This window comes from Pleurodeles waltl, chromosome 5 (genome assembly GCF_031143425.1).
Source record: "Pleurodeles waltl isolate 20211129_DDA chromosome 5, aPleWal1.hap1.20221129, whole genome shotgun sequence".
NCBI classification, from domain to species: domain Eukaryota; kingdom Metazoa; phylum Chordata; class Amphibia; order Caudata; family Salamandridae; genus Pleurodeles; species Pleurodeles waltl.
In genome coordinates this window covers 289,662,850-290,816,282 of record NC_090444.1, presented here as the reverse complement: position 1 = coordinate 290,816,282, position 1,153,433 = coordinate 289,662,850, and the positions used below count along the sequence as shown (strand labels likewise).

The following is a 1,153,433-nucleotide window of genomic DNA, read 5'->3' as shown; positions in this document are numbered from 1 at the left end:
AGGGGGAAGGTGTCAGCACCACCAGGGATGAAAGGGAAGAGTTCTGCACCAGCTGTGAGGAAGGGGAAGGGGCCTGCTGTGAGGAAGTGGAAGGAGCCTGCACCAGCTGTGAAGAAGGGGAAGGAGCCTGGACCAGCTGGGAAGAAGGGGAAAAAGCCTGCACCAGCTGTGAAGAAGGGGAAGGAGCCTGCACCACCAGGCAGAGAGGGGAAGAGTCCATCTGCCCCTGCCAGGAAGGGTAAGGGATCCTGACCCAGGAACAGGAGGAGGCGAGGCACTCTACGCCAGCGGAAGCTGTCAGGCTAACACCGCCACCACCACCAACAGCTGTCACTGGGATCCCTCCGCCAGCTGTGGATATGCTGCCACCAGGGAGTGCAGAGGCTGCCCAGGAGCCTCCTCCAACAACCACCACAATGCAGCCATCAGGGAGTGCAGGCGCTGCCCAGTAGCCTCCTCCAACAACTACCTCAATGCAGCCATCAGGGAGTGCAGGGGCTGCCCAGGAGCCTCCTCCAACCACCACCACCACAGTGCAGCCGTCACTGCCAGCGGACGCCATGTAGTCCACCCTCCAGTCCACCCACTGTGCGGGCTGCCCCTCCAGGACCAGTGGGCAAGTCACCCATTCCAAAGACTTTGGCCTTGCACCCCCCCAGGTCAGAGCAATGGGCATGTTGCCCCCTCCAGAACCAGTGGGAAAGACACCAGAGACTGTGGCCTTGCACTCCCGAGGTCAAGGCAGTGGGCATGTTGCCCCCCCCAGAACCAGTGGGCAAGTCACCCAATCCAGAGACTGTGTCCTTGCACGCCCCAGGACAAAGCAATGGGCATTTTGCCCCCTCCAGAACCAGTGGGAAAGACACACACTTGAGAAACTGTGGCATTGCACTCCCCAGGACAAAGCAATGGGCACGTTGCCCCTTCCTGAACCAGTGGGCTTGTTCCCCCACCCGGCTGAGGGGCCTGCCTATTTGCAAACTGATGACCTGCAGTGTACTATCCGGATGTGGTCAGGATTCGAGTTGGGCCTTAGACCGTGCCCTGTGGCCATGTGGGCCCTTTGATCATTGAACTGGGCAGTGCCCCTCTGTGTACATGTGTACATATCTGTTTGATTGGCAAATTAAATTATTAATTTTTATATTGATCTGATTACAATCACTTTAGGCAATTCCTGTTGTACTTGCATTATTCTGCCGTTTTTCGGGGACAAATTGTTTTTCTTGTGCAGCAGGTTGTGTGTATGGTGTGTGTGCGTTGTTTTTTTTTTGATGCGTGTGTGTGTCACTCTCTTTTTCCTCCCACCCTCCCTTGTGTGCCTAGGTGGCTGTACTCACCGGCGTCGTCTTTGTCGGTGTTTCAGGTGGAGCATAACGTAGAAGATCATTGGGAAAACAGACAGTTCGGGTTCTATGGTGGCACTGTTCTTCCCTTTGTCTTCAATGGTGAGTCCTTTCACTTCTGAGCTCTGTTTCTGCCAGGCTTTTGTTGGCGTTGGTACTGCCGCAGAAAAGGTGGCGGATTGCAGGGTCAAAATATGGTGGGCGGTACTTTGTCTTCCGCCTGGCTGTTGGCGGCTACCGCCGTGATGGCTGTTGTTTCCGCCATGGTGGTTGGTGTGCTACATTGGCTGTCTTTGGGAGTTATCACTGCCATGGTCATAATTTGGTGGAACTTACCACCAGCCTTTGGGCGGTATTACCGCCACTGTATCACCCACAGCCATGGTCGTAATGAGGGCCCTAGTCTAACATTTTGTGCAACACGTGGTGGAGCACCATCAAGCCAATTTTGGCGTTCTTGATAAGATAGAGGTATTTCTAAATATGCATATGCTCTGTATTGTGCTGGTGCATTAGCAGGAGTGTAGTTATGACATGCATGTGTGTTCACATCCACTGCTGGAAAGGTGACCCAAGAATAACAAGTTTCAGTTCTGTATGCTGGATTTGCCTCAACTACAAATGTAACCGCTCCTCCCTCCACCGTGAGGTAATTATTTATTAAATGATTTGTGAGGGGGAGCCTCATGTTTACTGCAATAGCAACCCGTTGGATTTCTGCCATATTTCAGTATTGTGTAGTTCAGAGATAGGGACACCAACTGGAGATTTAGGCCCACATTTATACTTTTTAGCACCACAGATGCGTAATTTTTTGACGCAAAAGCAGCGCAAACTTACAAAATATAATTGTATTTTGTAAGTTTGCACCACTTTTGCGTAAAAAAATTACGCAAATGCGGCGCTAAAAAATTATAAATATGGGCCTTAGTCCTTTTTAAGGTTCAAGCTTGAACAACCTATAGCCAAAAGAAGTACTGCCTATCTTAGCTGAGGAGGATATCCCTAATACCACGGATGTCTCCGTATAAGGCAATTAGGGTGCCTTCAGCATGTAGTGAGACACAGATACTTGGGAGATCTGTAAGTCAGTGCCTAACCAACATTGGAGGAGCCATGTCATAAAGACTCTCGTTATAGTAACTAGACTGCTGGATTTTCAAGGGGCATGGGGGACTGAGTCTGATCCTCTGCTGTGTAACAGCTGCCTGCCTAACCCGTTCAGCCAGCTAGCAGCACCTCACCAGGGCCAAAGAGTAAAAGGTGATTTATAGCAGCCCTTAGCATGTCATGTGGATTTCTCAGGGAAATCGTGGTGGAGCAGATCTTTTCCCTTTCTCTCAGTCACATATGTCTCATACATACGAAGGCAAAACAGAAGTAGGACTAGGTTCAAGAAGTGTTATTGAATCAACTGCATTCTATGTAAATAGCCCCGTTTTGCAATTATAAGGATGATAAAACATAATAAAAGCAAGGCAGTGACAAGGAAAGTGAAACATAAGAAAAGTCCCACCATACTGTCACAACAATTGTTCTAGAATCAAGAATCCCTACCTGCACTAGTAAGATTCTATTCGCGAGCATGGCAGTGTATGCCCTAATCTGCCCATCAGGCCCCCAGGAGAACCCCATACCTGTGGTTGTAGATAAAGAAGAGGTCTGTTGGTCTACTGCGAACTCTCCCACATTAAGGGAGAGACTGGGTCAGGTCTCAGCAGTAGCTGCAAAGGTGGCATGTAGTGTACGATGGCAACTGATTGGAATTCCCCTCTACCATATAGGTGGCAGTGGGTGTGTTATAATGAAACATCTGGTGTTCTAAGAAAACTGTCCTGACATGACAACACTTATATTTCTGTGTATGAGAGTTGGGGACATGATGAACGCCATGTGCCAGCAATAACCCGTAGCCTATCACATACAACCTTGAATGAAGCACGGAATGAAAATGTTGTGCAGAGAAAAGGATAACAGAAGTCTTTGTAAAAGGACATCTCCACTAAAATAAGGCTTCTGTTAACAAAATAGGAGAATAAAAATTCATGCCTCAGGGTGAAACGGCACAAACTGCAGGCCTAAGCTAAAATAACGTGTCTGTGAAATAGCTAAAGTAACCTCACAACAACAACACCACATGTAGGGAACTGAGTCAATCCCACACTGTCTGGTAGCTGCCAGCCTAACCCAGTAGGCTAGTTAGCAGTACCTCACCCAAACCTAGAAGTAAAGGTGATTTGAGGCAGCCTGACGCATGACACTCGGTGACTCCTCAGGGAAGTCGTGGTTGGCAGATCCTGGCCTTTTCTCTCATTAGCTCAGGTCTCACACACACATATAGGCAGACAAAGAGATGCAGGACAGTTTTCAATGTATTTATTGAAAAGACTACAATCTACAATAAAATATATGGGCTGTGATTATTAGGAAGATGAAACATAGCACAATCAGGATTGTTACCATGAGTGAAAAGAAAATAAACAACCGCAGCATATTGGAATAAACATGTGCCTAAGAATTCCTACCCATACTTCCTAGTGTATATGCAAGAGCGTGGCAGTGTTAGCTCTTTTCTCTGTCTGCACTTAGTCCATTGAAGGAACCAACAACAGTATTTCCTGAGTGTTTCAGAAGACGTACAGGACAAATGTGGATTAGTTGTTCAAAAGATCCACAGTGCTTGTACAGCCCATGCGTGCTTCAGTGTTCTGTGCCAGAGTCAGTAAGTGTACCATGGGTCAATTCAATTTGCGCTGGCTATTCACCAGAGGGGGTAGTTGTAACACAGGATGAGGTTTCTATCTTTCGAACTGGCAACAGGATGCCCCCAAAGGCTGCGTAATACTTCAGTTCACACAGGCAATGCACATTAATAAAGCTTGAGCCATGAGTGCGGAAAAAGACTCAGATCTGACAGAGTGAACCAATTTATCTATAAGTTCTTCCCTAAGGCCACCACGGAACAGGGTAATAAGGGTCCATTGAACCCATATGGTCTCTGCTGCCAGCTGATGAAACTGGGTAATAGAGGTCAAAAAATCTTGGCTTTCTTGCTAAATGTTGCAGAGAGCCTCTTCTGCAGAACATTATAGATATGGCCTCTCAAGCATTTGTCTGAAATTAGTCAGAAAGATGAAATAATTCAACAGGATCTTCGGTAGCCACTAGAGAGGTAGCCCAGGCCAAATCTGGCCCAGGCAAGGCACTGATCAGATATCCAAACCTATTGTGTTGAGTCCACGGGGATACTTGCCTGCCTTGTGTGGAAAGGCCAAACGTGGCGATAAACAAAGTCCCACGTGGACTGTGACACCCTGTGGTGGGCTGCTCTATCTACCTTGGGATGGAAGAATGCGATCACAAAAGAAACCCCGTTATGAGACTCTGAAATTCTGGGTGCCCTATGGAAAGTTCCAGGCTTTGATAAATGGAGAGAAGTGTGGACACAGGGAGATGTTATCTGCTGGCCCAACCTGCAGCAGGAATATCAACTAATGCCTACAGAGATAAACAGATACATGCAAACCCAACAAATGCGCAGGACAGTGATACCGAAAGGGACTGACCTTCTGGAATCCTCCCTGCTAGAGGATAGGCTTCTAGACGAATACATGCCCAGAAAAGCCACATCACTGACCTATAAAAAATTACTAAACCACTTGCCACATGTCTTGTTGTGAGTCAGAGAACAATGGAAACAAGAACTGGAAGAGTTGGAAGACAGTGAACGGGTGATGCCCTGGCGTCCCCCAGGGAAGTGGCCATATGCACAGGGTTCAGGTTGGTCCAACTGGAAATGCTACATGCAGCATGACAGCGGTTAAGATGGGGAGAGCTAGAGTTGCTCACTGCCTATGTTGGTGTGGACAGACAGGTACTTTCATACATGTTTAATGGGAATGCCTGTCAATTCAAATGTTTTGACGTGGTAGATTGTATGAATGAGGTGAAAGGGGGTAGTAAATGTCTTCACTAAATGGTGAGGTGACAAATTTGGATGATGTTGGGCCTGGCAGTGGTGAAACGGAACATAGCAAAAGCCGGAAAGCCGAGCAACCCCGGGGTTTGAGGCCTGGAAATGCGACATGGCCTGGTGTATGATGGCAGAAAGGTTACCTATGAAGGGAGGGGTGTCCCCATAAGTGGGATAACATTTGGAAAGACTGGAATACCTATAGAGGCCACCTATGTAATGACCTGGTTCAGCCAGATGCCATGAGGACACATTCAATACGGAAGAAGGATAATAATGAGGTGGAGGGGGGTGCCGATTATGAACGTTGTCAAATATACAACAGTGCTATGGTTAGAAACTGATGCTATGTTCCAAATGTCAATAAAAAGAGTTTAAAAAAAGATAGCCATCTTTAGACAGGTCCTGCAAAAACTGAGTGGGGTGAAAGGCGAAAAATACAGTCTCTGAATCCAGAAATTCCTTCTATTTAATAGGCTCCCTGGAAAAACAGCTGGAATATCCGAGATCCTGGCAGCGAAGCCTTTTCATAGAGCAAAATTCTCATCCCATAATTGCTGTAATGCTTGTGTTTGGTGCTGAACTGTCTGAGCCAAGGCCTGGGCTGGATCCACCTGGACTACCTGGGCAACACCTTGAGCTGTATTAATTTCTATCTCCCTAGGACTGGCTCTTTGGGCGTCACAAACTGTTGGGACACTTATGTCTAGCCAGGGATCTCAAGCTGTGGATTGGTCTGGAGTTCTAGGTTTTACCTGTCTTAGTCTACCAGAGGTATGGGTTGCCCCTTCTAGTACCCATATTTCTGCTAATGCGCCCAAGCAGGAAAGTTCCCCCCTCAGAAGGAGTCCTGAATGAAGGAAAAAGCCAGAGGGCAAAAAACCTCAATGGTGGCAGGCAGGTCTCCAAATGACAGCGTAGAGGACTGCAAAGGAGGACCAGGTTCAACAGGCAGGCAAGATCACGCAGGGAATACAGGAACTGGCAAAGAACTGTAACCAATGGAAACAACATCGATGCACAATAAGCAAGGTAAATATTAAGTATGGTGACAAAATGAGTGAAGAAAAACCTCCCCTTTATATTCCCAAGGAAACAGGAAATAAGGGAGTCGCCATCTTGGACTGGGGAATGCTTCATTAGAAATAACTGGATGGCAGCCATCTTAAACCAGGTAAAATATCTAACCTAGAGTTCCTTATTAAGGCGCTCTGAGAGAAAGAAGGCACTTCACTATGGAAGCACTGAAAGCGCGTTGCAAGAAACTCCTGCCAAGGAGTAGACCGAGAGAGGAGACTACTGCACCGGTGGGCCGACCGCTGCGAGGTAAGTGTATTCCTACAGCATGGTAGTCTGTTGATGTCTCCTACCCTCCCCCTGCAGACAGCAGCCTGTGCCGCCCACCCACCTGTAACTTAATTGTCACCAGTGGACTGCAGCACCTGTTGTGCCATTCACTACAGTGGCAGTGTAGAACATGGCTTCAGGCCCTCAGTCTAGAATTAGGGCTTGACTACGACCTTGGTGGAGGAGATTACTCCATCACTAATGTGACGGCTATCGGGTCCGCCGTATTACAAGTTCCATAGGATATACTGGAACTTGTAATATGGCGGGCAGGATATCCGTCACATTTGTGATGGAGTAATCCCCTCCGCCAAGGTCATAATCAGGCCCTGAGTGTTACAGGGTTAAAATTGCAATTAGTTCTGTCAAAATAAAGGGGGTCATTACAACCCTGGCGGACGGTGTTAAAGCGCCGGTAAGACCGCAAACAGGCCGGCGGAAATTTTTTGGGGAATTACGACCGTGGCGGAAACCGCCAACAAAGACAGCCACTTTAACACTCTGACCGCCACAGCGGTACAGACAAACAGCGCAGCGGTCACCGCCAACAGACAGGCGGGAGACAAAGTCCCGCCCACAGTATCACAACCTACCAATCCGCCACCTTTTCTGGGGCGGACTCACTGTGGATAAAAACACGTTGGAAACAGGCATTTCAATGGGAAAACGATCAACTCTACACACTCCACGAGGAAGGAGGACACCATGGAACGGGAACTCCAAATACTCCCTGCGATAGTCTTCCTGCTCCTGTACGATCATCATGAACGCCGGCGCCGAAGACAACGGTGAGTACTGCACCTACGACATAGGGGAGGCAAAAGTCAGGGACACACACACGCAACACCCCCACCCCGACCCTCACCCACTACAACACACACACCAATGCATATCCAAACATTACAGTAACAACCCCTAACCCCACCGGAAGAAGGCAAAGACAAAAGGAAATGAGTGCAACCATTGTAATATATCAAAAGTACAGTAAGCAAATATATACACATATAATTTCAAATTCAACAAAATATACATCACGATTAGTAGTGCAGGTAATGCACCATTCAATGTCCGTGGACCACTGGGCCCAAAATGCATGGGCGAGGCCCACACACGATACCTGAGCAAAACGAAGAGAACACTGCTGGGGCATCAGATAGAAATACAACAGGCACCTCAGGGGGAAGGGAAGGGGGGCACCTCACCAGATGACTGCACCACGCCAGATCCACGGCAGGGCTCCATGCCCATTGATGTATCCTATGGAGTGCAAAGCCACAGTCTCTCAAGTCTATACAGTGGGTGGGTTGCCCACTGTTCAATCCTGGTGAGTGCAAAGCCACAGTCTCTCAAGATACCTTTCTCCACTGGTTCTGGAGGGGGACTGGTGCCCAGAGTGCTTCATCCTGCCAAGGACAGATGGAGTGGATGCATGTCTCCACTGGTTCTCGAGGGGGACTGGTGCCCAGAGTGCTTCATCCTGCCAAGGACAGACAGAGTGGATGCATGTCTCCACTGGTTCTGGAGGGGGACTGGTGCCCAGAGTGCATCACTCTCACCGTGACGGTCCCAGTTCCGTCACTGCCCCCGCCGCACATGGGCTAGCAGTGCTTGAGTTGGCGGTGCTTGCCCTGTTCAGCGGTGCTTGCCCTGTTCAGCAGTGCTTGACTTTGCTGTCTCTGACCTGTTCAGCGGTGCTTGCCATGGCGGTCTTTGCCCTGTTCACCGGTGCTTGCCATGGCGGTCTTTGCCCTGTTCAGTGGTGCTTGCCATGGCAGTCTTTGCCCTGTTCAGTGGTGCTTGCCCTGTTCAGCGGGGCGGCCTTTGCCCTGTTTAGCGGTGCTTGCCCTGTTCAGCGATGCTTGACTTTGATGTCTCTGACCTGTTCAGCGGTGTTTGCCATGGCAGTCTTTGCCCTGTTCAGCGGGGCTTTCCATGTCGGTCTTTGCCCTGTTCAGCGGTGCTTGCCATGGCGGTCTTTGCCCTGTTCAGCGGTGCTTGACTTTGCTGTCTCTGACCTGTTCAGTGGTGCTTGCCATGGCGGGCTTTGCCCTGTTCAGCGGTGCTTGCCCTGTTCAGCGGTGCTTGACTGTGCTGTCTCTGACCTGTGCAGCGGTGTTTGCCATGGCGGCCCCTCATTGCCCAGCGGGGCTGTGGCTGCCGGGGCCCTCCTGGGCACTGACTCTGGCGGTGGCCTCCTGGCCACTGACGATGGGGCTGGCGGTGGCCTCCTGGGCAGCGGAGATGATGGCGGGCTTCTCCGCCGTGCTGCTCTTCCCAGACTTTGGCAATTTCTTCTGCCCCTTCCCCACCTTGGGAGGAGTCACAGCTGAGTGGACACTCGCCCCCGGGACCCTTGTGAGCGGCTTTGCCAGCTGGACTCTTCCCCCTGTCCCGCCAGGCACTGTCCAGCTTCTGGTGCTTCACAGGGGGGGACTGGCTGTGCTCTGGCTCCGTGTCACACTGGCTGCCCTGGTGCCCGGTGCACTCCACATACCTCTAACAGGCACCACTGGTACCTGCGATTTTTTGGCTGAGGTGCTAGTACGGGACCTATGAATTGGAGGGGGGGTGGTGGGAAAGAGGTCAAGGTTGCTCAGGAAAAGTTGCTCACGAAAACTGGGACGGGTAGCTGGAGGGGGTCTGGGAGTGGATGAAGAGGAGGTGGTTGTAGGAGGTGTAACTTTTGTTGATTTGGGTGCAGGTGCATGCGCTGGAGGCAGTCGTGAGGTGGATGGATGTTGGGTGGGTGTGTGCCCGCGTTTGTGTACTTTGGGAGGGGGCGTCACAGACACACTGGGAGAGGACACAGGGGACGTGTAAATGGTAGTGGGGGTGGTGAGTGCAGGTGAGCGGGGTGTGGTGGTGGGTGTGCTGGTGCAGGACCTAGTGGCTGTAGTGGTAGTGCATGCAGGTGAGAGTGTAGACGACACTGGGAGGGAGGAGGGAGACGACGAGGAGGGGGACACAGTGGAGGCAGTGGATGTTGCTGTGTCTGTATGTGTGTGATGCTTGCATGAGTCCCTGTGGGATTTGTGGTGCTTATGTTTGCCTGAGCTTCCCTTGTGTGTTGAGGTGTGTGCAGGCTGGTCTGATGGTGTGCTTGGGACAGGCAGAGGTACAGGGGATTGGGTCTGGGTGGAGGAAGTTGGAGGGGGGAGGCTAGACACAGGGACAATGGCTGCCATCAGTGCTGAGGCCAGAGATTGCAGGGTTCGATGAAGGGCAGCCTGACCAGAATGAATGCCCTCCAGGAATGCATTTGTGTGTTGCAATTCCCTTTCTACACCCTGGATGGCATTCAAAATGGTAGACTGCCCAACAGTGAGTGACCTGAGGAGGTCAATGGCCTCCTCACTGAGGGCAGCAGAGGTTACAGGGGCAGGGGCTGAGGTGCCTGGGGCGAAGGTGATGTCCACCCTCCTGGGTGAGCGGGCACAGGGCGAAGGCTGAGGGGCTGCTGGGAGGGCGGTGCTGGTAGGGGGGTTGGCGGCTGTACCTGTAGAAGTGGGGGGCACAGATTTTGCCGCCACCACAAGGGAGCTCCCATCGGAGGACGAGTCTGTGTCACTGGTTGCTGATCCGAGTCCGTGGTGTGGCCCTCTATGGCCATGTGGGATGCAGCTCCCTCGTGCTCTGGTGCCACTGTACCTCCGCCTGATGATGCTGATGCACACAAGAACAGGGAGAGCACAAAAAGGGGGGGGGGGACAGAAGAAAGACAGGTTGAGTGCATGGCTTACCGCTACCATTGGCGGACAATACAGACACAGCAGCCCCCTGCACTACACCACGCTGTTGGGCTCTACTGATGCAGTTCCTGGGATATGGCCTACATGGCTATGGTCGACATCTGCACACATAGATGACACAGGGGCATGTATACCTGTACTTGGCACTCTACAGAGGTGGGGTGGAGTGCCACATGGCCTGCATTACGGAGGGGCCTAGCCTACAGAACTCGCCCTGGCCTTGGGAAACCCACAGCCCTCCTCCCCCACCCAGACACCTTCACTGCGCGCAAAGTCAGCTGAGTGAGAGTGTACTCACCCCCTTGAGTCTGCTGTGATGCCCTCAAGCACCCATCCAACTCAGGGTAGGCCACCGCCAGGATCCTGAACATCAGGGGGGTTATGGTGCGACGGGCACCCCTCCCACGTTGGGAGGCCATCCCTAGCTGATCCTCCGCCGTCTTCTTGCTCCAGCGGCGACTGTCCTCCCATCTTTTACGGCAGTGGGTGCTCCGTCTCTGGTGGACCCCCAGGGTCCGGACGTCCTTGGCGATGGCACGCCAAATAGCCTTCTTCTGGTGGGCGCTGACCTACATGACATGTACAGGGGAAGAAGAGAAGTCATTACCAACTGCACCGTCAAAGTGAGTGCCCACATCCCTACACTTGCCATGTGGCACATGCATTCACAGTCCTTCATGCACGCAGAACTCTGCCCCCTTCCTTCTTACAACCAGCCCTCTCCACCCAGGCATAGCCCATACAACTTGCTCCCTGTGTAATCACCTGTTGGTCTGGAGGACAGTAGAGTAGCGAGTACTGGGAGAGGTCCCCGTCCACGAGCTTCTCCAACTCCTGTGCAGTGAAGGCAGGGGCCCTTCCCCCAGACGCACGAGCCATTGTCTCTTCCAGACGGAGGTCACAGCAGTACTTGCAGTGTAGGTCCTTACCTGTCGAAGATCAGGTATCAAGTGATTGAACAGATAGAAAATGGCGGTCACGTCCGCGGCGGTGACGTCCGCGGCAATGACATCCGCGGCAATGACATCCGCGGCGGTGCGTATCATTACCGCCGGCGCACTTCGTCATTGGCTCCTGGGACCCATAGGGTCCAATGTTAACCAATGCAGCATTGCGCAGCGGTCTTCGACCGCCTACAGCGACGGTGTACAATGCCAGCGCAGTTACCTCACATCCCATTGTTCCAGTTTAGAGGTCAGGCAGCCGCCATTTCAGGGGCCCACATGGCTTCATTTTCAACTGCGTCACACATACCTAGGCCTGGACTCAACACACATACAGACTACTTTTTGGATTATGTTTTGTGTTCTGTGTAGACTGTGGGTACATACCTCTGAGTTGCTTGACTCTGTGGTCGCTGTTGTCCTTCCTAGGCACCGTCAGCTGGGACATGTGAGGAGATGGCGGAATCCTCCGGTGTAGCGACCGCTGGTGGACCTGTTGACAATGGAGGAGCGACATTTAATCATCACCTACAGGTTTGACCGTGCCACAATCCAGGAACTGTGTACCCAGTTGGAGCCTGACTTGATGTCAGCTATCCACCATTCCACAGGGATCCCCCTTCAAGTGCAGGTGCTGTCAGTGCTCCATTTCCTTGCAAGTGGGTCTTTTCAAACAACAGTGGCCATGGCATCAGGGATGTCCCACCCTATGTTTTCAAATGTGTTGTCCAGAGTTTTGTCTGCCCTGCTGAAACATATGAGGAGCTACATCGTTTTCCCTCAGATGGAGGATTTGGCTACAGTTAAAGGTGACTTCTATGCCCTTGGACATATCCTCAACATCATAGGTGCCATTGATGGGACCCATGTTGATTTGGTCCCCCCCCCACAGGAGTGAACAGGTGTACAGGAACCGGAAGAGTTATCATTCGATGAATATACAGATGGTATGTTTGGCAGACCAGTACATCTCCCAGGTAAATGCTATGTTCCCTGGCTCAGTGCATGACGCCTACATCCTGCGGAATAGCAGCATCCCTTATGTGATGGGTCAACTCCAGAGGCACTGGGTATGGCTATTAGGGGACTCTGGTTACCCCAACCTGTCATGGCTACTGATCCCAGGACCAGGGCAGAGGAACGCTACAATGAGGCCCATGGGCGGACTAGGAGGGTGATCGAACGCACCTTCGGCCTCCTGAAGGCCAGGTTCAGATGCCTCCATATGACAGGTGGTTCCCTATTCTACTCACCAAGGAAGGTGTGCCAGATCATCATCGCCTGCTATATGCTCAACAATCTTGCTTTGCGACGCCAGGTGCCTTTTCTGCTGGAGGATGGTCTAGATGACGGTATTGTGGCAGCTGTGGAGCCTGTGGACAGTGATGAGGAGGAAGCAGAGGAAGAAGACATTGACAACAGGGACTCAGTCATCCAGCAATATTTCCAGTGACACACAGGTGAGAACACATTCTTGCCTACTACAAGTACTTTCACACTTCTACCTCTATCCTATCTGTCAATTTCAAGCAGTATTTGGTAACTGAGTTGTACATTTCCATTACGGTTTCACAGGTGTGGTGACCAACATGTGTCATCTGCTTACATTCTTCATGAATTTGTGATGTGTGACATAGGTATGTTGACATTACATTTAAGAATGGATTTTGTCACTGTCATAGCTAATACAAATTTTCGAAATCACAGACTGACTCCAGATTGTTTTGTGCTTCAAGGGTGTTTATTGAAGTGCTAAATATTGGAGGGGGTGGTAAAATGGTGAGGGGGTGATGGTGGAGGAATGTCCATGGCAAAGTCCAGTCTATTAGTCTCACAGGTGCATTGCCCATATGGGCATAGGAAGTGGAGCTGGGGCAGTTCCAATATGGACAGGGTTACAAAGTGGGACAGTGGGATGACAATCAGGGTGGTCTCATTTCTTGGCGGGGGTCTTGCCATCGTGCTCTGTCCTGTTCCTGGATCTCAGAGACCGCTTGTGGGGTGGTTCTCCGTCTGCAGGGGGTGGGGTGCTGGTGTGGTGGTCCTGTGGCGGGGCGTCCTGTCCACTAGCGCCGGCGGTGGTGGTGGGCAGTTTATCGTCCATGCTAGTGTCAGGGACCCCTTGGAGTGCCACGGTGTCCCTCATGGTGTTCAGTATGTCCTTCAGCACCCCTACGATGGTGGGGTCCACCTAGGGCGGAGCTGATGGTTCTGAGTTCCTCCCTGAACCCCAAATACTGTTCCTCCTGCATGCGCTGGGTCTCCTGAAACTTGGCCAGGACCGTTGCCATCGTCTCCTGGGAGTGGTGGTATGCTCCCATGATGGAGGAGAGGGCCTCATGGAGAGTGGGTTCCCTTGGCCTGTCCGCCCCCTTACGCACAGCAGCCCTCCCAGTTCCCCTGTGTTCCTGTGCCTCCGTCCCCTGGACCGTGTGCCCACTACCACTGCCCCCAGGTCCCTGTTGTTGTTGGGGTGGTGGGTTATCCTGGGTTCCTGTAGTGGTGGACACACAGCTGATTGACGTGTCCTGGGTACGGAGGTATGGGCCCGCTGGGTGGGTGCTGTGCTGGTGTTACCAGAGGGCGGAAGGTCTGTGGTTGGCTGTGCCTGTGCGAGGGGAACCGACTGTCCCGAGGCCCACGATGGTCCGGCCTGGTCATCTGGATCCAGTTGGCCAGAGCTTCTGTGGGTGGGGTAGAGATGTCTGGACCCTCCTGTCTGGTGACGTTGGGTAGTGGTCCTGCAGGGGTGTAAAAGCATGATTATTGCATGTGTGTGTGTCATGGTGTGCAATGGGTGGGTGACCGTGTACCCCAGTTCTAGCATTCCAGTGTGGGGGCTTGTGTGATGATGGTTGGGGGGGTGTTATGGGTATGTGCAGTGGGCATGCTTTAGTGAGGGGTGTCCATGCTTTGTTGTGTCATGCAGGGCTTGGTGTTGGGATGTGTGGTTTGTGTAATTAGTACATTAGTGAGGAGTTGGAGTGATAGGGGAGGGGGTGAGGGTGGGGGTCTGTGATAGCATGCAGGTAGGGTGGGAGATATGATAGTTAAGATTTGACTTACCAGAGTCCATTCCTCCACCGACACCTCCGAGGCCTTCAGGATGCATAATGGTCAAGACCTTCTCCTCCCATGTTGTTAGTTGTGGGGGAGGAGATGGGGGTCCGCTGCCAGTCCGCTGTACCGCGATGTTGTGACTGGAGACCACGGAACGCACCTTCCCCCGTAGGTCGTTCCACCTCTTCCTGATGTCCTCCCGATTTCTTGGGTGCTGTCCCACTGCGTTGACCCTGTCGACTATTCTTCGCCATAGCTCCATCTTCCTAGCTATGGAGGTGTGCTGCACCTGTGATCCAAATAACTGTGGCTCTACCCGTACGATTTCCTCCACAATGACCCTGAGCTCCACCTCGGAGAACCTGGGGTGTCTTTGCCGTGCCATGGGGTGGTGTAGGTGATGTGTGGGGTGCTGTGTGTGGTGAATAGTGTGGTGATGTGTAGTGGTGTGTGGTGTTTTGTGCGTGGATGTTGTGTGGGTGATGGTGTTGTGTGCCTCTGTATGGTGGGGTTGTCTATGCTGTGCAGTCTCTCTGGCCTTCGTCAATAATTGTGGTCGTAGGGGTTTGTGGGTGATGTGGGTGTGTGTTTTATATTGTGTTGGGTGTGTGGGAGTGGCGTTTGTATGTGTATCAGGTGTGTGTATTTGGAATTGTCCAATGTGGCGGTGTTTTGGAGATGTGTGTGTATTTTGAGCGCGGTGGTGTGTACCGCCAATGGAATACCGCGTTTGAAAGACCGCCGCGTGGATTCGTGGGTCGTGATAGCATGGGCGTGTTTCTGTTGGCGTGACGGTGGAGGATTTGTTTTCGCCAGTTTATCAGTGACCTTTGGTGTGGCGGACTTGTGTGGGTGTCTGAATTTCTGCGGATTCCGAGATGTGGGTCATAATAGCTGTGGCGGAATTCCGCAGCCGCGGCGGTGTATTGGCGGGCTTCTGCACAGCGGTAAGCGGCTTTTACCGCCAATGTTGTAATGACCCCCAAAGTCTTTTGACAGGTCAAAACCTTCCTTTCAAATATTAATAAGTCATCCCTCCGTAGATCTTGTCACCCACAAAGGTGCATGGTATTTAAAAGTAGAACATGTGGAAATTTAAAGTTCACATATCCTTATAGTGACTAGCACCCAAAAACTATTTTGGCCCGGCTGTCCTATGTAGAAAACTACAGTACAGACTACATATCCTAATACTGTATCTCGGAAATAGGACTGACACAAAAAATAATTGAACTACTATTTTTTTTAAATCCAATTCAGGGATGAAGTTGGATTTTTCATAAAGATTACAAAAAAGTAAGTTTTAGAAAGTTACTGTTTCCTTATCTAAAGTTCCTTGAGGCTAAATTTGCATTTGCTTTCCCACTTTTAGTGAACGGCTTCCCAGAAGCAACCAAAATGCTGATCTGAAATGCCAGACATGAGTCCTGTGAACCTGGCAGAATACGCAGGGTGAGCTGTGAGCATCCTTTTAAGCACTGTAGTGTCAAATCCTGCTTCACAGTCCTACTGGGCTTTTACATGTAACACTGGGGGGGTGGGTGGTGCTTGAAGGAAAGCGAAAAAAGGATGCCAAAACAATTCTAGGGTATCCACTGTATGGTTGCTGATCACCCTTTCCTACTTCTACGAGACATCTGTATCAAGGTTTTACATGTAATACTGGGGTGACTTAAAAGGAGGGAAAGCAGGATAGCAAAACAATTCTTGTGTATCCACTGCCTGATTGATGGGGTTCCCTACTTTTATCCTACCAGACTTCTGTCCCTGGGTTTATTGTGGTACACAACAAAAAATACAAAATAACAAGAGAACTGGATTTGAACAACTGGAAAATAACGAAATATTTGGATTTTAGTGTTAGATGTGGGAGAATACTAGGATTACAATAGTACATTCCCCACTTAAACACCATAACATTCAGAGCCCAAGTTTAGTGTCACCAAATACTTTCACCATCTTGAAAATGGCCAAAGTGGGTAGGGTTGGCGTCAAGAACCTTTACTCCCATTGGTTAGGGCATACCCAGGAGTTATATCCATCCTTCAGCCTGTGCCAGGCATTAAAGTGGTATTTCCAGGCACCCTTTCTAGAACACTCCTGCAAGTGAGAAAGATCAGAAGAGGACTGAACCTGCTGTCTGTGACCAGAAAAGGAGTGGACCTGTTCTTTCTTGTGCCAAGGACAAAGAAGTGGACTCCTATGGTCTTAAGGCTGACCTTCTGTTAAAGCTACAGGGAACAACAAGCTAAGAGAGTGCTTTTCCTGAAAATGCTCAACTGACAATGTGGACTAAACCCTGCTGTTTTACTTTATCTGACATTTTCTGAGTCTCTAAGTGCCTCCCCTGAGGTCTTGGGGACTCTAGATGTGAACTCTGGTGGTGGATTGGTACTTACAAGGTTAAAGTCAGAAGGTACAATTTTTGACCTAGACAAACCTGGTTGGTGTATCCGACCCATGCTCCATCGCGAACAGTTTCAAATTGCACCTAGTACAAGGTATACCGCAACCATTGACTATCATTGGCACTTTATGCTTCTTGGCACTATTCCTATATAACTCATTAAAATTCCTATCTCCAATCCTCTTTATTAGATTTGTGTCATTTTGGTGTCATCTTGTTTATTAAATTGTATTTGATTTTTCTACTTTGGTTTGGGATTGTTATTGTATTACCTTACAACTTTTGTACTGTTTTGGTGCTGCATAAAAACGTTGTAAATTGCCCTAAGACAATCCAGTTTGCTCTATGCCATAGTTACTAGGGGGGGTTGAGCTCAGATTAGTGAGGTGACTTTAAGGGTTCACCCTGACATGGACTTTGATTGTTCCTTGATGTGGGAAGCTACCCATCCCAAATAATAATCCAATGTCTTTCAGCCTCCTTAACACAGCATAAATTGTCACTAAAATGCTGTGGCAAAATAGTCGTTTTGTTAATTTGTCAGTGTTTGAAAGTATACACAGCTTGTCATTGTTCTAAAAAACATCTTTCCTGTAATAGCTGATATTTTTGTAAATACTTGTGGGTTAACAAACATCAGCCTGTTATTTTCACCAAGCAATCACAAGTACTATTGGCACAAATGCTCAGATTATTTCTTGTAGTTTCCCGTATCATCACCCAATTCATGCATATCCAGGATTTTGAATTGATTTTCGCTACCATTATACCAGGGTTTGCCACAATTATATAACAAATGCCCACTGTTTTTCAGAAATTCGCAGCAATATGCCAGGGATGGGCTCATAATGCCAAAAATGCCACAATAGCCCAAAGAGGCTTTGCCTTCCTGGGACTAGCAAAAATACTCAGCCAACATGGCCAGACCCATCTCTTCTTCGTCTGCACTGCTCCAAGAACACATGCTAGAGATGGTGAGGGCCTGTCGCTCACCAAGCAGGTAAAACATGCTCATGTAATTGTGATCAATTACGAGAGCCAGCAACACATGACCAACAGAACATGTGACTTCCAGAAAGCTGCATGGTGATTGTCCCAATACTGCAGGTCTAACAGTGTCATTCAAAATGTGCCTGTGACCACAGGGCTTGATAGAGAAACGTGATTGACAGGGAGGCAATGGGTGTTCCATGATCTGTTAGAAAGCCAAGGAATGTGGTGTCATTCTCAGCTCTACAACAGCGACCAACAGCTCCTAGCTCTCAGAAAGCCATGGCCATTGTTTGTGTCTTGGGCTGCCAAGCCCACCACACGTGCTCTTGCGTGCATGCGGTCTCTCACAGGGAATTGATGGTCTTTCCTTCAACAAACTAACGAACGCGACACCTCAAGGTGCCCTGACACGTTTGTCTTATGTGGGTGAGGAATCCTGACGTGTAAGTGTAGTGTGTGCATTTTTAATCATTGGTTCTTTACCTCTTAGCTGCTGGGCCTTTCCCCCCCCCCCCCACCCCAGTGCTGAGCCCTTTTTGGCTATTTGGGGTAGTTTGCGCTTAGGCCTTCATAACTTTTTGTCCACATAAGCTATCCACGCCAAATTTGCGTCCTTTTTTTCCAACATCCTAGGGATTCTAATGGTACCCAGAGTTTGTGGTTTCCCCAGGAGAAGACCAAGAAATTAGCCAAAATACAGTGAAAATTTCATTTTTTTTTTTTAAATGGGAAAAAAGGGCTGCAGAAGAAGGCTTGTGGTTTTTATCCTGAAAATGGCATCAACAAAGGGTTTCTGGTGCTAAAATCACCATCTTCCCACCTTTAAGGAACGGGCAGACTTGAATCAGAAGACCACATTTTTCAACACAATTTTGGCATTTTACTGGGACATACCCCATTTTTACTATTTTCGGTGCTTTTTCGCCTCCTTCCAGTTAGTGACAGGAATGGGTATGTAACCAATGCTGGATCCCAGAAAGCTAAACATTTCTGAAAAGTAGACAAAATTCTGAATTCAGCAAGACATCATTTGTGTAGATCCTACAAGGTTTTCCTACAGAAAATAACAGCTGAAATAAAAAAATATTGAAAGTGAGCTAAAAAACTGCCATTTTTCTCCACGTTTTACTCTGTAACGTTTTCCTGCAATGTCAGATTTTTTAAAGCAATATACCGTTACGTGTGCTGGACTCTTCCGGTTGCGAGGATATATAGGGCTTGTAGGTTCATCAAGATCCCTAGGTACCCAGAGCCAATAAATGAGGTGCACCTTGCAATGGGTTTTCATTCTATACCGGGTATACAGCAATTCATTTGCTGAAATATAAAGAGTGAAAAATAGGTATCAAGAAAACCTTTGTATTTCCAAAATGGGCATAAGATAAGGTGTTGAGAAGCAGTGGTTATTTGCACATCTCTGAATTCCGGGGTGCCCATACTAGCATGTGAATTACAGGCCATTTCTCAAATAGATGTCTTTTTTACACACTGTCTTACATTTGGAAGGACAAAATGTAGAGAAAGACAAGGGGCAATAACACTTGTTTTGCTATTCTGTGTTCCCCCAAGTCTCCCGATAAAAATGGTACCTCACTTGCGTGGGTAGGCCTAATGCTCGCGACAGGAAACGCAACATGGACACATCACATTTTTACATTGAAATCTGACGTGTTTTTTGCAAAGTGCCTAGCTGTAGATTTTGGCCTCTAGCTCAGCCCGCACCTAGGGAAACCTAGCAAACCTTGGCATTTTTGAAAACTAGACACCTAGGGGAATCCAAAATGGGGTGACGTGTGGGGCTCTGACCAGGTTCTGTTACCCAGAATCCTTTGCAAACCTCAAAATTTGGCTAAAAAAAACACATTTTCCTCACATTTTGGTGACAGAAAGTTCTGGAATCTGAGAGGAGCCACAAATTTCCTTCCACCCAGCGTTCCCCCAAGTCTCCCGATAGAAATGGTACCTCCCTTGTGTGGGTAGGCCTGGTGCCCGCGACTGGAATAGATCACACAACGGTCAATGTTGATCCTTACATGAGGCAGCTGTTGACCCTGGGGTGATCCATTCCTGACGCAGGCACTAGGTGTAGGCACTCAAGTGGGGTAGTGTTTTTATCAGGACAGGTGAGGAATCACTGGGTGGTAGGAATTTTGTGGATCCCAGCATATTCCTGTAGTTTGTGTGACAGAAATTCGAGAAAAATAGAGTTTTTATTCAACATTTCAGCTTTGCAGGGTATTCTGGGTAAGAAAACTTTGGGGAATCCACACAAGTCACACCTCTGTGGACTCCCCCGAATATCTAGTTTCCAGAAATGTTTGGGTTTAGTGTGTTTCTCTATATGGCCGCCGAACCCAGGACCAAAAACACAGGTGCATGCCTTACAAAACCAGTTTGTTTTGTGATAGATAATTTTGATGTCTCCACAATACAATTTGGGCAGTGGAATTTGGGGCTGAACTAAATTGGGGAGCTCCCAAGAGAGCACTCTCTCCCTCTGCTTGCCGCCTCATTCACCTGCTCTCTGGGTTGGGCTAACCCACTATTACCCCGTTGCACAGACTGTGCTTGCGAAGGGACAGCAGGACTGTCCTCATCACCTCCCTCATAATTTACTGGAAGAGGAGTTATCGAATGGGACTCCTCCGACTGAAAAATCACTCCCAGAGTCTGCGCCACTGTCCTATCCCTCAGATGCGGTCTCAGTATCTGATGTCTCAGTCTCTGATCCTATGTCAGAGCTGTCCTCCATAACCTGAGTGACGGCAGCAGTCATCCATCAAGATGCCATCTCTGCTATTGGCTAAACTGTTGCTCTAAAACACTAGCCTACGTAAACAGTCACAAAATTGATGGTGTGTGTGAGATACGTGCAACAGTAGAGGCCACCTTACCTGCGCTTCTTCCCTCAATCAGCACGTTCTTTCAAGACACTCTAAAAACACCTTGTCACATACCATTCGTCACAGCCTTTAGCACCTCCTGCGACCAGTCCAACAATCATTATTGATGCTCCCACTCCCTCCTCCTCGGATTCCCCCATTACCACCCATTAAAAGTGCCCTTCATCTCTCCATAGCCGCCCTCCACCTGCACATACATTTAATTTATATTATAGCGCAGGTAATGGCTGACTTTACTAATGTACTCAGCTATTTACATAAAATACAGATTTGCTCTTTGCAGTAGGCATATAAACCTTCTGTGCTTCTTTATGGCACTAAAACAGCCACTAGACAAGTCTGACCCTTTTGTAGCAGAAACATAATCACAATACGTACTTGACTTTTTTTATTGCTGCCTAAAAGCTACAGTTGAAATGCATCAGTTGAAGTATGTGCATTGCTTTGAAGACGCAAGCTGCAACTGCAAGACAACTGGTGGCAAATATATATATATATATATATATATATATATATATATATATATATAACTTTTATATGTGGGTCTGGTTTTCCTGGGGGCCAATCGCAGCCACACACGTATTGACAAAAGTGATAGATCTATATATATATATATATATATATATATATATATATATATATATATATATATATATATCTCTATATATCTATCTATCTACATAGATATATATAGATATATCTATAGATCTATCCATAGATATATCCATGTAGATAGATATATCTACATAGATATATCTATAAATATATATATATATATATATATATATATATATATATCGATATTTTTTTTAGTTGTTGTATGGTAACCCTACAACAACTAAAAAAAATATTGCCCCCACAGGGGGTCGCCCTGCCCACGGGCGACCCCCTGTCCATTAGTTTTTCTTTTTTTTTTAAATAAAATTTGGGCCCTGGGGGGGGGGGCGCGATCGGGGGAGAGGGGGCCGGCCCGTTTTCCGAGTGCGCCGACCCCCCAAGTGAAATCCCTGGTGCCTAGTGGTGTTTCCTGGTCCCCGATCGCAGCTGTGCTGCGATCAGGGGCCAGGAAACACTTTCAGGAAGGCCTCGTAAGAAAGGGGAGAGTCTCCCCTTTCTTACGAAGCCTTCCCGAACGTGGGGGGCCGCTTCCTGCTCCGATAGGGAAATCCACAAAGTGACGTCAGCGCCGTCACAAAGGGGCGGGCGGGGGACGGCGGAGACACGGAAAAGCTTCTGTGTCTCCCGGGGAACTCAACTGAGGATTTATTAACCCCCTCCCTGGTGTCGGCCACTGGTCGTGACCCGCACCAGGGAGGTAGTGCGGGCGTCAGCCAGTGGCCGACGCCCGCATCCAAGGGGTTAAATACTAGTGGTTTGAGTGCGGAGGTAGTGGCTGTTGAGGAGTGCCCCAAGGCCTGCTGGTGTCACAGCGCCTCACCAAACACATTTCTTTAATATTCTGGTTATACTTCGGGACAGCAGTCTATTGACGTAGTTTCACACACTACATCATCCTTATTTGTGCTTATTCCGCATAAATATATGTAATCCTTGCTCAAACTAGCTCCAATCATGCTCACCATATGCTGCTTGTTCGTAAAACAATGCATTTTTCATGAATGAGACATGGTAAAAACACATTTTAGCCAGACTTGTGAACGTTGCGTAAAAAACAAATATGCTGCAGGATGGAAGAACAGCATGGATGCCATGCAGGCTATTGCTGCTTTTTCGTTGCGCTAATCCATGTTGAAACTGTCCCTGCTGCAAGACGTACCTTAGCTTGCAGCCAGAAGAGCGGAGGCACAGTTGTTGAGTAACGGGACTTTGATGTTCTGATGCAGTCTTCAGGGTGACCATGCAGAGGGTTGCTGCCTGTTACACCTCTAGTTTGGGACAGAAAGCAGTTGCCACCCCACAGCCTACCACTGATACCTGAACCAAAAGAGGCACTCTGCAAAGATCTCCCCCCACCCAGCTGATCTCCAACCAACAGCAAGTATTGGACAGGCTGGGGGTGGGAATGGCATTCAACTGCATGCAAATGAGTTGTTATTAAATTATACATCACCAGCTATGTGTGAATGGACGTGGCCTTTCAGCGGCTCAGCACTTCCCCCAACCAACAACAAGTTCCGATGGAAGCATTTAAAGCGCACTTCCAGGACCAATGCTATTGAATAAAGACCCCTTGAGCTCCCCCGAGGCATTCAGTTATACATTGAACTCCTTATTTGTCTAGGCTCAGAAGTTCCAGGGTTGGTAGCCCGGTGCAGGCTTATTTTAATGAGTGCATGTTTTTTAAATTATTTGTTTAAACTCAGTCGCGACTTGCGGGGTGCAGAAGGGGTGGGGCGGTGTGCGAGGAGGAGAGAATAAACATTTTTTTTTTTTTTTTTTTTTTACTTTTACCTGAACGCCGCGCGCCGCTCTGCTCCTCCTTCTCCTCATCACTGTAGGCACAGTCTCCCAGCCTGTCCTGCGACCAGTCCTGATGCTGCTCCCAAGCAGACAAGGAGCGTGTGCATGCTCTCTCCAGCCTGGCAACTGTGTTGCTGGGCTGGAGAGAGCCTAAAGCGCATATGTGTTGGTCGGCCCAAGACGGCCGGGCAAACATACATGCGCAGTCAGAGGGAGTGCTTGGCACTCCCCATCACTGCTCGTCACCCCGTGGCCCTGCCCCTTTATTATCGTTTTCTGGTAAAGGTTTTGCAGCTACTGCTGCTGGCAGGGGCCGCCCCCTGTTTATACTGCTCCCCTTTAAGAGGATTATTTAATAGAGAGAACCTCCTGTTTGACTCCTCTCCTGAGATAAGTGACAAGCATACCTGCAGGTGAGTGGCAATAGATCTACTCTTTTTTCTATTTTCTTTCACTTATCAAATAAAGTGTTCATACTATTGGTAGATCTTATTCCAATTCATTGATACTTACACAAATTCTGCTTTCCTTTAACAATCTTAAAATTCACATCCCATTATGAAATTGTACTATCATTTTTTTCTTTAACCACAATGTTGTAGTTAGTTGCATTATTGGCATTTGGCCAACACGTTTTATTCTCCTGACTCAAGCTTCATCAAGACTCTTGTCTGTTATTAGCCTTAGACTAACAGCTAAATTGCTGTGTTTTCTGATTTACATAAAATGTCAATCAAACATAGCGAATTCGGTGTATGTTTGCTCTTAAAGAACCATCATGGATATATTACCACTAGAAATCAAAATCGTTGTAGTGTTCTGGTCAGGCAATTAACCCCCCCCAGTTCACTAAATATTGTGGAAAAGCAGTTGGCTCTAATGTGACATGACGCAAGTTAACGGGCACCGTTTAAAACAAAAATTACAAGAGCGAGCTTGAGCAGCTGGTACTGAACACCAACAAAATATTGTCCTTCACTGTTTTCTTTCCTTAGAAGTCTGGATTTTGACCCTTTGATCCACTTTGAATGACTACAGGGTAGCAGTCAGCATCTCAGAACTTTGGTATTTAAGCTTCTGCAGGCATGACCACAAGACTATGCTTCACTTTCGCTTTCACTAATGTGGGATGCTCCCTGTCATTGTGGGCTTGACGTTTGATCTAAAGTACGCCTATTGACATTGCTGGATGCCCATGACATTGACAGAGATGCCTGTGTAAATCAGTACTTTGACTTGGGACCCTGATAATGTCAACCACACTGATTGGTTGGGGCCTTCGGTTCCTCTTTAGGTCATTGGAGGAGGATATGAAGAATATCTCCTCTTCATCTGGAGAAGAGACTTCTGGTTTGCGTCCCCATTCTCCATCTGTCCGTTTTTGGTCTGGAGACCCTAGGTCTTCCACGGATATGTGTCTCACGGTTCTTGCGACTGGGCATCTCCCTCTCATGCTTCTGGTTTTGGTGTTTCCACGGCATATAGCTGTAAAGTGGTTCAGCTTTCCACAGTTGGAGCACTGCCGTCTTTGGGCGGGGCAGTCTTTTGGGGTATGCTCTTAACATCCACAGTGTGTGCAACGTGACCCTTGTCTGGTTAAGGCTGTTGCCTGGGGTTTCCCCTTGAGTTGTGACCCTAGCATGCCACCCACATGTTCCATTTTGACGATGGGAGCTTTTTCAGGTATTTGGGCTATTGCGGCTTCCATCTCGGTTGCCCTGGCCACTGAGAGGTCATGCAACCTTGCCACTATGAGAATATCTTCAAGGCTGATATTTGGTTGCCTTAGGATGAGCCCTCGCAGTGTCTTTTTGCGACAGCCTTGGATGATTTAGGCATGGATTTCTTTGGGCTGATTGCCCGCCGTGCAGGTGCTGGCCAGTTCTTGTAGTTGTTCATAGAATTGGTCTATGGATTCGCCTTCTCATTGTTGTGCCTGGTGCAGTTTAAGTCTCTTGAGATTAGGTCATCTCAAAATGGGCATTGAGTGCTTTTACTGCTGTGTCATAGTCATCCACCTCGTCTGTGCTGGGAAGATGCTTGAACATCTTATATATCTCACCACTGCCGAAATGAAGCAATAATGACCTTTTGACAACCCCATCTCACTCTCTGGTGGTGATGAAGTAGTTCTTTAGTCTCCCAACCTATATTTTTGCTCGTGGGGAGGCTGCCGCGGGGTCAGCTAGTTCACTGAAAGGGGGTAGTGCTCCCACCATGGTTTGTTGCTCTGCGACTTGTGAAGGGTTGGCTGGTACTTCATGGTTGTCTGTTATGATTGTTGAAGTGAAGAGTATGCACCTTGGCAATTAGTGCTTGTAATGTCTTTTGTTTTGAGTGGTTGATGGTGTCTTTATTTTCACTAAATTCACGTTCTGTTCTTTCCTTTATTGATTATTTTTTTAAGGTTTGCTGCGTGGTGCACACACTTGCATGTGCTATTGAACCAGTGCATGTTCAGGGCATCAGAGCACTGTGGCCTCGGGGACTGAGCAGCAGCTTCCTCCCAGTGCAATGTGGCGGGCCTGTTCAATACCTGTTCCTGGTTGCGATGCGACATAGTGCATTGGAAGGGCTGCTCCGACAACCTGCGGCGACTTGGGAGGACTCTGGGCGGCAGGGAGTACTGTGCGACATCAAACAGTATTCTCCGGCACTAGTAGACAGGGCGTGGCAGCGCAGGTGTGCGAGGGCTGGGAGTAGAGTGTAGGGAGGCTTGGGACAATCTGCGTGCCGGTGAGTGGGAATGCTGTGCAGCTAGGCCTTGGGGCCAGGGTGAGACAGCATGCGGCCTCCAGAGTGCACAGGCGGTGCATGAGGCGATAAACAAAGATTCCACTGTACCTTGATCGTGCTAGCAGTTTGGGGCTGCATGCAAATACCGGTGGCCGGTGCAGAGCATCGGCTCTGACACAGGAGCTGGGTTGGAGTAACTACGGGCTGGCAAAGAGACAGGGCACAGTGGACCCAGTGGATATATTGGGGTAGCAAGGGCAGCGCAGGCAGACCATCCTCGTCGCTAGTGTAACGACCGGTGCTGGGCCTGTAATACTCACCTCGCACAGCTTGCAGAGACAGCGCTCACACGTGCTCATATAGTTGGAATCAAAAGACCATGTATAGTCTTGCCCTATTTATTTTATAGCCTCTGGCCAGACCCCTTCTGGTGTCACAGTAAACTCCCGGTAACTAGACCAGCATCGCAAAGTTTGTTACACGTGTAACAGCAGCATCTCGTGCAAATCCTGCACGATCATAGCCCTGGTGGCCATCTTTGTTTTGAGGGCATAAAGACCACGCCCTTGCTAGGAAATCCGGCTTTGACATGGAAGGTCCTCTGCTCCTGATCTCCACCATTGCCTGGAATTCCGGGACACTGACTTTGCTTGTGAGGTGATCAGGCACCTCAATTCTTGAAGGCAGACGCATGGCGACTTCTCTCCACAACTCAGCTAAGTGGTTGCAGCGCTGCATATAACCGCATCTCCACAAGACTACAACAGCTAAGTGCCTAGCATGTGCATGCAAGAAATGCAACATGTGAGAGTGAAGTAACTCTAGCATCCTTTGTACATAGGACACCCAGAGTGTTAATAAGAGACTCAGTACTGAGTGCTAACACACTTGACAGCGCACTTTCACAGAAAGAGTAAGAGGCTCAGAGAACACACACTTCAACCTTTGTAGCGCATTTGATCTCTGACAAAGAGTAAAAGAGTTTAATCTTGCGACCTTGGCAATTTAAAGAGACTATATGGCTAATTGAGAAGGTGTACTCACGCAAAAGCTGGTCAAGGAACACTGCAGTTGATCCAAGAAGTATTCAGAAGAGTGACACCACAACTTATTTGTTTCTGCGATCAAGCAGCTATACAGCCTACGTATACATGTGAGTGTGAATGTAAAGAGACCCTTACGACTGGCTTATGTGCATGTGTGGTTAGAGTGATTGAGAAGGTCACTGGTTAACGAATGTTAATAGAGCAAATACCCTTCCCTCTCTATTCTGACTACTAGAGACAGCGCCATCCTCCATTATACCACCCTGAGATGACATCAGAAACACTTTTGGAATGAGTGCAGATCACAGAGAACCATTAGGCTGTCTTTATTACTTTCTCCACAACTCCAATCCATTGGGTGCGCTACTTGGCGAACAGTATTGCTGTTCCTCTGGCAGAACACTAAGGGGAGTGGACAGACTGTCATGACATCATCATACATTGTTCCCGCTGGCCCTAGCATCCCGGGTTAGTCAATGCATGTTTTTGTGTGTGTGCTGGCATCTGACAATGAGGGCAGATTTGTACTGGTGTAGGATTTACTAGGCAGTTCAGCCCTTATGTTGGATAGCATCTGTGTCCAAAACTTGGACCAGTTCACATTTCTTGCAAGACTCTCAGGCTTTCTTCGCCTAGGGCCCATCTTCTTTGGGTCCTAGGCAGAAGCAATAAAGCAGTCTTAAACATGAACCTGGACAGATCACACCTCCCATTACCTCACAGTCCCACAAGCAACAATGCCTGTTCAAGTGAGGCACTGGGCACTAGCCAATGTTTGGAGATAACATAACCTGGGGCCTTTACTCCTACTACTTTACCCCACATGACCTTCATGTGTGCCTAGAACATATAGTTTGTTCATCATAACTCAGCTCATCGTTTTCCCATTGCGACTACTTGGGTAGGCACATATCAGACCATAGACCATTTGTGGCCTTGCTTTAATGGGGCGATTGTCACCCCCCCCCCCCAATTCCTATTTGGCACCTCCAGGGAGCAATCTTAGGAGATACCCTTTTCAGGGACTCATTAGCATCCTGGATTAGTGACTTCTATGAAGTAAATAGTGGCTTTATATTATCCCACTTCCCATTTCCTGTTCGAAATGCCTTCCGAATAATCAGCGAGCTCCTCCCCTGCCTCTGATTTCAGTGTAGAGATTCACTATTTCCTGGGCTCCACCATGATGTCCCTAGCCTTCAGTATTCTTGTAATTCCCCCCCCCCAAGTCACTGAGTTTACACTTGGATCCTCTAGGTTTACAAGCCACTACACTTCTAAACCTCCCTCTAATGAAGGCTTTAAAAGCGTCCCAAATTATATGCAGGGGCGCAGATCCATTGTTCGTCTCAAAATAAGCCACTCCGTCTTGCATCAGCTGACTAACTACCTCTTGATCAAGCAGCAGAGTCCTATCTAGAGTCCATCTGGGAAGATCACCACTCTCACCCAAGTATAAATCCAGCATGACTGCTGAGTGATCAGACAAATGCTCGGGGAGTTGACTCTACACCTTAATTCTGTTAGCCATTCTATTATCTAAAAGAAAAAAGTCAATTCGAGAGAAGTGACCATATTTCTTACTATGGAAAGTGAAGCTTTTATCACTACCAGCCCTTTGTCTCCACACATCATATAAGCCTGGATCCTTCATCATCTGTCTCACTTGCACTTGTGCTAACATCTTTGGAGAATCAGCCATTTTCTTTGTGGTAGATTTATCAAGTTCAGGGTCAAGTATTACACTAATGCCCCCCTCCCCGCAAAAATCATGGTCTGTACTGCTAATTCCAAACGTTCACAATAAAAGGCCTAAAAAGTACCGGGATCATCTGTATGTGGGACGAACAAACCTGCTAATGCATGCCATATATATGTACCTGAATCTTTGCTCTCAGCCACCGCCCACCGGGATCTACTATGTAATCTCCCAACATAGCCTGAGCAGAGGTTTTAATCAGGGTGGCCACCCCTTTCACACAGCACATCTGGTCTGTACACTCAAACCCTCTGATCCACCTTTACCTCCTCAGTGCTTTTAACACTCCTTTTTCAGTAAATGTGTCTCATGGAATATTATTACCCAGCTTCTGAAAGCCTTAGAGACACTAGGATCTTCTTCCTTCCGTTTCTTACTCTATGTTCATTCACATTCCATGAGAGAAAATTCAGGGGGATTCCTTTCTGTTGTGTGTCCTCACCATGTAATACACTCACCAACCCCTTTAAGACCAGGAGTTTTTATCTGTCAAACACTCAGCTCAGGCCACGGTAGCTGTAGCACTAAGCAGCAAAGCTTACAAAATGGAACTAGTGTGAAGCATTTAAACAGCACCAAAACAATTACAGAAGGAATTGGCACACCACTCAAAAAATCCAACACCAATTTATCAAAATAGACTGTATTTTTTTAAAATTGTGGACACCATAATCACCTAGATCCACTAGAGGGTTCCAAAGATATGGATTTTGCAAGTAATAATAACTAAAAGAATTTTAACTCAACCAGCTTGGCTTTGCTGGGCTCTGGAGATGGCTTCTCCTTTGAGCAGAACACAACAGGCACAGCCCCTTTTATTCACTAGCCACCAGGTGCAGCAAATGCAGTTCACTTCGGTGCAGCCTCTCTTAGATGGTCCCTTGGTGCAGCAGGGCAATCTTCTTTGGTCCCTCTTCCAGTTGGTAGATATCGGAGTTCAGAAAATGCCTTTAGGGCAGGATGCATTTGGTAGCCAAAAGGGTACCAGTTTCCTTCCCACCTGGTGACCACTTCCTGTGGAGTGTGGCACCTGCCGATCCCAAGATGCACCATTTTGCCCACTTCCAAGATGGCAAGACCCCTCACTCAGTGCCCAGACGTTACTAGCTTACCCCTGGGTTGTGGCTACTGCAGGGCTACTCGCTCATGGGAAAATGGGTTTGGCAACTGGTTTTCTCACTCTGCTCCCTGTACTAGCTTGTCTGCCTGAACAAGACTGAACAATTGGGCAGCCCTCCTCCCTAGTGTAGCACTCCTGTCCTTCAAAGATGGCTTCTTCTTTGAAACCTTCCTTTTGGAACCAATACCCAAGTGGCTTCATGCAGGAGGGAGATAACACCTCTCTGGTCTGTAATCCCTTGTTGTTCTCCTTCTTGAGGGTAGTTGGTGCATCTATCCAGAAGGGCAGACACTGTCTCATTGAACAGGCTCCGTGCATGCCTGGAAGGCACAGATGTTTTAAAGGAAACAATGTGGCAACTAAAAGCTCCATGCTGCAATAAGTTACATTAATTGGGATACATGCCGGACTTAATGTAATGAGTTGTTCCATACCTCGGAGTGTCCACTTTGGTTGCACCGTTCAGGAGTTAGCATAGCTGAGGTTTTAAGGTGAAATCCTGTACTTGCCAATTGGAGGACTAAGGTCCTCATTCCGACCCTGGCGGTCCAAGACCACCAGGGCCACGGGCAACGGAAGCACCGCCAACAGGCTGGTAAAGCCGCGGTCAGAAAAGGGGATCCGGCGGTTTTCCGCCGGATTTCCCCTGGCTGGGCTGAACCTGATTCCGACCCCCTTCCCGCCAGCCTGTTTCTGGCGTTTTTTACCGCCAGGAACAGAATGGCGGGAACGGGTGTCGTGGGGCCCCTGGGGGCCCCTGCACTGCCCATGCCACTGGCATGGGCAGTGCAGGGGCCCCCTAACAGGGCCCCAGCATGATTTTCACTGTCTGCATAGCAGACAGTGAAAATCGCGACGGGTGCTACTGCACCCGTCGCACACCTGCAACACCGTCGGCTCCATTTGGAGCCGGCTTCTGTGTTGCAGGACCTTTCTCGCTGGGCCGGCGGGCGCTCCCTTGGCGGGCGCCCGCCGGCCCAGCGGGAAAGTCAGAATGGCCCCCGCGGTCTTTTGACCGCGGGGCGGCCATTTGGTGTTTCCCGCCAGGCGGGCGGCGACCGCCGCCCGCCCGGGTCAGAATGACCCCCTAAGTCTTTCCACAATAAAAACAGTAGTTCTGCTTGTTTACTCTCAGGACATGTAAAATACATGTGACGCCCTTGTCATATGTTACACCCTGTCTTTGGAATCTGAGGCCAGCTAGAGGAGTGACTTACACAGATTGTTAGAAATAGGGCCTCTAGTTGGCAGTGCTTTGCACCCTGTCCAAGTAGGGACCCTCACTCTAAACTAGCTTGGCACGAACAGTCTGGCTTATCTCAGAGGCAATGTATAAAGTATTTGTACACACACACAATAACAGTAAAAACACTACAAAAGGGGTCCACACAGTTTAGAAAAATAGCCAATATTTATCTGATTAAAACAAGACTAAAACGAAAAAAATCCAACATACACAAGCAAAGATACACATTTTTAAAGACTATGGGGGTCATTACAACATTGGCGGTAAAAGCCACTTACCGCCGTGCAGAAGACCGCCAACACAACTCCATGTCCGCGGAGTTCAGCCACGGTCATTATGACCCAACGCCCGGAATTTGCCAAAATCTAGACACCCACACAAGTCCGCCACACCAAAGGTCAGTGATTAACTGCCGATAACAAAACCTCCACCGTCACGCCAACAGAAATACGCCCCCACTATCACGACCCACGAATCCACGCGGCTGTCTTTCAACCGTGGTATTCCATTGGCGGTACACACCGCTGCGCTCAAAATACACACACATTTACGAAACACATCCACATTGGACAAATCAAAACACACACACCTGATACACATACACACACCATTCCCACACACCCAAAACAATATAAAACACAGACCCACAAACCCCTACGACCAAAAATTCTGAAAGAAGGCCAGAGACAGACACCACCATCAACAACACCAGCATCCACAGGCACACAACACCATCACTCACATAACATCCACGCACCTCACACAACACACCTCTAAATATCACCCCACACATCACCCACACCACCCCATGGCACCGCAAAGACACCCCAGGTTCTCTGAGGAGGAGCTCAGGGTCATGGTGGAGGAAATCATCCGGGTAGAGCCACAGCTATTCGGATCACAGGTGCAGCACACCACCATAGCTAGGAAGTTGGAGCTATGGTGCAGAATCGTGGACAGGGTCAATGCAGTGGGACAGCACCCAAGAACTAGGGATGACTTCAAGAAGAGGTGGAACGACCTACTGGGTAAGGTGCATTCCGTGGTCTCAAGACACCACATTGCAGTACAGAGGACCTCCTCCCCCACAAATAACAACATGGGAGGAGCAGGTCTTGGCTATACTGCATCCTGAGGGCCTCGCAGGAGTAGCTGGAGGAATGGACTCTGGTAATTCAAATCTCTCACTATTTCATCCCCCACCCAACCTGCATGCCATCACATACCCCCACCCTCACCCTCACCCCATCACTCCAACTCCTCACACATGTCCCAATATCACAAACCACACATCTCAAACCCAAGCCCTGCATGCAACACCAAAGCATGGACACCCATCACCAATGCATGGCCACTGCACATACCCACACCCCCCTACACAATTATCATACAAGGTCCTACACAGGAATGCAAGCACTGGGGTACACGGTCACCCACCCATTGCACACCATGGCACACACAGATGCAATAATCATGCTTTTACACCCCTGCAGGACCCCTACCCAACGTCACCGGACAGGAGGGTCCAGATATGTCCACTCCACCAACAGAAGAGGCCCACAGTGATGACAGCAGCTCTGTCCAACTGGATCTAGATGACCAGCCCGGCCCACCTGGGACCTCGGGACAGTTGGTTACCCTCACACTGGCATAAGCCCATACAGAGCTTCCCACTTCTGGAAACACCAGCACAGCACCCACCCAGCGGGCCCATACCTCTGTCCCCAGTACACGTCAAGCAGCAGTGTGTTCACCACTACAGGGAACCCAGGCTAACCCACCACCCCAACAACAACAGGGACCTGGGGGCAGTGGCAGTGGACACACGGTTCAGGGGACAGAGGCCCAGGAACACAGGGGAACTGGGAGGGCTGCTGTGCGACAGGGGGAGGACAGGCCCAGGGAACCCACTCTCCACGAGGCCCTCCCCAACATCATGGGAGCCTACCACCATTCCCAGGAGACGATGGCAACAGTACTGGCCAAGTTTCAGGAGACCCAGCGGCTGCAGGAGGAACAGTATTTGGGCTTCAGGAGGAACTCAAATCCATCAATACCACCCTGGGCACCATTGTAGGGGTGCTGAAGGAACTCGTCAACACCAGGAGGGACACTGTGGCACAACAGGGGGCCCCCGACACCAGCCTGGACGATGAACTGCCCACCACCTTCGCCGGCGCTAGTGGACAGGAGGCACGGCCACAGGACCACCACACCAGCACCCCACCCCCTGCAGAGGGAGAACCACCCTGCAAACGGTCCCTGAGATCCAGGACAAAGTCAGAGAACAATGCCAAGACCCCCGTCAAGAAATGAGACCACCCTGATTGTCATCCTTTTGTCCCACCTTGTCACCCTGTCCATCCTTAAACTGCCCCAGCTCCACTTCCTATGCCCCTTTGGACAATGCACCTGTGAGACTAATAGACTGGACTCTGCCATGGACATTCCTCCGCCATCACCCTTCACCATTTTACAACCCTCTCCAATATTGAGCACTTAAATAAACACCCTTAAAGCACAAAACAATCAGGAGTCTGTCTGTGATTTCGAAATAGTGTATTGGAAATTACAGTGGCAAAAAGCTCTTTCAAATGTAATTTCAACATACCTATGTCACACAGCTCTAGTCCATGCGGAAACAAAGCAGATGTCACACAGTGGGACCCACATCTGTGAAATCGTAAGGGAAAGTGACAACTCAGTGACCATACACTGGGTGAAAATGACAGACAGCAGAGAGGTAGTAGATTTAAATCAGATGTAGCAGGCAGTGTTGTCATCCTACCTGTGTCTCACTGGAAGTATTGCAGGATCACCGTGTTCCTGTTGTCTATGTCCTCTTCTTCTGCTTCCTCGTCTTCACTGTCCACAGGGTCCACAGCTGCCACAAGACCTCCATCTGGACCATCCTCCTGCAGAAAAGGCACCTGTCGCAAGTTGTGAAGCATACAGCAGGCCACGATGATCTGGCATACCTTCTTTGGTGAGTAGAATAGGGAACCACCTGTCATATGGAGGCACCGGAACCTGGCCTTCAGGAGGCCAAAGGTCAGCTCTATAATCCTCCTAGTTCGCCCATGGGCCTCATTGTAGCGTTCCTCTGCCTTTGTCCTGGGATTCCTCACTGGGGTCAGTAGCCATGACAGGTTGGGGTAACCAGAGTCACCTGCAAATGGCGAGGGACAACTGTTGGACACACACTAACTCATAGGGACATCCACAGACCCAGACAACTATTCCCACTGTATTGGGTCCATGCCCTCACCTAATAGCCATACCCGGTGCCTCTGGAGTTGCCCCATCACATAAGGGATGCTGGTATTCCACAGGATGTAAGCGTCATGCACTGAGCCAGGGAATTTTGCATTAACATGGGAGATGCACTGGTCTCCCAAACACACCATCTGCACATTCATGGAATGGTAACTCTTCCGGTTTCTGTACACCTGTTCACTCCTCGGGGGGGGGGGAACCAAGGCCACATGTGTCCCATCAATGGCACCTATGATGTTGGGGATATGTCCCAGGGTATAGAAATCACCTTTCACTGTAGGCAAATCCTCCACCTGAGGGAAAACGATGTAGCTCTGCATGTGTTTCAGCAGGGCAGACAACACTCTGGACAACACGTTGGAAAAAGTAGGCTGGGACATCCCTGATACTATGGCCACTGTAGTTTGAAAAGTCCCACTTGCTAGGAAATGGAGTACTGACAACACCTGCACTTGAGGGGGTATTCCTGTGGGATGGCGGATACCTGACATCAGGTCTGGCTCCAACTGGGCACACAGTTCCTGGATTGTGGCACGATCAAGCCTGTAGGTGATGATCACATGTCGCTCCTCCATTGTCGACAGGTCTACCAGCGGTCTGTACACCGGAGGATGGCGCCATCTCCTCACATGGCCCAGCGGACGGTGCCTATGGAGGAGAACAGCGAGCAGAGAGTCAACCAACTCTGAGGTACGTAAACACAGCTTACTCTAAAAATCATGGGAAATCGAAATTTGCATGTATGAGTGTTTAGGCAAGGCCTAGATATGTGTGATGCAGTCCAAAATAATGCCATGTGGGCACATTAAATGGCAGCTGCCTGACCTATAAAGTGGGACAGGGGGATATGAGGTAACTGCGCTGGTGTTGTACACCGTCACGGTAGGCGGTTGAAGACCGCGGCGCAATCCTGCATTGGTTAACATTGGACCCTATGGGTCCCAGGAGCCAATGACGATGTATGCCGGCGGTGACGGTACGCACCGCCGCGGACGTGACCGCCATTTTCTCTCTGTTCTATCACTTGATACCTGATCTTCGACAGGAAAGGACCTACACTGCAAGTGCTGCTGTGACCTCAGTCTGGAAGAGACAATGGCTTGTGTGTCTGGGGAAAGGGCCCTGCTTTCAGCACGGAGGAGTTGGAGAAACTCATGGATGGGGTCCTCCCCCAGTACACGCTACTCTACGGTCCTCCAGACAAACAGGTAAGTACACTGTGAGCATGCTGTATGGGCAATGCCTGTGTGGAGTGGGGTGGATGAAAGATCGGGGGGTGAGAATGAGGTGTGCATGAAATGACGGTGAGTGCATGTGCATCATGGCAAGGGTAGGGATGCGGGCCAATGACTGTGACGGTGCAGATGGTAATTACTTCTCTTTTTCCCCTGCACAATTCCTGTAGGTCAGCGCCCACCAGAAAAAGGACATTTGGCGTGCCATCGCCAAGGAAGTCCGGACCCTGAGGGTCTACCACAGACGGAGCACCCACTGCCGGAAAAGATGGGAGGACATTTGCCGCTGGAGCAAGAAGACGGCGGAGGCCCAGCTGGGGATGGCCTTCCAACGTGGGAGGGGTGCCCGTCGCACCATGACCCCCCTGATGTTCAGGATCCTGGCGGTGGCGTACCCGGAGCTGGATGGGTGCTTGAGGGCATCATAGCAGCCACAAGTGGGTGAGTACACTCTCATTCTGCTGATTCAGCGCGCATTGTAGGTGTCTGGGTGGGGGAGTTGGGCTGTGGGTACCCCTAGGCCAGGACGGGTTTGGTAGGCAAGGACCCTTCTTAAGGCAGGCCCTGTGGCACCCCACCCAACCTGTGTACAGTGCCAACTACACCTAGTCAGGCTCCTGTGACATCCATGTGTGCAGAAATCAGCCATAGCATTGTAACCCATGTCCCTGGGGTTGAATAGTGGACTCCAAGTGCGCGGCGTAGTGCAGGGGGCTTCTGTGTCTGTAGTGTCCACCAACGGTAGCGGTATTGCATGCACTCAACATGTCTTTCTTCTGTCTCCCCCACCTTTTTGTGGTCTCCCTGTTCTTGTGTGCATTAGCATCATCAGGCGGAGGAGCAGTGACACCGGAGCAGGAGGGAGCTGCATCCCACATGGCCCTGGAGAGCGACACTACGGAGTCTGAATACACCAGTGGGACTGAGGGCGAGGGGAGCTCCATGGCGGGGACAGGAGCTGACACCAGCGATACGGACTCCTCCTCTGATGGGAGCTCCCTTGCGGTGGCGGACCCATCTGTGCCCCCCGCATCTACAGGTACAGCCGCCACCCCCCCCTACCAGCACTGGCCTTCTAGCAGCCCCTCAGCGTTTTCCCTGTGCCCGCTCACCCAGGAGGGTGGGCATCACCTTCGCACCAGGCACCTCAGGCCCTGCCCCAGTCACCCCTGCTGCCCTCAGTGAGGAGGCCATTGACCTCCTCAGGTCCCTCACTGTTGGGCAGTCTACCATTTTGAATGCCATCCAGGGTGTAGAGAGGCAGTTGCAACAAACCAATGCATACATGGAGGACATTCACTCTGGTCAGACAGCCCTTCAGAGAGCTTTTCAGACTCTGGCCTCAGCACTGATGGCAGCCATTGTCCCTGTCTCTAGTCTCCCCCCTCCAACTTCTTCCACCCAGACCCACACCTCTGTACCTCAGCCTATCCCAAGCACACCCTCAGACCAGCATGCACACACCTCAACACACAAGGGAAGTTCTGGCAAACATGAGCACCACACAATCAACAGGCACTCACACAAGCATCAGACACATGCAGACACACCAACATCCACTGCCTCCACTGTGTCTCCCTCCTCCTCGTCTCCCTCCTCCCTCCCTGTCTCGTCTCCACTCACGCCTGCATGCACTACATCATCAGCCACTCCGTCCATCACCAGCACACCCACCACCACACCCCGCTCACGTGCAGTCACCACCCCCTCTACCATTCACACGTCCCCTGTGTCCTCTCCCAGTGTGTCTGTGAGGCCACCTCCCAAAGTTTCACAAACGCAGCCACACACCCACCCAAGAGCCTTCCACCTCACGACAGCCTCCAGCCCATGCACCTTCACCCAAACTCACCAAACGTACACCTCCTACAACCACTACCTCTTCCTCCACTCCCAAACCCCCTCCAGCTACCCGTCCCAGTGTTCCTAAGAAACTTTTCCTGTCCAACATTGACCTCTTTCCCTCACCTCCCCCACCCCTTCAGTCTCCTAGGGCCCGACTCTCCAGGTCCCAACCTAGCACCTCACCCACAACATCGGCGGGACCAGTGGTGCCAGTAGTCACTGGATTCTGGAGTGCACCAGGCAGCAGGGCAGCCAGTGTGGCAAGGAGCCAGAGCATGGACAGTCCCCCACCTCTAAAGCATAAAAAGTTGTCCAGTGCGCGGCGGGAGAGGGGAAAGAAATCAGCCACCAAAGCCTCTCCCAGGGGTACAGTTGGGAGTGTGGAGACAGCTGCGACACCATCCAAGGTGGGGAAGGAGCACAGTAAAACCAGCAAGTCTGGGAAGATCAGCGCGGCGGACAAGACCGCCACTGGCACCGTTGCCTAGGACAAGACCGCCACCAGCCCTGCTGCCGAGGACAAGACCGTCAGCAGCCCCGCTGCCCAGGACAAGACCGCCAGCAGCCCCGCTGTCCAGGACCCCGCCGCCAGCAGCACCGCTGCCCAGGACAAGACCGCCAGCAGCACCACAGGACAGTGAGCGCTAATGATTACAACGCTACTGAGGCCGCCACGGGCAGGATGAAGCACTGTGGACACCAAGCCCCCTCCAGAACCAGTGGAGAGTTACATACACTACCTCAGTCCTTGGCAGGATGAAGCACTCTGGGCACCAAGCCCCCTCCAACACCAGTGGAGAGTTACATCCACTGCCTCAGTCCTTGACAGGATGAGCCACTCTGGGCACCAAGCCCCCTCCAGAACCAGCGGAGAAAGGCATCCATACCTCATTCCTTGGCAGGATGAAGCACTCTGGGCACACAGCCCCCTCCAGACCCAGTGGAGACTGTTATCCACTTGAGAGACTGTGGCTTTGCACTCCCCAGGATTGAACAGTGGGCAACCCACCCACTGTAGAGACTTGAGAGACTGTGGCTTTGCACTCCCCAGGATTGAACAGTGGGCAAACCACCCACTGTAGAGACTTGAGAGACTGTGGCTTTGCACTCCCCAGGATTGAACAGTGGGCAACCCACCCACTGTAGAGACTTGAGAGACTGTGGCTTTGCACTCCCCAGGATTGAACAGTGGGCAACCCACCCACTGTAGAGACTTGAGAGACTGTGGCTTTTCACTCCCCAGGATTGAACAGTGGGCATCCCACCCACTGTAGAGACTTGAGAGACTGTGGCTTTGCACTCCCCAGGATTGAACAGTGGGCAAACCACCCACTGTAGAGACTTGAGAGACTGTGGCTTTGCACTCCCCAGGATTGAACGGTGGGCATGGAGCCCCGTCGTGGATCTGGCATCGTGCACTCATCCGGCTGAGGTGACCCCCCATTTCCTTCCCCCTGAGGTGCCTGTTTTATTTCTATCTGATGCCCCAGCAGTGTTCTCTCCGTCTTGTTCGGGTATTGAGTGTGGGCCTCGCCTATGCCTTTTGGGCCCAGTGGTCCACGGGCTATGATGGTGGAATCCATTGGATTTGTGTTCTTGGTGTAAATAATTGTTTATAGTGTAAATGTATATATATATATATATATATATACAGGGAGTGCAGAATTATTAGGCAAATGAGTATTTTGACCACATCATCCTCTTTATGCATGTTGTCTTACTCCAAGCTGTATAGGCTCGAAAGCCTACTACCAATTAAGCATATTAGGTGATGTGCATCTCTGTAATGAGAAGGGGTGTGGTCTAATGACATCAATACCCTATATCAGGTGTGCATAATTATTAGGCAACTTCCTTTCCTTTGGCAAAATGGGTCAAAAGAAGGACTTGACAGGCTCAGAAAAGTCAAAAATAGTGAGATATCTTGCAGAGGGATGCAGCACTCTTAAAATTGCAAAGCTTCTGAAGCGTGATCATCGAACAATCAAGCGTTTCATTCAAAATAGTCAACAGGGTCGCAAGAAGCGTGTGGAAAAACCAAGGCGCAAAATAACTGCCCATGAACTGAGAAAAGTCAAGCGTGCAGCTGCCACGATGCCACTTGCCACCAGTTTGGCCATATTTCAGAGCTGCAACATCACTGGAGTGCCCAAAAGCACAAGGTGTGCAATACTCCGAGACATGGCCAAGGTAAGAAAGGCTGAAAGACGACCACCACTGAACAAGACACACAAGCTGAAACGTCAAGACTGGGCCAAGAAATATCTCAAGACTGATTTTTCTAAGGTTTTATGGACTGATGAAATGAGAGTGAGTCTTGATGGGCCAGATGGATGGGCCCGTGGCTGGATTGGTAAAGGGCAGAGAGCTCCAGTCCGACTCAGACGTCAGCAAGGTGGAGGTGGAGTACTGGTTTGGGCTGGTATCATCAAAGATGAGCTTGTGGGGCCTTTTCGGGTTGAGGATGGAGTCAAGCTCAACTCCCAGTCCTACTGCCAGTTCCTGGAAGACACCTTCTTCAAGCAGTGGTACAGGAAGAAGTCTGCATCCTTCAAGAAAAACATGGTTTTCATGCAGGACAATGCTCCATCACACGCGTCCAAGTACTCCACAGCGTGGCTGGCAAGAAAGGGTATAAAAGAAGGAAATCTAATGACATGGCCTCCTTGTTCACCTGATCTGAACCCCATTGAGAACCTGTGGTCCATCATCAAATGTGAGATTTACAAGGAGGGAAAACAGTACACCTCTCTGAACAGTGTCTGGGAGGCTGTGGTTGCTGCTGCACGCAATGTTGATGGTGAACAGATCAAAACACTGACAGAATCCATGGATGGCAGGCTTTTGAGTGTCCTTGCAAAGAAAGGTGGCTATATTGGTCACTGATTTGTTTTTGTTTTGTTTTTGAATGTCAGAAATGTATATTTGTGAATGTTGAGATGTTATATTGGTTTCACTGGTAATAATAAATAATTGAAATGGGTATATATTTTTTTGTTGTTAAGTTGCCTAATAATTATGCACAGTAATAGTCACCTGCACACACAGATATCCCCCTAACATAGCTAAAACTAAAAACAAACTAAAAACTACTTCCAAAAATATTCAGCTTTGATATTAATGAGTTTTTTGGGTTCATTGAGAACATGGTTGTTGTTCAATAATAAAATTAATCCTCAAAAATACAACTTGCCTAATAATTCTGCACTCCCTGTATATATATATATATATATATGTAAATATTTTTGATTGCTGTATTTTAATATATTCCAATAATTCGACTCATTTCCTTTTGTCCTTGCATTCTTCCAGGGGGGTTGGGGGGGTGTAACTGTAATGTATCATGCTGTATTTGTGTGTGTGTTGTAGTGGGTGAGGGTGGGGGTGGGGCTGTTGGGTGTTGCGTGTGTGAGTCACTGTTTTTTCCCTCCCCCCTCCCCTGTGGCGTAGGTGCAGTACTCACTGTGGTCTTCGCCGCAGGCGTTTGTGCTCCTGGCAGAGGAGCAGAAAGATAAAAGCTGGGAGAATCTGAAGTTCCGGTTCCATGGCGTCCTGGTTCCTCGTGGGATGTGTAGAGGTGAGAGGTTTTCCCTTCCAAGTCCTGTTTCCGCCGTGTTTTTGTTTGTGGTGAATCCGCCCCGGAAAATGTGGCGGATTGGCCTCTCACGATACTGTGAGGATACATTGTCCTCCGCCTGTCTGTTGGTGGTTACTGCCGCGGTGTTTGTTTGTACCGCCTTGGCGGTCGGAGTGTTAAAGTGGCTGTCTATGTTGGCGGTTTCCGCCACGGTCGTAATTCCATTTTTTTTTTTACTGCCGGCCTGTTGCCGGTTTTACCGCCGCTTTAACACCGACTGCCAGGGTTGTAATGACCACCTAAATCTTAGTACAGTGCTTAGAACACAATAGTTCCAACTGGGAACGCCGTCTTGGCGGAGTCATTCCCAACAGTCGACGCCACTGGCGATGGAGTGTGGGCCAGTCATGGTGTTAGAAATGGGGTCTCTAGTTGGCAGTCAGTTTACACCCTGTCCAAGTAGGGACCCTCACTCTAGTCAGGGTAAGGGAGATACACAACTCAGATAACCGCTGCTCGCCCCCTTGGTAGCTTGGCACAAGCAGTCAGGCTTGTCTCAGAGGCAATGTGTAAAGTATTTGTACAAACACCCACAGTAACACAGTGCAAACACCACAAAAGGACTCCATACCAGTTTAGAATTGCCAATATTTATCTAAATCAAACAAGAACAAAATCACAAAACTCCAACATACACCAGCAAAGATATTAATTTTTAAAGTAAAAAGAGTCCTATTCCACAGAAATCAATGGAGGCATTGTTTTAGCACAAAGTACCTGGTATGCGTAAAAAATAAAGCCGCAAGGGCAATGGTCCGTCAGAAAAGCAAGCAATGTGTTGATTCCCTACTCGCACCGGAGGCCATGTGTCGATTCTTTCCTCGCAGGGGAGGCCGTACGTCAATTCTGGGCGCGTGGCCTCAGGTCCCTGCGGTGATATTGAAGATTTTGACGCCCAGGATCCGTGTGTGGAAATTTTCTACACGCTGTGCAAAGAGTCCACTTTTAGAACCGGTGCTGTATCATTTCTCTAGGCACGAGGTAGGCGCTGCGTTGAATTGTCAGCTGCGGGATGGGCAGCGCGTCAATTTTTCTGATGCGCACACATCAACGTGTGGATTTTCCCCCGCAGGTTACCACCTAACACTTCTAAGGGCTCAGGGACTGGATTTGGCACCCCTTAGCAAGTCAGGACTCTCAGCAGTAGAGCCCAGGCACTGGCAGATGCAGTCTTTGATGTCTCTGAAACTTCAGAACAGGGGACAAGCTCAGCCCAAGCCCTTGGAGAAACTTCACAAGCAGGATTTCAGTAAGCAAAGTCCAGTTCTTTCCCTCTTCAGGCAGAAACAGCATCAGCAGGCCAGCACAGCAAAGCAACAGGCAGAATGGCAGGTCCTCCTCGAGCATCAAGCTGTTCTCCTTGGGAGAGGTTCCTTTTGACCCAGAAATAATCTGAAAGTCTGGGGTTTTGGGCCCAATACTGATACTCATTTCTTCCTTTGACATAGGCATACTTCAAAGGAAAGTCTCTGTTGTTTACAAGATCCTTCCTTGCCCAGGCACGAAACACACTCCAGGGGGTTGGAGTCTGCATTGTGTGAGGGCAGGCACAGCCCTTTCAGGTGTAAGTGTCAGCTCAACGCTCCCCACTCTAGCCCAGGAGATTCATCGGGATATGTAGGACACTCCTCAGCTCCCTTTGTGTGATTGTATAGAGTGAATTCACAAACAGCCCAACTCTCATCCTGACCCCATGTGTATTCAGCAGACAGGCAGAGACACAGAATTGTTCAGCAAGAAAATGCACATGTTCTAAAAGTGGCATTTTCAGACTTACAATTACAAAACCAACTTCATGAAAAAATGTATTGTTAAATTATGAGTTCATAGACCCCAAACTCCATATCTCTATCTTCTTCCAATGGGAAATTACACTTAAAAGATATTTCAAGGCAGTCCCCATGTTTCCTTGCAATAGTAAAAACGGAATTCTGAAGTATTTTACTATCAAAACATGTAAAACACACCCGTACATGTCCTACCTTTTAAATACACTGTACCCTGTCCATGCAATTGCCTTGGGCCTATGTTAGGGGTTACTTACATGTAGTAAAAGGGAAGGTTTTGGCCTGGCAAGTGGGTGCTCTTGCCAGGTTGAAATGGCAATTTTGAATTGTCCACACAGACACTGCAGTGGCAGGTGTGAGACATGTGTACAGGGCTACTCATGTGGGTGGTACAATCACTGCTGCAAGCACACTAGAAGCATTTGATTTACATGCCCTGTGCACACATGGTGCACTATACTAGGGACGCAGTAGTAAATAAAAAAATATGCAAATCTTGGATAAACCAATACAATTTAGACAGAGAGCTCTTGCACTTTAGCACTGGTAAAGTGCCCAGAGCCCGTAAGCTAGCAAAAACCAAATCCAGCACAGGATCAAAAACAGGTCAGAAGCAAAAAGTTTGGGTATAACCCTGCAAAAAGGGCCATTTCCAACACAGATTTTCAGGGCAGGTAGTGGCTTTGCCATTGATTCAAACGGCAAAGTCGGGCTAGCAGTGTATGCCTGCTGTGTCATTCTGCAGTGGTGGACTGGGGACTTGTTTTGCTTGCAGTACCTCCAAGGTGGCACAGCCTGCTGCAAAACCCTAGGGTACCCCTCTAACTTATGTGGCCCAGGTACCAGGATACCATAAACTAGGGAGTTACGTTAGGTTAGCAACTTCCATTTGGGTACATCTAATTCGACATACACTTTAGGGTCAGGGCATGGGCACTGAGGTGATTAGCAGGCCTCAGTGCACTCTTAGTGCACTGTAAGAGTTGAAAAACCGGCAACATCAGTCGCAAAACTGGGGGTGGCAATTCAAAAACAGGCATTTCCTTACAATGGTCTACTCCTAGAATTCTACAAGTCATTTGCATGGGCCACTTGAAACTTACCAAGATTACTACTAGCAACATTACCCCACTGATTTTGCAAAAGTAGGCAAAATGTAGGACAAATGATCCCCATCAACACATCCAAATCTGCACACCCAGTAGTAGTAGCAAAGCATCTGGGATTATATAAGAGTATTGCACTCTGTAGACCTGGCTAGGATCCAGAAGAGTCAATTCAAGAAGAATGTACAGGCCACCTTGCTTCATTAGAAGAGCAGTGATTGTATAGTCAGCAAAATAGCTGGTCTCCTGGAACTGTAGCAGGTCAATACAATGGTGTACTCTATTGTGTTGAAAAAAGGAGAGGGACTAGGAGAATTGTGGTCCATTGTACGTTCTCCCTAAACGTGAACCTGAAAATGAACTGAGTACACTGTTCCAAAAAATCTATCTACAGGGACGAGAGGTGTCAGTACTTTAGTAGGAGAGCCCTCAAGCATCGATTAGGACGCTGAGCATCGTCATTGGGCTGCCTCCCCGTCAGACCGGCACAGCAATGTCTGGCGGACCACCACACAGGTAGTGGTGGCACTCAACCGGAGATGGTGTGGCAGATCCAATAGGGTCTGCAGTACGTACTGACACAGAAAAGAGAGGAGAGTGAAAGGTAGGTTAAAATTGGCTCTGAACCCCCGGTATCTCAATTTAATCACTCACAATGAGGATCAGGCCAAGATTAAAAAACAAGCAGAGGAGTACTTGAAGGGAATAATGTCCCACTGTACTCCTAAAAAAGGGAAAGGAGGAGATGTACTCTGTCCTAACACTGTGTGGTCGACATGTTTCGCGCCTCTACGGTCAGAAATTGATCCAATGGCGCTTTATCAGGACCATGAACTATAACTTCTCCTATAAAGACAAACGGTAAGTGCTGAAAGGTCACTTACTGGACGTAGACTAATTGTCACTGTCAGTTGGTTGGTAGGTCGCCCTGTGTAAGAGATAGAAACAGAGACATACATTGGTGTCTATGAAATAAAAATGAGAAACATAATGAACGTGATAGACATAATAACCCCGATCACGTAGTCTGGCACATTGGACATGACATAGAAGGCTTACCATCCCACGTGGAGAAAAAGCATCATAGGGACGCGTATACCTCAAACCAAAGGAGAGTTCACTACATGTAGAAAAAATAACAGTGAGGTATATTGTCGAAATGTGTGATCTCAGTTGGTGTATAAAGACATATACTTGTACTCACTGAGTTGTGCTCCCAAACATACTCCAAATCTGTAGGTATTAATCTAATGTCACTACATACAAAAAAAAATGATATATACAAGATTTTCAAACAACACCAAGCTCCCCTGGTAATACCAGTATTATAACATATAGTTTATGTCAAAAGGAAAAAATTGTGAATGTGACAGAGTAAAATGAATGAAAATAAGATTAAGCAGAAGTCCACGAGTCTAAACAGTAGATCATAACATATGTTAACTCTGGCTATCATGCAATCAACTGCCACAATAATCACTCGATGTCTGTCCTGGTCATTGTATTGACATGTGGAAACAAGGAAACCACATGTCGAGGCAAGTTAAAATGAGACAAAAAAGTAGCCTTCCCAAGAACCGGTAGTCTCACTTCCCCGAGAATGCGTGCCGATAGTCAGAGGCATAGCGTGCACGGGAGGTGATTTAAAACTAAGATTGTATCAGGAAACTAGCTTAATACTTAGGAGCGGTTCAAACAGTGTTAAGAAACGAGGCTCCAACTCATAGAGTGGGTTAATTAAAAGTCGGAAGCAGGACTTACTTGACTTCTTCCAAAGGTTCTGCGGACACACCCACCCGAGGTCGCGTGCCTTGGAGACAAAGGCACAGTGCGATCGGGAGGTTATAAATAGTCTGCAATTATTGCCGAACGCAGGCAACAACGGTGTCCATGATAGGTAGAAACTGAAGACGGACTAAAATGAGATTAATACTCCTGAAAAAACGGCGGCCATCTTGGAAAAGCTAAAACCGATCCATAACATATGGATAACGGTCAAAAATAGGAATTACTGCAACATAGTAGATAAGTAAACTCGAGAAAATCGAAAAAGTCAAAGAGTGATATCGATGTAAGTGCAGTCCAATGACGGTGTTCAACCGGATTTTCAATAGTTAAACAGACCTGTTCGTGGAAAATGGGAACGTGGCCCAGGAAAGTCACAAGGGCATGATTCTAACAACTAAGAGTGAGGATGCAGTGAAAAATGGGCCAGCAATGGTGCAAAATTGCAACAAATACGGCATCTCAAGTCTTAATAAAGAAAAAGAATGTCAAAGACAGACTACGGTGATAGGGTCCACCATGGGATCTCATCATTAAGACCCTCGCTAGATGTCTTAAGCTTAAAAATCCAACGTTGTCCAGTCCGGAACAGATACTTAGGATCGTTATCATTGTATTTGGGTATTAGGACTATCCACCACAAATCATTGGGGCCATGGTTAGCTTCCAAGAAATGCGAACTCAATTTAGTGGTGATACAGGAACATCTGATATTACTGCGATGCTCATTAATTCTCTGCTTCACAGGTCTGGTTGTCATGCCAACGTATTGCAGGTTACAGGGGCACGTAATCATGTAGATACAATGTTGAGTATTACAATTTGTGTGTCTGGTCAAACGCCAGATGCCGACATGTTTCAAATCGAGTTCATCAACCCGTTTGGTCAGCGGGCAGACATTGCAAGAACCACAAGGGTAATGCCCAGAGACCGGGGGTAAATTCCATAGAGTGGACTGGTTACGCGAGTCACCTAGTCTATACGGCCGTGTATGGACAACTAGGTCCCTGATGTTGGGGGATCTCTTAAAAGCAAACAGAGGTCTAGAGATCTGCATTCCCCCACTTAGTAAAATGTTCCACCGTTTGTTAATAAGTCTTTTGACAGTGTTGGACATGGGAGTGTAAGTAAATACACATGTCAACTCCTACTAAAGTACTGACACCTCTCGTACTCTATTGTGTGCCAGTCACACTAGAGTCACCTGGAGTTCTTTTCTTCCCCCAAGATGGGCGTTTCAAACTGCTGGTGGATTTGTGGACAAAAATAAATTAATGTTGCACAGTTGTTTTCATGGACTACCTGTGACTAACCAAACATATTACAAGAGGGGTCAATAATTGATGCAACTCACTGTCCAATATATCATTATATGTGCTGCAAAACCAACAGAGTTCTTGCGGGCAGTAATTCAGGTCACCTCAGAAATTCCATTGGGATTATGGTGGCCTTAGAATTATTCAAAGTTCTCTAAACAGTTTCGGATTTGATATTCAAACTAAACAGTCATACCCTATCAAATACCACTCCAGGATAAGGAAAACTTATACCACCTTGCCAGAAGTAATTCTATTTCTCCAAACTATAAGGGGAAGAATCCTGTTATTAGGTACAGATCGGTCAAACCAAAGATAACGCTACTGAGGAGTTAAACTTCTATGGGAACACCTTCACTACAAAACTAAAGATACCAAAATCCAAACACAATCCCAGTACTGTAAAACACTCCCTATGAAGAAAATCAGTCAGCAGCAGAAACGAAATGTGACCCAAAATCAGTTCACCCAAGAGTAGTAGGCATATTCAAAATATGAAGCACTGAGTGTAGACACAATTTAGCATGTTTAAACAGGGACCCCAAAGCATGTTGTTGTTGTGCGGCTACCAACCAAAATTGACAACTCCAAAGGAGATTGCACACAAGCAAAGGAGATGCCGAGACAGGAAATTTTACAAAAGGTGCTCTCCTTGGAAATGTGCACAAAAAAGTATTTTTTTTAAAAGCCATGAGGAAAAACTCACACCTACCCATATTAACACAGCCTCTGAGAATGTACATGATTGGTTAACCTAGACCTAAGGTGGATTACAAACAAAATCACTTATGAGTCAAGCTGATAGAGCTGCATGCCCAGAAAGCAATCCTGACTCTGTACCTGGAGGGTCATGAGGTGTTGGTGCTGAAGCCCATGTGTCCAAGAATTTTGCAGGACAGTTCATGTGGGCCATAGAAGGTAATACAGAAGATTTCAGAGGACAACTAATTGGTGAACACAGGTGCCACAAGTGAGCTTAGGAGTATTCCACATGAATAGGCCAAAGAGATAACACATTTGTACTTCATGTTATGGCATAGGTAGCTGAAAAAGACAGTGATCTCCTTTCTGACCTTCTGAAATGAATAGTGATGTAAAGGATAGCTCTGCAGATGGGGATACAACTTGTCTCTGAGCTAATTTTTGAACAAGTGTAAAGAGTTACTGGGCTGATTTTCCTACCTGTGAGAAAATGGGTCGTGGGTTGAAGAGAGTGTATTCCCTTCTCAAGCAATAGCCACCATCCTTGTCAGGGCTAACTACAAAAGTCACTGAATTAACATGTGCTTAACCCTCAGGGAGCCTGGCACAAAGGTAGTCAGACGTAACTTAGAGGCACTGTGTAAAGTGTTTATGCAGCACACAACCAGCAATAAAGTGAAAACACAAATCCCACTCTAATGTAGAAAAATAGAGTAACATGTAATACATGATTTGAAACAAAAATGAAAATAATCCAATGAGTAGAACCTGAGTTATGCAATTTTAAAGATTTAAGGTAAGCATAGCGCCTAAAAGCACAAAGAGACAATCATGGTTATCTGGTCAGTCTAGACCGGGGGTAAAAGTCACAGGTTCTGGCGGACCCCAATGGAGCACATGCCGGATACACAGCACCAAGATACAGAGCCACAGAACATTCTCATTGCCGGTAGTCATGAGTGGCAAGATCTTGGCATAAGCAAATCTGTTTCCAAAGAGTGCAAAACTTCAGAATTTCTCCTTCTTCAAAGGAGGAGATGCCAACTAAGGGCCCAGGACCTGGGGAGACACTTCTTGAGGATCAGGGATGTATTCTTGAAGAGGGCAGCATGGCTAAGGCAGCACCAGTTGCAACAGGACAACTGAACCCTTGCTGTCACGGTTTCGGGCGGGTCTCATCAGGACTCTGGTTGGGACACCCCTTGAGGTCACCGAATATCCTAAAGAGGTAGTACACTGGGGCAGAAGAGCAGCTAAAGGCATACACGGAAAGGACAGCTATGGACAGGCACAGGAAAGTAAAAGCAGAGCAACCCTTGTGTGAACAAAGAGGAAACAGATTACTAATGGACAAACATGCTGGGGTTGTACACAGAGTAAGGCGCAGAACCTCCCACAGTGACAGGGAATGTCAATGCCTATGTGCAGTTTGTTCTTACAGATAGTCACCCTGCCAGCCCCAAAGAAAAGAGGCAGCAGAAGTGATTCTGTCTCTGGATCCTAGAGCACAAACAAGGATAGTACTTACATACACAAGACACGCCCTCGATGGTCCAGCTGGAAACACAGTGGCGATTCCTGAGAAAACAGCAATAGCACACTGTCACTGTTAGGCACGAAAGACAACGTATAACACTAGACAAGAATGGGGGCTGGAATTGCCTCCTGGAACCCAGGAGCCAACCGCAGTACAAAGGAGGACACTTATACACTGGTGAAGACTGATAGAACACTTACCAGACACAAATACCGAGAGGAAATGGAAACAGAAGGGAACAAACTAAAAGGCAGAGGCAATAACTGGGAACAGGCTCAGGCTGAAGCAAAGGCATGACTAGGACTGGAAAAACAAACTTCTGGCTGGAACAAACAGAGACAGGACTGGGAAACAGAGAGCAGGCTCTGGCTGGAACATTCAAGGACAGGGCTGGAATACAGGGAGTAGGAATAAGCAGTAAACAGGACTGGGAAACAGTGAGCAGGGTCAGGCTGAAACACAGCAGCGGCAGTACAGAGAAACAGGGAGCAGGCTCTGGAAGAAGCAAACAGGTGCAAGGCTAAGAGACAGGGAGCAAACTCTGGCTGGAACAATCAGGAGCAGGACAGAGAAACAGGAAACAGGATCAAGGTGGAACAGAACAGGAACAAAACTGGAACACCATCCGATAAGGGGTCTGTAACACAAAGGAATCGAACTCCAATGCATGACGGGGATCTTGAGGAAATGGTTGCTTATAAGCAGTTCCAAGCTGGGCTGCACAGGAGAGGTCTCAGGTGTGTGTAGCTTCAGATACTTGCAAGTCCTGGAGAAGAGGATCCGGTGAAAAGGAGCAACTGGACTTCTCCAATAGAAAACAATGGGAAACAGAATCCAGGCTTTCCTGACCACCAGGCTGTGCATTATGGGATTTGCAGTCCCAGGAAGCAAATGCAGTACTACACAAGTATACCATGGCAAAACGAGCAATAAACAGGATTCAGCAAGGGACTCTAGATAAGTGTTCAAGGTGATTCCCAGGTGTAGGAAGTTGGCTCTGTATGTACTATTTCAAAGTAAGCAATAGCATGCACAGAGTCCAAGGGTTCCCCTTAGAGGTAAGATAGTGGCAAAAAGAGATAATTCTAATGCTCTATTTTGTGGTAGTGTGGTCGAGCAGTAGGCTTATCAGAGGGTAGTGTTAAGCATTTGTTGTACACACAGGCAATAAATGAGGAACACACACTCAAAGACAATTCCAGGCCAATAGGTTTTTATATAGAAAAATATATTTTCTTAGTTTATTTTAAGAACCACAGGTTCAAGATTTACAAGTAATACTTCAAATGAAAGGTATTTCACTCAGGTATCTTAGGAACTTTGAATCAACACAATATCATGTACAGTTTTAGCAAACATGGCAATAAGCTATTTTAAAACTAGACAGTGCTATTTTCAACAGTTCCTGGGGGAGATAAGTTTTGGTTAGTTTTTGCAGGTAAGTAAAACACCTACAGGGCTCAAAGTTGGGTCCAAGGTAGTCTACTGTTGGAGGTTGAGGGCAACCCCAAAGTCACCACACCAGCAGCTCAGGGCCGGTCAGGTGCAGAGTTCAAAGTGGTGCCCAAAGCACATAGGCTTCAATGGAGAAGGGGTTGCCCCGGTTCCAGTCTGCCAGCAGGTAAGTACCCGCGTCTTCGGAGGGCAGACCAGGGGGGTTTTGTAGGGCACCGGGGGGGACACAAGTCCACACAAAAAGTACACCCTCAGCAGCGTGGGGGCGGCCGGGTGCAGTGTGCAAACAAGCGTCGGGTTTCCAGTAGATTTCAATGGGAGACCAAGGGGTCTCTTCAGCTGTGCAGGCAGGCAAGGGGGGGGGGCTCCTCGGGGTAGCCACCACCTGGGCAAGGGAGAGGGCCTCCTGGGGGTCATCCTGCACTGGAGTTCCGATCCTTCAGGTCCTGGGGGCTGCGGGTGCAGGGTCTTTTCCAGGCGTCGGGATTTCAGAGTCAGGCAGTCGCGGTCAGGGGGAGCCTCAGGATTCCCTCTGCTGGCGTCGCTGTGGGGGTTGAGGGGGAACAACTTTGGTTACTCACGGTCTCGGAGTCGCCGGAGGGTCCTCCCTGAGGTGTTGTTTCTTCACCAGTCGAGTCGGGGTCGCCGGGTGCAGTGTTGCAAGTCTCACGCTTCTTGCGGGGATTGCAGGGGACTTTAAATCTGCTCCTCTGGATACAAAGTTGCAGTCTTTGTTGAACAGGGCCGCTGTTCTCGGGAGTTTCTCGGTCTTTTAGAAGCAGGGCAGTCCTCTGAGGATTCAGAGGTCGCTGGTCCTGGGGAAAGCGTCGCTGGAGCAGTTTTCTTCCGAAGGAGGGAGACAGGCCGGTAGGACTGGGGCCAAAGCAGCTGGTGTCTTCTTCTTCTCTGCAGGGTTTTTCAGCTCAGCAGTCCTCTTCTTCTTTAAGTTGCAGGAATCTAGTTTCCTAGGTTCTGGGGAGCCCCTAAATACTGAATTTAGGGGTGTGTTTAGGTCTGGGAGGGCAGTAGCCAATGGCTACTGTCCTTGAGGGTGGGTACACCCTCTTTGTGCCTCCTCCCTGAGGGGAGGAGGGCACATCCCTATTCCTATTGGGGGAATCCTCCTTCTACAAGATGGAGGATTTCTATAAGTCAGAGTCACCTCAGCTCAGGACACCTTAGGGGCTGTCCTGACTGGCCAGTGACTCCTCCTTGTTATTCTCATTATTTCCTCCGGCCTTGCCGCCAAAAGTGGGGCCGTGGCCGGAGGGGGCAGGCAACTCCACTAGCTGGAGTGCCCTGTGGTGCTGGAACAAAGGGGGTGAGCCTTTGAGGCTCACCGCCAGGTGTTACAGCTCCTGCCTGGGGGAGGTGATAGCATCTCCACCCAGTGCAGGCTTTGTTACTGGCCACAGAGTGACAAAGGCACTCTCCCCATGTGGCCAGCAACATGTCTCGAGTGTGGCAGGCTGCTAAAACCAGTCAGCCTACACGGGTAGTTGGTTAAGGTTTCAGGGGGCACCTCTAAGGTGCCCTCTGGGGTGTATTTCACAATAAAATGTACACTGGCATCAGTGTGCATTTATTGTGCTGAGAAGTTTGATACCAAACTTCCCAGTTTTCAGTGTAGCCATTATGGTGCTGTGGAGTTCGTGTTTGACAGACTCCCAGACCATATATTCTTATGGCTACCCTGCACTTCGAATATCTAAGGTTTTGCTTAGACACTGTAGGGGCACAGTGCTCATGCACTGGTGCCCTCACCTATGGTATAGTGCACCCTGCCTTAGGGCTGTAAGGCCTGCTAGAGGGGTGACTTATCTATACTGCATAGGCAATGTGAGGTTGGCATGGCACCCTGAGGGGAGTGCCATGTCGACTTACTCGTTTTGTTCTCACCAGCACACACAAGCTGGCAAGCAGTGTGTCTGTGCTGAGTGAGGGGTCCCCAGGGTGGCATAAGACATGCTGCAGCCCTTAGAGACCTTCCCTGGCATCAGGGCCCTTGGTACCAGGGGTACCAGTTACAAGGGACTTACCTGGATGCCAGGGTGTGCCAATTGTGTAAAACAAAAGTACAGGTTAGTGAAAGAACACTGGTGCTGGGGCCTGGTTAGCAGGCCTCAGCACACTTTCAATTCAGAACATAACATCAGCAAAGGCAAAAAGTCAGGGGGTAACCATGCCAAGGAGGCATTTCCTTACAGTAACCAAAGGATATGCTGAGAAAAATGTAGGCCTTGCAGTAGAGAAAAACAAATCTGTGAGTTTTTTACTACCAGGACATGTAGAACTTAGAAGAAAGTCTAACTTTTTAAATACAATGCATCCTGTCCTATGGGTTGTTTAGGGTCTACCCTGGGGGCGAAAGTTTAGGCCTGGGAAAAGATTTTTTTTGTCAGGACTATTTTGCAGTTTAAAACTGCACACACAGGGCACAATGGCGGGCCTGAGACATGGTTAAAATGCTGTTTAAGTGGGTGGCACAGTCAGTGCGGCAGGCCCACTAGTAGCATTTTAGTTTTCAAGCCCTGGGCACATGCAGTGACACTTTAATAGGGACTTACAAGAAAACTAAAATGCCTATTGGATAAAAGCTAAATGGCAAAAATAAAACTGCACGCAGACTGCAATGGCAGACCTGAGAGAGTTTTTAAAAACAGCTACTTTAGTGGGTAGCACAATAAGTGCTGCAGGCTGATTAGTAGCCCACTAGTAGCATTTAATTTACCAGCCCTCTGTACAGGTAGTACCACTCAACTAGCAACATAAGTAAATTAAATGTGCCAGTTGGGTGTAAACCATTCTTAGAGGAGTGAGCACAAGCACTTTAGCACTCGTTAGCATTGGTAAAGTGTGCAGAGTTCTAGGTCCAAGAGAAGCAAACAAATTCAGCAAAAAGGGAATGCAAAATGTTTAGGGGACAACCACACCAAGGTCATCAGGTCTAACAATGCCTCTTCTCATTGACTACATTTTACACCTACGTTTTCATGACACATACTGAGGAAAGCCTGTAAGACATACTGTATGTCTTACTAACTCCAGTAGTGCATTCAAAGCAGAGGTGGTCAAGATGTTGGACTTTAAAATGATTAAGCAATTCTGTAGTCCATGGGCCAGTCAAGTAGCGTTGGCGTCTAAACAAGGATCCACAGGAGAACTCTTCTGTGTGGACTACAGGGGCTTCAACTAAGACAGATGCCCTCCCAATCCCCAGAGTTAATGAACTCATGGAGAGGCTGGGTGCTGCTTGCTATTTAAGTACCTGTGATTTGACCAGTGAACACCCACTGAACATTTTTGCACCTAATTCCAAGGAGAAGATGTAGAAGTCTAGACACAAACAAAGACAAAGAAACCATCTACATACAGAAAAATAAATGTATTTAACGTGATACTGGGACAGCTGACTCGAAAAGCCAAAGTCCAGATTGACGAACTTCAACATGATCTTTTATTCCTGCAAACCACAAAAGGTGTAATTAGGCATTCCATCAATTGTCCAATTACATTTTGAGCATATTATAATTTCTTGACAATCATAGTCAATATTTCACAACATCTATAATTAAGATCCAATCAAATTGGAGATTAGTAGTGCATGATAAGCAAATACACAATGATGGCCCACATGCCCGATGGTGGCTATGGGGACTTTCAAGAATGAGAAATACACTAACCAAATAGCAGATGTCCTATCAATAAATAGGGTGTTATTGCTGAGCAAGCGTGCTATGATAAATCACGGGTGCAGTCTCTTGAGCAAGCCTTGCATCATGTTGCTTTTCAAGCATAAAAATGTGAAAAATAATGGTTAATCAGGGTCATGTGCTTCAACAACAGGCATTGCTATAATTGAGTTTCACAGGACCATGCAAGACTAAATGGATTCCATACCTGATAAGACAAAACGCAAGTCCACAAAGACAGCATTCTTCACACCAGAGAGATTATAGAGAATAATGCTCATGTCACTTTGCAGCACTGGATAAACCATGTTCCATCAAGGGTAGATTTTATAGCATTTAGCAGTTCAAGGGAGGTCCCACCTTAGGCACCTAGAGCATGTGTGGTTAGAGAACAAAACTGGTCATCAAGGCAACCAATTAGGCATTCCTGTGTAGGTAACAGGCATCAGGAAGGTCCAAATGTTATGTGCCAAATTGTAGTGGAAGGTGCCAACTACCCATACCCAAGTGAGACCTTTTTTCTGGCTATAATAGGAACTTTGTTGCATACTATGGGATAACAGGTGCACCACTGATTGCCGAAATTGATGATATTTACTGCATGCCTGGAATTTTGAGGACCTGAAGAGAATACCATGGCGGTCATGCCGGGGACCGCGGGAGCACCGCCAACAGGCTGGCGGTGCTCCCAAGGGCATTCTGACCGCGGCGGTATGGCCGCGGTCAGAAACGGAAAACCGGCGGTCTCCCGCCGGTTTTCCGCTGCCCTGAGGAATCCTCCATGGCGGCGCAGCTTGCTGCGCCGCCATGGGGATTCCGACCCCCTCACCGCCATCCTGTTCCTGGTGGTTCCGACCGCCAGGAACAGGATGGCGGTGAGGGGTGTCGTGGGACCCCTGGGGGCCCCTGCAGTGCCCATGCCAATGGCATGGGCACTGCAGGGGCCCCCGTAAGAGGGCCCCTAAAAGATTTTCAGTGTCTGCCATGCAGACACTGAAAATCGCGACGGGTGCTACTGCACCCGTCGCACCCTTCCCACTCCGCCGGCTCCATTCGGAGCCGGCTTCCTCGTGGGAAGGGGTTTCCCGCTGGGCTGGCGGGCGGCCTTCTGGCGGTCGCCCGCCAGCCCAGCGGGAAACAGAATAACCGCGGCGGTCTTCTGACCGCGCAGCGGTATTCTGGCGGCTCCCGCCGGCACCGCGGTCGGCGGGAGTCAGAATGACCCCCTATGTGTTGGAAATGGCCTTTCTGCAGGGTCACCCCCAAACTTTTTGCCTTCCTCCTTCTCTTTTTCTGACCTCATTTTTGCTGGCTTTAGGACTCTGCGCACTTTACCATTGCTAACCAGTGCTAAAGTGCATATGCTCTCTCCCTTAAAACTTGGTAACATTGGTTCATACCCAATTGGCACATTTGATCTACTTGTAAGTCCCTAGTAAAGTGCACAACATGAGCCCATGGCCTATAGATTGAATGCTACTAGTGGGTCTGCAGCACTGGCTGTGCCACCCACATAAGTAGCCCCTTAACCAGGTCTCAGGCTAGCCATTACAAATCCTGTTTGTGCAGTTTCACTGCCACTTCGACTTGGCATTTAAAGTACTTGCCAAGCCTTAAACTCCCCTTTTTCTACATATAAGTCACCCCTAAGGTAGGCCCTATGCAACCCATAGGGCAGAGTGCTGTGTAGGTAAAAGGCAGGACATATACCTATGTGTTTTATATGTCCTGGTAGTAGAAACCTCCTACATTCGTTCTCCACTGCTGTGAGGCCTGCTTCTTTGATAGGCTAACATTGGGCTACCCTCATATACTGTTTGAGTGGTAGATTCTGATCAGAAAGGAGTAGACAGGTCATATTTAGTATGTCCAGAATAGTAATACAAATTCCTGCTGACTGGTGAGGTTGAATTTTATATTACTATTGTAGATATGCCACTTTTAGAAAGTGAGCATTTCTCTGCACTTAAAATCCTTCTGTGCCTTACAACCTGTCTCCAATCCACATCTAGGCTTGGCCGGTTTGACTGCTTCCTTGTGCGTTTCACCCAGACAATCACAAACACAGGATGCCCAGTCACACCTGCAGACAGCTGCATATTGAATGTGTCTTCCTGTGCTGGGAGGATGGAAGGCCTGACCCTTCCATTTCAAAGGACAGTGGCCTGTCCTCGCACAAAGGACTGCCAAACCCCTTACTGGGACCCTGGCAGACAGGATGGTGTTGAAAGGGGACCTTGTACACTTCAAAACCACTCTTTGAAGTCTCCCCCACTTCAAAGGCACTTTGGGGTATATAAACTGGACCCCTAACAATACCAATGCAGACACTCCTTGGGAAAGACACTCTGCACCAGAACCTGAAACTTGCCAAGAGAAGCTGCCTGGCTACCCAAAGGACTCACCTGGGCTGCTTTGCTATAAAGGACTGCTGCCTTGCTGTTGCTCTGCTGCCTTGTTGGCCTCTGGCTCTGCTGATAAGCGCTCTCCAAGGGCTTGGATTGAGCTTTCCTCCTGTTCCTGAAGTCTCAGGGCCAAAAAGACGTCATCTCTGCAAGGAAACTCCTTATAGGTGAAAATCAATGCACAGCCTGCCGGAATCAACCCACAACCTGTCCAGCAGTGAGAAATTCACTGCCTCGCCGAACCGGAATGACGCAGCCTGGCTCCCTGGATGCAGATCGACGCAGTGCAAACATTGCGACTGGAACTTAGACGCACAGCCCATCGGATCGACAAATCGCCTAGCCGGAAAGACACAGCCCGACTTCCTGCGAGAGGAATCAATGCAGCGCCAGCAGTGCTGCAGAAATTCCGCCACATCGCCCACCAGATCAACGCAACAGCTGTGAGTTTGTCCCGCATGCCAGGATTTCCATGCATCATCTCTGGGTGTCAAAAGACCCTGCATCACCCAGAGGATTCAAGCCTGCACGCTGGAATTTAACGCAAAGTCCTTGCGGCATGGAAAAGAATTGACGCATTGTCTGGGTGCGCCTAGAAATCCAGCGCACACCCTTAGTTTTCCACGCATCTCCTCCTCTGCAGTCTCTGTGCAGGTCATTGTGCCGCATACCACATACTTTGTTCTTGCAAGAGACATTTGTTGCTTTTTAAAAACTTAAAACTCTTATTGTTACAAAAGTGATATTTCAACTTGTACTTATCAAATCTTGATAGTTTTGACCTTAATTTAATCAGATAAATATCTTATATTTTTCTAAACCTGTGTGGTGTCTTTTTGTGGTGGTGTTACTGTGTTATTGCATGATATATTGCACAAATACTTTCCACATTGCCTAAGTTAAGCCTGACTGCTCAGTACCAAGCTACCAGAGGGTGGGCACAGGATAATTTCTATTATGAGTGACTTATCCTGACTAGGATTGTGGTCCCTCCTTAGACAAGGGTGTATACCTCTGCCAATAGAGACCCCATTTCTAACATTATAAAATACATTAGTCTTAAGGCCTCGGACAATGGCCAGCCCTTCACTGCACAGACCCACACCTCAGAGAAAGGAGTTGGAGAAGTATGGGCTTACCTTGATGACAACAGTAGAGATCATTAGTGGCATGTATCAGTCACAACTTCTCTAGAAACCAGAACTGGAAGGCCATTAAGAAAGAGTGCCAAGGTGTGTGCTTGACAAGATTCTGATCTTACTGTTTGGAACCAAGATTGTGGTCCCGATGGATTCTTAACACCTCAAGTGTTTGATGGAAATTAAGGGTAAGAGTACCAATTTTCTGAGAATGCTTGGCTCATTATATGGTACATGTACTGAGATCTTACCTAGCCTTCTACATTTAAGATTTATAATCTAATACTATATATATATATATATATATATTTTTTTTTTTTAAAGGACATGAGAAATACATGTTTTTATCACATGGGTGAATTACGGATTTAAATATAGGAAACGTTGTTTTATGTAGTTTAGGAGCTACGTCCATTCACTTGAGATGCAGGTGTGTAGTAGATTTATAATTCTGATGAAGGTCATTGAAAAACGAGTATTGGATGAATAGTGTCCAGAGGATGCTACAACCTTTTTTTTTTTGTTTACAAACTTTATGTAGTCCTAATATTGTGCTCTTTTTCTAACTAGTCTACAAAGAAAATAGAGAACTCCTCAAGATGTGTTGCAGTTAATTTGAGCATCCAGTTAAGCTTGCCAAATGAACAATACTTGGTTTAGTTTATGGCACAAGTAGTTTACGTACAAACACAGAACCACTATGTTGCTTATGCAGCCATGAAGGAATTCAGATTGTGCACATGGTTTATCATTGACATAGTAACCGTGGTTTAGCAGAGACGCGCATGTTCACCAGTAGGAGAGCACCCTTCCAAAGAGGCTTTCAAATGCTAGTCAGGTAGATGTTGCCTTGACTTTTACGCGGTGATGGCAGGTAGAACGGATTAAATTCTGCAATGTGACAACGATACAACCATCACAACATTAATCAAAATAAACACTTATTGGCGACTCTGAAGTTACAGGATAGCTCAATTTTGAGCTTGTGCGCGGCGGCACTGTCCTCGCCTTTGCCCTACAGACAATATATCACTAATATAACGTTTCTGCCACGGACATCAGTTACCAGTATGAGTGACTTATGTAAGCAAAGACCCTTTGCTTCTTGAGTGTGTGTTGGAACAGAATGGTACCAACTGCAATCTGTAGTTCAATCGAAGATGACTGACAAGTGAGGCTTGAGTGCAGTGACCCCAAAACACCACATCCACGTTGTGAAGAGGAAATAAATGGACCAATATTTTATTGTTGCCGCCTTGTATAAAACAAAAACTATTCCACTGAACAGGTGGCATAGTGTTCGGACCAGAGATTCTAAAACAGAATCTTGGCAACTCAGTTATTTTAGTTGGTGAATCATATTTTACTAAAATCGTATATTTGATCGAGTATCTCATGCGGATGTTGATTTTATTATGGTCCTCGGAATAGTGGCATTTAAATCACCAAATATCCAGTCTTAAACTCAGTAGTTCAAATACTTTAGCGGTTTCCAAAATGTGTCAACTACATCTGCCTCCTAGATGCTCCGTTATCCGTTGCATTCACATTTTTTCTACAGTAAGCACTGTTTTTTTTTTTTTTTTTTAAAGATCTGAGAAAGAAAACAAGCCTTTGCAATGCAACAGGTCTCGCATTTGTGAGTTTGAGGTATTGAGTTGTAAATTACTGTCTTTTACCCATGTGTTTTTCTTCGGAGGGGACTGGGTGTATGAGATGTGGATTAGAATTGTGTGTTGATTTGAAGCCGTTAGTTGAGGAATTGTAGTGTGTGCAGTGGAATTATGTGGCATGGTGATTAGGTAGGAATGAGATCGTTGGTGATTGAAATAAAGGTATGATGATGCTGAGAAACATTCGTCTTTTAGGAAAGTGCTTGCCTCCACACAAAGGACTGATTAACCCTCCCCCTCCTCTTACTGGTAGTCTGGAGCCTGGGCTGGGACGAAAGGAGGACCTGTACTTTGAAGTCCCTTCCACTTCAAAGGCACACTTGGGTATAAGTAATCTGGTTCTGACCCAACCAAACCAGTACACTAGAGTTGGTAAGAGCTCTGCTGAGTTAAGACTGCTGCGCTTTAAGGATTGCCCTGTTGCCTTGACTAACTGTTCTGAGGAACTGCTTCTCTGTTTTGCTGAACTGCCCTGCTGAGGACAACTACTGGACCCATCTTACTTGAACCCAGAGTGACTCAAAGGGCTTGTCTCCTTTTTTAAGTCTCTGGGACTTAAAGATGTCTTGCAACTCTGCCATCTGAGAGTCCTACCCTTGCCTGAGGTTCCCCCTGCAGTCCTGGCCCTCATAAGTGGGTTCTACAACTCTTTACTGCGAGAGCCAGTGCATCGTCACCATTGCTCGAGTCTGAACAGACACATCACCCTTCGACACAGAGGCTGTTTGATGACAGCAGATCCGCAGCCTGCACAGCCCAACATTACCCTTATTCCAACAGAGCCCAATGACACTGACCAGACTGTGTGGAAAAGATACACATCGTGCCCTCAACGTAGATACTTTGTTCCATCTCTGGTACTCTTTCAGCAGACCCTCTGTGGGTTCTGTAGCCAGCCTACCCTCTATTGCAGTTGGCCTGAACTTTGGATTTGCACCAGTCCCTCAAGTAACCTTTTGACCATTAGCAACTTCTAAACACTGTTTTCAGTTTATTCTTTAAAAATTCTTATCAACTCCTCATTTTGGTCTCATTTTACTTGAATATTCCCCATTTTTGTAAGCCTGTGGAGCCTTTGTGGTATTGTCATTGCATTACTGTGTTGCACAAATATTTTACACTTTGCCTTCCAAATTCAGCATGCCTGCTCTGTGCCAAGCTACCAGAGGATGTGCACAGGTTAACTTTGAGTGTAACTGACTTACCCTGACTAGGATTGGGGTCCCTACTTGGGCAGGGTGCCTAGCTCTGCCAACTAGAGTCCCATTTCTAACACACTGAATCCAAATTCAACTTGTCTCCCCACCCAAACACGGTATGTCCCTGTGGGACCAGTTTCCAGGCCTGTACCAACTTTGCACTGTGGCCCCACATATGATGTCAACACTAGCTCAACCGATGTCTCAAAGCACAACCAGTTGTTATGCAGCATAACTAGTCCAGTGACTACTGCAACAGCTATCAAAGGGTCCATCTTCTTTAGTTGAAACTGATCCATTGCATGCATAAGGCACACACCTGGCTAATGAATGAGGTGGTGGCTTGTTTCACTTCATTATACTGAGGCCTCAGAATTTTACTTACAAAATGCCAGTGGCTTGACAGCACCCCTTAAGCAGAAAGCTCTCACCACAAGGGCCACCAACGGAAGAAAGAATCTCATTAGAGGTAGTAGTGCAGATGGCCTCCATAGATACTCGAGTTACAGCTGTCCCCCATGGAGATTAGGACAAATATTTTGACAGATTCTACAGTCTGGACCAGCAGCATCGGAGCCCTTTCTTCCATTACAGTGCCCTCACGTATACCTTGATGGCTTCGCGGTAAACATCTGTACTCTAATCAGCAGATTACCAGGCAATGAAAGCCTAAACCCGGGGATCCAGACTCATCCACTCTACACCAGAGTCTTACTGCAGAGTTGAGCCAGCATGGCAAGTGCTACTTCAAGTCATAACTTAAAATTAAAATGTAGTGGGCATTTGTTGAAATGAAAGAAACCGTTTAAAAAAAAAATGTTTATTGAAGTTTATATAAAAACGTTTTGCTATCAGTATTTACAGACAAAAACAAAAAACATTCACTTGTACAAATAAGTCAATCATGATAACTCCAAACCAAAGAACGACAAAATTCCCCAACACATTTATCACATGAACGTGGCTGGTAGTAGATTCTTGGTAAATGGCGCTTAAATACAAACTGTTAGGACCCGGCAAAACAAGTTATTCATCTTCAAAAAACAGTAGCGGAGGTGGCCTACAGTCACTTCTTACATATCCCCAGTCCTATAGACAAAGTCGGCAACAATCAATTTACTGCAGCAGATTACGATGTCAGTTCTTTCTGCATTTCACCCATTTCCTTCACCTACAAGCAAGCGGAAAAAGCAAAAGGTCAGCATTAAATCAAAGCAAGGGGAACAATGTTGGCTGCAAAGGTTTAAAGTGCAATAGTGAAATCAGTCATCGTTAGCAGTTATTTTAACAGACAGAGTCCCATTGTGTTAGCATGGCAGTGTAAGCTTAACAGGCAATGGCAAAGACAACAGGTCTGTAGAACCGGTTGTATTTGCCAAAGCTTTATTTATGCTACGCTATATGAATGGCCGCGAGTGTGCACGCGCCTCCAGTGGCCACCTTGGATGGCGGTTAATTCAAAAAGAACAGATGCACACACATTCAGGGTATTCATTACTATTTGTTAGAGTAAACCCACTTGGAGGTGGATTTTACCATGTATTCGCGGCCATATTGAAGTCACCAAACCATTTGAAAATGGCCGGTAGCAGAGATGGCAGCAAAAAAAACAAAACTTAAGAGTGAGACAAAAGCCACTCCCATCGAAAGCAAGCTCTTATGTCAAAGGCACGATACATCTACATTATAAAATCAGAACACAAAACGAAATAATCCTGGTTAGAAGCGACAAGGCCAACCAAGCCATCCAATAATGAGGAAACCCCGACCCTAAGTATACCCCACGTGTGATGTTTTGGAAACCGGCCTTGCCTACAGACAGCTGTTGGGTGAGAACAGTAGCCTTAGTGGACACAACATACCTCTGCTTTTTGATACTGTCCACGCTTCCTTCTGGTAAGCACCTTTTGAAAGAAAAAAAGTAATTTTAGCAACAACAACAAAAAAAACAAAAAAAACGTGTCACTTAAAACTATACCATCATCCAATAAATGGAGTATAAGGGCTAAGTCTAAATATAGACTACCAATACCATAAAGTCTTAATCCTGCACTTTAAATTGATCAACCAGTCTGGTACTCCCACAACTTTACCAAGTTCTACAATCCCACCTCACCCCAGAAGATACACAGCAAACGCATTTACTGTCCTATAAACTCTGCCTCTAAAGCAGAGGTCCATTAACTCGTATGTCTACATTACCCGTTACTGTGTCCCATCACTAGAGCTAATAAGCCTCGTCATTTGTAGCACAAGGAACATTAATTTCGGTGCCTCATAACGGCCAAGACCTTTGCTGATTGTATCTATGGGCACAAGTGACAGCCAGCCCCTTGTGCATCAGAGTCTTTAGTTAAGTATGTAGCTCTCAAATTAGTAAAATCTGTAATAAATTGAACTTCAGTAATCTTTCCTCGCCTAAGGAAACCAAGGAAGCAACACTCAGCAGCTACTGCAACGGTCCACTAATACTCAACCGAAGTAGAAATGTTGTGCTACTTCAAATAAGGAAGTTTAACAGGACATGGTCAAGCTTTTTCCACTATCATTACAATTAGGCATCAAACAAATTAGTACTCCCCATCTTCAATGTTTATTGCATGCCGACACAAACAAATCCAAGAAAGGACAGCTCTAGAAATGGAAACAAGCTTTTTTTATACGTTAAGGGGATATGGTATTTTTGTTGGAGGGCGGTAATTAGTCTATTTCTCCCCGGGGTGTGTAAAGCACTCAGACTGTGCAAATCCTGTGACCAATCTTCAATCCTGTCTAAAGGAAAACTAACGAGAGAGCTTTCCCCAGTTTTAAGTGATCGAGGACAAGAGCATCAACTATGTGTAAAGAATTCAAATGTCCACCTTTCAGCTCATCTGAATGCACTGTAGCAACAGCTGGAAAGTCCTCAATGGAATAACTTCTGTCCCATGAAAAGGCGGTTCCTACTAAATACTGTGCATGTAGGTTATCATCCACCTCCAAATCCCAAAGGTAACAGTGGCCTTAGACATATCGATGGTCTTCCTGCATTTTGTTGACTAGGTACTAAAGAGCCTGGATTAAGTATGTTTCTCCCCACGAGGCCAGTAGTATATCCACCCCTCGCCATTACTAGTGGTTAAACTTGCTTAAGTGAGGTTCACACTAGTGAAAGGTGCAAACCCTGTGGTTGGCTCTCACTTCCAGGCACAGGGTGATAACGGTTTATAGGTTTTAGTTGGGGATCTGCACTGGAGTGTTTCACTGGCCAGTGATATGCACTTTAGGCATGTGTTTAAAACGTAACGTATTTTGCTGAATGCAGTTGATGCCAAGATAGTTAGGCCACCGTATTTCTGCATATGCACACCTAGAGCATTGCCTCTTAGGCATCTGCCAAGTTACTTTGCTTCTGCCCCAAGAGACGTTCCTGGCCATGAAGTTTTTAAACTTCAAAATGTAGGTGTCATGGCTATAGTGTAATCAAGCATTTCTGGGGGCACATGAGACTGGACTAAAAGGTCAAGACATGCCCCATACCACAGCAGATGGTTAACTGGGACAGTATTTGGGTCACTGCAAGTCCTGAAGTAGCTTGGTTAACACCGCCAGTCCCAAGCTGGCAACAGGCCACTGCACAGTCTCAATTAAACGCATGTAAGTCGGTTTTTGGCTTAAGTTAGCTTAACCCTAGCAGGGTTACAACCCATGATCACATTTTCCCCACTTTAAAAATGTTGAAGCCAGTGCAAAAGGCATAAGGTTTTTATTACGTCAATACTTACTAGCCATATTAGTTTCACTAGCTGGAGGAAACAAACGTACATGATCAGCTAAACAGGTTTGACACTACCGGGGAAATCTACAGCGGGGAAGATTTTAATCTGCATTCCCTTCCTTCACCAGATCTCCCTCGGTTTAGAACATGCCTGCTTGTGCCACATAGCTGAAGGCAGCAAACAGAGCCATACAACTGATATTCAAACTGCGGCATGTGGTTCATACTTATATATATATATATAAAAAAATGCATGTTTGGCTTCCAGCAGCTAATTGTTAGTGGGACTGTTTACAAAGAAATGGGTGGAAAAAATATGGACGGAATTAGACTATATAGATGCATTCAAAGCAAATTCAATAAATTATTGTAGTACTCTACTTACCAATACCACAATACCAGCTACAATGGCAACTAGCAACACAACGACGACAGCAATGATGCCAGCACTCAGATGCTTCATGGACAACTCTGGGCGCTCAGAATCAATGTACGATATCAGTGGTTCCTTAACTCCCACAGACTTCCCATTAACAATAATGTCAAACTTGTTGTCAAGTGGCAGCTGCGAAACCCCTTTGATCTGCAGTTGAGAAAATAAATTAACATCCAAAATTTGAAGACAAGCGAGTCTAAGGGTGGCAGGTGATTACAAGCTTTGGGAGCAAAGCAGAAAGCACATTTACAGAAGACCAACAAACGAAACGCCCAGTCACTCATGACCAGGCCAACACACTAAGGGCAGGCACACACTGACAGCTACTCAGGATAAGATCAGAAGTAACCAAAGGTTCAGGAGTGATTAATCCTCAGCCCCACTGCAAATAACCAATTTAGATTACTGAACTAACACGGTATTTAAGATTTACTAAAGATCAATATGTATAATAGAAGATTCTCAGAAGAAACTACTTTTAAATATAAAAGGTAATTAAATTCAGTTCAAAAGAAGCTGCATTTCTGGTTACTGTAAACATTCATTCAGTATGGAAAATTGACACCAGCTGTTGGGTTGGTGGGGGTGGAGTGAAGCGCTGGAAAGACTCATTTGCACGATTACACAGTCATGTAATTTTTGGGATGCTCACTAGGTAGCAGACATACCTAACCAATGGGGAACATTCCCAAGGACAAACCTGATCATTTTCAACGGTTCCTGTGCCATACTACCAATTCCCCCACAGTGCACCACATGCAAAATCCAAGAGAGTGCGTGTGTTCGGGGGGGGGGGGGGGGGGGGTGTCAGGCTAAATAAGTCAGTCAATCAGGGGTAAGCCAATGTAATCACATGTAAAGAGGGGACACCGACACCTTCATTCCTGGTTAGCATTCTAAAATGCTAAGAGTAAACCCCCCCCCCCCCCCCAAAAATAGGGTCCACATAAAGTCAAAGTACTTGGGGGTGACCATGTAGAAAAGGCGTACTTGCCACAAATACCTTTCAATCAATCCAATAGCAGACAGTTGAACTTAAGGCATCAGGACCCTCGTTATTAAAGCTCTAAAGTCATAGTTTTTGATTTTGAACTAAGAGGCTCCTGTATCCTATATTACTTGGCTGTATGAGTGGATGTGTCATATGGATACTTATCTTGACCACCCATTCAATTAGGCAAAATGGCTCAGTCTTCAGAACTCAGGCCACATTGCAAAACATAACAAAACACCCACTTTATTTGGAGCTTCAGACCATCAACATTACATTTTCAGAAAAACTGACTTTATTCCACAACCGATGTTTACACATTTACCCGTCACTCACACAAAGGTGGTCTCAAATGCATTTCTTCGTTTATGTGCAATGTTGTGGTTCAAGCCCTACCAAATCATAACCCAGATGACTGCTGCATCAGTTACATTCTAAATACTTACGTCTTTTTCCATGTAATAAGCTACGTCGGCAATGTCTGGGTCTGTTAGGCCCTTCTCACTGGCATTTTGTTTCAGATCAACATAGATGTATGTACCTTCCAACTGCAGAAGAAAAAATGAATAATTTACTTTGGATGCAGTAGCAGACAGAAATCTCACTGCCAAAACCAAAGACTAATTATAATAGTTGAGAGATGGTTACCCACATGTCCAATAATAATAAAAAAGCATTTTCTTAACACTCAGCCTCCTAAAATCCACTCTATATAGGACGTGTGTGGTTAGCTAGGTAATCGTAGGTAAGCTATCCATGTCTTCAACCAACAAGATGCAGTTTTAGGACATGCTTCAATATAGTGAAGCCCCTTACTATTTTACGGACCTAGTGTTGCATTCTTATTCAAGCTCCCGGCCCAAAGGAAAAGGTTGCATTTTTAGCTCTTAGCAACAATATGCACCGCTTTTGCTGCCATCTGCTGGTAGTGCCATACCTCTCCTTGTGGACACGAGCCATGTACTCACATCAGTTAGGCAGGCCTAGGATGAACAGTGCAAGGTAGACATTTAATGCAGAGATAAGGAGCTAACATAGGAGTCTTACCTCGATGTTATCAATATGTTTTTTAGGAAGCTTGTAGCGGTCGGCGATCGTCTTTTTGAGAGCACTGCCAAAAGAATATATATTTTACCATTATGCAGCATTTTTTTTTGGGGGGGGGGGGGGGGACGAGGAAGAGAATCATCAGGAATATACACACTGCAGCGCTTGCACATAACCATAAAGAGATATAAAATACATAAAATGTGCATCATGTGCTGCTCATGAACTAAACACCAACTTTAGGACGCAACTACTGGTTACTGTGACCAGATGCTTGAAACCCACTTCCTCCAAACTACCTCTTGTACTTTCTGCAACTAGTTAGTTGAGAGCCTGAATGGGTGAAGCAACCTTTTAGGCAAAGTGCCTTAAAAGATGCCTGTTGGGGCATAGTGGGGCCAAAATCATGTAAGGTACAAGTAGTCGAACCAGTGACGATCCAAAAACCAAGCATAAACAGTTCAGCCAGAAAAGGACTTAAGTACTAAGCAAAGAGCAAAGCAAATGGATTCAGTGGTAAGATTGAAAACACCGAAAAGTTTTTCCGGAACAAAAGTGTGTCTTGGAGTGCGGCCTCTCAAAAGTGATTGGAACAGAGTCTGCCTACCCCCATGCACTACCATCAATTCACAACTTTCAGAAATGCCTGCTTAGTCTCCCCTGCCTAAATGACAGATAAAAACGGTGATGCAGGGACAGTTTAAGTTGACTTACTCCATAAACGCAGCTTCTTCAGTTGGATTCGCTGGAGCAGACCCATTCAGTTTCATCTGAATAACCACCCAGCTGGAAAATACAAAAAAGGCACTGTGACTAAATTGCAACATGACTGGTCAAAAGCTATAAAGGTCCTTTTTATGAAAGCAAATTAACAAACTAACTCTTCGTGCACATGTTAAGAGCAGGGCTCCATAAACGGATGAGCAAATGTTCTAGACCAGCATGGAGAGAATAAAGTGTAAGAATCCATACTACTGCTCTTTAGCAGCACAACAGGGAATGGTGGTAGGGTGAAAACTGAGCAGAGACAGCCCTGCCAGTTATACATGCATTAATGTAGCTCACTCACAATGTCCTGACAAGTCGGTCACACTTCAACTTTGGGTCGGATTTGTCCATCTTATCAGTTCTTCGGACTCCAGCACTGTTGACACACCAGCAAAGATCAGTGCCATTACATTGCTTTGCTTTAAAGGTACCATTGGCATCACAGTCTGGGTTGTAGAGGCCATCATTGTCTATAACAGTGAAGTCATGTTTTGGTCGCCGACCGCCCTTCACACCAAGAGATTCTCTTTTCATCAGCCAGCATTTCGATAGTACTGAAACAAAAAACAAAGTTTAATTCAAATTTTTGGGGAGCGGTAAAGTAAAATTTGCATAAAAGCAGAAAACCCAGCTTGTCACATAGGCTGAAAGAGCAAAGGCACGCTTGCTTTCCTTCTGCAATCAGGAGCATAGGAACCATTTCAGTTTAGCAAGATCTTGGAACGCACCATGACATGAACTAAATTCTTACATGTTCTTGATGAATGCCAGCACCAGCTTTTTTCTGGAAGCGTTCCATTTCATCCAGATATTCTATGCAGAAAAATCTTGCATTTTCTACAAAGATCACTTATTTCTTGGAAACCCTTTGCTCCAACAATTTTTTACCACTGTATCAGTCTACCTGGTGCATGAGAATGGGTATAGATTATATAAACAGAAGATTGCTATACGAGTCTTGCAAGGCAGATGGGTAATTGTGGTGTTTGATTCTAGAGTCGGTGATCCAAATGTTTACACAACCTGGGTTATCAATTTGTTTCATGAATGTGCAGCGTGATGGACCCAGCTTGCGTTATGTCCATCTTAATTTTCTACTTTTGCCATAGAACTAAAAATATTTAGTTATTCCAGGAAACATGTGAGAAAACTGAAATTCACAACCTATAATAAAGAATTATTTTAAGGACACAAGCACACACAAGGGGTGGCATGCTTCATCAATGTGCCCCTACTTACACTAACACTCAACAGGTGTGACCATGAGCTACAACCCTCAAACGAGACTCACCTTTGAGATGTAACAATTAGAGAACTAAGTTTTGATGAGGGTCTATAGATTTAGTTAAGTGCAGAGAGGAAATCTTGCGACACCACCCATCCCACACCCCTGCGGGGAAGGGGCAGGGCTGTGTCCTTAAAATGAAGCTTTTCTACAGCTTGTGAACAATATGGTTGTTTCTCACATTACCTGCGGTATCTATTAGTTTATTATTTAATCAGGACTTACTCAAGGTCTACCCCCAGTCCCTTGATGTTAGCGTAGACATTTAGGAACATTCTCTAATGTTTTATATGACAGACAAAAAGTAAACAAAATGTACTTACATTTATTACAGTTGACACTGGGCGTTTCTGATCCCACTGGAAAGTTGCAATTGCAATCAGGAGGTGTTCCAGAACATATTGCTTGACTGTGTGATGCACATTTGCAATCTGGAAAGTTATAAAAGCACAGTGGTTACAGGGTTTCAAAAACTTAAACCTAGGCTATACATTTAAACGTGCACAAAATGATTGTCCTATGACAAGAAAGTACTCAAAAGCCTTTGGATACAAGAGTGACGGCCATGAACCCAATGGACTTTGTACAATGGCAGGGGCAATGGAAAAGAGTTAAGTAACACACTGTCCCTTAGCCATATATGTCCCCTACACTACACACCAAGCATTGCAATTCCAACACAACAACCCGCACATGCTGAAACCACTGACCTACATCCATGACACTACTGCAACCACACAGCTTAAGTGTCCGCCACACATTTACCTGAATGTGTCACATGGCAACACAGCATTGATCGCACATGCAAATGACACACAGACAACCACACCAGCTCCTTCCATCTCAACCAGCCAATTCTCACATACACTCCGATAAACAGATGGCACAAACCTACCTGCACAGATCCCCTTGCAATGCGCACAAATGGACACTGTTGACAAGTGTAAGTGCACTGTCACTGCTGTGCCAGCATTTACTTGTCAATGAATACAGCCACCACAATGACATGCATGTGTGTGAGATATGAGTGCTATGCTCGTGTGTCCCCAGCTGTGTGTCTGCCAAAGTAGTGAGGGTGAAGCACAAGGGTCCACCGTTTAGTGGCAGCAGCAATGACAGATGTCCAGTGGAAGATCCCCCCCCCCCCCCCCCCAATAAAAAAAAAAAACGGGGGGAGGTTGGACGACCATTTTTTGCTTGGTGCTAAGGGACACCAAAATCTGCACTGCGAAAAGGGTGGCTAGGATTCTATTGGCATCCACCTTTCCCAACATCAACATGGTTGATGTTTCTTGGCAGGGACGGTGGTTTGAAAAGTGGGCTTTTGGCTAGGGGGGACCACCAACATTTAAATAGTGTGCGGACAGCAACGGAGGCACATAGGTTCTCAGTTACAAACTCAACGACTGGACCTTTATCGTCAAGTTCTAAATCAGACCCTAAACGTGTCTAGCTGCACATTAAATCCGAGTAACATGCTCTCCAACAGAATCTCACCCGCATGCAAGATGTCTTCTCAGTACTTTAAGCTCGAATACAAGTCTGTTTCCCTCCCCCCACACCCTATTCGACTGAAATCGTTTGCTCTCGTAATCGCTCTCAAAGGCTGTTATATCATGCAATGGTCCGTGTAAATGTCACACAAGCGTTGTTAAACGACTGGCACTCACCCTAAGTCCCAGTACATGTTGTGAACCTTTCTACCTCTCGCTCTCTCTGACACGAGCAGCGATTGAATCCAAATGGGTGCTCTTCACAGAACCACAATCCACGCCCTTCTTCCCAAGAGGTGCCCAAACCAGAAATTGAGCGAGAAGTTTTATCAATCCTAAAACAAACCTCACCATTTCCACCAAGAGATCGGGGTGAAAGGTAACTAGGTCAAAGAATATATTTTATTCAAACGCTCAGATTGAAAGCTATTGTTGGGTGCAAATGCAAGGTGGTCTCCAGTGCAAGATGAGCTACCACCATCACGGCCACCCTTCGCACTTTTGGACCTATATTCTAGCAGTTACAGCATGCATCACCCAAGTGAACACGTCCAGGGCGATTACACTACCAAGACCCGGCCGACTTGCAGCTCTGCGACAGTGGCTGCAGTAGTGCCGCAATATAGGATGACGGAATCGCCAAGGCAGCTTTAAAAATAGGCGCTGTTAAGGTAATGGCATTATACTGGCACAAATGTGGACTTTGCGTGCTATATAACGGGTACATAAATCAACAGAAGTGTCCCTGGTGCTAGATGGGACGCATTTCCAAAGCAGAAATTTAAATCCCACTAGAACAGATCCAGGCGTTCCCAGAATCGAGCGCCTTGGGTGAAAACATCTGCTGATTAGTGGTCCGGACGTCAACACGTCAGTATCGAGTGAATTTGTATTAGCACCGTTGTTCCCTCACCGCCTTTGATCCGCTCACAAAACTGCTTACCTTCAGCACTTAGAGATGTGACGTGAAGCATTACGCCCAATTTGAAAATTAATTTGTCAGTCCAATAATTATAGCTTTAGCGGTTAGAAGGGGGGGTGATCGCAGGCTGAACAGCGCCTCAAAGCAAAGAGGCCGATACTCGGATAAGGAAAATCTATGTAACAAACATGTACAAAACCAGTGACGGACCCTACCACCCACATCCGTTCCATGCGAACAAGTTAAACTTTAAGCTCTACATATGTTGTGTGATAAATGAAGAGAGCTCGGTGCGGGCGGAAGCGTTGCTTATCGCTTACGGAGATAGAGTATCTCGTTTTTATCAAAATAAAGGCGCCGGTATCTTAAATTAAGCTTCTTTGTTCTAATTTCATCCGCTCCCACGCAACCCTTGGATGTCGCTTGATTCCTCACGTACCAGGCGACTAAGGACAACTCTCCAACATTGCGGGGCAGAGTTGGTGGCAGCTTAATAGTGCATTGAAGAGGTTTGCCTTTCCCATTGCGCGCACCTTGAAACACTACCCCTCACAGGACAGCATTGTCTCATAGTTACTCTTGCTTGCAACCAGTATCGCTCCGAATGGGAGACAGAACTGTGTTAAGGGCTAGGTTCCTCACCCAGAGGTTACAAGACATTCTGCAGCATAAATTCAGATACGTGACGCAAATCCCAGGATACCACAGAAGCCAGGTCGCTGCACCCAAACCGCATGACGTCGGTTTATGTGACAAGCAGAATACACAGCCGACCGGGACCAGCGCGGAGAATTACTGTCCTGGCGCCAAAAGACTCGAACCAAACCACACCTGTCGAAGATGACTGCGGGGCCAGTGAAGGGGTAGTTGGTGTACTGCACCCCGCCCGCGGAAGGCTATAGTACGGCACAGTCAGAGGAGCGCACAAGCACCCTCCACAGGTCACGTCGTGTATTTACCTCGCCGAGGATAGACAACTCGATTCTTCACCAGCTCATTTAGTAAACATACAGCTGCCGCGATATCGCGATTTAAAGAGGTTATCGGGTTTGTAACGATAAACCAATGTTTGCTTCTCCAAATCCAATTTCCACCGTCACCTCAGGGCAGAGGCGCCCCGGTACGTAAAAGTCTGAACTACTACAAGCCAGACCATTTATGATACACAGAGCTACCATTTGTTAGCCTCACTTAACGTCCATTTCCAGCACCAAACAAGGTTTGCATTGTCGTGAAACAGGCTGAAGCTGTGCCCACCCTAAACCAGTGGCGTAGCGTGGAGGGTGCAGGGGGGGCCCGCCGCAACATCTTGGAAGAGACTCGAGTGCTAAAATCCACGGGTTAGGGGGCGCATATTACTTGCCTTGCCCCGGGTACGCCACTGCCCTAAACCGCAGCTATCAATAAATAAAGCCACTAACCACCCAACCCCCAGTGACCTTATTAACTGGATACAACGACTTTACTTGGGCTTCAATCCAAGTAAGTGAACCCACTAACTGGTCACCTCTTGAAACATCGTCCGACAAAGTAATGCAACCCTTTCACAGCACTCCTGATACATTTGTAGCCTAACGAGAGGTTAGGAGGAAAAAAAGCCCTTGATAAAGAACAGGTCACACAAGGCGTAAAGTCAGTCACTACCTCAATTACCAACACTAACCAAATGAACAGATTGGGCGAGAGTTTGCGGGAGACTGCCCCCTAGTAGCTGACATATTGGTTCCCCTCCATTAGCTACTTGGTCGACCTTGTGATGTGGTTAGAGGAGGAACACAAGGCCAGGGCTGAGCTAAGACAAAAGTCTATCAATCAAGATTCTTATAGTGTGGAGATAATCATCCGTTCCGGTCTCAAGGCGCTGGAAGGGGAATGTGGGTACTGCAGCTCAGTCGAAGTGCTGAATGGCCGGTTCAGTTGAAGAGCCAGGTCTTGAGAAGAAGGAAGTCTACCAACAAAAAAAAAAAGCCACCAGCCAAAGGCAAACGTCAAGTGGACTTCTATGTCCACCCACACATAAATACATGTGGCACACCACATTGCCCCATGCTAGCTTCTCCCTTAAAAGTGTCTACTTCCTAACTAGAACACTCGTGTTATGCTGGCCTACACCCATGAAAACACAGAAGCAACCTCCCATTTTTACTAATAAAATATGCATCTAATGTAATGCCACAAACAGTCGTTTCATGGTCCGTTGTCAGGTGAGGCGCATTACATGCCTAGAGATCCAAAACGAATTAAAATAGGTCGTGTTCCTGTATAGAGGCAATTTAATGCCCCCGTCGATTGAACCCTATGCTCTAGGTAACACCTCAACACCCTTTACAATTTACCAGAAGTGCTAGCTTTCCAACAAGTCAGAGGCCGAGGATAATATAACCTGTCTACGTTTAATCATGTGACGGCGCCGCCATTTACAGAACAAAGGCAGGTAAACAGATGTCACCCACCCCACATACTGGGGCGGAACCCATTTTCAAACATGTCCTTGAGATAGTGTTTAGGGTCAAGCATGGTTCGCAGGAGGTCAAAGTCAATCGATGTACATTTTTTGTAAGAAACGACATGGTTGGTAAGAGGTGGCAAAAGCAGATATACTGAAATAAGACTTTTCTACCCATCACTTTGGTGCTTTCAAGAAAGAAATTTAAAGCTTACATGTGGTACAGACACAGTTGCTACTTATAAAAGCCTTTTTTTTTTTAGACCCGTTGTTAGCCAGTTGGGATGTAGCTTCAATAAGGGTTGTTGGGGGGCGGGGGCGTTTACAACCCCCCCCCCCCCATACATTTATTTTCTGATAAATAGTTGGGTACAGGTGCTTTCCGTCTGCTATTGGGACATCAGTCGGATTTCAGCAGAATCTTCACATACACAGACAAAAATGCACACACACACCCGTCTCTCGGTTTTCAAAGTCCCCAAAAGTATTGTTTATTTTTACAAGACATTACGTTTTTTGTCTTATCACTCCCACCAATCCATATAGTCTTTTCACATTCCCATGCTCCTTACGTCCCTCTTATGCACCCTGCTTGTCGTAGAATATAGTTGAATATTATTGGACAGCCTGATTGTCGAAAAATCTGAAGCTCGCTCCCCCTGCCTTTCTCCCTGCCCCCCTCATCCAAATGACCAGGCTACGCTCGTGAATACTGCAAGCGCAGTTCACTCAGGATTTGGTCACTTCCTTTAACTTAGTTTGGAACTTAAGTCTCACAGGGAAAAATGTTCCTGTCTTCCCTTAGGTAGCGGGAACATGAATTCACACCCCGTCGGCTCACCAACGAATGTTCCCGCTCGTGCAGTTTACATATACCCACACTTTTGAGGTTTGTGGGCGGTGGTCCAGGCCCCGGACGCCATATTGCGAGCGGGAGGGCACGGGCTATTCGCCCTTGATGATCGTTTAAGAAAAACAATACGGAGTTACTATTGGGCCTACAACAAATGAGTTACTATAGGAGCCCACTGCACTACACAGGGGGAAAAAAAGCAACACAATAAAACAGGCACGGTTAACATAAAAAAAAAAAAAATGGTTTAGAAACGCTAATGGGGAGTACTCACCATCTTGCGCGCAGACAACCGCGGCGAATAGCAAAAGCACGGCTCCCAAGTGTACCCTCATAGTCCACGGGATTAAGAGGTCTGGCCTTGAATACGCGTAGACGATCGGCGGCTATTTTTGTTGGTTGACTCTCGGGCTCGAAGGCGCTTTCCTTTCTTCCTCTCTGGCTCTCAAATGAAACTAGCCCAACAGGTTTCTCGGCCCTCGGATAACAAGGCGAGCCCGGCAGGGGAGGGGCGGTTGCGCTTCACGCTCAGGTTACACCTGCGCACACAGCGGCCTCCTTCACAGTCCAACCAACCGCAGCAAACAGACCTGCCTCGACGACCGGGGGTTATATATCACCAGTGGGAGTTAACACGCCTAGCTACCTGGGTGAAACTCGGGGTGAGTCACGGGGAGGAGCTTGTTAGTCTCACCTCCAGTGTCTTACACAAGACCGGCATCCGCCAGTGCCTGGGAGGGAGTGGCTCACCTGAGCCCCCACAGCCCCGAGCGCCAGTTCCCAGAAGAATCTATTTGGTCATCGGCCCCTCCTTCATTAGAAAGTGTCTGTCTCGGCACAAAGACGGCCACGAAGGGCCCGGGATTTCCCTGAGGAACAATGACGCACCGTGTTTACGCTGGGCAATGTTGGCACCCTAAATGCTAGAGAGATGTTAGTAATTATTCAAACAATACAAGATTGGCTAGCTAAAGTGAAAGTATTTTTTAAAACCGAATTTAGCACGCGCTATGTATAGAATGAACTGGAAATGTAACGCTGCAGGCCCCTTTCAACCTTGTTACATGCATGCCAACATTTTAGAACAAGAAAGTGGGAGATTCTGAATAAAACATTGGGGAACATATTTTACACTTTGACTTCTGTCGACGCAGAGGCAGTTTCAGGCTGGAGACATCTACAATAAAGGTATTTGTGGCGCTTCAAAAATCGTGAGTTCACTTTCGGAATCAGGTCTGCTGGTATGTACGATGTCATGGTGTAAATTAGTAACACCGGAGAGGAACCTCTCTGGAGGAGGGTGTATGTAATGACGTTTTTTGTTTGATCTGTCACGCCCAAGCATGGCATCACATCAAGTATACATAAATGCCAACCTCAAGGTCTTGTGAGAAGGAGAGCAACACAGGAGAATCGAACCTGGTTACCAAACTCCAAAATCTGCAGCTCTGGCCCTTACACCACATCCTCTCCAGATTGCACTCCTACTATGTCCTCGCACTTGTGCGCAAATGGGGTGTAATATATGGTGTGGTTGTGTGACCTCACTGTGTAGTATACTACGAATCCCTTCAGGACCTGTCAGGCTTCATTTGTTAAATGTTATCTCAACCCTGGGTAGCTGTGGCTCTAAGCAATCAGGCTTGTACAAAATAATAAGTGTAAAGCATTTAAACAGCACCAGAGCAATTGACAAAAAACATAAAGAAGACAATAAAGAAATCCGGCACCAATCTTACCACAGTTTAGATTTTTATATAGTGCTTTACACTGAAACAAAAAAGATCCACCATGCGGTTCCAGAGATACTGAATTTACAAGGTTCAGTAAATCAGCACTTTTAAACCTAGCAGTGAACAAGCACTGGCAAATCCAACAAATTTGACACTTGGAAACGTTTTCAGGAAAAACTTTGGTAAGTATTAGTGCGGTTGCTTCGAGTTGCTTTAGCCGACCAACTCCGGCAGGGAGCCAGTCAAGGGGACCAGCAAGGTCCATAGAAACAGTTAACTTGACAAAAAAAACAGTCTCCAGTCCAGTTCTAACTTCAGTGACTCTTTGCCATTGACTTCTATGGAGTCTTCCTGATGCAAGGGATACAGGATGCTGTGCCGTCGACAGAGGTCTTTCTGGGGCTACTCCTTGGTCCATAGGCTTGGTGAGGACGATCTTGGCCACAGGGGTCGATGTCCCTTGAAGTACTCTCGAGGTTGGCAGAAATCCAGTTTAATCAATCAATCATCAATCACGGGATTTGTAAAGCGCCGCTTATCACTTCGGAGGGTATCCAGGCGCTGTAGGTGGTTGCTGCAAACTGGTAGCTACTCGTCAAAGAGCCAGGCCTTGAGCTTCTTCTTGAAGTTGGAGAGGGCGTGGGTGGTATGTAGGCAGGGAGGAGGTCGTACCATATTTTGGTAGTGAGGTGGGAGAAGGAGCATCCACCTTAGTGTCTGCAACAGACTCTGGGGACTTGCAGAAGGGTGAGGGTGGAGGAGCAGAGCTCCCCGGTGAGCTGGTGGAAGGATAGTCTGAGGTGGATGAGATTGGGTCCGATATTATGTAGGAATTTTTATGCAAAGGTGAGAACCTTGAATTTGCACCTCTTGTGTACGGGCAGCCAGTGGAGACTTCTGAGGTGGGGGTGATGCAGATCTGTCCAGGAAGGTCTAGGACGAGTCTTACTGCTGTGTTCTGGATGGTCTGGAGGCAGTGGAGGAGCTGGGCGGAGAGTCCGACGTAGAGGGCGTTTGCATAGTCCAGTCTGCTGGTGATGGTGACTTGTGTTACCGTCTTTCTGGTTTCGATGGTGATCCATTTGAAGATCTGACATAGTAAGTGGAGGTTGTGGAAACTGGTGGAGGCCACTGTGTTTATCTGTCGTTTGAAGGTGAGTTTTCTGTCTGTGATGATGCTGATGATTCGGGTGTAGTCGGTCGGGGTGGGGGGTTATCTGAGTGTTGTGGGCCACCAGGAGTGGTCCCAGGGGAAGATGTTTCCAGACAGGATCCCCTCTGTCTTGTCTGAGTTCAGTATCAGGCAGTTGGATCTCATCCATTCGGGAACAGGAGACATGGCGTTGTGGAAGTTATCTCTGGGGGTGGTGTGATCTTCTGAGAGGGAGAGACTGAGTTGGGTATCGTCAGCATATGAGATGATCTGGAGTCCGTGGGTGCGAACAATATCAGCTAATGGCGTCACATAGGTGTTGGAAAGTTTGGGGCTAAGAGAGGACCTCTGGGGGACGCCACATATGGTGCTCTTGGGTTCTGATGTGAACTGTGGGAGGCGGGACTCTCTGGGTGCGTCCCATGAGGAATGTGTAGGAAAGTACCCTCTTTTTGGCATGGTTACCCCCACTTTATGTCTGCTGTCAGTGTGTTTTGACTGTGTTCACTGGGATCCTGATAACTAGGACCCCAGTGACTATGCTCTCTCCCTCTAAATTTAGTTGCTTAGGACTTTGCACACCCCACAACTGGCATACTGGTGTCCCCATATAAGTCCCTAGTATATGGTACTTAGGTACCCAGTGCATTGGGGTACCAGGGGTTCCCCATGGGCTGCAGCATGTTTTGTGACACTTATGGTATCTGTAGACGGGTGCCAGGCCCCGCTTCTACACTTACCCGAGAGGGTCACCCCCCGCGTGCCTGGTCCGATCCCGTTCCGCGTCTCCAAGGAGACGCGTGGAAGCGGGACTCTATTTCGGGCCCGGATTTCCGGGTCGCCGGGGGAGAAAAAGAGAAGACGGACGATCGTGAGCAGAGGGAGGAGCCCGGAAGGAAAGAGCAGGACGAGGAGACGCGCCGGGAGCAGAACGCGGAACACAGGAACACCGGAGAGGAAATAACCAGTCCGAGCCACAGAGCCGGGAGAGACGAGAAAGACGGCCACAAACCCCGCCACGACCCAGGAGGGTCGTGGATCTTCAAGGTACGGTCCCTGTTAAAGGGACATCGGGGAAAAGGGACAAGAGCACGCAAGGGCACAGAGGGAGGGTTGAAAGAGGAAAGGAGCACCGGGGAGGGAAGAAGGGAGGAGGGCAGTTTTGGTTAAACACCGGGAGCCTGGACCAGTCACTGGCTGTACCTCCCCCACTACCTACCTTATTTAAAGAATACTGCACCCTCCCTTATGCCTACACTAACCTGGCACCACGACCCTAGTGTTTTCCTGTTCTTCGCCCTCCCACTCATATACTAACAACTAAAGTAAACCCCACACCCTACCACTTACCTGGCCTTGTCCTTTTGTTTTCCGAGACCCGCGGGGAGGAGGCGAGAAGACGTAATCCGAAGACCCCACCACCTAGGAAAGACAGAAGACAAGAAATCATAGAGCAGCAAGACCATTACAGAAACCTCTTCAATACTTAAAAGGACGCATACAGACGACCACGATATTGCTATCCTGAATAACACCCTTCCTCAATTAAAAAATATACAAATAAAATTTCTTTTCCCTTTGGGAACTCACCTAAAACACGGGTCAAAGTCCTCTGTATCGCCGCACCTGCCACAGTGGTGTCAGAAGTCGGATAGGCTTCTCAGGCGATACAGTAGCATCAACATCATGGAAGAAAAACCCACATTGGAGGACATGATAAAACAATTAGCGGAGGGACAGCGCCACCTACAACTGGTATGGGAGGCACAACAGAGGGAGGCCAGAGAAGATCGAGAGGCCCTCCAAGCTGCCCTAAAAAGCCAAGCCACCATAATGGCTAATAACCAACTGGTGCACGAAACCGCCCTGCAGAAATTGACAGACACTATTGCCGCCAGCAAGGTCCATCCCAACGTGCAAAGTTCGGTGCTACAAAAATACCAAGAGGGTGAGGATCCTGACTCATTCTTTACAAACTTTGAAAGAGTGGCCTCATCCGCCCAGTGGCCGGAAGACCATTGGGGCCAATATATTGCCCCCCCTTTTGACAGGCACCCTCCAAACTGCCTATCAGGCTGCAAATCCTGGTGTCTCTACCCCTTACTCCGACATTAAGAAGAGTATCCTTGAGAGAGTGGGACATGATACAGAATATTATCGGATGAAATTCCGAAAAGTTAAATGGGGACATAACGAGGATCCACGAACATTCTATTTTAAGGTTAAGGACCTAGGACTTAAGTGGTTAGGTCCCTTAGGAAGGACGTGATAAAGGCCATCATTTTAGAACAGTATTTAGACTCCCTTCCTGGGAGCACCCGTAATTGGATAAGACAGCATCCCAAGGTCGATACTGAACTGGCAGTCGACTTAGCTTGCGCCTACCATCGGTCCGTGGACATCAAAAGCCTAGCTCCCAGACCTTTGAATAAAGTACCCATGGCCCCCCCCCAGTATCCCACCAGGCGAGCCATTGAGGAACCTGGACCCTCCAGGGGTGGGGAACGGAGCCCCATGCAACAACCCCAATGTTTCAGTTGTGGTGAATGGGGTCACATAGCAAGAGGATGCCCAAAGAAAAACGAGGGGGTTGAACCTATGGAAATAGGAGTCACTTGAGGGAGTGTTTTGTGCATTGGTAAGGGAGATAAAACATTTAAACTCACTTTAAAGATAAATGGACAACCAGTAAAAGCCCTGATTGACTCCGGGTGTAGTCAATCGGTAATTCGCAAAAACATGATACAACCTGTAAATCCAACTACAAAACAGTGGGTTACGATCTGCTGCATCCATGGAGACAGGGCCAACTACCCCCTGGAGCTGGTAGAGATAGAATGGGGCACATACCGAGACTGCCTTCCCAGGGGTATAATGGAGAATCTAATAGAGGAATGCGTTATTGGCACCGATTATTTGAGATTTTTTGAGCTCCTAGAACAAACGCAAAAGGCCGAACCCACTGATGACTGGTGGATGGACGCCCCGTTTGTTACCACAACTATTGACGGGCCCCCAGAAAGGAGAAAACTAACCCGAAAAGAAGAGAGAATAGGAAAAAGAGAATACGCCCTATACAAGACTCAAAGGAATACAGAGAAAACAGTAGCCAGTATCGACAGTGCCCCGGTTTCTTTTAGAGTAAGTCAACAAGAGGATCCCACCCTTGTGTATGCTTGGAGGAATGCCAAAAGCGACTCCACCGGGGAGGTAGGTCCACATTTCCTAGTCCAAAAGAATCTCCTATATAGGGTTACCTTAACGGCACAAGGGGAGAAAAAGCAACTAGTGGTCCCAGAGGCTTACCGGACTCAGGTGTTGTTCCTAGCCCATAATCAACCAGGAGGAGGTCATTATGGCCGAGAAAAAACCGAAGAATATTTATTAAGGCGTTTTTATTGGCCTGGGGTTTATGCACACTTTCGCAAATATTGTGCACAGTGCCCCAGATGTCAGTTAGTTGACCCAGGTGCAGTGAGAAAAGCCCCTCTGTATCCCCTACCTGTTATTGATATTCCTTTTAGACGCGTGGGTATGGACTTGGTCGGCCCTCTTTTAGCATCTTCTAAGGGCCATACACATATCCTCGTCCTTGTCGATTATGCTAGCCGGTATCCTGGGGCGATTCCTCTTACCAGTATGACTACAAGAACAGTAGCACAAGCCATGATTTCCTTCTTTTCCCGTGTTGGTTTTCCCCAAGAAATTCTCACGGATCAAGGTACGCCTTTTGTATCCGGTCTCATGAAACAGATATGTAAAACGTTAGGCATTGCTCAAATCAAAACTGCGGTATATCATCCACAGACAGATGGTCTAGTAGAACCATATAACCTTACCATTAAAACACTGCTACGGAAAATAGTAGACAACTCGGGAAAAGATTGGGACTAAAAATTACCCCTCGTCCTTTACGCAATACGGACACATGAACAATCCTCCACTGGACATAGTCCGTTCGAATTAGTATTCGGGAGGCAGCCCCATAACCTGCTTGACATGGCAGCCGAAACATGGGAGGAAGAAAATAATGGGGAGAAACCCCTATTGGAATATATTCACAAATTAAAAATGCAACTACAAACAGTTTGGGAAGATGTGCGACAGCATCTAGAAAAAGCCCAAGATACCCAAAAGACCTATTATGATCAAGGCACCAAGTTAAGGACTCTTCAGCCCAATGACCAGGTACTAATAATGAGACCTACATCTGAACATAAACTACTGGCTAAATGGCAGGGCCCTTACCGTCTAATAAAAGCAGTCTCGCCAGTCACTTACCTTATTGAAATAAACAAGCAGCCCAAAAGAACCCAAATCTATCATATTAATTTGTTAAAAAAATGGGAAGACCCTGAGAATAATGCTGCCCCCCCCTGCTATTGGTTACCTTGTAACGCCCACCACTGAACTAGGCCTTAATCTCTATCCTACATCGCAACCAGAAAAAAACACAATTCCCAGTATCAATGAAGGTCTTTCTGAAACAGAAAAAAAACAATTATTTGAGTTGATACAACAGCACTCCGAATTCTTTTCAGAGGTTCCAGGACGGACCTCTCTAGTTCAGCATCACATCCGAACACCGGAAGGCCAGACCATACGCCTACAGCCCTACCGAATTCCTGAGGCGAGAAAAAAACTGATAGAAGAAGAGATAACGAAAATGTTATAGTTAAAGGTCATTGAACCCTCCAATAGTCCTTGGTGCTCCCCAGTTGTCCTAGTTCCGAAACCGGATGGCTCCGTCCGGTTTTGTATTGATTTTAGGAAGCTTAATGAGATATCCCTATTCAACACATATCCTATTCCCAGAGTAGATGAGGTACTAGAAAGAATAGGGAAGGCACGTTTTATATCCACCATTGACTTAACAAAAGGCTATTGGCAAATCCCCTTAGCTCCCAACGACAAAGAAAAAACAGCTTTTACAACCCCTTCCGGCCTATACCACTGCACTGTTCTTCCTTTTGGACTTCATGGGGCACCTGCTACATTTCAACGTTTAATGGACCGGCTCTTACAGCCGTTCCAAACGTTCACAGCAGCATATCTCGACGACATCGTTATCTTCAGTGCTTCTTGGTCAGAACACTTACAACATTTAGAAAGGGTGTTTTCTACCTTAGCAAGGGCCGGCCTCACTGCTAATCCCAAGAAGTGTGTATTAGGAGAGACCCAAATTGCCTATCTTGGGTACGTCATTGGTAAGGGGGTTCTACGTCCTCAGAAAGATAAGGTGGAGGCCATCAGAGAAATTCCTATCCCCAAAACTAAAAAAGAACTCCGCTCTTTTCTAGGATTGGTTGGGTATTATCGTAGGTTTATCCCACAGTATTCCACTATTACGGCCCCCCTTACCGACCTGTTGAAAAAACAATACCCCGCCAAACTTCCCTCTTTCTCCACAACTCAGCTTCAGAGATTCAAATATCTCAAGGAGGCCCTTACGACCGAACCCGTCTTACAGTGTCCAGATTTCTCCAAACCTTTTCATCTCTTCACCGATGCTTCCAACGTCGGCCTTGGGGCCGTCCTCGCCCAACCTGACGATTTAGGTCATGACCATCCTATTGTCTACATCAGTCGCAAACTCCTTCCGAGGGAGGTTCATTACCCTACTATTGAGAAGGAATGCCTGGCCATAAAATGGGCCATTGAATGTTTACAGTGTTATCTTCTAGGCAGATCGTTTGTCCTCTACACTGATCATGCCCCTTAACATGGTTAGCCTCCCATAAGGATACTAATTCCAGGATTTTACGCTGGTTTCTTGAACTCCAGCCGTTTACCTTTCAGGTCCGTCACATTCCCGGTTCACGGCAATGCCCTGCTGATTTCCTCTCCCGCTGTCCGGACTCTGCGGTCCTCTACCAGTCCTGATCTTGGGATGGGGTATGTAGACGGGTGCCAGGCCCCGCGTCTACACTTACCCGAGAGGGTCACCGCCCGCGTGCCTGGTCCGATCCCGTTCCGCGTCTCCAAAGAGACGCATGGAAGCGGGACTCTATTTCGGGCCCGGATTTCCGGGTCGCCGGGGGAGAAAAAGAGAAGACGGACGATCGTGAGCAGAGGGAGGAGCCCGGAAGGAAAGAGCAGGACGAGGAGACGCGCCGGGAGCAGAACGCGGAACACAGGAACACCGGAGAGGAAATAACCAGCCCGAGCCACGGAGCCGGGAGAGACGAGAAAGACGGCCACAAACCCCGCCACGACCCAGGAGGGTCGTGGCTCTTCAAGGTACGGTCCCTGTTAAAGGGACATCGGGGAAAAGGGACTGGACCAGTCACTGGCTGTACCTCCCCCACTACCTACCTTATTTAAAGAATACTGCACCCTCCCTTATGCCTACACTAACCTGGTACCACGACCCTAGTGTTTTCCTGTTCTTCGCCCTCCCACTCATATACTAACAACTAAAGTAAACCCCACACCCTACCACTTACCTGGCCTTGTCCTTTTGTTTTCCGAGACCCGCGGGGAGGAGGCGAGAAGACGTAATCCGAAGACCCCACCACCTAGGAAAGACAGAAGACAAGAAATCATAGAGCAGCAAGACCATTACAGAAACCTCTTCAATACTTAAAAGGACGCATACAGACGACCACGATATTGCTATCCTGAATAACACCCTTCCTCAATTAAAAAATATACAAATAAAATTTATTTTCCCTTTGGGAACTCACCTAAAACACGGGTCAGAGTCCTCGTATCGCTGCACCTGCCACAGTATCCTATGCAGAATATGTCTGCAGGTCTGCCATTGCAACCTGCATGAAAAGGTGCATGCACCCTTTCACTACAGGTCACTGCATCAGGTCACTGTAAGTCACCCCTATGGTAGGCCCTCCTAGCCTTGAGGGCAGGGTCCAGGTACCTGTGTGTGATGGCACCCCTGCATGAGCAGAGGTACCCCTATGAACTCCAGCTCCATTTCACTGGACTTAGTAAGTGCAGGGAAGCCATTTTACCAGTGTACTGGACACAGGTCACAACCTGTGTCTAGCTACGTAATGGTAACTCTGTACCTGGGCAAGTTTGGTTTCAAACATGTCAGATTCATAAACCAATTATTGGTTATATGATTCCATGCACTCTGGAGGCTCATTAGAAGACCCTCAGCATTGCTCCCACCAGTCTTTTAGGGTTTACCAGGCAGCCCATGCTGCTGCCACCCCTCAGACAGGTTTCTGCCCTCCTGCTGCTTGACCAGCTGAGGCAGAGGAAGGCAGAACAATGGATTTCCTGTGGGAGAGGGAGGTAACACCCTCTCCTATGGAAATAGGTGTTACATGGCTTGGGAAGGGTAGCCTCCCCAAGCCACTAGTGTGCTTTGAAGGGCACATTTGGTGTCCTCTTGCATAAACCGGTTTGTACCAGTCCAGGTACCCTCAGCCCCTGCTCTGGCATTAAACTGGACAATGGCAAGGGGAGTGACCACTACCCTGTCCATCACCATCCCAGGGGTGGTGCCCAGAGCTCCTCCCGGTGGCTACTTGGTTCTGCCACCTTGAGTCCAAGGTGGGAAGAGGCCCGTTGGAGCATCTGAGTGGCCAGGTCAGGTAGGTGATGTCACAACCCCCTCCTTATCGGTGGTCATCATGCTAGGTGACCATTCCCCCTTCCTACGTTATTTAGGGTCTCCCTCTTGGGTGGGTCCTCTGATTTGACATGCAAGATTCCAATAGGACTCCTCTACATTGTTTACTTCATCTTCTGGACACTGGAACTCAACTGGACCCTGCAGGAACAGACAATCTGCAACTTTAGCGACAACTCCGCTCTGCAATATTTGTTCTCTGGCTCCTTCCAGCAACTGCAAAATTTCCCCAGCTGTGCATCCTCTGAGGATGGCGAGTCTTCAGCCTGCAACAGAAGTAAGAAGGAATCTCCCTTGGAGTGAAGGAGTCACTCCCTTGCAACAACGACCGGCTGCATTGATCTTCTCTCCTCCGGAACTGCATGGAGCCTGTATCACAGGTGGTGGTCTGGATTGGTCTGCTTGGTCCTCTCTACCAGCTGTCCAACTTGGGATATGGTAAGCGCTTGCCTCTCCTTGCAGGAAAGTACTGCTGTGCACCGCAACTCTTGCAGCTACCAAGGCTCGTTTGTTCTTCCTCAGAGGGATCTTCAGGTTCCCTGTAGCCCCGGCCCCCAGCAACTCTTCCTGCAGCACACAGTCTCCTGCCTGCTGCTCCAGCGATGTGTGACACGTCCTCAGGTGTGCTGTATGGGCCTCACTGAAACTCCTGTGCCTGATGCCTGTGGATCACCTGTGGGGGCTGCCACCTCTTCTTGTGACTCTCCCAGCTGCTGTGGATCACCCCAGACTCCACTCCTTGGGTTGAGTCCCCGGACCTTGCTGGTCCTCTTCAGCCTTGCAAAACTTTCTTCACCAATTTTTGCATTTGCCACGGCTTGTTGGTGTTTTTTCAGCACCACTGACCCACTGCATCAAGCCTGCCTACGTGGGACACCACTTGCATCACTTCTGGAACTCTTTTCTGCTCCTGTGCTGCACTGCTGACCTTCTTCTTCCACCGTCGACCTGGTCCTGCATTCTTAGAAGGGTGGGTGATGGCTTATGCCACAACCGGACACACCAACTCAAACTGGACTTGGCCCCCTTCCTTTGCAGGTCCTCTTCTGTCAGGATCCACCATTGGGTTCTTCCAGTCTTGTCTGGGTCTTGCACAATCCTTTTCCAAAGTCCTCCTGTTGGTTATGGGGAAAACCAGGTACTTAACTCTGCTGTCCTGGTCGCTTGGGGTCATTCTGGTACTCACCTCTTAGGGTTCCTATTTCCTCCAGCTCCCCTCTACTGATTCCACTTCTTTTTAAGGGACTCCCTTTCAAATTCCACTTACTTAGTATATGGTTTGGTCTCCCCCCAAGAGCATTCACTATTTACTGTTGTTTTTACTGTTGGCTATTGCTTTCTATGCTAATCCCTAACTTATAATGTGTACATATAGTGTGTTTACTTACCACCTATTGGAGTATTGCCTATTCAGTATTTTAGTATTTGAGTTACTACAATAAAGTACCTTTATTTTTGTAAGACTGTGTGGTTCTTTCCGGTGTGATAAGTTGTTGTGTGACTATAGTGGTATTGCATAAAGCTTTGCATGTCGCCTAGATATGTCTTGGCTGCTTATCCACAGCTACCTCTAGAGAGCCCTGGCTCCCTAGATGCTGCCTATACTTCACTGATAAGGGATGCCTGCACCTGGTATAAGGTGATAACACCATAGGTGCTCAGCACACACCAGGCTAGCTTCCTACAGATTGCATGGATCCGTTTGAGAGCGTTGTTTTGGATCCCGATGTGGTGGAGTCTGGAGGTGAAGGTGTAGTGGGAGATGGTGTTTAATGATGCAGAGAGGTGAAGGAGGATCAGGGCAGCCTTCTCTCTGTGGTCAAGGAGGGCCCTGATGTCATCTGAAGCGGCGATGAGGGCAGTCACAGTGCTGTAGTTGGTGCGGAAGCCACATTTGGAGGCGTTCAGAAGGTTGTGTCTTTCCAGGTGTTCGGAAATCTGTTGATTGATGGCTCTTTCCTGGACCTTGGCTGGGAAGGGGAGCAGGGCAATTGGTCGGTAGTTTTTGAGTTCTCTGGGGTCGGTGGAAGGTTTATTAGGGAGTGGCTTGTTCTCTGCTTGTTTCCATGTTTCTGGGATGGTGGTTGTCTAGATGGAGGTGTTGAGGATGGGGGTGAAGATGCTTCTGATTTCCTTCTTGCCACTAGTTAACCAGCCAACCATCACAACAGTTTCATCAGTTTTATTCTTTTGGCAGTAACTTGCTTCTGGGTTATCTAACTGCACAGCAGACTTGGGGGCAACCTTTAAATATTGTGTCTTAGTCCCTTGGGCTGCATGGCAACAAGAAGCGGCAATCTGGGTTATCAACTCACCCTAGCAGGCTTCTTCTGCTGTTGTGGCCCAGCTGCTCGAAAAGCCAACTGACCTTGGAGTCTCCTACTTTGGCTGAGTTCAGGAGTTGACTTTTCCATGAGCAGGACACAGCATGCACAGTCCCTTTGTCTTTGCTAGCCACTAGGTACAGCAAGTGCAGTCCACGTCTGTACAGCTTCTCTTCGCCAATGCCTTGATGAAGCAGGGCAGTCGTTTTTTGCTTCTCTACTCCAGTCAAATGAGATCTGAGTTCTGGGTGCCAGGGATGCCCTTTTTATGTCCAGAAAATGCCATCAGGGAGGTCACGGTCACTAGCCAATCAGCTACCAGGTTCCCTTCTGCCTGATGACAACTTCCTGGGAAGTGTGACATCTGGCTATTCCAGAGTGCTCTAATTTGCCGACACCCTCATGGAGAGTTCTTTTTTATTTTGTTGATGGGCAAGGCGCCTTGGAATCGGTTCAACCAGAGAGAGGGACCTGAACCTTGGAAAGCGTAGTGGTTCCAGCAGAGATTGGTGAGCTCTTGCTATTATAAAAAAATCTTGGGGAGATGGTGTAATTCTCGCATCAGACCTCCAAGGTGAACAGCCTTTGGCATGTTGGAACAATGTAGTTAATGGAAGTTGGCACGTCAGATCTGTAACTTTTGATAAGGATTGGCTTTAAGGGCTGGTTCAGACAGTCTGGGATGAGAAGTGGGGCTAGGCGTGTTCCGTGGCTGGACGAGAGGTCACCCTCCAGGGCGGTGAACAATCTTTATGCGATACCCTATTCGCAAGGTTCTGCAGAATCGGATTTGTGAACAAAGCAGAAGCTATCGGGAACTTTGGCCCTGAGGCAATACATATTCATTGGATTGGCTTGACAGGTCCACCCTGGTTTCCCTGCTGGTTCTCAGAGCAAAACCTTCACAAAAAGTTTCTAAGTACCAGGTTTCAGGATTTGTTAGAAGGATTTCTGGACCTTGGGGAACAGCACTTGGTGGTCAAGATTCACTCCAGCAGAGACTGACAGCATGGTCCAGGGTAGATCCCGGTAGAACTGGTCAGCTGGAAATGCAGCACAAGGGTTTCTTGGAGTTTGTTGCATCCCTATGGCCCAAACAGAAGGCCAGGCCTATGACACTTAGAGTTCTCTTCTTTGTCCTGGGCACAAGAGGGAGAGCAGATCCAGATTTGGAGCTCTTTTTAGGTCACAGGCATCAGGTCAAGTCCTCTTCAAGATCTTCAGATCTGCAACGGGTCTAAACTGTGTTTAAGAGAGGGCGCTGGGGGTGCAACATTTATGCCAGGCACCAGCCTGTGGATGGGGGACAACTTCTGGCCACTCTCTAACCAATGCAGTAAAAAATCCCAGGGGTAACCCTAGCCACTTTTACAGCACTTCCTGTGTGCTCTACTTCTAAAAATCCCACAATACCCCTCTCTGCCCAAACCCAATATAGCAGAAAATTTCTTTGCAGAGCTTCTTTGTCCACCCTTGAGGAGAGGCCAGGGAAATGAGCAACCCCTCATCTGTGGTCATTCAAAGCTGGTTCCGGGTACAGGTCCTCTCCCACCGGGCTTGGTGCCTGACTGGCTAGGGGTACAAATGAAGTGGGCAGGCCAATGTTTTAGCAACATCTGCCTGCAACAGTTGCAGCTAACAGTTTATTAAGTTAATTACGTTCTTGGACACAGCCCAGATGGTCAGCCTGCCAGAGAAACAGAACACCATTCCACACCCAAGGCCTTTGTCTGAGCTCTGGGAGCACGTTCACACCTCATTAAGGGAGATATTCAGCTCCTGGTTGACAGTTGGAAGTGATAGAGGCTTTATGCATAATACAGGCCACTTTTAAAAAGTACTTGTTATAAATAGTTATTACAAATCCGACTTTACTCGTGAATTGAGTTTGGAATAAATATTTTTTTTAATCCAAAAATGAACGTTAGCTGTTTCTTAAGCATTGATAGCAATATTAGAAATGTAATATTGTATTGCAATGCTTTTCTGTAAAATAGCCAACCCTAATAAAGTGAAAATGTCATTTTGAGCCTTTTTAATGTAAGGACATGTTCAACAATAAACGTTTAGATGTCTTACTTGTAATTACCAAGGACCCTGCCTTATGAGAAAGAAGGGCTACTTGCGGGTGACAAATATTTAAAAGGAATGTTTAGGCCTGTCAAAACAGGTTGAATTTACAGTTAAAACCTGCACAGCTGTGCTACACAGAGCAGAACAGGCCTACAGTCATCTTTGCCCTGTTACTATAGTGGAAGGCACTGAGTGCTGCAGCTAACTTACAGGCGAGTATAATGTGGGTACCATACATATGAGAAATTGGGATATTGGTTGAGGGGTGTAACCCTTCTCAAGCAACAACCCCAATCCTTGTCAGGGTGAACGACAAAAGACACTTAATAAACTTGTGCTTAACTCTACGGTAGCTTGGAACAAAAGCAGACAGGCTTAAGTTAGAGGCAATGTGTAAAGTATTTATGCAGCAATCAAACAGTAATAAAGTGAAAATACAACACAATTAAAATCCCATACCAATCTAGAAAAATAGAGTAATCCTGAATAAATAAAATGATACCAGCACAACAAAAATCCAATCAGTAGAACTGGAGACATGCAATTTCAAATCTTAAGTAAAAGTAGCGCCAAAAAGCGCACTGCGCCAAATGTGGTTATCCACACACCGTAATGGAACATAGTCACAAGTTCAAGCTGACCACGATGGAATGCGGGCCAGGTACAGGATTGCGTTCAGACTCTTGGTCATTGTCCCTGGTTGTGCTTGGACTGAGAAGCGAGGTGCTGTGCCATGCTGCGTCGAGTTAGTCAGTTCTGATGGGGCTACCAACTGGGAGCTGCGAGGTGCTGTGCCGAGTTGCATTGCGCTGCATCAGTTCCAATGAGGCCATCGATCAGGAGCTGAGAGGTCCTGGGTCAGTATGCATCGCACCCATGTGGATTCCAATTAGGCCACCGATCAGGAGGTGCAAGGTGCTGGAATGCAAGTTCCTGTGTTGATATGTTTTGTGCTGCATAGGTTATAATGAGGTCGTTTATCAGGAGCTGTAAGGTCCTGCATCAAGATGCGTTGCTCTGTGTCGGTTCTGAGGAAATGTACAGTTGGGCTAGGAGGAGTTCACTTTGATGCCCGCCAGGGTTCCAAGACTTGGAGTTCTTCTTGGGGATCAGGACTCACTCCAGAAGAGGTCAACAACAGGGCACAGGCAGGTCCAGTATGGTCTGGTCAGCTGGGCAGATGCAGGCCAGGTCTCTAGGCTTGTTATGCCCCTGTAGCTCAGAACAGGCAGTCAGTGAGCTAGCCTTGAAGTCACTGTGGTGGTTCTGGCTTAAAGGAGAAGGTTCAGTCCTCCTTCCTCAGGCAGTAGGGCAGTATGGCAGCACGTTTTGCTGCAGCGCAGGTGGCCATTCCTCCCAGCAGGAAGACAGCAGACCCGTTCTACTTCTAAGTCTTCCCCACGTCCAAAAGTGATCTGGGGAGTGAGTCCCAGGGTCCAATATTTATACCTGGTACCAGCTTTGAAGTGAGAGAAACTTCTAGACTTTCCCCACATCTGGTTTTAGAATTTCTTTCCTTCCCATGCCCAGGCCCCAAGATGTCTTGGGTGACAAACGGCCCGAGCGAAGTTCTTTGTGAGTGAACGAGGCAGCCCCTATTGCAGTACAGGTGTCGCAGGTGACTGCTCTTCCCCCTCCCATCCTCTGAGGCTGGCCCATCCTGCCAACACATAGTCACCCTTTGTGACACCCTCTGGGAGAAATACACAAAGGCCAATTGTCAACTGCAACTAATCATGTCACCCAGGACATAGTCAGCAGGCACCACATGGTTAGGTAAGAAATGCCAACTTTCTAAAAGTGGAATTTTCAGAACTGTATCTTAAATCCCGACTTTAGCATTAAAGGTAATCATTTTCATATCTGCTTCCAAACTTAAGTTATCACTTAGTAAATGTAGAGAGGTAACCCAAAGTTATCCTGTGGCACAGATAAGCCTTGCAATAGTGAAAAATGACTTTAGGAATTATTCACTACCAGGACATGCAAAACTTAAAACCTTTTAAATACAGTGCTCCCTGCCATATAAGCCTTTAGGGCTTACCTTAGGGGTGACTTATAGGTATTCAAAAGGAAAGTTTGGGCCTGTCAACAGAATTATTTCTCCAGGTTGAAATGGCAGTTTAAAACTGCACTACAGGCTTCAGTAGCAGGCCTGAGACAGGCTGGGGTATGTGTAGTATCACCTTACTACTGACTTACAAGTAAGTAAATGAGCCAATCAGGTATACACCAATTGTACTATGTTTTAGGGAGAGTGCACACACACTTTAACACTGGTTAGCAGTAGGAAAATGCACAGCATCCTAAAGCTAACAAAAACAAATTCAGCAAAACAGGAGGGGTGAAGTCAAAAAGTTTGGGAGTGGCTGTAGAGAGAGCCAAGTTTAACAATACACTAAGGACTTATAAGTAAGTTAAATATGGCAATTATGGGTATGCCAATTTCATCAAGTTGAAAGCAGGAGCATTGGCAGTGTACCACTGGTTAGCAGGGGTAAATTGCACAGAGTTCTATAACTGACCAGTCAAGGCAGAAATCTGGGGATACACAGTACAGAAGATGGTAATTTCCAACACAGGTTCCTCAGCGGAAAGTGGGGAATACTACCCTGCCCTGCCCCATGGGAGTTGTGTTCTCTTAGGAGGAAACACTTGGAAATACTACCAGCATTTGCTTGGTCAGTCGATGTTTAGCATTAGCAGTAAGGTCCATGCTCCATAGGAAGAGGGACCACTTTAGAAGTTCAGAATTTTTGCACCATATTTTCATCAGCCACCTGAGAGGTCTGTGACCTGTCTAAACCTGGAAATTAGTCCCAAACACGTATGGACTCAGTTAGTTCAGTGCCAAGACCACAATAAAAACGTCCCTCCCAATTGCATCCCACCCTTGTTCCCTGGGTCATAGCCGCCTGCCAATGAAGGCTACAGGCTGGTTCAGGCCCTCATCCTTCAGCTGTCCTGTGAGAGAGCACTCTCTTTCCATAGCTCTGAAGGGTCTGTCTAAATGAGGATCTGTTTTAGAAAGTCAGGTGCCTTGAGCACTGGTGCTGAAAACATTGCTTCTTTTAGGGTGTCAAACGCTTTTTGGCATTCCTCTGTCTAGATTACCTTCTTTGGCTGCTTCTTGGAAGTCAGTCAGTCAAGGGGCAACAATGGTGCCTTACTCCTTAACAAATCAATAATATCCAGTTAGACATAAATGTTACTCACTTCAGTCTGAATCTTCGGAGGCTTCAAAACCAGGATGGTTGGATCGTGGACTGGAGAGGTTGTACATGGCTTCCACCAACTTGGTGGTCCAAATACACTACAAAGTCTTGTACTATCTAGCAGTTATTGGCCTGGATAGTCAGGCCTGCCTGTTGCAAAGCTTGAAGCACTTCGTTGAGGTGGTACAGGTGGTCATCCCAGCTGGTGCTGAAGACGGTGATGTTATCCAGGTAGATCCAGTTTACCAACCACCGGAAGGTGGCAGGACATTCATCAACACAAAGGGCATAATTCTGAACTGGAAATGCCCTTATGGTGTGGCGAATGTCAACCGCTCCTTGGCCCCTTCACTTAGAGCAGCTGGCCAATACCCTGATTTCAAATCGAAGGTGTCGAAGAGCATAGCAGCCCATGAATTATCAAGGAGGTAATCAGTTCTGGGAATGGTTTTAGCATTGGGCACCTTGGTAGTCCACACAGAATCTCAGCTCTGGGGTATTGCCCGCTGGAGTAGCCTCATGTACCAGTACGACTGGATTGGACCTGGCACTACAGAGGGCCCAATCACCCCCAGCTCCAGCATTTTAAAACCCTCATTCTTGATGAGGGCTTTCACTGTATCAGACAGCCTGTATATTTTGTTGTTTTTGACAGACATGCTGTCCCTCTGTCAATGTCATGGGTGCGCCTGTCAGTTAGCCCAAGGGTAAGGTAGGAAAGATAGGAGAACTGTTCCAGTAGCTGGTGACAATCCATTTGATGCGCTGCTGTTAATGTAGGGGAGAGGCCAACTCCCTCAATTGACCCATCTTGCTCTTTAGAAGATAGAAAGTCCTGGAGAGGATCACTGTCCTCCTCCTCAACACCATTGGTCACCAGGAGCATAGTTATTTTGCACCTCCCAAATAGTGGCTTGAGGAAATTCACATGAATTACCCTTAAGCTGTTCCTGGATGTTTGGAGGTCCACCAAGTAGATATTCTCAGTCTTCTCCTTGATCTGATTTGGTGCATTCAACCAGTACTGTAACACTCCAGGTTTCACAGGCTCCATGACCTACACTTTAGGCCAGTTGGTATTTTACATGAGTGACCTTCTTGGCATACCTCTGTTTCATCACCTCCTGGCTTGTCTCTAGGTTTTGAGTGACTTCCTTCCGGAATTATTTAATCTGAGCCCTGAGGTCTAACATGCAGCTTACTACTAGGGGTGGGTGGAACTCGCAGAATTTAACTCTGTGGAATTACACAGAGTTACAAAAAACTCAGTGAGATTTCATGGAGTTCCGTCACCTATGAAAATATGCAAGTTATGCTGCTTGTGCTGTAATTTAGTGCCTGTAGCACGAGCAGCTCTGAAAAATCTGCGTGAACGGCAATATGCACTGCTCAAGAGTGCATGGATATTTGAGTTGATTTTGCTATTGCTTGAGCAGAAGATCTATCAGCAGCGAATCTACTCGAGTAGAAGTGACTGTTCTTGTTGGAAATTCGATCTTGGGGATGCCAAAACCCTGCTCACATTTCTGGAGACTTGCAGGAAAAAAAATCATCATCATCGCCATCAGAACTCTGAGAATGTCGAGGCCGAGAGGGGTAGCTTAAAATGGGAATACAACACAAACAATAGTGAACAAAAAGGAAGTATATTATTATATATAATATTTACACTTTTTACAAGGCCCAAAAAAACTGAATTGTGGAAGAACAATTAGAATAAAGACAGAATGCTCATCACATAGATAATTGAACCACGCTGAAAATGGTTGGGGGTGGGGGGTGCTCTCAAGGTACCAGAAGGCAGCAAGGGAATTGCCTCTGGGAAGAGAAGGACCCATGAGTCAAGGTCCAATATAGAAGAAGTTACATGGGAATATAAATGCACAGGGGTCAAATTACTTGTACTGATGGAATGGTCCACAGATAGTAATTGGACAAGACAGTATGATAAACTTTATGGCAGGTGGGGTGGGGGCAGATTGTTTTAACTCTGTGACCAGTGATTGAAAAAGTATGGACTACCTGCCCTGTTAATGCATGGAACACACCTGAATAAAATTCACAGAAACCCAGCAATCAGAATGAATATCTCGAAAGATGAGGCTCGCACAATGAGCACAATGGAGCCAACTGGTGATGAGGCCGTGGGCCAGTGCAGTTGTAAGTAGTTCCAGGCTACAGGTCATGTGACTGGCGGTATGGGGGCTAGGAGCCTAAGAGACTGGTGGTGATTGACTGCCAAAATTGGTGCCCATCATGGGACAAACGTCGCCATGGCCGGTCCCCAGCCCCTTTGCAAAACAGGAGTGTTATGCATGGGGCTAGCTATCCCACCATGTAAAAAAATCATAACTATAGAAACATCAACTAAAAGACATCCAGTCCTTTGGGAGAGATGAATCTCCTTCATCAGAGCTATGACCCCTTGGGGTGAAAGCCAGAGATTCCTGTAAGACACAAAATCAGTACACCTGCTTTGGACCAAGACCATCACCATGTACAAGACATACAAGACAGCCCAAGTGGCAATCTTGCCCTGCTTGGCATCTGCGAGACCAGATAGACACAGTATGGACAAAAAAACTGGCTCCAGGAGAAATGCTGCTGTATTCTGGGCACGAGGAAGGGAATGTTTTAATAACGCAGGGAGTACCACTGATGCTACAGCAGCAACCAACAGAGCTCTGATTCGATGGGAAGCCCACAGTCCCAGAAACATCATAGTGACCTTCTGCACAAGAAAAAGGGGATCACCATGAATGTTACCTGGTGCTATACACCTACAAATAAGAGCAAAGAAGAGGAAAAAGACAGACTCAAATCCATCCTGGAAAAATGCATTGAGAGAGACATCACCATACTGATGAGGACCCAAATGGTAAGACTGGGAGTGACACCACTGGGTATGAAGAAGTCACAGGCAACCTTGGCCTTGGTGACATTAATAAGAATGGTGAAAGGCTTGCCGATCTCCGTGCCCTGATCAGTGTGGTAGTGTAGTCCCACACAAAAAAATACACAAGGCAACATGGGTGTCACCAGAGCATTCAACAGAGAATCAGATCAACCATGTCTGCATTGCCAGGAAGTTTCAGAGGTCCCTGCAGGATGTTAGAGTGATGAGAGGAGTGGATGGGGCGTTAGACCATCACCTTGTTGTAGCCAGGCCAAAGCTAAAGTTGAAGAAAGCATGGATGGAACCAACAAACCAACACCAGTGATAAAACAACACCCTTACTCCCTTACACCGTTACACCCTTACTCCCTTACTTACTAAGACCAATACTCAGTCACCCTCAGTAACAAGTTTCAAGTCTTGTAAGAACTAGAGGGCTTCAGAGACCCAGTAGAAAGTCAGTGGGAGAAGATCAAAGAAACAGTGACATCAACCTGCTAGGAGGTACTGGGTCCCAAGAAACACCAGCATAAAGAATGGATCTCTATCAAGACTCTCCACAAAATTTAAGAGAAAGAAAAATAATGCTGCAGTCAACATCAGCCGAACATGAGCAGAAAAAGTGAAAGTTCAAGGCGCATACACCAAACCAACAAGGAAGCAAAGAGACGCTTAAGAACAGATAAGCGAAGAATCATCAATAGTTTTTTCACAGAAGCCCAGGAAGCAGCAGGCCATGGAAACTTGAAAGAACTCTACAACATAACAAGGAAACACTTTGGCCAATACAGCAAGACAGAAAGACCTGTTAAATAAAAATTTGGGAAGACAAACCTGAGGTAATGAAGGCCAACAACGAAGATGGGTAAAGCACTTTGAAGAACTACTGAGCAAGCCCATGCGCAGTATCCACCAGCCATACAGCCAGCTGACAAGGACTTCCCAATCGACTGCAGCAGACCAACCAAGGAAGAATTATGGCAAGTCATCAAACATCTGAGAAATGGGAAGGCATCAGGACCTGACAACATCCCTAAAGAGGCCTTATGATCCGACAGCACCTGTTTAGCGCCTCGCTTCTTCAATGGGACTTGCCATGCCTGAGCATTTCCTAGGTACTCGTAGAAGCGCATGTCCACAGCACTTTGTGCTTTCCCTTGCGCTACTCACTGCAATTAAAAGAACTACCTACACATTACCTATCCCTAGCAACGTGCTCAGGTTGAGTAAGCCAAATTCCTGATGCATTGCCTGGCCAGCCAAGAGACACCTTGTGGATACAGCCCCATAAGAAGCTGTGGCCTCCTTCCCTGTTAGGAAAATTGGAGAATTGGAAACTAGTAGTCATGCAGCAGTAAGAAGCTCCACCCACCCCTCACAGGGCTAACCTAGTGCCTCTGACCTGTAATCCCCCTCAGCACGGCCCCCTCCACCAAGGGAGAGGTGACTGGCTGGACAGAGGGGGTCGCATGATATCGTTCCGTCCCCCCTGAGGGGACACTACTACACACAGTAGCTGCACAATTGTGGCCGAGTTGTCAAAGTGGCAGCCAGGAAGAAGACTGTTGTGGTGGGGGATCCTGGTGGCAGGGATGCCTCCATCAGGAGTGCCCGGAGGAGCCAGGAGTTTGTTTTCTTTTTTTTTGTATGCCCTAAGCACTCAACAGCTGCACCACGCGTCTCAGCCCTAGTGGACAGAGGGACCAAGGGAGGTCTCTCTGACTCCGTGTGTGTGCTCCCCCTTTTTCGTGCACATGCTGGGGGCACAATATTTGTTGCAAGGAGTGGGTAGGGCCTTGACAGAGGCCCCCCGCTTCGTTGTTTCAGGCAACTTCTGGATATCACCGTAACTGGCATAATAGGCAGTCCGGTGCCTCTGGGGCCTACATGGGACTTCCAGTACCAAATGGCCCATTAAAGGGGTGCAGAGGGGCTGCATCACATGGTCTTTTTGGACTGATGTTGTGATCCATATCAATAGGGCGAAATGTGATGATGTATGTATTTCCTTCATTGCTTGCTCCATTTGGGGTTCCCAGTGTTCACAATAATATGTCATTTCGTTTTTCCTTGCCCTTTCAAGATAAACGTGTGGCACCTAGTGTGCTGGTATAGTATGCCCTGCAATGGTGTTTTGGTGACATGTGCAACCTAGAAACCTTTTTCGCTCATTGCACACACTGTACTGTTTATGACAATTACATAGTGGTCAAAGCAATCACTGATCTATGATGTTTTGGTCTAAGATTTATGTATAATATACTTTATATTTTTATATAATATTGTGTGGAGTCTCTTTGTTGGTGTATTTATTGTGTCACTGTTGTGAGTCTGTTGTGCAAATGATCTACACATGACCTTTGAGGATAAGCCTGACTGCTCTGTGCCAAGCTACCGGGGGTAGAGCAAGGGTTATCTATGCCATCTAACTGCCTTGCCCTGACTAGAGTGGTGGGTTCTGCCTGGCTGAGGTACCCACCCTAGCCAACCAGAAACCCCATTTCTGGCTAACCAGAATTCTGGGGTTCTTTACATTATGATGTGTGTATTCATTTTTACTAAGGTATCCAGTCTCTTTTGCTTCCAAAGTAGGTCTGTGAATTTCAGCTTGCATTTCTTTGGTGGGATCCCTATTGAGTCTGTCATAGTGTTTATGGCTGGACAATTGTTCAATTGTTCAATTTTAGACTTGTGTTTTATGATTTCTTGCAGCACTAATCGCCCTCCCTTGTTGGCAGGTTTGATGATCCAAGTTTTGCTTTCTTTGAGTTGGCTGAGTGTTCCTATAAGGAAATGCTGTATGGTGTAAAAATGCTTTTCTGTTGGAAGGTAGCTACCTCTTTGAAGAGTAACTTCTCGAGAGTTAGGCCTTCTGTATGAATGTTGCAAGATGGCAGATAAAATAGATGAAGCGTAGCCCAGTCACATCAGTACTAGGAGCAGCATTATGTCCCTCAAAAAGCAAATAAAAAAAATCCCTCTCAAAGTTTTCCTTCTGACTTAGTCCTTGAAATGGAAGTCAGAAATCCTCAGTAGGGCAAGGCAGCAGGCCATGGATGGGATGGGCTCTCTGAGGCCAGATAGCTGGAAGATGAAGTCCCAGTGAAGCCATAAAAGCAGTAAAGCAGGAAAGCTTAGAGTGTGGAAAATTAAAAATTCTCACCTAAGGAAGGTTCCTCGCTGGTCGGATATTTTTGGTGCCTTTGCCTGGTGAAGATTACTAGGTTTGGAATTAGTCATGTTTTTGGAGCTCAGATTCTTCCAGTGGGGATATAGTAGAAATTAGAGCTTAATAGGGCTCTACAAAGTCAGATAACTTCCTTGCAACATCCAGCTGACACAGAGGGGGTCATTATGACCCTGGCGGAAGGCGGAGAAGCGGTGGTAAGACCGCCAGCAGGCTGGTGGTCTTTCCTCAGCGTATTATGACCATGGCGGTTACCGCCATGGTCATCCGCCGGTTCTGCGGAGACGACCGCCGGGCTGGAGACCTGGGTCTCCAGCCCGGCGGCCGTCACTATACCGCCAGCTGTATTTTGACCCGGCTTACCGCCGTGGATTTCCTGCGGTTGGAACCGCCATGAAATCCATGGCGGTAAGCACTATCAGTGCCAGGGAATTCCTCCCCACCCCAACCCCCAACATCACAGAACTCACACACACCCGACATGCACGCAGGCACCACCAACACACACACGCACACACACCGACATACATGCCTACATCCACACACACAGTCAGACACGCACACCCACATACAAACATACACGCACACATCCATACAGACATACCCACAGACATACAATCACTCATTCCCAATACACGCAACACCCCCGTAAGCATACACGCACTCACACACCCCTTCTACATACACAGACGCACACCCCCATGCACCCACACAACACACAACACCCACCCACCCCCCCTCCCCTAACGGACGATCAACTTACCTGTTCCGTCGATCCTCCGGGAGGGGATGGGAGCCATGGGGGCTGCTCCGCCGACACCACACCGCCAACAGAACACCGCCACGCCGAATCACAGGACGTGATTCGGTGGGCGGTGTTCTGTTGGCGTGGCGGTGAAGGTGGAGCAACCTCCACTTCCCCGCCGCCCGCCAGTATGGCTGTTGGCTGCTCTCCGTCGGAAAAAGGAAAGCCAACAGTCATAATACGGCGAGCGGCAAATCGCCACTACTGGCGGTCTTCCCGACGGCGGTCCCTCGGCAGTCTTATAAAAAGACCGCCGAGGTTGTAATGACCCCCAGAGTTCCTGCTGTGAATAAGCTCTGAGCAGGGGAGAACTGAATATTTGGCCCGGCAGCAACGCACCTTCATCGGATTGACTTGGCAGGTTTGCCTTAGTCTTCTGTTGGTTTTCCAGGAACAATGTCTTAAAAACATTTCTTAGTCCCAGGGTTTGGGGTTGGGCAGGAGGAGTACACTCTGATAGCAGTCAGAGGTTCCAGAATCTCTGGAACAGGACTTGGGGGTCACCACACTCTCCACAAAAGCCACCGCGTGGTCTAGGTCAGTTCCAGTTGAAACTGGTCAGCTGGGCTGTTTTAGGAAAGTGGGCACCTTTGTAGCTATTGTGTTCCTGTGGCTTAGCAAGATGTCAGCCAACTGACACTTGGACTCCATAAGTTGGAACAATCCAACACTTATGTTTCTCTTTTCAGGTCACAACAACAAGTGCAGTCTTTCTTCTGTATTCCACAGGTCCAGTAGTATTCTGAAAGGTGTTCTAAGGGGTGCTACATTTATGTCTATCAATAGACAGTGGATAGGGGTGACTCTTGGCCCCTCACTAACCAATAGGATAAAGTTTCCAGGGATAATCCTACTCAGTTGTGCAGCACTTTCTGTGTTCCGTACTACATACAATTCCACAATGCACACCTCTACCTAAAACCAAGATAGCAGACCCGTTGTTCGTCTCTCGTGTGGCCAGGGAAATGGGCAACCCCTCTGTGGTCACTCAAAACGAGTTCTGGGGACAGCTCCTTTTTCACTGGGCCTGGTGATTGACTGTTTAGGGGGACCAATGAAGGGTGCATGCCCAGGTGGCAGACATATCTGCATGTGACAGGTTAGACCTTTTTTAGGACAACTAAGTTCCTGAGCACAGCCTCGATTGTTAGCTTGCCAGAAGAATAGAGAACCTTCCCACACTGAAGGCTTTCCTTTCTGCTCTGGGAAAAAGTTAATACCTGATCAAAGGGACTATTAAGCTACTGAATGACAGGTAAAAGTGCGTAAAAACAGGCTTCTAAAATTTTTAAGTTGGTACCAGACACTTTTTAATAGTGCCTGTTCTACTATATGTATTACAAATCCAACTTCACCAATAAATTCAAGTTGTAATAACTATTTTAAAACGTCCAAAAATTAATTCTGTTGCTGTTTACTAAGTGGAAATAGCAATAGTAAGTGTAATATTGTAACCCACAGAACCACCAATCCTGCTACAATAAAAATGTCAATGTAAACATGTCCTACTTTTAAATACCTTGTACAGTGCCTGATGGGTATTACGGCTTACTTAGGCGTGGCTTGTAAATATTCAAAAGGAGGGCTTAGGCCTGTCAAAAGTGGTTATTTTGACAGGTCGAAATTGTATTAAAACCTACACAGTTGTGCTACACAGAACAGGCCTGCAGTCATGTTTGCCCTTTCACTGCAGTAGATGGCACAATGAGTGCTGCAGCTACTGGCGACAGTTAACTTTCAAGCGCTGGGTACTATAGGGGTACCATACATTAGGGACTTAAAGGTAAGTTGAACATGGCAATTTCATAAGGTCAAAGTGGGAGCACATGCACTTTACCTTCGGTTAGCAAGGGTAAAGTGCACAGAGTTCTACATCCAGAAAAACAGCCAAGGCAAAACTCTGGAAGTACATCACACAAAAGGTGGTAATTTCCAGCACCCTATGATGCAATTCAGAATGTAATTGTTAATAAGGCATTCCTTCTGATGTGTGCAAGTGGGTTAAGGAGGAAATTCTCAACTCCCACAGGGTCCAGGTTAGTATACATGGAAGACCTCATAAGTGTAATACAGATCTGCAGTTCCTGTGCACTTGCATGCACCTGACTGAACTGATTTACCATAAAGCAGTCCATCCACCCAGCCAACATAATGCCTTCCAACTACTCTTCTGCGGGCCTGTTCCTGGACTTTCTTCCAAACTCCCACAAGTGCATAGCATTTTACTTGTACCTTGCTGAATTCCTCCTGAGTAGGTCCTCCAGCAGCTAACATGCCACTGTTTTCACCACTGTAATAATCAGTGGTTAGCATGCTCTGTAACAAAATCACGTATTTACTGAGTGCTGTGAAATGGCTTTTATTTCTTTTCCTTGTTTAAATCCACACGTCTTTCTTTCCTGCTTCTAATTCCTGCCTCTGTACCTTTTGTTTGAATTTGCTGTAACATGTATCTCATTTAACTCATGTTCCTGCCTGTCTCATTTCCTAGCTCGCAAACTCAACTTTCCATTGGTCCAGTCCCACTGCATGACCAGAATGAGGGTAAATGGGTGTATGCTTGCATTGATGATGTGTTTGCAACATATGAGAGACTAATGGTAAGTATTTACAAAACTTGCTGCTCTACTCTTCAAGCAAATGACAAAGTTCTACTGAATAAAGATGTTCTATGTACAACACCATATATGTTGTGAGGTGCTCAGTGCTCTGTTATTTCAAGCCAGTGTCACTCTGCCCTGCTCTTTGTCTCAAGATATCAAGAGAACACTCAGCATTAGCCCAATAAACATGATATTAAATTCTGATGTGGACATATTCCTGTTCTACAAGGTCATAAAAGAGAAGTCTGCTAAGGAATTAATATGCATATTATTAGTTATGGGTTGTTTGAACTTTGCCATTTTTTCAGGGTCATCTCAATTGTTTCTGCCTTTTTTGCTGAACCCTATCAACCTTATGGTTCCTGGCTACATCTTGAATAAAAAAGTGCATACTGACTGTTGCTAATTCCTCTCATGTACAGATTTATCTTTGCATTCAAAACATGTTCTGAGCCTTTTGCTACAGGCCTCATGTTACCTGTTGTATGAAAGTGGGTTATTGTACACAATATGAGGCTTGAGCAAGTAATAGGTTCACAGTTTCCCCTTTCTGGGAAAACAAGCACCACATTTTAGCACTTGATTCCCAGGGTTGCGAAGCAGAGCAGTCCAAGGGCTATTCAGGGATGGGGTTGTGGCCTAGTAATCCCCATTTTCTGGCACACAATAATAACAATAAATAAATGATTGTCCAATAAGTGCATTTTGTTTGAAAAAGGAACTTGTTGTAATTGGATTCCACCCATTCAGTATGCCAGGATTGTTTTTTGCTTTTTGGATCACCCGGTTTTGTATTTTTTGCTGTGGGTGAGTCTCACTACATGTGTCTCACTCATGGAAATCACATAGCAAACGGACTGTGCATGGTTACCACCAGAGTCTGCCTTTTAAAGTAAGGCTGCTGCTATGCAGCAAAGGTAAGGGGCACTTGGCTCTTTACACATGAACACGACATGTGTACACATGTGCGGGGTGCCTGTGGGAGAATACTTTTGTGCACAGCCCTGTAAATGTACACAGGTGGCATAGCACAATTGGGACTCTGCAGATTAGATATTGACCTGGGAGAGGCCTTATAATGTTAGTGTACACTAATAGAGAAAGTCAGTGTGATTTACTGTTTTGTCTATAGTGTCCCCTTATTATACGTAGAGGGAGAGAAATGCAGTTTCACTACCCTTTGGCCTGCAGATACCATTGACGTCTTGAATTGGGGTGTAACCTGTGCGGGGAAATCAATTCAGTAATTTCCAAAATGATATCTGTACACTTTAGGGGTCATCCAGAATTGTTATATTTCTCTGGCTCAGCTCAGAATCAGAGGCCAGGCTTTTTTCACAGTGCTGTGCCCAGTTAATTGCATTTTTCTCTAGCAGTAGGAACAAAGGCTTCCCCATACAAATGGAGCAATTAAAAGTACTTCACGTAGCTCCTGATGTGGAAAGAGTTGGGCGGAATCAGAATCATCTGCATCAATCACTCGGCTTTCACACTGTACCAGGGATGGGCCTGCCCAAGCCCACTGAACATAGCAGAGAGCCTAGACAACTAGAGCCAACTCAGGAGAGGGGCTCTCTTTGAACATTTGGTGTGCAAGACCATGGCAGTGATGTCAGGGAAGGGCGGAGGTGAGACCTCAGAAGCAGATGTGACCAGTGACTCCTGGATGAACAATTTTGAACTGTCACAGCATGCTGTACAGGAGGGTTGGGACAGGGGTGGAGAGGTGACGTGGCACCCCAGGTATCGCATGCATCACATGCATTCCGGTGGGCGGCCCCTTTAAGGGTGGAGCACATAGCCTTTAAGGCTACACACTGCACCATGACGACTGCTTGTCTTCAGTGATCATCTTTCTGTACTCACATGTTGTTTGATGTCCGTGTTGGCATCATCCTCTGGCGTCCTTGTGAACCTCTTCTGAGCACTCTGCCTCCTTGCCAGGAATTGCGGCGGGCTCCTCCTGGCCATCGAGTTGTCAGTTCTCCTGTTGCTGCATTCCGTATCCGCTGACAACCTGCAAAAGACAAACAAAATACATTTTTCAAGCAGGAATCTATGCATTATAGTAACATTTAAGAATTGTGCAAAACTCAAAGGAAGAAATAGTTATCTAATGGATTCTTGTTAAAAGGACTGGTGATGTCAACCATTTTATTTTGTTTGTTTCTATAAAGCGGAAAAGAAAGACATATAGGCCCTCATTACAACCCTGGCGGTCGGTGATAAGAGTGGCGGTAATACTGCCAACAGGCTGGTGGTAATTACCGCCACATTATGACCATGGCGGAAACAGCTCGGATAGACAGCCACTTTAACACACCGACCGCCAGGGCGGAATCAACAGGCACCATGGCAGTAGCCGCCTACAGCCAGGCGGAAGACAATGTTCTGCCCACCGTATTATGAGAGGCCAATCCGCCACCTTTTCCGGGGCGGTACCAATGACATCAAAAGCCTGGCGGAAACAATGCACAGAAGTCAAAGGACTCACCTGTGGAGACTCAGGGAACAACCGCGCTGCCATGGAGCCCGAGCTGCGTGTCTTACCCATGCTATTCTACATACTGCTCCACTACTAACACCAACGACGGCGAAGACTACCACGGTGAGTACAGCCACCTAGCACATAGGGGAGGGAGGGAGGAAAAAGAAAGTGACACACACATGCAACACGCCCACCCCCAACACCACACACACAAGCAGATGCCGCAACATAACATATTTACCCATACCCCTCAGGAATAATGCAAGGACAACTACAATAGAGTTAATAGAGTGTAATAAGATAAATTAGTACCAATACGTGCATCCAAATAAAAAAGCATATACATATTTACAAATAAAGGGACACTGCCCAGTCCTCAATGTTCGTGGGCCACAGGGCCACATTACAAAGTCCAAGGCCCCACCTCACTCCTGCAACAACAAGGAGGGAACACTGCAGGGCTATCAGACTTAACAAGCCAGGCACCTCAGGGGGACTGGGAACAGAGGGGCACCTCAGCTGGAAGATGGTACAATGCCACTGTTCCTGGAGGGGTCAACATGCCCTATGCTTGGTCCTGGGGAGAGCAAGGCCACAGTCTCTCAAGTGGGTGACTTGCCTACTGGCTCTAGACGGGCAACATGCCCATTGCTTTGTCCTGGGGAGTGCAAGGCCACAGTCTCTCAAGTGGGTGACTTGCCCACTGGCTCTGGAGGGGGCAACATGTCCATTGCTTTGTCCTGGGGAGTGCAAGGCCACAGTCTCTCAAGTGGGTGACTTGCCCACTGGCTCTGGAGGGGGCAACATGTCCATTGCTTTGTCCTGGGGAGTGCAAGGCCACAGTCTCTCAAGTGGGTAACTTGCCCACTGGTTCTGGAGGGGGCATCGTGCCCTGTGATCTTCATCCTGGGGAGGATGGGGTGAGTGAATAGCTACTCCACTGGTTCTGGAGGGGGCATCGTGCCCAGTGAGCTTCATCCTGGAGAGAATGGAGTGAGTGGGTGGCATCTCCACTGGTTATGGAGGGGGCATTGTGCCGAGTGAGCTTGATCCTCGGGAGGATGGGGTGAGTGGATGGCTACTCCACTGTTTCTGGGGGGGCATCGTGCCTGTAATCTTCATCCTGGGGAGTATGGGGTCCACTGGTTCTGGAGGGGGCATCGTGCTCAGTAAGCTTCATCCTGGAGAGGATCTGGTGAGTGGATGGCTTCTCCACTGGTTCTGGAGGGGGCATTGTGCCCGTGATGCAGATTTTGGGGAGTGCAAGGTCACAGTCTGTCAGCTGGGTGTCATACCAACAGAATTTGCAGGGGTCAGGCCGCACAGTAGACCATGGACGCAGGACTACACACTATCTGCCGGCGATGACGGGTGCTCATTGAGGCAGTGGTGGTGCTGCTGCTGCTGCTGGAAGTGGTGGGAGGAGGCACCATTCCATCCCCTGCAGCCTTGGATGGCTGCCCACTGGTGCTGGTGGTGGTGCTGCTGGCCGAGCAGGTGGTGGTGGGGGGAGGCACCAGCCCATCTCCTGCAGCCTCGGACGGCTGCCCACTGGTGCTGGTGGTGGTGCTGCTGGTGAAGCTGGTGGTGGTGGTGGAGGCTCCAGCCCATCCCCTGCAGCCTCGGACGGCTGCCCACTGGTGGTGGTGGTGACGGTGCTGCTGGCAGAGCTGGTGGTGGTGGGGGAGGCTCCAGCCCATCCCCTGCAGCCTCAGATGGCTGCCCACTGGTGGTGCTTCTTCTGGTGGTGATGCTGGTGGCGGTGCTGCTGGCGGAGCTGGTGGTGGTGGGGGGAGGCTCCAGCCCATCCCCTGCAGCCTCGGATGGCTGTACCACCATGGTTGGTGGTGGGGTCTCCGACTGAGTCTCAGCACCAGGCCCCTTGTCCTCACTGCTTGCTAGTGCAGGCCCCTTGCCCTTCTTGTCGGCAGCTGGGGATGGCTCCTTGCCCTTTCTTCCTGCAGCACTTGGGGCTGGCTCCTTTGCCTTCTTTCCTGCAGCACTTGGGGCTGCCTCCTTGCCCTTCCTTCCTGCAGCACTTGGGCCAGGCACCCTTTCTGGCTGGCTGGCTGGTGGCCAGGATCCTTTACCACCTGGAGTTGCTGGGGACAATACTGTGCCCGTGGACTGGGTGGTTGAGGTGCTTGCCTGGGTTTTGACCACCCTAGCCTGATGTGAAGGACAGGGGGGAAGGGTAGGGAAGAGGTCAACGGTGGAGAGGAAAAGCTTCTTAGGGACATTAGGGCGTGGAGAAGGAGATGGTTTGGGAGTGGAGGAAGAGGGAGTAGTTGTAGGAGTTGTCAGTCTGCTGTGTTTGGGTGCAGTTGCATTGGCTGGATGCTGTTGTGAGGTGAATGGCTGTTGGGTGTCTGAGTGCTTGCGTTTGTGTACTTTGGGCGGAGGGGGCACAGACACGGTGGGAGAGGACACAGGGGATGTGTGCTTGGATGTGGGGGTGGTGACTGCCAGTGAGGGGTGTGTACTGACAGGTGTGCTGGTGATGGTGGTAGTGGTTGAGGATGTAATACATGCAGGTGTGAGTGGAGACGCAACTGGGAGGGATTTGGACGAGGAGGAGGAGGACACAGTGGAGGCAGTGGATGTTGGCATGTCTGCATCTGGATGGTGTTTGTGTGAGTGCCTGTGGGATGATGTGTGGTGCTTGTGTTTGCCATGTCCACTCTTGTGTGTTGTCCTGGGTGCCTGCTCGTCTGCCTGTGTGCTTGGGATAGGTTGGGATTGTGGGGAATTGGATTGGGTAGAGGAAGTTGGAGGGGGGAGGGTGGAAACAGGGACAATGGCTGCCATCAGAGAGGAGGCCAGAACCTGGATTGATCTCTGTTGGGCCGTCAAGCCTATATGAATGCCCACCAGAAATGCATTGGACTGTTACACTTGGGCTGCCAGCCCCTGCATGGCATTCACAATAGTTGACTGCCCAACAGAGATGGATCGCCGGAGGTCAATACCCTCCTCACTCAGGGAAGCAGGGCTAACTGGGGCAGGGCCTGAGGTGCCTTGGGCAAAGGAGATGCCCACCCTCCTGGGTGAGCGGGCATGGGAAACTCGCTGAGGGGCTGCTGGGAGGGTGGTGCTGGTACGGGGTGGCGGCTGTACCTGTAGATAGCCTGGGCACAAAAGGTGTCCGCCACCACCAGGGAGCTTCCATCGGAGGAAGTATCCGTGTCCGAACTGTCCCCTCCAGTCTCCGCCGTGGTCTTCCCCTCGCCCTCCGTCCCACTGGTGCCCTCACCGTTGGTGGATTCGGCCTCCTGGGTCCTGTGGGATGCACCTCCCTCTGACGCCGGTGCCTCTGCTCCTCCGCCAGATGATGCTAATGCACATAAGGACAGGGTGACAAAACAATAAGGGGTGGGAAAAGAAAAAGGAAACACTTGGTCATTGGCGGCACCAACACCCCTGTAGGCGTACACAACACACTCACACACAGGAAACAGCCCTACTCTCAGAGTCACCAGATCCTCGGGGTCTGTGCACGTTCCCAACACGTCCACCACTGAACAGCTCCAAGACTCTGATAGATAAATCACAGAGACTGAGAGAGTTCAAGAGGGGAAGAGGGGATTAGGAAGGGAACAGCTTGGAAGGAAACCTGTAGTAAGAAAAAGGTTAGAACACATGATATGAAAATTATATCTCCTGAAATCAATACTAGACTATGATTCTAAGCCTAGTCACTCTGAAAACATGAACAATCTAAGAGCTAAGTTTAAAATGACTAAGTTTCAAGATGGCCGGATACCTGTAAGGGAATCAAGATGAATTAAATGAAAACTTTCTTATTCAAGTACTTTCCTTTACATGAGAATCAAAAAAAACATTCTGACTAAATTTTAAACCAGTCATATAAATCCTGTTTTGAGAATGTATACTAGGACCATACAATATTGCATCTAGAAACTCTGGCCTTCTGTGTACTGTTAAAATGTTTCAACACAAATTGCGCATATTGCAGATATATATATAATAAACACCATAAAAGGATTGTGCACCATGAATAACACAATATGGATTCAGGAAACAAATCACATAACTTGTCAACTCGAATATTACATAATAAATATCTTAGAATAGTGGCATACAATAAACAACATGAAATAAACTCGAGGAGAGAATCATGCGTCTTGCCGATTCGAGTGTCCCCATGTAAAATACCAAGAAATGGTAGCACGCAATGACTGTCAAAGTCAAATCATCATTAATCGAATCGCGCGTCTTGCTGATTCGTAAAACACGATGTAAATGTCAAGAAATAACAGCTCACAATAAATAACAAGATCAAAGTACAGTGAAACGAATCACGCTTTTTTTGCCGATTCTTAAGCCACCATGTAAATGTCAAGAAATGGTAGCACGCAATGAACAACAAAGTTAAATCCTCATGAAACAGTTGTGCGTCTTGCCAATTCGTAAAACATCATGTAAATGTCAAGAAATAGTAGCGCGCAATGGGCAACAATATTTAAACACCATAAAACGAATCGCGCATCTTGCCGATTCTTGAGTCACCATGCCAATGTCAAGAAATGGTAGCACGCAATAAATAACAAAGTCAAACCTTTATGAAACAAATCGCGTGTCTTGCCTATTTGTAAACTACCATATAAATGTCAAGAAATGGTAGCGCGCAAGTAATCTGTTACTCATTTAAGAATTAAACCAAGAATATGAAAATTCTCAATAACGGTGTCGGAACAGTCCAACCACCGTCTTACCGCCTGGAACAATGATCACCAATGAAGGATGAAGGGCAGAAGACTGGAAGATCCAAATAGGCCGCCGGGACAGGAGCTCAGGAAGAAGCTGCTGCTCTGCACCGGGACCTCTGAATAGTGAGCACTGGGAGTTGGGCTGGCTCTCTTTTATAGAGTCTTGGCCCAGCCCAGAACCACGCCCAGGCATGTTGCAGGGAAAGTCTCTGGAAGGCCTTGGAAAGGGGCCATACCCTAACACACTCTGAAAACCTACAGCAATACATTGCAAAGGAACAGTATTTGTAAGCATATTAAAAATAAGTTTTCAGGATTGAACTCTGCAATGCAAAAGGTTAAACCACAACATATCAGCACAATGCATAAATTACGTTGTTTTGAGAGTGCTGGGTTTTTGCATTTTTGTCGCCAATAGAGCGCGCACTGCTCTGGTGTTGACAGTACTCCCCTCTCCCAGACGCGCTCTAGGGCCTGGTTTGCTTGGATTAAGACGATGAAAGCGTCTCACAAATACTGGAGCATGAACATCAGATGCGGAAACCCATGAGTTACTTTCAGGACCATAACCTTTCCATGAGATTAAGTACCATAGATTACGCCCTCTCAGTTTAGAATCCAACACTTTCTTGACTTCGTATTCTTCTTCCCCTTGTACTAGAACGGGAGCTGGATGAGGGTGGACCTTTTGGACTGCCTTTTTCAAGAGGGAAGTGTGGAACACTGGATGAATCCGTAAGGATCTGGGCAATTGTAGTTTATAAGTCACCGGATTAATTTGCTGAAGGACAGTATAAGGACCTATGAATTTGGGGTTAAACATGTGCTTCTTCTTGAAGTCTATATGTTTTGTGGAAAGCCACACTTTGTCACCTGGTTGATATTGCGTTCCTCACAATGTTTCTTGTCATAATGCCTTTTATATTTTTGTTTGGCTTTTTCTAAATGCTGTTGAATCAGTTTCTGGGTTTGATGTAAATGCTGAATGGTTTCTGACACAGCTGGAGTAAGAGAAATTTCTTGAGGAATTGTGATGGGCAAGGTGTCAGGATGATAGCCAAATACACCAAAAAAGGGTGTAACGCCAATAGAAGTGTGGAATGAGTTACTGTAAGCTAACTCAGCTAACCAGAGCATAGATGTCCAAGAATGAAGTGCCTTTTCAGTGTAGGCACGTAGGTATTGTTTCAAAGTCTGATTTAGTCCCTCTGTTTGACCATCTGTTTGAGGATGGTGACTAGTAGATAGCATAGATGTCACTTGGAGTGTTTTACACCATGTCTTCCAGAAATTGGAGGGAAATTATGACCCCCGATCGGAGTGGATAACCTTTGGCAGTCCATGATAACGAACCACTCTGTTCAGTAAAATAGTTGCCAATTCACTAGAAGTGGGCAATTTTTTACAGGCAATGAAATGTACATATTTCGTGAGACTATCTACTACCACCAGAATTACCGAATGCTGTTGAACCACTGGCAGACCGGTAATAAAGTCTAAAGAAATATGCTCCCATGGACGACTTGGGGTTGGAAGTGGATGTAACAACCCTTTTGGTTTTGAATGACTTGTTTTAATGCGAGCACAAACGTCACAGTTGTTTATCATTGCTTTTATATCTTTTGTTAGGGTTGGCCACCAAAAATAGTGTTGGATCAGTTCAAGAGTTTTAGGAGTACTTGGGTGACCTGCCGTAGGTATAACATGCAACCAATGAAACACTATCTTGCGAAGTTTGGTAGTGGGTTCGAACAAACGAGCGTCATGAAAGAGTAAACCCTGCTTGATTGACCTTTAGGGATCTGCTTGGGCCCATGTTTGCCATTTTTCAACAGTGAAAGAGTTGCGAATTTCTTCAAAGAAATCTTCAGTTTTTATGATACATAGAACCTTGTCAGGAGCAATGATAGCTCTGGAGGCTTGAAATGCGTGGTAGACTCTTGACGGGACAAGGCGTCAGCCTTGCGATTATTTTTACCAGGCCGGAAGGTTACTACAAAATCAAATTTGGCAAAAAATAGCATCCAGCGTAATTGCCGAGGGTTCAAAAGTCTGGCGGAACTCATGAATTGAAGATTACGATGATCAGTATATACTGTGACAGTGTATTTGGCACCCAACAAATGATGTCTCCATTCTTTAAAGGCGTCACAAATCGCCAGAAGCTCTTTTTCAGCAATGACATAGTTCTGTTCGGCTTCGTTCAACTTCCGAGACATATAAGCTACAGGATGAAGTTGACCAGTGTCTTTATTTCGTTGTGATAAGACGGCTCCTATTGCTACATCTGAAGCATCAGCTTCCACTATGAAAGGTTGATTCGCATCAGGATGAGTCAAGACTGGGACAGTGGAGAAAGCTTCCTTCAAAGTTGAGAAGGCTTGATCAGCTTCTGGGGACCATACAAACTTTTCTTTCTTTCTTAGTAGATTAGTAATTGGAGCCACTGTCTGGGAGAAATGATTTATGAACCTCTGGTAAAAATGTGCAAACCCCAGGAAACATTGTACATTACGAACAGTCTTTGGGGTGGGCCAATCAGATGCGGCATTTACTTTCTTTTCTGCCATCACCATACCTTGAGGGGTAAGAATAACCCCTAAAAACTCAACTGTGGTAGCATGAAACTCACACATGGTTTGTTTGCAATATAAATGGTGTTTTCGAAGGGCTGCAAGAATTTTCTTGACATGTTAGACATGTTCGTTTTCATTGTCTGAGTAGATCAAAATGTCATCGATGTAGACTGTGGCAAATATGTCGAGGTACTCTCTAAGAACGTCATTCAAGAAAAATTGAAATGCTGCTGGAGCATTACACAGACCAAAAGGCATGACAGTGTATTCAAAAAGGCCATATCTTGTCTTGAACGCTGTTTTCCATTCGTCACCCTCTCTCATTCTGACCAAATGATAAGCACCTCGAAGGTCAAGCTTTGTGTAGATTTGTGCTCTCTTTACTTGTTCCAATAAGACCGGAATTAGGGGTAAAGGATATTGATTCTTGATGGTGACTTTGTTCAAACCCCTATAGTCGATGCAAGCTCGAAGTTCTCCATTAGCTTTTGGAACAAAAAACAAAGGCGAAGCTGCAGGAGACTTAGAGGGGCGAATGAAGCCGTTCTCCAAAAATTGATCTAGGTATTTTCGTAAATGTTGATTTTCATGTTCTGACAGGGCATATACACAACAGTTGGGAAGTATCACACCTGGGGCTAGATCAATTTGACAGTCATAAGATCTATGGGGAGGTAAAGTCTCTGCTCCTTTCTCATCAAATACATCTTTGTAAGATGAATACTGTTTGGGCAGCTGAATTTCATTCTCCGCGGCAGTAGCTATGTAAGAGTTACAAACTTTTGGTACTTGAATCTTTTGGAGACATTGTTCATTACATAGCGCAGATGAGAACACGATTTTATGTTGTGCCCAATTGATCTCCGGATTGTGATGAATTAACCATGGCAAGCCGAGGATAATCCCATATTGGGGAGCATGGATCACGTCAAGGATGATTATCTCTTTATGTTTCTTTCTTTGATTCTTATCTTCACAAATCATCGAAAAGGGGATAGTCTAAAGAGTTATCGGACCTCCAGTCAAGAGTTTTCCATCGACTGCCTGGATGATTTCTGGGGTCTTCTTTTCAATACATGGGATCCCCCATGCACGAACCAATTGGAAGTCCCCAAAGTTCCCAGTAGCCCCAGAATCGACTAGAGCTTTTTTTAAATAGATCTTTTTCTTGACCTGAACTCTTATTTCCAGTTTAAGATGTCTAGATTGTAAAGGGTCCACGGTGACACCCACGGTGAAACTGGTCAGCTGGGCTGTTTTAGGAAAGTGGGCACCTTTGTAGCTGTTGTGTTCCTGTGGCTTAGCAAGATGTCAGCTCATGTTACCTGTTGTATGAAAGTGGGTTATTGTACACAATATGAGGCTTGAGCAAGTAATAGGTTCACAGTTTCCCCTTTCTGGGAAAACAAGCACCACATTTTAGCACTTGATTCCCAGGGTTGCGAAGCAGAGCAGTCCAAGGGCTATTCAGGGATGGGGTTGTGGCCTAGTAATCCCCATTTTCTGGCACACAATAATAACAATAAATAAATGATTGTCCAATAAGTGCATTTTGTTTGAAAAAGGAACTTGTTGTAATTGGATTCCACCCATTCAGTATGCCAAGATTGTTTTTTGCTTTTTGGATCACCCGGTTTTGTATTTTTTACTGTGGGTGAGTCTCACTACATGTGTCTCACTCATGGAAATCACATAGCAAACGGACTGTGCATGGTTACCACCAGAGTCTGCCTTTTAAAGTAAGGCTGCTGCTATGCAGCAAAGGTAAGGGGCACTTGGCTCTTTACACATGAACACATGTGGGAGAATACTTTTGTGCACAGCCCTGTAAATGTGCACAGGTGGCATAGCACAATTGGGACTCTGCAGATTAGGTATTGACCTGGGAGAGGCCTTATAATGTTAGTGTACACTAATAGAGAAAGTCAGTGTGATTTACTGTTTTGTCTATAGTGTCCCCTTATTATACGTAGAGGGAGAGAACTGCCTTAGAGTGCAGTTTCACTACCCTTTGGCCTGCAGATACCATTGACGTCTTGAATTGGGGTGTAACCTGTGCGGGAAAATCAATTCAGTAATTTCCAAAATGATATCTGTACACTTTAGGGGTCATCCAGAATTGTTATATTTCTCTGGCTCAGCTCAGAATCAGAGGCCAGGCTTTTTTCACAGTGCTGTGCCCAGTTAATTGCATTTTTCTCTAGCAGTAGGAACAAAGGCTTCCCCATACAAATGGAGCAATTAAAAGTACTTCACGCAGCTCCTGATGTGGAAAGAGTTGGGCGGAATCATCTGCATCAATCACTCGGCTTTCACACTGTACCAGGGATGGGCCTGCCCAAGCCCACTGAACATAGCAGAGAGCCTAGACAACTAGAGCCAACTCAGGAGAGGGGCTCTCTTTGAACATTTGGTGTGCAAGACCATGGCAGTGATGTCAGGGAAGGGCGGAGGTGAGACCTCAGAAGCAGATGTGACCAGTGACTCCTGGATGAATCAATTTTGAACTGTCACAGCATGCTGTACAGGAGGGTTGGGACAGGGGTGGAGAGGTGACGTGGCACCCCAGGTATCGCATGCATCACATGCATTCCGGTGGGCGGCCCTTTAAGGGTGGAGCACATAGCCTTTAAGGCTACACACTGCACCATGACGACTGCTTGTCTTCAGTGATCCTCTTTCTGTACTCACATGTTGTTTGATGTCCGTGTTGGCATCATCCTCTGGCGTCCTTGCGAACCTCTTCTGAGCACTCTGCCTCCTTGCCAGGAATTGCGGCGGGCTCCTCCTGGCCATCGAGTTGTCAGTTCTCCTGTTGCTGCATTCCGTATCCGCTGACAACCTGCAAAAGACAAACAAAATAAATTTTTCAAGCAGGAATCTATGCATTATAGTAACATTTAAGAATTGTGCAAAACTCCAAGGAAGAAATAGTTATCTAATGGATTCTTGTTAAAAGGACTGGTGATGTCAACCATTTTATTTTGTTTGTTTCTATAAAGCGGAAAAGAAAGACATATAGGCCCTCATTACAACCCTGGCGGTCGGTGATAAAAGTGGCGGTAATACTGCCAACAGTCTGGTGGTAATTACCGCCACATTATGACCAGGGCGGAAACAGCTCGGATAGACAGCCACTTTAACACACCGACCGCCAGGGCGGAATCAACAGGCCCCATGGCAGTAGCCGCCTACAGCCAGGCGGAAGACAATGTTCTGCCCACCGTATTATGAGAGGCCAATCCACCACCTTTTCCGGGGCGGTACCAATGACATCAAAAGCCTGGCGGAAACAATGCACAGAAGTCAAAGGACTCACCTGTGGAGACTCAGGGAACAACCGCGCTGCCATGGAGCCCGAGCTGCGTGTCTTACCCATGCTATTCTACGTCCTGCTCCACTACGAACACCAACGACGGCGAAGACTACCACGGTGAGTACAGCCACCTAGCACATAGGGGAGGGAGGGAGGAAAAAGAAAGTGACACACACATGCAACACGCCCACCCCCAACACCACACACACAAGCAGATGCTGCAACATAACATATTTACCCATACCCCTCAGGAATAATGCAAGGACAACTACAATAGAATTAATAGAGTTTAATAAGATAAATTAGTACCAATATGTGCATCCAAATAAAAAAGTATATACATATTTACAAATAAAGGGACACTGCCCAGTCCTCAATGTTCGTGGGCCACAGGGCCACATTACAAAGTCCAAGGCCCCACCTCACTCCTGCAACAACAAGGAGGGAACACTGCAGGGGTATCATTCTGAAAAAGCCAGGCACCTCAGGGGGACGGGGAACAGAGGGGCACCTCAGCTGGAAGATGGTACAATGCCACTGTTCCTGGAGGGTTCAACATGCCCTGTGCTTGGTCCTGGGGAGAGCAAGGCCACAGTCTCTCAAGTGGGTGACTTGCCTACTGGCTCTAGACGGGCAACATGCCCATTGCTTTGTCCTGGGGAGTGCAAGGCCACAGTCTCTCAAGTGGGTGACTTGCCCACTGGCTCTGGAGGGGGCAACATGTCCATTGCTTTGTCCTGGGGAGTGCAAGGCCACAGTCTCTCAAGTGGGTAACTTGCCCACTGGTTCTGGAGGGGGCATCGTGCCCTGTGATCTTCATCCTGGGGAGGATGGGGTGAGTGAATAGCTACTCCACTGGTTCTGGAGGGGGCATCGTGCCTAGTGAGCTTCATCCTGGAGAGAATGGAGTGAGTGGGTGGCATCTCCACTGGTTATGGAGGGGGCATCGTGCCGAGTGAGCTTGATCCTGGGGAGGATGGGGTGAGTGGATGGCTACTCCACTGTTTCTGGGGGGGCATCGTGCCTGTAATCTTCATCCTGGGGAGTATGGGGTCCACTGGTTCTGGAGGGGGCATCGTGCTCAGTAAGCTTCATCCTGGAGAGGATCTGGTGAGTGGATGGCTTCTCCACTGGTTCTGGAGGGGGCATTGTGCCTGTGATGCAGATTTTGTGGAGTGCAAGGTCACAGTCTGTCAGCTGGGTGTCATACCAACAGAATTTGCAGGGGTCAGGCCGCACAGTAGACCATGGACGCAGGACTACACACTATCCGCCGGCGATGACGGGTGCTCATTGGTGGCAGTGGTGGTGGTGCTGCTGCTGCTGGAAGTGGTGGGAGGAGGCACCATTCCATCCCCTGCAGCCTCGGATGGCTGCCCACTGGTGCTGGTGGTGGTGCTGCTGGCGGAGCTGGTGGTGGTGGGGGGAGGCACCAGCCCATCTCCTGCAGCCTCGGACGGCTGCCCACTGGTGCTGGTGGTGGTGCTGCTGGTGAAGCTGGTGGTGGAGGCTCCAGCCCATCCCCTGCAGCCTCGGACGGCTGCCCACTGGTGGTGGTGGTGACGGTGCTGCTGGCAGAGCTGGTGGTGGTGGGGGAGGCTCCAGCCCATCCACTGCAGCCTCAGATGGCTGCCCACTGGTGGTGCTTCTTCTGGTGGTGATGCTGGTGGCCGTGCTGCTGGCGGAGCTGGTGGTGGTGGGGGGAGGCTCCAGCCCATTCCCTGCAGCCTCGGATGGCTGCACCACCATGGTTGGTGGTGGGGTCTCCGACTGAGTCTCAGCACCAGGCCCCTTGACCTCACTGCCTGCTAGTGCAGGCCCCTTGCCCTTCTTGTCGGCAGCTGGGGATGGCTCCTTGCCCTTTCTTCCTGCAGCACTTGGGGCTGGCTCCTTTGCCTTCTTTCCTGCAGCACTTGGGGCTGCCTCCTTGCCCTTCCTTCCTGCAGCACTTGGGCCAGGCACCCTTTCTGGCTGGCTGGCTGGTGGCCATGATCCTTTACTACCTGGAGTTGCTGGGGACACTACTGTGCCCGTGGACTGGGTGGTTGAGGTGCTTGCCTGGGTTTGGACCACCCTAGCCTGATGTGAAGGACAGGGGGGAAGGGTAGGGAAGAGGTCAACGGTGGAGAGGAAAAGCTTCTTAGGGACATTAGGGCGTGGAGAGGGAGAAGGTTTGGGAGTGGAGGAAGAGGGAGTAGTTGTAGGAGTTGTCAGTCTGCTGTGTTTGGGTGCAGTTGCATGGGCTGGATGCTGTTGTGAGGTGAATGGCTGTTGGGTGTCTGAGTGCTTGCGTTTGTGTACTTTGGGCGGAGGGGGCACAGACACAGTGGGAGAGGACACAGGGGATGTGTGCTTGGATGTGGGGGTGGTGACTGCCAGTGAGGGGTGTGTACTGATAGGTGTGCTGGTGGTAGTGGTTGAGGATGTAGTACATGCAGGTGTGAGTGGAGACGCAACTGGAAGGGATTTGGATGAGGAGGAGGAGGACACAGTGGAGGCAGTGGATGTTGGCATGTCTGCATCTGGATGGTGTTTGTGTGAGTGCCTGTGGGATGATGTGTGGTGCTTGTGTTTGCCATGTCCACTCTTGTGTGTTGTCCTGGGTGCCTGCTCGTCTGCCTGTGTGCTTGGGATAGGTTGGGATTGTGGGGAATTGGATTGGGTAGAGGAAGTTGGAGGGGGGAGGGTGGAAACAGGGACAATGGCTGCCATCAGAGAGGAGGCCAGAACCTGGATTGATCTCTGTTGGGCCGTCAAGCCTATATGAATGCCCACCAGAAATGCATTGGACTGTTACACTTCGGCTGCCAGCCCCTGCATGGCATTCACAATAGTTGACTGCCCAACAGAGATGGATCGCCGGAGGTCAATACCCTCCTCACTCAGGGCAGCAGGGCTAACTGGGGCAGGGCCTGAGGTGCCTTGGGCAAAGGAGATGCCCACCCTCCTGGGTGAGCGGGCATGGGAAACTCGCTGAGGGGCTGCTGGGAGGGCGGTGCTGGTATGGGGTGGCGGCTGTACCTGTAGATAGCCTGGGCACAAAAGGTGTCCGCCACCACCAGGGAGCTTCCATCGGAGGAAGTATCCGTGTCCGAACTGTCCCCTCCAGTCTCCGCCGTGGTGCTCCCCTCACCCTCCGTCCCACTGGTGCCCTCACCGTTGGTGGATTCGGCCTCCTGGGTCCTGTGGGATGCACCTCCCTCTGACGCCGGTGCCTCTGCTCCTCCGCCAGATGATGCTAATGCACATAAGGACAGGGTGACAAAACAATAAGGGGCGGGAAAAGAAAAAGGAAACACTTGGTCATTGGCGGCCCCAACACCCCTGTAGGCGTACACAACACACTCACACACAGAAAACAGCCCTACTCTCAGAGTCACCAGATCCTCGGGGTCTGTGCACGTTCCCAACACGTCCACCACTGAACAGCTCCAAGACTCTGATAGATAAATCACAGAGACTGAGAGAGTTCAAGAGGGGAAGAGGGGATTAGGAAGGGAACAGCTTGGAAGGAAACCTGTAGTAAGAAAAAGGTTAGAACACATGATATGAAAATTATATCTCCTGAAATCAATACTAGACTATGATTCTAAGCCTAGTCACTCTGAAAACATGAACAATCTAAGAGCTAAGTTTAAAATGACTAAGTTTCAAGATGGCCGGATACCTGTAAGGGAATCAAGATGAATTAAATGAAAACTTTCTTATTCAAGTACTTTCCTTTACATGAGAATCAAAAAAAACATTCTGACTAAATTTTAAACCAGTCATATAAATCCTGTTTTGAGAATGTATACTAGGACCATACAATATTGCATCTAGAAACTCTGGCCTTCTGTGTACTGTTAAAATGTTTCAACACAAATTGAGCATATTGCAGATATATATATAATAAACACCATAAAAGGATTGTGCACCATGAATAACACAATATGGATTCAGGAAACAAATCACATAACTTGTCAACTCGAATATTACATAATAAATATCTTAGAATAGTGGCATACAATAAACAACATGAAATAAACTCGAGGAGAGAATCATGCGTCTTGCCGATTCGAGTGTCCCCATGTAAAATACCAAGAAATGGTAGCACGCAATGACTATCAAAGTCAAATCATCATTAATCGAATCGCGCGTCTTGCCGATTCGTAAAACACGATGTAAATGTCAAGAAATAACAGCTCACAATAAATAACAAGATCAAAGTACAGTGAAACGAATCACGCTTCTTTTGCCGATTCTTAAGCCACCATGTAAATGTCAAGAAATTGTAGCGCGCAATGAACAACAAAGTTAAATCCTCATGAAACAGTTGTGCGTCTTGCCAATTCGTAAAACATCATGTAAATGTCAAGAAATAGTAGCGCGCAATGGGCAACAATGTTTAAACACCATAAAACGAATCGCGCATCTTGCCGATTCTTGAGTCACCATGCCAATGTCAAGAAATGGTAGCACGCAATAAATAACAAAGTCAAACCTTTATGAAACAAATCGCGTGTCTTGCCTATTTGTAAACTACCATATAAATGTCAAGAAATGGTAGCGCGCAAGTAATCTGTTACTCATTTAAGAATTAAACCAAGAATATGAACATTCTCAATAACGGTGTCGGAACAGTCCAACCACCGTCTTACTGCCTGGAACAATGATCACCAATGAAGGATGAAGGGCAGAAGACTGGAAGATCCAAATAGGCCGCCGGGACAGGAGCTCAGGAAGAAGCTGCTGCTCTGCACTGGGACCTCTGAATAGTGAGCACTGGGAGTTGGGCTGGCTCTCTTTTATAGAGTCTTGGCCCAGCCCAGAACAACGCCCAGGCATGTTGCAGGGAAAGTCTCTGGAAGGCCCTGGAAAGGGGCCATACCCTAACACACTCTGAAAACCTACAGCAATACATTGCAAAGGAACAGTATTTGTAAGCATATTAAAAATAAGTTTTCAGGATTGAACTCTGCAATGCAAAAGGTTAAACCACAACATATCAGCACAATGCATAAATTACGTTGTTTTGAGAGTGCTGGGTTTTTGCATTTTTGTCGCCAATAGAGCGTGTACTGCTCTGGTGTTGACAGTACTCCCCTCTCCCAGACGCGCTCTAGGGCCTCGTTTGCTTGGATTAAGACGATGAAAATGTCTCACAAATACTGGAGCATGAACATCAGATGCGGAAACCCATGAATTACTTTCAGGACCATAACCTTTCCATGAGATTAAGTACCATAGATTACGCCCTCTCAGTTTAGAATCCAACACTTTCTTGACTTCGTATTCTGCTTCCCCTTGTACTAGAACGGGAGCTGGATGAGGGTGGACCTTTTGGACTGCCTTTTTCAAGAGGGAAGTGTGGAACACTGGATGAATCCGTAAGGATCTGGGCAATTGTAGTTTATAAGTCACCGGATTAATTTGCTGAAGGACAGTATAAGGACCTATGAATTTGGGGTTAAACATGTGCTTCTTCTTGAAGTCTATATGTTTTGTGGAAAGCCACACTTTGTCACCTGGTTGATATTGCGTTCCTCACAATGTTTCTTGTCATAATGCCTTTTATATTTTTGTTTGGCTTTTTCTAAATGCTGTTGAATCAGTTTCTGGGTTTGATGTAAATGCTGAATGGTTTCTGACACAGCTGGAGTAAGAGAAATTTCTTGAGGAATTGTGATGGGCAAGGTGTCAGGATGATAGCCAAATACACCAAAAAAGGGTGTAACGCCAATAGAAGTGTGGAATGAGTTACTGTAAGCTAACTCAGCTAACCAGAGCATAGATGTCCAAGAATGAAGTGCCTTTTCAGTGTAGGCACATAGGTATTGTTTCAAAGTCTGATTTAGTCCCTCTGTTTGACCATCTGTTTGAGGATGGTGACTAGTAGATAGCATAGATGTCACTTGGAGTGTTTTACACCATGTCTTCCAGAAATTGGAGGGAAATTATGACCCCCGATCGGAGTGGATAACCTTTGGCAGTCCATGATAACGAACCACTCTGTTCAGTAAAATAGTTGCCAATTCACTAGAAGTGGGCAATTTTTTACAGGCGATGAAATTTACATATTTCGTGAGACTATCTACTACCACCAGAATTACTGAATGCTGTCGAACCACTGGCAGACTGGTAATAAAGTCTAAAGAAATATGCTCCCATGGACGACTTGGGGTTGGAAGTGGATGTAACAACCCTTTTGGTTTTGAATGACTTGTTTTAATGCGAGCACAAACGTCACAGTTGTTTATCATTGCTTTTATATCTTTTGTTAGGGTTGGCCACCAAAAATAGTGTTGGATCAGTTCAAGAGTTTTAGGAGTACTTGGGTGACCTGCCGTAGGTATAACATGCAACCAATGAAACACTATCTTGTGAAGTTTGGTAGTGGGTTCGAACAAACGAGCGTCATGAAAGAGTAAACCCTGCTTGATTGACCTTTAGGGATCTGCTTGGGCCCATGTTTGCCATTTTTCAACAGTGAAAGAGTTGCGAATTTCTTCATAGAAATCTTCAGTTTCTATGATACATAGAACCTTGTCAGGAGCAATGATAGCTCTGGAGGCTTGAAATGCGTGGTAGACTCTTGACGGGACAAGGCGTCAGCCTTGCGATTATTTTTACCAGGCCGGAAGGTTACTACAAAATCAAATTTGGCAAAAAATAGCATCCAGCGTAATTGCCGAGGGTTCAAAAGTCTGGCGGAACTCATGAATTGAAGATTACGATGATCAGTATATACTGTGACAGTGTATTTGGCACCCAACAAATGATGTCTCCATTCTTTAAAGGCGTCACGAATCGCCAGAAGCTCTTTTTCAGCAATGACATAGTTCTGTTCGGCTTCGTTCAACTTCCGAGACATATAAGCTACAGGATGAAGTTGACCAGTGTCTTTATTTCGTTGTGATAAGACGCCTCCTATTGCTACATCTGAAGCATCAGCTTCCACTATGAAAGGTTGATTCGCATCAGGATGAGTCAAGACTGGGACAGTGGAGAAAGCTTCCTTCAAAGTTGAGAAGGCTTGATCAGCTTCTGGGGACCATACAAACTTTTCTTTCTTTCTTAGTAGATTAGTAATTGGAGCCACTGTCTGGGAGAAATGATTTATGAACCTCTGGTAAAAATGTGCAAACCCCAGGAAACATTGTACATTACGAACAGTCTTTGGGGTGGGCCAATCAGATGCGGCATTTACTTTCTTTTCTGCCATCACCATACCTTGAGGGGTAAGAATAACCCCTAAAAACTCAACTGTGGTAGCATGAAACTCACACATGGTTTGTTTGCAATATAAATGGTGTTTTCGAAGGGCTGCAAGAATTTTCTTGACATGTTAGACATGTTCGTTTTCATTGTCTGAGTAGATCAAAATGTCATCGATGTAGACTATGGCAAATATGTCGAGGTACTCTCTAAGAACGTCATTCAAGAAAAATTGAAATGCTGCTGGAGCATTACACAGACCAAAAGGCATGACAGTGTATTCAAAAAGGCCATATCTTGTCTTGAACGCTATTTTCCATTCGTCACCCTCTCTCATTCTGACCAAATGATAAGCACCTCGAAGGTCAAGCTTTGTGTAGATTTGTGCTCTCTTTACTTGTTCCAATAAGACCGGAATTAGGGGTAAAGGATATTGATTCTTGATGGTGACTTTGTTCAAACCCCTATAGTCGATGCAAGCTCGAAGTTCTACATTAGCTTTTGGAACAAAAAACAAAGGCGAAGCTGCAGGAGACTTAGAGGGGCGAATGAAGCAGTTCTCCAAAAATTGATCTAGGTATTTTCGTAAATGTTGATTTTCATGTTCTGACAGGCCATATACACAACAGTTGGGAAGTATCACACCTGGGGATAGATCAATTTGACAGTCATAAGATCTATGGGGAGAAAAAGTCTCTGCTCCTTTCTCATCAAATACATCTTTGTAAGATGAATACTGTTTGGGCAGCTGAATTTCATTCTCCGCGGCAGTAGCTATGTAAGAGTTGCAAACTTTTGGTACTTGAATCTTTTGGAGACATTGTTCATTACATAGCGCAGATGAGAACACGATTTTACGTTGTGCCCAATTGATCTCCGGATTGTGATGAATTAACCATGGCAAAACGAGGATAATCCCATATTGGGGAGCATGGATCACGTCAAGGATGATTATCTCTTTATGTTTCTTTCTTTGATTCTTATCTTCACAAATCATCGAAAAGGGGATAGTCTAAAGAGTTACCGGACCTCCAGTCAAGAGTTTTCCATCGACTGCCTGGATGATTTCTGGGGTCTTCTTTTCAATACATGGGATCCCCCATGCACGAACCAATTGGAAGTCCCCAAAGTTCCCAGTAGCCCCAGAATCGACTAGAGCTTTTTTTAAATAGATCTTTTTCTTGACCTGAACTCTTATTTCCAGTTTAAGATGTCTAGATTGTGAAGGGTCCACAGTGACACCCAAGAGCAACCCTTCTCTGCATCTTGGGTGTTTTAGTTTTCCAACTTGACTGGTGCATTGGCTGCGACCTTCTGAACTGAACCTTGCTTGTTCTTTGGTTTGATTGGACAATCTTTGGCAAAATGACCTTTTCGCCCACAGTAAAGACATTGTTCATTTTCTCTGCGTAGGTCCTTTTCATCTTTGGTCAAAGGTCTTCTGATGGTTCCAATTTCCATCGGTTCCGGCGTTCTTTCATTCGGAGTTCTTGAGTCTCTGTTATCATGAACGCGCCATGAATATTTTTCTATCTTTTTGCGCGTTCCTTTACGTTCTGCTAAATGATGATCAAGTCTCAAGACAAGATTTATTAATTCTTGACAGTCTGTAGGTTGTGGGTCGATTTGCGCTAAGATATCTTTTAGTTCCTCTTTGAGTCCCTTGTAAAACAAGACCGCTTGTTTTTCTTCAGGCCAGGATGTCTCGGCAACCAGACGGTTAAAGTTGGCTAAATACGACACTAGGTCTTGATTCCCTTGGCGTAAATCTAATAATTCACGATCTGCTGACTGTGTTACAGTTCTACGATCAAAAACTCTCTCAAATTCACAAACACAATTTCTCCAGTTGTACAACAAGAGACTATTTTTACGCACAATAGGAATTGGCCAAGTAGCTGCATCCCCAGACAGATATGATAACAAGAAAGCTACTTTGGACTGGGCATCGGGGAAAGTATTTGGTCTGCAGGTGACGTGTAGTTCCACTTGAACCAGGAAAGATTGCGCTTTCAAAGGGCCACCTGAGAAACGTTCTGGGGGAGCTAAAGGAATTGCAGAAGGAACATTTAGGGAAATCGGATTACTTCCAGAAGCCTGAGAAGAAGTACCTGGCCAAAACACACCTGTGGGACTTTGTTCCTTCCTCTCTACCTTATCTTGCAACTGACTCACTCTCTCTGCTAAGCTAGTTGTCAATTCTTTGGATGATACCACTTCTGCTTGGAGCTGGGTGATAGCCTTGACTAACTCGTCTAGCGTGGCCATGCTGAGAACATACACAAGCCAGGAGGATAATAATTTGTGGGCTCACTGTTCTGTCAGAGTCACCAGATCCTCGGGTTCTGTGCACGTTCCCAACACGTCCACCACTGAACAGCTCCAAGACTCTGATAGATAAATCACAGAGACTGAGAGAGATGACCTGCGAGGATGACCTATGTATAATGTGTGTAGTAATTGGAGCAACATGACTGTAGAGGGCCAGCCTTTGTAACTCCAATAATCAGGCCAGTGTCCATATGACATTGTGCATCTGTCTGTGAACTCACAAATTAGATTTACCTACCTGGGACGGACCAAGATACAGATCATGCAACACCCTATGATGTTGCTAATCACCTTGATCTATCTTAAGCAGCTAAGCCAAGATGAAAATATTGTGGACAGGAAGGACAGCTTAACCTGTGTGCAGCACAATAATGAAAAAATCAAAGGCCTCAAGATGCATCACCTGAATGGTATTGGTAGTAGACACATTCACAAATCACTGGCCACATGATGGCAACACTCATACACAATAAACTGTTAGGTCGGCCTGCGTAATAGGCAACTAGGCCATACAAAATCTAAGCCACAGTCTGCCCAGCCACTGTTTTGCCTGCACTGCTGGCAAGATGTAAGTCTGTGACCATCCTCCCAAATGATAATGAACTCATACATTCTGCAGCTGGGTGACTGAAATGGAATTGGTAAGTGTAGGAAAGTACCATCTTGCCTGGCATGTTACCCCCATTTTTACTTGTGTGTTAGTTTGTTTTTTCCTGTCTCACTGGGACCCTGATAGCCAAGACCCCAGTGCTCATAGTATGTGGCCTGAATGTGTTCCCTGTGTGGTACCTAACTGTGTAACTGAGGCTCTGCGAATCAGAACCTTAGTGCTTAGGCTCTCTCTGTCTTTAAAATTGTCATTGCAGGCTAGTGACTATTTTTACCAATTCTGATTGGCACACTACAACACCCTTATAATTCCCTAGTATATGGTACCTAGGTATCCAGGGTATTGGGGTTCCAGGAGATCCCTATGGGCTGCAGCATTTATTTTGCCACCCATAGGGAGCTCAGACAATTCTTACACAGGACTGCCACTACAGCCTGAGTGAAATAATGTCCACGTTATTTCACAGCCATTTTACACTGCACTTAGGTAACTTATAAGTCACCTATATGTCTAACCCTCACATGGTGAAGGTTAGGTGCAAAGTTACTAAGTGTGAGGGCACCCTGGCACTAGCCAAGGTGCCCCCAAATAGTTCAGGGTAATTTCCCCAGATTTTGTGAGTGCGGGGACACCATTACACGTGTGCACTACATACAGATCAATAACTATATGTAGCTTCATAATGGTAACTCCGAATATGGCCATGTAACATGTCTAAGGTCATGGAATTGTCCCCCCATGCCAAATCTGGTATTGGGATGCCAATCCCATGCATCCCCGGGGCTCCAGCATGGACCCTTCTGTGCAAAGTAGAAGTTCCTGGCATCTTCTGTTGTTGCAGAATCTTCAGCTTCTTCCACCCAGAGGCAGCCATTTTGCACCTTCATCCGGGGTTTAGTGGGCTCCTGCTCCCCGGATACTTTTTTTGACTCTTGGACTTGGTCCCCTTCCTTTGCAGGTCCTCAGGTCCAGGAATCCGTCTTCAGTGCTTTGTAGTCAGTTGTGGTCTTTGCAGAATCTCCTATCACGACTTTAGTGTGTTTCTGGGTAAGTAGGGTATCTTTACTTCTACTTTTCAGGGTCTTGGGGTGGGGGACCTTGGACACCCTTAGTGTTTTCTAACACTCCCAGCGACCCCCTACACTACTCTAGGCCTGAGGCCCCTAAGTGGTTCACATTCCAATTTCTTAGTATATGGTTTGTGTTGCCCCAAGGCCTATTGCATCCTATTGTATTCTACAGTGTTTGCACTACTTTTCTAATTGTTTACTTACCTCATTTTGGTCTGTGTGTACATTTTGTGTATTTTACTTACCTCCTAAGGGAGTATATTCTTTGAGATATGTTTGGCACATTGTCACTAAAATAAAGTACCTTTATTTTTAGTAACTCTGAGTATTGTGATTCTTATGATATAGTGCTATATGATATAAGTGGTATAGTAGGAGCTTTGCATGTCTCCTAGTTCAGCCTAAGCTGCTCTTCTATAGCTACCTCTATCTATCAGCCTAAGCTGCTAGAACACTACTAATCTACTAATAACGGATAACTGGACCTGGCACAAGGTGTAAGTACCATTAGGTACCCACTATAAGCCAGGCCAGCCTCCTACAGTAAGTCATTCAAATTTTAGGTTAATACAATTGATAGCATGTGTACCTGTCACATAAGGTAAACCTGCAAATCCAATGTGTACACAACCTTTGCTAAATGTCACTATAAACTGTTGGAGGTAGATGTCGCAATACAATCTGTAACATTGTATCTCTCACATCAACAGGTCTAGCTGCCACTGGGAATACCGAGCCCACTCCAGAGACTGCCATGGATGAAGCCCTCAGTGAGGGCAACACTCATGGATGTCTGGACATTGAGGACGGTTCTTGCCCATTAGGGCAACCTGGTCAGAAGATATCAGTGAGCCTCACCGTGACCACATCGAGTTCTCCCAGCCTGGTTGCATCAACATCGCAGGCAGCCATTCACCCCTCCAAGCTGTGTCCCGAGGACTGTGACAACCATCTTGTGCCTCCAGTCCAGGATCCTGAGTCACAGCAACACACCTCTGACAATGATGGTCCTGGGACCAGTAGAAGAGGGCAAGCAGTGCCAAGGGCGCAGGCATGTGAGGCTAGGGTGCGTGGGAGAGATGTTGTGGGCCGTGGCATGAGGCTACTGGGGATGGTCATGGCCAGACACCATCAGCCAAGTCTTGGGTCTCAAGAATCCCAAGGCGTGATGAGCCACATACTTGCCGAACTCAGGGAGATCAACCAGCTGCAGAAGGGACATCTATTGTGAGTCTCTGGAAAAGTGGGAGGCCACCAACATCATCCTGGCCTCCCTATTAGGGGTATTCAGGTAGAGCAACAGTACCTTGATAAGGGACAGTGAGCAACAGCACACCCTTCCTTGGCCAAGCAACACCAGTCCAGTCAACATCTGTGGCAGCCACTGGAAGGGAGGCCCTGTCAGGGAAGGACCCACCTCAGGCACCCCTGCCGCTGTAGCAGCAGAACCCCCCACAAGCGGGGACTTCCAGCCAAGAATACAGGAGGTGCAGATGGCAAGACACCAATCACTGCCAGCAAGTGACCTCTTTATGAAGGAAATCCTTTGTGTGCCACATATTTACTCTGTTGACTCTTCTTTGACCACCTTCCGTTTTCTATTGTAGTAGGACACTGGACTTTGGACTTTAAATGTTGTGGCATCTAACAATATGATTATATCCACCATGACTGATTCCTCCACTTTACTTTTCTGTTGCATCTCTCTATTATTCCCGGCACCCATGTAAAAAAACTCACCTAGCACTAAAACATTGCCATGCTACCTTCTTTTCCACATTTTGAAATGTCGAATGTAAGCCCATGTGATGCACATGAGGAAGACACAGGATGGTAATGGAAGGAGGGATTTGTCTCAGGTAGTGTCATGCTGAGGATGCTTGCAAAACAATGATAAAAGTGTCTGGTCACGCCAAATATTTTATTGAACTGTCCAGCATTTAGGCTGTTAAAATGTCGGTAATGTTATAGCCAAGAATGGCTGAACCATATTGAGTCAGGCTAAATATCCCAAGATACTGTCCCTCAGACCACAGAAGAAAGGGCTTTGTCAGACCTTGTCCCGTAGAATAGGCTAAAGATTGGTGGATGTCACCAGCTTGAGCCTTATCACAAAGCAAGACCAGGTCTGCCAACATAACACATGCCATGGCACAGACGGGGGGCAGTACAACAGTTGCTGATAATAGGTCCAACCCATTACAATGACCAAGCATCTGGTGGTGTGATACCAACCTATGTCAGTGTTGTGGCACAGGCACTGAGGCCTACAATTATGAAACACATCTACAGTTACAAAAAAGTCATAATGGATCATTGTCTACACAATGTGAAGGGAGAATTCATTGATTGTACTTGATGAGAGCATATTTCAAGGCCATATGATCACACACGAAACAATGGGGCCAACACACCACATCAAACCAATGTATTCTGTAGTTCAGAATTCCACTCACCCAGTATCCAAGCTGCATTAGCACAGAACTCATTCATGCTAAATCTGTGACCAACATTACCTGGATCAATCCATGTCCACTTCATATGTCAGAACAGCAACAGATACCTGCCAATGTCACAACTCTGAAATGCTCACATGAGGATGGCATGGTGAAGGTGCCTGGTCAAAAACAATACCAGGAGTTTAGGCCGACAAGTTAATACCTATGACCAAAACCTCATATCAAACATCAGTAGATCCAATTACATTGCAATGAGAGTGACACAAAGTAGATAATCAAGGTAGTGAAATGTTCAAGCCTGACTTAGCAATTAAACCTTGGCTGTCTACTAAAAAGCATAAGGTCACCTGTCTTTTGGAAAAGAAAACCCCACTCAGCACATTTTGAAAACTACCGTTACTCATAGTCACAGTAATCACATAACATTACATACTTACAGTCAAGTAAAGTAGTGATTAATGAGATCTGCCCACAAGTCTTCACCTTCCTCTTCATCACTGTTATCCTCACTTGGCATTTCAGGATTCTCCCCCTGTGCCAGTTCTAGCGCCCCCTCATCTGGAATGTATGGGATAGCCCTCTGCAGGTCAATGTTGTAGAGCATGCAGCAGGCCATAATGATCTTACACACTTTTTCGGGTGAGTACAGGAAGGCTCCACCTGTTTTGTTCAGACACCTAAACCTGTCATTCAGGAGCCAATAAGGCAGCTCCACGACACGCTGTGCTCTTCCATGGGCATCAGTGAAGTGGACTTCCCCTGGCGCAGGTGGGTTCCTCACCAGTGTCAACAACCATGGATGGTTTGCCATGGGCGGTTTGGGTATGCAGAGTCCCCTGTGATGGAATGGAACATATGTGCAACTATGAGTTCCTCTCATCGCAATGTTTGCAGCAGATATTGCACACAAACAAACATGACATATGTGACTTACCAACCAGCCAGGCCCTCCCTAGGTATAGTTGTGACATCAGCTGGGGGATCACGCATAATAAAGGCATTATGGACTGAACCCGGATAATGGGCACAGACCTGTAAAATGTAGAGGTCTGCCAACAAACAACTTGGACATTGATGGAGTGGAAGCTCTTTCTGTTGCAATACACTTGTTCATTGTCATGAGGTGGGACCAAGGCAACGTGTACCATCAATGGCTCCCACCACATGATGGATGAGTACCTAACCATAAAACCCAACCTTCACATTGGCTAAATCCTCACATTGAGGAAATGGGATGTAGTTGTCCAGGTGTTTCAACATTGCTGAGAGTACATCCTTCAAAACAAGACTGAACATAGGCCGAGACATCCCAGCAGATAGGGCCACTATATTTTGGAAGGACCATGTGGCCAGGACGTGCAATACTGCCTTGACTTGTGCAATGGGTGGTGTGCTATTTGGAAGATGAATAACAGGCATCAGATCTGGCTCCAACTGCCAACATAGATCCGTGATTGTTTGCCGATTCAGACGGTAGCTCTGGATGATGTGGCATTCTTCCATGGTCTGAATGTCTGGCAGTGGACGATAGACAGGAAGTTGTTTGATCCTCTCCCTCCCTGGGCACCTATGTATTACAAGCAACGATTTTGGCCATCATTCAATGTGTCCCTTGCAACATACATGATGCATGTCAATGACAAACTGTGGCAAGGCATGTCGTAAGTTGAGGATATGATACACAGTGCACATCACAACTGTTAATCACACACAAGAAACATTTTCCCCCCTTAATTTGCAACACATGTCTGTGTACACATCATCTATCTGGTAATCAACAATTTGTGCATGAAACTTGCCACTTGGACTGTGACTTCACGTCCCAAGCTTTAAAATTACCTTTGTCTCGGTACCTGCGCCCCAAAGCAAATTGCTATATGTGCCTGACAATGTACAAAAATTGTGTCGGAATAGGAGGAGCTACATGACAGGACAAGACATGCACTTATTACTGGAAAAACAACCTTTTCTGAGTTGTGACACATTTCTCTGAGGCATATAATGCATTTTAGGCCTCTAAAATAGCAGCTGCCTGACCTACTCCCCTGGACATTAGGAACAGCCCGCGACCGCCAGAGGAAGTCGTCATGGCAGTAGGCGGTTGCAACCGCAGCGGACACAGCCATAGGCTAATGTTGCCAGTGGCAGTTGCAGGCCAATGGCTGTGTCTGCCGGTGGTGACGGCCGCGTATGTGACCGCCATGTTCTGTAAAATCACTCACTTCACTCCTGACATTGCTGCCAGCAAGACTTCCACTACCTGAGCTGCTGTGTACTGCCTCTGGGAGCAATCATGCCAAGTCCAGCAGGTGATAGGGTCCATGTCTTCTCCCCAGAGGAGCTGGTAAGGCTGGTCACAGAGATCCTACCCCTGTATAGACAGGTCTATGGTGCACTAGAGGAGCAGGTAAGTGCATCATGTCCACATCTATTTTTCTGTACTTCACCATATATTCCCTCCTCACAGGCTAGATTGTGCCCATGTGTGCCAGAATGTAAAGTCAAGGCCATGTAGGTGCATTCGCTGTGGCATCAATGCAAAAGTCAATGTGCATGTATCTGTGTTCAGTGCCAGATGCTGAGTCCTAGTGTAGTGTGGTCAGTTTTACGTATCCTTTGCGCATTAGCTTCAGGCTTTAGGCCTTTGTGCATTTTGCCCTGGATGTATTTTATTCCTTTGCTCGCAGCATGGAGCCTCTGTGCACTTTGCTCTACATGCTTGTTATTTAGCTTCGTACTGTTATTTTTCAAATAGCCAGTTCAACGGTCTTGTTTTATATTTTATATCACACTGTTTAGCCTACTTCAGCACTGGAGTTCTCAATAACACATTCCTGTTCACTCTGTGCTTCAGTCAAGGATACAGTCTGGTACATTGCCGATAGACGTGGTAGGAGTTTAGTCTTTGGCATTCCTGCGTAGGGACATTTTGTGATCACGCTGACATGTTAGTTATAAAAACACTTCCTTGTCCCAATACATGCAAGAGGGAGATTCCGACCAGGGAACCACAACTAGAGGCTGACTGCCTCGTTGCAGATGCTGAACCAGATCACAGGCCTTTGCTCAGGTATGAGGGTTGATGTCTTCCCAGGGAATCTGAAATGCAAGTTAGAAGCTTAACATGCTGTGCTCGAAATAGAACTAGCTGAGAGAGAGTAGAAATTGTTAACACCATGATAGCGTTATTCTTATGTTTCACTCTCCTCGTGACTATTTCAATCCTACTGTTTTGTATGGTTCTGGTTATTGCGGCTCATGCCTTAATATCTAAAATGCAGTCGTTTTATTAAAACATTATATAAAACTTAAACTGCCTTTGTCATTTGTATATGAGATCATATTGTAAATGAGAGAGCTGGTTTGGATCTGAGTGACCACGACTTCCCTGAGAAGTTCCAAAGATGTCATGCGCTCGGCTGCCCAATCATCTCTTCCCCCTGGGAGAAATGAGGCACTGCTAGTTAGCCGGAGCAAAACCGGATTTAGGGTGACAGAGGTCCTTCCAAGTGGGTCAGACTCAGTCCCCACACCGTGAACGATCCTGCTGCCTAGAAATCCAGTAGCCTCATTTAGGATACTGAGAGCCCACGCGACATTGCGCCGCCAACGATTGGTCTGGCTCTAATTTTCGGGTCCGGCTGACTCTCTCGGTCTCATATAGATATTGACTACTCAGTCCGTAAACGGAGACGTCCGTGGGGCTGAGAATTTCCGCCACCACGGGATAGGTGCATCCTATTACTTAGTGGTCGGTTGTTCAAGCTTGAACTTTGAAAGGAAAACCCCGATATTGGTGTGCCTTCTCTGCCCTAGTGCCATTTTTATAATGGCGAATCCTCAAGTGGTGAACATAGCGCTTAATATGCGCCAACCGCTCACGGGACATCTGATAGCAAATGGTCTGACGAACCAGGGGGGTCCGGTCACGTTTGTGGTGGACGCCCATGCAGCTTATAGAACAGAACTTTTTTATTCTTGGGTCGTGTTTCCGGCAGTTGATGGGGGTACAAACACTTTTCATGATTATACTATTGCGAATGTGCCTGGACAGTACAGGGCATATGCATACTTAGAGATACCTTTATCTTATCAAGAACACCATAATTGGCTTGATGGCGCCCTCCCACACACAGTAGCACAAGTTAGGTTAGGTCCACTGAGTAATGATGGTCCTACCTGACCTTTATTGGCTACATACACACCATATCCTGCGGTTGCTAACTTGGCAGTGGCTGAAGTTCGTCGTTTATATATAGATTTAGCTACTACATACAGAAGACTGGTTCAATTTGTGATGCAGACTTTAAATACTAATGCAGCGCGTGCTGCTCCGGCGCACCCACATGCAGTGGTTCCGGGTATCAATCCGGCCACTGTACACTCAGTTATGGGTAAAGTACCGGCTAAACGTGAGGAAACTCCATTTTGGCTGGCGCAAAAAATTAATACGCTGGAAGCAGTATTTTCCCATACGGGACCTCAGGATAAACATAGAATATTGACGATGTGTTTGCTGTATGGTATAGTTCCTCCTGTGGACCATTGTAATACCTGGAGCACGGTGTTTGCCGCGCTCTACACTACAGCACACGGTACACCAACATTAGCTAATCTACCGGAAGTGCTTAAACAAATTCAAGATGAATATGGGGCTGCCCCCGCCTTAGATTTAGGCATGCAGCTGATGGGCAATTTTGCCGCAGTTTCTTCTATTATTTTGAGTAATCTGAAGGGAGAGGCAGTGGCGTTAGCCGTGCGTATGCGTCTTCGAGACGTTCCGCAACTTAATCAGGAGCAGGAACTCCCGAGAATAATAGCAGAAACGTATTCCAGTATTGGTCGTGATAGCCTAGGGGCTAGACCACAAAAACCCCAATTACAGGGTAAAAATAGTAAAGATAATGCTAAACAACAGCAGCCTGAGGGTACTAACAAGCGCTGGGAGAAAAAACAGCAAACACCTAAGAAAGATGGGGGACAGTCTCTGCAGACGGAGACCCCTCAGAATAGGTATAATCTCAGGAATAGGGATAATTTGAAAACGCCTGATAGATATCAATACACTGATACACGCCAATCTCGTTCCTTTCAGGACTCCTCGGACAAGAGAAGTGAGAGAGGTGGGCGGTCAGAGCGGAGAACTGAGTACGTGAAACCGAGACAGGAATCACAACGCTCAACGGAGGTTTCTGTTAAACAGGAAGAGAAACTGCTCCAACGAAAGCAACAATTAAAAAAGAAGAAAGTGGCTGCAGTCTCTGTTAGACATGCCGCTCAAGAAGAGAGTTCTCTTGACGAACAAGACATGGGCATTGGCACTGTTAGACAGCGCGGCTGAGGTCACAATAGTTCGCCGGAGTCTTCTAGAGCATCTGGAGGTGAAAGCAACTGATGACTTCATACAGGTCAAAACGGCAGATGTGCGTGTCTCTGAACCCGATAGAGTATATAAAGTAACTTTGCAATTGGAAGGGGGCATTGACCTCATTATACACGCCATCTTTTGGGAGCATGTGGTAAAATCATATGACGTTCTGCTGGCCGAACAAGATTGGCCACCTGACTTTGTTCGTGACTGTCCAGTTGGGGAGGAGGTTATTACGCCTTCATTCTCACCACTTGTTCCGAGAGAACTAGCGGAGTCTTATAGTAAATCATGGGCTCTAGCACAGGCCCCCCCCTATATAGAAAACATGTGGGGTGGGATAGAGAATCTCCTTATCATGTAATTCCAATAAAGGGCGAACCTCAGCCGCAGCCGCAGTATCCTATCAAATTTGAGGCAAGGGCATCGGTACGGAAAATTCTTACACAGTTGGAGTACCAGGGAGTACTGGAACCCTGTGTCTCACCGATGAATAATCCCTTATTTCCAGTTGCTAAACCGGACCATTCATATAGGATAGTGGTGGATTACAGACATTTAAATGGACATACACGCACATATGCAATACAGAATTCACATAGCGCAGCGCTTATGAATAATATTGTGCGTAAAAAATATAAAACAACATTAGATATCTCGAATGGTTTCTTCTGCCAAAATATAACGCCCGAAAGTCGGGACTATACCAGCTTCAGTGCGTTTGGCTCCCCAAAAAAGTTGTGTCGTCTGCCTCAGGGGTATAAGAATAGCCCGGGACTATTTTCTGCTTGTGTAACTGAAATTCTGCACGAGTTGGACCCTGAAGCGTTGTCATATGTTGATGACATATATTTGACGGACAATGAGATTCTGCAACATCTAAGGCGTGTAACACGCATTGTTGTGGGATTTGCTAAAATTGGCTACAAGTTTAATTTTAAAAAATCGAAGATTGCCTTCCTCAGCGTCATTTTCCTGGGATATGAGTTGTCGAATGAGGGCAAGAGCTTGGCGCCACAGTTTTTGGAGAAATGTGCTTAATTGCAGCCTCCTAATACGGTTCGGAAGCTCCAGTCATTGTTGGGGTTTCTGAATTTTGGCATAACTTACATTCCTGATTATGCTACACGTATAAAACTATTATACGAGTTGATTCGCCCGAATTTTTCGAGTAGATTTTGGACGATTGAGCATACACATATTCTTTGAGATTTGCAAACTGATCTCTTAGCAGTAAAGCATTTATACACACGGGACAATAAAACACATCTGGTCATCAGGGTTGTACCTGGTGCCGTTGGAGTTACATATGTCACCTTTAATGAGGGTGAGACAGTCCCGATAGCAAACAAATATCACTTGTATTCGGCTGCAGAACAACGTTTTGCACAAACTGAGAAAATTCTCACTGCTGTACAGATGGCTGTTATTAAAGAACGACCTCTTGCCCAGGGCCAACGCATTATTGTTGTTTCCCCGATTCCAGCCTTAGAGGCTGTTACAAAAGCAAGTGTTCCTAATTCGAAAGCTTTACACCCGCGATGGATACAATGGGCAACGTCTTTGACGGCCACTGATGTAGATTACATATTTGACCCTAAACTGCAGACTCAAGAATTTCTTCAATATGAAATGGAATACCCAGTTCCCGATGGCACGTTGCCTATTGACCAGTATCAGGTGGTCATGTGTACTGATGGCTCTGCACAACCAGCGGTTGGGATTAAACAACAGTATTCTGCTGCATGTGCGGTGGTGAGCGGCTATATGGAGGGGGAAGTGTTCTGCCCCGACATACTTATACGCAGACCTTGGGAGATTGTACGGCACAGTTGGCTGAGCTCAAGGCTCTATTGTTAGCCTTAGAACACACAGATCTGGCGATACTTACCTTGCTGGTCTGTGACTCCTACTACTGTGTTCAGTCTTTCAATGAATATTTGCACTACTGGAGGTTGAATGGGTTCAGAGATTCCAAAGGCAACACCATTAAACACAAATTGCTGTGGGGGAAGGCTGCGAATCTGAAAGAAACGCTTCCTAAAGTCCATGTTGTACATACACTTGGACACCAGCGCGTTGGAATACACGTTGCTGGAAATACTTTGGCTGATGAAGCCGCAAAATCGGCAGTGGCAATTGCCACTGTAGCCGCAGTAACTCGTTCGAGTTCCAAACCAGACACGGAGATTTTGGCTGCCATAAAAGCTACGGCTGATGGCACGCCATTTCCTAAAGGATTTTCTGAGTTACTGTATGGGTGGTATGCTGAACGCTGTAGTTAAAATTCCAGGCGTTGGTGTACGTGAAATGCCCAATAAAATTGAGAGACCTCGATTAATTAATGCAGCACATGAGGGGGTGGCATCTGCGCATGCAGGTGTGGCTGCCACGATTTCACTCTTACAGGCTTGTTATTGGTGGCCTGGTCTCTATAAGGAGACAAAGCAGTATGTCCTTTGTTGTGACGTCTGTCAACAAATTAAAGTTTCCACGGCTAGACGCCCGCAGCAGACGCCCCTTCTCATATCAAATAAACCTTTACAGTGTGTGTACTTGGATCATTGTGGTCCGCTGACGCCAGATAGTGCATACAAATATATATTGGTTGCTGTAGATTCGTGCTCCAGATTTGTGTGGGTCTGGCCACAGCGCTCGGCTGACGCTCGAACTGTTATTAAAGATTTGCGCATCTTTGTCAATCCATTTGCAGTTGCGGCTTTTCATTCGGACCAGGGCCCTGCTTTTGCCTCTAGGGCATTCAGGGACGCCATGGCTTCGTTGAGGGTCCAGCTCCAGTTCTCGTCTCCATTTCATCCTGAGGGAAATTCTGTCGTGGAGCGTTTAAATCGAGATTTAAAGTAATCCTTAACAGCCAGAGTTATAGGTACGGGTCATAGTTGGCTAGCCCACCTGTATGGAGTACAGAGAGCACTTAATAACTTGCCTAGAAGGTGCCTGGGGGGTCGTACTTCATATGAGTGCCTGTTTGGAACACAAATGTATGTTCCTGATCTAGATGGTCCTGGTGTGGAGACGGCAGATACGCCCTTTGACATAAATGATCGTGTCACTGTTTTGCAGGATTTACAACAATTCTGTGAAGATAACTCTTCTGCAAGTGCTGCCTCCACAGGAATTAAGGATGAGCCAGTGACGCCTACTGGTTGGATTCCCAGGATTGGGGATCTTGTGCGTGAAAAGGTTGCAGTAAAAAAATAATTTGGTCCTTCTTATCGGGTGCCTGTCCCTGTGTTGGGGATTAGCGGCACAAGAACTGTAATTTTACCACCGCTGCACGGGGCCAAAGGAACTCGCTTTGTTTCCATTGATAATGTCAAGTTACAACATGTGGCCGATTCTGCACAGCAGACCAGGAGGGATACCCAGTAGTTCCGGAATCCCTCTCACTACTGGGGAAGAAGTCCCGCTGCAGGTGATTTGCACCGATGCTATTTCCTCTCCGAGCTTGGGGAGGGTGGAAGCTGATCTTGCGATTGTTCCACAGACTGCGAATATTTTGGAATCCTTTGATCAAGTTGCTGTACGTTCTAATGATATTACTGAACATGTGGTTTATAGCGTGCCAAGGCGAGAGCCACCATCTGCTTCTATGTTTACGGTTGCACCTTTTGCAAGAACTGCCTCTGGCTGCTTCAACGACACTGATGATACCGTGTCTGACTCCACGTCCTCTTTATCTTCAGCCCGGGGTCCACGTAAGATGCTGGGTTGGCTTAAACACACGTATTTTGTTTTTCCTTGGAACTATCTGTGGCTTTTTATGACTGTAATGACTATTTTCTTGTGGTTGGGATTTGTGGTTACTTTTTTTTTGGTAATACATGGTCATTTTCTTCCTGAACGATCTGACATTGAGCACGTGGAGACGGTGTTGAAACCACATTTTTCGTCTCATATGGTTCGAAGAGACTTGTCCTATGTGAACATTTCTGCAGTACCGATTCCGGATGGGATTGTGTGGGATAAAGTGATGTTTGATATATATGGTCCCACTGAATTGATTCAAATACCGTATGTTCTCAAGTTATCAATGAATGATATCGTTATACCAGGCATTGTTTCTGATGATTGGGATGTGAAGACAGTAGATTCTATGCTGACAGAATTGCAATATTATACTGTCTATGACGATGAAGATGCTTACCTATTTAGAGATAATCATGGTGACATGTTTTGCTACAATTATTATGGACACCACTTTATTCATAAAGCTAGTAGCCCTAAGTCGATATTTGAATATATGCAATGGGAACATTGCCCGACTCCTCCACAGGGGAGTTCTAAAACGTATTATGATAAATTTGCATATTTTTCTGGGCATAATCAACAGAATGCTAAGTCCTACTATTTTAAAGTTACTCCGCATGCTAATAAGCAAATGTTATTGACCGACACTAAATTACTGTATTCAAATTTGTTTGTATCTAAACTTTCGGTTGAGGGGTATGAATATTGGTCTAAGACTGTTGACTTGAAAAGCGTCTGGGGAACGAAAAATTGGCAAATGCGAGGCAGGGACACTTTATTTAGGGCGTGTATTATTCCTGTCCAAATGATTTTCCTCAATGACACTGTGCAACAGACTAGCTGTTTGGGCTTAGCAACGATTGGAAATTTGAATTTGCCTAGTATACCTGTCCCTTCCAAATTGAACAATTGGCAGCGATATGTTAATGCCACGTTTAGTGAGCTTACACACTGGGTCCAGAATGGTACGCTTTACACTTCATTGATACATCCAGGCGGGTGGTTATTATGGCCCATAGACACTAATGGGTGTCATCAGTGTTTTGTCACCTCTTCAGGGGGGTTCAGGACTAGTGGGGCAGACCCTCGCTACATCTCACCAGAACATGCTGATATCATTACTACATACAGCGTGGGGAAGCTTTGTCAGCAATGGTTGAAGTCATCCACACTGGATGCAGTTAAGTCACATCTCACGTTACTGGTACAGGGCCAAGGATGCCGCGGAAGAAACGTTTTCTATATGAAGTATATAATGAGATTTGGAAGCTTTCACAACAAGAGACTGCAGCCCGGTTGAGACAAATTGATCAAGAAAATTTGATACAGGCTTTGTCTGTTGTGGATAATGGGATGCATACCCTTTCAGACCGTGTTTACACAATTGACAACATCGTTTCCTCTGCTACAGACATTATTAAATCGGATATGTCTTCTTTATATCATGGGCAGAGTCAGACGCGGTCCATCATGCAGCTGGGTTGGACTCTGCAGACCTTGAAGGCAGGTGGCGTTCCGTGGCAGCACATTCGTGCCAGGGATATATTTAATTCCTTTAATTTGATTCGTCAACAACAGCTGATGGCTAAAAAGGAAGCGACATATGTTATGTTACATATTGAAAAATTGGAGAAACTGCCTTTTACTGTTGCTGAGATTCCATCCGCTGAGTGGTTGATTCATGGGTTATTAATCTGCCTATCTCCACTCTGCAATTTACTTCATTTTTTAAAGCACATTCCGGTGGGTAGATATGAACGGTTGGGAGACAGTTACATACACGAGGTGTGGGAGCTTCCCTTTCTATACAGATGTATTAATGGTTTGAGGGAGGTTTTTCTTAGCGGTAGCGAATGCAAAACTTCTGTCAGCCATTCCATGGTTTGTAAACAGCTGTCCTTGCACAAGGCGTGTAATGCCTCGATTGCTAACTAAGCTTGTTATCTGAAGGGAGTTCCAGTCCCAGTAATTAAAAACACTTTCCAGGTGCTTTCAAACGGCAGTTACGTCCTTCTTAACAGTGAACCCTGTTGTGGCATGCGTGCCGGAATAGTTTACGTAGTCGTTGTCACCAAGGCCGTTACGTGTTGCGGGAATGTGTTGTTCCCCCCCACTCAAATTAGGGAGGTAGCGGACATCTGGCCTCATATTGCTACTTCCAAGGTAAATTTTGACAAGTTGAGTCGACTAAAGGCTCTATTGTTTCAAAAGCATCTGGCCCTTACATCTGCTAGCGAGACCTACGCACTTCAGGTGGCAAGGTCACCGGCGGAAATACAGTCCCTTTTGAATACTAACTTTCTGAGTCACTTTGGTGAACTCATAGGACGTATATTTAATGCATCCAGCACTGCTGGAATTGCACATTTTTTTAAAGCCGTTGGTGTTGGTTTTGCTCACGCCTTCTCTTCTATATTCGGTTTAATACCTTCGGCTATTCACTCTATTTTCTGAAGCATTTTGGGGGGTTTCCCGATTACTTTGGCTTTATTGGCTGGAGTTTTGCTGTTGCTGCTGTTCTTCCGCAATGGCTGTCCCGCCACAACGAGATCCCATATTGGCGCTCCCGTCAGCGCAGCTGTGTCGTGAACGCATGATGCAGCATTTTGGAGCGACACTTCTGGGACAATTGGAGTGTGACTGGTCTCTGACATTCCGGCCGGTTTTGGATTGTGTGCACTGTGTTTCGGTGCCTTTGGTGCTCGTTTGAACATGCACTGGCTTTCTGTCTCTCACTGCAGCGGCCCCCGGTGGTCGATGCTGATCTGTTGATGTTCCCGATTAGGGATCATTCCCAGACTTGTGCACTACGGTTGTGTTTGCTTCGTGAGGCAGTTTATGAGATTCCCTTCCTGGAGGAAGATGGTATTGTCTCATTCGTAGGCCCTGCACGGGTGCTGCCCTGAATGGTTTTGGGGCTTTGGAACACACCTGCTCCATGGTACTTTTCGGCATGGATCTTCCGATATTGACATATATCGAAGTGGAGGAACTCCTGCTTTCTATTGCTTCTGTCTGCCAATTTGATTTTTTTGATGAACTACAAATTGACATTGTGTTGAATTTGGCTTTATCGTCACATGCTTCCCAAATTTATGACTTTGTTGTCCTCTGACCTTGTCAAAATATATATTTTGATGTATTGTTTAAATCTGGGGCGTACTTTTATATTTTTGGAACCACTTACTACCGACAAGGGGAGGGTGTAGTGTGGTCAGTTTTACGTATCCTTTGCGCATTAGCTTCAGGCTTTAGGCCTTTGTGCATTTTGCCCTGGATGTATTTTATTCCTTTGCTCGCAGCATGGAGCCTCTGTGCACTTTGCTCTACATGCTTGTTATTTAGCTTCGTACTGGTTTTTTTCAAATAGCCAGTTCTACGGTCTTGTTTTATATTTTATATCACACTATTTAGCCTACTTCAGCACTGGAGTTCTCAATAACACATTCCTGTTCACTCTGTGCTTCAGTCAAGGATACAGTCTGGTACATTGCCGATAGACGTGGTAGGAGTTTAGTCTTTGGCATTCCTGCGTAGGGACATTTTGTGATCACGCTGACATGTTAGTTATAAAAAAACACTTCCTTGTCCCAATACATGCAAGAGGGAGATTCCGACCAGGGAACCACAACTAGATGCTGACTGCCTCGTTGCAGATGCTGAACCAGATCACAGGCCTTTGCTCAGGTATGAGGGTTGATGTCTTCCCAGGGAATCTGAAATGCAAGTTAGAAGCTTAACATGCTGTGCTCGAAATAGAACTGGCTGAGAGAGAGTAGAAATTGTTAACACCATGATAGCGTTATTCTTATGTTTCACTCTCCTCGTGACTATTTCAATCCTACTGTGTTGTATGGTTCTGGTTATTGCGGCTCACGCCTTAATATCTAAAATGCAGTTGTTTTATTAAAACATTATATAAAATTGAAACTGCCTTTGTCATTTGTGTATGAGATCATATTGTAAATGAGAGAGCTGGTTTGGATCTGAGAGACCACGACTTCCCTGAGAAGTTCCAAAGATGTCATGCGCTCGGCTGCCCAATCATCTCTTCCCCCTGGGAGAAATTAGGCACTGCTAGTTAGCCGGAGCAAAACCGGATTTAGGGTGACAGAGGTCCTTCCAAGTGGGTCAGACTCAGTCCCCCACACCGTGAACAACCCTGCTGCCTAGAAATCCAGTAGTCCCATTTAGGATAATGAGAGCCCACGCGACATGGCGCCGCCAACGATTGGTCTGGCTCTAATTTTCGGGTCCGGCTGACTCTCTCGGTCTCATATAGATATTGACTACTCGGTTCCGTAAACGGAGACGTCCGTGGGGCTGAGGATTTCCGCCACCACGGGATAGGTGCATCCTATTATTTAGTGGTCGGTTGTTCAAGCTTGAACTTTGAAAGGAAAACCCCGATATTGGTGTGCCTTCTCTACCCTAGCGCCATTTTTATAATGGCGAATCCTCAAGTAGTGAACATAGCGCTTAATATGCGGCAACCGCTCACAGGACATCTGATAGCACATGGTCTGATGAACCAGGGGGGTCCGGTCACGTTTGTGGTGGACGCCCATGCAGCTTATAGAACAGAACTTTTTTATTCTTGGGTCGTGTTTCCAGCAGTTGATGGGGGTACAAACACTTTTCATGATTATACTATTGCGAATGTGCCTGGACAGTACAGGGCATATACATATTTTGAGATACCTTTATCTTATCAAGAACACCATAATTGGCTTGATGGCGCCCTCCCACACACAGTAGCACAAGTTAGGTTAGGTCCACTGAGTAATGATGGTCCTACCTGGCCTTTATTGGCTACATACACACCATATCCTGCGGTTGCTAACTTGGCAGTGGCTGAAGTTCGTCGTTTATATATAGACTTAGCTACTACATACAGAAGACTGGTTCAATTTGTGATGCAGACTTTAAATACTAATGTAGCGCGTGCTGCTCCGGCGCAACCACATGCAGTGGTTCCGGGTATCAATCCGGCCAATGTACACTCAGTTATGGGTAAAGTACCGGCTAAACGTGAGGAAACTCCATTTTGGCTGGCGCAAAAAATTAATACGCTGGAAGCAGTATTTCCCCATACGGGACCTCAGGATGAACATAGAATATTGACGATGTGTTTGCCGTATGGTATGGTTCCTCCTGTGGACCATTGTAATACCTGGGGCACGATGTTTGCCGCGCTCTACACTACAGCACACGGTACACCAACATTGCTGTGAGTGTTTTGAGTATACCCTCATCTATCTTATGTTGGATGCATAAAACTGTGTGAGGTGACATTACAGCTATCACCATTCATCCTTTAACACATGGATGTTGTCACTGGGAGACAGCATATATTTGCACGAAAGCATGAGCATGTTGTATGTGTGAGGTGTGTGAAAAGTGAACTATGCGTATGTTGCCATTGAGATGTCAAACCACATCTGGCCTTGCAAAAATGTTGTCTTGAAGGCATATCCTGACTCACTCTGCCCTTCAGCTTGCCACATACACAACACCTGCCAAATTGCTGGTAACTACATGATGTACTGTCATGCATGGAAGTGATAGGAATGGAGTTTCATGTACATTCTGTCTGCTCAGCCTGCAGGTGTTGCGTCACTTCTGCTATGCAACTGTGGCACCGTGCCCATTCCCTGCATCCCAGTAGATCCTGTCATGTGGCCACATCTAGGCATTGTGCTAATTTGCAGCTTATTGAGGTTCTTTCCCTCATAAACATGAACATGTTTTTAGGGGAAAGTTGATGATCTGTGACCAATATGCCCTTGGCATCATTGTCAATGTGTGTATCTGTCCACTGACAGGTCCCTTACTCAGACGTCCCTGTTGTCACCTTCCCACAGCTTTCATTAGTCCTGTGCAGGCTTATTTCATTAATGATAGTCCCACGGTGCAGATGGTGTGTTGATTCCTGGGAAGCCATGATATGTGATTCACTAGCTTAGCCACATGTCAGTAAATAGACAATGCATGCCTTTGTTTGTTGGATGCCATCTCTGTAGCATGGACCCATATGTCCAAAAGCATGTTCTGTGGCACAGAACCCCACCCTCTGGGGTGGCACGAGTATGCATTTGTAAGTCCGCATGTCCACACATGGACAGGATAGACATTTTTTTTACCCATCATGCCAGTCCCCTCATTATTACCCATGTGTAATGTTCGAGTTTGTACTCTGGCAGTAGCCTGTAGGGACTGTAGGCAGAGAATCATTCTGACAGAATATGAGCATTTTAATCCATTCATGGTTAAGGAGTCTATCTTTCAGAAGCCATAGTTCCTCAGATCTCAGTCAGATTGCTAGAGCATATCCCACTACATATCAATTGACCTACCTAGACAGTGGAGGGCCTGAGCAGGGTGGTGAGTTGGTCAGCAGATTGAGAAGTGTTTGTAGTCATGTCCCTGTAGTCAATGGCTAGTATGTGCCACACTTGGGCAGTTTGGGCAAAAGAAGAATGTTCTTAGCTTTGTTTACTACCATGTATGTGACTGAGCCATTTAGGATGGGACTTGTGAACATGATTTATTATCTTATCTATTGCAACCATGCAGGTCAACGCCCATCCGAAGAAAGGGATTTGGAGAGCCATCGGCAAGAAGGTGCGGACCCTGGGGGAGCGCCCACTGTTGCAAGAGGTGGGAGGACTTGAGAGGCTGGGCCCAGAAAATCGCGGAGACCCAGCTGGGGCTGTCCTCCCAACATGGGCGGGGTGCCCATTGGAAAATGACCCCCTTAATGGCCCACATTCTGGCAGTGGCCTCCCTGGAGCTTGATAGGCATTTGAGGGCAGCACTGCAGCCATAAGGGGGTGAGTACACAAGAAATTGCTGCCTGTCCCATTGGCAGGTGATTGAGTGAGGTACTGACTGCTCCCTCAGACAATTAGGGATGGGCCATGTGACACACAGTAGATGGGAGATTGTGTTGATATGACAGGTGTTTCAAACTGGTGTGCCTTGCCTTTTGGACTTGGGACCTAGTACAAAACTGGGGGGAAACCTCAAACCTGTCACGGTTTTGGACGGGTCTGATCAGGACTCTGGTTGGGACACCTCTTGAGGTCACACAATATCCCAAAGAGGTAGTGTACTGGGGCAGAAGAGCAGCTAAATGCATACACTGGAAAGGACAGCTATGGATAGGCACAGGAAACAGGAAAGTAAAAGCAGAGCAACCCTTGTGTGAACAAACAGGAAACAGATTACTAATGGTCAAACACGCTGGGGTTGTACACAGAGTAGGGCGCAGAACCTCCCACAGTGACAGGGAATGTCAATGCCTGTGTGCAGTTTGCTCTTACAGATAGTCACCCCACAAGCCCCATAGAAAGGAGGCAGCAGAAGTGATTCTGTCACTGGAGCCTAGAGCACAAACAAGGATAGTACTTACATAGACAAGACACGCTCTTGTGGGTCTAGCTGGAAACACAGTGGTGATTCCTGGGAAAACATAAATAGCACACTGTCACTGTTAGGCACGGAAGACAACGTATAACACTAGACAAGGATGGGGGCTGGAATTGCCTCCTGGAAACCAGGAGCCAACCTCAGTACAAAGGAAGACACTTATACACTTGTGAAGACTGATAGAACACCTACCAGACGAAAATACAGAGAGGAAACAGAAACAGAAGGAACAAACTGAGAGGCAGAGGCGGGAACTGGGAACAGGCTCAAGCTGAAGCAAAGGCAGGACTAGGACTGGAAAGCAGGGCTCAAACGTCTGGCTGAAACAAACAGAGACAGGACTGGGAAACAGAGAGCAGGCTCTGGCTGGAACAAGCAAGGACGGGGCTGGAATACAGGGAGTAGGAATAAGCAGAAAACAGGACTTGGAAACAGACAGCAGGTTCAGGCTGAAACAAGGTAGAAACAGGACAGAGAAACAGGGAACAGGCTATGGAAGAAACAAACAGGTACAAGGCTAAGAGATAGGGAGCAGACTCTGGCTGGAACAATCAGGAGCAGGGCAGAGAAACAGGAAACAGGTTCAATTGGAACAGAACAGGAACAAGACTGGTACACCATCTGATAAGGGGTCTGTAACACAAAGGAATCAAACTCCAATGCACAATAGGGAGCATGAGGAAATGGCTACTTATAAGCAGTTCCAAGCTGCAGAAAACCCCAGGTGGAATCACATGACTGGGCTTCACAGGAGAGGTCTCAGGTGGGTGTAGTATCAGACACTTCCAAGTCCTGGGGGAGAGGATCCGGTGAAAAGGAGCAACTGCACTTCTCCCATAGAAAACCATGGGAAACAGAATCCAGGCTTTCCTCCTGTCTACCAGGCTGTGCATTATGGTATTTGCAGTCCCAGGAAGCAAATATAAGACTACAAAGGCATACCATGGCGAAAAGAGAAACAAACGGGAGTCAGCAAGGGACTCTAGATAAGTGTTCAAGGTGATTTCCGGGCTTCTGACAGTCCCTAGAAATGGGATGACAGAGTCGTAACAAAGCCACTTGCTCTGCATGGACCACAAATGGCTATGTACAATAGTCATTCATGTACTGTTTGTTGTTGTAGTTATTGTAATTTCTATCCTACAGATCACTACCCGAAAATGTCACGGGCCGAATGTAAGTAGGCTATGGATCACTGTCCTCTGCCATGTGTCTGGGCACATGTGTATGTGGACATCTGCTACCCAGAACCTAGTTATATTCAGTATAGGATGGGTGCTGATGCCTCACTGCAGTCTATGATGTGTAGGTATCCATCATACATGTGACATGGCTTACATGGCTAATTGTTTGCAGATGTTGCAATCTACTTTCCCTTTGTACGTGGGGAATGTCCATTGACAGGAATTATGTTCTATGATGTTGCCAACATTCATTGTGCCTACGTGTCAGCATGTATCCTTTTCTCTTTAGGAAACATTCTTAATCTGCAATTTCATGTATATCGTACCCATGTTGATGGGATGATGTCTGTATTTCCTCACATATATGTGTATGGAAAAGTGTTTGCGGAACAGTACAGTTACAATGGTAGTACATTTCATGTTTTGCCACAGACAGGAGTGTGTCACCATTGTTTATTGTCTGACAGATACCTTCATGCATCATAATATGTCATTTGGCGTGTGGAATTGCAGTAGAAATAAGAGACATAACAGGCTCAGATTGTGGAACCACTCTGTGTTTATCTATGCCCTTGATGTGGATTCATGTGTAAAATTGCACTGCACATGTATAAGGGTTGAGGATTGTAGCCTGACTGCTGGCGTGCATGATGGAGTGACTTGCAATGATGTTGACATCACATGTGTTTGGGTACAGGCATTCATCCACAGACAGACACCAGGGTTGGCATGTCTAATATGTGGATAGTGATGTTGCTTCTCACTGGACAACAAGCTGAGGTCCTTCTATAAGTCATTGTAAGTTCTGTGTCCCTTCAACATGCAAAGGACAGATGGTCATTACAGATATACTAAGATAATGTCATTGTAATGGGTGTCGGACATTAGTGGCGATTATCTTGGGCGTACTGATTCATAGTTTTGTGTATTCTGGAGACATCTCTCCCTGACATATTGAACCTGACGTCAATAGTGTTCCTTTCAATGGTACATGTGAGGCCTATCTGAGTAACATGGATGCTATCTAATTGACTCCGTTGGGACAGGTGTCACTTGTTGAAGTGTACATTATGGAAATGTTTACTGTGTGACATGGGTATTTCCATGTCATCTACTCCAGGATATTGCACTTTTGTAATTAACATAGCAGGATTTCATGACATTATTTCTAATTGTTGGTACATTATGTATGTGCCAAATAGATGTGCGCAAGACCTTGTGTGTGAAATGTGGGAATGGACTTTATAATGGGATACCATTATTTGCCAAAAGCTAACTTTGAGGCACAGCTTTGAAGATGGAGAGGTCTCATAGTTGTTGAATGATTATTGTGGTTGCAAGATTTCAGCCATGCAATTGTGGTTGTCTGAGATCCTGATTTTTAACCTTAGGAAATCCAGATGGCATGCATGCATATGTTTTGAACATGTATGTGCCATTTAGGTGTATGTTTTTGCTGTGGCCGACTTGACATGCTTTTACTTTATGTCAATCAGAGTTGTGATTGAAGTGTTATAATGGAAATGTTATGACCCTACTTCTCTTTCTTTTTGCAGCATCAGCACAGGCAAGTGAAGCAGATGGGGCTGAGCCAAGTGGGGAAGCATCTGGCCACTGGACCTTGGGCCAAGACACCACCAACACAGAGGGACCCAGTGGCCATAGGACGAGGGGAGGGCCAAGAGGAAGACGGGGACATCGTCCTCAACCTGGGATTCCTCCTTCAGTGGCCACTCCCTAGTACCATCCTTATCCGTTACCCCCGTTCTATCACCGCCCTTCCTATTGCTCTCCACACAGTTGGCTGTGCCCGCTCACCCAAGAGGGTGGGCGTCTCCGCCCTAGCTCCTGTTACCCTTGCTTCCCTCAGTGAGGAGGCTATTGACCTCCTGAGAAGTATCTCTGTGGGTCAGACAGCCATCGTAAATGCCATCCAGGAATTGGCAAGTCAGGTACAACAGACTAATTAATTCCTGGAAGGTATTCGTGGTGCAATGGCTGACCTACAGAGATCTTTTCAGGCTCTGGACTTCACACTGACGGCAGCCAGTCACACTCCCACTTTCAGTCCCCCTCCACCTTCCTCTTCCCAGTCCAAATTCCCCCTTCCCCTACCTATCCAAAGCACATAAACAGATCCGCGGACATCCACCTCAAAAGACAAATGGAGCGCACACAAACACGAGCACCACAAGACACAATGACAAGCACACAAACAACATCCACCAAGAGACACAGCAACACTCACAACTTCCCCTGACACCCCCACCATTCCCACCACCACACACATGACATCAAGCAAATCTACATACACCACCACAACTGTCACTGACACAGCCAGCACACTCAGTAAACCCGCAGACATCCACCACAAGCACCACACCCACAGACACCACAACTACAGACACACATACATCCACCACATCCACCATACCTGCAGTCACCACCCCAACAGACACCCACCCACCATGGCATCCCCAAGCACCTCCACACCCCTCAGCACAAGACACATAAACACCCTCACTCACTCACTCAACAGACACCCACCACACACAAGCATACCTCCCATAAGCACGCACCCATGACATCCACACATACACAGCCTACAACCACTTCCTCAACCTCCAAATCCCGACCCACTTCTGATGACCGTCCCGTGTGTCCAGAATAAATTTTTTGTTTGACCTTAATGTTCACCCAGTTCCCCCCATCCCAGACCCAGATGGACCCCACCAAGCTCCCAGGCCACCCTTTCCACCTCTAAGTCCTTCCCCACCCTCCTACAAGTACCCATACCTTTCCCCCCAAAACCGAAGCCCGCCCCTCCCAAGAAGACCACCCCTCCCAAACCCAAACCCCCCTCCCAAAACTGATCCACCAACCCCTGGATAATCAATGAGGTGCCTGCCTGCCCCCTTGATGCCCTTTCTTGTGGAGGTTCCCTGGTAGTTAGGAGTCAAGTGTTGTTGGCACAATACTGTGCTAATATGGACCGTAAAATAGGCCTGGCCAATGGCCTTTATTGAAATTAATTTGTTCCTAATGAAGCCAAAGCAGTTGTTGTTTTTTGGGTACAACGGTGCCCTGTAATTCCTTTTCTTGCTTGATGTTGTTCCTGAGTGACTTTGGTTGTGTGCCTCCAGTTGTGTGTGTTGGGCCTGCTTGCTGCTCTATGTGAGTTTGTGTGCAGTGCTGTTGTCCCCCATGAGAAGGGTCTATGTTGTGTGTATAGGTATGTGTGTGTAAATGCAATGGTGGTGGCATGCATTGCGTGCTGTTTGACATTGTAAGTATTTATTTTTGTGTTGTCCAATGTTTGCAGGTATGGTGTTAGACCTGTCCCCCCCAATAAGGCTTATGTATACATGTGATCTGTTAAATTGTGCTAGCTGTGTTTGCATTTGCCTGTGCATGTGTCCATTTCGGGGTGTGTCCCTTGCAGCTAGTTCCTGTATAGGTAGGTCCTATGCAGTAGGAGTTGTAAGTGATTTGCTGACTTGCCCTTCCCCATTGTGCAAATGTGCATGACTATTGGTTTTAGTATTGTTTGCCCCTGAGACCCATGTAGAGCCATTTGCTGTGAACATGTTGTTTGGGGGCCTGTTCAAAGTGTTAAATGTCCTAGTGCAGTCTCCTTTCCTGAGTGACCCAGATGGCTCCATCCCAATTGCATAAGTATAGTTGTCATGTTGTTCTTAGTCTATTTGTGTCCCTATGTTTTGTGCTTCCATTGTGCTGTGTGTGTGTGATGTATGTGCCATTGCAGGATTGTTTATTGGTGGTGTATGTGTCCACATCCTTACATATGTGTGTTGTATGTGAGGACAGTCCCTGGCTAGTGTGGAATGTGAGTGTGTGAGGTGTATCTGTATATGTGCTGTAGGTGTGTTGTTGTTGATGTTTATGACAATGTTGTGTAGCCTTCAGTCTCCCTGTGCCTGAGCTGTGTGGCGTGTGAATTTGTGTAGTATTGGATTGCAGTGTGAGTGACTGCCCAAATTGTGCATATTGTGACTGTGTACATTTCTGTGTTGATGTATGTTTGTGAGTGTGTGTTGTTTGAGATGTTTACCTGTTGCCGGTGGCGTGCCCCCCTACCTGCAGGTGAGTGTCTCAGTTTATACTGTCCATTTCCACCTTCTGATACATGGTGGTTCGACTGACACGGTCACATTGGCGGTGTGCAACCTCATACTGAGTCCGGCAGAAACACTGGCTACGCCGGCCTGTTTGTGCTTCTTCTGCATCGTGGTGGTCTGTGCTGCCTGGCAGTGCCAGAGGACAGCTGGTGGTCTTCTGTTGGTATGACCGCCAAACTCGTAGTACGGCGGTCACATCCGCCCGACCGATGATGGTCGGACTGCCAAACTTGTAATGAGGCCCTAAGTCCCCTAATGGACTACTTTGGGTTGGGTTGCCAGACTGCACAGTTCTAGCCACAGATGCTAACCAAAGTTCCAGATAGCAGGGTGGAATGTCTGTGACAGCACCATGACCCATCAAGTCAAAACAAACAATGCAGCGGAAGAATGGCACAATGCCTTCCAAGCCACATTAAGCTGAAATCATCCTACCCTCTACCAGTTCCTAGAAACTCTAAATAAGGAACAAAGCTAGCAAGAACTAAGCAGAGAACAATCTTTAAATAAAATTAAATCTAAGATACCCAAACAGACCAAGAAATTCATGAAATATTACAATTTAAAATAAAACTCTATAAATATCAAAGGTTTTCAATAGCAACAACACTACTATAAACCATGCAACAAATCAAATTAAGTTAACATCCAACACAAATCTAGAATACCAATATGTTTTATATACTTATTAATAATATTATTCAAATTATTTGTATTAGGAATTCTAACTTAAAATTTGTAATTAAACAATATCTTAAAAGGCTGACAAATAAAAAAAAATTGAAATGCAATTACATCAAAAAGATAACATAAATATTCAAAAATTCAACTCAACAAACAGTAAAAAAGTGCATACAATAGTAACTATTTTTGCAATTTTTAAAAACAACCATCACAAACATTTCCCACCCACAATAACATTTGTTAAATCAACTAATGGTTCTGTAGCTCATGTCTGTGATTCTTCCCCAATCCATCAAAAACATATCCACAAAAATAGATAGAAAGACACTGAAAACTGAAAAGAATCAAAAAATTAAATAATGAAAATGTTAAATCGCCAAGTTATACCAGAGTCCTAGGAAGCAATAAAAAACTCTAAAAAATAGAATTTAAAAAACCATGCCTGAAAAAAAACAAAATTAAAAGAAAACTAAAAAGCAAACTTCAATAAAATATAACCAAAATAATTTCCTTTGAAAAAAAAGATCCACAAATTAGAACAGGCTTCCAATCCAACAAAAAACCTGTAAAAACACAACATATATACCCTCACAAAATAAACTCCTCAAAACATAAAATAAAAATCAGTACAAAATACAAGACACTTAACATACTATAAGGTAGGCCTCACTTCACTACATAACTAGAAAACAAATCACAACATCACACTAAGATAATAAACCAACAAACTATTCTGAACTAACCACTGATAACCACATCCATCATGCCCCCTAAACAATAACTTGAAAGTGGACTTACCTTATCCGTAGACCAGCAACAGGGAACTGCAACAGACAGGAACTGTAATCATCTCAAATTCCCACTCCTATCTAAACCATGTTGGGAAAAGCATTAAAAATTAAAACAATACTAAAAAACAATATATACTAAAAATATAGCAAATTAAGATAAATGTAGAAAAAATAATTAAAGGACAAAATCTTTTTTTATAATATACAAAATAAACTTAAATATTTGAAAAGTAAAATGAATAATTGTTAACCAAAAATACTAAAATCTGAATAAATGTTTACATTTTTATAAATTAAGTAAATCATTAAAAATGTAACAAATAATAAAAAAGTACCACATTTAAACGTTTTATATATACATATATAAATAATCAAATGCGATACGAAAAATAGAAACATCACTTTAATTTCAAATATCTTTTATAAAATTAATTACAATTTTACAAATTAACTTCAAAATATTCTCAATTGATAGTTATTAAAACATTTTGAATAATCCTTAAGAAAAAAGTTATATATACATATCTATCTATCTATCTATCTATCTAGCTAGCTATCTATGACGGTGTTGTCATCAATGATGTAGTTTCAGATGTTATCAGTGATGTTATTAATTTGTCATGAGTGATATACTATGTGAGATTGTAAGCAGTGCATGGTAAGGATACGGGTCTCCAATGCATGAGGGCACCCACTGAAATGTAAATCTATTACATTCTTTTTTAAACATTTTTTTTTTTCGTTCACTAGGTATGTTTTGTATTCCAAAATCTCTCCCTAAATCTGTCAAGATGGTCTTTGTTATCCTTCAATGTAGTGTTGATTTTGATTAACTTTTCCTATTCTCATATTTCTTTCATGGGGAATTTCACTCAGTCTCTTTGTTGTGTATATTATCTAGATGATGCAATTGTGTGAGCATTTATTGTCAATACAGCTCCAGCCTAGTCCAAACAATTTTTCATTGAGAAATATCTTTGGCAATATGGCTTCCAGGAGGCTAGTTGAGGCTGTGCTCAGTCACAAGAGCTACATGGAGTGCTAGCATGCTAGCATGCTTCTTTCGATTAGAAAGTTTCTCTAGGTCTGCTCTGGTCAGAGAGGCCATGGTCATATTGCTAGTAACGGTGAGCTGACAGAATTTGGGCTACTGGGTATTTGTAAAGGCTAGACTATGCTGATCCATATTCTGAACTGGCAGCAGTTAGTTTTGGGCTAGCTTATCTCATAAACTAATTGGTGAATGATAATGGCCCTATTATTAAGTTGATGCAGGAAGGAGTGAATATTCCTGTCTGTAATTACTTTTACAGCTGATCCACTGTGGGAGACCCCAGTCTGTGACAGGAGTGTGAGGGCAACAAGTGGTTAACCCCAACACTAGAAATTATAAATAGATATATCTCTAGTTTGAGATAATTGCGCAATTTGGAATTTTCTTAGGTGAAAAACCAGTGAGATGAGGTACCTTATATGTAAACTTATAAATAAGCTTCATATTTGGCACTGGATTTTCTTCGCTTGTGTGTCATAATGGATTGGTCTGTCTCTGATCGCTCACTCGTTCATGGATATTATTTTAACAAGTGTTTAAACATTTATTAAATATTATGCATTTACAACCAATAAATGAATACTGCATGGCTGAATTTGGAATGTTTCTCTTAGGCTGATATAAGTTTAAACGCATAACAAGTAGTTACTGGAGTCCATGAATGATTATGTAAAACAATAATAGTCTAACATTGCATATATTGTCATGTCTTGTCAATATGCATATTTTCCGATGTCTTGTTGTTTATCCATCTCTCTTCATATTTACAGTTTCTATAGTGATTGGGTTTAGCAATTTAAAAAAAAAGTTACATCGTCCTGAAGATGTTCTTAAGCACATATGACAACAGAAGCCTGAGACGATGACATGTTTTCAGCAACTTACTGAATTACTTTTGAGTGCCAAACAAGGGCAATTGTACAGTAAATACACTTGATACTCTGAGGACATTTCCACATGCATATATCACAAAGATTTAAATACAACTCCTTGATTCTGTGTGTGTGTGTGTGTGTGTGTGTGTGTGTGCTGCTGATCCCCTTAGAATGTACCTAATTAATTTTAGCATTGAAAAACCAAGACCTAACATACGTTTGCTTTGTCTTCAGTCAATAGACAGTGCATACCACATATTGATTAATTAATTTTTTTCATACCTGTCAGCTTATAGGTACTTTAGATATGATGTAGAGCCAATTACCAGTTGTTTAATTAATTCATTTTTAGAATTGTGGTTTATGGAATAGTTCATTTAAGGGCATTAAATCATTATTTTATAGAATTATGGTTTATGAAACAGTTCCTTCAGGAGCATCTGTTTGTTTCTTTAGTATCTCAACCAGTCTCTTGTGGGATTATTGGATTGCCCTGGTGTTGTTCTGTACTTCAACTAGCATTCTAACTTTGGTCCCTCTCTCACCTCTTCCCAACAGATCAGAAACATAAGAATTACTTTGATTTATAACTCAAATTACCCTGTGTATCAATGCAGTGGTCAATAGAACCATCTTCCAAATCTCCCGCTGTCTCTCGCCTGTAAACCCCCCCTCCTCCCATTCCTACAAGCGGATTACAGAATAGATCCATTCCCCTCGTCATGGCAAGAATGGATTACGTTAAATAGTCTACGGAGGCCCCCTGAAAAACTGATTACCAGACTGCAAAAAGTACAAAATTCGATAGCCATAATGTACCTTCATTTAAGAAATGTGACCACATTAACCCTACCCTGAGAGCTCTCTATTGGCTTCTCAATGAATTCAGGATAGAGCTCAAAACAAAAAATATGTACGAGTAAATTTCCCATATACCTCCAGGTAAGTGGTATGCCTCAACAGTTCAGCCAGAAAGCTGCATTCCTCATCCGTTCATCAGATGGAACAATGCCCATACAAGAGACTAAAGCATAGAGCAAGATCTGTAGAGTTCCAGAATAATAGACAAGTCTTAGCTAAACTATTTATATAGATGTTCAATTATGTTCTCCGTCTGTAAGGGAAATGACCAAAGAATGCCCTATCTAGATTCTTCCTACCCATGTGAATGGACTCAGCATTTCATGGCTTCAAGCATTCTTTGAGAAATTTTGTATTATTCTGTTCTGCTTGAAATGGTCTAAGAAAGATGCAGCATTCTATAAAACTCCTATCTAATAAATAATCAGTTAAAGGCAGGCAGTGATGGTTTTATCTATAATTTTCTGAAAAGATGTGGTAACATAGGGTCTGATGCATGACCAATGTAACAGTCGAATAATTTGTCACAAATGGGTTTCAAATTGGTTTGCACATGTAAAAAATACCATTTCAATGTATCAAAGGCCTCTAAGGAAGGATTTCTTAAAATATCACAAAAAAACAAAAATTACTAAATCGATATTTTGCACGCTACTTTATTGAATCCTAAATACTGATTCTGTATTAGAGAATAGTTATTTTTATGTATTAAGCATTTGAAATTAGCGAAAGATAAAAAAGATGGAATTTGCATGTGTAAAATACCATCAATTTGAAACAGGTGGTAATCAGGTGCGAAATATAAAAGGGGGGGCTCATAGAACAAACTTTTTAAATAGTTGTGAGGCGAATGCGCATCCTTGCTGCACAACAAAGACAAAGGAGGAGAAAGTAAAGGGTTTTTAGGATATGTGTTACTTTATTTGAGCAGACTGAGGAGGAGGACTTTTCTAAATACAGGTTGAGCAGATAGGTCTTTATGGATGTTAAAGATGAACTTAATCCAGTTTTAGGAATGCAAACATGGCATAACCAGGCAGTGCCCACACAAATACAGGTGTTTTGTTCCCTCCACCTTCTGGCCACTCGTAGCTACCCAGCTGCTGGGGGGATATCACAAGGTAGCCTTTAAAGGATGTTTGCTAATATTTTAAATGCCATGCTATTTAAAATACATATGCATATTAATTTTCCAAGAAGTCCAGGAGAAATGAATGCCACTAAGGTTGATTTTTATTCCATTGCTCAGTTTCGGCACATAATAGGATGTGTAGATTGCAAACGCACTCACATTCAAACACGCTCTGCTTCAGAAACAGAGTATTTGTACTGAAACAAAAAAAATCATGATTCATTGACTACTCAAATAGTTTGCAATGCTTCTTTCCCACTAGGCTAATGGGCAGAAACCGCTACAGCATTGTCACAGGCTTGTAATTGAGCCGGCAGCTATGCTGTAGCCTGCAGGGTGCACCAGCACCCTTGCAATGTTCATTGTCTACAAAGCAGACAGTGAGAGGGGGTCCCCTGCACTGCCCATGTCAAGAGCATAGGCAGTGCCAGGCCCCCCTGGAGCCCCTTGCATCTGTTCTCCGCCACCATTTTCATGGCAGTGGTACCACCATGAAACCGCTGGTGGAGAAGTGGGTTGTAATCCCCAGGGCAGTGCTGTCCTGGTGGATTAGGACCGCCACCTACCTCCAGATCGCTGGGATTTCTGATCCTGGCAGAGCTGGTGGTTCCCTGGTGGCCTGACCATCAGGGTTGTAATGTGGCACTCGGACCTTCTGCATTGGTGCGGTCCGACCGCCATCTGCGAGTCTGGTGGTCTAGTGACTGCCAGACTTGTAATGAGGCCCTATGTATCCTTAAAGTGTAATGATCTTTTTCTCTAAATGTGGGCAAAAGCGAATATGCAATTCGCCCATGGGTTATGACCCCTTACCTAAATGCAAGCACTGCAGAGGAAAACAGATACAACAGTGACATAAGTGAACAAGATCAGTAGAGGAGCACACTGAATGCTGAAGGGGAGGTTTTGTGCCTTCATAAAACTGGAGGAGATTTGATGTACACACCTGAAACAAGCTGTAAAATGATAGTTACCTGCACAATTCTGCACAACAAAATAGCAATAAGAAAGAGACTACCACTTTAATGAGGATGACACTTTTGCTGAAGATGAAGATCCACCCCTTTCAGCCCCCCTAATCACAACCAGGACAAGGGCAACTATGGCAGCAGAGGGCAGGGCACCTAACGTTATAGGTAAACATTTAAGGTAGTCATTGAATAAGGAATACTCACAACATTGATGCTCATAATTCTACTTTATTAGAGGAGCACAATTTTTGTCCACTGATGAAGAACTTGAAGAAGAGAAAATGTTCCTATGCTGCTGAATATTTTTTTCATTATATGAACCTTGTGAAACAGAAAAACAAGTTAATTCAGAACAACTTTAAACAATTCACAACAAATGTATTTTTTTATACCTTAAACAGTGGTCTGATGTGTTTGTTTTAAGTCAGTGTCACTACTCCTGCACCTTCTTGACCTTGAAACATTAGCCTCCAAGGCTGCTGTGCCAGTCAATTTGGATACATCCTCACTGTCGCCTGGTGAGAATGAATTTAGCATAGTGACAACGGTGGATTGTAAGTCCTCCAGGACATTTTCAATAAGGCTGAAACTACTTTGTAACTCCACACTTTCTTCCCAACATCAGCTGCAATTTGGTTGTTTGGCAGCACAGAATATGTGTTGCATTTACAAGATAATCAACAGATTCACACATAGCTTGTTGTTGCTGTCTGGAATGGTGCAGCTCTTGTCTGGTCTGAATAAGTCTCTCATAAAATCACTAAGGGGGTCATTCAGACCCCGGCGGGTGGCGGGAGCCGCCCGCATGGAGGGAACCGCCATATGGCCGCTCCGCGGTCGAAAGACCGCGGAGGCCATTCTGGCTTTCCCGCTGGGCTGGCGGGCGACCGCCAGCAGGCCGCCCGCCAGCCCAGCGGGAAACCCCTTCCCACGAGGAAGCCGGCTCCGAATGGAGCCGGCGGAGTGGGAAGATGCGACGGGTGCAGTTGCACCCGTCGCGAATTCCAGTGTCTGCTGAGCAGACACTGGAATTCAAAGTGGGGCCCTCTTACGGGGGCCCCTGCAGTGCCCATGCCATTGGCATGGGCACTGCAGGGGCCCCCAGGGGCCCCACGACACCCCTCACCGCCATCCTGTTCCTGGCGGTCGGAACCGCCAGGAACAGGATGGCGGTGAGGGGGTCGGAATCCCCCATGGCGGCACAGCAAGCTGCGCCGCCATGGGGATTCCCAGGGCAGCGGAAAAACGTCGGGACACCGCCGGTTTTCCTGGTCTGACCGCGGATAAAACCGCCGCGGTCAGAATGCCCTGCGGGGCACTGCCAGCCTGTTGGCGGTGCTCCCGCACCCCCGGCCCCGGCGAGCCCCTAAGTCAGAAGGCATTATGTTGTTTTACCTGCACCCTTAGCATTTTTGTTTCAATTCTTTGAAAATCAGTGTGCCAAGTACCACTTGGGTTGATCTTGTACTACACTGTGGCCCTCATTTTGACTTTGGTGGGTGGTAAAGGCTGCCCACCAAAGTCTGGCGTCGGGATGACTGCATATGCGGCTGTCCCTCCGTTGTACCTATTATGAGATTCCCTCTGGGCTGGCTGGTGGAAACAGCGTTTCTGCCCACCGGCCCAGAGGGAAACACACCACAACATTGATGCCGGCTTGTAATCGAGCCAGCGGAATGTTGCAGTGTGTAGGGTGCAACAGCACCCATCGTCTTTTCACTGCCTGTAAATTGGGCAGTGAAAAGCATGACGGGCTATCCATGGGGGCCCCTGGCACACCTTTCCACCAGCCTTTGCATGGCGGTGGGACAACCATGCAAAGGCTGGCAGACAGGGAACTCGTAATCCGGAGTGCTGCCCTGGTGGCTTGAGACTGGCGACACTGCCAGGCTGTCATCTGATGGCAACCTGGCGGTGCCAGCAGTCGGCAGTGGTGGCTCCACCACGGTCATAATAGGGTGTTCGGAACGCAAACCCATATGCAGGATGGTGTCTCTGACACCATCTGTGAATCGCAAGGGGGTCGCAAAGACCCACCTCATTAATACCCCCTTGCGATTCCCTGCACTCACAGGGATGGTGGCCTGCTGGAGACAGCAGACCACCATGTCTGTAACTGCTTTTTTAATAAAGCAGTTTTTTTTTGTATTGCAGCCTGTTTTCCTTAAAGGAAAACGAGTTGCAATACACTCGAGAAAATTAAACCGTTTGGTTTCATTTTTTCAGAGCCATTCACAAAGGGGACGGGGTCCCATTCGGACACCTTCCCTTTTGCGAATGGGTTAGCAACCACTTCACATGGGTGCTAACTGCGAATTGCGATGCGAATCGCAAATAGGAAGGGGAACACCCCTTCCTATTTGCGAGTAGCATTCCCATTTTGCGAGTTGGTAGCCAAGTTACCGACTCACAAAATGGGAATGAGCATCGCAATGCGCGTTTTGCATGGCGCAAACAGCGAATTTCGCTGTTTGCACCATGCAAAACATTTTGTACATCTGGCCCCAGGTCGCTAAATTTTCTGTCATGTTTCCTGCTTCCTTCCTCCTGGGAATTTTGGCTATCCATGATGCAGGGTAGGGGTGGATGGCAATAGATTCTTCATTGTACCTCTGACAAAACTTCTACGATGTGGCCTAATACATTTCTCCAGGGTCCTTTGTAGATTCTGTGATGTCATAAATATAAGACCTGGCGACATTCGTTATTTGCAAATAATATCAATTCCTAAATTGCAATTCGGTATTCCTAAATAGAGATTCCTCAGAATCACTATTTAAGACACTGGTCTCATAGTAAATAACATTTTGCAATTTCTAAATAGTAATTCGATACATCAGGCCAGTAATTTCCTCATGCATATAATGACCAATAGAGATCTCTGGACACAAGGAATTACATTCACCAAAAAGCCTCCAGTTGTAACTACAAATATGGAGTTAATTACATTGTCACTGTGTAGGGACAGAAACATTCTGTGCATGGTAAACATTCTCATAGAATTTCTAAGGGTAAACAGGGGAGTACCGCTGCCTGAATGACTCGACTGCATGTGAAATTGGTATTGTGGCTTTTCTTTGGCCCAACAAATCTATTGTATGTGCATAGGCCTGTCCATGACTACTCTAAATTCCAGAACTTCTTCTGTGATATGGAGTGTACATCCAACTGTCCTTATTTTGGGCTGTTGATGTAAAGTAGTAGCATATTAGTTTGTGCATATAATAGTACTGAGCAGACCTCTTTCCTGGTTCAGATAGGGTATGCTGCCTGCTGGCCCCGTTTGTGTAAAGTTTTGATTGTATATGATACCCAGACCATTGTGCTGACATCCTGGGGACATGTCAAATGCGTCTGTATAAGGTATAGATGGTCTCATGACTTGGTTTAGCATGACACACATGAGGGATGGAATACAGTTTTCCCAAGCAGTAGAAGTGTGTTGCCTGCAATTCTGTAACTGAAGGGAGGATCTACAGACACTGAAGTATGTGAGGATGGAGACAGGGCTACCCTTGGAAATTTTATTAGAAACATTTAGCATGGGATTGCTGATTATTTTATTATTTTCTGGTCACTGCTACTTGGTTGCTGGTAAGAAAGTGGGGCAGCAGATTCTGTGGTTAGTGCTAAGGAAGTTTGTAGCCAGGGTCTGTCTTTTTATCTATGCCTGAGTGCATCTTCAGGAAGGCTGATGATAGTCAGGTGCAGGCTTCAAACTTTGTTGTGCTCATATTTTGAATACTTCTTGGAGGCAGCATTGTCACTACCTGCTGTGAGAGACATCAAGTTACGGTGCCAAAATATCGAGCTTCTAATATCGTTATACAAGAATATCGTAGAGAGAGGATATTGTAATGTTGAAAAGAATATCACAGGTAACAATATTGATTTTTAATGTTCTTTTTGATATCATTGTTAAAAATATTGTTGTTAAAATGTTTTTTTAGTAGTATTGTTTTTTTAGATATATTTGTAGTTTTAGATTTTTTTTAGTGTAATACTTTTGGTGTTCATTTTTTTTGTTGAACGGTATATTGTTATAAAATCTGTGTTTTTATATTTTAAGATAAAATTTTTTACATTTTTGATCATTTTTTTATTGTAATTGTTTAATAGCAGGTTAAAATATATATATATAAATAAACAAATAAATAAATAAATATATATATATATATATATATATATATATATATATATATATATATATATATATATAGGTGGTCACCACTAGGTAGTTATAGTTAGGACTTATTTTTACCATAGACAGAGGTTTTTTTGTTTTGCCAATAACTTTTGGTGACGCTTGATGAATCTTCATGAAATTTTCAAAACTTATATATAGAAAGTTTTGGGATGATCTGTCACATGGGAGCCAAGAAAAAGGGGGTGGTCTCAAAACACTTTTTCCCCCATTCTATTTCGATGGGATTTTTCAAAATTTTGAACACTACTACAGCCCAAACTGCTGAATGGAATTACACCAAATTTGGCAGAAAGCTAAATCTTGGTCGCTTTTTGTGATTTAATGTAAATCTACTCAGTAGATTTGGAGAAAGATATGTATATATGGGACACGGATCCTCTGCGGATGCGACTGTCCCCATGCAGATATCTAATTGGCTGCCAGAACTTCAACCAGGAAGTGTTGGCAGCCACCTTGGGAGTCGGCTTCAGCAGAGGCCTAAAAAAAAAAGTTAAAAAAAGAAAAGGGGGCAGGGTAGGGATATCTTGACCCCTTAGCTCTGGTGTAGGTGTCACAGAGGGACCCCACCAGTGCTTAAAAGCATTTGTTTTTTAAAAAATGTAGGAAAAATCTGCTGATCTGTATCCGTGCATTTTTCTGATGTTTAAGAAAAAAAACAACAGGCGATTTCCCGCCCTTGTCATTTAGGCCCCTGGTGGACCAAGTCCCGGGGGCATGCAAGAAATAAGGAGGGGGTGCATGGGGCCGCACTCCCGGGATTCCCAAAGCCCCTCTCTGGGACAAAGATTTAGTTAAGTGAAGTGTTTAGTAACAATGTCACATTTTAAACTCTAAAAACCTTAGAAATACACCAGTTATCATTAGAGTTATCTCAAGCATCTATAACTCGTGCCCCAAGATAACTATAATTCACCCCCCCGCCATGCACAGTTGTCTCATCAATAATTTCAGTGATATCATCAATGATGTGATGGAAGATGTCATGAGTGACATAATATGCGAGGTAATTAGAAGTGCATGGAGTGAGTGTAAGTTATAGTTACTTTTGGGCACTAGTTATGTTATAAAAACCTAAGCATTTACGGTAAAAACAAAGGTTAAAGTGATGTTCTAGTTTGATATGGTAGTACTATTTTACTGTACATTTAAAAAGCATTCACAATTCTCTTGAAAACACATACTCTTTTGAACTAAAAAAAACCATCTATCTATCTATCTATCTATCTATCTATCTATCTATCTATCTATCTATCTATCTATCTATCTATCGAAACACATATATACTGCCGGTAACCACTTTGCTGCTATGCCCCCCCGAGCCCTTTTTTTGCTATTTGAGGTAGTTTGCACTTTGGGCTCCATAACTTTTTTCTACATAAGCTATCCATGCCAAATTTGCGTCCTTTTTTTAAACATTCTGGGCAATCACACCAGCTTGCGGTGAGTAAAGGCCTGAATATGACCTTGACATAGGGGATTACTCCATCCAAAAGGTCGTTTTACAAGTTCAATAGGCTATAATTAATCTTGTAATACGGCGGGATATCTGTCACTTTTGGGATGGAGTAATCCCCTCCGCCAAACTCGTAATGAGACCCTGGGTGTGTGGCCTAGCATTTGACTAGCAGTGTGTGTAGTGACCAGCAGCAAGTCACTACTCACACACCGCCAGCCAAATGCCAGCTCACACCCCCCCAGCCAATCACCAGCTCACACACACTGCCAGCCAAGACCCAACAATATAAAATGATACAGATCAGTTAGTTCACGTTTATGCTCACAGTTGCTCCCAGAAACTTAGTTGTGTATGGTACAGTTGAAAACATGTGGGCATACACAGCTCAGGTTTAGAAGGACACTCAGGGCAGTGCATGCGACTTTAATTCCAACCGCCTCTTCGCATACAGATTCTACATCTCTTACAGGGATTGTTTTTTGGGAGTGGGAGGAATGTAATCAGCAAAGTGGTGATCTAGCCACACCCTCCACCACTCCAACTCTAGGAACACTTGTCTTTTCTGCTACAACAAGGCTGCCTATCACAGACCACTGAAATTGAACAAATGTCATCTTTGACTCTGGAGAACAATCTTTAAATACAGCAAAAGCATTGAAGGTTGCTAGATTAAACGAGTGGATAGCCAACTTCTTATGCCAAATGTAAGCCCTACAAACAGCAGTGTAAGGTTCCAACCTCTGATCTACTCTATCTACACCACCCATGTGCTTATTGTAGTCTAAAATGCACACATGTTTATGCACTTCAGCAACCTGTTCCCAAAGAGTCATGGTTCAAGTACTTACATCAGGGATGGTAGTCAGCATGTACACATATCCTCTGTCTGCAAATTTCACAACTAGCAGTTCATCTCTATGCAATGCACTGCACTGTCCGCTCTCAAGTTTTTTTTTACAAACAAGGTCCTTTGGCAAACCATTATGGTTAGAGCAGACTGTGCCTCAAGCAACAGTGTCAACTGCACACCAGTGTGGAAGTTTTTTACATATAAATGGTGACCTTTGTTAAAAGGGGTCAATAATGGAATCCATACCAGTGTACACCCTGAAATTATAGACATATCCTGTACTATTCTCAGAGAGCATATACATCTTAATTTCATAATGGGCCCTCTTACTAGGAATGTACTGCTTAAAAACAAAACAGCCTTTGAACAGGACCAAAGACTCATCCAGAGCTATTTCTTTCCCTGGAACATAGATCTCTGAAACTCAATCTACAAAGTGATCAAGGACAGGCCAAATCTTAAAAAGCTGGTCACAATCAGGGTGATCTTGGGTCAACGCTGAAGCGTTATCAACAAAATTCAGCATCTGAAGCAGAAGCAAATACTGATCACTACTCCTGATTGCAGGAAATATGGTCATTGACCTCAAGGGACTGGTGGACCAACATGAAGACAGCAAAGGCTTCCTTATCAAGCCTATCAACAAAGTTAAACCCATGATCTTCTTCAACTCATCATGATTTGTGGGAGTCAAACAGGTAGCTCTAGAGCGGGGCTTAAGTCTGGCACTGTTGTCCCTCAAATACTGTTCAGCATACAACATAGTCTGTTCAACAGTCTCCTCCAAAAATACATTGTCCATAAACAACCCAAAGAAATTTATAGGCAAAAGGTTTTCAGTATTCACTCTACATCCTGTGACACCCGTAAAGGTTGTCAAGGGCCGTAAAGGGCAATGCGGGTTGCATCATAATTGGGGCAACCCAGAGTTCAGCTCTTCCAATGGGAAGCCTTTCAGCCCCAGGTTGCAATGCAAATGCTTCTTGCTGCACTACTATTAGTGTACTCTAAAACAGCCCCTTCCTCTGCACTGAGAGTGGCTTCATCATCAGAGGATTTCTCTCAGGCAGAAAGTTCACTGCCAGATTCTTGCACTTCCTCCTCTGCCTCAGATGCAGAATCAGTCTCATAATCATGGTTAGAGGAAGAATTGAAAAGCATACCAACAACCTGCTGAGTGCTAATCCTGCAGCTAGCTACTAATAAAACCAACTTGACAAATAAGTCAACAACAACCAACACTGTGTAAAATAAGTAATAAACAAAGTGTGTCATTCATCCCACAGGCATATATACTCAAAAACTATATCACTCACTTGCCAGAGACAGCTGGACTCACCAGCAACTACTCTGCACAGACAAAGCAAGCACCAATGATATCTCACAAAAAAGGAAAAACAACATATAATTACACATAAGACAACACAATACACATTGTGCACAAATCCAAGGAGAATTCCACACACAATAAAACATAAGCTAATACTATTGCTATTATTACACCATTTACAAAAAACTCATTCATGCATGGCAATGATACTATTATTTAGAGTAAACAGTACAAAAACGTGTTTCTTACCAAACACATGCAACTATGCAAACTGCAGATCTATCAGTGCTGAAACTGCAAGCAGGAGTCACAGCAAAGGAATCAAAAGCTTTGCATGAGACGTAAAAGGAGAAATAAAACATTATGATCACAAATGCAAATGATGTGCCATTCCACATATACCCTGGCCAAGCACCAATCCATTCACTCTGCCAGACAGATGACAGTCCATGCACGCCACCAGTCAGGCACCAGTGCAGGCACACCACCAGTCATGCGCAAGTCCAGGCACATCACCAGCCATGCACAAGACGACACACACCACCAATCAAATGCCGTTATACACACAGCCAGCCAAATGCCAGTACATGTTTATCGTCAACCAAACTCTATTTCACCAAACATTAAGACACTTTCCCTGTTATCTAGTGGTTTTCTGTCCCCCTTGGTGGCAGATGGGCCTAAATAAATGGCTGATCTGTCCTTAATGGGGGCAGAAACAGCCCAAATGTATGCAGCCTAAAGGCGAGCAACCCTTGCCCAAGGGGCTGCTCCTCAACATGGCCAAAATCCCTTGTGGTCTAGTGGTTTCTGCCCTCCCTTGGGGGCCGAAGGGCCTAAAAATGGCTGTTTTGCCCCCAAGAGGGTAGAAACAGACAAAATAATTGCTTCCCAAGGGGGAGCGACACTTGCCCAAGGGGCCACTCTCTAACATGGCCAAAATATTAAATCCCTGGAGGACTAGTGATTTCCGACCCCCTTAGGGGCAGATGGGCCTAACAAAACGGCAGATCTGCGCCAAAAGTGGGAAAAAATGCCCTAAACACTTGCCCCCTAAAGGGGAGCAACCCTTTCCCAAGGAGCCGCTCCCCAGAGCACCAAAATATACACACACACTCAAACAAAAATACCTGGTCGCCTAGTGGGTATTCCTTATACACGATTGCTACCCCATGCACGATCGTGCAGCAGGAATACACTTCAAGAAGACATTGGGAAGAGACACCAGGGGAAAGGAAAAACTCTTTCCTTTCCTGTTGGTGCCTCTTTGAAGCCTCCTACACCTCCCAGGAGGAACACTTACCTGCTTTCTCCTATGATGCTGGAAGCAAATGGCTTCCAGCATCTTTGGCCTCTCTGATGACGCCGGCATGTGGCATGCGTGCCAATGTCATAAGATTACTGGGGGCGGGGTGGCAGTGGAAGCGCTTCTGCTGCCCCTCTTGGGAGGGAGTGAAGCAACCATGCTCATTCCATCATTCATGTGCACAGGATATAATATGGAGGATTTTCCATCATTCCATCATTCATCTGCAGGATAAGGAACATCACTGGATTTCCAATCATCCATCAGCACAAAAAATGACATCTCTTTTACCCCTCACAGGACCTACTTAATGATGGCCTCTCACAGTGGGTGCGCAGCTGATACCATGAAGGCAAGCCAAAAGCAAGTCTGTCCGTGACTGGAACGTGCCCAGCATCAGAGACCCTGACCCTCCCCCTCCTGCCGCTACCCCGCTGCAACCCTTCACGCCCTGAAACCAGGCAGTCACTCCCTATGCTGCTGCTTCAATCACAACACAACACAAGGAAGGGTCACCTGCTCTTCCAGCAAGTTTTCATTCACTTACCCACACCCAAAACTCACTGCACCTGCACCAACAGCCCCCCAACACCCTACTCTCTCACACTCACATAGTCCTGCATGACCCACATAGCACCTCAACACCCACTCACTCATCACACATGACACAGAGATTTGAGACCTGGTGCACAGCAATGCCACAGACCTATTTTTCTTTACGGAAACCTGCCTGACCCATTGCAAGCCCGGAATATGATTCACCATCATCCACAAGAATGCCAACTGCTGCACTACCTTCATTCCATGGACCCCTCTTCCTACTACTTCGTACACCTGTTGTTCCAACTCCACATCACAGCCAACTTCACTCTAAGGGTAACTCTAATTCACAGACCACCTGGGCCGCACACCAACTTCATCGATACTGTCACAGACTTTGTGGCACCATTCAACACTAGCAATTACATCCTACCAGGAGGCCTAGATTTCCACCAGGACGACTTCACCAACCCCATCTCAAATGCACTCATCTAAGGCCTTGGAGGCCTCGGCCTCACCCAATGAGCAAAGGAACCTACCCACCTTACTGGGCATCTCCTGGACCTTATTTTCACCATCTTTGGCAACATCAGAGTTGAAGAGGCCACACCAGTCTCCTAGACAGATCATGCTCACATCAAGTTCAGCATCCCCCCCGGGTCCAATGCTCATGTACTAATGACGGACTAGCCTGCCAAAACAAGAGCAACATCACAGACAAGGACTGGAACACCACTCTCAACACATTCTGACCTGGACACAGCAAGAAGCTCCCTAAAGCCACACAGCTCCTGGGCTGGAGAGAGCCTACACAGGCTCCCAGTCTGCCGGGGAGTGCCCTGGCTGGGCGCTCCCAGCCAATCCTGACGCTGCTTTTAGCAGCGTCATGATTAGGGGCAGGGCAGGCTGGGAGCCTGTGCCTGCGTGCAGCAAGACGGGAGGAGGCAGAAGAGCGGCACGGTAGCACAGGTAAGTGGTTTTTTTTTATTATTATTTTTAATTTAATTTAATTCTTCTCTCCCCTCCCGGGCGCGCCACCTTGCCCCTTTTAGTCAGCATGAGCCATGACTGGTTTCAACATTACAAAATTTGGGTCTAATGCGCAAGCAGATATAGTATGTCCAAGATATTTTTAATTTTTTGGACCAAGAACTTGCACTTATCTGCAGCCTTGTGCATGCACTCTTTTACTACAGGTCACTGCACCAGGTCACTGTAAGTCACACCTATGGTATGCCCGTCTAGCCCAGAGAGTAAGGTGCAGGTACTTGTGTATGAGGGCACCCCTACATGAGCAGAGGTGCCCCTACAAACTCCAGCTCCATTTCACTGGACTTCGTTAAGTTCAGGGAAGCCATTTTACCCAGTTCACCACTACATGTGTCCAGCTACATAATGGTAACTCCGAACCTGGGCATGTTTGGTATCAAACATGTTGGAATTATACCCCACGACTGTTGCCAGTAGTGGTTGTATGATTCCATGTACTCTGGGGGCTCCTCAGAGGACCCCCAGCATTACTCCTTCTAGTCTTCTGGGGTTTTCCTGGCAGCCCTCGCTGCTGCCACCCCTCAGACAAGATTTTGCCTTCCTGCTGCTCAACCAGCTCTGGTAGGGTAAAGCAGAACAAAGGATTTCCTGTGGGACAGGGAGGTAACACCCTCCCCCTTGGAAATAGGTGTTACATGGCTTGGAGGGGTAGCCTCCGCAAGCCACCGGTATGCTTTGAAGGGCATATATGGTGCCCTCCTTGCATAAACTGGTTTGCACCAGTCCAGGGACCCCTGGTCCCTGCTCTGGCAAGAAACAGGACAATGGAAAGGGTAGTGACCACTTCCCTGACCATCACCACCCCAGGGGTGGTGCCCAAAGCTCCTCCAGGTGGCCACTTGATTCTGCCTCCTTGAATCCACGGTGGACAGAGGCACCTGGGAGCATCTGAGTGGCCAGGTCAGGCAGGTGATATCACAGCCCCCTCCTGACAGGTGGTCACCCTACTAGGTGACCAATCCCCCCCTGGGCTATTTAGGGGCTCCCTCTCAGGTGGGTCCTCGAATTTGATGTGCAAGATTCCAACAGGACTCCTCTGCATTGTTTTCTTCATCTTCTGGCCACCAACACTGCAACTGGATTCTACAGGAACCGACAATCTGCAACTCCAGTGAAAACTCCACTTTGTAGCATTGTTTCTCCGACTCCCTCCAGCAACTGCATTATTTCCCTGGCTGTGCATCCTCTGAGGGCAATGAGTCCTCAGCCTGCACAAGAAGCAAGACGGAATCTCCCTTAGAGTGAAGGAGCCAATCCCCCGCATCCTCAGGCACCAACTGCATCAGCGACTGGCTGTATGGATCCTCTCTCTTCCAGAACTGCATGGATCCTGCATCACAGGTGGTGGTCTGAAGTGGTCCCCTTGGTCCTCTCTACCATCTCTCCAACTTGGGAGATGTTAAGCTCTTGGCTGTCCTTGCAGGACAGTAGCCCTGTGCACCCTCACTCTTGCAGCTACCAAGGCATGTTTGTTCCTTATCCAAGGGATCTTCATGTTCCGTGTAACCCCAGGCCTCAGGACTTTTTCCTGCGAAGCACAGTCTCCTGTCTGCTGCTCCAGTGATGTGGGACTCTTCTTCAAGTGTGCTGAGTGGGCCTCACTGCGACTCCTGTGCCTGCTGTCCATGGGTCACCTGTGGGGGCTGCCTCCTCTTCTTGTGACTCTCGCAACTGCCAAGGGTCTCCCCAGACTTCCCTCCTTGGGTCGAGTCCCCTGGGCCTTGCTGTTCCTCTTCAGCCTTGAAAAACCTTCTTCTCTGACTCCTGCATTTGCCAAGACTTGTTGGTGATTTTCTAGTACCACTGACTGACTGAATCACGACCGCCGATGTGGGACATCACTTGTATCACTTCTGGAACTTCTCTTGTGCTCCTGTGCTGCACTGCTGACTTTCTTCATCCACTGTCGAATTGGTCCTGCATCCACAGAAGGGTGGGTAGTGGATCCTGCCACAACCCGACACTCCAACTCAAAGTCGACTTGGTTGCCTTGTTTCACAGGTCCACTTCTGTCAGGATCCACCTTTGTTTTCTTCCAGTCTTGTCTGGGTCTTGCACAGTCCATTTCCAAAGTTCTCCTGTGGGTTTGGGGAAAAACCAGGTACTTACCTCTTCTCTCCTGATCGCTGGGAGGCACCCTGGTACTTACCTTTTGGGGTTCCTAGTTCCTCCAGTTCCCCCTCCACTGATTCCACTTCCTTGGGTGGAGGGGCTGCCTTTCACATTCCACTTACTTAGTATATGGTTTAGTCTCCCCATAGGCCTTCACTATTTGCTGTTGTTTTGACTATTGACTATTGCTTTCTATGCTAATCCTTGACTTCTAATGCATACATAATAGTGTATTTACTTACCTCCTAATGGAGTATTGCCTATTCAGTATTTTAGTATTTGTGTTATTATAATAAAGTACCTTTATTTTTGTAACACTGTGTGGTTATTTCATGTGTATAACTGCTGTGTGACTGTGGTGGTATTGCATAAACTTTGCATGCCTCCTAAATAAGACTTGGCTGCTCATCCACAGCTACCTAGACACTGTCTACACCTCACTTATAGGGGATCCCAGGACCTGGTATGAGGTGATGTCACAATAGGTGGTCACCACACACCAGACCAGCTTCCTACAGACAACATATACCTTTGTCCAAACACTCCTACCCAACATCTTTAGCGAAGTATCTAAATATCGAACTAAATTAATTTATTTGTCTCCGAATGCTTTGGGACTGATATCAAGGGTTTCAAGTTTTAAAGTGGTAGGCCAAAAAGAAAAGAAAGTACTATAAGCTAAAACAGCGATGGGTGCCCCAGAATCTGAATGACCTGGAGAGTTTTGTCACTAATTACTGCTTGACATATAGGACTCCTCATTTTGACATCTTTCTAATCATTGTTTATAGTGAGAAGAACATTGGAAAATCTATTAGAGCAATCCTGAAGCATTGTAATGGTACCCCTGTAACCTACATTATGTATTCTTATATTAGTTCCAATAGTTTGAGCCCTACAGACTGAAAATGTCAATTTATTTTGCATTTCATATATTTCTTGCCAATAGCGGAACACAATGGATTGCTGTCTATTTGGTTTCTAGAGCCAATAACAAATAGTTTGCTCCTTTCTGTCTCTACTACTTCTGATTACAGAAATAGTGTTTTCATCAGATATATATGACACCGGTGAATGTCCCTTGTGACTAGCCAACGTTGAGTGGAAAACATTGACCTTTCCATACTTTTTGCAATATCCAGCACTTCTGAAAGGGATGGATTCCTACTGGTAAGAATCCTTTCTTGCATTTTTTTCGAGAAGCAGTTGAATACAAATTGACAAAATTCGCAAATTCTCAAGATTAATCCAAATCATGCAACGTTGCAACATACTCTTCAACTGACCCATCACTAGCATGTTTGCACTTAAAGAAGCTGTGTGTTTCCAAGAACACACTAGCTTCTTCAGAAAATTGTTTTGTCAAGCTTTCTTTGGTTTCAACATACACATTCCATACACAGGCCCTCCTTATGGACTTGGCGGCACTCACCGCCGACTGGTGTGGCGACAGTAAACAGAAGCCTGCCAGTGGTGGAAGACTATTCACTGCCGAATTCTGATGCCAAAAAGTCAAACCTCCAAAAAACCTGCAACCTCCATCCACCCCCAGGGCCTACAACGGCAAAAAGGCAGTACACCCCCGCCGAGCAGATAAATCCTCCGCCCACCAAATAATGAACCACAAATTAGCGTGGCGGATAGTGGATGCCGAACGACCATTGGCAGTATGGACCGCCACAGCCAGCAATGGGATCCACCAACAACAAATGCACACATTGGCAAATTTGAAACCCACACACCGGACACACATACACAACACTATAAAACACTCACATACACACCCCACAATCCTTTGCAGCACCAATAGCATACCTGAGATTGACAACACAACACGCATACACTGAACACAACATCACACAAGTCACACGCACAAATACACCACCAAAACACATACAGACCCCAAACCCCTTTATAACCCACACACATCACCACACAACAGCACCCTCACCAATACACCCACAACACACCACCTACAACACACACCATGGCACCCCCTAAGCACCCCGCTTCGCAGATAGACAGCTAAGGACCATGGTGGACGAAATACTGAAGGTCGAGCCACAACTATTCGGGGCACTGGTGCAGCAGACACCCGTGGCCAGTAAGATGGAGCTATGGCAGATGATTGTCAATAAGGTCAACGTTGTGGGAAACCATCCACGCACAAGGGATGACATCCGGAAGAGATGGAACGATCTGCATGGAAAGGTTTGGTCAATGGCATCCAGGCATAACATTGCCATACAAAAGACGGGTGGAGGCCCCCCACCTACACCCCTCGATTACATCGACTGAGAGGAGAAGGTCCTGGCCATCCTGCACCCGGAGGGCCTCACTGGACTCACTGGAGGACTGGACTCGGGTAAGTCAACTACAATACCTTAACAGTCACGCCACATATAATGCATGCATCACCTCACCCCTCTCACTACCACCAGGACTCATCCCCACACAGTCCACAACACCCACATCCAACTACCTTGCATGGCCACAATCCCACAAACAGACATGCCCCCTGTGCACAGTCACCTACCCTTGCATGGATTCCCAGTGGCACTACAGCACCCACAATCCACAATGCAACACCACCCCCCACATAATATGCAAAGATATGTTCCCGAAGGGACCTTGCATGCCATGACAGGGGAATATGAGCACAAAATAGGGCAGAGCTGTGCATCAATTGCCGAAAAAGGTACCAGACACCCACATGTCATCCCCCCACCCCCCTCCACTCCCAGGCACCACCACCCATGCCACCCAGACGGAAACACCAAGGAATTCCAGTGCCCCACACAGAGACAGAGGCCCTACTCATATGGTTGCAGGTTCTGGACTAATTCATACAGGAATTTTGACAGGATGAGGCTGAACATTGGCTGTGAGGACCACTGCACCCATGCCCACTGTCACCTGAAATGAGCCAGTAGCCAAAAAATGGAGTCCAGATAGCACTTGCACAGTTGTAGGGATGGAATGCTCATTCGGATTTTCCGGTTTCAGTACAGGATCCATTAATGCACTGAGGTCATGGATAGTAGCTCTATTGAGTTTGTAGGTGATAATGATATTACTTTCCTCCATAATTTCCAAATCAACCAGAGGTCTGTAAACAGATGGGGCCCTCCCTCGCTACATGGGTCTGTACCTATGAGGGAGGAAAGCACACATATTGAGTTTAAACATACACCTGCTTTACATGATGTCACTGTATCTTTGTAAGTGCGACACAAAGGTAATGCACACAGACGCAAAGTGGGAAGTACACCGTTAGGTATATGTGTGCTGAGTTAACTCTGTAATCATGGCATCCCAGTGTGGACACAATTCCAATGATGGGTGCATGTGAGGATCTTAGACTCAGAGATTTGGAGGCCCTGGATAAGGCCCCTGGCCAGGCTATGGTGACATGGTGGTAGCAAAATGGCATCAACAAAAAGAGGGATCGGGAGAATTCAAGGTCCAGTGTACATACTCCCAATATATGTAGTCAATAATAAAAGTACACTGTTCCTAACTCTAGGGTGAACAGTTAATGTTTAGGAGCTTAAAACCCTCACACACCCGAAAGGGTGTCATGCTTCATCATCGGGAAGCTCCTCGTCAGACCGGCTGGTGCAATGTCTGACGGGCTCCCCTTTCGAGGGCTCTTTGCCGAAGATCTTTTTGATGTGGGGTGGCTGCCGTGTATTATGAAGGTCAGACACTCTGAATGGCAGGAGAGTGGTAAAATTAAGATTGATTAGAAACCCCTGAACTTGTTCTGTTTAATATCTATCCAGAGGGGTTACGATCAAGATTAAAAACATAATTAAGTGGAAAATGAGAATGATGCTCAACCACTTTAGAAAGCCTGGAGTACTGGGAAATTGTCACCTGCCCCCTAGGGTCTGGTCAACATGTTTCGCGTAATATTGGTCGTGAAAGATCCTCTAATGCTTCATCAGGACCTATAGCAAACTAGACTTCTCCTGGCTCTATACACAAGAAAACACTATCTAATTACATCTATGAGAGTTAAGTAACAGTCACTTACAGCATTTATGTAAACTGTCTCGTCAATAGTCTGAAACAAAAAAAGTTCGCCCCGCCCTCTGCATTCGGGGGGCCCCTTAGGGAGTAGCACGCTCGAGCCTATAGCTTCCGCCCTCTGCATTCGGGTGGCCCCTTAGGGAGTAGCACGCTCGAGCCTATAGCTTTTGTCTATAGGCGTCCTCAATTCTGGACACCTACCCACGGTCGTGCTCGCCCTGGAGACCTGGTAGCAAAATGGCAGCCTCCTGCTATCCAGGTAGGAGGGAGTGGAAGTGACTTCATTCCGCTAGCGTTAGTCGTCATGGCAGAAGGCGGTGTTCACCGCCGTGCACCTGATCATTGATTTACATGGTTGTGAACGGGGAACCTAGGCCAATCATGATCACAGCCGGCGGTGACGGAGCACACCGCCGCGGTACCTACGCCATTTCATCAGACCCTTGACACTTGACTCCTGATTCCCGTGCAAGGTAGTACTCCACTGCATGTGCTGCTGTGTCCTGACTCTGGTCCCTGAGATTGCACAGTTCACAGGGGAACAGCCTTCACTGCAGAGGAGCTGGAGAAGCTGGTGGACGGGGTCCTACCCCTGTATGCCAAGTTGTATGGGCGACCAGAGAAGGAGGTGAGATGGCTTCTCATAACCTTAGATGTGTGTGATTGTGGCAGATGCCTGTATGCATGTGGGTTTGATGTGTGACTGCCCAGCCGCAGACTGTCTGGCATGTACTGTATATGAGTAGATAACGTGTCTTTCAACAGTGGCCATTCCATAGGTAACGGCATGTCATCTGTATTCTGTGCACACATACTGACGTCTGTCTCTTTGCTCTGTGTGTCCCATGCAGGTCAGCGCCCATCAAAAGAAAGGCCTGTGGCAAGCCATCGCCAAGGAAGTGCGGACCCTGGGAGTCTACAACTGGCGGAGCACCCACTGCAGGAAGCGGAGGGAGGACCTGAGGCGCCGGGCCAGGAAGACCGGAGAGGCCCAGCTGGGGAAGGCCTCCCAATGAGGAAGGGGTGCCGGTCGGACCCTGACCCCTCTAATGGCCCGCATTCTGGCAGTGGCCTATCCGGATTTGGTTGGGCGCTTGAAGGCAGCACAAGGGGGTGAGTACCAACACTGTTGTGATACTGCTTTGATGAATGTATGTTGGAGCTGTGGTGTGTATGCATTCTAGTGACAGGCACTTGGACAGGTGTGTTCCTGCACTCCTGCCCCCTCAAAGTCCCTGGGATGGTGTGAGGGCTAGTTTGGGCAGTCTCCATAGGCCCATGGGGGTGTCCTCTTTCAGCCATCTGTTATGCTTTGCGGCCTCATGGACGTGTAAGTGTATTGGCTGGGCATGGTCTCTAATGGGTGTACTCCACACTGTGTATCAGATCCGTGTTTTCTGTGGTTAATGTGGTGTATTCTGGGGTAATGTCCTCTAGTCAGGGGCACAATCATGATGTATATTATATATGCTGCATGTAAGTGTGTGGCCTGGATGAGAGCGTGTGTGTGCCAGAGATGTACAGATATTCATGTTTTAACAAAGTTCTCCCTTGTTTGTCTCTCCACCCCTGTGCTTTTGTGTCCTTTGTGTACATCAGCATCATCTGGCAAGGGAGCAGTGGCACCGGTGAGTGGGGATGCAGCAGCCCACGGTTCCAAGGAGGCAGGGCCGACGGAGCCCAAGGGGATCAGTGGGTTTGAGGGTGAGGGGAGTACCACGGGGGAGGCAACTATCACTGGAGGTAGTGACTCTGATACCTCCTCCCATGGGAGCTTCCTGGTGGTGGTGGACCCTACTGGGCACACCCATTTTATGCCATCTTCTGCCACCCCCCATGCCATTACTGACCTCCCAGTTTCTCCCCACCCAGTTGCCCGTGCCCGCTCACCCCGGAGGGTGGGTGTCTCCTTCGTCCCATGCACCTCATCCCCAACCCCAGTCAGCCCTGCTGCCCTCACGCAGGAGGCTATTGACCTCCGGAGGAGTATCTCTGAAGGGGAGACAGCCATTGTGAATGCCATCCAGGGGCTAGCATCCAAGATGCAGCAATGCAATGCATACCTGGAAGGCATTCACGGTGCCATGTCTGGCCTACAGAGATCTTTTCAGGCTCTGGCCTCCTCTTTGACTGCAGCCAGTGTCCCTGGTCTTTCCATCCCCTCTTCCACCACCTCTACACCTTCCAGCGCCCCACTCCTTTCACCCACCCCAAGCACATGTACAGACAGCCATGCACACACATCAACACACAAGAAGCACACAGACAAACATGAGCACCACACTTCCCACCACAGGCAGGCACACACCCAACATACCACAGCACACACAACAATATCCACTTCCCTGAGTGTGTCATCCTCCCCGCCACACTGTCACCTCACCATGCACACACACACACACACACTGCACCCTCAGTCACTGCTGCTGCCCCCATTCACGCAGTCACCACAAAATCTGACATCCAGACATGCACCCCATACACCACACCTGCACTCACCACAACATTGACAGACACTTGCAGCACACTCACCAGACCTGCAGACACCCAGACAATATCCATGTACACTGGCAGCCTGTCTTGTCCCACTGTGTCCACCACCCCTCCTCCCAAAACACTCAAACATTTGCAGACATCCACACCACACACATCCACCACACATCAGCATACTTTACAGGCACCTGCATCCATGTCCGGCACACCTACACCACATACAGACACTCCCTCTACCTCCACTCCCAGACCTACCTCCAAATCCCCTCCAACTGCCCCTAAGAAGCTTTTCCTCTCCCATATTGACCTGTTCAAATCCACTGGCCCACCCCGTCTCGTCCCTAAACGTGCTCATCTCCTTGCCCTGTCCACTCCTGCCACGTCCAAGCCTGCCCCAGTCCGCCCTTCCCATTTGCGTGCCCCTTCCCCAGGGAGGAAGAAGCTCTGTGTTGCCCCAGGTCCCTCTGCTACCCCCCAGTCCAAGCCCGCTACCCCTCCTTCCAAAGGCATCCCAAACCCCTCCACTTCCCAAAACTAAGCCCAAGTCCCCCCTTCTAGATGCAAGTCCCCACCCCTGCCGCCCCCTACCCCTGTTCCCTGAGGTACCTGGCTGCCCCATTGATGCCCCTTTCAAGTGGAGTACCCTTTGCACATGTGGGAGTAAGGTTCGGCCTATTTTTTGCTCTTCAGGGTATTTGCAATGGACTGGCCAATGGCCTTATTTGGACAATACTTTTTTTGTTTAATAAATTTGAGTGCCCAGTGGTGCTGTTGGCACAATATAGTGATGTTGTTCAGCGTTTCACTGTGGGGGTGTGGTGTGCACATGTGTGTACTTCGGTGCAGTTCTTAGTTGGCTTGTGTCTGGTGAGTACATTTTGATATGGTATGTTTGGCTTGGGATGTGGGAGGGGTTGGGAGTGATTTGCAGGATGGGTGGGGTGGGTGTGTAACTGTGCCCTTTCTTCCCATGTGTACTAGGTTGCGGTGCTTACCGTCATTGTCTTCGTCGGCGGTCACGGTCGTGGAGGTATATGGCAAGGAGCAGCACTGCCATGATTTTCAACTCTCTCTCCATGTCTGCGTCGGCGTGTTCTGTGTGCCTCCGGTGAGTGTGTCCTTTTATATTGTTATTTTCTGCCACGCTTTGCCTGGCGGTGGTTCCCACCCCGGAACTGATGGTGGTCTTGTGTTTCATTATTTGGTGGGCGGGTAGGACCTTTCCGCCAGCCTGTGGGCAGCCTCCCCCGTCCTCGTCAGGACTACAAAGGACTACAAAGGACTACAGGACTACAAAGCTGGACTGTGGATGGACCGCTACTTGTTTCTCATTGGCTTCATTATTTGGCAGTCCAGACCACCAGCCTGTTGGCGGTAGTTACCACCACCACAGATGGGGCGGTGTTTACCGCCATGTTCATAATGACCACCACAGTTCCATCCAGGAGATGGTACATAAGGGAGATTGTCAAAAATATATTGACCAGCTATGCTCAGATGATTAAAACCTCAAAGCCAACTTTCTTGGAGGCTCATATGCAAGGCCATCAATAGCTACTGAAAAGTTTGCAAATATACATAGCCAATGTTTCCATTTGATCTCTGGTTTACCAGGTTTTTGTAAGAATGGAGGTGGGTAAACACATTTTGATCTGTAGCCATGATAAAAATATAAGAGCTGAAATGCAAAAATAAGAATACAAAAATGAACAAATGTATTGGTCCACGTAAGAAAACGATACATTGGTGTTAATCCAAAAATAAAATAAACCAGGGAAAGCAGAAACAGTCTTTACATTTGAGCCACAACGGAATGAAATTGGAAGAAACGCAATTTAAAAGGGCTGGCGTCTGCGTGACATCAGCACACCGTATCCCAGAGTCCTTTGTAGTGGAAAGCAGGACGAACAGCATCTCTAGACGATGAAGACTAGAACGAGTGAGTGAATGGCTTCCTCGCTATAAACTGACCGTGAGGAACAGCAGATGCAGCAGCGCACAAGAGGCTGGAGGGAGAACAATTCTGCCGACAGCAGTAGCCTGGACCTACTACAGCCTGAACAATTGTTTCTAGGATACCGGGCAAACATGAGGGGCTGGAGTGAGAACACTTCCGCACCACATCAGGAGCCTCGAGCTCCCACAGCTCGAACAATCGCTGCTAGGATACCAGGTACATAGCGCGTAATGTGAGGCATACATGATATAAAAAAATGCCTCGGCCTGAGCAAGCCAATGGAAGCAGGCGCAACACAGTCCACAATTATCACAATGGATTGAATACAAACGTCATGCACAATGAAGACATCTGACAAACAAAGTCCAGTAATTCCTTATTATCAAAGGCATAATAAAATCCGCTAGTGAGTCTTCAGAAAGTAGAAGGAAAGCACCCGCTTGTTAATTCAGCTACGGCCGGCACCACTCCTGGTACGAGAATGTAGGATCGGGGCAGGCTGAACAAAAATGTCTCAAGACCGCAAGCAGAGAAATAACGGAAGGTTTATTTCCAAGCCCAAATAACGAGACCCACAACCAACTGCTGACTGCTCTAGTGAAGAACCAGTGTAGACGGACGCTCACTAGGCAACCAGAGATGGAGATTCTACAAAGTACATAGAATCTCCACTTGCTTAGTATTCTAAAAAGTAACCACATAGTAAAGATACTAATCAAGCACAGTACACTTACATTACAGGAGCACAGCATTAATAACAATTATACAGCCTGGGGATCTGTTGTTACACCTGTCTTGGCCCTCATGAAGCAAATAACAGTAACCCTGGAATGAGTATGATCCAAGACATAGGTAGATTTACATGGAGCAGTTGGATATACAGTAATTTAGCTATGTTTGTAGATTGTGTAAACTAAATTGGTTTCTTATGGTATGCCTTTCACGGGGCAGTGACATGTGGGGTAACGCGACTACCCTTGGACACGCCCAGTGTGAATAAATTATTCTCAGGGCCATGTATTATGATTTTTTTTATGTGTTAGCTAACATTGCAAAGGATAAATGTTCCATAGACATGTTTGCAACTATAATAAATGATTGACTCGTTTTCATTAAAGGACAGGCACATAGCAAGTGAAGGAGGTACCCAGCTACAGCCAGGAACTTCCTAGCATAGAAGGCCCTCCCCCTCATCACACTGTAACAGCATGATTGGTTGGAATTACCACAATTAATTCTAACCCATCATTAGTCAGGGTCCCTGCAAAGAAGGATCACACCAATGAACAGAAGTCCAGGGCACAGAAATATGAAATCTGTGTGCCCTCTATTTGCTCCCAGGCGGTATATCCTTCAATAAGGGATGAAGTCGTGCCCGCGGACCAGGACAGTGTTGTTATGCACACACAGAGGGACAGATTTACAAGTCCCTATCGCCACTGAAGTGTCACTTTTAGTGACACTCCGGTTGCGCTGTGCACTGCACTGTCTTTACAAGGCGGGTTAAGCCACTTTTTGTGGCTTAACACCACCTTGTAAATACGACCCCTTCACACGCAGCACTTTGCGGGCAAGAGGCGTGCAATGGGTTTTGCTGTAGGAGTGCCACAGCAACACCCATTGCATTTTGACACTGCCCCAGATTTACAACTTTTCATAAACCTGAGGCAGCGCCAAAATGTAATGCCACCCAAGGGGTGGCGTAAGCATGGCGCAACAAGGAGAAATGCTCTCATTTCTCCTTGTGTTTGAGCAAATCGCCATTAAAGATTGTTTTTGTGCGGGAAGATATCCCTTCCCGCACAAAAACAATCTCCCCAGCAACACAGCCATCTTTGCACCATGGCTCGAGGGTGGCTGTGTTGGCGATCGGAAGCAAATTTAGCGCCATCGCACAGGGAAATACAGGGGTGCGCCGTATTCTTGTTGATACGGTGCATCCCTGCGTTTTGAAAATGACAGGGTGTGGCACTGCCAAATTTGGCACAGCGTCACGCTCTGCCATTTTCTTGTAAATCTGGGCCAAAGTTGCTTACACTTAGATAAAGTGAACCTGGGGAAGTCTTAGAACCTCTACCAATGTAAAAAGATTGACTTCACCTCACTGACACCACAACTAGGAAAATTCCAAATTCATCAACTGCCTCTGACCAGGGCCGTGTCAGTTTTGATCAACTGAAAATGTGTTAGGAAACATTGGGCTAAATTATATTTTTTTGTAGGTAGTTTTGATCACTTTACTTGAGATTCTGTTAGTCAGAAGGGAACTCCCTGAAAGGCAACAACCAAGATTACTAACTTTCCCCAAAAAACGAGAAAAGCAGAAATTCAGTGTCACAAAAAGAATAACTAACGGTTCAAGTAAATTTTGCTTCACGTGGGCCCAAACGATGTGCACGTTTGTAAGCTGTTAAGCAAATAAATCCTGGGGCGGCCACTGTCTAAAACTGTACTTTTAATGTAAATGAAACATTTGAAGCCATATTCTCCAATGCGAAACATTCAGCACATCAGGTTAATCAATGATGTACTCCTTAGGATACTTCCACAGCAAGCAGATATCAGTGTAGAAGTGAGACCAAATTCAGTATCAAGGCAAAGGTAAGAAGTCTCCCCTCTTTTATAGTCTTTGACCCGGAAATGCTTCAATAAAGAATTGGTGATCTCAGTAATGTACTACATATGCTAATAAAAAGTTGAGTACCAGCCATACTTGCTCCACATACATGCTCATTTAAAATAAATCGCCCATGGCCATCGAAGTGTAAGCAAAATGTCTCAAATCTCTCTTCAGTGTGAAAGATTTAAGGTGTCTGTCATGTTGCGCAGCCACCAGCAGGTTTGAGACAGAATCCATCTTACTATAGCCATAGGTAGCCCTTCACTGTCCCAGATCGTAGCTCATAGTGAGGCAAATCTACAGAGGGTTCGATTAATAAACAGCATGAATAACCCAGAGACATTTTAAGGCGTGGGTGAAGTGGACAATTGCCTAGATCCCCCACCTTCATGGGCCCCCCTTGGAAAGTGAACTTTCTACCAGGCATCCGTCTACTGTATTTCATTATCTAGACCTCTCTGCCTACCTTTACTTCTGACTCTGTCCCTCTGCCGAGCAACATCTTAAAGATTTTTGGCGTCCCAGGCAAGATAGTTCAACAAAGTTTAATGTATAAATGAATACAGTTGGCATCATATGGGCTTCAATTAGCGGAAAACTGGCAATAAAATATCTCTTGCCCGGGGGCCCCCGAAATCCTTGAAATTACACTTGACACTAAAATAACCATCCGACTAGTGCGATTTCCTACCATCTTTAATTTGTAGTCTCTTGGAAAGGAAATCTTTCTGTCTTTTGTTTGGTTTTCCTGTCTGATTAGTATTAGGATGCTTAATTTCCTATGAATGATCCACATAACTTCATGAAGAGAAGTTTCCTTTGGAGCTCAGGGTATTGGTAGCTTAAATGGGCCATTCAGCTAAAAACTAGCGTATACACCGTCAATTCTCCTTACTAGAGTTTGCATTTAGATGTAGAGACACAGGGAGCATAAAGTTACACCTGTAATTCAAGAGATACGACCGAAAACATTGTAATACAAGCATTTGCAATGCAATGGGTCTTGCATATTTTGAACAAGTTATTTGTCATCTTTTGACAACAGCGCTCATGAGCAAAAACAAAATAAAATATGAGAAGAAACTAAGAAAAGACGACTTGGTAAAATAAAAGAAAGTTAGCTTTAAAAAATAAAATTTTGCAATTTTGTGCCTGCTGGGCACGTTTTTTCCAGTCACAAGTAGGGTGACCACCCGTTCGTAAATTTCACGGACTGCCTGTAATGTCGCCCTGCCGTCCGTTGTCCATGATGAAAGGCTTAACGGACGGCATTGGTCCGTAATTTTAGCCTTTCACCTAAAAGACAACGGAGGCAGGGCAAAATTACGGGCAGATGAGTTTCCCCAGCTGGATTGAAAGGCAGGGGGTCTCCTGTGCTCTGAGGGAGGGAGGGGCAGACAGATAAGAAAGAGACCTTCTTGCCAGGGGGTATCCTTCCCTAAAGAAATGCAAATGTGTGCAACTGGTGAATCTGCAAATGCAAAGGGGCATGAAAACCTGCACTGACTTTAATCAAAGGAGTCACTTGAAGCTTTCTGATGACAAAGATATTTTCTTTTAGAGAGGTACTGTAGCAGTGTTCCAAGGTGAGCTATGGAGTGTGTGGTTTTAATGGACTGTTTTAAATAAATTTTAGTACTAGGTATAAACTGTATATTATTCAAATCTGTATTTTAGAAGGACTTTTTTTTATTTAACCAAAATGTATTTGCACTTTTTGTAGCAGCCTACATTATGATGTAATTGTATTTATATAGCGCTTATTACCCCTAACGAGGCGTCAAATTCATGTTTATAGTAAGGACTTACACATTCAGTTCTTTCAGGGACCTTGGTAGCTCATAGTACTAACAAGCATTGGCAAAGCCAATAGGTCTCGTCTAACCAAGAGTTATTGGCTTTGCCAATGTGTTTTAGCCATGTTATACACCAGAGTGGCTGCTGTTCAGCATGGCTGAAGTTCGTTACATAGTGGTGTGGAGTAGGGTGGCATAGGAGCAGTGGCGGAGAGCCCAGTGGTGCAGAGTACTATGCAGTGGGTACCGTGCAGTTGTTTAGTGTGCATTGGCGTAGAGTGCAGTGGTTTAGAGTGCAGTGGCATTGAGTGGCTTTGGGCAGAGTAGAGTGGCATAGAGTGGCAGAGAGTGCAGTAGTGTAGAGTGGTGCAGTAGCACTGAGTGCATAGTAGGCTCGCATGGCATAGAGTGCAGTGGCAGAATGGAATGGATGACGCTACAACGCATGCTGGAACCACGCATGCCTAAACAACGCAGTCAGAACAACGACCGCGTTGTGAACACTAATGCCTTTACCACAAATGCCTTAACAACGATTTTTTGTTGTAAGGGCATTCCTGGTAAAGGCATTAGTGAATGGCATGCATGGTTCCTGCATGGGACTCCCCTGGCACCCCCACCCCTAAACATTACCCCAACCCCCTCCACCCCTGAAACCTAAAACCACCCCAACGCCCCACCCCGCCCCTTAAACCTAAAACCGCCCCAACCCCCCACTTCGCCCCTTAAATCTAAGACCACCTCAACCCCCTACGCCCGCCCCTAAACCTAAAACCACCTCAACCCCCACCCCTGCCCTTTAAACCTAAAACCACCCCAACCCCTACCCCGCCCCTAAAACCTAAAACCACCCCAAACCCCCACCCTGCCCCTAAAACCTAAACAACCCCAAACCACCACCCGAAAAAGTAAAAATACCCCGAACCTCCCCACCTCGCCCCTAAAACAAAAAATATCCCCACCCTCCCACCCCGCTCCTAAAACTGAAAATATCCGACCCCTCCTCCCCCGCCCCTAAACCTAAACCCCTCTGACCCCCTACCCCTAACTAAAACTAAAAATACCCTGACCCCCCACCCCTGCCCCTAAAACTAAAAATACCCCGACCCCCCGACCCTGCCCCTAAAACAACCCCAGTCCCACCCCACTTACCTGATCACATTGTCTTCCTCAGCCGACTCCCTTCTTCTGTGCCTTAACCGCGCATGTGCGTGGTTGAGCACATGCGTAGTTAAGGCACTGAACAAAGAAGTCGTGGTTAACGAAGGCGTTGTTCCGCTTTCGTTGTCCACGACTTCGTTGTTCATGAGTCGTGGTTTAGGCTACTTCCTGGCATAGAGTGGTGCAGAGTGGAGAAGTGTAGAGTGGTGCAGTGCAGAGTAGAGTATAGTGGCGTAGAATGCATTGGCATAAAGTGCAGTGGCATGGAGTGGCGTTGGGCAGAGTTGAGTGGCATAGAGTGCAGTGGAGTAAAGTGGCATACAAAAGAGTGCAGTAGTGTAGAGTGGTGCAGTGGCATAGAGTGCAGAGTAGACTCCTGTGGCAGAGAGTGCAGTGGTGTAGAGTGGAGTAGTGTAGAGTGGTGCAGAGTAGAGCATAGTGCTGAAGAGTGCAGTTGCAGAGAGTGGAGTGATGCACAGTGCAGTGGCATAGAGTGCAGTGGCATGGAATGCAGTGGCCTAAAGTAGATTGTTTCACAGTAGAGTGAAGTGGCTTAGAGTGGTGCGGTGCAGGGTAGAATGGAGTTGCATAGAGTGGCATAGAGTGTGATGGCATAGAGTAAAGTGGTGTAGAGTCCTGTGGCATAGAGTGTAGCGATGCAGAGTAGATTAGAGTGATGTACCTATGTTAAAGAAACACTAAGTACATTTTAACATTTTTTACATTTTGTTTGTGCAATTTACATCCCAAATATTTTGAAGATTCTATATGTACTTGACACTTAGGCATAACCCAAATCACTAGCTTGGCTTTTTGCTCAATTTCAAAACCATTTAAAGACATGGACAAAGCGGGCAATTGCCTTGCACAACCTTGCAAGGAGTCTGGCCCCTGTTCACTTTTCACAAGTACGAACAGCAGACCATTGCACCAGAAGAGTTTGCCAAGGTGGATGGGTGTTGCTTGTTCGACCACTTGACAGTGCCTCTTCTGTTTCTCTCCTGTGTGCAGAGACAACTCCCCAGGTACCCAATACCTTCCGATAGTCTTGGTAGACCCATCTTGTCTGATTTTAGGAATTGTCCCACATTGTTCTTCTCTTCCTTATTTATCCGGTTCTTAGCAACAACCCTTTGAATCACTTGCCGTGGATAGATAGAATGGCCACAGCACCATCATAATGCTGAGATGTCAACAATACTGACGACAGTGGTCAGCACAGTTTTAGTTTTTATAGGGCGAGCTTAGCAGAGCACAAGCGCTGCTTTTCTGACGAGTTGGCATATATCTGGGCTAATACGCCCACCCCACGCCCATCACTACCAGTGGTTCACTGGCTTGCCTTTCAAAAAGCCTTTGTTTTCGGTGGTAACTGCTTTACGTTTGTTCCTCCTCAGGGTGGTTTTATTACGGAATTAGCCATCGAACCTGTTACATGGCTATTTGCACTTTTGTAGATAACTCTGGGAGCGAACTTCTTTTTTCTTTCTTGTCTCTCTTCGCGCTGGCGGCGGTGCTTTGTATCGGCTCGCCTATGTCAAAAGTTTTACTTTTTATTTTCAGTTTGTGTGGCAAGAAAAGTCCAGTTGGAAATTTACAATGTTAATAGCTCTACCTTGAGCAAACGCAAGACCCATTGCATTGCAAATGCTTGTTTACTTCTGGGAATAAATAGCAGCTGCAATCATAACACGCCTTTGTACCGTGTAAAATCTCCAGCAGTTCAGAAAAAGGGCGCCTGCCACTGATTTAGTTTCACATTTTTCTTTCCTATTTATAATGCTTGAATTGTAACATAATGCTCTTCCTTCTTTCCAGGTCCTCTGTTTTAATTGGTGAATAAATGCCAAGTGGTGCTAAGGGCACCACCTGTTACATATTACCTTTTTAATTAGGTATTGTGAGCGATAACTTCGCCCCGCAGTTATGTTGCTGCAAGTGAATAATCGAATACATTTTAAAGTAATTCACAGTGGTTTTCCAGGCTCTTCGAGGCCTGGGTCTTGCTTGTTTACAGAAATGACTCGTGTCCGTTTCTGAAAAAATATGACTTAAAACCTCCTGGGTCGTGAAAGCTTAGATGGCAAGGCCTTTTCACCCGCCACCAACCGAGTTTCGGACTATGACACCCATGCTTGGTTCACGACACGGACATTATTAGGACAGTACATATTTTCAGAGTACCATCTGTGACAGTTCAGACGTGCGTTTTCAGATTTGCTTCCTTCACTGTTGTCATAAGACTAAAGGGCGCTTGTGCAGTGCCAAGAAGTATGTTGACATAAACGCTTATCTAGCGAACTGTGGTAAGCGTTTATCAGTAATACGCAACGCCAGCAGTTCTATTTATCAGGTAGCTGACAACGATAGTATGTTATTGGAGATACCTGTTTAAATAAACATTTCCTTGCTACTGTTCACATTTATTTTGCTGTGCATTTTTTTCAAATATTGAACATGCATCCTTATCCAAAATACAAACAAATGTCTGAATGAACTTTTATACATAGGACGCTACATACCTACCGGAGTCCTTAGCTCTCTAGTGGCACTTATTATGTATAATAGTATAACGAATTTAGATGACTAAAAAATGAAAGGAAAAATTATGATCAATGGTACATGTTAATGTTTATATATGTAGTAATGTGCACAAAATGCAGAACTTGGATGGTTTTCTGCATTTGATGAAAATCAACTTTCACACAAAAGATTTTAATCATGTGGAAGGACTGGGCATGCAAAAAAACTAGTGTTAACTAATAAAAGGACAAATAAATAATGACGTTAAGTGGTTAGAAATTGAAAGGCCGATCTGCCCTCCATTCCCCTTTGAGAATTAATAGACATTTTTTTAACCTATCCCCAGGATCACTGACAGAATATCGGAAACAAAAATATCCGTGGACAGAATAAAATATCAAAAATGTCGAGGACCAAAATATCAAGAAGGTAAGTGCTGCTAGCGCGCCCGGTCCTTAGTAATAAACTTACAAGGGGACGCGTATAGGTCGATGAACCTTTTGAATCACATGAAGTATCCTAGTCATGCAGTGACCAATGAAATGGTAGCTAACATCAATAATCAAGAAATATTCTATGGAAACCAACCATAAGCCATAATACTGAAGAATAACCACTACTCAGGAAGAGGGATAAGTTTTATTCCCTGTTGCTTACAATTCTAAGTCATCTGTTAGTTCAATCTTGATTCAAACCAATTCTTTATTAATTCATCAGTTAAAAGACATTGGCCCTCATTACAACCCTGGCAGTAAATGCCGCTTACCGCCGTGCAGAAGACTGCCAACATACCGCTGCGGCCGCGGAATTCCGCTACAGGTATTACGACCCACAGCTCGAAATCCGCCATAATACAGACACCCACACAAGTCCGCCTCACCAAAGGTCAGTGATAAACTGTCGAAAACAAAACCGACACCGTCACACCAACAGGAATACACCCACACTATCACGACCCATGAATCAACGCAGCGGTCTTTCAATGCTGTAATCCATTGGTGGTACACACCGCCGCGCTCAAAATACACACACATTTACAAAACACAACCACATTGGACAAATCGAAATACACACACCTGATACACCAACACACACCACACCCACACACCCAATCCAATATAAAGCACACACCCACATCACCCACAAACCCTTACTACCAGAATTTTGAAACCACGCCAGAGAGAGACACTGCCTGAAACAACACCAGCATCCACAGACACACAACACCATCACTTACACAACATCCACACACCTCAAACAACACACAACAACACATCCCCTCACACATCATAACACACACCACCTCACACATCACCCACACCACATCATGGCACTTCAACGACACCCCAGGTTCTCTGAGGAGGAGCTCAGTGTCATGGTGGAGGAAATCATCCGGGTAGAGCCACAGCTATTCGGATCACAGGTGCAGCAGACATCCACTGCAAGGAAGATGAAGCTATGGCGAAGAATTGTCGACAGGGTCAACGCAGTGGGACAGCATCCAAGAACACAGGATGACATCAGGAAGAGGTGGAACGACCTACAGGGGAAGGTGCGTTCCGTGGTCTCCAGACACCAGATTGCTGTACAGAGGACTGACGGTGGACCCCCACCTCCCCCCCCACAACTAACAACATGGGAGGAGCAAGTCTTGGCAATACTGCATCCTGAGGGCCTCGCATGATTAGCAGGTAGGACTGGACTCTGGTAAGGCAAATCTTTACTACTTTCTCCCCCCCACCCCGCCTGCATGCCATCACATACCCACACCCTCACCCCCATCACTCAAACACCTCACATATGCCCCACTATCACAACCCAGCCATCCTAATACCAAGCCCTGCATGCAAAACCAAAGCATGGACACCCATCGCCAAAGCATGTCCACTACAGATACCCACACAGACCCCAAACTAACTATCACACAGGGACCAAGCCAAGAAGGCAAGCACTGGAGTAGAGGGTCACTCACCCATTGCACACGATGGCACACACAGATGCAATAATCATGCCTTTACACCCCTGCAGGACCCCTACCCAACGTCACCGGACACGAGGTTCCAGACATATCCAGTCCCCCCACAGAAGAGACCCACAGTGATGACAGCAGCTCTGCACAACTGGATCAAGATGACCAGCCCGGCCCATCAGGGACCTCAGACAGTCGGTTCCCCTGACACTGGCACAAGCCACCACAGAGCCTCCCCCCTCAGGAAACCCCACCACAGCACCCACCCAGCGGGCCCATCCCTCTATCCCCAGAACACATCAATCAGCAGTGTGTCCACCACTACAGGGAACCCAGGCAACCCCAGTAACACAGGACAATCAGGGAACTGGGGGCAGTGGCAGTGGGCACACGGTTCAGGGGACAGAGGCACAGGAAAACAGGGAAGCTGGGAGGACTGCTGTGCGACGGGGGAGGACAGGCCCAGGGAACCCACTCTCCATGAGGCACTCTCCAACATCAGGGGAGCTTACCTTCATTCGCAGGAGATGATGGCAATGGTACTGGCCAAGTTTTAGGAGACCCAGCGGCTGCAGGAGGAACACTATCTGGGGATCAGGGAGGACCTGAAGTCCAAGAACAACACCCTGGTCACCATTGCAGGGGTGCTGGCAGACCTTGTCAATACCAGGAGAGACACAGTGGCACAACAAGGGGCCCCTGACACTAGCCTGGACGATGAACAGCCCTCCACCTCCGCCGGCACTAGTGGACAGGAGTCACCGCCACAGGAACACAACACCAGCACCCCACCCCCTACAGATGGAGAACCACCCCGCAAACGGTCCCTGAGATCCAGGAACAAGACAGAGATCATTGCCAAGACCCCCGCCAGGAAATGAGACCGCCCTGAATGTCACCATTTTGTGCCACCTTGTCACCCTGTCCATCCTTCAACTGCCATTGCTCCACTTCCTATGCCCATTTGGACAATGCACCTGTGAAACAAATAGACTGGACTCTGCCATGGACATTCCTCCACCATCCCCAGCCCATTTTACAGCCCCTCCACTTATTTGCACAGAAATAAACACACTTCAATCACAAAACAATCTGGAGTCAGTCTGTGCTTTCACAAACGTGTAATTGCAATAACCATGGAATATAGCAATGTCAATTTACTTGTGCACATACTGATGTAACACAGCTGTAGGCCTGGAGGAAATATAGCAGGGGGCACAAAGTGGGACCCACATCTGTGAAATGGAAAGGCAAAGTGAAAAGTCAGGGTCCATACACTGAGTGAAAATGACAGACTTATGCTAGCTCCAGAAATTGTATGAAATGTGGGAGACAGTGACATCTTCTTACCTGTGTGTCACTGGAAGTATTGCATGATTATGTTGCTTCAGTTGTCGATATCCTCTTCTTCTGCCTCATCTTCTTCACTGTCCACAGGCTCCACAGCTGCTACAAGACCACCAGCTGGACCATCCTCCTGCAGAAAAGGCACCTGCCGTCGCATAGCCAGGTTGTGCAGCATACAGCAGGCCACGATTATCTGTCACACCTTCTTTGGTGAGTAGTAGAGGGAACCACCTGTCATATGGACGCACCGGAATCTGGCCTTCAGGAGGCCGAATGTTTGTCCGGTCACCCTCCTAGTTCACCCATGTGGCTCATTGTAGCGTTCCTCTGCCCTTGTCCTGGGGTTCCTTACTGGGGTCAGTAGCCATGACAGGTTGGGGTAACCAGAGTCACCTGCAAACATTGAGGAACAACTGTTAGACACACACCAACCCTCAGGGACAACCCCATACCCAAACACCTATTCACACTGTATAGGGTCCTTGGCCTCACCTATTAGCCACACACAGTGCCTCTGGAGTTGCCCCATCAAATAAGGGATGCTGCTATTCCTCAAAATGTAAGCATCATGCACTGAGCCAGGAAACTTGGCATTCACATGGGAGATGTACTGGTCTGCCAAACACACCATCTGCACATTCATTGAATGGTAGCTCTTCCGGTTTCTGTACACCTGTTCACTCCTGCGGGGGGTACCAATGCCACATGTGTCCCATCAATGGCACCAATGATGTTGGGGATATGTCCCAGGGCATAGAAGTCACCTTTCACTGTGGGCAAATCCTCCACCTGAGGGAACACGATGTAGCTGTGCATGTGTTTCAGCAGGGCAGACAACACTCTGGACAACACGTTAGAGAACATTGGCTGGGACAGCCCTGATGCAATGGCCACTGTTGTTTGAAAGGAACCACTTGCCAGGAAATGGAGTACTGACAGGACCTGCACTAGAGGGGGTATGCCTGTGGGATGGCGGATAGCTGACATCAGGTCGGGCTCCAACTGGGCACACAGTTCCTGGATTGTTGCACGATCAAGTCTGTATGTGACTATTATGTGTCTCTCTTCCATTGTCGACAGGTCCACCAGCGATCTGTACACCTGAGGATGCCGCCATCTCATCACCTGCCCCAGCAGACGTGCCCTATGGAGGAGAGCAGCGAGCAGAGAGTCATGCAACACTGAGGTATCACAAAATGTAATTTGCACATATTTATTAATCCACAATGTGCCTGTAACTGTGTGTATTCCAGGCCTACATAGGTGTGACGCAGTTATTATTCATGCCATGTGCCCACCTGAAATGGCGGCTGCCTGACCTGTAAGGTGGGACAATGGGGATATGAGGTAACTGCGCTGGCGTTGTTCACCGTCGCGATCGGCGGTCGAAGACCGCGGCACAATTCTGCATTGGTTAACATTGGGCCCTATGGGTCCGAGGAGCCAATGTACGCCAACGGTGACAGTCCGCACCACCGCGGACATGACCGCTATTTTCTGTCTGTTCACTCACTTGATACCTGACCTTCAACAGGAGAGGACCTACACTGCAAGTGCTGCTGTGACCTGTGTCTAGAACCTACCATGGCTCATGTGTCTGGGGAAAGGGCCCCTGCCTTCACTTCGGAGGAGTTGGAGAAACTAGTCGATGGGGTCCTCCCCAGTACACGCAACTGTACGGTCCTCCAGACAAACAGGTGAGTACACTGTGAGCATGCTGCATGGGCAATGCCTGTTTTGAGTGGTGTGGATGAAAGATACATGGGGGGGCTGAGGCCTGCATGTGCGGATGGTGAGTGTATGTGCGTCAGGGCAAGGGTGGGAACAGGGGGCAATGAGTATAACAGTCCGGACGGGTAATGAATTTGCTTTCCCCCTGTACCACTCCTCTAGGTCAGCGCCCACCAGAAGAAAGCTATTTGGCGTGCCATCGCAAAGGACGTCTGGACCCTGGGGGTCCACCACAGACGGAGCACCCACTGCCGTAAAAGATGGGAGGACCTGCGCCGCTGGAGCAAGAAGACGGTGGAGGCCCAGCTGGGGATGGCCTCCCAACGTGGGAGGGGTGCCCATCACACCATGACCCCCCTGATGTTCCGGATTCTGGCGGTGGCCTATCCGGAGTTGGATGGGCGCTTGAGGGCATCACAGCAGCCTTAAGGGAGTGAGTACACTCTCATTCAGCTGACTTTGCGCGCATTACGAGGTGTATGGGCGGGGGAGGTGGGCAGTGGGTTCCCCTAGGCCAGGGCGATCTTGGTAGGCAAGGTCCCTTGTGTGGCAGGCTATGTGGCACCTCAGCCCCACTAGTGGTTAGAGCCATCTACACCTAGTCAGGCTCCTGTGACTTCCAGGTGTGCAGCAATTGGGCTTAGGCCTCGTACCCCATGGGCATGCGATTAATCTAGGAACTATAAGTGCATGGCGTAGTGCAGAGGGCTGCTGTGTCTCTTGTGTCCGCCAACGGTAGTGGTGTTGCATGCACTGAACATGTCTTTCTTCTGTTGTCGTCCCCTCTTTTTGTGGTCTCCCTGTTCTTGTGTGTTCTTGTGTGCGATAGCATCATCAGGCGGAGGAGCATTGGCACCGGAGCAGGAGGGAGCTGCATCCCACTTGGCCCTGGAGGGTGAAGCAACGGAGTCTGAAGCCATCAGGGGGATGGAGGGCGAGGGGAGCTCCACGGCGGGGACAGGAGCAGAGACCAGCAACAGCGACTCCTCCTCTGATGGGAGCTCCCTTGCGGTGGCGGGCCCCTCTGTGCCCACCGCATCAACAGGGACCCACTGCCACTCCCCCTACCAGCACCGCCCTCCCAGCAGCCCCTCAGCATGTGTTCCGTGCCCACTCACCCAGGAGGGTGGGCATCTCCTTCGTCCCAGGCACCTCAGGCCCTGCCCCAGTCAGCCCTGCTGCCCTCAGTGAGGAGGCTATTGACCTCACTGTTGGGCAGTCTACCATTCGTAATGCCATTCAGGGAGCTGAGAGGCATTTGCAACAAACAAATGCATACCTGGAGGGCATTCATTCTGGCCAGGCAGCCCAACAGAGAGCATTTCAGGCTCTGGCCTCAGCACTGATGGCAGCCATTGTCTCTGTGTCCAGCCTCCCCCTCCAACCTCCTCCACCCAGACCCAATCCCCTGTAACTCAGCCCATCCCAAGCACACCATCAGACCAGCATGCACACACATCAACACCCAAGAGTGGCTCAGGCAAACATAAGCACCACACATCCCACAGGCACTCACAGAAACATCATACCCATGCACACATACCAACATCCACTTCCTCCACTGTGTCCCCCTCCTCCACGTCTCCCTCCTACCTCCCAGTCTCGTCTCCACTCACACCTGCATGCACTACATCCTCATCCACTACCTCCATCACCAGCACGCCCATTGCCACACACCCCTCACGTGCAATCACCACCCCCACTACCATTCACACATCCCCAGTGTCCTCTCCCAGTGTGTCAGTGAGCCCTCCTCCCAAAGTAAACGCAGGGACACACCCACCCAACAGCCATCCACCTCACAACAGCCTCCAGCCCATGCACCTTCACCCAAATTCAGCAGACGTACACCTCCTACAACCACTACCTCTTCCTCCCCTCCCAAACCCCCTCCATCTACCTGTCCCAGTGTGTCTAAAAAACTTTTCCTGTGAAACCTTGACCTCTTCCCTTCACCTCCCCCCCGTCCTTCCCCTAGGGCCAGGCTTTCCAGGTCCCAGACCAGCACCTCAGCCACCACATCCCCAGGCACAGTGGTGCCAGCAACTGCGGGGTCATGGAGTGTGCCAACTATCAGGGCTGCCAGTGTGCCACGGAGCGAGGGCAAGGACATTCCGCCACCTGCCAAGGTTAAAAAGGTGCCCACATCCCGGAGGGAGAAGCCAAAAACACCTGCCACCAAGGGGTCAGCGTAAACGAAAGGGGATAGTGGCAAGACAACTGCGCCACCATCAAAGGTGGGGAAGGGCAAAAAACTGAAGGGCAGGTCAGGAGAGGGTATGGTGGCACCTACTGAGGTACCAATGTTACAACTTCTGTCCACGTCCACGCCAACCTGTACGGCGGCGAACACCGCCACCTGCACGCCACCTGCACCGCCTCCGGCACGTCTACAGCCCCTGGGACAGTTCCCAGCCCCTTCCCCTGTGGGCAGCCATCAGGAGACATCCAGGTGCTGACACATGCCCCGCCGCCACAGGCGCCGTCGCCAGCACCGCCGCCACAGACCCGCCTCCAGCACCGTCGCTACAGACCCTGCAGCCAGCACCGCGCCACAGACCCCGCAGCCAGCACCGCCACCACAGACCCCGCAGCCAGCACTGCCGCCACAGACCCTGCAGCCAGCACCGCCACCACAGACCCCGCAGCCAGCACCGCCATGACTTACACTGCCGCAAGCACTGCCAGTGGCCCTGCGACGTCCTCGGACAGTGGCACCACCGCAGACATGCCTACCATCCCCAGTAGTAAGTCTTCCGAGGCTGGTAGTGAGTTCCAGGACCCTGGGCAGCTTCCATGAAGCATTACTGTCATCACAGTTGTCACCTGCATATGGAATGCAAAGCCGCAGCAGTGTGGGGTATGTCTCTGCCTCCATGGCGTATCATGCTACCTGTACCTCGGCAATCTCATGGCACACACACCCAGGTGAGGGAATTGTACCCGCCACACTGTACGTGGAGCACTCTGGGCACAAAGCCCCCTCCAGAACCAGTGGAGAAAGGCATCCACTACCTCAGCCCTTAGCAGGATGAAGCACTCTGGGTACAAAGCCCCCTCCAGAACCAGTGGGGTAAGACATCCACTTGAGAGACTGTGGCTTTGCACTCCCCAGGATAAAGCAGTGGGCAAACCACCCACTGGAAAGACTTGAGAGACTGTGGCTTTGCACTCCTTAGGATAAAGCAATGGGCAAACCACACACTGGAAAGTCTTGAGAGACTGTGGCTTTGCACTCCCCAGGATAAAGCAGTGGGCAAACCACCCACTGGAAAGGCTTGAGAGACTGTGGCTTTGCACTCCCCAGGATACATCAATGGGCATGGAGTCCCCCTCGTGCAGCAGTGGCCTTGTGCGTTCATCTGGCTGAGGTGCCCCCCCTCCCGCTCCCCCTGAGGTGCCTGTTTCATTTCGATCTGATGCCCCTGCAGTGTTCTCTCCGTTTCCAGTCAGGTATCTAGTGTGGGCATCGCCCATGAATTTTGGGCCCAGTGGTCCACGGACAATGATTGGTGCACTATGCAGACTTGTGTAGTTGGTGTACATAATTTCATTTACTGGATTTTGAACTTTGATAATGAGATTACACATGATTACATTCGTTCAAATCAATTCCTTTTGTCCTTGCATTCTTCCGGGGTGGGGGGTGGTGTATGTGTACTGTTGCTGCATGTATTTGTGTGTAGGGTGTTGTGGGTGAGGGTGGGGGTGTTGCGTGTTGCGTGTGTGTGTCACTCTCTTTTCCCTCCCCATCCCCTGTGTTGTAGGTGCAGTACTCACCGTGGTCGTCGCTGCCGTCGTTGGAGCTCATGATAGAAGCGAAGGAAGAGCATCATTGGCAGTATCTGCAATTCGGGGTCCATGGCGTCCTGGTTCCTCGTGGGGTGTGGAGAGGTGAGTGTTTTCCCTTCTGTGTACTGTTTCCGCCATGTTTTTGTTCGCGTTGGTTCAGCCCCGGAAAAGGTGGCGGATAGGCATCTTGAGATAGGGTGGGCGGTACATTGTCTTCCGCCAGTCTGTTGGCGGTGTCCGCCGCGCTGTTTGTTTGTACCGCCTTGGTGGTCGGAGTGTCTTACCTCGGTCGTAATCCCATTTATTTTCACGCCGGCCTGTTTGCGGTATTACCGCCGCTTTAACACTGACTGCCAGGGTTGTAATGAGGGCCATTATCTCTTAAAGAGAACATATGCGATAAAGCAACACCATAAACTATGAATACTAGCATTAATAATGGAATTCAGCAATTAAGATTTGTCAGTCAACATCACCCCTAACAGCCTACCTAACCAAGATTAGCATTAGCATGTGTGCCTTCATGCGAAAACAATTTAGAAGACACATTAATTTGGAAAAAATCTACCTAAGTGTAAATCTCTATAAACAGCGCAGTTGGTACCTAGAAGAAAATGCACAAAATCGTCAGCCACATTTTCATAGCTACCTGTCCAGGATGGATCAGCAACAAGTCAGTCTTCTTCTTCAGGTCATCAAATGGTCCGCTACGGATCCGGCTCACAGAGTATGAGCCCAATATCAGCACCTCGGACAGCGTCTCCTGATGTCATCAAATTTCTCCCTGCAGTTCTGATTCCTCACCCCTTGTCATGAATTTTTATTAGGGTCTCCCAGTCCATCCCCCTAATTACTAAATGGCCCGTTGGTCAACAGATATGACTTTAACCTATATTTTTTTGTTTACTGAATCTGCTAATTTTAATAACTTCAAATTACATGAAACTGATTGGCTCTTCTTGCGATGAGGACATCATCCGGCTCTTCAGGTATCAAAATTGTTGCATACGGTTCTTTAGTCAGTGCCTCTATTGTTCAAGCCATGGAAAAGTACATTTAGCCTACACTACACATAATTGTATCAAATTGTCTTCATCATCTCCTGTCCGTTGGTACATTGCAGAATGTTCTAGCTAAGCAACATGAACTCTGAGCGGTTCAAGGTCTCTGTCTCCGGTTTCAAGTCCTTTGCAAGGCGTTCGGCTTCTCCATGTTCAGAGCGAGCAAGGCCCAATGAAACTAGGCCTCTGGTGCAGCTAACTTAATAATACAAAAGAAAGGTTATGCATTTCATTATGATATATTAATATATTTTTCTCATATTTTTCATTATTTTCATATAGCTTTAGTTATTTTAGTACACATGGTGATCACTCCCCGAGGGCACATTTTCAAACGCGTACATTATTTACTACAATTAATTTCTTTATGCATTTTCACATTAGTAACAATATATAAATCATTAATAATTTTCTTAATTGCATATCTGCTTCAATAGTGCAAATAGATAAGTATAGATTTACTATTCTTAACTCCTCATCTATGTACCTTGAAGATACATATATCGTCAACGTTCATGTATGTGGAGTCATATACTTTAAAACTTTGCTTACCCATAAAAAGTTACCTTCATGATATTTTTGTCCTCAATATTCTTGACATATATTTTTGTCTGATATTTTATCTAAACACCCTATCCCCAAGTGAGTACTTTGTCCTTTATTATCATTCTACAAAAGTGGGTTCTGTTGAACACTGTTGATAGCACAGGATATATCGTTTTGCTGCTACAAGTGCAGTGGCCAACCATTTGTGTTCAGGATTTGTCAAGGTGGGCAAGACAAATTTCAGTCCATTTTCAAGAAAGGGTTGGTCCTTGCCACAGGATATGCTACAGTTTGCATCTGGGGGCCTTGTGCCGTCAGAACATGGTAGTAAGGGTGCTTGATGTAGTCTATAAGAGACCCAGGCCAACATGGAGTTCTTTTAGATAGAGCAAACTTCAGTTTTGCCTCTGTGTGGTACTTATCATGGTTTCCAATTAGGTTTGCCCAGTCTGTCTCTGTGTGCCTATTGTAGTGTTGTGTGAGAGTGCAGCATTGATTTTGCTAGTGTTTACAATTACAAGATTTGATAAAGTGTGGCATTGTATGAGCCTATTATTATTCCTTGGTATTACCCATTTGTTCGAACATAGTTTAAAATTGGTGATTCAATTATCTCAACCATTTGCAGTCCGGACTGGCTCTGTATACCGTGAGACAACTGCAGATAATGTCAGTGAGTCAACTCTGGGAGTAGGAATTGTGTACACAGTTCATTGTGTGTATTTAATCTGTTGGCAGTGAAAATGTGGTCAGCATATGTGATCCCTGCTTGTTCTCAGCTTTTTAAATGTATGCTAAAGTTACTGATTTGAACATCTGTATTGTGCCAGAGGGGTGCAGCAGTGGTATTATGGGGTCTACTCCCAATTCTCTGGTGACACATTTCCATATTCATATTTCTTGCATGGCTCAAATTACTGGGATGGTGTGTATGGTGGGTAATGATTCAGGCATATGCTAGAGATTTCAATAAAAGTAGAATCCATTTAATTAATAACCCGTATGAGTAAAATGTAGGCCTAACTAAATGTTGCTTGATTTGCTAATGCTAACAAATTCCAAACTACTTTAGCTCAGCAGAAGTGTTTCTATTGTGACTTTTGCATGGTCTTTTCATGACGCAAACCTCCTATGCTAACAATATTTATTATCATTTCTATTCATTATTAACCGCTTGACCTGTATTGGAATCTCAAAACCAGCTATACTAATCATAAACTTTCTTCTTTGTGAATAGGCTTCTAATGTGAAGTGGTGAGTGAATGGAGGTGATTTAATATGATTACGCTTACAACTTATATGAGTGTTCTTTCTCTCAGAGGCCAAGGCGGATGAGAAAATTGCTTGATGTTTCATTAAAGCCTCTACAAAATGTATCTTGTGTTTAGCACTCTGCTCGCCTCCTTATTGGCTGTCTGTACAACTTATCCAAAACATTTGTTTTACTGCTGTATCTTTGTCCGTCTCATAAAAATTTGTCTCAGGGAAGGATAATTAATATTCACATTTTCTCTTAGACTCTTGCAGGCTTGCATATGCACGTGAGATTCTGACAAACAGGCTTATAGACTTGCTCACTCTGCTGCTTATGAGAATCAAACAAGGCCACTCTCTATTACTCTCTCGCTACAGAGTCTGTTACTGTACTCTTTATGAGTGCTGATAGCTTCACTGTCTAGACTGACTCTCAAGCGCTGTTCCTTTTTGCTATTTTATACTACATTGCTTTATACTATCTGACTCAGATGATCCTCAATTGTTGAGCATTGAATCTTTTTCTTACAAGAAACTCTTATGAGTAACTCGACTTCAGTGTGCTTTCCTGATTTACAAATATAAACTAGGGATCAGATTATAGAGAAAGCTTTACGTTATGTTATGTAATTTATGCTTGAATAATAAAGAAAACAAACTATGAACTAATGAATAATAAAAACTTGAAAATTCTAATTACAGCACTCATTATTGACTTTTTAGAAATAATAATTGATTAATAAACAAAGGATTGATTTAGGATTTGCAGTTTCCTTTCCCATGCTCATTTTAAAGGTCCCTTCTGGGTATCTTAAGAGCTGTGAACATTTATAAATTTAGGACCCGTTCATGCTCTTGCAAACAATTGTTAACAGAGTTATGATTTAAATGAATAGGGAAAGAAGCTACAATAGTTAAAAAGTGCCCACAAATTAGATAATGCACAGTTGCCTAGAACCCAAAAGTGAAGACTGATGAAGGACAGTTTCAGAAGCAATTGCAGATTGCAGTTAAAGAACTGGTGAAATCGATAGGTGTGATTATCAATAGGGCGATGAGTTGAAATTGTGTGAACTTTTAATGTGATTTGTATTGACAATCTTCTGATATTGTTTTGAAATTCATTATTATTTGCTTAGATGCTATATGTGCTTTGTCAAAGAAAATAAGAGGGTATCAGACTAAGAAAACGTTTAAAACCCCGGGATGGATATATAGGAGATAGAGATATTCTGCTAAGAGAAGTGTAAGTTGTGAGACATTATTGACTACACAATAGATAGGCACGTAATAATTGTTGTGGCTTTACTAACCTTTGATTAGTGCTTGTGAAACCTGATGCACAAAGGTGACACAACACTCATTAGATGATTTTCTCGCAGGTTGAGAACTTGTCATTGTGAGTAGATAATACTTTTTGATTGAAACCTGATTCTTATTGTTGAGTGCACTATTGTTTTGTCTTTAGAAGAAGCAGACAAAGATTGATGTTATTTTATGTTGTTTAGTTGTTATTTTGTCTTTTGCTTCATACAAGAGAATATTGTAAAGGAGGATGAGCCACTGGAAGAGCGAGATGTTGCGCCATACCGTGCCACACTGGTATTGGTTGGTTAGTGTAACGCCGCACTGTGATTGGCTGCAAAACCATTGGTTGATTGAATTATGGAACTGTGTTGTGATTTGATAAAATGGGTTCTGAGGTCTCACGTATATGGAATAATTTAAAAACAATTGAGATGCCACAATCTTTGATTGTCGATTGTTGAAATAAACTTGAAATAATAAAATTTTGCAAAGCTTTGAGGAGTCTAATGAGGTGTGATGTAATGGTTCCACTAAGGGAGGGTAAGGAAGCCCCACCTGAGGGTGTGCCAGCATACCATATAATGGCTAAAGAAGGGTTACATACATGTGTTTAGTTTCATCAATGATGAAAGTTCACTGAAAAACAAGGGGTATTGAGCTTTCCTAGATGGGGAAAATGTTATTTGGGAATTATAGGTAGATTACAAGAAACATTGGATGAAATGAAATGAAGTGACCTCCTAGACCTACGCAATTTGAAACACTTAGGCGGTCATTCTGACCCTGGCGGTAAAAACCGCCAGGGCCGTGGTCCGCGGGAGCACCGCCAACAGGCTGGCGGTGCTCCTTTGGGCATTCTGACCGCGGCGGTACAGCCGCGGCCAGAAACGGAAAGTCGGCGGTCTCCCGCCGGCTTTCCGCTGCCCAGGGGAATCCTCCATGGCGGCGCAGCTTGCTGCGCCGCCATGGGGATTCCGACCCCCATACCGCCATCCTGTTCCTGGCGGTTTCGGCCGCCAGGAACAGGATGGCGGTATGGGGTGTCGTGGGGCCCCTGGGGGCCCCTGCAGTGCCCATGCCAATGACATGCCAACCATGTATTTAACTTTTTTATTTTTTTATTGTATTTTTTTACAAGGGGACCCACTTAGAATTTCAGTGTCTGCTTAGCAGACACTGAAATTCGCGACGGGTGCTACTGCACACGTCGCACCCCTTCCACTCCGCCGGCTCCATTCGGAGCCGGCTTCCTCGTGGAAGGGTGTTTCCCGCTGGGCTGGCGTGCGGCCTTTTGGCGGTCGCCCGCCAGCCCAGTGGGAAACCCAGAATGACCGCCGCGGTCTTTTGACCGCGGTACGGTCTTCTGGCGGTTCCCGCTTGGCGGGCGGCTCCCGCCGGCCACCAAGCTCAGAATCACCCCCTTAGTCCATTGGAGAAAATGGCTTGCATTAAGGACAGAAAGAGGTCACAAAAGCAAACTTAGAGAGCAATGAGAAATTATGCAGATGTAGTGAAATAGAGAGTGCTAGATTATAGCCCGTACATACAAAAGAGAAAAACACAAAGGCTAGAGCGTCTGAAAAACTCAGAAGAAAAAAGATTAAAGGGGATAAAGAGGTGAGAGATGAAAACAAATCTGATACAGATACTGATTCAAGTGATGACATTCTAGATTAACTTTTGGCTACAAGTCCACCACCTTATGTGGGTCATGTATCAAATGATAGAGCTCAATTGATAAGTAATGTGAACATTGCTACAGCTCCTATAAATCCAGCTGGTATACAAGGCACTAGTCAGATACAAGCAATATTGCCTGCAAATGCACAACCTGTATTGACTCAGCCAATTGTGTCACAACCTGTTGCTACACAGCCTGTAACTCAGCAAGCAGTTTCAAGTATTCCAGCACCAATGAGTACTGCTCAGACGGTAACCCTTACAGATGCTATCTTCTGTGATTACGACTCCAGCACAAATTACTGAATCGATTACAACACAGACAGTGCCTGCACATGTTGCTTGTATTCCAACTACAGTCATTCAAGAAGCAACTGGAGGTATTCTAGCAAATGGTTTTATCCCAAAGTCGCTAAATTCATAGATTGGATTATGGACACCTTCACAAACTATTCAAGAAGTAGGAGAGAGAAGACTATTTATGTTCACAGCACAAACTGTGCTAGGTGAAAGTAAGTTGTTAGGAGGTGGCTTATTTCCTCCTTGGTCTGAAGACGCTACCAGAAATTGTGTAAAAGTTGAAGATGCAGAAAAACTGAGTATCCGGTCAAGTTCAAATGCTAGTCCAGGCACAGAAAAAAGAAAAAACACTCAATGTACCTCAATTAAAAATCGAATTAGACGAGATTGTTAGGAGATGTTTGAATTTTGATCACTCCAATACCAAGAAAAATAATTTATTTACTTCTGTAAAGAAATTACAAGAAAAGCTGCAATTGCTCATGATAAATTAACTGAATTAGCAAACAAATATGAGGTTGATATTTCTAAAAAAGTGTAGCATTACAGAGAGGTTTGAGTACAATTAGATGATGAATCAATTGAAAACATGCGTTCTTCAGTAATGCACATTCACTTCACTGAATTAATAAAATGCATGTGTAAATGGAGTAAATTTGACAAATTTGAGAGTAAACGGTCACAAAAACATGAAAAAAAATAGGCAGAATAGGCTGAGGAGAAAAGAAAACAAGTTGTACAAGCAATAAAGAAAGAGGCAACCACTGCCTATCCTTTATGAAAAATACCAGGTGGAGGGTATGTACATGTACTTTGAAATAGGGGAGACCTTGCATCCTTTACTAACACTTTTTCAAAGTTGAGAGAAAGTCCAATGTAATCATACACACAAGCTGGTAGATCTGTTAATATTTCAAAGGTGTTATGGGTTGACTTTTATACATCTTCTGATACTGTGGTTCCAAGTCATTTGTGGGCAGAATGTAAAATTGCTATTCAGTGGCCAGATGCAGATCCAGCCAGAGATCCTGTCACAAAAGCACCTTCGCTTGTGGTAATGACTAAGTATAAAGAGGCAATGACATTCTTGAAGGGCAGAGTTCCTCCTAAGGATTTGTATTATTTGAAATCGAATCACATTCAGCAAGAAATTCAAGAAATTGTGCATTAATTCTATGAAAGATTGATAAGGGCACTTCAGCACCATAAAGGACAGGCACATCTTGATTCAACAGAGATGGGATTTTCCTTTTCACAGTTTGTGCTTGGTCAGAGACCTGAGATTTATCAGCATATACAGCAGAATGTGAGTTGTTGGCAGACAGAGTCTTTGGATGAGATTTGGAAGGATGCATAGTGTGGCAATGATGAGCATCAGATAAAACAGCATAAAATTAAAGAGAGGTTTCTGTTGACACAGAATAATTTTGCCCAAAGAGGATTTCAAAATCTGTTGTTTGTTGGAAATGGTGGTGTAGTTCAGAATGTGAGTGAAATGCAAACAGGTAGGTTTTCAAGGAGGAATGCAAGGTGTTCAAGGAGGGATGATGGTGTCCCAAGGTAGAGGAATAGGTGCTCCAATGCATCCAAGTACAGGTGTTGATGTTACTACGCTAGAGAAAATGACTCCTTGTCATCTTTATAACAGGATGGGGCATTGGAAGTGTGAGTTTAGGCTCAATCCAGATATAAGTATAAATAATCAGTTACAGGGAGGAAAGTAACTGCAGATGCAGAATGCTCCTATGCAACAAGTACATAATGCAAAATCAGACTCAAAAGGTACATGTGCTACAAGCACCTGTGGTTCAATTAAATGTAAACAATGCAAGATGAAATCAGAATCAGTTCCCTAAAATGAATTGAAATGTAATATCAGAATGCAATTGAGCAGTTTCCCATGTTTGATAGCATTGAGGTGTTAGACTCAAGCACATCACAAAGACGATACGTAAGAGAGGAGACAGATTGCGTGCTTGGTGCAGTCTTAGATGTAGACCAGAGTGACCATTTGTGGAAGATGAGGTGAATTGACAGCAAGTATCATTTCTTTTTGACACCGGAGCTACCCTTTCCACTGCGATAATAGCAAAAATACCCTTCTCGGAAAAAGAGATCCAAGTTGTTGGAATTGCAAATAGACAAATTACAAACCAATTTCAAAAGAGGTTCCTGTAAAAATAGGATAATTTGAAGAAAAGCTTCACTTTGTGGTATGCAATTCAAATCCTGTTAACCTTTTAGGGACAGATTTATTGTGGAAGTTAAATTGTGCAATCTATTGCATGCCACAGGGAGTTAAATTCCAAACACAAGATGAGGATGTAGATTCAAAATTGTTCAACATGAAATAATAGGGATCTATCCAATGATGACGACAAAAGATTTACCAGCGTATTTAAAAAAAAACAGTTAATCCAGAAGTGTGGGATTTCACAGGAAATTATACCTGATTAATCAAAGGAATAAAACCCATCAGAATAAACATAAAACTGAATGCAGTTTTTCTCAGAATACCACTTTATTAAATGACACCTGCAGTGATAGAAAAAATAACTCCAATTATCAATGATATGTTAAAGAAGGGCATCTTGAGGAAGATAATTGGTAGTTGATGCAATTCACCAGTTATGGGATTGTGAAAACCTAATGGCAAATTTAGGATTTTTTAGGATTTGAGGAAGGTGAATGATATTGTAATCCCATGTTGTCCTGTGGTGCTGAATCCTGCTTTATCAAATTCCATGTACACCTGAATGTTTTGCTGTAATTGACCTCTGTCAGGCTTTCTTCTCGATTCCATTGCATGAAGACAGTTATCACTTCCCTACCTTCGTGGTCCAAGAAAAAGTATCAGCATGGTGTAGCATTCCACAAGACTATACTGAAAGCCCATAAATCTTTAACCAGATCTTGAAAAGGAATCTGGAATCATTGATCATGCCCCGTAGTTCAGTCCTGGTGGAATATATGGATGACTTACTCGTAGCATCAGAAAGAAAAGAATCTTGCAAAATTGACATCATTGCATTATTAAATCATTTGGCAGAGAACTGGCATAAGGTGTCTCCAAATAAACTTCTAAATTGTCTAAAAGAGGTCTAATATTTGGGAGATGTTATTGAAAAAGGAACGAGGAAAGTGTCAAGAGAGAGAGAGAGAGAAAGCCATTCTGGGAATGAGTCCTCTTTAAACGCAGAGAATAGTGGGGATGTTTTTAGCAATGTTGGCTAAATGTAGACAGTGTATAACCAACTTTTCCTTGGTAGCAAAACCTTTACTGAGGTTAACACACAAAGATGTGCCAAATCCAATACCATGGGACAACGAACGCATGAAAGCATTCCTAGAGCTGAGAGAGCTGGGAGGAGGAGGCTCCAGCCCATCCCCTGCAGCCTCCGATGGCTGCCCACTGGTGGCAGTGGTGCTGCTGCTGCTGGTGGGGAGAAGATCCTGCTCATCCCCTGAAGCCTCAGTCGGCTGCACAACCATGGTTGATGGTATGGGATCCGTCTGAGTCCCTGCACCAGGCCTCTTGTCCTTCTTGCCTGCTGGTGCTGGCTTCTTGCCCTCCCTAGCAGCAGACGGGGCTGGCTCCTTGCCCTTCCTGGCAGGAGCTGGGGCTGGCTCCTTGGTCTTCCATCCCATAGCTGGGCAGGCTTCTTGGTCTTCCGGCTTTCTTTGAGGCTGCCTGGTGCCCAGGATCCTTTCCTACCACGAGTGGGTGTGGAGACTACTGGGCCCGTGGACTGAGTGGCTGAGGTGCTTGCCTGTGTTTTTGCCACCCTGGCCAGACGTGAAGGATGGGGGTGGGCTAGGGAAGAGGTCAATGGTGGAGAGGAATAATTTCTTTGGGAAATTGGGGCGGGAAGAGGGAGAAGGTTTGGGAGTGCAGGAAGAGGGAGTGGTTGTAAGACGTGTCTGTCTGCTGCGTTTGGGTGCTGCTGCATGGGCTGGATGCTGCTGTGAGGTGTATGGCTGTTGGGTGTCTGAGTGCTTGCGTTTGTGTACCTTGGGAGGGGGGGTGACAGACACAGTGGTGAGGACACAGAGGATGTGTGCATGGCTGTTGTGGAGGTGTCTGCCAGTGAGGTGTGTTCTGCTAGGTGTGGTGGTAATGCAGGTAGTGAATGAGGATGTAGGGCATGCAGGTGTGAGTATAGAAGCAAGTGGGAGGGAGGTGGATGAGGAGGAGGAGGGGAGACAGTGGAAATTGTGGATGTTGGTATGTCTGCATCTGGATGGTGTTTGTGTAAGTGCCTGTGGGATGATGTGTGGTGCTTGTGTTTGCCTGTGCCACTCTTGTGTGTTTCTCTTGTGTGCATGCTTGTCTGCCTGTATGCTTAGGATGGGTTGGGGTTGAGGGGAATGGGATTGGGACAAGAAAGTTGGGGGTAGGAGGGTGGAAACAGGGACAATGGCTGCCATCAGAGAGGAGGCCAGAGCCTGGATTGATCCCTCTTGGGCCGCAAAGCCATTGTGAATGCCCTCCAGGAATGCATTAGTCTGTAGCATCTGGGCTGCCGGTCCCCAGATGGCATTCACAATGGTTGACTGCCCTACTGAGATGGATCTCAGGAGGTCAATAGCCTCCTCACTCAGGGCAGCAGGGCTAACTGGGGCAGGGCCTGAGGTGCCTGGGGCGAAGGAGATGCCCACCCTCCTGGGTGAGCGGGCACGGGAAACTCGAGGGGCTGCTGGGAGGGCAGTGCTGTATGGGGGGTGGTGGCTGTACCTGTAGCTGGGGTGGGCACAGAGGTGTCTGCCACCACCAGGGAGCTTCCTTTGGAGGAGGTATCTGTGTCCGAACTGTCCCCTCCTGTCTCCACTGTGGTGCTCCCATTGCCCTCCGTCCCACTGGTGCCCTCAGCGTCATTGGAATCTGCCTCCTGGGTCCTGTGGGATGCAGCTCCCTCCATCGCCGGTGCCTCTGCTCCTCCACCAGATGATGCTAATGCACACAAGGACAGGGTGACTAAACAAAAAAGGGGGTGGGGGAGAGACAAAGGATACACTAGGTCAATGGCTGCACCAACACCACTGTTGGCGTACACACCACTGTCACACACAGGGAACAGCCCTACGCACTATGCATTGCATTACCAGTTATAATGCTAGCCACCAAGGCATGGGGAGGGGCACATTCTGCCAAATGCATCACACCTGTGACCCACACAGCCCTGACCAGTTGAGGATGCCTGCAAACTAGGTAGCAGGATTATCACTTCAGAACCCTGGCCAACATGGGACCTACTATGCATTGTCAGGCCTGGCCTAGAGGCACCCACTGACACACATCCCCCACCCGGGTACCCCCCTACCATGAGTAAGTTGTAATGATGGCCACTGTACTCACCCCCTTGTGGCTGTTGTGATGCCCTCAAGCGCCCATCCAGCTCCAGATAGGCCACCACCAATATGCCTGGTACTCTTATGGCCCACCATACGCCTTCACATCACCATTTGCACCATGGCCTAGCTCACAAGCTGCACGCCGCCCAGGGGACATCCACCCACCCCCCACTACATGAGGCCTTCACACACACCACTCCGTCTGGAGGCCCACGCAGCAGTCCTGTACTGGAGTAGGACCCCATGCACCAGTCGCTCCAACTCCGCTGAGGTGAAGGCAGGGACCCTTTCCCCAGTCACACAAGCCATGGTAGGTTCCAGACACAGGTCACAGCAGCACATGCAGTGTAGGTCCTCTCCTATGGAAGGTCAGGTAGAAAGTGAGTGATCAGATAGAAAATGGCGGTCACGTCCACAGTGGTGCATACCGTCACCGCCAGCGTACATCACCATTGGCCACTGTACCTCATAGGGCCCAATGTTAACCAATGAGGAGTTGCACGGCGGTTCCCCACCGACTACCCCAACGGTGCACAACATCAGTGGAATTACCTCACTTCCACCTGTCCCTCCACACAGGACAGGCCGACGCCATTTTGGGGGTGGCAGGCCCTTGATAATAACTGTGTCACAGTTAAAAATAGGACATACAGGACAAATACCACTTAACCATTACCAATTAACATCATGCATTGTACTGTTGTGGCTCCGATGTTCAGTTTGTGACCAGCTCCTCACTCTTTTGTCCCTTAGACTGCTGCGGATGAATAGGAGATGGAGACATACCCCCGTGTACAGACCCCTGGTGGACTTGGCAACAATGGAGGACAGGCACATTATCCTCACCTATAGACTTGACAGGGCCACAATCGCAGAGCTGTGTGCCCAACTGGAGCCTGACCTGATATCTGCTATCCGTCACCCCACTGGGACCCCCCCTCTTGTACAAGTCATATCTGTGCTCCATTTCTTGGCAACTGGTTCTTTCCAAGTGACAGTGGGCTTGGCAGTAGGAATGTCACAGCCAGTGTTCTCAATAGTGCTGTAAAGAGTGTTGTCTGCCCTGATTAAACACATGTGCAGCTACATTGTTTTCCCCCAGGTGGAGGATTTGGCCACAGTGAAGGCTGACTTCTATGTAATGGGACATATCTCCAACATAATTGAGGCGATTGATGTAACTCATATTGCATTTGTTCGCCCCCCCCGGCAAAATGAACAGGTGTTCAGAAAGCGAAAGAGTTTCCACTCCATTAATGTACAGATGGTGTGCTTGGCGGACGAGTACATCTCTGATGTCAATGCTAAGTATCCTGGGTCGGTGCATGATGCCCTTATCCCGCGGAATAGCAGCATCCCTAATGTGATGGCCCATCTACAGAGGCACTGGGTGTGGCTCCTCACTCTTTTGTTCCTTAGACTGCAACCACCATGTATGAATAGGAGATGGAGACATACCCCTGTGTTCAGACCCCTGGTGGACTTGGCAACAATGGAGGACAGGCACATTATCTTCACCTATAGACTTGAAAGGGCCACAATCACAGAGCTGTGTGCCCAACTGGAGCCTGACCTGATATCTGCTGTCCGTCACCCCACTGGGATCCCCCCTCTTGTGCAAGTCCTATCTGTGCTCCATTTCTTGGCAACTGGTTCTTTCCAAGTAATAGTGGGCATGGCACCAGGAATGTCACAGCCAATGTTCTCAATAGTGCTGACAAGAGTGTTCTCTGCCCTTATTAAACACATGTGCAGCTACATTGTTTTCCCCCAGGTGGAGGATTTGGCCACAGGCAGACTTCTATGCAATGGGACATATCCCCAACATGATTGAGGCGATTGATGGAACTCATATTGCATTTGTCGTCCCCCCCGGCAAAATGAACAGGTGTTCAGAAATTGAAAGAGATTCCACTGCATGAATGTACAGATGGTGTGCTTGGTGGACCAGTACATCTCCCATGCCAATACTAAGGTGGTCATTACAACCCTGGCGGTCTGTGTTAAAGCGGCGGTAAGACCGCCAACAGGCCGGCGGTAAAAGATTTGCAATTACGACCATTGCGGAAACCGCCAACAAAGACAGCCACTTTAACACTCCGACCGCCACTGCGGTACAAACAAACAGCGTGGCGGTCACCGCCAACAGACAGGCGGAGGACAATGTACCGCCCACACTATTATGACAGGCCAATCTGCCACCTTTTCTGGGGCGGATTCACTGTGGATAAAAAAACGGCAGAAACAGGAATCCTGAAGGGAAAACGCTCACCTCTACATGCCGCACGAGGAACGAGGACGCCATGGACCCGGAACTCCAAATTCTTCCTGCAATAGTCTTCCTGCTCCTCTACCAGGAGCACGAACGGCGGCAGTGAAGACAACGGTGAGTACTGCACCTATGACACAGGGGAGGGGGGAGGCAAAAAAAAGGGACACACACATGCAACACCCCCACCCTCACCCACTACAACACACACACTAATGCATATCAATACATCACAGTTACACCCCCCAAACCCCTCGGAAGAATGCAAAGACAATAGAAAATGAGTGTAACCATTGTAATATATTAAAAGCAAGTAGGCAGAAAAAAAAATATATATATATAAATATATATATATATACACCATGTACATAATATATACCAAGCATAGTAGTCCAGGTAGTGCTCTAAGAAAGTCCGTGGAACACTGAGACCACACGGTATGGGCAAGGCCCACAGAAGATCCCCGACCATGACGGAGAGAACACTGCAGGGGCATCAGACAGCAACTAAACAGGCACCTCAGGGGGAGGGAAGGGGGGGCACCTCAGCCGCTTGAGTGCACGACGCCAAATCCACGAGGGGGCCACATGCCCACTGTTCAATCCTGGGCAGTGCAAAGCCACAGTCTCTCAAGTCTCTACAATGGGTGGTTTGCCCACTGCTCAATCCTGGAGAGTGCAAAGCCACAGTCTCTCAAGTCTCTACAGTGGGTGGTTTTCCCACTGTTCAATCCGGGGGAGTGCATAGCCGCAATCTCTCAAGTCTCTACAGTGGGTGGTTTGCCCACTGTTCAATCCTGGGGAGTGCAAAGCCACAGTCTCTCAAGTCTCTACAGTGGGTGGTTTGCTCACTGTCCAATCCTGGGGAGTGCAAAGCCACAGTCTCTACAGTGGGTGGTTTGCCCACTGTCCAATCCTGGGGAGTTCAAAGCCATAGTCTCTCAAGTCTCTACAGTGGGTGGTTTGCCCACTGTTCAATCCTGGGGAGTGCAAAGCCACAGTCTCTCAAGTCTCTACAGTGTGGTTTGCCCACTGTCCAATCCTGGGGAGTGCAAAGCCACAGTCTCTCAAGTCTCTACAGTGGGTGGTTTTCCCACTGTTCAATCTTGGGGAGTGCAAAGCCACAGTCTCTCAAGTGGATAACAGTCTCCACTGGTTCTGGAGGGGGCTTTGTGCCCAGAGTGCTTCATCCTACCAAGGACTGAGGTAGTGGATGTATCTCTCCACTGGTTCTGGAGGGGGCTTTGTGCCCAGAGTGCTTCATCCTGCTAAGGACAGAGGAAGTGGATGGTTCTGGAGGGGGCATGGTGCCCAGAGTGCATCATTCACCCCGTGACGGACTCAGTGCGTCAGTGCCCCTGCCGCTCATGGGCCAGCGGTGCTTGCGATGGCGGTGCCCTGTTCAGCGGTGCTTGAGATGGCGGTGCCCTGTTCAGAGGTGCTTGAGATGGCGGTCTCCATTGCAGGGTCTCAGCTGCTGGCGGTCCTTCATGGCCCAGCGTGGCTTTTGCTGGCGGTCCTTCATGGCCCAGCGTGGCTTTTGCTGGCGGCCCTTCATGGCCCAGCATGGCTTTTGCTGGCGGTCCTTCATGGCCCAGCGGGGCTTTTGCTGGCGGTCCTTCATGGCCCAGCGGGGCTTTTGCTGGCGGTGGCCTCCTGGGCAGCTGGGCTGGTGCTGGCGGTGGCCTCCTGGGCAGCTGGGCTGGTGCTGGCGGTGGCCTCCTGAGCAGCTGGGCTGGTGCTTGCGGGCCCCTCCTGGGCACCTGGGCTAGTGCTGACAGGCCCCTCCTGGGCAGCTGGGCTAGTGCTGGCGGTCCTCTCCTGGGCAGCTGGGCTTGTGCTGGAGGTGGCCTCCTGGGCAGCGGGGATTATGGCGGTCTTCTCCGCCGTGCTGCTCTTCCCAGACTTGCTGGGTTTCTTGTGGCCCTTCCCAACCTTGGAAGGTGTCACAGCTGACTCCACACTCCCACCGGGACCCCTGGGAGCGGCTTTGGTGGCTGGAGTCTTCCCCCTCTCCCGCCGGGCACTGGCCAACTTCTGATGCTTCATAAGTGGGGGACTGTCTGTGCTGTGGCTCCGTACCACACTGGCTGCCCTGGTGGCCGGTGCACTCCAGATTCCGGTGACTACAGGCACCACTGGTCCCGGAGATGTTGTGGCTGAGGTGCTAGTTCGGGACCTAGGAGACGGACGGAGTGGGGGAGGTGTGGGAAAGAGGTCAAGGGTGGACAGGAAAAGTTTATTGGACACACTGGGACGGGTAGCTGGAGGGGGTTTGGGAGTGGAGGAAGAAGTGGTGGTTGTAGGAGGTGTATGTTTAGTGACTTTGGGTGAAGGTGCTTCGATGGAGGCTGTCGTGAGGTGGATGGCTGTTGGGTGGGTATGTGCCTGCGTTTGTGTATCTTGTGACGGGGCGTCACAGACACACTGGGAGAGGACACAAGGGACGTGTGAATGGTAGTGGGGGTGGTGACTGCACGTGAGCGGGGTGTGGTGGTGGGTGTGCTGGAGAGGGACGTAGTGGCTGTAGATGTAGTGCATGCAGGTGTGAGTGTAGACGAGACTGGGAGGGAGGAGGGAGACGAGGAGGAGGGGGACACAGTGGAGGCAGTGGATGTTGGTGTGTCTGCATGTGTGTGATGCTTGCATGAGTGCCTGTGGGATGTGTGGTGCTTATGTTTACCAGACCTTCCCTTGTGTGTTGACGTGTGTGCATGTTGGTCTGTAGGTGTGCTTGGGATAGGCTGAGGTAGAGGGGATTGGGTCTGGGTGGAGGAAGTTGGAGGGGGAGGCTAGAGACGGGGACAATGGCTGCCATCAGTGCTGAGACCAGAGTCTGAAAAGCTCGCTGAAGGGCCGCCTGACCAGAATGAATGCCCTCCAGGAATGCATTTGTTTGTTGCAACTGCCTCTCTACACCCTGGATGGCATTCAAAATGGTAGACTGCCCAACAGTGAGGGACCTGAGGAGGTCAATGGCCTCTTCACTGAGGGCAGCAGGGGTGACTGGGGCAGGGCCTGAGGTGCCTGGGGCGAAGGTGATGCTCACCCTCCTGGGTGAGCTGGCACGGGGCAAAGGCTGAGGGGCTGCTGGGAGGGCGGTGCTGGTAGGGGGGTTGGCGGCTGTACCTGTGGATGTGGGGGGCACAGATGTTGCCGCCTCCACAAGGGAGCTCCCATCAGAGGACGAGTCCGTGTCGCTGGTCTCAGCTCCTGTCCCCGCCGTGGAGCTCCCCTCGCCCTTCATCCCACTGGTGAACTCTGAGTCCGTAGTCTCGCCCTCCAGGGCCATGTGGGATGCAGCTCCCTCGTGCTCCGGTGCCACTGCTCCTCCGCCTGATGATGCTAATGCACACAAGAGCAGGGAGACCACAAAAAGGGGGGGGGGGACGACAGAAGAAAGACATGTTGAGTGCATGCATTACCACTACCGTTGGCGGACACGACAGACACAGAAGCCCCCTGCTACTATGCCGCGCTCTTGGGCTCCACTGTTCAATTCCTGGGAAATGGCCTACAAGGCTATGGACGACATCTGCACACATAGATGACACAGGGGCATGACTAGGTGTACTTGGCACTCTACAGAGGTGGGCTGGGGTGCCACATGGCCTGCCTTACGGAAGGGCCTTGCCTACTGAACTCGCCCTGGTCTAGGGAAACCCACAGCCCACCTCCCCCACCCAGACACCTCCACTGCGCGCAAAGTCAGCAGAATGAGAGTGTACTCACCCCCTTGTGGCTGCTGTGATGCCCTCCAGCACCCATCCAACTCCGTGTAGGCCACCGCCAGGATCCTGAATATCAGGGGGGTCATGGTGTGACGGACACCCCTCCCACGTTGGGAGGCCATCCCCAGCTGAGCCTCCGCCGTCTTCTTGCTCCAGCGGCGAATGTCCTCCCATCTTTTCCGGCAGTGGGTGCTCCGTCTGTGGTAGACCCCCAGGGTCCGGACGTCCTTGGCGATGGCTCGCCAAATTTCTTTTTTCTGCTGGGCACTGACCTACATGTAATGTACAGGGGTAAAAGAGCAGTTATTACCAACTGCACCGTCAAAGAGATTGGCCCCCATCCCTACCCTTGGCATGTGGCACATGCATTCACGGTCTTTCATGCATGTAGCACTCTCCCCCCCTTCCTTCTTACATCCAGCCCTCTCCACACAGGCATAGCCCATACAACATGCTCCCTGTGTACTTACCTATTTGTCTGGAGGACCGTAGAGTAGCGTGTACTGGGGAAGGACCCCATCCACGAGCTTCTCCAACTCCTCTGATGTGAAGGCAGGGGCCCTTTCCCCAGACCCTCGAGCCATTGTCTCTTCCAGACCGAGGTCACAGCAGCACTTGCAGTGTAGGTCCTCTCCTGTTGAAGATCAGGTATTGAGTGATTGAACAGATGGAAAATGGCGGTCACGTCTGCGGCGGTGCGTACCGTCACCGCCGGCGTACATCGTCATTGACTCCTGGGACTTATAGGGTCCAATGTTAACCAATGCAGCATTGCGCTGCGATCATCGACTGCCTACCGCGACAGTGTACAACACCAGCACAGTTACCTCACATCCCATTGTCCCACTTTACAAGTCAGACAGCTGCCATTTCAGGGGCCCACATGGCTTCATTTTCAACTGCGTCACACATACCTAGGCCTACACTCTACACACATACAGGCCATCTTTTGTGTATGAATGGTGTTCTGTGTAAACTGTGGGTACGTACCTCTGAGTTGTTTGACTCTGTGCTCACTGTTGTCCTTCATAGGCACCGTCCGCTGGGAAATGTCAGGAGATGGCGGCATCCTCCGGTGTACCGACCGTTGGTGGACCTGTCGACAATGGAGGAGCGACATGTGATTATCACATACAGGCTTGACCGTGCCACAATCCAGGAACTGTGTACCCAGTTGGAGCCAGACCTGATGTAAGCAATCTGCCATCCCACAGGAATCCCCCCTCAAGTGCAGGTGCAGCTCCATTTCCTTGCAAGTGGGTCTTTTCAAACAACAGTGGCCATAGCATCAGGGATGTCCCAGCCTATGTTTTCCAACATATTATCGAGAGTGTTGTCTGCCCTTCTGAAACACATGCGGAGCTACATCGTTTTTCCTCAGGTGGAGGATTTGCCTACAGTGAAAAGTGATTTATTTGCCCTGGGACACATCCCCAACATCATAGGTGCCATTGATGGGACCCATGTGGCTTTGGTCTCCCCACAGGAGTGAACAGGTGTACAGAAACCGGAAGAGTTAACATTCCATGAATATACAGATGGTATCATTGGCACACCAGTACATCTCCCATGTGAATGCCATGTTCCCTGGCTCAGTGCATGACGCCTACATCCTGCGGAATAGCAGCATCCCTTATGTGATGGGTCAACTCCAGAGGCACCATGTGTGGCTATTAGGTGAGCACCTGTAAGCAAGTCAGTGGGAATGGTTGTCTGGGTCTGGGGATATCCCTCCAGGTTAGTGCGTGTCTAACAGTTGTCCCTCGCCATTTGCAGGTGACTCTGGTTACCCCAACCTGTCATGGCTACTGACCCCAGTGAGGAATCGCAGGACAAGGGCAGAGGAACGCTACAATGAGGCCCATGGGCGAACTAGGAGGGTGATCGAGCGGACCTTCGGCCTCCTGAAAGCCAGGTTCAGGTGCCTCCATATGACAGGTGGATCCTTATTCTACTCACCAAAGAAGGTGTGCCAAATCATTGTGGCCTGCTGTATGCTTCACAACTTGGCTTTGCGACGACAGGTGACTTTTCTGCAGGAGGATGGTCAGGGTGGCGGTGTTGTGGCAGCTGTGGAGCCTGTGGACAGTGAAGACGAGGAAGCAGAGGAAGAAGACATGAACAACAGGGACTCAGTGATCCAGCAATATTTACAGTGAGACACAGGTAAGAGTACAGACCTGCCTACTACATGTACTTTAACACTACTACCTCTCTACTGTCTGTCGTTTTCACCCAGTGTATGGTCACTGAGTTGTCACTTTCCCTTACGATTTCACAGATGTGGGTCCCACTGTGTGACATCTGCTTAGATTACTCATGGACCAGAGCTGTGTGACATAGGTATGTTGACATTACAATTGAAAGAGCATTTTGCCACTGTAATTGCTAATACACTATTTTGAAATCACAGACTGACTCCAGATTGTTTTGTGCTTTATGGGTGTTTATTTTATTGCTCAAAATTGGAGGGGGTAGCAAAATGGTGAGGGGTGATGGCGGAGGAATGTCCATGGGAGAGTCAAGTCTATTAGTCTCACAGGTGCATTGCCCAAATGGGCATAGGAAGTGGAGCTGGGGCAGTTTAAGTATGGACAGGGTGACAAAGTGGGACAGTAGGATAACAATCAGGGTGGTCTCATTTCTTGGTGGGGCTCTTGGCACCGTTCTCTGTCTTGTTCCTGGATCTCAGGGACCGTTTGCGGGGTGGTTCTCCCTCTGCAGGAGGAGCTGGTGTGGTGGTCCTGTGGCGGGGCATCCTGTCCACTAGCGCCGGCGGAGGTGGTGGGCAGTTCATTGTCCATGCTAGTGTCAGGGGCCCCTTGTAGTGCCACAGTGTCCCTCCTGGTGTTGAGTACTTCCTTCAGCACCCCTACGATGGTCCCAGGGTGGAGCTGATGGTTGTGAGTTCCTCCCTGAAGGCCATATACTGTTCCTCCTGCAGGTGCTGGGTCTCCTGAAACTTGGCCAGTACCGTTGCCATTGTCTCCGAGGAGTGGTGGTAGGCTCCTATGATGGAGGAGAGGGCCTCGTGGAGAGTGGCTTCCCTTGGCCTGTCTGCCCCCTGTCGCACAGCAGCCCTCCCAGTTCCCCTGTGTTCCTGGGCCTCCGTCCCCTGGACCGTGTGCCCACTGCAACTGCCCCCAGGTCCCTGTTGTTGTTGGGGTGGTGGGTTATCCTGGGTTCCCTGTAGTGGTGGACACACAGCTGATTGACGTGTCCTGGGGACGGAGGTATGGGCCGGCTGGGTGGGTGCTGTGCTGGTGTTTCCAGAGGGGGGAAGGTCTGTGGTGGCCTGTGACTGGTTGAGGGCAACCTACTGTCCCGAGGTCCCCGATGGGCCGGGCTGGTCATCAAGATCCAGTTGGACAGAGCTGCTGTCATCACTGTGGGCCTCTTCTGTTGGTGGTGTGGACATGTGTGGACCCTCCTGTCCAGTGACGTTGCGTAGGGGTCCTGCAGGGGTATAAGAGAATGGTTATTACATCTGTGTGTGTCATGGTGTGCAATGGGTGGGTGACCGTGTACCCCAGTGCTTGCATTCCTGTGTGGAACCTTGTGTGATGATAGTTTAGGGGGTTGTATGGGTATGTGCAGTGAGCATGCTTTAGTGATGGGTGTCCATGCTTTGTTGTTGCATGCAGGGCTTGGCGTTGGGATGGATGGTTTGTGATGTTGGGACATATGTGAGGAGTTGGGGTGCTGGGGGTGAGGGTGAGGGTGAGGGTGGGGGTATGTGCTGGCATGCAGGTAGGGTGGGGGATGTAATAATTAAGATTTGTCTTACCAGAGTCCTTTCCTCCACCTACTCCTGCGAGGCCCTCAGGATGCAGAATGGCCAAGACCTGTTCTTCCCATGTTGTTAGTTGTGGGGGAGGAGATGGGGATCCGCCGCCAGTCAGCTGAACCTCCTGGTGGTGTCTTGAGACCACGGAACGCACCTTCCCCCGTAGGTCGTTCCACCTCTTCCTGATGTCCTCCCGATTTCTTGGGTGCTGTCCCACTGAGTTGACCCTGTCCACTATTCTTTGCCATAGCTCCATCTTCCTTGCTATTGAGGTGTGCTGCACCTGTGCTCCGAATAGCTGTGGCTCTACCCGGAAGATTTCCTCCACCATGACCCTGAGCTCCTCCTCCGAGAACCTGGGGTGTCTTTGCCGTGCCATGGGGTGGTGTAGGTGATGTGTGGGGTGGAGTGTGTGGTGATAAGTGTGCTGATATGTAGTGGTGTGTTGTGTGAGGTGCGTGGAAGTTCTGTGGGTGATGGTGTTGTGTGCCTGTGGATGCTGTTGTTCTTGCTGGTGCTGTCTCTCTCTGGCCTTCTTTCTGAATTTTTGGTAGTAGTGGTTTGTGGGTGATGTGGGTGTGTGTTTTATATTGTATTGGGTGTGCGGGAGTGGTGTGTGTATGTGTATCAGGTGTGTGTATTTCGATTTGTCCAATGTGGCTGTGTTTTGTAAGAGTGTGTGTATTTTGATCTCAGCGGTGTGTACCGCCAATGAAATACCATGGTTGAAAGACCGCTGCGTGGATTCGTGTGTCATGATAGTGTGGGCGTATTTCTGTTGGCGTGACGGTGGAGGATTTGTTTTCGCCAGTTTATCACTGACCTTTGGTGTGGCGGACCTGTGTGGGTGTCTGAATTTTGGCGGATTTCGTAATGTGTGTCATAATAGCTGTGGTGGAATTCCGTGGCCGCGGCGGTGTGTTGGCGGTCTTCTGCACGGCGGTAAGCGGCTTTTACCGCCAATATTGTAATGAGGGCCTAAGTATCCTGGGTCGGTGCATGATATCTTTATCCTGAGGAATAGCAGCATCCCTAATGTGATGTCCCAACTACAGAGGCACCGGGTGTGGCTAATAGGTGAGCCCTGGTTCCCACCCACTAGATGTTGGTGTATGGGTATGGTGTGGGCCATATAGGATAGTGTGTGCCTAAATGTTGTCCCTCGATATTTGCAGGTGACACAGGTTACCCCAACCTATCATGGCTACTGACCCATGTGAGGAATGCCAATTTAAGGGCAGAAGAACGTTACTGTGAGGCACATGGGCGAACAAGAAGGATAATCAAACATACCTTTGCCCTCCTGAAGGCCAGGTTGAGGTGCCTCCATCTAACTGGGGGATCTCTGTGCTACTCACCGAAGAAGGTCTGCCAGATAATCGTGGCATGCTGCATGTTGCACAACCTTGCCTTGAGATGCCATGTGCCTTTTGTGCAGGAGGAGGAGGCTGGAGATGGCCGTGTGGCAGCAGTGGACCCTGTGGACTGTGAGGATGAGGAGGCAGAGGATGAGGATGAGGACAATAGAACAGCAGTGATTCGACAATGCTTCCAATGACACACAGGTAAGACAGTGTTACTTCACATTTCATTGTAGATAATCTTTGGCACTGGCATGCTGATATTTCCCACTTCTAGGCCCACTCACTGTACCCTTTGGCAAATCATTTTGCAGATGATGGAGCCCCACTATCGCTCCTGGTGTGATCACTGCAGCCAACTACAGGTCTTTCCTATGTGAACATTACTGTACAGTTGAATTGCAATATTTGAACCTGGTTAAACGAGTACTTACTTAAATGAGTTTGACATACTCCATACTTGTATTTTTTCAAAGGGTGTTTATTGAGGTGCTAAGAAGAAGAGGGGCAAGTGTATTGGGATGGGGTGATGATGGAGGAAAGTACAGGGTATTGTTCCATTCTATTTTGTGCACAGGTGCATTGTTCAAGGGTACATAGGAAGGGGAGCAATGGCAGTTCTGTAGTGAATCGTAGTTCGTTTTAATGGGATAACAGGAGTTAGCTTAGCCTTTGGCTTGCAGACTTGTGCCCCAGTCACCGTCACCTAGTGACTTTTAACCTACTTAGCTTCCTCTGCCTTAGCCCATTTAATTATGTAATTCTTCTAAGATGGCTGCCTTGTTTATATTTAGGCCACTTGTTATGCTTTGCATTATCAGTGTCACCGCGATAAGGCGTCAAGATCAAGCAACAAAGACAAACAAACAGTAGGTGTTCACATTTAGGGATTTTACCTCTCTATACTTTCGAGGGATTGTTTATATTAATTTCCGTCCCAAGCATGTCTGTGATCTATTGTTTGGGAACACACCTACGTCAGGGGTCCTTGTAGATCTGTATGAATACATCGCACTTTAGACAATCAGAGGGATTCCGACCAGAGGGCATCACCACCATCACTGAAATCGATGCTGCACGTCGTCTTGACGCTGACCCAGCCTTTGTGTCCCTGCGGAGTCTGAGATAGAGACCTCATTCCAAGATAACGAGGGTTGGGGGCTCCTCTCATGGACATGGCTTTGGCAGATTAGGTTTAGCAAACCCAGTTCTCCTTTAGGTAGGAGGTTAGGCCTCTCACATTAGGGTATTAGGGCATATTACATCTCGTATGTCTTTCTTATGCATCGCAAGATGGTGGGGGTCTTTGTAATAATGACTGTTGTCTTCACAATTCTGTTTCTTGCATTATTCATTATCCTGAAATTGCAGTTATGTTAAATAAAAACTATTGAAACTTTACTGCATCTTTGTCATTGCCTGTGTTTGTATGAGACATGAAATATCTGTGAGAAAGGGGTAATCTCCGTTTAACCACAACACTCCCTGAGATGTCTCATTCTCGAGTCCATGAGTAAAAGGCTGCCACAAATCACCTTTTACTATTGTGTTTCTGGTGAGGTGCTGCTAGTGAGCTGGTAAGGTTGGGACAACAGTTGCGACTTGTTGTAGGATAGGCATAGTCACCTACAAACAAAAGTACTGTCTTAACCAGCAGTCTTGCCTAGAGCAAGAGTCCAAACTACGACATGGCGCCACCAACGATGGTGTTTAGGCACTAATTTATGGATACCCCGACTATCACTGTCTTACACACAACAGGTACCCTAAGTACCATTGTACGGAGACATCCGTGGTCTTGGGAAAATCCTCCTCAGAGGAAAAGGTAACACCTGATTAAGTTGTAGGTTGTTCGAGCTCGAACTCATAAAAGGACTTATACTTCCCATTTTGGTGTTCCGTATCCCTAAACAAAATGACTGCTGCCATAGACATTCCTGAAAATGCTAGACAAGCACTAACACAACATTTATTAATGCATGGCCTTACAGATGAGGGTGGGGATGTTACTCTTATAATAGAAGCCAATTCAGCATACCAGACAGAAACATTTTACTGTTGGGTCACCTTTCCTGAGGTCGACCAAAGAACACATACATTCCACACATATGAAATTGCGAACGTACCTCAACGGTACCGAGAATACCAGTATCATGAAAAATCGCTCACATACCAAGAGCATCAGAACTGGTTTGAAGGCGCCCTACCACATGTACTACAAAGAGTGAGGATAGGTCCCTTAAGTAATGATGGACCAACATGGCCTATGTTTGCCACCTACACACCTTACCCAGGCATACAAAATATGCCAATAGCAGATCGGCGAGATTTATAAAATGAGCTGGTGACATTATATAGGCGATTAGTTTAGTTCGTAATGCGAACATTGAACACAACACCAGCGCGTCCAGCACCGCCAGCACCTGGTGGTTATCAATTGGCTACTGGGATTAATCCACAAACAGTGCATACTAATATGAGTAAAGTGCCCGCAGAACAGGAAAAAATACTGTTCTGGATTGCCCAGAAAATAAATCAGCTGGAAGCTGTGTTTCCCTATACGGGACCACAGGAAAAACATAGACTGGTCACTATGTGCTTGCCTTTTGGAATGGTTCCCTCTGTGGATGACTGTGCCACATGGGGTACAGTCTTCGCTGCCATATATACTACCACACATGGTACCCCGACACTAGCCAATTTACCGGAAGTGTTAAAACAAATACAAAATGAGCATGGGGCTGCACCAGCCCTGGATTTGGGGATGAAATTAATGCGTAACTTTGATGCGGTTTCCTCAATAATACTCAGAAATATTAAAGCGGAAGTGGTAGCACTGGCAATACGGGATGAAATGAATGCTTAACTTTTACGCGGTTTCCTCAATAATACTCAGTAATATTAAAGGGGAAGCGGTAGCACTGACAATACGCCAGCGTCTGCGGGAAACTCCACACCAGGAACAAGAGAGACAATTACCGAAAATAATTGCCGACACCTATACTAGTATAGGCTTGGATAGTTTGGGAGCCAAACAAAAGAAATTGGAGTTACAAGGTACCACCCATAAGGAAGGTACAAAGCAGGCACAAGATGGCCCTAAGAAGCGCTGGGACAAACAAAAAGATTTCAAAGAAAGAAGGAATAAGAGAGCTGATTCTCAACACCCGGAGAACTCCGAAAGGAGTTATAATCTCAGAAATAGGGAGAACATTAAAACTCCAGACAGATATACTGATTCACGTCCCTCTCGTTCCTTTCAGGACGCACCGGATAGACGTAGCGAGAGAGGGGGGCGTCAAGATCGACATCCTGAATACGTGAAAGAAAAGAAAGACTCGCAACAGTCTACCATTAAAAAGAAGAAAAGACTCCTCAGCAAAAGCCACAGTTTAAAAAGAAGAAGGTGGCAGCACTGACAGCTAAAAATGCCAGTATACTTGAGAACACTGTTGAGGAACAAGACCTGGGCAGTGACTCTGTTAGACAGCGTGGCAGAGGTCACGATATGTCACCAGAGTCTGAAAGATCATCTGGATGCGACAGCAACTAGCGATTTCTTTGCAGTTGAAACAGCGGACGGTCGCGTTCTTCCCCCGATAGGGTTCATGATTTGAAACTTCAGGTAGAGGGGGACGTGGCGCGCACCATTAGTGTGATATCTTGGGATGAACTTACTAGTGATATCCTATTGGCCGAAAGAGACTGGCCACCTGAACACATCCGCAAGCTCCCGCATGGGGAAGATGTCATTTTGCCTTCTTTCTCCGATCTTGTTCCGAAAGCAGAAAAAGAAGCCTATGGTGCTGAATGGGCTCTAGCGCAGGCACCTGCATTATATCGCAATCATGTAGGTTGGGACAAGGAGTCTCCTTGTCATGTTATTTCCGTTAGGTCTACACCCCAACCGCAGCCACAATATCCTGTTAAACATGAAGCAAAAGCTCCGGGGAGGGAGATCCTCGCCCAGCTTGGAGCAGGGAGTGATTGAGCCCTGTACATCTGTAATGAATAATCCGTTATTCCCCGTAGCAAAGCCAGACCATTCATACAGAATAGTGATTGATTATAGACACTTAAATAGTCATACACGCACATATGCTATACAAAATTCACATAGCACAGCACTAATAAACAATATTATGGGCAAAAAATATAAAACAACGTTGGACATATCTAATGGCTTTTTCTGCCAGAATTTAGCACATGAAACTCGGGACCTGAGTGCATTCTCATTTGGCTCTCAGAAAAGATTTTGTCGTTTACCTGAAGGCTAGAAAAATAGGCCAGGGCTATTTTCAGCCTGTGCAACATCAATATTACATGATATTGATTCAGAGGCATTATCCTACATGGATGACATATGTCTCACAGACGACGTCCTTGACATTCATCTTACAAAGGTCGATCGGATCATTCTGGGTTTTTGCAGACCTCGGTTACAAATTCACCTTTAAGTAAAGCAAGATTGCTTTTCTCAGTATTATTCCTGGGATATGAGCTATCAAATGAGGGAAAGAGCCTGGCCCCGCACTTTCTGAAAAAATGTGCTCATCTACACCCTCCTAACACACTTAAGAAACTACAGTCATTACTAGGTTTCTTTAACTTTAGCAGGACATACATTCCAGATTATGCACAACGTATCAAGCCACTTTATGACTTGGTTCATCCCAATTTTTCTAGCAGACACTGGATGGTTGAACATACCTGCATCCTTAGGGAAATGCAACAGGACCTGCTTGAAGCTAAACACTTGCACACATGTGACAATAAAACAAATTTGGATATCAGAATAATAGCTGGTGCCATTGGATTTACTTATGTCACCTTCAATGAGGGTGACACAGTACCCATAGTGTATAAATCACATTTATACTCCAATGCAGAACAGCGTTTTGCACCTACAGAAAAGATTCTGATGGCAGTTCAGATGACCGTCATAAAAGAGAGGCCACTTGCCCAGGGGAAACGTATTATTGTTGTCTCCCCGGTGCCGGCCTTAGAGGCTGTCACCAAAGGTAGCATTTCCACCGCTAAAGCATTACATCCCTGTTGGATTCAATGGGCAACGTCTCTGACCGCCACTTATGTTGATTATATATTTGATCCAAAACTTCAGACACAAGAGTTTCTCCAATACGAACAAGAGTACCCCGCTCCTCTAGATATCTTGCCCCTGGATAGATACCATACTGTCATATATACTGATAGTTCAGCACAACCCGCTGTAGGTACTAAACATCAATACTCCGCAGCTTGCGTAGCCATGAGCGGAGTGATGGAAGATGGAGTCTTCCACCAACAAAATACCAACACGCAGACCCTAGGTGACTGCACAGCCCAGTTGGCGGAACTTAAGGCTCTTATTCCAGCGCTCGAACATACTGAGCTAGGATGCTGGACTTTAATAGTCTGTGACTCATATTACTGCGTTCAGTCCTACAATGACTATCTCAATCATTGGAAACAGTACGGGTTTAGAGATTCTAAAGGGAACGCCATTAAACACAAAATATTGTGGGGGAGGGTGGCTGATCTTAAGGATAAGCTGCAGTGTGTCCATGTAGTACATACTTTGGGACACCAACGTGTAGGAGTACACGTTACCGGTAATACATTGGCTGATGAAGCGGCCACAGCAGCAGTAGCTACGGCTTCTGTGGCTGCAGTGACTCGTTCTCAGACGAGATTGGATAATGAAATATTGACTGCCGTTAAAACTTCGGCCGCAGGCAAGCCGCTTCCGAAAGGATACCCTACAAACTATACTTACCATGTCAGTGCGCAGAATGTTACCTACGCAACAATTCGTGGCTTTGGAGATCGAGTGATCCCCAACGAAGACCAGAGATTAGATCTAATTAAAGCAGCGCATGAGGGTGTCACTTCTGCACATGCTGGTATATCAGCCACAATAACACTCTTACAGAAATGCTTCTGGTGGCCTGGTCTATGCAGACGAACAAAAAAGTACATCCTTTGCAGTGACATTTGCCAGCAGATAAAGGGCTCTAATATCAAACGCCCACTGCAGACATCCCTCTTAATGTCCAACAGGCCACTACAGTGTGTGTACCTGGACCACTGCGGTCCCTTACAGCCTGATGATGCATACAAATACATTCTAGTTGCTGTAGATTCTTGTTCTAGATTCCTGTGGGTATGGCCACAGTGGTTGGCCGACGCTCAAACTGTTATAAAAGACTTGCTGATCTTTATCAGTACATATGCGGTTGAGGCATTACATTCGGACCAGGGCCCTGCATTTGCTTTTAAGGCATTCAGGGATACCATGGGGACGATGGGTGTTGAACTCCATTACTTTTCACCATACCATCCCGAGGGAAATTCGGTCGTGGAGAGGCAGAATCGTGATCTAAAGCAGTCCTTAACAGCTTGAGTATTAGGTTCAGGCCGCAGTTGGTTACATCACCTATATGGGGTCCAGAGAGCACTGAATAATCTGCCAAGACAATCTTTGGGGTGACGCATTCCATATGAGGTTCTCTTTGGGATACCTATGTATGTCCCAGATCTTGATGCCCCTGGTATGGTGGCAGCAGAAACCCCATTTGACATAAATGAATGTCTCACTGTAATACAGGAGCTTCAGCAATTTAGTGATGATAAATCATCTGCAAGTGCTGCCACTTTAGGAATAAGGGATTTAGCGAAAACTTCGACTGGCTGGATTCCTAAAGCTGGGGATCTGGTTCGTGAGAAGATTGCAGTGAAGAAGGAGTTTGGTCAATCATACAGAGCACCTGTACCGGTGTTGGGAATTCAAGGCACCAGGACTGTCATCTTACCACCGCTGTCTGGCTCTAGAATGAACAGATTAATCTCCATCGATGATATCAAATTACACCATGTGGCAGATCCTTCACAGTAGACAAAGTGGTCCCTTGGGTGTTTCCCGATCCCCTCTCACTACCCAACAGGACATATATCTACATAGAAGGATGAACAACACTACTACAGACTATGCAACAATGTCTAATGCTGTTCCAGACACCTCCTCGACCATGGGGAGGGCAGAAAATGAACTCTTGCTAGTTCCTGTCACTACTTCAGTGACCACGCGGGTCCAAGATTTTGCTGTGTTTTACACAAACACATCACAGACTAATGCCACTGTCTACCAAGAGCCTCCATGTGAAGTGGACCAAAGTACAGATGGTGCACCGGCTCCCGTGTTTGCAGAGACTGCCTCTGGCTATTTCATTGACATTGATGATTTTTCTTCAGACTCATCCACTACTGTGATTGACAATGTTTCAAAAAGAAGTCAGCTGTATCAATAGCTTAAAAAGAACTATTTGATATACCCATGGAACTATTTATGGTTCTGTTTGACATTTTTTACATTATTTTTATGGATTGGCTTTGTGACTGTTTTCTTTTTGCTTATAAATGGTCACTATATTCCTGATCGCTCCTCTGTGGAGCCTGTTGATGAAGTTTTAACTCCATATCATTCCTCACATAAGGTCCGAAGAGACTTGTCCCCTGTCAATGTTACAGCAATACCGTTTTCTGATGGGATTGGTGGGACAAAGTTCCATTTGATATATATGGGCCAACAGAAATTATTCAAATACCATATGTGTTTAAAATTTCTTTGACAGATGTAATTACACCTGATGTTGTCTCTGATAATTGGGATGTCCAAACAGTTGATTCCATGCTAACTGAAATGAAGGACTTTTGAAAGTGATGATGTATATGAACATACAATGAATTATGGGGAAATGTTCTACTATAACAATTGGGGAATTTACTACCTACACCGTGCCACTAGATACAGGCCAGTATTAAACTACACACAGTGGGAACACTGTTCTACACCACCGGTGGGGAGCCCAAAGTACTATAGTGATAAATTTACATACTTTTCTGGGCATGACACAAAAAAAGCAGAGTCGTATTATTTTAAAATACCTCCGGCACAAATTAGGAAAATTTTGCCAACTGATACAAAAATGATTTATTCAGATCCCTTGTTTCCCGGCTCGCAGCTGAAGGTTACAAATACTGGAAGAGCACTATTGATTTGAAAAGTGTATGGGGAACACAAGATTGTCAGATACAGGGTAGGGAGGCTTTATTTTGAGCATGCCTGATTCCTGTGCAAATGATTTTCTTAAATTACACTATTCAGCAGACATCCTGTCTGGGGTTAGCAAAAATTAAAGACTTGAACACACCCAGTATCCCCACTCCGGCAAAGTTTAAAGATTGGCAATACTTCCTTAAAATCACCGAGGACAGGTTAAATGCAATGGTCAAGGCTGGTACCTATAATTCTTCACTTTCCAGTCCCGGCGGGTGGTTAATATGGCCCACTGACACTAATAAGTGTCAAGCGCTTTTTTTTTAACTCTTCAGGATTTTTTTCAATGAACAGGCCAGACCCTCGCTTTGTATCGGGTCAACATACAGGTATAGTTACGACATACAGTATGGGTAAGCTGTGGTACAGACCAACACGTTAGCCGCAGTTAAGAAACACCTGAACACTTTTTATGAAGATGTAGACTTGCAGGATTTTCTGCTGGGTCCTAGGAAACGGCACTTAAAAAGGTTTCAATATGCTATGTACAATGAAATTTGGAAACTTTCACAGATTGAGGCTCCTGCGCGCTTAAGGCAATTGGATAAGGACAATTTAGAAAAAGCTTTAGCAGTTGTTGACAACGGCATGAATACTCTGTCTATCAGAATTTATTCACTATCAAATATAGTGTTGTCTGCTATTGATATCACTTAGACAGACTTGTGCCGGTTATATCATGGGCAAAAAAAAGCTACGTTCCATCATGCAGCTGGGTTAGACTCTACAGACACTGAAAAATGGCCGCATTCCATTGAAGTATATTAACGGAAGTGAATTCTTCACTGCTTTTAATTTTTCCAGAGAACAACAGACAATGGCTAAAAGGGAGGCTAGTTTCACCATGCTTCTCAAAGAAAAGTTAGATATGTTGCCCTTCACTGTAGCAGAGAGTCCTTCAACTATCTGGCTCTTACACGGCATAATTAGTTCACCGATTTCGACCTTTCGTTTTTCAAGCTGCCTGAAACATCTTGCAGTGGAAAGGTACGAGCAAAAAGGAGATAGCTATATTAAGGAAGAGTGGGAGTTGCCCTTTGATTATAAATGTCTGAACGGCGGAACAGAGGTCTTTCTTAGCGGAAGTGAATGTGAGACTGCTGTTAGTCATTCCATGATACGTAAGCAGGTGTCCCTTCACGGTCTTTGCAATGTGGGGGTCTCAAATTTGGTCTGTTTGCTGAAGGGTACTCCCGTCCCTTTCATTCACCCGTATTTCATGTACTTTCCAATGGAAGTTATGTGGTACTGAACGATCAAAGTTGTTGCGGCATGCGACCAGGAATTGCCTATGCAATCTCGGTCACAAAGGTCGTTATATTTTGTGGACATGTTTTGTTCCCCCCCACACAAGAGATAAAAGTATCTGACATGTGACCCCACATAGATACTATTAATGTGAACTATGACAAGCTGAGCAGGTTAAAGGTGCTATTGTTTCAAAAACAGGTCGCCTTGACATCCGCAAAAGAGATGTATGCTCTCCAGATTGCGGGATCATCAGCCGAGATACAATCCCTAGTAAATACCAATTTCCCCAAGCACTTTGGAGAACTGGTATCCAGAATATTCAATGCTTCAAGCACCGCTAAGATTGTTCATTTCTTTAAGGCTGTCGAGTCTGGTTTCGTGTCCATCTTCCAGACTGTCTTCAGAGTCATCCCGTCAGCCATCCATTCGCTCTTTTCAAGTGTGTTTGGTGGCTTTCAAATTATTTTGGCTTTGATTGGCGGACTACTACTGCTATTTCTTCTGATTCGCAGTGGTTGTGTCTTTCCAGCTACGCAGAGCAATGGAGCCGCTACCACCAACTCCACTGTGTCGTGAACGCATGGTCCGGATCTTCGGTGGACCCTTGCTGGTGGACCTGGAGCATGACTGGTCGTTGTCATTTCGGCCCCTTCTCTGGTGCGTACAACCAGTCTTCCGCTGCATATGGTGCTTCTTTGAACATCTGCCTATGGTCTGTCTTGCTGTTGCACCAACATCTCCTGTGGACCACAAAGTGCTGATGTCCCCGCTGAGGGTTGATACACCGTCATGCCCCTTGAGACTGAGGTTGCTCCCCAAGGCCACCTATGAGCCTTCCGTTTTGAGATCTACCATGGACAAGGGCACTGCAACAAATGACGTTACACCAGAAAGTACTGCTCACTACTGCTTTGTGGATCCGTTTGTCCGCCCAGCACTCGATTTAACACCAGATGATGTTGACTCATTTTTTAGGTCCTTGATTGGTGACTTCAATGACACTCTTCAAGATCATGCGTACTTCAAATAATTTGATGAATTGGTTTGCCATTCCCGATTAAAGTTATGCATTTAAATTAACTTGCTTTGGCACGCTGTGCTTGTCATGGTTGACATTAACATCTCTGTATGTATTTTAGCGGAACTGTTTTTATTACCTTTTTTAACACATTTTAAAGATTTTTTTAGCTGGTTTTTATGCTTTTAGCTTTTTAGTTCAGAGCAATTTTAGCGTTTGGGTTCCTGTACTTCCGTCATACCTGTTACGGCAATGGGGAGGGTGTAGTGAATCCTAGTTCGTTTTAGTGGGATAACAGTTAGCTTAGCCTCTGGCTTGCAGACTCGTGCCCCCATCACCTAGTGACTTTTAACCTACTTAGCTTGCTCTGTCTTAGCCCATTTAATTATTTAATTCTTCTCAGATGGCTGCCTTGTTTATAGTTAGGCCACTTGTTATGCTTTGCTCTATCAGTGTTACCGCGCTAATGTGTCAAGATCAAGCAACAAAGGCAAACAAACAGTAGGTGTTCACATTTCAGGATTTTCCCTCTCTATACTTTCGAGGGATTGTTCATATTAATTGCCGTCCCAAGCATGTCTGTTATCTATTGTTTGGGAACACACCTACATCAGGGGTCCTTGTAGATCTGTATAAATACATCTCACTTTAGACAGATAATCAGAGGGATTCTGACCAGAGGGCATCGACACCATCGCTGATATCGATGCTGCACGTCGTCTTAACGCTGACCCAGCCTTCGTGTCCCTGCGGAGTCTGAGATAGAGACCTCATTCCAAGGTAACAAGGGTTGGGGACTCCTCTCATGGACATGACATTGGCAGATTAGGTTTAGCAAACCCAGCTCTCCTTTAGGTAGGAGGTTAGGCCTCTCACATTAGGGTATTAGGGCATATTACATCTCGTATGTCTTTCTTATGCAGTGCAAGATTGTGGGGGTCTTTGTAATAATGATTCTGTTTCTTGCATTATTCATTATCCTAATCTTTGCAGCCCATGCAACTTATCGCAAATTACAGTTATGTTAAATAAAAACTATTGAAACTTTACTGCATCTTTGTCATTGCCTGTGTTTGTATGAGACATGATATATCTGTGAGAAAGGGGTAATCTCCGTTTAACCATGACACTCCCTGAGATGTCTTATTCTCGAGACCATGCGTAAAGGCTGCCACAAATCACCTTTTACTATTGTGTTTCTGGTGAGGTGCTGCTAGTGAGCCGGTAAGGTTCGGACAGCAGTTGAGACTTGTTGCAGGATATGCATAGTCACCTACAAACAAAAGTACTGTCATCCTTTAACCAGCAGTCTTGCCTAGTGAAAGAGTCCAAACTACGACAGTTCAAGATGGACAGGGTGACAGAGTGGGACACAAGGGTGACAATCAGGAGAGTCTCATTTCCTGGCGGGGGACTTGGAAATAGTCTCTGGCTTCTGTCTGGATCGCAGGGAATGTTTGCGGGGTGGTTCACCTTCTACAGGAGGAGGGGTGCTGGTGGCCTGTTTGTCCTGTGGTGGGACCTCCTGTCCACTAGCGGCAGCGGAGGTGGAAACCAGTTCAGATGTCTGGCTAGTGGCAGGGGCCCGCTGTTGTGAGACTGCCTTCCTCATAATGTTGGCCTTGTCTGCCAGCACCCCTGCTATGGAGACCAAAGTGGTTCATGATGGCCTGCAAGTCCTCCCTGATCCCCTGATACTGTCCCTCCTGCAGCTGTCTGTTCTCCTGCACGTTGACCAGGATCTAACCCAGCGTATCCTGGGAATGTTGGTAGGCTCCTGGGATCTCTGCAAGTGTCTCCTGGAGAGTCAGTTTCCTGGGCCTGTCCTCCCCCTGGCGCACATCACTCCTCCCAGTTTCCTTGTTGTCCTGTGCCTCTGTCCGATGAACCGTGTGCCTACTGCCACTGACCCCAGGTCCCTGATTGTCTTGGGTATGAAGTGTGCCCTGAGGTCCCTGTAGTAGTGGCCACACTGCTGATTGACATGTCCTGGGGAGAGAGGTATGGGTATGCTGGGTGGGTGCTTTGGTGGTGTTTCTAGAAGGAGGAGGCTCTTTGTTGGTGTGTGACTGTGGCTGGGTAACCAACTGTCCAGAGGTCCCTGATGGGCCAGGTTGGCATCCAGATCCAGGCGACCAGAGTTGCTGTCATCACTGAGGGCCTCTTCAGTTGGGGGACTGGATAGTGCTGGCACCTCTTCTCCGTTGACATTGGCTGGGATACCTGTGGGGATGTAAATACTGTGTTATTGTTTTTGTGTGTGACATTTTGTGCATTGGTGGGTTGCCCTCTTTGTTTGTATTTGCTCTGGCAGCTTTCACTTGTGTACGTTGGTGTATGGTGGGATGATTAGTTATCTCTAGTGTGCATGCTTTAGTGATAGGTGTCCATGCAGGTTTGTGAGTGGTGTCAATGCATTGGTATAGCATGCAGGGCTTGGCATTGGGATGAGTGAGATGTGATGATGCGGGGTGTGGGAGGTGGTGGAGTGATGGGAGTGAGGGTAAGGGTGGGGGTATGTGATGGCATCAGGTAGGGGGGTGATAGTAGTATAGAGTTGACTTACCAGAGTCCAGTCCTCCTGCTACTCCGGCCAGGCCCTCAGGATGCATGATTGTCAAGACCTGCTCCTCCCATGTTGTTAGTTGTGGGGGAGGGGGTGGGGGTCCACCGCCAGTCCTCTGTACAGCGAGTTGGTGTCTTGCTGCAATGGAACGCACCTTCCCCCGTGGGTCGTTCCACCTGTTCCTGATATCGTCCCTGGTTCTTGGGTGCTGTCCCAAAGCGTTGACCCTGTCCACGATCCACCGCCATAGCTCCATCTTCCTAGCAATGGATATCTGCTGCACCTGTGCTCCAAATAGCTGTGGCTCCATCCCGGATGATTTCCTCCACCATAACCCTTAGCTCCTTCTCTGAGAATCTGGGGTGTCTTTATGGTGCCATGGGTGTTGTATGAGTTGTGTAGGTGAGGGTGTGTAGGGTGATGTGTTGGGATGTGTGATGTGAGGTGCGTGGGTGGTGTATAGGTGTAGGTGATGTGTGGCTCTGGTTTTGTCTGTAGTCGTGGTGTCTGTCTCTTGACAATGGTTTGTAGTTGTAAAGGGTTTGGGTAATGTGGGTGTGTGTTTTATAGTGGTGTGGGTGTATGGGTGTGGTGTGTGTATGGGTGTCAGGTGTGTGTTATTTAAATTGACCAATGTAGTATTGTTTTGTATGTGTGTGTGTATTTTGAGCATGGAGGTATGTACCGCCAATGGTTTACCGCCATTGAATGTCCACTGTGGTGACTCGTGGGTCATAATGTGGTGGGCGTTGTTCTGTTGGCGTAACCGTGTGGGTTTGGATACCACCAGTTTATCACTGACCTTTGGTGTGGCAGACTTGTGTCTGTGGCTGATTAGTGACGGATTGGTGTGTGTGTGTCATAATATGGTGAACGGATATCACCCGCGGCGGCGGTATGTTGGTGGCAGTCAGCATGGCAGTAAATGGGATTTACCGTCAATGTCATAATGAGGGCCTAAGTATGAGCAGCAAATTTAGGTGGGAAGTATCATTGTGCTGCAAAGATGTCAAGTGTTGAATCCCAGCACATTGTTTCCCATCCATGAAGCAGATAAATCTGGTTGTTTTGAACATGATTACCTTGATGTCACAAACTTATGCATCACATCCAGACCTTACAGAAAAGATGAGCCATTATTAAGTCCAGATTATGTCCTATTTGTAGATGGCTCATGTTTGAGAACAAATGAAGGATTTCTGAAAGCAGCTTATGAGGTCTGCATAGTTGAAGAGATAATAGAAGCTTCATGGCTTCAAGGAATTTCTTCAGCAAAAGTTGCAGAATTGCTTGTTCTTATTAGATCTTGCAGCTTGATGCCCCACATGAGTGACTATATTTATAGTCAGTATGGATTTGGTGTTGTCCATGATTTAGGGCAGTTAAGGTTTTACAACCTCATGTGGTTCGCCCATTCGAAATGTGGAACAAATTAAAAACCCATTGGAAGCTCTGCAACACCCCACTGAAATTGCTTTTGTGAAGCGTGCAGCACAGAGGAGCGACAATAGTTATATCACTGTTGGCAACAGGTACGCTGATGAAATAGCATGCTATTGTGTACTTGTGGCCTGTAATTCAATGGATCATTTACTATTGAAAATCAAGAAAAAAATTGTCTTTTCCATGATGGTGAGAGTTGCTGATACTTAGGATTAAGTGAGACGAATGCAAGAGATTGCACCAGACACAGAGACACAGAGAAACAGTGATGGATCTGAGCATGTTGTGGATAGATGAATATAATGTATGGGTTTCAGTTGATGGAAGACCAGTACTGCTAGACAGTTTATTATCCCCAATGATAAGACGTTTCCATGGACCAACTCATTTAGGGAGGGATGCAATGGTGCGAACCTTTAAGCAATACTGGTTCAATCCTAGATTCAGAGCCCAAGTAGAAGAATTATGTCATATATGCGTAACATGTCAACAGGTGAATGTAGGGAAACAAACACAAGTCACAATGAGTCAAACAGGGAGAGCAGGAGGTCCTTTCAACAGGATGCAAATGGTCTTTATCAAAGCGTCTATTTGTAATTGGCCGTGATATGTCCTGGTGATTGTCTGCATTTTCTGCTGATGGGTGGAAGCTTATCAAACCAGAAGAAATGATAGTCTCACTTTAGCGAAGTTATTGTTAAGAGAGCTAGTGCCAAGATATGGTACACCCGTTTTTCTAGAGTAAGACCGAGGTACTCACTTTAATAGTGAGATTATAAAAATGTTGTGTGCAACATTACAAGTTGAACAAAAGCTACATTGCAGTTATCGACCAGAGGCTTTATGTATTGTAGAGCAGCTTAATGGGACGATTACATCGTGATAGATGAAAGTTTGTGCTTCCACTTTGCTGAAATGGCCTGATGCTTTGCCTCTAGTGTTGATGAGTCTACAAAGTACACCTGAGAAAAAGACTGGTTTATCACCACATGAGATCTTGATGGCAGAGCAATGAGATTACCTGCAATTTCAGCAAATGCACTTGTGAATATTACAGATGACATGGTACTTGATTACTGTAAGGATTTGGCTGATGTGGCACTTTCTGTCTCTCGACAGGTTGAAGCTATCAAGTGTTTCTGAGTACAAGCACAGCAGTTAAATGTGCTGGAAGTCCAAACTGGGTACACTCTTCACCCACCCAGAGAACAAGACTTCTATGTGAAGAAATAGTGTCCTATGAGCAAGAACCAAGAACACTGGTGTACATACCACTGCAAGTTGAATGAAATCAGACCCAAATGAGTAAAGACTGTGATCAGAGACAGCAAGAAGGAGTAAAGGTTGAATCATCTTTCATATAGCGAGTTCTTAAGGGTTCGACAAAATTGTTCAAAAACACTTATTATTTTTTTCAGTGCTTAGCAACTAATTGTTAAACTCAGAGGGAGAAATTACCCCTACAAGCTCCTGAAGATAGCTGTGAAACGGGCTTGGTACACACCCAGACAAGTACTTTTGGAACCTGCAAAGAGAAGCAATATGGATCGCCTTGTATGCTTGACTACCTTTGGCTCCAACACATTTGAAGTGAAGAAAATGATCCAAATCACTTGCGTATGGTCCCCTCCTTGGCTTGTTTCAAAGATATGCCCATCTTTGCCCTAAGAAGGATTCATAACTTGAGGGATAAATTGGTCCACTCCAACGCTGAAAGGTGAGCCCCGCCATCTAGTCTACAAAATCTTCTTGGACTGCCACCCATCACAGGCCATGGACATTGTGGTAACTATTTGGTTTGTGAATCTACTTTAGAAGGAAATTAAGTTAAATATAATGAAACTGTAATCAAACACAATCAGTTTACTAACTGTCAATCAATATGTGCGATCTATTGTATCATTTGTTCATGGAAGAAGAAATATATTGGCCAAACCAGTCAGGAGGTGTGCCATTGTATAAGCCAGTGGTTCCCAAACTGTGGACCGCGGACCCCCAGGGGTCCGTGATACATTCCCAGGGGGTCCGCAGGCCTGAGCTGACAGGAAGATACTTCTCCAGTTGGGGCCTCTCAGAAACACATGCGTGTTTTTCTATTCATTACTTTATTTATGCAGCAGTATAAAAAGCACTGCAAATTCATCCACCAGCTTTCACGCAAAAAATAAAAGCGTCAAGATAACTCATGTGATTAATGTTCCTACAGGAGAGAGATGGGAGTTTTGACTAGTGGCATTTTTGACTCATCTAAGGTAGCGCAGAGGGTTAACATGCCTGCTGCAAAGAAAGTATATCATGCAAAGAACAGTATTTTATGTGCATAGCACAGTGGGTTACTGCTTCTGTGACAGAGATTACTTTGTAACTGTGCATTTCATAAATTACAGTCATAATGTAGCACAGTGAGCTATGAACTGCGGTCAAAGAGCTGCATGCAAACTGCATGGCAGAAATTAGAAAGTTATGTTTTTACTCAGTCTTTCATTATCCTAATGCTTTAAAAATGTTTGGTTGCATAGACATACATTCTTATTATTAAAGTCAACGCTGACCACTGTGTTATGTTCTGAATCCCGAGTTTGCATGTCTCCAAACCAAGCACTCTTAGAAAATGGCAACAAGTATGTATGACATGTGAATCCTACACTTTGTAGTCCACTGTAAAGCGCCCCAACACCCTACACTGGTATGAGAGGTGCTATAAGACAAATGAATTACATGTGACAGAGGTTATGGAGAGAAGAGAGGCCCTCATGGTTTTACTTCCTTTCCCCACCACATTAATAGGTGAAGAAGCTTCTCAGATCTTATGTACCTAAAAATAGAAACAAATGGCTTGGGAAATGTAGAATCTGACCTGACGATTCTGCTTCCCTAAATAAAACCAAACACTGAAAAGTTAAGTTAGTTATCGACATGCAGTGTCGACCTTCCCATTACATTTTTTTGATTTTTTTGCATGTATTCAAAATAGAATAATTACATCTTTAGTAATTTGAGTATTTGTTTGGTGTGTTCTCGTTTGTGTATTTTTTGTGAATTACTGTTTTAATTCTTGAAATTTAAATTGTACAAATTTCTTGGGGGTCCCGGCTTCCAACAGTGATTCAGTGGGGGTCCTCGGGAGTCAAAAGGATGGGAACCACTGGTATAAGCCAACACAAATCAAGAATCGAGTGCCTGAACATGACTGCTCCATTATTCCAGCATTTCATAGATTGAAAACATTCCACTACAGAGTTGAAATGGACAGTGTTAAGAAAGGTGCTCTCCAAGAACGAGAGGTCTTTATTACAACAAGAAGTTCTAATGATCATGAAATTGAGGACAACTGAAACAGGTCTCAAATAGGTCATCTCTAAATTTTGTTTATGTTAGAGGTCTACGTGCACTCCTGGTCTTGTTTTTTATGTATATTCATCAGGAGACTTCAGAAGAAAGGATCGATTTTGTAGTTCCCTTCCAGTGTTAATATTCCTTTTTATAAGACACACATAAGCTCACCAAACCTGTGATAAAAAAGTTATTTTATGGTACAGTGGTTCCCTAGTAAATTCAAAATTTCAAGTTATCACAGCGCTGTTTAAAGACACGTAACTAATCTTACTTTTGTGAACTGATCATCGCGCTCAATGAAAGACTAGGATGGACGTCATGTTGTTGATTGGGAATTGAACTACATTTCCCACCTGCAGCATGCTACATGCACTTTAGAAAAATGTCGATGCGTAAAGGAGTCTCTTCCTGAATCGCTTAACAACACGCATTCTCTGCACCTGTTTGTTTTGGAGTTTGCCAAATTTGTCATAAAACGCCCACAGATCTCAAGCTAGCCGTTGACAGATAAAGCTTCCTTTGACCGTGTACTTGTTGGACGCTGGCCACCCTGTATGTCTGCCCCGGGGTGTCTCTAAATTATCGTGATTCATCCATGCTACTATAATAAGGTGCTGTGCACAATACTAGATACATCAGCAGCATCATTTGTGAGGACTTCTTGGTAGCAAATGGGGAATTTGTTATTGAGTCCCCCTTTCTTTGTAGACTAATATATACGCGATAAGGTGAAAAATTATCCTGGTGAGCCTTTAAAACTTTTTGAACAATATGACACACGCATTAGGTGGCATGGTAGCACGGTGTGTTGTTCACCTATTGGTAACCCTTTGTGTTCCATCCCTGATTGCTTTTTTTAGGTAAAGTATCTGCTGAGTGCACTCTTCATGAGCTTTTTGAGCACTATAAATTGAAGTGTTTGAGTCCAACCTTCTTTCCCCTCTTTTCCTTTGCATGTCTTGACAAGGGGGGAATTGAATTAATGGCTCTGTGTAAGATGGCAGCTAATATTTTCAGTCCTGGTTCTTCCCTATTTTATTAATCACAATGGTGTGTACATTTTTTGTAAACATGGGGTTGAGAGTACACCAGTATTAGCGTTATACATTGTCTATAAGTAATTTATAGCAACTGGGGGGGTCTCTGATGTATAAAGTTGTAGACTGACTCTCATATACTGTTCCTTTTAGCTATTTAATATTACATTTCTTGATACTATCTGACTTAGATGACTTTCAATTGCTGACCTTTAAATGCTTTTCTTACCACAAACTCTTCTACCACAAAGTAACTCACCTTCATTGTGTTTTCCCGATTTAGAAATATAGAATAGGGATCAGATTATGGGACACGGTTTCCGCTATGGGTGACATGTAGCAAACTTTTGCGAGTCGCAAATGGCCCGATTTGCAATTTGCGACCCCGCAAAATCGGAAATGGGATGCAAAAATCCCATTTCCGACTCTCAAAATGCGACTCGAGCCATTACCGACTCGCAAAATTTGCGACCCCATTTTGCGACCTGCAAATAGCAAGTCGCAATTTGCGAGTCGCAAACCATATGCAATAGCAACTCGCAAATTGCGACTAGTCGCAAAAAAACCATTTTGCACTTCCAATTTACCACTAACTCAGAGCAGGTGGTAACCATTACCAAAGTATAAAAGGAGAACCAGAAGGCATCTGGGTTACTCAAGATGGTGGAGATATATGTGATAGCAGTGAGGAGGAGAGTCCACGCTGCCCAGCAGAGGAGGAGGAGGAGCCAGAGACAGGAGAAGATATACAGAACAAGGCAGACACTTTTCCAACAATCTGAGGAGGAGATTTATGATAAATATAGTCTCAGCAGCGCAGCTATACTAGATTTAATTGAATTACTCAAACCACAGCTGCAACGCCAGATTGTGCGCGGCTGCGCCATCCCTACACATGTGCAAGTGCTATGCTCACTGCACCTCTTGGCCTCGGGTAGCTATCAGGGGTTCATTGCTGTGGCAGGTGGGGTATCCCAAAGTGCACTCTCACGGTTCTTTAGGGCATTCCTAGACGCCTTACTCACAACATGTCCAGTTACATATACCTACCCAGGAATGAGGCAGAAATCAACAGCACCAAGTTGGAATTCTACAGGATTGCCAACTTCCCCCATGTCATAGGGTGTGTAGACGGGACACATATACAAATATGCCCTCCTGCAAACCTGGAATATCTGTTCCGCAATAGGAAATGTACCCACTCACTCAATATTCAGGTGGTATGTGACGCCCATTATGTCATCACTGACATGGTTGCTAAATTTCCAGGCAGTACTCATGACTCCTACATTTTTAGGCACAGTAGGATACACCAACGCCTAGAACGTGGGGAGTTTGGAGATGGATACCTCCTAGGTAGAGCTGATAACACCTTGCAGACATACACACAGGTCAATGTGGAAACCACCCATGCCCAGCTAACATTGTACTTTTTGTGCCAAACAGGTGACAGTGCATATGCACTACAACTATGGATACTAACTCTGTACCTAACACCCAGCAATGAGTCAGAGAGGCGATACAACAGTGCACATAAGAGGACCAGGAATATCATCGAACGTACCTTTGGACTGCTGAAAGCAAGCTTCAGATGCCTCCACCGAAGTGGAGGTGCCCTCCAGTATACCCCAATAACAGCTTTCAAAATCGTTGTCGCATGCGCTACACTGCACAACATTGCCACCAGACGTGGGCTACCTCTCACCCCTGAAGACCCAGATTCTGAGGATGAAGAGCAAGAGCTACCACATCGCCATCATGGGGATAGGAGCATCGCAAATCAAGGCAGACTGAGACGGGAACACATTGCAAACCAATACTTTGGAAGGTACGTGCTATCTTTTACCATACTCACCAATGTCACACACAAAGAGTCCATGTGTTAAGTGGAAAGAACAAGTGATTTAATAAGTGCAAACAAAAAAACTATTTACAATTGGAACAGTTCAGGGGCTTCAATAGTCCACCTGGCATGGGACACATTGACGTCATGTGCCCCAACCCCAGGACTGTGTGGAGCTCAAACCCTACAGTGGGCTCGGCCAGCATGTCTGGTACTAGGGGGGTCAGCAGTGCCCTGCTTTGTGCTTCCACTGGGAAGCACCCTGGTGTCACCAGCAGAGACACTGCTGACAGTGGAGCCCTCCTCACTATCCTGTGGCGTGTCACGTGTGCCCCTGGCCACCTGCCGTGCCTCCATTAAGTCTATAGCGTGGCTGAGACGGCCCAGTCCACATGCCATGTCACTGGCAAAGTGGCCCATGTCCACCTGGAGGCTGACCGTGCGCCTAGACAGACCTGTCGTGTTCACGGCCAGCCTTACAATTGAGGATGACATCCTGTCTAGGCGGTTCAGCAGCTGGCGGTCCCGATGCCGTACACTCTCTGTCTGCGTTAGCAGTCCTGCCACTAGTTAATGCATGGAGATTGCAAGGTCGCCCATGTGTGAACTGATCAGTTGCAACTCTGAATGTACAAGCTGCATGCTGTTTCCATGATTGCGCTCCATGCGCCGCAATGCCCCGGTAATCCTTCTGATTTCGTGTCTGACGGTGCTGACCCCGTAGGAGTGCGGCCTCAGTTTGTGAAATGAAGGCATCCCCTGACTCTGCCTGCCGCTGTGAGGATGGAGTTCCACGTCGCCTGCGACGCTGTGGAGGCCCTGTGACTTCTCCCGTGGCACTTTGGCTGGTACCTGGTGCAGGCTCACACACCACTACTGCAACAGGTGTTTCGTGAGGGGACATGGTGTCGGTGGTGCAGGTCGCAGTGGTGGCTGGTCCTGTTCCCTCGTGTGTCTGCTGGCTGACCAGTGGCCCCGGGCTGCTTGGGCTGGTGGGGGTGTCTTGTGGGAGACCTGTGGTACATAGGGAACACACTGTCAGTATCTACTATCTGTTATCAACTTCCTAATAAACTGTTGCCTATGAACTGCCTACTTGACTACATTGTCCATAATACACCATTCTGGTGTTTGCTAATCTGAAATGGAACTATTTTGGTTGTTCATGCTCCTGTGTACAAGGTGGGTGGGGGTATGGCATTAATGAGGGTACATGCATGTCACATGGTACTCACCGGTTGATGGTCCTGGCTCAGATGTGTCCAGATCTCCCATCCTGCATACAGCCTCAGGCTCAAGGGTCTCCTCTACCCTTTCCTCCAGGGGTGTGGGTGGTGGTACTGTTGATGGTCCCCCTCCTGTGCCTCTCATCTCCCGGAGCCGCTCTGCCACCCTCTCCTTGGTCCGGGAGCGCAGGTCGTACCACCTTTTCTTGAGTTCCTCAATACTCTGGTGGCTGACACCCAGGGAGTTGACTTTTTCCTGGATCTCCATCCACAGTCTCCTTTTCTCTGTCTCTGGCACGGTGAGGGCTGCCCTGCCAAACAACTGGTCATGGTGCTGACAACACTCCTCAGTCAACACCTCCAACTCTTTTTCTGCAAACTTCAGTTTCCTCTTCCTTGGGGTCTCTGCCATGGTTGCTGGAGCTCTGTGTGTTTGCAGTGCTGCAGTTGAAATGGGTGTGGTCCTCCCTCCTCCCAGGTGTATTTGTAAACTTCCTGGCTGTGATGTCATCATCATGTGCCAGGAAGTGTTTTCCAGAGTGTTCTGCAGCAGCTGCATTAAATTTTCAGCACAGTCGCAATTTGCGAAACCCACTCCCAAATTGCGTGTCCGTTTTTTGCGCGCTCGCAAAAAGCGACCTCTCAAACAGCGGACTCGCTATCTGCGGTGCAACTCCATTTGCGAGTCGCAAATTGTCCTCGCGTTTTCTTCCTGCATTGCAGTTAGCGAGTCGGAAATTGCGAGTCGCAAAGAGTCGCATTTTGCGAGTCGCTAATTTTTCCCTACCTACATCTGGCCCTATGTTCTGTAATTTAGGCTTGACTGGTAAATAAAACAAACTATTTATTAATGAGTAATAAAACTTTGAAAATCTTAATTGCAACTCTAATTATTGACTCCTTAGAAATAGTAATTGATTAATGCAAAAAGTATTGATTTAAGATTTTCAGTTTTCTTTCCATTGCTCATTTTAAAGGTCTCTTCTGGGTATCTGAAGAGCTGCAAACATTTATAACTTAGGACCAGCTCATGCTCTTGCACATATATAGAGCAGTTAGACCTGTAAGAGCTAGACCCAGGGAGTTTAATATGTGACACTAAGTAGACGAATCTAGGCAGCATGTATGCCAAGTTTAAGTGCACATGTGAAACATGTGTCCTCTTCCAGATGCTGTGTGCATGCCGGTATCAAGGTTGCAGCCTTGGTGATTTGGGTGCCATACAAAGGATTTGATTTATTTTTTGGGGGGCCAGGAATGTGGTCATATCAATAAGGGAAACGTCCCAAAAATATAATTGTATCGGGTGTGATAATCTTTTTGTCTACTTGTATTCTGCTTTATATTGAAAGTTCTAATTGGGGATATGTCATATTGTTTGCAGTTTTGGTTACTAAGGGGTTAAGGTTGTCTTCCACTATTGGTACTAGACCCATGTTTAGTTTGATGTTTGGTTACTTTCGGGCTGTTTGAACCCATCCTATTTCATGTTTTCCTAGACTATCTCTTGGTCCGGGATATTGGCCGGGACTTGGACATCCCCTAATTAATTTTATAGCCAAAAAAGGTGGAAAAGGAGTCCATAAGGTTTGCAGTGGATGATCTTGGTTTGTGATTGTCATTAGTATATTGTTGGTGTATAGAATACTTTGCTGTATGATGTGGCCTATTACTTTAATCTGTGGGAATTGTCAAAATGCAGCCAATAAAGGCTCTAAAGCCAGGAAGAATAGGAGTGGGGTAACAGGGATTGGAAACAAGTCTGAGATAAAGACACCTAAATTAACCTTCTCAAAGTCCCAATAGCGAGCCATCTAACTTTAGAGATAAATCTTTGTTCTCGACCAGTGCATTCTAAGGTCCTAAAATATTCAACATGGTCAATGCCTTTCTCATGTTCAAAAAGACAACTCGGACCACTTGTGGGCTATTGCGTGTATCCCAAAGCAATAGTCTTCGCAACTTGTTAATGATGAGTAGCCTGGTTCTTTATGGCATTTTATTCAGCTTGCATAGTGCATGTGTGTTCTACATTCCATAGGGTTCTATAGTAGGACACAGAAGTGTATCCAGTGTCTATTGAATGTATTTGAAAGAACCGTGCTCATTCCACACTCTGTGGTATAATAGTAAAAAGTTTGGGCCTCTAAAACAGCAAGGCTAGGCCAATATAAATAAACATGAAACACAAAAGCCAGTACAGTAAATGCTTAGAAAAGATTATTCACATTGAGAAGGCAAAACAAATTACCACTCACACAATTCAATTTATGACTCTATCCAAAGATTTTTTTAAATTATATCAAATGTATGTATCACGCATGAAAAGACCAAAATAGCAGGAAACAAGTGCTTAATATAATGAATGGGCACTGCAAAAACATTAATAACATACAAAATACATAACAGTTATACAAAATACAAACATACAATGACACATCCACTTGAAGAATAAAAATCCAGGTTCCGCACAAATTTGGAAAAAAGAAAGAACCAGGAGCTATACTTATTCACAAATTTTTTAGGTCCACCTTAGAGAGCAAACCACAAGTGGAGGTGCTGGTAAAAAGTATTTTTTATAGCTCAGTCAGGAATGATGTGCATTGAAAAACAATACTTGAAATTCTCCCTGAAAACCTAATAATCCTGAAAAGAGCTCACGACTGCTCCCTATTGTTGATGCGTTTCAAACCCACTACAGTTAAGGGTTCTCTTCAGGACACAGAACACCTGGGTAGAACTGTAAACAAAAAAAAAACTATTGTATACTACTAGCTTAAATGAAAGGAGTGCCAACAGATCTCATCACTGTGCCCTTTACAAACATCATTAATAACTGATCAGTAGGAATGACCATCTTTAAGGTGGCTTGCCACTGGGGTGAATAGAAAAGGAATAAACCTCACTGTTATAAGTGTTAGCAACTTGCAGGAACTTAAAGCTAATTCTACAACCCAATGCAGTTATTCTCAAAAGTATCCGGCAGAAATGAAACAGTCTAACTCTTCGTAATAGAAAACACAAGCTTGAAACTAACACAAGCTTACTAGAAAATCAACCGACAGTTTACAATTGTTGCTTTCCACAAATCCAACCCAGGAGACCATGAAAAAAACTACACAATGATTCTAGTGCGGCCTAGAAAGCGATGCAGAAGCATTTCAAAATGCACACCATATGCTGGCATAAGTCAAGATACAGTGTAACTTCAATGTTACTTTGCCAAGCTGGTTCTTGTATTATGGTGTGGTGCAGCCTTGAATGTTGAAAGCTCCAGAGAGATCGAGCTGAATGAGAGCCGCCGTGTCTCTGTAGTTGAGGATGGTCCGGATGTCATCAGAGGCGGCAATGAGGGCAGTTTCTATACTGTGGTTGCTGCGGAAACCTAATTGCGTGCTGTCCAGTAGTTGGCGCTGTTCTAGTTCTGATCTCAGTAGGGGTCCCTTTCCCTTCTTTGATGCTTGTAGGATTGCTTCTGCCTGCTGGTGCCCAAAAGAAGCAGACAATTATCGGTTGGGGCGACATAATATTTGTTGCGTTCCATTATTGTAGCCTGTGCACTCTCAGTAATTCCAGCTCATTGTCTACAAACTTGAGTTGCCATAGTTTGCATTAATTATGGTTTGTTGCTTGCACTGGCTTGGTGCTGTGTTACTGCAATTACATCAGAGAAGAGTCGCTGCCTCAATGATTTTGATGCAGACTGTGGCTTTGTTTAATCTGTTAAATGCTTCTTGTGGGTTTAAGCCTGTGGATAACCTCTGGTGTGGGATCCCTGGGATTGCCTACATCTGGTAATATTTATTAGCAATGTATCCTGAGAGCAGCCCTTCTGAAAAAAACAGAACTCTGTCCATTGATTGTTTCTGAAAGGGGTTTGTGTCTAACTCTTAGATTTGAGGCATTCACAGTGGAAGACAAAGCTTTTTCTGATGTAGGTACACACTCTCTACTTTGAGCTACTCATAAGTTGATTGCGTGCATTGCCTCTATTTGATGAACTGTTTCTTTACTTCTGCTCCTGTCTTGATGCATCCTCTCAGCAAAGGTCCATTGAGGGAAGCGCAACTCAAGTATTTTTCTTCTTCTGGATTGTGCTTTGATTCAAAGTGATTAGTTTATCACTTGTCAGACTGGGTCTTCAAGGGTGATAGTTGGATCAGTTCTGGTTAAAGCATCTGAAATGAGCAATTGGTAGTGGTACTGAGTGTTGCTTTTTGCTGAATGCATTTCACTATAACTTCATGGGTTCTCTAAGCCGATGACCTGAGTAGATATTAAAGCCTTGGTGTGTCTTTAGGAGGCAGTGAAAGAGCTAAGTCAGGAGAATGAAGTTTCTGTCTTTTCTCATTGATGGTTTGGTAGGAAGGAAGAACACCCTTTAAGATGAGGGTAGAGCATATGGGGAGCCATATTGTAATGATGTAATGATGTGGTGTGGTATGTTTGTGCCTAAAGAGTCTATCAGGCTTCTTGGTATATTTATCTCTGCATCTTTCGCAGGTCAGGTATGTGAGCCAAGTCCGTGTGGGTCCACAGCCTTCTGAGCTCCATAATACCACTCACTATAGCTGGGATCTCCCTTGGTCATCTGGGCTTGCCCCCCATCCTCCATGCGACCTTAAGGACCTGGCCCTGCAGTATTGCTGGTTGTGGTTACTATGAGTGACATGGTCTAGTCCTTTTGGTGCCACTTGTGGTCTTCAATTGACTCTGTCTCTGTTAGCAGTTGTATATTGTTCCCCTGCTCTACTTGAGTTTCCGCTGATAATCAATGGATCTTTTCAGAAAGTGGAAAGTCGTCTGTAGTGCACCTTTTGCTGGATTCTATCTTCAAGCAAACTTGGCAGGGAGAGTGGGATGGGGCACCAATCTCAGCATGTTACGTCTTTTGTGCCAGCTTAACACCTCTCTACCCCCCAAGTACAGTCTCAAATGAGTCTGCCCGCTTTCAAGCATTTGCTCTGGTGGTGGCAATCTTGCAGCCTGTTCACATCACATGTCCCTCAGCTCTCTCCTTTAGTGTACCATCTTGCCTTGGCTAAGCTCTGCGTCCCAAAACAAAACTAATCCCGTATTTCAAAATCAGATTTAGTCACACCTTTCTTGCACTCAACCCAATTTTTAACCTTTCAATGTCTGATTTTCCCAAGCTATTTCTGGTATTTGTTTTGTTTACTGCTTGAATCTGTGACCTCCAGCATGGATTAAGATCTGAATGGAGAATGTTAGCAGTTCAAACAGAGAGTACTAAGGGAGGTATGAAGTGCACAATGATATGCCCCCGTTTACTCCTGAATGAAAACCCTCTGTGTCTGTATCAGTTGCACAAGTGGATAATCTTTCCTTTTCTTAAGAATGCATTAATTTTAATAAATGCAAATGGACATCATTATGAGTCGAAAAGGGAACATCTCCTCTGAAAAAACATTCCGTGAGTAACCCTAAACTGCATCTATTGATGGATTTGTAAACAGTTTATGTTCCACCATCTTGGAATAATTACAGAAGAACAATGACATAACTCCTCTCACTTCTAAGGCTATGAAAAAGTTTCATAGAGTTCATGCAGAGCTGGCCTTTGAAGCAATTATCAGAATTACCATTCTGTATGAAAAATTTGACGAAGCATGAGATCATCTCGTGCATGTATGGCAACCAATAGGTTGATCTTGCTAAACTTTTAGGGCCACATTGTCCAAATGACCCTTGTGAGAGATTTCACTAATTGTCCTTCTCATGGATTCTAGAGGACAAAACTAGCATGATCTCAATACAGCTTCTTCAGAAGAAAATTCAGCTTTTACTTTCCAAAACACATGTAAGTCTGATATTAAAGATATTTGTTGTTGTTAATTACCCTGACTTATTTTTGTTCTGTTCATTCAAAATTCCATGTGACTTCATACTGGTCAACCTATCCTCCTCAATAACCTCTTCACCATCCATATAAACAATTAACTCTGCTTTTATACTTCCCACGTGTAAACTCCATGTAGAATTACATTTGCACAGTTTAGGTAAAATTGTAACTAGCCTTCAAGTGGACTTACCGATTCCACCACCTGAAAGGAGAAAAATGAGGTATTTGTGATCAATTTTGATTGTGAAGTGTCGTCCGCATAAACGTGTTTTAAAATGTTCACCAGCCCACATAGAAATGTATGCTTCCCCTTCCTTCATGGGGTACCTTTGTTGAGCTTCAGAAAATGCCATGTATGCAAATGGATTATCTGGTTGGCCCTTCTCTTTGACTTTATGGGTTAGAAGTGCACTGAGGCCCAATTCACTGGAATCCAATTTAACATTTGACATCTTCCCTAAATGGTGTCCAAGCAGTTGCATTAACAATGTTGTCCTTCAATGTAGAAATATTATCTGTCAGTTATTGAGTCCACTCAAATTTGGAATTTTTGTTCCTGAGTATTCACATGGATGCAGTAAATGTAGAGAAACCTTCAACGATGCATGAATGATATTCTCATAATCCCAGGAATGAAGCCAACTGATTTTACTTTTAGGAATTGGTTTGTCCTACATTGCTTTGATTTGATGAAGATTCATTCAGCTTTATTTCTCCAACACAAATACTGTATCCTAAATCTCATACCTCTATCCTGAAAGACATTAAGGGGGTCATTCCGACCCCGGCGGGCCGGGGATGCGGGAGCACCGCCAACAGGCTGGCGGTGCCCCGCAGGGCATTCTGACCGCAGCGGTTTGGCCGCGGTCAGACAAGGAAAACCGGCGGTCTTCCGCCGGTTTTCCGCTGCCCTGGGAATCCCCCATGGCGGCACAGCTTGCTGCGCCGCCATGGGGGATTCCGACCCCCTCACCGCCATCCTGTTCCTGGCGGCTCCGACCGCCAGGAACAGGATGGCGGTGAGGGGTGACATGGGGCCCCCGTAAGAGGGCCCCACTTTGTATTTCAGTGTCTGCTTTGCAGACACTGAAATACGCGACGGGTGCCACTGCACCCGTCGCACATACCCACTCCGCCGGCTCCATTCGGAGCCGGCTTCCTCGTGGGGAGGGGTTTCCCGCTGGGCTGGCGGGCGGCCCTCTGGCGGTCGCCCGCCAGCCCAGCGGGAAAGCCAGAATGGCCTCCGCGGTCTTTCGACCGCGGAGCGGCCATTTGGCGGCTCCCTCCAGGCGGGCGGCTCCCGCCGCCCGCCGGGCTCAGAATGAGCCCCAAAAAAGGCTTTTACACAACAGTACGATATATTCACTAAAAAACAATGCAAAAACGAAAATGTCTTGAAAAAGAAAAACCCCATCCACATTTCCTAAAAATATTGACTGTAAGTCTCAAACATATGTCTTATATATTTATGCAAGAGAAACCTGAATCCACAAACACCTGAGAAGAAAAGTTATTTCACATGTTGGTAGGACATCAGCTTTCCCATCAGTGCTGTACTCTTCCTCATCAGCACTGTACCTTTCTTTAGCTTCTAATTCAGTAGAATTCATCTAATCATCAATATTTATGCCCTGATTATGAGTAAGGCAGTTCATAAGACCGATGTACCGTGGTGGAGGTCGGACCGTCGCATCCTTGGTGGTCCGACTGCCAGATTATGATGTTGGTGGTTGGACCACCACAACACTGCTGGCACCACCAGGATCATGGATCCCATTGCTAGCGTAGGTGTTTTAATAAAATGTATTAATGAGTGTTTATGTATTTTGAATAATAAGTTTATGTAGAAAATGAAATAACGTAGAAAAATAATGCACACTTTAGAAAATGTGATCATGAAGAATGGCCACCATTGTTAACGAAGTGTAATAATCAATGATTAATACTTATTAAATATTGAATATATGTTAGACTAATGCAGTAATATGTCATATTAAGAGTTATTAATTTAGCTTTAGCTTTATTAATTGTAGGCCTTAACTTAGCAAGTGTCTTGACCTATTTTGCCAGGCCTCATGAAAAGCTGTATTTTTTGCTGACCAAGTGAATTAAACTGTGAAATGTCTATTGTATTGTTTAAATGTGCTCACAACGGAAGCTTCTCATGTGAACTGACTGCTAGGAGATGATGGACCTGCTAATGCAACATTTATGTGTACTGTGTGTGAGACTGACTTTCCCAGGACAAGAACAAAGAAGATACTGATTAGAGTAGAAGCTGCAACAATATTGTTACCTGATAAGCTGGGTGATGAGGACATCGCAAGATGAACCAATCAACAATATTAGAATGGAGAAATATTAGAATTCATAGATTTGGGATAGTAGTTTTATTGGACAGAGTGTGAACATATGATTAACTGACCAATAGGGAATGAGGGGATAGTTTAGGTAACTTTAAAATAACAATGCTGCAGAGTGAGAAGATGGGTCATTCGGACATTCTGGCTCATTCTGCCCATATTTTCCTGGTCAAAAGGTTATTAGTTTCTTATGCGTCTTTACTAGAGACATGCTTAATTTTAATGGTTAGTGACTTTGCCCTTTTATAATTCTGATGCTAAAGCCTGATGCTTTGCTGATCGACTGCTGTCCTGAAGACGAAGACTAATTCTGCTTTGCTGATCCACCCAGAGGGTAGGCATATCCGAATTGTGATTATTATGCATGTTTGCTTTTTCTTTCTAGGTACCAACTGCACTGTTTTGATAGAGCCGTAGTTAGATATTTTCCAAATTTGTGTTACTAAAATTGTTTTGCTTGAAGCCCAACATGCTGATTCTAATCTGACGTTAGTTAAGGATCCTGATTTATGATGATAGAAACTAATGCTTGATGAATTTCTCTACTGAACTGCATGTATTTCAATTCATTGATGCAGCTGACTGTACTATTGATTTGCACCATAACTCTAGAATGTGTTGTAGTTCAAGCATTGATTATATTGCGTTTCTTCTGCTGCTTTGGACAACCAGTGTTGTTTCTGTATGTGTTCCATTTAATTTTGAGATTAATCTACATGACTTTAGCATTGTTAATCTAGGGAAATAAATATTCTAGCCTTTACTAAAGGTGTGGTTATTCATGACTGGAAGGTCACGGTGCATGGCAATGACTGACTCCATAGATTATTGTTTTTATTGATTACTAATGATTGTTGATTATTGTGTATTAATTATTGATTATGTACTGGAGCTATGGTAAGAACATCTTAATTGCGAGTCAAAAGGTTCATCGACCCATTCGCGTCCCCTTGTAAGTTTACTTATTAAGGTCAGGCGCGCTAACAGTGATGGTAGCAGACTTATGGTTTGTCTCCTTGAGAGCTTGCTATAGATGACTGGTACAGAGTGATAACAAACAGGGTAAAGAGACTGATGGTTCGTCTCCTTAGGAGCTTGCCATAGACGTGCAGTACAAAGTAACAGGTGTTCCCAGAAATGGTAGCAGCTTGATGAGTTGATTGTTTGAGAGTTCATTATTATTAAGATTTGGAGTTTGTTTTTCAATTATGATAATTGGGGAGAAAATTATGTTCCCTTAGTTCCAGAAATGACTTTCCCAGATCCTGGATCCTGCTAATGGTTGTTTGAGGATTGTTCCCGGCGTTCTAGTGATAGGGGGAGTGAAATAGGTTGCCCTTGCACAGCTTATGCAAATCGCAGGTGAATTGTGAGGTTTACAAGGGTTTTAGGGAGTTTGCGTACTCCAAATGACTGTCCGAGAGTAAGGAGACTAGAAAGTCTTCAACTGTAGAGGAGGAATCGGACGATGAAGAGTTCCTTACACAGTTATTGAGAAATCGACCACCACCATATACAGTGCATGAGAGTGGTCCAAGTACCAGTGTTGATCCGACAGCCCGACACAGGTTAATGGGACAGCGAGTCCAGTGCAGGTTAATGCTAGCCTGACACAGAATGCGATGCAAAGTGGTCTTAATGTGCCTACTACTCCTCTAGTACAGACCCATATGCAACCACCACAGATGCAGAGAATTTACCCTGATGTACCCATTATGGAAACGACTTCGAACTAAGTGGTGCCCACGGAGCAGGTCTTTCTGAGACCAATACTGGTTCAGGCTGAGCCGACTTTTTTTGTTGCCCCAAGTGCAGCCGCAGGTAATGCCAAGATTTACTCCAGGGACACAATCAGATATGACTCCAATGATGAATCAGAATATGGGAGTTACTCTCTCACAGAGTGTAGGTGCCAGAGCAGCCCCGGATGCTATATAGCTACCTATTGCTGTTGGTCCAGCGGTACCATTATTTGCACAAAAGAAACTGACTGTAAGTGAACAGGGAGCAATGTCCCAGAGCCTAATGAGGGGAGGACATAATGAACATGTTCAGGTAGTCTCTCCTGTGGGTCAGACTCTTGACGGATCCAGATCATTGTTAGACCTTAGTCCATTCGTAGCACATCCAAATGCTGTGACAGGGCCAAATGTTAGAGTTTGAAATTATTGACACCGCAGACTCCGAATACAGTTGTGCCCCCGGTCCAAGCGAGTAACATTTCATTACAAGGTTTGACAGCTCATCAATTAACTGAATGGTTAGACTAGTTGAATACCCCACAGAGTGCCCCTAAAGGAGAGGAGTATTTGAATTGTGCTAGGCTAAGCATGGAAGCGGGTGAGCTAATTGAAGGAACTATGGGGACGAATAGGTTAGAATCCTACACAGAGGCAGAGTTGAGATATCTGTGCCCAAAGATTATGAGAGAAGTGAGCAATGTGCATCAGAGATTAGCAGACCTGCCAGAGAAATGCGGCATAGAGATTGAGAAAATGAAGCATTTGAAAAGGAGTTACAGATTAGATTTTGAGGCAAAAGATTTTGAACACATGTGATCTGACAGAATAAAGGTGGCAGTGCAGGTGGCGGTGCAGGTGGCGGTGTCTGCGGCGGAGATGCTGCCGGTGCTGCCTGTGGTGCAGGTGCTTGTAGTAGTGGAGGGAGACACCAGGCCATCTCCAGCAGCCTCAGATGGCTGTCCACTGGGGATGATGCTGGTGACTGTTGTTGTGGCAGCGGCGGTGCAGGGGGCGGTGCAGATGGCAGGGCAGGTGGCGGTGCAGGTGGAGGTCGTTGCAGCGGTGCTTACCGTGGTACAGGTTTCTGGCCTGTCAGGACAAATGGTGGTCACCAGTCCCTCACCAGGAGGCTCCGAGCCCTGAAGCGGCTTGCCCTTGCTTTTGTTTCCCTTCCCTACCTTTGTAGATGCTGCTGGGACCTTGGCACTATCCTCTTTTTTTTTGGATGAGGCCTTGCTGGGTGGGTGGTGTGTCTTGTCCGTGCTGGATGGCGGCCCCTTCTTAACCTTGGCAGGTGGCGGAATTGGTGGTCTTTAGCATCGGTAGGTGGCACATTGCCAGCCCTGAGGTGTGCCCCCTGTGAACCTCTCGGACTTGCAGGGACCACAGCGGACGTCGACTTGGTGGCTGAGGTGCTGGCCTGGCATCTAGACATCGTGGCCCTAGGGGAAGGACGGGGGAGGCATAGGGAAGAGATCAACGTTAGCCAGGAAAAGTTTTTTTGACACACTGGGACGGGAAGATGGAGGGGGTGTGGGAGTGGAGGAAGAGGTAGTGGTTGTAGGAGGTGTACGTCTGCTGAGTTTGGGTGAAGGTGCATGGACTGGAGGCTGTTGTGAGGTGGATGGCTGTTGAGTGGGTGTGTGTGCCTGCGTTTGTGTACTTTGGGAGGAGGGCTCACAGACACGCTAGGAGAGGACACAGGGGACGTGTGCATGGTTGTGGGGGTGGTGATTGTTTGTGAGGGGTGTGTTGTGATGGGCGTGCTGGTGATGGAGGCAGTGGCTGATGATGTAGTGCATGCAGGTGTGAGTGGAGATGCTACTGGGAGGGAGGTGGACGAAGAGGAGAAGGGGGACACAGTGGAGGAAGTGGATGTTGGTATGTGTGCATGGGTATGGTGCTTGTGTGAGTGCCTGTGTGATGATGTGTGGTGCTTATGTTTTCCTGGGCCACTTTTGTGTGTTGATGTGTGTGCATGCTGGTCTGAAGGTGTGCTTGGGATAGGGTCAGATAGAGGGTATTGGGTCTGGGTAGTGGAATTTGGAGGGGGGGGTCGGGACACAAGGACAATGGCTGCCATCTGTGCTGAAGCCAGAGCCTGAAATGCTCTCTGTTGGGCCGCCACGCCAGAATGAATGCCCTCCAGGTATGCATTTGTTTGTTGCAAATGCCTCTCGACACTCTGGTTGGCATTCAAACCGGTTGACTGCCCAACAGTGAGGGATCTCAGGAGGTCAGTAGCCTCCTCACTGAGGGCAGCAGGGCTGACTGGGGCAGGGCCTGAGGTGCCTGGGGCGAAGGAGATGCCCTCCCTCCTGGGTGAGCGGGCACAGGAAACATGCTGAGGGGCTGCTGGGAGGGCAGTGCTGGTAGAGGGGTGGCAGCTGTACCTGTTGTTGGGGTGGGCACAGAGGTGTCCGCCACCGCCAGGGAGCTTCCATCAGAGGAGGAGTCGCTGTCACTGGTGTCCCCTCCTGTCCTCGTCGTAGAGCTCCCCTCGCCCTCCGTCCCACTGGTGCCTTCACCCTCACTGGATTCGCCCTCATGGGCCATGTGGGATGCAGCTCCCTCCTTTGCTGGTGCCTCTGCTCCTCCGCCAGATGATGCTAATGCACACAAGGACAGGGTGACAAAACAAGAAGGGGGGGATAGACAGAGGATACACATGGTCAATGCCAGCAACACCACTACCATTGGCGTACACAACACACACTGAGCTGCCCTATGCACTAGGCCATGCCCAACCACTCACTAAGGTATTCACCAGCCCATGGGGTACAATGCCTAACGCCAGCATCTGCACACCTGACACCCACAGGACTCTGCCTAGTAGTATTTGGCCACTTGTACCATTGGGGTAGGCGTGCTTCAGAGCCTGCAAACAAGGGACCTACCCTGCCATGATCGCCCTGGCCTAGGGGCACCCACAGCCCACATCCACCACCCAGCTAGTTCCTAAGGCGCGCAAAGTCAGCTTTCTGAAACTGTACTCACCCCCTTGTGGCTGCTATGATGCCCTCAATCGCCCATCCAACTCTGGATAGGCTACCGCCAGGATGCGGAACATCAGGGGGGTCATGGTGCGACGGGCACCCCATTCACGTTGGGAGGCCAGCCCCAGCTGGGCCTCCGCCATCTTCTTGGTCCAGCGGCGCAGGTCCTCCCATCTCTTGCAGCAGTGGGTGCTCCGTCTGTAATAGACCCCCAGGGTCCAGACCTCCTTAGCGATGGCACGGCAAATACCCTTTTTCAGGTGGGCGCTGACCTAGAGGGAAAAGATAGCGGAAATTGTAATAACTCATCCATCCGGACCGTCATACTCATTGCCCACCAGTTCCCACCCATGCCCTGTCGCACATACAGTGACCACCTCTCATGCCGCATTCAGGCCAGGACGCCTTATCACCCCACAACATGTGGCTTGCATCCACAACACTCAAAACAGGCATTGCCCACGCCTCATGCTCACAGTGTACTCACCTGTTTGTCTGGAGGACCATAGAGTAACGTGTACTGGGGGAGGAACCCATCCACCAGTTTCTCCAACTCCTCCGCAGTGAAGACAGGGGCCCTTTCCCAGACACTCTAGCCGTAGTCGCTTTCAGACTCAGGTCACAGCAGCACTTGCAGTGTAGGTCCTCTCCTGTTGATGGTCAGGTGAGTGCATAGGTAGAAAATGGCGGTGATGTCCACAGCAGTGCGTACTGTCACTGCCAGCGTACATCGCCGTCAGCTCCTGAGACCCATAGGGCCCAATGATAACCAATGAGGAGTTGCGCTGCGGTCATTGACCTCCTACTGCGACGCAGCACAACACCAGAGCAGTTACCTAATTTCCCCTTGTCCCTCCTCACAGATCAGGCAACCACCATTTCAGGGGGGCACATGGCATGGCACCTAACTGCGTCACAGAACATATTGGCACATATACTGACTTTCGAATTCACACACTGCTTCTGTGACAATAATTCAAACACAGTTGTGCTATCTATGTGGTAAATGACCTCCTGCTCACCGTTCTCCTCCATAGGCTATAACCGCTGAGGCAGATGATGAGATGGCGGCATCCTCCGGTGTACAGACCCCTGGTGGACCTGTCGACAATGGAGGACAGACAAATTATCATCACATACCGACTTGATTGTGCCACCATCCAAGAACTGTGTGCCCAATTGGAGCCAGACCTGATGTCAGCTATCCGCCAGCCCACAGGAATATCCCCTCTAGTGCAGGTCCTGTCAGTGCTCCATTTCCTGGCAAGTGGTTCCTTTCAAACAGCAGTGGCCATGGCATCAGGGATGTCTCAGCCAATGTTCTGAAACGTGCTGACCAGTGTGTTGTCTGCCCTGCTGAAACACATGCGCAGCTACATCGTCTTCCCCCAGGTGGAAGATTTGGCCGCAGTGAAAGCTGACTTCTATGCCCTGAGACATAGCCCCAACATCATTGGTGCCATTGATGGTACACATGTGGCATTTGTCCCCCCCTGCAGAAATGAACAGGTGTACAGGAATAGAAAAAGCTATCATTCGATGAATGTGCAAATGGTGTGTTTGGCGGACCAGTACATCTCCCATGTCAATGCCAAATTTCCTGGTTCAGTGCATGACGCCTATATCTTGAGGAATAGCAGCATTCCTTATGTGATGGGCCAACTCCAGAGGCACTGGGTGTGGCTAACAGGTGAGCCCAAGGTCCCCACACAGTATAAGTAGGTGTCTGGATATTGGGTTGTCCCTAAGGGTTAGTGTGTGTCTAACAGTTGTCCCTCGATATTTGCAAGCGACACTGGTTACCCCAACCTCTCATAGCTACTGACCCCAGTGAGAAATTCCAGGACAAGGGCAGAGGAACGTTACAATGAGGCACATGGGCGAACAAGGAGGATTATTGAGAGGACCTTCGGCCTCCTTCCAGTGCCTCCATCTGACAGGTGGATCCCTGTACTACTCACCCAAGAAGGTGTTCCAGATCTTCGTAGCATGCTGTATGTTGCACAACTTGGCCTTGAGACGCCAGGTGCCTTTTCTGCTGGAGGATGAGCCTGGCGATGGTCTTGTGGCAACGGTGGAGCCTGTGGACAGTGAGGAAGAGGAGGCAGATGAAGAAGATGTGGACAGAACAAACATTATACAGCAGTACGTCCAGTGATACACAGGTAAGAGGTAACTCCTCTTCACATTTCAGTATACTTTTGGACATTGTACATGGCAGCCTCTTATGCCCACTGACTATTCCCTTTGGATTCTGTTTTTTCAGATCTGTGTACCCCATTCTGGCTCATGCTATGTGTACTGCTGCCCACCAACTGTCATACATTGGTATAATTCAATGAACATAGACGTTGCAATGCTTTGAGAATGTTGTAAGAATACATCTTTCCAATCATTACACTGACTCCAGTATGGTTTATATTTTAATGGTGTTTATTTTTTGTGCTAAATAGTATGGGGGTACGTGCAAGGGGCTGGGGTGATGGTGGAGGAAGGTCCATGGTAGAGTCCAGTCTCTTGGTATCACAGGTGCATTGTCCAATGAGGCATAGGAAGGGGAGTAATGGCAGTTCAAGGTGGACAGGGTGACATAGTGGGACAGAAGGGTGACAATCAGGAGAGTCTGAGGGCCAGATGTAGCATGCATTTTGCATGGTGCAAACTGCGAAAATCGCAGTTTGCGCCATGCAAAAATGCCGAATGCGATGCTCATTCACAATTTGCGAGTCGGTACCGACTCGCAAATTGTGAATGCGACTCACAAATAGGAAGGGGTGTTCCCTTCCTATTTGCGACTCGCATTGCTATGCTAAATTGCTATGCGACCGCGAATGCCCCATGGGACCCCTTCCCCTTTGTGAATGTTGCCAAAAAGGGTTTTTCAGAGCAGGGAGTGGTCAAATGGACCACTGCCTACTCTGAAAAACCGAAACCAAAAGGTTTCGTTATTTTTTTTATTTTGCAACTCGTTTTCCGTTAAGGAAAGCGGGCTGCAAAATAAAATAAAAAATACAGCTTTAGTTAAAAAGCAGTCACAGACATGGAGGTCTGCTGACTTCAGCAGGCCACCATCCCTGTGAGTGCAGGCACTCACTATGGGGTCGCAAAATGCGACCCACCTCATTAATATTCATGAGGTGGGTCTTTGCGACTCCATAGCGACTCACAGTCGGTGTCTGAGACACCGTACTGCATCCGATTTTGCAAATCGGAAATTGAGAGTCGCACCGACTCGCAATTTCCGATTCGCAAAATCGGAAATTGCTACATCTGGCCCTTATTTTCTGGTGGGGGTCTTGGTAATGTTCTCTGTCTTCTGCCTGGATCGCAGGGACCGTTTGCGGGGTTGTTCTCCTTCTGCAGGGGGTGGGGTGCTGGTGCCCTGTTGGTCCTGTGGCGGGGCCTCCTGTCCACTAGCGGCTGCGGAGGTGGAGGGCTGTTCCTCGGTTTGGCTAGTGTCAGGGGCCCTTTGTTGTGCCACTGCCTCCCTCATGGTCTTGCCCATGTCAGCCAGCGCCCCTGCTATGGTGACCAGAAAGGTGTAGATTTTTGTGAGGTCCTCCCTGATCCCCAGGTACTGTCCCTCCTGCAGCCTCTGGGTCTCCTGTAACTTGGCCAGTACCGTGGCCATGGTCTCCTGGGAATGTTGGTATGCTCCCATGATGTTGGAGTGCCTCATGGAGGATCGGTTCCCTGGGCCTGTCCTCCCCCTGTCGCACAGCAGTCCTCCCAGCTTCACTGTTGTCCTGTGCCTCTGTCCCCTGAACCGCGTGCCATTGCCACTGACCCCAGGTCCCTTATCGTCCTGTGTTAGTGGGGTTTCCTGGGGTCCCTGTAGTGGTGGACACACTGCTGATTGACGTGTCCTGGGGACAGAGGTATGGGCCCGCTGGGTGGGTGCTGTGCTGGTGTTTCCTGAGGGGGAGGCTCTGTGGTGGGTTGGGACTGTGGCAGGGTAATCGACTGTTCCGAGGTCCCTGATGGGCCAGATTGGTCATCGTGATCCAGGCTTGCAGAGCTGCTGTCATCACTGTGGGGGGACTGGATGTTGGTGGCACCTCCTCTTCGGTGATGTTGGGTAGGGGTCCTGTTGGGATGCAAATGCATTGTTATTGTATCTGTGTGTGCCATCGTGTGCACTGGGTGTGTTTCCCTGTATAATTGTGCTTTCCCTGTTGCCTTGGCCTTGTGTGATTGCTGATTGTGTGGGTTGGGTGAGTCTCTCTACTGGGCATGCTGTGTGGTGATGGGTGTCCATGCAGGGCTGTGATGGATGTACATGCATTGTTGTTGCATGCAGGGCTTGGTGTTGGGATGTGTGGCTTGTGATGGTGGGGTATATGTGAGGTGATGGAGTGATGGGAGTGAGGGTAGGGGTGGGGGTATGTGATGGCATGCAGGTAGGGTGGGGGATATAATGGTAAAGATTTGCCTTACCAGAGTCCAGTCCTCCTGCTACTCCTGCGAGGCCCTCAGGATGCATGATCACCAAGACTTGCTCCTCCCATGGTGTTAGTTGTGGGGGTGGAGGTGGAGGTCCACCGCCAGTCCTCTGTACAGCAATCTGGTGTCTTAATACCACGGAACGCACCTTCCACCTCTTCCTGATGTCATCCCTGGTTCTTGGACGCTGTCCCACGGTGTTGACCCGGTCGACGATTCTCCGCCATAGCTCCATCTTCCTTGCAATGGACGTCTGCTGGACCTGTGATCTGAATAGCTGTGGCTCTACCTGGATGATTTCCTCCACCATGACCCTTAGCTCCTCCTCTGAAAACCTGGGGTGTCTTTGGGGTGTGATGGATGTGGTGTGAGTGATATGTGTGAGGTGATGTGTGGGGTGATGTGTTGGGGTGTATACTGTGATGTGCGTGGATGATGTATGAGTGATGGTGTTCTGTGCCTCTGATTGAGTGTGTGCTCTTTGCTTGTCTCTCTGCGCTTGGTCTCTTTTTTTTGTTGTTGTAAGGGATTGTGGGTAGTGTGGGTGTGTGTTTTATAGTGGTGTGAGTGTGTGGGTGTCGTGTGTGTATGTGTCAGGTGTGAGTATTTTGAAGTGTCCAATGTGGTGTAGTTTTGTAAGTGTGTGTGTATTTTGAGCACGGCGGTGTGTACCGCCAATGGTTTACTGCGGTTGAAAAACCGCCTAGTTGATTCGTGGGTCGTGATACTGTGGCCGTATTCCTGTTGGCGTGACGGTGTGGGTTTTGCTATCGCCAGTTTATAACTGACATTTGGTCTGGGTGACTTGTGTGGGGGTCTGTATTGTGGCGGTATTCTCTGTGTGGGTCATAATACCTGTTGTGGATTACTGCCGCAGGCACGGTATCTTGCCAACCGTCGGCACGGCGGTAAGAGGGATTTAACGCCGGGGTTGTAATGAGGGCCTAAGTATTAACCCAACTCTGGTCAACATCATACATACCTCACATTATAATGTGTTCCTTTTTTGTAAAACCGAACATGTTATCTTGAAAACACCTCATGTTGGCTTCTATGTACTTGAATTAATAACACATGGGCCCTCATTACAACATTGGCGGTAAAAGCCACTTACCGCCGTGCAGAAGACCGCGAACACACCGCAGCGGCAGCAGAATTCCGCCACGGTCATTATGACCCACAGCTCGGAATCTGCCAAAATTGAGACACCCACACAAGTCCGCCACACCAAAGGCCAGTGATAAACTGGCGAAAACAAAACCTCCACTGTCACGCCAACAGAAATACGCCCACACTATCACGACCCACGAATCCACATGGCAGTCTTTCAACCGCGGTATTCCATTGGCGGTACACACCGCCCTGCTCAAAATACACACACCTTTACAAAACACTACCACACTGGACAATTCCAAATACACACACCTGATACACATACACAGACCACTCCCACACACCCAATACAATATAAAACACACACCCACATCATCAACAAACCCCTATGACCACAATTGCGGCCAGAAAGAGACACTACAATCTACAACCAAGCATCCACAGGCACACAATACCATCACCCATATAACATCCACGCACCTCACACAACACACCACTAAATATCACCCCACATATCACAACACACACCACCCCACACATCACCCACACCACCCCATTGCCTGGCAAAGACACCCCAGGTTCTCTGAGAAGGAGCTCAGGGTCATGGTGGAGGAAATCATCCGGGTAGAGCCACATCTATTCGGATCACAGGTGCAGCACACCTCCATAGCTAGGACGATGGAGCTATGGTGAAGAATAGTGGACAGGGTAAACACAGTGGGACAGCACCCAAGAAATAGGGATGACATCAGGAAGAGGTGGAACGACCTACGGGGGAAGGTGCGTTCCGTGGTCTCAAGACACCACCTTGCGGTTCAGAGGACTGGCGGCGGACCCCCACCTCCTCCCACACAACTAACAACATGGGAGGAGCAAGTCTTGGCTATTCTGCATCCTGAGGGCCTCAAAGGAGTAGCTGAAGAAATGGACTCTGGTAAGGCAAACCTTAACTACTATACCCCCCACCCTACCTGCATGCCATCACATAACCCCACCCTCGCCCTCACCCCCATCACTCCTACTCCTCACAAATGTCCCAATATCACAAACCACACATCCCAACACCAAGCCCTGCATGCAACAACAAAGCATGGACACCCATCACCAATGCATGGCCACTGCACATACCCATACACCCCCCTAAACCATCAACACACAACGTCCCACACAGGAATGCAAGCACTGGGGTACACGGTCACCCACCCATTGCACACCATGGTACACCCAGATGCAATAATCATGCTTTTACACCCCTGCAGGACCCCTACCCAATGTCACCGCACAGGAGGGTCCACACATGTCCACACCATCAACAGAAGAGGCCTACAGTAATGACAGCAGCTCTGTCCAACTGGATCTAGACGACCAGCCCGGCCCATCTGGGACCTCGGGACAGTCGGTTCCCCTCACAGAGTCACTGGCCACTACAGAGCTTGCCCCTCTGGAAAAACCAGCACAGCACCCACCCAGCGTGCCCATACCTCTGTCCCCAGGACACGTCAATCAGCAGTGTGTCCACCACTACAGGGAACCCAGGATAACCCACCACCCCATCAACAACAGGGAACTGGGGGCTGTGGCAGAGGGCACACCGTTCAGGGGACAGAGGCCCAGGGAAACAGGGCAACTGGGAGGGCTGCTGTGCGACAGGGGGAGGACAGGCCCAGGGAACCCACTCTCCATGAGGCCCTCTCCAACATCATGGGAGCGTACCATCATTCCCAGGAGACGATGGCAACAGTACTGGCCAAGTTTCAGGAGACCCAGCGGCTGCAGGAGGAACAGTATTTGGGCTTCAGGGAGGAACTCAGATCCATCAATTCTATCCTGGGCACCATCATAGGGGTGCTGAAGGAAGTCCTTAACACCAGGAGGGACACTGTGGCACAACAAGGGGCCCCTGACACTAGCCTGGACGATGAACTGTCCACCACCTCCGCCGGCGCTAGTGGACAGGAGGCACCGCCACAGAACCACCACACCAGCACCCCACCCCCTGCAGAGGGAGACCCATCCCGCAAAACGTCCCTGAGATCCAGGACAAAGACAGAGAACGATGCCAAGACCCCCGCCAAGAAATGAGACCGCCCTGATTGTCATCCTTTGTCCCACCTTGTCACCCTGTCCATCATCAAACTGCCCCAGCTCCACTTCCTAAGCCCCTTTGGACAATGCACCTGTGAGACTAATAGACTGGACTCTGCCATGGACATTCCTCCACCATCACCCCTCACAATTTTACAACCCCCTCCAATATTGAGCACTTAAAGCACAAAACAATCTGGAGTCTGTCTGTGATTTTGAAATAGTGTATTAGCAATTGCAGTGACAAAATGCTCTTTCAATTGTAATGTCAACATACCTATGTCACACAGCTCTACTCCATGAGGCAACAAAACAGATGTCACACAGTGGGACCCACATCAGTGAAATCGTAAGGGAAAGTGACAACTCAGTGACCATACACTGGGTAAAAAGGAGAGACAGTAGAGAGGTAGTAGTGTTAAAGTACATGTATTAGGCAGGTTTGTCTTCTTACCTGTGTCTCACTGGAAGTATTGCAGGATCACAGAGTTCCTGTTGTCGATGTCCTCTTCTTCTGCTTCCTCGTCTTCGCTGTCCACAGGCTTCACAGCTGCCACAACACCTGCGTCTGGACCATCCTCCTGCAGAAAAGGCACCTGTCGTCGCAAAGCTAAGTTGTGAAGCATACAGCAGCCACGATGATCTGGCACACCTTCTTTGGTGAGTAGAATAGGGAACCACCTGTCATATGGAGGCACCGGAACCTGGCCTTCAGGAGGCCGAAGGTCCGCTGTATAATCCTCCTAGTTCACCCATGTGCCTCATTGTAGCGTTCCTCTGCCCTTGTCCTGCGATTCCTCACTGGGGTCAGTAGTCATGACAGGTTGGGGTAACCAGAGTCACCTGCAAATGGCGAGGGACAACTGTTAGACACACACTAACCTGTAGGGATATCCCCAGACCCAGACAACTGTTCCCACTGATTTGGTTCCAGGTGCTCACCTAATAGCCACACACGGTGCCTCTGGAGTTGGCCCATCACATAAGGGATGCTGCTATTCCACAGGATGTAAGCGTCATGCACTGAGCCAGGGAATTTGGCATTAACATGGGAGATGTACTGGTGTGCCAAACACACCATCTGCACATTCATCGAATGGTAACTCTTCCGGTTTCTGTACACCTGTTCACTCCTGCGGGGGGGACCAAGGCCACATGTGTCCCATCAATGGCACCTATGATGTTGGGGATATTTCCCAGGGCATAGAAGTCACCTTTCACAGTAGGCAAATCCTCCACCTGAGGGAAAACAATGTGGCTCCGCATGTGTTTCAGCAGGGCAGACAACACTCAGGACAACACATTAGAAAACATAGGCTGGGACATCCCTGATGCTATGGCCACTGTAGTTTGAAAAGACCCACTTGCAAGGAAATGGAGTACTGACAGCATCTGCACTTGAGGGGGGATTCCTGTGGGATGGTGAAGAGCTGACATCAGGTCTGGCTCCAACTGGGCACACAGTTCCAGGATTGTGGCACGATCAAGCCTGTAGGTGATGATTACATGTCTTTCCTCCATTGTCGACAGGTCCACCAGCGGTCTGTACACCGGAGGATGCCACCATCTTCTCACATGTCTCAGCGGACGGTGCCTATGAAGGACACCAACGAACACAGGGTCAACCAACTCAGAGGTACGTAAACACAGCTTACTCAGAAAACCATTCATAACCCGAATCTTGCCTGTATGAGTGTTGAGGCAAGGCCTAGGTATGTGTGACGCAGTTAAAAATAAAGCCATGTGGGCCCCTGAAATGGCTGCTGCCTGACCTGTAAAGTGGGACAATGGGATGTGAGGTAACTGCGCTGGCATTGTACACCGCCACGGTAGGGGGTTGAAGACCGCAGCGCAATTCTGCATTGGTTAACATTGGACCCTATGGGTCCCAGAAGCCAATGACGATGTATGCCGGCAGTGACGGTACGCACCACCGCGGACGTGACCGCCATTTTCTATCTGTTCAATCACTTGATACCTGATCTTCGACAGGAGAGGACCTACACTGCAAGTGCTGCTGTGACCTCAGTCTGGAAGAGACAATGGCTCGTGCGTCTGGGGAAAGGGCCCCTGCCTTCAGCACGGAGGAGTTGGAGAAACTCGTGGATAGGGTCCTACCCCAGTACACGCTACTCTACGGTCCTCCAGACAAACAGGTAAGTACACTGTGAGCATGCTGTATGGGCAATGCCTGTGTGGAGTGGTTAAAAGATAGGGGAGGGGGAGAATGATGCGTGCATGAAACGACGGTGAGTGCATGTGCCACATGGCAAGGATAGGGATGCGGGCCAATGACTGTGATGGTGCAGTTGGTAATAACTTCTCTTTTTCCCCTGTACAATTCATGTAGGTCAGCGCCCACCAGAAGAAGGATATTTGGCGTGCCATCGCCAAGGACGTCCTGGGGGTCTATTCTATCACAGACAGAGCACCCACTGCCGGAAAAGATGAGAGGACATTCGCCGCTGGAGCAAGAAGACAGCGGAGGCCCAGCTGGGGATGATCTCCCAATCTGGGAGGGGTGCCCGTCACACCATGACCCCCCTGATGTTCAGGATCCTGGCGGTGGCGTACCCGGAGTTGGATGAGCGCTTGAGGGCATCACAGCAGCAACAAGGGGGTGAGTACACTCTCATTCTGCTGATTCAGCGCACAGTGGAGGTGTCTGGGTGGGGGAGGTGGGCTGTGGGTTTCCCTAGGCCAGGCGAGTGTGCTAGTGAAGTCCCCTTTTTCAGGCAGACCCTGTGGCACCCCACCCCACTTGGGTGCAGTGCCAACTACACCTAGTCAGGCTCCTGTGACATCCATGTGTGCAGATATCGGCCATAGGCTTGTAGGCCATGTCCCAGGGATTGAATAGTGGACCCCAAGTGCGCAGCATAGTGCAGGGGGCTTCTGTGTCTGTCGTGTCCGCCAACAGTAGCGGTAATGCATGCACTCAACATGTCTTTCTTTTGTCTACCCCACTTTTTGTGGTCTCCTTGTACATGTGTGCATTAGCATCATCAGGCGGAGGAGCAGTGGCACCGGAGCAGGAGGGAGCTGCATCCCACAAGGCCCTGGAGGGCGACCCTACAGAGTCTGATTTCACCAGTGGGACGGAGGGAGAGGGGAGCTCCACGGCGGGGACAGGAGCTGACACCAGTGATACGGACTCGTCCTCTGATGGGAGCTCCCTTGTGGTGGCGTGCCCATCTGTGCCCCCAACATCTACAGGTACAGCCGCCACCCTCCCTCCAGCACCGCTCTCCCAGCAGCCCCTCAGCCTTTGCCCCGTGCCCGCTCACCCAGGAGGGTGGGCATCTCCTTCGCCCCAGGCACCTCAGCTCCTGCCCCAGTCACCCCTGATGCCCTCAGTGAGGAGGCCATTGACCTCCTCAGGTCCCTCACTGTTGGGCAGTCTAACATTTTGAAAGCCATCCAGGGTGTAGAGAGGCAGTTGCAACAAACCAATGCATTCCTGGAGGGCATTCATTCTGGTCAGGCAGCCCTTCAGCAAGCTTTTCAGACTCTGGCCTCAGCACTGATGGCAGCCATTATCCCTGTCTCTAGCCTCCCCCCTCCAACTTCCTCCACTCAGAGCCAATCCCCTGTACCTCAGCCTACTCCAAGCACACCATCAGACCAGCATGCACACACCTCAACACACAAAGGAAGCTCAGGCAAACATAAGCACCACACATCCCACAGGCACTCACGCAAGCATCACACACATGCAGACATAGCAACATCCACTGCCTCCACTGTGTCCCCCTCCTCCTCGTCTCCCTCCTCCCTCCCAGTCTCGTCTCCACTCACACCTGCATGCACTACATCTACAGCCACTACTTCCATCACCAGCACACCCACCACCACACCCCGCTCACGTGCAGTCACCACCCCACTTCCATTCACATATCCCCTGTGTCCTCTCCCAGTGTGTCTGTGACACCACCTCCCAAGGTACACAAACGTAGGCACACACCCACCCAACAGCCATCCACCTCACGACAGCCTCCAGCGCATGCAACTTCACCCAAAGTCACCAACCGTACACCTCGTACAACCACAACCTCTTCCTCCACTCCCAAACCCCCTCCAGCTACCCGTCCCAGTGTTCTTAAGAAACTTTTCCTGTCCACCCTTGACCTCTTTCCCTCACCTCCCCCACCCCGTCAGTCTCCTAGGGCCTGACTCTCCAGGTCCTAACCTAGCACCTCAGCCACAACATCGGGGGGACCAGTGGTGCCAGTAGTCACCGGATTCTGGAGTGCACCAGGCAGCAGGGCAGCCAGTGTGGCAAGGAGCGACAGCACGGACAGTCACCCAAGCATCAGAAGTTGTCCAGTGCCCGGCGGGAGAGGGGGAAGACAACAGCCACCAAAGCCGCTCCCAGGGATACAGGTGGGAGTGTGGAGTCAGCTGCAACACTTTCCAAGGTGGGGAAGGGGCACAAGAAACCCGGCAAGTCTGGGAAGATCAGCACGGCGGAGAAGACCGCCATCAGCCCCGCTTATTGTATGCCTCTGTCCATCATCCCTGCTGGCCCAGACAGGACCGCAAGCAGCAGCCCGCTGCCCCAGACAGGACCGCCAGCAGCAGCCCCGCTGCCCAGGAGGTGACCGCCAGCAGCCCCGCTGGCCCAGACAGGACCACCAGCAGCAGCCCCGCTGCCCCAGACAGGACCGCCAGCAGCAGCCCCGCTGCCCAGGAGGCGACCGCCAGCAGCCGCGCTGGCCCAGACTGTACCGCCAGCAGCAGCCCCGCTGCCAGGAGCCGGCCAGCAGCAGCCCCGCTGCCCCAGACAGGACCACCAGCATCAGCCCCGCTGCCCAGGAGGCGACCGCCAGCAGCCCCGCTGGCCCAGACAGGACCGCCAGCAGCAGCCCCGCTGGCCCAGACAGGACCACCAGCAGCAGCCCCGCTACCCAGGTGGCGACGTCCATCAGCCCTGCTGGCCCAGACAGGACCGCCAGCAGCAGCCCGCTGCCCCAGACAGGACTGCCAGCAGCAGCCCCGCTGCCCAGGAGGTGACCGCCAACAGCCCCGCTGGCCCAGACAGGACCGCCAGCAGCAGCCCCGCTGCCCCAGACAGGACCGCCAGCAGCAGCCCCGCTGCCCAGGAGGCGACCGCCAGCAGCCCCGCTGGCCCAGACAGGACCGCCAGCAGCAGCCCCTCCGCCAGGACCACCAGCAGCAACCCCGCTGCCCCAGACAGGACCGCCAGCATCAGCCCTGCTGCCTAGGAGGCAACCGTCAGAAGCCCCGCTGGCCCAGACAGGACCGCCAGCAGCAGCCCCGCTGCCCCAGACAGGACCGTCAGCATCAGCCCCGCTGCCCAGGAGGTGACCGCCAGCAGCCCCGCTGGCCCAGACAGGACCGCCAGCAGCAGCCCCGCTGCCCCAGACAGGACCGCCAGCATCAGCCCCGCTGCCCAGGAGGTGACCGCCAGCAGCCCCGCTGGCCCAGACAGGACTGCCAGCAGCTGAAGCGCTGCCAAGGACACCACCGCCACAATCACCGCTGCCAAGGACACCGCCACCACAAGCACCGCTGCCAAGGACACCGCCGCCACAAGCACCGCTCGGAAAGACACCGCCTCCACAAGCACCGCAGGCCCATGAACGCCAAAAGCACTGACGCTGCTGAGGCCGCCACAAGCAGGATGAAGCACTCTGGGCACTAAGCCCCCTCCAGAACCAGTGGAGATTTACATCCGCTACCTCTGTCCTTGGCAGGATGAAGCACTCTGGGCACAAGGCCCCCTCCAGAACCAGTGGAGATTTACATCCGCTACCGCTTTCCTTGGCAGGATGAAGCACTCTGGGCACAAGGCCCCCTCCAGAACCAGTGGAGATTTGCATTTGCTACCTCTGTCCTTGGCAGCATGAAGCACTCTGGGCACCAAGCCCCCTCCAGAACCAGTGGAGATTTACATCCACTACCTCTATCCTTGGCAGAATGTAGCACTCTGGGCACAAGGCCCCCTCCAGAACCAGTGGAGATTTACATCCACTACCTCTGTCCTTGGCAGGATGAAGCACTCTGGGCACAAAGCCCCCTCCAGAACCAGTGGAGATTTACATCCACTACCTCTGTCCTTGGCAGGATGAAGCACTCTGGGCACAAAGGCCCCTCCAGGACCAGTAGAGATTTACATCCACTACCTCTGTCCTTGGCAGGATGAAGCACTCTGGGCACAAGGCCCCCTCCAGAACCAGTGGAGATTTACATCCACTACCTCTGTCCTTGGCAGGATGAAGCACTCTGGGCACCAAGCCCCCCCCAGAACCAGTGGAGACTGCTATCTACTTGAGAGACTGTGACTTTGTGCTCTGCAGTATTGAACAGTGGGCAACCCACCCACTGTAGAGACTTGAGAGACTGTGGCTTTGCACTCCCCAGGATTGAACAGTGGGCAAATCACCCACTGTAGAGACTTGTGAGACTGTGGCTTTGCACTCCCCAGGATTGAACAGTGGGCAACCCACCCACTGTAGAGACTTGAGAGACTGTGGCTTTGCACTCCCCAGGATTGAACAGTGGGCAAACCACCCACTGTAGAGACTTGCGAGACTATGGCTTTGCACTCCCCAGGATTGAACAGTGGGCATGGGGCCCCCTTGTGGATTTGGCATCATGCACTCAACCGGCTGAGGTGCCCACCCTTTCCTTTTCCCCTGAGGTGCCTATTTTATTTCTATCTGATGCCCCTGCAGTGTTCTCTCCGTCATGTTCGGGTATCTTGTGTGGGCCTCGCCCATGCAGTGTGGGCCCAGTGGTCCACGGACTTTAAGGGTGGAATACCTTGGACTAATATTCTTGGTGTATATATTTGTAAATAGTGTATGTATATTATTTGACTACTGAATTTTAATATATTACAATCGTTCACCTCATTTCCTTTTGTCTTTGCAATCTTCCGGGAGGGTTGGGGGGTGTAACTGTAATGTGTCATGCTGTATTAGTGTGTGTTGTCGTGGGTGAGAGTGGGGGTGAGGGTGTTGCGTGTTGCGTGTGTGTGTCACTGTTTTTTCCCTCCCCATTCCCCCTCCCCTGTGTCGTAGGTGCAGTACTCACTGTAGTCTTCGCCGCCGGCGTTTGTGCTCCTGGTAGAGGAGCAAGAAGATAAAGACTGGAAAAATGTGGAGCTCTGGTTCCATGGTGTCCTGGTTCCTCCTGGGGTGTGCAGAGGTGAGCGTTTTCCCTTCGAAGTCCTGTTTCCGCCATGTTTTTGTTTGCGGTGAATCCGCCCCGGAAAAGGTGGCGGATTGGTAGGTTGTGATACTGTGGGCGGTACATTGTCTCCCGCCTTTCTGTTGGCGGTGACCGCTGTGCTGTTTGTTTGTACCGCCGTGGCGGTAGGAGTGTTAAAGTGGCTGTCTTTGTTGGTGGTTTCTGCCACGGTTGCAATTCCATTTTTTCCGCCGGCCTGTTGGCGGTCTTACCGCCGCTTTAACACCGACCGCCAGGGTTGTAATGACCACCATAATTCTTTGGAACAGCACGGTTGCGGATAAAAGACTGAATGACATATGCTTAGATTGAAACACCCAAATGCTGTAAAAATCACAATAAGATATCTTGAGCTCATTCTCATTTTTTTGTCTCACAGGAATGATGCTATTTTTCAACTTGATTTGGTGGATAGATTCTTTTAATTTACCAATGTTGTCACTGAATATTTCGTGGAAGGAACTCATTATTGTATGCCTCTGTCTTCTTCTGTGATGTTGGACCTGGCCTTTCTACAGGGTCACCCCCAAACATTTTGCCTTTTCCCTCCACTTTTTTGCTAAATTCATTTTTGTTGACCTTCGGGATTTGTGCACTTTATCACTGCTAACGAGTGCTTGTGCTCTCACCCCTAAACATGGTTTGAATGGCATATACCTAATTGGCATATTCAAATTAGTTGTAAGTCCCTTGTAGAGTAGTATACCAGATACCCAGGAGCTGTAAGATAATAGATCGCTACCAGTTGACCTGCAGCACGTTTTGTGCCATCCACCTAAGTAGCCCACTAAAATTTGTCTCAGGCTTGTCATTGCAGCCTGAATGCAGTGTCACACTGCTATGTCAACTTGGTATTTAAACCCCTTTGCAAAGCTTTAAACTCCCCTTTTATTACATACAGGTTACCCCTAAGGTAGGGTCTAGTTAGCCCATAGGAGAGAGGGTGCTGTGTCATTAAAAGGTAGGGCATTTACTTTTAAGTGTTACATGTCCTGGTAGTGAAAACTTCCAAATTATTTCTTTACTCCTGTGAGGCCTACCCCTCCCATGGGTAACATTGGGGATTCCTTATGACACTTAAGAGGCTGTAATTTCTAATCGGGAGGAGGTAGATATATCATGATTTGTACCTATGAAAGTGTAATGATAAACTCTCTTTAACAACAAAGTTGGAGTTTTCATTACATATTTGAAAATGACACTTTTAGAAAGTTAGCATTTTCCTGCCCTTAAATCTTTGTGCATGCAGCCTGTCTTGGGTCACATAACTAGGTGTAGCTGACAGACTTTGTGAATTCCTCCCAGACAGTCATAAATTGGCGGGATTAGGTGTGCCTCAACAGACAATTGTCTTACTTGAAGGGGGGGGGGGGGGGGGGCAGAGCTGAGCACAGGCCCACCTGCATTCGAATAGGCAATGCCCTGTCTGCTCAGAAGAGGCCTAACAACCCTGTATTATCACTGCTGCCAGCTTTGAGCCAGGACAGAGGAGTCAAAATATTCCAAGAACTTCAAAGAACCTTTCCAAAAACATCTAAGAGAAGGACACCACGGTATGAAAAATAGGACCTTCAGACCCACTCTACTGGACCTGTGAAAGGGCTCTCAGGGGATTGCCTGCTGTTGTGAGCTGCTGTGCACTCTGCCAGACTGCTGCTGTACCTGAAAGGACTGCTTTGTTGCCTGGAGCCTGCCTTGAACCCTCAGAGGCCAGCCCTGCTGTTGAGCCCTATGCCTACACCTGCACCCAGGACTATCGGAAGTGACTACAAGGGCTAGTTTGCTAGCCTCCTGTTTGGAGCCACAAGGACATACCAGGTTCCCACCATCTTGAACCCACCCCAGGACACAGCCTGAGTGAGTCCTGAACCTCCAAGAGATCTCCATACACTCCTGGATCCTTGGTTATGATGCTAAAGGACTCCAAATGTCTGTAGTTGGTGTTTTTATCTTTTAGGCACTGTTTTGAACCTTAAACTTTGAAAATTCATAAATCTGGTTTTGCTAATTGGATTTTTGTTTTTTTGTGTCAAATAATTTATTAAAATGTGCTCTATTTTTGTAAATTGGTTTGGGATTTTCCTTGTGTTGTATTTTCACTTTATTACTGTTTCTGTGCTGCATTCATACTTTACACATTGCTTCTAAGTTAAGACTGACTGTTTGTGTGCCAAGCTACCCAGTGTTAAGCACAGGTTAATGTAGTGACCTTTTGTGGTTCACCCTGCAAGGGAATGTGGCTGTTTCTTGACCAAGGCTCACACCCCAGTCAACTAACAGCCCAATTTGTCAATGTGACTACCATCATGGGTTCTGCTGCACATGTAGTGGGAATCATTTTCATCTGTTTTTGATCTCTCCAGCCTTGATTGCAGTCTCCGGTTTTACCAATGTAAATTTTTGATGTTTGCATACATATCCTTGAAATGTAACACAGTACTGAAATATCCTAAAAGGTGCATTGTATTGCCATCGACATCACTGCTTTGCTGTCAGTTGGGAACAATGTTATTTGTTTCTGTGGAAAACCTCCATGGGTATTCTGGTAAATGGAGACCCAGAGCCAGCTAAGAAAGACCACTGCTGCTCCAATATTCTGAGATTGCACTTGGGAGGATTTTCTTTCCTTTCTGCATCTTATTCCAGTTGTACCACCAGGACAATGTTTACACCCTCTTCCGTATGCTTTGTAGTGAAACTGTTGTTTTCTTAAATTTTTTCTGTTATTTGAGCAATTTTTTTGTTGCCTTTACGTTTACTTATGCCATTTTCTACCAACGTAGCACATTTCAACTTATTTTTTAGTATCTTTGACTTCATTGACTTCTTTTAGCAACAACATGGATTGGTCAATTGTCTTGGTTGATGTTATCACTTCCTTGAAAGTAAGGTCTCCCATGACCCATAAATATTCCAGTATTTGTTTGACAATGGTGTTTACCATCAATTGGTCTCTGATCATTTAATCAGTATTGGGGCCAGAGCTATATGTATTAGATAGACTTCAGTGAGAAAGTTTTCAAAGCTCTGATTTTCTTGTTGTCTTCTAGTATAAAAGTGGTACCTTTCTAAGGTTTTAATGATGATGGTGTTGAATTGGACCACCTATCTTAGCATGGCTTCTTCAAATTCATTGTATTCTTTTAAGGGAGATTTTACTTTTGATAGTGACCAGAAAATGTCCTGCCCTGTGATCCTAATAAATGCAGTAGTAAACATTTCTTTCTGTCCTCTGGCATTCTGTCTGCATCTATAGCTTTAAGGTGTTTTGTGAATACTTCTTTACATCTCCTCCATTTGACTGGTGGTTCTACCTTTGCCTGTAAGAATTTGTGGGAAGGATTAAATTTAATATTGTATCAAGGTACGTTGAGTAGATTTCCAGGTGAATCTCACAAAATGACCAGTCAATTAAGATGGTTGATCAAACAAGCAAAATATACAGAAATATTTTTTTAAACGAGCAGCTTGGTGAAAATGTTCACCAGGCCACCTATCATATTGAATGCATAATTTCCATTGAAAATAATAGAAAACAAAATAGCGAATAAGTCACCAAAACGAGGCTTGTGGCACTATGTGTGTGTTCTCTAATGAGGAGAATTCCTTAATACAGCTACAAGGAGTGGACTCACAAAACAGAGGACACACCAGGAGCGAGTATGAGCAAACTCAGACCTTTAGGCATCAGTGGCTCTAGACTCTCCAAAGAGGATGGAGACTTCTGTTTTCTCCAAGTCACTCTCCCACTTTGAGATCGTCTGACACTTCACTGGCTGCCTCACACCGCATTCAAGCTTCTTGAAATGGAGGTTGCTCCTTTTCGTTTCTTGCACCAGACTGCTGGGACAAGTCACCTGTTCATATTGGTTAATTTTATACTTTTTCAACCTTTAAAAAGCTTATTAAATCCTAGCTTTTTAATCTTGTCTCTCTTTGAGGTTTTTTTTGTGTTTACCCGTGGACGTCAATTCACTGAAATGCCAGGGGTAGCAGAAGTGACATCATATGCCGATAGACCTCCACTTTTACTCACACACCCATACACACAAATTGACAATTACATACTGTTGGACTTGGCATCCTTGGTATGGTCTCCCCTAACTTTTTGCCTCTGCTTCCCAGGTTGTTGTTGTTTTTGATACTCTGGGTACTTTACCACTGCTAACCAGTGCTAAACTGGAAGTGCGCCTATGTAAAATGTATGTGTAATTGGCTATCCATGATTGACATGTTTGATTTACTAGTAAGTCCCTAGTAAAGTGCACTAGAGATTCCCAGGGCCTGTAAATCAAAGGCTACTAGTGGGCCTACAGCACTGGTTGTGCCACCCACATAAGTAACCCTAGCCTTGTAAACATGGCTTAGAACTGCCATTGCAGTATCTGTGTGTGAAGTTTTAAACTGCCAATTCAACTTGGCAAGTGTACCCACTTGCCCGGCCGAAACCTTCCCTTTTTCTACATGTAAGGCACCCCTAAGGTAGGCCCTAGGTAGCCCCATGGGCAGGGTGCAGTGTATTTTAAAGATGGGACACGTACTGATGTGTGTTACATGTCCTAACAGTGAAATGCTGCTAAATGTAGTCTTTATTGTCACTAGGCCTATCTCTCTCATAGGTTAACATTGGGACTGCCTTTAAATATTATTAAAGTGCAGATTCCCTTTGAGAGCAGACAGAAATATGGAGTTTGGGGTCTCTTAACTCAGAATCTAAAAATACATATTTTAGTGAAGTTGGTTTTTAGAATGATAGTTTGACAGTGGCACTTTTAGAAAGTAGGCATTTTCTTGCTTAAACCATTCTGTTTGTGGACTGCCTCTCTGGGTCAGTTTGACAGTTGGGCTGTTTGTGAATCCCCTCTAGACAGTGAGACAAAGGGAGCTCGGGTGTAGCCTGCCTATCCTGATGAGCCATCTATCTGTGCTAGAGTGGAGGGACGAGTAGTCACTTATACCTGAAGGGGCTGTGCCTTCCCTCTCACAATGCAGTCTCCAACCCCCTCGTGTGTGTCTGGGGCCTGGCCTGAGCATGGCAGGATCTTGTGAACGACAGAGACTTTCCTTTTAAGTATGCCTACTTCAAAGGCAGAAAGGGGTTAAAATTTTGGACCCAAAACCCCTGAAAATTAGATCACTTCTGGAACCAAGAGGAACCTCTGCCAAGGAGAAGAGTTGAAGAGCTGAAGAGAAGTTCTGTCCCACCTGTGACTATGCTTTGTTGGGCTATCCTGCAGTTGCTGCTTCTGCCTGTGAAAGGGGACAAAGAGTGGACTTTGTTGTGCATTCCTGCTAGAGAAGAGTCTCCAAGGGCTTGAACTGAGCTTGCTTCCTGTTTTGAAGTCCCAGGGCCATCAAATACTTCCTCTGTTAACATCTGGACTCTCTGCTGAGACTCCGGCCCTGCCAAGTGGTGCCCTATCCAGTCCCTGGACCCTTGAAAGGTGAAGTTGTCAGAAAAGAACTGAAATTCCATGCGCAGAATGCTGTGTGGGGAAATCCTGGACACCCCATCTGCAACGCGGCTGATAAATGACACGCCGCTGGCCTTGTGGCTAAAATTAACGTTACACGTGCAAAGCAGCTTGGGGATAGAGGCATCGCGGTTGGAGAAACAACACGCAACACCCGCTTGCAGCTGCTGATAATGACGCAAACCCCATGCAACTCGGTTTTCTAACACTGTGCGACAGGATTTTCCATGCATCGTCTCTGGGCATCAAAGACAACCCAATTCTGCACGGATCCGAGGTGGCCCGTCCAGAAATCGATGCATCGCTCTCCTGCTGGGGAGAAAAATGATGCATCGCGACCTGACTGGAGAAGAAACGACGCACAGCCTCCCTTGAGAGGAAGGAATCAACGCATTGTTGCCTTTTACGACGCACGCTCGCCCGTGCGGTTTTATTTTTTACACCAACCAGGTGCTTTGGGCAAAATCAACATTTCCATTCTTTTCTATGGAGTAAGACTCCTATTCTTTTGAAAATTCAGATTTTAACTTGTGTGTGTTGGATTTTTGTTGTTTTGTTCTTGTTTGATTTAGATAAATATTGCCTATTTGTCTCAACTGGTGTGATGTACATTTTGTGGTGTTTCACTGTGTTACTGTGTGTGTTAGTACAAGTACTTGACAAATTGCTTCTGAGTTAAGCCTGCCTGCTCATGCAAAGCTACCAAGAGGGTGAGTCAGGTTAACTAGGTGTGTTTCTCCTTTGCCCCGACTAGAGTGAGGATCCTTGCTTGGACACGGGGTAACCTGAGTGCCAACCAAAGACCCCATTTCTAACACATACACTGCCTCACATAACCACACACTCACCCGCAAACACACACACAGTATACATTTAAAAGCATTTTTTATTCACCAGGCCTGCCATAGTGGGGCATATTTCAGCTAATTGTGTTCCATTTTCATTACACTAACAGTGCATAATATATTATTACTCACTAGTATAATATACTATTATTCACTGTTAGTGTAACAAAAAATTGCCAGAAAACAAAGAGAGTAGAGCCCCAACTGTCATCCAAGAGGACAAGCTGCAACTGTGTTCCTGGCACTAAATTTGCCACCTCTGAGGACAGGAGGTCCTCCTGTCCTCAGAGATGGAGTCGCAAAGGCAGTGCCAGGGGTTGCAAAGAGCAACCCAGGGGTCGCAGTGGCGACCCCTGAATGACGTTCATGTGTTTACCTCCTATTTACATGGCTTCAGAGCTGGGTTACTCCATATGGAATGAGCCGTTTTAGTGCAATATCAAGTGTCTGTGACATAACATGATATAACATAACATAACAAAACAGATCGACTTAACATGGAGACAGCAAGAAGGCTCCACAGCTAGGCTCCTGACCTTAATGAGATGGCAGAAGCCGAGAGGGTCCTTGATATATCGCCAATAGCTATTGTATCAGGATTAATACAAGGTAAGTAGTTGGAGGTACAACATTTAATACATGTGAACTCTACAGGTCAGTTTCCTGAATATACATTCAACCATTCCTCCTGGAATACACAGACTCCAACGTTCTAAGAGAAATCACTCAACAGGAAAACATAGGGAAAGGGGATGAGGAACAAATGATACGATTTAAACTGTGCTTCTGCCGTACATAGATACAACACCTTTCTATGGCCATGTGCTGTGAGACATAGAATGTGAGGTGTAGGTGATACACTAAAGTGAGGGGCTGTAGCATCCATGTCAATAGGGAGATTAAGGAGTTGCATAGTAGGTTTAGAGAGTTGCAGTGATAATGCGTCCCTTTATGATAATTTATTACACATCAGGACTCGTTTCAGGCCAATGAATCTTTTGACCCAGTCGAGAGACACCTTAGGACGAGATAGCTAATCAATATGTCAATCAAGACGTCTATAATATTATCAATATTTATCACAACAATGCATTCCACTTTAGTCAAAGTCATTAATCAATTCAAAACACTACCATGATCTTGCTGTCATGAATAACCACACCAGTTTAGTAGAATTTTGTGAGGTTTATTCCCTATTAGTTACAATTCTAAAAGCAGATGTGTTAATCTCAAAACCAAGAAACATAATAGCATAGTCACGATATGGCAACTTTGATAAGATTACATTAAGGCGAGAATAACAAACATCAAAACATAAACACGGCGTGTACATAAATCAACTTTAGTAGAGTATCATCAACGCATCATTTCAACAAAGCATAGTTTCGGTTGTTTGTCCATTTGCGTCAGTTTAGTGAACACCTGTCCTAACCACTGATTAGCATTAGCATGTTGGGCTTCATGCAAAACAATTTAGAACACCAATTTGGAAAACATCTAACTATGGTCTCTGTCAAAAGTAAGCAGTTGGTACCTAGAAAGGAAAATCAAACAGACAAATCACAATTTCATTGTCATAGTTACCCTCCAAGGTTTGGGTCAGCACACAGGTTCAGCTTCATCTTCAGGACATCAGTCAAATCGCCATCAGTCAAAAACTCAGCTCCGGGGCAAAAGGGGCACTTCCCTCATAAGAGTGTAAAATGGGCAATCTAAGGATGAGGATGGTTCTAAGCAAAATCAGCAAATGTAACCAAACAGAGTGACAAAGTTTCTGGATAAAATCAATAGCATCTCCCTAACCCACCTTAATGGCTCCCTGTGTCATGGGTTTTTATCCCTTTTTCGTTGTACATTCCCCTAAAATTTCATTGGACATTGGTTATATCCCACTATCTTTAACCTATTAGAAAATGCATTAGGTCATTAATCTTTCACCCCATATTATTTAACAAGCTTCTCATTGGTCTTCATGTTCGATGTCTTCAGAGGTGGCACGACCGGTATGATTTCATCTTTCTGTAATTCTTTGCACATCTTTTGGTCAGTAGCTCCATTGTCTTTACCGGTTTGAATGACCTTGTACATTACATTAATCTACACTGTTGCATTTTGTTTTATATCACCCTACAAGCAATGAAGAATTCGTGAGAACGGATCTAGTATGGTTACATTCAGCTTCTAGTTTGAAGAAAACAAGAGGACATGTCCTTTTGCGAGTCAGCACACTGCAAGATAGGAAAAATACATTTAATATGAGAGCCAAGCAGCTAAGCTTCGGCTCATGCTAACTTAAGGCCTACAAGGATTTCAGCACAAATTCAATAGCGTAATCATTAATAATTAGTATAAAACGTATTCAGTATTCCATTTTATAAACATTTGAGTCATCATTATTAGTCCACGTATACATTAGCGGCCACTCCCCGTGGTCACATTTCAGGTGCATGTTTAAACAAATACATCAACACAATTACTTAAACGGCATTATCACACACTAGTTCATAAGCATCTCATGGTAATATAGATTATATAAGCTACGCTCTCTCAGCAGTAATAGGGCTGTCAAACGGGAGATTCCCCTCCAAGCCCAATCCAAATGTCACAATCAGCTCCTATATTAGACAGTTTTGTCTAGCTCGTTATTACAAAACACTAAGGGGTATATTTAAAAAGAACTGGTGCAGCGGGGTGCTGCGACAAAATTGGCTGTGCCGCACTGCGTCCGTTCTGAAATGTAGGAATGCGCCATACTCACAAAGTGACGCTCCAGTGGCGCGATGGACTAGTAAATATGCCCCTAAATGTCTAAACCACTCACCACCACATTTGGACATTATTCCAGCTTTTGATAAAAAGCACCCTCACATTAACCCAAAACTGGAAACTTCAGACATTTTCCTGTGGCAGAAAGAAATTTCCCACACAATCTATCAAGCAAGTAAAACCATCATTAGACGCAAGGAGTCACAAGAAGTGTTAGGTTGCAACTGTTGGCATCATGGGTGGACTTTATTTCTGGGTCCCTGTTTAATTCTCCACTTTCCAGTATCTAGCTAACAATCTTTACCATCATACATTTCTAACTTTCCCAGCCTAAACTGAATTCAGGTAATAGCATCAGAGATCCTGCTGGTCATGGGTGGACTAGGCACTTAAATCACGCCTACAGGAATGCTGGCAGTGGATTGCTGTTTTTCTACTTCTACCACCATGACGTGCTGAGTGATTTTAGTGGGCAGAGTATGTTCCCATTTCTCAGACACCAGCATACGCCTAATCCCACATTTTAGAAATTGTTCCCTCATTTTGGTTACTTGCTGTTATGCGTCAGATGGTTCCCTCGATTGGGCTCTCTTCTGCTGTTCCTTGTACGGCACAGATGCCGAATATGTGGGGTACCTTTTTCCAGTGGGCGCACTGTACTTGTGGTACTGTTCTGGTACTTTCAGTGCTTTTTATTTGCTTTTATGTGTTTGGTTCTCACTTTTGTTTTAACTTGTTTTTTTCCACCGTATTCCTGCTGTGTAGGGGAGCCTTCACTATTGGGTAGGAGTTGCTCTACTCCAGTTCTGCTTTTTTGTATCCCCCTATTTCTTCCACTGGCAGGTATTACGGCCTCAGCCACACCTCCTGTAAGGCTGGCCTTTATAGCTGCAAATGATGGCGTACCCAAAGTGTGCCAAAGGCAAGTCCGTTGCTAGGGGCCAGGCGTGCTGCCGGTTTTGATATAGAACATATGGCCACCAGTGTACTACGTTAATCTTGAGCGCTGTAACTGCGTTAATGATTAATGCACACCCTGGACTAATTGTAATTTTCAACTTAATTTGCTAGGGGGCCCTCGAATGCACACCTCAGGTTTCTTGCGCTTTGATAAACACCTGTTATCTAACTAAACATAACGTTGACGTTTATGAGTTAGATTTATCTTTTGATCTTGACTGTGTGTTTATTACTGAAACTTGGGCCAGTAAGTATTCTGGGCCTGGCTTGGCTGTGGCAGTCCCACCAGGTAAACTTTTCTTTTGACTTGATCCTCTCAGTTGGAGAGGTGGTGGGCTTGCAATTATATTTAGAGACTTTTTTAGTTGTACCCTTGTATCAGTGGCTAGGCACTCATTGGACCCTTGTGATGTGGCTCTTTTCCGACTGAAACATCTAACAATTACAGTTCTTTCGTGACTATTGGTATATCACTCACCTGGTCTCCGTGTTCATTTTTAGGGGCTTGGTGTCAGGCTCTGGAGCTCTTCCTCATCTACCCCAGTTTTGCCATTCTTGGGGATTTTCATTTTCAATTTGAAGATCCCTCCAGTAAGGGCTCTATTTTGCTGCTTGAATGTATGGCGAACTTTGGATATTCCTAGTTGGTTAATGTTCCCACCCATATGGCTGGTCACACCTTGGATGGTATCTTAGCTAATTCTAATACTCTCTCTTTTGGAAGAATTTTCTCTCAGTTAAGTGGACCATTTGCGTTTTTTTTTAAAGTCGGCCCCTTGGTTCTCAGAACTTAAAATTCTAAGGCAACAATGCCTCAGACAGGAGCGGAAATGGAGTGAAAACCATGATCACACAGAAAAGGAGAAACATCAGCTGTAAGCGGGCCATAACTGACACTAAATCTGGCTTTTACAATGAAAAAAATCAGATTAGTGAGAAACTTGACTAAGGAACTCTTTATAGAAGTTAAAGAACTGTCTTATCCCCCTATCCAAGGACTTACTGAAAGTTTGCAAGGGTTTTTCGACAAATTAGTCATCTATTTTAGAGACAAAATCCTTAATTTATACTCAGAATTAAATCCTACTGCACCAAGGGATCTGACAGTTGAAGCACACGCCAACTCAGCATATTCCCCACGGCCTTCTGTCTTTCCTCCTATTGTGAGGCAGCAAACTAAGGAACTTCTCTTGAATTTTAAACCAGGGTCTCTGGCTGATCCCTGTCCACCCAAAATTTGCAACTAGCCCCAGATTGCACTGCTGACAACTTGCAGAGAGTATTTAACCACATTCTGGAAACTGGGATTTTTCCCTCCCTCTGGAATGAAGCCATAGTTATTCCTTTACAGAAAAAAACACCCAGTGCTGATTCGAATGACATGAAAAGGTTTTGCCCTATTTCCGTGCTCCCCACACAAGGCAAAATATTAGAGAAACATCTGAATCAGGAACTGGTAAAATTGATAGACTGTCACAATATTCTTGATCCATCACAGAACATGTTTAGGAGTGGACATAGTACAGAGACAGCACTCACTCTAGCAGCAGATAGCATTAAGTGCCAAGTAGATCCGGGCGGGTAGCTATCGTAATGCTCCTGATCTTGTCTGCAGAATTTGATACTATCTTGTTCTTGCACATGGTCCAACGTCTTTGGCTTGCCGAAGTGAGTGGTAAGGCTTACAACCTTCTCCATTCTTTTCTAACAGAGCAAATGTCACAATCGGTTCACCAGATTTTCAGAAACTGCAGAAGCAAAGAAAGCCTGCCCAATCACCCGTTGATCAATCCCTAACGCTCCTGAACAACACTGCAAGTGTCAGATGTTAATCCCAAGTAAAAAGCGGTTAAGGGATGAAATAGGGTGGTTTGCGAGATGTTGGGTGGTTCGGTCCTGAAATGAGTTGAGAGGTGCCTAGTCTCGACAGGTTATGTTTCATATACAAAAGTGGACATATTCAATTCACAACACAATAGTGATCTGTGCACGGTGAGACACAGAGGACATAGTTTTAACACTGGGATCACCTAACCACACTTTAGCAAGTATTTATTTGTAATTGAAGGTAAAACATGTAATTTCAAATACCATACAGAAGGTCAGCATTTGTGTATGATTGCAGCCGTCATTGTATTAGCATAGCTCATACATTAGAAATGACGGAGAATCCAAAATCCAGAAAATATATATAGGGAAACTCTTGTTATTTCTTAGAAACCCAAAACAGACTTAGTTTGTGCAAACATGATTCTCTGTTAAGTTCACAGAGTCTTAGGTACAGTGCACTGACTTGCGGTGAAGTATCAAAATAGTCGTGAGGGTTGCTGTAGGAATCGTAGAGGGTTTTCTCAAAATATTATACAAAGTGCCAGCATGAGGAAAAGAATGCAGAGGAAGGCAAAATTAAATATGCAAGAATGCGGACAATGCAGCTGAAATTGGAAGATTGGCAGGATCTTGTGTCTTCTTACGGAACCTTTCATGGACCTGGCAAGTAAAGACAAAGAGGAGACCATCATGGAGGAGCAAGGGAGGGATGAGCCTTATTACGTAAAGAATTTTAGTGGGCTTTGTGCTGAGGGGAATAGCATGGAACTCAATGGAGGTATATCATGTTTTGGCATACGACACAGGAGGAATGGGACGTAACAGCAAATCGTCAGCTGTGGTGGCTTTAAAGCCAAGGCTTTTAGCCTTCCTTGTGGGGTTTTGCAGGGATCCTCAGTTAGTCCTACTCTCTTTAATCTGTATGTCGCTTTCCTTACAGAGCTACTATGCTCCTTCGGTTTCCATGTTCTTTCCTGTATGGATTATATGCAAATTATTGTGTCCATTTCGGATAATTTGCCCTTTATAGCTGACAAATTTAATCAATGTATGTCCAGTATCTTCACCCGGATGAAAAAAAATTTCCTAAAACTGAATGCGGAGAAAATAGAGGTGCGTGCGTTTGAAGCACAAGATTCCATTTGAACAAACACCAAGTGGTTGAAGGCATGTGGTCCTCTTCCTATTCCTGCTAAGTTCACCAAAAATCTTGGAGTTATTTTTACCAATACTCTCAATTTTGAGGCACAGGTTAGTCGTACCATTAGCACCTGCTTCTTTATCATTAGGGCTCTTAGAAAAATCTTTCCCTATATCCCTTCAGAAATGCGAAACGCAGTAGTCATTGCTTTGAACACCTCATACCTTGACTACTGCAATGCTCTATGGCCCTCATTACAACATTGGCGGTAACTTCCGCCTACCGCCACGGCGACTGCCGCCAACATACTGTTGCCATGACTACCAGCCGCCCACCTGCATTATGACCCTCGATGGAATTCCGCCAGAAGGCTGGCGGAATAACGCCGGGTGTGTGGGGGTGTTGTGTGTGTGGGGGGGTGTCTGTTTATGAATGCGTGCATGTGGTTGTGAGTTGCGTTGAATGAGTGTGTGAATGCCTGAATGTGAGTGTACGTGTATGTTGTGTGTTGTGAATGCATGTGTGCGGCAAAGTATGTTGGTGTGCTTTGCGGTGTGTGGGTATGTATGTGTGCATGCGTGGGTGGATGTGGGTATGCATGTGTGTATGTGTGCGGAATTGTGCGGGGGGCAGGAGAGGGAGGGGGAGGAGGACTTTGGGGAGGGGAGGGAGTGGGGGAGACCACTATCAGTACGAGGGAAGGAATTCCCTTGCACTGATAGTGCCTACCGCCATGGCTTTCATGGCAGTACGCTTGCCATGAAAACCATAGCGGTAGGCAGGGTCATAATCCCGAGGGTGGGATTGTGACGCCCGCAGGGCTGGAGACTGAGGTCTCCAGCTCAGCGGCCATTAACACCCTGGCAGACGGAGTGGTACATTGGCGGTTTGGCTTTAGCCAAACCTCCAATGTCATGATTTGAGAAAAGGTACCCTTAGCCTGTTGGCAGTACCTTTCTCCAAATTACCGCCGACCGCCAGGGTCGTAATGAGGGCCTATATCTGAATACTGATAGCTCCTCTCTTAACAAGCTCCAGGTGGTACAAAATGCTGCTGCACTCCTCATACAGAATATTACCAAGCGTCTCTCAGTCAGAGGGGGTATTTGCATTCTCCACTGGCTTCCTGTCAGTAATTGGATCTCTTTAACATGCTTTGTTTGATCTGTCAGGCACTACACTATAAGGGATCGAGACATCTGAATTCCCTTTTTAATTAGTATCTGCCCCGCAGATCTCTTAGGTCATCTGCTGGTAGAAAGGTGATTATTCCCATCCATCGTAGAGCCAGATTTCCTCTTGATTGCAGCAGCAAAATTATGGAACTCACTGCCTATTCACATCGCAGAGGCAGAATCCTTTTCTCTGTTTAGGAAAAATCTGAAAACATGGATTTTCTCCTAGTAAACTCGGACTCAGGCTGTCAGGATTGATTCTTGGTTCAGTGCTTTTCATTGTCATTTAATTTAATTTAATTTAATTTTCAGCAGTCAAATGAAGACCCAAAACAAAATGATAAAGATTGGAAAAGAAGCACAAGGAAGAATGCCTGGGGCAACCTTTCCCTACACATTTACTGGATGGCGAACCCCACTTTTGTTTTAGTATGTATGGTCTTCCGTTTTTGAACCCAGATTTTTTAAACTCAAAAATTGGCAAGGGAGACCCAACTTTTCCCTTTTTTAAATAGCAACCTTCGCTGGCATTGTGGCAGTGCTTGTGCCAGGGCACCGAACCTTTCTAAAAAGCCTATGTCTTGGCCTTTTGTACTGGTTTGGGTGCTTTCAGGGATCACCTCTACTAGGTAGGAAGCCTTCCAGGGCAATTCACGCAGTCGGAGCATACATTTTCAGAGCTTGGCAATTCATGCAGTCGGATCATATATTTTCAGATCTTGGCAATTCACGCAGGCAGAGCATACATTTTCAGATCTTGGCAATTCATGCAGTCGGAGCATATATTTTCAGCTCTTGGCAATTCATGCAGTCGGAGCATACATTTTCAGATCTTGGCAATTCATGCAGTCGGATCATATATTTTCAGATCTTGGCAATTCACGCAGGCAGAGCATACATTTTCAGATCTTGGCAATTCACGCAGTCGGAGCATACATTTTCAGATCTTGGCAATTCATGCAGTTAGAGCATATATTTTCAGATCTTGGTTGATGGTCTAAAGCCCAAATCTTGGAATTTGGAAGTGAATGCTTTGTTATCTGTTACCATCATAAATTTATGTCCATAGAGGTACAAGTTGAAAAAGCAGCAGGACACACAATAGAAGTGTTCTCTCACTTTTTTTTGTGAATACCTCTGATTTATAGATTTTCGTACTCTGCTAACATTTCTCAAAACTGTTTTGAGCCTTAGTTACCTATGTGATCAGCACACCAATGCTGCAAACCATGATTACATCAACCATGTACTTGCTAGCCCTCTTACATATCCCTGGTGTTGAATAGACGAGGTTTTGTCACAGGGCTTGGGTGAAAGAATTAAAGTAGCAGACACCAAAGAGTTGATCTTTAAATGAAACATGCATGTTCTTTATCCCAAAATGGCCAATTTCAGACCTATCTCCCTACTAGCATTCACAGATAAATTAATCAAGATTTTATTGAAAGTAATAACATTCTGGATCAGAAGCAATCTAGTTTTGTCTCTCCTATAACTCAGAGACCATTTTACTCTTAACTACCAGTGACAACTGATGATGCTTGATGAGGAGGGCTAACTGCCATTGTCCCATTGTACCTACTGGTGACATTTGATAATTCTTAAATCCCATAATGATAGATTAATTATAAAAGTGTGGGGTGACTTTTTTTTCACTGATTGTTCCAAGGTGTTCTCTTACTCCATATAAGTATTCCTTTAAGACAGTCATGTGTGATGTGTCTAAGGAATTGCGTTTTGAGTCCCACCTCTAAGCGACTCCATATCTATTCTAATTCGTACATATAACATAACATTCTATGACCATGTTGATGAACTCAATTGATCATCTGTCTGGGGGGAGATCAAATTTGACTTCAAAATCAATGTAAAGATTGCATGTACGTCAATTAGTATATATCTTAAGCTAGATAAATCAGATATCATTGTTTTGGGGAAACAGATGTATCCCTGGGACAGTACTTGGTGACCTCCTTTTCCTGTCTATTCAATAACCTAGGGGTAACATTAGATTCCAAGCGTTTTTTAAAGACCACTTTACCAGGTGATATTTACTTGTTTCCTTTTGCCTCTTTTCTCTGTTTTGTTGTTTTAACACAGCCAAAACGATGAAATTCTCTCTTCTGGATTATTGGCATTCTTTGTTGTTTGCCCTCCTGCAATTTTAGTCCCACCACTTGAAGCCCTTTCAAAATGCTTCAGGTTTTAGGACTTAACAAGAGAGCAAGTACTTCTACCCATTGTAGCGCACTTCAAAGGCTCGCCATCCATAAGCCCTGCATATTTGGTACACTTTGCCTTGGTCACCGAACAGTTGATCATTCTACCCCTTTGTTTTTGCAGGGACTTTTTTGCTTCTTACCTCCCTACGAGATTACTTCATTTGTCAACCAAAAGCCTATCTGCTCACTGTTCCAAAGTATTGCTGTCCACGTCTTGGTGGCAGGACCTTTTTTTATTTAATACTGAGAAGGCACTGAACAGTCTTCCACTTTCCCTGGAGTCCATGGGTGAGCTGCTCACGTTTTGAAACTATTAACCCTGTCTCAAAAACAGTTTGTTCACTGCTGCACAGGAAGCTTCTGTCGTGTCACCATGCCATGGCTCAGTAATATTAATGCCAAGACACCCTGTTCCCTGTAACAGAGCACTTCATAAAACTCAAAATTGAATCAAATATTGTCAATGATGCTGTTGCATCTTAATGACTCTTTCCTACCTAAATACTACTGTCTTGTCTCACAGCTGATAAGCCAGTCTAGCAGTGGCCCTACCCTTGTCAATGTGTGTTAGTATCCCATTATGGGCTCAACTTGACTTGTCTAAAATGATTAAGAGATTTGTTTGGACTAAGCAATTTCTGATAAGGAGTTATGAGCACTCATGAGGGTGATCACAATTTGAGATAAAGTTACAGCGACTTTCAAACTTCAACATTTCTCCTGGGTCTCTGTTGATACTCTCATCAGGAAAAAATTATTCCAAGTTAATGAACATACTGAGATATTCATTGGTCCGTTACCCTTTATTGTCTATATGGAGATTAGCAGTTTTATTCAATAGGATCTGTGGCCTTATACGCAAAAGAACAGTGCTGAACAACACTAGGTTTCTAATGCCAGATCTTTCCTTTTAAGTAGGTCTACAGGTATTCAAGCATTTCTTAAATTCAGAGCTTAAAAAGTTCTCGAAAAAGCACTGCTGGCCAAGGTATATTCTTGTTCTTGAAAACTGTGTTTTTTTATTCTTTCTGTCTTTCATTTCATTGCAGGGCTTTGCAGACACGCACCGGGAAGATAAGGGTTCCTGACACCCTTCTGCATCTACAATTCCCAATGGCGTGAGTGTCTCAGGTTCAGGACCAATGCAGGAAACGTGCGAATATGTCAAAAGGAATGTGTTGTTCTTTGTCTTTTCTAATTGTGGAATCCAGAGCTGGTTCCCATCGGTGAACATCATCATGGAGGAGCTCCATATGTGATGTACGGTGTGGAATTAAAAATACTCCCTTAGCATAACTTCAGTAGTGGCAGCCATTTTCTTGCTCAATCCAAACCAATGCTACGAAGTTGTATTCATATTTGACATGTAAAACATAAAGGCTCTCCCTTATGCCTGGTATTGAAATTCATGAATAACTTGCCCAGCTCTGAAAGTTTACATTTATGTATCAGTTTGATGTTCGATTGTGTACTATTCCACAATTTCAATTTCTGCACCTACATAGCTCTTTTTTTTGGGTTCGTCACATGATCTCCTTTGGAGCCTCTGTATTAAAAAATAAATGTGCGCTTTGTGCTTGTTTGCTTTACACTTTATACTCACAGGGTACCAGTGGACCAGCCCAAGAGGCACATGCAAGCTCAATAAAACGACCAGGTAACAATGCATTAACAAGATCATTACTTGCAAATATGATTTCGTGGTTTATGTGGTTGAAGACCCTTTCCCACAAAGATATGTAGGTTCCACAATTTATGCGGTTAAGGAACATATTTCTGAACAACTGAGAGCCATCCAAAATAATGATAGATCTTATCTAGTGACGCAACACTTTATAGAAACTCATTTTTGGAGTAGTGAGGATCCCCAACGATATGAAAGGGTGGAGCAGGGAAACCTTATGAGAAAGGAGTCTGAGTTCATTATAAGGTTAGAAATTTGTGAACCACATGGTTTGAAAGCAATCCTCTTATGATATCCTTTGTAGTAGTTTCATAGTACATGTTGCAACTTTTAATGTTCTTATGACATAAAGAAATTCTTTGTGTGTAAATATAGGCATTTCCTCACATACGAGTAGGAACTGGCTCTAAGGTGTTAATTCATTATGGTTGATTTTACATGCAAGACAAGTTTCTTTGGCAAGCTCTCTCCTTACACTTTATGCCGAGCCAGCTAGGGCTCGATTAACACAAAAAGATGAAACGAAACTAAAAGGTAAGACGAACCCCAATAAAGAGAATTAATATTAGGTATAAATATGATTATCACGAAATTATCCAGAATGTATTGATGCAATACTGATGTTATGCTGAGCAAATCTAGGAAGGTTTTTGACAGTTATGCTGGATTGTAAATATGCTACATTGCAACATTGGTGTGGCACTGATGTATTTTAAATAATTTACTGTTGTTAATATATCAATACTATCTATGCCTTTTTTTGGCAACGCAATAGTATATTGTAATCCATGCTGAATTTTTCGAGTTAAGACTTTTGGTCCTCATTACAAGTTAAGGGTTACATTTCGATCTCCGTGCAGACACGTTTGCACAGGTATGTTATCGGAATTATGAGTTGTGTGATAAGTATTACATCCTTGAGGTTCTCACCTGACAAGTTTCAGCAGGTGAAGCCTGCCAAAATTTATCAGGTAAAAGGCCCGTAAAAAAGCCTAAGATGCTGTCTTTGGTGGGTTAAAATGATTACGCTTGTTATTCCCCTTTTTCCATTTAAAAGCTCGGGATGGGAAGTATTTACAACAAATGATAAATACCTCATCCTGGGATGATGGTATATTCCATGGGTAGTAAATACCACATTCACTCTCTCCACTCCATTGGTCTCTGTGCAGGTTTGGGGGATAAAATGTAGCAGGAGGCACTTCTAATAATGCCTTTAAAAGTTGCACAAGAAGTGGCTGGTGGTGGCTAAAGAGGTACTCTCTGTGGTGATTCATTTCAGCTGGCAGTATCCTCCCAGTATCTAGGGCCTGGAGAGCACTATAGTACAGCAAGATGCACTGTGGATGAAAGTAATTTTTGAAGTGTGCTCCTACGACAGCTTACTTACGTTAAGCACATGTTGTGACCGGGCATGAACCTCTTTCTTCTTTAAGGTATACCCAACCCTGTCCCACCCTGTAAATGTTAACTATAGCTTAAACCATTAATAATAAATTAAAGCTGCTTTTGGGTTGAGAAATAAGCGGACACTGTACATAGCAGGGTTTCGGAACTTAACATATACTCCCCACAACCATACACCGTGAGAAATAGGGTCTACACTTGGCAGAGGTTTGCGCCCTGTAGGGTTAGAGGAAATGTGTAAAGTATTTGTCGAACACTTAATTACAGTAACATAGTGAAAGACACCACAAAAAGGACTCAACACCAAGTTAGAAAAATAAACAATATTTATCTGCATAAAACAAGATTAAAACGGCAAAAAATCAACCTGAAGGTCCTGAAATATGCAATTTTAAAGATTTAGGTGAAAATAGTCCATAAATGTACAAAGCGCCAATGTTGGTTACCTGACCGGGACAAATTCACAAGTTCCGGCTGACTGCAGTGGAGAACAGGTCGGGTACAGGGATCCACTTGGGCCTGCTGAACACTGTACCTTAAATTCTAGTGTGCGGTCTGCAAGATATTGTTTTGCAAGGCTGTTTGTTTTCCGTTGTTGGTTCCGAGAAGCTTTGTGGCAGGGCTTTGCAGGCTTTGGCATTGCTTCACATTGCTTCACATTGATTCCAGGGAACTGTGTGGAGAGGCTTTGCACGGCTTGGCATTGCTTCATGTTGCTTCACAGAGTTGCTGATGAAAATCACAGAAGTGAGAGCACCTTAGACCCACTTCCAAGGGTCCAGGACTGGGGTGGTACCACTTGGCAGGGTAGACTCACAGGTGGCAAAGTCTAAATGTTGTAGCAGGTGAGTTGTAGCAGTCTTTGATGTCCCAGAGACTGCAGAAAATCAGTGAGCAAACCAACAAGCCCTTTGAAATTCTGGAGTGCAAGGATGTAGAGAACAAGTCCAGTTCTTCTCACTGCAGGACAGAAGCAGCAGGCCAACACAGCAGAACAAACAGAAAAGTTGCAGTCCCTCCTACAGCAGCAGCAGTAGGCCAACACAGCAGAGCAAGTAGCAACGTGGCTGTCCCTACTACAACAGCAGCAGTAGGCTAACACAGCAATGCAGTTGCATAGTGGCAGTCCCTCCTGGCAGCACAACAGTGCTTCTTCCTGGCAGAATGTCCATGGTTCCAGTAGAATCTGATTTGGTGGGTTTTGGGGTCCAGTATTTATACTCTGGAGCCCTTGTTCTGGAAGGAGGGAAAGGCAGGTCTTTGAAATGCACAGATGCCCTGCCTCGCCTGCCCTGGCTCCAAGCTGGCTGGAGTGACAATACAGGGCTGTTAAGCTCTATTGTGGGTGGACAGGAGAAGTCTATTCAGGTGTAAGTGAGGCAGTGCTAAGCTCTGCCCTCCCATCATGCCAGTTAATGGCCCATTAAGGCCCTTTAAGGCCCATCAAGTCACACCTAATCTCCCATTGTGTGTGACTGTCTAGAGGGAAACCACAGAGCCCAGCTATCACTCAGTGTATACAGAGGCAGACAGAGACACAGAATGGTTAAAGTAAGAAAATGCCAAATTTCTAAAAGTGGAATTTTCAGACTTAGAATTCAAAATCCAACTTCACCATAAGTTGTGATTTTAAATTGTGAGTCCAGAGACATCAAATTCCAAATTTCTATCTTTTCCCAATTGGGAATTATACTTGAAAGATGTATTAAGGTAATCCCAATGTTACCCTATGGGAGAGAGAGGCCTTGCAATAGTGAAAAACTAATTTAAGAGTTTTTCACTACCCGGACACGTTAAACCTAAAAGTATATGTCCAACTTTTTAAATACATTGCAACCTACCCTTGGGGCTGACTAGGGCCTACCTTAGTGGTGACTTACATGTCCTAAAAATTGAAGGTTTGGGCCTGGCAACTGGGTGCACTTGCCAGGTCTAAATGGTAGTTTAAGACTGCACACACAGACCCTGCAGTAGCCGGCCTGAGTCATGTTTAAAGTGCTACAGTAGTGGGTGGCACGATCAGTGCTGCAGGCCCACTAATTATATATGCCAATTGTGGTTTAACCAATTTTACCATATTTAGAGGAGAGAGCACATGCACTTTAGCACTGTTTAGCAGTGGTAAAATGCCTACAGTCCTAAAACCAACAAAAACAGGGTGAGAAAAATAAGAGGAGGAAGGCAAAATGTTTGGGACAGATAGGGCCATTTCCAACATACACAAACTACGCATTGGTGACTAGGCATGCACTCCCATAAAACTGCACAATTGGGATGGGATACAGACACTACAAAGCACCATACATGGGCATTTTATGAGGTCTCTTGCAAAATGGTGGTCAGGGAGAAGATGTGGACTAAATCTGAAAATGATTTGTTGGCTGGGAGATGTAGCCCCCCCAATTCTAAATCATCACAGCAAGGTGGAGTGGAGCATTGTTAGAAATGGGGTTGTTTGTTTACTGGGGAATGAGCCCTGGTCAAGGAGAAACCACAATCCTAGTCAGGGTCAATGTCAGGCAAACCCTAAATTAACCTGTGCTCATCCTCCAGTAGTTTGGCAAGAGCAGCCAGGCTTAACTTAGAGGCAATGTGTAAAGTATTTGTGCAAAACTTCAAACAATAAAACAGTGAAAACACCACACAAAAAGATTTTACACCATGTTGGAATAAAACCTCAGCTTTTATTTAATAAAACAAGACCAAAACGACAAAATTCCAATGGGTAGAACTTGAGTTATGAATTTTTAAAGATTAAACTGTAAAAGAGTGCTTAAAAGAAAGAAGCACCAACCGGGGATGTGTGGTTGTGGTGGACCAGAATTTTTTTTAAAGTTCAGGCCGACTGCAAGGGAGTGCGGACCGGCTACAGGAATTCGGTTGAGACCACTGAACCAAAGTGCCTTAAATCCTGGCAGTGGAGCATTGTTTCGGCTCCAAACCATGCAGCAGAGGTGATGCGTTGATTATCTCCATGCAACATCGGTGATACGACGATTCCGAGATGCGGTGGAGTTAGGGTGTGAGTTCCTTCTGTGACGACTTTGAGGATTCAGGTGCCGGGGTTTGCAATATGAAGACCAGTGTTGATGATGAGATGTGCAGTTGAGGTGATGGTCGGTTCCGATGAGCACAGAGGCTGTGATGGGAGATTCATCATCGTCGAGGCTGCCGTCAACAGGGATGCGAGGACCTGGCACTGGGAAAAGTGTTGCAGTGGAGGTTCTGAAGGTGATACGCCGGTTCTGTTCCATACAGCAGAGTTGATGTGTTGATTCTGCTCCCCCAGCAGAGGATGAGACGGTTCTGCTGCAGCAAAGACCTTTGGACCACTTTCAAGGGTCCAGGGCTAGGGTAGCACCACTTGGCAGGGCAGACTCACAGATGGCAGAGTTGAGTTCAGGTGCAACAGCAGGATGGTTGGAAGTCTTTTATATCCCTGTGACTTAAGATCAGGAGGCCAGCCAGCTAGCACTTGGAGTCACTCTGGCTTCAAGTGATGCAGGTCAAGTCCTTTTCACCCAGCTAGGGCAATAGCAGGCAGGAGGGCAGCACAGCAAGCAGGAGTCCAGCAAAGCAGCAATCCAGCAGAGTGTCAGACCTTCAGTAACACAGCAGTCCTTCTTCCTGGCAAAGTATCCACAGGTCCAGAAGTGTACTGAGTTAGTGTTGTCAGAGGTCCAGTACCTGTACCTAGTTGAGTCTTTGAAGTGGGGTGTACTTTAAAGACAGGCCTTTGAAGTGCATAGAGGTCCTGCCCTTCCTGCTGTGGCACCAGACTCACCACAGGGGGTTTATGCAGCCCTTTCTGTGGGGACAGTACACAGCAAATTCAGGTGCAAGTGAGGCTGGGTTCTGCTCTTCCCTCTCATCCTCCTAAGATGGCCCATCAAGTCACACCTATGCTCCCATTTTGTGTGTTTGCCTAGAGGGAATGCACAATGTCCAGCTGCCACCACCCCAGACAAGTGATCGGAGACAGGCAGCAAGCACCAAATGTCTTAAGCAGGAAAATGCCAATTTCTAAAAGTGGCATTTTCAGAATTGCAATTTAAAATCCAACTTCACCATAAGTTGTGATTTTAAATTGTGATTCCAGAGATATCAAACTCGAAATGTTCATCTCTTCCAGATTGTGAATTAATATAATGTAGTAAGGTAATTTCAATGTTACCCTATGGGAGAAACAGGCCTTGCTGTTGTGGAAAATTACTTTTTCACTACCAGGACATGTAAAACTTAAAAGGACACGTCCTCTCTTTAAAATACATTGCACCCTGCCCTCTGAGTTGTCCAGGGCATTCACTAAGGATATGTATAGAAAGGGAAGGCTTGGCCAGTGACATGATGAAACTTGAGGAGGCCCCCCTGCAAAGTACATGGATGGTGACCCCTAACCCAGTCAGAAGCTCTCAGGCTCAGGGCCTGCTGTCCATACACAGTGCCGGCCAGTGAGCGGTGCATGGCGGCTGCTAAGGGCGTTCCTGGATCTCTGCCCCTCCCCACCTCACGCGAGGGCTGTGGGGGCTAATGTTACACCACTGGTTTGGGCCTGGCAAAATCGTTACCATACCAGGTTGGCATGGCAGTGTAAAACTGCACATACATGCTCTGTAATTGCAGGCCTGAGACATGGTTAAACAGCTACTTAAGTGGGTGGCACAATCAGTGCTACAGGCCTACAAGTAGCATTTAATTTACCGGTCTTGATCAAGTGTAGTGCACTTTTTACTAGGGATTTATAAGTAAATGAAATATGCCAATTGGGGATAAGCCAATGTTACCATGTTTAGGAGACAGGGCAGAAGTACTTTAGTACTGGTTAGCATTGTCCTAAAGCCAGCAAAAACAAGTTCAGAAAAGTGGAGGAGGTAGGCCAAAAAATATTTGTGGGAAGAACGCCCAAAGGCTGTCAGGTCGAACAAGCATGATCTAGAAGTGCGTTGTCACTGAATTAAGAACATCTGCTGAGAGAAAATTGTCCACCTGAATGGGGTGGCTACCTGACAATTTTTCTGTGCTTCATTTAATTAAATTAACTGTCCTTCTACCTACCTACTTTTGCGCATGCATGTTTGAATCTGTTTTTAGCATGTGTGTATATCTTCTCATATGCCTACGGTATGTAAGAAATGTTGCGAATACCTTTAGTGAATCACCATGTTATGCCAGCATCATCCACGAGTGGAGTGCTTCGCCATGTGATAGCACTCCCTTGGCATATAGCCGCCAACTATACAGCATTCATCCACTCATAAAGCTATATTAAAATAATACACCCCAAACCTCTTGCCCATAGCGGCACACAAAAATGATCCATTAACTGTTATTCCTATCTACACTTTACAAAACACATACATTCAAACCTGCTCGACCTATATACTTTTTCCATGGTTGCTTTGCATGACTTTGCTTTGCATGTGTGTTTTGTTTATTCGAGCTGCCTCCAGGGAGAAAGATGGTGAACACTGTTCTTTTGTTGAATGCAAACAAACCCCGTCTATTTAGAATTCTAAGCTACTTCATTCTCCCTGCACAATCACCCAAGCCCTTCCCAATACAGCGCTGGCACCTTTACGAAACATGCAGGCTCTTCTTTTGCTTTTGATAACGCATGAAAATCAATTTATTAATTAAATCTCATTCCAAGCTCTAATTTTCCTATAGACGAGTTAAAACGGAGATACTAAAGGAAATTAAGGCAGCACCAAAACACCCTACTTACCCTTTTAAATGGTGCTTTTGGTAATTCACACTCATCTGAGAGGACTCTACTTCATCTCCTGCCCTAAACAAATAAATTATATTTGTGTAAAGTACGCACACTGTAGTTGTTTTGAAATTTCAATCTTAGTACAATAGGAAGCTAAACAAATGATATCAATGACTGATGGACACTTCAAAGCATGTATTCATCATTGTTGGGATAACCCAGACACCTCACTGGATCAGGAAAACTTGCCCAGCAGTGACTCCTACCAACAGGTGGCTTTGTGCTGCTCTTTGATGATCTTGTACTGCCTGGTAATACCGGGGTGGGCCGCATGTAGGCATCACCCCTTTACAATGACATAAGTTCTGTGCCCTACGTTGCAGATCTGAAGTTTTGTCATTTCTCAATCAACTGCAAATTTTACAGACTGTGTGTTATGCTTACTGTTTCCTCTGAAGATGAAAAGGGTTCAAGCTGGGCCATGCCTGCAGGAAGCAGATGTTGGTAACAGACCCACATGACATGTGCCTTTGGTTCCTGGGCTCTAGTCACGACTCAAAGTTGTATAAGGAAAGGCCCCTCATGCACCTGAAAGCTATTAGACAGTGGGAGCGAAAATCTATGTTGCCGAGCATAAGAAGTGGTTGTGATCAAAACAGCAGTTTTGCCACCTCTCCAAGTCAGCGGGCTGGTACCACACAAGGTCTCATTCTTCCTTGAAGCCTTCAGGTAAGTCTGCCACTTAATATCAGTCAAAAAGTTACAAAGGTGACACTTAAAGGACTACTCGTCTGCAACATCTTCCAATAATCTAAAACCACCGTTGGTCATTGCATGCCCTGAATTTCCCAAGCTGTCATCAGCCTTGCAGAAAATTGTGAAATTCAAGAAAGCCGTGTTGCAATTATTTTTAACTTTGCCAACTTTCTCTAGTGTGCCTTTGGGACCCACCACGCTGCAGAGGCCTCCAATCTGACTTTTGCCCTTGGGCCTTCCACCAGCTGTGGCTCACTTCCAAGTCTCACCCAGTCACAGTCCTGGCTTCAACTTCGGCTTCAAAGTCTGTGACAATCTCTTAAGTGCTGGCACCACTGCTAAGTCTGATGGACCCAGTCCCAACACCAGTCACTGACCCTGAACCTATGATGGCCAGCACCAGGCCTAGGTCATGCTAAGAGATTACCAAGGTGCAGCCAGTGGTCATTCAACCAGATTCTCAGTCTCCCCCACAATGTGAGCATTGCCAGACACTAGATCCCTTATTTGGCTCTGATTTTACCAGGGCACAGTGCGTACAGATCTTTGCCCCATTACACTGATGATGACGAGGTGGTAGACAATTTACCCCGCCCCCGCATACACCAATGAAGTGCTTCACCTAGACATATAGAATACCAGTGGGCTCAACACCTCCCTGAAGGCCAAGCTGGAGTCATCACCTGGTCCACCAATGAAAGAAGGGGAGCCCCATGTGCAGTAGAGCAGTGCACAGAGCTGCAGAGGTGGTAGATTTACAACCGTCTGTAGTGGAAGCCAAAGCCAGTTTGTTGACTGGAATACTCCAACTAGAATCATCTTCATCTGAGTCTCTGTTGCAGTTGGCCTGCTCCGGTGCAGCTGATGAACCACTCACTAAGCCACACAACCAGTCTAGTGCGACTGATGAGAATGGCGCGTCAGCCTCAGTGCTACCAAATATCATTCTGGGGGAAGCACATGAAGGATTTCTTAAAAAAAAAAAAGTCGCGACATGAGAGAAAATATTCCCTTGCATACTGACTTTGTTTTTTTTTTTTGTTTGCCATGATGCGTAGTGCATACAGCACTTTGTCATCACAGCAAGCAGAGTGAAAGCAGAGGGCACCTCTCGGCGCCGTCTGCATTCACTTTGATCAGTTTTTTATTTTATTTTTTATTTAATGCGTTTTTATATAGCGCGGACTTTACCCGAAGGTGTCAGAGCGCTTCACAATAGGCAAAGTAAAGATACAAGAGGAGAAGAATTACAAGTGAGCCTGTTACAAAAACAAGCGTTACATTACAAGAGGCAATCGTGATAATTGTGCACGTATCAAGAGCAAAAAATAAACGAGGTAGCAAACGATACGTTATGAGAGGAAAAAGTGACGTGTGCAGGTTACAAGAGCAAATAAAGTACGAATAGAGGTAAAAAAAAAAAAAAAAGTTACAATCAATGGTAGACACTCAAAACACTAAAACAATAGTTACGTTACATGAGGCAGTGGTGGCCGTTGTGCATGTATCAAAAGCAAACAAGATATAAGAGGTAGCAAATGATACGTTGAAAAGGAAAGGTGCCGTGTGCATGTTACAAACGAGTACAAAATACAGGTAGAGGTAAAATACTGCACTAAATGGCAGACACTCAAAACACAAAAACACCCTGGGAAGGCACTTCTATAGGCATGGAGAACAGAATATCCTATAATGGAAGGACTTCCTTCTGAAAACAGAGGGCTTGAATTAACTTTGGAAGTGTCTTTGAAGGAGGAAAGCTTTGAGGTCAGTTTTGAAGGCCTGGGAAGAGGTGGTGGTCCGAAGCTGAGGCAGAAGTGAGTTCCAGATTCTCACCGCGTTGCCTGAAAAGGATTGGGCCATCAATCTTTCCTTCTTGAAAATGGGAGGTTCAAGCAATAACTTTTCTGCATTACGTGATGGTCTGGAGCCCCCAGAGAGTTTCAGTTTATTCACCAGGTAGCGAGGGGAGGAGGAGTGCAAGGCTTTGTGGGTGATACATGCAGTTTTGTAGATAGATCTTGCCTCTATGGGAAGCCAACGGAGGGTGGATAAAATGGGTGTGATGTGGTCGCTTCTTTTGGCCCCATATATGAAACGAGCTGCTGAATGGAGAATAGACTTCAGGGGGGAAAGGTGGGATTTGGGAAGGCCAGTGAGAAGAGAGTTGCAGTAGTCCAATCTGGAGAGAACCAGCGCTTGGACCAGGGTTTTAAGGTCGTGCTCCGGGAAGAAGCGACGAATCCCCCAAAGAAGGCGCAGTTGGTGTCGAGCAGACTTTGCAATGGAGTTAATGTGGGAGAGTAGATTACGTTTTTTGTCGAGAATGACACCAAGGGATTTTGCGCTCTCGACAATGATGGGCTTATTGTTCATTAGATTGATCTGATCCATCCATGTTTGCACTGGGGGATGAGAAAGGGAGGAGGAAAGGAGGAGGAATTCTGTTTTGGAGGGATTCAGGATCAGTTGATGAGTTACCATCCAGTTTTGAATGGAGTCGAGAGTAGAGCTAAGGAAGGAGAGATCGTGATTGGAGGCCACCTTAAGGTAAATCTGAGTGTCATCCGCATATAGATGATAGTGGATCCCGGATTTACTCAGCAGATTTCCCAACGGTTCTAAATAGAGATTGAACAGTGTGGGTGCAAGTATGGAGCCTTGAGGAACACCTTGACTGACTGCTACAGGAGCTGAAAGACTGTTCGCTATTTTGATCATTTGGGATCTATCAGAGAGGAAGGAGGCAAACCATTTGAGCACAGTGCCCTCCATGCCCATTCTCTGTTGAAGAGTGTTAAGGAGAGTGTTGTGATTGACAGTGTCAAAGGCTGCAGAAAGGTCAAGAAGAATTAGAAGACAAGACTCCCCTGAATCGAGTATCCGCAGCGCGTCATCAATCACTAGCAGCAGGGCTGTTTCAGTGCTGCAGTTTTGAATGAAGCCAGACTGGAAATTGTCAAGAAGATCATTTTCCTTGATATGGCGAGAGAGTTGTTTCGCTACACATTTTTCTGTGATTTTCGCAAGAAAGGGTAGGTTAGTGATGGGACGGTAGTTGTTGAGGTCGTTCGCATCAGCAGTGGGTTTTTTTAGCAGAGGGGTGACCTGCCCAGTTTTGAAGGACACAGGAAGGGAGCCTTGACTGAGGGAGAGGTTGACCAGAGTGGTCCAGTAGGAAAGAGAATTAGTATAGAAGTCAATGGCAATGGCACTAGGGATGGGGTCAAGAGAATGGTTAGAGGGCTTTGTATCGAGGATGCATTTAAGGAGAGCATCGTCAGAGATGGGGTGAAAGTTTTGCCAAATGGTTAAGGATTTGCACTCCTCTGTGGGGGTAGGATGAATGACCTGATCTACAAGTGATTTTACCTTTTCGTCAAAGAATATAGCGAATTCCGCTGCTTTCTTTGTGGAATCTTCCAATTTGGAGGTTGGGGGAGAGCTGTTAGGGTTCTTGATGAGGTCGAATAGTTTTTTGGGTCTATTTTTGGCTGAGTCAAGGAGGGATTTGTAGTGCAACGCTTTTCCAAGGAAGATGAGATTGTGGTACTTGGATCTTGCTGAACGAAGCGTGGCCAAATTTTCAGTGGAGGGTGCTTGTCTCCATTGTTTCTCAAGGGCTCTTATGAACTTCCTTTCTTCATAGAGGGATTTGTTGAACCAAGGTGCTGAGGGAGTGGGCCTTTTCTTTTTGCTTTGGAGAGGAGCGACATTATTGATTTCGACTGCAAGGACTGTGAGGCATTGGGAGGTGAGTTCGTTGACATCTAGGTCCGGGTCTAGCCTTGGAAGTGATAGCAAGGCAGAATTACAGAGGGTACTGAGGTCAATATTTTTAGTGTCACGGAACCAGGAAGTAGCCCTCTTAGGCTGGCCCAGAGTTATAGAGTGTGATAGGTGAAGAGAGAATGGGATGAGGAGGTGGTCCGACCAGTCTACATGAATAGGGGTAGCGATAGTCAGCAAGCCTGCTTTAGAAATGACAAGGTCTAGGATTGAGCCTTTAGAGTGTGTTGTTTCTGTGCAGTGTTGGATAAGATCGTTTGCAGAGAGGAAGGTGGCCAGCAAATTCGCATTTGTGTCTTGAGGCGAGCCCCAGTGGACATTGAAGTCACCCACGAAGATCTGATTGTCACTTTGCGTGAATTGGTCGCTGATGCAGTCCGTGAGTTCCTCCATAAACGAAGGGCTGCTACCAGGCGGGTGGTAAATAGCATGGAATCTGAGAGGTGAGCGGTGGTGCAATTGAAGCTCAAGTGATAGGCATTCAAAAGTGTGGAAGGAGCTGTTAGGAAGAGCCTTAAGTTGAAGGGAGTTTCTAAAGATGACCGCAACACCTCCCCCCACTTTGTCAATTCTGTCATTTCTAAGTATAGAATAGCCTGTGGGTACAAGGAGATCAAACATAGAGTGAGAGGTATCGTTGAACCAGGTCTCTGTGAGGAAGAGCATGTCAATATTGTGCAGGTTGATGGTATCGGAGATTTCAAGTTTGTGTTTTATTGCAGATCTGCAGTTGTGGAGCAGACAGCGCAGCTCTGACGCAACTGTTTTGGTGACGGGGGCACTTGGGCTATGAGGGGTGATAGGGATATTGTGCTTATATGAGGGCGCTCGGGAGGATTTAGGTGGGCGAGTGGTTCTGACAGAGGAGATGGTCGGAATAGTGTAGATTACAGGGTTACTGGGAAGTGGAAGTGAAGGAAGGGTGGCGTTCGAGTGCTTGTGTGGATTTGCAGACGACTGGCTATGTTTAGCTATAGTGGGGTGTGGTGGTGAGGTGCATCTCGTGGAAGGGTGAGTGTTAGCCAAAGGAATTGAGGTGTGTGGAAAAGTCGAGATCTTGGAGCTTAAAACTAAAATGGTAGCTTCAAGTTGGGAGATGGCGGTGATTAGAGAGCCTAGCTTTTTTTCCAGAGAGAGTAAGGAAGAGCACGGCGTAATGGGTGGCTCAATGGAAACAGGAGGGGGTGCACTAGGCAGTGTACGGCAGGAAGAGGTGGGGGAACGGGAGGGGAGTAGGGGTATAGGGTTCAGAGGTGGGGAAAGGTTTAGGATGAGAGCAGGAGTTGGTGCACCAGGGGTGAGAGGAGAGTTGTCGTTGTTGGCGTTGCAAGAAGGATAGGAATTAAGGGCAGAACTAGGGGGCTATAGTAGAGGAGTGGGGCGGTGGGGCGATAGGAGAGGGGAGGAGTGTGAGGAGTCATAGGGATTAGGGAGGTATGAAAGGAAGGGGGGGAGGGGGATGGATAGGTCCTGGCAGCTAAGTGAGGTGGCTGTGATGGAGCGGGTATCGGGCAGAATGGGGGGGATTGGGAGAAAGGGAAGTTGAAGAAAGGAAGTGATTCTGCTCGGTCCGAGGGAGGGAAGGGGTTACCAGGGGAGGAAAGGGGGTAGCACAGCAGTGCTGGAGGAGAGTGGGGAGGGAGAGAGATGGAATGTATTTGCGGGGAAATCGGGGTACATAGTGAGGGGAGGAGTGGGCGGAAAAGCAGAGCGGAGGAGGGAACAAGGGGAGCGTAGGGAACATAGACAGGGGGAGAGGGCTGGAGGAGAGGTGGTCTAAGGAGGGGGGTGGCCGGAAGGGATAGGGGGGAGGAGATGAGAATGGAGTGCCAGGACGGTGCGGAATGGACGAGGAGCGTGTTAGCTAGAGGTAAGGCTGAAGTGAAGAGGGGAGGGGCAAACTGTGAGGGGGGAAGAATGCGAGGGGAGGTCCGAGGGGAGAGAAGAGGGTCGACCTGTGCCTCCCCAGGGTGCAGCCTGTTGGAGAGTGGGGGGGTCAGGGGAGGAGAAAGGGAGTAATTGGTGGAGCTAGATGGAGAGTCAAGGGATAGCCCGGTCGCAGGGGAGGGGAGTAGGGAAGGGAAGAGGCGGTCAAAGAGAGAGAGACAGGTGTCTTTGGCTTGGATCATAACAGTACCGTTGTTATAGAGTGAGATAGTGAGGGAGCCGTTAAAACACGCAGAGGGGGACATTTTTAGCTGTTTCCCATGAGGGATAGAGGAGGAGGAGGTGACGTTAAAGGAATTGTAAAAGCTGGTAGACCAAGAGGGTTTGTCGTGCGTGAAAAAAATTAGATCGTTTTTGAGCCCCCCATATCGACCATTGTAAAACTGATCGACAAAAAGGGAATCGGGGAAATATTCAATGGTGTTATGCTTGAAACGTTTTGTTGCAGCTTTAGTCAGGTTAGAAGGATAGATGATTTTGTAGCAATTAATTCCAGACTTAATTCGAGCGGTGGCCATGTTGGGAAATTGTGGAGGAGGAGGGTGGTGGGGATAAGGGAAGGGTGTTACTAGGACGGTGGTGGTGATGAGAAGTATGAGGGCAAGAAGGGGGCACGTAATCCAGACGTCGGGGGAAGGAACCTGAGTTATTGTGGAGACAGGAAAGTGAGGCGATTAGGGATAGGTTGTTACTTCAGAACAGTGCTGATTCAACAAGATAGGACTGAAGGTGGAGTGGTGTAAGAGGAAAATCACTGTACTTATCATCCTGAGATATAAACCACATAAAGCACAGCATCACAATAGGTATCAGAGACATTGTACGCCCAAAATCTCAACAGTCTAATATTAGACACTTACCTCCTAAGTATCACCAACATTATGGGCAAAAAGCACAGGGTGGAACATAATTTCACTAGCATAACCCAAAGTATGCCAGAACCTCAAAATCATAAAACACAATTTAGAGGTAGCCAGAACAGGGTCTGAAAATCAAACTACCAGAAATACATTTCCTAGCACTACAAATACACAATAGGGCCTGGCGCCCTACAAACCACCAGGAACCCCTGGTCAGCTGGCCAACCCAAAGGGGCTCAAATGCCCTGTGTCCAGAATGTCGGGGCTGCTGCCAATACAGCGAAAGACCAGCGTGCGTACTTGCGCAAACCTAAACGTTGCAACTGGCACTAAGTGCTGCACAGCTGTGAAGAAATGGTGCAAGGAGTGCATCTCACTCCTACCTCAGACAGAACTACCTCCAAATGCCCTAAGAGTCTAGAGGACTGTACTGCACGGCGTTGGCCCGTTTTACCCATTTTGCGGTGATGTGCATGTGCCAAATGTAGGTGGTTTCCCTACAGATCGTTGTAGTTTGCTCGAGTGATGGGGCAAGGTGTGGAGTTACTCTCAGAGCCCACAATCCATAGTTGGGGTCAGAAAGAAACTGGGTGGATCGCTTTTACTCTTGCTTTGGTCTTGATACCCCCCTCTTAGTGCAGAGTCTTGGAAATAGTCCCTGCTGGGATCTGGTTCGATTCAACTCCCCAGGTGATTCCCAGGACCAGGGGTGTTTCCATTATATTCCCAGAGGCTCTCACCTTAATGCTGCGTTTGTACAATCTTGTCTTCAGGTGCCCCCAGTGGTGCTCTGTCGGACCTCCGAGTAGGGGTCTCTAGAGTTAGTTTTCCAGGGGCCCCAAGTCAAGGGGCCTCGCCAGTTTTGTTCCTTGACCCCTATCAGGTCACCGGTGTTCCGCTTTCCTTCTCTCCGCAGGGTGTCAGAGGCAAGCACGGCTCACCTCAGCGGTGTGGGGCCAGCTGGTTCGGGTCTTCCCTGGGGACTCGTCTATTTTACGGCTCCGTTGTCCCTGGGTGACGGCTCCAGCGCAGGAGGCTGGAGATGCGCCGGGGATCCAGCACCGAGCGCGGTGCAGGCAGCCCTTTCACTTCGCTCTATGCTTGCAGCAAGTTCGCATGCAAAATGGCGGCCGCCATCTTGCGCCCTTCCATAGAACCGCTTTTCACTGATTCGGGGCCCGCAAAAGAAATTCTCGGGCACCGGGTCGCATGGTGAAGCGGTCGGAGGGGTCTCCGCGCCTTCCGCTCTCCATGAGCCTCCTTGAGCCACACCTCGGACATGGTCACCACACCACATCAGTGCTCGGTGCCATAACTTTGCTTCCCAAGCACTGATCATTGCTGCTGGAAAAGGGCCGAAATCTGCTTTGAAGCGATGCCTCTTTCATGTGCAGTTTGAGAACTGCCCCAGGAAGGCAACCCCAAAGCAGGGATTTCTACACAAGACTCCAGTGAGTTGGGTGAACTTAGAACTGTGCTCTCCCCAACTTAAAACAATGAAGCGATCTTTCCGGCTCCTTGAGGGACTGATTAGTGGGGAAACCTTTTTTTTTTTTTAAAAGGGCTCCACGGCTCCACCTAGACATCAAGAATTTTGGTTAAAAAAACAGAGGTGGTGTGCCCCACCGTGCCATCCTCTCCTAAATAGCCCCAACAGTCTGTCTGCCCTCGTGGGGCAGATTATAAATGTTTAGCGCCAATCTTTCCCTGGTTCATATCAGTTCAGATAGGTAATCTACTTAGATAAATACTAGCAACATGCCTCAATATTACATCGAAAATGTGAGTAAATGTAAAAAAATGTAAATTAGCACTTGTATAGCGCACTACTCACCCGTTAGGGTCTCAAGGCGCTGTACTCATACCGCTATGGAACCCCTCCTGGCTTTTCCCTGTGAGGTGCCCACTCCTGAGCACCCCCAGGGTGAAGCCAGGCATCCAAGCGCTGTTGGGGCCGTTGTGGAGATTAAGCAAGCTATTGCCCAGAGTTGCAGAGTGGGACCCATGAATTAGATTAGGCACCGAGGCGAGAATTATCTGGTCAAGGGGAATTGAGCCCAAGACCTGCTGAAGCGGGACTTGAACCCTGGTCTTGAGCCAGATCTCTGCTTCAGGGTCTGCCGCTCTAACCATTGAGCCACACTTCTCCATCCACATCTCAGTTCCCCAGCTCACAGTGGCCTACTGTCAGATTCTTCCTTAGTGTTGTTCCCTAACCAATGTATAACTAAGGAACATGTGCCATTCTACACGTTATTCTAGTTGGTTAAGAAGACCTGCAATTACACCAAGAAATGTATCTGACTTTTTAGAGTTTCTCATAGGATAAGCCTGGCTTCCATAGGTCTTAAAGGTGCATTTTTGCTTTCTGGTACGTTGCGTGACTTTGTGATAAGTCTGCCTCCCAGTGGATGTATTCATGTATTGATTCACTTCTAGGTTAATTCCTACAACCTTCTCTGAAGTTAATGGGGAACTCGTCACTATGAGAAAGGAGAGCGAGATTCAGCATTGCTATCCTCCTGTCTCTTTGCAGCAAAGTATCCTCTGTTAGACGTTCCCCAAAGGCACAGGGGAGCATGGCGTTTCATCTCCTGATCATTTGATTTCCACGGCTCTGATATTTGTATCAGCTAGGCTGTTTCCTATCCAGCTAAACTCACTTTTGATTTTTAATTCCGGTCCACTCTGCGATTATATATGTTGGGCATAATTAAATGCTACATGGGAAAAGGCGTCACTAGAGAAGTTTGTCAAATTGTCTGCTGCAAAGTTCGTTCCCCCACTTTGAAAACATTCTATCAATTACATTTAGCATTTTACACAATGTAACCTTTGTGATGTATGCTTGTAGTACTTCTGGATTTTCGTCGAGAATTCTTCATTTTAAAAAAAAAATATACACCTCTCTTCCGGACAATGATGATATTACCCGAGGTGACACAAATAGCTCTATTCTGTTCTTTCCCTTTCGAACTCCTCTCTTAAAGTGTACATGACTACATACAGAGAGGCTGGAAGGTGCGGGCAAAGTGGGCAATTGGCCAGGCCCCCCGTCTTCCAATAGCCCCCCTGGTAAAAAGAACTTTCTCTCTAGCTCACGTCTGTGAATTTCTATTTGAACCTTTAACATATAATTCAATATTGTTAGTCCAAATAAGGCATGAATTAGTAAAACATGGGTAATAAAATTCACAGTTGTTCCAAACAGCAAAATATTCTTGCCCGGGCCCTCAAAATTCTTAAGGTGACACTAACTACATAGATAGACATATGGTTGATGTACTTGACCTCTGAATTTGTCTGAAGTTAAATGCAGATTGATATGTTCAGTGTTAACAAGACCAGTTGTTAACATTCCTTATGGCTTTGCCGAAAACAAAAATGCTATTATAAGCGTCCGTATGCCATATAAAGTTAACTTCTTTTGTAGATTATTGTTTTGGATAGCTACAAGGGGCTACGTTTCTGTGGCAAGGAAAAACCTTGCAGCACCTATTGACAGCTCATCATGCCTTCAGATTGACGGAAAAAGCTCTAGGAAAGATTCAGAAATAACTCATTCTGCGTTCTTATCTAGTCTGAGACCTTACGGATGCAGTCCAAAAAATACGAAGTGTGCAACAACATTCCTCACAAATTGAAGGTTTTGATGTTACATTAAGATCTTATTTAGTTATGCATGTCTGTTAATTTTATCGGAACTTCCCGCCAGAAATGCATTACTGTATTTGTAAAGTCAGGTGAGCGAAGATCTAACCTACACGTGATGGAACACTGCCCTCTAGTGCCAAAACGAATTAAGACATTAAAAAATGATAGTGCGGAACTGTTTGCTAGCAGGTGGGTTATAAAAACTGGGGGGTCTCTCAAAGGGACGTGACCTATATATTTAAAGGCGTGGCTTAAACATGGAAGATAAAAATCTCTGATGCCTGACTGGTATTTTGTTGTCTCTTTATGGTATTGCTTATCCAGATATATAATAGAACAACTGTCATACATGCCCAGGCTGTTGCTTTACCTGTTGTTGTTAGCTGCAGATGAATGAGTAACAACAACGACTTTGTGGTAACAGAAAAAAATGCTTAAAATCTGTAATTAAGAGACTGTGAAATAACTATACCACTCCAAAAGAAACGTTAAATGAAACTCTTTGTAAAATATTTTCCTTTATTTATTGTGGGCTTAGAAAAATGTCTAGAAGCTGGTACTTGGCAGCAGCTGTCAATGCAGCAGGGTTATAACTGCAGACCTGTTAAATTTAGAGCCTGAGCCTTCGCTCTGTCCTTTACGCCGCCTGCCCCTCTGCGGATCCCCATGGCCTGCACTTTCAGATCACTAGAAGGGGACCACATCTTCTGAGTAGCTCCTGCATGGCAGCATGGATAACAAAGGAGTGTCTCCAGACTTACAACAAAGGCTGGCGATGGCTGTTAGTGTCCCCGCGTGAAGATTTTTTTTTAGGTCCAAGGTGAGGGAAAACATGAAGAGCCCGACAGGGACCCATTAAGTCTCTGTTTTTAGGTCGAGCGTAGCAGCGCACAAGCGCTGCCTTTCTGACGAGTTGGCATGTATCTGGGCCTTTAACCATACCCACCACACACCCATCACTCGTTCATGGGCTTGCCCTTCAAAAATCCTTTATTTTTGTTGGTAAATGCAATACGTTTGTTCCCTCCTTGGGGCGGTTTAGTTAGCGCCCTGGACATCGGCCCTGTTACATGGCTAATTGCACTTTTGCCTATACATTTGACTGTGAGGGAACTTCTTTTTCCTTTTGTGTGCTGCTTCATGCTGATGCCGTGGCGCTTTGAATCGGCTTGCTTGTGTGAATCTGTATTACTTTTCGTTTTCAATTTATGCGGCAAGAAAAGTCCGGTTAGGAGTTTACAATGCAAATAGCTCTAACTCGAGCAAATGCGAGACCCATTGCATTGCAAATGCTTGTTTAGAACTGTGAGTGCTTAGCACCAGCAGGAAATGGCCCACTTAAAGTCCTGTTTGTTATTACCAAACATCAAGCACGGATGTCAACATTTTAAGATACAAACATTGATATATTTAGATGCTTTTCAACAGGGTGTGACTGACAATTACATTTAATGTGCAAAAGCTATGGTCAAGCAAAGAAAACATGCTCTTATTTCTTGTGCGCTTATAGGAAAACCATAAATAGCTATGCTGAAGCCAGACTTACATTTTATAGAGCTATTTCACAATTTCATGTGCAATCCCCTCAAATGAAGTAATGGGGTTCTTGGTTTTATCCCTTAGTTTAGTCTTGAAATCCAACTGTGCACATTTAAACAATTTGCGCTCTGGTTTACTCCACTTTATGCATAGGTGCCACGTTTCCCAGGTGCTTGCGTGAAGTGCTGTACCACTCAGGTTTTATTCTTTGAACTCTAGGACATGTAGTCCTGGATCATAATAGAAAACACAAAACAACATGGTTCCAGAATTCAAAGAAAAAACCTGGACTGGAACAGCACAACACGCATGGACCTGGGAAACTTGGCAGGGCTGTTTATGCTGGCTATGACTTTGTGTTCCAAACAACTGCGTGCAAACAGTAGTACCAGAACGAAACAAAGAAAGATGGGATCAGGTGATGGCCGCATCATAGCACTTATTTTTATAATGGCAGGTGGTGGGGCAACACAGACAATGGAAGGGTGAGAGGGGGAGGGAAAAATCAACACAGACAACAGGAGGTTGGGAGGGAAGAAAAAAGGAAGAAGCAACACAGACAGGAAGAAAGTAGAAGAAGCAAAGGAAGGAGCAACACAGACAAGAACAAAGGAAGAAGAAAGAAGAAGATGCGACACAGACAATAAGAAAGAAGAAGGAGCACTACAGACATCAAGGAAGAAGAAAAAATACAAACAAGAAAGAAGAAAGCAAAAATATACCTCAATCAAGCATGAGCAGCAGAAGGACAGCAACCAAGATGAAGCAATCAGTACTTGGTCCATGCTCCAGCTGAGAGAAAAGAAAGTGGAGCTGGCATGCGCTGGCAAATTAGGAGGCAGCAAAGAAGAATGAAGCCAATGAATGGTAAGCAATGGGTGGGCTCCATGCCCCCTGTAGAACATAATACCCCTCATAGTGACAGTGCATGCACTCTCAGCAGGCAAGATGTAAAAAGGCTGCCTGAGTACACAAGCTCAGCCAAAGAGTAACCCTTGAGGCAGAGTTATTTGTGTACTGTGTTTACAATGAACATTTAAAAAGACTTTGATTGCCTGCATTTACCTCACCTGCTGGGAACGACTGACTCAATCCCGAGTGCTCGCATTCAGAAGCACATTCGCATACATGTCAACATTATGGAGCAGGAAAGTGGGAGATTTTGTAAAAGAACCAGAGGAATGTATTTTCCCCATTGATTTCTATTGAAGAAGAGGACATTTTAGACAACTGACATGTATAATTAAGCCATTTTGTACTTAAAAAATCATGATTCTCCCATATGAATAAGTTCTGTCAGCGTGAATGCATCTGACGTTTGCCTATGTGGTGACCAACTCAACAGTGATAGTGGCTCCCTGTCTCCCCATGCAACACAGGCATTGACCTCGAAGCTGCCACTTATGTCCAACCTTGGAGGCATGCAGACTACTTTTCGAGCGCCCTGTGACAAAGGCCTCAAGGTGACTTAATCACAGACTGGAAGTAAACACCCACCAACACTCCTACCAGTCCTGGTTTAAAAGGGTATAGTGTTGAGGGAAGGAGCATAAATAAAACAGGTGACAAGTAGGAGGGAGCATTAAACGCATGAGCACAGAAAGAAGGCAACTGAAAGAATACAGGAACAGTGTTGGATCAAAAAGGAAGCTGGCTCAAACACACAAGCAAGCAAGCTGCTAGTGTCCATCTAGAGAATAATTTTGTATAAATGAGCAGCTGCCAACCATTGTGACCAGGCATACCCCTGAAATGTTATCATTCCATGGCCTCACAAGAGGCCTTACAACTGACTTTGCTATAGGCTTGAGTGCAAATGCTTCCCATGAGCAGATGCCCCTGCACCATGTCTGGGCCTTCGCCAAATCCACAGCCCCAACCTCCCCAATGTCCCAGAGAATTTGGAATCACCTGGTTCATTTGGTGGGTATTGCTACTAACCTACTCACACTTTTCAGAGCTAGAAACTCTGCATAGCTGAGCCCTAGATGGTGGATATGAGTGGCACTGTTGAACAATTATTGTAAAGCCATGAAAGAGACTGATGGAGAAGTCGAGAGATTGAATCTACCCCACTATGCTAGTGAGAAGATTTTCAAATTGTTCTTCTTCACTGTATTGGCCACCAGTGGTGCACATGACTTTGAGAAAGCAGGTTCTGCCCTTAATGCACATTTTTATCTGACTTCAAATGCTTCAAGATGAGGCAGGTGTGGCAGAAAGAGGGCATCTCGAGTGACGTCTTCTGTGCATGACTAGGAGACCTTGTTAGCACCTACATTGAAGATGGTCCACGAAAATAAGCGAGAGCTCAGTTTACACAGGACTGTTACTTGGTGGTCTTAAGCTGACTTGTCCTGTGCAAATCATGCACCATACTGGATTTTACCCTCTTGCGGGTCAGGTCCAATGCACTGTCAGATCTTCAAGAAAAGCAAATTGAATCAGAATTCACCAAGAGAGTCATCAAGGAGCTGAAATATCAGCATGCTATCAAGACAGAAATGGTGGAAGTTATTAAGGATTGACACTACTGCAGCCACACAGGCCTTGCAAAGATGTTAAAGGTGGCAGAAAGAACTGTGAGTATTCTGGGATGCCACCTCAGCCCTCTGGATGAATACACCACCCAATGGAATATATGCTTTAATCATGGCAGAAACAACCACGTCACAAAGGTGTGCCAAGGAGGAGAGGACCAAGGCAACTTCAGACTGTGCTGAAACCCTGGTTTCACCCTGTGCATGTTAATGTCATGAGCCATTACCACTTCAACAAACCGACGCCCACTCTCTCAAGCTTCCGCACAGAGCCTGTGCGTGTAGTTTTATACTGCCTTGTCGACCTGGCAAAGTAACCCTCTTGCCAGGCCCAAACCTTCCCTTTTTTACATATCGATGCATCTCATCCACTGTGTGGCTAATATCAATGCATTGCTTTGGTTGTACCTCGCATCTTTGTCGTTGATGAAGTACCTCGGATCAAGGTACTTTGGTTCAGTGGGCCCAAGTGGGTATCTGTATCTGGCCCACCCTCCTTCGTAGTTGGCCTGTACCTTTGACTTTGCCTCTGTCCAGGGTGACCAGATATTCCATTTAAGCACTTACGGTTTTTGAGTGCTATTTTACATTTATTCTTTGAAAATTCACATTGGGACTTCCACTTCTTCGCTTTTTGCCATTTTGGTCTTGTTTTATTTATTAACTTAAGTTCTGTTTTTCTAGCCAGATGCGGTATTCTTTTGTGTGGTATTTTCACTGATTTACTCTTTGATGTGTTGTACCAATACTTTACACATTGCCTCTTAAGTTAAGCTTGGCTGCTCTGTGTCAAGCTACCAGAGGGTAAGCACAGGTTAACACAGGGTTGTGGTTACTGCTTGGACAGGGTGCATACCTCTGCCAACCAGAAACCCAATTTCTAACACTCATATAAATCTACTGAGGCCAAAGAAACATTTGTTGCTGCATTTGGAGAAAGAAAGGAGTTGACAATGTTAAACACATCTAGAGGCCTATCAGATGCAGCTTTGATCATGGATGAAATAAAAGCCTTCTGAGCCTTACGAACAGCGGCATAATTACTTTTCAAGACAGCCTTAAAAGCCATTTTTGCATCCTTATCATAAGTGCTCTTCCATCGCTGCTCTAACCGTTTACACAGTGATTTCTCCTCCTTTAAAACATCAGAAAACCAAGGAGGGGATGGCTTAGATCTTTTGGAGGAGGAGGTTTTTAATGGGGCAACAGAAACCAGAGCGTTGGCAAGCCATTGATTAAACTATCCACATCCTGATCAAGGGCACGCAAAACATTGAAGGGGTGGATAGTAACATCTCCAAAAAGTGGGAATCAGTGATTTTATGCCATGGTCTGGCTGTTTTCTGTACCAAAACCTGCGGTCTACTGGGCAAAGTTTAAAAGACATTAAAAGGATTCAGGGAATTGTCAGACCAAGTAAGCTTCAGTGAGGGTTTAAGCAAAACCATGAAGGGTTTTGATAAAATGAGGTCTAGCGTACAACCAGATTTGTGTGTGGGCCCCTTTACTAACTGTTCTAAATTAAAGCCTTCAAGAGAAGACAAAAACTTCTGAGCGGGTCTGCAATTCAAGTCATCAACATGTAGATTAAAATTGCCCAAATACCACACAATTGGCATGAGGCAGTGACAATTGACTTAAGGCATTAGACAGCAGATGTAGAGAATTAGCCGAACAGTCTGCAGGTCTATAAATTAGAGTACCGGAGAGAGCAAAGGATGGGGCCAAGACAATAGTAAAAGCTAAACCTATTACAAACCTGTCCTGCCACTCTTCACAGTCACTGCACTGTATTTGCTTCCTCAAATCAACAAATGGTTACAGAAGCTACAGAGGTATTGATTTTCACCGTGAGGGAAGGCCATGTGCAAGACCCCTGCTGATTACCTATCAAGGACCCTCAGGCCTGGCAGACCAAATGACCCATTAGCAGGAGCCAAGGCGGATGAGTTTGTGAGTCATGTTGCACAAGCAATGTTCCCCAAGGCTGGGAGACATTGGGCAGAAGACATTGGAGGATAGGTGTTTCCACAAGGCCAAAGAAGCAGCTCTGACCAATTCATGAAAACTGTTCTTTATGACTCCTGGGACAAGGATGCTGTCAATCAGACATACCTTTAGACACTGTGGCGAGTGCACAGTGAACTCGGCACCATGGTAGGAGGCATGTTACAGCGAGGGGTCTGAATTATAAGCACCCAGTCACTCTGCCATAACATAGTCAGCCTAGCTCATTAAGGACACCAAGGTTGCACCAATGCCCTTCTGGCTGAGGAGAAGGTTTGGTTTCCTTGCATGGACACAGTAGTAGATTAGGAGGTTTGCAAATAGCCATGATGCCATACAACAGGAATCTCAGGACACCCAGATTCCACTATCACTGAGGAGGGCTGCGATGAACCCTGGAGGGAGATCAGCATAGACTGCAGGCTATTCTTGATGGAAAGCACATGAGAGTCATGATGAACGCCTGCATGAAATCAAAATACTGCAGTCCACAAGCTTTGAAGATGTGTATCCAAAGATTTAAATATACTGGGCATGTTTAGACTACCAGAAACAGTCAAGGTTGATAATGTAATCTCCTTTCAAGGACTAGAAATTGAGGAGTACCTTAAGACAATTGGGGTGTAATATTCGAAGGTCACTCTGTGATGGCTCCCGGCCATTGGGGAGGTGGAGAGAATAATGAGAACTTTAAACAAGACCGTCTGAATTTGTGTGGAACAAAAGAGCAACGTAGAATGGCCTAGCTACAACTTCCACCAACTGTTTCACAACATTCTGTACCACTGTTTGTGCTTTGGCCACATATGCTCTTTGGTCGGCAATTGACAAAAAAACATCCCGTTAACACCACACTGTACCACAGTACCACAGACCTTGAAATGAGCCAGAGGCAATAAAAGAAAACAAAGGTGCAGACAGCTGGACAAAAAGGGCCAAGCTCGGCAACTTACAACTAGGAGACACATCGGAAATGAGTAACCAGCAGGAAAGCTCAAGATGCTGTTTAAAAGTGAATCGTGGAAAATGATTGAAACAAAAGGCACCATGATCCCAGCCCAGAGAGGAGGCCACTGTGTAACTCGCAACATATAAAAATGGCGAGGCGCTGTTTCATGGAGCACCTTCTAAAGATCGAACATCACTGACCCTGAGACTGAGTGGCATGACTGTAATACTGTAGGAGGCTGGCCTGGTTTGTAGTGGGTACCTTGGGTACTTACACCTTACACCAGGTCCAGTTATCCCTTATTAGTGAGATGTAGTGGTGTTCTAGCAGCTTAGGCTGATAGAGGTAGCTATTGCAGAGCATCTTATGCTGAACTAGGAGACATGCAAAGCTCCTGAAATACCACCTATAGTTACACAGTACTTATACACACGTAAAGACAATACTCAGTGTTATAAAAAATAAAGGTAGTTTATTTGGGTGACATGAGGCCAAAAATATCTTAGAGGTAATGCTCCTTCTGGAGGTAAGTATTATACACAATATATACACTAGACACCAAAATAAGGTAAGTAATTAGACATAGGTTAGTGCAAACAATAGGAAATGCTATAGGATGCAATAGGAGAAAATAGGTCTATGGGCAACACAAACCATATAGCAAGAAAGTGGAATGCGAACCACGAATTCCCCCCTAGACAAGTGTAGTGGGTAGAGAATCGCTGGGAGCGTAAGAATACAGTAAAGGTAAGTAAATTACCCCACCCAGAGCCCAGGAAAGTAGAAGTAAAGTACTGTAAGTTTCCTTAGGACACACTACAAGTCGTTATTAGAATTATTGCAAGAACCAAGCAAGACTGCAAACAACAAATGGTGGATTCCTGGACCTGAAGACTGTAGAGGAAGGAGACCAAGTCCAGAAGTTGGAAGAAGTTCCAGGAAGGACAGGAGCCCCTGCCAACCTAGAAGAGGGTGCAAAAGAAGAGTCCCCGGTTGGACGAAGACTGCAGACATGCGCCCAAGGAAGATGTCAGCGGGTTCCTGCATGATGCAATAGATGTCCCACGAAGAGATGTTGGATGCAGGTGAGTTTTGGTGCTGGATTCATCCAACAAGCCTTGGTTCTGACAAAGTTGCCTTTTGTGTCAAAATGGCGCTGTCTGGGCCCAGGAGGGACCTGGGGGCCTCAACTCCATGTGAGGAGGATGAGGGGGCTCTCGGCACTTCAGAGAGCTCTCAGTCAACCAGACAGCACCCACTGGAGTCCCAGAATTCAGGGACAAAGGAGGTGCAAAATGCAGTTGGTGCAGCACTATAAAGGAAGGTCCCACACCGCCGGAGATCAACTCAATGAGTTGAGCGTCGCAGGGTAGAGTGCTGGGGACCTGTGCCAAGCTGTGCATGAAGGAATTTTGCAAATAGTGCACAGAGGCCTCAGGAGGTAAGAAGATGTGGTGCACAGGGGTACTGTTGTACTTGGGGAAGGCAAGCTGTTACCTCCTCCAAATTGGGACAGCAGGACCTCAGGACAGTCTGTGTAGAAGGGGTCCACCACCTGTGTTCCAAGGAGCACGCTCGTCACCAGGAGAGGAGTCCAAGAGAACCAGTAGTCGACTTAGAAGGTGCCTGCAAGAGTAGGGAGGTGACTCTGTCACTTCACAGAAGATTTCTTCGGTCCTTCTGGTGCAGGGTGAAGACAGGGAGTCCCCAGAGCGTGCACACCATGGAAACTGTTGCAGTTGCTGGCTGGAGCTGAAGTTGCAGAGGAAAAGTAGCCCTTCTGGATACTTTGTTGCTGTTACACGGTTCCTGGAGCAGTCTGCGGTCGATCCGAGGTCAGAGGATGAAATAGTAGTTGAAGAGGATTCATGCTGGAAACTGAAGAGAAACACACAGGAGAGACCCTAAATAGCCCTGAGAGGGGGATTGGCTACCTTATCAGGTATGGACCTATCAGGAGGGGTCTCTGACGTCACCTGCTGGCACTGGCCACTCAGAGGCCTCCAGCATGTCCCCACACCTTGGAAAACAAGATGGCTGGAGTCTGGGACACACTGGAGGAGCTCTGGGCACCACCCCTGGGGTGGTGATGGACAGGGGAGTGGTCACTCCCCTTTCCTTTGTCCAGTTTCGTGCAAGATCAGGAACTAGGGGTCCTTGAACCAGTGTAGACTGGCTAATGCAAGGAAGACATCATTTGTGCCCTTCAAAGCATTTCCAGAGGCTGGGGGAGGCTACCCCCCCCCAGCCTGTTACACCTATTTCCAAAGCTGTAGCTGCAGTGCAAGGCTCAGAGAGTTGGTTTGGCAGTACTGGAGGTCCATGCTGGAGCCCCCAGGATGCATGGAATTGACTTCCCAATACCAAATTTGGAGTGGGGGGACAATTCCATGATCTTAGACACCTTACACAGCCATATTTGGAGTTACCATTGTGAAGCTACATATAGGTATTGACCTATATGTAGTGCATGCCTGTAATGGCATCCCGCACTCACAAAGTCCCGGGAATTGGCCCTGAACTATGTGGGGGCACCTTTGCTAGTGCAAGGGTGCACTCACACTTAGTAACTTTACACCTAACCTTCTGTAAATGAAGGTTAGACATATAGGTGACTTATAAGTTACTTAAGTGCAGTGAAAATGGCTGTGAAATACTGTGTGTACTATTTCACGCAGGCTGCAATGGCAGGCCTGTGGAAGGGTTTTTCTGAGCTCCTTATGGGTGGCAAAAGAAATGCTGCAGCCCATAAGGATCTCCTGGAACCTCAATGCCCTGGTTACCCAGGTACCATATACTAGGGACTTATAAGGGGGGGTCCAGTGTGCCAATTGAAATTGGTAAATGAAGTCACTAGCCTATAGTGACAAATTTAAAAGCAGAGAGAGCATAAGCACTGAGGTTCTGGTTAGCAAAGCCTCAGTGACACAGTCAAGCACTACTGACAACACACATATTAGGCCATAAATTATGAGCACTGGGGTCCTGACCAACAGGATCACGGTGCGACAGGCAAAAACATAATGACATGTGAATATCAGATATAACCCTATTCCACTGTCAGAGGTGGCCTGTGCACATTGTGATAATGAAGTCCTTGAGGTACAACTGCCCATAAGAGGTTGGTGAGCAAAGATTGTAGGGTTGGAAAAATTGTAGCAGGAGAGGATATGGATAGTTTTGTATAATATACAGGATGCATGGTAACAAGACCATTATAGAGATTGCTCTCCATCCCATTATGGAGAAAGGCAATGCAGCCCACCCATCCATTTCCTGCTTCAATTTTTAGGTAGAGGGGTAAAGTTTAGATTCCAGCTCTGACTAGTGTCTCTTGACACCATCAGGCCTAAGTATTTAAAGTGTCCTTCGGTCATTACCAGCTCTATGAGGAAAGGTGTGGAGTGCACTCCATTTGATCTTACTTGGATCCTAGGAAACACATCGGGGGTCATTCTGACCCTGGCGGTAAAATCCGCCAGGGCCAACGACCGCGGGAGCACCGCCAACAGGCTGGCGGTGCTCCCTTGGGCATTCTGACCGCGGCGTTACAGCCGCGGTCAGAAACGGAAAACCGGCGGTGTACCGCCGGTTTTCCGCTGCCCTGGGGAATCCTCCATGGCGGCGCAGCTTGCTGCGCCGCCATGGGGATTCCGACCCCCATACCGCCATCCTGTTCCTGGCGGTTTTGCCCGCCAGGCACAGGATGGCGGTATGGGGTGTCGTGGGGCCCCTGGGGGCCCCACCAAGATTTTCAGTGTCTGCCTTGCAGACACTGAAAATCGCGACGGGTGCAACTGCACCCGTCGCACCCCTTCCACTCCGCCGGCTCCATTCGGAGCCGGCATCCTCATGGAAGGGTGTTTCCCGCTGGGCTGGCGGGCGGCCTTCTGTCGGTCGCCCGCCAGCCCAGCGGGAAACCCAGAATACCTGCGCTTTTGACCGCGCAGCGGTATTCTGGCGGTCCCAGCCAGGCCGGTGGCTTCCGCCGCCGGCCGGGGTCAGAATGACCCCCATAGTGCTTTTGTTGAAACCCATCTTTTGTAGCAACTGCAGCATAAAAAGGCAACATACAGTATCAAGGACCTTCTCAAAATCCACAGACACTAAAACTGCTGTACTCAGGCTCTTAGCACAGGCCATTGCATCTTGCAGCCTCCAACGGCAGTGACGAGTACTCCTTGGTATGAAGCCATTTTGGTCACTATACGCCAGTTAGTGTATTACTTTGCCAAGTCTTGTTGCCAGTGTTTTGGCCAGGAGCTTGACCATGGCAGAAAATGCATATTTTCAATCAGACTACAGTTCAGTTTTTTGAAGATCATTTGGTACTATCTGATCAAAGGATTGTTAGAAATGGGGTGTTTGGTTGAAAGTCAGGTTACCCCCTGTCCAAGCAAGGACCCTCACTGTAGTCAGGGTAATGGAGAATCACCCTCAGTTAACCCCCGCTCACCCCCTTGGTAGCTTGGCACGAGCAGGCAGGATTAACTTCAGAAGCAATGTGTAAAGTATTTGTACCATCACAGACAGTTACTTAGTGAAATCACTGCAAAATGACACAATACAGGTTTAGAAAAATAGGTAACATTTATCTAAACAAAACAAGACCAAAGTGACAAAAATTCGACATACACAAGTCAAGTTGTGGGTTTGCAAAAGAATAAGAGTCTTTGGGCCTGATTACAACTTTGGAGGAGGTGTTAATACGTCCCAAATGTGACGGATATACCACCAGCCGTATTACGAGTTCCATAGGATATAATGGACTCGTAATACGGCTAGTGGTATATCCGTCACTTTACCGTCACTTTTGGGACGGATTAACACCTCCTCCAAAGTTGTAATCAGGCCCTTAAACCTTAGAAAACAGTGAGAATGCTGTTGTTACACAAAGTACCTGGTTAGCTTAAAAAATAAAGCTGCATGGGTGAGCATGGGTTGGAAAAGTCAGTAGTGTCGATTCCTTACTCGCAAGTGAGGTGTGCGTAGTTTCCTTCTCCAGTCCGGTCGGCGATGCACCGTTTTTTTTACCTCGCAAGAGAACGATGTGTCGATTTCAGGACGGGGCACCTCGGATCCGCGCAGAGTCAGGTTGACTTTGTCACCCAGGGACGATGAGTGGAAAATCCAGTCGTAAGTATCAGAAAACCGAGCTGCATAGGGTTTGCATCATTATCACCCTCCAGTAGCGGGTGTTGCGTGTCATTTCTCCAGCTGCGTTGTGCTGATCTTCCAGCCGCGATGCAGATGGAGCACTGATTTCAGCCTCGTCATGGAAGGTGAGTCAAAAAACTCCCCGCACGGCGGTCTGTGTGTGGATTTTCAGTTCTTGTCTGCCAACTTTGCCTTTCAAGGGCCCAGGAACTGGATAGGGCTCCACTTGGCAGGGCAGCAGTCTCAGCAGAGAGTCCAGGCGATGGCAGGGGAAGTCTTTGATGGCCCTGAGACTTCAACAACTGGAGGCAAGCTTAGTTTCAAGCCCTTGAAGATTCTTCTCAAGCAGGAATGCACAACAAAGTCCAGTCCCCTGTCACAGGCAAAAGCAGCAACTGCAGGATAGCCCAACAAAGCCCAGTCACAGGCAGGGGCAGCACTTCTCTCCAGCTCTTCTGCTCCTTGGCAGAGGTTCCTCTTCATTCTAGAAGTGATCCAATTTTCTTGGGTTTTGGGTGCTCTTCTTATACCCCTTTCTGCCTTTGAAGTAGGCCTACTTAAAAGAGAAGTCTCTGTTGTTTTCAAGATCCTGCCTTGCCCAGGTCATGCCCCAGACACACACCAGGGGGTTGGAGACTGCATTGTGTGAGCGCAGGCACAGCCCTTTCAGGTGTAAGTGATCACTCCTCCCTTCCCTCCAGCCCAGCTGGCCCATCAGGATATGCAGGCTACACCCCAGCTCCCTTTGTGTCACTGTCTAGAGGAGAGATGCAAACAGCCCAACTGTCAAACTGACTCAGACAGGGAATCCACAAACAAGTCTCAGAATAGTTTAAGCAAGAAAATGCCTGCTTTCTAAAAGTGGCATTTTCAAACTAACATTCTAAAAACCAACTTCACTAAAAGATGTATTTTTTAATTCTGAGTTAAGAGACCCGAAACTCCATATTTCTATCTGCTCTCAACGGAAATGTAAACTTTAATAATATTTAAAGGCAGCCCGACGTTTACCTATGAGAGAGATAGGCTTTGTAACAATGAAGACTGCATTTAGCAGCATTTCACTGTTAGGACATATAACACACATTAGTATGTGTCCCACATTCAACATACACTGCACCCTGCCCATGGGGCTACCTAGGGCTTACCTTAGCGGTGCCCTGCATGTAGAAAAAGGGACGCTTTAGGCCTGGCAAGTGGGTAAACTTGCCAAGTTGAATTGACAGTTTAAAACTGCACACACAGACACTGCAGTGGCAGGTCTGAGCCATGTTTACAGGGCTAGGGCTACTCATGTGGGTGGCACAACCAGTGCTGCCGGCCCACTAGAAGCATTTGATTTACAGGCCCTGGGCACCTCTAGTGCACTGTACTAGGGACGTACTGGTAAATCAAATATGTAAATAATGGAAAGCCAATTGCACATACATTTTGCATAGGAGCACTTGCACTTTAGCACTGGATAGCAGTGGTAAAGTGCCCAGAGTAAGAAAAACAGCAAAAACAAAGTCCAGCACACATCAACAACCTGGGAAACAGAGGCAAAGAATTAGGGGAGACCACGCCAAGGATGCTAAGTCTAACAAAGATCAACTTCGTTTCCTGATGGAAACTATAGAGAGAATCTGAATGTACTATGTCAGCCTGTTCTGGCAGTTTTGGTAATAACAGCTAGAGCTTCACCCATTTCATTTTCGTCATTGCTCAGAGAAAGCTGATCTTGCAAACATTCTTTGTCTCCAACAGTTAGCCCAAAACGCATTGATTTTAGCTGGGTTGTGTGATCGTAGTGATTGCATTCTGGTGAGTGTTTCAAGGATATTACAGCAGTGTTTAAATAATTTAACCTTCCTCACAAATGTATACAAATCTGCTTTAGGTTGTGCATAATCAAAACTCTGGTATGGGCAGAAGCTTGCCCTTGAATGCAGGATACAATGTGAATGTCTTTCTGGAACATGCAAGATTTTTTGGTGTGCTGAGAATTTTAGTGGATTGCCAAGAGTCTGTTGCACAGCATGTTCTCTACATGTGCAGCTTCAGTCCAAACAGCGCCATCCTTTCCTTTACTGAAAGGCACCCACTGTGAGAGGACATGGGGTAGGTCAAGCACATGGGCCACACAAGATGGTAAGCAGAATCTATGGCCCCACTTTCTGACACTTCACCACAGTGATTTTATTCTTTGTTTGCAATCATGGTTAAAAACACAATGCATAGCACCTCCACCTGCACCTGCACCTTTCACACATGACTGGGCTTACTCAGTGTATCATCATAATCCTGGACTGGCCACTGTATAAACCTTTAATGATTCTAACAGTTTTTCCAAATTCCACAGTCACATTTCAGAAAGCATTAATTGGTCGTTAGAAAAAGCATTCTTGAATTCCCCCATGTAAAAACAAATACAAAATGCAAAGTGCATTGCTTCACATTTATGAGACAGAAATTATATACAAGTCATCTACACAAGGCAAGTAATACATTTAAGATTTTAGATGTGAGAAGGAATTGTCCTTTATACTCTTATAGTATACATAATGCAATAAAAAGAGACAATAATAAACAAAATCCTCAAACAATTGACATGGATGACAATGAAGGTTAAAAACATTAAGACAAATGTCAATTCTGTGTTGATGGTTAAAGTGAGAGGAACCATTATAGGGACAGTATAGGTTGTACTGTTAAAACATGCACTGAAGTAAAGCGATTACAAAATCAGCTACAGGTGGATAAGGATTTTTAGAGTACTTGTATTAAACTATTCAAATCAATAGTACATACAATGTGTAAATACATCCATAACATATTAAGACAGGCTCACTGTTTAATTAGTTTGTAAATGTACCTCTGCAACGCTGTTCCTAAGAGAAGCACAGGTCCACTCCCAGCAGGTGCATAAGATGAAAGCAGTGAAGGCTAAATGCCAGAAGAGAAGGGGAATCAATAATTGATGCAATTTTTAAAACAACTATTAGGGTCCGTACTTTTGAACATACTGGAGTTCAGAACATGGATGACTGAATAATGGATACGTCTAGAAGAGTTGGCAAAACAACCCAAGCCAATGGATCACAAGTCCTGCACAGGGGAAGCAACCAAATCAATGAAGCCAGGAAAAAAACAGTAAGATATCGGGCAAAGTCCTGTAAGGAAAAGGAAGCATATATTTTGCACTGTTGTGGAAGTGGGCCCCAAAGCCCCAAAATAAAGACACCCCAAAATTCAGATCACCCACAATTTACCTCTGACGATCCTGCTCTGGGATTGATCTTGCTCTAAAAGCACTCTACTCAACATTAGACCCAACATTAGTATAACAGATTTGCAAATAACTAATTCGGACCACTCAATGACTGAATTCTATTTTAGGTAAAGGGTTTTATTACAAAATCTCAAAATCAAGCAGTACAAAGTAACAGTTAAAACATATATAGGCTCAGATGCAGAGTACATAATAAGAAATCAGAATTATTCTAGGTCTCAAATGAACAGCACAATCATAAAGAAATCAGACGAATCTAGAAGAAATCTAGAAGAAAAGGAAAGTCAACGTCAAACTCTGGCTTGCCCCAAGAATCAAGCGATTCTTTACACACAACATAGATCTTCTCTTCTGCTTCTTGCACAGAGAATTATCGAAACCACAAATTCAGCATGGTATGATTCCATCTCAATAATATTGTAAGTTACTACTGTTTCATTTTCTAAGAAAGAGTTGAAGGTTTTCAAAGTCACATTATAATAGGTCATTCAACTAATATGCACATTTTTAAAAAGTGGACTACACATGAACGGAACTACAGCGGAATACTTGCAACAGTTAGGAACACTATTCACAACACATGCACATTAGGAAAGTTGTATCAGCTTGTCTTTGCTCTACAGAGCCTGTGGGGAGAGGAGATGCAATGGGTGACGAGATGGGAAGGGGAAGAGCATGTGTCTGTTACAGTTTCTCCTTCTGATGATTATATCACTAAAAACACATTAATAAAACTTTATCATTCAGGAAATCGTTTAGCTGAAATCGTCATTATTTAAAAAAAAATCCTGGAATCCTCCTCTGCCATCTTCAGCTGGTTTCAGACATGATCCTTAATACTCTCCAACTTCATGAGTCTCTATCTTTTCATTAACCTATTTTCACCTTTATCTTTATTCTTACATCTCCTGATCACACACCCAGAAAATGTTAGCAAAAAATTAGTTAGATTAGCTACACCTTACCATTCATAATTCACCTCTTAGTTCTAGTTCCATCCTTCATATAGGATGCAAACTTGACAACCTGTGTTCCTCTTCCTCTTTCATCTGTTCTAATGCAGCCCTCTTTTCTGCCCAATTGCTCACAATCTTTACTCCTTTCTCACTGTATTCTCTAACAAAAGTATGATCTTCACTACTTCAAATTTACACATAACCTTGATAAGTAGGTTTAGTTTCATACTCATTTTGTGCAGTCACCCCAAATTTGTATTATATTTATTTTAATTTTCTCTCATAGGCAGACCCACTAAAGACACATTAACATTTGTCAAATAGGAAGATTGATGAAAGTGGATGTTGCGTATATGTTGGCCCCTCTCCAGCTGAGGTAGGAAGATAAGCACATACAAAACACTCACTAATCCCCGTTATGTCTACATATCCCCAAATCATTTTAGTTTAAATATCACCCTTAAAACTACTAACACATTTTCTCTATGCACTAGCAAACCATGTTTTAGTTCAGTGTAAGTAAGCACAACAGCAGTCCCACTAAAATAATTTATATTAATAATACCAACACACATCCTATATTTGTACAGCATTTGTTGTTCTCCATCTTGTATTTGAGACAAAAAAACTTCATAAAAAAATTCAAAGGCAACAAAAATGTACTTTAAAAAAATAATAGGTTTCTTCTTTTCTTTAAAAAAATAACGAAAACAAACCAATCAATATAGTTTTCTCAGTTTCCTTTTAAATGTTCACTTCAGTTTTGAGTTTCAGTCTTCTTCTTTGTTCTACAGCGGTCTCTAAAGTTTTCTATTTCAAAAGTCTCTCATTAATTCAAGGTGTTTTTTCTTCTGTTGCAAAATTCACGTTCCAATTCGCTCTCAAACTTGTACTGCCATTGCCTCACTGATTTATAACTGTCCCACGCTGTTTCATCTTTTTCTTCTGAGGCTATAGCTAGATACACTCAGTCAGGTGAGTCATACTTTCTATTTGGTATTCTTCTTATTGATCTTTTGGCCACTGGTGGTTCACTTCTACTATTTTCAGAGTCTATTTGTTTCTCATTTTTATCTTCATGTTCACAGTACTTTATTTTGCATGTTCTTTTCCTTGGAATGTCTTCTTCAGCTTTTCTCTGTTTAGCAACAGTCTTTGTCAGAGTCAATTTTCCTTGCAAAGAACCTTGTCTTGAACTCAAACTTTGAACAGCATTGTCTGCTTTGTTCACTGTGATGTTCGTTGTGCCTCTAGGGGTTTTAGTAATTCTGATTTTCACATGCAACTTGTTGCAACATTGGTTCCGCCCATTTAGTAGACCCAGATTTTTTGTTTTTTTGATCACCTGCTTTTGGCCTTTTTACTCTGGGTGCGTCTCAATACTTGTGTCTCAGCCATTGTTATCACACCATAAATGGACTGTGCATGTTTATTACCAGTGTCCGCCTTTTAAGATAAGGCCTCTGTGATGCAGCTAGGGTAAGAGGCACTTGGCTGGTTGCACATGAACATGTGTGCATACACTTTTGCACATGTGTGTGGGCTGCACGTGTGGACTACTGTCATGTGCAGCCTGGTAACAGCTCCCAGGTAGCCTGGTGCAGTGGGGATCCTGCAGGGTTAGATATTGGCCTGGGGTAGGCCTTATAATATTAGTGGGCATTCATAGGTAAAGTTTATTATACCCATAGAAGGAAATATGCCTCAGAGTGTATTTTCACTTAGTTTTGGCCTACAAAGTCCAGTGAGGTATGAAACTGGGGTTGAAAAGTATGCATCCAGTTAATATACATAGGTTCCAAAAACTAATATGTAGGCTTTATGGGTAATCCTGAACTTCTATATTTCCTGGCTCAGAGCCCGGACCCTTTGTCACCCTGCTGGGCCAAGCTAATTACATTCTCCCCAGCAGAGAGAACAAAGACCTCCCCTCACAAAATTAAAAATTAACAGTACTTCCCTCAGCTCCTGAGGAGGAAGTGGTGGGGAAGACAATCTGCATCTGTTAATTAGCTGTCTCTCTGTACCAGGGTTGAGGACAGCCCAGGCCCACTAAACAAAGGAGGGAGCCCAGACAATTGGTGTCACCATAGGAATGGGCTCCCCTTTGAAATTTTAGTAGGAGTGGCCCTGTCGGTGATGTCAGCAAAGGGTGGAGCTGAAGCTCCCTGTAGAAATGTGACCAGTGACTTCTGGATGGCACCAGCATGCAGCGCATGAGGTTAGGGACAGGGGTGGAGAGCCAGTGGAACCAACTCCCTGCAAAGCACACCGCCTTGAAGAGGTGGAGATCTGATAAAGATGTTCCTGGTGACTAGAGCTCACCAGCAGGGGTTAAACAAGTCCAGGAGCACAAATATTGGCCTAATGGGCCCGAGTTATGGCCTTTTCAATGTTCGTGAACTTTGACCCTCTTTGCAAGCAATGGAGCTTATGAGGTTCCACCACCCACCTAGAAATTACCCCCAGATTGGGCCAAGACCCCAGGGTATGCACGAGGAGGAAATGTTAATTTCATTCAGCAAGGGGGTTTGCTTGGTGCCCTCTCCCCAAGTTCATTCCCATCTCTGGGGACCCCCATCTCCCCAAGGGCAGAATCAAAAGGAAGGCAGAGCACTGTTATGCCCACCCAGCCAGAAGGAAGGGGCCCGGGACTCCGTCCCCTAGCCCTGAGGAACTTGAAGACTGGGGGAGCGCCTTTGCACCCCTCCCAATTGTGGAGGGACTGCCCCCACTCTCCATGCCTGTGTCTGGAGGGAGTGGGGTGTTGAGCAGGGAGCCAGCAGGGGCAGCTGGGGGTGGACCCCTGAGCTGCCTTTAACAAAGCTGCCATGCTGGTGTGTGTAATAAATGTACTTTTCCTTTCCTTACAAAAGCACTGACTTGACAATCATTTATTGAGTGTTACTATTGCTTGCCAGTGAATGGTGATTACTTGCCCACACCACCTGCCCTGAGTAGGTCTTGGACTGCTGGATCAATTACTTGCACAGGCCTCACATTCTACACAACTACTGGCCACATTTCCTACACAATGTTTCATTATATGAATCAGAGGCTACTTCTTCTTTTGTCTTTTGCACTGTAACAACCCCTCACTCTGACCCCTGCTTTGAGACTGTACTTCTGAAATTTCAGGTTTGTCATCAAAGCTTTCACTAACCTGAAACTTCACCACTTTATTTTGTTCATTTTCTTCACCAGTTTCAAAATGTTCATGCCGCTGTGGACCCACGCTGCAAACCTGACGTTGGCTTTGAGTTTGACTCTGTGGACTTATGTCTGTTTCATCAGTTGATTCATCCACTACTTATGCTGCTTTTACTCTTCTTGTGAGCAGCGTGGATCCACTTTGGCACTCCAGTACACCTAACTGCAGTTTTTGTCATCACGTGGAAGGATGCATGCCACCTCTCCTCTTTTTGAAGTGCTTCTGGATCACTATCCACTACCCAGAGATCAGATTGTGACAGGGAATGTCATTTGTGTCTTCTGTTGCCACATTCACCTGATGAGAGGCATATTTCACCATATCAGACAGACACTTGCAGTAATATAGCACAATGTCATGAGTTATTGAAACAAGTGCAGCTGAAGGAACATATGCAAGTCTCATTGCTCTTCCCATGATGATCTCAAGGGGCAATAATCCAGTCTTTCTGTGAGGAGCACCTCCCATGCTCATCAAAACAAAGGAAGTGCATCAGGTCACTTCAAACCAGTTGAAGCAAAGATTTTTGCCAGTTTGTTCTTGAGAGTTCCTTTAGACCTCTCAACAACTCCTAGAAATTGTGGACGATAAGGACAATGCACCCCCTAGTTGATTTCAAATGCTGTGCAGATTATTTGCAAAACCTACATTTTAAAATGAGTACTGCCCCAAGAAGGCTATCCTTCTCCCCCCTCAGGTACGGTCATTGTAACTGCTCCTTGCAGAATCATCATTCAGAATCAATGGATTCTGCTAGTACCAATCACTATACGGCATCTTATTTCTCAATGCTCCATATTGATCCCTCAAACAAGACCCATCCTCTGCTTCCAACTTGCGGGGTGGAGTCTTGACCCCCAAAATTCAAGACACCTCAAAATTCAGATCACCCAAAATGTACCTCTGGTGGTTCTGCTCCGGGGTTGATCCTGCACTAAAAGGTACCCTCCAAAGGGAACTGCAGATCTTTATTAGAAGCAATATAATCATGCCATTCTGAAATCCAGGTATGTGGGTAAAACCAAAGGTCTGTCATCATCTTGTATGCCGGTGTCTTATCTGCAGGTATTTTCTTGCCCTCTTTAGCAGGTACAACAGAAACCTTAGGCTTTTTCAATATGTTTCCATTATTTTTACTTAAAACAATCTCAAAATCACCTAAAAATCATAACAATGAACTAGTGAACAACAATCGATCACAGCACAGCTCTGTTAAAAGTCAACCTATCACAGCATAGCTTAGTCAGCAACCAACCAATCACAGCACAGCTTTATGGTAACATCTCACCAATCATAGCATGATTGTCTGGCTTGCTAACCAATCACAGCACAACGTTTCCGTAAACAGGAAGACTATTGCAAAACCTTTTTAAACCAAATAAACTAAATAAACCCTTGTCTACTTACCCTAAATAAGAAAGTAAATTAAGTAGAACAATCATAAACCCTAAAACCTAAGCAGATAATAATTCAAATATGGAAGGCACCAATTTAATCACAATTCACACTAGAGAAACTCCTGTCCAGCAGCAGTCCACCGTGGTCAGTGAGCATACTTCCGTGCACTTAGAAGCGAAGTACACCAACACAAAGTTAGGCACACATGATAGAACAGGGAAATCCTCCTAAAAATCTGTTTCACCTTCAGAATCAAGGGGTTGTTTAATACACAATTCTTACACAGAGAATTAGCTCAGCCATATATTCAGCATTATATGATTCCATGTATAATTTGTTTGTAAAATCAGAGAAATCCACATCAATGCGTTATATGTAAGGGTGGACAGAATGTTTCATTCTGCCTTGGAACTGGTGGAATTTGGTGACTGTGCTTTACTCCTGTAAGGTAGAGTTCTGTCCAACTTCCACCAATCACTGCATGGCAGATTTGTTTCCAGTGAGGCTTCAGAAATGTGAATGGGAACAAGCTTTGTAATTTTCTAATAGCATGGATGGTCGCAGGTGGTCGTGAGCATTTGCAGTCAGAGGGCTGCTTATTGAGTATATATGCTACTGCTCAGGCAGGTTTGCTACTTAAGCGGTAGCAAAATCAACCTGAAGGGCCTCATGCTTTTGTGCACAGCTTGGTGCCATAATTGCTGATTTTTCAGCTCCGCTCGCGCAACTGGTGCTGAATTGCAGGGTGAGCAGCATGACATGCATATTTCCGTCCACTGGCAGGACTCCACGGAGTCTCACGGAGGTATTATGTTACTCCACGAGTTCTGCCTACCCATAATTAAACTGAGGTACTATCCCATTTTCTAAGAAATCTTTGATGTCACATTATCATTAGAAGTTCAATTAATATACAATATTTCTAAGCAATGGACTATACACCAGTGGAAGAGTGCTAAGTACAATAACAGAACTACAGGGGTAGGAATGAATACTTACACCAGTTAGGACCACTGTAAGGTTAATTCACAATACATGCACATTAGGAAGAGCCTGTGGGGACAGATGATACGCAGAGGGACACGATGGGTTGGGGAACAGCAAATGAGCAGCATCAACACAGCATGCAAATTAACTAAAATGAAAAGTTTGTGAAAATGGGGCATCACTTAATTACATTAATAAACATATTTCTTTAAGTCATCTTAACCGAATTTAACTACAATCACATTAAATCAGTGTTTGCAACTTGGAACCAATATAAAAACAATATTTACCATCACTATTTATTCACAAAAATATGTCTAGATGTGTCTAGTGTCTAGAAAAAAACGCTATCACTCTGGTTTGTGTCATTACTGATAAATTATTTTGGCCATTAAGAGATTCTGCTGTTCTTTCTGCATAAAAATCAGAGGCGTTCTGTGGTTTGTGTCTTGATTTTTTTAAAGTATTCTTATAATACATCTAACCTTGAGATGTAACCATTTCTTGCCTGTACTGTGAACACAAATGTAATTTTATTATTTAGACTAGATTCCTCTTCATCCTATTCTGGAACATGCAATAGCTGCAAAAGATACTGTTAATTACTTGTATTTTCTTTAGAACCTACAATGTTAGGAACTTTATAATGTGCTTCAAACATTTCTTCTATAGCCTCATTAGCTGTTCAAATCTATTGTTTCCCAGTAATGTAATGCTACTACATTTCTGTGCTAGTTCCCCTTAGTCATCAAAAGAACTAGTGCCATGCCAATATTATCTCTATTTCAAAATTTTACTTCATTTTGAGGATTGCACCCTATTCATCTAATCTAATAATTTGAATACATCAATTATAATCCTCCTCAATAATTTGTTTTATAATTCTGGAACTTCTTACATTTGTTTCAATATCTACCTCCCAAGCTGTCTCATTTCTGGGATCACGTGTTTCAACCACATCAACAAAAAAGCCACCTGGTTCACCGACGACCTCCAAGCCTCCAAACGCCACTGCCGAAAACTCAAGAAAATATGGCTACTCGAACGCACTCCAGACAACCACACGGCACTCAAGGATGCCACACGCAAACACCACCAACTCATCAGGCTAGCAAAAAGATCCTCCTTCAAAACCCGCCTAGAAAACAACGCCCACGACTGAAAATAACTTTTCAGCATTGTAAAAGAACTCTCCAACCCAAACGTCACCGTCAACGACATCACCCCCTCCCAAGAACTATGCGATGCCCTAGCAACCGCCATCCACCAAAATATCACGGACATCCACAACAGCTTCAACTCCCCTCACACTCTGGACGCTCCTACCCCACCCACCACGAACTCCACCAGCTCCAGCCGACTGACCTCCTGGACCAACATCAGTGACCACAAAACCCGCAAGACCATGAACTCAATCCACTCCGGATCACCATCAGACCCCTGACCACACACCACATCTTCAACAAAGCAGACACAGCCATCGCACCACACCTACGGAAAGCCATCAACATCTCCTTCTAAACTGAAAGATTCCCGGAAAGCTGGAAACACATCGAAATCAACGCCCTTCTCAAGAAACAAAAGGCGGACCCCAAGGACCTGAAAAACTTCCGGCCCATCTGTCTGCTCCCTTTCCCGGTGAAGGTCATCGAGAAAATCGTCAACACTCAGCTCACTCGGTACCTCGAAGACAACAACATCCTCGACCCCTCCCAGTCTGGCTTCAGACGCAACCACAGCACCGAAACCGCCCCCCTCGCCGACACAGACGACATCAGAAGCCACCTCGACAATGGAGAAACATCAGCCCTCATCCTCCTAGACCTATCAGCCGCCTTTGACACCGTCTGTCACCACACCCTAAAATCCCACCTCCACGCAGCAGGAATCCAGGACCAGGCCCTCGAATGGACCGCATCCTTCCTCGCCGGCAGAACCCAAAGAGTCCGCCTCCCCCCATACCACTCCAAAGCCTTCAACATCATCTGCGATGTACCCCAGGGCTTATCCCTCAGCCCGACGCTGTTCAACATCTACATGGCCCCCCTCGCACAAGTGACCCGTCAGTACAACCTCAACATCATTTCCTACGCCGACGACACCCAACTCATCCTCTCCCTCACCAAGGTCCCGCACACCACCAAAACCAACCTCCACGAGGGACTAAAAGCCATTGCCGACTGGATGAGAGACAGCCGGCTAAAACTGAACTCGGACAAAACAGAGGTCCTCATCCTTGGGCGCACCCCCTCCGCCTGGGACAACTCATGGTGGCCGTCCGCGCTGGGTCCCCCACCGACACCCACCGACAGCGCATGAAACCTCGGCTTCACCATCGACTCCTCACTCTCCATGTCAAAGCAGGTCAGCGCCATCTCCGCCTCCTGCTACAACACCCTCCACATGCTTTGCAGAGTTTACAAATGGATCCCAACAGAAACAAGAAAAACAGTAACCAAGGCCCTCGTCAGCAGCAGACTCGAGTACGGCAACGCCCTCTACACCGGTATCTCATCCAACGCCTCCAACGCATCCAAAACACCTCCGTCCGACTCATCCTCAACATCCCTCGCCACTGCCACATCACCCCCCACCTAAGAGACCTTCACTGGCTCCCCGTCAACAAGAGGCTCACCCACGCACACAAGGCACTCCACAACACCGGACCATCATACCTGAACAACAGACTCAGCTTCTACACCCCCACCCGGCATCTCCGCTCCGCTAACCTCGCCCTCGCCTCCATCCCCCGCATCCGATGCAAATCTTCCGGTGACAGATCATTCTCGTACCTAGCCGCCAAGACCTGGAACACCCTCCTGCCAGATCTACGACAGACCCAGGACCTTCTTTCCTTCAGAAAACTCCTCAAGACTTGGCTCTTCGAACAGTAGCAGCACCCCCCTCCGCGCCCCCCAGCACCTTGAAACCCTCACGGGTATATAGCGCGCTTTACAAATTGATTGATTGATTGATTGATTAATTAATTTGCATTGTCTTCATCTTTTCTAACTTCAGATCAATGTCCCAGATTTATAAAAATAGCTGCGCCGCGCCACTTTGAAATGCAGGGATACGCCGTATTAATAGATATGGTGCACCCCTGTGTGTTTCCCTGTGCTGGAGCTGGCGCCAACGCAGGCATTCTTGCACCATGGTGCAAGGGTGTCTGCGTTGAGGGGATAGATTGTTTATGTGCAGGAAGGTGTAGCTTCCTGCACATAAACAATCTACAATGGCTATTTGGCACTTTCTGTGTGTGCTGCAAATGCAGTACCAAAGCGTCATTTTGGAATGCTTATTTATGTGCAGGAAGGGACACCTTCCTGCACATACACAATCATTCATGGCCTTTTGCTCTTTCTATGTGTGCTGCAGAATGCAGCACACATAGAAAGAGCAAAAAACGAGAAGGAATAAAAATATTCCTCCTTGTTGTGCCATGCTAATACCACCCCTGGGGTTGCATTAGATTTTGGAGCTGCCTCGGATTTATGGATTCTTGTAAATTTGGGGCAGCGTCAAAAAGCAATGGGTGTTGCAGTGGAACGCCCACAGCAACACCCATTGTACACCCCTCTGACGCAGAAAACTGCATCGGAGGGGCACATATTTACAAAGAGGCGTTAAGCCACAAAAAGTCACTTAACACCGCCTTGTAAATATGGTGGAGTGAAAAGCGCCACCGGTGCGTCACTGAAAGTGGCGTTAGGGCCTTGTAATTCTGGCTCAATGGTTTTCAAAAAGGGGACTATCAGGCTGTCTTGCTAGAGTGTTGCTAAAGGATTATGTAACAACCCCTCAGATTCATGCTTTGAAGAGAACCTGTGCTATCTAAATGCTGGAAGATCCCACAATGAAATGTTTATAAAATATTCTGTGTTCAAATGCACACCATTTATCAATAGGCACTCCTTTTTGTTTCATCTGCCCCATCACCACTGAATGGTCCAAAACACCCTCTTGGTTCATCCCAGTAATAATTTTTAAGTTATTCCATTAGAACTAGTGCCATGTCTATTTTTGATTGTGCTTTATGTGTATATGAATATAATGTAAACAGTGGGTGTCTAGGATTTGTCTTTCACCATGACTCAATATAAATCTAGAGGAAATTTATGGGGGAACGGTATCATCCTCTAAAATCAAATAAATCCTTATGTATGCCAATTCATTAATCCGTGTATGTACATATCTGGCTTCATCATTTGGGACCATATTTTCTCTCCAAAGTCTTTTGGGCGGTTTTACAAATTTCAGCTCCAGTGATTACCCAATCCCCTGCAGAGTCTGATTCAGTTTCTGTAGCTTTAATGATGTTATCATCCTTCTCCAAATGAATAAGTACTTGTCTAAGTACTTGTCTAATAATTGAGCTTTCTGAGTTGAAATAACTGGGATAACAATGAGTCACTGTTATTTAGTGGTGTACAAAGAATATATGTCTCTTGGAGGTGTATCAATATGGTATTCATCACGTAACAACTGAGTGGTACTATTGTGCTACTTTTTATCTGTATGTTCAGTTGGATTCTACAAGATCATGCATCTGTATTCAAAGAAACTTTCTTACAAACACATTTCGTATAGATGCTTATGGAAAGTAAAAATAGGAACACCTATAGTTTTCAACTTTCCATATTATGTAAATATGTTATTTCTATAGACATCTTTGCCATTCACCATTATTTTATGTTTCAGGACAACATAGCTTTATAGTAGAAAACAGCCTTTACTGCGCAGTCTTTACCATGCATGCCTTTACTACATGTGTCTTTACCACACACGGCCTTACCACGTTTGATTTTAGCATGCATATTAGTAGGCATTGGAAAGTATAGATAAGTAGTTTAAGAAACTTCAAAAATATCAAATAAGGTTTGTTTTAAATATATGTGTTATTATATATTTAATCTAGGCTGAGATTAATATTTTATAATGGAATGGAAGGGTATCTTGTTTTTGTAGTAGTTCATTATTGGAATTAATAGTTAGGGCCCAACTATGAGTTTGGCGGCCTTGTCACCACTGTCACAGTGGAGTCGGAAACCCCGCCCGTCAGCCAAATTATAATGTTGGTGGTTTGCCGAACTAGAGACCACTGGAGTCCTGGTGACACCGCCAGCCTTTCCCCGACCGCCTTGACGGTGGCTGGGGAAAAGCAGCGGTTAGAGGGCGGCATATAGAGGGGAATCCCTGTCCACATTACGATGTACTTTTCCGCAGAGCCGACTGTGGCAGGGGAGACTGCCTGCTTCGACGTGGCTAGCTCCTCAATTCCTTCTTTCCACTTCAGTCTCTGATGTGGACCCCTTCACAGAAGCAACTTCACCCCCCCAAAAATATACAGGCAAGTACCTTTCACATTTTTCTGCCATTGACTGCACTGGGCATATATGGCCAAGTCTTCAGCAATGGAATGGTGCATGTACAAAGCATTTTTACACATGTGTTATGCATATGTGTAAATTTTGGTCGAAATGTACACACCTGCATCGACACACATGGAAAAATATACCTTGTACTGTTGACTGCATCCCCGCTGGTCGACCCCCTTCAAGGAACACCGCTGCTGGACCAGCAGTAATGTTGTGATACCTTGATGGTATGGCAGTCCTACTGCCAACCTCGTAATCAGGCCCTATGTTTTTTTAACATTGAATATCATTTGTAATTTAAAAAAATGTTAATTTCAAATTATTTTTACTGAAAATAATATAAATCTCTTCTCCTATGAGTAATATTTTTTATGGCTGGAATGAGAGGGAAATAAGGGCGCTGGTTGGGTATTTGTATAAATACTCAGGTATTAATTGTTATTACATGGTTAGTATTATTTCAATGTTAGAATACAATTGCATGTACTGGTTAAATAAATGTAAAACTTTATAAAAAGGTTTTAGACCAGGATGTAAGGGATAAAGGGGTATTGGGTAGGGAAGTGTATTCACGCTCAGGTGTTAATTATGAATACTCAAATATTTATGATTTATAATTATTATAATTATAAGTACTGATTAATTAGATAAAAAAATAGACTATTAGGTTTTACGAGTGGGATGCAAGGGATATTGGGGGTGTGGGCGGTCAAGTGTTATAATAATGAGATATTAATTATTAATACTTGGATATTAATTTAAGATTTTGAAATATAATTACAAGTACTGGTTAATTGAATGTAAGCAAATTGAATAATATGTTTTAGGGACAGGATGACAGGGATACTGGGTGGAGGAGTAAATTAATATTAAGGTATTATTTTTTAAACCATGGGTATTATTTTTTTGTTTACAGCTAATTTAAAAAATCATAATAATTAAGATTAATTCAAAACTATTTTTAATTTTTCGGAAATTCTTGCGCTTCCAAGTAGCGTCACAGCATTACCAGTTCAGAGTTCTACCATTTGGCCTAAAATCTGCTCCACGCGTCTTCTCGAAATGTATGGCGGTGGTAGAGGCACATCTTCGAAAACAAAAGATATTCATCTACCCATACCTAGACGAATGGTTACTGAAGGCTTCTTCTCCGGAGCAGGCGAGAAGCCATCGGGACATTGTGCTCAGGGTTTGCGAGTCTCTAGGTCTTCAGGTCAATTCCCAAAAGTCAACATTGATTCCAACACAGAACCTTCACTACCTGGGAGCTATAATAAACACAGAACTCCAAAGAGTGTATCCTTCGGAGGAACGACTATCCTCAATAGACAGGAAGTGTCAGGACCTGTTGAAAGCCAACTCACCTACGGCACGTCAGGTGACATCGTTGCTGGGCTCCATGGCATCATGCATCTTCATTGTCCCAAATGCCAGACTGCACATGAGGCCTCTCCAAGAGGCATTGGAGAGCAACTGGAGCCAAAGGACAGGTCGCTGGGAGGACAGAGTGTGACTACCGGCAGCGGCACTTCAGTCATTGAAATGGTGGATGCACAGACCTCACCTGTTAATAGGTGCTCCGTTTCACCAGGTAGTTCCATCCGACACTCTGGTAACGGATGTGTCTCTTCAGGGATGGGGGGCTCATCTGGGTCCCCTTCAAGCTCAGGGCCTGTGGTCAGACAAGGAAAAGCAGTACCACATCAATCTGCTGGAACTCAGAGCGGTCCATCTGGCTCTCAAGTCTTTCACACCATTGATTCAGGGGAAAACTCTCCTAATACAAACGGACAATACAACCACGATGTATTATTTGAACAAACAGGGGGGAACGAGATCCCTACCCCTATCTCGAGAGTCCCAAACGATATGGCATTGGCTCCTGGCCAGAGGAATGTCACTTACAGCGGTTCACCTGCCAGGACAACAAAAACGTGGAAGCAGATTTCCTGAGCAGACACCTAGAGGACGCACACGATTGGGTCCTACACGGCGAAGTCGTCGAATACATCTTCGCTCAATGGGGTCGACCTCAATTGGATCTCTTCGCAGACGAAGTAAACAAAAAATGCCCAGACTTCGCATCCAGGTTCTACCGTCTGGGATCTCGAGGGAATGCCCTGTTGATCGAATGGTCAGGGATATTTCTCTACGCCTTTCCACCGATTCCCCTCAAACCGGCAGTGATCAACAAACTTTACAGATCCAGAACCAGAATGATTCTCATAGCGCCACAATGGCCCCGTCAATTCTGGTACACAGATCTCCTCAACCTATCCGAAAAACCTCACAGGAGGCTGCCGTGCAGACCGGATCTTCTGAGCAGAATGGAGGGCAGGATTCTGCATCCCAACCTACCCTCTCTGAGCTTAACAGCATGGCTCCTGAATTCCTGCAGTATGGGCACCTAGGGCTCTCACAGGAGTGTATGAACATCTTGAAAGAGTCCAAACGACCTTCCACGCAGCGTTCTTACGCTTTTAAGTGGAAAAGATTCTACATATGGTGCTGTCAACAAGGCCAGAACCCCATACGGGCTCAGGAGGATGTCATACTGTCCTATTTACTTCATCTGGCAAAGTCCGGTCTGCAGGTATCATCCATTAAGGTACATTTGTCTGCCATTACAGCCTGTCATAAGTCACCTTCTCAGGAATCCTTCTTTACGAAGCCTGTAGTCAAGGATTTCTTAGAAGGTTTGAAAAAAGTTTTTCCGCCCATTCGGAGACCATCTCCCCCATGGGAACTGAACATAGTATTGTCAAAACTTATGGGCCCTCCTTTTGAGCCTATACACAAGGCCTCTTTACAACACCTTACGTGGAAGACGGCTTTTTTGGTGGCCATTACTTCGGCGAGGAGGGTCAGCGAAATTCAGGCTTTGTCTTCCAAAGAACCGTACACGGTTTTTCACGACAATAGAGTGGTTCTGCGAACTCACCCATCTTTCCTTCCGAAAGTGGTGTCAGAATTCCATATCAATCAGACTATATCTTTACCAACTTTCTTTCCCAATCCGGAGACTCCGGCAGAGAAAGCATTGCACTCCTTAGACTTGAAAAGAGTGCTGAAATTTTATTTGGATAAAACAAAATCGATTAGACATTCTAACCGATTGTTTGTAAATTATGGTCATTTGAGGACAGGAGAGGCAGCATCTAAACGAACTATATCAAGATGGATAGTTTCTTGTATTGTTAATACTTACCAGCTGGCTAATAAACAATTACTAGCTAGGCCTAAAGCACATTCCACAAGGGGAAAAGCGGCTACTGCTGCCCTCCTTAACAATGTTCCAATATCTGAGATTTGTAAGGCTGCTACATGGAAGTCTGTACATACGTTTACTAGACATTACTGTTTGGACTCAGATGCAAGAGCGGATGCCCAAGTGGGGCAGGCCTCTCTGAGAAATGTATTTGCATAACATGTATCTATTCCTGCACTTCTATTAGACAGTCCGCAGGGTTTAGGGATGGGCTTGCTAATCTATTCAATGTTTATGACTATTGATGAGGATCCCCTGGAAGAGAAGGATAAGTTACTTACCTGTAAATCCTAGTTCTCTTCCAGGGGTATCCTCATCAAAGTCATAAACAACCCACCCTCCTCCCCGGACTCACGTCTCCTAGAAGTGCAGGACAGACTGTTTTTCGAATCAGTTACACAGATTGTCACCGTAACAAAGTACTGACCTAACTGTGAACCAACTGTCACCTTTCCTTCACCCCTGAGGCATGGTGGGATACTGGAGGTGCTCAGGGTCTTAAAGGCACGGTGCCAAAGTTTTTATGGTTCTCCTGTGTTAACCTGCATGCAGCCTATTGGCTAAGAATGCTCCATTGTTTTTCAATGTAGTTTTTTCTCTTTTTTTCTCTAGAGTTTACTACTGCTTACTTCCCTAAGTCCAGTTTTGGGGGCTTAGGTAGATATTTATTCTCTATTGTAATTTTATAATATAAAAAAAAAAAAAAAAAAAAAAAAAAAAGACTTCATAGAAATAAAGCATTTTAGCCTGTGTTAACATTATAGCCTGCATTGCTGTTTTTACACATGTATAATATGTGTGTATTTTATATATGCTCTGGGGTCCCCGCACAAGGGCGGGAATATTCAATGTTTATGACTTTGATGAGGATACCCCGGGAAGAGAACTAGGATTTACAGGTAAGTAACTTATCCATCCTCCCCTTTGTGCAATATCACACTTTGCTGACACACATGTCAGGTTCACTAAGATCTTTCAATAACGGGAGAGGTCAGTTGGTCTCCATACACCCAGGAGTACTAGCCAAGGGTGTAGCTCCAGCAACTGCCCCATTGTCCTTTCTAGGGAGGCTCTCACCTCCTCCCAGAATTCCCGCAAATGGGGCAGCTCCAGAGTGTATGGAAGAATGTGCTGTCTAGCCCACACCCTTGAATGCAACGTACATCCTCCACTCTGCCCATCTTATGCAGTAGTGTGCATGTATAGTAAACTCTGTGTGAAAATATTTATCAGGATTAGGCAGCATCTTGCTTTAATGACCACCTCTGTGGGGAACCCCAGGGTCTCCGGCCAGTCCTCCTCATGCAGATCTCCGAGATCCCTCCCCCATATGTCTAACATTTTCAGCAGTATGGGTTTGGTATTGCACAAAAAAGTGTTATATGTCAGCAAAATCAGTTTATTTCCTTTCATCAAGTAACCTTCTTTCCAGTGGGACATCTACTTCTTCTAACAATACACAGCATCAGAGGGCGTGACTCAATTGTCAATATCGTAGCCACTGGGACTCGGGCATTCTATGTATTCTTTTCTCAAGGCATCAAAGGGTACAAGTCAGTTTGCATCCCACACATCCGCCAGCATGGGCAGTCCAATATTGTCCCACCCTGGAACACCATGTAAGGCTACCATGGGACCTAGGCGAGCACCCTCCCACACTGACGCCTTTGGGGTTAGTCTGTTCTTAAACTCCATTTCTCTGGTCGGTCTCTTCCAGACTTCCACTACCATCCCAGTGGCTGGGCATGCCCCAGGTCATAACCTACCACCATACACTCCATGCATGAAGCACCTGCCATCCATAATCAATCTATCCTGATGATACACCGGGTCTTCCGACTCCACGTATTCCCAGTCATGAACTACATTCTCTTGCGCTGCCTCATAATATTTGTGGACACATGGCAAGGCAATGCCATCCTCATATTTTCAATGTTAGTATGGGATAACTAAGAAGTGGGCCTGCGCTTTCACCCACAAGAGTCAGTTTATACCCCTGATTAAATATTCCACTATACCACAGAATTGTAGGGAGAAAATACTCAATACTAGAAACATTTATACAAAAAAAAAAAAAAAAAAATACACCACAAATATTAAATAATTGAAAAATAATTATTATATTATTCAAGTAATGCAAATTTATCATATCAAACAAGACAAATCACTATGTCTATCATCTATCTGATCATGAGAATTGTTTCCCATATAACATTTTCAGCAGTGAAATGCACCAATAACATTAATTACATGTACATCATAATTGCACCTATAATGTTCATAGCATGTACATCATATATTGATTATAGTTGCCAAAATGTATCTATCCACAAGACGTAGCTGTAGTTGCCATCAATTGCAGTTGCCAAAACGTGTTTAGCTGAATATCCGCTTCTTCAGGGCAGTACATAGATGGCCCAAGAACAAAAATAAAACACAACACAAAAAGAACACCTAGAAAAGTTTGAAAAGATATAACATTGAATTCAGACCTAAAATCTTCAACTAACAATCTATCTTGCACAACATCTTATAGATAGTACATCTTAGGGAGCATATACTAGCACAGGAGACAAATATGTAATGACAAAATAGAGAAGCAAAGGTAGAATTTAAGTATATCAATCTGTCTGTGTATCAACCATTAATGAAAAAGGAAAAAAAAGAAAAGGAAGGATAACTTCAAAAGGCCATATTAGCGAAGAAATATTAAATCAAAATAGACACCTAAGAAAAAGCACCTTAATAATTAATTAAAATATGAAAATTGCAAAAATATACCTAAAAACAAAACCAAACATATATACTTCCCAAAATCAGTTAAAATATTGACCAACATAACCATCTTAACTCATAAAGTAAATGCTTCACAATCTGTAACAAAACTCATCACCCCTACTTGATAACTCATGAAGGGCCTGAATAGGAAGATATATGTAGGAATACCATCCTCATATTTGGAACGTTGTTGGATGCTCAGTGCTATTCAGGGGTGGCTACCCATCCACAACAACGTCCAAACCTGTGTATCTATCCTGGTAAACAGGGCTTCTGTTTTTTTTGTAGGGACTATTCTGCAATATATAAAGAAGTCTAGGGAGGGCTGCTATCTTAAACAGTGCCGCCTTCCCAAACATCGAAAACAGTAGTGCCTGCCAGTGGTTTACATCCATCTTTAACTGTTTTACCATGGGTTTGAGGTTCACCTTTTAGTGCAAATCAGGGGTTTTAGTGATCCAGATTCCAAGATATTTAAATTTATTGGTCTCCACTCCCAGTGGCATTGCTGGTGTTTCCTCCAGTTGCCAATCTCCTATCATAAACAGTAGGGACTTGTCACAGTTAATATCAAAGTGGGAGAAACTCCCACAAATAGGAAAAGCATCTTTCAGTTGAACTAGTGTCAGAGCAGGGTGGACAGGTATAGCAGGATATCATCGGCGTATTATGAAATACATTCATTCCATCGATTACATCCCGGCCAGAACCAGATTTCTGCATCTATTTTAACCCACTCAGCCAGCACTTCTATAGCAAGAGCAAATACCATTGAAACAAGAGGGCAGCCCTAGTGGGTACCTCGGCGTATACAAAACATGCGTGAGTTGTTACTATTCACTTTCCCTCAAGATGTTGGCCTATAATAGAGACAGTATGACCCATCTTAGAAAGTTTGGTTAAATCCTATCTTGCCCAGCACCCTGAAGAGGTTCGGCCATGCCACAGAATCAAAGGCTTCACTCACATTTAATGAGGCAATCACCCACAGGTGAGGCATTTGCCACTGCCAGATTATTGCACAGCCATCTCAGATTCAGCCTGGTCGAGCGACCAGCCATAAGCCCATTTTGGTCTGGATACACCAGATCGGTCATTACCTCTTTTCATCAGTGGACAAGAATCTCAGCACCGACCTTAATATCCATGTTCAGCAGTGAAATCAGCCGGTATGAAGCACAGACCTCACAGGGACTTCCCAGCCCTAGGTACGGGCATGATCGTCATCAGCTGCATATCTTCTGGCAGTCGACCTTCCGTAAATGCCGCCTTGAAGGCTGCGTGTGATGGTGCTGCCATCCTTCTGGACAGTCTGTGGCGTGGTTGTCTTGCAAGATTGCATCTGTCTCATCGCTAAAACCACCTCCTCTACTACAATGTCAGTTTTCAACCCCGCTGTTTGCTGCGGTCACAACCGTCTCATGGGACAGTCATCTATAAAAGCAAGTACCTCTTTCTATGGGGTGTGTGTTTGCACATCATAGAATTTCTCTAGGTAAGTGGCAAATTTTCCCTGATGCTCTGAACATCAGTCACCACTCTCTCAGTTTTAACCGCTAGCTCCCTGTCTGCCATGGCCTCTTTTTGCAATTTGCCTTTCTTATTCCCCACTTCATAAACCCTTTTTAGTTTTGCCAGATACAGTGTTTTGACTTCACAGTTGGTGACGGACGGAAACTCAGACCGCTTTAGGTCCATCTTTTTTTATGCTAGGTACAGGGGATTCCTTAAAGTCCCACTCTGATTGGGCGAGTTGCCTTTCCAGTGTGACTAGTCAATGGCGTTGAGCTCTCCTGTCTCTTCTTTCCCCAGCTGTGATGACCCCCTTAAGTGTTGGTTTGCATGCTTCCCAAAGTGTCACAGGGTTCTGCACAGTACCTTTGTTTTCCTCAAAGTAATGCGTAGAGGCTTTAATTAGGCATTTAATTTTCTGTGCATTCAAGAGGCACCATGTCTCCATCCACCATTCTCCCTGTGGCTTCCTTCTATTAATGGACAGTGTGACTCGTAACGGCAAGTGATCACTGATCCAACTGGACAGATATTTTGCTTTGCTAAACCTCAGCAGCAAGTTGCCTTTTGTGAAAAAGTAATCTTGTCTTGAGTGCATGTCATGTGCTCCTCAGTAAAAGGAGTACCCTCTTCCATCACCCTGCAGAGATTACCATATATCACCCATCCCAAGTGCTCGCATGAAGCTCATTAATTTCCCTCTGGTTATCTCTCCTTCTGGTCTTGTGCTGTGCCTGTCTAGGTGTGTGTTTAGTGTAAGATTGAAGTCCCCCGCTCTTACTGTCAATGCTGGTGGGCTTCCATCAGTGTGGTCCCTACTTCCTGAAGTGTCACTGATTGGAGTACCCGGGGGGCACATACGTTATTCAGCAACATGTTTTCGTCTTTGTATTTTACTAATACTTCCAAATAGCAACCCTGTGCTTTTGTCCATGTGCGTGCAACATGAAATGGTAATGCCTTTCTGATAAGGATCAACGCACCCCTGGAGTCTGATGTATAATGGGAGCAGTCTGCCACTCGATGACACAGGAGAATGTCCCAGCTACTATGTGTCCTGTAGGCTTGATTCAGCAGGGTAATTAGCCCTGGGGCCTCTCTAGGGCAGAGGAGCTCGAGCTCACCGCTCCTACTCCATTGCCAGTCAGGCGACACCCCCCAACTTTCTTTTTTTGAATTGTAGGTTAGTGTGTGACATGTTTTCCTCAGTTAGCAACTGTATTTGAATTTGTTTCAAATAAGCCTGGGAAAAGTGAAAAAACATCCTTGAATTTGAGTATTTGGGTAAAGTTTAACAATGGTGTTAATCAACTGTAATTAAAAATCAATTATTATTTCCCTAGGACTTTTTTCTCTTGTTTTGATTTGATAACTCTTATAAAAACTCAATATAGGTTGAGGATTGCTTGTGGGGGACTAAACAATAAATCAGTGGGATAGTAGTGTGATCTATGTTTTTATTATGTATTGTGTAAATTCAGGTGGATAGATGAGGCGTGGAATTAGAGGGGTCATTCATCATACAAATGTCACTGTTTTCTAAAGTGAATGTGTTATCAAGGGTTGCAAAGGTTAGAATAGAGGATTTGTTTGTATAGAAAAGAGGAGGTTTGTGGTTGAAACACTTCTGTTAGTTTTAGGTGAATGTTAATATAAGAGTAGGAATGAGGAGTTGTTAGATTGGGATTACTCATGTGCTTTTTATGTTCTTCTAAGATTAGGAATGGTGGCATACAACTAGCAACATGCATGGGGATATTCTGGGCTACCTCCCTCAATACTGAGCCACATGGTTCATTGGCGGTGCCACCAAGTGCATTAATGGTTGTACATTTCTCCCACTTCCAACTACAGAGGCAGAGTGGTTGTGCTCTGTAGTTTTTTCAAGTATGTCACAAAGTTTAACAGCTCTGCCTTAGCAACTGATTGAGAAGTAGTCCACAAACCTCCGAATACTCTTGGGCTCAGTAGGTCTTTCCTTACACTAAAGGTACCCACCATATTTGAGAACTTTATTTCCTGTCTTAGAATGGGTGCATGCGACTTGCCTTGCATTTCCATGTTTGCCTAAAATATAGACGAGGAGAAAATGTTGGTACTATGCATCTACAAATGTTTTACATGCTTTACGTTATCCTGTAGGTTTTTCTAAAAAATGTGGTTAGTTATTCTCTTTTGCAGAACTAAAAAAAGAAGAAATGTTAGTTGTAAATCTGTTGAAAAAATATGTTTATGGTACTGATTTCCATGTTGTTAGCTCTGTTATGAAAGTGAAAAAAACAATGTTCTTAAATGTGTATTTTTTGCATCAAATATGTAACTATTTACTATTTGATGTGTACTTTAGGCTTTAAATGTGTATTTTGAAAAGAGGTTCACAAGGATGTTGGTAGTGGTTTTTATGTGGTTGTGTGGTATAAGTGTAATGTTTAGATCTTTTTTTCCCTCATTGAAAAAATGTGTATATTTCTCTTTATTCTCCTGTAGGAATGTGGAAAAAGTGTTTATTATTTTTATTTGCATCATTTGAAGAGATGTTTACCAGTGGGTTTGCTTACAGAATGAGGATGTTGTTTTTTTATTGTCAAATCTTGTCTTCACTCTTTCAGTGGATGGCTTTACAGTGATCTAGTATTTTGAAAGAAAGATACAGCTTAGATTAGAAATTAAAATGTTTAATCTGTTTTTAAATTACATTTTATCACCTTCCCGAGTTGGCACAGGGTGGCGATGGGCATAGTAAATCTTCCCCCAGTCAGTATCTAACACATTCTCCAAGTTGATCCAGAGCAAGGGCTAGAATAGTAAATCTACGCCCAGTCAGTTTCCAGCACCTTCCTTGGGTTGGTACAGGGCAGATATTAGAATAGTAAACCTGCTCCGTAGCCAGTGTCCAGCATCTTCCCCCAGTTGGCACAGGGTGGAGTTGGGATAGTAAATATGTTCTTCACCCAGTGTCCAGCACCTTCACAGAGATTGCACAGAGTAGAGGTTAGAATAGTGAATCTACCTCCACCAGTGTCCTGCACCTTCACCAAGTTGGCACAGGGCAGAGTTAAAAATAGGAAATCTGCCCTCCTTCCAGTGTCCAGCACCTTCCCCGAGCTTGCAGAGGGTAGAGGTTAGAAGCACAGGATGGAGTTGGGAATAGTAAGTCTGACCCCCTGCCAGTGTTTAGCACATTCTCATAGTTGGCAGATATAACCATTAAAAAAAAGTACATTTCTTTGTTTAAAATAATCCAGACTATTTGAAATAGTATATTTACATTTCAAAGGTAACCTACTTTATTATTAAAAATTATGTTCTTTGTTTATTTCTCATGTAATAGTGATGTCCTGGTCTGGGCGAAGTATTTGGACAATTTTCTGAAAAGCACTGGAAAAAAATATATAACTGTCATTACAATTATTTTAGAAAATGTACTAATTTTTTTGTGAAATAATACTTACGTTCAGCACTTGGTGGCACTATGAAAACAAAGTCAGTCAGCCACTGTTGTTCGCTCAAGAGTGTGAAGTCACTTCATTCGTTAATGACACACAGATTACAAAATGGGGATGCTGATATATGGACTGTTTGTAAGGTGAAACCTATAATAATTACAGAAATATGCATCATAAAGCTCGATTCTTTCACTTGAAAACATGACTAAATCTATGCTGGTCTGTCATCTTGGTAGGGGCAATTTTCGAAATAATATAAAAAAGTTTAATTTTTGCTTAGTTATTTTGGGTAAATGTTTTAAATTACTTCTGTTACGAAATTAATGTTTTAAAATGTAAATTGTGGAAAAAGAAATGTATTGTGATGTGGTGATAACAGTATGCACGGTAAAGGTATCCATGGTAAATGTAGTTTTAATTGTAGTGAATGAAAATGTGTGGTAAAGGCATGCATTGTAATGTCATGCATCTCTTTATAGCACACACATCACACTATCTGCTAACTTCCTTCTGTTCATTTCTTACCAATAAAACCATTCCATTCCTTTGAACTTATCCTCCTTCCTGGTGCTTTGTAGTGGTTCACAAGATTGCTTTCCAAAACAAACTTTCTCTGAAATCATATGTGTTAGCCCTGACATTTTTGCTTTATCATCCCTTGTTTACTGGAATTCATTTTTGTTGGCCTTGGGATTCTGTGCACCTTACCACTGCTGATCACTGCTAAATTGCTTGTATTCACTCCTCTAGACATCATACATTGGCTTAACCCAATTTGCACATTTAATTTACTTATACGTCCCTAGTAAATTGGTACAACATGTACCCAGTGCATGTAAATTAAATGATACTAGTGGCCCTGCAGCATTTATTGTGCCACCCACTTAAGTAGCCCTTTAAAACATGTCTCAGGACTGCCATTCAGCCTGTATGTGCAGTTATTAATTGATAATTTGACCTGGCAAAAAATACCTTTTGCCAGCACTAAACCACTACTTTAATATATATGAATCACCTCTAGGGTAGGCCCTAAACAGCCCCTATGATGTGGTGCATTGTGTTTCGAAAGTTGAATACGTACTTTTAAGTTTCACATGCCCTGGTATTGAAAAGTACTTAATTAGTTTTTCACTATTGTGAGGCATGCCTCTGTCATAGGACAACATTGGGTTACCTCATTACATTACATAAGTGATAACTTTTTTTTGGGGACAAGTGGAAATATCATGCTTCGTCTCTATAGGATTGTAATTTAAAATTCTCTTTAACCCCTTCGCTGCAAGGCCTTTTCCCCCTCCTGTGCCAGGCCTTTTTTTGCCTATTTGGGGCAGTTCGCGCTTAGGTCCTCATAACTTTATGTCCACATAAGCTAACTAAGCCAAATTTGCGTCCTTTTTTTCCAACATCCTAGGGATTCTAGAGGTACCCAGACTTTGTGGGTTCCCCTGAAGGAGGCCAAGAAATTGGCCAAAATATAGTGAAAATGTAGTTTTTTTCAAAAAATTGGAAAAGTGGCTACAGAAGAAGGCTTGTGGTTTTTCCCCTGAAAAAGGCATCAAAAAAGGGTTTGCGGTGCTAAACTCAGCAGCCTCCCAGCTTTCAGGAACAGGCAGACTTGAATCAGAAAACCCAATTTTTCAACACAATTTTGGCATTTTGCTGGGACATACCCCATTTTTGCAATTTTTTGTGCTTTCAGCCTCCTTTCAGTCAATGACAGAAATGGGCATGAAACCAATGCTGTATCCCAGAAACCTAAACATTTCTGAAAAGTAGACACAATTCTGAATTCAGCAAGGGGTAGATCCTACAAGGGTTTCCTACAGAAAATAACAACTGAAAAAGAAAAATATTGAAATTGAGGTGAAAAAAACATCATTTTTTCTGTATGTTTTACTCTGTAACTTTTCCCTGCAATGTCAGATTATCGAAAGCAATATACCGTTACGTCTGCTGGACTCCTCTGGTTGCGGGGATATATAGGGCTTGTAGGTTCATCAAGCACCCGAGGAACCCAGAGCCAATAAATGAGCTCCACCCTGCAGTGCGTTTTCATTCTATACCGGGTATACAGCAATTCATTTGCTGAAATAGAAAGAGTAAAAAATTGCTATCAAGAAAACCTTTGTATTTCCAAAAAGGGCACAAGATAAGGAGTTGAGGAGCAGTGGTTATTTGCACATCTCTGAATTCCGCGGTGACCATACTAGCATGTGAATTACAGGGCATTTCTCAAATAGATGTCTTTTTTTACACACTCTCCTATATTTGGAAGGAAAAAATGAAGAGAAAGACAAGGGGCATAAACACTTGTTTTGCTAATCTATGTTCCCCCAAGTCTCCTGATAAAAATGATACCTCACTTGTGTGGGTAGGCCTAGCGCCCGCGACAGGAAACGCCCCAAAGCGCAACGTGGACACATCCAAATTTTTGAAAGAAAACAGAGGTGTTTTTTGCGAAGTGCCTACCTGTAGATTTTGGCCTCTAGCTCAGCCGGCACCTAGGGAAACCTACCAAACCTGTGCATTTCTGAAAACTAGAGACCTAGGGAAATCCAAGATGGGGTGACTTGCGGGGCTCGGACCAGGTTCTGTTACCCAGAATCCTTTGCAAACCTCAAAATTTGGCTAAAAAAACACATGTTCCTCACACTTCTGTGGCAGAAAGTTCTGGAATCTGAGAGGAGCCACAAATTTCCTTCCATGCAGCGTTCCCCTAAGTCTCCCGATAAAAATTATACCTCACTTGTGTGGGTAGGCCTAGCGCCCGCGACAGGAAACGCCCCAAAGCGCAACGTGGACTCATCCAAATTTTTGAAAGAAAACAGAGGTGTTTTTTGCGAAGTGCCTACCTGTAGATTTTGGCCTCTAGCTCAGCCGGCACCTAGGGAAACCTACCAAACCTGTGCATTTCTGAAAACTAGAGACCTAGGGAAATCCAAGATGGGGTGACTTGCGGGGCTCGGACCAGGTTCTGTTACCCAGAATCCTTTGCAAACCTCAAAATTTGGCTAAAAAAACACATGTTCCTCACACTTCTGTGGCAGAAAGTTCTGGAATCTGAGAGGAGCCACAAATTTCCTTCCACGCAGCGTTCCCCTAAGTCTCCCGATAAAAATTATACCTCACTTGTGTGGGTAGGCCTAGCGCCCGCGACAGGAAACGCCCCAAAGCGCAACGTGGACACATCTAAATTTTAGAAAGAAAACAGAGGTGTTTTTTGCGAAGTGCCTACCTGTAGATTTTGGCCTTTAGCTCAGCCGGCACCTAGGGAAACCTACCAAACCTGTGCATTTCTGAAAACTAGAGACCTAGGGGAATCCAAGATGGGGTGACTTGCGGGGCTCGGACCAGGTTCTGTTACCCAGAATCCTTTGCAAATCTCAAAATTTGGCTAAAAAAACACATGTTCCTCACATTTCTGTGGCAGAAAGTTCTGGAATCTGAGAGGAGCCACAAATTTCCTTCTACGCAGCGTTCCTCCAAGTCTCCCGATAAAAATGATACCTCACTTGTGTGGGTAGGCCTAGCGCCCGCAACAGGAAACGCCCCAAAGCGCAACGTGGACACATCCAAATTTTTGAAAGAAAACAGAGGTGTTTTTTGCGAAGTGCCTACCTGTAGATTTTGGCCTCTAGCTCAGCCGGCACCTAGGGAAACCTACCAAACCTGTGCATTTCTGAAAACTAGAGACCTAGGGGAATCCAAGATGGGGTGACTTGCGGGGCTCGGACCAGGTTCTGTTACCCAGAATCCTTTGCAAACCTCAAAATTTGGCTAAAAAAACACATGTTCCTCACATTTCTGTGGCAGAAAGTTCTGCAATCTGAGAGGAGCCACAAATTTCCTTCCACCCAGCGTTCCCCCAAGTCTCCCGATAAAAATGATACCTCACTTGTGTGGGTAGGCCTAGCGCCCGCGACAGGAAACGCCCCAAAGCGCAACGTGGACACATCCAAATTTTTGAAAGAAAACAGAGGTGTTTTTTGCGAAGTGCCTACTAAGGAAACCTACCAAACCTGTGCATTTCTGAAAACTAGAGACCTGGGGAATCCAAGGAGGGGTGACTTGCGGGGCTCGGATCAGGTTCTGTTACCCAGAATCCTTTGCAAACGTCAAAATGTGGCTAAAAAAACACATGTTCCTCAAATTTCTGTGGCAGAAAGTTCTGGAATCTCAGAGGAGCCACGAATTTCCTTCCACCCAGCGTTCTCCCAAGTCTCCCGATAAAAATGATACCTCACTTGTGTGGGTAGGCCTAGCGCCCGCGACAGGAAATGGCCCAAAGCGCAACGTGGACACATCCAAATTTTTGAAAGAAAACAGAGGTGTTTTTTGCGAAGTGCCTACCTGTAGATTTTGGCCTCTAGCTCAGCCGGCACCTAGGGAAACATACCAAACCTGTGCATTTCTGAAAACTAGAGACCTAGGGGAATCCAAGATGGGGTGACTTGCGGGGCTCGGACCAGGTTCTGTTACCCAGAATCCTTTGCAAACCTCAAAATTTGGCTAAAAAAACACATGTTCCTCACATTTCTGTGGCAGAAAGTTCTGCAATCTGAGAGGAGCCACAAATTTCCTTCCACCCAGCGTTCCCCCAAGTCTCCCGATAAAAATGATACCTCACTTGTGTGGGTAGGCCTAGCGCCCGCGACAGGAAACGCCCCAAAGCGCAACGTGGACACATCCAAATTTTTGAAAGAAAACAGAGGTGTTTTTTGCGAAGTGCCTACCTGTAGATTTTGGCCTCTAGCTCAGCCGGCACCTAAGGAAACCTACCAAACCTGTGCATTTCTGAAAACTAGAGACCTGGGGAATCCAAGGAGGGGTGACTTGCGGGGCTCGGATCAGGTTCTGTTACCCAGAATCCTTTGCAAACGTCAAAATGTGGCTAAAAAAACACATGTTCCTCAAATTTCTGTGGCAGAAAGTTCTGGAATCTGAGAGGAGCCACGAATTTCCTTCCACCCAGCGTTCTCCCAAGTCTCCCGATAAAAATTATACCTCACTTGTGTGGGTAGGCCTAGCGCCCGCGACAGGAAATGGCCCAAAGCGCAACGTGGACACATCCCATTTTTTGAAAAAAAAACTGTGCCTACCTGTGGATTTTGGCCTGTAGCTCAGCCGGCACCTAGGGAAACCTACCAACCTAGGGGAATCCAAGATGGGGTGACTTGTGGGGCTCGGACCAGGTTCTGTTACCTAGAATCCTTTGCAAACCTCAAAATTTGGCTAAAAAAACACATGTTCCTCACATTTCTATGGCAGAAAGTTCTGGAATCTGAGAGGAGCCACAAATTTCCTTCCACCCAGCGTTCCCCTAAGTCTCTCGATAAAAATGGTACCTCACTTCTGTGGGTAGGCCTAGCGCCCACGAAAGGAAATGGCCCAAAACACAACGTGGACACAACATATTTTTTCACAGAAAACGGAGGTGTTTTTTGCAAAGTGCCTACCTGTGGAGTTTGGCCTCTAGCTCAGCCGGCCCCGGTGCCTAGTGGTTTCTGCCCCCTTGGGGGCAGATTGACCTAAAATCGGCCAATCTGCTCCCAGGGGGCAGAAATGGTCTAAATACAATTTTCCCCCAGGGGAGAGACCCTTGCCTGATGGGTCGCTCCCCATCTCTAAAAAAAGAAACAAACAAAAAAAAAACATAATTTTTTTTTTGCCCTGGTGCCTAGAGGTTTCTGCCCCCCCCCCCGGGGGCAGATCGGCCTAATAATAGGCCGATCTGCCGACAGGGGGGGCAGAAATGGCCTAAAATAAATTTGCCCCCCCCAACCCCCACCTCCCTTCCCGGGAGCGACCCTTGCCTACGGGGTCCCTCCCCCTGCGTGACACTGGCGCCTAAAAACAAATCCCAGGTGCCTAGTGGTTTCTGCCCCCTTGGGGGCAGATTGACCTAAAATCGGCCAATCTGTCCCCAAGGGGGGCAGAAATGGCCTAAATACAATTTGCCCCCCAGGGCAGCGACCCTTGCCTGATGGTTCGCTACCCATGTCTAAAAAAACAAACAAACAAAAAAAAGAAACACAAAAATAAAATTTTGCTCTGGCGCCTAGAGGTATCTGCCCCCAGGGGGGGCAGAAATGGCCTAAAATAAATTTCCCCCCCAACCCCTCCCAGGAGTGACCCTTTCCTACGGGGTCGCTCCCCCTGCGTGACATTGGCGCCAAAAAACAAATCCCAGGTGCCTAGTGGTTTCTGCCCCCTTGGGGGCAGATTGACCTAAAATTGGCCAATCTGCCCCCAAGGGGGGCAGAAATGGCATAAATACAATTTGCCCCCCAGGGGAGCAACCCTTGCCAGATGGGTCGCTCCCCATTTCTAAAAAAAGAAACAAACAAACAAAAAAAAACACACACATTTTTTTGCCCTGGCGCATAGAGGTTTCTGCCCCCCCGGGGGCAGATCGGTCTAATAATAGGCAGGGGGGGCAGAAATGGCCTAAAATAAATTGCCCCCCCAGGGAGCGACCCTTGCCTAAGGGTTTGCTCCCCTTGCGTGAAATTCACGCAAAGAAAAAACTCCCTGGTGTCTAGTGACACCAAGGGGGGCAGAAATGGCCTAAATATAATTTTCCCCCAAGGGGAGCGACCCTTGCCTAAGGGGTCGCTCCCCACCTAAAAAAAAAAAAAAAACGTAAAAATAAATAAATAGGGGGGGGGGGCAGAAAAGGCCTTCCCGAAAACATGCCCCCCTGGGAGCGACCCTTGCCCAAGGGGTCGCTCCCTTATGACAATATCACCAACAAAAAAAAAATCCCTGGTGTCAAGTGGGGTTTCAAAAGCCGGATTGCAAGCAATCCGGCTTTTGAAACCCTCGGAGAGACTTCAAAGGGAAGGAAATACATTTCCTTCCCTTTGAAGCCCCTCCGGGCCTCCCCCACGTGATTGAAAGAGAAATGCTTAGCGCGCGATGGGGGAGGCCCCTGCCCAGGGGACTTCTGTCATTGGGCATAGTGGCATGTAGGGGGGCACAAATCAGGCCCCCCTATGCCACAAAAAATAAATTAAAAAATACTTACCTGAACTTACCTTAATGCCCATGGGATGGGTCCCTCCGTCCTTGGGTGTCCTCCTGGGGTGGGCAAGGGTGGCAGGGGGGGTCCCTGGGGGCAGGGGAGGGCACTCTGGGCTCATTTTGAGCCCACTTGTCCCTTAACGCCATCCCTGACCCAGGCGTTAAAAAGCGGCGCAAATGCGCCGTTTTTGGCCACGCCCACTCCCGGGCGTCACTTTTGCCCGGGAGTATAAATTCCACGTAAAGGCCTGGGAGTCATTTTTTTAGACGGGAACGCCTCCCTTGCATCTCATTAACGCAAGGAAGGGGTTCACGCTAAAAAATGACGCACACTCCGGGCACTATTGCAAGGAATTGGGTTATTGGTTGACTGGTGTGAGCCCTGGTCGAGTAACAACCAAAAACCCTTTCAGTGTGAACCACAAAACATCACAAATTTAACCTACACTTAACTCTGCATAGCTTGCCACAAGAAATAGTCAGGCTTAACTTAGAGGAAATGTGTAAAGTATTCATGTAGCACACAAACAGTAATAAAGTGATAGCACAACACAGGAAACTTCCTACACCATTTTAGAAAAATAGAGTAAATTGTAATACATAATTTTACACCAAAATGACAAAAATCCAATCAGTAAACTTGGAGTTAACATTTTTTAAAGTGTTTAGCAAAAACTAGTGCCTCAAAGATAAAATTGCCACCCAGGGACAATTAGTTCGGCGAGACAGGATGATAATCAAAAAAATGGCCAATTGTAATGGAGCACAGGTCAGATATAAAAAAGTGAATTGTGTCCGGTCTGCGCTTACCTTAGGACTTAGAAGACATTTTGGAGAAAAAGTTCTGAGGAGGTAAAGTTCAGTGGGGCAAGGCTGCAGGTGGTGACCGAGGAGGGAGCGTCATCGTACGGAAGCTACTGGATGAAGTCATGATGAAGATATCTACGTTCAGACTTAGTCACTTTTTTGGAAGTTGAAAATCTCTAGCAGGATAAGCAGGAGGCTGTAGCCAAAGGCAGTTCCAGGATTTTGGCTACCCCTTTGGTGAAGGACTGCTAAACAGGATTGGCTGCTGCAGAGAAGAACGTAGCAGAAGCAGCTGCAAAGTCAAGTTGACAGGTGATGCTCCTTGGGTGGATCGGCGAGCAGGTTGATACTGGTTTTCCCTTGGTTCTCATTGCATTTTTTAACCAAAAATGTTCGAAGTCCCACATTTTGGATTTGGGTAATCTGGGCACTTTAACATCACTGCCAAGGGGCCAAGACTGGGAGAGGCACCACTTGAGGGTTTAGGACTCACTTAGGCTGTGTCCCGGTACAGGTTCAGGATGGTGCGAGCCTGTTATGTCTCTATGACTCTGAACAGGAGGCCGTTAACTAGCCCTTTGGGTCACTTTTGGTAGTCCTGGCTTCAGATAAAGAAGCAGGGCTCAAGCAGCAGTGCAGGCCTCTGAGGGTTCAAAGCTGGTTACTGACAGCAAATCAAGCAGGTGCAGCAAAGCAGTCTTGTGGAGTACACAGAAGATAAAGGCAGCAGACAGTCCCCTCAGAGTCTTTCTGCAGGTCAAGAAAGTGAACTGAAAAGCAGGTTTGAGCGCCCTATTATTATAACTGGTGACTTGTGTGAAGTTTGGAGAAGTTTCTAGAGGTTCCTCTTTGAAATGCTTGAAATTTCCTGACTCTCATGCCCCGGTGCCAAGCTGGCTGCAGAGACAATGTGAAAGTGACAACCCCTTTGTGTGAAGGCAGAGCACAGCCTTTTCAGTTGCATGCTCAGTTCCACCCACACATCATCCTGTCAGCAGATGGCCCATTGAAATATCCCTCTATTGTGTGACTGTTTAGGAGGAATTTCCAAAGTCTGTCAGTTACACCCACTGATGTACCCAAGGGAGGATGCCGGCACCAAATGGCTATAGGCAGGAAAATGCCAACTTTTTAAAAGTGGCATTTTCGAAATGAAATTTAAAATACAACCTTACCATTAAAGAGGATTTTGAATTACTATTTTATAGATACTAAGAATGAACTGCTTATCTGTCACCAAGCAAAGGTTAGTACTATTAAATGTAATGATGCAACCAAATGTTATCGTATGGGGCAGAGAGACCTCACAGTAGTAAGAAACGAATATCAGAGTTTTTCACTAACAGGACATACAAAAACTTAAAAGTATATGTCTAATATTTTTATTACAATGCATCCTGCCCTATGGGCTACCTAGGGCCTACATTGGGAGTGCCATGTATGCAATTAAAGGAGTGTTTAATACTTGGCAAGGGGTTTATATTTCCAGGTTGAATTGGCAGTTTAAAACTGCATTCAGGCTGCAATGGCAGACCGGGCCATGTTTTAAGGGGCTACTTAAGTGGATGGTACAATATGTCCTGCAGAAGCATTTAATTTACAGGCCCTGACTATATAGTGTACCATTCTATAAGGGAAGTGTAAGTAAATTAAATATGCCAATTAGGTGTAAGCCAATTTAGCCATGTTTTACGGGAGTCAGCGCAAGCACTTTAGGACTGGTCAGCAGTGGTAAAGTGACAGAGTCCTAAGGCATACAAAAATGAATTTCCGCACAAATATGGGGGTATATAGACAAACAGTTTGGTGGAAGACCTCCCTAAGGCTGAATGGTCTAACACCCATCATACTAAGGAGGTTGTTCTACAGACCTGTAGGGATATGGGCATAATGCAGTGAGTTATTCCAAATGTGAAGCATTCAATGGGCTCCCTGAAAAGCTACCTGTCCAAGCAGGGGTGCCAGTTTCTGAACATTCAGTCTCAGCATGCCGGTCTCTGTTTTCCACAGATGTCTTCTTCTTTCTTTCACTGCCCTTAAGCATCTCCAGCAGGAAGAGATTTAGCACTGCCTTGAGGTCTGGTGTGCTGTGTGCTTCTTTCTGGACAGATCAAGGACCCGTTGTCTACAGATAAGCTGTTCATCACTGTTGGCGACAATGATACTGCCACACTGCATTTGAATTTAACATTGCCAGACTGATAACATCCTGCATTACCCACTGTTATTCCCTCAGTGGTAGACCCTCCATTTGGTTTCTGAGTGCACTGTATCACAGCTAGAATGGATTCCGTGCTTTTCTCCAAGAATATGGCTGTGAGGAAGATATTGAGACCAACTACTAGGGCTACTCCATATTGTAGGAAATCAGATTGTTATGTTGCAGGGCCGAGAGGCTTTAATTTCAATGAGATGTGGTTGAGCCCACTTAAAGCCAAAGCATTCTGGTTTCTAGTATGTAAGCTGGTTCCTGTGATGAACAATATGATTACTCTTGATCACAGAAACATCGTCCACTAGAAAAATGCACGTGGTGCATGTATAAAAATGAAAAGCAACATTATCATTGAAAAAATCAAACCAGTGAAAGGAGAAAAAAAATGCCATAACGCAAAAATGAGGAAAATCAGATGAATGGATCAGGAGGTATTGCAGACCCAAAAACTATCTAATTAGAAAAGTATGGAAATTAAAAAACACACACACAAAGAGAGACTTCGCCAAGAGCCCATTTAAATAGGTGGCTTGAAAGTCAGTTTTTCTCTCGGTGCGCCTTAACTCACTGCTCTGTGAGTGATCTCTGAGAAGGGTGGGGCACTAAAACATGCATTTCAATGCAGAAGCAGGTGACTTTTGAATTCATCTCCTGTTCCCTAATTTAGCTCTGTGGGAGAGATGCTGGGGTCTTTTGTGTGAGTTATTAAGAAGCTGACACCTAACCGCCCAGCCCAGAAACAAGAGCAGCATATCATTGCCACATCACCAGGACTGGAACAGGTACTGTGCTCCCATCCCATACTTGTTCTTTAGGGTGGAGGTGTGAACGTCTCCCTTTAGATTTTCACTTTGAAATTTGAGAACGTGCAAATGAGAAACAATGAAGGTCCTAATCCTGATGGATATTGCAGTGGACAATCTATAAATGTGTTCCTGCGGATCGATTCGCAAAAGTGTCCTTTCGCAAGCTGGGATGTACGTGACTGGGAAAATAAACAGGGGATATTGTCACGAACCTCCATGTTAACCAAACCAGCATGTTTTCATCTAAGGCTGAGAACATCTGCTTGTATAATAGCATGCACCCCAGCTACACCATTATAGTCTCTTGAGTATGCCATGTTCAAGGATTAATACTGACTGAAAGTACCACAAAATGCAGGCTATGATTTAAACTATATTGCAACTCATCAGGTTGAGCAGGGTAATAACATCAGCTCTTAACCAGGAGGGGTTGACGCGAGTGCTCTCTAGTGCTGCAGGCGAAGTGGCACCTAGGCCCAGGTATGAAAAATTCCCTTAAATTGTAGGTGCACTGCCTAATATTCAAAAGAACCAAGAGTGGCATTTCACATGTTTTGCTCGAGGTAGAAAAGTGTGTGTCATTCAATTGCAAATTTACCTGTGTTCCTCTGGAATTACTCAGGTTTTGCCCTTTGTATTCTCAACGTGCTTCATCTGCCTATTTAGTTCACGTAGTAGCAATTGTTGATTCCAAGCTTCATTATACTTAACACCCTGACTGACTGTACATGTTTACTTTGAATGACAGAACGCTAGTGGGTAGTTCAATCCTAATTTCAGACGATAGTGTGCCTCCGAAAAAAGATTTATACAGCAGATTATTTTTAACCCATTAATTTGCGAGAGTGGTGCTGTATTTTAAAAGGCATGGGGCCAGGTGTACAAAGCCATTTAGCATTTCTTAATGATCCGAATCACTATTTCGTGCCATTAAGACATGCTAAATTGGCTTTTGAGATGTACAAAGCACTTTATGGAATCACAAAATGCGATTTCAACCCAGTAGAACTCTCATTTTGTGATCACCAAATAGGAAATTGCAAATAGGGATTTCCTATTTGCGATTTCCAAAGCACATGTATAAAGCATTTCTTAAATGCGTATTGAGCATTTAGGAAACACAATTACCATCGACTCCAAGTCAATGGTAATCATGTGCAATTTAAAAAAAATTTTTTTTTTAAAGAGCAATGGAGCACTCACATGCCCCTACGGCATGCGTGTGCTCTACATGTGCACCACTTTTTGGAGTGCATCACAGGGGAGCCTATTGCCCAAAGCCACCCTTGGTTTTGCATTTCCCAAATAGCCATTTCTTATTGAAAATGGCTATTTAAGAAATGCAAAACAGGCCCATTGGTATAAAGGCTATGGGATTCCCTAATTGCGACTCCTACTCTGTATGAATCGCTATTAGGAAATTGGTAAATTCATACATATCATTTTGCATTTCCTAAATAGCGATTTCTATAGAGTTGCTATTTAGGAAATGCAAAACTGCCTTTCGATATATTTGGCCTGTGGTGTGTATTGTGAATGTTGCATCTACTGCACCTTGAAAAATATTTAGGCCCAAATTTCAGAAAAGTGGCAATGCATTATATGCAGCGTTACTTTTAATTCTCCACATGCATTGTGCCACTTTGTAAATATGGCGCGGCAAATTTGGCCTCGTTGACTCACATTTGCGTCGTAAAAAATTAGGGTAATGTGGGGCCAAGGAAGCGCTAGGCCTTCTTAAATCTGGGCCTTTGAGTTCTGAAGACAATGTGCTTTAGGCAGGGGAGTTTCAGCTTATTAAGTGATCCCTTTAATCAGCAGCTATTGACAACGCATAGTTGTCAAGCGGATTTTCAGCAGTCATCAAATTAGGAGGGATGCTCGGTAAGATGCAAGGGCGGGCAGAGTGAAAACATTCATTTTAGCATCTTTTAGCACTTGCAATAAACTTAAGCAGCTCTAAATCATATCATACCTTATCAATATTCTTTTTGCAAAGTTCTGCAAAGCTGAAAAAAAACTATTTATGGCTTCCTATTATTTATATGTTCGGGTTTGTGCAGTGGGGTGGAATTGCATGTTGCATTATCTTGTTTGAAGAGCAAGTGAACACACCGAACGTATCCATAGCTCGTTTTATCACTTTACCTTTTGAATTTGATATAAGGCAGTATCTGCAACCGAAGAAAACTGGGGACCGGAGGCTGGAAATTGGAAAGTGGGAGGTGCTGACCATGCTTAATTTAATTAAGGAACATTAGTAGGATCAGGTATGGCAATTATTACACAAGTAGTGTGGTAAAATATGTAGCAAGCAATGTATATGTCAGCTTCCAAGTCAGTGCTGCAGGTGCATAAACATCCTGTTGTCTAGTGTCAGGCATAGCTAGCTCATCTCCTGTTGTCCAGTGTCGGGCATAGCTAGCTCATCTCCTGTTGTCTAGTGTCAGGCATAGCTAGCTCATCTCCTGTTGTCCAGTGTCGGGCATAGCTAGCTCATCTCCTGTTGTCTAGTGTCAGGCATAGCTAGCTCATCTCCTGTTGTATAGTGTCGGGCATAGCTAGCTCATCTTCTGTTGTCTAGTGTCAGGTATAGCTAGATCATCTCCTGTTGTCCATTGTCAGGCATAACTAGCTCATCCCGTCCTCTTTTTAACTGTGCATTCTAGCACTTGCAGTCTTTCTTTTATATTATTGTGGAAACGACAAGTTAAGCAATGGTAATAAGCAAACATGACTGAATCAGCACATATGCCTGACCTGCAAAAACTTGAGAACTCTGCTGAATGCTCTCCCACAATATTTAAATTAAATGGATTTAATAGTAAAAACATTTGAGTTCTGTCATTTCTGTGCCTGCTGAGTGCAGGTGCTAGTGGAGTAAAAATCATGGTGGTGGTGGTATGATCATTTTATTGTATGATGCAAATACATTCGAATATCTGACAAATGTGATTATTAAGTGCAAATTGGAGTGAGTTAAAATGACCCATTTGCACTTAATTTCAAACATATTTGAAGTGCCAGACCCTTCTGACTTTGGTAGCTCAAGCACTACACTTGCTTACATTGTGAGTTGTTCATGCATTTGACGTACGCTGTTTTGGCTGCAGTGCAGAGAAATGCTTATTACCACACACAAAAGAAAAAGTTAGAGGGAACGTTGGTCAGGATAGCAAGGTGAGTAGTATAATGCTTACTCAGGGAGGTGGCGGGAGTTTAGAGACTCAGAATTCAACAGTCAACACAATAGCTCTTAGTAAAGAACGCAGAACCCAGATTCATGAATGCAAAGAAAATGTTCTTTAGTATACCAATTATGCAACATGACACAAAAATAGGTGTGCAGAACACAGGGTATGACTACAATGCTACTGAAAAGGCATTTAAATTGATATGTATTTGGGAACTCACAGATTCAACGTCACAGAAAAGGATGCAAGTAGATTACTGGGTCTTTGATCCATAGTTCGGTATTTTAATAGTTTATAGATACAGATGAAGGTCCCTGAAGTACCTGTAGGCTCTTGAGCAATGCCAGTCCCTGTACATTTAGAGTGCATTGCACCAGGACTTAAGTTGCAAGATCCTAGCTGCTGTTGTTCAGCACATCTTCCCAAAACCCCCTTTTAAAAAGTCCAGTGACATTGCAGATGACACTTTTGCATTCGGGAAGTTGTCACAGTATCTTGATGTGGTTCAGGCCCAAAAAACAAAAACCATTGAATACAAAGGTGAAGAGTCCACTGATAGGTTAATTGAGAAATTCATTGAAAAGAAGAACTAAAGTAGTTACAGGAGCCTGTGTTCCGGAACTCCAAATTCATGATGCTGGTGGTCAAAAGCCACAGTCAACATCCAGTATCAGGACTGGTTCAATATACTAATTCATTTCTCATCCATGTGTACTGGTGCGCACTAGGTCCTTGGATGACCAAAGGTAGGCAGTCGCATATTCTTTGAATACAGTACACCTGTGACCACTGGAATGCCGACTGACTCACCACAGCGTTGAGGTCAAGTTCTGTGATGTCCCACTAGTGACCATTCTCATTGGCTCTAGGCTATTGAGGGGGATCATGAATTCTTGAATATATGAAGGTAACTGTAGGCATGCACTACTGCAGCAGAAGACGTCCTCAGCTCCAGACAGCTATTATGATGATCATAAACCGATGTTAAGTCGGTTTATGAAAAGTTTACTCTGCTTCTTCAGGGCAGCACTTCCACCAGGCTGCTGTAGTTGGGCATTGCATCTGGTCAGACTTCCTCTTGCTAGTATGTAATCTGTACCCCTCTCTTAGCAGATTCCTTTCCAAGGCAGAACATCAGTTCCCTCTCAGCAAGTAGTTACAGACTTCTTCAGGTGATGTCCTCATATATCTGGGGCTGTGTTATAGAAGTGCCCCAGGGGCGCAATAGGCGTTTGCGCCCCTCAGCATGCCCCTGGGGCACTTTAGTATTACAGAAGGGGCTGCAAACATTTGTGAGGCCCCTTCTGTAATACAGATAGTGCTGCAGCACATCAAGCGCCAGCACTATCGTTGGAGGGTATTCCCTCATTTGCATGGGGGCATGCAATGAGGGAATAATTTTGCCTCTGTGCTTGTGCCGTATTACCAACGTGGGCGCAAAGGCAAACATGCCTTTAGGAGGAAAGTGTGTCATATGTGTAATACGGCCCCTGGGAGACTGGTTGTCAGTAACACCAGCCCTGGATTGCAGAAGCTTCACTGACACTCCACGAAGTGTCACACACACTGGTAAAATGAGAAATCCTGAAGCCATGTATGACTTGTTCACTCCTGCTCTTGTACTGCTTTTCCAGACAGGGATTGTTGATAGCCCGTGCTCTCTTCTGGAATCAGTTTGAGGTGGGTTCCTTACTTTGTGTATCCCTCCTCCCCAGAGAAGGACACAGTCTTTCACTTCAGTTGATGGTTTAAAAGCAGAGGACTTAATTGAAAAGTCTCCAAGGAGACCATCCATAACACTAGTATAAATAAGAGTGAATCTGTCCCATGTGACCATGACTGCAATCAGCCTTTTAGTATCAGCATGTCTCGGGGAACAAACCAGCCCCTGGTCTGAAAGGCTCCCCCTGTCCTACGAAAAAGCCCATTGTCTCCACCTTTGCACGCCCTTCTCCCAGCCTAATCCAAGTGCTCCACGAATAAACAAAAGTCAGTGCCCCACCAAATGGTCACTTCTACACTTCAATAACTATCCCTGCTCTATCCTTCCAAACTACAGAGTATGCAGCTTCACAAAAGCCTAAATAATGCTATCAAAACTCATTGCTAGTTTGGCAGGCTACTTCCAGCCTCCATCTTGTGCAGCATTCAGTTAATGGCAATCCAACATGTATTCTGCTCATGCATACAGTTTATGCGTTCCAAAGGGGCACAATGTATTCAACCCGTTATCATGCATATGAACTAGCCATGCACACATGTAGCGAACACGTTTAGAAAGCAATGAAAACATTGTTTTCTATACTTTCAAGATGGCGCCTCTTGTGATTAGGCTGCAGCAGGCTATGCGAAAAAGCAACACATGTTGCATCATGCAAGGCTTCATCTATCTTAAAAGTATAAAAAGCAAAGTATGAATTGCATTCTATACTTTTAACAGGGCCAGTCTATCACGTGCAAAGCCAGTCGTGGCACTCACTTGGACTGGCAAGCAAGACCAAGACCTTTGCCATTGCTTGCTTATTTACAAAGTGGAAAGAGACAGATATGCATCTGATATTCTGGTAGTTTCCATTCCCACCACTAGTCGGTGCTGCATTCTAATTTTGGGAAGCATACCTACAGACTAGTACTAGTAGTGGAGTCCAGAAAGGTAACTTCATCATTTCATTTGGTATGTAAAATTCATTATAGTACATCACATCCTAATGTCACACATTTTCCTAATGTCACATGTACACATAAAGAATGCACTTTACCGTAAAAACACTGCATGATGTGTAGTCCTATATATATTTCTGTCCCTGCAGTTTTTTTTTTAATTTCAGAGAATTGATTTTATGCTTTGGTTAAACACCTCTTTAGTTCCAATATCATTTTCTGAGTAAACACATATACTCAATTTTAGCCTCGCTGGTACACGATCGAAAAAAATCAGCACGTGCTGCTGTGCACCACTAAGAACAGTGAGCACAAAAAGCTATTAATACACAGAAACCTCGTTAAAATGAAGGGCACTACACCCCTACAAACATGACATTGATGCCCTTCAACCCTGCTGCCTCCATTGGAACGAATGTGGAGTGGCGGGTGCCGTCCACCTTGGATTACACATTGCAGTGCTAGAAAGGCACTTAAGCAGCGTACCTTTTAGTTTGAAGCCACACCGCCCACGAGCAGAGGGATTTTCATTTTACAAGGGAGATTGTGGACCCCGATAGGAAAATACATTGATGTTCAAGTACATTGCTATTAGGTATCCTATTGTATCTGGAAAAAAGCACATTGACAAGCGGCCGAAATTCATAATTTTGATGACAACTACTTATCTGTGGAAGGCATCTGAGTGTGATGAACGAGTGTTTAGTTGAGAGTATTTAAGTGAACCCAATGATCATAACCGTTTGTATCTAATTGGGTTATACACGTGGACAATGGTTACATTTAAGTCACTTTACTTTTAGAATGCAGGAAACCCAAGTGCTGGACTGTGTCGAATATCATTGATTTATGTTTTACTATGGGTTCCATATTGTTTTGGACACCATTTTGTCTTATTTTTCACATTTGTTTTTCACTTCAATGTATTTTGAACGTTTTGTTGAGTCTCACATACCAATGATTCATGTGGTAATTTATATGTGGCTGTGCTTCGTCCATCAATAGTAGAGTTCCATTTCAATTGCCCTACAGTAGTCCATTTATGCAATTGTGCGAATTTTTATTAAGTATCCATATATTTCCAGCTAGGAACCATTCTTTTGAAAAAAACAATACATGATAAGAGCAGAAAAAGCAGGGGTGTGCAGAAGGGATATGGCTACCAGGTCTTGCAGTAAGGCAGCTGTGTGCAGTAAGTTTTGCTGAATACAAGTTCTATGGGTGTCTATGGGGTATGTATTTCAAACATGATTGTGATGACTTCACAGCTTTCTCCCATGGGTGTGTTTAGACATACAAGTAAAGTTGTGAGTGGAGGAACCTAATTATCAGGTATGCATTAAAATTGCTGGAAATTGGGTTACTGGTTGACTGAGGTATGAGCCCTGGTCAAGCAGCAACCACAATTCTAGTCAGACTAAGGTACAGGCAAACCCTAAATTAACCTGTACTCACCCCTGGTAGTTTAGCACAGAGCAGTTAGACTTAAATTAGAGGCAGTTTCTAAAGTATTTGTGCAACACATTGGACAGTAAAACATTGAAAACATCAATGTCACCATGCTTAAGTAAACAGCACAGCACATTAGCGCTGGTTAGCAGTGGTAAAGTGTGCAGAATCCTAAGGCCAGCAAAACAAAGTCAGCAAAAACAGGAGGCCTGAAGGCAAAAAGCCAAGGGGAAACCACAACAAGGATGCCAGGTCTGATAAAACTGATATGGTGGTCAGGACTCTGTGTGGGGTATCTGGATACCAGTGTTTGTGTGTGTGTGTACATTTGTGTGTCTGTGTGAGAGAGGGAGAGAGAGAGAAAAGAAGAAAGAGCTACAGAAAGAGAGAAAGTAGTATGTATTAATGTTCATTTGTACAGCACCCCAATCACCCGAGACGGTATCCAGGTGTTTGGGAAGGTGTGTAGATGAGAGTCTCTACGGTGCCTATATTAAGAGCCAAGTCTTGTGGAACTCAATAAGTGAGGAGGAGGCTCTGATGTGCTGAGGGAGGTCGCTCTACATCTTGGATGTGATATAGGAGAATGAGTGTACTCCAGTTTTGCTTTTGAGGATGTGGGGGTTGTGTGCTAGTAAGAGTGAGGCAGAGCCTTATTGTCTGATGGGTTGGTGGGTATGTGACTGTTTAGCTATTCTTGTCCTGTTTTGTGTAGGGATTTGTATGTGTGTGTGAGATGTTTAAATTGACTGCGCTTGTGAATGGGGAGCCAGTGAAACTTCTACAGGGTGTGGTGTGATGTGGGTTTTGCGCGGAAGATTGAGTATGAGTTTTGAGGCAATTTTCTGGATGGTCTGGAGTCTGTGTAACAGTTGTTTGGAGATTGTGGCTTAGAGCGTGTTGCGGGAGTCCAGCCTGCTGGAGATAAGTGCTTACATGATGATCCGTCTAGTGTTGTGGTGCAACCATTTGAAGATCTTCCACAGCATGTGTAAGATGTGGAAGCAGAAGGTGCACAGTGCACTGGCTTGGGCAGTCATGTTGAGCTTGACATCTAGGATGATCCCCAGATTTCTTGCGTGGTCTGTGGGTGTTGGTCCTAGCACCAACAGCCACCAGGTGGAGTTCCATGGGGAGGTGTTGTTGCTAAAGACCAGTACTTCTGTCAGAGTCGAGCTTCCGGTTCTCATCCAGTCTGCTACCACGGTCATGCAGTTGGTGAAGTTGGTTCTAGTGGTGGTTGTCATGTTCATCAGGAAGAGGAGGAGTTGAGTGTTATCGTCGTAGGAGATGACAGTGATGTCTTGTGATCGGATGATGTTGGTGAGTAGTGTCATGCATACGTTGTAAAGGGTGGGGCTGAGGAATGATCCCTGTGGAACTCCCCATATCTGTTTCTTGGTCTCTGATGTGAAAGGAGGCAGTCTGACCCTTTCGGTTCTTCAAGTGAGGACGGAACATATACATTGGAGAGCGCATCCTTGAATGCAAGTCTCGTGGAGTCTTCTGAAGAGAGTGTTTTGGGAGTCATTGCCAAATGCTGTGAAGAGGATGAGCAGGATGAGGGCTACTTTTTCTTCTTGGTCCAGGATGTTTTGAATGTCATCAGTGGCTGTAATGAGTGCTGTTTTGGTGCTATGGTTCTTTCAGAATCCTGATTGAGTGCTGTCTAGAAGATTGTAAAGTTCGAGGTAGGTTGCAAGATCCTTGTTGATGACCTTCTAAATCACTTGGACTGGATAGGGTAGCGGGGAAATGGGTTGGAAGTTGGTCAGTTGATTCTGGTGGGCTGTGAGCTTCTTAAGGAGGGCATTGATTTCTGCAAGTTACCATTCATCTGGAAAAGTGGCAAACATGATGGAGGTGTTCATGATGTGGGACAGGTAGGTTCTGATTGGTGATATTTCAAGGTTGTGGATGTTGTGGGGGCATGGGTCTGTTGGCCTGTTGGGCCCCTACGTAGATGGTCCACATAATTGCAGCTTGTAGTATTTGCAGCCTGTGTACATTTATGAAGTTTAAGTAAAATTTTGTCCCACAGAACAATTGGCCAACAGTACAGCAAATCTGTTTTCGATGCCAACTCAGTTTTTGATTTTATTCTGTCAGTGGTAGTGTTTATTCGTTTATAAATAGTAGAGACTATGGGATTGGAAGTTAACAGTGGAAAACATTTAACAGATTTAGGGAAAGGAGGAGATGTTTGGGGTAATGTTGCCATATAATCAGTTAAGGAGGTGTGGAGGAGTTCATATTGTGATCTAAATGTAGAAGGCAAGGAAAATGTAGTGTGAAGATCAAGAAAATATAAAATCTGATTGTTATTGAAAAGCTGTGATAGCCAACATAATCCTTTATCTCTCCATGTTTTCTGATTTATAGGCTTTGCTGCCCTTTGAGATAAACATTTTTGAAAAGCACCTCAATCCAGAACTGGCAAAATTCTTACAAGAAACAGGCTGCCTGGATCCCTCTCAGCATGGCTTTAGGAAAGCTCATAGCACGGAATCAGCCCTCATCACCACCTCGGATTCTATTCACAGACTGGTTGATAAAGGGGACGGAGCAGTTTTCGTGCTACTGGATTTATCTGCCACGCTTGATACCATTTCGCCCCATTTAATGGTACACCATCTTCACCAAGCGGGAGTTAGAGAGAAAGCCTTGAATATTCTGAAGTCTTTTCTATGGGAGCGATTCACCATACTAAGTTGTGGTGATTTCAGAGCTGCCCCATTCTAACTACCTTGTGGGGTTCCCCAGGGCTCCTTTCTCAGGCCCACTCTGTTTAATCTTTATGTGGCCCCATTAGCTAGACTTATCCACTCTTTTGGCTTCTGGCTGCCTCCTAAGCTGATGATACTCAGTTCATCATTTCTGTTAATAAGAACTGGGAGGAGGTGGCAGCCAGATTCCACCAACGCATGAGCGAGATTAATAAATGGATGGGCCACAATTGGCTTAAAATGAATGGTGACAAAATGGAGATCCTATTCTTCGGCTCTAGCAGTGAGTTGTGGAGCTCACGTTGGTGTCCGCAAACTTGCGGTGACCTGCCTGTCCCCATAGTATCCACTAGAAATCATGGGATTGCGTTTGACAACTACTTATCCTACAAGTCCCAAGTAAATTCGACCACTAAAGCCTTCTATTGGATTCTGAAAACCCTGAAGAAAATGTTCCCCTATCTCCAGAAGGAACTTAGAATATTGGTGTCTCAGGCCTTGGTGATCTCCAAACTAGATTACTGCAACGTGCTTATGCTGAATATCGATAAAGGCTCTCTCAACAAACTGATTCAGAACACTGCTTCCCACTTGATATTAGATCTTCCTCGCTCAGCTTCAGCTAGTGGCAGCCTGAGACAATTGCATTGGCAACCTGTCGAAAAGTGCATCACGTTTAAGGCCCTTTGTCTGGTTCATAAGGCACTTCACTCGGTAGGGGCCAAATACCTCTGCTCTTCTTTACAATGGTATGTGCCAACTCGTCAGCTCAGGTCTCTATTTGATTTCTGTCCCCTGCAGCCGTAAGGTTAGGTGGGATGACAAAGCTTTCATAGTAGCAGCCGCTAAGCGTTGGAATACTCTTCCTCTGTCCATTAGGAAGGACGATTACTTCCTATCTTTTTGGAAGCAGCTTACAACTTGGCTTTTTCAAACGTATTTCTCTTTAAGTTCTTGGCAGCTACCCTACAACATCCTTCTGTGCTCTTCTCTCGCTCACTTTTTTGCCGCTCAGGGCTTTGAGGCTACGTCCGGAATGTGCTCTATAAATACCAATACAAATACAAGAGTGATTTTAATCCAAATATGTCTATTATACCAAATTAATTGTTATAGAAGGGTAGCAACTGAAGGATAAGTAGAAGGAAGAAGAGGAGACATAATGGTACGGGAATGGGCAATGACTGGAGTACGTTTATGGGAAATATTTGCTGTAAAAGCCAATATTTCTCTAAAATCACAAAGGAAAATAAGAGACTTTTCTAACAATATCCATAAATGAGTGTTAGGAGAGGAATCTTGAGCAAGCCAATGAGCAGATTGTTTTATGGAAAATGCATAACAATACTACGTTGAACTTAAAAATGTAAGACCTCCTTTAAGTCTATCTTTTTTTAAAGTTGATAGAGTTATACCGGGAGATTTTCCTTTCCAAAGAAGTTTAGACAATAGAGAATGAGTCTATTTTTTTGAAATAGTAAACAGGCATATGAAGTGGGATCATGGAAATTATGTAGAGTATCCTGGGAATGGGTATCAATTGAATAGCATCCATCCTTCCCTACCTAGAAAGAAACAGCGGGTGCCATCATATGAGTGTACCATTTAAAGTCATTGTAATATGTTCAAAGTTTAATTTGATTGTGTCTTTATTTGTGTGAACCATAATCTAAAATGTTTTATTTTTGTAGGCTGACAAATGAAATGTGAATAAGCAAAGAGCTGCTTAATAAATCAAACTTTTAATGGTAATATTTCAGATTTAACAGCATTTAGCTGGTATCCTGATAATTAGGAAAAATAGATACTTGCTCAAGGAAAGGAGGAAGGGATGTGGTGTGGATGGAACAGTATAAAATGATGTCATCAGCATAAACCGACATTTTGATTTGTTGTTCTACAACTGAAAATCCTGAAATGTTTGGATCTTGTTGAATGTTGGTTAAAAAGGGTTCTAGTGCAATAATGAATAAAGGGATTATAAGGGACAACCTCGACGTACTCCTCTAAACAAATGAAAATAATCTGAGAGGATGTCATTAAGGAAATGGGCATCTTTAGGACCTGTGTACCATAAAGAAATTAAAGCAAGCAGTTTAGGTGGAAATCCAATTCATTCTACTGCATGAAACATAAATTCCTAACCAATCCTGCCAAAGGCTTACTCTCCGTCCAAAGCAATAGCAGCCAAAGGATAATCCAATGTGGATGCTTAACCTAAAATATTGAAAAAGACATAAGCATTATCATATGCCAATCGGCCCTTGACAAAACCGGACTGTTCTGGGTCTATGAGATCTGGTAGAATAGGATCAATGTGCAGCGCCAAAATGTTAGTGAAAATTTTGTAATCAGTATTAACTAAATAAACAAGGCCATCACTGCTGTAGTACATAAGATATTTACTGTTTCAGTACTAACAAAGCATGGTCTTCAGATTCTCTGAGCTCAAAAGTAATTTTGTTATCCAGGCGGTTTGGTGACATAATAATAAACGTGAAAGCTGAAAGCAGGTGCATTGCAAATGCCACAGGATACTAGAAATGGTAATATTTGACTAGTATCCACAATTTATAATGCATACGTCAATGTAGATGTCATATTATATATGACAGCAAATATTTTTCACAGTTTGCTCATTGGTTGGTAAAAGTAACGGGTGAACTAAATAATTATTGGGAAATATGGGAATAATGCAGGGACCATTCACTAAATCAGATTGCATTCGATAAAAAGTCAGTACGTAATTTGACTCCAGTTTTTGCGAGTATAATCTTTGCACATAAGATCCTTGCTTCTTTGCTGGCAAGCTGGCTCGATGAGCTAAACCCATGGTGCTAGCACTGGGTAACATGTCCTGAGAATGCATTCATGTCACCCAATTATCTTTCTCAGGTTAATAAAATGATAACCATTATTTGGGTAATGAATTACTATCATTTTGAAAGTACTTAGAAGTAGTAAACATGTGGCATGAATCAATACATAAGGTATTCTTCTAAATATTTGTAGTGATTTTTTCTGGCACTGAGTTGCCTATTTCTTTAATTCTAGTTTCGCTGGAAATGTATGCCTATTTTATGAAACTATAAGAATACCTTGATTCTTTCGGCTAATGAATTTGGCCATGGAAGTATCTTTTATAAAGTGATGGGGTGAATTTCGTTTTGTTGTCTGCCCTTATTGTAGTCCCTCTTGTAGTCACCATCACGCTTCAATACTCCCTTAAACTCAATAAATAGAGAAAGCACTGCTCAAATGACCTGCGAACGAGGCTGCATTTTACAATCGTAAGTGAGTACTTAAATATATGTATACGGTCATAATTTATACATTAAGTCTATCTTTTGTTGTGTGCCCTAAAAATAATATCATTGACGACGATCCTTTCTTTTGTGAGTGTTCTTTTGATTTACTGTATTGTTTCTAATAAAAAAAGGACAGACAGCACATTGTCCACAGAAGCAGTTAAAGTTGTGGTAACTTTAAAACTGGGCCAGTGTCTCAATAAGTATTTGTTCCTTTTCTGACAAAAGGCTTGCTCTGGGCTATGTGCTCTTAAATTTCCATCTTTCATTTTTGGCCTCTTGTTTTAATCATCTGCAGCAAAAAGGCAATTAAATAAAAACTAGGTCACAGAGTTCTTCCCAGTCATTTGTAGGAGCGGCATCTCAGCGCCCAGGTGTCATGTACCGCACATTTGCCCCTAAATCATTCTGCAAACAACCAACCAGATAAAAAACATATACAGCGAATCTTTTTTTCGATCCATGAAGAAGATCGAACGGTGAAAAAAGTTGCTAACGCGCTCTGTTGTGAGAGGTTGAGAAATCCCCTCTCTGACGGAGCTTTTGGATATTGCACACCAAGTGGGTGTATGCCACAGACGGATATCTGTTCGCCATTGTTGTGTATTCCTGGATATTGACATTCATTTACTGCTCAAAACCAATGAGTCACATACATACAAAGCCTGGAGCAGAAAGCTGATCCAGAAGAAAGGCAACCCCAAGCCATTTCGATCAGAGAAAACAAAAAATCATAGTTTCGCATGCGTCAGTGACTTGTTAGTAATAGTATGTATACATTTGTGTGTACGCTAATTGAATGTTATCGTCATACAATAATCTAAAATACAATATTATCGCCACATCTGAGTGTTTTTGCTCCCAGCAGTGATGTCATCCAAACTCCACTCTCCTCCCATCCCTCACTGCCATGCAATCCAACAGCTCAACACCCTCGACAGTCACATTGTCTCACACAAAACCACGACTAATCAACTTGGACACAACCCAAATACTATGGGCTTACATACACTCACACCAACACAAAACGACTCCACCGCAACACGATATTCATTTCGCCAGACCGGGTATGCCAAATTTCATATCCAAGAGGAGGGAAAATTGCAATTCTTATGAAAACATGGAGGCCGGTTAATGGTAAATATACTTAAATGTAAAACGAGAGCAACCAAAGTTAGATGACATGAGAATACATTTCATATAACCACAGGGAAATAAACTACACACCATGAAACCATAAATACCGATTAAAAATATAAGATTACATAACATGTGCATTTGTATACCACACATTCATCCCGAGGGGCATCAAGGCCCTGAATGAAAGAAGTTTATTGACTAATTGTATTTGCATAATGAAAGGCTGAGTGACCTGAAGGGTTCGAATATGCCCAGCCTCCTTACAATGAAGCCATGTAAACCACACTCTGTTTCCTGTATTTCCTTCGCATCAAAATTCCCTCAAGACTGCCTAATGCCTGTCAAACGACACAAATCATCAAACTGCTGCAAAAAAAGAAAAAAACAGCAGCCGAAGCTTATTACATCATCATTATCAACATTAGGATGGAATAGAATTGTAATTTCTATTGACATTAGCTGATCATTTTTACCTTCGATTGCAGGTCCGCAGGTGAAGATCACGGTACTTAAAAGCTTATCCCTAATGAAGCAAAATCTGACTTGGTTCAAGTAAAACCTTTTCAACCTTGACTCTCAGACAAGTTCATGGTACTCAAAATATCTTCCAATCCACTGTTCTCAAAATATCTTCAATCTATTCAATCTACTTCATAACAAAAAGGCCTTAGAAGCCATCGCTCTGCTTGCCGAATGGGGCCTAAAACAAGAATTGTCCAAGCCAGCTTTCTCCATGATGCAACAAACGAATTTCATGGTGGTAGGCAAAACTACTAGAGCAATCTGCTTCCTAAAACAGATCAGCACCTGCTTTGCCTCCCTTGGTATAGGATCTCAAATAACCTATCATATTCCTTCAGATAACATTCTACATAAAGCTTGAGATGATCACCAAAAGCAGATTGGAAATTGTTTGGGTACTAAACTGACCTCTGGTCAGCGTCTGTCGCTCCACACCACGCAGCTCCACCAGTGTGCTGCTGCCCCTTGCACTGCTCTGTGAGCTCTGCTGCTGCAGCAGTTCTGAGTTCGAGGTCCTCCTCCACCTACAGGCTCCTGCCTGCTCCTCCTCCCTGGTAGCCCAGTGGTGAACCTCTGCCTTCTTTCTGTTTATTCTGCTTTTGGCTTTGATTTCTGCCTTTTGCCTCTTATTTCTGCGTTTTTGCTCTTTATTCTGCTTTTTGCTCTTTATTCAGCTTTTTGCCTTCGCTTCTCTTATCCCTCCTTCTGCCACTTCTCTCCCTTCCCGCAGCAGCTTCGTCCCTGCGGCCTGCCCCTTCTCAGCATCGCATTTCCTATCTCTCATCTGACCAGCCCCTCCCACCTCCCTACTCTTTTTAATGGCGGCCATGCTGCTGGCACACCAGAGGTGTGCCAAAGGCAAGTCTGTCTGCACCTGTCCACGCCTGGACCGCGCCCAGCGCTACAGACCCTGGTTCCCGCACCATTCAATAGTACAATTCCAGCACCCTCCACGCCCTCAACACCGGAGGATCCACCACCTGCCACCATGCCTCGCCCATGAACACACAGGGCCCCTTCTCCTGCTGTAACTGCACCTTCACCTGCCTCAGCACACCAGACCCACCCAGCACATGCCCACGGGGACATCTCAGCTGCATACTATTGAATACCCGCTCCCTCGTCAGACATGCTGTGTAGATATGGAACCTGCTCAACACCATCTCTTTAGATGTCACCTTCTTCATGGAAACCTGGATGACCCCCACATCAGCCCCGGACATTGCCACCGCCTTCCCCGACAGCTACAAGATCATCCACAAAGAACACATCAACCGAACCGAAGGAGGCATCCCCATCGTCTACAAAAACACCCTCCACCTCACAACCAGCTCTGACAACCACTCTCCCAGCATCGAACACCTCCACTTCCAGATTCAGACCAACCCCAGGAAAACCCTCTGCGGCACCCTTATCTACAGACCCCCCGTACCCTGCCCTACTCAGTGAATCCATAGCAGACTTTATTGCACCCCACTCCCTCACCTCAATGGACTACATCCTCCTCGGGGACCTCAATTTCCACCTGGACAACCTCAGTGACCGGAACATCTCATCCTTACTAGAGAACCTCACCACCCTATTACTCAACCAACTGGTCAATTCGCTAAACCTACTCAGCAAGACACTCGCTTGAACCCGTCTTCTCTGCATGCAACATCTCCGTCTCACACACCTCCGAACTACACTGGACCAACCACCACTGCGTCCACTTCTCCTTCACCAAGACCATTGAATGTCACCACACCCACCACCACCCCTGCAGAAACTGTAGCAAGGCCCCCGAAGTCCAACTCACTGAGGCCCTCTGCCACGCCCCACCACAGCACACCACGGATGAAAACCCCTCATCCCACAACTTCCACAAATGGATCTCTGACTGCGCCAACACTCTGATCCCCCTTAGGAAGCCGTTCAACAATCAACACCACAAGAAAACCAGCTGGTTTTCTCCCGACCTCCAAGAATCAAAGCACACCTGCAGACAACTCAGGAGAAAATGGAAAAGCAGCAATATCACAGCAGACCAAAATGTTTTTAAAACCGCCGTCACTGCGCACCACACCTCATCTGAAGAGCAAGAAAATCGGCCAATCCAGAACGCATCAACGCCAACATTCACAACAGCAAAGAACTCTTCACAGTGGTCAAAGAATTAACCAGACCCAAAACGGTCACCACAGACATCCCACTTTCCCAAGACCTCTCTGACAACCTAGCCACTTTCTTCAACCGTAAGATCCAGGACATCTATGACAGATTCACAACCCAAGATCCACGCACACACTCACTGCCACCACACCTGAAGACTCCACACCCCTGTCAATCCTCCACCACTGGACTCCCCTCACCTTGGAAGACACCCTTAGTATCATGAAATAAATACACTCCGGGGCACCCTCGGCCCCTTTGTCCTCCCATCTTTAACCGAGCCAGTACCACAATTGCCCCTGATCTGTGCTGCACCATCAACTGCTCCATCGACTCCACCACCTTCCCAGAAGACTGGAAACACGAGGAGATCAACCCTCTATTGAAGAAGTCCTCCACCAACCCGATGGACCTGAAAAACTACAGACCCATCTCACTGCTCCCCTACCCAGCCAAAGTCATTGAGAAAGTCATCAATGACCAGCCCACCAAATTCATCATAATCAACCCCATGCTGGACTTCTCCCAATCTGGATTCAGGACCAACCATAGTATAGAGACTGCACTCCTCGCAGCCACGGATGACATCCTCACCCTCCTCGATTGCAGCGAAACAGCAGCCCTCATCCTCCTGGACCTCTCCATCGCCTTCAACACCGTCTCCCACACCACCTCTGCACCTAGCTACATGACGACAGCATCTCGGCGATGCCCTTGAGTGTATCCGCTCCTTCCTCACCAGCCGAACACAGAGAGTCAGGCTCCCACCATTCACCACAAAACAGATGGAGACCAGCTGTGGAGTCCCCCAGGGCTCCTCCTTGAGCCCCACCCTCTACATGGTCCCACTCGCTATGATCACCAAAAAACACAAGCTAAACTTTGGTGGTCATTACAACCCTGGCGGTCGGTGTTAAAGCGGCGGTAAGACTGCCAACAGGCCGGTGGTAAAAAAATTCCAATTACGACCGTGGCGGAAACCGCCAACAAAGACAGCCACTTTAACACTCCAACCGCCACGGCGGTACAAACAAACAGCGCAGTGGTCACCGTCAAAAGACAGGCGGGAGACAATGTACCGCCCACACTATTATGACAGGCCAATCCGCCACCTTTTCCGGGGCGGATTCATGCGGATAAAAACACGGCGGAAACAGGAATCCCGAAGGGAAAACACTCACCTCTACACACGCCGGCGGCGAAGACCACAGTGAGTACTGCACCTACGACACAGGGGAGGGGGGAGGGAAAAAACAGGGACATACACACGCAACACCCCCACCATCACCCACTACAACACACACACTAATGCATATCAATACATCACAGTTACACGCCCCAAACCCCCCAGAAGAATGCAAAGACAATAGGAAATTAGTGTAACCATTGTAATATATTAAAAGCAAGTAGGCAGAAATATATATATACACCATGTACAAAATATATACCAAGCATAGTAGTCCAGGTAGTGCTCTAAGAAAGTCCGTGGAACACTGGGACCACATGGTATGGGCGAGGCCCACACAAGATCACCGACCATGATGGAGAGAACACTGCAGGGGCATCAGAGAGCAACTAAACAGGCACCTCAGGGGGAGGGAAAGGGGGGGCACCTCAGCCGCTTGAGTGCACAACGCCAAATCCACGAGGGTGCCACATGCCCACTATTCCATCCTGGGGAGTGCAAAGCCACAGTCTCTCAAGTCTCTACAGTGGGTGGGTTGCCCACTGTTCAATCCTAGGGAGTGCAAAGCCACAGTCTCACAAGTCTCCACAGTGGGTGGGTTGCCCACTGTTCAATCCTGGGGAGTGCAAAGCCACAGTCTCTCAAGTCTCTACAGTGGGTGGGTTGGCCACTGCCATATCCTGGGGAGTGCAAAGCCACAGTCTCTCAAGTCTCTACAGTGGGTGGGCTGGCCACTGCCATATCCTGGGGAGTGCAAAGCCACAGTCTCTCAAGTGGATGACAGGCTCCACTGGTTCTGGAGGGGGCATGGTGCCCAGAGTGCTTCATCCTGCTAAGGACAGAGGTAGTGGATGACAAACTCCACTGGTTCTGGAGGGGGCATGGTGCCCAGAGTGCTTCATCCTGCTAAGGACAGAGGTAGTGGATGGATCTCTCCACTGGTTCTGGAGGGGGCATGGTGCCCATAGTGCTTCATCCTGCTAAGGACAGAGGTAGTGGATGACAGTCTCCACTGGGTCTGGAGGGGGCATGGTGCCCAGAGTGCTTCATCCTGCTAAGGACAGAGGTAGTGGATGGATCTCTCCACTGGTTCTGGAGGGGGCATGGTGCCCAGAGTGCTTCATCCTGCTAAGGACAAAGGTAGTGGATGGATCTCTCCACTGGTTCTGGAGGGGGCATGGTGCCCAGAGTACTTCATCCTGCGAAGGACAGAGGTAGTGGATGACAGTCTCCACTGTTTCTGGAGGGGGCATGGTGCCCAGAGTGCTTCATCCTGCTAAGGACAGAGGTAGTGGATGGATCTCTCCACTAGTTCTGGAGGTGGCATGGTGCCCAGAGTGCTTCATCCTGCTAAGGACAGAGGTAGTGGATGACAGTCTCCACTGGTTCTGGAGGGGGCATGGTGCCCAGAGTGCTTCATCCTGACTGCTAAGGACAGAGGTAGTGGCTGGATCTCTCCACTGGTTCTGGAGGGGGCATGGTGCCCACAGTGCTTCATCCTGCTAAGGACAGAGGTAGTGGATGGATCTCTCCACTGGTTCTGGAGGGGGCATGGTGCCCAGAGTACTTCATCCTGCGAAGGACAGAGGTAGTGGATGACAGTCTCCACTGTTTCTGGAGGGGGCATGGTGCCCAGAGTGCTTCATCCTGCTAAGGACAGAGGTAGTGGATGGATCTCTCCACTGGTTCTGGAGGGGGCATGGTGCCCACAGTGCTTCATCCTGCTAAGGACAGAGGTAGTGGATGGATCTCTCCACTGGTTCTGGAGGGGGCATGGTGCCCAGAGGGCTTCATCCTGCTAAGGACAGAGGTAGTGGATGACAGTCTCCACTGGTTCTGGAGGGGGCATGGTGCCCACAGTGCTTCATCCTGCTAAGGACAGAGGTAGTGGATGGATCTCTCCACTGGTTCTGGAGGGGGCATGGTGCCCAGAGTGCTTCATCCTGCTAAGGACAAAGGTAGTGGATGGATCTCTCCACTGGTTCTGGAGGGGGCATGGTGCCCAGAGTGCTTCATCCTGCTAAGGACAAAGGTAGTGGATGGATCTCTCCACTGGTTCTGGAGGGGGCATGGTGCCCAGAGTGCTTCATCCTGCTAAGGACAGAGGCAGTGGATGGATCTCTCCACTGGTTCTAGAGGGGGCATGGTGCCCAGAGTGCTTCATCCTGCTAAGGACAGAGGTAGTGGATGACAGTCTCCACTGGTTCTGGAGGGGGCATGGTGCCCAGAGTGCTTCATCCTGCTAAGGACAGAGGTAGTGGCTGGATCTCTCCACTGGTTCTGGAGGGGGCATGGTGCCCACAGTGCTTCATCCTGCTAAGGACAGAGGTAGTGGATGGATCCCTCCACTGGTTCTGGAGGGGGCATGGTGCCCAGAGGGCTTCATCCTGCTAAGGACAGAGGTAGTGGATGACAGTCTCCACTGGTTCTGGAGGGGGCATGGTGCTCAGAGTGCATCATTCACCCTATGACGGACTCAGTTGCGTCAGTGCCCTTGCCGCTCATGGGCCAACGGTGCTTGAGACAGCGGTGCCGTGTTTAGCGGTGCTTGAGACAGCGGTGCCCTGTTCAGCAGTGCTTGAGACAGCGGTGCCCTGTTCAGCGGTGCTTGAGATGGCGGTGCCCTGTTCAGCAGTGCTTGAGATGGCGGTGCCCTGTTCAGCGGTGCTTGAGATGGCGGTGCCCTGTTCAGCGGTGCTTGAGACGGCGGTCTCCATTGCAGGGACTCAGCTGCTGGCGGTCCTTCATGGCCCAGCGGGGCTTTTGCTGGCAGTCCTTCATTGTCCAGCGGGGCTTGTGCTGGCGGTCCTTCATGGCCCAGCGGGGCTTGTGCTGGCGGTGGCCTCCCTGGTAGGTGGGCTGGTGCTGGTGGGCCCCTCCTGGGCAGGTGGGCTGGTGCTGGCGGTCCTGTCCTCGGCAGCTGGGCTTGTGCTGGCGGTCCTGTCCTCGGCAGCTGGACTTGTGCTGGTGGGCCTGTCCTTGGCAGCTGGGCTTGTGCTGGCGGGCCTGTCCTGGGCAGCTGGGCTTGTGCTGGTGGGCCTGTCCTGGGCAGCTGGGCTTGTGCTGGCGGGCCTGTCCTGGGCAGCTGGGCTTGTGCTGGAGGTGGCCTCCTGGACAGCTGGGCTTGTGCTGGAGGTGGCCTCCTGGGCAGCGGGGATGATGGCGGTCTTCTCCGCCGTGCTGCTCTTCCCAGACTTGCCGGGTTTCTTGTGGCCCTTCCCCACCTTGGAAGGTGTCACAGCTGACTCCACACTCCCACTGGGACCCCCGGGAGCGGCTTTGGTGTCTGGAGTCTTCCCCCTTTCCCGCCGGGCACTGGCCAACTTCTGATGCTTGACAGGTGGGGGACTGTCTGTGCTGTGGCTCCGTGCCACACTGGCTGCCCTGGTGGCCGGTGCACTCCAGATTCCGGTAACTACAGGCACACTGGGACGGGTAGCTGGAGGGGTTTTGGGAGTGGAGGAAGAGGTGGTGGTTGTAGGAGGTGTACGTTTGCTGACTTTGGGTGAAGGTGCATGCGCTGGAGGCTGTCGTGAGGTGGATGGCTGTTGGGTGGGTGTGTGCCTGCGTTTGTGTATCTTGGGATGGGGGCGTCACAGACACACTGGGAGAGGACACAGGGGACGTGTGAATGGTAGTGGGGGTGGTGACTGCACGTGAGCGGGGTGTGGTGGTGGGTGTGCTGCAGAGGGACGTAATGGCTGTAGAGGTAGGGCATGCAGGTGTGAGTGTAGACGAGACTGGGAGGGAGGAGGGAGACGACGAGGAGGGGGACACAGTGGAGGCAGTGGATGTTGGTGTGTCTGCATGTGTGTGATGCTTGAGTGAGTGCCTATGGGATGTGTGGTGCTTATGTTTGCCTGAGCTTCCCTTGTGTGTTGACGTGTGTGCATGCTGGTCTGTAGGTGTGCTTGGGATAGGCTGAGGTAGAGGGGATTGGGTCAGGGTGGAGGAAGTTGGAGGGGTAAGGCAAGACACAGGGACAATGGCTGCCATCAGTGCTGAGGCCAGAGTCTGAAAACTCACTGAAGGGCCGCCTCACCAGAATGAATGCCCTCCAGGAATGCATTTGTTTGTTGCAACTGCCTCTTTACACCCTCGATGGCATTCAAAATAGTAAACTGCCCAACAGTGAGGGACCTGCGGAGGTCAATGGCCTCCTCACTGAGGGCAGCAGGGGTGACTGGGGCAGGGCCTGAGGTGCCTGGGGCAAAGGTGATGGCCACCCTCCTGGGTGAGCGGGCACAGGGAGAAGGCTGAGGGGCTGCTGGGAGGGCGGTGCTGGAAGGTGGGGTGGCGGCTGTACCTGTAGATGGGGGTGGCACAGATGTTGTCAGAGGACGAGTCCGTGTCACTGGTGTCAGCTCCTGTCCCCGCCGTGGAGCTCCCCTCGCCCTCCGTCCCACTGGTGAAGTACGAGTCCGTAGTGTGGCCCTCCATGGCCATGTGGGATGCAGCCCCCTGGTGCTCAGGTGCCACTGCTCCTCTGCCTGATGATGCTAATGCACACAAGAACAGGGAGACCACAGGAGCCTGACTAGGTGTACTTGGCACTCTACAGAGGTGGGGTGGGGTGCCACATGGCCTGCCTTACGGAGGGGCCTTGCCTACGGAACTCGCCCTGGGCTAGGATAACCCACAGCCCACCTCCCCCACCCAGACACCTCCACTGCACGCAAAGTCAGCAGAATGAGAGTGTACTCACCCCCTTGTGGCTGCTGTGATACCCTCAAGCGCCCATCCAACTCCGGGTAGGCCACCGCCAGGATCCTGAACATCAGGGGGGTCATGGCGCGATGGGCACCCCTCCCACTTTGGGAGGCCATCCCCAGTTGAGCCTCCGCCGTCTTCTTGCTCCAGCGGCGAATGTCCTCCCATCTTTTCCGGAAGTGGGTGCTCCGTCTGTGGTAGACCCCCAGGGTCCGGACGTCCTTGGCGATGGCACGCCAAATATGTTTTTTCTGGTGGGCGTTGACCTACATGAAATGTACAGGGGGAAGAGTAAGTAATTACCAACTGCACCGTCAAACTGATTGGCCCCCATCCCTACCCTTGCCATGTTGCACATGCATTCACCGTCTTTCATGCACGCAGCACTCTCCCCCCTTCCTTCTTACATCCAGCCCTCTCCACACAGGCATAGCCCATACAACATGCTCCCTGTGTACTTAGCTGTTTGTCTGGAGGACCGTAGAGTAGCGTGTACTGGGGAGGACCCCATCCACGAGTTTCTCCAACTCCTCCGATGTGAAGGCAGGGGCCCTTTCCCCAGACACTCGAGCCATTGTCTCTTCCAGACCGAGGTCACAGCAGCACTTGCAGTGTAGGTCCTCTCCTGTCGAAGATCAGGTATCGAGTGATTGAACAGATAGAAAATGGCGGTCACGTCCGCGGTGGTGCGTACCATCACCGCCGGCGTACATCGTCATTGGCTCCTGGTACCCATAGGGTCCAATGTTAACCAATGCAGAATTGCTCCGCGGTCTTCGACTGCCTACCGCGACGGTGTACAACGCCAGCGCAGTTACCTCACATCCCATTGTCACACTTTAGAGGTCAGGCAGCCGCCATTTCAGGGGCCCACATGGTTTCATTTTCAACTGCGTCACACATACCTATGCCTAGACTCAACACACATACAGGCCACCATTTGTGTATGAATGGTGTTCTGTGTAAACTGTGGGTACGTACCTCTGAGTTGTTTGACTCTGTGCTCGCTGTTGTCCTTCATAGGCACCGTCCGCTGGGACATGTGTGGAGATGGCGGCATCCTCCGGTGTACCGACCGTTGGTGGACCTGTGGACAATGGAGGAGCGACATGTGATTATCACATACAGGCTTGACCGTGCCACAATCCAGGAACTGTGTACCCAGTTGGAGCCAGACCTGATGTCAGCAATCCGCCATCCCACAGGAATCCCCCCTCAAGTGCAGGTGCTGTTAGTGCTCCATTTCCTTGTAAGTGGGTCTTTTCAAACAACAGTGGCCATAGCATCAGGGATGTCCAAGCCTATGTTTTCCAATGTATTGTCCAGAGTGTTGTCTGCCCTTCTGAAACACATGCAGAGCTACATAGTTTTTCCTCAGGTGGAGGATTTACCTACAGTGAAAGGTGATTTCTATGCCCTGGGACACATCCCGAACATCATAGGTACCATTGATGGGACACATGTGGCTTTGGTCCCCCCCACAGGAGTGAACAGGTGTACAGAAACCAGAAGAGTTATCATTCGATGAATGTACAGATGGTGTGTTTGGCAGACCAGTACATTTCCCATGTGAAATGGACAGGGTGACAAAGTGGGACAGTAGGATGACTATCAGGGTGGTCTCATTTCTTGGCGGGAGTCTTGGCATCATGCTCTGTCTTGTTCCTGGATCTCAGGGACCGTTTGCGGGGTGGTTCTCCCTCTGCAGGGGGTGGGGTGCTGGTGTGGTGGTCCTGTGGCGGTGCCTCCTGTCCACTAGCGCCGGCGGAGGTGGTGGGCAGTTCATCGTCCATGCTAGTGTCAGGGGCCCCTTGTTGTGCCACAGTGTCCCTCCTGGTGTTCACAAGTTCTTTCAGTACCCCTACGATGGTGCCCAGGGTGGAGCTGATGGTTCTGAGTTCCTCCCTGAATCCCAAATACTGTTCCTCCTGCAGGCGCTGGGTCTCCTGAAACTTGGCCAGTACCGTTGCCATCGTCTCCTGGGAGTGGTGGTAGGCTCCCATGATGCAGGAGAGGGCCTCGTGGAGAGTGGGTTCCCTTGGCCTGTCCGCCCCCCTGTCGCACAGAAGGCCTCCCAGTTCCCCTGTGTTCCTGGGCCTCTGTCCCCTGGACCGTGTGCCCACTGCCATTGCCCCCAGGTCCCTGTTGTTGTTGGGGTGGTGGGTTATCCTGGGTCCCTGTAGTGGTGGACACACAGCTGATTGACATGTCCTGGGGACGAAGGTATGGGCCCGCTGGGTGGGTGCTGTGCTGGTGTTTCCAGAGGGTGGAAGGTCTGTGGTGGCCTGTGACTGGGTGAGGGGAACCGACTGTCCGGAGGACCCCGATGGGCCGGGCTGGTCATCTAGATCCAGTTGGACAGAGGTGCTGTCATCACTGTGGGCCTCTTCTGTTGGTGGTGTGGACATGTGTGGACCCTCCTGTCCGGTGACGTTGGGTAGGTGTGCTGCAGGGGTATAAAAGGATGGTTATTACATCTGTGTGTGGCATGGTGTGCAATGGGTGGGTGACCGTGTACCCAAGTGCTTGCATTCTTGTGTGGGACCTTGTGTGATGATGGTTTAGGGGGGTGTATGGGTATGTGCAGTGGACATGCTTTAGTGATGGGTTTCCATGCTTTGTTGTTGCATGCAGGGCTTGGTGTTGGGAGGTGTGGTTTGTGCTAGTGTGACATATGTGAGGAGTTGGAGTGCTGGGGGTGAGGGTGGGTTATGTGATGGCATGCAGGTAGGGTGGGGGGATGTAATAGTTAAGATTTGTCTTACCAGAGTCCATTCCTCCACCTACTCCTGCGAGGCCCTCCGGATGCAGAATTGCCAAAACCTGCTCCTCCCATGTTGTTAGTTGTGGGTGAGCAGGTGGGGGTCCGCCGCCAGTCCGCTGAACCGCCAGGTGGTGTCTTGAGACCACAGAACGCACTTCCCCCGTAGGTCGTTCCACCTCTTCCTGATGTCCTCCCGATTTCTTGGGTGCTGTCCCACTGCGTTGACCCTGTCCACTATTCTTCGCCACAGCTCCATCTTCCTTGCAATTGAGGTGTGCTGCACCTGTGATCCGAATAGCTGTGGCTCTACCCGGACGATTTCCTCCACCATGACCCTGAGCTCCTCCTCTGAGAACCTGGGGTGTCTTTGCTGTGCCATGGGGTGGTGTAGGTGATGTGTGGGGTGGAGTGTGTGGTGATAAGTGTGCTGATATGTAGTGGTGTGTTGTATGAGGTGCGTGGAAGTTCTGTGGGTGATGGTGTTGTGTGCCTGTGGATGCTGTTGTTCTTGCTGGTGCTGTCTGTCTCTGGCCTTCTTTCGGCATTTTTTGTCATGGGGTTTGTGGGTGATGTGGGTGTGTGTTTTATATTGTATTGGGTGTGTGGGAGTGGTGTGTGTATGTGTATCAGGTGTGTGTATTTTGAATTGTCCAATGTGGCTGTGTTTTGTAAGAGTGTGTGTATTTTGAGCGCGGCGGTGTGTACCGCCAATGGAATACCGCGGTTGAAAGACCGCTGCGTGGATTCGTGTGTCGTGATAGTCTGGGCGTTTTTCTGTTGGCGTGACAGTGGATGTTTTATTTTCGCCAGTTTATCACTGACCTTTGGTGTGGCAGACTTGTGTGGGTGTCTGAATTTTGGCGGATTCCGTGCTGTGGGTCATAATAGCTGTGGCGGAATGCCACGTCCGCGGCGGTGTGTTGGCGGTCTTCTGCACGGCGGTAAGTGTCTTTTACCACCAATGTTGTATTGAGGGCCATATTCTCCTATGCCGATGACACCCAACCTGATCCTCTCCCTACCCGAGAACTGCTCAAGCCAAGAGGAATTTCCACAATGGAATGAGAGCAGGCACCACCTGGATGGAGGACAGCTGCCTCAAGCTCAGCTGAGACAAGACAGAGATCCTCGTGGTCGGCTCCACCCCTTCTGCCTGGAACGACTCCCGGTGGCCCACCGCTCTGGGTAATGGCCCTGCCCCCCGACCATGTGTGCAACCTGGGCATCATCCTGTACTCCTCTCTATCGATAACCCACCAAGTTAACGCCATCTCTTTATCAAGTTTCCACACCCTCCATCTCCTGCAGAAGATTTTCAAATGGATTCCCCCTGACACAAGGAAGACCGTCACCGAGACACTCATCACCAGAAAACTGGACTACTGCAATGCACTCTATGCCGGCAACACCAAGAAACTTGAATCAAGACTACAAAGAGTCCCGAATACAGCAGCCTGACTCATCCTGGACATCACCCAACACAGCGAAGCTCCTCCTACCTCAGAGAACTACACTGAGTCCCAGTCAACAAGCGCATCACATACAGACTCATGATCCACACCTTTAAGGCACTGCACAACATAGGACCGGCATTCCTCAACCTCTGACTCACCTTTTACAGACGTCTCCATTCCTCCCAGCTCGACCTTGCTGCCATCCCCAAGATCTGGAAAAGTACAGCAGGAGGAAGATCCTTCTCCTACCTAACATGGAACACACTACCCCTCAAGCTCAGGCAGACCGCATCACTGAAGCAGTTCAGGAAGGACCTCAAGATGTGGTTCTTCTACTGAGCAGCATAAATACATTCAGCACCTTGAGACCCTATGGGTGATTAGCTGCGCTTTACAAATCCATGATTGATTGATTCAGTATATACATGACCCCGCACGCTAACATCATCAGACACCATGGTCTGAATGTCATCTCCTACGCCAGCGACACCCAGCTGATTCTCTACCTCACCGATGACAATCAACAGCCTAGAACAACTTCCACAATGGAATGAAGGCAGTCGCCACCTGGATGAAAGACAACTGTCTCAAGATCAACTCTGACAAGACTGAGATCCTCATCCTGGGCTACACCTCCTCTGCCTGGGACAACTCCTGGTGGCCTGCAGCTTTCGGGGGCCCTACCTCACCCACCGACCACGCACACAACCTCGGCATTATCCTTGACTCCTCGCTCACAATTGCCCGCCAAATCAACACCGTCTCATCATCATTCTTCCACCGCTTTGCCTACTCCGAAAGATCTTGAAATGGTTCTCCATCGAGGCAAGAAGAACAGTCACCCAGACACTCATCAGCAGCAAGTTTGACTACGGCAACGCACTCTATGCCAGCATCACCAAGAAACTCCACACAAGACTCCAGAGAATCCAGAACGCTGCGGCTAGACTCATCCAGTACATCCGTCACCACAACAACATCATTGCACACTTGAGAGACCTCCACTGGCTCCCACTCAACAGAAGAATCACCTTCAAGCTCCTCACACAAGCATACAGGGCCCTACACAACATTGGTCCCGCCTACCTCAACCACCGACTCTCCTTCTACACTCCCACCAGACAGCTCAGCTCCACCCAGCTGGCCCTCGCTTTTACCCCAAGGATCTATAAGAACTTGGCTGGAAGATCCTTCTCTTACCTCGCTGTACAGACCTGGAACATGAGGCCTCTCCAACTCAGGCAATCCCCCTTGCTGAACCAGTTCAGGAAAGACCTCAAGGCCTGGCTCTTCGACTGATCCGCATCCTTCCCCCCAGTGCCTTGACACCCTCCGGTCGATAAGAAGCGCTTTATAAATAACTGATTGATTGAGTACTGGAGTTCCTGCAAGACAAATTCAAAGCCTGAACAATTGTCTAATTTCTGGAGGAAAATAAATATAGCAAACTCTTTTGTATAATTTGAAAACTCCTTGTCAGATAGGATTCCATTAGCTGGCCAATATCTAAACAATTTAAAAATCATATTTACAGCCAACAATTGGTAATGCTTGTACTTTAAGGGTTTCATCAACTGTATTTCATTAAGGAATTTGCAAACTAAGGAAGTGCTCTCCAGCCAAGTCCCTGCTATCAGTGAATGATGCAGCCTTCTCCCCATTGGCCAATTGTAACAAAAAGTTCAAGATATGAATAACATCTGATCCCACAGGACAGGGACCCCTCTTGCAACACCAACTACACCATATGAACCACAAAGATCTTCATTGTGTGTGAGTTCAGCCCCCCATGTCTGCTTAATGAGCATTGCAGTCTGCTGCACGAGTCTGGGGACTTACCAATAATCCCTGAAATCTGTTATACCATCAGATGTAGATCTGTCTTTGATCTGTGGATGGTGAGTAATAGGAATCACCCAATTTTGAGAAGCATTGGCACCCAAGTATTTATGCTGATTGACCTTGGTGACAAAATTAATTGGCTGTTTTGTCTTTACTTTTGAAGTAAATACATTTATTTTTTGAAATGGCATACAATGCATTCACATTTTTCTCAATATGAACATGTTTTTGTGACACACATTTAGAAAAAATAAATAGATCATCTGGTTATAATTATATTTTTTGATGTGCTTTCCAAATCAAAAGCCAAACTTCTGAACATCGCTGGGCATCTTTTAAACAGTGAAGTCCAGAGGGCTCAAACAGGAATATTTTTTCTGGTCAATCTCAATTAGCAGTGTTTATGAAATATGCATGTGGAGCTGCTTAATTTAGACTCCACCCTATTTACATCATGTGAATACATTTATGCACTCTTTTACAACATTATGTTCAACGTGTGCTTTAACTTCATTAACCTGTGTGATGTATTTAAATTAAGTAACAGTATTTAACCATAACAATCACCAAGAATTTACATTTAAATGTATTAGGACTCATCTATAGACTGATGTAATCATGTTCATTATGTATTTATGATTTATAATGATTTTGTACTTTAATTGCTTTATATTATTGTATCATGCATCCATTTTGAAACTCAAGTTAATTTAGCTTGACATTTGGCCTTAGCTGATAATGTTTGCTTTCACACTGCCAGTATGCTGTTTTGTCTCCTCTGCAGGTGTGTTATCATGATTCTCATTAGCTAGTGAAAGGCTTATTGTATGTACTAAATGACTGATAGTGAGGCCTGGGAGAAGAAAGTTGGCAACAATTGTGAGGAACCAATGATGAGAGAAGGACTTCTGTTCAGGGTGTACCAGAAGAATCAGCATTCAAGTTTAACAGCTGCGTACCTAATTATTTAGAGATGGGAACTTAGGGAGTATATTGATTCTCCTTGAACGAGGTTACCTACGTTGTCCATGAGTTAAGGATGTTTTAGAAACTCTGGACTGCATTTTTAAATGGTGTTTCATAGTTAGACAGACTGCATCCTGACTTCAAGAGGGAACAGATTTCTGCCTACTGGGCTTCTTAGAGTGTAAAGCTTTATGCTGAGCACTCTTCCTAACTCTCAGAACTTCTACTGAAGTTTGACCTTCCGCTGACACCTTCTATGCTTCCAGTAGAACTTTCATTTAGAATTTGTTTATTTTTTTCTGAACTCTTTTTATTGAGTTTATATATTCAGAACCAAACAAACATAATGCAGTGCCTCTCATATGAGACCCCTGAGATATCTTTCTCACGTGAACATTTGCTTACATAGTCAGGAATATATCAACATTTGCTGAACCAGCAGAGCTTTCCGTCAGTTCCCAACACATAGTAATACCATAATGAAACCAATTCATGTACAATCAATGCATTCCAGAGTTTTCATATAACCACAGTTGGATGTCATCATCATTACATTCGTGTGTGAGCCCCATTAGTTAATTATCAGTGCTCATTTTGGAACTTCACCTGTCAGTTGCAGTGAAGCGCTCCAGCAAGCATCCCCATGCCATCAGATCAGTAAGTGCACCCTCTTACCTACGCACTAACCGTATATGTTGTTCCTCTGCCGCTCCCAACTCCAAGATATCTCGCAACCAGAATTCAACTGATGGGCTCCTAGTGCTCATCCAACCTATGGCCACCCTACGTTTGGCCAGCAATAGAGCCAGTTGTGCCAGTTTGAACTTTCACCCCCCGGGGCTTCGTCACCACCCCCTGCAAACATGTCAACGGTGTCAATGCTATACCTAGTCCAGAGGCCTCCGCAACCTTTACAACCACCTCCCACCAGAACTGCTGCACCTCTCTACAGGACCAAACCAGGTGTAGGAAGGAAGCATTAACCTCCACACAATGGGGACACATGGCTCCCCTAGCTGGATCGATCTTATTAAGATGAAAAGGCCTAACATTAGTACGGCGTACAAAACTGAAATGTAGGAACTTCAATCTATTATTGCATGAAACCAGCGCCAAGGCCCTGGCCCAATCAGCATCCTCCACTGGTTCCCCCAACTGCCGCTCCCAGGCATTATGCACACATAGATTGCACCCGTTATATCCTCCCGAAGGGCTCTATAAAATAGGGTGATTAAGTGTCTCCCATTCCCCGAATTCAGCAGCCCATACAAATCCTTAGAAGATCTCATGTGCCACACTTTCCATCTTAGCATAGTGCAGGAATTGACCCGGGCCCAAACCAAACTTATTCTGTGCCTCATGAAAGGATATAAACACCTCATTGGGGAATAAGTCCCCCGCGACCCGACAACCCCCCTCTCCAGCTGTCCATAGACATGTAATTATCAATATCACGGAGGGGAGCTAAGTCCCACACCTTGAGTTCTCTGTCAGATGAGGCACGTCGGAGCACCTTCTTAATGACCTGTTCCCAAATCTGTGCAGTATTCTGAGCCAGGTAAGGGATAGTTGTCTCCAACCGTTCAGCTTTTATCAGGATGTGTGCTAGCCTATCAGTACCCAGCAGGCCCTCAAAAATTTGCTTTTCCCAGCCATTCGACTCAGTTAACCACTTCGCAGCATGCTGCAAGTACACAGCATAGTAATATAGCCTATTATTAGGAATCGCCAACCCCCCGGCCTCCAGATCCCTTTTTTAGTGTGGACAGGGACACTCTACTATGGCAAACAGCCCAAACCACTGAAACTAAAAAGCTATCCAACTGAGTAAATAACCAAGGAGCCAATAGAAACAATGGATTTTGTACCAGGTACAGACAGTGCAGAAGAAACACCATCTTCACAATAGCTGCTCTTCCCATCACAGAGAGTGGCAGCTTATTCCAAAACAGAACTGAGTGCTCCAGGCCTGACACCACTCGTTCCAAATTACGTGTCTCATGTCCTGCTGCAGTATGAGTAACCCATATGCCCAAATACCTGAAACTCTCCAACTCCCAGCAGAGACCCCCCCCCACCGATAGATCATTCGGCCGCCAGCGGAAACAGGAGCAACTTATGCATATTCACCCGGAGTCCTGACATGGCCCCAAACATCCCCCAACAGAGGAACCGAGACATCCGGCGACCAAAGGTACACCAGCGCATTGTTTGCATATAAAGAATTGATGTGAGTAGCAAGCCCGACCTGAATTCCACAAGGGGCCAGCTCCCCACGCAACAACACTGCCAACGGCTCCACCCTGAGGGCAAAGAGGAGCTGTGAAAGAGGAGACTCCTGTCTGGTTCCCCCGCTGACCATCCATGATTCGGTGAGCTCCCCTGCCACCTGGACTCGTACTATAGGTTCATTATAGAGCAAGCAAACCCAAGCACTGAATTTGGGGCCAAACCCCATTCCCCACAGTACCGCCATAAGGTAGCTCCATTCCACAGTATCGAAGGCCTTTTCTAGGTCTAACAACACCAATGCCAGGTCTTCCCCCATATCCATGATTTCATGCAGAACATGCACCAAACGTTGTAAGTTAAAGGTCGTACTCCGAGTAAGTATAAATCCACATTGGTCTTTGTGAACCAACGCCCGAACCACTCCTCGCAGTCTAGTAGCTACCATCTTACAAAGGATCTTGACATCACTATTCAACATTGTGAGCAGTCGGTGGGAAGAGGAGTCGCTCAAATCACCCCCAGGCTTTAGCATGAGACAAACAATACCTTGCCGCAGTGACTCTGGCAAAATGCCCTCCACTCGGGCTTCCTTAAACACTGCCAATAGTTTCTCTCACAGGAGGGAGGAGTATGTCTGGTAAAGCTTAACAGGAAACCAATTCCCCCGGGGTCTTGGATTTAGCCAAAGCCACCACCGTTGCACTCACCTCCTCTGCAGTAATCTCATAATCTTATTCTCTCCCACACTCTGGGTCCAACTGTGGTAGCTGCAATTGCCACAAAAATCCCACAAGGACTCATCTGTCACCCAGAGACCAGCTGCGACATAGTTTGCAAATGTTCCGCCAACACACTTAAAATATCTGTACGATTGATGACCTGTATGCCCTCAGTGTTCCGAATATGCAAGATAGACAGTGATTCCACCTCTCGCTTTAGGATCCCTGCCAGCAACCTGCCGGATTTATCTCCCTCCCTGTGTAGCCACTGTCTATTCAACCTAAGTGGTACTTTATCAGCGTCCCCCAAAACCTACTTACTTGCCTGTGCAAGTGAAGCTGCTCTCTTTGTACTTTCTTCCTAAGGTGTTCACAACGCTGTATGTACGCTAGTTGCCCCTCCCATTTCTTGAGATCTTGTTCTAATTGTCTACGCACACCACAGGTGGTACCTATATACACTCCTCTTAGAACGGCTTTCATTGCCTCTGACTCAGTCCCCTTGGTTGCCATGGTGCCCCAATTAATATTCATGTAATTTGTTATTGCAGCTGCCATAGACACAGCATCTGTCAGAAAGTCAGGAGGCATCTCAGCTGTATCAATACTTGGGCATGAGCAGATAAAAACCTTCCCAAGTGGGATATGCCCAACACCTGCTCACAATCCAGGCCTCCAAGTAGAAATTGGTCCAAGCGACTATCCGTGTTGTGCGTCTTTGAGTGACATGTATCCCCTACTTTCTGGGTGTAGCCCCCTACATCCATCCCATAACCCTAGATTGTGCATGGCTGCAGTAAAGGATCACGTCATCAAAGGTTTAGTGCCCTGTTTGGAGGGATGACGGTCTTTCTCACTATCCAAAATACAATTGTGGTTTCCAGCCCATACAACGGGGGAGCCCACACCAGCCTCCAGCACCCCAGCTACATTGTCATAAAAAGAGTAATCATCAGTGTTAGGTGCAAAAGTATTAAGTATAGTAAGGGGAGCGCCATCTAATGAACCCTGCAGGAGTATATACCACCCCTAAACATCAGCCTCACTATAGATATGTTTAAATGGAATCCCTGGGGCTACCCATATTGCCATTCCCCTAGCACAAGAGGAAAATGACACGTAGAACAACTGATCCCGCCATTTCTTAGCAAGCTTCTGAACTTCCTCCTCCATCATATGTGTTTCCTGTAAACGGGCAATTTGAATCTTATGCCTCCACAGAAAGGAATGCACTCTGTATCGCATGGTGCAGTCTTTCTGGCTGATAACACCGTGTACTCCCCATCGGCTGCCAGCTGCTCCTCTCCTTTCCCTCCATGATTGAGGAAAGCAGCATGCGTAGCCCCCTCCATGTCTCAGATACGAGTATGCACTGCATATATAACCATTGAACATATACAAACATGCATATACTGAACAAACGCCAACCCCCCCCAACCAAGGATAAACAGTAAAACACATAAATCACAACATACTGTAGATCCATATGTGTATATACTGCCAGGACAAACAGCCTAAGACCCCACTACCCCAATCACTAAATCCTACCACCAGAGTGGAGGAAACCCCCCGCCCAATATTCTAAATGTACAGTGCATGTATCTCTAATACACCATGCCCCAGAGAAAGGCTGTCCCTCCTCTCTCTATAGGATAAGGGTGCAAATGCTACCATAGCTGTACCTGATCAATTACAAACCCCCCATTTCTAACTCAATAGGCAAGAAGCTCCCAATAAAAACAACATGTCCTATGTAGGAAAAAGTTAGAATGCAGTTCTCTTAAGAAGGAAAAAGTTAACTGGCATCTGACACCAACTCCGGTCCCAGATCAGGTGTCTGGGTAGGATCATCGAGCACAGCAGCAGGCCCGGGGAAACCAACCACCATTGTGCCGTCCTGTTGAATTTCAATTCTATTACTATCACTTCCCCCATGCCTTGGTGAGTTTTCCATTCAGTTCTTGTTGCGTTTTCTCCAGTTGGAGCCACCGGAGCCACCTATTGTTCTGGCAGCAGTATGGGCCCGATTCAACCCTCTCAGAGGAGCTTTGTCCCACATTTCCAACCTTCTCCAGACCTCCTCCGGGCGGTCAAAGAAGTGGGATCTGCCCCCTGAGATGACCTTCAAGCCCGCTGAATACAGTAACCTATAACGTACATTCATGGCACAAAGCTTGACCTTCACCTCCATAAATCCCTTCCTTGATGGGTGCTCCTTGTTTGTATAGTCTGGATAATTGGAGAATCTATGGTTTTCAAAAACAGCATTACCAATTTTCTGGGCCACCTGCAGGATACAGTTTTGATCCCTATAATTCAGGATGTGAACAATGATTGCCCGTGGTGGGGCACCAGGCTTAGTGGGTACAACTAGCACCCTGTGGGCACGTTCCACCACGAACATGCCTGATAGCCCTGCAGGGTGTAGCACATCTCTGATCCAGCACTCCACAAAGACCTCCACACCAGATTCCACTGCCCACTCTGGGAACCCAAAAAGGCAACATTGTTCTGTTGTGATCTACCCTCAGAATCCTCCAGCCTCATCTGCAAAGCTCACGATCTGGAGGTGACCTGTGCCATCTGTTTTCACAGAGTGTCGACCTTCGGCTGCAACTCCACAACTGACCCTTCCACTACCTTCACCTGCCCGGAGAAGGTTCACCTCCATAGCCACTGCCTCTATTTTACCCTCGAGGGCAACCCTCGAGCCCTGAATTGCCGCTAGAAGTTCAGCACATGATGGCTCCTCCATGGTTACAGGCATGATCGGGCCATCCTCGATCCACCCTGTCACGTCTGGTTCTGTGGCAAAGGGGCAGAAGTGGTGTGTTGCTCCATAGTGTTTCCCTTCAAGGGAGCCTCCTGCCTGTGCGTCCCCAGCTCAGCACGCACCAAAGGAAGAAAGGCAGGTGAGGGTCCACCCACCTCCACCTTGCCCAGTTAGTTGCGCCAAGCTCACAGGTGTCTCACAACGTTTCTCCTCACAGTCAAGACAGGCCCGGGATCAGAGCCCCACAGAGACGTCAACAGTGGGCAAGGAAGACAGCACTCACTGCCAATTCCGATGAGGACGCCAAAGATCCAGGATGTCACAATGCTCCCCTCACCTTTTACAGGACAATGGGACTCTGCGCCAATACAGTATCCGGCTCGCTCCTCCTTGTATAACACCTGCTGATCCTAAGATGTCAGATAAACATTACCAGCACCTCTGCCCTCCTCATGAGCAGGATTGGTTGAGTTAGTGGGTACCATTGTCTGCCCTGCCTCCAGGTATATGTATACCACCGCTGGTCTGTCTTTCCACAGCCTCCCATTAAAGCAATCCTGGGGCCCCAGCCCGGTCCGTCCTAAACAGCAAGCTGTAGCACTTCCTCCACCACCCCATAAGGTTGTATTCCGCCTCACAGTAGGCCCGAAGCCACGGACCTCTGACCAGCCCGACTGCCAGCCCAGGCCCCTCCTATGCCCCAGCCAGTAAACCATGTTGGGCCGCGTCTCCGATCACCGCAGCAAAGCTCCTCTGGCAGTCTTAAGCCTCTTCAATTGAAGGACCCTCCAAGGCGGGAGTGCAAGAGAGCAGGGCCCACACACTGCGGTGCCCAGTGGTCCTCCTTGCAAGTCCGGACTGCAGCGTACCCCCGCACCTCCAGGCTGGGAACCTCCAGGGCCCTCCTCACAACCGCAAGGTCGCGAAGCTATCCCCTGCAGCTCGGGGCACACCCTCTCCATCTGCGGCCTCCAAGGAGGCAGGCTGAACAGACAAGGCTGTGCAAGGACCACCCAGGTCCCGCCAAGCGCCACGCAGCCCGGGCCAGGCACCCACTAACCACCAGGCCGCATGACCCCCCCAGCTACCCGATCAGGGAAATCAAACCGCCGCTGAAGTCAGAGCCTCAAACCCATCTAGGAGGCTCCCCCGATCACCAGCCATGGCAGGATAATGCAAGATCAGGCCGGGGGCAGCGAGGAGCTTCCTAGAAGCGCGTTACACTGGCCATCTTGCGTGGCCACTCCCCTAGAATTTGTTTATTTTATGTTTATATTAGAAAGAGAAACTTTCTTTCTGGCACAACTAATCACCTCAAGCTGTTTCCTTAGCTTTGTAGCTGTTGCTATTTTCCATCTCATTTTATTACGTGTTAATTTACTGGCACATTTTGCTCTCCAGATCATATTGTTATAACTTTTGAATGTATTCCTGCTCTGACTATATACTTGTTGGATTCATGTTCTAAAATAAACCTTTAAGTTTGAAATCACTGATTCTTTGTCTTCATTTTGAAGACATATTGGCTTCACAGGCTTTGAAATGTATTTCTGATGTTAGCTCTCTTCAGGGGCGGCTTCTCTGCCCTGGCGGAGGAGCGTCACCCCCGCCAGCAGCAGCTACAAAACCTGTATGGTAAAAACATAATAAACTCTGGGAACCTGTGCCTGCAATGACGGAGCAGAGCGGATGGAACGGCGCGGAAAACAGGTACGTTTTTCCACCCCACCCCTGTTCCTTGCCGTGAGCCATGCCGGCTCTCTTACACCACTTCAACTCGACTATTAAAGGTTCATAAATGAATGGAGAAGTATATTTGATGATTTCACTAAGAGACTGAGGATCAGATATCTGCGATCTGTCACATGTTGTCTTCCATTATTTTCTTGCAAATGATTGATCCTGACATCATCTGAAAGCAAAAAGGATCATAGCATTTTTTCACTTTTATGTGCTTTCAGTAGAATATCTGTAAGCATTTCTTAGCATCATGCAGTTCCTTAATTTATTCAAATTCATCATACTGTAGTAAATCCAAAGCTCTCAAAATAATCATGTCCCCATGTTGAGACCATGATATTTATCATAATGTTGGCATTTGAATGAGTTATTGTTTCATACAGGTCCACCTTGATTTCTCTATAACAAGCAAATAATCCACTGGCAGACCTGAAGGCGTGTAAAGTGTTCAATATATTTTCTTAAATTGGGGGAGCCAAAATATTTCTTTTAATGTAATCTTAACTTTTAGGTCCCCTCTGGGAATCAGATTCTTTTTTCATTGTGTCCCCTAACTCCCCAAAAAGTTCTGTACTGTAGACCAATCACAGATTTTGAAAAATCTGGGTTTTGTGGATGCACATTTCTGTTTAGGGAATGGATGTTAGCCCACACACAGAAAGTTATCTTTTACCATATACAAAGACTGTCTACTGTACTCAGGCTAAACGTCTGTAATTTAGTTATTGATGGTCAAGATAATAAACAAACGAATGAAGAGGTGTTAGATAATATGTGTGTCGTGTCCTACACCACATTATATTTGTGCCGGGCCGGCTATAGGAAAACCAACCCAGCAGTGCCACGGGGCTGCCCTCACAACTGGCGAGAGTGACCGGGATAGAGAAATCCTCAGATCCAATCAGGATCTCGAGGGGGAGGAAGGCCTTAAAAGCAAATGGAAAGGGGGAGACGAAGGGACCGGCGGCGGCGTGCCAGGACGGACGAAGCAGACGGCTTGAAAAGAAAGGAGGAGAAGCGGGACCTGCGGCAGCGACGGGGCCAACAGAGCAATGGTGGACCAGAGACCCAATGGAGTGACCAGGAGGCGGAGAGTCACTACAACCAGCCACGCTCTGGGGAGAGCGTGGCCTTATCAGGTACGGTCCTGTCAGCAGACACGGGCGACATCAACCACAGGATTGGTGGAGGGGGAGGGAATCACTAAAATAGGAAGTTGTGAGCTATTGTATTAAGTTCTTTAATTTACACATCGCTGCCAATGCATTATTTGTTTTTTCAATTTGAAGTCTACCCCACTTCAAAGTCACACTTGGGTATAAAACAGGGCCTCTGCCCTACCACCTCAGACACCTGCTGGAGAAGAAACCTGAACCAGAACCTGCATCCTGCCAAGAAGAACTGCCTGGCTGCTCAAAGGACTCACCTGACTGCTTTCTACAAAGGACTGCTGCCTTGCTGTTGGCCTGCTGCCTTGCTGAACTCTTGCCTTGCTGCAGAAGTGCTCTCCAAGGGCTTGGATAGAGCTTGCCTCCTGTTCCCTGAAGTATCAGGACCAAAAAGACTTCTCTTTTTCAACTGGACTCCTTGTGCGCAGAAAAATGTGACGCATAGCTTGCTCCGCGGTAAAAAAATTCACTGCACGCTGATCCGGAAAGACGCCGCTCGATCCCTCAAGGAAAAGATCGACGCGACGCCTGCGGTGCGACCGGAACTTCGACGCACGGCCCGCCTGGACAACGCCGCCCGACTTCCCGAGAGGAAATCGATGCAATGCCTGCCGTGAGGGAGAAAATTCCACGCACAGCCCACCGGAACGATGCACAACCGGACAACAAGTCCCGGATTCCACGCACAGACCCCGGGACATCTGGTAATCCCGCGACCCACAGAAGGAGACTGTCCGCGCGCCGGAAAACGACACACGGCTTCCCCGCGTGAAAAATAACGACACAAGTCCGTGTGTGAAGGGGTGAAACCCGACGCACACACCATTTTTTCACGGATCTCCTCCTCTGCGGCCCTTTGCAGAGATTTTCCACTCCAAACCAGGTACTTTGTGCTTGAAAGAGACTTTGTTTGCTTTTTAAAGACTTAAGACACTTTATATCACTTTTCAGTGATATCTCCACAATTTCATATTGCATCTTTTATCATTTTTGACCTGCAAATACCCAGATAAATATTATATATTTTTTTTAAACACTGTGTGTTGTATTTTTGTGGTGGTATATTGGGTTATTGTATGATTTATTGCACAAATACTTTACACATTGCCTTCTAAGTTAAGCCTGACTGCTCAGTGCCAAGCTACCAGAGGGTGGGCACAGGATAATTTGGATTGTGTGTGACTTACCCTGACTAGAGTGAGGGTCCTTGCTTGGACAGGGTGTAACCTGACTGCCAACCAAAGACCCCATTTCTAACAACCACCTTAGATTTAAACAAAGGTTATTGGCAGATCCCTCTGAAAGAAAAAGATAAAGAAAAAACAGCGTTTGCCACTCCCTCAGGACTCTATCACTTTACTGTTCTTCCTTTTGGGCTGCATGGTGCACTGGCTACCTTTCAAAGACTAATCGATAGGGTGCTACGTCCATTTCAGGACTACGCAGCTGCATACCTAGATGACACTGTTATCTATAGTACGACATGGAAGGAACATACCACCCATCTGACCAGTGTACTACATGCTCTTAGGGAAGCAGGCCTTACGGCAAACCCTGAAAAATTTAAAATAGGATACAATAATATTTATTACCTAGGGTATGTGATAGGACATGGACTAGTAAAACCCCAGATAGAAAAAGCACACGCCATCATGCAAATACCACTTCCGCACCGGAAAAAGGATATCAGGGCTTTCTTAGGGATGGTGCTATATTATTGGCGGTACATTCCTCAATTTTCAGAAAAAGCAGCTCAACTCACTGCCCTACTGGGAAAGAATAAGCCTAACCAAATCACTCCTCTTACTGACCCTGAGAGAAACAGTTTTGAACACCTAAAACATCTCCTGATCACCCGACCTGTACTGCGTTGCCCCGATTTTCAGAAACCCTTTCAGGTCCAAATGGATGCCTCCGATCAGCGGTTAAGAACACTATTGTCACAAAAAGATGAAAATTGACTTTTCCATCCCATAGCCCTACCTCATGAACAACGATATCCAACCCTTGAGAAGGAATGTCTTGCGATCAAATGGGCTATTGAATCCTTACGGTATTATTTAATCGGTCGTCCATTTACTTTGCTCACTGATCACGCCCCCTTAACCTGGTTGGCACACCATAAGGATACCAACGCCCGTGTCCTCCTGTGGTTTTTAAAACTTCAATCTTTCTCCTTCCAGGTACAACATTCGCCTGGCTCCCTTCTATCCAATGCTGATTACCTGTCCAGATATCCTTCTAGTCAGTGGCTCCAACGGCCACTGTCCAGGAGAAGTAAATGTGCCAGGCCGGCTATAGGAAAACCGATCCAGCAGTGCCCCGGGGCCGCCCTCGCAACTGGCGGGAGAGACCCGGATAGAGAAATCCTCGGATCCAATCAGGATCTCGAGGGGGAGGAAGGTGGGGCCTTAAAAGCTAAAGGACAAAGCAGATGGAGTGAAAAGAAAGTAGGGGAAGCGAACCTGTGGCAGCGATGGGATCAACAGAACAATGGTGGACCAGAGACCCAACGGAGTGACCAGGAGGCGGAGAGGTAAAACAACTGGCCACGCTCTGTGGAGAGCGTGGCCTTATCAGGTACGGTCCTGTCAGCAGGACACGGGCGACATCAACCGCAGGATTGGTGGGGGGGGAAACACTAAAATAGGAAGTTGTGGGCCATTGTATTAAGTTCTTTAATTTACACATCGCTGCCGATGCCTTATTTGTTTTTTTCAATTTTGTTTTCCTTTTGCGTGTGTCTGTCTTCCGGAAACCAAGAGTGAATGACTACACCTAGACATATGGCAGCATATACAAAAATAGAAATTGAACGTGTTACGATTATTTGTTCTTGCCATTGATTGTGGTGCTAAAATGGAGGCTTAAAACATGGTCAGGGATTCTGTTTCGTTTATTGTTGTTTTTGTACATTGAGAAATAAGGCGACCGGCCATAAAAACGCAAGATAAAAAGGAACAAAAGGGGAAAACCGTTGTTTGTTCGCTTTTCTCCGTGTTTATTATTATTCTAAAAATAAAAACAGCCTGAAAAGGAGAAAACAGAAAAGAAGCAAAAATAAAACATGGAAACAGTACAGAAAATGGAAAGATGGCAGGAACAGAAAACCCAGGAGAACAGAAAAGAAAGAGAAAACAAAGATAGAAAAATAAACCTAGACAGATAAGAGGAAGAGAAAGAAAAACAAAGATAGAGAAGAGACTGAGATAGATAAAAGAAGAAGAAGGGAAAGAGAAGGAAAGAAACCAGTGTCCATTCGTACCGGTGTTCACCAACTGTTAGAATTGGGGTCTTTGGTTGGCAGTCAGGTTACCCCCAGTCCAAGCAAGTACCCTCACTCTAGTCAGGGTAAGTCACACACAATCCAAATTATCCTATGCCCACCATCTGGTAGCTTGGCACTGAGCAGTCAGGCTTAACTTAGAAGGCAATGTGTAAAGTATTTGTGCAATAAATCATACAATAACACCATATAGCACCACAAAAATACACCACACAGTGTTTAGAAAAATATATAATATTTATCTGGATATTTGCAGGTCAAAACGATCAAAGATGCAAAAAGAAAATGTAAGTGTAGGAAGTTGGCTCTGTATGCACTATTTCAAAGTAAGAAATAGCATGCACAGAGCCCAAGGGTTCCCCTTAGAGGTAAGATAGTGGCAAAAAAGAGATAATTCTAATGCTCTATTTTGTGGTAGTGTGGTCAAGCAGTAGGCTTATCAGAGGGTAGTGTTAAGCATTTGTTGTACACACACAGGCAATAAATGAGGAACACACACTCAAAAGACAATTCCAGGCCAATAGGTTTTTATACAGAAAAATATATTTTCTTAGTTTATTTTAAGAACCACAGGTTCAAGATTAACAAACAATACTTTAAATGAAAGGTATTTCACTCAGGTATCTTAGAAACTTTGAATCATCACAATAGCATGTACAGTTTCGGCAAAAATGGCAATAAGCTATTTTAAAATTGGACACTGCAAAATTCAACAGTTCCTGGGGGAGGTAAGTAAATGTTAAGTTCACAGGTAAGTACAACACTTACAGGGTTAAAATTTGTGCCCAAGGTAGCTCACCGTTGGGGGTTCAGGGCAACCCCAAAGTTACCACACCAGCAGCTCAGGGCCGGTCAGGTGCAGAGGTCAAAGTGGTGCCCAAAATGCATAGGCTTCAATGGAGAAGGGGGTGCCCCGGTTCCAGTCTGCCAGCAGGTAAGTACCTGCAACTTGGGAGTGCAGACCATGGGGGTTTTGTAGGGCACTGGGGGGGACACAAGTCAGCACAAAAAGTACACCCTCAGTGGCACAGGGGCGGCCGGGTGCAGAGTGCAAACAGGAGTCGGGTTTGCAATTGGTTTCAATGGGAGACCCAGGGGTCTCTTCAGCGAAGCAGGCAGGCAAGGGGGGGCTCCTCGGGGTAGCCACCACCTGGGCAAGGGAGAGGGCCACCTGGGGGTCGCTTCTGCACTGGAGGTCGGATCCTTCAGGTCCTGGGGGCTGCGGGTGCAGTGTCTTTACCAGGCGTCGTGTTCTTTGAAGCAGGCAGTCGCGGTCAGGGGGAGCCTCTGGATTCCCTCTGCAGGCGTCGCTGTGGAGGCTCAGGGGGGTCAACTCTGGCTACTCACAGGGTCGTAGTCACCGGGGAGTCCTCCCTGTAGTGTTGGTTCTCCACAGGTCGAGCCGGGGGCGTCGGGTGCAGAGTGGAAAGTCTCACGCTTCCGGCGGCAAACGTGTGGTCTTTAAAAGTTGCGTCTTTGTTGCAAAGATGCAGTCTTTGTGGAACAGGGCCGCTGTCCTCTGGAGTTCTTGGTCCTTTTAGATGCAGGGTAGTCCTCTAAGGCTTCAGAGGTCGCTGGACCCTGGGGGACGCGTCGCTGTTGCAGTTTTTCTTGAAGTGGGGAGACAGGCTGGTAGGGCTGGGGCCAAAGCAGTTGGTGTCTCCGTCTTCTCTGCAGGGCTTCAGGTCAGCAGTCCTTCTTCATCTTCAGGTTGCAGGAATCTGTTTTCCTAAGTTCTGGGGGCCCCTAAATACTCAATCTAGGGGTGGGTTTAGGTCTGGGGGTTAGTAGCCAATGGCTACTAGCCCTGAGGGTGGCTACACCCTCTTTGTGCCTCCTCCCTGAGGGGAGGGGGGCACATCCGTAATCCTATTGGGGGAATCCTCCATCTGCAAGATGGAGGATTTCTAAAAGTCAGAGTCACCCCAGATCAGGACACCTTAGAGGTTGTCCTGACTGGCCAGTGACTCCTCCTTGTTTTTCTCATTATCTCCTCCGGCCTTGCTGCCAAAAGTGGGGCCGTGGCCGGAGGGGGCGGGCATCTCCACTAGCTGGGATGCCCTGTGGCGCTGTAACAAAGGGGGTGAGCCTTTGAGGCTCACCGCCAGGTGTTACAGTTCCTGCAGGGGGAGGTGAGAAGCACCTCCACCCAGTACAGGCTTTGTTACTAGCCACAGAGTGACAAAGGCAGGGGCACCGATGCCCTTACCTATGGTATAGTGCACCCTGCCTTAGGGCTGTAAGGCCTGCTAGAGGGGTGACTTATCTATGCCATTGGCAGTGTGAGGTTGGCATGGCACCCTGAGGGGAGTGCCATGTCGACTTAGTCATTTTCTCCCCACCAGCACACACAAGCTGGCAAGCAGTGTGTCTGTGCTGAGTGAGGGGTCCCCAGGGTGGCATAAGACATGCTGCAGCCCTTAGAGACCTTCCCTGGCATCAGGGCCCTTGGTACCAGGGGTACCAGTTACAATGGACTTACCTGGATGCCAGGGTGTGCCAATTGTGGAGACAAAGGTACAGGTTAGGGAAAGAACACTGGTGCTGGGGCCTGGTTAGCAGGCCTCAGCACACTTTCAAATCATAACTTGGCATCAGCAAAGGCAAAAAGTCAGGGGGTAACCATGCCCAGGAGGCATTTCCTTACAGTAAGGACATCACTGAAAAGTGATATGAAGTGTCTGAAGTCTTTTAAAAGCAAACAAAGTCTCTTTCAAGCACAAAGTACCTGGTTTGAGTGAAAAATCTCCGCAAAGGGCCGCAGAGGAGGAGAAGCGAGGAAACAAAGGGGTGTGCATCGATTTCTTGGGCTGCGCACGGTCGATGCGTCGTTTAGTTTCCACGCAGGGTCAGCTGGGCGTCGATTTCCGGCGCTCGGTCGTGGATCCTCTTCGGGTTGCGGGGTTTTCAGACGCCCCGGGGTCTGTGCTTGGAATCCTGGGCTTGTTGGCAAGCTCTGCGTCGTTCCGGTGGGCGGCGCGGGGAAATTTCTCCCTCACTGCAGGCGCTGCATCGATTTCCCCTCTGGAAGTCAGGTGGCGTCATCCCAGGTCGGCTGTGCGTCGATCTGGTGGGTCGTGCGTCGAAGTTCCGGTCGCACCGCAGGCGCCGCGCCGATCTTTTCCTTGCGAAGTCGAGCGGTGGCATCCTGGTTCGGCGTGCAGTGAATTTTTCACCGCAGAACAGGCTGTGTATCATTTTTAGCAAGCTGTGCGTCAAATTTTTGCTGCACAAGGAGTCCAGTTGCAAGAGAGAAGTCTTTTTGGTCCTGAGACTTCAGGGAACAGGAGGCAAGCTCTATCCAAGCCCTTGGAGAGCACTTCTTCACCACAGCCAGGGAGCAGCAAGGCAGCAGGGCAACAGCAAGGCAGCAGTCCTTCACAGAAAGCAGTCAGGTGAGTCCTTTGGGCAGCCAGGCAGTTCTTCTTGGCAGGATGCAGGTTCTAGTTACAAGTTTCTTCTCCAGGAAGTGTCTGAGGTGGTAGGGCAGAGGCCCTGTTTTATACCCAAATGTGCCTTTGAAGTGGGGGAGACTTCAAAGAGTGGCTTAGAAGTGCACCAGGTCCCCTTTCAGTTCAATCCTGTCTGCCAGGGTCCCAGTAGGGGGTGTGGCAGTCCTTTGTGTGAGAGCAGGCCCTCCACCCTCCCAGCCCAGGAAGACCCATTCAACATGCAGATGTATGCAAGTGAGGCTGAGTACCCTGTGTTTGGGGTGTTTCTGAGTGAATGCACAAGGAGCTGTCAACTAAACCCAGCCAGACGTGGATTGTAAGGCACAGAAAGATTTAAGTGCAGAGAAATGCTCACTTTCTAAAAGTGGCATTTCTAAAATAGCAATATTAAATCCAACTTCACCAGTCAGCAGGATTTTGTATTACCATTCTGGCCATACTAAATATGACCTTCCTACTCCTTTCAGATCAGCACCTACCACTTCAATAATGTATGAGGGCAGCCCCAATGTTAGCCTATGAAGGGAGCAGGCCTCACAGTAGTGTAAAAACAAATTTAGGAGTTTTACACTACCAGGACATGTAAACTACACAGGTACATGTCCTGCCTTTTACCCACACAGCACCCTGCTCTAGGGGTTACCTAGGGCACACCTTAGGGGTGAATTATATGTGGATAAAGGGGAGTTTTAAGCTTGTCAAGTACTTTTAAATGCCAAGTCGAAGTGGCAGTGAAACTGCACAAACAGGGCTTGCAATGGCCGGCCTGAGACAAGGTTAAGGGGCTACTTAACTGGGTGGCACAACCAGTGCTGCAGGCCCACTAGTAGCATTTAATCTACAGGCCCTGGGCACATACAGTACAGATTACTAGGGATTTATAGGTAAATTAAATAGTCCGATTGGGTATGATCCAATGTTACCATGTTTAAAGGGAGAGAGCATATGCACTTTAGCACTGGTTAGCAGTAGTAAAGTGTGCAGAGTCTAAAAACCAGCAAAAACAGTGTCCAAAAAGTGGAGGGAGGCAGGCATAAAGTTAGGGGTGACCACCCTAAGGCTGTCAGGTCTAACACCAACTCTCTCCTATTTTATTTTTTTTATCACCCCATGCGCCTCCTGAGTCATCCCTCTGCGAAGAGAAGAATTAATGGGCTAAAGATCCCATGAGGAAACAGACAAGGAAGACAACAGAAGATAATTCCAAAAAGCCAGAAGGAAAAACTATAGAAGCGAATATTTTACAGACAACAAATAAAAAACTGTCAATAAACTCCTATATAAAATATAAATTACTGCCTTCGCATCTCTATTACTGTGCACCTGTGACAATATTTCTACCTTATTGATAGAATTTTAATGAATGACTACCCAGTTTATTCCAAATACCAAATACCTTCACTTACGCTAGTAAAGTAGGATCCAGCAATTCACCTTTTCTAGTACCTGCTGTTGTGTTATTCAACCAGATTACTTTTGATAGGAAAGACATATTAGAGTGAATGTGAGATGTAATAGAGGTTGCTTGTCGCCTTCGACTAGAAGGAAAAATGCTATTGTAACTTAGAGCAAAAGCATAAGGGGCTGTTTCACAAAGTTCTGCATATGATCATTTTTTTAAAGTGAAAAAGTGTAATTAGAGCATGCACAACAGTGGTGGTTCCCAGAAGCATTGCACATCTATGTTACGCATGTGGAGGTACCATTTATGTGTTCACAACTTACGCAAGGTATGCATAGGTTCTGCCTTCCTTAATTCCACTTTGATGTTTATTTGTAGGCTGGTATCCCCTGGTGGAGGTATGCGGGAAATACAGTACAAATCGTGTTAACATCCTCAAAGTCGTAGCTGTGTATTCAGCACTGACGTCATTTAGGGGTCACCAAGGTGTTGTAGATGAGCTTTGTGAAAACTAGCACTGCCTTTGCGACCCCTGACCTCAGAGGTGGCTCTCTGTTCCTTATTTTTTGCTAGTTTTTCATTATTCTATCAGTGTATAATGTCTATTAGTCTGATAAAAAATGGAGCACACTTAGCTGGAACAGGACCATTGGTGACAGCTGTTGTAATTAAAAATGGTCTTATGTGCATGTGGTGTGTATGTTTACTGGTGAGAGTGTGTTTGTGAGACTCTGTGTGTATGTCTGACTATGTGTCTATGTGTAATCATGGGTGTGTCAAGGTGAATGAGTGAGAGTCAGTGACAGGTAGTGTGTGGCAACTCTGCACCAAAATTGCCACACTTCCTTGTGTTAAAGTAAGAGAGAAAGAATACACCATATCTACTAAGATAAGATGCATTTTCCCTCTGCCCATATGCCGGTGTGCTTTTGGCAGCCACAAACCAACACACACTTGCACAATAGTGCAAGGGTGTGTTCATTCTGAAAATCATAGATTTTTTACTGGATGGAGTCTCTTCCAGTACATAAACGATGGTTTATGGCTTTTCCCACTTCGTATGTGTGCTGTACAATGTTGGAAAAGCAAGGAGAAAAGAAAATGTTTCTCCTTGTTACGTCTAAATCGAGGTTTGGGTGCTAATTCCTGTATTAACAATGTTTGCAGATAGGGATGCACGTCAAAACCAATGGGTGGTTGTAAGCACCACCCATGGAACGCCCCCTTGACGTAAAGTGACATAAAGCAATGCTTAGCGGAACTTTGCATTATTATGGAATACTATCCAACACAAATTCTGATACGTTGGATAGTAAAACCCACCTTAACACTTTGCTCTGGGTTTGCATCACAACTTGAAACAAACCCTTCACAAAGTGTTAGTAAATCTGGGACTGAATGTCAGTATGTAAGAGTGAGTGATAATGAGTGAAATTAAGAGTGAATGTGAGTGAGTGAGGGAGTATGAATAAGAATGAGTATAAGAGAGTGTTAGAGGGAGTGAGAGAATGAGTGTGAGTGATTGAATGTGAGAGTGATGTGATGTGATGCTTACGAGTTTGTCATTGGCCCTGGCAGGTTGAAGGTAACTATTCTCTTATGGAAAAACTCAGGGCAAAATCCTGGCACTGGAATACTCTCAGCAATTCTTAGCGTGACAGACACCTGTAACAAAGGGCCTGATTTAGATATTGGCAGAAGGGTTATGCTGTAACAACAGTGATAGATACTCCATCCGCCGAAATCTAAATCCAATAGGACATAATGGGATTTAGATTTCAGTGGACGGATGTCCGCCACAGTGGTGATGAAGTAACTCGGCCGTCAATATCTAAATTAGGTCCAAAATACTGGCATTGGCACACTGGGGTTAATTTGTGTCATAAAGATCACCAATGGTAAAATACTGGTTCTGCCATGATAGAGGTAATTCATGGCATATAGGGCACCCGTAGAAAACAACTGGCATACTTTAGGAAATTAATTGCATGAAAATTAATTGAAATTAAGACACCAGTAGCAAAATGCTGTTGGTAGCACAATAGAAGTAATTCTTAGTATTAAGGTAGGCAACGTGGCATATGCAAGGGTGGCAACCATGACAAAATGCTGACCTTGACATTCTGAGGTAATTTTTGACATGAGTCACCTATTGTGGGTGGACGGCATAAATTGCAAAATTCCAGTACTGGCATATTTTATGTCATATTTGGTATGGTCAACGTCCTTAATAATGTGTCCTAAACAACGCGGATGTTTCCCACGCATGCGTAACCATGCTTGCCGGAACAACACATGTCTTTTTCTGTGCCTTAACCACACATGTGCTAAACTATGTATTGTGTGGTTAAGGCACAGAAGAAGCCATGCGTTGTTTGGGAGAGGACGAGGAGGATGCGGTGAGGTAAGTGGGCTGGGGCAGGGGTGGGGGGGTGGATTACGTTTTTTGGGGGGTATTTGTTTCTTAGGGCTTAGGGTGGGGGGTTGGGCTATTTTTTTATTGGCGAGAGTGGGGTGGTTTGGGTATTTTTTTTATTTAGTGCATAGGGTGGGGTAGTTTATTTTTGCAGGGGTGGGGGAAGGTTTAAGGAAGGAGGAGAGGAGGAAGGAGTGAAGAGGAGGAAGGATCGGGAGAGGACGCAGTGAGGTAAGGGGGGTTGGGGCAGGGTTAGTGGGTAGTTTTTATCAGTGGGGGTGGATTTAGGGCTTAGCGTGGGTAGGGGGTGTTGGGGTACTTTGGTTTTTAGGGGCAGGGTGGGGGGTCAGGGTAGTTTTTTTAAGGCTCAGGGCAGGTGGGAGGTCGGGGTAATTTAGTTTTTAAGGGCAGGTAGGGGATGGGATAGTTTTTCTTTTAGGGCTTAGGGTGGGTAGGGGCGTTGGGGTAGTTTACTTATTAGGGGGAATGTTTTAGGGCTCAGGGCAGGTGGGTGGAGTCTGGTCAGTTTAGTTTTTAGGAGCAGGGGGGTCGGTAGCTTTTATTTTAGGGTTCAGGGCTAGTGGGGGAGTCAGGGTACTTTAGTTTTTAGGGGTGGGGTGGGGGGATTGGGATAGTTTTTTTTTTAGGTTACAGCATGCGTTGTTCTGGCATGTGTCGTTCCATCATACAACCATTTGGTATAAGAGAGTACCTTGGAATATGAGAGCATCCATATCAAAATGCTGGCTCTGGATCAATGGAGGTAATTTGTGCATGTTGGGCACCCATACGATATTTTTTTTAAATGGGATCAACTCTTAGGGAATGTCAGGTTTCATTGGCCTGGTACATCATGAAGGATTTGAATATTTAATGAGTGTCCTTTCAGCATGCCTTTTAGTGCCTATGGCTTTTCACCAAATATATTTGAAAATTGTGCTTTAAAATGCACACCATTAAAATGTTGTCAGTAGAGAAGAAACCTTGTAGAAGAGGTCTGTTTTACTCTCTTTCCTCATTCATTATGATCCAGGTCAAGTATTATGCCCCCAAGCTTTTAAAGACCAAGTCAGCACCCCATTGTAGGTGATATCTAAAAATAGCATTTGTCTGTGTGTGCTGTTACACTTATCTTGCATTTATTATGGAACTTAAGCAATGTCAATTATTGTGATGTTAGGGTCATGTGACATGCTTTCCTGGAATGAAATCAGGGTCAAGGGTCATATGATATGTCCTGTGATGTCATTAAGAGTAAACGGCATGTGATGTCACTTCTGCCACCTCTGGCATTTTGATGAATCAACATGCATGGTATTCTAAAACATTTCCCATTTCATTTCCCACACAGATCGACCCACATGTGTTGCACAAACAATATCAAAGTGATTCAACAGTAAAAGGTTACAGAGAGTGTGGGAAGAAAATGAAGGTATCACAGAGTATCACAAATCAATTTATTGTTAAAGGAGAAAAAAGAAACAGGGTGTGATTACGACCTTGGCGGAGGGGATTACTCCATCACGAAGATGACAGTTATCCCGCCCGCTGAATTACAAGTTCAATAGGATATAATGGAACCTGTGATACGGCCGACAGGACATACGTCATGTTTGAGACAGAGTAGTCTGCTCCGCCAAACTCGTAATGAGGCCCTTTGACTTTCACAATTCTAATCCCAAACTCATGCAGCCAACATAAAGACCCAGACTCTGCATATAGAGGGTTAGTAAAACAGACATACATCAGAGAGGGTTTTGAATATCCTATCTCTACTTTAGTGGTGCTAAACCTGTGGTCAGCAGACCCCCGGGGGTTCATGACACCTACTTAGGGGATTTGCAACTGTATAGCAAAATAAATAATATTAGCAGATTATTCAAGTGTACATAAATGAACAAACTGTAAAACTGAAAAATGTTGAACATTCTGTAAAAGTGTAAGAAATTGAAATTGTAGGCTAAAAATTAAGTTGGAATCAGCTTGTTTCAGTGGAGCAGCGCCACTACAGCAAACACAATATAGTATGGAGAAGGGTGGCCTGAAATAAAGTGCTGACAGGGAGATAGCATGCATTAGAAGCAAAAAAGGCTAAGTGGTATGGTAGAGTTTAGAATATCGCTTTGTCTCTTAGAAGAAAAAAAAACGGAATTTAGAAAACCTCTGACCTTCCCATTAAAATGTACATTTCTATTTTCCATATTTGTTTACGAAATAAATACAATATTTTCAAATGTGTGTATTTATTTGAAATGTACTTGTTTCTATATTTTTGTGAATTGTTTTTAAATTTAAATCATAGAAACTGCTGAGGTCTATGCCATCTGTCAATAATGACTCGGGTAGGGTCTTTTGATTCCAGTAATGATTCACTGGGGTAAGGGACATAGCTTCAAAGGGGGTATTTGGGGGTTTACACCACCCTAATATATGTTTTATTTAGTAAATAGTTGGGTACAGGAGCTTTCTTGCGGGCATGGCAAGGTGTCTGTCATATTTCACCTGTTTTCAAACTCTCACACACACACACTCTTGCCTCCGCTTTTAATGTCTTAAAACAGGGTTATTTTACAAAATACTGTGTTTAAGTACCGAATCATAAACCACACCTATTTCCACTGGCCCTTTGCCCCTTCCACCTCAGACGCTGCTTCTCATAGATTGATTAACATGATATACCACTGTGATTGTCGGGAAATTTAAAGCTCGCCCCCCCAAGTTTTGCTGACCAAACTACATCCTTGACTGGGGCTTCTCCAATTCAATTATTGATTCAATGGGAGTTCGCAGATGAGAAAATGTTAAGAACCGCTGCTCTAATTCATCAATGCTACCAAACATAAGCTTTGAATACATATGACTGAATCTGGTAAAAAAAAACAGCATTTTAGTAATGTCATGCTACAGATTTGCACAGTGACAACTTATTTGGCAATTGGCCTCCCTTAAATCACAGTTTGAATGGTAGATGGTTCATGTAGCCTCCTCTTCTTTAGTATGTTGTCTCATTATCATACACTTATATGAAAGCACTGCATCCAGGGAATTGAATGCGGTGATGCAACAATTCCAAATGAACAAACGTTTAAAGAATGTTCTTACTTCCTCAACCATATGTCTCGCCCCAATACTTACTGACATGAGGTGTTCCACCTCTACCCAAGCCCAAGTGCCCGAGCCAGAACCAATCAAAAAATGTTTTAGTGCCAAGACCCTCCCCCCTCCTAATTTCCAATCACCCTTCACCAAACCTGGTGATAAAAGGGCATGGAGTCCAGGAAACATCCTGTTTTGTTCGTCTGCTCAAGTTCCCAAGATTTGTGCTTTTGAGCCATTTTCAGTCCAGGTAAGCCCTAGGAGGCTGGGTCTCTTGGGGATGGATGTGTGGCTTCCGTGCTTAATTTGTGCTTGTTATTTCCGGTGCTGAGCACCGGCACTTATTATTGAGGGCAGGCGCTTATTCTTCGCCCCAAGCACTTGCTGCGAGCAAAAGGCACATATGACATATGAGAAAGACGGAGGAAGAGAAAAACGAAAAAGGGGCACAATGGAAGAAAGCAGAAAGCTGCAAGAGTGAGCTGGAGGGGTAGGGAGTGGCTGTAAATGGATTAAAGAGGAGCGAGATGGCTTCCAGATTACGCTGCCTCAGTATTCCGGTTTCCCACATTTAATTGCAGCAGCCGCGTGTTTAAGAGGAGAGCCTTGAGCACCGGCACCTTGTTATTTTCAATTTAAGCACTGTGTGGCTTACTTGTACTCGCCTCCCTGATGGGGTGCTGTACTGCGCACTGTGCCTAGGGCTGGAGGTACTCTCCCTGGCTGTCTCCAGGTGTTCGTTGCGTTGGCTTCGGCCTTCCTGGTTTGTGTTTTTTTTTTTTTTTTTACCGTGCATGCCTTGGGATTTATGTACCAGAGGGTTTACCTGTTATGTGTGCCCCCTGGTCAGCACGTGTTCTCCGTGTCTTTGGGATGCAGGAGCTGCTGCTATGAGGTCGCTTGCCTTGGGGTTTTCTTTTTTTTATGCTCCTGGTCGCAAGTTGCTCCTGATTTGATCGGGACATCTGTTCGACAGCGCACTTTGTCCTACCTGTGCGCGGTGGTTGAACCTGCCATGTTGTACTGCTGGTGTTTTCCCCAGCGCGCGCTTGGACCTACGTACATGCGGTGTCTGGAGGCTGCTGTTTCGTCCGGCGCCGGTTTCTCTCAGCTCTTGGATGCAGCAAGGTGCGGAGCGGATTCCAGGCCGACCATGCCTGGTTTCGCGTGCTGGTTTTTGCGGTCGTTTCCTACGGCGCTGGTCTCTATGGGCACCAGGTTGCTTGGGGGTCTGGCTCCCTTATGAGGCAGGAGGTCAGAGCTGCTGTTGGCAGGATGTTCTGGCGGCTGTATCTTTTTACCGTCTGGCCGCTTTGGTGTTTATTGGCAATTTTCTTCTGTTCCCTCTTCTTTTTGTTGTTGAGTTTTTTTTTCTCCATTTCCCACCACTTTTCAGTTACATAACAATGGGTCCGTGGTAATTTCCAATTCTCAAAGAAGGGTGATGGGAGTTAGGAGATGGGCGCCGTTGGGTGGTTTTGCTACGTATGAAGTCATGGCTCACCTGCTTCAGGTCACAACTTTGAATCTCTGTAGAGCCTACTCAGCTGTCATCTTTCCAAGCTCTACATACATGCTTGCAGGTTGGTTAATCATGCCACCTTTCATTTACACTTCTAGGAAAGTTCCAACCCGCAGGAGCTAGGATTTTACAGGCAAGTCTAAAATGTGTTAGTGTTGAAAGGGTTACATAGGAAAAACAGGGAGGCCCCTACTGTTTGACACTCGGGATGAACACTAATACCGAGGACCGGTGCCCATCTCTAAAGGGCTATTTAGCAGCAAATACCATAGTATCAGACCTGACTCATTTTACACACAATACACTACGATTTTTGCTCTTCAAAAAACAAAAAACATCCTTTAAGGCACATCTGCAGAAAACAGGAAAAAGCATCTCTTCTCTCGCAGTCCACGCTGTCCTTTATTAACAAGATTTTTACAAATTCAATGGCTCCTTTGCCACACAGGACACTGTGCAGTGCACTGATGCCTGATGCCATGTCCTGAATTTCAACCTTGATCATGTGTCTTTGTTTACTGTAGTGGTGAATTCACCCACGTGAAGTCTGTATCTGTGGCACACATTTTGTTGCGTGGGTTACTGTTCTCCTGTTTAATCTTACGCGTGAGTCCTTCCATGTGTCTCTGCATGTGTGTTTTGTAGTCATGCTGATCTCTGTCTGCCCTGTGGGCTGTCATGAATTGAGACAGCAACAAGTGGGGTGAGGTATCCAGGAGAAGGGTCTTCACCTGGCCTTGTTATCTTGTGTCCTCGGGTGGAGAGATGTTTCGGAGGGTCACTTCACCTGTACGTATCACAGCATGTGCTCTCCCGTATGCTGCCAAGGCAAGAGGTACGCCATTGTGAGGTGTACATGTTTGCAATGTCGATGAAATCAGTGAACTGTTGTTTTTCAGATGTGTGGGGCTACATGTGCCAAACAGAATGCTCTGATGCTGTCGTAACCTTGACTGGGCACACCTGACATCCCTTACATTGCATGCAGGCACTGAGACATTGGGAACAGTGAATATGAAAAGGCAGTCTGTCACCTCCTACAAAAAAAAAATGTTTTCGCCCACCTGCTTCTGCAGTGAGGTGTTAGATCTTCTTCTTCATGATGGGAGGGTCCGGCTCATTTTTCAATCTCAAACATTTGATGCCTATTCTGGAAGAAGCCTCGCTTCAAGATGGACACTCTGCAGCGCATTATTCCACTTATTCACCCCGTTGAGTGGCTGGTCTCCTTGGACTTGAGGGATGCTTATCTACACATTCCCATTGATCTGTCCCATCAGCGGTTTCTTTGTTTTTCTGTGGGCGGCATCCACTGGTAGTTCAGGGCCCTTCCCAGTGGCCTTGCCACCTCCCCCAGGGTGTTCACTAAGGTGATGGCCCCTCTGGTGGCTTATCTTTATGGTTTTGGGGTGATGGTACATCCCCACCTTGGAGATTGGCTCCTCCATTATCATGTGCTGTCCGTACTTTGCTCTAGGATTGTGCTGGCGTGCAAGACTCTGGAGAGATTTAGCCTTCTTGTCAATTGGGAGAAGTCTCATCTGACACCTACACAGGATCTGCAGTTCATTAGGGCCATTTCCAGACAAGAGAACTTCTGACCGGGTGCGGGGTTGTGAGAATTTCTCTTGGCTTTGGGCATGAATGATTTGGTGACCATTCAAGACTTGCTATGTCTTCAAGGTCACATGGTTTGTTGCCTTTGATGTTCTCCTGTTTTTTGTCTCCTGCTGCTTCCTGATTTGCCTTTTTCATTATTCTTTATTTTTCTTTCAGGCATTCTACATCTTTGTCATCCCTTGGGCTCGGCTGCATTTAGGTCCTATGGTTCACCATCTGCTCTTGCATTGGGTGCCATTTCTGCCTCAGCTGGTTTTTCTGGTGCCTGTCTCCCGAAGAGTCTGGCACTTACTGCAGTGGTGGCTCAATCCCGACAATTTATCCAGGGGCTTCCTTCTTGCCCTGCCCCCTGTCAGGGTGGTTACCACCGATTCCAGCAGTCTAGGGTGGGGGGGCCTACTCTGGCCACCTTTTCCTTTCAGGAACCATGGTCTCATCAGGAGGGCAGCCTCTCTTCGAATCGGAGGTAATTGACAACGGTCTTTCTGGCACTGGTGCATTTTTCTCCTTTGCTGGCCATTCAGGTGGTGCTGGTGGGGACGGACCACACTGTCACCAAATCTTCTGTTGACAGACAGTCAGTTATAGGTTCTCAGTCTCTGGCCTCTCTTGCATTTCCGGTGGGAGTTGGGTGGAGTCTCAACATCTGTCCCTCTCCGCTACGTATATTTGGGGGAAGCACAATGTTCTAGCGGACATGATCAACAGGTTTTCTCCTTCTTTTCTCGACTTCTGTCTGACTCCAGGTATTTTTGCCCAACTGTGCTGCAGTTTCAGCACTCCTTATGTTGACCTGTCAAAGCCCCATACTGAGTGCATGTACAGTTGTGTGATCAAGTAATATCTATCCACATAGGACTGTAGGACACCTGAAAGCCTTCCAAAACAATACGAGGAGACGGTATCTGGAACGTCATTCTCCATTATCTCTCAGCCCATGGAATATCTCAGTTTGTACTGTACATTCGTGTAAAACGTTTTTTAGAAATCTTATAGGGTGGGTATACTGTGAAATTAGAATCATCTTTCTGAACGCAATATCTCCCTCATTGTCGGGAGGACATTTAAAAACAAATATGATGTTGAATAGCAGTTTTCCTTTCAGGCAATCTTCACCTTAATCCGTAGGAATTATAATCCTCCCGGACTCAAAAGAATATGTGAAACACTATTTTCAAATGAATGAGAGTGTGAGGGCAAAGATCAGACTCAATTCTTTAAAAAAAAAATGGCATCTCAGTGGCGGTGTCGTAGAACATGATCTTGTTGACAAACATTCAAAATGTTTTTGACCTGAGTAACAGGTACCAATTTTGGAACCAGGTTTGCGTCCTTGCGTTGGCTCAACATCCTGTGATTCTGTGCGAATCACTTTATTTCCCAGTGCTTTAACAAATTAATCTGTCCTCATGCAATGTGATCTGTTACTTATTTAAAGTACTCTAATACCCTTGGGAATGGTTTGCTCTATATAAAGCGAAAAAAAAGGCCGATGAGAATTACCTGCTGGACTTCCACCAGTCAGGCTTTGCACAGATTGCAGCACAAATTTAGCAAGATGCTGTCTACAGCAATTTATACCTATTTGTGCTTGTGGGCATCTCTGTAAAAAATATAGATTAAACGATAGGGGGTCTTCTAAACGCTCTGAAGACCCATGAGGGATTCAGGGATATGGTTCTGTGATGGTTCTCGTCTCTCATGGCATTTGTTTCTCAAATAATGGTTCTTTCTATTTGCTCTCAAGGGAATTACAGGGGTGGATCCTATTTACAATGCTTGCACTTTATTATTGAGTTAATGAGAGTGCTCATCGATGCCATGGACATTGATGGCTACGAGGGGACATACATTTATTTAGCATTTTGGTTATTGGCTTGAGTCTGACCTATTGGTGCTATAACAACTTAAAATCAAGAACAGAAGAATTTCAAATCAGATGAGAGAAGTTGAAGGTGGAATGATATTTTAGAAAGATTGGTTGCTTGGATATAAGCTGACTAGTATGTATTAATACTTTAGTATACAAACGTATTTATAAAGGTGGGCTACATGAACTCCCAAAATTCTAGACGAGTGGGGTACAGCATAATATATTCCAGCAGTGAGTTGTAAAGTCTTGATGCATGGAAAGATGCCTGTTTCAAGAAGTCAGAATTTACATTACCGTGGTCACCAGCTATAATCAAGTTTCTATTTAGATCTGATGGTTGACAAAGATGAATGTTCTTCTAAGTCATACAGAAGATCTTGAACTAAATTCTTGCCTCTACTGGGAAAGAGTGTTGCTTAACATGTACACTATAAGCCAACACTGGCCCTGGGGCAAGGGGAATTAGCAAGTAAATGCTGAGCTTACAGATTGAAAAATATCAAGGAACATTGTTAGACTTAGCAGTTTGTGGAGTAAGCTATGTTGAAACTATTTCATTCCATAGCATTGGATTTTTCATAGATTCACGTGCATTGGGAGGATGCTAAGCCTCTGTAGTGAATGTTAGCATATGTAAGAAATTGGGATCTTATTTGATGGGGGTGAGTACTCATCTTAAGTAATATTCACCACCCTTTCCAGAGCGAACCACTAAAGTCACTAAATTAACCTCAGCTCAACCCACTGGAAGCTTTGGCAGAGAGCAGACAGGCTCAACTTAAAGGCAATTTGTAAAGTATTCATGCAGTATCAAAACAGTAATAAAGTCATAAAGTCATAAAGTCATAACACAACAAAATAAAATCCAAAACAATTTAGACAAATAGAATAATTTTTAATAAATAAAATACTGAGAAAACAACAAACAGCAATTAGGGAAACCAGAGTCATGAATTTTTAAAGTTTAAATGTGAAAATAGCGACAAAAAGCACCATCCGCAGTCATCTGGTTGAGCTTTACTGGTACCTAGGTGCAAGTTAAGGCTGACCACGATGGGGTGTGAGTCAGATGCAGAAATCAGATTCACCCACATCAGAAGGTTTATCTTCTGACTTCGTCTCTGAAATGGAAGTCAAACGTTCTCAGTGCGACAAGACTGTACGCTGTGGGAACCATGTCATCAGATAGCTTCTGGCTCTGAAAGTTCCACCTTTAACTCCAGTGGAGGCCAGTGGATGGAAGATGGAATCTTTGTCTAACCTTCGTCCTTTTGTGTGTTTTGCTTCAGAAGGCAGGTGGGCCTAGACGTGCACTACATTTTTCAGTGGCAAGTCGAGCAGCCCTTAGAAGTCAGGAAGAGGGTGGGCAAGCTCTGGGGCTATCCTTTGAAACTCACAAAGGGATGATAACAACCCCCAGGATAGCCTGCTCAGGAGAAAAGCACCCTACCTCACACCCAAGTCCCTTTTGTCCCATGTCTGGAAGGTATACACAAAACACCACAGGATAGTCATTCATAGTAATGTGATGCTGGGTACTGGCAGAAAGGCACATTTGATTCTGGCAGAAAAATGTCAACTTTCTTGAAGTTTCATTTTCAGAATAATAACTGAAAATCTGACTTTACCATTAAACATAATTATAAATTACAATTTATTTACAATTCATTTGAGGGGAAGAAGTAGTTCTCTATCTGTTCTTCAACTGAAGAATTGGCTTATTAAGTAGATAATAAGTTAACCTTGTGTTAGTCTACTGGAGCGATAGGCTTATAACAGTGAAAAACAATTTTAGGAGTTTTTCACTGTCAAAACATGTAAAAGGTAAGTACACATGTCCTACCTTTTAAATACCATGCCCCTTGTCACAGGAGTGGTTAGGACCTACCTTAGGGGTGACATAAGTATTTAAAATGGAGGTTTAGACCTGGCAAAAGGAAAAATGTGCCAAATAGGTATATGCCAATTTTACCATGTTAAAGGGAGCACTTTGCCACTAGTTATCAGAGTCCTAATGCCAACAAAAACAAGTTGAGCAAAACATGAGAGTGAAGGCAAAAAGTCTGGGAGAATACCATGTCAAGGACAGCAATTTGGGGTCAAGAGCGCCAGGGTCTGTGGTGGGTGCAGTTGTAACTGGTTAGCAGGGCGGTTACAGAAAAGGTCTATTAAAGCTTCTTGTATCCCTGTAGCTCGAACAGGAGGTCTGCCTAATGACCCTTGGAGTCCACTTCATTAGCCTGGGTACAGTAGGGAGAGCAGATCCAGTCTTCTTGACTCTTCTCTGGCCACAGACAGTAGGTCCAGTACGCTTCTGGTCTTCCAGAGGTCCAGAAAGTGTTCTGAGAGGGATACTGGGATGCCACATTTATGCCTGGCACCAGCCTCTGGGTGGGGGAAATTCCTGGCCACTCCCTAACCAAATAAGCAACATTTCCAGGGGTAACCTCTTTTGTAACATTTCCTGTGGCCCTACTTAAAACAAACCCATGGTGCCCCTTTCAGCATAAAACAAAGATGGCAAAACCTCTCCTCCCTGTACAGCACTCACATGCCCACCCCAGAGATATGGCAAGAGAAATTACCAACCCTTTCGCCCTCTGTGGTCACTCTAAACCAATTCTGGGGACAATTCTTCTCACACTGGGATTGGTGCTCGGTTGACTTGGACAACAAAAACAGGCCCTGTCCAGGTGCTATCTAACATTTTTCTGTAAAATGAATCAGTGTTCCATTGAGGTTCCTGGGCACATACCAGATGGTTATCCTGCCAGAGGAACATAAAGTACCTCCCCAAAACCCAAGCCTTTGCCCTGCTCTGGAAGTAGTTTTCACACCACTTCAAAGGGGCTAGTTGGCTGCTAGGTGACAGTTGTAGGTCCAGCAAGTGAGCCTCCAGAGTATTTAGGCAGGAAAAAATGTAACTTTATAGAAGTGCTTTTTCGAAAATATTTATTAAAAATCCAACTTCATCAGTGAATTGAGCTTGTAGTAAATATTTTTAAAAGTCCAGGGATTAATTTTGTAATAGTATCCTAGCCAGACATAACTTTATTAAATTCAATTTGAATCCCAATGCTTTCCTATGGAATAGTGAAAATAGCTTTGGGACCTTTTTGCATGTCTAACATTAAACCTTTACAAATCCTACTTATAAACACCATGCACTAGGCCTGGGACCAACATCATTGTGACTAACAACCTTCACACTCAAACTCTCTCTTGAGGCCTGAATAAAATTTATATAAGAGACACCCACAATAATGCATTTACTGACTCCACAAGTCTGGGCACATTATCAAGCACTACAGACTCTCTAACACCTTCAGCACTAAAAACCTCAGTGACAGATGTGTTTGTTTCTTACTGGGCTAGAAGTCTGCTATCTCTGGCCAAGGAAGATTGCCCCTACGTCGACCAAGTCTAAATATAACTTGTAGATTCTAAAGATTTGGTCAGAGACTCATCTTCAAAGACTCTCCAGAACCTCACCAAAGGACCCTCTGTGCCTGCCACAAAGACGAAAACTCCCAGTTCTGGCAGTGTATCTCTAGCAAATACTAAGAAAGTCAGGCCTTTAGGAGCTTTGTCAATGAAAACTTCTGTCTCTTCAGAATATGTTCTGGTGTCCACAACAACCTCATTGCTGACAAACAGCAAACACCTCTCAGTGATTACGAAGGATCTGGTGCTGATGCCTACTGAACCATCAACCACTCTTGCACCACCGACAACCAAATCATTGATGAGAGCCACTATACTGTTGACCACTTTGTCAACAATGAGAACCACTCTGTTTCTGGCCAGAACCGCACCACCAATGAACTTATCAACAACGAGGTCAATTTAATTGATGAACCCATCTTCTTTGACCACCCAGTCAACAGCTACTTGGTTGACAGCCACATTGTCAATCAGTAGGAGGCCAAAGATAATCCCGTAACTTAGCATCTTGATGTGCTGTCCCTCAAGACAGTGGACAGCATTGTGGAGGTACATTGAGGAAATGAATTAGTGCCTTTGCATCAACTTTGAATAGGGTAACTAATGCCAGTGCAATCATGTCTAGTGCAGCAGACAACAGTGGTAGGAGAAGGTCCCCCTTATGGAAAATTTGCTAGATGATTGTCAAGAACAAGATAAAAACTTTCTTAAAGATGGATAGTATTCACCCCTTATTGAGGTATCACTTGATGCTTTCAACACTGAGTTACAGCAAATTGCTATGAGAGCAGCTGCATGCAGTTGTAGCTAGCTTCAACATACTTCTTTCTACCCAGAAGTTCAATCTAAGGTACTTATATGTCCTTTGTTTTAGCATTGTCATAAGTGTATATTTTCATTCTCTGTGAGTGCACATACCCAATTGCAAGGAATTTGCAATCCAGGTTGCAGATCTATCCAGCAATCAAAAGGTCTACAGGGTGCTAAGGTGCTTTTCTCAACTTTATTTTAAATCTCTGCCCAAACCTAGCACAGCTTCAGCAATGGAGATTCTTTTGAATCCGATGCACATAAGATTGACATGCTTTCTTTAGGACTTACCTTTAAAAAAGAACTGAATATAAGTACGATTTCCACAACAATTCCCTTGCATTTCAACCCTGATGGTTTAACTGTGATGTGGAAGTCTTTGTAGGAATGTTTCTGCTTAACTTGGCTAACTAAAGCGAAATGTCTAAGGTAGGAGAATCTGAAAGGACATTCTCCTGAACTACTGGGTCAACTTGTTTACTGACTCCTCCTTAGAAACAATTTTTGCAAACTTTTGCCTTTATTTTCTTCTTTGACTTGATCAGACAATCCCTCAAAAAGTGATTATCCTTCCTATATAATTCTTTATTCCTTCACCTTTGACATCCTTCTTTTGACAAAGCCCCCCGCTACACTCAATTTGCATTGGTTTGCTTTCATCATTAGTTTTTAAGACTTCTAACTTCTTCTCTCTGATGATTACCACTTTCATGTTTGCCCTACTACAAATGTTGCATTGTAGCTAAACAAGTGTTAGACCTCTCAGCCTCAGGGTGGTCTTCCCCCAAAGTTTTTACTTTCCTCCTCTTGTTTTTACTGAATTAGTTTTTATTGGCCTTAGGACTCCTTGTGCTTTATCACAGTTAAACCAGTGCTAAGTGCTTGTGCTCTCTCCCTTAATGACAGTGCAATTGCCATACACCCAATTGGCACATTTAATTTAAATGTAAGTCCCTAATAAAGTGGTACTGCATGTACCCAGGGCCTGTAAAATAGATGCTGCTAGTGGACTTGCAGCACTCATTGTGCCACCCACTTAACTAGTCTTTTACCTGTCTCAGGACTATCACTGCAGCCTGTGTGTGCAGAGTCAAGCTGCCTTTTCAACCTGACAAAATAAACTTTTTGCCAGGCCTGAACCTTTCTTTTTACTACATAAAGGTTACCCCTAGATTTGGCCCTAAACAGTCCAAAGGGCAGGGTGTAGTATATTTTAAAATGTGACCATTTACTTTCTTTTTTTACCTGGTAGTGAAAAACTCTTAAATTCATTTTTCACTGCTGCAAGGCTTGACTCTCCAATAGAATAACATTGGCTACCTTATTACATATAATACATGATAACTTTCAATTGGGTGCAAGTAGGGAAGTTGAGTTTGGTCTATAATGAATTATAGTTTAGGACCCTCTTTAACGGTAAAGTCAGATTTTAAGTCACAATTCTGAAGATGCCACTTTTAGAAAGTAGGAATATTCCTAATCTTATGGTACCTGAAGCCTGTACCGTTGGTCACATGACAAGGTAAAGCCGCCAGTTGCTTTCAGTGTATTAGTCCCAGAAAGTGAGTCAAAGAGGGAGCAGGGTTTGGCAGGATGTTCCATCTCTGTGAGGATGAGGGGGAGGAGCTATTACCTACCACATTTGCATATCACAAAGGCTTTGTCTCAGTGCAATCATAAAGGGTTTAGCATTAGTCTTTTTGCCTTCGGACATGTTGGTACTAGGGCGGGGAGGTAGAAAATGACAGACTCCTCCATAGGGGAGGTGTCTAGAAGCTTATCCCACTTTAAAGTGTGTACCAGATATAAACAGAGGACCCTAAAACCTACTCTTCAGATGACTCCTGGTCCTGTGGAAGACTCAGAAGAAGGACTGCTGTGCTGCTCTGGTGAAAGCAAGAAGGACTGTCCTGCTGCCCCGATGCTATGCTACTCTTGTTCCCTGCTGCCCTGTTGACTGATTGAGAAGGACTGGACCTGCATCTTGAACCCAGGAGCACCAGAGTGACTCCAAAAGCTACTTGGCTGGCCTCCTGATCAGATGGTTCCGGGATAGAAAAGGCTCCAACCATCTTGAACCCTGCACCTGGACTCTGCCTGCCGTGAGTCCTAGACTCCAAATGGTGTCCATCTAGTCCTGGACCCTTGAAAGTGAGGCTAGAGGTGATCTGCTAGCTCAGTTGTGATCTTCAGCAGAACTGGTGCAGTGTAACGTAACTCCATGCAGCCGCACATCGGAACTGTAGCTCCGCAGCGCATCTGACGCAGGACCTCGCATTGAAAGCCCACAGCTCATCAGAACCGCCAGTGTGCAATGCATCTCTGATGAAGGACCTTGCATCGCAGCCCTGCCACTTCTAAACCACTGCTGCATGATGCATCTCCGACGCAGGACCTCACATCGCTACCCGGTACGACTGCTGTGCGGCACAACACTCCACAATCGGATTTAAGGGACATTTCTCAATGGACTACCTTGGCCCCAGTATCTGGCTTGGGCTTCATCGCTGTCAATCTGAACTTCTGAACTAGATAACCACAGTTGGTGCTAAAACTGCATATCACCGGTTATATTAGTTGGATTTTTGCCATTTTGTTGTCAAATAATTTATTAAATTGTAATCAATGTTTCAAAAATTGTTGTGGGGCGTGTTTTGTGTTGTGATTTTACTTTCTCATTGTTTCAGTGCTACATTAATACTTTACACATTGCCTCCAAGTTAGGCCTGACTGCGCTTCTGCCAAGCTACTAGAAAGTTAAGCATAGGTTAATTTAGTGACTGTGCTTCACTCTGACAGAGATTGTGGCTGTTGCTTGAGAAGGGCTCTTTCCCCCTTACCACCTCAGCTAACAACCCAGTTTCTCACACTTTGCCTATAGTTATTCTCTATGATAGAAATTAGCACTATGGTATTGACCTGGCTGTGCCTCTTCTATTTGAGCAAAGCTTGCAAGGTTGCAGTGACTTGCTTGTTCTACATGATAGCCACTTGACCCACTAATGCCTCCGCTCTACTCCTTTTTAGGGTGAGATTTACAAGTTTATTTGCACATTGACCGAAATTAGTGGCAGGGAAAACGTTCACATTAAAATACACTTTAGCTGATATATAGGAGGGTTTTACTTATTCTTTGTCTATGGGGAAATATGTTGATACATAAGGACCTAAGGATCTGATGTTCTATTATTCCATTGGCAAAAAGAGGCTGCAGATTGCACACAAACTGTTTGTGAATGTAATAGGATTAGGAAGTAAAACATTTTGTTATGCAGCCTGTTTTCCTTGCAGGAAACGGGGCTACCTCCATTTAAAAAGGTTTATTTAACAAAAAAACAAATATCACTGAAAGTAGGCAGTGGTCCATAAGAGTAGGCAACTGATCAATGGTTTGTGATAAAAATTACAGTTGCAAACCATTAATACGTCAGGGTAAGACTCACATTTTGTAAGGGACTTCCACATTATGTCCTTCCAAATAGCAATTTGCAATCAATTTCTAAACATATTTATTGACTCAGATACACGTTTCCAAATCTGTAATATGTTTAGTAAATAAATCAGTGCTTTTTTCTGTGGTAGCAAAACCTCTGATTTAGCGAATCAGAGGACTTTTGACCATTGAAACGTTTTGTAAATCAAGCAACAGATTCTATGATGAAAATTGTTTTCCTTTAAGCCTTAATGCACAATGGCACCATTGCCCTAATTCAAGTTAATAAAATGGATCCTCCTTCTCGCAGCGAGAAAGCCATAATTTTGGGTCAGGGGCCACCTCTCCTATCCCTTGACTAAGGTGTCACTATCTGCTGCACTATTGATAGTTATGGCTAAATGGGGAGGAGGATCTATGTCTTATCTTGGAGCTAAACTGTGGAATTCTCTACCATGGAACCTACGACAAACCAACCACGAACTTTCTTTTCAGCGGCTATTAGAAACATGGCTGTTCTAATTTCTGTCCCCGAGGAGGTGTTTTTGAAGATTTCTGTATAGCGCTGGGAGGCCTTTGGGTAGCCATGCGTGCTATAAATTTTCATAACATAACATAGTTACTCCCTGGTAATGCACCTTCCACACCTTTATGAAGCTTTAGCATGATCTTGCACATTTTCATCATACTTTTTAGAACAATTGTGAATATTTTTCAATGTAAAGGAGTATTTTCTATTCTTCTTGGTCTTTTACGTGTTAAAAAATCTACACTTCATATTCTATTTGCTACCACAAAGTCAGCTGTAAAAAAGAAATGTGTGATAGATGGATATGTTTAATGGGAGGTTAATGGCAATTACCTTTCCAGTAAAACTGCTAAGAATTATATTCAAACCTAAAAACAGAACAGTATGTCTAGTGTGTTGTACTGGGTCGAAATGACAATCATTTAGCATTCTAACTCGGGTATTTCTTTATGGATGAATATCAGACAAAGATTACGCAAAGCACACAAAACAGTATGCTAATTATGAATTTATTAGACTAAATTGAAAACATGGTTTACATTTCATTTAAAGGTCATCTATTTTTCCCTTGTTATGTTCTGTAAAGTGAGCCAGCGGGATTGGTTTCCTCGGGGGGATCCTGTTCTGCCAGCCCCATCAAACAAAGAAGCAAGGATGTCCCTGGCCCCAGGGAAGAGGCTAGAGTGACGGCCTATTCATCTCAGTCCTTTGTCCCTTCTTCTCAGAGATCCCAGGGCCTTGAGTGGTGGACATGTAATAGCAGGAGAGGAGACAACTGTGCCATACCTGAAAGGATATACCAGGTAGAAGCTACTGCCAGGATACAGGCCAAGTTGTGCAGTTCCCGGGACAGATCACAGCCTAAAGCAGGAAAATACATGCAGCCCTGATAATGATTCTTGTGGGAAGGAGTTAGGCGGTTCAGCAACAGGCCAGGAGAGGTAAGCTCATTTACATCAATACCTCTGTCCTATCTTTAGTCTTCAAGAACAGCCCACGAAACAGAATGAGAGTGGATTTGTATATGTGGTCGAGAGAGTGAGTGAATGAGCTCGGAGTGCCTGAGTGATGGAAATATATAAACACAGCACTTTTCAGCGTAAACTAGTAAAGGGCGATGCGTAGGAAACGGCGTGGTACTAGGTAGCCTGGCCATAATATCGTCTGACGTAAACAACATGTTCTAAATGTTCATGTATTCTAATAATATAAGATGTACACGCAATGGGACAGTCATTTTGTTGACAATATTTCTGACATCATGTTTATGTCAGGGGCTTTTTCTGTAAATGGGATTCGGAGACCGTCTGCCTAAACTGCACTAAGTGTTTCGCCACCGACTTAAGGTGGTACAGAGACGATAATAGACACAAACTCCACCATGAAACGGTTGTAAACGCAGAGAATACCGAACATCCCATGCAAGCTCATCCCTGGCTCAGATCTCATGGGTTTAGTGAAGCTTAGCTTTTAGCTTCGCGCCTCTATACCTGCGTCTGTCAAACCCGGAACCTTTGACACAGGGTTACCCGACTTGCACTTTCTAAAAAAATAGCTCCTTCCGTTGATATCTATGTTTAAAGGTACACAGATTTGTGGTGGGAGTAGGTAATTTGAAACTAATTATGGCCAAACATAAAACATACATGATTCATATTTTGCCTATTATAACGACAGCAGATACCAGGCGAGTGTCTACATTTAAGGCACTTACCTATTTTCTTTGGAAGATCAAAAGTAAAGAGAATTTGAGGTGTCAAGCGTGGGGTCAGTTGTAGATATCCCTCCCACATACTGTGCACCACTATGCAGGATGAATACCCAATAATTAATACAGGGTCAAATGATGATTAACAAAGTACTGGGGGCTATCACTTTGTTAATCCTGGCTCAGATAAAAAGAAGCTGTAAATAGTGATCTGAGGCTGAACTGTTCAAACATGATGACCTCTGCTCAATTACCTCTGCTTACTCTTGTAATGGCTAAAGGTCTGTAAGGCCTCGGATCAGAGTCACTTCAAAGGCATAGGGACATGGGGACAATGAGGCCCAAACACCATCAGTGAGACAGAAAATCACATGGGACACTGGCACTTGGAGACTCAAATCGAGAGGCAGTGGCACTAAACCTCATACATGAAGGTTCTTACACCACCACCCTAACGCATGGCACACCGACTAAAATGCACCCAGTCTCCTGAGACTAGGGAAGTTCACAGGAAACGATCCACAATGAGGTTCCTACAGAGAAACCTCGAACTAGCATTCAGTACACTGATAAACAGTGCTTAGACTCCATGTGAATGGCAAACATACGCTATACTTACCAGCCTCAAATGACAGAAGTAAAAAGTGTGGTTTTGCAAGTGACACAAAAATATTTAGAGCCTCATTACTAGTATCACGGTAAAATGATGAAGTTATGCTGCTCTCGGAACTACCAATGCCGCAGGGTGCAGCATTTCTGTGGTGTGTGTTACTGGATTAGTAAGAGTTGGGAAGGTCGGAAAGGGAAATAGCATGAAGTATTGCAGTGTACCAACCTGTTTACTTTCTGTTTTGCTCCTTTCCAAACTCTTTCCTAAGCACATTTCGCCAGGTTTTTCTTGTGAAAAGGTGCATGGTGACAACTCCATAGTGAATTAATTGAGCATATAATTCTGATTTGGCATAAACTCCCATTTCTACATGAATCTGGATTACAACCAGATTCGGCCTCTAAACTACACTTCAGTTAGTAAAGTGTAACGAACCTGAATAAATAACTATAATGGAAAAAGTAGTCCCATGGCTTTCTTAGTACCTCAATTAATATGATTCTAGCACAAAACACATTTACAAACACCTCGGTTTAAAAATAAATATATTGTATTGCCTAACTTTTACTATCATTTAAAAAAAAATGAAATCTACTCGACAGTCAGTGATGCTCATGTTAATAGATCCGTTGGAATATGCTTATTGCATGTTTATATAGCATTAACAGGGCTGCGTAGCTGTTTTAGAGCATTTACAAGTAGGAGGAATCAAAGCGCATTGTATTTTCCTCGGCTGTGAATCAGTGGTGTGTTGTGGATATCAAAGGCTGTAACTGGAAATGCACAGGGAGAGGTCTTCTCCCCTTCCCAGACTCTCAGTACATCGTGTTATAGCCTGGGGTGAAGGAGTGCTAAAGTTCGAGCCTGTGTCTTGGATCTCGATTCACTAAAATGCTAGGGGGAATGGAAGTGACTTCACACATCCTTTGACCTCAATGAATCTACAAGAGATGTCATTAGATGACCTTCGACCATAAATCAAAGGGCGTGATTTCACATAACCTTGACACTGATGACATCACAATAATGGATGCCACTGAAACATGTACAGATAAGTCACATGGAGATTCACAAAAAGGGAACAATAGTGGTAATGCCCACTGGCATGCATCCAAATAGACCATATATTCAATATGAACTATGTTATTGGCTTAATTTTTGTTTCGTTGTTTGTAAATGTTAATTTATGAACACATGTAAGGAACTATCACACTTGCTTCAGAAAATTTCTGAAGTACTAGTGAACACCTAATAACCAGTTAGTATTAAACGTTTTACAGCTGGCCTGCATACCATGGCTAACAATTAACTCAGGGTTTTGTGCTTGCGTACCTTAAATGTTGGGAATAGGTTAAAAGGTGTACTCGGCTGGCTCATGTTTGTTCTTCGAGGTCATGTCTTGGTCTGATAATTGGATCTGTGCAATCTTTCTGATCTTTGTGTTCAGTCACTTTTCTGCCTTCTTCATTCCCACAGCGTCTCACTAATGAACATTTTGCATTGCCTAGACCAGTGTTCTCTAGACAACTATGACCTGAAAGATCCACTTGCTGTGAACTGTTTAGCATTTTGTGATACAATGTTTTACAGCAGGAAAATTATTGTCACCCTGCAGCGTATGTCAGTCAGAAGGCCTAATGGAACCCTATATTGGGATGCACTGTCTACAGTATTCCCTGCAGCCTTACAGTGGATACATGCTAATGTGGGGCAAGAGAAGACGTGTAGAAAAAAATAGAAAAAACTTGTCAGAGCACCTCTAGCTGGAGTCATCTGTTTGAATATTGTAGACTCGGATTGCCATTCTGCAAGAACTGATTAGTATGAACAAGAGAAGCAACTGACTTGGATCCAGAGAGATGAAGTCCTTTCAAGTTTTGTTCTCTACTTTTGTCTTCACAATGTCCCCTGTGCATCTGGGTAACAATTACAATATCAGCATCAAAATGTAATAATGGGTTTTCAACATTAACATTCTCACGCTAAAGGAATCTCTTTGGGTTTCATTAGAACTCATATAATATCTTTTGATATAAGGCTAGGTTTTGCAGTATTCATCCTTGTATATGAGAAAGTGGTAACCAACAACGTTGACATGTTCTATTTTTACCAAACCATCTACGACGTTTCTGCTCAAAATCCACTTTTTGGCGTTCTAGAGACAGGTACATATTTTCATCAATGCTAGGCCGGGTTAAATAAAAATAATAGAAGATTTGGATCTGCAGAATACTAACCAGCATTACAGTGAGCACTAAAGAAGTAACGCCTGACACATATTTCACTTTCATCATAGCTCATCAGAGGCCATGGCAAAGTCTTGAGATGAGCAAGGCAGACAGCTTAATTGAAGACAAACTGCTCATAAGTTCAAAATGATGCATACATCATCTAAAAAGGAAATACGAGTTGCTATTTCTTTTTCTGTAGGTCTCTCTCTTGCTTCTTCTATTTCTGCCACTGTCTCTTTCATCCCTTCTCTCTCTCTGTAGCTCTATTTTATTCTTCCTCCTCTTGTGGCTGCCCGTATTATCTGTTCTTTTGCATGCCAGTCTCTTTTTTCTTCTAGTCACCAAAATCAGGGTATTGTATGGTACTCTGTTCTAAAATAGAGTTTATGCAGTGTCTGAAATGTGCTTGACTTTTGTCAGACCAGTAATCAGCCGAGTTGCAGCATTTAAACCATTTGTGACTTAGTTAATATTCGTTCTATTTCCACCAAGTAGATATCTTTTCTGTAGTTTAGACTTTGGGCTTGATTTAGAACTCGGCAGATGGGTTACTACACACAGCGGTGATATTCCATCCGCCGACACCTAAATCCCATTATCTTCAATGGGATTTACATTTCGGGGGACGGGATATCAGTCAGTTGCCATTGTTACGAGTAACCTGTCCGCCGAGTTCTAAATCAGGCACAGCGTCTTCTTAAGGGTTTTGTGGTCCCCAGGTATGGCACATTTTGGGGGGCCCTACAAAAAAAACTTTGAATTTTAGTGCCCATTTTCTGCTAATTTAAGCAAGAATGATTTCAAACACTGCTACACGTGTAAACTTTCAGGGGCACACAAAAACAGTTGAAATATGTCTTCCCCAGGGACTCCAAAAATTCTTTAAATGACACCAGGGAGAGGGAGACAGAGTTATAGGAGGGGAAGGCATAGAGAAATAGGGGTTTAGATGGAGAAATAGAATAGATAGAGGTCACGTAGACAGAAATGTCCCTTATTCTAGACAGGTCTATGCAAATGAGGATCTATAGATGACCGGATTCGTTTCTGATTTTTAAGGTGGAAAAAGCACATACTGATGATATTTGCTGGCTGGGCATCTAGTGACAGTTTGTGATGAAAGATGATGGCCAAATTTCCTTTACAGATTTTAAAGTTCCTTTGATAAGATGGTGTTACGCCAAAGTGGTGATTTGAACTTCAACAATTGAACCTCAGGATGGGTGGGGTTTAGAACTGATTACACCCACTATTATGCATCGAAATTGAAGAACGAAACAAAATGAGATCAGCTCATTCAGTGTCACTGCCTGAATTTAAAGACCTACTGGTAGCTTGAATGAGAGCTTGGTATCGTCTGCACTCAAATAAAATGTAGCGCTTCTCCTATGCAAAATGTTATTGAACACTAGAGAGAGGATTGAACCATGAGGGACACCCCAGTAAATATAGTGGGATCCGAACAAAAAAGATGTTAAGGTTCCCACCTGTGACAGCCTGGGCAAGTAAGACTTAAACCAAATCCACACATTACTGTTACATCCTTTCTAGTCTAACCTCTCCAAGAGAAGTCCATGGTTGATGCTGTCAAGGGCTGTATGATATGGCAAGATGTAGCTCATCTCCTCCAAGATCTAGGTTACACATCGCCAAAAGACAACCACCATGGTGCTTTTGTCCTGCTGATGATTCCATCACCCCCATTCACCCTCTTTTTAGCTTTCTAGTTCGTTTATAACCTATTACCTGTCTCTTGATTAGATGAGGGTTTTAGTATAATGCACCTGTCATCCATGCTAGCAGTCAATTGCCTTTTTACTCCCTTGCTGTCTTGTTGGAACTTTCATAACCTTCCTAATCGAGACACTCATTTCCCCTGTCTTTGTCATTTTTCCACTTTCTTTCACTCTCTTCCTCTCTCTCTTTCGTCAATGACTCTCACAATTGCCTTGCCTCTTTCACTGTCCCTTGCATTACCCTTTCTCTTCTGTCTGTCTTTGTCTCCTCTTTCTGTGCCTCCCCCTTTGTACCTCTTTCATTTCTCTTTCTTTTTTATTTACTTTCTGTTCTCTTTACCCTTCGCTCTCTGTCGCTCACTTTCTTGCTCTCTTTTCTCTCTCAGTATTTCTTTCTATCTCTCTCTGTCTCTCTTCCTATCCTTGTGTCTTTTCTCTCTCTAAATTTATCTGGCATTCTTCTCTGCTTTCTCACCCCTCAATTTACAGGAACGGAGCTGTCTGGTAGGTTGGGGAAGTGAATTTCTGCTTTACAAGCTCTAGTGGCGCGGTCTAATTGTGCAAAACTCTGCAACTTAATGTTTTCTCATAAAGACCCAGAGGCAGTGCTTAATTTGTGCTTGTTGTTTCCGGTGGTGAGCACAAGCACTTATTTTTGAGGGCCGGCGCTTAGTTTTCTGTCTCAAGCATTTACTGCGAGCACGTGGGAAAAGAAAAACAAAAAAGCGCCAGAAAGAGGCAAAGCAGGAAACTGACAGAGTGAGCTGAAGGGGCAGGGAGTGGCTTTATATGGATTGAAGAGGCCCGAGGTGGCTTCAGGATTACACTGCCTCAGTATTCTGTGCTCGCACTTTTCATTGCAGCAGCCGCGTTTTTAAGAGGAGAGCTTTGAGCTCAGTGAGTGAACTTTTTATTTACAAATTAAGCACTGCCCAGAGGTATGTGATTTCCAGTGCACTTCTTTCATTGCTTAAACATAAAGAAGCACAGGGGAAACTTTTCACTCAGAATGCAAAGAATGTTCGCTATTTCTGTGTTTTCACATTTTTTAGATATTGGTAACTTTCTGTTCATGTGAAACCTATTTTCATACCAAGAGGAGCAGTTCTGACTAAAACGTTTTATAGCACGAACTAGACAATTCCTGAAATACCCTACTCAAAGAAACAATTCATTTTCCTCTGTGCATCACTACACAGTCCTAATTTGTATGGTATTTTGCCTCTATTTTTGACCTAATTTTTCTACTTGATGTTGATAGAGATGGAGTTTGACTAATACATTAGTGGCATAGAAGTTAGCATATGGCAACTAATAGATCTTCAGTTTAAAAGCCTAACTTAGAAATTAATAAGGTGATGTAAAATGTGCACTTTTAAATTGTGGTGGACATTGTGACTGTCATCACAGTTAATATGAAGGCATTGCACACTTATAAATGAGTGAATTATTGATCAGATTTAACATGAAAGTATTCTTGTCCAGAAGAAAGACAGCAGAAATTAAGTATATTATTATGTGAATTAATCATACTTATATTGATTAAATGGATTTCATTAACATGGATTATATGTGTGCTGAAAAATAAATGCATGTTTAAATTGTTTTGACATGTCATAAATAATGTTTGCAATAAAATAATTTGCTTTGCATCTACGATTAATTGTAAGGTGCGCAATAGCTTTTATAAATGTATTCATTTTATTAATGTGCATTTAGGCTTTCTTAGCTTAACTAGGCCTGAAAGATTCATCTTGCAGCAGTAGAGGAAAATTACTTGTTTATTCTGCTCTGTGACCTGAATTCTTTTTCCTAGGCTGTTAACGTTCTGTTGAATATTTTGTTGTATTGTCGGCGAAGAGCATGATTTAGAAATAATTATGTTGCTGTATTTGTTCTAGCTGTCGAACAAGACAGGAAACTTGTTGTTCTTATGAAAAAGAATATTAGTAGTTTATTGTGTGTTGTGTGAGAGGATTTTAATGTTGCAGATTATTAGAAAATGTAATATTTTGGTTGAACTGTATGAAATCATGGAGATGACAACGCACTTTGGCTGCGAAAATCTGGAAAAGATGCAAAACTTGGTGGTTCCACCAGCAGCCATTGGTCACCAAAATTGACGCACAAAGTGTGCCCACCTAAAGGACCAATCACAAGTATTGTTCATATTTTAATTAGTGGAGAACTTGGAAACTTGAAGTCATTTAGTCAATGAGTTAGATCTATCCTGCTGCAAAGCTGTCCAGAGCTCTGTCCGTCCACTTCTGTCCTACGTTTCCTGTCACATTCTCTTCTCTAAGTTCCCTAATGAATGTTCTCATCATAGTTTTAATTGCCCCATCTGTTATGCGGTTTCAGTACTAATATGCTCAGCTAATTCTGAACTGCTAAATTGACCAGTGTGCGGCTCGTGTTCTGCACCACCCTGATACTGCTGTCAACTGATGTCAGAAGAGGTGACCGCACTCACTGATGAAGAATGCTGTCCCATAAGGAGAGGTATAACTAAATGGGGTTTCTTGTTTCCTCTTTAAACTTAGACACTTACACCAGAATAGTTTTATAGTGAGTCACACTAGTTTAGATGATGTTTTAAACATTATTGTTGTTTTTCTTTTGACTTGCTTGCATATGTTAGTCCATTCCACACACAAAAGTCCCAATTTGGGTTAGCAATAAGGATGGCCCAGCCCTGAAAATGTATTGTTGAAATTGTATTTTGATGGTTCGCTGATGTCACCATCTGTTTTGAAATCTGAAATGAATGTGCAGATTGGGGTGTGGTAGGTTTATGTCATTGTCATTCTTTTGGAGTGTTTAACAGTACTGATGTTAAGTAGACTGAGGGGCAGATTTGAGAGCCACTTGCGTCACTTTGACACCGCCTTTGAGTCCTTTATTTGATGCTAAGGTGGTCTTTTTCCCACGCCATATTTACAAACTGGCACAATGCATAGATTGAGCTACTTTGTAACCCTTTGCGCCACATTATGCATGTGCCATAATGTATGCAAAGGGGGCATGGCCGCGGAAGGAGGCCTGCAAAAATGGTGCAATGAAATCTATAAGATTTCATTGTGCCATTGTTGGTGTAATTTTTAATGCCTGCAGAAAGCAGGCATTAAAAGGATGCACCCATTGTGATCAATGTGCCTCCTTGCACTTTGCTTCACTAGGGTAAACAATTTTCCAGCTAGTGGAGCAAAGCACCACAATAGGGTCAAAAATTTTAACGCTATTGTTCCTAGTATCGCCATATTGTGCCATATCATAAATACGGTGCACACATGGTGGTGTTAGTGGGGGCGCAAGAAAAGTGGTGCTGCATTGGATGCAGCGCCACTTTTCTTAAACTCGTCCCTAAATCTCTTTAGACGCTTTGGTCAGCCTATTGTTTCCATATATGTTTGTAACTTAGTTTTGCACACCATTTAAGTGACATTGATTTTGGGACTTTTGAAACCTATTCAGATTGGAGTTTTCATTGGAGTATAAATTGTTCATGGTGTTTAAATTTGTTTATGGTTTAATGTCAATGATTTAAGATTGAATACATCTGACTACTATATCTGTCACCAAGTCCAAAGATTTAGTCGACCTCTGAAGGTGAGAATAGTGATGTTGTCTCACCTGAGTTCTTATGGTTTCTGAACCCAAGGTGTGAAGAAGACCTCTGCAAGCGCACCAGCAGTGTTTTTCTTTGACAGAAGAAGGAGATCCTTCAACTTAACCTACTCCTTGGTAAGCTCTACCAAGGGCTGTTCAGTGTTTTGTTCTTCATCGCAGCGCTTCAAAGAATACAATTAACTTGCCTGGAGGCTTTCTTGGACTAGAACATTTTTGCAGCAGTTCATTAAAAGATTTTTCTTATCACTAGCATCGATCAGGTCCTTTCGGCAATGTCGCGGAAGGCGTCAAGGATTTCCCTGATGTCAAACTGTATAAACAGTACCCCACAAAGTATTATGATAACAATGTAACAAGCTGCATTTAATCCAATTAAATGGTGATTCGGATTTTTAATAAATAATAAGGAAAACTGACCTTTTTTTCAATTCTTTTTATTGGCATTTCAAATGGTAACAATTTGGTTCATTCATACTGCCATGTTAGACTGCCCAAGGCACCACATCACATTGGTATATAGACCCTCATTACAACCCTTGCGGTAAATCCCGCTTTCCGCCATGCAGAAGAACGCCAGCATACCGTTGCGGCAGCGGAATTCCACTACAGGTATTACGACTCACATCTCAGAATCCGCCACAATAAAGACACCCACACAAGTCCGCCACACCAAAGGTCAGTGGTAAACTGTCGATACCAAAACCTACACCGTCACGCCAACAGGAATATGCCCACACTATCAAGACCCACGAATCAACGCAGTGGTCTTTCAACCGCGGTAAACAATTGGCGGTGCACACCGCCGCGCTCAAAATATACACACATTTACAAAACACAACCACATTGGACAATTCATAATACAAACACCTGATACACATACACACAGCACACCCAATCCAATATAAAACACACACCCACATCGCCCACAAACCCTTACAACCAAAATTCTGAAAGAAGGCCAGAGAGAGAGCCTACCTAACACAACACCAGCATCCACAGACACACAACACCATCACTCATACAACATCCACGCACCTCAAACAACACACACCAACAGATCCCCTCACACATCACAACAGACAGCACCTCACACATCACCCACACCACATCATGGCACCTCAAAGACACCCCAGTTTCTCTGAGGAGGAGCTCAGGGTCATGTTGGAGGAAATCGTCTGGGTAGAGCCACAGCTATTCGGATCATAGGTGCAGCAGACATCCATTGCAAGGAAGATGAAGCTATGGCGCAGAATTGTCGACAGGGTTAACACAGTGGGACAGCATCCAAGAACACAGGATGACATCAGGAAGAGGTGGAACGACCTACGGGGGAAGGTACGTTCTGTGGTACCCAGACACCAGATTGCTGTACAGAGGACTGGCTGTGGACCCCCACCTCCTCCCCCACAACTAACAATATGGGAGGAGCAAGTCTTGGCGATCATGCATCCTGAGGGCCTCGCAGGAGTAGCAGGAGGACTGGTCTCTGGTAAGGCAAATCCTTGCTTCTTTATCCCCCCACCCCACCTGCATGCTATTACATACTCCCGCCCTCACCCTCACACCCATCACCCGACAACTCACAGATACCCCACTAACACAACCCACACATCCCAAAATCAAGCCCTGCATGTAACACCAATGCATGGACACCCATTACCAAAGCATGTCCAGTAGAGAGACTCACCCATGCCCCAAAATCACCAATCACACAAGGGCCACGGCAATAATGCAAGCACAGGAGTAGAGGGTAACTCACCCATTGCACAAGATGGCACACACAAATACAATAACTATGCATTTACACCCCAACAGGACCCCTACCCAACGTCACCGGACAGGAGATGCCTGACATATCCAGTCCCCCCACAGAAGAGGCCCACAGTGACGAAAGCAGCTCTGCACGCCTGGATCTAGATGACCAGCACGGCCCATCAGGGACCTCGGGACAGTCAGTTCCCCTGACACAGTCACAAACCACCACTGAACCTCTCTCCTCAGGAAACAGCACCACAGCACCCACCCAGGGGCCCATCCCTCTGTCCCCAGGACACGTCAATCAGGAGTGTGTCAAACCACTACAGGGAGCCCAGGCAACCCCACTAACACAGGATGATCAGGGACCTGGGGGCAGTGGCAGTGAGCACACGGTTCAGGGGACAGAGGCACTGGATAACAGGGAAGCTGGGAGGACTGCTGTGCGACAGGGGGAGGACAGGCCCAGGGAACCCACTCTCCACGAGGCACTCTCCAACATCATGGGAGCTTACCACCATTCCCAGGAGACCATGGGCACGGTACTGGCCAAGTTTCAGGAGACCCAGCGGCTGCAGGAGGAACACTACCTGGGGATCAGGGAGGACTTGAAGTCCATCAACACCACCCTGGTCACCATTGCAGGGGTGCTGGCAGACCTTCTCAACACCAGGAGGGACACAGTGGCACACCAACGGGCCCTTGACACTAGCCTGGACGATGAACAGCCCTCCACCTCCTAGTGGACAAGAGGCACCACCACAGGAACAAGAGGCCACCAGCACCCCCCCTGCAGATGGAGAACCATCCCACAAACTGTCCCTGAGATCCAGGAACAACGCAGAGAACATTGCCAAGATCCCTGCCAGGAAATAAGCCCCCCTGAATGTCACCCTTCTGTCCCACTTTGACAACCTGTCCACCTTAAACAGCCATTGCTCCACTTCCTATGCCCCATTGGACAATGCACCTGTGAAACAAATAGACTGGACTCTGCCATGGACATTCCTCCACCATCACCCCAGCCCATTTTACAACCCCCTCCACTTATTTGCACAGAACTAAACACACTTGAATCACAAAACAATCTGGAGTCAGTCTGAGCTTTCACAAATGTGTAATTGCAAAATCTCTGGAATATAGCAATATCAATGTACTTGTTCACATACCAATGTAACACAGCTGTAGGCCAGCAGTAAACATAGCAGAGAGCACAAAGTGGGACCCAGATCTGTGAAATGAAAAGGCAAAGTAACAAGTCAGGGTCCATACACTGAGTGAAAATGACAGACTTATGCTAGCTCCAACAATAGTATGAGATGTAGGGAGCAGTTACATCTTCTTACCTGTGTCTCAATGGAAGTATTGCATGATGATGTTTCGGTTGTCGACATCTTCTTCTTCTGCCTCCTCTTCTTTACTGTCCACAGGCTCCACAGCTGCCACAAGACCACCATCTGGCCCATCCTCCTGCAGAAAAGGCACCTGGCGTCACAAAGCCAGGTTGTGCAGCATACAGCAGGCCAAGATTATCTGGCACACCTTCTTTGGTGAGTAGTATAGGGAGCTACCTGTCAGATGGAGGCACCGGAATCTGGCCTTCAGGAGGCCGAAGGTGCGTTCCATAATCCTCATAGTTCGCCTATGTGCCTCATGGTAGCGTTCCTCTGCCCTTGTCCTGGGATTCCTCACTGGGGTCAGTAGCCATGACAGGTTGGGGTAACCAGAGTCACCAGCAAATGTCGAGGGACAACTGTTAGACACACACTAACCCTTAGGGACAACCCCATACCCAGACACCTATGTGAACTGTGTTGGGACCTTGGCCTCCCCTATTAGCCACACATGGTGCCTCAGGAGTTACCCCATCACATAAGGGATGCTGCTATTCCTCAAAGTGTAAGCATCATGCACTGAGCCAGGATACTTGGCATTCACATGGGAGATGTACTGGTCTGCCAAACACACCATCTGCACATTCATTTAATGGTAGCTTTTCCAGTTTCTGTACACCTGTTCATTCCTGCAGGGGGGTACAAATGCCACATGTGTACCATCAATGGCACCAATGATGTTGGGGATATGTCCCAGGGCATAAAAGTCACCTTTCACTGTGGGCAAATCCTCCACCTGAGGGAAAACGATGTAGCTGTGCATGTGTTTCAGCAGGGAAGACAACACTCTGGACAACACGTTAGAGAACATTGTCTAGGACATCCCTGATGCCATGGCCACTGTTGTTTGAAAAGACCCATTGGCCAGTAAATGGAGTACAGACAGAACCTGCACTAGAAGGGGGATTCCTGTGGGATGGCGGATAGCTGAAATCAGGTCTGGCTCCAACTGGGCACACAGTTCCATGATTGTTGCACGATCAAGTCTGTGTGTGATTATGATGTGTCTCTCTTCCATTGTCAACAGGTCCACCAGGGGTCTGTACACCGGAGGATGCCACCATCTCATCACCTGCCCCAGCAGACGTGCCCTATGGAGGAGAACAGCGAGCAGAGGGTCATCCAACACTGAGGTATCACAATGTGTTGTTTGCTGAAACGTTGGTAATTCGCAATGTGCCGGTATCTGTCTGTATTCCCGGCCTAGATAGGTGTGACGCAGTTTTTATCCATCCCATGTGGGCCCCTGAAATGGCGGCTGCCTTACCTGTAAGGTGGGACAAAGGGAAATGAGGTAACTGCGCTGGCGTTGTACACCGTCACGGTGGGCGGTCGAAGACCGCAGCGCAATTCAGCATTGGTTAATATTGGGCACTATGGGTCCCAGGAGACAATGACGATGTACACCGGCGATGACAGTATGCACCGCCGCGGACGTGACCGCCATTTTCTATCTGTTCACTCACTTGATACCTGACCTTCAACAGGAGAGGACCTACACTGCAAGTGCTGCTGTGACCTGTGTCTGGAAGCGAAGATGGCTACAGTGTCTGGGGAAAGGGCCCCTGCCTTCACTTCGGAGGAGTTGGAGAAACTGGATGGGGTCCTCCCCGAGTACACGCAGCTGTACGGTCCTCCAGACAAACAGGTGAGTACACTGTGAGCATGCTGCGTGGGCACTGCCTGTTTTGAGTGGTGTGGATGGAAGATACATGGGGGGGCTGAGGCCTGCATGTGAGGATGGTAAGTGTATGTGCTTCAGGGCATGGGTGGGAACTGGTGGGCAATGAGTATGACGGTCCGGATGGGTGAGTAATTTCCTTCCCTCCTGTACCTTTCCTCTAGGTCAGCACCCACCAGAAGAAGGGTATTTGGCGTGCCATCACCAAGGACGTCCGGACCCTGGCGGTCTACCATAGACGGAGCACCCACTGCCCTAAAAGATGGGAGGACCTGCGCCGCTGGAGCAAGAAGACGGCGGAGGCCCAGCTGGGGATGGCCTCCCAACGTGGAAGGGGTGCCCGGCTCACCGTGACCCCCCGATGTACCAGATCCTGGCGGTGGCCTATCCGGAGTTGGATGGGCGCTTGAGGGCATCACAGCAGCCACAAGGGGGTGAGTACACTCTCATTCAGCTGACTCTGCCCGCATTACGAGGTGTCTGGGTGGGGGAGGTGGGCTGTGGGTTCCCCTAGGCCAGGGCGAACTTGGTAGGCAAGGTCCCTTGTTAGGCAGGCTCTGTGGCACCCCAACCCCACTAGTGGTAATAGCCATCTACACCTAGTCAGGCTCCTGTGGCTTCCAGGTGTGCAGCAATTGGGCTTAGGCCTCATACCCCATGGGCATGTGAATTTGCTAGGAACTGTTAGTGCATGGCTTAGTGCAAAGGGCTGCTCCCTGTGTGTTGTGTCCGCCAACGGTAGTGGTGTTGCATGCACTGAACATGTTTTTCTTCTGTCTTTCCCCCCCTTTTTGTTTTGTCTCCCTGTTCTTGTGTGCAATAGCATCATCTGGCGGAGGAGCAGTGGCACTGGAGCAGGAGGGAGCTGCAACCCACTTGGCCCTGGAGGGTGAAGCAACGGAGTCTGAAGCCACCAGTGGGATGGAGGGCGAGGGGAGCTCCATGACGGGGACAGGAGCATACACCAGAGACAGCGACTCCTCCTCTGATGGGAGCTCCCTTGCGGTTGCGGGCACCTCTGTGCCCACCGCATCAACAGGTACAGCCGCCACCCCCCCTACCAGCACCGCCCTCCCAGCAGCCCCTCAGCGTGTGTCCTGTGCCCGCTCACCCAGGAGGGTGGGCATCTCCTTTGCCCCAGGCACCTCAGCCCCTGCCCCAGTCAGCCCTGCTGCCCTCAGTGAGGAGGCTATTGACCTCCTGAGATCCCTCACTGTTGGGCAGTCTACCATTTTGAATGCCATCCAGGGTATTGAGAGGCATTTGCAACAAACAAAGGCATACCTGGATGACATTAATTCTGGGCAGGCGGCCCAACAGAGAGCATTTCAGGGTCTGGCCTCAGCACTGATGGCAGCCATTGTCCCTGCCCTGTGTCCAGCCTCCCCTCCAACTTCCTCCACCCCGACCCAATCCCCTGTACCTCAGCCTATCCCAAGCACACCATCAGACCAGCATGCACACTCATCAACACACAAGAGTGAACATGGCAAACATAAGCACCACACATTCCACAAGCACTCACACAAGCACCATCCCCATGCAGACACAGCAACATTCACTGCCTCCACTGTGTCCCCCTTCTCCACATACTCCTCCTCCCTCCCTGTCTCGTATCCACTCACACCTGCATGCACTACATCCTCAGCCACTACCTCCATCACTAGTACGCCCATCACCACATACCGCTCACGTGCAATCACCACCCCCACTACCATGCACACATCCCCAGTGTCCTCTCCCAGTGTGTCTGTGAGCCCTCCTCCCAAAGTACACAAACGCAGGCACACACCCACCCGACAGTCATCCACCTCACAACAGGCTCCGGCCCATGCACCTTCACCCAAATTCAGCAAACGTACACCTCCTACAGCCACTACCTCTTCCTCCACTCCCAAACCCCCTCCATCTTCCCATCCCAGTGTGTCTAAAAAGCTTTTCCTGGAAAACCTTGACCTCTTCCCTTCACCTCCCACCCCGTCCTTCCCCTAGGGCCAGGCTTTCCAGGTCCCAGACCAGCACCTCAGCCACCAAATCCTCAGGCACAGTGGTGCCAGCAACTGCGGGGTGATCGAGTGCGCTACCCATCAGGGCTGCCAGTGTGCCACGTAGCGAGGGCAAGGACATTCCGCCACCTGCCAAGGTGAAGAAGGTGCCCACATCCCGGATGGAGAAGTCGCAACTACCAGCCACCAAGGGCTCCGCCAAAACAAAAGAAGACAGTGGCAAGACACCTGCGGCACCATCAAAGGTGGGGAAGGGACAAAAGCAGAACAGCAGGTCAGGACAGGGCACGGTGGCACCGACTGAGGGACTAGTGTCACCCCTTCTGTCCACGACTACACCAACCTGTAAGGCGGCGAACACCGCAACCTGCCCCGCCACCAGCACCACCACCTGCACCGCCACCAGCACCGCCACCTGCACAGCCACCTGCACCGCCACCGGCACGTCTGCAGCCTCAGCAACAGTTCACAGCATCTTCTCCAGTGGGCAGCCGTCCGAGGCTGCAGGAGACGACCTGCTGTGCCCCTCAACAGGTGCTGACACATGCACCACCGCCAGCACCGCCAGCACCGCCGCCACAGACACCGCCGCAAGCACCGCCACCATCCCCGCGACATGCTCGGACAGTGGCACCACTGCTGACATGGCTACCATCCCCAGTGGTCAGTCGTTCGAGGCTGGAGGAGACTTCCTGGACCCTGCCCAGCTTCCATGAGGCATGACTTCCATCACTGTTTGCACTTGCAGGTCGAAGGCGAAGCCGCAGCAGTGTGGGGTATGTTTCTGCCTCCATGGCGTATCATGCTACCTGTTCCTAGGCAATCTCGTGGCACACACACCCAGGTGAGGGAATGGGACCGGCCACACTGCATGTGGAGCACTCTGGGCACAATGCATCTCCAGAACCAGTGGAGAATCACATCCACTACCTCAGTCCTTGGCAGGATGAAGCACTTTGGGCACAATGCGCCCTCCAGAACCAGTGGAGAAAGGCATCCACTACCTCAGTCCTTGGCAGGATGAAGCACTCTGGGCACAAGGCCCCCTCCAGAACCAGTGGAGAAAGGCATCCACGACCTCAGTCCTTGGCAGGATCAAGAACTCTGGGCACAAGGCCCCCTCCAGAAACAGTGGAGAAAGGCATCCACTACTTCAGTCCTTGGCAGGATCAAGCACTCTGGGCACAAGGCCCCCTCCAAAACCAGTGGAGACTGTTATCCACTTGAGAGACTGTGGCTTTGCACTCCCCAGGATAAAGCAGTGGGCAAACTACCCACTGGAAAGACTTGAGAGACTGTGGCTTTGCATTCCCCAGGATAAAGCAGTGGGCAAACCACCCACTGGAAGGACTTGAGAGACTGTGGCTTTGCACTCCACAGGATAAAGCAGTGGGCAAACAACCCACTGGAAAGACTTGAGAGACTGTGGCTTTGCACTCCCCAGGATACAGCAATGGGCATGGAGCACCCTCGTGCAGCAGTGGTGTCGTGCGTTCATCCAGCTGAGGTGCCCCCTCTTCCCTTCCCCCTGAGGTGCCTGTTTATTTTCAATCTGATGCCCCTGCAGTGTTCTCTCCGTTTCGAGTTAGGTATCTTGTGGGGTTTCATTCATGCATTATTGGACCACTGGTCCACGGACAATGATTGGTACACTATCCAGACTTGTGTAGTTGGTGTACATATTTGTATATACTGAATTTTAAACTTTCACTATCAGATTTTTCATGATTACAATCGTTACAATCATTTAATTTTGTCCTTGTGTTCTTCTAGGGAGTGGGGGGATTTATATGTAATGTTGCTGCATGTATTTGTGTGTATGGTGCTGTGGGTGATGGTGGGGGTGGTGGTATTGCGAGTTGCATGTGTGTGTCACTCTCTTTTCCCTCCCCCCTTCCCTGTGTTGTAGGTGCTGTACTCACCGTAGTCGTAGACGGTGTCTGTCCTGCTCCTGATAGAGCAGGAGGAAGACCAGCATGGGCAGGATGTGCAGTTCGGGCTACATGGCGTCCTGGTTCCTCGTTGGGTGAGTGGTTTTCCCTCTGTGTACTGTTTCTGCTGTGCTTTTGATAGCGTTGGTTCCACCCCGGAAAAGGTGACGGATAGGCCTGTTGTTATACGGAGGGCGGTACTTTGTCCTCCTTCTGTCTGTTGGTGGTTATCGCCGCGGTGTTTGTTTCTACCGCCGTGGCGGTCGGAGTGTTAAAGTGGTTGTCTATATTGGCAGTTTCCGCCATGGTCGTGATTCAATTTTTTTTTCCGCCGGCCTGTTGGTGGTATTACCACTGCTTTACCACCGTCCGCCAAGGTTGTAATGAGGGCCATAGTTTGTAGGTAACCATCACCTGTTTCATAAAACCTTAGGTATAAAGTGCCCAGCACCTTAGTCGGTCCCTGCCAAGCAGAATCATAGTGGCAAAATCTCAGTCGCTCTCAAAGTCTCAATTATATGTTTGCGAGACAGAGAACTGGTAATCGCTCCGATCAACATTCCCGAGATGCATACCTGTCTTCCCTGTGTACAGAAGCCAAAAACAAAATGGAAAGAAACAGAACATCCCACTTAATTAACCCAGTAACTTGCCCAGCGTTTCGGAAGTCATGTATGTGGTGTTCGGTTGTCTGTGCCAGCCCCTGTTCCCGGAGGCCAGGAGGTGGGGGTATAGAGGGCACCCGTGAGAGGCGGGGCGCGGAGGGGAGGTCCCTGGGAGGGAGTCTCTCCCAGGACACAGCCTGACAGCAGTCCGGTCTGCATCAGGTCTCAGCCGCCCCTGTGTCGTTCGAACCCATGTTATCATCTGCCTCGACGTCCAGTGTCTCCCATGCATCCACTGCTTCCACCCACAAAGGGGCAATCGGCCGGCGCCTCAGTTCCCTTATCTCCTCTCTCTGGAGCGCCCTCTCCTCCGCCCTCGCCCAATGAGTAACATCCGTTACCCATGTGGCAAGACGGGGTCCACACTTGCTTTTCCAGGCCATCGCCACTCTCCTGCACGCAAGCTCCAATTCCAAATCTCCCAACCTATTCCCCACTTTTTTAGCTAAGGGCTTGTCAAAAAGGCCCAACAGGCACACCGCAGGCCCATCGTCTAGTTGTCTTTGTAAAACTGTGTTGAGTCGGGCAGTCAGCCCGCCCGAACAGGGTCTTGGCATGGGGCAGCCCAATGTCATATGATGAAGGTCTGCGTCGACCAGCCGACTTCGGGGGGCATGCTCCCACCAACCTCCCATAAATCCGGTTAATTCTGTGCGGGTGAGATAGGTCCTATGGATATAGTTGTATTGTATAAACTTCAGACGTGTATTATGCGCAATCTTACATGCCGAGGCTAAAGTCCTATGCCATTCGGCATCCGTCATGGTCTTATCTATGTCGGCATCCCATTTGAGTCGCAGACTGTCCAGTGGCCTCTTGATCATCCCATTTAGAGCCTTATGTGTCCAGGTTACTAAGTGTGATCCTCCCCCCCACAACCAGGATAGTCTGGAGGGCTGCTGCCGTGGGTGGTTCATCACTACCGTCTCCCCACAGTGTTTTCATGGCCTGCACTAGAGCCTCATAAGTCAGGAAATGGCCGAGCTGTAGACCCTTTTGTTCTGCAAGGTCCCCAAAGGGGATCAACATCCCCCCTGGTAGCAGTCACCCACAGTAGTGATCTCTGCCTCTGTCCAACATCTAAGTTGTCGGGGGTGAAGGTGGGCCCAGTTGCGTCACGTTGGAGTCCCACAAGGGGAAGTGCAGGCGCATAGGGATTAATTGTATTTGTTCTCTGAAGGGCTCTATGCCATGCTGCCAGGGATGTGGATACCAGTATGTTCGGTTTGGGCAGTACTGTTTTCCCCTGTAGCATCCGGGTGATGAGTTCCTCCCCTCGCCTGGGTTCACCGTCCAGTGTTGTCTCTGTCATGTTTAGCCCATTTAGCCATCGTGCCAGCCACTGTAATTGGGCTGACAGATAGTAGAGTTCAAAATCTGTGGCTCCCAGTCCCCCCTTTTCAGCTGGCAGACAAAGCGTCACTAGTGCCACACGCTGGCGTTCCCTGTTCCAGATCAGTTCATGTTGCAGAGAGTCTGTTGTCCGGAACCACAATACCGGCACAGTCAACGGTAAGTTGGTGAAGTAGTAGAGGAGTCTAGGGAGCATCACCATCTTGATAAGTGCAATTCTGGCCATAACTGGTAGCTTTAAGTATCGCCAGAAGGCTACCTCCGCTTTCAGAGCCCAATACGCTTTTCCCATGTTGCCCTCCCGGAGGTCTTTGTTATTGTGGTAAACCTGGATCCCCAAGTACTTGAATGTCCGAGGGGCCCATTGTACATTCATTAGACACAAGAGCGGGCGTGTCACCCCCTCTATCATAGGGAACGCATACGTCTTTTGTCTGTTAAGCTGTAAGCCCGAGTGTGTACCGAAATCCTCCAATGTCTGGAGCACCTGTGGGATCACTGTGCCCCCATCTCGTACATACATAAGGAGGTCATCTGCGTACAGGGAGATAATGTGTCGGACCCCCCCTCTGATCACACCCCACTCCCGTCCTCTACTCCTGAACGTCTCTGCCAAGGGCTCTATAGCCAGGGAAATAATAGGGGCGAGAGTGGGCAGCCCTGTCTAGTTCCCCTACGAATCTCTTAGCTGACAGAGATCGTGCGCCCTGTTTTAACCCTAGCCGTAGGGTGAGTGTAGAGTAATGTTACCCATTTCCCCCACTCCAGGCCCATGCGTTGCATTACGGTGTCCAAGAAACGTACTGTGTCAAAGACCTTTTCTAGGTCTACTGACACTATCAAAGCTGTGGGGTCATGTAAATGTTTATCATCATAGAGCAGTTTATAGAGCCTCCGTAGGTTACTGGAGGTGTTTCGCGTGGGGATGAACCCATTTCATGGGTGACCGCTCAGCCCTCCACAGGGCTTGGTCGCCCCACTCACTGCTGCCGCTCCTGCCTGCCTTTGCCGCCTCCTGCCTGCAGATTCCTTCGCTCGCTCGCTGCTCCTGGGATTTCCCGCCGCTGCCTCCCTGCGGCCCCGCCCCCTGTGATTCCATTCGCCGGACCGCTCCCGCCACCCAGCTGCTCCTCCCTCCCGGCTCCTTACTTAAGGGGACCGTAGGGGACCACAGAGTGTGACCGCTCAGCCCTCCACAGGGCTTGGTCGCCCCACTCACTGCTGCCGCTCCTGCCTGCCTTTGCCGCCTCCTGCCTGCAGATTCCTTCGCTCGCTCGCTGCTCCTGGGATTTCCCGCCGCTGCCTCCCTGCGGCCCCGCCCCCCTGTGATTCCATTCGCCGGACCGCTCCCGCCACCCAGCTGCTCCTCCCTCCCGGCTCCTTACTTATGACGCCCCCAGAGCGACCGCGCAGCGGACGCGCGCAGCGGGAGCTCCGACTGAGCGCCGAAGGTGCGCCAAAGGTAAGCCCGTCTGCGCCCGTCCGCGCCTGGACCGCGCCCAGCGCCAGACCCCCTGGTCCTCGCCCTCGCCAGCACACCCTGCACAGCTACGATGCCAGAACCCTCCACGCACTCAACGCCGGCCGAAACACCGCCTGCTACCGAGCCACCCCGAGACGCACCCACGGACCCTTCACCTGCCTGACCTGCCGCTTCACCAGCCTACGACCCAACACTGCACCTACTAAACCGAGCCCCAGCAACAAACACCTGAGGTGCATCCTGCTCAACACCCGCTCCGTTCACAGGCATGCCGTCGAACTCTGGAACCTCCTCGACTCGACAGCACCAGACATCGCCTTCCTGACAGAAACCTGGATGAACGCCTCCTCAGCACCCGACGTCGCCATCGCCGTCCCAGAAGGCTACAAAATCACCAGGAGGGACCGCGTCAACCAGACAGGAGGAGGCATCGCCATCATCCACAAGAACACCATCCGCATCACGACCAACTCTGATGACACCTTCACCTCCGCCGAACACCTCCACTTCCAGATACACACCAACCCCAAGACCACGCTCAGAGGCACCCTCATCTACAGACCACCGGGACCACGCACACAGTTCAGCGAAGACATCACAGACTTCGTCAGCCCCCACGCCATCAATTCCACCGACTACATCCTCCTGGGGGACCTCAACTTCCACCTGGAGGACGACAAGGACCGCAACACCACTGCTCTACTGGACAACCTGGCCAACCTCGGACTCAAGCAACTGGTAACCACCCCTACACACCACGCCGGCCACACGCTTGACCCAGTCTTCTCATCCAGCAAATATGTCACCTTCAGCCACTCCACCAATCTCCAGTGGACTGACCACAGCTGCGTCCACTTCAGCTTCAGTAAAACGACGACCCACCACCACCCTCAACAAACCCCCCGCAGGAGCTGGAACAAGATCACCGGCGACCAGCTCACCACCTTCCTCAGCCAGAACCCCCCCACCAGCTCAACGGACCCCAACGAAGCCGCCAACAACCTCACACAGTGGATCACCAACTGCGCAGACGCCCTCGCACCACTGAAGAAGAACCCCCCCAGCAGACGCAGCAGCAAGAAAGCCTCCTGGTTCACCGACGAGCTCATCACCTCCAAGAAGAACTGCCGCTCCCTGGAGAACACCTGGCGCACCAACCAGACCACAGACAACATGACGGCCCTCAAACACGCCACCCGCAAACACCACCAACTGATCTGCGCCACAAAGAAGACAGCCTTCAAGGAACGACTGGACAACAACACCCACAACAGCAAGGAACTCTTCAGCATCGTCAAAGAGCTCTCCAACCCCGACGCCGGAAACAATGACATCACTCCCTCGCAAGACCTCTGCGACTCCCTCGCAGCCTTCTTCCACAACAAGATCGCCAACATTCACAACAGCTTCAGCCCACCAACCACAAACCCCACCACCGAACCGATGCCCCCCACCGCCACCCTCCGCACCTGGACCCCAGTCAGCACCGAAGACACAACACGCACAATGAACACCATCCACTCCGGATCCCCTACGGACCCCTGCCCACACCACATCTTCAACACGGCTGACCACATCATCGCACCCCACCTCCGTGACATCGTCAACGCCTCCTTCAACACCGCCACCTTCCCGGAGTGCTGGAAACACGCCGAGATCAGTGCCCTGCTGAAGAAACCAACTGCAGACCCCTCCGACCTCAAGAACTACCGCCCCATCTCGCTCCTCCCGTTTCCTGCCAAAGTCATCGAGAAGACCGTCAACAGACAGCTAGCTGCCTTCCTCGAGACCAACGGATCCCTCGACCACTCGCAATCCGGCTTCCGAGCCAACCACAGCACGGAGACCGCCCTCATCGCAGCCACAGACGACATCAGATCCCTAATGGACAATGGGGAAACTGCGGCCCTCATCCTCCTGGACCTCTCCGCAGCGTTCGACACTGTCTGCCACCGCACCCTGGTACAGCGCCTGAACAACACCGGCATCCAGGGGAAGGCCCTGGAGTGGATCGCCTCATTCCTCGCCGGAAGAACCCAGAGAGTCCGCCTCCCCCCGTTCCGGTCAGCGGCTACCGAAGTCATCTGCGGAGTTCCACAAGGGTCATCGCTCAGCCCCACCCTCTTCAACGTCTATATGAGCCCCCTCGCAACCATCGCACGTCAACACAACCTCAAGATCATCACCTACGCCGACGACACCCAGCTGATCCTCTCCCTCACCAGCGACCCGGACGCCGCCAGAGCCAGCCTACACGAAGGGATGAAAGACGTCGCCGAATGGATGAAGAACAGCCGCCTGAAACTGAACTCAGACAAGACGGAGGTCCTCATCCTGGGATCATCACCATCCGCCTGGGACGACTCCTGGTGGCCCCCCGCCCTGGGAGCCACCCCCAAGCCAACGGACCACGCTCGCAACCTAGGCTTCATCCTGGACTCCTCCCTCTCGATGACCAGACAAGTCAACGCCGTCTCATCTTCATGCTTCAACACCCTACGCATGCTTCGAAAGATCTTCCGGTGGATCCCCACCGAGACCAGGAAGACGGTCACCCAGGCCCTCGTCACCAGTCGGCTGGACTACGGGAACGCCCTCTACGCCGGCACCGCCGCCAAACTCCAGAAGAAACTCCAACGGATCCAGAACGCCTCAGCACGACTCATCCTGGACATCCCCCGACACAGCCACATCTCCGAACACCTGAGAGACCTGCACTGGCTCCCCGTCAACAAAAGAATCACGTTCCGACTCCTCACCCACGCACACAAGGCCCTCCACGACCTGGGCCCCAAGTTCCTCAACAGCCGCCTGACCTTCCACAAGCCCACCCGCCAGCTCCGCTCCGCCAGCCTCGCTCTCGCCACCGTCCCCCGCATCCGCAGAGCCACCGCCGGAGGAAGATCCTTCTCCTACCTGGCAGCCAAGACATGGAACTCCCTCCCCATCCACCTCCGGACAACGCAAGACCATCTCGCCTTCAGGAAGCAACTCAAGACCTGGCTGTTCGAGCAGTAGCGTTTCCCCCCCCCCAGCGCCTTGAGACCCTCCGGGTGAGCAGTGCGCTATACAAATGCCTTTGATTGATTGATTGATTGATTTTGGTCTTCATGGATGAGGTCCCTCATATGTGGGAGTAGTCGGTTCGTCAGCACCTTGCTGAGTATTTAAAAGTCTGTGTTTAACATTGAAAGTGGGCGATAATCAGCAACCGTTGCCTTGTCCCGCTTCCCCTTAGGTAGGGGTATCACCAAATCCTCCCTAACAGAGTGGGGCAATTCCCTCTTCTCGTAGGCCTCTGTATACATCTCTACCAGTTGCGGCGTCAGTACTCCCACAAACCTTGATAAAATTCAGGGGGGAGACCGTCAGTCTCAGGGGTTTTCCCAGGCGCCAGGTCATTTATAGCAGTCTGTACCTCTAGTGCCGTCACTGGCACCCCCAGTTGTTCACTGTCGGGTACTGGCAGCGTTCGCAGTGGTAAGCCACTCAAATAAGTATGCAGCGCACCCCTCTCTGCCAGCGGCAGTGCGCAATAGAGTGACATGTGGTAAGATCTAAACTCATTGTTAATGTGCGTCTGTGCATGCAGTATAGTCCCATCATGGGTTGTCAGCTGGGTAATTGAAGTGCCCCTGCTTTCCGGTTTTATCAGCCAAGCTAGTAGTTTCCCAGCCCTCCCCACCTCCTCGTGGATCCTACTAGTGTGTACTTTATAGTCGTGGCAACAAAGGCATGCCTGTGCCTCATTATGCGCCTCCTGCGCAGCTGAGAGAAGTCAAGGTGCCTCTGAATTGGTACCCAATTCCGACTCCCACCTATGTAGTATTGTCTCTACGCAAAGGACTTCAGTCGTCAGTTCCCTTCTGATTCCCACTGTTTGACCTAGGCAATGGCCCTGGATTACCACCTTCAGGGTCTCCCATTCCACCCTCCGATCTGAGGCTGTCCCTTTATTTAACGTAAAGTACTCCGTCAGTTTAGTCGCTAAGGCGCCGCAGAAGGCCTCGTCCTCTAGGGCTCTAGGATACAAGCGCCACGTCGGGATTGGTGGTAGTTTCACAGCTGTCTGTATCGTCACTAGCGGTGGACTGTGGTCTGACACTGTGCGGCCTAAATATTCTGAGTGTGTGAATGTACTGCTAATGTTGGCCATGCAGAGCATATGGTAGATTCTAGTATGTATTTGATAAATGTGGGAATAGTGGGAGAACTCCCTGCTGTGCTGGTGCTGCAACCGCCAGATATCTTCCAGTTCCCACCCAGATCTCAAACTCATCAGGCCCTTAGCTACCCAAATTGCCATCGCCCCCCACATAGGCAGAGTAGAATGGTCCATGTCGGGATCAGGGACAGCGTTGAAGTCCCCCTCCCCCCAGGAGATAAGGGCTGCCCGAGTGTATGGCCAGCCGAGCAGCCATCCCGTGTAAGAAGGAGACCTGATCTTGGTTGGGCGCGTATATACTTCCCAGTACCACCAGATGTTCACAAAAGTGGCCCTCCACCAAGACATACCGGCCCTCTCTATCTGTGTCAACCAAGACTGGCTCAAACGACACTCCTGCCCTCACCCAGACCAGCGCTCGATGGGCATAGGTAGAGTATGTGGTAGCAAACAGCTGCCCTGCCATCTTTTATGGAGGTGGTCGGCCTCCACTTTGGTGAGATGTGTCTCCTGTAGTAATGCAATATGGACTCCCCTTTTCTTCAGGTATGTCAAAATACTGTGGCGCTTCGACATGCTCCCCATCCCCCGAATGTTCCAAGACATCAGTTTAAGAGTTGTTACTACAGGTATCAGGGAATCAGTCTGTCGCCCGCCGCCAGATCCCAACCGCCCCCCCATCCCACCTCACAACCCGCACACCGATCTTCATCCTGGGCATCATCAACGGCAAGAATATCAACAGTAATAATCAATCCCCAACTCCCCATCCCCAGGGCAGAACGGCAATGGCCAACTGCCCAAATCTGTGTTAACAGTCTAAAACTAGCCATCATCTTCACCCTGCTGGAATGGTCCAGGGGCAAATGGGGGGGTACGTTCGTCTATGAGATTTGCATTTGCTGCGATCCTCAGTGTAGCCCAGACCGGCCCACACTTACAGTCTAGGCATTGCTCCTATGGAGCAGAGTTCCATGCAGGGCTAAATAATGTCTTCAGCTGTTTGAAGGGTCACGAGTGGAAGGCCGCCAAGTGGGTCCACAACCGATTCATGGTCCGATGAATCACCTGACTTGCCCATATCTATGTGGCTTAGTTTGTCCTTATCAGAGGAGGGTGACTCCGTCAGGGACGCGGCTGCTTGAATCGCCACCCATTTGCCTTGGCTAGCCTGCGTCTTCGTTGGTCCAAGCACCCTGCCTCTGCGAGTGCAGTTGCCGGAATGGCGTCTCTTTTTCCGATGTCTAGCCAGTGTGGATTCATGTGTGTTCTGCTATACTGTCCCATTTTTGTAAGTTTCAAGCCAGGACAAAGCTTTCTCCAGGATCTGGCAGAAATGGGTGTGGCCATCACACATTATTTTCAGTTTTGAGGGAAAGAGCAGTGCACATCGAACCCCTTCAGTCTGGAGGGTCTTCTTCACTTCGGTATAAAACGTCCTCTTGGCCTGCACCGCAGCTGTGTAGCCAGGGTACAGACTGACCCTGCTGTTTTCCACGGCAAAGGGCCCCTCTTCCCCCGCTCTTTGGAGTAGCAAGTCCCGATCTTTGTAGTGGAGCAGCTTGGCCACAACAGGTCTGGGGGGGTCGTCCCGGTGCAGGGGGCTTGGTCGGGACCCTGTGCACCCTCTCCAGAGCAAAGAACGATGTGAGCTGATGAGGGCCCATAAGTCCTTTCATCCAGGGTTCCAGGAAGGCCACCATGTTGTTGCCCTCCACGCCTTCCGGTAGACTTACTATTCGGACATTATAACACCAGCTGTGGCCCTCAGCGGCCGTATGTTCCAGTTTCTGCACTCTGTGTGTAAGTTGGGCAAGTTGAGTTTGTTGCGCCCAGTGGGATATTCCCATTTCAGTCAGCCCGTCCTCTACATTGCCCACTCTCCCCACCAGTTTTCGGTGGTCCGTTCTGAGAAGGCCAGTTCTGCTGACACTTTCCCTATTTCTTGTCTGAGGGTGTTCTTAGGGTCCTCAATTGCCTCCAGTATCTTCTTTAGGGTATCTTGCACCTGGGGTGGTTGGAGTGCTCGCTGTGGGGTCGGTGCTGTGGTCCCACTATTGGTGTCTGGGCTTGCCGTCCGTGATTCCTGCGGCCTAGGGTGTTGCTTACCCATCAGGGCCACTTAGTCACAGTAGCCAGGTAAGGGTCCAAGGGGGGGCCCTCTTGCCACCAATGTTGGCACCCTCTCTAGCGCTCGGGGTCCGGTGCGTCACAGCAGGTTTTCAAGGATGCAGGGCCGGCAGTGACCGGAGTCATCCCCCAGGCGTTATACGCGCTCCACCCTTCGCTCCTTGCAGGCACTATGGACCATGCCCAGGCAGTTTATGAGAAGCTGGACCCACCACTCTAACCGGCGCAGGCCCCTCTGCTCAGGTCGCACCTCACGGTTCTGCCCCACCACTTTGTAACAGCTCATCTTTTGCACTGCAAGGGTCTGTTAGCTCCACACCAGGTGCCTTATCTTCCTCTTGACTGCACCGTCCGCCGCCTCATCCAACTTTTGCTCCATGAGTGCCAGGGGCCCCTGCAGTGTCTGTGCGTGCCAGTGCTCAGTGCGCTGGTGCGCTCTGCTCCCCAGCGGCAGCCGGCTCACATCACTAGCTGCTCAGAGATGGCACACACCCGCCATTTTGTGCGGCCGCGCCATCTCCACTCACCACACCTGCAGCTCCGCCGCCTCGGGACCATTGCCCTCTGTCCTGAAGCTGCTCTGTTCCGCAGGCACGTGCCGCCGGGTCCAGAGCTGCTGCAGCCCGAGTTAGCGCCCGGATCGGCAGGATTCACGGCAGGCCGGTCCGGAGCCGCTCCTCTACGCCTCAGAAATCTTCGGGGCTTTGCTCCGCCCCCCAGGAAAACTGACCTCTAGAAAGTTACGCTTTATGTGTCCTAGCTTTCAGAAGGCTATTTTGCATTAACCTTTGCCAACTCCCAGCCTGTGCTCTGTCTTGAATGAGATGTGAACCAATTGTGAAATTACTCACAGGAGCTGCACAATGGGTTTATCTGAATGGGTAGGAATGACTCCACTGAGGTTTCCAATATTTTCAGAGCTGGGTCTGTGGGCATTCCGTGGACATGGTGGTATCGAATTCTGCTTGACATGAACATTTGAGCCATAATTAACACTTTGGTGCACTTGAAAGGAAGAAAACAGGATGTCAGAACAATTCCTGTGAATCCCCTGTCTTAGTGTGTTGTAGAGCCCTTCCTTTGTCCTACCAGACTCCTTTCTCCTAATGTGCGGAGGATACATTACCTGCCTCAAACTGGAAGATGCGGAAGGACACTAGTGATTACCATAGTGCTAGCTGCTACACATCCACAACACAACGCTCAGAGGCCAAGTTTAGTGTGGCTGGAGACTTTTACCATCTTGAAAATGCCCTGACACATGACATTTCAGCAGTATGGCAAAGCCAAATTAATGAAGAAGTGGATCAGGTTGCCCTTAGGAACCTTTACATCCATTTGCCTGGGAGTGCTCAGGAGTCACCCTCACCATCAAGCCAGTGCCAGGAACAAATGTGACACCTGAACGAACCCTTTCAGAACACTTTCTGGACCTGCTGATGAACATAGACAGACTGGACTTGCTCTCTGTGACCTGCTCTTTTGTGTGCCTAGGACAAAGAAATGAACTCAAAGGGTCAGTTGGCTGAGCTTCTGGGTTGCTCCAACGACACAACAAGCTTCAAGAGGCCTTCTGCCTAAAGTGCCCAGCTGACCAGTGGCAACTGGACCTGGACTGGATTTTGGCGTTTGCCTCAGCTTGATATCCTAAGAGTCTGTAAGTGCCCTCCCCTAATATCCTGGGGGCCTCAGAAGTGTACTTCTGTGGTTGTGTGGGCACTAAAAGAAAATCTGCAAACTCTGAAAAATTCAATGATACCTGCCGTGAAAATGATCTGACCAGCATTTCCAGAATTTCAGCTTTGTACCATACAGAGATCTCTGCACCTCTGAAAAAATGACAAAGTCTCTATCAGCATTGGATGTTGAAGATGTTTCAACCAAAAAAGTAAAAAGCTCCAGAGCATTAGCCAGACCAACCTGTTTACAGTATCTGACCTGCAGTTTCACAGTGATGGCCACAGTTTTAGCGTCAACCCACACGGACAGGATTTTCAACTCACAGAAGTGGCAAAGTCCCTTTTTGGGGGATTTAGAAATTCTTTTGAACCTTGTCTACCATACTTTGCAGCGGAACCAATCCACTTCTTGTATGTGACCGGCGCTCCATTTCAGTTGACCTTAATTGGCACCAAGGCCCCATATACCATGACCATTGACTCTTTGATTATCATTGCTCTTTTGTGCTTTTTAGTACCCTTTTTGTAATTTTTGTGTCATTTGGTTTATTAATTTTTTGCCACTTTTAATCCTCAGTGATTTGACTATAATACTTTTTTGCAACTGCATAAATACTTTACACATTGCCCTAAATTAAGCCTGTCTGTTCTGTGTCATAGCTATCAGGGGTTGAGCTTAGGTTAATTTACTGACTTTAAGGTTTCACCCAGACAAGAGTTGTATTTCTTCATGTGGGCATTCGCCCACCTGAAATATTAGTCCAGTTTCGTACAGTCTTATTCAACGCAAACAGGGGAGCAACGTCCAGTCCATACTGAACTACAGCAATGCAGAGGGAACTTCCTGAGTACTGTACTCTACTTACCCCATTTGCACAGGTCTAGAATATACAGCCCAACTCGGATATTACTGTAAGCAGGCAACATAGCCTGGCACAGCAGGCTTTAAAAGGGGCTATTTTCTCACTTTCACCACACTACATGAGCATGCATTGGAATCTATATGAGATAGGGTGAATAGCTGTTTTAGGGAAAAGATAGAGGACAAGATATGTCCTGATTAATGTCTCTACCTATAGTGGTGCACCACCTAGGGCAGAAAGATGTTGACCTTCACAGGTAGCATTATAGGGTCCTAATTATCACCCATCTACCACTTGTTTTTTATTTGTTCTTGGGAGATATTAATACATATTTTGTTCAACCCAGTACATAATTTTAGAGTCCTCTTCCAGTTCCCCTCCTCATCAATATCACTTACAAAAAAAGAACAATGTTGGCAGGTGATGGATCACGTTTATGCTGAAGCATGCAACACTTTGGTAAATGAGGGGCCGTGTCCGTTTGTTCAACAAACTGAGTGCACAGACGTCTACTTTAGACAACGTCCAGGGCGACTAAGGACTCTAGTATTCATAGGGCATCAGTATCCACAGTATGTGTCTTGTTTCCTGAGTAACTAGAGTCGTATCGATCTATAGGATAATTTGGCCATGCTAGAAGGGCTGGTATGACAGGTACGCTGTAGGAAAGTGGCTTTCTTCTAGCAAGGTTGCCCCATTTTGGGCCTCTTTGTCAGTGTTTGTCAGTGTGTTTTCACTGTCTCACTGGGATCCTGCTGGCCAGGACCCCAGTGCTCACAGTTTGTGGCCTATATGTGTTGTCAGTATGCTTGACTGTGTCACTGGAGTTCTGCTAACCAGAACTCCAGTGCTTATGCTCTCTCTGTTTACCAGATTTGTCAATATAGTTTATTGACTCCATATTGCAATTCAGATTGGCACACTGGATCCCCCTTATAAGTCCCTATTATATGGTACCTAGGTACCCACGGCATTGGGATTCCAGGAGATGCTTATGGGCTGAAGCATTTCTTTTGCCACCCATGAGTTCAGACAAACAATCCTTCAGAACTGCCATTGCAGCCTGAGTGAAATAGTGCACACACTTTTTCACAACCATTTTCACTGCACCAGGTAACTTGTAAGTCACCTATATGTCTAACCTTCCAATTCCATGCACCCTGGGGGCTAAACCATGGATCGCCAGTACTGCCAAACCAGCCCTCTGAGGTTTCCAGTGCAGCCCCAGCTGCTGCCACCTCACAGACAGGTTTATGTCCTCCTGGGGATTGAGCAGCTCAATCCCAAGAAGGGATTGAGTTGCAGAACAATGCATTTCATTTATGAGAGGGGTGTTACACCCTCTCCCGTTGGAAATAGGTGTTACAGGCATGAGAGGGGTATCCTCCCAGAGCCTCTGGAAATGCTTTGAAGGGCACAAACAGTGCCCTCCTTGCATAATCCAGGATTACACCGGTTCAGGGATGCCCAGTCCCTGCTGTGACGCGAAACTGGACAAAAGAAAGGGGAGTGACCACTCCCCTGTCCATCACCACCCCGGGGTGGTGCCCAGAGCTCCTCCAGAGTGTCCCTGGTGTTGGCCATCTTGGATTCCAAGGTGTGGGGACACTCTGGGAGCACCTGAGTGGCCAGTGCCAGCAGGTGATGTCAGAGACCCCTCCTGATGGGTGCATACCTGGTTAGGTAGCCATTCCCCCTCTCCGAGCTATTTAGGGTCTCTCCTCTAGATGTTTCCTCAGATTTGGTTTGCAACACTCCACCAGGACTCCTCTACATCCTCTGCTTCAGCTTCTGACCATCGGATCAACTACAGACTGCTCCAGGAACCGCTGTAACTGCAACGAAGTATCCAGGAAGGCTACTGTGACCTGCAACTTCAGCTCCAGCCAGCAACTGCAACAGTTTCCAGGTTGTGCACGCTCTGAGGACTGCCTGCCTTCACCCTGCACCAGAAGAACCGAAGGAATCTCCCGTGGAGTGACGGAGTCACTTCCCTGCTTCAGCAGGCACCTCTCTGTAATGACGATCGGTACTCTGGGACTCCTCTTCTGTCGAGACACGGGTGGTGGACCAAAGTGATCCTGACTGTCCAAAGGTCCAGCTGTCCAAATTTGGTGGAGGTAAGGCCTTGCCTCCCCATGCCAGACAGCACACAGAAGCCCAAGGTGCTGCAGAAAATGCAATGCACAGGCGTACTTCTTCCAAATGTTCTTCATGCACAGAGTAGCTCAGGTCTCCAGTACTCTATCCTGTGATACTCAGCTCCCTGAGTTTTTCTCCAGCAGCGTGGGATCCCTTTGTGTTGTGCTGCGACGACCTCACTTGCAACTCCTTTGTCCTGGTACTCCCGTGGGTGCTGCCTGGTCTTCTGAGGTCTCTCTGAGGTTCTGAGAGCACCCTCTGTCTCCTCAGTTTGAGTTGAGACCCCCCAGGTCCCTCCTGGGTCTGGCCAACTCCTCTTTGATGCAAAACACATTATTGCATGAACAAAGGCTTGTTGGTGGAATCCAGCGACGCAAACAGCCTGCATCCAACAACTCTACGTGGGACATCTCCTGCACCAACAGGAACCTGCAGCTATCTTCTTTGGTGCATTTCTGTACCAACTGCAGAATCCACTTTTGCACCTTCTTCCAGGTTGGCAGGGCTCCTGTTCTTCCTGGACTCTTCATTGACTTCTGGACTTGGTCTCCTCTCTCCACAGGTCTTCAGGTCCAGGAATCCATTGTTTGTTTCTTGCAATCTTGCTTGGTTCTTGCATAATCCTTACCACGACTTCCAGTGTGTTCTGAGGAAACTTGCTGTACTTTACTCCTGTTTTCCTGGGCTCTAGGGTGGGGTATTTTACTTATTTTTGGTGTTCTCTTACACTCCCAGTGCCCCTCTACACACTGCACTTGCCTAGGGGGGAATACGACTTTCGCATTCCACTATTTTAGTATATGGTTTTGTTGCCCCTAGGACCATTGCAATCTATTGTGTTTTTCACTGTTTGTACTATTGTATGACTGTTTACTTATCTGATTTTGGTTGCTAGTGCATATATATATTGTGTATAATACTTACCTTCAGTAGGAGTATTGCCTCTAAGATATTTTTGGCCTTGTGTCACTAAAATGAAGGACCTTTATTTTTGGTAACACTGAGTATTGTGTTTCTTGTGTATCCGTACTGTGTGACTATTGTGGTATTGCAAGAGCTTTGCATGTCTCCTAATTCAGCCTTGGTGCTCTGCTACAGCTACGCCTACAAAGCCTAAGCTGCTAGACACTGCCTACATTTCACGAAGGTGGATCACTGGGCCTGGAATAAGGTGTAAGTACCTCTGGTACCCACTACAAACCAGGCCAGCTTCTCACATCTGCGTGTGGGCTGTTTTATTGGGCTGTTTACAAGCACGTTTTTTAGTCTGATGGGTTGATTTTCACTGCAAATTTCATTGATGTTATAACAAACATTGCCTTTGGCCATCACAAATGCATGCATTGTCCCATACTTTGAACAACACCTACTTAACATGTCTTTAAAAGTTCACAATTACCTTGATTTGCAGAATGTGGACCATTTTTGTAGCAATCAGATTCAATAATGGTGGGTACTTCAACTTTTGGTGCCCAGGACCATTTTCTTTTCCAGTCCAACCCCGTAAGAGCGTGGGATAGTGTGCTATCAGTCTGCATCTGGATGGGTCTGGACAGCGGCACTCATTCTCTCGACATTTGGTGCAAGCTATGTTTTTCCACTGGGAGGGTACAGGTCCTCCTTTGGTGGGTCCTTGGTTCATCAGAAGCAGCAGGTGGAGTCAGTGACAAGGGCAGGAAGAAGGATGGAATGTAGGAAGCAGGACAAATATGTTTAGTGCCAGTTTCTCTGTTGCTTGCCAAGATGGGTTGAGCCTGAAGACATTAGCCAACAAAACATGGCTGAGTTTTCCTCTCTGCACCTCATCAGTTCCCATGGCGAAATAGTATATATATTTATAATGTAAAGCTTTCACTCCCTGTACTGGCCATTTTGAGTGAAGACCAATATAAAGGAGCAATTCCTCTTTCTCACTGTGATACTACACGTTTTTTCCAGCGGCTTTTGGTTTGTCTCCTCCTTAACTCTATTTATGCCCCATTTGTTCTATTCAGGTTTTTTGTGCAGATGAAATAGCAGAGAAGCCCCTGACCTACTGCCTGTTCTGATCAATTCTGCGCTGTTGCGTGTTTGGTGTCTCATTTAGTGCTTGAAGATATTAGGATCATCTTGCCTGAAGGTTTTTTTTTACTCTGGTGCTTTGTTCCTCCTTTTCTGACCTTTTCACAGAGGAACCTCTCTTCACATGTTTTAAAGTAAAGTCCTTTCCTACCTTCCTCCCCTCCTTTCCCTCTCTTCCTTTGTTCCTTCCCTCCCTCCCACACCAATTGACTTTCTTTACGTCTGTGTTAGCCAAGACCTTTTGATGTTACTATAATTATGTGTATAACATACTTACTTCAGTGCTAAGGAATTCTATTGTAATGTCTACATTTTAAGACCAAAACATTTTTTTTTGCCTTTAACTAATATTTTTTTAGATTGTAGAGAGCCCAGTAGCTTCTTGAACAATTAGTTTTACAAAAACTATGACAAAACAAGAATTGCTAAAAGACAGACGGCCAACGCCTTTGCTAATGCTTGTCTAATTTGACATTGCATTCTATTAATTGGAGGTTACCTTTTCTTGGTGTACATTTAGGCTCCAAAAGCTAAGCAGGCAGAGTGATGTTGGACAAAAAGCCACCCCAGGCTGAAGATGCCACACACGATATTAGGCCAGCTATGAATTCTGGCATGATAGTGTTTAGGTATGAGGCTAGTGCTGCGCCACGCTTTCAAGAGTCTCCGCAGACATGGTGTCAAGTCAATTTCCTTGCATATTTATCACCCCGCAATGAAATGTATTACTAACATGTTGGATATCTGACGTATGTCCTGCTATGGTTACTGGTTTGTGAGTAGCGATCCCTGTGACCAAGCAAACTCGATGATCTTTGATATAACGAAAACTCTACCAAAAGATCAAATAGGCAAGGGTCAGAGTGCAGGTAAATCTATGTTTATCGTTCTTTACCTATTTACACTGATAAGGGCTGTTTCTCTTTCTGTGTCATAATCAACAGCTCACGTCCAAGTTTATTGCTAGATAAACTTGGTAGATCTAGATCCAATAATACAAATCCGTCAACATAATACACAGAGATTTAACCCCTTCGCTGCCAGGCCTTTTCACCAGGCCTTTTCCCCCTTAGGTGCCAAGCTTTTTTTTGGCTGTTTGGGGCAGTTCGCTCAGGTCCTGATAACTTTTTGTCCACATAAGCTACCCACGCCAAATGTGTGTCCTTTTTTTCCAACATGCTAGGGATTCTAGAGGTACCCAGACTTTGTGGGTGGCCCTGAAGGAGACCAAGAAATTAGCCAAAATACAGTGAAAATGTCATTTTTTGTAAAAAAATGGGAAAAAGGTCTGCAGAAGAAGGCTTGTGTTTTTTCCCCTGAAAATGGCATCAACAAAGGGTTTGTGGTGCCAAAATCACCATCTTCCCAGCTTTCAGGAACAGGCAGGCTTGAATCAGAAAACCTAATTTTTCAACACAATTGTGGCATTTTACTAGACATACTCCATTTTTATTATTCAGCCTCCTTCCAGTTAGTAACAGAAATGGGTGTGAAACCAATGCTGGGATCCAGACAGCTAAACATTTCTGAAAAGTAGACAAAATTCTGAATTCAGCAAGGGGTAATTTGTGTAGATCCTACAAGGGTTTCCTACAGAAAATAACAGCTGAAATAAAAAAATATTGAAATTGAGGTGAAAAAAAACAGCCATTTTTCACCACGTTTTACTCTGTAACTTTTTCCTGCGATGTCAGATTTTAGAAAGCAATATATCGTTAGGTCTGCTGGACTCTTCTGGTTGCGGGGATATATAGGGCTTGTAGGTTCATAAAGAACCCTAGGTACCCAGAGCCAATAAATGAGCTAGATCTTGCAATGGGTTTTCATTCTATACCGGGTATACAGCAATTCATTTGCTGAAAAATAAATAGTGAAAAATAGGTATCAAGAAAATGGGCACACGATAAGGTGTTGAAAAGCAGTGGTTATTTGCACATCTCTAAATTCCGTGGTTCCCATACTAGCACGTGAATTACAGGGCATTTCTCAAATAGACGTCTTTTTTACACAATGTCTTACATTTGGAAGGAAAAAATGTAGAGAAAGACAAGGGGCAATAACACTTGTTTTGCTATTCTGTGTTCCCCCAAGTCTCCAGATAAAAATGGTACCTCACTTGCATGTGTAGGCCTAATACTCACGACAGGAAACGCAACATGGTCACATCACATTTTTACATTGAAATCTGACTTGTTTTTTGCAAAGTGCCTAGCTGTAGATTTTGGCCTCTAGCTCAGCCGGCACCTAGGGAAGCCTAACAAACATGCACATTTTTTAAAACTAGACACCTAGAGGACTCCAAGATGGGGTGACTTGTGGGGCTCTCACCAGTTTCTGTTATCCAGAATCCTTTGTAAACCTCATAATTTGGCCAAAAAAAAACACTTTTTCCTCACATTTCGGTGACAGAAAGTTCTGGAATTTGAGAGGAGCCACAAATTTCATTCCACCGAGCGTTCCTCCAAGACTCCCAATAAAAATGGTACCTCACTTGTGTGGATAGGCCTAGGACCCACAACAAGAAATGCCCCAAACACACAACATGGACACATCACATTTTCCCAAAGAAAACAGAGCTGTTTTTTGGAAAGTGCCTAGTTGTGGGTTTTGGCCTCTAGCTCAGCCGGCACCTAAGGAAACCTCCCAAACCTGTGCATTTTTTTAAACCTAGACACCTAGGGGGAATCCAAGATGGGGTGACTGGTAGGGGTCTCACCAGGTTCTGTTACCCAGAATCCTTTGCAAACCTCAAAATTTGGCTAAACACAACACTTTTTTGTCACATTTCGGTGACAGAAAGTTCTGGAATCTGAGAGGAGCCACAAACTTCCTTCCACCCAGCGTTCCCCCAAGTCTCCCAATAAAAATGGTACCTCACTTGTGTGGGTAGGCCTAGTGCCCGCGAAAGGAAATGCCCCAAAACACTATCTGGACACATCAAAATTATCAAATACAAAACTACCTGTTTTTGCGGGGGCACCTGCGTTTTTGGTCCTGGGCTCAGCAGCCATCTAGGGAAACCTACCAAACCCAGACATTTCTGAAAACTAGACACCTGAGGGAGTCCAAGGAAATGTGACTTGTGTAGATCCCCCAATGTTTTCTTACCCAGAATCCTCAGCAAACCTCAAATTTAGCTAAAAAAAATCTAATTCTTCCCACATATTTGTTTGGGATCAATGCACTAGGACAAATTTCCTACCATGCAATGTTCCCCTCAGTCTCCTGGTAAAAATTATACCTCACTTGTGTGGGTGGGCCAAGTGCTTGTGACAGGGAAGAGCCAAAAACATGTCGAAATGGAGGCAACTGGTCCTTATCGACGTTGTTTGGGGCTCTAGTTTCCTAGTTTTCTGGCAATTTTTATTCCACTTATAGTGAATAATATTATATTATATTATTCATTATTAGTGTAATAAAGAATGGAGTACAATTAGTTGGAATATAAATCTCCCTGGCAACTTGTGTGCATTCTTGTAGATGAGAGTGTGTTTATGTGGGAGTGTATGTGTTTGTATTAATCTATGTGTATGTGTAAGCATGTTTGTGAGTGAAAGTAAAGGTCAAATGGCCTGTGATGTCACTTCCGCTATGCCTGGCATTTTGATGAATTGCACTTCATGGGAAAACAAAGAGGGAATTTGCTCCTTTGCACAATTCGAACTATCTTGCAGTCAAGCACACTGTCACATTATTAAACCCCCATAGCCATGGGACAGAGCCACCTCTGTTAGAGCTGACATTGCTCGCACTAAAACGTAGAATAGCGAGACTGAGATTTAGCCAATTTGATACAGAAGGGGTACAGCAGAAGTGGGAATTTTCTCACTGATTCAGGAGTTGCCGTTTTTGCCACTGTTGAAAAAAAATCGTTGACTGAGGTAATCTGTTGCTGCCAAGTTTATTCAGATGAGCATTCAAAACATTTACTTCCCTTTTTTAGATGATTAAACATTAGAACATTTAGGGGATGTCAATCAGCGATCAAGGAATGTTTTAACTCAAGCAACTGGCTACTGGAACTGTAAACCTTATAAAGTGGTTGAAGCAAAACAGCTATCAAAAAGCACAACTTAATGACTTTAATTCTATGTAATTGTATTTCCTTCTGTCAATGGTAAGATGCATGACATTTTTAATTCTGCTTCTTGTAATGGTTTTCACTGACCACACAAATAAAGATCTCTCTTTACATTGGCCTGGTTTTTAGGAAGAAAGGGATACCCCTGTGACAGAAACCCCCACCCTTGAATGTGGTCCCAGAAGAAACCAAGAGGCCCATATTCCTCCCAAAAGAGTAACCTAGGTAATGCTCTAATTCTAAAGCATTGCAGAGCTGCCATAGAGCTCGTTCACGTCCCAAAGGTCTTTTTGTCCATATGCCTCTATTGTTGTAAAGTGCAGGTGGATGGGCAAACTCTTTCCCTTATTTGTATGAAGCCACTTCCCTATATAAATGAGGGAATGCTCACTTCATACTGTACAGATGACACGTGTGTTGGAGCAAGTATCTTTGGTATGGTTTCCTCTAACTTTGTGCCTTCTGACCTCCTGCTTTGTTGACTTCATTTTTGTTGGCTTTAGGACTCTGGGCACTTTACCACTGCTAAACAGTGATATGGTGCATGTTTTCTGCTCTTAAAAGATAGTAACATTGACTTATCCACAATTGGCATATTTAATTTATGTATAAATCTCCAGTAAAGTGCAGACATGTGTCTAGGGGTAAAATGCTACTAGTGCTCCTGCAGCACTGATTGTGCCACCCACTACAGTAGCCCCTTTAAACATGTCTCAGGCCTGCCATTGCAGAGCATGTGTATGCAGTTTTAAACTGCCATGTCAACCTGGTCAGTTAACCCACTTACCAGGCCAAAAACCTTCCTTTTAAAGTCATATAAGTCACCCCTAAGGTAGGCCCTGGACAGCCCTAAAGGCAGGGTGCAGTGTATTAAAAAAGTTGGACATGCACTTTTAAGTGTTACCTGTCCAGGTAGTGAAAAACTCTAATTATGTTTTCACTACTGCAGGCCCTATCTGTCCCGTAGGTTAAGATTGGGATTGCCTTATTACATTTTTTAAGTGTAATTTCCAATTGGGAAGAGATAGGAGCCCCATGTTCGGTGTCTCTGGAGTCACAATTAAAACGTACAAATGATGATGAAGTCAGATTTTAAATTATAATTCTGAAAATGCCACTTTTAGAAAGTGGGCATTTTCTTACCTTAAATGATCTAGTGCCTTCTGCCTGTCTCTGAATACATGTCTGGGTGGGTGACAGCTGAGCTCTTGTGAATTCCCTCCAGACAGTCAGGCACAAAGGGAGCTTAGGTGTGGCTGATGGATCATCAACGTCCTAAGGGACGAACCTGGGCAGGATGGGAGGGAGGACCAGACACTTACCATGAATGGGCTGTGTCCTGATCCCAGGATCCCACACAAAGGGCTGAATAACCCCCTGTAGTGAGTATGGAGCCAGGGAGGAAGGGCAGGGGGAAGTTCCCCCACTTCAAAACACCACTAAATCAGTATGCATCTGGACTTGAGGACATTCTGCCAGGAAGAAAGACTGGTGTGCTGCTGAAGGGACTGCCACTCTGCCGGACTCTTCTGATCTTTGCTGAACTCCTGCTGTGCTGTGCCTGCCCTGCTGTCCTCTTTGCCTGAGAGTGAGAAGGACTGAACCTGCAGCTCTACATCCAAAGAACCAAAGTGGCTCCAATGGCTTGCTGTTTTGCCTCCTGTTCTAAAGTCTCAGGGACATCAAAGACTTAACTTCATCCTGCAACAGCACCTGGACTTTGCTTGCTGCAAGTCTTGCTCTGCCAAATGGTGCCATACCAGTCCTGGGCCCTTGGAACTGAGTATAAAGTGCTGCTACTGCAGAATCCACGCATTGCCTAATCCAGTGAGATCAACGCTGATGCATCGCCTCCTGTGCTCCATGCAACGGGCCTGTTCGACGGCGCAAAAAGGTAATCTTTCAGTGGGACAATGCTGGTCCCTGTATACGACCAGTGCTCTATCATGGTCGGCCTGATTTTTCAGATTTCACGTGGTCTAGCACAACCAGATAGCGTGGTTGGCGCTTTATGCTTTAATGTTTATAAGCACTAGATTTCATTTCAATCTTTTAAAATTAATATCTCGACTTCTATGTATTGGATATTTGTCGCTTTGGTCTTGTTTTGTTTATTAAATTAAGATCTATTTCTCTAGCTAGGTGTGGTATATTTTTGGGCGGTGTTTTCACTGTTTTACTGTCTAAAGTGTTGCACAAATGCTTTACACACTGCCTCTTAAGTTAAGCCTGCCTATTCTGTGCCAAGCTACCAGAGGGTGAGCACAGGTTAATACATGGTGTGTATCTGACTTACCCTGACTAGGACTGTGGTTCCTGATTTACCAGGTTGAATACCTTTGCCAACGAGAAACCCAATTTTTAACAATGTGCACTTACACAGTTTTTATTACAGAAGGAGCCTTTTAAGAGGGTGAATCTTCCTTTGATTCACTAGCGCATCATAAGAAAACAGTGAGTGAAAATTCCAAAAGTGCTCCTGGCGCATTCTGGGCATCGTGACCAAATAAATGTTTGTAGATCAATCTGATCAATCTGATAGGGACATCTTTGTAGCTTGACTGAACTTCTTTCCTTTGCGCTTGAATCTAGTAAAAGATGAGGTTTTTACCATCAGCAGGGTCAACCATGTATGCTGGCTGATCACTGAGCCTATGATGGGTGGTATTGTTTCAAAATGTTTCTGCATATATGATGAGCTACCACACCTCGTAATTTTTATTATAAAGTGCCTAAAGTTCCGTCAGCAGCAGACAATAGAATAAAGTCCATAGAAACTAATGCTAATAAACGTATTTTTAATTTGTAAACATATCAATAAATTAAATGCAATGGTAAAACAATTGTATATAAATAATACACAATTATTTGTTCATTATGAAACAACTAATAATCATATTTATAATGCAAATTAATGTAACTTTAATACTTTATTAAAGTAATTGAAATAATTAACATTAACGTGCATAACTTTGAATATTTTTCTCTACACAAAAAATAAAAATGTTGTTTATATTTCAGTTGGAAATTTTTACTTTATTTAAATCCTATGAAAAATAATTTTAAGAATTTTAATATTCAAAATAATTACATGTTTAATTCAGAACTAAATTAATAATGCTGTAGTATTGTTTCTATTTTGTTCTACATTTAAAATAAATATTTTACATTCATTTACATTATCATTTCTCTTAAAAATATGTTTTTAGATTTTGAATATTAATACACCTTTACACATTTCCCTGTATTTCACCGTAGAGATAAATAAGATGCTTAAGAGAAGTAACCAACACCATCCAGTTTTGTATATGTACATTCCTAGAAAATAGTAGACATTAGGAACATTCAAAAACGGTTTTAATACACTTGTTAACTGCATGAGAGGAACCGAGTTACAACTAACTACACCTGATACAATGGAAATCACAAAACTTTCAGGAGGTGACAGAATGTAAGGAAATGGGATTTTGTATGAAAAATAAGAAAATAACAGAAATAAAATATTTTTTAAATCTATTTATGTGTGGAACCGCATACGTTATGCAATCAGTGGGGATACAGGAAGAGGTGTATGTCCACACTTTATGAAAACCATGCATTTCCAATTGTGCATTTCTGATCTAGGTAAAGGTACTCAGACATAATGAATGTACCAATGTAGTTCTTTGTGAACAGATTCTGAGTATGTCAATCACTTGCATAACATGCATTGAGTTACATTACAACTTTTCTAGGAACTTCTCGAAAACATGCTCGAGGTGTGAGATATTTAGATAACCTCATTTTCACTTTATGAACATTTGTAAAAAGGCAGAATTTCCCGGTGGCAGAAAATCCATCAGTATAGAAGAGGGAACATGAGTATACAGTTTTGTAGCTGTAAATGTCTATGCTTGGGATTGCTGTGAATCCCATAAAAGTATATATATATATAGACTCAAATCAGAGAAGTAAATAAAAGAGAGGCAGACTTTTCAAAATATCTTTGTGAATCCAGCTTCTACACAGATACCTATGTCAAAGTTTATCAAGAGTCTTTTCAGGTAAACAAATTGACCTAACATAAAAGTACAGTGGGTTGAGTGAAACAGAAAAGGATGATGGCTACATGTATTCTGCTCAGTAGATAAACATGTGTTATATTGGTAAATATACGTACCCCTATAGAGGATGACCCTGAACCTCTAAATAAACTCTGTGTATCTTTGAGGCCTATAAAGGAGAAAATGATAATGGATGGTGATTGTATACAATCTCGAGCACATAACTCTACTGGCTAAAATAGGAAACAAAACATACCAAAGGTTTTCAAGGCACACAAAATAATTATGCAAGATGGAGCATGACAGGCCTATGAAGGTAAGACAATCCCAATTTAAGAGCATGCATATCCAACTCACATTGTTTTAAAATGGCTGTCATATTAGACTACCAAATTGTTTTTCAGATCATGGAACTTTTCAATTAGAAGTTCCACTGAGAGGAGTTAAAAGCCCAATAAAATGTGTTAAATGAATACACTGATTTTAGAAGATAATGTTTGGAGCACAGAACCGATTATTTTATTAAAAAGCTCTATGAAGTAAATGAAGCATCAGCAGACATGTTGATGGCACAGGATACTCCTACAACAACTCTAACAAGGAGGATTATGTCTTACTCTGTGGCAACATATTCAATCATGAAAACTAATGTCAAATAACTCCAAAACATAATTAAACATACCTGAAAGGCATACATCCTCCACAGCTCCCAGGTGAATAGATGGCATCAAGTGAAAATGTTAAACGCAAAAGTGGGTTGTGGGGGAAATGTAAGCATGGGCAAGAAAAAAAGGGAGCAGAAAAAGAAGTGCGCATTTAGAACACAACTGCTGAATTGCATACAACAAATCAGACTAAGGTGCAGATGTTTTTTGAACCACTGTCAGAAAATAGACGAGAAAGAGCAGAACCAAGATCTGAACAAATTCAATAGATATTTCCAAGATACGGATTCTAAATCTATTGTAAGACTCTCAGATATTATTTCATAATCCAATTTCTAATATGGGAATAAGAAAAACTTTTACTGAGCTCCTGAATGCTATAAGGGAGAACAGAAATCTTTCAGAATTTTATTACAAGTTCGTAGACACAGCAAATCATTTTGTTAAATTATTGAACCACAAAATGTCGGGAGACAGCATTCCATCCTGAGATCTTAAGACCATAGTTGTTAGTTTTCTAAACTCTGGAACACAGTCTGAATACCCTAACTCATATTGTCCAGTATGGTTAATCAAGGTAATCAGAAACAATTCAGGGGCTAGGATTACTAGTATATTAAAGGACTTGATAAAAACTAACTTTAAAGGTTTAATAGCAGGGCCCCAATTATGTACTAATGCAAAATACTTCCTTAAATCAATAGACTGGTATTCAAGGAACCAAATCCCGACTGCAGTCATTAAGCTCAGTGCTGAAACAGTCTTTTATCTTGCGGGCTGGGATGGCCTCTTTTTCATGCTAGAGTCTAATTGCTTGCCCTCCCAATTTAGGATATTACTGGTCAACCTCTATGATTAATCTCAACAGAGATAATCATTGTCCATAAGTGCAAGTAATGTATACATACCTATTTGATTCACCCAGTTTATTGAACCTGTAGCTATGATCAAGTGATACATCCTCCAAAGGATTCACTATCTATACTCAATATATTTGGAGGTGATGTTATTTTATACAGGAAAGCTGATCTCACATAATACAAACATCACTAGACCACTTTCGATGCGTCACATTTCATAGGGGGTTATAAAATAAAACATACCAAAGTCCTACTTTTTAACACTACACACATACTACACTGAGGATAGTGAAGATGTGTATTGGCTAAGTTATGCACTACTATTGATCAAAGTTTAAACTGTCTTAGCAAAGTCAGCACCTCTTTCTCTAACTGCCATGGCCTGTGTAGCTTTGTTGAAGAAGTGTGTACTTTTGTCGGTTATTTTTCTGTTTTGTAGCACACCCGGTGTTCTACATTCTAAATATTTTTGTAAGATCAGGCAACAGTATACTAACTATATTTGGGTAATAAGAAACCTTGGGTTGCACTTCAAAAATTGTGCATATCTAAAGCGGATGGTAATCTTACAGTTTCATATATTTGACGATATTGCAATGCTGCGTTAACTTCATACTGGGCAAGGTTCACTACATCAACCAACTTTCATTGTTTCAATAATGATTTACATTGCATGATAATTGACAGCTTTATGGCATATAGCAAAAAAAAACATGTATTGAAAGTCTTCAGCAATCAAAAAAACCTATAGGATAAAATAATGATAACTATTTTTCAAAAGTTAGGACAGTTATTTGTTATTATGTTATTCCTTGATATTCCTCTGATATTCCAAGATTAATTAGATGATTGCATTAATTATTTTGCACCAATAAATGCACAAGCTGTGGTAAGATGGACAAATGTTGGCATTGTCTAGCTACATCAATGATTTGGAAATCTTGGGAAGGTTATACACTGTTAATGTCCTGACAAACGTTTGGTTCCAGATCTTTCTCATGTAATTCAATTATATTTTTAAAAATAGACATCAAGAAATCAAGCAGTCTACCTGAACTGGTCCACACCTTAATGTGTGCCCCTGGAAATCAAAATGCCATTGGCTATCGCTATACATTATTGCACAGAATTGGGACTTCCTTATTTTCACAGTCGATAATTTGAAAATGGGAACATGAAACTGGAATAAAAATCCAAGAACAAATCCTGAAACATACACTGCATTTAACCTTTTAAAGTTATGGGGTGGGCAAAATAATGTGGAATACATTTTCATGCCAACAGGATGATACGACTCCCACTGTACAGAAAATTGGAGCCAGGTCTGTTCCATCTTTCACAAGATGTAAAAAGGAGGTTTTGAGTGAATGGAAACACTTCATTGTTTTGCCCCACTTAAAACATGTATTGAGTTTTTATATTTAAATAAGCAGGTCAGCCACATTTTGTATCTGGAACCCAAATAAATGTGTATTCATGGCAATGATTGCAGCAAGATCACTTATAACATAGTAATTGAATTCTGATATCATTCCTAACTACTTAGGTTGGTATAATAAAATGTAGTAAGTAAAATTAAAGAAGAGGTCTGTGGAATGAGGTGCTCAAAGTATATCCCTAGCTGCCAACATCTTGAAACACTGCATAATATATATTATATAATAGATTAGATACAAAGGGGTATCATTTTTTACCATTTTATCTACTGTTGTTCAACATTCTGGAACTGAGCATAAATGGGCACATGTATTTATGATTAGAAATGTGTCAAATGAAGAGTATGTAGGAAGCTGATCTGTGTGTTTTAATGATATCTTCTTCAATTAATTCTCTATAACATATAACTGATACTTGATACATTGTGTGAAATATCTCAATTATTGTCATATTTTCTACAATGCTGCTTGTTTCCATGAAAAAATAATAAAAATAAATGACAAAAAGTTTACAAATGGTGTGGAGTAGTGGCCCATTGAAAATCTTTGTGAAAGTCTAAAAAGTTAAACCTTTGAGAGTTCTACCATATTTTCATTGGTCACATCACCGACTCCTCTCTGTGATGATACATAAAGTACAAAATGCTGAAATGCATTCTGGCCCATAATTTTCAACACTGTTCATAATTTTTGTGGTGTGAAATGAATTAGAAATTGGGTCATGGAATCCTTTCAAGGAAAATACAGCCTAGTTTTAATCAAACGTAATCCATAATCCGAGTTCTCAGGCTAATGAACTATTAGGAGAAGGCAACCTCGCGCCCTGGAGACACTCCCTGTGAACTCACATAGGCAGTCAATGGAGCTTTAACAGGTGCCACACTGAGCCCTAGCAATTAGCGGAATGAATCGCTATAGGCTCCCATTTAACATGAGCGGATCTCCTTGACCTCCTACAAACACCATCTAAATGCTCTGCAGGTGATGAGCATGGGAATTGCATACACCTGACACAGGTCCTGCAGGAACTCCTACAACACCGTTCAAACCTTTTAAAGGCGTCCAAACAGAGAATCTGCGTGGACTCAGTTGAGCTACTGCAGGTCCTCAAAGGAATTTGTGCAGGCACCACAGTAAGCACTAGAGGATAGCACACTGAGTCACGGCAGGGTCTCCTTTGAGCTCTAGTGGACCTCAATGACCTTATAAACTACCCACCAGATATGCTGGAGGCAATAAAGAGAGTTTTTATACATACCCAGCAGAAGTCGTGCTGCCACTGGTGTCTCAATGAGCTCTTGTAGCCCCACAGCTCTTAGATATAGCCAAATGAGCTTATGTTAGGACTCAACTGAGCTTCTGCAGGCACTCAATGGAGTTTGTGCAGACACCTTACTGAGCCCAATAAGTCACTGCAGGGTGCTTAGTAAGCTTCAATAAACATTAGACTTTGTGTAAGCAGCCACCAGGTGTACTGCAGGCACAAGACAGAGATTTGCGAAGACAAAATAGAGATCCAGCAGAGACTGGAATTTAAACAAGCTCTTACAGAACCTCAGAGAGCTCCTAGACACCAAAATAGAGCTTCTGCATTGACTTAGATGAACTCCTGCAGCTCAATGAAGCTCCTCTGTTACACACTGAAACTAGTTAAGCCACTCTGATGGATCCTGCAAGCTCTCTAAATGAGATTTTTCAGGTTCCTCCAGAAAGATCAACTACTAAATATCAAGTCCAAGAATAGTGATTTACCAGCATATTGTGGAGAGAATATTGAAGGACAAAATATTGAAAGGTAAGTGCGTATAGGGAAGTATACATTTCTTATTCCTAACTCCACATTTAGGCACCTTTAAAATATATCTGTTTGTGTGTGTTTTCACGGTACGTATATGTGGGTTTTAGGTATAGAAAATCTATACTTACCTACCTTCCTGTTTTCAACTTGATATTTTGTCTTCGATATTTGCATGCCTCCATATTCTGATATATTGCAATATTCATTTGACCAGCTCCCTAATTCTCCCATCCTTTCTCTTGTTACTTTGTCCTCTTCTCCCACACTTCCCCATTAGGCTTTTAGCCCCTATCTGCCTCTAGTCATTCCACGTTCCTCGTCCTCTTGCTTCTTCTCAGTGTGTTCAAGTTACCCATGATTTCTAATAAAATTACATTTGATTTAATGTCATGTCTTGTTACAGTCACCTCTGTTTAGTGTTTCTTTATTTTTCTTACGTTTGTTTTCAGAGTAAATTTCTCTTAGTACCTCTCCTTATTCTTCTTCTTTACCCTTAATATGTTCTTCTTTTTTCCTTCTTTCTCCTTAATATAACATTTTAATCGCTTCACTGATTTACCAGCACTTTCATCTGTCTATGATTTCCCCCGCAGCTTTTGCTTCTCTCTATTTTACTGTCTCTCGTGTATTTGTCTCATTCTCTCTCTACTTATCACCCTTTTTTGCATTTTTCCTCATACAGCTGATTTATTTGAGTTGTAACCTTACCTCTCTACCGTCCCTCCCTATGTACTTTTTCGCTAATTCTGTCTTTCTTGTCCCCTTTGCCTTGATTTTTATCTTTCACTCAGCTATTCTTTTACATATTCCCGTCAATTCTTGATCCATATCACTGACCTAATATACACATCGATTACATGTTGCTATTTGTCTCTTGTTTGTCCCTCTCCATCTATTACACTCACAGTTCATTTATCTTCAGTCTCTCTGAAGTTGATCTCTTTCTCGACTCGTTTACCTTACTTTGTATCTGCTCTGACTCGAGGAGCTCCATGTTGGAACTCCTTTCAGCTGAGTTTCCTCCTCTCTCTTTTACTTTCTCTACATAGATTTGCAGCAGATTTGGTGTTAGGTGCTGCATCGCGATGATGTCACTGTACTTTCTTTATTAGATCCTTCATGTGTATGTTGTATATTATGTATATTGTGTGTGAGGCCCCAGCAGAAGTAGTTTTTTCATCATGATGCCCAGTATTGCTTCCATTTTCTTACGATAATGGCATTACTCCTAGTCCTACTCCCTCGCCTTCCTTTTAACCAATGAGGCCTCCCGCCTCCCCTCTAGACCCTCCCTTCCCCTTTCAAAAACCCCCCCCACCCTTATCCCCTCCTGTACAAAAACCAAGCCCAAGCTGCAACTCGGACAGTCCGTACCGGGAGGGTGGGAGGGAACGGAAAAGGAAGGCGAGGGAGTAGGACTAGGAGTAATGCCATTATCGTAAGAAAATGGAAGCATTACCTCCCGTCCCTCCCTCGCCTTCCTTTTAACCAATGAGACATAGCAAGAAAACACACAGGAGACGGACATCGAGTTGCAAGACCTTTATTTACTATCCTGCACCAAGAACATCCCAAACATTATCTCATAGAGGATAAGACCCGGTGACCTAACACCGACTCCAAACTACCCAAGTCTGACAGCCTATAATGACGCACAAACGTCGAAGGAGAAGCCCAAGTGGCGGCCCTGCAAATTTCCACCACGGAAGTCCCCTGAAGCTCCGCCACCGTAGCCGCCATGCCTCTGGTAGATCTCCCCTGAATCCCTTGAGGAGGAACCACCTCTTTCAAGGAATAGGCCAACAGAATTAAAGATCGAACCCACCGACTCAAGGAAGCCGTGGAAGGTTTCTCACCTTTGCGAGCCGGACCAAAATTAACAAACAGTGAATCCCCTTTACGAAAAGGAGCCACCACCCGCAGATACTCCAACAAAACCCTGCGCACATCCAACGAATGCAAACGGACCTCCTCCCTTGAGGAGGGATTCGGACAAAATGAAGGAAGGATGACCTCCTGCCGGGAATGGAACGAAGAATTGACTTTAGGAATAAAGGAAGGTACCGGAACCAGAACCACCTGATCGTGAAAAATCTTACAAAAAGGAAAGGAACAAGCCAATGCCCCCAATTCCCCCAACCGACGAGCCGAAGTAATGGCTACCAAAAAGAATGTCTTCAAAGATAGATGGCGCAAATCACAGTCCCCCAAAGGTTCAAAAGGGGGCTCCGTCAACACATCCAAAACCAAGGACAGATCCCATGAAGGAAAAGAACGTACCGGGCGAGGAAATAAATTAACAAGCCCTTGAAAAAATCTCGGCATCAAGCGCCCTTCATCCTGAAGATTACGCCATGGTCCTCTGAATGCCTGAATAGCCGCCCACTGCACCCGAAGAGATGCCACTGACAACCCTAAATGAGCACCGTCCTGCAGGAACTGCATCACCTCAAAGATAGAAGCGCAGGTAGGATCTAACTCACGACTTAAGCACCATGACGAAAAACACCTTCCACTGTCTACCATAAGAAAGTAAAGTGGAACGTCTCCTGGAAGCCAGCAATGTAGAACTCAAAGCTACCGGCACCCCCAGACCTGTCAATCCCCGTCGTTCAACTTCCAGGCCGTCAAGTGTAACCTTCTCAATGACCCCAATGGGAGGCAGGGAAACTCCAGGGGAGACGGACAAAGAGGCAGAGGCCACATCCTCCCGTCCGCCATCAGCCTCAACAAGGGGAACCAATTCGCCCTCGGCCAAAGTGGCGCAATTAGGACAACCCTGGACCCCAGATCCCTCACACGTAACAGAAACGCCCTGAGTAGTTGAAAAGGAGGGAACGCATACAAAAGGCCCTGCGGCCAAGGACATGACATCCCGTCCACCTCCCATGCTTGGGGACATCGAAACCGGGAGCAGAAGCGATCCACTTTCGCATTCCCTACTGACGCAAACACATCCAGCACTGGAAGACCCCAAAGCCGAACCAGATGCTGAAACAGAGACTTCCGGAGAGAGAAAAGTTGAGAGGAAGGAATCACTCTGCTCAGCCGATCCGCCCGAACATTCACCACCCCCCGAATGTACGTAGCCCTGAGAGAAGGAACCCACTCCTGAGCCCACACAAAAATCTCCCTGACTAGATTGAACAGAGCCCTTGACCTGGTCCCTCCTTGCCGATTGACATAAGCCTTGGCCACTAAGTTGTCTGTGCGAACCAGAACCGCCGAACCCCTCAGGGAATCCTGAAAATGGACCAGAGCCAGGAATACTGCCCGCAATTCGCGCCAATTCGACGACCGACTCGCCTCCCGAGGGGACCAAAACCCCTGAATCTGAGCCGACCCCATCCATGCCCCCCAACCGGAGAGGCTGGCATCCGTCGTCACCACCACGGGTCTCAGAGGCGATAAAGAAACCCCTATCCTCAGGTGGTCTGCATCCAACCACCATTGCAACTCTCTGTGAATCAATCCGGACCCTGGAACCCTGTCCTTCAGAGAACCGGACCCTGGTGTCCACCTTCTCAAGAACCATGTCATCAAGCACAGGAGATGGAAACGTGCCCAAGGAACCAGAAATATCACCGACGCCAAATGACCCTGCAGACGCAACCATAGAAGAGCTCGGGGAGCAGACCGCAACAATACCTTCTTTACCAAAGCCTGTAGGACACCCAACCGTTTTTCTGACACAGTCACCAACCCAAGAAGAGTCTGAAACCGAGCTCCCAGAAAAACCAGATCCTGGGACGGCACTAAGTCTGACTTCTCCCAATTGATTAAAAACCCGTGGTTTTGCAGGACCCCCAGAACATGGACCACCTGCTTCTGCAAAAGGTCTCGTGATTGGGCATGAATCAAAATGTCGTCTAGATAAGGATGCAGAAATACCCCTTCTGAATGAAGCAAAGCCACTAGAGGAGCCAGCACCTTTGTGAAAATTCGAGGAGAAGATTTTAGACCGAAAGGCAGAACGCAAAACTGATAATGGTCCTGACCCACAGCAAACCTCAGGAACTTTTGAGAGGATCTTGCCACCGGTACGTGTAGGTAAGCATCCTGCAGATCCAGTGACACCAGAAAGTCCCCGTGTCTGACAAATGGAAAAATAGTCTGAATGGACAGCATGCGGAAATGCACTGTCCTGATCCAGGTATTCACCTCCTTTAGATTGAGCACCGGCCGAAATCCCCCTGAAACTTTCTGCACAAGAAACAAGACCGAATAAGTGCCCTGACCCCGCTCGTCTAGCGGAACGTGGGAAATGGCCCCCTTGACCAGTAAGTCCCGCACTCCGTCCAATAATGCTCTTCTCCGTGACCCCTCTGAAGGCAGAGGTGTGGGACGTACCCCTGAATCTGGAGGAACCACCACAAAATCTATGACATAACCATTGGCCACAATGTCTAGTACCCAATGATCGTTTACACTGTCCTTCCAAGCCGAAAGAAAGTGACTCAGTCTTCCCCCAACCGGCCCTCTGCCAGGCCCACAGTGATTGTCAGGACCCCTTCTTGAAACCACCCCGGGTCGCAGGAGCAGACTTCTTAGGTGAAAAACGCGGCTGAAAACGCCGTTTCCTAAATGAAAAGGATTTAGCATCCCTAGTAGGAGAAGATCTGGAATGTTTCTTCCACCCTTTACTCGAAGAAGAACCCCCTTTATAAGGTAAGGCATGCTTCCGTTCCTTAAAAGCCTTGGAAAGCATGGCTGGCAATTGTTCTCCAAACAAGGTACGACCTTCAAACGGCAGTCTCAACAAGGCCGCCTTTTCCCCCGGATCAGCCTTCCAGGAACGCAACCAGAGGGACCTACGAGCCCCAATCAAAGACCCAGATGCCAGAGCCGAAGTACGGACCACATCCGAAGACACATCAGCCAACAATCTGGCCTGCTGCTCCATACCAGCCAGGAGCTCCGAACATTCCGCCCCTTCCTGTACAGCCACCGCCAGTTTATCAAAGTCTTGAACCAATGACTGTGACGCATATGCAGAATAAATCCCTGCCCTCAGCGCCAGATTTTCCGCAGCAAAAGCCCTCTTAAGACCCGAATCCACTTTACGGTCAGTGGCATCCGTAGGCACACAATCCTCCGGATTGACTGCCGTTTTGCCAATCAGAGTAGCCAAAATAGAGTCCAGGCGTACTGAAGGAGGCAAAACCTCCTCACCCTCAAGTAAGTAAAGTTTCTGAAGGAATCGTGGAACCTGAGCCTTATCCACATCCTTCCACTCACGAAACACCATATCCCTCACAGGTCCCTGAAAAGGCATGGCAAACTTTGAAGGTGTCTTATATTGAGGAAATAAATGAGAATCCGAGTCTGCAGGTTGAAACACTGGGAAACCCAAATTGTCCCGAACATGTGCCATCACTTCCCACATATCTTCTCTGGAAACATATTTCCCCCCAGATGACGTCGATGGGGCCTCATCCTCACTCTCCGATGAGGATTTCCTAGTTGCTACCGATGAATGCTCACATTTAGACTGACCAGTCCTGGCCACGCCTGCTTGTAGTGCCCTGGTCACCGCCACCTCAATCATATCCTGAACCTCCTCTCTGGACATGAGGGGAGTACCCCTGCCAGGTACCTGTGAGTTCTCCGGAGTAGTAATGCTAGCCTCACCCCCCTCCTCCTCCGAGGAAGAAGAGACAATCCTACGTCTCTTTGCTGGAACTTTAGGCATGGTAAACAAATAATCACTGACTTGAACCCCAAAAAACTACCCTCTATATAGGCACCTGGTCCTCCCCCCAATCAGGGCTCCACCAATCCCTAAAGAGGTCACCTATTTCATCAAAATACATAAAAACCACGGGCCGAACGCCCGTCCTACCTGAGAGCATCTCAGAGTTGAAGTCCCTCGGTTCCCCGCGGCTCCGCGGCGCTGAAACCCGGAAATCAACGTCCCAGCCACAGAGGGCCGGCTGACCCCGTCAGCCGGCCTCCAGGACACGCCTCTCGAGCAACCATGCTGCTCGTTCAAGACGCGACCCAGCCGTAGCACTCCTCGCGGAGCTCCGCGTCCCGAGGAGTGCCTCCATCGACGACCTCCAGGCCCCGCCGTGCAGGTAAGAAAGGGAAAGAAAACCGTCTAGCGTGGGCTAGACAAAAGAACAGGAGGGGATAAGGGTGGGGGCGGTTTTTGAAAGGGGAAGGGAGGGTCTAGAGGGGAGGCGGGAGGCCTCATTGGTTAAAAGGAAGGCGAGGGAGGGACGGGAGGTAATGCTTGTAGTGGACGGTACTAAATGCCAATTAACATAGTCGAATATCACTCAAGCTGTCGGCTCAGTTCATTACGTAATGTTCCTGATTATTGATCTTATCAACCTTTGCATCTAAACAGACTTCGATTTTGTCCTACAGTTGAAGATATAACGTTTCCAAAAGTAAGGTTTGTGGTCTCCCTGAAACCGCTGCTGGGCGAATCAACAAAGAAGAAAAGGTTTGCATGCAATATCCTTCACACCGGTGTTCTGAATTAAGTATGATGCGACCTTCAAAGAACGACTGCTACCAAAGTTCAGAAGATGCTCTTTGACCCGCTTCTACCACTGTCTCTGATGACTTCTACCTCTGTAAGGATCGATGCCCACATGCTGCTTTCGCTGTTCACCTTGCTAGTTGGAAATCCTGCCGTGGAGCAATGAAGCCATCACTAAGGCTGGGAATCATCAGGAACGTGACCCCTTGGTAAGGAACTGTTGTACAGTGCAATGTAGGAACAAATGCCTAGAAAGTATCATTCCTAATGACACCTTGTTTTATATAGTTCAAGTAACAACAGTTCTGCAGTTTCGTAGTCTGTGAATAACTGTAGTTACCTTCACCTAAATGAAGGTTTCCAAATGTATTATTTCAGAAGGCTCATAGGCTGTTAAATCTTCTGGGGAACTGAACCAGCAACTTGCATGTTATGCATATATTTCAGTAGTTAGTGCTTAGCCCATTGAGAAGTGTTTTACATGTGTAATTTCAGTTTAAAAAAAAATCATAATTATGGTACTTTCTTTTTTCTATTGGATGTGCAATGGTGTAGGTAATAGAGTGGTGAGAAAGAAGGACCTCCATAATCCGTAAACTGAAGAAATAGAAAAACCTGCATTGGTTCAAGTTTGGGATTTTAACCCCTTAATTTGAAGTTAAGTCTCAGAAAGTCTCATGGTTTGGATATTACCATTAAGAACTCTAAATTTGAGATTAGGGAACAGATTTACTAAAGTGTCACCCAACGCAGCACAAACAAATGCTGCACTGTGTGACATGGAGGGAACAGGAGGGCACCATATCTACAGAGATATAGTACTCTCCTCCACTTTCCCTAGAACCGGCATAGAATTTTGCTGCTGTGCGCCATGCACACTCTCTTGCACCATAGTGCAAGGGTGTGTGTGAGAGTCTAACATAGATTTTGTACTAGAAGGGTTCTATTCCAGTGCAAAATAGTATGCCCAGACGACTTCAAAATCTTTTCCTAATTTGTAGGGGTGCTGTGCAGTGCAGGACACATACAAAGTCGGAAAAGAAATAATCAATGCAAACATTGCTTCTTTTAAAGCCTGGTATGAAAAGGCATTATTTTTTTATGCAAAACCCTGTCTCACAACCTGGGAGATACGGGTTTGCATCAAAAAGTGTGGGTGAGTGTACGGTAACACCCATGTAACACCCCCTTGACGCTAAGTAACGCAAAGCTGTGCTTCGCACTACTTTGTGTTACTTTTAGTCATTTTCCAGTGAAAAACAAGTTTTGTGCTGGAAAGTACATAATTAAAAAATATATATATATTTTGCCGGTTTGTGCCACTTTTATGATGCAAACCCAGTGCAAAATGTTAGTAAATCACTCCCTTAGTGTCAATCAGTTTCGTGGATTGAGTGTTGGTATGTCAAAGTCTAAAGCTGAAGTTAGGTCTCAGAAATTCTCATGATTTGAGGGGCTGTTATTGAAGCTCTCCTGATCAGGTTAGGTCTCATGGGTTATGCGTTGGTATTTGAAACTCTAAATTTGAAGTTAAGTATTAGAAGGTTTCCTTCATTTATTGATTGGTATTTGAAAGCCTAAATCAGTGGTTAAGTTCAAGGAAGTCCCATTGTTTGAGAATTATTTTTTAAACTTCACATCTGATGATAAGTCTCAGAAAGTCTTATTGTTTGAGGATTGGTATTAGAAACTCCACATCTGAGGTTAAGTCTCTGAAAGTCTTAAGGGTTTGGAATTAGTATATGAAACTCTAAATCTTAGGTTAGGTCTCAGAAAGTCTCATGGTTTGAAGATTAGTATTTGAAATTATACATCCAGGGTGAATAATTCAAAGTCATTTGTTTTGAAGATTGTTTTTTGAAACTCTATTTCTGAAGAAAGTCTCAGTAAGTCTGTGAGAAACTGGATTGTTGGTTGACTGGATTGTGAGCCTTTGCTAAGCAGCAACCACAATCCTTGTCAGTGTGAGGTAGTAGCCAACCCTAAATGAACCTGTGCTAATCTGTCTGGTAGTTTGGCACACAGCAATCTGGTTTAAGTTAGAGGCAATGTGTAAAGTATGTGTGCAACACTTCAAACAGTAATAAAACATCACACAAGAAGGATCCAACACCAAGTTAGAAAAATAGAGTTTTCATCAATAAACATATAAATTAGAAACAAAACAATAAAAATCCAGTCAGGGGAACCAGAGACATTCAGTTTTAAAGTTTTTTGTGAAAATAGTGCCTAAAAGCACAAAGCACCAGCTGTGGATATCTGGTTGTGCCAGACCGGGATAAAGTCACGAGTTGAGGCTGACCATCATAGAGTGCAGACCAGCTACAGGGATCCAGTTAGGGCCACTGAACAAAAAATCCTGGTCAGTGGAGCATTGCTGGGATCCGCGTCAGAGATGCAGCATGAGCGATGCATTGGTTCTGAGATGTGGTGAGGCTGCAATGCGAGAGCCTGCATCGTCATGCAGGATCCGTTCATAGGGTTTGTGATGTGAAGTCCGGCATCTAGGATGTAGTGTGCAGGTGAAGCGATTCTTCAGTTCTGAAGAGCTTCAAGGCTGTAATGCATAGCCTGACATCGTCATTGAGCTTGCCATTGACAAGTAATATGAGGGCCTACGCCGAGGATGCGCCATGCAGTCGGGCGATGCAGTAGTTCCGAAGTGGGTCTTTGCAGTGGGTTCAATCCATGCAACAGTGGCGATGCATTGGTTCTGCTCAGGTTTTTGCTGGGCAGCAGAGGAGATGCATTGGTTTTGCTGGGCTCACAGAGGCTGGTTAGCACCATAAGCCCACTTCCAATTGCCCATGACTGAGGTGGCACTAACTGGCAGGACCCCATCACAGATGGCAGAGTCCAAGTGGAGAAGCAAGGTGGTTGGAAGTCTGGTATGTCCCTGAGACTTCAGATCAGGAGGGTAGCCAACTAGCCCTTGGAGGCACTTCAGGTACTGGTTTGGAGAGATTCAGGTCCAGTCCTTCTCACTCCCTGGCTGGAGGGCAGCAGGCACAAGTCAGCACAGCAAAGCAGGAGCCCAACAAACATCAGTCCAGCAGAGTGGCAGGCCTTTGGCAGCACAGCCTTCCTTCCTGGCAGAGTATCTACAGCTCCAGATGTGTACTGAAGTGATGGTGTCAGTGAGGCTGTGCTCAGCCCCTCTCTCCCAACCTGCCCAGGATGGCCCATCGGGTCACACCTAAGCTCCCATTGTGTATGGCTGTCTACGTAGAATACACAAATCCCAGCTATCACCCCACCCCAGACATGTGGTCAGAGACAGACAGAAGGCACCAAATGGATAAAGCAAAAAAAAAAGCAAACTTTCAAAAAGTGGCATTTTCAGAATTGCAATTTAAAATCCCACTTTACTATGAGTTGTGATTTTAAATTGTGATTCCAGAGACATCAAACGCAAAACGTCTATATCTTCAAGATTGTGAATTACACTTGTAAGATTTAATAAAGTAATCCCAATGTTAACCTATTGGAAAGATAAGCCTTGCAGTAGTGAAAACTGAATGTAAGAGATTTTCACTACCAGGACATATAAACTTAAAAGTACATGCCCATCTTTTTAAATAGACTTCACCCTGCCCTTGAGGCAGTCTAAGGCGTATGTGGGACCCTTTTTGTGGTGATATCACTGCTTGAAGTGTTGCACAAATACTTTACGCATTGCCTTCAAGTTAAGCCTGACTGCTCTGTGCCAATCTATTAGTGGACAAGCAGGGGCTAATTTATGGTTTCCTTTAGCTTACCCTGATAAGAATTGTGGTTGCTGTTTGACCACCAGAGCTCCCACCCCAGTCAACCAACAACACAATGTTTCACAAAACTACACAGAAATTCAAAAATGAAAACCCTGGCTTAAAGGTTAAATGAGCTGAGGGTTGGTTTCAGTTATAAACGGCAGAATCAACTTAACTGATGTTGCACTATGGTAAACAGTATTTGGTTATTATTCTTCAGTAGTCCACTTCGATGAAAACTGGCAGCTAGCCACACAAGCTTTATCGTGAAATGAAGTGATTATGTACTAACACTGACGGGCTGCTGGGGGATCCAATTAAAAACTGGTGAAAAGGCAGACTCTCCGGTCTTTTGGAAGAGGAAACTAAAAAAGCAGATCTGTAATGTCCAAAAGGATAAATGGCTAACACCCCCTATCGCTAGCATCAACAGTTGGTGATGATAGGTTCCAAGTCCAATACATATCCAGCATAAAGTGCAACAGTGGATGCTAGGATGCACACAGAGTGCGGTAGCATATTAAATTGAGGCCAACCTGAGCCAGCCCAAACATAGGCTCATCCCTAAACTGAAGAATATGTGTGGTAGTTTCTTTTACTTGTAACACCATCTTCATTCATCTGAGGCCTTATTTCAATGACCTTGGTTAAATTAGCAGTGATTTTTTGTCAAGGAAGACAGAACACAGGACATTCATAATGACCACTGGAGGAAAATGCCAGTCCTGGAAACGGGCAAACATACATTCACTGGCAACCCAGGCTGCCTATGTATATAGTGATGAAGATTCTGGTTTGGTCTTAGGCCTCAAGCTCCCTATTTGTCTGCTTACAGTGAGTGAGAGGGGTGATGATACTGGTACTCCTCCCTGAGCACTGCCATTACAGATCTATGCAAGAAGGCTAGGAACCAAAGAGTAGCTATTCAAGAGAGGGTTAACCTTATACGTCATGATTACTTGACTACAAAGAATCAATGGGGTCCTAACATATCATAAGATCAATGTAGGGTCTACACACAGGTAAATTAGTGGGATTCTGCAATGTTTTAGATATATTAGTAGGATCCTCGCCCACAAGTACTACCTGTGGCATTCTTCTTCACTGGATCCTCACCTACTACATTGAGTGTGTGGGCTCAACACAGTTCGTAAGCAAAGTTCTTACCTAAGAATGAGGGTTTTTCACTTCCTTTACAGTCAAGAAATGATGATGGTTAAGGTTAACCCTTTCTTGTACAGCTAATTATTTATATTCGGGAGGCTGAGGATTCCCCTATTTAAGCTTCTCACTGCCTCTCATTGATATACAGGAACCAAAGAGGGCATTGAGCAAGGGAATGTGAACAAGGAACATTTATACTTTTGGGTAGAGCGTTGTCCTCATACATACGTACTCAATAAGATGATCACAGCAGTAAAAAGACTGAGAAAGGCACACCAAGGTCCGTTACGTAACCATGAGAGTCCCATATCCATGTGAATTGAGTAAAATTCACTACCATCAAATCCTGTGTGAATAGCAACATGCTTTTTTCCCTCTTGGAGCAGATCCTATTGTAAATTATACCTTAACCATGCAATATATCCTTTAGCCTACATTGGGAAAGTACCAATTGCAACTTTTGAAGGGCATGAAAATCAGAATGCCAGGGCTTATTCAAAAACCATTGGCAAAGTCAATGGGTAGCATTTTTGATAGAGGGTGCCGCCCACAGGTATTTCTATTGCTTTTTTTTTGCCCCTGATGCCACTCTTTGTTTTGGCTTTGCAAATGTTTATTGAGTTGCATCAGAAGCATTGGCAAAGCCAAACCAATCCAAAATGGCCACTATATATACATATGCATGCCCACCAGCCGTCTTTTAACAGAGTTTCGAATAAACACTACAAGATGGCCAGTACATGCATGTTAGTGCCTGTTGGACCTGGCCCTTTTTTGCAGGGTCATCCCCAAACTTTTTGCTTCCTTCTGACTAGTTTTTGTTGGCTTTAGGACTCTGGGCACTTTACCACTGCTAACCAGTGCTAAAGTGCACATGCTCTCTGTGTAAACTGTATTGGTGATTGGTCTATCCCTGGTTGGTATATTTAATTTACTAGTAAGTCCCTAGTAAAGTGCACTAGAGGTGCCTTGGGCATGTAAATCAAATGCTACTAGTGGGCCTGCAGCACTAATTGTACCACCCACATGAGTATCCCTGTAAACATGGCTCAGACCTGCCACTGCAGTGTCTATGTGTGGTGTTTTGACCTGCCAATTCAACCTGGCAAGTGTACCCACTTACCAGGCCCAAGCCGTACCATTTTGTACATGTAAGGCGCCCCTAAGGTAGGCCCTAGGTAGTCTCATGGGTAGGGTGCAATGTATGTTAAAGGTAGGACATTTACTGCCATATTTGTTTTTCACTGTTGCAAGACCTATCTCTTGCATAGCTTAACATGGGGGCTGCCTTTAAATATCTTGTAAGTGCAGTTTCCCTTTGGGAGCAGATAGAGATGAATGGGCTGTGCCTGCTCTCACACAATGCTGTCTCCAACCCCCTGGTTTGTGTATATGGCCAGGCCTGGGCAAGGCAGGATCTTGTAAACAACAGAGATTTTCCTTTGAAGCTTGCCTACTTCGAAGGCTGAAAAGGGTATAAGTAGCGGACCCAAAACCCCAGATTTTCAGATTACTGCCAGGAGAAGAGCTGAAAAGCCGAGGAGAAGTGCTACCCCTGCCTGTGACTGCTTTGTTGGGCGATTCTGCAGTTACTGCTTCTGCCTGTGAAAAGAAGCCAAAGACTGGACTTTGTTCTGCATTCCTGCTTCAGAGGTTTCTCCAAGGGCTTGTACTGAGATTGCCTACTGATTTTGAAGTCTCAGGGACAGCAAAGGCTTCACCAACCAGTCTCTGAGTCTGCATGCTGTGGACACTAGCTTGCCAGAGGGTGCCATTCCAGTTCCTGGGCCCCCGGAAGTGAATTTCTGGTGAAAATCCTATGAAACGACACAGGATGATTCTGTGCGACTTTGCTAAGGATGCCACTGCATGAAGCCTGCGATGCCGCCTACACCTGGATCCGTCGCGCCAGTGACGTCGCATTGTGGGAAATGACTCTGTCACAATGCCACCTTAACATCAGATTGCAGCATTTGTGCCTCTAAGCACTATTTTTGTGGTTTTAATTGTTAAAGTCATATTTGTACTAGTGTATGGTGGATTTTTATCATATTTGGTCTTGTTTTATTTAGATAACTATCACTATTTTTCTAAACCTGTGTGGTGTCTATGTTGTAGTGTTTCACTGTATTACTGTGTGTGTTGGTAGAAATACTTTACACAGTGCCCCTGGGTTAAGCCTTTCTGCTCGTGCCAAGCTACCAAGAGGGGGGGTGTTTTTCCTTTACCCTGACTAGAGTCAGGGTCCTTGCCTTGACAGGTGGCACCCTGACTGCCAACCAAAGACCCCATTTCTAACAGTGCCAAAAATGAATTTGGGGAAAAAGCATTTACTCTAAATACCTTGGATCCTTTAATCTAAGTTACTACACTCAACTGATCCTCATGCTGTATTTGGGGGCAATCTCTCAGTGCCACAGAAGTTTAAGGTTAATATCTGCAGACAGCCCTGGATGTTTGGTATTTAATTTAATACAACCTAAACATTTAAACCGTGATATTTACAGAGAATGAACCTGATCCATAAAACCGTTTTCAGCAATAACCAGAAGTCCATGACCAGAAATTGCACAATTTCTGTACATCAGAACACACAGAAGGGTTTTTGACAGTCGTATATGATTTTACTGCTTTCTCTTTAAGTAGAAACCTAAACAGCGCACAAAAGAGGAGGAGTGGTCTGATTAACACGTGATTCCCTTTAAAAGATTTGAGTTTGTGTCCATTTACAAACTTCAATCCGACCCTTTCTTACCCTATAATTGTTTGGGGTTTTACTCAAGGAAAGGGATGGAGTAACTCCTCTTCCTAGATAGAAAGTGGAACCAATCACCTTCAACTTTGTATTTTTGGGATTTGTAACTAACATAAAGCATGATTGTTGGAAAATGGGTTATTGGTAGGGCAGGTAGGTACCTACACCTAGCAACAAGCCACTAACCTCCACATAGGTACAGTTAGGTCTCAGTAAATTAATCCCAGCTCTACCCTTGGTAGCTTGGCATCGAGCGTCAAGGCTTAACTTAGGAGACAAAGTGTAAAGCATTCAAATATCACAAAACAGTAATTAAATAAAACGCAGGAAACAGTTTAAAAATCCAAAACCAAGTTATAAAAATAGCTTATATTTTTATCTTTAAAATGACACAAAAACGATTAAAATCGGTTCAGGGGAACCGGAGATATGAATTTTTAAAGTATTATTATTTTCTAGCGCTTAGAAACAAAAAGCGCCAATCGGGTCATCTGGTTGCACCAGGACCGGGGCAAAGTCAAACTTTCAGGCCGACCGCGATGGAGCCCTGCTCGGCTACAAGTCGCGGGAGGCCTCGGTTAAAAAGTTACCTTCTGACTTAGTCTCTTTTTTGATGTTTTTCTTCCCCGGGACGAACCTGCCAGTTGAATCCGACCTCCTGGAGCCCTTGTCCGGATACGCGAAGTCGGTTTCCTCGGTGGTGATTTTTACCTTCGGACTTAGTCGTTTTTTCAAGATGAAAATCCTTCGACCGGGGTAAACCTGGATCTTGATCCGACGTCCATGGAGCCCTTCTCGGATACGATGGCTGGGAGGTCCCGGTCAACTTTTTACGTTCGGACTTAGTCTCTTTTTTGGATGTTTTTCTTTACCGGGACGAACCACGAAGTCAGGCCGGGTCGCGGTTGAGGCAAGCCGGCTAGAATTTCCGCGTCGGATCGGTCACTTTATGGAGCTTTTTTTCAAAAATTCTCCAATCTTTTCCAAACTTCTGGGGCTTCACCCAGATGTTCTTTTAAGGTTCTTTTGGGGTCCACAGCTCACCCCAAGGGTCCAGAAGTTCTGTGATGGTCCTTGGGGGGTGCGGACTTCAACTCCCAGAATGCACCTGGCGCAAACTCCTTTTTGGCCACTGGACAGTGGTCAGCTGGTCGCTTTCTTCAGGAGTTGGTGCAGGGGACTCTGGTTAGCAATTTTTCACCTGTAGCAAACAGGGAGTCCCTCCTTGAACCAGTTGAAGCCAGGCAAAGTCCTTCTTGTGGTGAAGCCCAAGTGTGCAGCTGGTGCAGTCCTTCTGAGTGCAGGTTCCAGGTGCAGGCCAGGGGTCCAGCAGGGCAGTCCTTCTTCTTCCTTAGTTCCTTTCTTGTTGAATTCTGGAGGGGATCTGAGGCGTGGGTGCAGGTCTGCCAGTTTTATCCTTGCTCCTGGGTGAAAAGCAGGGGGGCCCTGGTTCTCCAATCAGGGACAGGGTCGTCCCCCTGTGATGACCACTTCCTGGGAAGTGTGGCAAAAATCCATCCCAGAAGGCAACAGTCTCCAAAAATCCAACATGGATGAATCTGATTTTTGGAGGTTACATCTGGCTGAGCCCACCCACTGGTGTGGCCCAAAATCATAAACACACCCCTCTCCTGTCCTCTCCTAATCTAATCAAGGGGGCACCTAATTGTCTGGGGTTGCAGGATGTGGGGGTGTTGCTGGGTGCTCCAAATGTCCTTCTCTGCCTTTGAAGACCAGTTTGGCCGCCCTCCCCCTTCCTGCCTCACCATCTGCTGAGGGGAGATTCTCTCCCCCAAGCACATTCCTTTGTGTGAAGTCAGGCCACTTCACACCTCATCAAGGTAGCCTGGCAGAAGCTGCTGCAGGCTGGCCAATCAGAGCACAGCAGCAAAAACAATGCAGAGCTGAAATTGGCAACTTTTTAGGTAAAGTCTAAACTTTTTACCTGGACAAGTTATATTAAATCCAACAACTGGAAGTTGTGGGATTTATTACAACAATCAATTTGATACCAAATTCTTGGTATGTAACATTTAAGGAGACTTTAAAATTTAAAATAAAGTCTGCCCATTCTAGCCTATGAAGGCCATTTAATCCTAGCACTTTAACTTGGGCAGTATGGGGGCTGATTCGCAAAGCATATGAGTATATAAAACAGTACTCTTATAGTAGTACTCCCTTCACTATTAAATGCTTTTGAGAATGTAATCCAGTGTAATGTAGATCATGTTCAATCCTTGGGGTGTATTCACATAGGCCTTAGCTAATTGTCCCCGAAACTTTCCACTTCTTATTAGTAAAAGTGCAAAGAGGGAACAGTGCTACTTTATGAATTCGAAAATATCTTTGTGAATAGGCCTCCTATTTTTCACATTACCTTTGTTTTGTGGCATGACAGTTTTGAAAGGCAAATAAGTCTAGTGACTCCAAGAGTTTTGTACTATTACATTTTTAAGCTTGTCAAAATAGTTTTCTTAAATTGATAATTGTATTAACCAGCTCATATTTTTTTTATATTCAGGTCGATCTATTGGTGGTGGGCATGGCTATGCTTGATGGGCTGCCTGACGTCCGCAGGTGGGTAAAAATGCTATTTGTGCAGGTTTTATGACTATAGAAAAAGATAAACTGGCAAATATATTTAAGAGACAAAAGCCCCTGGTTAAGAGTCTGGCCCCAAACCCTTTGTCCGCTCACTCAAATATGAGTCGGGCTGTTAGCTTTCCAACAGTGGTGCCCCCTCTGGCTTCAACATCGGAAAGCTTACTTCAGCAGCTCAATGGAGTAGGGCCAATGGACTAAGAACAAAAGATCACCAGTTCTGTTTAGAGCTGATGGTCTGATATATTTTCTTCTGTCCATTACAGTCAGGGAATACTGGGTAGTCTTGGACAGGAAAAAAAAGGTAATGACTGCCTTGCCCTCGGGGAAAACATCTAGGGTGTGGGGGTCAATCGTTTTTTTTTCGTTTTTCACAAAGAAAGTTCGCTTTGGGAGTTTGTCTGTTAAATCCCAAAAAATTGATGAATGGCCACCAAACAGACAGCGGACATCCACCAAGCTTGTAGTGTCTTCAGAGGACCTGCTATGACTGTGATTCCTTTGAAAACACAGAGATCACCACAAGGTTTATAGTGATCTTATAATTTGGTAAACGGTAGTCTGGAAGGAGGTCCCCATTGTGACAAATGGCACGCCACCCACCAAACTAAAAACTAAGCCCAAATTTATTTGTTGGTTGATATCAACACAATTTCTTTAACACAGTTTAATGAAGCAGATGTCTAAATATAACAAATATATAAAATCCAAATGGAGTGCAGATTTTGAGGAATAATATTACAGGGTGCAGCTAGTTTGCCTAACACAGGACAACAAAAACAGACAGATACAATATTACAGATGTGACCACTGAAGCCACAATCATGGGAGCCATTGATGATGTACACAGTTCAAATGTATACATTAAATTAGAACTAGAGTAAAATCGATGGTGACGAGAGGCCATATTTTTGATGTGACCTGCATCTGAACTCCAACTTGGCCAAAACCTTCTGACCCACACAGTTCACCTGGTTTCTTAAACAAATCCTTGGATAATCCTTGGTAGCCTGATCAAGAACGGAGGCGTATTTCAAAAGAAATTGTAAGTAATCTTGGTATAACAGCTCCTCAAACAGCAATACAGTCAATAGCCCAAAGGTCTGATTAAAGTTAGTTAAAAATATTACAGCATGTCAAGTCACACTTAAACATGGATAAAGTATGAAAAAGATGCTGTAAAAAAAAAGTTACACTTTATTTTAGCAATAATGACAGAGAACCAAGCCCACTATTGTTAGTTGCAACTGTCTGTCGGAGACTTCATATTACCAATACAGTGCAACATGCATACATGCTTACATGATTCACACATGATGCTATTCACAAAGGTAACTTACAATTGTTAGTAAGTTATACATGTAACTTTACCCTTGCACTTTTTAGTTACTTTACTCCTTTTGGCTATTCACCACTTGTGAGTGTAAAGTTACTCTAAAGCGTAGACTTGCTCCTTTTTGGCACCAGTTACATTACACTCGTAAATTAGACTCCACCTCCTAGTTCAGAGGGTGTAGACATGCAAGTCTACACCTCTAAGTACACCTTACACTCGGATTTTGCGAATCTCTGAAAGTAATGAAGCTAATCAGATATATTAGAGTAAATGTCCTAGTAGTAAATGTATACGTGTAGATTTACCCCTCCAAATAGGCCCCCTCGTGTGCACAGTAGCATGCTTTATTTTTGGCAAGATATTTTATGAAATAGAGTATCATGTTTTATGCTTAAACTAATAATCCCACATATGTTTTTAATATTCTAGTTGATGTGATTTTCTGCCAGAACAGCGGGCTTGCATGCAGTGAAAACGCTGACTGCTTGAGGACGCTGGAAGGGAACTACGCCTGTGTGTGCCAGAACGGATTCTCAGGCGATGGGATTGTATGTACCGACATAGATGAATGTGCGACTGCCTTACACTCGTGCCATAAACAAGGAAACTGCATCAACACCTATGGAACCTATACATGTCTGTGCAAAGTCGGATACACAGGTGATGGTATGACCTGCAATGACATCAACGAGTGCCTCTCATCCAACGGTGGCTGCCATGTTGACGCGCTTTGCACAAATACACCTGGAGGGAGGACCTGCCGGTGCAGAAACGGATTTAGTGGTGACGGCTTTGATTGCAGAGATAATAATGAGTGTGAAGCTTCAGGCCTGTGCCACTGGCACGCAACATGTGTAAATACACACGGTTCATATGTGTGTAATTGTAACCAAGGCTACAAAGGCAATGGGAACTACCTCTGCCTGGATGTCGATGAATGCACTGACATGTTTGGACTGTGTTCAGCGGCCGCGGGCTTTCAGGCATGCATCAACCTGCCAGGATCATATGAGTGCACGTGTCCTACAGGGTACCAGAATAATGGAAGCCGCTGTGTGGATAACGACGAGTGTGCCAACAGGACGTGTAGCCTTTACGCCAATTGCACCAACACTCCGGGATCGTACAGGTGCACGTGCAGAGATGGCTTCAGCGGAAATGGCTTGGCTTGTGTGGACATCAACGAATGCTCAACTGTGAACAAATGCCACTATGGGGCTACCTGTCTGAACTTCTTGGGTAGCTACAGCTGTGCCTGCAGGGCTGGATTTTCCGGAAATGGCTTCTTGTGCACAGATATAAATGAATGCTTGGCCCCAGACATTTGCCCAGGGAATTCGACATGTGTGAACACAGATGGCTCCTTTGTGTGTAGGTGTTCCCTGGGCTATGAGCTAAATGCCACCACGTGTACTGATATTGACGAATGCAAAGTTGGAGTCTGCAGCTCCTATGCAAACTGCCAGAATTTTCCAGGAACATTTGCCTGCCAGTGTAGAGGCGGGTTTAGTGGCAACGGGACAGTTTGTGTAGACGTTAACGAATGTCTACAGAGCAACGGTGGATGTCATGTCAATGCTCTGTGCACCAATTTGCTTGGTTCCTATAACTGCAGCTGCAAACGAGGATTCACCGGCGATGGAGTCGCACAATGCCAAGATGTAGACGAATGTAGCCAGGACAATGGCGGCTGCCTGAATGGCGCCGTCTGCCTCAACGTTCCTGGATCATTTCAATGCCAATGTCCCAGTGGATATCAACTGGTCAACAACACAGTTTGCCAAGACATCGATGAATGTGTCACTGGCAGTGCTGTCTGCCAGTCCAACGAGCAGTGTATCAACACTCTGGGATCATTTTATTGTCAGTGCAAACCAGGCTTCTCGAAACTCAATGGCATCATTTGTAGCGACATCGATGAGTGCCAAAGCAGGCCTTGCCATTCCCAAGCAACGTGCGCCAACACGTTTGGCTCGTTTACGTGCTCCTGCAGGACAGGGTTTATGGGAAATGGTACCCTGTGCACAGATGTTGACGAGTGCAGCAGGCCTTCAACTTGTCACAGATACGCCAGCTGCACAAACCAACCAGGCAGTTACACGTGTCAGTGTTTCAGTGGCTTTTCTGGGGATGGAATTACCTGTGTTGATCAAAATGAATGTACTATGAACGATGGCACCTGTCCCGGAAGTACAGTATGTATAAACTCAGTGGGGTCATATCTTTGCTCCTGCTTAAATGGAACGCTTGTGCGGAATGGCACGTGCAGCGTCCCGAGCTCTGCTTGTGCGCCCGCTTGCCACCCCAGAGCTCTGTGTCACGATGAGGGAAGAGCCGCCACGTGTGTGTGCGACGTTGGGTTTGAAGGGGATGAATTACATTGTACTGACATCGACGAGTGCATAAGAAATGTGTGCCAAGATAATCGAACCCGTTGTGTTAACACTCCTGGATCTTTCAACTGTGTCTGCAGATCGGGCTTTTACCTCAATGGCTCTCAGTGCACAGGTAGGATGCTGTGTTTTAACTTCATAACGTCAATCAGCTGTAAAATGTTACCCACCCTCTGTGAACACGGTCAGGTCTTGGGACTGAATGATTGTACTCTGGCATAGGGAGTACAAGAATATCATGGTACTCTAATATTGTGGCCAGAATATTGAGAGTGGAAATATCAAAAAGCAATTGAGTATAGAGAAGTACAGATTGTGTATTCTTAACTTCACATCTATGTCCCTTGAAGCTATATCTTCTTGCTACATAGATGTGGAGTTAGGCATAGGAAACCTTTGCTTACTTACCTTTCAATATTTTGTCCCTGGATATTCTGTCTATAATATTACTGCCCCACGATATTCCGTAGTCGATATTCAGGCTCCACACCTGGCTGAATGACAAGGTGCATGTGTACAGCTTGTTGTCCTACTTGACAAATTACCTACCTTGGAGAAAGTTAGACAAATTAAACACACTTGGGAATTAAAAACACATTGTATTTACTACAGTAAATTGGTTTAATAAACTGTCTAATATGGTGTATGAGAGAGAAGAGCAGCTGAATCATAGCTAAGCATGATGATCACTTTCAGCCTTCGGAGCTGGCGTCACTTCCAAAATATCACACTAATATTCTGAGAATCCATTGGATGGTCAACACTTCTGTGAGCAATAAATCAAATATATTTTTGCACTCTTCAAGTTGGCACCAATTTAATACCCTATAGCAGTGTATTTACTACTAAAACTAAAACAATACTATGCATTATATCTGAAAATTAACCAGATACAGTTCTGAATTTATGATAAATCACACAAGGGGAATATATCTTCTCTATAATATTTGATTCTTAAAAATGTATCCGTGAACAGTGACCCATCAAGGTCCATTTTTATGTTGGATAAATGTTTCCATTTGGTAATCATCTTTATGATTGGGTCATGGTCTTCTGTACAATGAAAAATATTGTATGTTTGAAAATATTATCTTGTCTTTTTAATGTCTTCTGCCTCCTCCATTGGTCCGTTTTGTTGCAGGAGGATGTGGTGCACGTGGCAGTCCCTCGGGGTTTCCACTATCTCATTGCTTTTGTTTATAATGGCCTAAGTACTATGCTGACTCCTACTTTCATTACACAGTACTTGGTATTGTATTTTCTCTTGCTAATAATACACAATTAATGTACTTTCTTCTCTTCACTTACAGACTGTACACACAACCGTCCTCTACTCTTTTTTAAGTCATGTACTCCACCATTTCAAAATATTCACTCCTTACCATTCCTTGTACCTGTTGATAAATACTTATTTTCAGCATTGTTCTATCAACTTTCTACATCTGTCCATCTCTGTAACATTTTTGCTATACAAATGTGGGAAGACGGGGCTGATTGCAGAAGCCCCCTCATTTTTTGCCCCACTTTTAGCTGATATTGGTGTTTTCTGACTGACTGTGCCCTGGACACTGGTAACCATTCCCAGGGCCAGTGCTCTGTTTAAAATGGTATATGCAAATTAGGCCTAATTATAATTGCCATTGACAACCTACCTATAAGTCCATATTTCATGGTAGGGTATGAAGGTTTACATACCCCAGTATAGTTAGTGCACCCATAAGTGCACTGCTGTGTTGTCCAGTGCCATTGTAATTGAAATCCTGCCTTGCTGGCTACTTTTAAGTTAAAATTAACCCTAAATTAAACTTTGAAATAAAAGTACTTCCAAAGTCTCAAACTACCATATTTTTCCATATAAGATACCTCTAAGGTGTGCCCAAGGGTTGTGTGCAGTATATATAGATAAGCAGGGACTTTATAAAATATGTTTTGTAAGCCCTGGTGGGGGGGGGGGGGGAAACAGCCACATTTGTTTTCCCCTCAGTAGTCAATGGGCACTGTAGGCTAACATTAGAAGACTTTATTTTAAAATAGTAAAGTCTTATTTCCAATAGAGATAAGCTAAATATAGCAAGTTTGGTACCAAATTAAATGTTATAATAATCTAAGAGCTCGCCAATGTTGAATTTAATATAGCAAACACAGGGGAAGAGTTTTAGAACTATTTCTGAAAGTTACCAAATTCAGCACTGATGCCCTTTCCTGATTGGTCAGCCTCTGGGAGCCTGAGCCAGGCTACCCTAATTAAGTGTGAAGTGGCCTGGGTTGAGACAATGGAAGCATCTGGTGGGCAAAGAACTGCTGCATTAGATGGCAGGGCAAGATGGGGGGGATGAGTAGCCAAACTGATCTTCAAAGGAGGGAAGCCACTTGGGACAGAAACTAGATCTCCCCCATTTCCTGCTCCCCCAGGCAGATGGGAGCCCCACTGATTAGATTAGGAGAGGGGCTGGAATGGGTGTGTTAAAGGAGACTTAGCCACACCAGTGAGTGGACTCAGCCAGATCTAACCTCCAAGGATGAATTTTCACCATCTTGAATTTTTAGAGAATGTTGCTTTCTGCGATTTATTTTTGTCACACTTCACATGAAGTGTTCACCCCAAAGAGTGGTGGACTGCACTCCATTGGGCAGGAGCACCCCCTTGGCTCCCACCCCAGATGCAAGGATAAATATGGCAGAGCTGCTCCACAATTCGGAACCCTGCTGGAAGAAGATACTGGAGAAGAAGGACTGCCCTGTTGGACCCCTACCCTGCACCTGAAGAACTGCAATCACAAGGGCTGCACCAGCTGCACACTCTGGGCTTCACCAAGAAAAGGACTTTGCCTTGTTTCTGCAGCTCCAGGAGTGGACTCCCTGTAAGCTACAGGTACCAAGGAGCGGACCAGAGTCCCCTGTATCAAGTCCTGCAAGAAGAACCCAGCTGACCAGCGTCCAGTGGCCATTTGAGGATTCTGACCAGGTGCATTCTGGGAAGTGTAGTCCCAACTCCCAAGGAGCAACTTAGAGCTTCTGGAACCTTGGATCAAGTTTGTCGACACTCCAAGGACCCACGAAGGCCCTCTGGGAGAAGATCCAGAAGTTCGGAGAAAACTGTTGTAGAAAGCTCCATAAGTTGAAAAAGTGCATTGTGAGAGTTGTAGTCCCAGACCCCAAGAGGCAAACCAGAGCCTCTGAACCCTTGGCTGAACCACTTTCCTGAATCAAGCTGAATCAAGAACCTGCTATGCTAAGCAATCATCACATGACTGGCTTCCGATAAACCACAGCGCACACTTCAACCTCTTCATCCATGTCTACAAATCACTCCACAACACAGGCCATGCCTACCTGAACAGCTGATTTAATTTCCAGAAACGTTCCAGACACCTCTGCTCTGCTGGTCTCTCTGTAGTATACACCTCACACATACACAAATGCAGAGCAGGAGGTCATGCATTCTCATACCTAGCTCATCAAGCCAGGAACAACCTTCCACAACACATCAAAGCCTTCTCCTCTCTTTACTTTTACAAGAAGCTGAATACCTGGTTTCCAGATGTAATACCAAAATTAATACAAGAACTGATGGAAAGTCAAGGGCTCCTTTCACAGCTCCTGATGATCATGTTTATAATTTACTGCTGTAACTCTAGAACATGGACAGCAGGAGCTGCAGAAAGCCTCAGGAGAGTGCAGAATGTCCTGTGTCTCTCAAGATTCTTTTTTAAAATTAGAACAATCAACCTCTGTGGAGGTAAGGCCAGATGTACATAGATGCAATTTTGCGTTCCCTAAATAACAACTTCATAGAAATCGCTATTTAGGAAATGCAAAATGCTATGTATCAAGATACCCATTTCCTAATAGTGATTCCTACAGAGTAGAAATTGCTATTAGGAAATTGCAAATAAGAAATCCCATGACATTTGTCACAAGTGGTCGGTTTTGCATTCCCCAAATAGGGATTTCCCATTAGGAATTCGCTATTTGGGAAATGAAAAATCAAGGGTGGCTATGGGCAAAAGGCCCCCCAAACTGCACCCTAAAAATAGCGGTGCACATGTAGAGCACACATATGCCCAAGGTGCATGTGTGTGCTCTATTTCACTTGAAAAAACATTTTGGGGTGCTTTTTTCTTTTGCACATGGTTAAAATTGACTTGAAGTTGATGGTAATTGCATTTCCCAAATGCCCTATTCGCACTTAGGAAATGCTTTGTGCATCTGAATAGGAATCACAAGTAGGTAATAACTACTTGCAATTTCCTATTTAGAGGACAGCAAATTGTGATTTCTTCTGGGTGAAAATCACAATTTGCGATTCCATAAAGGGCTTTGTACATCTGAAAATCCATTTTTTTTAATGGCCTGAAATAGTGATTCGGACCATTAAGAAATGCAAAATTGCTTTGTACATCTGGCCTTTCATGCTTTGATAGCCTCAGTGTTACTGCACTGGGCACTGTGGGTCATTTAAGTCCTGCTCCGTTGTTATTGGCCTTGATTTTGAGGTATTGTCATTAACACAGGAAAGGCTGGTACAGCCCGCTGTGATGGGCTGTAAGCTGATGGTAAGTATGCAAGTTACTTTCTAGACAACATTTTGATAGCCACCTCTGAACAACGTTTACACCCAATTGCTTCATATTTTTATCCTTGCCCACTTCCAGATACCATTCTCTCTCAGAAAAGGCTTTATGCAGCACTTGTTGCATGTTGTGTACTCTCTGATCTTCTTATCCTCCAACTAATTTTCAGTTTCCAAGTTTAGTCATGAACATTGACGGCTGGTGCTTTTAAAAAGTAGTGGGACACAAAGTTACATATAAGTTCAAGCAAACTTGAATCAAACATGAGAGAGGGGTGCAACACTGTTTTCTATCCTGCAAGACCATATGAGAAAAGAAAGCTGGTTATTTTTACAATTTCTTTTTAAAGAAAAGTGAAAAGTTACTCATGAAGACTCAGCAATCTCCCTGCAGCTCCACAGATGCATCACTCACCCTGCACTCACACACACACTGCCTCGCTTATTCTGCACTCACAAACACACACAGCTTCATTCACTTTACACTTGCACAAGCACACCACTCACCCTCCACTGACAAGGACACACATCCAGGGCAATCACACCACCCACACTGCACTCATTAAGCATGCCGCTCATCCAGTGTACTGATATAATCACATATCTCACTCTGTGCTTACAGAGGCACCCCATTCATCATCCATACAGTCTTACCACTCACCCAGTGGATTCTCATCACTCACCCTGCACTCGTACACACACACTGCTGACCCTGCACTCATACAGTCACACAAATCACTCTGCAGTCACATAGGCTCATCATGCATCCTGCACTCACACAGTCATTTCCTCCACCCTGCACTCATACAGTGTTACCACTCACCCAGTGAACTATTTTGTTGACACCATGGCAGCCCTGCCTGTCATCTCCATATCATTGTGAGCCTCCACCCCAGGGTGCAGAACTTAACGCCCAAATACTACAGAAAATCACAGCCATCAAATAATGCTGCACCCGCCGCCCTGACTTCACAACACTGCCCTGTGAACATCAGGGCAAGTAAACTGTCACCCAGCCAGGCACGTGTATACTCACATACACTTTTCCTTTTCTAAAACAAGCCTTGCAATGCAATCGGTCTCACGTTTGCTCGAGTTAGAGCTGTTACCGTTGTAAATTCCTAACTGGACTTTTCTTGCCACTTAACTTGAAAATCAAAAGTAAAACAGTTGACATAAGCGAGCAAACTCAAAGCACCATGGCGCCATGAACACAAAGGAGTGAAACAAAAGGAAAAATAAGTTTGCTCGCAGTCAAACGTATCAGCAGTTGTGTAATTATCCAGGTAACAGGGTCAATGTCCAATGCGGTAACCAAACCACCCCAAAGAGGGACAAATGTAAAGCATTTACCAATGCTAAAGGATTTTTGAAAGGCAAGCCCACGAGTGAGTGATAGTAATGGGCATGCGGTGGGAGTGGTTAAAAGTCCACAGATAGCTCACAATAGGTCATAGCGCTTGGGCGACCGACCCAAAAATGAGTTTCAGGTTACTATTTGAGAAAGAACACAACTGAGTCTGCTGTTAAAGCAGCTCAGTGGGTTTTTCTTGTTATTATTTGTTAGTGGGGCAACACCCACTCTTCCATTTAACACCATCCACCCCAGTCATAAAACACAATAAGCTCTCATGTTCTGGGCAGTCAATCAACTTGAACTTCCCTCATTCATACAATATAGTGTGTCTTAAATACTCCACAGTTTCATTGCAAATCCTTTCTTGGCCTTAGAAAAAAGTTTGTTCGGTGCCATTGGAAAAGCCCCAAAGCAGTCCTCAGAGTTTCTTCATTTTCCATCACATCCACTCCATATATCAAGATATAATTTTTGATATATGGAACATTCTTTGCATCCTTAAAATCTGCATTGTTTGCAAGAGTACAGCAGATGACTAGGCAAAGACAAATGGCATCAGAAGGACCTCAGGGCCCGATGCACAAAGACCCATCCACAAACAAAGAAGTACAGTTTTTCACTCCAACTGGCTTGTGAATATGTATTTTGCTAATAGATTGCATCACTAATTATATTTGTAGGGTGATGCAAAATGGCCTACCTGATGAATATTAATTAAACAGGTCACATTTTGCAACCTCCTTTGAATGGCTGTGAATGCAGCGATGGAGGCCTGTAAGAGACAGTGAACCACTATTCTTGCACATGAAACTTTTTTGTTTTTAAATAGGCATGTTCAAAAAAGAGATAGGTGCTTCTTTTAAAGAAAAGTGTTTTTTGTTTGTGAACACATCAGTGGAAGCAGGCAAAGCTTGTAGTGCTCTCCCCAAAGCTGCCTGACTGGGGACCAGTTCCAGTGGGAAACTTTATTTTTGTGAATCAAATATCAGCTGCTTTGATGTGTCGGTATCTGATCAATGGTTTGCTAAAGCTGTTGTGGTTACAAAGCATAGATACATTCCATTGCGACTCAAGTGACCCTTTTCTTGCCCCCCTATTTGTGATTCATTTTGGGTCACATAATCCCTTTTATGAATCAGAAGGATTTTTCGATTCATAATAGGGGTATTGTACATAACAAAATACACTTTTGCAGGCGCATAGCCTGTTTTTTTGTGATTTGCACACTTAGCAATAATTAAAAAAAAATTGTAAGAGGCTGTAAGACATTTTTCAGCAAATGAAACATGTCAAATGTTTCTGTTCATTATGTTAAGAAATCTAACGATTAGCAATGGACAAATTATTTGTTCAGAAGATTACTGTCCCTCAACTGTTATAACCACACCACCAACTATTTCCATTATTTGACAAGTTGACCCATACCTTCTAATTCTTCTTTCAAAGCTCCCCACAATGCAATGCACATACTGTGCCCTTTCTACATTATGGCTTGAGTTCCTATTATTTTGCATACATATCTTAAATTAGAATGTACTAGTTGGAATAGTTCAGGATATTCCTTTCCCCATACTTCCATATGCCTATCGATCCCTGTAAACTACGACCTGATTCCAAAGGTAAATTTAGATGGAAAGTTTAAGATTAGACCAAGACTTAATACTTCAGATGCATGTCGTCTTTCATTGTGCATCATCTTCTTGGATCCGATTAGTTAACGGGCAAGACCTCAGAGCAGACACATATTGGGGGTCATTACAACCCTGGCGGACGGTGTTAAAGCGGCGGTAAGACCGCAAACAGGCCGGCGGTAAAAAAATGGGAATTATGACCGTGGCGGAAACCGCCAACAAAGACAGCCACTTTAACACTCCGACCACCACGGCGGTACAGACAAACAGCTTGGCGGTCACCGCCAACAGACAGGCGGAAGACAATGTACCGCCCACAGTATCACAACCTACCAATCCACCACCTTTTCCGGGACGTATTCACGTGGATAAAAACACAGCGGAAACAGCCATTTCAAAGGGAAAACGCTCACCTCTACACACTCCACGAGGAAGGAGGACACCATGGAACCGGAACAAATTCTCCCTGCGATAGTCTTCCTGCTCCTATACGACCATCATCAACGCCGGCGCCGAAGACAACGGTGAGTACTGCACCTACAACATAGGGGAGGGGGAGGAAAAAGTCAGGGACACACACACGCAACACCCCCACCCCCACCCCGACCCTCACCCACTACAACACACACACCAATGCATATCCAAACATTACAGTAACAACCCCCAACCCCCCCCGGAAGAATGCAAAGACAAAAGGAAATGAGTTCAACCATTGTAATATATCAAAATACAGTAACCAAATATATACAGATATATATACACATTCAACAAAATATACATCACGATTAGTAGTGTAGGTAATGCACCATTCATTGTCCGTGGACCACTGGGCCCAAAATGCATGGGCGAGGCCCACATCAGATACCTGATCAAAACGGAGAGAACACTGCCGGGGCATCAGATAGAAATACAACAGGCACCTCAGGGGGAAGGGAAGGGTGGGCACCTCAGCCGGATGAGTGCACCACGCCAGATCCACGAGGGGGCTCCATGCCCATTGATGTATCCTGGGGGGTGCAAAGCCACAGTCTCTCAAGTCTCTACAGTGGGTGGTTTGCCCACTGTACCATCCTGGGGAGTGCAAAGCCACAGTCTCTCAAGTCTCTACAGTGGGTGGGTTGCCCACTGTACCATCCTGGGGAGTGCAAAGCCACAGTCTCTCAAGTCTCTACAGTGGGTGGTTTGCCCACTGTACCATCCTGGGGAGTGCAAAGCCACAGTCTATCAAGTGGATAACAGTCTCCACTGGTTCTGGAGGGGGACTGGTGCCCAGAGTGCTTCATCCTGTGAAGGACAGACAGAGTGGATGCATGTAGAGTGGATGCATGTTTCCCTTGTTTCTAGAGGGTGACTGGTGGCCAGAGTGATTCATCCTGTGAAGGACAGACAGAGTGGATGCATGTCTCCACTGGTTCTGGAGGGGGACTGGTGCCCAGAGTGCTTCATCCTGTTAAGGACAGACGGAGTGGATGCATGTCTCCACTGGTTCTGGAGGGGGACTGGTGCCCAGAGTGCTTCATCCTGTTAAGGACAGACAGAGTGAATGCATGTCTCCACTGGTTCTGGAGGGGGACTGGTGCCCAGAGTGCTTCATCCTGTTAAGGACAGACGGAGTGAATGCATGTCTCCACTGGTTCTGGAGGGGGACTGGTGCCCAGAGTGCATCACTCTCCCCGTGACGGTCGCAGTTCCGTCACTGCCCCTGCCGCTCATGGGCTACCGGTGCTTGAGTTGTCAGTCCTTGCCCTGTTCAGCGGTCTTTGCCCTGTTCAGCGGTGCTTGCCATGGCGGTCTTTGCCCTGTTCAGCGGTGCTTGACTTTGCAGTTTCTGACCTGTTCAGCGGTGCTTGCCATGGCGGTCCTTGCCCTGTTCGGCAGTGCTTGCCCTGTTCAGCGGTGCTTCAGTTTGCAGTTTCTGACCTGTTCAGCGGTGCTAGCCATGGCGGTCTTTGCCCTGTTCAGCGGTGCTTGAGTTTGCAGTTTCTGACATGTTCAGCGGTGCTTGCCATGGCGGTCTTTGCCCTGTTCAGCGGTGCTTGCCCTGTTCAGCGGTGCTTGCCATGGCGGTCCTTCATTGCCCAGCTGGGCTGGGGGTGGCGGTCCTTCATTGGGCAGCTGGGCTGTGGCTGCTGAGGCCCTCCTGGGCAGCTGGGCTGTGGCTGGCGGTGGCCTCCTGGGCACTGACTCTGGCGGTGGCCTCCTGGCCAGTGACGATGGGGCTGCCCTCCTGGGCACTGACTCTGGTGGTGGCCTCCTGGCCACTGACGATGGGGCTGGCGGTGGCCTCCTGGGCAGTGGGGATGATGGCGTTCTTCTACGCCGTGCTGCTCTTCCCAGACTTTGGCGATTTCTTCTGCCCCTTCCCCACCTTGGGAGGAGTCACAGCTGAGTGGACACTCCCCCCGGGACCCTCGTGAGCGGCTTTGCTGGCTGGAGCCTTCCCCTGCTCCCGCCGGGCACTGTCCAACTTCTGGTGCTTCACAGGGGTGGGACTGGCTGTGCTGTGGCTCCGTGTCACACTGGCTGCCCTGGTGCCCGGTGCACTCCACATACCTCTAACAGGCACCACTGGTGCCGGAGAATTTTTGGCTGACGTGCTAGTACGGGACCTATGAATTGGAGGGGGGGGGGGGAAAGAGGTCAAGCTTGGTCAGGAAAAGTTTCTTAGGAACACTGGGACGGGTAGCTGGAGGGGGTCTGGAAGTGGAGGAAGAGGAGGTGGTTGTAGGAGGTGTAACTTTTGTGGCTTTGGGTGCAGGTGCATGCGCTGGAGGCTGTCGTGAGGTGGATGTATGTTGGGTGGGTGTGTGCCTGCGTTTGTGTACTTTGGGAGGGGATGTCACAGACACACTGGGAGAGGACACAGGGGACGTGTAAATGGTAGTGGGGGTGGTGAGTGCAGGTGAGCGGGTGTGGTGGTGGGTGTGCTGGTGCGGGACCTGGTGGCTGTAGTGGTAGCGCATGCAGGTGAGAGTGTAGACGACACTGGGAGGGAGGAGGGAGACGACGAGGAGGGGGACAGGGAGGCAGTGGATGTTGCTGTGTCTGTATGTGTGTGATGCTTGCGTGAGTGCCTGTGGGATGTGTGGTGCTTATGATTGCCTGAGCTTCCCTTGTGTGTTGAGGTGTGTGCAGGCTGGTCTGATGGTGTGCTTGGGATAGGCTGGGGTACAGGGGATTGGGTCTGGGTGGAGGAAGTTGGAGGGGGGAGGCTAGAGACAGGGACAATGGCTGCCATCAGTGCTGAGGCCAGAGTTTGCAGGGTTGGATGAAGGGCAGCCTGACCAGAATGAATGCCCTCCAGGAATGCATTTGTGTGTTGCAATTCCCTTTCTACACCCTGGATGGCATTCAAAATGGTAGACTGCCCAACAGTGAGGGACCTGAGGAGGTCAATGGCCTCCTCACTGAGGGCAGCAGAGGTGACAGGGGCAGGGGCTGAGGTGCCTGGGGCGAAGGTGATGCCCACCCTCCTGGGTGAGTGGGCACAGGGCAAAGGCTGAGGGGCTGCTGGGAGGGCGGTGCCGGTAGGGGGGGTGGCGGCTGTGCCTGTAGAAGTGGGGGGCACAGATTTTGCCGCCACCACAAGGGAGCTCCCATCAGAGGACGAGTCCGTGTCGCTGGTTGCAGATCCTGTGACCGCCGTGAAGCTCCCCTCGCCCTCCGTCCCACTGGTGTATTCAGAGTCCGTGGTGTGGCCCTCCATGGCCATTTGGGATGCAGCTCCCTCATGCTCCGGTGCCACTGTACCTCTGCCTGATGATGCTGATGCACACAAGAACAGGGAGACCACAAAAAGGGTGGGGGGACGACAGAAGAAAGACAGGTTGAGTGCATGGCTTACCGCTACCGTTGGCGGACAATACAGACACAGCAGCCCCCTGCACTACGCCGCGCTGTTGGGCTCTACAGATGCAGTTCCTGGGATATGGCCTACATGGCTATGGTGGACATCAGCACACATAGATGACACAGGGGCATGTATACCTGTACTTGGCACTCTACAGAGGTGGGGTGGATTGCCACATGGCCTGCATTTCGGAGTGGCCTAGCCTACGGAACTCGCCCTGGCCTAGGGAAACCCACATCCCTCCTCCCCCACCCAGACACCTTCACTGCGCGCAAAGTCCGCAGAATGATGTTGTACTCACCCCCTTGTGTCTGCTGTGATGCCCTCAAGCGCCCATCCAACTCAGGGTAGGCCACCGCCAGGATCCGGAACATCAGGGGGGTCATGGTGCGACGGGCACCCCTCCCACGTTGGGAGGCCATCCCCAGCTGAGCCTCCGCCGTCTTCTTGCTCCAGCGGCGAATGTCCTCCCATCTTTTCCAGCAGTGGGTGCTCCGTCTGTGGTGGACCAACAGGGTCCGGACGTCCTTGGCGATGGCACGCCAAATATCCTTCTTCTGGTGGGCACTGACCTACATGACATGTACAGGGGAAGAAGAGAAGTCACTACCAACTCCACAGTCAAAGTGAGTGGCCCACATCCCTACCCTTGCCATGTGGCACATGCATTCACAGTCCTTCATGCACGCAGAACTGTGGCCCCTTCCTTCTTACAACCAGCCCTCTCCACACAGGCATAGCCCATATAACATGCTCCCTGTGTACTTACCTGTTGGTCTGGAGGACCGTAGAGTAGCGTGTACTGGGGGAGGACCCCGTCCACGAGCTTCTCCAACTCCTGTGCAGTGAAGGCAGGGGCCCTTTCCCCAGACACACGAGCCATTGTCTCTTCCAGACCCAGGTCACAGCAGCACTTGCAGTGTAGGTCCTCTCCTGTCTAAGATCAGGTATCGAGTGACTGCACAGATAGAAAATGGCAGTCACGTCTGCGGCGGTGACGTCCGCGGCGGTGCATATCATCACCGCCGGCGCACTTCGTCATTGGCTCCTGGGACCCATAGGGTCCAATGTTAACCAATGCAGCATTGCGCAGCGGTCTTCGGCCGCCTACCGCGACGGCGTACAACGCCAGCGCAGTTACCTCACATCCCATTGTCCCAGTTTAGAGGTCAGGCAGCCGCCATTTCAGGGGCCCACATGGCTTCATTTTCAACTGCGTCACACATACCTAGGCCTAGACTCAACACACACACAGACAACTTTTTGGATTATGTTTCGTGTTCTGTGTAGACTGTGGGTACATACCTCTGAGTTGTTTGACTCTGTGGTCGCTGTTGTCCTTCCTAGGCACCGTCTGCTGGGACATGTGAGGAGATGGCGGAATCCTCCGGTGTACCGACCGCTGGTGGACCTGTTGACAATGGAGGAGCGACATTTAATCATCACCTACAGGTTTGACCGTGCCACAATCCAGGAACTGTGTACCCAGTTGGAGCCTGACCTGATGTCAGCAATCCGCCATCCCACAGGGATCCCCGCCTCAAGTGCAGGTGCTATTAGTGTTCCATTTCCTTGCAAGTGGGTCATTTCAAACAACAGTGGCCATGGCATCAGGTATGTCCCAGCCTATGTTTTCCAACGTGTTGTCCAGAGTGTTGTCTGCCCTGCTGAAACACATTCGGAGCTACATCGTTTTCCCTCAGGTGAAGGATTTGGCTACAGTTAAAGGTGACTTCTATGCCCTTGGACATATCCCTAACATCATAGGTGCCATTGATGGGACCCATGTAGCTCTTCCCACCCCCCCCCCCCACAGGAGTGAACAGGTGTACAGGAACCGGGAGAATTATCATTCGATGAATGTACAGATGGTATGTTTGGCAGACCAGTACATCTCCCAGGTAAATGCTATGTTCCCTGGCTCTGTGCATGACGCCTACATCCTGCGGAATAGCAGCATCCGTTATGTGATGGGTCAACTCCAGAGGCACCGGGTGTGGCTATTAGGGGACTCTGGTTACCCCAACCTGTCATGGCTACTGACCCCAGTGAGCAATCCCAGGACCAGGGCAGAGGAATGCTACAATGAGGCCCATGGGTGGACTAGGAGGGTGATCGAACGCACCTTCGGCCTCCTGAAGGCCAGGTTCAGGTGCCTCCATATGACAGGTGGTTCCCTATTCTACTCACCAAGGAAGGTGTGCCAGAACATCGTGGCCTGCTGTATGCTTCACAATATGGCTTTGCGACGACAGGTGCCTTTTCTGCAAGAGGATGGTCCAGATGACGGTGTTGTGGCAGCTGTGGAGCCTGTGGACAGTGATGAGGAGGAAGCAGAGGAAGAAGACATTGACAACAGGGACTCAGTTATCCAGCAATATTTCCAGTGACACACAGGTGAGAACACATTCCTGCCTACTACAAGTACTTTCACACTTCTACCCCTATCCTGTCTGTCGATTTCAACCAGCATATGGTAACTGAGTTGTACATTTCCATTACGGTTTCACAGGTGTGGTTACCAACGTGTGTCATCTGCTTACATTCCTCATGGACTTGAGATGTGTGACATAGGTATGTTGACATTACATTTGAGAACGGTTTTTGTCACTGTCATTGCTAATACACATTTTCAAAATCACAGACTGACTCCAGATTGTTTTGTGCTTCAAGGGTGTTTATTGAAGTGCTAAATATTGGAGGGGGGTGGTAAAATGGTGAGGGGTGATGGTGGAGGAATGTCCATGGCAGAGTCCAGTCTATTAGTCTCACAGGTGCACTGCCCATATGGGCATAGGAAGTGGAGCTGGGGCAGTTCCAATATGGACAGGGTTACTAAGTGGGACAGTGGGATGACAATCAGGGTGGTCTCATTTCTTGGTGGGGGTCTTGGCATCGTGCTCTGTCCTGTTCCTGTATCTCAGGGACCGCTTGCGGGGTGGTTCTCCGTCTGCAGGGGGTGGGATGCTGGTGTGATGGTCCTGTGGCGGTGCCTCCTGTCCACTAGCGCCGGCGGACGTGGTGGGCAGTTCTTCGTCCATGCTAGTGTCAGGGGCCCCTTGGAGTGCCACGGTGTCCCTCCTGGTGTCAAGTATCTCCTTCAGCACCCCTACGATGGTGCCCAGGGCAGTGCTGATGGTTCTGAGTTCCTCCCTGAAGCCCAAATACTGTTCCTCCTGCCGTTGCTGGGTCTCCTGAAACTTGGCCAGGACCGTTGCCAGTTAAGATTTGACTTACCAGAGTCCATTCCTCCACCGACTCCTCCGAGGCCCTCAGGATGCATAATGGCCAAGACCTGCTCCTCCCATGTTGTTAGTTGTGGGGGAGGAGGTGGGGGTCCACCGCCAGTCTGCTGTACCGCGATGTTGTGCCTGGAGACCACGGAACGCACCTTCCCCCGTAGTTCGTTCCACCTCTTCCTGATGTCGTCCTGATTTCTTGGGTGCTGTCCCACTGCGTTGACCCTGTCGACTATTCTTTGCCATAGCTCCATCTTCCTAGCTATGGAGGTGTGCTGCACCTGTGATCCAAATAGCTGTGGCTCTACCCGTACAATTTCCTCCACCATGACCCTGAGCTCCTCCTCCGAGAACCTGGGGTGTCTTTGCCGTGCCATGGGGTGGTGTAGGTGATGTGTGGGGTGGTGTATGTGGTGATGAGTGTGGTGATATGTAGTGGTGTGTGGTGTTTTGTGCGTGGATGTAGTGTGGGTGATGGTGTTGTGTGCCTCTGTGTGGTGGGGTTGTCTACGCTGTGCTGTCTCTCTGGCCTTCGTCAAAATATTTAGTCGTAGGGGTTTGTGGGTGATGTGGGTGTGTGTTTTATATAGTATTGATTGTGTGGGAGTGGTGTGTGTATGTGTATCAGGTGTGTGTATTTCGAATTGTTCAATGTGGCGGGGTTTTGGAGATGTGTGTGTATTTTGAGCAAGGCGGTGTGTACCGCCAATGGAATACCGCGGTTGAAAGACTGCCGCGTGGATTCGTGGGTCGTGATAGCATGGGCGTGTTTCTGTTGGCGTGACGGTGGAGGATTTGTTTTCGCCAGTTTATCACTGACCTTTGGTGTGGCGGACTTGTTTGGGTGTCTGAATTTTGGCGGATTCCGAGATGTGGGTCATAATAGCTGTGGCGGAATTCCGCGGCCGAGGCGGTGTATTGGCGGTCTTCTGCACGGCGGTAAGCGGCTTTTACCACCAATGTTGTAATGACCCCCATTGTTTTTTTGTGCTTGAGCTGGGATTGGGGGGGGTTGGCGGGTGTCCGTGCAACAGTGTTGAAAGATTTCCCCAAGGAACACTTAGGTATTTGTCCAACTATACGTTATACATGTAAAAATGGCAGGTATTTGAACACTTTGGGGGTGATTCTGACCCCGGCGGTCCTTGACCGCCGGGGCCAGGGTCGGCGGGAGCACCGCCAACAGGCTGACGGTGCCCCGCAGGGCATTCTGACCGCGACGGTTTGGCCGCGGTCAGATGCGGAAAACCGGCAGTCTCCCGCCGGTTTTCCGCTGCCCTGGGAATCCCCCATGGCGGCGCAGCTTGCTGCGCCGCCATGGGGGATTCTGACAGCCCATACCGCCATCCTGTTCCTGGCGGTTCTTCCGCCAGGAACAGGATGGCGGTATGGGCTGTCGTGGGGCCCCTGGGGCATGGGCACTGCAGGGGGCCCCGTAAGAGAGCCCCACTTTGTATTTCAGTGTCTGCATTGCAGACACTGAAATACGCGACGGGTGCAACTGCACCCGTCGCACCTTCCCACTCCGCCGGCTCAATTCTGAGCCGGCGTCCTCGTGGGAAGGGTTTTTGCACTGGGCTGGCGGGCGGCCTTTTGGCGGTCGCCCGGCAGCCCAGTGCAAAAGCCAAAATACCCTCAGCGGTCTTGCGACCGCGGAGCGGTATTTTGGAGGGGGGAAGTCTGGCGGGCGGCCTCTGCCGCCCGCCAGACTTAGAATGACCCCCTTAGGGCCTGATTACAACTTTGGATGAGGTGTTAATCCGTCCCAAAAGTGATGGTAAAGTGACGGATATACCATCAGCCGTATTACGAGTCCATTATATCCTATGGAACTCGTAATACGGCTGGTGGTATATCCGTCACATTTGGGACGGATTAACACCTCCTCCAAAGTTGTAATCAGGCCCTTAGTATTCCTCTACTCCAGTGCTTAATTTGTAAATAAAGAGGTGCCGGTGCTCAAAGCCCTTCTCTTAAACACGAGGCTGCTGTAATGAAATCTGCTAGCACTGAATACTGAGGCAGCGTAATCCTGAAGCCATCTCCGGCCTCTTCAATCCATTTACAGCCACCCCTGCCCTTTCAGCTCATCAACTTTCTACCTTCTCCCTCTATGACGCTTTAAAGTTTTTCCTTCTTCCGTCTTTCCCATATGTCTTTTGCTCGCAACAAATGCTTGAGGCATAAGAATAAGCCCCGGCCCTCACAAATAAGGGCCGGTGCTCAGCACCGAAAACAACGAGCACAAATTAAGCACTGATCTACTCTGAGAATATGTTTCAACGTAGACAGTTATTGTTTTGCTACTTTGGCTTCCAAAACACATCTCCAGGTTCTCATACAAATCTTTTCATTGCCTTGTTAGTTCCCAAGTCTCTACCAAATGTTTGGAGGAGGGTTTGCTCTCTGCCTGGCTGCACCCAAAGAAGGACTACAGTTTTCAGTAGCTGGTTATAGATACATTACAAATAATGTCTAGCACAACAAAGGTAGACAATGTGCAGTTCTTGCAAGGTGCACACTGACTTTGATATCTGTAGAGCAGTGTGAACGACCTCTCAGGCGTTTTGCATGAATGAAATCTTTCCCACAAGTTCGTGGTGAGGAACAGTTTCATGAAGGTCTATTTCTTTTCGAATTTGTCACCTCCCTGAAAACATTGCAAATGGAAAGGACTTCACAGTAAACTAGCTGCCATTGAGCAACGTATTCACTTTTACGTGTCTGACCAACAATTCCCTTGGAGCTTTTCTGTGATCTCTTGATTGTCTGTTCCAGTTTCATATCTCTAGCCACAGCATTGAACCTTTCCTCTCTTTCACCACAAAATATCTTTGGGTACATTATCTGTATAGGTATTGTTTTTCCACCTCTAGCTTCTTCACTCTTTCCAAATACCGGGACCCATATCTCAGGTAGGCTATGCAATCGAATTAGCAAAACACAGTAATCAGTGACTCCACAGTCTTCACGTGCAGCTCCCAATCACCTTCCCGATCGGCATGTGCCAAGTTTTTCACTAGAGCTATCATGTGTAAAACATTTCCCCAGTACTTGCAACGTTCTGATTTCTCTTCACATTCTTTGACAAATTCTACAAACTTGGTTTTCAGGTTTTCTAATTTTGAACTCTGTGTATTGAACATTGCCTGGCTTTGCATTATGTCTTTTGAATGAGGTGCACCCTGTACCTTGTTCACTTCTGAGATAAGATAAACAAAACCTAATTTGTTATTCTTGTTCCAGAAAGCATTCCAACACAAAGTTTCTAGTGCCTCAGATATAATGAGCATACCTTTTAACGAACAAACATAATGAGTTACGCTCAATACTGACTGGACAGTTTTGCTTATAAAGATTTTAGCCTCAATAAGTGCATTGTCTGTGCCACATCCACTGAAATAACTTCCAGCACACTGCAATGCAACTTTTGTCATGTGGAAGACGCCCAATATTGGATAAAGATCAACAAATTCTACTGGATTTCTCATAAAAATGTCAGCAACAATACAGAAAACACCTTCATCGTAGAAAATTGACCGGATAGGCTGGTCTTCAAGCTGAGCACGCACATTTTGGAAAGTGTTTAGAGCCGTGTATACTGTTGCAGCGTTTGTGACTGGAGATGATATTACTGGTAAAAACCCAACCTTCTTCAGTGGGATGGCATTCTGGGAGTTCAGAATATGAATTCCAGCCCACGGCTTCATCCTTCAGTCCACACGAAAAATCAATATGATAAATTCAGTTAAATCAGCTTTGCAGACCACAGTATCAGGTAGAAGAAGATACATGTCCTATGCCACCTTTGTGGTAGACTGGGACATGTTGGTGGCTTGTAGTGATTTTGCAAACATTGGCAAGGCAGTTAGGTTATAAGTTTGCAACTTTGTTTATTTATGCCTACAGCTGACAGTTGTTTTCCAGCAGCTACTTCATTGGTACAGTCTTGAAAAAGCACCATGGCAGAATCATGTGTGTTGGTTTTTCCAGACAAAGAAAAGCTGTCTTCAAAATCAAAATTATCAAGAGCAGCAATTGTAAATCCTTTCTTGGTAAAGTTACTTTGAAGTGTCGTGCTGTTGAATTCACAACATTTTACAGCATGAGCTGCTAACAAGTTCCTGCTCCATACTATGTGATTATAACTTGTTGATACACCAATCCTATTCACTGAAGTGATTAGCTCTTTACTTTTGCATAGATTGCGTGGACAGTTATCACGTGTAGCAGTTTTTTCATTTGGCAGTGACACAATTCATCAACATGATTTGGAAAACTCAAGAACTTTAGTTTGTAACAGTTTTGCTTTGCTGATATTAAACAATAATGTAAAAATGTTAAGACAACATCAGGCACTCTTGTTGACTCCCAAGATTTGCGGAGTTCTGGGGCATCACAAAATTTGTCATTAAGTTCAAAATCTAAGGAGCAGATTTAAGAGCTCCTAGTGCCTCCTTGTGGCATATTAGCATAATTTTTTTCATGCTAATGTGGCCCCAGAAAGCCAAAATTGCCGCACCAAATTTACAAAGTGGTGCAATGCATGCAAAGGGGGCATTCCCTCGTTAGGGGGGCTGAAAAAATAGTGCAAAAAAATCTAAGCGATTTCTCTGTGCCATTTGTTTCGGCACTTTGAACGCCTGCTCAGAGCAGGTGTTAAAAGAGGGCACACCATTGTTTACAATGGGTCTCAATGGGCTTTGCAGGATTAGTGTCAACATTTTTTATGTTAATCCTGCAAAGCTTCGAACCAGCATCAACATTTTTTATGCTAGTTCTCTAACTACTGCCCTGATGTGCCGTATCTTAGATACGGTGCACACATGGTGGTGTTAGGGGGGCGCTAAGGGGTGTGAGAAAAGTGGCATTGCAATGGGTGCAGCGCCACTGTTCTTAAACTGGCACTAAATCTTTAAGGACATTTCTTAAAATTGTTCCTGCTGATTTTACTGCATTATGTGATCTTATTTTGGCCGCAAGAACTTCAGGAGTCAAATCAGCTGAGAACACCATAAGTGGCCCATTCTCTTTGTTACACTGACATAAAAACATTCTGTCATTGTACATTTCCAGAGAAAAATCTTAATTTCATTATTATGGATCAATACAGTTTCATCAGTGTTGACTATTATTTCTCTAATCTCACTGAGTGTGAACCCATAGCCGGCACTCAAGAGTGGCTTTAAAATTTAATGTGCAAACTTAACTGAAGCTGGGGCTTACGTTGCTGCTGGGAGCTCATGATACATTCATATTTTCTAATGAATGCACTCATGCAGTTCGGGTGGGCATACAAATCTACTGCAAATACATTCACATCACTGTTTAGATTAGCTACTCGGCTGAAAACCTCATCTTGGAAGAAACTAGCTGCAGATACAAACATGTTTGCCCTTTGAGACTCACATACTCTGTATTTTGTTCTTTCATCAATTCCTTTGGCACTTGTTGTGGCCCCTGACTCTTTAGAGTAAAAAGAGCCTTTAGTAAAATCAATCAAGAGAAACTTTCCCAGCTTTTAGAATCACATATTGCTACTTTAAAGGGTAAGATTGAGGCAGGTGTTGTCATGGTTGAGAACTGGATTAAGGAGGTGGTGGAGAAATCAGCTCCTCTCTGCCCTTCTAAAACAATAGGACAAAGGTACCCAGTCCCAGGTATTTGAGCAATCTTGCCATTGAAAAGAAAAAATGTAAAGTTCTGGAAAGGAGATGGAGGCGATCATACAGTGAGTCAGATAAAGCTAATTACAAACTTGCATTAAAATTGTATTATGCTAACATTAAGACTGCAAAATCCCAGTTCTTTGATAATACAATTTTGAAAACAAGGAATAAGTCTAGGAAACTTTCTTGCTCCTACTGTGACTTCACATTTCCATCTACCCTTGACTACTTGGTGTGAGAAATTAACTTCCTATTTTCAGTCCAAAATCCAAACTATTCAGGCTGGCCTTTTCCCAGCCATTTCTGTGAGTCACTCAACTGTGAAGGATTTTGAATGGACCAGTCCACCGTCCACAGAAGAATTTCTTTCTAGCTTTGCACCTATTTCCTTGGAAGACTCTTTAAAAGCATTAGGAGCTCTGAAATCTGGCTCTCCCTCAGATCCCTGCACAACCGGAGTGTGCAATTTAGCTGCACTTGTCATTAATCTGGTAGTTAATCAGCTGTTGAACCTTTTGCTGGACTTGGCAAGGGTCCCTCGTAGATGGAAATAGGCTAAAATGTTTCCCTTCTTGAAGAAGCCGTCAGCCAATCCAGAGATTACTGCAAACTACCGACCCATCTCTCGGCTTCCTGCTTTTTACAAGATTTTTGGAAAAACAAGCTAATTTACAACTCTCCAGGTACCTTGAATCTAATGACCTATTGCATCAAAGCCAGTCTGGGTTTAGACTCAGATACAGCACTGAAACACCACTGCTAGAGGTTAGTGAACATATTAAAGGTATACTGGATAGTGGTGGCAGAGCGGCGTAAATTATGTTGGATTTATTGGCCGCCTTTGATACGGTCCACCACACTTACCTCTTAAAATCTCTGGCTTCAGTGGGCATTTCTGGTCAGGTTTTGAATTTGTTCTCCTCTTTTCTGGAAGATCGGAGTCAACAGATCTGGATTCTGCCTTTTTCTTCTGAGCTACAGAATCTGTCGGTTGGAACACCTCAAGGATTGGCTCTGAGTCTGACTCTTTTAAATATATATTTGACCCCTCTTGCTGGACTCGCAGACTCTCTGGATGCCAAGGTTATTTCTTATGCGGATGGCACACGGCTTCTTTTTTTTTCTTGTGAGAAGGGCTGCAAGCTCCTCATGAGTTTGATCAGGAAATGCCTAACAATGGTATTTCACTGGATGACCTTACATCAGTTGAAGTGCAATGCTTAAAAAAAATGAAATTTTTATGTTCGGTGATCTGCCTTTAAAGTGTTGGCTATCTTTTTGGCCCAATAATGCTCCTTCCCCAGGCCCCCAGTGTGGCATGCTCAGTAATCTGGGAGTAAAGTTTGATGATCAACTATGGTTTCAACCCCAAATTAAGGCATTGGTTGGCACCTGTTTTGGGATATTGCTGTCACGTAGGACGTTTTTTTGCTTTTTGACCTTCTCAGCAAAAAAACAGTTATTCAGGCCCTAATAACTTCAAGGCTCGACTATGGTAATGCACTTTACCTAGGACTTTCTGAATATCTTCTGGATAAATTGCAGATGGTGCAAAATGCTGCTACTCGTCTTCTTCTCCAGCTTCCAAAGAACGCACACATTTCTGCACATCTGCGTGAGCTGCACTGGTTGCCAATTAGGAAAAGTATTCTATTCAAAACTCTACTGAAACTTCAGATCAGCAAACAAAGCCTTGGCAGTGATCCCTAAATTATGGAAGAATAGATTTATAGGCAGGTGTGCAACCTTTCTGGGAGCTATAGCCTGGAACAAGTTACCTCTGGAATTACAAACTGTGCCCTGTCAAGCAGCTTTCAAGAAACAACTGAAAATTTGGCTTTGTAATCTGTGATTAAAACTGGAGTTTTCTGGATTTCTGGCATGTGCGTCATGAAACTCTCTGAGTGGCTGTGCGCAATATAAGTTGCCTTAACATAACGTAACATTCTGGCTAAACCACAGATAAAACATTGAAGATCCTCTGCATTTTGATCAGTTGTTGGAGGTGGACGAGGGGTAGCCATTGATCTTCTAAGTGGATGGGATTTGGGTTTGGTTGCTCTTGCTTTCTCAGAAGTCTCGGATTCTTGTTGTGATTCACTGGTTTCTGCTATTTGTTTTTAGGCTTTTTTCCATTGCATACAACTTGTTGCACTTGTTGTTACAATGATAAAACATTTGATCCTCTTCACCCATCAGTTTCAATCTTTTGTGAACTTCGTCATGCTGTATTTCTACAGCATCTCGAACTCTCTTCTGCCCAGCCGCAGTTGCTTTTCTTTTGGATTAGTTTGGCATATGACACATTTTTCTTTGTTGAGGGGGTCCTCAGATTTTGTAGTTAGCAACACTCTGTCAGGAGGTAAAGATCCTCCGCTACCACCTTCTTTGCTCATGTTTACGTATCTGAATGAATGGAAAACCTGAAACAAAAACAATTTAAAATAAATTATCAATATGATGGCTAAAATGCATCATTATAGAGCCTCCATTTTTAAAAATGGCAGAAGGGTTGCTCTGAGGAGTTATTTTCCATCTCTATAAGACTACTTGACCCCAAAAACCTATGTTTTGACACCAAAATGAAGTATATGGGTCTCATGGTTCCTAAAATATTACATCATCACTGCAACACATCCACCATTTTTAAAACTGTCGTCCAGAAAAATTCGACCCGGAATAGCAATGTCCACCCAAGCTAAATTACTTCCTTCTCTAATGATCCAAAAACACAAATCAAAAATGAAAATCTCTGGACAACAATTTTTTTTACAGAGGTATATCAATGGGCCAGGACTACTATGCATCATGGCCATTGTTTGCCAGTCATAAGCAGGGAAATCCAGTGCCTCTCACAGCTATTTCACCTCTTAAAACCGTTCTTCATTCCTGTGCCAGACTTGTTCACAATGTCAACAAGTATTAACATACCCCCTGTTCTATGTGACTTACAGTGGCACATATAAGGGTCAGAGGTCGATACAAAATCAGCTGGTTTGTCTACAAGGTCATTCTTACCACATCTATTGGACTGCCTCATCATCCCTGCCATCTCAAGAGGGTTAAGAAAGAAAGACTCACTGCTCTTAGAAGTCTTTAAGTTCAAATCACTACAGCTTGGAAACAATCACTTTCTAGAGCAGTGGTCTAATCATGAAACTCTCTCGACACTGAACTAATAAAATGTACTTAAGCTTTCAACTTAAGGAAACACCTTAAGGCGCCTCTCTTCGAACAATACTTAGACAATGGTAGACTTAAATATTCACAGCCCAAATTATGAATTTTAACTACTTTTGCTCTGTTTACCTTTCTTTCTTCAGGTAGCTTTTATTCCCTCTACCCCTTTGTTAATGTATTTAGCAGTATATATGGTACGTAAAAGCACCCTAACACATATCCTGGTATGTCTATAAAAATGGCAAAGGTAAATAAAGGAATAGATACATAAATAAATAGTTTCCACCAGCAGAGTTAGCAGTGGCTCAGCCAGTGAAAATCCTGTGGGTTCCACCACCTCTAAATGAGAGAAACTGTAAGATCATTGGGGGGAGATAAACCCTTACTCTTTGCCAAAGTCTAAATGACCATCATTATGTGGTTAGGAGCACTCATGTCTGAATGTCTGATGTGATCATGATAGGAAATCGGATTTGACTTTGTATAATGTTGCTTGGAGGCTTGACCATCCACACAAGGAGGAAACACGTAATAGCTTACATATGAGCAAACTAGCTTGATCATCAGCAATTGGGATGGGGCAAGTGGCATCACTGTGCAGGGCACGGCCAAGAAATGGTTGGAATGGCATGCTTTTCATTGTAGTGGAAGGTTACCCCCCATAGCAGAAGCAGTTGGGCTCATCGTAGGGTGCTGGTGGCCTGTACATGCACACAACTGGAAAGAGCTAATGTGTGCCTACAGCTCATAGCTTAAATTGCTATAGAAATACTTTGGATTAATTATGCAGCAGCACACTCACCAAGACAAAGGAAAATGTTAAATTACTTTAAATTCCCAGACTTTCTGCCAAGGTAGCTGTATAAGCACTACCTCTGGCATTATTTGCACATCGATTTGTACACAATAGAACTGGGACATGCCATGCAACCTTGACAAAGGCTGTTCAGAACTTCATTTCTTCACCACTTTCTCCCTTAAGGAAAATCAAGGAAAACCAAGATCTGGAGTTCATTTATCAGACATCACTGCATTTATTAAAGTCACCAGTGCATCTCCAACTGACAACATCTAAGACCCACATAGAACAATATGGCAGGGTTCCAAAAGAAATAATGGTTCTCTAATTATGTTAAATTTGGAACTGTAAGTAGAGGACTTCCACCAAGTGCTCTCCAACTTGCACCAGTTGTTCTTATCTTAGTATTCCTCTCTGAGGCATGATTATCCTCAATCATAATCTCGATTCATTCTAGTATGGGGCCACCTATGAATTTTTTTGTCCCAGTGTAGATCATGGCTATTGAAGATTAGAAGGAGTAGCAGTAGATCAATTAGTTGATTTAACCCTTTGCACTGGAACAAGGATGTTAATGAAGACCCAGGATAAGGGGAAAAGTGGGTAAAAAGGGAGAGAGACAGTCCTGCAGGCTGGTGTTCAAAAACCTAGAATGGATTTTGGAGGCACATTGTCTCAGGATCAAACCATGAATGTCAAGGCCGCCACCTAAAGGTGGGAAGACACAATTACAAAGGGTTGAGGAATGTTGATAGGAGTTAGACATAGAGGTAACAAAGTTCAGGAGTTACTCAGTGCAAGCAGAAGGGACACTGTAACTAGCCACTGGCATAAAGCATTTAACGCTTAGGAGCCAAAAATGAAATGCCCACGCTGCATTGGATGAGAGGTAACCTGAACAAGGTGACAAACTAACAAGAAGGTAACAAGGCAGGAACTACAAATAGTAGGCAAAGGAAATAGGGAACCTGAAATAGTAGGTGAAGGAACTAGGGAACTGAACAATGATGAAAAAAGCATAGGTAATAAACAATCAGAGTGCCAACTGTGGTGATGATTAAAGATAACCAGAATCCTGTACAGATGGGGTGAAATACCTGGTTTGCTACTATTGCCCTGGAAGTATGCCTGATTGTGCAGTACCTCTAGCTTCTGCACCTTTACTTGTAAAACTGGGAAATGTAGCTTTTTGGGTACAAGTGAATATCTTTTGCTGTCCTGTGTGGCATCCTTTTCAAGTTTCCAGTCTTTTGTGTCCTGAGAGATGGTCTGCCAGGATATTTTGAGCTCTAAGATGGTGGAGTGGATGCAGACTCTTTTTTTCCCTGGGGGACCCTGTACTGCTCATTCAACCCCTCCCTGTGCAAGCCTTAATTGTTAAGACTGTATTGTATGTCTGGGTTGGGTCCACAAACTGCTGTGAAACAGAGACTAATTGTTGTGTTTACTCTACTGGTATGAACACAATTAAACCAATTACCCCTTAGTTTTTATAGAGCTCAAGTACAACAAAGTCGGAGGCCAGTGGCATGAACAACTGCTGTCGTATGTAACAACTGAGTGTCAATTGAAGGTGCCCAATCTTTGTATGCTCTGGTCATCTAGTCCCAGGAGCCCATCCAGAATGAATATACGTACAACCCCTCCAAGCACTATATAATATCTGCCTTCACCGTAGATTCTGAGACTCTAAAATAATTATAGGATGCGTTGTTAATATATGACAGGACTGGGCTGCACACTTTGAGAATTCAAATTCAGATTTCTTGGCGCAACTGATGATCGAAATACAGAAAAAAAAGTGCAGATAAAAAAGAAAAATGATATTTCTTAAAATCAGGAGCATGGAATTCTCCTTCCAATTTAGAAGTTTGCAAAATGGTATATTTAATGCTTGGAACTTGATTATTCCAAATTAATTTAGTAAGTAGTTTATTATTGTTAGTATATAAAGATGTAGGAAAAGTAATCGGTAAGAACAGTATTACATTTAACAATTTTGAAGATACTACCATTTTTATTGCTTCAATTTCCCTCACCTCCAATGATAAAAGTCCCAGGGAAACAATTTGTCCCATTTTTCTGTAATGCTGGATAATAGTATTTTACAATTTAAGTCAATGGTATGCTTTATTGTATTTAGAAAATAAATTCAAAGGTACTTAAGACCAGAGGTATTCTGTAGAATCCCAGTGCCTTGCAAAATATCTGCAGTATGAAACATATTTAATGGAAAAGATCTGTTTCATCAATATTCAAGGTATATCCTGATACTAATGCATAACTATTAGTAATATCTAATATACCCAGTATAGTACAAAGCATCATCTGCATAGGTAGAATGAGGTTACCTGTCAGCAACTGCCACAAATTTGGGCAGAAACTAGCTGTCCGTGGCAGACTATCATTTCACCCCTTGACTCAATGAAGAACTGTTTGAAAGTATTGAGGAAAGGACTGGACCAGAGGCAGGAATTGATTTTGCTACTGTCAGTTATTGACCAAAGGACGACTGAAGGACTGAGGAGTCCCATACCCTGGAAAACGTATCCTGCTGTCTCCAGGGAAGGCCTAAAGATGCTCAAGGCATGAACACTGAGGATTGTGATCCTGCAGGACTGGGCTACCAGGTTTCCTGTAATATTGTTGTATAATGTTGCGGCGGCATGCTGTCAGCTCTGTACCCACTCAGGAGTATCCTCATAGTTGTCTTGGTGTCTCACTCCCTGGAGAAAGGAATCCTTTCATTCCAACTGAGGGAATTAAATCCAGACACCCTAAGGCATGATGAAATGGAAACCATTGTAGTAACAAAAATGTCAGTGTATTATATTGTATTACATTGTAACATTTATATTTCGCCTCATACCACTGTGTGGGGTGCATCCGCACCTTCCAAGTTAGATAGCAATCTATAGTTGGAGGGACTGTATGATTGGAGGGCTGTTGTCAACCAGGGTGTTTCTATGTGGGAAGTATTTTGTGTTGTGTGTGAGTGACCAGAGCGGTGCTCTTATATTGGGGCACTGAGCTTAGCAGATTGATGGATGAAAACAGTTTGAGAGACAGCTGCTGAGAGTTATTGTTGTAGAAGGGTCTAATAGGTATGTGTTCGTTCTGTAGATTCCTAATTGTTTTCATTTTATTTCTTTCAATACTTTTCTATGTTGGGTTAAGTAGAATGGTATCTACTTTGAGCTGTTATATTGGTGGAAATGGGTTCAGGCTGGGGAGGCAAAGGGCAGAGGCACGTATCTGCCTGGATGGCTTGTGCTAAAGTCATCCTTTTTGTGAATAATATTAAAGATGAAGAATGAATAGATTGGTGCAGTACCTTTAGGAGTGGGCTGTGTTAGAGTCCTCTAGCTCACCAGCTAAGTATATCAGATCTCTTTAACAAAAGGGTGCCTGTCCAGCTGACATTGAGTGATTTGATTACAGTGGACATTCAATTAGTAGAAAGGCATAACTAATACGTTTGGTTGAAATTAATATTATTAGATCATGTGAAGGTGGATGGTATTTGTTTTGAGTGCTGATTTCTTGGGATTGCTATGGTCAAACTATTAGCAGTGTAATATTTGCTATGCAACCAAGGACATTCTGTGACTTTGTTGTAGGTAAGCAAATGAACCATGGAAGCTTATCTAGATCTCCAGTTCTTGTGATGAGGGCTGTAAAACCATACGAGGAATTGATTATGATACCCCTAAGTGCAGATAGTATGTTAGCTTTCACTGATGCTATTCAAGCAGGCTGAGAGCTTATCTTGGGAAGAGCCACACATTTACTTGCTTTCTTAATCTCAGGTGTTACTTTACATTCCATATTCTGCCTGGCAGTGAGTTCCTGAGTCTAGTCACCTGGTCTAATAAAGTAGATTTATTTTCATCAAGTGGTAAAATGATCTATAGAGCTAATCTTGAGCATAGTGTCCCACTTTGGAAGTATTGTTTGAATCTCAGTTGTGGGTGCAGTGAACCTTTTCTTGGGTTGCTCTGTGAATGATGCACTGTGCCTTGAACCTTGATCATCTCACTATGAGTAGCCATTGGAGAGCTTTCACGATGGTTCATGTACTCATTTGGATGTTGGTGAAGCAGTAGTCTTGCAGACGTCTTCCTAGTACTATGAAGTTTTCTTATTAGGAAGGTGGGGAACAATAAAGTACAGACTATTAGCATAGTCAATCTTAAAAACAACAAGATTGAAAATGGCTTGTGGGTTCTGATGAAATATGAGAAAGGGGAGGATATGTATCAGCATAGAAGTGTTGGAACCATTTTCAGACTATGGGTGCTGGCCTTTGGGGACATCACAACCATCATATGGGTTAGGAATGCCTGTGTCACTAAGCAAGTGAGCTTAAGGAGGTATCTTAGGTGGTTTAGACGGATTTTTGGTAGCAGGGAATATTGAAAAATACGTTCAGAAGGCTCAGATCATAAAATATTTGACAAAATGCATTGTTTATTTAAAATATCATAGGTAATAAAGATGGGTTTGATGAAAAGCATAATAATGCCTCTAATATACCTAACTATACCAACACTTTCAGTGCCCCAAACGTAATAGTATCCTGGCTCCTCATAACTGCCCAAATGCCAATTACGCACATTTTGTGCCATGTGGAAAATCTAGATACAAAATAGGACAAAGTTTATTATCAGAAACCATGAGGGTCAGACACATTATGCAACAACAAAATATTGCTATCTACGCAAAGCAATTGAAACACAATAAGGATTACTTGTCATACATCTTAGAATAAATTCATCGTCACAGAGAAACAAAAATGTAAACATCAAATTACTCGAAAAACATATCACATAATTTTAACATGAAAATGAGTTATGATGAAGGCTGGAATATTCCTTAACAACATCAAGAAAGTGTTGTGTAAAATGCTGCTAGTTCACGTTGTACATGTAGGGCTTTCACCTTGTTCACTATCTGAAAGGTTGTGCAAAATGAGAAGTTGATACTCTTATGCTCTTTGCCGTAATACAGTGGATTCAGAAACTGAGTGATTAGAAAAACAAACCAAGTAGCTGATGAATTCTAAGTGACATTTTCTCTTTTCAGTTAAAAAAAACATTTTATTTCATTTTATAATATAGTAACAAGAAGACAGACAGAAAATAACAGCAAAATATTCATCCTTATAAAATGACATCATAGTTATTGAATAGTTAATATATATTTTTATAGTATACATATCAATACAATATAATAATAGTATATCTATAATAACATCATTTATAAACAACAAAAGATAAAACATACATAGGGCTACTTATGTAATAGTAACTAATAGAATAGATAGATTTGCTAAATCAACTGTTACAATTAAAGGTGACTAATTATATTAATTATCGAATCCCAGCAAGTATTTGAAGATGGACATTAGTAGATTTCCAGTTCATAGTGATATATTTGATAGCATAAGAAATTATTAAACCAAACAATTTTGTATCCATATACGCTATGGCAAATATATTAATAAATGATTTACCTTTAACAAGTTCATATGAAAAAGAAAGATCAAAAGGAAACATTTATGAGGTTTTATACCAAACACCAGACCAGCACTTGAAACTGATCGGATAATCAAATAACATATGGTTCAACATACCAGGTTCCCTGTTACAATGCCAACATTCTCTTGTGTCAATTAGCTTTCCCTTATCTAGCTTAACAGGAGTCCAATTACAATTACTTAGGATGAATGAGTTGATCTGATATAGAGATGATGGAAGCCAGTTTGAAATATTACAGAACCAAATCCTTTTCCACTTGTGTATGGAATAATTATTATTGAAGATGGGATTCCAAAGCTCATTTATTTTTAGCAGGTTGTTATACACATTAAAGGCAATATGGTGGCATATTCTATGCATACTAAAATAATTCTACATCAGAGCATTTAGGAGTTTGAATAGGACTCAAGTTTGAATAGGACTCGAATAGGAGTATTGTTTAACACTATAACCTATCTGGGATATTCAATTGTGGAAATATGAAATTTAAATCAGAAAGAGGTACAAAATATTACTTTGAAAAAAATCTGAATTATAAAATATACCATCATGAATCCATTTTTCTCAACAAAGGATTGAAGTATTCAGTTTAATCATGGCATTATTCCATAGGGATGCTTTTTTACAGAATGCAAGTCTATTATCAAACATTGTATCAAGACACACTAAAGCATTTATAGTTCTCCTGAGAACATTTTGTTGATTAGGATCCATTGGTATGATTGATTTTAAGGTGAATGGCACCAAAATATTTTTCTTGATTAACCCCTTCGCTGCCAGGCCTTTTCCCCCTCAGGTGCCAAGCCTTTTTTTGGCTATTTGGGGCAGTTTGTGCTTAGGCCCTCATAACTTTTTGTCCACATAAGCTACCCACGCCAAATTTGCGTCCTTTTTTTCTAACATCCTAGGGATTCTAGAGGTACCCAGACTTTGTGGGTTCCCCTGAAGGAGACCAAGAAATTAGACAAAATACAGTGAAAATGTCGTTTTTTCAAAAAATTGGAAAAAAGGGCTGCAGAAGAAGGCTTGTGGTTTTTCCCCTGAAAATGGCATCAACAAAGGGTTTGCGGTGCTAAAATCACCATCTTCCCAGCTTCCTGGAACAAGCAGACTTGAATCAGAAAACCACATTTTTCAACACAATTTTGCCATTTTACTGGGACATACCCCATTTTTACTATTTTTTGCGCTTTCAGCCTCCTTCCAGTTAGTGACAGAAATGGTTGTGAAACCAATGCTGGATCCCAGAAAGCTAAACAATTCTGAAAAGTAGACAACATTTTGAATTCAGCAAGGGGTCATTTGTGTAGATCCTACAAGGGTTTCCTACAGAAAACAACAGCTGAAATAAACAAAATATTGAAATTGAGGTGAAAAAAAACAGCCATTTTTCTTCACGTTTTACTCTAACTTTTTCCTGCGATGTCAGATTTTTTAAAGCAATATACCGTTACGTCGGCTGGACTCTTCTGGTTGCGGGGATATATAGGGCTTGTAGGATAATCGAGAACCCAAGGTACCCAGAGCCAATAAATGAGCTGCACCTTGCAATGGGTTTTCATTCTATACCGGGTATACAGCAATTAATTTGCTGAAATATAAAAAGTGAAAAATAGGTATCAAGAAAACCTTTGTATTTCCAAAAAGGCCACAAGATAAGGTGTTGAGAAGCAGTGGTTATTTGCACATCTCTGAATTCTGGGGTCCCCATACTAGCATGTGAATTACAGGGCATTTATCAAATAGACGTTTTTTTTACACATTTTCTTACATTTGGAAGGAAAAAATGTAGAGAAAGACAAGGAACAAAAACACTTGTTTTGCTGTTCTGTGTTCCCCCAAGCCTCCCGATACAAATGGCACCTCACTTGCATGGGTAGGCCTAGTGCCCGCGACAGGATATGCCCCAAAACACAACGTGGACACATCACATTTTCAGAAAGAAAAGAGAGCTGTTTTTTAAAAAGTGCCTGGGAAAACCTAGCAAACCTGCGCATTTTTGAAAACTAGACACCTAGGGGATCTATGATGGGGTGACTTGTGGGGCTTGGACCAGGTTCTGCTACCCAGAATCCTTTGCAAACCTCAAAATGTGGCCAAAAAAACACTTTTTCCTGTGATTTCGGGTATAGAAAGTTCTGGAATCTGAGAGGAGCCACAAATTTCCTTCCACCCAGTGTTCCCCCAAGTCTCCCGATAAAAATGGTACCTCACTTGTGTGGGTAGGCCTAGCGCCTGCGACAGGTTATGCCCCAAAACACGACGTGGACACATCAAATTTTCAGAAAGAAAACAGAGCTGTTTTTAACAAAGTGCCTAGCTGTGGATTTTGGCCTCTAGCTCAGCCGGCACCTGGGGAAACCTAGCAACCCTGCGCATTTTTGAAAACTAGATACCTAGGGGAATCCAAGATGGGGTGACTTGTGGGGCTCGGACCAGATTCTGTTACCCAGAATCCTTTGCAAACCTCAAAATTTGGCTAAAAAAACACTTTTTCCTGTCATTTTGGTGACAGAAAGTTCTGGAATCTGAGAGGAGCCCCAAATTTCCTTCCACCCAGCGTTCCCGCAAGTCTCCCGATAAAAATGGTACCTCACTTTTGTGGGTAGGCCTAGCGCCCGAGACAGGATATGCCCCAAAACACGATGTGGACACATCACATTTTCAGAAAGAAAACAGAGCTGTTTTTTACAAAATGCCTAGCTGTGGATTTTGGCCTCTAGCTCAGCCGGCACCTGGGGAAACCTAGCAAACCTGTGCATTTTTGAAAACTAGACACCTGGGGGAATCCAAGTTGGGGTGACTTGTGGGGCTCGGAACAAGTTCTGTTACCCAGAATCCTTTGCAAACCTCAATATTTGGCCAAAAAAACACTTTTTCCTATCATTTCAGTGACAGAAAGTTCTGGGATCTGAGAGGAGCCACAATTTTCCTTCCACCCAGCGTTCCCCCAAGTCTCCCGATAAAAATGGTACCTCACTTGTGTGGGTAGGCCTAGCGCCCGCGACAGGATATGCCCCAAAACACGACGTGGACACATCAAATTTTCAGAAAGAAAACAGAGCTGTTTTTAACAAAGTGACTAGCTGTGGATTTTGGCCTCTAGCTCAGCCGGCACCTGGGGAAACCTAGCAAACCTGCACATTTTTGAAAACTAGACACCTAGGGGAATCCAAGATGGGGTGACTTGTGGGGCTCGGACCAGATTCTGTTACCCAGAATCCTTTGCAAACCTCAAAATTTGGCCAAACAAACACTTTTTCCTGTCATTTCGGTGACAGAAAGTTCTAGAATCTGAGAGGAGCACCAAATTTCCTTCCACCCAGCGTTCCCGCAAGTCTCCCGATCAAAATGGTACCTCACTTGTGTGGGTAGGCCTAGCGCCCGCGACAGGATATGCCCCAAAACACGACGTGGACACATCACATTTTCAGAAAGAAAACTGAGCAGTTTTCAACAAAGTGCCTAGCTGTGGATTTTGGCCTCTAGCTCAGCCGGCACCTGGGGAAACCTAGCAAACCTGCGCATTTCTGAAAACTAGACACCTAGGGGAATCCAAGATGGGGTGACTGACTCTGCTTTGCAGACCCACATAAGTGAGGTGTCATTTTACTTGGGAGACTGAGGGGAACGCTGGGGAGTAGGAATTTTGTGCGGTGATCGTACAAAGAAAAGTCAGGAAAATATGCTTTTTTAAGCACATTTTGAGGTTTGCAGAGGAGTCTGGGCAAGAAATGATGGGGGAGCCACACAAGCCACACCTCCCTGGACTCCTTGGGGTGTCTAGTTTTAAAAAATGTCTGGGTTTGGTAGGTTTCCCTAGATGAAGGCCGCACCCAGGACCAAACCATTGGTGCCCCCTCGCCCCCAAACAATGGTAGTTTTTTAATATATCATTTTGGTGTGTCCACATAAGTCTGTGATGTGCCAAACACTAAAATTGTGAAAAGAAAAGCAGTTAGGTTATGTGAAAAAGACCCCTCACCCACCAATCAAGTTGGTGGCATGCTTCATCATTGGGGTCCCACTTGAGACACCTACGGTGTCACAAGTGTGCTGCGACGCCTGATTACAGCGGAGCAGGTTTTGTCATTTTTAACCACACATACTGGTTGGATTTGGCACGATGGTGAGTGATGGTTCAGCAGATCAAATTTGATTAACAAGAGATTTCACAAAAGTGAAATGCACTGTTAAAAACTGAAAGGCCAAAAAACTGAACCAGTGACTCACAGCTCATGAGCTGTAAAGCCACGGCAAGGCACCAACCGCTTTACAGTCCATTCACACACCTTTCATACATGACATGCACAAGACCATTCACTCCGCCAGCCACGGGCCCAGCACATTACAACACTCGCATCGACAGACAGCACCACTCAAGGGCCCATCACTTTCATACGCCCACATGCCTGATACAGCAATCACACCAACTGATGTGTGTGGACTGGCCTTTGGCTGGCACCGCCAGCCAAGCGCCACCCCACACATACCGTCAGCCAAGCGCCACCCCACGCACACCGCCAGCCAAGCGCCACCCCACGCACACCGCCAACCAAGCGCCACCCCACACATACCATCCCTTTTTTTTTTAAACAACAAAGAAGCCACTAATCATAAATAAGTACAAAACTACAAACACAAAAGCTCTAACTGAATACATGACTAATGCCAAACGTGAAACTGAACATATAAAAATATAAAACAGCAGTTTACACTCACGGAATTTCCCAATAATTCTTCTGTGTGTGGTAGCTCCTGAAACAGCCACCCACACACAGCCCAGGCTTTGAAGGACAATCAGGGCAGTACATCTTAGTCTCCTTCCTGATACGTCTTCGAGCACAGACTCTACATCTGTTAGCAGGAAAGTTTTTTTGGGCCGTGGGAGGAATGTGCTCAGCAAAGTGACGATCTTTCAATCTAGCCACATCCTCCACCACTGCTTCTCTAGGAACTCTTGCCTGTTCCAGCACAACAAGGCTAGCTATGATAGACTCCTGAAATTTCACAAATGTCATCCTTGACTCTGGAGAACTATCCTTGAACACAACAAAAGCATTAAAAGTTGCCAAGTGGAACAAGTGAACCGCTAATTTCTTATACCAAACATAAGACTTACGAGCAGCAGTGTAAGGTTCCAACCTCTGATCTATTCTATCAACACCACCCATGTGCTTATTATAGTCTAAGGTGCACACAGGTTTGCGCACTTTGGCAACCTGACCCCAAACAGCCACAGGTGAAGTACTCTCATCATGGATGGTACTTAACATCCCTCTTGTCTACAAATTTCAGAGTTAGCAGCTCATCATTCCGCAAGGCACTGCACTGTCCCTTCTCAAGTTTTTTACAGACAAGCTCTCTTGGATAGCCTTTCCGATTAGAGCGGATTGTGCCACAAGCAACAGTGTCCACTCTGAACAACTCCTTGAACAACTTAACTCCAGTGTAGACGTTATCTACATATAAATGGTGACCTTTGTTAAACAGTCGTCTACCAAGTTCCCACACAATTTTCTCACTAACTCCAAAAGTGGGTGGACGACCAGTGGGGTCAATATTGGAATTCCTACCAGTGTAGACCCGGAAATTATAAACATATCCTGTACTACTTTCAGACAGCATATACAATTTAATTCCATACCGTGCCCTCTTGCTAGGATTGTACTGCCTAAAAAACAAACGACCCTTGAACAGGACCAAAGACTCATCTACGGATATTTCTTTGCCTGGAACATAGATCTCTGAAAACCGATCTACCAAATGATCAAGGACAGGTCTAATCTTAAAAAGACGGTCAGAATCAGGATGATCTCGTGGCAAGGCTAAAGCATTATCTACAAAATGCAACATCCGAAGAAGAAGCTCATACCTGTTACGACTCATGATGGCAGGAAATATAGCAGTTGCCATCAAGGGACTAGTAGACCTATATGAAGACAGCGATGGCTTCCTTATCAGCCCCATCAAAAAAGGTAAACCCAAGAACTTTTTAAACTCTTCCAGATTTGTGGGAATCCACCGGCTAGCTCTAGAGTGTGGCCTAAGTCTAGCAGCGTTGTCCCTCAAAAACTGCTCTGCATACAAATTAGTCTGCTCAACAATCTCTTCCAAAAATATATTGTCCATAAACAACTCAAAAAAGTTGACGGGCAAAAAGTTTTCCGTATTAATTCGACATCCTGGAAAACCAGTAAACGCAGGCAACTGTGGCTGCTCCATGTTTGGTGCAACCCACGTGTCAGGTCTTCCAATGGGAAGCCTTTCAGCCGCTGGCTCCTGCACCATCGGCACATCAGTGTCCTCCTCTAAAACAGGCCCTTCATCAGCACTGAGAGTGGCTTCATCATCAGATGATTCATCTCTGACAGAAAATTCACTTCCAGAATCCTGCACTTCCTCCTCTGCCTCAGATGCAGAGTCAGTCTCATATTCATGGTCAGAAGATGACTAAAAAAGCACACTAACAACCTGCTGAGCATTCATCCTACTGCTAGCCATGATCCTTCCTACAAAAATTAACTGGACAAATACACCATCAACAACCAGCACTGTGTAAGATAAGTAACAAAGTGTAGCTTTATCACTAAGAGTTATAAACTCAAAAACTATACTGCTCACTTGCCTGAAAAAGCCAGACTCACCAGCAACTACTCTGCACAGCCACAGCAATCACCAATGATATCCCACTAAAAAGAGAAAAAAAAGCAAATTAGATATAAGACAACACAATAATCATTGTGCATAAATCTAAGGACAATTTCACACACAATCCTGCATTCAGTACACCACCTACAAACATGTCATTCATGCATGGCAACAATACTCACTTGGAGTAAATGTATTTACTTACCTAAAACATGCAACTACGCAAACCGCAGGACAACTACTGCCAAAACTGCAACAAGCCACAGGAAAGTCAGCAAAAGCTTTGAACTAGAACAAAAAGGAGAAAAACTGTTATTATCATAAAAGCAAATACTTCGCCAGTTGACATACATCCCGCCAACAACCATTTTTAAATTTTCCCTCGTGTCTAGTGTTCTCTGCTTCTAGGAAGATGGGCCTGAAAAAAAAAAGGCCAATCTACCCCCAAGGGGGGAAGAAATGCCATAGAATATATATTGCCCCCTTTGGGGGGGACCCTTGCCCAAGGGGCCAACCCCCCACACAAAGCACACACATGATCCCTGGCGCTAAGTGGATTCTGCCCCCCTTGGGAGCAGATGGGCCTAAAAAAAAAAAGAAAAATAGGCTGATCTGACTCCAAGTGCTTTTTGGCCCTTGGGGGCGACCCTTGCCCAAGGGGGCACCCCCCCAACACAAATAAAAAACAAAAGAAAGAAAAAAATCCCTGGCATCTTCATGGTTTCTCCCCTCCCCCCGGGGGACAGAAGGGCCTACAAAAAATAGGCCAATCTGCCCCCAAGAGGGGGCAGAAATAGCCCAGATTACATTGCCCCCTTTGGGGGGCGACCCTTGCCCAAGGGGCCACCCTCCACACAAAGCACACACACATACATTATTCCTGGCGCTATTGGGATTCTGCCCCCCTTGGGGGCAGAAAGGCCTGAAAAAATAGGCCTATCTGCCCCCAAGGGGGGAAGAACTGCCCAAAATACATTAGGGCCCCTGGGGGCGATCCTTGCCAAGGGGCCGCCCCCCAACACAAAAAAAAAAACAACAATAAAATCCCTGGTGTCTAGTGGCTCGGCCTAAAAATAAGGCCAATCTGCCCCCAAGGGGGGCAGAAACGACAAAAAATACATTGGCCCCCAAAGGGGAGCGACCCTTGCCCAAGGGGTCGCTCCCCCACACGAAAAACACACACATACAGATGCGATCGGGCAGCAGGAATGCTCAAAGAGGCATCGAGGGAAAGGAAAACCCTTTCCTTTCCCTCAATGCCTCTTTCAGAACTTACCTTCTTCTTAGATGCGCTGGAAGCAAATGGCTTCCAGCGCGTCTTTAACCCTTTCATGATATCAGCGCGTGATCGCGTGCTGACGTCATGGGGGGTGAGGGGCGTGAAAGGGGAAGGGATTCCCCTTTCAGCCCTGGCCTGGGGGGTGGCTGCCCTCGGGGAGCGCTAGCGCTTCCCCCGAGGGCCAGTCCCAGGACGTAATGGTTACGTCCATGGCGCCACACGGGCGCTGCCATGGACGTAACCATTACGTCCATGGCGACAAAGGGGTTAAAAACCATTTAAGCATTAGATGAGGTTCCACATTTGAAAGTCAATAAACACTTCGCACAGATAAAAAAGACAAATGACATTTCTCAAAATCAGGAACACTGAATTTTGCCTCGAATTTAGAAGTTTGTGAAATGTTATAGTTATTGCCTGGAACTTGATTATTCCAAATTAATGTAGTAAGTAGTTTATTGTTGTTTTTATAGAAATATGTTGGAAAAGTAATCAGTAAGAACAATAATACATATAACAGTTGTGAAGATATTACAATTTTTATTGCTTCAATTTCTCCCAACTCCATTTGATAAAGTCAAGGAAGACAATTTGTCCCATTTTCTGTAATGTTAGACAATAGTTTTGCTTTACAATTTAAGTCAATCTTATGCTTTATTGAATTTAGAAAATACATTCCAATGTACTTAAGACCAGAAGTATTCCATAGAATTCCAGTGCCTTTTAACATGTGCAGTATGAAATATATTTAATGGAAAAGATCAGTTGTGTTAATATTTAAGGTATATTCTGAAACTAATGCATAACTATTGAGAATATCTAAAAGAACCAGTATAGTACAAAGCATCATCTGCATATGTAGATACTTTAAGAACAGTAATATTTATGGTAATATCTCTACTATGCATTGAATTGTGAATGAGAGGCCCAGTGGTTCAGGGAGAAAAAGGAAATCCATGCCTAGTACCTCTAAATAAGTGCAAAGAATGAGCATTAATGCTGTTAATATAGATTGCTGCTGAAAGTGACCAATACAAACCTTTAATAATTAAAAATAAAGTAGCACCAAAACAGAATTCATGCATGGTGCCAAAACAAAATTCCAATTAACGTTATCCAAAGCTTTTTCAGCATCCACAGCCAATAAACCTAGAGGCCATTTGAATTTCTTTAGGGAATTAAGAGTATGACATGGTAACCTTGTATTATGTGACAATAATCTACCTTTTAAGAATCCAAACTGACCTGGTTTAATAATAAGGTTTAGCATTGGAGAAGCATACATTTTGTAATTCTGCATAAGCATACACTTTGCAATCTTGAATATTGTAAGAGATAGGGAATTAATTAGGAACTAAAGTATGGTCTTTATCTGGTATAAGATGAACAATAATTGTCACTTCTTTAAAAAAAAGCTTTATACCCAAATTCCTGAAATAAGCATAAGAGGAGATGGGAAACTTGGGAAGTAAAAGTTTTGTAATGTAAACTCTGCTGGAATAACTTCAGGACCTGGGGAGCTTTTAGAATTTGAAGATCTAAATACATTGCATCCTTCTTCTATAGTAAGAGATGCTTCGAAAACGCTTCTGTCTGATGTTGATAATGGCGATAAATTGTAATTAAATAAACATTTATTAATGATAGAATCTCAAGCATATCCTGGTTTACTTTAAAGTTTTGAGTAAAATGCCTGAACCTCATTAGCTATTTCAGTAGCAGAAAGAAGTAAATGACCTTTTTTTCAGAACTTTTTTTATCTTCTTAAAGCATGTGTAAGTTTTCTTTATCTTTTTTGGTTTGTAGATAATTAGCAAAGTTACTGCCAGATTTATTGGCATTAAATTAAAAATAATTTTTTGTTTGCAAAAAAAGGACCTTTTTTTTTTACTAATTAGAGTAATATATAGTCATATCTTAACATTTGCAGTTGCAGTTGTGTTTTAAATTTAGTACCAGAAGATGACAGAAATAGGTTTTCAGTTTTGGAGATTTGTTACTCCAGAATACTGAGGTTAGAATTGAATAATATATTCTCATGTGCTGTGATAGGAATAGTAACACCCATTATGTAAGCCTTAAAAACATCCTAATGTATAATTTTAGAAGTATCATCTTGTTTATTGTTATGTAGGTAAGCCGAAATGGCAGGCCTTATTTTGAGTCGATTTGCATCCGACAATACAACACCTGCATACATTTTTCATCTAGGCATATGTTTGGGAATATCAGCAATAGTTGAAAAAGAGGAAACTAAGGCATGTTTGGAATACAGTTAATACAGGAGTATGTAGAATGAACACTAGAGAAAGTAGAATCCTTATCAGTGAGGTAGGTAAGCCTCCAATGATCAACTAATTTAATATTGGCTTGGAATGCTTTGTACGATGAAATGTGACTGTAGATATTCTGTCTAAAGTGGGTCTGAGATCATATTAAAGTTTCTACCTAGAATCAGAGGTAAAATTCCAATATGAACATATTGATTTCCAAAACTATGATCATCTTTAGCAGGAGCATAAATATTAAACAAATAAAGGGGGGTATTTATCAATTTGTATTTGAACATATGCATAGCGCCTCTCAGAATCAATTTTGAGATTTGAAATGGTAACTTCTAAAATACCAAAAATAATAGCCACACCAATTTTGAGTCCCTGTGGTAATGATGTAGAACCGACCAAATTGTTGTCATGTAAGCCAGAATCGTATCATCTATGTGAACTGCTTGTAGAAAACATATATCTACTTTACATTTATGTAAATAGTCTAATATTTTCTCCTTTTTGTTGGGTGATATAAACCTGTAACATTTAAAGGAACAATTTTTAAATTATATCTCTTTGCCATAGTAAATGTTGTTACAATAGTATAGAAAAGAAGTTAGGCGGTTTTATATAAGGACAATAAAAAAAATAAGTAACCAACTTCTCATAGCTGAGAATGTAAGTCAGAAAATTGCTTACATAATGCAACAGTTTCCCTTGCAAAGTCTTGATGTATACATATATATATATATATATATATGTATATATATCTAAACACATATATATATACACATATATATACACATATATATATAGATATATATATATCAAGACTCTGAGCTTGAAGTTATGTTCTCAGTTGCATGAAAGGCTCAGAGCTGAAATAAGTTTCTTCTGTCACGAGGCAAAGGGCAACCAGTGGGAAAGAGGATATACAGGGTAGGAAACACATATAAAACATAAAGATGTAAGAGATGTAGTGAATAATAATATACCCAAAAGTAAATGTGACACAATCCATGAAGTTAACGGATATTTAACTATTATAGAGCTGTGAATCCCATTACTGAGCAGCATTTTTGTTTAACAAAGTATTGCTGCTTGTCAAACTAACAACAGTTTTGTGCCCACTTTTCAAAAGTCTGCTAGTACACTTTCTTTTTGAAATTGTGTGTGGAACATTGAAGTTTGTATGCAAAAAAGGACACAGCTACTGGCAGAGCGAGGATCCTTGCTATATAGGTCTGGTTAGCTGTTGGAAGGACAACAGAGGCGCAACAGCAGCAAGTATGTTGTGAGCGAAACATGTAAAGTACATTGCTGATGTGCCTTCTGGCTGGTCACTCTGCTAGTTTGTTTTAAAAGGTGCAGAACTTTATTTTCATATAATTGTTACTGTATGTGTAGTTTATAAGGAATGCCTATGCTAGGTGCACATGAAAGCCAAAAAGTCAAATAGAAGCATGGGCTCCAGCAGGGAGGGGTTGACTATGACCACGTCCCAGCAAAAAATCACCAAAGGTAATACTAGCATTGTATAACTTTTCCAAAATGCAACTATGAATCTCCCTCATTCTTTCTAACAAGGAGGTATGTGATGAGGTGAATCATGGTGGATCTACTTTAGGATTCACCTCTTAAATGCCTTCCACTATAAATAGTCATGTTTCTCCTTGGGTAACTCAGCAAAAGGAGGGGTACCACTAAATCACCTATTTTCACTGTCTAGGTCATGATCCATTTAGTTGAAAGCTTAAGGAAAATCATGGTAATGGCTCAGTCGTTAGTCCTTCGACTGTACCAAGTAATACTCTTCCTTACTGTAAGCACAGTTTGGGCACACATGCACTGTTTATTTCCTGCTTTTGCAGATTCTGCTAAAACACCAGCAGATGCACATTTACAAGTATAATTACTGAACACCCTTAACATTTAGAACAGTTACTGACTGTTCCATGGGACAGAGGGTCTAGCTTAACAAATCCGCTTTCCAGGAAAAACAAGAAGAATTTATGGAAGTTAAATAAAGACAGTAATCGGGTGTAGCCAAGCCACAACCAAAGATGGCTGCAGCCTTGAAAGCTCTCTGGCAGCCCACTGACATCCCCTGCCCTCCTACTATCAGAGAAGCACACCAAGCACCAATCTGACTCTTTCTGATTCACTTGAGCTGCAGAGTCCATGTAGCACACTACACAGGACTGGGAGACGTCTCTGACCGCAAGGGGTGCTCAGGTGCATTAGTTCATGCTCAAAATGGTGACCATCCAGTAGCAGCAGAGAAACTCAGGGTTTCCCTGAGAAGCGACAGGCAGCAGTTGAGAAGCGGTGCAGCTTTCTTGGCTATTGATTTGGAGACCGGCTTGGCTCGCTGCCTTGATCATCTCCAGAGCCCAGCCAAGGGTTCCCGTGTCAGAGGTGTAGCAGGTGTTCCTCCCTGTGGGACTAAACACAGCAAAGTCATCCAGGTAGGAGGCACTGAACTCATCCAGCTCAGCCAACACCTGGTTGACCAACCTCTGAAAGGTGGCAGGGGCATTCTTCATCTCAAATGGCATGACTTTAAATTGAAAGTGTCCATCCGGGGTAGAGAATGCTGACCTCTCCTTGGCCCCCTCAGTTAGGGCAATCTGCCAGTACCCAGATGTTAAATCAAACATACTGAGGCACTTGGCAGCTCCCAACCGGTCAATGAGCTCATCAGCTCGGGGGATGGGGTGTGCGTCAGTCTTGCTGACCGCATTGAGTACCCGGAAGTCCACACAGAACCTGAGTTCTGGAGTGGCACCAGGTGCAGCAGCCTTTGGGACCAAGACCACTGGGCTGGCCCAAGGACTGCTGGAGTGCTCAATAACCCCTAGGGCAAGCATTTTGGATACCTCATCCTTAATGCATGCCTTGACCCTGTCAGTCACCCGGTAAACTTTCTGTTTAATAGGTGTACTGTCCCCAGTGTCCACATCATGGGTGCACAAGTGTGTGAGTCCTGGGATCAGGGAAAACAGTGAGGAAAACTGTCACAACACGTGGCGACAGTCACCTTGCTGCTCCTCAGTCCGGGAGGGGGAGAGGATCACTCCCTCCACTGACCCATCTTTTTCTCCTGCAGACAGGAGGTCAGGAAGAGGCTCGCTCTCCTCCTCTACCCCATCATCTGTTGCAAGGAGTATTGACAGCTCAGTCCGATCAAAGTGTGGCTTGAGGCCATTGACATGCAGGACCCTTAAAGGGTTCCTTGGAGACCGCAAGTCCACCAGGTAGGTGACTTCACTCTTGCGCTCCACCACCTCAAATGGCCCCGTCCACTTATCTTGGAGCGCCCTAGGCTCCACTGGTGCCATCACCCACACTTTTTGTCCAGGTTGAAACTCGACCAGAGAGGCATTCTGGTCATACCAGTGTCTCATGTCCTCCTGGCTTGCTTCCAAGTTCTCCTGAGCGAGAATCCTGAAGCGGGCAGTCTGGTTTCTCAAAGCCAGCATGTAACTCAATACATCCCGGGGGGGTTTACTAGGAGCTTTCTCCAAAGCTTCCTTAACCAGACTCTAAGGTCCCCTCACAGGGTGGCCATAAATCCGCTCAAAGGGACTAATCCCAAGTCCCTTTTGAGGCACCTCCCTGTAGGTGAACAAAAGGCATGGCAAGAGGACGTCCCACTTCCTCCTCAAGGGCTCTGACAGGCCCAGGATCATGCCTTTCAAGGTGTGGTTGAATCTCTCAACCAGACCATTACTTTGGGGGTGGTAAGGGGTGGTGAACTTGTAGGTTACCCCACACTCCTTTTACAGGGACTTCACATATGTGGATATTAAGTTGGTACCCCTATCAGATACCACCTCCTTGGGGAACCCCATGCAGGTATAAACCCCCACCAAAGCACGACCCACCACCTGTTGCCCATGGCTGTCTTGGTATCCAGAGGCCCCACAATGTCAATGCCTACCCTCTCAAAGGGAGTACTGACAACAGGCAAAGGCTGGAGGGGAGCCTTACATTTCCTCCCACTCTTGCCACTTGCCTGACAAGTCTGACAAGACCTGCAATGTGCATCTTGGTGCCTGCGCATTAGGGGCCAGTAAAAGTGCATGACAAGCCTCTCAAAGGTCTTGTCCTGCCCCAAATGTCCAGCTAAAGGAACATCATGAGCCAACCCCAGTAGGAAGGCCCTGAAGCACTGGGGTATCACCAGCACATGGGCTGACCCAGGCACAGGAAACTTGGCCTCGCTATACAGGAGGTCATCCTCCCAATAGATCAGGTGTGATCCTGGCTTCTTGCCAGCCGTCTGGTCTGCAGCCTGCTGCCGCAAACCCTCCAGAGTAGGGCATGTCTTCTGTGCTGCATAGAATGCTTCTCTGGTGGGCCCCCCTTACTGCTGCCACTGCGACAGCTCAGGGACCTCCCCCAGTTCAGCCACCTGTTCCCCTGTAGGCTCTGGGGCGTCACCCTCAGGCTCTGCCTCCTGCCGGACCGTGGAAACTTTTGGGTCCGGTTTCCCGCACCCCCTGCCCTTCCCCTTCTTGGCGGTACCCTGGGCCACTGTTTCAGGCTCCAGGGGCTCTTGATTAACCTGACGGGCTGCCATTGACCGGGAGGATACGCATACCCACCCAGGCAGACCCAACATCTCCAAGTGAGACCTGTGTTCCACCTCCTTCCAAGGGGAATCCTCCAGGTCATTGCCTAGCAAACAATCAACAGGCATGGTTGGACTCACAGCTACCTTCAAGGAACCTGAGACCCCCCCCATTCAAAGGGAACCTGCGCCACTCTGCACAGGCACTCTGAGTTGTCCACTGCAACTACCTGGTGAAGTACACGGGGATCTATCTGCTCTTCAGACACCAGCTGACTCCTCACTGTAGTCACGCTGGCTCCTGTGTCTCTCAGAGGCTCCACCCTCTATCCATTAATGGTCACCCACTGCCTGTACTTCTTAGTGTTTTTAGGCACTAGGCTTTTCTGGACCATCTCACTGTCCCCTAGTGAGACAAGGGTCATCTCAGCTGGTTCCCACCCACCTGAAACCAACTCCTCCCCAAGCGCTGCACTGGCCAAACCCTGGGACGGTGCACCAGTGGGTGCCGATGTACTTTTGGGCATTTGGGGTCCCCCCTCACACGACCCACCTGGTCACATGCATAGCACTTACGTGGGGGACCACCTGCCACTGGCTTCCCTTAGGAGAACCATGGCTTCTTTTCACTGGGGGGGTTGGGAAACCTTACCCTGGGAATCAGTTTGGGGCCCTTTAGAGAACTCCCCCTGTGTACCCTTAACCCCCCTTTCTTCTGAGAGGGACCCTGCTCACCCTTGGTGTGGTCTCCCCCATACCTCTTATGGACCCTGGTGCTCTCTCAGAGGTCTACTTCCTGCGCAAGCTTCCTGGGGTCAGTCAGCTTGTTGTCAATCAGGTGCTGGCGCAGCTCTGGAAAACATAAACTGTACAAGTGCTCCCAAGCAATCAGATTGTAAAGCCCCTCATGCGTAGTTACCATATTGCTTTTCACCCAACCATCCAGTGACCTGCAATACGAATCAACACATCCCAACCACGTCTGGGATTCCTTCTTCTTGTAGGACCTAAACTTATCCTTGTACTGCTCAGGGGTAAGACCATACCTTGTAAGCAAGGCATCCTTGATGCTAGAGTAGGTGAGATTCTGAGCATCCCCTAAGGCTGTCAGTGTATCCCTCCCCTCTACCTCAAAGTGCTTCCACAGACCCGCCCCCCCCAATGAGCTTCAGGGACCAGATTCATATGAAGAGCAGACTCATACCCCTTAAACCACAAGTATATGTCGTCCTCCCTTTAATAATCCTCCACAAGATCTTTAGGTATGTGCACCCTCCTTTCAGGCTGCACTGTGATGTGGCTGCCACCATCCCGACTAGACTGGCTCCTCTGATCCAGCTCCCTGAAGCTGAGCTCATGAGCCAACAACAACTTTTTCTCTTCAATGGCCATCCTCATTTTCTCCAACTCCCTCTGGTGCTCCCTCTCTGCCTGTCTGTCCTGCAATTCTTCAGGGGTCAGACCTTTAGATGATACACTGCTACCTGCCCTGGAGACCCTCTCCCTGGACATAACATGCCCACCCACAATACGATTGTGTATGGACTGCCCTTCCTCCTCCTCATCCTCCTCATCCTCTGTGTGCCCTTCAGTGCTCTTGGCTGTCACCCATGCCCTCAGCGCCTTTTGCAGCTCCTCCTTCTTGGATGAGCTCTTAATGGGACAGTCAAAACTTTTACAGAACTGCTTTAGCTGAGACTTGGTATAGCTATCCAATTTCTCCAGGTCAAAAGCAGCTCCAACTGATGCATCTACAGATTGGAACATGATGAAAAGGCAACAAAAGTGCAAAGTTCCAAAAAGCAGAAAAGTTCCCAAATGAAGTTCAGAAGTCAATCAAAGATTACCACAAAAATGGATGTAGGGAAAAATCCAAGCAAAAGAGAAAAATCAAAGATCACCAAACAAGTAGTATGTGGTCACGTAGCGGTCTGCACTCAAGACAGTAGTGTACACTTAATCACTGTATGTCAAGTACAAATACAGGTCCAAATCCCCACCGCTGATCACCAATGTTGGAAACTGGGTCTTTGGTTGACAGTCAGGTTACCCCCTGTTCAAGCAAGGACCCTCACTCTAGTCAGGGTAAAAGAGAATCACCTTCAGCTAACCCCTGTTTACCCCCTTGTTAGCTTGGCAGAGCAGTAGGCTTATCTTCAGAGTGCTAGGTGTAAAGTATTTGTACCAAAACACACAGTAACTTCATGAAAACACTACAAAATAACACAACACAGGTTTAGACAAATAGTAAATATTTATCTAAACAAAACAAGACCAAAACGACAACATTCCACAATATACCAGTCTAGTTATCAATTAAAAATCAAAAAGTCTTTAATTAGTTTTAAACACACGCTAGCGCTGCTAGCGTGAAAATGTAGCTGGTGTGCATCAAAAATAACCCCGCACGTGCGGATGTGCATCAAAAAGGGCTTGCGATGCGTCTCTATCACTCACGGGCGAGACCTTGCATTGTTTCCCCCTTCTGTCGAGTCGGCAGGCGTCGGTTCCTCTCTCCGCAGAACGATGCGTCGATTCGGTCCGCACACAGGTCCAGGCAGGCCTTGCGTTGTTTTTGCACACACAACGATGGTTTGCGTCAGAAATTCAGCCGCACGATGATCTGAAAACCACGCAGCGCGGGTTGCGATCTCCCAGCCTCCGTCAGCGATGTTGTGCGTCATTTCTCCTGCTCCGTGTGTCGATTCTCCAGTCGCGTTTCCGCCGAGCGACGTTTCTTCAGCCGCAGATCAGAGTCGCGTCGATCTTTTCCCCGCTGTGCATGGATTTCTTCCTCTTAGGCTGCCAGCTTCTCCTTTCAGGGTCCCAGGAACTGGATGGGCACCACAGGGCAGAGTAGGAGTCTCTACAGAGACTCCAGGTGCTGGCAGAGAGAAGTCTTTGCTGTCAATGAGACTTCAAACAACAGGAGGCAAGCTCTAAATCAAACCCTTGGAGATTTCTTCCCAAGATCGAAGGCACACAAAGTCCAGTCTTTGCACTCTTACTCTGGCAGAAGCAGCAACTGCAGGATAGCTCCACAATGCACAGTCACAGGCAGGGCAGCTCTTCTTCCTCAGCTCTTCCGCTCTTCTCCAGGCAGAGGTTCCTCTTGTTTCCAGAAGTGTTTCTAAAGTCTGTGGTTTTGGCTGCCCTTCTTATACCCAATTTCTCCTTTGAAGTAGGCCTATTTCAAAGTAAAGTCTCTTTTGAGTGTGAAATCCTGCCTTGCCCAGGCCAGGCCCCAGACACTCACCAAGGGGTTGGAGACTATATTGTGTGAGGGCAGGCACAGCCCTTTCAGGTGTGAGTGACCACTCCTCCCCTCCCTCCTAGAACTGATGGCTCATCAGGATATGCAGGCTACACCCCAGCTCCCTTTGTGTCACATGTCTAGTGTGAGGTGCAATCAGCCCAACTGTCAAACTGACCCAGACAGGGAATCCACAAACAGGCAGAGTCACAGAAATGGTAAGAGAAAGAAAATGCTCACTTTCTAAAAGTGGCATTTTCAACCACACAATCGTAAAATCAACTTTACTAAAAAATGTATTTTTAAATTGTGAGCTCAGAGACCCCAAACTTCACATGTCCATCCTCTCCCAAAGGGAATCTACACTTTAATCATATTTAAAGGTAGCCCCCATGTTAACCTATGAGAGGGACAGGCCTTGCAACAGTGAAAAAAGGAATTTAGCAATATTTCACTGTCATGACACAAAAAACACATTACTATGGGGGTCATTCTGACCCCGGCCGGCGGCGGACGCTGCCGGCCTGGCTGGGACCGCCAGAATACTGCTGCGCGGTCAAAAGACCGCTGCGGGTATTCTGGCTTTCCCGCTGGGGTGGCGGGCGACCGCCAGAAGGCCGCCCGCCAGCCCAGCGGGAAACCCCTTCCCACGAGGAAGCCGGCTCCGAATGGAGCCGGCGGAGTGGGAAGGGTGCGACGGGTGCAGTTGCACCCGTCGCGATTTTCAGTGTCTGCAAGGCAGACACTGAAAATCTTAGTGGGGCCCTGTTACGGGAGCCCCTGCAGTGCCCATGCCAGTGGCATGGGCACTGCAGGGGCCCCCAGGGGCCCCACGACACCCCTTACCGCCATCCTGTTCCTGGCGGTCACGACCGCCAGGAACAGGATGGCGGTAATGGGGGTCGGAATCCCCATGGCGGCGCAGCAAGCTGCGCCACCATGGAGGATTCCCCAGGGCAGCGGAAAACCGGCGGTACACTGCCGGTTTTCCGTTTCTGACCGCGGCTGTACCGCCGCAGTCAGAATGCCCTTGGGAGCACCGCCAGCCTGTTGGCGGTGCTCCCGCGGTCGTTGGCCCTGGAGGTTTTTACCGCCAGGGTCAGAATGACCCCCTATATGTCCTACCTTAACCATACACTGCACCCTGCCCTTGAGACTACCTTGGGCCTACCTTAGGGGTGTCTGACATGGAAGAAAAGGGAAGGTTTATGCCTGGCAATTGGGCACACTTGGCAAGTTGAATTTACAGTTAAAAACTGCACACACAGACACTGCAGTGGCAGGTCTGAGGCATGATTACAGAGCTACTTATGTGGGTGGCACAACCAGTGCTGCAGGCCCACTAGTAGCATTTGATTTGCAGGCTCTGGCACCTTTAGGGCACTTTACTAGGGACTTACTAGTAAGCCAAATATGGCAATCATGGATAAACCAATTACACACACATTTTTTAAAGGAGCACTTGCACTTTAGCACTGGTTAGCAGTGGTAAAGTGTCCAGGGTAACCAAAACAGCAAAATCAGAGTCCAGAACACATCAACAACCTGGAAACCAGAGGCAAAAAGTTAAGGGAGACCACGCCAAGGATGAAAAGTCTGACAGTCTTCAAACTGTTACAAGTATTATCTGAGGCTTACTTGAATGGTCCTTGCAATTTCCGCGTAGCGGGGACCTTGCTGGAAACGTTTACTTCACGTAATGTGCTCTCTCCAAACACCTCCAGGTTTCAGTCAGAACACAGTTGAAGTGTGCGGCGCCTGAGCTGCGCATGCATGTATTAACATCTCAAACTCAGGAGTGCAAACACTAGACCTGCAAACTTTTAACTGAACAACCTGGCGGCCATCTTGGATTTCTCTCACTGTTCTTTCATTGTAATGTCTGCAATATAATTCAAAGAACAGACTGCCAATAAGGACATCGCCTTTTCCACTGTGGATACTTCTTGACCTGCAGGTATTTTGCTTTTCTTTCAAACTTTACAGGAGTCAGGACATTACAACTCTGAGGGTTCTTGACAGTTAGCGCAAAAACTGCTGAACGGATTTACACCAAATTTGGCAGGAAGGTAGGTCCTGGTCCAGAAAGAGTGCTTTTTCATGTTGATGTAATTCCGTTCAGTAGTTTTTGATAAATTAAGGGGAAAACAAATTTGTATATCTAGGGGCGCAAAGGATTCGTGACCCCTGCCGATCTCGTGCTGAGATCTGATTGGTTGATAGCACTTCGACAACAGAAGCTGTTGAAGTGTTGTCAGCCATCTTGGGACTCAGCTGATTCCCAAAAAGAAAAAGGTAAAAAAACAAAAATGGCCAGGGTAGGATCACTCTAACCCACCTCTTAGCTCTGGTGCTGAGGTCCCAAAGGGACCCCCCCCAGGACCAAAAAGCATTTTTTTGGTTGATTTTACGAGCGGAGATGCGGAGGATCCGTGAATCCACTCGTAAAATAATTTAAAAAATGGAGTGCAGGCTCTCGCGATTCTTTAGTTTAATGCCCGCGGGTGGGCCAAGTCCTGGGGGCTTTTGTTTAAAGAAAAAAAAAGCGGGGCCCTTCTGGCCCCCTCCCGCTGCCCCGCGGCCACCACCTCCCCAGGGCTCTTTTTTTTTTTATATGGGGGGCCCTGTGGCCCCCGCTGCCCCGGGGACCACCAACTCCCCATGGTGATCCTTTAACTAAAGTGGGAGGACCCTGTTGCTCCTCCTTGGCCCCAGGGACCACCACCTCCCCAGGGCGATCCTTTAACTTAAGTGGGGGGCCCTGTGGCCCCTGCAGCCCCAGGGAACAACACCTCCCCAGGCGATTTTGTAATGAAAGTGGGGGCCCCTGTGGCCCCCCCGCAGCCCTGGGTACCACCCCCTTCCCTGAGCAATCATTTAACTAAAGCGGGGGCGTCCTGTGGCCCCCTGCTGGCCCAGGGACCACCAAACCCAAGGCAAATGTTTTAAAAAATAAAGGGGGGCCATATGGAAACCCCGTGCCCCGGGGACCAGCACACCAGGGGCTAAGATCAAATGGGAGGGGGGCCATGGCGACCCCGGTCGAGGAGCCTTTGATGGTCCTGGAGCTGCCACCCCCCAGGGCCGGCTCCTGCTATGTCCCGAGGGTGTCCACCCCCGGGACATAGGTGTTTGCTGTGGCTTGGCTGAAAGGGCTGTGCCTGCCCTCACACAATGCAGTCTCCAATCCCCTGGTGTGTGTCCAGGGCCTGGCCTGGGCAAGGCAGGATCTTGAAAACAACAGAGACTTCTCTTTGAAGTTGGCCTACTTCAAACTTCTCTCTGCCAGCACTTGGGCTTTCTGCTCAGAGTTCTGCCTGCTAAGTGGTGCCCTAACCTATCTCTGGGCCCTTGCAAGGTGCAGCTGGTGGAAGAGGACAGAAATCCACGCAAAGACCACTGTGCGGGGAAACTTTTGACTTGTGGCTAAAATCTACGCTCTGTCTGCATCGTGGCTGGGAGATCGACGCAACGCAGCTGGAGAAAGGACGCGCAACACCCGCAGAAGCTGCTGTTAACAACGTATGCCCCCACGCAGCGCAGTTTCCTGACACCATGCGACCGGATTTCAATGCAACATCGCTGGGTGCGGAAAATGAACGCAAAGCCTGCCCAGACCCGAGGTGCTCGTCCGGCATCAACGCATCACTCTCTTGTGGGAGAGAAGGAACGATGCACACTGACCCGACCGGAGGGGGAACGATGCACGGTCTTGCTAGAGAGCTAGAAATCTATGCATCGCTGGCCTTTTCCAACGCACACTCACCTGTGTGGTTTATTTGGTGCTACTCAGATACATTTGTGCAACAACAGCGTTTTCACTGTTTTCTAAAGGATTTAAGACTCTTTTTCTTTTTAAATTCATAACTTGACTTGTGTATGTCGGATTTTTATCGTTTTGGCCTTGCTTTGTTTAGATAAATATTACCTATTTTCCTAAACCTATGTTGTGTCATTTTGTAGTGGGTTCACTGGGTTACTGTGTGTGTTGGTATAAATACTTTACACATTGCTTCTGAAGTTAAGCCTGCCTAATCGTGCCAAGCTACCAAGAGGGTGAGCGGGGATTAACTGAGGGTGATTCTCCTGTACCCTGACTACAGTGAGGGTCCTTGCTTGAACAGGAGGTGACCTGGCTGCCAACCAAAGACCTCATTTCTAACATATCATCTGTGGCAAGTTTGCCAAGCCCATTGCAGGTCTAAGACCTTCCCCAATATTTGCTAAGCCACTTTCTATAACTTAAATAAAATAGGATGATTTTAAGAGAAATAAGTCATCAGAAACAGCCTCCTTGCACACCGGACAACACCCAACATAAGATGGCTCAACTACTACAGGATGGACAACACTTTGATTTGGGTATATTACAGCAAACCAAAGCTGATGACTGCCTATAAAGGGAACATTTAAAAGAGGAGAACAAGAGCTAGCAATGGACTCTATAAGTCCTGCTGGTGATCGATGTGGAATGTGGAAAAAAGGTTCATGTTAAGGTGGAATTAGTTTCAGTATCTGCACATGGTGTAATGGTTGCAACCTGTGGCAGTACCACAGCTGAAGGAATAAAAGCTCATATACCCCACCAAATTCACTTCTAACACAAAACCTTCAAGAGCCGGAAGAGAAACATCTGAAAACTCAAAGGTTTCTAGCTCAGAAGGTCTGCGTCAATCCCTTAAAATCAGTCATAAGCACTGGCTTAAATCCAACAGTTGCTGAATTTAATCAATTTACGCCAGGGCTTAATACCACCCCAAAGGCTATAAGTCTGTTGTGAGAAAACAGGGCTGATTGCAGAGGCCCCATAACTTTTTGCCCCCATTTTCCACTTTTTGCTGGTGTTTTCCTGACTTTAAAGGTGCCCTGGGTACTGCTAACCAGTCCCAGGGCCTGTGCTCTGTGTAAAATGGATATGCAAATTAGGCTAATTATAATTGGCTAAGTTAACCTACCTATAAGTCCCTAGGATATGGTATGGCATGTAGGTTTAGGGACCACAGCATAGGTGGTGCACACCTAGGTGCATTGCTGAGGTGCCCAGTGTCATTTTAAAAGCAAGCCTGCCTTGCTGGCTGCTTTTAAATTAAAGTTATATGCAAATTCGACTTTGGAATTAAAGGTACTTCCAAAGTCTTAAACTACCTTATTTTTACATATAAGTCACCCCTAAAGTGTGCCCTATGTGCCCCTAGGGCTGGGTGCCATGTAACTATAAGCAGGGACTTTATAAAAATAGATTTAACAGCCAAATTCGTTTTTCCCTCATTGAAGTAAATGGCCTTCATAGGCTAGAATGGGCAGACTTTAATTTAAATTTTAAAGTCTCCTTAAATGTTACATACCAAGAATTTGGTATCAAATTGATTGTTGTAATAAATCCCACAACTTCCAGTTGTTGGATTTAATATAACTTGTCCAGGTAAAAAGTTTAGACTTTACCTAAAAAGTTGCCAATTTCAGCTCTGCATTGTTTTTGCTGCTGTGCTCTGATTGGCCAGCCTGCAGCAGCTTCTGCCAGGCTGCCTTGATGAGGTGTGAAGTGGCCAGACTTCACACAAAGGAATGTGCTTGGGGGAGAGAATCTCCCCTCAGCAGATGGTGAGGCAGGAAGGGGGAGGGCTGCCAAACTGGTCTTCAAAGGCAGAGAAGGACATTTGCAGCACCCAGCAACACCCCCACATCCTGCAACCCCAGACAGCTAGGTGCCCCCTTGATTAGATTAGGAGAGGGCAGGAGAGGGGTGTGTTTATGATTTTTAGCCACACCAGTGGGTGGGCTCAGCCAGATGTAACCTCCAAAAATCAGATTCATCCATGTTGGATTTTTAGAGACTGTTGCCTTCTGGGACGGATTTTTGCCACACTTCCCAGGAAGTGGTCATCACAGGGGGACGACCCTGTCCCTGATTGGAGAACCAGGGCCCCCCTGCTTTTCACCCAGGAGCAAGGATAAAACTGGCAGACCTGCACCCACACCTCAGATCCCCTCCAGAATTCAAGAAGAAGGAACTACATGGAGAAGAAGGACTGCCCTGCTGGACCCCTGGCCTGCACCTGGACCCTGCACTCAGAAAGACTGCACCAGCTGCACACTTGGGCTTCACCACAAGAAGGACTTTGCCTGGCTTCAACTGGTTCAAGGAGGGACTCCCTGTTTGCTACAGGTGAAAAATTGCTATCCAGAGTCCCCTGCACCAACTCCTGAAAAAGTGACCAGCTGACCACTGTCCAGTGGCCAAAAAGGAGTTTGCGCCAGGTGCATTCTGGGAGTTGAAGTCCGCACTTCCCAAGGACCATCACAGAACTTCTGGACCCTTGGGGTGAGCTGTGGACCCCAAAAGAACCTTAAAAGAACATCTGGGTGAAGCCCCAGAAGTTTGGAAAAGAATGGAGAATTTTTGAAAAAAAGCTCCATAAAGTGACCGACCCGACGCGGAAATTCTAGCCGGCTTGCCTCAACCGCGACCCGGCCTGACTTCGTGGTTCGTCCCGGTAAAGAAAAACATCCAAAAAAGAGACTAAGTCCGAAGGTAAAAAGTTGACCGGGACCTCCCAGCCATCGTATCCGAGAAGGGCTCCACGTACGTCGGATCAAGATCCAGGTTTACCCCGGTCGAAGGATTTTCATCTCGAAAAAACGACTAAGTCCGAAGGTAAAAATCACCACCGAGGAAACCGACTTCGCGTATCCGGACAAGGGCTCCAGGAGGTCGGATTCAACTGGCAGGTTCGTCCCGGGGAAGAAAAACATCAAAATAAAGACTAAGTCAGAAGGTAACTTTTTAACCGAGGCCTCCCGCGACTTGTAGCCGAGCAGGGCTCCATCGCGGTCGGCCTGAAAGTTTGACTTTGCCCCGGTCCTGGTGCAACCAGATGACCCGATTGGCGCTTTTTGTTTCTAAGCGCTAGAAAATAATAATACTTTAAAAATTCATATCTCCGGTTCCCCTGAACCGATTTTAATTGTTTTTGTGTCATTTTAAAGATAAAAATATAAGCTATTTTTATAAATTGGTTTTGGATTTTTAAACTGTTTCCTGTGTTTTATTTAATTACTGTTTTGTGATATTTGAATGCTTTACACTTTGTCTCCTAAGTTAAGCCTTGACGCTCGTTGCCAAGCTACCAAGGGTTGAGCTGGGATTAATTTACTGAGACCTAACTGTACCTATGTGGAGGTTAGTGGCTTGTTGCTAGGTGTAGGTACCTACCTGCCCTACCAATAACCCATTTTCCAACATAATTGGAAGCAGCGACGGGATCCTGTACTTGTGTTCAATATCACGTTACAGTTTTAGGTAAAACAAATTAAAAATCCTTTAAATTGTCCTAGTGCAAAACATGTTTTTAATTTTTAATTTGGATTAATTTCAAATATTGAATTTGTGTAATTTTTCTAGATTCTTGTTTCCAATTTTTGCAAAAAGTTTTTGTTGACACAAAACTAGGGAACCATGGAGCTTGATCTGGCTAGCCTACCCACACTGACAGTAGTCCAGTTTAGGGGGTTGTGTATTGAAAGAGGGTTACCTGCAACCACTGATCTCAGGAAGCAAATCCTGATCACATCCCTGACAGCATGGGCTGAGGCCCAAGAGGTAGAGTCAGAAGAAGCTCCAGAGGAGGGAGAAAGAAGGGAGAATGCAAGCTCTAACCACTCAGGGGAGGGAAGGCATCTGACCCTAAGTGAGGACGAGGAAGAACGGTCCTCAGTAAATACAGTCACTAGGGGCAGATCCAAAGCTAGTGGTGGGAAGGGGGTCCTTTCAGGAGGAGAGAACCCATCCATCAGAGAAAGAGAGCTGGAGGCCCAGCTAGCATACATAGCTTTGGAAGCAGAGAAGCTGGCCCTAGAAAAGAAAAAGTGGGCATACAAAGAGAAAAGAGATGGAAGCAGCGATAAAGAAGCTGAGGTGTCCATGGGTGGGGGAGTTTGCCCCAGATTACCCAAGGGGGTAGTTCCTGCTTATGTAGAGGGGGATGACATAGATAAGTGGCTGGGGGCCTTTGAGAGGGCACTCCAAATGAGAAGGGTTAGGCCTCAATACTGTGGTTCCCTTTTGTGGGAGTTGGTCCCCAACTCAGGGAGGGATAGGCTTCTGACCTTAAGGGGGGAGGAGGCAGATTCATACCCTAGTATGAAGAGGTGCTTAGCCAAGAAGTTTGGTCTGACCCCAGAGCAATATAGAATGAAGTTCAGGGACACCCAGAAGGTCAGTACCCAGTCTTGGGTTGACTTTGTGGACATTTCACTAAAGGCACTAGAGGGCTGGATTATTGGTAACAAAGTAGATACTTATGAGGGGTTATACAATCTGATCATGAGAGAGCACATCTTGACCAATTATACCCAAGAAAGGTTACGCCAGCATCTAGTGGACTCTAAGCAGACCAACCCTAGAGAGCTAGGGGAGGCAGCTGATGAGTGGTTGAGAACCAGGGTGGTTGTCAAGTCCCAGGGGGGAGACTCCAAGAAGGGGGGGACAGGTCCCCAAAAACCTAAGGAGGGAGGTGGTAAGCCCACCACAGAGACTCCCTCTGTACCCCAGAACCCTAAGAAGGAGGAGAGTAAATCCCACTCCCACTCTGACATGCAGAGACAGGGAGACCCAGGGTTAAAAAAGCTCTTGGACAGTAGGGCTTGCTTTGACTGTCAGCAGACAGGTCACTTCAGAGGAGATGCAGCCTGTCCAAAGAAGGTGGTTAGCACTGGGCTGTCCAGTGTAGCCATAGAGGAGGATTCCTCAGATGATGAAGTCCTCCTAGCATTGTGCTGGAAGACAGGACCAGATGGTAAGCTGGTGATCCCTGAGGGTGGGAGTAGGCACTTCCACCACATTCAAGTGAATGGGATCCCTACCACTGGCCTGAGGGACACCTGTGCCAGTCACACTATAGTGAGTGACCGGTTAGTGACGCCAGACATGTATGTCCCAGGAAAGACAAAGAAAGTCAGGATAGCCACAGGGGAGGTCACCTCCAAACCTGTAGCCATAGTGCCCCTAGAGAGGGAGGGTATCCTTGACTGGATTAGGGTGGTAGTCAGTGCTGACCTCCCCCTAGATTGTATCCTGGGCAATGACCTCCCAGAGGTGAGTCTGGTCACAGATGGGGTGGTCGCCCAGGGCGCCCCCCCAACCCAAAGTCCTGGGGAGTCAGTCCCTACAGTTAGGAGACAGGGGTCCCCAAGAAAAGGAAAGAAGAAAAGGAAGGGTAGGCCACTCTTAAAGAGAGTTCCAGGGAGCCAAAGGCCTTCTGCCCCAGTAGGGGGGGAGCCCAGAGTTGGCACTGCTGAGGCCTCACCTGACCCCAAGGAAGTCCTGAGTAGTCAGGCAGCTGTCCAGATGCAAGGTGTTGCCCCTGCACTGACAGAAGGGAGAGTGGAAGGAGGGTGTCTGCCACAGGAGGTGGTAGCCCCCCACTCTAGACAGCAAGAGGGGTGCCAGGACCCCAAAGATGCCCCTAAAGCAGCTCAGCCACCTGTCAGTGGAGAGCTTAGGGTGTGGTTCTGGGTACTGACAGCTGTCAGTAGCCTCTGCTGGGTGCTAGCCTTCCTGGCAGCACTGTACTTGGCCTGGGAGGCAGACCCCAGGGCCAATAGCAAAGTAGGCCCCCTGACCCTATTGGTCATGGTGGGGTTGCTCAAGTGTTGGGTGACCTCTTTGGGTAAGCTAGGTGTTGCCCTAGCAAAGTTTGGAGTAGGGGAGGTGGGCACCTCACTACCCAAGTTGGCAGAGAGAAAGGAGGAAGACCCCCCTAGAGGGAAGTTTCAGTTTGATTTGGGTCCTTTTACTGTTGGGATGGCTTCACTACCCAGAGGGAGTGACCCTGACAGGGGGATGTAAGGCAGAGTAGGCCCTGCAAAGGGACAGCCAGTTTTCTTCACTGTCTTCCTCGCCTAACAAGCCAGGAAGACTCTCCCAGGGTTGGGCTGAGTCTCCTGGGCGTGTGGGCTGGGGGAGGGTTGTGTGAGAAAACAGGGCTGATTGCAGAGGCCCCATAACTTTTTGCCCCCATTTTCCACTTTTTGCTGGTGTTTTCCTGACTTTAAAGGTGCCCTGGGTACTGCTAACCAGTCCCAGGGCCTGTGCTCTGTGTAAAATGGATATGCAAATTAGGCTAATTATAATTGGCTAAGTTAACCTACCTATAAGTCCCTAGTATATGGTATGGCATGTAGGTTTAGGGACCACAGCATAGGTGGTGCACACCTAGGTGCATTGCTGAGGTGCCCAGTGTCATTTTAAAAGCAAGCCTGCCTTGCTGGCTGCTTTTAAATTAAAGTTATATGCAAATTCGACTTTGTAATTAAAGGTACTTCCAAAGTCTTAAACTACCTTATTTTTTACATATAAGTCACCCCTAAGGTGTGCCCTATGTGCCCCTAGGGCTGGGTGCCATGTAACTATAAGCAGGGACTTTATAAAAATAGATTTATAAGCCCTGGTGAGGTAAAAACAGCCAAATTCGTTTTTCCCTCATTGAAGTAAATGGCCTTCATAGGCTAGAATGAGCAGACTTTATTTTAAATTTTAAAGTCTCCTTAAATGTTACATACCAAGAATTTGGTATCAAATTGATTGTTGTAATAAATCCCACAACTTCCAGTTGTTGGATTTAATATAACTTGTCCAGGTAAAAAGTTTAGACTTTACCTAAAAAGTTGCCAATTTCAGCTCTGCATTGTTTTTGCTGCTGTGCTCTGATTGGCCAGCCTGCAGCAGCTTCTGCCAGGCTGCCTTGATGAGGTGTGAAGTGGCCAGACTTCACACAAAGGAATGTGCTTGGGGGAGAGAATCTCCCCTCAGCAGATGGTGAGGCAGGAAGGGGGAGGGCTGCCAAACTGGTCTTCAAAGGCAGAGAAGGACATTTGCAGCACCCAGCAACACCCCCACATCCTGCAACCCCAGACAGCTAGGTGCCCCCTTGATTAGATTAGGAGAGGGCAGGAGAGGGGTGTGTTTATGATTTTTAGCCACACCAGTGGGTGGGCTCAGCCAGATGTAACCTCCAAAAATCAGATTCATCCATGTTGGATTTTTAGAGACTGTTGCCTTCTGGGATGGATTTTTGCCACACTTCCCAGGAAGTGGTCATCACAGGGGGACGACCCTGTCCCTGATTGGAGGACCAGGGCCCCCCTGCTTTTCACCCAGGAGCAAGGATAAAACTGGCAGACCTGCACCCACACCTCAGATCCCCTCCAGAATTCAAGAAGAAGGAACTACAAGGAGAAGAAGGACTGCCCTGCTGGACCCCTGGCCTGCACCTGGACCCTGCACTCAGAAAGACTGCACCAGCTGCACACTTGGGCTTCACCACAAGAAGGACTTTGCCTGGCTTCAACTGGTTCAAGGAGGGACTCCCTGTTTGCTACAGGTGAAAAATTGCTATCCAGAGTCCCCTGCACCAACTCCTGAAAAAGTGACCAGCTGACCACTGTCCAGTGGCCAAAAAGACGTTTGCGCCAGGTGCATTCTGGGAGTTGAAGTCCGCACTTCCCAAGGACCATCACAGAACTTCTGGACCCTTGGGGTGAGCTGTGGACCCCAAAAGAACCTTAAAAGAACATCTGGGTGAAGCCCCAGAAGTTTGGAAAAGATTGGAGAATTTTTGAAAAAAAGCTCCATAAAGTGACCGACCCGACGCGGAAATTCTAGCCGGCTTGCCTCAACCGCGACCCGGCCTGACTTCGTGGTTCGTCCCGGTAAAGAAAAACATCCAAAAAAGAGACTAAGTCCGAAGGTAAAAAGTTGACCGGGACCTCCCAGCCATCGTATCCGAGAAGGGCTCCACGGACGTCGGATCAAGATCCAGGTTTACCCCGGTCGAAGGATTTTCATCTCGAAAAAACGACTAAGTCCGAAGGTAAAAATCACCACCGAGGAAACCGACTTCGCGTATCCGGACAAGGGCTCCAGGAGGTCGGATTCAACTGGCAGGTTCGTCCCGGGGAAGAAAAACATCAAAAAAGAGACTAAGTCAGAAGGTAACTTTTTAACTGAGGCCTCCCGCGACTTGTAGCCGAGCAGGGCTCCATCGCGGTCGGCCTGAAAGTTTGACTTTGCCCCGGTCCTGGTGCAACCAGATGACCCGATTGGCGCTTTTTGTTTCTAAGCGCTAGAAAATAATAATACTTTAAAAATTCATATCTCCGGTTCCCCTGAACCGATTTTAATCGTTTTTGTGTCATTTTAAAGATAAAAATATAAGCTATTTTTATAAATTGGTTTTGGATTTTTAAACTGTTTCCTGTGTTTTATTTAATTACTGTTTTGTGATATTTGAATGCTTTACACTTTGTCTCCTAAGTTAAGCCTTGACGCTCGTTGCCAAGCTACCAAGGGTTGAGCTGGGATTAATTTACTGAGACCTAACTGTACCTATGTGGAGGTTAGTGGCTTGTTGCTAGGTGTAGGTACCTACCTGCCCTACCAATAACCCATTTTCCAACATCTGTACAATGAGAAAGTTTTGAATCCGGGTTTGTGCCATACAGACAGTGCATTAATAAACAAGCATTTGCAATGCAACGGGTCTGGTTGAAAGCCCCCAGAGAGATAACACAAGGGACAGGGCACTTTGCGCTAGGCCCTAAAAATACTCAGCCCTCTAGCTCCCTATTTTTTGGTGAGAATCTAATTCTTACATATTTCTACTCACACCAGAATATAAATTGATTGGTTAACGCTATTGTTTAAATGAAGATAACATTCTTAGATTGGTTTATTCCCACTCGGAGTTTAAACATCTCAGTTCGAGTAGTATTGATAACATAGAGCTTATAAATGAAGACCCACTCAGAAAACGAAACAATGAAAGTTACTTTGATCAGTTCAGGTGAATCTAATCTGATATGGGGACATAGGCCCCCGTCTGCCTGCTGGGCTATAAATTTGTGACGCCCATGCTTTCAATAAATCCAACTCCATTTATTAATGCATCAAAAACTCTTAATCTTGCAATGACTGTCATTCGGTCAATATTAAAGGGAGCTTTTGATGGCTTCTTTTCTACACTTCCAGCCTGCACATCAATTGGAGCAATTGTATTTAGCTAACAGGTGATTTTAATCCTAATCTGGCACATTTCTTACTAGACGATACTGCATTTGTATATGCAGACTGTTCTTGGGGAATTCTACCAGTTATTAAACCTTCCCAGCACTATGACGTTCAGGGGTTCAAATTATTAAGAATTGCTTTACTCTGTTAATTTCCGATATTTAAATGGTAAACTATCCACTGATATCCATATGAGTGTAGCCACTTCTGCATTATCAAAAAGCAGTTCTTGATTGCACTTTTGTCTCAAATGTGTATTTTAGATACATGACTTGTTTTGACATCATCATAATAGAGAGTGACCATGCTGCTCAGCAGATAATGTTGGTATTATTTTCCTAAGGCATCAACAATGAACGAAAGTGTGAAAGCCAATGGTTGCCAGTAGGTACAGCAGATTATATAGAACAATCCTGTATCAGAAAAGTTCACACAACAGATGGCAGCTCCTGGGTTATGGAACTAGGTAGAATCCTCCCTAATGTTGTTTTTATTGGGGTTGAATGGCTAAGTTCATTGTTTAGCATTGAACTATTTCTGTAAATGGCAGCTTTCAAAATGCATCTTAAAACGTGCCAAATAAAGGATGGTTTAATATAAATTGAGAAAGCAAAGGAGGCTTTTGAATAGAAACCTGACAACGTTTCTGTGGTCATCTTTCAGTACTCTCCTGTTAGAAAGAGTTAAGATCTCAAAGAAACATTATAAATTAGAGATTTGGGAAGCTGGGAGGGAGGTCTACTACTTCCAAGTATTTTTTGACAGTTTATAAACAGTTTGAATGTTCAGATTGAGAATGATGTGAGGAGCTCAACCCCTGAACAGGTTGAGTATCCCACATTGAAGCACTTTATGTGTATGATGTTGGTAGTTTTAAAACGTCCTCTGTTTCAACATCTGTGAAACCCTACTTGAAATCAGTGTGATCTGCAATATGATTAAAGCATCAAAATGTGATTGGGCATCTGGACCAAGTAGTCTCTCAGACAAAGTTTTCCAGGCCAACCCTCCTCTGTGGTCACCTTGGCTGTCCACATTGTACACCAGTTCTCATGAATCTCAGGTTGTCCTGCCATCTTCCCAGCGTTCTATTGTGAAGCTGATCAATAAAAAGGGCAGCACAAGCCACACATCAAAATATAGAATGATCACCTTGGTAGACATGCAGGCCAAGTGTTATGCCTGCATTCCTGTCAGAAAACTTGATGCATGAGCTAAAAAAACTAATACCACATACCCAAATAGAGCAGATAGTGATTGGACAGTGATAGGGAAAGGGACGTAATGCGCTATACTTAACATTGTATGGGCCAAACTGGGTCCATACCATGCCCATGCTCCACTGCAGTAAGTCGAAACTTGTGAATTTGTCCTGGTCCCAGGCGAGCAGATATTTACAGCTGGCTTTTGTGTTTCTTGGCACTGTTTTTACTAAAAACTTTAATATCAATATCACTGGTTCTACTGATTGTATTTTTGTCATTCTGGTATAATTTTATTAATGTTGTGGTTTCCCTTTATTATTGTTTGTGTGCTGCATCAATACTTTATATACTGCCTTACACCTGACTGCTTTTGTACCAGACTATCAGAGGGTTAAGCACAGGTTAATGTAGTGACTTTTGTGGCTCACACTGACAAGGATTGTGATTGTTATCTGAATAGGACTTCCACCACTATCAACCAATAATCCAATTTCTTATATTGGTATTCAGTGGTGGGATCTCGTACATGTGTTTGTCTCATGCCACTCAATGTTTTGTTCAAAAATAAAAATCCCTAAAATAATCTGACATCAGAATTGTCTTTTTTTTAATTCTCCTTTTTGTGATTAGCCATTTTCTTTCCTTTGACCAAATGTAATTCTAACCTCACAAGGTGGTTCACCCTGACATGGATTGTGGTTGTTGCCCGAATGGGGCTTCCACCCCTCTCAACCAATAACCTAATTCTTTCAATGTCCAATTTTATGCCACATTCCTGCCTTTTCCCTGCTCTGGCTTACAATGTGCTGCCTAGCGCCAACACAGGCACCCTTACACTGTGGTGCAAGGGTGCCTGCGATGTAAGCAGGATTGTATTTGTGCAGGAAGAGGCACCTTCCTACACAAAAACAATCCTGAGAGGCTTTTTCCTCTTTCTATGTGTGCTGCAGAATGTAGCACACATAGAAAAACGAATTAACCAGGAGAAATAATAATTCCCCTGGTGAGGCGTAGCATTTTGACACATTCCCAGGTCTACCACTGATGGTAAATCTGGGAATGCACCAGAATCCATGGGTGGATGCGTTGAAACACTGACGCTCTACCCATGGCAAGCCTTCCCTGGGCAGATTGATGCAACACAGCAACTTGTGCTGCATTACGTTACTCTAGATTTATTAAGCTAGGCATGGCCACACAAGGTGGCCTGGTATTGCTTGATAAATCTCACTTAAGAATGCTGGCGAAGGGACAATGGTGTATATGACATTGTGCTTCTTCTTTTTTCCATGCACCCATGTATTGAAATGTTGAGTATTGGGGCCGCCTCTCCGTGCACCCTATTGATACTGTATCACATTGTTTAAGGCACTTGTAATGTGTAAAATCCCCAAAAAGATTTACAGAAAACAAAAGTAGCGTCGCTCTTGCACCCTGTTGTATAGTGCAAGGGTGATCAAGTCTTTAATGAGTAGGACCCTGAGTGACTTTTTTTTTTTTAGGACTTTAATGAGTTTCTGAATATCTTATAGTCATTACATCACTGGTCGTAGGATATGCTCCTGAGCAACGTATTGAAAGTTGCTCTTTAATTCTGACTGCACTAGCCCAGTTTGCGTTCCAAAGTTTGCAGTATTTTTGCATAGCCATTGTTTTTCACTTGGAGCCTGAGGCTGCTGGAAGTCACAATCTGAGGGTGAACTACAAGGGACCTGGGGAAAAACTGCACCAAAGGCCCTGACTTTTCTGATCGAATCTGCTGGTTAGTCTTCATTTCTGAGGAGATTCTCAGGATCCACTTCTAAATTACCCAGATGCTCTGACCATTTGGAGCTACAAACACTCCTGGTATTAGTAACTCTGAAGGTTAGTGGGGAGTAAAAAGGATTGATGTACCAACCAAACTCAGGGGACATCGAAATGATGCCCTAAATTGAACTTCACCAGTGTTAAGAATGTATCATTATTGAATAATGTTTTCACTTGTGCATCTATTTTGAATCATTTCTTTTGAGTGTTCCGCAAACGCAGCAGCAATAACAATAATAAAATCACTAAACACATGTATAAATGCAACGCAAGCAAACTAATCACAGGTTACTGATCTGTTTTGTTCCATGTACACTTTGATCTACACTAGATATTGATGAGTGTTCTGCAGGCCTACACGAATGTCACTCCTTAGCAACATGCCTCAACACCATTGGAAGCTATCAATGCACCTGCATGAATGGATATTCAGGAAATGGGAAGAATTGTACAGGTAAGGAGACACATCATTGCTGTTTGGCTGGCTGGGTGTTAGCTATACTCTTTCAAAGATTTACATCTATGGCTAATTAACAAAAGAAGCATGAAATATTTCAAGAGAACTTGCCATTTGTGGCCATTAGGAAATACGTCTAATGTAATTACTCGAAGTTTTTATAATTAAATATAAATTTCATGAAAAATGCATGATGTTTCCTAATTCAATCAATCATAGGATTTGTAAAGCGCACTACTCACCTGTGAGGTGAGTGAGGGGGGGGCTGCTACTCCTTGAACAGCCATGTCTTGAGAAGTCTCCTGAGGATAAGTATGTCCTTAGTCTGACGCAGGTGGGTGGGAAGAGTGTTCCACGTTTTGGCGGCGAGGTGGAAGAACGATCTGCCGCCGGCGGTTGTTCTGCGGCTGTGTGGAACGGTGGTGAGGGCAAGGTTGGCGGAGCAAAGCTGTCTGGTCGGGGTGTAGAAGGAGAGCCGTCTGTTGAGGTATTCTGGTCCGGTGTTGTGCAGTGCCTTGTGAGCGTGGGTGAGGAGTTTGAATGTGATTCTCTTGTTAACGGGGAGCCAGTGTAGGTCTCTCAGGTGGGCTGTGATGTGGCAGTGGCGGGGGATGTCCAGGATGAGACATGCGGAGGCGTTCTGGATGTGTTGCAGTCTTTTCTGGAGTTTGCCCGTGGTTCCTGTGTAGAGGACATTGCCGTAGTCCAGTTTGCTGCTTACGAGGGCTTGGGTGACTGTTTTTCTGGTTTCAGTGGGGATCCATTTGTAGATCTTCCGACCCATGCGGGGGGTGTTGAAGCAGGAAGAGGAGATGGCATTGACTTGCTGGGTCATGGATAGTGAAGAGTCCAGGATGAATCCCAGGTTGCGAGTGTGGTCGGTGGGTGTCGGTGTGGTTCCCAGTGTGGCAGGCCACCAGGAGTCATCCCATGCAGAGGGGGTGGAGCTGAAGATGAGGGTCTCAGTCTTGTCGGAATTCAGTTTCAGGCACCTGTTCTTCATTCGGCGATGGCCTTCATTCCTTCGTGGAGGTTGGTCTTGGCAGTGGCGTGGTCCTTTTGTGAGGACTTGAACTATTGCCGACCAAGGGGTCCTCATTTAGCATTTGGCAGGGTGGTTGCTAAATAACAGAGGTGGTGGCATTTCAGGGGGGATGCAAGAGGTTGACAGCTGGGGCATGAGACCCCTGAAGTGTTTGTCTACTAAGTAGTTTTGGCTCTCTTTAATTCATGACAATCATGACCTGAGAAGGATCATGTAACTGCTTTGGTGATTACTACTGTATTTGTTTCAGTATCCGTGGGCAATATTTGATAGAAGTTATCTCTTTAAAACGTCTACATTACATCTAAGGTAAGCTGGAAATGTGAAGAAATAAAAATTAATTGCTTTAATATTCCAGAATTCCTACTCAATTGATGTGTCTATAATACAAGACAAAGAATAACTATGACAACTGACACTTTGTTAATATGATCAAATACGAGCTAAGAAGGAATGGCCAGGATTTCACCACGATTTACAGTTTCTTGCATTTTGAGTTCAGATTGTAAATGTAATTCTATTTTAGTTGGGTTAAGTACATGAAATTCTCTGTGCCTTGGAAATTGTCTAGACGTGGGTTACTTTTGATGTAGATTAGATTTAAAGACTGTGGTATAACCTGCCTGACACTTATTTTGGTAATAACTTATAGACATTGATGAATGCAAAAATCAAAATGGAGGATGCCACGCTTCAGCTACCTGCACAAACACTGATGGAAGTTATCACTGCGTATGTGCTCAAGGTCTAACAGGAAATAAAACAAGCTGCTGGGACATGGATGAATGTGAACAGAACACAGACAACTGCAGCGCCAATGCTGAGTGCATAAACACTGACAGGTCCTACAGATGTGTGTGTCACAGTGGCTTCCTGGGTGATGGAATGAACTGCACAGATGTGGATGAATGTGCTAATATCTCAACGTGTGGAAATGCTTCCAATTGCAAGAACACATTTGGTTCCTTTTCATGCCAGTGCCATCAAGGTTACAGAGAGGTCAATGGATCTTGCAAAGATGTCGATGAGTGCATTAATCAAACTGTCTGCCATCAACACTCACGCTGCATAAACACGGAAGGCTCTTTTTCCTGCAGGTGCAAAACTGGGTTTACTGGAGATGGGATAAACTGCACAGAGGTGGATGAATGCACCTTGAACCCTCCTGTTTGCCCTTTGAACTCTACGTGCCTCAATACTGTTGGGTCCTACCTGTGTAACTGTTGGCCAGGTTACACAGGCAATGGAACTACTTGTCAAGACGTTGATGAATGTCTCAATGTGACAGACTGTCATTCAGATGCACAATGTGTAAACACACAGGGCTCCTATTTTTGCAGGTGTCAAAAAGGGTTCTTGGGAAACGGTACATTTTGTAACGATATAGATGAATGCTTGCAACCCCTACAAAAATCGCCATGCCACAATGACTCAGAGTGTGTCAATACAATAGGCTCCTACGTATGCAAATGTAACGAAGGATTTCAGAGCAATGGAACTGCCTGTGTAGACATAGATGAATGCCTAACAAATACATCACACTGTAATGAATTCGCCACGTGCATTAACACAATTGGCTCTTATGCATGTGAGTGCAAGGACGGTTTTGTTGAAGACGGTGAGCATTGTTGGGACATTAATGAATGCCTCAACGCATCCGCAGTGTGTCATGCGAATGCTTCGTGCTCCAACACTCCCGGCGCCTTCCTGTGTTCATGTCACTCGGGGTTCCTAGGGAACGGGACAACATGCGAAGATGTGAATGAGTGTCTCAATAACAGGACTTGCTCAGAAAACGCAGTGTGTGCTAACACGCTTGGGTCCTTTCAGTGTTTTTGTGAAACTGGATATGTGAAGGCCGCTGGCAGTTGTGTTGACATCGATGAGTGTTTGAACAGCACTCTCTATTGCGACGACATTGCAATGTGTATCAATCAGCCTGGCTCATATCACTGCATGTGTCCTGCGGGTTACAGTTTGAGAAACCGTACCTGTGTGGATATTGACGAATGTTCAGCAGCACAGACACAATGTCACCATAACGCACTTTGCATAAACACTCTAGGATCCTATCAATGCAGCTGTTTCCCTGGATTTATCCCAAACGGGCAACTGTGCACAGACATTGATGAATGCCTCATAGAAAACGGAGGTTGTCATGCAGATGCCCAGTGCATTAATACAATAGGACACTTTGAGTGCCAATGCCGAGCAGGTTTCCTTGCGGATGGCAACGTATGCACTGATATTGATGAATGCCTGTCTTCCAATGGCTGCCAAGACACAGCGCAATGTACCAACACACCAGGATCGTACACATGCTCGTGCATGCAGGAAAGCAACTGTAGCCTGCACTTTGCCAAAGGTGTGTCCTTTTTGACGTTCATATCACGTTATGTTAAGCTGTAGAAATGCATGTAGTGACGTTACACTAACTATTGCCAGACCATTAAACATGAACTGCTGTTATTATTGTGAGTATAGGTTGTTGCATTTCCAGCTTCCAGGCATCATTTCAGGTTACTTGCACCATATAGTTTAAGACACATGCATACTGCAAAATTATAATTCGTTTAGGGAGTATTTTGTTATAGTTTAGAGCCCCTAAACAATTCAGTTTAGAAATCATTCACAGACTTATATTAGAGACAGTGAAACGAATGTGGCATTCGTGCCCAAAACGAACCAGTAGCCCTAAAACCGGACATTTTGTTGGTCTCCGTTCCGCGAAGGGTGCTACTTTTTAATACTTTGATTTTTTTCACAGGCATTTGTGATACAGTAAGACAGACACAAACGCAGTCTCTCAAAGAGCAGAAATACCGACCCCCCAGGCAGCCTCAGAAGGCTTGTATTGCATCATATAAATACAATTTTAGCTACATTTTGTATTTCTGTACTCTACTACTAAACGAGTGACTCGACGATTGTATATTCAATTGCTCTATTGGCTTTTACTTTGAAAAATGTAAACCTTTTTTTTTACAATGTTTAGATCTGTTATATTTAGTAAAAACTGCCACAAATATTCCATTAGATATTGAGGGAAACATCATGTGATGGTTCACTTATAAGAGGCAGTTTCGACAGTCAGCCATACCTTTGAACCAGTGCAGTAGTCTTCCGAAGACTTAGCACACCATGTTTTTGTCAATATTATCTTTCCAACATTTATGACAACTGGTCAAGGAGGCAATAGCTGTAAATAGTCTCTCTAGTGCATTTACTTAGGAGTGAACTTCACAAAAACCTATATTCAGGGTTGAATGTAGAGGAACATATTTTGAAGGATAAATTACGTTTAAACTACATTACATTTGCACCAAGTTGATGAACCAAAAAGTAGAGTTGTGTCAGCAAGCCGAAAATTCTGTAACTACTGCAACTCTGTATTTCCACCATCTTCACAGCACTTACTAGCAATCCTTGAATACTGTAACTGCAAATTTGTTTTTTTAATAGCAAATCCAGTTTTTTTTATTAAAAGGGAAAGAAAACTGACTGATGTTAAAATAATTCTAATTTAAAGAGAAAGCCTGTTTAACTTGTTATAACATTATCTGAACAATTAACTCTATTGTCCTGAAAGCTTGAAAACGAGCGTTTGTACTAGCCTAAAAAGGGTATAATCCTTTCAAGATCATCTACTGTTTGTGTACGTGTTAAATAGTGCACTGTCTACTTAGCCAGCACAATACTACTGTAATCTTATAGAATATAACCAGTTTGATCTTCAAATTGGTCTTTCAGGGTGATAATCATAGTCTGAGAATAATTCATAGTTACTATATCCTAAATTCGTGTGGAGTCTAGAATTTACCAAAGCCCATGTTAACTTTCCTTCAAGACTGGGCCAAGACTTTAGAGGAGAGGTATAACTCTAAATGAGGCACACTATTCTCCTCTATATTGTACTGAATGACTACATGTTTCATGTACTCGAATATAGCAGTATTCCACAGAAGGGATTACCACCACATTATCCCTCCCCTTAATCACAGTTCTTACATGCTTTGAATTGAGGAATCCTAAAAAACAATTTTTAACAGAACGAGGCCTTCCAATTCCTGATTTTAATTGGACAACTTTTTTAAAACTCCTCCTCTTCCTTTTGGAAGAATTTTCTTTATTTCTGTCGCTCAAGTAGAGCAATGTCAATGGCAATGTAGGTATGAATAATATGTCATTATACAGGAGAAAAGATCTCCATAGGTGAAATGGAGTATCAAGGAAAACCAACCGTTGATGCACTTCCATTCTTTTTTCCATGGCTCTGGAGGGATGGGATGTAATAAGTGAGCAGAGAGATCAAATTTAGTCGTTGCACAGATGTTGAGGAAGGTGAACAGGGCAATATTCATGATTGTCTTACAAGGACACACAGTTAAGAGGGTTTTATTATGGATGTGGCAGAGAATGTGTATTTACAGGAATGTGGAGTTTGTCTATATTTGTGTGCTCTTCTACTGGGTAGGGATTGCATAACAAAGCACTTCTGCAGCAGGGAAGATTGTCTTTCATATGGTTACTATGGAGCAGAGGAAGACAACATCTAAATCTGAACATCTGTATGATAACATACAATTTGAGACTGACTCCCATGGGATTCACAGGGATAATACAAATATTCCAGACACCACCAAGGGAACACTAGAGATCAGTGAGTACTAGAGATTCACAGCCAGTACAGATCCTGGGTCTATATCCTGGCTGAAGGTCATGGCAATCCGCAGTACGGACAGAGAGGCTTGCTTCACTCATAACTATACCTGTTTTCTCTTTGATAATCCCCATAAGTATGCTGCTACTTGGGGAGGAATTTAGGTTGGACTTTTTGCCAGTGATTGGTTCTGGCACTGTTCCAAGGATGTTAGTCCTTAGAATCAGGATACATATAAGGAGCTCAGGTGTGACCATGATGACCTGGTCATGAAATCCACTAATGAGCATGCTCTCAGCCTGGCAATTTGGTAAATTCTGACCAGGAAATGTATGTTAAAAGTACTCCACATGCCTCTCTTAACCTATATATGGTCCTGGTGCCTCCTGCCTTGTTATACATCTGAAAAAGATCAACTGATCAGCCTGCACTAACTCCTTTTATGTGATCTAATCAGAACATTATTCTGATTACTTACACTTAGAGACCACTTTATTTCCTCAATAGATCTGAAGAATGCATGTTTCTACATTCTAAAGATTTGTGACCTTGGCACGTCAATAATTATTCTTAGAACACCTCCTCCGTTTGAGCTAAAATCCATATCTAAAGTGCTTTCTATGGATTCTGCCATTTTGATGGTGATTCTCCAAACCACTAGTACAAATATCAACCATTATCTGATTCTAGTATTCCTTCCCCAGGCAGTACTGAATTCAGGACATGTACTATCTCAGCTCTTTCATTGGGTAGAAGTGGGGCATGTCAGCCTTGACTCCTTGCTTATGGAGGGAGTTCAATGGTGCTATGTTAGACATGAAAGTGAGAAAAGCCTTTCTATCTTCTTCTGATAAACATCAAGCTGTGAATTACACGGTTCCAACTACTTAGGAAGTGAAGTCTCTGGCTCACCAGTAGCTTCAAGTAGCTACCTGCATTTTTGTTGTGGCCTGGGCCAGGGTGCATCTCATGCCATTGGTCCAACATGGCCTCTCCTGCAGGACCTCAAACTCCCTAGTCTACAGCTAGTTGATGTTGATTCAAAAGCACCTTATAAGGACTCCTTAGTGGTGGCTGGCCCCAGCCAACTTATCCAGTGAGGTAGAACTGGTGTTTGCGACTTCTACCATCCTGACTTTAGATGGCAACTTCAAGGGTTGAAGATGCACCCTTTGCTCAGCTGACACTTGAATCTTTGGTCAATCCAGAGGCAGGAACAGTGTTTAAATGAGTGAGAGTTGATGACAGGGTATCCCAATACAGATATGGCGGTTCATCTGAGAAGTGTGGCTGCTTTTTTCAGAACAGACAGCTTAGTGACAAAAACATAGACTGGACACAGACAGATGGCAAGGTTAAAGCCTCTGCCAGGCATGGCCAGCCATCTCCTGCTATGGGTAAAACAGAACCTACTATGTACATCTCAGTAATGGAGACTGTGGAGATTACCTTGCAGAACAGGATCTTTCCAATCCTTCATGTATTTATCTCTAAACCTACAATGTTTTCAGAAAGTTGTCAGCAGACTGAGAACCTCCGAGGTGGACTTTGCTTTGAGGGACAAAACCAATCTACCAGTTTAATGCTACACCCAGAAGGATGGAAAATGTAATATTGCTTTCTTGGTCAAATAGTCCTCTGAATTCATTGCAAATTTTTCACCACCTCAGAATTACCAAGATTTAAAAGGAGTGTGACAGTAATTGTAATAGCACTAATTTGCATTTATCAATCTTGGATTTCACTTCCTCTTCTAAAGGCAATGAAGAAGGAATTACTGATCCTGTTGTCTCCTTCACTAATCAAATTATGATCAGGTACAGATTTTTCTTTAGCTATGTTGCTTGCTGTTAATGGTTTGAAGGATGATTAAGTTGATCTCAAGTACAAGGTCATATCATTTACTCCTCAACAGTCATGTAGGCCTGGTACCCTGACATTATATTTCAAGCAATGAAGGCTTTATTTCTGTTGGCACTGATGTCCCTATTGTGTGATACTTCCATGGTCCTTAACTTTGTGGATGTTTACTCTGTGCTGTGTACACCCCCTTTAATGTAACATTCAGGAGGTATTAGAGTCTTTAGGGAACCCTGACAACATAGGAGTTGAAACCAGCACCTCCAGAATCCGTAAGAATTTTGACAGCCCAAGATACAAAGTTCAATCAGTGGCCTATTTTTTGCACCTTCAGCATTTGTGAGTTTTACAAGTGGTACCTCTTGAACGTCTGAAGGAGAGTGCATTCAAACTCTTTTTAACTAAGGATCTTTTTCTAACTGCCATTGCCTTCATCAGAAGGTTGGGCAAACCTCTACCAGTCTAATTCAGATATTCTGATTTGAGGTTCCTACCAGAAAGACTTGTCCTGTCATCCTTCTCAAGTATTTAGGCCTTAGTTCCACCTTACTCAGGACATTTTACTTCCTTGCCTGATGTAGGACTCTTCTTCCTTGGAGAATATTATGCTTCATTGTCATTTAACTGTAAAGATCTGCCTTGCTATAACAGTATCTTTCAGAGCTTCCTTTGGGCCAGGTCACATGAGATGGAAGTCATCTGTCCCTAGTTTTAGTCTATGCCTTACTATTTCCATAACCTAGGATTTAGAACAGGTTCATATATAAACAGGTTGCGTGACTGGTCCTCCAGGGAAACAGTGCTCTCTGGGCAGACTCCAAACGAATGTCCATGCTTGTGATTTTCTCTGCAGCCATTGGACATCTGTTAATACATTCAAAGAGCCGTACAATTTGTCTGCATTGCTTTTAGTGCAACAGAATTGTATTGTTATCCTATTGATGTACAAAATCAATTTGATAAACACTAAAATACTATATGAAAAATAACATTGGCTTTATGGGCATTATACATAAAACAGCACTGTCACTGTTTTCTGCATTCTCATGAGTTAATTGCTTTGCCAAGGAAGCACAAGAAAGTGGTAATCCCCACATATTTGTTGTACCAAGTCACATTCTTCTTGGACACAGTTTTGCTACTCACCACCACCAAGATAAGATAGTAGACTTCTTCAGTAATTCGTACTGCTTATAGAAAGTGTGGCTAAAGACTTCTGATCTACTTCTAATTGGAAATTGAGGAGTTTATAAATAGGATGCACTTTCAGAAATCTGAAGCCATCCTCATTTTATATTACCAGTAATTATTAATAGCAGTGTTCCTCATCTTCCAGCTATGTAATGGACTCTTGCAGTAGCTGATGTTAGTTAAGCTCTCTATCTCTTCTGGACTATATGTGCACCTTCCAATCTCCTGTAAGGCTGTTCCAGATTATTTTCAAGTTTATACAGAAAACACTTATCCATCAAGGTTTAGGTTTGGTTCCACATCTTTACTACACATGAGTCTTGTCAATCCTAATGCATGCATCCAGGCCACCCACAGTTTTTCCAGCGCTTAGCTGGTGGCAAACTGTTGTCCTTTTTGCTCTATAGTGTTTTATAGTTTTGTTGTAACTTTAGATTCTCCTGCAGGTGCTCACCTTCCTTAGTCCCCATTTCAAAATACTATTGTCTTGATAAAGAGTTTAGGGAGCTGCTGTTGTGGCTGCCGTTGCTGCCGATTTGCCTCTGTGAATGATAAAAATCTGACAAATTGAGTTCTCCACCAAGCTGCTGGGGCCCTACTACAAAAATGGCTGTATCCCTCATCAGAGGAGCCACTTTAGTGTAACTATGTTATTTCTGTAGCACGAACCTAGCCAAAACTCAGCAAAGTGCTTTACAGAGTTAAAGACAAGGATACATTCAAGGAGTGATGGGAGAGGTAGCTTGCATGTAGATAGTTTATGCATAGACATCTTTAGAGAGGCGAGTCTCTGACTCTATCCTAGATTGGAGTGCGTTGGGGCAGTCCTGATGGATACGGGGAGGAGGTTACAGATTATTGGTGCACAGGTGGGAAAGACCTGCTGCCTTGTTTGTTTTTGTTTTTTTACACTTGTTAGTCTGAAGTTTAAAATTATCCCGCTACGGGTGTGCCTGAAGCCACCAGAGATTGTGAAATGGTGCATTTGTTTTTCAAGATAGTGTGGTCAAGAAATGAGAGCCAGTGGAGTTCCATCAGTGTTGAAACACTGTTAGAAATTCCACTAGTGTCCATTACTGCTAGTGGAATTCCTCCCACAAATATGAACACTGGAAATATACCTTTAATGTAAGGGCCCATTGGCAGTGTTACCATAGTTTCTCTGCCTGATATGCTTAGAGTGTTTTGCATCATGTTAGGAACACAATATGTAACTTTTAGTAAACGTCTGCCATATTTTTCATGGTGGGTTGTCATATAGGTAACTTTGTATTGGAGTGGATTCACAGTCATTCAGGCCATCACATGGACATTAGGGCTTTAAGTGGAGCAGATCCATGGACATCATTTATGTGCAACCTCTAGCTTGCCCCTTGCGACACCTGGCACTGCCTATGCAACCTCTGGCCTCCGAAGTGGCAGAATCAGTGCCTGGAACACAGGGGCAAATTGTCATAATGGACGTCGGTTGGGGCTCCAATTTCCTTGTTTTCTATCATTTTTTACTACAGAAAATGATGATAGAACATTGTTAGAAATGGGTTTTTTGGTTGGCAGTCAGGTTACCCCCTGTCCAAGCAAAAGCCCTCACTCTAGTCAGGGTAAGTCACACACAATCCAAGATTATCCTGTGCCCACCCTCTGGTAGCTTGGCACGAGCAGTCAGGCTTAACTTAGAAGGCAATGTGTAAAGTATTTGTGCAATAAATCATACAATACCACCATATAGCACCACAAAAAATACACCACACAGTGTTTAGAAAAATATATAATATTTATCAGGATAATTGTAGGTCAAAAAGATTAAAGTTGCAATTGGAAATTGTAGAGATATCACTGAAAAGTGATATAAAGTGTCTTAAGTCTTTAGAATATAAACAAAGTCTCTTTCAAGCACAAGTACCTGGTTTGGAGTGGAAAAATCTCCTCAGAGGGCCACAAAGGAAGAGGTGCGTGAAAAAAGGGTGTGTGCGTCGATTTCTCCCCAGCACACACGGACTTGCGTCGTTATTTTCCACGCGGGGAAGTCGTGCATCGTTTTCCGGCGCGCGGACAGTCTCTTTCTGTGGATCGCGGGGATTACCAGATGTCCCGGGTCTGTGCGTGGATTTTCCTGCTTGTTCTCCGGCTGCGCGTCGGTCTGCGGGGCTGCGCGTCGAAATTACGATCTCACGGCAGGCGTCGCGTCGATTTCTCCTCTAGACGTCGGTCTGCGGGGCTGCGCGTCGAAATTACGATCTCACGGCAGGCGTCGCGTCGATTTCTCCTCTAGAGGTCGGGCGGCGTTGTCCTTACGAAGCCGTGCGTCGGATTTTCGGTCGTCCCAAGAACGTCGCGTCGATCAGCGTCGGTGTGCGGCGTTTTTCTCGCCGCGGAACAAGCTGTGCGTCAAAATTTTCGGCGCACGGAGCGTCCAAGTGAAAAAGGGAAGTCTTTTTGGTCCTGAGACTTCAGGGAACAGGAGGCAAGCTCTATCCAAGCCCTTGGAGAGCACTTTCACAGCCAGACAAGAGTTCAGCAAGGCAGCAGGGCAACAGCAAGGCAGCAGTCCTTTGTAGAAAGCAGACAGGTGAGTCCTTTGAGCAGCCAGGCAGTTCTTCTTGGCAGGATGTAGTTTCTGGTTCAGGTTTCTTCTCCAGCAAGTGTCTGATGAGGTAGGGCAGAGGCCCTGTTTTATACCCAAATGTGCCTTTGGAGTGGGGGAGACTTCAAAGAGTGGCTAAGAAGTGCACCAGGTCCCCTTTCAGTTCAACCCTGTCTGCCAGGGTCCCAGTAGGGGGTGTGGAAGTCCTTTGTGTGAGAGCAGGCCCTCCACCCTCCCAGCCCAGGAAGACCCATTCAAAATGCAGATGTATGCAAGTGAGGCTGAGTACCCTGTGTTTGGGGTGTGTCTGAGTGAATGCACAAGGAGCTGTCAACCAAGCCCAGCCAGACGTGGATTGTAAGGCACAGAAGGATTTAAGTGCAAAGAAATGCTCACTTTCTAAAAGTGGCATTTCTAGAATAGTAATATTAAATCCGACTTCACCAGTCAGCAGGATTTTGTATTACCATTCTGGCCATACTAAATATGACCTTCCTGCTCCCTTCAGATCAGCAGCTGCCACTTCAACAGTGTATGAGGGCAGCCCCAATGTTAGCCTATGAAGGAAGCAGGCCTCACAGTAGTGTAAAAACGAATTTAGGAGCTTTACACTACTAGGACATATAACTACACAGGTACATGTCCTGCCTTTTACCTACACAGCACCCTGCCCTAGGGGTTACCTAGGGCACACATTAAGGGTGACTTATATGTAGAAAAAGGGGAGTTCTAGGCTTGGGAAGTACTTTTAACTGCCAAGTCGATGTGGCAGTGAAACTGCACACACAGGCCTTGCAATGGCAGGCCTGAGACAAGAAAAAGGGGCTACTTAAGTGGGTGGCACAACCAGTGCTGCTGGCCCACTAGTAGTATTTAATTTACCAGCCCTATGCACATGAAGTGCACCTTACTAGGGACTTATAAGTAAATTAATAGTCCAATCAGGTATGATTCCAGGTTACCATGTTTTAAGGGAGAGAGCATATGCACTTTAGCCCTGGTTAGCAGTTGTAAAGTGCGCAGAGTCTAAAAACCAGCAAAAACAGTGTCCAAAAAGTGGAGGGAGGCAGGCAAAAAGTTAGGGGTGACTACCCTAAGGCTGTCAGGTCTAACAAACATGGTGTACAGTTAACTGGAATATGATCATATCTGGCAGTTAAGGTAAGTAAAAATGTTTTAAATGAATGTTGTATGCATGTCTGCAGGTGAAAGTGTGCTTAAGTGATGGTGTGTGAATGTATGTGTAGGTGTAAGCATATGTGTGTGAGTCAGAGTAAAGGTCCAATGACATTTGCTGTCACTTCTGCTACCCCTGGCATTTTGGTGAATTGGCGCCCATTTTATCATTTAAGAATTATATAGAATAACGATTATAATAATAATAACAACACTAATAATAATAATAATAATAATAATAATAATGTAAAATTATTCGGGCAGTACAAGTAGTCTGACCTCTCCTAGCAAATACTTTTCAAGTTTAGATATAGGGTAAGAAGTGAATGGGGGCAATACATGTCTAATCCATAAACCCATAAATGTATACATGGACCTTACATCTAAATCTATTCATTAACCTAGTGGCAGATCAGGTGATAAAACCCTATGGTTTAATATAAAAATGTATAAATTAGCTTCTTATTCCATAATTTGTACATCCAGATTTAGAGGATGCAGTAAAAGCATTCCCCTAAAAACAAAATACTTATCATCCATACCTCCACTGGTACACCTGCTCAGTGTTTGGCAGATGGCAGATATCCCAACAACTTTACTTCCTTCAGCTCCATCATTGAGTTCACTAAGACATAGAATAGTGCTTTAAGTGAGATGGAAAAGGTCCCAGGGGTCTCAAAATGTGGTGTGGCAAAGATGCTTTCCAGAAGGCAAAGCCTCTGTGATTAAGGGTGGCACTTAAAACATGTATACTAGAATCCTGTGCTTCACACAACATACCAACTGACCAGATACCTAAATGAGAAGATCATTCCAGTGCTCAGACCCTGCAGTAATCAAAAAATGACTTTGAAACAGGCTCTTATCAGGCTCTTTATTCATGTCCTTAATGTTACCGACAAAAACGTTGATCGATGTCTCAGGAATTACTGTAAAAAAAGTAAGGTGATCCATGTCAGCGATGCAGCACCTGTTTACTTTTCACATGCTTTACTTCATTTTGCATTCTCCAAGGGTATTTGCATTTTCAGATCATGGATTTCCATAGTTTATTTTCCAAGCAAAATATGACTTGTGTACACATACTCTGAACTGAATGGCCTGTTATGCAAGAGTGTGAAAGATGTGTTCACAGGAGGAAAATATCAACAGTAGCAAAGGAAAAGACAATGCAATGTTTACACTTGGGAGAGAGTGTATGGGGTGATGATACAAGGCAGTACCTGCAGAAAGATGAAATGAAAAGACAGGGATGAAGTGGAAGATGACATGTTAAGTATGCAGATGGAGGACTTCAGAAATTGTGACGTGAAAAAGGGTGTAAGTGTCTAACAGATTGAGACATTGCAGAACAAAAGTGGTCTGAAGGGGAGAACGGAAGTGACTAAGACACTATGAACACTTGTGACTGCTTGTTTATCTAGTGCTGCTAACAAGGATTGGCAAAGTCAATAGGTATGGTGTGCTTTTCATATGTTTGATGCTATGCAGGATGTCAGAATGCAAGAAGGGAAAAATCAGAGTGGCAGCCAAATACTGGTCAGTTGGTATGTTGTGTGAAGCACAGGATTCTAGTACACATGTTTTAAGTGCCACCCTTAATCACAGAGGCTTTGCCTTCTGGAAATCATCTTTGCCACACCACATTTTGAGACCCCTGGGACCTTTTCCATCTCACTTAAAGCACTATTCTATGTCTTAGTGAACTCAATGATGGAGCTGAAGGAAGTAAAGTTGTTGGGATATCTGCCATCTGCCAAACACTGAGCAGGTGTACCAGTGGAGGTATGGATGATAAGTATTTTGTTTTTAGGGGAATGCTTTTACTGCATCCTCTAAATCTGGATGTACAAATTATGGAATAAGAAGCTAATTTATACATTTTTATATTAAACCATAGGGTTTTATCACCTGATCTGCCACTAGGTTAATGAATAGATTTAGATGTAAGGTCCATGTATCCATTTATGGGTTTATGGATTAGACATGTATTGCCCCCATTCACTTCTTACCCTATATCTAAACTTGAAAAGTATTTGCTAGGAGAGGTCAGACTACTTGTACTGCCCAATTAATTTTACATTATTATTATTATTATTATTATTATTATTATTAGTGTTGTTATTATTATAATTATTATAATCGTTATTCTATATAATTCTTATTATCACGTCTGCCTTTTGAAAAGGCTATATTTATAACATGAAGAATATGATCCACCTTTGCTGATTACCGTGCTGTAATGCTTTTGTATTGTAGGCTACTAAAAGCTCCATGTTTGTGTACACTAACTGAACGAGGACTTGGAAATGAGAATACCTAGGTATTTCAGCTTGCTGCAATATCGCAAAGGGATCACTTTAGTTGGACACTTTAATCAGTAGAAATATTTCACAATGGTTGCTGAGACTTTCTTCAGTTAATTTTATATCCACTCAAGGCTCCAAAGATTTTCATAGTCTGCAATGTACTGGAAAGTGTTTGGGGTAATTTTTATATATTCAAGACATACTATTAATTTTATCACTCACATTGCATGATCCCTTTTGCCTACTGACACTCCATGAACTCCACTGCTAAGGGTTCTGTCCACATGCCTTATAGAATTACTGGGGCCAGTCAGCACCCCTGCTGTGTGCCTGTGTGTGTGTTGCTCAGAGTTGTATGTCAGACTGGGTTGTCAGCCCATTTCAACAACATAACAATTAACATAGGACATTTAAGGGAAACTAGTAGTTACGTCATTTCACCCCTACACAAGACACTCATATTGGGTTCTGCAGGTGACACAAACATGGAGCGCATCCAACATTGGGGCCTGATTCACAAAGGCAACTTAGACTTTTGAGTAATTTACACTTTTTCAGTAAGTTTACTATTTTTGGACTATTTGCAAAATCTGAGTATAAATGTACTTCAAAAGTGTAACTTACATGTCTCCACCAAACTGAAGTGCATGGGAGCTATAAACAAACGACAAGGCCTTTTGAACCCCATGTTGCCTGTTTTATAAGAAAGACTGTGTTTTATTTCTTATGATGTGGTAGGCTTGGAACTCTTTCTTGTTCTACAATACCACTGTGAGGACTAGTATTGATTTAATCAAAAATGTAACATTTACAGGTTTATTTGCAAGAATAGCTAAGATCCATGGGCTGTAGATAATTTTAATAGTTTCAAATTCTTGTCCTAATTTGAAGTATAGTGGTGATTAATATTTGATTCTAAGAGAGTTTTCATTTTGTTATATTCATTCAGTCAGTTTGCTTGTTGAGTACATTTTAGCGTGAAAAATGTCTGCATACCAGCTCTGTCCAACATATGGACATTTGTGTTGAAGGGTTGCTACACATTACCAAACATTATTTAAAAGCTAAGTGTACATTTATGTCAAGGAAGAATGCATCTAGGTTCATGTCTATAGGAATGTCAATTGAACAGACACCCAATCAGGGCTGGCTTCAAATACAAAATAAATCCTGGGAATAAAAATTAACTAGACCCACACTGCAAGAGGCCACTAATAAAAGGTTGCGAAGGGGGATGGTTGGAGGGTGACAGCCCATCCTGCTGGGAAACCGGCCTCCTAGCCTGCAACCCATGAGTAAAATGCCAGAGTGGCGAAATGGACAGACCAGTCTTGCACATAAACATTAAACCTGTGGAGGTAATGGTTAGGAGTAATTAAGAGAACCAATACAAATTGATAGGGCCTCTCTTAGGTCCAAGAAACGAGACACATGGTTGATGTGTGGTTGCTAACAGGGAAAGCTGCCAGATATTCCGACTGTCTCTCAAGATGTGCAGTCCATAGGAGGGTGGCGGGGCAGAGAAGGTTAATAAAACTCTATCTATCCTTTCTCAACCCCTCCATTTGTTGAAGCGCAACATCTTCCACAACTCATTAGTGGTGGAATTTTTGCATCTCCCTTCTGGCTGTATGGAAAATGAATTCATGTTTTGTATTGGGAAACATGATGTGCATTCCCTGATTTTCCTGTGGCATGCCCCTATACATTTGAAACAATCTAAATGATAAAAGTAAGTTCCTTTGCAACCAACACTAATGGCTGGTTTAGTAGAAGAGGCCAGTAACATCGGTTCTGCCAAATTGCTAGCCCCAGCTCCTGAACTTCTGGCAGCGCTGTTTTCTAATTCTGAGCCCTACACTGAGCCTGCGCTGTCAGACGAGCTAAGGTGTAGAAAGAAATAGAAGTGAAATAGTACTTAGACTACTTCTCCTCTCCTAACTGCCTCTCTCCCATGTCTGTTAGAATTAGAATGAATTGGAATGGTGACTGATTTTCTCGAAGTGATAGGCATTGTGCCTGTAAAAAACGTAGACATGATATAGATGCAAACAATGTGCCCCTACAATGGTACACATGCCCAATGCTCAACATGGATGACAGAAAATCCACCACTCAGTATAGTCAATGATTGACTTTCCACTAAGTTTCATTCATAATAGTTCCCGGACCCAAAAGTAGCCTTTTATGTGGCAGGAAGGCAACTTTGCAACACTGATCACAACTAAATATGTATCTAAATCTTTTCTGTTTGAAAATGAGGCGTAGATACATAATATTTTCACATTTTTAAACGTTCATGTTGTACTTTGCTTTTTTCACATGACTTTTGCTTAACTTCGCAATGTGATATGCTCTCAACAGAAAGTCTCCTTTATCCATACGGCAAAATAGTTGGAGATTCACAAGTTAATGCAACCAGTAGTGATGCAACTTCCCCTTTCATTGTTCCGCCAATGGGATTCCCTTTCCTGGGGACCACACAAGACACACTGTATGTAAGTATATTTTAAAGCCTTCTCAAGTGAAGAATGCATCTCGCCTAAATATTCCTGCTTGATATTTTCAAGACTACAAATATGATGGGGAGGGCAACAAGACTTTAACCGTATGAGTTACTAACCTTTTATTCTGAGTTTGAAATATAATCATTCTCGCTTTTATGTTACAGTCAATTTTTGTCCTAATTTCTTTCACAACTTAAAAAAAACATGCATTCTTTCTATGTTTAATTGTGTCTTTGAGGAGGAGGAATACATAGTGTATGGAAAACGGAGAGTGGTCTATGACATGGTTGCATTGACATTTAGTAGACACATCACATCAGCTCTTCTGTTACTGCACTTTCTAATTGAAATTTCTAGCATCAGAAGAGGAATTACCATGGCCAAGATGCCAGTCATTTCCGAATGGTGGAGACAATCGAGCTATCATACTCACACAGAGAAAGGCAGAGCAGATCGGTTATCCCCTTGCGTAAGAAGTTAGATTTCCCTGCTTGTCCTTCTGCATCTCTGGAGGTAGGAGTGAAGTACCCTAATATGGCTTAAACCTGGGAATGAGAAACATGCAGCATGCAGCTTCATTTTGATTTATTTATTGGATTCTTAGACCACTTTTGCCAAAACATTGTACTAAAATGAAGTAAAATTATACAATGGCCACGGCCACTGTGATGAAATAATTCTAAACCAGAGACTTACAGGGTGCTCTTTCTGTGCACCTCAAAAGTAAATGAAAGTTGTAGAAAAGAGAGCAGCATGAGCAGAGATAGAAGGAGAGTACTAAAACTGAGAATGAATAACAGAAGAAGAGTTAAAACTTGACTGAGCACAGGGACAGCAGTGCCCAATGAGCAATGAACAGGAAGTAGAACTGCGATGCAGAGTACAGATGATAAAAAAGCCAAAAGCGCCAATGATAGTCTATAGAAATATTAGACTGGGACCTAGGTGCAATTTGAGTCTGATGGCGATGGAGCCCTGGTCAGTTAAACCAAGTGGATTGGTACCTGTTGAAGTCTGGAACTTCAAAACATGAAAAAGGATTTTGTCACTTTTTTGAAGAAGATGTTACGATTTCTTTTAAGTCCCAAAACAGTAAGTGATTTTGTCATTTTTTGAGAAAAGATATTTTCCCTGAGTGGCTACTGCTGAAATTGTAGTCGCTTCTGTGGAACTGAAGATTGGATACTTTAAGAAGGTTGGTCCCACTAGTGCATTGGAGACCTCTTACTAAACATTTTCTAGTTCCCAATGCAGAATGGGACTTACTTATTGTTTCAGAAGTGCTGGGAGTCTTCAATGGGATGAAGCTGAAATTCAATCCGATGCTGTGGAATTGCTGTTGAATACTTCATACTTCAGTTCCACTTGAAGGTCTGGCTTTCGGGAGGAAACCTTTTTAAAAGTGTCTAAATTTGTTTAGGTCCCAAGACTTCTAGGGTCCACAGGACAACAGGAAGGGCAAATAGAGACTCTCAGGGTGTCACACAGAGGCCAACACCAAAGCTCTGAAGCTACTGGTCTGCTGGCTATTGCCAGGGAAAGGCCTCTTGCAGCTTGTTGTGTCCCTTTAGCCACATGGCAGATCAGACAGGTGACCCCTGGCATCTATTTTCTTTGTCCTGGGTGAAAGAGGGAGCAGGTTCCATCCTTCAGGGCTCCTTTCAAGTCACAGAGAACAGGGTGAGTCCTGTTTTTCTGCAGGTTCAGAAAGTGTTCTAAGGACGATTCCTTTGGGTGCCACATATATGCCTGGTACCAGCTGATGGGTGGGGATGACTTGCAGGCGCTCCCTACTCAATGGGCTAAACGTTCCCCGGGCAACCCTACCCACCTTTCAGTAATTCCTGTTTGCGTTACTGCAGACAATCCTACATTGTCTCTCACTCTCAAAATCCAAGACAAGAAAATCCATCTGCCCTTGTGCATAACCTTTGTGCACACCCAGAGATGTGGCCAGGGTAATGAGCAGCCCCCTCCTCTGTGGTCACTCAAAACCAGTTCTTGGGTAGCTTTCATACCCAATGACTATGGGGACAACGCCTGGGGTTTTCCAAGTTTTACCTAACATTTGTGTGTGACAGGGCAGGCCTCTTTGAAGTTAATTCAGTTCCTGGGCCCACCCTAACTGGTCTTCCTGCCAGGGGAAGAAAACACCTCCCCACACCCAGGTTATTGTCTCTGCTCTAGGAACAGTTTTCACAACTCTTTCACAATTAAGTCAGGCCAAGTACAGACTGGGCAGTTGCTGGAGAGCTAATAGAAATCAGCCTTCAGCAGCTTCTGGCAGGATAAAGGTAACTGTAACTATACTCCAGTAGCCTTAGTCAGAGTAAAGGTAACTATCTCAAAGACACATTTCCATTACCTTTTTCATAAACAAATCTTATTGAGTTTTTACAATTGACAGAACATAGCAAAAATACAATGGAAAGGGAGTGTAAGTAAAATAAGGAAAATACACATTGTAAACACTGTATGCAGGATGGTTTGCAAGAATCACAGCACCTATGTGGATTAAATATTTGGAGCACTCTCAGAGGCACAGGTATATTGAAGTATTTCCATCATCTCCATCAAATCATGTGCTGTTTGTGGAGGTATCTCTGTGCTGTAAACATGGGTTCCTCTAATTTCAAACACCAGTCTATTGTCACTCTTCATTCAGCTTGCAAGGGGGTGTGGGATGTTCTCCAGTGTCCTACGATCTCCCTTTTTGCAACTGTAACCCTCACCAAGGTGTATTTTGCCCAAGGGCCACCGAGTGCTCTAGGATCCTCAGTAAAGTGACAGGGGGCAGAAGACCATATCCAGTATTGAGCAATAACTGGACACTCCCAGACCATATGAAAGAATCCACAGTCATCACAGGCAGATCTGGGGCATTGAAAAGCGCATCCATTTTTTCCAGCTACTAAAGGGTATGGTGGGCCTGGTGGGAGTACTTTAATGTAATGAGGTGCAAGCAGGATGAAATCGCCAGCCCTTCTCTGGGCCATATTGGCATCATGCCAGTCGCTGTCATCCAGAGGGCCCACCCACTCCTCCCACTGTTCCCTCTAAGTCATGAAATGGGATCAGGTGTTGATGACCAATGATTTATATATTATTGAGATTGCACCTTTTTCAAGTTAGCCCATAGTGTCTTTTGGCTCCAGGGGGTTGTACTGGGGTAGATCTGACAGCATGGGGTTGTAGATCAAGAGGGTGTGGCACCACTGTAGGTGTTTGTAAAATTGTGATTGATGCAGGGAGAATTCAGTTTGTAATTCTGCAAGGGAGATCATGTGAGAGTCGCTCCAGACATTGCCCTTTCTCAAATGCCAATGGTGTTCCAGTGCTCAAAACCCTCAAGGGGGGCTGGAGAAGTCATGTGCGATGCCAGAAGGGGGTCTGCCACATAGGTCTCCGGTCCTAGCGAGTCCACTGGGATGGCTGCCTGCCAGCACTGAATGGGTACACGTGTCAGATTCACTAGTGATTTCAGAATGGGGCTACCTTATGGTAGGCATACAATATGGTGTCTACCTATGAGGGACACCTCGAGTTGGAAGGCAGGGACCTCAGACCCTCTGAAGAGCCAATCATTAAGCACCTGGATCTGGGAAGCCCAGTAATACAGTTTCGGGTCAGCCATCTCCATGCCTCCCTCTTACGTGGACTGGATACATTTTTGGAATGTGATCTTAGGAGTTTTATTTCTCCATAAGAAGTTTGGAATATGTACTGTGTGTTTCTTGAACTCGGTCTGTGGGATGCATAATGGAAGATTTTACCAGACGTACAATAGTCAAGGCACGATCATCATTTTAAGGAGGGCTGCTCGCTGAAGGATGCTGAGTAGTAGATCGGCCCATAGGTCATGTTGTCGAGTTTGTGATTCTAACGAGCGAAGATTAAGGCTCTGTGTTAGAAGCTGTGTTTGGAGTATAAGCCCTGGTCAGGCAGTTACCACAATCCCAGTCAGAGTAAGGTACAGGCAAACCCTAAATTAACCCGTGCTCACCCTCTGGTAGCTTGGCAGAGAGCAGTCAGGCTTAACTTAGAGGCAATGTGCAAAGTATTTGTGCCAAACTTGAAGCAGTAAAACAGTGAAAACACCACACAAAAAGATTCCACACCAGGTTAGAAAAAAAGATCAAAACTTAATAAATAAAATAAGACCAATACAACAAAAATCCAATAATTAGAATTGGAAATATTGAATGTAAAAGATTTAAGTAAAAATAGTGCCAAGAAGCACATGCCACTATTGGTGATATATGGTTGCGCCACACTGGGACGAAGACACACGTTCAGGCCAACCACGATGGAGTGTGATCTGGCTACAGTGGCCCACTTAGACCAGTTGAACCAAAGTACTGAGGATCCTGTCAACAGGCTTCCAACACGACGGCCGGTGTTGAGGAAGCTTTGTGCAGTCAAGGTGATGTGTCAGTTCTGATGAGTGGTGAAGCTGTGATGCAGAGTTTTGGCATCGTCGTTGAGGCTGCCATGAACAGGAAATGCTAGGAGCTTGTGCCAGGAAAAGTATTGTGCAACGGCAATTTTGATGTGGCATGCGGCGGTGATGCAAGTCTTTTGCAATGGGTCCAATCCATGCAGCAGCAGAGATGCATTGGTTCTGCTCAAGGATGTGTTGCTTAGCTGAGGAGATGCATCAGTTCTGCTCAGGAATACATTGCTCAGCAGAGAGGCTGAGTTGGTTCTACTGGCAAGCACCTTAGGCCCACTTCCAAGAGTCTGGGACTGGGGTGGCACCTCTTGGCAGGGTAGACTCAAAGACGGCAGAGCCCAGGTTCAGAAGCAGACTTCCTGAGACTTCAGAAAAGGAGGCGGATTAACTAGCACTTGGAGTCACTCTGGGTGCTGGGTTCAAGTGATTCAGGTCCAGTCTTTCTCACCCAGGCAGAAGGCAGCAGGCAGCAAGTCAGCACAGCAAAACAGGAGTTCATAAATGGAGCAGTCCAGCAGAATGGCAGCCTGCAGCAGCACAGCAGGCCTTCTTCTTGGCAGAGTATCCATAGGTCCAGAAGTGTACTTCAGCAGTGGTACAAGTACTTATACCCAGTGGTGCCTTTGAAGTCGGGGATGCTTCAAAGACAGGCCTTTGAAGTGCATAGAGGTCCTGTCCTTCCTCCTGTGGTTCCAGTCTCACAACGGGGGGTACGCATTTGTGTGGTGACAGGACACAGTTTATTCAGGTCTAAGGCTGTGCCCACCTCCTCCCTCCCATCCTGTCAAGATGGCGCATCAAGTCGCAGCTAAGCTCCCATTGTGTATGGTTGTCTAGAAGGAATACACAAAGCCCAGCTGTCACCCACCTCAAACGTGATCAGAGACAAGCAGCAGTCACCGAATGGTTAAAGGTAGAAAAAGCCAACGTTCTAAAAGTGGCAGTTTCAGACTTGCAATTTAAAATCCAACTTCACAATAAATTTGGATTTTAAATTGTGACTCCAGAGACACCAAAATTGAAAAGTCAATCTCTTCACAATTGGTAATTAAGCTTATGAAATGTAGTAACATTTGCGTTGTTATAGTTTGATAACAGATCAGTTCCTCAGATATATGTATTCACAATGTCAATAATGCTTTATTGAATTAATTGAAGATGCAACAGCATTAATATGTTAACTCTTCCATTTGATCTAATTTATTGTGAGGCATGTTCCTTTCAAAACAATCAGTAAAGTATACTTAAGTTGTTTACAGAGAAGTATTAGGCAGAGAGGAGAATCTTGACTTCCTGGGAGATTTTGGCTTTAAACAAGCACATCTTTAAACAAGCACAGTTGTAAGCATCCTTCATCAGAACTAGCTTGTCCTTATCAGCCTGCTGGGAACATCACAACTTACTTACCACAGATAAAAAGAACAACCTTTTCGGTTTGGAACAATAACTGTTGTTCAGTTGAGGTATGTGAGTGAGAGGCCACTTAAGAAACTTATATTGGTTCTTTGGTGCTATCACTGCTTGCCTAGAGGGGTGAAGGGAGGAGTTTGCAGAACAGAGATTAGTTCTATCTTTTGATGCAACAAATTTCGGAAACATCATTACAATGCTGCAATTCTTTTTAATATTTTTTAGTAATTGCTTCTATTGTCACCATTTTGTGTATTTTAATATTTACTATTTGTAAGAAATTGGGTTATTGGTTGAGAGAGCTGGACTCCCCACCGAAGTTGCAACCAGAACCCTTGTCAGGTGAACCACAAAAGTCACTAAATTAACCTGTGTTTAACCGTCTGGTACCTTGACACAAAATAAGCCAGGCTTAACTTAGAGGAAGTGTGTAAAGTATTTGTGCAGCATGTTAGACCTGACAGCCTTAAGGTGGTCTTCCCCCAACTTTTTCCTGGCCTCCCTCCATTTTCTGATCTTGTTTTTTCTGGTTTGGGGACTCTGCACACTTTACCACTGCTGACCAGTGCTAAAGTGCTTGTGCTCTCTCTCCTAAACATGGTCACATTGTCGCCTAATTGGCATATTTAGGGGGTTATTACAACTTTGGAGGAGGTGTTAATCCGTCCCAAAAGTGACGGTAAAGTGACGGATATACCACCAGCCGTATTACGAGTCCATTATATCCTATGGAACTCGTAATACGGCTGCTGGTATATCAGTCACTTTACTGTCACTTTTGGGACGGATTAACAGCTCCTCCAAAGTTGTAATAACCCCCTTAATTTGCCTATAAGTCCCTAGTAATGTTCACTCTATGTGCCCAGGGCCTGTAAATTAAATGTTACTAGTCGGCCTGCAGCACTGATTGTGCCAACCACATAGGTAGCCCCTTAACTATGTCTCAAGCCTGCCATTGCAAAGCCTGGGTGTGCAGTTTCACTGTCACTTCGACATGGCATTAAAAACTACAATACAAAAACAATAATAAATGGGTGTGAAGAGTAGGTCCCACTGGAGCTTCGTGTTGGCGGTTGATGCAGGCCATCGAATCTCACCATGAAGTGAGAAGGAATTCACACTGATGCCAGCCAAGGGTCGAGGACCTGAGGGCACCTCTTGAGGGTCAGGAATCACTGCAACAGAAGCAAGCAGCAGTGTACAGACAGTTGCACAGAAGCCTATGAAAGTTTGTTATGCACCCGTAGCTAAAACAGCAGGTCAGTAAAATGACTCTTGGAGTCCCTCAGGGTAGCATGGAACCAATGCAAGCAGGTCCAGTCTTCTTTCTTCATACAGCAAGGCAGTTCTTCATGCAGCAGTCCTCACATCAGAGCTGTTCTCTTCTCTTCCACATGTCCAGGATGGTTCTGGTGAGATGTTCTGAAGACCCGATTTTTCGGACTTCACTGACTGGCCCTCAAAACTGGATCTGGTCAGTTTGTCCCTTCACCTGGGTTTAGCTCCAAACTGTCTAGAGTGAAAAAATGCAGGACAGGCTTGGTGTCCTTATGCTTTGTGTGTTTTGCAAGCAGAGCCCTTTGAAGTTAAATCAGGCTAGGGGGCAGCTCCCACCCAGCCATCCTGCCAGGAAGACCCACTCCCATCGTACCTATGCCTTCTTTCTTCCCATCTCTGGAAAAAATACACAAACCCCAACAGCAGAGTCATTCACAGTTATGCGGCCCAGGTCACTGGCAGAAAGGCACCTTTGGTTTAGGCAGAAAACTACTAACTGCTAACTTTCTAAAAGTTGTATTTCTGAATAGTAATTTCAAATCTAACTTTACCATTAAAGGTGATTTTAAATTACAATTTATTTGAGTGTAAACAGCATATCTCTATCTTCTCCCAATCTGCAGTTAGCATTGATTAATAATAAGGCAAACCAGTTTTAGTCTGTGTGGAGAGATATACATTACAATACTGACAAATAACTTTAGGAGTTTTTCACTGTTAGGATCTGTAAAACATAAACAAACATGAACTTTTTTTAAATACCATGCACCTTGCCCTGTGAACCTTTAGACCCTACCTTAGGGGTGACCTCTAAGTATTAAAACTGAAGGAGGTTTAGGCCTGGCAAAAAGTTTATTCTCTCATGTCGAAATGGAAGTTCAAAACTGTGCTACAGGCTGCAGTGCCTCACCTGAGTCATGTTTTAAATGCCTATTTTAGTGGGTGCCACAATGAATGCTGCAATCCACTAGTAGCATGTGATTTACAGGCCTGAGTACATTTAGGCCCTTATTATAAGATTGGCAGCAAATGCCGCCTACCGCCACGGTGACGGCTGCCAACATACCATCGCCGTGGCTACCGACCGTCCATGACATTATGACCTTAGCCGGAATTCCGCTGGAAGGCTGTCGGAATTCCGGCTACGGTCATGGCAGCGGATGGCAGTAAGGTGGTGCTGCTGCCAGCAGCGATGCCACGCCAGCAAAACACTGCCTATCATATTATGTTCCATGATATGGCCTGGCGGTGTTTTGCTGGCAGATGCTGCTGCTGGCAGCAGTGCTGCGTCCCGTCTCCTGCCGGAGGACCCCCTAAAAGCAGGTACGTCAGGTTCTCTGACAGGAGAGTGGGTTGGGGGGTGTTGCGTGCCTATGTGGGGGTGTGTTTGAATGTGTGCATGCATGTGTAATGCGTGTGTGCATGAGTGGGTGTGTGTGTACGTGTATGTTGTGTCCTGTGAGTGTGTGTTTGCTTGGATGTATGTTCGTGAGTGTTGCTGTGAGTGTGTATGAATGTATGCATGCGTGGGTGAATGTGTGTGTGTGTATAGGTATGTATATATGTGCGTGTATGTGTGTATATGGGGGCAGGTGGGGAGGGCTCTGGGTAGGGTGGCGGGGGAGACCCATATCAGTGCCAGCGAAGGAATTCCCTGGCACTGATAGTGCCTACCGCCATGGTTTCTGTGGCGGTACAGAAACCATGCAAACCATGGTGGTGGGCGGGGACAAAATGCCATGGGCGGCTTAGTGACGGCCGCCGGGCTGGAGAAGGTAGTCTCCAGCCCGGCGGTCATTACCGCCGTGGTGGTCAGTGTGTTAACTTGGCAGTTTGGCTTTGGCCAAACTGCCAATGTCATAATAGTGGAGGTATGTACCACCAGCCTGTTAGCGGTAATACCTCCACTATTACACCGACCGCCGGGGTCAAAATAACCCCTTTAGTGCCATATACTAAAGACTTACAAGTACGTTAAATGTCCCAATCAAGCGTATGCCAATTTTACCTTTCTTTAAGGAGAGATCACAAGCATGCATTGTACCACTCACTAGAAGGGGGAAAAGTGCAGAGTCCTAAAAGCCAACAAAAACGTGTTCAGCAAAGGAAAGCATAGGAAGGCAATAATCTGGGGTCAAACACATTATTTGCAATGGAATAGAAAATAACATGTATTCATAGTGTGCATTCTTGAGTGTGTCTGTTCATGGTAAAAAATGATTTAGGGCCCACTCATAATAATTACTCCTGTTTCATGGAGCCTGCACTTTGCCAGAGATGCCTAAACACCTAATCCTGGGTTTATTTTTCTTAAAATTTCCAAAAAACCTCACACTGAAAATAAATGTCCACCTAATGAAGAGTTTTTAAATCAAGGCACCACTACCAAAGGCAAATCAATTGAGAGATGCATAGTCATTCACGCTAGAGTGTGAATGATAATACTGTGAACCTATTTGGACAGAATTTCCTAAAAATGTTTTAACTTTTTAGATTTGTGTTCTTTTGGTGTCATTTTGTTCCTTAAATTATTCTCTGTTTTTATATTGTGTTTTTTTTAAAGTTAAACCTGTCTGCTCTCTGCCATAGCTACCACAGGTGAGCTCAGGTTTTAATTATTGAAACCTTTAGTGGACCTAACAAGAATAGTGACATTCTTGCTTGCTATGGACTAACTTCCACCCCTACTAATAGTTTACTATCTCACAGTAATGTTAATAAAGAGATAGAAAATGGCTCAGTTTGAGGATTTCTTAATAGCTGTTTAAGGTTTTCCAACAAGTGCTAACCAACAAGTGTACAAAGCTTTCCAATTCGTTTTCTAATGTCTGAGTTCAGGCAGAGGAATCTTTGGAGCACTGTGTTCCACATAATAGCAAATGCTCTACAAGAATGGAAAGTGGAAAGTAGGAAATCTACAGGAGGGCAAATATATTATTTCAAGTTTTACAATTGTAAATAAACCAATAGAAACATAATAGCACCATGAGGTAGGCTTATACAGAGCAGCATAATATTTCAGTTAGGCTGTTATAGAAAGCAGCCCTGCAGTGAGGGGTCTTTACGTGTGAAATGATGTTTAATCTAAAGAAGAAGAATGTACTATGAGAGAAACTAATGTTTTATTGTTTTGCCCAATTAATGGTGTCCAGTGTTTATTGCAGAGGGGTGCACAAATCTGCTTTGCCAGCCAAATAAACTTTGTACCACGTACTTCACATTTCCTAATACATTATACCCCATCTATAGTGCTACAAGTCAGTGTGTTTGGTAACTGAATTCTTAAACTAAAACCATCACTAATAGGCTACATATTTAATGTAATATGAGTTATCCATTGCAGTTACATTACAACTCCTAAACACAAAAAGAAGGTACTCTTACTTGTAAAGCAAGAATGATGCTGAAACAGAATGCTTGCCAGTAGCGTTTTCTCTCTAATTGTATTAAAATACCTATTAGGTGCTGATCATCTATTGTGGTTTTAGTTTTCAGATAATGGACTTGTTCTCTTCCAGTCCTTTGAAATAAATGAGAAGTACCTGTATCCTAACCCATTTCAAGATGGCTTCACAGGAGCAGAAGGAATAGCCATGCTTGCTGCCTTTTGGGATGATGCAGATCTCACTTTAGGAAATGGATACCTTTGGTACAAGGTCTGTACATTTTGCATAGACTGTTACCCTACTTGAAGCATTGTTGGTAATGCCATTTGTAAATGCTCACTTTGCATTTTTGTGATGTGTTCCATATGAGTGGGAGCCCTGTATGAAAGAATAGCCTACCATGTATTTTGTAATGCTTTTTTCAATATTATTTAAGGACATGAATAAAAATGAGATAAACATTGATATTGAGTACATCCTCCAGCATCTAAGAAGTGTTTAGGTGCATGCAACTGATCATGATGGGACATGTGAACTGTTCAAAATAGGCACTTTAATAAAACTGCTTGACCACTGAATAACTATGATTTAATACAATTATAGTTGGTCCTTAGACATTTAATTTAGCCAGATGTGAGAAAACTATGCTGACTGCAGAAACCCCCTCACTTTTTGCCCCCCATTTTTAGTTGATACTGGGATTTTCTGACTCCGATTGTGCCCTGGCACTACTAACCTGCCCCAGGGCCATTAGGAATTATTATAATTAGCTCTGACGGCCTACCTATAAGTCCCTGGTATATGGGAGGCCATGTAGGTTTAGGGACCTCAGTGTAGTTAGTTCACTCATGGGTGCCTTGCTGTGGTTTCATAATAAAAGCAGGCCTGCCTTGTTGGCTGCTTTTATATTAAAGTTACCCCCAAATTTGTCTTTGCAATTAAAAGTACTTCCAAAGTCCTAAACTACCTTTATTTTACATATGCCACCCCTAAGGTATTCCCTAGGTGCTTCAATGGTTGGGTGCAGTGTAAATATAAGCAAGGTCTTTGTAAAATATTTTTTACAAGCCCTGGTGAGGGTCTCAGTTGTAGTACATTACCTCCATAGGCTAACATTGGGAGGCTTTATTTAAAAATATTAAAGCCCCATTTCCACTAGAATGGAGATAAATATATTGAGTTTGATATCAAATTAAAAGTTAGAATAAATCCAACAGCTTGACAAGGTTGGATTTATTGTAACTAGTACAGAAAAAGAGTTTTAGAACTCTGAAAGTTACAAAAATCAGCCCTGTAGTGCCCTTTCCTGATTGGTCAGTCTCTGGCAGCCTAAGCCAAGCTACCTTAATGAGGTGTGAAGTGGCCTGGACTGAAACAAAGGAAGCATCTGATGGGAGGAGAACTACTGTAGCAGATGGCAAAACAGGATGGGGGTAGAGTGGTCAAACTGGTTTTCAAAGGAGGGAAAGCCATCTGGGACAGAAACTAGACCTCCCCCATTTCCTGCTCTCCCAGCCAGATGGGAGCTTTAGTAATTAGATTAGTAGAGGGCCTGATAGGGGTGTGTTAGGGAAACTTAACCACCACAGTGGGTGGGCTCAGTCAGATGTAACCTTCAAGGAGAGATTTTCTCCATGTTGGAGGTTTAAACAATGTTGCTTTTTAGAATTGATTTTTGCCACACTTCGCAGGACGTGGTCACCCCAGAGGGTAGCACCCTGCACCCCATTGGTCAGGGGTGCCCCCTGCTTGCCAATGCAGGAGCAAGGAGAAATATGGCAGAACTGCCCAACAAATCAGCTCTCTGCTGGAAGCTGATACTGAAGAAGAAGGATTGCTCTGCTGAACCCCTGGACTGCACCTGAAGAACTGTACCTACAAGGGCTGTACCAGCTGCACTCTTTGGACTGTACCAAGAGAATGACTTTGCCTTGCTTCTGTAACTCCAGGAGTGGACTCCTTGTAAGCTACAGGCACCAAGGAGCTGACCAGAGTCCTCTGTCTCAAGTCCTGCACGAAGAGCCCAGCTGACCAGCGTCCAGTGGCCATTTGAGGATTCTGATCTGGTGCATTCCGGAACTGTAGTTCCAACTTCCAAGGAGCAACTCACAGCTTCTGGAACCCTTGATCAAGTTTCTGGACACTTCAAGGACCGAAAAAGGACTTCTGGAAGAAGATCCAGAAGTTTGTAGAAGTTTTGGAGCCAATTTGTAAAAAAAACACTCTATAAGTAGACCAATCCGATGTCATGAGTCAAGCCTGCTATCTTCAACCGCGACTTGGTCTGAATTTCAGGTTTGTCCAAATCATCTTGCTGGAGAAGACCGCACAACAAAGAGAAAGAAAAGCTCCAGAAATTTTTTAAGTGTGAAGTTAAAGGCCACCCACTTAGTGTAAATGAGAAGGGCTCCATTGCAGTCTTTGCCCCGGTCAAGCGCAACCAGATGTCCCCGGTTGACACTTTTTGTTTTTAGGCACTAGAAAGCATTTCTTTAGATTTAATCTTTGAAAATTCCTATCTCCAGTTCCCTACATTAGATTTTTGTAACTTTGGTGTCATTTTAAAGATACAAATATGTCATATTTTTATAAATCAGTGTTGGATTTTTATTGTGTTGGATTTTACATATTTACAGTTTTATTTATATTAAATGCTTTACACACTTGTATCCTAAATTAAGCCTAACCGCTCGTGGACCAAGGTGCCAAGGGTTGAACAAGTATTCATTTATTGAGACCTTGACAGGACCTAGTGGGGGATTGTGGCCTGGTACAAAGTGTAGGTGTCTACCTGCCCTTACTAATAATACCATTTCCAAAACCATATAAATGGAAAACGCAATATTTTGGCAAAATCATCTTGTACTGAAGTGAAATGGCATCCCCTTGGTCCAAAGTGACATCTCGAGAAGAGACATCACATAATAATTGACCGCAATGAAAAGCTTTGTACTTTTTTTTCCAAAATGTTGAAAACTTTGGGCTACAGAGTGAAAGTAAGCAGCAATATATCATCACACTTTCATGAAGCAAATATCCTCATGGATGTTTCAAACAACAGATTACTATTATGCATTAGAAAGATTTGAACAAAGTATGACTGAAACATTCAGGCCCAGTTTTACTAACTTTGAGCATCTGGGTTATGTCACGTTTTAGATGCAGCCCAGATGCAAAATTAGGTTTCTGATTCACTAAGCCATGCAAAGCTTGATTTAAGTAGCTTTGCGTGGCTTAATAAAAAAAGGAACTCAATGCAGTGCATTGTGCTGCTTGTTTTACTTTGTATAAGCAAGGCATTCCATGGGTGGAACATGGGTGTTCCCCTGTATCTTCCCATGGATTTTGATACAAACTCAGGTTTACTAAACTCAGTAAACCAGGGTTTGCACCTAAATGGTGCACTTTATGCAGGAAGGCGTAAAGAGGAGAAATATCTCAATTTCTCGTTGTTACTTCCTTTCTCTATCTGTGCTGAATTCTGCAGCACACATAGAAAGCGGAAATTGCCTCCAAGGATTGTTTTTGTGCAGGAAAGTATATGTTAACGTAACACAGGCATCCTTGCACCATGGTCAAAGGGTACCATCATTGGTGCTAGGCAGCCTGCAGTGCTCATTGTGCTGAAGTTCACAATGAGAGAGCTGAAATGCATCATTTCGTAGTAGATATGATGCATTTCTGTTCTCTTTCTGTCTCTCTATCATGCAACACAGATTTGCATTGTGTGAAAGGTTAGAAAATATTCCCCTAGTATTTGATTTTATGTGGCTGTGCTTACCTACATAACTTAATAGCTATTTACTGTTGCTTAAAAAATCCTCAGCCCTTATTCTGTGGTAGTTGGTAAAATTCATCCTGGGAAAATACCTTTCCTGCATAGAAAAAATACTACCTAGGGTGGGTCTCTACCAGAATATTGAGAATTTAATATCTCTGTAATGTGGACAAGGTAGTTACTTCCACAGCATAGTGAAGACAAGTATAGATAAGTAAGTATATAATAACTATGTTTGACTATACATAGATGCATCTTTACAGTTTGTGTGTGTGTGTGTTTTGCAGAGTTATCCCCAAACTTCTTGCCTTCCTCCTTTTATTTTTTCTGACCATCTTTTTGTTGGTTTTAGGAATCTGGGCACGTTGCCACTGATAGCCAGTGATTGTCATACACCTATTTGTCATATTTGATTTACTTGCAAGTCCTTTGTAAAGTGGTATACCATATTCCCAGGGCATGTAAATTAAATGCTACTAGTGGGCCTGCAGCACTGATTGTGTCACCCATAGAAATAGCCTTTCAAACCTGTCTCAGGCCTGCCACTGCAGTACCTGTGAGTGCAGTCTACTGCCACGTGGACCTGGCATTTACAAATATTTATGACTTGCTAAGCCTTAAACTCTCCTTTTATACTCATAGGTCACCCCTAAAGTAGGCCCTCTGTAGCCCTGTGGGCAGGGTGCTGTATAAGTAAAAGGCAAGACCTGTACTTTTACATTTCACATGTCCTGGTGATGAAAAACTCCCAAAGTCATTTTTCATTACTGTGAGGCCTGCTCCTCTCATAGGTTAGCATTGGGAATTCCCTTATATCCTTTTACGTGGTAACTCCTGATCAGAAAGGAGTAGGTTTTTTATGTTTGGTACGTTTAGAATAGTGATGATAAATCCTGCTTACTGTTGTAGTTGGATTTTACATTACTATTTTTGAAATGCCATTTTTGGAAAGTGGGCATTTCTCTACGCTTATAATTCATGTGCTTTGCAGCCTGTCTCCAATCCACGTCTGGGCCTGGGTGACAGCTCCACTTTGCACATACTTCCTAGATAGCAACAACACAGGAAAGGCTGGGCATGGCAGAGGATACATTTGCATTCATCTGCATACTGCTAGTCTTCCTGGGCTGGAAGAGGGTGAGGTGGTTCACACTTACATGTCAATGGGTTGTGGCCAGCCCTCCCACATAGGGCTGATTTACCTCCTACTGAAGTTTGGAGCCAAGGTTTGAAGTCACCCCTAGATCAAAGACATTTTAAGTTTAAATATCGGGCTGGAACCCCATGCTTTTAGACACTGCGTGGGACCTGTAACCAGACTCTGCTGGCTCTGTATTCTGCACTTTGCCAAGAGGACTGCTGTGCTGCTAGGAGAAACCACCATCCCTATTCACTGCATTGTTGTGTTGGCTGCTGACTGCTGGGCTGAAGAAGGGACTACAACTTTGCAACTAATTTGGATGTGCTGGCTTGCTGCCTGCCTATTTTTGTGCCCTACCAGTGCGCTTCACTGGCTTATTTGCTTGCCCCCTGTTCATGGAATCTTAGGGCCATAAAAGATTCCCCTTGTTGCTCCTGCAGTAATTCTCTTCCCTTGGTTAGTCCAGCAGCCGCTGTTCTGCGACAAGGAGTCGTGATTGCTTTATTCTTCTTATGCTAAATCAGCACTTGTTGAGTTCTTTGCTCTGTATGTTTCCCGTGCGCCTTGGGAGTGGGACCGGCATATCCCTTTTGTAAAATGTGCTGCCAGGACTAATAGTGCACCAGCTGACTCTCGCCAGCCCAAACAACCCTAGCTGGCTCAGTTCGACCTGTTGTGGGGAGAAGTGGTCACCAGAGTCACAAGGACTGCCCTGTACAAAGAGGGTCTGACATTACTGTGCTGGGCCCCATAAGGCTCTCTGACATTGTACAAGTCTAGTGGAGGAGCCCCTGAACAAGGACGCTGCCAGGGAGAGAGCAGTGTGGGTGGCACCCTCCACAGCTGTGGCAAACCAGGTACGGTGGGGAGGTGTAGCCACCCCTTACCATAGCGGGCTCATTGTGTAAACAGCACAGGACTGTAACCAGCCGCAGTCCCCATAGCTGCAGCAGCTAGCCGTGGACAGCTGCCCTTGGTAATACAGCACATAGGGGACCTATCAGGTACTCCCCACTGGAAATTATAGTATGCACCCTCCCCCTTTTTTGACCTAGCAGTGGGCACTAGATCTGTGAAAGCATTGTGGGGCAGAACCTAAGTGGTTCCCCAAGTGCAAACACGATCCAAGAAACCTGTGAATTACCGCATTGTAGGTGGAAAATGAGCAGGTGCTCTTGTGCCCTTCCTTTTTATTAATAAGTGCTTTTGTTTCAACCAGACTCTCTAAGTACCTTAACCTCGCTAATAGGAGAGCAGGGGTCTCTGTGCCTATGTGGGAGTATTGTTGCTGGTATACTGATAATGATATTTGGTGATTTATGTACTTATGATGATAACTGGTGAATTATGTGTTTTGTTCCAAACCAACCTGCTGCATTTCATGTCCTGATGTTCCGATGCACATAGTTTTGATTCTTGCATTGTCAGAATGGCAAGTACTCTCACAGGATTTGCATAGTATGCACAGTATTTATAATTCATGTCGTTTTGGTCTTGTTTTATGTATAATATACTATGGGGGTGATTCTGATTCTGGCGGGAGAATTCCGCCCCCAAAATACCGCGCCGCGGTCAAAAGACCGCGGCGGGTATTTCAAGTTTTCCCCTGGGCTGGCGGGCAGCCGCCAAAAGGCCGCCCGCAAGCCCAGGGGAAAACGAACTTCCCACGAGGATGCCGGCTCGTAATCGAGCCGGCGGAGTGGGAAGGTGCGACGGGTGCATTTGCACCCGTCGCGTATTTCACTGTCTGCCAAGCAGACAGTGAAATACTTGTAGGGGCCCTCTTATGGGGGCCCCTGCAGTGCCCATGCCAGTGGCATGGGCACTGCAGGGGCCCCCAGGGGCCCCGCGACCCCCCCTACCGCCATCCGGTTCCCGGCAGGCGGACCGCCGGGAACTGGATGGCGGTAGGGGGGGTCGGAATCCCCTCGGCGGCGCAGCTAGCTGCGCCGCCTTGGAGGATTCCACAGGGCAGCGGTCAGAATCACCCCCTATATTTTTACATAATCTTGTGTTGAGTCTCTTTTGTGGTCTGTTCTTTGTTTTACTTTGTTGTGCAAAAGCTTTACACATTGCCTCTGATGATAAGTCTGCTTGCTTTGAGCCAGTCTACCAGAGGTGAGCACAGATTACCTTTAGTGTTTAACTTACTTGTATGTATGTATATATAAAACAAAGGTTAGAGGGACGTTATAGTTAGGCTCACATTTTAAATGTAATTTTCATTACTATACTTTAATCTGACCACCGACGGACATGGCCTTCAAAGAAAGTATAACTCATACCAAAAAGTAACTTTAGTCAATGAGTAATAGTGTCTTAACATAAGTATAACTATAAACATAACTACAGCTGATGAATTTCTAGGGTTGTGTAAGGTGAAACATCAAATTAACTATAATGTCCCTATAACCTATGTTTTGTCATTGAATAAAATATATATATATATATATACATATATATATATATATATATATTTCTAAAACATGGTTAAAGTGGCATTATATTTAGGTGAACAAAATTCAGTTAAGACCATTTTAAACAAGCAAAACCCTTGAAATTCACCAGTTGTAGTTAACTCAGGTAACTATAACGTGTGCCTTACTGATGTCATTTCAGATATTGCAGTGATGTTATCAATGATGACCTAGAACATGTGATGAGTGGTGTAATTTGTGATGTGATTAGCAGTGCATCTCCTGTGATCCTTGAAGAAATGACACATCAGATTTAACCTTGCTATCATCCTCTATAACAAGATCATAACTTTCCCTGCCACAAATGTTTCTGTCTCTAAGAGTAAATATTTCACACACAGAAGCCAATGTTTTAGAGTTCTGGACTCATGTGAGAAAGTGCCTCTTTGTAATGGTCAGTTAATGGCCATATTTAGCTGATTGGTATTACTAGTTTTTATACTTTGCACACTGAGGTACTGTTATCCAAGCCCCAGTGTATGTGTTGTGACCCTTAAAATATATTAAAATTGGTCAATGTCTAATTGGCCTACTTTCCAGAAAGTCCGTAGTATAAGGTATAGAAAATACAAAAATACCCCATGGAACTTGTAAAATGGTGGGCAAGATATCTTTCATGTTAGTGATGGATTATGGAGGACTTTTTCCAGAAGTGCCCAGCTGACCAGTAGCAACTGGACCTGAACTGGACCCTAATTATGGCCTCTGCTTGAGTGAGTCCTATTTCTTGGACTTCCAAGACCTTGCAACAACAGTGGCCAATTTCAAGAGGACCTTGTAGGATACAGCCACAGGCTTTAACTCCTGGAAGATTTTGACGGTGATAAAAGCAACTAAGACTGAAGTTAGGGCAAAGGCGAGAAAATTAAAGAAAAGTATCCGCTTGATGTGGGGGCTTTGGCAGATGTGAAATTTGAATTTCTCCCACTTTGAGCTTTTCTATCCAAAGCCAATGGCTTCAGTGGGAGCTCAGCCAGTGGCTATCCTGCTACGAGAGGACTTTAATGGATATAGCCTGCAAGCTTGTTCCACCAGAAGAATTTGACTTTCATGTCGGAAGGTAAAATCTATCCAGGGCAAACCTGCTTGGTATATCCGACTCGATCACCAACGTGATCGGTGTGGAATCATGCCTAGCTCCCCGTCAACCACAAACAGTAACTTTTGCTTGGTGCTGTACCTTTTCATAGCACTTTCTACCATAAACATCTAAAAATTCACATCTCTGGTTCTCCTCATTCGGTTTTTCTTATTTTTGTGTCATTTAGCGCCTTAATTTTTTTTCAACTTTTAGAAATTGCTTGCTTGATTTTTATAGTGTTATGTTTTTACTTTCTAACTCTCTGGTTGTCAATAGCCTCCTCCGTGAGGGCAGCAGGGCTGACTGGGGCAGGGGAGGAGGTGCCTGGGGCGAAGGAGACACCCACCCTTCTGGGTGAGCGGGCACGGGCAACTCGGTGGGGAGCAACTGGGAGGGTGGTGATGGTATGGGGGGTGGCAGAAGATGACATGGTAGGGGTGGGCCCACTGGGGTCTGCCACCACCAGGGAGCTTCCATCGGAGGAGGTATCGGAGTCACCACCTCCAGTGGTAGTTGCCTCCACCGTGGTACTCCCCTCGCCCTCCAACCCACTGATCCCCTTGGCGTCGGATTACTCTGCCTTCGAGGATCCGTGGGCCACTGCCTCCCCACTCGCTGGTGCCTCAGCTCCCTAGCCAGATGATGCTGATGCGCACGGAGAACACAACAGAACAGGGATGGGGAGACAAAACAGGAGAGATACTTAAATAGCTGAATGGAGGTACATAAGTGGTTCACACATACACGCACCCAGAACATATTCAACCAGGCAGCACATACCGCATTACACATGGCTATGCCCCTGACTAGTGGCCACAACCCTGCTCTACAGCCATTCCCAACAGAACTTAAGGACCTGACGTACTGCAGATTTGACCCTTACACCCCTACTCCCCACGGGGGCCATTATGTAGATGGCCATCAGTCAGAGTCCATGCCACTAGACAGCATAAATACGAACGCACAAACACACATCCATCGACAAGCAAAAATATGGTATGTGTACTCACCACCTTGTGACTGCTGTGCAGCCTTCAAGCGCCCATCCAGGTCCTGGTACGCCACCGCCAGGATGCGTTGCATAAGGGGGGTCAGTGCCCGACAGGCACCCCTTCCTCGTTGGGAGGACTTCCCCAGCTGGTCCTCACAGATCTTCCTCGCCCAGCGCCGCAGGTCCTCCCACCTCTTCCTGCAGTGGGTGCTCTGCCGGTTGTAGACCCCCAGGGTCCACACCTCCTTGGCGATGGCATGCCAAAGTCCCCTCTTATGGTGGGCGCTTACCTATAAGGAACACACAGAAAAAATAACACTGAGGTCAGACAATGGGCAATAATATACAGCTGGCTATACGTCCAGTATGGGACGGACATTTCAAACAGCACACACACATGCTGCATGTCAGGAACCCTGGACTATACAGTGTCACATGTGTACCATTACACACATCCATGCCCCCAATCCTCCTACTCACCTGTACCTCTGGCTGACCATAGAGCTTGGCATACAGGGGCAGGACCCCGTCCACAAGCTTCTCCAATTCCTCGTTGGTGAAGGACGGGGTCCTTTACCCTGCAACACGTGCCTGTTCCATGACCAGAGGCTGGACACAGCAGTACACTAAGTGGAGTACCTGCATGCACAAGATCAGGGAGTCAAGTGAAGTTGGGGTGACGAGTTCGCTTACGCACCACGGCGGTGTACACCGTCACCGCTGGCAGTGATCATGATACGCTAAGAATGCCCATTGACAACCATGTTAACCAATGAATTTGCGCACGGCGGTAAACACCGCCTTATGCCATTACGTCAACCGCTAGCGGTATGAGGTCACTTCCACTACGACACTTCTGGATTACAGGGGGCAGGCATTTTTGCCCTAACTATGCAGTTGTAAAACCCTCATCAGCACTATGCAGGCGCTATTGTCCCCTAAACACCCGTAGGCATGGAACAATATACATTACCTCACCTGACCAGTCCTGATATATCATTGTGGTCATGTTGCTGTAATGTCACACACACTAAGCATTTGTGTCGACGATAATCATGCCAGCAGTGCTGAATGATAAACAATGTGTGCAGATGTATGTGAATTTCTCACACATGTTTTCAACTCCTCCTAGGTACAGACCCTTGTGGCGAGGGAGGGCCCCATCGGTGTACAGACCACTTGTTGATTTGCGGACTATGGTTGAGCGTCACATCATTATCAATTACAGACTCACTCGTGCTACTATTGATGAACTTTGTGCATTACTGGATCCAGCACTGAGGCCAGCTAATCGTAATCAGCTTGCCATCTCTACTGAAGTGCAAGTGCTCTCTGCATTCCATTTCCTGGCCACGGGCTCATTTCAAGTGACAGTGGGCATGGGTGCAGGCTTTTCACAGCCAATGTTTAGCACAACACTCTCCAGATTCCTGAATGCATTTGTACGAGGCCTGCAGTCCTATGTGAGGTTTCCCTAAAGTGCTGACCTCCCTGCCATCAAGTCGGATTTCTATGCCTTTTCCAACATACCCCATGTGAAATGTGCCATTGATGGCACCCACATAGCTATCATCCCCCCAAGAGTCAGTGAACAAGTGTACAGAAACAGGAAGAACTTTCATTCCATGAACATTCAATTGGTGTGTACTGCAGACCAGTACATCTCACATGTGAATGCCATGTTCCCTGGATCAGTCCATGATTCCTTTGTGATAAGGAACAGTAGTGTACCACACAAGATGGAACAACTACAAGAGGACAGAGGATGGATCATAGGTAGGTGTTTCTGACACTTATTGCCACATAGCAGACAGCCAGGCTGTCTGCCTCTGAGGCTTGTCATTGACAGGCCTGTTTTGCGTCATTTTCTAGGTGATTCTGGCTACCCCAACTTGTGTTGGCTCCTGACACCAGTGAGGAATTCTGGAACAGATGCAGAGAGGAATTACAATGAGGCCCATGGACATACTAGGAGGGTGATAGAGCGCACCATAGGTCTCCTGAAGGCTAGATTTCATTGCCTACATATCCCTGGCAGTTCCCTGGCCTATGGGCCTGAAAAGGTGTGTAGAATAGTGGTGGCCTGCTGCATGCTGCACAATGTGGCTGTGAGGAATTCAATCCCCCTCTTGGAGGAGGAGGGTGCTGTATATCCAGACCTGCTTCATCAGCGAGGGGATGAGAGTGATGGTGATGATGAGGAGGGGGAAGATGTAAATTCCAGGACCCAACTGATACAACTGTACTTCCAGTAACTATGTGGGACTATTGGATGAGATTGCTGTCTGTGCAGCATACTGTCAGTGTGCCTTTTCATCTGGGGGGGTTTGGTCAATAGTCATTGCCACTGTGACCAGGTCTGCATAGGACAGGTAGCATTATAGTATGATAGTTCAACACATCTGTAGGTACAACAATATGTTATGCGTGTGGTGCATTTCCTGCTACTCCGATAACAATAAATGTGTTATAATACAGTTGCATCCATACTTCACTTTGTTTAAAAATAATGACAGGGGACATTGTAATAGGTGAAATAGTGTTTTATTTGGTGCAGGGATTCAATTGTGCAGATTACAGTGATGGGAGTGGGCTACTGGTGGTTGTACTATATGGCAACATTGTCGCAGCATTTGTTGGCAGTAGTGGTGGGTCCATCTATGTTTACAAGACTTTTTTGTTGTTTTCACACGGTTGGGTCATTGATTCAGTGGGACACTTGGAGGACAGTTATTGCCAGAGTCACTTCTTTGAGGGGGCCTAGCTCTTGGCAGGTGTTCCAGTGCCATACCTGGGCCTGAAGGTCCGTTTGGGTGCCTGGTGTTGGCCTGTACGGGTTGAGATGGATGTCCCCTGTGTGTCCTGAGAGGGTGGAACATGTGCAGTTGCTGCTGATGCTGTTGTTGTACGGTCTGTATCCTGGCCTAAAGTAGGGGCTTCCTGGTCTGTGTGGGCCTCAGGCTGTGTTGGGAAAAGGTGCAGCAGCGTACCTGCTATGGTGGCCATTGTGGCATTGTGGTGTTTCCACCGCTCCATGGTCTCATGGTGGTGTGCTAGCTGCATCCTTTGACTCTGCTCCAGGGTGGATACTATCTGGGCCAATCTTTCCTGGGTATGGTGATATGCTCCCAGGACCTCAGAGATCACGTCCTGGGCTGCTGCATCAATCCTGTGGCCTCCCCCCTGGGCCACTGATGCCCTCCCACTGGGCCTAGCCCCCTGTGCCTGTGTCCCCTGCACAGGTCTGGTGGTACCTCTTGTACTGGGGCCATCGTCTTCCTGCCTGTTGGTAGGGGGTGACTGTGGCCTCTGTCCATGTGTTCCACCAGTCTGTGGCCTGGATACACAGGTGTGGGGATGGTTGCCCTGGCCTGATGTTGTTGGCTGGGTTTGGGGTGTCAGTGGTGTCCTGGGGGGGCTGCTGGATGATGACAGTCCTGGACTGTGTGAGGGGCCAGGGTGATCGTCAATGTCCAGGGTTCCATCTCCAGTGTCCTGGGAGGTGCCTCAGTCTCCCTGTGGGGCACTGCCACTCCTTGTCTTGTCCGTCAGGGTGGCATGGGTGGTGGTGCCTGTTGGGGGGGGAATGGACATGTCTGTTACATTTGCATGATCGGATGGGGTGTACAGGACTGGGCAGTTTTGTGCAGGTTTTCACACTTTGAGGCCATGCAGGGTGCTTTTCTGAGGTTAGCATTGCATTTTGCGTTGGATGTGGAGGTGCATTGTGGGTGCTGTAGACCATTGTGATTCCTTGCAGGGGTGGGTGGCTGTGCACAGGGGGAGGGATGTGGCCTGTTAGTGGGTTTGTGGGCATGCAGGGGGACTGGATGTAGTGATTGTGGCCTGGGTGGGGTAGTGGTCCTGGTGGGTGTTGGAGGGGTGGGTTGGTGCATGCAGTACGGGTGTGATGGATATTGGGTAAATGTAGACGACTTGCCTGAGTCCATTCCTCCAGTGAGTCCCTCAGGGTGTAGGATGGCCAGTACCTTTTCCTTCCAGTCAGTGTAGTCAGGTGGTGTTGGTGGAGGTCCTCCCCCAGTCTTCTGGACTGCAGTGTGGTGCCTGGATGCCATGGACCTGACCTTCAATATCTCATCCAACATGGTCCTTAGCTCCCTTTCTGTGAAGCATGGTTGTTTGGGGGATGCCATGGTGTGTTTTGTGAATGGTGTCTTGTGTGGATCTAGGTGAGGGTGCTCTTGTGTGGTTGGGTGTGTGAGTCGTGTGATGTGGCCTTCAGTGTCTGCCTGTAGTGTTGTCCGTCTGCCTTCTCCTATTGGTGATACAAAGGATTGTGGGGTGTGTCTGTGAGTGTTTTATAGTGTTGTGGATGTGTGTCAGGTGTGTGGGTTTCAAACTTGCCAATGTATGCATTTCTTACTGTTGGGTCCACCTGCCGTCCGTGGCGGTCTGTACCGCCAATGGTCGTTCGCCTTCCACTGACCGCCGCAGTGATTTGTGCTTCATTATTTGGACGGCGGGGAGTTTGTGTGATCGGCGGTGGCGGGGTCGGAGGTCCAGCATTTCCGCCGACAAGGTACTGGCGGTGAATAGTGGCAGGCAGATTTTTGCTGGTTTCTGATTTTTTCATCATTATATGGCGGGTTTCTGTTCACTGCCAACGGCGGGCTCCTGTTCGCCGTCGTCACGGTGGTCGATAGTGTTTACTGCCGTGTTCATAATGAGGGCCTTAGTGTCAGTATTTCCTACATAGTAAAATGAAGACATCTGTTCATTCATCCCCTCATTTATTCACACGCCCATCTGATCACTCATCCGCCTGCCCTAGCGCCATCTAACCAGCCATTCTGCTAGTGATCGTATCCATTATCCATTTATCCACCCATTCATCTGCTCATCTTTTCAAATATCTATTCACCTCCTAACCCACACATCAATCCTCCATTCAGTTACCCACACCCTTTCATATGCATGTTTTCCCGTCCATACTTCTATGCAGGCTCATCCTTTCCATCCTTTTATCATTCCGCATATTTTCTTACTCCACCATCCATCCATTTATCCTCTCACTTACCCATTCTCCTATGCATCCATTCATTCACACACCCATCAGTCTATTTAACCATTTTACATCTATGTATGCATAAGCATACTTATCCATGCATCCATAAATGCGTACATCTGCCCATGTTCCTAATGTCCATCAGCCACTTACCCTCCATCCAGCCATTCATCCACGTTTCTAGCTATCCATCCACACAACCTCCTATGCATCCACCCACTCATTTACCTATGCATCCTTTCAGCCACATATTCACCACCAGTTCAATATTTTGCCGATTCAGTCCCTCCCCTCTAACTTGGTCGTTTCCCCAGTTCCATTTACACTTACCACAATCTCTTCATTGTGAATTGGACATGAATTTGGTCATGATACCCATATTTAAGTTAAGGTATTTAAGGTAGGTTAAGGTAATTCTGCTCAAGTTAATTTTTACTTTTGCACAACAAGAGCAGAAGTGTCTGTATTGTGGTATGTTTATGAACCCCACGCTCACCTATTCGCTCATCAACCATCCTGATCACTGAACAACAAATTCGTCCTCTTATTTGCTTCTGAATACATCTTTCACTTCTGTCTTTCTGTTCTTACATCCCGCAATTCACCCATTCACTCACTCTTCCATTCATTCATCGATTCACCCGCTCACCAATCCCTCCTTGCACACATCAATTTACCCTCTCACCCATCCACTCTCAGTCCATCTTCTCGCACATTTAATCACACATACATTCACTGAATCATCCACTCCCTCATCCATCCATACATCTATTCTCGCAACCCATTCATCCACCCACATGTTCATCTGTGCAGTCACTCACTCATGCATCTACTCTCTTCTGCATTAATTCTTCCATCCAGTCACCCATCAGTGTACGAATTCCAACCATCTATTTATTATTATCCGCCCACCCTTCCATTGATCCAGTCACAGCTGCTTCCAGCTGCCTATCCATCAATCCATCCATTGATATCGTTTAATCCATCAAACCAACCTTAACATCCCATCGTTCTATCTAACCATCTATCCACCACAAATTCCCAGATCAATATTGAGGAACTTTCTATTAAAAACAGAACCCTTGACTTTATGGGTGTTTGTTTCATTAACTTCCGATGTGAATTATTTAAGTGAACATATGGTGTATGTCATTTTTGTACTAATTTTCCTCTTTGAAGCAAAATACTGAATTATTAGTTATCTCTTTCTACATGTGTTTGTGGTGATGCTACAGAAGTCAATCATTTTTTAAATTCGGTTATAGCTGTAATCATAAAAGATCATAAAATCACGATACATACACTTCACAAAACTGTAAAAATAAAAAAATGCCCTACTATGAATCCATAAAAATGTTAAAAAGGATAAAATTATGTTGCTAATGCATTATAATAAAAATCCTCTTGAACAAAGACAGGGTTACTCAGGTCTCCTGGGCATGCTAAAGTAGTTGCAAAATGACACAAAATGTAGGGTGTCCTGTGGAGACATATTGTCACAGCCCCAGGGCCCCAAAGTTCCTAGGCAGCTCCATCCACTAGGGGAAGCCAAAACGACCGTGCAGCAGATTAAACCTGAACCTCAACACAACAAATCTATCCCTCTCATTAGGCACAAGAGATAAATAAGGCTCCAGAACCTCGACAGTTTTAACAGCATGTGTCCCCATACCATGGGTTTCATAAGGTCTGTGTGTTCTCGTTGCAATACAGCACGTTATAAACACAAATCCTTCACCTTTTTAAGCTCCAGGGGGCTTAGAGAGTGATGGTTATGAAAGATGTCTGTCCTGCCCATGCTGACAAAAGCTGCCTTTACATAGGCAATCTAAGGGATTTTATGTGCGTGGTCAAGGGACAAACACTCAGAAACAATCTGTCTGTTCAGCTGGGCTCCCTCCCCTGTCCAAATCTTAATCCAGAGAAGCAAAGGCCTGAGAGTAGCAATGTCGCCAATGTATTTTACACCAAGCACCTCATGGACAGAAAAGGCCTGAGTACTTTGCAGAACCTGCAGAATGCGCCTTAGAAAACATACTTTCTGCAAGCTGGTTCTTATGGACCATTGTATTTCCCCCGTACGTCGCTGCTATATAGATTCTTGGAGACAAACTTGGCCTGATAAAATCTTCACTAAAGTGCCGGAGGACCAAGAGCCCAACCTTTGTGTCCTCCCATCTCACGCTGACATTTATTTACTCAAGGACAGACCTAATCCTCATAAACTTCCTTGCAGCTATACATTTGACTTAGCTAACATCTCTGGGTGTTTGCTTAGGTGCCCGGTTTGCTCTTGTTCCTTGATGATCACAGATTCCCAGACAGAATATTTGTCCATCTCTCCTTCAAATCAGGGTACTGTACTGTTTCAGGATGGGTTGAGGCAGCAGAATGGAGCTAAGGGTTCTGCCCTATCTGCTTTCATGATTAACTGTAGATCCCTTTCCAAGCACGCTCTGGATATTTTCAATCTTCTATTGAAGGATAAGTGGGATCTGATGTTTCTAACAGGATCTTGGCTGAAGGACACTTCTGGCCCAGACTTGGCCCTAGCCATTCGCCCTGGCTTTTTGCTCCAACATAGTAATCAGATTGATGGAATGGGAGGAGGTATTGCAGTTATTTACCAATCTACTTTTGCCTGTTCAGCTCACAGGCAGGCGGATATTGGACCTATAGAAGGTCTCTCCTTCTCGATCACTCTTAGCTTTATGTTCACGCTTTCTGGCATTTTAGTTTATAGAGCCCCTCCTAGACCGACTTAGTCAATCGACGACTTTCTGATCTACTGGGTCAATTAGCGCTTTTGCATTCCAGTTTTATGTCCTTGGTGACTTTAATTTACATGTGAACAAAACTAATTGCCCAAATGCTGCACAGTTTTGACTCCCTTAGAGGGTTTTATTCTGGAACAGTAGTGAAGGAACCAACCCATAATTCTGGGTATACCCTTGATCTCATTTTTGCTGACCCTGTAATTCTTTTAGTTAGGCCAGCCCTATAACTCATCTGGTGAGATTATTTTTTGATTCCTTTTGTGATCACCCCCTAGGGTGTGTAATCAGCCAAATAGTGTGTATAAAACTCGAGAACATGGCATAACATTTCAGAATCCTCTGTAACAAAGAGATTTGTATTTATCCCTTTAGAATTGTCAAGCACCCCGGATCAAGATATAGAAAACTATAATGATTGGCTTGCAGAGGTGTTTGATTGTATTGCCCCTAGAAAACACGTGTTAGTAAAAGAAACCCTTCTGCCCCTTTGTTTTCAACAGATTTAAAAAAAGAGAAAGTTTTGCGTAAACGGCTAGAACAAATTTCGAGGAAAGTTTATGATGTAGAGGTCAAAAGTACATATAAGACATCTCTGAAATGTTATGGTAATTAGTTTTGTAAAGCACTCGAATAACCGGAGGTGTGTTGGCGCTGCACTACACTGGCAGTGTAGGAACAAAAGGGTGATAATGAAGTGTTGAACAATCAGGCTTTCAGAGCCTTTCTGAACACTAAGAGGTTAGGTGAATCTTTATTGTGCAAAGGCAAAGCATTCCAGGCTTTAGCTTCCCCCAGTCCGAATCTTCTGCCTCTCTAGGCGACCCACTTGAAACCTTTTCGTAGAAATATTATCAGAACCTACAAGGAGTATATTTCCTCCTATGTTGCAAGTGCAGCCAACACACCTTGGGAGCCTTTCAAAATGTTGAATTCCTTCCTCTCTCCAAGTGCTCTTCACGGTAGGCCCAGTCCTTCTGCTAATTTATGTGAGGAGCTGTCAAGGTTTTTCCATAATAAGATTTGCGATATCTAGGACCAGTTCTCCAGAATACAGGAGCCGTTCCTGATGTGGGGGCAAACTCTTTCTCTGGGCCAGGTTTTGCAAACCTTAGTCCTATATCCCTGAAGGACTCTCTACTAAAACTGGCTAAATGCATGTCTGGTTCTCCTTTGGATCAATGTCAACCAAACATTCATAAAATGGCATCCTCCATGGTGAACCTTATCCTAAATAAACTGATGAATTCCTCCCTCGACTTAGCCCAAGTTCCTAAGTGTTGGAAACAGGCTCTTATGCTTTCATTACTCATGAAACCCAATACTGACCCCAAGATCTTAAGTAAGTACTGACTGATCTCTCTTTTGCCAGCCATGGCTAAAATGTTGGACGAACTTGTGAACAAGCAACTATCATATATGTTTGGAGTCTAACTGTCTTTTGCACAACTTCCAATCTGACTTTAAGGCTAGACACAGCACAGAGTCGGCCCTGCTGGAACTCTTGGAATTTCTAAAAGAGAATCTTGACCAAAACTCTGCGGCCATGGTGGCACTCCTAAATTTATCTTCAGCTTTCAACACAGTCTCCCATGAGATTCTTCTGGGCAGGCTTAGGAACCAAGAGATACAAGGTCAGGCCCTCTTATGGTTTAGGTCTTTTTTGGAGAACAGGACGCAGTCTGTCTTATTTCCTTTTTCCTGTTCTGCAAAACTGCTGGAGTGTAGAGTGCCGCAGGGTTTTACTCTAAGTCCCACTCTTTTTAATATATTCCTGGGAGCCCCTAGTGAGCCTGAAACATGGTATCTCAGGGTGATTTCCAATTGCTTTTATCCTTTCAGGAAAAGGATTCATGGACCCGCAACTCTTTTACAATGGGCCTAAATTCTGGTGGAGATTGGATGAGTTCTAATTTCCTCAGTCTTAGCTCTGACAAAACAGAGGTCCTCTTTTTTGGCAGTAGATGCCACCCTGACTCGTGCAATTGGAGGCCTTTGGAACTTGGGGCGCCTCCCTTTCCTGCATCAACTGCCAGGAACCTTGCAAATATCTTCAAATGTAATCTTTCTTTTGCACCCCAAGTGAAAACTGGATCATACAGCTGCTTTGTCACTCTTAAATCTCGAAGGAGAATGCTACATCTTGACCACTGTTCACTCCTCAGTGAAGTCCAAACTGGACTACACAAATAGTATTTCTTTTTACTTACCTGCATACTTACTGCATAGTCTACATATTGTGCATACTGTACATATTGATTTTGAAGATTCGGTAACACCCCATCTTCAACACCATCACTGGCTGCCTTAAGCGATTACAATTTAAGGTGCTTCCTTAGGTCTTTAAAGCTTTGGATCTTAGAGGGCCTGCATACTTAAGACAACAAATTAAGGTCTACTCCCAATCCTGATCTCTGAGATCCAGCAGTTAAAGGCTACTTCAAACTTCTCAGGTGCACAAAGCAAGGAGCAGAGGAAGATCGTTGGCTTTCCTTACTGCTGGAATTGGGAACACCCTTCCAATCAACCTTTAGTTTGCTGCCTCAAAAGTGATTTTTTTAAAACATCTAAAAACTTTCTTCTTAACTCAGCAGTCTAATTTTTTCCTTTTGACCTATGCCGCTGTGTGCTGCCTAAATTGTTTTTTCTTGTATTGTTTCAGTCACATCTTACCACACAGCTTGTACCTAAACATTTAAACCTATAACCATTTTTTATGTTTCCTTTAGATATACTCCATTGAAGACACCAAGGACTTTTATTGGCATGTAGTTAATAACAGAACATCAGAGGAAGTAAACAGATACTTTGCTGCTGAGCTGAAAACACCGTTCGTGCCTCAGTGGATTTTGAAAATAACATGGGACCACATATTGCCTATTGCTATTCAAGCTGGCAATCGGGATGAGGTAAAACAAATACACTGCATAAAAATTAGAAAGTTGCAAGGAGATGCTTTCACTGAAGGACTCTTCTCTCTGTTCTCCACTGCATCATCTTCTTAATTGAAAAGTCGTCAGCATGCTTCTTCATACCACACTGCCAGACTATTCATTCTTAGAACATGTGGAGAGGAAACAGCTAACTTGGTATTTACTGTATTTTAGAGTGAATTGTCATACCACTTTTCATCTTGAAATTTCCAAATAACAAACCTGTATTGCATGCAAGGTCGAAGCTAACAGTAAAAATATTTTTTGCATTCCTGGCTTAGTGAGTGTCTTTGATCGGCCTTTGGTAACGACTACCGTCCCGCCTTGGGGCCCCTCCCGGGTGCCTCCCAAGATCTGTGGAGGAATACAGGTCCCTGTGGATCCTGCACCCTCCCTGCTCAGAACGTTGTCGGGCTCAGTTAAATTCCAGCTTTGGGGCCCCTTCTGGATGCCTTCCATGACATGCGTAAGAAGACAGTTCCCTCTGGACCCTGCACCCTCCCGGCTCAGAATTTGGCCTGGATTACCCAGAACCTCCCCCACCCCTTCCTGGGGTGAACCTAAGATGGCCCTTGATGTCTGACCAGTTCCTCTGGCACTAAGCCAGAGGTCAGCCTCCTTTGCAAGCTCCCTGGGGTCAGAGAACTCACAGTGTGACAGGTGTTGGCGTAGCTCTGAAAAACAGCAACAGAACATGTGTTCTCTTAGAATGAGACTAAACAGCCCTTCATAAGTGGTTGCTCTGCTACCCTCCACCCATCCTTTTAGTGCTTTGGAACAAGTCTCCATGAAATCCTCCCAAGACTGGTGAGACTGCTTCTTGCTGCCTCTGAACCTCAACCTGTAGTCTTCAGGGGTGAGACCATACTTTTCTATCAGGGCCTTTCTGATGTGGGGATACCCCTGCCTGTCACTCCCTTCTGGGGCCAGTAGGGCATCCCTGTCCACCTCAGGAATATAGCTCTCTAGGACAGTTCCCCAATCTTTCTCAGGAATCCTGTGCGCAACTAGAGCTTCCTCATACTTCCTCAGCCACTGATGAATGCTGTCCCCCTCCTTGAACCCAGGTATTAGGTCTGTGGGTAGGTAAGGATTGTGCCCAATGCTACAATCTATGCTGCCACCACTAGACTTCACCTGCAGTACTGTTGAGTCCAGATTTGTCAACCTGCGCTCTAGAGCAAGTCTTTTCCTGGCAAAAGCCCTTTCAGCCTCTGCCATCCTCTCCTGGACTAAGGCTTTTTCCACCTCAGCCTGTCCCTCTTCTACAGCCAGCCTGGCTAGCTGTAGACTCAGGTCCCTCTCTTCCTGCCTATCTCTGAGCTCCTCAGGTGACAGGGAATGGGAGGTGGTGCTGCTGCTAGGCAGGGACCCAGTAAGGGACTCCCTATCTATGGGGTCCTCTCTCTCTACTGGCATCCCTGGCCAGTCACCTTCTCCCTCAGTGTCTAACTCTTTGGGGTCACTGCCCCCCTGCGGTGTGTACTGGGGACCCTCATCCTCAGAGTCTTCACTACTCTCATGGGTCTCTCTAGGGTCTCCCTCAGAGCCATCCCCCTCTTGGCCCTCTTTTTGTGCAATAAAGTTTGCCTCTTCAAAATTGAACAGGGCTCTCCTGAGGACCACTGTATTGGATTCACCGTTTATAAAAGGTATACCTCTCTCCCTGTAGAATCCCTTTAAATCTTCTAGAGTGTAAAACAACAACTCATCCATGTCAAAGGTAGACTCCATTTTGTAAAGAGCACAACACTAACGTAAACAACAAGAGTCCAAAATGCGAGTATACAGCGCAGGAGTAAAAATAAAAATGACTAGCTTGAGAGAACACGAGAATAATTTAAAAGAAAGAGAATTAAAACATGTAATGGTCTAAGTGCAATTTGCGGTGCAAAAATGAGTCACAAGATACTGTGCAAGTGTCTTATCCTCACTGATGCCAACCAATGTTAGAAATGGGGTTACTGGTTGGCTAGGGTATGCACCTCACACAGGCAGAACTTACCCACTCTAGTCAGGGCAAGGGAGTTACACGTCCAAGATAACCCCTGCTCACCCCCTTGGTAGCTTGGCACGAGCAGTCAGGCCTATCTGTTTGCACAACACACACAATACACGTGAAGCAAAATGTACACCACAAAGTAAACACAACACTGAGCTATGTAAAAATAAACTGTATTGCACAAAACATAATTAGACCAACATTACACGTAAGTAATACCCTGCTACCTTAGCAGTTGTCAGAACGCTATACAAGTTACTAGTACTCTGCAAGAATACGCAGTTGTCACATTAGAACACGTAAGTACTCAGGATTCTGCAACATAAGCAGTAGTCAGGAATTACAGTAAGAATTCTATGCACTTGTCATGAATACTCTTTAATACCCATAAAAGGAACATTAGAAAACATCTCACAAGTCATAAAAATACATATCAGCAAATCATGCCCATAAAAGGAACATTAGCACGTATATGTAATGGCAGGAAAAGCAGGTAAAACATATGATTTCTCCTATATCCATACTTGGCTCAGTGAGCCACAATATTCCTAGAAAGTGCCTTGTTTCCTGGTGAAGAGGCACTCCCTGTGCCTGGAAAGAGGAGCATGGGGGTCCCCGGTGCTCCTCTGCGTTCACGGGGGCCACGCGGTACTCCTGGGGGAGAGGGGCAGTCAGCACCCTCTCCTGGGAGGAAATGGGCCCCTCTGGGGGCCCACGATTTGGATGGGGGCCTGCCTCAGTCTCCTCACACCCTGTCCTCCGGGTGGGGGCCAGGCGAGGCCCAACAACAATTACGGCGAGAGGAAGGGGGGCCTACGTTGAGGTCTCCCTTCCCGGTTTGCAAGAAAACATTGCCCGTTTTTAAAAGAGAAAAAGGAGCGTCCTGCTCCTAGTGCAGAGACCGGGGAAGTGGGGTGCTCCCCGGGCCTTCCCCAAGTCCTGCTTTGAGGCTGTTGGAAGCTGTGACCCCTCCGGGGGCCCAAGGAGGCACTCGCCCGCACCCGATGTGGTGCACAAGTGTAAGAAGTTGTTCCCGGGCCGCCGAGGTGATCCTGAGAGGATTGGAGGTGGCTGGTGCCCCGGGGCGGTCCCAAGAGCGGACCGTGCCCCGGGGGTGCCGACAGGAGCACACTTGTTCCGCTTGGGTTCTCCTTGTGCCCCAGGGGTACTAGAAATATCGCGGACCTCGCGCTGAACGAAAATCCAACGCCCGGGCTGCAGTGGTGATCCTGGGGGTAATTAGGAGGCTCTTTTCAAAAGTGCTACAGCCAAATCTGCAGCCAGGGCTGCGGCGGTGAGTTTCTTCAGGCAGAAAAGTGCTCTTGTATAAGAGCGCTTTGAGATCCCAAAGGAGCGCTCTAGAAGCGCTACACAATCGCAGCAGTACCCTTGAGGTACAGAAGTTTTACAGAGGTCAGGGGCCACAGCACCCTGCCTCTGGAGACTACAAATGAAGGAGGGGGCGCAGGACTGGAGAACCCAGCAGCAGGTCAGCACAGCAAGGAGGTGCAAGCACAGCAGCAGCAGTCCAAGGTGGTTCTGGTGAGTCCTTTTAACAACATCCTGTCCAGCTCCAGGTAAGGTTCCTGGAGTCCAAAGTGATGTCAAATGATGTCTAAATTGTGGGGAAAATTCCCCTGTACTTATACTAGGTTTTCAGTGTGTTTTACAATGGGGAGGAGATGGGGTTCCAACCAGTTACAACTGATTCTGGGAGCGCCCTTTCTCTCCTCCAGCACAAGCTCCAAACATCAGTGGGGGATAAACGACCCTATTGTGTGAGGCCAGGGCACAGCCTTTACAAATGCAGGTGAGTCCTGCCTCTCCCTTCTCTCAGCCCAGGAAGGCTTTACAATATGTAGATGCACCTCTGTGACACCTCCACCTCCCTGTGTTCAGGCTGTCTGAGAAGTATGCACAAAGCCCCAACTGTCAGTCTGCTCAGACTTGGATTGGAGGCAAGCTGCAAAACACCAAAGTAATAAGTACAGTTAAATGTGCACTTTTTAGAAGTGGCATTTCTGTGATAGTAATGAACAATACACCTACACCAGTAAGCAGCATTTCTCACCACTATCACAACCATACCAAACATGCCTATGCTACCCCTCTTAAGCCAGACAATACCCCTTACACATAAGGCAAGGCATTTACAATGCAATCCTATGATAAGGCAGCACTCACAGCAGTGAGACACCAAGTTATGCTGTTTGTCACTACCAGGACAGGCCATGCAACATGGCAAATGTCCTGCCTTCTGCATACATGGCACCCTGACCAAAGGGCTAGCTAGGGCATACCTTAGGGGTGACTTTCATGTAGTAAAAAGGGAGTTCTGGGCCTGGCAAGTAAATTTAAATGCCAGGTACCTGTGGCAGAAAACTGTGCACACAGGCCCTGCACTAGCAGGCCTGAGATAGGTTTGACAGGCTACTTCAGTGGGTGGCGCAAGCAGCGCTGCAGGCCCACTTGTAGCATTTAATTTACAGGCCCTGGGTATAGGGATACCACTTTACAAGGGACTTATAGGTAAATTAAATATGCCAATTAGGTATAAGCCAATCATACCAATTTTGTAAGGGAGAGAACATGCACTTTAGCACTGGTTAGCAGTGAAAAAGTGCTCAGAGTCAAAACGTCAGCCAACAAAGGTCAGAAAAATAAGGAGGCAAAAAGCAAAAAGTCTGGGAAATGACCCTGTAAAAGGGCCAAGTCCAACAGTCTTGAATTATGTCTTCAGACACAGAGCTCAACAATATTAACACATTTGTGTCAAAGTTGCCTGGCCATAAAAACAGAGCTTTCATTTTATGTTGAGCTTTGCTTGCTTTGCAGTGAAACATACCTTCAAACTTTGTGTCACAGCACAGTATCTGACAAGGGCTTGGGTATTTGCAAGGAGCACATCTCTTTTGTGAAGTTAGCTCCTCACATATTGCACTGTAAAATGTATCATAATCGGATATGAGGACACACATCCACAAACTCCTCTGTAGCACAGCTTTGGACACAATGTATCTACAATCACAAAACAATCATATAAAGAAAGGAGATCAGAATACCCTGACGAACAAAGTAATTAAAATGTACTTCATAATTTCATAATCATTCAGTTCAATATAATTTTTACATTTTAAAATCGCTGTAAAAATTGGAAATATTCAATGACTTCCCTATGTAGATGGACAGTACCAACATGTTTCAGCAATTCATATATGTTTTTAGGTATTCTTCTTCAGGACAACAAGTCTTTGGTAGAAGGATAGCAGGAAGTAATTATGCCTGTAACGGAACAAATTTGTTTGGTTTTGTGTTCTTCAGCACATTGTGAATAGCAAAATTGTAGAAGGATTTATAATAATCCATGAGATTGGTAGGAGCATAGCACACCTGAGCTAAAATGAAGGAAAAATAATTTGTAAGAAGCAATTTCAATCCAACATCGTTTGCAATTATTCATACCTGTGCTGCCAAAACCTTGGCATATGTAATGTATTCCAAGAAATGCCATTGTACCACCATAACTTAATGTTTCTAGGAAGGTTGTTTAAAATATATAATGTTGCTTCCAACTTACTGTCTTTCTGATTAATTGAAGTTTTTAAACACAATTTTGTTGACTAGGAACAAAAAAGCATAATGCTCAAGGCTCAAAACTGTACAATATGCCAATCCATCAATCACGATTTGTAAAGCGCGGCTAATCACCTGACAGGGTTTACAGGCGCTCGCAGGTCCAGGAGAAATAATTTAAAACAAGGAAAAAGCAAGGTGGTGGCACACAAAAAAAACAGGGGGAAAAGCAAGGCAAAAGCAGTAAAAACGAAGGAAATGCAAGGAGAGGACACACTCAAAACAGCAGGAAAAGCAAGGAGAAAGCAGTGAGAAGGAGGGAAAAGCGAGAAGAAGAGACTCAAAAAACAGGGGAAAAGGAAGGAGAAGGCAGGAGTAAGAGTGATGCAGCAGTATGGGGAGAACTGTGTCAGGGACCTGCTCCTGTATGAAATGAACACCCTTTTGATACATTTATTTTGTACCCCCTTTTCACTGTTTCAGGGTGTCACATTTGCGGTTTGAGTGGCTTTCATCATGTTTTTAGCACTTTTTTTTTATTTGCCTAGTGTTTTTTTGTTTAGCTGTTGTTTTTGTTTTTGCAAAATCTAAAAATATCTCACTTCATTTTGGTTTTAATTTTGCATTACAGAAAACGAACATCCTTTCGAGAAATGCTTTTGAAGTAAAACTTAAACTACCTCTGACTTTCTGAAATGCACTGTAAAAAAAGTGATAATTTTAAATTTGATTTTGTGGATTGTTTTAACAGATTAGTTGATCTTGCCTTCTTCCCGCTTATTGCATTGACCTAGAAAATTGACACTTAGGATACAGCAATTGTGACTGATAATCTATGGCATGTAGCAGTAAACAAAAATTATAAACGTATTTTTTCTCTGTGCTTCAACTTTAACAGCCGGTTGATGGTAAATAGAATCATCTATAACAGTATTTCCTTAAAATGAAAGCAATCGAAATCCATTGTTCCTGTCAATTTAGAATCATAATATCATCGTGCCTATTCTGTTTATTTAAATGGTACCTTTATTAGTCACCTCACCTTCAACAGACAAAGGGCGAAATACTCAGGTGTTGACTCACAGCTGCCCATAAATATAAAGGAAACTGAAAGTAAAGCAGCTGTAGAACACATGCCAGCACCTGCCGCCCATGCTTTCAATTGTTTGCTGTCCATTGGAGTTTTGAGCTGCAAATTACATATAATATTCTTGTTCTATATATATTAAGCAAACCTTACAGAATCGAAGCACGACACTACTCAGGACATAACAAACCAGAGAGTAGTTAAACAGAAATGCTGGCTTTAATCAGAGTGGAAAACGGTTTCCTTATTAAATCTCTGGGAACTATCTGGAAAGACAGTCCTCTTAATAGGTTTTTTAAATAAGTGAGTTTACTTGTCAGGTTAAAAACGTAGTGGCTATCACCAGACACAGTGATCTATGACAGCTTGAAAAAGGTCAACATGTTTCTTGATGTTGGTAAGTCAATAATGCCAGGACCAATATTGCCCTTATCTTCACAGTGTTTGGAATCTGGCTATAACTAATAGTGTCCAGTCACAAATGACATAGATGTGGTGTAGTTATTAATAGCTTAACAATGTTTCATCAGTCTTGGCCTTGTTCCCCATGGGAACAGTCCAGCTCGAACTGCCAAGCAAGGTCCTCCCTGAAAGGGAAACAAGCATCCTGGGGCGGGTTTCAGGGTATCAACCTTCATCAGCCAGGCTAGATTGAATTCTATGGGCCAGCCATTGTTTATGCATATGGCTGGGTCAAAACTGGGTTTGCGTGGTTAGCAAAAAATAAACGATGGACTAAACCCAGATCTTTGTGACTGGGGTGAATGTTTGAATTGTTCAGCATTCCATCCATCATTTGTTCTTTTTGCTTTTGTCACCCTAAGTGGGAAGGGTATGCCCAGACGTGGGTCTCTGTGGCATTGGACTCAAGCTAGCCTGGCTGATGAGGATTGATATCTCGAAACTGGTCCCAGGATGCTTAGTTCTGGTCCAGGGAGGACTTGGCCTGGCAGATCGAGCTGGACTGTTCCCCTGGGGGACAGGGTCAAGACTGATTTGTATATGGCTGGGTCCAAACTGGGGTCGCGTGGTGGGCAAAAAACAATGGATTAGACCAAGATCTTTGTGACTGGCGGTGAATGTTTGCATTGTTCAGCATTCCATCTATCATCTGTTCTTTTTGTTTTTGTTGCCCTAAGTCGGAAGGATATGCCCAGCCGTGGGTCCCATGCTCAATGCACCACTGGAATCAAGCTATCCTGGCTGATGAGGGATGATACCCCGAAACTGGTGCAGGTTGCTTGGTTCCGGTCCAGGAAGGACCTGGCCTGGCAGTTTGGGCTGAACTGTTCCCTGGGGGAACAGGGTCAGGACTGATTTGCATATGGCTGGGTCCAAACTGGGGTGGCATGGTGGGCAAATAAATGATGGATTAAAGCCAGATCTTTGTGACTTGGGATGAATGTTTGCATTGTTCAGCATTCCGCCCATCATCTGTTCTTTTTGCTGTTGCTAGAAAGAGGACATGGGGACGCCAAAGGCTGTTGGAGATAAAGGAACAGGGTTTTGCTCCTTCTAGCCGGTGCCCTGATCCTGGGGGCACCCCACGTCACTCTAAACTTCTAAGCATAACCACCCATGCTCAGACAAGGCCCTTTGAAACAGAGAACAGCCTAGAAACCTTTAGTGTAGCTATGTGCTCTTTTAATATTTCCTTTTATTAGAAGCATAGCATCCAACATATCTTCTCTGCTATCTGTGAGGCCAAGGCACATTGTTCCATGACTCAGAGGAGCTCTGGGGCTCACTACTGCAAACCTGCCTGGGGGATGGTGGGGACTCAGGCACTCAAAATGCTGATTGCCCCTGCTCCCACTCCCTGTGCAGGGAAGCAAAGATACTACTGTCAGGAGAGCCCTGCAGGACCCTCCATGCAGCTCAAGGAGGCCTCAGTTCGGTACCGGGTGAGTGCAGGGTGGGGTCACAGTAGTGTGACGTGTCTCAGAATGACTAGAGCACCTGAGGATATTGAACACACCTGGGCAGCTGTGTGTTAGTAGGGCCTGAAGCCCAAAAACATACAAAACCAACAAAAGACGGAGCATAGCCACATGAAATAGTAGCTGCATGATTTCTGAAGTAAAAGTCTTCAGGACCACTACAGGATCGTGGGTAAAGCCCACAAGCTCGAAACAAAAAAAGTTAAATCTAGTTGGTGTCTCTACTGGAGATATATGCCAAGACCTAACATCTTGTTAGGTCTGGGCATATGAAATGTGTCTGTCTTTCATAAGAGACTTTATGCATATGCTTTCATTTCCATTTTTAGGTGTGCCTGATTGATACTTTGTGACAGTGGAGAGACTCATGTTAATGTTCAAGCCTGTAGGCTTGCTATTTTTGCTAGTGAAAATTGTTAAAGGCAGTAGACCTTTATTATTGATTTGTGAAATTCCTGACATAACTGTAGGTCTGACTATTTGACTGTGAAAAACCTAATGTTGATGTGGTAGACCTTTCAGTGAACATCACTATTTTGTCAGGTCAAGGTCTGCAAGTGCACAATATGTTGCATGTAACAGTGGTGTAACAAAACTGGATGCCCCCCCGCACAGAGAGGGCCCTCTCTGGACTCAGTTCAGGTGCTGTGCTGAGGTGGCCCCAAGGAGCTCGGGCCCCCCGACACCGCAGGGGCCGCGGGGGCCTTTGTTATGCCACTGACATGTAATCTCGCAGATAATAGAAACGGTCAAGGTGTTCCTTAGAAACTGTTATTCAAAAGCTCTGGTGGTATATTGATTTACTACATGTTAGTGTTAAGGAAGTATTTCCATTTCTAGCCCACAACATCTCCCTGAGTCGATCATAGGTTCTCTGACTGCCATCTGTCTGAGAGTCAAGTGCTGAAAGTGGTATCTGGGCCCCGTTTGACGGACAGTAGTACAGAGTCCCAAGGACGCCTGAGGTAAAAGTCTCTCCTGGATGCTATTGGGGCTCATTAACCTCTGATTGCACTGGGGCCTTCAGAATTGGATTTCTTACAAGGCTGGCACCTGCTGTCCTTTTATCCCACAGTCAGAATGGGGGTTATTTAACTAACGTTCTTTCTATATCTTTGCAATCTTTTAAGGCTAAGTTCCGGTCGTAGCGCCAGCAACAGATCATTCCATCAAAAGTTTGGAACACAACATATGAACAGTGATGCAACCCATTGTATGCAGTCAAGGAATATCTATGATTATATTAACTAAAAATAAAAACATGTAATGATGCTACTTTCTCCCCCAGTTCAGGTATAGTGTTTCGTATCCATGCCTTGTAAATTGTAAGATTATCTCTTTTTTTTCTCTAGACAAACACATTTCAGTGTATATTGGCCACAGACGGGACACGTTCTTTTGGATTGCTAAAATATTCAGAAATGCTCTGGGTAAAAGGACGAAGGATCCATCATAGGGCTTTGATAGGATTCACAAACGGTGCAGGATATTTTTACAATGATCCAATAACCAAGACAAATAAAACATATGAAGCAGGAGGAAGATACAGGCCTCACCAGGTGCCCGGAAACACAAACAAGACTGGGCAGTGGGCTTTCAGACTCGATCTGAGTAACACAACTATCAAGATCAGTTCTCAGCAGAAATGCTGGCGTTGGTACTTGTCTGAACCGGACCCTTCCCTTTGGAATGATGGACTACCAGCATGTCCCTGCCACAGATCCCAGGTATTAATTGATAGGACTTTTGTTTCTGAGATCCTACCTTCCAGAAATGCAACTCTTGTCAGGACCTTAAGAGCGGCACAAAGTAATGGAACCGTCTTTCAGTCTATCATCCCCAACCGGTTTTTGGCTGGGCGTCGGTGTCTTTACAACACAGATGGATACCTTATCTATGGCATCAGTGAACGCTACTTTGTCTATGCACAAGATGTGCAGGGAACCCAGGACCACATAGGTAGGTGGAGGTGACTAATCTACCATGTTTCTTCAGCTGAAATATGTATCAGATTCTTGTTTGATTTACTGTTCACAATGCTTATAATGGTGTTCATGTTAACTAAACGGCTATAAAATTGCAATGCAAGCAAATTGATCCGGAATTCTTAGGAAAGCGGGGTGTCGAAAGGAATGACTATGAAAAGAATATCCTCTCTAAATATTACATGAAAGCAAAAAGGTATTAATGAGAGGAATAAAAATAGCATGAGTTGATATTCTTCTGGTCATCAGTAATATCAGTTTCTGATATGGCCATCCAATCCATGGACAACTGAGTGTTTGTAACAGTGGTGAGTGAACGCCCACTGTACTGGAATAGGTTAGTCTTCAAACCTTTGCAGAAAGCAAGCAAATGTATTGTTACACACACATATTCCATCAAAATGTTCTACATTTCTTGGGTTTGAAATGGAAAAGCTTTCAAACAAGTCCTGATCCTATTGACTATGGATGGAACCAGTAGCTCTTTATCACTGTACTGAAGGTTCCAGCAGGAACGATATAATATAAATTTGTTCATGGCCTGGGACATTGATATACATCCTTAGTGCATAGTAGTCAAGACCTTTAATTCTCTCCTGACTAGGCAGACAGTGGTGAGAGCACCTGATGATCGAGACATGGCTTTGAGGTACAACACTTATTATTTCTTGCATCACCACATTTTTAACCACATGAGGTTGAGTAATCTCCTTGTTAGCTGTGCCAGCAAGTAGCACATTGCTGTAGTCACTCTTTGCTCCTATTCCTAGAATAGCTCCTGCCAACATTGTTCTCATGGGCTCCACATGTTTGGGAATGCCTCGATGAAGAAGCTCAATGAAACAAAAAGAGGCTGCAACAATTGCATTTGTTTGACTCTCCTGACATATATGTGCATCAAGTATTACTTCCAAGGTCATAGGTTTGTCTTTAATGGAAATAGCAGTGCAAATAATTGATGACTGTCCTTGATCTTCCTCAGTGTATGGTCTGGCATGTGGAAAGAAACAGTTTTTTTCTCTATTCAAGCTCAGCCAGATTTGAAGCATCTGTTTCTAAATGGGTTGAAAAATGCAATTCACTAAGTTGTAGTTCAACATCTCCTGTCAGAGGTATAATAATCTGAGTATTGTGCACTTAATTATGATAAAATTCCATTATATCTCTCAATTGTTCATGTAATGAACGTAAACACACATTGAAGAGTAAGGGAGAAAGAAATGAGCTCTGTTCACGGGGGGGCCCTGCTTGAGAGCTCTTGACTGGGCGGGAGGGGAGCCCTCAATGTACTTTGCAGGGGGGCCCCATCAAGTTTCATTAGGCCACTGAAAGAATTAATTTGCTAGGTCCATAATGAAAGGTGGCTAAGCTGCATAGGAACACTTAATTACACTGAGTCCCAGATTTACTAACAGTTTGCTCTTGGTATGCATCACAAAAGAGACACAAAGCAACACAATGTGTTGGGATTTACTTTTCCAAACAAAACCTTTTTGCACTGAAAAGCAGTCTTAAACGTAACACAAAGTAGCATGGTGCGCTAAGTTGTGCTGCTTTGTGTCACAGGAGCGTACAATTGATGGCAGATGAGAATTCCCATGCAACCACCCACAGGTTTTGATGCAAAGCCCTCTATACTAAAAAAAAATAACCATCTACTAAGAAAGGTATACATGGCTTTACATCAAAATTGTACACCCTAGTGAGGCAGGTTTAATTTTGGACAAAAGATTTCTTTTCATCAACCTTATCAAATTTGCATGTGTGCTGTACTGTACAGAACACATGCAAACTAGCATGTTGCAATAGAAGGAGGCCCTTCCAGTTCAAAACCCATCGTAGACATCAAGCACACACACTTGCATTATGGCGCAAGGGTGGGTGCATTTCAGAAGGCAGCCAAAAATGTGCCAGTACAGGAGGGGAAACAGCACCATATCTTAGTAGATATAGCACTGAGCTCTTTCCCTTTCATGCAATAAAGTGGAACAACTTTGGATCACTTCTTTGAAAATTTGCTCCTGTATGTGTAGGGGTCCTCTTCTGAGACGGTTGGATTCATGGCTCATTTTATACTACTGATTTCTTCTTCAACCACTAATCTGATATGTTTCTTAACTGGGTCTGTTAGCACGTGTTTGGATCCTATTATGCCACTTCCGTGGCTTAAGATGTCTTTTTCCATTTGGCATTACTTGGCTAGTGGATAGAATTTTATTGTCAAAAACGGCATGCTTCCACTGGCACCACTGCCCTCAACAGTCCACGGAAAATGATGTTGCAGTAAAGGGCATCATTGCACTGAGCTCACTTTTCGAGCCCGATCCAGAGGGATACAGATGTGGGGAAAAACAACAAACTAATATTTAAGAGCACTCAGCACCTCCTTGCGCCACATTAGCGTATTGTTTTACGCTAATGTAGCTTGATGGCCACAGCAAATCCCAATTAGATTAGAAAAAAAACAAAAGGTGGCTGGGAACCAGCAGAGGCAAACATTATAATGTCCGACAGAACGAGGCCACACAATGTGCCAATTTTACAAATAGCATCCTCCACAATGAAAGTTCGAATCTATACTTATATCTGTTTTCTCTGATCATGCCTCACTTCATTTCGCCCCATTAGCAATAAGCTTGCACAAATGATTAAAAACACTGTGCGGTAATCAGATAAATTGGCTTAACTGATATCTACCCAAGTTTGCTTTCAAAAAAGGAAAAGGAAAATATTTATGTGATAATATGGTTTATGTCAACTTTGCAAAAAATTCACTGATCCAGCATATTTTGGAACTGTAAAACCTGAAAAAATTCATTGACCACTATCAGTGCGGAAGCTGTATTGTATGCCCTTTCATTGAGAAAACAAAAAATGTGTACATGGTAAAGTCAGACGCAATTCGACCAATATAGAGAAAGCTAGTTTGTGTCCATGTGACCTTCTCTGCTTAGGTTTCACACAAGCTAATCATTCTGAAAATAATATACACTAACAATCACTGAATTAACCCACGAACCACGAAGCAGGTGTGAGATGAAATTGATTTTTAATATTCTTGAATGAAAATGGGTCATTCTTTGTTATAAAGTTGACAGCGGTTTGAACATTTCTGAAGTATGGAACAGTACTGTTATGTCACAATTTGATTTGTAGCGTTGCTCTGTGTCCCCTTCCGCTATATTCTCCCCCTGATTATCACTAGTATCACTGATCTTTGTTATGGTTTCTCCAAATACATTTTTTAAGTCGTCCATAGCAGCGCGCAAGCGCTGGTGCGCTGCTTTTCTGACTTGTTGGAATGTATCTGGGCTTTTAACCACGCCCACCTCGCGCCCATCACTGTCACTCCTTCAAGGGCTTGCCTTTCAAAAATCCTTTGTTTTCGTTGGTAACTGCTTTACGTTTCTCCCTCCTTCGGGCGATTTTGTTACAGCCTTTGCCATCAACCCAGTTACATGGATAATTCCGCTACTGCTGATAAATTTGACTGCGAGTGAACTTCTTTTGCCTTTTGACCCTATCCTTCCTGCTCATGGCAGCACTTTGAATCTACTTGCTTATGTCAACTGCTTTACTTTTTATTTTCAGTTTGTGTGGCAAGAAAAGTCCAGTTAGAAATTTACAACGTTAATAGCTCTAACTCGAGCAAACACGAGACCTATTGCATTGCAAATGCTTGTTGTATCTGGGCAGGCAATAAGTACTCATAATGTGCACTTTTCACAATAGTCTGCTGGATTGTTCCTACTTATCATGAATCGTTTGCTGATGGACAATGTCATTGTTTTGTTTTTTGATGAATTTATATACGTTTTGGCTCTTCATGTATTTTATTTTTTCAAATGTATTCAGATTTTCTGATATATTGTAACATTATCACACCTTTGTCAAAGCATATCAACTATTTGCCAATATACATATTTTGATGATCGTTATTTTATTTGTTTACCCATTCACTAGCCCACTTATTGAGCGGTTCATTTCTTAGCAACCTTCTATTTTTATAATCCTCGTCACTTTCGACTATATCTTTGTTTAAATTATTATTGTTCCTATGAGTTATTCTTTGCAGATTAAGCATTTTTTACAATATTATACTAACAGCATCACTTCTAACGAGTCCCAGATAGTCCTGAGCTCTGCTTTCTTGGACCATGTTAAATTGCCAGTCCCCATTTGGAGGAGCTGAGACACCTGCTTGCACACCACAGATATTTACTTCAGCGGTGCCACCTCTTCAGATGTTCCCTACAGTAAGAATTTGGGTTCTTGGTTGGCTGAGGTGTGAGCCCTGGTCAAGCAGCAACCACAATTCTTATCATGGTGAGGCACAAGCTAACCCTACATTAACCTATGCTCAGCCCTTTGGTAGCCTGGCACAGAGCAGTCAGTCTTAATTCAGAGGTAATGTGAAAAGTATTTTGGTAATATTTCAAACAGTAAGAAAGTGAAACAGTACAGAAAAAGGATCCCACACCAAGCTAAAAAAAAGTAAAGTTATTTTTCATAGATGACACAAGACTAAAACGACAAAAATCCAACCAGTGGAACCAGTAATACGCATGTATAAAGATTTCAATGAAAATAGCACCATTAAGGACAAAGCGCCAATTGTGGATACCTGGTTGCCCTGGACGGAGCAATGTCAGAAGTTCAGCCCGACCGCAGTGAAGCATGGGCCAGCTACAGGGACCCAGTTAGGCCTGCTGAACAAAGTGCCTTAAATCCTGGTTTGCAGAGAGTTGTGAGAGTCCGTGTTGCAGATGGGTTATACAGCCAAAGCAATGCATAGGTTCAGAGGTGTGACGAGGTTACAGTGTGTGGCCCTGCGTCATTGTTGAGGAGTCAGTTGATGAGGGCTTGCAATGAGAAGTCTGGCACCGAGGATGTATCAGGCAGTCAGGGCGGCTGTCAGTTCCAAGGAGCTCTGAGGGTGCCATGCAGAGTCTCGGGCCATCTTCGAAGCCACTGTCGACAAGGGATGTGAGGGTCTGCACTGAGTATGCATAATGCAGCAGCGGTTTGGATGGGGGGACGGGCTGCAGTGCGATGCTGGCAGTACCGATACACCCATCAGTGATAATGTGTCAGTTCTGCTTGGGAGTGTGCTGCACAGCAGAGAGGATGGATCGATTCCACTGGAACCACAAAGGCTAGTAGAGCACTTTAGGACCACTTCCAATGATCCTGGACTTGGGCAGCACCACTGGCAAGGTAGACTCACAGATGGCAGAGTCCAGGTGTTGGGATAGAGGTCATTTGAGCCTTCCGTTGCTGAGGCTCAAGCCAGGAGGCCAGCCAACTATTCCTTGGAGAGAGTCTGGGGTCCTGCGTTCAACAGATGCAAGTCCAGTCCTTCTCACCCAGGTAAGATGGCAGCAAGCAGCAGGCCGACACAGCTGGGCAGCAGTGTTTCAGAAAGGCAGTCCAGGGGTGTGGCAGTTCTTTCAGCAACACAGCAGTCCTTCTTCCTGCAGAGTATCTATAGGTCCAGAAGAGTACTGAAGAATTGGTATTTGAGGTCCAGTATTTATATCCAGTTATGCCTTTGAAGTGGGGAGAAGCTTAGAGAAGCATATATATGAAGTGCACATATGCCCAGCTTTCCTTGCCCTGGCTTCATACTAACTACAGGGGACATGCACCCCTTTGTGTAGAGGCAGTATATGACCTATTCAAGTGTAAATGGGGCTGTGCTCAGCTTCCCTCTCCCATCCTGCCAGTGATGGCCAATCCAGGCACACCAAACCTCCTTATTGTGTGTGGCTGTCTAGGAGGAATACACAAAGCCCAACTGTCAACTACAGCCAGTCATGTGCCCCAGAGACAGTCTGCAGCCCCCAAATGGCTAAGGCAGGAAATGACAATTTTGAAAAAGTGGCATTTTGAAAATTGTGATTTAAAACCCAACTTCACAATAAGTCAGGATTTTTCATCACAATTCCAAAGACCCCAAACATGAACTAGTTTTCTGTTCCCATTTGGAAATTGTAGCATTTTAAAAGCAATAAAGTAACCCCAGCGCATTTTTTTTCGCTACCAGAACATGTGAAGCTTAAAAGTACATGGCCACCTTTTATGTACAATACACCCTGCTTCTGGGCTGTCAAGGGCCTACCCTAGGGATGATTTACATGTATTAAAAAGGAAGCTTTGGCATTGGCAAAATATTTATTTTACCAGATCGAAATGGCAGTTTAAAACTGCACAGACAGGCTGCAGTGACAGGCCTGAGACATCTTTAAAGTGCTACTTCGGTGGGTGCCACAAACAGTGCTACAGTCCCACTAGCAGCATTTAATTTAAAAGCTCTGGGCACACGTAGTGCCACCTTACTAGGGAATTACAAGTAAATGAAATATGCCAATTGGGTATAAGCCAATTCTAACACATTTGTAAGGAGAAAGCACATGCAGTGGTAAAGTGTGCAGAGTCCTAAGGCTAGCAAAAACAAAGTCAGCAAAACAAGAGGCCTGAAGGCAAAAGGTTAGGGTGAAAACCATACCAAGGATGCTAAATCTAACACCTACTCCTTTGCAAGGAAAATATTTTCAGCCATCTACCTTATTATTTGTAAACCTGGGCTTTTGACTTGTTTAGATCCTATGGGCCTCATTATTATTCACATTGCAGATTCTGTCCATTAATTGTCTAATTTGTTGGGCCTTCATGTTTCATTTCATTTTCCCATTGCAGTTTTTCAAGATTGATTCACACTCGTGCTTCAAGTGTTTTCTTATATTAATTTTTCACGTTTTGCAATATTCACAGGAACTGTCATTTTTTGCATTCAATTTCTCATTTGTGCCCTCCTTTTATCTTTAAATTAGAGCCTATTGTTCTCCCCTATATAAGCTAATTGTTTACACCTTGGCCATGTGTAAGGAAATGCCTCCTTGGCATGGTTACCCCCTGACTTTTTGCCTTTGCTGATGCTATGTTTTGAATTGAAAGTGTGCTGAGGCCTGCTAACCAGGCCCCAGCACCAGTGTTCTTTCCCTAACCTGTACTTTTGATTCCACAATTGGCACACCCTGGCATCCAGATAAGTCCCTTGTAACTGGTACCTCTGGTACCAAGGGCCCTGATGCCAGGGAAGGTCTCTAAGGGCTGCAGCATGTATTATGACACCCTAGAGACCCCTCACTCAGCACAGACACACTGCTTACCAGCTTGTGTGTGCTAGTGAGAACAAAATGAGTAAGTCGACATGGCACTCCCCTCAGGGTGCCATACCAGCCTCTCACTGCCTATGCAGTATAGGTAAGACACCCCTCTAGCAGGCCTTACAGCCCTAAGGCAGGGTGTACTATACCATAGGTGAGGGTACCAGTGCATGAGCACTGTGCCCCTACAGTGTCTAAGCAAAACCTTAGACATTGTAAGTGCAGGGTAGCCATAAGAGTATATGGTCTGGGAGTCTGTTTTACACAAACTCCACAGCACCATAATGGCTACACTGAAAACTGGGAAGTTTGGTATCAAACTTCTCAGCACAATAAATGCACACTGATGCCAGTGTACATTTTATTGTAAAATACACCACAGAGGGCACCTTAGAGGTGCCCCCTGAAACTTAACCGACTATCTGTGTAGGCTGACTGGTTCCAGCAGCCTGCCACACTATAGACATGTTGCTGGCCCCATGGGGAGAGTGCCTTTTTCACTCTGAGGCCAGTAACAAAGCCTGCACTGGGTGGAGATGCTAACACCTCCCCCAGGCAGGAGCTGTAACACCTGGCGGTGAGCCTCAAAGGCTCACCCCTTTGTCACAGCACCGCAGGACACTCCAGCTAGTGGAGTTGCCCGCCCCCTCCGGCCCCGGCCCCCACTTTTGGCGGCAAGGCCGGAGAAAATAATGAGAATAACAAGGAGGAGTCACTGGCCAGTCAGGACAGCCCCTAAGGTGTCCTGAGCTGAGGTGACTCTAACCTTTAGAAATCCTCCATCTTGCAGATGGAGGATTCCCCCAATAGGATTAGGGATGTGGCCCCCTCCCCTTGGGAGGAGGCACAAAGAGGGTGTACCCACCCTCAGGGCTAGTAGCCATTGGCTACTAACCCCCCAGACCTAAACACGCCCTTAAATTTAGTATTTAAGGGCTTCCCTGAACCTAAAGATTTAGATTCCTGCAACTACAAGAAGAAGGACTGCCGAGCTGACAAACCCCTGCAGAGGAAGAACAGAAGACACCAACTGCCTTGGCCCCAGACTTACCGGCCTGTCTCCTGCCTTCCAAAGAAACCTGCTCCAGCGACGCTTTCCAAGGGACCAGCGACCTCTGAATCCTCTGAGGACTGCCCTGCTTCGAAAAAGACAAGAAACTCCTGAGGACAGCGGCCCTGCTCCAAAAGAACTGCAACTTTGTTACAAGGAGCAGATTTAAAGACCCCTGCAACTCCCCGCAAGAAGCGTGAGACTTGCAACACTGCACCCGGCGACCCCGACTCGACTGGTGGAGAACAACCAACTCAGGGAGGACCCTCCGGCGACTCTACGACTGTGAGTAACCAAAGTTGTCCCCCCTGAGCCCCCACAGCGACGCCTGCAGAGGGAATCCCCAGGCTCCCCCTGACCGCGACTGTCCGAACTCCATTTCCCGACGGCTGGAAAAGACCCTGCACCCGCAGCCCCCAGCCCCTAAAGAAACAGAACTTCTGTGCAGGAGTGACCCCCAGGAGGCCCTCTCCCTTGCCCAGGTGGTGGCTACCCCGAGGAGCCCCCCCTTGCCTGCCTGCATCGCTGAAGAGACCCCTTGGTCTCCCATTGAAACCTGAAGGAAACCCGACGCGTGTTTGCACACTGCACCCGGCCGCCCCCGCGCTGCTGAGGGTGTACTTTCTGTGCTACTTTGTGTCCCCCCCGGTGCCCTACAAAACCCCCCTGGTCTGCCCTCCGAAGACGCGGGTACTTACCTGTTGGCAGACTGGAACCGGGGCACCCCCTTCTCTCCATTATAGCCTATGTGTTTTGGGCACCTCTTTGACCTTTGCACCTGACCGGCCCTGAGCTGCTGGTGTGATAACTTTGGGGTTGCTCTGAACCCCCAACGGTGGGCTACCTTGGACCAAAAACTCAAACCTGTAAGTGACTTACTTACCTGTGAAAACTAACAATAACTTACCTCCCCCAGGAACTGTGAAAATTGCACTGTGTCCACTTTTAAAACAGCTTATTGTGTTTTATGTAAAAAGTATACATGCTAAAGTAATGATTCAAAGTTCCTAGAGTACTTACCTGCAATACCTTTCAAATGAGCTATTACATGTAAAATTTGAACCTGTGGTTCTTAAAATAAACTAAGAAAAGATATGTTTCTATAACAAAACCTATTGGCTGGATTTGTCTCTGAGTGTGTGTACCTCATTTATTGCCTATGTGTATGTACAACAAATGCTTAACACTACTCCTTGGATAAGCCTACTGCTCGACCACACTACCACAAAATAGAGCATTAGTATTATCTCTTTTTACCACTATTTTACCTCTAAGGGGAACCCTTGGACTCTGTGCATGCTATTCCTTACTTTGAAATAGCACATACAGAGCCAACTTCCTACACCATGCTTGCGTTTATTCAGCCCTTTTCAGGTTATTTTATTGCAGGTTTTTCGCTTTTGCTCTGCAATTAACCTATGATGACCCCTCAAATTATTCCATTAGACTGTTTAAATTGTGGATTTAGGATCAAAGATATGACTGAGATAGTGTCTCATTGAAAGAATAGTTTCAGGTAAAAACAAACACTATCAGCTCTTGCTGATACAGCAGGTGACCTCTTGAAACAATACAATGTTAGCTAGGCCACCATGTCATTTACAGCCCATTTGGCAGAACCAACCCCCCAAATTGAAGGTTGTCTCTGTAAAGCTCATACCTTTCATGATTTTCCCAAATCTAAAAAAAACTGCACCAGAACCCCATCCTAAATAGGGCTGATATTTGTGTACTGTCCATCTGGAGATCCTGAGGTGGGTGAAGTGCCAGTAAAGGGTTGTTTACAGCCAACTTAGTTTCTGCCATGAGAGACAATTGTTTCCTCCACCTCTAAATGTCCTTTCACCACAAGATAAGTAGGCAGGGTGTCTCCTAGTTTTTAGCAGATGCCACACATCTGCCACTTTCTAAGTAACTTCTAGGCCGCTTCGTTACAAGGTGTCTGTTAATCCTGATTTAGTCAGTAACCAAAGTTACTGGCCAAATCATGATTAGAAGATCTGTGATAATTTCACATCTCACTATTTCTGAAAGGAAGTAAAGTCCCTGAGGTAAATACTGACACATTCTCCCTGTAATTCCTTATTTCTACTCTGCCAATTATGAAATACACACCAGTAGCCACGTCCACCTTCAGCATATGGTAAAACTAGCATAATCAGTTGAATTCTGCCTCTACATACAAAACAATACATGTCCCATTAGTAAGGAGATTAATAATGGAAGCAAAATGCTGTAGCTTGGCACAAAAGTTAATTTTAAGGAATGGGCAAAGTGGGCCATTGCCCAGGCCCCCCATCCTTTTAAGGGCCCCCTGATTAAGTTTTCTTTCTCACTCTTTTTTACTCTGTCTCACTTTAATTGATTTCTCTATCAGACCCTCTCTCCCTTCTTGTCTGTACCTCAGGCTCTTCTTCTCTCTACCCAGTCTAATTTTAAGGAGTTTTATGTATGTCTGGGAGGGAGGTGAAGAGTTTAACTCCTCGAAATCCCACAGAGTCACAAAAAAACTCCGCAAGATTCCACATACAGGTGGAAATATGCATGTTGCACTGCTTGAGCTGTGATTTAGCACCCGGAGCTCGTTCTGAGCTGAAAAATCAGTGTGAATGGCACTACCCAGTGTCCCAGAGGGCTCAGCCTTTCAAATTTATTTTGCTACAACTTGAATACATTTTCTACTTGAGTAGCAGCTTTCTGACCGTGAATAGTCACAACCACCTGCATTGGAGAAATCTTGCTGGGTTTCCGTCTGGCAACTGAAAATCTCATTAGGGGACGCCAAACCTCACTTGCCAACTTGCCAATTGTGAGCTGTGCACAAGAAAAAACTCTGCCACACAACAGTTGGCAGAATTTGGCCAGAACTCTGCATTTCAAGCATAATGTAGAGTGAACAAAACTCTGACAACTCTGCTGGCAGAGTGAAATATATCACCCACCCCTAGTTTTAAGCACCTGTCAAGATATATTTCAGCTATATGTGTGTGAACCTTTAAGTATAATATTGGTTGGTATTGTTAACGCGTCCCTTTATGATAAATTATTACACATTGGGACTCGTTTTAGGCCAATGAATCTCTTGACCCTGTTGAGAGAAACCTTAGGACGAGATAGCTAATCAACATGTCAATCAATACGTCAATAATATCATCAATATTTATCACCACAATGCACTTTACTTTAGTCAATGACATTTAGTTAAACTCAAGACACCACCATGACCTTTCAGTCATGAATAACCACACAGGTTTAGTATAAATTAGTGATATTTATTCCCTATTGGTTACAATACTACTAGCAAGTTTATTAGTCTCAAAACCAAGAAACACAATAGCATAGTCACAATATGGCAACTCTGATAAGATTTCATCAAAGCAAGAATCACAAACATTAGAATATAACACACCGTCAGCATAGATTATTCTAAGCAGAGTATATTAGCGCATTGTTCAACAAAACGAAGATTCAGTCATTTGTCTATTTGCGTCAATTTAGTGAACCCCTCCCAACTAACCTCTAATTAGCATTAGCATGTTGGGCTTCATGCAAAACAATTTAGTAACATCAATTTGGAAAACACCTAGCTATGGTCTCTGTCAAAAGAAAAGCAGTTGGTACCTAAAAAGGAAAGCAAATAGACAATCACAATTTCATTGTCATATAGTTACCCTCCAAGTTTGGTCAGCATTCAGGTTCTGTCTTCGTCCTCAGGACATCAGTTGATTCGCCATCAAAAGAGATTCAGCTCCAGCAAAAGGGGAAAAGGGGCACTTCCCTCATAAGGAGGTAAAGTGTAAATGGGCAATCAAAGGATAGAATGGTTTTAAGAACCAAACAGCAAAGTCTCTAAGCAAAGTGACAAAGTGTCTGGGTCATAGCAAATAGCATCAGCATCTCCCCCTCTACTAGTTTCCTGCTCCCTAATTCTAATTTACTTCTTGGTGACAAGGGTTTTTATCCCCTTTTCATGGTACATTCCCCTAAAATCTAATTGGACGAGGGGTTGCACCCCACTATCTTTAACCAATTAAAAACACATTAGCTCATCAAATTTGTTATCCCATAACAGTTCTCACGTATTTTATTGGTGCTTATGATTGACATCTTTACTGGATGGAATGTCCGGTATGATTTCATCGTCTTGTGTTCCTTTGCACATCTTCGGTCAGTGGCTCCATTGTCTGTTCCGGTTTAAGCGACCTTGCACATAGTATAAATCTACACTGTTGCATTCAGCTAAAAATGTTACTACAGGCAGGGTGAATTTCATGGGAGCAGATCTACTACAGTTACATTCAACTTCTAGGTTTTGGAAAAACAAGAGTTCATGTCCTTTAGCAAGTCAGCACACTGCACGTTAGAAAAATACATTTAATATGAGAGTCAGGCAGCTAGGCCTCGACTCATGCTAACTAAGGCCTACTGCTTTATTAGCAAGAATCTAATACATTTAACCTTTCAACATTAATGTAAAATCACAATTTAATAAAACATTTCATCATTATTAGTCAGTTTCATTAGTTCCCGTATACATTGGCGGACACTCCCCGTGGGCACATTTCAAGTGCACGTTTTAGCAAAACATGTTAATACAGTTTCTATGCGGCATCATTATACAGTAGTTCATAAACATTTCATGTTAATATAGATTATATAAACTACGCTCTCTCAGTCCCTCCTCTGATGACCTTTGTCATCACACAAACCTTTCCCTTTCAACCTTTCACTTTAAATTTTTCACCTTGTGCATGATGTGCATTTCAACATCCGGCCCTTTGTATGAGCTTTCCCAAATTTCATTGAACATTTTCTCCCTTTCATTTTCTTCATTTCTTTTACTTCGTTTTGTCAAATTTCTTTTAATTCTTTCATTAATTTTGCATGCTCCCCATAATCCCAATAAACAAATCAGAACAATCAATAGACCCCCTAATATTTTTGCAAGTACCCCATTCCAAATATTACTAAACCAACTCCCTACTCTGGTAATTCCTTTTCCAACTTTCTCCCAAACTCCAGGTTCCTTCAGCTCCTTTAAATCTGCAGTATATCTTGTTAGGTTAGTAAGCATACTTCTAATCTTTTTGCTATTGTCAGCTATGAACGAACATCAATGGCGCTCGTTAAGCATCTTACAGACTCCGCCGCTCTTTGCTAAAAGAAAGTCTAAAGCAAGCCGGTTTTGAAGAGTCATAGCTCTTTCCGCTGCAAGTTCAGTATCCATCAGGAGTATAGCCCCTGTGAAGTTTGTCAGCATGTTATCCACAATAGTAGACAACTTTCGAATCTTTATGGAGTTTAAGATAACCCCTACTGAAGGAATTATGGCTCCAAATATGTCACCAACGACAGCAGCCGCTGTCTCTCTCTTTTGTCTAGCATGTTGTAATTCAGACATTTTAGGTATTTGTTTTAAGTCATCAATCTGGTAAATCTTTGGGAAAACTATTCCCAAATAACATGTCCCATAGCATCCCTTTGGAAGACAGTAATAAGCATTAAGCCCACATATGTAATAGATCCCAGGGATCGCTGGATCCTGTCCATTTAACATGAATGTCCATTTACTCTGAAACAAAAACACATGCCTGCATTCACTCGTTCCCACAAATAAAGTGTCATGCTCAGATTTTGGCCTATATATACAAAGCCTACCTACATGCAATGTATCTATAGCTAATTTGCCTTGTGTCTTTATTGCGGTGTAAGCATAATCATTTGCATATGTGCGTTTTTCTAACCCCTTTTCTAGCCTTTCTTTCAGTGCTTTGCGCCTATCATCAGTGTGATCTAGAAAGCTCTTCTCTACAGGTGTTAGTAAACAGGTTAAATTATTGCGATGCGCATAAGCTGTCCCTAAGGTTAGTGTCGGCTCAAAGAATCCCCTAACTAATTTTATACTGTGCTCTTTAGCCAATTTATTCAGAAATTCAATCACAGGCACAAAAGAAAACACTACATCTAAATTAGAGTAAATATATTGCACATGTTCCTGGTCATAGAATCTTGTTAGCAGCAAACTACAGCTTATCCCATATGTTAGAGGCAAACTATGATAGGTGATCCCTTTTTGTACAGATGACGGAATCTTTGTACACACATAACAGTTTCTCGCATCCATTGTATCAATGTACTCATTCAGCAAGCAATAGAAGACGTTAGTAGAAAGTTCCCCCTTTTAATGAGTTCCCTCATGTAAGTATTTTGTATCCTGCTCAAACTTTTCCCACAGTGTTAGTGTAGCAGTCTCAGGTTTTGAAGCATTGTTAGTCACCTTCTTATCCAACCAAGGCATTCCCACAATCACACCTATAATTATTATTGCACACACAATACCTAAGATAGCACTTAACCAAACACACCCTACCCTTTTTGCTACTACCTCTAGTGTAAGCCATGATCTGTAAAGAATCAGATAGCAGAAGATATAAGACAAACAATCAACTTGAGGACGATTTCAAAGTTCTTTCTTCCTTTTTTTTTCTTCTTCTTAATGCAAAGTCTCTTTTTCTTTCTGCAAGTATTTACAGCATTTCACTCACCCCAGGACCCTTTTGTCAAATCAGGTTAACGGCTTGTCATAATCGGTTTTCAGAGTCAATTTAGGTTATCAGGGTCACATCCAGTAACTCTCAGTTTCTTTTCTCAGTTTCTCAGCTTTCAATTTTAACACAGTCTCTTTCTCTAGTTGATTTCAGGTGCAGTAGTATTGGCCTGGTACCTCTCGATCAAAACAGAACATTAAGAATTCTTGTTGCCATTCAGACGTCGTTGCATTTGCCCATTCAGGACCTTCGTACCTTCTATTTGCGACTCTTTTTCTTTTCAGTCTGTGTTCGCTTTGCAACTCTCCTTCACTGAGATCCTCCTTTCTAGTTGTATCAATTTCTTCCTCTAGTGTGTCACCCGGGATCACTTTCTCCCTTGCAGCTTGCTTCTTTGGCCAGTCATCACCTTTATGCGTTTTCTTTCTGCTTGGCCTTTCAGGACGCTGAACAGCACCATCCTCTTGTGCTATGGTGCTCTCTCTTGACAGACCTGCAAGCGGCTCAGGAGGAGTTGATGTACTTTGACCTCCTTCTTTTCCTTCCCCCTCGTCTTCAGGATCTGTAACAGGCTCAAGTTCAAACCCGTATCCGTCTGCTTCTGGGAGAACCTCTCCTTGTCTTGGTTCTCCTGCTGCCTCCGCTGAGATAGGCTCACTGTCACCTCTCTCAAACTCGTTTACTGTTTGAGGGACTAAGCCGTCCTCAGTGGGCTCTCCTTCAGTCTCAGTTCCCCTTTGAATACTCTCTGGCCCTGAGACTTCCTTCCCTGCAGTGGTTGTTTTGGATACTTCAAGTTCCTCATCAGTTAGACAGGTCACCTTCTTTGTGTGACTGGCACGTATCCAGTTTAGAACACCTGCGCATTTCACAGCAGTGGTTGTTGTCAGTATCACTTGATATGGCCCCTTCCAACGCGGCTCCAAACACGACTTCCTCACATGTTTCTTGACAACCACCCAGTCACCGGCTTTCAGAGGGTGACCTGGATCACTGATCGGTGGCAATGTGTTAGCCTCCACCTGGTGAGAAAAAGAGCGGACCACATTAGCCAGACCCTTGCAGTAGTCCAACACCATATCATCCGTGATATTCACAAGAGCATTTGCCGGTACTGCGGGCAACCTCATTGCTCTGCCCATCAAAATCTTGTGGGGGGATATTCCTGTCTTCTTATCAGGTGTGTTTCTCATTGACATCAGCACTAAGGGCAGTGCATCTGGCCACTTCATATTGGTAGCTGCACACATTTTTGCCATTCTCGACTTCAAGGTACCATTCATCTGTTCCACTAGTCCTGATGCTTCAGGGCGGTAGCTACAATGCAGCTTCTGCTCAATGTCCAATGCAGCACACAAGAGCTTAATCACCTCATTGTCGAACTGTCTGCCCCTAACTGATTCTAAAGAGACCGGAAATCCGAACCATGGTATTAATTCTCTAAGCAACAGCTTTGCTACTGTGAGACTGTCATTTCTACGTGTAAGGTAGGCTTCAATCCAGTGACTGAAAACGCACACAATCACAAACATGTACCTCAAGCCTCCACACACAGGAATTTCAATGAAATCCATCTGCATCTTGCTAAACGAACCTCCAGCTCTCCCTATGTGGCTCAAAGTCTCCACAGTTCCTTTTCCTGCATTCATCTGTTGACAGATGATGCACCTGTGACAGATAACCTCTGCAGCTTGTCTGAATTTCGGATTGAACCAATCAATTTTGAATAATCTGATCATTGCGTCTCTCCCAAGGTGTGCCTGACCATGGTAAAGCCTTGCAAACTGTGATAAAAGACTGTTTGGCAAAACCAACTTCCCCTCCACTGAGACCCACAAGTCGACAGACCTCTGTACACATTGCATTCTTTGCCAGGAGCGTTTTTCCTCTCTGCTAGCACGGCCCTGCAGTGATTTTAGCTCATCTAATGTATCAACCACTCTTAATGCAAAGTTCAAGCGTGTTTCATTTTCAGTTTCAGGTAACAGTTCCTACTGTTCCTTGAACGATATACAGTTCAATGCGCAAAACCTTGCGACTTGATCTGCATAGCCGTTTCCCATTGACACAAAGTCTTGTGACTTGACATGAGCATTGCATTTCACCACGGCAATTTCAAGAGGTAACTGAATCGCCTGCAACAAATCTTTAATTTTTTCGCCATTTTTCACTGGTGAGCCAGAAGAGGTCATGAAACCCCTCTGTGACCATAATTGGCCAAAATCATGTACAATTCCAAATCCATATCTGCTGTCAGTATAGATAGTGACTTTCAGGTTTGCAGCTGCATGGCATGCCTTAGTAGGGGCAATTAATTCAGCCACTTGTGCGGAATACACTCTTTTGAGCCAGGAAGTTTCTAGGATACCGGTGATTATACACTCGGCATAACCAGCTCTCAATATTCCGACTGAGTCTCTCAAGCATAAACTATCAACAAACATAATGTAATCATTCTCTTCTAACTGTGTATCCTTAATGTCAGGTCTGGGTTTGGTGCATAGTTCTGTTACCTCAAGACAATCATGCTCTACTTCCTCAGTATTATTAATCTCAGGAAGTAAAGTTGCCAGGTTCAATACAGTACACCTCTTGAGAGAAACATTCGGAGACCCCAGTATAATGGTCTCATATCTCGTTAGCCTAGCATTTGTCATGTGCTGAGTCTTAGTTCGGGTTAACAGAATTTCAACTGAATGTGGAACCATTACTGTTAAGGGATGTCGAATTACTATGCCTTCACACTGTGTGAGGCTCTGACCAGCTGCTGCAACTGCGCGCAAATAACCCGGTAAGGCTGCTGCGACGGGGTCCGAAGTAGCTGAAAAATAAGCTACTGGGCGGTTTGCACCTCCATGGACCTGTGTTAAGACAGACAAAGAACAAGCATCACGTTCATGACAAAACAGCAGAAAAGGCTTTGTGTAATCAGGCATACCCAAAGCTGGCGCCCTGCACATACACTCTCTCAGTTCCATGAATGCCTCAAGCTCTTCCTCAGACAAGATTATGGTGCCCGGGTCATCCTGAACGTCTTTACCTGTCAATTTCACCAAAGGTTTGGAGATAATCGAAAAGTTGGGAATCCACTGGTGACAGTAGCCCACCATTCCCAAAAACCTCCTGACATCTCTTTTTTGTTGTCGGGGGATTCATCTGCAGTATGGCTGTCACCCTTTCTTTGGATATTCTCCTGGAGCCCTTTTCAATCAAGTGACCTAAGTACTTTACCTCTCTCTGACAGTATTGCAGCTTCTTTGGAGACACTTTATGTCAGTTTTTTCCCAAATGGTTCAGTAAGGCAATTGTGTCATACCTACAGTCATCTTTTGTTCTGGATGCAATCAGCAAGTCATCAATGTACTGTACCAGAGTCGAAGTGAAAGGCAATTCTAATGACTCCAAGTCCTTCTTTAATATCTGATTGAAAATAGACAGTGACTCAGAAAACCCTTGAGGAATTCTGCACCAACTGTACACCCTATCCAGGAATTTGAAACTGAAAAGAAATTGGCTGTCCTCATGAAGAGGCAACGAAAAGAATGCTTGAGACAGGTCCACAACTGTGAACCACTCTGCATCACTTTGAACCTGAAACATGATCACTGCTGAATTCGGCACTATGGGGCAACACTTTACCACAATCTCGTTTATTTTTCTCAAATCCTGCACAATTCGGACCTTTCCACAAGGCTTTTTCAGACCCATTATTGGTGAATTACACAGGCTGCTCATCACTTCTTTCAGAACTTCTTGCTTTACAAAGTCTGCAATTATCTGTGATACCTGGATGAGGACATCTTGTGCCATGTGGTACTGCGGTACCTGAGGAAACACTGCGTTCGGCTTAACCTGTACCTTAACTGGTTCTACTCCCTTTATCAGTCCTACTTCTTTTCCTGTCAGGTCCCACACCTTCTCTGTCACTGTTCCCTGCAACTCAGGTTGCAAGTCAGTTACTGTAAGCATTGGGAAGAAGGTTATCAAAGGGTATTCCTCATTTGTACTTTCTGTCTCTAGATCTGTAAATTGTCCATCGTCCCCTTCATCATCACTGTTTGTCTGCACTTCAATTCCTTCATTAGAACAGGTAATCGAACATTTCGTTTTGCACAATAAGACTCTTCCTAGTAGGGACACTGGACTAGAATCACAGACTACAAATTTATGTAATCCCTGGAAGTTTCCAATCTCAACTTGAACTGGGTCTGTAATCGGGTTTGTCAAATACTGATTTGCCACTCCTACCACCCTTATGGTACGCCCTGAAAATGGCAATTTCGGAATCTCTGCACTTCTGACTGTAGAGCGTGTAGCTCCCGTGTCAACCAGGAATGAAACCTTGTGACCCATCACCTTTCCTTCTACATAGGGTCCCCTCTGATCTACTTCTAGGGACGCTGCAAGCCTGCACTCCTCACGGTCAGAACTATCATCCGACCATTCATCATTTATTCCATCCTCACCATGCAATGGGAATTGCTGTACTGTATTATTTTGACTCATTGTTTGGCCTGTGACCTGCTGAGGAAGCGTCACCTGTTGCTGTCCCATCGGAGCTAATGGCAATTGCATTTGCTGTCTAGGTACTATGGGAACCTGCTGTTGTACCTGCTGCACTTGTGCTGGTTGAACACGCGGTATTTGTATTTGCTGCATGGGCTGTAACCCCTGCATCAAAACCATGTTATTCTGGAAATTCTGATTTTGGCCCCTCACCTTTGGACCCCTCACATTTTGAAATGTACCGACATCATTGCTTTGTTGAACAACACCACACTGCACCACATTTGGACATTCCCACTTCCAATGCCCTACGCCCCTGCACGCGTGACATGGTGACACCTTTTTCATCCCCTGTACATAATTTTGAACCACAACAGTATTCAAGTCTGGACCGCGGTTCACAAAACCTCGACCTCTCGGTTGTGCTTGAAACATGCCCTTTCCTTGCAGTTGCTGCTGAATCATCTGCTGGATTCCGTTTCCCTGCATCCCTGCTTTTGCTGCCTTAACCTGCATCCCCATCACCTTTTCCTTCAACTTGCTCTGCTTCAACTCAATCTCGTCACTACAGTATTTCGCATACTGCAACACCTCATCAATCGGCTTTGCCTGCCAACAGATTAAATGATTCTTAATCATCTGGCTAATCTCTGGTCTCAGCCCTTCAACAAACCTGAACACAAGCTGATTCATGTCTTTCGGCTCAATAGTCTCAGTGCCACTGTAATGTTTGAACTCTTTCAACAATCTCTCATAGTAAGCATGAATTGACTCTTTAGCTTCCTGTGAAGTTCGATCGATTTTCTGCCAATCAGTCACTTTCTGGGACACTTTTTGCTTCAAGAACTCGATCACTTTATGATAGTACTTCATCACCTCCTCAGATGGTGCTCCAGTCACCATATCCCTTGCAGGCTCCTGTGTCGGCCAGTCCACACCCCTCTTGCACTCAAGCCATAGATCAGGTGGAATTATAATCTCAAACAGGGTATTCAAGTCCTCCCAGAGACATTTCGCAAGCTTCACAAACCTATCTGTCTGCTGGTACCACTCTATTGGCTTTTCCCTCAATCTGGGATAAACATTTGTGAATGACAGAATGCCTCCCCTGGACCCGGCACATGGACCAGCACCCCTCCTGCTGTCTCTCTCATTGGTAGCATCTTTACTGTGCCCATGTCCGGTGTGGCTTTAGCCTGATTTGGTTCCGGACTTTCGCCCTTCTCTTTATCTCTTTTCTTTGCCCATCTGCCTTCCCACTTCTCTAAGGCACCCCAGATTTGCGCACTGTGCAGTATCTCTTTAAGATGCGATTTCATTCCGGTAGATCTCATGTGCTCAAAATCTTTAGAATCGAAGTCGAATCTGTAGCTTCTTTTCAAATGTTTAGTATTTGCAATGTGTGCCTTATATTTGTCCGCCAGGTTTGCGAACCTCTGATGCACCTTGCCCACTTCTTTAGTGATCTTAGGGCACAGATATCTCAATTCTGCTTCTGTGTATGACTCTAATCTGTTTACCCCCATTGTCCTTCCACTAGTTTTGCAGCTTCTACGCCTAGTCTCACAAAATTCAGGTATTCTTCCTTTTCTGGCTTATCTGCGGTTACCGCAGTATTTTGGGAAGCATAAGTCTTTTCTAACAACTCATTTAATTGTTGCGCAGAAAAACCTTGCACGAAATGTTCCCTGAATGCATCAGTGGTGACTGTGATGTATTTGTACTCATTGTTTGTGGGGCTAGCACACTTAACCCTGCTTGTCTCATTGCCTCCAAATGAGCCCCAATAGGACTGAGGTCTAACAAGGACCTGAGTCCTTCTGCTGATTGTTCTCTTGGTGTCATTGGCTGGGGATTTCCTGTGAACCCTCCTCTTACTACCTCTAGGGTTCTCACTCCCTGATCAAACACATCAGGCTTACCCTGCGCATACAATGGCACTGGGGGACCAACAGTGATTGGTAATGATATGGCAGCTGGTGTCTGACCTGGTCCCAAACCCCGTGGAGCAGTAACTCCCAAAGCTTGACTCACTGTAGCTGGTGCAGGCAATAACGGAGGCCCTGCTGCTGGATTATAACCCGGAATCAGCTGTTGCTGCGGCTGGGGCAGCAATTGCGGAGTTGGCTCAATCTGCACTAGCCTTGATCTGGTATATATCGGATCAGGCGGCACCATTAGACTCGTGTTTGTCTCTAGTATTGGGACGTCTGGATAATTCCTCTGTATCTGTGGTTGAGGTTGCAACTGTATCTGCGCGTCTGGTGCAGTGGGTACACTGACACCATCCTGTATCAAAACCGTATCACTCGTCTGCATTGTATTTGTAACTTTCCTACTCTGTGTCTGGTTCCCAGGACCCGCACTAATGCTTGGAGCAGTATCATTTATGGCATATGGTGGCGGGCGATCATGTAACAACTGATTACAAAATTCTTCATCGTCTGAGTCGTCTTCGTCTACCCAAGACCTCTGAGTCTCCTTAGACTTATTAGAGCCCTTGTCTGTCTTACAGGTGGCTTTCTTTCCCTGTGTCTCATCTTCTTGTGTAATTGCCGGAAACAATTTAAGTCCTTCAACTATTCCCCTTCTCCACATTTTGCTCTCAGTGTCCCATCTAGCCTCGGCTAAAGTCTTTTCTGCCCTTTTTGTTCTCCTTTCAAGTTTTTGCTGTCTTTGTCATATGGCCAATAAATCCCAGACTGCTAACGCCTCACATTGAGCTGGTCTCGGAGGTGGCTTTTGCACACTTAACATCCACCTCAAGTTCTCTAAAATTCTTGTATTGAACGTTCCAGGCTCTGGAAACGCTACACATCCCTCCTTCTCTGTTAATTTGCTCCACTGCTTCATCCACAGGCAAGGCGCAACTCCCTTCTCCTCCATTACTATATAATCTGGAGTACCCTCAGGCGGTGTAGGCTGCCCCTCACTTGCCATAATGTATGCGTTTACTTTCAGAGCGCTCTTTATAGCCTTGAAAAAAATCATTTTTGCATCTTTTATTTTTGTTTTGAATCTAATCAGGAAGTGACTTTAATTCGCAGAACACTCTTCACCTGCCTTTCTCAACCTAAGCACAGACGGCTGCCAATCTGTGCACGACCCCTCTCAGCAACTGACCTATCCCAGCGCGGCACCACTGACGTCACACTCACACACTGCAGCTGACAAAGTCTTGCGGCTTGTCCTCCTTGCACCGGATTCACACCAAACTAATGCAAAATTACTGCGAGCACCTTTAACAACAACAACTCAAATTTGATGGTTTACTACAGGAAGGGTACACAATCCCTTCAGAACTTTACAGAGATTTCACTTGAAGCCTCGGCCGCTACTCTCTCCTTCTCAGTTCCCGTCTACGCAAGCAGAATTCGACCCGCAAATCCTATTTTCGACTTGTCAATGGTTTGTGCTAGTGCACTTTAGAACTTGCCAAATCTCCATTGAAGGTTTCACACACACAATTTGACTCAAACTCGACTTGTCAACCACCCCCGATTGACCTAATAACCGCACAAATTACAACATAAACCCCAAGTGTCTCCTACACTTGTCAATATACTCCGGAGTCTAAGACCACGACGGGTCCGTACATCAACCAACCACATGGATAATTTTTGAGCACAAAGCGCCACATTCACATGAAGTTTGCCGACTTCCCTACTCTCAAACTGCGGAGTACGCCCACTCCTACTAAAACATCATTACCTGACCTAAAACCACACAAACTTCACAAGTCACCTGCAATGAGCATGAGCTGAGCAAGCGCAAATTCTATACCACACATGCTAAAACGCCGAGAACATCCCCAACTCACTTAGGCAGGCTTCCGAGGTCCCAGGAAAGTCATGGTTAATTTAGAAACGCATCATACCTCCAATTTGCATTATCTCCGAAAAATAATCTAAACAATAATTCTCCGTCATGGGGCCCCAGAGGGCCTAAACTGTCGCTCTGCTACCAGAACTGTTAACGCGTCCCTTTATGATAAATTATTACACATTGGGACTCGTTTTAGGCCAATGAATCTCTTGACCCTGTTGAGAGACACCTTAGGACGAGATAGCTAATCAACATGTCAATCAATACGTCAATAATATCATCAATATTTATCACCACAATGCACTTTACTTTAGTCAATGACATTTAGTTAAACTCAAGACACCACCATGACCTTTCAGTCATGAATAACCATACCAGTTTAGTATAAATTAGTGATATTTATTCCCTATTGGATACAATACTACTAGCAAGTTTATTAGTCTCAAAACCAAGAAACACAATAGCATAGTCACAATATGGCAACTCTGATAAGATTTCATCAAAGCAAGAATCATAAACATTAGAATACAACACACCGTCAGCATAGATTATTCTAAATAGAGTATATTAGCGCATTGTTCAACAAAACGTAGATTCAGTCATTTGTCTATTTGCGTCAATTTAGTGAACCCCTCTCAACTAACCTCTAATTAACATTAGCGTGTTGGGCTTCATGCAAAACAATTTAGTAACATCAATTTGGAAAACATCTAGCTATGGTCTCTGTCAAAAGAAAAGCAGTTGGTACCTAGAAAGGAAAGCAAACAGACAATCACAATTTCATTGTCGTATAGTTACCCACCAAGTTTGGTCAGCATTCAGGTTCTGTCTTCGTCCTCAGGACATCAGTTGATTCGCCATCAAAAGAGATTCAGCTCCAGCAAAAAGGGAAAAGGGGCACTTCCCTCATAAAGAGGTAAAGTGTAAATGGGCAATCATAGGATAGAATGGTTTTAAGAACCAAACAGCAAAGTCTCTATCCAAAGTGACAAAGTGTCTGGGTCATAGCAAATAGCATCAGCATCTCCCCCTCTCCTAGTCTCCTGCTCCCTAATTTTAATTTACTTCCTGGTGACAAGGGTTTTTATCCCCTTCTCATGGTACATTCCCCTAAAATCTAATTGGACGAGGGGTTGCACCCCAACATCTTTAACCAATTAAAAACACATTAGCTCATCAATTTTGTTATCCCATAACAGTTTTCACGTATTGTATTGGTGCTTATGATTGACGTCTGTAATGGATGGAATGTCTGGTATGATTTCATCGTCTTGTGGTCCTTTGCACTGTAGTGTGGTCAGTTTTATGTATCCTTTGCGCGTTAGATTCAGGCTTTAGGTCTTTGTGCACTTTGCCCTGGATGTATTTTATTCCTTTGCTCACAGCTTAGAGCCTCTGTGCAGTTTGCTCTAAATGCTTTTTATTCAGCTTCGTACTGTTATTTTTCAAATAACCAGTTCTACGGTCTTGTTTTATTTTTTATATCACACTGTTTAGCCTACTTCATTACTTGATTCCTCAATAACACATTCTTGTTCACTCTGTGCTTTAGTCAAGGATACAGTCTGGTACATTGCCGATAGACGTGGAAGGAGTTTAGTCTTTGGCATTCTTGCGTAGGGACATTTTGTGATCACACTGACATGTTAGTTATAAAAACACTTCCTTGTCCCAATACACGGGAGAGGGAGATTCCGACCAGGGAACCACAACTAGACGCTGACTGCCTCGTTGCAGATGCTGAACCAGATCACAGGCCTTTGCTCAGGTATGAGGGGTTATGGCTTCCCAGGGAATCTGAAAGGCAAGTTAGAAGCTTAACATGCTGTGCTCGAAATAGAACTAGCCGAGAGAGAGTAGAAATTATTAACACCATGATAGCGTTATTCTTATGTTTCACTCTCCTCGTGACTATTTCAATCCTACTGTGTTGTATGGTTCTGGTTATTGCGGCTCACGCCTTAATATCTAAAATGCAGTCGTTTTATTAAAACAATCTATAAAACTCAAACTGCCTTTGTCATTTGTATATGAGATCATACTGTAAATGAGAGAGCTGGTTTGGATCTGAGTGACCACAACTTCCCTGAGAAGTTCCAAAGATGTCATGCGCTCGGCTGCCCAATCATCCCTTCCCCTTGGGAGAGATGAGGCACTGCTAGTTAGCCGGAGCAAAACCGGATTTAGGGTGACAGAGGTCCTTCCAAGTGGGTCAGACTCAGTCCCCCACACCATGAACGATCCTGCTACCTAGACATCCAGTAGTCTCATTTAGGATAATGAGAGCCCACGCGACAGCACATCTTCGGTCAGTGGCTCCATCGTCCGTACCGGTTTAAGCGACCTTGCACATAGTATTAATCTAGACTGTTGCATTCAGCTAAAAATGTTACTACAGGCAGGGTGAATTTCATGGGAACGGATCTACTACAGTTACATTCAACTTCTAGCTTTTGGAAAAACAAGAGTTCATGTCCTTTAGCAAGTCAGCACACTGCACGTTAGAAAAATACATTTAATTTGAGAGTCAGGCAGCTAGGCCTCGACTCATGCTAACTAAGGCCTACTGCTTTATTAGCAAGAATCTAATACATTTAGCCTTTCAACATTTATGTAAAATCACAATTTAATAAAACATTTCATCATTATTAGTCAGTTTCATTAGTTCCCGTATACATTGGCGACCACTCCCCGTGGGCACATTTCAAGTGCACGTTTTAGCACAACATGTTAATACAGTTTCTATGCAGCATCATTATGCATTAGTTCATAAACATTTCATGTTAATATAGATTACATAAGCTACGCTCTCTCAGTATCATGCAGGCTTGATGTATCAAAAAATAAGTAATGAAATTCAAAGAGATTCTGAATACGAGGCAACAAACTATATCTTCCAGGAGGTTCCAAAATTCTTCACATGACAAGTATTATTATCCCAGCCACCTCTAGAAGACTGTGAGATTCCATCACAATGGGATTCCAACTGCTGCTTCAGAATGCTTACAATTCCCTTGGTGAGCGATGGTGGCACTCTTCTATTGTAATGGTAAATGTATGACTATGGATATATTTTAATAATACTCCAGTTAGCAAGAGTATTTAAGTCCCTTTTGCTCCTTCCACTGCCCAATGCTATTTCGCAGCTTGTGAACTTCCAACGTTTGCAAGTGTATACATTATGTTTTACTGATGCTTATTTCAGGCAGTTGAGAAGAGTTGTAATGTAATTTTAATGCATTCTGTTTTAGGGATCTGTTGTTTAATTGAAGTATACATGTCTTCCAATGCACTCCGAAGAGATTAAATATTTTGAATATTTATGTGCCAGATGTGTATTTCAATTACAGATGGGGATTTGTGGCCTTTTATATGGTGCTGCACTGATGTTCCATTATGCCCCTTGTACTATGAAAAGCGACCACGCGACCGGTGTGAAAAGTATTCCTCTCCTGGAATGGGTAAGTGCCAGTAATGTCTCAAAAGCCAGCACCAATATTACAATAGTTGATCTCCTCTAGATATGTGTATTTCTATACAAGTGTAAATATCACACATTTATTTTAGAGCACTGTTTTGAAGGGTTGCATGGCACCACAGAAAGGTCTCTGAAGCATTGCATCATGCATGTTTATATGTATTTGCCTGTCATGTCTCATGTCTCTCTGCACTGTCACAAGCATGTGCCTGAGAACCTCTTCCCTTTAATGCCATATTTCCATTTCCAACTGCCCCCACCTTATGTACAAATTCCCCCAAACCATGCTTTAATGTACTTCCACTCTCAAGTGGGCAAGCGTGGCCAAGACAGTTGCCTGCACGAGCTCCCAGTCTGCCTGGGAGTGCCCTGGCTGGGTGCTCCCAGCCAATCTTGATGTTGCTATGAGCAGTGTCAAGATTGGCTGCTGGGCATGCTGGGAGCTTGTGCCTACAGTGAGGAGTCAGATGAGCAGAGCGGTGCTCGGTGGAGGAGTTTAAAAAAAAAATTAATTGTTATCCCCCTGCCACGTGCAGCCCCACCCCATCTGGTTGTCGCAAGCCCGACTGTGCACTTATGTGTTTTACATGTCCTGGTAGTGAAAAACTCACAAATTTGTTTCTCACTACTGTGAGGCCTGCTCCTCCTTTAGGCCAGCATTAGAACTGCTGTTATATATGCTTAAGTGGTAGATTCTGATCTAAAAGGAGTAGCCCTGCCTTGTTTACTATGGCCACAATGGTAAAAGAAAATCCTACTTACTGATGCAGTTGGATTTAATATTACTTTTTTTTAAATGCCACTTTTAGAAAGTAGGCATTTCATTGCATTTACTGCCACCTGTGCCTTCCAGCCTGTCTCCAATCCACATCTGGTCAATGCTGGTTGACAGCTCCCCTCGTTCATTCCACCCAAACAGCTTTCAGGATACTCAGTCACATATGCATTCATCTGCATATTGAATGGGTCTCCATGGGCAGGATGGGTGGAGGGGCACTCCCTTACACTTCAAAGGCCAGTGATCTGCCCTCACAAAAAGGACTCATAACCCCCCTATAGGGATCCTGGCAGACAGGACTGGGCTGAAAGGGGAACCTGCTCACTTCAAAGCCACTCTTTAAGTTTCCATGACTTCAAAGGCATTTTTTGGTATTTATACTGAGTCTCTGACCCCACCAAATCAGACACTTCTGGTCCTACACCTGGACTCTGTCAGAGGGACTGTCTAGCTGCCCAAAGAATTCACCTGGACTGCTTAGCTGGAAGGACTGCTGCCCTGTTGGCCTCTCAGTCTGCTGGAAGCTTGGATTGAGCTTGCCTCCTGTTCTGAAGTCTCAGGGCCAACAAAGACTTCATCTACTATCTTCTAGCTAGTTTACTGACTTCAGCGACTCCAGCACTGACGCCGCTACCCAACACAACACCACTGCCTGCTCCGGCTCCGTGGGTCTTGCTGAACAAAACAACTGTGGCCTGCAGTGCAAGTCCGACACCGATGCGATGCCGCTGATGTCCCGCAGTGTGATTGCAGCAATGCGAAGTTGACACATAACATCTTGACCACCGTGTTTCATCGACCACCCCAGGTCACAAGAAACTGGCGCCTCACCACTGATGACGCATCAGCTCCGCTGCAAACAACTCCGCCGCAACCAGATGGAACCAACGCCTTGCCTCCCCTACCTCGTAGTACAGAACCGATGCTTCACCTCCCTGGGTGCCGTAAGGAACCAACGCGGCACTGGCTCCAGGAAAGCCTCACCTCCCTGACTCTGTGCAACCTTTTTTGTGTCTTTGGGGGTGATTCTTACCTTGGCGGGCGGCGGAGGCCGCCCGTCAAAGTACCCCCGCCAGAACACCGCATCGCGGTCGTCAGACCACTGCGGTGATTCTGGGTTTTCCACTGGGCTGGCGGGCGACCGCCAAAAGGCCGCCCGCCAGCCCAGTGGAAAACAACCTTCCCACGAGGACGCCGGCTCTGAATGGAGCCGGCGGAGTGGGAAGGTGCGACGGGTGCAGTGGCACCCGTCGCGTATTTCAGTGTCTGCAAAGCAGACACTGAAATACAAAGTGGGGCCCTCTTACGGGGGCCCCTGCAGTTCCCATGCCATTGGCATGGGCACTGCAGGGGCCCCCAGGGGCCGCACAAAACCCATACCGCCATCCTGTTCCTGGCGGGCGAACCGCCAGGAACAGGATGGCGGTATGGGGTGTCAGAATCCTCCATGGAGGCGCAGCGAGCTGCGCCGCCATGGAGGATTCATTTGGGCAGCGGAAAACCGGCGGGAGACCGACGGTTTTCCACATCTGACCGCGGCCAAACCGCCGCGGTCAGAATGCCCTGCGGGGCACCGCCAGCCTGTTGGCGGTGCTCCCGCCAACCCTGGCCCCGGCGGTCCATGACTGCCGGGGTCAGAATGACCCCCTTTGTTTTCAAAGGTACTGTGCCTGGGGGTCTGTGTGACTCTGTGATCGGTGCCAGTGGCATCAGACTGTTGTGAACAGCTCCGTTAACAACATTGTGATACCCCCAGTTGGAGCTATTGCATTTCTAAGCGCTTTATTGGGATTTAACCTTTAAAAATTTGTATCTTGGCATGTACACATTGGACTTTTTACCTTTTTACCTTATTTTATTCAGATAAATATTATCTACTTTTCTAAAATGGTGCAGTGTACTTTTGTTGTATTTTTACTGTGTTACTGTATGAGTTATTGCACAAATACTTTACACATTGCCTTCTAAGTTAAGCCTGGCTGCTCAGTGCCAAGCTACCAGTGAGTGGGCACATGATCATTTGGATTGTGTTGTGACTTTCCCTGACTAGGACTGTGGTCCCTACTTGGTCAAGGGTGTATACCGCTGCCAACTAGAGACCTAATTTCTAACATGAACTCAGCTTTTGGGGAAAATTAGCAAAAGGTCTGGCACACATTCCAGAAAATAAACTCTTTATAGGTTTTTCCCCCAAAGACACACTCAAGGTGAAAAATTAAATAATAGTGAAAACAACCAATAGATTTTCATAAAAAAACATTTTACATCAACAGCAACACTGCTAGAGATACCTTCAGAATGCATAATTAATGCTAACCTGTACCCTAAAAACAAGAGAACAACGTTACATTTCTGCACTTACTAAGTACAGTGGTCTCTTCAGAGTCATCTACAGGAACAGGGAAAAGTCCTTGACCTGTTGCAAGACTGGGTACATTTAGAATTCAGCTTCAGTGGAAGTTCCAAAAGAAAATATATTTTGTTTCATGATAACAGCATAGAACAGATCTCTGCAGAGAGAAAAACATGCACCAACTTTCTATCGTACTTTTAAAACCCACATTGTCCTCGAGAAAGGCCTAGTCGATTTGTTTTGCCACCTGATTATGCTAACTTAAACACAGAAAATAAACATTGAACGTTTAGATAATAAATCCGGTCTGCCATATATATGTCCTGGTTCAAATTTTTAAATAAAATGAATTGAACTCAACACGAAAGGAGAATTTGAATTGTAAAGATGAATAGATAAATATAACGCATGAAAATAATTGGCAAATATCTTGTGTGACTGTAAGCTAATTCTCTCTCTTTGTTGCATTTTTGTGTTTATTACGACTCCAGTGGATAGAGTGAGATTACTCACAGAAAAAGGTTTTGAAGAACATGAACAATGGTGGAATTAATTTTGATCCAATTGTATGCATATCAATATATTTGCATTATATTGTTATACTCATAACTACATGACACCATCATAATTTAAAACATAGATAGTATGTTTTTGGAAATAAATTAATTTACTGGTCAGAAAGCAAAATCTATTACAGTTTGAGACGGAGAAGCCAATAGAGTATTTTCTTAATGAAAATAAACAAAGGAGACAACTATTGGTAACATTAGTCAAAACCTACATACCTTAGATTACCTTATAAGAAAATAGATTCAATAGAAATCTCACACACCAACTATAAAACATCATTAAAAAGTTGAAAGTATCTCCAGGGGGGAAAGGATGTATCTCAGTCAAACATTGTGTCTGGGATAGTATACTTTCGTCATCAGACAGAATTCATTTTTAAACAAAGGCACACTAAGGGCCTGATTTAGCGTTTGGAGGACAGGATACTCCACCACAAATGTGATGGAGTATCCTGCCCTCCACACCAACAGCCTGCCCCAACTATTTAGTTGCACAGACTGTCATGTTTCTGATGGCGATGCCCCAGCTGGCTTTCATAAACAGACACTGGCCTTGGAAGACTTAACCAAAAAAGTATGTGATTATTGCTGCACCTCTCCCAGTGGCAGATTTGTGGGTGCTAATTGAAATTAACATAGATTCAGATGAAATAGGAACAATCCCAAATAATCCTCTCCCTCTTTTTTATATTATTTACATTCTTTTTATTCATTATTGTCACCACACCAAAGACAACTGCTATCATATTTTTACATTTGCTTTGTACTAATTTGGTTTCTAATAAAAGCCGCTAAAAATAACAGTCAAGTTTATTGTCTGTGTGCTCACTCTAGGGAGAGGCTGATGGAAAACCAGGAACATATACCTGATACCTCTGGCAGGTGATGAGTATTGAGTGCATTGATGGTTGGGCAGCTGAGTAAATAGATGATTGGTTAGATGAATAGATTAGTAAATTATGGCACTGTGTGTGGGATCAAGGGTAGGGTGGTAAGGCTGGGGCGGTGAGGAGATTAGTGTAGGAAAGGGGGGAGTCTCTGGAGTGTGTGGAGGAAGGGTAGCTTCTGAGCAGTTGGTTGCATGGATGGATAAGTGTGTGCATGGAAGTGTGGTTGGATGTGTGAGTTAGTACAAGGAATGGTAAGGCTGAATGACTAGATTCATGGGTGAAGGTATAAGTCGCTGCAAGCTAACTGCAGTATGTAGGGCAAAGGTAGTTTGGGGTGCAAGAGGAATGCAGTGATGCTGGAAATCATAGCATATATACATGTATAAAAGTGTAAACGTGCCACCACCGATCCAAGCTGTTTTCTCACTCACCTCTTTTCTGCACCTGGCTCCCTAATGAAGTGGATTTAAATATCTATATGAATCTGTTTCTGAGAGAAGCTCTAGTTGTTGTAATGGGACTATCATGGTCCGACTTTCAATATTTTAAAGTTTGAATCATTAGCATAATTTAATGATTGCTTGCCTAGGAGCCTTTTTATCCCATTAAGGGCTTCCTTTCAAAAGGCAATAAGTCCCATTCCGATAACAACAACTTGTTTTTAGATATACTGCATTTCTGCTGTTTCTGAGCACTATACATAAAAATACTGTAATCAAATTTTATGGTACTTAATATCTCATGGAACTAGTACAGGCTATCTCCTTCCCATCTGTTCCGGACTTCTGCACCCTAGTGGTGTCCAATCCTGCATCCAAACATGTTAAGACCTGGAACAGGAGGACCAGGTACGTCTGTGCAGGAGTGAGCTCCAGGAGCCCAAAGTCAATCCTGACCTTCTGTAGCTCATCACCAATCTCCCATAACTGGCCAGTTATGAAGTGGGTTTCCATGCAAGGTAGCTCAGTGGGCATAAAAATAGTCCATGGCGATGTTGGACATGGGCATATCTTGGACTCAATGTGATGAGGGCTGGAATAAGGTACATGATAGGAAAGGCTCCCACTATGCCATTGCATGACTTTATGGGTCTCATAATGTTGCATGCAGTAAATACTTTGCTGTATGTTAACATGATCACTACTTGTGTATTGAATGCAAATGGAGTATGTAATGGAAGAATAAGGCCTAACAAACAGGCCTGATCATTGATAACAAGAGCCATTCATTTTTACAAGATAACAAAATATACTCTTATTGGCCCCATTTTTCTAAGGCTCACATTGATCGATCAGAGACGAAAGTTTTCCTTTCTCTGAAAGCACAATGGTTGATGCTAAGCTGCATGGAGAAATGACCTTGAACATTCTGCCTAGCCAGAAGGAGCAGTAGATACCACAGCAGTGGCCTTTTGTTTACTTCCTGTAGTTTGAACAAAAGCATTGCTCTATGCCATGTGTAGCAAAACAAGAGCAGAGGGAAAAATAACCACTTGTAACTCCTTAGAGTGCCGTGTATAAGAAACATATAAATGATATAGGAGTACTTAGGATGGAGTGAGGAACATCAACCAGTTACTGGAGAGATGATGAAACACGGAGGTCCAGAGGTAAGCGATGGGTCCTTTATGACTCAGCATAAATTAAACCAATACAACTAGACTGTTACTCGGCTAGTTATAATATAGGGAGGGATGTGATGAAATGTGATTTGGGTGTATTTCATATTTTGTCCTTTTGTATCAACCATTTGCTGAACGGGTCATAATCTTAACAGTCACCTTTCTTTTCATCTTAAAGAGCAGTATATAATGAATAAGTGGATAGTGTAAAAAACAATGTGTAAGTGTGTGTGCCTACTGATTTGAGGGTTCATGGTGAGGCTCATTAATATACCCTGCAGCTAAGATATTCTCAGACAGGTCTTGCCTCACTCTAACCCACTTGAGCATAAATCAGTGGAGATGGGCAACAGACACCTGCCCGTTTTCCTTTTTTCTCCAAAAAAGGAATCAATTTCCTTCTGGGAAATCTACCAGATGGTAACCTTATAATGTCAAGAAAACTCAACAGTTGTGCTCACAGTGGCAGAGGGCAGGTAGCATAAAGCCTTGCCCCCCACCCACTTAGGGGGACAGATGGAGGTAGGTTTGGATGAGTGGAGCAGCCTGGACTGGACGCTGCAGTTATATCTGAAGAATGGGGTCTCTAAAGAAAGTAGATGCATGCTTTCCCTAGAAAAGGAAAGGTTCCATAGAGGGGGTGGGAATCACCGTTTTCACTGTGCCATTTATCAAACCTGCCACACCAAAGGCCCTCCTGTGATCCATCACAACACACTTTCCCAAGATGAGGAGGGACAGCTTGTAGTCCCACTGTAGGGAGGGTGGAGTCACTGTGCTGCATGAACACCCTCTCTGATGACTGCCTCCTAAGTGGTGTCTGCGTGTCAAACGTTCCTAGGGAAGATGGCAGCAGAACAAACAGACACACACACACATAGCATATGGGTGACTCTAAGTTACCACAAGTGATTGCTTAGCATTTCTTTATACCCTTGGGCCATGCCCCACCCTCAGGTTGTGCAAGGGATACAAAGTAGGGTAGAGGCCAGGTGGCACTCTACATCCCTTTCAACGTTTATTGAAGTGAACAACAACAACAACAAAAATATGGTGGTGCATTATAATGATGACATGCTGCAGACAAAGGGGGTCATTATGACCCTGCCCGCCAGGGCAAAGGTGGCGGTTTCACCACCAACATGCTGGCGGTGAAGACCACCACATTATGAGTGGCAGTCGGAGCCGCTGGGTCGGAGATGTGCATATCTGACCCAGCAGTCCACAGAATACCACTGGCGGTACTAGGAGCTGCCTTTCTACCAGGGTTTCCGCGGTGGTAGCACCGCCACGAAATCCCTGGTAGAAAGGCAAATTTTTTCCCTGTCACCAGTAGACGACTCCCTCACTGCCCCAGCAAGCACTTGACCCCCACCCCCTTCCAGACACAGCACCCCCTCCCTACCCCCACCACCCCTCCAAACACAGCATCCTCCTCCCTTACCCCCACTACCCCTCCAGACACAGCGCCCCCTCCCCAATCTCCCTTCCTGCAGACATGCACACGCACACAGACACCCACATGCACCACGCATACACTCATTCACCTACACTTACATACACGCATTCACTCAAACGCATCCATACTCTCATTCACCTCTGCACTCATACACGCATTTAACCACGCATACTCACACCCATTCAAACACTCATACTCATGCCCATCCAAACACGCATACTCACACCCATCCAAACACACATACTCACACCCATTCAACCACGCATACTCACATGCAGACAAAAACGCCTTCACCACAACACTCATACTCACATACACACACGCATATACACTCACATGCACACACGCACTCACTTCTACATTCAGACACACATACAACCACGCTGTTGGAAGGTGGGTCATTAGTTGTGTGGCCTGCACAAGTAATGAGTCCGCACACGACCGCCACTGGGAACCAAACACCCCATTGTAGCGCTTGACTCTCATAGGGTAGCATTGCAGAGCAGTCCAAGGCTTACTCAATGGAGGTGGTGTGGGCTAGTAATCCCCATTCACGAGCACACAAGCATGACTCTCAATAAATGATTGTCCAGTCTGTGCTTTTTCTTTTGATAAAGTAAAAGTACATTTATTACTCACACACACTACTCAATCTTATGCAACAATCTACAAATATACACAAAGTGATGGAATCACTCTGGGAAAACATTGTGTAATCTCCCATGTCTCCTCCAAGGGAGGATATAATGCAATTAAATACATCTATCTTGCCAAGCGGTGGTTGTCATTGTCATTATTCAAATTAGCATCATCAGGGAACATATAGGACCATAGTCGAGCAATTTAATTATTAGGATTACTTTTAGATTACCTTCAAATTACTCTTAATTGACCATCAAATAACAGTTGAATACACTGGTTAATACCAGCCTACACCTCTAGTAGGCACAGTCCCACAAGCCGGAAAAAAAGTTCACATAACCTTAGGCTCCAACCACAGGTTGGAACCTTAGGCGGTTATCCTTCTTTTGTCCCACCCTACCTAGGGTTGGGACACAAACAGCATTGGGGGGGAGGCTGCGCTGCTCCTGCTGCTCCCCCTGTCCCTGGGCATGAATTTAGTGGTGGCCCCATCTTCCTGGGACCACCTCAAGCTTGTTTAGGGGACCATCCCCGGCTCCAGCCCCTCAAAGCATGCTTGGGCAGCCGCATATTGAATAAGCGGCTCTCCCGCTGCGCCGGGGAGAGCCACTTTGCTGCCCAAAGCCTCTGCTGGTTCCTGGGGGGTGCTGGTCCAACCCGGGCACCCCCGCACAAGGTAAAGTCTCCCTTGTTGGAGGGAGGCGCAGGGAGCCCACCCCTGGCCGCCCCTGCCGGCTCCCCACACGGCCAGCACCTCCGTGTGTTGCCGCGGGAGCCGGCCTTCTCTGTGCTGTCTGCCCGCTCCAGCGGGCAGGTGCATGGAGGCTCGCGGCTGGACAGGCCACTTGGGGGAGTGCAACAGCACTCCCCCCTTCCTCCCTGCAGCTTCGGGGCCCCGGGATGGGGTCCGGGCCCCTCCTTGTCTCCACAGGGAGCACGACGGCGCTCCCCGATGCCACTATCTTCTTGGGGCCCCAGGATGGGGTCCGGGGCCCCTCCTGGGGATCTTCACGGGGGGCACGAGGGCACCCTCTGACTTGACTTCTGCTGCAGGCCCCTGGATGGGGGTCTGGGACCCCCGGCCAACCTTCACGGAGAGCGCAACGGCGCTCCCTGGCTTCTGCTTTGCTGCCGGCTCCTTCACTGCCAGAGGCCATCTGGCGGAGGTGCGCGACGGGCCCCCCAAATCTTCACGGGGAGCGCGATGGCACTCCCCTACTTTACTTCGGCCGCAGGGGGCCCCGGGATGGGGCCCGGGGTCTCTACCCACCACGGCAGGGAGGTGCGCAATGGCACCTCCCCCCCCCATCGACTCTAATCAGGCCAAGCTTCACGGGCCCTGGGATGGGGTCCGGGGCCCCTTCCTCGTCCAGAGGGGGAGCACGAGGACACTCCCCTCGCTCCTCTTCCTCCTGGGGCAGCCGCCGGACCCTAGCCCACCCCGGGGGCACAGTCTTGAGCAGCTGTGAAGCTTGGTTGCCACATGTGCTCTGTAAGTCTCAGCCCCTCCTCACTGACGTTCGCCGGGCCCTAGCCCACCCCGGGGGCACAGTCGTGAGCAGCTGCGAAGCTTGGTTGCCACATGTGCTCTGAAAGTCTCAGCCCCTCCTCACTGATGTTCCTCGCAGGGCCTCTCCAGTCTACTCCTGGCACGGAATGACAGCTGGCTGATTGATGCCAGGCCCTGCTCAAGCAACTGAACACAGCAGTAATTGGCCCTAATCCTGAGCTGAGTCAGAGATTGATGACATCCTGGGATGACCCATAAGTTGTACAACTATGCTCTCGTAACCTACTGCATCATTCTTTTCTTACAGGTTACCGTGGACTTTGGTTGTGACTCTGGTCTCGGTGGACCCCAGAGAACTGGAGTTGCACCTTAGGCCCTCCTTACCCATTGACATTTAATGGAGTATCCCCACAATGCAAATACCGTAAGCACATTGACATTGGCATTGAACTGAGTGTCCCTACTGTGAAAAGACAGTAAGCACACTGACTCTCCCTCGCATGTGTACACCCCTCTCATGAGATCTACTCCAGGTCACCACCCACTCTGCATAGTTCCTCCTGCACCAGGCTTACGTAAGTGTAGTTCTTGGGCTGCGCACACCAGGAATCCTCCTCCCACAGCCCTCATCTGGGTGCACATCCATGTGCACACATGATCACATGTAACCCGCCCGGCGCCTCCTGCCCTTGCTGCGCCACAGCAGCCTTTCCTTAGCACGGTGGCACCGGCAGTAAACACGCACAGTCCATTTTACCATGTGTTTACTGTGCGTGAGTCCCCTCATAGGAGGCTCCCTCACAGTAAAAAGTCAAGAGCCAGGTGGTCAAAAAACAAAAAATCAGGGCAGACCTGATGGCCAGAACCGTCCTCTAACACACGCATACACACACGCAGACAACACCCACTCACACATGCACACACAACACTCCCCACCCTCCCACCCCCTCCTCTGTCAGATGATCATCTTACCTGGTTGGAGGAGGTCGTCCTGCAGGGAACGGGAAGGGGTGCTTCCACTTCTGGCAGCGCCCTGCCAGCAGGACACCACCATGCCGTATTATTCCACCTGCCAACACGACTACTGCTGGATTTCCACCTAAAGTGTGGAGGAAATTCAGCACTACCTGTAATATGGTGGGCGGTCTTCTGGCGACCGTGGCTTCTGCGGTCTTAGGAAAAGACCGCCGAAGTCATAGTGAGGGCCAAAGACTCTTACTGGGTGCATGGGTCGAAGTTCATATCTCTGGCTGTGACTACTGGAATCCTGGCTCGTCTGTTGCTGTCATCTGTTCGGGTGGTCGCTGGTTGGCTTGGAGCGACTCCTGAATTGGCTAATGATGCACCTTTGCCGGTGTCAGGGTGTGAGTTTTCACCAGGGACATCTTCATCTTTCCTCTTGTTCAGTTCTTGTCGGTGTGATCTTTTTGAACCACAACACATTCCTGTATGTTTCAGATTCTCCTCTTCTCACAGTTATTATTGTCCCTCACACTCTGATGACTTCCCACACTTCTTACTGAAAAGGGATGAAAAACTTCCACCTAGGGTGACAATCCTTCATGACGACTGTGTCACCTATGCAGATATCTGGGTCTATGACTTTGCAATCTCTGCAGGCTTTTTCATTGGTGACATGGCATTTCTCTTGGGTGACATGCACATCAAAGGCCACTGGGTTCCAGTTCGGACTTATGGGGAAGATGTCCCTGGGACACCTTTGCATCAATAGGTCACTTGGGGCACACCCAGTTGTGCTGAGAGGTGTTTGATGATATGTTTTTAGAAACTAATGCAGGCAGCACTCTACATCATCACCCTTTTCCACTCCAATCCTGAGTGCTCGATTGGGTGTACGCATAAGCCGTTCCACTTCTCTGGTGGCTTGAGGCCATTGTGGGGTTGTCCTTTGTGTGCTTAATGTTAATGTTAATGTGCTTAATGTTGAGGCAGATAGTCATGGAATTCTTGCCCTTGAATTGGAAGGTTGTTGTCAGTTTTGTCTTCTTCAGGTAGCCCAAGCAATGCAAATATTTTCTCCAGTGCTGGTTTGACATTTTCGAAAGCTGTCTACCTCACCAACTCTATTGTGGGAAACTTTGTGTAGCTGTCCATGATGATGAGAGTGAGTTTATTGTCTGGAAAGCCTCTGAAATCCATGCTAACAGATTACCAGGGCTGTGTGCTTGCTTCTTCTGTTATCACTGGTGCAATTGGCAGGTCTCCACTTGTAATGGCAGGGGCAGGTCTTTACCTTCTCCTTGACCCACGTCCAGGCCAGGGAACCACACCTTGGCCCTAAGGCAGGCCTTCGTCTTGGCGATGCACTGATATCCCTGGTAGGTTTGTTCCACAATTTGGGTCCATAGACTACGTGGGATGACAATTTGGCAACCTCAAAACAACAATCCCCCATCACTCACATTGAGCTCATTGCAAACTCACCAAGCCTGTGTCATGGCTGCATGCTCTTTTGCAGTGAGAGCTTGGGCTCCATCTAAGAGGTTGTGCCACTCTCATCTTTGGAGGACTTCTTTAGATTTTGAGATGCACGAATCAGTTGCTGTTGCTTCTTGGTTTTCGACAAGGGACAAGTGCTATTGGACATACTCTTCAACAATCATCCTCACAAATTGTTCCACCCCTTGGTATTCTGCAGGGTTGTTCACCCTTTATCGGTATACTACTTGGAATGGGTATTGTTGAAGTTGTACTGCCCACCTTTTAATCCACAGTTGCCCATTTCTGGCAGTGTTGGTGAGCAGTGGCTTAGGATCAGTCACTACTTGGAACTTCTGGCTGCAGAGATGAAAGTGTCGGTATGCCCACTGGTCTGCCAATCTGAGCACACCAGGTTACAATATCAGTGAGAGCCCTGCTTTCATAAGTGATGGGGACCCATGTCCCTTTGTGGTTGTTTTGGGGGTCAGGACTGCGCTCAGTCCCACTGGACTTTCATCCACGACGAGGTCAGACTGTCGCTTAGGGCTGATGTACACCATGTTGGCATCATGCAGGAGTGCCTTTTTTTATCTCTCTGAACGATTGAGCGGCTTTGTTGTTCCAGTGTTATGGGGAGTCATGCTTGGTCAGAGCTCATAGCGGTTTAGACAGGGTGGCCAGGTTGGGAATGAAGCATCCACAGTAACTGGCCATGCCCAAGAAACTGCATACATCTGATTAATTTTGTGGGACTGCAGCTGACCTGATTACTTCCACCTTCTTTTGGTCAACATGTAAACCTTCCTTTGAAAAAGGATAGCCAAAGAATTCCACAGCGTTGGTATGGAAAGAGCACATTGATCGGTGTAGAGTTTGTCAGTTGTCCGCTAGGTGTTTGAGGGTGGCACTCAATCTTGCATGATGTTCTTGTAGGGTGTTCGAGAAGACGAGGATTTCATCACTTACATTGATCACCCCCATTTAGACCTGATAGAGTTGCTTGAATAGCATCTTGAAAGACTCCGGCAACTGAGGCTATTCCAAAACTGAGGCATTTGTATTTGCAAAGGCTTATGTGGGTTGAGAATGTTGTTATGTACCTGCTCGCCTCATCAAGAAGTAGTTGGTGATATCCTGAGTTTGGCTCCATTCAGATCTGCTATGATCTCATCAATACCTGGGGTGATGTGCTGCTTACAGTGGATGGCTTTGTTGGGTTACCTCGTGTCAACACAGAGTCTTATGGCCCCTGGCTGTTTGGATTTTGGTGCTATCACAATGGGTGAAAACCATGGTGTCGGCCCTGTTACTTTTGATCACCGCTAGCCACTCTAGGTGCTCCAGTTCCTTTTCTACTAGTGAGCATAGTTGAAACTGCACCCTTCTGAGTTTGCAGTGCCACCAGTCATATCGTCTCATCCATGTGGAGCTTGACTGTTAAGCCTCTTAGGCAACCAAGTCCTATGAAAAGTTTTGGGAAATCTGTCACAATGTTGTCTGGGTGAGGTTGGTGTATTTGCCAGCTAAGAAAATTATCCTATGTCTTCTACTGTATGGCACCCTAGCAAGGTGCCCATGTTTCCCTTCATCAAGTGAAACTTGCCATGGATTTTTGTGTCTCCATTTTCACACACTACTTCAATTACACCTTTCAACTGAATGGAGTCTGTGCCTCCATAGTTGTAGATTTTGTCTTTCGTAGGTGTGATTTTGGGTCTTGGCCTCAGCCTGTAGAACTGAGTGGTGTCTATAACATTTACAAAGGCGCCGGTGTCAATGAGGGCCATGATTTAAACTTCGATGATTCCTACTTTGCATATGGGCAGAAGTCTCTATTGATGATTGTTTCTTCCTGTGAATAATAATTGTGAAAACCTCTTCGATGTTGCTGTCTTCAAAGCTGCTCATAGCCACGCTACTCTTGTCTATTTGTCTTTATTCGCTGTCTTCTATGGAGAGTTGTTCTTCTTCACCCTCAATCAATCAATCAATCAAGATTCTTATAGAGAGCGGCTAATCACCCGTTCGGGTCTCAAGGTCCTTGGGAGTGGGGAGGTACCGCAGCTAAGTCTAGGCACTGGATGGCCAGTTCAGTGGAAGAGCCAGGTCTTAAAGTCCTCTCTGAATTGAGAGAGAGAGGGGGATTGCCTGAGATGAAGAGGAAGAGAGTTCCAGGTCTTAGTGGCGAGGTAGGAGAGGATCTTCCTCTGGCTGTGGTCTTGCGGATCCTTGGGATGGTGGCCAGGGCCAGGTGGGAGTAATGGAGTTGTCTGGTGGGCATGTGGAAGGCGAGGTGGTGATTGAGGAATGCAGGTCCGATGCTGTGGAAGGCCTTGTAGGCATGCACAAGGAGGTTGCAGGTGATTCTTTTGTTGTTCGGGAGCCAGTGGAGGTCTCTCAGGTGCCCGTAGATGTGACTGCAATGAGGGATGTCCAGGATAAGTCTAGCTGTGGCAATCTGGATTCTTTGCAGCTACTTTTGGAGCTTCTGGGAGATGCTGACCTAGACTGCATTGATGTAATCAAGATTGCTGCTGACGAGTGCCTAGGTGACTGTTCTTCTGGATTCAACGGGGATCCATTTGAAGATGTTTTGGAGCAGGTGGTATGTGTGGAAGCAGGAGGATGAGACAGTGTTGACTTGGTGGTTCATGGAGCAAGGAGTAGAGGATGATGCTGAGTTTATGTGCCTGGTTGGTCAGTGTGGGGGGTCTCCGAGCACTTCCGGCTACTAGGAGTCATCCCAGGTGAAGGGAGTGGTGCCCAAAATGAGGACTTCTCTCTTGTTGGAGTTGAGCTTGAGACCGCTGTATTTTACCCAGGCGGCGACTACTTTCATCCCATTGTGGAAGTTGTTCTTTGCGACTGTAGGTTGGTCGGTGAGGGAGAGGATCAGCTGAGTGTCAGGGAGGAGCCCTGAGGATGCCTCAGCTAATTTCTTTAGTTTTGGAGGTGAGCAGTGGGAGCCTGACTCTCTGGGTTCAGCCGGTGAGGAAGGAGAGGATCCATTCTAGGGCTTTGCCACAGATGCCAGCATCGTGGAGTCTTGGGTAAAGGTTGTTGTGGGAGACAGTGTCGAAGGTGGCTGAGAGGTCCAGGAGGATGAGGGCTGCAGTTTCACCTCAGTCGAGGAGATTGCCGATGTCATCTTTTGCAGCCAGGAGAGCAGTCTAGGTGCTGTGGTTGCTTCTGAAGCCGGATTGGGAGGGGTCCAGGATGTGGTTGGTCTCGATGAATTCAGTGAGTTGGGCATTTATGTCTTTCTCAATGACTTTGGCCAGGTCCTGTGTTGGGAAGCTGTCATAGATGTCAGAGATCTTGCGGTGGGAGATGGTGTTGAGGTTGTTGTGGAGGGCTTGGGATGGGTGGATGTCCGTGGTGTCAGAGATGGTTTGGTGAATTCTTTGATCACGGAGAAGAGTTTTTTGCTGTTGTGTGCGTTGATTGGTTCTCATATCATGGTTTTCTTTGTTGCTCTGATGAGGCGGTGGTGTGATGTGTGGCAGTTTTGAGGGATGTGTGGTCTTCTGGGCTTTTGCTGTCCCTCCATCTTCTCTTGAGTCATCTACAGGTATGTCTGGACTCTTGAAGGGTGGGGGAGAACCATCTGGCTTTCTCTGTGGTCTGTTTGCTGGAGGGTTTCCTGAGGGGGGCCAGAATGTTGGAGATCCATCAGTGGAGGTGGGGAGCAGATGTGGTGGCATCCGTGGAGGTCGGCGGTTGTGTGTTCTGAAGGGTGGTGGAGAGTTGGTCTTTGGAGACTAGCTCCAGCGCCCCTGGGTGCTGGAGCCAGGTGTCGGGTTACTGTTGCAGGAAACTTTGGAAAAATGGTTTTGGCGGCCACACTTCAGGCAGGGCTTCCGCTGTATGAAAAAGAAAACCATAGCACTCTGAACAAAGTTCAGAATATGTTAAAAGTATGTATTTTGACATCAACAGCCAACATGAGTTTTGTCACATATGTCTAAAAGTTGCAAATCGAATAATAAGTCCTGACTCATGTAGTTGTCCTGCAAACATATTCATCATGGGAGTAATCTGTAGTCCTATGCTGAAGCCCTTATGCAATTTCTTTTGATGAGTTGGAAAATGTCTGCAATGAATGCAGTGGCAGAAGCAATAATTGAACTCGCCAATATCTAGTGACCACCTAGTAAGATGGTGTTATCCAAATGTAATAAATATTTTGAAGTAGAGATCTGGTGGAGTCTCTTAACATATGGTCATGTAGGTAACATGCCTTACAACGTCTTCTGAGTAAATAAATGGTCCCAAACCATAACAGAACCACATCGAGGGAAGTGACCTAAGTGTTCAAACAACAGAAATCCATCAGGATACGTGGAGTCCAAAGTGTTTAAGAGACCAAAGGGTGCAGAGACCTTGATAAGTACCCACATTCAGATCATTAGTACAGAAGCAGTGCAGTGTCCCGAGTCAAGGGATTCCTCTGTGCTGGACACACATTGGGTGTGCGGTACGTCATGCCGCACTTCCCACAGACTTGCTTGCGTTGCTTGGGAGTGGTGGTTGCATGAGGTCTTGCAGGGCATTGTATTGCATCTAGCTGTTTTCCCTGTTTTTCACCACTCCTGGTTTGTGTGTGTTTGGTGTGTTTGAGGTGCTTATCAGAGCTGTTTCAATGTCCTCAGCCATGTTATCTACCAGTTTGTGGGAGCGAGCCAGTATCAATATGTTGTAAGTGTGATGCCAGGTTATTGAAGAAAGAGCTTCCTTAGGTTGGATGACCAGCACCCTTGGGTCAGCCGCACTCTGATTTCGTCATGTCGGTAAATGTCTGTGCAGGTACTTGCCAAATTGCACAGATGTGCGTAGAATGCATCTACCGGCTTGCCTTCAGTCTGGTGGGCCTGCCTCAGCTTGAGTATTTCATAGTCTGCATTTAACTGTGGGTCAAAATGCTGATTTAATGCTGCCACCACCACATCAAAATGCCCAATCCACTGGCGCCATCATGGGGCAGCAGCCGCTGGGTCTGCCAGGTGTCTGAAAGGTGGTAATGCTATGACTGGTGCATGTGCACCGTATTGTGCCATTGGGGGCGCAGCTCCTTACAGTGGTGAAGACATGCTGTTTTGGTGCACGTGCTATATTATTGCTTTCTTGCTTTCTACTGCGCTGGATCACTGTGGTCATTTGTAAGCATGATGTGTGGCTTTCTTTCGCTTCCTAGAGCCTTCCTTCTTGTGTGTTATGTGTTATTAAGCCGCTCATTTTTATCTTTTCTCAGCCTGCTGTCCTCCTATTGAATTGTCACTTTTCTCTCCCTTATAGTTGTGGAATCCTGTGAGGTGGATGCTCTTTTGTAATTTCCCCTCTTGCTATCTTTATTGTTCCCTCATGCGCTTTGGCTTGGATTCTTTGTATGGCATCTCTGACTGTGATTGCGAGGACACCATATACTTGCTCGTACAAGTTGCTCTGTGTGAAGAGCTGATGTTGTGGCTGCTGAGCCGCCAGGCATGCAGCACTGTTACCTGGGGCTCATGAGTGGAAGATCCGAAGCTAGCTCTTGGCCACATGCGCTAGCAGGTCTGTAGTGGTAGGGCCATGGGCTGCTACTGGAGGGAGTAGAGGCCATGTGTGTGGGCAGTCTAGCCTCATCACAAGGCAACGTGCTTCTTCACTTTCAGAATGCCGGGGGGGGCACAGTGCTGGGAGGCAGCATGGTATCAGCAGGAGCACTGTCACGCGATCACCACCTCTCTGCAGAACGGCACACTCTGGAGTTTGGTGCACAGTGCAGGGTGCAGCCTCAGTGATGTTGGTGCTGTGTCGCACCGTGGATGTCCTGATGAGAGGTAGGCACTCTCTGTCCCTCTCTTGCATGCATTGGGGACAACAGCCTTGTTGCCAACGTGGTGTCTGCAGGTTGCATGTTCCTAGGCTGAAGGTGGGGAAGATGGCAGCAGAACAAACACACACAACATAATATATGGGTGACACTAAGTGATCAAGAGTGATCGCTTAGCATTTATTTATACCCTTGTGCTGCACCTGTTCCTCAGGTTGTGCACAGGATATATTTTAGGGTTTTGTCCGGGTGGCAACCTACAGTCAGCTGCCAGGTTGTACTCCCACTCCCCTTTCCTATCAAGTATCAGTTTGTAGTTTTGGCTGTGTTGAGAAGTATCAATGTTGTTTTTATTGTAGACCTGGCCCACACAAGGATGGCAGCCAGGCAGTCATGGCTCACGACAACAAGAAGGTGTGGGGTGGCGCACAAGCAGGGGGCAGAGGGGGCATAAATACAAATTAAATTTAAAAAAAAAGAAAAAGAAAAACACTTACCTCCTCTGCGCGCCGCTCCTCTGTCCCTCGTCGCTCCAGGCTGCAGGCACAGGCTCCCAGCCTGCCCTGCAGCCAATCCTGACAGATTGAAGCAGCATCAGGATTGGCTGGGAGTGCCCAGCCAGGGCACAACCAGGCAGACTGGTAGCCTGTGCAGGCTCTCTCAAGCCGAGAGAGCCCTCTGCGCGTATCTGTTTGGTCGGCCCCAGACGGCCGGCCAAACATACATGGGAAGTGAGGGAGAGGTGTGCGCTTCCCCTCCCTGCTCGTCACCCCTGTGGCCCGCCTCTTTAAAAGAAAATGATGATAAACAAAGATTATTATCCTTTTCTGTTAAAGGTTTTGCAGCTGCCGCCCTAAAGGAGGAGCTGCCCCTGCAGCCAGGCAATCATTACTTTAGCCTTGCTGGGCGCTGAGGGAAGCAGTGCTTGGAAATTCTCCCATGTTCTGGCAGTGAACATAAATAAAAATAATAATGATAATGGTCTTGCATAGCAGCGTGAGGATGATTTACAGTCCATTAACTGCAAACAATGCAATCTGTAGGTACATCATAAACGTAATGCACTAATGCAAAAGATGCGGCTGGTGAAATTAAAATACTTTAGTAATTGATCTAAAATGATAATTTCACTTCCATCAAGCAGTGGCTGAAGAGGTTGAACCAAAACCCCTCTCTCACGGTAGATTTTCTTTCGCAATCACATCAGCTCTGGCAGTTGTCTCTAGCCAGTAAGAAAAATGGCTCTGCAGTGACTGCTTTCACGTCAATGGGGAAGACAGCTTCCACCACAAAGCTGTCTTGCAAGCTAGAAGCAGACATATAAAGTCAGGTTTGCTCTTAAAGTTAGCTGCAAAGGGAATATTTGGGGTGCACAGAAATTCCAATTTGTGAGAATAGCGCTGCCAGCTGCAGTATGGAAACGTGTCTGTATACTTTTTATTTGTGCACCAAAAAAGCCTCACGATTTTAGTAGAATCTAATTTTGTGCTGCAGCATATAATTTCGAAAGTATATGGGAACATTGTTGTAAAAGCAACAATATAGTATGACACATAGAACAGTTAGAGCGTGCCTTGTGTTTTTCAATTTATTTTATCCTTTCAGAGACATAATGATTCTTGTTTTGTCCCCTGGTTTTTCTTCCCCGTAGGTCATGTGTACGGAAGTCTGCACTTTTCCACCTTTAATGGTGATGAATACCGCTTTAAAGGACTTGGTGAATATGTCATAGTCAGACTCTCATCAGCCAAAGGTTCCAATGTGTTCACCCTTCAAGGTCAAACAGAAAGAGTGCGGATGACCAATGGATATGCCAATGCCACAGCGTTTGTGCAGTTTGCAGCTTTCTACCAAGGAACTCTCAAAGTAAGTGATCCCCTCACTTCACCAGAGCAGCTATACCATCAGAGAAAACCTGCTATCAACGGTATTATTATCATTATTATTATCAATAACAATCCAGTATTTTGTACAATATTCTTCATCTTCTTCTTCTTCTTCTTATTTATTATTATTGACAACATTGTTATTATCACCATTATTGCTATTAATAGTAGTATTAGTAGTAGCCGGAATAGTAATAGTAGCTGTAGTGTTAGTATAATTAATTTATTATTATTATTATTATTATTATTATTATTATTATTATTATTATTATTATTATTATTATTACTATTATTGTGACTATTATTATTATTACCGTTTTATTATTATGATTATTGCTACTAATACTGTTACTAATCATATTAATTGTAATAATATTAATAGTAGTTAAACATTATTATTACTAATGTTTTATAATGTGTTAAATTAATTATATAGTTCATCAGTATATTGACTCCTATTAATTAAAACATATGAGTCACTATTCACTCTTCCTGTACATTGGTTTGTCCACTATTGTTTCCCCCTACCCGTACACTCATGTTGGTGTATTCCTCCTGTTGAGGAATGCAGCCTTCCTTAAAATGTTAGGACGGTGAAATGCTATGCTGTGAAGCAACTGTCAGGGAGACGAATTGAAGTGCAGTGTGGAGACGTTAATAAAGACATCTACTCCTAAATTCCCTACATGTCGTCTTTATAACATTGGTGATGATTTTGCTGTGTAAGGGGTCAGTGTTGCTCTCCCTCCTTCTGTGTACATCCATTTCTACTCTCAAAGAAACATCGTCCTCCATGGTTCTGGTGAGCCTATGCATTGATGTAACTGGCTTCTGGTGAGCTTACGTCCTTCCTAACTTCCTTCTCCTACACTTGGAATCTCAGGAAGAAGCAGCCAAAATAAGGTACTATAAATTCATCCTTTTCCATTTCCCCTGTTACTGATCTTCCTGAAATTCGTCTCTTCCTGGACCAAAACACGAGTGAACTCACCCTAACCAATACATGCTTCATGGCAGCTCTCCAAGCCTTGTACCACCTTTCAGCTTACCTCAAACCGTTTAGACTGTTATACCATCAGAATTTACTATCCTTGGCAATGTCCTTCCCAGGTGCTCTTCAAATTAGGGGAACCTTTCTCCTTCTACAAACTCAGTAGTATACAGAGACTAGAAATCTACATCTCTCCTTGGACACCTTTGTAGAAACTCTGGAAGGAAACATCATATGTCCTCCAGCTAACACGTCCCTTTATGATAATTTATTATACATCAGGACTCGTTTTAGGCCAATGAATCTTTTGACCCAGTTGAGAGACACCTTAGGACGAGATAGCTAATCAATATGTCAATCAATACATCAATAATGTCATCAATATTTATCACGACAATGCATTTCACTTTAGTCAAAGTCATTAATCAATTTAAAGACACTACCATGACCTTTCAGCCATGAATAACCACTCCTTGATTAGTAGAATTTTATGAGTTTTATTCCCTATTGCTTACAATTCTAATATCAGATACGTCAATCTCAAAACCAAGAAACATAATAGCATAGTCACGATATGGCAACCTTGATAAGATTTCATTAAAGCAAGAATTACAAACATCAGAACATAACACAGCGTGAACATAGATCAATTCAACAGAGTGTCAATAATGCGTCAGTTCAACAAAGCATAGTCTTGGTCGTTTGTCTAGTTGCGTCAGTTTTGGTGAACACCTGTCCTAACCTCTGATTAGCATTCTCATGTTGGGCTTCATGCAAAACAATTTAGAACACTAATTTGGAAAACATCTATCTAAAGTCTCTGTTAAAAGTAAGCAGTTGGTACCCAGAAAGGAAAAGCAAACAGACAAATCAAAATTGCATTGTCATAATTACCCTCCAAAGTTTAGGTCAGCGCACAGGTTCAGTCTTCGTCTTCAGGACATCAGTCAATTCGCCAGTCAAAACCAGCTTCGTGGCAAAAGGGCACTTTCCTCAGAAGGAGGTAAAGTGTAACATGGACAAATCTAAGGGCGAGGATTGTTTAAAGTAAACCAACAAGTCACCAAACAGAGTGACAGAGTTTCTGGATAAAATCAATAGCATTCCCTAACCCACCCAAATGACTCCCCGTGACATGGGTTTTTATCCCTTTTCCGTTGTACATTCCCCCAAAATTTTATTGGACACTTGTTATACCCCACTATCTTTAACCTATCAGAAAGTACATTAGGTAACCCAACTCTTCACCCAATATTATTTTACAAGACTTTGATTGGTCTTCATAATTGACGTCTTCCGAGGTGGCACGTCCGGTATGATTTCATCTTTCTGTAATTCTTTGCACATCTTTTGGTCAGCAGTTCCATTGTCTTCACCGGTTTGAATGACCTTGTACATTGCATTAATCTACACTGTTTCAATTTACTTTTAACATTTATTCTGCAAAGGCTGTGTGAACGGATCTAACATGGTTACATTCGTCTTCTAATTTGAAGAAAAAGAACACGCAGGGTCATGTCCCTTTGTGAGTCAGCATACTGAAAAATAGAAAAATGCATTTAATATGAGAGCCAAGGCAGCTAAGCTTCAGCTCATGCTAACTTAAGGTCTATGAGGATTTCAGCACAGATTCAATAACGCGATCATTAGTACAAATTTATTTAAACATAATATAACCATTTTGGTTATTATTATTAGTCTACGTATACATTGGTGGCCACTCCCGTGGTCACATTTCAGGTGCACGTATTAAACAAAAATCACTATTATAATTTCTATGCAACATTGTCACACATTAATTCATAAACATTTCATGTTAATATGGATTACATAAGCTACGCTCTCTCACTCCCATATCGGGTGTTTCTCCGTGACTTTGTCAGCAAAGCGTTTACAAGCTGACCTATTCCTCACACAGATTTAGGATCATTGCACCCTGCGCAAGTAGCGTCCTTAAAAGAAACAACCAAAACCCTCCCACATCGGGATTTCACACAGAGATATTCTCTCAGTGCTTTGCGCAAAACGTGCTCTGGAAGTTTCTGGGAATGTGTATTTCTGTGACAGGCACACTATAAAATGCATTTCCAAAAGCTCTAGCGTTTCAATCGCACACGGCTCAATATCTCAGCAAAGCATGTCCTAGTGATTCTACCAATCCCTGCACATATACAGTGATACAATCACCGCTTTAAGGAATACAAAAATTCTGGAGGTGATTCTTTTGGTGGCATGCACACCTTATTCAACTACACTCAGAAAAGTGGGTCTTTCTCACTCTTTATCGTAATTATTATGAGTATCTTAGAACTTGTTCTTCGGTGACACGCACACCATTTATCTTGTTTTCTGAATGTCTAATAAATAATTGTGAAGTTTTCTCTACTTAAAGTTGAGGTGTGTATAAATAGAACTATTATTATGAGTTGTATTAAGAAAAATTGCCACCTCCTGGTCATTTGTGGTATTTATTCACCTCTGTAATCTAGCAATCCCATACATGTAAAACAATGTTATGATTACATATCCTCAATTCCAATTGTAGATGTCTTAAAGCACATGTATACAGAATTAGCAAGGGATACATGTAGATATATCCAAATTCTCTCTAAGGTACATTTTAATTCTAGTACAAAATTTTCAACACTTATATTACCAGTACCATCCAAGGAAATTACTTAATTACTATGGAAGCTGCCAGCATGTCACAACCTCCACCTTTTTAAAATGAATTAGGGGAACCTAGTGACCCTTGGAAGGAATGGATAAATATAATTGAATCTTACCTCATAGCCATTGGCTGGGAAAAATTCAGCCCAGTAAGGTAACAACACATTTTACTACATAATTTAGGAACACATGGTAGGACATTTTTTGGAACATTTCCTGAACCTGACATCACACAAAATGACAGTGATGAAAAAGAAGACAAATACAAAATTGCTTTTTCAACATTATTGTACTTGAACGTTCTAAATTCTTCAGACGTGTTCAGGGTACACAGGAGAGCGTGACTAATTATGTAGCAGTGTTGTGAGGGTTAAGCAAGCTATGTCAATTTGAGGAGTTGAATGACTCTCTAATTAGAGAACAACTGGTAAGATGCACAAACAATTTCAAAATACAGGAAAAGTTACTACAAAAACAACCTAATTTACAGGAAGCTATAGAAATAGCCAAACCAATAGAACACACAGCTCTGTGTATGAAGGAAATAAAGAACCCTGCCTCAACTGAGCAAATATCAGCAATAACAGAAAAAGAACAAGAAACAAACACATGTAAAATGAAAGTTAAGAATGATACAGAGAACGAGCATGTCAAAACATTGAATATGAAATTAACAAACCAAAGTGTTATCATTGTGGCAGCAGCAACCATTTAGCTAATTACCCCAATTGCCAAGCAAGATCTGCCACTTGCAGGAAATGCAACAAAAAAGGCCACTTCGCCAGATTATTCAGAGACACAACTAGAAATAAGAAAAGTAATGAAAATATCACATCCGAAGCAAAGTCCCAGATAATAAATAAAAGAATCCTCCAAATAAAAGGTGAAAGAACTATCAATCAAATAAAATACCCTGAATGTAATGTTTATTTAGATGGTAAACCTATAAAACAAAAATAAATTCAGATCCATGTTCCCCATTTACCCTGATCAATGTAAAGGATTTTATGTCTATGACAAACAATGAAGATCTAATTCTTCAGACTTATCACCTAAAGTATATACCAGAAATCTTATTCCCATTAAAGGTAAGGTGAAATCGCACATTACGTTAAAAAATCGTTCAACAATTGGCAACGTGTGTGTAGTGGAGGAAGGGTTCAACCTTCTTGGTTGGCAGCACCAAGAAGAATCAGGGATAAAATTGGATCCCAACAACCAAGAACAAGTATTGTCAATAAACCAATCGATCATGGGAGACAAAATTTTTAATGAATTCCCAGATGTATTTTCAGAAAATTTAGGAATCCTAAAACAATTGCAACATAAAATCAAACTTAAAGAAAATGCCAAATCTACTATACACAAAACTAGAAAAATATCACACCTAGGCCCTCATTATGAATTTGGTGGGCGGCGGAGGCCTCCCGCCAAACTCGTATCGCAATCAGGCCGCTATTAGGAGTTCACCGCAGGGCCGACAGGCAGAAACAGCATTCCCACCCGCAGGGCTGGTGAGCCTTAACATTGACGCCAGCTCATAATCGAGCCATTGCCAATGTGGCGGTGCAGTGAGTGCAGCAGCACCCGTCACGCTTTCCGCTGCTCGTAATTCAGGCAGTGAAAGCGCAATGGGGCTGTCCATGGGGGCCAAGGGCATGGGCAGTGCAGGGGCCTCCGTGGGGCCCCCAGCACCCCATTTCTATGGCCATGCAACCATAATGATTGCATATGGGTCGAAAGACACCCTTTACCCCCCATCCATGAAATGCTAATTATCATGGGGGAAGCTACATGTTTCACAGTCCTTGACCTATCCATGGCCTATCATCAAGTCGAGTTGCACCCAGAATCCAGATGGTTAACTGCATTTTCTACCCATATGGGCACATATATGTTCTGTAGGATGCCATTTGGTTTGGAGTCAGCAGTGCAGTTTCCCAAAAACTAATGCAGCAAATATTAGAAGGGATTTCTAAAACTTTATTCTTCCAAGATGATGTCCTCATATATGGTGCTAAGGTGGAAAAGTACGACAAATTGTTCTTAAGAATCTTTACCAAACTTAGAGAGGCAGACCTCTTAAACGTAAAAAGGGATAAATGCCAAATAGGCATTAGCACTGTGGACTACCGAGAACACACGAAGTCTAAAGAAGGATTTAAACCCAAAGTATATTTAATAGAAGCTATAAAGAATGCTCATGCCCCAGTAAACAAAGATGAACTCAAATCCTTTTTAGGGCTTGCTGAATACATGGTCAAATATGTTACAAATTTTACAAACCTCACACATACCCTGAGAGATCTTTTAAAAAAACCATGTGCATTTCAAGTGTTCAGAAGCATATCAAGTTTCATTCGAGAAATTGAATGAAGCAATTCTATTAGCTCCTTATTTATGCAATTTTGATCCTAACAGGAAAACCAAACTAACCACTGACAGCAGCAATAAGGGGATTGGAGCCACACTATCCCAAATGATTGATAATAAAGAAAGAATTGTGGCATTCGCTACACGTATTCTTATTAAGTCTGAAATGAATGACTCTGTAGTCGAAAAAGAAGCTCTAGCTTGTTTCTATGCTGTGAAACACTTCAAATTCTTTTTGTGGTGATTGCAATTCAAAATACGTACAGATCATAAACCCCTCACATATATTTTCACCCCCAAGGGGGCTCCTAACAGTACACCCCAAATAGCAAGATGGGTATTAGGTTTAGAAAGTTTCTGCTTTAATATAGAATACGTTCCAGGAAATTTAAACACAGCAGCAGACTTTTTATGCAGAGCTCCCTTGGATATAGAAGAGGAGTATGAAACATCGGAGTACCCCATCTTAGAAATGAATTCCACAGCCATCACTCCCAAAGAATGGGAGAAATACTGTAAAGAACAAAACACTGCAGCAGATCAAGACATATATTATACAAAGGTGACCCAATTCAAAAAAAGAAGTCAATGAAGAAATCCAAACATTTTGAGAAGTGTGCCATGAAATCAATATTAACAAAGATCTGATAATGAGAAACCAGAAAATAATACCCCCAGAGGAACTAAGAAATAAAGTCATTCACGTAGTGCACGAAGGGAATTTAGGGAAATCTAGACTTAGAGAAAATTAGTGGTGGTTCCCTAACATGGACTCTGCAGTTGAATCACAAGAAAAAAACTGCACTGTAAGCACTAACAGCGATAAATCCAAGGCTACTCCTAATACCCCCTTATTACCTGTAACTGTTCCAGACAAACCATGGGAGAAGCTTACATTAGACATAATTGGTCCCACGAACCATAAGTCAATAAAAGAAACTATTTTCATTTGTTTTAGTTGATTACCAATCTCATTGGGTAGTCACCAGAATGGTAACTCAAATCTCTACTGAAGCCCTCATAACATTCTTAATAGACACCTTTCCCACCGAAGACATACCATCCACAATCATAACTGACAATGGGGTACAATTTACGTCATTGGTCATGAGACAATTCTTTTCCAAATTAAATATCGCACATCAAAAAACTGCTTTATACTGCCCTAGAGCCAAAGGCCTTGTTGAAAGGATTAATAAAATGATAAAAGAATGTATCCAACTAGCTTGTACCAACCACATTTAAATAAAAAGAGCCATGCAATATATGCTTTGGGCATATCATACCACCTCTAACCAAATCACTGGCATATCACCATTTTCTTCTCTTAAATGAAGAAAACCACGTACCAAGTTTTTTCTTGTTGGTTGGGAGGAGAGGAAAGGGTGGAATACAACATACAAGTGAGAAGGAGACAAAATTCTTTCACACCAAAAGAAGTAAAAAGAATATTATGACTACAAACAAAAATGGAATGTTTGGAGATTGGGCATGTCTTTAAAAACTCCTATAGGTATGGACGACAGTGATCCAAATTTTATGAACTGAGACGGATTACTGTTCTGAAGTAAAATACAACGGTGATGGACAGTGCCAAAAATGGAGCATGAACAGACTTGCTAGAAACAACCCAGCAGTGAACAACACTGTTTACAACAACAACTACCTACCCCATCACCAAGTCTCAAACACTAACAGAAAAACGAAATATCCACCGGTTTGGCACAAGGATTATTTTGGGGAAAAGTGACTCACCTTCAGTTGCTTTACTTGTCCTTGGAAACCTTGGTTATGAAACTGTTTTTGGGGGGGGGAGATGGGTTATGATGTGTTAAATTATTTATATAGTTCACCAGTATATTTTCTCTTATTAATTAAAACATATAAGTTATAACAATTATTATTATTATTATTATTATTATTATTATTATTATTGTTATCACCATCATCATTATTTTCTGCTTGCAAAGTGCCACATGGATTGCTAGACTGCTCCAGGAGGCATGGCAACAACGGTAATAATAATAGTATGTATAATAATAACAATAATAATAATAATAATAATAATAATAGTATTAGTTGTAGCAATAGTAGTATAGGTAGTAGTAGTGTTAATATAGGTAGTAGTGGTATGATGATGATTATTATTATTACAATATTATTATTATTCATATTTCTGATATTAATGTCATTATTTGCTGCTTGTCTAGGGCTTCATGGATCACTAGGCTGCTACAGGGGACGTTGCAGCATTTAAATGGGGGAATAAAAAGGGAGGGGTGGTTCAGGTGCAGTCCTTTTAAAAGAACTTATGCTTTTCCTGTTTCCTGATTAGGTACACTGGACAATGTCGACCACTAGTAATACATTAAATGTACTTGTAGATGATAAAGCAGTGGAATTCAAAAAAGGTAAGCAATTCTGTGAATCATCATGTTAATCCTAATAGCTGTTATGAGTGTTTCAGTTTGCAGTAGTTTAGCACTGTGAAATTTTTTTCTTTTCTTTGTTCAGTGGTGAAGATCTGTCTACTTAAACATTTTTCATTTTCCATATACAGCACTGAGCAAAAAAAACACAGTTCTAAAATGAGCCTTTAGGGGAAAATTGGATCTAACTCAATCAATGTTTGGAAATATTATTTTTTGATTTAGATCTTCTTTTTAAATTCAAAGGTGTTCTGGGGTGAGGTAGGACACTGAGGTAAACGCTCCCTGGTGAAATCTATGTTCATCGTGCAGTGAACAGGGAGCTATTCAATTCAGTGAAAAATCAGCTGTTATTTAAAGTTCATTGCAAGGACTTTAAACATCAGGTTGCCAGACATATATAACACTTAATTATTAATTTCAGAGAGGAAATCCATAGAAAAGGGACTAAAATATATGTATTTTTTAAATGGCATTAATTGACATGTCTTGTCTGCATTATGATAGAATGTGAATATTAGCAACTCATGTCTTAGGATAGCCACATTGATGTGAATTCCTCGAAGCATATAGAAACATTTGTAGTCATGTTTATATAGTTTTATTTGCTTATTCATTTATTGTTGGAGCTTTGTATATGTTGACCAGACTTCATAGGATACCAGACGGATGAATACGAGTAACAAACATTTATTTACACAGAATGGAGGAAGAAGGGTACTCATGAACACAGGGCTATATCATGAAGGTTTGCGGTGGATCATGGTCTTCCACAGCTGTTGTCTTTATGCAATTATATTGTTTAAAGTGCATACTTTCAACTTTCAATGTTTCTGAGTTAGTGTATGAACAGTAGACAGCACCACTTGCAAACAGAGTGCAGTAGTTGCTCCCTCTTCAGTTTCTAATAGGCGTTCTGTGCTTAGAGTAATTCCGAGTTAAATGTATGCATTTTAGACAGTGAAGCATAAAAATTGGTGTACAGCTATGTGCACCCAAGTTCATCATAGACCCCATGATTTCTGAAAATGTAGTCAAAAATCCAACCCTCAATACAGTAGGGCTAAAAGTACTTCAAGGATGCATAAGACAACTGTATTGTTTGAGAACACATTAGAATCTTATGTGTGAATCTGAAGAAGGAGGGCCTGATTCACAAACAAAGTCAAGATCTACCCCAGTAAGACTACAAACTCACATGGGTGTAGTTTTACAACTTTTTGAAATTGACAAAACATCCCACGAGTATTTGGAAAACTTCACCAGTCACAACTTTCAAATATAATCCTGAAAAAGTCATGTGACTTCTTTTTTTCCGTCATTGACATTTCCCTAGTGTGAAATTGTAGGCGATACCACTTTTTTCTCAATTTCCTTTTTCCACAGTAGGAAAACCCTTACCTTTCACTTCCATTAAGTTTTGGGGTTTTACTCTACTCCTTTGCTGGATAAGGAAGTGTTGGAGAGTAGCTTCTGAATGGCTAACAACTCATGTGTTTGTCAGCATTGACAAACTTGTAATGGCTCTCGTGCCACAAGGCAAGCTAAAGCATTATTCCATTATTTTGAACTAATTTAATGAAAGGTATCATTTTTATCCTGGACAGTGTAATACATTTTTCTTTGCCAAAACACTCTGAAAATTGTAGTGTCATGTGAATATGAATGACGGAACCCTTTTGCCTCCTGAAGACTCTTTAGAGCTGTGTCATAAGTGTTAGAATGTGGTGAAGTGAATGCATGTTTGGAATGTTGAGTTTGCAGTTAAACGCAGACAAATAAAGACGTGTAAAACATTGCTCCGTGTGAGGGGTATTCACTCGTGGGTACCCAGGCTGGTGAGGACACTACAACTGGTGACGAGATAGGGGATAAGTAACCCAAAGATCAAAGGTGCTCTCCCAGAAAGTTTGGCATGGTCCAAGCAAACTGCCAGTGTGTGCCACGTCTGCCTTTGCCGAAGTGCGGAATTGATGGTTGACGTATGTGGAGTCAAAGTGCAACTCGAGCCGGTGTGAAGCATTTGGAGGTAAAAAAAGCTTCACTGAGAAGTCTATGCATTGTTGGCCAAGAACCTGCTAGCAAGGCTATACAGAGAGGTACCATGCTACTATGCAATATAAAGCTATACAGTGAATGGAGTAATAAAGCAGAAGGCGGTCACAAACAGATACAGAAAAGAGTGCTAACTGACAGAACAATTGATAACAAAGCATATTGTCGTTACACTTATCAGAGCCTTGAGCAGAAGAGCTTTACGACTTCAGAAGCAGGCAAGGAGGCCCAAGAAGATGCACAACAGTTGTGCTTACTGAGCTGTTCAATATCTGAAGCGGCACACCACCAAATCTACTGGATGGCGGCTCAGCACAACTCCTGAAGTCTCCAGGAATTGAAGGGCTTCAATGGAGACCAAGACAGAGGTCACTGCTCCACAGACTGTCCAAGATGCCACAGAGGCCAGCATGTCACTAGGCCTCAGAGATGGTGTGTATGAACAAATTCATCAAGACCGCCAAGTGGAGTTGGAGAGAACTCCAGTCTCAGTGTCAGCCAATCCCATGAATAGTTACAATGCTGCTGCCTTCCTGAAACAACCATTACCATTCAACACCACCAGAAAGCTAAATATTGGCAATAGATGGACTGCTTGGATAGAGACATTTGATGTTTTCATTGATGCACAAGAAGAAACAGATAACAAAAAGATCATCAAGTACCTGAAGAATCATGCTGGTGATGATGTAAAAGAAGTCATAAAGAAAATGCTGCAAGCTGATGAAGTTTCCTACTGTCAAATCAAAGAAGCTTTGAATCTCTAGTTCAATCCAGTGCCGAATGTAGATGACAAAAAGGTACATTTTCAGTCAAGAATGACAACGACTCGGTGAAACCATAGATGGATTTGTTGTGAGACTAGATAAACTCATCAAACACTGTAGATTCAATTAATTTACTGATGAAGAAGCAATACATCTTAGAGTTATTGACAGATGCCTGCCAGATTCATTCAGACAACAAATGTTGACCGAAACTCTTAGTCTGGAGCAAGTTCTCATGGCTTCCAGAGCTGAAGAGCATGCTTATCGGCAAGCTGCTGACATGGAGGCTGGAGTTGCCCAAAGTGAGTCAGTCACAAACATGAAAAGCAAGCAGAAACACAAAGCTAAAGGATACAAGGTGGTGTCTTTAAAGAAAAAGCAGTTGTTTTTCACATGCGGATTGTAATTTCCACACGACGGTAAATGTCCCGCCATTGGACAGATATGCAAAGGTTGTGAAAAGGAGAACCATTTTGTAACAAAGGAAAAAGTAAATGCATCATGTGAGACGACAAAATGGCCGACCAAACGATCCACTCAACACACGCCCACAAGGCCAAGCGACAACATCAGTTGAGACAAAAATCAACACCAAACAAAGTAGATTGCCATCTAAATCATTGTCAGAAAGTTTGTCACTATCAGTAGCAAGTGAAATTGAAGATGATTGTGCAATGTCCATGTTTACTTCAGAAAAATGTGCTCATGTTGAACTGGCCACATGTGAATAAAAATACCAGTCAAAGAAAAGTCTACATGAAAATGCACCAAAGTCAGACAAACATTGTCTGAGTATTACACTAAAAAATAAACGGTTGTTACACACCTTTCATCATGGACAATGGTGCAACAATAAATATCATGCCTGAGGAGATATTTAATTAATTATTTTAATTGCTACAACTGATGCCATCAATGGGCTGCATCGACACCCTTGAATAGTAAAGGTTCATTCGTAGCTACTATGAAACACAAGAAAACAAAAGTGTAAGAGCCCATGCATGTGCTTCACGGTACAGCGTCAAGTGCCTGCTAATATGGGATTGATCTCAGTGAACTACAACATAAATGCTCATCATGAAATCGTAAGACAGTTCCCTTTATTGTTTCATGGATTAGGAAAACGTAAGAATATGAAAGTACAATTGCATATTAATGAAGATGTCCATCCTGTTGCACAAAGACACAGAAGAATTGCATTTCATTTACAAGACACAGTTGAAAAGGAACTCAAATCTTTTCTTAAGCATGATATCACAGAGCACTCTACTTGTCCGACACCATGGGTTTGCTCCCATTGTGGTAGTGCTCAAAAAGGACCCTGCAAGAGCTGTACACATCTGTGTGGATATGCGTTAAGGGAACAAGGCAATTGAAAGAGAACAACATCCAGGTTAAATTGTTGCTGACATAATAACACAATTGAATGTTGCAAAAGTCTTCTCTCACCTTGATTTAATAAAGGATATCATCAGCTGAAACTCAAAGAAATTGCAGGTACATTACAACCTTTTCTACACATATTGACCTGTTTCAGTGCAAAAGATTTGTTTCAGTGTGTCATCAGCTACAGAGAATTTTTGATGTATCATACAGCCTGTCATGAATGCATCCAGCTATAGTGCTGACATATTAGTTTTCGTGGCCACAGAGAAAAAAGACAATAAACTCTGCTGCAAGTGTGTTGTTTACTTGTTGATGCAGGTTTAACACTATGGGGGTTATTCTAACTTTGGAGGAGGTGTTAATCCGTCCCAAAAGTGACGGTAAAGTGACGGATTTACCACCAGCCGTATTACGAGTCCATTATATCCTATGGAACTCGTAATACGGCTGGTGGTATATCCGTCACTTTACCGTCACTTTTGGGACGGATTAACACTCCTCCAAAGTTAGAATAACCCCCTATATGCTGAGAAACGTGAATTCAATTAGAGAAAGCTAAAATTCTTTGGTCATATCTTTTCTGATGGGGGCATGACACCAGATCCAGCTAAAGTGCAAACACTATCAACTGCAAGCCCCCCAGAAGATGTTTCCATGTTACGCTCATTCCTTGACATCGCCAGTTACTGTTCCAGATACATACAAGACTTCACCACTGTGAGTGCTCCACTGAGAGAGTTGATGAAAAAGAATGTTTCATTTCACTGGTCACATGAATGTAAGCAAAATTTTAAGAGAATCAAACAAGCCATTGAAAATGCTACTGAAATTGCATATTTGATCCAAATCTACATTCAGAAGTTGTTGTTGATGCAAGCCCGATCGGGTTCGGTGCAATCCTTGCAAAGCACAATGGACACTCAAATGCATGAAGATATATTGTGGCATATGAAAGCAGGAGTGTGTCCCAGACTTGACGTGGTTCATTCACATCCTGAAAGGGAGAGTTTAACAGTAGTGTGGGCTTGTGATTATTTCCACTTGTTCCTGTTTTATGCTTGTGACAGATCATCAAGCATTGCTGACCATGTTTGGCAATCCAAAGGCAAAGATGCCTCCACATACTGAACACTAGGGTCTACGATTACAAGAGTACAACTACACAATTGTGCATCATCCAGGGAAGGATCAAAACCCTGCCAACTATTTCTCCAGAGTGCCTATACAGTGTCAATGTAACCCTACTAAGACAGCTGACACCTACATAACTTTCATTGTGAAACCAAACATGCCTTCTGCCATTTCGCTGGAACAAATTGTCACTGCCTTGAGTCATGATAGTGACATGTTAAAACTGAAATACATTATTACACATCAGTCATTGAACCAACATACTTGACCTCTTATCAGTGACAGTAAATAGCAGAAGTTTAAAAATGTTAAAGATTAACTGTCCAAAGGCATTATCCTGAGGGGTTTTGAGAATTGTCATTCCAGAGACCCTGCGAAAACATATAATTAAAGGGGCCCATGAAGGACATCGTGGAATCATTGGCACAAAATTAGCTCTCCTAGATCGAGTTTGGTTTGTTCATCTCGATGAAAGAGTTGAAAGAGAATTGCAAGCCTGTCACCTATGCAACTGCCTGTCATCGAAAACCACTCAACACCACATAAGCATGTCAGAGTTGCCAGAGCATGTATGGGACAGAACTGCTGTTTATGTTTTCTGTCCACTTGACAGTGGACATCACTTGATGGTGATTGTCGATGAATACTCCTGTTTTCCATTAGTCCTCACTTGACCACAGGTGAAAGCCCTGCAGTGTGGATTGTTGGGAGAGCAATCACGACCAAGTTACCTCAATTTACCTTAATGGTCCAACACAAGGTGGAGAACTGAAGAAGAAACTTGTGCGAAAGACTTGGATTGTACAAAAGAAAATGAAAGACTATACAGACAAGGGACAACGTGCAAAAGACGTTGTATTCACAAGAGAAGATCGAGTGCTCATTCATCAGCTGAGAAAACATAAGTCTGATGCTTCATTTTATGTAGAGCCATTCCATGTCATAAGCAGCAAAGAACACATGGTGACTGCTCCACATCCTGGGAAATCCATTACAGGAGATTCCTCGCATTTCAAATATGTGGCGTATCACTCATCAGATACTGATGTCAATGTAGACACTGGTTCAGACAGGACAATTGAAAAACTCCAGACTGCCGTTGCCCCTATATTGCCAATGATCATGAACACTACTGTTGTTGCAAAATATTTTACAGAGGGGGAGATGTAGTGTCTTGTGAGTATGAAAGACAGAATCCCACTGGATCCTGAAGGACTTCAAAGAGTTGTGACATAGGTGTTAGAACATGGTGAAGGTAATGCAGGTTTAGAATGTTGAGTTCCTGGTTACACACAGATGAACAAAGATATGTAACACATAGCTCTGTTTTAGGCATATTCGCTGTTGGGTACCCAGACTGGGGAGGACACAACAGAAGTCATTAATCTTGAAAAACATTCGTGCCTTGGCTGAGAGCAATCCGAATAAATAGGTGTTAGAATTTTGGGCAGAGATTGGGAGAGGGATAGGAAAGGAGAATTAGGGCCAGATGTAGCGAACTTTTGCGAGTCGCAAATGGCCCGATTCGCTATTTGCGACCCCGCAAAATTGGAAATGGGATGCAAAAATCCCATTTCCGACTCGCAAAATGCGATGCGAGCCGTTACCAACTTGCAAAATTTGCAACCCCATTTTGCGACCCGCAAATAGGAAGACGCAATTTGTGAGTCGCAAACCATATGCAATAGCAACTCGCAAATTGCGACTAGTCGCAAAAAAGCCCATTTTGCACTTCCAATTTACCACTAACTCAGAGCAGGTGGTAACCATTACCAAAGTATAAAAGGAGACCCAGAAGGCATCTGGGTTACTCAAGATGGCGGAGATATACCTGATAGCAGTGAGGAGGAGAGCCCACACCGCACAGCAGAGGAGGAGGAGGAGCCAGAGACAGGAGAAGATTTACAGAACAAGGCAGACACTCTTCCAGCAAACTGAGGAGGAAATTTATGACAAATACAGACTTAGCAGTGCAGCTATACTAGATTTAATAGATTTACTCAAACCACAGCTAGAACGCCAGACTGTGCGCGGCTGCGCCATCCCTACGCATGTGCAAGTGCTATGCTCACTGGACCTCTTGGCCTCGGGTAGCTATCAGGGGGTCATTGCTGTGGCAGGTGGGGTATCCCAAAGTGCACTATCACAGTTCTTTAGGGCATTCCTAGACGCCTTACTCACACACGTTCCGATACATATACCTACCCAGGAATGAGGCAGAAATCAACAGCACCAAGTTGGAATTTTACCGGATTGCCAACTTCCCCCATGTCATAGGGTGTGTAGACGGGACACATATACAAATTTTCCCTCCTGCAAACCTGGAATATCTGTTCCGCAATAGGAAGTGTACCCACTCTCTCAAAATACAGGTGGTATGTGACGCTCATTATATCATCACTGACATGGTTGCCAAATTTCCAGGCAGTACCCATGACTCCTACATTTTTAGGCACAGTGGGATATACCAACGCCTGGAACGTGGGGAGTTTGGAGACGGATACCTCCTAGGTAGAGCTGAATACACCTTGCAGACATGCACACAGGTCAATGTGCATACCACCCATGCCTTGCTAACAGTGTACGTTTCGTGCCCAACAGGTGACAGTGCATATACACTACGTCCATGGATACTGACTCCGTACTTAACACCCAGCAATGATTGCGAGAGGCGATATAACAGTGCACATAAGAGGACCAGTAACATCATAGAACGCACCTTCGGACTGCTGAAAGCAAGGTTCAGATGCCTCCACCGAAGTGGAGGTGCCCTCCAGTATACCCCAATAACGGCTTTCAAAATAGTTGTTGCATGCGCTAACCTGCACAACATTGCCACCCGACGTGGGCTACCTTTCACCCCTGAAGACCCAGATTCTGAGGATGAAGAGCAAGAGCAACCACATCGCCATCATGGGGATAGGAGCATCGCGAATCAAAGCAGACTGAGATGGGAACACATTGCAAACCAATACTTTGGAAGGTACGTGCCAACTTCTACCATACTCACCAATATGACAAAGAGTCCATGTGTTAAGTGGAAAGAACAAATGATTTAATAAGTGCAAATAACCAAACTATGTACATGAAAAACAGTTCAGGGGCTTCTATAGTCCACCTGGCATGGGACACATTGCCATCATGTGCCCCAACACCAGGGACAGTGTGGAGCTCACACCCTACGGCGGGCTCGGCCAGCCTGGCTGGTACTAGGTGGGTCAGCAGTGCTCTGCCTTGTGCTTCCACTACGTAGCACCCTGGTGTCACTGGCAGAGACACTGCTGACAGTGGAGCCCTCCTCACTGTCTTGTGGGGTGTTGCCTGTGCCCCTGACCACCTGCAGTGCCTCCATTAGGTCTATTGCATGGTTGATCCGGCCCAGTCCCTGTGCCACATCAGCCGCAAAGTGGCCCATGTCCACCTGGAGGCTTACTGTTCGCCTCGACAGCCCTGTTGTGTTAACAGCCAGCCTGACTATAGAGGAGGCCATCCTGTCCAGGCGTTGCAGCAGCTGGTGGTCCCTGTGCCGTGAACTGTCACTCTGCGTTAGCAGTCCTGCCACCAGTTCGCGCATAGATAGTGCAAGGTTACCTGTGTTGTTACCTAGAACCTGCAATTCTGAATGCACCTGCTGCATACTGATGGCATGATTTCTTTCAAAGCGCTGCAATACCCCACTAATCCTCCTCAGTTGTTGATTTTGCAGGCGCTGACCCCGTAGCAGTTGGGCCTCTGTTGGTGTTGTGGAGGCATGCCCTGACTCTGCCTGCTGCTCTGCTGTTGGTATCCTACGTCGCCTGTGCAGCGGTGGAGGCCCTGTAGTGTCTGACGTGGCACTCTGGCTTGTACCTGGTGCAGACTCGCACACCACTGTTGCAACTGGTGTTTCCAGAGAGGGCATGGTGTTGGTGATGCAGGGAGCAGTGGTGGCTGGTCCTGTTGTCTCCTCTCTGTGCTGGCTGACCATTGGCCCCTGGCTGCTTGGGCGGGTGAGGGTGTCTTGTGGGAGACCTGTGGGACATAGGGAACACACTATCAGTGTCTAATATCTGTTATCACCTTCCTAATAAACAATTGCCTATGAACTGCCTACTTGACTACATTGCCCATAATAAATCATTCTGGTGTGTGCTACTCTGAAATGGAGCTATTTTGGTTGTGCATGCCCCTGTGTACAAGGTGGGTGGGGGTATGGCATTGATGGGGGTACATGCATATCACATGGTACTCACCGGTTGATGGTCCTGGCTCAGAGGTGTCCAGATCTCCCATTCCACTGACAGCCTCAGGCTCAAGGGTCTCCTCTACCCTTTCCTCCAGGGGTGTTGGTGGTGGTACCGTTGATGGTCCCCCTCCTGTGCCTCTCATCTCCCGGAGCCGCTCTTCCACCCTCTCCTTGGTCCGGGAGTGCAGGTCATACCACCTTTTCTTAAGTTCTTCCACACTCCGGTGGCTGACCCTCAGGGAGTTGACCTTGTCCTGGATATCCTGCCAAATCCTTTTTTTTTCTGTGTCTGGCACAGTGAGGGCTGCCCTGCCAAACAGCTCATCAGGGTGCTGACAGCACTCATCTGTTAGCACCTCCAACTCCTTCTCAGCAAACTTTAGCTTTCTTTTCCTGGGAGTGTCAGCCATGGTTGCAGGAGCTCTGTTTGTTAGCTGTGCTGCAGTTAAAAAGGGTGTAGTCCTCCCTCCTCCCAGGTGTATTTGTAAACTTCCTGGCTGTGATGTCATCATCATGTGCCAGGAAGTGTTTTCCTGAGTGTTCTGAAGTGATTTCCAGAGTGTTCTGCAGCACCTGCTTTCAATTTTCAGCACAGTCGCAATTTGCGACACCCACTCGCAAATTGCGAGTCTGTTTTTTGCGCGGTCACATAAAGCGACCTCGCAAACAGCGGACTCGCTATCTGCGGTGCGACTCCGTGTGCAAGTCGTAAATTGTCCTCGCACTTTCTACCTGCATTGCAGTTAGCGACTCGCAAATTGCGAGTCTCAAAAACTCGCAATTTGCGAGTCGCTAATTTTTACCTACCTACATCTGGCCCTTAGAGGTTAAAGAGATTGATATGGGCTCTTGAGGAAAGCCAGTAGCAAGGACCATTCTAGCTGGGAAGACATCAGCAAGCAGAGAATACCTAGTGGGCTAGAAATACTTTCAGGAATTTCCAATTAAGGAATCAGTAACACCTGAAAGAAAAAGACAAAAAAGCTAGGCATCATTCCCACTGTGCATAAATAAGCAAATGCAGAACAAATTGAGGGGTGTTGGACCTCACCAGTGAGGTGCAGCTTGAAACCTAGGGCACGGTGAGCTACAGGGCCCTCTTCTAGACATACTTCTTCCACTGACAATGTCTGAGAAGAAACACACAAACATAACTTCAAGGGAAGGATGGGGCCAAACATTGAGTTGACTCATTTGCAACTGAGTTAAGGCTAATTGCCATTTTGCTGACAAGACTGCCCAATGCTTGTACTAGTTTTTGGGAATCCTTATAACAGGTTTCAAGAAGATCATTTTGTCTTGAAATCTTCAGTGTGCAGAATATTTACTAGATAAATCTTTATGTCTGAGGATGATCACAGAAGAATGTCTGCACTTATTCCCTTTGTTCCAAAAAATGAAAGAACACATTTCAGTACTTTTGTGTTGAGTACATTACATGCCCTTACATCAGTGCATAGACATTTAAGAACTGCAAACATTTGAATATTGCATTTACAGTTCCATGCTTCCATGTGTCTCTTTCACTTCGTGAATGTCTGCAGCTGACTGCTTTCAAGAGACATGCACTGCCATTTTGTTATTTATTTATGTATACTTATCTCTCATATTATACTGGCTCAATTACTACCTTGGAGTCATTCTTCTTGTAAGCTTCACTCTCTGTTCTGGTTTAGATCACCAGATTTAATAACAAACAAATAATTTGATTATGTTTTGTAAACGTCTTTGCAGTTATTAAGGGTACCTAATGTGTGAAGTCTTCATGAAGGTATTGAAATGAGTTCCATAATTGTAGGAAAGTCCTTCTTGTTGGCATGGTTACCCCCATGTTTTGTCTTTTGCTAGTGTGCTTAGACTGTTTTCACTAGGATCCTACTAACCATGACCCCAGTGATTGCGCCTTTCCCTCTAAATGTGGTTGCCTTGGTACCCTTAACACTCCACAAATGGCATACTGGTGTACCCCTGTAAGGCCCTAGTATATGGTAATTAGCTACCCAGGGCATTGGTACACCAGTGGTCCCCTATGGGATGCAGCATGTATTATGCCACCCATAGGAGTGCATGAAAACTGTGTCTACAGGCCTGCCATTTGCATCCTGTTTGAAAAGGTGCATGCACCCTTTCACTACTGGTCACCACACCAGGTCACTGTAAGTCACCCTTTGCTAGGCCCTTCCAGCCCTAAGGGCTGGGTGCAGGTCTCTCTGTGTGTGTGGGCCCCTACGAACTCCATTTCCAATTCCCTGGACTTTGTCAGTGTAGGGAAGCCATTTTAGGTATGTACTGGACATAGTTCACTACCTATGGTTCAGCTACATAATAGTAACTTCAAACCTGGGCATGTTTGGTATCAAACATTTCCGAATTATATCCAATACTAATGCCAGTATTGGTGGCAGGATTCCATGCCCTCTGGGGGATCCTAAGAGGACCCCCAAATATTGCTCCTACTAGCCTTCCAGGGTCTGTGAGCAGCCCATGCTGTTGCAGCTCATCTGACAGGATTCTGCTCTCCTGCGGCTTGACCAGCTCAAGCAGGGGAATGCAGAACAAAGGATTTCCTGTGGGAGAGGGGTGCAACCTCCTCTCCCTTGGAAATAGATGCTACAAGGCAGGGGAGGTGTAGCCTCCTCCCGCCACCGGCTTGCTTTGAAGGGCACATTTTGTCCCCTCCTTGCATAATCTGGTTTGCACGAGTCCAGGAACCCTGGTTCCTGCTCTGGTGTGAAACTACACAAAGGAAAGGGAGTGACCACTCCTCTGTCCATCACAACTCCAGGGGTGATGCCCAGAGCTCCTCCACGTGGCCACTTGATTCTTCCATCTTGAAACCAAGATGGGCAGAGGCCCCTGGGAGCATCTGAGTGGTCAGGTTAGGCAGATGACCTCAGTGACCCACTCTGATAGGTGGTTACCTTTCAAAGTGACCGAGCCCCTTTTTGTTGTCTATTTAGGGATGCCGTTGTGGGCCGGTCCCCAGATTCGACATGTAAGACTGTACTAGGACTCCTTTGCAATTACCTCTTCTGCTCCTTGCCACCGGAACCGCTGCTGGACTCACAGGCACCGAACAAGACTGCAACACTGAGACAACCTCTCCTTGCAACATTGTTTCCGCTGCTCCTAACAGCACTTTGCAACATTTCCATGGCTGTGCATCATTTGGGGTCAGCAAGACTTTAGCTGCACCAAAGAAACAAGAATGAATCTCCCTTGAAGTGAAGGAGTCACACCCCTGCATCTGCAGGCACCTAAGACAACAACGTCCAGCTGCTGAGATCTGCTGTCCTTTGGACCTGCGAAGATTGTTCAACACAAGTGGTAGTTCTGAGGGTCTGCTGGGTCCTCTCAGCCTTTGGTTCAGCTTGGGAGATGGTGAGTCCTTGCTTCTTCCTTCAGGATGGAATCCCTGTGCACCACAACTGTTGCAGCAAACATGGCTTTTTGACTCCTGCCCTGAGGGATCTTCAGGCTCCAAGTGTCCCCAGCACTCTACCTCTGCAAGGACAGTCTCCTCTCTGCTGCTCCAGTGACGTGGGACTCCTCTTCAGGTGTGCTGCCTGGGCCTCACTGCAACTTACTGTGCCTGCTGCCAGTGGGCTGCTCATGGGAGCTCTGACTGCTTCTGCTGGCTCTCCTGTCTTCTTAGGGCCAGCCCGGACTCCCGTCCAAGGGTTGAGTCCCTAGGACCTTGATGGACCTCTTCATCTCTGAAAATCTCCAATAGCTCCAGTTGCAATTGCTTGTGCTTGTTGGTGGTCCTCCTGACCACTGACCTATCTGCAATCCGGTGGCCGTCAAAGGACATCTCCTAGATGACTTCATAAACCCCTCTGCAACTCCTGGACTCCACAGCTGGACTTCCTCCACTACTGTTGACCCGGATCTTCACCCACAGAACGGTGGGCATTGCCTCCTGCCCCTCCTGGACACTGCTGCGTAGACTGGACTCTGTCCCCTTCTTTTACAGATCCTCTTCATCTGGAAACAACCACTGGGTTCCACCGGTCTGGTCCTGTTCTTGCATTGTTCCAATTCCAAATCCCCATGTTAGCCTATGGGACGACCAGGTAGCTTAGCTCTGCTCTGCCCTCGCTGGGGGTCTTCTAGATACTCACCTCTTGGGGTTCCATCCTCTCTCAGCCCTTGGCTAACTACTCGATATCCTCAGGTGGGGGGGCCATTCTTGCATTCCACTATTTTAATATATGGTTTTCCCCCTCCATAGGGCCCTTACTATTTCTTGCTATTTCCGATGTTTTGATGCTAATTCCTAGTACTTACCTGTTCATATTTTGTGTGTAATTACCTCCAGAGAGGGGGGATCGCCTATAGTATTCTAGTTCAGTGTTCCTATGATAAAGTATCTTCATTTTTGCAAAACTGTGTGGGTTATTTCACGTGTGATAAGTTACTGTGTGACTACTGTGGTATTGCAAGTGAATCACACTCATCCTAGATAAGTCTTGGATGCTCACCACAGCTACCACTAGAGAGCCTTAGCTTCCTACACACTGTAACACTTACTAATAAGGGTTGCCTGGACCTGGTATAAGGATCTGGGATAAGGTGCCATAGGTGTCCACCACACACCAGGCCAGCCTCCAACAACTATCATACAGATAATAATCACTGTAATTAATTGATATGTAAAGGATTTGTCTCTTGTGAGGAAGTAATACCTGAAAAATAGAGGTTAACTATTTACATGCCTTAGGTTTCACTAGTGTCTTAAAAAACAGATTGATGTAATAGAAATGCAAATTTTCAGAACATTTCCATAAATAACTATTGGACAACTGCTGATAAGAACATTTGTCATACTAGACAAGATTGAAGTTTTATATCTTCATGGCACATTATTATATTATGAGGATTGGTTATTTTACTTCTTGAAGAGGTATAGCACCTGGATACCTGCCTGGGTGACAAGCAGCACTATAGAAATACAAACTGATTGATATATCACAGCACCATAGTGAATGAACGACACTCATGTAAGGAATTTTGTTAGTGACAATCACTAGAGTACATACCATCTGATAATCTCTAGACAAGTGCACTTTGGTAATCTACCTACACTACAGCATTTCTGCTGCAACGGTATCCACCAGTATATACCCATAAATACAATGGATGTACGCACAAACAGACAACAGCAAGAACATTGTTCGTTAAGCAAATTGCAAAGGTCAAACAGCATGTTTGCCAATGGCATACATCAGCCAGGACAACAAAAAGTGGAATATATGATTCAAGTGTGAATATGCTTTGTACCTTTTTTGTTCCCTTAATCACTTTTTGATCAACAACCCAATAGAGTATTTTGTTGATATTGACTGTTCATTGAGAGTGTCATCCTCTGCTCTCTTTAACATTTTTGTATTTAAATTTTCGTGTTGTGCCTCATCTTATTCCAAAGTGTTAACAGATACAGAAGAACACAGACTGATAGTGGAAGCTAGACTTATCCTTTCACTAAATCAACAATGTGATATATTTGAAAATAAAAAGCATTAGGTCCCTATTTAGATTTTGATCGGTGAACAGCCAAACAGCAGGGATAGCAAAGGCATTGCCTTTACCACCAATCCACTAAATCAAGATTTGAGCTTAGGGTCAGTGATCATTTTGCTAATACTCTTCCTGCCGACATGGCAAAACAAAAAGTGTTGTTAGGACTGCCATGCTGTGGCAGCATGGTTGGTCAGTTTCCATTTTTTGTGTTTCAAAGTTGAAACCCTAAAGTGGATGTTTGTACTTGGAAAACAAAAACACTCTTCATGATAAAGTGGAGAGTTCTTCCAGCTGGTAGAAGGCACTTACAGTGCAATATTACCATATATTTATTTATGGTGGTTGCAAACACAAAACAAATTATGTGATATTAAATCAAAAGTTGTGCCCCAAACTGGACAGGCCTTCTGTTAGACCTGACATTCTTCACAGTATTTCTCCTGTTTGCTTTCACCCCTCCTGCTTTGCTGAATTTGTTTTTGTTGGCTTTAGCACTCTGTGCACATTACCACTGCTCAACAATGCTATAGTGCTTGTGCTATCTCCCTAAAACATGGACAATTGGTCTACACCTGATTGGCACATTTAAGTTATATATAAATGTTTACATTATAGTACTACCTGTACCCAGGGCCTATAAATTAAATGCTACTAGTATGCTATCAGCACCCATTGTGCCACCCACTAATGTAGCACTTTAAAACATGTCTCAGGCCAGCCACGGCAGCCTCTATAACAGTTTCAAGCTGACAATTCACCCTGGCAAAGTAAACCTTCTGTCAGGCCTGAACCTTCCTTTTTAATACCTAGAAGTCACCCCTAACGTAGACTCTAAAGGCTCTTAGGGCTGGATGCATAGCATTTAAAAAGTAGGGCATGTGGGTTTAGGTTTTACATGTCCTGTCAAAGAAAAACTCCTAAAGTCGTTTTTCACTGTTTCAAGGTCTAGCTCTCCCATCGACTAACACTGGGTTACCCAATTTCATTGAATAGGTGTTAACTTTGGATTGGAAACAGATAGAGACATGCTGTTTTGACTCAAGTGAATTGAACAGTCCAGCCTGAACTTCTAGGCCAGAAGGTAGTAGTCAACTCCTGCCAGATCTGTGATCCATCCTGGCTGGAGTTTTGGCTAATTTGCATGTAGTGTGTCCCCATGCAAACTGAGGCTACATCTTTGTTCATATTGCAGTGATGTGAGGGTTTGGGAAGTCAGAACACTCCCACCATTACTTTTTATGAAGAAAGGAAGGGGACCACTAACTGAAGCTTTACCTCATCACCAATGGTCCACTACCATTCTTTGTGTAATTGGCACTATTCATAGTTTTCTTCTTTAGGGTGGCTGTGTTATCATACATTGCCCTCTTAATAAACTGCATGCTGACGATACGTATAAAGAATTGCTGTTGTTTTTTAGTTTATATTTTTAATTTGTAGTACTTGTAATCCATGTTTTGCAGATGTGATGCACTTCAGCCAGAACCAACTTGCAGTTATAAAGCTGGACGAAGGAAAGTACTCTGCTGTCTATAGCTGTGGGCTGCAGGTCACGATAACACGAAGCAGCGGTGGCATTTTACGAGCACTGGTTTGTGTACCTCAGACCTTCCTGAATAAAACTTTGGGTCTCTTAGGATTGTGGAGCGGAAACAGATCTACTAGCTTTATGTATCCCAGCGGGAACATCTATGATGGCATTGCCACCGAAGAACAACTCTACAATTTTGGCCTTTCATGTATGTTTCTATCGTTATACATATGTTCCTGATTAAGGACATACCCAGAATTATGTTTGAGATTGTCTAACTATTCCTGTTTGGTACCTACATGTATGAGGGGGTTGCTTTGCACCGAATAGAGCCAGACTACGCCTTACTAAAATAAAAACATACTGGAGCATAAAGGAATTAATATCACAAATAGGGATGGTTAGGTGTAAAATCACCTGACTTCTAGGGGCTTGCAGCCCCGGATATTGTTGGCATTTGAGTCCAATAGATTACATATCAACATTAACAGCTTTGTATGCTAAATAAGTGACTTAATAAAAGGGGTTCGCTTTCATGAGGAACCAGACAAAAGAGCAATGAGCCCTTGTTATGCCGAAAGAGTGTTGAGAACATCGCAGCACATGGGCAGCATTGTGCATCACACACTTTCAAAAGGTAATTAATTACACAGCACACCGATCTGTGCATTCATCTCCTTGTTGCATTGCTTTTCCTATTGCCTTCAAACCAAGTGCCTCTACTTTACCTGGAGTTTTAAACTTTAACTGAGTAAATAAGGTATAGAGAATGTCCTGTCAATTCTAATTTTGAGTCAAGAATGAGGTCAATAATTTTCACTTGTCTTTTTAGTTTTGGAGTAATCACATCCACTAGTAGGTCATTTTGTATTGTGTCAGTGCAGACGGAAGAGGTTATTTACATACTACATTTATTAGTTAAGCATTGGCTGATGACCATGTCAAAGTCTCAGTTGGACTCAGAGATAATGACTGCCACCCTGTATCGATGATGTCTAGAGACCTATAGAGTGTTAGTCATATGCTTGTTAGTGCCCTTGATCTTGATCCTACTGCACTTCCAGCAGCTTTCTGTAAATGTTATAAATGTTCAAAATAATAAGCAAAAGATTTTGATTTCTTGGGAACAAGACTATGATTGGGGATTGAATTGGCCAGCACCACGCCCACTGCATGAGGAAATTTTGGAAAGAAAGGAGAAGAGCCAGTTCAGTAGCTTTTCATATGAATCACAAAGCCTAGCTTTAAGAGGTGAAGAACAACCCCAAAATGTGATTGTGCCAACTGATGTTGAAGAGGAGTCACTACAATCAGTGTGCAAAATTAATTTGTCCATCATATCTGCAGCATGGCTGCCTTTTTTTGTTTTTGAAATATTTAGAAAGGCTGACTGATGGAGGTCAAATACATTCTGTGATTGGTACATTATGATATCTGGATATGTACTTTACTGACTCACTAACAAATAAAACACAAAATGATACGTCTATACAGTTAATTTAAATCGCACACGCTGCCTAATCACTCTCCCTTACACCTCAAACAGATTGGTAATAGGATGTAGGTTTCTTAGGACCTCGGGCTATCTACATAGGGGCAGATTTAAGAAAAGTGGTGCTGCACCCTTAGCGCCCCCTACTGCCACCATGTGTGCACCGTATTTAAAATACGGCACACCTTGGCACCGGGTAGGGGGCAATACCGTCAACATTTTTGACACTTTTGATGTACTGTTCAGGGTTAGAACCCTGAACAGTACATAGAGGCCCACTGCAACCAATAGTGTGCTCCCTTTTAACGCCTGCTCTGAGCAGGATTTAAACGTAGCCGCAAAAAATGATGCAATGAAATCTCTTAGATTCCACTGCTCCATTTTTGCAGTCCCCCTAACGGGGGAATGACCCCTTTACATGCATTAAGCATGGAGCATGCATTATGTGGTGCAAGGCGTTACAAAGTGGTGCAATGCATGCATTGGGCCACTTTGTAAATCTGGTGCAGCGATTTTTAAAGCGTAACGCCACACTAGCATCAAACAAATGATGCTAATGTGGTGCTAGCGCTTCTTAAATCTGGGCCATATTTTTTAATACGTTTGTTGTATTCCCTTTCTTCCGTTCATCAAGACATAGACAAGGTGACCATCTAATCTAGCCCAATTTAAAAATACCAGAATATACTGGCAGGCAGAAAAAGGGTTTTTTAAAAAGGAGGTAGGACTCTTTAACATTATAACCTATTAACATGCAAACAAGATGCCTTCAAAATTATGACATTTGTTGGGCATTTTTAATGGAACTGGTAAATATCTATCAACACCTAGGAAAAAAGAAGAATTTACTGTTCGGTAATCGCCATGCCTGAGAATAGTTATTGTCGGTAACGTTTATTTTGGGGATACTTCCCCATAAAAACATGCAAGCCAGAACAAAGTTTAGATAACAAAGAGCAGTTTGCAAAATCTCAAAATAATCACTGTATACACATAAAGAAAAAAATACAGTAAATAGTTACAAAACACCATTAAAACACATAAAAACATGAACCAAGAGACTTCAGTACAGTATATCATGCATATCAGCCTATATTCAAATCCCCAACAGCCACATGTTAGTCTAGGTGCAGTTTACGACACTAGAGTTTCCTAGAGTGGCAATCCTAACCGATTCCTGTTAAACCAAGCACCGTAAGCAACCTACTTAAAGAGAGCACAATGGGAGTGGGAGTGTCAGGCTGAAGATTCCCAGAATGGGCAGGTACTGCTGGAAGCCCGAGCGGAGACAAATAGGGCAGATCCATTTCCTCACTGCGGAACAATAAGCCGGGCAGAAAAATAGTAAGTGCTCAAATGTTTGTACTTCCTGGCGATTGCAAAGTGACCACTGAGTGCTGGTACCTTGGCCAATGGTCCACTTCGATTAATTACTATTAATGCTAAGAATGCCAAACCGGAATTTCAAAAAAAGTGTCTTAGCTAATAGTTGGCGTATATCATCCACGAATGTCTCAATATAGGGTAAAGCTTTAAATTCCAAATACTTAGCTACACGGCCTCCCCCTACGGCACTCACTTGAATATGGCCCACTTTGCAGCAAATTAAGGGACTTAACAAAGCATTATCACCTACGGCTAGTGCTGGTATATTTGCTTGACTCCAGATCTCAGCCCCATATATAGTGGCAGATCGAACTTTGGCCTTATACACCTCCAGAGCAGAGGAAACTGGTCTTGAAATTGCTGCACGTTGTGAATTTAAAAGAGCAGCAACACCGTACTATAAATTGATTTGCCCTTCTCTATTTGTGGAGCCCAAAATAATCTGCTGTCAACACTGATGCCCAGGCAATCGAACCTTTCCAGCATCTCCAGACATGAAGGCCTTATGAAGATGTTACCCCTAAAGGATCTGTGATGGATGAAAGCCATGTACTTCGTTTTCGAGATGTTGATTTCTAGGCCCTTAAGAGGTCAAAAAGATTTGCCCTTAGTTAAAAGTTTTTGCAAATAAATGAAGGGTGTTCCCTGCAAAAAATAAACATGTACAAAAGAATCATGAATTTGGGAAAATCGTGATCGCAAATCAAGAGTACCGAAGGCCTCATTAATATAAAGGGAAACTGCATCCCTGTCTAAACCCTCTAGCACGGGCATGCATTCTGCAAGCTCCTCCTGGTTCCACAACGCACCTGGGCATAATTATTCTTATAAGAGTAGTTGGATTTAAGTGCAAAGTTAGTAAAAATCATTGCAGTACATAAAAAAATAGTAAAAACATGCACAGTCATACCTTAGAACCTCAGGCGCACTATATTAGGTTTGTTACTTTGTGTGATAAAATGCATTAGAAATTCACCTTGCCGAATACTTCAAAAATAAAAAAAACATTATTATAAAAACACATTAAAAGGGTTCGTTATGTCGACTAAAAAAGAACGAGGATTAAAAAGTGCAAAAGTGCAGTCAGTCCCAGAATGAAGTTTGAAAGGTATTCACATATAAATAAGACGGAGAGGCTCTTATTAGAAATCGACGTGACGGCTGCTCGCGATTATTTTGTATTTCTTTGATGGCAAATTTTTTAAACTAGAGGAAAGGGGACATCATCTGTCCAGATTCACCCTTAAGACACGACCTTCACAGCTGACAAACAGGTTCTAATAGGCAGGTACCTAAACATTGGTTTTAGCCAGTATCTCCGAGCATTGGCAAGGCAAAGACAAGCACAGATTACATGAGCTAATTACTCATACTCTGCTCCACACAAGTGACAAGAACAATCTTCGCCTTACCCCAACCTGCCATACCAGAAAGCTCTGAAGGTAATCAGTCCAAATCAGTAACTCTTTAGAGTTAATGTCTGTTCAAGTGTCCAAGGACACTTCAGATAATGAGGATCCCCGGAGAATAGCATAAGAGTCTGCCTAACATGTTATTTATTAACATCCAAGTTACTCGATAGCAGTTTAGCCTGTTAATTCACTAATTTAGAACATATTTTGCAGGGGAGCTCCTAATTCCAGAGATCCCTAGTCCTAATTGGTTTAGGGATCATTCCAAGTAGAATGACCAGCTGGAGTGCCTTTCTTTATCGTAGACTCAAGATGAAACTTGTTTATGGGTCTGCTCCTTTTATCTCATCCCCATGTAGAGTGGCAGATTGCACTTTGGTCTTATAGTCCCCAGAGCGGGGAAAGTGGTATGGAAATTGTTGAAAGTTTGAGCTTTAAAAGAGCAGCAACACTGTGCTGTAAAATTGATTGTAAAATTGATTTGGCCTTCTATATTTATTTAGAGAGAAATGTGGCTTGAAGAAGCACTGTTCACCTGGTCTTATTAAACTCTAGTCTTAACTGAGATTGGGACAAGGAGTGAGGAAGTCAGAATGCATGTTGATAACAGTTAAATTGCTTTATTTCCAGCCATTCACTCAGTTCATCCCCAAATACAATCCTACCGTACAAAATGGTTGGCACTAATTTACACTCCATTATTTTACGCAGCTGGCTTGTACCAGTACAAGAGATTCTTCAAAAGACATCAGAAAAATGTGTGTAGGAAATTGGTTCTCATCCTAATAGATGTCTTATGCGGTGTCAAGGGCCCAATCGCCTCAAACCGGACCCATAGAGATTTATAACAAGAGACTATGGTGGTCATTCCAAGTTTGGCGGGCGGCGGTTGCCGCCCGCCAAACTTATGCCGCCACTTGGCCGCTCCGCGGTCAAAAGACCGCGGGGGCCATTCAGACTTTCCTGCTGGGCCGGCGGGCGCCCGCCAAGGGAGCACCCGCCGGCCCAGCGGGAAAGGCACTGCAACACAGAAGCCGGCTCCGAATGGAGCCGGCGGTGTTGCAGGGGTGCGACGGGTGCAGTTGCACCCGACGCGATTTTCACTGTCTGCTATGCAGACAGTGAAAACGATGCTGGGCCCCCTGGGGCCCCACGACACCCGTTCCCGCCATCCTGTTCCTGGCGGTAAAAACCACCAGAAACAGGCTGGCAGGAAGGGGGTCGGAATCAGCAGCGCCGCCATGGAGGTTCAGCCCAGCCAGGGGAAATCCGGCGGGAAACCGCCGGATCCCCTTTTCTGACCGCGGCTTTACCGCTGCGGTCAGAATGGGCAGGAAAGCACCGCCAGCCTGTTGGCGGTGCTTTCCGTCGTTCACGGCCCTGGCGGGTTTTACCGCCAGGGTCGGAATGACCCCCTATTTCAGTGCGTTCATTGCCAATCAACCAGTGACCCTTCTTTTTTCCCTTCTGAAGACTATGACCCTTATTTTGAACACATTGATTTTAATCTCGTTGGTCAAGCAGTTTTGAGCTAGTTTGTTTAGTTGCCCTTGAAGGCCCCCTCCAGTTTGATTCAACAAGATTTTGTCATCATCATAGTGTAGCATGTTGATTTTTATTTCTGCCAGTTTAGGTGGTCAAGCTCTAAATTAAGAAGTAGAGGGGCCAATGTGCAACTTTTCTTCGGGCCTTTATTTGTGGGAATTTTCCATGAGAAGACCCATTTGGATGTTAGTCTCATCTTCAGCCACATATTGGAGTATACACCAATAATAGCATTCAGTAGGGTGTTGCTGAATCCCCCATTCATTGAGTTTTGTCCAAAGCTTATCTCTATTGACACTATCAAAAGCTGTGCCGCATATAAAAAAAATCTCTTTATTGGCCTGTGTATTCTAACCATAGCATTGATAGCACCAGCAAACTATCCTCAATACCACAGCCTTTAGCAAATCCAGGTTGAAAGATCTCATGAGAATAGTTCTTAAAAACACCGTCCCTAAAGTATATTAGATAATTAATGTGTTTTTGAATTAGATACAATTTTCAGAACATCTAAACGAGGTTTTATTGAGATTTCGATATCCAGAAATGTTTTTCAGTATAGAGTTTCACCAAAGAGGGGTGATAGAATTATTTCACTACTCCTCCATAATAGGAATTTAAAAAATGATAAACCTGTGGAGAATGCGTAGCCTAGATTTTTTCCCCAAAAATACTGGTTGGGTGGAGAGCGGACAAAGTCCTTTCAATTGAAAACAAATATACTGGTTTGAGAAATGATAACTTGTGAGAATTTAAGTTAAACCCCCTAAACGTTTACCATTAAGACCTAAGCTATGACACAAAATGACTAAGTACAAATTGCTTTCGGGTGCTATATTTTTGTTAATGGACTTAAAGAAATTACCAGAAGGCCTACCAGATAGGCCTCCAGTTACACATTTCTTGAGCACAGATTTTGCCTCACAGTGTTTTCATTTGACAATTTTTACAATAATGCCTATAAAAACTGAAACACATTTTCTGCAGCTGCTTTCTTTCATCTTGTATGTCTTGGTAAAGAAATCTTATTGCACAGTATTACAATTATTTTAAAAAGTGCAGAATTTATAATGTCATATTTTTACCTCTCAGGGATTGTGCCAGCCCCAGAAAGTCTCCTTGACACCAGGCAGAAGGTAGGAGCCTGGAAAGCCTTCCGTCCAGTATTCACACCGGAGCTGATGACATCTCAATCAACATCACAAAAGCAAAAGGCAAATGAAACTTGCAATGGTGATGAAAAATGTATTCATGATGCCCTCATTACCAATAACACAGATCTGGGATTGGAGACCAAGAAATCCTTTGAGGACCATCAACATCAAGTGGCCATTTTTGGTGAGTGCTCCAGTGCAATTGGAAATGCTTAATAGTTTGAATACAAATGTCTGTAACGTTCCTGTCCAACATATTATCTCGGGAGGTAACTCCTGGGGTGATACTTTCATTGTCATTTCTGAAAATGTTGAGCTTTGAACTTTAGCTACATACTTCTATATTTCATGATGAAGGTTATATCCTTTGGTTATAATTACCTTTGAATGGAGAGTTTTATTACGTGAAAGGAAACATAAACATGGAAGACAAACTTAGCAGAGGATGATGAGGAATTGTGCAAGTGTTCAAATATTTTTTATTTTAAGGTGTTTAGGTCATTTATAAGTGAAAATGTACAACAAGAATGACAACTTTCAAGCACTAAACAGCGTATCCCAGAGCTGGGAACTGGCTAATTTTAGAGAGGGTTTTAGAATTTTTAAAACTTTAAATTTAGTTTTGTGTACCGGAGTTTCTAATCTCAACAAAAAGCTAGAGTGATTCATAAACAGGAGAAAAATATAGCATGTAGCTCCTAACCAGCAATTTCACCACCAGCGCCCTCACTCCCCCACCACTAGGGACCATTATCTGATGGCTTCTGCCAATTGGACATGAACGGAGTAGTGAAATAAAAGGGAGCTAAGGATCCCTTTTCTACTGATGCCCTCCTGTCTCAGAGGATGCCAGCTTCACTGTTTTAACACCTTGACTACTTCCCACGTTACCTTTCATATAAATATGTAAATACAATATATTATAGCTATATCTGTGAAGTAAACTAGGTTTGTCTATACCAAAAATGTTTTTTAGGTTAGCAGGTATCCCGGAGGTGATTTTATAGGTTTGTTATCATCAATGTTAGTAAGGCCGCCATGACTTTATTTGTTGGGAGCAAGTTTCAGATTTCTGAGGTATTACTCACTTCATAGGGAAACATTTCTTGCTCATTGGAAAGAGGAGGAACCAAGAGGCCCTCCCTCTTATGCCTTTGCTACCTCAAGATGAAAGGCCTGATTTAGATCTTGGCTGTCGCACTGCCAAGCTGCATCGGCGGCAGACCAAAGAAGTCTGTCAACTTGACAGTGTTCTGCCTGCCATATGGAAATGTTACAGCACTGCAATCTGTGGACTGGCGGCGGTTCTCTGACGGAGGGAGGACATCACGGAACCCAATGGACAGCAGTGGCTGCGGAATAGAAGTAAGTGACACACACTGTACCTTTGCCATATGTGTTCCCCTGCACTACACACAACCCACCACACAACATACACAAAATTATCCATTGACATTCCACCCCAGCACAACACGTTCATGCTGCAAACACCCATTGATGGACATCCACAACACAACATACATTCACAATTGACACTGTACCCACACACAACACAACCACAACATGCAACACAATTACACACTCATCTACACAAACACATGCACACACACATCACAAAAACAACAACACCGCTCACATGAATGTTGCACGCAGCTACACAAAACATACACAACATCACAGCCATATGCAGGTGGCAGACATACTGAAAGCCGTGGCACCCAGTCCAGCTACCTCACCCTCACTCAACCAATCGCACCCCATACACAAATACCTGTACTGACTCACAAAAACACGCAGCACAACATGACAGGTACAGGTCTCCTGGCAATGTCTACACATGGACACAGTTTACAGGTGTGAGTGTACTGTCATTGTGGTGCCGGCAGTAACATAAAGTAAAAAAAAAAATAACTATGACGCATTGGTCTGCAGAGGTCCCAACCTCCTGTGCAGTGTCCACCCAACATTCCCTGGCAATGCGGTGTCCCTACCTTCCAGCCCAGTAATGGGTGGGTCATATCTCCTTGGGTCGGGGAAAGCAGTGATGGCAGGTGTTGTCCAGTCGTGTTTAGTCGTAGATGGGGGTGGAATGAGGAAAAAGCAGAGTTTTCACACCTTCCCCCCAGTCTGTAAACTCAGAAGTTGAGGAAGGACTGCCATGTTTTTCTTGCCAGTAATGCACATCCAAGTTTGCACGGTAGGAAAGGTGACTGGGGTCCCACCGGCATCCCCTTTTCTCTCTTCCTCTATCAACACGGTTGATATTTCTTGGCGGAGAAGGCTGCTCAAACGCAGGCTTTCTTCTAAGGGACCTCCAACATCTAAATACAGCGGGTTGACCATCATGGCAATGAATGGGTTTCCGGTAGAAAAAGTGACGGCAGGATTATTACTGTCAAGTTCTAAATCAGGCCCAAAATCAGTTTATATTCCAGGTATTTTGGCATATTCCAATGTACTGCCTTGTGGGCAATTCTGGGGCTTCCACACAGTCTTGGCAACTGTCTGACAGTAATGTAACTGTTCTAAATCAGGAACAGTCTTACCTAGGTGCATGGAGTAGGGCTGGGCCTGTATGCTCCATCTTACTGCAACCGCATATTGCTTGACTCCTGCCCAGTGCCTCTCCTGAGGCAATATGCTACAGGACTATTGACTCTCACTGATGGGATGGGAGTGCGTAAAAAAGGATTTGGAAGCTGACTGATCCTTTCAGAGCTCACATTTAGGGAGTTCTCATTGAATACACATAGTGTATACAAATTGAATGCTAATAATATCAAAATCCAGACATTTTGAAAGGAAAAGCTGTATGTCATTTCAGCAGGCGCGGTTTAATAACTCTATATTGCTTTCTTAATTTGATAACCCACTCCAGTTCCCTCTCTGGAATGTTTGACTTTTATCAGTTTGTTAGCGGGGATCTTCTAGATTATAGATAGGTAAATATTTAATTGTTCTATATTTGAAGTAGTATATTGTCAATTAAGGTTCTGTAAAAAATGCACTGGGGGAAGTAGGGCATGTTTATGCTTCATTTAGAATTCATACAAATACCATTGTCTTTTCTCCTATTTTGCTATTATATTTGAAAACACAAGACAATAGGATTTTGAGTTGCACTCAAAATAAGTATTACCTTCTACTTTTTTTCCTGACAGTCATAACACCTAACTGATAGGCATGGACATTGTTACACTGTCAAACATTAGAATGATCTTCAAAATCAATAGTGTGCTATTTCATGACTTTCCATCCTGAATGGTAAACTAAAGCTATAGGAGTAGGACATTCTTCTCCACAATTTCAATTGAATGCTGTGCAACTTAGATGCTTAGCATTGACGTGACAGCAGATTTGAGTTATCATCTTACATGAGAGATGTGTAACATTCTGTAATTGAGCAAGCTAATGAGAATTAATGAGGCTCATTTGTCTAAGTCCATAACCACCCAGAGTAGGGGCGGAGCTTGCTAAGCCACAAGATGGCTTCACCGCCGACTTCCACACGATCCGAACAAAATCCTAGGGGCCACACCCGATCTCGCAGGTTTTTCTAAGTGGCACCTGCTACACAAGAGACTGTTATTTAGAGGTAGCGGTTAGCCACATCTGCTCTACTCGCTAGATGTTTCATGCTCCGTGGCATCGGAGTGGTCTGATGGTAATATGTACAGGTAGCCGGCACAACAAAATCATTTGACAAGGCGAAGCAAAATCCACCTTCATGTGTGATCCACTTATAGATTTGTTGGGGTTTGTTTTAACTGGGGTAGGTGATGGGGAGATTTCGGGGGAAATAACTAGATGGGCAGGTTGGGGAATGGCCTATTGTGGGAGGGGTGTGGGTGTTTGGGAAGTTGTTGGAACAGTAATGTTTGAAATTGAATACATTCTGAAGCAGATAGAGTGCAGACGAGTACCGAGCACAGACGGATCCAGAAAAGCAACTAGTGGTATTAGATGACTCCAGTACATTCAACTACTGATTCGCAAAACTGTCCCCATAGGCTTAGGTTGGTTACTGGGAATGTGAGGGGTGTTGAGGATGCACATAAAACCCGCAAGGTAGTTGCATATATGCTTAGACACAAGGTCGATATTGCAGTTTTGAAAGAGACACACTTAGCCCCGAATAGCCCTATGCTCACTCCTCGTAGAATGCAGGGGCAGTTCTTGGTTGCAGGTTATACCACTCACTCCAGGGGGGTCCTATTGTGGGCCTCCCGTGCATCTGCTATTGACTTTGGGGGTGTGGATATAGACCCTGGGGGACGAAATGTGGCGGCACAACATAAGGGGAGAGCTTTAACCTTTTTGCTAATAGGAATATATGGACCAAATTACGATGACCCTCAGTTCTATAGAGATCTGGCGGCGCGGGCGGTGAGATGGGGGGACCTCCCACAGCTTTGGTGCGGGGATTTTAACTGCACGCTGGCTCCCACACTGGATAGATTGAGTGGTAAGACCAGGGGCCCGGCTGCTGCCGCACGCGCAATGATAGACATAGCGGTTAATATGGGATTGGTAGATGTTTGGAGAGAGAGACACCCAGAGAGAGAATGCTATACTCATTATTCTGCAGCTCACAACTTGTACACACGTATAGATTTATGGTTGGTCTCCCATAGCCTGTTACACAGAGTGGCACCTGAAGCTCCTTGGCCTCAAACTTATTCAGACCATTCTACGGTCCCAATACTACTGACAGTAGGTCCTATACCGCCTCCACTGTTTTTGTGGAGGTTCCCTCTGTACTCACTGACAGACACTGTATTCAGGGAGGAATTGGCCAATGCGATCAGTGAATTTTTCCAGCTCAATAAAGGGTCAGGCCCCCAAGTGAGTACAGTCTGGGAAACATTTAAGGTGTACATAAGATTGATCACTATTTCTAAGCATGCGGGGGTACTTCGGTCGATATGAAGGCGACTACAACTACTGGAAGGAGAGCTATCCCAACTAGAGCAGGAACATCGTGACACTGCGGACGTCAATATTTTAGGTCATCTTCGTGCAAAGTTGCAGGAATTTCAAGAGACTGCCCTGTCTGAGATTCAACACATGGGGAAATGTGCTACTGCCTGAGAATATGGGGAGGGCGACAGACCTGGCAGAGTCCTAGCAAATTTGATCCGTCCCAGTCAAAGTGCCAATCTAATTAACACCACAGTGGCTGCTGATGGTAGCGTGATCGGTAACCATGAAATGGTAGCTGCTAGATTCCGCGCATATTATCAAACCTTATACACTACCAAAGTTGATCCTGACCCAAATACTATATGGGACTATCTCACCCACATTATGCTGCCGAGGCTGTCGGAGTTCGATAGAGAGGCTCTGGGGGCACCATTTACTCTAGGCGAAATAGCGAAGGCGTTGGGGCGAATGGCTGAAGGTAAGGCCCCTGGCCCTGATGGCCTGACTGTGTATTTCTACAAAGAATTCCAAACTTTGACACTCCCACATCTACAAGAGGTGTTTGAGGAAATGGTAGTGGACGGGTGCATGCCTCCATCAATGCGGGAAGCCATGATAATCACACTACTTAAACCAGGGAAACTACCTGAACAATGCTCCTCCTATAGACCGCTATCGCTGTTGAACGTAGATGTCAAAATATATGCTAAAATTTTAGCAGACCGACTGGCCAGGGTGCTGCCTCTTCTGATTAAACCAGAGCAAGCAGGGTTTGTCCCCGGCCGTAATTTAACTATGAACCTAAGCACCTTATTTGGCACTATACAAAGCAACAACCCCGATATACAAGCCATAGCGGTCTTTCTAGATGTAGAAAAGGCGTTTGACTCGGTAGAGTGGGACTTCTCGTGGGCTGCGCTGCGACGGTTCGGGGTGGGGGACACGTTTTTGCGCCTGATAGCCGCATTGTATAGGGACCCCCAGGTCAGAGTCTGTGTTAACGGCACAGTGACGGAGGCGGTTGACATCACCAGAGGTACCAGACAGGGATGCCTGCTTTCTCCCCTATTATACGCAATGGCGGCAGAGTCTTTGGCTTGTGCCTTGAGGGAATATCATGGACACCGTGGCCTTAATTTTCAACATTATACACTTGTGATCTCTGCATACGCTGACGACACCTTATTGTATATCAAAGACCCAAGGCGCAATGTCGCCCTGATGCTCCAAGAAATAGTGTGATATGGTGCTCTGTCCGGTCTTAAGGTCAACTGGGGGAAGTCAATGATGTTTCCGCTGACTCCTGTCACAAAGCAAACAGAAGTGGGTTCCCCACTTAGATGGGAGACTGGGTCTGTTAGATATCTGGGAATTAAAGTACATACTGATCCTACTATTATTAGAGCTGATAATTATGACGCCGCTATGGCGAGGTTGGCGACTGATGTGGAGAGGTGGATTCGGCTCCCATTGTCCTTGCTCGGTCGAGTAACGTTGATGAAAATGGTGGTATTACTGCACTTCCTGTTCCTTTTCCAGAATATACAGTTGGTGTTACCCAGAAATTATTTCACCACATTAAGATCATTACTGATAAGACTAGCCTGGGCGGGCAAGCAACCCCGTGTGTAGTGGCGAATACTAACCTTACCGTACGAGCTAGGCGGTATAGGCCCCAGACATGGAGGCCTATAGTGTGGCTGCCCGGGCTGCGGTGGCGCAGGCTTGGCTTCATGGACCGGAGGACATCCCATTCCTTAAAATAGAGAGCGAGCTGGCCTCGCCGGTCCCATTGCGGGGTGAGGTGTATCGCACTCCGAGCAGGCGATATAAAGTATTGGCCTCCCTGGACTCAGTGGCGAAAGCATGGCAGGCGCTTGTGCAAAGGCAGGGATTGGCTTTGTTGTATTCGCCACATGTGCCGTTGAGTTGTTGCACCTAGTTCCCACTTTGGCGTGATCGTAAGTTGATACACTCCCTGAGCGAACTAGGTATCAATACTATGGGGGATTTATTTGAAAATAACATATTGAATCATTGGGAGCTGGTGCGGAGCGGGGCTGTTGAGCCGACCCCCCTACATCAATTTCAGTATTATAGGGTGCCGCACGCACTGGCACAGCTCTTAGGCGAAGACATGCAGGAACCCCCCGGAGTCATGTCGCTCTCTTTGGTCCTGCAGGGAAGTTGCTTGCGGCACTTGGTGTCCCGCCTCTATGCACAGATACAGGAATCACGGGCCCACGAGCTATCAAAAGCCCGATTGGAGTGGAAAAAGGGATCTGGGTGTGCAAATTACGGACATGCAGTGGGGTTACTGTTGTGCTAAGACGCGCTCCATTAACTTGAATGGTAGGCACCGACTTATCCATTTCAAATTCCTTAACAGAATATATTATACCCCACACAGTCTCCATAGATATGGACTGTGCGACAGTGTGAACTGCCCTAGATGTGGGGCGGAACGAGCTGATCTCCTGCACATGGCCTGGACATGTTGGAGAGTGCAAGGCTTCTGGAAGGCAGTTATTGACGAATTGGAGTCTATAGTTGGGAAACCAATAGATGCTGGACAGTTTTGGCACTTGTGTGATGGGATGGACATTTGCCGGGGGCTATTCGCAGATTGGTGGCAATTGGGTTGTTGCTCGCTAAACGCAGGGTTGCCATTCGATGGGACCGTGGACCGATCCCAACAGTAGATGAATGGCACAGAGATATGGCATATTGTAACACTCAAACAGATAATTACAGTGACCTGCTTCCCCCTTCAAATAGGCCTGAGAAATTCTGGGATGTATATAAACAATACCTCATAGGGAAGGAGATGGAGGCACCGGAGGGTGAGGAACCTGAATGACATATTGAACATGGTTACTGATATATGTAAATGTTGGGCTTGCCTGTTATAAGCATACACGATTGTCAGTCTCTGCATCGAACAGTCCTGGAGGGTGATGTCTATCCTTTAGGAGGACACAATATGATATCTGGATTGGATTAGTCTGCAATTGCGCGATTTTATTGTACTGCTTCACTTGTTTGCATAAAAGCATAAATAACGTTTTTAAAAAAAGCCAGCGTATCTGATATTTGACCTCTGGAGCAGCTCAGGCTTGCTGAGCCTTCGTGGACTATATGTGATTGAGCCATAAAAGAAAATAGGGTTTTACTTCAGTGGTGTCATGACTGAAACTTTGTTAAGCCAGCCTTAATTTGTGAGTGAATTGTAGCTGTAGGAAGATATTGCGGATATTTCTTAGATGATCCAGTTACAAAAAGTGATTTGGTGCTGCTGCAGGAGTCCCAGGAAATTGTTGTAACTGGATATTCCTACAGTTGCAACATATGCTTTCTCTCTACCAAATCCAAGGGAATATTTTCTAAAAGTTGGAATTTAGAAAATATTATTCTCTGAAGATCCACAACTAGGTCAAAGCCATCTTGAAAAATGATGCAACCCTGGCAGGTACACTGTAGCTGTGTGTCATACTTGTTGCTTTTGACCATGAAGTGTGAAGCATCAAGTGAAAACAGGCATCTGGCCTTGTGGAGTCCTTTCTGGCTTCAACTTCAAGCCTGACTCTGTCAAAGAATTTCTACCCCCAGACATTTTCTTAGTTCAACACTAAACTTAGGCCCAGATTTAAGAGGGCCTAGTGCCATTCCAATGCCACTTTAGCATCATTTTTTTTATGTTAATGTGGCATTAGAGGGCCAAAAACGCCACCACATATTTAGAAAGTGGCAGAATGCATATATTGCGCCACTTTGTAACCATTTCTGCACCAGGCATAATGTACGCAAAGGGGGCATTCCCCCGCTAGGGGGGGCAAACAAATGGTGCAAGGAAATCTAACAGATTTCCTTGCACCATTTTTTTCAGTACTTTTCACGCCTGCTCAAAGAAGGCGTTAAAAGGAGGGTTCCATTGGTTACAATGGGCCTCTGGGTGCTTTGCAGGATTAGGGTCAGATTTTTGGGCGCTAATCCTGCAAAGCGCCAGAATAGTATCAACAATTCTGACGCTAGTCCTCTAACTATTGCCATGGTTGTGCCATATTTGAAATACGGCGCACACATGGTGGAATTGGGGGGCGCTAAGGGGCGCACTAGGTGCAGCACCACTTTTCATAAATCTTCCCATTTGTTTTTTTGTTTTATAAACCACCACATTTTACCTTACTGCACTCTTTGTGAATTGGTTATGCAGGGTACCAAACCCTATATAGTTCTATTCAATTTTACATATCCATATTTTCCTAGAGAATATCAGTTTGTTTTTACAATCAACCCAGCCACCTGCATATGATATTTGCTTACTATCATTTTACCTAATATACAATCTTACTTTTAACTATCTGGGTTTGGATTTTTTTTTAATTTGTGTGCTATTGTTGTTTTGGTATTATTGAACATATATCACATACATGTATTTATGACTTAGGTCTTGCCACTCATACCAAGGAACGAGCCTAAATAATCATTGTTTTGGCTTTGTAGTACCACAGTTAGAGCTCAAATTAGAGTATGGTCTCTTTCCCTCATACCTTGGTTAAGCATATACTTCATGTTTCCAGAATACAAGGGTGAAATAGAAGCGTCCATCCAAGTGTAGCCACATGGCCTTATCCTTATCAAGCTTTTATTTTCATTCAAACACTTCTACAAAGTCTCACACAAGCCAAGCCAACCAAACTCTGTTTTGCGTTTGTCAGAATTAACCTTTAACTTCAGCCCACTAGACCTCTTCAAGCTAAAAGAAAGTAGCTATGTTGTACCATGGAAATCTTGTCTGGGACCAACCACTACATCCATTCCAGCTATCAGTAGTTGATGACGAGGCTGACTTAGACCCCATGTTCCACTCAATGACCATTGTTCATCAATGAGTCGAACTTCGAATATCAGACCAGAGTGGAACCTTGCCCAGGTACAGACTCCAAAAATATTTGTAAGTGCGAAGGTAGAAAATATGACTAGTCCAATCTGTAGAGGACATTTGGACAGATCTCCCTTTTGCTTTATAATAAATCTCTATGCTTTTCTTCTTTACATGTGTCTCTTTTACTTAACCTTTCCCTGTAAGAAAATGCTATTTTTGTGAATTCACCCGCACACTTTTTGCTGGATTGTATTGCTTGAGTATGGACTGTGAGCATAGGTTTGCTGCCATCCAGTGCCCAATGTATGTGCTGTGGCCCCTAAAAACATGTAGTACTAGGTAATCCTTGATTGGCATTTTTAATGTACCTATAAATCCCTACTGAATGGTACTCTGTGTCCTCAGGGCCTGTAAGTTAAATGTATATTGTGGAATGGAACACCTAAAATGCCACTACTAAAGTGAGAAAGCCAAGCATGTCTTCAGTCCTGCCCCTGAAGCCTGAGTGTGCATTTTCAAAACTGCAAATTTAACCAGGAAAATGAACCTTTTGCCAGGCCTAAACCTTTAATTTTAAAGTGACTCCCAATATAGGCCCTATCTGTCCATAGGGAAGAGTGCACAGTATTTAAAAGGAAAGACAGATTTACCTAAGTTTTACTGTCCTGGCAGAGAATAATCTTTAAAGTGATTTTTCACTGTGCCAAGGCTTGCTGTCCCATAGAAAAGCAAATAGAAAAGCAATGGGTTACATTATAACACCTTATAATGTATATTTCCAATTTGAGATTAGGTAGAACCATGATTCAAAGACATAAATTAATAGTAAAGGATTTTAATATCTAATCTGGTAGTAAAGTCGGATTTTAAATTACTATTTTGAAAATGCCACTTTTAGTGAGTTGGCATTCTCCTGCTTAAAGCCTCTTTTAGCCCTTCATGAGATAATCTCCAACTGTTCCCTGGAACCCTGTGAATTGTTCTCAGGAAGGGAACAAAAGGGTATAGGCTGGAAGGAGGTGTGACTTCCTTCTGAAAGGATGGCATTGGGGATATGCCCACCAACCGCACAAGCTTCAGAGGGGCAACCCTGTCACAGGCAGATGTAACTCACACAGAGGACTTCCCCTGATATTGTCCAAGTAGCCAGAGTGGCACCAATCCCAGTGGCTGGAAAACCTGCACTAGAACAGGTTTTGCAGGGGGAGTTCCTCATGTCCCTAAACATACTTCAGGAGTGTGCCCCTAGCTCTGACCAAGGGAGGAAATATTCTGATATCTTGGAGTTTGGAAGAGTGAGGGCACTGTGGAGTTGTTTAAGGCCAGACCCCTAGGAAATCATGTCAAAGTGGATAGGGTTGCCCCTGGGAACCTTTTCCCTATTGATTGAGTCACCCCAACTCACAAGCTAGGGCCAGGCATAAAAGTGAACACCCTGGCTACCTTCTTCAGAACACCACTGGAGATGAGGAAAACAGAAGAAGGACTGCACCTGTTCATCCCTAACTTCAGAAAGAAGACTGCCCCCACTGTAACCTGTGTAGAGAAACTTCAAGGGCTGGACCATCTGAACACAGGACAGAAGAGTGCACTTCAGGGGCTAATTGGCTAGCCTCCTCTTAAGCTAGAGGGTCACAAACGTTGCAAGAAGTCTACCTTCCTGAGAAAGCCAGCTGACCACTTCCAATTGGAATTGGCCTGGACCCTGCAGGCGGCTTCCACTGGAGTGAGTCCTGACCCCCAAAGTGTTTTCTGTTAGACCTGACAGCCTTAAGGTGGTCACCCCTAACTTTTTGCCTGCCTCCCTCCACTTTTTGGACACTGTTTTTGCTGGTTTTTAGACTCTGTGCACTTTATCACTGCTAACCAGTGCTAAAGTGCATATGCTCTCTCCTTTTAAACATGGTAACCTTGGATCACACCAAATTGGACTATTTGATTTACTTGTAAGTCCCTAGTAAAGTGCACTATATGTGCCCAGGGCCTGTAGATTAAATGCTACTAGTGGGCGTGCAGCACTGGTTGTGCCACCCACTTTAGTAGCCCCTTTACCTTGTCTCAGGCCTGCCATTTCAAGGCCTGTGTGTGCAGTTTCACTGTCACCTCGACTTGGCATTTAAAAGCACTTGCCAAGCCTAAACCTCCCCTTTCTCTACATATAAGTCACCTCTAATGTGTGCCCTAGGTAATCCCTAGAGCAGGGTGCTGTGTGGGTAAAAGGTAGGACATGTACCTGTGTAGTTTACATGTCCTGGTAGTGTAAATCTCCTAAATTCGTTTTTACACTACTGTGAGGCCTGCTCCCTTCATAGGCTAGATTGGGGCTGCCCTCATACATTGTTGAAGTGGTAGCTGCTGATCTGAAAGGAGTAGGAAGGCCATATTTAATATGGCCAGAATGGTAATATAAAATCCTGCTGACTGGGACTTTGAAACTTTTTCAAGGATTTTTGCCAAAAGGACCAATGGCTACCACCACTGCTGAGCTGCAGTCATTGACCTCTCAGATCAGGTTCAACTTGGTGAATTGTCTCACTGAAAGAAGTTGGCTTTCCAAAACTGTTTCTAACTCTAAAGGTAGAGCTCTTCACAGGGAGAAGATGCTGAAAGTATCTGGCCAGCGAGGGACCTTCACTGGGCACAAAAGTTGAATTTCTCCTGCTTAAAGCTTTCCCACGAAAGGTCAATGGCATGACTGGGACTTCATCTGACTGCTATCCAGCCTCGTGGAACCAATCTAAGCCACAGCTTGCTGCCTTGCCCTACCAAGATTTTTCGACTTCCAAAAATAGTTTTTAAGTCAGAAAGTAAATCTTTCCACCGGATCAAACCTGGCCCCTGAATCTGCAATGCGCTCCACTGTGGTCAGCATTTCCTTATGATTTGGCCCGCTCTAATGCTACCAGATACCTGCAGTTGGCACTTTGCAATTTGTGGTACTAGAAACATCTACAACCTTGAAAAAAAATATCTCTGGTTTTGTGCATCTTATTTTTATTGTTATGCTGCCTATTTGCTCATTAAATTGTTCTACCTATTAACTGTTTCAGTATTGATAAATGCTTTACACATGTCTCCTAAATTAAGCCTGACTGCTTTGTGCAACAGCTACCAAGTGTTGAGCCTAGGTTTAAATTAGGGAAACTTAACTGGACCTTGTGAAGAATAGTGGTGTTTTGACTTGAAGAGGGCTATTACCTACTTCAACTAATAATCTACTGTATCACATGTTTGTCCCACTGTTTTTCTTTACCTGTATTGTTCTGCGATTATCTTTCTAGACTGGACACCTCAAGCATGGTCTGTGGAATTCGGCTAGTGAAAGAACCTAAATATTGCTCACATTAAAACTATGGCCTCTTTCTCCATACAGTACAGTTCTATGCATCCATGCATGTGCACACATGCATTATAACATCCATCGTTTACTCACTAATATCATCCTTTGGTGTAAAGTAGACAGATCATGATTTCCAGATGTCTTTTTGAATAGGACGTGCTATGTGGGGACATAGTTTGTTGTCCCATTAAAGGGTTTGCAGCTTCATTTAGAGTTTGGAAGGACAAGAGTACAGTCATAAATTAGTGTTACTCTTTCACAGCCAAACTTTTTGATAATCCACCCTAATTAGGGCCAGGGAACAGCAGGCATTCCCACAGCAAACCTGGAATTGCCATCAGGGTCTGCAGTGAGAAGCAAGACAGAGGGGATGCAGAGGCATGACATCTCCTGAGGCAAGCGCTGCTTCTGAGGCTGTTTCAATGAATGGATCATTACACTCTTTTTATTTCTCTAATTTCCAGACTAAAGTATTTTACTACCTAATGAATGTGCACAATAAAAGATAGGTATTCATAAATAATGATGCAGACTTTGGCAGGATGTGCTAACTTGGAAATCTACATCCGAAGGGAACGATGGTAGCATCCACACTTTGCCAAGCCCACAACCAACTACATGCTTTTATTGCAGAGTTATGCAGTAGGCCTGGGAAAAGTGGAATGGGATAAGAGAGAATGAGGAACATTGGATATCATCACATACCTGGTTACACAGCCAGGCCTAATCTGCATTATACATTACTCCTCCACTAATATCTGAAAGGTAAAGGAAATATTTAGTCTGACCATAGTTTAAGTATTGAAGTTTTAACTTTAGATATTGTCTTTGATTTTTCTGCTGGCATACTCTCTATTTCATTCTCTAATATGGTTTGAAACTTCATCTTGCTTCTCATCCTAAATTCAATATAGTCACTATGAATTATTATCAGGGTTTCAGTAACTTGTTCATTATCAAGAGCAACCTTACATTTTTCGAGATAACTTTTCATGTTTGGTTACCATCACAGTGGCAAATGAATAACTGTAATGTGAAATATGTGTTTGTATTGTATGTTTAGTCGCTACATTGGCTCCTTTAAATATATATTGACATTGATGTCAGCATACCATACAACAGCGCTTCTCTGCTAATATGTCGTAATCCTAAAGGATGACTCCTGGTGACACAAACAATTGCTATGAAGTTTCTAATCCTTATGAATAACTCTTGGTGAAACCAACAAGTGCAAGTTTCTGTCCTTGCAAGATACTTCTCTGGCTCAAACATTTTACTTCAACGACCAAATGGCAGGGTTACAACTATATATTATGACAAGAAGAATGCTATGCACCACACAAATCATATATTCTGTGCTTTCATGATGGCTGCCATCATTGATAAGACTTGTGAGAGTCCTGGGTTTAATGGAACATGTAGCACTTTTGTCTTTACTTCACGAATCGTGTCTTTCTGAGTGGTCAGGCTTCTGCGCAAGCAGTGCCCATACCATGTGCAGCCTTTCACCACTTCTGCTTCTGAATACATGCAACCTCATTAGCCTCAGTAGGGAAACCTACCAAACCTGTGCATTTTTTAAAACTAGACAGCTAGTGGAATGCAAGATGGGGTGACTTGTGGGGCTCTCACCAGGTTCTGTTACCTCAAAATCTGGTTAAAAACACTTTTTCCTCACATATCAGTGACAGTAAGTTCTGGAATCTGAGAGGAGCCACAAATTTCCTTCCCCCAAGTCTTCTGATAAAAATTATACCTCACTTGTGTGGGTGGCCCAGGTGCCTGCAACAGAAAGATGCCAATAACCTGTAGAGATTGAGGGGTTAGCACAGTGAGTTGATAAGCTCATATTTTTCTTTTATACATTCTTTTAGGCTGACTCTGCTTTGGAGGCCCACACACGTGAGGTATCATTTTACTTGGGAGACTGAGGGGGGTGCTGGGAAATTTGTGCCAGAGCGGTGATCCTACAAAGAAAAGTGAGGAAAATATGCATTTTTAAGCTAATTTTGAGGTTTGCAGAGGAGTCTGGGTAAGAAAATGTTGGGGGATCCAGGCAAGCCACACCTCCCTGGACTCCTTGGGGTGTCTAGTTTTAAAACATGTCTGGGTTTGGTAGGTTTCCCTAGATGAAGGCCGCACCCGAGACCAAAAACATCGGTGCCCCCCCCAAACACAGGTAGTTTTGCAATAGATCATTTTGATGTGTCCACATACTTATGTGATGTTCCAAACACTAAAATTGTGAAAAGAAACGCACTTACGTTATGTTAAAAAGACCCCTCACCCACCAACCAAGTTGGTCGCATGCTTCATCATCGGGGTCCCACCCGAGACAAAAGCGTGTGTTGCAGTAGCCAACAGCAAGTCAATATTTACACCGCCAGCCAAGTGCCACTCCACGCACACCGCCAGCCAAGCGCTACCCCACTCACACCGCCAGCCAAGCGCCACCCCACGCACACTGCCAGCCAAGCGCCACCCCACGCACACTGCCAGCCAAGCGCCACCCCACGCACACCGCCAGCCGAGCGCCACCCCATGCACACCGCCAGCCAAGCGCCACCCCACGCACACCGCCAGCCAAGCGCCAGTCCATGCACACCGCCATCACTTTTACAACAAAGAAACCACTAATTTTAAATAAGTACAAAACTACACACACAAAAGCTCTAACTGAATACATGACAGTAATGCCAGCCGTGAAACTGAACATATGAAAATATAAAACAGCAGTTTACGCTCATGGTATTTCCCAATAATTTGTCTGTGTGTGGTAGCTCCTGAAACAGCCACCCACACACAGCCCAGGCTTTGAAGGACAATCAGGGCAGTACATCCTAGTCTCCTTCCTGATACCTCTTCAAGTACAGACTCTACATCTCTTAGCAGGAAAGTTTTTTGGGGCTGTGGGAGGAATGTGCTCAGCAAAGTGACGATCTTTCAATCTAGCCACATCCATCACCACTGCTTCTCTAGGAACTCTTGCCTGTTCCAGCACAACAAGGCTTGCTGTGATAGACTCCTGAAATGTCACAAATGTCATCCTTGACTCTAGAGAACTATCCTTGAACACAACAAAAGCATTAAAAGTTGCCAAGTGGAACAGGTGAACCGCTAATTTCTTATACCAAACATAAGACTTACAAGCAGCAGTGTAAGGTTCCAACCTCTGATCTACGCTATCAACACCACCCATGTTATTATTGTAGTCTAAAATGCACAAGGGTTTGTGCACTTCAGCAACTTGACCCCAAACAGCCAAAGGTGAAGTACTCTCATCATGGATGGTAGTTAGCACGTACACATCCCTCCTGTTTACAAATGTCAGAGCTAGCAGCTCATCATTCCAGAAGGCACTGCACTGTCCCTTCTCAAGTTTTTTATAGACAAGCTCTATTGGATAGCCTTTCCGATTAGAGCGGATTGTGCCACAAGCAACAGTGTCCACTCTGAACAACTCCTTTATCTGCATATAAATGGTGACCCTTGTTACACAGTCGTCTACCAAGTTCCCACACAATTTTCTCACTAACTCCAGAGGTGGGTTGACAACCAGGGGGGTCAATACTGGAATGCCTACCAGTGTAGACCCGGAAATTATAAACATATCCTGTACTACTTTCAGACAGCATATACAATTTAATTACATACGTGCCCTCTTGCTAGGAATGTACTGCCTAAAAACCAAACGACCCTTGAACAGGTCCAAACACTCATCTACAGATATTTCTTTGCCTGGAACATAGATCTGTGAAAACTGATCTACCAAATGATCAGGGACAGGTCTAATCTCAAAAAGACGGTCAGAATCAGGGTGATCTCGTGGCAAGGCTAAAACATTATCTACAAAATGCAGCATCCCAAGAAGAAGCTCATACCGGTTACGACTCATAATTGCAGGAAATATAGCAGTTGCCATCAAGGGACTAGTAGACCAATATGAAGACAGTGATGGCCTCCTTATAAGCCCCATCAAAAAAGTTAAACCTTGTGGAAATCCACCAGCTATCTCTAGAGTGTGGCCTATGTCTAGCAGTGTTGTCCCTCAAATTACTGCTCAGCATACAAATTAGTCTGCTCAACAATCTCTTCCAAAAATATATCCTCCATAAACAACTCAAAGAAGTTGACAGGCAAAAAGTTTTCCGTATTAAGTCGACACCCTGGGAAACCAGTAAATGCAGGAAACTGTGGCTGCTCCATGTTTGGTGTAACCCACGTGTCAGGTCTTCCAATAGGAAGCCTTTCATCCCCTGGCTGCTGCACCATTGGCACATCAGCGTCCTCCTCTAAAACAGGCCCTTCATCAGCACTGAGAGTGGCTTCATCATCAAATGATTCCTCTCTGACAGAAAATTCACTTCCAGAATCTTGCTCTTCCTCCTCTGCCTCAGATGCAGAGTCAGTCTCATAATCATGGTCAGAAGACGACTCAAAAAGCACACCAACAACCCGCTGAGCGGTCATCCTACAGCTAGCCATGATCCTTCCTACAAAAAGTAACTGGACAAATGCACCACCGACAACCAGCACTGTGTAAGATAAGTAATAAACAAAGTGTAGCTTTATCACTAAGAGTTATAAACTCAAAAACTATACCGCTCAGTTGCCTGAAAAAGCTTGACTCACCAGCAACTACTCTGCACAGTCACAGCAATCACCAATGATATCCCATTAAAAAGAAAAAAGAAAAGCAAATAAGACAACACAAATATAATTGTGCATAAATCTAAGGACAATTTCACACACAATCCCGCATTCAGTACACCACCTACAAACATGGCATTCATGCATGGCAATAATACTCCTTTGGAGTAAATTTATTTACTTACCTAAAAAATGCAACTACGCAAGCCGCAGGACAACCACTGCTAAAACCGCACCAAGCCACAGCAAAGGAAGCAAAAGCTTTGAACTTGAACAAAAAGGAGAAATAAACTGGTATTATCATAAATGCAAATACTTCGCCAGTTGACAAACACCCCACCACCAACCATTTATACATTTTCCCTGGTGTCTAGTGTTCTTTGCTTGGGGGCAGATGGGCCTAAAAAAAAGATAGGCCAATCTGCCCTCAAGGGGTGCAGAAATGGCATAGATTATATTGGCCAAAGCACACACACACATGATCCCTGGCACTAAGTGGATTCTGCATCGCGATCGGGCAGCAGGTATGCTAAAAGAGAAATTGAGGGAAAGAAAAACCCTGCAAGGGGTTTGAGGTTTCCATGAGAGGCTTCACCAAGAAGATGGAACTGCAAAATGTGCTGTCGGCCTGGTCTGAAGCCTGGGATGTAGCTGTGACCCCAGAGAAAGAGGATATCATAATAGATGAGGGTGTGGAACTGGATTCACTGGAGGATCTGTAACTGCCTGTGAGCCAGGGAGCCAAAGGAGTAGAGCTTCCCCCAAGGGCAGGGACTAACATCTCATCTAAAGTAGCTCTGTAAGGAGCTGCAGGGTCCGAGGGAGGAGAGGAGATTAAAAGTGGTAACAGCTAAGCTCTAACTGGAGAAAGAGATGGTTCTTTAGGAGAAAGGACTGGCTACAGGGGAGGAGGAGAAGAAAAAGAGACTGGCCATGGAAGAAAGGAAACTCATGTTGGATCATGAGCTTAGCCTAAATGAGCTAGACACTAAGGCTAGGCAAGCTGAATCCAGCAGTGATGGTGGCAGCATACCTATAGTGTCTGCTGGTGAGGAGAAGGTCAGCATCCCAAAGGATTTGGTGTCCAGCTATGTTGTGGGGGATAACATTGGCAAGTTGTTCGGAGCCCATGAGGTTGCACCCAGAGTGCACAAGGTTCCTGAGGAGTATTAGGAGGGGAGGGTATGCCTGTGGAGGTATATGCCCACACTGTGGAGGGACGCACTCCTAACACTAGAAGCAGAGGTGTGGCTCAACTACGACACATCCACCGGACTGCACGGATTGGAATTGACGCATCGCCTCCACATCGCCTCCTTGACATCAACACAACTTTCCTTCCAAGGTACTTTTCAGCGTGCCCTGCGTGGGTTCTATAGCCGGATCGCCCTCCATCGCATTCGGCCTGATCTTTGGATTTACCTCGGTCTAGCGTGACCTCAAGTAACCTTATAGCGCTATTGATTTCTGAGCACTGAATTGCAGTTTATTCTTTAAAAATTCATTTCTTGAGCTCTTCTTATTGGATTTGTGTAGTTTTGCTTTTGTGTTACTTAGATAAATATTCTCTATTTTTCTAAACTTGTGTGGAGTCTTTTTGTGGTGTTTTCACTATGTTACTGTAATTTAAATGTTCCATAAATACTTTACCCATTGCCTCTTAAGTTAAGCCTGACCTCTCTGTGCCAAGCTAGCAGAGGGTGAGCACAGGCTAATTTAGGGAGTGTAACTGATTTACCTTGACTAAGACTGCAGTCCCTTCTTGAACAGGTGAGTACCTCTGCCAGCTACAGACCCAATTTCTAACAACCGTCATCCATCTCTATCAATGAAATCTGTACTAATCTTCCTAATGGTCACCATACAAATGGCCACTGATGGCAACAGTGTCAGTGAATAAATTGTACTCGATTTGTTAGCACCATTTTATTACATCAGTTGCAACACTCTGCAAGGCCACATTTCAAAGCCTCAAAGCTCTTGCCAGAGTAATAAATTGGATTATTATATGGAGGTGGGGAAGTGACTGCCTTCCACAAGGAATAATCACAACCCTTGTCAGGATGAACCCTCAAAGACACTAAATTAACCTGAGATCAACCACTTGGTAGCTATGACGCAGAGCAGGCAGGCGTAAGTTAGGGCAGTGTGTGAAGTATTTATGCAAAACCAAGCCAGAATTAAAATCGAAATACAGCACAATAAAAATCCAAAAACAAATTAGAAAAAAATAATAAACAGAATGACTACAAAAGGACAAAAAATAGACTAAGGGAAATAGGAGATATGACACTTTAAAGATTTGAGTTGGAATAGAGCCACAAAGTAATCACTGTAGATAGGGACCTAGGTGCAATTTGATGCTAACTGGGATGAAACTTGGGTCTGATACCCCAACCAGGTTCGCTCTGGGCAAAGGCTTTACCTTCTGATTTTAGTACTTTTTTTAGTACCAGAGGAGCATGCATTTAAAGCCCCCAAGGACATCAGAGGGAGCAGGTAGAGACACACAGAGTGTGGGGCAAAGGCAAGCATCAGGGTCCAGCCTAGGTCCAGTTGCCACTGATCAGCTTGAAGTTGCAGGGAAGGCCTTTTGTACCTTGTTGCATCCCTATAGCTTCAACATATAGCTTGAAAAATAGCTTGCGAGTGATATTCACTGTAAGGTCATGTTAACATTAAATTCCTACATGTCCTTCTTATAATTACCAAGCACAGTGCTCTGTGTACTATTTAAGACCTACATTGGGATGACTTATTATTATTCAAAAGGGAGGTTTGGACTGTTGAAAGGGTTTATTTTGACTGGTTGATTCAAAGTTTTCACAGTGCTACAGTCAGGCTACAATGGTAGGCCAGAAACCATGAATGCACTGCCATTGTAGTAGATGGCATAATAAATGCTTCAGTCCATTAGTGACATTTAATTTGCATGTCCGAGGTACATTTTGTACCATATACTAGGGACTTGTATATAAATTATATATACCAATTAGGAGGATATACATTTTACCACATTGTAAAGAGGAGCAGAGGCACTTTCCTATTAGCAGAGGTAAAGCCAGCAAACATGTAGGGTCCAGCAAAAGGTGAAAAATCAGGGATAAGCACACAGAAAAGGTGCAATTATTCTTCACAGGCTGCCCCCAGCCAACGGCTAGGGTAGACTAATCAACCCCCTTCATTGGCTTTCCTGCTCTGGTGATAGAATGTGGACAATTTGCCACCTCTTCAGTGGCCTTCTGTCCAATCTGTGCCCCTCTGCCCCTACCTGTACACCTCTACCAACATCTTCCCCATCACTAACCCTGTCCATGGGGAGCCCTTCTCCTCACTTTCAAGCCCTATCTGGGATGCAAGCAAGCTTTGCTTGTTCACAGATGCATTCCAGTAGACAGACAGTACTTCCATGTTCAACAAGATGATGTGGCCCAATGTTCCCATAGGTCAGAATTATGTTTCCAAACCAGAGCAAGCTCTGCCCAAAAGGCTAATAATCAATAGAGGCCACTGCCAATTGTCAGTGTCAGGAACCTTCCCCCCACTGGCCATCCTCTGCCAGATGAAGGCTCCAATATGTAGGCTACAGTCCAGTGGTAGGGCTGGTAAAGAATCCCCCACTTGCTTCTGAGGTACCTTAGGAATCCTAGATTATTCTGAGTACGGATCTGCAACTTCAGGTTGCAGACACCCTCCTTCCACTCTTACTTTCACCATCTCAGGCGTGACACTCTTAGACTGGCTTTTTAGCTCCAGGTCTGTATCACAAGCCTGAATGTGTTCCTGACATTTCAGGACTTCCATGGAGAACCACAGACCCCCCCACCAAGGGTGACACACTCTGTCTGTGTCCTTTAGGGGTCATCAGATCAGAAATGGCCTCATCAAGGTAAGTCTTGAGGTGCCCTTCTCTCAGAGCAGGTAACCGCTGACCAACTGGTCCTCCCACTGCAGATGATATCCACCTCCTACCCCTTACTCTTCATCTGGGCTCTGTACCAGAAGTTTCAGGACAGGTGTCCTAGAAACATGTGTTTTTGGGGCACCCTGGGCAGCCACTCCTCCTGGCTTTTTTCTCACTAATGGGAGCTCATCACCAAGGACGCTGTCAATAAGCATCTGGGGACTGACAATGACCCTCCTCTGAGCAAGTAGTGCCTCCCATTCCAAGGATACCAGGGCCATAGGGAGGAACAAATCTGACCCATTGGCCTGGGCTACACTGTCATATTAACATTAAACTTACACATGTCCTAATTTTAAATATTATTTACTTTGCCTTGTGTTCTGCAAGACTGAGATAGGGGTCACTTATTGGTATTTAAAAGTGAGGTTTTGACGTGTCAGTTTTGAGAGGTCAAATTGCAGTTTGCAATAGTCAGGCTACAATGGTAGGCTTGACACCATGATTGCACACCCACTTAGTAGATGGCACAGATGCTGCTGTTTGCTAGTGACATGCCCTAGTTACATTTTGTACCATATACTAGTGACTTGTAGATAACTTAAATATGACAATTAGGGGGGGTTAACAAATTTACCATGCTGAAATGAGGAGCACAGGCACTTTACTACTGGTTACCAGGAGTAAATTGTACAGAGCTCTAAAGCCAGAAAGGATATAGGGTCCAACAAAAGAAAGAATATAATGGTGACCACACAGAAAAGTCTGATTTCCTACCATCAGTTTATTAGAATTTGTATTATACTGTATGTGGATGATTTGATTTTACGTAGAATAGTACAGGATCACTCTGTGCTCATTCTCTCTCTGTAGTCAATATGGACTTTTATATGAAAACGAATTGTCTTAAGCTCAGTAATCCTTGCTGATCAATTGATTGTCTGGCCTGTAAAAGTCTGGTTTGAAATCATGGGTGGGGTGGGTTGAAGATTCAGAGAGGGGGGATTTTGGTGCTGGGCCAGTACATATTAATCTGTGCCACCCATCCCCCTCCTCGGCATATGTCCAAGGCAGCTGGCACAGTATTTGTCTAAAAAATAACCCAATTACAAACAAAACATAGTGGTCTATAAAAATGCCTTTAAATTTGGTTTTTATCTTGTTACCTTTGCTGTGCATTCCAATATCAAGCTATGTTGTCTTACAAATTGCTGCTTATTTTTGTGATGTGGAGATATATGGTTTACTTCTCTTTCTATGACTGCAAAGTGAGAGGATTTTGTAAAGTGAACAATGTGACAATTTCACTGGGGTACAGGCAGAGCCACTGACATTATACAGCTGGAGAGGCCCAAATTATGTGACAAAGTGAACTAAATTATGTGGCTTAATGCAGCACATTTTGTGTAAGCATTACTTCATTATTTTGTCATCTTTACAAGAGTTGGCATTGTCTGGGCAAATGCTTCACTTCATTAGCGCAGTTCAACATCCAAATCCAGGGGGGCGGAGTCTGGCTGCCGTCTGAAATGGCCGCCTCAACATAGAGCTCGAGGCTCCAGGGGAGAGGGATTTCCCAAACAGCTGTCAAAAAGCCTCCTTGGAGTCAGAATGAAAGGAAATATACATGTGATAACAGCAAGTAAGAAATGCCGGTTTTGGAGTTCTTAATTGAAGAGCCCAGCTACAAATCACCTGAACACAGCCCCTCAGCTGAGCAAAGAACAACACTTTCTGTCAGGACACAGAGTCAGCTGCTGAAGAGATAAGGGGCTTTCTTGCTGTTTAAACTGGGAGGCTGCACCAGGGGAATTAAATTACTGTTGACCTTTGGTTGAACTCTCCACACAGCACAGGTAAGCCTCTGACAAGTCTCAACTCAGGTATTTTCTCCTTGCTTAACTGTTCAGACTCCATTACCTGAATGTGTGAGCACAGGATTATCTTGTTAGACGAGTGTGTGGAGCAAATGCAGTTCGGAAAGTGAGTGTTGTACACCATTTCTGCAGCTGAGAGAGTCTGTGAAAGTTACTCATTCTGTCAGGAAATACAGCCAGTTTCTTAAAAGATAAGTGGAATTCCCTTTCTTAAAAGTTGAAAGGCTGCTGTAGGGGAAACATATGGACTTTCACTTCTGAGGTATTTCTCTTCATTTGACAGTTTAGAGTCTGCTAGCAATTAAGTAAATGCTGGAATTCCAATCAGCAGAGGGTGTAAAGCGAATTTGGATAGGCAGGCAAAACATGTGAGCTATTTCTGATGCACTGATTCTCAGGGACACCTGTCTGAAAGCATTCAGTCATTATTTTTTAAAATGATAGAAGTCTGTGGCAAAAACTAATTCTGTCAGGAAACACAGCCAGCTGCTGATGAGATAAGTCAGAAGGCTGCTGTAAGGGAAGCTGCTGACAACTCTCAACTCTGAGGTATTTCTTGTCACTTAACTGTTCAGGATCCATTACGTGATTATGTAAGCTCAGGAATTTCTTGTCTACAGGTGTGTGGCGTAAATACAGTTTGGCAAGTGAGTGTTGTACACCATTCCTACAGCTGAGAGAGTTTGGGAAAATTACTCATTCTATCAGGAAACACAGACAGTTTCTGAAGAGATATGTGAAATTCCTTTCCTTGGATGTCGAAAGGCAGCTGTATGAGAAGCATATAAACGTTCACTTCTGAGATATTTTTCTAAATTTGACAATTCAGACTCTACTACGAAATTACATAAACGCCGGAATGCCTATCAGCAGAGGGGGTAAAGTGAATTTGGGTAGGCAGGTGAAAACTTCACAACATTTCTGATGCACTGTTTCTCAGCGACACCTGCTTGAAAACATATAGCCATAATTTTTAAATCCCAGATGTCTGTCACCATTTACAGTGTTAATATCTACCTACTTTGTGAGTCAATTAGATATCATATTTGATTACTAAGCTGTACTTATTTATTGCCTTCTCTAACATTAAAATATAACAGTATGGCTAGTGGCAAATCTAATAGAAAGCCTTTGTTTACACAAATAGTAGGGAACACTGTACCTCCAGGCACGTCTACTACTGTCCCACAAGACATTGCTTCTATGGACCTTATTTTAAAAGAGATCTCTGCCGTGGGACAAAGATTGGGATCTATGGATGTAAAAATTTCAGATCTCGCAACAGAAATGAAGACAATACGGATGGATCTAAACTCTTTTCATACCAAAGTGGAAATTTTAGATCAAAGAACCACTTTTTTGAAAGAGAAATTAGATAATGCAGAGTATTGGGGTCCGGATATCTGGCACCTAAAACAAAAAGGTATAGATTTGGAAGACAGGGCCCCAAGAAATAACATTTGTTTTTATGGAATTCCAGAAAAAATGGAAGTCAATAATGATGTGAAGAACTTGCTAGTAACGTTAATACTGCGGCTACTGAACATATCTTTTGAGCATCCCCTTGAGTTGCAGAGAGCTCACAGAATTCGATCAAGAACTTCAACTTCAACTCTTGAATCTAGACCTAGATCGATTATAGCATGCCTCTTACGTCATGAACAGGTCCGCCAAATATTAATAGCTGCTCGTAAACATGGTCCGTATGACTTGGAAGGCCATAAAGTATTTAGTGCTGCAGACTTCTCCACTGAAACCAATGCCAAATGAAAAGCGTTCCTGCAACTTAGGCCAAGACTTCGCAAATGGGATATCAAATATGGTCTTTTAGAACCTGCCACAATGTGGATCACAATGGATGGGAACTCAAGGTATTACACAGAGCCTGAGGATCTGGTAGGCTTCCTGGACAGTTTGGATGACCAACATATGGGGTCAACGCCACTGGTCAAAACATCTATGAATAGTCCGCTTCAATTACAGAAAGATCCACAAAGCCATCGCACCAGTAGATTTCATGTCCGTACCTTTAAGAAACAGTTTGACAGAGATAAAGCAGTCCACTGCGTAAAGTCACTCACACAGGAAAATCCCAGAGACAAATCGAGATCACCTCTAAAGTCACCCACGTCTTTTAATAAAGTAACTGATGCTCAACCTTCCACTATCACTTCTTCCAGCTAGATGAGTATATTTATACATGCTATGTATTAATATAATGTTATTAGTGTTTTACTACAGTTATTAATTCTGATGGATATGATTTATTTCCTATCCTCATATATTGCTGTTCAATAACCATGTACATTTCCTACTGTGTTTGTATTTGCAGATTTTCTCTTGGATAGATTTTATAACTCCATGGTGTGGTTTTTCTTATAATGTATTTACTATGAGTGATTTTCCTTTCCTCCCCTCCAGAGTCTGGGTTTCGAATTGAGGCTTAGACCCACCGACGAAAGATACATATTATTTGATCTGCAGTGTTCTTTTATATTCTAGCATTTAGAACGGTGTACTTACACCATTTAGAGTTTAGTCTTAACAATATTTTATGATTATAGTTCCACATATTGGTTTCAGGTTTACTATACTCCAGATTTTTTTTTTTTTTTTTTTTTTGTTTCCCTCCAGTAAGTTCTCATTATCACATTACCATATAATTTATCTACTTCCTTTTCCCTTTTTTAGCATTTTGACTCTGTTTTACACAGTACAAATATACTCTAACATTTTTAGTCATCATCATGACAAGTCCTATGCAAATTGTCTCTCTCAATGTCAATGGCTTTACTAATTACATTAAAAGGAAGAAAATTCTTTCCTATTTAGCCTCCAAACATACTGACATTGCTCTCATCCAGGAGACTCATCTATCAGATATAGAATCAGAAAAATTAAAACGAGATTGGGTAGGCCAGATTCTTTACAGCTGCAAATCCCCTTCTCACATATCAGGAGATGCTACATCCCACACTACTACTAGAAAAAGTGGTGTAGCCATTCTAATACGGAAAACACTGCAATGGCAAATACTTCAGTCAAGGTCAGATGAGGATGGTAGATTTGTTTTAGCGAAGCTTAAAGTTGGTAACAATATATTAGGAGTGGGTTCCATTTATGCCCCTGTTGGGACTAAAGCCCCCTTTTTCCTTCATCTAAATAGAATTCTAACAGAAATGGGAATTTCCAGAATAGTTTTGGGAGGCGATTGGAATCTTGCGCCAGATGTGATCTTAGACAGAACAGGTCCCCTGGACACAACTCATGGTAGAGATAGAGCCATACTCGGAGACATCAGAGAAGATCATGGTTTGATCGATATCTGGCGTTTACTACATCCATCAGATAAGGGGTTTACATATCACTCGACAGTACATGATTCCCATTCTAGAATAGATTACTTCCTTATTTCACATTCTATTACACCACAAGTACTAGATTGTGATATTTTAGAAATTGCACTGTCAGATCACGCTCCTATCAGTCTCCAGCTTGATTGGGGTCTGAAACGCCCTTGTAGGAAACCATGGCGATTAAACATATCGCGCTACAAACTACCGGCAGAAAAGTCACAATTACAATCACATTTGACTACTTATATGAAAGATAACAAAGGATCAGTTTCTTCTCCACAAATCTTATGGGCAGCCGCAAAAGCCACTATTAGGGGACAAATTATGAGGGATTCTGCCATAACAAATAAACGCAGAATAGAACAACAGGCCATTTTGGAAAATGATATCAAAACACTGACACATACTCATTTTAGTAATCCAACTGAAGCTTCCAGATGCAGATTGGAAAAAGCTAAGATGGAACTTAATACACTATGGGGGTGATTCTAACCCTGGCGGTCGGTGTTAAAGTGGCGGCCAACCCGCCAACAGGCTGGCGGTCCAAAAAATGGAATTCTGACCCTGGCGGGAACCGCCAACACAGCCCGCCAACTTAACACTCCGACCGCCGCGGCGGTACAGACAAACAGCGCGGCGGTCACCGCCAACAGGCAGGCGGCAGACAATGTACCGCCCACACTATCATAACTCACCAATCCGCCACCTTTTCCGGGGCGGGAGCACCGCCGATAAAAACACGGCGGAAACAGACTACGAACGGGAAAACGCTCACCAAAACACACTCCACGAGTACGGAGGACAGCATGGAACCCGAATTAAACATCCTACCTGCTCTCGTCTACCTTCTCATCTACCACGAGTACGAAGTCCGGCGCAGACGACAACAGTGAGTACTGCACCTACGACACACGGGAGGGGGAGGACGAAAGGTTACGGGCACACACATATGCGACCCCCCCCCCCCAATCATGTACTCACCAATGCAGAGCACCAAGTCACAGTGACACCACCCAAACACCCCTGATAAATGCTAGGACATAATCATATTTGGAATAAATATTTATGTACCAAAAAGCTCCAGAAAATTAGCGTACAACCATGAAAGATATCCACAACAAAACAAATGACATACACATCAGTGTATAACTGAAGTACCAAGTCCTGCACATCCTACGAATTCAGCATGTCCCACACAGGAGACCTGAGTCCTTTGGAGAGAACACTGCAGGGGCATCAGATGTAAAAACTACAGGCACCTCAGGGGGAAGGGAAGGGGGGGGCACCACAGCCACATGAGTCCACGACGCCAGATCCACGAGGAGCCACCATGCCCACGGGACCATCCTGGGGAGTGCAAAGCCACAGTCTCTCAAGTCTCTGCAGTGGGTGGATTGCCCACTGGACCATCCTGGGGAGTGCAAAGCCACAGTCTCTCAATGTCTCTACAGTGGGTGGGCTGCCCACTGGGCCATCCTGGGGAGTGCAAAGCCACAGTCTCTCAAGTCTCTGCAGTGGGTGGATTGCCCACTGGACCATCCTGGGGAGTGCAAAGCCACAGTCCATCAGGTGGATAAATGTCCCCACTGGACAAGGAGGATGCATGGTGGGCACAGTGAACCCTGAACAGTGCCTGACAGGAAGGGCCCAGCGGAGCGGTGCTTGACAGGAAGGGCCCAGCGGAGCGGTGCTTGAGAGGAAGGGCCCAGCGGAGCGGTGCTTGAGACGGCGGGGCCCAGCGGAGCGGTGCTTGAGACGGCGGGGCCCAGCGGAGCGGTGCTTGAGAAGAAGGGCCCAGCGGAGCGGTACTTGAGAGGAAGGGCCCAGCGGAGCGGTGCTTGAGAAGAAGGGCCCAGCGGAGCGGTGCTTGAGAAGAAGGGCCCAGCGGAGCGGTGCTTGAGACGGCGGGTCCCAGCGGAGCGGTGCTTGAGAAGAAGGGCCCAGCGGAGCGGTGCTTGAGACGGCGGGGCCCAGCGGAGCGGTGCTTGAGACGGCGGGGCCCTGTTCAGCGGTGCTCTTCTCCACCGCGGGCCCTGTTTAGCAGTGCCTATCTCCACGGCGGGGCCCTGTTCAGCGGTGCTCTTCTCCACGGCGGGGCCCTGTTCAGCGGTGCTCTTCTCCACGGCGGGCCCTGTTCAGCGGTGCTCTTCTGCACCGCGGGCCCTGTTCAGCGGTGCTCTTCTCCACGGCGGGCCCTGTTCAGCGGTGCTCTTCTCCACGGCGGGCCCTGTTCAGCGGTGCACTTCTGCACCGCGGGCCCTGTTCAGCGGTGCTCTTCTCCACCGCGGGCCCTGTTCAGCGGTGCCTATCTCCACGGCGGGGCCCTGTTCAGCGGTGCTCTTCTCCACGGCGGGGCCCTGTTCAGCGGTGCTCTTCTCCACGGCGGGCCCTGTTCAGCGGTGCTCTTCTGCACCGCGGGCCCTGTTCAGCAGTGCTCTTCTCCACGGCGGGCCCTGTTCAGCGGTGCTCTCCTGCACCGCGGGCCCTGTTCAGCGGTGCTCATCCAGCAGGTCAAGGGAGCCAGACCTGGCCTCGACTCCCTGCTCAGTCGCCCTCGGACCGTGACGTTTCGGGACCCTTCGGGGACGGACTCCTGGCCTCCTTAGTGTCCTCCTTCCCAGCTGGGATGTGGCATGTGGGGTCCACCTTCTCCGCGCTCCTGCTGCCCTTCCGCTCCTTTGATGGGGCTCTCGGGCCCTTGCCTCCCCCAGATGGTGTGGGTGGTGAAGTGGCCGCACATTGCTCCTTGGGGGCAGCCCTGTCGGTCCTCGCACGGCGGTCCTTGGTTTTGCGGGTCCTCTTGCCGGGGGGGGGGGCTGGACGTGTCCTTGCTGCAGCTCGATGTGTCACTGCTGGCAAAGGGTGGGCTCCAGAACCCAGGCACAACAGTGACACCCAAAGCTGGGCTGGTGGTGGCTGCGGTGCTCTTGGGACTCTTTGAAGATGGATGGGGGAGGTCATCGGGGGGAAAGAGGTTAAGGTTAGCCAGGAAAAGTTTTTTAGGGCCAAGGTAAAGGGTAGGAGGAGTGGAGATGGAAGTGGAGGTAGAGGAGGTGGTTGTAGGAGAGTCAGGTGTGCTGTCATTGGGTGAAGGTGCTGGTGCTGTAGGCTGTCGTGAGGTGGATGGCTGTTGGGTGGGTGTCTGCCTGCGTTTGTGTGTCTTGGAAGAGGGGGTGACAGACACAGTGGGAGAGGACACAGGGGACGTGTACATGGCAGTGGGGGTGGTGACTGCACGAGTGTGGACTGTACTGGAGGGTGAGGTGGTGATGGAAGCACTGGCTGATGTTGGGGTGCATGCAGGTGTGAGTGTAGACGTCACAGGGAGGGAGGAGGGGGACACAGGGGTGGCAGTGGCTGTTGGCATGTCTGCATCTGGGTGTTGCTCGGGTGAGTGTTTGCGGGATCTGTTGTGCTTGTGTTTGGATGAGCTGCTCTTGGGTGTTGAGGTGTGTGCAGGCTGGTCTGATGGTGTGGATGGGATAGGCTGAGGAACAGGAGACAGAGACAGGCTGGAGGCAGTCAGAAGAGGGAGGCTGGAAACAGGGACAATGGCTGCCGTCAGTGCTGAGGCCAGAGCAGTGAACGCTCGTTGATGGGCAGCCTGACCCGAATGAATGCCCTCCAGGTACGCATTGCTCTGTTGCACCTCCCTTTGCACACCCTGGATGGCATTCAAAAGGGTCGTCTGCCCAACAATGAGCGTCCTTACCAGGTCAATGAGCTCCGCACTGAGGGCAGCAGGGGCAACAGGGGCAGGGGCTGAGGTGCCTGGGGCGAAGGAGACGCGCGCCTTCCTGGGCGAACCGGCACGGAGCGAAGAATGAGGGGCTGCTGGGAGGGCGGGGCTGGTGCGCTGGGTGGCAGCTGTACCTGTAGAGGCGGGGGGCACGGATGTTGCCGCCACCCCTAGGGAGCTCCCATCCGAGGACGTGTCGCTTTCGCTGCTCTCACCAGCGGTCCCCGTCGTGGTGCTCCCCTCGCCCTCCGGATCACTGGTGCCCTCGGTGTCTGTTCCTGGGCCCACCGGGGCCTTGTGTCCTGCAGCTCCCTCGTGCTCCGATGCCAATTCTCCTCCGCCTGATGATGCTAATGCACACATGCACAAGAAGATGAAGAGAAAGGGTGGGGGGAGAAAAAAGAAGACCAGGTTGAGTGCATGCAATGTCAACACCGTTGGCGGAGAGGACAGACACAGGTGCCTAATGCACTAAGCCGCGCATTCGGGGTACACTACTCAGTACTACTGACTAAGACAACAGGCCAAGAGACGTCAAACGCGCACATGGGAGATGCTGGACCTTCAATGGCTGTACTTGTCACCCTACAGAGGTGGGGGCCGGGGGCACAGGGCCATGCCTAAGGGAGAGGACTACACTACAGAAAGCGCCCTGGCCTAATGTCACCCACAGCCCTCCTCCCCCACCCAGACGCCTCCACTGCGCAGAAAGATAGGAGAATGTGCTGATACTCACCCCCTTGTGTCTGCTGTGATGTCTTAAAGCGCCCATCCAATTCAGGGTAGGCCACCGCCAGGATCCGGGACATCAGGGGGGTCATGGTGCGACTGGCACCCCTCCTAGGTTGGGAGGCCATCCCCAGCAGTGTTTCTGCGGTCTTCCTTGTTCCGCGGCGGATGTCCTCCCACCTCTTGCGGCAGTGGGTGCCCCATCTGTTGTGGACCCCCAAGGTCCGGACTTCCTTGGCGATGGCACGCCAAATCTCGATCTTCTGATGGGCGCTGACCTATTAGACATGTACAGGGTGGAAAGGAGGAAATCATCAATGGCCTGCATGTTAGATGTAATTGGCCCCCCCCCACCCACTTTGCCATATGGCACATGCTCTCATCTGTCGGGCGTTGCACTCCTCATTCGCCCCCCACCCCACCAACTTACATCCACCCCAATCCACACAGGCATAGCCCATTCCATTAGCACCCGGGGTACTCACTTGTTGGTCTGGAGGACCGTAGAGTAGCGCATACTGGGGGAGGACCCCATCCACGAGCTTGTCCAATTCTTCAGACGTGAAGGCAGGGGCCCTTTCCCCAGTCACAGCAGCCATTGTATCTTCCAGACCGAGGTCACAGCAGCACTTGCAGTATAGGTCCTCTCCTGTGGATGATCAGGTCTCGAGTGATTAAGCAGATAGAAAATGGCGGTTACGTCCGCGGCGGTGCGTACCGCGGCGGTGCGTACCGCGACCGCCGGCGCACTTCGTTATTGGCTCCTGAAACCCATAGGCTTCAATGTTAACCAATGCGGCTTTGCGCCGCGGTCTTCGACCGCCTACCGCCACGGTGTGCCCCGCCAGCGCAGTGACCTCACATCCCATTGTCCCACTTCACAGGTCAGGCAGCCGCCATTTCAAGGGCCCACATGGCTTAATTTTGACTGCGACACACAGGCCTAGGCCTTGCATTGCCACACATACACGCCTTTCAACCCATTGCCATTCTTTAACTGTGCAAGCTGTCTGTACGTACCTGTGGTTTGGCTGACTCTGTGCTCCATGTTGTCCTTCCTAGGCACCGTCCGCTGGGACTTGGGATGAGAAGGAGGAATCCTCGCGTGTACCGACCGCTGGTGGACCTGTCGACAATGGAAGAACGCCATATAATCCTTCGATACCGACTTGACCGTGCCACTATCCATGAACTGTGTGCCCAGCTGGAGCCAGCCCTGATGTCCCCCATCCGCCAACCCACAGGGATTCCCCCTCTGGTGCAGGTTTTGTCAGTCCTCCATTTTTTGGCCAGTGGGTCATTCCAGACCACAGTGGCCATGTCATCTGGAATGTCTCAGCCTATGTTTTCAAAGATTTTGAGCAGAGTGTTGTCTGCCCTGATGAAACTCATGCGGAGCTACATCATTTTCCCCGAGGAGGGTGACTTGCCCACAGTGAAGGGTGATTTCTATGCCCTTGGACATATCCCCAACATCATTGGTGCCATTGATGGGACCCATGTGGCTTTGGTACCCCCAAAAGACGATGAGCAGGTGTACCGAAACAGAAAGAATTATCATTCGATGAATGTCCAGGTGGTCTGTTTGGCTGACAAGTACATCTCCCATGTAAATGCCAAGTTCCCAGGGTCAGTGCATGACGCGTATGTGATGCGAAATAGCAGCATCCCGTATGTGATGGAGCAGCTACAGAGACAACGTGTGTGGCTAATAGGTGACTCTGGTTACCCGAACCTGCCGTGGCTACTGACCCCAGTAAGGAATCCCCGGACAAGGGCAGAGGAACGCTACAATGAGGCCCATGGGCGTACAAGGAGGGTGATTGAGCGAACCTTTGGCCTCCTGAAGGCCAGGTTTAGGTGCCTGCATATGACTGGTGGATCCCTAATGTACTCACCAAAGAAGGTGTGCCATATCATCGTGGCGTGCTGTATGCTTCACAACCTGGCTTTGCGACGCCAGGTTCCTTTCCTGCAGGAGGATGGTCCAGATGGTGGTGTTGTAGAAGCCGTGGAGCCTGTGGAGAGTGAAGAGGAGGAAGACTCTGAGGACGACACAGACAATAGGGACAGAGTAATACAACAGTATTTCCAGTAACACCCAGGTAAGAATCACCCACGCCATTTCACAATTGCTTCTAGCCTCTTGCATCTGTACTTTCTGTAGTTCCCCACAGATGTTTTTTATTAATTTATGCCTTTCCCTTCCCTTCTCAGTGCTGTCTGACTCAGTACCTGACTTCTGCTTGGTTCGCCCATGAAATACAGCGTATTGACATTGGTATGTTGTCATGACTAATTGACAGAACAGAAATTGAACAGTAATATGTTATCCCTTTGTAAATAATACAGCATGACTCAAAACAGGTTTGTGTGCAAAATGTGATTTATTTACAGTGCTAGATACCGGTACATGTGATTCTAAGGGTGATGGGTGGGGGTGGAGGAATATCCATGGCAGAGTCCAGTTCTCAGTCTCACAGGTGCATTGTTCTTTTGCCTGTGGAAGGATGGAGCATAGGCAGTTCATGGTTGGACAGGGTGGCAATGTGGGACAGTGGGAAGACTTGAGGGGGTATGTCCTGCTGGCGGGGGTCTTGACATCCTACTCTGTCTTTTTCTTTGGTCTCAGGCTCCTCTTACGGGGTGGTTGTTCTTCAGCAGGAGGTGGGGTTCTGGGGGGCTGTCGAGGTGTTGGGACCTCCTGTCCACTAGCGCCGGCGGAGGTGGTAGGCTGTTCCTGGTCCGGCCTAGTGACAGGGGCCCTGTGTGGTGCACCATGGTCCCGCAACGCGTCCTCTATCCTGTGGAGGGCCAGGACGATGGTCCCCATTGCGGTCCCGATGATTCTCAGCTCCTCCCTGAACCCCATGTAGCGTTCCTCCTGCTGTGCCTGGATCTCAGTGAACCTGGCCAGTACCGTCGCCATAGTTTCTTGGGAGTGGTGGTAGGCCCCCATGAGGGTGGTGAGGGCCTCTTGGAGAGTGGGTTCCCTGGGCCTCTCCTCCCCCCCCTGTCGCACAGCAGCCCTCCGAGCTGCCCGGTTTCCCCCGGCCTCTGTCCCCTGGCCGGTGTGCCCGCTCCCACTGCCCCCAGGTCCCTGTTGTTGTTGGGGTGTCGGGTTAGCCTGGGTGCCCTGTAGTGGCAGACACACCGCTGATTGAGCTGTCCTAGAGACAGAGGCATGGGCCCGCTGGGTGGGAGCTGTGCTGGTGTCGGCAGAGGGGGTCGGGTCTGGTGTGGCCTGTGTCTGGGTGAGGGGAACCGACTGCCCAGAGGTCCCCGATGGTCCGGGCTGGTCATCAGGTTCACTGTCGACAGAGCTGCTATCCTCAGTGTGGGCCTGTTCCGGTGGTGGGATGGACATTTCTGGACCCTCCTGGCTGGTGTGTTGTCGTTCGGGTCCTGCATGGGGTAAGAGAGTTTGGTTATTGTTTCTGTGTGTGCAATAGCATGCGTGTTGTGGGTGCCCTTGTCCCCCAGTGCAGGCATTCCCTGGAGGGAGGTGTTGTGAGGGTATTTAGTGGGGGGGAGGGGTTAGTGCAGTGGTCATGCTTAGGTGATGGGTGCCCATGGTTTGTGTTGGCATGCAGGAGTTGGTGTTGGGATGGGTGGGTTGTGCTGGTGAGACATTGTCAGGAAGGATGTGTGCTGGGGGGTTGGGGGTGAGGGTGGGGGTGTGGGTTGGCATGCTGGTGGGGTGTGGGGGATATAGTAGTTGAGATGGGACTTACCAGAGTCCATTCCTCCGGCTACTCCTGCGAGGCCCTGAGGATGCAGGATGGTCAAGACCTCTTGCTCCCACGATGTAAATTCGGGAGGGGTGGGTGGGGGTCCGCCACCAGTCTTCTGGACCGCGATGTTGTGCCTGGAGACCATCGACCGGACCTTCCCCCATAGGTCGTTCCATCTTTTGCGGATGTCGTCCCTATTCCTGGGATGCTGTCCCACCGCGTTGACCCTGTCCACGATCCGCTGCCATAGCTCCGCCTTCCTGGCTATACTGGTGTGCTGCACCTGCGAGCCGAAGAGCTGGGGTTCCACTCTTAGGATTTCCTCCACCATGACCCGGAGTTCTTGGTCCGAAAATCGTGGATGCCTTTGGGGTGCCATGGGGTGGTGTGGGTGAGGTGTGGGGTGGTGTATGTGATGAGGAGTGTGTTGGTGAGTGGTGCTTTGTGCTACTATGTGGTGTGTGTGATGGTGTAGTGTGCCTCAGTGTGTCTTGCTTTGGATTGTCTGCTGTGTCTCTCTCAGTAATTGGGGTCGCAGGGGTTTGTGGGTGATGTGGGTGTGTGTTTTATAGTTGGTTGATTGTGTGGGAGTGGTGTGTGTATGTGTATCAGGTGTGTGTTTTTCAAATTGTCCAATGTGGCTGTGTTTTGGTGATGTGTGTGTATTCTGACCGCGGCGGTGTGTAGCGCCAATGGAATACCGCGTTTGAATGACCGCCGTGTGGATTCGTGGGTCGTAATGGCATGGGCGTATTTCTGTTGGCGTGACGGTGGAGGTTTGGTCATCTCCAGTTTATCGCTGCCCGCCGATGTGGCGGGCTGCAGTGGAGGACGGATTTTTGGAGGTTTGGCCGTTGTGGGTCAGAATGACCGTGGCGGTTGACCGCGGCCGCGGCGGTGTTATGGCGGTCTTCTGACCGGCGGTAAGGGCATTTTACCGCCGAGGTCAGAATCACCCCCTATATACTTCCAAAGCAGAATATATGCTATATAGACTTAAGGCTCGCAATTATGAACAAGGAGAAAAAGCAGGCCGTTTACTAGCGGCACGATTAAAACAGCGAGAAGCTATGACAGCTATTCCAGCTATATATAACCCTGAGGGTAAACTAATAACTGAGACTCAAGCAATAGCTAATACGTTTGCAGATTATTATACCAAGTTATATAGTTCAAAAGTTGATGATGACCTCCTCAAAGAACAGGAATTCTTTGATAAAATAACACTCCCCTGTCTCAATGAACAGGACCGGCTCATACTGACTGGCGAAATAACAAAGGATGAAATTGCGCAAGCAATCTCCAGTCTCCCATACAATAAAGCACCGGGAGAAGATGGTTTTCCTGGGGAATTTTACCGTTGGGTAAAACCAGAATCAATAGATGTCCTTTAGAAGCAGAGGAAACTGGTAGTCTCTCCTCACTCTCAAATAAAGCTATCATAACTGTCCTTCCCAAACCTGAGAAAGATCCATTATAGTGCAGTAACTATCATCCGATATCTCTTCTGAATACAGATTCAAAGCTATTAGCCACCATTCTTGCCAAAAGACTCAAACAAGTTATCTCTAAACTCATACATAATTCTCAAGTTGGATTCATGCCAGGCAGAAACTCTTGTAGCCATCTCCGCACTTTGGCTCACATACTTTGGTTTTCCAAGGATGCTGGAGAAGACAGAGTAGCATTATCCTTAGATGCAGAGAAGGCCTTTGACCGCATTGAATGGAGCTATATGTTCCGTACATTGAATAGGTTGGGATTAGGTGATGATTTTATCTCTAAGGTTAAATGGTTATACACGACACCATCTGCACAAGTGAATTGTGGGGGTTTCCTTTCAAAAACCTTTTTAGTGCAAAGAGGTACCCGCCAGGGTTGCCCTTTATCGCCCCTCTTATTTCTTCTTGCACTTGAACCACTGGCTGCAGCAATAAGACAGTGTTCACAAATAGCAGGCATTCCTACACCAGCAGGCATCTCAAAACTACTTCTATACGCGGATGACATATTACTCACACTTACAGATCTACCTACTTCACTCTCGGCACTCATGTCTACTATTTCTCACTTCTTAAACATTTCTGGATACAAAGTCAATTGGAATAAGAGTGAAGCTCTCCCATTGTCCCGGGGCACAACAAAAGCAGCTATCTTAGGCTACAATTTTCAATGGAAAGCGGATCGCCTGAATTATCTAGGTATTTATATCAACACTGGTTTAGAATGTATGATTCAAGATAACTTAGACCCACTCATTGCTAAAACGAAGTCAGAATATGAAAAATGGTCCCATCTTAACCTGTCCTTTTGGGGTAGAGTCCAGGCAGTGAAAATAATTATAGTGCCTCGTTTCACATATGTTTTAGGTATGTTACCATTGACAGTTAAAATATCAATACTGCGAGACATTGACAAAGGTATTAAAACCTTTATTTGGGGATCTCTGAGACCTAGACTCAAAATCTCCAAACTGATTGCTCACAGGCGATCTGGTGGCCTTAGTTTACCATGCATTGAACATTACTATACAACCCTCCATTTATCTCAATTGGTTTATCTTTGGCCAATACAGGATGACCCCCCACTATGGGTTCTCATTGAAAAGCAATCTTTACAGGTATCTTCAGGTTTGCAAATGTTTTATACTCAAAAATCACCTGCTTTACAAAGTTCTAACCCTATTATTCAGTCTATGCTTAAGATTTGGATACACTCCCACAAACTCCTTAAGAGTAATCCAAGGCTACATAATAAGGCTCCCATATGGCATAACGCTGATATTAGAATAGGGAAACAGACAATTTCCTGGGATACATGGGAGAGAGCAGGTATTCTAATGCTGGATCATTTATTCACTTTAGAAGGCAAGCTTAAAACCTTTACGATGCTTCAGATAGAATTTCAACTCCCTAGCTCTCAAAAGGGGAAATACTTACAATTGAAACAAGCTCTACTTAGTAGACTAGGACCATTTCCGTGGATACCTGAGGATTCCCCAGTCGTACAATACTTAAAAACTTGGGGGAAATTGAAAGGAGCGGTCTCTGGATTTTATAATCTCATTGTGCATAAACTACATTCATCACCATTACTAGCACAACTCCACGTCAAATGGCAAGGATTACTTAATGTAGCGTATTCCAATGAGGACTGGACGGATGTTGTTATGAACATGGATAAAGGAATCAGAGAGGCAAGAATGAAATTTACTCTTTTCACAATTCTTCATAATTGGTACTGGTCACCACAAAAACTCAAGGCAGCAGGTTTACTACACCATTCTACCTGTTGGAGGTGTCCTCATGAGGACTGTGATATCCTACACATTTTATTTCAATGTCCAGTTTTGACGGAATACTGGTCTTCTATAACTTCCTCTATACACAGCTATACATGTGCCCATTCCTTTAACAGAAAAAATTGTTATATTATATGATGTTACTGATCTCCCAAATCTAACAAACCATACAAGACGATTGATTGCTATTGCACTCACTGTAGCAAAACTTTGTATATTACGACATTGGAGAACACCACAACGTCCTACATATGATGAATGGCTTATTGAAATGTATAACATGGCATCATATGAAAAGCTGATTTACAGATTGCAAGATAATGTTGGGATTTTCATCCAAATTTGGAAACCCTTTCTAGCTAATACATATTCTATTAATATTCACACGTAAACGTCTTCTTATTCTTTGTCTCCTATCTTTATTAAGACTTTTTCATTATTGTTTTGAGTCATGCTGTTATTAAGACAATTGACATCTCGCCCATTTACACTGTTATTTTAAGTAGGACTTACTGTTCACCAATTCAACACTGTTGAATTGGCAGGAATATCTCCATTTGAAATGTTATATATGTGGATTTGCATGATATTACTATCTCAACTGTCTTCTAACAATCTATAATATATGGTTTAATACATATTGCATAATTCTTTCTTTCCAGATTTTCTGTTATAGGTTTATTTCTAAGAGTTAATGCACAGTTGGATGCCTTATAAATAATCTCATATATTGCATTTACTGATATATGTCTAATTTTTTTTGTTTTTTGTGTTTAGAAATCTGAGAAGTTAATATTTCATAATATTTTTCATATATGGCCATAATTTGATGTATTGTTTCTATATTTAACACAGTCTGTATATTGACATGTACTTCTCAATAAACATATACAAAAAAAAAAAAACATCCAAATCCAACTTTAAGTAACTAAGAGGTGACCAGTCAACCCGTGCGAAGGACCTTCCACTGTGCAGCAGTGGGTGTTGCAGCATTTTCAGTAACATTCGATCTGTCTGACCTATAAACATAATTTGTTTTTTGTTAAAATCTTCAGATTTTGCTGCTGGTCGTGAAGTATGTGGCAAATGTGGCATATTCATAACATTTGCAGAAAATGCCACAGCCTCAAAAATGCATAACTCCAGTGGCCCTGTGTATAGGGAGTGCACAAAGAAAGACTGTAGGATGTCAATTTGTTTCCAATACACAAAAACCTTTCAATAACTGTAGGTGAACTGTATAAATATTTCAACATATACCAGCAGTTATGCAAGCACAAACGAAGCACATTTAATTTTCCAATTCTGAAGTGTGATAGAAACAGAGATTTAAATTGAATCAAAACAAATCTTGGAGATGCACAATAGATAGATATTGTATTGTGTTGTATTCTACTGTATTGCCGTGTATTGCAGCTTTTGTATCACGCTTACTACCCCATGTATAGCACTGAAGCGCTTACCTACCTGAGCAGCAAGCAATGATATACAGGATGATTTGTGATTGAAAGGGGGTTGCCTTTGTTTTGTGTTACTACGTGGGAAGTGTTTTTTTGTCGTGCATGATGACAGCTGAAGTGCATTGATCACGTTATTTGATGCAGCACATAGCAGTGTGGTCGATTCTGAGGTGTGAGAGATACAGATGTGCAGTTTATGGTTTTTCACTATGCTGACTGCTTTGGACTGCGCAGCAGGTCCCTTTCTGTTAGTTCTTATCATTATAGTTTCCTCAGATGGTGACTGCACGGGGTTGTCCAGTCAGGCATTTTCTGTATAGTTGTGGGGCAGGGGTGGCATGGTTGAGGGGGAGAGAAGTGGTGAGACCTGTTGGGATATGCATTGTTACTATCATCCCATATCTTACTGTCATTGTGAGATGTAAAGATGCAGCCATACTGTACAAGTATTTGGGACCTGCAATGGTGGACTACATTAAAGTCCTCAGATTGACCTGCAGTGTGTGACAAATTGTTTCAGTTATTTCATACCTGGTTATTTCTATATTTAGTGATGGCTGGTTATTGTCTGTACATTACTGATTATGGTCAATCCTAGTAGCAGATGTCTTAAGTGAATGTAAACGGTGTAGGTTACAGTCGGCTGCTGACTGCTGAGGGTTATGGTATTATTATTAGTGTGGGCCATAAATGTTAAGTATCAAATCACATAACTTTATAACACCCTGGAGAACCATAAGACAGCCTTCCTTAACTTACCTGCCTATCAAAAGTAGTTTACTGGTTGGGTTGTTTCCAATCTGTGTTTTAAGCTAAAGATTGAGCATGAAGGAGTGTGAAATGTCAGAAACCTGTTAATTAAATTCATTGTGGGACCTCCCCAACTCCACCTTTAAAATGACACTCTTTGCCGGTAAGTTCCCAAAATGTTCTCTATGGATATGCTCCAAGCTCTCTATAATACAATTTTTAGATTAAGGGTGAGTTAAATTAAACTTCACTGACAAAGTTGGGTGAAATAAGGAAACTACACCGTTTGTAAAGCAGATGACGTTTTCTAAATTTATTTGAGGTAAGATTTATTCTTTCAGGCATTTCAGGTGTGATGATTTCCTGAGAACGTCTCTGATAGGACATCCTCCTGCAAAACAATTTTGAGTGTGTAGGCAAAAACATCCACCACCTAAAGTAAGAGTTGTGAGAGACAGGGCTCTGAGCTGAGGCCAACCAATATATTTTGTAAAAAAGAACTTAATACACGTTGCATCATACAAAGCTCAAACAGTTTAGAAAATACACAAAGTTGTGAGTGAGGTCACTTTACAACCTTGCACTCTTCTACTTTAAATTCCATCTAATAGATAGGATTTAAAAACCTTTAAAAAAATCCACGTATTTCTTCACATAGAATCATTCAGTGTGCATCTGAATATAGAAACCAGAATATTGATTGCAGGAATATCGCTCAAACAGAATATCGTGGACCTAATATAGAACCCAAAATATTGAGAAGTATACATTTTCTACACCTCATTCCATAAATATGTACCTTTGCAACCAGTTTAGCGCCTTTATCAATAGACAATGATCTCCGCGAGTGCGTGAGTTGGCAGTTCTTTGGAATTATACGTCGTGAGTCTGTCCTCATGTATTGCAGCACCCGCTGGAAAAGAGGAGCGGCAGCATGACGGAGTTCGGTGTTTGGCTGTATATATATATATATATATATATATATATATATAGATATACATATATATATATATATATATATATATATATATATATATATATATACATATTTATTTATATATATGTATATCTATATATATATATATATATATACATGCACAAAAGATTTCTGCAACTTCATTAAAAGGCAGAAAGAAAGAGTCACACCCAACATGTCCACTCCTCAAGCATAAAGCTTTATTTGAACAAAATATGAAATCATTCCAAAGAGCAAACTGATGCAAAAAGAAAAAATATATATGTCCTCCTAAGATGGCAACGTGTTTCAACACAGAAGTGTCTTTGTCATGGCCCAATTGAAAAAACCTGCTAACTTACCCAGCTAGACTGAAATACCCCTTGTTGATAAACACATAAAGAATACTACTTTACATAGGATAATTACAATTATATCAAAGGGGGCAACAAAGTAAATACAAAAATACATTTTAAGTAAAATATTTGTAAAGATTGATGCAATATCACCCTATTTTATACAAAATAATTATTTTCTCTCCAAACCATATATAATTGTCAATGTCACAAAATTGGAAATTCCAATACAAAATAACAATTTAGGGGTGATATCAACAAATTCAACAGTGATCCTCATAATATGAATATCAAATATAAAAAAAGAATAATATACTGGTATCTAAATGCCACAGGTTATAATCAATACGGGAGCGCGTATTCGAAGAGAACAGAGAAGAATAAAATAAACATTGCCATTAATTAATGTTCACATTTGTCCAGCATGCACATGAAGCTCCTTGTCCTCATTGAGGCCCCCTGGTGTCTTAGACCCAAGAAGAATATTGTATTCCGATTCCCTGATCCTAAGGAGCCTCTCCCTGTCCCCTCCACGTAAATTCCTCTCAACTCCATCAATGCCACAGTATACCAGACAATCAGCATCCCTATTATGCATCTTTGACCAATGTCTTGCCACAGGATATTAGGTGTCATAATTCTTAATGGCCCTGTAATGTTCCAAAATCCGCTTTTTGACAGGGCCAATAGTGCTGCCAACATACTGTAAACCGCAGGGGCACCGTAATACATAAATGCAGTAATCCGAGACACATGAAATAGCTTTGTTAATTCTTTTAGTCTCACCAAAGACTGTTTCATACATCTTAACATTTTTACTATTCCTACATGCCTAGCATCTACCGCACTTGTCGAAACCCCTCTGCTGGTTGAACCAACCAATGTTTCTAGTCTCTTGTTGCCGTAGATAGCTATGCACCAAAATGTCTTGCAGTGATTTTGCCTTACAATACGTAAATTGAGGACAAGGAGACAATCTTTTCCCAATTATGGGATCATGCTTAACCAAATGCCAATGTCTCATCACTATCCTCCTAACCATTGGACTAGCCATGTTATAAATCATAATCATCCTCATTTCAGGGATAGAATTATATTTCTTGTCGGTCTTGACCAATAAAGCTTCCCTGTTAATATTAGTTACCTTCTCACAAGCCATTCGTAATACCTTATCAGGATAAACCCTCACTTGTAGTCTCCTAATCACCCTAATCTCCTCCTTATACAATTCCAGAGTACTACAATTCCTTCTAACTTTACGTAATTCACAATAAGAAATACTACTCTTCAAACTAGTAGGATGATGGCTGGCTGCATGTAAAATACTGTTGCCCGCTGTATCTTTACGATATAGCCTTGTCTGTAATTTATTATCAACAATTTCCAGTAAAACATCCAAAAATTCCATTCTTGTTGGATGTATTTTTTGAGTAAATCTTAGATGAAGGGTATTTTGGGAAATATGATACAAAAAATCCTCCAAAACCTGGCGCGGCCCCTCCCAGATCAAAAAAAGATCAGCAATGTATTGTGTCCACATTGATATATATCTGGTCCATTTTTCATTCTCTTCCACCCATACCCGTGTGGCCTCCCACCAACCCATAAAAATTCCAGCATAGCTTGGGGCAAAGCAACTTCCCATCGCAGTCCCAATCAACTGACGATACCAGGTGTCCTCAAATAAAAAGAAATTATTGTTTAAACAGAAATCCAACATATCTAAGAACATCAAAGAATGATCATATTTGCTAAGTGGTCTGTCGAGAAAAAAATAGCTACACGCTTGAATCCCCAAGTCATGCTGGATGCAAGTCTATAAGGACTCTACATCCACATCCAAAGTAACCAACAAAAAATGTGGTTCCCAAGGAATACCCTCAATCTTAGAAATAAAATCCATGGTATCCCTACAATAGGAAGGTAAGGCCAACACATATGGTAGAAGTAAAAAATCTAAATAAATAGATGTATGTTCCAAAAGGCTGCCGTTGGCAGAAATTATGGGTCGTCCAGGAGGATGATGATAATTTTTATGAACTTTTGGTAACATGTAAAAACATTGTGCAATCCGCTTTTTAACCAAGAGAAACAAATATTCATCTGTATTAAGAAACCCCCTGTCTCTCCAATCAAACAGTTTACTATGATACTGGTCAATCGATTGATTATAATTAAACACAGTTGTTATCTCATAATCCCCTGTATTGTTAAGTTGTCTTTCTGCTTCCCTACAATACTGATTCACATCCTGTGGCGAGACATTGGTCAAAGATGCATGATAGGGATGCTGATTGTCTGGTATACTTAGGCATTGATAGAGTTGAGAGGAATTTACGTGGAGGGGACAGGGAGAGGCTCCTTAGGATCAGGGAATGGGAATAATTATTCTTGTTGGGTCTAAGACACTGGGGGGCCTCAATGAGGACGAGGAGCTTCATGTGCATGTTGAACAAATTTGAACATTAATTAATGGCAATGTTTTTTTATTCTTCTCTGTTCTCTCCGGTTAGGCGCTCCCGTATTGATTATAACCTGTGACATTTAGATACCAGTATATTATTATTTTTTGATATTTGTTATTCATATTATGAGGATCACTCTTGAATTTGTTATGGTATCACCCCAAAATTGTTATTTTGTATTGGAATTTCCAATTTTGTGACATTGACAATTATATATGGTTTGGAGAGAAAATAAATATTTTGTATATAATATGGTGATATTGCATTAATCTTTACAAATATTTTACTTAAAATGTATTTTAGTATTTACTTTGTTGCCCCCTTTGATATAATTGTAAATATCCTATGTAAAGTAATATTTTTTCTGTGTTTATCAACAAGGGGTATTTAAGTCTAGCTGGGTAAGTGAGCAGGTTTTTTCAATTGGGCCATGATGAAGACACTTCTGTGTTGAAACGCGCTGCCATTTTAGGAGTACATATATATTTTTTATTTTTGCATCAGTTTCCTCTTTGGAATGATTTAATATTTTGTTCAAATAAAGCTTTATGCTTGAGGAGTGGACATGTTGGGTGCAACTCTTTCTTTCTGTCTTCTAATAAAGTGGCAGAAATCTTTTTTGCATTTATAACGGGCTCCACTACCGTTTGTTCGCACCAGCCTCGTTTGGTGGATGTAGCCGGTTGAAGTGGGATTTCATTTGTTAATATATATATGTATATATATATATATATATATATATATATATTTATATATATTCAAGGTGTGTAGGTGTGGAGTAAGGCATAGTAAACCTATACTTCTCTATATGCACTCCCCTTTCAATATTCTGTTCTGATTATTTTGGAACCTCAATATTCTGGGGGTCAATGTTTAGTAGTACAACCAGTATTTGGGTAAGAATGCATCTATAGAGCAGAGCATTAATGTTTGGTCATAGCTGATGGCCGTTCCCCCCTAAAATGTATTTCTGGCTACAGGCCTATATCATGTGTCCCTCCCATTAAAATCACCTAACTTTGCCAAATACCTTGTTTTTTTCATCAATGTCTTTCTCTCTTGGCACCTCAAATTACCTTAACAGACTTTTTCCATCTAAGAATTTTCTATGGGTTCTTCCCACAGCTACCATTCCCAAACAATTCTCATCTATTATGTTGTGATAAAGTTGACTGATCACAGGAATTGTCACTAAACCTATCCCAGCTCACTCCTAACCTGATGCAACATGCGCATGCCTCTTGTCTAAAACTCACAAACACAATAAATGTGCCATGTGCTTCATTCACTGCAATGGCTTCCAGTGACCAAATTACTTAATTGTGTTTTGCTCATATCTCTATCATCCTCTTGTTTGTTGAGAACACGTAATTCCATTAGCTCCTTCCCCCACCTGATTATAGATATCTGAAACAAACTTGACACCAAAATCCAAAAGGACAATGTTTTCCCAGTTCCTAAAAACCTGCAAGATCTGGCTCTTCATGTAGTATCTCCTGTCCCCACAACGCCACCGTTTACTGCTGCCAGATAACCTGCCCATTTTGGACCTAACTTCGCTTTGCTTGTGGAGCATGTAACATAACAAAATGAAATAAGGAGAGCTCAAGGCACAAGTATTCCTCGGTAGAACTGAGAATTAAATGGTATTAGCACGGATACAGAAATGTCAGAATAGACAGAGCAAGCCCTATATCTAATGATTTTATATCTCCACAAACACAGTTTTGTTATTCATAAAACAATGGACCGATCAGGGTCTATTAACCAAAGTATATTGAGATGTAAACATAAGTTTACGATCAAATTTACCTTACTTATGCCTGCTAGAGATTCACATAACAGTTGCTGGTAGGTGTATGCCTCTTTACGAGTGTGTAGATCACCACAACAAATATGTAGTTGTTTGCACCAATAAATCCCATTCACAACGTGGAAAAGTGGTCATTCCTTGGCATTAAGTGTTGGCATTAGTACCCTTTCCGGGGTGGGAACTGGAATGAAACAACCCCAGATTTGGATGGGTTGAAGAGAGGAGAAAAATATTTTACCTAAAAAAATAAACATACATTTGCACAGGAAATCCAGTTCCACCTGTGCAAAGTTCTCCACAGTGTACGATTCCTTATAGCTGTAAAGGGATCCTGATTGGAAAATCCTATAACTTTCCAGGAATTGGCATTGAAACCTACACGTGGCAGAATTCCTGCTAATTTTTGTGAATTTTAAAAATAGCAAATCTACGCTCAGACATAGAATTACATCTTTGATTAAATATGATTTTTTATTATTACTTTTCAATAGGGAGTGGCTCTCCGGTGTTCGTTGGTTCCTTTGTGCTTGAAGTTCAAGTAAATACTTTTACAAATGCATCTTTTCCTGCTGTGGATCCCAATAATGACACTATCACGTATTCTTTGGTGGACCCTGTACCTACAGGCGCATCAATTGGAAAAGGTGAGTTTGTCTGGCAGCTCATATTTTTGTACTTGTGAAACAAACTAATCTGTTACAAATCTAATTCTGGGAGTACATCTTTTTACCACATGAACACCTGTGGATATGGTCCCTCATTCTAAGAGCAACAGTAAAATTATGTGACAATAATATACAGGAAATTATCAATACAGAGGCTCAATTTTTTGGGTGCACAGTTTCATCATTACGGATGGGGATAACATGGTACACTGCATCCTTTCGCCCAATCTAAAAAAAGCGTCAACATATTGTAACGTTTTCTACACATAAACTGAGTCAAAGTGTAATTTCCACCTCAATCAGAATTACCACAGTCTCTTGAATGAGGGTATTTTTGACGTGTTTTAAAGCCATCAAAACCTAGATATTCTCAATGCGTTTCTTGGACGATCTAATGGTTCTTCTACCAACAAAATAAACTCTCTTGCGTTTATACTTCTGAGAGGGAACCCATATCACTGAAGAACACGTTCTGAGTCAGTGGCAGCCTGCAATTTTAGGGGGGGGGGCGGGAAGCACACTCACATTCATTCACACACGCACGCACATCCATTCACAACACTCATCAACATTCAAACATGCACGCACGCACCAAACATTAATTTAAAAAAAACACACACACACACTTACCTTCAGCACGAAGGTCCCAGGAGGGTTGAGACTGCTGCCTTCCGCCAATGAGGGAAGGCAGCAGTTCTAACTTCATCACAGAGTGGGATGGGGTCAATGACACTGCTGATCCCACTCCACTCTGTGACGATGTGTCACTGATTGACACTCACCCTGGGTGCTTCAGGGCTTAAACCTGAAGCGATGAGGTCGAAGTCAATGGGTGACGCTCCCTTCGTCACCAAGGGAGAGGGCCTTGAGGCACCTTTGCTGAGCCGAGTAGATCACGTCCATAGGAGCTGTGACCTCTTCAGCCCAGCAAAGTTCCGCTCAGGCAGCCAGGAGTCTGCGCAAATCGCTCATGTGTCGCTCCTGACTGCCTGAGCTGAACATGAAGAGTGTCTGTCAGGCTGACCTTCGCTCAGCCTGACAAGCACTCTTCATGAGGGGCAAATGGTGGGGGGGGGGGTGGCCCCTCCGCCCTAAAGGATGGGCCGCGCCTGTTCTGAGTGCATTTGGCATGCAATGAATACAAAATAACTTTGACTTTCCAGTATATTAATTTCTACAAACTGCATTCTTCTGAAATTGTAGGCAATGCAGATAACATTAAGTTGACATGTTTCAGAGTTATTATTTCACATATTACATATCTTTGATTCTTGGGCCATCAGACAATGGTTTGCTGACCTGGACACCTCGAAACAGGAACCCCGTTGAGCTGACCATACGCGTCAATGACGGAAACACTGGCTCGGTCCTGACCCCGATGGTAAAAATGTGCGACTGTGCCAATGGTGGAACGTGTGATTTCAGCAAGATTATTGAGCAGCATCATAATGGACGTTTTCAGGTAAGCAGTATTTTGTGGATTTTTAAATTAGCAAAGGGCTAGTGAGTTTCTATAGAGTATCTGCATTTATTGTAAGATAACCTGATGAAAGACCTCTTTGGGTAAGGAGTTGCGCAGTGTGAGGGGTTACGGGTGGTCAGTGTTTCCCTAAACCATTCCCGGCAATTCCATGTTGAGGTTAAAAACAAACCTTACAGGAGGTGGTTTCAACTGATCAAGCCTTTCACAGAAACTTTCGAACTAATTACTAAAAATACATGAAAGCTTGCCAGATTGCCCAGTGCTATCGCTGTCCTCCATAATTGTTAACCAGAGAGGTTTCATAAAACATTACTTTATAAGATGCTTTAAATAATATTATACATTTGTTGGTGAGTTTGTAAATCATTTCATTCCAATGTTTAAGAGACATATATTTTATTTTATCCAGCTTTTCATTTTTGTTAGTGTAAGAAAGTGGGTTAATATGTTTGGTGAGTGAGTGTCCACCACAAGGATTAAGGCCACAAACTTGTTAAAGTAAAAAATAGTTTCAATAATTTAAACCTGGGCTCAACCTCAGGATGGATGGCAATTAATTTATGAAAATGTATGAAGTATTTAGCAGTAACAAAATATTTGTAAAGTCAAACGGCATAATAAAAATCCCACAACAAATCTAGAAAAGTACAAAATCTATCATGATTAAAATGATGCCAAAACGACATAAATCCAATTAGGGGAACTAGAGTTACCAATTTCTTAAGATTAAAGGCAAAAAAGCACAGAGAAACTGATCGACATTGGGCTACACACCATTTCAGGCTAATCAAAATGAAGCACAGGTCTGATATACCTAACAGTGTCGACCTGGTCAAAGATTTTACCATCTGATGTAGTCTCAAAAATGAAAGTCAAAATCCTCCAGCAGGCCAGCTTGCAGGCTGAACCCACCAAAGTCCTCTCAAATACAGATAGTCCCTGGAAAGTTCTTGGTGTTGGTTTTGGAAGGGAAAGATTAGAGCAGGAGAAATTAAAATACTGTGGCTGCCAAAGTCCTCATATTGTGCAGGTAATATTCATGCCTTCACCTGGTCAAGATGTCTGACTTCAGAATTAGGGGCCAATTTAGAATTTCCCTCCCTGCCAACACAGTGGTCCACCTGCCTGATTTAAACGCTGGAAGACCATAGGTTTGGCTACTGTGGTGACTACTCTATCACAGCTGTAGCCAAACTTCTCTGAGTACCCTTTCCAGGAATGAAACACCTCCAGATTTAGATGGGTTTTAGACAGGAGAAAAATATTTTAACTTCAGAGAAGCAAAAAAAAACAAACATGCATTTACATAGGAAATTCAAAGGTCAAATTAGAGGTAGTCAGAGAATTGGCTATATGCCCTTCCACCCAGTTACGATGGGCAGACATGTACATGTTTTTATACTGTCCATCACCGCCGAGTGGATAAGGGACAGTGAAACACACAAAAAATGCCCCCCTGCCCCATAGGAGATGACGTGAAGGGGCATTATCTTTTTTTGTTTTCAAAAAGGAAATCCTACTTTGGGATTTTCCTTTTGAAAAATAAAAAATAAACCGGTTTGGTGCAGGGCTTTGTCATGTTGACAGAGCCCTGCACCAAAATGCAGAAAGCTTTGATAGGAACTGCCATGACGGGCCTCCAGCCCAAATCTAAATCGACTACTGAGCCTCTTTAATGGAACTCAAAATCTTCTATTGGGGCTAAGGCTGAAACTATACCTTGTAAAGCTGCTTCAAATTCAAAACCCTGGCTGCAAGGTTCTGCTGGTGCTCCGGAGGTCAGGGAAGTTCAAACATTCAGTTGAGGTCAGCCAACTGATGCTTGGAGTCTACGTCTTAGTTCTGGGTATAAGAGGGAGCAGGTGCAGTCCTGCTGATATCTGCTCAATTCAGCCCTCTTGTGTTCTACCGCAGGTCCATAGAGTGTTCAAATGAGATGTCAGTGAGTTGCCAGCTCTGAAACATTGTAGTTTTCACTAGCCTCCCTAACCCATGAGAAAAAATTCTAATGAGCCACTCTTCCCACCTTTCCAGCACATCCTCTTTGCTTTACTGAAAATAATCCCAACAACAATAAGGATAGTCAAAGAATTCACCAAACCTGCAACTGTGACAATCATAATCTCTCCCTCTCAGGACCTAAGCTACAGCCTTGCAGATTTCTTCCACAACAAATTCACCAAGACCTACAGAAAATTCAACCCCCAACTCAAGCCTGAAGACTTTTTCAATGGCCATACCTCCACACACATGATCATCCGAAGGCTAACTACCTGGAACCATCTCACCACTCAAGGCACCATCACCATCAAGAAATCCATACACTCGGGGTCCCCATCCAACCCATGCCCCCACCACATCTGGGAAGCATCCAGGATCAAACTCAAACTTTTCACCCTGCTCAACTCCTAATTGGATTCTGCCACCTTCCCAGAAGACTGGAAGCACACAGAAATCAGACCCCTGCTGCTGGAGAAACCTTCAGTGGACCCCAATGAACTGAACAACTAAAGACCAATCTCTCTGCTCCATTTCTCAGCCAAAGTCATTGAAAAAGGCATTAACCAACAAATCATCATCTTCCTGAAACACAATCACCTCACTGACGACTCCCAGTCTGAATTCCGTAGAAACCACAGCACTAAGACAGCCCTGAATGTAGCCACAGATGATATCGGGAGATCCCACCAACCAGAGTCTCCTCGCCAGACTTCATGACATAGGAATCAAAGGAGCTGCTTTCAAATGGGTTGCATCCTTCCTCACTGACAGAACACGACAAGTCCACCTTCCACACTTCACCTCTGAACCCAAACCAATCATCTGCTGAGTCCCTCAAAGCTCATAACCCAGCCCCACCCTCTTCAACATCTACATGCCCCCCTTGCCAACATAGTCAGATCACACAAAGTCAACATCATATCCTACGCCAACGACACGCAATTCATTCTCTCCAATCCAAAAACTCCACCCGCTAGATCCAACTTCCACCAGTGCATGATGAACGTCACCATTTGGATGAGGAATAACTGCCGTAAGTTCAACACAGTCAAGATGGAAGTCTTCATCTTCGGCAGTGACAACTCCCCCGGGACACCTCCTGGTGGGACCCAATCCAACTCCAGCTGAACACGCCAGGTTTCATCCTGAACAGCACACTCACTATGAGGTCTCAAATCAATGCCGTGTCATCCTTCAACTTCTTCATCCTGCTCATGTTACATAAGATTTTCAAGTGGCTTCCCCAAAACGTGAGACACTTCATCACCCAAGCCCTCATCACCAGTCTACTGGGTGACAGAAACACCCTCTACATGGGAATAGAGGCCTACCTAGTTCATAGACTACAGACCTTACAGAACCCCACAGCAAAACTCATCCTGGATCCCCCTCATTGCACCTACATCACCCCTCCACCTCAAAAAACTCCACTGCCTCCCTGTTCAGAGGAGATCCCAGTTGAAGCTCCTCACCCACATGTTCAAGGCCCTGCACAACTCCTTACCTGTTATATCAACCACTGCATGAGATTGCACAAGCCCTTTAGACCTTCCCTTCACCTCCCTCGTGCTGGCCCATACCCCCTGTATACAACGCAGCAGAGCAGGAGGATGCTTCTTCTCCTCCTTCACAGCCAAAACCTTAGAACAGCCTCCCCCTGAAACTCTGGACCACCCGTACTATACAGGCGCTCCGCAAGATGCTGAAAACCTGGGGCCAGATGTAGGTAGCATTTTGCATGGTGCAAACTGCGAAAATCGCAGTTTGCGCCATGCAAAATGTGCATCACGATGCTCATTCCCATTTTGCGAGTCGGTACCGATGTCTGAGACACCGTTCTGCATCCGAATTTGCGATTCGGAAATTGCGAGTCGCACCGACTCGCAATTTCAGAATCTCAAATTCGGACATTGCTACATCTGGTCCCTGGTCCTTCGACTGAAACCCTGTCAGCTCCTTGATACCCTCACGGAAGACAAGTAATTGGCTGATTGATTGATCCTACAGTGCATCATTCTGAGGCAAACTAAGCATGACAAAGTATTTTTTGCTCTTCTGAGGAGCTTGTGTGCCAGCCACGGGTATATTTGGGGAAAAGAGCAGCTCCCTCCTCCTCAGTTACACCAAAATGGTTTAAGACCAGCTCCCTTTCTCACTGGGTAGGTGCCTAACTGACTACTGTGAGCCTATGGAACAAAGAAGTTTCTGAACCCTCCCCAGCTACTTTACCTGAACTGAAATCTGTCACATGCTCCACACTAAAGTCTTCCAGAGAAAAGGCTGAACACATTATTTCTGCTCTGGGAGCAGGTTTCATATCCAATTAAGGTGAAGCACTGGCAGGACCATCTGCCAGCAAGCTAATTCTAATTAGCCTACTGGAAGCTCAGGCAGGTTAAGAGTAACTTTATAGAAACCATGGGGCATATTTATACTTGTTTTGTGCCAAATTTGCGTCATTTTTTGGTGACACAAATTTGGTGCAAAACTAACTCCATATTTATACTTTGGCTCCAGACCTGTCTAGCGCCAAAGTTATGGAGTTAAAGTCATTTTTGGGACATGGAAACCTACTTTGTGTCAATGAGATGCAAAGTAGGCGTTACCGTGCAAAAAATGACTCTAGGGCTTTAGTGCTATATTTAGCCCGAGCTAAAATCACACATGGGGGGGAGGGGTCAAATAATAGTGCAAAGCTTGCTTTGCATCATTATTTAACACCTGGATCAGGGCAGGCATTAGGGGACCTGTGGGCCTATTTCCATGGTGGAACACCTTGGACTAAGCCCACAGGTGCCCTCCTAATGCCACAGGGACACCCCCACCCACACCAGAGAGACAGCAGAGGATGGGGGACCCCATCCCAGGTAAGTATAGGTAGGTACAGGTAAGTATTTTTTTTTCTAAAGTGCCATTGGGGGCCCTGAAACGGGCCCCCCTACAGGGCACTGGGTGCAATGGCAATGCCCAGGGGACCTTGGTCTCCTGTGCTGGCCATTAGGGTGGTGGGCATGACTCCTGTCTTTTCTAAGTCAGGAGTCATGTGGTATGGATGGTTTTGCGTCAGAAATTGACAGCAGGCTGGTTAGAGTAATTTTATTTTACTTTGGTGCAAAACCCCCATCTTTCATACTGCCAGCCCCACCCGTCTAACATCATTTTTTTGTTTACGCTAGCCTACCCTTTGCACCGGCTTACACCATTCCATAAATATGGTGCCTGGCTAGTGCTCAGAAATGGTGCAAGCCGGTGCTAAACTTTTTTGTGCAAAACTGTGTTAGTGCAGTTTTGCACCAAAAAGTATAAATCATGTTTCTTGAATATTACTAAAAGTCCAACTTTGTCAATTGGTTGGATTTTTAATAAATTTGTAAAAATATTGGTTTAATCCCTTCTATATCGCACACAAGTCAATAATTACAGATGCATGATTCTAATCTGCACTATAGCTTTTCACATAGGACAGCTGCAGCCCTTCACAGTGAAAATAGCTCTTGGGGGCTAGTCACCATAGATACATGACGCCGTTAAATTCTTGCATTTACCACTTTTAAATACGAGGCACCCTGCTTTGAAGCTACAAGACTTACTTAGGGGTGATGTATTTAATATTTAACAGTAGGGTCCTTTCCTGTCAAACAAGCTTCCTGCAGGTTTAAAGGCTGCATGACTGAAGCTGTGTTTCCTTTCTCAGCTTAGAGTATTGCACAACATCTATTGTAGTTCACAAAGACTCCTTAGTAGGCCTGGGCGGGCCTGGGCGAAGCTCACTGAATTTCACTCTGCAGAATTTCGCAAAGTTGCTGAAAAACTCTGTTTATTTCTGTGGAGTTCTGCGAGCGGATGGAGTATTGCTTGGCCAGTTAGGACACACTGTGGAAATAACATTTTGGCAGCTATGATACTCCGGGATGGCAGACAAAGCCACACTCAGTGATCAGTGGGTGTCAGTGGTGTTGCATTGTCTGCTCTGCTGTCTTGAGACTGGAGACAAGCACTTAATCAGTAACTGCCCGCTGGTGGTCTGTGCTGTAGTGCTCTCTGCCCTCTTGTAGGCGTCAGCCATGGTGACACCATCACTAGCCAGTGGGTGTCTGCAAATAAGTGCTGCAGCACACTGACTGGACACTGTCGCTGTTACACTCATTAATCAGGCAGGGGTCAATTATAATTTCAGCTTTCCTGCTTGTGACATCTTAATAATCTTGGAATTTCACCCTAAGGAACACCGGAGTTCTTAAAAACAGGCTCATTAGCAGTGAGAAGGATTGTATAAAAGAACTGGACATAAATGAATATAAAGTCAACATTTTTGCAGAAGACCCTAATTCAAAGAAAAACAACTGCGTTCCAAACAAGTCTTTTGTTGCAGCTGCTTGTATGGTTTACAGTGCAGCATGACTTCCTAGCTGCCAGAAACACAACATAAAGATGCAACAATGAGCTCACCTTCTTCATCCTGGCGTAGTTGATGAGCTGAGCATTGGCGCTGCTCATGTGATGATCAGACCCAGATGGAAAAGGCGGGCAGTCACCACCAGCTGCTCATAGCTGATGGGTCCGGTTGCAGGCTGAAGGCAAAGTGAGCACGAGACAAGAGCAGAGGTCAAGGTCAGGGCTTCACTGTGCACACAAACTTGCAATGCAGTCACGGGGCAGTCACTGGTCCATAGTGCAGAGTGGTGAGGCCTGTGTGTGCACAGAGGGTGTCCTGTGCATAAACACAATTATCAAAAGGGCGCCTGTGGAACACTGTGTGCACGTGCCTGCCTACTCAACACAAGTAAAGACTGGAGGGGGTGTTCAGAGTAGAGAGAGCCCTTGAAACATCAGTTGAGGATTGCCAAACCAAGGCTCCAAAAGCCCAGAAAGCACACCCGTAAAAAGACATGTGACTGCTGCCAAAGCCTGTCGCCCTGTTTGTGACCAGCTGCAAGGTCCAAGAGGAAGGGCCTCCACCATGACCCTGTGTCTGCTGAAAACAAGAGGCTCTGACAGTGCACTTGTTAAGGTCTCAGTGCAATGCAAACTTTCCTTGACCGCCTTACATTGCCAATCCAGGGACCAAAAGTTTGTCCACCATTCTAAAGTCACTAAATTTTTCACATTCTAAAGAAAATATGTTTTCTCACACTGGATTGGTGCACCACCCACTGGTCCCGTTCTAGCATTTTAACAGAAGATGCCTGTTAAAAGAGGTGAGCGCTGAGTGGCCCACTGCGGTAAACCCCGCTCCGTCAGTGGTAGGAGGAGTTTGTTTGCCAAATCCGGTCTCCAAACAGAGTGCAGAGTGGCAAAACTCCATGAACATTGCTAGCAGAGTAGAGTTTGTGGCACACCCCTGCTCCTAGGGAAACAATTGTGGGCATCTGCCCCTCAGGCGAGCATCTGTAACTTTTCCTGCCTAGTTCAGAAACTGTATCACACTTTCTGTTGGCACGGGTCTCTAGCCTGACTACCAAAATGAAAGACCTTACACCTGCCCCATTAAATTTCAAAAACACTCAATGGTTTACAATAATTTATATTCAAACATCTAACATATCAATATAGAGCCCACATTGTATCCAAACATATCACTTTTTATTTATTCAGACATACATTCTTCTATTTATACATTTATTCATTAAATAAATTCATTATTTGACTCTAATATACCAATTTCCTTTCCAGCTCACTAACCCATCCACCTAGCACCCTAGACCCCAAACACACAAAGACAAAAATAAAAACACAATCAACTATCACTGTCTTTCATTTTGTATCCATACAATATACAACTAGCCATCTAAAACATCAGAAAGAATTGCTTGGCCTAGCCCTCACAGAGTTAATATATTCTCAGTTTACTATATAGGTTCCCTTCCTTAATAAATGTGCATAGCGATATTTCAACACAGTTACATGCTATCATCCATAAGTTCCTTAATGGTGTTCTTCTTGTTAATCTTCAGATAATTATAATGTTAATCATCTCTGCTAGGTCTCCTTTGCTGTGCGACTTGTGTTTTGTTGTGAGACTACTCTTCAGTCATACACCTTCTTCAGGGCGCATTGTCGACGTTCATCATTTAAAAATGTATAAAGGGGAAACTTGGAAAGGACTGGAAGCCACCTTTATCATATCCCAATATAATCTCTCACTGTTGTAGCAATCTGGGGGGAAACTCTGCAGATTTATCTTCACTGAAGCCACATCTCATACTGCCATTCTGGGGACACCTCTTTAGAGACTGAACATCAGAGAACAACGAGAGAACTACTGAGATGTAAACCCTTCTCTGGTACTGGGCTTATAAATAGATGCAATTGTTTTTGGACAAGCGCAGTATAAAAGGATTTTTCTCTGCTTGCCACTGTAGCCTGGCAGCAGTTTTAAGCTGCCAAGTTGACTCGAAAAAATAAGCCCCTTGCCAGGCCTAAAACACACTTTGTATTACATATAAGTCACTTCTTAGGCCTTAAAAATTCCACAGGGCAGAGTACATTGTACTTAAGAAGTGGGACATGCAGTTTTACATTTTACATGCTGTGGGAGTGAAAAGCTCACAAATTTATTTTCACTATTGTAAGACCTGCCTCTCCCATAGGATATCATTGGGTTACCTTATTACATTTAATAAGTGATAATGTTTGTTTGGGAGTAGGTAGAAATACCATGTTTGGTGTCTAGGGACTTGTACCTTAAAGTAATCTTTAATGGTAAAGTCAGATTTTAAGTTACAATTCTGAAAATACCACTTTTAGAAAGTTGTCAACTTCTTGTTCTATCCATTTGGTACCTACAACCTGTTCCTGGGTCACATGGCTAGGTATGAGTGGCAGATGACCTTTGCGTATTCCTCCCAGACAGCCACACAACAGAGGGAATGGCTGGTGGCAGGATAGGTCATCTTAGCAAGATGGAGGCAGAGCTGTGCACAGCTCACTTACACTTCAAAGAGGCTGCCTGAACACATACAAATAACTTTAGACTATCCTTGTGTGACTCCAGATATCTTAACCTGGGACCAGGGTAGGAAGGCAGGAGATTTCAGACACTTCTCTGGTGGGGAGGGGGGCTCCAGAGGTTTCTTCCATTTCAAAGCTGGCACCAGGTATAAAATAGGACTGTCAGACCTGCGCTTCAGTTGAAGTCTAGACCTTCTGAGGACTTTCAGAGGTCTACGCTGCTGTCCGTGACCTGCTGTGTACCTGAGGTGAACGCCCTGCTGCACCAGGAGCCTACCCTGTGCCTTTAGAGGACTGCCCTGCTACTTGAGAGATCTCTTCTGCTTTAACCCAGGACTACCAGAGTGACTCCAATCACTAGTTGGCTGGCTTACTGAAAGGGGTGGACTGGGAACCCAAAGCAGCCCTGGCAACTTCTTTCAGACCGGACTCCATTGGGTGCATAGCAAGCAAGCCTGACCACTACATTTGGGCTTGGAGGTTCTCCCTTCTGAGAAAAGTTGGGGAAAAATGGCAAATAATACTGTGCTTTCTACAACACATTGTTAATTATATATTCAATACCATTAGTTTTTAAAGCATAGTAAATGATGACCTTTCAATGCACAAGGATACATCAATTTTCTTTCTGGCTCTTTAATGATTCCTTAACCATCACCCTCTAAACAGTGCCTCTCATCTTCCTATGGCCCGCTCTCACATGTATTTAATTTGTTTTATAGCGCCTCTCTTAACAGCCTGTGGTGTTGAAGCACTGTGTGTGTAAATCAGTGTACAGAAAACTTTACATAAGACAAAGGGGACGAAAAGGTGAAGATTCACATCACCTATGCTCGCAGAAATTTTGAAGAGTGCTTGGTCTGAGGAAGCACAAACTCAGGATTCTGAATGTAACAGCTGTTAGGAAAATTAGAATAATCAAAGAGTGGGAAAAGAATAACTTTCAAACCTGTACCATGTATTTTGCATGCAGCTCTTTGATGGCGGTTCACAGCTCACTGTGCTAGATTATTATTGTAGCTTAGGAACTAGACAGTAGCAAAGGATCTCTGTGACAAAAGCAGTATCCCACTGAGCTATGCACATAAAATACTGTTCTGTGATCTGGATGGTACACGTTCTTTGCAGCAGGCATATTAACACTACCTTAGACAAAATTGCCTCCAGACAAAACTCTGATCTCTCTCCAGCAGGTACATTAATCACCAGAGTTATCTTGGCACTTTTATTGTTGCATGAAAACTGTTGGATATACAAGGAACTTTGCAGTGCTTTTAAAACTGCTGATCTGCTAAAACACTTCCCCCCCAGTAACAAAAGTGCCCCCCTCACCCTTCCTGGCAGCCCTGCTTACTAATCAGAGCTTCAGGGACATAAAAGATTTCAACCATCTTGAACCTGCACCTGGACACAGTCTGAGTGAGTCCTGACCCTCCAAATGGTGCATCTTTAGTCCTGAACTCTCAGAAGTTGGGATAAATGTGCCAAGATAGCCCATAACTTGAGACTTGGAAAACTGAGAGGAGACTGGGATATACCCGCTCGCTGATCTACCCAAATTACATTGCTTGCCAGCCAGCCTGACTATGCGATCCCTCCTGCTATGTTCCTCTCCACAGCAGCAAATCCGGTTCAGTGGCTCCTTTGTGGAAGGATATCCAGCCTTCTGGTGCTCTTCAGGGATGCAGCCTGCATCTTCATCCTGTTCGAGATTTGCAACTTCCAAAAGAGACTAAGGGCCTGATTTAGATTTCAGTGGACTGGTTACTTTGTCACAGTAGTGACGGATAGCCTACCCGCCGAAATATAAATCTCATTGCATCCTATGGGATTTATATTTCAGTGGATGGGCTATCCATCAATGTTTTGATGGAGCAATTCATCTGCCAAAATCTAAATCAGGCCCTAAGTCTGAACACTGAACTTTTCACTGCAACTTTATCTAGTGGTTCCCTGGCGACCAGGTCTCCTTATCAGACACCACCGGCTGCCTAGCCCTGCTGAACTTCTCCTTCTCAGACATTTTTCTTTGAAATTTCTTCTAATTCTAACTGCACTTCATCACAGTCGGCCATAACTCTCAACTTTGGCCTGGTCTCGTGCGACTAGATGTCTATGGTTGGCCTTTTGATCTTTTACCTTTCACTTTAAACTTTAAGAATGTATACCTCCGGTTGTACTGACTGGATTTTTGTCTTTCGTGTCAAATAATTTATTAAATTTCACACTAATATTCTAAATTGATGTGGGATTTTTCTTGTGTTTTGTTTTTGACTTAATTACTGGTTGTGTGCTGGGTGAATACTTATAAATATATATTGCTTCTAAGATAAACCTGACTGCTTTTTTCCCCAGACTGTCAGAGGATTAAGCATTGGTTACTGTTGTGACTTTTGTTGTTCACCCTGACAAGGATCGGGGCTATTGCTTGAGAAAGGCTCACACCCTCTCAACCAACAACCCAATTTCTCACATTCTCTGTCTGCATATCTCTCACATCAAGTCCTTCCTTTTCACCACTGTTTTTACACTTCACTGCATGTTGTTCCTTGCATTCAACTTCACCATGTTCTGCAAACACACACCAACACAAACACCACACCACACCACACCACAAGACCCTTCTTTGAAGTCTCCCCCATTTCAAAGGCACAACTGGGTATAAGTACCGGGTCTCTAAACTCACCAAATCAGATTCTTCCTGACCTAAAACTAGACTCTGTCAGAATAACTCCTGTGCTGCAACAAGGACTGTTACTCTGCTGGACTGATGACCTAGAAGACTGCTTTTCTGCTGTACTGCCCTGCTGCCTGCTGCTCTCTGACCCTGCTGAGAGAGAGTTGGGAGCAAGGAATCTCCAAGGGCTTGTTTGCTTGCTTCCTGTTTCTTGAGACATCAAAGTCTCTACCTCTGCTCCTTTGCCTGGTTCACTGGAAGTGGACCCAGATACTTGCATCACGGAAATCAATGCATCTCCTGTCTGCATGTAGCAGAACGGGTTCATCGACACAGTTGCAGGAGTAAAATCGGCACATCACTCTCAGAACCAATGTTTTGCCTTGGGAGCCCGATGCATCAAGAACCGTGCTTTGCCACCATACCACTCTTCAGTGATCAATGCACCCTTAGACTGAGTGGAGAAACCCAGTGCATCCTACTTTGGAATCAATGCATTACGGCTCCAGTACTTGCCTTGGGAACCGACACATCACTGCATGGGGCAGATCAGTGCATCGCCATTCCTTTAAGGATCCGATCGGCACATCTCACCACCCATTAAGCTGTTTCGACCAGGAAAGGTACTTTGTTCCCCGGGGCCTGCATGGTTCCTGTGGCCAACCTGGATTCCATCACGGTAAGCTTGAACCTTGACTTTGTCCCGGTCCAGTGCAACCTAGAGTAACCCCAGGAGCCCTATTTGCTTCTAAGCACTATTTTGCATTTATTCTTTAAAAATTGGTGTCTTGATATCCTCACATTGCACTTTCGTCGTTTCAGTCTTATTTTATTTATAAAATCAGAATCTGTTTTTCTAACCTGCTGTGGAGTCTTTTTGTGGTGTTTTCACTGTCTAAATATATGAGTTATTGCACAAATACTTTACACATTGTCTTCTAAGTTAAGCCTGCCTGCTCTGAGCTAAGTTACCAGAGGGTGAGCAAAGGTTGTGTTGTGATTTACCATGATTGGATTGTGGTTCCTACTTAAACAGGGTGCATATCCCTGCCAAGTAGAGGCACAATTTCTAACATAGTTAAAACACTTTTATGATACAGAGGGAGGCAATGGTGGAAAATCTTACTCATTTCAGTGAAAATAATTTGAACAACTTAATCAGGTCCAGGCTGCTTTCATATAAAATGAGCTACCCCTTCTTGGCCTGGGAGGATCTTGTAAATGCCTGGGGCACCACAGCAAGTGTGCTGGCTGCTTAGTTTGTAGTGAGGCCCCCTTGAACCTAAGCTGGTTCCCTATTTTAGCTTCATTTGATATTTTATAGGTTTTAGATGCATCACCATTTAGCAGTGACATGTACATGCTTTGCTTGCATGAGATTATTCTAAGTATATAGTGTACAAGTTGCTTGTTTTAATTAGCCTTTTCTCAAAATATAATCAGTACATTCTGATCAAGGACAAAAACACAGTACACAATATCCTAATGCTTGTGTTGCCTGTTTAAAGACAGCTTCAAACTCCTAGGCATATCATTGCATCAGAGATGTGCCTCTAACATAGTGTTGCTTTGATTATATAAATGTTGCACTGCTCCGGTAGGGGCAGAAGGGCACTCCAGACGTGACCTATCTGGGATGAATGGTGGGTCTGACTTGCAGCTCTGCTGGCTCTAACCTGTAAGTATGGGGGCTAAGGCTAACCTCTTAGATCGGGCAAAGGCAGAGGGTACACCTCTATGCTCTGAGTACAGGCTTAGGGTTATGTAGGAATATCTAGAAATCATTTACCATAGTTGGATTTTTCATTCTTTTTACCATGTTTGTAATGCTCGTTACTTTGCTTTGTTTCATCTGCCTAATTATTGCAGCTCATTCTCTATATGCAAGACGAAGATTGTTTCTTAATTTCTTGTATTAAAAATGTATCTTGTGTCTCTCTTGTGGTTTCGCCTGGGCTTGCCTGAGTAATACAACAAACGGGTGAGATCTGTCTCAACTATTTCCTTGGGAGTCATAATGTCATGTTTAGGCTGCCACAATCACCTTCCACCACAGTAAGGTTAGGGGTGTAGGTAAGGCACTGTGTGCTTGGTCCAACAGGTCCTACCGGTGTGGACAGACTTAGGGGGTCATTCCAACCATGGCGGTCGGTGATAAAGCGGCGGCCAACCCGCCAACAGGCAGGCAGTCCAAAAAATGTAATTCTGACCCTGGCGGGAACTGCCAACACAGCCCACCACCTTAACACTCCGACCGCCACGGCGGGACACACAAACAGCGCGGCGGTCACCGCCAACAGGCAGGCGGCAGACAATGTACTGTCCACACTATCACAACTCACCAATCCGCCACCTTTTCCGGGGCGGGAGCCCCGCCGATAAAAACACGGCGGAAACAGACTACGAACGGGAAAACGCTCACCTATACACACTCCATGAGGACGGAGAACAGCATGGAACCCGAATTAAACATCCTACCAGCTATTGTCTACCTGCTCATCTACCACGAGTACGAACGCCGGCGCAGACGACAACGGTGAGTACTGCACCTACGACACAGGGGAGGGGGGAGGAGGAAAGCTTACGGGCACACACATATGCGACCCCCCCCAACTATCTACACACCAATGCAGAGGACCAAGTCACAGTGACACCACCCAAACCCCCCGGAATAATGCAAAGACATAATTAAAGTGAGAAACAAAATTTATGTATAAAAGAGGTTCTTTGAAGTCATGGTAAAATAGCAATATGAATTGCAAAAAATCAAGTAAGAACTTTGCGAAACCGATAAACATAGGCAATAAGTCCTGCACAGTCACTTAAATTTCCACTGTCCGTGGGCCAAAGTGTATCAACACATGGGCAAAGCCCACACAGGAGACCTGAGTCCGTTGGAGAGAACACTGCTGGGGCATCAGATGACAAAACTACAGGCACCTCAGTGGGAAGGGAAGGGGGGGCACCTCAGCCACATGAGTCCACGACGCCAGATCCATGAAGGGTCCACCATGCCCACTGTGCCATCCTGGGGAGTGCAAAGCCACTGTCTCACAAGTCTCTACAGTGGGTGGTCTGCCCACTGGGCCATCCTGGGGAGTGCAAAGCCACAGTCTCACAAGTCTCTACAGTGGGTGGTCTGCCCACTGTGCCATCCTGGGGAGTGCAAAGCCACAGTCTCACAAGTCTCTACAGTGGGTGGTCTGCCCACTGTGCCATCCTGGGGAGTGCAGAGACACAGGCCATCAGGTGGATTACAGACTCCACAGGTAATGGAGGAGGCAGGGTGCCCCGAGTGCAGCGTGAACACTAGCTCGACACAGAACCGGCACTGTCAATGGGCCAGCGGTGCTTGACAGGAAGGGCCCAGCGGAGCGGTGCTTGAGACGGCGGGGCCCAGCGGAGCGGTGCTTGACAGGAAGGGCCCAGCGGAGCGGTGCTTGAGACGGCGGGGCCCAGCGGAGCGGTGCTTGACAGGAAGGGCCCAGCGGAGCGGTGCTTGACAGGAAGGGCCCAGCGGAGCGGTGCTTGAGACGGCGGGGCCCAGCGGAGCGGTGCTTGACAGGAAGGGCCCAGCGGAGCGGTGCTTGAGACGGCGGGGCCCAGCGGAGCGGTGCTTGACAGGAAGGGCCCAGCGGAGCCGTGCTTGAGACGGCGGGGCCCAGCGGAGCGGTGCTTGACAGGAAGGGCCCAGCGGAGCCGTGCTTGAGACGGCGGGGCCCAGCGGAGCGGTGCTTGACAGGAAGGGCCCAGCGGAGCGGTGCTTGAGACGGCGGGGCCCAGCGGAGCGGTGCCTTTCTGCGCGGCGGGGCCCTCTTCAGCGGTGTCTTTCTGCACGGCGGGGCCCTCTTCAGCTGTGCCTTTCTGCACGGCGGGGCCCTCTTCAGCGGTGCCCTCTTCAGCGGTGCTTGTCCAGTCATTCAAGGGAGCCAGACCTGGCCAGGACTCCATGCTTAGTCGCCCTCCGACCGTGCAGTTGCTGGACCCTTCTGTGACGGAGTCCTGGGCCCGTGGGTGTCCTCCCTCACACCCGGGATGGGGCTTGTGGGGCCCTCCTGGTCCGCGCCCCTGCTGGCTGACTTCTCCGCCCTGCTGCCCTTGCCCTCCTTCGATGAGGCTCTCTGGCCCTTTCCTCCCCTGGCTGTTGTGGCAGGTGACGGCCCAGGACTTTGCTCCTTGGGGGCAGCCGTGTCAGTCTTCTCGTGCGGCCCTTGATTTTACGGGTCCTCTTTCCAGGGGGGGGGCTGGCTGTCCCCTTGCTGCTGGCCGATGTATCAGTGCTGGGAAAGGGTGGACTCCAAAACCCGTGCACAATGGTGACATTTGAAGCAGGGCTGGTGGTGGCTGAGGTGCTCTTGGGACTCTTAGCAGATGGAGGGGGTGGGTCAGGTGGGGCAAAGAGGTTAAGTTTGGAGAGGTAAACTTTTTTAGGACCAATGTAAAGGGTAGGTGTAGTGGGTATGGGAGTGGAGGAAGAGGATGTGGTTGTAGGAGAGTCAGGTGTGCTGTCTTTGGGTGCAGGTGCTTGTGACATAGGCTGTCGTGAGGTGGTTGGCTGTTGGGTGGGTGGATGCCTGCGTTTGTGTGTCTTGGAAGAGGGGGTGACAGACACAGTGGGAGAGGACACAGGGGACGTGTAAATGGCAGGGGGGTGGTGAGTGCACGTGTGCGGACTGTACTGGAGGGTGTGCTGGTGATGGAAGTACTGGCTGATGGTGGTGTGCATGCAGGTGTGAGTGGAGACGTCACAGGGAGGGAGGAGGGAGACGAGGAGGAGGGGGACACAGAGGTGGTAGTTACTGTTGGCATGTCTGCATCTGGGTGTTTCTTGGGTGAATGCTTGTGTGATCTGTGGTGCTTATGTCTGGATGAGCTGCCCTTGGGTGTTGAGGTGTGTGCAGGCTGGTCTGATGGTGTGGATGGGATACGCTGAGGAACAGGAGACAGAGACAGGGTGGAGGCAGTTAGAAGAGGGAGGCTGGAAACAGGGACAATGGCTGCCGTCAGTGCTGAGGCCAGAGCATTGAACGATCGTTGATGGGCAGCCTGACCCGAATGAATGCCCTCCAGGTATGCATTGCTCCAATGCACCTCCCTCTCTACCCCCTGGATGGCATTCAAAAGGGTAGACTGCCCAACAATGATGGTCTGTAGGAGGTCAATGACCTCCTCACTGAGGGCAGCAGGGGCAACAGGGGCAGGGCCTGAGGTGCCTGGGGCGAAGGAGATGCCCGCCTTCTTGGGCGAGCGGGCACGGAGCGAAGGCTGAGGGGCTGCTGGGAGGGCGGAGCTGGTGCGCTGGGTGGCGGCTGTACCTGTAGAGGCGGGGGCCCGGATGTTGCCGCCACCGCTAGGGAGCTCCCTTCCGAGGACGTGTCGGTGTCGCTGGTGTCACCACGGGTCCCCGTTGTGGTGCTCCCCTCGCCCTCCGTATCACTGGTGACCTCGGTGTCTGTACCATGGCCCACCGGGGCCTTGTGAGTTGCAGCTCCCTCGTGCTCCGATGCCAATTCTCCTCCGCCTGATGATGCTAATGCACACATGCACAAGAAGATAAAGAAAAAGGGTGGGGGGAGAAATAAAAACAGGTTGAGTGCATGCATTGTCAACACCGTTGGCGGAGAGGACAGACACAGGAGCCTCATGCACTATGCCGCGCAATAGGGGTACACTACTCAGTACTTGTGACTAGGCCAACAGGTCTATGGACAACAAATGCGCACATGGGTGATGCTGGACCATCGATTGCTGTACTTGGCACCCTACAGAGGTGGGGGGCGGGGGCACAGGGCCATGCCTAAAGGAGGGGACTACACTACAGAAAGCGCCCTGGCCTAATGTCACCCACAGCCCTCCTCCCCCACCCAGACGCCTCCACTGCGTGTAAAGATAGCAGAATGTGCTGGTACTCACCCCCTTGTGTCTGCTGTGATGTCCTCACGCGCCCATCCAAATCGGGGTAGGCCACCGCCAGGATCCGGGACATCAGGGGGGTCAAGGTACGACTGGCACCCCTCCTACGTTGGGAGGCCATCCCCAGCAGTGACTCGGCGGTCTTCCTGGTCCCGCGGCGGATGTCCTCCCACCTCTTTCGGCAGTGGGTGCCCCGTCTGTTGTGGACCCCCAGGGCCCGGACTTCCTTGGCGATGGCACGCCAAATGTCGACTTTCTGATGGGCGCTGACCTATTTGACATGTACAGGGTGGGAAAGGAATTTTCATCATTTTTCTGCATGTTAGATGTGATTGCCCCACCCTCCCCACCCCTGCCATGTGGCACATGCTCTCATCTGTCGTGCCTTGCACTCCTCATTCGCTCCCCACCCCACCATCTTACATCCACCATACACAACCCAGGCATAGCCCATTCAACGTGCACCCAGTGTACTTACCTGTTGGTCCGGAGGACCGTAGAGTAGCGCATACTGGGGCAGGACCCCATCCACAAGTTTCTCCAACTCTTCTGAAGTGAAGGCAGGGGCCCTTTCCCCAGTCGCAGCAGCCATTGTGTCTTCCAGACCGAGGTCACAGCAGCACTTGCAGTATAGGTCCTCTCCTGTGTATGGTCAGGTCTCGAGTGGTTAAGCAGATAGAAAATGGCGGTCACGCCCGCGGCGGTGCGTACTGCCGCGGTGCGTACCGCGACCGCCGGCGCGTACCGCGACCGCCGGCGCACATCGTCATTGGCTCCTGAGACCCATAGGGTTCAATGTTAACCAATGTGCCTTCGCACTGCGGTCTTCGACCGCCTACCGCCACGGTGTCCCACGCCAGCGCGTTGACCTCATATCCCACTGTCACACTTCTCAGGTCAGGCAGCCGCCATTACAAGGGCCCACATGGCTTAATTGCTACTGCGTCACACAGGCCTAGGCCTTGCATTGCCACTCATACATGCCTTTCAATGCATAGCGATTCGTGTACTGTGCAAGCTGGGTGAACGTACCTGTGGGTTGCTTGACTCTGTGCTCCATGTTGTCCTTCCTAGGCACCGTCCGCTGGGACTTGCGAGGAGAAGGATGAATCCTCCCGTGTACCGACCGCTGGTGGACCAGTCGACAATGGAAGAACGACATATTATACTTCGATACCGACTTGACCGAGCCACTATACATGAACTGTGTGCCCAGCTGGAGCCTGACCTCATGTCCCCCATCCGCCAACCCACAGGGATTCCCCCTCTGGTGCAGGTTCTGTCAGTACTCCATTTTTTGGCAAGTGGGTCTTTTCAGACAACAGTGGCCATGTCATCAGGGATGTCTCAGCCTATGTTTTCTAAGGTTTTGTCCAGAGTGTTGTCTGCCCTGATGAAATACATGCGGAGATACATTGTTTTCCCTGAGGAGGGTGATTTGGCCACTGTGAAGGGTGATTTCTATGCCCTTGGACATATCCCCAACATCATTGGTGCCATTGATGGGACCCATGTGGCTTTAGTACCCCCAAAAGACAATGAGCAGGTGTACAGAAATAGAAAAAATTACCATTCGATGAATGTCCAGGTGGTCTGTTTGGCTGACCAGTACATCTCCCATCTAAATGCCAAGTTCCCTGGGTCAGTGCATGACGTGTATGTCATGCGAAATAGCAGCATCCCTTATGTGATGGAACAGCTACAGAGACACCGTGTGTGGCTAATAGGTGACTCTGGTTACCCCAACCTGCCTTGGCTATTGACCCCAGTGAGGAATCCCCGGACCAGGGCAGAGGAACGGTACAATGAGGCACATGGGCGAACTAGGAGGATTATAGAACTGACCTTCGGGCTCCTGAAGGCCAGGTTTAGGTGCCTGCATATGACAGGTGGATCCCTAATGTACTCACCAAAGAAGGTGTGTCATATCATCGTGGCCTGCTGTATGCTTCACAATCTTGCATTGCGACGCCAGGTGCCTTTCCTGCAGGAGGATGGTCCAGATGGTGGTGTTGTAGCAGCTGTGGAGCCTGTGGAGAGTGAAGAGGAGGAAGACGACGGGGACGACATGGACAACAGGGACACAGTTATACAACAGTATTTTCAGTAGCACACAGGTAAGAATCACCCACGCCATTTTACATTTACTTCTGCCCTCCTGCATCTCTACTTTCTGTGTTTCCCCCCAGTTCCTTTTAACTGATTTTTGACTTTCCCTTCCCTTTTCAGAGCTGTATGACCCACAGCGTGACTGCTGCTTTGTTTGCCCATGGACTAATGCTTATAGACATTGGTATGTTGTCATCACAATGTGACTGAACATTATTGCACCGTTATGTGTAATACATTTGTAAAGAATACAAGCAGACTCCTGATTTTTGAAGTGCAATTGGTGATTTATTTTAAGTGCTGCATATGGGTCCATGATAGTAAAACGGTGATGGGTGGGGGTGGAGTAATGTCCATGGCAGAGTCCAGTTCTCAGTCGCACAGGTGCATTGTCCATATGCCTGTGGAAGGATGGAGCAGGGGCAGTTCAAGGTTGGACAGGGTGACAATGTGGGACAGTGGGATGACATCAGGGGCTATCTTATGCTGGCGGGGGTCTTGGCATCCTACTCTGTCTTCTTGTGTGATCTCAGGTTCCGCTTGCGGGGTGGTTGATCTTCAGCAGGAGGTGGGGTTCTGGTGGCCTGTCGTTGTGTGGGGGCCTCCTGTCCACTAGCGCCGATGGAGGTGGTAGGCTGTTCGTGGTCCGGGCTAGTGACAGGGGCCCTTTGGGGTGCCACATGGTCCCGCAATGTGGTGACTATCTGGTTGAGGGCCAGGATGATGGTCCCCATTGCGGAACCTATGTTCCTGAGTTCGTCTCTGAACCCCATGTACCGTTCCTCCTGCTGTGCCTGGATCTCCTGGAACCTGGCCAGTACCGTCGCCATCGTCTCCTGGGAGTGGTGGTATGCTCCCATGATGGTGGTGAGGGCCTCTTGGAGAGTGGGTTCCCTGGGCCGGTCCACCCCCTCTCGCACTGCAGCCCTCCCAGTTCCCCTGTTTCCCCGGGCCTCTGTCCCCTGGACGGTGTGCCCACTACCACTGCCCCCAGGTCCCTGTTGTTGTTGGGGTGGTGGGTCAGCCTGGGTGCCCTGTAGTGGCGGACACACCGCTGATTGACGCGTCCTGGAGACAGAGGCATGGGCCCGCTGGGTGGGAGCTGTGCTGGTATTCCCAGAGGGGGTTGGGTCTGCTGTGGCCTGTGTCTGTGTGTGGGGAACCGACTGTCCAGAGGTCCCCGATGGTCCGGGCTGGTCATCAGGTTCTAGGTCGACAGAGCTGCTGTCATCACTGGGGGCCTGTTCTGGGGGTGGGATGGACAAATCTGGACCCTCCTGGCCGGTGTGTTGGCGTTCGGGCCCTGCAGGGGTAAAAGAGTATGGTTATTGCTTCTGTGTGTGCCAAGGCGTGCGATTTAGGGGTGCCCTTGTCCCACAGTGCTGGCATTCCCTTGTGGGAGGAGTTGTGAGGGTGGTTTGTGGGGGGGGATGGGTATGTGCAGTGGTCATGCTTAGGTGATGGGTGTCCATGGTTGGTGTTGGCATTCAGGGATTGGTGTTGTGTTGGGTGGGTTGTGCTGGTGAGACATTGGCAGGGAGGATGTGTGCTGGGGGGTTGGGGGTGAGGGTGGGGGTGTGGGTTGGCATGCTGGTGGTTGGGGGGGGTAAGGTAGTTGAGATTAGACTTACCAGAGTCCATTCCTCCGCCTACTCCAGCGAGGCCCTCAGGATGCAGGATGTTCAAGACCTCTTGCTCCCATGCTGTGAATTCGGGTGGAGTGGGTGGGGGTCCGCCGCCAGTCTTCTGCACAGCGATGTTGTGTCTTGACACCATCGACCGCACCTTCCCCCGTAGGTCGTTCCAGCGCTTTCGGATGTCTTCCCGGTTTCTGGGATGCTGTCCCACAGCGTTGACCCTGTCGATGATCTTTTGCCATAGCTCCGCCTTCCTGGCTATTGTGGTGTGCTGCACCCGTGTGCCGAATAGCTGGGGCTCTACCCTAATTATTTCCTCCACCATGACCCTGAGTTCTTGGTCCGAGAACCTGGGGTGTCTTTGGGGTGCCATGGGGTGGTGTGGGGTGGTGTTTGTGGTGATGAGTGTGGTGTGTGTGGTGGTGTGTGGTGTTTTGTGCGTGGATGTAGTGTGGGTGATGATGTTGTGTTCCTGTGTGTGTTGGGGTTTTCAATAGCTGTGCTCTCTCTCTCTCTCTCGCCTTCTCTCCGAATTTCTAGTAGTGGGGGTTTGTGGGTGATGTGGGTGTGTGTTTTATAGTTGATTGGATGTGTGGGAGTGGTGTTTGTATGTGTATCAAGTGTGTGTATTTCAGATTGTCCAATGTGGCTGTGTTTTGGAGCTGGGTGTGTATTTTGACCGCGGCAGTGTGTACCGCCAATGGAATACCTCGGTTAAAAGACCGCCGCGTGGATTCGTGGGTCATAATGGCATGGGCGTGTTTGTGTTGGCGTGACGGTGGAGGTTTGGTCATCTCCAGTTTATCGCTGACCGCTGATGAGGCGGCCTTCCGTGGATGTCGGGTTTTTGGCGGCTTGGCAGTTGTGGGTCAGAATGACTGTGGCGGTTTACCTCGTCCGCGGCGGTAGAATGGCGGTCTTCTGACCGGCGGTAAGAGCCTTTTACCGCCGAGGTCAGAATGACCGCCTTAGTTTCCCACATTCTGAAGTTCTGTTGTCCTAATATGCAGTCCTGTTATCTTGGTAGGAACTGTATAACAAGTTTACCTGACCCACAGAGCGACAGCGCCTCATGCACGGAGCAAATGTGTGTTACATTAGTATTATAGTTCAGTGATGCAGACAGTTAACTGCATTAGTGTTAGACTTGGCTCTTAACAGCATCACTCCCAAACATTTTGCTTTCACCCTCCTGTTTTCTAAACCCATTCTTGTTGGTTATAAGGGACTTCCTTTGCAGCCTGTGTGCAGTTTTAACCTGCCATGTCAACCTGGCAAGATGAACCTCTTTAGGGCGCGAAACATGTCAACCTGATGACAGTTGACCTGACTGCACTTAAAGACTTATAGCTACCTGGACACCATACATGCCTCGAGTAGCCCTGACCCATTTTACAGGTTTTTAACCCAGTCTAGAGAACCTCTACATTAAAATTGATTTTTGATATCTCTTAGACAGTTTTAATCTCTTTTCACTTGTAGATACACATTCACACATCTCATCATACAGCAGCAAACCAAAATATATCTCGTCCCTTGTGAAACGTGCCCGATGATGAAGCATGAAATCTTTAGGGATGCATGAGGGCACTAAGAATCTATATTTGCGATTCCTGATAGGAACATTACCTCCCTTGTAAAAGCTTTGCACATTGCTCCCAGACAGTGAGACAAAAGGGAAATAGATTTGGCAGGATGGAGAATCTCAGACTTGATGAAGGGGAGGAGCTGTCACCTTCCACACCTGCAAATCAAAAGGCTCTGCATGTGCATAGTCTCAAAGGGTTTGACACAAGTCTTTTGTGACGACAGACAAGCTGGGACCAAGGCAAAGATGGCAAGGAGGAAGGGAGGCAGGAAATTCCAATCAAATCTGCACACCTCTAGAAGTTTCTCTTCAAAGGTGACACCAAGTGAAATAGTGGACCTTCAGACTCAACTATTCAACTGGAAGTACACAAGAAGGACTGCTATGCTGCTTTGCTGCTAAAAGGACTCCCACCCTGCTGTCTTGCTACTCTGCTACCCTGCTGCCCTGCTTGCTGAGAAGGAGGACTATACCTGCACCCTTCATCCCAGGCTGAAGTGACTCCAAGGATCAGCATACTGACTGCCTATTCTGAACTACAGGGACATACTAAGCTCCAGAGGCTCCCTGCAGCTGCCCAACTGACCTGCTGCTTCGACCTGCAACTGGACCTGCTTGAGCCCTGCTGGCCTTTTCTGAAGTGAGTTACTGACCCCCCGAGAGATGCCTCTCAGGCCCTGGAATGGTGGTGTGCTGTCAGTTGTGCTCCTCTCCAAGAAAAGAAGAAATTCTGACGTTTTGGGTCTTGGTGATCGTAAACCAGCTGGTTTACACCAAGATCTTTCCGCCCATACCACCTGCCAAGGCAATTCTCCTGTAAACCCGGCTCTCCGCCCCACAGTTAATGGCAGTGACACCTGCAATGCCAGATGTGCACTACACATTAAAGCCCACGCTCACAGCAAACGCAAACCTCCATTAATGACTGTCTGCGACGCCTAACAGGATCTTTGCACTACAGTGACATACATTCCGGATGCCAGGCCTGCTCTTCATGCTGCAGTAACCATCTGCAACTCTCTCCTTGCCCCTTGAGGGCTCCTCCACCACGATCTAGACTCTTCAAGTTAGACCTTAAAGGTAATTCATTCAGCTGTAGTAAACATGTCCCTATATCTGTCCTGTTCTCCATTGCAGTTGACCTGAACTTGTGACTTTCACCTGGTTTCACATGACCAGATGGCTGTGAGTAGTGCTGTGTGCTTCAGGAACTTTGCTTACCTCGAATCTTTAAAAAAATGTCATCTTCAGTTCTACCAATTGGATTCTTGTCATTTGGTGTCAAATAATTTAGTACATTTTGCTTTGTTTTTCTAAATTGGTGTGTTTTTTGTTGTTGTGTTGTGTTTTCACTGTATTACTATTTGAAGTGCATAAATAACTTACTCATTGTCTCTAAGTTAAGCCTGACTGTTTTTGTGCCAATAAATACTTTAATCATTGTCTCTAAGTTAAGCCTGACTGCTTTTGTGCCAAGCTACCGGAGTGTTAAGCACAGGCTAAGATGGGGTTTGCTTGTGCTTCACCTTAACAAGGACTGTGGTTGCTGCTTGAGAAGGGTTTCACACCACCCACCAGTAACCTAATTTCCTACAATTAGTCTAACCCCTGATGCATGGTACTCTGCAGGTCTGGCCAGCATCACAATCCTGAAAAGACACATAGCTGCCAAGTTTTCAGATTACTTATGTGTTAGAAATTGGGTTTGTGGATGACAGAGGTATGCACCCTGTCCAAGCAGGAACCTAGGAGGCCTTCAGTGCTGGGAGGCCTTTGGGTATAGAATAGTATATAATATAATATAATATAATATAATATAATATAATATAATATAATATAATATAATATAATAGACTAGAGTAGAATAGAATAGGATAGAACCACAATCTTAGTCAGGGCAAGTCACAAGCACACCCTAAATTAACCTGTGTTCACCCCCTAGTAGCATGGCACAGAGCAGTCAGGCTTAACTTAAGAGGCATTGTGTAAAGTATTTGTGCAACACTTCAAATAGTAAAATGGTGAAAACACAACACAAAAAGATACCACAACTGGTTAGAACAATAGAGCTTAATTTAATCAATAAAACAAGACCAAAATGAGATAAATCCAGTTAATAGAACAAGAGTCAAACTGAAAGATAGTGCTTACAAGCAAAAAGCGCCAACCGGGGATATTTGGTCATGCTGGACCAGGACAAAGTCAAAAGTTCAGGTCGACCGTGATGGAGTGCGGGTCATATGCAGAGCCTGCCTTGGCCTGCTGCAAAGTATCTTTGTTGAGTTGCCATTGGAGAGATGCAGACTGCAGGTGAGGTGATGCATCGTCATTGGTCCACAAAGAATGCGATGCGTTAGTTCCGAGCGACACAACAACGGTGATGCACTGAGAGAGAATGAAGTCAATGCTCTGCACAGTCAGCATTGCGTCAGAGTCAATCTTTTCAAGGGTGATTATGCAGCCGTGGTGGAGGCGATGCCCCGGTTCTGAGTCCTTGCATCACAGCGATAAATGGATTCTGATGGGGTAGCACTTCAAACCCACTACCGAGGGCCCAAGACTGGGTTGACACCACATTGCAGGGCAGACTCACAGATGGCAGAGTCCAGGTGCTGTAGCAGGTGAGCTGGAAGTCTTTTATGTCCCTGAGACTTCAATCCGGAGGCAAGCCAGCAAGTCTTTGGAGACACTCTGTTTCTGTGTTCAAGTAATGTAGCTCCAGTCTTGCTCACCCATTCAAGGAGAGCAACAAGCAGCAGGTCAGCACATCAAGCAAACAGTTCTTCAAGAGCAGCAGTCCAGCAGAGTGGCAGTCCTCGTAGCAGCATAGTAGTATTGTTTCTGGTAGAGTATCCACAGGTCCAGAAGTGTACTGGAGTGAAAGGGTCGGAAGTGAAGAGCTTATACCCAGTGGTGACTTTGAAGTAGGGGAGGGGCCTTCAAAAAGAGGCTTTGAAGTACACAGAGATCCTCTGACTCTGCCCTGGCTCTGAACACACTACAAGAAGAAGTCCACTGTGTGGGAACAGGACAAAGACTGGTCAGGACTGTGAGCCCGTGTCTATCTCCTCCCTCCCATCCTGCCCAGGATGGCCCCTCAGGATTGGATGGCTCATCAAGTCACACCTAAGGTCCTTTTGCATGTGGCTATTTACAGGGAATGAACAAAGCCCAGTTGTCACCCAGCCCAGACGTATATTGGAGAAAGGCTGCAGGAACACAGGGCTGAGAGCAGGAAAATGCAAATTCTCTAAAAGTAGTAAACAATATTTTTTGGCCCCAAGGCCGAAGTGTGACTTTTGATTTCCACAGTATAAAAACTTTATTTCTATCTCATATTTAAACACAAATATATAGAAATAAAGTTTTTATACCGCGGAAGTCAAGGGTCACACTTTCCCCTTGGGGACAAAAAATATTGTTTACTATATTTATATACCCGGGCCTGGGGGTTGCTGGATTTGCCTCATTTGTTTCACAAACGTTCTAAAAGTGGCATTTTCCAGTTTGTAATGATAAATTTGACGTTGTCATTAAAAGGATTTAGCATTACAATTCAATAGGTAGCAAACATGACAGATCCATCACTTCTCGATTAGGAATGACAAATTATTAAATGTAGTAAGGATCATTAATGTTATCATATGAGAGTGATAGGCCTCACAGTGGTGAAAAACAAATTCAAGACTTTTACACTACCAGGACATGTAAAACATAAAAGTATATGTTCTGCCTTTTATTTACACAGCATACTGCCCTATGAGCTACCTAGGGCCTAACTTAGGGGTGACATATGTAATAAAAAGGGGAGTTTAAGGCTTGGCAAGGGATTTTAAATGCCATGTTGACATGGCAGTGTAACACTGCTTTCAGGCTGCAATGGCAGGCCTGAGAAATGTTTTAAAGTGCTACTTAAGTGGGTGGCAGGAGCAGTGCTGCAGGCCCACTAGTAGCATTTAATTTACAGGCTGTGGGCACATGTAGTGCACTTTACTAGGGACTTGTAAGTAAATTAAAAGTAAAAGTAAACCGATCCCAGGATGCTTGTTTCCGGTCCAGGGAGGACCTGGCTTGGCAGTTCAGGCTGGACTGTTGCCATGAGGAACAGGGTCAAGACAGATTTGCATATGGTTGGGTCCAAACTGGGGTGGCATGGTGAGTAAAAGAACAATGGATTAAACCCAGATCTGTGACTTGGGGTGAGTGTTTGCATTGTTCAGCACTCCGTCCATCATCCTTTTGTGTTACTGAAACTGTATCCAGACATTATGCCACAATAAACATACACCAAAAATAAGCCAGACCAATTGGTGTCAATTCGTTTTAACAATATCAGAGTCATGATTAATAACAATGAAGAAATACAGTAAATAAATAGAATTGAAAATATATACATTCTGGGAATATTAGACTGAATTGAATATTAAGAGGTCTGTGGAAGACATAGAGGGCTTTGGAGTGCCTCAACCACTCCTATTGTCTCCATTAAACCACTTTCATCTGCAGTCTCTCACTCTTAGACAGTGTTCTCCCAGCATCTTTCTGAAATCCTCTTTCTGCATATCTCTCACATCATCTTCTCCCTTTTCACTATATCTGCATGTTATTCCTCAATCATCTAATTCCTTGTATCACCCCCTCACCATTCCATATGTCTCTCTCTCTCTCTTTCACACACACACACACACACACACACACACACACACACACACACACACACACACACACACACACACACACAAAAAACACACTCACACTTACACCCAGGCTTGTAACTGCCTGGGGCTGCACAGCAAGAATGCTGTTTGCTGAGATTATCTAACCCCACAGTGTTACAGAGCCTTGTCACATACAGAGGAGCTAGCAATTATGTGTGACATTAGCATTTTAGTGCAGTGATGTGGACACTAAAATGTGTTAGTCTAACCCCTGATTTGTGGCATGGGTGAAGAAACCTGAACTCCAGGTTGCCACACCAGGTCGCCACACTGCTCAATTGGCAACCAATGTTCATGTCGATATCAGCTTTGCAGCAATACCAGTTAAATAGGTTATGTGCTGCATATTTATCAATCTAGGACCTAATCCTCAACCTGAAAGTTATATTTAAGAATTATATTAACACAAGACAAACAGGGCAAGTTTATGTATTGAAACATGTTTATGTTTTTCATAGGTTGTTGGTTGTTTATGCCCAGATGGATTTGCTGGAGCCTTCTGTTCAAACATCTCTTCTCAGTGCACAGGTGAACCCTGTTTCCCTGGTGTGTCCTGCACAAATCAGCCCAAACCCACATTCTTCCACTGTGATAATTGCCCATTGCAGACTGTTGCTAGTGGACGTGAAGGCATAAAATGTTTTACTAATGGTAAGTTTTTCAAAAATTGCTTCTGCTTTAATTTTTTGAGTGCACTTCTTTGCTGGATTATGAATAATATTACATACAGCAGAACACTTGAATTGTTATTGCTAAGTTAAAGAGCAAATATATTTTGGTTTCATTGGTCAAAATTTTTACTATATATTAGTTCTCATTTATAGTTTTTGCTCCAGTTTCATTTCCTTAAGAATGATACTAGTTAAGATGATGAGAACCTAAAATTCTTGCAGACCGTTCTTTAGATGAAGTTTCACCAAATTATCAGAGGGAGTAGAAGTGTAACTTCACAGGGGTGACTCCTTGCCCACTCGGTAACCTGAAGATAGCCTCTTATTTGTTGCTGAGGTTCTACAGAAAAGGCAAATGAATGGATACTAAGGAAAGGAAACTGAGCTGCTTGCTTTCTTCCACTGCTTTCATGACCCCTGACACCAGGAGCAGCAAGTATAGTAAAAAGTTACCAGCGTACAAGTCAGTGATAGCACCTGCTATCTCTGACTATCCCTAGTAGACATACATGTTAATGGAAGTTTAGGAGAAATCTTCAAACCTACCCAGCAGCGGGAGTCACAAAAAAATAACTGGCCACCTTCTGAATAAGCATTGGCAAAGCCAAGGGTCAGACCCATGTGGCTTTTCTTTTGCTTTAATATTCTATTGCATGCTTGTTTGGTGCAGCAGGTGCAGTGGTACTGGGACTGTCGCAGGTGTCAGGAGGGAAACAGAAGAAGAGAAGTCTGACTATGTAACATATATAAAATCAGGTGGATGTGAAACAGGTATTTGTGAATTGTAAGGATGGTGTAGGTTTCTACGATGATTGCCAAGCATCGCGATGGGTGGCAGGTGAGGGTTTGGGGTCCAATTCTGTGAGCAAACAGGGTAGGTACGCGTTGCTGATTATCCTCACTAACATCTACTGAGGTTCTGTCTGTCCCGCTACTCTCACATACAGCTAGGCATGCTGGACAACAGCATAATGTAACAAATATTGGTGGTGTTTCTCTTTTCTGAGAGTAATTTTATGAAATGGGTGTTACCAGTGTATCAGATCAAGTAGAGTGTCTGGGTCTGAATGATGATTGCCTGAGGAGACATGTACAAGTGCAACTGAATGCGGCTGAGTGAAGAGATTAGTGGCACTCAGCAGATGAGTATCTTGGGTCTTCAAAAAATGGAGTGAGCTTGAGATGCTGCATATTCTCAATTTAGATGTTGGCAACCTCATTTAGAGGTGGAGAGCAGTGTCTGCTGATCTGTACTCTGGAGATGAATGCTTGTGCTAGGAAACTACTAGATATCAACGTAAAATTAAAGTATGGTATGTACATGTCCTCACCCATCGCTATAGTGAAACAAGTTTCCTTGCTGTGTAGATGTGCAGGGACGTGTGAGAAATATGACCCCTATGCCACATATTTTGTTATTATTGCATGCAAGACAGTACAGCAAGACAGACTGTTGTGGTTTACTGTGCGCAAGGCAGAGCGCAGGATAATTTATGAAGCATAACCAAACAACATAACTTGGACACTGCTGTGTTATCAATGTATGGCTAGAAGGTATACTGGCACTCTGGTGACATGGTGAAATGGTCTCAGCAGTGGGCTGAAGAGCCTTATGTAACATCAGTATAGGCACTAAAAACAAACATTATGTGCAATGTAAAAATTGCCCATCCCCTGTACTCACTCTTTTAGCAGGGTAGGTCAGCAAGCTGCCAAGCTGTGTTGCATTGTGTGCCATTACACTAATGGTACTACTTCTTGTAAAATATGGTCCGCAAATCCATGTGTATCTGATAAATGAAAAAAAGTCAGATTTTTAGTGAAAACATTTATGTCAACATATATCATGTAGAGTAGTCTGTCCTTGATTACCAACCTGTTGAGACACATTCCTGCCCCCCATGGATGATGACACCTTCAGACAACTCCTGGACTCTATTGAAGCGCTTCCTCTGGTATTGCTAAGTGACAACGGCATTGTAGAGTCTCCAGAACAGAAGAACCACCATCCACAGGACAGGCCTTATCTAGCTGTTCAAACCCAGCTGGGGACTCTGAGGACCCCTAAGTTGAATTTCAGCAGCGGGTGGTAGGAGTCAAAAAAGCGAATGGCTGAGGAGGTGCGGGTGAGGTTGGACACCCTAGAAGTCCATAGGTGTCTGAGTACTAATGATGGTATTGCTAAGGCTATTACAAACACCTACACTAGGCTTCATCTGAATAATGAGTCCCTAGCTGAAACTGCAGTGTCATGATGCAGAGTGAACAACATCAGCACTCTACTTCTGACACCAGTGAAGTTGCCATGAAGCTGGGGGGGCCATGCGTAACATCATGGAATCCATGGAGCGCAAGTTGGACTTCCACATAATACCAATGGATGACCCCAATAGCAACATCATTGCTTAGTTGGCAAGCCACCATACACTTCTCAGGGATTTCCAGGCTGCCTTACTGGCACTGCTGAATGCCCGTGGGTCATCTTTGGCCCATGATGTGTGTGTACTTCAGATGCCTCTCATACAAACACCATCACCTTCAGGGAAGGCACGACATCCATCAGAGGAGGAAGATGTAGACCTTACTAGTTTTAGATGGTGATCTGCCCAATGACATTTGTCAGTGCCTCCAGGCCAGTTTCATAGTGGTCCTGTATTTCACATCATGCCAAATCCTTTGTCACCCAGTACTGTACTTTTTGGACACCTGTTGATTTTAACTGCTCTTAGACGTTTAACTACTCATACCTTCCATAATGGCAATTTGTATCCCCTCACTGAAATTCTCTACACCGCCACATTTTCCATGACATTTCTTCAAAATTGACAAAGTCTGGTCATCCTTTGCTCACAAACAATGTTGGTTGTTGTCCTAAACACTTAAAAACTGCTTGTATTGACCATCCTATATTTATAAATAAATCCACTCTTAGAAAACAAAGTGTCATGTGTTTGTAGCGGAAAGGACTACGTATATCATGGTGGATGTGTACCATCATTACCCACTTCTTAGCAGCTCAAGAAGAGAGTGCTAAAGTCACTAGCACCTGCTGTCATTGGAAATACACCAACAACAAGTATATCCACTACAATGGCATATTGAGGAATGTGTTGTCCCCCAATGGGCTGTCAGGGTGTGACAATAAACTGCAATTAGTTGACTGACACTTAGAAAAACTCATTCTATAAACACAAATGCTTACATGCTAAAAATGGGGCCTGTGACGCATGTGAGACCATTACACTGCTGCTTTCATCCACATATATCTAGCTCAGTGAACATGACAACTTGGTCATCCTAATATGATAGCCTCAATGCTCACATTGAAGACATTTGACAGTACACAAATTTGCATGGTAACACTAATAATAGGCAGATACTTATATCCATACCCCCTCGGAATTAGCATCATACCTGTGCCACACAAAGATGCACAAGGCCAATCCAATACCTTGGAAGTCAGTACGCAAGTAATGCAAGGGCTTACTTTTGGAGCTCAGTGTTAACAGGTAAATGGTGAATAATGCTACACTGAGATAAGTAGGGTAAATGTGTCCCTCTGACCATGAGAGTCCTCATATGTTTTGAGTGCAAGTGTAACCACACATTACACATATGCTACATTGTACACACCTAGTGCTGAATGGGAAACAGGGCATATAAGTAGGCACAAATCGACTCCTTCTCAGAGAAAGATGACAGGGGTAACTTATGGGCATGAATAATTGAAAGTGGTTACCAAAAGTGAGCTGCATGTAGTGCAACACTTATTGTGTATTCAATGCAATTGATGATGGAGGTTCTTCGGGCAGGTGTGGATACATTCATTATTTGTAACCAGCCAGCAGCAATGATTCACTTGCACAATGATGCAAGGGAGTGTGCGGTACTGGTAGGCACCATTGTGTCTCACTGCAGCCTGGATTCTGTAATCTCCTGTCACAAATAAGACAACTATACCTTCTCTATCACACAGAGTCTGACAATAGTATGCTGCCTGTGTTTTGCTGTGATTAAATTTCCCTAAAGAGGCCCACTTACAGGGTCTAAAGGTTGAAAAGTCTCCATACGTGACTCATTTGTCAGGTACACTATAAACTCTCCATAGGCCTCTGACAAAGCAACATTTACCAACAAAAAATGAAGGTCAATAGCTGCATCACGTACTCCGCTCAACTTACTGCTTGCTACCAACTCAAAAATTTGAAATGTCAACTTACTGCTTGCTACCAACTCAAAAATTTGAAATGATGACAAGGTAGAGAAAGTAGAAAAAAATATTCTATAAAAACTATCAAACCTATCTACACCTATCTAGTCTAAACTAACTAACCTTAAAACTACCTTACACTATCCTAACTTATCGTAACTACCTACACCTACCTAGCCTAGCCTATCCTAACTAACCTTAACTCTAGCCTACACTATTTTAACTTATCCTAAACTATCTTACATACTATACACAAATGACAAGTTAAACTTCAACTCCACCCCTAAATACACATAAATCAGCACTGTACATAAAACAACCACACCCTAAACATACACTACCTATACATGTAGTCCTAAACAAATATATATTTTTGTTTTTTTGTTTTTTTATTTTTGTTTGTTACACACACACTAAATATCATGCCCTACCCACTTAAAAAGCTACTAGCTTAAAAAACACTTAAAAACTGATACCTAATTAAAAATGTAAAAAACTATCACTAAACTACACTATGCTTATACTAAATCCTAACTAATACTATGCCTTAAATTACTATAACTAAAGAAACAACATGTGAAAAAGGGAAAGGATATTGTCTGAGGGAGAGTTTGAATTTGTGCAATGATGCGCTCCATGGCCTCCTGTAATGTTAGCATGATGGCAAGGAGGCTTGCAAGCTCAACCTCTATGCCACACACCTGGATTTTCAGTCTTGCAGCTCTTTCAGGGCCCGGCTTTAAACAAAAATCCAGTGACAACGGTTGGGACCATGACCTGTGTGCCTGGCACCTGATGGGCAGTGGATGGACCCTGAGTATCATGTGGCTGCAAGTGGGCACCCTCCTGTGGTTTCTTGCCACTGGAATGTCCTGGGTGTGGCCGCCCTCATGCATTCCAGGTTCCCACAGATTTGGCTTCTACATAAAACACCACTATCTTTTCGAAGGCCTTGGCTAACACACTGCTGTTTGACTAGTCCTGGGGACAGAAGGATGGGCCCGCTGGGTGGGTGCTGTGGTGGTGTTTCCTGAGGGGGGAGGCTCTGTGGTGGGTTGGGACTGTGCCTGGGTAACCGACTGTCCAGAGGTCCCTGATGGGCCAGGTTGGTCATCGTGATCCAGGCGTGCAGACCTGCTGTCATCACTGTTTGCCTCTTCTGGTGGGGGGGGACTGGAGGGGCTGGCACCTCCTCTCCGGTGATGTTGAGTGGGGGTCCTGTGGGGATGTAAATGCAGTGTTATTGTTTCTGTGTGTGCCATCTTGTGCATGGGTATGTTTCCCTCTATGGTTGTTATTAGCAAGGTAGCTTTGGCTTGTGTGAGTTGTGATTTGTTTGGCTAAGTGATTGTCACTAGTGTGCATGCTGTGGTGATGGGTGTCCATGCAGGTCTGTGATGGGGGTCCATGCATTGGTGTTGCATGCAGGCCTTGGTATTGGGATGGGTGGGTTGTGCTGGTGGGGTATATGTGAGGTGGTGGGGTGATGGGGGTGAGGGTAGGGGTTGTTGTTTGTATTGGCATGCAGGGGGATAAAGTAGTAAAGATTTGACTTACCAGAGTCCAGTCCTCCTGCTACTCCTGCCAGGCCCTCAGGATGCATGATCACCAAGACTTGCTCCTCCCTTGTTAGATGTGGTGGAGGATGTGGGGGTCCACCGCCAGTCCTCTGTACAGCTATCTGGTGTCTTGCAACCACAGAACTTACCTTCCCCCGTAGGTTGTTCCACCTCTTCATGATGTCATCCCTTGTTCTTGGGTGCTGTCCCACGGCGTTGACCATGTCCACGACTCTCCGCCATAGCTCTATCTTCCTTGCAATAGATGTCTGCTGCACCTGTGATCCGAATAGCTGTGGCTCTACCCTGATGATTTCCTCCACCATGACCCTTAGCTCCTCCTCTGAGAACCTGGGGTGTCTTTGTGGTGCCATGGGTGTAGTGAGAGGGGTGTGTGTGAGGGTGTGTGGGATGATGTGTTGGGGTGTGTGCTGTGAGGTGCATGGATGGTGTATGGGTGATGGTGTTATGTGGGTCAGATTCAGCGGGTACTCCTGACTTGTCTCTCCCTCTCACTTGCCAAAATCTTTGGGTCGTAAAAGGTTGTGGGCAGTGTGGGTGTGTATTTTATATTGGTGTGGTTGTGGTGTGTGTATGTGTGTCAGGTGTGTGTAGTTTGAATTGTCCAATGTGGTGTAGTTTTGTATGTGTGTGTGTATTTTGAGCGCGGCTGAATGACCGCTGCGGTGGTTAATGGGGCATGATGGTGTGGGCGTTTTTATGTTGGCGTAACAGTGTGGGTTTTGGTACCGCCACTTTATCAATGACCTTTGGGCTTGCGGACTTGTGTGTGTGTCTGTATAGTGGTGGATTTCTATGTGTGGGTCATAATACGGGTAGCGGTATACCGCTGCGGTCGCGGTATTTTGGCGGCAGTCAGCATGGCGGTAAGCGGCACTTACCGCCAATGATGTAATGAGGGCCTAAGTGAGCCCGAAAAAAATCAGCCCATAAGTCAATGTCGCTCACAGCAAGGCCACCTCAAGACAATCCTGTGGTCAAGCATCACCACTAACAATTAGTAGCAATGCAAGATTGACTAGTCTGTAGACAACTGCAAGATAATAAAGGAGCCATTATAATATAGTGTGAGTCAAATTGTAGACATGCAAATTCACAGATATACAACACCCATACTTATACATCATGTTGTTTAGAGAATCATACATAAAAGAAATATTTACCAAAAATAAACGTTGGAAAAATAGGAGGTTCTGCTGACATGAAATCTAACTTCAACACAAGATGTGCATGCTCAATCAAGTACACTGTGTTGTTCTAGTTTATTCAAAGTTAACCCTCTTGCCAGGCCCAAAGCTTCTTTTTTAATACATATATGTCACCCCTAAGGAAGGCTTGAAGAGCCCCTAGGTCAGGCTGCAATGTATTTAAAAGTTTGGATATGTACTTTGAAATTTCAAGTTTGGTGTTTCTGAAATCACAATTTAAAATCACAACTTATGGTGAAGTCAGATTTTAAATTGTAATTCTGAAACTGACACTTTTAGAAAGTTGGCATTTTCTTACTTTAATTATCTAGTGCTGTCCGTCTGTCTCCAAATACACATTTGGGTGGTTGATAGCTAGGGTCCTGTGCATTTCTTTCAGTCAGGCACACACAAAGGGAGCTTAGGTGCTACTGATGGACCGTCAGCATCCAGATGGCCCATACTGGGCAGGATGGGTGGGAAAAGCTGATTCTTACACCTGAATAGATTGTGTCCTGATCTCACACAAAGGACTGCATAACCCCATTTAGTGAGTCTGGAGCAAGGGCCGGACGGTGAAGGACTCTGGGCACTTCAAAGGCCTCTCTTTTAAGTCTCCCTCACTTCAAAGGCAAAACTATGTTTAAGAACTGGACTCCAGACAACACCAAATGAGTACACCTCTGGTCCTGTAGATACTCCATCAGTAAGCAGGACTGCTGTGCTACTGAAAGAGCTGTCACTCTGCTGGACTCGTGCTCTGCTGTGCTGACCTGCTGCGTATTACCCTCCTTGCCTGGTAGTGTTAAGGACTGGACCTAAATCTCTCCAACCCAGAACCAAAGTGACTCCAAGGGCTTGCTGGCTAGCTTCCTTTGCAGAAGTCACAGGGACATCAAAGGCTTCTCTTCAATCTACACACAGCAACTGGACTTTGCTTTCTGCAGGTCATGATCGGCCAAGTGGTTGCAATCCAGTGCAGGGCCCTTGGAAGTGAGTATAAAGTGATGCATCTTTCAGAATCTGTGCATCAACGCCATAGCGCCTACTAGAATCGTCTCATCATCTGCTGCAAGATCGGGATCAATGCATCACCTCTGTTGCAGGGACCGGACCAGCGCACCACACTCAAAAGCTGCCATATCACCTCGCTGAACTACCGTTTTGGAACCAACGCATTGCCTCCATTGCTTGGGGAAGATCGACTCATCGCCTCCCTCTACCATGGATTAACCCAGCACATCGCATTTGGAACCGCCACACTTGGAACTGGCGCATCACACTCTGAACTAAGGCATCACTGTCCTTGCATAGAGAAATCCGGCACCACACCCCAACTGTGTGGGGATCATTGAAGCATCTTGTGCTGCAACAAGGATTAAGGTACTGTTGTTCAGCGGGCCCTGCATAGGTCCTGTAGCTGGCCTGCTCTCCATCGTAGGCGGTCTGAACTTTTTACTTTGTCCTGGTCCAGAACAACCAGATACCACAGTAGCCACTTATTCTTCTAAGCACTAGTTTCACATTTGTTCTTTAAAAATTCATATCTTGACTTCTACTTATTGGTTTTTTTGTTGTTTTGGTCTTGTTTTTTTGTTAAATTAGGCTCTACCTTTCTAACCTGGGGTGGATTATTTTTGTGTGGTGGTTTCACTGTTTTACTGTTTGAAGTGTTATACAAATAACTTACACATTGCCTCTTAAGTTAAGCCTGACTGCTCTGTGCCAAGCTACCTGAGAGTGAGCACAGGTTAAGTGTGTATCTGACTTACCCTGACTAGGATTGTGGTCCCTGCTTGGACAGGGCGCATACCTCTGACAACCAGAAACACAATTTCTTACAGTGACTCATGCCATGAACAGAGGAGATGATTCAGGGTAAACATGTTTGTAAACATGGTGGATGTCTCTTAATTTGGTGACTCACCAAATGATAACTGAGACTCTTAATCTTTGTACAATGTACAAGGGACAAGGAAATGTTCAGCATTTTTCAAGTCAACAAGGAAAAGAGCAAACCACATTTGTTATCTGCAAATTGTTCCCCAATTGGTATGCAAATATTGCAAGCCGACACATTCCTATTTTATAATCCATGCACAATGCCATAGGTATTTAGTGATAGTAGTATCTGTGGAAGCTTCCCCGCATCCAATAATTTTGATTCAAAGTAATCATTTGTTTTTGTGCTCAGCACAATTTATGAAAATAGTTTGCCATGTACAATTGTTGTTTTCAGAGTTTCTATGCACCCATTTACTATCATAATGATTATAATCCAAAAGTGAGTAATGCTAAATTAATATTAGTTTTTCTTAATGCATTTGTGCAACGCCAAATAAGGTCTGCTTAAGAGACTAAGGGGGTTATTCCAACTTTGGTGGAGGTGGTAATCCGTCCCAAATGTGACGGATTTACCACCAGCCGTATTACGAGTTCCATAGGATATAATGGACTCGTAATACGGCTGGTGGTATATCCGTCACTTTACCGTCACTTTTGGGACGGATTACCACTTCCTCCAAACTTGGAATAACCCCCTAAGTGGCATATTTAACAAAGAGTTGTGTTGCTCTTGTGCTACGCAAAGGGGTACAAGAGTGACGCAAATCTTAAGTTAGATTTACCAGGTCACGCAAGGCCACCTTGTGTGGCCTTGCGTGGATTGATAAATCTAATGTGCCACAATGCAGCAGAAATCACTGCATTGCATTACTCTGCCCTAGGAAGGCATTCCATGGGTAGAGCATGGGTGTTCCCGTGCATCCACTCATGGCTATTGGTGAATTCCCAGATTTACCATTACTGGTAAACCTGGGAATGTATCAAAATCCTACTCTTCCCCAGGTGAGGCATGCCTATGAGAAATTTCTATAGTTCACCTCGTTACTTTCTCCTTCTATGTGTGCTGCACTTTTGCAGCACACATAGGGGGTCATTCTGACCCCGGCGGGCGGCGGGAGCCGCCCGCCTGGAGGGAACCGCCAGAAGACCGTACCGCGGTCAAAAGACCGCGGCGGTCATTCTGGGTTTCCCACTGGGCTGGCGGGCGACCGCCAAAAAGCCGCCCGCCAGCCCAGTGGGAAACAGCCCTCCATGAGGATGCCGGCTCCGAATGGAGCCGGCGGAGTGGAGGATGTGCGACGGGTGCAGTGGCACCCGTCGCGTATTTCAGTGTCTGCAATGCAGACACTGAAATACAAAGTGGGGCCCTCTTACGGGGGCCCCACGACACCCCTCACCGCCATCCTGTTCCTGGCGGGTGGAACCGCCAGGAACAGGATGGCGGTGAGGGGGTCGGAATCCCCCATGGCAGCGGAAAACCGGCGGGAGACCGCCGGTTTTCCTGTTCTGACCGCGGCCGAACCGCCGCGGTCAGAATGCCCAAGGGAGCACCGCCAGCCTGTTGGCGGTGCTCCTGCGGTCCCCGGCCCTGGCGGTATTTACCGCCAGGGTCGGAATGACCCCCATAGTAAAAGGAAAATGCCTCAAAGGATTGTTTGTGCAGGAAGCTGTCCCCTCTTGCAATGCAGGTACTCTTGCACGATTGTACAAGGGTGCCTGCACTGATGCTAGGCAGCACATTGTGCGCCAGCACAGAGAAAAGACAGGAATGCGCTGCACAATGTCAAGTACGGCGCATTCCTGCCCTTTTCCTATCACACAGCGCTGTGTGATTATTTTGTTAAATATGCCCCAATACTTCGTTTAAAGTTTTCATATAGATCTTTACTTCTAGCTACACCCATATTTCATGTTAGAGTTGTAAATTCTCAAACGTCTTTTTAAATGCTACTCATTCTTCCCTAAGATTGATTTAATTTGTGGGAAATTCAAAGGGTGGTAATGTAATTTCAAATTGGTTGTTTATAATAACTTCAAGTTCTCAGATATAGTGGAATATGTTGATGACCAGGATGCAGTGGTCTTTATGTGGATGGATATTCTGCAAATTGGTCTCATTTCTTTAATATTCACCAGTTAATTTACTCAATGTACAGGATAGCTCAGATAAAGGGAGACTTATTCTGGGGATCACAGTTCAAAACTTTAGGTGTGTGTCAGGCATCAACAATATGCTGACATTTGGTGTAACCAAAAGACGTGAATCACCCGACACACACAGCTGGAAACACACTCACTTTGTGTTTGTTTAAACCATTGAAATCACCAGGCAGATAGTTCTGTGACTGTTATGGTCTTTATAATATTTGTTTCTATGTTTCCAAATGGAACGTACTGGTATCACTAAGTGGTGGAGCAAACACAGGTGTTCACTGAGAAGAACTGAGTGGCGGCGAAAAACTCTACATGTAACAAGGTTTCCTGAGCGGTGGTGCAATTCTGAACATGTATTAGGATCAATGACCGATAGTGCAATTTGTCTATGCAGCTATGTCTTCTGAGTAAAGATGTAAATTTGACGTGACTCTTAACATTTCTTAATGCAAATATGACCAAACAGTCAAGATGAGTATGTGATATATCAAATCTGAACATACACTAAGAATGAAAGAGCACTGGTGCAAACATGAGTATGCACAAATGATTGCAGGGAGTAGGGCAAATCTAACTATGCAGTTAACACTTTTAAGGTTAATGCATGATAGTGGTAATACAAAGCATTTGTGTAGCATTGTTGGTACTCCTGTGTAATTCTTCCACTGAAGTAGTGGCAGTAATTCTAAACATATTGTAACCGGTCTTGGAACAATGGTTCCCACCTTTGGTGTAATGCTTGCACTGGCATAAAACTGGTAAGTTTTAATAGATTTTGTGAATATTCTTGACATATTGTTGCCCAAACCCTCTATAGAGTTTGCATTTGCAAAAATTGATGAGTGAAGGCATTTTAACTCTATCACTGTTACTCTCTGAGGCTCCAGCACTCACTTATTAATCTATTCATGTGGTCATCCATTTATCTAGCCATTCATCAATGCACTCACTTATTCAGGAATCTATAAAAGTTCATTTGACGTATTCATATCTTTTGTTGCTTATTTATTGATCCATGCACAGATTCACATTCATTGGGTTACTATCACATTGAATAACATATCTATACACAAAACCACATACAAATTTGCCAATCAATAAGTCACTTTGACTAACAAAATAGCCAGACCTATTACATTTGACAGTGCTCATTTATATTGTTTTTCAACCTGGCAACTTTTTTTCAATCCTTCCTTGCTCAATAAGTATGGCACATTATCTGATGTAACTCAAGGTGGTGATCACTTGTTAAAATGTCTGCAAGACAAAGAAAATGATTTCCGCCAGTGCTACTTACATATTTTAACGCTTGCTAACATATTTACATTGGTATAGCAGTTGATGGTATTAGAAAATCATGAAAAAAGACTTGTCACTGATAGTATGTCTCTTCCAGCCAACCCTATCCTTCTCAATCCTCTGCTCTCCCCACTGATCTCTCAAAGTACTTCATCTAGTGGATGAGACACTAGAAAGCAGTGAGCCTAGAGTCTGAGGAACATAGATGCCAAAGGATGACCGAGTAGACTGAATTGCTAGTTGGATGTGTTGGAATGTTAGCATAACTGAAGTGCCATCTTATGTTCCCTTTTTCTTCTTTTCCGGTTTGATTCATAATTATTTATGGATCTTTTGCTCCAGCGAAGCTAATTCAGCTTATTGTTCCATTCTATTATGCTACACACCAATTAGATGTCCAATTTACATAGGTTAAGTCTGAATGATATTAGCAAATGCCCATGAGAGGCACAAATCATCTCCAATTATGGTTTGCTATGAGACTGGAGCAAGCCTGGAGATAGTTGAAATACCATGGTGTTGTTGATGTACAGAGGGACTCCACAAAGGTTTTCTCAAATAGATCTTGAGAATGGCAAATGCCTCTCCAGATGTGCTACAGAGCAGGTCTTTGGGGCCTATTCACATAATAAAAACTTGAGCATAAATGGTAGTTTCCAAATGAATTTACTGCAGGAGTGGGGAGATCTCTGGACTGATAAATCCCACTGAAGGGGTGGGAATGAGGGTGTTCTAAGGTATGGTTAGCCTTGGATGTTTGCCAACGTGCACAAAAGTATACATTTGTGACCTTTCACAAATTCCTCACATTTCCCTTCTCAAGGCATCAGATGAATTCAGCCAAGAGGTAGAGTAAATCCTTTTCTAAGTTGGAAAGGGAAATTGATCACCTTCAAATTTGGTGGCCATGCAGGAAAAGGTGTTTCTCTGTGGGGAAAAATATGTCCCCTGTGAGAAAAAATATGTGCATTTGCACAAGGGGTACCATTCCCGCCTTGCAGAGTTCCTTCTCACAGAGAACACAGTCTAGAGAAAATTAAATCCAGAAATCCAGATTGGAAGTCACAAATGGATTACATTCGGAATTTAAGAATTTAAAAAAGTAGTCAAACTACACTAATATGTAAATTAAAAAATATATGTGGGTAGTTTTGCCTCTGTAGGCACATTAGTGAATATGCTACAGTTTAAGATTGCTATTGATTGCCAGTGATAAGCAAGTTGCTCATGAGTCTCTCCTGATTAATGCCATAGAACGGTTTTGTGAATCAGGCTATGCCAAACACCCAAAATTAATTTTCAAAAACATATTTTTTTCTTTTTATGTGTAGACAGCTCTTCAACATTATGGAGTCTATTCACAAAGGTACATTTGACAGCAAACAGAAGTTGGTAACTGAATTTACCTCAGTTATTCCTGCCAGGAATTCACAAAGTGATTCCTGGTAGATGTAACCTTGAGGAGGTCTCTGCCACAAAGTAGAGACCTTTGCGCCCATAAATTTAAGTCAAGGGATAGGATTTAGGGTGTACCAAGGCATGAGTACCCTTAAAGGTTTGTGAACACTCAATACACGTACAATTGTGGGCATTCACAATCTGTTGTCATTCTCCTTTTCAGCCTAGAAAGAGCTGTATATTTACCTTAGCCTGCCAAGGGAAAGGTGAGAATGGAAATGGATAACCCCAAAATTTGGTGGGGGTGCTGATGAAGGACTATCTCAAAGGGAAAACATATTTACCCACCAGAGCAAAAAGAAAAAAAACACCTGCATTTGTAAAAGGGAATCCATTACTCCAGGGTAGACTTAACCACCACAGAGAACTCTGTCCAGATGACATGTATTTACAAAAAGGGTATCATGATATTTCCCCAATAAATCAATATGGAAACCCATGGCAGGCGCTTCTTTCAATGTGGATTTCTTGAGGAGATTGTGAAAATCGACACTTGGACATAAATGTAAAATTCCAAGAGCAGATTTCCTACTTTTGTTGACTATGCCCCATTCAGTATACTTTTCACCTTACATGAGAGGTCCATTGACTTTTTTTAGCACATTGCTATATACAACACCAGGAGTTGTAATACTGAAGCAATATTAGCAGAGATTAATTCTAACACTGAATTCCATCATGTTCTTCAACTGAACGTATTCTGTCCTTGGTAATATATTGATACTTTGTATGTTCTTGGGGTGTAGCAATGCTCTAGTGCCCTTGGGTGTAAAATGTTGAGTTGTCATTTCTAAACAAGAAATAGGGAGGCACAGAAGGGGGAAGATCATCACAAGTTCTTACCTAATTGATTAGTGCGTTCAGAAAAAATAACATCACCATGGCATTGCTGTGCATGTATGCTGCCATGACCGTTGGCATAAACATGGCGCAGGGATTTTGTTTATGTCATTCAAAGTGTGGGAATCTGCAACATCCTTTCTGCTGTGAGGCCAGTGATGTATTTGTTTACTTCCTGGGTCCCACCTCACCCATGAGTTCCTTCTGCACCATCAAGAATGACCTCTTGTCTCAATCTGCTTGTTTTCCACTCAGGGCTTCCTGTTCTTTCCCTGTCTGTTTTGTCAGTGCTGATTTTCCCAATTGCTAGTGCAGTTATTCCCCCTTTTGGGATATTGTACCAATACAATGAGAGATTGTCATGCCACACCCCCACCCCCTACTAAGGTGCACTATTGACCCATGGATATGATCAGGTACTGTTTGACCTAATTCACCTTCAGAAAACCACATTCCTAAACAACCACAAAGTAAATGTCTATCTGTTAGACTTTTCATCCTTGGCGTGGTCCCCCTTAACTTTTTGCCTCTGTTCCCCAGGTTATTGATGTGTGCTGGACTCTGATTTTGCTGTTTTTATTACTCTGGGCACTTTACCACTGCTAACCAGTGCTAAAGTGCAAGTGCTCTTATTTAAAATGTGTATGCAATTGGTTCTCCATGATTGGCATATTTGTTTTACTGTTAAGTCCCTAGTAAAGTGCACCAGAGGTACCCAGGGCCTGTAAAACAAATGTTACTAGTGGGCCTGCAGCACTGGTTGTGCCACCCACACAAGTAACCCTGTAATCATGTCTCAGACCTGCCACTGCAGTGTCTGTGTGTATATTTTACACTGTAAATTCGACTTGGCAAGTGTACCCACTTGCCTGGCCTAAACCTTCCCTTTTCTTACATGTTAGGCACCCCTTAGGTAGGCCCTAGGTAGCCCTAAGGGCAGGGTGCAGTGTATAGATAAGGTAGGACATATAGGGGGTGATTCTAACCCTGGCGGTCGGTGATAAAGCGGCGGCCAATCCGCCAACAGGCCGGCGGTCCAAAAAATGGAATTCTGACACTGGCGGGAACCGCCAACACAGCCCGCCACATTAACACTCCGACCGCCACCGCGGTACAGACAAACAGCGTGGCGGTCACCGCCAACAGGCAGGCGGCAGACAATGTACCGCCCACAGTATCACAACTCACCAATCCGCCACCTTTTCCGGGGCGGGAGCCCCGCCGATAAATACACGTCGGAAACAGACTACGAACGGGAAAACGCTCACCTATACACACTCCACGAGGACGGAGGACAGCATGGAACCCGAATTAAACATCCTACCTGCACTCGTCTACCTGCTCATCTACCACGAGTACGAACTCCGGCGCAGACGACAACGGTGAGTACTGCACCTACGACACACGGGAGGGGGGAGGAGGAAAGGTTACGGGCACACACATATGCGACCCACACCCCCCCAAACTTTGTACACACCAATGCAGAGCAACAATGCACAGTGACACCACCCAAACCCCCCTGAAAAATGCAAAGACATAATTAAATTGTGAACCAAATTTTTATATAAAAAATAGACTCTGAGACGTATCGGCAACTATGCAAAATATCCATAACAAAATAATACTATACACACTGCCATGGCGAACCGAGGCAATTAGTCCGCTACATCCAAGTCAAATGGAACAGTCCGTGGGCTACAGTGTAGCGACACAAGGGCAAAGCCCACACAGGAGACCTGAGTCCTTTGGAGAGAACACTGCAGGGGCATCTGATGAAAATACTACAGGCACCTCAGAGGGAAGGGAAGGGGGGGGCACCACAGCCACATGAGTCCACGACGCAAGATCCACGAAGGGGCCACCATGCCCACTGTACCATCCTGGGGAGTGCAAAGCCACAGTCTTTCAAGTCTCTACAGTGGGTGGCTTGCCCACTGTACCATCCTGGGGAGTGCAAAGCCACAGTCTCTCAAGTCTCTACAGTGGGTGGCTTGCCCACTGTACCATCCTGGGGAGTGCAAAGCCACAGTCTCTCAAGTGGATAACAGTCTCCACTGGTCAAGGAGGAGGCATGGTGGGCACAGTGAACCATAAACAGTGCTTGAGATGAAGGGGCCCAGCGGAGTGGTGCTTGAGATGAAGGGGCCCAGCGGAGCGGTGCTTGAGACGGCGGGGCCCAGCGGAGCGGTGCTTGAGATGAAGGGGCCCAGCGGAGCGGTGCTTGAGATGGCGGGGCCCAGCGGAGCGGTGCTTGAGACGGCGGGGCCCAGCGGAGCGGTGCTTGAGATGGCGGGGCCCAGCGGAGCGGTGCTTGAGACGGCGGGGCCCAGCGGAGCGGTGCTTGAGATGAAGGGGCCCAGCGGAGCGGTGCTTGAGACAGCGGGGCCCAGCGGAGCGGTGCTTGAGACGGCGGGGCCCAGCGGAGCGGTGCTTGAGACGGCGGGGCCCAGCGGAGCGGTGCTTGAGATGAAGGGGCCCAGCGGAGCGGTGCTTGAGACGGCGGGGTCCAGCGGAGCGGTGCTTGAGACGGCGGGGCCCAGCGGAGCGGTGCTTGAGATGAAGGGGCCCAGCGGAGCGGTGCTTGAGACGGCGGGGCCCGGCGGGGCCCAGCGGAGCGGTGCTTGAGATGAAGGGGCCCAGCGGAGCGGTGCTTGAGACGGCGGGGCCCAGCGGAGCGGTGCTTGAGATGAAGGGGCCCAGCGGAGCGGTGCTTGAGAAGGCGGGCCCAGCGGAGCGGTGCTTGAGATGAAGGGGCCCAGCGGAGCGGTGCTTGAGATGGCGGGCCCTGTTCAGCGGTGCTCTTCTGCACGGCGGGCCCCTGTTCAGCGGTGCCTATCTTCACGGCGGGCCCTGTTCAGCGGTGCTCTTCTCCACGGCGGGCCCTGTTCAGCGGTGCTCTTCTGCACGGCGGGCCCCTGTTCAGCAGTGCCTATCTTCACGGCGGGCCCTGTTCAGCGGTGCTCTTCTCCACAGCGGGCCCTGTTCAGCGGTGCTCTTCTGCACGGCAGGCCCCTGTTCAGCGGTGCCTATCTTCACGGCGGGCCCTGTTCAGCGGTGCTCTTCTCCACGGCGGGCCCTGTTCAGCGGTGCTCTTCTGCACGGCGGGCCCCTGTTCAGCGGTGCTCTTCTCCACGGCGGGCCCTGTTCAACGGTGCTCTTCTGCACGGCGGGCCCCTGTTCAGCGGTGCCTATCTTCACGGCGGGCCCTGTTCAGCGGTGCTCTTCTCCACGGCGGGCCCCTGTTCAGCGGTGCCTATCTTCACGGCGGGCCCTGTTCAGCGGTGCTCTTCTGCACGGCGGGCCCCTGTTCAGCGGTGCCTATCTTCACGGCGGGCCCTGTTCAGCGGTGCTCTTCTCCACGGCGGGCCCTGTTCAGCGGTGCTCTTCTGCACGGCGGGCCCCCGTTCAGCGGTGCCTATCTTCACGGCGGGCCCTGTTCAGCGGTGCTCTTCTCCACGGCGGGCCCTGTTCAGCGGTGCTCTTCTGCACGGCGGGCCCCTGTAAAGCGGTGCTCTTCTCCACGGCGGGCCCTGTTCAGCGGTGCTCTTCTACACGGCGGGCCCTGTTCAGCGGTGCTCTTCTCCACGGCGGGCCCTGTTCAGCGGTGCTCTTCTGCACGGCGGGCCCTGTTCAGCGGTGCTCTTCTCCACGGCGGGCCCTGTTCAGCGGTGCTCTTCTCCACGGCGGGCCCTGTTCAGCGGTGCACATCCAGTAGGTTCAAGGGAGCCAGATCTGGCCTGGACTCCGTGCTCAGACGCCCTCCGGCCGTGATATTCCTGGGCCCTTCGGTGACGGGGTCCTGGGCCCTTTGGTGTCCTCCTTTCCAGCTGGGATGTGGCATGTGGGGCCCACCTGCTCCACGCTCCTGCTGGCTGACGTCTCCGCCCTGCTGCCCTTACGCTCCTTAGATGGGGCTCTCGGGCCCTTGCCTCCCCTAGACGTTGTGGCTGGTGAAGTGGGCGAACTCTGCTCCTTGGGGGCAGCCGTGTCAGTCTTCGCACGGCAGCCCTTGTGTTTCCTGGTCCTCTTGCCGGGGGGGGGGCTGGATGTGTCCTTGCTGCTGATGGAGGTGTCACTGCTGGCAAAGGGTGGGCTCCAGAACCCATGCACAACAGTGACACCCGAAGTTGGGCTGGTGGTGGCTGTGGTGCTCTTGGGACTCTTTGCAGATGGAGGGGGTAGGTCATCGGAGGGGAAGAGGTCAAGATTAGCCAGGAAAAGTTTTTTAGGGCCAAGGTAAAAGGTAGGAGAAGTGGAGATGGAAGTGGAGGAAGAGGATGTGGTTGTGGGAGAGTGAGGTGTGCTGTCATTGGGTGAAGGTGCAGGTGCTGTAGGCTGTTGTGAGGTGGATGTCTGTTGGGTGGGTGTCTGCCTGTGTTTGTGTGTCTTAGAAGGGGTGGTGACAGACACAGTGGGAGAGGACACAGGGGACGTGTAAATGGCAGTGGGGGTGGTGACTGCACGCGTGCGGACTGTACAGGAGGGTGTGGTGGTGATGGAAGCACTGGCTGATGTTGGTGTGCATGCAGGTGTGAGTGGAGACGTCACAGGGAGGGAGGAGGGAGACGAGGAGGAGGGGGACACAGGGGTGGTAGTGACTGTTGGGATGTCTGCATCTGTGTGTTGCTTGGGTGAGTGTTTGTGGGATCTGTGGTGCTTGTGTCTGGATGAGCTGCCCTTGGGTGTTGAGGTGTGTGCAGGCTGGTCAGATGGTGTGGATGGGATAGGCTGAGGAACAGGAGACAGAGACAGGGTGGAGGCAGTCAGAAGAGGGAGGCTGGAAACAGGGACAATGGCTGCCGTCAGTGCTGAGGCCAGAGCATTGAACGATCGTTGATGGGCAGCCTGACCCGAATGAATGCCCTCCAGGTAGGCATTGCTCCGATGCACCTCCCTTTCTACCCCCTGGATGGCATTGAGGGTAGTCTGCCCAACAATGAGTGTCCTGAGGAGATCAATGACCTCCTCACTGAGGGCAGCAGGGGTAACAGGGGCAGGGGCTGAGGTGCCTGGGGCGAAGGAGACGCCCGCCTTCCTGGGTGAGCGGGCACGGAGCGTAGGCTGAGGGGCTGCTGGGAGGGCGGGGCTGGTGCGCTAGGGAGCTCCCATCCGAGGACGTGTCGCTGTCGCTGCTCTCACCAGCGGTCCCCGTCGTGGTGCTCCCCTCTCCCTCCGGCTCACTTGGGCCCTCGGTGTCTGTTCCTGTGCCCACCGGGGCCTTGTGGCTTGCAGCTCCCTCGTGCTCCGATGCCAAATCTCCTCCGCCTGATGATGCTAATGCACACATGCACAAGAAGATGAAGAAGAAGGGTGGGGGGAGAAAGAGAAGACCTGGTTGAGTGCATGCAATGTCAACACCGTTGGCGGAGAGGACAGACACAGGAGCCGCATGCACTAAGCCGCGCATTCGGGGCACACTACTCAGTACTTCTGACTCGGACAACAGGTCAGGAGACGACAAGCGCGCACATGTGTGAGGCTGGACCATCAATAGCTGGACTTGTCACCCTACGGAGGTGGGGGCCGGGAGCACAGGGCCATGCCTAAGGGAGAGGACTACACTACAGAAAGCGCCCTGGCCTAATGTCACCCCCAACCCTCCTCCCCCACCCAGACGCCTCCACTGCGCAGAAAGATAGCTGAATGTGCTGATACTCACCCCCTTGTGTCTGCTGTGATGCTCTCAAGCGCCCATCCAACTCCGGGTAGGCCACCGCCAGGATCCGGGACATCAGGGGGGTCAGGGTACGACTGGCACCCCTCCTAGGTTGGGAGGCCATCCCCAGCAGTGACTCGGCGGTCTTCCTGGTTCCGCGGCGGATGTCCTCCCACCTCTTGCGGCAGTGGGTGCCCCGTCTGACGTGGACCCCCAGGGCCCGGACTTCCTTGGCGATGGCACGCCAAATCCCGACTTTCTGATGGGCGCTGACCTATGTGACATGTACAGGGTGGGAAGGAAACAATCATCAACTTACTGCATGTTAGATGTGATTGGCCCCCCCTCCCCAACCTTGCAATATAGCACATGCTCTCATCTGTCGTGCGTTGCACTCCTCATTCGCCCCCCACCAACTTACATCGACCCCACTCCACACAGGCATCGCCCATTCCATGTGCACCCGGTGTACTCACCTGTTGGTCTGGAGGACCGTAGAGTAACGCATACTGGGGGAGGACCCCATCCACGAGCTTCTCCAACTCTTCAGACGTGAAGGCAGGGGCCCTTTCCCCAGTCGTAGCAGCCATTGTCACTTCCAGACCGAGTTCACAGCAGCACTTGCAGTATAGGTCCTCTCCTGTGGATGATCAGGTCTCGAGTGATTAAGCAGATAGAAAATGGCGGTCACGCCCGCGGCGGTGCGTACCGCGGCGGTGCGTACCGCGACCGCCGGCGCACCTCGTCATTGGCTCCTGAAACCCATAGGCTTCAATGTTATCCAATGCGGCTCCGTATAGCGGTCTTCGAGTGTGCTCCGCCAGCGCAGTGACCTCACATCCCATTGTCCCACTTCACAGGTCAGGCAGCCGCCATTTCAAGGGCCCACATGGCATAATTTCTACTGCGACACACAGGCCTGGCATTGCCACACATACACGCCTTTCAATACCTAGATAACCGTGTGCCATGCAAGCAGTGGTGAACGTACCAGTGATTATCTTGACTCTGTGCTCCATGTTGTCCTTCCTAGGCACCGTCCGCTGGGATTTGCGAGGAGAAGGATGAATCCTCGCGTGTACCGACCGCTGGTGGACCTGTCGACAATGGAAGAACGCCACATCATACTACGATACCGACTTGACCGTGCCACCATCCATGAACTGTGTGCCCAGCTGGAGCCAGCCCTGATGTCCCCCATCCGCCAAACCACAGGAATTCCCCCTCTGGTGCAGGTGCTGTCAGTCCTCCATTTTCTTGCAAGTGGCTCATTCCAGACAACAGTGGCCATGTCATCTGGAATGTCTCAGCCAATGTTTTCTAAGGTGTTGTCTAGAGTGTTGTCTGCCCTGACGAAACACATGCGGAGTTACATTATATTCCCAGAGGAGGTTGATTTGCCCACTGTGAAGGGTGATTTTTATGCCCTTGGACATATTCCCAACATAATTGGTGCCATTGATGGGACCCATGTAGCCTTAGTCCCCCCAAAAGACGATGAGCAGGTGTACAGAAACAGGAAGAGTTACCATTCGATGAACGTCCAGGTGGTCTGTTTGGCTGACCAGTACATCTCCCATGTGAATGCCATGTTCCCTGGGTCAGTGCATGACGCGTATGTGATGCGTAATAGCAGCATCCCTTTTGTGATGGAACAGCTACAGAGACAACGTGTGTGGCTAATAGGTGACTCTGGTTACCCCAACCTGCCTTGGCTATTGACCCCAGTGAGGAATCCCCGGACCAGGGCTGAGGAACGGTACAATGAGGCCCATGGGCGAACTAGGAGGGTCATTGAAAGAACCTTTGGCCTCCTGAAGGCCAGGTTTAGGTGTCTGCATATGACAGGGGGATCCCTGATGTACTCACCAAAGAAGGTGTGCCAGATCATCGTGGCCTGCTGTATGCTTCACAATCTGGCATTGCGACGTCAGGTGCCTTTCCTGCAGGAGGATGGTCCAGATGGTGGTGTTGAAGCAGCTGTAGAGCCTGTGGAGAGTGAAGAGGAGGAAGACTCAGAGGACGACCCAGACAACAGGGACAGAGTTATCCAACAGTATTTTCAGTAGCACACAGGTAAGAATCACACACGCCATTTTAATTTTCCTGACTGCCTCGTTTTTCTCAACTTTGTCTATGACCCCCCAGTTATTTGAAACTGATGTTTGATTCTCCCTTCCCTTTTCAGTGCTGTATGACCCACTGCGTGACTTCTGCTTGGTTAGCCCATGGACTAATGCTTATTGATCTCGGTATGTGTTCAGCACAAAGTTTACATAACATAATTGATCGGTAATGTTTTGTACATTTGTAAATAATACAGCCTGACTCCAGCATGATTTCAGTGCATTGAGTGATTTATTTTTGGTGCTAGATTATGGTACATGATATAAACACGGTGATGGGTGAGGGTGGAGTAATGGCCATGGCAGAGTCCAGTTCTCAGTCTCACAGGTGCATTGTCCATATGCCTGTGGAAGGATGGAGCAGGGGCAGTTCAAGGTTGGACAGGGTGGCAATGTGGGACAGTGGGATGACTTCAGGGGGTATCTCATGCTGGCGGGGGTCTTGACATCCTACTCTGTCGATTTTTTTGATCTCAGGCTCCTCTTGCGGGGTGGTTGTTCTTCAGCAGGAGGTGGGGTTCTGGTGGCCTGTCGTTGTGGTGGGGCCTCCTGTCCACTAGCGCCGGCGGAGGTGGTAGGCTGTTCCTGGTCCGGGCTAGTGACAGGGGCCCTGTGTGGTGCCACATGGTCCCGCAACGTGTCTTCTATCCGGTGGAGGGCCTGGACTAGGCTCCCCATGGCGGTAGAGATGGTGGTGAGATGATTGTTGAACCCCATGTAGCGTTCCTCCTGCTGTGCCTGGATTTCCTGGAACCTGGCCAGTACCGTCGCCATCGTCTCTTGTGAGCGGTGGTAGGCTGCCATGATGGTGGTGAGGGCCTCTTGGAGAGTCGGTTCCCTGGGCCTCTCCCCCCCCCCTGTCGCACAGCAGCCCTCCGAGTTGCCCTGTTTCCCCCGGACTCTGTCCCCTGGATGGTGTGCCCACTACTACTGCCCCCAGGTCCCTGTTGTTGTTGGGGTGGTGGGTTAGCCTGGGGGCCCTGTAGTGGCAGACACACCGCTGATTGACCTGTCCTAGAGACAGAGCCATGGGCCCGCTGGGTGGGAGCTGTGCTGTTGTTCCCAGAGGGGGTTGGGTCTGCTGTGGCCTGTGTGTGGGGAACCGACTGTCCAGAGGTCCCCGATGGTCCGGGCTGGTCGTCAGGTTCCAGGTCGACAGAGCTGCTGTCATCACTGGGTGCCTCTTCTGGGGGGGGGATGGACATTTCTGGACCCTCCTGGCCGGTGTGTTGGCGTTCGGGTCCTGCATGGGGTAAGAGAGTATGGTTATTGTTTCTGTGTGTGCTATTGTGTGCGATTTATGGATGCCATTGTCCCCCAGTGCTGTCATTCCCTTGGGGGAGGTGTTGTGGGGTGTTGGGGGGGGGGTATGTGCAGTGGTCATGCTTAGGTGATGGGTGTCCATAGTTTGTGGTGGCATGCAGGGGTTGGTGTTGGGTGGGTTGTGCTGGGGAGACATTCTCAGGGAGGATGTGTGATGGGGGTTTGGGGGTGAGGGTGGTGGTGGGGGTTGGCATGCTGGGGGGGGTGAAGTAGTTGAGATTGTACTTACCAGAGTCCATTCCTCCGTGTACTCCAGCGAGGCCATCAGGATGCAGGATGTTTAGTACCTCTTGCTCCCATGCTGTGAATTCGGGTGGTGTGGGTGGGGGTCCCCCGCCAGTCTTCTGCACTGCGATGTTGTGTCGATAGACCATCGAGCGCACCTTTCCCCGTAAGTCGTTCCAACGTTTGCGGATGTCCTCTCGATTTCTGGGATGCTGTCCCACCGCGTTGACCCTGTCCACGATCCGCTGCCATAGCTCCACCTTCCTGGCTATAGTGGTGTGCTGCACCTGTGAGCCGAAGAGCTGGGGTTCGACTCTTATGATCTCCTCCACCATGACCCGGAGTTCTTGGTCCGAAAAGCGTGGGTGCCTTTGGGGTGCCATGGGGTGGTGTGGATGAGGTGTGGGGTGGTGTATATGGTGAAGAGTGTGTTGGTGTGTGGTGCTTTGTGCTTCTATGTGGTGTGTGTGATGGTGTAGTGTGCCTCTGTGTGATGTAGCTCTCTATTCTGTGATGTGTCTCTCTCTCCTTCGTCTATGATCTTCGGTCGTAGGGGTTTATGGGTGATGTGGGTGTGTGTTTTATAGTTGGTTGGATGTGTGGGAGTGTTGTTTGTATGTGTGTCAGGTGTGTGTATTTCGAATTGTCCAATGTGGCAGTGTTTTGGAGCTGTGTGTGTATTTTGACCGCGGCGGTGTGTCCCGCCAATGGAATACCGCCGTTGAAAGACCGCCGCGTGGATTCGTGGGTCAGAATGGCATGGGCGTGTTTGTGTTGGCGTGGCGGAGGAGGTTTGGTCATCTCCAGTTTTCCGCGGCCCGCTGATGTGGCGGCCTTCCTTGGATGTCGGGATTTTGGCGGTTCCGCCGTTGTGGGTCAGAATGACCGTGGTGGTTTACCGCGGCCGCGGCGGTAGAATGGTGGACTTCTGACCGGCGGTAAGGGCCTTTTACCGCCGAGGTCAGAATGACCCCCATAGTAATGTGGTTTATATGTCCTGACAGTGAAATACTGCTAACTTCGTTTTTCACTGTTGAAAGGCCTGTCTCTCTCATAGGATAATATGGGGGCTACCTTTAAATATGATTAAAGTGTAGATTCCCCTAGAGAGTAGATGGACATGTGGAGTTTGGGGTCCCTGAACTCACAATTTAAAAATACATCTTTTAGTAAAGTTGATTTTAAGATTGTGCGTTTTAAAATGCCACTTTTAGAAAGTGAGCATTTTCTTGCTTAAACCATTCTGTGACTCTGCCTTGTTTGTGGATTCCCTGTCTGGGTCAGTTTGACAGTTGGGTTGTTTTTCACCTCGCACTAGACAGGGACACAAAGGGAGCTGGGGTGTAACCTGCATTTCCTGATTAGCCATCTCTGCTAGGAGGGAGGGGTGGAGTGGTCACTCCCACCTGAAAGGACTGTGCCTGCCTCTGACAATGCAGACCCCAACCCCCTGGTGTGTGTCTGAGGCCTTGCCTGGGCAAGGCAGGATTTCACAAGTAGGTGTGAGTCCCCTTTGAAGAAAGGTGACTTCAAAGACTAAAATGGGTATAAGAAGGGCACCCAAATCTACAGACTTGAGAAACACTTCTGGAACCAAGAGGACCCTCTGCCTGGAGAAGAGCTGAACAGCTGAGGAAGAAGGGCTGCCCTGCCTGTGACTGTGCTTTGTGGAGCTTCCCTGCAGTGCTGCTTCTGCCAGAGTAAGAGGGCAAAGACTGGACTTTGTGTGCCTTCCATCTTGTGAAGAAATCTCCAAGGGCTTGTGTTGGAGCTTGCCTCCTGTTGTTTGAAGTCTCAGGGACAGCAAAGACTTCTCTCTGCCAGCACCTGGAGTCTCTGGAGAGACTCCTGCTCTGCCAAGTGGTGCCCTGTCCAGTCCCTGGGCCCTTGAAAGGAAAGATGGTGGAAATCCAAGGAAATCGACTTCGGACGACTCCGGACCGACTCCGCTGCTGAATCCGGTGACGCCGCTGCTGAATCCGGTGATGCCGCCTGCACCCGACGCGGTGACCTTCGCTGGAACGCGAGGCTCTTTGCAGGCCTGACGCCGCTGCAGCCCCGCTGAAGTCCGCGATTCCGTGGAAGTCGCCGCACCACGTCGTGACCGACGCCGCTCGAAGTGCACGAATTCAACGTTTCGCACAGACGCCGTGATCCCCGACTTCGCGCATCGGCTTGTTTTCACTCTTCACCAAAGGTACTGTACTTGGGGGTCTACACGACTCCGTGTCCGGCGCCGCTGGTGTCGGCTTGTTGGGAACGACTCCGTCACGACGCCGTGTTAACATCTCATCCAAGCATTTTTGTTTCTAAGCGCTATTTTTGAGTTTAATCTTTAAAAATTCATAACTTGACTTGTGTATGTTGGATTTTTGTCGCTTTGGTCTTGTTTTGTTTAGATAAATATTTCCTATTTGTCTAAACTGGTGTTGTGTCATTTTATAGTGTTTTCATTAAGTTACTGTGTGTGTTGGTACAAATACTTTACACCTAGCACTCTAAAGTTAAGCCTACTGCTCTGCCAAGCTACCAAGGGGGTAAGCAGGGGTTAGCTGAGGGTAATTCTCTTTTACCCTGACTAGAGTGAGGGTTGTTGCTTGAACAGGGGGTAACCTGACTGTCAACCAAAGACACCATTTCTAACACTATCTATCGGCCTTTCTGTCTCTGGCAACATGTGTCTGTGTCCATCTCTCCGTTTCATTCTGTGACTGGTTATTTTTTTTGTGTCTTATCCAACGTTTTCCATCCTGTCATCCTCCATCTCTCCCCGGTACCTGTATATGTCTCACCGTATCACTCGTCCTCTTCCTTTCTCAGTCTTTCTCACTCGTTTAAATGTTATATATTCCTTATATATTAATGCACTTGCTGTTTCTGAAATGGTGAAATCATCCTGATGTTGCAAATATGTAAGTTTGGTTTTCATGTAGATAATTTGGCATTTTATGCTTGGTCTTTAACTCACTTTCCTGAACATTTTTCTCATAAGTAAGCTTCATTTTATCTTGCCTTTAGATTTTTGTTCATTACCATACCGATCACCCTGTGATGACAATGCAAACTGCACAAGTGGAGAGATGAATGTGACATGCCAGTGTAAAAAAGGATTTTCAGGGGATGGATACACGTGTACAGGTAGGATGGATTTATTTTAAGGGTTGCTACCTCTCACTTTTTAGGTCTGGCTGTAGGCAACATTAGCTGTTTGGCCCCATAACGTAATCAATCCTGTAAAAACACATAGAACGAGTTTATAAACAGTGGACCTTGGGTCAGCTATATTCAGCCATTATCTTACTTGTGTTTTTTATGTCTTGAAATTGCTTGCATGGGGTTTGTGTGAAGACCATGCATTTTGACAATGTTTACATTGTCTCAATTGTGTTACCATTCTGTTTAAAAGTGAAGTAGCTCTTTTGTTATACTGCAGATGAGACATGACCCGTAACTTTTAATTGAGGACCACTATGTAATGCTAATCGCCTATCTCATGTACTCTTTGGATTGTTTTACTTTGCTGTCATGATGATACCTTGATGAACACAAGCATTATCTATGTCCCTTCATAATGTTATAACAGTGCTATTAATTCTTAGACTTTGTTCCAGTCACATATTTTATTCTTTTCTCACATGAGACGATTAACACTTTTAAAGAGCAAAGCAGCATCATCCTGCACCCAGTCTGTCCCTTTCCTAGCCGCTGCCTCTTCCATCCACATCTCTCCCTGCTTGCTCCTCTTCCTTCCTTACCTCTCCCTTCCTGTATCCCTCCTAGCCTGCTCCTCTCCGGCTAGCTTCAAGGCCATATACTCCTTGCTTGTCCTTCACCCTGGATGCGCCTCACTCTCCCCATACCTTTACTTACCCTATTCAACACTCCTCAGACAACAACAGACATCATAGTCATACAAAATTTTAATTTTCGCTGATAAAGGGCATGATTTAGAGTTTGGGGGATGTGGTTACTTCATCACAAATGGGATGGATATCCAGTCCGCCATTTTACCATCCCATTATATCCTCTGGGAATCATAATACCGCAGACGGGAACCCGTCCACCAAACTCTAAATCAGGCCCAAAATGTCAATTTCATGAACATGACAACTTTCAGATATACACACTAAGGCCCTCATTACAACCAGATTCCCGCTGGGCCGGCGGGCGCAAACCTGGTTTCCGCCCGCCGGCCCAGCGGGGATCACGGCCGCAACACAGGAGCCGGCTCCAAATGGAGCCAGCGGTGTTGCAGCTGTGCGACTGGTGCAGTTGCACCCGTCGCGCTTTTCACTGTCTGAACAGCAGACAGTGAAAAGCTGCACAGGGCCGTGTCAAGGGGCCCCTGCACTGCCCATGGCAAAATTTTGGTGCCAACCCTGAACAATACATAGGGGCCCATTGAAAACAAAGGCATGCCCCCTTTTTATGCCAGCTCTGAGCAGGCGTTAAAAATGCAGAAAAAAATGACGCAAATAAATCTTTTAGATTTATTTGTGTCATTTTTTCGGCCCTACCTAATGGATGGATGCCCCACTCTTGCATACATTATGCCTGGTGCAGGCATAATGTAGCACAAAGGGTTATAAAGTGGCACAATGCATGCATTGCACCACTTTGTAAATTTGACGCTGCAATTTTGGTCTTGTTGGGTCACATTAGCGTAAAAAGAAAATGATGCTACTGTTGCGCAAGGAGGCACTAGGGGTTCTTAAATTTGCCCCTATGGATTCTATGTTATAAGATTGGAATACAAGTGGAGAGGCAGTGCATACTCTTACAAATGTAGAGAAGAAAAATATCTTTTGATCTTTCTTTTAGAAATTGTTTAGATTTTATCAGTAAAAAGTGCTCAAAAGCACATTTGTATAAATGTAAACTCCAGGCAGGGCCTTCTGTTTATGTTTAAGATGCTCTCTCCAGCTACAACACATTTGTTACTTCTGAAGTGGGTGGAACAGATCCCAGGTTGTCTCAACTCTTGTGTGACAAAGTCGGCACGATGTGAGCGCGTAAAACGTTATACAAATGACTAGCAGGTTTTAATACCTTGCCCTGGATAAATGAGAGGTTGAATAATGAGGTCTTCTTATTTCTTTTGATGATGGAAATGGATTCAATAACTTGGCTGTTGGGCGTTTTTTAATATCATAATAAAGTGATAATATTTTACAACATATGCGAATTTATGATGGATGCTAGATTTACTTTTATAGTAAAGGTGTGATTTCCAGGTCGCCCAAGAAGTGTAATTCTAGTACATGATTACAATGTACTAAGACATTTGGTAAGATTTCTGCCTTGAGACCAGGACTATAACCTTCCTTTTTATAACAGTACATTGAAGACTCACAGAAATGTATATAGATGATTCTTGATTTTGAAAGTTATATTAACTCCTTCTATGAAACGCAGGTAACTAAAGGCGTAAAATTCTACTTTTGCATAGACCATCTAGCTGTTAAGGTAATTCAAGAAGGAGCCAAAGAGTTGTGGTATGATCATGCAGCCCTGACACACAGTGGTTTTAAATATTAAATATAACCAATGACATCCCTAAGTTAACATATACAACATTTGTATAAACTAAACTATGCTGAGGTTAATTTGTAATATTTCCTTAAAAATAGTTTCCCACTTTTAGAAATGGGGTTTCTGGTTGGCAAGGGTATGCACCTCATCCAGGCAGAGCCCACCACTCTAGACAAGGTGAATCAGTTACACACCAAAAATAACCTGTGCTCATCCCCTGGTAGCTTGGCACAGAGCAGTCAGGTTTATCCTCAGAGGTTATGTGTAAAGCAGCTGCGCAACACACCCACACCAGTGACCCAATAAATATACCACAAAAGAGACTCCACGCAGAAAAGTATAAAAATATACTTCTTATATTGTGACTTTACCATTATACCAAAACATCATAGGTCATAACTACTGTGCGTATATATATATATATATATATATATATATATATATATATATACACATATATATATATATATAAATATATATATATATATAAATGTATACAGTTCCTAAGAGAATATTCTGTATCCCAACAGGGCAAGAACCAACACGATATGCCATATGACATCAGGTAGTACTCAAGGTAGGAAATGCAAATTACCAAATGTACTCATAGGGCACCAGTATTAGATAAATTGCTGTAAGCATTATAGTAGTGATCATCCAGTAACTAGAACATAGCCCCTCATGACATCCTGGGCATGAAATGTAGTTGTTTAGTTAAAGAAATGCATTGATCACAGCATGTAGGACTCCGTGTACTGGAACTCCAACTAAACATTACATGGAACTAGGGAACCATGAGTGATGCAGGAGCCTCCTTCACTCTTACGAGAAGTATTAAGCTACCCTGCCATCCCTCGGCAGAAAACAAACTCCAAGACTGTCACTGGGGGAGGCAGGTCCTCCATCGGTAAAGCAGAGTTCTCCTGTGAGGTCTCGCCACGCAAGACTACGATGACCCTTATGCCCCCAAGATGCAGCCCAAAAGGGGAGGAGCACCCCCACTGCAGGCGAAGGTGGTGGGGCCTCCCTTGGTGCCCCCGCATCAAACTCAGTGAGAGGCAACTGTTAAGGCTACACGTCGCAGTCGTGGAGAGCCTGAGGTACACACAGTACCAGGGAAAGCTCCGGGTGAGTCCTGTTTTGAACAATGCTTAGCTCAAACACAAGAGCCCTCCTTTGATCTCGCTGAATCACGCCCAGGGAAATTAGCCCCTCCCATGGAGGTGCAATGCGGTTTCCCTATCACAGGCGGTGCCTCAGACAGCAGCCTGGATTCCTGGTTGGGACTGCCGCTGGAGAGAGTTACTGAAATATCTGCGGTAATGGTCACGTTGGCCGAAGGCCCCCCACGGTTTCTTGAGAAACACAGCACTTCTTTTTCATTGCAGCGGGAGCCCGTCCCTTCGGGGCTCTCCCACTGTTGATGCTGGGGGAAATCCTTGTGGTCTTCAGCCTCATGCCTAGTGGAAACACAGTTCAGGATCGGTGTCTACAGCCCGTGCAGTGTGAATCCGAAGGGCTGGAGGCAGAGCTGAGGCACTCAGCCTCTCAGGATGTCTGGCATGTCTTACGCACAGTGTCATAGACTCCAGGTGTTCTTCCCAACCAGCGCGCACCTATGCTTTTAATGTCCAGACAAAGCGTTCACCATTTTCTGCAGTACCATAAAGCACTCATAACATGCTAGTGATCAACATATGGTGAAACCTTTCAAAGCCTCACCATACCCCAACTTGGGGAGTTTTAGCATAAAAGCTCTCATCACATGCAGAGGGTCAGAAGTGCTACAGTGGCAGGACCAGGGGCAGCAACCAACACACTCTGCACACTGGGGCCCTTGGAGAACACTTGTAGGGGGGCACAAAGCAGACCAGCACAAAAAAATAATGCTCCCAGTGGCAATCTCTCCTTATAGCACCACAGGGCTTTAGCAGTACGATGTCAGCATACAGCTGCCAGCAGTGCAACATGCAGAAAAGCCATCCAGTGAGTCCATTATGCCACCCAGTAGCAGCAGGTAGCAGGGCAACAACAGAAGAGCAGTCCAGATGAGTCCCTTGTGCAGTCCTTCTGGCAGAGGTTCAGTCCCAATTTCAAAAGTGCTCTAAAATCATGGGGTCAGAGCCCCTGTACTTATACTCCAAAAATGTCTTTGTTCAAGGGGTAACTTCAAAGGAACCCTTTCAAGTGAAGCAAAACACCCTTTCCACCCAGCCCTGTCTCCAGACAGCAGTAGGGGGTAATCAGCCCATTGTGTGAGGTCAGGACACAGGGGGTCATTCTAACTTCGGCGGGCGGCGGAGGCCGCCCGCCAAAGTTCCCCCGCCAGAACACCGCAGCGCGGTCAAATGACCACCGCGGTGATTCTGACTTTCCCGCTGGGCGGGCGGGCGACTGCCAAAAGGCCGCCTGCCCGCCCAGCGGGAAAGCACCAGCAACGAGGAAGCCGGCTCCGAATGGAGCCGGCAGAGTTGCTGGTGTGCGACGGGTGCAGTTGCACCCGTCGCGATTTTCAGTGTCTGCCACGCAGACACTGAAAATCAATGTGGGGCCCCCAGGGGCCCCACGACACCCGTTCCCGCCAGCCATGTTCTGGCGGTGAAAACCGCCAGAACCAGGCTGGCGGGAAGGGGGTTGGAATCCCCATGGCGGCGCTGCTTGCAGCGCCGCCGTGGAGGATTCCCTGGGGCAGCGGGAAGCCAGCGGGAAACCGCTGGCTTCCCTTTTCTGACCGCGGCTTTACCGCCGCGGTCAGAATGCCCCCGGAAGCACCGCCAGCCTGTTGGCGGTGCTTCCTCCGTCACCTACCCTGGCGGTCTATGACCGCCAGGGTAGGAATGACCCCCACAGTCTATTCACGTGTAAGGTGTGAACGACCCTCCCTCTCCCCAGACTAGGATGACTATCAGTATGCAGATGCTTCTCCTGTCACACTCAGCCCTTTCTGTGTTATGGCTGTCTGGAAAGTATGCGTCAAATGGAGCTGTCACTCTGCACCAGACATGGATTGTAGTCAGGCTGTGAAGCACTAGAGTTATAAACACAGAGAAATGACCACTTTCTAAAAGTGGCATTTCTAAAATAGTAATGTAAAATCCATCTACAGCAGTAAGCAGGATTTCACACTACCATTCCAAATATACCAAACATGCCCACACTACTCCTCACATACCAGAAATTACCACTTAGACATATATAAGGGAATTCCAAATACAAACCTATGAGAGGAGCAGCACTCACAGTAGTGAAAAACAAAATAGGCTGTTTGTCACTACTAGGATATGTAGCTTCTTACATACACAGCACCCTTCCCAGAGTGGTGACCTAGGTATAGTAAAAAGAGAGTTTAGAAATTGGCAAGTAGTTTGACTTGCCAAGTTAATGGGTCAATAAATTGCACACATAGGCCTTGAAGTGACAGGTCTGAGACAAGTTTGAAAGGCTACGTCTGTGGGTGGCACAATCAGCGCTGCAGGACCATTAGTAGCAATTATTTTACAGACCTTTGGTACATGGTATAGGACTTTACAAAGGATTTACAGATAATTAAATAAGCCAAACAGGTGTAAGCCAATAATACCAATTTTTAGGGGAGAGAGCACTGGCACTTTAGCACTGATTAGCAGTGGTAAAGTGCCCAGAGTCCTAAAGCCCACAAAAAGAGCGTAAAAAATAATAGGAGAAATGTATAAAACTTGTGGATAATCCTACGGAAAGGGCCATTTCCAACAGACACAATAAGGCTCCTTCCTATTGACTGAAAAAATATTTCAAATCTATATAGCCGACAAGCAATACTCAATAAACTATTACTCAATAAAGCCAAACTTTCTCTGAAATCATTTTGAGCAATCAACCTTAGATTTCCCCCGTTCTTTTTTCAAACTTTCTTTATAGGTATTTTTATCACGTCTGGCATCAGTCATGATTGAACCTTACAATAACACAAAACATAACAAGCAGTGCATTTTGGTAATTCAATGAAGGAACAATTTCAGAGGCCCGAGCATGGGCAAGGGGAGTGCATACCATGCTGGATCACGTAGCCACCGGAGCTGGCCCCCTGCTTCACAAAGCACATCAATGCCCAGGTGACCCTAGGGTAAAGATCCCCACCAGTCTGGCAGCCATCTGCCCTCCAACGATCCATAGGTATATCGGTGTCAATCGCCCCGAATGGAGCAGGATCCCAGATGCGCAGCTCCCTGCTGAACGGTGCCCTACCCAGCACTTTACTCAGATTGCCACGGTCTGCTTCACCAGATAAGGAGCTCCCTCCATCGACCTTCCTCCTCTCATCAGTAATTCCACCAGAGAGGCACCGCCCAACATGCCAAGGAACAACCTTTTATCCCAATTACCTGATACTGTCAGCCATTGCGCTGCGTGTTGTAAATGGGCCGCATAATAGTAATGGTGCACTGCAGGCAGGGCGATAGACCACCATCCTCCATGTCTCATTTAAGAACCGACAATGCCACCCTACTACAATGTCTAGCCCAGACCAGAGAGATAAGCAAATGGAAAAACAAGGAACAGATCGGGAACATGGCATTCTGAATCAGATACAGGCAACGTGGAAGAAAAACCATCTTCGCCACAGTCACCCTACCCATCATCGACAAGGGGAGTCTACTCCAAAATACCACTGACCACTCAAGATTGGTCATAACCTTATCCTCGTTGAGGCATCTATTTGTTTTCTCCGTATGGGCCACCCATATACCCAAGTATCGAACACCTTCCAATTCCCAGCGGAGGCCCAGCGCAGGCAGCCGATCAGTGGAAACCCCTACCAAGCTACACATTGGAAACAGGAGTGACTTCCTAACATTTACTCGGATACCCGAGACCGCGCCAAAGGCCTCTAGGAGCCCCAGCAAGACTGGTACCACCTGGGAAGGGGTAGGGCCATACAGCAACACTTCAACTGCGTAAAGAGAAACATTGGTAGAATCACCAAGTTTAATCTGCCATCTTTTCATCTCCCTGTGCAGCAAAATCACCAATGGCTCAATAGCAAGGGCGAATAGTAGAGGCGAGAGAGGGCAGCCCTGTCTTGTGCCCCTCTCCACCTCCCACTCCTCCGATAAGTCTCTCCAGATTCGAACCTCATCCAAAAGGCAGGTGTACAAAAGGCACACCCAACTACAAAAGACAGGACCAAAACCCATTCCCCGCAGCACAGTCATAAGGTATGGCCACTCCACTGCATCAAACGCCTTTTCCAAGTTGAGTGGTACTAATGCCAAGTTATAGGCCCAGTCCATTGTTTCGTGTAATACATGAGTGAGTCTACGAATGTTAAGTGTGGTACTACGGGCAGGCATAAAGCCACATTGATATTTATGGACCAGTGTGTGAACCACCGTCGACAGCCGCGTTGCCAACACTTTGCACAATATTTTTACATCCGTATTGAGCGTCATAAGGGGTCTGTACAAAGATGGATCGGCTGCATCCCTTCCAGGCTTGGGAAACAAACAGATAACTGCCTCCCTCATTGCACGCGGTAGTATCTCACCTTCCTGAGCCTTATAAAAACCCTCCAACAATTTCCCTGTCAGTGTGGAAGAATAAGCTTGATAAAACTATTCAGGAAATCCATCCCCGCACAGGGCTCTGGATCTCCTGAGGGCCTGAATAGCCACTCTCAGTTTCTCCACATCTAGCACACTGTCCAGATCCTACACACGCTCAGGGGCCAACCTGGGCAGCCCAACTCCTTCCAGCTAACCCCCAATCCACTCAGGCGGACCTTCCACCCCAGCGCTGTACACTCCATGAAGGAGCTCCACAAATACCTCCAGGACATCCTATTGATTAGTTACAAAGCCCTATTCAGTGTGTGGACCTGCAGGATGGGGGGCGGTCCTGTTCCCATCTCAATATCCATGCTAGGAGCTTCCCCAACTTGCCCCCCTCTCTATGAAGTCGCTGACGATATGCCCTAAGCATGCACCTGTCTAATGAGTCCCATGCCAACTGCACTTCGCGCTGCACTTGTAGCATCTCCTGTTGCACATCCTGCGATGTCTCCCCAGAGCCCTGCAGAACTGCCAGCCTGCGTTCCTGCACCCCCAAGGTCACCTCCAGTTGGCGCCGCACTACTCATGTCACACCCACACAGGCCCCTTGCATGACAGCCTTAAGTGCCTCCCAGCCCAGTGACTTGGTGGTAGCAGACTGCCAATTAAACTACAGATAATCCGTCAGCGCACTCGCAATAGCCTCTCGGCATGCTGGATCCGTTAAAAGATTCAGAGGCATGCTCCAGCCACAGACATGCCGCCCAGGTCCACCCCACTGCAACACCAACAACATTGGCGTGTTATCAGATAGGAACTGACCCAAATGCGTCGCCTCCACCAAAGACTGCAGATCCATGCCACTCACTAATATACGATCCATGCGACTATAGGAGTTATGCGTCAATGAATGACATGTAAATTCCTTACCCTCTGGGTATAAATACCACCAGCTATCCCTGAATCCCAAATCACGCATTACTTCTGAGAGCGAGGTTGACATCAGCGGTTTAGTGCCCTGTCCGGGAGGGTATCTATCCACCCGGCCATCCAGGACACAATTGAATTCCCCTGCCCATATGATCAGTGTATACAGCCCTCCAATAACTCTTGTAAATGCATGAAGAATAATTTATCATCTGTATAGGGAGCATAAGTGTTAAGCAGTATAACCTCTCTACCATCTAGCATCCCCTGGACTATCACATAGCGACCCTTCACATCTGCTTCACTATACGTGTGTCTAAAGGGCACCCTAGGTTCGATCCAAATGGCAACCCCTCTCGCATAAGAAGAGTAAGTTGCAGAGTATAGCTGCCCCCTCAATTTCTTCCCCAACTGCTGAACCTCGTCCCCGACTAAATGGGTCTACTGTAGGTAAGCTATTTGTATTTTATGACAGCGGAGGAATTAATGTACCCTATAACGTTTAGAGTAGCCCTTCAAGCCCCGGACATTCCAGGTCATGATGTTCGCCATAATGATCTGCGATCCTCCCCCAGCCCGAATGAGCTGTCCCACCGTCCTGAATCATCATTCTCCCATGCCCCTCCAGATATTAGAGATGTGTATGAATTCACGCATGCACTGTATAAACACAATCCATTCTTAAACCTAGGAGCAGTATAAAACAAGTCAAAACACTCAACTCCCCGCTACCCGGACAGGCAGCAAAACAAATGAAACAATAATCACTGCTCATCCATAAAGTACTATGCTGTCAGGACCCACAGCCTAATCCCGTCCCACTGAAACAGGGCCTACCACTAATAGTGGAGAGAGGCTGTCGCACCCCCAAACCATATAACGTCCCAAACTGTGACAAAGTATTACAAGTCGAGGCATCCATAGCCCCACCAACCTCCCCGATGGAATCTGCGCTCCCCTTCCAGAGCCCCGTATCAGACAAAAGAGAATGGATGGAAGAAAAAAGGAAAGGAGGGAGAACAAGTCAGAAACATGGGGTGCACAATACCTCTAGCAGTTGTGCAGTCAAGTGCCAGTGTCTACAACCATCGCCCCATCTGCATCAGCCATCTCCATATACCCAATTGTCACATGTCAAAAGTCAACACCCCCACCCACATCGCCGGACACACGCTTGACCCACTCTTCACCTCAAGCAACCACATCTCTTTCAGCCACACCTCCGAACTCCACTGGACCGACCATCACTGCGTCCACTTCACCTTCAAGAAAAACACCGAACACCACCGCATCCCTCTACCGCCTCACCGCCGCTGGGGAAAAGTCACCGAAGACCAATTAACTAGAACACTCGCCAAATACCCACCACCCGAACCCACCGACCCGAGCACCGCCGCCATCAACCTCCATCAATGGATCCTCAACTGCGCCAACACCTTAGCCCCACTCAAGAAACCCACCGCCAACCAAGAAAAGAAAAAAACAGCCTGGTTCACAGACGAACTGACCACCTCCAAACGCACCTGCCAGAAACTCAAGAAGAAATGGATCCCCGAGCGCACACCCGACAACCTTGCTACCCTCAAGGACGCCAACCGTGAACACCACCAACAGATCCGATTCGCCAAGCGCGCCCACTTCAAAGAACGCCTCAACAACAACGCCCACGACTGCAAAGAACTCTTCTGCATCGTGAAGGAACTCTCCAACCCTAACGCCAACGTCAACGACGTCCCTCCCTCCCAGAAACTCTGCGACGATCTCTCCACCTTCTTCCACCAGAAAATCGCAGCCATCCACGACAGCTTCAACACCGCACCTCCGCCAGACCCCACCCCTGACGACTCCTCCCACGCCTGCCGCCTCACCCCCTGGACCCAAGTAGACGACGCCGAAACCCTAACAACCATGAATTCCATCCACTCAGGCTCTCCCACGGACCCGTGCCCACATCACGTATTCAACAAAGCCGACGCCACCATCGCCCCCAAACTCCGCAAGATCATCAACCTCTCCTTCAACACCGCCACCTTCCCGGACAGCTGGAAGCACGCAGAAATCCAACCCCTCCTCAAGAAACCCAAGGCTGACCCCAACGATCTCAAAAACGTCCGACCGATCTCTCTCCTCCCTTTTCCAGCGAAGGTCATCGAGAAGATCGTCAACGCACAGCTCGCCCACTTCTTAGAAGACAACTCCATCCTAGACCCCTCACAATCTGGATTCAGACGAAACCACAGCACTGAGACTGCACTCCTCGCCGCCACAGATGACATCAGACAACAAATGGACAACGGCGAAACCTCAGCCCTCATCCTCCTCGACCTATCAGCTGCTTTCGACACAGTCTGCCACCGCACCCTGCTAACCTGTCTCCACGAAGCCGGCATCCAAGACAAAGCCCTCAACTGGATCTCATCCTTCCTCTCCGACAGAACCCAGAGAGTCCGACTCTCACCCTTCCGCTCCAAAGCCACCAACCTCATCTGCGGCGTCCCCCAAGGCTCCTCTCTTAGCCCAACGTTGTTCAACGTCTACCTGGCCCCCCTCGCACAACTGGCCCGTCATCACAACCTCAGCATCATCTCCTACGCCGACGACACCCAGCTCGTACTCTCCCTGACCAAAGATCCGCTCACCGCCAAAACCAACCTCCACGAGGGACTAAAATCCATCGCCGAGTGGATGAGCAACAGCCGCCTGAAGCTCAACTCCGACAAGGCGGAAGTCCTCATCCTCGGACGCACCCCCTCGGCCTGGAACGACTCCTGGTGGCCCACCGCCCTCGGATCCCCACCCACCCCAGCCAGCCATGCACGAATCCTCGGCTTCGTCCTCGACTCTGCTCTCACCATGTCCAAACAGATCAACGCCGTCTCCTCTTCTTGTTTCAACACCCTCCGCATGCTCCGCAGGATCTTCAAGTGGATTCCAACAGGAACCAGGAAGACAGTGACTCAAGCCCTCGTCAGTAGCAGACTTGACTACGGCAACGCACTCTACACAGGCATCCCAACGAAAGACATCAAACAACTCCAACGCATCCAGAACGCATCCGCCCGCCTGATCCTCGACATACCCCGCCGATGTCACATCTCCCCCCACCTGAAGGACCTCCACTGGCTTCCTGTGGATAAAAGGATCACCTTCAAACTCCTTACCCACGCACACAAGGCACCACACAACACCGGACCCACCTACCTGAACACCAGACTCAACTTCTACGTCCCCACACGTCAACTCCGCTCTGCCAACCTCGCCCTCGTCCCCCGAATCCAGCGCAAGACCTCTGGCGGCAGATCCTTCTCCTTCCTCGCCGCCAAGACCTGGAACTCTCTCCCCACCTCACTACGCCAGACCCAGGACCTCCTCACCTTCAGGAGACTCCTCAAGAGATGGCTCTTCGAACGCTAGCAGCACCCCCCCCACCCCCCAGCGCCTCGAAACCCTGTCGGGTACATAGTGCGCTTTATAAATTCACTGATTGATTGATTGATTGATTGATTGACATCCTGTCGTGTCAGTGCCATCGAGCCATCTTCCTGGATTTCAAGCCTGGTCCGATTTGCCCTCTCTGTAGGTGACGACTCCAACTGTCGGAAGGCCTCCCAAGACCTCTATGTCGACCTACGGGCCCCCTGTGTAATGCCATCCTCCTTCCTCTGGGGTATCACTCCCCCAAAAGGTACCTTGTCCCATATCTCCAGCCATTTCCACACATCTGGCATATCAAAGAAATGGGACTTGTCGCTATGAAGGACCTTTAGCTGGGCAGGATACAGCAGCATATAGCGTATGTTCAGCGCTTGCAGCTTGGCCTTGACCTCCAAGAATACCTTCCTGGATCCCTGTCCTTTGTTGGTGTATATTGAAATCTTGTGATTGTCAAAGTGAACTGACTCCATGTCACAACTGGCCCGGAGGATGCAATCCCTGTCTTTATAGTTGAGTGTACGGGCTATGATGGCCCGCGGGGGTGCCCCGGGCTGAGGGGCAACAACCAATGCACAGTGCGCCCTTTTGATTGCAAATATTGGAGACAGGCCAACTGGTTTGAGCACCACCCGCACCCAGTGCTCCACAAAGGCCTCTGTGGATGACCCCTCAGCCCGCTCCGGGAACCCAATAAGCCTGATGTTGTTGCGGAGGGACCTACCCTCCACATGCTCCACTTTGTCCTTGAGGGTCCCAGTTTTGGTCCTCCACCACTGAACCAGGCAACTCCAAGCCTCTCTGAGGGCCCTCTGTACTCTGACACCACGTGGGCGCGCCCGCACTCTGGCTCAGGAGAACCGGGCCACGCACTGCGCTGCAGAGGGAGATGACCTCTCCCAACCCTGCCACTCTCTCCTCCAGCACTCCCTCTGCCACGCTGCTACACTCTAGGCAGCGAGCCCAGGCCACGACAGGTCGAGGCCGCAGCACCCAGTCGGGCCTCCACTCCAGGCCCAGGATGCTGACACCAGTTAGGGCTCTCTGCACTTCAACACCACGCGGGTGCACCCACACTCTGGCCCAGGAGAACTGGGCCATGCACAGCAGGGCAGTGGGGAACGACTTCTCACACCCTGCTGCGCCCAGCCGTGCCTTTACTCAGGCCCTGGCTGCTGACACCCGTTAGGTCGCACGCCCCAGTGATACACCCACGGCCATCCGGAAGCCCCGCAAAATCAAGGGGCACACCGGGGGCCCAGCAAATAGCGATCTGTCGCGTTGTGCCCGGTTGGGCAGGATTAATGAAAGAATTTCGCTGAGGACGCGGGAGTCTCTCAAAGGCATGTCCTGTTGGACATCATGCGTGGCCATGCCCCCGTTTTCCCCTTTTGAGTTCTGGTTAGGGTACACTGTCTTAACAGAAAATGTTTGTCACACTATTTACTAGGTAATTAAGCCTAAAATGCTTGACCAATGCAATCTGACTTGTTAAACAAGATAATTACTCCTGCCACTGCCCTTGAGTGATGAGCATTTTTTATTGTTCCAATAGGATTAACAATACTCATAGGTCTTTCCACATCTTTAAAGCAGGTTTTAACAAATCAACCAATGTATCATAGATTTGCAGTGGTTTCAGGGTTCATAACGGTCAGAACATGGGGCAACAACTAGGGAGCAATTATCAGAAACTCTAAAGAGCCTTCATAAAGTGCAGCAAAATGCCACTTTGCGCACAAGGCAGTTGAAAGGTCCCGAACTTGGTGTACAATCTTTCATACACAAGGTGCAAAAGTCCAGGATTTAATGGTAGTGTTTTGCGTGTCCATGGCTGCTTTTGAGCCATCCCTTTGCTTTTCCTTTGGCGGATATTATGTAGCTGGCTGGCTCAGAAATTTGAGTTTTCCATTCTATTTGCACAGCCTATGTATTATTTAGCCTTTGGACGTGCAAATAGCAAAGAACCTTCAATATTTACTGCACTGCTGGCTAAATAGAAGGCATTATGTACTATTAGCTGGTGGCTGTGTATGTGCTCAGACACATCTGTGTATGTGCTCAGACACATCTGGCTGAATTGCTAACAGGTATTTGGCCGACAGCCTTTCTAAAAATGTCACTAGTTTACCCAACCCTGTGTTTAAATGACAGGGCTTACGTGCAAATAGCAAAACCACATCACTATTTGATTGCAAAAATTTGTGCTGTTTGGAAGCAGCTGTACAAATAGCAAAGAAACTTCACCACCACCCACATGACCCCGTTCACATGGTCCGACTACTACACCATATATTTCAATATACCTGCACACCATTCCACCTCACCAGAAAAACCCAAATCACCATCAAGACACTGGAGCAAAATATTAGAAAACTGGACCAAGATCCTACAGGAATTTCCACCCAACCACACCGGGCACCTCATTGTTGACCCCAAGCTCTTCAATAAATGGCTCACTAAGGGCGCTGACCACAATACTCCCACCAAAAACGAGACCTCCAAAAACAACAAATGACCCAACTTGTACATGAATGAGCTCAGGGAGCCCAAGCAACACTGCAAACAACTTTAGAGAAAATGGAGACTCGAAAAAGACACCCCCGCAAGATCCAGATATAAAGCCACCATCAACCTCTACCACCAATAACCATGAGCACAAAGAAAAAGGCCTTAACTTTCAGACTCAAAACAGCCCCTACAATACCAGTGAACTCTTCACCATCGTCAAGGAGTTCTCCAACTCTGCAGCTGCCAATTACATCATCCTAGCCCAAGAACTCTGCAACCGCCTCTCAAAATTCTTCGAACAGAAGATTGCCAAGATCTACAACACGTTCAGCCCACAGCATATTGATCTGAATGCCCAGCAGGACACCTCCTTCATTGCCAAAGCAGATAAGCAGCTGAAGCCCCTCTTGAATGAAGACACCACCTCCATGATGAATAACATCCACTCAGGAGTCCCCTCAGACCCATGCTCCTACTTCAAACACAACCTTGGAAGGACCATCATCTCCCCGACGCTCACGGCTATCATCAACACCTCCATAACCACCGCCACCTTCCTGTCTTGCTGAAAATATGCAGAAGTCAACACCCTGGGTCCCAATCGTTATCACAAAAGTGCCTCTAGTTCATCTGCTCAATTATTGTGTGTTCTGAGGGTATGGTGAAAAAGCTACAGCTTGCTATGGTGAAATCAGTACGGATACCCAATATCCCTAAGAACCAGGCTAATCAGCATTTTTGGAAACAACAGAATTTCTGTCAGGGTCACTTACACAGTCACTACTATTTTTTAAGTCAACTGAATGCCACCAAAATCAAATAATCAAGTTGCCAATTTGCTTATATAATCACACAGGTAAATCAGATGTATTAATAAAGTACTCTCTGAAAACATGTTATATAAGCTGCAGTAAAGGTTTTCAAAGATAGCATGACGTCAGGTGCTTAAAAAACACATGGTGGCTCAGTGCCCAAGTATGTAAAATACAAAAAACAAATGGCTGTCAATGCTTTGTAGTCTGGACATTGTAAAACAGATTGCTATTGATTATCAGTGAGAACCCCTAACAAGATGATATGATGACAGTCTAAATAATATACATTGTTAATGTTTCGAACATGAAAATTGATTAATGGGCGAGATCAATGATATTTAAGGAGTAGCAATCCTACGGGTCAGTAGATAACACCAGGATTTTTTTTTGTTGAATTTTCCAAAAGCCTAAGGAAGGATTTTTTAAAGAAAAGATCCATAGGCTCATATTCGCTGTCTGCTTGGAAATGTACTCTGCTTCCAAATACACAATAAATTCAAGGCACGGGGCCACCTCCCCAGAGCAATGCACAAGACCTTTCTCAATCTCAACTACACCTTGTTTTTTCTAAACACATAGAGTGCTCCATCACACTTCTGGTTTGGTTGGTGCTCGGTGGTTACCCATAGGTTTTAATCCCCCTCCACCCTCCTCAGGACAACCCTACATCCATTAAATCGTACTAGCAAAACATTTAGGTGTGTAGCTCTCCCACATACCAGGAAACATTACAAAGAGCAACGTTTGCATCTAGCATACTGCAGATAAAAATATATTTCCTTATCAAAAGGGGCAAGAAGCCCTTCAAACTTAAAATGGCAATTTAAAAAATTGAGGTTGATATCTGTGCAATGTTATGGGTCAGCAGGAGGTGACAATGCGTCCTAGCAAAACATTTAGGTGTGTAGCTCTCCCACATACCAGGAAACATTACAAAGAGCAACGTTTGCATCTAGCATACTGCAGATAAAAATATATTTCCTTATCAAAAGGGGCAAGAAGCCCTTCAAACTTAAAATGGCAATTTAAAAAATTGAGGTTGATATCTGTGCAATGTTATGGGTCAGCAGGAGGTGACAATGCGTCCTGAATTCAGAAGGTTACCAGAGACAATGTGAACACTCTTACTCTTAGAGAAGTAAGAGCAGTTTTATATTTTCAAAATGTCCAAAGGGTGTCCAGAAGCCAGAAGTCTTGGATTAACAGTGCCCTTAGAAGAAAATCTAAATCTATCTGCTGTACTTTCACATACCTTTATTCTTTAACAGTGCTTCCAGTGTCGTGCTTCTGAGTGGAACTTGAATGGTATATGATATTAGGCATGGCTCCTCCATTAGGGAAGACGAGTGTCACCCCCACCAGCAGCGGCAGCTGCAAAATCTTTAAAAGAAAGGATAATAAACTTTGTCTATTATCTTTTTCTTTTAAAGTGGTGGGTCCACAGGGGTGAAGAGCAGCGAGGGGGAGTTCTCAGCACTCCTCCTCACTGTGCATGTATATTTGGCCGTCCGACTCGGGTCTGCCCAAACACACATGCGCAGTAGACTCCCAGTCTGCTTGGGAGCGCCCTGACTGGGTGCTCCCAGCCAATCCTGATGCTACTTTGAGCAGCGTCAGGATTGGCCACAGGGCAGGCTGGGTGACCCTGCCTGCAGCAGAGACAAGGAACAGAGAAGCGGTGCGCGGAGGAGGAGGTAAGTGTTTTTCTTTTATTTAACTTTTAGTTACACCCCCGTGCGCCACGACTCCCCTTCTCATTGTCACGAGCCACGACTGTATGATATGGCTGGGCCTAGCACCCACAACAAGAAAGGTACCAAAACATGACATAGAAACATCACAGATTTAGCATGAAAAATTACCCACTTTGGCAGTGTGGGTCGCTGCTAAATATGGGCCCTGCATTTGCTGTCTCTTCAAGAAAATGACTAGAGCCAGACGTTTCTAAAATCTAGCCACTCAGGGGAGACCAGGGTTGCTGGGACTTCCATGGATCTCGCTACCATTTCCTACCCAGAACACACTGCAAACCTCAACCTTAGGCTAAAATCACACTCTTACCTCTTCTTTTTGTGAGAGAAAGTTCTGGAATCTGTGGAATCTGTGGAGTACCCAGTGTTTCAACCACTTTTCCCAATAAAAACATTACCCCTCTTGTGTGGTGCATGGCACGTCCAAGGATATGTGTACTGCATAGAGTGTAATGAGCACGTTTTGATGGACAATGAACTTGGCAGGGTGGTCAATAGGCAAGCAGATCACAAATGTGGGAATGACCTATGTGAGATATGGGGGGTGAAGTTTTCTGTCCGTCACTCCTACCTTGATCATTTGCATTTGCATTCTACCTACATAAAATGCCTGTGAAAATTTTGCCTAGGCTACCATGTGACTGTCTCATCATGTCTCTATCTCACTTGAAGTGTTGACTAATAGCATGCACATGCCTAATATACCTTTACTAATACTGCCTAATGGCAGCCTGCTTAGGCTCAGAAAGACTTGTATTTCATACATCTTTAGCGTAATCTCTGCTCTAAATCCAACTCCTTCCATGGGATGGAAGTACAGTGGGGGTAACTGAGAATCAATTTGCTCACTGGGGGAAACACACTGGGTCATAAAGGAGGATAGTATTTAGTTGTTTTTTGGAGTTGCTGTGAGCCTTGTCCAGGAAGAAGCTAAAAATCAATCCAATGCTGTGGAACTACTGCATCAGTTACTTTTTTGGGTGAATCCCAGCAAGGCTCTTGAGGAGAAAGATCAAAAGTCTGTTCTGGTGCCTGCACAATCACAGGAGTTCATGTCTAAGGTCCCTTTAACCTTAGATGAGGCACTTTGAAGCTGTCTGGGTGCCAGACAGAAGCCAATAGCAAAGTTCAGTCCAGACCCATTTGCCACTGGCCAGCAAGGTACTTATGGAAAAAGGTCTATTGCAGCTTGCTGTGTTCAGTCACACAGGAGGTCAGCCAACTGACTCTTGGAGACCACTTCTTCGTCCTTGTTACAAGTCAGAGCTGATCCAGTGCTTCAGGGCTCCTCCCAAGTCACAGGCAGCAGGTAGTGTCCTTCTCTGGTTTTCCGCAGGTCCAGTAAGTGTTCTGGGGGTAGTGCCTTGGGGTGCCATATTTATCACTGTTACCAGCTAGTGGGTGGCTCCTGGGAACTCCCTAACCATTGGGGTAACATTTCCTGGGGGCATCCCTACTTTTCAGCAGTTCCTGTCTGCCCTAATGTGAACAATTCCACTTTGCCCCAAGATATGGAAAACTTTGGGGGTTATTCCAACTTTGGAGGAGGTGTTAATCCGTCCCAAAAGTGACGGAAAAGTGACGGATTTACCCCCAGCCGTATTACGAGTCCATTATATCCTATGGAACTCGTAATACGGCTGGTGGTATATCAGTCACTTTACCGTCACTTTTGGGACGGATTAACACTCCTCCAAAGTTGGAATAACCCCCTTTATCTCCTTATGCAGAGTGGTTGTGCCCACCCAGAAGTGTGGCCACTGTAATGATTAGTCCCATCCTCTGTAGGGACTAAAACAGTTCAGGGGATGCTTTCATTCCACTGGGCTTGCTACTCATCTCACTATGGGGACAAAGGCTGGGATCTACTCCAGTGTCACTTGAAATGTACTTGTGACAGGGCAGGCCACTTTGAAGAAGTTATGGTCTACCCTAACTGGCCTTTCTGCAAGTGAAAGAACACACCTTGCCACACTCAGACCATTGTCTCTGCTCTGGGAGAGGTTTTCACACTGCTTTCACACTTCATTCAGACCAAAAGCAAGCTGGGCAGTGGATGGAGAACTAATGTAAATTAACCTCCAGTAGCCTCAGTCAAAGTAAAGATAACTTTTTAAAAGCTACATTTTACATATATTTATAACAATCGGACTGGAGTTTTATGAAATTTAAAACTACATTTTTTAATAGAGTCTGTAGTTGTTTAGTATATATTCTATACTTTGACTTTTCCTATGCGTCAAAATCATCCTGGCCACTGACAATGTTATTTTGGACCTAGTTACTGTGACTAAGTCAGTATGATATTGTCACTCGTCATGATGTCGTTGGCACACAGGAAAACATCTAAATCTCACATGTTCTATTTCTAATGTCACATATACTCCACTTATAAATATTATGCCCCCTATCTGGTGGGCAGCAATGTGTATTTAGTGTTGATTTATGTATTAGTTATAATAAGATTTTCCTACTAAAAGAGTGATCAAAAGAGTGATCTTGACAGGTCTGTGCAGCAGGGTTCAAGCTGCCGCTGTTAGGATACACAGGGTAGGCCTGAAACCATTTTATCACTACCACTTACAGGCCCTGGGTTAATTTTCTATACCATATACTAGTGACTTAAAGACAAGCTAAATAGGACAATTAGGGCTAAGAGAGTTTAGCCATTTTATAGTAACAGAATACAGATTTGTATAGTGTGGCTAATCACCCATGAGGGTATCCAGGCAATGTCCTTTGGCACGGGTAGATTAAGTGATTAGACCAGAATCTCAGGATGTTGAGTTGATGCCAAGGCTCAAGCCTGAATCTCCAGCTCGGGCAGTTGCACCAAATATTTTTAGGTGGGAGCTTTTACTCCTGATGGGGATAAATTGCACACAGTTCTAGGTCAAACTAATGTAGGGTTCAGAAAAAGGTGGAAGATCTGGGCTGCCAGTTCCTATCCCCTTTTTCAATATAGTTATTTATTTTATGTTTTCAAAAGGTGCACCAGCTGCAAAGTACTTCTGAGCTGCTCACTTCTTTTTTCTGCACTGGCACCCACTTTGTTTTCACTTTTATTTTTACTATTAATTTACTGCTTTAGCATGGCCATGTTAGAACATCAAATTAACAAAATGGCTGCTGTGCATCATGTTGCATGTGTATACGTATATCATGACACAAACTTGTGCAACATAAGGCATGCAAGCACGTAGATAGCTATCTTGGGACAAGTGTTTTCTATGGAAAATCTATTGCAAAATTTCCAGCCATGCGTGCACATGTGAATGACAATGAAAAAACGTATTTGCCAATTCAATAGCTCCGCCTTTACAGCCCAAACCAATTGGCTCACCTTTGCCTGTGCATCGTGTCTCTCTCAATATTCCATATTCTTACTAAATCTGGTTTTAGGCATTGATATTTCCTTCCTTATCAACTCTTTTGAGGTTTAAGCTTCATTTCATTATGTACATGTGAATGCATCATTTAAACATTTTATGAATTGCTTATATTTCTGGACTTGTTAACTAGTTTGACTCTAAAGCACTTATATTTGTGTGATAAAGTAAAGATTGTGCAGGCACTAGAGAGCCTCGGGTGTTCTACAGCTACTACAATGTGTTGATAACATGGAGGTAACTCATCAGCAAGGTTTACTAAGTTTTCTTGTGTAAAGGTGCTCAGTTCTGTTGGGTTGTGTATCAACATAGACAATATTTCTGCTCCACTTAGCAATTTTTACATCGCCTTTTGTGTTTTAATTTCGATTTTCAGACATTGATGAATGTAGTGATACCCTGGCATGCAAAAATGCCAAATACGAATGCAAAAACACGTTTGGATCATTCAAGTGTTCGTGCAGATACACAACTGACAAAAATGATGGCTGTGGTAAGCTAAAGATTGTTTTATATCTCATCTCTTACAAGCATTATCCTGATAAACTATACGAAATGGTGCTAAAGGTGCCCTTGTATTCTTTTAAGTACGCATACTATTATTCTTTGTACCAGTATGTCATAGCTAGGTAATGCCATTTTAGATATATATATATATATATTACTGTTGGAAATTGGGTTTCTGGTTGTCAAAGTATACACCTTGTACAAGCAGGGACCACAATCCTAGTCACCTAGTCAGGGTAAGTTAGATACATACTAAAAGATTAGCAGCTTTGATAGCTTGGTACGGAGCAGTCAGGCAAATCTAAAGAGGCAATGTGTAAAGTATTTGTGCAATACAACACACAGTAACACAATGAAAACACCACAGAAAGACTCCTCAGCAGTTTAGAAAAATATACACTTATTTTATAAATAAATGAAGATCAAAACGACAAAAGAACAATGATTAGAAGTTGTATTATACATTTTTAAAGAGGTCTACCGCTTAAAAGCAATAAGCACTAATAAGGGTTATCAGGTCGCGATGGACTTGGGCAAAGTCAACAGTTCAAGCCGACTGCGATGGAGTGCAGACCAGGAAAAAGACCCATGCAGGTCCGGTGAACAGAGTACCTTGATCCTTGTCGCAACAGCGAGATGCAGGGTGCAGCTGATCGATGCATCAGTGTCAGGCTCACAGTCGAGGTGATACATTGGTTTTCTTCACAAAGTAGTAGTGATGTATTGATTCAGAAGATGAGCACTGAGGTGAGATGTATTAGTTCTGAAGTGGACTAGATTTCCCTGTGCAGTCGAAGGGATGCATCAGTCTCTCTAAGCTGCTGCAACGTTGATGCGAGATTCGAGTGTCGGGCTCTCAAGGCAATGCGTTTGTTCTGGGAGTGATACACCAGTTCAACTCCTGCTACAGGGTTGATGTGCTGAATGCAGATGCATCGACTTTTCTAATACAATTATTTGGGTCCACTCCCAGTGAACTAGGCAGAGGAACAGGGGTAGAGACTTTGATATCCCAGACTCTCATGCAACAGGAGGCAAGCCAACAATTCCTTGAAAATCAGCTGGGGAGTCCAGCTATCCCTCAGCAGGGTCAGGGAACAGCAGGTAGCAGGGCATCCCAGCAGAAAAGCAGTCCTTCCAGGTCAGCAGACCAGCAGAGTAACAGTCCTTGATGCAACACAGCAGTTCTTCTTACAGAGTCAGTTGTAGGTCCAGAAGTGTCTGTTCTGGTGAGGTCAAAGACCCAGTACTTATACACAGCTGTCCCTATGAAGTGGGGGTGACTTCAAAGAAGGGTATGTAAAGTGTACAGAGGCCCTTCCTTCTGAGCCCTGGCTACAGACTATCAGTAGGAAGGAATCAGACCTTTGTGTGGGGACAGGCACTGCCTATTCAGGTGTAAGTGTCTTCTTGCCCTGGAAGCGACATCAGAATGCAGATGAGTGCTCAGACACACCTAACCTTCCTGTGTTTGTGGCTGTCTAGAAGGAATACATAACATGTTGCTGTCACCTACCCCAGACGAGTATTGGAGACAGGCTGCAGGCTCACAGAGCTGTAAGAGCAGAGAAACACCGACTTTCTAAAAGCGCCATTTCTAAAATACTAATGTTGAATCCAACTTTACCAGTAAAGATTTATCATTAGCAATCCAATGATATGAAAGATGAGCTAGCCACTACTTGTCAATCAAGAACTACAGCTTAAAAATGTAATAAGGACTCCCCAATGTCAACCTATGAGAGGAGTAGGCCTCACAGGAGTGCAAAATGAATCTAGGTGTTTTTCACGGCTAGGGCATGCAAAACATAAAAGTAAATGACCCAGCTATTACTTACACAGCACTCTGCCCTATGGGCAACCTAGGGGTGAAATATGTGTAGTAAAAGGTGAGTTTATAGCTTGGTGAGGGGTTTTAAATGCCAAGACATATGTCAGTAAATCTGCACACACAGGACCTGCAGCGGCAGGCCTGAGACATGTTTAAAGGGCTATTTGTGTGGGTGGAAGATGCAGTGCTGCAGGCCCACTAGTAGCATTTATTTTACATGCCCTGGATATAGGGTAAACCACTTTACAAGGGATTTATAGGTACATTTAATATGGCAATTGTGTATACACTAATGTTACTGTATGTAATTCAATAACAATATAGAGTGAACAATAATCTTGAAGAAATAATAAACAAAACACATAAGTAAGTAATCATGGTGGATGCAAATTCTCAGATAATGTGCAAACAGTATTAAAATCAGAAATGTCAACATTTTCAAGAAAGGTGGTTAATGGCACCCACAAAATATGTCTATTATGCAAAGAAGAACTGAAAGGTATGTAACTATTATCCAAATTATGCTAATAACAAACAGAATCCCACTCAACCTCGTAAGAGAGACTAGAGGAACATGTCCAATTAGGAGCAATTTTTTTGAAAGGAGGGTGCTAAAAATACATCTAATAATTTGTTAGTAGGAAACTGCAAAGAGAATTAACTCATAACAATCTTTAAAAATAGAGTAAGAGTGTTAAAAGGGCAAAGAATCTGAAATATTCACATAGGTTGGGCCCAAACATTATGTCAGAAAGAGAAGGAGCCTCATCATGATTCTGGTAGCCACCAGACCACTGCCAATGCGGCAATCCGGGTGCCACATTATAACCGCGGCGGTTGTGCCGCGGTCGAACCTCCAGCACCGTCAGCATTAATTGTCCCTGCAGACTGGTGGTTGTGACGGTCCTAATCCGCCAGGGCAGTGCTGCAAGCAGAGCTGCCCTGGGGATTACAACCCCCTTCTCTGCCAGCGATTTCATGGCAGTAACACTGCCATGAAAAGACTGGAGGAGAAGGAGTGCAGGGGCCCCCAAAGGGGCCCCTGCACTGCCCATGCACTTGGCATGGGCAGTGCAGGGTCCCCCCTGGCCAACAGCGTCACAGTGTTCACTGTCTGCTATTACGAGCCGGAGACAATGATGTAGGCTGTTTCCCGCTAGGCCAGTGGGCAGAAACTGAGGTTCCACCTGCTGACCCAGCTGGGAACTCGTAATGGGCCCAGAGGGGAGGTAGCCTAAATGGCAGCAACCTCCCCGTTGGAATTTCATCGGACAGGCTTTTCCGTCCGCTGAATTTGTAATGTGGCCCAAGGTATTGTGGGCACTAAAATAGCATATGCATTATATCACTTTTGGGACAGGAACAAGGCCAACATAAGGTAGAGGAGCCTGCAGAGAATTTGGCACTGTCAATGAGAGTAATATAAAGTCAATAGTAAATAAAAAATACAAGTTTGAGTTATAGTAGTGGACCTGGAGATTATATGAAGAAGGAACCAAATTTTATTCCAAAATTTAACTTGCCACTTAACCCCTAAGTCATTCTCCCAGAGGCATTCAGGCCTAGACTTGGTTCGAATAGGATTTGGAGGTGAAATAAGTTCACAGATAATGGAAACTTTAGGGTAGGAAGAAAGAAGTCTGAATAAATCAGAACTATGTGGTACTGGAGGTAAAGTATCTTGTAAAGTGATTCAAATATCTATAATGGTGTTAAGAAACAAGGAAAAAGTGTGACAAGATTGTGGACAATGAAATGTGTGTCAGAGTTGAGGAAATGACCACCCCTCTGAAATAACTATGATACCCAAATAATGCCCTTATCTCTCAAAGACCTCCAGTCAAATATGCATGGGCAAAATGGTAATCTTAGATAAAACATGGAGGGAAACAATGAACATAATAAGGAACAAGAATGTTTGATAACAATAGATACAACAATAGAAGATTTAGAAGCGACTGAGAGAATTTCCTTTTCCTGAGTAGTACAAGTATGAATCAACATCCAACCAAAGAGGATGAAAAGCAGAAGAGGAGTGAAGAAGTCGGAGAGAAGCCTGATGTAATCCAAATGCTTCAGGATATTGAAGAAAATCTGGAAAGTTGACTTCTCCTTCTAGTTTAGATTTCTTAACTGAAGAAAGGGAAATCCTAGCCTTCTTATTCTTCCATAGGAATTTAGACAGAATAGAATTTATTTTCTTAAAAGTAATCTTAAACACAAACTGACATCCTAGGAATTATATATAGAAGAAAGGGGGAAATCATCATTATGATGAAGTCCAAACTGCCCCACCAAGACAAAAATAAGGGTGCCATGATAAGAGAAAGGATTAAATTTTGCTGAGACATTCCTTAAATGCTATAACAAAAGAATCTTGAAGCAGTAAACCGTGTGCCTAAATATTGTATTCGAGAGGAGGACCATTGAGAACCAGTATTTAAAAAAAGACTGTACAGTGGTATATTTTTTAAAGGAGAATTTCAGTCTATATTATTTCTATAACCTGAGACATGAGAAAAGAGGTAATTTCAATGAAGAGAATTGGTAGAGACTGCTTAGGCTGAGAAATAAAAAATAAGAATATCATCAGCGTGAGCTGCTAATTTCAAATATTGGTCACCATATTGAAACCCCGATATGGATGAGTTATGTTTGATATGAGAGAGAAAAGGTTCAAGAGCCAAGATGAATAGTAACGGGGAAAGAGGTCATCTCAGTCATACACCACGTTGGGGAGGAAAATATGGGGAAAGCATACAGTTGGCCAACACCAAAGCTTTCAGAGATTGATATAGTAATGAAATTAATGCTTTACATTTAGGACCAAAACCATACCAGGATAAAGATTTCAGCATAAAGTTCCTGTTAGTGCGATATAGAACAAAATGAGATATCGGGGTGGTGACAACACACATGGAGATAGTCACATCCGACAGGGGCCACACATCCCAATGGAATGATATGAAGGAAGAGGAAGGAAGATCCTATAAATGGTGCACACCTGTAGGCAAAATAGCTAAAATAAGCAAACTAATAAATCATCATAACAATGCAATTAAGAGGAAGAGTCAACTTAGCATCAACATGTAGAGGGGCCGGCTGTATCCATGATATCAGGCATACAGGAATGTAGGAATCTTCGGAGTTCAGAAGGATCTTCAAAGATGTTAGTTTTGTTCTGATACATGACCTTAAAGATGCAGGGGAGAAAAAGGCCATAGTGAGCCCCCAAAGAATGCAATGCAGGACGAAGGCTGAGAAACTCCTTCTGCCTGCTGGACATAGAATTTGAAACATTCTGTGTGATGAAGATCTTTCTAGCAGACCACATTATTTGTCTCTTGGATTTAGCTGCGTTAGGGACTTTTCAAAGGTCTGAATAAGATGATCACATCTTGAAGTGTGGGATATGAAGCAGACATAAAGAGACGGCCCAATCTGTGTGCTCGCTGTTTATTTAGGTTTGTGGAGGGGGAGCGATCAACAAACTGTGGAAAGAATAAAGCAAAGAAGGACAGGATCACCTCCCACCATACCTTATGGAAGACCATAAATATTTCATTAGCACAAAGCTGAGGATGTATCTAGTTTTCCTGAAGTAATAGGCACAGAAGCAGAGCGAGAAGCAACAGAGTGTGCCAATGCATCAACAGGAATAGAGTTATCCATGAAAGGTTCACCAGGCCACAAGCGTGAGACTGTGGCTGTAGGTGTCTGTATACCGGAGTTGGTATGAAGTTTCTTTAATCTGCCCATATAAATGCCCCAAAACTGCAGGAGCAGCGGAGTAAAATGAAAAAATTATGTGATGAGGAGATAAAGGAGGGCATTGACCTCATATTGGTAGGAAAATGAAGGGAACACCAAAGACAATCCAATGTAGACAGTCTCCCATAGCAAAGAGAAGCAAATGACAATACGTTGCCTCCAAATTAAAGCAAATGGAGGAGGAAATTAGAAAAAGGGGAACACACCCATTTTAAGTTATAAGGAGACAAGGAAAGCTCAGCCGACCTAGCAGGCAATAAAATGTACTAAGATGGTGGCCACGATATTGATCGCTTCATTGTCAGAATGCAATGAGAAGCAGCGGTGCCACTAGGAGAGATGCTGGATCATCACACTTACCTCACCAGCATTCCCGATGTGTATTAATGTAGTCCCTTAGGAAAGACCAGCAAAACCACTGTGAAAAGCGATGAACTGTTTCATCAAGAAAAAGAACACGGAAGCCAGGCAGCCATCTTAGGGGGTGCCTAGGCCACCCTCCCACTCATCTGCTCTTCTGATAGTAATTTTCTACACAAAACATGAAGAAATGTACCCCGTCTCTAACAAGCCTGACAATACAAATCCAACACAAATCCAAATCCCCAAACATTGCCTTCAACCCAAATAGTATCAGGTACCTGCTAGTTAGTAATTTTCTTTGTATTAACTGCAGATTGAGATTCTCTCTGCACTCTGCTAGATAGTCTTCCCCTAATAGAATACATTTCAGCTCTTGGCCCATTTGCGCAAGTAAAGACTGGTATGGGCCTGATGTATGACCAAAATATAATTTAAGAAATAAATCAACAATCAACAATATCGTCAAGAGAAAAATATAGAGGCACAGAATATAGAAGTTACAAATTGTTTTATAATGATTTTAGTATAGTTTGTAAGTTTTTAAGTGTAATTACATGTTTTTACATTTAATTAGTATTTTATAATTCAGTAGTGGATTAGTGAGTTTGAAGGGGGATAGGGTGTGCAGTTATTTAAATTATATTTTTTTATTTTAAATTTAAATTTTTAATTCATTTTTATATTATGTGCATATTAATTGGTAATTCATTATGCAAAATATGTATTTATTTATTAAAGTGTATTAAAGTGTATTTTGTGATTTTTAATGTGTAGTTTACATTTTCTATACTTTACTGACTAATTTATAATTTAGTAGTGAGTCTCTGAGTTTGTAAGGGGAATAGGGCAGGAGGTCATTTAAATTATAAAGTATTGTTTTTACTGAATACTAATGATTTATGCTAATTACTAACACATTATGTTAATTATTTAATTGGTATTTGGGATTTTAAGTACTTAAGTGCAGTTTGTCATTTTTAATATGCAATGTGTAGTGACTAATTTATAATTTAGTAGTGAGTCTCTAAGTTTGTAGGGGAATTGGACAAGAGGTTATTTAAATGATACATTATTGATTTTTGTTAAATATTAACGCTTTGTGCTAATGAAATATTTAATTAGTAATGCATTGTGCTAATTATTTAATTGGTATTTTAATTATTTAAGCATAGTTTGTGATTTTTAATGTATTATTTATTTTTATACAATTTCATTACTAATTTGCAATTAAGTAGGTGGCTGTTGGCTTTGTAGGGGAATAGGGTAGAAATCTATTTAAAATATGAATTATTGTTTTTGTTTGCAATGAGTTTTTATAGGTTATAATAATTTCAGTTTAGATTGTTGGAAACGAGTTGCTTGTGCCCCTGTGGCTTTTTACTGGTCTAATTTTGCCTTGAATACTTTCCTCCTATGTACAGATGAGTCATACGGGAGTAAACTTTAAATTTTAAATCCTCTGAAGGACCCAACAATTTTGTATGAATGGCAGAGAGAATCTACTCTTTAATCTGACTGATATGATGCACGGATATCTGGCATGTGGTTTTTAATTATTGAGAACCCTGCACGCTTGCATTATGGAAAGGTCAGCTGTTGAATTGAGGAGAATATGAGTTTTCATTAAATCAGATTCCAGCACAATTACTCACCCGGCATTCTCCTTGTCTTCAGTTACAGCTAGAAAACGTATTACCTGATTATGATTTACCCGCAGTGGAGGTCTGCGCACGGGATTATGAAGCTGGCGGTCGACCCCCACAAGACCACTGCAACCTCCAGGATCACAGATCCTGCAGTTGCGGTGGTGCAAAAAGTGGTGATGAATCATGGGGTGACGATGTCGGCACCGCCATACTGATCATGACTTACCTTTCTGCTGACCTTGTCATGGCGGGGACACTGCCATGAAAAGGTCGGTGGAAAGGCAAACAAGGGGCCGCAGGGGGGCCTCTGCACTGCCCATGCCCATCTCAGCACAGTCGGAATTCGCACTGTCTGCAATGGCAACAGTGAGCATTCCGACTGTGCTGGCTGCACAAACAGTGAAGCGGCATTGGCCTCGGCTCTCACTTAGAGCTGAAGCCAATACCGCTGCACTGTCTGCAACTGTCCAGCCCTGCGGGAACATCATAATATAGCCAACAGGAGGCTTCTGGCTTGGTGGCGTCCTACCAACCACCTTATTGGCTGCCAAAATCGTAATCGTCCCAAGAGTGATTCTCTAACTCTTCCAATTTATACTTAACAGAAGGCATTTTCAAATGTAGTGGTTTCAGATGGTTTTCACTTAGAAATGTCTGCAGGGTTAGATTGAATGCAGTCATACAAAGCAATAAAAGAGTTGATGTTTAATTTGGCCAGATAACGAAGGTTCACTACCACCATTGCATTGAGATAAAGCACTGTTTTGAGGCACCACTATACCACCTTGCAACAAACCCCACAGTTCAATTTCAATTAATACAAATTATCTTGTTCAGGCTATTGTATGTTTTTCAGTTAATAGCACTAAAGTCACAATTGTCATGATCAATGCCGAAAAGGCTTTCACCCTAGGTCATTGGTGACAATTTTTTGTTTTTTTCTAACATACCTGTGTCCCGAACAATTTATGACCTTTCTTAAAAAATGATATACAGAGACAATTGCTAGAATCAACCAATTCAAAAGAGATAGGGACAGTAATCAATAGGGTCACTAGCAAAGGTTGTCTGATGTCACCCAAATTATTCTAACTTTTTATTGAATCTCTGGCTTCTCTGCTTCACAATATTGAAGTAAACATTCAAGTTACTATAGATACAATTTATGATTTTACCTTGGTTGCGGATCATAAAATCAGTCATTCCAAATTGGAAATTCTGTTATTTAACATTGCTGAGCGTGACCTTCCTGAATAATTAAGATAAAAATTAGTTCCTACATGCCCCATTTGCTGCTAAGGTATTTATGCTACTTCAAACTTTTCAGATTTATATTGTTCGAATTATATTTCCAAACTAAAGAAGGTTCACCATCTGTCAAGCCAATAGCAGTAACTACTGCTTTCCGTTAATAACAGAGTTTCCCTGGTTAAAATATCGATTTTGGACCTATTTCTATTCTAATTTGCCAATATGCCAATTAATGTAATTCTAACTTGTTTTCAGGAAATTGATACTCTATGATGAAATTACCTTTGGAAAAATAAACATCTTCCTCCACAATTACTAACTTTACATCTATATAAGGAGATAATAGGTCTGCTTTGCCCCAATTTAGATGTTATTACCAAGCCACTTTTTTACAACAATCTTGCAAGGATATATAATGAAGTTATCTATTATGATAATTATTCTCACAATAGAATGGTTAGAGAATTAGAGACCGATAAACCATTTTTTATTAAATCTGAAAAACGCTCTAAAAAGACTAGATACAAGACTTTATGAACAATGATATCTCAATTAAAACTGACCCCTATTGCCAGCAATTTATGTCTTTGATAGACTGAGCCAATGTGGATCTAAAGCTATCCTAAACATCAGTCCAGATTTGTAATACATGCAGTTCTAAGTATATAGGGATTTAATAGTGAATAAATTGTAGATAACCTGGGCATACGTAAATCTGAATTCTCAGGTATTGAATAATCAGTTATGGTTTAGCTTTGCCCAGGTCAACAGCTTGAAAATACCTGCAATAAATGAAAGTACTCATATGATAATTGAGCTAATCTTTAAAAACAAATTATTGGGGGCTGAATAGTGGTATAAATTGAGCCATCAGAACCACCATCTTCTGGCAAACCCAAATATTTTAAATACAATCAAGAAAGCTACAAAATGTAGCATGTCTAGTTGGTGGCAAGTAATTTGAACAATGAGTTATACATTAGGGCTGGCAGCTAACTTTAAAAGAATAGCTCTGTGTTCCAGATGGATGCTTTACTTCACATCTCATTGTTTACATAAGATATATCCCTCTGTGTATGAACAATGTGTTTGATACCAAACTAATTCCATGGGACATTGGTTAGATTGTTGTATTACTTGTCCCAAATCAAGGAATTATAAGATGAAAATATTTCAGTATAACAGCGTAAACTAGGTAAAATGATTTCATACAACCCATATGTAGTTTTATTTGGATACTCTGGGAATATAAAAATCTTATTAAATCAGAACGGAGTTTTATATTTGTTGCTGTTTCACTCATTTGCCATGAAAAGGATGGTGGAAACTAAATTCGTGATCAGCGCTGAACTCAGCATCGCCGTGGCTGAGCACAACTCCGACTGCCTTTAGCCCTTCGGGAACCATGGTCCTGCGGAGACGATGGTTCCTTGGTGGTCCAGCCACGAGGGTCGTAATGTGGGGGTCAGACCACCTGGAGTGCAGCGGTCCGACCGCCAACGCGAGGCTGACGGTCTCAAGACCGCCAGTCTCATAATGAGGCCCAGAATGTTTGTATATTTATATACTCTGGGAAATAATGGCTTACATTGGAGTATGAATTGTAAATCTTAGGGGTGGATGAAAAATTCTGCTCTGTTTTTTTCAAGGCGCAGCTTACCAACATTAAGGTGGCGAGTGAGAATTTGCATGCCCAAGCATGATTTTTGGGTGCTAGAGCACCTCGAGGGAAGATTTGTCACTGAAGGAGGTAGCAGCAGTTCGCACCCATTCACGTTAAGAAAGCTGCTTCTCGTGTAGAAAATCTACTTGAGCAGCAGAAATAAGCAGTGCCCTCTGGCTGATTTTACAGCATTGAGCAGACTCCCGGATTAAAAATCAGCAAGAACAGTGCGATATGCCCAAGTTCCGCCTGCTCGCAGAACTATGCAGAATCTCACAGTTTCTGCCCAGGCCCAGTACATCTAACCCCTCCAAAGCACGATACTGTTTCTACCGTTGCTAAGTTTGGAGTGAGAACAGTATCTATAAACCCTTCAAAGTCCAACACTTTCCTTACAGCTGCTTATTTTTAAGTGGTAATAGTATATCTAACTCCCTCCAAAGTTCAATACTTTCCCTAATGTTTCCTAGATTGGAGTGACAATAGTAAATCTCACCTTTCCAAAATCCAACACACTTCCTGATTTTGATTACGGGAAGTGAGAATAGTTAATTTATCCCCTCAAAGTTACAACACTTTCCTCACTGTTTCGATGGGAGTGATAATAATAAATGTAATCCCTCCAAAGTTCAACACATCCCTTATTTTTGTTCAAATTAGTGTTAGAATTACAAATAACTTGAAGCCTAACACTTTTTCTGGTGTTGCTTATTTCCAATTGTTATTTTTTAAATTATTATTAATAATTTGCATTATTTATAAAAAATAATTGTGACTTTTTATTTGTGTCATTCTTGTTTTCTATTATATGTTTTAATTAAGTGTGATATTTGTTTTTGTTCATATAGGTTTGCTAATTTTAAATAAGATAAGTTATTCTCGATATTTTAATTTATATTTTAAAATTGTTAAAATTTCTTTTTTTTGTTTTTTGAGGTTTATATATGATATGAATAATATTATTCAAATATTAATATTTAATTGTGTGATTATAACTATAACAAACACATAATTCTATAATAATGTTTAATATTAATATTAAACCTAGTTTTATATTTATTTTAGTTTTAGTTGTTATGTTTTATAGAATATATACCTGTTTGTTAATGTTTACATTAAAATTATTGTTAAAAGTATTATTTTAATGTGATGTTTTTAATGACTGTTTAATTAATGTTTTGTTGTTTTATAGAATATACACGTGCTTTAGAGAATATATATATATGCATATATGCATATTATACAAATTACAACAATTTTTTTATCATATTTGTATTTCGTACTTTAATATTTTAAATACATTACATATAGGGGGTCATTACGACCCTGGCAGTCTTGAGACTGGCAGTGTCCCAGTGGAGGTCGGACCGCCGCCAGTGTTGCGGGCCAACAGCAACATTACGACCGTGATGGTAGCACCACGGTCGGACTGCCAGCACTGCCAGTATTCTTCCACAGGAGGGACTGGCGGTGCTGGTGGTCCTAATCCGTCAGGGGAAGCGCTGCATGCAGCTCTGTCCTGGGGATTATGAGTGCCTTCTCCGCCGGCAGGTACATGGCGGTAGCACCACCATGTAACTGCTGGTGGAGACGGGGTGCAATGGTGGCCTCTGCACTGCCCATGCACTATGCTTTGCAGACAGTGAACATCGCGATGGGTGCTAGTGCACCCTACGCACTACCGCATTGCCGTCAATGTTGTGGGCTGTTTCCAGCTGGGCCAGCGGGCGGAAACCCCGTTTCTGCCAGCTGACCCAGAGAGAAACTCTTAATGGAGCACGCAGGAAGGCTGCCGCACTGTCTGGATTTCGGGATGACCTTTTCCGTCAGCCGAAGTCGTAAATGACCACATAATGATGTAATTTAGACATATTTCATTATGCTTACCTTTTTTGTCAATATTTGGTTCCACAATATTTTCCATTTGCTATTTTGGTAGTTTACATGCAAAGTAAGTGAATTGGATATTTTTGCTGTTGATATTTTTGACACAATAATTTGGTGTTATGATAGTGTTGATCTAGATATTCTGTCATACAGCCGTGGAGCCTACACCCTGTGTTGCATATAAGTGTGAAATGCTACGTTGTGAAGTACCTTGTGATAGAATGGTTTCAACTTGTGCTAACTCGCTCACTCCTCCCACTCGTTCCATATCAGTATCCACCCAATGTAAAGAATGTATCCATTTAGAGGTACCTCTGAACTGAATTTCAATCACTTAATCAAGTGGATCTATATAGCGTGACTAATCACCCAAAAGGGTATCCAGGAGCTTGAGGGTCACGATTGTTCAGTTTACAGTTGAACTGCCAGGTCTTGAGGGCTCGCCTGAATTCCAATAGAGAGGTGGGGGCTCATAGCTGCAGAGGAAGGTTATTCCAGGATTTTGCCGTGAGGTAGGAGTAGGAGCGTTGTCGACTGTTGCTTCAGTGGATGCAGAGGTATGGGCGAATGAGTGGCAGGTGGAGCATAGTTGTCTTGTATGGTGGTGGAAGTTCCAGTAATGGTTGATGTAGCCTGGTCCTTGGTTGTGCAATGCTTTGTAGGCATGAATCATCAGCTTGAATTGGCATCTTTTCTGTATGGGAAGCCAGTGGAGTTTTCTGAGGTGGAAGTGATGAGGGACCGCATGGGGACATCAAGGATGAGTTTGGCAGGAGAATTCTGTACAGACTGTAGTCTCTGTAGAAGGTGAGTGGTGATTCCAGCATAGAGTGCGTTCTCGTAGTCTAATAAGCTGATGATTAGGGCCTGAGTGACGGTACATCTGGTGTTCAAGGAGACCCATTTGAAGACTTTTCATACATGCAAAGTGTACAAAAGCAGGCAGAAGCAACTGCCATGAGCTGGGACTTCATCGTCAGTTTTCTGTCCATGATTATGCTGAAGTTTCTGGCATGGTCATCTGGTTTGGGTGATGGTCCTAGTTCTGAGGGCCACCAGGAGTCGTTCCAAGGGTTGGTGTTGTTGCCAAAGATCAGCACTTCTGTTTTGTCTGTGTTGAGCTTTAGGCAAATGTCCTTCATCCAGTTGGTGATGCCTGTCATGCACCTCTGGAAGTTGGTTCTTGTGTATGCAGTATCTTCTGGGAGTGAAAGGATGAGATGGGTGTCATCTGCATAGAATATGAAGTTTAGTCCATGGGATCTGACAATGTTGGTCAAGGGGATCATGTAGGTGTTGAAGAGGGTGGGGCTGAGGGAGTATCCTTGAGGGACACAGCAGAGAATGTCCTTGGGCTCGGAGGTGAATGGAAGTAGGCGGACCTTCTGCGTTCTTTTGTTGAGTACAAAAGCATTCTACTTGGGGGTGTTTTCTTGGATACTGATGTGATGCAGTCTTATGATTAGGGTGTGATGAGATTCAGTATCAAAGGCTCCTGAGAGGTCGAGAAAGATCAGGGCCACTCTCTCTCCATTGTTTCAGGAAGACTCAGATGTCATCATTGGCTGGGATCATGTCAGTCTCTGTGCTGTGGTTGGCGTGTAATCCAGACTGGGAAGATTCTAGGAGACGGATCTGATTCAGATATTTCATAAATGGTATTTCATTGTTTTTTTCAGGACTTTGACAGGGAAAGGGAGACGGGAGATGGCAAAGTGTTTTTTGAGTTTGCTCAGTCGGCATATGGTTTTTGAAGAAATGAGGATTTGTTAGACTTCCTTGCATTTTGTCTTAGGTTTTGGTTCTGGTCCAATAAAAAACCTCAACCGACTGGAGTTAAGGGGGTGGGTAGCTGGTCACTATCTTCCATCTCACCAAGCTTTGCCAGTAAATTGGTCGTGTATCTCTAACATATAAGAGGTCCTGCGACTAAGGCCTATAGCATCAGAGCAGCCACAGAAGGCGCCAGAGAGGAATAGGGTAAGGCTGACTCAACCACTAGCTATTGTTTTGTTCTGTCCGTCCCCACCCACGCAAGTGCCAGTTAAAGCTGTGCCACCAAAACATAAAATATTATATCTGGGAATCACAAGCCACCGTAGAGTACACCCTATCAAAAGCCTTCTCTTCATCAAGCAAAACAAGCCCCATCAGAGTTTTTTGCCTCATCACCAGATGGATGAGATCTACTGCCAGACATATCTTATCACATTCCTGCTGTCCCTGTGCCAGAGCTGCCTGGAGTGGAGAGATAAGCATCAACCAAACCTGATCTATTCTAGTAACCAGAATCCTGGTCAAGCTTTCTGTGTTGTTGTTAACAAGAGTTATAGGGTGGTATGAACTGCATAATTAATAGTCATTTCCATGTTTTAGGGGGACGGTGGTGGTGGACTCCATCACTGCTCACCCATATGATTGTAGAGTTTTCCTAGAGGATCGGCCAGTGCATCCTGGAATGCTTAATAAAATATCACTGAGAAGCCATCAGCATCTGTGGTCTTGTTCTGATGCATTACATGGATCACTAGCTCTACCTCTAGTAGAGAAATTGGTTGTTCCAGCTCTATAATTGTTTCCTGGAATAACACTCTGGATGTACAGTGTGGTAAATGATATATTGTCTGTCGGGTGTATCTCCAGACCCCATTAAAGGGAAAGTTAGTAATTGTGGAATGTTTGTAAAAACAGCCTTTCATCCTTGCCCCACTTAGTGTAGTACTTGAGATTATTAGAGCATATTTCTAGTGTTCTTTTCCAATCAGAATATGTTCTAATTGCCCCTTGCTTTTTTTAGTACTCTATTGATTCTAGGTGATGTATTCAATTGTTATTGTTCTAGTGAAAGAATGAAAAAATTTAGTACAATAATTCTTGCTTCTTGCTCCTCTTATGCTTTTGACATCCCGCGGCATGGGAATTTAGCTCACCTCATAAGACTGACTTAATGTATCCCTTACTTTTTGCAGCTGTAGTTCCAGCACATTATTTTCATCAAAGTAATTCCACAATGCTTTGACTATCATATTTCTTAGGGTGATATACCTGAAAGCTACCTAATAGAAGCTCCACCTTCTGGGGTTTTAGGGTTTAGGAACTAAGATCTCAAATGTCAGAGTGACAGAGGTTAAATCTAATACACTGTCAAACTTTGTCCTAGGAAAATGTTGATCCCTCTTTATGTCTTGTATATCCCTCTTTATGTATTGTATACTCTAAAGTAAAACAACTCCTCTTATTCATGTGTAGAGTTCACCAAGCATCTATCAGGCCTAGGGTGAAAATGCCATTCATCAGCTCCTCGAGTCCACTACTAGTCCCAGACCTAGAGGCTGAGCAGTCGAACAATTCAGTAGGCACCTTATCAAAATCTCCACCCACCACTAGGTTACCACTTGTAAATCTTTATATTTTGGGGTAAAAGTAAGAGAAGACTTGTTTCCTATTCTCATTTGACCCGTAAATGGATATGTCAGTGAGGTCCTGATGATGTAATTTGCCTCTTATCCCCATCATCCTCTCCAGCTGATCTCTGGTCACTGCCTCCAACTTGAATGGAAAGTCCATCCTCAATAAAATAGTCACCCCCCTTTTATTTTATTGAAAGAGTCTGAATGAAATTAAATTGCTTACCAGTGTGATCTAAGTCTACAACCCCAAGATATTTATCATGAAGGCAGTTTAGAATTGCGCAACGTTTGGTGGGTTCCGGCCCTAGACGTTGAGGTAGACCAACTAACGGTAGATCAAATGCCATCATAGAGAGAGATTGGGTCCTTTTGAACCACAATACCTGGGCCCCAACCCTCCTTCTCACCACCTGAGAAATATTGACCCTGGATTTCTGCACTGGGCCCATACCACCCTGGGCTGTGAGTAATGAGCATTTGCCCCCAGAACACACTTCTCCTGGTTCTTGTCTTATATCCTGTACAGTCCAAACTAAAAACCTGTATGTAACCAACAACAAACTTATATTCAAAGAAATGTATGCCGTAGTGTGCTTTGGGTGGGGTCTGGTTATCTACACCAAGTAGGAACTTGTTCCATTATAACCAAGGACACCGGCCCCCACAGGGAGCCCTTTTAATTTCAAATGTAAGATGTAAGTGGGGCATTGAAGATGTGGCAGTGGCAGAAAGCCAACCCCTCTAGTTAGTCATCCAAATGGGATAACATTCAGAATGTTGGTGATTTGAATATAGTGCCTTGAGTTGCCTTTAGGAGGCTAAAGTTCACTGGTGTGTTATGCATGACAGAAAATTCCCTTTTCCAAGTTAGTCATCATTAAAAGTGGCTGGGTGTACCTCCAACTCTGCCCTTTGTCTTCCAGTTTTATCTCCATTCTTTCGCAAGCAAAGGCTCTATGATCCTGATGTGTCATCAAGGACCAGGAGTCTGCAAGCTTCTCCCGGATCACAAGCAACATATGTTGTACTGCTGGTGGTATACATGCATAGGACAGCTGTTGCATCACTAAGGCCCTCATTTTGAACACGGCGGGTTGGCCAGCCATGCCAGCGTTGGCGGGTGAATCCATCAGCCGGCTTGGCAGGCCATCCTGTCGCATTATGTACATGGTGAGGACAGCCATCGGCAGCCCTCACTCACCGCCAGGTTTCCGCCGTCAGGCAGCCTGGCGGTGAGTGGAAACACTATCCGACAGGGTAGCTGCGATACCCTTCGGATAATGTTTCCATATCCACCAGCCTTTCCCTTGCTGGTTCACCCGCCAGGGAAAGGCTGGCGGAGGGGGTGCCCAGGGGCACCCATGGTGGCCCCTGCACTGCCCATGCACAGTGCAGGGGCCCCCGTGCAGTACCCCGTCGGGCAGGTCTGATCTGCACCCGCCGCACAGAGGCATTGATGGCAGCTCCATGTGGAGCCGCCGTCAATGTCCCGGCCTGGCCTTTCTGTGAGCCGGCGGGCAGAAACAATATTTTCGCCTGCCGGCCCACAGAAAGAATCAATATTTGGCGGGGTTCCAGGGTAGCTGGCTGTCGGTGTTTTGACTGCCAGCATGAACACCTAAGTCCTTTACATTTTAATAGGTTTATAGGCCATAGGTCCTGCAACAGACTCTGAGGAATTGATTTGGGTTCACCCTAGTCATAACACTCTTGTTTCACTTGAAGAAATTGTGAGCAGATCTGGCAGCAGTTCAATGCAACCTAATCCCCATGCTGTCTTTTTCAGAGAGAATGCTGTAGATAAGTGCCATAACATAGGATTCTAGATCAGAGTTCGGGGGTTAAGGGTTGATGCCCCGGATCCTCACATTGTTCCTACTAGATCGATTTTCGCTGTTCTCTACCTTTTCTGTGAGAAAGGCATGATAGAAGTCCAGTGCAATTACTACTAGGGAATCCTGCTCATGGGCCTGCTTCACTGTGAAGTCTTCGATCTGATCAAGTTTGGTTTCTACTATCTGCAGTTTATGGATCCAATTCGGAGATAGGGTAAGGAAAAGAGTTCTCTCTCCAATTTGCACAATAAGAACCTGGATGACATCCAGGGACTCCAAAGCATTGGCCTCCTTGGTCTATTTTGTCCTTAGTACCAGATTTATGAGTACCCCAACCTTCCAGCACATCTTTTAGCTCTCGGTCCTGACCATGCAGCATGTCCCATATGGAGTGGGTCTTGGTGTGTTTGCCTTTTTGGGATTTCATGACTAAAGACACAACATTGGGCAGAGTCTCTCATTTTGCCCACAGATCCTCAACTGAACTGCCTCAGTGCCATGAGAGGAGTTGCATGTGAGACACATTCTGCAACCAGAAGTGGGAGGTGTTGCACCGATAAGCACAATTAACTCCTGGTAAAAATAGTGGCTGAGCACATCTACTTTCCTCCATATGGTAAATCCCTTGGTCATTCCCCAGGTAATGGCTGAATGCCTATAGTGGAAGGCCACAATCATCAAACAGAGAGCACAATGAGGTGCCACACATGCTGTGGGTCCCAGCATGCTTTCTTGTTCCTCAGAGTTTTATTGAAAACACTGTTCAGAAATTCAATTGGTGGGATGGTGGCTGGACCACCACTGAGTGCATCCAAAAAAACTCACTGGAATGCAACCACCGTCTGTTATGCTTTTAGAGGAATGTGGGTGAAGAATGCTTTTCTGCCGTCACACTAGTTGCCCTGGCACTCACGAGAGTCACAATCATGACCCCAGCTTTCTGATGGGCAGTGCCATCTCCACGGAGGCACACTTCCACCTCGAGCTGTCAGGAAAGTCGCCAGGTAGCCTCAGGGATGGCTACTTCCCTGATGCCACTGTAGTCCTTCTGGCGCATCAGCAGAACGCTGCCTCAGCTCCTCGATGGACCAACTTGGAAATCAACTGTGTGATCTGTCTCTACTCAGATTGCGGATGGGACGGTGAAAACCCACCCTCTTCCGCCACCTGTCATTGCACCGTGTAATGGAGGAGAGCCTTGAATTCAGACAGGAAGTGATAGCTCTAGAGATTGAAACCTCTGAGAATGTGGAAGATTCACATAACTTTCAATCCACTCATGCACCCTCTGGAAGCTGCAGCAAGTCCTCTGGAATGTGAATCACTACCAGTGATCCATAGGTAAAGAGACAGGATGTGGCCAGGCATGGCGAAATTGAGGCCCTGGTTTATACTTTTTGACGCAAACCTGCGTAGCGCCGGTTTGCGTCAAAAAGTTTACTGCCGGCCACCGCCATTCCTAGATGCCAGTCGGGCATCATTTTTAAGGAATGACACTAGCTGGCGCTAAGGCCCGATTAGCGTCAAAATAAATGACGCTAACCGGGCAGGGGAGGCGTAGGGAAGACTGGGGGTTGTGCGTCAAAGAATGGCGCTACTCAGATTACCATAAAAAATATTAACTCTAACCTGACTAGCGCTATTTTTTTATGTACAACCCCCATTGACATGACTCCTGTCTTAGCAAAGACAAGAGTCATGCCCCTCTGCCCAATGGTTATGCCCAGGGAACATATGTGCCCTGGGCATGGGCATTGGGCACAGTGCCATGTAGGGGGGCCCAAGTTAGGCCCCCCCATGGCACTTGGAAAAAAATAGTAATACTTACCTGGACTTACCTTAGATGGGTCCCCCATTCTTGGGTGTCCTCCAGGGGTAGGTTGCGGTGACAGGGTGTGTCCTTGGGTGCAGGGAAGGGCACCTGTGGACTGCTTCCATGGTCTCTGAATGAGTCCACAGATCCCCTAATGCCTGCCCAGACCCAGGTGTTAAATAATGGCGCTAAACAGGCTTAGCGCCATTATTTAAGGTCCTCCTCCTCCTGTGTGTAATTTTTGCACGGTAGGATAAATAAGGCGCAAATGCCTTAGAGTCATTTTTGTCTGGGAACGCCTACCTTGCATCTCATTGACGCAAGGTAGGTTTCCACAGTAAAAAAGTGACGTTAACTCCAATATTTTGACGCTAGACCCGTCTAGCGTCAAAATATAAATATGGAGTTAAGTTTGCGGAGGACTTGCATCAAAAAAATGAAGCAAATCCGGCGCAAACAGAGTTTAAATATGCCCCTGAATCTTTTGCTGAGGGAACATTTCACCAAAGAATGACAATAGAGGAGAAAAAGATGGTTAAAGCTGAAAGATTATTAAGATTATAAATGCTAGATACAAATGTGCTGAAGATCAGAATACCCATCAATTGTGCCAATTTGGCTTATTTAAAGGAGGATCGAATCTCAAAGTGAGACGTGTCCACTGAAAAGTACTTGAGGAATTTGAGGGTAGGAACACCCAGCAAAAAAGGCCCTGGATGTTTGGTTGACATTTGGTCAAAATCTCTGATTGGCTATATAAGATGTAGCAATGCTCAGAATTATGGAGCACCATGCAGTTGGTTTTGGAAGTAGCACACCATGAACTGTTTTGTGGAGTTACTCCAATCTTTGTTGAATGGCAAACCCTATATTACATGGAGCTTGCAAGCCAGCCAGCTAGAGGGCGTACCCAGAATTTCTACGAAAAGTTAATAGGGAAGACAAGAAAGTAGGGTCTTATCCTCTGCAACCCAAACAGTATGGTGTTAAGAGAAATAGCAACTAAAAGGAGAATTTATTAAAATCCATATCGTTGTTATGAGTTATGGAATACTGGAACAACTCTGGGAAACAGCAGGTGGTGTGATGTGCAAGCCCCTCTATGTATTTTGATGATGTTAATAAAGTTAAAGGCCTTAATACACATTAATATAGTTTGTATGTGTGCTTTTTAAAATGATCACTTTACATACGTTACACGTTAGACCTTTAAAGGAGAATTTAAACCAAATGTGTTAATTTGACATGAGTTTTTGTTTTGCTTGCACGCAGTCTGCATAATAATATATAATATTCCTTTATTTTATGTGTGTGCACATTGCCACATGCCTTCTGCTCTATCCTGCTCAGATTGAAAGAGAACTTTCTATCTTGAGTGATGTTAATCACCAACTAGGAAGTAAAACTTTTCCTGCAGCATGACCTTTCAAAAGCTCCAGTTCCCGCACCAATACGGTTCTAAACTTAACATGCACTAATGCTTCCACTTCTTCAAATGGAAGCATTGTGACCAGCTAAATATTACCACTTGCCAAACTTGGGCTTCCAAATTAGAGGCATTTGTGTCAGAGTACCTGTCTGCCAAACTCTAAATAAAGCGCTAAGATCCTCTGGCCCTCATTACAAGTGTCCTGTTGATTGGATTGCATTACCGCAGGTGATTGAAAAAAAAATTCTTGCCACTATGATTTAGACCACTGGTGCCTACTAACAAATAGGGAATAAGTGCCATGTCTGGTATCGCTGTGGACTAATGCACCTATGGTCAAATCTAAACAAGTCCACTCAGTTGTTCATCCTTCTGAGTTTGATAAAATAGCATTGATTTGAATAACAGTAAACATCTGTTATATGTCAATAGTGCCAGGAAGCATACTTATGGGGAATGGGACACTTTACGAATATGCTTATTTGTTATCAGTAATGCTGAGGTGCTGGATTCCGTTCAATTCTGAGATTTCTCCTACTTCCGTTAAATAGGGTAAATAGAAATGACCGCCTAAGTTGGACTTAGGTCCTTAGTAGTTGTGTGGTGCCTTTTTGTACTTTTCTGTACAGTGCTGTTCAACATGGGATACTTATAGAGCTGCAAACGTGAACGTAAATGATCACCTGTATCCCAGGTTTATTAGCTACTGGGGTGACATTCTGCCTAATAAAACACAAAACATCTTAAAACAAGAACCTGCTACTTGCCTACTTGTTGAAAGAGAGGCATAGAATTGCAATTTTTTTAAACTAGTTTTACAGATGGAAAAACACTTTCCTAAAATTTTTATAACTCATCTATAGGAAGAGACGGTTTGCTTTTTTTCCGTTCATTCTGCTGCAATTGGTAACAGCTGAGACAAATACTGTTTTCATTTTTAAGTTCAATTAACGGCATCAAAGGGCCTAATGCACAAAGGTAATTTTGCACGTGTAGATGTACTCTCACACAGTCTCCACCTGCGAGTACCTCTCCATTTTTTGTTATTCACCATTTCCAAGTGGAGATTTACACCCTGGGGCAGATTTAGGAGTCTTCACTTCCTAAAATGAGGAGGAAGTAGAGACTCGTGTGGCTGAATTTACTGTTAGTAACTTTCCACCATTTGTGGAGACATTCACTATATGACCTGAGATTTCTCTGTGTGGTAATAAAGAGAAAATGATCAAAGTTCATTTTTTAAGAAAGCATTAAATATAATTCATTTAAAGCATACTAAAAATACAACAAAAACTTTGGGCCTTAAAGAAAAAGATAACAAAATACACTCCCTCCTAAAATTAACTGTGTATCAATTTGTGCGTTAATTTAAATGTATTAATTCATTTTTAAAAATATTATTTCGTGAACAATATTTTACGATTAAAATCACCTACCCTAACTTACATTTTTATTTAATTTGTAAATCTCTTGGCATTAGAGTTGCGTATCATTTAACTAAATATAAGATTTAGGGCCTGATTACAGGTTTAGCAGTCCGTGCACTGCCAGGGCGGCGGCGGTCCAACTGCCATCGGAATGGTGGTCGGACCACTGTATTACAATGTTTGTGGGCCTATAGAGGAAAGACTGCTATGGTCCCTTCGGAACCGCCAGGCAACACGGATGGCCGCAGTGACGAGGCAGGACAAACAGGCCGGAGGATACAGTGTTTCTGCCAGACTCATTATGATGTTGCACAAGGCGGCCCAAGCACCACGTCCTAGCTGGCGAAAATGGAAAGCATAAAGGAAGCAACTCACCTGCAGGCAGCGTTACATGTCCTGTGCCGCCATGGAGCCCATCACACATGTCTTGCCGCTGCTGCTGCTCATCGAAGGTGCCCAAAATCCACACAGCTGTGGATGCAACTGACTGTAAGTACACACTTCTACCTTTGTCATTAAGCTCAACAACAGATTGTTACGCTGTTGACCACACAATTTGGGGCTCAGGCTATGGGCAACAAGTACACATGTCATTCTGTCCACAGTTGGAGTCATTCACAAAGAATGACACATTCACAGCCACAAAACACCCCCTTTCATCAGGTCACTGACACTGCACTGCAACACTCCACAAAAACACATTCCTGACCATCTCAGGAAGAGAGACAGCGAAGTGGACACAACATTGTGTCACACAACAGCAGCAACACAGCAACATCACATCTACCAATTCAACTGACACCCTTACATTGCACAAATGCCATGCACTGTCAATCGATTGAACACACATATGTATGGATGTGTCATAGACACAAACACCCCTCCCATGAAACAGCCCTGCAATGGACCCACACATCATCCACATTGCAACACAATGGGATGCACAATAGTTTGAGAGTCAAATATCCAAAGCTCATTATGCTAACAATACCTGCACAATAGGGATGGGTGCATCAGGAGCACTCATGGAAGTATGCTGCCCTGGGACACATTACACTTTGCACATGCCCCTAATGCAACATTTGCACAGGAGTTGGTCCTTAATGTATGTCAGAGACAACCAATAGTAGAGCCAAGTGGCATGCCTATCTGCATAATGTGGAAGTGCAAGTCAAGAAAGCAAATATAACAGCCACAGCATGGGCCATACATCTAGATGAAGTAAATGCAAGGTACACACATCAACCTGGACACATGCACAGACAAATTACAAAGGATGTTAGCACAATTGAACACCTTACATCATGTGTGGACAAACAAAACCCCAGCTTCCACACATGAGATGAATGTTCAATCCATATCAGGGGGACAAGTCTAACACCATACATGCTGGAGAACACAAGATGAAATACTTACCATACCAAACATAACACAATGCAAAGGAAGATCCTGTCCTGAATAATTATCCTGCTTTCTTGCAACTTTTCAAGCAGATGTTCGAAAGACATGGGTTGGAAGCAGCGGCAAAGGAGGCCTTATGTGATATACAGCAAGGTAATCAGGATGCTTTGCAATACATAACCCGCTTCAAACAGTTGGCAGCCAAAACCACTTGGGTGGAACGTACCTTTGTAACCTTGTTCCACCGAGGACCGCGTGAAGAAATCAAGGATGAATTAGTACATCCTACTCCAGCCCGTTCATTAAAGGAATTAATGGACCAAGCCATGAACATAGAATATAGATTATGAGAGCGCAAGATGGAAAGAAGAAGAACTCGAGTACCATATCAGCCTGGAGTAAATCATACCATCAGTTGGTGAACTGACAAAGTCCATTCTGAAGTCCATTCTGAAGCTTCTCCATCTTCTACAGAAGAACCCATGCAGATTGATCTCGTCCGTGGTCTGTTATCTGAGTCCGAAAAGGAGGAAAGAAGACGAAAGGGTCTTTGCCTTTATTGTGGCAAGGCTGGTCATCTGATTCATAGTTGCCCTGTTCATCCTTCCAGACCTTTGGGAAACACCATCTCCGTCCCCTGTAAGGAGGGAGGGGACGGGAGGAGCTGAGGTACCGTCAATATGTTCCACCAGAGAAAATATGTCAACCCTGTTTATCCTTTCCGTCACATTACAATGTTCACAAGGTCAGAAAGAACAACTCTTTGCTCTTGTAGACTGTGGAGCCAGTGGAATCTATTTAGACAAGACCTGGGCTAAGGATAAGGCTGCTCCACGAATACCTAAGGAAACTCCAGAGCAAGTACACACTGTACTTCAGAGCTTGTGGTTGATTCTACTCCTACACTCTGTTTGAATTTTAGAAGGCATCAAGAACATGTTGCCTTTGATCTTATATCCTCACCCAACCTCATAATGATTTTAGGAATACCTTGGTTAACCCGGCACAACCCCTATATCAATTGGAAAACATGAACAATATCCTTAACATCTCAGTCTTGTCAGCGAAATTGCTATTCTATCAACTCATTTTGGTCTCCCAAAGGGTTCTCTCAGTCGTCAAGGAATACCGATAACACTATAAATACAATTCAAGGAGTACCAAATTGTTACCAGGAATACTCTGGCATCTTTCAGAAACCAAGTAATCCCATCTTTCCCCCTCATCGTATCTATGATTTTGCTATTCCTTTGGTGCCAGATGAAGTAGTTCCATTTGGTCGAATGTATTCTGTGACACATCAAGAAAAGAAGTTACTCAAAGAATACCTAGATGACAACTTAAAGAATGGGTTAATAACCCCTTCATCATCTTCTGCTGGGGCTCCTCTTTTCTTCATTCCGAAGAAGGCGAAAGATCTGCGTCCATGTGTTGATTGTCGCAGACTCAATAAAATAACAATCAACGATCGTTATCCCTTACCTTTATTTCAGGATATACTGGACGCTATCCAAGGAGCCAAGATGTTCACTAAATTTGATCTAAGAGGTGCTTATCATCTTTTGCGTATCAAGGTAGGAGATGAATGGAAAACAGCCTTCCGAACTCCATTCGGACACTATGAATATCGAGTCATGCCTTTTGGATTAACTAATGCACCTTCTGTTTTCCAACAATTTATGGATTCTGTGTTCTCTGACTTGTTAAATCACAATGTAGTAATCTATCTCGATGGTATCTTGATATATTCCCGTCATCCTGAACAACATATTTCACATGTATTACAGGTTTTGGAAAGACTCAAAAAGAACCAATTATATTGCAAACCAGAGGAGTGTGAATTCCACAAGACCAAAGTAATGTATTTGGGATTCAGTATCAATCAAACAGGAATATCCATGGACCCAGACAAAGTAAGAGCCATCCTAGACTGGCCTTCTGCAACGTCTGTAAAGGACTTCTACCGACAATTTATTCAGGATTTTGCCCACCAACAAAGTTTCATCACCCAGACTATTAAAAAATAACACTTAAGGGATTTGTCTGGACCGAAAGTGCTGAACGGGCCTTCCAGGAGCTAAAGAAGTCCTTCACTCAAGCACCCATTTTGCGACATCCTGATACTACTAGGGAATTCATAGTAGTGACTAATGCATCTGAAAGAGCCACAGGAGCAGTTCTACTTCAAAGACAAGACAACGATGGATTGGAACACTCTATTTTCTATCTCTCTCACACCCTGACAGAAGCAGAACGCAATTACTCAGTACTGCAACGAGAACTACTTGCTCTCAAAGTAGCATGTAAAGAATAGAGACATTGCCTGATGGGCACTAGAGAGCCTTTCAAAGCCAGGACTGACCATCCGCAATCAACAATGTCTTCGAAGCTTCCAATGCCATAATAGTCACCAAGCAAGATGGGCCTTCTTTTTTAACCAATATGATTTTGTATTAACTTACATACCTGGGTCCCAGAACCTAGTGGCAGATGCATTATCCCGTCAATATCCTGACATCGCCAATACCTCCTCTCCACACATCATTGAGTCCAGTCAAATCATTGGGGTTACTCAATCTTTTCTGGATGGCGTTAAATCCGGGTACCAGTTCCTTCCACTTGAAAAGTGGAATAAAGTGACACCTCTCTTACGAAAAGAACAAGACTACTTCTATCAGGAGAACACCCTTTTTCTACCTACTAAAAAAGTACAAACCGAGGCATTACAGATGTGTCATGATTCTCCAGTAGCTGGGCATCGAGGAATCAAGAAGCCCCAGGAGCTACTTCAACGATTTTTTTGGTGGCCTTCCCTTAAGAACGATACAGAAACCTATGTCTCAGCATGTCCAGTATGCACCCAAACCAAGATACCCAGAACAAAACCAGCAGGTTTATTGATGCCATTACCTGTTCCCTCAGCTCCTTGGTGTACCCTTTCCACAGTTTTAATTTGTTCCCTACCGTCTTCTTCTGGTAACCATGTCATTATGGTCACTGTTGATTCCTTCACTAAGATGGCTCATTTCACAGCCCTAAAGAAATTACCAACAGCCCCTGAAATGAGTTGCATATTCATGCAAGACATTTTCCATCTCCATGGATTTCCGCAAAAGGTAATTTCTGATAGAGGGCCACAATATGTGTCACGGTTTTGGAGAGCTTTTTGTGCCTTATTAAACATTGATGTGTCCTTGTCCTCTGGGTTTCATCCACAAACCAATGGTTAGACTGAACTGGTAAATCAGAAACTTCAGCAATACCTGAGATGCTACTGTAATGCCACTCAAAGTAATTGGTCAGATTTTCTTGCCCTTGCTGAATTCTCCGATAACAATACAGTACATAGCGCAACCGGAGCAACACCTTGTTATTGCAACTATGGTTTCCATCCTAGGGCCATTACCACTATTCCTTGTAAGACTTTGCTTGTTCCTGCAGTTACTTCTTTTGCATGACGAATCCGCCAAATCCAAAGCCTAATCCATACCACTCTTTTGGCCTCTAAACAAGCAATGAAATGGAAGGTGGATCGTCAATGTCAGAAGGCACCCTTATATCAAGCAGGACCCAAGGTGTGGCTTTCCTCCAGATTTCTGCCCTCTCGGTTTTCTCTAAACAAATTCAAACCTCATTTTTATAGGCTCTTTTGGTTAATGCAAGGGTTGAATCCTGTTGCTGTTCGACTAAGGCTGTCTGTACCTGGAGGGTTCATCCTGTTTTTCACATGTCCCAGTTGAAACCTTTCATTCCTGATCTGTATAACCGACATTTTCAATGACCTCCTGCCCTTTCTGTGGAAGGCCATCCTGAATATGAGGTGGAGGAAATCTGTGATTCTTGATTCTTTTCAAAACAAACTACAGTTTTTGATTCACTGGAAGGGTTATCTCCTTAGTGACTGCTCTTGGGAGGATGCCTCTTCCGTCCATGCTTCCTGTTTGGTTCGCCTTTTCTATCCCCGCAGTCCTGACAAGCCTGGGGCCTCGGGGAGGGGACCTACTGTGACGCCACGCTTAACCACTGCGTCTCTTTTTTCAGCCACGGTCAGACCGCGACTCTGATTAGCAAAGCGCCGTCCTCTGTGTTTTTGTACAAATTTAACAACGTGTTTCAGGACGCACATTTTGTGCTCCCGGTCACATCGTCCTTACCTTTTTCCATTAATTTCTTCTTGCTTGTCGGTGGTGGATTTCCCTTCTTTTCTTTATACCTTCTTTTCTTCTGGTTTCTGTGCACTTCGTTCCATGCCGTCTTCTTGCTGGTTTCCATTTTCTCTTCTTTCTCTTCCTTTTTTTCCAGCATGCCTTTTTCTCTTATACTACTGCCTTTTTCCCATTCTTTTCTATGGGCCTTTCCCAATCCAAGATGGTGTTGCCTTCTCCTCCTGGGTTCTCACTTCCTGTCTTCCAGTATATAAGTCACTCAGTCCTGATCTGCCTTGCGTTGCAAACACTTCTTTCTGGTGGTGATCCTCGCTCCTGTTCGTCGTGTTTTCTCCAGTTCCTGTTGCTCTGATTTAGATTTTTCTATTTTTCTAACTTTTTCACTCTTGTTATTTTTTTTCCTTTTTCAGGAGTTCCTGTTTTGAGGTTTTTTCCCAATTTATTGTTTTTTTTCCCTCTGGGACTCCTTCTGGAGGGTATGGTCTACTTAGACGTCTCCTGTCAAGCAGCACTGTGGCTTATCTTGGTAATTCCAGAACCAGCAGAAGACCGGGTGCTCTTTAAAATCCGTCAGTCAAAGGTGAGAAGCATTGTGCAAACAGTGACAGTCCCTCCATGATGCATGCCAACAGTCAGGAAACAAACCTTAGCCATTACTCATGTGCGGTGCACTTTTCCACATGATGTCACACCAATGGCATGGAAATGCACATTGTGTGTAAAAACTCTAGTCCTACCCGTCATATCCCTCATTGCTACTGCAGTTGTACATGCCAAATGACATGCTATGATGGGTCAGGATATGCGTGAGCCAGCGATCAATGGTGAACCACTCCTGTTTGTGGCACCACATGAACTGTAGCCCCATTGCAAATATGCTATTTCAAACACAGGTTGTCAAGCACACATGTGGGGGAATATAGAAATCATCCCATGAACACAGGTAGGGCATGCATGAAACAGCAGTGTACACACTGTGTCAAAAGAGAAAGGGGCACATGCTAACAGGTTGGCACAAGGAATGTTGACAACAGTTATGGCACATAAAGCATGTCAATGGACATTCCCCACTTACCAACATGCCTGAGGACAGTGATCCATCACTTCTCTTTCTTTGGCCTGTAACACTGAGGGTTAGTGGTCTGTAGCATAGAATTTACACCCACTACAACAACAAACATTACTTGATTGATCAATGTACACAGTCATGTGTTGTCCCTGGAGAGCAAATTGTTTGTGGAATGTACACAGTTGTGTCCTGGGTCCCTGGGCCAACAGGAAAGGCACATCAGTAGGCACTACATTACATATTTATACAAACAGTTACTCATTTACTTTGTCGCACATGGGTCATCTCTAATCGTCAGGGGGAGCGGAGAGAACCTAACACATTAACTTTGCAATGTGACAGGCAGGAATATATACCCTATACTCACCCTCTTGTGGTGCTGTGTTCCCATCAAACACCCATCAAGGTCTGGGAACGCTACCACCAGAATGTGGGCCATTAGGGGGCTCATGGTCTGATGTGTGCCTCGCTCATTTTGGGAGAACAGCCCCAGCTGGACTTCTGTGATTTTCTGGGCCTAGGGTCTTGGATCCTCCCACCTCTTGCAATAGTGGGTGCTCTACCGGGTGTGGACCCTAAGGGTCCGCACCTTCCGGGTGATGGCTCTCCATATCTCCTTCTTCAGATGGGCGTTTACATGTATGGATGCAATAGACAAATCAAGCAGGTAGCCCATGCGCCATCAACACGTACTGTGATGTGAGACACAATGAAACACTACCTATACACCTATGTTACTTCTGAAGGGTAAACTCCTTAGACCTGACTTCGCCAACACATTTACACTCTGCGAGATTTTCTCACTGCGTACAGTCCCTACAGGCAACTTCCATAGTACGGACTCCACCTTTACAGTTGAGTGACTGGCACGATGGGTAAAGAAGGTGTCTTCCCTGCGCATGTGTGGACATGTGAGCTACCAAATACAGACTCATGCCACTTCAGGGGTGTGCTGTGGTTGTACCTGTACCACAGAACACTCCATTGGGAATATGTGTCCAAACTACAGAGATGGCACCCAACATACAAAGGTATGCATTGTCCAAAATCTGCTATGTAACCAAGCTACTGAGTCACATGTCATGGCCTCCCAGAAATCTACACACTGTCTGCAATGTGGGTCTGTAATTTGGACAATAAGCCTATACAGGACAAATATGACTTCTGTGAAGATGACAACAGAGCTGTGGGAGTAAGGGACCTTTGATGAGTCAAAGACAAACATTGACAATGATGCAAAATGCACATATGGACTAATTTTGGAATTTACCTCTGTACCCATTCCTAATCTAGTCAATGGACTGAGTCAATCAGGGAAAGTATTGCAACTAGAACCTCATATTGGTGACATGGCAGGATCTGCTGGTGTACAGGGAGTGGGCACAGTGTCACAGTTGCAAAGCCACAGTGACTCTCTCAAACCCTGGCCTAGGTCCCATACTGGGAGATACATTTGGCAGGCCCTGGTCTCTGCAGACTGAGCATACAGAATCTGCATGTGACTCACATTTTTATCACTTCCATGCATGACAGTACATCATGTGGCCATCATCAATGTGGCTTGTGGTTTGTGTGGCAACCTGAAGGGCAGAATGAGTCATGATATGCCTTCCAGGACAACAGTTTGGCCTGGCCAGATGTGGGTTAAAAGATATGTGGCACTAAACACATTGCTTACAAGATCATTAAATTATTCAGACAAGATGCATACACAGCTCATGCTGTCATGCACATACATGTTGTCTAACATTTACAACCAACATAAACAAAGAAATGTCATTGGATTGCAGTAAAGACTCCTTGTCTAGTTATGTGCATCCAACAAAAGGAGGATCTAGGACTCCGGAAAACATCACACAACACAATGTGAATGAAGACAACATATAGTACCAGTCACCAATACCTGAAACTTGTACGTACCATTGATGCCACACAGGCTGCAACAACAGGCACACAAGAAGTCTAACTGGCACAGAAGGGCACATTGTAGCCTATGAGGAACAAAAGGATGGTGTTGAACAGTTTCATTTTTGGACCTTGTGATCAAAATCGATAATGGTAGACTTACTACTACCACATTCCATAAGAGTACTGATCGCAACAGTTTACTTGTGTATGATAGTCACCATCCAAAAGCATTGCGGGACAATCTTCCATTTGGGAAATTCTTGAGGTTACGTCGTAATTGTAGTACAATCCAAACCTTTGACATTCAATCTCACGATTTGAAACAGAAATTACAGGACAGACATTATCCGAATAAGATCATTAACCCAGCTTATAAGAGAGCTCGGAACAATCACAGGGATGCTCTCTTGACTTCAGTACCTAAAGAATCAGAAACACGACTGACATGTGTTTCTACTTTCACTCCATTGTCTAACACTATCAAAAAATTAATCAATAAACGATGGAATATACTACAGAGTGGTGGAACTTCAATTTCAAAACCCCTTTTTGCCTTCAAAAGATCGGTTAATATACTAGACCTCATCATCCACACTCGCCCCCGTATGTCCAATGATATACAGAAACAAACTACCTTGTGGAATTTACCTCCAGTCATGGGTCATTACCCATGTGGCTCTTGTAGTGTCTGTCCCCTTACCAAACGCATTTATAGTATTGATCTTAATCATTTCGGGACTTGGCACTTGAACAAGCACACTAATTGTAATACACGCCAGTGTATCTATCTAATTTCTTGTCCTTGCAACTTAAAATACATCGGAATGACTACTCGTCCAGTAAAATTACATATTAATGAACATCGGAGCAATATTAGATGCTCCTGCATCACTACAAAGCTCTGTTCACATTTTTTGGATGCAAAACACGGTCCTGACGACATATGGTGAATAGTACTACAAGTATCCAGACACGACAGTAATAACCCAAACTATTTATTTAAGATTGAACGGAGATGGGTTTTTCGATTGAAAACCCACAAAGAAGGACTGAATGATGACATACCATGGAATCTTTTAACATCTTAACCTGTGGAAGGGTAAGGGTTATTACAACCTACCTCTATATATTATGTACATTTTCTGTAGGCTTATATTGATCAGCTCCCCTCCTCTTTTAACTGAGTTGACATGCATATATATAGATTCAGTTGAGTGATCTTAATAGATCAGAAAATACTTTTTTTCACTTTTTTCATTTATTATTCTTTCTCTCTTTGTTGCCCTTATGAAAGAGACATGTTTTTATTGTCTGCACCATTTTTCATTAAAAAGAATGGTGCAATAGGGCAGTTTGCCATCTCAGTACCATCATATGGGTTCTGATACTTTTTACAAATGTAAAGATGGCCCCCATTTTGACTTCTATTGGCCTTGGCAGGAACAGCACTACTTCACAACAACACGACGTTATTTGATCACTCCAAGATGGCCGCCGATAATAGAGACTGTGGTCCTTTCTCTATTTTTAGTATCCGGAACAACCGGCTGGTTTGTTCCGGCATGCACGCGCTAAACAGCGCTTGCTTAAATAACATCCAGCCGCACCGGCACACCGTCTTCAGGTGCGCGGCACGGGGCAGGTTTTCCAGATCCTTCAAGGAGCGATCTAAGTAAGCACGGGGTCACGGAAGGTATTTCCTCCGTCCCCGTTTTCAGATCCTGCATGCATTTTTTTACTTTTTCCATTGTTTAACTGTTTCCATGATAGTATTTCTGCCATGTTATCCGGGTTAACCGACTAGGTTCACTATGACCCAATAATATATCTTAGTTCCTACCTTAAATTGTGAATGGGCATATGGTAACATATACTAGTTACTCTAGAGTATGTAAGCATTTTTTATTTTCACAACAGCATTTTTTTCGGGCCAAAATGAATAAGGGTTGTTACTTTGCCATATGACTATAAGTACTTACGATGTGGATTGCTTTTGATACGACTGAGCAGGCACATGGTTGCAGCACTTTCAATGTTAATTACATTGCCACAGAGCTTATATTAACTCATTCTTTTACATATAATTGACTTTTAACCAACACTATATATATGTATATACATCTTTTTACACCATTCTGTCTAATATAGAACTCAGTGATCTAATTTAGACGGCGATACTAAGACTTTGCCAATGTCGTGTCACTATGTACTCTTTGCGGTGCTACATTATTACATATTATTATTTCTATCTAGTACGATCTCCTTGGTTGATGCTAGCGCAGACCTAGGGAGCCCAATCTCTAATATGGGATGGTAAGCATCAAAACCTATTCATTCCTATTTTTATAATTTTTTTATACACTGACTGAGGGTGGTTGTCACTATAATTGTTTTTCTGTGTTGATCACTGGCACTAATTGTTATGTGTCTTTTTTGATTCTATGCAGGGCGACTGTACTGACCAACTGACTTAGACATACTCTGTCTTCTATTCTGTATGTGACTTTCTGTGCACTTGATTAATTTTTGATACATAGGAGAAGTAGTTTAATAAAAAGTTTTTTTCGTGGGTCCTGAAGAAGCGTCATAGGATCACTTTGTGACCGATCGTAGACGCGAAACATGTTGACCATGTAGGACTAGGTAAACTACCTTCCCTAATTAGAGAGTGTAATGGTACATTATTTCCAGTAACACTCCTATATTCCTGTTTTTAATCTTGGCCTGGACCTAGTTTCTAACACATTAAAATAATGGTTTAGGTTCTGAGCCAATTTTAAGAGTTTTTTGTCTCTCCTTTATACTCTCTGTTTCTTAGTCAGTCTCTTTCCCAGACTTCCTTTGTTAGCAATTTAACAATGGTTGAGAGCCACCCAGAATGCTGGGTGGCCCGCCAGGCATTGCAGCACCAATCTGGCGAGGAGTAAGCCCAATGATGATACCTGTCACCCTAGTGGGTGCTTGAGGGCTCTCCTAAAATACCCTGTATAGTTTAATCTTTGCTGAATAGAACCCAATTAGTTCTCTTGTTTTCTCTTTCTTCTGTGGAACAGTGCACTTATATTGATATTATGGTGTTGAACAGAGTCAGTTGTGCACATGAGGTACTTACCTCTGGAGAGAAGGCAGGGGCCCTATCAACTGCTGGACATGGCATGATTACTCCCAGCGGTGGCACAGGTAGTGGAAGTGTTGCTGACAGCAGTATCAGAACTCAGGAGTCAAGTGACTAATTTTGCTCACCATGGCGGTCATGTCTGCCACATACGCGGTCATCACCGCTGACGGACACAGCCATTGGGCCGCGACAGCCACAGGCAACAACATTAGCCTATGGCTATGTCTGGAGAGGTTGGAACTGCCTACTGCGCAGATGACTCCTGCCAATGGTTGCAGGTGGTTCCCAATGTCCAGTGGAGCAGTTCAGGCATCCGCCAATTTGGCAGTCTGAAATACTGTAAATGGCTTTGTAAACTGCACCACACCTACAATAGATGTGTTGGATAGTCAGAAGCATCCTTATTCTGGCTTTTTATGTAGGTCCTACTACACAACCACCAGTGTAGTGTATTGCAAGGCACAGATGGCATATGACGGGCAGTGGATGGTGCACCAAAACCAACAGTATTTTTGGCAGTCGGAAAATACAGTCACATTTTAAGGGCAATTATGTAGCAGATAGTTGGGTTTCCCCTGAATCTATGTTGTGGACACATGTATTGACAACCATGTGGCCCTTTTGTACTGACCAGCTGGGATGTGTACTGTGTGTCATATCTATCCAGTCAGAAATGCTTTGTCACATGATACTGTTGCCATGCATCATGTATGTTGCTGTGGACACACTGACAAATGTTAAAAATCATGTCTTATCGCACATAGGTAGCCTGGGAGTGGGAGGATGTGACAACCTCCTGTCTACCGTCCACTGCCAGACCTTCAGACCATGGAGGAATGCCACATCATCCGGGTATACAGTCTGGATAGGCAAACAATAGTGGATTTATGTAATCAGTTGGAGCTAGATCTGATGCTAGCTAACAGTAATCTGATCTCCATTATACAAGTCATGTCAGTATTGCACTTCCTGGCCACAAGGTCCTTCCAATATATAGTGGCCCTGTCTGCTGGTATGTCCCAACCTCTGTTCAGTCTGGTGTTGAAGGATTTCCTCTCAGCAATGCTGAAACACATTGACAGCTATATCAGGTTCCCCCGACGTGAAGATTTAGCCAATGTGAAGGCTGACTTTTATGGTTTTGCCCATTTCCTGCATGTGGTGGGGGCCATTGATGGCACACATGGTGGCTTGGTGCCACCACAGGCTACTGAACAAGTCTGTCACAACGGAAAGAACTTCCATTCCATCAACGTGCAAGTTGTCTGTTTGGTGGATCTCTATATCTCAAATGTGTGTGCTCGTTATCCTGGATCAGCCCATGATTCCTTCCTAATGCAGAACAACACCATACCCCAGCTGATGTCACAACTGCACCCAGAGAGGGCCCTCCTCTACTCACCTGGTAAAGTGTGTCAGATCACTGTGCCATGGTGCATGCTCCACAACATTGCCCAGCGGAGGACTATCCTGTGCATCCCAGAGGAGGGCGAGCCTGTAATGTCACCGGGTGAGACTTCTTAAATGCCAACTGAGGGTGACAGTGGTGAAGAGGAAGGAGCTGACTTGAGAGATCTCATCCACAGCTACTTCTCATTAGTGTAAGTATGTCATGTGATGTTATGACAGTGACTATGCTATTAACTGTAGTTGTGAGAATGTGTGGAGTTGAGTGTTTTGGATACAGCGAGGAAACTGATACTCTGCAATAACCAGACAAAGGCCACTTAATAAGATAGCTTTTGACACATCCCCAGCTTGATGATGTTGCTTTGTTTGTGTCATTTCCCTTGCAATGTACCTTGTTTTCCAGATGCTTGCTATGTCACGTGTGTCATATGTATGGTTTCAAGCCTATACTCCTTGTTTTATTCGTTGTACAGGTACCTTCACCATGACATCTTCATGTGGGCATTTCAGAGTTGTGACATTAGCAGGTATGTGATGCTGTTCTGCCATACGAAGTGGACATGGATTGTTCCAGGTAATGTAGGTCACAAAGTTTGGGTGTAAGAGACCTCTGTTAAGACAGCTTGCACAGTGTTTGGGTGGAAGGTCAGAAGTGCCCATTGGACTTGTTTTGTGTGCTTTGGTGGGCCTGATGCTTCATGTTTGTCATCATGTGGTCATAAAATATGTAGTCCTAGCTTACAACCAATTAATTTTTCTTCACATTAGCTAAACACTGTTTTTGTATGACCTGTAGGTAGCTATAGATGTGTTTCATCATTGTAGGCCACAGTGCATGTGCCACTACACTGACGTGTTTTTGTCATACCATCAGATGTATGGGAATTGGATTATGATGGCCATGTAATCAGGGACTGTTTTACCTCCATCTATATGTATCTTGGATTATGCAATGTTTAATTACTTTGGTATGGTGTGTGATAAGGCTCAAGCTGATGACATCAACCACGTCAATGTTTGCCTATTCTACAGGACAATGTCTGAGAAATCCCTTCCTTCCATGGCTTGGGGGTCTGTACCTGTCAATATGTTCATTTACTCTGTATGGTTCAATCATTCATCATTTCCAATAGTTCTGAAATATTGACACTGTAATAAAACTTTTAGTTAGAGCAGACACTTGTATAAATGTGTTTGTGTGGGAGGATTGTAATTCTGAGCTGGACACTGTTTACATGCAACATATCTCATCTTGAACACGTACTTTAGATCATCATTGTATGGTTCACATGGTGTGACATATCTACTTGGCTAAATATGAAATCAAAATCAGCAGACAATGAGTCAATGAAGGGTGATTTTATTGTGCAGCTCTGACTAACAGAAGATATGCGTGACATGACTCAAAAGAATTTCAAATGTGAAGGGGTCAGTCACGGTGAATGAAATCTTTTGAGTAGATGCCACACGACTGGGAGTCCAAAGTCCAGAGTACTCCTCCTGTTGGAAATAGTAGGTGGTTCAGGATCAGTCCAGAGTGAGTGTGTAATATACTAAGGAAGTCCTAAAGGAAGAGGGTTATTACTGGCAGTGGTGAGTGACTTGCTATCCGTACCACCTGGATTCTTTGCTGCGCGTCCCTGCTTGCATGGGGGTTGGAACTGCTGCTACACAGGCATGGGTGTATGAGACTTATTGTTCCTCCGGCAGCGCCTCCCTTCTAGTGGCTGGCACCGATGTTGATGGGCCTGCTGTTGATGAGCCAAAGGAAGGGGTAGACTGGTTTTGAAGAGCCCTGCTCAGGGTGGTGTGTATGTTCCTCAACACAAATGTTAGGGAGGCCATGTTGTTAATGTGCCCCTATGCATGTCCTTCTGTATCTGCTTGATTTCCCGGAGTTCGGTCAACACCTGGCCCATCATGCCTTGGGCCTTCTGATAGACCCCCAAAAATGTGGCTGATGCTGTCCTGGCCAAGAGCAGCCCCAGTGGCCTCACCCCGCTGGCCCACAGCATCCCTCCCACGTACCCTCCCCCCACAGGTCTGTGCCCTTGCCGTAGGACACCCTCTAGAACTTGTTTCTGAGCCCTAATTGTCCAAAGTGTTGCACTGAAACTCATGATCCAGGACTGGGGGGAACGAGATGGTGGACACTGTGCTAGGGACACAGATTTGTGGGTGAATGTTGCCTGGGATGTTGAAGCAACAGGGCTAGGTGGTGATGTTGTGGGCACAGTGAGACTCACTGTTGCCATCTGACCAGGTTGCTGAGATGGGCCAGAACCGTCCTCCACATCCAGACATCCAGGAGTGTCATTGTCACTGAAGGCTTCATCCAGGGGGCTAGTGGCAGTCTGTTCCATTGCATATGGGTGCCCAGTGGCAGATCCTACTGTTGATGTAAAACGTACATTGTTACTGGTTGTATTGTGACATCTACCTCCAACTGTTTAATGTTACAGTAAGCCAAGACCTTGGACAAAGTTAAGTTGTAGTTAATCTAATTGTGGCAAGTAGCCATGGTATTGGGTGATTTGACATGACATGTGTGAAGCATGCCAACCCAATTTGACTCAAGCAGCTGCTGAGATGTGAATATCAGTTGCACTTTGCAGGATGGCCTGAAAATGACATCTTGCCACCAGTGCAGTCAACACAATGGAGAGTCAAGATATGGCTTTGACCATTTTGAGGCCTAGCTGAGTGGGATGCAGGCAGACCCAGGACTTTTTTATATGAGGCTGGAGTCATCATGTGCACAATGCTGTGTCAATGTGTCTGCTGCTGTTGCCAATCTGGTGCTGCATCTTGGGGCCTTATAAATACTTGTACACACTGAGTAAGGTGTAATTCCTGTCCTCAATAGTTACATCTTGGCATAGTAAGTCAAGATGGAGCTAGGTAGACAGACATGTCTCTTATTTGAACAAGATCTGTGCTTGATCACTCCTGGGTGAGTACACTTCATTTGTGAGTTGACAAATAGGTTTTTTTTGACAAGGGAAAACTGTGCTGGTGTTTGGAGTTATAGAAATAGAGCATGCTGGGAGCTGCAGACAGGTCACTCTCTCTATCACACACACTTGAGAAATGTTCTCCCCCCAGGTGAGTAAACTTCATTTGTGAGTTCACTTACAGATGTATTGGGGCAAGTAAACAATGGGCTGATGATTGGAGTTACAAAAACAGGACCTGTTGGGTTTTGCAGTCAGGTCACTCTCTCTACTACCCAATATTTGACAAATGTTCTCCCCAGGTGAGCAAACTTAATTTGTGAGTTGACAAACAGGGGTATATAGGCAAGTGAGCAATGTGAGGATGTTTGGAGCTACAGAAGCAAGCCTGCTGGGAGTTCCAGTCAGGTCACTCCCTCTACTACACACACTCGACAAATGTTCTCCACGTAGGTGAGTAAACTTCATTTGTGAGTTCACTTACAGATGTATTGGGGCAAGTGACCACTGGGCTGATAGTTGGTGTTACAGAAACAGGGCCTTCTGGGAGTTGCAATCAGGTCACTCTCTCTACACCCCAAAACTTGACTGATGTTCTTCCCCCAGGTGAGAAAACTTAATTTGTGAGTTGACAAACAGTATATGAGCAAGTGAACACTGGGCTGGTGGTTGGAGTACCTGAAACAGGCCCTGCTGGGAATTGCAGTCAGGTCACTCTCGCTACTCTCCAACACTTGACATTTGTTGTGTATTACAAATCTGTAGGCAGGCTGCATTTATGTTGAGCATATGTTTTTATTTTGGAACATACCATGGATCCTGGAATGTTTTTTGTTGTTTGGAGATTTCCACGCCCCATTTCGAAACATGGCATGTGATGGGCCTTGGTAACTGTGATGTTAAGTCCAATGATACACACTGACAGTGTTTAAACTCAGATAATCTGAGTATTGACTGTTGGTGGGGTACATGAACAGGACAGTAGAAAAAGGTGAGCTGTGAGCATGCATGACATTGCATTTTTGTGTCATTTTTTGTCTTGTAACTTACTAGACTCCGTCCCCCAGGTATTCCTGTCAGGCCCTCGGGAGGCAGAATGGCCAAGACCTTCTCCTCCCAGGGAAAGTGTATTAATTGGGCACTGGGAGGGCCCAAGACAGTATTCTTGACCTGTAGCTGGTGCCTGGAGACCAGGGACCGAACCTTGCCTTGAGATCATTCCACTGCTTCCTAATGTCCTCCCCTGTGTGCAGGGTGATGCCTACAGCATTCACTCTGTTGATGATCCTGTCCCACATTTCAATTTTCCTTCTGAGAGGAGTATACTGGACTTGTGCTCCAAACAATTGTGGCTTTACTCTTATGATTTCATCTGCCATACCTCCTAACTCATCTTTAGACAAATGGGGATTTTTTGAAGAAAAAGGGTGACAGGGACTTACTTAACAGGGAAAGTGCAGTAGGATGTGAATGGACAAAAGGGGTGCAGGGTGCTTTACAGGATGGTGAAAAAGGGGTGCCTACTCAATGTATTCTACAAAAAAAGGTGCTTTGGGTTTTGCCACCATCCAGTGGAAATGTAAAGGATTGTGGTCTTTGAAGGGGTGTGTTTTATATTGTCCTTTGCAGGTGTGTCCACTTGGCCAGTGTGTGTCAGCTGTGTCGTGTTTAAAATTCATCCAAAGGTCAGTTGTCTTTTACTTTGCTGATCGCAAACTGGGGTGGTCGTCTGCCATTGGCTACTCACACTAGAGGACTGCCACGGCAACTGTGTGATTGTAATATGCTTAGTGGGTGGCCGCGGTGCTAATGCTCCCATAATAACCTATAGGCCTCCCTGTGCTTTGCTGGACAGGCGCCATAACTTATGGCACTAAACCAGCAAAGTGACACAATAGGGTCATTAGTTATGACGCTATTGTGCTAAAGTGTGCCATGGAGAGCTGTATAGTGAATACAGTGCTACCATGGTGATGTCTGGGGGGCTCAGGGCGACACAAGAAAAGTGGTGCATCAGAGTAGATGCACCACTTTCTTGTAAATATGCCCCTAAATGCTGGGGCCATAAGCATTGCTCAGAAGCTGCCCAGGAGGCTGCAGAATTTAGTGGTGCCAAACAATAAGGCTGCATAGTCTTGATTACCCTCATGCATATTTAAGCCATCAATAGACTATCCATGCCCCTCTGGCTTACTCCTGCATGTTCTTTTTCATCCCTACTTTCTCTTTTTTCACTCTTTCTCACCTTTCCCTTCCTGCTTCACCCCTTTTGTGTTTTCTCTCTCCAGTCCTGGATTAAAATAAGATGAGGAAAAATAAGTGCTGGTGCCCAAAAATAAGTGTCCGTGGGACCTACTTGCAACCACCAGCTCATTGTAAGCACTGCACATACTCATCTCTTTGAATATCTCAAATCTGGCTTCACTTATTTGAACCATTTAATGCTGTTATTATAAATTGCCCCAATCATTCAAACTTATTCAAAGTCCTATTGTTTAGATATGTTTGAATCGGATTCAAGGGAGCTCACCCTCCACTACTTAAGATACAATGTAGTCTTTCTGTGAAACCATTCACTTCTGAACTACCTCCAACCTTGCCCACTAGCAATTCTGGCCATCAGCCATGATGTTTGTCTTTGGTAAATATAACAGCAGAATCATTTAGAGAAGGGAATGTATCACCCACTTAGCAAATATAATAGACAGTCTCACTGCCTTAGGTTATGATGTTGCAAGACCAATGAGTAAAGTGTGTTTCTTCTGCAGTTAGCTGTACTCTGTCATCCCAGCTTTGTAACAAATTTACATGAAAGTTATGCAGACGTGGGTTTCCTTGTGCTCATTTCTCTTTTTCATTCATTAAAAATGTGTATTGTATAAAGAAAGTTTGTTTTCTAGAATGGTATATTTTGGCTACCACAAATTTTAACAAATATTTATAATAATTTTGTGAGTTTCCATGTGAACTTGTGTAAAAAGGATATGGGAGTTACTGCACAAGAATTCTAGGGATAACTATCTGTAGAAGAATTAACACACCCATTTTTATTTTAGTGTCAGTCAGCTGTTACTTCCAGAAAACATGTTTTCTCCTCTTTCCTGGACTGCTTCTAGTGGGCATTCTATAATACTGCTCAGACACTCACTAGTGGACATTCTCTAACACTGCTCCTGACACTCGCCTTTTAATTTGTAAGATTACAGCACATAGCTCCCTGTGCCTGAATGTATGTGTTTGTGATCTAGCTTCTATTTGCTAACCCTTGTTTTTTCAGCTGCACTATGTGAGCATTGCTTGTCCTTTCTCTCTTGGTATGCTTCACTGTGTATGTTTTGCTGGTATTTATGGGGTATGCAGGGCTATCCTAAAGGGGAGCAGCTGAGACTACTTGCTCAAGGCCTGCTCTTTCAGGGACTACACTGCCACAGTGCACTCTATACATATATAAAAAAAACACGTCTTAGCCTGCTTCCGTGATATATTCTTGTTAAAGGCAGGTAACCTTAGCCTTCACCAGATTTTGTCATATAACCAGAGAAGGGCTCCTTATTTGTAACCTGAGCCCCACAAAAGCTTCTGCCAAGTTTTAATGTGTGTTAATCACCAGAACACTTTGAATGCGAGAAAATTAGAAGAAATAAATATATTTCTCCCCGTTCCTCTATCAGGAAGGCATACAATCTTCACATATTCCCAGGCTGACTTTATTAATAAACCTGGGAATGTACCAAAATATACGGGTGGATGCATGGGAACATCCACTCTCCACCTATGTAACACCTTCAAAGAGCAATGTAATGCAAGACAGTGAATTGCCTTGCCTTGCTTTTGTCCAGAATTACCAAGCCAAGCAGGGCCACACAAGGTGGCTTTGCGTGACTAGGTAAATCTGACTTAAGGATTGCGTTGGCCTTGCATCACCATGTGTGACACAAGGGCAATACAATTCTTTGATAAATCTGGGCCTGTATGGCCTCAGCCATGGTCAAACACTGACAAACACTGCCTCAATACAAGGTCATATAATTGTTTATCAGATCAAGTGTTTCATATATACATGACTAACTAAGTAAGCAAGCTCTATAAGCCAGAAACACATCTTCAAGAGGAGAAGAACCGCTGACTTTCATAGAATTGTCTACATTTATTTGGAAAACAAGCATTAGCAAAGCCAAAAGGTCTGGCTTTTTACTCAGGGAACAGTTTGGTCATAGTTCAGTGACTTTGTGTGTGCTTTCTTCAGCAACACATTCAGTTATGACAATATGGATGATGGGAATAAGAGCCATTTGGTGAACCGACTACATTAGCAGTGTTGAACTCCAACATCAAAAGTGCTCTGAAAAGGGGTGTTTGGACAGAATATTGAATTAAAACAATGTTGACTTAAAAATTGTGCCATTAAAATACTGTTTATAGGAATATCAAAGGTGGGAATATCAGTGTTTTGTTTATTATCATAAAAAATCATTTTTAAAGATATTGTTGTATGTTATATTTTTATGGATTCATTTATAAGTATTTTTTGAATTTTCTTATTTTAGTTGTATGTTAATTTTTGTGCTAGTATGTTTTATTTATTTATTTAGTAATCTAAAAAGGGTTTAACTAAATATTGTGTTTTAAATTTGAATAATGTTTTTTATTTAATGCATATTTAAATATGTTACAGCAGTGGTATGTTGGATTTTTAGGGGGAAAAGGGTGGGGAGATCATTAAAATATGTTAATATTAATTTGCTTGTAAATATGTATTTAAAATATTAAAATTATTGATTTTTACTTTTTATGATGTTGTTACAGTTTACCTATATTTTCATATGTTAAATTTTTTGAATGTATATTAAAATTTCATCACTTATGTACATTATTTGTAACTTTTTAATGTATATTTATGACTATGTAATTTGATATTTTGGAGAAACTTTGAAAAATATATTTGCACATGTTTTTCAGATAAAATTATTAGAAACTGTTGTATAATTTTTTTTAAAACTAAATGTAATTTTGTTGCAAATTTTTACTAATATTAACATTTCTATTTCAAAATTATATATATTGTTTTATTTAATCACAATAAATACTTTTATGGTTTTAGTTTAACAATAAATAGGAATTACATTTTTATTAATGGTTTTGTATATACCAGATGTAAATAATCAATTATAAAAATATATACATTTAATTTGAATATAGGTTTTATATGCTTACATTTTAGATTTTGCATGTAATAATTTTGTATTAAAATACATTTATGTTTACAAATTACAAATAATATTGAGTTACATATTTTTATTTTTTATATGCTACATTATTTGTAAATTAATTGTACTTAGATACAAACGAAATAGTATAAATTAGGTAATTGTTAAGGTCATTTAAATATTTATGTGTGCTATAAAAAATGATTATATGTTATATATGTTTTAGAATTAATGCATGGTATTTTAAATATGTGATTCAAAAATCATGTTTGAAATTTTATAATTTGTTTACTTATTGTTAATGTAATGTGTCATTTGATGTAGTATTTATACTAATGTATAATTCTATAGTGAAAATATAGAATGTACTATATAATGTATTTAATGTTAACAATTATAAATTAATATTTTTTTAGATAATTTGTTTTGTTAATTATATTAAAAATATTTGTTAGGTAACAATGGTTTTATTTGTGTACTGTTTAAAACAAAACTTATGTAAGATGTCCTACTGTAGCGTGGGGGTAGTACATATAACCCCTTTAGTGTCCAACACCTTCCCTAAATGACTTAGAGTGGAGTGGGAATAGTAAATGTAACCACTTTAGTGAGAAACACCTTCTCCAAAATGGTTGAGATTCAAGTGGAAATAGTAAATGTAACCCCTTTGGTGCCCAGCATCTTCCTCAGAATGTTTAGATTGGAGTTGGAATACTAAATGTAACTCTTTTAGTATCTAACGTCTTTTTTAAAATGGTTAAGGGCCTGATTACGAGTTGGATGGTTGGAAAACCTGACCGACAGACCCTTGGCGAGGAGACCGCCGCAGACCTGGTGGTCTCCCTACCTGTCCTATTACGAGTTTTCCACTGGTTTGACCAGTGGAAACCAAGGTTTCCGCCGGTCAGCCCAATGGAAAACATGCAGTGATATTGTACTCGGCTCCACATGGAGCCTAGTCCAATGCCATCACACAGGGGGGCTGACCAGCACCCTCAGAATGAGCACTGTCTGCTGACAGTGCCCATTCCAATGGTGCTGGAAACCCCCTGCACTGCCCACAACAAAGTTGTGGGCAGTGCAGCGGCCCCCTTGGGGCCCTCAACACTTGTTCTCCTCCACCCTTTTAATTTTGGTGAAACCACCATGAAAAGACTGTCAGAGAACATGGTTGTAATTAAAAGGGCAGTGCTGACTTCAACACCGCTCTGACTGATCCTGAACCAATACCGCCGGCATCCCTTCGGGATCAGTGATCCTGGTGGAGTCGGCAGTCCCCTGGTGGTCTGACCGAAGTGGCATTGTAATGTGGTGGTCGGACCACTACAGTGGGGCAGTTCAACCGCCACTGTGAGTCTGGTGGTCTTGAGACTGCCAGACATGTAATGAGTCCCTTAGTTTGGAGTGGGACAAGGAAATATAACCCTTTTAGCATCCAACACCTTTCCTACAATAGTTTAGATTGGAGTGGGAATAATATATGTAACCCCTTTAATGTCCAACTTCTTCCTCAAAATGGCTTAGATTGGAGTGGGAATAGTACGTAAAACACTTTAGTGGTCATTCTCTTCTCAAAAATGGTTTAGTTTGGAGTGAGAAAAGTATATGAAACCCTTTCAGTGTCCAACACTTTTGGCAAAATGGTGTAGATTGGAGCAGAAATAGTCAATGTAATCCATTTAGGGCATGATTCTGAGTTTGGCAGCTGGAAAACTCGACCACCAAACCTGTGGTGAGGAGACTCCCACCAACCCTATTACAACTTTACTACTGGGCTGATGCCCATCAGTCCAGTGGGAAAGGTGAGGCAGCATTGTCCTGGGCTCATAATGGAGCCGGTGGGAATGCTGCCACACCTGGGGCGCACCAGCACCCTTGAAATACGCACTGTCTGCTGTGCAGACAGTGCGTATTATAAGGGTCCCGGGCGGAGGACCCCTTGTATCCCCCTGCACTTGTTCTCCTCCAGCCTTTTCATGGCGGTCAGACCACCATGAAAAGGCTGGCGGAGAACAAGGTTGTAATCAGCAGGGTGGCACTGACTTCAGCGCTGCCCTAGCCGATTACAACCAGAACCACAGTGCAAAAAAAAAAGGAGCACACTGCCTCACACTCCAGCTAAAAGTTGTCCCTAATGCATCTTGGTAAATGCAGTCAGATTCGTTTCACATCAACAAAAGTGATCAAAGTCTTTCACCTTAGTAGGTGCAGCAAGTGCTGTGTATCTCTGGACACGTGTTTCTGGGTTTCGCCCGTCATCAGCAGAGAGCAGCATATTTTGTGGGGTTGCTTGAAATGCCACCAAACGTCTTCTCAGGTTTATGTACCACTCTGGTGCGCAGGTGTCTCACCAGGGCTCGTCAGCCCGTTAGCTCAAGGGAGCCGTCATTTGACACAGTGCAAAAAAAAGGGAGCACACTGCCTCACACTCCAGCAAAAAGTTGTCCCTAATGCATCTTGGTAAATGCAGTCAGATTTGTTTCACATCAACAAAAGTGATCAAAGTCTTTCACCTTAGTAGGTGCAACAAGTGCTGTGTATCTCTGGACACGTGTTTCTGGGTTTCGCCCGTCATCAGCAGAGAGCAGCATATTTTGTGGGGTTGCTTGAAATGCCACCAAACGTCTTCTCAGATTTATGTACCACTCTGGTGCGCAGGTGCCTCACCAAGGCTCGTCAGCCCGTTAGCTCAAGGGAGCCGTCATTTGACACAGTGCAAAAAAAAGGGAGCACACTGCCTCACACTCCAGCAAAAAGTTGTCCCTAATGCATCTTGGTAAATGCAGTCAGATTCGTTTCACATCAACAAAAGTGATCAAAGTCTTTCACCTTAGGAGGTGCAGCAAGTGCTGTGTATCTCTGGACACGTGTTTCTGGGTTTCGCCCATCATCAGCAGAGAGCAGCATATAAAGTGGAGTTGCTTGAAATGCCACCAAACGTCTTCTCAGGTTTATGTACCACTCTGGTGCGCAGGTGCCTCACCAAGGCTCGTCAGCCCGTTAGCTCAAGGGAGCCGTCATTTGACACAGTGCAAAAAAAAGGGAGCACACTGCCTCACACTCCAGCAAAAAGTTGTCCCTAATGCATCTTGGTAAATGCAGTCAGATTCGTTTCACATCAACAAAAGTGATCAAAGTCTTTCACCTTAGTAGGTGCAGCAAGTGCTGCTCAAGGGAGCCGTCATTTGACACAGTGCAAAAAAACAAAAAGGCCAGAACCACCGTCAGCCCATCAGGATCACTGATCCTGGCAGGGATGGCAGTAGGTTGGCGAGTCTGCCCACCATTCTCATAATGTGGCAGTTGCACTGCCACAGCTGAGGTGGTCCGATTGCCACCACAAGGCTGGCAGTCTTCAGACCGTCAGCCTTGTAATAAGGCCCTAAGTGCAACGTCTTCCCCTAAATACTTTAAATAGGAGTTGATTTTGCATTTTTCATATATGTTTTTTAAAACAACAACGATATATAACACAGATTGTAATTGTTATTTTTATATTTTTCACTTTCATGTAAAGTATATGTACACATTTTCAGTTACATATATATTTGTACACATATGAAAAACATTTTTCATTGTTATGTTTAACCATTATTGTAGTACATTTTAAAACATGTACTTATGATTTTGAACAGTGTCATACATTTCTAAATGTTTCTTTTATGTTTTCAAGTGTGGTATAATTATTTTTTATACATGTATATGCTTGCTTCACAAAACATTTTAACAATTTGTAATTTGCTTTTAAGTATATCTTAAATAATACTATATTGTTTATAGTAATATTTATTTCATACTTTACATTTATGCTTCCTATTTTCATATAACTTTTTTACATTTATTTACATTTTTAAAAACATTTATAAGTATTTTCTATTTAAATCCCCATTGTTTTCTTAGTTTCATTTAGTGGCCATTTTTTTATTGCTAACTTAACTTTTGTACTCTCTGTCATTTTTCTTCGGTTGTCCTGGTTGTCAGTCCTCGGAAGGTGCTTCTGTTTGTCAGATCAGATAAGAACTTTTTTAGAGTTTTCTATAGGGTTTTGATGGTAGAGGTTTGTAGGGAGTACTTGTAAATAATAGTGTTGCTTTCTAGTTTTTTGAAAGTTTATTTATGTTTATGTGTGGTATTTTATTTACTAGTATTCTGTTTTAGGCCTTGTTAGACGTTGATGGGAAAGTATTGTTATTTTACATTACATTATGTTATTTTATGTGTCTTGTATAGTTTAATTATAATGTTTATTCTACTTCTGAAGACAGAAGTGATTTTTGTGGGTGGGTAGTATTCATTTTTTACAGGTTTATAAATCTGAAGGTATCGTATGGATGTTGCATTTTTACTTTAAAATATTTTTACTTTAAAAGGAAGTTATTTTGAGCTGTGTTGGTGACTTTTTCATTTTTTAACTACTTAATATTTGTATGCTTCAATCTTATTAGCTATTTTATTTGAATGTTTTTTGGCTGATATACAAAAATAATTTGTTTAATAGTTTGTTGAAAATATTTAATCAATGATGATTTGAATTTTGTTTATTAGTTACTGTGTAGATATTTTGTTGATTTATAATAGGCTTTTGGCTATTGATTCTAAGTTGTGTAGTCCTTTGTTGTTCATAGTCTACTTTGTAGGATGTCATATATTCTGTTGATTTGTTTTCTAATTTTAGGTTTAATTTGGGTTGGGTTACTGATTTTTCCATCTGCAGTTGTTGGTAGCTTTATTCTTTTTGTAGGGTCTCTATACATTTGTAGAGTGTAGGTTGTATTCTTTTTAGTGTAGATTGGAAGGCATTGTGCCTTCCTTCTACTGAACTGTTGCTTTATGCTTCTTGAGCCATGGTGCTTTTGAAGACATTCCACCATGATATTTGGAATTTCAGTTGGCGTCTGTGTCCAGAACTCTGCAGTCTGCCAACTCAAGTGTCTTCAAAGTAGTCTATTAGGGCACTTAGGGCCTGGTTTCGAGTTTGGTGGTCAGTGGTCACTGCGATGCATGACATTCCATAGATGAAAGACCGCCAGGGTCCCGGTGGCACCACCATGCAGCACAGACCACCACGAGACACGCCAATGAGGCTGTCGGTGGATGAACCACTAGTGTTTCAGCAGGACATAGTATGATGTTGCTTTCCGCCACCGTCACTGTGGCGGTGCAACCAACACGTCTCAGCTGGTGAAACAGAGGCTTATAAGGCAGAACTCTTCTGTAGGCAACTTCACAAATTCTGTGCTGCCACGGAGCCAATCCTTTATGTCCTGCTGCTGCTTCTGCTGAAAGAAGGAGCCCAAAATCAGTGCCGCAGTGGATGCAACCGACGATAAGCCAAAACACCTAACCACGTCCCCAATCTAAACAGCAAATTAATGCACCAACAGTGACCTGGTATGGGGGCTGTGCACCATGGTCAAAGTATACATTTGTGTGTCTTAGCTCAGAGTAGTACACAACGTATGACCCAATCCCAGGCCCATGATACCTGTCTTCTCTGCTTGCCTGTGATGATGATAAAATGCCAAAGACAAATAGGGTCATTCCATGTGCCTGAGCACACTCAAATAACAGCTTTGATTACAAATCATTACCATTAATGTACAGTAGCCCCCAGTCACAAGCCACAGCAAAGTGACTCCAACATTTGCTACACCATATGCATAAATGCTACATGAACTGTGAACTGTTGCCCACAGGTAAATCCAGATCTCAGACAACTCCAATTGCATGGGTGGAGTTGTGCATCACAATTCATATGGAGCAAGTACGGACCTTATCACCTTGAACGGTTTGGCTTATGTAACATCCCTCAGTAACCTGTTGTCACAAAATAGTATGGCAATGGCAAGTCCATTCTCACTGATCCCACACAAGGTCATGCATCCAGCTAATCTTCATATACCCACCTCCACACCATGATGAAATGATGGCCGAATAATACAGCCATGTTGCAGCAAGAAGTACAGTAGCCGGAAGAAAATGATATGGAACCAACCACTTAACACTGTGAAACAATCCCCAATAGTAACTTCACAATATGTCCATTGACTTAATATACTCATGGAAGTTGTACTAATGTTGCTCTGATAGATAATACATTTTGCACAGAAAAGTACACTGGAGATAATTTGGCCAAAATGTCTGGGAGATTTGTTTGCAAATATCCACACCACAATAAATCTGCTAGCCCAAGGGAAATCACCTGTCTTGATTGGTACTGCTGGCAATACCCTACTCAGATTGCATAAGTAAAAGCCAATAGTCCATTGGATGTTGTATTAGCTCAGGTAAATCTCCATTACCTGTAAAAGGCTCTTATTGTGTTGCTAAATGGGGAGGGACATCACTGTCCCTTTATGCCATGGAAATACATATTCACTTGGATGAATGAGTATACATAACCACATATGTCTCCAACATTCCTGCGAGTCACTCCCTGATGCATGTCAATAGTTAGGTAATGATCCTTCACTATTTAACACATGCTAAGAACTTTACCAAATGATTCTACATCAAAGTCATGGAACTGCACAATGTGAGTAAAAACTGTAGTCCTACCTGCCATGTCCATCATTGCTTCTGCAATTGTACATGCTAAATTACATGGAGTGAGAGGTATGTGTGAGCCACCAAGCAATGGTGGCACACTCTTGTCTATTCCAACACATGATCTGTAGCCCCATAACATATGTCCAATTCTAAACACATATTGGCATGCACACATATGTGAGGGAATCAGATATCATCCCAGGAAGACAAGTAGACCATGCACGAAACAGCAGTGAAAATGAAATGTCAAAAGTGAAAGGTACACATGTTAACATGAAAGCACAAGGAATGATGGCAACAGTTGTTACCCAAATCTTGTCACTGGACATTCACTACTTACCAAGGGAAAGTATTGCTCTGTGACTGCACCCAAAGGGCAATGTATGTTCTGTCAAATGCATTATAGCCACCTTCACATGAGAGACAGTAGTGAGGCACCAACACTTGTCACACACTGAAGACAAGTGTGGGATTGATTCCCCTACACTCACTTGAGCAGACACATGGCAGGGTACAGGGATCTATTACATCATGTTGTTTGTTGTTCAGGCTGACACACTGAAGACAAGTGACCGTTGGGTACAAATGACACACATAACAACAAACAGCATGACCTGATTGGTCGTTGTACTAAGCCATGTTTTGGCCCTGGAGAGTATATTGGTAGTGGACTGTACTCTGTTGTGTACTAGGTCAATGGGCCAATAGGCAAGGCACATCAGCATGCACCAACGTCTATACCTACACAAACAGTTACTCATCTTGTGTGTCACACATGGACCATCTCCAATCTTCAGGTGGAGATTTCACGATCTGCACGATGCTTCTCACCTTTAGATGAAGAATTTGAAAGAGCACCCGGTCTTCTGCTGGTTCTGGACTGACCAAGATAAGGGCGACCCTTTCTAGTAGCCACGGTGCTGCTTGACAGGAAACGCCTAAGCAGACTGTACCCTCCTTAAGGAGTCCCAGAGGAAAAAAAAACAAAAATGTGGGAAAAACCTCAACAGAGGAACTCCTAAAAAAGAGTGAAAAACAAGAGTGAAAAACATGAAAAAATTTGAAAAAATCTCAATCAGACCAACAGGAACTGGAGAAAATACGATGAACAGGAGCGAGGATCACCACCAAGTGGAAGTGTTTGCAAAGCAAAGAAGATCTGAACTGAAAGGCTTAAATACCAGGAGACATGAAGTGACAAACAGGAAGAAAGAGCGACACCATCTTGGATTGGACAAGCCACATAGGAAAGAATAGGAAAAAAGTAGCAGTAAAAAAGGAAAAGGAAAGAAGGCATGCTGGGAAAAAAAAAACACCAAGAAGAAGACAACATGGACCCCAGAACAAGAAAAGAAGTAAAGGTGGAAAACAAGAAGAAGAAAAAAGGAAGAAAGAATAGGGTTCCCACCAGATAAGGAAGGGAAAGTGTATCAGGTAGGCAGGCTGGAAGAGCAACGCGATCAGGAGCATGTAATGTGTTTACCCGACAGTGCCGTGAAAAAAGACAGGCAGAAACGCGGGCCGTGGTGATGCCGGTGCTCCGATACTCAGAGTGGCGGCCCGACTGCAGTGCACAGAAGGGATGCAGCGGTAGGGTGTGGCATCACAGTAGGTCCCCTACCCAAGGTCCCAGGTTTGTCAGGAGAACGAGAATAAAAGAGGCGAATCAAACGGGGTGCATAGACTGATGAGGCATCCTCCCAAGAGCAGTCACTAAGAGGATACCCCTTCCAGTGGATCAAAAACTGCAGTCTATTCCGACAAAATCGAGAATCACAGATCTTTTGCACCTCATATTCAGGATGGCCATCCACAGAGAGGGGAGGAGGTCGTTGAAAACGTCGGCTGTATGGATCAGGAATGAAGGGCTTTAACTGGGACACATGAAAAACAGGATGAACTTTCCAAGTATGAGGTAACTTTAATCCAATAGCAACACTATTCAATACTTGAAGTATCCAAAAGGGCCCATAAAAGCGAGGTTTGAATTTGTTTTGAGAGAAACGTGAGGGCAGAAATCTGGATGAAACCCATACTTTGTGTCCTGCTTGAAATTAAGGTTCCTCCTGACATTGACGATCCGCCTTCTTTTTCATTGCTTGTTTCGAAGCCAAAACAGTGGTGTGGATTAGGCTCTGGATATGGTGGATTTCTCGTGCAAATGAAGTGACTGCAGGAACAGACAAAGTTTTACGAGGAATAGTGGAAATGGTCCTAGAATGGAAACCATAGGTGCAATAAAAAGGTGTTGCTCCAGTTGCGCTATGTAGTGTATTGTTACTTTGAGTGGCATTACAGTAGCATCGTAAGTATTGTTGAAGTTCTTGATTCACACATTCAGTCTGATCATTGGTTTGTGGATTAAACCCTAATGACAAGGACACATCAATGTTTAATAAAGAACAAAAGACTCTCACAAATCGTGACACATATTGTGGACCTCTATTAGGAATAACCTCTTGTGGAAGGCCATGGAGGTGAAAAATATCCCGCATGAATATGCGACTCATTTCAGAGGATGTGGGTAATTTCTTTAGGGCTGTGAAATGCGCCATTTGGTAAAGGAATCAACAGTTACCATGATGACATGGTTACCAGAGGAAGACGGTAGGGAACATTTGAAATATGTGGAAAGGGTGCACCAAGGAGCTGGAGGAACAGGTAAGGGCATCAATAAACTTGCTGGTTTGGTTCGGGGTATCTAGGTTTGGGTGCGCACAGGACATGCTTATACACAGGTTTCAGTATCGTTCTTAAGGGAAGGCCACCAAAAAGAACGTTGAAGCAATTCCTGGGTCTTCTTGACTCCTCGATGCCCAGCCACAGGAGACTCATGACACATCTGTAATGCCTCGGTTTGTACCTTTTTAGTATGTAAGAAAAGGGTGTCTTGATGATAGAAGTAATCTTGTTTTTTTCGTAAGAGAGGTGTCAATTTATTCCACTCTTCTAGTGGAAGGAACTGGTACTCAGATTTAATGCGATCCAGAAAAGATTGAGTGACCCTGATGATTCGACTGGACTCAATGATGTGTGGAGAGGAGGTATTGGCGCCTTCAGGATATATCGACGGGATAATGCATCTGCCACTAAATTCTGGGACCCAGGTATGTAGGTTATCACAAAATCATATTGACTAAAAAAGAAAGCCCATCTTGCTTGACGATTATTATGGCATTGGAAGCTTCAAAGACATTGTAGATTACGATGGTCAATCCTGGCTTCAAAAGTTTCTCTAGTGCCCATTAAGAAGTGTCTCCACTCTTTACATGCTACCATGAGAGCAAGTAATTCTCGTTCTAATACTGAGTAATTGCGTTCTGCTTCTGTCAGTATGTGAGAGAGACAGACGATATGATGTTCCAATCCATCGTCGTCTTGTCTTTGAAGTAGAACTGCCCGTATGGTTCTTTCTGAAGCATCAGTTACTAGTATGAATTTCTTAGTAGTATCAGGATGTCACAAAATTGGTGCTTGAGTGAAGGACCTCTCTAGATTTTGAAAGGCCCGTTCTGCATTATCGGTCCAGACAAATCCCGTCTGCAGATTTTCTTTTTTAGTAGTCTGGGTGATATAACTTTGTTGATGGGCAAAGTCCTGCATAAATTGTCGATAGAAGTTCGAAAGCCCAAGGAAACACTGAGTTTCTTTTACAGAAGAGGGAGAAGGCCAGTCTATGGTGGCTCTTACTTTGTCTGGGTCCATGGCTATTCCCGTCCGATTGATGCTGAACCCTAGATACATTACTTCAGTCTTGTGGAATTCACACTTCTCTGGTTTACAATATAACTGATTCTGTTTGAGTCTTTCCAGAACCTGCAATACATGTTCAGTATGTTGTTCAGGGTTACGGGAATGTTTTAGGATATCATCCAGATAGATCACCACACTTTGATTCAATAAGTCAGAAAACACAGAATCCATGAATCGTTGGAAAACAGAAGGTGCATTGCTTATGCCAAAGGGCATGACTCGATATTCATAGTGACCAAATGGAGTATGGAAGGCTGTTTTCCATTCATCTCCTTCCTTGATACATAAAAGATGATAGGCACCTCTTAGATCTAATTTAGTGAACATCTTGGCTCCTTGAATGGCGTCTAATATATCCCTTATTAATAGTAAGGGATAACGATCTTTGATTGTTATCTTGTTAAGTTTGCGAAAATCCACACAGGGACGCAAATCTTTTGTCTTCTTAGGAACGAAGAAGAGGAGCCCCAGCAGGAGATGAAGAAGGTGTAATTAAACCATTCTTTAAGTTGTCATCTAAGTATTCTTTGAGTACCTTCTTTTCTTGGTAAGTCCAGGAATACATCCGACCAAATGGAACCACTTCGTCCAGAACCAAGGGAATAGCACAGTCATAGATACGAAGAGGCGGTAAGATGGGGTTGCAAGGCTTCTGAAAGACGTCAGAGTATTCCTGATAACAATTAGGCACTCCCTGAATCGCATTAATAGAGTTATCAGAATGCTTGGGAGAATGATAGAACCCTTTGGGAGATCAATACAAGTTGGTAGAATAGCAATTTTGTTGACAAAACTGAGATGTCAAGGATATTGTTCTTGTTTCCCAATTGATATATGGGTTGTGCCAGGTTAACCAAGGTATTCCTAGAATCATTGTGTGGTTAGGAGAGTATATGAGATCAAAATTGATATGTTCTTGGTGTCTCCCAAAATGCAAACAGGGAGTAGGAGTAGACTCCACTACTGGCCCAGAGTTTAAAGGGGAGCCACATACAGTGTGTACTTGCTCTGGTGTTTCCTTTGGAACACGTGGAATACCTTTATCCTAGTCCCAGGTCTCGTCCAAATAGATACCAGTGGCTCCACAGTCCACAAGAGCAAAGAGCTGTTCTTCCTGGCCTTGTGAACATTGTATTGTAAGATAAACAAGGTGGACATATTTTCTCTGGAGGAACATATCGACAGTACTTCAGCTCCTCCCGTCCCATTCCTCCTCACAGGGGGCGGGAGTTGGCATTTCCCAAAGGTCTGGAATCAGATGACCAGCCTGGCCCCAATAAAGGCAAAGAACCTTTCATCTTCTATCCTCCTTTTCAGAATCGTACAGAGGACCACGGACAAGATCTAGCTGCATGGGTTCTTCCGCAGTGGATGGAGATGCTTCAGAATGGACTTCGTCAGATCGCCGGGTTATGGTACAATGTGTTCCAGACTGATATGGTACTCAAGTTCTTCTTCTTTCGTTCTCGTAATCTATATTCTATGATCATGGCATGGTCCAAAAGTTCTTTAAAAAATCGAGTTGGAGTGGAGTGTACCAATTCATTCTTGATTTCTTCACACAGTCCTCGGCGGAACAAGGTTACAAAGGTGCGTTCTACCCAAGTGGTTTTGGATGCCAACTGTTTGAAGTGAGTTATATATTGTAAAACGTCCTGATTGCCTTACTGTATATCACATAAGGCCTCCTCCGCAGCTGCTTCCAACCCAGGTCGTTCAAACATCTGCTTGAAGAGTTTCAAAAAAGCAGGATACTTATTCAGTACTTATTCAGGACAGGATCTGCTGCAGAGACAAAGGGAGTCGCCCAAGCTAGTGTGGGGCCAGACAAAGCACTGATTAGATAACCCACCTTGGCCTTATTGGAGGAAAATTGTATCGGGCGAAAGGCAAAGAAGACTGTTAAAGCATCCAGAAATTCTTTTATCCTATGCGGATCCCCAGAATATCGAGGTGTTGAAGTGGACACGGGTGGTACATCCATTGACCGGGAAGACAAGACTTGTCTTAGTGTGGTATTCTCAGCCTGCAATTGCTGTAATTCTTGAACTTGTTGATGGACTGTCTGCACCATGGCTTGTACATTTTCTACGAAGTCTCCCTGTGGTCCTTCCATGGTTGTCTCACAATGCAGATTATTTTGGCGTTGCAATCTGACACAATCTGCACGATGCTTCTCACCTTTGGATGAAGAATTTGAATGAACACCCGGTCTTCTGCTGGTTCTGGACTGACCAAGATAAGGGCGACCCTTCTACTGGAGGACTGGAGAAAACACGACAAACAGGAGCGAGGATCACCACCAAGAGGAAGTGTTTCCAACGCAAAGAAGATCAGAATTGAGAGGCTTAAACTTAAATACCAGGAGACAGGAAGTGACAAACAGGAAGAAAGAGCGACACCATCTTGGATTGGGGAAGTCACATAGGAAAGAATAGGAAAAAAGTAGCAGTATAAAAGGAAAAAGAAAGAAGGCATGCTAGGAAAACGGAACACCAAGAAGAAGACAACTTGGACACCAGAACAAGTAAAGAAGTAAAGGTGGAAAACAAGAAGAAGAAAAAAGGAAGAAAGAATAGGGTCCCAACCAGGTAAGGAAGGGAAAGTGTATCAGGTAGGCAGGCTGGAAGAGCGGCGCGACCGGGAGCATGAAATGTGTTCACCCTGCCGCGCCGTGAAAAAAGACAGGCAGAAACGAGGGCTGCGGCGATGCCAGTGCTCTGATACTCGGAGCGGCAGCCTGGCCGCGGTGCACAGAAGGGACGCTACGATAGAGTGCGGCGTCACAGGAGAGGGCAGACTCTAACACTTCAACTCAGCAATATAACAAGCAGGAAAATGTCCAAAACGTACCCCCTTGTAGCTTCTGTGTTTCCCTCAAATGGCCATCAAACTCGTGGTAGGCCACCATCAGAACGTAGGCCATCAGCGGGGTCAGGCTCCAGAGTGCGCCTCATCCCTTTTGGGAGGACAGCCCCAGCTGGACATCCATGATCTTCTGGGCCCAGCGTCTCAGGTCCTCTCACCTTTTGCGACACACCATCAGCTATGGACCCCCAAGGTCCACACCTTCAGGGCAATGGCTCTCCAAATCCCTTTCTTCTGATGGGCATTGACCTGAATGGATGCAAAAGTAAAATGGAAAGGTTACAATTCCATTCTTTTTTCCAACTGGCTGTGTTACACACATTTCAGAAACACCAGGCACAAAATAATTGTAATTGTCAATACACCACAAGTGTAAAGCACACATGCTTATAATTACAGGGACAGAAATACACACTTTTGGAGTCATCTTCAGACTAAAATCAATACGCTGCTCATGGCCTACACTGACTAAGCAAGCCCACTGACATCAGATAGCTAAGGCTATGCACTGTGATGTGAGCCACAATGAAATACAACACACAAATGTGACCTTCTGAAACTCCCTGGGCCTGACTGGACCCACACTTTTACATCCAGCCAAATTGACTACAGGAAACTACCATAGTACACACTACACCCTAAGACTTAAGTGACAATGGAAGGTGTGCCATGGGTGGCACCGGAAGTCTCTTCCCTGTGCATGTGTGGACATGTTACCTACCCAAAATAGGCCCCCATTTTGAACATGGCGGGTTGGCCCGCCATGCCGGCATTGGCGGCTGAATCCACCAGCTGGCATGGCAGGCCAACGCGCCGCATTACGAACATGGTGAGGGCCGCCATCGGCAGCCCTCACTCACCACCAGGCTTCCGCCATCAGGCAGCCTGGCGGTGAGTGGAAACACTATCCGACAGGGTAGCTGCACTACCCTTTGGATAATGTTTCCATTTCCACCAGCCTTTCCCTGGTGGGTTCACCTGCCAGGGAAAGGCTGGTGGAGGGGGTGCCCCGGGGCACCCCTGGGGGCCCCTGCACTGCCCATGCACTGTGCAGGGGCAGTGCAGGGGCCCCGGTGCAGTGCCCCATCGTGCAGGTCAATGCCCGATTTTCAGGCAGTGATATGCACGACGGGTGCAGCTGCACTTGCATCTGCCGCACAGAGGCATTGATGGCGGGTCCACGTGGAGCCGCCGTCAATGTCCCGGCCGGGCCTTTCTGTGAGCCGGCAGGCCCACAGAAATGTTCATTATTTGCCCGGCGGGGTTCCGGGGTCGCTAGCGGTCAGTGTTTTGACTGCCAGCATGAACACGGCGGTTGCTACCGCCGTGTTCATAACGACCACCATAATCTCATAACGCTTCAGAGTGGGTTTGTGTGGTATGTACTTATAGCACAGAACACACCTTTTTACATATGTGGCAATCCTACAGAGATGGCATCCAACAGACTAAGGTATGTTTGGTCTGGTTGGTTGCATGTAACCAAGCTAATGAGTCACATGTCATGCCCTTCCCTGAATCAACCAACTAGCTGCACTGTAGGTTTGTGACTTGGGCAATACACCTGTATGGTACAAATATGACCCATGTAAATGTGACAACAGAGCTGTGGTAATAAGGAATCTGTCATAAGTCAATGACACACCTTGCCAGCGAGGGTCAACGCAAATATGTACTTGGTCATGGGTTTACATCAGTACACATTCCTAATGTACTCAATGTGCAAAAGCTAACAGACCAACTTCTGCCACTGAAGACTCATTTTGCCACATCCAAGGATCTGAACGTCTACAGGGAGTGGGACCGTGCCACAGTTGCATTGCCATACTACCAACTTTAGCCCAGCCTGGTCTATGTCCCATTCTGGGAGAAACATTTAACAATCTTCAGTCTCTGAAGGATCCGCATACAGAACCTACATGACACACACATTCCCATCATTTCCATGCATGACAGTACATCCTGTACCTATCCTCTATGTGGTTTCAGGGTTGTGTGGCACTGGGGGATGAGTGAAATATCGACTCAAAATGTGCAGCGTCACACTTGACCTGTATTTTTTCCTATATTCTTAAAAAATGCTTACCGTCCTAAACCCCAAACAGAAAATCATTCCATTACCAAATTCATTTATTAAGCACAGTTTATTTTCTTATTTGTATCTTACTTTATATCACCAATAGACACATTCAGAATTAATTCACAATTGATTTCACATAATTTTACCAAGTTGTTCCATGAATTACTTTGATGAGACACTTTACAGACAAAACATTGAACATATTACATACATAACAATAGAAAAAGGAATACCCCACATACCAATCCACTCACACCTGCTCACATCCAGAATCATCCCCTGTTATACTCTCCATTCACACCCTGATCCAGCCACTCTATACATACAAAGCAAAATACAATGTAAAAGCAGTTTTGATTTTTAGCAGTGGTAATGTTGTGTGCTGGAATCACTCCTAAAGGTGATCAACACTCGCTTTGGTGTGGGAAATAATTTCATCCAGCTACCTTCTTCAGGACCACACTATACTACAAATGCTTCAAGAGGTGGACAGTGGCTGGAATACTGACGTATAGATCACAATCACACCAATCTCAGAGCAATGTAGTACATCGTCGGAAACCCTTTTATCTTTATATTGAAAACTACAACTCCTAATAGTTAGTAAAAAAAAGAGAATCAATGGGCGTTCTCAAATTAAATCCTTCCTGTGAGGGACCCCTCACTGCAAAAGATTATTCAGAATTCGCTTTTAGCAAATCCTTTTCTATAGAAAGACACTCTGGAAATCATTGTGTTGAATCACTGACATCATAATCAGGCTCCCACTGAGACTGTGGGAGTCTCCTGTGGGATTAGTGAACTGCGGGAATATACACATTGCTAAGAAGATCCTAAATTTACTCAAACAGTATACATACATAGCTCATGCTGTAATGCAAATACATGTTGTTTTACATTTACAAACATCATATCCAAGATATGTCATTGTATGGCTGTAATGTTTCCTTGCCTAGATATATACTTGCCACAGAAGGAGGATCTAGGGCTCATCACACCACATAATGGTAATGTGAAATGCATGTCTCCACAACCAGCATCATGAACATCCCATGTATGGAACACCAAATGTGACAAAAGGCACCCAAAAAGCACATTGTAGCCTATCAGGAAGGAAAGGATGGTAGCAAACAGAGTCAAATATGGCTATGAGGTTCTTACCTACTCCTCTGGTGAGCCATTGAGATAACCATGGAGGGGAAGGACCTCTTCAATGAGCCTCTCCAGCTCGTCAAGAGAGTAGGCAGGGGCCCTGTCACCTGTTTGGCCTGGCATGATTGCTCCCAGAGGCAGTACACAGCAGCTGAAGTAGTGGAGGTATTGATGGAGGCAGTGTCAGGAGTCAAGTGTGTGATTTATCAAAAAGTGGCGTACATGTACTCCACCTATGGGGTCATCACAGCCGACGGCCACAGTCATTGGCCTGTGACCATCACAGTCACCAACATTAGCCTATGGCTGTGTCCACCACGGTTAAAGCTGCCCACCACGTGGTCAACTTCAGCCGCTGGGTGCGGGCGGTACGTAGTGTCCAGTGAACTAAGTCAGGCATCTGCCATTTTGGCGGTTGTAGCTACAGTGTTGGACCCTGTTAATTGCATCACAATATCAATATATGTGTCTGATCATCTCAAACAATGTAAAGCAGCCTTGTTGTGTGGGTTATCTTACACAATCACCAGTGTTGTGTGTTGCTGGTCACAGATGGGATATTACAGCGGTGCACTGTCCACCGCTGGTGACAGTATTTTTGGCAGTAGGGGCACTCTGTTAAGTTTAGAGGGGCACATGAGGAGCAGATAGTTTGGTGGTGCCCAAATCCATGTTGTAGACACATGTGTAGACAAACCTGGGGCTCACATTTGGCCCTTGAGTAGTAAACAGCTTTGTTGTGTAATGGGTGTGATTTTTTTCCAGTCAGTAACGCTTTAGTACATGATTTTGGTCCTATTCATCATGCATGTTGGTGAGGACACCTTGACTAATGCTACAACTCATTTAATTTCACAAATAGATACCCTGGGAGAGGGAGGAGGTGACAAGATCAAGCATGCATCCATTGCCAGACCTTCAAACAATGGAAGAACATCACATCATCAAACAGTTCTGTTAGAAATTGGGTCTCTAGTTGGCAGAGGTATACACCCTTGTCCAAGTAGGGACCACAATCCTAGTCAAGGTAAGTCACTACACAACCTAAATTATCCTGTGCTCACACTCTGATAGCTTGGCACAGAGCAGGCAGACTTAACTTAGAATGCAATGTGTAAGCTATTTGTGCAATAACACATACTGTAACACAGAACAAACACCACAAAAAGTACTCCACACCACTTTAGGAAAATAGATCATATTTATCTGAATAAAATAAGATGAAAATGTCAAGAATCCAATGCACACAAGTAAAGTTATGATTTTTTAAAGATTAAATTCTATTATAGCGCTTAGAATCACAATAGCTCCAACTGGAGTATCACAACGTTGTTCACGGAGTCGTTCCCAATACTCTGCTGCCACTCGAGAGGGAGTGCGGCGCTGGCCCCGTAGTTGCACGGACCCCCAGGTCCATACCTTTGAAAATGATGAAACAAAGACGTTGCAGGGAGTCGGGAGGTGAGGTGCCATTGGAGCTGGTGCGGCATCGGTTCCTTATGGCTACCGGGGAGGTATGGTGTTGGTTCCTTTCTGCGAGGCAGAGGAGGCATTTAGTTGCAGGGGAGCTGATGTTGCATTGGTGGCGACGCTTCGGTTCCTTGTGACCCAGCAGGGTCGATGAATCCAGTAGGTCAAGACGTGAGTGTCACAATCACACTGCAGGACTTCAGCAGCATCGCAGAGACATCAGGCTTATTTTGCAAGCCGCGTTTTTGTGTTCAGTGAGGACCACGGAGCAAACAGCGGTGCGGATTCAGTCAGCGGTGCCAGTTCTGGAGTCGCTGAAGTCAGTGAACTTGAAATGAGCTAGTCAATGAAGTCTTTGTTGGCCCTGAGACTTCAGAACAGGAGGCAAGCTCAATCCAAGACCTTGGAGAGCACTTGTGGGAAGGCAGTGTCCTTCCAACAGAGACAGCGGCCAGCAGGCAGCAGGGCAACAAGCAGGGCAGCAGTTCTTACAGAAAAGCAGTCCAGATGAGTCCTTTGGGCAGCCAGGAAATCCCTCTGACACAGTCCTTAGGTAGATCCAGAAGTGTTTGATTTGGTGGGGTCAGAGACCCTTTATATATACACCCAGAATTGCCTTTGAAGTGGGGTGAACGTCAAAGAGTGGTTTTGAAGTACACAAGGTCCCCTTTCAACACAGCCCTGTCTACCAGGATCCCTGTGGGGAGTTATCAGTCCCTTCTGTGGGGACGGGCCACTGGCCTTTGAAGTGTAAGTAAGAACCACTCCACCCTTCCTGCCCAGGGAGACCCATTCAGTATGCAGATGAATGCAGATGTGGCTGAGTGTCCTGTTCTATGACTGTCTGGATGGAATGCCCAAGAGGAGCTTTCAACCAGCACAGCCAAGACGTGGATTGGAGACAGGCTGGTAGGCACAGAAGACAGTAAGTTCAGAGAAATGCCCACTTTCTAAAATAGTTATATTAAATCCAACTTCACCTGTAAGTAGGATTTTCCATTACCATTCTGGCCATACTAAACATGACAGGGTTACTCCTTCTATACCAGAATCAACCACTTAGAAGTATATAAGGGCAGTTTTAATGCTGGCCTATGAGAGGAGCAGTAGAGAGAAACACATTTTTGAGTTCTTCACTACCAGGCCATGTAAAACACATAAGAACATGTCCTGCCTTTTACTTACATAGCACCCTGCCCCTATGGGTTACCTAGGGCCTACCTTAGTGGTGACTAATATGTAGGAAAAGGGGACTTTATGGCTTGGCAAGTAGTTTTAAATGCCAAGTCGACAATCAGTGCTGCAGGCCCACTAGCAGCATTTAATTTACAGGCCCTGGGTACCTCTGGTACACTTTACTAAGGCCCTACAGGTAAAAAAAAAAAAAAATTGGGTAGGAGCCAATGTTACCATGTTTAGGGAGAGAACAAATGGACTTTAGCGCACTAGTCATCAGTGATAAAGTGCACAGAGTCCTAAAACCAGCAAAAGCAGGATCAGAAAAATGGAGGGAGGCAGACAAAAGGTCGGTGGAAGACTACCTTAACGCTGTCAGGTCTAACAAGTTCTGTCTCAATAGGCAAACTATTGTGGATTTATGTTGTCAGATTGAGCCAGATCTGATGCCTGGAAACATAAATCCAACATCCACCCATTGTTAAAATCATGACAGTATTACACTTCCTGGCCTAAAGGGGCTTATAACATACAGTGGTCATATCTGGTCATATGTCCCAACCCATGTTCAGTGGTGTGTTAAGAGACGTGCTATCAGCAATAATGAAACACATTGACAGCTATATCATGTTCCCCAGATGTGAGAATTTAGCCAATGTGAAGTCTGACTTCTATAGTGTTGGTTGACTCCCACTTGGTGCCACTGCAGGACAGTGAACAAGTCTATCACAACAGGAAGCACTTTAATTCTACCAACCTGCAAGTTGTCTGCTTGTCAGATCTCTACATCTCAAATGCCTGTGCCCGGTTTCCAGGTTAATCCCATGATTCCTTTGTAATGCAGAATAGCCCCATAACCAAGCTGATGTCACATCAACAAGCAGAGAGGGCCTGGCTGGTTGGTAAGTCACATCTGTCCTGATTTGGCTTGGCTGGTTGGTAAGTCACACCTGCCCTGATTTTGTGAGTGCAATGTCAGGTGCTACAATCATGAAGTGAGTGACTCATTGTGGCACTTATGTCTCATTCCAAAACAGGAGACTCAGTATATCCAAACTGTCCTTGGTTGGTGACACCGCTGAGGAATCCAACTATGCCGGGGAAGCCTGCTTCAATGAGGACCATGAAAGAACACGGCAGGCAGTGGAGTAGACTTTTGGGCTCCTGAAGTCTAGATATCGCTGTTGGAAAAGACTGGTGGAGCCCTCCTCTACTCACCTGGAAGGAGTGTCAGATCACTGTGGCATGCTGCATGCTCCATAACATCGCCCTGTGGAGGAATATCCGTTACATCCCAGATGTTAGGGAGCCTGCAGTGCCACTGAGTGAAGGCCCTGGAGTCCCAAATGAAGATGATAGCAATGAAGAGGAAGGAGCTGACTTGTGACTAGACCTCATCAAGACCTTCTCCTCATGAGTATAAGTATGCAATGAGATGTCATTACTTTGACTGTACAATGAACTGTAGTTGTGATAAAATCTGCAAAAGAGTGTTTGATGACAAAGCTTTTGACACATTCACATTTTTATGATATTGCTTTGTTTGTGTCAGATTTTTTGAATGGACTTAGTTTTCCAGACATTTGCTGCGTGACTTGTGTCATATGCATGATTTCATAGCTATAGTACTTGCTTCGTTATTTGTTCAGGTAACTTCACCAGGAGCTTTTCAGACTTGTGACATTGGCAGGTATCTCTTGCTTTTGGGACATACAAAGTGGACATGGATTGTTCCTGGGAATATATTTCACAGACTTTGGGTGGTGAAGACTGGTGTCAAGACAGCTTGTACAATGATGGAATGGAAGTGCAGAAGACTCCATTGGCTTGTTTTTTGTTGTGTGGTGGCCATGAGGCTTCCAGTGTGTCATAATATGGTCAGTAAAAATGTTGCTTTAGGCCAAAACCATGTCAGTTCCCCTTCACATTGGCTAAACACTCTTTTTGTCTGAACTGTTTGTACTTGTTAATGTTTTTCATCATTGTAGGCCAAAGTGCCTGTGGCACATCACTGACATTTGTTTGTGTCATTCCACCGGATGCAGTAGCACTGGATTGTAATGATCCTGTGGTCAGGGACAGTTGTACTGCCATTTGCCTGGGTGTTGCATTATATGAGGTGAGCTTCCTTTTGAGAGGTAGGGAATATGGCTCCAGCTGATGACATCGAGCTTTTTTGCCTACTTAATAGGACAGTGTCTTATATGTCCATTACTCCAATGTTCTGGGTGTCTGTACAAGAATATTTGGTGGCCTCAACAGTCTGATATGGTTATGTCTGAATGTCTGTTTCTGACATCTTGACAGCCTACGTGCTGAACAATGTAATAAAATCTCTTCTGAAACAACCTTTTATTTAGATGTTGGTGTGTAATGGCTGTAATCCTGAACTGGACACATTGTACATGCAACACATCCCTGCTTGCACAAGTAGCTTGTATCTTCATCTAACAGTTCCCATGGTCTTACATATCTACGTAGCTAAATGTGAATTTTAAGACAGCAGGCAATGAGTTTGTGATGGGGGAATTTGTTACAATGATAATTCACAAAATGTATTTGGCACAGAATGAAACAAAAATGTACAGTGAGGGGGTCAGTCATGGTGAATAAAATCATTGGAGTAGATGCCACAAGACTGGAAGTCCAAAGTCTTCCTCCCATTGGAACTGGAATGTGGTTCAGAAGTAGTCTACTGAGTGTCTGTGTGGCACATAAAGGAGGACATTAAGGAAAAGCTTTCTTGCTGGCAATGGTGTGTGTCTTGCTATCCACACCTCCTGGATTCTTGGATGGATGTCCCCTCTTGTGAGGGGGGATCAGCTGCTGCAGAAGCATGGGTGTCTGAGGGTTGTTGTGTCTCTGGCAGCCCTCCATTCCTGTAGCTCCTACAGGTGTACATCGGCTTGAGATAGTTGACCCACAGGAAGGGGTGGATGGTGGTGAAAAAACACTGCTCAGGGTTGTGTGGATGTCCCTCAGCACCCCTGTTATGGGGCCTATGTTTGAATTGTGGTCATCCATTTTTGGATCATGTCCCTCTGCAGCTGCTTCATTTCCTGGAGTTCAGTTAACACCTGGCCCATTATGCCTTGGGACTCATGATAGACCCCCCTAAGACATGGCTGATGGTAACCTGGTCAACAGCAGCCCATGTGGTCCCTCCCATGCACCCTACTCCCACGAGGCTATGCCCTCTCCAACTGGGTCTTGGTCCGTCAGTGTCGGTAGTGTTAGGTTGCATCTCAGGATCCAAGACCGGGGGCCACAAGATGGTTGAAATGTTGCCAGGTGCACACTTTGGGTGGGGGGGCGCGTTGCTGCCTGTGATGTTGACACAACAGGGCTGGGAGGTGTCATTGTGGGCACAGTGAGACTCACTGTTGCTGTGTTACTAGGTTGTCCAGATGTGCCAGGACCATCCTTTGCGCCCACAAGTCCAGGAGTGTCGTCATACCTGGGGGTTTCACCTGGTGGAGTGTGAGTCTGGTCGGTGGACAAGGTCTGCCCAGGGACTGTGCCAGCTCGGCTTGTTGAGTAAGAGGGTACACTGTTATTGGTTGAAGTGTGACATCTACCTCGAAAGGTTTTGTGTTACAGTAGTTAGAGACATGGGACATTCGTAAGTGGTAGCTTAGCCTATTGGGCCATGTTACCATGGTTTTGGAGTATTTGACATGCCATATGTGAAGCTTGCCTAAACTATTAGACTCAAGCAGCTCCTTCGATGTGCTGATCAGTTGCACTTTGGATGAGGGAATGAAAATGACATCTTACCAACAGTGAAGCCAACACGGTGAAGAAGCAACATGTGCATTCGACCATTCGGAGGCCTAGTTGAGTGTGATACAGGTAAACACACAACTTTGTTGTATCTGTAGTCATCATGTTTGCAGTGCTATATCTATTTGCTTGCTGCTGCTACCAAGCTGTTGATGCAGTTTATGGCCTTAGGAATACTTGGTGTACAAACTTGGTAAGGTGTAATTCCTGTCCCCGGTGGTTTAATCTTGGGATACTAGGTCACAAAGGTCAAAATTGTGCTAGGTAGGCAGACACAAGTCTGAGCTGAGTATGATCTGTATGTTGCTCACTCTCAGATGAGTAAGCGTCATTTGATAGTTCACTAACAGATGTATTGGGGCAAGTGAACCCTAGGTGCTGCATTATATGAGGTGGGCCTCCTTTTGAGAGCTAGGGGATATGGCTCTACCTGATGACATCAACAATATCCATTTTTCCTATTTAACAGGACAATGTCTTATATGTCCAGAAACAAGCCCTGCTGGGAGTTGCAGTCGGGTCATTCCCTCTACTTCCCAACCCTTGGCACATGGTATACTCCCAGGTTGGTAAACTTAATTTGAGAGTTCACAAACAGATGTACTCTGGCAAGTGAACACTGGGCTGGTGGTTGGAGTTACAGAAACAATGCCTATTGGGCTTTGCAGTCATGTCACTCCATCTACTTCCCAACTCTTGACAAATGGTATACTCCCAGGTGAGTAAACTTAATTTGAGAGTTCACTAACAGATGTAATGGGGCTAGTGAACACTGGGCTGGTGCTTGGAGTTACAGAAACAGGGCCTCCTAGGAGTTGAACTCAGGTCACTCCCTCTACTTCCTACCATTTGATAAATGGTATACTCCCAAGTGAGTTAACGTCATTTAAGAGTTCACTAACAGATGCACATGGGCAAGTGAGCATTGGGCTGGTGGTTAGAGTTACAGAAATAGGGCCTCCTAGGAGTTGGAGTCAGGTCACCGCTACTACTTACCAACACTTCACAAATGGCATACTTCCAGATGAGTAAATTTCATTTGAGAGTTCACTAACAGATGTATTGGGGCAAGTAAACACTGGGCTGGTGGAGTTACAGAACCAGGGCATCCTGGTAGTTGCAGTCAGGGTACTCCCTTTACTTCCCAATACTTGATAAAAGTTGTGTATTAAATATCTGTTGCCAGATTGCATTTAGGTGGGAGCATACATTTACATGTTGAGACATAACATGAGTCCTGGGATGAATGTTATCTATTGAAAAACTTACAGGCACCAATCCAACGTATGGCATGTGATGGGACTTGGTAGCTGTGATGTTAGGTCCAGCAACACACATTGACAGTCTTACATATCAGATACTCTGGATATTGAATGTTGTTAAAGTCGATGAACGACACAGTGAAACAAACTGAGCTGTGAGCATGCATGACACTGTAGTTTTGCAAAAGTTCATGTGTTATAACTTACCAGACTCCGCTCCCCCGGTATTCTTGTCATGCCCTCAGAATGCAGGATGGCCAAGACCTTCTCCTCCCAGGGAAAGAGTTGTAATGTGGCACTGAGAGTTGCACCTTGCCCCTTAGGTCATTCCACCTCTTCCTAATGTCCTCCTCAGTGTGAGGGGTGGTGCCTACAGCATTCACTCTGTCAATGATCCATTGCCACAGCTCCATTTTCCTACTGAGAGGAGTGTGCTGGACTTGGGCTCCAAACACTTGTTCCTCTACTCCTATGATTTTATTCATCATGACACTCAACCCATCCTCTTAGAAACTGGGATTTGTGGGACATGACATGTCGGGGAATTAAAGTGGGTGGCAGGAAGTTACTTACAAAAGACAAGTGATGTGGGGAGTAAATGGAGAAAAGTGTGTGAAAGGGGTTTAAGGGATAGTGAAAAAGGTGTGACTTATCTCCCTGAACAAAATACAATTTGGGTTGCAATGGGGATAAAAAAGATCATAGTTTGTGATCGAGTGTGTTTTATAGTGTGAGTTGTAGGTGTGTCCACTGAGCCCATGATCGTCAGCTGTGTTGTCTGTTGCTTTGCTGTACATGTACCGAATCAATAGTGCAATCATTCTTTTCATTTTAAAGGCACAATGCCTGTTTGTTGCATGTTCTACACTTAGGGACCTATTTATGAGGATAGTCACACGGTGCAGCTGAGCAATTCACCTTTCTGTGCTGCTCTACGTGACAGGGAAAGGGCAGGAATGCTCCATATTTTGGATGCCTAATGCAAGGGTGCCTGCATTGCACGCAGGATTGTTTGTGTACAGGAAGGGACATCTTCTTGCACAAAAACAATCCTGAGAGGCATATTCCATATTCTGCAGTACAGATAGAAAGAGGAAAAAAACAAATAGAAATAAAAATATTTCTCCTCTGTACACCTCTTCTGGGAAGGTGAATCTTTTTGGCGCACTCTTAGGTTTACCAGTTCTGCTAAATCTGGAAATGCATCAAAAACCATGGGAGTTGCTTGGAAACACCCACACAATCCCATTGTGTTCCTTTGCTTTCCTTCAGATTCATGGAGCCACTCAGGGCCACACAAAGTGACCTTGAGTGGCTTCATAAATCTAATTTACAGTTGTGTCATGCATGTAGCATGTTGTGTGATGCAAGCTTAAGCAACTGACCTCATAAGTAGGCTCCTTAGTGTAGATTGCTGGAAGTGTCTCCGTATTCTTACGTTAAATTGGTAGTAACAGCCTTATATGGCGGTGTGTGGGTATAGTTGAAGGATAGTTTGAATCATGGCTGCTTTAAAACCTATTATTATTGTATGTGGGGAGTAGTTTGTTTTAATTCTAATGTGGTTTAGTAATTCATGGTAAGGGCTACTTAAGTAGCAGGGCATGTAAGAATTGTATATTAGTGTTTTGATATTCACTATTGTTAGAAATGGGGTCTCTGGTTGGCAGTCAGTTTGCACTCTGTCCAAGCAGGGACGATCTCTCTAGTCAGGGCAATGGAGATGCACACTTAGAATGACCCCTGCTCACCCCCTTGTTACGTTGGAACAAGCAGTCAGGCTTATCTCAAAGGCAATGTGTAAAGTATTTGCACCAAAACACACAGTAATACAGTGAAAATACTACAAAATGGACAACACACCAGTTTAGAAGAATAGCTAATATCTATCTAAATCAAACAAGACCAAAATGACAAAAATCCTACGTACACAAGTAAAGTTATGAATTTTTACATTAAAAAGAGTCTTACTCCATAGATAACAATGGATGCGTTGATGTTACACAAAGTAAAGCTGCACGGGCTAGCGTGTGTCGGAAAAGTCAGCGATGCGTTGATTCCTTACTCACAAGTGAGGCCCTGTGGTGTTTCTTCTATGGTCAGGTAGGCGATGCTTCATTTTCTTCTCCCGCAAGAGATCGATGCATTGATTTCCCGACGGGGCACCTCGGATCCACACAGGTTCACATCGACTTTGAAGCCCAGCGATGATATGTGTGAAATCCGGCCGCACAGTGATGGAAAACCAAGCTGCGTGGGGGGTTGAGTCATTATCAGCAGCCGCAAGCAGGTGTGGCGTCGTTTCTCCAGCCTCGCTGCATTGATGCAGGTGGAGCACTGATTTTATCCGCAAAGTGGGTGGCGCATCGTTTTTCAGCCGCGTTGCAGGTGGTGCGTCAAAACTGTCCCCGCCCAGTGTTCTGTGCATAGATTCCAGTCCTTGTTCTGCCAACTTCACTTCTCAATGGGCCAGGGACTGGATAGGGCCCCACTTGGCAAGGCAGGAATCTCAGCAGAGAGTCCAGGTGCTTGCAGAGGAAGTCTTTGATGGCCCTGAGACTTCAAAACAGGAAGCAAGCTCAATCCAAGCCCTTTGAGATTCGACACAAGCAAGAATATACCACAAAGTCCAGTCTTTGTCCTCTTTCAGGCAGAAACAGCAACTGCAGGCCAACCCAGCAAAGCAGTCACAGCCAAAGGGGCAGTACTCCTCCCCCAGCTCTTCTATTTGACGGAGGTTACTCTTGGTTCCAGAAGTGATCTAAAGTCTGATGTTTTGGGTCACTACTTATACCCCTTTCTGCCTCTGAAGTAGGCAAATATCACAGGAAAGTCTCTGTTATTCACAAGAGTCTGCCTGGCTCCGGACTCACACCAGGGGGTTGGCGACTGCATTGTGTGGGGGCAGGCATAGTCCATTCAAGTGTAAGTGACCACTCCTCCTTCCACTCTAGTCCAGAGGGCCCATCAAGATATGCAGGCTACACCCCAGCTCCCAGAGTGTCACTGTCTAGAGGGAATTCACAAACAGCCCACTGTCAGTCTGCACCAGACAGGGAATACAGAAGCAGGCAGAGTCACAGAATGGTTTAAGCAAGAAAATGCCACTTTCTGAAAGGGGCCTTTTCAACTGACAATTTAAAAAACAACTTTACTAAATGATGTCTTTTTAAAATGTGAGTTCAGAGACACCAAACCCCATATTTCTGTCTGTCTTCAAAGGGAAACTGCACCTAAAAGATATTTAAAGGCAGCCTTCGTGTTGACCTATGAGAGAGGCCTCGTAGTCATGAAAGCTGAATTTGGCAGTATTTCAATGTTAGGACATGTAAAACACACCAGTACATGTCCCACCTTTAACATACACTGGACCCTGTCCAGGGGGCTACCGAGTGGCTACCTTAGGGGTGCCTTACATGTATAAAAAGTGAAGGCTTGCGCCTGGAAAGTGGGTACACTTGCAAAGTCGATTTGGCAATTTAAAACTGCACACAGACAGTGGTAGGTCTGAGCCACGTTTACAGGGCTACCCATGTCGGTGGGACAACCAGTGCTGCAGGCCCAATAGTAGCATTTGATTTATAGTCCCTAGGCACCTCTAGTGCACTTTACTAGCGACTTACTAATAAATCAAATATGCCAATCATGGAAATGCCAATTACACATACAATTTACAAATAGGGAGCACTTGCACTTAACTCTAGTCAGCATTGGTAAAGTGCCCAGGGCAACAAAAACAGCAAAAAGAAGAGTCCAGCACACAGGAACAACCTGTAAAGCAGAGGCAAAAGGTTAGGGGAGACCCCACCAAAGATGCCAGGTCTAACACTGGCACATAACAGGAGCCGGCCCTGGAAGGTGGAGGTCCCCAGGGCCATCAATGGCTCCATGACGGGGGCCACGTGGGCCCCCCAACATGTATAGCCCAAGGGAGGTGGTGGTACCAGTGGCTAATGGGGGTCTGAAACAGACTTCCTATAATTATTTCTGATATAGGCCTGGGGAGGTAGTAATCCCTGGGGCTGCATAGCTCCCTGCACCCTATTGGCTAACTGCCCTGGGGAGATGGTAGTCTCCGGGTTCAGCAGGTGGGTCCGCACGGCTCTGCACACAATTCCTGTAATGCCCAGGGAGGTGGTGATCCCTGTGGCACAGGGGGGCAGTGCGCCCCCCCTGCACATATTTAATAATCACCCCATGGAGGTGGTGGTCCCTGGGCTGTTGGGGGGGCAGGAAGCCCCCACTAATAAAAAAAAAGTGCCCCTGGAACCTGGCCCACCTGGGGGCATATTTAAAAAACAGACCTCTCTTGTTTTTTTTATTTTTACCACGGATTAGACCCGCTGCGATTTTGCAGTAAAACATTTTTTTTAATGCTTTTTAGGCCAGGCATGCATGGTACCTTTGGAACCCCAGCACCAGAGCTAAGGGGTCAGGATGTTCATACCCTAGTCCCCTTTTGTATTTTTTATTCTTTTTTTCTGGGACTCCACTTCAGCAGAGTCCCAAGATGCCTGCCAACACTTCCTTGTTAAAGTTTTGGCAGCCAATCATATTTTAGCACTAGATCGGGAGGGGTCGTGAAAAGCTTGCGTCCCTAGATATACAAATTTATATTTTCTTAAAGTTCCCAAAAACTACTGAACGGATTTACACGCGGCTGCCGCAAATAAATGTGCAAACACAGAATACTGAGGCAGCCTAATCCTGAAGCCATCTCGGGCCTCTTCATTCCATTTAAAGCCACTCCCTGCCCCTTCAGTTTGCTCTGGCAGCTTTCTGCTTTCTCCCATTGTGACGCTTTTTCATTTTTCTCTTCCTCCGTCTTTCCCATATGTGTCTTTTGTCCGCAGCAAATGCTTGGGGCAGAAGAATAAGCGCCGGCCCTAACCAATAAGTGCCGGTGCTCAGCACCGGAAACAACAAGCACAAATTAAGCACTGCTTTCTGCCAAATTTGGTGTAATTCCGTATAGTGGTTTTTGCGCTATTGCTATTAAATTTTTTCTAGGGGAATTAACTTTGGAAACGCTCTAAATTTCAACTCCCCCCCTTGATGGATCACCCCAAAACTTTCAGCTCACATGACTGTCAAATATTTTTGGAAACTTTTGGGAAGGTTTGTGAACCGTCACCAAAGATAAAGGCAAGCAAAAAACTGTGTTTTCTATAGAAACTGGGTCTTAACTATAACTACCTAGTGGTGACCGCCATTAGGTAATAAATATGTATGTATATATATATATATATATATATATATATATATATATATATATATATATATATATATAATTAATATAATTAAGTCTCCACTGCGCACAGTGTAGTGATAGTTTGGGCAGACGTTTCATAGGAAAGGGATTTTTTTCTTTTTTTTTTGTTCTTTTAATAACGTCGGTACCTTTTGATGATCTGCATGCAACTTTCCAAAAACAGTTCATCCACTTTTGTCTCCTTCATGGAAAGTCTAGCAACAGTCTACCAACCTGGGGATGGTTCCAAATTGTGATTTCCCATGCTTTCTGATACAGAAAAAAGTGATTTAATGGAATTACACCAAATGTGACCAAACTTTGGCAGTATACCTGGAAAGTGTGTTTTTATTATACAATTGTTCAATTGTTTTTGAGGAATTAGCATTTAAAAAGATGTTCGGGGGGAAGAAAGGGGTTAACTCTTGTAAAAGGTTTGAGACATCAGCACAGTTGGTGTCTAGATGCACTCTGATTTGCCCATTGGAAGAGGCTGGGTGGATCCTGATTGACTAGCCACAACATGGAAAATACATTATGACAACAATTACAGGACTCCTAAAAGAAACATCAAAGGCCACATAACATGGAAGGGTGGGCACAACTTGACTCCCATGGCCATGTGGGAGGCTAGGAGGGCTAATGAGGTCCCTCCTGCTGGCTAGATTGGCCCACCATAAACAAAAGGAGACCAAAAGCATCCGCAACAGCAGAGAAAACACGGAAACAAGCTGGTCTTTTGGGGGACTTGCGTGTACTAGTCTCCACTCCATAAAGCTTGGTTGATTGCCAGGTAGGACCAAGGCCAGGTGGGTCAGAGCAAGAAGGAAAAACATGATGGCTCAAAGCGGACATGTGTGGAGCCCTCTCACCATTATTTAATTAATTCCTGAGGGCTCCATCTCCTCAGTTGTGTATAACATTTGCATAATTACATGGCGTTTCTGGACAATTATGTGACATACAAATCCATCATTTACTGCAATAGTTTGGTGCAAAATGTGCCCTTGCTCCAATTTTTGATGTAAAGGATTCATTTTTAACTAGAAAATAGAGCAAAACCCAAAATTCCTGCGAAAAACAGAAAGCATGTGTTCTAGTTGTTTGCTTTGTTCCCCTGCTATATTTACTGCATGGGGTAGGGTAATTACACAACTGATGTAAAAGCATAATTTCAGGAATTTCTTGTAACAAGAGTATTGCGTAGTTCCCAAATTAGGCCGCGTAATTAAAACCTCACTTGGGCTTATTAGTGTTCATTGGTCTGTTATGATAAGTTTCTGCTTTTATGAATGCAGTTACAGCCTGACTGCGTGTTGTTTATGAAGGAGGTATCAAGGTCTTGAGGATCAAAGCTTGCTAGGGGTGTGGACTGTTAGGATGATGTCGGCATAGGTATTTCCATATGACCTCTTCTCTACAAAGGCATACTTGGGTCCAGGGCATCCCTTATGCATATCATATGCACAGACATGTGAATTCACTGTAATTTTTGCCTGTACATAATTGTAAATACTTTCCTAACAACTGTCTTTGAAAATCATGGATACAGTGATGTCAGTTAAGATGTCATCAGTGATACCTTCATTGATCTCATTTAACATGTGAAAAGTAATTTAATATGTGAGGTCATAAGCATTGCATGGTGGGCAAAAGTGATCATTAGTTTACCAAGCTTTTTAAGTGGATTTTTGATTTTTAAACATTAGTTTTTATCTAATTCTTATCTAATTTCAACACCCAACATATCATTCATGAATGTTTAATTTATTGTTTGTCTCAAAGCCAATATTGTTTCCTAATTAAATTTGTCTTTTATTTTTCAGGCGTATCAATCAACACACCTGGTAAAGTAAAATTTAAATTAATAACAATTCAAAACAGGAACGGTTCAACCAACTTTCAAACTTTGATATTGTGCTGTTTCGATTTGTAAGATTAATTTAAGTCAATGTTCTTCAAGTTATATACAAAACAATTTAATTAATTATGGGATTTTATGCATGTAACTCAGCTTACCAGGGCTGGTTTCGGAGGTTATGAAAATGAATTTAGGTCTGCAGTTTGTGAATATTAAAAAGTAGTAAACTTAGGGCATGATTTAAATATTGGTGGATGGGTTACTCCATCACAACAAATCCTATGGGATTTAGATTTTGGCAGACGGGATATCTGTCACCATTGTGACAGAGTAACCCATCTGCCAATATCTAAATCAGGCCCTTATTTAAAATTGTATGTTACTACAAAAGTGCAATTTGTGAATAGGAAATTGTAGGACGATTTGTAGTACTACTTCACGACTACAAAACATACTACAAAGTACAGTTTGTGAATCAGGCCCAATGCGATTGCATGTGGACCACTAGGTGTCCCCATATGTGGAATCATATGGTAATTAAGAATAGCGCTTAGCTAGAAAAATAAAACTGGAAAAGGAGTGTTTGCATTAATCATAACAATTGGCAACATACAATTGCTATGTCTATGCAATAAACATTGTGTTATAAATATGTGGTGTCCTTTCACAATAGTGTGACTATGTTACATAACCACTGTATTAAAATTGAAGCATTTATTTAAAATAAATAAAACAGCTAATAACATTTATTTGACTGTCCAGATCTGTTTTCTCTGCATTAATTTCCAATGAACAATCAGTCAGGCTTTAGCTCGCCTATGTGTGTGTGAATCATTGCAGTTATTACTCCCCTATGTTGTATCACACATTTTAAATTGTTATTCCTTCAACCTTTCCAGGATGGAATATATTTAATTGCACATTGCGATGGCAAGCTTTGAATGGATCACCAGACCTGTCCAATCCGAACAGTGCGGCTTTCCAACAATACTCCAAGCAATATACAGATAAAGTAAGTAACAATACATGTTCTGCATACAGTATTTCAGGTGACATATTTCCTATCTTTGGTTTGCTACCTTTCTTGTAGGGGCAGTTTTCTCCGTGTGGGGGGGGGGAGGGGGACTGGGGTTAAGGATATTAGTTAGTGCCTTTACTCAGAGCAAGGTAGAGAGCACCTAACCATTCGTGCTGCTAATCCCATGCAATCTTCCTTCGATGAACCCACTGCAACATTTTATTGTTCTGACCGCATTTTCTTTCTTGACAGATTTGTATATAGCGAATGTCTATATCCTGTGACTTTAACTGTTTACATTAGCTGTGTCCAAAAATTACAGTCTTCTTGTCATATTTGCACTCTCGGTTCTTTGTACATGCACCTTGGCACCTTACTAGACTAAACAGCATGAGCAATTTTGAGTTCCTGATGACATTTTCTTTAAATTTTCTGTTTTGTGAATCTGTGCTGATTTTATTCCACGACTGTTTGATAATACTATGCACTTGCCCTGTTGCTTATTCCATGTTTGTCTGATTGCAGAGGTTTTTATTAATCATGCAATAAAACATTAGGAATAGTAATAATAAAGAGTTAAATTAATTATTGTTGCCATTTTTATTCAAAATATACATATAACTTTGGAAAAAACATGTAAGGGAATTCAAAAATAAAATTAACTACTGAATTATAAATCACAAATCATTATACATACAGCATTTTTTTAAACATATAACTTTTTTTATATTAAAGATAAAATGCCACATACACATATAATTATTAATTTAAATTAAATAGTATAAGATAGTTTATACATAACATGATATGAGAAAACAAATATTTTTTAAATACTAAAACATGTAAAAATATAGTAAATAGCTTTCAAAAGGAAAACATAATATACAATAATGAAAAATAAATTTTAAATATAGAATGTAAGTTTTAATTTAATATGCTCAAAATATCTTTAACAGTCTATTATAATGTAATATGTAGCAACTACATGCCATCCAACAATTATCATTTAAAAATAAACAAGTACTGAACAACATAACTATATTTTTCTAACTAAATTTCTACAACTACAAAAATTGGAGAAAATGCATACATTAGGTGGTTAGATTTACTGTTGTAAAATCAATCTAAGAAACATTTGGAACTGTGCATACATTGGGATACCTGGGGGCAAGGTCAGAGGTGATATTGTAACTCCAGTCTAACAGAATTTTGGGAAAGTGGATACATAGGGGATTCACATTTATTAATCTTACTCCAGTCTAACAAACATTGGAGAAAAGATGATAATACTGGGGGTACAAATACAATACTCATAAATAAAATAAAGAAACACTAATAATTAGTTTATCAATGTGAATAATCTGTTTAAAAATCCTAAATATACCAACTAAATTACATAAATTAAACTCAGTCTTAAATCTTTCAGCCACAATATGGGACCTAAGGCCACTTGGCCTGGACTCTGTGAAGAAGCCATGTATCACAAACTATGGGAATTATGTGTTACATGGATGTGACTGAGATGGATTATTACAAATAATGATGACTGCTCTATTTAGGCTAGTTTTTTTTATTTCACATTTGATAATTAATTTTGAATATCTGCATTTAATTTATTACTGGGTAATTGACCATATTGTAACATTATTTTGTATATAATGCATCATTTTGTGTGGGCTTTGATTTGCTTACTATAGTGAATCTTTCTGAAATCAAAATCTGAACCTAACTATAACGTCCCTGTAACCTTTGGTTTTGTAGAAAACTTTTGAGAATTGTTTTTAATTCTATTTCCTAACTATAACATCCCTGTAACTGTTGTTTTTTTCATCAAAGTTATACGTTTTTAAATGGTATTGCCTAACAATAACGTCCCTATAACCTTTGTTTTTTTGTTCCTAGGTTTTTTTTAACATTAAGTAAAATGCCCATCACAATGCAGGGTGCAAGAGGGATTGGACACTGGGCCCAGCCTGGCATTGTGATGCCCCCACCCAAGCTGCTGCTCCTGCCCTCCCTACTCCTTGCCATCCATTGTCCGAGTCCCTTCCCCTGCTTCCTTATTACAGCACTGTGTGGCCGTTGTTCTGCCACTGCCCTTCTCACCTTCCCCGAACAGTTAGCTTTCTGTCCCAACCACCTCCTCCCTACCTTCTGTTGTTCGAGTCCAAGCACCAACCCCCTCACTCCTGCCCTGCATAGTCTGATGTGCTGCCACTGCCCTCTATTTAGCTTGAAGTCCCTGCTTACTCCTCCTGCCTTCCAGTGCCCAACTCTTAGCTCCATCATTGCGCTTCTGCTTAGCCTCTGTGCTTAGCTTGCTGCCCGCTCCTCCTTCCCCCTACCCTCTGACGTTTGTGTGCTTGCCCCTGTTCCCTGCTTTTTGCTCACCATGTTCCATGTTCCATAGACCTGTCACTGCCACTTCTATTTACACCAAGTATTCCGTTCTGCCTAGCATGGTCAGATAACTGTTGTCTGTCCCTGCCACCTCCACCCTGCCTGTCCAAGTTCCATGTCCCTATCACCTCCCTCCTGCTATCCATGTTCCATTTTGCAGCTACTCCCTTCTGGCCTCCATGCTCTGTTGGGCTGTAACTGCTCTTCCTGCCTACCCCCACATTGTCTGTTGTGAAGCCCCTTCCACTGCCCTCTCTTGCCTGTGTGCAGCCCCTGCCCTTCCCTTCTGTCCTCCACGTTCCTTTATGTATGCCCATGCCCCTCCCTCTTGCCCACCATGGTCATTGTACGGCCACTAACCCTCCAACCTACTATGCATGACCTTCTGTGCTGCCACAGCCCATCCCACCTGCCCTATATGGTCAGCTTGCTGCCCCTGACCCCCTTCCACCTTTCCTCTGTCGTCTGTGTGTATACCATTATAGTCTCACTGTTGCCCTCCTTGGTGTAATGTGCTTCTAGTGTCCTCCATGGCCAGCCCTCAATGGTCAGCTTGCTCCTCCAACCCTGCCCCCTTGGCCTCTGCCCTCTGTTTTCCATGTGCAGGCCCCTATCCCCTCTCTCCTGCTTTGTCTAGTCTGCTGTTGTATCCCTGCCTCTTCCCTCCGGCCCTTCAAGGTCCGTTATGCTGCAAATGTCTTGGTGAATTGATTTTCCCTATTGACTTAAATTGAAAAAGAGGATATGTTAGGCAGGAGACAGATAAAATAAAGTCCTTTTGGGCTTATAAACATTGGGAGTCTCCTGCCTGAATTTGGTCTGTTGGCATGTATGGTTGTACTGCCACTGACTCTTCCTTCTGCCCTCAGTTGTCTACTATATTGCAACAGCCTCTCTTGCCTGTCTTGCGTGATTGGTTTGTGGCCCCTGGCCACCTTTCCCCTGCCCTCCATGGTCCATTGTGCTGCCACTGCCCCTCCTGCCTGCCCAGTGTGGTCACCTTGTTGCCTATGCACCTTCCTCCCTGCCCTCAATTATCCAAGTCCATGCTCCTGACATCTACCTCCCCACAGTATTTTAATGAACAACTAGATTGCTAAGATTTTATTATTCTTACAAAAGTGTGGAACACCTGATATAATCAAAACTGTAATACCCAAAGTAACTCCTTTAGAAATTATAAAAATGAGAAGGTCTTATTCCCATAGAAATTATGATTAGTGCTCTAAAATAATAAAATGAGGACATATTTTATGACTTCTCAAATAGCGACAAAGCATTTTAAAATTATTTGCTATCTTGATTTTTATCCAGTTGATCACTTGATTATATGTTGCACTTAGAGTTGAGACTGTGGCATTATGGCCAGCGCTGCCAACTTTGCAACTGGGGAGCCAGGTTTGACTTGCAGTGACAACTCAACATCCTGTGATTCTGGGCAAATCACTTAGGGGGTGATTCTCACCCTGGCGGGTGGCGGAGGCCGCCCGCCAGAGTTCCCCCCTCCAAAATACCGCTCCGCGGTCGAAAGACCGCTGAGGGTATTTTGGCCTTTGCACTGGGCTGGTGGGCGACCGCCAAAAGGCCGCCCGCCAGCCCAGTGCAAACCACCCTTCCCACGAGGACGCCGGCTCAGAATTGAGTCGGCGGAGTGGGAAGGTGCGACGGGTGCAGTGGCACCCGTCGCGTATTTCAGTGTCTGCAAAGCAGACACTGAAATACAAAGTGGGGCCCTCTTACGGGGGCCCCTGCAGTGCCCATGCCATTGGCCCCACGACAACCCATACCGCCATCCTGTTCCTGGCGCCAGGAACAGGATGGCGGTATGGGCTGTCAGAATCCCCATGTGCTCCCGCCAACGGGGTCAGAATGACCCCCTTAGTCTCCCCATCCCTAAAGCCCAAAAGCAATGTGTCCTTGTGTAATGTAGCTGATGCTCATGTAAAGCAATCCAATATCTTCAAATCAAGTCTGTGCTATATAAAAGTGCACAAAAGCAAAATAATATAGTGTTTTGCACACTTCTGTCATTGGGCTATACTTGGACTACATTTGGGTGATATTTGTGCTACATTTGGACTCTTTCTTCCCTGGTGGCCATCGTGGGAGCCTTATTTGTGTTGAAGCTCCCTTATTTTACTGTAGTATCCTTGGTAGAAAATGCTTTCAGTTTCCCACTTTGATTCCATTAAGCTGGCGGTCAGATGTGCCACATTATAACTCCCAAGGCTGTCATGCACAGCATTTTATAAATTTTTTAAATCAAATGTTACAGTGATATTATCAATGATGTTATAAAAGATGTCATGAGTGCTGTAATACCTGGGGTATCTGGAGTAATTTGCAGGGCACAAGTTATAGTTACTTAGAATAACTATAACTGCTGAATTTCTATAGTTTTGTCCATTTAAAATATGAGCCTAACTATAATGTCCGTGTAACCTTTGTTTTTTCAGTGAGTTTCTATGTTTTCTTTAACTCTATTTCCTAATTTTAACATCCCTGTAAACTATGTGCTTTTCAGTGAATTTCTATCTTTTTTTAACATAAACTAATTTCCATCACTATATGGTAATCCAACCACTGCCATGCGGTCAACCCTCTATAACCGCCCAACCCTTCACAATGCACGACCTTTGGCCATGCATAGCGGGGGTTGGCTGTAAGGCCTGACGTGTGACCAGGCCTTGTGGCCAACCCTTATAACCATACAACCCAGCACCACCCATGACCCTTGGATATGCAAGGTGGGGTTTGGCTGCAGGGTCTGCCTGCAGCCAGGCCCTGCAGCTAACCCCCTGTAGTCCCCGCCAATAACAATGATAAATGTTCTGATAAAGAAAAAAAATAATTGACAAGTAAAAAGAGTGAGAACTCTTTTCTGTATGTACCTAACACTTTTGAAGTTGAAAAGAATTTAAAGCTGAGAAATGACAACTGACACAACAATATTGGACCCCTCAACCTTCTGTGTGAGGGTCTGAAACCTTAACCACTGGGTCACAGATGACTCCATAGAATGGAGACATCTTTATGACATTCAAACCAAAGATGGTGATGGGGAAAAAGAAGTAAATATTTCATCACTAGGAATGTTTAACATTCAATACACGAGTAAATAAACAGACACACTACCATGAGATACCAGGATTTGAGCCTTCAACCTGCTGAGTGACAGTCCAAGAGCTTTATTAGTAGGCCAGACATGATTCTGTTCTGCTGTGCATCAAAAGGTAACTATAACATGCCAACAAAGATCTTGCTAGTGTGACACTTTGAAGTTATTGCATGGAGAGACCATTGCAATAACAATATCTGTTTCTCTGTCTTCCATCCCATTATGGGATGGAAGGGAGAGAGAGAAAGTGACAGGACAGCTGGGGGATGGTACATCTTACCTGGCCTTTTTGTAGTTGCAAACGTCCATTTACGCCTTTTGCCACCGCAAAAAGGCGTCATACATCGGGCCCTAGGTCGTAACTATAACTACCTATTGGTGACTGCCAGTAGGTAATATAATTTTTGATGATGATATTTTTGAATTACAACGTGATAAGCAGAATATTATGGTCAAACAATATTTTTGAGTTGATGTTCAGGAGAAGCACCCTGCCCCTCAAACTGATATTTTAACCTGCAGTTAAGAGTGCAGGTTTGGAGAATGAATTAGAGGGCAGAATATCTTGTGGAATTTCTATAGGAGGTCTTGTGGAACATTAGGGAAATCATGGTTTAAAAGTAAAGCCCATCACAGGGCACTAAGGCACAAGCCCTGACATGCTTTGATCTTAGAAGAGCCTGGCTTAGCCTACTTTTACTTTACGCCTGACATGCTTCTGGGGTGGCTACTCTTTTAAGGAACCAGTACGATAAGGGCCTGATTTAAGAAAGGTGGCACTACATCCAATGCAGCGCCACTTTCCTTGCGCCCCTTAGCACACCCCTAGTGTCACCATGTATGCACCGTATTTAATATTTGGTGCACCATGGCGGTAGTTAGGGAACTAGCGTCAAACATTTTGATGCTAGTTTGGGGCTTTGCAGGATTAGCGTAAAAAATTTGGACGCTAAATCCTGCAAAGCACATTGAGGCCCATTATAAATAATGGTGTGCCTCCTTTTAAAGCCTGCTCTGTGCCACTTTTTCAGCCCCCTTACATACATTATGCCTGGTGCAGACATAATGTGGCGCAAGAGGTTACAAAGTGGTGCAATTCATGCACTGCTAAATCTGGGCCACATTAGCCTTAAAAAAATGACGCTAATGTGGCGCAGGGAGGCACTAAGCCCTCTTAAAATGGGCCTAAGTCCATTGAGAAGGGCCTGAGTCCATTGAAAAACAGTTTGACAAAGATTATGAGAACTTTGAGAGTGGTGTTGGGCAACAGTAAGGTAGGCAGGGCTCATACTTTTGCCTATTCCACTTCTTAATTTATGAGAGAGCAAAATTCATTAGTTGCATGCTGCCATTCTCACGTTTTAGAAATGTAATAAGACGTGCAGGAACACACTATCTCTCTCAGTCGACTGAATTCGCTCGCTCATTCTACCTTTCTATCTGCCTCCCTCGCTCCTATGCCTCTCTGTCTTTGTCTCCATCACTCTCTCTCTCTCATACACACACTCCTTTTCTGTCTTGCTTGCTCTCCCCTATTTCGTTCTCTCTTTTTTTCTCTCAGTCACACGCTCCTTCCCACCTATCTTTTTCCAAGAATACCCTTACATTTTGTAGCATATATCCTTGATTCGATTGTATTATCATTGCCTTTGGCTGTCCTACGATTGCATTGTTTCAAACTGTTTTAGCTACAGTTCCTTACGGATGTAACCATGCATGAATGGTTTCGTAATCATGTTCTATTGCAGACTTGTTTATGCTCACTGATTAGCAAAAAAGAACATAGCATCATGCTTAAGAACTGCAAGTTTCTTTAGAAATACTGATCTTCCTGTCTGTAAAACATACATCTGTGCAGCGATACCACTCCTTACTGCCTTTCAAATCCGCCACGTCACCTGCAATACTACCAGGATTGCAAAGTTCAACTGTCTAATAATTTAGGTGAAGGTGAAAAATGTATGACGTGTTTTAGTCTACATAGGATCAGTAAAGATAGGTAATGACCTAGGAAACGAACAGTGAAATGTCTTCTAAGTCAACAGTTCACAGGAGTGGAGCTATTTCCCTAGGCATTTGCAGTTTTTCACACTGCTGGTACAGTGATTGAGTGGCCAACAGGCACATTTGGCCAAAGACTGTGCAAAAGAGTTATCTAAATGATAGCTTTCTTGGACCTTTATCATCTAAAGTGAGACACAGACCTGAACTATAGTTTAACCTCCTTGGCTACCTGTAATGGAGACACAAAAGAGCCTGATTTAGAACTCGGAGGATGGGTTACTCTCAAGGGTGATGGATACTCTAGACACCGAAATCTAAATCCCGTTATAGTCTACGGGATTTAGATTTCTATGGACCGGATATCTATCACCATTGTGACAGAGTAACCTGTCCACCAAGTTCTAAATCAGGCCCTAAGTTGTGGAAGCACCGAAAGGAACTTTGGGGTCATTTGTTGTCTAGTGAGTGGCCTACTATAGCATCAAGTCAGCAGAGGTCCTGGATCCAGCAACGTTAAAAGGTCACCACCAGAATGGGGATCTCTGTGCCATTCCTGCAACTGGGGGCAGTGTAGGGATGCACTGACGAAAAAGATGAATGCAAGCAAATGCTTTTATTTGCCTCCATAAATTTCATTTTTTGTTTTACTAAAACGTGGATTCTGCAGTCTCTGTGTCATGCCCATTCCTAAACACTTTAGGTCATGTCCGCAAACTTGCACGAGACCAGCGGGTCCTGCGGTACTCACACGTAATACCTGGTGTTTCCTGCTGAACCCTTTTTATTTTCTACAAGCTGCACTTGTTTCCCATAGATTGGACATTAGAACTCCCCTTGCACGTAATTACAATGGGCCTAGATTACTGAACTGATCTCCTGAGTTTTCCTTGGTGTCCATATCACCTTCTTTCCAGCATTCTTTTATAGGAAGTGAAGTGGAGTCTCTTTTTCTATGAACCTACCCAAGTTGCCCGTCACATTATGCTTCCCTTCCATTTCTTCCCAATCCTCGATGGTGGTAGAGAGGATCTTGGGATCATTGTTTGGAGAGTATTTAAGCAGCAGTACCCAGGGAGAAAGCTGTGCCACAACGCTTTTGGAGTATTTTTTCCCACACTCTTCACCCCTTCAGTTCTCTGTTCTCTTTTTCTTTTGAGTGCTTTTTTCAGTGCTCTTTTGGACCATCTTCCTGGAATTCCCTGTCATTTCTTCCTTTCATTGTTTAACAGCTTCTGCTCCTTCAAACAGGTTTGTTCTGTCTTTCTGGCCTTTTCATTTCTTGTGGGGCCATTCTGGAACGCACCGGATGCCAAAGTGCCTACTGGAAAGGGTCATTCATATGTCAGACTGTCCTACTGAAACAAGGAAGATTCAAGAATCCAGCCTCCAGCCCTTGACACTCTGATGTCAGTGTTAGGTTTGCAGCTTCAATGCACAATACACTGTGAGCGGAGTGGCAGATCAGGTCTCCTCAGTCAAAACAAGTACATCACCCAACACTACAGCCAGTGATTTGGATGCAGTCATGACATTTGAAGAATTTCTTCTTTGCTGGCAAGCAATTATTACAGTGATGAACTAGCAGGATAATCCAAATAGAACGGTGTGCATTTGTACATAGGGCAGTGAATGGAAGAGCAGGGCACCACACATTTTGAGATGCATAAGCCACAGGATATGGTGGCAGCAACTGCTACTCTTTTTCAGGCCTCATTGTACAACTCTCTCTGCTTGAATCAAATGAAAAAGTGTTCTTAGGCGAGGTGAGTGGCTCACATTTGCTTTCTTGAAACTTCTGTTATGAGCCAATTTAGTCAGTTTCTGTATCACACATTATGGTAAATTGACTTCTTCAAAAATTGTAGGGAGAAACATCTAACATTTGTAACATTTATCTTTGTTCCATCTTCTCATAACCACTCTCGATTAAGCAGGTGAAGGCTTCACCCATCCTACTCTACCACAAGTAATGTACCAGCATGTGCTCTACCTGTTGCACACGTGCTAAAGCAGTCAAGTCTTAGTGAATATATTGATGAGTATTCATGTATTCTGAGTAATAGATTTGGGTAGAAAATGTAATAATATAGAGAAAATAATGCACGCATTTGGAACTGTGATCACAAGTGGCCGTCTGTGTTCAAGAAGTTTACTTATTAATGGCTTATTAATATGAAATATGGAGCTTATGTTTGATTAATGTAGTAGTAATTACATCATATTAAGGGTTATGCATTATGTATTTAGCTTTATTAATTGTATGCCTTAACTTAGCGGACGTCTTGGCCTAGTTGCACGGCCTCATGTCATGCTATATTTCTAAACCAATTAACAAAATGTTTGCTTAGAGAATTAAACTGTGATTTTCCACTGTATCGCTCATGTGCTCCTAGCTAAAAGTTTTTCTCATGGGAACCGTTTGCTACGAGATGCTGTTCTTGCTAAGTGTAACAATTTGAGTGTAATGTGTGTAAGACCGACTTTCTCAGGAGAAGAACAATGGAGACTCAGACTGGAGTATAGGCTGCAACAATATTGTTACCTGACGAGCCGGATGATGAGGACATTACAAGAGAAGCCAATTAGCGACATGTGAACAGAGTAGTAGTAGAAATCATTAATTTTATTGGATAAAGTGTGAACATGCAATCCCTTGACCAAAAGGGACTTGGGAAGTAGTTTTAGGAAATCTAACTTAGCCGGACTGCACTGAAGGAAGACAGCCCATTTGCTCATGTTCATTCTGCCCGAAAGGTTATTACTTTCTTGAGCGTCTTGACAAGAGACGTGCTTAACTTTAATGCTTAAAGACTTTGCATTTCCTGAACTTTGATGCTGAATCCTGATGCCTTGCTGACTCAACTGATGTCCTGATGACGAAGACTATTTTACCTTGCTGATCCATTTGAGGAGAGGTATATTATTACAGATGTGACTCTTAAGACTGTTAGCTTTTTCTTTCTAGGTACCAACCGCGCTATTTTGATAGAGCCATTGTTAGATGTTTTCTAAATATGTGTTTACTAAATTGTTTTGCATGAAGCCCAACATGCAGATGATAATCTGGTGTTAGATAAGGATTCTTTACTAATGAAAGTCTGCTATAGGGAATAACGTTTGATGTCTTTTCTTTGCTGAATAAATGTAAGTGAGATTGTCTGCGCAAAAGGTTAATCAATTGCACTGTAACTTTAGAATGTAAAGTGGCTCAAGCTTTGATTTGATGATGCTTCTTTTGTCATTTTGGACAGCCAGAGATGTTTCTGTATGTTTATTTTTTTAATTGAGATTATCTTCATAACATTAGCATTGTTAATATAGGGAAATAAATATTCTAACTTTTACTAAAGGTGTGGATATTCATGACCTTTCAGTCATGGTGTGTGACAATTACTGACTCCCATTGATTGTTAATGCTATTCATTATCATTGACATTAGTGATTAATTATTGATTATGAATCTGCATGTACTGGAGTTATAGTGGGATCATCTTAATTGCAAGTCAAAATGTTCACCGACCTATTTGTGTCCCCTTGTAAGTTTACTTATTAAGGTCAGACACGCTAACACACGTAAAGAGAATCCTCATTGCCCTGTGTGTACCTCAATGCCATTGATTTTTTATTTTAATGAAACAAGCTGCCACTGGGAGTTTGTTTCAGTAAAAAAAAAAAAATCAAACTAGGCAAAAAAAACATTTCCTCAGCAGTCATCTGTATCTTCAGTACATTCCTGCACTGTCATTGGATGCACTAATGGTACAGAGGTCCCCACCAGGTCATTATGTACCAGTTCTACATGTGTAAGGGTTTAGGCTACCCAGTTCTTTACTGAAACCCACGTGGGACACTGTGAGAATAGCGAATGTTGACATTCTTAACAACCCTCCTCCTAGGTTCAGCCCTGCTGGCTCAAGGGAGTAAGCTGGTCTGCCCACACAGCACAGATAGCCTGCATTTAGGTATTACTGGCAGGCTTCTGTCACAGGCTATTGAAAGGCATTGCCATGAATGCACATGGGCATCTGGAGTATGTGGACGCAGAGTTCTTATATTCTTCAAGGGCAACCATTCTTTTGTGTATTTGAATACTGGACTTGAAAAAAGCAACTTCAGTTGGTACTTGCATATATTTCTACATTTAGCTATGTATTCATCTATTCTCCCATTCATGCACTCATCCGTTCATCTTGTATATGTGTATGGGAATTTCTATCACACAAAATGTGTTTTCCCCATAAATACCGCGGTCATACATGGTAGGTTTCCTAGACCCAAAAAGGAAGCATTGACCATTTCAGAGAAAAGGAAATCTTTCAGGTCTCTCACCCTCCCAAAGGGTTGTGTTTGTTTGGCTAAGAGTTTTAGGAGTCAGATAGATCCGTCAGAATTCTTTCATCTACAAGTGATTTTGCGGAGACCCATCCCACACACACACACACGTGCACACACACACACACGCATGCACACACACACAATTGCTATTTTGCAATAAACTAAATATTTATCATGTAGTATTTTTTGCAAGTCCTGTAAGAGCTACCACAATAATTATGGACAAGTAGGTGAATATATCTATCATTAGATTTATAGTTAGAATGAATGCAATCATAATTAATGACACATCACCAAACTGTGGACCTAATTCACAAAGGTAAACTTACATTTTTGTGTAGGTTTATGATTTTTTGCTATTCACAAAGCAACGTTACAGTAGTATTTTTTATGACTGCAGAGTCTCCACACACGTTGTACTACTCGTAAAGTTCCTTTGTGAATGAGGGCCAATTAGTCTAAAATCCTGCCTGAGTTACCAATAGCTGACTACTGGTATTATAGTTCTGTAGTTATATTCCGTTTCAGCCATATTCTCTGTAAACCTCATGTATTTAGGCCTGAAATAAAATATTCACCTGTCATCATGCCTCTTGCAATCTGCCTATATGCCTGGCTCCACCCCAAATACAGGCACCACTTATATATTTTAACACATGATAGTCTAAGGAACGACGAGGAGCTCTGTGCTAAGCTCCCCTGCCTTTTACACAGAAGAGGCAAACAATGCCTTTGTTCCGGCTTTAGGAAGCACTGAGAAACTGCTGCCTGTTTATCGTTTTTTGTTTCTGTATCAAAGGAACTAAAAAAGATTGAACACATCACCAGTCTATTTTGTGATGTTAAGTGCAATAGAACATCCCTTCTGTGGCTTGTTATCATGAGTAAGGGAAAATATGTGAAAATCAAATATATGTAGTTTTGCATTTCCAGCAAGCTTGTGTTAGCATAAGCCTTCGAAAGATACCTTCTCATCCACCCTAATGCACTAGACAAGATTATGTTAACATACAGAAAGGCCTTTGCTGTATTCAACATTACCAAAACATGAAAAAAACATGCCAACCATGTCATAACCCAGATCCTGTGTCCTGAAACTTTAAAAAAAATATATATAAGGAGGCAGCTTAGGAGTACCCTGACCCCCTTAGAGTTATCAAAGGGTCCTAGAGGGATATCCCTCCCCTTGGGTCAAAACGCTCCAAAAAATGTTTTATCACACAGTTCCCAGTGCTGTGGCTCCTGTAAGAGCACACGGGGTCTGTGCTACCTCCCATGGGTGTACAGTGGGAGCACCTAGCCAAGAAACAAGACCTATTAGATGACTAAGTCCCTACTACCCACACCTTTTGCCTTGAACATAAGTCTTTATAGAGAGCCCACTCCATCCAGACATCCACGCCCCATTAGGTGGTCAAGCCCCTACTATGCACAGCTTTGGCTTTTTACAGAAGTCTTTCCGCATGGCCCACTACCTCCAGACACCAATCCCCATTAGGTGGCCATGCCTCTACTAGGTACACCCTTCACCTTTTACAGAAACTTTCAAGCATGGAGAGCCCACTCCCTCCAGACACCTACCACCCCTTTGGTCACCAAGCTCCTACTAAGCTCACTCTACACCCTGTACCAGATCCTTTGCAGGTACGCAATCTCTTGGGTGCAAACAATGAGAAGAGAGTGGCCACACCCCTATACTGCAGCACTTACACCATGTACTGAACTCTTCATGGAGAACCCACTCCCTCCAGACACCCAAACCCCTTTAGGTGGCCAAGCCCTTAATATGCACACTCTTTGCCTTGTACAGAAGTCTTCACAGAGATTCTACTCCCTCCAGAGACCCAAGCTCCATTTGGTGGATAGACTCCTACTGTGCACATCCTTCACCCTGTACTAGAACCTTTGCAGGTAGGCAATCTCTTGTATACAATCAAGGAGACACGAGTGGCCAAGCCCCTATAGTGCATAACCTATGCCTTTGTTCATAAGTCTTCATGAAGAATCCACTCCCTCCAGACAGTTAAGCCCCCTAAGGTGGCCAAGCCCTTACCATGCACACCTTTCTCCTAGCAGGGAAGTCTTTATGGCGAGCCCACTCCCTTCAGATGCCCAACCCCCATTAGTTGATCAAGCCCATACTATGCACATCCTTCACCCTGTGCCAGACTCTTTGTTGGTAAGTGACTGCTTGGGCACAATCAATAAGATGCGAGTGGCTAAGCCTCAACATTGCAGAGTCAGAAGTCTTCATGGAGAGTCTACAATCTGCAAAGACAAAAGCCCCCGTAGATTACCAAGCCCATACTATGCACACCCTTCATCTTGTACAGAGATCTTCATGGAGATCTCATTCACTCCAAACCCCCAAACCACACTAGGTGATCAACACCCTACTGCGCACACCATTTGCCTTGTACAGAAGTCTTCATTGAGAACTCACTCCCTCTACATACCCAATCCCCCATAGGTGGCCAAGCCCCTAATAATTACACCTGTCATCCTGTACCAGACTCTTAACGGGTAGGCAACCTCTCAGGCGCAACCAGTGAAACATTAGTACCAGGCTCTTTGCGGGTAAGTGATCTTTTGGGCACAGTCAATGACATGCAAGTGGGCAAGCCCCTACAATTCACATCCTATGCCTTGTACAGTAGTCTTCATTGAGAGCCCACTCTCTCCAGCTACCCAACCCATTAGGTGGCCAAAAGCCTACTTTGCACACCCTTTGCCTTGTACTGAAGTCCAACCAGAGAACCCACTCCCTTCAGACACCCAAACCCCATTAAATGGCTAACCCCCTACTATGCACAGCCTTCACCTGGTATGAAAGTCTTTATGGTGAGCTCACCCGCTCTATGAACCTAAGCCCAAATAAGTGGCTGAGCCACTAGTATGCAAATCTTTGCCTTATACAGAAGTCCTCAGAAAGAGCCCACTCCCTCCTGACACCTAAGCATCATTATATGGCCATGCTCCTTCTACAAACACCCTTCACCTTGTACAGAAGTCTTCACATAGAGCCCACTCCATCCAGACACCCAAGCCTCATAGCAGCAGGGTGGCTATGTTGTGCTCAGGAAAGTTTTTGTGAAGGGGCTCTCTTCCTCCTTGTAAACTATCCTTTAAGGCTATTTCCTCTATCTCTGTGTACTATAGAAGGCATTACACATGCAAAGTGGAAAAACAAAGAGAAATAAAAACATTTCTCTTCTTCATGCCAGCCTCAGGTATGAGCAGGATTTTGGCGCAAATCCATATATGCACATCTTTGTAAATACAGATTAGGATCAAAATCCATAAGTGGATGCAGAAAAATGCCCATAGGCTATACATAGAATGCCCCTTTACACAAAGTAATGCAAGGTAGTGCATTGCACTGCATTGGATTACTTTTGGTTATAATCCAACGCAAATAGTGATTTCTGCTGGTTTATAATTACGAACATAAATTTTGTGTCAGGTCTGCATCTAGAAAGTTATGCAAACCTGAAGCAAAATCTTTGAAAATCTCACAGAAATCTATTGTCACAAGTGTTTGGTTTTACTTATACTTATAATAATATTAATAGATGTACATTTTAATATTATATATGGACTGCTATAGTATACTATTATACTACACTAACATAAAGAGATGCCTGTGACAACCACCAACACATTTTTCTATTTTAAAAGTCAGTGAAGGTGGGTCTGAAAAGAACAATTTCTTTGGTAGGTTTTTAACATTTTTACACTTTTTTATATTTCTGTATTTTGGGGTGAGTTTCATGTGTAAAACAAAAACTGGGCACATCAGCCTGAAATGAGAAAAAAACCTAGTCCTTGGGATACTCATACACTAACCTGTCCCTCAAGCAAGTGCTCTGTTCTCCTGAAGTAGGTTATCAAGTTCTGCTATGTAGTATTTAGGTCTGATCTCCAAATGCCATAGTGACCCAACAAAAAAGTTCTAAATTACACCAGAAAGTGAAGAGCCAAGCACAAGACGTTATAACACCAAAGTGATAATCGCAAATGAGGATGAAAGGGAGAAGAGACACTCGCTCCCTTCCTCTATAATTAAAGGTTGGCGTCATGGGTTGGGGTTATGATTCCCAGTTGGGCTTAGGAAGGGGGCCCTGTGACCTCCTCCCCTGGAGTTAGTTGTCTGCAGGGGCTGCACATGGCCAGGCTTTGTGGCCAACCACATGCCGCGCATGGCCAAAGGCTGTGCACAGTTAGCTTTACGTATGGTAATAAATATTTATTGTACCTTAGGAAAGCCTTTGAAATTCACTGAAAAAGACAAAGGTTAATGTGTAGTTAATGTTAAGTGAACATTTCAGTGCCAATGTAACATTTTAAACTAAACACAACACTGAAATTCATCAGTTCAAGTTATCTCTTGTAACTATAACTCATGCCCCAAGGTGACTATAACTCATGCCCTTGGCATGCACTGCTAACATCCCTAAATATTACATCACTCATGACGTTCTTTTACATCATTGATAACATCACTGCAACATGTGAAATTTACATCATTAATGCCAGGACTGTGCATGGCGGACGTGCAACTTGTTACCTTTGCCTGTAACTATGATACTTTCTGTAGATCAGTCCAAGGTTTCTTGCTCCCATAAGCCACTTGTAGAATCCGAGAAAGCCCTGAACTTCATGGCAGTGCTGATAATGCAGAAAGACCAACCAGACATGGGCACCAGGCAGTAACCAGCAATAGTGGAATGCAACAACCTACTTTTGGTTACCCTTTCAGTCTGCTAAAAACTACAGATTTCAGTTGGAAAAAGTGTTTGGAAACAGCTAAAACTCATCAGGGTGTATATTGTCTGTATAGTGAAAGTGGATATCTTCCCCTGCTTATGTTATCCTGTTCTGATGCTTGTAAAGGCGAATGCTTGTACTACTGCTTTTATAAATTTTTCCTGATGAGCGGTTTTGTTACACACGTTTGTGTCTATAACATTTTTGATTTACTACTTCTCTGATTTACGAAGGCTGAATGAGCAACATAGCTCCCTGTCTAATTACTTGGATGGTCACTATATGGTCACTGTGAAGTTTCTACTACCTGGCAAATATTCTTGACTCCTTTATGTACATATGTTATCATGACATGCCAACATTACGTGGATTGTTTGACTAGCAAGGAGCTAGCGTCATTGTCAGTGCTTTATGATGTTCTGTGTTTCCCACTTCACTACAGCTTGGTGAACTTCTGCAAGATGGCTTTGAAAACCAATTCTATGGCATCCAGTTCAAGAAGTTTTCCAATGGAGGACTGTTTGCTGAATACAGAATTAACGTTTCCAGCGATACACCTCATTGGTACATAACAAGTTACTTACATGTTATCGGCAAGTACAAAAACTTCAGCTCTTCGTCCGTTGAAGGTAATACCTATTATTGACTTTTCTCTTTTTCTGACTATTGCAAGGTTCATGCCTTACCTTGGGTGTGTCTTCCTTGTAAAATATGTTGTTATGGATCTGTAGCCCACTCCCTAGGGTCATATACCATATAATAGTAGACTATGTCTAATACTATTTTTAAGAAGTGATTTACATTCGCTTCAAATCAAGTTGCTGTGACCTTCAAAACGTTTCCTAAACAACCATTGTTTAATAATGCAAGCTGTCTGAAATGACTGAGTATAGGGGGATGCACAGATTCATCACCAGAGATTCAGTGTTCCTGATGCTGCCCATCTCACTGACTACAGAAAATATTGTTATCCTTTTGCCTGGCGCTAGATGCAGCACCTACATCAACACTCTAGATGTCATTGTAAAGCTGTTTCCTATAAACATTGCAAATGTTATTATATTGTACATTTAATTTGAGTGTTGGTCTACCTTTATTTTAATAAAATCACAAAAATATGTAAATGATCACTATAATCACTATTATCACATTTACACAACTAACTTAATTAACAAAACTCACTGCATTACTTGATGGACTGAAGACCTGCAGCACGTGGAGTAGCAAGGTTTTTGCTCCTAATGCAAAAAGGCGAATGAACTCCTATCCCATGGTTTGATAGTGAAAAATAGCCATATCAAAGGTGCAGAGGCCCCTCAGTCTCCGGGCCCAGTGTCACTGCTCTTGTTGCACTGTTGAAAGCTATCACCCTGCCGACAGCTAGCGCAGCTTGCAGCAACAGACATGCAAACCATAACTCACACAACAAATGCAATAACCATGAGCTCACAATATTTATGCCAATCAATAACAAAACATAGAAGCAAAATGTAATTAAACAACACGTGCTGAACCAAATAAAAGATATTTCATTCATAGTCCTCTCTGTCAAAGTGGTAAGGGTAATGTGACATATGATCTCATCTGTAAGATGATTTGTAGCATTTAAAAGTGCATCTGTTTCATTAGAGTGAGTTCCTGAGCATTTCTTTTTGGTGTTAATGATTTGCATGGCTGCTGTGCGAGTTATGGATTGGGGTCCTAACCATGTCTTTTAAATTTCAGTGGATTTCTGATTTTAACCTCTTTGCTGCTAGGCCTTTCTCCCCACCGCCCCCAGTGCTAAGCTTTTGTTTCGCTATTTGAGGTAGTTTGAGCTTCGGCCTCCGTAACTTTTTGTCCTCATAAGTTATCCATGCTAATTTTGTTTCCTTTTTTTTCCAACATCCCGGGGATTCTAATGGTGCCCACGGTTTGTGGATTCCTCTAGAGGGAACTAAGAAAATAGGCAAAATATAGCAAACTTTTTTATTTTTTGAGGAAAAATATGGAAAAAATGCTCCAGATAAGTGTCTGTTTTTTCCCTAAAAGTTACATCCACAAACGGTTTGCTGTAATAAAGTCGGCATCTTCCCAGCTTTTAGGAACATGCAGAGCTGAACCAAAAAAATCAACATTTTTAACACAGGTTTGGAATTTTTCTAAGACGTAGCCTATTTTCCCTGTTTTTTGTGCTCTCAACCTACTTCCAGTTTGTGGTGGAAACGAGTGTGAAACTAAAAGGTGAACCAGAAAAGCTATACATTTCTGAAAAGTAAATACAATTTCAAGTTCAGCAAGGGCCCATATGTGTAAATCCCTCAAGGCTTTCTTAAGGAAAATGATGAAATAAAGAAAAATAGAAAATGAGTTGGAAAAAAAGCTGGCGTTTTAGACATTTTCACCTGTAACTTTTTGCCATGAAGGCCGATTGACAAAATCAGTATACCATTACATCTGCTAGACCCTTCTGGTTGTGAGGATATATAGGGTCTGTAGGTTCTCCAAGAACCTTAGCTACCCAGGGCAAACAACTGAACTGAACCGTACAATTTTCTTTCATTGAGTACCGAGTCTAGACCAATTCTTATAGCAAAATAGGCATCAAGGAAATGGATGTATTCCTTAAATGGACCCAAAATATAGAGTTTAGGAGCAGCGGTCGTTTCTATATCTCTGAATTTGTGGTTACCTGTACTAGCGTATTATTTGGAGGGTATTTTTCAAAATGTCATCTTTCTTATGCAGCAACAAATGTTCTACTATTCTCTGCTCCCACAAGTCTCCCGAAAAAATGGTAGCTCACTTGTGTGGGTAGGCCTAGTGCCCACAACACGAAATTTCCCAAAACGCAACATGAACGCAACACATTTTTCCACCAAAAACTGACCCTCTTTTTCTAATGTGAGGAGCTCTAGATTTTGGACCCCAGCTTAGCAGGTGCCAGGGGAAGCCTAGGCAACATGTAAATTTTTTTAAACTAGACACTTGGGGGGCTTCAGGATAGGCTGCTTGCATAGCATTCACCACGCTTTTTACCCCTCATCCCTTGCAAACCTCAAACTCTGACTAAAAATCCCATTTTCCTCACATTTCTCTGATCGAAAGTTCTGGAACCTGTGGGGAGCCACAAACGTCCTTCCACTCAACATTCTCCCAAGTCTCCCAATAAGAATGGTACTTCACTTGTGTGAGTAGACCTAGTGCCTGCAACAGGAAACAGCCTAAAATACAACCTGAAAGCAGCGTATTTTTCCACTGAAAGCTGACCCTCTTTTTCCAATGTGGGTCCCTCTAGATTTTGGACCCTAGCTCAGCTAGCACCTAGGGAAACATAGCCAACCTGTCCATTTTCAAAAGCTAGACAGGTGGGCTGACTTGTGTGGCCCGCACCATGTTTCCTTACCCAGAATCCCTGGCAAACCTCAAACCTTGACGAAAAAAAACAAATATTCCTCACATTTATGTGGTGTAAAGTTCTAGAATCTGAGGGGAGCCATTAACTTCCTTTCACTCAGCATTCCACCAAGTCTTCCAGTAAAACTGGTACATCACTTGTGAGTGGAGACCTAGTACCCGCGAAATGAAATGGCCCAAAATGCAACATGGACACAGTACTTTTTTCCTCTGAAAACTGACCTTCTTTTTACGATGTGAGTATCTCTAGATTTTGGACCTTAGCTCGTGTGGCAAATAGGGAAACCTAGCCAACCTGTTAATTTTTTAAAACTAGACACCCAGGGAAATCCAGAATGGCATGACTTGCTTGGATCCCATTAGGGTTTTTACCCACAATGCCCTGCAAACCTCAAAATTTGGCATAAAGAATGCTGGAAATCACACATTTTCCTTACACTTCTGTGATGGAAAATTCGGGAATCTGCAGGAATCCACAAAATTCCTACCAACAACATTGCCTCACCTATGCAGATAAAAATGCTGCCCCACTTGTGTGGCAGCACTAATGCAGTGACATGAAAGGATCATACCTAAGACAATGTGACACCGACCAAGGACAATAGGAGCCCTTGCGTAGAGACTCCTACTGACTTTGGTTGGATCCGTTCCTGTCACTGGCACTAGGCCCAGCCACATATCACAGAATTGTAGCAAAAATATGTGACTTCAGGCAATGTTGGTGGTTTGCATGGACCATTGGGTAAAAAACACATCATGGGATTCACACAAGGCACACCACCCTGGAATCCTTTGGTTGTCTACTTTTAAAAATGTCTGTGGTTGTAGGTTTCCACAGGTGGCAACGAAGCATGTCTCAAAATCCCACAGTTGCCCCTATTGTTCAACCCTCCATGTAGCTCTTTTAGGGCCTTTTGTGTCAAGGTCTCTTGGCCCACCTACACAAGTGGGGTACCATTTTTGTCAGAAATGCTGTGTGTTAGGAAATATTTGGCTCCCCACAGATTCCAGAAGCTTTCCTCATATAATGTGAGGCAAACGTGTGTTTTTAGTCATTGTTTGAGGTTTTCAGGGCATTGTGGGTAGGAAAATGGTGTGGGTTCCATGTGATGCACACCACTTTGGACTCCTCCAGATGACTGACTGTGTCTAGGTCTGGTAAGTTTTTCTAGGGGGCAGGCTACCCAAGCCCAAAAAGTGCAGCCATTCACCATTGCACGTGGGATGATATTGGGAGTTAACCAAGCTCTCCTGGCCCATTTTTTCCTGGTGTCTAGTGGGTTGTATGGCCCCTGGGTGGCTGATCAAGGTAATTACCCCCATCTGCCCACCAGGGGGGAATGTAAGACTTTGTCCCCAAAGTGGGCAGCCCCGTCCCTCTTTTTTTATAACAATGATTCCCTGATGCCTATTGGGCTTTCTGTCCCCGAGGGTGGCAGAAAGATTGTGGCCATGTTTTGAGGAGGGTGGCACTGTCATGCCCATTATGGGCAGCTCCCACCCTTAGAGGTTTCTAAAAAAATAATCCCTATTGCCTAGTGGGCTTTCTGCCCCCCCCCCCCCCCGGGGGAAGAAAGACTTTGACCCCCATTTATTTGGGATGGAGTCATGGCCATGCCCTGCCCTTCTTTTATAATAAAAAAAATAATTCCCTGGTGTCTAGTGGGCTTTGTGCCCCCTGGGGTGAAGATCAGGGGTAATAACTCCTATCTGCCCCCCTGGGGGCAGAAAGACTGTGCTATTTTGTTTAGGGGAGTTGGGGCATTGCCATGCCCATTCAGGGCAGCCCCCACTCCTACAGTAACTACAGTAATGAAAAACAATGTCTCTGGTGCTTAATGGGCTTTCTGCCCTTCGGAGGGGGGAGTGGGCAGATCAGGGGCTGTTGCCTTCATCTATATCCGGGCGGCAGAAAGACTGAATTTAAGAACAAAATACAGAGCGGAAGCAAACGACCCAAGGGTCCGCTTCCCCCTCCCAGGTGTCTAATGCTTGATTCCTGCTCAGGAAATGCCCTCCTGCGGCGAAGCCCAAGCAGAGATCTACTAGGGAAAGATACAATTGGGAAGGGGAGATTCTCACTGGATTACCACATCACCCACAATAAGCGGTGAAAAGATACAGAAAAACACTGATCCGACTGAGGATGGTAATACAGGTCCATGAACTCAGGAGAATCAGAGGTTGAATTTGTCAAAGGTACAAACAGCACCGCTAAATGAAGGGGTGATAAAAGTGTGAGGAAAGCACTGTAAAATCATTACCTTAAGTATCACTAATTCATATAGAATAGGACTCACCAACCTTTCCAATTGAAAATGCCCGAGGCATATCAGGAGCCATCCTTAATGCTGGAGAAGCAGGGGGTGAATCTGAAATAAGCCACAGCGGGTGCAGATAACAAACATGCAAGTACTGAGCTATTGACGAAGGCCAAGTGAACAGGATAGGAAGAAAAAAACAAAGTGGAGGAAGTGCAGAGTCTGGGTGTGAATGAAGTGAGTAGCAAAATGCTAATGCAACACAGCAATTTGTCTCACAAACTTATAAGGTAAACATTCCTTCCTATACTGTCACTGCCCATGGAGACCTGGAAGCAACCCTGTGAATCGAAACAATAAAATGTCTATGTGGGTGTGTGAGGAATTGAGTTGTTGGTTTAGAGGGTGAAACCCTACTCAAACAAAAGGCACAATCCCTGTCACGATGAACCACAAAAAGTCACTAAATTAAGCCATGATTCACCCTCTAGTAGCTTGGCACAAAAGCAGTCAGGCTTAAGTGTAACGCAATGTGTAAAGTAATTATGCAGCTAACAAACAATAATAAAGTGAAACCCCATCACATGAAAATCCCAACCAATTTAAAAAATAGAGTCCTTTTTAATAAATGAAATGAAACCAGAAAAACAAAATCCCAATCAGTAGTATCAGAACTATTTATTTGTACAGGTATTAATAAAAATAGTATTAAAATTCCAAAGTACCACCTGTGGTTATCTGGCAGTGCCAGACCGGGACAGTCATTATTTCAGGCCCACCACAAAACAGCCTGGTGTTCATACAAAGACCAGGTTAGTTACAGTGAGAGTTGACCCTTATGTCCCAGTTTCTGATAAGGCCACCCATCAGGAGCTGCAAGGACTGCGATGGGAAATCCTACATTGAGTTGTATTGTGCTGTGTCAGTTCCAATCAGGCACTATGAGGGCTGCAATGTGAGGTCCTGCATGGAGTTGCATCATGCTGTGTCCGTTATGAGGAAGCCGCCGATCGGGCGCTGCATGGGCCTATGATGTGAGATTCCAGCTGCATGGCACTGCTTCATATGTAATGGGACCCATAGTTATGCAGGAGGGAGCACACTGTGATGGCAGCCAAGGATTCAGGACCTAGAGGGCAGCTTTTGGGGAACAAGACTCACTCCAGGCAAAGGCCAGCAGGAGGGCACAGCAAGTCCAGTGGCAGGTTCAGGCAAGTCCAGTGCCGTAGATCAGCTTGGCAGTTGCAGGGGAGTCTCTGAAGCTTATTGTGTCCTTGTAGCTCACAGAGGAGGTCAGTCAACTGAATGTTGGATTCACTCTGGTTAGCCTGGGATGAAGGCAAGCAGGTGCAGTCTTCCTTCTCAGACAGCAAGGCAGTCCTTCAAGCAGCTGGGCAGTGCCCTGGCAGCACAGCAGTCTTTCTATAACTTCCACAGGTCCAGGAGTGATCTGATGGGTGGCTCTGGAGATCTAATATTTATTCTTGGTGCCACTAGCACACCCTGCCTTATTAGCCTCTAGGTCCATCCTTAGGGCTGACATATAAATATTAAAAAAGAATGTTTAATCCTGGCATAAGGTTTACATTGTCAGGTCGAAATGGCAATTCAAGACGACACTCTAGATGGTAGTGGAAGACCTGAGACACATTTTAAAAGGCTACTTTAGTGGGTAGCACAATGAGTGCTGCAGTTCCTATAGTAGCATTTAATATAAGGGTACAGGGTACATGTAGTGCCATTTACTAAGGGCTTACAAGTAAATTAAATGTGCCAGTTAGAAGAAGACGAATTGTATCATGTTTGAAGGTGGGAGCACAAACACTGTGTGAAGAGTCCTATGCTCAACAAAAGCCAAACAGAAGGGGGAAAGGCAAAAGGTTTGGAGGAATACTACACCAAGATGCCGGGTCTAACACTATGGTTATATGTGTTAACAAGGATCAGAGTTGTTGCTTTGAAAAATATTTTAGTGAATGCATTGGTGAAATCACCCAGGTGATTTCTGCATTTCAGGTTCTTGATGGCCTCCCTTATTTCTAGTTCTGTTATTGGAGTATCCAGATGCTCTTGGTCTAGTTCAGTTATAAAAACCATGGCTTGGCTATGTGAAAGTCTTTGCTGCACATAGACTGACTCTGTCTCTAAACCTTCTATTGATAGTAGCTGTGGCTCCCTAAACATTGTACAATTTGACTTTTTTCAATGGTCGTAGCTTGACAGCGAAGTCTTAGCTTTGCAACCATACTACTTCTTTCAACCTCCGCAGGAGGACAAGGGTCAGTGTGTGCCTTTCAGTATTAAGCACGCGCTTGGGTTTGAGTAGATTTTGACTTGAGCAGCAGAAGGAAGCAACGTTTCTAGGTCAGTGGTTTGTGCTGCCTAGCCTTTTTAGATAGTTGATTAGATATACTCCTTGTCTGGGGTGCTACCTAACCTCTTTAGATAGTTGTTTAGATATACTCCTTGTCTGGGCCCATCAGAAGAACAAGATATTTGTTCAATGTGTGAATGAAAATTTGGATGAAAAGAATGCTTTGGCTATGTAAAAAGTCTGCTAGTTTTATGATCACTTGGCCTATAGATGTTTGATGTGTAAGTAGGCACCTGGACACCTAGCCTGCCATTTGTCTGTGGCCTCCAGTTCCTGCTCGTTCCAGCCTGATCCAGTGGTAACGCCGGTGCCTGAGTTTTTCTGCCTAGGTTTTCCCACTCAACACTCTTCCTGCCAACAGAAGCTCTGGCCATCCCAGGAGCTACTTAATGCAGGCCTCTGTGCGACTGTACACTAGGTACCTGGACATCTAGCCTGCCAGTTGTCTGTGGTTTTCAGTTCCTGCTTGTTTCAGCCTGATCAAGTGACACTGCAGCTGCCTAGATTTTCTCACCTGGTTTTCCCACTCTGGTTTAACTATTCACCGTTATTCCAGCCAATAGAAGCCCTGCTGCCCCTAGCGCCTACCTAATGCAGGTTGCAGTGCATCTGTGCTAAGGGTGTGCCACTGATGTGCCGAAGACAAGTATGTAGGCAACCGTCTGCACCTCGACTGTGCCCAGTGCCATGACATTTGACTCCCCTAAAGATACACCATCGCCGAGCTCTACACCCTTGTCCCTGGACACCATTACAAACACTGCCACTGCGCCTACCCATGCTCCACATTAGGACCTTTTATCTGCACCGACTGCCACTTCCCCTGCCACAGATCACACACCAGCCCACCAACTAACCCCACCCCGAACACACCACAGACACTACCTGAACATAAATACCAACTTGCATGCACCCTTCTCAACATGCACTCACTATGAAAACACAACACCAAGATTTGGGAACTCATCTCCACTCTCACACCCAACGTCCTCTTCCTCCTTCCTCACTAAGACCTGGCTCAACCCCACTTCCACACCTGACAATAGCCAAAGGATACAAGCTCACTCACTGTAACTGCATCAACAAGTCTGGTGGAGGAATTGTCATCATACACAAGGAATCAATTCAATGCACCACCCTAACTGATGACATCACCAGAGTCATGGAACACCACAACTTCCAACTCCAGCCAGACAGCAAAACAACCATCAGGGGTGCCCTCACCTACTGTACTCCAGACACATCCAGTCTTTTGCATCTTCATCGCCAAACTCATCGTCCCCTTCCCATGGACTCCAACAACAACATTTTCCTTGGCGACCTCAACTTTCATCTCAACAACCACAATTACATCAACACTAACAATCTTATTGACAGCATGAAGACCATTGGACTCACCCAACTTGTCCACAATCCCAAGCACACTGAAGGCCAAATGTTAGACCCAATTTTTACCTCCAACTACTGCATATTGTACAGCCTCACCACAGAACTCACGTGGCCTGAAAACTCCATCCTCCACTTCAACATCACTAGTTCATGGACCCCAGTCTACCCTATGCCTCCTACCACAGCTGGAGCAAAGTCTCAAAGGGCACATGGATCAATGCTCTCCAAACCACCCACCTCCTCTCCTCCAACAACCTAGACCAGAACATCAGAAACTTCAACAATTGAATCACCAACTGCGCTGACAATGTTGCTCCTATCAGCAACATCACCCACAAAGTCCATCAAGCAGGTTAGCTGGTACACCGAAGACCTCAGAAGGCAAAATGACACTGTAAACAACTAGAAAGGGGATGGCCGACAAGACCGCCTTCATGGCAGCCCTCATCTACCACAGTCAGTTGAGAGAATTGAAGAAAAAGTCCTTAGCCACACACATCGAATCAAGCCCCAATAACAGCAAAGAATTCATCAACATCATCAAAGAATTCCCCAAATCCCTCAGCTGCAACAAACAACATTACCTCCTCACAGGAACTCTGCGCCAACCTTGCAAAATTCTTCCACAACAAGGTCGCCAACATCTACAGAAACTTCAAACCCCAGCCCAAGGCCACTGCCTTCTTTGAGCAACACAACAACCCTGATTCCACCACAGTCATCAAACTAACAGAATGGAGCCATCTTGCCCCCACAGGACACTGCCTCGATCGTGAACTCAGGGACCCTAACTAACCCATGCCCTCACCAAATCTTCACCGTAGGTGAAGCCAGAATCAGCCACAAACTCACCACCTTGTTCAACACCTCAACTGCCACGGCCTCCTTCCTCAAGGACTGGAAACATGTAGAAGTCAATGCCCTTCCAAAGAAACCATTAGCAGACCCCAGCAAACTCAACAACTACTAACAGATCTCCCTGCTCCCGCTCATGGCTAAAGTATTAGAAAAAGCCATCAACCAACAATTCTCCTCCAAATCTGGATACAGCAGCAACCACAGTAATGAGACAGCCCTCATCGCTGTTACCGATGACATCCAAGCCCTACTCGACCAAGGAGAGAGTGTGGCTCTGATCCTCTAAGACTTCTTGGCAGCCTTTGATATGGTCTCCCACCACACACTCATTACAAAGCTGCACAACATAGGCATCCAAGGAGCCTCCCTCAGATGAATCGCCTCTTTCCTCACCGGAAAAACACAAAAAGTCTGCCTTTATCTTAAAAACCAAGGAAATCATCTGTGGAGTATTCCAAGGATCCATGCTCAGCCCCAACCTCTTCAGCAGTGATATGATACCTCTGGCCAGCATCGCCAAAACCCACAGACTCAACATCATAGCCTATGCTGACAACACACAACTTATCTTCTCCTGCTCCGAAGCCACCACCAAGGCCAGTTTCAACAAGTGCATGACAGACATCACCAACTAGATGAAGGACAACTGTCTGAAGCTCAACACGAGCAAGACAGAGGTACTGGTTTTCTGAAACAAAAGCTCCCCATGGGATGCATCCTGGTGGCCCTCAGAACTTGGACCTACGCCACTGCCTATGCTAGGAACCTAGGCATCATTCTGGGCAACAAGCTGACAATGACGACTAAGGTCAACTCTGTCACCTCCTCCTACTTCTTTATCCTCCCCATGCTTTGTAAGATATTCAAATGGCTACCCCGAAGCTCACGATGCATCATCACTTAGGCTCTCATCTCCAGCAAACTGGACTACGACAACGCTCTGTAAAACAGGATCGCAGCTCATCTCCTCTGATGACAACAGACCATTTGACGAACTGACATCACCTCCTACCTCAGGAATCTCCACTTGCTTCCTGTACAGAAAAAATGTCAGTTCAAGCTCCTGAACCATGCATACAAGTCCCTACACAAATGTAGACCCTCCTACTTGAAACACCGCCTGAACTTCCATCATCCCACTACACACTGCTGCTCCACATTGCTTTCGCTAACCCCTGAATCTAATGTAGCAGATGCAGAGGTAGCTTCTTCTCATACCTAGCAGGAAAGACATTGAACAAGCTTCCCTTTCAACTACGGGCCTCTTCATCTCTTCCAGAGTTCCAAAAATTCCTATAGACCTGCTAGTCAGCTAACTAACTGGATCCTGCCAGCAGCTGGATACCCTCCCTGGTGACAAGTAGCGCTTTACAAATCTACTGATTGATTGATTGATTGACAAACCAGTTCTCACTATTAAAACAGACACACATAGCCAATGCATTATGTCAAAGGTGAATATGAAAACAATTAGAGCTCATTGTGGTTATTGAACAGCTTGCACTCAGATGTGCAAAGAGTGTCTGCTAAATATTTACGAGTCAGTATCACAAATAAATATGAATCCCTTTATGAAATCCACTAGAGTGTCCTTACTGACAGACTGAGGAGATCATAGGGATGACCAAGTGAAGTGGTGTGGTTTAGCAGTGCCATGGATTTGAAGGATAACATACAAGAAAACTCTTTCCCATGGTGCTCTTCTTATTTCAATTGTTATTTGTCCTGTTTCCCCAAATGATAGACAGGAACTACAAAGAAAGGTTATGTGTTTTATTTGAGCAGGAAAGAAGCCCAGAATCCAAGTGGCACTTCAATTGTATTCATTTATGGATTAGAAATATCATCTTTCAACTGCTCAGGTTACTTTCCTGCTGTCCAACATAGGACTTTACTGAAGGCAAATAAACACTTTGTGGTGGTTGCAACATGGAAACAATGGGGTAAGATCACAGAGACATTCATGAGTATGTGAAGTAGTGCTTCCTCTTAAATGCTTTTGTAAATTTACTTAATTTTCGCTGGTGGTTGCATGTGGGGCCCGCCCACACCACTTTTTGGGGGCCAACACATTTTTCTTCAACAGATTTTGTTCCAGAGCACTAGAGATAAAAACACAAAAGGAGGAAGGGAAAGATGGAAAAACAGTGACAAAGGAAGAAAACAGGGATGAAAACAAACCTGTAAGAGTAAGATAACAAGGCAGAGAATGTCTGATGGCGGTATGAGGTGGACTCAAGACTGTGTAGCCTGGCAATTTAGCATCCCAACCATTGATAGTGCCAGGCACGGGCTTCTGAGACAAACTTTGGACCCAAGCATTTTTCTTAATTTACTTTATCTAATTTTTTTTACAAATTAAGCACTGCAAAAAATAATCTAAAATGGGAATGCCCAAGGAATGGCCACATACAATTAGTACAAATAGAAAGGACTGTGCTCCTTTGCACTTTTCTAATAGGAAGCTGGACACAAATGCCCCATTGACAGCACACGTATTTATATATGTCCTAATGTAAAATCTCCCTCACAAACCTGACAGAAGATATAAATTCTATTAAAGACATGGAGGTGAACAGTGTGATGTTTTCTTTACTGCTAAATCTGTAACAGCAAACAGTAGTAATCATTCAGAAATGAAAGTAAAATATTTCACAGTTAAACAGTACATCCAATATAGTAATCCCTTTGTAATAATGTTTCTCACATTTAACCAATCGTGTATCCCACATAAGTTTGGGTCAATGTCATACTCCCTTTTCTTTGCAGATGAAACATCAGATCACAGCCTGTATTCTAAAGTTAAATCCAGTATATATGAATTATATATAGAGAACACCTCTAAGGATCTAACATCATAATGAATGTAAATTCATATGTGCTTTTGAAATTCGAATAACTACAAGTTAAAACAAGATGTTAACCTTTTCAGGTGCCTCCCAGTCACCCCCGCACATTGCACAGGAAATCCCTCTAGTGTGGGCACCAGAAGGATTCTTTCTGCCAAAAATAGCCTCAGGAGCTAAGGAAGAGCTTCCCTAGCACCTGATGCTGTTTTTGGCTTTTCATTGAAATGACGATCAGTGAGCATGGTGCGCTGATGTCATTTCACAGAAAATGAAAGTGAAATTAGATAATCAGCTAATTTCACTTCTGCTTTGGTGCTCGCTGGGCTATCTCATCCCTCTGAGCACAGAGGCAGCTGGGAGAATCTTTCCTTTCCAATGGTACCCTTTCCTAGTGAATCCCTGCTTGGAGATCACCAATCCCAGCTTGGGGATTGCTGCAAGAAGGTGATCCCCAAGCAGTAATCCACCACTAGACACCAGGGAGGAGGGAGCAGTCCCATGGGCAAGGGCTTTTACGCTCCCTTTATTTTTGTTGGCAATATTCAGTATTTCTGTGCCCCCCACAGGACAGAAAGCCCACTAGGAATCAGGGATCATTTTTTTTAAATTCATGCAAGGGCGGGGGCTGCCCAGAATAGGCATTGCAATGCTCCCACCCCTTCTAAAAACAATGGGCACAGTCGTTATTACCCCCTGATCTGCCCCCCAGGGAGGGCAGAAAGCCAACAAGACACCAGGGACTATTTGTTTTTTTTAGTATAGGGGTGGAGGCATTGTCATGCCCATTCTGGCACAGCCCCCACCCAAAAATGGGCACACACTTTCATTGCCCCTGGGGGCAGATGGGGGTTATTACACCGTGTGCCCACTAGGAGTGGGCAAAAAGCCCACTAGACACCAGGGACTATTTTTATTATGTTAGTGTAGGGGTGGGTGCTGCCCAGAATGGGCATGGCAATGCTCTCACCCCTTCCCAAAAAATATGGGCACAGTCTTTCTGCCGCCCTGTGGGCCGGGTGGAGGTTATTACCCTGGATCTACTCCTCAGGGACAGAAAGCCCGCTAGGCACCAGGGACAATTGTTTGGTAGTGTAGTGGTGGTGGCTGCCCAGAATGGGCACAGCAATGCCCCAACCCCCCAAATACCATCAGCACAGATACCAGGGACAATTGTTTTTTTGTTAGTGTAGGGGTGGGGCTGCTCTGAGCATTGCAATGCCCCTACCCCTTCCTGAAACAATGGGCACAGTCTCTCTGCCCCTAGGGTTCAGATATGGATTATTACCCTCAATTTGCCCCCTGAGGGGCAAAAAGCCCACTAGACACCAGAGACTATTCGTGTGGATCTCTAGGGATGGGGGCTGCCCAGTATATGCATGGCAATGCCCCACAAATAAAATGGATACAGTCTTTCTGCCCCCCCTGGGGGGAAGATGGGGATTATCACTACGATCTGTCCCCCCTGCGGAGATGGAAAGCCCACTAGAAACCAGGGAAGATTTTTTTTTTTTTAAAGAGGGATGGGGGCTGCCCACCATGGACGTGGGATTGGCCATGCCCCCATCCCAAAGTCTTTCTGTCCCACTGGGGTGTAGGTGGGGGCAGTTAGCCCCAATCTTCCCCTGAGGAAGCAGACAGCTCACTAGATGCCACGGAGTAAAAAAAAAAAAACTAGAAGGGTGGGGGCTGCCCACCCAATGGGCACGGTTATGCCCCCATTCCAACTGAAAGAGGCAATGGTATTTCTGCTCCCCTACAAAATAAAGCATCTCATCCCAACGCAAGCAAGAGGACATTTGACTCTTTTGGGTGTTAATTTTACTTATTGGCCAGAAGAGCTTGGTTTACTCCCAATATCGTCCCACTTACAATGGTGAACGGCTGCACTTTTTGGGCTTGGCTGGGCTGCCAACTGGGAAAAACCTACAAGACCCAGACACTTCTGAAAACTAGACATCTGGGGGAGTTCAGGGTGGTGTGCTTCACATGCACCCTATACCATTTTCTCACCCTGATAACCTACAACATTGCCTGAAGTCAAACATTTTCCCTATATTTCTGTGAAACTTCCTGAATCTGCAGGAATCCACAAAATTCCTACCACCCAGCATTGTCCAACTTGTGCCAATAAAAACCCTGCCTTTTGAGGTTCGCAGGTGCATTCTGAGTAAAAAAAACAAAACCCTAGTGCTATCCATGCAAGTCACGTCATCCTGGATACCCCCAGGTGTCTGTTTTTAAAAAATGTACATTTTAGCTAGGTTTCCCCGGGTGTTGGCTGAGCTAGAGTCCAAAACCTAGAGCTACCCTTATCGGAAAAAGAGGGTCAGTTTTCGGTGGAAAAATGTGCTGTGTCCATTTTGCGTTTTGGGCTGTTTCCTGTTGCAGGCATTAGGTCTACCCACACATGTGAAGTATCATTTTTATCGAGAGACTTGGGGGAATGCTGGGTAGAAGGAAGTTTGTTTCACCCTGCAGATTCCAGATCTTTCCATCACAGAAATGTGAGGAAAATGTGGATTCTGGGTAAAACAAATGTGGTGAGAGCCACGCAAGTCAGCCCACCCTGGATACCCCTAACTGTCTAGTTTTCAGAAATGTACAGGTTGGCTATGTTTCCTTAGTTGCCAGTGGAGCTAAGGTCCAAGATCTAGGGCAACCCACTTTGGGAAAAGAGGGTCAGCTTTGGTTGGGAAAATGTGATGTTTCCATGTTGTATTTTGGGCCATTTCCTGACACAGGCATTAGGCCTACCCACACAAGTGAGGTACCATTTTTATTGGGAGACTTGTGGGAGAATAGAATTCTAGAACATTTGTTATTACCAATGGAATTTCAGTGCATTTGTACCATTCAAATGTAAGACAGTGTATGAGAAAGATGATCATTTTGAAAAATACCCTCCAAATCATACGGCAGTATGGGTACCCACAAATTCAGAAATGTAGAAATGACCACTACTCCTAAACTCTATCTCTTGTGCCCATTTCAGAGATACATATGTTTGCTTGATACCCATTTTTCACTCCTATTTTGCTATAAGAATTGATCTAAACTTGGTACTTAATGAAAAACCATTGAATGGGGAAGCTCAGTTTGCTCTGAGTACCTTGAGTTCTTGAAGATCCTACAAAGCCTATATATCCCTGCAACCAGAAGGGTCTAGCAGACGTAATGGTATATTGCTTTTGTCAATGTCCCATCGGGTCAAATTGTTACAGATGAAAAGCCCTTTTTTCCCACTCATTCTCAATATTTCTTTCTTTCAACAGTTATTTTCCTTGGGAAGACCTTGAGAGATGTTGAATTTTGCCTACATTTTAGAAATCTATAGCTTTTCTAGATCACCCATGGGTTTCACATTGGTTTCTACCACAAGCTGGAAGTAGGGTGAGAGCACAAAAATTGGGAAAATAGGCTACCTCTTAGAAAAATGCTAAAACTGTGGTACAAAATTTGTTTTTTTTCTGATTCAGCTCTGCATGGTCCTGAAAGCTGGGAGACGATGACTTTAGTACAGCAAACTGTTCATGGATGCCATTTTCAGGGGGAAAAACAGACACTTTTATCTGGAGCACTTTTTCCCTATTTGTCTAAAAAAACTCAAACTTTTTCTCAGCCCCCTCCGGAGCAATCCAGAAACCCTAGATACCTTTCAAATCTCCAGGATATTGGGAAAAAAGGACACACGTTTGGGGTGGATAGCTAATGTGGACAAAAAGCTAGAAAAGCCTATGTGCAAACTACCCCAAAAAGCCAAAAAAGGGCTCAGCACTGGAGGGAAAAAGGCTTAGCATCAGAAGGGATAAAGGAGAGGTCAGGAGGGGCAACCTTTGCCCCAGTTAATTCATAGAACATTTTAGAGAGGGAGTTTGGAATTAAGTTCTCTTGCTTGATCCGAGACCTAAAAAGATTGGCAATTCCATCCCAATACATGCTCTCTTGCTTGATCCGAGACCTAATTATGGCACGTTCAAAGATTGGCCATCCCAACCCAATACATGCGCCACCTGCTTGTAAAAGAAATTTCCAAGAGAGGATTTGTGAGACCTGTCAGACTTAACGTAGTCTTCCCAAATGTTTACAAATCTGCTAGCTGGGGACGTGCTTTAGTTTGATAATGTGCAGGTGCAATGCATAGACTTGAATATTCAAAGAAGGTGTTCACATGACTGATTATGATGCTGTAGAATGTATGTCACATGTAGTTTAATGTCACTTGCATTTTAATGTCTTCCTTTTAAAAATGATATGAAAAGTATGAATGGTATCTGTGTATTTTGATAGTGTGAGTGGATTTTCTTTTGCAGACTCGTCGATTGTTTGGAATGATATCTAAATGCTTATGTTTCAATCTTTATGGAATATTCGTACACATACATATTTTTTTAATAAAGTGATTGACATATTTGCTTCAGGTTTTGTGTTATTCTATCTAACGTACGACTCTGGTGAGCGTTCACTGGAGGTGGTTTGTTCTTTCCCTCATTTATGAAGGAATGACATCCGTCCAGGGCTTCTCTAGGGTGGCCTGCTTCATGATTGGTGGACTGTGCATGACATCATAACAAAGCAAGAATTATACCACAAATGTAGGGCCTTATTCACAAAGTAGGATTTATAGGTGGTGGACATTCACAGAAAATGCCCTAACAATCGCAAATCCATTTACTCTTGCTTAAGTGTATGGTACAGTAGCATAAATTAGCATATAATTATGCAGTCCTCATTCAATGGATGTGGAAGGGTCATAGCATTGTTTATCTTGTGAGTTTGTGAACGTTCACTAATCTGTGAATTATTCATCATTCACAGACTCCTCTCCAATCCTTTGCCACCTTAGGAACTGTAGATTTGTTCCTGAAAAGAGGTGAAAGGCTGGGAACGGGAATAAAACATCCCCAAGATTGCTGGGGGTGCAGGTGAAACAGTTTCTCCAGAGGAAACGTTCTCTATGTGGAAAGAACAAAGAGAAAAAATTTACAATTGCACATTTGGGTTGAATTTGATGTTGCACCTTGCAGAACTGTGCCTTGGACACAATTTCACGTTTGGCAAATAGCAAAATCAAAAAATGTACCATTACATTCTCAATAGTTACCATGGAAATCTATGACTGCTTCAGCTTTCCATGCATACATTTGGAAATCGTTGAGAATAGAAAAAAATATGATTGCCGAGGGAGTGCAGGCCCCAATCATTTACTGATGATGTAACAAATGCTACACATACGATGTGAGCTCAGTTTTTTTAGTTTTTTAGTTTTATTGACATATCAAAACTTAAAATCTCATCGTCAAGTATAAAAGCTATCACCAAAACAGTTGGAAATGACAAAATAAAATGTTATATAGTATAAAAATGTACATTATAAATAGAATATATAAGAACAGTTATTATGACCAGTTGATGATTACTATATTTCATGATACAAACAATTAAACCCACTATAATACAGATCATCTCATTGCAATAAACTAAAATCCAAATCTGTGAGCTCAGGACTTCACCATGCCCTACTAAGTCACATTGAAAGAGTCACTAAATACAGCCTACAAGAAAAACACACAGATCCCTTCGCTCTAATAAAACCAAGAATCTATTTCCTCGAGGCTGGAAGAGGGATTTTGGCAGAAAGGTTTCCAATATATGCTTTAATTCCCATTGTAACCTTGATGTATTGCTAATGGCATACATGGACAGGAGTTACGATGTTCTCTTCCACTGATGCTCCAATCACAAAAGCTATAAAGCTATTATAAAAACGTCCACAATCTGAGTGAGCTGAATTTGAACGAACATCCAATGGGAAGTGGTCTTGATGGCTGTAACAGGCAGATCAATGGCTTATAAAAGCTTTGCTCACTATAGGGCCTAGTAAAAAATGCATTTTGTACACTAGTAGTAGTCTTTTGTGTACTGTTACATGTATTTTTGAATTTGAGCCAAAACATCTACAATGGGAATACAACGTGAATACTCCTATACAGGTAATACAAATTGAGAAAGCTATGCCCTCTTCACACTTATACTGATAGGGAGGCTGTAAGTGTAATTCAGGGCCGATTCACAAGGGCATGTAAGAGTACGTAAAAGATAGCATACCTTCCCATACTCATTAATGCTTTTGTGCACTGGCTCTATTGTGTTCAGTACCTTGTGCTGAAAGTTCGAAACATTCACATAATGGCAAAATTAACCTGATGTTGGTGACTATGTAGTACGTCCACATGTGAAAATTTGAATAAAAAGCAATAGTTAGTTGCATATAAAGTTAGTTGCCTGTAATTTTGCATCTGTATTTCAATCATCAAATTATCTGTTGGCCACCATTAATGCAGTAAAGTCATCCCTGTAATTGATAAACTAGCTACCTATATGGTTCTTTTGCTGAGCTATTTTCAAATCATTTACAGCACCAAAAAAAGTTATGTCCATTTGGTTCTCTTTTCAGATGTTAACGAATGTGCAACTAAGGAGCACGACTGCAGTGAGCTCGCCCAATGCAGAAACACTTATGGAGGTTACAAATGCATCTGCAACTCAAGCATCACACTGGAGTCTGTAGCGTGCTACCCAGGTAAGGGGGCGCACATCTTCCACTGAATGAATCAAGATAGGGTGGTGCAGTGCTTAATTTGTAAATAAAATGTGCCTGTGCTCAGAGCTCTCCTCTGAAACACGCAGCTGCTGCAGTTAAATGTGCGAGCACGGAATACTGAGGCAGCGCAATCCTGAAGCCATCTCGGGTCTCTTCAGTACATCTAAAGCCACACTCTGCCCCTTCAGCTCACTCCTACAGCTTTCTGCTCTCTCCCATTGTGACACGTTTTCGTTTTTCTCTTGCTCCTTCTTTCCCAAATGTGTCTTTTGCTCGCAGCAAATGCTTGAGGCAGAAGAATATGTGCCCGGCCCTGAAAAATAAGTGCCGGTGCTCAGCCCCGGAAACAACAAGCACAAATTAAGCACTGGGGTGGTGAGAAAGCAAGATGCCTTCCCCATTATGATACATCACTGAATACATTTGGATTGGCAAACTCACCAAAAACATGCTAAAATGACAATAAAAAGCTCTATTCGATTTTGTATTAACTTAGTTACACTAGTTTCATTTCTTAGCAACCATATGGTAAATAAACAAACTCATATAGAACTTAGTACCAGAATGAGGACAACAGTACAAAATAATCACAAAATCACATAAAAATGAAACATAGGGGCATATTTACAAGCCCCTAGTGCCACCGAAAGCATAACTTTTTGTCACACTCCAGTGGGGCTGTGCCCTGCACAATATTTACAAGGTGGCGCTAATACACTTTTTGTGGCTTAACAATGCCTTGTAAATATGGGCCCAATGCAGTTTTCTGCAGCAGAGGGGGCATGTAATGGTTGTTCAAGTTGGTGTACCCATACAACACCCATTGCTTTTTGACACTGCCCCAGATTTACAAGGTAACGTAAATATGAGGCAGTGCGAAAAACTAACGCCACCACAGGGGTGGCATTAGCATGGCACAACGATGAGAAATACTTTTATTTTCCTCATTTGTACTTTTTTTATGGGCCTGATTATGAGTCTGTGGGTCTCAAGACCGCCTTACTCGCAGTGGTGGTTGGACCACCATGGCTGTGGCAGTCCGACTGCCACATTACGACCCTGGCAGTCCGACCACCAGGGGACTGCCGTCTCCGCCAGGATCTCTGATAGGATGACGGCGGTCTTGGTTGTGATCAGCCAGGGCAGCACTGAAGTCAGCACCATCCTGTCGATTACGACTTTGTTCTCTGCCAGCCTTTTCATGGCGGTCTGACTGCCATGAAAACGTTGGCAGAGAACAAGTGCAGGAGGCGACAAGGGGGCCCCTGTACTGTCCATGCCTGTGGCATGGGCAGTACAGGAGTCCCTCTGCCCAGCACCCTAGAAATGCACACTGTCTGCTGTGCAGACAGTGCGCATTTGAAGGGTTGCACCCTGAGTGTGCAGCATTGACACTGGTTCAATTATAAGCCGGAAACAATGCTGCCACACCTTTCCCACTGGGCAGATGGGTGTGAACCTTGGTTCCCGCCTGTCAGCTCAGTGGGAAAGTTGTAATGGGGCCAGTGAGGGAGACTGCCAGCACCGTGGCGGTCTCCTCATCGGGAGTTTGGCGGTCGGATGTTCCCCCACTGTATTCTATAGCACACATAGAAAGAGCAAAAGGCATGTAATGATTGTCTATGTGCAGGGAGAGTCCCTTCCTGCACATAAATAATCATTACATAATGACAATTTGCATCTTCATAGTAGTGACAAATCACCATTATTGATTGTTTATGTGCAGGAAGAGACACCTTCCTGCACATAAACAATCATTCCCTGCAAGGCAGGCACAATTGCACTTTGGTGCAAGGGTGCCTGCGTTGGCGCTAGGCAACTAAATTTAGCGCAAGCACTAGGGAAAACACAGGTGTGCGCCCTATTTTTTTAAATACAGCACATCCCTGCATTTCTCAACTGACGCAGCATGGCACTGCCTATTTGGCAGGGCGCTCCGCCACTTTCTTTGAAATATTTCCATAATATGTTGTTTTAAAGACGCCACAACCATTACTTGGTCGTCTAATTGTATGACATTTGAAGACTTGTAATGCGTTATTTTTGCAATTTTACTTATGTTGTTGAAAGTACATGCACTCAGAGTGCTATGTTACAAAACAACAATAAATGAATAAATAAATAAATACATACGTAAATAAATATTGTTAAAGCCTGTATTATTATCTCAGTTCCTGAAGTAGTCCCAATTTGGAAAGAATCGTGTATTTAACTGTTATCCCTGCCTGTTGTTGCAAATCCAATGCAGTTTTTTAGTGGCCTCCTTTTAGGCTGTGCTGCTCTGTTCTGCATTTGGCCTTTTCTAGTGTGCTCCACTCCTCTTTGTTCTGTTGTTTTTTACCTGTTCTGTACTTCTGTGGTCTGATCTGTCCCTGTGGCTTGACTCTTTGTTCTGTTTTGTTTTCCTTTGCTTTGTTTAGCTATAATATTTTCTGGCCTGCTATTCAACTTTGTTCTCTTTTTCACTGCTGCACTCTGCTCTGATAGTTATGTATTTGTAAAGATTTATACAATACCAGCATGAGAGCTACAGAGATTCAAACTTCCGCCGAGTTGCCTTTAGGGAGCCAGCCTCAAAAAGGACTTTAGCTAGTACATAGATTAATTGCAGGGCTTTCCCTTTAACCGTCTTCTGACAGCACTCTATTTCTGTTTTAAGTATTGCATTTGTTAGAACTTACATTGCATTCAGTACTTTCTCCGAAATTTGATAATACCAACTTGTATTATTATACTAGAACTATGGTTAGATACAGACTGTTCTGAGGTTATGACCTATCACCATGTCATGTTATTAGCATGGGTTCTTTCTTTTGTTAGTAATTCCTTAAACAATTTCGATTTTTCAGTTCCTTCTGACACTTTGATTTCTGTCTGTGTTCAGACCTATATATTTTTCTCCATTTGAATGTGTATCCCATATTTCCCTTGGCTTTAACTTGAACCACTCCTCTCGTATAGTCGTCCCCTTGCTAGTCGGTTAAGTGTTATTTAAGAAAAATATAATTTAATAATTTTACTATCAAGACAATTATGGTTCCCATGTTGTAATAATATCTGGTAATGCTCCAAATGTATAGCGGATACCTGGGAACAGATTGTGCATACCCTTTCTCCAAAATGATGGTTTTATGCCAGAATATCGTATTCATAAATATCATTTGATGTACATAGTGTGTTATGGGTTTCATTTACAAAAACACTGTTACAATGCGTGCATGTACATTTTCTAATATTAGATAATGATGTTCGGGCTACGATAGTAACAGCATGCCATTACTAAATACATTTAAAGTAAAAATGTTACAAAATAACAATATATTTCAACTGAATTAGGTGGACCATTGAAATGATCGTCATCCTCTTCTGCAGGAAAGACAGACAGCTCTTTGTGTCTCTGTGATGGTAAAATCACATGTAAACACACAAACATTTGTCATCCCCCTTTGTTATTTTTTTTATCTGTTTTTTAAACACATTACCTCAGCATCCCTGATCCTCGCACAGTACTTCTTTACACATTTCTGCTTCGGGAGCACAAGGCGGCAAAGTCTTTCTTTCACACACCACCAAGGCACCGCACATATGCGGCAGAATACCCTTGGACGAGCATTCTTGCAGCACAGCTCTCCTGGCCCCCTTTTACACTAGCATCCAGTGAGTGAGGCTGCTGCATCTGCAGCAGTGATCGCAAGTATTTGCTCTTCTGACTGCCCTTTTGGAGGAAGTCATTCAGCTGCGTGTAATTGTGTCTGATTTATTTGTTTAGCCTGAGTACATTGCATGGTTTATAATTGTTGTCATGCATATTCCATGGTGCATGAAACACACAGCATACTCTGGTTGTCTTCTGTCTGCTTGGGATGCTAGACAGACTGCCCAGGTCTGATAATCTAATAGTGTGCCAAATGACCCTTTGCTTGGGAGTGCGGATAGAGTTAAGTGGCTGTATTTTTCAATCTCACACACTGTTTCATTTAGGGCCTAATTTAGATCCTGGGGGAGGAAATAGTCTGTCACAAATGTGATGGATATCCCGTCCACCGTATTACAATCCCCTTAGGGTATAATGGAATTGTAATAGGGCTGATTGAATATCTGTCATGTTTGTGACAGAGTAACCCCCTCCATCAGGATCTAAATCAGGCCCTAAGTCTTTTACTTTCCCGTGTACACCTCTACTGCACATTCTGGCCCAGATTTACTAAGCCCTTTTATGAGCAAAAGAAAACACAAGGACCCTCATTATGAACATGGTGGCAATCACTGCTGACCGCCGAGGAGACGGTGAACAGACCGCTATTGGCGGAAGACTGGACACCGCTGAATTATGATGCCAAAAAGCCAAACCTCCAAAGATCCTGGAACCTCCACCCGCCTCCAGGGCCTACAATGGCGGAAAGGCAATACACCCCACCACCGCCATGCAGACAAATCCTCCGCCCACCAAATAATGATGCACAAATCAGAATGGGGGACAGTGGATGCTGAACGACCATTGGCGGTACGGACCGCCACGGCCAGCAATGGGACCCAACAACAAATGCACACATTGGCAACTTTGAAACCCACACACCTGACACATGTCCACAACACCATAAAACACTCACATATACACCACACCCCACAATCCTTTGCAATGCCAATAGCACGACTGAGACTGACAACACAACTTGCATACTCTGAACACAACATAACCAAATTCACACGCACAAATACACCACCAAAACACACACAAACCCCAAACACCCTCATCGACCACACACATAAACACACAACAGCACCCTCACCAACACCCACAACACACCACCCACAACACACACCATGGCACCCCCTAAGCACCCCTGCTTCACAGATAGGGAGCTAAGGACCATGGTGGATGAAATGCTCAAGGTCGAGGCACAACTATTCGGGGCACAGGTGCAGCAGACACCCATTGCCAGGAAGATGGAGCTATGGCAGCCAATTGTCAACAAGGTCAATGCAGCGGGAAACCATCCACGCACAAGGGAGGAATTCCAGAAGAGATGGAATGACCTGCGTGGGAAGGTGAGGTCAATGGCATCGAGGATAAATGTCGCCGTACAGAAGACTGGTGGCAGTCCCCCACCTCCGACTACACCGACTGGGAGGAGAATGTACTGGCTATCCTGCACCCGGAGGCCTTAACTGGACTCACTGGAGGACTGGACTCAGGTAAGTTCACTACAATGCCTTTACAGTCACCCCACCTATTATGCATGCAGCACCCCACCCCTCTCACTACCACCAGGACCCCATCCCCACCCAGCCACATCACCCACATCCAGTGAACCTGCATGCCCACAATCCCACAAACAGGCCCACATCCTGCCCCCTGTGCACAGTCACCTACCCCTACAAGGATTCACAGTGGCACTACAGCACCCACAATGCACCTTCACCCCCACACAAAATGCAAAGATAAGTACACGAAAGGACCCTGCATGTCATGACAGGGGAATAAAAGCACAAAATAGGACAGAGCTGTGCATCAATTTCCGAAATAGTACATGATACATACATGTCCATTCCCCCCATAGGCACCACCACCCATGCCATCCGGACGGAAAGGCAAAGGAGTGCCAGCGCCTCACACGGAGACAGAGGCCCCACTCAGGAGACTGGAGAGGGATGTATGGAAAGTAAGGAATACCCTGGCCTGTCACACAGTCCTTGACTGTCACCCTCCAGCAGCCCAACCCAGGATACCACTGACAGCCCTACCATCCAGCCACCAACATCAGCTCTGGCCAAACGTCCCCACACCAGTGTCACCTGGGCACAGACTGGAGGCCCACATGTACAGAGGCTAGAGTCTCAACCCACCAACAGGCAGGATGACGAAGGCCCCAGTGCGAGTGGGACTACCAGACCTGTGCAGGAGACACAGGAACAGGGGGCAAGGGCCAGTGGGAGGGCATCAGTGGCCAAGGGGGGGAAGTGAAAGGATGGATGCCGCAGCCGAGGAGGTGATATCTCAGGTCCTGGGAGCATACCACCATACCCAGGACAGGATGGGCCAGATCCTGGCCATCCTGGAGCAGAATCAAAGGCTGCTGATAGCACACCACCAAGAGGCCATGGAGCAATGGAAACAGCTCAATGCCACCATGGCCACCATTGCAGGGATGCTGCAGCACCACTACCCTAGCCAGCCTGAGACCCCAACCCCCCTGCAAGCCCCTACCACTAGCCAGGACACTGCCCTGCCATCTGCATCTGCAGCAGCCGCTAGACTGGTGGCACTGCCAGGGGACACACAGAAGACCAGCACCCCTAGCCCTGCAGCTCAGCTCCAGCCACGTAAATGTGCCCTCAGACCCAGACATGCCACTGGAACACCAGCCAAGACCAAGGCACCTGCTAAGAAGTGACTCTGCCCTGAACTGTCACCCTTGTGTGCCATTGTGCTACCTTGTAGACCTGCCACTACCAACACACCATCTACCAATGGACACATGGGCCAAAACTCAGAGCCACCAACAGCTGAGCACATGCACCAGAGTATGGATATGCACCATGAGCCCACTCCCTATCTCTGTGCAACGATGTACCAAATTTGTGTCACTTAATAAAAACACATATGCACTCAAATCGTATGTCCCTCGTCATTGTGAGTAAAAAACGTGAGTGTGTATGCATTAGCCAGTCAATTTCATATTCATAGCTTTATTGCAGGAAGGGATCCCATGCACTGTAGTGTCTGCTGTAAGTTACAATGTACACAATATTGGGTTCCCTGGTACATGCCACTTCACACTCATTTAACAATGCCAATGACTATAGACACCACATTACCAATTACATGAGGCTGACTGAAACTATGCAGTGAAGACAACAGCATCATTGAACAATGCCTTAGAGTCACTGGAAGTATAGGCGGATCAGCTGGGTCCTGGAGTTAAGATCTTCCCCTTCTTCTTCCTCACCATTACTCTCATCCCCTCTCTAAGGTTGCTGGGCTGGTTGGACTGCACCTGCCTCTTCAAGATGGGGGATAGCTTTCCTCACAGCCAAGTTGTGCAGCATGCAACAGGGCACCACTATCTTACACACCTTGTCAGGGACATAGGACAGGGAACCCCCAGAGAGAGGGAGGCAACAAAACCTATCCTTCAGAAGACCTTTAATGCGTTCAGTCACCCTCCTAGCACGTCCATGGGCCTCATTATAATTCTTCTCTGCTTCTGTCCTGGGATTTCTCACTGGTGCCAGGAGCCATTGCAAGTTGGGGTAGCCAGAATCACCTGCAATAGTGGACGTAAACCGGACCATAATGAACTGACTTCACATCGATATTGTCTGGCTGTCACCTATGTACAGAACCATTGTCATACACACTCACCTATGAGCCATCCTCTGTCCCCTTGTAGTTGTCTCATTAAGTGTGGTACACTGCTTTTTCTCAGGACAAAGGAATCATTGACTGAGCCTGGGAACCAGGCATTTACATGTGATATGTACTGGTCAGCAGTACACACCAATTGTACATTCATGGAGTGGAAGTTCTTTCGATTCCTGTACACCTGTTCATTCACTTTTGGGGGTATGAGAGCAATGTGAGTTCCATCAATGGCACCTATCACATGTGGGATGTTAGCAAAGGCATAAAATCCAGACTTGATGGCGGGCAGTTCAGCCCTTTGGGGCAACTGGATACATGTCTGCAGGGGTTGGACGAATGCATTCAGGAATTTTGACAGGATGAGGCTAAACATTGGCTGTGAGACCCCTGCACCTGTGCCCACTGTCACCTGAGATGAGCCTGTAGCCAAAAAATGGAGTACCAATAGCACTTGCACTTCAGTAGGGATGGCATGCTGATTCTGATTAGCCGGTCTCAGGACAGGATCCAGTAAAGCACAGAGGTCATGGATTGTAGCACAACTGAGTCTGTAGGTGACAATGATGTGTTGTTCACCTATGGTTTCCAAATCAACCAGAGGTCTGTACACAGATGGGGCTCTCCCTCGTCACATGGGACTGTACCTAAGGGGGAGGAAAGAACACATATGAAGGGCACACATGCACCTGCAACACATGATGTTACTGTATCAATTAATGTGCGACACATAGGTTACACACACAAACGCTAAGTATTAAATACAGTCAGGCAAATGTGCAGTCAACTCTGTTGTAATGGCATACAAATGCAGACACATTTCCAAAGATGGGTGCATGTGAGGAACAGAAACTCATGTCGGCAAGCAACTAAGGTCGGAGACTTGGGGGCCCTGAACGGGGCCCCCAGCTGGGCTATGATAACATGGCGGTAGCAAAATGGCAGCCTCCTGCCACCCGGTCTGAGGGAGTGGAAGTGACATAATTCCGCTGGCAATAGTCGTCATGGGGGAAGGCAGTGTTCACCGCTGTGCACCCAATCATTGGATTACATGGTTGTCAATGGGGAACCTGGGCCTATCATGATCGCTGCCGGCAGTGACGGTGCACACCGCAGCGGAACGTACGCCAGGTCGTCAAACCCTTGCCACTTGACTCTTGATTCCTGTGCAGGGCAGTACTCCACTGCGTGTGCTGCTGTGTCCTGACTCTGGTCCCTGAGATGGTAGAGTCACAGGGGAACAGGCCCAGGCCTTCACCATGGAGGAATTGGAGAAGCTGGTAAACAGGGTCCTACCCCTCTATGCTAAGTTGTATGGGCGACCACAGTAGCAGGTGAGTTGGCGGCTGTCATCCTTGGATGAGTGTGAATGTGGCAGATGCCTGTATGCATGTGTGTTTGATTTGTGACTGCCCAGCCGTCGACTGTCTGGCATGTACTGTATGTGTGTTGATAACATGGCTTTCTAAAATGTCTGTTCCATAGGGGACGACATGTCATCTGTATTAAGAGAACACATACTGATGTCTGTTTTTATGCTCTGTGTGTCCCATGTAGGTCAGCGCCCATCAGAAGAGGGGACTCTGGCAAGTCATCGCCAAAGAAGTGCAGATCCTGGGGGTCTACAACCGGCGGAGCACCCACTCCAGGAAGCGGTGGGAGGACCTGAGGTGCTGGGCCAGGAAGACTTGTGAGGCCCAGCTGAGGAAGGCATCCCAACAAGGAAGGGGTGCTCTTCGGACCCTGACCCCCCTAATGTCCCGCATTCTGGCAGTGGCCCATGTGGATGGGCACTTGAAGGCGGCACAGCAACCACAAGGGGGTGAGTACCAACACTATTGTAATACTTCTTTGATGGATAAGTTTGGGTGCTGTGGCATGTATGCCGTCTGGTGCCAGGCACTCAGACAGGTGTGTTCCTGCAGTCCTGCCTCCTCAAAGACCCCAGGATGGTGTGAGGGCATGGTTGGACGGTCCCAATAGGCCCATGGGGGGCCCCCTTTCTGTAATCTTGGATGGTTTGTGGGCTCATTGACTGGTGAGTGCATTCGCTGGCATGATCTCCCATGTGTGTATTCCACACAGTTTATCAGGTCTGTGTTTCCTGTGGGCAATGTGGTGCATTCTGGGGTAGTGGCCACTAGTCAGGGGCACAGCCATGACTATTGTTGTAGGTGCTGCGTGTAGGTGTGGGACCTGGATGGGAGTGTGTGTGAACCAGAAATGTACATTCATCAGGTATTTACAGAATTCTCCCATGTTTAGTCTCTCCAACCCTGTGCTCTTGTGTCCTTTGTGTACATCAGTATCATCTGTTGAGGGAGCAGTGGCACCAGCAAGTGGGGATGCAGTGGCCCACGGTTCCAAGGAGGCAGAGTTGGCGAACGCCAAGGGGACCAGTGGGTTGGAGGGCGAGGGGAGTACCATGGGGGAGGCAACTACCACTGGCGGTAGTGACTCTGATACCTCCTCCGATGGCAGCTTCTTGGTGGTGGCGGACCCTACTGGGCACACCCATTCTCTGCCACCCCCATTCCATCTCCACCCTCCCAGTTGCTCCCCATCCAGTTGCCCGTTCCCGCTCACCCAGGAGGGTGGGGGTCTCCTTCGCCCCGGCACCTCTTCCCCTGCCCCAGTCAGCCCTGCTGCCCTCACAGAGGAGGCTATTGACCTCCTGAGGACCATCTCTGTAGGGCAGACAACCATCTTGAATGCCATCCAGGGGCTAGCATCCCAGATGCAGCAATGCAATACATACCTGGAAGGCATTCACAGTGCCATGTCTGGCCTACATAGATCTTTTCAGGCTCTGGCCTCCTCTTTGACGGCAGCCAGTGTCCCTGGCTTTCCGTCCCTCCTCCCACCACCTCTACCCCTTCCAGCACCCTACTCCCTTCACCCATCCCAAGCACACGTCGAGACAGCCATGCACACAGATCAACACATAAGAAACACACAGAGAAACACAAGCACCACACTTCCCACCACAGGCATGCACACACCCAGCATACCAAAGCAGAGACAACATCCACTTCCCCCACTGTGTCAAACTCTCCCGCCACCATGTCTGTCACCTCACCATGCACACTCACACGGATTGCACCCTCAGTCACTCCTGCTGGCCCCATTCTTGCAGTCACCACAACATCTGACATCCAGACATGCACCCCAGACACCACACCTGCACTCACCACAACTACATTGACAGACACTTGCAGCACACTCACCAGGCCCTGCAAAAATTAACCCTGAGTCAGAGCAGGTGCTGAAACCAGAGCACGGGAGAGTGGGGACACAGATGTTCCCGTCTTGTCCACTTAGTTTTGGCACTTAGGGGGTCATTCAGACCTTGGCGGACGGCGGAGGCCGTCCGCCAAGGTACCGCCGACAAATGACCGCACCGCGGTCAAAAGACCGCGGCGGCCATTCAAACATTTCCGCTGGGCCGGCGGGCGCTCTCCAAAAGAGCGCCCGGCGGCCCAGCGGAAATGCCCCTGCAACGAGGACGCCGGCTCAGAATTGAGCCGGCGTAGTTGCAGGGGTGCGACGGGTGCAGTTGCACCCGTCGCGTATTTCAGTGTCTGCAAAGCAGACACTGAAATACTTTGTGGGGCCCTCTTACGGGGGCCCCGCGGCACCCCCTACCGCCATCCTGTTCATGGCGGGTTTCCCGCCATGAACAGGATGGCGGTAGGGGGTGTCTGAATCCCCATGGCGGCGGAGCGCGCTCCGCCGCCATGGAATGGAGGATTCAATGGGGCAGCGGTAAACCGGCGGGAGACCGCCGGTTTACCCTTTCTGACCGCGGCTGAACCGCCGCGGTCAGAATGCCCTTGGGAGCACCGCCAGCCTGTTGGCTGTGCTCCCGTGGTCGGTGACCCTGGCGGTCACCGGCCGCCAGGGTCAGAATGACCCCCTTAGTGAGGAAGACAGGTTGCTTTCACCGGCCCGGGTAAGAATATTGTGAACTAATATGTGCCTTACTGGTAATGTGTTCTTTATGGACTACGCAGTAAGGGAGATATGTTCCCATGACTTGCCATGTGTTTTCTAATGTTCCTTATATGGGCATTTATAATGGTATTATAGCATGTGCATTGCTGGTAACCTGTTTTATTATGTCCTATGCATTTCTGGTGATAAGTGTCTTACCTTGATATGTGCATTTTAGCATTGTTTACCTGACTACTGCTTATGTTTCAGAATAACCAGTAACATATATGTTCTATGTGACTACTTCTGGCTTTCGCAGAGTAATAGTACTGTGTAATGTTTTGACAACTGCTTGGGTAGCAAGGTATTACTGACATGTTGTATTTGGTTTAATAATGTTGGGTACAATACAGTTTATTTTTATATAACTTGGTGTTGTGTTTTCTTTGGGGTGGGGATAGTGCGTTACGTGTGTTGTGTATGTTGTGCAAACACTTTACACATTGCCTCTGGGATAGGCCTGACTGCTCGTGCCAAGCTACCAAGAGGGTAAGCAGGGGTTATCTTGGGTGTGTAACTCCCCCATCCTGACAAGAGTGGGTGGTTCCGGCTGGCTTAGGTGCATACCCTAGCCAACCAGAAACCCCATTCATAACATGCTGGATAATTGGTAAGGCTGAGAAGCTGTCACATGCAGTGAGATTTGGGCCCGTTCTCTCACTTCATTGTCCTTGGAAAGAGCTGCTCAGCACTTCTGAGCCAAATATTGTCACCAGATTGTCTGAGTTATGCCTAGGTTTGAGGATATGATTGTTAGGTGACTAAGATACACCAGGAAGTTTTGTTGTGTTGTAAATAATGCATTGAGTATGGGCAGGTTTCTGGAGTTGCTGGGGCGAACAGCTTATGAGCATTCAAGGGTAATGATACGTTATGAGTGTAGGTGGCAGCAGATAGTTCTGGGATGTAGGAGGAAAGGAGATTTCTGAGTTTAAAGTGAGTTGAAATATGTGTATATATATACTTAAGAGTGGTGCACTGTTGTTGCCCGTGCTAGCGTTGGGTGGTAAAAGACCACAAACCCGCAAGTAATTTTACAACGAAAAGGAAAGAAAGCGCTACACACCTGAAAAAAATCCAACAGCCGATATTGTTTAATGGGAATGTAGCAATTGGCACCACAACCTGTTTTGACATTATGGGCCTCATTATGACCCTGGCGGCCGGCGGTATGGCCCCTCCACTATACCGCCAGGCTTTTGCCTGGCGTCCCTGGGGATTATGAGTCCCCGACCACCAGCCTGGCCACGGCGGTAAACACTGCCATGGAAAGGCTGGCAGTAAGGGGGACTTGTGGTGCCCCTGGGGGCTCCTGCACTGCCCATGCACTTGCAGGGCAGTTCAGGGGCCCCCAGGCATAGTCCCATCGCGCATTTCACTGCCCGAATTTCTGCACCCGCTGCACATCAGCATTGCTGCCTGCTCTATTACGAGCCGGCAGCAATGTTGATGTGACTTTTCCGCTGGGCCAGCGGACGGTAACATTGTTACCGTCCGCTGGCCCAATGGAAAAGTCGAAATAGGGAGCCAGAAATACCGCCAGCACTGGCGGTATTCTGGCGTCCGCTGCCTCTGCGGTCTTCTGAGAAGATTGCTGAGGTTGTAATGAAGGCCTAAGTCTTTCTCAAGTGGTCACAGTCATTGGTAGTTCACACAGCTATGCCTTATATGTAATCCAGGGCATTGTGGGATTTGTAGTGTCAATTCTACTAAGCATCTGCCCTCGTTGTTAATTTAAGCTCCTGTTAGAAATGGGGTCTCTAGTTGGCAGTCGGTTTGCACCCTGTCCAAGTTGTGACCCTCACTCTAGTTAGGATAAGGGAGATACCTGCTCACATAACCACTGCTCACCCCCTTGGTAGCTTGGAATGAGCTGTCAGGCTTACCTCGGAGGCAATGTGTAAAGCATATGCAGATAACACACAGTAATACAGTCAAAACACTACAAAAGGACACTACACCAGTTTTCAAAAAATAGCCAATATTAATCTATATAAAACAAGACCGAAACAAGAAAAATCCAGCATACAGTAATAAAGATATGAATTTTGCAAGAATTAACTAAAAAATACTGTTCCTTGAAGTCGATAGCTCCACCTGTGCTATCACGGCATATTGAACAACAAATCCAACAGTTCAGGCCGCCCGCGGTGTCGCAAGCCAGCTACAGTGACTCGCAAACAGTACCTTGGAATTGCGGGGCATTGTGACCCTTGCGATGAGATCTGGAGAATGCATTACTGGTGTTGTGGTGTTGGTTCCGGAGTCGGTGCGGGGTCGTTGAGCCCTTGAAGTCACACGCATTGCAGATCGATCTCCAGGCTGATGAAGTCAGGAGCGCTGGCGTGGATGGTGTCGGGGCTGCGGTGCAAAGCGGGATGATGCAACGCATGGTGCACACAGGTCACAGTGCAGGCAGTGGCTCGGTGACGGCATCCATCGTCGTTGGTGAGAAAAGGGCTGCCGTGTGAAGTGGGAAGTGGGAAAGTGCGACGTGTGTTGTCACCAGATCACTGTGCAGGCAGCGGCATCGAAGATGCTGAAATGCTGTTGCCGGTAGGCCCAATTCGGTGGAGTGGCACGGGAAAGCTCCATGCGGCAATGTGTAAAGCATTTGCATATAACACACAGTAATACAGTGAAAACACTACAGAAGGACACCACACCAATTGTAGAAAAATAGCCAATATTTATCTACATAAAACAAGACCAAAACAAGAAAAATCCAACATACAGTAATAGAGATATGAATTTTGCAAGAATTAACTTAAAAATAAGGTTCCTTGAAATCGATATCTCTACCTGGCATCGTGAACCACAAATCCAAGTTGGTGGCGTGGTGCAGGACGGGCTCCATGCAGCTTCCACTGGTCGCAGTGCAGGCAGGGATGCCTGGTGATGACACTGGAGTCCATGGTGCTGGCGTCGGTGGACCGGTGCTGCGGTGCGGGATGGGAAGGTGCTTTGTGAATCTCATGAACAGTGTCCACAGGCCACGTGCAGTCAGTGGCGCCGGTGTCAGCAGGAGCATCATCGTCGGGGATGCCCTGGCTGCAGTGTGAGCAAGGGGATAGCAGAATGTGGGGCCCACAGGCCACGGTTCAAGCAGCGGCTCTGTGGCGGCGTCATTGTTAAAAATGTGGTCTTTGGTTTGCAGTCATGTTACCCCCTGTTCAAACAAGGACCCTCATTCTAATCAGGGTAAAGGAGACTCACCCTCAGTTAACCCTCACTCACCCCCTTGGTAGCTTGGCACAAGCAGGCAGGGTTAACTTCAGAAGCAATGTGTAAAGTATTTGTACCAACACACACAGTTACTCAGTGAAAACACTACAAAATGACACAACACAGGTTTAGAAAAATAGAAAATATTTATCTAACAAAACAAGACCAAACAACAAAAATCCAACATACATAAGTCAAGAAAACAGTGAGAACGTTGTTAGTGCACAAAAGTACCTGGGTAGCATCAAAATAAAACCGAACCGGCGAGCGTGCGTCGGAAAAGTCCAGTAATATGTCGATTTCTCACCTGCAAACATGAATGTGCATCGCTCCTCCTCTGGTCGGGTCGGCGGGTGTAATTTCTTCTCTCCCACAAGAGAGACATGCGTCGATCTGGACAGGCATCTGGGGTCCGGGCAGGCCTTCTGTGGATTTTCTGTGCCCAGTGATGTTGCATTGAAATCCGGTCGCACAGTGTCAAGAAACTGTGCTGTGTGGGGACTTGTGTCATTAACAGCCGCTGCTGTGGGTGTTGCGCGTCGTTTCTCCAGCCACGTTGCATCGATCTCCCAGCCGCGATGCAGGTGGACCATCGATTTTAGCCACAAGGGGAGCGGCGTGTTGTTTATCAGTTGCAAGGCGAGTGGTGCGTCAAAAGTTTCCCCACATGGCAGTCTTTGTGTGGATTTCTGTCCTTTTCCAAAAGCTTCACCTTTCCGCAGCCCAGAGACAGGTTAGGCATTTGATTTTCAGGCCCTGGGCACCTCTAGAGCACTTTACTAGGGATTTACCAGTAAATCAAATATGCCAATCATGGAGAAGCCAATGTACACATACAATTTATACAGGGAACACTTACACTTTAGCACTGGTCAGCAGTGGTAAAGTGTCCAGAGCCTAATAAAAACAGCAAAAATAGAGTCTAGCACACAGAAACAACCTGGGAAGTAGAGGCTAAAAGTTAGGGGAGACCATGCCAATAATGCCAAGTCTAACAGTCGGCGAGACCAGGGTTGCAGTGCAAAGCGGGGCAGTGTGACTCCCTGCGGCGTCAACAGGTCACTGTGCAGGACAGCAGCGTCGTTGGCGGAGTCACAGTGGTTTTTCTTCTTGAACAGCACAAAACACACAATTCCCAGTGCTGTAAGCAGATGAAACTGACATCTTTGATATCCTTGAGACTTCCAACAGGAGGCAAGCTCTACTCCAAGCCATTGGAGAACTTTCTCAAGCAGGATACACAGAAAAGTTCACCCTTTGCTCTCTTTTAAAGCAGAAGCAGCAACTGCAGGCCAACCCAGCAAAGAACACACAGCAAAGGGGCAGTACTCCTCCTCCAGCTCTTCAGCGCTTCTCCTTGGCAGAGGTTCCTGCTGCTCCAGAAAGATTCTAAAAGTCTGGGGTTTTGGGTCCTCTACTTATACCCCTTTCTGCCTTTAAAGTAGGCATACTTCAAAGGAAAGTCTCTGTTGTTCACAAGATCCTGCATTGCCCAGGCCTGGCCCTAGACACACTACAGGGGGTCGGAGACTGCATTGTGTGAGGGCAAGCACAGCCATTTCAGGTGTAAGTGACCACTCCTCCCTCCACTCTAGCCCAGATGGCCCATTAGGAAATGCAGGCTACACCCCAGCTTACTTTGTGTCATTGTCTAGAGGGAATTCACAACAGCCCAACTGTCAGTCTGACCCAGACATGGAATACACAAGTAGGCAGAGGCACTGAATGACTTAAGCAAGAAAATGCCTACTTTCTAAAAGTGGCATTTTCAAACAAACAATTTAAAAAACAACAATTAAAGGCAGCCCCTATGCTGACCTATGAGAGGGATAGGCCTTGCAACACTGAAAACCAAATTTGGCAGTATTTCTCTGTTAGGACATGTAAAACACACCAGTAGATGTCCCACCATTAACATTCACTTCACCCTACTCCCTAGAGCATACCCTAGGGGTGCCTCACATGTAGTAAAAGGGAAGGTTTGGGCCTGGCAATTGGGTGCACTTGCCAGGACGAATTGGCAGTTTAAAACTGCACACACAGACACTGCAGTAGCAGGTCTGAGCCATGTTTACAGGGCTACTCACGTGGGTGGCACACTTAGTTCTGCAGGCCCACTGGTAGCATTTGATTTACAGGCCCTGGGCATCTCTAGTGCACTTTACTAGGGACTTTACCAGTAAAACAAATATGCCAATCATGGATAAACCAATCAACAGTACATTTTACACAGAGAGCATATGCACTTTAGCACTGGCTAGCAGTGGTAAGGTACCCAGAGTCCCAAAGCCTACAACAACTGGTCAGTAAAAAAAGGAGGAAGGAGGCAAAAAGTTTAGGGATGACCCTGTAAAAAGGGCCATTTCCAACAGCTCCAACAGCTCCATTACATCTCAGTGCTCATTCCTGCCAGTTCACACATTGCACTCCACACAATCCCATCAAATATTGTTTGTTGCATGGCATAGTCCAAAAATGCATTTCCAATTCATAAACTCATGATACTTGTCCTCCGGACCCACCTCCAATTAAATGTGGGTTGCGTCGATGAGAATCTGTGAAAGAGCACACTCTCCCTTGACAAGCCTGTCCCAAGAAAAGCAAATTTTGCTAGGCGCTCTTGAAGTAGTCCCTCCGCCGTCTTCAAATGTAGTCATTTACGGTTCAGTCACATCACTGTGCGATGGTGCTTCGGAGTGATACAACAGTGTCCATAAAGATAATTTGCAGTAGCAGTGTTGGTTATACAGGAGATGTATAAGTCTTTACTTCCATGTCTGTTTGAGTTGCTAAACATTCATAGATTGTGAATATATTTTTGGAAGACAATGGCTTCCTCTTTAGAGGCTTGACGCAAAGAAGAATCAATTAACCAGTCTTTTTTTCAAATGGATGGCACTCAGCCTGATCAGCATGGTTCCAGTAATGTAGGGACCATAGTGAGAACACAAATCACGTATGAAAAATTGAATAAGAAGCAGTTATTAAAGTGGTGGGAAATTGAATCCCTCCAGAGATATATTGAGGCTGCAAGAGTGCCTAGGGGTCTAAGGATCTATATAATACCAACATATGAGGATCCCGACCCTGAGATGTTGGAAGATTGGGTGAAAAATACCAAGCAAAGTTCCCTAAGTATGATGAGGATTTTGTTAAAATATGCAATGAAAGGTAGGGCCAAAAATTTGGAGGAAATTGAAAAGATTAACATTGTGTTGTTGACGGCAATATCGCAAAATGTTTTTGATGATTTTATGAGGAATATGGAGAAAACAACTCTACAAATTTAAAGAGGAGATCACTAATAAAAAGCAAAGGAAATTTATACGTGACTTCAAGGACTATCAAGCAGGAAGAATTTTAACTTTCCATTGGAAATATTACATGTATACTGAAGATTTGATAGGACAATCATCCAAGGTTGTTCAGGAAAGAGATTCATCCTCTAGGGAGCAAGACGAAAGTGATGTTTCAGACAGCAACCTCTCTGATGTATCAAATTCTACATTTGCAAAAGGCCTGCTAATAGATAAAGCTGCAAATAGATCTAATTTTTTGAAGCAGTTTCAACTTTAAAAAAAGGGGAGGACAGAACAACACAAGGAACCATATTTACAGAGAGGCAGAGGGAGAGGAGGAAGAGGAAGAGGAATGGGCAAGCAAAAAGGAGAAGATGCAAGAGAAGACTTAAGGCCCCTGGGAATGGCAACAAGGGCCCAGAAACCAATGCAATTAATTTGGTAGATCTTTCTAGCAGAGAATTGTCTGTGGAGGAACAGGGACTTGTATCTCTAGGTCTCTCATTTGTCCAACTGGTGGGTTTGATTATACCCAGACTAGAATTGATCTGTTTAAATTTGTAAGGAAGCTAAAAAATTTAAAATGGTATCATACCAGAGTGCGTGGTCATAAGCAGCCAGATGGATGTCTTGAGTTTAATAATCTATGTATTTCGGATATAGAATTCTTGCATACATTGACAACCTTGCATGATGATTCAATAGCACATGAAGATCCCTCTATGAATGTGTTGGGTATGGTGATTGACAAATCATGTCCTAGTTCTTTTAGACCTAAGTCTACCTTTTTACTGTCTGTACATTGTGATGCAATAGAGGGTTTTGAAAAGGATGTGATAAAACAACTAAAAAGAATCAGATATAAACCTAGCAACTTGAGGAAGAACAATTTGTCAGGATTGCAATTGAAGGCCCTGTTGAGTTTAAAAAATGACACCAGTAATGTGATTAGGCAATCTGACAAAAGGGGCAATGTAGTTGTCTTCGATGCAAATCAGTATTTGGCTGAAGGGGAAAGACAGTTATGCAATGTAAGTTGCTACAAGAAGTCTAGCAGAGAGGATGTTAAGGTAGCGAACAGTAGATATTTTAAAATGTTGTCAGGATGAAGAGATAGGGGTCTGATAGAGTGTGAAGAGTACTTATTCCTGAAGTGTGATCATCCTGAAATTCCTTTACTTTACCTCCTGCCTGAACTGCATAAAGATAAATTTAACCCACCAGGTAGACTGATTTTATCGGCCATAAGTTCCCTTTTAGAGAACACCGCCAAATACATTGATTACTACCTCCAATCTTTTGTAGAAACGTTACCATCTTATGTGAGGGATACTATGCATTTTCTGAAGATCGTTGAGGGTATACAATAGGAGGATAACTACCTGTTATTGACATTGGATGTTGCAAGCTTATATACCTGTATTCAACAAGAGCTAGGCTTGAAAGCAATTAGACATTACATGTGTGTAAGATTTGTCTCATTATTGTTTCATACTGAGATGTTATGTGACATGATTAGCTATTGTTTGAGGAGTAATTTCTTCATTTTTGACAACCAGGTATATAGACAGTTACAAGGTACTGTGATGAGCACCTGCTTTGCCCCCAGATATGCTAATCAGTTCATGGGCTGGTGGGAGGGGGCAAGGGTCCGTTGAGATTTCGGATTTTGATGAGAGAGTGGTTCTATGGTGTCGATACATAGATGATATCTTTGTGATTTGGAGAGGTGATGAGAAATCAGCCATGAGATTTGTGTCTAGGGTGAATCACAAGAACTACAATTTAGAGTTTGTTGAATAGCACAGTGTATCACGCATTGAATTTTTTGGATGCAGAGGTCGTGGTAGAAGAAAATTCTTTGACCACTAGACTACATAGAAAACAGACGGCTGGTAATAGCCTACTCATAGTGCACATCTTTCTAGTTTAATCCAAAGCATTCCTTACGGTGAATTGCTACGAGCATGATGGATTTGTAGTAACATGAAGAATTATCAGTGTAAAAGCAAGATTATGTGTGAGAGGTTTAAGGAAAGAGGATCTGGCATGAATATCATCACACAGGCCAAGAAGAAGGTGGAAAATCTCTCCAGAGAAAACTTACTATAAATGATCTGTACTACCAGTGAGGAAACACAGACATATTTATTGCAACATACTGTAACCAGTCTTAAAATGTAAGGACAATTTTGAATAAAAGTTGGCACGTTTTGCAAACTGAAATGGTGTTATTGAAGTATATTCATGACACGCCACAGATCACATTTAGAAAAAGTAAGTCACTTAAAGATGACCTTAGTCACAATATAGTGAAACATGCGAGGGAGATGGGGATGACCAACATGTTAGCATCTGGTTTTTACTGTTGTATGCAATGTAGAGCTTGTAGGAGCAGTGCAAATTGTAAAAAATTGAGTGAGAGGTAATGGAAAGGAATACATCAGTAAAGGCCATTACAATTGCAACACGGATTTTGGTGTGTACTGCTTGATATGCTCATGTGAGAAGATCTATGTAGGTCGCACAATCCATTGTGCCAGGAAAAGAGTTTTGAAACACAAAAGGGCTATTAAACATCACAATCAAAACTACCCAGCAGTGAGGCATTTTTGTGAATATCATTTTGGAAATGAGAATTTACTTTGATTTGTAGTTATTGACCAGATTAGGGTAAACAGCCGGTGAGGGGACGGGGAACATAAATTGAGTGTACTGGAGTCCAAAAATATAATACATTTTAATACATTTGATCCCTTTGGGTTAACTCTAGTGAAGACATGTGCGTTCATTTGGGGCAGACACAGGAAATAATAGTGAATAATGCATTGAGCCTCTTTGCAATAATTTTACAATTTTATGGTGTATATATGTTACATATCTGTGGGGTTCATCTCACTATGTTGTTATTTTACGCAGGTGGTGACAGTAGGAAAGTCGATGGTAGCATGATGTGCTCAATTGATCTACACTTGAGTGTGTAGCTATATTGCTGTAGAATAGTCTGGTTCCTGGGACACTTATGGATCAGCAGTGCTGCCCACTTAGGATCATTTGTTGGTTTGTGGTGGTCGTATCTGTAATATTCATTTAAATGTGATTTGATTGCTCTTTCAAGACAAATGTGTTATTTTTTTTCTTTTCAGAGCAGAATCAAGCTGTGCATGTGTGACATTAATGTTTTCCCCACTTTGGCTTGATTGTGACATGGTGATCTCTATATGATCTTATTTTAAGGACCAATCGCTAAAATTACAGGCAGGAATTATTGTAATTATAATCATGTATGGTATGGAGATATATTTAGTCCAATGCTTGCAATGAATTGCTTATAATCAGTGATGACTTTTTTGTGATCTGGGGAGAGATATTCTGAAGAACAGATATTGTGTTTGGCTGTGGCACAATTTGTACTATATTAGGTTAATTGTGAATATTTGCATTTGACGAAAGATCATTGCAGATTACGAGGGTCAATAATAATGTGTAAAGATGGCTGCCATCGTCTATGTTATATTGTATGCAGATGTATTGAGGCCCGTTGTTTGTGTTTGAGCTCATTTAAATATCTGTTTTTTTCATACCCACTCCATCCATGACCAACGCGTCAGAGGGGAAACCTGTTTCCTAAATAAATTAATTTGCAGCACTTCTGAAGTGTCCGGGCTTTCCTTAGACATAAGGATGATTTCTGAATCCTTTAGGGGTTTCCAGAACCTGGCCTCGACCGCTGCACCACAGCTTCCATGTTCCTGCGAGGTTTCATTTTTTGCATATATGTATGTATGTAAATATATACATATATCCAAATAGTTCATCAAATTGCCACAACTCCAGCAGAGATGAGCGCAGCACACCAGTCCCTTGTATCCAGCATATTGACACCAAGAAAAAGCATGACTAGTTTCAGCTACAATGTAGCCTTTGTGAAGTGAAAAGGTATTTCCAAGCGCTTACAATATAATCACTGCAAGACTCTCACAAGATTAAAAAATTAATTTAGAGGAAGAAATTACATTTTCCTTCATTGCAATACTTATCTCTTACAACCTCCACTACTAGGCTATGGAAAGAGAGTGGCCTCTCCACTGAGACCTTGCATGAAGATAACTAGTGTGTAGAGCAGGGTGTAAAGAGACACTGCCTCTCCAGTCACACCTGTCCCCAGGCTCAGTAGTTTGTATAGTATGGTGGGGATGGTACTTACCCCACATGTAAGACCTCACTATGCCATTTTAAGTATAACAAGTACTAAGCTTCCTTCTGGTACCTCTCCCCAGGGAAATAACAATATTTATTAGTGTGTGGGAATGTATTTCCCTGTCCACTCACAGCTCTCCCAAGCATGACAGATATAAACAGTAGCATGTAGGGAAACACTGTCTTCTGCACTAACACCCATCTCCTGGACAACTTGGATGTACAGTACGATGTAACGAACCAGTGGCCTCCGTGCTTACACTACTCCTTGGAACAGTAGTAATATGTAGCGCTGTCTCTGCTAACACATCTTATCAGAATAAAAGGTGTCTGTAGTAGGGTTTGAGAAAAATGTATCTCTCTACTGATACCTCTTCTCATGCTAACAGTTATGCATATTAGGCTGTGGGGAAAAACTACCCTGTTTCCTGACGCAGGTCTGTTGCATGGTAACTCTGCGTAGTATGGTCAGGGGAGAGACTGGCCTCTCTACTGTGACCTGTGTCTTGGATAATGCTTGTGCAAATTAGGGTGTGAAAAGTGGCTTACCTTTCTAGTCACAGCTCTCCCCATTATGAAAGGTGTACATGTATAGAGTAGAAATTACCTTTATGCTCAAAAGCCTGTCTTGCACAACAACTATAGGGACTATGATATGAAAACACACTGCCCTCTCAGATGAGACATGGCCTCTGAGTAACATATGTGCAAAGTAGGCTGTGGGTAGAAACTGTTCTCTCTCTGTACATACCTCTCTTCATACTGATGAAAGTCCATAGTAAAGTATAAAATGGAGTATCCTCCCTGTACAGAACTCTAGGTCACAAAGCCTAGCTCGTCCAGAGCTGACTCGTGCTGCTGAACTTCTCATCCGTTCAGGCACCCCGCATCCTTTCAACCTGGAAGCACTGTGCCTGAAGAGGCAGTTATGGTTGGACAGCACAATAATCCTGCTTCTCTTAGCAAGGCTCTTCTTTGCTGCGTAAACTGGTTATGTAAGCAGATAATTATTTCTTTAGAGACAAGTTAACAGTTTCCTCCTAAACAAAAAGACAAAATACCCAGAAGAAAACAGTTATACATCAGTATATTTTCTAAGCCTTTTTTGTTTACATTTTCCACCCACTATCATATATGTACATCTAATGCACCAGTAACTTGTTTTCCTTTCTCCTGGAAATTTTCAACATCCTCACCCAGTCCATTTTTTATCACAAATAAATTATAACATGCCATCAACCTATTTTCATAAAAGATTATAACGTAACATATTCCTATTGAGACACCTTTGTTAGTACTAGCCACAGCCTTTCACTCTAGAAATATCAATATCACCACTTAAACATTTCTTAGGGCTAAAGTACATGTACAGTGAGGTTCATAACAACAGTACAGCTTGTATTATTACATTCTTTGTTTTATAATTTGAGAAACACTGCTTCCATTACTGTTAGAAATGGGGTTTTTGGTTGGCAGTTAGGTTGCCCTCTGTCCAAGCAAGAACCCTCACTCTAGTCAGGGTAAGTCACACACAATCCAAAATCAGCCTGTGCTCACCCTCCGGTAGCTTGGCACGAGCAGTCAGGCTTAACTTAGAAGGCAATGTGTAAAGCATTTGTGCAATAAATCATACAACACCATAGCATAACACCACAAAAATACACCACACAGTATTTAGAAAAATATATAATATTTATCTGGGTATCTTCAGGTCAAAACGATCAAAGTTGCAATATGAATTTGTAAAGATATCACTGAAAAGTGATATAAAGTGTCTTAAGTCTTTAGAAAGTAAACAGAGTCTCTTTCAAACACAAAGTACCTGGTTTCTGGTGGAAAATCTCCTCAGAGGGCCACAAAGGAAGAGGTGCGTGGAAAAAGGGTGTGTGCGTCGATTTCTCCCCAGCACACACGGACTTGCGTCGTTATTTTCCACGCGGGGAGGTCGGGCGTCGTTTTCTGGCGCGCGGACAGTCTCTTTCTGTGGGTCGCGGGGATTACCAGATGTCCCGGGTCTGTGCGTGGATTTTCCTGCTTGTTTTCCGGCTGCGCGTCGTTCTGCGGGGCTGCGCGTCGAAGTTTCGATCTCACGGCAGGCGTCGCGTCGATTTCTCCTGCGGAGTCGGGCGGCGTTGTCCTTGCGAGGCCGTGCGTCAAAGTTTTGATCTCACGGCAGGCGTCGCGGCGATTTCTCCTGCGGAGTCGGGCGGCGTTGTCCTTGCGAGGCCGTGCGTCAAAGTTTTGATCTCACAGCAGGCGTTGCGTCGATTTCTCCCGGGAAGTCGGGCGGCGTTGTCCTTGCGAGGCCGTGCGTCAAAGTTTCGGTCGTCCCGAAGGCGTCGCGTTGATCAGCGTCGGTGTGCGGCGTTTTTCTTGCCGCGGAACAAGCTGTGCGTCGAAAAGTTCGGCGCACGGAGCGTCCAAGAGGAAGAGTGAAGTCTTTTTGGTCCTGAGACTTCAGGGAACAGGAGGCAAGCTCTATCCAAGCCCTTGGAGAGCACTTTTACAGCCAGGCAAGAGTTCAGCAAGGCAGCAGGCCAACAGCAAGGCAGCAGTCCTTTGTAGAAAAGCAGACAGGTGAGTCCTTTGAGCAGCCAGGCAGTTCTTCTTGGCAGGATGTAGTTTCTGGTTCAGGTTTCTTCTCCAGCAAGTGTCTGATGAGGTAGGGCAGAGGCCCTGTTTTATACTAAGTTGTGCCTTTGAAGTGGGGGTGACTTCAAAGAGTCTCTAAGAAATGCACCAAGTTCCCTTTCAGCTCAATCCTGTCTGCCAGAGTCCCAGTAGGGGGTGTGGCAGTCCTTTGTGTGAGGGCAGGCCCTCCACCCTCCCAGCCCAGGAAGACCCATTCAAAATGCAGATGTATGCAAGTGAGGCTGAGTACCCTGTGTTTGGGGTGTGTCTGAGTGAATGCACAAGGAGCTGTCAACTAAACCTAGCCAGACGTGGATTGAAGGGCACAACAAGATTTTAGTGCAAAGAAATGCTCACTTTCTAAAAGTGGCATTTCTAGAATAGTAATATTAAATCCGACTTCACCAGTCAGCAGGATTTTGTATTACCATTCTGGCCATACTAAATATGACCTTCCTGCTCCTTTCAGATCAGCAGCTGCCACTTCAACAGTGTATGAGGGCAGCCCCAATGTTAGCCTATGAAAGGAGCAGGCCTCACAGTAGTGTAAAAACGAATTTAGGAGTTTCACACTACCAGGACATATAACTACACAGGTACATGTCCTGCCTTTTACCTACACCGCACCCTGCTCTAGGGGTTACCTAGGGCACACATTAGGGATGACTTATATGTAGTAAAAGGGGAGTTCTAGGCTTGGCAAGTACTTTTAAATGCCAAGTCGAAGTGGCAGTGAAACTGCACACACAGGCCTTGCAATGGCAGGCCTGAGACAGGGTTAAGGGGCTACTGAGGTGGGTGGCACAACCAGTGCTGCAGGCCCACTAGTAGCATTTAATCTACCTGCCCTAGGCACATGTAGTGCACTCTACCAGGGACTTACAAGTAAATTAAATAGTCAATCATGGATAAACCAATCAGTAGTACAATTTACCCAGAGAGCATATGCACTTTAGCACTGGTTAGCAGTGGTAAAGTGCCCAGAGGTCAAAAGCCAACAACAACAGGTCAGAAAAAATAGGAGGAAGGAGGCAAAAAGTTTGGGGATGTCCCTGTCAAAAAGCCAGGTCCAACAATTACTTACAAGTACACACAGTTTGCAAATTTCATTTTTAACACAATCTGCAAACCTTGCTCACATTTCTCTCCATCGAAGATCAAAAACAGCGGCAGGATGTGTGTGATGGGCTCCATGGCGGCACCGGATGTGTGAGACTGCCTGCAGGTGAGTGTTTCCCTTTAAAGTCCCCGTTTCCACCTGCTGAGATGTGGTGGTTGGACCGCCACTGTCACAGTGGTGGTATGCAACCTCATAATGTCCGTCGGAAACACAGGCTCTGCCGGCTGGTTTGTGCTTCCTCATGACCATGGAGGTCTGTGCTGCCTGGTGGTGCTGCCAGGACTGCAGCGGACTTCGCTCCATAGGCCAGCATGACTCATAATCTGGCAGTCCGACCACCAACCCGCTGGCAGTCGACTGCCACCACAGTCATGGCGATCAGCGGACCGATAATCTCGTAATGAGGCCCCTGGTGTGTCTCTGGTTGTTTGCCTATTTTTTTTTCTTCCCGGTGCACACTGAAAGATGATCTCACTCTTTTTACTTGCCAATTACAATTTTTATTTTCATTTTGTCCTAAAATTCCTAAAATATATCATTCTAACTGTATCATTTATATAAAGTTTAGAAAAACTCTCTGGGTGGTTACAGGGAGTTGGCTGCAGGGCCTATGCGTGGTAGTGGTTGGATTTACATATAGGGCCTCATTACAACCTTGGTGGGCGGCGACCGCCGCCTGCCAAGGCTGAACCGCAGTGCGGCCGCCAATGCGGCGCACTCCCGCCGTGCCCAATTCGACATCCCCACTGCGCCGCAACATGGGAGCCGGCTCCAAATGGAGCCGGCGGTATTGCAGACGTGCGACAGGTGCAGTTGCACCCGTCGCGCTTTTCACTGTCTGCTAAGCAGACAGTGAAAAGCAGTGTGGGGCTGTGCCATGGGGCCCCTGCACTGCCCATGCCAAACGCATGAGCATTGCAGGGGCCCCGCGACTCCCCTTCCCACCAGCCTTTCCATTGCGGTTCCTACCACCATGGACAGGCTGGCGGGAAGGGGACTCGTAATCCCCTGGGCAGCGCTACAAGCAGCGCTGCCCTGGCGGATTAAAACCGCCAGGACGACCGTGGTGGTAAAACCGCCGGTCCCGGCGGTACGATCACGGCACTTTCGCCGCAGACATAATCCGCGAGTTTGTACCGCCAGCCTGTTGCCGGTACAACCTCCAAAACAGTCCTGGCGGTCTTTGACCGCCAGGGTTGTAACGAGGGCCATAGTATTTAAAATTACTTTATGTTTAAAAAAACAGAAAAATTCACTAAAAAAAACGAAGGTTAAAGGGACATTATAGTTAGTTTTTTCGGGTGTTCGGCTGAAGCAGAGTCCCAAGGTGGCTGCCAGCACTTTCTTTTTGAAGTGCTGGCTGCCAATCAGAGCTCTACATTTCCTGCACGACCTCATTATTATTCGCTAATTCTTCATGCCTCTTGATATCTATATTTCTTTTTCTTTTAATATCTCAACAATTACTGAATGGATTTACACCAAATAACAAAAAGCACTCTTTCTGGACCAAGAGCTACCTTCCTGCCAACTTTGGTTTAATTCTGTGCAGCAGTTTGGATGGTAGTCATGTCTAAAATCCCTAGAGGAATTATAATGGGAAATGCACTTTTTTTAACCTCCCTTTTTCTCGACCCCCGCTTGACGGATCACCCTCAAACTTCCCATGTACAACAAGATTCTCTCAAGCACTTTTTGGGCAAAATATTGTGTAGATTCGTCAAACAGCACTTAAGATACAGGCAAGTCAAAACAAGCTTTTTCAATGGAAACATGGTCCTGACTATAACTACCTACTGGTGACTGCCAGTATGTTTATAAATATATATGAAAAGTCATTTTTAGGGTTTAGGTGTGGGTAGGGTGGCTACGGATTTTTGCGTGGTAAGTGTTTTTTTTAGGGTTTAGGGTGGGTATGGGTTTTTGGGTGGCAAGGGTAATTTTAGGGTTTAGGGTGGGTAGGGCTTTTATGGGTGGCAAGGGAATTTTTAGGGATTAAAATGGGTATGGGGTTTTGGGTGGCAGGGGAATTTTTTAGGGTTTGGGGTGGGTATGGGTTTTTAGATGGCAGAAGTAATTTCAGGGTTTAGGGGGAGTATGGGTTTTTGGGTGGCAAGAGTAATTTTAGGGTTTAGGGTGGGTATGATTTTTTGAGAGGCAAGGATAATTTTAGGGTTTAGGATGGGTTTTTAAGTGGCAAGGGTAATTCCAGGGTTTAGGGTGCATATGGGTTTTTGGGTGGCAAGGGAATTTTTAGGGTTTGGGGTGGGTATGGGTTTTGGATTTTAAGGTGTTTTTAGGGCATAGGGTGGGCATGGGTTTTGGGTGGTAAAATGTTTTTAGGGTTTAGGGTGGGTATGGGAGGTGGATGGATTAACGTTTAGTAATTAAAATTACTTTACGTTAAAAGAAAACATAGAAATTAAATGAAAAAAACAAAGGTTACAGGGACGTTAAAGTTAGGAAATAGAATTTAAAAAAACATAGAAATTCCTTTGAAAACCAAAGGTTAAAGGGATGTTATAATTAGGCTCACATTTTAAAAGTACAAGACCATAGAAATTCAGTTATTATAGCTAGAGTCATTTCAAGTAACTATAACTCGTGCCCTCAGGTAACTATAACTTGCGCTCTCACCATGCACTGCTATGTATACATATATACATATCAAACCAAGGCCCTTACAGGATTAGAGTGACGCATAAATTATGCAAAAAACAAAGGAGAAGGTAGCTTTACTCATTCCAGGTTGGCTTGGATGGTATTTGACCAGTCCAAATCTGTAATACTGTGCCTGGAGTGGTAAATGGCTTTTGTCATTTTACAGCTCAGCGAGGATGACACTATGTCAATTCTATGCTTAAAGATTTTGCTGTACAAATGGCAAAATACTTTGTCACTATCTAGCTCGGCAAGGATAGCACTGTGCTGATCCTATGCTTAAAAACTTTGCTAGATAAGCAGACATTTGAGGTGAGCAAATCTAGAGTGTTGCTGGTGTTGCAGGGTGCTCCTTACTAGAGCAGCTCTCCACCTAAAATTGGGAACTTCCCAGAGTTCTCCTTTGTTTTTTGCATCATTTATGCGTCACTCTAATCCTGAAAGGGCCTTGGTTTGACTTATACTGGGTGCTCCCTTGTGTCTGGACAAAGCTATACTCCTCTGAAGAGCTCTAATGAGAGCGAAACACGTGTCAGGGGTTGCTTTACTCATTCCAGGTTGGCTTGGACAGTATTTGACCAGTCCAAACCTGTAATACTGTGCCTGGAGTGGTAAATGGCTTTTGTCATTTTACAGCTCAGCGAGGATCACACTATGTCAATCCTATGCTTAAAGATTTTGCTGTACAAATGGCAAAAGACTTTGTCACTATCTAGCTCGGCAAGGATAGCACTGTGCTGATCCTATGCTTAAAAACTTTGCTAGATAAGCAGACATTTGAGGTGAGCAAATCTAGAGTGTCGCTGGTGTTGCAGGGTGCTCCTTACTAGAGCAGCTTTCCACCTAAAATTGGGAACTTCCCAGAGTTCTCCTTTGTTTTTTGCATATATATGTATATATATATATATATATATAAAAATATTTTTTTTTTACAATGCATTCATACTGTGCAGATTTTTGCACAGTCATCTCGGACCTGAATCATAATGATTTTTTCTATGAGGAGGTATGATATACTGCTGGAATTGTAGGGCTAAGTGAGTCACATAGTATGACAGGTAACCTTCCTACCTTCAGGTTAGTAAAATCCATGGACCCTGACACCCTGATGCAATTCTGTCTGCCAAATTTAGGGATCACCACTTCTGTGGCAGGGATCTCTGTGATAAAGGTCCATCCACTACAATGGTGCATGGACGTCATTTAGGGGTCGCCAAGGGTCGCAGCTGCGACCCCCAGCTTTCCCCTTGTGACCCCTGGCACTGCCTCTGAGACCCCTGGCCTCAGATGTGACAAAATCAGTGCCAGGAACACAAGGGCAGCTCGTTCTTATGGGACGTTGTGTTGTGTGCATGCTTGCGGATGAGAGTGTGCTTATGTGAAAGAGTGTGTGCATGAGTGAATGAGTGCTTGTGTAATCATATGTGTGTGAGGGAAAGTAAAGATGAAATTGGGTGTGATGTCACTTCCGCTTCCCCTGGAATTTTGGCGAATTGACGTCCATGCAATGGTGGATACATTTCATGAAACTTAAATGGCTTTGATGGGTGTATTTTCATCAGTACTGAATGTCAAGCACGCTACTATGTTTTTTTCAGAAATCTCCAAAAAGGTGGGAAAAAAAAGCAAAAGACAGATGGTTCAGTGATTTTCTCCATGTGCCAGGGACATGTTTGCCGGCATGCGATCACAGGAAGGAAACAGGAATAGAGTGCTTCGATCACAAATGTGGCCTCGCGGCCCATTGCTGAATGGACATGGACAACTGGGTCAAGTTTTCCAACAGCAGAGTAGGCTGTGGCTCTTGCATCAGAGCACGTGCAGTTCTGTCAATTTATAGCAGAGCTCGCTTGGAGTGAAATTCTGCCTTGCGTATGTGTGTGTGTAATAAATACTTGTGCAGAGAAAGAACGCACAGTGCTTCCCGCTCCACTTCTTCACTTTGCAAGCATGCACTTTGAAAACAAGAGGCTTGTGAATGTGGATGGCAGTGTTTCATCTGTGTATTCAGTTAATAAGGATGAGACATTTTCACAGTAACTCTTTACAGTATAACTTCACATTATCTATGGCAGGAGTTACAGAACAAATTGTGTTTTTTTTTTCTCATTTAACAGCTTCCTCACTTGGCTATGCAAACAATTCTAATAATTCAGCAGCTCAAATTTCAAAAGACGGAAAATACAACGATCTGATCCTGGGTTTAGTGCTTGGCATCGGGATTCCTCTTCTGCTGCTGCTGTTACTCCTCTTCATCCTCTGCTTCTGCTGTGGAAGAAACAGGAGTGGGACTGGAGAGTACGTTGTACCAATAATTATATTTCATTGTTTTTTCAATGTGCTCACCCTGAAAAGTGGTATCGTATTTCCAATCCGTTTTGGTTTAAAGACAAATGTAGTTCACTGTGGCCGTCTGTCTCTACCAATGTCACGTGTAAAGCATTGCAAATGTCCATAACCTGTCAATTAACTTCCTACACAGCCGAAAAACATTGCAGTTAATTGTATGGTTTCTATCATAGATGTGCAATTATGTCTGCGTGCAGGGGATTGTCTGTTAGAAGATAGAACATACATCAGAAGAAACCTCTAGTATTGCTAAATCCCCTATCTTCACTTTCCACACGGCCAAGACACAAATGGCAGAAAGCAGACCCCCGCAGCCCCGCGGCACAGGTGGACCCCCGGCTGCTTAGGGGCCCCCTTGCCCTTCAGTGGGGCCTAATTCAGCCCAAGGTCACTAAACATCCATGTGAGGGCCCTTCTTAACATTTACAGGGTGACCCATTATTTTGTATTACGCCACTGATTAGCTCTGTGACTGTGCAATCTATTCTAATGTACTGGTCTTCGCCAAAAATAAACGCATATTACTCCTTGTGGATAGGCATAGGACAAACCATCCCATTTACATATGCAAATCACGGCTTGAGGTTTGTACATCATCATCTTTGCATGAAGAGCGGCTACCAGGAGATTCCACATGGAAAAATACCCCAGCAGTACGCACAACAGAACGTGTACGTGTGCTGGTCATAGCATGTTTTGCAGGTGCCTTGAGATATTGTGAATCAATAATAAATAATTATCCACATTCGATCCCAATCAAACACACTTGGAAGCAATAAAAAATCCAAAGCACTCCCAAAGCTCTGGCCACTTTCTCTGGTACTTCACATCAACCAGGAGCCCGACTTGCAACATTCAGCCTTAAGTACCGAAGAGGAAATGACATATCATTGAGCAGTAGGTAGGCATTCTGGTAAGCTTTGTGGTTTGACCTTTTCGTGAACTCTACACTCTCCACACACCATCAGGGTGGCAGACAAACAGGACAAGTGCCAGAACGCCATGACAGGGTGATAGCAATTAGGAGAAGACACACTTCTAATGAAAGATCAAAAAGAAGTGGCAGGACGAGAAGAGGAGTGTGAAAGATGAGTGCATCCGGACAAAGGTGACAGCTGTACTCACTGGTGGCAGACCTGTAGCATGCCTCAGACTCAGTCCATTGAATCACCATTTCCTGGACATCGCGCACCCCGCCAGCAACATTGTCAGTATGTTTCTGAGGCCACAGTAATCAGGCCAGGTGATGTATGTCACGAACACAAGTACCAACATATGTCTACTCTCCCAAATATTTTTACATCTACTTATTTCGTGCATGGTAATGAAACACACCGTGATGGCAGTAGTTGGGCACAACCACTCTCCACTCAAGGACACAACTTGACATAAAATGACCTATTCAAAAAGGCCAGTTTGAACTCTAGGAAATCTCTCTTCCATTCCTACTATGGTAAATATTTGTGAATAATTACGAACCTAGGCAGGTGTGGATGGTCTCTGACGTTTGTACAACCTACAAATTCCTTGTGAATCCCGTTTTGTTGCCATTATCTTAAATTTACAACAGTGAGAATTTTAGAGGATTTTCTTCTGTATTAAGTGTATGTTGTGCTTCACAAATTCCCATAATGTCGATTCTGTGAATAAGGATATGTAATTAAGAAACATTCATTGTGGGTTTTTTCCCATTTGAGCCACACTTAGGTGACTAAAAGACCTTGTGAAGCAAGCAATTTCAATTTAATGGTTCAATATTTTTTATCAAGATTTATGTCAATAGTTTAAGGGAAACAAATAGAACAGCTAAATATAACCCTCCACTTGCAATCCAATCCGTTACTCCTAGAGCACCTCCCCCTAGCCAAAATGTGGGTTGTATATAAAGGCCGTGCATGTGCTAAAGTGACTGCTGCATTTGCCATGGTCTTCGTGGTGAAATGGTCTGAATTGTCCCTCAAGGTAAATGGACAATAATTCTCTGACATCCATGGTGAAGAATGTCAGTAATTTCCCCCAAAACTTTCCAAGGTGCATTTCGGTGCTGTTATAGTATGTGATACCTTATGGATACCCACTTACACAAGAAATATTGTTTAGGAGCGAACAATAGGAGGGAGATCAGATCATTGCTCGTTTTCTCAGTCCCATTTCCAGTAGCTGAGGTTGGAAACCTGGGCCCATATTTATGGATGGTTAGCATCACTTTAGCGGCATTTATTTTGGCGCTAAAATGGCGTGAACCTAACTCTATATTTATATTTTGATGCTAGACCCGTCTAGCGTCAAAATATTGGAGCTAGCACCAGGTTTAGGATGCGCGAAACCACCTTGCGTCAATGAGATGCAAGGTAAGTGTTCCCATCCTAAACACAATGCTAACCTCCTAGCACCATATTTATTTCCAGGCGCATAAATGACACGCAAGGAGGAGGCAGACCTTAATAATGGGGCTAAGCCCGCTTAGTGCCCTTATTTAACACTTGGGTCACACCAGGCATTAGGGTGCAGGTAGGCCCATTTCCATGGTGGAACACACTTGGAATGGGCACAAAGATGCCCACCCCAAGCCCCAGGAACACCACCACCCACACCACAGGGACACCACAGGAGAGGGACCCAATCGCAGATAAGCTTAGGTAAGTATCAAGTTTTTTTTGTAAGTGCCATTGGGGGCCCCTTACATGGGGACCCCTGCCTGGCACTGGGTATGTTGGGCTTTCCAGGGGACACTAGTCCTCTGTGGTGGGCAGTGGGGAGGTGGTAATGACTCCTGTCTACACTTAAACAGGAGTCATTTTTTTGCTGCCTGGGCGTCAAAAAATGACACAAGGCTGGTTAGCGGCATATTTTTTGCCGCTAACCAGCCTAACGTAATTTCAGACCCACTAGCTCCATTTTCCCTAACTCCATCCCTGACCGGCTAGCGGCTTTGTTTTAGATGCTAGCCATTCCTTAGCCCCATCCATTGTGATTAAATAAATATGGTGCAAAAATGGCTCTAAAGAAAGGTGTTAGCCGGCGTTGCGTTAGCGCAGTTTTGGTTCATTTTTCATAAATATGGGCCCTTATGTTTGCTATGTTTGAAACTTCTTTGCAGGCCTCCCTCCAAAAGATCCTTAGTTTAGTGCAATGCCTTAATGGATGTGGTGCCCTCGAGCAAGTTGTTTCCCTGGTGCAACCAGGTTTCTGTGTGCCTTGCTGTCCCTTGTTTGATTTTCAGCCTACTGCATCTTCATTTGTTGGTCAGGAAATGTGCCTACTTTTGAGGTATTCTACAGGACAATTAGTTTGTCTCATTTTGTACTCACAGGATAAAAGCACAATATATCAACATAGCACATGTCTATGGGACAATATTTACACATTAGTATCCAACTTTTTGTAATAGTTCCCTATTTGCATGTTTAGGTTGCATGCTTTCGAACACAGATTCACGCCTTGGTGCCAGGAGTCACGGACTTGCTTGAGTGTGTGGAGTGGAGACCATAGACATTCATTTGGCTGGAGCACATATGAGACATAGTAGGCATGTTCTGAGTATATTTTAATGTTTTGACAACTCTTGTAATTTTATTGTTTGTCCTGAGGAGGCCTTTACACATAGGATGAAACACATCAACACTTACCCATAGGAGCACGACCAATAATTACAAGAAAAACATACAAGGACTTACACCTGGAGGAAACGGTTCCATTACATATTGGACATTAACACCACCTTCACGTCTTAATATAGGTTGTACCACAAAACAAATCCAACAAGTGGACATCCTGAGATTTAAAGACTGTACAACAAGGATGAAGTGCTTTTGGATCTGTATGAATAATGGTCGTTATTATCAAATTATTAAACTAACTGTGATGTAAATATTATGCAAATATGTCAGAACCTGACATATATGAAGATTTATTTGTTTTCCTACCTTGATGTGAAAGGATGTGTGCTATATTACTTGATACAATCTTCTTTGGGTGAATAATACTGCGGATCCAATAAGATGATGTGATTATTGTAGACACAATAATTGCTGAGTGTATCCCTATGAAGAATCCCTTTCTTTCATAGCTATGGCATTTGCCCAGTTTCTATAAGGATTATTTGGGCCCCCCTTTATTTGAAGATATATCCTAAATATATTGGCCAATATGTACAATCACATTTATCCACAGGCACAGAATTGGTACAACCCTTTGACACATTAGCCCCTTTTTCTAACAAATCAATATTGTAAGAAGGTGACCTTTAAAAGTTTCACAAGGTACTATGCAGTTGGCAGAGCTGACCAATCCTACAATATCATAATATTCATTAAGTAATAGACGAATGACCCAGACGGTGTTCAGGCATTTGTTTAATAATACATTTGCATACATCAGTCTTATTTTTGAATCCGTTAATCAATTAGTAAACAAGAGTCTTGATAGAGTCAGTGTGAGAGGTACTGAGATGTGACAGAGGGCAATGCGATGTTACTGAGAGTTTCAGTGAAATACTGTTAGAAATTGGGTTTCTGGTTGGTAGAGGTATGCACCCCGTCTAAGCAGGAACCACAATTCTAGTCAGGGTAAATCGAAAACACACCTTAAATTAACCTGTGCTCACCCCCTGGCAGCTTGTCAGAGAGCAGGCAGGCTTAACTTAGGAGTGAATGTGTAAGTGAACTAGAGCTTCATTTAATGACCAAAACAAGACTGAAATAACAGAAATCCAATAAGTAGAACTTGAGATATACATTTATAAAGAATAAACTGAAATGTAGTGCTTAAAAGCATAAAGCATCAACTGGGGCTATCTGGGCATGCTAGACTGGGTCAAATCCAAAAGTTCAGGCTGACCACAATGGAGGGCGGATTGGATTTAGGGACCTGCCTTGTCCCGCTACAAAGTACCTTGTTTGCATTGACGTTGAGGGAGATGCGAGGAGCAGGGGAGGTGATGCACTGTGGTCGATCCCTAGGATGGAGGCAATGCTTGGGTTCCAAACTGTGCAAAGCTGGAGATGCATGGGAGATGGAGGTGATGCGCCATGCTGATGGCGATCTGATGCACTCGATCCTTGCAGCAGTGATGCACTGCGTCAATGGAGATGCACCAGTTCTGAGCGGTACAAAAGCAGTGATGCATGGATTCTTGTTGGAGCAGCACTTTATACACACTTCCAGGGGCCCAGGACTGTATTGATATCACTTTGCAGGGCAAGACTCACAATTGGCAGAGTCCAGGTGCTGTAGCAAGTGAGTTGGAAGTCTTTTATATCCCCAAGACTTCAGAAAACAGAAGACCATTCAGCTGGCCTTTGGGTGTTGGTTTCAAGTAATGTGGGTCCAGTCCTTGTCACCCAGGCAAGGGGAACAGCAGGCAGCAGGTCAGCACAGCAATAAAGAAGTTCTTTCAGAGCAGTAGTCCAGCAGAGTGGCAGTCCTCCAGCAGCACAACAGTACTTCTTCCTAGCAGAGTATCCACAGGTCCAGAAGTGTACTGAAGTGGTAGGGTCTGAGGCCCAGTTCTTATACTCAGTGGTGCCTTTGAAGTGATGGGGACTTTGAAGAAGGGTTTTTGAAGTGCACAGAGGTCCTCCTTTCCTGCCCTGGTTTCAGACTCACTGCAGAGGGAGTATGCAGCCCTTTGTGTGGGGAGAGGACACAGCCTACTCAGGTGTAAGTAATGCAGTGCTTAGCTACGCCCCCATCAAGACGGTTAGTGGCCCATTGAGACTCATCAAGTCACATTTAAGTTCTCATTGTTTGTGGCTGTCTAGAAGGAATACGCAAACGCCAGTTGTCATCTAACCTATACAATCAATGTGAGACAGGCTGCAGGAACTCGGGCTAAGAGCAGGAATATGTCAACTTTGTAAAAGTGGCATTTTCAAAATTGTAATGATAAATTTAACTTTGCCATTAAAGAGGCTTTATCATTACAATTCCAGAGGTACCAAGCATGTCACATCCTCTTATCAATTAGGAATTACCGCCCATTAAATGTAATAAGGAATCCCCAATAATATCCTATGTGAGGGATAGGCCTCACAGTAGTGAAAAACAAATTTGGGAATTTTTCACAACTAAGACATGTAAAACTTAAATGTGCATGTCCTACCTTTTACTTACACAGCACCCTACCCTATGAGGTACCTAGGGCCTACCATAGGGGTGACTTGTACAGAAGATGAGTTTATGGTTTGGTAAGAGAGTTTAAATGCCAAGTCGTCATGGGTGTATAACACTGCATTTAGGCTGCACTGGCAGACCTGGGAACACATTTTAAAGTGTTACTGAAATGGCTGGCACAATAAGTGTTGCAGGCCCACTGGTAGCTTTTAATTTACAGGTCCTGTGTTTATAGCAGACCACACCACAAGGGACTTACAAGTAAGTTAAATGTGCCAATAGGATAAAACCCAATTTGAACATATTTTAGGGAGAGAGCATAATCACTTTAGCACTAGTTAGCAAAGGTTGTAAATTGCAAAGCCCCAAGGTCAACAAAAACAAATTCAGCAAATAGTGGAGGGTGAAAGGCAAAGTGTTTGAGGGTGACCCTGCAGAGAGGGCCATTTCCAGCAAATATACTTTATATGGTTAAAACAGTTTAGTAAAAGTTGATTGACCACACTGCCAGTAGGAAGATACTACATATCCTGCAAACATTATCCTTTACAATAAATATTTGCTACATAACAACCACTATATAAAAAAAAAAAAAAACATGCAGCTAAATAAGTACTGGTAAACACTGATTTCAAAAGTTTTGGCAAACACTGAGAAAACATCACTGAAATCCACAAAAATATACATTGAAAACAGGTCAGCCTAAACATGGGCATTACTCAGTTAATTAATAGGAATAGTGTTGTTTGTAGTTGTACAATTTACCTACATATAATTTAGCAAGCACTACATAAACATAAGTTAATATACATATTGTTTAATGAAAAACAAAAAAGTTATCTATGGAAGGTAAAGTAATAATGGGTGTAGGCTGCAATACATAAAACAAGTCCCAAAGGAATTGGGAAGATGCTTTTTTAAAGGAATCGCATACAAATGCAAGCCAAACATCTTAATTATTCCTGAGTAATCTAAGGAGCCATGACCTTCAAGTTTAGGATTTTGTTCAGCAATATTATGTATTTTATTTCAAAGCCTTTGAGAAACATTTTACATGCTATAGGCTGCACCAATACTACTGTTAACTCAGAGTACATCGCACACAATAAGCACATAATAAGGAATTAGCTTTATATGTCTATAAAGTAGTAGGGCATGTACAGGAAATATTTATGATCAAGATCACTTGGTACATGTTGATTGAATCCTATTAATGTGATGTGTGGATGACGTTTGAATGTGCTTTTTTTATGAATGTACATTTATTGGTCCAAACGTACAATAATACTTGGTGTGATTGTACAATTGTAATTTCAGGTGTACTCTGTGGTTTCAAATGTACGTTGGTTAAAATGAATGTACATTCATTAAGGTGACTGTATAGTTGCAAAGGCTAATTTTCAAGTGCTCCAGATAGTTAATTAAGTGGAACTTGTACCAGTTTCTTTAAGGAAGGCACATTTTTGTCAGGATGAACAAGGTAGTGCTTATTGTTCCACTCAGGCTTTTTTTCCAGTAAGCTACAGATTAGAAGTTAGGAGGATTTATTTAGAGGAGGTGGAGCCGCTGCAGCCACAACGTTTCCACTACCACCTCGGCTCACGGAGCATGCTGCATGCCAACTATTTCTTACAATATTCAAATAGCAATGCGGATGCTGCTTGTCACCCGGAAGGAATTCTAGCAGTTCGGAAGGGGAAGTATGCATCTTGTTGGTTGGTGGCTGTTGTATTTACCTTCGGTCCCTCAGCAAGTGAGAGCACATAGTACAGTTTCCTGCATCGCGAAGTGCTGTGGGATACAGCCATGGGCGTCATTTAGGAGTCACCAAGAGTCGCAGCTGCGATGCCTGGCTTGCTCTTTGCTAGCCCTGTCACTGCCCTTGCGACCCCTGGCTTCAGAGGTGGCAAATCCGTGGCAGGAACACAGTGGCAGCTCGTCTCTTTGTTTTCTGTCAATTCGTTATTACACTAATGGTGAATAATAACATATCATTCACTATTAGGGTAATAAAAGTTGAGCACAATTAGCTGGAACATGCCCTCCCATGGTCACTGAGGTAATTTAAAAAAAACTCTTAAATGTATGTTGTGTGTGTGCTTGCGGGTGAGAGTGTTTATGTGAGAGACGGTAAATGTAGGTGTGAATTTGTGTGTATGTGTAAGTATGTGTTTATGAGTGAAAGTGGATGTCAAAGGGCATGTCATGTCCCTTCCGCTAACTCCGGAATTTGACTTTCATGGATTTAATTCATAAACAAATAAATATTAAAGTAAAATATTAAACATATAATTACAAATGTACACTGTAAAATGGAGACCTCCAAATATACACTTATTCGATTAAACATATTTCACCATTAGCTTACTAGGTTTAGGCTGAATTTGGCGAAACTGTAGTTTATAATTTTTGAAAGTGTAGTTATATTTAACAGCTATTAAGACAATCCACGGCATATGTTAAAGTGGTGGTGATCCTGTTATGTTTCTTGATCCTAAAATGAATGTTCTTAACAGAACAAATCAAAATGTGAAGTTGTCCACATTTATTGTCAGGCTACCTAATAGACTCTAAGGATAAGCAGGACGCTTCAGACACCATTGTGTAATCATTATTGCTGAAAACCTCTGAAAATCACAAGAGGAGGAAAACTATGTTATAGTGAACTGTTGTGAAAATGTTGCCATATAAACTAATCCAAGTAAAACAAAATTGGGATCAGAAGACACTTTGGCGGTCATTCCAACCCTGGCGGTCGGTGATAAAGCGGCGGCCAACCGCCAACAGGCAGGCGGTCAAAAAAATGGAATTCTGACCCTGGTGGGAACCGCCAACACAGCCCGCCACTTTAACACTCCGACCGACACGGCGGGACAGACAAACAGCGCGGCGGTCACCGCCAACAGGCAGGCGGCAGACAATGTACCGCCCACAGTATCACAACTCACCAATCCGCCACCTTTTCCGGGGCGGGAGCCCCGCCGATAAAAACACGGCGGAAACAGACTACGAACGGGAAAACGCTCACCTCTATACACTCCACGAGGACGGAGGACAGCATGGAACCCGAATTAAACATCCTACCAGCTTGTCTACCTGCTCATCTACCACGAGTACGAACTCCGGCGCAGAAGACAACGGTGAGTACTGCACCTACAACACAGGGGAGGGGGGAGGACGAAAGGTTACGGGCACACACATACACCCCCCCCCCCCAACTACCAACATACCAATGCAGAGCAACAACTGAGTGACACCCCCCAAACCCCTTGAAAAATGCAAAGACATAATCAAAATGTTAATTTAAATTTATGTATAAATTAGGTTCATTGAAGTCATGGAAAATTATCATTATGAAATATCAAAGCAAAAATAATGAACAGTGCGAAAGCTATGTACATAGTCAATAAGTCCTGCTCAGTGTGTCAAATATTCACAGTCCGTGGGCCAATGTCTACCAAACACATGGGCAAAGCCCACACAGGAGACCTGAGTCCGTTGGAGAGAACACTGCTGGGGCATCAGATGACAAAACTACAGGCACCTCAGGGGGAAGGGAAGGGGGGCACCTCAGCCACAGGAGTCCACGACGCCAGAACCACGAAGGGGCCACCATGCCCACTGTGCCATCCTGGGGAGTGCAAAGCCACAGTCTCTCAAGTCTCTACAGTGGGTGGGTTGCCCACTGTGCCATCCTGGGGAGTGCAAAGCCACAGTCCATCAGGTGGATTACAGACTCCACTGGTCATGGAGGAGGCAGGGTGCCCAGAGTGCAGCGTGAACACTAGCTCGACACAGAACCGGCACTGTCAATGGGCCAGCGGAGCTTGACAGGAAGGGTCCAGCGGAGCGGTGCTTGAGACGGCGGGGCCCAGTGGAGCGGTGCTTGACAGGAAGGGCCCAGCGGAGCGGTGCTTGACAGGAAGGGCCCAGCGGAGCGGTGCTTGAGACGGCGGGGCCCAGCAGAGCGGTGCTTGACAGGAAGGGCCCAGCGGAGCGGTGCTTGACAGGAAGGGCCCAGCGGAGCGGTGCTTGAGACGGCGGGGCCCAGCGGAGCGGTGCTTGACAGGAAGGGCCCAGCGGAGCGGTGCTTGACAGGAAGGGCCCAGTGGAGCGGTTCATGACAGGAAGGGCCCAGCGGAGCGGTGCTTGACAGGAAGGGCCCAGCGGAGCGGTGCTTGAGACGGCGGGGCCCAGCGGAGCGGTGCTTGACAGGAAGGGCCCAGCGGAGCGGTGCATGACAGGAAGGGCCCAGCGGAGCGGTGCTTGACAGGAAGGGCCCAGCGGAGCGGTGCTTGACCGGAAGGGCCCAGCGGAGCGGTGCATGACAGGAAGGGCCCAGCGGAGCAGTGCTTGACAGGAAGGGCCCAGCGGAGCGGTGCTTGACAGGAAGGGCCCAGCGGAGCGGTGCTTGACATGAAGGGCCCAGCGGAGCGGTGCTTGACAGGAAGGGCCCAGCGGAGTGGTGCTTGAGACGGCGGGGCCCAGCGGAGCGGTGCTTGAGACGGCAGGGCCCAGCGGAGCGGTGCTTGAGACGGCGGGGCCCAGCGGAGCGGTGCTTGACAGGAAGGGCCCAGCGGAGCGGTGCTTGACAGGAAGGGCCCAGCGGAGCGGTGCTTGAGACGGCGGGGCCCAGCGGAGCGGTGCTTGACAGGAAGGGCCCAGCGGAGCGGTGCTTGACAGGAAGGGCCCAGCGGAGCGGTGCTTGAGACGGCGGGCCCTGTTCAGCGGTGCCTGTCTTCATGGCGGGGCCCTGTTCAGCGGTGCCTGTCTTCACGGCGGGGCCCTGTTCAGCGGTGCCTGTCTTCACGGCGGGGCCCTGTTCAGCGGTGCCTGTCTTCACGGCGGGGCCCTGTTCAGCGGTGCCTTTCTTGTCTATCATGGGAGCCAGACCTGGCCAGGACTCCCTGCTTAGTCGCCCTCCGACCGTGCAGTTGCTGGACCCTCCTGTGACAGAGTCCTGGGCCCGTGGGTGTCCTCCGTCATACCCGGGATGGGGCTTGTGGGGCCCTCCTGGTCCGCGCCCCTGCTGGCTGACTTCTCCGCCCTGCTGCCCTTGCCCTCCTTCGATGAGGCTCTCTGGCCCTTGCCTCCCCTTGATGTTGTGGCAGGTGACGGGCCACGATTTTGCTCCTTGGGGGCAGCCGTGTCAGCCTTCTCACGGCGGGCCTTGGTTTTACGGGTTCTCTTTCCAGGGGGGGGGCTGGCTGTCCCCTTGCTGCTGGCCGATGTATCTGTGCTGGGAAAGGGTGGACTCCAAAACCCGTGCACAATGGTCAGACTTGATGCAGGGCTGGTGGTGGCTGAGGTGCTCTTCGGACTCTTACCAGATGAAGGGGGTGGGTCAGGTGGTGCAAAGAGGTCAACTTTGGAGAGGAAAAGTTTTTTTGGAGCAATGGGAAGGGTATTGTGCAGTGGGTATGGGAGTGGAGGGAGAGGATGTGGTTGTAGGAGAGTCAGGTGTGCTGTCTATGGGTGCAGGTGCTTGTGACGTAGGCTGTCGTGTGGTGGTTGGCTGTTGTGTGGGTGGCTGCCTGCGTTTGTGTGTTTTGGAAGAGGGGGTGACAGACACAGTGGGAGAGGACACAGGGGACGTGTAAATGGCAGTGGGGGTGGTGACTGCACATGTGTGGACTGTACTGGAGGGTGTGGTGGTGATGGAAGTACTGGCTGATGGTGGTGTGCATGCAGGTGTGAGTGGAGACGTCACAGGGAGGGAGGAGGGAGACGAGGAGGAGGGGGACACAGAGGTGGTAGTGACTGTTGCCATGGCTGCATCTGGATGTTGCTTGGGTGAATGCTTGTGGGATCTGTGGTGCTTATGTCTGGATGAGCTGCCCTTGGGTGTTGAGGTGTGTGCAGGCTGGTCTGATGGTGTGGATGGGATAGGCTGAGGAACAGGAGACTGGGAGACGGTGGAGGCAGTTAGAAGAGGGAGGCTGGAAACAGGGACAATGGCTGCCGTCAGTGCTGAGGTCAGAGCATTGAACGATCGTTGATGGGCAGCCTGACCCGAATGAATGCCCTCCAGGTATGCATTGCTCCGATGCACCTCCCTCTCTACCCCCTGGATGGCATTCAAAAGGGTAGACTGCCCAACAATGATGGTCTGTAGGAGGTCAATGACCTCCTCACTGAGGGCAGCAGGGGTAACTGGGGCAGGGCCTGAGGTGCCTGGGGCGAAGGAGATGCCCGCCTTCTTGGGCGAGCGGGCACGGAACGAAGGCTGAGGGGCTGCTGGGAGGGCGAAGCTGTTGCGCTGGGTGGCGGCTGTACCTGTTGAGGCGGGGGCACGGATGTTGCCGCCACCGCTAGGGAGCTCCCTTCCGAGGACGTGTCAGTGTCGCTGGTGTCACCACGGGTCCCCGTTGTGGAGCTCCCCTCGCCCTCCGTATCACTGGTGACCTCAGTGTCTGTAGCATGGCCCACCGGGGCCTTGTGAGTTGCAGCTCCCTCGTGCTCCGATGCCAATTCTCCTCCGCCTGATGATGCTAATGCACACATGCACAAGAAGATAAAGAAAAAGGGTGGGGGGAGAAATAAAGACAGGTTGAGTGCATGCATTGTCAACACCGTTGTCGGAGAGGACAGACACAGGAGCCTCCAGTACCACGCTGCGCAATCGGGGTACACTACTCAGTACTTGTGACTAGGCCTACAGGTCTATGGACAACAAATGCACACATGGGTGATGCTGGACCATGGATTGCTGTACTTGGCACCCTACAGAGGTGGGGGGCGGGGGCACAGGGCCATGCCTAAAGGAGGGGACTACACTACAGAAAGCGCCCTGGCCTAATGTCACCCACAGCCCTCCTCCCCCACCCAGACACCTCCACTGCGCGTAAAGATAGCAGAATGTGCTGGTACTCACCCCCTTGTGTCTGCTGTGATGTCCTCACGCGCCCATCCAAATCGGGGTAGGCCACCACCAGGATCCGGGACATCAGGGGGGTCAAGGTACGACTGGCACCCCTCCTACGCTGGGAGGCCATCCCCAGCAGTGACTCGGCGGTCTTCCTGGTCCCGCGGCGGATGTCCTCCCACCTCTTTCGGCAGTGGGTGCCCCATCTGTTGTGGACCCCCAGGGCCCGGACTTCCTTGGTGATGGCACGCCAAATGTCGACTTTCTGATGGGCGCTGACCTATTTGACATGTACAGGGTGGGAAAGGAAATTTCCAAATTTTTCTGCATGTTAGATGTGATTGCCCCCCCTCCCCAACCTTGCCATGTGGCACATGCTCTCATCTGTCGTGCCTTGCACTCCTCATTCTCTCCCCACCCCACCATCTTACATCCACCATACACAACCCAGGCATAGCCCATTCAACGTGCACCCAGTGTACTTACCTGTTGGTCTGGAGGACCGTAGAGTAGCGCATACTGGGGCAGGACCCCATCCACAAGATTCTCCAACTCTTCTGAAGTGAAGGCAGGGGCCCATTCCCCAGTCGCTGCAGCCATTGTCTCTTCCAGACCGAGGTCACAGCAGCACTTGCAGTATAGGTCCTCTCCTGTGGATGATCAGGTCTCGAGTGATTAAGCAGTTAGAAAATTTCGGGCACGCCCGCGGCGGTGCGTACCGCTGCGGTGCATACCGCGACCGCCGGCGCACATCGTCATTGGCTCCTGAGACCCATAGGGTGCAATGTGAACCAATGCGCCTTCGCACTGCGGTCTTCGACCGCCTACCGCCACGGTGTGCCACGCCAGCGCGTTGACCTCACATCCCACTGTCACACTTCTCAGGTCAGGCAGCCGCCATTACAAGGGCCCACATGGCTTAATTACTACTGCGTCACACAGGCCTAGGCCTTGCATTGCCACTCATACAAGCCTTTCAATGCATAGCGATTCGTGTACTGTGCAAGCTGGGTGAACGTACCTGTGGGTTGCTTGACTCTGGACTCCATGTTGTCCTTCCTAGGCACCGTCCGCTGGGACTTGCGAGGAGAAGGATGAATCCTCCCGTGTACCGACCGCTGGTGGACCTGTCGACAATGGAAGAACGACATATTATACTTCGATACCGACTTGACCGAGCCACTATACATGAACTGTGTGCCCAGCTGGAGCCAGACCTGATGTCCCCCATCCGCCAACCCACAGGAATTCCCCCTCTGGTGCAGCTTCTGTCAGTACTCCATTTTTTGGCAAGTGGGTCTTTTCAGACAACAGTGGCCATGTCATCAGGGATGTCTCAGCCTATGTTTTCTAAGGTTTTGTCCAGAGTGTTGTCTGCCCTGATGAAATACATGCGGAGCTACATTGTTTTCCCTGAGGAGGGTGATTTGGCCACTGTGAAGGGTGATTTCTATGCCCTTGGACATATCCCCAACATCATTGGTGCCATTGATGGGACCCATGTGGCTTTAGTACCCCCAAAAGACAATGAGCAGGTGTACAGAAATAGAAAAAATTACCATTCGATGAATGTCCAGGTGGTCTGTTTGGCTGACCAGTACATCTCCCATCTAAATGCCAAGTTCCTTGGGTCAGTGCATGACGCGTATGTCATGCAAAATAGCAGCATCCCTTATGTGATGGAACAGCTACAGAGACACCGTGTGTGGCTAATTGGTGACTCTGGTTACCCCAACCTGCCTTGGCTATTGACCCCAGTGAGGAATCCCCGGACCAGGGCAGAGGAACGGTACAATTGGGCACATGGGCGAACTAGGAGGATTATAGAACGGACCTTCGGGGTCCTGAAGGCCAGGTTTAGGTGCCTGCATATGACAGGTGGATCCCTCATGTACTCACCAAAGAAGGTGTGTCATATCATCGTGGCCTGCTGTATGCTTCACAATCTTGCATTGCGAAGCCAGGTGCCTTTCCTGCAGGAGGATGGTCCAGATGGTGGTGTTGTAGCAGCTGTGGAGCCTGTGGAGAGTGAAGAGGAGGAAGACGATGGGGACGACACGGACAACAGGGACACAGTTATACAACAGTATTTTCAGTAGCACACAGGTAAGAATCACCCACGCCATTTTACATTTACTTCTGGCCTCCTGCATCTCTACTTTCTGTGTTTCCCCCCAGTTCCTTTTAACTGATTTTTGACTTTCCCTTCCCTTTTCAGAGCTGTATGACCCACAGCGTGACTTCTGCTTTGTTTGCCCATGGACTAATGCTTATTGACATTGGTATGTTGTCATCACAATGTAACTGAACATTATTGCACCGTTATGTGTAATACATTTGTTAAGAATACAAGCAGACTCCTGATTTTTGAAGTGCAATTGGTGATTTATTTTAAGTGCTGCATATAGGTCCATGATAGTAAAACGGTGATGGGTGGGGGTGGAGTAATGTCCATGGCAGAGTCCAGTTCTCAGTCTCACAGGTGCATTGTCCATATGCCTGTGGAAGGATGGAGCAGGGGCTGTTTAAGGTTTGACAGGGTGACAATGTGGGACAGTGGGATGACATCAGGGGGTATCTTATGCTGGCGGGGGTCTTGGCATCCTACTCTGTCTTCTTGTGTGATCTCAGGTTCCGCTTGCGGGGTGGTTGATCTTCAGCAGGAGGTGGGGTTCTGGTGGCCTGTCGTTGTGTGGGGGCCTCCTGTCCACTAGCGCCGGCGGAGGTGGAAGGCTGTTCGAGGGCCAGGACGATGGTCCCCATTGCGGAACCGATGTTCCTGAGTTCGTCTCTGAACCCCATGTACCGTTCCTCCTGCTGTGCCTGGATCTCCTGGAACCTGGCCAGTACCGTCGCCATCGTCTCCTGGGAGTGGTGGTATGCTCCCATGATGGTGGTGAGAGCCTCTTGGAGAGTGGGTTCCCTGGGCTGGTCCCCCCCCCCTCGCACAGCAGCCCTCCCAGTTCCCCTGTTTCCCCGGGCCTCTGTCCCCTGGACGGTGTGCCCACTACCACTGCCCCCAGGTCCCTGTTGTTGTTGGGGTGGTGGGTCAGCCTGGGTGCCCTGTAGTGGCGGACACACCGCTGATTGACGCGTCCTGGAGACAGAGGCATGGGCCTGCTGGGTGGGAGCTGTGCTGGTATTCCCAGAGGGGGTTGGGTCTGCTGTGGCCTGTGTCTGTGTGTGGGGAACCGACTGTCCAGAGGTCCCCGATGGTCCGGGCTGGTCATCAGGTTCTAGGTCGACAGAGCTGCTGTCATCACTGGGGGCCTGTTCTGGGGGTGGGATGGACAAATCTGGACCCTCCTGGCCGGTGTGTTGGCGTTCGGGCCCTGCAGGGGTAAAAGAGTATGGTTATTGCTTCTGTGTGTGCCATGGCGTGCGATTTGTGGGTGCCCTTGTCCCCCAGTGCTGGCATTCCCTTGTGGGAGGAGTTGTGAGGGTGGTTTGTGGGGGGGGATGGGTATGTGCAGTGGTCATGCTTAGGTGATGGGTGTCCATGGTTTGTGTTGGCATTCAGGGATTGGTGTTGTGTTGGGTGGGTTGTGCTGGTGAGACATTGGCAGGGAGGATGTGTGCTGGGGGGTTGGGGGTGAGGGTGGGGGTGTGGGTTGGCATGCTGGTGGTTGGGGGGGTGAAGTAGTTGAGATTAGACTTACCAGAGTCCATTCCTCCGCCTACTCCAGCGAGGCCCTCAGGATGCAGGATGTTCAAGACCTCTTGCTCCCATGCTGTGAATTCGGGTGGAGTGGGTGGGGGTCCGCCGCCAGTCTTCTGCACAGCGATGTTGTGTCTTGACACCATCGACCGCACCTTCCCCCGTAGGTCGTTCCAGCGCTTTCGGATGTCTTCCTGATTTCTGGGATGCTGTCCCACAGCGTTGACCCTGTCGACGATCCTTTGCCATAGCTCCGCCTTCCTGGCTATTGTGGTGTGCTGCACCTGTGTGCCGAAGAGCTGGTTGATCTACCCTAATTATTTCCTCCACCATGACCCTGAGTTCTTGGTCTGAGAACCTGGGGTGTCTTTGGGGTGCCATGGGGTGGTGTGGATGAGGTGTGGGGTGGTGTTTGTGGTGATGTGAGTGGTGGTGTGTGGTGATGTGTGCGTAGATGTGGTGTGGGTGATGATGTTGGGTTCCTGTGTGTGTTGTGGTTTGCGTTCCCTGTCCTCTCTCTCTGTGTATTGCGCCTTGTCTCTGAATTTCGATTTGGGGGGGGTTTGTGGGTGATGTAGGTGTGTGTTTTATATGGTGATGGGTGTTTGGGAGTGTTGTGTGTATGTGTCTCAGGTGTGTGTATTTGGAATTGTCCAATGTGGCTGTGTTTTGTATGGGTGTGTGCATTTTGAGCGCGGCGGGGTGTACCGCCAATGGAATACCGCGGTTGAAAGACCGCCGCGTGGATTCGTGGGTCGTAATGGCATGGCCGTGTTTGTGTTGGCGTGACGGTGGAGGTTTGGTCATCTCCAGTTTATCGCTGACCGCTGATGAGGCGGCCTTCCGTGGATGTCGGGTTTTTGGCGGTTTGGCAGTTGTAGGTCAGAATGACCGTGGCGGTTTACCGCGGCCGCGGCGGTAGAATGGCGGTCTTCTGACCGGCGGTAAGAGCCTTTTACCGCCGAGGTCAGAATAACCCCCTTTTTTCTTCTTAAAGGGTAAAATGAGCCTGCAACCAGCGCGACCGTAGTCCTCCAGGGAAAAGCATAAACTGTTCTACCTGAAGATAACAACCACACGAATCTGCACCCATACAAATCTTAAAGCTAAAATAATCAAGAGACCAATTTTAAACATAAACCAAATGACATAGTAAAATGCTACATTAGAATATAGCCTCAAGAACACCCGGCACCCGAATGTGCTCGAGCAAAGAACTAATTATGTATTTCAAAGAACAAAAGCACACACTACAACACCTTCCCCCTTTTTCAGAAACAAATTAACAATGAAGAAGAAAATAAAGAAAAACAAACTCATGAAATATAGTAGTCATTGAGCTTGATAGGCATACCTACATTGCATTTCTCACTAACAGGTGGGAGAATCATTTACAAAACATGCTTGATGTAGTGCCTGATCACCATTTGCAGAAGATGATGACACCACTTCATTTTCAGGCAAATCTACTGAGTCAGACATACATGCATCATAATTGTAACTAACACACCCTGTTTGTTGATCCTCAATAAACATGTAACCTGCCAAAGGTTCAGCATTCTTGGCTGCTAAAATGTTCTTGTTTGAACCAGAGTTACTTTGAAAAGATATCTTTTATCCACCACCCTTTATTTTTCAACACAGTGGAACCCTTCGCAACTTTCTCAACCTGTACAGGTGACATGAATTTATAATGACCTTTCCTCACTCTCGCAGGAATTTTCACTAGTACCCAATCCCCAATCACTAGGTCGAACAACCTTATTTCTGTGTTTCCTAATAAATAGTTCCTATGAAGGGACCTGATTCCTTAGTACTGTAGCCTTAAGTTCAGAAATATCTTCTAACCTGTCCTGTTGAACTTCCTCAACCAGTGTGGACAAATAGCACACCTAGGAAATCTCTTACGTAAAAGAGCAAATGGACACACACGCGTGGTACTCTGGGGAGTAATCAAATATGACCACATTTTCTGTTGCAAAAAAGCTTTGACATCATCACTACTTGCCAAAGCAGTCTGAACTCCTTCTTTAAGAAATCTGTTCATACGTTCCACCAAGCCATTAGCAGAAGGAGAATATAATGCCACCCTAATATGTTTTATCTGGTGTTTTTCAATAAAATCTTTCATTTTATGTGAAAGACAATGTGTGCCATTGTCAGTAACTATTTCCTTAGGTGCTCCTTCAATTGAGCACATTTTAGCTAGCAATGTTAAAATAGAATCAGCGTTTGGAATAGAAGTAAAACCTACATAGAGCCCTTTGAAAAATAATCATCCAAAACCATAATATACCTTTGTGATAGTAGAAGTGCTACGAAAGGTCCCACAAAAAGCTACTTTCTGCCAAGCTTCTTGTGGTAACAGAACATTGAAAAGTGGAGTATTTATAGGTTTCCAATGTTTATCCGAAATCAGGCAAGTTGTACATTCAGTAATAAATCTAACCACTTGAACTTCCAATCCTGGCCACCAATAAAACTGCTTGATAGTTTTGCAGGTATTGCTAACTCCTAAATGTCTCTTGTGTGCCTCTTTAATGAGAAAGTCTTTTAACTAAACAGGAGGAATGCACCACGTAATAATACATCATCAAAGAAAAACTTTATAATCAGATACTTGCACATATGGATGTAAACTTGCAATTACATTCCTTTCTTTTGGCCAACCTTTATCTAAGAAAGTCTTAACCTCTACTAAAGTTTTATATTCTTGTGCTGCTGTGACCCAAACCTTATGTGATAATGGACTAGAGCAATGACACAATCACATTAATCAGAATCGTCAACATCTGCTTCATATATAACTGGCAACCTGGAGAGACAATAAGCACGAACATTTCTGCCACCAGAAATATACTTAAGAATAAAATCAAACTCCTGCAACTTTGAAAGTAACCTCACTAAACAAGAAGATGCTCTACCAGAACCATTACCATTCAAAAGATGAAGTAATGGCTTATGATCAGTGAACATGTCAAACTTCTCACCCCAAATAACATTTTTAAATCTCTCTAATGCCCATGAACATGCTAATGCTTCACGCTCTATGGAACTGTAATGCGATTCAGCATTAGAAAGGGAACGTGAAGCAAAGGCAACAGTGGTCTCATTACCTTGGTCAATCTGCCACAACACCACTCCTAAACCTGACTTGCATCCACAGTGATAACACATTATTTACCTGCAACAAAAGGTGATAATGCTGGTGCGGACAGAATCATATTCTTCAGTGTAACAAACGCTTCATCCACTTCTTTGGTACAAATGTACTTTGACCCTTTTTTAAGTACATTTCTTAGTGGTTGCGCAATGTAAGCATAGCCTTTTACAAACCGTGAATAATGTTCACTTAAACCTAAAAATGATCTAAGAGTATCTTTATCTCTGGGAGGTTGTGCATCTTGAATAGCTTTAATAAGTGAACATTCTGGAGAAATTCTTTCTGGACTAATGCTATGTCCCAAGTAATCAAATGTTGAACATTAATGCAACAAACACCGCAGCAGTAACCGCCAACAGCCAGGCGGAAGACAATGTGCCGCCCACAGCATTACAACAGGTCTATCAACCAGCTTTTTGGGGCGGTACCAACGTCATCAAAAACACAGCGGAAACAGTACTCTGAAGGTAAACAAATCACCTCTCGACACTCAAGGAAGAACCACGATGCCATGGAGCCCGAGCTGCACTTTTTTCCAATGCTGGTCTACCTTCTCATACACCAGGAACACGAACGCCAGCGAAGATGACCACGGTGAGCACTGCACCTAGCACACAAGGGAGGGGGGAGGAAAAAGAGAGTGATACACACATGCAACACGCAACACCCCCACCCCCATCCCCAACTCCACCCCCAACATCATACACACAAGTAGATGCAATAACATTACATATACACCCCATATCCCTCAGGAATAACGCAAAGACAAAAGGAATGGATTAAAATGAGTGTAATAGTACAGTTTGGGATATATACATCCTTAAACAATAAACAGTATGTACAATATATACAAAAGGAGGGACAATGCCCACTCAAAAATGTCCGTGGCCCATGGGGCCATAACACATAGGCCAAGGCCACACTTGACTCCTGCCTCAATACGGAGAGAACATTGTAGGGGCATCAGGTCGAAAAAACACAGACACCTCAGGGGGACGGGGAATGGGGGGGCACCTCAGCTGGAAGATAGTACAACACCACTGGCCTGGAGGGGGCTCCATGCTCACTGCTTGGTCCTGGGGAGTGCAAAGCCACAGTCTCTCAAGTGGATGGTTTGCCCAGTGCTTGGTCCAGGGGAGTGCAAAGCCACAGTCTCTCATGTGGGTGGTTTACCCACTGCTTAGTCCTGGGGAGTGCAAAGCCACAGTCTCTCAAGTGGGTGGTTTGCCCACTGCTTGGTCCTGGGGAGTGCAAAACCACAGTCTCTCAAGTGGGTGGTTTGCCCACTGCTTGGTCCTGGGGAATGCAAAGCCACAGTTTCTCATGTGGGTGGTTTGCCCACTGCTTGGTCCTGGGGAGTGCAAAGCCACAGTCTCTCAAGTGGGTGGTTTGCCACTGCTTGGTCCTGGGGAGTGCAAAGCCACAGTCTCTCAAGTGGATGGCTTCTCTACTGGGTCTGGAGGGGGCTTTGTGCCCAGTGTGCTTCATCCTGGCAAGGAGGGGGTGAGTGGATGCCTCCTTCCACTGGTTCTGGTGGGGGCTTTGTGCCCAGTGTGCTTCATCCTGGCAAGGAGGGGGTGAGTGGAGGCCTTCTTCCACTGTTCTGGAGGGGGGCTTTGTGCCCAGTGTTCTCATTCTGGCAAGGAGGGGGTGAGTGGATGCCTTCTTCCACTGGTTCTGGAGAGGGCTTTGTGCCCAGTGTGCTTCATCCTGGATGGGGCAAGGTCACAGTCTCTCACCTGGGTGTCACAACAACAGGTGTTGCAGGGGCCAGGATGCACTGCATCCCATGAAGTCACTACTACACACTGCTCTCTGGCGGTAATGGCTGCTCAGTGGATGTCAGTTGCGCTGTAGGTGGCGGTGCTGTCAGTGGTGGTGGTAAGCTTCAGCCCTTCACCTGTAGCCTCGGACGGCTGCCCACTGGGGCTGCTGCTGGCAGTGGTGCTGCTGGTGGCGGGGCAGGTGGCAGTGCTTGCCGCGGTGCAGGTGGCCGTGCTGGCCGTGGTGCAGGTAGCGGTGCTGGCCGTGGTGGTGGTAGGCTCCAGCCCTTAACCTGCAGCCTCGGACAGCTGAAGTGCCATGGCTGGTGTTGTGTGCCCCTTCCTACCCTTGGCAGATGGTGTTACCTCCTTGTTTCTATCAGCTGGTGTCTTTTTCTTGCCCTTGCTGGCTGGTGGTGTCTCCTTCCCCTTGCTGGCTGGTGTCCCCTTCTTGCCCCTGCTAGGTGGCGGACCCTTCTTGGCCTTGGCAAGTGGTGCTGGCACACTGGCTGGGCTGACGGGTGCCTCCTTGGAGCCTCTCACACCTGCAGTAGCTGCATAAACCACAGCGGCTGTTGACTGGGTAGCTGTGTGTTGACTTGGGTGATTGCTGGTCTGAAGGTGTGCTTGGGATAGGCTGGGGTTGAGGGGATTGGGACTGGGTAGAGGAAGTTGGAGGAGGGACGCTGAAGACAGGGACAATGGCTGCCGTCAGTGAGTTGACCAGAGCCTGGAATGCTCTCTTTTGGGCCACCTCCCCAGAGTGAATGCCCTCCAGGTATGCATTTGTTTGTTGCAAATGCCCTGCTAGACCCTGGATTGCATTCAGTATGGTTGACTGCCCAACAGAGAGGGATCTCAGGAGGTCAATAGACTCCTCACTGAGGGCAGCAGGGCTGACTGGGGCAGGGCCTGAGGTGCCTAGGGCGAAGGAGATGCCCACCCTCCTGGGTGAGCGGGCACAGGAAACACGATGAGGGGCTGCTGGGAGGGCGGTGCTGGTATGGGGTGGCGGCTGTGCGTGTAGTTTGGGTGAGCACAGAGGTGTCAACCACCACCAGGGAGCTTCCATCGGAAAAGGTGTCGCTGTTTGTACTGTCCCCTCCTGTCTCTATCGTGGTGCTCCCCTCGCCCTCCGTCCCACTGGTGCCCTCACCATAGGTGGATTCTGCCTCCAGGCCCATGTGGGATGTAGCTCCCTCCGTCACCGGTGCCTCTGCTCCTCCGCCAGATGATGCTAATGCGCACAAGGACAGGGTGACAAAACAAAAAGGGGGGAAGAGACAGAGGATACACTTGGTCAATGCCAGCAACAACACTACCATTGGTGTACACAACTCACAGGGCGCAGCCCTATGCACTAGGCCATGCACTACCAGTTACAATGCTTTGTCACCAGGCCATGGGGTACAGTGCCTAACGCCATTAGCTGCACAGTTGAAACCCACAGGACCCTGCCCAGTAGTAGATGCCCACTAACATTATTGGGGTTGGAGTGCATCTTAGCTTGCCCATCATGGAGCCTACCCTGCCATGTTCGCCCTGGTATGGGGGCACCCACAGCCCACATCCCCCACCCAGGTAATGCCTCAACGCGTGTAGAGTCATGATTCTGAATCTGTACTCACCCCCTTGTGGCTGCTGTGATGCCTTCAAGCGCCCATCCAACTCCGGATAGGCCACCGCCAGGATGCGGAACATCAGGGGGGTCAGGGTACGACAGGCACCCCTTCCTCGTTGGGAGGCCAGCCCCAGCTGGGCCTCCGCCATCCTCCTTGCCCAGCGGCGCAGGTCCTCCCACTGTTTGCGGCAGTAGGTGCTCCGCCTGTCAAAGACCCCCAGGGTCTACACCTCATTGGCGATGTTATGTAATGTTATGTTATGTTATGTTGTGTTATGCTATTTGAATTTATATAGCACATATCTGACCAAAGGCCTTGCAGCGCTCAAAATTTAATGAAAAGCATCCAGCGAAGATAAATTGGCACGCCAAATACCTTTTTTCTGGTGGGTGCTGACCTGCAGAAAAAATACAGCAGAAAAGGTATTACTCATACCGTCCGGACTGTTATACTCATGGCCCACATATTCCCCTCATCCCATTACGCACATACATTGACCACCAGACAGGCAGCACTCTGCCCAGGACCCCTCAGACCTCCCCCTACACGAGGCTTACACACACAGCAATCCATACATTCATGCCCCACGCATCATGCTCACAATGTACTCACCTGTTTGTCTAGAGGACCATAGAGTAAAGGGTACTCGGGTAGGACCCCACCCACCAGTCTCTCCAACTACTCCGAAGTGAAGGCAGGGGCCCTTTCCCCAGACACTCGAGCCACTGTTGCTTCCAGACAAAGGTCACAGCAGCACTTGCAGTGTAGTGTAGTTTGCTGCACTTGAGAGGGCTTGTATGGTACAGTTGGTCCCTCAAAGGCAGTGGGCTGCTATCTTGTGGCTATCTTTCACTGGTAAGGGTAAGGATAGGATCCTTACTGTCAGAGAAAGTGATGCTAATAATTACAAAGTTTTGACGGATGCACTCTTGGATGGATTTGGCTTAACCACTGAACAATACAGGATAAAGTTCAGAGACACCAGAAAAGAGTCCTCTCAAGACTGGACAGACTTTGTAGACTGTTCAGTGAAGGCCTTGGAGGGTTGGTTACATGGCAGTAAGGTGATTGACTATGGAAGCCTGTATAATCTAATCCTGAAAAAGCACAATTGTGTGTCGGATTTGTTGCACCAGTACTTGGTAGACTCAGATCTGACCTCTCCCCAAGAATTTGGAAAGAAGGCAGACAAATGGATCAGAACAAGAGTGAACAGAAAAGTTCATACTTGGGGTGACAAGGATGGCAAGAAGAAGGATGGTAAGTCTTCTGACAAGGGTGGGGACAAAGATAAAAAACATTCTGAGTCTTCATCAGGCCCACAAAAATCCTCTGGGGGTGGTGGGTCCAAATCCTCTTCCCACAATCAAAAGAAGGCATGGTGTTATTGATGTAAAAAAAAAGGCCATTTGACAAGTGATTCCACTTGTCCAAAGAAAAACACCAAGGCTCCCACTACCACAACCCCAACTGCAACCTCAAGTGCCCCTAGTAATAGCAGTGGTGGTGGGAAGTCTACTACAAATAGCCAATCTAAGGGTGTAGCTGGACTCAGCATTGGCAGTGTAGTTGGGGTTGGTCTTTTTAGGGAGACCACATAGGCTGTTTTAGTCTCTGATGGTGGTATTGACTTTGCCACCTTGGTTGCTTGTCCCCTTAATATGGGTAAGTACAATCAACTTCCCCTAATAAATGGTGTTGAGGTTGAGGCCTACAGGGATACAGGTGCCAGTGTCACTATGGTGATTGAGAAACTGGTCCACCCTGATCAACACCTACTTGGTCAGCAGTACCAAATGACTGATGCTCACAATAACACACATGAATCTCAATGTGGGGGGGTTACTGGTCCAAAGAAAGCTGTGGTAGCCACTGGATTACCTGTAGATTGCTTACTAGGCAGTGATTTGGAGACATCAGCTTGGGCTGAAGTGGAGTTAGAGGCTCATGCAGCAATGCTGGGCATTCCTCGCCATATTTTTGCTTTGACAAGGGCTCAGGGCAAGAAGCAAAAAGGACAGGGAAACTTGGATCCTGGAACAATGGACCAAGTGCTCCCAAAAGCTAGGGGTAGAAAGGGTAAATCCTTGCCCACTATCCCTCCCTCTCCAGAAGATTCCCCTTTTGAGGAAGAGAAATCTTCTCCCTGTGCAGAACCTACACCAGAGGAGCTGGCAGAAGACACTGCTGAGCTTTTGGGTGCATGGGGGCATGCTAGGGAAGAGCTGAGTGTGGCACAGCAGACCCACACTAGAGGGTTTGAGACAGCAAGCTGTCAAACAGCAGAATGGGGATGTCAGTGATAGCGTATAAGGGGGGTCATTCTGACCCTGGCGGTAAAATCCGCCAGGGCCAACAACCGCGGGAGCACCGCCAACAGGCTGGCGGTGCTCCCTTGGGCATTCTGACCGCGGTGGTACAGCCGCGGTCAGAAACGGAAAACCGGCGGTGTACCGCCGGTTTTCCGCTGCCCTGGGGAATCCTCCATGGCGGCGCAGCTTGCTGCGCCGCCATGGGGATTCCGACCCCCATACCGCCAACCTGTTCCTGGCGGTTTTGGCCGCCAGGCACAGGATGGCGGTATGGGGTGTCGTGGGGCCCCTGGGGGCCACTGCAGTGCCCATGCCAATGGCATGGGCACTGCAGGGGCCCCCGTAACAGGGCCCCACCAAGATTTTCAGTGTCTGCCATGCAGACACTGAAAATCGCGACGGGTGCAACTGCACCCGTCGCACCCCTTCCACTCCGCCGGCTCCATTCGGAGCGGGCATCCTCATGGAAGGGTGTTTCCCGCTGGGCTGGCGGGCGGCCTTCTGGCGGTCGCCCGCCAGCCCAGCGGGAAACCCAGAATACCCGTGGCGGTCTTTTGACCGCGCAGCGGTATTCTGGTGGTTCCAGCCAGGCCGGCGGCTTCCGCCGCCGGCCGGGGTCAGAATGACCCCCAAGGTGTATTGTGAAGACAACCTCCTGTATACTGAGTCAAGGGACCCTAAACCTGGAGCTACCAGGAGATTGGTCATCCCTTTGCAGTATAGGGAGTTCCTACTAACTTTGGCACATGACATTCCTTTGGCTGGGCATTTGGGCCAGAGTAAAACTTGGGACAGGTTTGTCTCATTGTTTCACTGGCCTCATATGTCAGAGGACACTAAAGAGTTTTGTCACTCTTGTGTGACCGGCCAAGCAAGTGGCAAGACTGGTGGCACACATAGGGCCCCCTTAATTCCACCTCCTATAGTTGGGGTGCCCTTTGAAAGGGTAGGGGTTGACATAGTTGGCCCCCTTGACCCTCCAACAGCTTCAGGCAATAGGTTTATCCTTGTGGTAGTGGACCATGCCACTAGGTATCCGAAAGCAATTCCCTTAAGGACCACTACAGCTCCTGCAGTGGCAAAGGCCCTCCTGGGAATCTTTTCCAAGGTGGGTTTCCCTAAGGAAGTGGTGTCAGACAGAGGTAGTAACTTCATGTCTGCATACCTCAAAGCTATGTGGGAGGACTGTGGTGTAACTTACAAATTCACTACTCCTTATCATCCACAAACAAATGATCTGGTTGAGAGGTTTAATAAAACTCTCAAAGGTATGATTATGGGACTCCCTGCAAAACTCAGAAGGAGATGGGATGTCCTGCTGCCATACCTCCTTTTTGCTTACAATGAGGTACCCCAAAAAGGAGTGGGAATTTAGCCCCTTTGAACTCCTCTTTGGGCACCCTGTAAGAGGTCCCCTTGCACTTGTGAAGGAGGGTTGGGAACAACCTTTAAAAGCTCCTAAGCAAGGCACTGTGGACTATGTACTTGGCCTAAGATCAAGACTGTCTGAGTACATGAAAAAGGACAGTAAAAACCTTCAGGCCAGCCAAGAGCTGCAAAAGCAATGGCATGACCAGAAAGCTGTTCTGACCCAGTACCACCCAGGAAAGAAGGTGTGGGTATTGGAGCCTGTGGCCCCAAGAGCACTCCAAGACAAATGGAGTGGACCCTATCTCATTGTTGAGAAAAAGGGTGAGGTTACCTACTTGGTAGACCTGGGCACTGCCAGGAGTCCCCTTAGGGTGATCCATGTCAACCACCTAAAACCCTGCTATGACAGGGGTGACTTAACCTTGCTCATGGCAACTGATGAGGGACGGGAAGAAGAGAGTGACCCTCTCCCTGATCTCTTTTCCACCACTGAAGCTGATGGCTTAGTGGAGAGAGTGGTGCTTGCAGATTGCCTTACTGCTGAGCAGAAGGACAACTGTGTAAATCTCCTAAGCCGATTTTCTGAACTCTTCTCACTGATACTAGGTACAACTACCTGGTGTGAGCACACAATCAATACTGGAGACAGTTTACCTGCCAAAAGTAAGATTCATAGGCAGCCTGACCATGTCAGGGATTGCATAAAACAAGAGGTCCACCTATGGAAAGGTTTGGAGGCTCTGCATAAGACAGGCCTCACTATCAAGGCTTCAAAGTGCCAGATAGTGGTTTATCTGGGCCACCGAGTAGGTTGGGAACAGATTGCAACACTGTAGGGGAAGGGGGAAGATCCAGACAATTATGGAATGGGCTCCCCCTACAACTCAAGCCCAGATGAGAGCCTTTCTAGGCCTCACAGGGTACCAAAGGAGGTTCATTAAGAATTATGGCTCCATTGCAGCTCCTCTTAATGACCTCAATAGTAAGAAGATGCCTAAAAAGGTATTGTGGACAGCTAGCTGTCAAAAAGCTTTTGATGAGCTCAAACAGGCCATGTGCTCTGCACCTGTCCTAAAAAGCCCTTGCTACTCCAAAAAGTTCATAGTCCAGAATGATGCTTCTGAATTGGGGGTTGGGGCAGTGCTATCACAGCTTAATACTGAGGGCCAGGATCAACCTGTTGCTTTCATCAGCAGGAGGTTGACCCCTAGAGAAAAGCATTGTTCTGCCATAGAGAAGGATGCATTTGCTGTGGTCTGGGCACTGAAAAAGTTGAGACCATACCTGTTTGGTACTCACTTTATTGTTCAGACAGACCACAAACCTCTATTACGCCTTAAACAAATGAAAGGTGAAAACCCTAAATTGTTGAGGTGGTCCATCTCCCTACAGGAAATGGACTATACAGTGGAACATAGACCTGGGAGTACCCACTCCAATGCAGATGGACTCTCCAGATATTTCCACTTAGACAATAAAGACTCATCTGGGCAAAGTTAGCCTTAATGTACCTCGTTTTGGGGCGGGGGTTGTGTAGGAAAGTACCATCTTGCCTGGGATTTTACCCCCATTTTTACATGTGTGTCAGTTTGTTTTTGCCTGTCTCACTGGGATCCTGCTAGCCAGGACCCCAGTGCTCATAGTTTGTGGCCTAAATGTGTTCCCTGTGTGGTGCCTAACTGTGTCACTGAGACTCTGCTAACCAGAATCTCAGTGCTCATGCTCTCTCTGCTTTTAAAATTGTCACTGCAGGCTAATGACCATTTTTACCAATTCTGATTGGCACACTGGAACACCCTTATAATTCCCTAGTATATGGTACCTGGGTATTCAGGGTATTGGGGTTCCGGGAGATCCCTGTGGGCTGCAGCATTTTTTTTGCCACCCATAGGGAGCTCAGACAATTCTTACACAGGACTGCCACTGCAGCCTGAGTGAAATAATGTCCACGTTATTTCACAGCCATTTTACACTGCACTTAAGTAACTTATAAGTCACCTATATGTCTAACCCTCACTTAGAGAAGGTTAGGTGCAAAGTTACTAAGTGTGAGGGTACCCTGGCACTAGCCAAGGTACCCCCACAATGTTCAGGGCAATTTCCCCAGACTTTGTGAGTGCAGGGACACCATTACATGCGTGCACTACATATAGGTCAATACCTATATGTAGCTTCACAACGGTAATATCATGGAATTGTCCCCCCATGCCAAATCTGATATTGGGGTGCCAATCCTATTCATCCCCGGGGCTCCAGCGTGGACCCGGGTACTGCCAAACTAGCTCTCTGGAGTTTTCACTGCAGCTACCGTTGCTGCCAACCCACAGACAGGCTTCTGCCCTCCTGGGGTCTGGGAAGCCCAGTCCCAGGAAGGCAGAACAAAGGATTTCCTCTGAGAGAGGGTGTTACACCCTCTCCCTTTGGAAATAGGTGTTAAGGGCTGGGGAGGAGTAGCCTCCCCCAGCCTCTGGAAATGCTTGGAAGGGCACAGATGGTGCCCTCCTTGCATAAGCCAGGCTACACCGGTTCAGGGATCCCCCAGCCCCTGCTCTGGCTCAAAACTGGACAAAGGAAAGGGGAGTGACCACTCCCCTGTCCATCACCACCCCATGGATGGTGCCCAGAGCTCCTCCAGTGTGTCCCAGACCTCTGCCACCTTGAACGCAGAAGTGTGAGGGCACAATGGAGGCCTCTGAGTGGCCAGTGCCAGCAGGTGACATCAGAGACCCCTCCTGATAGGTGTTTACCTGGATTAGGTGGCCAATCCTCCTCTGAGGGCTATTTAGGGTCTCTCCTGTGGGTTTCTCTTCAGATAACGAATGAAAGAGCTCACCACAGTTCCTCTGCATTTCTCTCTTCGACTTCTGCCAAGGATCGACCGCTGACTACTCCAGGACGCCTGCAAAACCGCAACAAAGTAGCAAGACGACTACCAGCAACATTGTAGCCCCTAATCCTGCCAGCTTTCTTGACAGTTTCCTGGTGGTGCATGCTATGAGGACTGTCTGTCTTCACCCTGCCCTGGAAGGCAAGAAGAAATCTCCTGTGGGTCGACGGAATCTTCCCCCTGCTAACGCAGGCACCAAACTTCTGCATCACCGGTCCTCTGGGTCCACTCTCATCTTGACAAGCGTGGTCCCTGGAACACAAGAGCTGGATCCAAGTAACCTGACAGTCCAGTGTTCTTTCTGTCCAAATATGGTGGAGGTAAGTCCTAGCCTCCCCACGCCAGACAGTAATCCTGTGTACTGCGTGATCTGCAGCTGCTAGGGCTTCTGTGCACTTTTGCAAGGAATCCTTTGTGCACAGCATAGTCCGGGTCCCCAGCACTCTGCCCTGCATTGCTCAACTCACTGAGTTGACCACTGACTTCGTGGGACCCTCTTTTGTAGTGTTGAGATGACTGCTGTCCTCAGATTTCTTGAACGCCTGTTCAAATGCTTCTGTGGGTGCTGCCTGCTTCTGCATGGGCTCTCTTTGCTGCTGAGCGCCCCCTCTGTCTCCTCCTCCAAAGGGCGACCTCCTGGTCCTTCCTGGGCCCGGGCAGCACCAATTTTCTTCAACCATGACCTTTGCAGCTAGCAAGGCTAGTTTGTGGTCTTTCTGCGTGGAAACAACTCTGCATCCTCCAGCATGCCGTGGGACATCATCTATACAAAGGAGAAGTTCCTGGCTTCTTCAGTTGTTGCAGAAGCTTCAGCTTCTTCCACCCAGAGGCAGCCCTGTTGCACCTTCATCCGGGGTTAAGTGGGCTCCTGCTCCCCCCGGACACTTGCGTGACTCTTTGACTTGGTCCCCTTCCTTTACAGGTCCTCAGGTCCAGGAATCCGTCTTCAGTGCTTTGCAGTCAGTTGTTGTCTTTGCAGAATCTCCTATCACGACTTTAGTGTGTTTCTGGGGAAGTAGGGTAACTTTACTCCTACTTTTCAGGGTCTTGGGGTGGGGTATCGTGGACACCCTTAGTGTTTTCTTACACTCCCAGCGTCCCTCTACACGCTACACTAGGTCTGGGGTCCATTTGTGGTTTGCATTCCACTTTTAGAGTATATGGTTTGTGTTGCCCCTAGGCCTAATGCATCCTATTGTATTCTACAGTGTTTTCACTACTTTTCTAACTGTTTACTTACCTGATTTTTGTTTGTGTGTATATGTTGTGCATTTTAATTACCTCCTAAGGGAGTATATCCTCTGAGATATTTTTGGTGCATTGTCACTAAAATAAAGTACCTTTATTTTTAGTAACTCTAAGTATTATGATTCTTACGATATAGTGCTATATGATATAAGTGTTATAGTAGGAGCTTTGCATGTCTCCTAGTTCAGCCTAAACTGCTCTGCTATAGCTACCTCTATCAGCCTAAGCTGCTAGAACACTACTAATCTACTAATAAGAGGTAACTGGACCTGGCACAAGGTGTAAGTACCATCAGGTGTCCACTATAAGCCAGGCCAGCCTCCTACAGTCCTCTCCTGTTGAAGGTCGGATAGCAAGTGAGTGAACAAATAGAAAATGGCAGTCATGTCCGCTGTGGTGCATACCGTCACCACCAGCGTACATCGCCATTGGCTCCTGGAACCCATAGGCCCTAATGATAACCAATGTGGTGTTGCACGGCGACCGCCGACCGCAACTGTGCACAATGCCAGCGGAATTACCTCATTTCCACTTGTCCCTCCTCACAGGTCAGGCAGCCGCCATTTCAGGGGAGCACAGGCCATGGCACCTAACTGCGTCCCAGCAGACATTGGCACATCAACTGACTTACGAGTTCACATACTGTTTCCGTAAAGCAAAAATTGCATATTAATCTGAGAATATGTTTGAATATGACCTTCTGCTCACCGTTTTTCACCCTAGGGTTCAACCACTGAGGATGAATAGGAGATAGAGACATCCCCCGTGTACAGACCCCTGGTTCACCTGGCAACAATGGAGGACAGGCACATTTTCCTAACCTACAGACTTGATAGGGCCACAATCCAAGAACTGTGTGCCCAATTAGAGCCAGACCTGATTTCAGCTATCTGCCATCCCACCGGTATCCCCCCTCTAGTGCAGGTCCTGTCAGTGCTCCATTTCCTGGCAAGTGGTTCCTTCCAAGCGACAGTGGCCCTGGCATCAGGGATGTCACGGCCTATGTTCTTAAACGTGCTGACTAGAGTGTTGTCTGCCCTGATGAAACACATGCACAGCTACATCGTTTTCCCCCAGGTGGAGGATTTGGCCACAATGAAGTCTGACTTCTATGCACTGGGACATATCCCCAACATCATTCGTGCCATTAATGGTACACATATTGCATTTGTGCCCCCTCCCAGAGAAATGAACAGGTGTTCAGAAATAGAAAAAGCTTTCACTCTCTGAATGTGCAGATGGTGTGTTTGGCGGACCAGTACATCTCCCATGTCAATGCAAAGTATCCTGGCTCTGTGCATGATGCCTTTATATTGAGGAATAGCAGTATCCCATATGTGACGTCTCAACTCCAGAGGCACAGGGTGTGGCTAATAGGTAAGCCCATGGTCCCCACCCAGTTGATGTAGGTATATGGGTGTGGGATTGGCCCTAAGGGTGAGTGTGTGGCTAACAGGTATCCCTTGATATTTACAGGTGACTCTGGTTACTCCAACCTCTCATGGCTACTGACCCCAGTGAGGAATGCCAGGACAAGGGCAGAGGAACGTTGCAATAAAGCACATGGGTCAACAAGGAGGATCATTGAGCAAACCTTTGGCCTCCTGAAGGCCAGATTCCAGTGCCTCCATCTGACAGGTGGATCCCTGTACTACTCACCCAAGAAGGTGTGCCAGATCATCATTGCATGTTGCATGTTGCACAATCTGGCCTTGAGACGCCAGGTGCCTTTTTCTGAAGGAGGATGAGCCTGGGGATGGTCGTGTGACAGCGGTGGAGCCTGTGGACAGTGACAAAGAGGAGGCAGAGGAAGAGGATGTGGACAACAGAACTACACTAATTCAACAGTACTTCCAGTGACACACAGGTAAGAAACTGTAACTTCACCTTCCATTGCGGTTTTGTGTTGGACATTGAACATGGCAGCCTGATTTCCCTATTTCTATGGCCACTTACTGTATCTTTTGGCATCTCTATTTTCAGATCTCTGTGCCCCACTCTGGCTCCTAGTGTGTTTACGGATGCCCACTACAGGTCATACCTATGTAAATATTACAGTACATTTGAATTGCAATGTTTACAGTTTGTTAAATCAATACATATTTCAAACAATTGACAGACTCCATACTTGTAATAGTTCCAAGGTTGTTTATTTCAGTGCTGAAAAGTAAATGGGGATGTGCAATGGGCTGGGTTGATGATGGAGGAAAGTCCAGGATAGAGTTCAGTCTATTTGTATCAAAGGTGTATTGTCCAAGGGGCCATAGGAAGTGGAGCAATGGCAGTTCAAGGTGGACAGGGTGACAGAGGGGGACACAAGGGTGACAATCAGGAGAGTCTTATTTCCTGGCAGGGCTCTTGGCAATGTTCTCTGGCTTCTGCCTGGATCGCACGGACCGTTTGTATGGTGGTTCTCCATCTGCAGGTGGTGGGGTGCTGGTGGCCTGTTGTTCCAGTGGCGGGGCCTCCTGTCCACTAGCGTTGGCGGAGGTGGAGGGCTGTTCTTCAGTGTGGCTAGTGTCAGGGCCCGTTGGTGTGCCACTGCCTCCCTCATGGTGTTGCCCATGTCTGCCAGCACCCCTGCAATGGTGACCAGGGTGGTGTGGATGTCCGGCAGGTCATCCCTGATCCTCAGGTATTGTCCCTCCTGCAGCCGCTGGGTCTCCTGCAACTTGGCCAGTATCTGGCCCATGGTCTCCTGGGAATGGTGGTATGCCCGTACACAAAGGGAGAGTATAAGGGAGTAAGAAAAGGCACCCATCGTACTCGACTCCCCAAACACAATACTAAGTCACAAAAGAGAGTACGGGGTTTTTTGGAAATATAAATGGATTGGAAGTGTGCTAATTGCGTCACCATGCCAGTCCTAAGTCTCAACTAGAGATACAACGCGGGGTGGTTCACGGTCTGTGGAGGGAGATTTCCTTTACGGACTAGGTGGTCTCACACACTATATAGTGTCATGCTTCATCATATGACCACCTAGCCCCACCCAGGTAGGGCAATACCACCTGGGCGGACTCAACCTCGCTGTTAAAGGAACAGGAGGGAGTGCGTAAATTTAGTTAGATTTCTGGAAAGATAGGGATCCAGCATAGCATAGCTGGATCCCTATCTTTCCAGAAATCTAACTAAATTTACGCACTCCCTCCTGTTCCTTTAACAGCGAGGTTGAGTCCGCCCAGGTGGTATTGCCCTACCTGGGTGGGGCTAGGTGGTCATATGATGAAGCATGACACTATATAGTGTGTGAGACCACCTAGTCCGTAAAGGAAATCTCCCTCCACAGACCGTGAACCACCCCGCGTTGTATCTCTAGTTGAGACTTAGGACTGGCATGGTGACGCAATTAGCACACTTCAAATGGTGGTATGCCCCCAGGATGTTGGTGAGTGCCTCGTGGAGAGTTGGTTCCCTGGGCTTGTGCTCCCCCTGTCACACAGCAGTCCTCCCAGCTTCCCTGTTGTCCTTTGCCTCTGTCCCCTGAACCATGTGCCCACTGCTACTGACCCCAGGTCCCTGATTGTCCTGTGTTTGTGGGGTTGCCAGGGTTCCCTGTAATGGTGGACACACTGCTGATTGTCCTGGGGACAGAGGTATGGGCCCGCTGGGTGGGTGCTGTGGTTGTGTTTCCTGAGGGGGAGGCTCTGTGGTGGGTTGGGGATGTGCCTGGATAACCGACTGTCCAGAGGTCCTTGATGGGCCAGGTTGGTCATCGTGATCCATGCGTGCAGAGCTGCTGTCATCACTGTGGGCCTCTTCTGAAGGGGGACTGGATGTGGCTGGCAGCTCCTCTCCGGTGACGTTGAGTGGGGGTCCGGTGGGGATGTAAATGCAGTGTTATTTTTCTGCGTGTGCCATCTTGTGCAAGGGTATGTTTCCCTCTATTGTTGTTATTACCAAGGCAGCTTTGGCTTGTGTGAGTTGCGATTCGGTTGGCTAAGTGACTGTCACTAGTGTGCATGCTGTGGTGATGGGTGTCCATGCAGGTCTGTGATGGGGGTCCATGAATTGGTGTTGCATGCAGGGCTTGGTATTGGGATGGTTGGGTTGTGATGGTGGGGTATATGTGAGGTGGTAGGGTGATGGTGGTGAGGTTAGGAGTATGTGTTTGTGATGGCATGCAGGTAGGGTGGGGGATAAAGTAGTAAAGAGTTGACTTACCAGAGTCCAGTCCTCCTGCTACTCCTGCCAGGCCCTCAGGATGCATGATCGCCAAGAGTTGCTCCTCCCATGTCGTTAGTTGTGGGGGAGGAGGTGGGGGTCCACCACCAGTCCTCTGTACAGCTATCTGGTGTCTTGCAACCAGGGAACGTACCTTGCCCGTAGGTCGTTCCACCTCTTCCTGATGTCATCCCTTGTTCTAGGGTGCTGTCCCACGGTGTTGACCGTGTCCACGACTCTCCACCATAGCTCCATCTTCCTTGCAATAGATGTCTGTTGCACCTGTGATCCGTATATCTGTGGCTCCTTCACCATGACCCTTAGCTTCTCCTCTGAGAACCTGGAGTGTCTTTGTGGTGCCATGGGTGTAGTATGTGTGGTGTGTGTGAGGGTGTGTGGGGTGATGTGTTGGGGTGTGTGCTGTGAGGTGCGCGGATGGTGTATGGGTGATGGTGTTCTGTGGCTCTGGTTCTGTGGGTGCTCTTGTGTCTTTCTCTCAGTTGTCAATTTCTTTGAGTTATAAAGGGTTGTGGGTATGTGGGTGTGTGTTTCATAGTGGTGTGGGTGTGTGGGTGTGTTGTGTGTATGTGTGTCAGGTGTGTGTATTTTGAATTGTCCAATGTATTGTAGTTTTGTATGTGTGTGTGTATTGTGAGCGCGGTGGTCTATACCGCCAATGGTTTACAGCGGTTGAATGTCCGCCGCAGTGATTCATGGGTCATGATGCTGTGGGCGTATTTCTGTTGGCGTAACGGTGTGGGTTTTGGTACTGCCAGTTTATCACTGACCTTTGGGCTGGCGGACTTGTATGTGTTTCTGTATAGTGGTGGATTTCCATGTGTGGGTCATAATACCTGTAGTGGTATACCGCCGTGGTCGCGTTATGTTGGCAGCAGTCAGCATGGCGGTAAGCGGCACTTACCGCCAATGTCATAATGAGGGCCTAAATCTAGATTTGTCAGCACGAAGTGTAATACCAAACTCCCTAAATCTGTCAAACACTTGAGGTAGAATTTTGTTATGTTCAGAAAAACTATTTGCAAACACAATGATGTCATCCTGAAAAGCCTGAACCCCCAGAATGCCAACCAACACTGTGCCCATCAACCTCTGAAAGACAGTTGCCACTGAAGCTAAACCAAACAGTAACCTAGTAAATTTAAAAGCTCAAAGGGGGTGACAAATGTAGTAAAATCTTGTGAAATGTCATCAAGAAGAATTTGATGGTAAGCAGATTTGAGATCTAATAACGAAAAATGCTTAGCAGTACCAATATTTGCTAAAAGTTCATGTATTTTAGCTAAAGGATGAAATTCACTAATTATCTTTTTGTTGAGGCTACGAAGGTCAGCCCATAGCCTAATGCTATTGTCCTTTTTACGCACAATAACAATAGGACTCTCCCATTCTGACGGACCAGCTTCTTTCATCACCCCATCCTTCAACATTTTCTCTAATAATACTTTCAATTCAGCTCTGATACTTAGTGGAACTGGTCGCAGTTTATGCGCAACAGGAATAGCTTTGCTTTTAAGCTCAATAGAATGAATATATTGCTTGATGCAACCAATGTTATAATTGAATAAATCAGTATAAGCTTTCAGTATGCTTTCCTGAGACGTTAAATCTGAAAGTTGTACAGAAGAAACAGAAACGTCAGAAATTCGGACCGGTGAATCAGACCCTGGGACCCCCATAAGACCCAATTTTGCTAGATCTCTCCATCCAATGATATGCCAACCTTTAACAGCTACATAAACTTACATTTTTGCTTGCCACCCTAAACAGGCAATTTGTTGTTCAAAATATCCAACCATGTCAATGTCTTGGTCACCATACGCCTTAGGGTGTACATCAGATTCCTTCAACATTACTGTATCTTTCCAATGTATCGGAAATAATGGTGATGGGGGCACCTGAATCACACATCATTTGAATAGTAATAGTATCCCCCAACTTCACCAGACAAACAGGATCTTTGATTTTGCACTCCAATTCAGTATTTATTTCTAAAGTTCATTTCAAATTGGACAAATCACAAGGCACGTCTTCAACTGCCACTTCAGCACTATGAATTTTCATTACCCCTTTGCTCATCCTACACACACCATGAAAGTGCCCAATTTTCTTGCACTTCATGCAACGTGTACCGAGAGCTTGACAAAGCTGAAAAGTTCCCAAATGTGACTTTGAACCGCACCTATAACAAATAGAGCTATTTTTGGTAGGGTAATTTCCAACATTTCTGTTGTGCTTGAGTTGAACGAAATTAACCTGTTCCTTAACCGAATTAATATTCACAGAAGACATTGTGGAGCTATCCATAGCCATTACATTTGTAGAAACAATGGATCGTTCTATACTTTTTGCTAAATCTAGAACTTCAGTTAACGTTGGATCTCTACAGGTTAGCAACCTTTCCTGAACTTTTCTTGAATAGCAGCTATAAACAATTTGGTCACGTAAGGAAATGTCTAATGATGCACCAAAATTGCATGTCGAAGCTAAATGTCTCAATGCAGAAATAAATTCTTCAATTGATTAATCTCCAGCTTGTTTTCTTTTAAAGAAGTTGAACTTTTCTAGAAGAATACTGGGTTCCTCAGGAAATCTCTTTTTAAGATGTGCAATCGCCTCCGCAAAATCATCCCAATCACCAGCAGCTTCTGGAGAATGAGGAACTACGGCAAATTATCAAACATTGTTGCCCTTCTTGCCCCAAATGACTGTATAGAATAGCAGCTTCACGTTTCGCTTCAAAGTCATCCGCACCAACAGCAATTAAATATTTCCTGAAAGAACGTAAGAAAATGCACTATTTCACTGCTGGCTTGCCTGGATGTGGTAAGAAAGAACTTAAATTGGCAAAATTCGAATTCACCATGCTAAAATATCAACTAATTGTGGAACCTAGACTAAAAACAAAACACACTAAACAACGAACAGAACTATATTGTGCCAGAAGTCATTTTGCAGAAACTTGTGGTTACATACCTCCATAAAAGGTCCTGAAAGGTGTGCCTCAAGTGAAGAACTATTTACACCCGAGTGAAAATCTAATTACGTAGTTCAAAGAAAAAAAGCACACACTATCACATATACATAATCACGCCAATAATGATGGATTAATTGGCCTCTTGTAGAATGGTGCTTGATGACTCACACTAGGTGGCAGTGTTGACCTGGCTACAACTGTTTTGCTGCTGCAATGCTCTGTTTGTTCTATTACTGCTGGAATAGAGTTAGTCTTCTAAAGCTAAAAATATATGAAGTTGGTTTAAAAAACATTTTTAGGGAAAATTAAATGTTTGAGGCAGAACATTGTCAGAAGTTATCGACAAACAGATGCTTGTAAAAAGTGATTCGTGAAAGGGTGAACTGACTGGCAAAGTCAACCTTGTTTTTGACCACCAGAACATGGGATTGTAATCCTAAACCTTCACTGTCCGTGCTCTTGCAGAAGGCACAACTAAATGGTGATATCACAGTCTACAGTAAAACTCGATGTTAGTGGGTGTGGGGGCTTCTCTGAAAGTCGGAGTCTGAATAAAACTGTTGTTCGCCCATCAATATCCTTATGTCCCCATTCTCACTCTTTTCACTTGTGGATTCAACCAAATGACAGGGATAGTTGAAGTGACCAGGCTCGGCCCGTCCTTTAGGGCAGAGGGGCCACACCCCCCTCCTTTTGCACCTCATGAAAAGTGTCTGTTAGGCTGAACAAAGGTGAGCCTGACAGACACTCTTCATTTTCAGCTCAGACAGCCAGGAGTGAGACATGCATGATTTGCACAGACTCCTGGCTGCCTGAGCTGAACTTTGCTGGGCTGAGGAGGTCACAGTTCCTATGGGCGTGACCTCCTCGGCTCGGCAAAGGTGCCTCGAGGCCCTACCCTGGGTGACGAGGAAAGCATCACCCATTGACTTTGACTGGGCTGCTTCAGGTTTAAGCCCTGAAGCGCCCAGGGCCAGTGTCAATCAGTGACACTTCATCACAGAGTGGGATGGGATCAGCAGTCTCACTAACCCCATCCCACTCTGTGACGAGGCTGGGACTGCTGCCTTCCCTCATTGGCTGAACTAAGGTCAGCCAATGAGGGAAGGCAGCAGTTCCAACCCTCCTGAGACCTTGAGGCTGAAGGTAGGTGTGTGTGATGTTTTTTAAATGAATGTTTGGTGCGTGCGTGCATACAGGTTTGAATGTTATGAGTGTTGTTAATGGATGTGTGTGCGTGCATGTGTGTGTATGAAAGAATGAGTGTGTGTGATCTTTTAAAATGAATGTTTGGTGTGTGCGTGCATGTTTGAATGTTATGAGTGTTAGTGGATGTGGTTGTGTGTGTGAAAAAATGAGTGTGAGTGTGATGTTTTAAAATAAATGTTTGGTGCGTGCCTGCATGTTTGAATGGTATGAGTGTTGTCAATGGATGGGCGTGCGTGCGTGTCTGTGTTTGAAAGAATGAGTGTGTGTGTGTGTGTGCGCGCTTCCTGCCCACCCCCCTCCCTCCTAAAGCTGCCGGGCACCCCTGGAAGTGACACTACTCTCTTTGACCCCTCCCCTTCTGACTTCAGGTAAAGTGACATGACATACCTTCTGACCCTGATTACATTACAGGGCGTTACATCACATGCCCTTTGAATCTATTGATATTACAGAAACAATGCTGAAATTTCAAAACCCATGTGTGCAGGCTCACCTCCCTCTCAAAAACTAGTCTGCACACAGCATACAGGGACACTCTGGTTTCACAGCATGCAAAACCCTGTACATTCTGACACTGATGCCTTAGTTTATGCTCAGGAAACCAGTGGGTAGTGTAATCATTTACAGCGGTGGCTCCTCCGCTAAGGCGGAGGAGCATCGCCCCACTGCTTTCAGGAAAAGAATCAGAAAAAGAAAAAAGGACAAATAAAGTGATAAGAACGCAATGTTATCATCATTTTATTTTTCATCTGGAGCCAGGTTAGGGCGGGGCTGGGCTGGAGGATGAATGGTATGTGCACCAGAAGTGTGCATGCTTGTTTGGCTGGTCATGTTGGGCTGGCCAAACAGACATGGACACTTAGCATTTCTCCACCCAGCTGTATTGCAAGGCCGGGAGGAGAAAGTGCACAGGGTCCCATTCCCTGTGTGAGCGCCAAACCAGGCCACTCACAACAATCACAACACTGCTGTCATGCTGGTGACAGCAGCATCGTGATTGGCTTAGGGGAGTGTGGGAGCCTGTGTACTTCCTGGAAGAGGACAAGGCTGCTCAGGACGAGGACGAAGGGGAGACGATCCCGTCTCCCGATGGAGCCAGCAAGTGTTCTTTTTTATTTATTTATTTGTTTATCCCCCCTCCCCACCCCCATTCAGTGGCAGCTGCCACTGGAAACCAAGCTTAGATTGATTATTGATTTGTGTAGCAGAGAAATACAGTCAAAATATTCTAATAATTATTATTGTTCGGTTTTACACACACTAAATATATTTGGCATGGATAAATCACACTCTAAAAAACAAATTCTTTCATGTGGATTGTTTCATTAAACTGGTATAATGAGAGCCAGGTTTACACTTCGCTCTAGGACGTACAATTCTGACTGCATTCCTGTTGGATGGGGCCCTTTTTGTAGGGTCATCCCCAAAGTTTTTGACTCCTTCCTCCTATTTTTTCTGACCTCATGTTGCTAACTCTATGACTCTGAGCACTTTATTGCTGCTGACCAGTGCTAAAGTACAGGTGCTCTCCCTTCTAAAGTTGGTATGAGTGGCTTACACCTAATTGGCACATTTAATTTACCTGTAAGTCCGTTGTACAGTGTTATCTCTAGACCAAGGGCCTGTAAATTAAATGCTACTAGTGGGCCTGCAGCATTGCTTGCACCACTCACAAAAGTAGCCTTTCAAACGTTGTCTCAGTCCTGCTAGCGCAGGGCCTTTATGCGCAGTTTACTGCCACAGGGACCTGGCATCTAAATTTACTTGCCGGGCCTGGAAATTATCTTTATTTACATGTAAGTCACACTTAATGTAGGCCCTAGCTAGCCCTATGGGCAGGGTGTACTGTATGTAAAAGGCAGGCCATGTGCCTGGTTGTGTGGCCTTTCCTGGTAGTGACAAACAGCCTATTTGGTTTATCACTGCCATGAGTGCTGCCCTGCTCATAGGATTGCATTGGAAATACCCTGCCTTATGTCTTGGAGGTATTGTCTGGTCTATTAGGGAAGCGTAGGTGTTAGAAATGGGGTCTTTGGTTGGCAGTCAGGATATCCCCTGTCCAAGCAAGGACCCTCACTCTAGTAAGGGTAAAAGAGAATCACCCTCAGCTAACCCCTTCTTACCCTCTTGGTAGCTTGGCACGAGCAGTAGGCTTAACTTCAGAGCGCTAGGTGTAAAGTATTTGTACCAACACACACAGTAACTTAATGAAACCACTACAAAATGACACAACACAGGTTTAGAAAAATAGAGCATATTTATCTAAACAAAACAAGACCAAAATGACAAAAATCCACAATACACAAGTCAAGTTATCAATTAAAAAGCAAAAAAGAGTCTTCATGTAGTTTTAAACACACACTAACACTGTTAGCGTGAAAATGTAGCTTCGGTGCGTCAAAAATAACCCCGCAAGGACGAGTGTGCGTCAAAAAGGGCTTGCAATGCGTCGATTTCACTCACGAGCGAGACGTTGCAACGTTTTTCCTTTCATCAGGTCAGTCGCGTTGTTTCTTCTCTCCGCAGGAGAGCGATGCATCGATCCGGTCAGCACTCTCGGGTCCGGGCAGGCCTTGCGTTGTTTTTACACGCCCAGTGGTGTTTGTGTCAGAAATCCGGCCGCAAGATGATCCGAAAACCACACAGTGCGGGTTGCGATCTCACCAGCCTCCGTCAGTGATGCCACGCTTCGTTTCTCCAGCTCCATGCGTCGATTCTTTGGTTGCGTTGCAGGTGAGCGTTGATTTTCAGCCGCAAAGCCAGCAGCACGTCTATTTTCCAGCCGCAGATCGGAGTTGTGCCGATCTTTTTTCCTGCATGGCATTCTGTGCGTGGATGTCTTCCGCTTAGGCTGACAGCTTCTCCTTTCAGGGTCCCAGTAACTGGATAGGCACCACAAGGCAGAGTAGGAGTCTCTCCAGAGACTCTAGGTGCTGGCAGAGAGACGTCTTTGCTGTCCCTGAGACTTCAAACAACAGGATGCAAGCTCTAAATCAAGCCCTTGGAGATCTTCACAAGATGGAAGGCACACAAAGTCCAGTCTTTGCCCTCTTACTCTGGCAGAAGCAGCAACTGCAGGATAGCTCCACAAAGCACAGTCACAGGCAGGGCAGCTCTTCTTCCTCAGCTCTTCAGCTCTTCTCCAAGCAGAGGTTCCTCTTGGTTTCCAGAAGTGTTCTAAAGTATGTGGTTTTGGGTGCCCTTCTTATACCCATTTTCTCTTTTGAAGTAGGCCTACTTCAAGGTGAAGTCTATTTTGAATGTGAAATCCTGCGTTGGCCAGGCCAGGCCCCAGACACTCACCAGGGGTTTGGAGACTACATTGTGTAAGGGCAGGCACATCCCTTTCAGGTGTGAGTAATCCTAGCACAGATGGCTCATCAGGAAATGCAGACTATATACCAGCTCCCTTTGCGTCACTGTCTAGTGTGAGGTGCAACCAGCCCAACTGTCAAACTGACCCAGACAGGGAATCCACAAACAGGCAGAGTTACAGAAATGGTATAAGCAAGAAAATGTTCAATTTCGAAAAGTGGCATTTTCAAACACACAATCTTAAAATCAACTTTACTAAAAGATGTATTTTTAAATTGTGAGCTCAGAGACCCCAAACTCCACATGTCCATCCACTCTGAAAGGGAATCTACACTTCAATCAGATTTAAAGGTAGCCCCCATGTTAACCTATGAGAAGGACAGGCTTTGCAACAATAAAAAACAAATTTAGCAATATTTCACTGTCAGGACATATAAAACACATTACTATATGTTCTACCTTAACCATACACTGCACCCTGCCCTTGGGGCTACCTAGGGCCTACCTTAGGGGTGCGTTACATGTAAGAAAAGGGAAGGTTTAGGCCTGGCAAGTGGGTACACTTCTTGCCAAGTCGAATTTACAGTTCGAACTGCACACACAGACACTGCAATGGCAGGTCTGAGACATGATTACAGAGCTACTTATGTGGGTGGCACAACCAGTGCTGCAGGCCCACTAGTAGCATTTCATTTACAGGCCGTAGCACCTCCAGTGCACTTTACTAGGGACTTACTAGTAAACCAAATATACCAATCATGGATAAACCAATCACATACACGTTTTGTAAAGGAGCACCTGCACTTTAGCACTGGTTAGCAGTGGTAAAGTGCCCAGAGTAACGAACACAGCAAAAGCAGAGTCCAGCACGCATCAACAACCTGGGAAACAGAGGCAAAACGTTAAGGGGGACCATGCCAAAGATGAAAAGTCTAACAGTAGGCACATTTGGTAAGGTTGTAATGGTAGTGAGAAATGCTGCGCACTGCTGTATGTGGATTTTTTATTACCATTATAGAAATGCCACTTCTAGAAAATGAGCCTTTCTCTGTGCTTATGACTGTTGTTTTGCAGCTTGACTTCAGTCCACCTCTGGGGCAGAGTGACAGCTGGGCTTTGTGAATACTTTTGAGACAGCCTGCACAGGTAGTGTGGAGGTGTCACGGAGGTGCGTCTGCATATTAAATATTCTTCCTGGGCTGGGAGGAGAGGCGGGGCAGACCTGCATTTCTAAAATATGTGCCATGGCCTCATACAAAGAGCTCGTTTACCCCCAACTGAGGTCTGGAGCCTGTGCTGGAGGAGAGAGTGGACACTCCTAGAACCTGTTGGAACTGGTTGGGGTGTCCTCTGTTTCCTTTGCTTTTTGCGATAGCAATGGAGCCTCTGGCGGCCTTTTTGCGACAGCACCATGGTGCTAGAGGGTTGCCGTTTCGTCAGAGATCAATTCTAATATCTATGCATGTGGATGATGTTGCGCTGTATGTGTGGAGCCTGCGCACAACTTGGACGTGCTATTAGGTGAGATTGTTCGGTTCAGAAGAATCTCTGGAATAACGATAAACTGGTCTAAGTCTGTGGTGTTGCCTCTTTCATCTGGAACGGTGGTTTGTCAGTCTTGCTATCCTCTTGTTTGGGCGGATGGCCCTGTTAGGTATTTGGGACTTTGGTTAAGTTGCGATGTTGAGACGCTCTGGCTGGCCAATTATGGTAAAGCCATGTCTTGGCTGGAGGACATTATTGTGGCGTGGCGTTCTTTGCCTTTGTCTTTAACTGGACGGATTGCGGTGGCAAAGATGCTGGTATTGCCCAAATTTTTATACTTGTTTAATAATCTTCCTCTGGTGCTTACGGCTGCTTTTCTGCAGCGCCTCTGTTCTGCAATGGCTTGCCTGGTCTGGGCTGGGGGTCAGCCTCGCATTGCATGGGAAAAATTGGTGCTACCATTTGGGTTGGGTGGACTTGCAGCCCCTGATCTGGCGCTTTATTATCATTGTGCGCAGGCTCACTTTGCATATTATTGGATTCGGCCAATTCGGTATTTGCCGCACCTTGCACCGGAAAGTGATGCGGTGTGGCCGGACGGGCTTGAGCGAGTGTTTGCAAATCTATTGAGGGATCATTCCCGGGGTGTGGATATGGTGGCCTGTACCGTTAGGGCCTGGACGGTCCTGCTGAAGCGATCTGGGGTGTGTGTGCCTTTTGCGCCGTCTATGTCCGTGATGGCTGTGGCGGATGAGGCGATGTTTTCATGATTCGCAGCTGCAGAATTTTCTTCGTACTTCGGACTTGGTATCCTTGGAGGACTGGTTTGCCGATGGGAGGTTGAGGTCCCCGGGGGAACTACTGGGGGATGGGCCTGCTAACATGCCGCATCACTTGTTTGTGCTGCAGATACGCGCTATGCTGCGCGCACGGTATCCTAGTCTTCCTGAGATTCCACCGATTTGCTGCGTGTTGGAGGTGCTGTGGAGTGTACAGTCACCGAAGAAGCTTATTACTAAATTGTATGGCTGTATACAGGAGCAGGGGAGGACTGGGGCTGGCTGCTAGGGCGAAGTGGGCAGCGGATGTGCGGGAGGACATTTCAGAGGATGTCTGGAGGGCGTGCTGTGCGCATATGAAGGAGCTATCGCCCAACTATAGGTTGCGCCTTATTCACTTTAAGTTTCTACACCGCTTGTATTATACCCCTCGAAGCCTGTGCGTTATGGGGCTGCGAGCGGAGGACGCCTGTGTAAGATGCCAGGCTCCGGCCGCTGATTTTCTCCATTTAGCGTGGCACTGTGCAGAAGTATATGACTTCTGGAGGGAGGTTTTTCGTGTGCTTGCCGAGATGACGGGACTGGAGCTAACTCCGTCTCCTGTAGTAGCGTTGTTGGGTAAGGTGAGTGGGGTGCCGTTGAGGGTGCGGCGAGTAGTCGGTATGCTGCTACTGTTGGCGAAGCATAGGGTGGCAATTTGCTGGGGCCGGGGTTGAGCTCCTTGAATTTCAGACTGGCTGCGGGATGCTGCGTTTTGCCAGGAGCAATTGACAATTTATTGGGAACTGGCGCCGGAGGGCTCTAGACCACGAGATATTTGGGTGACCCTCCGATCCTATCTTGCGTCTGTGTGTAAATGAGGAGCATTTCTGCTGACTGGATATCCTGATACATTGGTTAGGTCCTCGCTTCTGTGCGTGGCTGCTGAGTGAGATGCTTGCTGATGGTGCTGACTGGTTCCTCCCGGCCTCCTCCTTGTTTGTTTTTTCTTTTTTCCTTCTGTTGATTGCTTTTTCTGGGTTTGCTCCTTGGGCTTGGCGGTCTGCTGAGGCTGGTTCGGATGTAGGCTGTATATACATGACATTTGATATTGTTGCTGGACTTTGCCTGCTAGAACCTCATGGATGCTTAGAGACATTTGGCACTGTTTGGGCCTGGCGAGACTTCGTGGTTAAATTAAGTTGTCAATGCATTCGTTCCTATACTGTGTGGGCTGAAGGGGCAACCTTGTCTGTTTGTTGTCTGCTGTTACAATAAATGAATAAATAAATACAAATAAAAAAAGCTGTGCAAAACTGAGTATAAGTACCAGGGGTTTTGCCCATGAAAAAGAGACACTCTTAAACAACTGACATGGACACAGAATGCTGCTGGAGCGACTCACCATGAACCGCCTTGGACTGCTGCTGTTGTGCTGACCTGTGACCTGTTGGGTCACTAAGAGGAACTGCCTGACTGGAACTCTTTGTGCTGGTCTGCTCATTGGGCCTACTGCCCTGTGTTTCCAATTGTTGTCTCCAGGGGCTAGGTGCTGTGGCCCCTGCTCCCTGCAACTTCATTGCTAAAAGCGCAAGGACAGTGCTCTGAAGGCTCCTGTGCTGGAACCTAGCGCATGAAGAGCACTCAGATTTGTTGGTTTAAAGCATATTAAGAGTGATTTTCTTCATTTCCCCGAGGGAGTAATAACCGACGTGGCCCGGGCAGGACTAGCGCATCCGAACACTCTTCTTTATGTGCCCCCGAGACACAGGCAAATGATGGAGGTAGCGATTGCACTCTGTCTGTTGCCCCTGGAGAGAGGAGCGCTGAGAGAACTGCCCCCAGGGCACAGGCAGGCATCTACTTTGAGTGCTTCACCGCCGCAACCTGAGTTTTAAAGAAGCAGGTCTCTGCCTGTGTGGAAGACCGGCTGTCGAGGGCCACATGAGGTCAGTGGAGCCGCCATGTCCACGCCACGCCCCTGGAGGAGCGCTCGACCCTGTACGACTGCTGCTTGTCTGCCGTAGGCGAAGCAGCATCCCGAAGCAGAGTATCGCCACCAGCTGGGAATATCAGGTGGCCTCCCATCCCCGAGCGGGCTTGAGGGCTGGATCACCACGTTGAGCCGTGCGGGCCTCCTCAAGCCTCATCAGGAGCCTTTTGTTGCTTTAGGTGGCCCCCATTCGAGGAGTGGGGTCGCTTCCTACCTGGGTGTGGGCTTTCTTAGTTGTTCCTCCCCCCACCGGCATGTTCTGGGGATTGCGGGGGCCTTGATTGTTGGGAGCATTACTTTGCAGGACAGACATAGGCCTTAACGGAGGCCTTAACAGAGGCCGTCCCTTCGAGGGCCAGTTTGTGTCCACTGTACTCGAAGCTAGAGGAGTTCCAGGATTAGGACATGGATGTCCCTGCTTTCACCTAGCGCATGGCAGCCCTGGTTAATAGGCTGACCTGTGCCCCCTTGGAACAATGGCTTTCTGATGTGCACGATGGTGCAATATGTTGATGATCTGTGCATACTGATATGTTTTCATGTTTTGCCATGTGTTCTCTGATGTTCCTTTTGTGGGCATTTATGATGATATGTTTACTAGGGCATGTGCATTTTTTGTAACATTTTTACTGTGACCTTATGCATTTATGATGATATGTGTTTTACCATGATATGTGCATTTTAGCAATGTTCACCTGACTACTGCTTATGTTGCAGGATAATCAGTAACCTATGTGTTTTATGTGACTATTGCTGGCTTTTGCAGAGTACTAGTAACTGTGTAATGTTCTGACAACTGCTTGTGTGGCAGGGTATTACTGACATGTTGTGTTTGATCGAATGATGTTGTGTACAATACAGTTTATTTATATATAACCTGGTGTTTTGTTTCCTTTGTGGTGGGGATAGTGCTTCACACATGTTGTGTGTGTTGTGCAATTGCTTTACACACTGCCTCTGGGAAAGGCCTAACTGCTCATGCAGAGCTACCAAGGGGGTGAGCAGGTGTTATCTTGGGCAGGTAACTCCCTTGCCCTGACTAGAGTGGGTGGGTTCTGCCTGGCTTATGTGCATACCCTAGCTAACTAGATACCCAATTTCTAACAATTCCTTTTGCACAGATTTTTGCAGTCTTCATTCAGCTGGCTGATTTATCGTACCACCCATAAATGTCTGGATATTTTACCAGAATACAGCGGAAACAAGTTTGAGTGGAGATATAAATATCTGGCCATTAATAGTAGACACAAGCTTTACATTTCACATTTTTACATTGCTATTATCATACAATGCTGTAAATGCACATACAACACCTGAACTAAAGCTCATTGTGCCAAAGGTGTCTGCATTCAATAGCATATTTTATACTATTTCATGTTATAGATGCACAGATCAACTCCCAAAGAAGCTGACTATATTAGTCACTTTATGGTGGTGTATGATCAAGATGTGCAGGCCCCAGTCAAGCTGCAGTGGAGCACATCTCATCCCAAAGTTATTTTGTGACCGTTGATTAGGTACTTGGCCAAGATTGAAGAAGACTGTAGATTGGAAGGTGATGACAGTGTGGTGTAGTATCAAGCAATAGACTTGCGCTGCTCAGCAAAAATACACTGTCTTAATGCAATGTAGCTTTTGGATGTTTCATGTGAGTTTATTTGTACTGGTTATAACTTCAGTGGTGGCTGGTGACATTTTGAAAGTGGTGGGATGTAGAATTTAGTGGTGAGTGTGTGGTGGCGAGCGAGCAGGGCGAGCGAGCATAGCAAGTGAGCGCACCTGCCATAAGGAGGGTTTGGTGGGGTTCTCTCCCCTAGAAAGTTTAGAAAAAATAAGTGGGAAAATGGTGCATTTTCAAGCTAATTTGAGAAAGCTAGAAGGTTAATAAAGCAATTGGGAAAGTGTAGTTATGTCATCAATAAAGAGTCCATGGGCACAATTTGGAAACAGGTGGCATATCACCTATTTCCTTGACAATACTGACCGCCTGACATAGCAGACAAACTCTGACCCGGTAAAATGGGCTATTTCACCCTCAGTTATTCGTCTTCCCATCAGCTTGACAAATGCAGAGATATTTGCACAGCTATGTCACCACTTTAATTAGATTTCATCCAAGAGGAACCAGAATATTAATATAAAGAACTTTCTGGTGTCTTTTGAATTTGTGATGGGATGGGAGAGATGCAACAGACCTGGACTCAGCCTGGACTGGCACGTATCCAGTGGGGCACAATAGTCAAGGGGCCTGGTGAGTGAGGTAGCCTGGTGGCCCAGAGGGAAGTCAGGAACATTCCAGACAGACTTAAGCCAGTGAAACACTAATAGGGAGTCTGTACAATAGTAGAAATGGGGTGCCAAATTCCCTGGTGTGCAACTGACTTTTCTTGTCACGCTGGCCCTTCAGAGACACAGGCCTATTGGCAAGGCCATTGGAATGATGCGATTCTGCAGTCGCTGCTTTTTCCGCATAACTGTGGAGTTGCTGCATTTATTACATACTCCATCTGCTCCTGCATAATCTGCAGATTTTAACAAAAAAAATCTTTCTAGCTCAAACAGATAACAAAAGTAACAAAAAGCATGGTGACATGTCACCATGCAATGAGAAGCTCTTCGCAAAGGTTGACTGGTCATCTTTAAATTGCTTATTGATGTATTTGGGTGTTAAACTGGTACTCATAAGGTGAAATCTTTGCCCAGACATTGTTACCTTGTTCAAAAATGATAAAATAATGATGTAATACTATCACATAATACACCTGTATAATTCACCTTTTCTTCCTGCATAATTTAGTTAAGGTAGCTGCATAACTGGGCCCTCCCCTACTGCATAACTCCACTGGTCCTGCCTTTAGGTGTAGCTGTACTGTCACAGACTCTACCCCAGTTGTGCCAGTCTTTTTTCAGGCAATATCCTACCTCTTGCATTGCAAGTCTTGTAGCTCAGCCTTTTGCAATGAAAAGTCAATTATGCACAAACCAGAATACAAAAGGGAAAAAACAAGCATGAGCAAACTGCTCCCATGTGACTTTTGACAACTTCAAGTGGGAAGAACTGCTCTCTCACCTACTCAGTCTTACTTTCTTAAGTCCCTGCCTTTCCTCTGATGTTTGGGGAAGTGCTTTGAAGCAGCCTAGGAGCTACACAACCAGTCAGCATGGCATAAGAGGCAAAGACAGTGTTGTTTAGTAACCCCACAGTTTTGTGTTGTGTTTGAGTTCCTCCTTTTGTTTGCTTGCTCAATGGCCCACAAAATAGCTGTGAAATGCTGAGTATATTGGTGAACATGACAAGAAAGTCTGCAGCAGTAAATTGTTGCAGTGAGTGTGTGACAAAACCCTGTGCAACACTAGCAGGAAATCAAGAAAGCAGACACACACTGGCAGCAGCACAAGGTAGGAGAGGTGACATATCCCACAGTGGGTCACCATGCACCTGACAGCTCCTGTGTGCCTCACTCCTGCAGAAGACGCCCAGGCTTCCCACACTGGCCATGGCCCTACTACTGCAGCACAAGAAAGAGAGGAAGGCGGGGTAGAGCACTAGGTAAAATACTGGCGGGGTGGCCACCCTAGTCTGAGGGTGTAGTAATCTATTAGTGGCCAGTGTGTGTGTCTGAGAAAGAAGTGTGCATCAATCTTAATGCTGCAGTACAAAGAATATAAAGTTATGCAACATGTGTTCTTGGCTCTCCCTTTCATATCAGGCTGGCATTAGTCTTAGGTAGTCCCTATCTGCGTGTAGTTCATGCATATCTCACCCTCCTTACCCACGCCTTAGCTTCCAGGTGGCTATTTGACTTTAGGCTGAGTAAAAGTTTAAACACACTCACCGTCCAGTTCAGAGTCAGCAACAAACATGATGGCTTTTTCTTTGTCTCGGGCTCCACTCCAGATGCGCGTGCATGCCACCAGCATGGAAGTTATGACCTCACCTCACTCATGCCCTGACTCACCCCATGTCTCCTGAGCCATCCTAGATGCTGCCCTCTTGCTGTTTCTGTTAGGAAACAGCAAGAGAGCAGTGCAAGGATTGGCTCAGTCAGGCACTGCCAACGCTCATTTGGAGCCTTTGGGGCTGTGCCAGCAATCCCCGGGCTTCTACATTGCAGCGATATGTGAGGGTTCAAGTGAGCATGTCAGGCTGGACACAGCAAGGCACTCGTCCATCTGACATGAGCACTTCACCCTAAGGAGGCCCAGCACTTGCCAATCATGAAGCAAGCTCAGAGCGGTGATTCCCCCCTCCCCCTTGCTCTGTCCTGTAACTTTGCCCTGGGTTATGCCGTACACTGCGGATAAAAAATGAATATGTGATAAATGCCATTATTAAACATTTAATATGACAAAATAAACAGGGTCCAATGCCCCATTCCCTCATAAAGAACCCTGCGTACCTTTCTATATAAGATGCATCGTGTTCTTTCTGTCTGACTTTTGAAGGTACTTGACGATGAACTTTACCGTTATTATACCCATAGTTGAGGTTTAAGGGTGAAAATTATATGAGTTTTGTTAGACTGCTGATGAGAATTGTTTTATTCTTTTTTTTGGTCTATTATTGCTATGCTAATCACTGTTGTGAATCACATAGTGTTAGACCTGACAGCCTTAGGGTTGTTATTCCCCAACTTTGTACCTGCCTCCCTCCATTTTTCTCACCCTGATTTTGCTCGTTTTATGATTCTGCACACTTTACCAGTGCTGACCAGTGCTAAAGTGCATGTGCTCCCCCCCCCCCAAGCATGGTAACCATGGCTCTTACCCAATTGGCATATTTAATGTACCTGTAAGACCCTAGTAACGTGCACTAGAGGTGCCCAGGGCCTGTAACTTAAATGCTACCAGTGGGCCTGCAGTAGAGATTGTACCACCCAAAAAGTAGCCACTTAACCATGTTTCAGTCCTGCCATTGCAAGGCCTGTGTGTGAAGTTTCACTGCCACTTCGCCTTGTCATTTAAAACTACTTGCCAAACCTTAGACTCCCCTTTTTCTACATATGTCACCCTTAAGGGAGGCCCTAGGTAACCCCTAGGGCAGGGTGCTATGTCACTAAAAGGCACGATATGCACTTCTGTGTTTTAGATGTCCTGGTAGTGAAAACCTCACAAATTCTTTTCTCACTTCTTTGAGGCCTTCTCCTCTCATAGGCTATCATTCGAACTGCCCTTATGTACTTTTAACTGGTAGATTATCATCTGAAAGGAGTAACCCTATCATGTTTAGTATGGCCAGAATGGTAATCGAAAATCCTGCTTACTGATGAAGTTGGATTTAATATTCCTATTTTAGAAATGCCACTTTTAGAAAGTGGGCATATCTCTACACGTACTGCCTTCTGTGCCTTACAGCCTGTCTCAATCCAGGTCTGTGCTGTGCTGGTTGACAGCTCCCTTTGTGCATTTCACCCAGACAGCCATAAACACAGGCCACTCAGCTGCATCTGCATTCATCTGCATACTGATGGGTTGCTCTGGGCAGGAAGGGTGGATTGGCTTTCACTTACATTCCAAAGGACAGTGGCCTGCCCTCAGGAAAAGGACTGATAACTCCCTACAGTGCTCCTGGCAGACAGGGCTTGGCTGAAAGGGGAACTTGTGTACTTCAAAACCACTCTTTGAAGTTTCCCCCACTTCAAAGGCACTTTGGTTATGTACATTGGGTCTCTGACCCCACCAAATCAGACACTTCTGGATCTACAAATGGAATCTGTCAGAGGGACTGCCTAGCTACCCAAACGATTCATCTGGTCTGCTTTGCTCGAAGAACTGCTGCCCTGCTTGTTGCCCTGCTGACTGCTGGCCCCTGACTCTGCTAGAAGGACTTTGCCTTCCCCACAAATGATCTCCAAGGAGTTGGTTTGAGCTTGTCTCCTGTTCTGAAGTCTCAGGGCCACAAACAATTACCAAAGAGAAGAAAATCACGGTGCATCGGAAAATTGACACAATGCTAGCAGAAATCGAGACAGCGCCTGCCTCCTGGCTGAAAGACTGCTGCATCAGCTACTGGATTGACACAGAGCCTGCTCCTTTTTACCAGCGTGTCAGGGATTTTCAGTGTATCACCCTTGGATGTCAAAATGTCCCCATATCTCAGCGAGGAACCAAGGCTGTGCTCTTGAAAATTGACACACCACCTTGCAGCATGGAAAGAAACAAAGCATCATCTGTGCCACACCCAAAAATCCAAGGCATATTTTTCAACAAATCTCTTCCTCCCCCCCGGTTTATCGTTATTTTTGATTTATCGCAGGTACTGTGTGCTACAAGGATACAACCACTGATTCTTAAGGATTGGGACTCATTTAAACCTTTAAAAAGTAATATGGCATGTGCCTACTGGATTTTTGTTGTTTTGGTCTTATTTTATTCAGATAAATATTATCTATTTTTCGAAACTGGTGTGGAGTAATTTTTGTGGTGTTTTCACTGTGTTACTGTATGTAGGTCTGAGTATAAGCAGGAGTATAAATATGAGTTATTGCACAAATACTTTACACATTGCCTTCTAAGTTAAGTCTACCTGCTCTGTGCCAAGCGACCAGAGGGTGAGCACAGGATGATTTAGGTGTGTAGTGGCTTACCCTGACTAGGATTGTGGTCCCTTATACCTCTGCCAATTAGAGACCCAATTTCTAACACATAGCAATCAGAAATCCCTGTAGAGCATGAATAAACTCAAGGAACTATTGTTGCTGTATTTACAATTATCATATAATGAAGTGACTTGTGCAAAGATGATTCCAGATAATTGTGTATCACACATATCAATGAACATTTTAAAATACAAACAAAAAATGATTGTTGCTTTCTGAAGTCTTGCGAGATCTCGGAACTTGGTTGTTGATCATTTGAGATTTCATCCATTTTCGGACCATTTTAGGAAAAGGCACAAACCAATGTGTGGCTGTCATATGATCATGCTCGCACTCGAGTCCTGATGAAAACATTTATAAAATGCTCTAGGTAAAAAATGCATGTGTGATGTAATGAACTGAATATGTGATGATGGAGTGTATCTTTGAATGCAAAATAATCCTGCATGCATTGCAAGCCAAGTATTCCAAAAGAAGCAGAATAATACACCAAACAACCAATAGCATGAGGTGAGAGAGTGATACTTCTCTATGGCAGATCAAAAGCACACTGCATCTGTACAGTAAATAAATTATAACAATAGGTGACACAGACAGCTGCACTGTCAGGCCAGACCTAAAAAACATTTTGCTCAATTAGGCAAAGGAAGGATACAAATAATCCAATGAGAGCAATATGAGACTGAATTGCTTCTTGATTAGGGACAAACGCATGAACAAGGAAGAAAGTCATTGAATCAGGGGAAGAAAACTGATGTAGACAACAAAGCTATCCATTCATGAGCAAGGGGCTAACTCAAAACTACTCTAGGTATATGTTATTAATAGGAAACTGAAGGTCTGCATGCAGACAGCTAGAGTTGTCTGTAGCAGAGACCTTAGAGGAAAAGTTCACTATTTTGTAGATGTCAGACAATTTGAGTAAAATAAAACTCTGTTAAATCTCTGGTAACATGACACCAAGGAGTCAGGCTTATTTCAAAGGCAATGTGAAATGTATTAAAGTATCCACAGTAGGAAAAGTCACACAAACCACAATACAACTTCATAGCCACTTTTAAAATAAAGAGAAAATGTTATGAGCAAAATACTACCAAAATTATAAAAATCAAACAGCTTGAATCAGAAATACGTATTTTTAAAGATTTAACCAGAACAAAGAAAGCAGAAAGCACCAATGATAGTCGATGAGAGTGGTAGACAGGGACTGTAGAAGCAATTTGAGGCTCACTGCAATGGAGTCCTGGTCAGATACAAGTGGATTGGTCCTAGTGAAAAGTATGGGAGACAAAAGGCATAAAAACGGTATTAAGTCCCAATTCAGAAAGGGTCTTCTCCACTTTTTTTTAAAGAGAAGTGTTTACATTTCTTCTAAGCCCTAATGCAGAAAGAGACGGCATGGGCACTGCAGGGGCCCCCGTAAGAGGGCCCCTAAAAGATTTTCAGTGTCTGCCATGCAGACACTGAAAATCGCGACGGGTGCTACTGCACCCGTCGCACCCTTCCCACTCCGCCGGCTCCATTCGGAGCCGGCTTCCTCGTGGGAAGGGGTTTCCCGCTGGGCTGGCGGGCGGCCTTCTGGCGGTCGCCCGCCAGCCCAGCGGGAAACACAGAATAACCGCGGCGGTCTTCTGACCGCGCAGCGGTATTCTGGTGGCTCCCGCCGGCACCGCGTTTACCGTGGCCGGCGGGAGTCAGAATGACCCCCTTAGTTTTGTGGAGGTGCTACGAGGCTTGACTGTGACAAAGCTGAAATTCAATCTGACTTCATAAGTCTGCTGGTCGGATGCTTTTTCCAGTGCGTCTCGCTGAGGCTCTGGAGAAAAGGTTTTCAAAAGTTTTCATATTTTCATCTGGTGTCCAAACAACCACAGTAGTACAATTCAGTGGCTTGCCAGGACTTCAGGAGAGGCACATGGAGACAGGGTTGGGCAGAGGTTCACAACAAAGTCCAATCAAGGTCCAGTAGGCAGTGATCAGCTGGGTACTTCAATAAAAGGCCACTTGCAGCTTGTGTCCATATGGCCACACATGTTGTTAGCCAATTGACCCTTGGAGTCCACTTCTTTGTACTGGGTACAAGTGGAGCAGGTCCAGTCCTTCAGGGATTCTTTCAGGTCATGGGCAGACAACCTAGTCCTTTTCTGATCTTCTGCAGGTCCAGAAACGGTTCTACGGAGGGTTTATGGTTGATGGGGTGACTTATGGGTACTCCTAAAACAATCAGTAAAACGTCCACTGGGAAACACTGCCCACTTTTTCAGTAGGTACTGTCTGCCTTACTGCAGGCCCAAAATGCCATGTGCCACAGCAATGCCAAGATGTCTGAAGTCTTCAATGAACAGTAAACTTGGGTTCTGAGAGATGGGGGTTGTGTTTGGAGGGATACTATGTAAATCACCAATTTACTCCTACCATACCTAACACTAAAATCTAGTTTCAAGTAAGCCCTGACCCCACGATAAAACAGGAGACAGAAGTCAAGTAAAAACAAAGCAGGGTATCTCAGTCACCAGAAAGGAGATACACAGGAATTGTTATCTGATCCTGTTTGATTCCTTTCAAGAGCTCAAATGTTCTACACGTGCCTCAGACAGACCATCCAGGATTTGACATGTTTGTGCTTACAGTATGCCCACAACCCTCACCTTGAATACCCTGCTAAGCTCAGAGGGGTCATAGCTGCCCATTGAGGTTGACCTGCACACAAACTGACCAATTGTACAGCTCCTGGTAGGAATTTGTCACCTCTATCACACCTCATTCAGGCCAAGGACAGGCTGGCCAGCTGTCAGAGCTAATGCTAATTAGCCACCCAAAAGCTAAGTCATGGAAACGATAACTTCCTAGAACTTACTTTTCCTAAATATTTATTAAAAATCCAACTTTATTGTTGATTTTTTAATATAAACAGCGGTTTCATTATTTGTCTAGCTGGACTCATTCCCGAAATAACAGTACTACATTTCTAATTTGCACTCTGGTTTCCACATAGAACAAAGAGGCCCACCACAGTGAAACTAGTTTTTTGGGCTTTATCACGTAGGAACATTGCAACACTAACTATCTACATGTCTTACTTTTAAATACCATGCACTCTGACTTGTGGGGTATAAGGGCTACAAAAGGGTTGATTTGACAGGATCACAATGGAGGTTTTACTATGCAGCTGTCTTACTACACAGGGTAAGCCTGGATCCATGTTTTCAGTGCCTCTGTAGAGCATGGCACAATAGGTACTGCAGGCCATAGAGGTATTTCACTGTCTATGACATGGATGCATTTTTGCAGCATATACTTAAAATTAGAGGTAAATGTGCAAATCATGGTTGAAAGCCAATTGTAATATGTTTAGGGGTCACAGCATGTACACTGGGCACTGGATACAAGTGTCCACGTTAGCATTTAGGATTACCAGCTAGAAAGTCCAAAAAATAAAAATAAACTGGTGGTGACCAACCAAAAAGGATCAATTTGAAACTGGGCCAATTACAAGTTCCCCATTAATCCTAATGGGTTTAGTAATAAAAGTTATGAAATGCTTTGAGAGTACAATAACACAGTAGCATGTTGTGTGCTTTTTCACCCAGACACTTTGACTACTGAAATCAGGCAAAATGTCCTTGTGAAAGTTTGCCATTAAATGGCAAAAAACATGCAGGTATTAGCACAGAAACACTAGTTCCCCGTGTTTTTCCCCAGTTACGTAATTTCCCCTCACCAGTCTGAGTTATCAGTGTCTGCAATATCCATAGTTTAAGGCACAAGTACTGGCCTACTCATAATGGCCCCTAATGTTGCACTTTAATAGATTGATGGATGGATGGATGGGATGGTTGGTTAGATGGAAGAATTAATGGAGTAATATGACGATGGTGGCAGCTGGATGGATGTGATTCCGAAGATAAATTATGAAGAATGCTACTGTTTAATGGATTCAGCCGACTGCCGTACACCAAATTTAATGTGGAACTGGAAATGACAGCTCCACTATTTAATCCTCACCCCAAAATATTTCAAACATGGCAACCTCATAATTTATTTCTGCCTTCTGTCTCGATGGTCTGAATTTTTCTATTTATGATTATCACTATCTCTAGTCTGACTCAAGTATGGCACATACCATTGGACAAATAAGCTCAAATTGCCAAGTCCTGTGATGTTTCCAAAACAGCCTTGCCAGCGCAAGCAGCAGACACAGAGGAAAAGCAGATCTTTTATTGGCACGTTATGTCAAGTTTAAAGCCATTGATTGTGCGGGGCACAGGAAATAACTCTATGTCATATTCATGTTACTGTGCAAACTATTGTATAGTCGTAAAATAAGAAATCATGCTATTTTATAACATAGTTATTTCTATTTTTATATCATGGACGTTTTTAATGGAAGGGACTGCGACCTACTGTAATTTATATAATTTTGATACTGCTTTTTTCAAATATATTTCCATTTTTACTTTACAGGATTGCCAAAACCGAGGATGAAAATCTACACCAGAACAATTCAAATCAAGACTTTGCTGTTTATAAAGTTCATTTTATACCCCCGTACAGATGAGATGTGAAAATAGTTGTAATTTAAAAAAATACTGTGTAGTCTTTTCAATTATGTCCTCATTATTTTCGAAAAATGATATAAATGTTCACTTTTCAGCAGCTTGTACAACTTCCCCTTAAAGAAAACACAATTACTGGTTTGTGTTAGGAATTATGTTTAATAGAGAAACTGGGCCTGATGTAGATTTTGGCAGATGGGTACTGTGTTCCAATCATGACACATATCCTGTTCGCTAACTGCAAGTGAATTATACCCTAATTCACTTGTAATACGGCGGATGGTATATCCTTCACGTTTGTGAGGAAATACTCATCCGCCAAACTCTAAATTAGGCCCTTAGTTCTAGACCTCAGAGTAAATGTAGCTTGGATTGGGCTTTCAGGCTGGATTCCCTTGTTAAGTTACTCAGGGAACACAACGTTATGTTTTGCAAGGTGGAAATTCCAGTTGCCCAGTTACGAATAATTTTGACCCAAGATACACCTTTTCAGATATTGGAATATAAATGCCCGGCACAATAAAAACAAATCCACTCCATTATATAAAAGTACAACCTACCACCAAATAGAAAACATTAAACATCAATGATCAGTTACAGGTTCCCAACTGAACCAACAGATACATCAAGAGAAACAGACGGTGGGCATGTTTATTCCCCTCATTATGTGCAGTTGTGTTCAGCTTCAGTTGCTATACGAGCAGCAGGCAAATAGAAGCAGTGAATATGCTCTATAGCCAGAGCTCATGACAGTAACGGATTTTTGCACACTACGACATTAATGCTTTCTAGAGGAACTCGTGTTTATTCATTATCCCTGTTTTGTCTATAACTCTTGCAAAATGTCTATACAAAAGCCTGGCATCAGTTGCTGTTTGTACTTTCGATTTTTAATGAATGGTTTTATTGTGCAGATAATAAAATCCAAAACAAATAAACAAAAAAAAGCAATAAAAAATACACTACAATCAAAACTGAATTCATGTCAAAACCACACGCCTTGATTTAAACACGCATGACATATTAAAAGAGGACATTCCTGCCTGGAAATGTAAAACAATCCTGAGATATAAAGATAAAATGAACCACCAAGCCCAGAACCCCACATAATACACAAAAAGACAAAATACATGAGGCACAAGCCCTAAAATGCATGGTGCATTAAATAGTGATTACACTAAATACCAACATATACCGTTGGAACTGCATAACCTGACCAATAACGGGCAGCATAAATTATATATACAGGCGAGATAGATCTATGAAGTGATATAAATCCTAAGCGAGGAAATCAATTACTCACTCGAAGACACTTATTGTCTATTTTATTTTCAACATTGTTGGTCTGTTCTTTTGGGCTTTTCTCTATCAACAATCTCCCCGTGTTAGTGAGTTCTGACAAAAATTATAGAAAAAAAACATTCTATACAACTGGTCTCACCGTTATTCTAAATACATAAACACATAACATTAAAAAATTAAACTAAAGAAAATTATGGAAAAAAGTTCTTTGCACTGGAGTCATTCTTTGTATATGCTGCTGCTCTTTTGGGCTAGCAGTCTGTTATAAAGGAGGGAATGTCTTTTGGTATCATTTAGTAGGTTCTTATTCGTCCTATGTATTTATAGTGCCATCTATTTCCTTTCTAGTCCATGACTGTAAATTCCAAGGGAATTCCTCTGAAGCCTTTGGACGGATAAGAACCTACTAAATGATACCAAAAGACATTCCCTCCGTTATAACAGACTGCTAAACAGAGAATAGGGGGGATTACTTGCCCGAAGATCGCCAGCACCTAATCGCTGTTTACATTCAACCAAGAAATGAGAATAAGTACCCTTTGATTTCGACTCACTAATTTCTTGCCACAAGACTGCCTCCAGGTGACCATCCTTGGCCTGACACAGCTTATAACAAAGCTTCAGAAAAGCACCAGCATCGACTGCCACCAAATCCAGAAGCCCACATTCCAAACGTACCTGCGCGGGTGAAACAAGGCACGGGACATTAAAGACTCTTTTATAGATTTTATTAACCAGACTAGGCAAGAACCTTTACCCAACAAAATTTCTTGACCGTAGGCCAGTGAGGGGATAATCTTTGCTCTCATAACTTGCATTAAGGGAAGAAGGGTCAGCCCCTTTCAAACTTTAGATAATTTGGAGAAGGCCACCTGCAGTGCCACAGCTTTGAGTTCAATTTCCTTGTTATGTTTAACAAAACTGCCCCTGGAATCTAAATGTACCCCTAAGTATTTGTAAGACTGGTCGGAAACAAGTTTACAGCTTTCATAATACCAACTAGAGCCCAAATGTTTTTTCCTTCCAAAGGAGACCACTTTTGTTTTATGAAATAATTTACAAACTCGAAACAAATGAACATGAGTTAAGAGAGTACTGTGTGTTTAGGCTCATAGTAATTTAATGATACATTTGTTCAACAATAAATGGGTGATCAAGACATAAATGATTTAAAAAAGTAGCATGTTCATGTACAGTAAACTTTTTCGACCACAAAATATTCTGGCTTTATGTGCATGGCATTTGGGCCATGGTAAGCAGGCATCTTATTAGTGAGCAGATATAAATTATTTTCACGTTCATGTGCTGTATAGACCTCTCGAATATTATCGTCTGTAAAATTACCAAGTAATACATTTAAGTAAATCAAACAAATGGAATCAATTGCAAAAGGTATCAGATAGATTGGTGTTATCTATTTTTTCACCCACTTTTTAATGAATCAAATGTCATGTTTCCTACAATGTTGTCATATTATCTTGAATATCTTATATATTATCTCCGTCCAGAACAATATATTGTTTAGCGCCAGTATCTAGCTTCCTTGTTACCATGCCCATTACCCTGCATACAGACAAGTACTGAAATGTTCATCTATTAACTGTTTAAATGTGCAAATAGTACAGGAAACAACATTGTCAGTATCCAGAAATCAGTCTGTAGTTTAAAAAGAATATGCTTTGAGTGTCTAAAACCATAAACTGCACTGGGAAACTAAACTCAAAGCACAGCCTGTTAAGCCCACGTGTATTGTAAAAGACTGAGAGAGGATGCTTATTTTCTCTACAGCACTGACATGTGGAAAACAGCCTTTGTCAGGAATGAACTTCAATATTTGTTTTACCAGGCCATCTTTCTAGTTGAAAACTCAATTATAGGAAGTAATGGCTATAGGGATGGCGCATGAATGAAAGTGCCGTTTGTGTCAGTGAGTGTAGACACTAAAGGCATCATGCAGGCACAATGTCACTCGTCTTTGCACTTATGCATCCATTCATCAATCCACTGACTTATTCTTCCATTCACTCTCTGACACAACCACAATAACAACACATGCAAGACTGATTAAAATAATATAAGTAGAAAAAATAAGACATGCTGCCTTCTAAACACAGCTGGCATATATTTACATTAACAAAACTAAGCACAGCAGCGAATGTCCATGTTGCAAAGGTATTGTAAATAGTCTATCATTGAGTTAAAATTTGAGAATCGTAACTACACATGGAAGCTGCATGTTGACCATCTTGGAATGGTAAAACAATGACCCACTATGGACAACAACATTCAATAATGATCTCCTGGTTTAGTAGAAGTGGCCATATGGAATGAGATGCAGATTACTGACAGACAACTTTCTATTCTTGTGACTTGGATAATTTATGCTACATTGATCAATTAGTAAGGAACTGTGATTCAATGGAAAAAGCCAAATTTAGATCAATGTTTGATGGCCCTTTTACCTTGCTGATGGCAAAGTGCACATTGTCCTTTCACTACTCCCTAGAAATATCCAGTTCTCTGTTTTTTTAACCCATTTTCTCACCCTTAGGTTTAGCCTTCAGGGTATTTTGCATTTGCCCTGGTGTTTGCTATTGTCGTTACTGACATCTAAGGACTTCGTTTTTAAAGAAGTGAGTTAATTTTACATGTATGTAAGTGAAATCAGTTCTGGAATTCACAATATTTTCTCAGGTTATGCCTGAAACCTGATGCCAGTCACAGCTTTCCAGGCTTAATCTTGGAATACAAGATGTTACTTATGATGCACCTGAAGAGGACTCCACACATGTTGCCCCTTGATTGCTGAAGTTATTTCTCATTACAGTTGTTTATTGTTAAACAACCAAATGCTGCTCATTTTATCACCCTCAAAAGGACTAATGGCTGAGTGTACTTGTCACCATTGAACAATATGATTTTGGGTAATCACATGCCAATCCAATTGACAGGTTGGTCAGACGAGCCTTCTCACTGGTTCTAGGGTATCACAAATGAAGAGATATCAGACAGACAAACAGAACGAATAACAATTTGTTTACATAAGTCAGAAGTACAAACACGAATACTCTGATGTATTAGGTCAAGCTTTTGAGACCTGTAGTATATACTTTGTGGGCTTACCGCTTGCCCACTGTGTTTCTTTTGTTTGTTTCATTGTCCTTTGATAATTCTTGCTTGCTACTGGTAAATCCTTCCTCTTTGTACTTCCTTTTTGTTTTTTGTTTCCTCCCACAGAGCACCTCCGAAGTCCTGTATCCTTAGGATTTGACTGTTTATCTGTTGCTTTGTGGGAATATATTTTTCTTTGGTTCCTGCTGGTGTTACTCTTTGCCTGTCTTCCCCATGCCCTCACCGAACCACCACCTCCCACCCTGCTTGTTTCTGTTACTACGAGGCAAAATGTAAACAGGGCTTTAAATCTTCTTCCCTGATTCCAGTTGTGGGTGATGGCCGCTGTTCAATAGCCTCTTGCGTTTCTGCTAGTCTGCAGGTCCACGGGCTCGAAGGACGGTTTACGATGAGGTTGCCTTTAGCATGGGAATGAGCTTACGCAATTTCTCTGTTTTTTTGGGGAGTGTTCTTTGTCTCACCCCTATTTCCTTAGACATTGTGTACTTGCAACTACGTTTTTATTTCATTGGTGATTAATTTAATTATATTTTTCCCTCTGTAAAGAGCGTTTTATTCTCGTTCTGAACCATTTTGTTATATTTTATTAAGCCACAGTGGTGTGGAGAGACAAGTGCTCCGTTGATTGGCTTTTTTCTCCAAAAAATGCATTTTTGATTGGTCTTAAAGGTTCATGCTTATGATCAGTGGTTGCCTTTTGAGTACCGGTAGATGATTGTTGTTAAGATTTTCGAGGCGGGTGGGTATGCCCTCATTCTGCCTCTTTTTTTGCAGGAGATATCCGTTCTGGTCACCTTCTTCTCTTTCTTTGGCTACAGTGGGAGGGGTTGAAAGGACCCCACACAGCGCCACCACCACTACCCTGACCAACATGTCTGAATTTAATGAGTTTGAGCAACAGCTGCATGAAACTAACAAAGTGAAGCACCCAAAAACCTGCCCTTGAGTGCTTTTGAGGCTTCTTACTAAGTATTTCTAGTCCTTAGGCGCAGGTTGAAAGACTGTTGACAGTGCATCTGCGAACAAATTTTGGGTGTGGGGCAAAAGATTTGGATTTCTTGAAGCGTATGTTTAAACAATCCCCATTGATCAAGTATACGTAGTTTACAAAGCGATTGTTTCATTGTACGTTCCACTCCTTGTACCCAGCAAATACCCATCAGGTCAACCCTCCACGTTAGCCATGCTTCGTGGCATAGCGATAGATACTTAATGGGATGTCTGAGAACATTGAATTGCTTTACTTCATCATGCATCTAATGCCCTTGAGGCAAATTGTGTTTAACACACTTAGGAAACTGGTGCCAGGTGAAAGCTTCAGGCATCATGGTTTGCTGTGGAAACTACACAAAGGCACGCAGAGTTGTTAGTCAGTCTAGTAAAACAGTACGATTGCGCTCATGCCCCCTCCCTGCTTGGGGTATTTTATGAAATTGTACTGAAACTTTTAAGTTCCTCAATTTGTCTTATGGATAGGCAAATGACACGTTTAAAGCACCTCTAAAGTTCACCTACACTATTTTAACGTGCTCATTGTTATTACGTGGCATTTTGTGTGAAACAAAATCCCTTAATTCATTCTATAGAGTGTGACAAGGAGAATCATCACAGGAACCAGAGTCACAGTCACCCTAGTTATGTTGTGCAATAACCATGAGGAGTAAAGTAAAAATCGAGGCATGTTTCTTCTAACCGGCGTGAACTGTAAGTGATTAAGCACATGCCCATTTATCATTAATTAATCTTCCCTCCCACCCACAGCACCCACCGCCCTCCTATTCACCTCCCCCATAGACCCAACAACCACACCCGCCCTCCGTTCAGCACCTCCACCCTATTGCCAAAGACAGTAGCTCACCCATAGGCGAGACATACTGGCTTTGCCAATGCACATTCACATTTGTCACAGAGGGTGCCTTTTCATTGGACAATTTTTACAGGTATTTTCCAGCCATGTCCCTCATATCATACCTCTATTTAGGGTTCCTTTTTTCCGTACCAGTTCCTTTTCATATCTTTGTAGGAGGCTTCATTTTTCTGACATCTCCATACTCTTTTATTTCTTTTGCATCAATAACAAATGTGTCGGAATCACATAATCACAATCACAATGGTGGAAAATGTATATTTTCCAGTGTTGTATGGTTTAGGTGAGGTGTGTTACAAAGGTCGTTCTGGACAGTGGCGCAACGGAAGACGGAGGAGCACCCCTGCAGAATGTGAAGAGGGGCTCCTTCCTCGCCAATATCTCACAAAAATGAATTACTCTTTGGTTGAAAGGGGACGCCCAGAAAGGCTGGGGGACATCAAAAAGTCCCCAGCCTCCGGCAACTTAAGGTCTTGTGTTACAAAGGGCATTCGGGGAGGGGAGAGGAGATGTGGCACTGCGAAATGCTGTGTATACTCACAAAACATTTCAGAAACTTTTCCTACATAGTGTCTTTCTCGGGACAAACACACAACTTTACCCTTGTGAAAGGCAATAGCAAACAATTTCCAGGATGGTAAATGGAAAGATACACCCCTCATTTTATGCCTTTATATAGGAAGGGCATTTCCAAATGGAACAATATTTTCCCCGGAGATAAGTAAAGATAATACTTGTGCAGAACCACCTTTTCATCATTTACTTTTGCTAATTTATCACGTAGTTAAAAATCAGCATGAATATTACGAAGATAAGAGACCCCCAAGAAACCACCGATGTTCATAGTTTCACATGTCTGTTTGGGATTCCTTGTGAATCCCGAAGAAGCCTGCTTTAAGCTTAAAAGTAATGCTTACAGGAGTGAATGTCCAAATTGTTGCAGCCTGCATTTATGAATTTTTCTATAGTACATGTCCTCTTACATGTCCCTTCGTGTTTTTGGACCGTCCTTATATATGATATCCTATTTCGAAATTTCTGTACCCTTTGCAATATGGTTTGTGGCATCCCTCGCTATTTTTAATACTAGTGCCCTCAATGATCGCACTCCTTTAACTTTTATTTTGATTACAAACTGGGCATCATCGTTCGATTTCATTTGTAGTTCTTACACATCTATTGATCGTTTCATCCATACATCCTAAGTGTCCAGTTTTAGTTGAATCATATAGGTCAGACAGTCGTTTAAAGTAATGTTGTACTTATTCACCTTTGTTATTTAATTACTTTATAAATGTAGTTAGAAGCATAAAAACAATTGTTCGTGTCATGCATTTTACAATACTTCTTATTTTTACCAAACTGTTTTTAAAGTGTTATTCAGACTTTATTTTTGGCACCTACCACGAAACACAGTTTTCTCTATGTGGAGGGAGATATTCTCTGGTTTAAAGGGGGCTTTCATGTATCATGTCTCAACATCCTCAGAGCCAGTGGGGCACCGTGGTTGGTACGCACAGTGGCTCAGAATAACCCTGTGGTGCGGGGCCTAGCAGAGGCCCGGAAATTCGTGGGTAAGTAGGCGATTTAGCACCCAGGCAGAGCAGAGGCGTGTCCTTAGCACCCAGCCAGAGCAGGAGATTGTCCTTAGCGCCCAGACAGAGCAGGAGATTGTCCTTAGCACCCAGGCAGAGCAGAGGCGTGTCCTTAGCACCCAGGCAGAGCAGAGGCGTGTCCTTAGCACCCAGCCAGAGCAGGAGATTGTCCTTAGCATCCAGCCAGGGCAGGAGATTGTCCTTAGCACCCAGACAGAGCAGGAGATTGTCCTTAGCACCCAGCCAGGGCAGGAGATTGTCCTTAGCACCCAGCCAGGGCAGGAGATTGTCCTTAGCACCCAGCCAGGGCAGGAGATTGTCCTTAGCACCCAGCCAGGGCAGGAGATTGTCCTTAGCACCCAGCCAGGGCAGGAGATTGTCCTTAGCACCCAGCCAGGGCAGGAGATTGTCCTTAGCGCCCAGCCAGAGCAGGAGATTGTCCTTAGCACCCAGCCAGGGCAGGAGATTGTCCTTAGCGCCCAGCCAGTGCAGGAGATTGTCCTTAGCACCCAGCCAGGGCAGGAGATTGTCCTTAGCGCCCAGACAGAGCAGGAGATTGTCCTTAGCACCCAGACAGAGCAGGAGATTGTCCTTAGCGCCCAGCCAGGGCAGGAGATTGTCCTTAGCACCCAGCCAGGGCAGGAGATTGTCCTTAGCACCCAGCCAGGGCAGGAGATTGTCCTTAGCGCCCAGACAGAGCAGGAGATTGTCCTTAGCACCCAGACAGAGCAGGAGATTGTCCTATAACCCTACCACCCTCAATCCAGTAGAGGAAGTTTAGGCATCCTGTACACAGCAGAAGCACAGACATCTTGTACACAGCAGAAGCACAGTTCCCAGAATAGGCCCTGCAGGATGGGCCCTTTGTTAGTACCCTGAGCCCAGCAGCAACTGTGGCCCAGAAGAAATCTAGCACCTTGTATGGATGGGATCCAAAGCAATCTTAGCTTCAGTGGTCTAGCAGTACGTTAGTACAGAAACAATGGAATGCAAAGAAACTCCTCTTGCCAAAAGTATATGACCCAACCTGCAGCAAGGGCAAAGGTTTTGATGTAGTCCCCTTGGAAAATATCGACTCTGAGAAACGAAAAGCATAGCGAAGAGGTCTGTGGCAGAATAGAAGCCCAGCAGATTAAAACAAGTTGGAGAAAACCAACAGAAATAAAAACTACTATGCCACGCAAAGCTGTTCTACCTACAAGGAGGTACCATGTGCTACATGAAGTTCTGCTTGTCCCACTACTGTGCCAGTGAAAAGGGCACCCACTTATCAACGGTTGAAAGATCAGTAACTCCTCCATGATTAACCCTCTACGGCATGGTTTGGGAGACAAACTTTTACAAGGAAAATATCCTGTATCAGAGAGATTCCTCTAAGCCAGGTTAGCATACTGTTATTATCATGTGCCACGAAACATGGCCATAAGAAGGAAGTCAACAACAGTTCTAGGTCAGACTCTGATGACAATGATGACGTGGATGACTAAGTGCAAGCTGAGTTTCCCAAAAGCTATCTCCCGTACATGCTAGGAGTAAACAACCTTTTATACAAAGTCCCAACCCCACCAATGCTGCAACACCACCAAGAGCTCATATTTGTTTTACTTTTTCAGACTGTCTGGCCCACCTCCTTTCACCCACAAATGAATAGACTGCCAGGGTGTGATGCCTCCAGAGCAAAGCCTTGGGAGCCAAAGCCGCTGGCCGATAGTTCCAATGGATTTGCATAACAAAGTAAGGTCAGAAGACTGGGCCATGGAGCAATGAAGTCAGATCACAAATTCATTATGGCTTTTCACACCAAACCTGCTCACTTCAAAGCTACACTAAACATTCTTCTATCTAATACGGATGTGATCTGGTTGTACAATTCACCTTCTCTACTAACATAAGTAAATCTGTAACGTCTTCTGAGCCCGTGCTCTCCCAATTGACTGTGGCATATGACTTCACACACAGATATACCTTCATTCCTACATGAGTGTCACTTCTTTTATAAATTGGTTTAACTTCGTTCATACATGGCTTTGCATTCTATAATGCATAAATACATGAATATTTATACATATCATTCATATGAACAATGACGTTGAGAGACTAAACAAAGACTTTTTAAATTATCAAAGAGGTGGCACACATCTGTAAAATCACAGTGAATTGTCTGCATTCTGTCAGAAATGCCTTATCTTAGTTGGGCATGTAGGCAACTGCATAATGCTCCCGTTAGGTTTTACTATATGGGAAGCCAACATACAACTTTGTCTAAGGTTATGAAAACCTCTCTCTGTGACCTACAGATGAATGCGTGTAGATATGTGAACTTTCTTCCAGGTTCTAATTATATGTCAGTATTGCATTTTATAATACTCAGATATAGGAACTATGGATGTTCCATCTATGATTGCAAATGGTCTACAGAGTATAAAATGGACTGACCTTGCTTATTTTGGGTTCCCCACTGACCTTCAGGGCTATTTGGCATAACTGCTTACACCAACATGATCAAGTATGTTCTGCCAAAAAGAAACAATGTTTGCTGGTCCACCATGCCATGTCATCTGTTTTTTTTATTTTTTTTATCCAAAGACCAACTTTCAAAGCTGGGGTATATTTCTGGAAAACAATAAATTAGTGTCCTGGGTGTGCTGGTTGTCTTCTCTGTTGGAAACCTTACACCAATCGATGGAAAGTCATCTCTACAACTCTATGTGCTTTGTGTATTGTGGGCCTCTGTCAAAACTGTGTATTGAAAATCAGGTGCTTCTGCCAAGGATGATTCAGCCAATAGCAATGTTTTAAGTGCAATTTTGTACTATAGACGTGAAACAGATTGGTTGTTTTTTAAGTGTATAGATGACTAAGGACACCATTTATGGGTGGGAGGAAAAACAGTGGTTCCCTCCAATATATAAGGCCGATGGAGTTGAAGGGATGACTCGAGATGACTATAGAGATGCTAGGGGCACTTGAGTGAGTTCCTATTCTCTTGTGACAACAACGATAACAAGGGCATATTGTCATTGTTATGAAGGTGAACAAACTATCATGCGACAAAGAATCATTTTTGTCTGGAACACCAACATGTTCACTTCTGTAAAGCCTGGTCTTGTGAATAATGAAACACATACTTCCATTAGATACAGGGCAGTGCATTAATGTGCAAGATATACAAGCCCACACTGAAAGGAATTCCTCCTTACCTGTTCTCATCACAGGTGTTCAGCAGGTGACACTGCAGCACCAACTCCTCTCCAGAAGCCTCTGCCCATTGTGTCCTCACTCTTCAGCTTCCTCTCTTCAAAGAGGCTTGGTATCTCACAAAACTCACATTAGGAATGCTGTGTCTCTGTAACACTTAGGTCAGAGTTTAGTTTCCGTTCCTTTTTTTAAGATCCAGAGATTTTATTATTATTTTCGGCTAACAGTTCCTTGCATTCATAAAAGTTTTCCATTCCAAGATGGAGGTTGATTACTTCCTGATTTTAATTATCGGTCACATCCTGGACCAGCACTATGAAAGGGATTCATTTTGAGTCTAGTTTTGTCAATCAATCAGTCAATCAATCAATCAAGTATTTGTAGAGCGCAGCTATTCACCCATTAGGGTCTCAAGGCACTGGGGGGGGGAGTGAAGGTTAGAGGGGATCTTGTAAAGAGTCAAGTTTTGAGGTCCTTTCTGAATTGTGATAGAGTGGGAGATCTTCTGAGGTGGATAGGAAGGGAGTTCCAGGTCTTGGCGGCGTGGTGGGAGAAGGACCTTCCTCTGGCTGTGGCCTTCTGGACGGCGGTGAGGGCGAGGTAGGTGGAGCGAAGTTGCCTGGTAAGCATATAGATGTGGAGTCTTTGGTTGAGGTATTGTGGTCCGGCGTTGTGCAGGGCTTTGTATGCATGCTTGAGAAGTTTGAATGTGATTCTTATTTCTATTGGGATCCAGTGCAGGTCTCTCAGTACAGTGTAGGTGTGACTGTGTTTGCAGGCGTTCTTGATGAGATGGGTGGAGACGTTCATGATGCGTTGTAGTCTTTTCTGTACCTTGGTGGTGGTTCTGGTGCAGAGTGCATTGCCATGGTCTAAGCGGCAGCTGATGAGGGCCTGGGTAACTGTTCTTTTTGATTCGGTTGGGATCCATTTGAAGATCTTCCGGAGCATGCGCATGGTATTGAAACAGGTGGAGGAGACTGTGTTTACTTGACGGTACATCGAGAGTGCGGAGTTCAGGATGAAACTGAGGTTGCGGGCGTGGTCGGTGGGGGCCGGATTGCTTCTGAAGGCAGTGGGCCGCCAGGAGATGTCCCAGGCTGAGGGGTTGTAGCCAATGACGAGGACTTCTGTTTTTTTGGTATTTAGCTTGAGGTAGCTCTCCTTCATCCAGGCTGTGACTGCCCTCATTCCGTTGTGGAAGTTGGCTTTGGCTGTGAGCGGGTCGTTGGTGAGGGAAATGATTAGCTGAGTGTCGCCGGCATATGAGACGATGTTGAGTGTGTGTGTGTCTGTCGATGTTGGCTAGGGGGGCCATGTAGAGGTTGAAGAGAGTGGGGCTCAGAGATGAGCCTTGCAGGACGCTGCCGATGATCTTGGTGGCCTTTGAGTAGAAGGAGGGGAGACTGACTTTTTGGGTCCTGTCAGAGAGGAAGGAGAGGATCCATTCTAGTGCCTTGTCTTGGATGCCTGCACCATGGAGACAAGTCCGTAGGGTGAGGTGGGAGATGGTGTCAAAGGCGGCAGACAGGTTGAGGAGGATGAGAGCTGCGGTCTCACCCCTATCTAGGAGGATGCGGATGTCATCTGTGGCAGCAAGGAGGGCAGTCTTGGTGCTGTGATTGCTCCGGAAGCCTGACTGAGAGGGATGAAGGACGTTGTAGAGTTCGATGTGTTTGGTGAGTTGTCTGTTGACAACCTTTTTGATGACATTGGCTGGGGAGGGGAGTAGAGAGATGGGACAGAAGTTCTTGAGGTCATCTGGGTCTGCGGTTGGTTTCTTCAGTAAAGGCCAGACTTTGGCGTGTTTCCAGATTTCTGGGAAGGTGGCAGTTTCAAAGGATCGGTTGATGATGTGCTGCAGCGAGGGTGCGATGGTGCGGCTTGCTTTGTTGAAGATTTGGTGGGGGCAGGGATCAGAGGCAAAGCCTGAGTGGATGGAGTTGATGATGTTGAGGGTTTTCTTGTCTTAGATGTTGGCCCAGCAGAGTAGGTGGTGGGGGTTTGGAGGAGCTTCGGTGGTGGCTATGACGGTGTTGGGCGTGGGATGGTTCTGGGTCAGGAAGCTGTCGTAGATGTATGCTATCTTGTGGTGGAAGTAGGTGGAGAGGTTGTTGCAGAAGTCTTGTGAGGGGATGATGTCCGTGGAGTTCACACTGGGGTTGGCCAGTTCGCTGATGATCAAGAAGAGCTCTTTGCTGTTGTGTGCATTGTTGTTGATACGTTCCTGGAAGGCTTTTCTCTTGGTGGGCCTGATGAGTTAGTGGTGTGTGTTTAAGGCTTTTTTGAAGGCTTCTTGGTTAGTGGGGGTCTTGTCGGTGCACCATTTCCTTTCGAGGCGTATGCAGTTTTGTTTGAACTCCTTGAGGGTTGGGGTGAACAAGTTGGCATTCATTGATGAGTGTCTGTTGGAGGGTTCGTTGATGGGGGCGCAGTCTGAGATCGAGTTGATGAGGTTCCGGGCAGCTGAGTTAGTGTCAAGGTCATCGGGGGTGAATTATTGAGGCTGGGGAGTAGCTGGTCCTTGGTGATCTTGTTCCAGCTCCTGTGGGGTGGTAGGTAGGCGAGGTGTCGGTCGGGGGATTTGCTGAAGGTAAAGTGGACACAGTGGTGGTCGGTCCATTGGAGTTTGGTGATGTGGCTAATGGAGATGTGGTTACTGGTGGTGAAGATGGGTTTGAGTGTGTTTCCGGCGGAGTGGGTGGGTGAGGTGATGAGTTGCTTGACTCCGAGGTTGGCGAGTTTTTCGAGTAGCGTCGTGGAGTTGTTGTCATTGGCGTTCTCCAGGTGGAAATTGAGGTCCCCGAGGAGTATGTAGTCCTTGGAAGCGAGCACTTGAGTGGTTGCGATGTCAGTGGTGATGTCGCAGAATGGGGGCCTGGGCCCGGCGGCCTGTAGATGAGGGTTCCTCACAAAGTGGTGTTAGGGTTGGTTCCAGTCTGGAAGTGGAGGAGTTTCATGTTGGTTGTGGAGTCTTCGGTGCTGATGGAGAGGCATAGGGACTCTTTGTGGACTATGAGAATGCAGCCCCCCCGGGTGATTAATGCAATCTTTGCAGATGATCTTGTAGCCGTCTGGTATCCCGATGGCAATGTCTGGAGGGGTTAAGCCAGATTTCTGCGAGGAAGGCGACGCCTGGGGATGTGATGTCGATGAGGTTCCAGAGTTCAATGGTGTGCTTGTGGATGGAATGAGTGTTGATCAGGATACATCTGAGGTTGTGTTCGGTTTTGTGGGTCTTCAGGGGTGGGCTTGAGTGACGGAGGCTAGCGAATTTGCCGTGGGGACAGGTGAAGGTCCCTTGGTGTTATTCCGGGTTACAGTTGTTGTCGTGTCCTGGATTGAGTGCGATGAGTGCTGCTGATGAGTAGTGGTGGTGGGGGAGAGGTCCAGGGGTCCTGGCGCTGGTCAAGGTCGGTTCACGTATGGGCACAGAAAGGCTTGCCTTTGGCACGCCTTCGGCACGCCAGCGGGCACCATTAAGTATGGAGGGGAGGAGGAGAGGACAGCCTGAAGGTGGGAGTGGGAAACGGCGCAAAAAAGGGGATGGCTGCGGCAGGGAGAGAGAGTGAGAGAGAGGAGGGGGCGGGGCTGGGGGGCAGCAGCCTCAGGGAGAGCGGGGAGAGAGAGAGAATGAGAATGAGAGGAGTGATAGAAAAAACGAGAGCAACGAGGGAAAATGATAGAGGAAAGCGCAGAATGTGAAAGGCACAATAAAAACAGCGCACTCAGAGAAAACAAGGAGAGAGGACTGAAAAAGAGAAGGGCAAAGGGCAGCCCAGCAGAAGAGCAGAGCTCTCCTTTAGATTCCAGGGATGAGGCGCAGGCAGAGCCTGCAGGTGGAGGAGGGCCTCGAACTACTGACAGGGGTCAGAGGACAGGGACAGAAGGGCTTCACTTACTGGTGGAGCTACTGGGTGGTAGAGCAGTTCACTGACCACTGACCAACTGTCATAGTTGTGCTTTGCCTGTTTGCTGGCTTGCTGGACTCGTCAGTTATTCTAATATTGCTTATTTTCCTGCTATTTACATCTTGCTTCTCAGCTTGTTAGCTGGCCTCGGCAGTAGGAAGCTTTTTCTGGATTTCAGTTCATTCCTTCCTGCTGTGAATTATTTCTAAATTAATCTCAGACTATCAGTATCATCTGGAGTCTAGTGTTGTGTTAAAGTTCACACTAAAACCTTCTAAGCCTGAGATAAAATCATTGCAAGTTGTCTTCACAAGGGGTCTCAGGACTGAGGAAGGAAAATCAAGATGAAGAAAGATGGATTTATGCCTATATTGTGAACTAAAGAAACATCTTATAAGTCACTTTTCCATGCAACCAACTCGTCAACCCGAGAACTCTGAAAGATAAAAGGCCGATCACTAGAGAAGGGCAAATAAATTAATTCCAACAAAAAGCTTCTGGTACAGCCTTTCACTTTTCCTGGGTTTGCTATGCTTGAAGGGGAACTTCAGGCCAGGAGTCCTCATTACTTGGCACCAAGTTTGTGTAGACTGCAAAGCTTTGAATGTGCATGTGGATAGTCAATGGGCATCAGAACATCAGAATGCTGTTAAAAAATATGCATGCCTCAGTATCTTAAAAAAATTACTGTGACATGTATATGTCTGCAGTGGTCCTGACCTCCTGTACAGTGCCCACCTAATGTACCCTAGCAATGCGTCACCCCTACCTTCGAGTCCGGCGACGGGGGGGTTCATGTTTTCTTCATAGGTCGATGGCAGCAGTAACACAGGTGTTGTCCAGTCATATCCAGTCGAAGACAGGGGTGCAATGCGAAAAAAAGGTGAGTTTTGACCCCTTCCCCCCCACAATGCGCCAACTCAGACATGGAGGTCAGACTGACACTTTTTTCTTGGCGGTAAGGCACATCCAAATCTTCACAGCTGGAAGGGTGGCTGGGGCCCCATTGGCATCCCCTTTACCTGCTCCCACTGTCGATTCGGGCGGTATTTCTTGGCAGAGATGGCAATTCGAATGCAGGCTTTTGTCTCTGGGACTGCCAACATCTAATACGGCAGGCAGACAGTCATGACAGCGGGCGGGTTTTCAGTCGATGGCGGGATCGTTAGCCCTTGAAGACATTTCTGGTAGTCCTGGGTGCAGGTGTAGAAGCAGGGCTCAACAGCAGGACTGGCCTCTGAGGGTTCTAGGCATGCTCAAGGCAGCAAAGCAATCTGTCAGGAGTGAGTTTCTCAGGAGCAGTACCAGTACCCTCTAATGCCCACCTTCTGGCAGCACCGACTGTGAATGAGTATACACCAGAGGATCGATTTTCCCGGATGAGGGGAAGGGTTTTGGGAGGGAATGTTCTCCTAATGTTTACAGTTCACACTGAATATTATTATTATGCCACTCAAACTGTTCTTTCATTGAGCATTGCTCATTTCACACATCTCTTATGCCTGTTTTGCGTTTGCGTATAAGCCACAAAGAAATAACTCAACTTTCAGGGTTTGTATTGCTACAATGTACACAATATATATATATATTTTTAATATATTTTTGTTCTTTGGTGAGATCATCTGTTTGAGTCACTTCTTTCTTATATATATAAATATATATATAGTATGAGTTTTGCTACAGACTTTTTTAGACTTTATAGCACATTAATGCAAATAGCCTTTATGCACTTTTACTACAGATTCTGCTTTTAATACATCGTTTTGTCCTTTGTGCGCCTTTTCACTTAAATGCCAAGCGCTATGTCTTTGTACTCTTTAATACTTCTTTTTCCATACACCATGAATGCAAAATGAAATGCTTTAAAATTTGGTGAGCGTTCTCTGGGAAACCCTCTAAGATGTTTCTTAGATAAACCAGGTACTGAGAATGTGATCAGCATTTAAAGTTCCTACAGTGATTCAGCCATCGGGAACAAGAGCTGAGGCTGCTGGCAGGATCAGAACTAATCAGGAGCGCTCATCATTGGGAAGGGCCCATTTTTATACTACACTGCTATGGCCACACCCAACGTAGCCGATGTGCGCACACCCAATATGGTGGGCGTGGAACACTAGAATGGAAACAATAAAGTCAGTGGGTGCAAGGGTGTTCACACATGCAATGCTACTCGCATGTTTGATATTGAGTAATAGGCAATGCACTTTGAAGGCCATGATGCAAGTGTTATACTGTTGTGCAAACTGTTTCAATGAGTGAGCAAACAGTACAAAAGATACAGTACATACAATGCTTGTTTCACTACCAACATACTCTTGCCGCAGATGACAGTCTGAGATGAAGGAGCACATGAAGGTCTGAGAAGAAGGACTGAATGAGACGCAGGATGCCCGAGAACTGTCCTGACCAATCATGACACAATTCTTCCACGTACAGCAGCAGTTTGTCAGAGCGCACCACAGGTCACAGAAGTAGGCAGGCCCCTAAGGGTCCTTCTGCGGGTCCAGTAGTGAACTGAAGTGTGGGTCCAAAAGTCCTATTTTTATACCCTGGTGTCTACTCTTAGAGGTGGGAGAAGTTTCTAAAAAGGTTCTTTATAGTTTTTGGAATTTCCTGACTCCCCTGCCCTGGCTCCAAGCTGACTGCAGTGACAATACACGGTTCTTAGGCCTATTGTGAGGAGGCAGGGCACAGTCTAGTGAGGTGCAAGTTGGGCTGTGCTCAGCTCCACCCCTCCCCCATCAAGCCAGTTAAAGGCCCATTGAGGCACACCCAATCCCACCATTGTGTGCCTGTCTGGGAGCAATTCTCAAAGGCTAACTGACAGCTACACCCAGTCATGTGACCCAAGACAGGCTGTAGGCACAATGGGTTAAAGACAGGAAAATGCCAGCTTTCTAAAAGTGTCATTTTCAAAATTCTAATGATAAATCTGACTTCACCATAAAGGAGGCTTTACCATTACAATTCCATAGGCACCAAACCTGATATATCTACCTCTTTTCATTTAGGAATTACAGCATATTAAAAGTAACACATAATCCCCATTGTTATCATATATAAAGGGGTAGGTCTCTCAGAAGTAAAAAACGAACTTGGGAGGTTTTGGGAGGACATGTAAAACTTAAAAGTACACGTCCAACCTTTTTATTCCACAGCACCATACACTATGGGCTACCTAGGGCCTACCTTAGTGGTGACATATGTAATAACAGAGGAGTTTAAGGCCTGTAAAGTGGCTTTTAATGCCAAGTCGACGTGGTTGTGTGATGATACTACATTTAGGCTGCAATAGCAGTTCTGGGCAAGTTTCAGAGTTTCAGGTAGATGGCACAAAAAGTGCTGCAAGCCCACTGGTAGCATTTCATTTACAGACCCTAGGTATATGGTTTACCACTCTACAAGGGAACTTAAAAGTAAATTAAATATGCCAATTGGGTATAAACCAATCAAACAATGTTTTAGAGAGCGAGCACAAGCACTTTAGGACTGGTTAGCAGTGGTAAAGTGCACAGAGTTCCAAGGCCCAGAAGGACAAAAATCCAGCAAATATAGGAAGAGGAGAGCAAAGGTTTTGGGGAGACCCTGTAGAGAGGGTCATTTCCAACATCCTGTTATCCTTGGCATCAATTAGTTGCTCAGTATAATCCATACATTGACTGGTCCGCAAGAATCGTGTTTCTTGGTTTGGAATTTTGTGTCACTCATTGCTCACCCAAATAACCCACAACTGTCAAGAATACTGAAACCGCACTGGACCTATCTACATATTCAATTGCTCAGCTTTCAGGTATTCTGGAAAATAATTAAGGGTTTCTTGATGTCTTTCAAGAATACATCTCAAAGGAGTTACCGCCCCACTGGACTATAGAACTTCTTCCTGGGGCCGTAGTTCAATATGGATGAATTATTTATTTACCTTCCCTGGATGGACAAGCCTTTAGATAATATCTAGATGACAATTTAGAGATTGGTTTGATTGTTACATCTAAATCTTTTGTGGGCGCTTTATTATTTTTTGTTCCTGAGAAAGGCAACACTAAGCTCTGGTTCTGCATAGACTAAAAGGCCTAAATCAAGTGACTCTCAAATATTGTTACCCCTTGCACCTTTTCAACATATTAGAAGCCATTCAAGGAGCAATAATTTTTACCGGACTGAATTCAAGAGGGGCTATCAGTTCATTCTTATTAAGGCTGGTGATAAATAGAAGACAGCCTTCAGAACATCTTTTGGGCATTATGAATATAGTATGTTGTCGTTCAGCCTTTATAATGCCCCAGCTGTCTTCCAGCAGTTCCTGAATACAATGTTTTCTGACCTCACCCTTCAAACTGTTGTTGTCTATCTTAATGATATTCTTGTCTTTTTAAAGGTTTCTAAAAACCTTTCCATGTATAAAAAAAATCCTTCAAAGGTTAAGAAAGAGCAATTGTTCGCTAAAGCCAAAAATTACCTAATAGAAAAGAACTCTGTCAAGTATTAGGCTATATCCTTCCTTCAGAGGAGATTGCTGCAAACTCTTGAAAGGTTAAGGCAGTCTTGGACTGGCCAATCACTTCTGCGAAAAAATAAACAAAGCTTTCTGAGCTAGGCAAATTACTACCGGACGTTTATCCAAACTTTTTCCAATAATGTTTTTCCAATCTCTGATCTCCTCAAGAAGAATACCTTACATTTCAATCATCCGGTCACCTTAGCCTTTAATAAACTGAAGGTTGAGTTTGTATGGGTCCCATTCTCCAACAACCTTATGTCACTAAACATGTTTCCTGCAAACTAATGCCTCAGACCAGGCAATGGGTGCTGTCTTGTTCCAAACAGGGGCACCTTGTCAGAAAATTTGAATCTCCTTTGTTCACACTGGCTTTCTCCAACTGAACTTAACTTAACTACTCAGTCCTATTTAAGGAACAAACCAAAAAAGAATATGAGGGGCAATGAGATATCATGTAAAAGAGTAACTGGCATAGTGCCACTCAGCGAACAGTGTAACTGCGCTAGTAGATCCCTGTGATCTGAGACACACTCGCTGATACAAGATTGTTTGCACATGTCACACACCCAGAAGAAGCGATTTGTATTGTGAATATCATGTTGACCTATCTTCATTTGTGACAATAAACCTTTAAATAATATCTCATTGCCCCTCAAATTCTCTTTTAGTTTGTTTTGTATGATGTTCCTGCGGTTGTGGACAGGCACAGTGTGGAGGGGGATTTTTTTTGCTGGTCGAATTGGTGTATCTGCCACAATTGTGCTGTCTAGAAAAGGAACTCCTTACTATTAAATCAGCTTTTATTGATTGGACACGTGTCCATTTGGAAGCTGAATTCAGGGTGACTGTCAGCACTAATCACCGAAAGTTACAAATGTTGCAACAGGCTTAGTGTCAAAAAAGTCGACAAGCATTTTTCCTATAATTTGATCTTTTTACTTACATTTCTGAAATTGAAAACATTGTTGTTGTTTCTTTATCCCGATGGTATCTGTTAGAACTGGCATTCATGGCGGCATCTCCTCTGTGTTTCTGCCTCTGATTCCTAGGTTGCGACTGTGTGCTGGACTTTGTTTTTGCTGGTTTTTGGTACACTGGGCACTTTACCACTGCTTACCAGTGCTAAAGTTCAAGTGCTCTCTAGGTAAACTGTATGTGTAATTGGCTTTTCCATGATTGGTATAATTGATTTACTAGTAAGGTCCTAGTAAAGTGCACTAGATGTGCTCAGGGCCTGTAAATCAATTGCTACTAGTGGGCCTGCAGCACTGATTGTGGCACCCACATGAGTAACCCGGTAAACATGGCTCAGACCTGCCACTGCAGTCTGTGTGTGTGCAGTTTTAAATTGCCAATGCGACCTGACAAGTGTACCCATTGCCAGGCCCAAACCTTCCTTTTTTGAACATGCAAGGCACCCCTAAGGTAGGCCCTAGGTAGCTCCAGGGGCAGGGTGCAGTGTATATTAAATATAGGACATGTACTAATGTGTTTTACATGTCCTGACAGTGAAATATTGCCAAATTCAGTTTTCACTGATGCAAGGCCTTTCTCTCACATAGGTTTACATGGGGACTGCCATTATATATCTTTTAATTGCAGTTTTCTCATTGGGGGCAGATAGAGATCTGGAGTTTGGGGTGTCTCAACTCACAATTTAAAAATACATATTTTAGTAAAGTTGGTGTTTAGATTGTCAGTTTTAAAATGCCACCTTTAGAAAGTCAGCATTTTCTTCCTTGAACCATTCTGTGCCTCTGCCTAGTTGTGTATTTCACGCCTGAGTCAGACTGACAGTTGGGCTGGTGTGAATTCCCTCTAGACAGTGACACAAAGGGAGCTGGGGTGTAGCTTGCATATCCTGATGAGTCTCCTAGGCTAGAGTGGGAAGGCAGGAGCTGACACTTACACCTGAATGGGGTGTGCCTTTCCTCACACAATGCAGTCCCCAAGCCATGGCGTGTGTCTGGGGTCAAGTTTGGGCAAGGCAGGATCTTGTCAACAACAGAGACTTTTTCTTTTGAAGTGTGCCTACTTCAAAGGCAGAAAGGAGTATAAGTAGTGGACCCAAAACCCCAGACTTCTAGAACACATCTGGATCAAGAAGAACCTCTGCCAAGGAGAAGAGCTGAAGAGCTGGAGGAGGAGTATTGCTCATTTGCTGTGTGTGCTGTGCTGGGTTGGCCTGCAGTTGCTGCTTCTGCCTTAGAGAGGCCAAAGACTGGACTTTGCTGTGTATCCTGCTTGTGAAGTTTCTCCAAAGGCTTGGACTGAGCTTGCCCCCTGTTCTGAAGTCTCAGGGCCATCAAAGACTTCCTCTGTCAGCACCTGGACTCTCTTGCTGAGACTCCTGCCAAGTGGTGCCTAATCCAGTCCCTGCGCCCTTGAAAGGAGAAGCTGGTGAAACACCAAGAAAAACTAAGTGCACCGACTTCAGACAACGCCCAGACTGACGCCGCTGCCGGATCCCATGACGTCACCTGTAACTAAAGCCGTGGTCTCCGCTGGTGTGTGTTGACCCCGGAGGCCCAATACCACTGCAGCCTTGCCAAAGTAAACGACTTCAGGAGTTTTGAAGTGCCTTGTCTCCGATGTCCATGACACCTGACTCCGCCACGGCGCCTGCTGCCTCGAGGCGTCACCGTGACCCAGTGAGGTCGCCGCACCACGACATGACCACCGGATATCGACCCAAAGAAGTGTAAGGAAACAACATTTCACACTGCTGCCCCCTCACCTCCACAACTCAGCAGCAGGGACCTGACACCTTACACAGACGCCTCCGCACCTTTGTTCCGCAGCACTGGAACTGACGTTGCACAGGATCCAGCAATACCTCGATCCTGACTCCGTGCTCTGGCTTGTTTGCTCATTTTTACAAGTTACTGGACCTGGGGGTCCCGTGCGACTTTGTGACCAGTGCCATTGGCGTCAGACTGTTGGGAATGACTCTGTCACGATGCCGTGATATCAACAAATGGCAGCATTTGCGTTTCTAAGCACTATATTGAAGTATAATCTTTAGAAATTCATAACTTTGCTTGTGTATGTCGGACTTTTGTCATTTTGGTCTTCTTTTACTCAGATAAATAATGGCTATTTTTCTAAACTGGTGTGTTATGATTTGATCTAGTTCACTTGAGTGGAATGGAGTGACAGTCACTTTTGAGGTCACAGCATTCCACACAATGAGAAAATTCTAGGGAGTTTGAAGTAGGTGAGTTGGAAACGGTTCTCTGCCAGAGAGGTTGGTGATTCATGTAATGTCCTAAATAAAATATTACAAGACAATATTTTGAAGTGGACGACTCATTCCTAACACTGGTTACAAGTGGAAAAGAAGATTATCATCACCAACCTCGATCAAGAACTCACGCAACCCCAATGTAAAGGTAAAACTTTACCTCACTTGTTTTGTGGATATTAGCAAAGCGAAGTCTTATGTGGGGTCCTGTGTTAGAGTGAAGCCGGTGTTGCATGTCGCAGGTGCCATGGTGTGGGAGAGACCATTTAGGAAACAGACCTTCTAACAGCTGGTGGAGGCAGTGAATCGTCGAGGGGTGTATTGTTCTCGCAGTCTGCAATCAAATGATGACGTCCATGGAGCGTGGAATGTGCGTATGAATATTCTGCGATGCCCAAGCGTTAAAGAGGAACGTATTTTGTGATTTAGTCTACTAACTTTAGCCACCATTTTAATAGTATTGCTAGCAGTGATCCTCACACAGTGATCTGCACACCTCAAAAAGGTTCAGCATACATGTTCAATTATTTTCTTCAGGTGAGAAGCATTTATTTTTATGATAATGGAGCGTTTCATTAAAGCATACGGCTACATGCAATCAGCGTGACTATTTTGTTCTAAAGCCGTATTCTGCATAACAACGTGCTCACGGCCACATGCAACTACCGCCACCATTTCGTTTGTAAATTGTGGTCTACATTACAAGGTGCTCACTATTTAATCCTGTCAAAGCATTGTTTTTATTGGTTACCTGTCAAGTGGTTGTTGGTGTCACATGCAATCGGGATTTTAATATTCATATCATTATCTTCGGGCTCTTGTTCAGTAATCAGCACACTACTGCATGATAAAACAGAAAATATGGAATTGTCCTACAGTGCCATCTGCTGGAAATTCTCAATACAATTATTTACACATCAACATTTGGAATAGCAGTTGAACTACTGCAACATATTATGCTTTAGGATTCTGACATTATGGCAAGCACTAACATGTCTGACCTCCTCACTTTCTTTCAGAGAAGGGTGATTCCATTTTACCCTGGAAAAAATGGAAACAGATATTTGATTCATATTTACTTGCTGTGGAGGAAAAAAAATGTTCAGCAGTTCGCAAACAAGCTGCTCTATTACATAATTTAAGAATAGAAGGGAGAAATGGGTATGAAAGTTTAGATGAAATTAATATTGGTCAGGGGGAAGGTGAACCAAATAACATTTATGACATGTCTGTGATGATGTTGGAGAACCATTTTGGTGCACACATTCATGGGGTTTTAGAGAGACAGACATTTTTCCCGAGAGATCAAGGGAAACAAGAGAAAATTGGTACGTATGTGGCAGCTTTAAAAACATTCGCTCGTACATGTGAATTTGACCAATTGACAGATTCTCCTATTAGTGACCAAATTGTCAGAAGTACGAATAATATAAAAGTTCAAGAGAAACTTCGAGCAAAAAATCCCAGTTTACAAGATGCAGTAGCTATAGTTGAAGGTATGGAGAACACTAGTATGTGGGTGCGTGAAACGTGAAGATAAAGGAAAAATCAACTCGGGTCTGGACGAGTCAGTTAATGAAGTAAAGGGAATTAGTCAGCATACAGAGAAAGAATTAGACCTACATGGAAGGATGAAATGCAAAGATGGAGATTGGAAGTTTGAAAAAAAGAACTCCACGGAGAATTATTATTCAATATCAATAAGAAGTGGAGGATTGAAATGTTTTAGATGTGGGAGTGAAGGTAATCTTTCCAGTAGTCATGGTTCTTTTGCATGTTTAGCAGTCTGCAAGAAATGTGGTAAGAAAGGGCATTATGCCAGGGTGTGCAGAGGTAATTAACAAATGGCCGTGAGTTGTGCAAATGACGAAGAATAGTTTGTTTTCAGTATTAGGGATGATGGATGTGTGGATGCTGATCCAATAGAAATGTTAGAGTGTGAAATTGTAGTGGGAGGTAGAAAGGTGCCTGTACTTGCTGATTTTGGATCACCATATACTATGATGGGTGACAAGAATTGAGACTCAATATTTTGAAAAGGAGAAATCAAATTATTGGCACCGGATATCAAGCCTGTGGGATATGGAGGAGTGAAAATAGATGTTTTGGGTTATTCGGTGATAACCTCTTGGGTTGGAGACATCAAAGAGATATGGGAATAACATTGAATCTATATTCCAGTCAAAAGGTGTTGATTATGGCGCATGAAGAACTCTCAGATGAAATAGTTTCAAGATTTCCTGAGATATTTGGGGATAGGTTAGGGCTACTAAAGAATTTTGAACATAAAATTATCCTCAAGAATGAAGCATCGGCATGTGTGTCCAAAGTAAAGAAAGTTCTGCATATGAATTTGGCACCACTTGAACAAGAGTTAAAGAACTTGAAAGAAAGAGGAGTGATTGAAGAAATTGGGTGTTTGGAGTGGTTGCCCCCCATAGTTTTGACACTGAAAGATGGGGGTAAAGATATTTGTATGTGTGTTGATATGAGAGGATTAAATAAACATATCTGGGTTGTTCTGAAACATTGGCATTAATCAAAGATGCAAAGTTTTTCAGTGTGATGTACTTGTCCTCTGCTTACCACCAGGTTATGCTCCATCCTGACTCTAGACCATTGACATCATTTGTAAACCCCTTGGGAGTGTTTAGATTCATCCGCATGCCGTTTGGACTTGCCTCTGTGGCAGCATGTTTCCAGAGCGTCATGAAGAAAGTATTAGAAGGGTTGGACAAAGCTTTATTTTGCCAGGACGACATTTTAGTCTATGGCCAAGATCAACAAGAACATGATGAATTATTGTGGAGAGTGTTGGATCGGTTACAGAATTCAGGCCTAGGGTTAAAAATCAAAAAATGCAAATTCAGAGTGTGCACTGTAATTCACTTGGGACACACTATTTCAAGTAAGGGAATGAGTCCGAAAATTGATTTGCAAACAGTATTGTGCAGGTTCCTAAGCCAGAAAACAAAGACCAAGTGTGATCATTTCTTGGCCTTGCAGAATTTCGTTCAAAGTTTATTCAGAATTTTGCTAGTGTTCCCCAACCATTGTGGACGCTGCTAAAAAAGGGTACCCAGTTCAAATGGACTGAAGAATGTGACCAGGCTTTCAAAGGTGTTAAATGTAGCATTGGAAAATTACCCATTTTGCTTCTTGCTCATTGAAAGGTGCTGATGAGTGATATTCAGTTATTGGGTGAGAGGCGTTAGCTGCATATTGGGAAATTCTCCACTTCAATTTTCAATGGACTACCTTTTGTGGTTAGATCATATCATCGACCACTTACTTGTATATTTTTGTGCAGATAGATGGAGACTGTATCCCCTAGGATCAGGAGGTGGTCAGAAGGATTGTCTAGTTATGGTTTCACAGTTGAGTATGTGCATGGATCAAAAAATGGAATGGCAGACTGTCTTTCTAGGCTGCCGATTGACCATAATGGAGAATTGTGTGAAGAGACAGCTGTTGACTAGGTACGTGAGTCAGCTTTGGAGAATAGTGAGTGGGAAAATGCTAATTCAAGTGACTTAGAGTTGATAACCTTAAAAGAACTCATTGTAAAGGGATGGCCAAACAAGAAAGATGTACTAACAATCATTGAGGGATTATTTTGTGTTAAAGATGAACCAAGCATTAGTGATGGGAAAGTGTTGAGGGGGAAATGTGGTACCTCCTAAAGCTTTCAGAGGAGAATTAATTAATTTGGCTCGCCAAGGACATTTGGGGAGAAATATGACCAAAGCTCAATTACGAGAATGGTACTGGTGGCCCAGGATTGGTCAAGAAGTAGAATTGTTGTGAAAGATTGTTGGCATTGTGCGAATAATGACAAGACAAAGAAAACTGACACAGCTCCATTGTCACCTGTGGATGTTCCAGTGGAACCATGGACTAAATATGGTCAAGATATAGTGGGTCCATTGGATCTTTTGGGCAATTATGAATTATATGTTATGTTGCTGGTAGATACACATCTAAGTGGGTGGACAAAAATGTGAGGCTGAAGTAAACACTAAAACAGTGAATTATTTTTTTAAAGTGGCACTTTTTAAGGGAATGTGTTCTCTTGTGGCTGATAAAGGGGTACAGTTTGTATCTCAAGAAACGAAAGATTTTCCCAAGGATTTGTCAATAGCTCATTTCAAGACAGCTCTTTATTCGCCACAAGTCAATGGTTTAGCAGAAAACATGAATAAAACCGTAAAAGGCTGTGCACAGCATGCCCCCTTGAACAATAAACCTCTAAAAGAAGTGCTAAAAGAAACCTGGTGTGCACATCGTGTCACCCCCATTAGTGTGACATCTATATCTTCATTTGTTTTGCTTAAGGGCAGGAAACCCCATTGTAAACTCAATATGGTATGGCTAAAATTAAGTATAGAACAAGAAGTGAGCATTTCAAATGAGGAACTGGTTCGGCGTAGGAGGGCACATCAAAACAAGTATAAATCTCACTTTGATGCAGGAATGTTGCAATGTTAGACTCAGGAGATGTGTGAAGCATGTCCAGATTAATTAAAGTGATTCATGCCAATTTGGAATCCGTGTTAAATGGAAACCAAGATGTAGAGGACTTAAATGATACTAATGAGCTTTTGGCAAGAAGGAAGACATTTACACCTAAGACATTTACACCTAGTTGGCATAAAGATGATGTGATGGGGGAAGTTACAAACTACAAACATAATTATAGTTATGGAAGGGATGGAAATGTGCTCGAACAACTTTTGTAGGAGTAAATAAAATGTTAAAATGTACACTAAATGTAAGCATGTTACACAACTTAGTTCATTCATATTCTGTAAAGATATAAAATGTTATCATGTTATTGTTTTTATTTCAGCAACATATGGTTTGATGTTAAATTCAACTATTGTAGATAGGTTAAAATATTATTATAAGGGAGGGAGATGTGTTATGATTTGAGCTAGTTCTCTTGAGTGGAATTCTGTGACGGTCACTTTTGAGGCCACAACATTCCACACAATGAGAATGTTTTAGAGAGTTTGAAGTAAGTGAGTTGGAAATGATTTGCTGCCGGAGAGGTTGTTGATTCATGTGATGTCCTGAATAAAACATTACATGACTATATTTCGAAGTGGACAACTTATTTTTAACATGGTGTTAAGTGCTTTTGTGGTGTTTTTACTGTCTTACTGTGTCTATTGGTACAAATACTTTACATATTGCAATCTGACTGCTGAGCAGAGACCCCATTTCTAAAAGTTTCCTCAACAAAAATAATGAATTCCATGGAAAAAGATTTTTTCTGCTCAGACTTTAATCTCCAACCTGATGTCAGTCTTTTTGGAACTAGTCCGTCAATAGACACAGAGGGTTGATCTTCATCCTCTTGAAATCTGTGCTCCTCGATCTCAATTAAAATCAGTTCAGGGGCTCATTTTTTGTGAAGACTTTACTCCTTAAAATAACCTACAATTGATGGTTCTTCTATTGTGTCTAAACTCCTTGATTTCTGTCCACAAGAGCAGAAGGGACACTAAAGATTTGATTAGATGAAAATTCTGGTCCTGTCTCTCCATCAAGAGTGGCAGATTGTGTTGGCCCCTTCATATAAAGTGAAAGATACAGTATGGTTGTCCTCTAATATTGTACCTTGTTTGATTTTGAAAATCTAAATTTTACCCAAAGTTCTTTGGTCCATTCAAAGTCCCTAACATCATAAATCCTGTCCCTGTAAAGCTCACGCTTCTTTTTTCCTCTAAGGTTCTTCCTTCTTTCCATATTTCCCATTTGAAGCCTTATCTTCATTATACAGGCTCTCCAGACAAAAAATCCTGAGCATGAGGTCTAAGAAATATGTGACTCTGATTTTTTAAGGGAGACCTACACTTCCTCATTACTGGGAGGTATATGACCCTTGTGAGTGTTCCTCGAACCAGCAGAAAATGTTCATATCTCCCTTTCGATGAAGCGTTTGTTTTCTACTTTTCCCTATAAACCTGGGGGCATATTTATACTACATTTGCACTGAATTTGCGTAATTGTTTTTTACACAAATTTGGCGCAAAACTAACTCCATATTTATATTTTGACCTTAGACCTGTCTAATGTGAGTTTGCACCATTTGTTAGATGTGTGAACCTACCTTGCGATAAAGAGATGCAAGGTAATAAATGGTGCTATCCCTATAGCCCCATATTTATCCTCCCGTGCTAAAATGACGCACAGGTGGGAGGGGGGCTAAATAATGGTGCAAAACTTGCTTTGCACCATTATTAAAATCCTGGGTCAGACAAGGCGTTAGGGGACCTGTGGACCCATTTCCATGGTTAAACCCCATGGAATGGGTCCACATATGCCTTACTCAAACCCCAGGAACACCCCCACCCACACCAGAGGGACACTGGAGCATGGGGGACCCCATCCCAAGTAAGTAGGGTAAGTATAGGTAAGTATTTTGTTTTATTAAAGTGCCATTGGGGGCTCGAGTGGGGCCCCCTGCATGGCACAGAGTGCAATGACCATGCCCAGGGGACACTGGTCCCCTGTGCTGGCCATTCAGGTGGTGGGCATGACTCCTGTCTTTTCTAAGTCAGGAGTCAAGTGGTATGGATGGTTTTGAGTCAGAAAATGTTGCTAGGCTGGTTAGAGGCATTGTTTTGCCTCTAACCAGCCTAACATAATTTTTTGGTGCAACCCCCCTTCTCCCACACCGCCACCCCCACCGGCTAATGTCTTTTCTTTTTACGCTAGCCTGCCCTTTGCGCTGGCTTGTGTCGTTCCATTAAGATGACACCGACTGGCGCTCAGGAATGGCCAAGCCGATGCTAAACGTTTTGATGCAAAACTGCGTTAGTGCAATTTTGCATCAAAAAGTATAAATATGCCCGCTGGTTCTCCTAAAGGGAGATAGAGTGTAAGGAATTCCTTGCCTTTCTGCATTGGGGTGTGAGGCTGGTGCTGTGGTGGCACCAGATCCGCTCTAGAAGCCTCCACCCACGTCATCCTGGCTCTTCAGCCTCCTCCTCTCCTGCTCGTCCTCCTCTTCTGCTCAGCCTAAGCTTGCCCCAGGAATTCTGAGGCGACATGTGATCCTGCATGCAGCGACTCTGTAATGACACATGCACATAAGGAATTCCACGTCAAACCTGCAGCATCTCTTAAACATCGTGGGTTAGAGTTTAGTTTTGACTCCTTTTTCTTTAAAGACCATGAGATTTTGATACCATTTTTAGGCATTCAGCTCCTTACATTTATAGAAGTTTCCCAATCCAAGGTGGAGGTTGAATATTTCCATTTTTTCCTTTTAGGTTACATCTTATTCCAGCAGTATAAAAAGTACAGTTTTGAGTCTAGTTGCATCACAATTGTGCTTTGTGTGGTTGCTTGCTCACTGGACTCGTCTGAAATTCCTGGGTTCCTGCAACTTATTTCTTGCTTCTTGTCTTAATGGTTGGCCTGAGCAATAGGAATAAGTTCTGGACTCCAGCGTTTTCCTTCCTGCTGCAGTTTATACCCAATAAGCATTTTTCACTTGAACCAATTATCAGAGACAGTCTTAGGCTTCAAACTCCCTCCAGTGAAAACATCCTCTAAAACAATTCTGCTGCCACCTCCGCAGTAATTTTCTGCACAATTCTCAACTCAGGCCATTTAGGAAAATAATCTACTGAAATTAGAGTATAACTTGTGCGTTCTGGCAAAATAGTTTGTCACAGACTCATATTTAAAAAAACTTAGCATGATGTAGTTACAATGTTTTTAGTCAATTTATCATTATTAACACAGTGTCAAAAATGGTCAGAAACTCTTTCAACCAAAGCTCTTTGAGAATAAAAACACCTGAGTGGCCTTTGTGCCACACTTTCCCAATCATACATTTCACAAAAAATATGTGTGGTAATATGTTATTACTTTATAATGCTTATGGCCTATGATATTTTCTAATGACAAACCAAGGCATTCAAGTATAGGGTCTATATTGTTCAAGCTCTCAAGTGCATGTTAGCATTTCACAATGTATCACAACTGATTTTTTCTCAGGGATCTTTAATATATATATATATATATATATATATATATATATATATATATATATATATATATATATATATCATGCACTGCTCATGACCTCACATTTTACCTCACGCATATGTTAAATTATATCATTTTTTTTTTATATACTTCATTTTTCATCTTTATTCATCAAAACTGGATTTTTTATCAGCACTGCAATCATTGCTTTTACATAGCATGAAAGAGTGTGCACAGGACACTTGACACTGTAAGTTGAAGTTCCATACATGGTGACTATACAATACACAGGAAGGTATAGAATGAGACAAATGTCCCCCCCCCCACTGCAACACATCAAATCGGCAATTCATATACCCCCAGCCAGGGCCAGAACCGCCTCCTCATCATGCTGCACGATCCCTTCCCATCGCGGGCACAGCACCAACCACAGACTACTATGTGTCGCTGGAAGCCTACAGGGCCATCCAACTTGCAGGCAGCACTGTCACACACTATCCCGGCATTGTGTCCCCTACTGAACTATCCACCTCATCAGTCTCTGCTCTAGCCAGATACGCCCCGTACGCTCCCCAAATGTCATGTGGTCCATTCCTAATTGGCATGAGATCACTTTAGACATCCGACATGGTATTTCAGAACGTCATGACTACATAACATTCCTTGATTGTGGAAAGGGGCTCCTTCACCAAATGCATGTCAATCCCAAACTTTGTGAGTAGGAGACCAAGAGCCACCAATCCCCCTGTGGGCCTTTGGAATCTGTCTGTCATAGCCCAAGAGTGCCAACAGCCATGTAGCCTCAATCTGATTCCCTGTGATTTCGCCCAAAACACATTATCCCAGAATTATTTAACACATCATTCTTTATATTTAAAAAAGTACATTGATGACATTACTAAAGAGAGCATTCAATATTTCAATCATTCAAGAGATCATTCAAAAAGTCTTCAGTTTCAAAAAGCAGGAATGATACAACAACCTAAATTGATGTTTGGACCTTTAGCCAGGCCATGTCCCCAACCCTTGATCAACACCCAAACTTTGCTGCCCTCAGTCTTTGGGCATATGCAGCATGGTTAGCCGCAGGTCCCGGCCTTGAAGCAGACACTACGCTATGTCCCGACAATTTCCCATCCCATATTCTCAGCCATTTTTTCAAATTTTAACATGTAATAAGAGATGTAACATGTGAGCTCATATGCAGTGCATGATACGCAATGCTAATTAAATTATGAGAGAAGAAGATATTGGAAAATTTAACTAGTGGTGAAACTCAAAACCACTTGAATGACTGGTTGCGCTGCTGCTATGTTGTTGATGCTGTTAACTACACCAACAGTCGAAGGTGCAGAAGATGAGCATGGAAAAACTTGCTGCATGGCAAAGTACTTATATGATAGCAAAGCAAGTAGAGGCACAAATTTCCACCTCAAATGTTGTGAGAATAACAAAACTAACAAGAATCTGCAATGCAATGGGTCTCACGTTTGCTCAAGTTAGAGCTATTAGTGTTGTAAATTCCTAACTGGACTTTTCTTGCCACATAAATTGAAAATGAGAAGAAAACAGTTAACATAAGCGAGTCGATTCAAAGTGCCACAGCCACCATAAGCAGGAAGGACAGACACAAAGGAAAAAGAAGTTTACTTGCAGTCAAACATATTGGCAATCGTGCAATTATCCATGTAACAGGGTCGGTGTCCAAGGCGGTAAAAAAAAGTCCTAAGGACGGATAAACGTAAAGCATTTACCAATTATAACAAAGGATTTTTGAACAGCAAGCCCATGAACAAGTGATAGTGATGGGTGTGGTTAAAAGCCCACAGATAGATTACAACAGGCCAGAGTGCTTGCGCACTCGGCCTAAAAGGAGGCCCCTGCACCTCGACGATTACTATCTGAAATCTGTGCTATGTGGGGGTGTCATGGATTCCTCTACTGATTCTCCTGCTATGGTTTGTGACTTAGTTGTAGCCACTGGTTATACTACAGATCAGTCATCACAGCGGATCTGCGCAGTTGCATGCCATGGCGGCTTTAATGGTGTGGAGCCAAAAGAAAAGGCAAGTGAGTCCAACGAAGTGCAGAAAGTCAAGAAGAATGTAATCAGGGAGAAAGCTGCTGGAGTCTGCCCAGCCACTACACTTCAACCAAGTTAGCTCGAATGAGCGGTGCTGAGCATATGATACGACAAAGACTACCCGAGCTCTGGAGATTCTCATTCTTGCCGATTTCCATCTGGGTACGTCAAATAATTGAGACAGACCGTTAAGGATGACATTTTTAGTCTAGGAATTTGTCAGGGATTAAGTATCATTCAGAACCGATATCACTAGACAATTTAATGATGAAGTTACTTGCACCAAAAGAAATCAGAATAATGCCCATTCCATCTACAGACACAAGATTACAAATGCAGTGCTAGCCAAGAAGGACATTTAAGAGAAAAAAAGTAAGAGTACCGCATACATTTGGACATGCAGGTCCACTTTGTGAAATGCCAACACATTTGGAGTAGAAATCCCTCAGTTGATCTGGAAATATGCACAGTTCGAAGCTGATAGTAAAACTTTAGCCTCAAGTAAATGTAATTCCTTTTCCTACATGAGTCTGTACCATGAATACAATCTTACAAATGTTATCAGGCCAAAGAGCCTCGAAACGAATGCTATTCAGAGTTATTAACTCAATTTTTATGAACAATTTGTTTGTGGGGAAACTGGTGCAGGGGCACAGGACAGCAAAGATAAACAAGGCCAATTGATGCGAATGGAGACCAGTATCCCCAAATGCCCGGGGTCTCTAACTTTTTAAATGGGTAAGGCTTCTGATAGGCACAACAGACCTCCATCCTTAAGACAGATTCACAACTTCGGTATGGATGGAGCTATTTCATTGAATATTGTCTTAATCTGACTTGATGGGAAAGCAACTGGGCCATTGCAGTTCCCAAAACAAAAATGAGTCATTGCAGTCTGAACCCGCCTTCATAGAAAGTCCGATCAGCTTTCTCGGTTGTTGCCTTAAAAGTGCTTGCCTCAGTATACCTGTGGTCAGCTCCAGTCAGTACTAGATGGTTTGCTCTCCATACCCAATGTAGAAAGCTGGATAAACCAGCAGAAGGGTGATTGCTGTGGCGGGTTTTGGACATGGTTTTCCACCAGCATCTCCACTTCTTTATCAATACCAGCCCTAGAGTACAGGGGATTCTTCCTAGGACTAGGACTCAGTTGCAGCTCTCCCTGAAAATAGGGAAAGCCTATACAATTTTTAAAAAGCAAGATACTGCCATGCCATACAAATCGAAAAGCTTGTCTCGTGGTTGGTGCTTCCTCTGAGACCACAGTTAACTTTGTGATATCCCTGGCCCCTCTGGGAACCACAACTTCAATCAGAGGGGGTCGGAAAGGTCCCCTGAGGGAAACAATAGCCCCTCTGTCGGAGGCCCTATCAAGATTACATTTCAAGAATAACCATTTCATTTGATGAAGGGTGAACCTGAAAGCAGTGGCTCTGTCTGATGAGCTTGCCCTTGGACCACCAATTACAAACTACCATATATGAGGTTGGTAAGGTGTGTTGTTATGGCATAATAGAGGGCCTCACAGTACCCCCTTCCCCCCATAGTGCCGACCCCCATTCTCCTGGTCATGCGAAGGGCCCTCCTTAGCCCCCATCCACCAGCTACATTTATTTCAAACAACGCACTGACGCATAAAAGTATTCTGTGCAGTGGAGCTTTCGAGCCCAGCTCTTCTCCTCCCTCTTATATTAGCATTTGGTAGTGCCCAGATGGGGCAGTGGCAGCGGGGTCACCTAATCCAGCGCCTCGATACTAAATTTCATTTTGAGCATGAGACACCTGCCTCAGCTCTTTTCGCCTGTACACCTCACGTAGGATTAGGTTAATTCGTATTTAAAGAATGAAAATCTATGTCATGTTTAAATTCCCTAAAGGGAGAGTTACAAATTCCATTCTGCTATCTTCACAGCAGCAAAAAAGCAGCATATCCCATCCTGAATATGCGTGCTTGAGATAGGTGCTTTATATTACACATATGTGTTTCAAGGAGCTGCACTATAGTTCGCTCCAGTACAGATGTTCATTTCAGACAGGTGCAGTATATTTTTTCATAAAGGCTCAATTGAGGCCTTCCTGTCTACATACAGGGTTTGCTCTGTGTATGTGTAATCTCAAGAAATATAGGGACAATTTTACAAATTTTGGAACAACGCAGCACAGCTACCAAGTTTACTGACTTGTGTCAGAGAGAAAGAGAAAAACAGCACCATATGTACTAAGACATGGCATTGTTTCCTTTCCTCGAGCACTCTTCAATTTTAGGCTGTCAGGCCCAAATGTACACTCACTTGCACTGTACGACAAGGGTATGTGTGTTCTGTCATGTATAAGCTTTGTACTGGAAGGGTGCCCCTGAGGTATAAATAGTATCCTTTTACATACTTTAATATGTTTCCCACCTTGAAGGTGTGCTACACAGCATGCAACAGACATGCAAGTTGGATGAATTTTGAGAGTTTTATACGATGCTCCATCGATATGCTTGTTTTGAGGAAGCAACATTTTTGGTGCAAATCCCCCTCTACAAATGTTAGTAGATAGGGATTTACATCAAAACCTATGAATGAATGTATGGGAAAGCCCATAGTGCTACTTTGCATTATGCTAGACAACTTTCCAAAGTCAATCATTATTTCGGTTTGAAAGTAAAACACAACACTTTGCACCCGCTTTGCATGACTTTGGATGGCATTTATTATTAGTAAATTTCCTGTGTGGTAGCAGCTAGAGAAATAATTCAAGTACTCATTTTTATTGTCATTCAAAACTCTTTTTAATGGTGAAATTGAATCTTTGTACCTAATAAGTACCAGATACTTTTTAAAAGTGGCCATTTTTATGTCTAGCACTTGTGATCATTCAACTGTCACCTGGCAGATAAATAGATCCCTTGTGGTGAGATGCAGATGCTCCAAGACAAAAGACAAAGGGCTAGGGTGTGGGCAAGTGCTAGCCTTCCTTAACAGAATGACCTAGGGGCTATGCCCAGTAAATTTATCAACGTCAAAGGGCCTTCACTGTCACAAGTAGATGAGGCAGATTCCAGGCCTTCCTCTTCCTTTGTCCATCTAGCCAGCTTGGCTCCAAAACCAGCGGGAGGGAGAGATACACCAGAATCGGTTAGGAGTGACCACAAGGGAGGGTTTGCCCATTATCACAACTACACGTTTGGGTGGGCACAGAATCACTAAACAAGGGGAAGAATAGTTCTTCAAAATTGTATTGTCCCATAATGCTGTGCAGGAGGGCTGGAACAGGATGGAGTGATGATGTGGCATCCTAGGATTTGCCAGGGTTTCCTCACAGCTATAACTTCCCAACCAAACTTATAAACCCCTGTACAAGTAAAACATGGCGAGCAAGACCCTGAAGCTGGACGGTGACGATACCAGAATCATTAACAGCTGGATGGAGAAGCCACCTGGTGCCCCTGATGGACTAAAGACTTTGCCTACAGATGACCCCTAGGACTAGATGGGTCTTTCCAGGGACAGTGGTGCTGGTTATGCCCCCTGAGGACCAGTTGGGGGAAAGACTTGGACTCCACTGTACCTTGAGAGCTCTGCAAGACGGCTAGTAGGTCATGGGACCTGTAGAGGAGGAGGAAGCTAGTGCAGTGTGCCGATAAAACGAGCTCCCCGCAAAGTGTACCCTTTGGAGGCCTATTGGAAATGCTCCAGGTGGCTAGAGTTCACCACCAGGAGAAAAATGAGCAGATCTAAAAAATAGTCCCAAGGGCCAGAGTTATGCACCCGTGAAGCTTGCATATTTAAACATGCCTAACAAAGAATCGAGAGAGAAGGGCTCCTCTTCTTCTCTTTAACTTACCCCTGGAGTGGGCAAGTGCCCAGGAGTCGATGCAAATGTAATTGATTATTAGTGCACATGTAGGGGATGTGCATGGTGGTCCACACTTGTACTCATGCCATAGACCTCATCTCCCTGGAGCAATAGTAGTCCCCCATCTCCTGGAAAAAAATGCTCAGAGTTTGTGGTGCAGTGCCTTCCTCCATCCTACTCACAGGGCAGCCAGAGCCCCAGGAGCGAGGCACAGACCTCCTCTGCCCTTGTGCCCATGTATGGGGGGGTGAAGGGTCAGGAGAAGGCAGTGCTCCTGTCTGCTGTAGTGGTAGCTGAAGGTGCACTGCACGGGATGCAGCACCTGCGGACAGCCAGCAGGGCTGAAGGGGCTGTGTGGCTCCCCCTGTGAGACCCAAATGACTCCGGCCAGTGTGTTCTTCTCCCGGATGGGACCTGGACACCCAGGATAAAAAAAATACAGAACAAAACTTAGTGAGGATGTGAAAGTGGGCTAAGTGACCAGTCTCTTAAATCTGCATTTTTTTTGTGGGCTTGAGCACCCCATGATGACCCCTAAAGGGCCTACTCAGACATTTCTCTTCTTTGTGGTGCCCCGAAGAGTAGTAGGGGGGCAGGGGCACAACCAACATGTTTGTAAAGTGTAGGGGGGGGCGGCAGGGAATGCAGGAGCATCCCCAAGTGGATTTAAGAAATTAACCCTATGCCTCCCAAGTCCTAGGGTGCATGACCTGGGTGACTTCACCATATTGTAAGTATTCCTGGAGTTGGAGCTGGGGCTTTGTGCTCTATGGTGTGGGAACATAGGGACCTCTAGTGATTGGTCCTATGGACCACATTTTGTGGCCTGAATTGGGAAAATAATGACTCTAACACACGTTTAATGTTGTTTTAAATGCAAATGCCTTACAATGGTTATATGAAAAATACTGCAATACTTTATTAATAATGAATGCAATTGTTTCCATTGGATGTAATGATGGTTTTAACATTTAGTGACCTCTTGACAAAGCCAATAGATTTGCTTTATATATCAATGTTATTACCCTGTGGCAAAGCCAATAGGCTTGCTTTAAATTTTAACAAGGTGATCTCCTGATAAGTCGGACTTTCTAGAGGGGGAGTAGTAACAGACCCCAAGGGAAGGGTGCCTGCTCTTAACCTAGAATCGGGCCTGATGATACTCCCACTCCTGTGTGACCTCTGACACTTGCATGCATGCTTCTGTACCTGATTCCCCGTTAGATGGCCCATCAACAGTAGCACCAAACTCTTAACTGCGCCCACCATCTGAAGAACAGTGGCCAAATCGATTCCCCCATAAGACAGTGACAATCTACCAGTGTCCAGGGACATGTTAGCCGTGACATTGTCATCGGCACAGGCTCCTGGTTGTGTATGTATAACACGGACAAAGGACCCCCCCTTCCCCTGCCAGGGGCCCGAACCGATTCGTACACGGTATGTTGGAAACCACTGTAACCACCGGACTAAATGGGAGGTGGGGAGCCTCGTCCCCCGTGGGGGAATCACCAGTGGCGCAAGATGCAACACCCAGCTCGCTGCACAAAGTTGTAGTCAGCAGAGAGGATGGATTTACCCTGGGAGCTTGAGGTGCCAATTTTGAGTCAATCCCCAAGGGGGAGTTAGATGATTGCAACTTCTTCTTAAATATGTCAGGAATTATTTTTGCACAAGTGCCACTCTTTACAGAGGGTGGGTTAGAATTACTTCTTAAAATAGCCTCCACCTCTTCAAACAGTATATCAATATCTTCAAGGGGATTATTTTCTTTGTGAGTTAGAGAGATCATTTGATTACTTGGCCTTTTTTTTTTTTTTTTAAACTGCTTGATGGTGTAGGAACATCCACAGTTTTGCGTTTCCCCATCAGAAGGCAGCAGAAATTAGAGATAACATGGCAGTAGATAAAACCTGGGGATTAACTTCCATAAATAACTTACTTAAAAAAATCAGGGAGATGTACCCCGCATGGCCTCTATTGGGCGATGACGGGTGAAGACGGGTGCGTCTTGGCCCAGTCTTCGCCTGGGCATGTTCCGTGCAGCGGGTGTTAGCCTGCACTTTTGTAGTGCGATGTGAATGGAGGAGCCTGGGGGATGTAGTCTCACCCCGGGCGAGAGTCACCAGTCAAGAAGCGCGTCCCGCCGTTTTATAGTGTAATGTGGATGGAGGAGCCTGGGGGATGTAGTCCCACCCCAGGCGAGAGTCACCAGTCAAGAAGCACAACCCGCGCAGTGGGTGTTAGCCTGCGCTTTTATTGCGCGATGTGAATGGAGGAGCCTAGGGGATGTAGTCCCACCCCGGGTGAGAGTCACCAGTCAAGAAGTGTGTCTTGCGCAGCGGGTGTTAGCCTGCACTTTTATAGCTTGATGTGAATGGAGGAGCCTGGGGGATGTAGTCCCACCCCGGGCGTGAGTCACCAGTCAAGAAGCGCGTCCCGCGCTTTTATAGCGCGATGTAGATAGCGGAGCCTGGGAAATGTAGTCCCACCCCGGTCGAGAGTCACCAGTCAAGAAGACTTGGATATTATATTAGAAAATATAAACTAAAGGGAAAGTCCGGGCTCTGCGACTTCACTGCCACTTAGAGTCCACCAGGTCCTCCTCAGACTTACCCTCCGTGGGGAACCAGTGAAGAGCTTCACTTCCGGGTGACCTGTGTGCATATGATTTAATAAGGCTCATTACATTTCACTCTGTTAGCAGAGTAGAGGGTGCTGCAGTGTAGTTCTACCTGTGTGCATGTGCACTTCAGAAAGGTGCAGTATATTTCACATTGCATGCTCATGTCAGTGGCATGTAACAAATTCCACGCCGTGAGCATGTGTGAATTGGGATTTTGTGTACAGGTGTCATTCTGAGATGTCTAGATTATTCCCATCCTCGTTGCATACAGCCTGATTTCTCTGTTTAGAGACAGGTTGTACTCAGTGGTATGAAGGTTTGTCGATGTGTGTCAAGGTCAGACAGGCATTTTATTCCACCGAACATTTCTTCAGTGGCCTAGAGCCCTAGTACCCGATTTAGAAAGCCCAGGGCCACCCCGAGATTGGGAGATTAATGGCAGCAGGTACTGAGAGGCTTCAAGAGACAGAGAAAGACAGGGAGGGACGTACAAAGTAGAGAGGAAGCAACCAGGGAGGGAGAACAGACAGAGGGGAGAGGTAGACGGGATAGATGAAAGAGAGTGTTAGCTCGAGAAGACAAAGGGAGCTAGGCTGGTTTGGGCCGCTTTTGGTTGCTCAGTCATGCCCTGGTGTATGCACAGCCAGTGAAAGAATGTTGAGCTAAGAAAACTACTCCACACCTTCTTCGTATAATGCCATAGCTATTGGGCACTGACTGTCATTGAGACCCATAGATCCATACTAAACTCTGGTGCCAATGTGCAAATGTCATCATTCTCATTTTTCACTTGAGAATCATGAATCGGACATTTGTCGCCTGTGGGACATGTTTACCCTTGGAAAGTTACTTCCTGTTAGCTTGCAGCTGCATTCACTTGGAAACATATATTTATGTGGAGCCTGATTCTCAACCAACCCCTCCATCAACAGTGTGGCTGCCTTGCCCTACCTCACACACACTCAGATAGAAGTTCCCTCTCGTTGACCTTTCTTTTCCCCTTAGTCGAACCACAAAGAAAGGAGGAGAGGCAGATCAGAGGGAGTTGAGAAGCTTCATCCCCCACAGTGAATCTTTGTCCTGATATACTCTTAGTAATGCTATCCCAGTGCTCGGACATCTGTTATGCTGCCACAATGTATTTCTGTTCTAAACTGCACATGCACTGCTATCGAAATAATGAGACATTCCCAGAGCTCTCCCAATGCACCTCTATCCTGAACTACATCCTGCACTGCAGTTCTTGTGCTGAGTCATCTACATAGCTCTCACACCGTCCAACTATCTCCTCCCTGAAGTGCTAACCCGGTACTGATAGATCCACCAGGCTCCCACAAGATATCTCTGCCCCATCTTAGACCACATGCTGCTATCCCACTGCTGCACCACCCACAGCGCTCTCACAAATTCCCTATAATTTGGACATGTCACAGATCTCTCATAATGCATGTCTGTTCATACTGAGTCCCCTGTCCAGAGCTTCATTTTGCAGACCAGTAGAGACAAACCTTTGATATTTCACAAAGAACATATCCAACTGTTACTTGACTTCCAGAATGTTACTGGCATATGAATAGCTCACATGCTGCCTTTACTATGGCCGTGTAGTACTCTCATGCATGTATTTCTGCTCCGGTATTGAGTCCCCCACAAACCTCTTGCAATGATTTTCTTTGCAGATATCCAGTGCCACTAAACCTGCGGTACTGTGGTTTTTGGAGACAATGAAAGGTTCTACAACACATTTCTATCCAGACTTACAGCATGCACTAGCATAGAAGCATACACAGTTGTCTCACAATGCATTTCCAGCCTGAATTGTGGCATGTACATATATTGCAGTATTGGCGTATCTATAATGTCACTCTAAATGATATTTTACAACCAACCTCTGTTCTGACTTACAGCATGTACTAGTTTGCCATTAATGTTCTGTGTCACAGCAACTCACAGACTTCTTAAAAATATGTCCTAAAGCTTTTGATTATGGTGAAGGGGCATGTTTCTGTTTCTGATAAGATAGTTAAGGGATCAACAAAACTAGGGTGTGAAAAACCAATATATTTAACAGATGCAATCCCTGTAATTCCCAAAATGACAAGGTTTGCCATCACAAAATAATCTTATATTATTTACAAACACCCTCTTACGAGCCAGAAAATTCTTTCCCACTCTTAAAAGGATTATTGCGACCCTGTCTCAATCGTAGCTAGGAGGAGGCGTAAACGAGGAGTCCCCATCTTATTTGCAATTTGGAGAGGAATGTATCAATGGCTTGTGACCGTATTTGTGGTCTCAAACCATTGATCACATACCAACCCCTCAAAAGGAGTGTTTTCTGAAGGTTGTACCGGTGGGACACCCACCCCTACGGGAATTGTGATTGCGGCCTTGGGGGGAGCATGCAGTGTTCTAGAACACCAGTGCCTTCTCTTCCAAGTGTCTTCCCAAACAGATAACTTTTCTCTTAAAGGCAGAACTAGTCACTTTAACGCATCTAAAATTGCATTCCCATTTGCAAACCAGTGGGAGTGCAAATTCTGTACCCCTGGTTTGTGAGTTGGCATAGTACATCAGGCCCCTAATGCAGAGATCTGTGTACCACTACGTGTGGAAATCCTAGATGAGTATCATTGTTATTATTCACCTCAATGAGTACAAAGAACCACTACGTGCTGGGCTCATCCTGGTCTAATAACTTTACTTTAACTTTACACTCAAAATTACCAACACAGTGAACAGCTTTAAATTTGGTATGCAGAATTACGCAGTAATCTAAGCTATCCTTTATAGAATGGGGAGCAACATTGAAAATTGGTGTTGCCACACCTATTTCGGCGTGCCGTTTAGCAAATTTGTCACCAGAAAATTCTGCATGTAAAACGATCGCATTACCAGTAATGCTAGTTTGAGAGGAACTCCTGTTTGCACACAAACCATTATTCCGAAACCTCTTATAATAGGAGTGTGAGACAATGTCTGGTTAGATGTCAGAATAAGGAAAGAATATCCGTAAGGCAGGGGGCCCCATCAGTGTACCTTGCACAATGGGGCAAGGGTCCACAAGATTTGCTACACCACTGTGTGTCGTGTCTGTAAAACACAGTGAGCATGAAGTGCGACATCTGTTCTGGTAGTGTGTTTACATAACTCATTTTTGATGAGAGGAGTACAAGTCGCCCCGTCAATTCCGGGAACACTATTTAACATGCCTTTTAGAACTACTAGAAATCTGCTCCTGCTAATTTAAGGTTGGGCATCAATCTGACCCTAAATAAGTATCCTTGTTCTTATTGGTGTCCTTTGTCCAGAGTCTGCCCAGAAAGTTTTACTATGAGTGGTACGAATCGAGATAACTTTTAAAGATTCTAGTTTGTGTTAATACATAGCCATATAAACATTTAAACCTCAATGAAAATGAAATCCCAAACGACATAATATCTCTGATAGATCAATCAAAAACACAAAGGTGGTCATTATGACATTGGTGGTGAGTGATAAAGTGGTGGTAATACCGCCAACAGGCTGGCAGTAAATACCACCAAATTATGACCATGGCGGTGATACCTCCCATAGACAGCCAATGTACCATACCAACCGCCAGGGCATTAACACCACTGACCCCGGCAGTAGCCATCAACAGCCAATGCGGAAGACAAGGTACCGCCCACCATGTTCTGACATAGCAAACCACCAGGATTTCCAGGGCGGTGCGGACGCCATCAAAAGCCTGGCAGCAACAGAACACAGAAAACAAAAGACTCACCAACAGATACACAGAGGTCTCCGCTACCGCCATGGAACCAGAACTTCAAGTCTTTCCGATGCTATTCTACACCATGGCCCTCCTGGAACACCAAAGCCGAAAAAGACAACAACAGTGAGTACAGCCACCTAGTACACACAGGGGGAGGAAAAGGAGAATGACACACACACGCACAACACACACCATACAATCACACATCATACACAGAACCAGTTGCAGAGTTAAACCAACGTCACAGGACACATGTTAAAATAAAACAAGGACAACTTTGAGAATCAACAAATACTGTAATTTGATGCCAACAGCCACCACATTGTCCATTCGATTCCAAATGCAGGCGACAATGCTCAGAATGGGCCAATGGCCAGTCCAAAGTACAAAAGGGCCACATGGCCACAGGGCACAGTCCAAGGCCCAACTTGACTCCTGACAACGTCCGGAATCAACTGTTCAGGGGCATCATGTTGGAAATGGGCAGGCACCTCAGGGGGAAGGGGGTAGTGGTAGGGGGGCACCTCAGCAGAAGTGGGGAACTTGCCCACTGGTTCTGGAGGGGGCTCCATGCCCATTTGTCTTTGCTGGAGAGTGCAAGGCCCAGTCTCTGAAATGGGGAACTTGCCCACTGGTTCTGGAGGGGGCTCCATGCCCATTTGTCTTTGCTGGGGAGTGCAAGGCCACAGTCTCTGAAGTGGGGAACTTGCCCACTGGTTCTGGAGGGGGCTCTTTGTACAACAGTCCCTGGAGGGTGGCCTACATGCCCTCTGCTGGGGGTGGGGGCTCCCAGCCCTCTGCTGGAGGTGAGGGCTGCTGTGTCTCTGCTGGAGGTGAGGGCTTCTGTGTCTCTGCTGGAGGTGGAGGCTCCTTGCCCTCTGCTGGTGGAGTGGGCCTCTTGCCTTTCATTGGTGGTTTAGTGGGCCTCTTGCCTTTCATTGGTGGTTGAGTGGGAACCTTTACTTTCATTGGTGGTCAAATGGGAACCTTCACTTTCTTTGCTGGTGGAGGGGGATTGATGTGTCCCCGCTTGTGATGGGTCCCCTTGGCCTTAGACATGCCACTTGTGTCCTTGCCCCCAGGACTAGGGGGTGCCTCCACTGTCCCCGTCTCACATCCTTTGCTTTTCACCACCCTAGTCCTCCCTTTCTGAGCTGGAGGTGTGCTCTCAGTAGGAGTGGCAGCAGTCACACTCTGGGGCCCCTTTGTGCCAGCAGCTGATCATTTGATGGGAGCAGTGACAGACTGGCTGAGGTGCTGGTCTGGGTCATTGGGACCCTACTCTTATGGGCAGGACGGGGGTGTGGAGGGGGAGGGAAGAGGTCAAGACTTGCAAGGAAAAGCTTCTAAGGGGCATTGGGGTCGGAGGTTGGAGGAGGGTTGGGAGTGGAGGTTGAGGGAGTGTTTGTCGGAGGTGTACATCTGCTGGACTTGGGTGCAGGTGCATGGACATTGTGCGTGTGAGGTGGATGGCTGTTGGGTGTCTGTGCGTGCCTTTGTGTCTCTTAGGAGGGGGCATACAGGGTTGGAGAGGACAAGGGGATGCATGGATGGATGATGTGGAAGGTTCGGCAAGTGAGGTGTGTGTGCCTCATGATGTGTTGATAGTGGTGGTGGGGTGATGGTAGTGATGGCTGTTGATGCAGTGCATGCAGATATGAGTGCGGATGTGACAGTGAGGGAGGAGGAGGAGGGGAAGACAGTGGAAGCAGTTGATGTGGTTGTGTGTGCAAGTGTCTTTTGTTTGTGTGAGTGCATGTGGGCTGGAGTCTGCCGCCTGTGTTTGACTGTGCTACTCTTGTGTGATGTTTTGTGTGAATGCTTGTCTGTATCTGTGACTTGGATGGGTTGGGATTGAGGAGACTGGGCCTGGGAAGTGGTAGTTGGAGGGGGCACAGTAGGAACAGCGACACTGGCTGCCAACAGAGAGGAGGCCAGAGCCTGAATCGATCTCTGTAGGGCCGCCAATCCACTGTGTATGCCCTCAAGGTATGCATTGCATTGCCCCATCTGGGATGCCAGCCCCTGGATGGCATTCACAATGGTTGACTGCCCTACAGAGATGGATCTCAGGAGGTCAATAGCCTCTTCATTGAGGGCAGCAGGGCTCACTGGGGCAGGGCCTGAGGTGCCTGGGGCGAAGGAGATGCCCATCCTCCTGGGTGAGCGGGCACGGGCAACTCAGTGGGGGGCTACAGGAAGGGCAGTGCTGGTACAGGGAGTGTCGGCTATACCTGTAGCTGGGGTGGTTCCAGAGGTGTCCACCACCACCAGGGAGCTCCCATCAGAGGAGGAATCAGAGTCAGTGTTGTCACCTCCTGTCTCCACCGTGGTGCTCCCCTCACCCTCCGTCCCACTCGTCCCCTCGGCGTCGGTGGACCCTGCCTCCTGGATCCTGTGGGATGCAGATCCCTCAGTCACCGGTGCACATGCTCCACCGCCAGAAGATGCTAATGTAAACATGGACAGGATGACAGAAGATAATGGGGGGGAGGGAGAAAGGGAGCACTGGGTCAATTACAGCAACAACACCACAGTTGGCATACACATTACCATCCCACACAGGGATCAGGATTGAGCACTATACATCGCACTGGCATTACATTGGCTAAGTGCCACAACAAGATGAGAGCCGACCATTGCCAACTGCACCCCTCCTGGGAACTACTAAGCCCTGTCTGACATGCAATGCTACCTATCTAGGTTACCAAAGTTTGCTATACACCCATTTACCTTGAGCTGGATCACACAATAATGGCTGAGCTAGCATTAAGGGACACCCACTAACTGAAACCCACCACCAGGATCCCATGCCACCCAAAAATAATTGTTGTCACGCTCACTGTACTCACCCCCTTGTGGCTGCTGTGCTGTCCTCAATCTCTTATCCAGCTCTGGGTAGGCCACCGCCAGTATGCGGGCCATCAGAGGGGTCAGGTTCCGACGGGCACCCCACCGTCATTGGGAGGCCATCCCCAGCTGGGCCTCCACGGTCTTCCGGGCCCAGCGTCTCAGGTCCTCCCACCTTTTTCTACAGTGGGTGTTCCACCTGCTATAGTCCCCCAGGGTCCGCACTTCCTTGGCGATGGCATTCCACAGTCCCTTCTTCTGATGGGTGCTGACCTTCAGAGGTAATACAGACAGGAGGACACAATTGAACATACAACCCAGTCACATATATGGCCCAAACATACCATTTCCATCTCCATTGCCACACACATCACCCGGAGCATTGCATGTACACTAACACCAGACATACCCCCCACCCAAATTACACACTGTTAGCACACACGTCTCCATGCAACCTTGTCACATGCATCATGCCCATGGTGTACTCACCTGTTGATCTAGAGGGCCACACAGCTGTTCATACAGGGGTAGGACCCCATCCACCAGGCACTCTAACTCCTCCGAAGTGAAGGCAGGGGCCCTATCCCCTGTCACACGGATCATGGCTGGATCTAGACACAGGTCACAGTGGGACATGCAGTGGAGGTGTTGTCCTGTGGAAAGTCAGGAATCAAGTGAGGTTTTAGACAGAAAATGGTGGTCACGTCCACGGCAGTGTACACCATTACCGCCAACAGTAATCCCCATTGGACACTGTACTCCATAGACCCCCATTTTAGCAAGACTGCCTTCTGCCATGGCGCCCACCGCCAGTGGAGTTACATCACTTCCACCTCTCCCTACGTACAGGACAGGCGGTCGGCATTTTATGGTGGTGGACAACATTCAGAAATAGGAAACTGCGTAATTTCTATAAATTGCACTTACATTGCCATTCACATTGTCCGATTACATACATGCTCTATGTACACTGAGGTGGTGTACATTGTTCTGATTGTGACACCCTGCTCACTCTTATGTCCCTTAGATCCCTACCACTGCGGAGAAATAGGAGGAGGAGACAAGGCCCGGTATACAGACCCCTTGTGGACTTGGCTACACTGGAGACAGGCACATAATACTAACCTATAGACTGGACAGGGCCACAATCACAGAGCTGTGTACTCAATTGGAGCCTGATCTGATATAAGCTATCATTCATCCCACTGGGATCGCCCCCTTGTACAAGTTCTATCAGTGCTCAATTTCCTAGAAACTGGTTAATTCTAAGTGACAGTGGGCTTGGCAGCAGGAATGTCACAGCCAATGTTCTCATTCGTGCTGGCAAGGGTTTTGTCTACCTTGGTCAAACACTTGTGCACCTACATCGCTTTCCCCCAAGTGGAAGATTTGGCCACTGTGAAGGCTGGATTCTATGCACTGGGACATATACCAAATATTTTCAGTGCAATTGACTGAACATATATTGCATTCCCCCCCCCACCTGGCAAAATGAACAGGTATTCGGGAATCAGAAGAGTTTTCACACACTCATTGTGCAAATGGTGTGCCTAGCTAACCAGTACATCTCCCACGTCACTGCCAAGTCTCCTGGGTCGGTGCATGACTCCTTCGTCCTGAGGAATAGCAGCATCCCAAATGTGATGGCACAAGTACAGAGGCACAGGTTGTGGCTAATAGGTGAACCAGAGTCCCCACTCACTGTATGTCAGTGTATGCCTTCAGGAGTCATCCCCCATACCATTATGTAAGGCTAATGTTTGTCCCTCAATACTTGCAGGTGACTCTGACTGCCCAAACCTACCGTGGCTCCTGACCTCTGTGAGGAATGCCAGGACAGGGGCTGAGAATCGGTATAATGATGCACATGGGCGAACCAGGTGGATCATAGAATGTACCTTCGGACTCCTGAAGGCCAGGTTCAGATGCCTCCATCTAACAGGTGGATCCCTGTGCTACTCCCATGAGAAGGTTTTCCAGATAGTTGTTGCATGCTGCATGTTGCACAACCTGGCCCTCAGATGACATGTGCCTTAGCTGCAGGAGGAGGAGATTGGAAATACCCCTGTGGAAGCAGTGGAGCCTGAGGGCAGTGAGGATGATGAGGCAGAGGATGAGGATGTGGACAACAGAACATCAATTATACGTCAGTACTTCCAAAGACACACAGGTGAGACAGTGGAACTAACTACTCCTCTGATTATTTATCCTTTCAGTGTGGCTGTAGCATGATGGCAGTCAATTCCTTTACACCTCAACTGACTGTCACCTATGCCTTCTCATTTTGCAGATGTTGGTATTATTACTACTGTGCACTGATGTGATGACTACAGACGGCTACATGTCATTATTTGTATGCTATCACAGAGTTCAGGTCATTTGCACCAGATGTAACTGTTACCATAATTGCACATTTTCTGAACATAAAGCACTATCACTCAAATTGTGTTCAAGGGTGTTTATTGTAGTGAAATGTATGGATGGAATAGTGCAATGGAATGGGATGATGGTAGAGGTATGTCCAGGGTACTGTTCCAGTCTGTTTGTAGCACAGGTCCAGTGTCCAAGAGGCCATAGGAAGGGGAGCATAGGCAGTTCAAAGTGGACAAGGTGACAGAGTGGGACACAAGGGGGACATTCAGGAGGATCTCATTTCCTGGCAGTGGTCTTGGTCTTGGCAAGTGTCTCTAACATCTGTCTGGGTCACAGGGACCTTTTGGGGGGTGGTTCGCCTTTGAAGGGGGAGGGGTGCTGTTGGCCTGTGGGTATTGTGGCAGGGTCTCCTGTACAATAGCTGCAGCAGATGTGGTGGGCTGTTCAGTTGACTGGCTAGTCGGAGAGGCCCACTGGTTTGCCGTATATTCCCTCATTATGTTGGCCATGTCAGCCAGCACCCCTGCTATGGAGACCATCTTTACTGATCTCCTGATGGTGTACCTCCTGCAGCCACTGGTTCTCCTGCATTATGTCAAGACTCTGGCCCATCTTGTACTGGGATTGTTGGTAAGCCCCCAGGATATTAGTGAGTGCCTCCAGGACAGTTGGTACCCCTAGCCTGTCCTCTCCCTGGCACACAGCTGTCCTCCCAGTGTCCCTGTTCCCCTGTGCCTGTGTCCCCTGAACGGCGTGCCCACTGCCACTGACCCCAGGACCCTGATTGACTTGGCTGTGAGGTGTGGACTGGGGTCCCTGTACAGGTGGGCACACTGCTGATTGACATGTCCTGGGGACAGAGATGTGGGGACGTTAGGTGAGTGCTGTGGTGTTGGATACTGAGGGGGGAGGCTCTGTGGTGGACTGGGAGTTGGCTGGTTTGGCCAACAGACCAGTGGTCCCTGAAGGGCCAGGAACTTCATCCAGATCCAGATGTCCAGAGTTACTGTCATCAGTGGGAGCATCTTCTGTTGGGGGACTGGATAGCCGTGGCACCTCCTCACCACTGGGATTGGCTGGAGCACCTGCAGGGATGTAAGTGATGTCTTATGCTTTATGTCTGTGACATATTGTACATCCCTAGCTTCCCCTATATCCTTGCTGTTGCCCTGCCACCTTTGCTCGTGTATGGTGATGTATTGCGGGATTGTTAGTTCTCCATGCTGTGCATACATAGGTGGTGGGTGTACATGCAGGGCTGGGAGGGCTGTACATGCAGTGGTTATGGCATGCAGGGACTTGGCACTGAGATTAATCATATGCGTAGGTGCACTATGTGGGATGGAGTGGAGTGATGGGAGTCAGGGTGAGGGGGTGAGATGGCATGCAGGTATGTGGGTGATAGTTTGTAAATATTGACTCACCAGTGTCCAGTCCTCCGGCAACTCCACTGAGTCCCTCAAGATGCAGTATTGCCAAGATATGCTCCTCCCATGCTGTCAGCTGTGGGGGAGGAGATAGGGGTCCGCCGCCAGTTCTCTGGATGGCGAGCTGGTTTCTTGCTGCCATGGAACGTACCTTCCCCCGTAGCTCATTCCACTTCTTCCTGATGTCGGTCCTTGTTCTTGGATGCTGTCCCACAGCGTTTACCCGGTCCACAATTCTCAGTCAAAGCTCCATCTTCCTTGCAATGGATATTTGCTGTACCTGTGCTCCAAACAGCTGTGGCTCTACTCTGACTATTTCCTCCACCATGACCCGTAACTCCTCATCTGTGAAACAGGGGTGCCTTTGTGGGGACCTGGGTGTTGTGTGGTGTGATTTGCAGTGCGTGTTGAATAATGTGGTGGGGTGTGGGGTGCGTGACGGACGGCTGGGTGTTAGTGGTGTACAGTTGTGTCAGTGATTTGTGTGCCTGTCTTGTGGCTATTGTTCGTGTTCGGAAAGGGTTGTGGGTAATATGGTTGTGTGTTTTATAGTGCTGCTGGTTGGTCGGTGTGGTGTATGTATTGGTGTCAGGTGTGTGTTTTTTGTAGTGGCCAATGTTGTGTTATTTTGTATTTGGGTGGCCATTCTGACCGCGCCGGTGTGTACTGCCTATGGTTTACCGCCATTGAATGTCTGCCGCACTGGTTCGTGGGTCAGAATGTGGAGGGCGTGGTTTTGTTGGTGTGACGGTGTGGGTGTTCGTACCGACAGTTTAACACTTACCTTTGATCTGGCAGATATGTGTTTATGGCTGTATTCTGTTGGTTTAGTGTGTGTGTCATAATATGGCAAACGGATGTTTGCCTCTGCAACGGTATGTTGGCGGCCATCACCGCAGCGGTAAGCGGGATTTACGGCCAATGTCATAATGACTACCAAGGTGTAATTTTGTGGAGGTTTATCAAAACTGTTAGTTGGCCAGTCCTTAAGTTCATCATTAACATCTTTAACAAATTTGTAGAAAACAGGTTATACATTTTCAAAAGCTATTCTACACAATCAACATGGCCTCTCTTCACAAGGGAGCACCCACTCAGCACTCAGTGACCTCAAGCAAGAACAAATGCCCAAAACAAAACTGCATATTTTTACACATACATAAATGTCCACATCTCTCCTTCACATTTTTTTAAAATTGGAAGTAACATCATACTCGGAATGATAAATGGCATAAGGTGGGTTTAACGTTTACCGACACTTTTTTGCCTTCTTACAACTGGCTCTAATGGCTTTCTTTACTAATGCTTTTATTGTATTGTTAGATACTATGGGCATATTTCATTATAACAGATAAATATGCTTGACTGCAGCCCCACCTCTACGAGGTAAACAAAGATACTGATTCCACCTCTTTTTAATAAACTGAACTATGACCAATGGAGCACCAAACTGTTTTCATGAACACATCTCTTCGCACACTAACCTATGATCTGGAGCACAAGATATATTTTGATTTCTATTTATACATTAATGTATATTCCTGCTTCCAAACCACCAACTAATGGTACTTCGTACGTGGGGTCTTTGAGATAATCATCACAGCTGTAGTTGATCCTGAGATGCCTTGGTACACCCCTTCTCAGCTGTCCAGGAAGATGTGACACCTGCCAAGATAGTAACATTTATTACTCAGTGCTTGGACATGAAGTGTATTAATCACTTTAGTATATTGCCCATATTTGGAGATTGTAGTCATTGCAATCACCTCCATTAGACTTGGTTAGAGCCGTTCAATGAATAACTAACTAATTGTCTACTTACCTCTTAGCATTACAAGCACCTTTAGGATCATATCTGAGATTATGCTAGTAGAACTTACAGGTTTGCCATTTTCATCCTCATTTACAATGCCTTCACTTTTTCTGTATAGAAAAGTAGTCATTTCAACTTTAAGGATGTATCTTTGACATGATAGGGATATTTTCATTGCATACTATTTTATATCGCAACTGAACACTGCCCTAACCACCTAGCTCCTCTAGTACACTCATGCAACTGCACACAGAATTACTTCACAGGGTTTTCTCCCTGTGGCACCTTTCTAGAGAGTAACAGCAGACCACCTGTAAACATCTGGTTTGAAGTGTGGGAGCATATCCCCGAACCTCAAAATTCAAGACACCCCAAAAGTTAGATCATTCAAAATGCACCTCTGGTGGTTCAGCTCCTGGGTTGATCTTACACTAAAGATGCCCTCTTCAACATCAAACCAGACACTAGTTAGCAATGTTGCAAATAATTAATTTGGACCCCTCAGTAACCAAGGGCCAGATGTAGCAAGGCTTTTACGCGTCGCAAACAGCGAAAATCCCTGTTTGCGAGGCGCAAAACCCACATCGCGATGCCCATTCCCATTTTACGATTTGGTAACCTGGTTACCGGCTCGCAAAATGGGACTGTGAGTTGCAAATAGGAAGGGGTGTTCCCCTTCCTATTTACGAGTCGCAGCGCGATGTAGGATTGTTTTGTGACTGCGAACGCGGTCACAAAGCAATCGCAGTTACCACCAGTGTCACACTGGTTGTAACCCATTCGCAAAAGGAAAGGGATCCCCATGGGGCCCCTTGCCCTTTGTGAATGGCCTTGAAAACATTTTTTCATTTTGTAATGCATCTTGTTTTCCTTTAAGGAAAACGGGCTGCATTACAAAAAAAAACTGCTTTATTGAAAAGCAGTCACAGACATGGTGGTCTGCTGTCTCCAGCAGACCACCATCCCTGTGAGTGCTGCGACTCACAAGAGGGTCGCAAATTGCGACCCACCTCATTAATATTAATGAGGTGGACCTTTGCGACCCCCTTGCAACTCGCAGATGGTGTCAGGGACACCATCCTAAAATCCTGCATTGCGACTTGCAATTTGCGAGTCGCATTGCAGGAATTTCCTACATCTGGCCCTAAGTTCTATGCCAGCGAAACACCAAAGGGTTTATATCACAAAATTAAGCAGTACAGAGTAAAAGTTAAAATGCAATGAAGGCTCAAAAGCAGAGTATATCATTAGAAATCAGAATTATTCTAAGTCCCAAATGACCAGCAAAATCATAAATAGAACAGGAAAGTTATCAGCAAAAATCTTTAAAAATCTGGTTCACCCTCAGAATCAATGGGTTCTTATACACAATTCCTGCATAGAAATGTAGCTAAACCACAGACTCAACATGGTATGATCCTGTGTATCAGGTCTTTTGACAAATAAGAGAAATCCACCCCAATTACATTATATGTTAGCACTATCCCGCTTTCTAAGAAAGAGCTAAGTATCTTTAATGTCACGTTATCATAGGAAGTTCAACTAATATTCAGTTTTTCTAAACAATGGACTATGCACCAGTAAAAGCGTGCTAAGCCCAGAAATGGAACAGTGGAATGACCTTGAGCATTTGCAACAGTTAAGAACACTAGAAAGTTAATTCACAGTACATGCACATTAGGAACATTTCTAATATATTAATTTGAATTTGCTCTGTGGAGTCTGCGGGGAGATAAGATGCACGGAGGGCGAGATGAGAGGGGAAAGAGAACCATTCGTGTTAACCAATATTTTGAATTATTAAAATGTGGCACAACTAAATTACAGTAATAAACACACTTTTTCACATCAAATTAAACTTATTTTAACTACAATACTATTCATTCAGAATCTGTATTGGATCTGACATAAAAATCATCATTTATCATCATTACTTGTTCATTTGTTGGGGAAAGTGTTGTGAAATTGCTTTATCAACCTTGGAGCATGCACATTTTGGACGGCTTCCCAGGACCTTTCTTCTGGGCCAAAACCTTTCCAATCAATGAGGTAATATAATGTTTTTTTTAAACTTTGAGTCTAAAATTCTATTCACTTCACATTCCAAATGTGAATCTACTTGGATAGGATCTGGAGAGGTGGTTGTCCTAACACTGGGAGGGCTTCTTTTGAGTAGCGAGACATGGAATACTGGATGAACCTTAATCTGAGGGGGCAAGGCGAGTTTGACTGTTACTGGATTTACAATGTTCTTTATTTTAAAGGGTCCTACATATCTAGGCTGGAATTTTTGGTTCCCTCTTAAATGTAAATGTCGAGTGGATAGCCAGACCTCACCCTCGCAATAACCTGGGTTGCCTCTCCTCTTTTTGTCTGCATGTTTCTTGTAAGAGACCTTTGCCTTGATCAAGTGTTCTCTGGCGGATTGGTAGGTCTTTTGAATTTTCTTACTGAATTCATTTGCAGCTGGTACCGAGCCTCCCAACCTTCCTAAGATAATGTTTAGGTGGCTTCCAGAGTTCAAATAGAAAGAAGAATAACCGGTGGAGGCATTAATAGCATTGTTGTACATAAATTGGGCCATCCAAATGAAATCTGGCCAATCATTATCTTGGTCCAGGAGATATAAGCGTAGGTACTACTCTATCTCCTGGTTAACTCATTCTGTCGTTCCATCCATTTCCAGATGATAACTGGTAGAATAACATGAGTCTATTACAAGTTTTTTCATAAAGGCCCTCCAGAATTGGGAAACATATCGGGGACCTCCATCTGAGATCACAACCATGGAATGCCATGAGCTCTCACTATGTGCTGTGAAAATAACTGTGCTAAATGAGAGACTCTAAGAACCTTCTTTAGAGGGATGAAATGACTCATTTTAGAAAAGGTGTCTACAAAAACTACGATTGTGTCAAAACCTTTACTTGAAGGTGAATCTACAATCAAATCAATAGTAAAGGTGTGCCAGGGATATGATGCAATGGGAAGAGGCTGAAGCCCACCTTCAGGAGCTAATCATGTTGTATTTCTCCGAACGCATTTATCACAGGTTTGAACGTATTGTCTTATTTGAGGGATCATGGCAGGCCACCAGAAATACCTCCTAATTAATTTGGTAGTCTTCAAAATTCCTTTATGGCCAACTAAAGGATAATCATGACATCACGACACGCTTGTAGTGCTAGCTCTTGCAACTCACGAGTTGGCAAATATCAAGCATTTTCAACAAAAGGAAGATTTTCTAAAACCCTTCTTCCTTCTTTTTTGTTGGCTCAATCTGAAATTTCTTGGTGAGACATGGATTCTCCAACCTTTCTTTTTATTTTGGAAAATTGTAATGGTAAAATTAAAATCTGCAAAGTACAAGGACCATCTCAATTGCCTTGGAGTTAATGTCTTAGCAGACTTTAAAAACTGAAGATTTTTATGATCGGTGAACACAGTGACTACATGACTAGCATCAATAAATAATGCTGCCATTCCTGAAAGGCATCCTTCACTGCCAATAGCTCTTTGCCAGCAACTGGATAATTTCTTTCAGGAGGAGTTAATTTCCTGGATCAAAATGCCACTGGGTGAAGTTGACCTGTTTCCTTGTGCCTCTAAGACAATACACCACAAATCGCTTGGTTGGAGGCATCAGCTTCCACAAGAAATGGCTCCTCAGGGTTAGGATGGAGAAGGATCGGGCTGTCATAAAAGCTCTTTTGAGGAACTCAAAAGATTCTTCAGCATCAGTTGACCAATAGAAGGGTACTCCTTTTCTCAAAAGTTTTTGTAATGGGGACCACCTTTATAGAAAACTCTTTTATAAGCCGGCGTTAGAAATTGGCAAAGCCAATAAACCTTTGCACCTCCTTCACTGTTTTGGGAGAAGGCCAATCCAGGATTGTTTGAATTTTAGCAGGATCCATGGAAACTCCATTTTCTGATAAGATGAATCCCAAGAATTCTACTTCCTTCGCATGAAGGGCACACTTTTCCAACTTCACGTTTAGTTTATTTTCCAACAATTTCTTTAGAACTGCTCTCACGTGATCTACATGGTCTCGCACAGTCTGGGAGAAAATTAAAATATCATCAATGTAGAGTACTACAAATTGATCCAAAAACTCTCTCAGAACATCAGTCACAAAGTTCTGGAAAGCGGCCAGCTCGTTATATAGCCCATAAGGCATCACTTGGTACTCGTATAGACCAAACCGGGTGCGGAAGGCGGTTTTTAATTCGTCTCCCTTAGCAACTCGAATTAAATGGTACACTCTGCAAAGATTTAGTTTGGTGTAGATTTTTTTGCATCGTTTACCTGATCTAGCAGTACTGAAGTCAAGGGCAGAGGGTATTGATTCTTCACTATAACTTGATTTAACGTTCTAAAATCGATACAAGTTCTTAACTCTTTACTCTTCTTCTTTGGGACAAAAAAAAAGGGGGAAGAGACTGGGGATAGAGGGGGACAAATAAAACTGTTTGCCAAATATTTTTCCAAATATTCTTTTAGAAACTTGTTCTCCTTTTCAGTAAGAGCATTGATTCTACTGCAAGGTAGATTCACACCCACCTGGCTTAAGTTTGATCGTGCAATCATAAGATCTGTGGGGATGTAGCTTCTCTGCCTCTGCTTGGTCAAACACTGCAGACGATTCTTTATATTCTGGGGGAAATGACAACCTTTTCCAGAGCACAAACCACATTGGATTTAGTAGCTAAAACTTGAGCGGTAGATGGTACACTACTTATCTCTTGAGGACCGTAACAATGCTTCCGACAGTAACTTGAATTTAATTGGACAGTCCTCTTTTCCCAATTAATTTCAGGGTTGTGTTCCGTAAGCCACGGTAAGCCCAAGATCAGCTGAAATTAAGGAGCATCTATGAGATTGAAAGATAACTTTTCTTGGTGTCCTAGATGATCTTTCAGAACTATAGGTTCAGTTTCATCTATGATAGGACCTGAAGACAGGTTTGTTCCACCCACCGTATGAACAGGCTCTGCTATTATCTTTTTTACAAAATGTATTCCCATTTTTGTGGCATACTGGATGTCGCAGACATTTCCCGTAGCTCCTCAGTCAATCATCACTGAAACCTCCTGCAGCTTGTTTTCTCTGAAGATGAGGTCAAAAGAAATAGTAAGATGAGGGGAAGCAGACTGTAATGTGTTTGCCAATAATTGGGATTCAGGGGCTGGGTGGTGTTATAAGTCAACCAGGGCTACTCTCTTGGTAGAATGGGTTTTCTCTTTTCCTGAATTATCTTGTTTAGGCTTCTTTGGGCATTCTGTTACAAAATGCCCAGACAAAACACAATAGAGACATAGATTCATAGATCTTCACTTGTCCTTTTCCTCTTTAGACAGGGGACCTCTAACACTGGTGATTTGCATTGGCTCTTCCGAAGAGTGTGTCTCTGAGGTCTTGATACTTTCCACTTTACTCCTATCGAAATGTGGTTGAATAGGATGAAATTCTCTCTTGCGTTCAGCTTTTCTTTCAAATAGACGCTGATCAATCTGTAAAACTAGATCAATTAATTTTGACACATCAGTAGGTCGATCTGGAATTTGGGCTAGCACATCTTCTTGTTCTTCTCGTAAACCTCGGTAAAAAACACAGCCCTTTTGCTCTCGGGTCAACCAGTCTCCACAATTAATTTGTTGAATTGGGCCAGATAAGAGATCAAATGCCTATTACCTTGTTTTAAGTCTAGTAATGCATTATCTGTGGCTTGGGAAATTGATCTGCGGTCAAAGATTCAAAATAAATAATTTTTTAAGACTTCAAAATCATATAATACAAGGTCCATCATCATCATAGCATAGCGTTATTCAGTCAAAGAACCATCAAAGCATAAACAACATTCAATAATACAATATACAATAACTTATATAATACAATATACAAAGAGAAATTAAATATAAAATAGATAAAAAGGTAAAACATCATTCATTGTTGGCAATAAAACTAGTAAAAATCTCTCAATACATGTCCCAAAACATACATTACAGATTACAATGTTTTTAAGAAACAAATTTGTATACACCATGCAGCCACCCGAAACTTGCTAACTGCATGGATCAGAATATCAGCGGTATCGCTCTTTAAAATCCTAAGGGCAATAGCATGTTGTTTAAAACACAACATCTGACAGACTTGATGAATAAACTTAGGTCGGGGAGGGACATACGCTGTACGGAAGAAAATGAAGTGTTCAACTGATTCCGGAGCAGTAGTGCAGCATGGACATGGATTGGGCGCCAACGATGACCTCCAACTACCAACAAATGACATTAGCGGTAAACACCCATAGTGAAAGGGGGCGTACAAACTCTTTCCCAAGGAGTCGGGAATAATATCTAGATAAGGCTCAAACTTGGGATACCTTTTAAAACCGAGAAATGCATTAGTCAATCACCCGTACGATGAATCAAGGAGATCATTATTCCTTACATAAGGCCAGTAAGCTGTTTTCAAAGACAATTTGTGAGCCTTCCCTAAATCCTGTGGATTCTCCCAGTAGTTCCCTAGCCCCAAGATACAAAGCCAGTTAGACACATGCCTAAACCATGGGATAGAGGCTGCATTGGGTCTTTTTAAGAGATCAAGAAGGTAGTCCCTCTAAATAACAAGCCTGGGGGGGTCGTCCAAATTCTTACCCAAAAGAGTAATGGTCTTAAGGCTATCAAATCAGAGATATGTTTAAAATCAAGATCCAAAAAGGTGGGAACCAGGAGAGTACTGCCTAGGCACGCAAGTAGTGCTCTAGCAAAATTATTTTCACCCACAGATAATTTAGAGGTTTTACAAAAGCCCCACACCTCTGCTCCATAAGTTGCAGCATTTTGTGCTTTAGCTAGATAAATCTTAATAGCAGGAGAAACGGCTTTCGTAGCAATACTCTTATAAAAGCGCAGAATGGCACCCAATCTGTGTTGAAGAAGAGACACAGGTGGTCATTCTGACCCTGGCGGTCTTTGACCGCCAGGGCGGAGGACCGCGGGAGCACCGCCGACAGGCCGGCGGTGCTCCAATGGGGATTCCGACCGCGGCGGTAAAGCCGCGGTCGGACCGGCACCACTGGCGGGGTCCCGCCAGTGTACCGCGGCCCCATTGAATCCTCCGCGGCGGCGCAGCTTGCTGCACCGCCGCGGGGATTCCGACCCCCCCTACCGCCATCCAGATCCCGGCGGTCGGACCGCCGAGATCCGGATGGCGGTAGGGGGGGTCGCAGGGCCCCTGGGGGCCCCTGCATTGCCCATGCCACTGGCATGGGCATTGCAGGGGCCCCCGTAAGAGGGCCCCTACATGTATTTCACTGTCTGCTGCGCAGACATTGAAATACGCGACGGGTGCAACTGCACCCGTCGCACAGCTTCCACTCCGCCGGCTCGATTCCGAGCCGGCTTCATTGTGGAAGCCTCTTTCCCGCTGGGCTGGCTGGCGGTCTGAAGGCGACCGCCCGCCAGCCCAGTGGGAAAGTCAGAATTACCGCCGCGGTCTTTCGACCGCGGAACGGTAACCTGACGGCGGGACTTTGGCGGGCGGCCTCCGCCGCCCGCCAAGGTCAGAATGAGGGCCACAGTCTTATTAATCAGTTCTTCCCAGTGCAATTTGTTAGAAATCCTCACACCCAAATAATCTATTGAATTTACTTTCCCCAAGGGAACCCCAGCCAAAGTGACGGTGCATCTCCTAACTGATCCTGGGCTAAATACCATTAATTTGGTTTTACTAACATTCAATTACAGCTCATGGTCAGTACCGATTGTTGTAAACCTATCCACGTGGGTCCGAAGGCCCATTGGGGTCTTGGAAATGAGGAAAGAGTCATCCGCAAAGAGCAGTATCGGAATCTTTTGCGCATTTAGGGAAGGTGGCATCATTTTGACAGAGAGATACAGCTTGAATTACCTCATTATATATAAAGTGAATAAAGTTGGTGCCAGAACACATCCTTGGGGAAGCCCCTGTTGAATAGCAATGTGGTCTGTTAATTCACCCTGATTACCCCACCTCACCTGGGCATATGTGTCCTCGTGTAGCCGCTGTAGGAGATGAATTATATTAGATGGAGTATCTATTTTGTATAGGACATCCCATAAGTTTTCTCTAGGAACCATATCAAACGCAGACCGAAGATCCACGAAAGCAACATACAAATTTTGTTTAGCAAGCGTTACATATTTCCAGTATAAAAGTGCCAACCTGAAAACCTGATCCACAGTTTAGGACAAAACCCTTCCTGGAGTGGAGACATCTCATAATGGATATCAGCCTGATTTAGAAGCCTTTCCCAAAGTTGTTTGGCAAAAAATATTTGAAGGTTGTCAATGAGACTAATAGGTCTATAATTAACAGGAGAGCTCACCACCCCTTTTTGTAAATGGGGACTATTTCAGCTCCTTTCCAAGTACTAGGTATCGGACCCCGCTGCTATAGCGTCAGATATCATATTTATATAACTAGACCAGATCACTGGCTCAGACTTGTATAAATCCCCTGGTATCTTATCTGGACCTGGGGCTTTAGAGGGTTTAAGGGAATTAATTGCAGCTAACATTTCCTCCAAGGTAAAGACAATATGATCATCCTGTTTGCACAGATCTGTTTCCAAATCACCAAATGGTAGGCACACTACGGTCGACTGCTGGGAATAATGATTATGAGGAGAGAAATTACAGAGCAGAGCATAAAGATTAGAGAAATGATCAACCCAACTCTCAGGTTGGATATGAGTACGAATCATATTCTTACCCTCTCTGTGTCTATCAGCCAATAATTTCCAGAAAAACATGTTGTCATTGTGTCTGGAAGCATCCACCAGATTCTGCCAAATTAGCTCATCCCAATTTTTCTTTGCCTGTGCTACACCTTTATAGTAGAGCAGTCTATCTGTTCTGATCGCCCCCTGAGAACGGGACACAATAGCTTGCTTTAGTGCAAGTTGGCCTTCGAACAATCCTTATTAAACCATTCCTTATTTTTAGATGAGTGGTCAAATTGCTTAATGGAAATTTTCTTATAGAAAATATTCTGTAATTTGTCTCATGGATGGTAAGAATTGGAATACTGGCAACCTCATGTCCCCCATAATCGGTCATAGCATCAATAAAGCTGTGTCTTGGGCAACTATCAGATACACTGAGGTAGATAAAGTGTAAGGTATGTGTGACTTAGGAAATTGAATTTGGATCATTTAAAACAAGAGATTTTAGCCAGTATTGCAAGGAGTTTGAGTGGTGCCGGCCATTCTGGTTCCATCAATTGACTATTTTACTTTCGGTTCCACTATTCAGCTTTTTATTTTTTTCCTGCATGGCCTAGTTAAATAAGTATATTTGTTTTCTTGTTTTCCCTAACTTTAGTATCATACTAAGTGCTTAGTGTCTGAAAGATTCAGTCGATTAGCGCCTCTAAGGTGACCGTGCTGTACTAGCCAATGAGCCATGAGTTATGAATCAACTTACTAGGATGTTGGGCATTAGGTTAAGGCTGGTAAAATACTGCATTACTTTGTTATTCTATAAGACTTCTACCCCACCCAAAGGCAGCTTTGATGCATATGTTGTCTTCCTAATATCTTTTCCAGCAATGCTTCGCTGTGCTCATTAATCTTGAGTATGTGCTAAATGTGAGTTTTCTCTAAACAAGGCTTCTATCATTGTGGCCTATCTAAATTCTCTCTTGATTAACCCAATTGGCTGAGTTCAGCCAGCCTGCAGCCCACTGCAGCTACGTTACTATATAGTAAGTCTCAAAATTGACACTTGCTCCACGGTCAGTTATTGGTAGTTGTAATTTCTTAAGGGCGAGCCTGCTTCTGCCTGACCCCCTAAATCATTTCAATCAGCAAGGCATTGAGTTCACTGTATGTATCGCTACTATGTCATAACAATAAACTACACACATAGGGGGTGATTCTAACCCTGGCGGTCGGTGATAAAGCGGCGGCCAACCCGCCAACAGGCCGGCGGTCCACAAAATGGAATTCTGACCCTGGCGGGAACCGCCAACACAGGCCGCCACATTAACACTCCGCCCGCCACGGCGGTACAAACAAACAGCGCGGCTGCCACCGCCAACAGACAGGCGGCAGACAATGTACGCCCACACTATCACAACTCACCAATCCGCCACCTTTTCCGGGGCGGGAGCACCGCCGATAAAAACACGGCGGAAACAGACTACGAACGGGAAAACGCGCACCTCTACGCACTCCACAAGGAAGGAGGACAGCATGGAACCCGAATTAAACATCCTACCTGCTCTCGTCTACCTGCTCATCTACCACGAGTACGAACGCCGGCGCAGACGACAACGGTGAGTACTGCACCTACGACACAGGGGAGGGGGGAGGACGAAAGGTTACGGCACACACATATGCGACCCCCACCACCCCCCCAAACTATGTACACACCAATGCAGAGCAACAAGTCACAGTGACACCACCCAAACCCCGTGAAAAAAGCAAGGACATAATTAAATTGTGAATCGAAATTTATGGAAAAAAAAAAGCCACTGATAAGTCATGGTCAAATAGCAATAACAATGTAAAAAAATCAATTCAATATTTAGTGCATACGATAAAGTGAGGCAATTAGTCCTGCACATCTAACGAATTTCCAAGTGTCCGTGGGCCAAAGTGTATCAACACAAGGGCAAAGCCCACACAGGAGACCTGAGTCCTTTGGAGAGAACACTGCAGGGGCATCTGATGACAAAACTACAGGCACCTCAGGGAGAAGGGAAGGGGGGGGCACCACAGCCACATGAGTCCACGACGCCAGATCCACGAAGGGGCCACCATGCCCACTGTGCCATCCTGGGGAGTGCAAAGCCACAGTCTCTCAAGTCTCTACAGTGGGTGGCTTGCCCACTGTGCCATCCTGGGGAGTGCAAAGCCACAGTCTCTCAAGTCTCTACAGTGGGTGGCTTGCCCACTGTGCCATCCTGGGGAGTGCAAAGCCACAGTCCATCAGGTGGATAACAGTCTCCACCGGTCAAGGAGGAGGCATGGTGGGCACAGTGAACCGTGAACAGTATCTCGAGACAGATCCGGCACTGTCATTGTGCCAGTGGTGCTTCAGACGTCGGGGCCCAGCGGAGCGGTGCTTGACAGGAAGGGCCCAGCGGAGCGGTGCTTGAGACGGCGGGGCCCAGCGGAGCGGTGCTTGAGACGGCGGGGCCCAGCGGAGCGGTGCTTGACAAGAAGGGCCCAGCGGAGCGGTGCTTGACAGGAAGGGCCCAGCGGAGCGGTGCTTGAGACGGCGGGGACCAGCGGAGCGGTGCTTGAGACGGCGGGGCCCAGCGGAGCGGTGCTTGAGACGGCGGGGCCCAGCGGAGCGGTGCTTGAGACGGCGGGGCCCAGCGGAGCAGTGCTTGACAGGAAGGGCCCAGCGGAGCGGTGCTTGAGACGGCGGGGCCCAGCGGAGCGGTGCTTGAGACGGCGGGGCCCAGCGGAGCGGTGCTTGAGACGGCGGGGCCCAGCGGAGCGGTGCTTGAGATGGCGGGGCCCAGCGGAGCGGTGCTTGACAGGAAGGGCCCAGCGGAGCGGTGCTTGACAGGAAGGGCCCAGCGGAGCGGTGCTTGAGACGGCGGGGCCCAGCGGAGCGGTGCTTGACAGGAAGGGCCCAGCGGAGCGGTGCTTGAGACGGCGGGGCCCAGCGGAGCGGTGCTTGAGACGGCGGGGCCCAGCGGAGCGGTGCTTGAGACAGCGGGGCCCAGCAGAGCGGTGCTTGACAGGAAGGGCCCAGCGGAGCGGTGCTTGAGACGGCGGGGCCCAGCGGAGCGGTGCTTGACAGGAAGGGCCCAGCGGAGCGGTGCTTGAGACGGCGGGGCCCAGCGGAGCGGTGCTTGAGACGGCGGGGCCCTGTTCAGCGGTGCTCTTCTGTGCGGCGGGGCCCTGTTCAGCGGTGCTCTTCTGCGCGGCGGGGCCCTGTTCAGCGGTGCTCTTCTGCGCGGCGGGGCCCTGTTCAGCGGTGCTCTTCTGCGCGGCGGGGCCCTGTTCAGCGGTGCTCTTCTGCGCGGCGGGGCCCTGTTCAGCGGTGCTCTTCTGCGCGGCGGGGCCCTGTTCAGCGGTGCTCTTCTGCGCGGCGGGGCCCTGTTCAGCGGTGCTTGTCCAGTAATTCAAGGGAGCCAGACCTGGCCTGGACTCCCTGCTCAGTCGCCCTCCGACCGTGCAGTCACAGGACCCTTCGGTGACGGAGTCCTGGGCCCTTTGGTGTCCTTCCTTTGAGCCGGGATGGGGCTTGTGGGGCCCTCCTGCTCCGCGCTCCTGCTGGCTGACTTCTCCGCCCTGCTGCCCTTTCGCTCCTTAGAAGAGGCTCTCTGGCCCTTGCCTCCCCTGGATGTTGTGGCAGGTAAAGTGGCCGAACTCTGGTCCTTGGGGGCAGCCGTGTCAGTCCTCTCACGGCGGCCCTTGAGTTTTCGGGTCCTCTTGCCTGGGGGGGGGCTGGCTGTCCCCTTGCTGCTGATAGAAGTGTCACTGCTGCCAAAGGGTGGACTCCAGAACCCATGCACCACAGTGACACTCAATGCTGGGCTGGTGGTGGCTGAGGTGCTCTTGGGACTCTTAGCAGATGGAGGGGGTGGGTCAGGGGAGGGAAAGAGGTTAAGATTGGAGAGGTAAACTTTTTTAGGACCAAGGTAAAGGGTGGGAGTAGTGGTGATGGGAGTGGAGGAAGAGGATGTGGTTGTAGGAGAGTCAGGTGTGCTGTCTTTGGGTGCAGGTGATTGTGACGTAGGCTGTCGTGAGGTGGATGGCTGTTGGGTGGGTGGCTGCCTGCGTTTGTGTGTCTTGGAAGAGGGGGTGATAGACACAGTGGGAGAGGACACAGGGGACGTGTAAATGGCAGTGGGGGTGGTGACTGCACGTGTGCGGACTGTACTGGAGGGTGTGCTGGTGATGGAAGCACTGGCTGATGGTGGTGTGCATGCAGGTGTGAGTGTAGACGTCACAGGGAGGGAGGAGGGAGACGAGGAGGAGGGGGACACAGAGGTGGTAGTGACTGTTGGCATGTCTGCATCTGGATGTTGCTTGGGTGAGTGTTTGTGGGATCTGTGGTGCTTGTGTCTGGATGAGCTCACCTTGGGTGTTGAGGTGTGTGCAGGCTGGTCTGATGGTGTGGATGGGATAGGCAGAGGAACAGGAGACAGAGACAGGGTGGAGGTAGTTAGAAGAGGGAGGCTGGAAACAGGGACAATGGCTGCCGTCAGTGCTGAGGCCAGAGCATTGAACAATCGTTGATGGGCAGCCTGACCCGAATGAATGCCCTCCAGGTAGGCATTGCTCCGATGCACCTCCCTTTCTACCCCCTGGATGGCATTCAAAAGGGTAGTCTGCCCAACAATGATGGTCTGAAGGAGGTCAATGACCTCCTCACTGAGGGCAGCAGGGGTGACAGGGGCAGGGCCTGAGGTGCCTGGGGCGAAGGAGATGCCCGCCTTCTTGGGCGAGCGGGCACGGAGCGTAGGCTGAGGGGCTGCTGGGAGGGCGGGGCTGGTGCGCTGGGTGGCGGCTGTACCTGTAGAGGCGGGGGGCCCGGATGTTGCCACCACCGCTAGGGAGCTCCCATCCGAGGACGTGTCGGTGTCGCTGGTGTCACCACCGGTCCCCGTTGTGGTGCTCCCCTCGCCCTCCGGATCACTGGTGCCCTCGGTGTCTGTACCACAGCCCACCGGGGCCTTGTGACTTGCAGCTCCCTCGTGCTCCGATGCCAAATCTCCTCCGCCTGATGATGCTAATGCACACATGCACAAGATGATCAAGAAAAAGGGTGGGGGGAGAAATAATAAAACAGGTTGAGTGCATGCAATGTCAACACCGTTGGCGGAGAGGACAGACACAGGAGCCTCATGCACTACGCTGGGCAATCGGGGTATACTACTCAGTACTTGTGACCAGGCCTACAGGTCTATGCACAACAAATACACACATGGATGATGCAGGACCATGGATAGCTGTACTTGGCACCCTACAGAGGTGGGGGGCGGGGGCACAGGGCCATGCCTAAAGGAGAGGACTACACTACAGAAAACGCCCTGGCCTGATGTCACCCACAACCCTCCTCCCCCACCCAGACGCCTCCACTGCGCATTAAGATAGCAGAATGTGCTGATACTCACCCCCTTGTGTCTGCTGTGATGTCCTCAAGCGCCCATCCAAATCAGGGTAGGCCACCGCCAGGATCTGGGACATCAGGGGGGTCAGGGTACGACTGGCACCCCTCCTAGGTTGGGAGGCCATCCCCAGCAGTGACTCGGCGGTCTTCCTGGTCCCGCGGCGGATGTCCTCCCACCTCTTGCGGCAGTGGGTGCCCCGTCTGACGTGGACCCCCAGGGCCCGGACTTCCTTGGCGATGGCACGCCAAATGTCGACTTTCTGATGGGCGCTGACCTATTTGACATGTACAGGGTGGGAAAGGAAAATTCATCATTTATCTGCATGTTAGATGTGATTGCCCCCCCCCTCCCCAAATTTGCCATGTGGCACATGCTCTCATCTGTCGTGCGTTGCACTCCTCATTCGCTCCCCACCCCACCATCTTACATCCACCCCACTCAACACAGGCATAGCCCATTCCATGTGCACCCAGTGTACTTACCTGTTGGTCTGGAGGACCGTAGAGTAACGCATACTGGGGGAGGACCCCATCCACTAGTTTCTCCAACTCTACAGACGTGAAGGCAGGGGCACTTTCCCCAGTCGCAGCAGCCATTGTATCTTCCAGACCGAGGTCACAGCAGCACTTGCAGTATAGGTCCTCTCCTGTGGATGATCAGGTCTCGAGTGATTAAGCAGATAGAAAATGGCGGTCACGCCCGCGGCGGTGCGTACCGCGGCGGTGCGTACCGCCGGCGCACCTCGTCATTGGCTCCAGAAACCCATAGGCTTCAATGTTAACCAATGCGGCTTCGTATAGCGGTCTTCGACCGCATACCGCCACGGTGTGCCACGCCAGCGCATTGACCTCACATCCCATTGTCCCACTTCACAGGTCAGGCAGCCGCTATTTCAAGGGCCCACATGGCATAATTTGTACTGCGTCACACAGGCCTAGGCCTTGCATTGCCACACATACACGCCTTTCAATACATAGATAATCGTGTGCTATGCATGCTGTGGTGAACGTACCTGTGATTTGCTTGACTCTGTGCTCCATGTTGTCCTTCCTAGGCACCGTCCGCTGGGACTTGCGAGGAGAAGGATGAATCCTCGCGTGTACCGTCCGCTGGTGGACCTGTCGACAATGGAAGAACGTCATATCATACTACGATACCGCCTTGACCGAGCCACTATACATGAACTGTGTGCCCAGCTGGAGCCAGCCCTGATGTCCCCCATCCGCCAACCCACAGGAATTCCCCCTCTAGTGCAGGTTCTGTCAGTCCTCCATTTTTTGGCAAGTGGCTCATTCCAGACAACAGTGGCCATGTCATCTGGAATGTCTCAGCCTATGTTTTCAAAAATTTTGTCTAGAGTGTTGTCTGCCCTGACTAAACACATGCGGAGCTACATTGTATTCCCTGAGGAGGTTGATTTGGCCACTGTGAAGGGTGATTTTTATGCCCTTGGACATATCCCCAACATAATTGGTGCCATTGATGGGACCCATGTGGCTTTAGTACCCCCAAAAGACGATGAGCAGGTGTACAGAAACAGGAAAAGTTACCATTCTATGAACGTCGAGGTGGTCTGTTTGGCTGACCAGTACATCTCCCATGTAAATGCCAAGTTCCCTGGGTCAGTGCATGACGCGTATGTGATGCGTAATAGCAGCATCCCTTATGTGATGGAACAGCTACAGAGACAACGTGTGTGGCTAATTGGTGACTCTGGTTACCCCAACCTGCCTTGGCTATTGACCCCAGTGAGGAATCCCCGGACCAGGGCAGAGGAACGGTACAATGAGGCCCATGGGCGAACTAGGAGGATCGTAGAAAGAACCTTTGGCCTCCTGAAGGCCAGGTTTAGGTGCCTGCATATGACAGGGGGATCCCTGATGTACTCACCAAAGAAGGTGTGCCAGATCATCGTGGCCTGCTGTATGCTTCACAATCTGGCATTGCGACGTCAGGTGCCTTTCCTGCAGGAGGATGGTCCAGATGGTGGTGTTGTGGCAGCTGTGGAGCCTGCGGAGAGTGAAGAGGAGGAAGACGAAGAGGACGACACAGACAACAGGGACAGAGTTATCCAACAGTATTTTCAGTAGCACACAGGTAAGAATCACCCACGCCATTTAACATTTACTGAAAGCCCCCTGCATCTTTACTTTGTGTATTTCCCCCCAGTTCTTTTAAACTGATGTTTGATTTTCCCTTCCCTTTTCAGTGCTGTATGACCCACTGCGTGACTTCTGCTTGGTTAGCCCATGGACTAATGCTTATTGACATCGGTATGTTGTCATCACAAACTTAACTGAACATTATTGATCAGTAATGTGTTATACATTTGTAAATAATACAGGCTGACTCCTGAATGATTTCAGTGCAATGAGTGATTTATTTTTAGTGCTAGATATTGGTACATGATATTAAAACGGTGATGGGTGAGGGTGGAGTTATGTCCATGGCAGAGTCCAGTTCTCAGTCCCACAGGTGCATTGTCCATATGCCTGTGGAAGGATGGAGCAGGGGCAGTTCAAGGTTGGACAGGGTGACAATGTGGGACAGTGGGATGACATCAGGGGGTATCTTATGCTGGCGGGGGTCTTGGCATCCTACTCTGTCTTCCTGTGAGATCTCAGGTTCCTCTTGCGGGGTGGTTGTTCTTCAGCAGGAGGTGGGGTTCTGGTGGCCTGTCGTTGTGGTGGGGCCTCCTGTCCACTAGCGCCGGCGGAGGTGGTAGGCTGTTCCTGGTCCTGGCTAGTGACAGGGGCCCTTTGTGGTGCCACATGGTCCCGCAATGTGGTTTCTATCCGGTAGCGATGTTCCTGACTTCATTGCTGAACCCCATGTAGCGTTCCTCCTGCTGTGCCTGGATCTCGGTGAACCTGGCCAGTACCGTCGCCATCGTCTCCTGGGAGTGATGGTATGCTCCCATGATGGTGGTGAGGGCCTCTTGGAGAGTCGGTTCCCTGGGCCTGTCCTCCCCCCTCTGTCGCACAGCAGCCCTCCCAGTTGCCCTGTTTCCCCGGGCCTCTGTCCCCTGGACGGTGTGCCCACTACCACTGCCCCCAGGTCCCTGTTGTTGTTGGGGTGTTGGGTCAGCCTGGGTGCCCTGTAGTGGTGGACACACCGCTGCTTGACGCGTCCTGGAGACAGAGGCATGAGCCCGCTGGGTGGGAGCTGTGCTGGTGTTCCCAGAGGGGTTGGGTCTGCTGTGGCCTGTGTCTGTGTGTGGGGAACCGACTGTCCAGAGGTCCCGATGGTCCGGGCTGGTCATCAGGTTCGAGGTCGACAGAGCTGCTGTCCTCACTGGGGGCCTGTTCTGGGGGTGGGATGGACAAATCTGGACCCTCCGTGGCGGTGTGTTGGCGTTCGGGCCCTGCAGGGGTAAAAGCGTATGGTTATTGTTTCTGTGTGTGCCATGGCGTGCATTTTGAGTGCCCTTGTCCCCCAGTGCTGGCATTCCCTTGTGGGAGGTGTTGTGAGGGTGGTGGGGGGGGGTGTATGGGTATGTGCAATGGTCATGCTTTGGTGGTGGCTGTCTATGGTTTGTGTTGGCATTCAGGGGTTGGTGTTGTTTAGGGTGGGTTGTGCTGGTGAGACATTGGCAGGGAGGTTGTGTGCTGGGGGGTTGAGATTGGGGGTGAGGGGGGTGGGGGTTGGCATGCTGGTGGTTGGGGGGGGGGTGAAGTAGTTGAGATTCGACTTACCAGAGTCCATTCCTCCGTGTACTCCAGCGAGGCCATCAGGATGCAGGATGTTTACTACCTCTTGCTCCCATGCTGTGAATTGGGGTGGAGTGGGTGGGGGTCTGCCGCCAGTCTTCTGCACAGCGATGTTGTGTCGCGACACCATCGAGCGCACCTTCCCCCGTAGGTCGTTCCATTGCTTTCGGATATCTTCCCGATTTCTGGGATGCTGTCCCACAGCGTTGACCCTGGCTACGATCCTTTGCCATAGCTCAGCCTTCCTTGCTATTGTGGTGTGTTGCACCTGTGTGCCGAAGAGCTGGGGCTCAACCCTTATAATTTCCTCCACCATGACCCTGAGTTCTTGGTCCGAGAACCTGGGGTGTCTTTGGGGTGCCATGGGGTGGTGTGGATGAGGTGAGGGGTGGTGTTTGTGGTGATGTGCGTGGTGATGTGTGGTGATGTGTGCGTAGATGTGGTGTGGGTGATGAAGTTGGGTTCCTGTGTGTGTTGGGGTTTTCGATTGCTGTGCTCGCTCTCTCTATCTCTATCTCTATCGCCTTCTCTCCGATTTCCAACTAGTGGGGGTTTGTGGGTGATGTGGGTGTGTGTTTTATAGTTGATTGGATGTGTGGGAGTGTTGTTGGTATGTGTGTTAGGTGTGTGTATTTCAAATTGTCCAATGTGGCTGTGTTTTGGAGCTGTGTGTGTATTTTTAGCGCGGCGGTGTGTACCGCCAATGGAATACCACGGTTGAAAGACCGCCGCGTGGATTAGTGGGTCAGAATGGCATGGGCGTGTTTGTGTTGGCGTGACGGTGGAGGTTTGGTCATCTCCAGTTTTCCGCGGCCCGCTGATGAGGCGGCCTTCCTTGGATGTCGGGTTTTCGGCGGTTTCACAGTTGGTGGTCAGAATGACCGTGGCGGTTTACCGCGGCAGCGGCGGTAGAGTGACGGACTTCTGACCGGCGGTAAGGGCCTTTTACCGCCGAGGTCAGAATGACCCCCATACTCTTTAAACCTGTTTAACTAATGTATATTTACTCATGGTTTCAATATGTATATGTACGTACATACATGTGTGCATATGTGTGTGTATTCATGTGTGTATGTATGTGTGTGTGTGTATGTTTATATATATATATATATATGTGTGTGTGTGTGTGTGTTATTCTATGCTTAACATGTTCATATGTCATTGCATAGCTCCTAGATAAGTTGTTATATTCGATACTTATGAATCCCTGGTCTCATTTTATATCACTTTGTCTACCCATCACCATATGTCATGTCTCTATCAATCTATCCTCTATTACCAATCTGACTCATCCCAAATCCATTCTACTTATTTCATCTCCTAAATAACCCTGCCAAAGCTCTCCCTTCCTTTTCCACATCTAACTCACTTTACTACAATGATCTCCCAAACAACCCTACTAAATTCTCCCTCATTCATCTCACCTTTAACTCATCCAAAACCCCTCCTGCTACTATGATTTCCCTAAACCTTTCCACAGACTCTTCCCTACTCCATCCTCCCTTTACTCATCCCAAGCCTAAATCCTATTACCATAAACTCCCAATTAAGACTTCTGGATTCTTCCCTCCTCCACCCCTCCATTACCCCAGTCAATCCAACTAACACTCACATATCGGCGGCTCAAATTAACTCATAATAATACTAAAACTGTACTCATATTTCCCTATGCTAATTCACCACTAATTCCTTTTGGGTTCCGGAGTAGCGTGCTACCTGCCAAAAAGCGCTTCGATGTCTCGTCAGGGGTAGTAAGCGCTATATAAATACTATTACAATACAATAAAATACAATGAAAACATATGTCTAGAAAAACCGTATAAGTCCCCCCTCTGATTAGTCAATAATCACAAAAAACATATTAATAAAACTTTATTAATCAAGAAATCATTTAGCTGAAATCTTCATAATTTTCAGTTGCTTCCTGGAATTCTGCTCTGACATCTTCATCTGATTGTAGACATAATCTAGGTTTGACCTGTCAGTCTTAGAGTCATTTCTCAAATGTGAAAGCTGTGTGCAGAGGGGATTAGAAAAGTGAGTCTTGAAATACATTACTGTGTGGGGTAAATAGTTTGATTATGTTCACAAGTGGAGTTATAAAAAAAGAGTGGGGAATAATTCAACCCATAAGCAGAAGTCAACATGTTTTTGCCCATTTAACCCTTTATGGAGGTGTCATTGGCATTCTTTAGGGTGATTCTACTTCATGGCATCCCTTTATCTTTGGAGACGCCAATGAGTGGTGGCACTGACTATATCAGATTTCTGAACTACACACTCCTACATCAGTGATGCCATGAAATAGAATCACCCATTGGGCTTTCATTGCTGTTGACTGAAATGGGCATCCAACATCATAGAGTTTTCATAAGATGTGGTTTGGATAAAACATTTATTCATTACTATCTTATTCCAATATTATTTTAAAGCAGCAAGGGCGACCACAGTCCTGAAGAATGCTGATGATGCCTCTGTAAGCAGTTGAACAGGCGGACACTTTTACTCACTTTTCTAATCCCCCCTGCACACAGACTTCACGTTCGAGAGACCACATGAGTGGTACGGTGGTACGGTGCTGGAACTCTGCCATCAGGATGCTTTTCTCAAATCTACGTAGCTCTGGTCAGCCTTTCTGGATGAAGGAATGCTGTTGCTTGCCTTGTTATTACTCTGGATAGGTAAGTTCATTAGTCCTGCTAAATTTGACACTTGAAAGGGTGACAGGAGAGAGCAGTAGGCCACTCTTTGATTCCCCTTATCCAATGCCCCTCTTTATAAAATGTGGGCATTTCATCTACTCAACGGGTCCTCCAGTGATAAGAGCTGCCTTTTTGCTGATGAAATTGGCTGGTTCCTCTTGTAGGAGGTGTGGGGATAGATGTTCGTAAGTGAACCCTTTCTCCACGGCTTGAAGAGGAAGTTGTGTAGCGGATTACTTCTTCTACCCTTGCTCTGGTGTTTTGAGATTGAAGGGTACATGGTGAGAATACGGATCATCCTTCAAGGCCGGAGACCAATCTATGTTGGCAGTGCAAGTGAGCCAATGGCTTTCATTTGCAACTTGACTTTTCTTTAATGCCATTTTTTAAATCGAGGGGATGGAAGGTACACTGCCCTCAATGCCTCAAATCCCGGCTTCCTCAGTTGGCCAAATTGTGTAATCCACTGTACATCTCTTTACCTCACTTTGTAACCTCTTCCTCAACCAAACAATTGAAGACCACATTGAAGCTGTTTAGTTTAGGACTATGCTATACACAAACTTCACTTGTATATGGTTAATATAAAATGCCCTGCTTCCCAAAATAGTATACACCTTATATAAACAGAAAACATGACAATCTGGCACAGCCTGGGCAACTCTTGTCAACATCGTCAAAGCATGGGGTTATTCTTGCATGTTCTTGACTATTACTTTCAATAAATGTCCTTCAATTCAGTGATACAGCCGTATCTACTTAACTGAAATATGTAGAAAAGTTTCAATCTTTTATTTTAAGAAGTTTTTATCATATTTTTCATTACATTTGTTTCATGATTTAACCCTTCCCATAACCTAAGAAATTCAGAAATGTAGAGCCTGATATAATTCTTTGCAGTAAGGACACTCCTTCGCAATGCTGATGGAGTATCCTTACTGCCAAGAATGAGATCTGCCTGCCAAATGTAATTGCGGTCGGACCTTAGGGTTTATCACTGTGGGGACTACTCCATTTCTGCCGTGATTAATCCCCTCTGACAGCCCTGTGTAGTAAGAGCCCTCGGAGGCTGATGTATCATTCCACCCAGCTAACTTAGATGGGCAGAATTAAGGGTCAATTTCCACTGCCCATCACTACCAGGAAAACCTTTGTAGTTAAGAGCAGTGAAAACTGCTAAATGCTCCCCTCGCTGGGGCATTGCACTGTTTATTTTCAAAAAAAATATCTTGTTGCAGGATTTTCTTTATGAAAATAAACAAAAGGAACCTGGGTGGAACAGGGCTCCATCCTGCTGACAGAGCCCTGCACCAAATAAAAATTAATTGACAGAAACTGCAGTTTTAAATGACCACTAGCTTGGCCCTTAGTGTCTCCTACACCCTTATTTTCCAGGTATAGGGAACAGACCTCTGTTATTAAATCTAGTCATGTACTGGACCTTTACTTCTCCTACATCATCATAGTTCCACACCGGGTGCTAAGGCACTCACACCTGTCCTACCTGCAGCATTGATAAGTGTTCATGTACATTTGGCCGCAGTCACACCGAATGGCCTTTTGTTCAGCCTGTAACACAGGTTTCATTGAGGTAAGAACTCTCAAGTCACACTTACCTACAGTCCACTAATGGTAAACAGAGTGTATAACTCCATGGTGACATAACTCAATTTGATGCCCCCCTGTAGAAGGTGACTCCTGTAATTTCAGAGGCTCTAGGTTGAAAGTAGGGTGACCACCCATCTGTAATTTTCATGGACTGCCCATAATTAAGCCCTTCCATCCGTTGTTCGTGATGAGAGGCTTAACGGACAACATTTGTCGTAATTTTAGCCTTTTCAGTCAAAGAACAAATGCAATTAGGACAGTTCAGCTTCCTCAGCTGGATGGAAAGGCAGGGAATCTCCTGTGCTCTGATCCAGAGGGAGGAGCAGACAGAAAAGAAACTGGCCTTTCTTCCAGGGGATCTCCTTTCCAAAAGAAATGCAAATGTGCACAAATGGTAAATCTGCAAATGCAAAGGGATTTGGAAACCGGTATTGTCTTTAATCAAAGGACTCACTTGAAGCTTTCTAATGGCAAAGTATTTTCTTTTAAATAGGTACTGTAAGGGTGTTCCAAGGTAAGGGAGTGTGTGGTTTTAATGGACAGTTATAAAACATGTGTGCACTAGGTATAATCTGTATATTATTGGAATGTGTATTTTAGAAGGGCTTTTTAAATTTATCCTAAATGTATTTGCACATTTTGTGGCAGCCTATAGTATGCTGTGTGTAATGCATGTTTAAAATAAGGAATTACACATTCACAGTGCTTTTAGGGACCTCAGCACCTCATAGTACTAACACACATTGTCAAAGCCAATAGGTCGCGTCTACGCAAGAGTTACTGGTTTTGTCAATGTATTTTAGCGATGTTGTATACTTGAGTGGCTGGCTAAAAGTTAGTGACATAGGGAAGAGTGGCGTGGAGGGTTGCAGAGTGGAATGGCGTAGAGTGGCTTAGAGTGTTGTGGAGTGGCAGAGAGTGTCATGTTTAGGAGTGGGATACTGTGGAGTTGCGTAGAGTGGCATGTAGTGGGGTGGTATGCAGTTACGTTGACTGGTGTAGAGTGCATTGGCATAGAGTATTTAAGAACATAGTGGTGTAGAGTGAAGTGGCATTGAATACAGCAGCATAAAATTCAGCAGTACAATGCAGTGTCATAGTATACAGAGGCATAGATTAGACTGGTGTGTATTATAGTGCTGTAGTGTAGAGTGGAGTGGTGCAGAGTAGAGTGGTGTACAATAGAGTGGCAGAGTGTGTAGTAGAGTGGTGTATAGTGCAGTGGCATAGAGTGCAGTGGTATAGAGTGGAGCAGAGTACAGTAGCATAGAGTGGTGCAGTGCAGAGTAGAGTATAGTGCTGTAGAGTGCAGTGGCATAGAGTGCAGTGTCGCAGAGTAGAGCGTGAGAGTGCTGTAGTATAAAGTGGCATAGAAAGCAGTGACATAGAGTACAGAGGTGCAAAGTAGAGTGCAGTGGCGTACAGTGCAGTTGTTTAGAGTGCATTGGCATACAGTGCAGTGGTACAGTGCAGTGGCATAGAGTGGCATAGGGCAGAGTATAGTGCCATACAGTACAGTGGAGTAGAGTGGCGTACAATAGAGTGGCAGAAAACGCAGTAGTGTAGAGTGATGTTGAAGAAAAGTACCATCTTGCCTGGCATGTTACCCCCATTTTTACTTGTATGTCAGTTTGTTTTTGCCTGTCTCACTCGGATCCTGCTAGTCAGGACCCCAGTGCTCACAGTTTGTGGCCTGGATGTGTGTCCCTGTGTAGTGACCAACTGTGTCACTGAGGCTCTGCTAATCAGAACCTCAGTGCTTATGCTCTCTCTGCTTTTAAAATTGTCACTGTAGGCTAGTGACCATTTTCACCAATTCTAATTGGCACACTGGAACACCCTTATAATTCCCTAGTATATGGTACCTAGGTACCCAGGGTATTGGGGTTCCAGGAGATTCCTATATGCTGCAGCATTTCTTTTGCCACCCATAGGGAGCTCAGACAATTCTTACACAGAACTGCCACTGCAGCCTGAGTGAAATAACGTCCACGTTATTTCGCAGCCATTTTACACTGCTCTTAAGTAACTTATAAGTCACCCATATGTCTAATCCTCACTTGGTGAAGGTTAGGTGCAAAGTTACTAAGTGTGAGGGCGCCCTGGCACTAGAGAAGGTGCCCCCGCATTGTTCAGGGTGATTTCCCCGGACTTTGTGAGTGCGGGACACCATTACACGTGTGCACTACATATAGGTCAATACCTATATGTAGCTCACAATGGTAACTCCGAATATGGCCATGTAATATGTCTAAGATCATGTAATTGTCCCCCCAGGCCAAATCTGTTATTGGGGTGCCAATACAATGCATCCCCGGGGCTCCACCATGGACCCCAGGTACTGCCAAACCAGCTCTCTGGGGTTTTCTCTTCAGCTACCGCTGCTGCCAACCCACAGACAGGCTTCTGCCCTCCTGGAGTCTAGGCAGTCCAGTCCCAGGAAGGCAGAACAAAGGATTTCCTCTGAGAGAGGGTGTTACACCCTCTCCCTTTGGAAATAGGTGTTAAGGGCCTGAGAGGAGTAGCCTCTCCAGGCCTCTGGAAATGCTTTGAAGGCCACAGATGGTGGCCTCCTTGCATAAACCAGTCTACACCGGTTCAGGGAACCCCCTACCCTGCATTGGCGTGAAACTGGAAAAAGGAAAGGGGAGTGACCACTCCCCTGTCCATCACCACCCCAGGGGTGGTGCCCAGAACTCCTCCAGTGTGTCCCAGACCTCTGCCATCTTGAATCCAGAGGTGTGAGGGCACAATGGAGGCCTCTTAGTGGCCAGTGCCAGCAGGTGACGTCAGAGACCCCTCCTGATAGGTGCTTACCTCTCCAGGTGGCCAATCCTCCTCTGAGGGCTATTTAGGGTCTCTCCTGTAGGCTTTTCCTCAGATAACGATTTGCAAGAGCTCACCAGAGTAAAAAGAAATTCTAGCTTACGCGTCAAGAATTTTCAATTCTATTAAGGACACGGAGGTGAGGATTATGCTATCTCTCTCTTTTACTGATCCAAACAGCAGCCAATCAAGTACAACAGATGAAAAAACTACACATCCCAGGATGCTTAACCCACAGTCACATGGTCCAATCCCCAACTCCGACCTTAGACCATAAATATTGACCCACAATGTCACTTCCTCTTTCTTTGATGAAGTCAGATAATGTCAAAATACGAAACAAAACTTCTTACAGAGTCGTTGGATCAATGAGCCTGGAAAATCCAAAAAAAAAGCCAATAGAGCTCAACAGGAGCCCAAACTTGCAGACAAAAACTCCAAGGATAAGACTCACAGAAAGGAAGCCTCATCATCAAGAGATGAACATTCAGGAAGTCTTCTGATTGGAACCTATAAATATAATAACAGAGAAAAGGTAGATAATACCCTGCTGATTGAACACACTCCATAAAACTGATAATCATTTCACATAATCAAAACGGGTGGATAACATAAATTAACAAAATACAATCAAAATACAACAAGCCTTTCTGAGCAAAGAATACACTACCTTCCTCTGGGCGGGATAATCCTCGCCTCCGTGTCCTTAATAGAATTGAAAATTCTTGACGCGTAAGCTAGAAAATCTTTTATTCTATGTCAGGACTGGAGGCTCCGATTATGCTTGTTTAAAGCTGTTCCATTACCACAGTAGCCACGTTCACCACAGGTTTGTGGTAGAACTTACGAAAAGTGACTTCCGAAGACCAATCAGCAGCCTTCATAATGTCTTCCAGATGAGATCCTAAAGCATATGACTTGGAGGCCATGGCCCCTCTAGCAGAATGAGCCCCAAATTTAGTGGTATCTATACCCGCTTCATTCATTAACCATCTCATCCTTCTAGATAAAGTGGTTGAAGAAACTGGTTAGAAAGTTTTTTTGCAAAGAAATCAATAATTGACCATTAGTATCTTGTCTAAATTCTTCTATAACTACTTCATACTCCTTTAAACATTGAACTACACATAATTTCAAATTATCTGAATACATTGGATATGATACTGACCTGCAATTCGTTTTTGTCCTTCTGGTAATGGAAAAGGTAACTACTTCGGGGGAATACACCCTACAAGATAAGTCCAAGGCTTTAACATCTGATGCCCTTTTACAAGAAATCAGACATAATAACATGGTCAGCTTGGCTGAAATCTGTTTGCGAGACAATATCTATTGACAGGCCAAGAATCCAAAAATTTCAAAATAATATTAACATCCCACAACACTGAGTACTTTGCTTGAGGAGGCTTAGATAAACGGATACACCTCAACCGTTTACAAATTAAAGGATGTTCTCCAACAGGTTTATCATCTGTATGAGTGTTGCCTGCTGAAATAGCTGATCTGAAATTATTGGTTGTCCGATAAGCTAAACCTGAGCCTGCTAACTCCGCTAAGAAATTAATAATCAGTTCAATATGGCTTCCACAGGATTGCCACCTCTTCCATCACACCAACTATTCCATCGGCGCCAGGCTGAGGAACATCTTTTGTGAGTGCTACAGGCCCAAGCCTGTTGTTAGAAATGGGGTCTTTGGTTGACAGTCAGGTTACCCCCTGTTCAAGCAAGGACCCTCACTCTAGTTAGGATAAAAGAGAATCACCCTCAGCTAACCCCTGCTTACCCCCTTGGTAGCTTGGCAGAGCAGTAGGCTTAACCTCAGAGTGCTGGGCGTAAAGTATTTGTACCAACACACACAGTAACTTAATGAAAACACTACAAAATGACACAACACCAGTTTAGAAAAATAGGAAATATTTATCTAGACAAAACAAGACCAAAACGACAAAAATCCAACATACACAAGTCAAGTTATGATTTTTTAAAGGTTTAAAATAAAAAGAGTCTTTAGGTAGTTGTAACAACACACTAGCGCTGCTAGCGTGTAAATGTACCTGGTTTGCGTCAAAAATAACCCCGCACGGGCGGTGTGCGTCGAAAATAACCCTGCACGGTTATATGCGTCGAAAACAGCTCGGCACGGCGAGGCGCGTCGAAAAAGCCAGCCACGCGACGGTCCGAAAGTCCCGCGGCGCTGGTTGCGATCTCTCAGCCTTCGTCAGCGATGCTGCGCGTCGTTTCTCCTGCTCCGGGCGTCGATTCTCCGGTCGCGTTTCCTGCGGCGTCGTTTCTCAGCTGCGGAGCCGGCGTCGCGTCGTTTTCTCAGCCGCGATCGGATTCGCGTCGATCTTTTCTCCGCACGGTGCTCGGTGCGTGTATTTTTGTCCTTAGGCTGCCAGCCTCTCCTTTCAGGGTCCCAGGAACTGGAAGGGCACCACAGAGCAGAGTAGGGGTCTCTCCAGAGACTCCAGGTGCTGGCAGGAAGAAGTCTTTGCTATCCCTGAGACTTCAACAACAGGAGGCAAGCTCTACATCAAGCCCTTGGAGATTTCTTCTTCAAGATGGAAGGCACACAAAGTCCAGTCTTTGCCCTCTTACTCAGGCAGAAGCAGCACTGCAGGAAAGCTCCACAAAGCACAGTCACAGGCAGGGCAGCACTTGTTCCTCAGCGATCAGCTCTTCTCCAGGCAGAGGTTCCCCTTGATTCCAGAAGTGTTTCTAAAGTTTGTAAGTTTGGGTGCCCTTCTTATACCCATTTTAGTCTTTGAAGTCACCTTCCTTCAAAGGGGACTCACACCTTCTTGTGAAATCCTGCCTTGCCCAGGCAAGGCCTCAGACACACACCAGGGGGCTGGAGACAGCATTGTCAGAGGCAGGCACAGTCCTTTCAGATGAGAGTGACCACTCCACCCCTCCCTCCTAGCAGAGATGGCTAATCAGGAAATGCAGATCACACCCCAGCTCCCTTTGTGTCACTGTCTGGTGTGAGGTGAAAAACAACCCAACTGTCAAACTGACCCAGACAGGGAATCCACAAACAAGGCAGAGTCACAGAATGGTTTAAGCAAGAAAATGCTCACTTTCTAAAAGTGGCATTTCCAAACTCACAATCTTAAAATCAACTTTACTAAAAGATGTATTTTTAAATTGTGAGTTCAGGGATCCCAAACTCCACATGTCCATCTACTCTCTAGGGGAATCTACACTTTAATCATATTTAAAGGTAGCCCCCATATTATCCTATGAGAGAGAGACAGACCTTGCAACAGTGAAAACGAAATTGGCAGTATTTCACTGTCAGGACATATAAACCACATTACTATATGTCCTACCTTATCCATACACTGCACCCTGCCCTTGGGGCTACCTAGGGCCTACCTTAGGGGTGCCTTACATGTAAGTAAAGGGAAGGTTTAGGCCTGGCAAGTGGGTACACTTGCCAAGTCGAATTTACAGTGTAAAAATACACATACAGACACTGCAGGGGCAGGTCTGAGACATGATTACAGAGCTACTTATGTGGGTGGCACAACCAGTGCTGCAGGCCCACTAGTAGCATTTGATTTACAGGCCCTGGCACCTCTAGTGCACCTTACTAGGGACTTACTAGTAAATCAAATATGCCAATCATGGATAAACCACTTACATACAATTTAAACAGGAGAGCATATGCACTTTAGCACTGGTTAGCAGTGGTAAAGTGCTCAGAGTTGAAAAGCCAACAGCAACAGGTCAGAAAAACATAGGAGGCAGGAGGCGAAAAAGACTGGGGATGACCCTGCATAAGCAAAAGTCCAACACGACCCCCTACCAGCCTAAAGCCAGGGGAGAACAATCAATACCTTGATGTACTTCCCTGATTGGGGCGATAGAACAGGGACCCAGGCCCACAACAGCAGGGGCATGTTCCAGTTCTACGCCTTCCTGACTCCAGTTGGATCCCTCTGTCCATACTCTCAGGGCCCACTAAGCTAACCCATGGGGAACCCCTCTCCACATCTACAAACACCCTCTGTGCAACACCTAACTTTACTTTGCTCACAGATGTATTGCAATGGGCAGATAGTACCACCAGGGCCAACACAGTGGTGTTGCCCACTCCACCCCCGGGGTGTGACTCTCGTCCTCCCCCCCCCAGGGGCAACTCTGTCCACCAGGACAGCAAGCCACAGTGGCCCCAGACAACTGTCAGGGATGAGAGCCCGACCTCAGGCCTCTCTAACCACTGTGACTGTGGAGAGTGGGGGGTGGTAGCCCCAGGTGCCTGGCACCCTTTGACCACTCTCTCTTCCACCAGGTCAGGGATGTTAACCTGACCCTGGTCCTCCCCTCTGGGGCTCTGTACCCTCCCCGCAGAAGCGGCACCCCCAGAGTCAAAAACTGTCAGGGTGCTTGTAGAAGCAGTCCTGCACAATTCTTCCATCAGTGCAGGGATGTTAACCTGCAACTGATCCTCCAACCTGGGGTCTGTACCTTCAGGTTGGACCAGGGCCAGGGGTGAGGCTTCCCTCCCCCTGCCCTCTCTTCTGGGGTCCTGAACCACCCAACTAGGAGCGGCCCCCCCAGAAGACAACATGGTAGGGGCACTGTTAGCAGTAGCCCCTTCCTCCAGGTCAGGGGGGACACCCTTAACCTGGCCTCCCAATCCAGGGTCTGTACCCACAGACTGGATCACTGCCTGGCAACCCAGGACTTCCTGGGGGGCATACCTACCCCCTACCAGGTCAGAGTTTACCCTCTGAACCTGGTCATCCAACCCAGGGTCACCACCCTGCGGTTGAACCACTGCCTGGCACACCAGGACTTCCTTGGGAGCACACTTACCCCCCATCAGGTCAGAGTTTACCCCCTGAACCTGATCATTCAACCCAGAGTCACCACCCTGCGGTTGAACCATTGCCTGGCACACCAGGACTTCCTTGGGAGCACACGTACTCCCCATCAGGTCAGAGTTTACCCCCTGAACCTGATCATCCAACCCAGAGTCACCATCCTGCGGTTGAATCATTGCCTGGCGCACCAGGACTTCCTGGGGGGCACACCTACCCCCCACAAGGGAAACACTTTCCCCAAGGGCCATACAAGAGTCTGGCTGGCGCAGGTCTCCTGACCTCTGCCCATCTGACAGAGTCTGGATTCCCCCCAGCCCAGAAATGGTCTCACCAAGGTCATTCCTGGGGGGCTCTGCACTCAGAGCTGACCCCTGACCCTCCAGGTTCTCCACTGGGGTCCGCAACCCCCTCTCAACCCTCTGTCTGGACTTCTGCAACCCCTCACTGGGAGTGGTACTGCCAGACACCAGAACTGGTGGGACGCTGGCTACAGCCGCCCCCCCAAGTTCTCCTGACACTGTGGGGTCTCCCTCAACAGATGGCCCTATGGTACAGGCTAGGCTCCCCTCCTGGGGTTCCCGCAGGGAACCCTCCAGGACCTGGGACCGGATCTCGGGCACCTTGGGCCTCAACCCATCCCCATTCCCTCTCCTCTGAGACTGGACATGGGGTCCCTCACCCATCCCACTACACTGGGACCTACCTGGGACACTACAATCCTTCCCTACCTCACCTGGTTGGGAACTACCTAGACCACTCCTCTCAGGAGCACCCCCAAATGCCTCTTCAGACTCTCTGGTACTCACCCAGAAGTCTGCCTCCATTGTAAGCTCCCTGGGGTCAGAGAACTCACACTCCACCTGGTGTTGGCATAGCTCTGGAAAATAAGGACTAGACATATGCTCTCCAGCACTTACATCACTCAGCCCCTCACATGAATTAACCAAAGTACCCTTCACCCAACCATCCAGTGACTCTGCTTTGACAAAGCACCCCACATCACCCTCCTGAGACTGGTGAGACAGTACCTGACTGTCCCTGACACTCAACCCACACTCTTCTGGGATGTTTTCACACTCCATAACCAGGACTTCTACCTGGGGGGAACCCCTCTCCCTGTCACTCTCAACTAGAGTCAGTAGAGTGTCCCTCCCACCAGTAGGAATATGACTCCCCATGCCAGTTCCCCAATCCACCTCAGGGACCCTGTGCATCACTGGAGCTACCTCATACCCCTGAACCTCCTGGCGTGTGTTAACTCCCTCCTTCAAGTAGGGCACCACATCTCTGGGCATGTGCACTTCTTCAGCAGTACTGGATACAAGATTTTTGCTGCCACCATCTGAACTGGACTCAGCCCTCATGGCCTCCAGCTTCAGCTCTTCACAGCTCAGCTCTTGAGCTGCAATCCTTTCTTTTTCCAGGACTAAGGCTCTCTCCTCCTCAGCCCTCTCAAGCTCTGCATCTAGCTCTTCCAGACTCCGGATTCGAGCTAGGAGCCACTCATCTCTTTCTGTTCCCTCCTCTTCGGAGTAGTCATCCTCCTCAGACTCATTTGGTGGTGTTGCCTGACAACGTTTCAATTCATACTGAAACAGGGCTGACTCAAGATCCTCCCTTCTGGATTTCTTGTTCACAGCCAGTCCCCTTTCCATGCAAAATGCTTTAAGCTGCCACTTTTTATACATAAATAGGTGCCAGAAATTGACTTCCATTCTGCAAAGGCTTCACAACCAAAAAACAAAGTCCAAAAATATTATCAATACTTCCAGGAGGACATCAGAGAACAAAAAGCAGAATCACAAGACAAGTAGTATGTGGTCACGTAGTGGTCTGAGATCAAAACAGTAGTGTACACTCAATTACTGTATGTCAAGTACAAATACAAGTCCAAATCCCGACCGCTGGTCACCAATGTTAGAAATGGGGTCTTTGGTTGACAGTCAGGTTACCCCCTGTTCAAGCAAGGACCCTCACTCTAGTTAGGATAAAAGAGAATCACCCTCAGCTAACCCCTGCTTACCCCCTTGGTAGCTTGGCAGAGCAGTAGGCTTAACCTCAGAGTGCTGGGCGTAAAGTATTTGTACCAACACACACAGTAACTTAATGAAAACACTACAAAATGACACAACACCAGTTTAGAAAAATAGGAAATATTTATCTAGACAAAACAAGACCAAAACGACAAAAATCCAACATACACAAGTCAAGTTATGATTTTTTAAAGGTTTAAAATAAAAAGAGTCTTTAGGTAGTTGTAACAACACACTAGCGCTGCTAGCGTGTAAATGTACCTGGTTTGCGTCAAAAATAACCCCGCACGGGCGGTGTGCGTCGAAAATAACCCTGCACGGTTATATGCGTCGAAAACAGCTCGGCACGGCGAGGCGCGTCGAAAAAGCCAGCCACGCGACGGTCCGAAAGTCCCGCGGCGCTGGTTGCGATCTCTCAGCCTTCGTCAGCGATGCTGCGCGTCGTTTCTCCTGCTCCGGGCGTCGATTCTCCGGTCGCGTTTCCTGCGGCGTCGTTTCTCAGCTGCGGAGCCGGCGTCGCGTCGTTTTCTCAGCCGCGATCGGATTCGCGTCGATCTTTTCTCCGCACGGTGCTCGGTGCGTGTATTTTTGTCCTTAGGCTGCCAGCCTCTCCTTTCAGGGTCCCAGGAACTGGAAGGGCACCACAGAGCAGAGTAGGGGTCTCTCCAGAGACTCCAGGTGCTGGCAGGAAGAAGTCTTTGCTATCCCTGAGACTTCAATAACAGGAGGCAAGCTCTACATCAAGCCCTTGGAGATTTCTTCTTCAAGATGGAAGGCACACAAAGTCCAGTCTTTGCCCTCTTACTCAGGCAGAAGCAGCACTGCAGGAAAGCTCCACAAAGCACAGTCACAGGCAGGGCAGCACTTGTTCCTCAGCGATCAGCTCTTCTCCAGGCAGAGGTTCCCCTTGATTCCAGAAGTGTTTCTAAAGTTTGTAAGTTTGGGTGCCCTTCTTATACCCATTTTAGTCTTTGAAGTCACCTTCCTTCAAAGGGGACTCACACCTTCTTGTGAAATCCTGCCTTGCCAAGGCAAGGCCTCAGACACACACCAGGGGGCTGGAGACAGCATTGTCAGAGGCAGGCACAGTCCTTTCAGATGAGAGTGACCACTCCACCCCTCCCTCCTAGCAGAGATGGCTAATCAGGAAATGCAGATCACACCCCAGCTCCCTTTGTGTCACTGTCTGGTGTGAGGTGAAAAACAACCCAACTGTCAAACTGACCCAGACAGGGAATCCACAAACAAGGCAGAGTCACAGAATGGTTTAAGCAAGAAAATGCTCACTTTCTAAAAGTGGCATTTCCAAACTCACAATCTTAAAATCAACTTTACTAAAAGATGTATTTTTAAATTGTGAGTTCAGGGATCCCAAACTCCACATGTCCATCTACTCTCTAGGGGAATCTACACTTTAATCATATTTAAAGGTAGCCCCCATATTATCCTATGAGAGAGAGACAGACCTTGCAACAGTGAAAACGAAATTGGCAGTATTTCACTGTCAGGACATATAAACCACATTACTATATGTCCTACCTTATCCATACACTGCACCCTGCCCTTGGGGCTACCTAGGGCCTACCTTAGGGGTGCCTTACATGTAAGTAAAGGGAAGGTTTAGGCCTGGCAAGTGGGTACACTTGCCAAGTCGAATTTACAGTGTAAAAATACACATACAGACACTGCAGGGGCAGGTCTGAGACATGATTACAGAGCTACTTATGTGGGTGGCACAACCAGTGCTGCAGGCCCACTAGTAGCATTTGATTTACAGGCCCTGGCACCTCTAGTGCACCTTACTAGGGACTTACTAGTAAATCAAATATGCCAATCATGGATAAACCACTTACATACAATTTAAACAGGAGAGCATATGCACTTTAGCACTGGTTAGCAGTGGTAAAGTGCTCAGAGTTGAAAAGCCAACAGCAACAGGTCAGAAAAACATAGGAGGCAGGAGGCGAAAAAGACTGGGGATGACCCTGCATAAGCAAAAGTCCAACACCTGTTTAATGAAGTCCGCAGCTTGCTGCAAAATGCCTGGGGTACTCCATCTTGTCCTGAAATCAACCAGGCCAGCAGAGTCAACTTCCCTGATAAGATCATTAGATGTTGAAGGCCCTCCGGATTCAAGAGAAGATTCCGACGAGGAGGAATGAGAAGTGGAGTGGCACCTGCTAATTGAAGGGCTATTGGGAACCAAGGCTGAGCTCTCCAAAATGGTGTCTCCAGAACAATCTCTGCCTTCTGCCTCCGCACCTGGGACAGTACTCTGGCAATCATCGGAAAAGGAGGGAAAGCATACCCTCGAAACTGGGACCAATCTTGGAGAAACGCATCTGTCTTCAGTGCCAAAGGGTCTGGACACCAACTGTAAAATTTTGAAATCTGAAAAATGAGACGAGAGGCAAAAAGATCTATTTCACAAGTGCCCCACTCCCTGGTCATCTGAGAGAAAATCCCTGGATCCAGTTTCCAGTCGCTGGAATCGGTCAGATACCTGGAATTCCAATCCACTGCTGAGTTCTGGTCTCCCGGGAGGTACTCCGCCAGGACAACCAGGCTATGAGTCAGACAATAATGCCAGAAATTCTTGGCGATTTCTGCCAAAATCCTGGACTTCTGCCAAAACCCCTAGCTTGTTCACATATCTCACTGCTGCGATATTGTCCATTCGTAACAAAATGCAGCAATCTGTCTTCTGCAAGGAAAGACTCTTTATGGCAAAAGAGCCCGCTAGAAGTACCAGACAGTTGATGTGAAGAGTCTGTTCCCATTCTGACCATCGACCCCTGTCACTAGAGTGTTGCAATGTGCTCCCCACCCCCAACGACTGGCATCGGACTCGATCACCACTTCTGGTTGAGACCCGAAAAGAGCTCTGCCGTTACAAGCTTCCATGTGCTGGAGCCACCACTGAATCTCCGACTTCACTTCAACAGTTAATGGAATCTGCTCTGAATAACTCAGGCCCTGCTGAAGATGTCTGATTTTGAGTCTCTGCAGAGCATGATAGTGTAAAGGGGCTGGGAAGATCGCCTGAATAGAAGAGACTAGTAGTCCCACTACTCTGGCAACGGTCCTCAAGGATACAGTTGGACTGGCAAGGACAGACCTCAGTTCCCTCTTGATGCTGCAAATTTTCTGAGAGGGGAGAATTAGTTGACATAGGACAGAGTATTTCTGGAAGCCCAGGAAGTCTATTACCTGAGTTGGTTTCAATAATGACTTCTGCGCATTGATCAAGAAACCTAAATCCTGCAAAATGTTGATGGTCCAGTTTAAATGCAGTAGAAGGGATTGGGGAGTCTCAGCCATCAGTAAAATAGTGTCCAGATATATGATCAATCGACTCCCTTGGATCTCAGCCATTCCATCACTGGTCTCAATAGTGTGTGAAGCACCAGGGGGCTGACGAGAGGCCAAATGGGAGAGCAAGAAACTCTAGACACTGGTCTTTCCACAGGAATTGCAGAAATCTCCTGTGTGGAGGACAAATTGGAATTGAAAGATATGCGTCTTTCAGGTCTAGGTGGACCATCCAATCTCCTTCTAATAGAATATCCCTTAACATGTGGATCCCTTCCATCTTGAAGTGTCTGTACAGGATCCAATAGTTGAGATCTTTTAGATTCAAGACTAGACGATGACCTCCCCCTATTTTGTCTACTACAAATATGGGACTGAGGAAACCAGAAGGATGAGGGGATGAAAACTGTACTGTGCCTTTGTCCAGAAATGCTTGAACCTCTTTGTCTATAAAATTTTGATTTGACTGGGAAAAACACATCTGTTGAGGAGGGCTTAATTGTTTGGGAGTACCGAGAAACTGTAGTCGAAAGCCCAGAACAGTCTGGAGAATCCAAGGATCCCCCGAAATCTTTTTCCAATTTTCTAAAAACAATCCCACTCTGCCCCCAAGAATCACTTGAGAGAATGGAATAATGCTCACCTGAGTAACTTGTGTCTTGTATTGCTCCTTGTTATCCCCTGCGGGGACCTTTGCGGAATCTAGGATGACCTCCTCTGGAGCGTATAGGGTAGAAGGTGGAGTCTTGCTCTCCATACCAATTGCCTCTCCCTCTGGGGTAGTAGTTCTGAGCATTATTGAAAGTTCCTCGGCCAGGCATGTGTCCTCCATAACGACCGGCCCTGACAAAAAGGCCCTGTCTAAACACTTTCTTAAGTGACATTTGGGCCTTGTCCAATGAAGAAAAGGTGGAGTGAAGCTTAGCCAACTCTTTAATAAATGAAGACCCAAAAAGAAGACCATTGGCAGGAGGGCTTGCTTCAAAAGAAGCCAAATCCGACAGTTCAGGGTCAATGCGCATCAAAATGGACTTTCTGCGTTCTGATGAATTAGCACAGTTAGTGTTGCCAAGTTGGCAAATGGCTCTCTGGGCCCAGCCAATCAGTACATCAGTGTCCACAGGGGTATCTGACTAGCAATAAAGGCCATATCAAGAATTTTTGTCAAAGGACCAGTCAAGTCCAGAAGCTTGTCCTGGCAACTACGCCACGACCTATCTAAACCCTTTTTTGGGTCTTTTGCAAATTTTCTCATGAACGTGACCATGGTAGGGTCAATCTCAGGGGTATCGGATACTTTACCCTCTAGATCTGGTCTAGGAAATTCCGCCCGAAGGCATGATTGTACTTCTTTGTCGAAATGTCTTCTAATATTGGACTGGACATATTGTACCACCTCCGGAGAAGGAATCCAATTAGAAGCTCTGGGGTGCACAATCTCAGTAGGGTCAAAATCCAACACCTGAAAAGGTGGAATTACCTTTTTGGCTTTTTTGATGGGACCCGGAGTATCCAAATCATCTGAGTCAATAGATGAAGAATCATTGTCCGAGGAGGTCGGGGAGAAAGAAGTATCCTTTTTTGAACTATAGTTGTGTTCAGCCCCACGTTTCAAAAGCATCAGCATGTAAATCACCAGCACCTGCATTAGAGCCTTCTACATTTTTTGATTTTGATTTTGATTTTACTGTAGTCCCTTTGGGTTGTGATTGTCCTTGAAGCCAACCCTGGGAACGGGCGTAGTCAAAAAGTTGACCTGAAAAGGGTCCTAAGGCTCTCACCAGGGCATCATTAACAGATTGCTGAACCCTGGTATCAAGGGCTTCCACAAGGTTAAACTTTAGTTGGTTACTTATCTCTGCATCTTGATCACTCCACTGAGCCATGATAATGTGAGAGAAAGTTATATTTATTGTATAATTCTGTTTAGAAACAATAGGGGGAGTGTAAAAACCCCTAACAGGCAACAAAGAGCCCAATAGAGTGTGGAGGAAGCTGCCTGTGAAACACTCTAGGCAAAATCCTTTTTTATTTTACAACCTACGTTATTTTTTGAATAACTGGGTGTCAGGAAGCAAAAAGGGACAGAAAAACGGGTCTCCGGCACTCCGCGAGACTTCAATCACGAGCCGATCTCTCAGAAGAAGGGAACTGAGACAATCGGCTCGTGTGAAGCGCGCGAGTGTGCGAAGCATTGAAATGTAAATAGGACTATGTGTAAGCATGAAGCCAGCTCCCGCTCCACAAAGATAAGGGCATAAAGCACGGTAAAAAGCCAATGCAAATACAGCGTGTAGCGCTAAATAAACACACCAAAAAGTGAGCGGAATCGCATCGTTAATAAAAGTCTTTTAACATAAAAATAAATACATCAATACAAATAAATGTCCTAGACAAGGAAGAAAATGGTACTTATCTGCTGCGGAGCAGCAAAGAAAGAGGAAGTGACATCGTGGGTCAGGATATTTATGGTTTAAGGTCGGAGTTGGAGATTGGACCATGTGACTGTGGGTTAAGCATCCTGGGATGTGTAGTTTTTTCATTTGTTGTAATTTGATTGCCTGCTGTTTGGATCAGTAAAACAGAAAGATAGCATAATCAAAGCCTCCGGTCCCGACACAGAATTCCTCTGCATCTCCCTCTTTGACTTCTGCCAAGGATTGACCGCTGACTGCTCCAGGATGCCTGCAAAACTGAAACAAAGTAGCAAAAAGACTGCCAGCAACATTGTAGCGCCTAATACTGCCGGCTTTCTCGACTGTTTCCTGGTGGTGCATGCTCTGGGGGCTGTCTGCCTTCACCCTGCACTGGAAGCCAAGAAGAAATCTCCTGTAGGTCGACGGAATCTTCCCCCTGCTCCAGCAGGCACCAAACTTCAGCATTACCGGTACTCTCGGACCCCTCTCATCCTGACGAGCGTGGCCCCTGGAACACAGGTGGTGGACCCAAGTGACCCAGACTGGCCAGTGGTCCCACTGTCCAAATTTGTAGGAGGTAAGTCCTTGCGTCCCCTCTCCAGACACTAATCCTGTGTACTACGTGAACTGCAGCTGCTAGAGCTTCTGTGCGCTTTTGCAAGGATTCCTTCATGCACAGCATAGCACAGGTCACCAGCACTCCGTCCTGCATTGCTCAACTCGCTGAGTTGACCACCAGCTTCGTGGGAACCTCCTTTGTAGTCTTGAGATGACCGCCGTGCTCAGTTTTCTTGAACCTGTGTTCAAGTAATTCTGTGGGTGCTGCCTTCTTGCGTGGGCTCTCTGTGTTGCTGAGGGCCCCCTCTGTCTCCTCTTCCAAGTGGCAACCTCCTGGTCCTTCCTGTGCCCAGGCAGAACCCTTTTTCTTCAACTGTGACCTTTGCAGCTGGCAAGGCAGTTTGCAGTCTTTCTCCAAAAAAACAACTCTGTATCAATCAGCACTCCGTGGGACATCTTTTGTGGAAAGGGGAAGCTCCTGGCACCTTTTTTTGTTGCAGTATCTTCAGCTTCTTCTACCCAGAGGCAGCCATTTTGCACCTTCATCTGGGGTTTAGTGGGCTCCTGCCCCCCCGGACACTTTTGTGACTCTTGGACTTCATCCCCTTCCTTAACAGGTCCTCAGTTCCAGAAATCTGTCTTCAGTGCTTTGCAGTCTGTTGTGGTCTTTGCAGAATCTCCTATCACGACTTTAGTGTGTTTCAGGGGTAGTATGGTCACTTTACTCCTACTTTTCAGGGTCTTGGGGTTGGGTATCTTGGACACCCTTAGTGTTTTCTGACACTCCCAGCGACCCCCTAGACACTACACTAGGCCTGGGGTCCCTAAGTGGGGTCCCTAAGTGGTTCGCATTCCACTTTCTTAGTATATGGTTTCTGTTGCCCCTAGACCTATCGCATCCTATTGTATTCTACAGTGTTTGCACTACTTTTCTGACTGTTTACTTACCTGCTTTTGGTTTGTGTGTATATTTTGTGTATTTTACTTACCTCCTAAGGGAGTATATCCTGTGAGATATTTTTGGCACATTGTCACTAAAATAAAGTACCTTTATTTTTAGTAACTCTATGAGTATTGTGATTCTTATGATATAGTGCTATATGATATAAGTAGTACAGTAAGAGCTTTGCATGTCTCCTAGTTCAGCCTAAGCTGCTCTGTTATAGCTACCTCTATCAGCCTAAGCTGCTAGAACACTACTAATCTGCTAATAAGGGATAACTGGACCTGGCACAAGGTGTAAGTACCATTAGGTACCCACTATAAGCCAGGCCAGCCTCCCACAGGTGTATAGTGCAGTGGCATAGAGTGCAGAGTAGACTTGAGTGGTATAGAGTGCAGTGGTGTAGAGTGGTGCAGAGTAGAGTAGTGTAGAATGGTGCAGTGGAGAGTAGAGTATAGTGCTGTAGATTGTAGTGGCATAGAGTGGAGTGATGCAGAGTAGAGTGGCGTAGAGTGCAGTGGTGTAGAGTGTATTGCATAGAAAACAGTAGTACAGAGTAGAGAGGTGTAGAGTGCAGTGGCAGACTACACTGTAGAGTGTCAGTTTAGTGGTATAAAGTGGAGCAGAGAGCAGTGGCATAGAGTACAGTGGTGCAGAGTAGAGTGCAGTGGCATACAGTGCAGTTGTTTAGAGTGCATTGGTGTAGAGTGCAGTGGCACAGAGCAGCGTGGGGGCAGAGTAGAGTGGCATAGAGTGCAGTGGACTGGAGCGGCATGCAGTAGAGTGGCACAGAGTGCAGCGGAGTAGAGTGGTGTATAGTGCAGTGGCGTAAAGTTCAAAGTAGACTTGAATGACAGAGTGCAGTGGCATAGAGTGGTGCAGAGTAGGGTAGTGTAGAGTGGTGCAGTGCAGAGTAAAGTATAGTGCAGTGACGTAGAGTGGAGTTATGCAGAGTGGACTGGCATTGAGTGCAGTGATGTTAAGTGTATTAATGCAGAATGCAGTAGTACAGGGTAGAGTGGTGTCAAATACAGAGGTGGAGAGTGCAGTGTTGCAAAGTAGAGTGTCAGTACAGTGGTGTATAGTGGAGTAGAGTGGCATAGAGAGCAGTGGCGAAGAGTAAAGTGGTGCAGAGAAGTGTGCAGTGGCATATAGTGCATTTGTATAGAGTGCACAGGTGTAGAGTGCATTGAAGTAGAGTATACTGGAGCAGAGTGGTGTAGAGTGCAGTGGCATAGAGTGGAGAGGTGCAGGGTACAGGGCAGTGGCACAGAGTGTAATGGAATAGAGTACAGTGATGTAGAGTGCTGTGGCATAGAGTTTAGTGGTGCAGAGTAGATTAGGATGACATACAGGGTACTGGTGTAGAGGCATAGTGAAGGGGCATAGGGTTGACTGTTACATAGCAAAGTGCATTAGCCTAGAGTGTACCTTAGCATAGAGTGCATTGGCACAGAGTGCAATGGTGTACAGTGCAGTGTTGCAGAATGGAATAGAGTGCAATAGTGCAGAGTAGATTTGTGTGGCCTAGACTGGAGTGGTGTACTGTGCAGAAGTGCAGAGCGCAATGGTGTAGAGAGATGTAAAGTGGTACAGAGTAGAGTAGCATAGTGCAAAGTGGTATAGAGTTGAGTGGTTCAGAGTAGAGTAGAGGGCAGTATCACAAAGTGCAGTGGCATGGAGTGATGTAAAGTGGAGTGGCGCAGAGTAGGGAGCAGTGGTGTGGAGTATGCATGGTGTGGTAAGACACTGCCTTACAGACAACACGTTTTTGATTGAAATAACCATTTCATTTCAACAGATATACAGTTTTTCCAATAAAATCTACAGTGCACAGACGATGTGTGTGCAATCACCTAGAGTAATGACTTGTTTTAAATTATATCAAGGTATTTGTTTCCAGACAAATTCAGAATTAACAGAAATGTGCTTCATTTTATTTCCTAATTATGATATATTCTGAAATACTTGCACAGTTCATTTAAATGTTGTTGTTTGCTAGGAAAAAAAACTCTCTCCTACCCCAGTAGCCAGCAAGATTATCACAGAAATTGTCACATAAATCCTCTCACTCTGAAGTCAGAGAAAGAAAAGTAAACACTAAGCTCTGACCGAAGGCAGAGCCTGACATTTTATTTTGTTCTTTCAATGCACAGCAATTGTGATTAGATAAGAACAAGATTTTCAGGCCTGTTTACAAAAAAGGGTCACTCAGAAGGATACCGTAAATAAGGTTTGGGCAAGGGAAGGGACAAACTCAAGCTGAACAGCCTAAACAAATAAAGCCAGCAAATTGAAAGCAACAAAATGTGAGTCACAAACCACAAAGTCAATGGCAAGCAAAGGGTGGAATGCATTCCCAGGGAAGCTCTATGAATGTACCTATAGTGGCAGCTAGGGGATACTTTGTGGTGAAAGTTCAGAAGTTGAGCCCAGTCCATATCTTGCAGACGTTTGGCTACATCAATCTCCCATGTAGTATGACAAGAAGCCCTGGAGTGGTCTCCATGTTTCAGGAAAGGTCTGTACACCCATTTTATTAGTTTGCCACCAGTCCCTATGGTAGCGAGCTTCTGGCACATATCATGTAGGGTTAGTGCTAGGTGGCAGACATGAAATAGGGCATTTAATGATTGCTTAAGGTGTTTGTAAGTAAGGTGTTGACCCAGGTGAAGACGGTATTCTGCCTCAAGGGACTGGAAATCCAATAGCTTGACATCCAGAAACAAATTCCCCAATTTTAAGATTCCTGCAGCATGCCACTGATGAAGTTGCTCTGAGCGCAGCCATACTTTGCGAGTGGGAAGGCCTAGCAAAGGTAGTGCAAGATCACAGTGTTTCTTTGTGTCAGTGAGTCTACAGGTTCTAGCAAGGCACGAGAAAGCTTTGCAGGATAACCCCGGATGGTGATCAGTAGAATGGTCAGTAGGAAACAATGAACAGTGAAATAAGCCCTCCTTAAAATCTTTATGGACAAACCTCATTTCATGCAGACAGCCATTGAGCCACCCGTTGGACCTGTGCAGCTAAGTAATAGCATTTCTAAGTCCAGAAGGCCTAATCCACCTGCATTTACGGATAGCTTTAGAGTGGAAAGAGCTACCCGACGGGGCCCCAGCAACCAAATCTGATTTGTGGTGGGTCTGAAGAAGGAATGGGGCATGAGCAGGGGAAGGTTTACAAAATAATACAAAAATCGAGGTAGCACACTGTAGGAAACTGTCACTTTTTGCAGTTACACCCCCCACGTTTTGCCTGATATTGATGCTGACTTTACTGAGAGTGTGCTGGGATCCTGCTAACCAGGACCCAGTACCAGTGTTCTTTCCCTAGAAATGTACCATTGTTTCCACAATTGGCACACCGATAAGTCCCTTGTAAAAGGTACCAGTGGTAGGGAGGGTCCCTAAGGGCTGCAGCATGTGTTGTGCCACCCTGAGGGACCCCTCACCTAACAAATTCACACTACCATTGCAGATTGTGTGTGCTGGTGGGGAGAAAAAGGCAAAGTCATCATGGCATCCTCCTCAGGGTGAAATGCCCACAAAACACTGCCTGTGGTACAGGTAAATCATCCCTGTAGTAGTCCTTCCAACCCTAAGGCAGGGAGCACTATACCACAGGTGAGTGCTTAGCTGCAGGAGCAATATGGCCTTGTAGTGTCTAAGTCCATTCTTAGACATTGTAAGTGCAGTGTGGCCATATGAAGTATATGGTCTAGGAGTTTGTCATTACGAACTCCACAGTTTCATCATGGTTTCACTGAATACTTGGTATCAAACGTCTCAGCACAATAAACTCACATTGATGTCAGTGTTGGATTTATTCTAAAAAGCACACACAGGGCATCTTAGAGATGCTCCCTGAATTTTACCCAATCCTCTAGTGTATTGCTGGCTGATCTGTGCCAGCCTTCCACTAGCAGACAGGTTTCTGACCCCATAATGTGAGGGCCTTTGTGCTCTCTGAGGCCAGAAACAAAGCCTACTCTGGGTGGAGGTGCTTCACACTTCCCCCCTGCAGGAACTGTAACACCTGCAGTGAGCCTCAAAGGCTCAGGCCTTGTGTTACAGTGCCCTATGGCACTCCAGGTAGTGGAGAAGCCCGCCCCCTGGACAAAGCCCCACTTTTGGCAGCAAGTTCGGCGGGAAACTTAAGGAAAACAAGGAGGTGTGACCACTTCAGCTGGGACCGCCCATAGGGTGTCCAGAGCTGAAGTGACCCCCTCCCTGCAGAATCTTGCATCTTGGTTTGGAGGACGGAGACCAATAGGGATAGGAATGTGCCCCCCCCCCCAAAGGGAGTGGACACAAGGAGGGTGTTGCCAACCTCAGGTACAGTAGCCATTGGCTACTGCCCTCTGACCCCTGTAACACCCCTAAATCTTGTATTTAAGGGCTTCTCTGAACCCAGTTCACCAGATTCCTGGTGACCTGACAAGAAGACGAAGGACTGCTTAGCTGAAACCCCCAGCAGAGTAGAAGGAAGACGACAAATGCTTTGGCCACAGCCCTACAGGCCTGTCTCTTGCTTCAAAGAATCTGCAAAAGAACAGCGATGCATCCAGCGGGACGAGCTACCTCTGACAAACTCTAGAGGATTGCCCTGCACCCAAAAGAACCAAGAACTCCTGTGGCAGCAGCCCTGTCCAAGAAGAAACCAACAACTAAGAACTTCCCCCTCACTCCACATGCGTGAGTCCTAACCACTCTACACCCGACGCACACGGCCCGTGCCCAGGTGCCCCAAACAGCTAGAGAGGATCTCCAGGTAGTGCTGAGCATGTGCCCACCCTGGGTTGACTTCTCCACCCCTCCATGTCAACACCTGCAGAAGTAATCTCGAGGACCCCCCTGACGGCAAAGCTCCTGACCAAGATATCCGATGCCTAAAGACGCATTGCACCCGCAGCCCCCAGGCTTTCAAGAACCCAACCTCTGGTGCACCAGCATTCAACAGGTGGCCCTCCTCCCTGTCCAGCCTGTTGTCGGCCCGAGGTGACCCCCTGGACCTCGCCTGCAGCCTCTGAGTGACCCCCAGGGGCCCCTCATAGACCAGCATTGGAAGCCTGACGTCCGTTTGGCCTACTGCACCCGGCCGCCCAAGTGCCGCTCAGGGTGTGTGTTTGGTGTCTACTTGTGGCCCCTCCAGTGCTCCTTCAATTTCCCCTGGTTTGCCCTTAAAGCCGCGGGTACTTACCTGCAGGCAGGCCTGTAGGAAAGTACCATCTTGCTTGGAATGTTACCCCCATTCTGACATGTATGTCAGTTTGTTTTTGCCTGTCTCACTGGGATCCTGCTAGCCAGGACCCCAATGCTCATAGTTTGTGGGCTGAATGCTAAGTGAGACGACCGCCATGTTCAGACTCCTTGAACCTGTGTTCAAGGACTTCTGCAGGTGCTACCTTCTATTGCGTGGACTCTCTCTGTCTCCTCTCCTAAATGGCGACATCCTGGTCTTTTCTGGGCCCAGGCAACACCCTTTTTCTTCAACTGCAACTATTTTAGCTAGCAAGGCTTGTTTGCAGTATTTTCGCAAGGAAACAACTCTGCATCCTCCATCACTCCGTGGACATCTTCTGCACAAAGGAGAAGTTCCTAGCACCTTTCATTGTTGCAGAATCTTCAGCTTCTTCCATCCGGAGGCAGCTATTTTGCACCTTCATCTGGGGTTTAGTGGGCTCCTGCCCCCCTTGGACACCTTCGCGACTCTTGGACTTGGTCCCCTTCTTTTGCAGGTCCTCAGGTCCAGGAATCCGTCTTCAGTGCTTTGCAGTCTGTTGTGGTCTTTGCAAAATCCTTTATCACGACTTTAGTGTGTTTCTGGGGAAATAGTACTACTTTACTCCTACTTTCTAGGGTCTTGGGGTGGGGTATCTTGGACACCCTTAGGGGCATATTTATACTCTGCTTGCACCGGATTTGCATCATTTTTTTAACACAAGTTCAGCGTAAACCTAACACCATATTTATACTTTGACGCTAGACCCAGCTAACGTCAAAATATCTCAGTGTGCGTCATTTTCTGGATGCGTGAAACCGCCTTGCGTTAATGCCATGCAAGGTAGGCGTTCCCATCCCAAAAATGACTTAAACAACCATGCGCCATATTTATCCAACCGCGCAAAAATCCCGCACGGCTGGGAGGCAGAGTCGAAAAATGGCGCACACCCTGATTTGCGTCAAAAATTAACACCTGGGTCAGGACAGGCGTTAAAATGGGCCAAACACACCAGTACTTAAGGAAAACACACAGAAGCAACATCAGAGCTCCAAAAGGAAGACATGGAGGTGCTATTCATCCAGCATGCACAAAGACGAAGAGCACAGGACCAACAGCAGCAGCTTCCACCACAACCAACAGGGACCCCAAAGGCAACACAGAAGGCAGGAGAGGATATTCCGGACCAGGACAACCATTCAGGGCCTCAGGGAACATGACATCATCCAGAGGTACAGACTTAACTGACAAGCCATACAGCAGCTGCTGCGCAACATTGAGCCACAGTTGGCACCCAGCTTGCAGACACCACACATCATTCCACCACAGACCAAGCTGCTAGCTGTCCTCCACATGTTGGCAAGTGGCTCTTTTGAAACCACTGGTGCCCTGGTTGCCAGGATTTCACAGCCCTCATTCTCTGCCTTCCTACCTAAGGTATTGGATGCCATCATCTCCCTCACACCCCACCACATCAGCTTCCCCAACACACAGCAGAAGCAGCAGGAGACCAAACAGGGCTTCTACCAAATCAATGGCTTCCCACACGTGCTTGGTGCCATTGACTGCACACAAGTACGGATTGTGCCACCTGCTGCAACCGAGCATCTATACCGCAACAGGAAGCACACACACTCCATCAGTGTGCAGGCCATTGTGGACAACCGGGGACTGATCACCAACATCGTGGCAAAGTATCCTGGGAGTATACATGATTAATTCATCTTCCGCCACAGCACCATCAAACAACACTTCCGGGATGGACGATATGGAAATGGCCTACTTGTTGGTAAGTACAGAAACCTAGTAATATATACACACTGCACAGCAACCCTGTAGGACGCCCAAACACATACACCACTACATTGAAACGTGGCTAAGAAGACACTGAGGTTGTGACACTGCTAGTCAAGTTTGATATCCTGACCCAATGGGATACACACCTATGGACAAATGACAGATGCAAATAACAACAGATGCCACTCCAGAGACACAAGGGACCAATTCAAAACAACACAGTGACAATGACATGGCCTTAACTGGCAGTACAACTTGGAAGATGAATCCTACTATATCACATCAATAACACTCAATCACACACCCTTCCAAGCAATACATACTGTGTAAGGGGTGTGTAATGTGTTTCGCTGTAGGTCAAACACCATGAGACACATAGCATGATGATGATGACTCTAATGAAGGTGACATGGAATCATTGAGGCAGTACCAACATATCACATCACTCCTGGGGTGACATTGCCCGCTAGCAATAATGAAGTGGACTGTGCTAAGAACACATATTGATGTAACATTATTGCAAAGTGCACATTGCTACACATACGGATTGAGACAATTACACATATACATAAAAGATGTATAGGCACAAGGACCTTCTGACACTTAGACCTTCACCCCCACAACCAAGTTAGCCAGCTTACCTGAAGCAGGTGCAGTAGTGTTGGTACATGTTTGCACATGAGCCAACTTGGTGAGGGCACAAAAATAGGTTTGCATAGAACTTGTCACACATGGGATATTTGTGCATTGTCAATTGTCAACACTTCAGTGCTGCAATATTTATGGAGATGTATTGTACATTGTCACCTAGCCAAATCAAAGGGCCTCACTGTTGTTTTTAACATGCTATTACCTATGTTGAATTGAATGGGATGTTCAGGCCACATAGTGCAACCATGTTACCACCACAGTGGAATCGATTCTGTGTGTGGAAGTATCATGTCACCTCCAGTGAAGGCAAATGCACACTTCTTTCACATGACATAATGTTTGGGAGACACACAATGAACTGCAAGTTTACAAATATACTGCTAATATCCAGTCAATCAGCCAAACACCGGTTAAGATAAATAAATAACCCATTGCTGATAGAACATCATAGAAGCCTAGGATCCCACACAATAACACAAACACAGATGAGTCACAGACGATACAAGATAACAACTGTCATGCAAAGTGATAATCAAGGTGCAACCAACATCCAAATATTTACACTCATTTTCTCTTTCAGCTGATCAGGGGTATGGGATCCAGCCATGGATCATGATCCCATTTGCAAACCCAAGCACTGCAGCAGAGCGTGCCTATAATGAGACACATCGGAGAACACGCACCATAGTAGAGAGGACTTTTGGCATCCTGAAGTCAAGATTCAGGTGCCTCAACATCACCGGAGGCAGCCTCTTATATTCACCTGAAATGGTCTGCAAGATCATTTTGACCTGTGCCATCCTGCACAACATTTGTGTAAGGAGGAACATTCCCCTCTATGAACCAGACCCACAAATGCCTGAAGAGGAGGAAGAGGAGGATGCTGTTCATCAACATGAGGGGGACCATCCAAACACTGCAGCAGGATTGCGTCTGCCACAACACATTGTACAAAATGTCTTTTAACTCCAGTCACCATCACCACTTTCTTACCATATGTCATAAAACACCTCACTTCATCACTCAATCATGGTCTGGGTAATTATTTATGCGTCATATGATCCCTAGGAATCATAATCAGAGTTTAACCTCATGGAGCATTGCAGAAATACAGATTAGGATACTAAAAAAGCCACATCACATTTAATGGGTATAAATGTACACCCAACATCACACACAGTGGAAATTGCATATGTCCTGTCTATTTCACATGTGAAGGGCAAAATCAGAGGACTACATCTATGAGACACATCCATGTTGCCAACATGGGCCATTGCAGCACATGACACACAACTACGACACCATCAATCGTAAGGCAAAAAAGCGTTTCATACATGAGTCAGTGGATGTACTATTGCATTGATAACAGGAATGTATGACCACACCATTGACAGCAGTAAGTGTGACATCAGCTATCTTTGCAAGGAGCATGTGTGACAAGAAGTCCATCTAAGCTGAAAATGGATAGCACGAGTGCCCCAGGTATGACAAGCATTGCTCACTACCATGTTTTCAGTTTCTCCCCATCCTTCTCTAAGGGGTCCTGTAAATGGACTATTTGTACCCTGATAACCTTCATCTACACACACCCAGACTCCCATTCTGACTCCTGTGTGCTTCCCTCTTTAGTATGGCATTCCATAGTCATAGTTCATCTGTCTGCATGGACTTCAGGTTGATAATGCACTGCCTGGTAGTCGGTAGGACCTGTAATCACCTGTGCATTTCTTCCCCTGTGAAAGGTACGTTTGGCCCTTTGAACTTGATTCTCACCTACAGGACTTGTGAGAGACTGAAGCTGCACACACCTGTGAGCACTTCCATGCAGACCAGCCGTTTGACCCTGCACTGCCATTGCTCCTGCCTGGAACTGCTCAGAAGCTGCCATTTTCTGAATATCCTTGTTGTCCATTGCCATATAAATCACTTGTGTTACACAGGACATGGGGTATTGTGTAACGTTGCAGCCCACAGTACAGTTTTCAGTTCCCACAGTGTTGTTCCAGCTTGTCCCAGTCAGAGTCTGCTCACTGTGTATTTGCCTTGTTCATTTTTGTTCCTGACTGACCCTGCATCCTTTTAGCCTGACTGGTTCCTGTCTTTGCGTTACCATAGAGGTTCCCTGTGGCTACATTTGTCTCATAGTTGCTTTCCATGCCTCCTCTTTCCGCCTGGGGTATTGTGTCTGGTAGGTCTCCGATGAATCCTCAAATGTATAGAATAGTTTAATCAGTTTACTTATCGTATTATGGTCTGGGACATGTATTCAAAATGCCTAATCCAGACCCCATGCCTTGTCCGGGTTTCATGTATTCATGAGTGACAAACAATGACATTGTACTATGGCTGTATGCATGGATTTGGTACGGTGCCTCCAGCACAACAAACAACGTTTGCTAATGTGTATGAAAGGACATAACATGTTTATGCCCTGACGGTCCACACACAGATTCACATTGGCCGCAACCTATTGATGGTGCTTGCGTGGTGACTAGCTGTGAGATGAATCAGCACAGAGGCACTGATGTTCCCTGTTGCAGTGGGAATTTTAGAGGCCACCCTGTGTACAAATGTTGGGATGAAACCTGCCTGTTTCCTATTATTGATCCATAAAGTTTTTAAGCACACCAAGGTTGCCCTGTTGTCAGCCTTATAAAAGTTCTGCAGTGCCATAGCTGGACTATCCCCATTTGTGTCGTCAATTTATCTTTGCCTTTAGGTCAATTCTGCTTTGAAGGATACTCTGTTAATGCAGGGAATGGCTCCACAGACTCATGACTAGACCTGTGCTTAACTGTGACAACATGGAGGCCAATACTGACACAGAGTACATACGGCCACACACTTGAACTGGATACCTTTGTGCAATGAACCACTGGAAGTATGTGAACACATGCAGCATGGTCTGCTGGTCCTCCACTGCCACAGGAGAAACATAGGTCATTTAAATGACTCAAAATGTGGTGTGAAATAACTATTTTGGATTGGATTTGGGACTCTGTGTCACAAACACTGTACCTACCTAGAATGTTCAAATGCCTGACTCATGGGTAGTATACACACAAGTGACCATGAAGTGGTATCCAACATTCCATTACATGTGATGGCTTACATTTGTAACATTGCCGTTATCAACCGTCCTTTATCTATCCTGTGTATAGTTTGACATGGGAGATTTTTTTGTCCCCCAAGTCAGGGGAGTCCACACAGCATTAGATGATACGGCTATTACAAACACATATCCTGACTGATGTACCACAGTGAATGGCATCTGATGGTAATACACATTTACAACACATGCATACAAGCACATTATACAAAACACGTCTTGTGACGTTCACACAGAGGCACAACAACAATTGAAATAGTCAATTCACAGACATATACACACAGGCCATGAGTGAATGTATCAAATTGCATAGCCTTGCTATCCTCTATTAAAGCACCACCTGCTCAAACTAGGTGTAGGAAGTTGGCTCTGTAAATACTATTTCAAAGTAAGAAATAGTGTGCACAGAGTCCAAGGGTTCCCCTTAGAGGTAAGATTGTGGCAAAAAGAGATAATTCTAATGCTCTATTTTGTGGTAGTGTGGTTGAGCAGTAGGCTTATCAGAGGGTAGTGTTAAGCATTTATTGTACACACACAGGCAATAAATGAGGAACACACACTCAAAGACTTACTCCAGGCCAATAGGTTTTTATATAGAAAAATATATTTTCTTAGTTTATTTTAAGAACCACAGGTTCAAGATTTACAAGTAATACTTCAAATGAAAGGTATTTCACTAAGGTATTCTAGGAACTTTGAATAATCACAATAGCATGTACAGTTTTGAAAAAATGGCAATAAGCTATTTTAAAAGTGGACACACTACAAAACTCAACAGTTCCTGAGGGAGGTAAGTAATTGTTACATTCACAGGTAAGTAAAACACTTACAGGGTTCAAAGTTGGGTTCAAGGCAGCCCACCGTTGGAGGTTCAAGGCAACCCCAAAGTTACCACACCAGCAGCTCAGGGCCGGTCAGGTGCAGAGGTCAAAGAGGTGCCCAAAACACATAGGCTTCAATGGAAACAGGGATGCCCTGGTTCCCGTCTGCCAGCAGGTAAGTACCTGCGTCCTCGGAGGGTTAGACCAAGGGGGTTTTGTAGGGCACTCGGGGGGACACAAGCAGGCACAGAAAGTACACCCTCAGCTGCACAGGGGCGGCCGGGTGCAGAGTGCCAACAGGCATCGGGTTTTGCATTGGAATCAATGGGGAGACCCGGGGGTCTCTTCAACGATGCAGGCAGGCACAAGCGGGGCTCCTCGGGGTAGCCACCACCTGGGCTAGGCAGAGGGTCACCTGGGGGTCGCTCCTGCACTGGAGTTTGGTTCCTTCAGGTCCTGGGGGCTGCGGGTGCAGTGTTGGTTCCAGGTGTCGGGTCCCTTGTTACAGGCAGTCACAGTCAGGGGGAGCCTCTCTATGTCCTCTGCAGGCGTCGCTGTGGGGGGTCATGGGGGTCATCTCTGGTTACTCACGGGCGCGCAGTCACCGGGGAGTCCTCCCTGAGTCGTTTGTTTTCTGCAGGTCAAGCCGGGGGCGTCGGGTGCAGAGTGGAAAGTCTCACGCTTCCGGCAGGAAAAGTGGAGTCTTTAAAGTTGCTTCTTTGTTGCAGAAAGTTGCAGTTTGTTGAACAGGGCCGCTGTTCTCTGGAGCTTCTTTGTCCTTTGGATGCAGGGCAGTCCTCTGAGGCTTCGGAGGTCGCTGGTCCCTGTTGGATGCGTCGCTGTTGCAGTTTTCGTCGAAGTAGGGAGACAGGCCGGTGGGACTGGGGCCAAATCAGTAGTTTTCTCCGTCTTCACTGCAGGGCTTCAGGTCAGCAGTCCTTTTTCTTCTTTAGGTTGCAGGAATCTATCTTCCTCGGTTCTGGTAGCCCCTAAATACTGGATTCAGGGGTGTGTTTAGGTCTGGGAGGGCAGTAGCCATTGGCTACTTTGTGCCTCCTCCCTGTGGGGAGGGAGGCACATCCCTAATCCTATTGGGGGAATCCTCCATCCACAAGATGGAGGATTTCTAAAAGTAAGAGTCACCTCAGCTCAGGACACCATAGAGGCTGTCCTTACTGGGGGGTGACTCCTCCTTGTTTTCCTCATTATCTCCTCCAGCCTTGCTGCCAAAAGTGGGGGCAGTGGCCGGAGGGGTGGGCATCTCCACTAGCTGGGATGCCCTGTGGCGCTGTAACAAAAGGGGGTGAGCCTTTTAGGCTCACCGCCTGGTGTTACAGTTCCTGCAGGGGGAGGTGAGAAGCACCTCCACCCAGTACAGGCTTTGTTCCTGGCCACAGAGTGACAAAGGCACTCTACCCATGTGGCCAGCAACATGTCTGGTGAGTGGCAGGCTGGCAAAAACTAGTCAGCCCACACTGGAAGTCGGGTATGTTTTCAGGGGGCATCTCTAAGATGCCCTCTGGGTGTATTTTACAATAAAGTGCACACTGGCATCAGTGTGCATTTATTGTGCTGAGAAGTTTGATACCAAAATTCCCAGTTTTTAGTGTAGCCATTATGGTGCTGTGGAGTTCGTGTTTGACAGACTCCCAGACCATATACTCTTATGACTACCCTGCACTTACAATGTCTAAGGTTTTGCTTAGACACTGTAGGGGCATAGTGTTCATGCACATACGCCCTCACCTGTGGTATAGTGCACCTTGCCTTAGGGCTGTAAGGCCTGCTAGAGGGGTGACTTACCTATGCCACAGGCAGTGTGAGGTTGGCATGGCACTCTGAGGGGAGTTCTATGTCGACTTAGTCATTTTTCTCCCCACCAGCACACACAAGCTGTGAAGCAGTGTGTATGTGCTGGTGCTGAGTGAGGGGTCCCTAGGATGGCATAAGCCATGCTGCAGCCCTTAGAGACCTTCCCTGGCATCAGGGCCCTTGGTACCAGGGGTACCAGTTATACGGGACTTACCTGAGTGCCAGAGTTGTGCCAATTGTGGAGACAAAGGTACAGTTTAGGGAAAGAACAGTGGTTCTGGGGCCTGGTTAGGAGGGTCCCAGCACACTTTCAAATCATAACTTAGCCTCAGCAAAGGCAAAAAGTCAGGGGGTAACAATGCCAAGGAGGCATTTCCTTACACAAGGGAATACCAATTTGTATTCTAAATGTTTGGGTTGCTGTTGCGTCAGTCAAGAGTGCTTATCCAGCACAACAACATGAGTTTTATGGTCCGCAGTAGTGTGGTCTGCCACATGTGCTCAAGCACTGAAACACACACAGCAGGCCCTAACAGCCTATCTCTGTATAGTTACAGCTTTCATGTACATTAAAAATGCGAAAAATGACACAAACACAGTTAAAGACAGATGTTTTGATGCAAACGCGTAAAAAATGACGCATATGCGTCAAATTGTGCCGCATATGCGTTGAAAAATTATGCTGACAGCCATTATACAACCATTGGTCCCTAGCTGTAATTCCAACACTGCACCCCATGAAATTGGTTATCCATGAAAAATATATTGATCTTTGAATGCGAGGGAATTTTAAAGCATTTGCGTCAAAAAAAATGTATGAAAGGCCAGTAAGCATCATAAAAATTTCACGCATTGTAATAAAAATGCACCGCATTTGAGACAGGAAGTGATGTAATAGGATATCCTGTTTACAGAAATGGTACAGTGGGTGTACTTTCACTTTCACTTTGCAGTCTTTGATTCTTCTAGACTGTGCGGCTGTGCTGAGAGTTTTGTCTGTCCAAATTGTGCTTTTGTCTCCTGTGTGCCATTCCATTTGTCATCTGTTGTATTTGTAATTGTCTCAGTGAATCAGTGTGAGTGTGTATTTGTCATTTTTTGTGTCTGATTTTGTCTTTGTACTGTTGGGAGTGTGTAGTGGGTATTGTTATTTGGGGTATTGTTGGGCTGTTTGTGGGTTCTTTATATTTAATTTTCCTACCTCCTTTCTCTGTATTTTCCTATTTACTCTTTCCTATCCCTATAACTGTTTTGTCATGTTGGGAAGGCCACGTCTGGGGAGAATGGGTGAGGAGGAGCTGGGGACTTTCATTTGGCTGGTGTGCCACTTCCTACCCCTGATGTTAGAGGCTGGTGACAGGGTGATACAGGGGTATCACACGGAGGCGAGGAGGCTCAGGTGGTCCAAGGTGCTCTTCCATCTGAAGAGAATATTCAACACCCAGTGCAACGACCACCAAATCAAGCATCGCTGGGCTGACCTTGTGGCCAGAGAGCAAGACCTGCTGGACCACCTGGGTATGGTGATTGGTGGCCCTGTTGGTGAGTACAGATCAGACTAATGTGCACAGTTAAATGCTCTGTAGTGACAGCAGCAGATTTGTTGACATGCTGTATGCAATGTTTGTGGACATGTGGAATGCAAGTTAAATATACAGTGGCCCTGATTTATACAATATTTGCTACACATTACCATCATTTGTTGGCGCACAAGCTGCACAAACTTACAAAACACAACTTGATTTTGTAAATTAGTGCTGCTTTGACGTCAATAGATGATGGTAATGCCGCACAAACAAATGTTTTATTCATGGTCTGTGAGTGTACCAGGAATAAGATGTATTTCACATGCTAACGCAAGGAATGAATGTAGTCTCCAATTATTTGGAATACATGTCTGAACTGTATTCATGGCCATACGTACAAAGTTCTTCCTAACCTCTGGTAATATCGTAGGCTGACACTTTGACTTGGTTTGTGCAGCATTTCAATTAGAAATGGATGCCAAAGTAATGCACATGGGATAATACCTAAATGTTTAGTGCTATGTTCCATAGCTGTAGCGTACAAACATGAAGCAAATACTACACATTGAAAAAAATAAGAATATCTGTTCATTGTTCCTGTGTGTTTTAATTTCCCTTGGGCACAATTGCTGGTACAGAGCTGATGCATTTGCCATCTGTGTCACTTTAGAGCCAAGCAATTTTCATAAGTTAATGGGTCACCATGGGACCCCTGAACTTTGTGAATGCATGGTCACAAAATATTTATTTGAATGATGTTGTGCAAGGGACCCCTGAGTGCTTCCATCATACATTTTAAATGACAAAATAGTTTGCTAGTTTATGTTTGGTACACCCATGCTGATCTAGTGCAGCATATGTACAACAGTTAACTTCTGGGTATGAAGGCTATGTGTATGCTAAGATCAGCAGACCAGCATTCCTGTGACTGCTGCCATTCCCAAGGTGCATACAAATTGAGACCTACCTCATCAAGATTGCCACAGGCGGACGTTTGTTACACCATGTTTCAATTAGGGGACAATGTCAGTTTGTTGTATAACCACAGACCACCCAACTTGGCAAATGTAAGATAATGAATGTGGCTACCTGTGATTTACAATACCTGATATAGGTACACAGGGCCCTGAGTAACACATTTCAGATGCAATGACTACACCTGTGCCCATGCATTCTGCCATGGATATGTCAGCATATAGTTGTTTGTTGTTTTGATTTAGATGAATGGCCAATCCATGTTTAGCGTAACATTGTCATCAAGTAACACACAGGATCCCTGCCATCATGGTTTCACAGGGGGCATATACAGCTGTGGGTTCACTGGCAATGTGGCATATGTAACCTACACACAACACAGGCCGACATATACTGGACCATAGAAAGCATAATAATTCATGAGCTAAACTCAACCCACATGAGCATTACACAGTAACTGATTGTCCCTTGATGCACAAGCCACAATACCTGAGTGACTGGTTTTGCAGTGTACCTGGAATGTTGCTTTGCATGTCTCTCATAACAACAAATGAAGAAATGGAGTACTCTCTCTAAATAAGTCTGCACCCAATTAAGTAATCATGTTTGTCACCACATGATTGTTAGGGCCAGAGCATGTGTGCATAAGTGTGTATATCACTCACTGGAGCGACAGGGTCAATACATGCTTGCAGTAGTATGTCTGTTGGGGTGTCTACATGTCTGAGGTGCTGCTCTATCATATAAAAAGTCACACACAGTGAGTTTATGTTCCAAGTTTTGTACAGTGAGCAGACATTGAGCACATTTCGCCCTTCCAGGTTTTACAGGTGGACGAGCCCCCTACACAATTGGAGAAGTGGCTCGAATTGCGGACCCAGACATATCCAGTAAGTGTTGATATGTTAGTTCTGTGTTGTGTTTGCAGCTGTTGTGTGATTGACTCCTGTGTGTCGGACACATAGCAATGTATGATGTGCTGGCACATGATCTAATATGTGACTTGCCTGGAGTTTGACATTTTGTTACATTTTTGAGTTGGACAATCAGTGGCGGAGAGTCATATTTTGGGTATCTAGTGCTGCTCTGTAGGCATGAGCAGGTGAACAGGGTGATATTTGTTGCTACATTGCGGCCAATGAAAATTCTTGAGGTAGGCAATTTCATGCTTTAGTCAGCAAGTCATACCCTGATTCACACAGACCAGTGGTGCCGAACTATTACCCACAGACTTGAGCCTCCCTGTTAACTAATGAACATGTAGGGCTGTATGTTTGACTTCCTAGCAGCAGCTAGCTCCACATGTTGTGCTACGTTTATGTGGCACTTGAGTAGAATGTCATAGGTGTACATGCAGCTCAAGCCCAGATGGGTGCTTGCATCTATGTGCTTGTTTTTGGAAAGGTATTAGTGAGATCAAATGATGTTGACAATTGTCCGCAATTAGGAACATAAATGTGGATGTGATTGTCCAATGTTTGTGTCTATCCTAGTTGGCAGCACTCCTTACCAGTGGTGGGCAGACTAAACGCATGGACAGCTGTCCACAGCTTCCTGGCTGTCCTTGATGTTTGAAAGTATGTGTTGCATGTCCATCACCCCCTGAGGCATAGTGTTAGGGTTATGAAATATGTGTACCTAGGTGTGAGGATCCCAGTGTAGAAGACAGACATGTAATTCCAACATTCATTTGTTCCAACCTAGGATACCCCCTCATGGTTAGCAACTGCATCCCGTCCTGGCAATTCCATTTACAAATCACTGATCTTGTGGCCCTTGATTGTCATCCAGAAGATAGTCAATAGTTGGCCTGTCACACGTGGAGTACTTACAGCATTTGTTATGTGACTAATGGCAGAACAATGATACATAGATCATTTAAGTAGTTACACACCTTTTTGAGCATTGCTGTGCTGTTAGATAGGAGATGTGTAGGCTGCGTTGGCATGTCATTCCTCAGGGACAATCTATGATCTGTACTGGGATTTGGACTGTTTAAGCTCATTTTGAGGAAGTGTTAGAATATCATCAGTAGATGTAGCACACAATGATGTAACTAATGTTTGGCTTTCTCTACTTTTTACAGCTGCCAACATGGATGCCAACCAGATCAGAGAATTCCAGAGGAGGGCGATGCGTTACCGCCACATTCTGGAAGTGGAGTCTGGGTTCCGCAACATGGCACAGCGTTATCGTCATGAGAGAGCCACAGGAGTCTGGAGGGCATTTGCCCAAAGGGGGGCATCCTTGCCAACAACAGCCACCAGCACCACTACTCCAACCCAAGTCGCACCAAGGATGACAGCCACCATTGCAGGTCCCTCTACATCATCCGCTCCTGGCCCACTAACAGCAGCTCCTGCACCTCCCCCTCCAAGCATGGCACCGGCACCAGCACAGCCATCCACTAGTGGCACACAGACCATCCCTGCTGCAGTGATAGACAATGCAGAATTCCAACAGATGAGACGGGACATGCAACGGATGTTGCACAGGATGGACAGGCTGCAGCAGGAGGTGTCCCGCAATAGCAGGAGACTGTGTGGGATAAAGAAGATCCTGCGGAGGGCAAACCTGTGACTGTTGGACCCTCAGCCATGATTCCCTCCCCTCCCTCCTCTTTCCTGGTTCTTATATTTAGTGGGTTTAGGGGGCTTAGTGTTAGGTTAGAATAGGCTGTTAGTTTAGTTAGTATAAGTGGGTTGGGGGTGGAGGGTATTATGCTTTAACGTGTGTTTTTTTGTGGGTGGGTGGGTGTTGGATTATGTTGGGGTTTGTGTGTATAAAAAAAAAAAATACCAAAAGATATATATTTGTTTAGGATAAGATAGTATGTGCTTAGGTTAGTATATGTTGTCCTACATGTGTCCCGTCATATAAGGGGGGTTGATGTTAAGAGTGTTTAGTTAAATGTGATAAGTAAGTTTAGACAAGGGTAGTTAGGGCCAGTTTTGGGTAATGTGTAGTTAGGATAGGTTAGGTTAGTTAAGGAATTTCCCCTAGTTTTAGTATCCTTTTTTACTGTTAATACATATTTAGGTACTCCTTTACAGTATGTGTCATATGCTTGGGGATCAGGACCTTGGCATGGGTGAACAGTGTCAATTTAGTATTAGCATTTGTGTTCCATCCTGCATCCAAATCCCATAATTGACATGGTTATTCCCAATTACAATTGAGCTGTCACATTGGCAGCTACACCAAAGCTACTTCTCTATGAATCTGCCATTCATTGCACCCACCACTCAAGCTTACTAAGGTTCTCAATGTGTTGTTAAGTTTGGATGTGTGTTTTCAATCTGTCATAGTTTGAGACCAGATTTGGAATCTTGGGCGCTGTGGTACATCTGCCTGCATCCTGATGTTCATGTGAACCCTGATAAGGTGAGTGATGATATAATTGTATGTAGTATAGTATACATAACTCACATCTATCATTTCTTACATTGTACTGCCAGGTTACATATTTGTCCATACACTTGGAAACATCCATTCCTGCGGTATGGTGTGTGTGGGTGATGAAAGTTTATAGTCAGATATCATATACATATTGTCTAGAAGGAAAATGTGAACACATTGATTTTCAGCCTAAACATCCCTTGAAGCTGACTTTTACAGTCCAACACAGCATTATACTGTTAGTTTTCTATTTACTTCAGAAATAACCCTCGGGAAGCGCAGATGATGATACAATCCAGAACCCATTGAATAGTTATCAGCCCACATTCTTTCAAGGCAGTTGTATTGACATTCTGTGGCCATTGACATGTGACATACATCACTAATCTCCTACACAGTTGATGTGTCACATTACACAGAGGCAAAGTGGTTGTGTAAGTGCTATTTTTTTTAAAGTGCTGCAGTGCAATATTTACTTTGTCCAGGATTGTGAGTCAATTAGTGTGACTCATTCTATTGTGATACTACACAGGTGCAATGGGACATGTCATTGGACATGCTGGGGTGAAGTGTCATACAGTGCAGAGGAACATGAATTGCCAATGAGGTAGTGAGAGACAATCACAGAGTATAGTGTTAAGGTAAACAGTGGGCTGGAGAACAGTGCATGTGAACAGATGTTGCAAGACTGGCATGTTAACAAGCACAGGACCTAGGATATAAGTGCCCATTTGGCATGGACTGGTGCTACCGGCTACTCTAACGGGTAAAGGTGATCTGTTCCACGTCTTCATTTTCTGATGTGTGTGTTGTCTCCTCTGCCGTTGGTGGTGGTGGGTTTGAAGGGGCAACACACACTTCAGTGCTTGAAGACGTGGAGTCAGAAATCCCGGTAGCTGCCAACTGTGTGGCTATTAAGGGCAGTACTGCAGCAAGGAGGAGCTTCTGGTTAAGTATAGCAGCTACATCACTGTGGTAGGCAGCCAGGTCAGCCCTGAGGGGTCATTATTGTATTAGTGCACACAGTGAAAGGTTTGGTGTGTGAGGTGTTGTGGCAACTCCCTTACTGCTCTGCTGATTTCCTTCACACTTTTTTGAAGTTGTTGCAGGATGGATGTTCGCCCTTGCATGGCTGCTGCCTGTTCTGCAGATTACATCATGCACGAACGCACCCCCTCAAGGCTGGCTGCCATATTTTGCATCCCCACCCGCACCTCCTTGGCCAGCTCCCTCTGTACTCCAATTACAGTCCTCTCAAAGCTGGTGCCAGTGTCGTCAGAGTCCTCAGCTGGGTTGGAGCTGGCAGGTCGTACAATTCGGGTGGTGGGTGGGTCCTCTGTGATGGCTGCTACTTCTGTGCTCCTCCTTGTGACTGAAGGTGGGGTCTGGTGGGTTCCAAGGACATCTTGGAGGGTCTGCTGGCTGATGTTTGTCAGCTCGTCATCCATGTCATCAGGGAATTCCAGGACAGGCATATCACCAGGAGAGCCTTCGTCCTCTGCAATGAGATATTGTACAATTAGTGTGTCTGTGTTGTGGCATTTGTAATGTGACGTGCCTGAGTTCCTATTAGTTGCACATTGTGATCTTGTTTCCTGTTCATTGTTCCTGTCATTAAGATTAGCATTCTCCCAGGCCTATGCCCCACCTGCATGTCACATGTAGTGTGGGCAGTTTGGGGAAATGTCTGTGTCACATCCTCTAGGTGTAGGTTCTGCCCAAATTGTATGTTGCCACTTTCTTGTCCTAATCAACCCTACGTCTACTTCCATTATCATGGTGTGGCCTTGCACTGGCTGTGGGCATTCGGATGACACTTGCACCATACTTAACAATCTGGAACTGACCGAGTCTCAGATATTTCACATCCACCTATATGTTGCTGAGACCTAGCATACACTATGTATAGCATTGGCATGGCACAATACGGGTGTCAGCATTGGTATTGTATTCTGCTGATGTTGGGGAATGTGTGCTACATCGGACTGCACTGATGGTCCTAGCAGTGTTCCATTTCCTCTTATGACTGTGCGGGTGTGTTTTTCCTAGCAAGACACATATGTCATCCCCCTCAATGCTGTTGTCTTAGCACTATGACACTTGAGATGTTGCATGGTGGCATTTTATTATTTACAGGGGATTGATAACGTTGTCGTCCTGAAACCCCTAATTTGGGTGTGTTTGATCCATGGGCACGAAACTGCCATTAGCTATTTGACCTGCACATACAGCAGAGGTGGTAGTGGCAACTGTTGTAAATGTTAAATACCACTTGCGGATATAGCCTGTGACTGGAAATTGAGCCCTAGTTCATGTAGCGACAATATCAGCTGTTGTGTGACAGCATGCCAGTTTTACTTTGTACGCTAGCCTCCTGGACTGGCTTTGCTTTTCCAACATCCTTGGCATGGCAGAATACCCTAATGCAAAGGTTGTTGGTGTAGTGCTGTGCTGTGCCCCAGGTTTGCCCTGCACAGCCCATGCCCCTGTGCTGTGTCCCTTTGCCCTTTCCACTACCTGATTATCATGGCTTACATGCATTGTGTAGTAGGTATGTCCCACCCCGTGCTTTCAGTTAACAATTAGGCATTTTAGTTCCCCATGCCACTTACCCTGCATCTGTGTTGTATCCTGGTAGTCTGCGTTGTCCTGTCCTTGAATCCCTGTGACGATCTCCTCTGGGATGACGGCTGCCACCATCTCCTCCATGTGGTCCAGGGCCTCCTGCAGTTCTGGACTCCCACCTCCAGTCTGCAGTGCTGCCTTCCTGTTCCTTGCCATTTTTCCCTTGGCCCTGCGCTTGCAGTCATGCCAGCGCTTCTTGCACTCAGTGACTGCTCTCTGTACTTCTGCCACACTGTTGATCTTATCGACAATTTATTGCCAAATTGCCTCTCTCCTCCCAATTGGCAATTTAGAGGTGACAAAAAGTTGGTGCTGGTGTTCTGTCACCTCTTTCACCAGTATTTCATGCTCCTCTGCACTGAACCAACACTTCCTTTTCTTCTTCTCCCTCTCTTGTGTCTTGTCTGGGTCCTCCTGGCTGATTCCTGGTCGGTTGTCATCTTCCTGGGGTCTCTCATAGCTTCCGGGATCTATTTTGGGTCTCCTTTGCACATTTTGCTGTGTTTGCGCCGCTTTTTGATGCTATTGCAGCGAAAAAAGGTGCGTATCCGGTTTGCGATGTCTTTAACCGGATTAAAGTCATTTTCGTAGCATTAACGCCGTTTTTCTTTATGAAGTGGCACATTGGTTTGAGTAAAAAAAAAAATACTCTAACCAGTGGTTTGCTCCGCCGAGGGTCAAAGTATAAATTTGATGCCCGGATAGCGCAAAGAAATGGCGTTAGCCAGCGTTAAACTTTTTGACGCAAAACTGCGCCAGTACAGTTTTGTGTCAAAAAGTATAAATATGGCCCTTAGTATTTTCTTACACTCCCAGTGACCCTCTACACACTACACTAGCCTATGGGTCCATTTGTGGTTCGCATTCCACTTTCTCAGCATATGGTTTGTGTTGCCCCGAGGCCTATTGCATCCTATTGTATTCTTCACTGTTTGCACTACTTTCTGACTGTTTTACTTACCTGATTTTGGTTTGTGTGTATATCCCCTTCGCTGCCAGGCCTTTTCCCCCTCCTGTGCCGAGTCTTTTTTGGCTATTTGGGGCAGTTCGCGCTTAGGCCCTCATAACTTTTTGTTCACATATGCTACCCACACCACATTTGAGTCCTTTTTTTCCAACATCCTAGGGATTCTAGAGGTGCCCAGACTTTGTGGGTTCCCCAGAAGGAGGCCAAGACATTAGCCAAAACACAGTGAAAATTTAGTTTTTTTTTTAAAAATGGGAAAAAGGGGCTGCAGAAGAAGGCTTGTGGTTTTTTCCCTGAAAATGGCATCAACAAAAGGTTTGTGGTGCTAAAATCACCAGCTTCCCAGCTTTCAGGAACAGGCAGACTTGAATCAGAAAACCCAATTTTTCAATACGATTTTGGCATTTAACTGGGACATACCCCATTTTTACGATTTTTTGTGCTTTCAGCCTCCTTCCAGTCAGTGACAGAAATGGGCATGAAACCAATGCTGGATCCCAGACACCTAAACATTTCTGAAAAGTAGACACAATTCTGAATTCAGCAAGGGGTAATTTGTGTAGATCGTACAAGGGTTTCCTACAGAAAAAACCAACTGAAAATAAATATATATTGAAATTGAGGTAAAAAACCAGCAATTTTTCTCTACGTTTTACTCTGTAACTTTTTCCTGCGATGTCAGATTTTTTAAAGCAATATACTGTTACGTCTGCTGGACTCTTCTGGTTGCGGGGATATATAGGGCTTGTAGGTTCATCAAGAGCCCTAGGTACCCAGAGCCAATAAATGAGCTGCACCCTGCAGTGGGTTTTCATTCTATACCGGGTATACAGCAATTCATTTGCTGAAATATAAAGATTGAAAAATAGCTATTAAGAAAATCTTTGTATTTCCAAATCGGGCACAAGATAAGGTGTTGAGGAGTAGTGGTTATTTGCACATCTCTGAATTCCGGGGTGCCCATACTAGCATGTGAATTACAGGGCATTTCTCAAATAGACGTCTTTTTTACACACTCTCTTATATTTGGAAGGAAAAAATGTAGAGAAAGACCAGGGGCAATAACACTTGTTTTGCTATTCTATGTTTCCCCAAGTCTCCCGATAAAAATGATCCATCACTTGTGTGGGTAGGCCTAGCGCCCGCGACAGGAAATGTCCCAAAACACAACGTGGACACATCCCATTTTTGGACAGAAAACAGAGGTGTTTTTTGCAAAGTGCCTACCTGTGGATTTTGGCCTCTAGCTTAGCCGGCACCTAGGGAAACATACCAAACCTGCACATTTTGTAAAACTAGAGACCTAGGGCAATCCAAGATGGGGTGACTTGTGGGGCTCTGACCAGGTTCTGTTACCCAGAATCCTTTGCAAACCTCAAACTTTGGCTAAAAAAAACACATTTTCCTCACGTTTCGGTGACAGAAAGTTCTGGAATCTGAGAGGAGCCACAAATTTCCTTCCACCCAGCGTTCCCCCAAGTCTCCCTGGGCCAGGTGCCTGCAACAGAATAAGGCCAAAAACTTGTAGAGATAGAGGGGATAGCACAGCGAGTTGATAAGGGCATATTCTTCTTTTATACATCTTTAGGCTGACTCTGCTTTGGGGACCCACAAAAGTGAGGTGTCATTTTACTTGGGAGACTGAGGGGAATGCTGGGGAGTATAGAATTTTGTGCTGGAGCGGTGATCGTACAAACGAAAGTCAGGAAAATATGCTTTTTTAAGCAAATTTCAAGGTTTGCAGAGGAGTCTGGGTAAAAAAATGTTGGGGGATCCACGCAAGCCACACCTCCCTGGACTCCTTGGGGTGTCTAGTTTTAAAAATGTCTGGGTTTGATAGGTTTCCCTAGATGAAGGCCGCACCCAGGCCAAAAAACAAAGGTGCCCCCTCCCCCCCAAATACAGGTAGTTTTGTAATATATCATTTTGATGTGTCCACATACGTCTGTGATGTGCCAAACACTAAAATTGTGAAAAGAAACGCACATAGGTTATGTGAAAAAGACCCCTCACCCACCAACCAAGTTGGTGGCATGCTTCATCATCGGGGTCCCACCCGAGGCACCTAGCGTGTCACAGGTGTGCTGCGACGCCTGATTACAGCGGAGCAGGTTTTGTCATTTTTACCACACATACTGGTTGGATTGGCACGAGGGTAAGTGATGGTTCAGTAGATCAAATTTTATTAACAAGAGATTTCACAAAAATGAACTGCACTGTTAATAACTGAAAGGCCAAAAAACTGGACCAATGACTCACAGCTCGTGAGCTGTAAAGCCACGGCAAGGCACCAACCGCTTTACAGTCCATTCACACACCTTTCATACATGATATGCACAAGACCATTCACGCCGCCAGCCACGGGCCCAGCACATTACAACAGTCGCATCGACAGACAGCGCCACTCAAGGGCCCATCACTTACATATGCCCACATGCCTGATACTGCAATCACACCAGCTGATGGGAGTGTGTGGACTGGTGTTTGGCTGGCAGTGTGTTGCAGTAGCCAACAGCAAGTCAATATGTACACTATGTACACCCTCAGCCAAGCCCCACTCCACACACAATGGCATCAATTTTTTTTTTTTTTTAAACAAAGAAACCCCTAACTAATTAGAAATAATTACAAAACTACAAACACAAAAGCTCTAACTAAGTACATGACAGAAATGCTAACCATGAAACTGAACACATGAAAATACAAAACAGACATGAGTTTACACTCATGGTTGTTCCCAGTAATTCTTCTGGGTGTGGTAATTCTTGAAACAACCACCCAAACCCAGCCCAGGCTTTGAAGGACAATCTGGGCAGTACATTCGAGTCTCCCTCCGGCTACCTCTTCGAAAACACACTCTACATTTCTTAGCTGGAAAGTCTTTTTTGGGTGTGGGAGGAATGTGCTCAGCAAAGTGGCGATCTTTCAATCTAGCCACATCCTCCACCACTGCTTCTCTAGGAACTCTGGCCTGTTCCACCACAATAAGGCTCTCTATCACTGACTCCTGAAATTTCACAAATGTCATCCTTGACTCTGGAGACCTATCCTTAAACACAATAAAAGCATTAAAGGTTGCTAAGTGGAAGAGGTGAATTGCTAACTTCTTATACCAAACGTAAGACTTACGAATAGCAGTATAAGGTTCCAACCTTTGATCAACTCTATCTACACCTCCCATGTGCTTATTATAATCTAAAATGCACACAGGTTTGAGCACTTCAGCAACCTGGCCTCAAACAGTCATGTGGGGAGTACTCTCATCATGGATGGTACTTAGCATGTAGACATCCCTCCTGTCTGAAAACTTCAAAGCTAGCAGCTCATCATTCCGCAAGGTACTGCACTGTCCCCTCTGAAGTTTTTTATAGACAAGCTCCCTTGGATAGCCTTTCCGGTTACAACGAATTGTGCCACAAGCAACAGTGTCCACTCTAAACAATTCCTTGAACAACTGCACTCCAGTGAAAAAGTTAAATACATACAAATGGTGACCTTTGTTGAAAAGTCGTCTACCAAGTTCCCACACAATTTTCTCAGTAACTCCAAAAGTGGGAGGACAACCAGGGGGGTCAATACTGGAATCCCTACCAGTGTAGACACGGAAATTATACACATATCCTGTACTACTTTCAGACAGCATATACAATTTAATTCCACATCGTGCCCTCTTGATAGGAATGTACTGCCTAAAAACCAAACGACCCTTGAAGAGGACCAAAGGCTCGTCCATGGCTATTTCTTTGCCTGGAACATAGACCTCTGAAAACCGATCTACAAAATGATCAAGGACAGGCCTAATCTTAAAAAGACGGTCAGAATCAGGGTGATCTCATGGCAAGGCTAATGCATTGTCAATAAAATGCAGCATCCTAAGAAGAAGCAAATACCGATTACGACTCATTGTTGCAGGAAATATAGCTGTTGCCATCAAGGGACTAGTAGACCAATAAGAAGCCAGTGACGGCTTCCTTATCAACCCCATCAAAAAAGTCAAACCTAAAAACCTTTTCATCTCCACCAAATTTGTGGGAATCCACTGGGCAGCTCTAGAGTGCGGCCTAAGTCTAGCAGCGTTGTCCCTCAAATACTGCTCCGCATACAAATTAGTCTGCTCAACAATCTCTTCCAAAAACACATCATCCACAAATAACTCAAAGAAATTGACAGGCAAAAAGTTCTCAGTATTGACTCTACACCCCGGGAGACCAGTAAAGGCAGGCAACTCTGGCTGCTCCATGTTTGGGGCAACCCAGATTTCAGGTCTTCTATCGGGAAACCTTTCAGCCCCAGGTTGCTGCACTAATGGCACATCAGTGTCCTCCTCTGAAACAGACCCTTCATCTGCACTGAGTGTGGCTTCCTCATCAGAAGATTCCTCTCCGACAGAAACTTCACTGCCAGAATCTCTCACTTCCTCCTCTGCCTCAGATGCAGAGTCTGTCTCATAATCATGATCAGACAATGACTCAAAAAGCATACCAACCACCTGCTGAGCTGTCATCCTGCGGCTAGCCATGATCTTTCCTACGAAAATTAACTGGACAAATGCACCGCCAACAACCAGCACTGTGTAAGATAAGTAATAAAGTGTAGCTTTATTAGTAAGAGTCATAAACTCAAAAACTATACCGCTCACTTGCCTGAAAAAGCTTGAATCACCAGCAACTACTCTGCACAGACACAGCAATCACCAATGATATCCCACTAAAAAGAAAGAAAGAAAAGCAAATTAGAAATAAGACAACACAAACCTGCATTTAGTACACCACCTACAAACATGTCATTCATGCATGGCAACAATACTCCTTTGGAGTAAATTGTTTTTACTTACCTAAAACATGCAACTATGCAAACCGCAGGTCAACCACCGCCAAAACCGCAAGGAGCCACAGCAAAGAAAGAAAAAGCTTTGAACTAGAACAAAAAGGAGGAAATACATTATCACAAATGCAAATACTTTGTCAGTTGACAAACATCCCACCATCAAGCATTTAGAAATTGGTGCCTAAGTGGATTCTGCCATAGGGGCAGATGGGCCTACTAAAAAATAGGCCTATCCGCCCCAAGGAGGGCAGAAAATACCTTTAGTAGTGTGTCCCCAGGGGGAGCGACCCTTGCCCAAGGGCCCACCCCCAAACAAAAAACAAACCACACACACACTATCCCTGGTGCCTACGTGGCTTCTGCCCCCTTTGGGGGCAGATGGGCCTAAAAAAATAGGCCCATCGGGGGGCAGAAATGGCCAACAGTTCAATGCCCCCCTTGGGGGGGCGCCCCTTGCCCAAGGGGACGCCCCCCACATAAATAAACATATTTTAAAAAATCCCTGGCATTCTAGTAGTTTCCAGCATAAAAATAATAGGCTGATCTGTCCCCAAGGGTGGCAGAAATGGCCTTGGTACACGTGCCCCCAAAGGGGGGACGACCCTTGCCCAAGGGGCCTCCCCCCTCCACTAACACACACACACACACACACTATCCCTGGTGTCTAAGTGGCTTCTGCCCCCCTTGGGGGCAGATGGGCCTAAAACAAAATAGGCCCATCTGCCCCCAAGGGCCCCCCCCCCCAACAAAAATACACATGTTAAAAAATCCCTGGTGTTCTAGTGGTTTCTGCCCCCCTTGGGGGCACATCAGCCTAAAAATAATAGGCCGAAGGGGGGCAGAAATGGCCAAAACAAACATGCCCCCAAATTGGAGCGACTCTTGCCCAAGGGGCCGCCCCCAACGCAAAACATTGGAAATATAAAAACAAAAATCCCTGGCGTCTAGTGGATTCTGCCCCCCTTGCGGGCAGATCAGCCTAAAATTAATAGGCCGATCTGCCCCCAAGGGGGCAGAAATGGCCACAAGAAACATACCCCCAAATGGGAGCGACCCTTGCCCAAGGGGCCGCTCCCCAACGCAAAACATACAAACATCAACAAAAAAAAAAAAATCCCTGGCGTCTAGTGGAGGGGCAGATCGGCCTAAAAATATTAGGCCGATCTGCCCCCAAGGGGGGCAGAAATGGCCACAAGCAACATGCCCCCAAATGGGAGCGACCCTTGCCCAAGGGGCCGCTCCCTGACAGGTAAAAAACAAAGGAACAAAAAACAGACAAAATCCCTGGCGTGAAGTGGGCATTCCTGCTGCTCCATGGGGGGGAACCCCACGGAGCTCCGAGCCGAGGATGTAATGGTTACGTCCTCAGCACAGGAGCACTGTGCCGCGGGACGTAACCACTACGTCCGCGGCACAGAAGGGGATATTTTGTGGATTTTACTTACCTCCTAAGGGAGTATATCCTTTGAGATATTTTTGGCACATTGTCACTAAAATAAAGTACCTTTATTTTTAGTAACTCTGAGTATTATCTTTCCTATGATATAGTACCTATATGATATAAGTGGTATAGTAGGAGCTTTGCATGTCCCCTAGTTCAGCCTAAGCTGCTCTGCTATAGCTACCTCTATCAGCCTAAGCTGCTAGAACACTACTACTCTACTAATAAGGGATAACTGGACCTGGCACAAGGTGTAAGTACCATTGGTACCCACTATAAGCCAGGCCAGCCTTCTACAAGGCCTGATTCCGAGTACCCCTTGTCTCCATAGGAGCCCACGTTAAATTTGCTCATCTTTGACCTCTGCACCCAGCCAGCCCTGTGTTGCTGATGGTGGGTGCCTGGGGTTATCTTGAACCCCAACTGGTGGACTTCCTAAAACCCAGAAGCTGAAACTGTAAGTGTTGTACTTACCTGCAAATAGAACTAACATTTCTTCCCCCCTGGAACTGTTTCTGAAAATTGCAGTTCCATTTTTAAAACAGATTATTGCCAACAATTCAAAAACTGTATATCTTATCAATTTCAAACAAAGTACTGTTAATACATGTGTGAAATATGAATCTATTGACGTACTTACATGCAACTTGAATATTGTGGTTCTAAAAATAAATTAAGAAAGTATATTTTTGCTATAAAAAAATTGGTTTGGAGTTAAGTCATTGAGTGTGTGCTTCTTCTATTGTCTGTGTGTTTACAACAAATGCTTTGCACTACTCTCTGATAAGCCTAACTGCTCGATGACAGTACCACAAAAGAGAGCATTAGAATTATCTACTTTAGCCTCTGCTAAGCCTCTGGGGAACTCCAATCTCATTTTGATACAGTGTATACAGAGCCAGTTACACACACCATCTTCATTAGTGCCACATGGCCCACTACAGAAAGCAGAAGAGAAGACCAAAAAGCAAACTGGACTCAAAGGGACCGTGTCACCCTGCCGAGATTTCCATCCTGCAAATCAGTGGGGAAATGGTTGATATTTCATCTTAATGTATCAAAAGGTAACCAGTTCCCAGTTCAATCTGAGGTCTAATTGTATATAAAGGGGAAAACAGTACTGTATGTTAAAGAAACACCAATTACATTTCATATCTTGCTCATGTTTTTACATTTTGTTTCTGCAATTTATATCCCAAATATTTTGAAGATTATATGAGTACTTTGACACTTAGGGATAAGCCAGGTCACTTGTTTGGCGTTTGCTCAAATACAAAATGTAAGGCATTGGCAGAGTGGGCAATTGCCTTGCACAACCTTGTAAGTGGTCTGGAAGCACGAACAGCGGACCATTGCTCCAGAACAGTTTGCCGGGGTGGATAGGTGCTGCTTGTTTAACTACTTGACAGTGCCTCTTCTGTTTCTCTCCTTTCTGCAGACACAACCCCTCAGGTACGCAATACCTTCCGATATTCTTGGTGGACCCATCTTGTCTGATTGTTCTTCTCTTCCTTATTAATCCAGCAACAACCCTTTGAATCAGTTGCCCTGGATCTCCCATCGGATCCAGGTTACATCCTCCTCTTTTATTATCTTTGATTGGTAGTCCGGGATCCCAGTTCTTAGATAAATGTAGAGTACTGGGCATACACTCTAGTGCTGTGAGACTACAGACAAGTTGTGGGTACGTCACATCCTGACATTAGGTGTGAGACTGTCACCCACACCATCTGCCCTGCCTCATTAATTATTTTTTTAGGTTGAAAGTCCATGGGAAGTTGAGGTGAGCGAGATGTTTTTGTTCAACTTTTTTAAACTTTCATAAGGTTACTTACCTTAATGTTTCCCAAATTGTTTGCCATAGGTTTTAAAATGTTTAGAAACATAATAAAAATGTTGCTTTTGATTTTTCTCCAAGAAAGATTGGGTAGATTTGGGTAGGGGTGATGGCCTTGACACAGTGCTGAAGGGGATTAATTTACTACTGAACAAGGATGTAATGTGACACCTGAATGTTGTATCCCAGGAGGCAATCACATAAAGACCACAGTGAATAAATAGTGCTATGTAAAAAAAAGAGTAAATAAATTCACTGATAAAATAATATGGTATGGCCTCTCTTAGATGCGCCTGTAAAACTGGCGTTTGTTGTTGAACCTTTGTCCAGAATTTTTGTCCTGAATTTTGACCCTTCGTCCTGAATTTTTTACAGTCCTGTCCAGAATTTGCCTCGATGCTAGGTGGTCACCCTAGTTGAAGGTATCCTCTCTGAAGAGTGGTGGAGTGCACGACAGAGGCTGCAGGGTCCGGCGTCACACCAAGGCATTCATTATCCATATATTTGTGGGATCCAATACACCTACAATGTGTTGAAGAAGTTCAGATCGTCTTTAGGGGTGTATTGTTTTCAAGATCTTCCGAAAGAGGGCGCCAGCAGTCTATTTCTAAATCGAATTCATTTTAGTATATTAAAAACACCCGTTGAATCCCGTCTGTCGGCCTCGGAAACCAAAGGGCGGGGGAGCGAGCGACGCTTCAATTTTTTTGATTTTCAAATGTGAGGGAACTCCTCAGTGTCACGGATTTACTGTTAGTGGAATGAGGGGCGCAGCGATTGTACGTTAGATTGTTAGGATGCCATTTGCTGGGATGCCTCATAGCAGCCATGAACGTGGCCCTTATGGGCAGATTTGCACGTAAGAGACCTGTACGGTCTGCTGCTACGCAGAGAAATCGAATATTTCACGAATTCCTCTTTTCATATGGATATTACATCCCTGACTATTTACCCCCGATATTTTGAAAGCTATAATATTTTTTTTTTAAACGTATTAGACGCTATTTAAAACAAAATCGGGGAATGGGGGGGTCCTCTATTCCTTCTGGAGGGAGATTAACTTCTACTGTTACAGGGGGTGCAGTGCACCGGTACCAGAGAGGTTAGGGGCGCACTAAACCCGGTTGTAGGTGTTTTTCACAGATCAAACAGCGGCACTAGGGCCCATGACACACTGGCTACGTACTACGCAACTGGCTGGTATTTAAATATTTTTGAGGGCTCCGCTGCCCGCAGTCCTATTCTCGGGCATTGCCTTTCATGGTTCCGTTTATCAGGATGTGTTATATGCAAAAGATGTGTTACATGCAAAAGAAAAGGAAGCGGTATTGTGTGAAATTGTTTGCCTTGGCATTGTTACTACCCGCCAGATGTACTGGGAAGTTTTGGCAGCACATTCTGAATTGTGCTGGAGCAAACCCAAAATACAGTTGTCACATGGTTGCCATGTAGCTCTAGCACAAAAATGTATAAAATATCTAACTTTAGCAGAGGTATGGGAGGCGTGTGCGCGCGCTTGTGCAGCAGGGCTGTGGTGCGAAACAGAGAAGTGAATTGTTCATCAGCTCCATGCACTAAGAGGTCGGCTATCGGCTACGACTACTGTCATTTAGAAAAGAGACGCATAAACACCTCTGCGTTAGTTAGTAGTGTAATCCTATACTGTTCAAACATATCGCGGACTGGACAGCCATGGCGCCAAAAGTCGTCAGAAGCACTCTTCACAAAAATTCCCTATCAGGCAGGCTGAGAATTAAAGAATGGATGGGCTTGTTGCTGATGGGGGGGCTGACCCTCTACATGAGTCCTAAATCACCCTAAAAGAGGAATAGGGCAATCAGGGATGTATGTCAATTCTTCCTCCCCTATTACTTTGACCTTCATGAGACCTGACCATTACTTCAACCCAATTCCTTAAAAAATAAGTGTGGTGCCCAGAATTCTGCTTAGAAGCCGGTGGTGTGCCAAATAAAAAGTCTGTATAGTCTTGAATGCACATCATGTATTTTTAATCCACTGCCAGGCACCCCCCTCCCTTTATCTCACTCTTGCAGGCGATTGCTTTCTTCCTTTGTTGCTGTCTTTCTCTTCCTCCTTTCTTTCCCTTTTCTATGTTTATCTATGTCTTGCTCTGCATCTAATTCTGATAAGAAAAATAAATGGTGGTACCCGAAGGTGAGTGCAGGTGGGCCCCACCTCCAACCACCTGCTCAATTTGATCACTGCTTTAACCTATTCATTACTTCGACCGCATAGATGAAGTATTTGCAACTCCATGGAACAGGAGGTAATGAGAGGTCATGTTAAGGTCCAATTCATGGTAATGTAGATTTTCCTAGTAATTTATGAAGGAAAGTCTTAATTTTATTAAAGACACATAAATTAGTAGGAAAATCTACATTTTATGACAAGACCAGAGGCTCCTATTATGCAAGTATAAAGCTTGTCAATTACTAATGAAGTTGCAGTTTTAACAGGTTTACAATAAAACGTTTTAAAAACATTATCATTGGACCAATCGGCAGACCTGAGAATGTCCTCTAAGCTGGAGCCTATTGAAAAGGCTTTAGACGCCCTGGCTCCTCTGGAGGAATGGGCTCCAAAAATGGAAACATCTATACCCGCTAGGGACATAACCCATTTGACCCAACGGGCTAATGTGGCGGAGGAGACAGGTTTATGGGGTTTACAGAAGGAAATTAACAGTTGATGGAGAGAGGACATTCTGAGGTTGAGAGTTTTCTTTTCGTATTCTTTTAAACAAAGGCCCACAAAAAGTTTTGGTTTGTCGGGAAAAAAGGGATAGAAAACAGAATGTAGATTGTTTTTTGTGTGTTTTGAAAAGTGAAAAAGGACACCAGTAAGCAAGAATTGATGGGAAAAATCATCTAAAGATTTAACATCAGACACACGTTTAATGGAAATTAAGCACAACAACATGGTTAATTTAGCGGAAAGCATTTTTAGAGAAAGATCTGGATTGTCCGGCCATGTAAGGAACAAATTTAGAACTAGCGATACGTCCCAAAGGTAAGAGTATTTGGAAGCTGGAGGCTTGGACAATTTTACTCCCTTTAGAAGGCAACAGATAAGAGGGTGTCCTACAGGTTTGCCATTAATATGTTGGTGATGCATGGAGATAGCAGATCTATAGAGATTTATAGTTCTGTAAGATTTTCCAGAACTGTCTTGAGTAGCCAAGAAGTTAATAATTAAGTTCAAATCTGTTGAAAAGGGATCAATAAATTTTCCCACACACCAGCCTGTCCAAAGAGACCAGGCTGATTTATAGGCTTTCTTTGTGCCGGAACCCCAGGCGTTATTAATGAGTTCTGAAGCCTCTGCCGAAATAAGAGTGGTTGGTCGAGGCGACCTGAGACCCTCCCAGCTGAAAGAGTTAAAGACTTTTTGAGAACAGGATTGTGGGGAGATCCGGACGGGTCTAGAAGGAGGGACGGAAAAACTGGGGGAAGGATCGGAAAGTCTGAGGATAGTTCAAGAAGAGGAGGAAACCAAACCTGGGACTGCCAGAAGGGAACCACGATGAAGAGAGAGGCTTTTTTACAGGAAACATCCTTTTTTACAACTTTTTTTTTAACGAAAAGTCGTGGTTAATGAAAGCGCAACAACACTTTTTTTAACCACGACTCCGTTATTTTGTGCCTTAACTACATATGTTCTGAACAACAAACATGCGTGGTTAAGGTACAAAGAAAGGAGTTGGCGAAGGAGGACGACGCAGGTGAGAAGGGGTCGACTAAGGTAAGTGGGGGGTTTTAGGTTTTGGGGTGGGGTTGGGGGGGTGGGGTGTTTTAGGTTTTGGGGAGGGGGTGGGGGGTTAGGGGGTTTTAGGTTTTGGGGTGAGTTTGGGGGGTGGGGCGTTTTTGGTTTTGGGGAGGGGGTGGGGAGTTAGTGGGTTTTAGGTTTTGGGGTGGGGTGTTTTTGGTTTTGGGGAGGGGTGGGGGGTCAGGGGGTTTTAGGTTTTGGGGTGGGGTTGGGGGGGTAATGGTTTTATCAGGAATGACTTTGCAACGAAAATCGTTGTTAAGGCATTCGTGGTAAAATCATTAGTAGTAGCAACGAGGTCGGTGTTCCGACCTTGTTGTTTAGGAAATCGGTGTTCCGTCGTACAACCGATTGAGATACCTCAGGGAACAGGCAGAGAACAGATTTATCATATTAACTTCTTAAAAAAAATGGAATGAGTGAACCGAGGCCCACCCCTCTTATTATGTTAGGACTGAAACGGACCAAGATATATCCCTATATCAAGGCCCGGATCCCGGTTAGGAAGAGACTCCACTACCCCCGATAAACAGCTCCCTCACCCCTGAACAAAACCAACAACTGAAGCGACTAATCTGTTCAGGTCTGGATGTATTCTCCAAATTACCCAGTCGCACCCGGTTAATACAACACCACATCCGTACTATAGGAACCAAAGTAGCTCGCCAGAGGCCATATAGGATACCTGAGTGTAAGCGACAGATAGCAGAACAAGAAGTGGAAAACATGTTAAAAGCCAGCATAATAGAGCCCTCTTCCAGCCCCTGGTTTTCCCCAGTTGTCTTGTACCGAAACCCGATGGGAGCACCAGATTATGTATTGACTTTAGACAGGTCAACGCAATATCCCATTTTGATTACTATCCCGTGCCGCATATTGATTAACTTTTAGAACGGTTAGGACAGGCCACTTATATGTCCACATTAGATTTGACTAAAGGGTATTGGCAGATTCCCCTTAGGACAGAGGACAGAGAGAAAACTGCATTTGCGACTCCCTCCGGTCTTTATCAGTTCAGAGTGCTGCCGTTTGGTCTTCACGGGGCCCCTGCTACCTTTCAGCGCCTCATAGATATGATTCTTCGACCCTTCCAGAAGTTTGCGGCTGCATATCTGGATGATATTGTTGTGTATAGTGCCACTTGGGAAGAACATCTTGAACATTTACAGCATATTATGCAAGCCCTACGTGAAGCCAAACTAACGGCAAACCCAGATAAATGTAAGTTGGGTCATTCAGTCATTAAATATCTGGGCTATGTCATAGGGGAAGGGAGGGTTCGACCCAAATAGAAAAAATCCAAGCCATTAGCCAGTTACCACTCCCATGTACCAAGAAGGACGTTCAAGCCTTCTTGGGCATGGTAGGATACTACAGGCGATTTATACCTCAGTTTTCTACCTCGCAGGACCTCTCACGGATCTCTTACAAAAAACCAAACCCAATCGTATTCTCAGCCTTTCCCAGATGAAACGGCAAAGCTTTGAAACCCTCGGGGACCTCTTGACGTCTGAGCCGGTCCTCTGTTGTCCGGACTTCGCTAAACCTTTTCTGGTTCAAACTGATGCATCTGATGTGGGACTAGGTGCTGTACTAGCACAGGCAGACGAGGAAGGTTCCTTACACCCAGTTGGGTACATCAGCCGGAAACTGTTACCCAGGGAACGTCACTATCCCACTCTGGAAAAAGAGTGCCTGGCAATCAAATGGGCAAAAGAATCCCTGCATTATTATTTCGCTGGGCGCCTGTTTACTTTAATTACGGATCTTGCCCCTCTGACCTGGCTGGCTCAACATAAAGACACTAATGCTCATGTTCTCAGATGGTTCCTCTCACTTCAACATTTCTCCTTCCAGGTCATGCATGCCCCTGGTTCTCACATGCTCAATGCTGACTACCTGTCCTGATATCCTGCTACGGAGTGGTTCTATCAGCCACATGCTAGGGGGAGTGACTGTGACGGACCGCTGTTACAAAATGCGGACCTGTCCTGCCAAGAGGGGAGAACTGCAGCTGACTTCCCCGACCCGGAAGAGTATGACGCACTGTCCTATCAAATCAAATCAACTCAAATCAACAACATTTATAAAGCGCGCTACTCACCCGTGAGGGTCTCAAGGCGCTAGGGGGAGGGGGACTACTGCTGCTCGAAGAGCCAGGTCTTGAGTTGCCTCCGGAATGCGAGGTGGTCCTGAGTGGTCCTGAGGTTGGTGGGGAGGGAATTCCATGTCTTTGCTGCCAGGTAGGAGAAGGATTTCCCACCTGCCGTGGTGCGGCGGATGCGAGGGACGGCAGCGAGTGCAAGGTTGGCGGAGCGAAGTTGGCTGGTGGGCGTGTAGAAACTGAGGCGACGGTTGAGGTAATCGGGTCCTTTGTTGTGGAGGGCTTTGAGTGCGTGGGTGAGGAGCCGGAAGGTGATCCTTTTGTTGACGGGAAGCCAGTGCAGGTGTCTCACGTGGGCGGTGATGTGGCTGTTGCGGGGTATGTCGAAGACGAGGCGGGCGGAGGCGTTTTGTATTCGCTGCAGACGTTTCTGGAGTTTAGCGGTGGTTCCTGTGTATAGGGTGTTACCGTAGGCCAGGCGGCTCGTGACGAGGGCGTGGGTCACAGTCTTTCTGGTGTTGGCGGGGATCCAACGGAAGATCTTTCGGAGAATGCAGAGGGTGAGGAAGCAGGAAGATGATACGGCGTTGACTTGTTTCGTCATGGTGAGAAGTGGGTCCAGGATGAATCTGAGGTTGCGTGCGTGGTCTGAGGGGGTTGGTGTGGTGCCAAGGGCCGTGGGCCACCAGGAGTCGTCCCAGGCGGATGGGGTGTTTCCGAGAATGAGGACTTCCGTTTTGTCTGAGCTCAGTTTCAGACGGCTGAGTTTCATCCATTCTGCGATGTCTTTCATTCCATCTTGCAGGTTGGTCTTGGCGCTGGTGGGGTCCTTGGTGAGGGAAAGTATCAGCTGAGTGTCGTCGGCGTAGGAGGTGATGTTGATGTTGTGTTTGCGTACGATGTCGGCGAGGGGGCTCATGTAGACATTGAAGAGAGTCGGGCTGAGCGAGGAGCCTTGTGGGACGCCACAGATGATCTCGGTGGGGTCTGAGCGGAACGGTGGGAGGTAGATTCTTTGGGAGCGGTTGGAGAGGAAGGAGGTGATCCAGTCCAGGGCCTGTCCTTGGATACCGGTGGAGTGGAGGCGGGATATTAGGGTTCGGTGGCAGACGGTGTCGAAGGCAGCCGAGAGGTCGAGGAGGATGAGGGTGACTGTTTCTCCATTGTCCATTAGAGTTCTGATGTCGTCTGTGACTGAGATGAGGGCGGTTTCTGTGCTGTGATTGGCTCGGAATCCGGACTGAGAGGGGTCGAGTAGCTTGTTGTCTTCAAGGAAGTTGGTAAGTTGCTTGTTGACGGTCTTCTCTATGACTTTGGCAGGGAAGGGGAGGAGCGAGATGGGGCGGAAGTTCTTCAGGTCGTTGGGGTCCGCCGTAGGTTTCTTCAGTAGGGCGTTGACTTCTGCGTGTTTCCAGCTCTCGGGGAAGGTGGCAGAAGCAAACGAGCTGTTGATGATGGTCTGGAGATGCGGGGCGATGATGTGTGGGCAGGGGTCAGAGGGGGCACCAGAGTGGATGGAGTTCATGGTAGCTTTGGTCTCTTCCGTGCTGATGTGAGTCCAGGCGTTGAGGGTGATGGCTGGGGTTGTAGGTTCTGTGGTGGTTGGCTGTGTCTGGTGTCCGAAGCTGTCGTGTAGGTCGGTGATCTTACGATGGAAGAAGGTGGCGAGGGAGTTGCAGAGTTCTTGTGAGGGCGTGATGGCATTTGCGTTGGCGTTAGGATTGGAGAGCTCTTTGACAATGTTGAAGAGTTCTTTGCTGTTGTGAGTGTTCTGGTCCAGTCTGTCTGTGAAGGAAGTTCTTTTGGTGGCGCGGATCAGTTGGTGGTGTTCGTGGGTGGCGTTTTTGAGGGCAGACATGTTTTCTGCGGAGGGGTCCTTGCTCCAGGCTTTCTCGAGGGTGCGGCAGTTTTTTTTTAGATTCCTTCAGGGTGTCTGTGAACCAAAGAGGTTTCCTGGTGTTGGTCTGTCTTGGGAGACGTCTGAGGGGTGCAAGGTTGTCTGCTCAGTTGGTGATCCAATGCGTGAGGCTGAGGGCTGCGTCGTTGGGGTCGGTGGAGAAGGTGGGTTGATTGTCGCTGAGAGTTCACTTCCGGGTAAAGGAGGGCAGGGAACGTTGATGCGTGCCGTGCACGGGAATATAAAGGAGGACCCGGAAAGGAGTGGCGAGAGGAGAGAAGCGGACAAGAAGGATACACGAGGAACTACTGACGTGACCAAGGAGACGGAGGCTTCGCGGAGACCGACTGCCGATCCGACGGGTTGCCCCAAGAGTCAGCGGCGCGGGGGACACCCAGCGCAAACTCCGGCCACGATTGTGGGAAAGCGTGGCCATCTCAGGAGTGTGGATGGTGTAGATAAAAGGGGGGAGGGAAGGAGGGTAATGCAAAGACGGCAAGGGGAACAGAAAGGATCTTACCCATTTGTTTTGTTGACTGTAGTTCTGGGTTATTTACGTTTTTTTTTTTTTTTGTCCTTTCGGGAAAACAAAAAGTGGTGGACCATCAAAAGGGGAACAAATAAAAGCAGGGTTCCATTAGATTAACAAAACCCTAAGGGGATTCCAAGGACAGGGCACAGTGATAAAAGAAGACCAAGGAGGGGTTGCACGGGACAAGAAACAAAGGGAAGAATAGCAGAGCAGACAGAAAGCCAGAGCATGAACAGAGACATAAAACCAAGGGCTAAAGCAGGTGTACCTCTAGAAAGGATAACCCAAGGCACACCCAGAAAAGAAACACCGAACAAAGAGAGGAATACAAGGGAAGACATACAGAGCAGGTCACAGGGAAGGAGAAGGAGGCTCAGACAGATACAAGGAAAAGACGGAAAAGAGGCAGAAGACAAGGAAAAGAGAGGAAAGAACGACTATAGGGAAGAAATAGAAACCTAGGGAAAAAAAAACTAAACACTTACCTATCTCTCTCTCTCTTCCCACATACGCCTTCTGGAAGCCCAGTAACGAGAAGAAAAGGGATGGATAAGAGAGGCAATCATCCTCCAGAAGGAAAACCTGAACTGTAGTAGAGAAACTAAGCACCAAATAAAAATACAACATCACATTTGCCACTGTCTATGTGTCCTTATTGCACCAACCTGTCACAGCAGGATTTCTCACATACATTCCAAACATACCAAACAAGCCTACACCAACGCCTTTCAGATCAGAAATTACCACTTAAAAATTGATAAGGGAATTCCCAAAGCTAACCTATGGGAGGAGCAGCCATCACAGTACTGAAATACTAAATAGGTTGTTCGTCACTACTAGGATGTGTAAAGCATAAAAGGACATGCCCTACCTTTTACATACACAGCACCCTGCCCATAGGGATATCAAGCGCCTACATTAGGGGTCACTTAGGTGTAAGTTTGGCCTTGGTGAGTAGTACGAAATGCCAAGTCAATGTGGCAGTAAACTGTGCACACAGCACTGTAGTGGCAGGCCTGAGACAGATTTGAAAGGCTACTTCTGTGGGTGGCAAAATCTGCGCTGCTAGCCGAGTAGTAGCATTTCATTTACAGGTCCTGGGTATATGGTATACCACTTTACAATGGACTTACAGGTAAAGTAAATATGCCAAACAGGTGTAAGCCAATCTTACCAAGTTTTATGGGAGAAAGCACATGCAGTTTAGCACTGATTAGAATTGATAAAGTGCCCAGAGTCCTAAAGCCAACAAAAAAAGATCAGTAAAATAGGAAGAGGAAGGCAAAATGTTTGGGGAAAACCCTGCAGAAAGGGCCATTCCCAACACAGTATAATCAAGATGTCATGGGATCTGCACGACTTGAAGGTATATATTCATAGGTTGGGAGCAAAAAGAAATGTACTGAGCATAACTGAAGTCTTCAGCATGCAGCACAGATATTCCTATTGTAGCAGCACAATTTATATGTCCTGCAGGGTAACACAGTGATCTGCAGGAACTGTAGCGTTCTTTGCCTGAATCATACACAAAATCAGTTTGGTAGCCTTTAGGACAGGGCCAACCTACTACTATATACTACTAACATAATTCCAAAAATGTTATTTTATAGTAACAACAGACAATATATAAAACATTTTTTTACTCAAAATAGAAGTATGGGCATTTACGATTTGTAATATCCCATCAACTTTGCATCAACCAATATGTTTATTAAAGAATGCATATTCTATTATACAGTAACATAAGCAATAACAATCAATCACTTGTTCACAGAAAACCTGCTTTTCGTTACAAAGTGTTGGTGTCCGGACTGGACACTAAACAAGCCTTGGTGCTTGCAATGGGCTGGGGTACTCCTGGTGTTGGTGCAAGAAGCCTCCGGGCAGGCTTAGTGTCTCAAAGACAGGCTAGGTTGGCGGAACTGCACTCCTGGACATCTGAGATCTTCTTCCTGGTGTGATGCTCCCTAAGCAGACTCGATGGTCAGCCAAGTGGAGAACCATACAGTTGCGGTTGGTGCCTGCTGGTGCAGGAAAGTGGTTCCTCCACTCCAAGGGAGACGAAGACTGGGGCAATGTGCTGGCAGTCCTCCAAGGCTCTGGGCACATGCACAGCTGCAGGACGAGTTGGGTCTTTGCAAATACCTGGGACAGAAGCAGGCAGGCATGGTATTGCGCCAGGTCATCAGATAGTCCACAGTTCTTGCATCTTCGGCTCTTCTTTGTCCTTGTTCTCTTTGTAGTCAAACTAATCTAATTTTCTGGTGTCAGGGGGCCACCTAAATACCCAGTTTAGGGGAGTCTAAGGTAGTAGCCAATGGGGTGTGTGGGGAGTGGGCATAACCCTCTACCAGATTTCCCAATTCCACCAAAACAAGGAGGGTGCAAACCTTCTTTCGTGAAGAACATCAGGCTGCCCACCTTAGGGGTGTGACTAGCTTGGATGGGCAACACGCCTACTTGCATAGCTAATTTCTTGCCTGTTCTGGTGCCAAGTGGACCTCAGGGCATGGGATGGCAACTCCCAGTTCTTGGGGGAAGCATATTGAAGCCAGCAGAGACTTTGAAATCCCTGACCTTGGCATGCAGATTCACTAGCCATCCTGCTAGAGGAGGTGATAGCACCTTCCTCTGGATGTTTCTGACCTCAGAGAGTATGAGCTCTCACCTCCAGGGAGTCAGCTAACACACTAGAGGACTAGTAGGTTTACAGGGGGAACCTCTGAGGTGCCCTCTGGGTGCATGTCATTATAACTCTAATACAGGCATCTGTATGGATTTATCAAGACAAAGTTTTTGATACCAAACACCATAGGTTTCAGTGAAGCTATTATCTAGCTGGTTAACTTGTAATGACCAGTGCCCAGTACATACCTTACAATGGCTTCCCTGTTCACTTGTAATATCTGGTAATAGAACAAGACGTCACAGGAGCATATGTGCTCATGTAGATATGTCCACACATACAAAATACAATACACCTTGCCTTGGGGCTTCAAGGCCAGCTGTAGTAGTGAGTTACATATATTATATATAGTGACCTTGCCATGGCAGACAATGAGTGTGCCATGCTGTGTTTTCACTCAGGTGTGCAAAATAACTCACAGCCTGCAGTGCCAGTCTGCATGTAATTTGTTTGGGGATCCCTTGGGGGTGGGCATAATACATGCCATAGTCCTTGAGGACCCTCTTTAGTACGCCTGCCTTAGGTACCAGGGATACAATTTACTAGGGACTTACAGGGGTGCTAAAGTGCTTACCGATTGGGTTACAATTCGGTATTTCATTGTTAGCACTGGCACTGGAACCTGGTTAGCAGGCTTCAATGCACTGTCAAAGTCCAAAACCAGCATCTAGTAGTTCAAATGGGGCAAAACGTGCGGGGGCAACCTGCAAAAAGCCTGGCTTCCCACAATATATAATAAGAATAGTACATAAACACAATTATACTTAGAATAGAATAGTTATTAAAGATATGTTAAAATAAGGTTCCAAAAATGATACTTAGTTTGCCAACAGTAGCCATTTAAAGAGGCGGCATCCATAGCATTTGAGGCTTTTATTCTGATGCTTTCACAGATGTCTATGATGTTCTTTCTGCTGGGAGTTACAATTAAAGAGAAATGTATATATAATATAACTTTCCTTGTCTTTAACAACATTTTGATGCTCTCAGTGTCTATCAGGAAAGCTTGGTGAGAATAGGTATATAAGGTCTGAAGGTTTCTAGAGTGTTAGTTGACTTTCAGTGTCAGATGAAACTTAGAAAGGAGCTTGCGGCGCAGAGTTCAATCCTATGGAACTTTGGCCTGGTAGTGTGGAGCATTGGTAAAAAAAATCTCCCCTGATAGAAATGGGGCCTCGTCCAAGAGAACGGACCTGACCTGAAGACTGGACATTCTGGCAAAAAGATCTGAACCACAGACAGGCTATTTCCTCAGGGCCTTGTATGTTGAGAATTATTTTCACCATATGCAAGACATAAAGAATACATAAGAAATCATCAGTATCATGATCTGTTGATGCAACAGTGTGTTGGTGAAGTGCTATCAGGGCCGGCTTTAGCGCTGGTGGTGCCACTGCAACAATATAATATTGTCACCCTACTCCATTGATTACCTCACTACAACCCTTCACCAGTGCTCCTCCTCTTTCCATAACCCCTCTCTCACATACATTTAATTTGTTTTAGAGTGCTAGTTGGAGTTTGCCCTACTAATAAAAATGTATTTCTACACAAAAGAACCCTTTTCAGCAACATTAGGATTCAATAATGAAAAACTGGGCAAAACACATACTATCCTATCCTATACAATGCAGTTTGCATGGAGCTCTTTGCTTTGATGACAGATCATAAGTCACCAAGCTATATTAAGTTTGTAACTTATGAACTGCAAGTAACAAAATGATCTCTGTGAGCAGTAAACCACATAAAATACAGTTCTGTGATCTTCATAGTGCACATTCTTTCTCTTTTACTTTATGATGACTCACACCACCACTAGAGAAAATTTGGTTTTCTCTCTCTAGCAGGTACATTAAGCAGGCTTTTCTTGACATTTTTGTTGTTGCCTGAAAACTGATGGACACACACAAAACTCTGCAGCAGGTGCTGGTAGCCCCATGTTATTTCTAAACAGCACCCCTGTGTTGCTCTACTTTAAACTAAGAGGAAACAATGCCACATAATGCAGCATTCTTAGTCTGAGTAATAAATGTATTAAGGCACTTCCCAGATGTCAAATAAAAGCACACAAAAATATGAACATAGGCATTTAACTTGAATGCAGTGAAACATGTATATGCCAAAATACTCTCAGCTGTTAAACACTGACAGGCAGAAAATGTGCAATACATCAACAATGGATATATGCAGTGAAGATATACATATATATATATATATATATATATATATATATATATAGTCAAGCTCAATAAATAAGAATTAAAAATGCATCACCATAGGGGTTGAATCCTTCGTCCGGCATCAAGCTGAGGAACCCTGAACAGCTGAGGTAGGAGGTCGTCCCCAAGATGGGATTTTTCCCTGAACAGTGTGTCCACTTTCAGACGAGCTCCTACAACATTGCAAGTTTCTCCACCTTATATACCTTAAACTCAAGAGGAAGATAGTGGTAATCCCCCCTCCCTTTCGTTATAAATTTGACACGCTGGTTGTACTCAGTCTGTGTCAAAAACACAAAAAAGAACAGGCCCTGCCCCAATGCACATTCCAGAGACATAGCTGAACCTTTCCTTGATGTAAACATTACCATGCTGAGACTCTTGTATCATGTCTACCTTCCTCATCCCCCATGTTGTGTTCCAGCACTGTGTGACCCTGTGCTGGTGGGAAAAGTGCAAACATTCTTTTTGGAAAAAAAGCTTGATGTGGAAAAACCCTGCGCTGCTGCTGTGATGCCACCTGAAGCTCAGCACAAAATGTTGTCAGTGGTCAAGAATGAGTCGGTGGTCAAATACACATAGCATTACAGCCCCCAAGATCAGTGCCAGGTGTGGCTACACCAGTCGTACTGCCCTAAAGCTGGACCTGAGTGCTATAAGCCACCTCGTAAGGCTACTACACCGGTGAGACAGTAGCTGTACTACCTTGGAGATACAACGTGCTCATGTCAGTGCCCCACAATTTTTGACAAAGCCTCATGCTTTCCATAAGAGAATTCAAAGAATTGTTAATTATCTAGGTGGCCCACCTCATAATTTATTGAGCTTCCACCTCTCACTCTTTTGAAGACCTTTCAAGGTAGTTACCCTCTGTGAGGGAAAACGTACTTCTGTCAATACTCATGAGAAAAGGTGGGGATGTTACATCACTTTTGCGAGACAGCAGGGCTATACAAAATGTATCTTCCGCAGGATACGTGTATTTACATGCACCCTCTTTTCTTGGATATCCCTACCTATGTAACACTACAAGTGGTAAATAACAATCATAATACGGTATTTTGTTTTTGCCTCTTGCATCAGAAACGTATTGTGTAAATAAACCTACCAGAGAATGGCACCCTGCCTACTGTCAATGTGATCTCATTGCAAAGTACATGACAGCATTTCCTAACCCCAACATTAAGTTGGTTCTTATTGCAAACATATGGGAACTAACGCAACACAGTGAGCTGTCCTCTGCCCTCCCAGTATTAACTGGTGACCCTTTGACCTCTCTACTTTTCTGTGATATAGATATCCTGCCAGTGCTTAATATAGCTAATAATCCAGGCTGACGTTTTAACACTTTTTATTGAAATGTTATTACAACAACTGCCATATACCTGGGAAACTCAAGTAAAGGAAACAGCAGACACAACGGTTCCATAATCACTACAGTACAAGTCTGCAGTGTCATGGGTACAGTCTCCGGCTAGCACTCAACCCTACATGTCTAACATTTAAATCCTGTGCTACATTCTCCCACCAGCGTCACCCCACTCACAAAATCCTCACAGAGTCCAGCCTGATTTTGGATAGAAGACAAGTCTCCTCTGAGTGTTACAGTTTCAGGCATCACAATCTTCAACATACTTGCACGTGTATTTATTTGGCCCAGCTTCTTGCTTCCCGAAACATTCTGGTACATGTAGTGTTCAATGTTCTTAGTATTGATACTGTTAAATACTGTTGATACTATTGAACATAAAATAATAAACACATTGTATGTGGGCTTGTGAAGAGCATATTTACCCATGGGAATCCTAGCATTGCATAACACTTTTTTTGTGAACCCATTTTAATTGTAATGACTTTATCAACCTCTGGAGAATGAAAGACCGAATAGACCAGCAGGTATTTTAACCTATAACCATGGGACCACACACAGCTCAGTGTCGTGGAAGCACTAATCCCCTGACCTACCAGACCGAGGGGGGAGTAGGAGTGCTCTGTGGTGCTAAACAGTCATTGTGACATCCTCAAATAATTTTCCGAATTTTTACCAACCTACTACAAGTATCCGAATGGCTCGCTAAACGTTTTATAGACATGACATAACAAGGGTGCCTTGGGAACCAATGCAAGCTTGGAAAATGGGCTCTTGTATTCTGTACTCGATAGTAAAAACATCCATAATTTGGATGCAATGGATTCCTCTCAGACCAAGGCCTTGTACCAGTGCACCTGCCTCGCCATTGATAGTTATGCCCCTGCCTCATAGTCACTGCTTTGTGTTTAAAAGACTTTATTTAAATAACTACGCATAAATATCAGTCATGATAATACATAACATTTTTAACAACAGTGTAACAATAAGACAATGAAAGTCTTTAGGATTTTGATGTTGGAAAAGTAGGGAATGGGTGCAAAGGAGAGGTTAAGGGAAATAATTAGTTGTATTTTTAAGAAAAGTAGTTAAAGGTAACCAGAACATCTGAGCGTTATGATAATTACTACTTTGATGCATATTTAAAGTATCCATTATGTTGAAAAGCAATTGCTAGGAATATATCTAATAGTTTACTTTCTGGAAAGCAGGGAAATAATTAATTAGACAATGTACCTAAAAATATATGTAAAATGTTAAAGGTACATTATTAATTGAATACATATTTGAGTTGTGGCCATATTTTTCCAAACAGAAAGTATATTGGGACACCAAAATAACACATTCCTAAGATCTTTTCTGGGGAGGTCACAAGACCCGCATTTAGGTGAGGTGGGGCAGGAACATTTTGAACATTGTAGAGGTGTAAAATAAAGTTGGTGACAAATAAAAAAGAGATTTTGAGTAATGTTAGCTGTTCTGGAAGTTTTATAAATACGTGACCAATTTACCCCGAGATCCTTTTCCTATAAGATTTCAGCATTGGATTTGGCTTGAGATGAATTTGAGTATAAAAGAATTCTGTAGATAGTAGAAGTCTTGGGAGTAGTAATAAGTAGGTCAGTTACTGTATTTATTAGGTGAGTAAATGTGTTTTATTGGGATCCAATCTCCTAGGCCCATTGTAGTGTTGCTGCATATCTGATGGCTCGAGCAGGGTTTTTCCTGTCCCCAAGTTTGTTTGCAGGCTACGTGTCACCCCCACCTGTGATCTGTCAATCAGTTGCTTCATGCCTAGGTTGCAGGGCTTGCCTGACCACATATTTCTGATTCGGGATTGATCATCAGGTGGATTCGATAACAGTGATGCGAGTTCGTTGTTATGAGCATAT

The 1,153,433-nt window shown here is 45.6% G+C and overlaps 4 protein-coding genes across 4 annotated transcripts; 3 read left to right on the top strand and 1 right to left on the bottom strand.

Moving 5' to 3' along the window:
* Nucleotides 1–61,643: 61,643 nt before the first annotated feature.
* Nucleotides 61,644–75,446, bottom strand: EPCAM (epithelial cell adhesion molecule). The gene is made up of 9 exons (XM_069234036.1): nt 75,112–75,446; nt 69,447–69,554; nt 68,140–68,392; nt 67,785–67,856; nt 67,071–67,134; nt 66,470–66,571; nt 64,982–65,179; nt 62,702–62,743; nt 61,644–62,010 (listed from the first exon to the last, which is right to left on the bottom strand). Exons 1-9 carry the CDS (start codon nt 75,170–75,172, stop codon nt 61,969–61,971), a joined length of 942 nt encoding a protein of 313 aa, XP_069090137.1. The 5' UTR covers nt 75,173–75,446; the 3' UTR covers nt 61,644–61,968.
* A 344,408-nt stretch (nt 75,447–419,854) lies between these two features.
* Nucleotides 419,855–553,413, top strand: LOC138297022 (fibrillin-1-like). The gene is made up of 6 exons (XM_069236540.1): nt 419,855–420,044; nt 473,582–473,908; nt 483,889–483,944; nt 485,734–487,812; nt 551,973–552,095; nt 553,394–553,413. Exons 2-6 carry the CDS (start codon nt 473,862–473,864, stop codon nt 553,411–553,413), a joined length of 2,325 nt encoding a protein of 774 aa, XP_069092641.1. The 5' UTR covers nt 419,855–420,044; nt 473,582–473,861.
* A 389-nt stretch (nt 553,414–553,802) lies between these two features.
* Nucleotides 553,803–555,552, top strand: LOC138297021 (latent-transforming growth factor beta-binding protein 1-like). Its single transcript, XM_069236539.1, has one exon. The coding sequence runs from the start codon at nt 553,921–553,923 to the stop codon at nt 555,550–555,552; it is 1,632 nt and encodes a 543-aa protein (XP_069092640.1). The 5' UTR covers nt 553,803–553,920.
* Nucleotides 555,553–569,289: 13,737 nt separating this feature from the next.
* On the top strand, nt 569,290–1,016,602 carry LOC138295629 (mucin-like protein). The gene is made up of 20 exons (XM_069234035.1): nt 569,290–569,421; nt 580,060–580,227; nt 599,955–600,134; nt 610,113–610,719; nt 637,195–637,305; nt 657,053–657,267; nt 665,657–665,732; nt 682,301–682,576; nt 689,296–689,541; nt 736,086–736,238; nt 737,543–737,721; nt 765,795–765,987; nt 792,929–793,048; nt 814,172–814,288; nt 889,032–889,052; nt 889,966–890,078; nt 907,151–907,337; nt 926,290–926,415; nt 957,046–957,226; nt 1,015,263–1,016,602. Exons 1-20 carry the CDS (start codon nt 569,380–569,382, stop codon nt 1,015,354–1,015,356), a joined length of 3,405 nt encoding a protein of 1,134 aa, XP_069090136.1. The 5' UTR covers nt 569,290–569,379; the 3' UTR covers nt 1,015,357–1,016,602.
* Nucleotides 1,016,603–1,153,433: the final 136,831 nt, after the last annotated feature.

Bases quoted from the DNA above. Each gene is read 5' to 3' on its own strand.
- LOC138297022 (XM_069236540.1), top strand. From the start codon at position 473,862: ATGAAGCCATCACTAAGGCTGGGAATCATCAGGAACGTGACCCCTTG. The intron at 483,945-485,733 runs GTGGGTAAAAAT...TTAATATTCTAG, and splicing joins GGGCTGCCTGACGTCCGCAG to TTGATGTGATTTTCTGCCAG. The intron at 487,813-551,972 runs GTAGGATGCTGT...GATCTACACTAG, and splicing joins CAATGGCTCTCAGTGCACAG to ATATTGATGAGTGTTCTGCA.
- EPCAM (XM_069234036.1), bottom strand. From the start codon at position 75,172: ATGAGGGTACACTTGGGAGCCGTGCTTTTGCTATTCGCCGCGGTTGTC. The intron at 67,857-68,139 runs GTGAGTGAGCTA...TGTATTTTCCAG, and splicing joins GACCGACTTGTCAGGACATT to CTGGGTGGTTATTCAGATGA. The intron at 62,011-62,701 runs GTATGTTGTGTC...GCTTGCTTGTAG, and splicing joins GACAGTATCAAAAAGCAGAG to GTGAAGGAAATGGGTGAAAT.
- LOC138295629 (XM_069234035.1), top strand. From the start codon at position 569,380: ATGGGATTCCCTTTCCTGGGGACCACACAAGACACACTGTAT. The intron at 580,228-599,954 runs GTCTGTACATTT...TGTTTCCTTTAG, and splicing joins ATGGATACCTTTGGTACAAG to ATATACTCCATTGAAGACAC. The intron at 637,306-657,052 runs GTAAGTGCCAGT...TCTTCCCCGTAG, and splicing joins GTATTCCTCTCCTGGAATGG to GTCATGTGTACGGAAGTCTG.
- LOC138297021 (XM_069236539.1), top strand. From the start codon at position 553,921: ATGGATGAATGTGAACAGAACACAGACAACTGCAGCGCCAATGCTGAG.